The sequence below is a fragment of the Mobula hypostoma genome, chromosome 5 (assembly GCF_963921235.1).
Source record: "Mobula hypostoma chromosome 5, sMobHyp1.1, whole genome shotgun sequence".
Classification (NCBI taxonomy): domain Eukaryota; kingdom Metazoa; phylum Chordata; class Chondrichthyes; order Myliobatiformes; family Myliobatidae; genus Mobula; species Mobula hypostoma.
The window spans coordinates 68,516,510-69,669,942 of record NC_086101.1 but is presented as its reverse complement, the minus strand read 5'-3'; the positions used below and the strand labels follow the sequence as shown (position 1 = coordinate 69,669,942).

At 41.8% G+C, this 1,153,433-nt stretch overlaps 1 protein-coding gene across 2 annotated transcripts; it reads right to left on the bottom strand.

Annotated features, from left to right (window-relative positions):
• Positions 1-179,142: 179,142 nt before the first annotated feature.
• gpc5a (glypican 5a) lies at positions 179,143-1,127,937 on the bottom strand. 2 transcript variants are annotated; one of them, XM_063048513.1, is made up of 8 exons: positions 1,127,636-1,127,937; positions 1,097,968-1,098,129; positions 1,018,069-1,018,763; positions 996,748-996,878; positions 967,351-967,476; positions 775,356-775,476; positions 636,404-636,572; positions 179,143-182,827 (listed from the first exon to the last, which is right to left on the bottom strand). In XM_063048513.1, exons 1-8 carry the CDS (start codon positions 1,127,796-1,127,798, stop codon positions 182,670-182,672), a joined length of 1,725 nt encoding a protein of 574 aa, XP_062904583.1. In that variant the 5' UTR covers positions 1,127,799-1,127,937; the 3' UTR covers positions 179,143-182,669. The 2 variants fall into 2 exon arrangements, with proteins under 2 accessions (XP_062904583.1, XP_062904584.1); XM_063048514.1 differs by having other exon boundaries at positions 179,143-182,824.
• Between the last annotated feature and the right edge of the window lie 25,496 nt (positions 1,127,938-1,153,433).

Genomic DNA, 1,153,433 nt, shown 5'->3' with positions numbered 1-1,153,433 from the left:
AGAGTCCTTGAACATGAGTCCATAGGTTGTGGGAACATTTCAACGATGTTGTGTGGCTTGTGAAATTTAAACAGCACATCTAGTCTTGGTACATGCTTGACATGTTAGACAATTTGGTATCTCACCAAGCCGTAGACTCTCACAGCATGAAAACTTGGACTTTGTCCCACCATGTATTGGCCAGATTTTATCTATTTTTTTCTGTTCTCAGCCCTTAGCTCTGAATGTAATGGTATTTTAACTGCTCACCTAAATATTTCTTAAATGTTGTGAAAGTACGTCTCCGTCACCACCTCAAGTAATGTGTCCAAAGAGAGCATGTTATTTGGAAGCATGATTAGGCAATTGTAGGGATGCATTGTTTAAAGAACTCCTGCAGCAGTCTGTGCAGAGCACTCCAGAGGTTGACGAAAAACTGTCGTGGTTTATAAGTTACCACAGCAACTGGCAACCGCATTGTAATAAGCAGACTGGTGTATCATTTTTACTGTTGTAGACAGCAGGAACAAGATCATGCTATATTTGTATATTGTCATTTTAGTGGAAACTAAGCACTGGTCTTTATTGCTACAGACTGTATTGTGAGGATTTTTGTCTGGAACCATAAGCTCCCATTAGCGTTGTTGCTTTAACTCGGTATGTTGGCAACAGCACTGTTGGCACAAATAAAATCAGCTCAATTAAAATCAATTTTATAATGTTCATCATTTAATTGGACTTGAATAAGAACACGAATTTTGTTATGGTAATCACATGAGACTTGTTTTTGTATATTTTGATTAAAAAGGTCATAAACCTTAAATTTAAGCCGTATTTACTCTATCTCTCCACAGACGGTGCCAGACTTGCTGAATATTTCCAGCAGTTTCTGTTTTATTTAATAAAATCAGTGTAGAGTTGATTTGCAACAATATTTGTAACCAGTAAATATCCCATTACGAGAAAATTATTTGCAATAGCTTTTATTATTAACATCAATTAAATCACAGCACATTGCACATTAGCTTATTTGAATTCAACTCAACATATTGCTCCTAAGCCAGGTTTTATTGATGTGGGAGTTCAGCATATCTATGCTGGAACCTTTAACTGTGGTCTAACAGTTAAATTCCCTAAATTAAGAATCAGGTCTCCTGTTAATTTTCCTACCAAAGTAGCTTCGTGGCAGTGGGATAGCTTGAAATCATTAGACCATAAGATATAGGAGCAGAATTAGTCCAGTTGACCCATTGAGTTGGCTCTGCTATTTCATCATGGCTGATCCATTTTCCCTCTTGGCTCCAATCCTCTGTATTCTCCCTTTCATGCCCAAACCATCCAAGAATATATCAACCTTCACCTTAAATATATGCAAGATTTGGCCTCCACGTTCACCTGTGTCAACAAATTCCACAGATTTACCACACTCTAACTAATGAAATTCCTCCACCCCTCTATTCTAAAAGGGTGCCCCTCTATTCTGCGGCAGTGTCCTCTGGTCCTAGACTCTCCCACCACAGGAAACAACCTCTCCACATCCACTCTATTGATGCCTTTCAGCATTTGTTTTAATTAGGTTTTAATTAGGCCTTCACTCATTCTTCTGAATTCCAGTGAATACAGGCCCAGAGCCATCAAACGCTCAAACTATATGATAAGCCGTTCAATCCTGGAATCATTTTTGTTAACATCCTTCGAACCCTCTCCAACGTCAGCACATCTTTTCTAAGATAAGGGTCTCAAAAATGCTCATAATGCTCCAAGTGAGGCATCACCAGCACTTTATAAAGCCTCAACATTATATCCTTGCTTTTATATTCTAGTCCTCTTGAAATTAATGCTGAAATTGCATTTGCCTTCCACACCTACAATTCAACTTGCAAATTAAGCTTTAGGGAATTTTGCACAAGTATTCCCAAATTCCATTGTGCCTCAGATTTTTGAATTTTTCTCCATTTAGAAAATAGTTTACCCTTTCATTTCTTCGACTTAAGTGCATGACCACACACTTCCTAACTCTGTAGTCCATCTGCCACTTCTTTATCCATTCTCTTTTTATGTCTAAGTCCTTCTGTAGACTCTCCACTTTCTCAAAACTACGTACTCCTCCACCTATCTCCATATCGTCCACAAACTTGGCCACAAAGCCATCAATTCCACCATCCGAGTAATTGACATTTAATGTGAAAAGAAGTGGTCCCAACACAGACCGCCGAGGAACGCCACTAGCCACTGGCAGCCAAACAGAAAAGGTTCTATTTATTCCTACTGTTTTCCTCCTGCCAATCAGCCACTGCTTTATCCATGCTAGAATCTTTCCTGTAATACCCTGCACTCATAGCTTGTTAAGCAATCTCATGTGTGGCACACTGTCAAAGGCCTTCTGAAAATCACAACATTCACTGATTCTCCTTTGTCTATCCTGCTTGTTATTTCTTCAAATAATTCCAACAGATTTGTCGGGCAAGATTGCCCCTTGAGGAAACCATGCTAACTATGGCCTACTTTATCATGTGCCCCCAAGTATCTTGAGAAGTCATTCTTAACAATCGACTCCAACATCGTCCCAACCACTGAGGTCAGATTAACTAGCCTATAACTTCTTTTCTTCTGCCTCTTTCCCTTCTTGAAGAGTGGATTGTCATTTTCAGTTTTCCCGTTTTCCAGAACCATAGAACCATAGAACATTACAACACAGAAACAGGCCTTTTGGCCCTTCTTGGCTGTGCCGAACCATTTTTCTGCCTAGTCCCACTGACCTGCACCTGGACCATATTCCTCCATACACCTCTCAACCATGTACCTGTCCAAGTTTTTCTTAAATGTTAAAAGTGAGCCCACATTTACCACTTGATCTGGCAGCTTATTCCACACTCCCACTACTCTGTGTGAGGAAGCCCCCCTAATGTTCCCTTTAAACTTCTCCCCCTTCACCCTTAACCCATGTTCTCTGGCTTTTTTCTCCCCTTGCCTCAGTGGAAAAAGCCTGCTTGCATTCACTCTATCGACACCCATCATAATTTTATATACCTCTATCAAATCTTCCCTCATTCTTCTACGCTCCGGGGAATAAAGTCCTAACCTATTCAACCTTTCTCTGTAGCTCAGTTTCTCAAGTCCCGGCAACATCCTTGTAAACCTTCTCTGCACTCTTTCAACCATATTAATATCCTTCTTGTAATTTGGTGATGAAAACTGCAGAATACTCCAAATTCGGCCGCACTAATGCCTTATACAACCTTACCATAACATTCCAACTCTTATACTCAATACTTGGATTTATAAAGGCCAATGTACCAAAAGCTCTCTTTACGACCCTATCTACCTGTGACACCACTTTTCCGGAATTTTGTATCTGTATTCCCAGATCCCTTTGTTCTACTGCATTCCTCAGTGCCCTACCATTTACCTTGTATGTTCTACCTTGCTTTGTCCTTCCAAAGTGCAATACCTCACACTTGTCTGTATTAAACTCCATCTGGCATTTCTCAGCCCATTTTTCCAGTTGGTCCAAATTCCTCTGCAAGCTTTGAAAACCTTCCTCACTGTCCACTACATCTCCAATCTTTGTATCATCAGCAAATCTGCTGATCCAATTTACCACATTATCATCCAGATCATTGATATAGATGACAAATAACAATGGACCCAGCACTGATTCCTGTGGCACACCTCTAGTCACAGGCCTCCACTCAGAGAAGCAATCCTCCACTACCATTCTCTGGCTTCTCCCATTGAGCCAATGTCTAATCCAATTTACTACCTCTCTGTGTACACCAAGCGACTGAATCTTCCTAACTAACCTCCCATGTGGGACCTTGTCAAAGGCCTTCCTGAAGTCCATGTAGACAACATCTACTGCCTTGCCTTCATCCACTTTTCTGGTAACCTCCTTGAAAAACACTAATAGATTTGTTAAACATGACCTGTTATGCACAAAGCCATGTCGACTCTCCCTAATAAGTCCCTGTCTATCCAAATGCTTTAGATCCTATCTCTCAGTCAGTCAGTCAGTCAGTGGGTGCCGTCCCGAATCTGGGGTTGATGGCTATGCAACTCCATCTTCTTCGATCATGCGACAGCACCGAGTACAGCCTCTCCTCCAGTTTGTTCGCGCTGGCCGCCTTGGCACCGCCTGCTGCCGCCCTGCTGAGCTCGAGCCCGAGGCCGTGTCAGCTTTTTCGAGCTCGGCCCTTCCTTAGGCAGAGGCCTTGGGCAGGTCCAGGCACACGGTGCAGCACCCAAGTTCATCATGTCTCTGCTAACTAGGTGCATAGCGTACGATTCGTAGATACATGGTGAGGCTTTAATCTCTTCCACGGAAGATGGCCGTTGGCTCACAAGCAGCTCATCCGCTCTTTGTCAGGTCTTGTTTTTTTCAGTCCTGCTGGGTGTCCTCACACCCTCCTCACCAGACTAAGTCCGGTCTCTTAGTACTCCTTCCAATAATTTTCCTACTAGCAACGTCAAACTTACCGGCCTATAATTTCCCGGATTACTTTTAGAGCCTTTTTTAAACAACGGAACAACATGAGCCACTCTCCAATCCTCTGGCACCTCACCCGTAGATACCGACATTTTAAATATATCTGCCAGGGCCCCTGCAATTTCAACACTAGTCTCCTTCAAGGTCCGAGGGAATACCCTGTCAGGTCCTGGGGATTTATCTACTCTGTCTTGCCTCAAGGTAGCAAGCACCTTCTCCTCTTCAATCTGTATAGGTTCCATGACCTCACGACTTGTTTGCCTTATTTCCATTGACTCCATGCCAGTTCCCCTAGTAAATATAGATGCAAAAAACCCACTTAAGATCTTCCCCATTTCTTTTGGTTCGATACATAGCTGGCCACTCTGATCTTCAAGAGGACCAATTTTATCCCTTACTATCCTTTTGCTCTTAATATACCCGTAGAAGTTCTTTGGATTATCCTTCACCTTGACTGCCAAAGCAACCTCATGTCTTCTTTTAGCCCTTCTGATTTCTTTCTTAAGTATTTTTTTGCACTTTTTAACTCCTCAAGCAACTTATTTGCTCCCTGTTTCCTATATATATCATACATCTCTCTCTTCTTCTTTATCAGAGTTCCAATATCCCTTGAGAACCAAGGTTACTTATTCTTATTCACTTTGCCTTTAATCCTGACAGGAACATACAAACTCTGCACTCTCAAAATTTCTCCTTTGAAGGCCTCCCACTTACCAATCACATCCTTACCAGAGAACAGCCTGTCCCAATCCACGCTTTTTAGATCCTTTCTCATTTCTTCAAATTTGGCTTTTTTTCCAGTTTAGAACCTCAACCCGAGGACCAGATCTATCTTTATCCATAATCAAGTTGAAACTAATGGTGTTATGATCACTGGAACCAATGTGTTCCCCTACACACACTTCCATCACCTGTCCAAACTTGTTTCTTAATAGGAGATCTAATATTGCATCTTCTCTAGTTGGTACCTCTATATATTGATTTAGAAAACTTTCCTGAACACATTTTACAAACTCTAACCCGTCTAGACCCTTAACAGTATGGGAGTCCCAATCAATATATGGAAAATTAAAATCCCCTACCACCACAACTTTATGTTTCCTGCAGTTGCCTGCTATCTCTCTGCAGATTTGCTCTTCCAATTCTCGTTGACTATTGGGTGGTCTGTAATACAATCCCACTAATGTGGCCATAACTTTCCTGTTTCTCAGCTCCACCCATAAAGACTCAGTAGACAAGCCCTCTAATCTGTCCTGCCTGAGCACTGCAGTAATATTTTCCCTGACTAGTAATGCCACCCCTCCACCCTTCATCCCTTTGCCTCTATCACGTCTGAAACATCGGAACCCTGGAACATTAAGCTGCCAGTCCTGCCCCTCCTGTAGCCAAGTTTCACTAATGGCTATAATGTCGTAATTCCATGTGTCAATCCACACCCTCAGCTTGTCAGCCTTCCCTACAATACTCCTTGAATTGAAATAGACACACCTCAGAGGATGATTACCACAACACAACCCTTCTATTTGTGACTTTGCATGAACTTTTAATATAATTTATTTTCACCCCCACTCCACTATCTGCTCTGGCACTCTGGTTCCCATCCCCCTGCAAATCTAGTTTAAACCCTCCCCAAAAGCACTAACAAACCTCCCTGCAAGGATATTGGTCCCCCTGTAGTTCAGGTGTAACCTGTCTCTCTGTGCAGGTCCCACCTGCCCCAGAAGAGGTCCCAACAATCCTGAAATCTGAAACCCTGCCCCCCGCTACACCAGTTCCTCAGCCACGTGTTCATCCACCAGAGCATCCTATTCCTACCCTCACTGGCACGTAGCACAGGTAGCAATCCTGAGATTACCACCCTTGAGGTCTTGCTTTTTAACTTCCTACCAAGCTCTCTATACTCACCCTTCAGGACCTCCTCGCTCTTTCTTCCTACGTCTTTGGTACCAATGTGTAACATGGCATCTGGCTGATCACCCTCTCACTTCAGAGTACTGTGCACCATTCCAGAAACTAGTGATTCTTGAAGAATTATTACTAATGTTCACAATTTCTTCAGCCATCTCTTTCAGAAGGCTGGGGTGTTCAGCATCTAGTCCAGACTTTCCTTCAGACTTCAGTTTACAAAGAACCTTCTCCCCAGTAATGCCAACTTCACAGTTCTAACTCCTGATGCTCTCAAACTTCCAGTGCACGGCTAGGTGTTCCATGGTATCTCATTCAGTTCGTTTGCCATTCCTTTCTCTTCCACCCCCCCCCCAACATTACTACCTCTCCAGCCTCGTTTTCCAGTGGTCTGATATCCACTCTTGCCTCTTTTTTACACTTGATGTCTCTAAAGAACTTCTGGTATCCTGTTTAATATTATTGGCCAGCTTGACGTTTTAGGTGCCTTCTGCTGGTTTTTCAAAGCTTCCCAATCCTCGAACTTTGCACTAATTTTGTTCTATTATATCCCTCTTTGGCTTTTATGTTGGCTTTGCCTTCTCTTGTTAGTCATGGTTGTGTCATCCTGCCTTTAGAATACTTCTTCCTCTTCAGATGTATATATCCTGTGCCTTCCGAATTGCTTCCGGAAAGTCCAGCCATTGGGGCTCTGCCATCGTCCCTGTCAGTGTTCTTTTCCAATGAATTTTGGCTAAGTCCTCTCTCGTGCCTCTGTAATTCCCTTTACTCCACTGTAATACTGATACATCTGACTTCAGCTTCTCCTTCTCAAACTTCAGGGTGAATTCAATCATATTATGATCACATGCCCCTACGGTTTCTTTTACCTTCAGCTCTCTAATTAATTCCGGTTCATTGAACAACACCGAATCCAGAATAGCAGATTCCCTAGTGGGCTCAACTATGTAACACACAGAAAAATTGCTGGTGAATGCAGCAGGTCAGGCAGCATCTATAGGAAGAGGTACAGTCGAAGGATCTCAGCCCGAAACGTCGACTGTACCGTTTCCTATAGATGCTGCCTGGCCTGCTGTGTTCACCAGCAACTTTTATATGTGTTGCTTGAAATTCCATCATCTGCAGATTTCCTCGTGCTTGCAGGCTCAACTCTGTGCTGCTCTAAAGCGCCATTTCGTAGACATTATAAAAATTTCACCTCTTCAGATACAGCACCAACCTGATTTTCCCAACCTACCTGCATATTGAAATCCCCCATGACTATTGTAATATTGCCCTTTTGGCACGCATTTTCTGTCTTTTATTGTAACTTCTAGACTTGTGGGTCTCTATATAACTCCCATTAGTGTCTTTTTACCCTTGCAGTTCCTTAGCTCTACCCAGAATGATTCAACACCTTCTGACCTGATGTCTCCTCTTTCTAATGATTCGATTCCATTTTTTACCAACAGAGCCATGCCACCCCTCTACCTACCTGCCTATCCTTCTGATACAATATGTATCCTTGGACATTAAGCTTCCAGTTATTATGTTTTTCAGGCATGATTCTGTGATGCCTACAATATCATACCTGCCAATCTGCAACTGTGCTACAAGCTCATCTACCTTATTCCATATACTGCGCACATTCAGATATAGCACCTTCACTCCTCTATTCACCCTTTTCTATTTTGTCCAGCTTTTACAATGCAACTCATCCTGTTGACTGCAATTCTGCCCCATCCTCAAGCCTCTCCTTGCTTAGGATTCTCATACACACTGCCTCTGTTCGTAATCCTCATCTGCAACACTATCACTCTGGTTCCCATCCCCCTGCCAAATTAGTTTAAGCCCACCCGAACCAACTCTAGTCAACCTGCCTGCAAGGATATTAGACCCCTGGCACGTATCACAGGCAGCAATCCAGAAGTTACTACCCTGGAGGTCCTGTTTTTCAGCTTTCTACCTAGCTCCCTAAAATCTCTCTTCAGGACCTCCTCACCTTGTCTACCTATGTAATTGGTGCCAATATGTACTAAGATTTCTGATTGCTCACCCTCCCCTTTGAGAACGCCATGGACCCAATCCAAGACCTCCCTGATCCTGGCACCTGGGAGGCAACAACCCATCTAGGTGTCTTTCTTGCACCCACAGAATCTTGTCTCTGTTCCTCTGACTATGAAATCTCCTCTCAACACTGCAGTTCTCTTCACTTCTCTGTTCTTCTGAGCCACAACACCAGACTCAGTGCCAGAGACCCGGACACTCTGGCTCCCCCTGGGAGGTTGCCCCTCTCAACAGCAACAGCACATGAACTCGAGGGGGAGCAATATCCTTGCAGGTAGGTTTGCTAGCATGGTTCGAGAGGGTTTAAACTAATTTGTGAGGGGGATGGGACCCACAGCGATAGAGCAGTGAAAGAAGTGCATGGAGTAAAGCCAGATCTAACGTATAGAGAGGCTTTGAGGAAAGAGAAGCAGAATAAATGATGTAAAGACAGTAAGGTAGAAGGGTTGAAATGTGTGTACCTCAATGCAAGAAGCATCAGGAACAAAGGTGATGAACTAAGAGCTTGGATACATACATGGAATTATGATGCAGTGGCCGTTACAGAGACTTGGCTGGCACCAGGGCAGGAATGGATTCTTAATATTCCTGGATTTCAGTGCTTTAAAAGGGATAGAGAGAGCAGAAAAAGGGGAGGAGAGGTGGCATTACTGGTCAGGGATACTATTACAGCTACAGAAAGGGTGGGTAATGTAGCAGGATCTTCTTTTAAGTCAATATGGGTGGAAGTCAGGAACAGGAAGGGAGTAGTTACTCTATTGGGGGTATTCTATAGGCCCCCTGGTAGCAGCAGAGATACAGAGGAGCAGATGGGGAGGCAGATTTTGGAAAGGTGCAAAAATAACAGAGTTGTTATCATGGGTGTCTTCAACTTCCCCAATATTGATTGGCACCTGATTAGTTCCAAGGGTTCAGATGGGGCAGAGTTTGTTAAGTGTGTCCAGGACGGATTCCTGTCACAGTATGTGGACAGGCCGACTAGGGGGAATGCCTTACTAGATCTAGTACTGGGTAATGAACCAGATCAGGTCACAGATCTCTCAGTGGGTGAGCATCTGGGAGACAGTGACCACCACTCCCCAGCCTTTAGCATTATCATGGAAAAGGATAGAATCAGACAGGACAGGAACATTTTTAATTGGGGAAGGGCAAATTATGAGGCTATAAGGCTAGAACTTGCGGGTGTGAATTGGGATGATGTTTTTGCAGGGAAATGTACTAAGGACATGTGGTCGATGTTTAGAGATCTCTTGCAGGATGTTAGAGATAAATTTGTCCGGGTGAGGAAGATAAAGAATGGTAGGGTGAAGGAACCATGGGTGACAAGTGAGGTGGAAAATCTAGTCAGGTGGAAGAAGGCAGCATACATGAGGTTTAGGAAGCAAGGATTCGATGGGTCTATTGAGGAATATAAGGAAGCAAGAAAGGAGCTTAAGAAGGGGCTGAGAAGAGCAAGAAGGGGGCATGAAAAGGCCTTGGTGAGTAGGGTAAAGGAAAACCCCAAGGCATTCTTCAATTATGTGAAGAAAAAAAGGATGACAGGAGTGAAGGTAGGACCGATTAGAGGTAAAGGTGGGAAGATGTGCCTGGAGGCTGTGGAAGTGAGCGAGGTCCTCAATGAATACTTCTCTTTGGTATTCACCAATGAGAGGGAACTTGATGATGGTGAGGACAATATGAGTGAGGTTGATGTTCTGGAGCATGTTGATATTAAGGGAGAGGAGGTGTTGGAGTTGTTAAAATACATTAGGATGGATAAGTCCCCGGGGCCTGACAGAATATTACCCAGGCTGCTCCACGAGGCGAAGAAAGAGATTGCTGAGCCTCTAGCTAGGATCTTTATGCCCTCATTGTCCACAGGAATGGTACCGGAGGATTGGAGGGAGGCGAATGTTGTCCCCTTCTTCAAAAAAGGTAGTAGGGATAGTCCGGGTAATTATAGACCAGTGAGCCTTATGTCTGTGATGGGAAAGCTGTTGGAAAAGATTCTTAGAGATAGGATCCATGGGCATTTAGAGAATCATGGTCTGATCAGGGACAGTCATCATGGCTTTGTGAAGGGCAGATCGTGTCTATCAAGCCTGATAGAGTTCTTTGAGGAGGTGACCAGGCATATAGATGAGGGTAGTGCAGTGGATGTGATCTATATGAATTTTAGTAAGGCATTTGACAAGGTTCCACCATGGTAGGCTTATTCAGAAAGTCAGAAGGCATGGGATCCAGGGAAGTTTGGCCAGGTGGATTCAGAATTGGCTTGCCTGCAGAAGGCAGAGGGTTCTAGTGGAGGGAATACATTCAGATTGGAAGACTGTGACTAGTGGTGTCCCACAAGGATCTGTTCTGGGACCTCTACTTTTCGTGATTTTTATTAACAACCTGGATGTGGGGGTAGAAGGGTGGGTTGGCAAGTTTGCAGATGACACAAAGGTTGGTGGTGTTGTAGATAGTGTAGAGGATTGTCAAAGATTGCAGAGAAACATTGATAGGATGCAGAGGTGGGCTGAGAAGTGGCAGATGTTCAACCCAGAGAAGTGCGAGGTGGTACACTTTGGAAGGTCAAACTCCAAGGCAGAGTACAAAGTAAATGGCAGGATACTTGGTAGTGTGGAGGAGCAGAGAGATCTGGGGGTACACGTCCACAGATCCCTGAAAGTTGCCTCACAGGTGGATAGGGTAGTTAAGAAAGCTTATGGGGTGTTAGCTTTCATAAGTCGAGGGATAGAGTTTAAGAGTCGCAAGGTAATGATGCAGCTCTATAAAACTCTGGTTAGGCCACACTTGGAGTACTGTGTCCAGTTCTGGTTGCCTCACTATAGGAATGATGTGGAAGCATTGGAAAGGGTACAGAGGAGATTTACCAGGATGCTGCCTGGTTTAGAGAGTATGCATTATGATCAGAGATTAAGGGAGCTAGGGCTTTACTCTTTGGAGAGAAGGAGGATGAGAGGAGACATGATAGAGGTGTACAAAATAATAAGAGGAATAGATAGAGTGGATAGCCAGCACCTCTTCCCCAGAGCACCACTGCTCAATACAAGAGGACATGGCTTTAAGGTAAGGGGTGGGAAGTTCAAGGGGGATATTAGAGGAAGGTTTTTCACTCAGAGAGTGGTTGGTGCATAGAATGCACTGCCTGAGTCAGTGGTGGACACAGATACACTTGTGAAGTTTAAGAGACTACTGGACAGGTATATGGAGGAAATTAAGTTGAGGCCTTATATGGGAGGCAGAGTTTGAGGGTTGGCACAACATTGTGGGCCGAAGGGCCTGTACTGTGCTGTACTATTCTATGTTCTATGTTCTAAAGCGGTATGCTTATTATTGAGGGGAATGGCCACAGCTGTACTCTGCACTGGCTGTGCTTCACCCTTCCTTCTCCTGAAAGTCACCCATTTACCTGTCTCCTGCAACCTAGGGCTGACTTTCTCCCGGCAGCTCCTGTCTATCACCTCCTCAGTCTCCTGTATGAGCTGAAGGTCATGGAGCTGCAACTGCAGTTACTCTATGCATCCTCTCAGGAGCTGCAGCTCAGTGCACCTGGTGCAGATGTGTTCATCCAGGGAACTGGAGGTCTCCCAGACTTCCTACATCTCACACTCCTGTAACCTGAGAATATATTTCTGTTATTAATACTGAGTATGTATTTTTTCATTGCAATTGTGAGACACACATAGCAGTAAATCATTGGTTTTCAGTGGTGGTACAACATGGGTGATAGCAAAATAACTTCAGATTGTGTGTAGAGTCTGCTTCTTTCACTGAAATCAAATTGGAAGGGCGAAAATAAAAGGCGTAAAAATTGTGAAATTGACCTCAAATCATCTCCAAACTGATTGTTTCCAGTTCTACTGGAAGTTGATAGCAACTATCTTTATTTGCAGTGATGGGTGACAAATTTAAATAAGAACCCATGAGTGCATATTTTCAGTCTGTTTTTTAATATCAGTTCCCTAAGTCTTATAAAACCTGTTGGGAGGGGAAGCCTGGATTGAACAGGCGTGTAGCTGCTCAGCACTGGCTTTGCTTTGAAGGACCACGGAGTAGTTCATCTGTCCTGCCAAGATGTTCTGTCATCAAAAGTGGATCTATCCTTGATGGCTGTTCAACACTTCATGTTCTGTGTGAGTGACTTCTGTGCTCGGATACTCCAGACTTCCCCAACCTGGTCAGGATTCTTACCCAGGTGTGAATCTATGAAAGGAACTCTTAATGTTGTCCAACAGCCCCAAGATTAGGTGCCCTAGAAATAGACATCAGCCTCTACTGCAAATTCTCTCCCCCCCCTCCACCCCAACCTTAGAACTGCTTGTTTAGAGACCATCCAATGTTCAGGGACCTTCTCTCACATTGTTCATCACTACTGTTTCTCGATTTCTTGCAGTTCTCCCTATGTCCACGTCCATTTTAATGTAGGATGTCAACCCTGCCCTGAAATGAAAGCTTAGTGACGGGACATCTTATAAATAATGGCAGATTTTTTTGGGGAACAGGTGATACTATGTTTTCTGGCTGTTATATATCCCACGTTGTCTTTTCAATCTGTCTGATCTTCTGAATGCCTCAATACTTGAATAAATCAGTTCAGATGGGTGAAGATTTAACTAATTCTTCTTACTAACTCTAAAGGGTTCTGAAATATTTTGCTGAAGTTGCACATGAAGGAACTATACCAGAAGATGTAGATATTTGGTTCGGTCAGAGCCTAATGGGAGCTAGTGAGAGAAGGCTAAGGTGGACTGAAGGTAAGAAATGAAATTGCTTTGGGCAGAGCTTTCTTCCATGCTTCTTTTCACTCTTGCTGCTATGGAGACAGCTTATTTCAGAATAGTGTAGCACTGCAAACTCAAGAACAAGGTACGTCACCTTATTTCAGGCAAGAGACATGCTATCTTTCAGAATGTGAAGTTATGTTCAAAGCAGGCTTAGATTTGTTTGTACAGACCATTTTGGCATTTGCTTGGTCATTCTAGAAGAATGTGCCATATTTTATATATGAGTGCAAGAATGAAAAGGATTTGTTTTGCTCTAGACGGAAATGTAATATATCGACTTACTGTACATCATCACTCATTAACACACTAGATTTTGTTCAGAAAACACATTGTATCTCTTTGCAGAATGTCACACTATGAATCAATATGATGAGCTTAATAAAGTGTTCTTGAGAAACAGGGTTCTGAGAGCAATAACATGGTGACAGCAGTTCTGATGAGCAATGTTTCCTATCAATGTGAATGTTGAATCTGACACTTGAAATAGGAAACTCAACTCTAGCCTGTGAATGCTGGCTACACAGTTTCTGCTTGTGATGAACTGGAGACAGAGTTTGTGAAGGTACTTGGAAAATTTCTGCAAAAATCTAACTTTGCAGTCAACAGTTTTCTGAAAATCAAGATGGATGGTCAGCTACAACCTTTTGTGGCTGGGAGACTAAAGGGTTGGATTTTCTCAACAGTTGGGGAGTGAGTAAATCAGAAATAGATGCTTTGAAATCTTTGGCACACACCTTGAGGTAGAATCTTTTTACCAGTTCCCAGGATACGGCCAACCCTGAGGCAGGAACCGAATGACCCTGTTGATGACTTTCTTTCAATGCTTTGAAATACTGTCAGTGAATACGATTTCAATGAAAGGGTTGAAGGATTAGAAGACAAGCTCATTTCAGGGCTCAACACACCCAGGTGGAAGGCAATGCTTTAACAGCACTTCCATCAATTACCACAGAAGTTGAATCCTGTTTTTATAAAAAAAAGGTAATCCTGAGAATGTTAGTGTATGGAGATTTTGAAGGGGCAATAACTATAATAGCTATTCGAGACAAGCACAGAGAAATAAGTCCAAACAGTCCATTGTAATGGATGATACCTTTCAAAGTTGACAAGTAATCACCAGCAGAGCCAGCAAATGTCAGGAAGTACAAGACAATTTTGCCCATGAGGCGAAGAAGAATTAAGACAATGAGTGGCTGGTGCACCAGTATGAGGAAGCAAACACTCTAAAAGCCAAAGTAGATAGTTAGCTGAGATATTCAGGGGTCAAGGGGTGCAACAACACGATCCCATGAGGAAAGCCTGGAACCCTGTTAAGGTTATTGCATAGAACAGTACAGCACTGGATAGGACATCCGGTTCACAATGTTGTGCTGATCTTGATGCCAATTCATACTTCAAGTCCTCTCCTTGTGATCATCCATATCCCTCCATTCCCTGAAAGGTATTTAAACTCCACCAAACTGCCTGCTAACCTATTCCAGGCGTCCACCACTCTCTGCAAAACCTCTTTAAAACCCCACCCCCTCCGCCGACTAATCTTAAAATTGTGTCCTCTGATGCTTCACATTTCTATGCTGGGAAAAGATCCTGACTGTCCATCCTATCTATGCCTCATAATTTAAAAAACCTCCATCCGGTTTCTCCTCAGGCTCTGACGTTCAAGAGAGAACAACTCAAGTTTCTCCAATCATTCCTTATTGCTCAATCCAGGCAGCATCCTGGTAAACCTTTTCTGAACCATCGCTACTGTCTCTACCTCTTTCGTATGATGGGGCAACTAGAAATGCATGCAATAGTCCAAGTGTGGACTGACTATAGTTTTATACAGGTGCAACATGACTTCCTAGACCAATGAAGGTCAGCATTCCATATGCTGTCTTTGCCACCTATCCACTTTCATGGCAATTTTTAGTGAACAATGGACCTGAAACCCAGGATCCCTCTGAATCTCAATGCTATTAAGAGGTCTACCGTTAACTGTACACTTTCTCCCTTCATTTGACTTCCCAAGGTGAAACACATCACACTTGGATTAAATTCCATCTGCCTCTTCTCTGTCCATATCTGTAACTGATCTATAGAGTATAATGCTATATTCTTTGATAGTCTTTTACACTATTCACAACTCCATCAATCTTGGCATCACCCACAAACTTGCTAATAAACCCTTCTACATTTTCATCCAAAATATTGATACATAACACAAACATAGGTCGTAACACTGATTCTTCAGAACACTTCTCGTCCAGCTACAATAACAGGCTTTGACCTCTACTCTCCGTTTCCCATGTGCAAGCCAACTCTGAATACAAACTTACAATTCATCCTAAATCCCTAGCATCTATATCTTCTGAATCAAACTGCCATGAGGGAGGGACTTTAGCCTTACTAAATTCCATGCAGATATCACGACTGCCTTGCCCTTATCAAGGACCTTTGCAATCTCCTCAAAAAAACTTGATCAAATTTGTAAGACACAAACCATTCTGGCTGTCCCTAAGTAGGCCTTGCCTTTTCAAATGTGCATCAATCCAATGCCTTGGTATCCTCTACAACTGATGCGAGGCTCTATGTCCTATAATTACCTGAATTATTCCTATTTCCTTTCTTGGACAAAGGCACAACATTTGCCTTGTTGTCTAGGTCCTTGCCTGTTGCTAATGAGGACACAAAGATCCTTGTCAAAATCCCAGCAATCTCCTCGTTTGTTTTGTTCAATTTTCTGAGATATACTATCAAGTACTGGAACATAACCAACTTCATGCCTTTCAGAAAACCTAGCAATTACCTCTTCCTTGATTGCAAAGTGACCCCCAGTATGCCCCACTCTGCCTTCAATAGCCTTCAAATCCTTCTCCTTGGTAAATACTGACATAAGGTACTCATTTAGTACCTCAGTGAATTGCTCTGAATCCAACTAGAAATTCCCTCCTTTGTCCTTGAATAGACCTCCCTTCTCTTTAGCTATCCTCTTTCTCATACAAGTATGGCTTAGAATTCTCCTTGATCCTGCTTACCAAGGATGTTCCATATCCCCTATTGGCCTTCTTAATTGACTGCTTAAGCACTTTGCTTCTATTTTTATATTCCAGAAGGGCCCAGTATGATTTTAGCTTCCTAAATTTAGTGTATATTTTCTTCCTTACTAAGTTTAGGACTTGGATCATCCAACGTTCCCTTACCTTCCCTCCTTACCGGTTCTGAACTCTGATAGGCTCGACTTTAAACAAATCCCATGGATCAGATTTGGACTTGTCTGACAACAGATATTCCCAATCAACACCCCTTAGCTCCTGTCTTATCTTGTCATGATTTGACCTCCTTCAATATGGTACCTTCCCACAAGATCCCATTTTATCCTTACTCATAACTAACTTAATACCTAATGAGTTGTTATTTCTCTTCTCAAAATATCCACCTATGATCAAGTCTGTCGCCTGATCAGACTAGCTTCCCAAAAGCAGATCCAATATGCTTTCTCCTCTAGTTGGACCCTCCAGGTGGGGCCGGATTTCTTCAACATCCTCTTGGATGCACTAAAGAAATCCTGTCCTATCTGTCTGTAGCCTTCACCTAAGATCTGACCATCTCTTATCTATGATATCCTCAGAATCCTAGATGATCCTGAGTATATCAAACTCCAGTTCTATTTTCTTCTCCCAGTCTATCAGGAGTTTTAATTGGGTGCATTCCCACAGATGCAGTCATCAGGGAGACTGTGAAGTTCCTTGACTTCCCACATTTTGCAAGAGGAGCATTCCATTGCCCTGACTGCCATTTTACCTACACTGTCAAAAGTCACAGAAAAATTAAAAAAAAACCCTTCCTGATATTTACCTGCACCTCCTCATTGAAGTCTCTCTAGCCTAAGCCTCAGTACTCCACTCCTTCGCTGGCCCCTTCTAACAATGGCCACTCCAAAATGGCTACCCCGTTTGAACCCAGCCCTCTTTTTATTTGGCAAGGTGTGTGGCAACTCAGTCAATCCAAAACAATGTTTTCAAAACTGTTGGCTCCTCCTCTCTGCTGCTGAAATTTATTGATTAACTTGAAAGTCAAGCTTTCTTTTATGCCAAACACATTATATTTGAGCATCCCTTTCCCCATCATCACTCCCATTGCAGCTCTGACTTCCCTTTGAGCCACTGTGTCTGACTGCATAGATTATCTCCACAGGTTCACATCCATGAGGGCCAAGAACACACTCAGTGATCTTGTTAGTAACAGATCCATTAGCTTCTCAGCAGCGTCATTCGACTGCCCAATGACCGGCAAGGAAAATTACTGAATCGGTTTTCGTAATTTCACAAAACTCTAAATAGATACAGAAACATTTTCTTACCTGGCAACTATGAGCGGCTAATTTGAAATCAGCTGGAGGGAAGAACCAAAAGTGTTAAAACCATTTTTGTTGAGAAATTGCATTGGAAATTGTTCTTGACTGTCAAGCAATCCAAAATCAATTTCATCTACGGTAAATCAAGTTAGCGATCTTTCCACGTTAATTTGCACTAATTGCAAAATTGTACCTGGCAGTTCCAGTCACTTTCAACGTCAATACGCCTGACATTTTCCCAGCCTCAGGAGTACATGGTGCAGTGGAGATGTGAACGTCTTCTGATATAAACTGGAGCTCAAATCACCAGGAAGAAATAGCCCGTCATAAAGCAATAACAGGAAAGCAAAAAGTGCAACATTCTGAAGAGAGATGTAAGAGACTGCAAATGCTGGAACCTGGGGCAACACAACCTGCTGAAAGAACTCAAAGTGTCAAGCAGCACTGGTGCGGGGGAAGAAGTGGTTAATGTTTTGGGCTGAAATCCCATATTAGGAACATGCAGTACAACATACTGCATTATTCATTTGGCAGGATGATGACATCAGGACATGACGCAAAGCAGCTCTATAGCTGTCTGCAGATGGCTGAACACATCTCCCACAATGTCCATCAAGTTCTCAATCTGGCAGAGAACATCAGTTACATTTTTAAACTACTGAGCATCTCGTTCTAAGGATTCTTTGCGGGCACCACTAGTACCTGAACTCCTCTGATGAGTAATGTGTTCAAAGCATACTTGGAAAGACCATAGTAACAGGAATCTGTGACATCATACAGGATGACCAGTCAGAAGCAGTTGTCTCGACATGATGAGGTCCTTATATGTTTCAACTATATGGCCTCTGGAACATTCCAATCAGTTGCTATTCACTACTACAATGTACCCCTATTTGCTATATACTACATAACTTGGTTTACACTTCTTGCTGCCTTGATAGAGCAGCTGACATAATCAAAGACCCCAAGCACCCTGGGCATTCTCCCTTCTCTGCCATCTCATCAAGCAGAAAATACACAAACTTGAAAACATGTATCACAAGGCTCTAGGAGAGCTTTTGTTCCCGTGCTAAAAGGTTATTAAATGGTCGCCTTGTACGATAAGGTAAAGTCTTGGCCTCACAGATTGCCTCACCTTGGCCTTGCACCTTACTGTCCATCTGCATTACACTTGCTGTGTAAAACCGTAACATGTTATTCTGCATTCTGTTTTTGCTCTTCCCCTTGCACTACCCCAATGTGCTGATGTGGTAAAATGATCTGTACAGATGGCATGCAAAACAAAGTTTTGCATTGCAGCTTGATACATGTGACAATGATAAACCAATTTACTGATTTATAAGAGGTAGTAATGGCTTCTCTATTCATGCAGGAACAGCCCTGTTACCTTTGAACACAGTGGAAATGTGGGTAGCATCTCACGTACCAGGATTTGTCAGCATTATGACGCATTTGCACAGTAGTTTGTAATAATGGTTCAAATCAAAATAGAAAATGCTGGAAATACTTAGCAGATCAGGCAGTACTTGTGGCAAAAGGAAACTGAGCAAACACTTCAGTGAAGGTGCTTGTCAGAACGGGAAAAGAGATGTGAAGTTACACAGAATGTGGAGAGAGAGATGAATGGAACCAAGGAACATTTGTTCTAGGATGAGGTTTGGTGGCCAATGGGATGAGATATTCAATTATATAGTCATGATTTTCACTGTACTCTCGTACTGCCAACAATAATAAACCAATTCAATAGATTAATGGTAGCAGTTAAAGGGTGATTACACATTTTAGTCTCTGTAATGTGTTGCATATGTCAGGACTGTGGAGCAAGCCCAACACATCAGGCTTTAATAACAGGGGAAGAATAAGTCAGCTGTCTGCTTCTTCACAGTTCACACCTGCTTTAAATTGTAACCTCGAGTGTTGTCCGGGAGTTTACATGTTCTATCCATTTGTCTCTTTCCACATTCCAAACACTTGCTTGTAGGTTAATTGGTTAATATGAACTACTCTTTGATGCAGGTAAGTGTCCAAAAATCAAGAGGGAGTTGATGGGGTTGTGAGAATGTTGGCCTATAGGGAGATTACAAAGAGGAGAAATGAGAATGATGGGATTGCTCTCTTGAGATTCAGAAAGGATTTGATAACCTCAGTTTGTGTCAGAAGAGGTAATGAATGTCTGCCTTATGCACAGCCCATATGTACGCACAGACATTTGGGAGACTGTTAGGATGGAATTGCCAGCTGCTGCAGTGCTGCAAGCATCTTCTGCTGTGTGGAAATTTGGTTCATTGCAATATTTGAATGGTTTTAAGTTAATTGGCCTGGTTTAACTACACCTTGTCCTGGAATGACCTATCGTTTTGTTTAAATATATTGCTGTACAACTGCACTTCTGACTTGTGAACTATTCAAGTTATGAATAACTTGAAGGAATGGAATCCTCTTGTAGCTGGGGGATGGCATGTAAGTATTAGTATTCCCAGGAGTCAGTTTTCCATTGGCTGTGCTTGTTTCCATAAAGGATTTTTCTCTAGAAAAATCCAGACCATTTTGTGATCTGAAATGATTTCCACTTCCTAAATTCCTTTTGAAATGATGAAGTGCAATTAAACCCATTGAACCAATGGACAATTCCAGGATTTGCAGTAGGAAAATACTTGTGAAAGTTCAATAAGAAAGGAGACCACATTTCACACCGATCAGAAACGAGACACTATCTCAGCTTGGGGTGTCAGAATTTGAAGTTCGATTCTGGCGTCCTCTGTAAGCACTTTCTTCCCGTGTGGGCAAGGGTTTCCTCCAGGTTCTCTGATTTCCTCCCACTCTCCAAAGACATACCATTTAGTAGGATAATTGGTCATTGTAAATTGTCCTGTGATTGGGCTACAGCTAAATCGGTGGGTTGTTGGGCAGCACAGCATGTCGGGCCAGAAGGGTCTAAGTAAAAAATAAGAATTACACTATTGCTCAAAGAATCATTTTGCCCTAGTGGTTTCTCTTCTATTCATGTAGCTTTCAATTCTGCACATGAATGAAGGCTTCTATCAAATGGACAGAACTGACTTAATCTTTCACCATATGCCCTATCTAATATTCCTCCAGCTATTATAGGAGTCACTCCTTCAATGAGTAACATTATTATTAATCAGTTATTCAGGTTACACAGTATGGAGCACTCTAATGAAGTCTTTGCACCAGTTTGGCCTGTATTGCAGTGTGTCTCTACACTAGCAAGGTAGGGGAAAATAACATTGACTTTACTCATTCATTGTCCTAAGTACAGGGATACAGTGCATTGAATGATCCTTTTAATTTGAGAACTATTTCCTACTCATTGTCAGCAATCAATGTCAACACAAGCCTGTTCATCTGATTGCATGACATTAATAACCTTTATCACTGTGACTTTGCAAGCTGAAAGATATCATCTACCTTAAAATGAATGGATGTGAATGTTACTTCTTGGAGTAGGTTAAAAGGCCAGCACAACACTGTGGGCTGAAGAACCTGTACTGTTCTATGTTCTATTTTCGCTGTATTTGTGCATTTGTTTGCAATTAAAGTGAATCTTTAAATCAAAGTTAAATTTAATAGTTCATTAACAAAAACATGCAATATTTGTATATCAAGTCAAACACCCTAATATCATTCACTTTGACCACCTTCTGGATGGGTTTTGATAGCCTAGTACAAATTGGTGGTGTCTGTTTAGCTTTACTATGGCACCTATTGTAATTTTCCTTCATCTCTACACGGATGTCCCCAATAACCTGTCAGAAGCTTTGGCAGCAGGTGGGCCTGCTTCTGATTGCTGCCCCCGGCGATTTGAAGGACCGGTCTCTGACAGTTCCTTGTGGGGCATGTGTTACATGAGAGGCCATTTGGGAGGTGAATTACAACATATGGATCCTTCCAGCTGGCTGATCTTTCAGGGGACTGGTAGACTTTGACTCACTGATCTGCTGAGACGCATGCCACCATCCTATCAGACAAACTTTTGACCCAAGGTTAGCATAGTTGACTAACCTTCAATCACAGTGCTCTGGGCTTGCTGCTCATACTCTCTGTTTGCCCTCAGTTCCCTCAGGACTTCTTTTGTAGTGGAAAACAGTGCAATTGTGCAGCAGGGGTATTGTGAGTGGCATGGAGTGTGGTCTGTCTCTGCCACTACAGGTTAAGGAGGAGTTAATGCATATTACATATCTGTTTATGAAGGAGGGCCACCTGAACATATTTCCCAGCTCCTGCAAGACAGCATTATTTGCTCCTGCAAAATCACAAGCTGCTCATGGGGAGCTTATCTGCGTCAGCTGCTGATAAATGACGTTATTGTGTTTGATGAAAACAGAGAACTGTCCAGATCACTGCTAAAAAGGGTGCCAAGCTGCTCAAGCTACAAGAGGCTGCAACTCTACTTGGATTCTGGAGAGCTTCCACCCAAGTGGCAAGGTTTACATGGCTTCCATCTGTGACACTGAAGCAGCTGACAGCTGCACCAGTTGCTAAGACAATGGGTTATTTAATTCGTTTTGTTTCAAACAGACAATGTTGATTAGTTCAAGAAAGCTTGCAGACCAGCTGGAGATGATCATTTAGCACATCAATAGCTCATCTGCTAATAAGTTGGAAGGTTTATGTACTCATGGGTCAGGTTCACAGCATCACTATGGGTATCTGGAATTTCTATCTCCAGAAATTTTTAGATAATTTGTTTTTAAAGGTATCTGAAAAAATATCATGTGTGTGAAATCAGCCAAGTGGCAAGAAGGCAGAATAAGTGTTATAGAACATTAGGAATGGTGCAGAAACATCAAAGAGGCATGACAAAAACATGGGGTGAATGAGAATCCATTTCTCAGCCTTCAATTTCTGTGACAAATCACCAGCTCATCTGTGGCTCGGGGATAAGTCTTTTTAGCTTAGAGCAATTGTACCTGAGTTTGGAAATCCTTTGTGTTTCAGAAAGGATTTTGAAGTCTTTTTTAGTACACCCTATCCTTGTTATATGCGAGGGATACGTTCCTCGAAGCTGACACATAATGTGAACAATTATTTAAATGGAGAAAATAGGGATGCATTCCAGAGGGCTTCTTAAATATGTTTTATCTGTAACTTATTCACATTTTTATACCAATACGACACAAAAGCAGTACTACAAGACAACATTTGTATTATATTTAATCAATTTAAGGTAATATTCAATGTAATAGATCATAGAAAGTTAACATCCTCTGGTGTACAGTACTCACCAACAGTGGTAGGTGTGTTCGCTCCGGGAGATGAGTGGTTGTTGTGGTGTTGGGCAGCTTTACATGGATAAGGTGGGTGGTTGTGGTCATCAGGATAATATCAAGCACAGCAAGGGGTGAAGGAAGACTCACAGAACTCTTAGAACTGCCGGCAGCAGAAAGATTACAGCGATTTGCATAAAGTGGTGAGGGTTGTTTGCTTGGCAGCATTTTGTTTTGCAGCATAAATTTGCTTGTAGGGAAGAAGAGTTGACGGCAGGGAACGACTGAAATGCTGACTCTGTTCTAAACTTGGGTCCACGTCCATCGCCTTTTGTGCCATGTGTTCCGACTTCCACCATTCCCTCACTGTTGGTAAACTCCCGGGATTTTCAAAATCGTTGGTTGCTTGCAGCATCTGAGAGATAGTTCGCCATAAAAAAATACGTACGCCTTGAATGTGCATTACACCTTAGTCGAGTGGTTGAATCAGCGATGTTGTGTTAAGCGGCAGGAAATGCACTGTTAGGTTAGGATGAATGCTGTCCAAATGTTTAGGATGGACTGGCACATTGTCAAGCGACAAAAGAACTTTAAAGGCAAGATTCTGTTCCCGGCAGTAGCGTCCCAGAGCTGTGTTACCTTCAGCAGATGCCACGCTGTTTATAATTTCCAACTTTTTTCAAGTGTTAAAGCGGTTCTGCCGCTCGGCTGACGGCCCAAGACATGACATCGGACACTTAGGAGGCATAGTTAAATATTTCAAGCGCAAAATCACTGCACTGTAGGTAAAACCAACAGATGTTTAAGATCGCGCATCCACACCTTGCCAAAACCAATGAGAGACTGGCGGGACTGAAATTGTGAGGCGCGTGCACCTGACCTATATTGGTGGGAAAGCGGTGCTTCTCGTCCCGACAGTGAGACTGTGAAGCATGCGCACGTGACTAGTATTGGCAGGAAGACAGTGCCCCACGCATAACTGTGAATTTTGGACACATATAACGAGACGCAGGTAGAAATAGGTTCCTTGCATAACTGTGAATCCGTATAGTCTGAAGACGCATATAACGAGGCAGTGGAGTAAAGGAAATTACAGAGGCATGACAGAGGAGTTGGCCAGATTTGATTGGAAAAGAACATTGGCAGGGATAATGGCAGAGCAGCAACGGCTAAAATTTGAAAGGCAGAGTATATATACATCACAAAGAGGAAGAAGTATTCTAAAGGCAAGATGACACAACCATGGCTAACAAAAGAAGTCAAAAGCCAACATAAAAGCCAAAGAGAGGGCATACAATAGAGCACATGTTAGTGGTAGTTAGAAGCTTGCGAAGCTTTTAAATACCAGCAGAAAGGAACTAAAAAGTCATTAAGAAGGTAAAGATGGAATATGAAAGTGAGCTAGCCAATGATATTGAAGAGGATATGAAAAGTTTCTTCAGACACATAAATTGTAATGAGTAGTATTGGGGGATAAGATAATGGTGAATGAACTGAATAACTATCTTGTATCAGTCTTCACTTGGGAAGACACTAGCAGTATGGTGCAAGTTCCAGGTCTCAGGGGTCATGAAGTGTGTAAAGTTACCATTACTAAGGAGAAAGTTCTTCTCAAACTGTGAGGTCTGAAGGTAGGTAAGTCAGTTGGACTGGGTGGTGTACACCCCAAGATTCTGAAAGAGGTGGTTGAAGAGATTGTGGAGGCATTAGTAATTATCTTTCAAGAATCACCAGATTCTGGAATGGTTCTGGAAGACAGGAAAATTGCAAACATCACTTTACTCTTCAAGAAGGGAGAAAGGCAGAAGAAAGGAAATTATAAGCCAGTTAGTCTGACCTCAGTGGTTGGGAAGATGTTGAAGTCAATTGTTAAGGATGTGGTTTTGGAGTACTTGGAGGCACATGATAAAATAGACTGTAGACAACATGGTTTGCTCAAGGGGAAAATCTTGTCTGATAAATCTGTTGGAATTCTTTGAGGAAATAACAAGAAATATAGACAAAGGAGAATCTGTTGATGTTGTGTACTTGGATTTTCAGAAGGCCTTTGACAAGGTGACACACATGAGGCTGCTTAACAAGCTACAAGTCCAGGAAAGATTCTAGCATGAATACAGCAGTGGCTAATTGACAGGGAGAAAGGCGCGGGAATAAAGTGAGTCTTTTCTGCCTGGCAGTTGGTGACTAGTCGTGTTTCACTGGGGTCTGTGTTGGAATGTTATATGTCAATGATTTGGATAATGGAATAGATGGCTTTGTTGCAAAGTTTTGCAGATGATACGAAGATAGGTGGAGGGGCAGGTAGTTTTGAGGAAATAAAGAGGCCACAGAAGGACTTAGACAGATTGGGGGAATGAGCAAAGAAGTGTTAGATGGAATTCAGTGTTGAGAAATGTATGTGAAGCACCTTAGTAAAAGAAATGAAATGATTAATTATTTTCTAAATGGAGAGAAAATATGAAAATCTGAGGTGCAAAGGGATTTGGAGTCCTTGTGCAGGATTCCCTCAAGGTTAATTTGCAGGTTGGGTCTGTGGTGAGGAAGGCAAATGCGATGATAGCATTCATTTCCAGAGGACTAGAATATAAAAGCAATGTAATGTTGAAGCTTTATAAAGCACATATGAGACCTCGTTTGGGGTATTGTGAGCAGTTTTAGTTCCCTTATCTTAGAAAAGATGTGATGATACTGGAGGGGTTTCAAAGAAGGTTCATAAAAAATGATTCCAGGATGAAACGGATTGTCATATGAAGAATGCTTGATGGCTCTGGGCTGTATTCACTGGAATTCAGAAGAATGAGGGGTGATCTAATTGAAACCTATTGAATGGTGAAAGACATTGATCTACTGGATGTGGAAAGATGAGTGTCTAAAACCAGAGGGGGCAGCCTCAGAGTAGATGGGCGTCCTTTTAGAACAGAGATGAGGAGGAATTTCTTTACCAACAGAGTAGTGAATCTGTGGAATTTTTTGCCATAGGCAGATGCAGAGGCCAAGTCTTTATGTATATTTAAAGCAGAGGTTGATAGATTCTTGATTGGTCAGGGCATGAAGGGATATGGGGAGAAGGCTGGAGACTGGGGCTTTGAGGAAAAATCGATCAGTCATGATGAAATGGTGGAGCAGACTTGATGGGCCAAATGGCCTAATTCTGCTCCCATATCTTATGGTCTTATAAGTTTGAAATTGCCTGTGAGTGTTAAATGTGTACCAAGAATGTTGTTTGAATTTAAATGTATGTTATTGAAAATAAATGAACTGTGTTTAATCTACTTTTTTAACTGTAAGTATTCTCTACTTGGTAGGGAAGAGGACCCACCACTCAAAAAGTGGTTATTGGTAGCTAAAATCACCATTGTGGCAAAACTGGGAAGTGAACTAGTCTTTGGAGATGAGGTAGTTACAGTATAGCCTCTCTTTAGTGAGGGTACCCATGGCTATTTATATCAGATAGGGCTTAAGGTGTTTGTTTGAGTTTAGAAATTTGTGGTCAACAAACCTAATAACGTCACAGTGGAACATTTAATTTTTGGATCACACTTCTTCAGCTAGTCAGAAAAACTTTTCTTTTGAACACTGGAACTGACTGTGGGGGGATTATGCACTTCTCATCAACATATTCTGCAGGACCTTGAATGGTCCTCTCCTCGCACCTCTTGGGTATAAGTTCAAGTACAGCCAGAAAAGGAGTACTTCATCCTCATTGATTATAAAATCTTCCAAAAACTCTCACCTGTGAGTGCAACATCATGCTCTCAGTAATTTACACAGATTGATAGGTAATTAAGATAGCGCATGTTGTAAAGAAAAATGGAAATAAAGTATTCGAATGTAATACTTATCACTCTCTGATATTGTGAATAAATCATATTGATAAGTTATATCTGAAAGGTTTCAAAATGAATCTCTAAATTCCCTGCAAACAGGAGGGGATCTCAACAATTTTAATACATCTTTTTGCCTCTGCGTGAACAGAAAATGAATTTTGCTAGAAAAAAATAACGTGAAGTTCTTAATAATTAATCAAGATAAAGTTATACGCTTAGATCAACCAATTAATCTAAATAAACAGATTAAATCATTCCTAAACGATGACCTACCTTTCAGTATTGCACGATTCAAAGGATTAACAAACGATTTATTTTAATACATTTTTCTGGACGTGCTTATAACCCATCTCAAATTTATTCTGACCTGCTCTGTGCTTTAGTGCATAGTTAAGTACCTGTCAATTTGTTATGAGTATGGAGTCACAAAAAGGGAGGACCAGAGAAGGATGTCAAAATTTCCTTTGGGCAATGAACATCAGTGAATCATAAGGTTTTATGATCATTAGTGCATCTCATTTTTATTAATGATGCAATTTATTGTATTAAAAAGGAGCAGTTTATTATCTGAACTTCATAGAATTGTGGAAACATACAGCATAAACCTAGGCCCTCACAGTCCATTCTTCCATGCCAGCTGCAATGCTATCTATGTCTGCATTACGCCTGTATCACTCTACTCTTTTCCTATCCAAGTCCCTGTCTAAATGCTTCATACATTTTGTAATAGTATCTACCTTCACTACTTCCTTTGGCAGCTTGTTCCAAATATTTGACACCCTCCCTGTGAAAGCTTTGCCCCATCTCATTTAAATTTCTCCCCTCTCACCTTAAATATGTGTCTTCTTGTTCTTGGGTCCACTATCCTGGGAGAAAAATGATTATCCATCTCAGCCTCATCGAATTTTGTAAATCTTTTTAAGGTCCCCCCAAGCCTCCTGTGTTCCAGTAAGAATAAAGATGACCTATCCAATCCAATAACTGAAGATCTCCATTCCAGGAAATATTCCGGCAAATCTCTTCTGCATCCTGTCTATTGCTATCACATCGTTCCTGTACTGTGGTAACCAGAATCGCGCACAATATTTGAAGTATGTTCTAATCAGTGTTTTGAACAACTGCAACATTGCATTCGGACTCTTGTAATTATTTGTTATAAATTTCCAGTCAGGATAGCATCCCATCCCCCACTACCCTCCGTCTCCTGTCATCGTGCTCATTTTTGGATCCAGTTTACACACATGCCTCTGCTTCCTTGTGTCTTAACCTTCTTGAACGGTCTTCCAAACTGCATACAGACAACATCTGTAAGATGGCAGAGAACATGGTCCCGGGGGCTTCTACGGGACTAAACAAAGGTGTTATTGTCTTTTTGAAATGTAATTTTTACAATTGCAAGACCCTGATGGACATTAAGAAATTAAAGTACTGCAGGTCTGCCCCATCAGCAAGTTGCTCGTTGGCAGAGAAACTGAAGAAGCCGGACTTGGTGCAACTTGTGCTGCTTACTACTACGCAGAGAGGCGTCAGAGAAGCTGATGTGCAATCTAACAGCGAGTGATCATCTTAGGCACTTCTGTTGTGTTTGAAAGACCCTGTTGGACATTATTAATGTGGAATGCTGCAAGTCCGATTCACTGAGTTTATAGGTGATTGGCAGGGGAGTTGCATGGCCTTGGTGGTAGTGAGGACCAGGCCTCAGGCTGGGGTGTTGCCTGCTTACAACCAGCCCAGGAGAGAGGTGTTGGAGTTGGTGCGCTTCACTGGAGTGCTGGGGGTGGTGTGGAATGGCATCAAATCTGGGATCTGACCCCCCCCCACACCCCAGTGTTCACTTGGCAAATGACTAACTATATAGTGTTCATCTGCAGACTGGACTATATATTTTTTGTGTGACTGTGTTTTATTGATATTTGTATGAGCTTGCTACCTTATATGTGCTATATGTTCCTTGTGCTACGTATGACTGTTGGTATTGGGTTTTGCACCTTGGCCCAGGAGGAACACTGTTTTATTTGGCTGTATTCATGGGGATTCATGTATGGTTGAATGACAATTAAACTTGAACTTGAACATCTACTACTCTGTCTTCAGCAACCTCCTTCAATCAGATTTGAATTTAAATTCCACAAAAGCCTTGATGGGTTTTGAACTCTGGTCTCTCCCTGTAATTATTGTAGCATCCCTTCATGCTTAAATGTTTGAGTAATGCATTTTGCTTTATGCCTCTCACTTCATTACTGCATTACCACACAACTCAGCAAAAAGTACAATTTAGAATTATATTCTGTTGGAATGTAGAAACATAACCCTATTAAACCACACTTCAAAATATCATTTTCAAAATTTCTGTGCTTTTCAGTGTTGGTGTATCACTTTACGTAGCATACTTGAAGTTGTGACCTCTGAGAATTAGGCAGTAAGTACCACATTTAACCCCTTTGTCAATGTGAGGAGCTTTATCAATTAAATGTTTGCCAGTAGATATGATTGAATAGAAAGAATAAAAAAATCAGTTATGAGAAACCTCTGACAAACCTGATTTGATCCACTAATGTCCTTTACTGAATCGGAATAAATTTGAATCTGAACTCTAAGCTGTATTTCTGTGATAATGTCTTGTCTATTGAAGTGGCAGTGCATGGAGACACTCTATGTGAAAACTCCCTTCCCTGGTTGGGCACCTTTTCCTATGCTGGTTGTTTCAGAATGACTTAGCTAGTCACTGCCTTTCATGTGCAACTTTGCTGTCTCTTAAGGACTTGTGATGCACTGATGCAATCATTATGAATTTGTTTAATGATAACCAAAGGTTTGTGATCAATGAATGTTATCGGTTGTTTGTAAGTCAGTAGTTTGAATTTGATGACCTGATGACATTATGGGTCAGATCACTTTGGGCCTGGTTTGACATCAGAGTCACCAATCTGGTTTCTCCCCAATATGCATTTCTGTTCTGAACATAGAAGCTTTCAGTCTACAGCCGAAAGGCATCCTGCAGGACAGAGCAGACATTGAGTCATGAGTAGGGTCTGATCTGCTCCAGAATTCTCTGACAGATGTCCTTGCTCAGTTTGGACCTCAGCAGCCCTTAGCAGCTTACAGGCTATAAATACCACTGAGTACAATTCAAACAGATACAAATTTAACAAAGTTTTCTAGAAAGAAGAGAGAAAATATAAATGTAATGAATGAAAATTTTAACAATGCAGATGCTGGAAATCTGAAATTAAAAAAACAGGAGACAATGAAAATACTTTTCAGAGAAACCGTATTAATGTTTCAAGTCATTGTTCCATATTTGCTGCCTGAGTTGCTCACTGTTTTGAGCATATACTGTTTGTATTAAAACTCATTTAAAATGCAATTAAATGCTAACAAAATATTAAAAAAATTAAAATTAGTAAACCATTTACCTGGCCTTCTTCCACAAGATCAAGCGCTCTGTTCAAAGGCTTCGGTTACTGTTCCTTTGCCAGTCTTCTTGCGTGCAAAACTGAGGGTGCAAGCAAAGTGTACAAAATGTGTAGGCTCTAGCGGTGGAGCCAGTTGTCAGATGTTCTGGAATCTGACCTTCAGAACTAATACACCTGACCATATATCCATCGAAGTCTGAAAATAACTAAAGTGCAAACTGTAAGGTGCAAACAATCAGATTTACTTGACCCGAGGTCCAATTGGAAGTTTAGAAAGGTCAAGGGAGCAGCTCAGTTGAATTGCAGTATTGCCAAGAAGACGTGTTCATTACATTACCATTACATTTTATTACATTTCTTTAACTTACATGACATTGCTCTTAAAGATACATTTTTGGGATGAGTGTATTGCAGGCTAAGTTGATATTTGGTGTTCATCCCTAGTTGTTCCCTTGATGGCAACCTCTGTGTGTTGATGGAGTTTCTAAATTGCTAATAAATGGAAGGTGGATTTTGAATGGGCTGTGACAGAGCTGTCAAGGTCAGAGTGGCACAGACTCCAATTTGGCAGTGCCGTGATAATAGAAAGGTCTTTGGTGCAATAGTGATAAACTGTTGGATATAAATCACTGCCACATAATCATTTAGAAAAGTGTTCTAAGTTTGCAATCATATATCACCTGACAGAGATGGTAAGTAGTAGGGAATAGAATAATAAAACAAATAAAAATTAGAAGGCTGACCACTAAATGTTTGACATTTTTCTGTTGGTGTATTCTAAGAAAATCTATATATGTTGTGAAACATTCTTCATTACTAACCTACAAGTCATTATTTGACGTGCTTGAATGTCTCAGAGAGTCATAGAGTCACACACCACGGAAGCAGGCTGTGAGGCCCATCAAAGGTCCATGCCAATCATTAAGGATCTATTTACAACAAATCTGCACTAATCCTGTTTTATTCTCTTCAAAACCCCTTCATATTTCTACACTCATCTGTACATGAGGGGAAAAATACAATAGGCAATTAATCTACAAGTCAGCACAGCTTTGGGATGTGAGGGGAAACCCAGACAGTCAGATGGAGAAGATGAAAATTCCACACAGCCAGCAGCAAAGGTCAGGACTGAAGCTGCACCATTGTGCAACTATGTGCAGTCAATTCAAATGCACAGTTAGTTTCAGAACACAGTTAAAGTAACAACTGAATTTTATCCCAATGGATTTATTTTACTTCATGCTTATATTAAAGCTACAGGTGCAGGCACTAAACAGAAATGTTTAAAAGTGAATTAATAATTCACTAAATATGACTGTTTTATGACATTGCTGGTAACACAGAATATGATCTTGATTTGTCATTGTTCATTAAGAACACGGCACCATATTACGTTTGCTTACCATAAAATAATATATAAGTTTCAGAATCAGAATCAGATTTAATATCACTGGCATATGTAGTGAAATTTGTTGTTTTGTGGCTGCAGTGCAAAGCAACATGCCAACAGTTGCCCCTTAATGGTGCCAACTTAATCCTATTTTTTAATTAAATTTATGCACATTGGTCTCAGGTTTCTTTTCCAAAATCTGTCCACGCGTAACTGAGTGATCAAATAATGACATGCAGAGAACAATTTTCCCAAAAATGACTGCATCACTAAAAAAAGAGGTTTCATTCACAGTGAACCTGAAAAGGAATACAATTTGATTAGTTCCAGGCAGTTTTGAGGTCAATGATGTTAGCTATATTACCATCAAGCTGAAAAAAAAACATTCAGTCTCTGAGGTTAGCTCACTGATCATGCACGCTGCTTCGTATAAGTATGTTAAATAATTTTATTTATTTTTTAGTTAGCACTGCAGCGCAGAGTAGGCCCTTCTGGATCTTCGAATCCTGCTGCCCCACCAACCCTAGACAACCTCAATTTAACCCTCACCTAGTCACCGAACGATTTACAATGACCTTCATAGTACATCTTTGGCCTGTAGGAGGAAAGCGGAGCACCTGGGAAAAACCCACACATTCCACAGGGAGGATGTACAGAGACCCTTTTTCAAACGGCACCAGAACTGAAATCTGACCTCTGATGCCCCGAGCTTTAATAGCATCATTCTAACAGCTACGCTACCGTGGCACCCAAAGTTAGTAAATTTATGAAGTTTAATAATAAGTGATATGCACATGTCAATGGACAGATATACCATTTGCCATTAATGTCAATGCTCGAGACTAAACCATCAGCCAATGATAGTTGGAATTGCAACAAATATTATAATGTGCTTCTTACAAAACAAATCATTATAAATGTGAGAATGCTGGAAATATTCAGCAGATCAGGCAGCATCTGTGGAGAAAGTTAATGTGTTGGGTTGATGACCATTCATCAAAACTGGAAAAAGAAATATGGTTGCATTTAAACAATTAAGGAGCAAGGTGAAAGGAAAGGAGTAAAATGTACAAAAGATAATGTTTGTGACTGGAGGAAAAACAGAAGAGATTAAATGAGTGAACAATTTTAGTTGTAAATCTTCCATGAGCACTACTGGAAAGACCAGAATTTAATGTTCATTAAACACTGCCTTGAGAAGGTAGTGAGAAGGTGAGCTGTCACCTGGAATCAAATGAATTGTTATTTGAAGGACTCCCACAATGAGTTTGAGAGCAGAGTTCCAGGTTTTAGACACAGTGTCAGTGAAAGAACGGTCGTTTGTTCCAAGTAAACTTTGTATATAATTGCAGAGCGTCCTGAAGTTAGTACACACTGCAGCCGCAATGACAGTTGATATGAGGTGCTCATCGATTACTTGTTTTTGTGTAGAAGATGCTGAACTTCTTCAGTGTTGGACTTGTACTCATCTGGGCAAGTGAGATCATACATCTGACTTGTGCTTTGTAGATGGTGGAAAGATTCTGAGGAGTTATGGTGGAGCAGACTCATAGAGAGACTGAAAGTGCCAGATCTTGGTTTATTCCTGCAGTCACAGTGATCATTCTTGTTACATTTCAGGTTAATAAGGAAAGATCATGAACACTCAAGCCCTCCTCCCTGTAATTTCCAGAAGTTGATGGCAGCAAATTCTGCAATGGTCAAGTTGAGGGGAAAGGTAGATGGTCTGGGGAAGGGTTTGAAAGGGAATCTTTTGAGAAGCTGGTGGTGAGAGGTGGAAGAGGTAAATGGCTACAGAAGATGGAATCTGATAGGTGAGGATAGTGGTTCATGGAATAAAGGGAATGAGGTGAGGAACCAGAGGGAGGTGATGGCAGGTTGTGAAGGCAGGGGAGGGACTAAAAGTGGGAGAGAAAGCCACAGGAATGAGGAAAAACAAGAGGAGGGCAAAAAACAAACATAGAGGGGAGAATGTTGACAGGCATTCTGTGATCATAATTTTGTGTGAAGAATGAGTTCAGCCAGCAGAGATACTTCATTTTGAATTTTTGGTTTGTTTTTCTTTGGCTTCACTCATCTCCTCTGTACACATCAGTTGTGGTTAATAAGCTTCATTGTCTTCCATCAGCAGACAGCAGCATCATTTCTGTTATTCACTCTCTCTTGGTTGCTATGCCAAGAGACGTTCTCTTCATTTTTCCACTTCTCCCCCTTTTCTACAACTTTAAATGAGTTTGTTTTTTTAAACTTTGCCAGTTAATTAAAACTTATTAACTTGAAACATCAGCTTTTTAGACCATCCTCCAATGCCGTCTAATCTGTCACTTACAACAGTTTATGTGTGTTTCTCATTTCCATTATTTACCAACTTCTTTGCTTTGGCAGTTCCACAGGTCTCCACGTCACCTGCTTACTCTAATCTATGTATTCTTCTGTTCCTTCACCTCACTAATGTAGCTTGTTAGACTGAAGTTAGAATAAGGACTGGAACTGATTTAATCCTGGTAAATCCATGCATATTATTTACAAGGCTTGATAGCCTTGTTCACCACATTTCTCATCATTTTGCTGATGAGTTCAAAACCCAAGAGGTTATGTTTGAGTTCAAAAGTCAAGAGGTTATGTTGCTACTTTATAAAACTCTGGTTAGGCCACATCTGGAGTATTGCATGCAGTTCTGGTCCCTCTACTATATAAAGGATGTTGATGCTTTGGAGAGGGTGCAGAAGAGGATTACCAGAATGCTGTCTGGTTTAGAGGGCACCTGCTGCCATGAAAGGCTGGATAAACTTGGGTTGTTTTCTCAGGAACAGTAGAGGCTGAGGGGAGACCTGATAGAGGTTTATAAGACCATGAGAGGCATAAATAGACAGGGAGTATCTTCTTCCCAGAGGTGAAATTGTTATAAGAATCTCCCCTTGTAATAATGATCAGGGAATCACAGAGAGAATCTGTAAACAAGATGAATACCTTTATTGTCTCAATAGAAGGACATGTGGACTTACACAACCAAATACTTTGCGCACACCTATTAAGTTTTCCCTGACCTTCCGCGAGCAGTCAAAGAATAGAAAATACCAGTTAAAAAGGACTTTCTGCTGCTGATCATATGTTCCTTATAGTCCTGTTTCGAATCCCCATGTATCTGTGGGTCCTGGTCATCCACAATAGTTGGTTACTGCTTCCAGCATACTTGAAATGTCTGCTTTTACATTAATGCCTTACCAATTTAAATGTTACATTCCAGTGTCATTGGCTATAGGTAATGTGTCTGACCTTTAACACCATTTTATTGGCTCTGCTCCAGGCCAGCATCCATTTATTGCTCTCTTCCCAGCAAGTGACATTTGGTAATTTATGGCTTTACGTTCTCAATTAGCAACAAGCTTGAATCAGATACAGACCCTAACAGTCAAAATCCTGCATGTTATATCCAACCAAAAAACACTTCACAAATAACTTCTTATTTGGAAAAGATCCCTAGTTCGGCAGATTACTTGAGGCATCATTGAATCGACTTTAAAACACTGATCAAGCCAAGTGACTAACTCACAAAATGGAGAACACAGTCTGTTCATAAAATGGCAGCCTGCATCTCCTCCCTTATGGCAAGAACAAAGGCAATCGATCTATCTGCTTTCACTGTTCTTGATTCATTCAAATTCACTGATTTGTAGACTTTAGTTCTTTTTGGCTAACTAAATATCTAACGCCAGAAGGCATGCATTGAAAGTGAAAGGGTGCAGGTTCAAGTTTTTTACTCAGAGAGTGGTGGATGCCTGGAATGTGTTGTGTAGTATGTTGGTAAAGGTAAATACATTAGAGACTTTTAAGAGACATTTAGATAGGCAGATGGATGTGAGGAAGATGGAAAGATATGGGGGCAGGAGTGTTTAGTGTTTTGGTGATTTTGATTTGCTTCTTAACTCGTTCAGCACAACTTTGTGGACTGAAGGGCCTGTTCTGTGCTGTACTGTTCTATGTTATATGTAACGTGAAGTTGTGAAACTTGGCCATGTTGGATTTGATGAGCATATTTTGTGGAACAAGTTTATTTGAGTATTTTTCTACCTTGATGGGTAAATGCTAGTTTCATAGGTCTCCTGGAAGATCTAGAGTAAAAACAGCTGGGTCTGGAACTAGTCTTCCGCATTAGAATTAGGCTACTGTTATTCCGTATATTTGGTGCACTCAATTATTTCTTGTTTCCAGGTTGACTGACCAAGCAAAATGACAGAAATGTATTCCATTTCAATAATTTACGATTGCCGCTCTGCAATTCATTTACACTACTATCCAGTTAGTGAACCAAACTGAATATAGAAGGGCATGCCAGGAAGACTGCCAAGCATATCAAAAATTGTGATGCTAACTTGGCTGAATACTGCAGAAAGGAATTGGATAAGATGGATAATCCAAGCCACTTCCAGTTGAAGATGGTTCCTAGTGCTGCTGCTTTGTCTTTGGCACTGAGATCGTTGAGGATGGAGATGTTCCTGGAATTTTCTGGAATGAATTGTTAATTTGTGCTTAACCATCCATGTGAAAGGACCGTATAACTTTGAATCTTTGAATGTAGGACTGTTTCCTTCTGCTGGTGCTGTTGAGCTGCATGTTGTAACCTCACCACACAATATGTCTTTTTTTGTATACCTTGTGTTTGCTGTGAGGTGCTTTCCTACTCCTCACTGAATTAGCTTTGGGTCTCTAACCTGATGATATTGATGATGTGTTGCAGGTTAAAGATGATTGTGGGATACATTTGTTTGCTTATGGATGCCCTGTTTTATAGTGTTAGATCTGTTTTGATTTTATTGCTTTGACTTTCACTATGATGTTAAGAACCTGGTTAAGCTTTTTACTGCTCTGCTGTAGGTACAGTATTTCACTTTGGCAGTTCTGTAGGAGCAGTCTGTTCTGTTTTCAGCTTGTTTAGGTTTGAGCTGAGGTAAGAGATCTTTGATGGTGGGAGCTGGGAGAAGACAGAAGGGAAGATGGTGGAGAATGGCATCCCTGTTGCACAAGGTGCTTTGTGCAGACGAGAGGCTTCGAGGATGTAGGGCCAATACACTCGTGGGAGAACCAGCTTGTTCAAGATTGATTTCAAGTGACCTTTGGAAGGTGGTTTATGCTTTCATCCAGACCAGGGGTCCAGTGTGTGAGTTACAGGCAAGTTCAAGATTTGAGCTTCACTGTGTCCTCTTTATTTCCATTAATAGCTGCTTGCTTAAGTTAACATTCTAAATGTATTCTTATTATTTGTATGCAGTGTACAAGCTGTTATTTCTTGCCGATGGGCGATTGCCGGGGGCTGTAAATCACACAGCATTCACACACACTGGGGTTTGGGTGGATGAGGCATCCCCACCTCACGGATTAGGCAGGACCAAAGTCATATACATCCTAGACATATGAAGCCTGGGAAAGGTGTATTTTTCATCATGGAATCCAGTGGCTGTTAGCAAGGGCTTAATGAGCTGCCTTTCCAGAGATGCCCAATAAATGGGGGTTTAAATGATAAACTCTCATTTTCACTGTAAAGACTAAATATCACATCCACAGCAACTGTGTTGTGCTCCCTTACACCAATCATATAAGAGGAAGATGTTCCTATGAATAAATCTATCTATGAAACAAGGACACCTGTTTTTCCCTTACTAAGGAGAAAGAGAGCTTGTGGCATGTCAAATTACAGGGCGAACGAATAGTTTTTGGAGTACTGCAAGTCTGTGCCTTCATTGATGCTTTGCTGCACACTTGAGTGCTCGGTGGAGCATGCTGATGCTTTTTTGCTGGTGGGGGAGGGGGTTCATTGCCTTGCTGCTGCTTATGTTTGGGAGGGAGATTTGGGGGGTCCAATGTTTTAACTGTCATTCATTCTTCGGGGCACTCCTCTGTTTTTGTGGATGTCTGTGAAGAAAAAGAATTTCAGGATGTATATTGCATACATTTCTCTGACATTAAGTGTAACAATTGAAACCTATTGAAAAGTTAACCAGTCAGGATGAGGTCTTGTTGCACTGCAACAATTCCTTCATCCTTTTTAGCATTGGACATTCATGCAATTTTGGTGCTATGGAGTCACATTTCTTGTTGGAGATTGAGTTTATATTTACTGTCTTTATCATCTACAGAGTTCCATTGGAGTGGAGTTTAACATTGAGGAATACTGATTTGTCAGCTGACGAAGACGATTCCTTGCCAGTGGATTATGCTTACTCTTAATAATTTCTCCTTTTGCTCCTCCCATTTCCTCCAAACTAAAGGTGTAGCTATGGGCACCCGTATGGGTCCTAGCTATGCCTGCCTTTTTGTTGGGTTTGTGGAACAATCTATGTTCCGTGCCTATTCTGGTATCTGTCCCCCACTTTTCCTTCGCTACATCGACGACTGCATTGGCACTGCTTCCTGCACGCATGCAGAACTCGTTGACTTTATTAACTTTGCCTCCAACTTTCACCCTGCCCTCAAGTTTACCTGGTCCATTTCCGACACCTCCCTCCCCTTTCTAGATCTTTCTGTCTCTGTCTCTGGAGACAGCTTATCCACTGATGTCTACTATAAGCCTACTGACTCTCACAGCTATCTGGACTATTCCTCTTCTCACCCTGTCTCTTGCAAAAACGCCATCCCCTTCTCGCAATTCCTCCGTCTCCGCTGCATCTGCTCTCAGGATGAGGCTTTTCATTCTAGGACGAGGGAGATGTCTTCATTTTTTAAAGAAAGGGGCTTCCCTTCCTCCACTATCAACTCTGCTCTTAAACGCATCTCCCCCATTTCACGTACATCTGCTCTCACTCCATCCTCCCGCCACCCCACTAGGAATAGGGTTCCCCTGGTCCTCACCTACCACCCCACCAGTCTCCGGGTCCAACATATTATTCTCCGTAACTTCCGCCACCTCCAACGGGATCCCACCACTAAGCACATCTTTCCCTCCCCCCCCCTCTGCATTCCGCAGGGATCGCTCCCTACACAACTCCCTTGTCCATTCGTCCCCCCATCCCTCCCCACTGATCTCCCTCCTGGCACTTATCCGTGTAAGCGGAACAAGTGCTACACAGGCCCTTACACTTCCTCCCTTACCACCATTCAGGGCCCCAAACAGTCCTTCCAGGTGAGGCATCACTTCACCTGTGAGTCGACTGGGGTGATATACTGCGTCCGGTGCTCCCGATGTGGCCTTTTATATATTGGTGAGACCCGACGCAGACTGGGAGACCGCTTTGCTGAACAGCTACGCTCTGTCCGCCAGAGAAAGCAGGATCTCCCAGTGGCCACACATTTTAATTCCACATCTCATTCCCATTCTGACATGTCTATCCACGGCCTCCTCTACTGTAAAGATGAAGCCACACTCAGGTTGGAGGAACAACACCTTATATTCCGTCTGGGTAGCCTCCAACCTGATGGCATGAACATTGACTTCTCTAACTTCCGCTAGGCCCCACCTCCCCCTCGTACCCCATCTGTTACTCATTTTTATGCACACATTCTTTCTCTCACTCTCCTTTTTCTCCCTCTGTCCCTCTGAATATACCTCTTGCCCATCCTCTGGGTCACCCCCCCCCCGTCTTTCTTCCCGGACCTCCTGTCCCATGATCCTCTCGTATCCCCTTTTGCCTATCACCTGTCCAGCTCTCGGCTCTATCCCTCCCCCTCCTGTCTTCTCCTATCATTTTGCATCTCCCCCTCCCCCTCCAGCTTTCAAATCCCTTACTCACTCTTCCTTCAGTTAGTCCTGACGAAGGGTCTCGGCCTGAAACGTCGACTGCGCCTCTTCCTATAGATGCTGCTTGGCCTGCTGTGTTCACCAGCAACTTTGATGTGTGTTGCTTGAATTTCCAGCATCTGCAGAATTCCTGTTGTTTGCAGTGGATTATGCTATTGGTTTTTATTGATCTGGTGGCAATGCTGTAGCTTCCCAAAGCTATCCCTCCCAAATGTACTACTGTCATTGCAGGGCTTGTTCTATCAGTGACACAGGCAATATCAATGGACATGAGACTCCAGTAAAAAAGGTATGTTTCTTTGGGCATAAACTGGCTTTTGTCTTGTCCTCATAATTGAATGGGGATGGAGTGCAGAGTACACATGGCCCTCTTTGCCTTTGTTTTTGCTGAATCTGTTAAGCTCCCTCCTCACCTCTGAGCAATTTTATTAGTGATTTTTCAAACGGTTGAATAGAACTCATTGCAGTACTTAACAGAGAGCAGAAAGGAGTTAATCATGTTGCTGTAGGATCGGAGGCACACAGATGCTGAGCTGAATAAGGATGATAAGTTTCCTTCATAGAAAAATATCAGTGAGCCCGATGGCTTTTAATGACAATCTATAGAAACAAAAGATACCTGTAGAGGAAGTGCAAATGGGAAAAGGGGATACACCAATTGAAAGTTTGTGGACTGAACTGGGTTCTTGCTATGTGGTCAAGTAGTCAACATTTGCTTCCCTGGGAAGAGAAGAGACACACCAAAGTATTATATTCAACAAGAGCAGCAGATATCAGTCAGCTGAGAGTCTATCATCAGCAGTAGGTTAGGTATTGGGGAAAATGGTGAGGAACAGGATTAAACTTGGAAAGATAGGGATTCATCAAGGATAATAAAGATAAATGCACTCAATAGATACAGCTGGAAGATTGCATTCAATAGATATGCCAGGAGGAAAACAGTTCAAGAGGGAGCTGCACTATATGAGAGTGACCTTCGCTGTGCCACTGAGAACGTGGCAGCTGTGAAAGGAGAGGCTGAACAACCAAAAGACCCAACCACCATTTACTCTTCTTCACACTCCACCAGAACACGTGGATCTCGGATCGGCCTCTACAGCTCCTTGGGGACCAACCAATGGACCACCCTTAGGAGAACATCATTCTCAACTCTAGTGAGTGCATCAGTATGAATCTTTGTGACTTTAATATAGGAAGAGGTTATTTGACCAATTTAACTGAATTCTTCAGAGTTAAGAAAATGAATTAAAGAGAACAGTGCAATTGATACAGTCCACATCTCATTTTATATCCTATCACCCTGTTTCTTTCCCTTTCTCCACCCACTCCCACGACTCCATTTGCCCACCACCCACATACTCTTTCTACCTTTTCTACTCCCCACTACCATCAGCCCACTCAATCTCTCTTAACTGATTTCATGCTCAGTTGACCTGGAAGCCTGTGACCACGTGACCTGTGTTCCTCTGTACTGTCTGTTATTTACATGAATAATTTGGTATAGAAGTATAAGTTGTGGGTAGAGATTTTGAAGATAAAAAGAAAATTAATTTTGTTGTTCATATTCAAAATGGTAGTCTTGGGCAACAGGATAAAGCTGATCAGTTTGTAGTGTGGGCAGAGCAGTGGTATAAACCTTAATCCTGGTAAGTTGTGAGGTGATGCTTTTTGGGAGAATGAAAATGGGTAGGAACTACACCATGAATATTAGGCCTCAGAATGTTATATTCATAGGAACAGAGAGATTTGGTGAAGAAGTCCAATAACCCTACAGGTATCAGCACGAATGTATATGATGGTGCAGAAGACATATGGGAAAGCTGCCTTCATTAGCCGACACATGCAGTCAGTGGCCATTCTACCTAATAAAGTGGCCACTGAGTGTATGTTTGTGGTCTTCTGCTGCTATAGTCCATCCACTTCAAGGTTCGAAATGTTGTGCGTTCAGAGATGCTCTTCTGCACACTACTGTTGTAATGCCTGGTTATTTGAGTTACTGCCACCTTCCTCTCAGATTGAAACAGTCTGACCAGTCTCCTCTGACCTCTGATTAACAAGGCTTTTTCTTTTGCCGACAGAACAGCACTAACTGGATGATTTTTAACCTCTATGACCTCTCGAGACTGTTGTGCATGAAAATCCCAGGAGATCAGCAGCTTCTGAGGTACTCAAACCACCCAATCTGGCACCAAAAGTCATTTATGGTCAAATCACTTATGCCACATTTCTTCCCCCATTCTGAACAATAACTGAATGTCTTGATCATATCTGCATTGTTTTTTGTATTGAGTCGTTTCTGCATGATTGGTTGATTAGATATTTGCTTTGACAAACAGGTGTACCTAATAAAGTGGCCAGTGAGTGTAGAGTATAAGAACAGGGTGGTTATGGTACAACTTATAAAACGTTGTTTAGGGCCACAACATTATAAAACATTGTTTACTGTCCACGTTATAGGAAGCATGTTACTACACTAGAGAGAGTCCAGAAGAGATTCTCCGGGCTGTTGTTTGGAATAGAACTTCTAAGTTGTGTTGAGACACAGGGTAGTCTAGATTTGTTTTCCTAGGAGTGGGGAGGCTGGGTTGGGGATGCAGGGGAAGATAGCGGTATATAAAATTATGAGGAGCGTAGATGGGATGGAGAATAAGAAATGTTTTCCTATAGAAGAGGTGTCTAAAACAAGAGGACATGGGTTTAATCCAAGTGGCAGGAGATATAGAGGGTATATGAAGAAGAAACTAGAGTACATTATCCAAGTGGGTAATGTAGGGAGTTACTCATAGAATATTTAAGAAGCATCGATATGAGCACTTAATTCACCAAGAAATAGTAGATTATGGAATGAATGTTGGAAATTTGAGTCGGTGCCTGATGCTTGGCATGGACTTGGTAAGGCCAAGAACCAGATATATACTGTTTGACTCGATGATGCTGAGAGCAATACACATAGTGTACAAAATCAAAGCCTTGTGTAAGTAAGGCATTGGTTCACTTGTATGTCTGGCAGGGTGGTAGATAGAGAGGAGGAAATTGGGCAATAAAACTACCTTCTTCACTTCAACATAGAAGGTACATTGGGGGAACCTAGTATATTAATTTTTCAAATTCACTTGTAAAAATCACAGAAACAGCCTGATCTACTAAGTACTTCCAGAATTGTTGATTTACTTCATATTTTCAGCAGAGACAATAATTTACAATGAACCCAGAACATAGAAATTTACAGCACATTAAAGGCCCTTCGGCCCACAATGTTGTGCTGACCATGTAACCTATTCTAGAGACTGCCTAGAATTTCCGTAGTGCATAGCTCTCTATTTCTCTAAGCTCCATGTACCTATCTCAGAGGCTCTTAAAAGACCCTATTGTATCCACTTCCACCACCACCACCGGCAGTGCATTCCACGCACCCACCACTTTCTGTGTGAAAAACATCCCCTTGGTACCTATTTCCAAGCACCTAAAAATTATGCCCCCTTGTGTTTGCCATTTCAACCCTGGGAAAAAGCCTCTGGCTGTCTACATGATCAATGCCCCTCATCATCTTATACACCTCTGTCAGGTCACCTCTCATCCTCTGTTGCTCCAAGGAGAAAAGGCCAAGTACATTGAACCTATTCTCATAAAGTACAGCCTCCAATCCAGGCAACATCCTTGTAAATCTCCTCTACACTCCCTGTATAGTATCCACATCCTTCCTGTAGTGAGGTGACCAGAACTGAACACAGTATTCCAAGTGGGGACTGACCAAGGTCTTATATAGCTGTAACATTACCTCACGGCACTTGAACTCAATCCCATGGTTGATGAATGCCAATACACCATATGCCTTCTTAACAACACTCTCAACCTGCGCAGCGGCTTTGAGTGGCCCGTTGACACAGAGCCCAAGATCTCACAGATCCTCGACACTGCCAAGAGTTTTACTATTTACATTATATTCTGTCTTCAAATTGGACCTACCAAACTGAACCTCTTCACACTTATCTGGGTTGAAGTCCATCTGCCACTTCTCAGCCCAGTTCTGCATCCTATCAATGTCCCACTGTAACTTCTGACAACCCTCAGACTATTCACAACATCCCCAACCTTTGTGTCATCAGCAAACTTACTAACGCACCCTTCTACTTCTTCATTCAGGTCATTTATAAAAAATTACAAAGAAAGGGGGTCCCAGGACAGATCCCTGTGGAACACCACTCGTCACTGACCTCTATGCAGACTATGAACCATCTACAACCACAATTTGCCTACTGTGGGCAAAACAATTCTGTATCCACAAAGCAAGGTCTCCTTGGATCCCATGCCTCTCTACTTTCTGAAGGAGCCTTGCGTGGGGAACCTTATCAAATGCCTTACTGAAATCCATATACGGTACATCCATTGTTCTACCTTCATCAATGTGTTTTGTTACATCCTCAAAGAATACCACCAGGCTCGTAAGGCATGACCTGCCCTTGACAAAGCCATGCTGACTATCCCTAATCAGATTATGTCTCTCCAAATGGCCATAAATCCTGCCTCTCAGGATCTTCTCCAGCAACTTGCCCACCACTGATGTCAGACTCACTGGTCTATAATTTCCTGGGTTATCTCTTCCCCCCTTCTTGAATAAGGGAAAAACATCCGCAACCCTCCAATCCTCCCGAACCTGTCCCATTCCCATTGACGATGCAAAGATCATCGCAAGAGGCTCAGCAATCTCCTCCCTCGCTTCCCACAGTAGCCTAAGGTATATCTCATCCGATCCCAGTGACTTATCTAACAATGCTTTTCAAAAGCTCCAGTACATCCTCTTTCTTAATGTCTCTATGCTCAAGCATTTCAGTCCGCTGTAAGTCATCCACACAATTGCCAAGGTCTTTTTCCCTGGTGAATACTCAAGCAAAGTATTGATTAAGCACCTCCGCTACCTCCTCTGTCTCCATGCACACGTTTCCACTATTGCACCTGATTGGTCCTATTCTCACACAGCTCATCCTCTTGCTGTTCACATACTTGTAGAATGCCTGGGGTTTTCCTTAATCCTGCTCACCAAAGCTTTCTCATGGCCTCATCTGGCTCTCCTAATTCCATTCTTAAGACCTTGCAATTTCCTAGAGCTCTAACAGTGCCTAGTTTCTTGAACCTTTCACAAGCTTTTCTTTTCTTCTCAACTAGATTTTCTACATACTTTGTACATCACGGTTCTTTAACTTCACCATCCTTTCCCTGCCTCAATGGAACATAACTATGCAGAACTCCATGCAAATGTTCCCTGAGCATTTGCCACATTTCTCCTGTGCATTTGCCTGAGAACATCTGCTCCCAATTTATGCAGCCAGGTTCCTGCCTAATAGCATCAAATTTCCCCCTACCCCAATTAACTGTTTTCCTAAACTTTCTGCTCTTATCCCTCTCCAGCTCTATGGTGAAGGAGATAAAGTTGTGGTCACTACCTCCAAAGTGCTCTCCCACTGAGAGATCTGACACCTGACCAGGTTCATTTCCCAATACCAGATCAAATACAGCCTCTCCTCTAGTTGGCTTATCTACACATTGTGTCAGGAAACATTCCCGAACACACCTAACAGACTCCAACCCACATAAACACCTTGTGTTAAGGAGATGTCAATTAATATTAGGAAAGTTAAAATCTCCCATCACAACAACTATTATTATTGCACAGTTCCAGTATCTGCCTCCCTATCTGCTCCTCGATATCGCTGTTACTATTGGGCGGTCTATAAAAACACCCAGTAGGGTTATTGCTCCTTTCCTGTTTCTGACTTCCACCCACACTGACTCAGTAGACCATCCCTGCATGGCTTCCTCCTTTTCTGCAGCCGTAACACCATCCCTAATTAGCAATGGCAAGCCCCCATCTCTTTTGCCTGCCTTTCTGTTCTTTTTGAAACATCTAAAGCCTGACACACTCAGCAGCCATTCCTGCCCCTGAGACATCCAAGTCTCTGTAATGACCACAATGCCACAGTTCCACGTACTGATCCATGCTTTAAGTTTATCTATCTTGTTTATGATATTCCTTGTATTAAAATAGACACATCTCAAACCATCAGGCTGAGTGCATCTTTGCTCTAACACCTGCCTATCCTTCCTCACAAACCCCCTACAAGCTGTCTCTACTTGTGCTCCAACCCTCCACATCCTCTGCCTTTTCATTTTGGCTCCCCCTCTGCAAATCTCGTTTAAACCCTCTCCAATAGCATTAACAAACCTCCCTGCCAGGATATTGGTCCCCCTCGGATTCAAGTGCTGAAGCTTATAAAATGTGAGGGATGAGAATAATCTGCTAGCTCCCTTTTGATCATAAGAATATTTATTTAATGTAATTATTTAAAACAGAAGTATTCTTAGAAAGCAATTATCCAGTCTCATCGCACTGATGAGAGACACAATGTTAAAACCCAAGAGAAAACATTAGGAATATTTTTTAAGAAAATTACTTCATTCCTCGGGGGAAATATAATGATAGAACTTAATTGATAGTCATTTAAAATGCTTGCCTGGATTCTTTCTTTGGGGAGCTAAAAAATCAGGAATGTAAATTCAAGCACTTTGGGGGCATGAATCTGGATGTCTATATAAAAAAAATCCAAAAGAGAAGAGAAATGGAGCTAACCTTTCAGGTCAAAGACACTTTTTGTCAGAGTAACACAGATCCAGAGAGTTCTATAATAGAACTGAGATGATCCAATTTGCATATGTTCAGTGCTTTTATTATCTATGTGTGGCAAAGAATTCAAGAATGAAATGACTTTTTAAAATGTTCCTTTGCCTCGTTCCTTATAGCACTTTGTTCTTGATAACCCAAGCTACAGAACAGCAACAGAGATGTTTGTAGTGGTCATTTTAGCTGGCTCATCTCCTTAGGATATTTAACATTCTATTTCATCTTCCTTCTTCCTCTTACCTTGAGGACTCTTGGTCTACACCTTGTACAGTTTGGAATTTAAAATGATATTCCAGAATTTTATCCATTCTTTGGCAGATAATGTAGTTTCATTTGAGTTTACACATTCAGAATTTTGCATGTTAATTTTACAAGAATTAGTTATATTCAGATAAACCTACATGAAGAATAGATGTGTGTATCAGAAACTATTCCTCTAATTTTAAGTCCAAACCTACATGCATGGCATGAGTGCTTCAGAGAGCAACCCAAAGTATTTTAACATTGCCAGGAAATCTATCCATTAATAGATTTGATTTTCATTGGATAATCCTGCTTAAAGGAAAAGCAATTACTCAGAAATTAATCATAGGAAATACCCAGGTTTTACAATGTCCATTTAAATACCCTGTCATTCTAATCAATAGCTGGAGGATCCTAACGGACCAGACTTAACCTTGAAGGAGGTTGATGAGATTCTCAGCCCTGACAAAATTTTCCCAGGAGCAAGCTTCATCACAGGGATCTTTGCCATATCACAGTTGTCTGCTATTTCACAAATGTAGCAAAGATGATTGCATCCCTTAATTTTTTAGCTCCTTCCCTTATTCCCTCCCTTATATCCTTCACCACCAATTGCAAGTGTGTATTGTACTATCATGGCTCATACCAGCACCATTCTTCCCTCAGTTCATAATCACAGAAGCACCACTGCTTTTCAAAGCTCTCCATTACTCTTAAAATCTACCTTCAATTCAGCAGCTTCATGCAAGGAATTCATTAAACTCAAGTGATTCCTTGTGGTTCAGGCTTGGATCAATTGTTCAAATGCACTTTTAATAAAACACCAACTGTTATGTTTGTACAAAAGGCTCATACAATTTCATTTACTGTAGCCTGAAGCTAATCAAGCTTCAATGGAATCATAAAGTTATAGGAAATGTACAATATAGAAACCGGCAATCAATTCAGCAAACCATGTCTGTGCCAATCAAAAAGAACAACCTAACTACTCCCACCTTCCACGTGAAGTCTGTATCCTGGCAGGTCACAGCAGTTCAAATACCAGCTACTGTTGAGATGTACCTCACATTACCACCTGATCAAGCAATGAATTCCAGTCCATTGCAGTTCTCCGGGTGAATATATACCCAGTGGCCACTTTATTAAGTACCTCCTGTACTTCATAACATGGCCACTGAGTGAACATTCATGGTCTGCTGCTGTAGCCCATCCACTTCAAGGTTTGACATGTTGTCCATTCATTATTTGTTGCCTTCCTGTCAGCTTGAACAAGTCTGGCATTTTTACTCTGACCTGACTACAGATTGCCTTGATTTGTCAGATGTACGTCAAAACATGGGAACTTACAGTGAAATGTGTCATTTGCGTCAACGTCCAACACGGTTCAAATATGCTCTGGGAGCAGCTCACGAGAGTCATCATGCCTCTGGCACCAATATAGCATGCTCACAGCTTACTAATACTGACCAATGTGCCTTTGGAATGTGAGAGAAAACTGGAGCCCCTGGAGGAAACCGGGGAGAATTTTCAAACTTCTTGCAGACAGTGGAGGGAATTGAAACCCGATCGCTGATCGTTGGTGCTGTAATACATTACACTAATTGTTACGCTGTTCTATGTCATCCTGTTTTCTTCCTCACTCTCGACCATGTGGGAATGCGTAAGCAAAAATCTTTTATCATTTAGATCCAAACATTTACATTTAGTTCGAAATCATGCACAAAAGTACAGAGCATTGAGTGCTGACCCCAAATGAAACCTCACTGGCAGGTAGCAGTCTGCTAAACAGAAAATACCCATCAATCATTGCTCTCTGTCACTGAGACAACTTTGGATTTGATTTGTCAATGCCTCATTGGTCCGTGCATTTACAATTTTGACTGGCCTGCTGAAACTCATAGAGAAAGCATGGATCTTTCTTGTTACTTCTTCAAAGGATTTCATCAAATTACTCAGCCCATAACCTTTTCTTATTAAATTATTGATTAATCTGTGTCTTTGTTAATTAAGATTTACATAGTTATGTAGAATAGATTTCAACAGTCTGCTCATCATCCTTCCTCCCTATACAACATTAGCAGTACTTCAAGCCTCTTTAGAACCAGGAGGGGATTGGAAATATTTTGTCAGAATCTCCACAATTTTCTCCATTCCAATGAGTTTAACACATTCCATGCATGTTTTGAAAAGAAAACAATGGGTGCGTGACCACCCATCCTGACAATCTCCAGTGTACATGGATCTACAGTCACTGCCGCTATTGTAAAGTTTTAGCGTCTTCCCCCTCCGACTTTAGAAAAAGAGGCAGTAGACTCCTGATTACATCAACATTGTTGGAGATAGACCATGAGACCATAAGACACAGGAGCAGAATTAGGCCATCTGGCCCATCGAATCTGCTCCGCCATTCAATCATAGCTGATCTTTTTTCTATGTCCTCCTCAACCCCAGTTCCCAGCCTTCTCCTCATAACCTTTGATACCATGTCCATCAAGAACCTATCAATCTCTACTTTAAATACACCCAACAACCTGGCCTCCACAGCTACATGTGGCAACATATTCCACAAATTCACCACCCTTTGGCCAAAGAAATTTCTCTACATTGGTGTTTTGAAATGGCGCCGTTCTATCCTGAGGCTGTGCCCTCTTGTCCGAGAAAAACATAGAAACATAGAAAACCTACAGCACAATACAGGCCCTTCAGCCCACAAAGCTGTGCCGAACATGTCCTTACCTTAGAAATTACCTAGGGTTACCCATAGCCCTCTATTTTTCTAAGCTCCATGTACCTATCCAGGAGTGTCTTAAAAGACCCTATCATTTCCACCTCCACCACAGTTGCCAGCAGCCCATTCCATGCGCTTAGCAATCTTTGTGCAAAAAACTTACCCCTGACATCTCCTCTGTACGTACTTACAAGCATCTTAAGACTGTGCCCTCTCGTGCTAGCCATTTCAGCCCTGGGGAAAAGCCTCTGACTATCCACACGATTAATGCCTCTCATCATCTTGTACACCTCTGTCAGGTCACCTCTCATCCTCCGTCACTCCAAGGAGAAAAGGCCGAGTTCGCTCAACCTATGCTCATAGGGCATGCTCCCCACTCCAGACAACATCCTTGTCAATCTCCTCTGCATCCTTTCTATGGTTTCCACATCCTTCCTGTGTTGAGGTGACCAGAAATGAGCACAGTACTCCAAGTGGGGTCTGACCAGGGTCCTGAAAAGCTGCAACATTACCTCTCGGCTCTTGAGCTCAATTCCTCGATTGATGAAGGCCAATGCACCATATGCCTTCTTAACCACAGAGTCAACATGCGCAGCAGCTTTGAGTGTCCTATGGACTCAGACCCCAAGATCCCTCTGATCCTACACACTGCCAAAGGTCTTACCATTAATACTATATTCTGCCATCATATTTAACCTACGAAAATGAACCACCTCACACTTATCTGGGTTGAACTCCATCTGCCACTTCTCAGCCCAGTTTTGCATCCTATCAATGTCCTGTTGTAACCTCTGACAGCCCTCCACACTATCCACAATACCTCCAACCTTTGTGTCACCAGCAAATTTACTAACCCATCCCTCCACTTCCTCATCCAGGTCACTTATAAAAATCATGAAGAGAAGGGGTCCCAGAACAGATCCCTGAGACACACCACTGGTCACTGACCACCATGCAGAATATGACCTGTCTACAACCACTCTTTGCCTTCTGAGGGCAAGCCAGTTCTGGATCCACAAAACAATGTCCCCTTGGATCCCATGCCTCCTTACTTTCTCAATCAGCCTTGCATGGGGTACCTTATCAAATACCTTGCTGAAATCCATATACACTACATCTACTGCTCTACCTTCATCAATGTGTTTAGTCATATCCTCAAAAAATTCAATCAGGCTCGTAAGTCTCGACCTGCCTTTGACAAAGCCATGCTGACTATTCCTAATCATATTATGCCTCTCCAAATGTTCATAAATCCTGCCTCTCAGGATCTTCCCCATCAACTTACCAATGACTGAAGTAAGACTGACTGGTCTATAATTTCCTGGGCTACCTCTACTCCTTTTCTCGAATAAGGGAACAACATCCGCAACCCTGCAATCCTCCGGAACCTCTCCCATCCTCATTGCCAAAAGCTCAGCATTCTCCTCCCTCGCCTCCCACAGTAGCCCAATCTGTCTCACAGTGGAAAATATCTTTTCCACATCTACTCTGTTTTGGCCTTTCATTTGAAAGGTTTCAATGAGATTCCCCCTCATCTTTCTGAATTTCAGCGAGTACAGACCCAGAGCCATCAAATGTTCCTCGTATGATAACCTTTTCATTCCTAGAATCATCCTTGTGAACCTCCTCTGGACCCTCTCCAATGTCAGCATATGTTTTATAAGATGAGGTGCACAAAACTGTTCACATTACTCAAGGTGAGGCCTCACCAGTGCCTTATAAAGCCTCAACATCACATCCTTAATGTTGTATTCTGGACCTCTTAAAATGAAAGCTAACATGGCATTTGCCTTCCTCACCACTGACTCAACCTGCAAGTTAACCTTCAGGGTGTTATATAGAGGGGTGAATGGTTCAAGTTCTTAGGTGCTAACATCACAAAAGCCTGTCCTGGTTTAACCACATGGATGCCATGGCCAAGAAAGCTCACCAACTCTGCCATTTCCCCAGGAGGCTAATGCAATTTGGCTGGTCCCCATGACCCTTACAATTTTTATTGATACACTTTAGAAAGCATCCTATTTGAATGCATAATGGTTTGGTATGACAACTGCTTTGCGCATGACTGCAGGGAAGTGCTGAGAGTTGTGGACACAGCTCAGCACATCACAGGAACCTGTCTTCTCCCTATGGACTCTGTCCATACTTCTCGCTACCTCAGTGAAGCGGCCAGCATATCCAAAGTCCCCACCAACTCCGGACCTTCTCTCTCCTCCCACTCACATCAGACAAAAAGTACAAAAGCCCCAAAGTACATGCCAGTAAGCTCAAATCTCACTGTTATCAGACTCTTGAACAGACCTTGTGCATGTTAAGATGGACCCCTGGCTTCACAATTTAACTCACAGGGGTCTTATACTTTACTGCTTACCTGCACTGCATTTACTTTTGTTCTTCATTCTGCATTGTCATTGCTTTAGCTCAGTACATTGTGTAATGAATTGATAAGCAAAACGCAAGACAAGCGTATTACTGTATCTTGCTACAAGTAATGATAATAATAAACCAATGCCAATTCAATGCCTTGTTTCTTTTAATAATCGTGGATATGTTTCCTCTTAATCTGGCATATTTTCTATATTCAAAGGTAATAACTCAGTTAGCGTTTTCTCTTTTACAATTTTAATGTCATACAGTATTTCACAAACATTTATCTAACTGCAACATTAGGCTCATCCTGCTCTTTTGTGAAGACCATTATAAACTCTTCATTAAAAATCTTGGCCATATTTCCACCCATGCAAATCTTACCACTTACGTCCCTAATAGCCTTATTCTTTCATTGGTTACACTCTTGCTCTTTAAATTCTTATAAATTATCTTTTTATTTGAATTTATGTGTCAATATCTTTTCATGCACATGGTTTGCTTTACTAATTTGCCTCTTTAATTTCACTCCTGCACTTTCACCTCTTGCACCCTTCCATGTTTTCTTCATTGTCTAAGTCGGTATGGCTCAGGCTGAGTTGCTTCTTCTCAAAGATGCTAGTAAAGTCAAAGTAGTACCTGCAAACTCTACCTCAGGTGCCATAGGGGATGATTGATAAGGAAGGCGGGTGGGCACTTCTGCATTTATGCTAGGTGATTGGATTCACAGTTTTTAATGTCATCCTCAATGCTCCTTCTCTGTTTAAGGTGGTCATGTTCCACGGATTCTCAGGTGGGAAAGGTTCACCTTTCACAAAGGATTGAAGATCGTCCAGGAATTGTTTTCTCTGTGAATACGGTTATCTCTAACTGTGATATTTCAAATTGTTTATTTTAGAAAACTGATGCAGGGAATATGAATGACATGGCCTGCCCAATAGCGTTGACTGAGAACAGTAATGGCTGGAATTTCTCAGGCCAATTCGGAGGGCACAGAATAGATACAGTACATTCAAAACAAGTATTCTTAAGGGAGGATAAGGCAACACACATCAAAGTTGCTGGTGAACGCAGCAGGCCAGGCAGCATCTCTAGGAAGAGGTACAGTCGACGTTTCGGGCCGAGACCCTTCGTCAGAACTAACTGAAGGAAGAGCTAGTAAGAGATTTGAAAGTGGGAGGGGGAGGGGGAGATCCAAAATGATAGGAGAAGACAAGAGGGGGAGGGATGGAGCCAAGAGCTGGACAGGTGATTGGCAAAAGGGATATGAGAGGATCATGGGATGGGAGGCCCAGGGAGAAGGAAAAGGGGGAGGGGGGAAAAACCCAGAGGATGGGCAAGGGGTATAGTCAGAGGGACAGAGGGAGTAAAAGGAGAGAGAGAGAGAGAGAAAGAATGTGTGTATATAAATAAATAATGGATGGGGTACGAGGGGGAGGTGGGGCATTAGCGGAAGTTAGAGAAATCAATGTTCATGCCATCAGGTTGGAGGCTGCCCAGACGGAATATAAGGTGTTGTTCCTCCAACTTGAGTGTAGCTTCATCTTTACCATAGAGGAGGCCGTGGATAGACATATCAGAATGGGAATGGGATGTGGAATTAAAATGTGTGGCCACTGGGAGATCCTACTTTCTCTGGCGGACGGAGCGTAGGTGTTCAGCAAAATGATCTCCCAGTCTACGTCGGGTCTCACCAATATATAGAACGCCACATCGGGAGCACCAGACACAGTATATCACCCCAGCCGACTCACAGGTGAAGTGTTGCCTCACCTGGAAGGACTGTCTGGGGCCCTGCATGGTGGTACGGGAGGAAGTGTAAGGGCATGTGTGACACTTGTTCCGCTTACAAGGATAAGTGCCAGGAGGGAGATCAATGGGGAGGGATGGGGGGGGGGCGGGTGAATGGACAAGGGAGTCACGTAGGAAGCGATCCCTGCGGAAAGCGGTGGGGGGGAGGGAAAGATGTGCTTAGTGGTGGGATCCCGTTGGAGGTGGCGCAAGTTACGGAGAATAATATGTTGGACCCGGAGGCTGGTGGGGTGGTAGGTGAGGACCAGGGGGACCCTATTCCTAGTGAGGTGACGGGAGGATGGAGTGAGAGCAGATGTGCTTGAAATGGGGGAGGATAAGGCAACCATGCTGACAAGGAAAATCAAAGACAGCATACATGGAAAAGAGAGAACATATAATATAGCAAAAATTAGTGGGAAGTCAGAGGATTGGGAAGCTTCAAAAAACCAACAGAAGGCAACTAAAAAATGACAAGGAGAAAAAAATGAAATATGAAGGTAAGCGAGCCAGCAATATAAAAGTGGACACCAAATTTTTTTTCCGATATATAAAAGTAAAGTGGAGGTGAGACAGCTGGAAAATGACAGTGGAAAGGTAGTAATGGGGGACATAAAAATGGCAGATGAACTTAAATCTTTGTGTCAGTCTTCACTGTAAAAGACATTAGCAGTATGCCAGAATTTTGAAAATGTCAAGGGGCAGAAGTGAGTGTAGTTAGTATTATTAAGGAGAAGGTGCCTGAGAAGCTGAAAGGTTTGACGGTAGACAAGTCATCTGGACCAGATGGACTGCACCCCAGGGTTCTGAAAGATATAGCTGAAGAGATTATGGAGGCATCAGTAATAATCTCTCAAGAATCATTATTTCTGGAATGGTTCTGGAGGACTTGAAAATTATAACTATCACTCAGCTCTTTAAGAAGGGAACAGGGAGAAGAAAGGAAATTAGGACAGTTAGCCTGACTTCAATGTTTAGGATGATGTTGGAATCCATTACTAAGGATGAAATTTAGGAGTACTTGGAGGCACATGATTAAAATATGCCAAAGTTACATAGTTTCCTCAAGGAGAAATGTTGCCTGACAAATCTGCTGGAATTCTTTGAGGAAATAACAGGCAGGATAGACAAAGGAGAGTCAGTGGATGTTGTTTACTTGGATTTTCAGAAGGCCTCTGACAAGGTGGCTTTGATATGAGTCGATTTAGCAAGTTAAGAACCTATGGCATTGCAGGAAAGATACTGGCATGTACAGAAGATTGGCTGACTGGCAGGAGGCAAAGAGTGGGAACAAAGGGGGCATTTTCTGGTTGGCTGCTGGTAACTAGTGGTATTCTGCAAACGTCTGTGTTGCAACCCCTGGAATTGATGACTTTATGATCAGGTTTGCAGACAATACGAAGATGGTGTAGAGGCAGGTAATGTGGAGGACGGAGGAAATCTGCAGAAGGACTTAAACAGATTGGGAGAATGGGTAAAAAAGTAGCAGTTAGTATATAGTGCATGAAAGTGTATAGTCATGTACTTTGGTGGAAGGAATAAAGGCATAGACTATTTTCTAAATGGGAGAAAATTTAAAAAAAGCAGAGGTACAAAGGGATTTGGAATCATCGTGCAGAATGCCACAGAGGTTAATTTGCAGGTTGAGACAGTTTTAAAGAAGACAAATGCAATGCAACACACACAAAAAGTGCTGGTGAACGCAGCAGGCCAGGCAGCATCTATAGGAAGAGGCACAGTTGAGGTTTTGGGCCGAGAACCTTTGTCAGGACTAACTGAAAGAAGAGATAGTAAGGAATTCTTCTATAATTCCTCTTCCTATAGATGCTGCCTGGCCTGCTGTGTTCACCAGCATTTTTTGTGTGTTTTGCTTGAACTTCCAGCATCTGCAGATTTCCTTGTGTTTGTGTTTTTAAAATAAGTGCAAGGATGTGATGCTGATGTTTTTTAAGGCATTGGTCAGATCATATTTGGAGTATCGTGGGCAGTTTTGGGCCCCTTATTTAAGAAAAGATGTGTTGGAATTGGACAGTGTCCAGAGGAGGTTTACAAGAATGATTCTGGCAATGAAAAGTTAACATAAGCAGAGCCTTTGATGACTCTGGGTCTGTACTCGCTGGAGCTTAGCAGAACGAGGGGGATTTCCTTGAAACTTATCAAATGTTGAAAGGCCTAGATGGAGTTGATGTGGAGAGGACGTTTCCTGTAGTGGGTGAGTTTAAGACCTGACTCAATTAGAGTGATGCACATTTAGAAGATATATGAAGAGGGATTTCTTTAAGTAGAGTGGAGTGAATCTGTGGAATTCCTTTCCACAGATGGCTATGGAGTTATTGGGTATACTTAAAGTGGAGGTTGGTAGGTTCTCGATTAATCGGGGCATCAAAGGTTATAGGAAGACAGCGGGAGAGTAGGGTTGAGAGGGATAATAAAGAGCCATGATTGAATGGCGGAGCAGACTCGATGGGCCAAGTGGCCTAATTCTGCTCCTGTGCCTTATGGTTTTATAATTCAGCCTCAGTGATGATGTTGTCAATGTGATATATTTGATGTCACTCTTGATGATTTTTTAAAACTTTTCCTGTGAAGGGACTTGTTGGTTTACATAGTAACAAATTTTGTTGTATTTCTCCGGAGCTTTGTATTGCCTTCATTGGGTAAATGAAATACTTAGTCATTAAGATTTTGCTAGAAGTCCATCTTGACCACAAGGAAAATTAGAAAGAGCCATTATTGGAGGACAATGAGAGGGGAGGAGGAAAAACTCTAAATTTACATTGTTTTCCTGCATTCTCCAGGCAATAATGCCAGAATTAGTATCACAAGAAGGAAGCAGAAGAAACAGAAGGTTCCCAATATTTGGCTCAGACCTGGAAGGAGCACTTGCAACCATCCTTGCCTCGGAATGCACCATCACAACATCCGCTTTGGCAGCCTGGGACACTTTATTTGTTTATGTAGTTAGAGATAGAGCACAGTAACAGGCCCTTCAAGCCCAATGAGCACCCGCTGCCCAGTTACACCCATGTGACCACCCTACTAAACCATATACTTTTGGAACGTGGTAAGAAGCAAGAGCGGGTGGAGGAAGCCCACACGGTCACAGGGAGCATGTCAAATTCTGTACAGGCGGCGTCAGAACTGAACCCGGGTCGCTGGCATTGTAATAGTGTTACACTACACTACACCCACTTGTCTAAAGATAATTGGAGTCACAGCATCGAATGGTGGAGGAAGGAGCTCACCAAAGCCCAGAGAATTTCTGCATTGTTCCCCATGCTACTACTATACCTCAGAGCACCCGTTCAGACATCATTCATGTGGTGCAGGACAAACTGCTGGAGGAGCTGAGGATCCCATCATGCCCTATATAACCGTGGATCCCATGGAAGCTGCCTGAGAATCCTCTGCTGCCCTTGGCTATCATATAAAAGAAGAAATCAGAATAAATTAAACTAGTTAGCTTCCTATTCTATGTTATACATAACTGCAGTGAAAATTTTATGAGGTTGTAATATATTCTGACTTTGGCAAGCTTGGCACTCCTTCCACCCGGAATGATGTCTGCTCAGTAATGCCTGATGTGAACAATTGGGAGTCCCAATCTATTCTCACAATATTTTAGATATGGTGCCTGCCTCTGAGCTGGTTTTGGCTTTCATTACTGACACATATGCTTCTCCCTGATCTTCTCCCACTCTGCATCTCTTCTTCCTCCTCAGCCTCCTCCTCCTTCTCTTACTTCAGTTTCACATTCCACCGTCTCCTCCTTTTATTCTATCTTTACCTTCTTCATCCAGCTCTTCTCCTCTCCTCTCTTCTCATCTCAATTTCAGCTTCCTTTTCCCTCTCCCTGCTTCTCTTTCTCTTTCATTTCAATTTCAACTCCATTGTCTCATATTTCTCCTCATACTCTCTCTGATCCCTCTTCATCCTCCTCCTTGTCCTCCATATTCACCTCTGCATTCTCTTCTCCTCTCCCCACTCCTCATCCTTCTCCACTTATTCATTCTCCTTCTCCTGCACATCTCACTTCATCAGCAATATCTTTTTCTTCATCCTCCTTTCTCATATTCAAATTTTCATTTTGCAAATGTGGAAATGTCATGGGACAGTACATATTGCCTCTATAAAAGATGAATATGAGATGAAATAGTGTTGAGATTATTAGTGTGATTGGTGTGAGGTTAATGGATTAGTACTGGACAATATATCTCAGTAGCTATGACCACTGTCCCAGTCACCATGAGCACTACCTTGTCATTTGAAATAATGCAGACATATTTGTCTGCCATGGGTCAGCTGCTACTATTACTTATATGTACTATCTGCTCATAAAGATATCATATAACAGATATCATTAAGGACTCACTAATCCTACTCTCACATGATGCTCAAGATCATAAAATCAGAATTCTGAGGTCTATAAATAACTATCTGAGAAAGAGATTTTAATAAACCCAGAAAGAATCCTTCACTTATGAATTTATTCAGTACACAAACATACAATATTAATTTTTGAAACTCTGCAGGATTGTCCTTAGGAGCAAACTATTTAATTATTACAATGTATATTCTGAATATTGATCTTTGCTTCCTTTTATTATTCTGTGTCTTTATTTTCCAAAATAAAAAAAACTCTGAAAGCCAGTAATCCAATATCACATGCTATCTACATTCTCGGCATTAATTTAAGCTATTATAATGCCTAACTAGATCACCTACAGAGGACTATGCTGTTATTTTGAAAAAAACTTGAGCAGAGAACCTCGGAAATAGAACAAGAACGTCTGTGCCTGGTATTCACGTCACAGGTTTATGTTCTGCCTGGAGATTAAAATAACAGGTCATGTGTGTAGTCCTATTCATTTTATATTGAAAGTGGATCACTCACCATACTGTTAAAGACCCACTTCCGAGCTCCTTTTCAAGACTGCCTGTGCATGCTGTTACTAGTTTTTCCAGATAATTGGCAACCATGACAATGGTCCTCAGAGGAAAATATTCAAATTCTTCCAATTATTTTTATGTTGTTCCAAAAGGAGCAGGAATACTCTGCGTTTTTTCTCAGAAAATTCATAAAATGGTGCCAGCCATTGCTAAGATCTATCCTCCTCAATGTTTCCTCTCCATCCCTCTAAGTTCTTTTCCATCTTCTTCCCACATCACTGGGCTATAGTTACTACCTGCTGATTCCTGTGTTGCCTCGGATAACAGGCAGTTTACTGGTAGTAAGTGCATATTGGTTGACTGCCTATTCTTGAATAGTTTTGGATCTGGGATTTTGTCAAGACGCAATATAGAATATTGATTAGTATACATTACAATGGTATGCTTAGCTACCAATGTGTTTGCTATTGCAACTGTGAATTACAGCATCACTTACACATCTGGAGAAGAAAGGTGCTTATGTGAGAATGCTGTTCTTGGACTACAGTTCAGCATTCAACACCATAGTTCCATCCAGGCTCAACAAGAAGCTCAGAGATCTTGGCCTTCACCCTGCCTTGTGTAGCTGGATCCTGGACTTCCAGTCAGATCGCCGGAGGTGGTAAGAGGGGCTCCCTCACCTCTGCCCTTCTGACTCTCAACACAGCAGCCCCTCAGGGCTGTGTCCTAAGCCCCCTCCTTTACTCTCTTTATACGCATGACTGTGTTGCCACTCACAGCTCCTATCTGCTAATTAAATTTGCTGACAATACTGCACTGATTGGCCGAATCTCAAATAATAATGAGGAAGACTATAGAGAAGAAATCATAACCCTGACAGAGTGATGTCAAGAAAACAACCTGTCCCTCAATGTCGCAAAAACAAAGTAGCTGGTTGTGGATTACAGGAGGAATGGAGACAGGCTAGCCCCTATTGACATCAATGGATCTGGGGCTGAGGGGGTGAACAGCTTTAAATTCCTCGGCATAAACATCACCGAGGATCTCACGTGGTCTGTACATACTGGTTGTGTGGTGAAAAAGGCACAACAGCGCCTCTTTCACCTCAAGCGTTTGAAGTTTGGTATGGGCCCCCAAATGGTAAGGACTTTCTACAGGGGCACAATTAAGAGCATCCTGACAGGCTGAATCACTGCCTGGTATGAATCACTCGGCCCGACCCGGAGCGCCTGACAATGCGACCCGCCGATCGATCCCTGCGGGACACGTCCACCAACCTCAAAGAGCTGACAACACACTGCATCAATGGAAACCTGGAAAGATGCACTATTTACCAAAGAAGCGTGGGAAAAGAGCTGGGCTGCTGGTCATATTGAAGCTGAGGGGCTTTAGGGTCCTGATGCCCACTATCCTACTAGCTAATGTGCAAGCCATAGAGAACAAGATGGATGATCTTAAAGGGAGACTCACCCACTGCAGGGAGATGCAGAACTGCTGTGTATTCTGTTTCAATGAGACCTGGCTCTCCCCTGCCACCCTTGAGTGTGCCATCCCACCAGAGGGATTTTCGATCCATTGGATGGACCACACGGCATCTTCCGGCAAGATGAGGAGAGATGGTGTCTACCTACTGATCAACACTGTGTGGTGCTAGGACACAGTGGCACTGACAAGCTCCTGCAGCCCGGACCTGGAACACCTGTCAGTGAAGTATTGTCCCTACTATCTGCCACAGGAATTCACCTCGGGCATACTGACAGTGGTCTACATTCCCCCCCAGGCGGACGTGGAGTGTGCTCTGAACATACTGTATGCCATCATCAGTGAACTTGAGACGAGGTATCCAGAGGCTTTGCTTATTACAGCCGGGGACCTTAACTAGGCCGACCTTAGATAGGCTCTGCCAAAGTTATACCAACATGTCTCCTGCCCCACTAGAGGCCCGAATATACTTGACCACTGCTACACAGCAGTCAAGGATGCCTACCGTTCTGTCCCACAACCTCACTTCGGAAAATCGGACCATCAGGCCATACTCCTCCTCCGGGCTTACAAACAGAACCTGAAGCAGGAGGTCACGGTGTCAAAAGTAGTGTCGCGTTGGACGGAGGAAACGGATGAGGTCCTCGGTGACTGCTTTGAATCAGTGGACTGGTTAGTATTCAAGGACTCGGCAGCTAACCTCGATGAGTATGCCTCAGCTGTTACGGACTTGATTTGGAAATGCACAGAGGACTGTGTGTCGAAGGACAAGACGATCCGGGTATTCCCTAACCGGAAACCTTGGATGAATTATGAGGTCAAGTCCCTTTTAAAGGCAAGAACTGCAGCTTTTAGGTCCGGGGATACCAGTCGCTACACGGAATTCAGGCGTGAACTCCGGGAAGCCATTAAGGGCGCCAAGAGGCAATATTGAGCGAAGTTGGAAGCCCAGGTTAACCAGAGGGATGCCAGTAGACTATGGCAGGGTCTAAATGAGATCACTGGGCACAACGAAAAGGCTGGGAATATTAATAACTGTGGCGCTTCTCTTTAGTGCTTCGAGCGATTGGTTATTGTGCACATCAACCACAACCTACCGGTCAACCTCGATATTTTGCTATTCGCCTACCGAAGCAACAGGTCACCGGCAGATGCCATCTCTCTGGCCCTACATTCCTCCTTACAACACCTGGAGAATAAAGACGCATACGTAAAGCTCCTTTTCATTGACTACAGCTCTGCCTTTAATACCATCATTCCAAATAAACTGATTCCTAAGCTCTGAAACCTGGGCCTTAGCACTCAGATCTGCAGCTGGATCTTCAACTTCCTCACAGACAGGACCCAGGCTGTAAAAATAGTGGACAAGCTCTCCTCTACAATCACCTTGAGCACCAGTGCCCAACAAGGCTGTGTACTCAGCCCCCTGCTGTACTCACTGTACACCCATGATTGTGTAGCCAAATTTCCATTGAACTCAATATATAAGTTTGCTGATGACACAACAACTATAGGCCGTATCTCGGATAGTGATGAGTTTGAGTACAGAGAGGAAATTAAGAACCTGGTGGCATGGTGCAAAGACAATAACTAATCTCTCAATGTCAGCAAGACGAAGGAATTGGTTGTTGACTTCAGAAGGAGTAGTGGACTGCATGACCCAATTTACATCGGTGGTGCGCAAGTGGAACAGGTCAAAAGCTTTAAGTTCCTCGGGGTCAATATCACAAATTGGTCCAACCAAGCAGAGTCCACTGCCAAGAAGGCCGACCAGCACCTTTACTTCCTGAGGAAACTAAAGAAATTTGGCCTGTCCCCTAAAGCCCTCACTAATTTTTATAGATGCACCGTAGAAAGCATTCTTCTGGGGTGCATCACAACCTGGTATGGAAGTTGTCCTGTCCAAGACTGGAAGAAGCTGCAGAAGATCGTGAACATGGCGCAGCACATCACACAAACCAATCTTCCGTCCTTGGACTCATTTTACACTGCATGCTGTCGGAGCAGTGCTGCCAAGATAATCAAGGACACGACCCACCCAGCCAACACACTTTTCGTCCCTCGTCCCTCTTCCCTCTGGGAGAAGGTATAGCAGCTTGAAGACTCGTACGGTCAGATTTGGGAACAGCTTCTTTCCAACTGTGATAAGACTGCTGAACGGATCCTGACCCGGATCTGGGCTGTACCCTCCAAATATCCGGACCTGCCTCTTGTTTTTTTTTGCACTACCTTACTTTCCATTTTTCTATTTTCTATTTACGATTCATAATTTGAATTTTTAATATTTACTATCGATTTGGAATTCAGGGAGTGGGAAGCGCAGAATCAAATATCGCGGTGATGATTGTATGTTCTAGTATCAATTGTTTGGCGACAATGAAGTATAAAGTATGAGAACTGTACTTCCCTCAATTGCAGGACTCTGCAGAGAGTGGTGCAGACTTCCCACGCATTTGTAAATGTGAACTTCCCGCTATAAAGGAAATTTACAAAGACTGGTGTGTAAAGATGGCCCAAAGGATCACTGGGGACCCAAATCACCCTAACCACAAATTATTTCAGCTGCTACCATCTGGGAAATGGTACTGGAGCATAAAAGCCAGGACCAACAGGCTCTGGGACAGCTTCTTCCACCAGGCCATCAGACTGATTAATTCACGCTGAAACAATTGTATTCCTATGTTGTATTGACTGTCCTGTTGTACATACGATTTACTATAAATTGCACATTGCACATTTAGACGGAGATGTAACATAAAGAATTTTACTCCTCATGTATATGAAGTATATAAGAAATAAAGTCAATTCAATGCAGTTCAAACATGACAAAATTTGTTGATGCTGGAAGTCCAAAGCAACACTCAAAGTGCTGGAGGAACTCAGCAGGCTGAAAGGTCAACTGCTTACTCTTTTCTGTAGATGCTCCCTGGCCTGCTGGGTTCCTCCAGCACTTTATATGTGTTGCTTGGTAATTGCAGCATGTTCTGTTCATTTTAATGGCAGACCACATCCTCCATGAATATGGTTGGTTGGTTGGCATCCAACTGTCTCGAAGGACAATGGGTGATGATGGCTTTGGAGGCAGTGCAGAGGAGGTTCACCTGGTTGATTCCAGAGATGAAGGGGTTAACCTATGAGGAGAGATTGAGTCACCTGGGACTATACTCTCTGGAATTCAGAAGAATGAGACGGGATCTTATAGAAACATACAAAATTTTGAAAGGGATAGATAAGATAGAAGTAGGAAAGTTGTTTCCATTGGTAGGTGAGACTAGAACTAGGGGACATTGCCTCAAGATTCAGGGGAGAAGATTTAGGGTGGAGATAAGGAGAAACAGTTTTTCGCAGAGAGTGGTAAATCTTTGGAATTCTCTGCCCAGGGAAGCAGTTGAGGCTTCTTCACTAAATATATTTAAGATACAGTTAGATAGATTTTTACATAGTAGGGAAATTAAGAGTTATGAGGAAAAGGCAGGCTGCTGGAGTTGAGTTTACGGACAGATCAGCCATAATCTTATTAAATGACAGGGCAGGCTCGATGGGCCGGATGGCCTACTCCTGCTCCTATTTCTTATGCTCTTATGTTATGTTATCATCACAAGCTTAGGCAGAAGGTATGGAGATTCTGAAATGCCCAGTCAACAAGAACCCTCCTCAGACTCACCAGTGTAGTTTGAAGGAAAGCTTATGAAGCAATACATTTGGCACCGGCTTGGCCTTCAGGAGCTGCCTGAGGATGTTTAATGACGTCCATCTGCATTAGTGGCTCCACTCTGGATTTGCTGTCTAGGTTTACTCCTATAGACTTCATCTCTCATGAGGCTGCCCACAAGGTAGTGGGGCTATTTAGCCATAGCTGGGGATCTGGTTCACGAGCACTAGGGTGTGTCCACACACTGGTAGGCCTGCATGCTACCTGTGCAGGGGCCAGACTTCCTCCCTGTCCTTTGTAGTTCAGCCTGAGTCCAAAAGGGATTCAGTTTCCATTTGTCACCACCAAGGAGGCACTGGATGAGGCTTGTTGTTGAGAGACTATGTACTGGCCACGAATATATTCTATGCCTAAGCATTAAAATAATATAACTCTCCAAACTGAGTTCTGGGGTTCTGGAGATTTGACCAATGCCTTGCAGATTGTTGGCTATGCATTGCTCCAGTGATGCTGATTTGACTGCTCTCCTGCAAAACTGGGCTGCGTACCAACTGCAATGAGAAAACTACTCCTCGGAAACCTGGTCTGAAGATGAGGTAAAATTTGTCACCACATCCCTGCAAGCAACCTGCATAATATGGCAATGGCAAAGAGAAAGCCCTTCTTCATTACAGTTAATGAGAAGGAAGAAGAGGAGGATGATCAGGAGGATTAGCAGCAGTAGATCACAGGATTTGTTGTCGATTGTACTTCTTTCTCACATAACCAGGAGAATAAGTCAACGGACTTGTGACTGGACAAAATCATTCAGCATTACTATTTCTAAACACAAGTGTTTTGTCAGACACTGGAAATGTCGAGCAACACACAAAAAATACTAGAGGAACTCAACAAGTCAAGCAATATCTATGGAGGGGAACAAAGAGTTGATGTTTAGAACCAAGACTCTTCATCATGACTGCTGATGAAGAGTCTCAGCTCAAAGATTTAACTGTTTCTTCCCCTGCATATATGTTGCTTGACTTCCTATTTTTTTATGTGGTTGTTATGTCATTTCTAATCATTTAACATGATGTTCCGATTATTTTGTTACTCTTGCTTGTAATTTTATCCTATCATTATATGCTGGATCCATCCCCACCCTTTTCCAGTTTAAATGGAGACACATGTAGAATATTTTACTATTTTAATGTCTTTGCATTAAGTTAATTTCATTGTTCCTTTCTACATATTTTTGACTTCTCTCCCAAATTCTTTTGCTTCTCTCCACTGCTGTCCATTCACTTATAACATGCTGCTTCTTATCAGTATCTTTGTCTGATGTCCACATCAGACAGAAATGGCTCATTCATGGTTAATTTGATCTTTTTTTCCCCAGAGTGCATTTTCTTGTGTTATACCCCTTTCTTTACAATTTATTAAGCTCTCACACTCTTTTCTCAACCACTCAAAATTATATTTTCTCTCATTTATCATCCTAGCCGTTGACATATAATGTATGATTTTTTAAATCAATTATAATATTATCATATTATAATATTATGTTTTATGAGTTGTTCCCTTGATGGTCTTCTAGCAGTTTTCTAATTTGGGCTTTGCTAGCCCCCATTATTTGATCCAGTGATGCATTTTCCCTGGGGTTCTTCCTTTCCAGAATAAAAACAAACTGCACCCAGTTTACTTTCCTCTTCTGGACGGTATATGGTTGGGTAGATGAGATCTCCCATGGTTAATTTTCTTTTCTTTCATAGATACCCAAGTTTATTTGCATCTATCCTTGGAATATGTTTCCCAGATTCAGGATAACCTCTGTCTTTTCCTTAAACCACTCGGGTTTTGGAACCTTAGAGTCATAAAGCACGAAATGCATTGGCTCACTGTTAATGGGAATGCGTCTCAGCAATCATTGGAAGCAATGAATGTAAAAGCTTTAATCAGTACTAAATGCGGAATATCCCCTAGTCAGCGCTGGCTGGTGAATCATGATTATAAACCAGTAAGTACCATGTACTGTATTTTTGCTCTGTGTTTCTAAGTGCTATCCAATTTAACTTTTAATTTCCTAGCAAGAAAAAAAAACCCCTTCACCTGTCGACTACCTATCTAATCTGTGAGTGGTTCAAATGTAAAAGTATCAAAGTAGTCCCAGTGTTTCACCTTTCTGGTTATTTGTATGATCTCAAAAACATCATGTCAAATCCTGTCTAATACCAGAGGGCATGCATTACAAGATTATGAGAGGCATAGATATAGTGGACGGAGAGTATCTATTTCCCAGGGTAGAAATGTCTAATACCAGAGGCATGCATTGAAGGTGAGAGGGGGTAAGTTCAAGGGGAATGTGAGGGGAAAGTCTTTTTTCCAGAGAATGGTGGATGCCTGGAATTTGCAATAATGTATGGTGGTAGAGACAAATACATTAGAGGCTTTTAAGGGATGTTTGGACAGGCTCATGAATGTAAGGAAGATGGAGGGATATGGACATGGTGTAGCTATGAGAGACTGGTGTTTAGGTGTTTTTGATTTGCTTTTTTGCTGGTTGAGCACAACATTGTGGGTGAAATGGCCTGTTCATATGCTATACGCTTCTATGTTCTATGTTCTCAGATTCAGAAATGATCAGAATAAACTATCACAAACAAGAGAAAATCTGCAGATGCTGGAAATCCAAGCAACACACACAAAGTTCTGGAAGAACTCAGCAGGCCAGGCAGAAAAGAGTACAGTCAACATTTCAGGCTGAGTCCCTTCAGCAGTCGAGCTGAGTTCCTCCAGCATTTAGTGTGTGTTGCTGGAATAAACAATCTACCAGAATGTGACAAAGTTAATAAGCAGTCAAACAAATTGATTGAGCCAGGCTGACTGATTAATTTAAACATGTCAAAATATAAAGAGGTGTTTTAATACAACTTTATTTAGTTCCCTTTAATTTGTTGCTGAGTCATAAAGTGGCACATTTTCTGCTATGTTTGAGTCTGTAATGGTCATTGACCGAGTTTTGAGCTGTTCAGTGTGGTTCCCTATTCCTGGTGTGAAGGGCAGGAAAGCACTATTGTCAGTTGGTGTCAAGTTGATCACAGCGAACAGCCTTTGAAGGAGAGTTGAAGTGAGGGATGAAAATGTTACTGTGCACTGCAACATTGGTGCTTTTTCATTGTGCCTATTTTCTATGTCATTGTGAAATGCTCTGTATTTTGCAAGTGACATTGTTTTCTAAGCTTGGAGCAGACAAATCAGAATCTTTACAGCCTAACTTTTGTGCACTATGATTGAAACTCCACTTAGGGAAGTACACAGACTTGCAGATCATTTCATCATTAGTAATTGTAATTTGATACAATCTAATCATAATTACAGAAAACAAGCTCTTTCAACTCATTTTGTCCTTACCATCTGTGATGGCTAGCTTTCTCTAATCATATTTGTCTCCACAAAGTCTCTAACTTTTACAACTTTGTAATCCAAATATCTGTTCAAATGCATTTATTGTATTTATCCCCACCACCTCCTCTGGCATCCAGTTTCTAATACCCACTGTAGCTTGTTGTGAAGAAACACACCATTCATATCTCTTTTAAATTTATCCACTCTCACCTGAAATCTGTGCCCTCTGGTACTAGATTCCTTTGTCTTGATAAAAGATTCAAACTATCTATCCTTTCTATGCCCCTCATAATTCTATAAACATCCATAAGTTCAATGCCTAGCCTCTTAAATTCCATTGGGAATAAGTCCAGCCAATCCAATCTCTCCTTATGATTACAGTCCTCCATTTCGGCAACAAACTGATTAATTTCTTCTGTGCTCTCTCGGTTGCTATCTCAGCCTATTGTGGCAAACAGAACAACATAGGCTATTCTAGCTGTGGTCAAATCAAAATTTGTACAACAGCAACATGATGTCCCAACTCTTATACTTAATGCTTTGGATAATGAAGGCAAGCTAAACAAATATCTTTTTCTGTACCCTGTCCACTTTTATTACCATGTTCTGTGAGATATGAACTTACATCCCAAGGTCTCTCTGTGCAATAAAACTCCTCATGTCCCTGCCATTTATATTATATATATATATTTATTTTATTAAGATACAGTGTAGAGTAGGTTTTTCTAGCCCTTCGAGTCATGCCACCCAGCAATCCCCTGACTCAATTCTAGCCTAATTACAGGGCAATTTATAATGATCAATTAATCTTATAAAGCTGATTGAATACTATGAGGAGGTAACTTGAAAAATTCTGTAGAGACAGAAGAAGACATCAGTGAGGGCAATGAGTACAGGAGTTGAGATGTCATGTTGCAATTGTATAAGACACTGGTGAGAACACACTTGGAGTATTGTGCATAGATCTGGTCTCCAGGCTAAGGGAAAGATATCATTAATCTGGAAATGGTGCAGAATAGAATCACAATGTTATTACTGGGACTGCTAGGATTGTTATAAGGAGAGGTTGAATAGACTATTTTTGCCCCCCCCCCCCAGTGCATAGGAGGCCGAGAGTAGCCCTATAGAGGTATATAAAATCATGAGGGGCATATATAGAATGAATTGTCACAGTCTTTTTGACAGCATAGAGAGTCTAATACAAGAGATTTATGTCTTCTTTTATCTCTACCTGTGTCCTCAGTTTCAAGGAACAATGTAATTGCAGCCCTGGGTCAACCTGTTGTGCAACAATGAACACAACCCTACCATTTATCCTGTAAGTCCTGTCCTGGCTTAACTTCTCAAACTGCAGCACTTTATGCTTGTCCAAGTAAACTTCCATCTCCCATTCTTTGGCTCACTATGTTCTAGATTCCAAAGTGACCTTAAATAATCTTCTACACTGTTCACTATTCCACCAATTTTGATGTCTTCTGCAAACTTACTAACCATGCTCAACATATCTCATCTAAATTGCTAATACAGATCATGAAAAACACCAACCTCTGCAATGCACTATGGCCTCCAGATGGAATAACAAACTCCAGATCATGCTTATACTCATCCAGCTAAATCAATTTTGTTTCCAATTGGTTAACTCACCTATTATCCAATGGGATCTAAATAATTGGACCAGCCTTCTATGTGAGGTCATGTCAAAGCGTTTGCTAAAGGGCATGCACACAATACCTACCACCCTGCTCTTGTCAATCCTCTTGGTCACCTCTTATTCAGATTCATGAGACATAATTTCCCAAGCTCAAAGCCATGCTGACTATTACTAATCAGTCCTTGCCTTTCCAAATACTGATAGCTCCTGTCTCTCAGAATCCACTCCAATAACACTCCCACTGCTGTTGTTATGTTCAGTAGCCTGTAGTTCTCTGGCTTGTGTCTTAAATCAAAGCATATTAGCTACCTTCTGGTTTCCTGGTTCCTCAACTATAGCCAATGATGCAACAAACATTTCTGCCAGGACCCCAGCAGTTTCTTCCCTATCTTCCCACAAAAATTGTTAATCAAAATATTTTTCTTGGTCAATATCCTGATGAAGTACAAAACTGTGAAATATGGCCTTCATGTGAGCCATTCTCCAATGCTGGGGAGGAAAGTTTCTGAAAATATATCTCTGCAATGCTTCTAAGAGTAACCACACTTGAAACAACCTTGGTTCATATTTTGTATTCCTTTCTCCAGAAAGAGTGAATGTCTTCACTAACACCCAGCTGTGATTCATATCAGAGTAGCTGGTCAGTGACTGGGGTGAAAAGGCCAAGGAGGAAGTTATACAAAAACTGAGGCATAAGACTCTGTAGCTACCAGGATCTTAAGCAAGAACAAAGAGTTGAGGGCACTTAGCAGGTCAGGCAGAATCCATGAAAGCAAATGAACAGTCAACATTTCAGTTGAGATCCTGCATCAGGACTGAGAGTATAAAGGGGAGATAGTCAGAGTGAAGATCTGAAGAGGAGGAGCTGGCTGGGAAGTGAGGAGTGGTTGATGGGTAGACAGGGAAGGTGATGGGGGGGGGTGTGGAGGAGTGAACATAGCAACAGAGGCTAGGAGGTGATAGTGGTGACACTAGAGGCCTGTAGATTATGGAATACAATTAGAAAGGAAGGTGAGGAGGCAATAAGGCAGGGATGGTGGGCAGATGGAGAAGATAGAGCACTGATTTCATCGGGTGATTTGGTGATAGGCAGATGCAATCAGATGGGGGAGAGGTAACGTACTGGTAACAGGGGTTGTAGGGGGGTTGGTTGGTGTCTGAGAAGGAGGGGGTGTGCAATGAGATCTGGGTCGATCAGAAGACAAGAGGAAGGGATAGGGAGGGAGAAAGGTCCTGTGAAATTGGAGAATTTAATGTTCATTCTGCTGGGTTGTAGGCTACACAGGCAGATTGAGAAGTTTTGCTCTTCTAGTCAGTATTTTACCTTACCTGGTAGAGCAGGAAGCCAGGGACAGACAGGTTAGTGTGGGAATAGGAAGGGGTGTTAGAATGGCTTGTAAATGGCAGTTCAGGATAGCCACTGCAGACAGCACATGCCTCACATTGGGACTGCCCAGTCTGTGCTTGCTCTCGTCAATGCAGTGGAGGCCACAACGAGAGCACTGACTGCAGCAGACAAGGTTGGAGGAGGTGCATGTTAATGCACAAGAGATTCTGCAGATGCTGTAAATCCAGAGTAACACAAAAAGTACTGGAGGAAATCAGCATGTCAAGGAGCATCAATGGAGAGGAATTGATAGCCAACATTCCAGGCCAAGGGTCTTCATCAGGACTGGAAAGGAATGGGAAAGACGTCTGAATAAAAAGATGGAGGGAGCTGAAGGAGTTCAAGCTGGCAGGTGATATGTGAAGCCAGGTGAGGGCTTAAGTGGGTGGGTAGGAGAGGGGGAATAAAGTGAGAAAGTTGGAAGTGCTAGGTGGAAAAAGTTGAATCTTCATTCCTCTCTGTAGATGCTACCTGACCTACAGAGTTTCTCCAGCATTTTGTGTGGGTATGTTATTGGTTGTTTGGATCCTTAGAAGATGGCGGGGGAGGAGGTTAGGGTCACCTGTAGGTGTACATTTGAAGGGTTCAGTGCATAGAGTTGGAGAAGGACGGATGGAATGAGAGGAATAAACCAGAGACTCACAGTGAAAGTGGTCCCTGTGGAAATTAGAATGGAATGAGAGGAAAAGACGTGACTGGTGGTGAAATTATCTTTCAGTTAGCGGAAAAGATGATGTATAATCTGCTGGACGTGGAGGCAGCTGGTATCGGATTGAGATACTTTTGATAGTACAGTGCCAAAATGAGGCTTCAATCATGGTATTATCTTACTAAAGAGGATTTTAATGCATGGAATGATGGCAATAAATTAGCCTGTGATTAAATGTTTGAGTCCTCTTCCGTTAAAAGTCTGCCATTTGTATTTTCTCAGATCAGTTTGTTTTGTTTGGAATTTTCAGTTCTATTTTGTAAAATTGTGTTGGTTTTGAAAGACAAACAGTCATTTAAGGTAAATGCTAACTATCATCTAGAGTGATAGAGTCATAGAAAAATACAGCACAGAAACAGGCCCTTCAGACCATCTATTTAGACTGCCTACTCCCATCGATCTGCACCCAGACCACAGCACTCCATTGCCCTTCCATCTATGTACCTATCCAAAATTCTCTTAAACATTGAAATCGAGCTTGCATGCACTGCTTGCATTATATCGTACAGTATGAGTAATAAGTTTCCTGATGTAGCCCATTTGTGCTGTTTTGCCATCTTACTCCGAGCATTTTTGTTAAATGATACAGATTCCTTTTACTTTGCAGCACTTTCTTTAAGTCTCAGTCTTACTCAAGTAATATAGACTCTCAAAGTCTATTTTCATTGTCAATGTATTGAATTCTTCATAAACTTGAACACTGGCATGGGAATATTCTTATTTAACCCAGGAGACTTCATGAAATGCAGTTCTTTATTACAGCCATCAATGGAAAACTTCCTGGGGAGCAGAGTTTTTGCAACAGTTAAACTCATGATAATACGTAATAACAACTTGACCAACCTTAGTATGGGTTTATAATTCACAATCACATACATATACAACACTAACCTAAATATACATTCAACAGTAGGAAAAAAAACAGAGGAACATTAGAAACAGGAGCTGGAGTAGGCCAATTAGGCTCACAGAAAGATCATCACTGATCTAAATTTAGCCTCACCACCAGAGTGCTGGTATTGACTCTATCAGCACTATTGAAAATGATCATCAGTTAATTACAGATTACTTGCTGGTTGATTACTTCTTATGGTTGCTACAATACAACAGCAATTGACACTTTTTAGATTCATTTCAGGATGCAAGTATTCACGAGGATGGGTGTGACGCATGCTTAACTGCTGAATCTGAGCATCTGCATGAACCAGGGCTCTCAGTCATGGTACATAAGTAGGCATTACCTCCTGGAAAACAGTGATAGAATTAGCCACAGAACTAGCTGCTAAACAGGGAAGGAAGAAGGCCTCACAATAGGAGGCAAATCAATGCAGGCTCTTACAGAGGCTATTCTCAAAGAGGAACCTTGACAATATGTTGAGATAGTTGTGTTTCTGATAGAATTCACAATTAAATCAAATTGTATTAAGTTTAATTATCTTTCAAACCATATATAGATACAACTGAACGAGACTGCGTTCCCCCGGAACAAGGTGCAAAACATTCAAAATAGCAAGCAAACATCCAAAAATAGCGAGTAACGTAATTCAAAATATTAACCAAAGAAGTACATTCACTCAAAAAAAAATGTACATTGTCCAAGACCCTGATTGACAATGTCCAGCAATCGATTGTACTGTCTCCCGGCAGTGTGCAGATGCACACAATCCAGCTTGTCATTCTGGCATTTGAACACGGGAGGGCTGCACCAATGGGAGTGGCCAGCCCCAGCCTAGCTGAACGATGCTGTAGTGTTTCCGCGTCACTCACCTGGCCTGTGTTTTTCCAAAACATATCCTATTAATAATGATCATGAAAGTAACAGCAGCAGACATGAGAAGGACTCTGCAGAGAGTCAACCCCTGTAAGGCTGTCGGGCAACATGTTGTCAGCCAGACAACATCCCAGGCTGAGTACCTAGAAAGTGTGCACACCCGGTCACCAATGTCTTCAAGGACATCTTCAGCACATCACTGATCCAGGCTGCCATCCTCACATGCTTCAGATCAGCCATCATCATCCCTGCGCCAATGAACTCTACACCTTCAGAACTAAACAGCTGCTGCTCAGTGGCATTGACATCAACCATCATGTGTTGAATAACTTGTAATGGGACATATCACAAACTCCATTCCTGCCATACCGGGCACTCGTCAATAGGCTTACCTACAGGAGCACTCTACGACACATGCAGTGGTATCTTACATGCACCTGGAACTGACACAGCCAGAAATCAAACTTACTGAGGAGGGGGTGTTTGCTACCCTGAGGCAATTCAGGGTGGATAAATCTCCAGGTGGTGGCGCAGTGACATCAGCGCCAGACTCCGGAGTGAAGGTTTTCAAGTTCGAATCCAGTCAGGTTGCTCCTGGGCACGCTTTCCATCCGTGCTGGGTTAAGTGTTGAGCTTGCAACTCGAACTCGTAAAAAAAAACTGCGCTGTTAGAAGGACGTGGGGGACCACCCACAGAATCTTTCCTCCAAGACAACCACTTGAATATGCACACAAAAAAAAATCCCCTGGGCCTGACAAGATGTTCCCTTGGATAAATACAGAAATTCCCGGGGCCCTAGCAGAGATATTTAAAACATCCCTAGTGACAGGAGAGATACCAGAGGATCCGAGGATAGCCAATGTTGTTCTGCTGTTAAAGAAAGACTGTAAACAGAAACCAGGAAATTATAGGCTGGTGAGTCTGAAATCAGCTGTGGGAAAATTATTGGAAGGTATTCTATGGGTCCGGATATATAACTATATGGATAGACCTGGACTGTTTAAGGAGAGTCAGCATGGCTGCATGTGTGGTAGATCATGTCTAACCGATCTCATACAGTTTTTCAAGGGTATTACCAGGAAAATGGATGAAGGCAAGGCAGTGGATGTTGTCTACATGGACTGTAGCAAGGCATTTGACAAGATCCTGCATGGTAGGTTCACCAAGAAGGTTCAGTCGCTCGGTATTCAGGATGAGGTAGTAAATCAGATTAGACATTGGCTTTGTGGGAGAAGCCAGAGAGTGGTAGTAGATGATTGCCTCTCTGACTGGAGACCTGTGACTAGTGGTATGCCGCAGGGATTGGCGCTGGGCCATTTGTTGTTTGTCATCAAATCAATGATTTGGATGATAATGTGGTTAACTGGATCAACAAATTCATGGATAAAGCGAATAGTGAGGAAGGTTATCATGGCTTGCAAAGGGATCCTGCATCAGCTGTTAAAATGAGCTGAAAAATGACTGATGGAATTTAATACAGACAAGTGCAAGGTTTAGCACTTTGGTAGGATCAACCAGGGTAGTTCTTACACAGTGAATGGAAGGGCACTGAGGAGTATGGTAGAACAAAGGGTTCTGGGAATACCGGTCCATAATTCATTGAAAGTGGCATCACAGGTAGATAAGGTTGTAAAGAAAGCTTTTGGCATATTGGCCTTCATAAATCAATGTATTGAGTACAAAAGATGGGATGTTATATTGAAGTTGTATAGATGTTGGTGAGGCCTGATATTTACCTACCTACAGGAAAGATGTAAACAAGGCTGAAAGTGTTCAGAGAAAATTTACAAGGTTGTTGCTGGGTCTGGAGGACCTGAGTTATAAGGAAAGATTGAATAGGTTAGGACTGTATCCTTAAGAACATAGAAGACTGAGAGGAAATTTGATAGAGGTATACAAAATGATGAGAGGTGTAGATAGAGTAAATGCAACCAGGTGTTTTCCACTGAGTTTGGGTGGGACTAGAACTAGAGGTCATGACTTAAGGGTAAAAGGTGAAAGGGGAACATAAGGGAAAGCTCCTTTACCAGAGGGTCATGAGAGTGTGGAATGAACTGACAGCTGAGCTTGATTTCAATGTTTAAGAGGAGTCTGGATAGGTACATGGATGGTGGGGATATGGAGGGCTATGGTCTCAGTGAAAGATGATGGGGGCAGTCAGTTTAAATGGTTTCAGCATGGACTAGATGGGCAGAAGGTCCTATATCTGTGCTGTACTTCTCTGTGACTCTATGTCAGAATGCTGTTTCTGGATTTCAGTTTAACATTCAACCCTATTGTCCCACAGGCCTTGGTCTTACTCCTCTGTTTGAATACACCACAGTGCCACTGTGCAACTGGGTGTGGACCTCCTCACCAACAGGCCTCAGACCGTCAGGATGCACAACTGCTCCTCCCTTCCCATCTTCATCTTCCCAGGGCTGTCTGCTGAGCCCATTGCTATACACTCTGCTCACACATGACTGCACAACCAAACATCCAACTAATCACATCAACAAGTTTGCCGACAATACGACAGTGGTGAGGCTCATCACTAACAACAATGAGATGGCTTGCAAAGAGGAGCTGGAGGAGCTGGAGGCCTGGTGCCAGGCAAACGACCTCTTCCTCAAAGTCAGCAAGGATAAAGGAGATGGTTATTGACTTCAGGAGAACTTGCACCATTCACACCCCACTTCACGTTGGTGGTACAGCAGTGGAAGTTGCGAGCAGTTTCAAACTCCTGGGAGTGCATATCACACACAGCCTCTCGAGGTCCCGGAACACATCGTACACAGTCAGCAAAGCTCATCAATGTCTCTACTTTCTGAGGAGGCTGAAGAGAGCTGGACTATGCTCGTCCATACTCACGTCATTCTACAGATGTGCAGTAGAGAGCATCTTAACATGCTGCATCACTGCATGGTATGGAAACTGGACTGGACAGGACAGCTTCACAACAGGTAGTCAAACCTGCTCAACGCATCACCAGCACCAGCCTACCCACCATCAAGGACGTAGATAGAAATGTGCTGGAAAAGAAGGATGAAGAATCCCATCTCCCCTGCTTGTGGACTGTTTGTCCCTCTCCCATTAGGGAGGAGGCTACATGTCATCAACAGCAGGACTACCAGACGCAGAAATGATTACTTTCCTCAAGCAATAAGGCTGAACATGACCTCCACCAGCTAACCACCCCTCCACAACCTCCACCCACACCACTTTAGCATTTCCTGCTTGAGTCACCTTATGTACAAACACCCCTCTGTCTAGTGTCACTTTATGGACAAACAATCAATCTATGTATATAACCTATCTTATGTATTTTACATTTACTGAGTTTTTTTATTAGTGCCTTTATCTTATTGTTTTTGACTTTGGGCTGCATCAGATCTGGGGTAACAATTATTTCATGCTCGTTTACACATGTGTACTGGAAAAGACATTAAACAATCTTGCATTAGTTTGTTGTGAAACAAAGAACTGGTTCACTAATATCTTTCAGGCCATGGACAAGGACTACAGTCTAGTCTGTGTGTGATTCAATATGTGGTAGAATCTTAACTATCCTCATTAATGGCCTAGCAAGCCAATCTTAATCCAGTTCTACTCTTAACCTTGGTTTACTGGATGAATCACTCTTTCCATGAAGATTTTATTTCTCAGTGGAATGTATATTTATAAAACTGATTTTAAATATTTTCTATTGTTTATCTACTAGCAAATTATTTGATCTAATTTCCTACTTTACCTTAGCCAACTTGTCTATCTTTACAAAAGCAGATATGTAGGAAGAACGTAGTCAAGCAGCATCTGTGGAAAAAGAAACCATTAAACACAACATTAGTAACCCTTCCTCAGAAGCATTAACTGGAGTCTCCTTTCACAGATTGTGCTTGACAGGCTGAGTATTTCCAGCATCTCTGCCATCTTCCACATTCCAAAAACTGCTTTTTAAAAAATCTGTTCTCACTCATTTCTGCACACTTAGCAAGGTCTTATTTTCTGACAAAAGTGTGTCACACATGAACTCAATATGAAATGTTGTCAGGTTTCTTGGAAGATCCAAGAAAAGGGTTGGGATATTATGTTGCAGGTGTACGAGACATTGGTGAGCTGCACGTGGAGTATTATGTTCAGTTTTGGTCACCCTGCTATAGGAAAATGTCATTAAGCTGGAACGAGCGTAGAGGAGATTTACAAGGATATTGCCAGGGCATGATGGATTGAATTATAGGGCAGGGTTTGGCAGTCTTGGACTTCATTCCTTGAAATATAGGTGACACCGTTAAGAGGTGTATAAAATAATGAGGGCATAGACAGGGTGAATGTACTGTACACAGTCTTTTTCCCCAGGGCCAGGGGAATCAAGAACTGGAGGGTTTAGGCTTAAGACAAAAGGGGAAAGACTTAATAGGACCTGAGGCAAACCTTTTCACACAGTGGGTAGTATGCCTATGTAATGGGTTATCAGAGGAAGTGGTTGTGGCAGGTACAGAAAGAACTTTCAAAAGGCATTTGGAAAGGTACATGGATAGGAAAGATTGAGAGGGATATGGGACAAATGCAGGCAAACAGGACAAGCTTGGATGGGATTCATGATTGGCATTGAACAAGATGGGCTGAAGGCCCAGTTTCTGTCTGTGTTTCCATTACTCTATACTTGGATGATGGCTCTCTACTACAGGATGGCAATTTAACTCTGGCTAATTACATGTTTACTTAATGATATATTAATCTGGGAAATAACCCTGATTATATTCAATTAACTCATCCATCAAACGATGTTATTTTACCAGTCTATATGTGAATTTAAATCTCCTACAATTACTATGCTCCCTTTTCAACAAGGTCCAGCTACTGATTGATACTGTCTTCAATGGATACTGTCGATTCAGTGCTTTGTAAACTACTCCCACCAGCTTTTTATGCCTCTTGCTGACTCTCAACTAAAACAATACTGATACAACACAAGTGAAAACCATTCTTCATTACTATCACTCTGTCACTTATTATGTCAGGTTACATACTATTAATTTAAGCTTGGCCATTAAAATGTCAAGTATACTTGAAAATTTTGTTCTAAAACTTAAAATATACTGCACTTTTTGTAGTAACGGTCATTATATCAAATCTCTTTATTTCTATTGTGCCGTTTCTTGGTGTGTGTGCTTAAATGCATCTTTCACACATACGGTATAAAGCCTTTCCATGCCTGCTTTCACCTTCATCTTGACTATAAAACTCACTGGGCTGTACAATATATCTCCAGTGTATAAAAATGTGCTGAGTAAGGGTCCTACACAGTTGCTCCTGTACGGGAGCAACATTCTAATATGTGGGACATGCAATGCATCATGAGCATTGAATCACAGATCCTGGGCTTTCAGCATTGTTAAACTCATTGTGAGAAACAGCATGGAAACAGGTCCTTCTGCCCACTGATCACCAAGCACCCACTAACGCTAATTCTACATGAATCCCATTTCTCCGAACGTTCTCATCAACTCGTCCCAGGTTCTAGCCCTCACCCACACGTTAGGGACAACTTACAGAGGCCAGTTAATCTACCAAGCTGCATAACCTTGGGATATGGGAGGAACGCAGGCCATTGGGTGACAACCCATGCCCACAAACTCCACACAGATACTGCCCAAGGTCAGGATTGTTACGCCTCGGTAGTGTAGTGGTCACTGCAGCTCATGGAGTTCAATTCCAGCGTCCTCTATAAGGACAAACAAGCAGGAATCTGCAGATGCTGGAAATCCAAGCAACACACACACAAAATGCTGGAAGAACTCAGCATTTTCCGTGTGTCCTCTGTAAGGACTCTCTGCTCGCCGTTCTCATCTTTGGGTACTCCAGTTTCCTCCCATCTTCTAAGGAAGTACCGGGTAGGTTAACTGGTCATTGTAAATTATCCTGTGATTAGGTGAGAGTTAATCTGGTTTACTGGGGTGGCGTGGCTTGAAGGACCAGAAGGGCCTAACTCTGTGCTAAATAAAAAAATCAATAAAACATGCTGGAATTTCCCACTCAGTGCTGATTTGACTCTTCTTGTGCTGAGGGATTACAGTAATTTAATCCTCCAACTAGATTACATGACAGCCTCCAATACTTAGTCTCTGTTATAAATCTAATCCCACATACTCATGGCTCCACTTGCAGCCTGTTCATTAGGAACATACTCTTGGAATGCTTGTTCGATTGGGAAACCTGTTGGGGAACTCCTCTCAGTGTCAAGGATTATTGAAGTGGCTGCACCATTTCAGCTCAAGAAGCTGTGCAGAATTTGGAGCCCAGATCAAAATTCATTCAAACTCTTGCGACACAAACATACACGGTGTCTGTAGGCCATTGCTGCAACTTTCATCGCAGCACAAGCAATGACCATGAAGGGTTGCATGGTGGAAAGTTGGAATTAAATCTTTCGGCTGCTGCACATTGCTACAAAACCCTCTCATTCTTAAGGCTATAAGGGTTACTTAGGGGGAAGGAAGTCTACAGCGATTGTTTGGGATGTAGTTGATATCTGAACCAGCTGGAAATCTAAGGTGTAGAGGGCTAGCAAGATGGGCCTTCAAAATCCAGCCAATTAAGTGGAAGGATGGAACGGCACTACAGAGTGGAGGATTTGATCAGCAGATTTGGTTCATTATATTCATAAAGAGATAAATGAGGTTGGCTCCGCAACCGTGACTCGGCTTACGGACTTGTTTCAGCCAGGAGCCCAGCCCTCCGGGATTAAGTGTTGGTTTCGGGGCCCGACCCAATCGACAGCCCAGGCCCCCAGCAGCTGGAAGTGGGAGCGGAGCCTCCTCATCACTAGGCCCGACCCAGAGCGCACAAAGACGCGACCCGCTGATCGATCCCTGCAGGACGCGTCCACCAACCTCAAAGAGCTGACAACAGCACACTGCATCAAAGAAAACCTGGAAAGATGCAATATTTACTGAGGAAGCGTGGGAAAAGAGCTGGGCTGCTGGTCAGATTGAAGCTGAGGGGCTTCAGGGTCCCTATGCCCACCATCCTACTAGCTAATGTGCAAGCCATAGAGAACAAGGTAGATGATCTTAAAGGGAGAATCACCTACTGCAGTGAGATGCAGAACTGCTGTGTACTCTGTTTCACTGAGACGTGGCTCTCTCCTGCCACCCCCGAGTGTGCCATCCGACCGGAGGGATTTTCGATCCATTGGATGGACCGCACGGCGTCTTTGGGCAAGACAAGAGGAGGTGGTGTCTGCCTACTGATCAACACTGCGTGGTGCTCGGACACAGTGGCACTGACAAGCTACTGCAGCCCGGACCTGGAACACCTGTCGGTGAAGTGTCATCCCTACTATCTGCCACGGGAATTCACCTCGGTCATACTGACAGTGGTCTACATTCCCCCCCAGGCGGATGTGGAGTGTGTTCTGAACATACTGTATGCCAACATCAGTGAACTTGAGACCAGGTATCCGGAGGCTTTGCTCATTACAGCCGGGGACTTTAACCAGGCTAACCTCAGAAAGGCGCTGCCGAAGTTATACCAACATGTCTCCTGTTCCACTAGAGGCCCGAATATACTTGACCACTGCTACACAGCAGTCAAGGATGCCTACCGTTCCATCCCACGACCTCACTTCGGAAAATTGGACCATCAGGCCATAATCCTCCTCCCGGATTACAAACAGAAACTGAAATGGGAGGTCACAGTGTCAAAACTAGTGTCGCGTTAGACTGAGGAAATGGATGGGGTCCTCCGTGACTGCTTTGAATCAGTGGACTGGTTAGTATTCAAGGACTCGGCAGCTAACCTCGATGAGTATGCCTCAGCTGTTACGGACTTTATTTGGAAATGCACAGAGGACTGTGTGTCTCGTAAGACGATCCGGGTATTCCCTAACCAGAAACCTTGGATGAATTATGAGGTCAAGACCCTTTTGAAGGCTAGAGCTGCGGCTTTTAGGTCAGGGAATACCGGTCACTACAGGGAATCCAAGCATGCACTCCGGAAAGCCATTAAGGGCGCCAAGAGGCAATATCGAGCCAAGTCAGAAGCCCAGGCTAACCAGAGGGATGCCAGTAGACTATGGCAGGGTCTAAATGAGATCACTGGGTGCAAAGGAAAGGCTGGGAATATCAATAACTGTGGCGCTTCTCTTCCTGACGAACTTAACATATTCTATCAAGATTCGAACCGAAGAGGAGCGTCCCGTTCTCTCTGGATGAACCGGACCTGGTGGCATCGAGATTCATCGTCACCGAGGAGGACGTTAGAAGGGCCTTCCTGAAGATAAATTTAAGGAAGGCGATGGGCCCAGATGGCATCCTGGGACGGGTTCTCCTGGCCTGTGCAAACGAGCTAGCTGGAGTGTTTGCTGACATCTTAACTGCACCTTGCTTCAGTCTAAGATCCCCTCGTGTTTTATGAAGGCAACGATAATCCCAGTGCTGAAGAATAGCAAGGTGGCATGCCTGAATGACTATCGACCTGTGGCTCTGACATCAATTGCTATGAAGTGCTTCGAGCGATCGGTTATGGCACACATCAACTACAGCCTACCGGTCAAACTCGACACTTTGCAACTCGCCTACCAGAGCAACAGGTCAATGGTAGATGCCATCTCTCTGGCCCTACATTCCTCCTTAGAACACCTGGAGAACAAAGACACATACGTAAGGCTCCTTTTCATTGACTACAGCTCTGCCTTTAATACCATCATTCCAAATAAACTGATTCCTAAGTTCCAGAACCTGGGCTTTAGCACTCAGATCTGCAGCTGGATCTTCAACTTCCTCACAGACAGGATCCAGGCTGTAAAAATAGGGGACAAGCTCTCCTCTACAATCACTCTGAGCACCGGTCCCCCACAAGGCTGTGTACTCAGCCCCCTGCTGTACTCACTGTACACCCACGATTGTGTAGCCAAGTTTCCATTGAACTCAATATATAAGTTTGCTGATGACACAATTGTAGGCCGTATCTCGGGTAGTGATGAGTTTGAGTACAGAGAGGAAATTAAGAACCTGGTGGCATGGTGCAAAGACAATAACCTATCCCTCAACGTCAGCAAGATGAAGGAATTAGTTGTTGACTTCAGAAGGAGTAGCGGACTGCATGACCCAATTTACATCGGTGGTGCGCTAGCGGAACAGGTCAAAAGCTTTAAGTTTCTCGGAGTCAATATCACAAATGACCTGACTTGGACCAACCAAGCAGAGTCCACTGCCAAGAAGGCCCACCAGCGCCTTTACTTCCCGAGAAAACTAAAGAAATTTGGCTTGTCCCCTAAAACCCTCACTAATTTTTATAGATGCACCGTAGCAAGCATTCTTCTAGGCTGCATCACAACGTGGTATAGAAGTTGTCTTGTCCAAGACCGGAAGAAGCTGCAGAAGATCGTGTGAACACAGCGCAGCACATCACACAAACCAATCTCCCGTCCTTGGACTCACTTTACACCGCATGCTGTTGGAACAGTGCTGCCAGGATAATCAAGGACATGACCCACCTATCCAACAGACTTTTCGTCCCTCTTCCCTCTGGGAGAAGGCTCAGGAGCTTGAAGACTCGTACAGCCAGATTTGGGAACAGCTTCTTTCCAACCGTGATAAGACTGAACGAATCCTGACCCGGATCTGGGCCGTACCCTCCAAATATTCGGACCTGCCTCTGGGTTTTTTTGCACTACCTTACTTTCCATTTTTCTATTTTCTATTTATGATTTATAATTTAAATTTTTAATATTTATTGTTGATTTGTAATCCAGGGAGTGGGAAGCGCAGAATCAAAAATCGCTGTGATGATTGTACATTCTAGTATCAATTGTTTGGCAACAATAAAGTATAAAGTATTTACCAGGAAACAAAGAAACCCTCCTTAGTGTTTAGTTGCAAACACTCATACGCATAATCTAGAGATCTAATATGGCCTTTAATTAATACCTCATCTGAAAGCAGTACCACTCTCTGTACTGCATTTAAGAGTTATCCTAGAATATGTGCTTTATTTTCTAGAGTTGTGCTTGAATTTATGATGATTCCAACTCCAAAAAAGGATGCTACTGACAAGGATGGGATGGGATCCAGTTTGTCGAATATTTTCAGGAAATTTTCCTTAATCAGTCCATAGAAGTCCCAACAGAGAAAGTGCGGTACTTGATCTCCTGTTAGGGAATGAGACAGGGCAGGTGACAGAAGTTTGCGTAGGGGAGCACACTGCATCCAGTAATTGTAACGCAATTAGTTTTGAAGTAGATATGGGAAAAAAATAGGACTGGCCCGTGGGTTGAGAAAGGCCTATTTTGATGGTACCAGAGAGGATTGTCACCCGCAAGATGGCAGTGTGACTGGTCGCAGCCGCATTTACGGGGTCAACAAAAGGTGTTACCATTCTATTTAAACGTATTTCTAATGATAACAAGATCCTGCTATTCATTAAGAACTTGAAGGTCTACAGTATTAGCGAGTTGCTCATTGGTGGAGATAATGAAGGAGCTGCGGGACCTGCTGCTGCTGAGTCGATGGAGGCTCACAGTCAAATAGTGAGTGGTCATCTTGGTCGCTTTCCTTGTCATCAGAAAAACCCCCTTTTGACATTGTTAATCTGATACGCCACGTTCAATTTGCTGATGTATTTGATGGGAGCAGAGACAGATGGTAGGGGAGCTCCCTGGCTTTGGTCATAGCAGGGACCAGGCCTTAAGCCATGGTGATGCCTGTTTGCAGCTCCCGGAATGAGGAGACAACTCCACAGTCCTTCACCGGGGGCAGTGTGGTGCAGCATCCAGAACGGAGTTAGTGCTGTCGACCCAGGGTTTCCCTGGCAGAAAACAAGCTGTTGTGGTTGTCTGCAGAATCTTTGTTGGCACCCAATGGACTCGTGCCTCAAGTCCTGGGTTGCTTGCTTTCCAGCCACTGGGGGAGAGGCGTCTGAGCCATCGGGTTCTACTGGGGACAGTGCAGCGCGGTTGTAGTGGACTGAAGATTTCAATTGGACTGAGGGGTCTGGATTATACACAGGGCAGGTGACAGAAGTTTGTGTTGGGTAACACACTGCATCTAGTAATCATAATGCAATGTGTATATGTGCCTGTATATGCGAGGACTGGGCCTCCGAGCTGTGGTATCGCCTAGCGGGCGTCAGGGCCAACCGAGAGACGAGAGATGGTCTGGACTATGTACATGCATATATCATATATAATATATATGATACTCTATATTGGTTTGTTGACTTGTATGTGTTAAGACTGGGCATCGAGCTGCAGTATTGCTGATGTGGCACAGTGACATCAGTGCTGGACTCCGGAGCGGAGGTTCCCGGGTTCAAATCCAGTCGGACCGTTCCCGAGTACGCTTTCCATCTGTGCCGGGTTGAGTGTTGAGCTCGCAACTTGGCCTCGTAAAATGAAGAAACATACTGTACTGCGAAATCTCTGTGTGAGGAGTTGCGTGTCTCTCGTTCCTCGCCTTGTAAGGCATGAAAATGCCTGACGCTGGCCTCTCAGGCCTGAGTCGACGTGGGGGTGGGGGTTGTTGTGACTCTTTTATTCTGTGAATGCATTCTTGTGTGTGACTGTTGGTAATGTGTTTTAGCACCTGGACCCCATCGTAACATTGTCTCATTTGGCTGTATTCATGAATGTTTATGTATGGTTGAATGACAATTAAACTTGAATTGAATTGATCTGGCAAGTGTAGATTGGGACAGTCTGTTTTCTGCAAAGGCGGACTTGATAAGTGGAAGGCCTTCAAAAGTGAAGTTCTGAGGGTACAAGGCTTGTATGTGCCTATCAGAATAAAAGGTAAAGTTAACAGGTTTAGGGAACCTTGATTTTCAAGAGATATTGAGACCCTGGTTAAGGGAGAAAAAGAGGTGCTTAGCAGAATCATAATCATAATCAGAATTATTATCACCAGCATGTGACGTGAAATTTGTTAACTTAGCAGCAGCAGTTCAATGCAATACATAACCTAGAAGAGAAAAAAATAAATAAAATAAAAATAAAAATAATAAATAAACAAGTAAATCAATTACAGTATACGTATATTGAATCGATTTTAAAAAATGCAAAAAACAAATACTGTATATTAAAAAAAGTGAGATAGTGTCCAAGGATTCAATATCCATTCAGGAATCGGATGGCAGAGGGGAAGAAGCTGTTCCTGAATCGCTGAGTGTGTGCCTTCAGGCTTCTGTATCTCCTACTTGATGGTAACAGTGAGAAGTACTTACGGAGGATAAGAAATGCAAGAGAAATCAGGAGGGCTAAAAGAAGGCACAAGGTTGTTTTAACAGGCAAAGTAAAGGAGAATCCTAAGGGATTCTACAGTTATGTCAAGAGAAAAAGGATTGCAAGGGACAGAATTGGTCCTCTGGAAAATCAGAGTGGTAATCTATGTGTGGAGTCAAAAGAGATGGAGTGAACTTGTGGATTTTTTGCATCTTTATTTACTCGGAAGATGGAAACAGAGTATACAGAAGTGAGGCAAAGCAGCAGTGAGGTTATGGACCATATAAATATTACGGAGGAGGAGGTGTTCGCTACCTTGAGGCAGATTAAGGTGGATAAATCCCCAGGGCCTGACAAGATGTTCCCTTGGACCCTGTGGGAGGCAACTGCAGAAATTGCAGAGATGTTTCAATCATCCTTCGTGACAGATAAGATATTGGAGGATAGCAAATATTGTTTTGCTGATTAAGAAAGGCTCTAAAGATAAGCCAGACAATTATAGGCTGCTGAATCTGATTTCAGTAGCAGGAAATTTATTGGAAGGTATTCTAAGGGACTGGATATATAAAGATTTTGAGAGACAGGGACTGATTAGGGAAAGTCAGCATGGCTTTGTGTGTGGCAGGTCATGCCTAACCATTCTTATAGAGTTTTTCAAAGTAGCTACCAGGAAAGTTGATGTTGTCTATATGGATTTTAGTAAGGCATTTGACAAGGTCCCATATAGGAGGTTGGTCAGGAGGGTTTAGTCGCTTGGCATTCAAGATCAGGCAGTAAATTGGATTATACATTGGCTTTGTGGGAAAAGCCAGAGAGTGGTAGCAGAGGATCGCTTCTCTGACTGCAAGCCTGCAAATAGTGGAGTGCAGCATGGATCGGTACTGGGTCCGTTGTTGTTTGTCATCTTTATCAAAGATCTGCATGTTAATGTGGTTAACCGGATCAGCAAATTTGTGGATGACACCAAGATTGGGGGTGTAGTGGACAGCGAGGAAGACTATCAGAGCTTGTGGCGGGATTTGGACCAGCAGGAAAAATGGGCTGAAAACTGGCAAATGGAAATTAATGCAGGTAAGTGTGAGGTGTGGCACTTCAGTAAGACCAGCTAGATTATGCCTTACACTGCAAACATCAGGGCACTGAGTAGTGTGGTAATACAAAGGGAGCTGGGAATATAGGCTCATAATTCATTGGAAATGGTGGCACATATAGATAGGGTCATAAAGAAAGATTTTGGCACATTGGCCTTCATAAATCAAAGTAATGAGTACAAAGGATGGGGTGTTATGTTGAAGTTGTATAATTTGGAGTGTTGTGTGCAGTTCTGGTCATCTACCTACAGAAAAGATGTAAGTAAGGTTGAAATAGTACAGAGTAAATTTACAAGGCTGCTGTCGGGACTGGAGGACCTGAGTTTTAAGGAAAGGTTCAATAGTTTAGTACTTTATTCCTTGGAATGTAGAAGACTGAGTTGAGATTTGATAGAGATATGCAAAATTATGAGGGGTATAGATAGGGTAAATGCAAGCAGGATTTTTCCACTGAAGTTGGGTGGGATTACAACTAGTGGTCATGGTTAAGAGTGAAAGCTCAATTTCGACATGTAAGAGAAGTTTTGATAGGTACGTGGATGGCAGGGGTACAGAGGGCTATGGTCTGGGTACAGGTCAATGGGATTAGGCAGTTTAAATAGTTTGGCATGGACTAGATGGGCAGAAGGGCCTGTTTCTGTGCTGTACTTTTCTATAACTATGATGAGCCATAGCTATTATTAAAATAGAAGATACTCCACTCTAACCTCCCTGGACTTCTAGGATGTTACACATTGAGAGATTTTATAGAATGGTTTCAGGCATGAATGACCCTTGTTATGTGCAGAAACCAGAGAAAAGTACTTCAGTCTGTTTAGAAAAGAGAAGGCGAAGAGGAATACTCAAAAATATTCAAAACCAACTCAGAGCTTTTTTTTTAACAATGTTGATAAGAAGGAACTGTTTCCATCAGCATATTATTTGGCGATCAGAAGGCATAGATTAAGGTAACAGGCTGAAAAAATTAGGATGACATAAGCATTACTTGTCACCTTTTATGTAGCAGGTTGTTATGACTGAAAGGGCACAGGAAAGAGATTCGACAGCAATGTTTAAGAAGTAATTGGAAGAGAGAACAGCAGGGAAGCCGGACTAATTGGACACCAAAAGACTGACATCAGTGTGAAGAGCCAAAAAACCTTCTTCCGTGTAAGATCATTCTGTGCCTCAAACAATAACCTACAATAACGTGCAGACAGAGCCACAATTTCATAAACAGGTTGGACGCAGGCATGCAAATGTGTTTATGGAGAGGGCATTTTTGAAACCATTGTAACATAACCTCTGCCCACCTATTTGGAATAAGTTAACAACAAAAGGGAACCTTGCCAAAGAACTTGACTTCTCACGTGCTTGGTTGAGGAATGGAAAATCTGACCATATTAAAGGTCTCATGCTCACCGTAAAAGGAAAGAGAGGGATTAACAATAGAACATAGCAACAGTTTATATTTATAGAGACCCATAGATACAGCAAAAATACCAAAGCTGCTTGATAGACATCATCAGACAGAATTGTACATTAAGTTATATAAAACAGGTGACCAGAATATTGTTCAGAGAGATTAACTGCAAAGAATTTCAGAAGGAAAAGGAAAACTGGAAGAGCAAATTAATTTAGGGAGAGAATTTCAGACTCAGAATCACAGACTCAGAATCAGAGATAATCAAGTTCATTATCACTGACATATGTTGCGAAATTTATTGTTTTGTGGCAGCAGTACAGTGCAAGACATAAAAATTACTGTGAGTTGCAATAAAATAAATGTTTTAAAAGAAGAATAACAAGATAGTGTACACGCGTTCATGGTATGTTCAGAAGACTGAAGGCATCGGAAAGAAGTCGGTGTGTCTTCAGGCTCCTGTACCTCCTCTGATGGTAGTAATGAGAAATGGACATGTTCTGGATTGCGAGAGTCTGCTACGATGGATGCTGCCTTCTTGAGGCATCACCTCTTGAAGCCAACCTCAGTGTTGGGGAGGGTTGTGCTTGAGATGGAACTGCCTGGTTCTATAACCTTCTGCTGCCCCTTCTGATCCTACACATTGGAGCTTCTATGCCAGGCACTGATCCAACCAGTCAGAATCCTTTCCATCATACACCCGTAGTTTTCCAGAGACTTTAGTAAAACTGGCGGCTGGACAGCCGAAGACATTGACACCAGATGTTGAATAAATGAACATTCATTGGACAGTGCAGCACAGGAATGTGCCCTTTGACATATGATGTCTGGCCAAACATAACAACAAATTAAAGTCAAATCTCCCAGAACCTGTTCCATATCCCTCCATTTTCTGCATATTTGTGTGTTTTTCTGAAAGCCTCTCACATGTCACAATCATATTTGTTTCCACCTCTACTTCTGGCAGAGAACTCCTGGCACCTACATATAAAAAAAAAGCTTGCCCTGCACGTCTCCCTTAAACGTTTCCTCTTTCTAGTTAGAGGCATGTCTTTTACTATTTGACATTTCTACTCTGGGGGGAAAAAAAGATTCTGATTATCCCTGCCTCTCATAATCTTAGAATTTTCAGATCCTAGATTCCAGAGAAAATAACCAAGTTCGTCCAAGCTGTCCGAGGTCACAGGCTCTAATAGAGGCAACTTCCTGGTAAACCTCTTTTGTTCCCTATCCAAAGGTTCCACACCCTTCCTGGAATGGAGTGACCAGAAATTCACAAAGTACTCCAAATGTGGCCAAACCAAAGATTTATGTTGCTGCAACATGACTTCCTTACTCTGAGAACATACAACAACGAACAATTCAGCACAGGAACATTGCTCACAATGTTGTGCCAACCCAAATAAACTAGTAATAAAGTGGCCAACTAAACTACTCCCTTATGCCTACATAGTGTCCATATCCCTCCATTTTCCATCTAAATGTTCCTTAAAAGTTGCTAATTTATCCATCCCTACCACCACCACAGGCACTCAACAATCTCTGTGTGAAAAATTTGCTCTTCACATCTCCTTTAAAATTACTCCCTCTCACCTTAATTGCATGCCATCTCGTATTAAAAAGATACTCTCTGTCTACTCTATCTTTGCCTCCCATACTCTTATAAACCTCTATCAGACCTGTCCACAACCTACTTCGCTCCAGAGAAAATAACCCAAGTTTTTCCTAACCTCTTGTTATAGCACATGCCCTCTAATCTAAGCAGCATCCTGGTGAACCTCCTCTGCACCATCATTAAATTTCGACAGCCTACCTATAATGGGTGAGAAGAAATGTATGTAATACCCTAGATGCAGCCTAAGCTAAGTTTTATGAAGCTGCAACATAACTTCCTGACTTTTGAACTCAGTGCCTCGACTAATGAAGGATCTTGTAGTGTCTCTTTATATTTGACCTGTCGAAGTCTCACAGTTCACATCTGGCCGGCTTAAACTCCATCTGCCATCTCTCCACTCATATCAGCAACTGATATATATCCCGCTATATTCCTTGCCAGTCATCTACACTATCCACAACAGCACCAATCTTGTCTAATTTACTAACCCATCCACCTACATTTTCATTCAGGCTATTTATATACATCGTAAACAGCAGAGGTCCCAGCACAGATCTCTGCGGAATACTACTAAACACAGACCTCCAGCTCGAATAAGTCTCTTCAACCACCACCTTCTTGATTTCTGTTCTGAATCCAAGGGACCAATTCACAATGAATCCTGAGCATCTTAATCTTCTGGATGAGTGGCCCATGGGGAATCTTGTCAAAGGCCTTACTAAAATCCATGTAGACACATCCACAGCTCTACCTTCATCATTCACCCTCATCAGCTCGACAAAGAGCTTAATCATTAGTAAGACACACAAAGCCATGCTGACTCTCCCTAATCAGGCCATGGTTTTCCAAATCCTCATAAATACAATCCATAAGAATTCTCTCCAGTAACTTCCCTACCACTGACATGTGAGTCTTTGGTCTATAGTTTCCTGGATTATTCCTGGTTCCTTTCCTGTATAATGGAACAACATTACTGACTTGCCAGTCCTCTGGACCTCAGCTGTGGCTCAAGAGAACACAAAGATACTGTTCACGGCCCCAGCAATCTCTTCACTCGCCTCTCTCAATAACCTGGGGTATATCCTATCGCGCCCTGGGGACTTATCCACCTTAGTGCTCTTTAAGAAACCCGATGTTGGACATTTAATATTTCAATAATATTTTAGTAATCTGGTATGTATATAGAACATAGAATATGTATATACACACACACAAGTTGATTAGCATTCTTGTTTTTTAAAATAATTAATTACAGGTTATAGGTAAAGTTATGTTAATTGCATAGATTATCACATTACCACATGATACTTTGCACCTCACTTAAAGTAAAGACTAAGCTACCTCATATTTTTGGACTTGCTGTTTAATGTTTTGAAGTTACAATACATGACACCCAACACTACCTCCACCTCTCCACCTTTACTTCGAAATGACCGAGCCTATTTGGTAGATGAAGTACTCATTAAGGACCTCACCCATATCCTCTGCAACCAAGCAAATGTTCCCCCCTTTATCCTTGAGTGGTCACACCCTTTCCAGTTACATACAGTATGGATAGAATGTTTTGGGATTCTTTTTAATCCTACTTGTCAAGAACTTAACATGGCCCCTCATGGCTTTTCTAATTCCCTTCTTGAGTTCTTTTCTGGCTTCTTTATAGTCTCTCAAGACTCTGTTTGATTCTAGCTTCCCAAGCTGTACATACTTATCCTTTTTCTTCATGACTAAATTCATCACCTCCCTCGATATCCGAGGTTCTGCCACCCTGCCATCCTTGTCCTTCCTTCTGACTAGAACATACCTGTCCTGTACTCTGTGCAGTTGGTCTTTAAACACCCTCCGTATGTTAGATGAGGACCTGCCCTAAAACCGCTGTTCACAATCAACTCTCCCTAGTTCTTGCCTAATTCTTGTAATATGCCCTGTTCTAGTTTAACACTTTGATACGGTCCATGCTTACCCTTGTCTATAGCTATCTTAAAACTTAACGAGCTGTAGTCACTGTTCCCTACCTGCTCACCTACTGAAAGGTTGGTCACTTGGCCGGCCCCTCCTCTTGTTGGACTATCTATATATTGATTTAGGAAACCCTCCTGGATGCACTGAACAAATTCTGCCCCATTTAAGCAACTTACACTGGGAAGGTCCCAGTTTATATTAGGGCAGTTGAAGTTCTACAGACCAACAACCTTATTGCTTTTACACCTTTCCTTAATATGTCTGTATATCTGTTCCTCAATGTCCCGGTGGCTAATGGGGGTGGGTGGGGGGGGTGGAATTTACCTGAAATACAATCCCGTTCAGAGTGATTGCACTCTTCCTGTTTTTGAATTCTACCCCTACAGAGTCAGTGGACGAGCCCTCCATTATGTGCCTTCTGCGTGCAGCTGTGATGTTGTCTCTGATTAGTGATGCAACTCCCCGCAACCCCTTTTACCCCCCTGTCTGTCTTTTACAAAACATCAAAACCCTGGGACATTAAGCACCCATTCCTGTCTTTCTCTCTCTCAACCAAGTCTCTGTAATGGCCACAACATCATAGTTCCATGTACTGATCCGTGCTCAAAGTTCATCACCTTTACTCTTAATACTTCCAGCATTAAAATGCACACACTTCAAAATATACATCCCATCGTATCTATTATTTTGCTCCTGCCTGTTTTTACTGGCCCTGACATTTACCTTCCTCTCTATCCCTCAACTTTCTGACCTTGTGCCCTAGTTGCCAACCACCTACCAAACTAGTTTAAACCCTCCCAAGTAGCACTGGTGACCCTCCCGGCCAGGATATTAATTTCCCTGTAGGTTTGGTGCAACCTTTCCCTCTTGCATTGGTCACTTCTGCCTCAGAAGAGGTTCCAAATATCCAGTAACCTGAAACCTTGCCCCTTGCCCTAGTTTCTCAGCCTTTCATTCATCTGAACTATCATCCCATTCCTGCCCTGACTAGCATGTGGCACCGGGAGTAATATGGAGGTTACTACCTTGAATTCCTGTTCTGCCTCTTCCCTATCTCCCTATCTCCCTATATTCACTGCACAGGACCTCTTCCCTTTTCTACTCATGTCATTAATGCCGACGTCCACCATGACCGCTGGCTGTTCATCCTCCCCCTTGAGGATCCTGGCACCTGGGAGGCAACACATTACCCTGACGTCTCTTTCTTGGCCACAGAATCTCCTGCTGCCCCCCCGCCCCGACTATTCAGTCTCCTGTTCTACCACTCTGCCTGACTTTACCCTTCCTTGCTGAGCCTCAGAGCTGGCCACACTGCCTCTAGCTTGGCTGCTGCTGTGCCATGATAGGTCAGATATGCCCCATCATCTAAAGGGGCATACTTGTTGAGAGGAATGGCCACAGGGGAACCCTGCACTGACTGCTTACTGCCCTTACTTCTCCTGGTGGACACCCATCTACTGTCTGAAACCTGCACTCTGGGTGTGACCACCTCAGTAAAAATACTCTCACAATTAAATAATAATTAGCTGGCACGTGCTAATTTACAAGTGCAATTGCCGTATCTACTGTGCTGCCAAATCCATGGTTGTGACAGGGCCCCCCTCTCTAGGCTCAGTCCTGAGGCACCACATACCTGTGTCTGCTGGAAGTCCCGGATCAGCGACTTGTCCAAGATGTCCTTCGCTGGGATGGAAGTACGTTCTTCTGGGCCATACCCTTCCTAGTCCACAAGATACTGGACCTTACCACATACCCAGCGAGATGCCAGGAGGCGCTGCACAGTATAGACAAGGGAACCATCTACCAGGCAGGGAGGAGTGGGAGGTGGGGTGACTGGGGCCAGGGGAGAGGTAGTAACCAGCTTGAGCTGGGAAACATGGAATACTAGGTGGATCTTCAGTGATGCTGGTAGATGCAATCTATAGGACACCTTATTAACAGCCTTTTCCATTACAAATGGTCCCACGTAGTTGCAGCGCCAATTTCCGGTTCTCAACTTTCAGGGGAAGATCCCTTGATGCCAACCAGACCTCCTCTCCTGGCTTGAATGGCCTTACCTGTTGACGGAGCCAATCAGCCTGCCAGGAATGCTGTTTCTGGGTGCGCAGCAGAGAAGCCCTGGCTCGTCTCCAGGTGCGCTTGTACCGCTGGATCAGCTGTTCAGCAGCAGGAACTCCTATATCGATCTCCTGATCAGGGAAGAGCAGGGGCTGGAATCCCTGCTGGCATTCAAAGGGAGACATACCGGTGGAGGACAACTGGAGGTTATTGTGGGCGAGTTCTGCCCAAACCAATTGGGAGCTCCAGGACGTGGGGTTGGAAGAGGCAAGACAGTGCAGGGTTGTCTCCAACTCCTGGTTCACTCTCTCAGTCTGGCCATTAGATTGGGGGTGGAAGCCAGACGAGAGGCTGGCCATGGCTCCTACAAGAGAGCAGAAAGTTTTCCAAAAGCGGCAAGTGAACTGTGGTCCGCCATCAGACACTATGTCTTGAGGAAACCCATGGAGCCTGAACACACGTTGAACCATGAATGTGGCAGCCTCACGAGCCGATGGGAGCTTGGGGAGGGCAATGAAGTGGGCAGCCTTGGAAAATTGATCCACAACTACCAGAATGGTGGTGTTTCCATTAGACATGGGTAGACCAGTGATGAAATCTACTAAACGGTGGGACCAGGGGTGATGGAGTACAGGCAGTGGACGTAACAGTCCCGCAGGATGCTGGCATGATGTCTTGTTCTGAGTGCAGGTGGGACAGGCAGGTATAAAGTCGTGGACATCCTGGGATAAAGATGGCCACCAAAATTGTCTCTATAAACTCCTGGATCCGCTGAATTTCCGGATGTCCACCCAAATGGGAGGAGTGACTCCATTCCAACACTTAGGAACGCACTGCAGAGGGACAAACAGCCGGTTGGGGAGTCTCCCATCCGGGCCTGGATCTGATTGTTGGGTGGCCCTCACCCCTGCCTCTATTCCCCAGATCACCAGAGCAGCGATACATGAACGAGGAAGAATGGGCTCTGGATTGGCATTGTCCTCAGATCTGTCGAACTGCCCGGGAGAGAGCGTCAGCCTTTGTATTCTTGCTACTGGGATAAAATTGAACCGTGTGAAGAAGAGAGCCCACTGGGCTTGACGAGAGTTGAGTCTCTTAGTATCCTGAGTATAGGAGAGGTTCTTGTGATCTGTCCAGACCAAGGATGGATGCTCCCAGGACATGTTCAAACACAGGCGCCAGCAAAGGAAGAGGGTAGCAGTTCTTCACAGTGATGTTGTTCAGGGGCCGATAATCAATGCAGGGATGGAGCTTACCATCTTTCTTGCTCACAAAAAAAGAAGCCCGCTCCCGCCGGCGAGATTGACGGACGGATAAACCCCATGCTCAATGCCTCCTTGATGGGACCTCCTCCCTGGTCACCATTTCAGGATGAGAGAGGGAAAAGAGCTGGACCCGGGGAGGACTAGTGCCAGGCAGGAGGTCTATGGCACAGTCATATAGTCAGTGTGGGAGCAGAGTGGTGGCCTTTCTTTTACTGAAAACCTCAAGGTGATCCGTATGTTCAGCCAGAATCCCAGACAGGTCCACATCCTTAGCTGACACAGGAGGAGATTCATGGAATGGAGCTTGAGCTGGACCCAGACAGGTAGACAGGTATGCCAGTCCCCACTCTTGGAGTACCTTCAGAGACCAGTTAATCCGTGGGTTATGTCGGGATAACCATGGGGAGACCAAGTACCAGTGGCAGTTCAGGTGAAGTAACCAGATAGAAAAGATATTTCATCATGATGGTTGCCTTCGAGCACCAGTTGGAGGGTTTGGGTGGAAAGGTGGATCTGGCCGGTTCCCAGAGGTCGACCATCCAGCACCTTGACATTGATCTTTTCTCTTAATTCCTGAGTTGGAACTCCTCATCTTTGAGCGAGAGAGATGTCCATAAGATTCCCGGCTGCACCAGAGTCAATAAACGCCTTAAGTTCATGGGACTGAGACCTCCACGACAAGGAAGCTGCGAGCATTACAGAATTAGGGAAGCTGACTGAAAAGGGAACCAACCCGTCAGGATTCCCCTTCCTGCTGACGGGTATTCTCTTTTGCTGGATGCTTGGAACATGCTGCCTGGAAGCGTCCTGGATCACCACAATAGAGGCAGGAACCTGTTCTCCAGCGCCGCTCTCATTCCTCCTGAGACAGGCGCAAGCACCCCACTTGCATAGGCTTCTCCATGGGCTGGGTGCTGGGTGGTGAAGGAGGGGGAGAGGGCGAAGAAAGACGGCGATCAGGCGGCGCGTAGGAAATTTGAAACGTTCTTTCCCTGCACCACTCAGTCACCCAGTCATCAGCTTGAATAGCCAGATTAATCAGGTCATCCAGACTATCCTGCTCATCCCAGACAGTGATCTCATGCTGGACCTTTGCGTTCAGTCCACGCTGGAAGGCAGAGATGAGAGATCTCTCTTTCCAACCCATCTCTACTGCTAGGGTACAGAATTTGACCGAATTTCACCATTCCTCTGCTTTGACACAGGTTCAAGAGACAGTGGACAGCCTCCTGTCCCTGTACTGGAAGATCAAAAATCCTCCTTAACTCCGCCACGAAATGTCAAAATGACTGGACTGCGGGGTATCCTTGCTCCTGAAAAGCTTTGAACAGGCTGAGTGGAGGTCCATCAGGAAGATTGACTATGTATACCAGTTTTCACACGTCATCACCAAAACGACCAGGCTGGGCTTGGAATGTCAGCTCGCATTGGGTAATAAAATTACCCAGTCAGGATCACCAGAATATCTGCCTGGAGGTGTAATATTTGGTTCTGGTATGGATGCGGGTGCCTGTAGGGGTTCAAATGCGGGAGTCAGCTCTGGTCTGGGTGCGGGAGCAGGAGCATTAGTAGCAGAGATTGTTGGGGCAGCAGAAAAGGAGGACCCGCGAGATGCTAGGAGTGAGACTGAGGCAGCCTGAAGCTGCTGAATTGTGTTGGTGTGTCCCTTTAAACTTACTTTGTTTATGTTACGATCCAGACCGTTGACTGCCTGTTTCCCTTTGGTTCCCTGTTTTCCCGTGTCCCTCGGCTTTGGTGATTGGAGGCAATTTATTCTCGACTGAACCGGTAGTTTATAGTCTCCAGCTTTCAGCCGTTCGGCGTGAGAGCGTTTGTAAAGTCACCAAAGGTACGGCATGTCAATATCATCTGGACGGAGCAAGCTTAGTCTCCGTCTGAAGCGAGTGCTGGTAATTCGCCTTTCCTCACCGGAGCAACCCGGTCAAGTTACCTCGCCAAAGCGAGCCTGCAAAGTTTCCTCACCAAGGTGGGTCCGTCAGTTAACCTGCCGGAGGGAATCAAGAACCGTTGTCTACTGTTCCTGGGCCAAATCGAGAGCTTGCCACTACCCGGAGGCTCCAAGTCAAGTCCTGGCTCCGGGTGCATCCAAGTACCAAGTCAAGTCCCGTCTCTGGCAGCATCCAAGTTCTGAGTCAAGTCCTGGCCCTGGCGGCCTGTGATTCCTGTCCTACCCCCCTTTCTGAATCCCTTCTCTGCCCCTCTCACCTCTAGCCCTCGTCTGCAGCCCTCGCCTGCACTTTGGTCTAGTTCTATCGCTGGAGTTAGATAGTTACTGTCTGGTGTTCTTTCGTATTGGTCTTGTCCTCGCCTCCGTGGGGTAAGTCTGGCCGTCTTGCTGTTGCCCCGCTGGGGGTCATGTCTTGTCTTGTCTTGTCTTGTCTTGTCCTCGCCTCCGTGGGGTAAGTCAGGCCGTCTTGCCATTGTCCCGCGGGGGGACATGAGTCCCGGACCAATGTCCTGTACCTAAGGAGGGGTCCTGACTCTGTGTTCTGTGTATGTGTCCATGGTTCCATGTACCTGCTCTCCCGAGACTGAGGTTCTGTGTTCCCATGTTCCTCCTCTCCTTAGCCCATGTCCCTCCTCTCCTTAGCCCATGTCATGTTCATGCCTGGTTCTGGGGTCCGAGCCTGGGGCAAGACCCAGGTGCTGGGTCCTTGCCCAGTCGCTGGCTCAGAGTCCATACCCTAGCCTCTTCATGTCACCTCTAGTTTTGGGATCCGATTCCGAGTCCTAGCCCAGACCCTTGGTCCCAGCCTAGTCGTAGTCCTGAGTACTTGTCCAGTTCGCTATTCCTACTCCTGCCTTGCTCTCCTGGTTTCGAACAATAAACTAAATTTAATTAACCTCACAAGATGTGTCTTGCATTTGGGTCCACCCTTGCTCCCAATGCCCCCCAATTGTGACATGGTGAGAACGTTAATGGCTGTCAGCTGATGCTGGCTGTTCACAGTAAGTTCGTGGATGGCGGCCGTGAGTTGCGGAAATTGCAGAAACCTGAGTCTGATTGTCTGCGGTGAGTTTTGAACAGTTGTGGCTAGGGACGTTACCTGTTCCTCCAAGTGAGACTGGGCTTGTTGGCACAAGGTTATCTGCCTCACCGTCTCCGTAACTTCACTGAGAGCAGATTCCATTGCCTATAGCTTGTCTCCTACCTGACCAATGTATCTCACGGCCAAGGTCAGCTGGTCTCTCTCTCTGCTGAGTCCATCTTTGTGCATTTGAGACTTGCTGTCACCAGGTTTGGATATGGACCAAGGGCGGAGTGAAAGACACTGAAGCATTTCAATAGTTCACGAAACTTTAACGCTGACCATTGTTAAAGGGAAAATGAAACAATAAGTGCTAAGCCAGACAGAGCCATTAACTAAAACTCGCAAACAGGAAACGAAGCCTACACTGCGGCTGAAAAGAACATTAAACGAATGCCGCTGGTCTTCAGAGTCAGTTGAGTCGACAGTCCAATTTCTCAGGCAAGGCCGATGCAAACAGGCAGCGAAGCGTAACTGTGCTCTGTCCAAGTCTCGACAAGCACTATGACGACAAGTATGGAGTTAAATACTCTCACGATTAAATAATAATTCACTGACATGTGCAAATTCACAAGTGCAATTGCCGTATCTACTGCGCTGCCGAATCCGTGGTTGTGACAGGGCCCCCCTCTCTTGGCGCAGTCTTGAGGTGCCATAGACCTGTGTCCACTGGAAGTCCCAGATCAGCGACTTGTCCAAGATGTCCTTCGCTGGGATCCAAGTATGTTCTTCTGGGCCACACCCTTCCTAGGCCACAAGGTACTGGATCTTACCACGTACCCGGCGAGATGCCAGGAGGTGCCACACAGTATAGATAAGGGAACCATCTACCAGGGAATACAGCTCAAGAGCTGCCAGACGTTCCTCATATGGTAACCCTTTCATTCCTGGAATCATTCTCTGAACCCTCTCTAATGTCAGTATATCCTTTCTGAAGTAAGAAGGCCAAAACTGCACACAGTACTCCAAGTGTGGTCTCATGAGTGCCTTACAGAGCCTCAACATCACATCCCTGCTCTTATGTTCTATGCCTTTAGAAATGAATGCCAACATTGCATAGGCCGCCTTCACAACCGACTCAACCTGGAGGTTAACCATTAGGGTATCCTGCACAAGGAATTCCAAGTCCCTTTGCATCTCTGCATTTTGAATTCTCTCCCCATCTAAATAGTAGTCTTTCAATTTATTTCTTCCACCAAAGAGCATGACCATACACTTTCCAACATTGTATTTCATTTGCCACTTCTTTGCTCATTCCCCTAAACTATCTAAGTCTCTCTGCAGGCTCTCTATTACCTCAACACATCTCGCTCCTCCACCTATCTTTGTATCATCGGCAAATTTAGCCACAAATCCATTAATCCCATAGTCCAAATCATTGACATACATTGTAAAAAGCAGTGGTCCCAACACTGACCCTTGTGGAACTCCACTGGTAACCAGCAGCCAGCCAGAATAGGATCTCTTTATTCCCACTCTCTGTTTTCTGCTGACCAGCCAATATTCCACCCATGCTAGCAACTCCCCTGTAATTCCATGGGCTCTTATCTTGCTAAGCAGCCTCATGTGCAGCACCTTGAGAAAAGCCTTCTAAAAATCCAAGTACAGCACACCTTCTGCATCTCCTTTGTCTACCCTGCTTGTAATTTCCTCAAGGGATTGCAGTAGGTTAGTCAGGCAGGATTTTCCTTTCAGGAAACCATGCTGGCTTTGGCCTATCTTGTCATGTGCCTCCAGCTATTCCATAATCTCATCCCTAATAATTGATTCCAACACTTCCAGCCACTGATGTCAGGCTAACAGTTTACTCTCTGCTGCCTTCCACCCTTCTTAAATAGTAGAGTAACATTTGCAATTTTCCACACATCCGGTACAATGCCAGAATTTATCGATTCTTGGAATATCATTGTAAATGCCTCCGCAATCTCTCCAGCTACTTCCTTCAGAACCTAAAGGTGCACTCCATTAGATCTAGGAGATTAATCCAACCTCAGACCATTATGCTTCCTGGGCACCTTCTCAGTCGTAATTTTCACTGCACAAACTTCACTTCCCTGACACTCTTGAATGTTCAGTATACTGTAGACGTCTTCCACTGTGAAGACAGTTGCAAAATACGCATTCAGTTCCTCTGCCATCTCTGCACCTCTCATTACAATATCTCCAGTGTCATTTTCCATTGGTCCTATATGTACCCTCAACTCTCTTTTACCCTTTATTATACTTAAAAAATCTTTTAGTATCTTCTTTGATATTAGTCGCCAGCTTCCTTTCATAATTCATCTTTTCCTTCCTAATGACCTTCTTAGTTTCCCTCTGCAAGTTTTTAAATGCTTCCCAATCCTTTATCTTCGCACTAGCTCTGGCTTCCTTGTATGCCCTCTCTTTTGCTTTTACTTTGGTTCTGACTTCATTTGTCAGCCACGGTAGTGTCCTTCTTCCATTGAAAAATCTCATTTTTCACAGAGACTCCAGCCATTGCTGCTCTTCTGTCCTTCCTGCTAGTGTCTCTTTCCAGTCAACCTTGGCCAGTTCCCCTCTCATGCCATTGTAATATCCTTTATTCCACTGAAATACCGACACATTGGAATTTAGTTTCTCCTTCTCAAATTTCACAGTGAACTCGATCATATTGTGATCACTGTGCCCTAAGGGTTCTTTAACCTTAAGTTCTCTTATCACTTCTGGATCATTGCACCGCACCCAATCCAGCACAGCCGATCCCCTAGTGGGCTCAACAACAAGTTTTTCTAAAAAGCCATCCCTTAGACATTCTACAAATTCTCTCTCTTGAGGTCCAGTGCAAGCCACGATAGCCTTCCTCGCTGACCACTACATCCTCAGACTTGGTGTCATCCGCAAATATGCTGATCAAGTTAATAACATTGTCAAGCAACAACAGATCCAGCACTGATACCTACAACACCCCACTTGTCACAGGCCTCCAGAGAGAGAAGCAACCATCTACTACTACTCTCTGATGATTTCTCATGAAGCCAATGTCTAGTCCAATTTACTACATCATCTTGCATGCTGAGTGACTGAAATATGTGTTGTTGTTGTTGTTCAATTGTTTTAGTCGAGTCCGACTCGTCGGGACCCCATGGGCCCCATGGCAAGATACAGAAGTTTCAGACACTGCTGCTACCCAGTTGGGACCTGGCTGGGTTTGAACTCAGGATCATCTGACTTGAAGTCCAGTGCTGATGCCATTATACCACCAGCTGGCCCATGTGGGACCTTGTCAAATCCCTTCTAAAGTCTGTGTATACAACATTCACTGGCTTGCCTTTATCCACTTTCCTGGTAGCTTCCTTGAAAAACTCTGTAAGACTCTACTTGCCGAGTTTAAGACCATAAGATGTAGGAGCAGAATTAAGCCTTTTCGCCATCAAGGATACATCACCATGGTTGATCTAGAACGGTTTGTATTTTTCCTCTCAGCCCCATTCGCTTGCCTTCCCCCCATGTATCCCTTCATCCTGATGAATCAGGAATCTATCAACCTCTGCCTTAGGAAAACATAAATCTTGGGCTCCACCACTGCCTGTGGCAACAAATTCCACAGAGTCACCACTCTCCTGCTAAAGAAATTTCTCCTCATCTTCATTCCAAAAGGATTTCCCTGTATTTTCAGGCTATGTGCTCTGATCATTTTTGTGAACCTCCTTCGAACCTTCTCCAGTTTCAGCTCATCCTTTCTAAGATAAGGTACCCAACATGGCTCACAATACTTCAAGTGAGACCTCACCAGTGCTTTATAAAGTCTCAACATTACATCCTTGCTTTTAAGTTCTTGTCCTCTTGAAATGAATGCAAACATAACATTTGCGTTCCTCACCACAGATCCAATCTGCAAATTAACCTTTAGGAAATCCTGCACAAGGACTCCCAAGTCTCTTTGTGCTTCAGATTTTTATATTTTCACTCAATATAGAAAATAGTCAACCCTTTCATTTCTTCTACCAAAGTGCATGATCATATACTTCCTGACACTTTATTCCATCTGCTACTTCATTGCCCATTCTCCAAATCTGTCTAAGTCCTTCTCTGGCTTCCTTATGTCCTCAAACCTACTTGCCCCTCCACTAATCTTCATATTGTCCGCAAACTTTGTAACAAAGCTATTAGTTATATCATGCAAATCATTGACATCTGTAAGAAGAAGCAGTTCCAAAACAGACCCCAATGGAACACCACTAGTCACTGGTAGCCAGCCAGAAAAGGCTCTCCTTATTCCTACACTTTGCCTCCTTCCAATCAGTCACAGCTTTATCCATGCTAGAACCTCTCTTGTAATACCATGAACTCGTAGCTTGTTAAGTAGTCTTACGTGTAGCACCTTGTCAAAGACCTTCTGAAAATCCAAGTACACAACATCAACAGATTCTCCTTTGTCTATCCTGCTTGTTATTTCTTCAAAGAATTCCAATAGATTTGTCAAGCAAGATTTTCCCATGAGGAAACCAGGCTGACTTTGGCCTATATTTTCATGTGCCTCCAAGTGCCCTGAAACCACATCCTTAACAATCACTCCAACATCTTCCCAACCACTGAGGTCAGACTAACTGGTGAATAATTTTCTTTCTTCTGCCTCTCTCCCTTCTTGAAGATTGGAGTGACATTTACAATTTTCCAGTCTTTCAGAACCATTCCAGAATCTAGTAGTTCTTGAAAGATTACAATCTCTTCAGCCACCTATTTCAGAGCTCTGGGGCATACAACATCTGGTCCAGGTGACTTATCTACCTTCAGACCTTTCAATTTCCCAAGAACCTTCTCCCAAGTAACTTCATACAGTTCATGACCCCTGAGACCTCGAACTTCCACCATACTGCTAATGTCTTGCACGGTGAAGACTGATGCAAAATACTTATTCAGTTCATCTGCCATTTCCTTGTCCCACATTAGTACCTCTCTGGGCATTGTTTTCCAGCAGTCCGATATCCACTCTTGCCTCTCTTTTACACTTTATATATCTGAAGAAACTTTTGGCATCCTCTTTAATATTATTAGCTAGCTTACTTTTGCATTCCACCTTTTAAATGGCCTTTTAGTCACCCTCTGTTGGTATTTAAAAGCTTCCTAATCCCTTAACATTCCACTAACTTTTGCTCAATTATATGCCCTCTTTGGCTTTGACTTCCCTTGTTTGCCATGGTTGTGTTATCTTGCCTTTAAAATACTTCTTCTTCTTTGGGATGTATATATTCTGTGCCTTCCAAATTGTAGAAATTCTAGCCATTGTTGCTCTGCCGTCATCCCTGCCAGTGTTCTTTTCCTATCAATTCTGGCCAACTCCTCTCTCATGCCTCTGTAATTTTCTTTACTCCACTGTAATACTTATACATCTGACTTTAGCTTTTCCTTCTCAAATTTTAGTGTGAATTTGATCATATTCTGACCACTTCTCCTCAGGGTTCTTCTACCTTAAGCTCTCTAATTCATTCTGGTCATTTCACAAATCTCAACCCAGAAAAACTGATCCCCTAGTGCACTCAAACAGGACCCACTCTAAAAAGCCATCTTGTAGGCATTCTAGAAACACCCCCTCTTGGGATCCCGCACCACCTGATTTTCCCAATCTGCCTGCATATTGAAATCCCCCATGACTATTGTAACGTTTGGCATGCATTTTCTTTCTCCCATTGTAACTTGTAGACCACATCCTTACTACTGTATATAACTGCCATCAAGGTCTTTTTACCCTTGAAATTCCTTAGCTCTATCACAGCGATTCAACACCTTTTGACACCATGTCACCTTTTTAGAATGATTTAATTTCAGTTTTTAACCAACAGAGCCACGCCACCCCCTCTGCCTTTCTGCCTGTCCTTTCGATACTATGTGTATTCTTGAACATTAAGGCGAGTTTGTTATACCTTTGGCTCCAATCTCTCAAGCCCAAGTTCCACAACTAAAACAAATGATAACAAATATCTTATACTCAGAGTCCCGACCAACAAAGGTAAGAATCTCAGACCTTCTTTACTGTCCTGTTTACTGGCATGGCCGCTAACAAGGAAGTATGGACTGGGAACCTAAGATCCCTTTGTACATCAATGTTGTTAAGGCCCTTGACGTTAACTGCCTACTTACTCCTTACATTTGACCTCCGAAAGTGCAGCACTTTACACTTGCCTGGATTAGGCTTTATTTCCCCTCCCATAATTGCTAAAGATTCATTGAACCTGCTGTATCCTTTAACAACCTTCTTCATTGTCAACAACTCCACTGTTTTTGTGTCATCTGAAAACATACTAACCCACCCATGTACATTTTCATCTAAGCCATTTATATACTGTATATGACAAAGAACAATGGCCCTGGCCCTGAACACTGTGGAGCACCACTAGTCATGGACCTCCAGTCACAACATTACCCTCCCACCACTACCGTCCTTCTTCTGTGGGCAACCTAATTCTGAATCCAAGCTATCAAATCACCATGGATCCCATGTATCTTCTAGATCAGTCTACTATGAAAAATGTTGTCAAAGGCCTTACTAAAGAATACTTCAACAATTTCCACTCGCCCTAAATAATCATCTTTGTCACCTCCTCAAAAAAACTCAATTAATTTTATATGAAATGATCTGTCCCGTAGAAAGTCATGCTTGGCTCGTCAGGACACTATTTTCTAAATATTTGTAAATCCTTCTCTAAGAGTCCGTCAGACCTTAGGTAGGAGCAAAACGAGGCCATTCAGCCCATTGAGTCTGCTCTGCTATTCCTTCATGGCTGATTCATTATTCCTCTCATCCTCAATCCTCCTGGCTTCTGCCTGTACCTTTTGTTACCCTGACTAATCAAGAAACTATCAACGTCAGCTTTGAATCTACTCAATGATTTGGCCTTCACAGCCGTACACAGCAATGAATTCCACAGATTTACCACCCACTGGCTAAAAAATTCTGCGTCATCTCTGTTCTAAATTAACATTGCTCTATTCTGAGGCTGTTCCCTCTGGTTCTTGACCCACCCACTGTAGGAAACATGCTCTCTATGTCCACTCTTTCTAGGCCTTTCAATACTTGCTAGGTCCAACGAGATCTCCCCACAGTCTTCTAAACTCCAGTGAGTACAGGCACAGAGTTATCAAATGCTCCTCATACATTACCCTTCCATTCCTGGAATCATCCTCGTGATCCACCTTTGAACCCTCTCCAATGCCAGCACACGTTTTCTTAAATAAAGGGGCCTAGAACTGCTCACAATACTTCAAGTGCAGTCTGAGCAATGCTGTTTAAGCACCAGCATTATATTCTTTCTTTTTGTATTCTAGTCCTCTTGAAATGAATGTTAGTACTACATTTGTCTTCCTTACCAACAACTGAACCTGAAATTTAATCTTTAGGTAATCCTTCACAAGGACTCCCAAGCCCATTTACACCTTTGATTGATTAAAATTTTCTCTCTATTTAGAAAATAATCTATGCCTTTTTTCCTTCTACCAAAGTGCATGATGATACACTTCCTTTCACTATGTTCCATTTGCCACTTCTTTTCCCATTCTCTCAGTCTAAGTCCTTCTGCAGACTCCCTGCTTTCTCAACACTACCCGCCTCTCACCTAATTTTGTATTGTCTGCAAACTTGGCTTCAAAACTATGCTGTCTTTTGAGTCATTGAAATATGACATGAAAAGAACTGGTCCCTGTGGTAAACCCCCTTTATTCCAACTCTTTGCCTTTTACTAGTCAGCCAATCTTCTAACCATGCTGGTATTTTTCCTGTAATACCATGAGCTCTTATCTTGTTAAACAGTCTAATGAGCAAGGTTTTGTTAAAGGCCTTCTGAAAATCCAAGTAAACAACACTTACCAACTCTCCTTTCTTTATCTTGCCTGTTACTTCCTCAAAAAATTCCAACAGATTTGTCAGGCAAGACTATCCGTTAAGGATACCATGCTGACTTTGGCCAATTTTATCATGTGGCTCCAAGTGCACTGAAAGCTCGTCATTAATAAAGGACTCCAACATCTTTCTTACCACTGAAGTCAGGCTGGCTAGCCTGTAACTAGAAATTCAAGATGGCGTCAGTGAACAAAGTGACCAGCAGTAATGTCCTAGAGAAATTCACAAAACTACCTCTTTTACATCTTTTATTTCTTCTTTAAAACATAGAACATAGAATAGTACAGAACAGTACAAGCCCTTCGGCCCACATTGTTGTGCCGACCCTCAAACCCTGCTTCCCATATAACCCCCCCACCTTAAATTCCTCCATGTACCTGTCTAGTAGTCTCTTAAATTTCACTAGTGTATCTGCCTCCACCACTGACTCAGGCAGTGTATTCCACACACCAACAACTCTCTGAGTAAAAATCCTTCCTCTAATATCCCCCTTGAACTTCCCACCCCTTACATTAAAGCCATGTCCCCTTGTATTAAGCAGTGGTGCCCTGGGGAAGAGGCGCTGGCTACCCACTCTATCTTTTCCTCTTATTATCTTGTACACCTCTATCATGTCTCCTCACATCCTCCTTCTCTCCAAAGAGTTAAGCCCTAGCTCCCTTAATCTCTGATCATAATGCATACTCTCTAAACCAGGCAGCATCCTGGTAAATCTGCTCTGTACCCTTTCCAATGCTTCTATATCCATATGAGTACATGATTATACTACTTAGCTGTGTGTGATTAAAAACAGTGATTTACATTTTGATGGTGTATTTTTGGGCCATTTTGAGCAATCTGGTGCTTTGCTGTCTCTGAGGGAGTTCTATGAGGTTTGGAAAGGAGTGTGCAGCCTGGACACCTGGAAGCCTGCAGCAGGGCATGAACCCATGATCAGCTCCATTGCTTCTCACTGACTGAGGTGTCGAGCAAAGTTGAAGTCAACGAGGTGAGAGCAGAGGACAGGTGGGTGTCTGGTGCTGTTTGCCTCTGTTTGACTGCTCTTCCTCTCCATCTTGCTAGCTGCTGTCAGAGGAAAGTTCAAGAGTCTTGGGATCCACATTGGAAGGATTGTTCAGTGAGGCTGTGGACTCTTTCTGGGGGACTTTGAGCTTCATTCAGACTGGGGTGCCTCAGCAAAGAATAGCTCTGTGGACTGCTGTGGGCTAACAGCGCGGTGCTGAACTGAACTAAACTGAATATTACAGGACTCATAGTTTGATGTTTGATATTCTTTGTGTTGTTTGCTCTCTTTTTGCTGTTTGTGCAATTTTTTTTGTGCATTGGTTGTTTGATGTTTTCCTGAGCAGGTGCCATTGTACTTCCTTGTTTGGTGTGACTACCTGTGGGAAAATGAATCTTAGAGTTGTATTCTGTATATACACCTTGATAATAAATGGACTTTGAACCTTTGGATTTTTTAATGATTTCTTTTCTTCTGCATTCCTCCCTTCTTAAAGAGTGGAGTGACACTTACAATTTTCCAGTCCTTTGGAACCATTCCAGAATCCATTGATTCTTGAAAGGCCATTACTAATACCTCCACAATCTCTTCAGCCACCTCTTTCAGAACCCTGGGGTGCACTCCACCTGGTCCGGGTGACTCATCTACCTTCAGACCTTTCAGCTTCCCAAGCTCTTTCTCCTTAGCCATAGCAACTGCACAGCACAGTTCCCTGACACTCTCAAAGTCCTGACATACTGGTAGTGTCTTCCACAGTAAAGATAGACAAAAAATACTTATTAAGTTTGTCTGTCATAACATTGCCCTCATTACATGCCTTTTCTACTGCCCATTGTAATTTGTAGCCCATATCCTGGCTGCACACTATGATGGCATCCGTTATTAAGGACACTGACCATCTGGGATATGTTCTCTTCTCAGTGCTACCATCAGGGAGTAGGTACACAAGCCAGAAGACCCACGTTCAGTGATTTAGAAACAGCTTCTTCTCCTCTGCTATCAGACTTTGGAGTAGTCCATGAACCCATGAACCATCCCTCATTATTCCTTCTTGTATTATTTATTTACAGTAATTTATATCTTTTCCCTGTACTGCTGCTACAAAACAACAGATTTCCTGTCATACATCAGTGAGAATAAACCTGATTCTGACTTTAATCATTTGTGTCCCCTGATCCACCCTTCCCTATCCACATATGATGCACAACTCCGCTACACTGGTTGAAATCCCCACTGTCCGTAAATTGACAGACTGCTTGTCTGAGATCCAGTATGAAAAGAGCAGAAATTGTCTATAGTTAGATAGTGAAGTGACTAAAATCATTGTTTATGGGCTTTCCATTCTCTCGCCATCAATGCCATGCCACTCATTAGCAATGACCTAAAGCTGAATCATTCTGTTTTCTCATTTGTCATGTTGTTTGACACTGCGATCACTATTGATTGTATGTCATCACCATCATAAAGACTATCTGTTTTCACTTTTGGAATATTACACAACATTGGCTCTACTTCATCTGATAATTTGCTGAAAATCATGTGCTTATGTGTGACCATTTACCACACTTCTGTCTGTTCTTTTATATCTCCCTCGCCTACAAGCTACAACACCTCAGGTCTTCCAAAATATGTTCTTCAGAGTGCCAAGTTCCATTAAATCATCACCAACATGTTCACCAGCTTGTTAATTCTCAGTTTCCCATCCTTATTTTCAAATTTATTTGTGGCCTTCCCAGTTCCCATTCTTAAACTTTTCCAGCCATGCTGCATTCTGAGAGATCTGCTTTGAGATCATTCTGGTGCTAACATCTTACTTAACTAACATCCATATACCTAACATACATTCACATACCCAATAATTCTCCAATATTCACATCTCTCAGACATCACACAGACCCTAACAGACAAATCAGCCAGATACACTCATTCCTTCCTTTCTCTTTTTCAGGAGAAGATAATGCAGTAACTGCCATCAGTAGCAGACTATGGAAGTTACTGTCATGTTCAATTTCACATTTACTTGTGATTATGTTGTCCAGTGCAACAGGCATTATTACCATTAGTGAAATTGAGATAATTGATGAGGACTGAATTTGTTCCTCCTTCTAGCAATTACTTTCCTATCATTCAGTCAAGCCAGTCGAACTTCAGCAGCCCCTTTTCCAAGCTCTTTGCAGGGTACTAATTCTGTCCTGGAAGACGAAGGTGAGGAATACACAGGGAAGAACGTTGATGAGAGTGCAGCTGGAGATGCCAAGCTTCATTGAAAACCCAAGAAAAGTGCTCAATAAAATGCCAATCCTGAACACAAAATACTCTGCAGATGCTGGGGTCAAAGCAACACTCGCAACACACTGGAGGAACTCAGCAGGTCGGGTAGCATCCATGGAAATGATCAGTCAATGTTTTGGGCCGGAACCCTTCGTCAGGACTGTAGAGGGAAGGGGCAGAGGCCCTATAAAGAAAGTGGGGGGAGGGCGGGAAGGAGAAGGCTGGAAGGTTCCAGGTGAAAAATCAGTAAGGGGAAAGATAAAGGGATGGGGGAGGGGTAGCAGGGAGGGGATAGGCAGGAAAGGTGAAGAAGGAATATGGGAAAACACAATGGGTAGTAGAAGGAGGCAGAACCATGAGGGAGGTGATAGGCAGCTGGGGGAGGGGACAGAGTGAAATGGGGATAGGGGAAGGGAGGGGGAGGGAATTACCGGAAGTTGGAGAATTCTATGTTCATACCAAGGGGCTGGAGACTACCTAGACGATATATATGAGGTGTTGCTCCTCCAACCTGAGTTTAGCCTCATCATGGCAGTAGAGGAGCCCATGTATGGACATATCCGAATGGGAATGTGAAGCAGAGTTGAAGTGGGTGGCAACCAGGAGATCCTGTCTGTTGTGGCGGACGGAGCAGAGGTTCTTGACGAAGCGGTCCCCCAATCTGCGTCGAGTTTCACTGATGTAGAGGAGGCCGTACCGGGAGCACCGGATGCAATAGATGACCCCAACAGACTCACAAGTGAAGTGTTGCCTCACCTGGAAGGACTGTTTGGGGACCTGAATTGTGGCAAGAGAGGAGGTGTAGCACTTACGCTTACAGGGATAAGTGCCGGGTGGGAGATCCGTGGGGAGGGACGTGTGGATCAGGGAGTTGCGGAGGGACTGATACCTGTGGAAAGCAGAGAGGGGTGGAGAGGGAAAGATGTGCTTAGTGGTGGGGTCCTGTTGAAGGTGGCAGAAGTTGTGGAGGATAATATGCTGGATCTGGAGGCTGGTGGGGTGGTAGATGAGGTCAAGGGGATTTCTGTCCCTGTTGTGGTGGTGGGACGATGGGGTGAGGGCCGAAATGCGGGAAATGGAGGAGATGTGGGTGAGAGCATCATTGATGACGGCAGAAGGGAAACCACGGTCCTAAAAGAAAGAGGATATTTGAGGTGTCCAGGAACAGAAAGCCTCATTCTGGGAGCAGATGCGGCGGAGACAGAGGAACTGGGAAAAGGGAATGGCATTTTTGCATGTGGCGGGGTGGGAAGAGGTATAGTCGAGGTAGTTATGAGAGTCAGTGGGCTTGTAGAAGATGTCAGTGGACAGTCTGTCTCCAGAGATGGAGACCGAGAGATCGAGAAAGGGGAGAGAAGTTTCCGAGATAGGCCAAGTGAATTTGAGGGCTGGGTTGAAGGTTGAAGTAAAGTCGATGAAATTGACGAGCTCAGCATGGGTGCGGGAAGTAGCACCAATGTAGTCGTCAATGTACCGAAGGAAAAGTTGGGGAGCAGTACCAGAATAGGTTTGGAGCACAGACTCTTCCACACAACCAACGAAGAGGCAGGCTTAGCTGGGGCCCATGCGAGTGCCCATAGCTACACTCCTGCCAATCCTGCTGCAACCATCTGTGGTGTTTGGAGCTCATCCTGCATTTCAGAATAGCATCCACTGAAAGTGGAGTCCAGTCATCATGGATTTTTTGGGTAAGGGGATGGTTTTATTGAAATATTTCTTTATTTGCCATGTAATGCCTCTCGGTTTTTTTTGCACTACCTTACTTTCAATTTTTCTATTTTCTATTTATGATTTATAATTTAAATTTTTAATATTTACTAATTTTTACTATTTTAAATATTTTTAATATTTAATATTTGTAATCCAGGGAGTGGGATGTGCAGAATCAAATATCACTGTGATGATTGTACGTTCTAGTATCAATTGTTTGGTGACAATAAAGTATAAAGTATATATGGCTTCTTTGTAATGTTTCACTGCTGAGGTAATGGTTTCTCTGTAGCAGCAATGTTTGGGTTATGGTTGGAGATAACAGGATTGTTAGCCAATCGGAGATTGCTGTTTTGTCTTGTGTATCCGGAAGGATGTTGTTTTCGTGGTCTTTTGTTGAGGAGAGATGAAGAGGGAAGACGCGTGTGGAGAGAGCTGGTATGCCACTGGACGGAGTGGACTGGGACCTGAGGGTCCGAAGGTCGGCGACGTTTGGAGGAGACCGGTGGTGGAAGAATGACTACTGAGTGAGCTCCAAACAGACTTTGACTTTGACTTGGACCCTTTTTTTTGGTTGTTTATTTGCATTACCAACCTTATATTCGGATTAAGATTCATAAAGTTCTTTCATTTAATTGCATATAATGTACTGTCTGGTACTTTGCGTTGTGGATTTTGTAACTGGGGGTACGATACACAGCATCCACACAAATGTGATTACCCAGTTTGGCGGGGCTGAAGGCTGCTCCCCCAGATGAACACGAGCGGGGCGAGCCAGAGGGTTACAGACATACTATATGTAGTTCTTCTGTTAGATTTTCCAAACCTTTTAGTTTATATTTGCTGTAGTACACTTCAACTTACTCACTTTAACTTCTATATCTGTTTCAACTTTCCCATCTGCTATACTGCTACTTTGGATCCCATTTCCCTGTCAGACCAGTTAAAGTGACCACAAGTAGATATCCCTCTAGCAGAAATACCTACTGGAATACTGGAATCCCTCAGGTTCTGTTCAAAGTATTGATCTTGTACAAGTTACATCCATCCAAGAAGAGATTGCAATTGTTTTTCTCTAATTTTATCCTTCATCCTGAGGATATGTTAGTTGTAAGTTCACATAGACACTGTAAATTGCTCCTCTTATGCAGGTAGGTGCAGAAATCTGGGGGAAGCAGATAGAATGTGGGGAGAATAAAGAGGGATTAGTGTAGATTTAATGTAAATTAATGCTGGCGGTTAGTATGGGGTGAAGCGGCAAGTGGCCTGTTTCTGTGATGTATGATTCTATGACTGATGATTGTGTAATTGTGAATGAGGTATATGCAGTGCCAATAAAAAGTATTTGCCCCTCTTGAAGTCCTCATGCTTTATTGTTTTACAACATTGAATCACAGTGGATTTAATTTGGCTTCTTTGACACTAGCGAATAGAAAAAGACTCTTTCGTGTCAAAGTGAAAACAGATCTGAGCAAATGGATGTAAATTAATTACAAATATAAAACACAAAATAATTGATTGCATAAGTATTCACCCCTTCCCCCAATTTAATAAGACACCAAATCATCACTGGTGCGGTCAATTGGTTTTAGGAGTTACATAATCAGTTAAATGGAGATCTGTTTCTTGGAGACCTGTGTGCAGTCAAGGTGCTTCAATTGTTTGTAGTAAAAATACACCTGTATCTGGAAGGTCCAACTGCTGGTGAGTCAGTATCATAGTAAAAACTACACAATGAAGACAAAGGAACACTCCAAGCAACTCCGCAAAAAGGTTATTCAAAAGCACCGTCAGGAGATGGATACAAGAAAATTTCCAAGTCACTGAATATCCTTTGGAGTACTATTAAATCAATCATCAAGAAATGGAAAGAATATGCAACAGCTGTAAATCTGCCAAGAGTAGGCCATCTTCAAAAACGGAGTGACCATGCAAGAAGGGGATGAGTGAGGGTGGCCACCATACGACTATTCTGGAGGAGTTACAAGCTTCGGAGGCTGTGATGGGAGACTGCTTCGCCAAGCACCTACACTCCGTCCGCCAGAATAAGCGGGATCTCCCAGTGGCCACCCATTTTAATTCCACTTCCCATTCCCATTCCAATACATCCATCCATGGCCTCCTTCACTGTCGGGATAAGGCCACACTTAGGTTGGAGGAACAACACCTTATATTCTGTTTGGGTAGCCTCCAACCTGATGGCATGAACATCAATTTCTCAAACTTTCAGTAATACCTCCCTACCTTTCCCATTCCCTTGTACCTCACTCATGTTAGCTCCTTGCTCGCCCATTGCCACCCTCTTGTGCTCCTTTGCCCCCCTTTTTTTCTTTTTTTCCATGGCTTTCTGTCTCTTTCTCCAAACAACTTCCTAGCTTTTTGCTTCATCGCTCCCACTTCAAGTTTCACCTATAGCCTGGCGTTTCTTGCTCCCCTCCCTCCACCTTTCAAATCTACTCCTCAGCTTTTTTTTCTCCAGTTCTGCCAAAGGGTTTCAGCCCAACATGTTGACTGTACTTTTTTCCGTAGATGCTGCCTGGTCTGCTGAGGTCCTCCAGCATTTTGTGTGTGTTGCTCAAATCTTCTCCCAAGTTGCAGTTCTTTTGTAGACTGCATCAAGTTTTCCTCCAGGATTTCCCTGTATTTTGCTGCATTCATTTTACCCCCTATATTCACAAGCCTTCCAGGGCCTGATAGAGTGAGGCATCCCCACAGCATGATGCAGCCACCACTATGCTTCAAGGTAGCAATAGGGTGTTTTTGATGATGTATGGTGTTTGGCTTAATCTGATTGCCAAAGAGTTTCGCACAGGTCCGGGAGAAGAGTTTAAAAAAGGAATGTTTTGCAGGGCTCAGTGTATTAGTGGCAGAGCAATTGATTTGCAATTCATTAGTGGGAGCATATGAAAGTAAAGCAGGGTCAAAGTGGAGTGGCCATTGTGTGAGTGGACCAGTGTAGGAGTGGGAACTTGAGGCTTTGGCACAAGAGGCTTCAGTGGGGAGGCACAGGTAAGTAGCAGGTAAGGCTTTTGTAGTGATTGAATAAAAAAATCACTGAATTACAGCTAATTAAACAAAGGGATGATGCAGGATCAGATGATGTGCTGTAGCTGCATGATGTGGGAGCTGGTGGACCCCATTGTGGTTCCTGGTAATCACATCTGCAGCAAGTGTTGGCTGCTTGAGGAACTCGGGCTCAAAGTTGATGACCTGGAATCTGAGCTTCAAACACTGCGGCACATCAGGGAGTGGGAGAGTTACCTGAGTTCTCTGCTTCAGGAGGTAGTCACACCCATTATATTAGCTACCTCAAATTTGGTCTGTGATTGGAGTCAAGAGGGTGTGACTGTGAGTGAGGTGGGTAGTGGGATCCAAGAGAGAGTGCTGGGGGAGCCTCAGCCATTGAGTGTGTCCAACAGGTCTGAGATTCTTGCTCCCTGTGTGGGTGAGATTGGGGGCTGTAGGAAGGGTGAGCAACCTAACTGTGGCACCATAGTAGTTCAGGGAGCCATTTGGGAGGTGGGGAAGAGAAGAGAAATGTAGTGGTAATTGGGGATAGTTTAGTCAGGGGAATAGACAGAGTTCTCAGTCACGAGAATAGTGTCTGGAAGGCTGTATTGACTGCTTGGTGCCTGGGTTTGGGACATCTTATCTGACCTGCAGAGGAATTTGCAGTGGACGGGGAAAGATCCAGTTGTTGTGGTCCATGTGGATAGCAACGACATAGGTAGAATGAGGAAATAGGTTTTGCTGAGAGCATTTGAGCAGCTAGGGACTAAAATAAAAAGCAGAACAATAAAGGTAGTAATCTCTGTATTACTACCTGAGCCACATGCAAATTGGCACAGGGCCTAGAAGATTAAAGAGTTAAATGCATGGCTCAAGAATTGGTGTGGGAGAAACGGATTTGAATTCATGGGAAATTGGTACCAATATTGGGGAAGGAAGGAGCTGTTTCAATGGGATGGACTCCACCTGAACTCTGATTTGACCTGGATCTAGTGAATCGCATAACTAGGGCCTTAAACTAAATAGTAGGTGGGTGGGTTCAACAGATTGAAGAAGTATCGATAAAGTAAAAGAGAAAAGTGTGGATAAAGATAAAGAGGAAGCAAAAGATAAAAAAGAGAAAAGAAAGAGTGGAGTAAAGAAAAGTCAAGTGCAAAAGAGAAAAAGATTACAAGATTTTAAAAACACAGTGAGTGTAAGGGCACTTTATCTGAATGCCTGTAGAATTAGAAACAAGGTCAGTGAACTTGTGGCACAAATCAGTACAAAGGGGTATGATTTAGTGGCCACTACAGAAACGTGTTTGCAGGGTGGAGAGGATTGGGAATTAAATATCCAAGCAATCAGGTAATATGGAAGGACAGGCAGGAAGGTAAGGGAGGTGGGGTAGCGCTCCGAATTAAAGAAGAGATCAGGGCAATAGTGAGCAACGATATAAGATCTAAGGAGCAGAATGTTGAATCCATCTGGGTAGAGATTAGGAATAGTAAAGGGGGAAAATCACTGGTGGTACTTGTCAATCAGCCACCAAATAATAACGTCACAGTGGCACAGGCAATAAACAGAGAAATATCTGAGGCATGTAAGAATGGAACAGCAGTTATTGTGGAGGACTTTAACTTGCACATAGATTGGATGAATCACTTTGGTTGAGGTAGTCTTGAGGAGGGCTCCATAGAATGCATCCATGATGGCTTTTTTTGAACAGCATGTTACTGAACCGACAAGGAATATGCTATCTTAGATCTGGTCCTGTGCGAATGAGTTTATCAGAGTACACGTTTATTTGTGTACTCATAGATTTGACAATAAACTTGACTTTGGATTTGAATTTGGGCTGAACTGACCTATATTGCTGAATAAGGAAATGGCAGAGAAATTTAAAAAAAAATGCTTTGTGAAAGGCCTTGGTGTTCAAAGGGATATAGATGTACTTGAAGTCATATCACCAGACAATTAGAAAGTCAAAAGGCACATGTATCTTCACAGCAAGAAAATTTGAATACAAGAGGGAAGATGCTTTGCTGAAATTATATAGTCCTCTGGAGAGACCACGGCTGGAATATTCTGAGCAAGTTTGACCTCCCTTTATAAGAAAGGATCTACTGGTAAAACGGAAAGTACCTCTAAGGTACATCAGATGGATTCTGGGGGCAGGGGTTAGTGTCATCTAAAGAGAGATTAAGCAAACGGGACTTGTACATGAGAGGTAATTTGACAGAAGCAAAAGGCTCTTATGCCTAGTGACAGTGTGGGTGTGGGGATAGTGTTTCCCTGAGCTGAAATGTCCATCACCTGGTGTCTTAGTATAAATCAGGACCGAGATAGAACATTGCAGCATAGGAACATCCTATTGGTTCTCGATGTCTGTGTATAACACAATGACAAATTAAACAAAATCTTCTTTGCTTGCACATGATCTGCATCTGTCTAACTCCTGCATATTCATGTGTCTATCTAAAAAGCCTCTTAAATTGTACTATTTTATCTGTTTCCACCTCTTCCTCTGGAAACACAGTCCAAGCACCCACCAGTTTCTGTGTTCAGAAACCACTCCTCCCCCTTCACTTTTCTTTTTATCTATTCCCTTCTCACCTCCAATCCATGTCTTTGTCCAGAAGAGCGTGAATCTTTCGATTGCTTTCCTCAGGAATACAGTGGAGTTTTGATATTTTCAAGATGGAGATCAGTAGATACTTGGATATTAATGGAATCAAGGAACATGAATATTGCATTGAGGTCAAAGATCATCCATGTCCTTACATAAGGACAGTATACTGAGCAGAATGGTCTCCTGCTTTTGTCCACTGGTGGCATCAGTTATGAAGGATCCTGTTGTGGTGTAGTGTCTGACGTACAATAATAATTCACTGCAAGTGGCGTCACAGATAGATAGGGTAATAAAGAAAGCTTCTGGCACATCGGCCTTCATAAATCAAGGTACTGAGTACAAGAGATGGGATGTTATGATGAAGTTGTATAAGACATTGGTGAGGCCTAATTAGGGGTATTTTGTCACAAACATGCAAAAATCTGCAGATGCTAGAAATCCAAAGCAACTCACACAAAATGCTGGAGGAACTCAGCAGGCTAGGCAGCATCTATGGACAGGAGTAAACAGTGAATGTTTTCTGGCAAGACCCTTCCTATCCAGTCCTGAAGAAGGGTCTCAGCCTGAAACATTGACTTCTTACTCTTTCACAGATGTTGTGTGGCTTGCTGAGTTCTTCTAGCATTTTGTGTGTGTTACTTTGGAGTATTGTGTGTAGTTTTGGTCACTTACCTACACGAAATATATTAATAAAGTATAAAGAATACAGAGAAAATTTACAAGGCTGTTGCTAAGATTGACGGACCTGAGCTATAGGGAAAGTTTGAGTAGGTTAGGTCCTTATTCCTTGGCACATAGAAGATTGAGGGGAGAATTGTTGTAGGTATACAAAATTATGAGGGGTATAGATAGGGTTAATGTATTCAGGCTTTTTCCACTGAACTTGGGTGGGACTACAACTAGGGGTCATGGGTTAAGGGTGAAAGGAGAGAAGTTTAAGAGGAACATGAGGAGAACTTTGTAACTCAGAGGTTTCTGAGAGTGTGCCAGCTCAAATGGTGCATGCAAGCTTGATTACAAAGTTTAAGAGAAGTTTGGATAAATACATGGATTGTAGGGTTTTGGAGGGCTTTGGTCCTGGTGCAGGTTGATTGGACTAGGCAGATTAAATGGTTCAGCACAGACTAGATGGGGCGAAGAGACTGTTTTTGTACTGTGCTTTTCTATGGCTCTATGACTGTATTTTCAATGGCATGTCAGCCACTCTGCCAACGTCATCAGAAATGGCCATCAGCTAGCTAGACCACATCTACTGTCATTCAAAGCAAGAAGGTGCTATCTGAGGCCGTCATATTTAAGCACAGATATGTTTAGAGTTATCCTTCACCCACATCTTCCTCCATTGCAAATAAACAGCTTTTCATAATTTTGAGAGTAGCCATTAAAGGAATTTTGTGTCAGAGCAGGCAAAAGCACACAGAGCACAAGCATTTATAATTTGATCAAGAATTAATAAATCAATGATCATATAATTCTGCTAATTTTATAAATTTGGAATAGTATATGCTTGGTTCTTTCATGGTGTGTGTTCAAGTGAATACAGAAATATTTAGAAGCAGTGTGTTGATGAGTTGAGAAGAGTTTGACCATGGGGATGTGGATACCTTTATCTGAAATAGTTTATGAAACCGGTTTGCTTTTGGATGATCAGCATTAAGATATGAGTAAAGTATACTGACCAGTTTCTGGTCAATAATAATCTGTTGGATCTTGATGCCAAGAGACTAGGCCATATAAATCGAATAAATATCAAGAGTTAAATGACCTTCCTCTGGACTGCAATTTTTTAAAAAAATGTCACTTCTTCAGAATTTTTTTGTGGTTATGATAGATCATTTGTAGCTGAAAACAAATATAATTTCAGACTACTTGTATCACACAGCAATTTGGAGAACCAAGAAATTAACTCTTATTGAATTTAATGCACTTAATTGCATAACGGTGCTGATACTTTGCAATAGTTCAAATAAACTAAAAGTGTTTTGCTGATGATTTAAATTTGTACTCAGTGTCTGAGGCTTCTTGCTAAATTGTCCAACAATAATCAGCCAACATTGATGGATTCCTGTTGCTCTGATACAGTTTCTCTATGACCGCAATGTCCTCGTGAAATGTTTCACTATGCTCATCACTGACAGTGCCAAGATTTGCAGGGAAGAATTCCAATTGGGAATGCAGAAAATTAATCTTTAGTGACATGTTGCACTTCATGGTTTTGTATGCTTTAAGCATGTTCTCAACTGGCTGCACCTAGTCTGGTGCTCTGTAGTTGCCAAGGAATCTTTAAACAACGTCCTTGAATGACTTCCTTGTGATTTTCCCTGGTCCCACCAGAAATTCTTTGAATTGCCTGTCATTGATGACCTGTTTGATTTGTGGATCACAAAAATACCTTCCTTAATCTTGGCATCTGTTATTCTGGGATATATCTATCTCAAATATTGAAAACCTTCATGGAAATGTTTCTGCTTTATGACAGCAGATTCCATCCCTGCAGTCTTGAATCCTGTAATTCTGCATTTACCTTTGACAAATCCAAGCCTCTGACCAGGTCAGTTACCTCAGACTGAGTTCTCAGATGAGGTTTACTTGACATAAAGGGTTCAAAATCTGTATCAATATCAGTGTTGTTTTCCATTCCTGGCTCGTGCATCATGGCATCTTCATCTGCCCCTTTGAGACTCCATGTCTCTGGTGGCTTTGGTATTGGAAGACTATCGTCATGTGGCACAGGTCTCATGGCTGAAGGAAGATTGGGACATTCAATGGATTTCTTGTTTTTAGGAGAGAAACCAGGTACACTGGTTGGACAGAAAAAGCAGTCTGTCACACGATCCTTCTGGTCTTCAAAGTACCTCTGAGCCAAGCTCTAAAGGCCGATTTATACTTGTGCGTACTAGCTTACGTGGCAGCCTACGCAAGTGGGCTACGCCGTTGTGGGCATTTATACTTGTGTGTTGGTGTGTCTGCGTTGCTCTGCAATTCACTGCCAAAACGCTAGTTGGCGGTAGGGTTTCTATGCCACCGTGTTGAGTTTCTTCATGTTGAAACTCAACATGAAGAAACTCAAACTTCAAACAATGGTGACTGAAACTGAAGGAGGGTGAACTTTCTGTGCCTGTCCGGCCACTGAGAGACATGGACGAGGAAATGCATTTCAAATATTTTCGGATGTCGGCAGGTAGATTTGACGATTTGATTCATCGTCTCCAACTATTTATTTCGCATCAGTGTACACACAGTATACTCAGAGACTGGCAATCACCATTCGAGTTTTAGCTTCAGGTGGAAGTCAACAGGCTGTAGCAGCTAGCTACAAACTGGCGTCAAGCACAGGGTCCTCCATAATTTCGGAGGTCTGTAAAGCTTTATGGAAAGCATTGCAGCCAGAGTTCCTTCCCTGCCCTTCAGTCGCCCAGTGGGAAGCTATTACAGCGTAGGAGGAAATGCGATGCTACCAAGCAGACCAATCACAGTTGTCATGGTCTGCGATGCCGCGACGCGCAGTTACATTTTGGAAGAGGTCCGCATTATGTTACTGCGTAGGGTTTAGTGTAGATACAGCATAGGGTTCGCGGCTACGCTGTACATATGGAGTACATTTAAAACACAAGTGTTGGGCACGTGGCCAAGTGGTTAAGGCGTTCGTCTAGCGATTTGAAGGTCACTAGTTCGAGCCTCAGCTGTGGCAACGTGTTTGTGCCCTTGAGCAAGGCACTTAATCACACATTGCTTTAGTCTGTGAGAGGAGTGGCGCCCCACAAAGACTTCTAATCTGCGCCTTGTAAGGCATGAAAATGCCCGACGCAGGCCTCTCATGGCCTGAGTCAACATTCCCCCTATATATCAGCCTTAAGATTGACAATGCATGCTGCAGAGCAAATGTATACTCGCCACAAAAAGTATTGTGGCTGTTGCAACGTTGGTGAGATATTTTGCTATCACAAATACTCCTGAAAATACAATTACTTTATTATAATGAGTACACACAATATGCGAAGTGTGCAGAGCATGCACATCAACATGATTACAAATCAATATACATGTAACTGCAATGCATAAAACAATATTTGCGTGATGCTCTTATAGCCTTTCTAAAACCTGTCCTGCCATGCAGCATCCGTCCTGCCTAAACAATCCCAGGCATGCCTGGACAAGATAGAAAACTTTTCATCTTACGCTGTGGGCAACATTTTAATTGCTTTGAATTATGAATTGAAGTAACAAATATAGGTGATTTCAAGAAATGGTGTGTGATAGGGAAATTTCATGGATAGGGAAATTTTCATGATCAGCAGCCCAAAATCCATAAGATACAATCGAAGGTATTCAGAAAGAAAAATCTTTATTGTCCAATGCAGTGTTATCAGTCCTTGTGTGACTCAATGATATCAGCCCATTTTTGAATATTGACCTTGACACATATCTTCACAATCAATCTAAGTCTGTCTCACTGCCTCTCTCTTACTGTATTACCTTCCTCTTCCACTCTAATTTCTCTTCATTTTCAATTCTCTTTTATAATATCACATCATTGAGCTATTTGTTCTTCTATCTATGTCTGTCTGTTTCTCATACTTTTTCAAGTCATTAACACTTCCAATCATATGAATTTTTAAAATTCTTTCCCCCTTTATTCCCTTTTTTCACCTATCTCCATATTGATTTAATTCTGCTTATTTTCTCATGGTTCTCCACACAGTTCCCAGTTCACCATATTCTCCTATCTCCCTTGTCTAATTTCTTCCTTTCTTCCCTCATCTTACTTTTGTTCTCCAGATATAAAGTGAAACAGTAACAAATATGGAATTTCAATTCAAATAAAATTAACACTTATGTAATTTTGAATATAAATTTACAAACATTTCATTTGTTTCATTGCAGGGTAACTTCCATCAAGCTCTTGATAGAATTCACAAACTTTTTCTTGATTGTAATTCCAGAGAAACTACTTGAAGATAAGATCATAAGACCATAAAACATAGCAGCAGAATTTGCCATTTGGCCCTTTGAGTCTGTGCCATCATTCAAACATGGCTGATCTCTTTTTCCCTTCCTCAGCCCCACTCTCCGCCTTCTCCCCGTAACCTTCGATGCTGTGGGCAATCAAGAAACTATCAGTCTCTGCTTTAAATACACCAAACAACCTGGCCTCCACAGCTGCCTGTGGTAACAAATTCCACAAATTCATCACCATCTGGCTAAAGAAATTTCTCTGCATCTCTGTTTTAAATGGACACCCCTCTATCCCGAGGCTGTGCCCTCTTGTCCTAGACTCCCCCACTATGGGAAACATCCTTTCCACATCCACCCTGTCTAGACCTTGAAAAATTCAAAAGGTTTCAAAGAGATTCCCCCTCGTCCTTCTAAATTCCAGTGAGTACAGGCCCAGAGCCATAAAACGTTCCTCATATGATAACCCTTTCGTTTTGTTGAACTCAATCATATTGTGATCACTGTCTCCTAAGGGTTCTTTTACCTTAAGCTCCCTAATCACCTCTGCTTCCTTACATAACTCTCAATCTAGTATAGCTGATCCTTTAGTAGGCTCAACGACAAAATGTGCTGAAAAGCCATCTTGTAGACATTCAACAAATTCACTCTTTTGAGATCTATTACCAATCTGATTTTCCCTATTTACTTGCATGTTAACATCTCCCATGATTATCATAACATTGCCCTTTTGACATGCGTTTTCTATTTCTCATTGTATTCTGTCATCTGTATCCCAGCTACTGTTTGGAGGTCTATATATAACTGCGATCAGGTCCTTTTACCCTTGCAGTTTCATTACTCAACTCACAAGGTTTCAACATCTTCCAATCCAATGTCACATCTTTCTAATGATTTAATGCCATTCTTTACCAGCAGAGCTGAGCCACCTCCTATGCCTTCCTTCCTATCCCTCTGATACAATGTGTAACCTTAGACATTCAGCTCCCAACTACAACCAACCTTCAGCCACTATTCAGTGATGACCACAACATCATGCCCGACAGTCAGTAAAAGGCCAACAAGATCATCCACTTTATTTCTTATACTTCATGCATTGAGATATAACACTTTGAGTACTGTATTTGCTACTCTTTTTGATTCTGCATCTCTAATGCACTGATACTCACCCTGCTGGCTGCAGTCCTATTGTCTGCCTGCCCTTGCTGACAGCCTGACTGAATGCTATCTTTGCTTTTTAACCATCCATTCTATTCTGAGTCCCATCCCCATGCCAAATTAGTTTAAACCTTCCCTAACAGCTCTAACAAACATGCCTACAAGAATAATGGTTCCCCCTTGGGTTCAGGTGCAACCCGTCCCTTTTGAAAAGGTCATACCTCCGCCAGAAGTGATCCCAATGATACAAGAACCTGAAGTGCTGTCCCCTGCTCCAGTTTCTCAGCCATGCATTTAATCATCCTGTTTCTATCTTCACTGGGGCATGGCACAGGCAGCAATCCAGAAATTACTACCCTGGAGGCCCTGCTTCTCAGCTTTCTACATAGCTCCCTAAAAATCTCTCTTCAGGACCTCTTTGCTTTTCCTTCCTATGTCATTGGTACCAGTATGTACCAAGAAGTCTGGCTGCTTCCACTCCCCCTCCAAATTGCTCTGGATGTCATCCAAGTCTTCCCTGACTCCGGCATCTGCAAGGCAACATACCATCTGGGTGTCCCGTTCACGTCCACAGAACCTCTTGTCTATTCTGCTGACTATTGAGTCCCCTATCACTACCACTCTCCTCTTCTCCCTCTTTCCCTTATGCACCATGGACCCATGCTTGGTGCCAGTAACCTGGTCTCTATGGCATTCAGTATATTTATTATTGAGGGGAATGGCCTCTGGGGTGCTGTGCACTAATTGCCTATTCACCGTCCCATTCCTTCTCCAGACAGACACCCAGCTACAAGCCTCCTGCAGTTTAGGGGTGACTACTTCCTTGTAACTCTGATCAATGATTTTCTCACTCTCCTGTACAAGTCAAAGGTCATCCTTTTATACGAGTGCTGCCAACTTGCGAGAAAGCTCCTTTTTGCGCTGCTCCCGCTGCTGATTGGGCCGCTGAAATGAATACACGCGAAGGTCTCCTTTTAAATGAGCAACATTGACCTGCGAGAAACCTCCTCTCTGTGCTGCCCCCGCTGCTGATTGGGATGTGAATGACAGTTTTCAAATTCAACTGCATTTTAAATGCTGTCTGTGAAAACTACTTCAGCAAAAATTGTGCACTTTGTCTTGAAAACAATTAATTTAAGGTAAATGGCCTGTTAATTCATGCAATTAAATGGATGTCTATTTTATCATCTATTGTATGGTTCAGGCCAGGCACCAACCATGGTCTCATCAATCATAGCATCTGGGAAAATAGGAGGAGAAATATTATTATGCTGGAAAACATGTACTGGTTGCATCCAATTAGCCTGCATCCCTTTGACCCATTGGGTCAGAATCATTGCTCTCACCTTATTATTAGGATAGAATCACCAGTCACACTGTTGATTGTGCTTAACTGCAGGGTACAGTTTTGAGATTGGCAAGTGCAACCTGAAGTGAGCGAGTGTTGATTAAAACCATGCCTGCACCACTTAAAGAACTGTGTATCAGGTATATCTTCTTCCCCTCCGCCATCAGATTTCTGAATGGACATGAACACTCCCTCAGGTTTTTTTATTTTCTCTCTTTTACACTGCTTACTTAATTTATTTTATATATATATGTAATGCCCTGGTTAAGATTTTTACTGCTATGCTGCAGGTATTTCATTTTAGCAGTTCTGTTAGAGCAGTCTGTTTTGCTTTTAGCACGTTTGGGTTTGAGTTAAAGATAAGGGGCTATGTTGTTCAATTTAGGAATGTTATGCCAATCAAACAGGACGGTGGAACTGGGATAAGGTTCTAGAGAACACTGGGTGGAGAGGCTTTTGTGATGGATACTGGTGTGGATTGAGGTCTTTTTGGTGGGAGTTGGGAGAAGACAGGAGGGAAGATGGCTGAGGATGCTGTCCTTGTTGCACAAGGTGCTTTGTGCAGATGAATGGCTTCAAGGAGGAAGGACCAGTACTCCCCTGGTGGGAGCCTCTTTGTTTGAGATGGATTTCGGACAACATTTGGAAGGTGTAGTGTGCTTTCACACGGACCGCAGGTCTAGCACATGAGTTAAAGACAACTTCAAGATAAAATCCAACTTAGGTGCACATTTGGACTGGGTTAACTGTGATGGGCCCTTTTATTTTTTTTCTTTTCTTTTTCCTACTAACTGTTTGATAAAGCTGAAATTTGTAAATATACTTTCTTTATAATTGTATGCAGTGTATGATCTGTTATTTCTTGCTGATGGCAAATTTCATGGGGGCAGTGTTTACACAGTACTCGCACAGATCAAGGGTTCAGGTGGTTGAAACATCTCAACTTCCCGGTGTTGGTGGGACCCAAGTCATACAGACCCTAGAGGTATGTAGTTTGAGAAAGATGGTTTTCTCATCCCTGAGTCCAGTGGCAAGTTAGGGAGGAGCTTACGAACCACATCTTGAGAGATGCCCAATAAACAGGGGTTTCATGTACAGTGCCTATAAGAAGTATTCACCCCCACTGGAAGTTTCCATGTTTTATTATTTCACAATGTTGAATCACAATGGATTTAATTTGGCTTTTTTTGGACCATGATCATTAAAAAAATACTGTTTCATGTCAAAGAGAAAACAAATCTCTACAAAGTGATCTAAATTAATAACAAATATAAAACACAAAATAATTGATGGCATAAATATTCACCCACTTCACATCAATATTTAGTAGATGAACCTTTGGCAGTAATTACAGTCTTGAGTCTATGTGGTTAGTCGCTATCAACTTTGCACATCTGTACACTACAATTTTTCCCCATTCTTTATAAAACTGTTCAAGCTGTGTCAGATTGCATGGGGATCATGAGTGAACAGCCCTTTTCAAGTCCAGCCACAAATTCTTAATTGGACTGAGGTTTGGACACCAATTTAGCCACACCAGGACATTAACTTTGTTGTTCTTAAGCCATTCTCATGCCGGCTTCAGAGATTGAAATCACAGGGTCATCGGGGGCTGTGGGAGTTTGTGATGGTTCCTCCATGTTTTGGTGGTTAAAGCGAGCATAGAAAGCATTGCGCTCTCCTGGAAGCAAAGCCCTTTTGCTTGATTTCACTTTGTAAGAGGTGATAGCATTCAAGCCTGCCACAGTTGTCGAGCATCCTTCATGGAATCAATTTAGTCTGGAATTGCCACTTCGCTTGTGAGATGGCTGTCTGAATATTGTATCTTAATTTCTTGTAACATTCTTAGTCGCAAGATTTGAATGCCTCTGATCTGGCCCTCATCAGATTGCAGATTTCATGGTTCATCCAGGGCTTCTGGTTGGTGAAGTAAGTTGGATGAGAAATTGGCTTTGCAGGAAAGACCCTGCATAATCATGGGACAATTTACAAGACCAATTAACCAACCAACTGGTACGTATTTGGACTGAGATGGAAAATAGGAGGGAGGTTGAAGATCTGGCTGAGTGGTGCCACAACAACAACATTCTTTCTTATTTTAATGTATTTTTGCCTTTCGTCAATTTAAGACCTTTATTTCTGGTCTATCATAGAGTCATGCAATATGGAAACAGGCCCTTCAGCTCATCACAATAGACAATAGGTGCAGGAGTAGGCCATTTGGCCCTTCGAGCCAGCACCGCCATTCACTGTGATCATGGCTGATCATCCTCTATCAGTATCCAGTTCCTGCCTTAACCCCATAACCTTTGATTCCGCTATCTTTAAGAGCTCTATCCATCTCTTTCTTGAAAGCATCCAGAGACTTGGCCTCCACTGCCTTCTGGGGCAGAGCATTCCATATATCCACCACTCTCTGGGTGAAAAAGTTTTTCCTCAACTCCGTTCTAAATGGCCTACCCCTAATTTTTAAACTGCGGCCTCTGGTTCTGGACTCACCCATCAGCGGGAACATGCTTCCTTCCTGCAGCGTGTCCAATCCCTTAATAATCTTATATGTTTCAATAAGATCTCCTCTCAGCCTTCTAAATTCCAGAGTATACAAGCCCAGTCGCTCCAATCTTTTGACATATGACAGTCCCGCCATCCCGGGAATTAACCTTATGAACCTACGCTGCACTCCCTCAATAGCAAGAATGTCCTTCCTCAAATTTGGAGACCAAAACTGCACACAGTACTCCAGGTGTGGTCTCACCAGGGCCCTGTACAACTGCAGAAGGACCTCTTTGCTCTTATACTCAATTCCCCTTGTTATGAAGGCCAGCATGCCATTAGCTTTCTTCACTGCTTGCTGTACTTGCATGCTTGCTTTCAGTGACTGATGTACAAGAACACTTAGATCTCGTTGTACTTCCCCTTTTCCTAACTTGACTCCATTTAGATAATAATCTGCCTTCCTGTTCTTACCACCAAAGTGGATAACCTCACATCTATCCACATTAAACTGCATCTGCCATGCATCTGCCCCATCACCCAGCTTGTCCAAGTCACCCTGCATTCTCATAACATCGTCCTCACATTTCACACTGCCACCCAGCTTTGTGCCATATGCAAATTTGCTAATGTTACTTTTAATTCCCTCATCTAAATCATTAATATATATTGTAAACAGCTGCAGTCCCAGCACTGAACCCTGAAGTACCCCACTGGTCACCGCCTGCCATTCCGAAAGGGACCCGTTAATCGCTACTCTTTGTTTTCTGTCAGCCAGCCAATTTTCAATCCATGTCAGTACTCTGCCCCCAATACCATGTGCCCTAATTTTGCCCATTAATCTCCTACATGGGACTTTATCAAAGGCTTTCTGAAAGTCCAGGTACACCACATCCACTGGCTCTCCCTTGTCCATTTTCATATTTACATCCTCAAAAAATTCCAGGAGATTAGTCAAGCACGATTTCCCCTTTGTAAATCCATGCTGACTCAGACCAATCCCATTACTACGATCCAGATGTGTTGTAATTTCATATTTTATAATTGACTCCAGCATCTTTCCCACCACCGACGTCAGGCTAACTGCTCTATAATTCCCTGTTTTCGTTCTTCCTCCCTTCTTGAAGAGAGGGACAACATTAGCCACTGTCCAATCCACAGGAACTGATCCTGAATCTATAGAGCATTGGAAAATGATTACCAATGCGTCCACGATTTCTAAAGCCACCTCCTTAAGTACCCTGGGATGCAGACCATCAGGTCCCGGGGACTTATCGGCCTTCAGACCCAACAGCCTATCCAACATCGTTTCCTTAACCGCTTTGAAACATAGAGAGTTGTGGTACAAAATGCTCCCCCAATGATACCTCCTCTGTTTGACTGCTTATGTTCCCCAAGGTAAGGCCTAATATTGCTTCTTCTCTTGCTGGTCTATCTGCATATTGTCTCAAAAAGCTCTCCTGGACAGAACTGAAATATCTTATCTCTCATGAGCCATTTATTTTAAGGTAATCCTAGATAATGTTTGGGATATTGAAATCCACTAGTACTGTAATCATTTTTTCATACCTCTCTGCCTAAATATTTATTTCTCCATCAACTGACGAGAGTTAGTGGCCTGCAATACACCCTCAGCAAAGTGACAACACCCTTTTTGTTCTTAGTCTCTACTGCAATATGGCCTCATTTGGAGAGGCTACCAAGATATCCTTCCTCAATACTAAAATAATCTATTCCTTGACTAACAGTACAATAATACTTCTTTCACATTCTGCTACCTTGCCTTAAAATGCTAGATTGCTGAATACAATGTTGCAATTCTTGCTTATCTTTCACCCTTGTCTCAATGACGGCCACAATATCCTTGCCCCATGTGTGATTAAAATGAGTTCATCTTGTACGACTCCCAGTGTTTATAGAATGCTGATGTCCCTATCCAAGCTGCAGTGCCTGCCTTCGTAAGCTCCAAACAAGGATATCTGGTTAATGAGTAAATGGAAGCAGCTAGAGTGTGAGAACATAGACAAATGTATCGAGACAAAAGAATATCAGAAATGAAGACTGCAGAATGTGAGGATATCCCTGGCACCTTAGCCTGGACATGTCCTCCACTTCCAGGAATTGAAAAAGGAATGGAAGAACTTGCAATCTGAGCTAATATTGCAGATGCATGATTGATACAGACCAAGAAAACAAGTTATCTGCAGTCTTAGAATTCAATATTGAGTCCAGAAGGCTGCAATATGCTCAGATGGAAAATGTCATGATGTTCCTCCAGTTTGGACTTAGCCTCACTGTGACAGTACAGCAGGCCACAGTCAGAGTGGGGGTGAGAAATTGAAGTGAAAGACAATGGGAAACACAGGATCACTCCTGAGGACAGAACACAGGTGTACCCCTAACCAATCGTCGAATCTGTGTTTGATTTCTTCATTGTAGAGAAGACCGTATTATGAACACCAAGTGGAGTACACTGGATTGGAAGAAATGCAAGTGGATCACTACTTCACATAGAAGGGCTGCTTGGGGCTCTGGATGGTGGGAAATGAAGAGGTGAAAGGAGAAATGTTGCATCATGTGCACTTGGAAATGAACTTATTGTTCATTCATTGCTCTTTCCTAAAACTGTCGCAATAATCAGGTTCATGGATCTTCTTGGCAAATGCAGTTTGTCAAGATATAAGCATTTAAAGAGCATTTCACAATTCTCAGCAAATATACATTGTACTGAGAAATAAGTCTTTAACTTTTTAATTCGTTATAGATGGATCTGAAATGTTATTCCTCAATGCAATGCTTATTTGTTGAGAAGCATGAGACAATTTTCAGTACGTTGTTGTCTCCTCATATGGTGTCGAAACATTTGCAAATGGTTTGCCAAAATCAAAGAACAACTCAGTTCAACCATCAGCCACTCGAGCTACAAATTTTCTGAGTTATTTCCAATTTTCTACATGTTTATACTTAACAAACTTCATGATTACACTATCCAATATACTATACCTTGGTAACCAGCTTTTCTTAAATTCAGAATTCCAGTTTCTATTTCTGTCACCAGTTCAATTTAGAATTTTCCCAATAAGATTGTTTTCTCAGAAATTATTAATTAACTGCAACTTATTACAGAAGACCAGGTCCCGAATAGCTCCTTAATTCATCATTTCCTTGATGTATTTAGCCTCTAATAAATTCTTGGCATCTGCCCTCTTGAGAAGATTATTTGCTGTTTGTGCACTAGTAAAAGTGAAGTCAGTTACCATTATAAGGAAAGATAAAAATTGATGAAGAGAAGGTACTAACATAGTTGACAATTTTCAAAGTAGAAATATCAAATGGTCTAGGTTTTTCAGGTGAAATATTTGAAACCCTTGGGATGATGGATTATTTTGTGCCTACGAGCAGCAAAACCTGAGAAAACATTTAGGCATGGCTGATAAATAAGAGAATGACAAGCAATGACCAGTCTGAGAAAGAGATGATCTAACCGTTTCATCTTCACATTCAAAAGCACGTTCAAGGATTCCGCCACCAGCATTCATTATTCACTGGAAATTTACATAAACCTGTTATGTGGATACTGGGTATTTTAAACAACTATTTCCCCTTATGACTCCTCACATTCGTTCCACAATATAAGCACCAAACAAGGAGTGTGGTGAAAAATCCTCCACTTGTTTGGATGCAGTCCAACATCATGTAAGAAATTTAATATTATTAAGGATAAAGCTGTGCCTAATAGAACTGTCACAGAGTTCTTGTAGGGACAAAGTCCCTTCTTCATAAGCATCAATATCATGTAAATGAACAAAGAAAGCATGTGAAATAATACATCTTGATTGGAAGTGGGAGGAAACAATATGATCTCTTTTTGAAAAAGAAGCAGGAACAGAAGTACTTGTGGGTGTATGTTCACAGATGCTTAAAGATGGTGGGATAAGTTGAAAAGCTTTTTAAAATGCATTCAGGATCATAAACAGAAAAAGTGCACTGAAGATTCAACTTCATAAGACACTATTGAATTGAAGTACTACATTCAGCTCTTTATGGAGGACAATGATGCTTTGAAAAGTATGTGGAGAAGATTATTTCTGTAATAACAAGAATAAAGAACTTCATTTCTATCAAGTGAACATTGAAGCTGGAGTTATTGTCAGGACAAAATAGTTTAAGGGGATAATCTCAATGAATGTTCAGAAGAGTTTTATTGTGAGCTTAGAGGGTAAATAAAGAGAAATTGTTTATAGGAAGAAAGGTTGTGAACCAAACAGGGTAGATTAAAGTTCACATGCAAATAAGTCAATGGCAGCCAAAATTTACATTTTCTTTTATATGAAGATTTAAAGGGATTTGAAATATGTTGTTTAACGCTGTTTTAGAAACTCAGTCAGCAGCAGTATTCACAATACTCGAATATAAATTATTTAGAAAGCCTAAAATTCCAAATGGCCACTTTTTGTTATCATTCTATAATTACACAAAGTGTAAAACACAACAGTTTTGTCTCTTTCTCTTCTCTTCTGCCCAACTTTCTTTCCCCGACTTATTTTACTTTCAGACTCTTTCTGCATATTGAATTAAATGTGCTTACACTTCCTGAGTTTGAACATGTGTTGTTCACTAATGAGTCATCCATTTCTTTGGTTACTAAGAAATGCAGTTGTTTTACATTCTCAGACAGGCCAAACATCTTCTGCAACATCTTTGTTGATTGGTATCACAAGAATAATCTTGCAATCAACACCACTAAGACGAAGGAATTGATTGTGGACTTCAGGAAGGAGAAGTTGAGGGAACACACCCCAATCCTCATTGAGAAATCAGAAATGGAAAGGGTGAGCAGTTTCAAGTTGCTGGGTGTCAACATCTCTGAAGATCTATCCTACGCCCAACATATTGGTACAATTACAAAGAAGGCGTAACAGCAGCTTTATTTCATTAGGAGTTTAAGGAGACTTGGTCTATCATCAAAGACTCTCACAAGTTTCTACAGATGTACTGTGGAGAGCTTTTTGGTTGCATCACCGTCTGGAATGGAAGGGTCACTGCACAGGATCAGAGACAACTGCAGAAACGTGCAGACTCAGTCATCTCCAAGATGGACACTAGCTTCCCAGCATCGAGGACATCATCAAAAGGTGATGCCTCAAAAATAAATCATCCGTCATTAAGGATACTCATCATCAGCACATGCTCTCTTCTCATTGCTACTATTATGGAGGAGGTACAGGAACCTGAAGACACGCAATCAATAATTCAGGAACAGCTCTGTAATCAGAGTTCTGAATAGACAATGAACACATGTACACTCCCTCACTATTTTTGTTCGCTTTTTGGACTACTTATCTAATTTAACTTATGTATATTTACATATATTTCTTATTGTAATTTATACTTTTATTATGTATTGCACAACAGCAAATTTACAACATATGCCAGTGATACTAAACCAGATTCTGATTCTGATTTTGATTCCCTCTTTTGGGTTTCTAAGTTGGACTCAGTTAATATGAAAAGTCCAATGGAAAGTCTCAAATGAAGCTAAGAAAATAAATCTCTGGTAATATATGCTGTCTACAAGGAGCAGTATCAGAGTGAACTTTTCAATTTCACTGTTTTTTCTACAGAATGCAGACTGCAGTACACTTTTCACCCCCACCCCCACTGACCCCGCCTCAGTCATGAACAGGTTCCATTTTTACAGATGTCCGTAAGTTGGAAAATGTACAAAATCACTTGATGTGGTAAAAATTCCTCCATGTTATTGTAATGAATAATGTGGATAAGAGCCAATTAACATGAACATGTATTTTTATTTTGCTGCATAGTTACAGCAGTGCAAAATCAGCATCTCCTACGCACAATGATTGTACATACAGTTGACCATAGGATAGGTGCTCGTAAACTGTGTAGGAAATCTCTTCAGTGATTTGGGCATTATAGTGTTTCCCTCTAGTAGACATCTATCTAATGGAGACAAGGAGATAACTTTGTGGACTTAAATGAGCACTAATGATATTGTTTACTGACAAATTCACCTTTAAGAGCCAATCAAAGTTCCTATTTAAGCTTCAGAGTTTAAGTGGAAACTTGTTTTCTTGTAATAATGTTAAGATTCAAAAATTAATTATTTTCAATTCAATATGTTGTTATATTTCTAACAGACTGTCTGTATTTAATGGTAAGCCTTCATTTAGCAAAAACACTGATTATCAGAACAAGGATGGAATTTCCTTGAACTCAACTTTTAGTCAGCAGTCTTTACATTCCATGTTATAATCTCCAGTGCCCTCTTAACTGATGCTACTGTTCATTGCTCTAATCTTCACACCACCCTTTAAATTTACATCAATCTTCCCATCAGACATCTGCTGCCATGCCCACAACCTGCCCTATTATACAAATGTAAAGTAACATACAAAGTGCTGAAGGAACTCAGCAGGTCAGGCAGCATCTATGGAAAGGACTAGAGATTCAATATTTCAGGTGAGACTCTTTGTTGTGTAAATACCCTACTACTCAAATGCTTGGAGGCTTCTCTTTCACTTCCCAACCGCAAAAGTATCACACTACATTTTCCCCTCCCTCCAAACTGAAGCTTTTGCTGGCAAGTATATCCAAAGCCTGTGGGCGAACAGGATGCATATTTTTGACTGTGAAAATTTGCAATGTTAGTAACTTATATCTGAGGCATCCGGCTTCACTTGCAAATGAACTTTGATTCTCTGTGGTACAATGCACAAAATGATGAAAACACTTCCAATGTCCTTTAGGGGCATAGATATTTGAAGTGAAGAGATGAAGAGATTTCTAGAGAGAACAAAATTGATTTTAACAGTACATCAGCAACAGTGAAGCTGATGAATGATAATTGTACTATTATGCAAAAAATATAAATTCATGAATTTGGCAAAGAATAATAAGTGGAAAATATGCAAGTTACAGGTTGCAAAATGGTATTTTACAGGCACAACATATAAGAGGAATCTAAGGTGGAAATGTTTACAGTAGCAATACAATTGTAGACGGTGTGGAAGTGATTCAGCATGAGATTGCTGTGTGAATCACAATAACAAGAAAGGTTTTACAGATGGTGCAGTGCAATGCGATTAAGGTAATAACTGGGATTAGGCATTTGAATTATGAGAAGAGAATGCAGACACTGAATCTTTTTAATCGAAGGAATGGCTTGGGGGAGATTTAACTTAGGTTCCCACATTCTTAATGGAATAAACACGAGAAATATCAATATTTAAAATAATCATATTACACAATAAAAGGGAATAGCTGGAAATGTGGAGGATAAATGGCAGTTTACATTTAACTACTTTAAGAAGATTATATATATATAGCTGAGTATACTGATTGGAACTGATTTTTGAATTTTCTGATGCAGAAAACAAGATAAAAACCCAGTAGTTAAAAAAAATGTAGGTGGTGCTGCTACATTGGTTATTTTCTTTTAGGAATAAAATAACGGATCACAGTGGTCATTTATGCTTTTAGGAATAAAATAATGGATTTGCAGTGTTAACTGTGACAGGATGTCACTGTCTTGATCTGTTTCAGTCCTTCTGTTGGAGGTTCCAGGATTTCCTGGAAATCTGGGAATTCCTTGATTTTGAACCAGTGTTAAGGAAGGAGGAGTGCTGTTATGTACTATTTCCAAGTCATGTAATATGTGATTGGCAGCAGAATATGCAGGTTCTGAGCACATGATTACACCTCTTCCCATCCTGTCACTTGTAAAAATGTAATTCCTTTCTGTCACTTCCTCTGTCTCCACTACACTGTTCTCATAAGGTTTTCCATTCTAGAACATCTGAAATGTCCTCTGCTTTCAAAGAACAGTATTTCCCTTTGATGTTGCTCTCAACAACAGCACGGTGAAGAACCAACACCCTCTCCCCTAATTGCTTCTTCATTTGAACACTGCCAAGGAGCAACCATATTCTCTAAGATTACAAACAAGAGGAACTCTGCAGATGCTGGAAATCCAATCAACCCACACAAAATGCTGGAGGAATTCAGCAGGCCGGCCAGGTAGCATCTATTGAAAAGAGTACAGTCGATGTTTTGGGCCGAGACGCTTCATCAGGACTGCTGAGTTCCTCCAGCATTTTGTGTGTGACTCTAAGATTATAACCTGATTCACACCTGAGAAATGAATGAACGGAAGATAGCATTCAACACCTCCACTGGTCACTGTGAGTACCTCTTGATGCCCTTTGGTATGGCCAATGCCCCTGCTGTTTATCAGGCCCTGATCGATGATGAGCTCCAGGACATGTTGAATCAGTTTGTTTTTGTAAAACATAGAATGCAGGCAACACTCAGCTGATCAGGAGATATTTCTGAAAAGAGAAAGAGAGGAAATGTTTAATGTCACAGGTTACATTCTAATCCATTCCCGCTCTCACCAAGAAAATTTCCAGCATGTCCGGAACGTTCTCAGATGGCTCCTCGTGAACATCCTTTATGCCAAGCCAGAGAAGTGTGAGTTCAACAAAGAGCAGGTGCCATTATTGGGATCCATCCTCAAATGAACTCATGTAAAGTTCAGGCAGTCACAGAGTGGCCCAAACCATCTATGGGCAAACAGGTGTGATACTCCATAGGTCATAGAGTCATAAAGAAGTATAACACAGATACAGGCCCTTCAGCCCAAGTAGTCCATGCCAAAATGGAAGACAGCATTTGGGTTTGCAAACTTTGTCTGCCACTTCATCACAAAAGCACCAGAGGTGGGCGATGGGTGGACAAAAAGATAAGATGAGAGAGGGAAAAGGGGATGGGGAATGTTGAAGGAGGTGGGGGCATTCCCAGAAGTTCGAGAAATCGATGTTCATGCCATCAGCTAGGAAGCTACCCAAACGGAATATAAGGTGTTGTTCCTCCAGCCTGAGTGTGGCCTCATTGCTATAGTGGAGGAGGCCATGGATGGATGTATCAGAATGGGAACGGGAAGTGGAATTAAAATGGGTGGCCACTGGGAGATCCCACTTATTCTGGTGGACGGAGCATAGGTACTGGGCGAAGTGGTCTTCCAATTTACGTCGGGTCTCACCGATCTAAGTGTGGCCACACTGGGAGCACCGGTCACAGTATATGAGCCCAACAGACTCACTGGTGAAGTGTTGCCTCACCTGGAATGATTGTTTGGATCCCTGAATGGTTGTAAGGGAGGAGGAGTAGGGGCAGGTGTAGCACTTGTTCTGCTTGCAAGGATAAGTGCCAGTAGGGAGATCAGTGGGGAGGGACAAATGGACAAAGGAGTTGCATAGGGAGCGATCCCCGTGGAAAGCAGAAAGTGAGGTGAAGGAAAGATGTGCTTGGTGGTGGGATCCCGTTGGAGATGGTGGAAGTTCCAGAGAATTATGTGCTGGACATGGAGTCTGATGGGGTGGTAGGTGATGACAAGAGGAACCCTATCCCTGGTAGGGCAGCGGGACGATGGGGTAAGGGTAGACGTGCGTGAAATGGAAGAGATGCGGTTGAGGGCAGATGGTGGAGGAAGGGAAGCCCCTTTCTTTGAAAAAGGAGGACATCTCCTCTGCTCTGGAATGAGAAGCCTCATCCTGAGAGCAGGTGCAGTGGAAACGGAGGAATTGAGAGAGTAAGGAGAGGACCTGCAGAGCAAGACAACATATTAGGTGGAAAAGGAGAGCGTGTAGGGCTGCCAGCAGCAGGTCCTCACTACTAAAAATGTTCAGGGTGGAAATCTACCCCATACACATCAACAAGGAGCAAAGTGTCAGCCTACCTTTCTCTGAGGAGATTTTCCCTGAGGTATATCTCAAGAACAGCCACAGAGCAGTATAATTGATGATAACGTGGCTCACGATGGAATGCATTTCTTCATCTTTAGGCCTATACCAAATGATGCTGAAGACATCAGGGCTATATTACAGAACACAATTGCATTGAGGAAATAATGGATGATCGTTACCCAAATACAAACAAAGGCATCTGCTTGGAAGGAGCAGCAGGCAGTTCATACATATCAGTTCTTGAGAACTTGGGGCTTCCCGTTCATGCACATGGCCATGAGCAACAACCACATCAGTTTGAATGTGTCACTGAGAATCTTCAGATACACAAGATCTTCACAGGTTTATTACAACTTGAGCTGGTAAGTCTCATTCATCTGCAAATGTATCTTTGAAATATCATACCAGATAAAGGGCTCCTCAGAGAACACATTAGGGAACTGGAACTGCAGCTCAATGACAAGAGAAAATCTGCAGATGCTGGAAATCCAAGCAACACACACAAAATGCTGAAGGATCTCAGCAGGCCAAGCAGCATCTATGGAAAAGAGTAAATAGACGACATTTCGGGCATCGGTGCCACCTATTTCAATGCCACTTCCCATTCCCATTCCAACATGTCAATTCATGGCCTCCCCTACTGATGCGATGAGGCCATACTCAAGTTAGAGCAGCAATACCTTATGCTCCGTCTGGGTGGTCTCAAACCTGATGGCATGAGCATCAGTTGCTGGAACTTCTGGTAATGGCCCCCCTTTCACTATTCCCCATTCCTGTTTCCCTCTATCACCTTATCTCCTTATCTGCCCATCACCTCCCACTTCCCTTTCTTTCTGGGTCTTCTATCCTCTCCTACTTCTCTGTGGATCAATTCCAAGAAGACTCAGATCATCTATCAACCGTCACCAACTGAGACAAATCTGATAGAACCATCAATTCAACTTAGAACCATGGAACCATAGAAACTACAGCACAGAAACTTGGCGAGATAACCCTGGAAAACGTGGACCACTTTCCATATCTTGGAAGTCACCTCTCCTCCAATGTCGACCTTAATGACGAGATCCAACATCGTCTTAAATGCGTTGAAACAGCTTTTGGACGTCTCCGAACAAGAGTCTTTCATGATCGTGACATCCGAACAGACACCAAAATGTTAGTGTATAAAGCAATGGTAATCCCAACGCTTCTGTATGCATTAGAAACCTGGACAACATACCGACAACATCTGAAGGCACTTGAAAAGTTCCATCAACGCTGTCTTTGAAACATCTTAAATATCAGCTGGGAAGATAGAAGAACCAACGTCAGCGTGCTAAATGAAACAAAAACAACAAGCATTGAAGCCTACGTCATCAAGAACCAACTAAGATGGAGCGATCATGTTGTTCAGATGAAAGACGAATGTCTGCCGAAACAAATCTTCTACTCCCAGCTTAAAGAAGGCGTAAAAGAGGCGGACAACAGAAGATATTCAAAGACATCCTAAAAGCCAACATGAAGAAATGTAACATCGACATCAACAATTGGGAGACCAATGCCAAGGACAGGAAACTCTGGCAAGCCATCATCCAAGAAGGAACAGCAACTTTCAAAGCCAACAGATGTGCAGAATTAGAAGAAAAGTGAAGAAAATGGAAAGAGAGGCAGCAACAACCAAAGCCCGATCTGCCATCTGGAACTAACTGTCCTGAATGCGGAAGAACCTTCAAAGCCAAGATTAGACTCATAAGCCACTTGAGAGCCCATAAGTAGATCAACAGAACGAAGATCATCATCCTCGACCTCGAGGGATAGCCACGACGATGACCCTCTCCTATCGGATTCCAGCCCTTTATCTCTTGCATCAATCAACTTCCCAGCTCTTTACTTCAGCCCTCACCCCTTCCAGTTCCACCTTATCACCTACCAGCTTGTGCTTATTTCTTCCCTTCCCCCACCTTCTCGCTCTGACTTCTCATCAATTTTTCCAGTCCTGATGAAGGGTCTCGGCATGAAACATCAACTGTTTACTCTTTTCCATAGGTGCTGCCTGGCCTGCTGAGCTCCTCCAACATTTTGTGTGTGTTGCTGCTCGAAGACCTTCGACTCCTTTGGGAAACTGAGGAGTTGTTAGATAGGAGCTACAGGGCGGTCGTCACCCCTAATTTTTAAGAGGCAGGTAAATGGGTGACTGTCAACAGAGGAAAGGGAAATGGACAGCCTGTACAGAGTATCCCTGTGGCTATTCCCCTCAATAATAAGTACACTCTTTTGGATACCGTTCAGGAGTATGACCTACCGGGGGAAGCCACAGCGAATGGGTCGCTGGCATTGAGTCTGGCACCGTCTCAGAAGGGAAGAGGGTAGAAGAGGACTGCAGTAGTGATAGTGGATTCTATAGTTAGAGGAGTAGACAAGGCATTCTGTGGATGTGATAGAGGCACTCAGTTGGTATGTTGCCTCCCCGGTGTCAGGGTCAGGAATGTCTCGATGGGGAAGGATGGGGGGAAGAAACCAGAAGTCTTGCCGCATATTAGCATAGCTAGGAAAAGTGAGGATGTCCTGAAGAGAGAATTTAGGGAGCTAGGGAGAAAGCTGAAAAGCAGGACCTCCAGGATAGCAATCTCTGGATTGCTGCTGGAGCCACTTGCCAGTGAGGGTAAGAATAGGATAATTTGGCAGATGAATGCGTGGCTGAGAATCTGGTGCAGGAGGTAGCGTTTCAGATATCTGGATTATTGGGTTCACTTCTAGGGCAGGTATAACCTGTTCAAAGGAGACAAGTTACACCTAAACCTAAGGGGGACCAATATCCTTGCAGGCAGGTTTGCGACAGCTGTTATGGAGGCTTTAAACTAATTTGGTAGGGGGATGCGAATTGGAGCGATAGGGCTTTTGGTTTACAAGTAGAGGCAGTGTGTAGTGAGGCTGTCAGGAAGGGCAGGCTGTTGATAGGGCAAATTTGCAGTCAGTGAGATGAGTTGCAGTGTAAATGGGGGACAAAATCGAAAGGTGTGATGAATGCTGGATTAAAGGTATTATATTTGAATGTACACAGTATTGGGAATAAGGTAGCTGGGTCTTATAGCACAGTTAGAAATTGGCAGGTATAATATTGTAGGTGTTACTGAGTCATGGCTGAAAGAAGATTATAGTTGGGAGCTTAACATCCAAAGATACACATTGTATTGAAAGGACAGACAGGTCGGGAGAGAGGGTGGAGTGGTTCTTTGGTAAAAAATAAAATTAAACACTTAGAGAGAGCTAACATTAGATTGCAAGCTGTAGAATTTTTGTGGGTAGAGTTAAGAAACTGTAATGGTAAAATTACCCTGATAGGAGTTATATACACGCCTCCAAACAGTAGCAAGGATGTGGATACAAATTACAACGAGAGATAGAAAGACATGTCAAAAGGCCAATGTTACAATAGTCGTAGGGGATTTCAATATGCAGATAGATTGGGAAAGTTAGGTTGGTGCTGGATCCCAAGAGAGAGAATTTGTAGAAAGGATTTTCAGAAGGCCATTGACAAGGTGCCACACATGAGTCTGCTTAACAAGGTAAAAACCCATGGTATTACAAGGATGTTGCCTGGATTGGGAAGCATGCCTTATGAAAACAGGTTGAGTGAACTTGGCCTTTTCTCCTTGGAGTGAAGGAAGATGAGAGATGACCTGATAGTGATGTATAAGTTAATGAGAGGCATTGATCGTGTGGATAGTTAGAGGCTTCTGCCCAGGGCTGAAATGGCTGCCACAAGAGGGCACAGGTTTAAGGTGCTGGGGAGTAGGTAAAGAGGAGATTTCAGGGGTAAGTTTTTTACGCAGAGAGTGGTGAGTGCGTGGAATGGGTTGCTGACAACGGTGGTGGAAGTGGATACGATAGGGTCTTTTAAGAGACTCCTGGACAGGTACATGGAGATCAGAAAAATAGAGGGCTATGGGTAACCCTAGTAATTTCTGAGGTAGGGACATGTTCGGCACAACTTTGTGGGCCAAAGGGCCTGTATTGTGCTGCAGGTTTTCTATGTTTCTATACTAGCATGCATCGAGGATTAGCTGATTGGCAGGAGGCAAAGAATGGGAATAAAGGGAGTTTTTTCTGATGAGCTGTTGGTGATTAGTGGTGTTGTCCAGGGCTTGGTGTTGAGACCTCTTCTTTTTATGTTGAATATCAATGATTTGGGTGATGGAATTGTTGGCTTTGTGGCCAAGTTTGCGAATGATACAAAGATAGGTGGAGGGGCAGGCAGTAGGTAGTCCTGAGGAAGCAGAGAGACTGCAGAAGGATTTAGACTGATTAGGAGAATGGACAAAGAAGCAGCAGATCGAATACAGTGTTGGGAAGTGTATGGTCATGCACTTTTATACAGGAATAAAAGCTTTGACTATTTTCTGAATGGGGAGAAAATTCTAAATTCTGAGGTGCAAAGGGACTTGGGAGTCCTCATGTGGGATTCCCTAAAGGTTAGCTTGCAGGTTGAATCAGTGCTGAGGAAGGCAAATGTTAGCATTCATTTTGAGCGGACTAGAATATAAAAGCAAAAATGTGTTTCTGGGACCATCAGAGCCTGCAATTTACAGCATGGAGATCATTTGAGTGATCCAGCACCTTGTTGGCTCCGAGAAAATTCTGGGATGCCAGTGCATACTCGGACTCAATGCGAAGAAACTTTGAGACGGGGCTGATGGTCGACTCCGTTTCACTGTTTAAAGCATCCATTAATCATCAATTTAAGTGTCGAGGGAGACTGAGACATCGAGGTGAATGCAGAGGGTGAGTGAGTTTCAGCGCTGACTGCCTGCCTTTTGATCGCTGCTGAGAAGGAGTCTGTGAGCGGCCTATCACTGTGTGGCTCGCTGTGGCAGGTGGGCAAACCTCTCTGCCTCGTGTGCTGTCCCTCTTTTTCAATGAATGTCGGTGATACCAAAGGATGGTATCCTGGTTCTGCGTTTTTGGATTGGAGTATTGCATTTATGGACTGTGGACTTATGGTTTGTACATCTTTTTTTTAAATCGCCTGTTCCTTTCCTGTTTTGTTGTGTGAGGGGAGGCTGTTTGAGGGGGTTGATATTCTGTTCGTGTTCTGTCAATATTTTGAGCAGGGGAGGGTTTTTTTGTGGGGGGGTTGTCAATGTTCCTATTCTTTTTTGTACGGGGTGGGTGTGTTTGATGTTCCTCTCTGAATGGTTTTCACATTCTTTCTTTGTGCAACCCTTAGGTTTGGATAGTGGCTTAATCTAGGGTAAGACAGCCTCCAGCCCGGCCAAACTTGAGAAATCTTGTTTGTGTCATAGTGGGGGCGTTGGACCCAAATGGGAGGCACAGTCACTGAAGTACAAGGAACAGGACTAGGTTAGTCAAGAAAGCAAGGGAAGTGGGGAAGAAAGGATGCTGGACATGACACAGGCCCTGGGCGAGACAAGGATACAGGGCCTGGGCGAGACAAGGATACAGGGCCTGGGCTAGGACTTGACTAGGATAGCGGAACGAGGACATGAGACTTGAAACTAGGAACCTGGGCCTGGACTCCGAGCCAGAGATTGGGCAAGGACCCAGAACCTGGGACTTGACTCGGGCTTGGACTCCAGAACTAGGTGAGGGCAAGATGTGGTTACAGGACGAAGAGAGGAAACAGGACTGGACGTGAGACTCCTGGACAGGACAAGGGAACTCCAGCACAGGACGAGGAAACCCCAGCACTGGGCTGGACAAGGTACTCCTGGGCTGGGCGACACACATGGACAAGACAAGAACACAAAGCCATGGCTTAGACAGGACAAGGTTCTTGGATCGTGGTTGGGACTGGACGAGACCCCGAAGCCTTGACTTGGTCAAGGGAGACAAGAACCCAGAGCCTTGGTAATCTTGAGAGACAGGAACATGGAACACAGAGCCAGGACCCCTCCTTGGAAACAGGACATAGGGCCAGGACTTATACACAGAATGCAGAATACAACGAGACAGTTCGCAACACAAGGTAGTGGCAAACGGCCGGACCTACCTAGCAAAGGCGTGGATACAGATGGTTCCCAACACAAGGTAGCAGCAAACAGCCAGACCTACCCAGCAAAGGCGAGGACACAAAGAGAGATCCCAACACTAGGTAGTGAAAAACGGCAGGACCTATCTAGTGAAGGTGTGGACACAGAGACAGTTCAAAACAACGATAGACAGTTCCTTATCTTGCTCTGGCAATTGACCTAGACAGCAGTGCAGACAAGGCAGGGCAAGGCAAGGCTTCAGACGCATGTTGCAGGGGATGGCAAGACTTCAGGAGGCAGGGGCAGAGAAGGGATTCAGACAGGGGGTGAGAACAGGAACAATCCAGCAGCCAGAGGCTGAATCCTGAAGCTATTTATGAAGCCAGCACAAATGGGAATCAGCTGCCTCAACAAAAATTGGGGAAAACTGGAAAACCCGGAATAAGGAGCATGGACCGGACCGTGAATCGGAATGCAGATTTCACGGACCGGACCATGACAGTCTGGGTAGATGCTGCATGATGTGTTCTCCTGTTACAAATCAGTACTACGAAATAACAAACAGTACACAATATGCAATTAAATGATTGAGCTTTATAATTCTTAATTTGACAATAGGGTTAGTAAAGAAACAAAAAGAAAAAGGCCCTAGTCTCATGAAACAGTCTAATGTGCAACATTGGAGCTCACTGTTTTCCCGACTGTTCATTCTTCATCGATTTCCCCCGGGCGTCATCGACTCCCGACCCCATTCCAAGTCCACTCTGTCCTGCAGTCTACGACTTCCTCGTTCTGGCATCTTCTCTCTCCATCTTTCACCGAACAAAAGACCGCGAAAACCTTCTTTCAGGCACACAAGAAAGAAAAACATTTCCCCTCATTTGTCAGCGCACATTCCAAAGCCTCTGTTATCTCTAGACATGAGCCAAACACTGCGCTACAGAGAAACCATTACATTAGCAGTGAAACCTTTCCCAGGGCGTTACATTTGTTTCATGGCTACCTGGAGAAGACAAATTTTAGAGTTGTATATGGATAAATGCTTTGATAATAAATGAACCTTTGAACCTTTGAATACTGTAAAGATATTGTTTAATTAAGGATTCTTTGTGTGCTTACATAATTCAATACAGGTTATATGTACGAAGTAGATGAATGGCATACGTCATTACACTGCCACATTATATGTGAGCATCTCGTTAAAGTAAGAAGAAGTAGACAAGTTATCCTCAGCTCCTGTGTTTTTCTTTTGATTTGTTTCTGGAGCTACAAAACTCTACAGCCTTCATGAGTTGCTAGGATGGCAAAGAAGGCATATAGCATCCTTGCTTTTATTTGCCAAGGCACTGAGTTTGTAGAGTCTCGAAGTTATGTTGCACCTTTATAAAACTCCAGTTAAAAATCTGGAGTATTACATTCATTTCTGGTCACCTCATTATAAGAAGGATGTGGAGGCTTTGCAGATGGTGCAGAAGAGGACTGCCAGGATGTTGACTGGAGTAGAGGGCCTATGCTATATGGAGAGGTTCAACAAACATGGGCTGTTTTATTTGGAGTTATGGGCGGTTAAGGGAGATTTTATAGATCATGAGGGACTAAAACTAGAGGGCTTGCATTTGATGTGACAGTGCGTGTGAGAGGGAGGGTAGGAAAGGGACTTGTTATGCTGTTATTGCCTTGTTATGTTCTTTTGCTCCATGTTAGGCACCATTTTGCATGGCAGGATGATGCCAGTGAACTGTGGCGACATTCTGCAGGCTACCTACAAAGCTTCTAAATATGCCTCTTCTGAATTACACTCACTGCAATCTGCAGCGTGTAGTTTCCCTTTAAGTAGTGCACTTTTGACCCAACTTAATGAACTACAGATTTCACAGTCCCTCTGAAGGACTCAGCGGACTTAACTCACAAGCAAGTATGTATGGCACCTTAAAGCAGATGAAGGTTCATTGCCATGGCCAGAAGTGAGGCAGGAGTGGGTGGGACTCCCAAACCAGGCTGAAATATGGAGGGATGTCCACTCTACTTAGCATCTTGTTAGCAACCATTCAGTCACTAGAGAACAAAACTGAGGACCTGAGGGCAAGATTGCTGTATTGAGGCAATGAGGAATTGTTGTGTTCTGTGCTTTACCAAGATATGGCTGACTCTGAGCATGCCAGATTCAGCAATCAGACCTGAAGGCTTAACTTGATCACAGGATGGACCAAACCGCTGATTCGGAAAAGGCAAAAGGTGGGGGTATGTGTTTCAAGATAAACCCTCCATGGTGCGCTGACGTGGCGGTTTTGTCAAACTTGTGTTCCCCAACCTGGAACACCTAACAATCAAACGCCGGCCATTCTATTTATCAAGAGAGCTCTGAATGTAATCAGGTACTTGAGATACTGTGCATGCTGAAGCAACACCATGCAACTATAGCTGACAAGAGAAGTCAAAGCCAACATAAAAGCCAAAGAAAAGGCATATAATAGAGCAAAAATTAATTCAATTATTCAATTAAAACCATTATTAACACATTTTTAAAAAAGTAATTGTGGTAAACTATCACTACAATCAAAGAAGAAGCAAGCAATGGCAAAACGAATTTGCAGGATGTGACCTGCTGGTGTGCTGCAAAATCGAGGCACTTGGAGTAGAAGCCCTGCTGGTTGGAATGAATGATTTGGAGGGGAGAAAATGGGACAGAAGAGTTCCAATGCCCATACAAATAACCTGGGTACAAGGCTGGATTGCTCTACACTCTGAGCCAAATTGGAGAGGTCGTGAATGGCTTCTTTGGCAGTGAAATCCAGGTCCGAAGCAAATCGATGGGTGGAATGTTCAAGGCCCGGAGTGATTCGCCGCATCAAGGTCTGGGTCCTATTGTGAGGTTCAGTCCCCTGTTTGGACAATTTAAGTGCCGGCCCATATAGACTGGAAAGGCGGGATGTATGAAGTTGTTTGAGGTTGGATTGCTCTGGCTGCCATGCCGATCTGGAGAGGTCAAAAATGGTTCGTTCAGCAGTGAAATCTAGGCCAATAGCAATTTGCCGGTGGTGGGGCTTGGTCCCTAATGTGAAGCTCAGACAATTTAAATGCCACCCCAGATAGTCTGGGGGCTTCTCCTTTCACAATGCTAAGGCTGTGATACTGCTCCCGACTGATGTGCTTTGTGTCTGGGAACTTTACAATGCTGTGGTTGCTGCTTGCTTCAATTGTTTATACAGTATGACTTGTTTTGTGTTCTTTTCTCTTTCTCTGTGAGCACTGAGGGGATGGTCTTATTTTTTTAACTGGGTTCTTTTGGGTTCCTTGCTTTGCAACTGCCTGTAAGCAAACAAATCTCTAGGTTGTATAATTTATACATCTTTTGATGATAAATGCACTTGGCAGCTTTGAAAGTTTAATGGGAAATTAGAGAATTGGGAAGCTTTTAAAAACCAGCAAAATGCAATTAAAAAAGTCACAAAGAAAGAAAAGTTGGAATACGAAGGTAAGCTAGCCAAAACTATTAAAGAGGATACCTAAAGTAGGAGCAATCTCAATAGCTCTCCACGTGGCTTTAGACCACCTCGATAACACAAACACCTAGGTCAGGATGCTGTTCATTGACTATAGCTCAGCATTTAATACCATCATTCCCACAATCCTAATTGAGAAGTTGCAGAACCTGGTCCTCTGTAACTCTCTCTGCAATTGGATCCTCGACTTCCTAACCGGAAGACCATGATCTGTGCAGGTTGGTGATAACATATCCTCCTCGCTGAAGATCAGCACTGGCGCACCTCAGGGGTGTGTGCTTAGCCCACTGCTCTACTCTCTATATACACATGACTGTGTGGCTAGGCATACCTCAAATACCATCTATAAATTTGCTGATGATACAACTATCATTGGTAGAATCTCAGGTGGTGACAAGAGGGCGTACAGGAGTGAGATATGCCAACTAATGATGTGGTGTTGCAGCAACAACTTAGCACTCAACATCAGTAAGATGAAAGAGCTGATTGTAGACAATCAGCAAGAAGGAAGGGCAAGACTGTCATAAGGAGGTGGCTGGGAACGGATCCAAGTGCAAGACACAGACACTGAAGTACTAGGGACAGGACTAGGATACAGGACGAGGGCATGGATATGGACAGGAAACAGGGCTGGACAAGAGAGCTAGGGGCCCAGGCTTGGACTCCGAGCCAGAGACTGGAGAAGGACCCAGTATCTGGGTCTTGCCTCTGGCTCGGACCCCAGAATTAGGCAAGAACGAGGCTTGGCTGGCAGGCAGGACGAGGCTGGAGTCTTAGAGACTTGAGGCGAGGCTTGGCAGGAGGCAGGAGACTTGAGACTTGAGGCGAGGCGAGGCTGGAGGCAGGAGACTTGAGGCGAGGCGAGGCTGGAGGCTGGAGGCAGAAGACGAGGCAAGGCAGGAGGCCGGAGACTTGAGGCGAGGCGAGGCAGGAGGCAGGAGGCTGGAGAATTGAAGCTCCTCCTGGGCAGGACGTGGATCTTCACCCGACGGAGGCAAGGGACAGGAAGGGTCAGAACCAACAGCAGGTAATGGTAAGACGGCCTGGCTTACCCGACGGAGGCAAGGCACAGAGCCAACTGCAGGTAACGGCAAGATGGCCTGGCTTACCTGATGGAAGCAGGGGACAGGAAGGGACAGAACCAACCGCAGGTAACGGCAAGACGGCCTGGCTTACCAGACAGAGACAAGGGACAGGAAGGGAGCTAGGTACAGGTGGCTCCAGGACAAGACAGCAAGACAAGGCAAGGCTTCAGGCAATGCAAGGCAAGACAGAACTTCAGGCGAGGCGAGAGTTACCGGCAAGACAAGGCAAGGTTACAGGCAATGCAAGGCGAAACGAGAACTTCAGGTGAGGCAAGAGTTACCGGCAAAACAAGGCAAGGGTTCAGGTGAGGGAACAGAAGGCAGAGAAAGGCATACAAGGAGTAAGGATAAGAACAATCCAACAGCCACGCCCTGGTTTCTGAAGGTATTTATGCAGCCAGCCCCAACAAGCATCAGCTGCCTCAGTTAGAGCTCAACAAGAACAGAATCTGAGTAGACAGGAAAACCTGGAGCAAGGGTCGATGAACTGGACCGTGAACCGGAATACAGACTTCACGGACCGGACCATGACAAAGACGAAGGAACACACACCAATACACATAGAGAAATCAGAAGTGGAGAGGGTGAGCAGTTTTAAGTTCCTGGGTGTCAAGATCTCTGAGGATCTAACCTGGTCCCAACATATCAATGTAGTTATAAAGAAGGCAAGACAGTGTCTATACTTCATTAAGAGTTTGAAGAGATTAGGTATGTCAACAAATACACTCAAAAACTTCTATAGTTGTACTGTGGAGAGCATTCCGACAGGCTGCATCACTGTCTGGTATGAGGGGGCTGCTGCAGAGGGTTGTAAATCTAGTCAGCTTCATCTTGGGCACGAGCCTACAAAGTACCCAGAACATCTTCAGGGAGCAGTGCATCAGAAAGGCAGCTTCCATTATTAAGGACCTCCAGCACCCTGGGCATGCCCTTTTCTCACTGTTACCGTCAGGTAGGAGGTACAGAAGCCTGAAGGCACACACTCAGTGGTTCAGGAACAGCTTCTTCCCCTCTGCCATCTGATTCCTAAATGGACATTGAATCTTTGGACACTACCGCACTTTTTAAAATCTATTCAATATACGTATACTGTAATTGATTTACTTGTTTATTTATTGTTATTTATTTTATTGTGTTTATTATTTTATTTTCTCTCTGCTAGCTTATGTATTGCATTGAATTGCTACTACTAAGTTAACACATTTCACATCACATGCCGGTGATAATAAACATGATTTGATTCTGAGTGCTGGAAAATGATGCTGGAGAGGTAGTAATGGGGGACAAGGAAATGATGGATGAACTGAATACCTACTAGCAGTATGCTAGAATTTCGAGAGTGTCAGGGGGAAGAAGTGTGTGAAGTTGCCATTACTAGGAGAAGACTCTTAGGAAACTGAAAGGTCTGAAGGTAGACAGGTCACCTGGACTGGGTGGTATACAGCCCAGGGACCTGAAAGAGGTGGCTGAAGAGATTGTAGAGGCATTAGTTATGATCTTTCAAGAATTAATTGACTTAGCATGGATCCAGAGGACTGTAAAATTGCAAATGTCACTCCACTCTTCAAGAAGGGAGAGGGGCAGAAGAAAGGAAAGTATAGGCCAGTTTAGTGTGATCTAGTTTGTTGAGAATGTGGCTGTGGGGTACTTGGAGGCACATGATAAAATAGGCCATAGTCAGCATAGTTACCTTCCTGGAAAATCTTGCCTGACAAATCTGTTGGAATTCTTTTAAGTAATAACAAGCAAGAGAGTCAGTGGGTGTTGTTTACTTGGATTTTCAGAAGACATTTGACAAGGTGCCACGCATAAGGCTGTTTAACAAGATAAGAGCCCATGGTATTATAGGAAAGAGACTATCATGAGTAAAGCATTGGCTGATTGACAGGAGGCAAAGAGTGGGAATAAATAGGGGGAGTGATTTTTGGTTGATCCTCAGGGTCTGTGCTGGGACATATACGTTGATGATTTGGATGACAGAATTGATGGCTTTGTGGCCAAGTTTGCAGAGTTACAAAGCTATGTGGAGGGGCAGGTAATACTGAGGAAGCAGAGAGGCTACATAAGGACTTAGACAGATCAGGAGATTGGGGAGGTGGAAGTGGCAGATGGAATACAGTGCTGGGATGTGTATGGTCATGTACTTCGATAGAAGAAATAAACTCAAAGGCTGTTTTCTAAATGGAGTGAAAATTCCAAAATCTGAGCTGCAGAGAGACTTGGGAGTCCTCATGCAGGATTCCTTAAAGGTTAATCGGCAGGTTGAGTTGGTGGTGAGGAAGACAAATGTGTTGTTGGCATTCATTTTGAGAGGTCCAGAATAGAAAAGCAAGGATGTAATGTTGAAGCTTTATAAAGGACTGGTGAGGTCTCACTTAGAGTGTTGTGAGCAGTTTAGAAAGGATGCGCTGACATTGGAATGGGTCCACAAAATAATTCCAGGTTTCAAAGATTTTCATATGAAGGGTATTTGATGGCCTTGGGCCTCTACTCATGAGAATTCAGAAGAATAAGGTTTTACCTCATTGAAACTTCTGAAATGTTGAAAGGTCTCAATAGAGTGGGTGTGGAGAGGATCTTTCCTAGGGTGAGGTGTCTAAGACCAGAGGACACAGCCTCAGCTTAGAGGAACATCCTCTTAGAGTGGAGATGAGGAAGAATTTCTTCTGCCAGAGACTGGCAAATCTTTAGAATCTGTTTCCCCAGGTGGCTGTGGAGGCCAAGTCATTGGGTATACTTAAGGCAGAGGTTGATAGATTCTTGATTTGTCAGGGCGTGAGGGGATATGGGGAGAATAGGAGATTGCGTCTGAGAGGGAAAATGGATCAGCCTTGATGAAATGGCGGAGTAGACTTGATGGGCCAAATGGCCTAATTCTGCTCCTATATGTTATAGTCTTATGGACTCATCAGTGGATCAGAATGAATACAGCACAGTTGTCAAACACTTTATAACAAGAATTGTAGTCGAGAGTGTCCCTACAAAATCATTCAGGATCTTCCCCAACCAGAAGCCTGGGAAGAACCATGACATCTGCAATCTGCTGAGGGCAGATAAGAGGAATTCAGGTCTGGTGACCAAGTAAGAGGTATGATTTCTGGAAAGACATCTCACAGGTGGAATGGCAATCCTGGACTAAACTGTGCAGGGTTTGAATGCTATTACCTCTTCCAAAATGAAATCAGGTGACATACAGTAGGTGACAACAGGGTTTTGCTTCCAGATTGGCTGAATGCCTTCTAAGCTCACTTTAACCGTCAAAACATGAAGGAGCCTTCATAACCTCCCACCGTCCTCAATGAACCTGAGATTTCAGTCTCTGAGGCTGACATGAGAGCATCCTACAGGAGGGTGAAACCACAGAAAGCATCTGCCCCAGCAAGGGTTCCTGGCCAAATACTAAAAACCTGTGCTGATCAACTGGCTGGTGTGTTCACCAATATCTTTAACATCTTCTTTCTGCTGCCATCAGAAAGAAAGGTACAGGAGCCTCAGGACTCTCACCAGCAGGTTCAGGAACAATTATTACCCCTCAACATCTTGGAATTGGAGACTTCAATATACAAGGGGATTGGGAAAATCAGGTTGGTGTCGGATCACAAGAGAGGGAACTCATTGAATGCCTACAAAATGTCTTTTTAAAGCAGATTGCGATTGAGCCTACTCTGGGAAAGGTTATCTTAGATTGGGTTTTGTGCAATAACCCAGATCTTATTAGGGAGCTTAATGTAAAGGAACCCTTAGGAGACTGACCATGCTATGACCAAATTCATACTGCAATTTGAGAGGGAGAATAATAAGTCACATGTATCAGTATCGTAAAGGAATAAAGGGAATTGCAGAGGCATGAGAGAGGAGCTTGCCCAGGTGGATTGGAGGATGACAGCAGAGCGGAGATTGCTGAAGGTTCTGGGAATAGTTCACAAGTCGCAGGATAGATACGTCTCACAGAGGAAAAAGTTCTCACATGTCAGGGGTAGGCAACCATGGCTGACATAGGAACTTAAGGACTGCATAAAAGCCAAGGAAAGGGCATATAAGGTAGAAAAGGTGAATGGGAAGTTGGATGACTGGGAAGTTATTTAAATCCAACGAAAGGCAACTAAACAAGCTATAAGAAGGGAAAAGATGAAATATGAGGGCAAACTAGCCAGTAATATAAAGCAGGATACTAATTTTTTTTTCACTTATATGAAGGGTGAAAAGTGGGGCTGAGAGTTGATATTGGACCACTGGAAAATGATACTGGTGAGGTCATAATGGTGGGCAAAGAAATGGCAGATGAACTTAATCGGTACTTTGCATGGTCTTCACCGTGGAACACACTAGCAGTGTGTCAGAGGTCTGTGAGTGTCAGGGAGCAGGAGTGAATACCATTGCTTTTACAAAGGAAAAAGTGCTAGGCAAACTGAAAGGTCTTACGGTGGATAAGTTACTTGGGACCAGATGGACTACATCCCAGAGTCCTGAGAGAGGTTGCTGAAGAGATAAAGGATGAACTGGTCATGATCTTTCAAGAATGACTTGATTCTGGCATGGTCCAGCTGCTTACAATATATATTAATGATTTAGATGAGGGAATTAAAAGAAACATTAGAAAATTTGCCGATGACACAAAGCTGGGTGGCAGTGTGAAATGTGAGGAGGATGTTATGAGAATGCAGGGTGACTTGGACAGGCTGGGTGAGTGGGCAGATGCAGTTTAATGTGGATAAATGTGAGGTTATCCACTTTGGTGGTAAGAACAGGAAGGCAGATTATTATCTAAATGGAGTCAAGTTAGGAAAAGGGGAAGTACAACGAGATCTAGGTGTTCTTGTACATCAAACACTGAAAGCAAGCATGCAAGTACAGCAGGCAGTGAAGAAAGCTAATGGCATGCTGGTCTTCATAACAAGGGGAATTGAGTATAAGAGCAAAGAGGTCCTTCTGCAGTTGTACAGGGCCCTGGTGAGACCACACCTGGAGTACTGTGTGCAGTTTTGGTCTCCAAATTTGAGGAAGGACATTCTTGCTATTGAGGGAGTGCAGCGTAGGTTCACAAGGTTAATTCCCAGGATGGAGGGACTGTCATATGTTGAAAGATTGGAGCGACTAGGCTTGAATACTCTGGAATTTAGAAGGCTGAGAGGATATCTTATTGAAACATATGAGATTATTAAGGGATTGGACACGCTGGAGGCGGAAGCATGTTCCTGCTGATGGGTAAGTCCAGAACCAAAGGCCACAGTTTAAGAATAACGGGTAGGCCATTTAGAACGGAGTTGAGGAAAAACTTTTTCACCCAGAGAGTGGTGAATATATGGAATGCTCTGCCCCAGAAGGCAGTGGAGGCGGATGCTTTCAAGAAAGAGATGGATAGAGCTCTTAAAGATAGTGGAATCAAAGGTTATGGGGATAAGGCAGGAACTGGATACTGATTGTGGATGATCAGCCATGATCACAGTGAACGGCGGTGCTGGCTCAAAGGGCTGAATGGCCTATTGTCTATTGTCTATTGACTGGAAGATTGAAAATGGCACTCCACTCTTTAAGAAGGAAGGCAGGCAAAGGAAAGTAAATTATGGGCCAATTAGTCTAACCTCAGTAGCTGGGAAAGTATTGGAGTCTATTATTAAGGATGAGGTTTTGTGGTACTTGGAGACTAATGATAAAATAAGTCAAAGCTAGTATGGTTTCAGTCAAGAAAAATCTTGCCTGACAAATCTGTTAGAGTTCTTCGAGGAAGTAACAAGCAGGGTGGACAAAGGAGAGGCAGTGGATGTCATTTACTTGGATTTTCAGAAGGTATTTGATAAAGTGCTACACAAGAGGCTGCTTAACAAGATAAGATCATATGGCATTACAGGAAAGATACTGGCATAGACAGGTGAATGGTTGACAGACAGGAGGAAGTGAGTGGGAATAAAGGAGGCTTTTCTGAATTGCTGCCAGTGACTGGTGGTGTTCCTCAGGGGTCAATATTGGGATCGCTAATTTTCACATTTTTTGTCAATGATTTGGATAGTGGAATTGATGGTTTTGCGGCAAAGTTTTGCAGACGATACAAAGATAGGTGGAGGGGTAGATAGTGCTGAGGAAGCAATGCAATTGCAGCAGGACTTAGACAAATTGGAAGAATGGACAAATGAGTGGCAGATGGAATACAGTGTTGGGAAATGTATGATGATGCAGTTTGGTAAAAGGAACAATAGTGCGGAATATTATCTAAATGGCAAGAAGGTTCAAACATCAGAGGTCCAGCGGGACTTAGGAGTCCTCATGCAAGATTCCCAGAAGGTTAATTTACAGGTTGAGTCTGGGGTAAAGAAGGCAAATGCAATGCTGTCATTTATTTCAAGTGGAATAGAATATAAAGGGAAGGAACCTTTATAAGAAACTAGTAAGGCTGCACTTGGAGTATTGTCAACAGTTCTGGGCCCCATATCTCCGAAAGGATGTGTTGTCATTGGAGAACGTCCACAGGAGTTTCACGAGAATGATTCCAGGAATGAAGAGTTTAACATATGAGGAGCGTTTTGCAGCTTTGGGCCTGGACTCACTGGAACTTAGAAGAATATGTGTGTGTGTGGGGGGGGGGGGGTGAAATCTCATTGAACCTACCAAATGTTGAAAGGACTAGATAGTGTGGATGTGAGAGGATGTTTCTTATGGTGGCATATCCAAAACTAGAGGACGCAACCTCAGAATTGAGGGGTGGCCTTTTAAAACAGAGGTAAGGAGCAATTCTTTTAGCCAGAGAGTAGTGAATCTGTGGAATGCTCTGCCACCGACTACAGTGGAGGCCAAGTTCATGGGTATATTTAAGGCAGAAGTTGATAGTTTCCTGATCAGACAGGGCATCAAAGGGATATGGCGAGAAGGCAGGTGTATGGTGTTGAGTGGGATCCAGGATTCAACCCAACACTTGAGGGGCTGAGTGGCCTATTTCTGCTCCTATACCTTATGGTCTTATGGTCTAACCATCAGGGTTTTCGACCAGAGGGGTTAACTTCTCTCAACTTCACGTTCCCCATCACTAAATAGTTCCAACAACCTATTGACACTTTCAAGGAGTCTTCATCTCATGTTCTCGATACTTATTGCTTAGTTATTTATTATTATTATTAATTCTTTTTTCTTTTATATCTGCACAGCTTTTGTGTCTTTTGCACATTGGTTGTTTGTCTGCCCTGTTGGGTGTGATCTTTCATTGATTCCATTATGTTTCTTGGAATTACTGAGCGTGTGCACAAGAAAACAAATCTTAGGGTTGTATATCATGGCATATGCAACATGAACTTTGATAATAAAATTCACTTTGAACTTTGCTGCTGGTGTTGACCTTGAACAGAATAGTAGTGGATACATCCCAGTCCATCAGAGGTAAAGCCGTACCCCACCACTGAGCACACATCCATCCGCAAGGACCCCCATCATCAAGGCCACGCTCCCTTCTTGCCGCTGCCATCGATAAGGCGGTACAAGAGCCTCAGGACTCACATCACCAGGTTGAGGAACATATATTACCCATCAACCATCAAGCTCTTGAACCAGAGGGGATAACTTCATTCACCCCAGCTCTGAACCGATTTCACAACACATGGACTCAGTTTCAAGAACTCATGATCTCAAAAATACATTCTATTTATTTATTTGTCTGTTTATGTACTTATTTTTCTTTCTGTGTTTACACAATTTGTTGTCTTTTGAACATTGGTTGTTTGCACTTCTTTCTTTGTGTGTAGTTTTTCGCTGATGCTATTGAACTTCTTTGAACCTACTGTGATTGCCAGCAAGAAAATGAATCTCAAGATACTACATGGCGACTCACGTACTTTGATAACAAATTTACTTTGAACTTTGAACGCTGGCTATCCATTATAGAGAAGTTTGGCTATCTCATACAGAATTTCACAGGCTATATTACACAATGATAGAAAGAAGTTTTGTTTCCCCACTTACCTGAATGATACTCTGCATTCACTAGCAACTTTTATGTGTGTTGCTTGAAATTCTAGCATCTGCAGATTTCCTCGTGCTTGCGTTTTTAAATTCACTACTGCGAAGCCTCTTCCGGTGATGCCTACACTGAAGAAGTTTAAATCTTCTCTTCGACAAGAGTTCAGTGAAACCATCTCTCACTGCTCCCCATCTATAATTTCTTCGGCTCTTCAACTTTTCAACCACATTTTGACCCAGACTTGCTATCACAGCCATATATCCTTTCTTGGTCCAGCTCTTGGCTCCATCCCTCTCCCTCCTGTCTTCTCCTATCATTTCAGATCTCCCCCTCCCCCTCCCACTTTCAAATCCCTTACTATCTCTTCTTTCAGTTAGTCCTGATGAAGGGTCTCGGCCCGAAACGTGGACTGTACGTCTTCCTATAGATGCTGCCTGGCCTGCTGCGTTCACCAGCAACTTTTATGTGTGTTGAATGATACTCTTCATGGTTTTCTCCTTTTTCTTTATTTTTGTCATTGAGCTGCCATGTTCTAATTTGATTTCCTTGTTTAATTGCAGCCAACTTACGAATGAATTATTTGTGCTTCTCACATTTATTCAAGCTTCACGTAGGACCATTATTATTAATGGTGTACTTGTTTCACTTGTCTTTGCTTTATAGATAATGACTGGAGACTCTTTCCTCTTTTCATGAATACAATCGTAACATTCATATTTGAACAGTTCTATCCCGTAGCAATAAACTATGGGATATTACTGAAACTTGTGTTTTGGATATCATTCCAACAAACACTTAATTTGCAGAAAACTTATTTTTAATCTGAACTTTGAAGTTGGTGTTGTTCTGTGTTGTGTGTTATTGTGTTGAACATTATGTATATGCTATGTTGGCACTGCAATATGTGGAGACGTTTGCAGGCTGCCTCCAGCACACCTTTGGGTATGTTGATTGTTAATGTCAATGATGCATTGCACTGTATGTTTCGATGTACGTGTGATAAATAAATCTGGATGTGAAACTGAATCCGAGAGAGGGTGAGGTCGAAGGCGGTGTGTAAGGTGGGTGCCTGGAATGCACTTCCAGGGGTGGTGGTGGAGGCAAATATGATAGGGGGTCTTAGATAAGCGCGTGACTATGCAGAGAATGGAAGGATAAGGATAGTGAGTAGGCAGAATGGATGAGTTTTGATAAATTTAATTCTATGTTTAATTAGTTCAGCCAAAGCAACATGGGCCTCAGGGCCTGTTCATGCACTACACAGCTTGACGTTCAAAGATTGCACTTTTACTTTCTGCATCACTGTCATGTTCCTTCCGCAAGGCAGAGTGGTCAGTGTATGCAACTTGATCCCAATCACCAGAAGCTAATGCAGCATTCTGAGTGCGTTTCAACAGCTTGTACTGTCAATGTGCATTTTCACTGCTTCCAAATGCCTCTGATGATCAGGGACATTGAGAACCAATTAAACAACAAAAATTATTAATAAAGATTGAAATAATAATCTATACAAACTACGGTATGTTATGTTATGTAGGACTAGATCTTAATATCCCTTATTTGTACTCCTGGGACATGCTGCCTAGACTCTGTGGGGTGGCCAAGTGAGTGGTGACATCTTCTGGCTTATCAAGTGGGCGCCCTCTTTCCTCAGAGTTTCACTGATAGGCTCACAACACCTCTGGAGAGTTCAGCAGTAAATCCCGGCGTCCCAGGCTCACCCCCTAGATGCCTTTCACTCACTTGGGGGCCCAGATGGAATCCTTTCTCTTCATCCAGAGCTACTGACTACCGTTTTCAGCAGCTCTGGAGAGGTCTTTGACTGCGTGTCGGTGTGTCTTCCCTCGCACTCCCAGCTCCCGGAGTAGCCTTGATGTTGATGTTGCTACAAATCCTCTACAGCCTACTTCGATTGATCAGACCCTTGTTTTCCAGCCACGTTGTTGAGCACCGGCTACAAGCTCAAGTTCTTGCGCTCGTACGCCTCCTCCACTGCATCCTCCCAGGGCATTGTAAGCTCAATGATGTAAACGAGATGGAGTGAGGCACAAGATCTGGTCTGAGGTTGGTTTCTGTGATTTCTGTTGGGAAGCAGAGCCTCTGGCCTAATTCTGACACCATCTTCCAATCACATGCCCTGCCTAGCCACTCCCTCCACTCCCTCCCATCTCATCCATTGCCCTTGCCTCGCCTGAGTGACGGCCTTTGCGCACCTTGCTGCCTCCTCCTGCCGACGTATCTCCTGTGTCATGAGCCTGCGTCTCTGAGACAGAGCAGCCTTGTTCCAGGCTGGTGTATTGTCCCCAAGGCCAAGGCCGCTCCTCCCTTGCTGCACTCGGCCCACAATGACCCTGTGCTTGAGAGCCACCTTTGCTTGCTCAGTTGCTTCTGATGGAGTCTATTTCCTCCCAGTATCCAGGATGTGGGCAGCTTGTGCTACAAATGGATCACTCGCCTCTGTTAACATCATCTCCAGTCTTACTGTGGTGCACTTGTACTCCTCTGAAAGACTGGAAATGGGTAGCTCTAGGACTCCTTTGCCATAAGAAAAAATAACTTGTAGCAGTAACTTAAATTTATGTTAAAAGAGTACAAATTACTCACCTTACCCTTTTATTGAAAGCCAGCAACCCCATTCATATAAAGGGGCATCAAAGGTTTCAAAGGTACATTTAATGTCAGAGAAATGTATACAATATACATCCTGAAATTCTTTTTCTTTGCAACCATCCACGAAAACAGAGGACAGCCCCAAAGAATGAATGACAGTTAAATGTTAGAACCTCAAAACCAGCCCCCCAGCTCCCCCTCCCATGTGTAGGCAGCAGCAAAGCAATGACCCCCCCTCCCCCACCGGCAAAACAAAACATCGGCATCCCCCCACCGAACACTCAATCGTGCAACAAAGCATCAATAAAGACACAGACTTGCGGTAGCACAAAGACTACGCGGTCACTTGGTAGTTTGACGTACTACAGGCTCTCTCTCTCCCCAATAAGAGAAAAAGAAATGTCTCCACTTCACAGCCTAGACATGTTAGCCTTGGCTGGCATAATGAAGTGGGGCCAAGCAGACTTTGTAGCTGGCCTCTGAGCTCAGATCATTCTGGAATTATGAATCCAGGAATGGGTCAGGAGGTCAAATGCATCATATCTGACTTCCAGAATGGTGTTGGGTGTGGAAGAATGGAACGTGATGATGCACAGACTGCAGGAATCCAAGGTTTCTTTGGATTTATCAGCCAGCCATCAGAACAATCTGGCTCAGTGACTCTATAATTAGCAACACATTATAGAAAGAAGAAAGGCATAATGGTACAAAGTTCAGAAACTTTGAAGTTTGAATGTTCTGAAACTTATTAGAAGTAAACAAATTGATCATTCTTGTTTAGTCTTGTTTAGTCATCAAGTTCACAGCAGGGAAATAATTGGCTTGCAAAGCCAGAAGCGATATTATGTTAAGCATGTGGAAATGAACAACAATTGAACACATTACAATGCATTAGAATGCTTCTACTTTTGATTTTGTACTTGGTATTGTTTGGCTTCATTTGTAACATATCTCCTAACATATATCATCAGTTTCTACCACGCAGTGTTTCACATGCCTTGGAATTAAAACAATGCAGGAACATGCAGAAACAATTAACTGTATCCTGTGTCCGTGCGTGTCTGAGGACTCATGAGATGGCATGTCACGTTACAGCTTTGCAAGATGTTCATAAGAGCACTCTTGGGGTATTGTGCTCCGTTTTGGTCACCTAGCGAGAGGAAGGATTTCATTAAGCTGGAAAAGTTGCAGAAAATATTCCCAAAGATGTTGCCAGAGACTGGTTGGCTTGAGTTTCAAGAAGTGCCTATATGGGCTGAGATTGTTTTCCCTGCGCGTCGGAGACTGAGGGGTAACCTTACAGTGGAATACAAAATCACTAAGGGCATAGATAGGTGAAAAGTCATGGTCTTTTTTCAAACTTAGGGGAGTTTAAAACTAGAGTTTAGCTGAGAGGGGAAAGCTTTAAAGGGTAACCTCCCAGTAAGCTTTTCATACAGAGGATGTGTGTAACATCCTGTGTGTATATGGAACATGCTATCAGAGGTCAAGGCACAATTACAATGTTTAAAAGACACCTAGACAGATATGTAGATAGGAAGGGGTTTGAGGGATGCGGGCCAAACACAGGCAAATGTGACAAGGTTCTTTAGGAACATAGATGAATTGGGCTGAGGCGCCTGTTTCTGTGCAGTATAACTTCATGACTCTATCACTCTAATCTCCTGTCAATGGCTCAGCATATCCCGCACTCCACCATTGCTATCAATCAAGAGGACCAATCCTGGTTCAATAATGAGTGCAGAAGTACATGCCGGGACATTTGAGAAGACCAAACACTGAAGCGCCAATCTGGTAAAACTGAGAAAAACACAAGAGATTCTGCAGATGATGGAAATCTTGAGCAACACACACACAGAATACTGGACTTGCTTAACAAGTTAGGCAGCATCTATGGAGGGGAATAAACAGTCAACATTTCAGGCCAAGAACCTTCATGAGGACTGAAAAAGAAGGAGGTAGAAGCCAGATTAAGAAAATGGAGGCTATGAAGGGATACAAGCTAGAAGATGATAGGTGAAGACAGGTGAAGGGGAAGTTGGAAAGTTGGGTGGTTTGGGAAGGTGGGGGGGATGAAGTAAGAAGCTGAAAGAGGTTTGCTGCATGAGCTAAAGGGATGAAGAAGAAGGAATCTAATAGGAGAGGACAATGGACCATAGAAGAAAGGGAAGGAGGAGGGAACCAGAGGAATGTAATGGCCATGTGAGGAGAGAGAAGGGATGAGAGGATAATCAGAATGGGGAATGAAAAAGAGAGAAGGAAGGAGTGGGTAAAGACTACCAGAAGTTATAGAAATTGATGTTCAAGACTTCTAGTTGGAGACTACCCAGACGCTACACAAGATGTTGCTCCTCCAACTTGCGATTTGGCCTCATCATGGTGGTAGAGGAGCGACATGTCAGAATGGGAATGGATGGTTGAATTGAAGTGGGTAACCACTGAGATATTGACTTTTAAGATGGTACAGAGTGAAGGTATTTGATGAAGCAATCCCCCAAATTACAATTGGTCTCACTAATGTAGGCAAAGCTGCACGGGGAGCACCTGATACAATAGATGATTCCAACACATTCACAAGTGGAGTGTCACCTCACATGGAAAGGACTGTTTGGGACTCTGAATGATGGTGAAGGAGGAGGTTCTAGCGGCAGGTCTTGCATTTGCCATGCTTGCAGAGGTACATGCCTGGAGGGAGATTAATGGGGAGCGATGAGTCGCCAAGAGATTCACTACGTAAGTCAGTTTACGTGCATCATCACAGAACTGACCTTGCTGGCTTGGAAACATAAGAACGTAAGAAATAGGAGCAGGAGTCAGCCATCTAGCCTGCTCAATAAGATCATGGCTGATCTGGCCATGGACTCATTTCCACCCACCTGCCTTTTCCCCATAACCCTTAATTCACCTACTATGCAAAAATCTATCCAACTTTGTTTTAAATATATTTACTGAGGTAACCTCCACTGCTTCATTGGGCACAGAATTCCACAGATTCACCACTCTTTGGGAAAAGCAGTTCCCCCTCACTTCTGTCCAAAGTCTACTCCCCTGAATCTTGAGGCCATGTCCCCTAGTTCTAGTCTCACCTACCAGTGGAAACAACTTCCCTGCCTCTATCTTACCTATCCCTTTCATAATTTTATATGTTTCTATAAGATCTCCTCTTATCCTTCTGAATTCCAGCGAGTACAGTCCCAGGCGACTCAATCTCTCCTCATTGTCTAACTCTTCATCTCTGGAATCAACCTGGTGAACCTCCTCTGCACTGACTCCAAAGCCAGTATATCCCTCCTCAAGTAAGGAGACCAGAACTGCATGCAATACTCAAGGTGCGGCCTCACCAGTACCCTGGACAGTTGGAGCATAAACCCCGCTCTTCAATTCAATCCCTCTAGCAATGAAAGCAAACATTTCATTTGCCTTCTTGATAGCCTGCTGCAGCTGCAAACCAATCTTTTGCAATTCATGCACAAGCTCTCACAAGTACTTCTACACAGCAGCATGCTGCAATCTTTTACCATTTAAATAATAATCTGATCTTCCATTTTTCTTTCCGAATTGGATGACCTCGCATTTACCAACATTGTACTTCATCTGGCAGACCCTTGCCCACTCATTTAACCTATCTATATCTCTCTGCAGGCTCTCCATATCTTCTGCACAATTTGCTTTTTCACTCAATTTAGTGTCATCAGCAAAGTTAGATATACTACACTTAGTCCCCTCGTCCAGATCGTTAATGTATATTGTGAACAGTTGCGAGCCCAGCACTGATCCCCGGGGCACACTGCTCACCACTGATTGCCAACCAGAGAAACACCTATGTATCCCAACTCTCTGTTTTCTACTGGTTAACCAATCCTCTATCCTTGCTAATACATCGCCCCCAACTCTATGCATCCTGATCTTATGGATGCCCTTTATGCAGCACCTTATCAAAAGCCTTCTGGAAATCCAAGTAAATAACGTCCATCTGTTCCTCTCTATCCTCTGTGCTCATTATATCCTCAAAGAACTCTAGTAAGTTTTTCAAACAGGATCTGCCTTTGCTGAAGGCTTTCAGCCCGAAATGTCGACTGTACTTTTTTCCATAGATGCTGCCTGGCCTGCTGAGTTCCTCCAGCATTTTGTATGTTTTGCTGAATCCATGCTGCATCTGCCTGATGGATCGAATTCTTTCCAGATACCTTGCTATTTCTTCTTTAATGATAACTTCAAGCATTTTCCCAACTACAGATGTTAAACTAACTGACCTATAGTTACCTGCCTTTTGCCTACATCCTTTTTTGAACAGTAGTGTGACATTCACCTTCCTCCCATCCGCTGGGACCTGCCCAAAAACCAGAGAAATTTGGTAAATTATCACCAAAGCCTCTACTAAAACTTCAGCCATTTTTTTTTACAGCAGCCTGGAATACATTTAATCAGGACCGGGGGACTTGTCTATCTTCAGGCCCACAATTTTACTCAGCTCTACCTTACACGGGGTAATAAACTTTGTACAGCCATCTGGGTCACCAGACCATCTGCCTGGTGGAGAAATGCTTGGTTCAGGTCTGGGAGCAGCCAAGAAGATCGTGGCGTTAGTGGCATTGGGGGATGTGTTGATGCTGAATGTAGTGATGTCCTGGCACAGAGCTGCTGAGTCGCGGCAGAGAGAGCAGTAATGGCTACAACCTGAACCTAACTGTCTGTTGTGGTTTGCTGAACCATCATTGCAAGTGCTGGCACCCGTCCTTCCAACTTGAACTGGGATTGCTGCTCTGAGATTAGTTGTCACACTGCGAGATCCATTCCTCTCAACCCTGCCTCCACTGACTTTAAGTTCTCCCCTACCTGACCAACAAAATTTGGAGCCGATTTCAACTGTTCTCCCTCTGCTGGGTCCATTGTGATGGTCAGGTCTTGCTGACACGAGGTTAGTGATGGCTCAAGAACAGAGGGAGAGACACAGATGTGGAATGCACAGTTTAGTGAGTCTAAATAAGAACTGTGCAGAACAAAAGGAAAATAGTAAATGCTAGGCCAACAGGGCCACTAACTAAACACTTTCAAACTAACTAAAAACTAATGCTGTCACTGTGGCTTGAAAACAGTAACCTGCAACTAAGCAAGTACTGCTCTTTCCACAGCATCAATCTAAATCACTAATCGTCATTTCCGAAACCAGTGAGCATTGTCATCACTCTGAAAGTCTGAAACAAAAAGAAGGGAGAAACACAATTACAAAGAAATCCCAACTGGCGGGAATGTGTGCATTCACACATGCAAGAATTGTGTCTTCTTTCAGTTGCCCTCCTTCGAGAGCACCCAGCTTCCGTGGGAGGGTCCTTAGTTGTGACAGATGGACCTCCTTGCTTTCTTTCCATTCATTGAGTGGTCTTGCTTTGCAAGCCCTCTCCTTACTTTCCACCTCTGGCACCTGGAGAGTGGAGACATACAAGTCTTAACAGGCGGAATGGCCTAACTCTAATCCTATGTCTTATGAGTCATGAACTAAACTCCTTAATCTATTTGGCCCTACCCTAACTTAAATATGATCTTTGTACCAACCCAGTGATTATTATTCCCACAGTTATGTATTGTAATCTCTTGACTATAAATCTCCAAGTACTCAGCAAAATGTTTGCCTGTTCCTATTAATGGAATTAGTTCATATGCAGCCCATGACAATTGGATCCTCCCTCTCCTCCTTTTATACTCTTTTTCAGCAGCTTCATGATGCTCTTAACTCTTAGAAAGTTTTTGGGATGCCTGGTCATACCTGCAGAGTGTAGTACTTATCCCATGAATATACTGCAATATTAACAGTAGGAAACCAACAAGTTTAAAAATCTAGTAAATTTTAGCTCAAGGAACACAAAAAGACACAAATGCTGCAAATAACAGATGTAGACTAGGCCGTTTTGGAATTACAATCTTTGTTTGGACTGACAGGAAAATCGGATATACAGAAGACTGGTAATGAAAGGTACAGCCACACGGGATGGCTAAAATAAACACAGTTTGATAGTAGGTCATTAATGGATTTACACAGCCAAGAAAAAGATTTGCACACTCCCCGAAAGGGAATGGACCCACACGAAGTAGTCTCCAAGGAAATATTAATGTACAAGTCTGAGAAGGATTTTCCACTAACTGGGAAGGGAAACCAGTTTAGAAAAATTTTGACAAAGGGAGAGCAAGACATACAGTATGTTGGAGATCTGAAACTTAAAAAGAAAACATGTTAAGAATGAAATAACAGGACACTTGGAAAACATCAAAGGCAAAGTCAACATAGAATTTTGAGAAGAGAAAGGTGTTTGAAAAATCTACAAACGTTTTAGAGTTGTAGCTGATAGAATTGATGAGAAAATTTCTCTATGTGATGTATTTGGATTTTCAGAAAATGTTTGATGAATACTGCAGAAGCGATCAGTATGTAAATTTGCAGTGTATTGTATTGGGGGATAGACTATTAGCAAAGTTGAAAATTAGCTGACAGCAGGAATCGGAAAATTTGTAAAAATACATCTTTCTCTCTCTCTGTGGCAGGTGGGGGACTGCAGGGATTTATGTTGGAGCTATTTGTATTATGTTTGAATAATTTGGATAAGGAAACAAATTATACCACTTTGAACTTTGTCAATGACCCAACATTAGATGGAATTGTGAACTGAGCAGAGCATGCAAAAATACTTCAAGGTGACATGGACTGAGTGAGCAAAAACTTGGTAGGATCAGTATAACATGGATAATTGCGAAATTATACACTCTTATAGGAAAGTGATGCATTATTAAATCGGGAAATGATGATATACAAAAAAAAATTCTTCTGTACTGGTCACTGAACGCAACTTACAAGTGGAGTATGCAGTGACGAAGGAAAATGGCATGTTGGCCATCATAGCGAGAGGATTTGAGTACAGGAGCCAAGATCTCTCTTTATTTGGTTGTCCTGCCATCCCAGAAATCAGTCACGGCACTCCTTCTATGGCAAGTATAGTCTTTCTCAATTATGAAAAACAAAACTGAAAAGCACATTGCTCTAGATATGATGCTCCAAAAAGAAGTTGCTACAAAATCCTTTTTATAGCACAGTTGACAATTGGAGGGGAAGAGGCTGGGGTATAGTGAATGGAATGTGTAAGGCTGGACATCAATAGGTGGCTTGAGGCTGGCAGGTGGGTAGAAAGATTTGGGACTGACTTCAGGTTAGCACAGGGGTTGGTTAAGCAAGTTGGCACTTACGTTGAGATTTACGTTGGGATGAGGGTTGGCAAAAGGTTTAGATAGATAGAGAGGTAGATAGATAGACATACATTATTGATCCCGCGGGAAATTGGGTTTCGTTACAGCTGCACCAACCAAGAATAGCGCATAAATATAGCAATACAAAACCACAAACAATCAAACAACAATATGCAAACTATGCCAGATGGAAATAAGTCCAGGACCAGCCTATTGGCTGGTGAGGATCTACAGTCAGGTGGTTTCCAGTCAGTACAGGGGACCAGTAGTGGGAAGTATTGATCATTAATATTCTGGGATGGTCAGAAGACAGGAGATGAAATGCTGAGTTGGTTTATAATTGGAGGTGTATTTGTGTAAGGGTCAGCAGATTATTTGGTGCTGGAACACATTCAGCAATAGATTAGTGATTTTTGGAGTAGGGTCAACAAATTGATGGAAGATGAGGGACACAAGGCAAATATCACTGAGGAGAAAGGAACTGGAGACCACAAACAGATGGGTTGTTGAAGGCTGGATAAATATTTTACTCAAAGGGGATCTACCGGGGGTAGGCTCCTAAAGTCAGTATCCCACCTGCTCTGAAAGGTTGCTTTTTATTGGCATATGAGCGTTCCTGACAAAGAATGTGAACTCCTGACTGTATGGGTGGGCGGTGAACACCATAGTGCTGCCAATGTGTATGACAATCCTAAAAGTTACATACATGCTTTTGCTGTATTCTGTTGTGAGCCACTGTGTATATCTGTGTTTCAGCTTGTATCAGTGGTGAAAAGATGAATTGTAACTCCAGGTAACTTGGAGTTAAGCTCTGATTTTCAATTACAGTATATTTTCATAGAAATCAATCACGGTAAGTCATACCGCATCATCAAATTTACAGACCAACAGGTCGAGCAGCATCTGTGAAGCAAGAAACATAGTTGCTGTTTTAGGGAAACTGTCCTTTGTTCACAATTTGCAGATGTAAGTGAAGGATTGCCAAGGATGTTGGCCTCATCAGCCCTTAGTCTACATGACCATGATCGGCAGTGTTCAGTGATCCCATTTCCTCCTGGTCTCAAGTTTTTTAAAACACTCTTATGTTCTGCTATGCTGGTTTTCAAAATGGTCTTCCAGTCTCACCAATATATACTTTTTGGCATGGTGATAGAGGCATGGAATACACAATTGCCTAACACAGTACTTTAGATTTACTAGATAACACTTCGCTAAATCTTTTTCTAATTGCGTCCTCACTTTTTGCTATTAACTGGACACCATATCTTTTGGCAGATTTGTCTGAGATTTTCAGTTAGGTTGCCACTGTATGGCACAGTAACCATTATATCAGGAGGCCAGTTCAAACTAACCAATCAGGAATAGGCAATTCATACCCCGCCAACCAGGATTGAATATTAGCCCCACCCATGCCCTGCTCACTCCAGAGGGTATATGAGGAAGTGTTTCTAGGTGCACCTGTCATTTGACTAGCTTGTGTCTCAGGAAGGTGGTTGGATTTACTGAGGAAATGTTGCAATCAGTATCTGTAATAGAACATAGAACATAGAATAGTACAGCACAGTACAGGCCCTTTGGCCCACAATGTTGTGCCGACCCTCAAACCCTGCCTCCCATATAAGCCCCCATCTTAGATTCCTCCATATATCTGTCTAGTAGTCTCTTTAACTTCACTAGTGTATCTGCCTCCACCACTGACTCAGGCAGTACATTCCATGCACCAACCACTCTCTGAGTAAAAAACCTTCCTCTAATATCCCCCTTGAACTTCCCACCCCTTACCTTAAAGCCATGTCCTCTTGTATTGAGCAGTGGTGCCCTGGGGAAGAGGCGCTGGCTATCCACTCTATCTATTCCTCTTATTATCTTGTATACCTCTATCATGTCTCCTCTCATCCTCCTTCTCTCCAAAGAGTAAAGCCCTAGCTCCCTTAATCTCTGATCATAATGCATACTTTCTAAACCAGGCAGCATCCTGGTAAATCTCCTCTGTATCCTTTCCAATGCTTCCACATCCTTCCTATAGTGAGGTGACCAGAACTGGACACAGTACTCCAAGTGTGGCCTAACCAGAGTTTTATAGAGCTGCATCATTACATCGCGACTCTTAAACTCTATCCCTTGACTTATGAAAGCTAACACCCCATAAGCTTTCTTAAATACCCTATCCACTTGTGAGGCAACTTTCAGGGATTTGTGGACATGTACCCCCAGATCCCTCTGCTCCTCCACACTACCAAGTATCCTGCCATTTACTTTGTACTCTGCCTTGAGTTTGTCCTTCCAAAGTGTACCACCTCACACTTCTCTGGGTTGAACTCATGTGACTGTTACATCCAAAGGATAGCATGGATAGATTTTCACCTTTCATCCTTGTCCTATGACCTCTGGTTGTAGTCCCACTCAGCCTTAGTGGAAAAAGCCTGCTTGCATTAACTCTATCTCGACCCTTCATAATATTGTTTAAATCATAGGCATAGAAAGAAAGATAAATTATCTGACTATTATTCTCCATTTTTGGAATTATGTTCTCACACCAAACAAACCCAGCCAAGTTCATTAATATCAGGAAATCACAAATCAAGGTTGCATTTCAAGATGTGTTTTACAACCATTCTATTCTATTCTAACTATAAGTTGTTACGCAGTTTATATATCTAAAGATCTCAGGATTGATATCATAAATGCATCATGATGTGATTTTCACGTAAGTTTGGGAAGCAATATCTGTGAGAAAATGCTCCATTGAACAGACTTTGTAAATGCTGTTGGTTGTAATCTAATCGAGAAGTATCCAAAAAAATTGCTTTGTTACTTACTTTGTTGAAGACCTTAAGACATCGAAGCAGAATTTGGATATTTCCATCACAGGAAACAAATAACTAATAACATTTACTCAATTAGGCAGCCGGCGGTGTTGTGGCATCTACATTGCACTTCGAGGTTAGTGGTCCTGGGTTCGAATCTGGCTGCTCCTTGCACGCTTTCCATCTGTGTGCTGGGTCAAGCGTTGAGCTTGAAACTCGGCCTCATAAAACAGACAGAAAATACTAAAGAGGTGGCAAGGTTGCTGTCTGGTGAGCCACAAGGGCCAAAAAGGAACAACAATTTACTCAATTGCTTTGAAATGAGATGTTTGAGGCCTGGAAATTAAATTTGAATTTCTGACTCTTGTATTTCTTTGTGTCAGTTTAACCCTGAGAATGGATAAACCAGCCTAATTTATTGAGATGTCTACATTAAAGCTATTTTCCTTATCCTGATGGATTCCGTCATCTGAATATTTTTAAATGTGAGGTCTTATCAACTAAAATAAGGTTTTTTTTCTGCAGACCAGCTAAATTTTCTTGAGTAATAACATTCGTGAAAAATACTAATCTTTTTCTAGTAATCGTGAAATTCTAATTATGGAAGTCACGTTCATGCGTTTAACTTATACCACAGGATCACATAATGCTGATACAATGGAAGCTGAATTGTCTCTTAGAAAGTAATCCCATGACCTCCTTTTTCAAAATGGTGTCTGATATGACAGAGCTGCATTAAAGGCTTGTTCTATAGTTGTAAGGTGGAACCAATGTTGATGTTACAGAATTTTATGTCAAAAGCTTTGGAATTCTAAACTTTTTCAATTAAAGTATTAAGAATATTTCTACTTGCTCTGCTAGCAATCAAAATTCATGAGAACCAAACCAAGATGCAACATCATGATGGATTTCTCGTTTGAAGTGTTGGGACTCTGCGTCTGTAAATTTCCAAAACCCAATCAGGAAGATCTCTTTGGGCCAACACCTATGCATAATCGACAGTTTGAATCTACACATCTGCATTCTCCTCCTCCTTGGAATGCAGAGGACTGATTCTATTTGGTGTCTACACTGCCGACTAGATCTTGGGCAGCATAATGCAGAAATTCTACTGCTACAATGCTCTGGCGCAGTTTGACAGAAGGAATGCAGAGCATTCAGAGCTGCTTAACTATCTTAAAATGGAAACAATTCATTTTACAGGGTTAATATTAATAAAAAATCTCAAAACGAATAGAAGTGTTAATTCAAAGCACAGAAAAGAATGACTAAAACATAAAACATTTATTCCCTCTTGGATGCTTTGTTTGAAATCTCCATTAAAATCAATGTGGTTTCAGCTTCCATACGTACCTGGTCTGACTGACACAGGATTTGAACACAATAAATGTGGAAGCCTAGTGGGACTGGCAGACTCTCTGTGGTGTCCAAATGTGGAATCAGCTGATATAATCTGTCAGTGAATCTCAGACTCACAACTTACTCCAGTTCCGGAGCTGCCCATTGCAATCTGGAAGATTCAACTCCATGGTTTATAGACGAGCATGTGATAGGAAATGCTTTTATAAGTGGTCACATCAAAGAAACAAAGAACTCATTCAGACTTGAACATAAATTGACCTTTGTCATCTGACAGAAACCCTAGTTTATCTTTGGATATCCATAAATACTTAAAACATACAAAATATGTAATGTTCCACTAATTGAGGAGTTATGGGCAGGTTATTAAGGGTAATTACTGAGAGAACAGTGTAATTTAATAATCCTGAACCTAACTCAGAAATCAACAAGTTGGTGAGATTACACTGTGATGAAAATATGTAGTATAAATTTCCTGAAGCAGACGCAACATAACATTCAGTAACCATGAATGATTTTTCATTGCACATTTTTCTTGGAAATAATCCAAATTTAGCTGCATTACCTTAGTCAATTAATTGATTGTACCAGGCATATTGCTTGGTTTCCCACAAGCAGAATTGCTTTGGATGTATCTGCATCAGGTGGTCTGTAAATCATAGGTATTAATCCTAATATTTTGAGTTAAATGTATTTGGTATGAATTCTTTAAATGAAGGATGGTATATCACTACATTAATGGAATGGACGAGCATCAAAAATGATGGGCAGGAGAAATCAAGGTTGTCAATATATATTGTAGCTGATATGTAAAACCTGGGACCTCCAGGAAGAGACATGGCAAAAACAAAGCTACCGAGGGGAAAAATATAAGTTATTTCAAAAAACATGAAAACATAATGATACTTGGTATTCTTCAACTACCCAGTACTTTCAGATGTAATTCAATAATGAAATAAGGTGACTGTACTTCCTGATCATCCTTTTAGTAAATTTCTGAGGAAGTTTGTGAAATTTGATATTGAATTTGACACCTGTGACTTCACTCATTTTTGAAATATGGTAGCTGAAATTTATTTAACCTTCTATACCATCCTAGCAGCACTATTGATTTACCTTTATTTTATAATCTATTTGATTGGATGGATGTATTTCAATAGGTATTACCAGTCTCTGCATCCAAAAATAACCTCAGTTTTGTCACAAGTGAGCTTTCTGTCTAATGAAATTCAAAGAATAATAAAAGCCACAGTGGGAGAAGTATCCACAGTTACTGAAAACTGAATTAGTGAGTTGGAGGCTTATTGTCATAGTCCTCTGATTTTATTGTAGGAAACAGAAAGAGAAGTGACTGGTGAATGATAATGTTTTGCAAGCAATATGTGTTCTATCTGCTACCAAGCTGAGAAGCAAAATTACTGAAACTTATTATTTCCTAATCCCCATTGAAATTGAAGGGACCTTGGATCCAGCATCAGGTATGGTGATGAAGGATCAGTGAGGTCATACCCAGATTTCCCAATATAATGCTCGAGAGTCCTGGCAAATCTGTGGCCTGCTGTTGGAATTCTTGTGAACAATCTGACAGTTTCTGCCTTACAATGTAATCATTAAGTCCTAACCTTCTGTTTTTGAGAGCATATTTATTTTGCTGCAGTTTAAATGTTTGAATTTGGACAACAAGATCTCCCCTATGATGACCAGGTTCAAACACAATCTTATCATGTTATCCAGGATCATGCCAAGGAATCCTTGGATATGTATTTGTGAAAGCAATGCAAAATCTAACATAGGACCAAAACCCTGACCGCGTCAAAACAGAATTTCAATGTTATCTGTTTGAAGATTCTAATGACAATACCAAGAAATCTTTAAGTCTACGTGTGAGCCTTGCAAAAAATTCTTCAATGGTGATCTCTTCCTCTAGTTAGAAACTAATTTTTCTGTTAGTCTATTCTGAGCTAGTATTCTGATGACTACACTAAAAATGACACAAATGCATGCTACTGTTGCACTTGAAGTGGTGGAATTAACAGAAGGACAAATTGAATGTCATTTTTGTCAGTCTTAGGCACACCCTCCATCATACAAGGTGGAATATATCACATTTCATGAGTCATTGATACTCCTCTCATCTGAATTCTTCCTCAGTTGTTCTAAAGATATAACACTAGTACTCTGATATCTTCCTTCTTCCAAAACATAAAGATAATATGGGGTTGGCTATAATGAACACAGTCTCACTCACCCTTACATCCCAACACATTGTCATCCAGGTAACTTGTGCTTCTTTTCTCTTTGGGAAGGTATTTTGTATTTACCCATGACATGTCTTTAACGTGACCTATTGATGTATTTTAGGCTAATTTGCTCATATTTAATTCCATTTTATCCTTATCAGATTCTTTCATGGAAAAACAAAGAAACTTTGTATCCTGGGAGCACTCAACAAATAGCCCATCTCTACATAAGAGGATTCACTTTGAATTAGTCCTGTTCATCTTTATTACTAATATAATTCTCATGATACAACGATCATTGCTCTGTGGGTATTCTCGTATGTATTTACCCCAACTCATTTCATAGAATCAGATAAGACGATGTTTTTCTGTGTGAGCTGTAAACTGTTTATGACAGATTTCTTGAATTCCTCCCCTTCTCTGCATTTATTTTAATTATTTCAATCAATATGCTAGTGATGAAATCCTTCTCCCTGTCTCCCTGTCTCCCAGTCTCTCATGAAATACCACCACCAAAGCTAGAGTTCTTAACTCTAACAAAATGGATTCTGCCTTCCATGCTTCATTCTGTCAATCCATCACTAATAGTAACATTATTCAGCAATGCAGCCCTATCATTTTTCTACCTTCTCTAAGCACCTTATTTTCAGTAATATTAAGTGTTCAATCTGTACCTTGCTAAGCTATGTTTTAGTTATCACTACTACATCATAGCTCCATGCGGCTATATGTGCCTAGAGCTTTCCAAGCATATTCAATGGTTAGTGATTTATACACATGCATTTGAAAACGTCCTCTTCCCTGTGATCTGCTAGTCATTTTCCACCTAATACTTTATTGCTTCCTACCTAAGAACTATTTAACTCTCCCACACATTTGTGTAGTTCATTATTCTTTTCTATTATAACATGCAGGTGTCTATTACCCTTGCAATTTAGTCCAATGTCTTCCCAACCACATAGAACTTCCTCAGAAGAACACTGATTTCAGTTTGTACTTTGGTTCAACATCCATCCTGAACATATCTGTTCAGTCCAGTCAGAGAATTTTGAAGAATGTATTGTAAAACCATCATGGTTTTACATTGTGTTCTTTTCTGCCTGGGATCTTGTTTCTAGCTCTTGGATTCCTCTCAAGTCATGGTACAATGTGGGAAATAGTGATAAATATATTTTAGCCAATAGGCTGTCAACTGACTTTTTATTGCAATAAAAAGAATGGGATCATTGCATCATGCAAATCCTAGGAGTATTACATCTAACGATCTCTTGAGTATACTTTCCTTGGTCTAATTCTTGACTGGGATTCTGCTTGCATTTTACTTGTAGTAGCTGCTATATTGGGATTAGAAGATGCAGAAACTTTTGATTTCATTTGGGTTGAAGTTCACGTTTAGTTTCACTCTTTGCAGGTAGAACACAATTTTTCATTTGGTGGTGCTTCAACATGGTTTGCAACAAATATGTTTCCTTCATTGTAAGTTTCCTACGTTGAGAAGCCAGGAGAAGAGAAAGTTGGTGAGCAGATCGATTCTAATTACTGCAATATATATTGTGAAGTTAATTCAGAATTAATACTGGAAAAATGTGTGGAACACTAACTACCTTTTGTTCACTCTTTTGATTCAGTGATTTCAGTTCCTTCGGTTGTTTCTCCAACTTTCACTCAAATATCTAGTGCATCGTTATTTTACTACCCACTTTGTGAGTATGAGATTGCAGAGTATCTGTCAACTAGGAGTCCATACTGCTGATGGAAAGGGAAAAAAAGTTCTTAAAACTTTAAAATAACTTTATGGTTAAATTTATCAGAGGAATTTTATTGGCAGGAATTGTTGATTTTATTCTTATTTATGATTCTGTTGTATAACTAATATACCGTAAGCTTAAAAGCAAGTTGAATGATTGATGGGTGGAACCTTTGATCTCACTCATCTGTCATCAAACACCATTGCTCAATTTTGTTAGACAGTGCATATCCATACGTCCATTAGTGGGTGAATAATTTACAAATGTGAATCCGTTTTAATGCCTTCATCGTTCATAAGAGGAGGAAAACAAAATCCAGTTTTCAAACCAGTGAAGTGCTATCTACCTTGTTTCTGTGTGCATGCTCAATAAATTTTTTTGGGTGCAGCTTGATAGTAATAAAAAGCAGACAAAATACTCTGGTCACTGGCCGCATCCTATTATAGGGAATTAAATGCTGTAGGAAATTATGATTTATTAAACCTCAGTCAGAAATGACAGTCCTGCTGTTCATTTTGTGAGGAACATGAATGACATTGTTAAAATAAAGCATAGAAATGGGATTTTCACCATTCACCAGATTAACTAGATTTTATTCATATTATGGTTGTTGGCTTTCCACTGGACATTATAAGTTGCTGAACTGCGCTAAATTCTACACATTATGGTAAGGTGTAAAAGAGGTCAATGCTTGTGGGAACATTGAATAATTCCTGCTAGAGACAAATGAAGGTTTTCAGCTGTCTTTGTTTAATGCATTTTACAAGGCTATAAAGAGGTCACATCACTTCACAGGAATTGTGTATTATGATTCTTTGACTCTTCCATTTGATATAGTTTTAGCTCTCAAGTGCTTTTACTAGATGTGCGATAGAAAAATATTTATACTTCTGTTTGATGCATCTGCCAGTAAAGTTAATGACAACCTGACCAAGTAAAACAGGGCCCAACTAACCTTAACAATTTGTTGGGCAAGGCTCACAAGCTCTTTTGAGTCCCAGCTCAGATTTAATCACTTAATTAATTGTTTAATTGTTCATATTTCAGGTTTTTTTTAGGTTCATAAGGACGGATTTGGGGACAGAGAGGGAAATTAGGGGTAAATTTAGGGTTTAGGAACAGGGATATTGTGAAATTAGAGGTCAAGTTGGAAAGCAAGTCTCTGCTCTGTGTTCAAACCAGCGGACAGGGGACATCCATGGTCAGGTGTTTGACATCAGATTGCAGAGAGTAGGCAATGGACCACAGGTCAGTGGGTTCCAGAGTTGGGAGTTCCCTGTGGGTGGGAGGAATGAGTTCCGATGCCCCTCCACCCCAGTTTTGAGAATCAGTGAGACCAGAGTTCAAGGTTGGTGTTCGGGTCCTGTCGTTGGTGAGTCTGGAGTTCAAAGCCTAGTGTTTGGTGATTAGCAAGTCCTGGGATTGATACCACAGACTGAGGTCTGAAGGTAAATCTGAAGACTGGAAGTGGAGGCCTGTTGGCCAGAACAGAGTCTAAGAATCTCTGCAAGTCCACTGGGGAGGTCGAAGCTTGGTGCCTGCAGGCAAGTCAGTTTCTGCTGGAGGCCGGATGACTGTCCTGGGGTTAAAAGGCTGTGTATGTGCGTGCATGTGTGGGATGAACGGGGCTAATTTTTGTCGTTGTTGTTTTGCTGCTTGCCGTGTTCTGTGTTGTGCTAAGCATTGTGGGCATATTATGCTGGCACCAGAGTATGTGATAACACTTACAGGCTGCCTCCAGCACACCCCCGAGTATGTTGATCGTTGATACACATGACACATTTCACTGCATGTTTAGATGTGCATGACAAATAAATTTGAAACTTTTACCCCATAGGTATGTAAATTCTGCAATTTGTATCATAAAAGGTTAAATAAATATCAAGAATATGCACAGAAACAAGAATAAGTCCCTTTGTCTTGGCACATGGCTGATCTAATATTTACTTAAACTATTCAGTTTATTAGTTTTGCATTGTTGAATTGAATTGACTTTATTTCTTACATCCTTCACATACATGAGGAGTGAAAATCTTTGTTACATCTCCATCTAAATGTGCAATATGCAATCATTATAATTTATAATAAATAGAACAGTCAATGTAATATTCTAAGTGTGATTTCGTGCCTGCTGGTAATACTTTGTGGATTCCTGAGTTACCTTCTTGCTCATAATTGGATAGGGATTCTTTACAGTATTAGAGCCTCTTTAAAATTGATCTCCATATTTGCATTCAGGTGTTTATTTTCACATAGATACTGAGAACAGGAGGCTTCACCCCTCTGTAGCCATAGCAACACATTACTTCACTTGATAGAAAAGTTTTTGAGCTTGTAGTAGGGGGCATGTAGGGTTGATCAAATTTTTCTTCCAAAGTTAGTACCTGACTATCACCTCTTTTGTTACTCTGCTGGGTTGACAAGGTCTGTTAGCAGTTTTTGAGCCACTTCCATATGGGGATAAATGAGAAGCGATATTGAAGTATTGGGAGATTTGGAATAAATTTGCTGTATTCTCTAAGGATTGTCCATGAGAACACCGATGAGCATTTAGTTATGTAGGCCCTAGATAGAAGTGGGACACTAAAAAATTTCTACCTGCGGTTAAAAAAGTTATCCACCTTGTTGGCCTGTTCCCCTCCCTCTAAAATTGATTCTTTTCATCTTCCAACCTCAACCCCATTCACTTCTCCTGAATATCTACCTTTCCTCTTTTAAGATGTCTACCACGCCCTGAAACTATAATCCACTTTGTCATGTTTAGCAAATATATGCAACCCATTGGCCAGCTGTAAATAAAGTGTGAGGACAAATCAGCCTCAGCCATCATCACCTTGAGATTCCTTCCTGTATCCATGCTGTATCTGTTATCAGTTCTAGTTTTATCATTTCCAACATTCATGAAAGGCTTTAAGAAAAACAGTACTTTTTTTTTGAGAGTATTTGTGATTAGTCTACAAGTATGAAACTTTTGTTAAGAAAGTTGAATATTTGTTTTAGTCATAGCATTACTGAGTCTGTCTCATGGGAAATCTAGACACCAAAGATTACAACACTCCACTAAAAGCAATTTGATGCATGCATCATCATCATGACTTTTTATATCAATGTTCCTTTTATTAGGAAAAAAAGTTCTATCGGAGATAGCTGTGTGATTTTAGCGCATTGCATATCCCAAGAGAATTATGTTTATGATTGGGTGCAATCTAGTTATACTTTGTGTTTATGTGATTCCTCTCATTGTATATATGCAACCATAAAAGAAAGATTTACTGCTGTAAATCAAAGCTGAGATCAACCTGTAGTGCATCTGTTACAGCTCAGGGAATGCTGTAGGAGCTTGCTCAATCCACAGCAGAAATGAATGTACTCTCGAGGTAATAATCCCACACGTATGTTGGCTAAATTACAAAGATGGAAAATGGGAAAAGTATTTCCTTCTCTGCTTTACGCAGAAAGAATTTGACATTTTAAGGGATTTGCTGTTTCTTTTTAATGTATTTAAAAATAGTCTGCAGTTCTCGTGGCTGCTGATGTACAGCTTATTACAAGAATTGAATTTTGTACATCTTAAAGATGTGGATATGAATATGTGATTAGCCAAATTTTCAGGCATTAGATTTCTATCATTAAAATCAAGTGGGCTGACAGCTTTGTCATTGGCAAAAAGATAGGGTAGGAATAAATGATCCAATTTCCTGAAATTCTGGCTGGATCAAAACACAGGTAGAAGTAGATAATTAAACTCTACTGTCAGTGCAGGGCCAAATGATGTGTTAAAATTAACAAATTGACATGCTCCAAGCAAGGGCTGAGGATCAGAAGATCACTTGCTAAGAAAGATGGCAATGAATTCCTGGAAAATACATAAACATCTGACATCAGGCAATGCTCCCTCTAAGGTGTGTGCATGTGCATGCACACATCTTTTGCTACTAGCACAGAATGGAATTTAAACTGCACACAAAAGGTTATCACCCTCTACCTCATTGGCATGTTAAGAATATTTCACGATCATACACAATCCCATTTGCTTTTCTGGTTTCTGATGTGGGTGGTGTTGACAACATAGAGCTTGCGATCAATTATCTGCATATTTTAGAAATGGCTTATTTTCACTACTTTTATTGAAGAAATCATTCAGTGCACACTTGCTGTTGTCACTGGGCAAAAAAATCGTACAGCATAAGATTTTTGCACACACTGGTCATTACAAAATAGAGGGATCATTGACATCATGTCACAAACACAAGAGATTCTGCAGATGCTGGAAATTGAGCGATGCACACAAAATGCTGGAGGAATTCAACATGTCGAGCAGAATCCATGGAGAGTAATTACAGTTGACATTCTGAACTGAGATGATTATGTCAATTACTTTACTCAAACTAATCCTGCAGGAGTACAATAAGATTTATAGGTTGTAAAAACAGGTAAAGTCAGAAACACCAGTGTACCATAGTTACTTAACTGCTGAGATCAAGAAACAGATTTTCTTTTTAAAAGCAATCATGTGTGGCCATAGCAGATGTGAAGATCTATCATTATTCTGGAACTCAGCTGTTTCACAGTTCACCAATCTAAGAGATGCACCAAGAACTCAAATAAGGAATTCAGAATATTTTATTTCTGTCAGGCAATCATGAGATGTGGAGCTTATGAGTAACATTCATGTTCGGGACAAGGCTGAGTGAGTCTCTGGAACTGGAGGGAAGAGTTCTGGGTGAGTCTCTGGGACCGGAGGGGAGAGTCTGGGCGAGTCTCTGGGACCGGAGGGCAGAGTCTGGGTGAGTCTCTGGGACTGCAGGGGAGAGTCTGGGCGAGTCTCTGGGACCGGAGGGGAGAGTCTACACGGGTCTCTGGGACCGAAGGGAAGAGTCTGGGCGAGTCTCTGGGACCGGAGGGGAGAGTCTGGGCGAATCTCTGGGACCGGAGGGGAGAGTCTGGGCGAGAGTCTGGGTGAGTCTCTGGGACCGGAGGGAAGAGTTCTGGGTGAGTCTCTGGGACTGGAGGGGAGAGTCTGGGCAAGTCTCTGGGACCGGAGGGGAGAGTCTGGGCGAGTCTCTGGGACCGGAGAGGAGAGTCTGCGCGAGTCTCTGGGACCAGAGGGGAGAGTCTGCGCGGGTCTCTGGGACTGGAGGGGAGAGTCTGCGTGAGTCTCTGGGACTGGAGGGGAGAGTCTGGGTGAGAGTCTGGGCGAATCTCTGGGACTGGAGGGAAGAGAACAGTGCCTGATACTTGGATTGGTGAACAAATCTGATATTTTCTATTTCTGATTGTCCTGAAATATTAATTCTGTTTCTCACTCCAAAGATGGCATTTAAAATGTTGAAGGTTACCAATATTCTTCGAATTTATTACTGACTTTAACTGGTTTGACCATAAGATTAAAAGAACTGGAGGCTGGATTAGGTTTAAGTGTGCTTCGGTATTCAACAATATGATAGATGATGTAACCTTGGTCTTAATTTTACGTTCTTGTCTGTTCTCCAACAGCCTTTCAGATCTCTAAATACCAAAATCTTGCACTGCAATTGTATTCATTCTGATAAATAAGAATATTAGTCAATCTCAGTGCTCATCTTGCTGTGCACATTCTGCATATGCAAAGCACATTCCATTAGGTCAGTAATGTCACAAAAGAAATTGAGCTATAATTCAGATATAGTTTTAGTCAGATAAATATTTCCTTTTTTACCAGCCATTCTCATCTTTACTGCTGGTCATTGTCCTAAACACAGATTATTTTGTTCAGAAACATCTGAATAAATGATCTGCACAACATCGTGGGCCATAGGACCAGCACTGTGCTGTACTGTTCTATGTTCTAAATGGCTTTAAAAGTATTCATAAGACTTGTAATCCAGTTGTGATAAACATAACATTTCTCCCAATGTATCATATGCCACGGTATGTACAGTATATTTTTTTCTTAAATAACCAGAACTAATTTCAAAGTAGAATCAGTCCTGTTTTCTCACACTGCATCAATTTTTGCAAAAGTAAATTTTATCAACAATCTTAAGAATCTTAAGTAATCCAAAGCAGTTGATTCATAAATATTGTTATCACTCAATAGTGCATTAAACCAAAAAAGATACAGTTTCCATCCTTCACCCTTGAAGAGGTTCTTGGCTAGAACATTGTAATTATTTATTCATTGTGATTTAAGGAGTTCACTGCACATATGCCACAGTTATAAATGGGTAAATGAAGCCCTCAAACACTACGGTATATTCTATCAATCTGGTTCAATATGACTAATTACATTATTGACTTTTTCCTGAATAAAATGAACTGAAATAAATTTTTGTTTGTTACAGCTGTCAAATCAATTAATCTCACAACCAGTAGGTGTCATTGAACATGTTCATTTAATATATTCACTGAACTGGGAACTACTCCATTACAAATATAATATTAGTTAATTGTAAAAGAGTGCAATCCAACTGCAGTGTGGTAGAAGATGGAGTTTCTGTACTTAAAATATTTCGTATTAACCTGGCAACATTTAATTATTAGCTGTTTTTTTGGGGTGGAAATATACCATTTTAGAATTCTCGATTCTGAAGTTATTTAAAACATGAACCTTTTCTGTACAATGAACCCAAGTACAAACGTAATAATATAATAATTATGCCTGAACGATTGGCGCTCAGTCACACTCACCTCAATTATAAGCAAATGCTTTGAGAGGCTGGTCAAGGACTGCGGCTGCAGCATGCTACCACCCACACTGGACTCCCTACAATTTGCCTACCAATGAAACTGTCAATAGCCACAGCACCACACACCATTCTTACTCACCTGGAGTAGAGGAATACATTAGAATGCTGTTCCTGGACTACAGTTCAGCATTTAACACGAAAATTCCCTCCAGCATTGACAGGAAGCTTAGAGACCTCGGCCTGCACCCCACCTTGTGCAGCTGAATCCTAGACTTCCTATCGTATTGCTGACAGGTGGTAAGGATGGGGTTCCTCACTTCTGTCACTCTGACCTTCAACACAAATGCTCCCCAGGGTTGTGTTCTGAGTCCCTTTCTCTACTCCCCTTACACCCACGACTGTACTGCCACACACAGCTCCAATCTGCTGATCAAATTCGCAGATGACATGACTTTGATCGGTCTTATTTCCAGCGGTAGTGAGGCAGCCTACAGAGGAGAGGCTGACACCCTGACACAGTGGTGCCAGGATAACAACCTCTCCCTCAGAGTCCAAAAAAACAAGAGCTGATTGTGGATTGCAGAAGGAATGGAGACAGGTTGCCCCGATCAACATCAATAGGTCTGTAGTTGAGAGGGTCAGTAGTTTCAAGTTCGTCGGTATACACATCACTGGTGATCTCACCAGGATTGCACGCACTGGCTTGTGGCGAAAAAAGAAAAACAGCATCTCATCCATCTCAGGGAACTGAAGAAGTTTGGCATGGGGCCCCCAAATGCTCAAGACCTTCTACAGGGGAACCATTGGGAGCATACTGACGGACTGTATCACCACCTGGCACGGGAACTGCACCAACCTTGATGGCTGGGCGCTGCAGAGATCAAGGTATGTGAAAGGCAAAATATTACCTTGTGGTGACCCATTTTCTAGCACCCACGAACCGGCTCACGAAACAGCGCGCGCAGGCAGAGGGCCGACCCCAAAAAGGGCGCCAGGCCATCTTCACCAGCAAGGGGAAAATCCCGCGCACGGAAAGGATCTGGGAATATGCATTCCCCACAGCAGTCCTGCCCCAGGGAGGGCGGGAACGGGAAGGCTTTAAAGCAGGCCGCGAAGTTTGAATAAATCTCTTTATCGCAACTCCAACTCACCGACTCTGTGTGGTTATTCTAGCGCTGTGTGTAGCACACCGCTACAACCTATGGATTTTTCATTCCAAAGAATTTTCTGTTGATTACAATTTAGTCAAATATTAAAGTTAGAGAACAGCAACAATAAAACTTGATTGCACACCATTAATAACAGCCTTTTATTTTTGTTAGAATTACATTTTGTGTAGCAAAATCCATTTTTATTTTATTAAGCATGATGTCAATCCTTCTGTAATGTCAAACATTAGCCATTATATATAAGGACACCATTACTCTTTATCCAGATGGGAAAGATTGTCGGGTGAATGATTAGTTTTTGTTGTATTGCAGAACATGGTCTTTATTGGGAGCTTTGCTTTTGCTTGCTTGGTGGGTGGAGAGTGTTCATACTTTTTTGCTTAAGTAAGCTAGGGAGGGTCATTGTTATGCTGCTGCTTGTGCATGGGAGGTGGTGTGAGCGGGGTTTTGGGGTTTTAATGTTTTTACTGTCACTCATTCTTTGGGGCACTCTGTTTTTGTGGATGTCTGTGAAGAGCAAGGATTTCAGGATGTATATTGGATACATTTTTCTGATATTAAATGGAACTATTGAACTATTGAAAGATTGCACAACCTGTTTATCAAATCACGTTGAGTGAAGGCAATGCTATAAATAACACATTAATTTGTAGGTAACAAGACCCATATCTTGCTGGAGAGAAGAATAAACAGTTTTGAATTGTGTAACTATTTTCATTCACTGTATTTTTCTGGATATAACACTGAGCTTTGACTGAGAGGTATTAATATTTATTCAGTTATATATTCTGTTTACTGTAAGTAGAAGGTACTCTTTTTAAACAGAATCAGTTTGAAGAGTGAATCATAAGCTTGCTGTATTAGAGACCATTTTCTGAGAGTCCCGTTGTTAATCCTTTCCTGCATTCAACTTAACTGTTGACAAGATCATTGAGTAACAAATTCTACATCTCGAGGAAGAATTGTAAAATAAACAAAAGGAAGAATTTTGAGTATCTTGTAGAGTGAAAGTCCATGTATAAAGCATTCAGATAAAATGTTTTATTTTAGTTATTTCTGGTTTAGAATTCCACTTTTTTTTTGCTTTTCTTTCATGACATGGATAAATATGGTTGTCCTTATGACAGAAAACAATGAGCATATCAAAAATGGGCTAGTGGAAAGTTAAATATGCTTAATAAAGATACATTTCACATTGTTTTGTGTTGAAGAGATTAGAGATCTTGCTCCAGCATATGTTATCCCACAGAATTTTTAAAAATGTGTTAATTGTGTGTAAACTTCAAATTATTTTATTCATATATAACATTAAAATTAAGATATACATCTAAATTGTTTTTGTATTACCCTTGAGAAGTAGTGTTTTCATGCACTTCACAACTGATTTGGATATTATTATTTTACTGTTTCACGAGCTTTACCGTGTGTTAAATGGTAGCATATTAAATGGTGATTGTGCTTCAAAAATACTAATGACTAGTCATTGATCGGCGATATTAACTGTTTCTTTCTCCACAGATGCTATTAGACATGCTGAATATACAGCATTTCTTATTTTGACTCTGCCATAGTTGGATGCATCCTCAAGGAAGATGAGGCTGAGTACAGGGCTACGGTAGGAAACTTTGTCACATGGTGTGAGTAGAATTATCTGCAGCTTAATGTGAAAAAGACGAAGGAGCTGGTGGTAGACCTGAGGAGAGCTAAGGTACCGGTGACCCCTGTTTCCATCCAGGGGGTCAGTGTGGACATGGTGGAGGATTACAAATACCTGGGGATATGAATTGACAATAAACTGGACTGGTCAAAGAACACTGAGGCTGTCTACAAGAAGGGACAGAGCCATCTCTATTTCCTGAGGAGAGTGAGGTCCTTTTACATCTGCCGGATGATGCTGAGGATGTTCTACGAGTCTGTGGTGGCCAGTGCTATCATGTTTGCTGTTGTGTGCTGGGGCAGCAGGCTGAGGGTAGCAGACACCAACAGAATCAACAATCTCATTCGTAAGGCCAGTGATGTTGTGGGGATGGAACTGGACTCTCTGACGGTGGTGTCTGAAAAGAGGATGCTGTCTAAGTTACATGCCATCTTGGTCAATGTCTCCCATCCACTACATAATGTACTGGGTGGGCACAGGAATACATTCAGCCAGAGACTCATTCCACCGAGATGCAACACAGAGTGTCGCAGGAAGTCATTCCTGCCTGTGGCCATCAAACTTTACAACTCCTCCCTTGGAGGGTCAGACACCCTGAGTCAATAGGCTGGTCCTGGACTTATTTCATAATTTACTGGCATAATTTACATATTACTATTTAACTATTTATGGTTCTATTACTATTTATTATTTATGGTGCAACTGTAACAAAAACCAATTTCCCCCGGGATCAATAAAGTATGACTATGACTATGACTGTGACTATTTTGTTTCAGATTTCCAGAATCAGTGGATGATCCTGCTTTTATAAAGTACTTTTTTGACTGTAATGTCCTTTGGGATGGACTGAGATCCCATGACTGTACACAACAACAGAAAGTTCTCTCTCTCAATATCCTTTTAACTGCTGGTTCCTTGCATGCTATAGTGCCAGAGGGTTGTAGAGCACCACTTTGATCCTCATAATTTTTTATCTCTTATACTGTCCCCTTTTAGCCTCCTTAATTGCAGGGAAAGTAGAGCTAGCCTTGCCAATCTCTCCTTGTAACTCAAGCACTCCAATCCAGGTAGCATTTTGTGAGTCGCTTTGGTACACCCCTCTAGCTTAATCAAATCTTCTCTGTAGTGCGACAACCAGACCTTCACACAATATAAAAAGTGTGGTTTATCAAACTTTTTTTGTTTTACAATCTTAACATGACATCTCAAACTCTTCCACTTGATCTTAACTTCCAAGATTACATCACTTCACACTGGGCTGAGTTAAATTCCAGCTGCCCACTTTCCCAGCTGATCATGTCTGGATGTTAGGTTGCATTGCATTAGGCACTGGTACTAAGCTCATTTCATATTGAGACAACCCGTTCCATACCTATTGAACCTGGAAGAGAATCTGAGAAGTTTCTGTTTTTCATCAAAAAAATCTGTAGCGAAGATTTGCCTCAAGAGCTGCCATTGAACAATGCAAAGGGCAGAATTGTGGAGAAAAAAGACCAGTTAAAGGAGAAAAGCAACAAATGGGAGGGGAATACTTGACGGATAGTACTGGAAATGCCAACAGGAGCAAATGGAACTAATATTGTGGACATAATTTGAAAAGTATTTAGGATCTAAATCTACGTTAGCTATACATTTACAGCCAGTAAGTAAGTGCCAGATCGTATTTTAATTATTCCCAGCAGCTGATGGCACAAGGTGACGTGGATAGCATAATGAGAACTTACGGATCATGTTTCAATTGTTTTAAGCAGAATTGAGTCTGCATTTTTTATCCAGTACGGCTAATATTATGGGAACAGGATTTGTAAGTATCGATATTTTAAAACACTGGAGTAAAATTGCATAGAGCTCACCCATCTACTTTGCAGCACATTCTGAATGACTAAAATAATCAAAGCTAATATCTATCAAAAGTAATTGCCTATCATTGACATTAAATTGTTAAATATATTTATGGCAATGTACTTCCAAAATTCAGCTATAAGGTATAGGCAGAAATGGAGTGATATAAATTTACCAAAGGAGAATCAAAACTACCGAAGTGATCAGAGGAACTGTTATAATTCCACATGGCAGCATGGCTCCTGCACCCCCAGGCTTGCTTGTCCAAGAGGTTGTATCAGCATCACTCGGACCGAATCTGTGCCTATTTTTTTGCTCAGGCAGCCCTGCTGAAGCAAATAAGAAACAGAGTGATGCACTGTTTTATCAGTTAAGCTAAAAAAAATGTTAAGATGTTTATCAGTCTAAATTTCAGCATGGACTAGATGGGCCAAAAGGCTCATTTCTGTGTTGTGCTTTTCTATGACTCTAAATATGTAGAGTTTCACGGATTGCAACACTTTGTCCCTCTAAAGTCAGATCAATAGTACACAAATTGAAATCTGCTTCCAATCGAGAACCCAGTCATGGACAGATGTTGAGCTTTATAAAAGAATGAAAAAACAATATCCAGGCAATGACCTTTTGTGAAATATCGTCAACTAACATAAAATTTAATATGCTGCTGGACTAGAAGATGTGAAATTATCCCTCATAATAAATAACAGCAAAGTCAACATTCTGATTAAATTACATCAATATTGACATAATAATTATATCATGGCAGCTGAAGGCAATGTTTCCTATAAGTCAATACAAGTATTTAATTAAATTAGTCATTTGCACTGATAGCACAGCCATAACTAATACTATCCATTGTCTTTCTTCAGCAGGAGATGATCACTGCAATGATACAGAAAGATCTTATCAAGGGAATGTAATAATTTTGTAACTGAAATTTAGTTGTTATAATACAAATGTCCATATATCTAATATACATGCATAGATCAAAAAGGACAGATGCTGGAAACACTCTACAAATCAGAATGCCTGTATGGAAAGAGAACATTAACTTGGTTTCTCATTTTCACACTTCTGATTAAACCTGACCCACGAATGGTGTTTCTCTTCCCACAACCTGCTAAATGTTTCCTGAATTTTCAGATTTTATTACAAGATGTTTCTGCCCTGTCATCCATTAATATTTGTTAAATACTAAGGATTCTTTCCATTTTTGTACATTTCTGCAAATGCACAACCTGTAAACTCAGGTAGAATTCAGAAAAATAAAGAAAGAATACATCCTAATAAGTAAATACTTTTCAAAAAGTACTGGCTGTCGCAGCTATACGTTTCAGATGAGTTTCCCTCCCATCATTAAAAATTGTTGGAATGTGCTTTTGACATTTTGCTTTAAGTAGTTAGAACTGTACCATACTGATTCGATAAATAAAGAATTCTCTGCACAGTATCTGAATCAAAAGCTGATTTTTTTTTAACTTTGGGCTGCTTGGTAGTATAATGGTTAGTGCAGTGTTATTATAGCACCATTGAGCTGGGTTCAGTTCTGTTGCTGTCTGTAAGGAGTTCGCACGTTCTCCCCGTGACCACGTGGGTGCCCTCTGGGTGCCTCAGCTTCCTCCCATACTCCAGCGGCCTTGGGGTTAGTAGATTACCTGGCTACATGGGTGAACTGGGGGTAGGGACTCAAAATGGCCTGTTACCATGCTCTATCTCTAAATAAATCAATAAAATTAGTCTACCCTGCAGATTTTCCTTATTATTTCATGTAGAACTTCTGTCAGCTGGATGTCCTTGGTGGATATTGGCTTCAGCTCCTTTTCTTGCTCAGAGTAATTAATCAGCTTGGAAATGGGCACCAGAAGCCAGAGGACAGAGGCTCAACAGAGATCACAACGTCAACTTTATTCCCATTTTTCTGGTAAGCTGACAATTGTGATCAGATGTTCAGAAGCTTTGCACAGGCCCCTGAGTCCAAATTTCTGCAAGCTATCTCAAACAAAACTGTTGGATAAGAAAAAGAAAACTGAGGACAAGCCTAGCCTGTGGCTTGCCCATTGTTGGCAAACTTCAAAAGGAGATACTGTAAATGAGTATTCCCTTTCTCAGTAATGTGCAAGGAGCCTGTACTATTTGTCTCCAGTAACCACTACGAACTTCTAAATATGTCTGATCCATGCACTTAGTTCATTCCTTTTTGATTTTTATTTGGAGATAAACAGGCCTTTCCAGCCTGAGGAAGGAGAAGCGGGTGAAGGTGAGGCTGAGTCAAGGGTCAAAGCGTGTGCGTGTGTGTGTGTGTGTGTGTGTGTGTGTGTGGCGAAACTGAGACAAGCAGAGCAGAGGGGAAGCAGATTCAAGGCCCATTCATCTAAACTGAAAGTGAGGTTTGATCAATCTAAGTGCCACTCCGATTTGGAAAAGTTGGTTATGGGCTCAGGGTGTTTCACTGAGACAGGGCCCAGTGTGCGAGGAGCAACACGACGTTTGGTTCATTTAAACACTGGGCCAGATGGATTGAAAAGGCAGGATGTCAAGACAAGAGACTAGGGTTGGACCAGTTCTGCTCACTGCTGCGGGACATTTTGTCGCCTCTGTGCTGAACTGAGGCTGAAGCTGTGGCCTGCTCTGCCTGCTCTAGGCTCTGTGTCTGAGAGCTCCACAATGTTTACTCAACTCTGCGCTGAACTGAGGCTGAAGCTGTGGCCTGTACTGGCTACTCTGACCAATCAAGAATCTATCAACCTCTGCCTTAAATATACATAAAGGCTTGGCCTCCACAACTGCTGGTGGCAAAAAATTCCACAGATTCACCACCCTCTGGCTAAAGTAATTCCTTCTCATGTCTATTCTAAAAGGACACACCTCTATTCTGAGGCTGTGTCATCCGGTCCTAGACTCTCCCACCATTGGAAACATCCTCTCCAAATCCACTCTTGTCAAGGCCTTTCACCATTCAGTAGGTTTCAATGATGTCACCATTCATTCTCCTGAATTCTAGTGAATACAGGCCGAGAGCCGTCAAACACTCTTCATATGACAAGCCATTCAATCCTGGAATCATTTTCATGAATCTTCTTTGAACCCTCTCCAGTTTCAGCACATCCTTTCTAAGACAAGGGGTCCAAAACAGGTCACAATACTCCAAGTGAGACCTCATCAGTGCTTTATAAAGTCTCAACAGTACATCCTCTTGTTCTGAATGCTAATTGCCTACTTTTATTGTTTGCATGGTTTGTTTCTTTTCTTGATGCACACTGGTATTTGATGGTCTGTTTTTATGGAACCTTTTTGGTTTCTATGTTTTGTGGTTGCCTGTAAGGTCACAAATATACATACATAATGTATACATACTTTGATAATAAATGTACTTTGAAGTATCTAATCAGCCAATCATGTAGAAGCAACTCAATGCATAAAAGCATGCATACATGGTCAAAACGTTCAGTTGTTGTTCAGACCAAACATCAGAATGGGGAAGAAATGTGATTTAGCACACTTTGATCATGGAATGATTGTTCATGCCCGACAATCAATGCTTGAGTATCTCAGAAACTGCTGATCCTCTGAGATTTTCACACTTAAGTCTCTAGAGTTTGCGGAGAGTGGTGTGAAAATATAAAAGAAAAGAAATCCAGTGAACAGCAGTGTGGATGAAAATGTCTTGTTAATGAGAGGGGTCAGAGGAGAATGGCCAGGCTGATTCAAACTGACAGGAAAGCGTCAGTAACTTAAGTAAGCACCCTTTACAACAATGGTGTGCAGGAAAGCATATCTACACGCACAACTCTTCGAACCTTGTAGTGGTTAGGCTGATGATGATGATGACGTTGACTCAGGCCTGACAGGCCAGCGTCGTGCATTTTCATGCCTTATGAGGTACAGATCGGAAGGCTGTGTGGGGCGCCACTCCTCACACAGACATTTCACAGTATTTTTCTTTATTTCATGAGGTGAGTTGTGAGGTTTACAGTCAACCCAGCACGGATGGAAAGCGTACTCGGGAGCGGCCCGACTGGATTCGAACCCGGGAATCTCGGTTCCGGAGTCTGGCGCTGATGTCACTGTGCTACCAGTTGGCCAAAGGCTACGGCAGCAGAAAAGCACAAATATACACTCAGTAGCCAATTTATTGGGTATAGGAGGTATCTAATAAACTGACCAACTGAGTGTATTTCCTTTCACTAAAAGTTATATCCCGTAACATGCGTAAGATGCTTTGATGCTGCTTTCAAAGAGATTGTGTTTGTTTGTTCCTAATACAACAACTTGTGGCTGTATGCAAAAAATTTGCTTGTATTCGGAATAATCAATGACACATGAAAATAGACAAATGTGGATAATATCAACGCCACAGTGGGGAAGAGTGAAGTGATGATTATAATGCTCCAAAAGTTTCCACTTGCCCTCAACTTCCATGTTAATTCTTCAGACTGTCTTCCTGTGGAGGTGCAGTTCTTCTTTTGTGGTGAATATGTCCAAAATTACAAATTACAGTCCTTCCTGGTGAGACAACACTTCACCTGCAAATCTGTTGGGGTCATCCATTGTATCCGGTGCTCCCGATGTGGCCTCCCTTACACTGGTGAAACCCATCATAAACTGGGGGAACTGCCTCCTGGAGCACCTCCACTGTATCCAGCATAAGCACAACTTCCTGGTGGCTAAAAATTTTAATTTCAACTCCCATTCCCATTCCGACATGTTGGTCCATGGCATCCTTATATTCTGTCTGAGAAACATCCAACCTGATGGCTTGAATATTGATTTCTCCTTCTGGTAAAAAAAAATCCTTTCTCTCCCCGCTTCTTCTATTCTCCACTTTAGCCTCTTAACTCTTCTCACCTGCCTACCAGCTCCCCCTGGTGCCCCTCCTTCTTTCCTTTCTCCTATGGTCCACTCTCCTCCCCATCAGGTTCCTTTTTCTCCAGAGCTTTACCTTTCCCACCCACCTGGCTTCACCTGCCACCTTCTAGCCCTCATCCTTCCCCAGCCTTCACCTTTTATTCTGGCATCTTCCTCCTTCCTGCTAAGTCGTGAAGAAGGGTCTCAGCGCGGAACATCGACTGTTTATTCATTTCCATAGATGCTGCCTGACCTGAGCTCCTCCAGCATCTTGTGTGTGTTGCTTAGAAATTTCAAATGGAGCTCCACCTGAGCAATTGCTCACGCAGTGTGATCATTTATCAGCAACAATTTTCAAATTTATTTGTCATAACCAAGATCTTTTAATGACTAAAATGACCGCATTGATGGCCACATATTCCTGCATTGTTCAGAAGTATTTGCAGCAATCCAATAACCCTCTGTGGATGTTTTTTACCCCTTGGTAGAACAAGTCCTCCTTGTCTTTTCAGCTGTTGTGACCAGCATCCCCTTACAGATCTGGTACTTATAACGATGTGGAGAAGGGGACATCATCATTACCTCCCTGTTCTGCTTCAGTGTCATGCACTTTCCAAATCAAACTTTGAACAAAACTGTTACCATTCTCAAAATATCCCTTTTGGGCGATAATCCATAAAAATCAATTTTTAAAAACTGCAAGTGCTGGAAATCTGAAACAAAAACAGAAGATGCTGGAAAAACATAGCAAGTCACGCAGCATTGGTGGAACACATAATGAGATAGCTTGAGATCGCCAGCATTTCCAACTCTGTATTTATGTGCTACCGCAAAGCAGTCTTTGCCTTACGCTTGTTCATCATACAAATGTACTCAACAGTAAAAATTATAGCATACCATTATTATAGTGAAAACATAATGTGTGTAGGATAACAAAAGCAGCACGACGGTATTGGGAAAGGAGAATACCTGAATCAGCTGTTGAACGACAACAAACAAGGGCAGGCTTCCGTCTCCATCAACAATGCCGTGGCTTGATTAAAAGATTACAGTACACTGGATTTGTATTTTACCTTTCTTTAGGTTTTATATAAGGTATAAAAGCAATCAGCATTGTAGAGTTGTCTGGTGTTAGCTTTCAATCAGTGACGGATCTTTACCAATGAATTTCTGTGCTACTTTGTCAGCAGATGCTTTACCTTCCATTTTCAGTTTGTTGTGATAGACCTTTGCTTGTTTCATGACTGTGTACCGTTAAGTGGCTTATGTTCACTCCGACGCTGATGAATCCACTCTCGCAATACCCAATCAAGACCTTCATTTTTCACTTTGTACAGTGTTTTTCTATTTTTCATTAATTTCTGTCCATTACCTATGTGAGGTCACTTCTCAGGACTGTCTACGGTATACAGAGACCTGCACATCCCCTGGGAACCTTCCCAGTGTTTTGTGGAATTTTCCATTTGTGACTTCAGGACAGCGCTCAAAAAAAAAAGTTGGATTTGGGAGGTTTTTCGATATTGGAATTATGGATAAGGGGTACTCAGTCTGTACCTCTATTATCTTGGACACAACTACAACAATGACTGTCTTTTATTCTTGTGCATTACTACATTTGTCTTCTCTCTGTCCCCAACGAAGACAATAACAATTAATTAGTCATTAACAATTAATAATTGGGGGAAAACTTCATTGACTACCTTCGCTCCATCCGCAAAAAGTGGCATTTCCCAGTGGCCAAACACTTTAATTCTGATTTCCATTCTCATTCTGACATATCAGTTCATGGCCTCCTCTTGTGCCAAGATGAGGTCACCCTTAGAGTGGAGGAGCAACACCTTAGATTCTGTCTGGGTAGCCTCCAACCTGATGGCATGAATATCAATTTCTCCTTCCAGTAAAAAAAATTCTCTCTCCTTTCCCTCTTCTTCACTTCCCCACTTTGACCTCTTACCTCTTCTCATTTGCTTATCACCGCCCCTTTGTGCCCCTCCTTCTTCCCTTTCTCCTATGGTCCACTCTCCTCTCCTATCAGATTCTTTTCTCTCCAGCTCTTTATTCTCGCTATCTACTTGGCTTCACCTCCAAGCTAGTCAAGTCAAGTCAAGTCAAGTCACTTTTTATTGTCATTTCGACCATAACTGCTGGTACAGTACACAGTAAAAATGAGACAGCATTTTTCAGAACCATGGTGCTACATGAACAATATGAAAACTACACTGAACTACGTAAAAAACAACACAAATCTACAGTAGACTACAGACCTACCCAGGACTGTATAAAGTGCACAAAACAGTGCAGGCATTACAATAAATAATAAACAACACATTAGGCACAGTAGAGGGCAATAGGTTAGTGTCAGTCCCGGCTCTGGATGTTGAGGAGTCTGATGACTTGGGGGAAGAAACTGTTGCATAGTCTGGCCGTGACAGCCCAAATGCTTTGGTGCCTTTTGCCAGATGGCAGGAAGGAGAAGAGTTTATATGAGGGATGCATGGGGTCCTTCATAATGTTGTTTGCTTTACGGATGCAGCGTGTGGTGTAAATATCTCCAATAGTGGGAAGAGAGACCCCGATCATCTCCTCAGCTGACCTCACTATCCGCTGCAGGGTCTTGCGATCCGAGATGGTGCAATTTCCGAACCAGGCAGTGATGCAGCTGCTCAGGATGCTCTCAATACAACCTCTGTAGAATGTGGTGAGGATGGAAGGGTGGGAGATGGACTTTTCTCAGCCTTCTCAGCAAATAGAGATGCTGCTGGGCTTTCTTTGCTATGGAGCTGGTTTTGAGGGACCAGGTGAGATTCTTCGCTGGGTGAACACCAAGAAATTTGGTTCTTTCCCTCCCCCACACCTTTTAATTCTGGCATCTTCCCCTTTCCTTTCCAGTCCCGAAGAAGGGTCTCGCCTGGATATGTTGATTGTTCATTCATTTCCATGGATGCTGCCTGACCTGCTGCGTTCCTTCAGCATTTTGAGTGTGTGTTGCTTTGGATTTCCAGCATCTACAGGCTTTTTCATGTTTAAGAAGTGTTTTCCCTTTGAACAAACTTCTATTGATGTGTAATGTAGAGTAAATTGCAGAGCAGACTCAATGGGCCAAATGGCATAATTCTGCTCTTATATCTTATGGTAAATTGACTGGCTGCAACACAGCCTGACACGGAAACATCAATGACCTTGAACAGAAAATTCTTCAGAGAGTAGTGGATTTGGCCCAGTCCATCGTGGGTAAAGCCCTCCCAACCACTGAGCACATCAAAATGAAATGCTGTCGCAGGAAAGCAGCATCCATCATCAGAGACCCACACCACCAAGGCCGTGCCCTCTTCTTGCTGCTGCCATTAGGGAGAAGGTACAGGAGCCTCAGGACTCACACCACCAAGCTGAGGAGCAGTTGTTGCCCCTCAACAATCAGGTTCTTGAACCAAAGGGGATAACTTCACTCAACTTTATTTGCCACACCATTGAAATGTTCCTACGACCTATGGACTCACTTTCAAGGATTCTTCACCTCATGTCCTTGATATTTATTACTTATATATTTATATTATTGTGTTTTTTATTTTGAATGTGCATAGTTTCTTGTCTTCTGCACTCTGGTTGAAAGCTCTAGTTTGGCATTTGTTAATCGATTTTGTTATAGTCACTATTTTATAGATTTGTTGAGTCTACCCCCAAGAAAACAAATTTCAGGATTGTATATGGTGACATATATTTACTTCGCTAATAAAAGTTACTTTGTACTTCTGGTTGTTCATAAGCAGGTGAATGGCTAAATCCATCTGCATGTCTTGAATTCTGCAACATTTTCTGCACAACTGCTCTCTGAACCTTCACAGCTGTACTTAGAGAATCCCGTGTTCTATTGTTTTTGCAGCAGATTGCTGCTCTACTGTCCTCTCAAGGAGCAATATCCTAAACTTAATAACGACTGAAATGTCTGTAGGCTTTCTGCTCTTTGTTTCTTCAAGTAACAGATTATACTTCACAAAGGCAAGAACTCTCAGCTAAACAGCTGGGAAAGCAATGATAAAGATAATACTATGTGATAAAGGAACTCTTGGACTTCTAAATGCTTCTTTTTCCTCACTGAGGGGGAAGGACTATCTTCCACTCCACCTCACCAGAACCCCACTGGGTGAGCAGAGTCAGTTTGTCAAGCTGCCCACATCCAGTAAATGTAATTATAGGTCACTGGGGACCATGAGTGCCACAAAGGTTAAAATTGGTATTATACCAGCTCAATGCAGCCAAATCCATTAATTACATTGTGAACTACACTCAGAGGCCACTTTATTAGGTACACCTACATATCTGCTCGTTAATGCAGATATCAAATCAGCCAATCGTCTGGCAGCATGTAATGCATAAATGTATACAGACATGCTCAAGAAGTTCAGTTGTTGTTCAGACCAAACATCAGAATGGGGAAGAAATGTGATCTAAGGGACTTTGACTGTGGAATGCTTGTTGGTGCGATACAGGGTGGTTTGTGTATCTCAGAAGCCACTGATTTCCTGGGGATTTTCATGCACAACAGTCTCTAGAGTTTACAGAAAATGGTGCAAAAAGCATAAAACATCCAGTCCACGGCAGCACTGTCAGCAAAAAAAAAGCTTGTTAATGAGAGATGTCAGAGGAGAATAGTCAGACTGGTTCAAGCTGACAGGAACTCAAATAACCATGCACAACAACAGCGGGGTGTATGGGGTGTCAGGGAGGGGTAGCACCTCTGGTGGGGGAACATGTTGCATTCTTTTCAGGGCGGTTAGTCCACCTTTGGTCCCCACCTGGCACTCAGCTCTCACCTGTGGCTCCCCGTAGCTGTTTGCATGCGACAGCGGCCACAGCCCAGGCAACGGCTTCGACAAGCCGGCTAAACCAGGTGAGGGTAGCCGACGGGTCTCAAACCCTCGGTGTGATAGGGAGTTGTCTATCCCAGCATGTGAAGACAGACTCCGGCGGATTGAGTGGACGAGACCAATGGAAGGTCCAACGGTCAAGAAGGCAGTCTCTGCAAGCGTCATGGAACGTGTAGAGCAGGACAAGACACAGAAGACATCCTGGTCATCCACTGCGCATAGTCCCATCTCCAGCTGTCTAGACTCTGTCTTGCCACTGGACCCAGATGGGAATTGGGAAGAGAGAGTGAGGCTGACGCTGCGCAACTCTCCCTCACTTAAATCCAAATCACGCGCTAGTCTCGACACCATCATAATGGTGTCGAGGTCCTCATCGACGTCAACGATGGACGAACAACCAACAACAACAGTGGCTTGAAGAAGAGTGTCTCTGAATGCACAACATGTCAAAACTTTTAGTGGACGGGCTACAGCAGCAGAAGACCATGAACATACAAGCAGTGTATAGGAGGTACCAAATAAAGTGGCCACAGAGTGCGAGTGAAACTTCCTATCCTATTTAAAGCCAGGCAGAACAGATAATTACACAACAAACATAACAAAACCTGACTGACTGTTTACTTGGTTCATAGCATCATAAAAAAGTAAAGTACAGTACCAAAAGAGACCCTAACAGTTCATCTAATCTATGCTGCTAATGATGCCTGTCTATACTGATTCCATTTGCCTACATTATGTCCAGCTCTCTTTACTCTGGTCTTCTTCATTTCTGGGACTGTGCTGTGCACAAAATGGCTGTTCCCTTTCCCCACTTATCAAATGTCACTGCAATATATTGTAATGTTTCTAACAGAAACAATGAAGTCCTATGCTATTTATCTGTTTTCATTTTCTTAAAATGATAAGAAATCATCTAGCAAGGAATGAAAATAATGAGTGAAACAATAATCCCACCTTGACAGGAGAGGCTTGGCTGGTGCGGTAAGAAATCTAAAATCAAGTAATGTGACCTAATTCTGTCATATACATGTTTGCCATCATTTTTAAGGGGGCAGTTAATATGACATGTCTATGTCCTAATTTTGAGAGGTGGACACCTCATTAAAATATTTAAATTATGTGCACATACTGCATTTGAGACCCTGATTTAAATTTAATACTGTCTGGTTTGGATTCTAGAGTTCTGAAGACCTGCTGCTAAATGGGAATGTGAGCAACTAGATGAAGCTGGTACGTGTTTTTGTAGCACTATTTGTGAGCTAGTAGAAGTAAGGATAGCTTCCCGATCATATGTACCTCCCTGTACAAACAGCCGACAAATCCTCTTCCCCAACTTAAACCAGAGCCCAAGTCTTTTGTTATAGATTCCCTCTGATCTACTTGCCTTTTGATTGTTTGTCTTGTTTCATATTTCTGCTCATTCAGGATACAGAGGCATTCAAGATGAGGTAGTAAATTGGATTCAACATTGGCTTCATGGGAGAAGCCAGAGAGTGGTAGTAGATGGTTATCTCTCCGACTGGAGGCCTCAAACTGGTGGTGTGCCTCAGGTCTGTTACTGCTTGTCCTTTACGGCAACGATCTGAATGATAACGTAGTAAATTGTATCAGCAAACTGTAGCTGATACCAAGATTGGGGGTGAAGCTGACAGCAAGAAATGCTTTGAAATCTTACAGCAGAATCTGAACCAGCTGGAAAAATGGTCTGAAAAATGGCAAGTGTATTTTAATGCAGACAAGTGTGAGGTGTTACACTTTGGGAGGACACACCAGGGTAGAACTTACACAGTGAATGGTAAGGCACTGAAGAGGGCAAAGATCTGGGAATACAGATCCATAATTCCTTGCAAATGGCAACACAGGTAGATCTGGTCATAGAGAGAGCTGTTTGCTCATTGGTCTTCATAAGTCAAAGTATTGGTTACAGCAGTTAGGATGTTATGTTGAAGTTGTATAAAATTCTGTTGAAGTCTAATTTGAAGCATTGTGTGCAGTTCTGGTCATCTACTTACTAGAAGGATATCAATAAGACTGAAAGAGTACGGAGAAAATTTACCCCAACGTTGCTGGGTCTTGAAGTCCTGAGTTATAGGGAGAGGGTGAATATATAAGGACTTTATTCCCTGGAGTGTAGGAGAATTAGGGGAGATTTGATAGAGGTGTCCAAAATTATGAGGAGTATTGATAGGGTAAATGCAAACAGGCCTTTTCCACTAAGGCTTGGTAAGACCAGAACTAGAATTTAGGAGTTAAGGTTGAAAGGTGAAGGTAAGGTTAAGGTTTTAAGGGGAACACGAGGGAGAACTTCTTGATCAGAGGGCAGTGAGAGTGTGGCATGAGCTGTCAGCAGAAATGTTGAATGCAGTTTTGATTTCAACATTTAAGAGAAGTTTGGATAGGTACATGGATGGGAGGGATATGGAGGGCTATGGGGTCCAGGACTAGGCAGAATAATAACTTGGCATGGACTAGATGGCTAAAAGGCCTATGTTTGTGCTGGGTTCTCTACAAAACTATGACTTAGATAGTCTATGCTCCTTAGTCACATATAGTTACACATAACCCCTGACTGTTGACCATCTTCCACTGAAGCCTCAAGATCTATCCCATCCATTCTTCTTCCAGGTCCTTCTGGCCCGGATCTTTTATATAACATCCTAAATGATATTGACAGCATGTTTCTTCCTTTTTGCTGAATTGCATTCTCTCTTCATTCATTAACCTTTCTCTTGGCTAGTGGTCTGAACAACCAGCTCCTACTGCCCTGAGTTCTCTCTCTTCCATCCTCTGTTGATCATTAACAAGGTGCTGCTGCAGTTTTATTCCTCTCCATAGACGGTCTCTAGCCTATTGCGTTCCTCCAACATTTTGTGTGTGTTCTCATCTCTTTATCATATCTTTAAGATTTCCAGATCATTTTCACCCTGCCCACGGCACCATACTCCTGTCTGCCACCTCACCCTCATCACACCACCCTACCACCCCTACTATACCTGTCGTATTTGCAATCTTTTCTGAATGCTGGGGGCCATCTCAGTACCATAATCCAGGGCTGGCTTCAGAGAACAGTGATACTGAAAATTTCTTGATTGGTAGGAAGTGAAGTTGTTTTAAACAAACGAATAAATGAAAACATTTATGTTCCATCGATGAAGGGAATGCAGTTGCATTCAATATTCCTTAACTTGCTTTCATTAACCATATCAACATTTCATTGTGTTGTTCTGTCCTTCTAAATAATTTTCCTCATGTGGAGAAATTTGCTTTAAAGAAAATGACAGACAGTGTTATTGGTTATAGTGCAATGTCATGCAAGCTTTAGTCTGCTTCGGATAATCCAATATAATTAGCAAAGAAGCAGGGGAATTTCAGTCAGTGGCAACACTGCTTGACAGAAAAAGTCAAGAGAACATTAAAGAAATAACCAAAAATGAAGCTGCCAGTTTTGTGACAGAAGTGACAACATACAATTGACATGGAATATTGACCAAAGGGAAACGTTGGAAGATTTCCATGAAATTAAACTTCCTTCACTTCAGAATCACAATCATAGAAGGCCAAACATATTTAATAATAAAAGAATGGTAAGCTCAGCTCAAGTCAGACAGAATTGTGTGGAGAGAAGTATTTTTTGTGAATTCAAAGATACTTCTTCAGAATCTTTGAGGTTGATTGATTTTCAGCCAGTTTTACAATGCCATCATGGAATGATTGATTGAACACCAGAAACTCAGTCCATTTACTCCATGATTATGTTATAATCTATTCAAAAATCAATTCATCACAATTAATGATAATTTGACATCTGCCCTTTCCCATAGCTTTGCAGGTTCTCCACATGCAACATTAATCCAATTCCATTTTGAAGGTTATTGTTGAACTGCATTCTTCTCTTTTTAGGCAGTGTATTCCAGAAAGAAATTACAAAATGTTGCAGTCTTAAGATGGATGCAAATTTATCCAGACAGCCTAATTTGGGAAGAGTTCAACCACAATCACTTTTAATTGATGCAATGAAATACCTTAGTGAGGTGAGGAAAGGCCCCTCAATGTGATTGGTTTTGTTCTTCCTCTTTTTTCAAATGGTCATAACCGAATGGCATGAAGTGATTGACAAGTAGGTTCTAAGGAAGCTTTGGAACATACCCTGCTTCATCAGAGACATGAGGGAAAATATGGCAATACCTTATGAAAGCTAGGTGCCTGATAGATCTAGGTAAGAAGCTGTAAGGATCCTTGGGCAGGCATGATAGTGTAGTGGTTAGTGCAATGCTTTACAGTATCAGCTGCAAGACCTGCATTCGATTTTCGCCTTTGTCTGTAAGGAGTTTGTACGTTCTTCCCATGACCATGTGGGTTTCCTCAGGGTGTTACAGTTTCCTCTCACATTCCAGGGATGGGGTTAGTGAGTTGTAAGCATGCTATGTTTGCACTAGAAGTGTGGTGAGACTTGTGGGCAGCCCAGCTCAATCCTCACTGATTTAGTTTGATGCATTTTACTGTACGTTTTGATGTACATCAGACAAATAAAGCTAAGAGGGGAGGAGAAGATGGCGGCGCGACGCAACGCGCACGGCCACTCTGAAATGATATCGGTATTTGTTAAGTAGGTACCACGAACAATCCTGATTTGATGGAGACAGGCGTGAGAAGCACAGAGGAACATCTGGAGAAATTTCTGAAATGCCTGCTTCACTGCCACTGCTACTGTGCAATCGAGAATCTCTGGAAGGGAAGGCCCCAAATCCTTGGCTTTGCCTATTGCTTGTTGCCGGGGCCGGGGTCGACGTGCTCGGCAGAGATGGTGCTCGGTGCTCGGTGTCGGAGGCTCGAAGTTTTCAGACGGACTCAAGAGTCAACTGTGGTTGGGTGCTGAATTGGCAAGTTTGCGGTGCTGGAGGTTCATGGCAGGGAGAGTTTTTCTTCCTTCTACCGACTGCGTGAGATGATGGGACTTTCGAGAGACTTTGAGACTTTTTTTTACCATGCCCATGGTCTGTTCTTTATCAAATTACGGTATTGCTTTGCACTGTTGTAACTATATGTTATAATTATGTGGTTTTTGTCAGTTTTTTTAGCCTTGGTTTGTCTTGTGTTTCTGTGATATCATTCTGGAGGAACATTGTATCATTTCTTAATGCATGCATTTCTAAATGAGAATAAAAGAGGACTGCATGTCCTCATAATCTAATCTAATCTAATCTTTCATGCAGCTTCTCACCCAGATAATAATATCATCCATGATATTCCAGATACAAATGAATACTGCACTAATCACAGTCCCAAAACTTGGGAGTTTCACATATCATCATTGTTCTCATTTGGAAGGAGGGGGATATTCCAAAGGAACTTTGACCAACTGCAAGAATGGAGACAGATCTCACTCCTCCTCTCCCCGATAACCTCCTCTTGAAATTGCAATGTGGATTGTTTCTACCTAAACACATGACGGGCATTATCTTCATAACAATAGTACCACAGCTTGAGCACTATTGGTTCTCATCATTATCATCATTATGTGCTGTGTCATATGATGTGGGCAATCATATTCTTCCATCTGTCACAAGCCAGCAGGGAAGACCCCTTCACACTATTGTTCTTATTCTTTTCTCTATCCATGAACATGATATCTCTTGTCAAATTTTCTGCTGAAGTGGTTTGCCATTGCCTTCTTCTGGGCTGTGTCTTTGCAAGATGGGTGGCCCCAGCCATTATCAGTACTCTTGAACGATTGTCTGTCTGGTATCAGTGATCGCATAACCAGGACTTGTGATATGCACCAGCTGTTCATATGACTATCCACCACCTGCTCCCATGGCTTCACGTCACCCTTATTGGAGGTGGTGGGCTAAGCAGATGCTAAACTTTGCTCAAGGGTGACCTGTAGGCTAGTGGAGAGAAGGAGCACCTTACACCTCCTTTGATAGAGATGTATCTCCACCCCACCACTCAATTATTGGTTTTGATCACTGCATTATGGAAAAGATGCAGTTGGAATGAAGAAGGTTCAGAGGATTTGCAAGAATATAGCAGGGAATGTTACATTTTATAGATCCATTGAGAGATACAGCATTTAAAAACATATCAAGCACCAATTTTTACAGTAATTTTACCTAATCTTATTTATTTCACTACATTGGCATCAACTCCCCACCCACAACCGTTCCACCAAAAAACTGTACCACTCCACTGCGTTCCAAGACAATTTAGAGTGGCCCAATTAACCTGCCAACCTTCATATTTTTAGGGTGTAGGAACAAACCCATGTGGTCACAGGGAGACTGTGCAAACTCCATACCAATACTGTATCACCAAGGATCAGAATTATGATCCTGATTACTGGAGCAGAGAGGCAGCAGCTCTAATAGCCACTGTGCTGCCCTATAAGGAAAGACTGGGAGAGTACGGAATTTCCTTTGAGCCAGATGAGGCTAAAGGCAAACTTAATCAATGTGTTCAAGATTATAAAGGGTCAACATAGAATAAATAGAAAGGACATATTTCTGTTAGCAGAGGGGTCAAAACCATGGTACAGAGACCTACAATCATTAATAAAAAGATTAGAAAAGAGATGGTGAAATCGTTTTTCATGCTGATGTTGATAGGGATCTGGAAACGAATGACTGCAAAGTTGGAGGTTGGGGGTGGGTGGCAATGGAGAGAATGGTGCAGAAACCCTCATCATAATTAAATTGACCTTTCTGTGCACAAGAAGGTCTGTGACCTGTGGGGACTACAGGCCAAGTACTGGAATGTGAAATGAGGCCGGTTTGCTTGTTTTCAAACAGCATGAATTCAGTGGGCTGAATGTTTCAAGTTTTAAATTTATTTTCAGTCATTCTTTGAAGACTCTGTCAATACATAGTTCAGCTTTCATCATTTAATTTCACTCCACATGTGCCACCACATGAACGATAATTATTGAAAGAAAATCACTGGCTGAAGTATTTAATTTTTCTTTCCATATGTACAGAAGGGGTTAGATATAAATACAATGTAAATATGCAAAATATTTTTGTAACCCTGGCTAATTGGACTTAGCTTGAAGTTAACAGTAATTACAAAAGGTGAATGTAAGATTCTGTTGATTATGATGGAACTAATGATGTTTGTTATTCAGGATTTCCATCCTCCAGATCCAGTTAAGAATGCTGGCTGGTAAGTAAAGTTCAATCAGACTATCAGCGTGCAAGACTCCCAAACCCACTTGACAATCATCACCAAAAACTTGCATCTTGTACAGCATTTTCAACATTTTCACTTCTTTGCTTTATACAAAAATATTACCTATCAAAATTTGATACCAAGTCACTTAAGGATATTGTCTCAATACTTACAGTCTTGTCAACAGCTGCTCAGCAAACATAGAAACCAGCTTTAAAGTTGTTAACTTGCTTTAAAAAAATGAAGCAATTCTACAATGGAGCTATATAGCTTTTGGGGAGTGAGAGGGAAGGTGGAAATAGGTGGAAATGTTCAAAGAATTCTGACTGTCAATCTGTCAGATAGAATGTTTTAATTTTTTTTTGTTATTTTGTGATTTGAAAAGCTCTAGAGGAAATAAACAGACTGGTCAAATAAGGTGCTGGCAGAACAACCAGACAATCTGCTCAGCCTGAAGTCTCTGCAAGAACTGACACCGTAATCATTCATAGAGAACAATAACACCAGTGAATTGCCAGTTACTTATAACAATTTCATTCAACGTCAACCAAGTGGTGTACTAAATGTGTAATAGTCCAAAGGCAAAACTGAGAATGTGCAGTCCACTTGATCCACTTAAAACAACTTTACCAAACTCTGGTATAAATATAAGATCTGGATTAGAACCAAGAGTAAACACATAATCTGTCAGAGCACCATAGAACTCACAGAAGGACTTAATATTACAGGTACAATTGTAGTAGAGAATTATTATTGTATTATTACAGTAAACTGCTTCTTTGTAAAGTTAAATTGTTTAAAATTATTGCATATTTTAAAATTCTAACCTGTTAAGATCTGTTTAAATTTGCCAGTCGAAATTTCTTCTCTTGAATATCATGGACCACACACACATCAAATGAAGAAATTCTCAGAAGAGCCCAAGCAGTTCGATCACTCATACCAACAATAAGAGAAAGACAACTCAGATTCCTAGGACACATCATGCGGAAAGATGAACTAGAAAAACTCATACTCTCTGGAAAGATTGAGAGGAGCAAACATAGAGGAAGACCTCGGTTTATGTACATCAAAAGCATAGCCAGGTGGCTACACATCGAGGAAATGGAAGTCATCCAGAAAACGAAGGATAGATCTATATGGAAAACCATGGTCACCATAATCCGCATCGGATACGGTACCCAGACAGACAGACAGAAGAAACGTGCATACTATCATTTGTGATAGCAACTATCGACTATAAATTATTAATAATAAAGAACAGAATTTAAGCACATTGTGAGTTTTCTGAATATAAACAATTATGGAATGTTCTCTCAAATGTAATCCTGGTCTGTCATCTGCCCAACATCATGGAATTAGTGATGAGGAGGGTGAGTTTTTCCTTCTGTCATTGTGGGTGTGAGCATGAAAGGGAGATAAAAAGAAAGGGAAATTGGCAAGATAGCAGAGTAATACTGAGCTTGTAATTATTTATTTCAAAACATTGCACTTTATCTTCTACGTTCTCCGTGACCGATTCATCTTGCAGAACGAGGTTTACTTATTCAGTTTACTTTGCTTTTGGATTACCATCATTCAGAATTTATAACTAAATGAACCTTGGCAGCAGCAAAAGCTTTTGTCATTGAATTGAAAATATTTGAACAATAAATCAAATACAGTATGAGAAATAAGGAAGAAACAGACATGCTGTCAAAATTATAATACAAATCAAGTTTAAAATATAGTTTCAGTTGGTTGCCCTGTACAGACTCTTGGCTGAAAATACAATATGTTTGTGATTTTTCTTGGGGAAAAAAAGAGTGAACTGATGATTTCTCTGAGTGTATATGCTTAGCCATATAAAATAGGAGATATGCAGATCCAATCTGTCTGCTCTGGACAGCTGTAGAAGCACAAAAACAGACCTTAGTGGCTTCCTTGGAATGGGGAAACTCACAAGGATTCCTTTTTTTCATGGTTTCCTAGTTACACAAATCATCACAAAAATGAAAAAACCGCAGATGCTGGAAATCCAAAGCACCGTTCACAAAATGTTGGAGGTATGCAGCAGGCCAGGCAATATCAATGGAAAAGAGTAACCAGTCAACGTTTTGGGCCTGATGAAAGGTCTCAGCCTGAAATGACAACTGTTTATTCTTTCCATAGATGCTGCCTGGCCTGCTGTGCTCCTCCAGCATTTTGTGTGTGTTTGTAACACAAACGAATGAGTAGTTCGACAAATAAAAATGAGCTTGGGATCTGACAAAATAGGAAAACAGATTATTATCTGAATGGTGGCCGATTAGGAAAAGGGGAGGTGCAACGAGACCTGGGTGTCATTATACACCAGTCATTGAAAGTGGGCATGCAGGTACAGCAGGCGGTGAAAAAGGCGAACGGTATGCTGGCATTTATAGCGAGAGGATTCGAGTACAGGAGCAGGGAGGTACTACTGCAGTTGTACAAGGCCTTGGTGAGACCACACCTGGAGTATTGTGTGCAGTTTTGGTCCCCTAATCTGAGGAAAGACATCTTTGCCATAGAGGGAGTACAAAGAAGGTTCACCAGATTGATTCCTGGGATGGCAGGTCTTTCATATGAAGAAAGACTGGATGAACTGGGCTTGTACTCGTTGGAATTTAGAAGATTGAGGGGGGATCTGATTGAAACGTATAAGATCCTAAAGGGATTGGACAGGCTAGATGCAGGAAGATTGTTCCCGATGTTGGGGAGGTCTAGAACGAGGGGTCACAGTTTGAGGATAGAGGGGAAGCCTTTTAGGACCGAGGTTAGGAAAAACTTCTTCACACAGAGAGTGGTGAATCTGTGGAATTCTCTGCCACAGCAAACTGTTGAGGCCAGTTCATTAGCTATGTTTAAAAGGAAGTTAGATATGGCCCTTGTGGCTACAGGGGTCAGGGGGTATGGAGGGAAGGCTGGGTTCTGAGTTGGATGATCAGCCATGATCATAATAAATGGCGGTGCAGGCTCGAAGGGCCGAATGGCCTACTCCTGCACCTATTTTCTATGTTTCTATGTTTCTATTAATGCCCTTTAATAATGGAATAGAGGATGTGGGGCACTTTGCTAATATACTTTCTCAAAGTGTCAACATGTCTGCGGTAAATCAGATAGGAACTGCTTATTCTAATTGCCCATCAAACCAAGTGATATAAATGTATCAAATCTTAGCAAGAAGAAATTAAATTCAACTAGGCAAACCGGCAAGTAGGATTAAGGGAAATCCTAAGGCATCCCACATATACGTGAAGAACAGGAGAATGGCCAGATTGAGGGTGGGACCAATCAGGGATAGAAGAGGAAATATCTATCTGGAATCGGAGGAGTTTGGGGGGGTTAATTAATACTTTGCTTCAGTATTCACCAGTGAGAGACTTGACTGTTGTGAGTACTGGTATGTTTGAACATATTGATGTTATGATTGAGGATATGTAGAACTTTTGAAAAATATTGGGATAGATAAATCACCAGGGCCACACAGGATATAGCTCAGATTACCTCGGGAAGCGATGTAAGAGACTATTAAGCATTTAGTGATGATCTTTGCATCCTCAATAACAACAGGAGTAGTACCAGATGAATGGGGGGGGTGGTGGTAAATATTATTTTGTTCAGGAAAGGGAGTAGGGATAACCTTGGGAACTATAGACCAGAGTGTCTTACTTTAGCGGTGGGCAAACTATTGGAGTGGATCATTAGAGGCAGAATTTATGAGAATTTTGAGAAGCATAGTTGGATTAAGGTTAGTCAGCATGGCTTTGTGAGGGGCAGACAATGAGCATGATTGAATTCTGTGAAGATGTGACGAAGCACATTGATGAAGGTAATGCAGTGTATGTGGTATATACCGATTTTAGGAAGGCATTTGATAAGGTCCCCATAGTTGGCTCATTCAGAAAGTTAGGAGGCATGGGTTCAAGGGAAATTTGGCTATGTGGATATAGAATTGGTTTGCCTATAGCAATCAGCGAGTGGTAGAAGAGTGTGGAGAGTCATTGTAGGATGCAAAAGGAGATTGGGCGGTTGCAAGGATGGGCTGAGAAAATGGGCAGATGGAGTTCAACCCAAAAAGTGTTAAGTAATTCATTTTGAAGGTTGAATTTAATGGCAGAATTCAGGGTTAATGGTAGCATTCTTGGCATTATAGAGGAACAGAGGGATCTTGGAGCTCACGTCCATTGTTCCCTTATAGTTGCTGTGCAAGTTGGTAGGGTTGTTAAGTAAACATATCATGTGTTGGCCTTCATTAGTCAAGGCATTGAGTTCAAGAGCTGTGAGGTAATGTTGCAGCTCAATGAAACTCTGGTTAGATCACACTTGGGATATTATGTTCAGTGTTGATCACCTCATTAGAGGAAGGATGTGCAAGCTTTAGAGAGGGTGCAGAAGAGATTTACCAGGATGCTGCCTGGTCTAGAGAGCACGTGTTATGAAGTAGTTTGAACAAGTTAGGGCGTTTCTCGTTGGAGCAAAGCAGGATGTAGTGTGATCTGATAGAGGAGTACAAGATGATAAGAGGCATAGATCGAGTGGATAGCCAGAGACATTTTCCCTGAGCAGAAATGACAAATAAGAGGGGGTATAATTTTAAGGTGATTGAAGGACAATGTAGGAGGATGTCAGAGGAAAGTTGTTTGCAGAGAGTGGTGAGAATGTGGAATGCCCTGCCAGGGATGGTGGTGGAGGCAGACATATTAGGGGCATTTAAGAAACTCTTAGATAGGCATATGGATGATATAAAAATGGAGGGTTATGTAGGAGGGAAGAGTTAGATTGATGTTTGAGTAGGTTAAAAGTTCAGCACAGCATCATGGAGCAAAGGGGCTGTATTGTAAAGTACTGTTCCATTTTCTATGTAATTTACCCATTGTTGAACTTTTACAACCATTGGCCTCTAACAACAGTATAAAGAGGATGATTCAATGGTTCTTACATATACCAGTTAGCAAAAAGAGAATGAAGCACTGCATTCTTGGAGTACCTGGAGGCATATGACAAGAAAGACAGAACTCAGCATGGATTCCTTAAAGGAAAATCCTGCCTGACAAACCTATTACAATTTTTTGAGGAAATTACAAGTAGGCTAGACAAGGGAGATGCAGTAGATGTTGTATATTTGGATTTTCAGAAGGCCTTTGACAAGGTGCCACACATGAGGCTACTTAACAAGATAAGAGCCCAAGGAATTATGGGAAAGTTACATACGTGGATAGAGCATTGGCTGATTGGCAGGAAACAGAGAGTGGGAATAAAGGGATCCTATTCTGGTTGGCTGCCGGTTACCAGTGGTGTTCCACAGGGGTCCGTGTTGGGGCTGCTTCTTTTTACATTGTACATCAATGGTTTGGATTATGGAATAGATGGCTTTGTGGCTAAGTTTGCTGACAATACGAAGATAGGTGGAGGGGCTGGTAGTGCTGAGGAAACAGACAGTCTGCAGAGAGACTTGGATAGATTGGAAGAATGGGCAAAGAAGTGGCAAATGAAATACAATGTTGGAAAGTGTATGGTTATGCACTTTGGCAGAGGAAATAAACGGAAAAACTATTATTTAAATGGGGAGAGAATTCAAAGTTCTCAGATGCAACGGGACTTGGGAGTCCTCGTACAGGATACCCTTAAGGTTAACCTCCAGGTTGAGTCGGTGGTGAAGAAGGCGAATGCAATGTTGGCATTCATTTCTAGAGGAATAGAGTATAGGAGCAGGGATGTGATGTTGAGGCTCTATAAGGCGCTGGTGAGACCTCACTTGGAGTACTGTGGGCAGTTTTGGTCTCCTTATTTAAGAAAGGATGTGCTGACGTTGGAGAGGGTACAGAGAAGACTCACTAGAATGATTCCGGGAATGAGAGGGTTAACATATGAGGAACGTTTGTCCGCTCTTGGACTGTATTCCTTGGAGTTTAGGAGAATGAGGGGAGACCTCATAGAAACATTTCGAATGTTGAAAGGCATGGACAGAGTGGATGTGGCAAAGTTGTTTCCCATGATGGGGGAGTCTAGTACGAGAGGGCATGACTTAAGGATTGAAGGGCGCCCATTCAGAACAGAAATGCGAAGAGGCGGTGAACCTACAGAACTTGTTGCCACGGGCAGCAGTGGAGGCCGAGTTATTAGGTGTATTTAAGGCAGAGATTGATGGGTATCTGAGTAGCCAGGGCATCAAAGGTTATGGTGAGAAGGCGGGGGAGTGGGACTAAATGGGAGAATGGATCAGCTCATGATAAAATGGCGGAGCAGACGATGGGCTGAATGGCTGACTTCTGCTCCTTTGTCTTACGGACTTATGGTCTTATGGTCTTAAATGATGAGAGCAAGATGAAGTTCCTCCAGTGGAGGATGAGCCACCACAAAGAACTGTGTCATTTGAAAACAGAGCATGACACTGATGCCTTGATTTAGCATTAAATCATCAAAGCTTACTTTAGTTAATTAGTATATGGTATTAGACTCATGCCACTTTCTTTGGTAGCTGCTGCTTGGGTTCATGACTCACTGGATTATCTGGATCATTGAATTCTTCGCTATTAATGCTTTTCAGATATTTGGAATCTAGGTTACAGTACTGGCAAATTCTTCACAACTTGTGTACTGTTATTGTTCAACTGGAAAATAGTTATATGATATTTTTATTCAGTTAATCACTTTGCAATGAAGTCAAACCTTCTGTAAGCTCATTTTCTGCTTTCAGCTTATTCCAATTAGGGTGAAACTTTCATACTCAAAGCAACAGAAGTCATGGATAGTTCTATATCCAATTCTCTATGCAGACAATTCTGCAGGATGCTATCGACTAAATTCTGGAATGTGGACTCCTGCAGGCTATCAGCTGTGTACAAAGTACATAACCGGCAATCTGTAGGTTTTTAAAATGCAATCATCATGGACAGAACCACAACACAGCTAGTAGAGCTACAAGTCCCATGATCCACGTTCAGTCCCGGTCTCTAGTGCAGCCTGCGTGGAGTTTGCAAATTGGTGGGTGGGTTCCCTCTAGATGCTCTGGTTTCCTCCATATCCCAAATTTTGGAAGGTTGGCAGGTTATTGGACCACTGTATGTTGTCCCTAGTCTGTGTTGAGTGACAGAATTTTGGGTGGTGTGGGGGGAGTTGATAGAAAGGTGGAAAGAATAAAAATGTGAGTAGTATAGGATTAATATAAATAGGTGCCTGATATCTTGTTTGAACCCAATGGTCATGAAGGGCTATTTCCATACTGTATTGATTATACTGTGACTCTATTGATTGATTTATGTATTAAGATACAGCACAGAATAGGTCCTTCCAGCCCTTCCAGCCATGCTGCTCAGCAAATCCCAATTTACCCTAGCCTAGTCATGCAACAATTTACAATGACCAATAAACCTACCAACCGATACATCCTTTTTTGGGCTATGGGAGGAAATCCACGCGGTCACGGGGAGAATGTACAAAGTCCTAACAGGCCGCAGCAGAAATTGAACCTGGGTCACCTGTGAAATATTGTGCTAACCACTACACTACCATGTCATTGTGTGTGAGTGCATGCACAGTCACAGATAGATGGTTACAAATAAGATTAGATAAATGGTTTGACAGATTGATAATTAACTTGCTCTGCATAGCTAGATTCTCATTTGTGCCATTTTCTATTGAAGTTATACATAACACTAAAAAACCCTCACTGAAATCCTATCTAGCTTCATCAATAGAAAAGAAATTTAATTGAATTACATTGACAACCAGTGCATTTGGTCCAAGAAAAGTCCATTATTTGTTTTATTTTCTCAGTGATCCCTAGATGTTTGCACTACTATTTTTTTCTCCCCAATCATTAGCTCCAGCAACTCCTGCATTTATCCAGCTGTCATCACAATTCATTATCCAATCAAAATGATCCAAAAGTGGATCAGATGAGACCATGAACAGGAAAGCAGGTCTTAATAGAAAGGGTCCACTTTTGGTATTGTGTACACTGCTCCCCCATCTTTTCCTATCTGCCTCCCTTATTTGGTTCCAATCTTCACCTTCTTTATCAGATTTCGTAATCTGTAGTCCTTAGTTTCCTCTACCTATCACCACTTCAACACTTTTGCTATCTCCTCCTTCTCTTCCCCAACTGACTCCATCTATCCATCAAAACTTCCTCACCTGAATCCACCTATTGTTGCCAGCGCTTGCCCCTCTCCTCTCCATCACCCCTTTATACTGTCCAACTCCCCTCTACCTTTCAGTGGAGATTTAGGGACTCAACCCAAAAAGTCAGCTGCTAATTTTCCTCCACAGTTGCTGCCTGACCTGCGGAGTTCCTCCATCATCATGTTTTTATTTGCTGGGATAGTGTTTTATTTCCTCTTGAGACTCAGTTTGTTTAACATCATTTGCATTGATTAAATTTAATTCTAACTTTAAATAAACAGCGAGTTTAGAGTACTGAAGCGCTTCATTTCCATTTTGACTTCCCTTGTGAAGGTTAAATAGCAGAGAATCCTATCTTATTACTAGTCACTGCCGATGAAATTCTTTGTTAACTATTGTAAAACAGATTCATGAAACTAATGCATTGTAAATTAAAGCCACTAATGTCTAGTGTTCTGTTGGAAAAGTAAAGAGGAAATCTTGTCTCCCTAATGGTCCAATCATTTGTGGTCCTCTGTAAAGCTATAATCATTTTCCCAGTAATGTTGTAAGATATTTCCTTCCGACTTGGAAGTTACTAATTGTGATTGAGTTTTTTGCAAAGGGCACCAGGGCAGAATTAGTTACTTTTAGGCTTTCGCTTTGTTTATCACACAAGGAAATAATCCAGCCAATAAACCTGGGTTTATAAACATAGGGGGCTGGCTGCCATTACATAGGGTCGGAGGGAGAACATTTCTGGAATCATCCACGTGCTTTAGTCCCCCTTTCCTATAGAAGTTACGGTTTGTGAACTCAAGTGTCACGCCCTCTCCTTTTTGGCCTCAATTCCCTCCATGACAGCCATAGTAGGTAGTGCAATGAATTTTCCTGGCTACTATTTGGAATGAAGTTGTGAGAGGCATTACATATGAAATAGAAGCAGGAGTAAGACACTAAGGTTTTTGTAGCTGGCTCCACCTTTCAGTTAGATTGTTGCTGATCTTTCATCTCAGGGTTGCTTTCCTGCTCTAGCCCCAATTCTCTTCATGCACTTAATGTTTAAAAATTTTTTGATCAAAAATGCTTTACCATCCGGAATAGAATGGTAAAGACCTTCTACAGGGACACCACTGAGAGCACCCTGACTGGCTGTATCACCGTCAGGTACGGGAACTGTACCAACCTTGATCCCTGGGTATGGCAGAGACAGCTCAGTGCATCTGTGGCTGTGAACTTCCCTCCATTGAGGACATTTACAGCAGCAGATGCATAAAGAGAGCCTGGAAGATCATCGGGGACACCAGTCACCCCAATCATAGACTGTTTTGCCTGCTTCCGTCTGGCAAACGGTACCGCAGCATTAAAGCCAGGACCAACAGGCTATGGGACAGTTTATTTCTACAAGCCTTTTAGGCTTATAAACTCACATGGCTGTTCATTGTGATGGAGTGGTAACACAAAGATTTTCACTCCCTCACATTTTCAAATTCAAGTTCAAATTCAATAGATGGTTTTATTAGTGAAGTCTCCACTACTCAGAAAGTTAGCATGGAGACTTTGACAGTCTGAAAATATAATGTAATATAAAAAGAATTGTCCCATGCAAACTTAGAAGAATGAGAGATGACCCCAAATGTCACAGGACCCTAACAGAGGTAAATAATGAGAACCTGTTTTTCTTGGATGTAGCAGAATTTCAGGGTGGCCAACCACTTCAATTCCTATCCCTATTTCCATTCTGACATATTGGTCCATGGCCTCTTCTTCTGCCATGATGAGGGTGCACTCAGGTTGGAGGAGCAACACCTCATATTCCGTCAGGGTAGTATCCAAATTGATGGCATGAACATTGATTTCTCCAACTCCCAGTGATTTCTTTTCTCTTCCCCTCCTCTCTGCTTCATTTCCCCAGTCTGCCTCCCACCTCCCTCTGGTGCACCTCCTCCTTCCCTTTCTCCACTCTCTTCTCCTACCAGATCCCTTCTTCTCCAACCCTTTGCTTTCCACTTATCACCTCCCAGCTTCTTACTTCATCTCCCCTCCACCAGCCACCTGACTTCATACATCATCTTCTAGCTTGTCCTCCTTCCCCTATCCCACCTTCTTATTTTGGCATCTTCCCCCCTTCCTTTCCAGTATTTTGTATGTGTTGCTGTAGCCTCTAGAGCTGTGTCATGCTGTCTAGATTAATGGTTGGCTATTTTATGTGTGAAGAGAATTTCTTCACCCAGGAGGCTGTGAGTATTTAGAATTCTTTGCCCCTAAGGCTATGAACGTTTAGCCATTCAGGATGTTCAGGACAGGCAGCAGGAGACTTTGTGCATTGAACATGTATGGGATATGTGCAGAAGGGAATGAAATGGAATTAAAATTAAATTGTGGCTCCATTGACAAGCAGAAAGGGCAATGGGAGAAATAATCTTCTATTGTGGTGGGGGTGGGAGGACAATAATCCTTAAGGTTGTAAATGATGTAAAGATATGTGCGAATGCCTGTAGGAGTTCTACAAGCAGCTCTATATGTGCAGGAGGTTAGATGCATATATATTGAAAACTGTATTGTTGTACGCAAGCCAAATGTAAAATCACACTACAGGGAAACAATTAAAGAATGTGGTAATTAAGGAGATTTGCTTATTTAAAAACTAAGACAAATAACAAAAAAAAACAAGTTAAATAATTCATTAAAAGGAATGCAAATACATTTTCCAATGCACAAGATTAGGGTTTGTCCTGGGTTGGAATGCTGCCTCAGCCTTGCTCTCCAAACATGTGCCCCAAAGTTCATTCTCTCTTTATTAAAATGTTAGAAAATTGTCGTCCCATGACAAATGCACTCTGTGGAAAATTATTGTGACCTTAGATTGCAATCATAATGCAGGTGCATATTTTTGAGAAACACTTCCATATATGGGAAGCAACTTTCATCACGTTGTTAAAGCAGCTCCCAGCAGGTCGATTCACACAGATACAATGGCTGCCATGGAGCAGAGGGAGCAGCTGAGGGGCAGGAGAGAGCAGGTCACAGAAAATGACTTAGAAACACAGGTCAATGAAATCAGCGTCTGGAGGAAAGTACATCACATCCACGGTGGCAGGTGGTTGCTGTGATTTTACCTGCATGAGTGATTCCTGTTCAACACAGCACAGTACCATCTTAATGCTACAAATAGGGCTGGTGTAGGTGGGTGACAAGGTCAGCATGCAGGTGGTGGGTTGAAGAGACTATTTCTGTGCTGAACAACAGAGGAAACAAATATGACTAGATGGGTTAAACTGAGAGCCACAGACTGAAACAAAACTCCTCCTCAAATTTCCCTGCACACCCTTCCATGTCCAAATTCACCATTTATACTGCAGTTATTAATTCATAGATGGCATTGGTTGATTTTGAAGGAATATTTTCTTTCCATAAGCAGAGGTGTCCACCAATAACGGTCAGGCAGATGGTAGGAGTTTCTTATACTTTCTGCTTCACAAGTCTGGAAAACAGTGTAGTCCAGAACTGAGGAGCTTGTCTTCATGGTAACCTCTCATGTTCCATTTTCATTATTCATCCACATTTGAAGCCATTGGTAAATTAACCTTCCTTAGGGTTGTTATAACTAGTGGTGGTAGTGGGGTCAAGTTTCCACTATCTATTAAATGCTCCCAATGACGTGCACCTTAGATAGCGTCTGACAACCAAATCCTGCTCCTGGCCTTCACATGTGGCTTAGCAGAACTGTTCCTACTGACAGGAGAAGAACCAAAGGCAGGTTAGTGGTGCTTTAAAACCAGTCGCTTCGGGCAGATGGGGCTTCTCAGCTATAGTTTGCAGCTCATTTAGGAGAATGAAAACTCTGATCTCAAACCTCTACTTCCTTGCGGCTACACACACTCATGGGGAAGGATTCAGAAGTAAACCCCAAGGGAAAAGTCTGGAGCTGGAGTCCCTAAGGCAGTCTATGTGTTCAATGCTGACTGATAACTTATGCGCTGCTGCTGGTGCCAAATTGTACCGGTCTCTGCTGTTCCTTTGGGTTCATCAGGAGAGGGGGAGATGGTACATGGGCAACAGATTTCTCTCCATATTGTACTGTCCTGGCTTGTGTATCTAGACAGCAACATCCATGGTCGACTCTGATCAACAGAGGCCTCATTTTTGTATGTTATAGAATTATAGACTAATACAGCACAAGAACAGGCCTTCGGCCCAACTGGTCCATGCTAGCCACAGTATGATTCCTGCTAGTCCCAGTTGCCCACTTTTGGCCCTTTCCATTGGTGCGCTTATTCAAATGCTGGTTAAATGTTGCAACTGTACCTAGCTTGAACACTTCCTGTGGCAGCTTACTCCCTGCCCTCTGTGTAAAGAAATAATCTCTAAGGCCTCTTTTTAAATCTTTCTCTTCTTCTATCTGTCCACTATAGTTCTGGATCCCCCAACCTTTGGAAAAGACTTTGACCACCTGCCCACATTATCTATGCTCCTCGAGTCTTATGGGCTTCTATAAGGTCACCCCTCATTCTCCTACGGTCAAAGGAATAAAGATTTAGCATGGCCAGCCTCTCCTGAAAACCTAGCCCCTCTAGTCCAGGCAGCATCTATGTAAATCGTTCCTGTATTGTCTCCAGCTTGGCAATGTCTTTTCTATAACAGTAACCTAAACAGGGTGACACAACACTCGAAGTGCAGTCTCACCGATTAGCTACATAACTACAACATTATGTCCCTACTCCTAAACTCGATGTCCTAACCAATGAAGGTCGGCATACTAAATGCTTTCTTCACCACCATGTCACCTTCAGCGAACTGCCCACTTGTACTCTCAGCTCCCTCTGTCCCACAACACTCGTCAGTGCCCTGCCATTCAGTGTAAGATCCTTACCTTGTTTTTAACGTCCACTTCACACTTGTACATTGAAAACCATTTGTCATTCCTCAAGTCATCAAGATTTCTTTGTTTTTCATTATAACCCTCTTCACTATCAACAAGACCCCCTAATTTAGTATCATCAGTCAATTTATTCTGTGCATTTCCTCAAGAACTTGATGCAGCTTATTTATGACCATTTTTGAGGTTTGCCGTTTCTGAGACATTGCCCTTGTTCCGCATCTGGACCTCTCCCAGCACAGCAATGTACTTGAGGAAGAATAGAAGAGGAAGCAATACAAAATTGCTGGATGAATTAATGATGAAAAATATTGCTGAATGCTGTGCTCGTACTGTTCCATGACAAAATCAGGGAGACTTCCACTGAAGTGCAACTGTACCCTTCCAGTCCACGTTAGCTAGAGCTGGATCACATTTGGATCATTCAGGCGGCTGAGGTGTTAATAGACAGGAGACATTGGGGAGGCTGTCACACCACAGTTGAAGGAGGCTGGTAGGAGAGGGAAAGGAAACAGCTAAATGGTGCAGAGTAGCCATGTTGTACATATTCACTCAATAACAAATATACTTCTTTGGGTACACCTGGGGGGGGAGGGGTGAAACCTAGCAGGGTAAAGCAATCAACTTTCTGCCACTGGGTCTGGCTCTGCAGCTCAGAAAGGAAGGGGGAAGAAAAGCCGGATGGTGGTGATAGGGGAGCAGACAAGTGATTATATGGACATTAAGGAGACACTCAGATGGTATGTTGCCTCCCAGGTGCCCGGTTGAAGGACATCCTAAGGGAGGAGGATTTGCAGGCAGAAGTCATGGTACATATGTTTTTACCAATGACACAGCTAAGAAAAGGGATGAGATTCTGAAGAGCAATTGCAGGGAGTGAGGAGGTAAAGTAAAAAGCAGGAGCAGGAGCTCTAGGGTAGTAATCTCACAATTGATGTCCATGCCACGTACCAATAAGGGTAAGAATATTTGGGATTTCTCTGGGGAAGGTATGTTCTTTACAAAGGAGACAGGTTACACTTGGACTCCAGAGGGACCAATTTCCTTGCAGGCAGGATTGCTAGAGCTATTGGGAAGGGTTTAAACTAGGTTGTCAGGGGGATAGGAACTAGATGATGTTACACTGACTGTAAAGGTTGATGGTGCAGAGGATAGGCAGTGGATAAGGCATAAATGCAGTAAGCTGAAAAGGTTGAAATGTGTTTAGGTAATTTGAGAAGTATTAGGAATAAAGACGATGAACAGAGCATAGATAAGTAAGTGGAATTATGATGTTGTGCTTTGGCTGTCGTAAGGACAAGGCTGATGCCACAAGGCAGCAAATCTCACAACATGCACTATGTCAGTGATGATAAAACCTGATTCTGATTCTATGAAATGCAGGCAGATTTTGGAAAAGGTATAAAAATTATAGGGTTATTGTCATGGGTGACTTCAACTTCCCTAATAATGACTGGTATTGCCTTGGAACAAAAGGGGCAGAATTTATTAGGTGTGTCCTGGAAAGATTCCTGACATACTTTGCGTGCAGGCCAATGAGAAGAGGGGTCATACTGAATCTAGTACTAGGTCATGAACCTGGTCAAGCGACAGACCTCACAGTGGACGAGATAGTGACCTTAACTTTCTGGCCGTTACCATAGCCATGAGCAAGGATAGTAGAGGATATGGGAAAGTATTTAATTGGGAGTGGACTAATTACGAGGATATTAGGCAGGAATGTAGAAGCATAAATTGGAAGAAGACGTTCTCAGGGAAATGCACAACAGAAATGTGGAGGTTGCTTATGAAGCACTTGCGTGAGGTTCTGTTCGGGCTTGGATAGGAAAAGATGATAGGGTGAAGGAGCCATGGTTGACAAGAGGTGGAAACTTTACTCAAGAGGAAGAAGGATGCATGCTTAAGGTTTAGAAACAAAGATCAGACAGAGCTCTTGAGAGTTATAATGTAGCCAGGATGGCGCTTAGGAGAGCCAGAAGAGGGCAAGAAAATGCCTTGGCGAGTAGGATTAAGAAAAATCCCAAGGTATTGTAAACATACATGAAGAACAGAAGGATAACTAGAGTGTGGGTAGGACTGCTCAGGAATAAAGGGCAAAAGGTGTGGCTGGAGCTGAAAGGGGTAGGGGAGATCCTTAACAAACACATTGCTTCAGTGTTCTCCAGTGAGAAGGACCGTAATGAACATGAAGATAGCATTGATGAGTCTAATGTGCTGGAAATAAGGAATGTTGGAGCTTTTGAAGGACATTAGGCTGGATGGGATATATCCAGGTTACTATGGAAAGTGAGGGAAGAGATTGCTGGGGAATTGAAGATGATTTTTGCAAGCTCACTGGCCACACCAAGTACTACCAGAGGATTGAAGGATGGCGAATCTTACTCCTTTTCATGAAGGGTAATAGGATAATCCTGAGAATTATAGACCAGTGAGATTTTCATCAGGAGTATGCAACTAATGAAGGGATTCTTAGGAACAGGATCATGAATACTTGAGGAAGCATAGTCTTATTAGGGATAGTCAGCATGGCTTTGTGGATTCTGGTTTTGCCTCATAAGCCTGACTGCCATTTCTGAGGTTATGATAAAACAAATGGATGAAGATGGAGGGGTGAATATTGGGAAAATGCTTGAAGTTATAATTCAAGAAGAAATAGCCAGGCATCTAGAAAGAAATGGATCGATCATGCAGACGTAGCATGGATTCAGCAAAGGCAGGTCCTGTTTGACAAACTTACTGGAATTCTTTGAGGATATAATGAGCGCAGTGGATAGAGGGGAACAGATGGATGTTATTTACTTGGATTTCCAGAAGGTGTTCAATAAGGTGCCACATAAAAGACTTACCCATAAGATAAGGATGCATAGAGTTGGGGGTGATGGAGGATTGGTTAACCTTTAGAAAGCAGGAAATTGGGATACATGGGAGTTTTTCTGGGTGGCAATCAGTGGTGAGCAGTGTTTCACAGGGGTCAGTGCTGGGACCACACCTGTTCACGATATACATTAACAATCTGGAAGAGGGGACTGAATGGAGCACATCTAAGTTTGCTGATGACACTAAATTAAGTGGAGAGTCTGCAAAGAGATATAGGTAGGTTAGGTGAGTGGGTAAGGGTCTGCCAGATGGAGTACAATGTTGATAAATACAAGGTCATCCACTTTGGAAGGAAAAATGGAAGATCAGATTATAATTTAAATGGTAAAAGATTGCAGCACACTGCTGTGCAGAAAGACTTGGGAGCACTTGTGTATGAATTGCAAAAGGTTGGTTTGCAGGTGCAGCAGGCCACAAAGAAGGTAAATGGAATGTTTGCCTTCATTACTAAAGGGATTGAATTTAAGATCAGGGAGGTTATGCTGCAACTGTACACGGTGTTGGTGAGGCCACATCTGGAGTACTGTGTGCAGTTCTGCTCTCCTTACTTTCGGAAGGATATACTGGCTTTGGAGGCGGTACAGAGGAGGCTCAAAAGGTTGATTCCAGAGATGAGGGGTTAGACTGTGAGGAGAGATTGAGTCGCCTGGGACTGTACTCACTGGAGTTCGAAAGAATGAGAGGAGATCTTATAGAAACATAAAATTATGAAAGGGAAAGATAAGATAGAGGCAGGAAAGTTGTTTCCACTGGCAGGTGAGACTAGAACTAGGGGATATAGCCTCAAGATTCGGGGGTATAGATTTAGGACGGCAATGAGGAGGAGCTTCTTTTCCCAAAGAGTGGTGAATCTGTGGAATTCTCTGCCCAATGGAGCAGTGGAGGCTACCTCAGTAAGTATACTTAAGACAAAGTTGGATAGATTTTTGCATGGTAGAGGAATTAGGGGTTATGGGGAAAAGGTAGGTAGGTGGAAATGAATCCATAGTCAGATCAGCCATGATCATATTGAATGGCGGAGCAGGTTCGACGGGGCAAGTGGCCTACCCCGCTCCTATTTCTAATGTTCTTATGTGTCTATAGATTTTAGTAAGATGCTTGGTATGGTTCCCCTTGTAAAGCTCACCCAGAATGTCATGAGGCATGGGATGCATGGATATTTGGCAGTGTTGGTTTGGAATTGGCTCGACCACAGAAGGGAGAAGATGATAGTATATGGAACATATTCTGCCCGGAGGTCAGTGACCAGTGGTGCTCCACAAGAATCTGTACTGGGATCCCTGCTCATTGTAATTTTTATAACGACTTGGATGAGGAAGTGGAAGGGTGGGATAATAAGTTTGCAGAGGATTCAAAGGTTGGTTGTGTTGTGGTTAGTATAGAAGATTGTTGGAGGTTACAACAGGACATAGACAGGATGCAGACTTGGACTGTGAAGTGCAGACTGAGGTCATTCCAGAAAGGGTCACTAATACACTGTTGAAGGTCAAATTTGAAGGCAGAGTACAAGGTAAATGGAAGTATTCTTAGCAGTGTGGAGGAACAAAGTGATCTTGGGGTCCAAGTTCCTAAATCCCTCAATGTTACTGCGCAAGATAGTAGGGTGGCTAAGAAGTTGTACAGTATGTTAGCCTTCATTAGTCAGGGAATTATGTTCAAGGGCTGCAGGTTAACACTGCAGCTTTATAAAACTGGTTAGAGCACGCTTGGATTATTGTGTTCAGTTCTGGTTGTTTCATTATAGGAAGCATTAGAAAAGGTGTGTGGCATTTTTGAGGGATCTCAATTTATACTCCCAAGTTCCTGCCTAATAGCATCATAATTCACCCTCTCCCAATTCAATACTTTCCCATGCTGTTTGATCCTATCCCTGACCTACGCTACGGTAAAGGACAGGGAGTGGTGGTCACTGTCTCCGAAATGCTCACCCAGCGAGAGATCAGTTACCTAACCAGGTTGACTGTGTAATATGAGACAATCTTCTGCAGAAGGTGGTACAGAGCTGGAAGGGTATCACGTCTACTCTGATGCAGACACATCTATGCATATGTCCAACAACAATCCCATTCTATACCAGCTGTTGACACGAATATCTGCTGTTATGCAGGCAGAGAAAATGGCTATCCAAAGTCTTAGCAGGTGACTCCCATTTCAGGCTGATCTAATCAGAGCTCTATTCTCTTTTGAAGGGACTAGGATGTTGTTCACCGCAAAAAGCAAGATGACATCTGTCAGCAGACTGTTGTTCTACAAAAACAGATCTCAGACCATCATGAATAGAGTGGTGCCTCAGCACCACTGCAGCTAACATCCCACCCCCTCTCAGTTAGAGATTCACTTTAGGGTTTGCCACATCTACTCCATTTGGTGACTGAAGTGGTGGCAGTGTGGCTGGGATGCAGTGGATCATATTGTCTACCCAATATGAAAGGTGAACCGGCACTGTGGAGCTTAAACTTGCAATTCCCCCTCCACTGCCTCTCAGGTCACACAGTTGCCAAACAGCTTGATATTTCCAACCATCTGGCAGAACATAGAAACCTAAAACCAGTCCATCAGGGACAAGAGGTTTCTTTCCAAAGAAAGTAACTTAAACAGCCAGACTATAGGCACAGTGGAAAATTCTATAAAAATGTTATACTCCTCGAGCAAAGCTTGATGGCACTCACAGAGGTGAATTTATTTGATGAGGACTCCCTCTATGATTAATATTTTATAGATTGCACAGGATGACGCTGCTACTTGTCAAAAGAAACACTGGAAGACTACTGGAGTCTACTGGAAGTAAAAGACAATAACTATCCCTTGAGGAAGCACTGCAGTTGATGATCACCTCAGTAAGCCATATCATTGTGGACTCCATGAATCTCATTACATCGAACATCAGTACTTGATGAAGAATGCAGCTACTGGGTGTTTGACTCATTTCAGCTTTGCTGTGTGATATTGAAACCAAAGTAACATTTATACTGAAGCAATGTCAAAATGTTTGATGGCCATAAATTGGTTGGCTTGCATTTGTGGAGAACACTAGGACTTCGAGAACAGTTAAGGGATTAATATTACATAACATGTAATGAAATATGTGAATGTTAATATATTTATGAAGCAGCATCTGATGATTGTATACTGTTACCACCAGCTTATTAATTAAATCTCATTCATCAGACTTGAATGTAAAGTTTGCCTCATGGCACGCCAATACTCATATATCAATGCACTCGTCCATAGGCCCTTTGTGAGCATTAATAGTTTTCCTTCCTTGTGTTGGACAAGATATTGCACTTTTGCATTATGTGCTGTTTTATGACAAATTCATTAATCATACCATAATAGCCCTGAGGAATCTGTTACTCAGGGACCTTGCTCGGTCTGGCTAACTATGTGATTGGTGTGAAATGTAATCATTCCTGACTTTAGATCTTAAAATCGATCAGTTGCTAGTGCTAATAGGAACAATTTCCTTAAGGGGATCTCATGACTCTCCACAGAGTGATAAACCTGCCTTGGATGCTCTTAAAAGAGCAGTCACATTTCTGCAGCGATGTAGTTTTTTTCAGGTGTTTTTGGGAACTCCTGATGGAAGCATTTTCTCCTTCTGAGGCAAGATGCTGCCACTTATTAACTTATCCATTAGTCTCAGCTGCTGGAGTCTACCATTATATACCCTTCATGCATTTTTAATAACCATTTTGACCAAGGTACTTTATCAGTGGCACTCTATGGAGCCTTCAAATTATGGCTACAATATTCAGAAATAGTGCTTGAAAGTCAACAAAAAAATATGCTGATCCTGAAAATTAAATTCAATAAAAACAAATAAAAATATTTACTCGAAACACTCAGCAGATCAGGTAATTTATGTGAGAAAGGATAGACAGAGTTAATATTTCACACCACAGACCCTTCTTCAGAACTTGAGAGAATTTCATCGGCGCAAAGCAGCTGAGTGTATGCAGTCATACTGTTGATAGTGGTGCAATAGATAGTAGGATTGCCTACTCTCATCTCCACCCTCATATAATGGTATCTAGCATGAGGAAATAAGATGGGATATGTAGTATGGCCACATGTGATTCTAATGGAAGTTTATAAGTGATAATAGTAAATAGCTGCTTAACATAATCAGCTGTGTTTACGGCTACACACATAAAAGTTGCTGGTGAACGCAGCAGGCCAGGCAGCATCTATTGGAAGAGGTACAGTCGACGTTTCGGACCGAGACCCTTTGTCAGGACTAACTGAAAGAAGAGCTAGTAAGAGATTTGAAAGTGGGAGGGGGAGAGGGACATCCAAAATGATAGGAGAAGGCAGGAGGGGGAGGGATGGAGCCAAGAGCTGGACAGTTGATTGGCAAAGGGGATATGAGAGGATCATGGGATAGGAGGCCCAGGGAGAAGGGAAAAGGGGAGGGGAACCAAGAGGATGGGCAAGGGGTATAATCAGAGGGACAGAGGGAGAAAAAAGAGAGTGAGAGAAAGAAAGTGTGTATAAAAATAAATAATGGATGGGGTATGAGGGGGAGGTGGGGCATTAGCGGAAGTTTGAGAAGTCAATGTTCATGCCATCAGGTTGGAGGCTACCCAGATGGAATATAAGGTGTTGTTCCTCCAACTTGAGTGTGGCTTCATCTTTACAGTAGAGGAGGCCATGGATAGATATATCAGAATGGGAATGGGATGTGGAATTAAAATGTGTGGCCACTGGGAGATCCTGCTTTCTCCTTGTGTTTGTGTTTTGGGCTACTTGTAATGGCGATGACACAGCAGTAAAGTGCAGCCCATGCAGTCCTTAGGATATGGAATGCCTTATAATCCAGATATTCCTGCTCTTGCTGTGCCTCGACAGCTCTCCTTCCTCAGATTCTCATTCCGCACCCTCTGCTGGGCAGGTATCCCACTTTATCATTTGAGATGTGGGTGAAGTCCTCCTAGTATACAGACTATGCAAAATGTAGCATATGGAGTTGGACATGTTTGATGGGGTGGTTAGATTGGTGTTGTCTAGGGTGGTGCACTCATTCTACCACTTCCATCGGGTCTCTGTGCGCTCAAAATGTATGGCCTTATGGTTCTTACTGCCATCTCAAATGCTCCTTCTCCACTTTTAGGCTTGAAGGGTCTGAGAATTCTCAGAATCAGCAGCAGAATCAGATTTATCATACTGACATATGATGTGAAATTTGTTGTTTTGCTGCAGACATAAAAATCTATGAATTATAAAATTAATTAAATAATACCAAAATAGGAATATCATGGTTCATGGACCCATGGCAGAGGGGAAAAAGCTACCAGTGGAGGGGAGGAATCTGTTCTGAAATTATTGAGTATGGGTCTTCAGAGTACTGTACCTCCTCTGTGATGGTGGTACTGAGAAGTGAACGTGTTCTGGATGGTGGGTGTACTCAATGTTGAATGCCACCTTCTTGAGGCACTGCCCCTTGGTGATGGGCAAGGTTGCATCCATGATGGAGCTGGCTGAGTCTACAAACTTCCACAGCTTCTTGCGTTCCTGTACATTTGAAGCTCGTTACTAGGCTGCGATGGAGCCTCTCCTCTGTACATTCTATAGAAATTTGTAAGAATGCTTGATGACATACCAATTCTCCACAAGCTGTTAATGAATAGAACTCTCAAGGAGGACTTCTATATGTCTTCCTGACTTCCCGTTCTTGAATTCCGCAATCAGTTAATCTATGATCAGAGTCAATAGGTCTGTTGTATTTCTGCAATGATCTCAGCACAACTTTGAAACATGTCTGCCTTGTAATCCCCTCCCATGGTAGAGTCCAGAAAAGAACGTCTGGTTTGAGAGCCTGCTTTTGGCAATGTGAGCGACTGAGTGAAACTAGAGACACAATGTTGGAAATATTAGCTTGGGAAAGAGCAGTGAATATGGAGGATTTTGTGGAACAGTGGTTGTGGAACTTTTCCAAAGTCTTGAGGCGTCTGCCCTAGGTAGTGCCGATCTCACAAATATATAAGAAGGCATAGACCTGGTGACTGTAGTACAAACAGGGTTTATGTCTACGGTAAGGGGCAACAAGTTTAGAGCAGATTTGAGGAAAAATTCTTTTATCCAGAAGCTGGTTGCATTATGGAATGCACTGCCTGAATGTGTAGTGGAGGCAGGTACCATCTCAACAAGTATCTAGATATGTACTTGATTACAAGGCTGACTAAAATTAATTTACTGTAATGATTTTGGATATCCAAATTTTAAAGATTCTGTATAAAACTGCGAACTCTTCTTTGTGCACAAGAATGCGGTTGATAACATGGCCTAGAAGTTCAAGTGTGTCCAAATGATCATCATAGAAACGTGATAATGATCTTGTAGGTTGTGGCCACTGCAAGTTTCAGTACCCAAGGCTTCAAGTGTTTCTGAAAGAATATGGTATACCTGCTTTGTTGAAAAGGTGCTGCCTGAAGACCAAGGTTTGGGAGGGGAATAGTAAGTACAGCCAGGGGAGTTGGGATGGGCGGGTAAGAGATGGCTGGGTATGGTAGAGTTGCCATGGTGGATCTACAGATAAATCAAAGCTATCAGCATAGAGATGTTCACAGGCCACTGCCTTGGAATGGGAGAACAAGGGTTCATGGAGGGTCCTAATGAAGGGTCTCAGCCCGAAATGTCATCTGTTTGCTCTGTTCCACAGTTGCTGCCTGGCCTGTTGAGTACCTCCAGCACTTTATGTGTGTTGCCTTGTGCTATTGAAACCTAAATGTTGCCTGTACAAAATTGTCACAATTCGAATAACATGGTCCATCTCCCACAACCCCTGACACCCACCACCACATGCTCCTAAAAGAAGCAATTCATGTTAAACAGATCACTATATTAAAAATTGTTCATTATTATTATAAACCCAAGATTATTTTAAAAGCACTAAAATTCCTGGAAAATGTTTAAAACTTTCAAGCACAGCTAAATTATTTTAATTATACCGTCTATACACAAAGTAGATTTTGTATCCTTGCAGCTGTTTTTCTCCATTCAGGTGAATGGAGTCTCTGAATATATCTGAGTCTTATCTGGTATGTGTTCACTGGACAGTCTAAGTGCTGGAAATCTGCAGAAGTCCATGAGTTGCCATTGGGTTTGGTTATGAGAACCTACAGGATGACAGTAGTGATCAGCTATGTGGGCATTTGGGACAGCCTTAGTTGCACGTGGAAACCTCAGATGGATAAAAAGATGGAATTGCCAGCCTCATAATCGAAAATTACAGAAACCTTTAACGTAGCTTTTGCTCATCCCACCAAATATCTTTTCATGCTGTTTGATTACATTCCCACAAGGCAGCTCAGAACATTTTACTCCATTAGAAAAACTTCTGTAAGGACAGGTAAATGTTGTTCTTCATTATAAAACATAAATCTCCTAAAATGGGCCATGGTCGGGGTTGGGAGAGTGGAAAGGGCTTTGTGTATGTCTTTACTGCAAGGCTGATTGCAGTTGTGGCCAGTGACAGAGACATTCATTTCCCTTAGGAGTGCCATCTGCTTAATGGTCCTTTCCAGGCGTCATGAAATCTGTCAGCAATGTCTTTACCTTGCCCAATGGCCTCACATAAAACCTTTGGTTCCATGCTTTGTGATATGCAAGTATCACATTTAGTACTTTCCTAGTACTTGCAAGACTTTCATGCATAATTTAAAGATTCAAAATACATTTAATGTCAAAGTTTGTATACAGTACACAACCCTGAGATTCGTCTTCCCGCAGACAGCCTCAGAACGAAGAAACACCATGGAACCCGTTAAAAGAAAACATCAAACACCCAGCACATGAAAGAAACAAATCGCACCAACAGTGAGTAATTGACACAGAGAATAATACACATCAAACTGGAGAGTTCCCAGAAATGGTCCAGGAGTAACAGCCACTGAGTCAGTTCAGTTTAGCACTGTGTTGATGACTGCAGGCCACAGCAGCAGAGCCAGTTCTGCTCTGAAAGCACCTCCATCACAACACACAGAGAGCAAAAAAGAATAACCAGAAGCAGATGGAACATGAGCCAAAGAATCCTGCAAAAGCGAGTTTGCGGAGTGCATTTAGTGCTGAGGACTTATAAATAACAAACTGCAGAGTCCCCCGAAAAAGAACCCCACATGTATGAGCTGCATGGCCGAGACAATCGAACCCATGACTCCTGAACCTTCCTGTGGCAGCATCAAGTGGGAGACCAGGCAAACACAGGCAGATGCGAGGAACACTTGCACAGCTTCCACTCTCATCCTCATTGATTTCAATATTGCTTGACATTTTCATCAGAGAGGGGTAACAGAGTTGACCATGGGTTCACTTTCCGCCACTAGGAAATGATGGCCACACGATCCACTCTCAACCTCACCGAATTCTCCAGGAGATAGCAAAAGGGCCCAATCACTCATTTGGTCCAAAAATAATTCAGCTAAATGAAAATTACTGACTGCAATTGATCACAGTTCAGGAGAAGAACCAAATTGTTTTTTTAAAAAAGTAGTAGTTTCATGAGCTGTCTAATATTAATTTCAGAATTTGGATAAGATGACAGTATTTAAGGTATAATCAGCAAGTTTTGTTCTGTAAGTATGTTAAATAAAATGAAGAGACAAGAGACTGCAGGTGCTGGAAATCTGGAGCAACACAGTTGCTGGAGGAGCACAATGGGTCAGGTAGTATCTAAGGAGGGAAATGGACAGGTGATGTTTTGGGCCAAGCCAGATTTTTGTATGTTGTCAAATAATGATTGCTGGATGACTAATTCTCCTCCCACCATCTCCCAAACATTAATTTACTTTGTTCTGAACTGGTGGATTTTTACAAAATTTTGGTTCCTGTCAAAATATAATTTAGAACAGTACAGTTTAGGAACAGACCCCTTGGCCCATGATGTAGTGTCAAACTAATTAAGATAATGACAGCTAAACCTTTCTGCCTACACATGGTCTGTATCCCTGAATTGTAAGTCAACTGTAATTCTATATTAGTGGCCTGATAGTGTTGTTTTTATTTTTTTCTGCATTGATGGAATCTGATTTAGCTATACAATAAGTCAAAATTTGATCCTTTCAGATTAATCTGAATAACTTAAATTTGAAGCACATTAATGTTTAAGATGCATTGCCAATATAGGAGCTCAATTACATACATCAGGGTTTACAGATTGATTTTCTATTGTTATAAACCAGCAACAATAGAGATGAATTTGAGTCAGGTTTTTATAAAGTAAACAACGACATTTATTAACCTCTACTCAAAACATGGAACAGTAAATGAATGATTAACTTGTTAACAGCGGCATGCTTCTATAGTTATCAAACAGTCGAACTTAAAGACAATTCTTAACAGATCTTATTAAAGCACTTAAGTCTTAAGGTGGTAATTTAATAAGTCCAAATGATTCCTGAAATATTCAAGAGGAGAGACTTCTCAAACCAGCTTTGGCACAGACCCCAAAATAAAGACATCATTGCTGACACAGCTCGCAGCCGAAATGCCTTGTCCGAAGTTATGACTCAGAATACGATTTCCCGAAGTAACTGACCTTTCAGCATAGTGATCATCGCACAATCCAAACCTTGTCAGGGTTTACAAAACGTGCGTGCCACGTACGGACGGTTCCAAATGTCAATCACACCCTTAATGCGCCAAATGCCGCTGGTTAAACCCAATCCTTTTAGGGTTCGTTCGGATTCTTCACTCTCACCCTCTCTTCTTCTCCAATGGCGTAACTACCAACGGTGGACTCCCAACAAAACAAACTACGCAACAACTGCTGTTTCCCCTTATATACCAGTTGGAACATGCCACCACATGACATCACATCACCCCACTATCACAAGGCAATTACACCATTCCAGTGGCACCAGACAATTACATCATTTTCACGAGATACTCATGGGACAGGTAACACTATTTTCTGACGGGTATCTGGCTACAACTGAATGAATCAGATATCTATTACTGGAGATATAAACTGGCTGTTAATTTTATAGACTCAACAGATTTGATTGTACAAAATACACTCAGGGGCCATTTTATTAGGTATGTCCTGTACCTAATAAAGTGGCCCCTGTATCTTCTGTTCCTGATTGCCTGCTGCTGTACCTCATCCACTTCAAGGTTCGATGAACTGTGCAGAGATGCTCTTCTGTGCACCACTATTGTAATGTACAGCTACCTGGGTTACTCTCACCTTCCTGTCAGCTTGAACCAGTCTGGCCATTCTCCTCTGACATCTTTCATCAACAAAGCATTTTTGCCTGTAGAACTGCCACTCACTGGATGTTTTTAGTTTTTTGCACCATTCTCTGTAAATTCCGTCTGGCACCAACAATCACAGAACAGTATAGCACAGGAACAGGCCACTTGGCCCACAATGTTGTGCTAAACCAGATAAAGCAAATCAGAAATAGCCAAACACTAATCCCTCCCACCTACACCATATCCATATCCCTCTATCCTCCCTACATCTATGTGCCGTACATTAAACATCTCTTAAAAGCCCAGAATGTATTTGCCTCTACCACCAGACAGCACATTCCAGGCATCCATGACTCTCTGACTAAAAAACTTACTCCTCATGTCCTCCTTGAACCAACCCCCTCTCATCTTCAATACATGCCCTCTGGTATTAGACATTTCAACCCTGGGAAACAGATACTCTCTGTCCACTCTATCTATGTCTCTTATAATCATATAAACTTCTATCAGATCTCCTCTCAGCCTCCAGTGCCTCAGTGAAAACAATCCAAGTTTATCCAGCCTCAAACCAGGCAGCATCCTGGTAACCTCTTCTGCACCCTCTCCAAAGCCTCAACATCCTTCCTATAGAGTTTTATAAAGTTGCAACATAACCTCGTGACTTTCGAACTCAATGACTCAACTAATAAAAACAAGCATTGTTAAGCTTTCCATAAACTTTCTTAACCACCTTATCGACCTGTGTAGCCATTTTCAAGGAGCTATGAACTTTTTGAATCGCAAGATATCTCTGCTTAGCAATACTTTTATGGATCTTGCCCTTAACCGTGTACTACCAAGGAGCAACATCATTTGTTCTACCAAGGAGCAACATCTCACATTTATTTGAGTTAAACTTTGTTTGCAATTTCTCAGCCCATATTGGTAACAAATCTATATCGTGCTGTATTCTTTTGCCAGAATTCTACACTATCCACAACTCCACAAATCTTGTAACACGTGCAAATTTACTAACCCACCCACCCACCCATTTACATTTTCATCCAGGTCATTTATATACATCACAAACAGCAGAGGTCCCAGCACAGGTCCATGTGGAACACCATTAATTACAGACCTCCAGCTCGAATAAATCCCTTTGACCACTACCCTCTATCTTCTATGCACAAGCCATTTCTGAATCCAAACAGCAAATTTGCCTTGGATCCCAAGCATCTTAGTCTTCTGGATTAACCTCCAATGAGGAACTTAGTCAAATGCCATACTAGAATCCATGTACATAACATCCACTGCCCTACCCTCATCAATCTCTCTCATCACCTTGTCAAAAGACTCAGTCAAGTTGGTAAGGCATGACCTGCCATGTACAAAGCCATGCTGGGTCTCCCTAATTAGGCCATGGGTTTCCAAATGCTCATATATCCAATCCCTAAGAATTTTCTCCAGCAATTTCCCTACAGATGACATGAGACTCACTGGTATATAGTTCCCAGAATTTTCCCTTATTCCCTTTCTTAAATAGAGGTACAATATTACCCACTTGTCAGTCCTCTGGGACCTTGCCTGTGGCTAGAGAGGATAAAAAGATATTGGTCAAGGGCACAGCAATCTCATTTTTTGCCTTCTTCAATAACCTGGGTTAAGCCTCACCAGGTCCTCAGGACTTGTCTGACTTAATACACATTATGAGGCCAAACACTTCCTCCTCCTTGACCTCTAAATGTCCAAACATATTTATACTCTCAGTATAGATCTCCTGGTCCTCCATATTCATTTCCTTGGTAAATACTGAAGTACCTCACTCACATTCTCTGCATCCATTCAAATGTTCCCCCCTTTATCCTTGAGTGGTCTTACCCTCTCCCTAGTTATCCTCTTGCTCATTCCATGGTCAGAGTTACCTAGATTATATTTATTGCCCATTCTGATGTTTCGTCTGAACAAATTTCAATGTTCAAAGTAAATTTATTATCAAAGTACATATATGTCACCATATTTATCCCCGGGATTAATTTCCTTGTGGGCATATTCAATAAATCCAATAACCAGTGAAAGTCTGCACCAAAATGGTGGACAGTCTGCAAAAGACAACAAACTGTGTACATCCAAGAAGAAGAAAAACTCAATAATAATAATTAAATAAATAATAAATATCAAGAACAAGAGATGATGAGCCCTTGAAAATGAGTCATAGACTGTGGAAACATTTCAATGATGGGGCAAGTGAAGTTGAATGAAGATATTGAGCCTGATGGTTGAGGGGTAATAACAGTTCTGGAGCCTTCTCTGCCAACAACTGAAACTCATGCTTTTGTGCATTGAGTTGCTGCCATGTGATTGGCTGAGTAGATATTTGCATTAACGAGCCAGTATACAGTGGCCACTGTGTGTATAAGGCACAATGTAGTTACACTGAAGTTTATTCCCGGTGAGAAATTGGATGGAACAATACAGAACCCAAAGTGCTACCAAACATGGGTGGGTTTCCAAGTAAATTTAATTAATGAAGGAATATCATATTTTTAAATGGCAGAAATGCTGAAACGTTTAAAGAATTACAAATATAATTATGTAAACACACTTTTAATATGCTTAAAAGGAAAATAAATGAAAACTGACTGCAGGAAATATATTTGGATTATTATCAGATGGGAACTTTTATCCTGCCATAAAACTCCATTTGTTTTTAATTAAATTTATGCTTCATTTCATTCCATTTTTCTAATACAAAAATAATGGCATAATTTTCTGATTTCAGATCTTCATTGACAATATTAAGTTATTTCCTTATGAATTTACATAAGATAAACATGTGAATTCCGTATCTACAACAGAGTGCTGACATTTCTGATATCTTACCATTGCTGTGACCTTGGAAAAGCTTGCATCGAGTAAATAAAGAATATAATTTAATCTATTCTTCAGCCAATAACTGTCATCATTCACAATTTGCAATGTGAAATATAACTATATAATTAATGTTTAGGGAAACATGAGGACAAGTTTGAGATAAAAAATTAATTCTCCTTGTGGTGGTAAGTTTTTGATCTGATATACTGAGCTCCCTGTTCAGGGCAATGGGAATAAACCTACAGAAAGACGTAAGTTATCTGGATGCAAATACTACTGAGCAGGCTAACTGAAGAGCAGCATAAGAAGTATGCTCTCCTGCTGGTCCTTTGATGGATTTTAATAATCCTACAATATTAAAATAAAACATGGGCACGAATGTTGCTCTATAATTATATCAACATCCTATTGGGACAACACAGGCTGCTTAAGTTACCATCTGTAGCTGGACTGATGAACCACTAAACACAATAAGGTGAAAGGATGCCTTCAGACTGTGGATACCACTATCGCCAACAACCCTGGTTGCCTACGGAACATGCATACCACCACTGCCAGCTCCGGCTCCAATGATCCTGTCGGCCTTCAGAACATGCTTGCCACCATCGGCATCTCTGGTTCCAACGACTGCGGGCGGCTCCATATTGTGGATATTACTATTGCCATCTCTGGTCCCAACGACCCTGGTGGCCTTCGGAACATGCATACCACCATCGGCATCTCTGGTTCCAACGACCCTGGATGCCTGCTCTGGATCTTTTCAACTCTAATTGCCAATGAGACATCATCCCGACCAACTTCAGCAGTCCTCTCTCCTCCTCGAACACAACCCTTTGCAAACGCACTGCCCTCCATTCTCTCTGCACCTGCCTCAACCTTACCACTAAACCTGCAGAAAAAGGGGGCGCTGCTGTAGTGTGAGGGGAACCTACCTTGCTGAAGCTCAAATACCTCCTTTTACTTACCCCTTGAAAAGAACCCCACTATGGACTATCAGGCCACATCAACCCTGGAGAACTCCCATCCACTGTCACCAAACTTATAGTTCCTTTACCTCGCACTGCTCATTTTAGATTATAAGAACACTCAGTCATCTTTTATTGTCATTTAGAAATGCATACATGCATTAAGAAATGATACAATGTTTCTTTGGAGTGATATCATAGAAAACAGGACAAACCAAAGACTAACACTGACAGAACCACATAATTATAACATATAGTTACAGCAGTGCAAAGCAATACCATAATTTGATGAAGAACGAACCACGGGCACGGTAAAAACAAGTCTCAAAAGTCCCGAGTCAATCGACTCCCGAGTCCCCGATAGCAGGCAGCAAAAGGGAGAAACTCCCTGCCATAAACCTCCAGGCACCGTCGACTTGCTGTAACCTTGGAAGCAGCCGACCACAGCCGACACTGAGTCCATCCGTCTGAAAACTTCAATCCTCCGACAAGCCCCTCCGATACAGCCTCCTGAGTGCCATCCTCTGCCAAGCACCTTTGACCTAGACCTGGCCGCTGAAACAAGCAAAGCCGGGGATTCGGGGCCTTCTGCTCCGGAGATTCCGGTTACCACACAGTAGCAGCGGCAGCGAAGTGGGCATTTCAGAAGTTTTCCAGATGTTCCTCCGTAATCTCACGTCCGTCTCCATCAAATCAGAATTGTGCACGGTCCCCTACTTGACAGATAACAGATATCATTCACTGGAGAGGCCGCGCGCGCTGCCGTCGCGCCACCATCTTCTCCTCCTTTTTTCTATCTTCTATCTAAGATCTACAAACCTGACTGTCTGTATATCTATTGTCTCTGCCTGCTCCTGCCCCACTGAACTTGTGTCTGCATAACTCAACTCCATTCTATCCCTTTGGTTCAGTTGCTTCCCACCTACATCCATGACACTTCGCCAGCCCTTGAACTACTCAATAACTTTCAATTCCCTGGCCCTGACTGCCTCATTATCACCATGGATGTCCTGTTCCTACACATTTCTATCTCCCATCAAGAAGGCAATAATGCTCTCCGCTTCTTTCTCAACAGAACACCTAACCAGTTCCCCTCCACTACCACCTCCTGCATCTGGCAGAACTAGTCCTCATCCTCAACAATATTTCCTTCGGCTCCTCCCACTTTCTCCAAATTTTAGGAGTAGCCCTGGGCACCAGCATGGGTTCCAGCTATGCCTGTCATATTGTTGGCTATGTAGAACAATCCATGTTCCAAGTCTTCCCTGACAATGCTTCCTTTTCTTTTTGTGCTACATTATGAGGCTGAGTACAGGGCTACGGTAGGAAACTTTGTAACATGGTGTGAGCAGAATTATCTGCAGCTTAATGTGAAAAAGACTAAGGAGCTGGTGGTAGACCTGAGGAGGGTTAAGGTACCGGTGACGCCTGTTTCCATTCAGGGGGTCAGTGTGGTCATGGTGGAGGATTACAAATACCTGGGGATACGAGTTGACGATAAACTGCACTGGTCAAAGGACACTGAGGCTGTCTACAAGAAGGGTCAGAGCCGTCTCTATTTCCTGAGGAGACTGAGGTCATTTAACATCTGCCGGATGATGCTGAGGATGTTCTATGAGTCTGTGGTGGCCAGTGCCATCACGTTTGCTGTTGTGTGCTGGGGCAGCAGGCTGAGGGTAGCAGACACCAACAGAATCAACAAGCTCATTCGTAAGGCCAGTGATGTTGTGGGGATGGAACTGGACTCTCTGATGGTGGTGTCTGAAAAGAGGATGCTGTCTAAGTTGCATGCCATCTTGGACAATGTCTCCCATCCACTACATAATGTACTGGGTGGGCACAGGAGTACATTCAGCCAGAGACTCATTCCACCTAGATGCAGCACAGAGCGTTATAGGAAGTCATTCCTGCCTGTGGCCATCAAACTTTACAACTCCTCCCTTGGAGGGTCAGACACCCTGAGCAAATAGGTTGGTCCTGGACTTAAACAACAGGAATTCTGCAGATGCTGGAAATTTAAGCAACATACATCAAAGTTGCTGGTGAACGCAGCAGGCCAAGCAGCATCTGTAGGAAGAGGTTTATCGACGTTTCAGGCCGAGACCCTTCGTCAGGACTAACTGAAGGAAGAGTGAGTAAGGGATTTGAAAGTTGGAGGGGGAGGGGGAGATCCAAAATGATAGGAGAAGACAGGAGGGGGAGGGATAGAGCCGAGAGCTGGACAGGTGATAGGCAAAAGGGGATACGAGAGGATCATGGGACAGGATGTCCGGGAAGAAAGACAAGGGGGGGGCGGTTGACCCAGAGGATGGGCAAGAGGTATATTCAGAGGGACAGAGGGATAAAAAGGAGAGTGCGAGAAAGAATGTGTGCATAAAAATGAGTAACAGATGGGGTATGAGGGGGAGGTGGGGCCTTAGCGGAAGTTAGAGAAGTCGGTGTTCATGCCATCAGGTTGGAGGCTACCCAGACGGAATATAAGGTGTTGTTCCTCCAACCTGAGTGTGGCTTCATCTTTACAGTAGAGGAGGTCGTGGATAGACATGTCAGAATGGGAATGGGATGTGGAATTAAAATGTGTGGCCACTGGGAGATCCTGCTTTCTCTGGCGGACAGAGCGTAGATGTTCAGCAAAGCAGTCTCCCAGTCTGCGTCGGGTCTCGCCAATATATAAAAGGCCACATCGGGAGCACTGGACGCAGTATATCACCCCAGTCGACTCACAGGTGAAGTGATGCCTCACCTAGAAGGACTGTTTGGGGCCCTGAATGGTGGTAAGGGAGGAAGTGTAAGGGCATGTGTAGCACTTGTTCCGCTTACACGGATAAGTGCCAGGAGGGAGATCAGTGGGGAGGGATGGGGGGGATGAATGGACAAGGGAGTTGTGTAGGGAGCGATCCCTGCGGAATGCAGAGAGAGGGAGGGAGGGAAAGATGTGCTTAGTGGTGGGATCCCGTTGGAGGTGGCGGAAGTTACGGAGAATAATATGTTGGACCCGGAGGCTGGTGGGGTGGTAGGTGAGGACCAGGGGAACCCTATTCCTAGTGGGGTGGCGGGAGGATGGAGTGAGAGCAGATGTACATGAAATGGGGGAGATGCGTTTAAGAGCAGAGTTGATAGTGGAGGAAGGGAAGCCCCTTTCTTTAAAAAAGGAAGACATCTCCCTCGTCCTGGAATGAAAAGCCTCATCCTGAGAGCAGATGCGGCGGAGACGGAGGAATTGCGAGAAGGGGATGGCGTTTTTGCAAGAGACAGGGTGAGAAGAGGAATAGTCCAGATAGCTGTGAGAGTCCTGGACTTAAACCGATTTCCCCCGGGATGAATAAAGTATGTCAATGACTATGACTGTGACTAATGGCTACATCAGTGCTGCTTCATGCCCATATGCTGAGCTTGTCAGTTTCATCAACTCTGCCTCTAACTTCCACCCTGCCCTTAAGTTCACTTGGTCCATTTCTGAGACCTCTCTCTCCCTTTCCTTATCTCTCTGTCTTTACCTCTGGAGACAAACTGCCTACCAACATTTTTTATAAACCTACTGATTCCCATGCCTATCTTGACTATACTTCTTCCAACATGTCTCCTGTAAAAATGCTATTGCCTTTTCTCTGTTCCTTTGTTTCCACCACATCTGTTCCCAGGATGGGGCTTTCATTTCCAGGACATCAGTGATGTTCCCTTCTTCCTCACCCATATTTCTTCCATGTCCCAGACATCTACACTTTCCTCATCTTCCCATCGCCTTAACAGGGAGTTCTTGTCCTCACCTAGCATCCCATGACCTTCCCCATCCTCTCTGCAACTTCCACCATCTTAAACAATATTGCACGACCAAACACATCTTTACCTACCTCTCCCACTAACCATCCCACTTTCCACAGGGATTGCACTCGCAGTGATTCCCTTGTCCATTCGTTCCTCCCCACTAATCTCCCTCCCAGCACATATACCTGTGAATGATGGAAAGGCTACACCTGCCATTCACCTCCTTCCTTACCTCCATTCAGGGCTTAAACATTCCTTCCAGGTGAGGCAACCTGCATATCTGTTGGGGTTATCTGTTGTATCCATTGCTCCTGATGTGGCCTCCTCTACACTGGTGAGAACTGACATAAACTGGGGGACTTCTTTGTGGAGCACATTTGCTCCACTCACCAAAAGCGGAATTTCCCATTGGTCATATATTAATTCCTATCCGCATTTCCGTTCTGACATGACAATTCATGGCTTCCTGGTCTGTCACAATGAGGCCACCCTCAAGGTGAAGGGTCATACCTCATATTCCATCTAGGAAGCCTCCAATCTGATGGCATGAATATTGATTTCTCCTTCCGGTCAATTTCCCCCTCCCCTTTCTTCTATTCCCCATTCTGGCCTCTTATCTCTTGACCTCTTCTACCTATCATGTTCCTCTGGTACCCCTTCTTCACCCCCTTCCCTCATGGTCCACTCCCTTCTCCTATTAGATTCCTTATTCTTTACCTTTCCCACCCACTTGGCTTCACCTATCACCTTCTAGCTTGTCGACCTACACCACTCCCCAACTTTTTATTCTGGTGTTTTCCCCCTTCCTTTCCAGTCCTGATGAAGGGTCTCAGCCCAAAACATCGACTGTTTATTCATTTCCATAGATGCTTCCTGACTTGCTGAGTTCCTCCAACACTTTGTTTTGCTCTGGACTTCCAGAATGTGCAGAATCTCTTGTGCATAAGGAGAATGAGATTGTCAGGGATGAATATACTTCCTCACTAAAGCTGCATAAATTGAAAGGAGCATTGATCTTAAGTGTTGATAAGAAACTATTACTCATAAGTTCCCATCAGGAGCAGACAGCATAGTGTATTTTTAATCCTAACCATATATACCATTGAAGAATAATATATGCAGGTTGATTATTTAACTGGAAGGCAGAACATCTTTCAACATTTGTGTTATCTTGTGGAATCAACACATTCTTTGTTTGGCCCTGCAGCCTCTCCAGGGAAGAAAATTAGGATCAACTGACTGGGAAATGTTCAGACTCTACTAAGCCTTGGTTCACATTTGCATTTAGCCTGGAAGGTCAACGCAGAAGTATTGTTGTACTAATAATGACCCGTGAGGTTTCAGAGGTGGGAAAGGCATACTGGACAAACAGAGAACTATGGAAATTGCTCTTGTCAAGAAGTAAATGATTCTTATTGACCGGAATTGGGGCTTTTGGTTGGAACTGGCATATCTGCTATCCTGCTGTTTACCTCCACAAGGAATCCCAACTATCTGAGGTTCTTCAGTATTTAGTAAGCCAAAAATTTGTGAGTTGACATTCGTAATTCAATGTGCATGAGTTCCTCAGATTAGTAGAATCGGAACATGTTTGTAAATGTTGGAAATCTAGATTAGAAACAGAAAATGCTGTAGACACTCAAAAGGTGAGTGGGGAGATAAATACTTAAAATATTTCAGATCAATAACCTTTTAGCAGTTCGAATTCATTAACAAAAGATTTTTTTCCTCTCTCCACAGGTTGTTGCAATGGGCTCCAGCACCTCCAGCATCTTTTGTTTTTCTCTAGCTTTACCCTGGGGATTAAACCCTCTTTCATCTTACAACCATTAAATCTGTCTTCGAACTTGAGTTCTCATTCAACTGGGAGAGAATGGAATCTTTAAGAGATGACAAAGGCTATTTGATCAGACATTTTGAGGTGTGTGGGGGGATGGGGTGGGGTTGGGGGGGTGACGGGTGAGGGCGGGATCTCAGTAGTAAGCACCCTGAGGTTTGGCTGCTGGAAGTTTGTTTCGCGATGTCACCCAGATATGTAAGTTATTGAGATCAGTCCTTTGCATCTAGACTCAACAAGTGTGGTCAGCCATCCTGTTTGGGCAATCTGTGTGGGCCATCCTCTTTGGGTTATCTGTGTGGGCCATCCTGTTTGGGTTCAGCAAGATCTAGTTCATTATGGAATCAAGAGGATAAGACAGATCAAATATGCTCCATTACTAAAATGAAAGGTTCAGTTGTATATTGTGTATAGAACAGTAACTGTTAGCAGATAAACACATGTGCATGGCACATGGATAGGCAAGGTTTAGAGGGATATGGGCCAAACATGGGCAGATAGAAATAGCTTAGATAGGAATCTTGGTTAACACGGACCAGTTGGACTGCTGAGCCTGTTTCAGTGCTCCATGACTTGAACACAATACATGTACTGTACCTTTGTCAAACTGAAATTAACACATGTTGTAATTTCATTGGTGACATCTAACCAATTTTAAGGTGATGCCTTAAAGCTAGGCCTGTGACCTGCAGTGAGAAAGGATGGATTTGACAGAAAAGAAAATATGTATGATTTTGCAAAACAGCAGAAAGAAGCTATCTGAAGTCAATGTAAAGTGCACATCAAGGTAAGACGATCAAGGGAATAGGGAACAGGGCATAAAAATAAAAATAAGTACACTAAAGCAGCACTATGCATTCACCATTTAAAATGTTACATGGAATCATAATGCTAGTCAAAATGTCTGTGTGTCTTCAGTGTACAAAAATATCTAGTTTCACTTATTAGTGCAAGGTTAATGATGATTATAGTCCCAATGTGGTATCCATTCAAGTGCTGGTTCTCTAAACGCCCCCCCCCAAGGGAACTTCTCACTGATCAATGCCAAAAACATCTGTGGTCCCCACAAGACAAGACGGTTCAAGAGAGAAAATGTAGAGACAGAGAATGTCCCATACCTCACGGACATGGATCTTCATGCTTTTGCGAACAAAACTGACAGGGAGAAGAAACTCCATTAGATTACGAGGACACTCAGTCCTCGTTTATTGTCATTCAGAAATGATATAATGTTCCTCCAGAGTGATATCACAGAAAAACAGGACAAACCAAAGACTAACACTGACAGAACCACATAATTATAACATATAGTGACGTATTGAGAGTGACGTAGTTAATTCAGAAACAAAGGTTCTGAACTTAAAGAGGGGTAACTTTGAAGGTATGAGATGTGAATTAGCTAAGATAGACTGGCAAATGACACTTCAAGGATTGACGGTGGATATGCAATGGCAGGCATTTAAAGGTTGCATGGATGAACTACAACAATTGTTCATCCCAGTTTGGCAAAAGAATAAATCAAGGAAGGTAGTGCACCCGTGGCTGACAAGAGAAATTAGGGATAGTATCAATTCCAAAGAAGTAGCATACAAATTAGCCAGAGAAAGTGGCTCACCTGAGGACTGGGAGAAATTCAGAGTTCAGCAGAGGAGGACAAAGGGCTTAATTAGGAAGGGGAAAAAAGATTATGAGAGAAAACTGGCAGAGAACATAAAAACGGACTGTAAAAGCTTTTATAGATATGTAAAAAGGAAAAGACTGATAAAGACAAATGTAGGTCCCCTGCAAACAGAAACAGGTGAATTGATTATGGGGAGCAAGGACATGGCAGACCAATTGAATAATTACTTTGGTTCTGTCTTCACTAAGGAGGACATAAATAATCTTCCAGAAATAGTAAGGGACAGAGGGTCCAGTGAGATGGAGGAACTGAGCGAAATACATGTTAGTAGGGAAGTGGTGTTAGGTAAATTGAAGGGATTGAAGGCAGATAAATCCCCAGGGCCAGATGGTCTGCATCCCAGAGTGCTTAAGGAAGTGGCCCAAGAAATAGTGGATGCATTAGTGATAATTTTTCAAAACTCGTTAGATTCTGGACTAGTTCCTGAGGATTGGAGGGTGGCTAATGTAACCCCACTTTTTAAAAAAGGAGGGAGAGAGAAACCGGGGAATTATAGGCCGGTTAGCCTAACGTCGGTGGTGGGGAAACTGCTGGAGTCAGTTATCAAGGATGTGATAACAGCACATTTGGAAAGCGGTGAAATGATCGGACAAAGTCAGCATGGATTTGTGAAAGGAAAATCATGTCTGACGAATCTCATAGAATTTTTTGAGGATGTAACTAGTAGAGTGGATAGGGGAGAACCAGTGGATGCGGTATATTTGGATTTTCAAAAGGCTTTTGACAAGGTCCCACACAGGAGATTAGTGTGCAAACTTAAAGCACACGGTATTGGGGGTAAGGTATTGGTGTGGGTGGAGAATTGGTTAGCAGACAGGAAGCAAAGAGTGGGAATAAACGGGACCTTTTCAGAATGGCAGGCGGTGACTAGTGGGGTACCGCAAGGCTCAGTGCTGGGACCCCAGTTGTTTACAATATATGTTAATGACTTGGATGAGGGAATTAAATGCAGCATCTCCAAGTTTGCGGATGACACAAAGCTGGGTGGCAGTGTTAGCAGTGAGGAGGATGCTAAAAGGATGCAGGGTGACTTGGATAGGTTGGGTGAGTGGGCAAACTCATGGCAGATGCAATTTAATGTGGATAAATGTGAAGTTATCCACTTTGGTGGCAAAAATAGGAAAACAGATTATTATCTGAATGGTGGCCGATTAGGAAAAGGGGAGGTGCAACGAGACCTGGCTGTCATTATACACCAGTCATTGAAAGTGGGCATGCAGGTACAGCAGGCGGTGAAAAAGGCGAACGGTATGCTGGCATTTATAGCGAGAGGATTCGAGTACAGGAGCAGGGAGGTACTACTGCAGTTGTACAAGGCCTTGGTGAGACCACACCTGGAGTATTGTGTGCAGTTTTGGTCCCCTAATCTGAGGAAGGACATCTTTGCCATAGAGGGAGTACAAAGAAGGTTCACCAGATTGATTCCTGGGATGGCAGGTCTTTCATATGAAGAAAGACTGGATGAACTGGGCTTGTACTCGTTGGAATTTAGAAGATTGAGGGGGGATCTGATTGAAACGTATAAGATCCTAAAGGGATTGGACAGGCTAGATGCAGGAAGATTGTTCCCGATGTTGGGGAGGTCTAGAACGAGGGGTCACAGTTTGAGGATAGAGGGGAAGCCTTTTAGGACCGAGGTTAGGAAAAACTTCTTCACACAGAGAGTGGTGAATCTGTGGAATTCTCTGCCACAGCAAACTGTTGAGGCCAGTTCATTAGCTATGTTTAAAAGGAAGTTAGATATGGCCCTTGTGGCTACAGGGGTCAGGGGGTATGGAGGGAAGGCTGGGTTCTGAGTTGGACGATCAGCCATGATCATAATAAATGGCGGTGCAGGCTCGAAGGGCCGAATGGCCTACTCCTGCACCTATTTTTCTATGTTTCTATGTTTCTATAGTTACAGCAGTGCAAAGCAATACCATAATTTGATAAAGAACAGACCATGGGCATGGTAAAAAAAAGTCTCGAAGTCCTGATCGACTCCCGAGTCCCCTATAGCAGCCAGCAAAAGGGACAAACTCCTTGCCATAAACCTCCAGGCACCGACAACTGCCGATGCATTGGAAGCACCCGACCACAGCCGACACTGAGTCCGTCCGTCCGAAAACTTCGAGCCTCCGACCAGCCCCTCCAATACAGCCTCCTGAGCGCCATCCTCTGCCGAGTGTCTTCGACCTCGCCCCGGCCGCCGAAACAAGCAAAGCTGAGGAGTTGGAGCCTTCCCCTCCGGAGATTCTGGATCACACAGCAGCAGCGGCAGCGAAGCGGGCCTTTCAGAAGTTTCTCCAGATGTTCCTCTGTACTCTCATGTCTGTCTCCATCAAATCAGAATTGTGCACGGTACCTACTTGACAAATAACAGACATCACCACCGGAGTGGCCATGCGCGCTGCGTCGTGCCACCATCTTCTCCTCCTCCATTACCTAACAAATTGATAGCCATGACTCCAGCTCTAGATTCTGGGTGCAGCCTTGCAGTGGATTCTATCCATCTTCTTCTTCTTGGAAGTCCATCAGGAATGATGATGATGTCAGTGACGCCTCTGATGAGAGCAAAGCCCAAACTGGGAAGCACGGATGCCCCCACAGGTCAGGCACGTTATGGCCATTGAAGGCTCAGGTTGTCTCTCCTTGCGGTCCTGGCGCTTTTGATCAAGGTCCTTTGAATGTGCTGGAGACTTTGTAGACTGCCAGGTGTTGCAGTCTTTGGCTAAGGCCTTCCAACCAGCCTCAGGAATATTGCACGCCTTTAAGGACACTTTCACACAGTCTTTATAGCACTGGGGCCTCCCTGCTTTCTGGTGCCTCAGAATATAATACCTTCTTTGGAAGGCAGTTGTCTTCCATCCGGACCACATGTCCAACCCAGTGAAGTTGAGCCTTCATGATCAGCGTCTCTGTGCCAAAGCTCTCGGCCCTTCGTAGCACTTCTGTGGTGGAGACTCCGCCTTGCCATGAGATGCCCATGATTTTGTGAGGGCATCGCAGGTGGAACTGGTGAAGCATTTTGATATGCCTATGATATGGGTCCATGTTTCACGGCCATACAGCAGAGAAGTCAGGGCAACTACTCTATAGACTACCATTTTGATCTTCAGCGGGATGCCACGCTCCCCCCACACATGTGTCCATAGCCTGCCAAAGGATGGCCCAGATTTTGCAAGTCTATTTAAGACCTCTCGATCTAGACTGCAGGAGGAGATGAGGCAGCTTCCCAGGTAGGTGAAGACGTCAACATTGTTCAGCTGTGTGTCTTCAATCTCAATTCATGGTTTCGTAGGGTTGGTATGGGGTGCGGGCTGAGGTAGAACTTCTGTCTTCTGCAGGCTGATGGTTAGGGATCCTGCAGGTCCCTTTCACTGTGCACTGCAAGACTGCAGTCTCATGCTATTGTTTCCAGCACTTTGTTCTTGGCATTGAGGCATCACAGATCAGAGAAGCATCTATCAGTCCTGTAGTGAATTGTTATTCCCACATCAGTCTGTGAGAGAGCAGAGGATAGCATCGTGGCAAACAACAGGTGTGCGTACAGCCCTACTTGACACCGTTAGTTTCTCGGAAGGGGTCAGAGATGCAGGTGTTTTTGATGATCCTGGCCATCATGCCGTTGTGACATTGCTGACCAGCTTTGGGGGGGGGGGGGCGCGTGGGGGGCAGCCTAATTTGGTAAGGATGCACCAAAGGCCTGAAGGCCTGTGTGACAGATGGTATCAAATGCCTTCATCAGGCCTACAAAGGGGATTTAGAGATTCTGGTTCTGTTCCTGGAACTTCTCTTGGATCTGTCCGATGACAAACATCATGTCCACTGTCCCTTTGTTAGATCTGAAACCACATTGACTCTCTGAGACAATGTCATCAGGGAGGTTAGAGGTAATCCTGTTCAGTATGATATGGGCCATGACCTCCCTGGCTATGGTCAGGAGAAATATTCCTCCCTCCTGTGGTTGTCACAGTATACCCCGACCCCTTGTTCTTGTACAGGTGGATGATGTTTGCACCCCTAAAGTCCTGTGGTACACGGGCTTTCTCCCTGATCTGCTGGATAAGCTCTGTTGGCCTCTGAAGAAGAGTTTTGCCACCCTCCTTGAAGACTTCTGGTGGGATCCCATCCAGGCCAGGGGCCCTACCTGGCTGTAGCTGGTTGGCTTACCTTCCTAGCTTCTACCAATGTGGGGGGTTTATCAAGGACCTCCAAGACTGGGCGTTGGGGCACATCTTCTATGGCCTAGTCATCTGTCTGGGATGGCCTGTTCAGCAGCTGGTTGAAATGGTCTGCTCAGTGTTGGACAATGTCACCTTTGTCAGTGAGGAGTGCTCCATCCAAGGAGTGGACGGGTGCCATGATGTTGGGGAAGGTCCGTACACGGCCTTTAGACCATCAAAAACTTCTTTGAGTTGCTCTGGTCAGCGCACTGCTGACGCTCTGCTGCTTTGGACTCCCACCTCTGATCTTTCACCTTCTGCATCTCAGTCTGGACCATACTACGGAGGTGCTACAATCGGTCCTGTTTGGAGTTTGACTATTTGTCACTGAGCCAGTTTGCAAAGGCTTCCTGCTTCTGTTTGAGAAGGATGACAATATCAGAGTTCCATATCCATAACAAAGTGTATATATATATATATATATACACACACACTCCCGCCCTAATGCTATTGAACAAGAACCATACTTCAGGCTATCTGATTCCTCACTGCAATTTCCTCGCACACAATGTTCTGGAGGAACGCCATGCTGTGACGATGTGAGTCTTTTTTAGGTGCTCTTGTTCCCTCCCACATTTCAGAGGTGTGCTGGTAAATGAACAGGCCTCTATGAATTACTTCTCCTATTAGTAAAATGGAAAAAGAAAGAAGGGCTGTTGATAGGTAGATGAAAGGACTATAGGGAAACTAGTAGGTGAGTGGAACAAATGGGAATACTGTGTTAGGAATTGTCATGATTGCATTGTGCTATATGGTCTTATGTATTGCAATATCTAGCAATTCCAGAAGTAACTGAAGTAGTTTGGCAAAAGAATAAATCAAGGAAGGTAGTGCACCCGTGGCTGACAAGAGAAATTAGGGATAGTATCAATTCCAAAGAAGTAGCATACAAATTAGCCAGAGAAAGTGGCTCACCTGAGGACTGGGAGAAATTCAGAGTTCAGCAGAGGAGGACAAAGGGCTTAATTAGGAAGGGGAAAAAAGATTATGAGAGAAAACTGGCAGAGAACATAAAAACGGACTGTAAAAGCTTTTATAGATATGTAAAAAGGAAAAGACTGATAAAGACAAATGTAGGTCCCCTGCAAACAGAAACAGGTGAATTGATTATGGGGAGCAAGGACATGGCAGACCAATTGAATAATTACTTTGGTTCTGTCTTCACTAAGGAGGACATAAATAATCTTCCAGAAATAGTAAGGGACAGAGGGTCCAGTGAGATGGAGGAACTGAGCGAAATACATGTTAGTAGGGAAGTGGTGTTAGGTAAATTGAAGGGATTGAAGGCAGATAAATCCCCAGGGCCAGATGGTCTGCATCCCAGAGTGCTTAAGGAAGTGGCCCAAGAAATAGTGGATGCATTAGTGATAATTTTTCAAAACTCGTTAGATTCTGGACTAGTTCCTGAGGATTGGAGGGTGGCTAATGTAACCCCACTTTTTAAAAAAGGAGGGAGAGAGAAACCGGGGAATTATAGGCCAGTTAGCCTAACGTCGGTGGTGGGGAAACTGCTGGAGTCAGTTATCAAGGATGTGATAACAGCACATTTGGAAAGCGGTGAAATGATCGGACAAAGTCAGCATGGATTTGTGAAAGGAAAATCATGTCTGACGAATCTCATAGAATTTTTTGAGGATGTAACTAGTAGAGTGGATAGGGGAGAACCAGTGGATGTGGTATATTTGGATTTTCAAAAGGCTTTTGACAAGGTCCCACATAGGAGATTAGTGTGCAAACTTAAAGCACACGGTATTGGGGGTAAGGTATTGGTGTGGGTGGAGAATTGGTTAGCAGACAGGAAGCAAAGAGTGGGAATAAACGGGACCTTTTCAGAATGGCAGGCGGTGACTAGTGGGGTACCGCAAGGCTCAGTGCTGGGACCCCAGTTGTTTACAATATATGTTAATGACTTGGATGAGGGAATTAAATGCAGCATCTCCAAGTTTGCGGATGACACGAAGCTGGGTGGCAGTGTTAGCAGTGAGGAGGATGCTAAGAGGATGCAGGGTGACTTGGATAGGTTGGGTGAGTGGGCAAACTCATGGCAGATGCAATTTAATGTGGATAAATGTGAAGTTATCCACTTTGGTGGCAAAAATAGGAAAACAGATTATTATCTGAATGGTGGCCGATTAGGAAAAGGGGAGGTGCAACGAGACCTGGGTGTCATTATACACCAGTCATTGAAAGTGGGCATGCAGGTACAGCAGGCGGTGAAAAAGGCGAATGGTATGCTGGCATTTATAGCGAGAGGATTCGAGTACAGGAGCAGGGAGGTACTACTGCAGTTGTACAAGGCCTTGGTGAGACCACACCTGGAGTATTGTGTGCAGTTTTGGTCCCCTAATCTGAGGAAAGACATCTTTGCCATAGAGGGAGTACAAAGAAGGTTCACCAGATTGATTCCTGGGATGGCAGGTCTTTCATATGAAGAAAGACTGGATGAACTGGGCTTGTACTCGTTGGAATTTAGAAGATTGAGGGGGGATCTGATTGAAACGTATAAGATCCTAAAGGGATTGGACAGGCTAGATGCAGGAAGATTGTTCCCGATGTTGGGGAGGTCTAGAACGAGGGGTCACAGTTTGAGGATAGAGGGGAAGCCTTTTAGGACCGAGGTTAGGAAAAACTTCTTCACACAGAGAGTGGTGAATCTGTGGAATTCTCTGCCACAGCAAACTGTTGAGGCCAGTTCATTAGCTATGTTTAAAAGGAAGTTAGATATGGCCCTTGTGGCTACAGGGGTCAGGGGGTATGGAGGGAAGGCTGGGTTCTGAGTTGGATGATCAGCCATGATCATAATAAATGGCGGTGCAGGCTCGAAGGGCCGAATGGCCTACTCCTGCACCTATTTTCTATGTTTCTATGTAACTCAAATACATGACTGAGGCAGAAAAATAAGCACTTAATTGTTAGGAAGGAAGAAGGTTGCTCAGCAGAAGATGTAATTGAGATTCTGCAAGGACTGGAAATCAATAAATATAAGGAACTACAAAGACAAAGACAGGCTCCACTTAAAGTGGATAAATCACTTAGACAAAATAGGTTACATACAAGGTTGCTGAGGACAGTATGGTTTGGGAATTCAGAAGTCCTGAGCAAAATTTGTTATGCACTTATAGATTAAGTGTAGTGCCAGAGGACAGAAAATTTGCAAATATCACACCCACTGTTTAAAGAATAATGTTGTGATAAATGCAAAGATTACTTTATACTTTATTGTCACCAAACAATTGATACTAGAACGTACAATCATCACAGCGATATTTGATTCTGCGCTTTGCGCTCCCTGGAGTACAAATCAATAGTAAATATTAAAAATTTAAATTATAAATCATAAATAGAAAATAGAAAAGGGAAAGTAAGGTAGTGCAAAAAATCCGAGAGGCAGGTCTGGATATTTGGAGGGTACGGCCCAGATCCGGGTCAGGATCCATTCAGCAGTCTTATCACAGTTGGAAAGAAGCTGTTCCCAAATCTGGCCGTACAAGTCTTCAAGCTCCTGAGCCTTCTCCCGGAGGAAAGAGGGACAAAAAGTGTTTTGGTTGGGTGGGTTGTGTCCTTGATTATCCTTGCAGCAGATTGCTGATCAGTCATTTGAACCTCAGTGATGGAGAACTTTCCAATACAAGAATTAGGGACAGAATTAGTAGATTTATGGCCAAGTGTGAGTTGACCAAAGTAAATTGCTACTTTCACAACATTTCCAATAATGTAATAGTGATGGAGGATGAGGGAAATGCAGTTGATATAGTAAATATGGAATTGGAAACGGTGTTTGATTAAGGGACACATAATAACATCAAATGCTCGGGGGTTGCAACAGCATGAAAAACTAGATAAAAGGAAACAGAGAACAGAAAAAAAATATTGTTATATAGACTGGGGGAAATGGGTGGTGGATTTCAGCACTAGGTCACTGTTTTCAGGAATACAAATTAATTACTTGAACTTGGGAGCACAGGTCGTCATTCATGAATTCGCTGATCGCTGAAAGCTTCAAAACATTTTGAAGTTTGGGCAACATGGTAGCGTGACGCTATAACAGATTGGTGCATTCCAGAGTTCAGAGTTCAATTCCTGCACCATTTGAAAGGAGTGTGTACATCCTCCCCGTGGAATGCATGGGTGATCAAGTTTCTTGCCACTGTCCAACGACGTACTGGGTAGGTCATTGTAAATTTTCCTGTCATTAGGTTACGGTTAACCAAGTTTGTTGGGTGGTGTGGCTCAAGGGGCCAGAAGGGCCAACTCCATACTGTAATGCTAAGTATGTGTAAGTCATGGAAATATAAATGGGCTGGTGCAATAGATGAGTAAGTGGGAGAGGAGATTTAATGCAGAAAAAGGCAGAGTGTTATATATTGGTAAGAAGAATAAGAAGACACAATATAAAATAAAGGGCAGGATTCCAAAGAACCAAAAAAAACCTTGAGATTTCTGCCACAGGGGAGATTGAAAGAGTTGTTAAAAAGCAAATAGGATCTTGGGCCTTATAAATAGAAACATGGGATAAAAGATCTGTGAAGCCATGCCGAATCTTTTAAAACTAAAACATTTTAGACCAGAACTGGAATATTGTGCCCAGTTCTCAGTGCTGCACTTTGAAGGATTTAGGGAGGGTGCATAAGAGCTATGAGAGAACAATTTCAGGGGCAAGGGACTTTAGTTTGTATGGATAAACTGGAGAGGTCGGGGTTGCTTTGTTTGGAACATAGTAAATTGTGAGAAGATTGCACGGAGGTACTTAAAATAATGAAGAGGGTAGTCAGATGAGCTGGAGTCAGTCCCCATTGGTGAGGAGGATTATGACACACAGGGCACGGAATGAATGTAATTAGCAAAAGACCCAACAGCGAACTGAAGTAAAATTTCTATGCAGCTAATGGTTTGAGCTGGAGTGAGGGTTGGGCGTCCTGGTAGCATAATGGTTAGCGCAATGCTCTTACAGCTTGGAGCGTCAGAGTTTGTTGGTGTCCTCTGTATCTCCTCCCTGTGGAATGCGTGGGGTTTCTCCAAGTCCTTTGGTTTCCACCCATAGTCCAAAGACATACCAGGTGGGTTAATTGGACACTGTAAATTGTCCTGTGCTTAGATTAGCATTAAATCGTGTTACAGGGCATTGTGGCTCGAAGGATGGAGAGGCCTATTCTGCACTGTGTCTCTGAATAAAAAATGAATAAATCCACACAGATGGGAGGCAGATGAATAGGTCAAAATCACTAAAATTAGTAAGTTGAGGAAACAGTAGTGGCGGAACAGCACATTGTCATTCAATCTGACAGCAGGGAACACCAGCTCAGACTCTCACACTGCCAGGACATTAGACAATGTGTTAGAGGTTGCTTTACATGAAGACAAACATCAGGTACTAAGGAGATGCAGCCTGCCAAAAGCAAAAGGAATCTGTCGTGGCAGCTCACTAGAGAGAAAATACGCATGATAGCACAGCCCCAGAGAGCTCATTAGGACTATGTTAAGAACGTATTCATTAGGAAACTGATGTGGATGGGTATTGCAATTACTGGCAGATTGTCTGGCAGCCAAACTGAATGTGATAACTGGCAAGGATCATAAATGGTTTATCCAACCTCTCCTCAGCTAATTTTCTCTAACTGAGGCAATATCCTGGTGAACCTTTTCTGCACTATCTTCAAAGCCTCCACGTCTTTCCTGTAACGCAGGGAACTAAATGCTGTGCTCCAATCGTGGCCCAATCAAATTTTTATATAGCTGCAATATGGTTTGTTAATGTTCACAGTGTGACTTACCAACATTTATACTCAATGCCCCAACTGATGAAGACAAGTATGACATATGTACTCTTGACCAACCTGTTTACTTGTGTTGCCACTTCCAAGAGCTATGAACTTGCACCTCAACAACCCTCTAGATATTCAGCTCTTTAGAGCCCTGCTATTTAGTGTTTTCCATTCCCCTTTCATTTGACCACCGAAAGTACAACACCTCACATTTGTCCGGATTAAACTCCTGCCATTTCTCATCTCATATCTCCAACTGCTGCTCTCTAATTTGAAAACCTTTTTCACTGTCCACAGTTTTGCCAGCTTTTGTATCATTTGTAAATTTATTAATCCCTCACCGATTATTTCATTCAAATCATTTATACATATCATCAACTTTTATCATCTCCAGTCCAGTCAATTTTGAATCCAATATGCCTTAAGAATCCCATGGAGTTTAATCTTCTGGACCAGCGGGCAAAAAAGGACTTTTACTGAAGTCCATGTAAACAATACCTACTGCCCTAGCCTCATCAGTCAATTTCATCACCCCCTCGAAAAATTCAATTGCTTGTAGACATGATTTCCTCCTCACAAGGCAATGCTGACTTTCTCCAATCTCTATGCTTTTCTGGATATGAATTGATCCAATCCTTAAGAATATTCTCTGACAATTTCCTTACCACTGATGAATGACTTACTGGCCTATAGTTTTTTTTGATTATCTCAATTGCCCTTCTTAAACAAAGGAACACAGTTATGTCTATGTAATAAAACCATTGTGCTCTGAAATGCTGGATGGTTCATAAACATAAACTTTTCATTGCCCTTTAATTGATGGATGTAGGGTAATGCCCAAAGTGGATGTCAGTAATGTAAATGGTAGAGTACAGAAGCCATATGTTTTCCAAAATGCTTTCACAGCTCAAGCATTCCACATAATTGATTTAAAACTTCTATAGGTACATACTTCAGATAAATATTATGTGGAGATGTGTGACAAATATAATTATATGATATATATGTACAGTATCTGAAATACTTCTTATGGAAATGTTTGATGATGAAATTCCATAAAAAATAAATTACAAAAAAAATATATCATATGCAAAGATTGGACATATGATTGTATTTATTATTGCCCACTATCTTTAGAACTGTCACTAAATCAAGCAATTACTTAAAAGAATCCCCAAAATCACATTATTAGCAATAACATATAACTGCTGAGACAATATTAATGAAAGTGCTTTCAAGGGTGATGCTTTAATAGAATGATAAGGAATCCTTGATGACAATATTTTTATTCTTTGATGCAATGCTCCAGCTTTATTGAAGATGCCTATACCTAGAGTTGAGGTAGATCAAAAATGGTGCTTGATGAGCATAAATTTCCCCACCCCTCCTGGATGTGCAGCACTCCATTTACCTCCAGCCAGTTCCAAATTAGTCAACAGAGGCAGGGTCCCAACGTGAAACACTGGCGATTGCATTCCCCCTGCAGTTGCTGCTCAACTCACTGAGTTCCTTCAGCAGATTGTTTCTGTTCCAGATTCCAGCATCTGCAGACTCTTGTGTCCCCATAAAATTCCTCTTGGGCTTTTATTAACTTATCTTAAGTGGTGCCTAGATAAGATTCCTTCTCAGCCAAGGTTCTGTCTGGCCTACCAATAAAGATAAGGTGCCACATAAAAGACTTATCTATAAGATAAGGATGCATAGAGTTGGGGGTGATGTATTTGCATGGATAGAGAATTGGTTTACTAATAGAAAGCAGGGAGTTGGGCTACATGGGTGTTACTCTGGTTGGCAATCAGTGGTGAGAAGTGTGCCACAGGGGTCGGTGCTGGGCTCGCAACTGTTCACGATACACCTAAATGATCTGGAAGAGGGGACTGAGTGTGGTGTACCTAAGTTTGCTGATAATACTAAATTGAGTGGAAAAGCAAATTGTGCAGAAGATACGGAGAGTCTGCAGAGAGATATAGATAGGTTAAATGAGTGGATAAGGGTCTGGCAGGTGGAGTACAATGTTGGTAAATGTGAAGTCATCCACTTTGAAAGGAAAAATGGAATATCAGAATATTATTTTAATGGTAAAAGACTGCAGCATGCTGCTGTGTAGAAGTACTTGTGAGAGCTTGTGCATGAATCGCAAAAGGTTGGTTTGCAGGTGCAGCAGGCTATCAAAAAGGCAAATAGAATGTTGGCCTTCATTGCTAGAGGGATTGAATTTAAGAGCAGGGAAGTTATGCTGCAACTGTACAGGGTACTGGTGAGGTTGCACCTGGAGTAGCTCTGGTCTCCTTACTTGAAGAAAGATATACTGGCTTTGGAGTCAGTGTAGAGAAGGTTCACCAGGTTGATTCCAGAGATAAGGGGGTTAGTCTGAGGTGAGATTGAGTCGCTGGGGACTGTATTCACTGGGATTCAGAAGGATGAAAGGAGATCCAATAGAAACATATAAAGTTGTGAAAGGGATAAATAAAATAGAGGCAGGAAAGTTGTTCCCAATGGTAGGTGAGACTAGAACTAAAGGACATGGCCTCAAGATTCAGGGGAGTAAATTTAGGACTGAGGTGAGGAAGGACTGCTTTTCCCAAAGAGTGGTGAATCTGTGGAATTCTCTGCCCAATGAAGCAGTGGAGGCTACCTCAGTAAATACATTTAAGACAAGGTTGGATAGATTTTTCATAGTAGAGGAATTAGGGGTTATGGGGAAGAGGCAGGCAGGTGGAGATGAGTCCATGGTCAGATCAGCCATGATCTTATTGAATGGCAGAGCAGGCACGACAGGCCAGATGGCCTACTCCTGCTCTTATTTCTTATGCTCTTATGAATCAGTGCGATCTAATATCTGTCTTTCAATTCCAATGCATGTGGATCCATGGAAAAATACAATATCAACACTAACAAAGTTCCATATACAACTTCTAGAGCAGCGTAATTCAACCCAGAAACCACATTCCATTTAAATGATTTTGGTTTGTATAAGTCTGAAATAAAAACAATGCTACTCAGTTTGAAGGAAGCATTTCTCTCTATGCATTGTTAATGATAACAGATGATTGCATGAAATGATACCTGTGGGTATTCTGAAAAATCTTATCATAGAGATCCTTTCTTTTTTTACTTTGTGAAATCTAATCAGGAATAAAACAAGTTTTGGAGGCACTAGGCAGAAACTTGCAGAGGTTGATGGGTGAGATTGTTAGCAGGGAAAGGAGCTTCTAGAAATGGGAGACTTTTAAAAGTGTGCTGTCGAGAGTCAGGGCCTCTGTGTTCCTGCTAACATGGAGGGCAAGGCTGGCACCTTTCAGGAGCACTGGTTAATAAAATATGTAGGTTCTTTTTAAGAAAGAGAGATGCATAAACTGTGCATAGAAGGGTTAGCATGAAAAGTGAACTGTTTAAAGGAAACATGAGGGGGATCTTCACTCAGAGGGTGGTGAGAGTGTGGAACGAGTTGCCAGTGGAAGTGGTGGATTCACGTTTGATTTCAACATTAAAGGAAACTTTGAATAGGTACATGGATGGGAGGGGTAGGGAGGGCTGTGATTCAGGTGCAGGTCGATGGGACTAGGCAGATTAATAGCTAGGCCAAAGGGCCCATTTCTATGCTGTAATATTCTATGACCCTATCACTCTAACCTGAGGGAGGCCTCATTGTGGCAGCAGAGGAGGCCATGGACCAACATGTCAGAATGGGAAAGTGGATTGGAATTAAAATGTTTAGATTTCACTAATGTAGAGGAGGTCACATCGGGAGCACCGAATAGGGTAGGTGACCCCAAGCGATTTACAGATGAAGAGTTGGACTGTTTGGGGCCCTGCATGGAGGAGGTGAATGGGCAGGTTTGGCCCTTCTGCTTGCAGGGATAAGTGTCAGGAGGGAGATTAGTGGGGAGGAATGAATGGACAAGGGAAACCCAGCGGGTAGCCAACCCAGATGTTTCACACAACAGCTGCTTTCCAGACAGACAGCTGCCACATCATTCACATGCTGATGTATCAGAATGGGTTAACAATTGGCAGCTTCCCAGGGGAGATCTCCCAAGAGCTGATCTATGGCAGTACTGGGTCCTCAAATTGAAGTCTCTGTGAAGCACATTTCTTTTCAGGCAGTCTCCCAGGGTAGAGGATGACTTGCTTCACTCTAGTTCCTTCTCCACTTTCAGCAGCCATAGCCTTTGGATTCCCCAGGAACCAGTGGAATTTTGCACTCTTATGAAGGGGTTTTCAAAACACAGTGCAGCGTTGGAAAAGGCTCTCAGGCTGCGATGTTTGTGCTGACCATGATGTCAATCTAAACTAATCCCATCTGTCTGCACACAGTCTATATTCCTCCATTCCCTGCATGTTCATGCACCCGTCTGAATGCCTTTTAAACACTGCTAATGTATCTGCTTCCACTATGTTCCCTGGCAGTGCATTCCAAGCATTTACCACTCTGTAAAAAAAAACTTGAACTTTCCACCTCTCGTCTAGCTAGACCCTCTGGTATTTGACATTTCTTCCTTGGGAAAAATACTCTGCCATATCTCTGCCTCTCATAATTTTCATTACTTATATCATATTGTCCCCCAGCCTCCACAATTTCAGAGAAAACAAACCAAGTTTGTCCAAACTCACCTTACAGCCAATACTTTCTGGTCCAGGCAGCATGCTGGTGAACCTCTTCTGCCCTCTCCAAAGCCTCTACACCCTTATTGTAAAGCAATGGGCAGAACTACATGCAAAACTCCAAATGTGGCCTAGCTAACATTTTATGCAACATTCTTGAGTGCCTTCTTTTGTACACTTGGTACTCGCTTGTCATGACAGAGCTTGGAGTAGGGTATCTGATTCAGGAGTATACCAGGTGTGAGAACAACATGGCTCACCCAAAAAACTGATTGAGGGCATCTTGGGCCTTGGTACTGAAATGTTGGCCTGTAAGCACACACTGTTGTTGGTTCACATCCTGTTGGTGGATTTGGAGGAATTTCTAGAGACAGATTATCTTTCAAGTGTTTTGCAACATCTTACTATTTTACAGAATTTTTGACCTTTATGAATGTCTTCTGAAATTATCATCAATAATATTGATAGGATAATTTTTATAGGTAAAGCCTTGTCCTAGTTGTCACTTTTTTTTTGTAATTTACTTTTTTATTGAAGTTCATCATCAAACAAACATTTCCATAAGATGTATTTCAGATACTGTACATATATGTCATATAATCAGATTTGTCACAAATCTCCACATAATATTTATCTGAGGTATACACTTATAGAAAGGAGAGGAAAGAAAGAACAATCAAAAGAAGAAAACTGTGCACAAAGTAGGGAGTGATCTTTTTTTTAACAACATTTTTATTTTGCTCTCTATTATGCTAGTAAAAATACAAACTTCATAAGTTGCATATTTTTGATCCAGGATATATGTTATTGGGAGTTATCAAATGATCTATCACCTCACCATGTCGGTGAAGTCTGAGAGAGCACTGCATGATGGGAAATAATGACACAGAGCCCCTGGCCCACTGGGTGGAGCTTCAACAGTAAATGGATGCCAACACTTCAAAATGGGTGCAATGAATTTTATGGCAAAACACACAAGTGCTGGAGGAACTCAGCAGGTCAGGTAGCATCTATAGAATGAATAAACAGTCAACGTTTCGGGTCAAAACCCTTCATTTTTTTTCCCAGTCCTGATGAAGGGTCTCAAGTCAAAATGTTGACTGCTTATTCATATCCATAGATGCTGCCTAACCTGATGAGTTCCTCCAGCCTTTTGTGTGTGTGTTGCCTTGGATTTGGGACAATGAATTTTATGTCAGTTTTGCACATAAAACGTTGGATGTATTTCTACCCATTTCTATCTATTTCACCACTTTTTATCTTCAGGGTGGGAGTTGTGGAAATGGGTGAATTGATCGTACTATGAGGAAAGTGGAGAGAATAAAATGAGGTTCCTGATAGGATGTATGTAAATAGGTCAGCATGTTTCATGGTCAGCACCAACTCAAAGGGTTGAGGGTCCTGCTTCTGTGCTGTGTAACCCTATGGCTCCACTGTCACTGTCACTTAATCCTCCAGACAGACAAGAAAGAAAAATACATTTTTCTTTAAATTGCAGTTTTGTTCATGAGTTTAGTTTCAGTGAATTACAGATGCTTCCTGAAAATGTCTAGTTTAAGGTTAGAGTCCAGTTATTAGATATTATATCATTATATAGCATAAGAATGGAGAACTGTTGAAAGAATTTTCAAAACTCCCTGACTACTAATATATTTCCACAAGAAAAACACTCAGTAGGATGAGAAATATTTATAACATTAGATTCAATTATTCAATTTTTCAAAAGCTGAAGAATCTCACAACCGTAGACTGAAGTCTCCTATTATAATTATTTACTGTAGCCAAGAAAAATGTTGAAATATAAGGAATTTTTATACAAGAGGAAACTCCTGGGAAATCTTAATTTTGTTATGAAATGCAGGCATGCAGTTTATGTTAATTTAATTCCTTGCAGATGCTATTCTGTACTCCAATTAGCTGGGAAAGATATCTAATTCATCTCATTAGTGTTTTGCAATATTTGTTATTTTTGCAATTGAAACTTTTCTTAATGTGCCAAACAATGTTTCTGATCTTGACAATTGGCAAATATAATATTACCCACCACAGCCTTCATTGTGAGGAATTCTACTGTGAGCTAACATTTCACAGACAGACAAATGGCTTAATGGAAGCAGCACTTAATTATCTTCTGGACTCTATATTTATTTCTTTAGTGAATTTAAGATTGTAATCAAATAACTTCTTAACCTGATATCTTGAATTACTTTCAACAACATTCAAAAAAGAATTTAGATACTCCATGCACTGTACTTTCAGAACAGGAAAATGTGCACCATCTTTTCACCTGGACCCAAAAAGACTTATAAATTCTAGGATCCTGAATTACTGTTGAGAGTGTAATTCAGCTAACCAGTCATGATAAGTGATAATGCAGGTAAATTGAAATAAAATAGAGATGATTTTCTTAGGATTGTGACAACTTTCAGTCAAACAAAATACGGATCTGATACCATGCTTTATCTGATGACACTGACTTGCTGAAAATCAAAAAAACACATTAAAGGGTTTTTAAAAAAAATTCCCTTAATGTATCTATATATCTTTGCATTCTCACAACTTTTATAAAAAGGAGAGAATGTAGTCAAGATTTATACTGCTTCACCAACCTCATCTGCCAGTCAAAGTTTTGCTTACTTGGTGTTCCATTTCAGAGTACATTTGTTGACATTTGTCATGCATGAATTGCTATCAGAGCAGAGATCAGAGAATTATTGAGGGGTTGCAACATTGGAGGAGGCTCCATCAAATCTATGCCAGTTCTATGTAAGAGTAATACAGCCGTGTTTATTCCTACTTTTTCCTCATAGCCCTGCAACTTTATTTTCAGATACTTAAGACTTCCAGTGTTTATAAATGAATTTCCTTAGCAATGCCTTGTAGATGTTTTTCACATGCTGCGTTAAAATAAAGTGCAGTATTTCTTTTGGTTCTTATGCCAATTACATTCTTTCTACATCTTTTAGTTCTTGACCTCTCTGTCAACGCAAACAGTTTCTCCCCATTGACTCTGTCCCCACTGCTCAAGATTATAAATATTTCTCTCACAACCCTTCAGAATCTCTTCAGCTCTAAGAAAAACTCCAGCTACTCCACCAATCAAAACCCCTCCAGCCTTGCATTAATTTTGGGAAACCGCCTCTGCATACTTTAGACCAGATAAATCTGTAACCGAAGCTTTTTCTCTTCATTCTGACCCTCTGTCCACACTGAAACGGTGTTTTCCTCCCCCGAAAACAGAGCTTTTCTAAAACACTCTCTAGAATGTTTAAATCTGAAAACGTCGATTGGGCGTTGTAGTGTGTACGGGGTAAACGGCTATTTTTAAAAACGCTGTCATGACGTGCTGGAACAGATGGTGGGGGCAGCGCAGCATTTCATTGCTTTCTTGAACGCAACCCCCCCACACAACCTAACAATTTCAGAACAGATGGCAACGAGACTGAAGCCGGAAAAGTTCAAAATGTATTCACCAAATACTTTGACCCATAACTTACTGAATGAATAAGTATGCAACCACGAGGAAATCCTGATGAAGGGTCTCGGCCCGAAATGTCGACTGTACCTCTTCCTATACATGCTGCCTAGCCTGCTGCGTTCCACCAGCATTTTGTGTGTGTTGAATAAATAAGTATACTCACTTTGCCCTGTTTTCTGTCCTTGCTCGTATGAAGGTGGTTTACCTATTTATGCAAGTACTTCTCTGACAATAGATGTGTAACAGCCTAATGTAACATTGTATGGAAATACAAGATAACACTGATGCAGACATGTTTTATACATTTAACAAGGTACTTTATTAATGCAACAGAGTTAGTCAGTTTTTCAATATTCGTCGTCAGCCAGGTCATACTGTCCGCGAACTCCCTGTCGGTTGCATCCATACGCTCCAGTATTTGTTTTTTTTAGTTTTAAGTCCTTCTGCCCAAGAGCCAACAGCTGTCCGTCGTTTTGCAATTTCCTTTTAAGTTTTTCTAGTCTGTAACTGCACAAACACACACTTTCGCAGCAAGATTCGACACCAAACATGTCCCTCGTTTTCTGTAGATGTGTCCTGCACATGCCCAGGAGGAGATTGGCCCACATACCCGTTTTAATGTGGATGGAGGTATTTTCAAAAACGTCTGATGTGGACGCCTATCGTTTTTACGCAAAATGGCGTTTTCAAAATTATCCGGTCTAGTGTGGACGTAGCCTTACTGAAGAAGAGATCGCTTTAAAAGATTTGCATCCATGCTATAGTGCACTGTACAGAACTGGGCAAGTATTTCATCTGTGGCTGAACCTGTGTTTAATAGAGGATTATCAGGATTTCCTCGATACTACAATCCTATTTATAAAGAACAAAGAAACCCCAATCAATATCTTTTGCACATTCTGTGTCTTCCTTACAACTCACTTTCCCACTAATTTTTGTGTTGAAAGACACTTTGCATCTTCATTTAGATTGTAAATAGCTGGTGCAATTCATATGGAAATCCATTAGTTATATTTTAACAATTTGAAAATGACTAATTTATTTCACTTTCCCAGTTTATTTAGCAAATACCTTACCCACTTCTTTCACCACAATGAACTTTCTTCGTGTATAATAATTTTTTTATGTGTCATCGTAGTGAATAACTTTCGGAACTCCAAATACTCTGTGGCTGTGTACTAAGTCCTCTCCTTTACTCCCTGTATACCCGTGACTGTGTCGCCACCAACGGCCCTAACCTGCTAATTAAATTTGCCAATGACACTACATTGATTGGCCTAATCTCAAACAATAACGAGGTGGCCTGCAGGCAAGAAGTCATCTCTCTGACACAGTGGTGTCAAGAAAACAACCTCTCCCTCAGTGTCGCAAAAACAATGGAGCTGGTTGTGGATTACAGGAGGAATGGAGACAGGCTAACCCCTATTGACATCAATGGATCTGGGGTTGAGAGGGTGAACAGCTTTAAATTCCTCGGCATCCACATCACTGAGGACCTCACGTGGTCTGTACACATCAGCTGTGTGGTGAAAAAGGCACAACAGCACCTCTTTCACCTCAGACGGTTCAGGAAGTTTGATATGGGCCCCCAAATCCTAAGAACGTTCTACAGGGGCACAATTGAGAGCATCCTGACTGGCTGCATCACTGGCATATCGTTAATCGCAGGATTCTGCAGGAGTGGTGCGGACAGCCCAGCACATCTATAGTTGTGAACTTCCCATGGTTCAGGACATTTACAAAGACAGTTGTGAAAAAGGGATCATTGGGGACCTGAGCCACCCGAACCACAATCTATTCCAGCTGCTACCATCCAGGAAGTGGTACCGCAGCATAAAAGCCAGGACCGCCAGGCTCCGGGACAGCTTCTTCCACCAGGCCATCAGACTGACCAACTCACGCTGATTGGAGTTTATTTCTATGTTACATTGACTGTTCTATTTATTATAAATTATTATAAATAACTACGATTGCACATTGCACATTTAGACAGAGATGTAAAGATTTTTCTCCTCATGTATGTGAGGAATGTAAGAAGTGAAGTCAATTCAATTCAACCTTACACTCATCCTATTCCCATATTGTCATAAAGTCGTAGAGCACGGAAACAGGATTGTCGGCCCAATTCGTCCATGCCATCTTTGTTATGCAGCGGGTCCATCTGCACCTATATTGTAATATGAAGTCAGCTAACTTCAGCAAACATAATTTCCCTTTCATAAATACATGACACTTATTCTCCAGCGATGGATTCCAGTATTTTCTTGGTGACATGCTGTACTCTCTCTCCCCCGCCTTTCTTGATGTCTGTATTTCCAAGATTTCAAGTCTGCTGGGAACTTCCTATAATCCAGGGAATTTTGGAAGTTTACTATCAAAACTTCAACTATCTCTGCAGGTACTTCTTTTAAGACTCTGTTTTCGAGATTAAAAGGTACAAGGAACATGTCAGACTTTAGTCAAATTTGTTCTTCCCTCTTGTGAAAAAGTTTGATTACATTTCTTCCTTTGCTTTGCCCTGATTTCTTTTTACTTTTTTTGGAATGTTTTTAGTTTTTTCTCCTATGAAAACTTTCATTTGAAGTTGCTGCTATTTCTCTAATACCCATTATTAATCCCCAGCCTCATCCTGAAACTTTTGTTCGCTTTAGTCATTCATATCCTTTTCATATACTTTATATTCAATACCAATCCTCAATACCGTCTTTGTACTGCCTAAAGTCACCCATGATCATTGCAGATGTTTGCTCTGTACGTCTCTAGATGTGTGGTGGCGAGTATATTGACTGCCTCAGAGCCTGATATGGATACACTAATGCATTTGAACAGAAAATCATACAAAAAGCAGTGGATATGGCCCAGTCCAACATGGTTAAAGCCCTCCCCACCATTGATCACATTTACATGAAATGCTGTCATAGGAAAGCAGCATCCAACATCAGAGATTTCTACCACCTAGGTCATGGTCCCTTCTCGCTTTTGCCATCAGGAAGAAAGTCCAGGAGCCTCAGGACTCACACCACTAGAACAGTTACTAACCCCTCAACCATCAGACTCATGAATAAAAGAGAATAACTACATTCATCTTCACTTGACCCGTCATTGAAATGTTCCTACACCACTTTCAAGGGCTCTTTATCTCACTATTTCATGCTCTTGTATTTATATTTGCATTTACTCAGTTTGTTGTCTTCTGCACTCTGGTTGCTCTTTCAGTGATCCTGTCACAGTTACTGTTCTATAGATTTGCTAAGTATTTCCACAAGAAAATGAATCTCAGGGTTCTATATAGTATTTACTTTGAATTTTATCCTATATATAGTTATTGTTATGGGGTATATAGATAACTCCAAATATTGATTTCTTTCCTTTGCTATTTCTTAAATTCCCAAAGCTGTTTCTGCGTATTGATTTTCTGAGCTAAGATGATTTCTCACTTGTTCTACCTTAAATAATGGCATTAAATTTTTAAAGCGTCGCTGATGGAAATTTAACACTAGAATAAGTCTACAAAGCTGGTTGTTTTTACACCTTACATAAAACCTAAAAATAAGTAAAATAGTGTCCTGTAACCTTCTAATCAAAACATGGTATCGTTGGTGGAGACTGAAAACCTGCAGTTGTTTGTTGTTGTTCAACAGCGGACACGCATTATATTAATTGTATGTAATAATTTTTACTGTGTGTGGGCACGTGGCCAAGTGGTTAAGGCATTGGACTAGCGACCTGAAGGTCGTGAGTTCAAGCCCCAGCTGAGGCAACGTGTTGTGTCCTTGAGCAAGGCACTTAATCACACATTGCTCTGCAACGACACTGGTACCAAGTTGTATGGGTCCCAATGCCCTTCCCTTGGACAACATTGGTGTCATGGAGAGACCTGCAGCATGGGCAACTGCTGGTGTTCCATACAACCTTGCCCAGGCCTGCACCCTGAAGAGTGAAGACATTCCAGGCGCAGATCCATAGTCTCGCAAGACTAACGGATGCCCTTAATTTTTACTGTTAAGTACATATGTGTGATGAACAAGTATAAGGCAAAGACTGCTTACTGGTAGCACGTAAACTCAGAGTCAGAAACGATAGTGATCCCAAGTTATCTCATTATGCATTCCAAAATCCAAAACCAGAACCCAGGCATTTCAGATATGGGGTACTCAACCTGTATCTTGGTACATTTCTGCAATTTTCCCTCTGTATTCACTTGTGGCAATTATCTGTTTTATCTATCCACGTGTCTAGTTCATTCAGTGTGCCCCAAGATGTGAAACGTGTACTGACTGCTTACATTACACTGATGTGTACTTGTGTTTCCCTCCCTGGTCAGTCACGTTTCCTGGTTGCAACTCTTTTCCACTCCTACCTCATTCCCCTGGCTGAGGATTCTTGCTAGTTTAAGTTTCCAGATTCAGTGCTTATATTTTACAACTCCTATGACGGCAATAGTCTACCCCTTCCTTATAAAATCATACCTGGTTAAATTGCATCTTCAAGGAGAGATTTGCCTCCTCTACCTCTGCTGGTGGATTTAGTCTTTTTTTACTACCATAAATGCAGAAAACAACTCATTTTGAGTTAATTAAAATCCAGAAAGCATAACCAACTGAAAAGAAAACAGAGATCCTCTCGCCAAACAAGTGTATATTCAACGTTGCTAACTTTAATACAGTTTATAGTGTTGAGTTATAAATGGGATGTATTTGTTAATACCAGCTGTCGATTGGACCCATTCATTTGTGGGCAGTTTACCTTCCTTGACTGGACGCATATTATAACTTAAAACAGTTAGTATTTATAAATGTTGTATATTTCAAAGTGCCTGGGATACATGCAATTATTTTCTTGAATCGATGTCACATCATGGAGCGTAATTCTTTAGATACCATTTTACTGCTTTGAAGCAAGGAATAAGACCTGCAACAGAGATGGATACAAATAAGGGGAAATCCCTCAAAAACCTCTACATTTGCTTCATTCTATATCCCAGAAACATGCAGAAGTACTTCATATAGATGTTTCTGAGGTTGCTGCTATTTAATCGGTAAATGAATTAGCTTTTATTATCAGCAGCGAGTTTCTGAAAATAGCACTGGACAAATGAATAGCTAATTTTATTTGGTATTGATGTTCATCCATGCAAGAATATTAACCATACCAAAGTCGGTTTTACTTCAATTAATGCCATGGAATCATTATCAGTCACACAAACTACCTCAGAACCAGAACTAGTTTCATGACATGTGCTGGTGGTATTAAATCTGATTCTGAACTACCTAACAGGCAGGCCAAGAATCTGGCAATCCATGATCATCCTGTGCTGGTCAGGCACTTTATTTTTACAAGTACTGCTATATTTGACAACTAGCACACTCTGAATGGAAAATTCAAAGCAATTTTGTGCAGCTGGCTGCACTCTGCTATACTGCAGCGCCCTTGTGACTTTAGCACTTGAAGATACATGATTTGCTCTGAATTGTACAGAGCAGCATTGGGTGTATATGGCAGCAAAAATGACAGTACATGGAAGAATATGCTTTCATATTCATGGTAATTCCTATGAGGTTTCAGTGAAGATGATTCCTGAAGAGAGAAGTGCTTATGCTGGGGTTGAGTTTCAGTGCAACTGTCTGATCTACCTGGTCGGAGGAAACACTAAATACCCTTCAATGAGCTATACACTTTGAAATTTGCAGTGGTGTAGAAAAAATGTTCGATTACATCATTAGCCATCTGAAGATGAGGTATAGTTCACTAAGACACTTAATAACAGCCAATGCTCCATCTTCTTCTTCCCATTCCCACAGTTGCTTGCATATCATCCCATCGATCCCCTCGTCTACCAACCTCAAAGAGCTGACAACAGCACACTGCATCGATGGAAACCTGGAAAGATGCACTACTTACCAAGGAAGCATGGGAAAAGAGCTGGGCTGCTGGTCAGATTGAAGCTGAGGGGCTTCAGGGTCCCTATGCCCACCATCCTACTAGCTAACGTGCAAGCCATAGAGAACAAGGTGGATGATCTTAAAGGGAGACTCACCTGCTGCAGGGAGATGCAGAACTGCTGTGTATTCTGTTTCACCGAGACCTGGCTCTCCACTGCCAACACCGACTGTGCATCCAACTGGAGGGATTTTTGATCCATTGGATGGACCGCACGGCGTCTTCGGGCAAGACAAGGGGAGGTGGTGTCTGCCTACTGATCAACATTGCGTGGTGCTCGGACACAGTGGCACTGACAAGCTCCTGCAGCTCGGACCTGGAACACCTGTCGGTGAAGTGTCGTCCCTACTATCTGCCACAGGAATTCACCTCCGTCATACTGACAGCGGTCTACCTCCCCCCCCCCAGGCGGACGTGGAGTGTGCTCTGAACATACTGCATGCCAACACCAGTGAACTTGAGACCAGGTATCCGGAGGCTTTGCTCATTACAGCCGGGGACTTTAACCAGGCCAACCTCAGAAAAGCGCTGCCAAAGTTATACTAACATGTCTCCGGCCCCACTAGAGGCCCGAATATATTTGACCACTGCTACACAGCAGTCAAGGATGTCTACCGTTCCATCTCATGACTTCACTTCGGAAAGTTGGACCATCAGGCCGTACTCCTCCTCTCGGCTTACAAACAGAACCTGAAGCGGCAGGTCACAGTGTCAAAAGTGGTGTTGCGTTGGACGGAGGAAATGGATGAGGTCCTCTGTAACTGCTTTGAATCGGTGGACTGGTTAGTATTCAAGGACTCGGCAGCTAACCTCGATGAGTATGCCTCAGCCGTCACAGACTTTATTTGGAAATGCACGGAGGACTGTGTGTCTCGCAAGACAATCTGTGTATTCCCTAACCGGAAACCTTGGATGAATTATGAGGTCAAGTCCCTTTTAAAGACTAGAGCTGCGGCTTTTAGGTCCGGGGATACCAGTCGCTACACGGAATCCAGGTGTGAACTCCAGAAAGCCATTAAGGGTGCCAAGAGGCAATATCGAGCCAAATTGCAAGCCCAGGTTATTCAGAGGGATGCCAGTAGACTACGGCAGGGTCTAAATGAGATCACTGGGCGCAAAGAAAAGGCTGGGAATACCAATAACTGTGGTGCTTCTCCTCCTGACGAACTTTAACGTATTCTACGCAAGATTCGAACAGAAGAGGAGCGTCCCGCTCCCTCCAGATGAACCGGACCTGGTGGCATCGAGATTCATCGTCACCGAGGAGGACGTTAGAAGGGCCTTCCTGAAGATAAATCTAAGGAAGGCGATGGGACCAGATGGCGTCCCGGGACGGGTTCTCCGGGCCTGTGCAAGCGAGCTAGCTGGAGTGTTTGCTGACATCTTCAATTGCTTCTTGCTTCAGTCTAAGATCCCCTCGTGTTTTAAGAAGGCAACGATAATCCCAGAGCCGAAGAAGAGCAAGGTGGCATGCCTGAATGACTATCGACCTGTGGCTCTGACATCAATTGCTATGAAGTGCTTCGAGAGATTGGTTATGGCACTCATCAACCACAGCCTACCGGTCAACTTAGACGCCTTGCAATTCGCCTACCAGAGCAACAGGTCAATTGCAGATGCCATCTCTCTGGCCCTACATTCTTCCTTAGAACACCTGGAGAATAAAGACGCAAGGCTCCTTTTCATTGACTACAGCTCTGCCTTTGATACCATCATTCCAAATAAACTGATTCCAAAGCTCCAGAACCTGGGCCTTAGCAGCTGGATCTTCAACTTCTTCACAGACAGGACCCAGGCTGTAAAAATAGGGGACAAGCTCTCCTCTACAATCACTCTGAGCACTGGTGCCCCACAAGGCTGTGTACTCAGCCCCCTGCTGTACTCACTGTACACCCATGATTGTGTAGCCAAGTTTCCATCAAACTCAATATATAAGTTTGTTGATGACACAACAATTGTAGGCCGTATCTCAGGTAATGATGAGTTTGAGTACAGAGACGAAATTAAGAACTTGGTGGCATGGTGCGAAGACAATAACCTATCCCTCAACATCAGCAAGACGAAGGAATTGGTTGTTGACTTCAGAAGGTGTAGCGGACCGCACGACCCAATTTACATCGGTGGTGCGCAAGTGGAACAGGTCAAAAGCTTTAAGTTCCTCGGGGTCAATATTACAAATGACCTGACTTGGTCCAACAAAGCAGAGTTCACTACCAAGAAGGCCCACCAGTGCCTGAGAAAACTAAAGAAATTTGGCCTGTCCCCTAAAACCCTCACTAATTTTTATAGATGCATTGTAGAAAGCATTCTTCCAGGGTGCATCACAACCTGATATGGAAGTTGTCCTGTCCAAGACCGAAAGAAGCTGCAGAAGATCGTGAACATGGCGCAGCACATCACACAAACCAATCTTCCGTCCGTGGACTCACTTTACACCGCACGCTGTCGGAGCAGTGCTGCCAAGATAATCAAGGACACGACCCACCCAGCCAACACACTTTTCGTTCCTCTTCCCTCTGGGAGAAGGCTCAGGAGCTTGAAGACTCGTACAGCCAGATTTGGGAACAGTTTCTTTCCAACTGTGATAAGACTGTTGAATGGATACTGACCTGGATCTGGGCCATACCCTCCAAATATCCAGACCTGCCTCTCGGTTTTTTTGCACTACCTTACTTTCCATTTTTCTATTTTCTATTTATGATTTATAATTTAACTTTTCAATATTTACTAATTTTTACTATTTTTAATATTTAATATTTGTAATCCAGGGAGTGGGAAGCGCAGAATCAAATATCGCTGTGATGATTGTACGTTCTAGTATCAATTGTTTGACGACAATAAAGTATAGAAGTATAAAGTGTAAAGCATAAACATTCAACAAGTAAGATAATAATGTGCACCTGACTGATCTGGTTCTTTGTTTCGCAGAACAAAGCCAAAGATCATCTGGCAAAAGCAGACAGAAAGGGGTTTTAATCTCCTTCCTTGGCTTTCAGAACAGCAAGATCAGGAATTTACTGCATATCTTCCTTTCAGGGAATTAAATATTTGTACCGGTACATCTCTCTTACTGCAGCACTCCTCAGGGCCCTGTCAATCACTGTGCATGCCTGTCTCTGGTTTAACTTCCGAGATCCATTACTTCTCCAACTTAAATTCTATCTGCCATTCCGTTGCCCACTTTCCTAGTAGATCAATATTACTCCTTCTCTTACTGAAATGGCATCCTCATCTGAAATGTGAACTCTTCACTTCATTGTTGCCTTGCCAACATGTCTGTTCTATAATTGCAGGCTCACCAGTCACTGACCCCACGCCACTCCAAGAGATCAACCTGCAAAGTGAGAAGGACACAGGAACCCTGTGGATAATGCTATATTGGGTGGACGTCCTGCATCCCTTCATCATTCTCTGATATGCTATACCTCATCACTGGTATCACAAGAAGAGAAAACAGGACAGAGAGAAGGCATCATGAGAGAAAGCACTTGGCATCAGAATGTTGCAGCCATGCAGGAAGGAAGGAAATCCTATTGAGCTGGCTTACCATAGAAAACATTTTCTCAAATGTCCTGTACTTCCCCCGGTAGAAAGAGATGATTAGATTAGATTATGAGGACACGCAGTCCTCTTTTATTGTCATTTAGTAATGCATGCATTAAGAAATGATACAATGTTTTTCCAGAATGATATCACAGAAACACATGACAAACCAAGACTGAAAAACTGACAAAAACCACATAATTATAACATATAGTTACAACAGTGCAAAGCAATACTGTAATTTGATAAGAACCGACCATAGGCACGGTGAAGTCTCAGAGTCTTTCGAAAGTCCCATCATCTCACGCAGACGGTAAACCTCCAGTGCCGCAAACTTGCCGATGCAGCATCGCGGAAGCATCCAACCACAGTCTGACTCCGAGTCCATCCAAAAACTCCAAGCCTCTGACCAGCTCCCCGACACCGATGCACTGAGCACCATTTCTGCTGAGCGCTTCGACCCCGGCCCCGGCAACAGGCAACAGGCAAGGCCGAGGATTTGGGGCCTTCCCTCCGGAGATTCTCTTATCACGCAGTAGCAGCGGCAGTGAAGCAGGCATTTCAGAAGTTTCTCCAGATGTTCCTCCGTGCTTCTTCCTGTCTGTCTCTATCAAACCAGGATTGTGCACAGCATCCTACTTCACAGATATGATATCATTCGGAACGGCCGCGCATGCTGCATCGCGCCGCCATCTTCTCCTCCCTCCTCCTTCTTATGAGGGCCATAAGAAGGAAAAGTTCATGACAAGGCTGATGAGAATGCACTGTGGAAGATATGATGCATTATCCTGCCTCTTCTGGTCAAGATGTCACCAAGCTGTGACGTCCGCTGAAGTTGTGGTTCAGATTTAGTTGTTTCTTTTAGGTTTGTAGGGATGATTCTGGGGGCACTGGGGTGAGTTAGAGGTTAGGTTAGGGTTTAGGGACAGGGATGAGGGGAGTTAGAGGTCAAAAGCAGTAAGAGAAGAGTCAGAGGCAGGAGCTGAAAGTGAGGTTCCAGGTCTGAGTGCCATAATTCAGGAGTCCCAGGTATAAAAGTAATCTGAAATAGTTCTCAATGCACCAGCTGCAGGGGTGGTAGAGGAAATGCAGACCTTGTACAAAGCGGAGCATATTCTGTGCATATTCCTAATCCATCAACTGTTCTAGTCACAAGCATGCATCAAGCAGTAAGAACATATTGCCTTCAAGGTTTGGCCTTTCAAAGTGGATCACATCAGACTACTCGGGGTTAAACTCCATCTGCCACTTCTCAGCCCTGCTCTGCACCTTGTCAATGTCCCATTGTAACTTATGACAATGACCCACAACTCGAGTTAAACTAGAGTTACAGGGAACCAGAGCGCCAGAACAGTTCGAGGAGAGGTTGTGGAGACAGATGTTGGTAAGACCTCAGACAATGTCAGGAATCAAATGGTTGAGCATGTGTGACTAGTGGCGTGAGCTGTATATATTTCAATGCAAGGGGTATCATAGGAAAGGTGAATGAGCTCAGGGAACAGATCAACACCTAGAATTATGACACTGTAGACATTAGATTGTAGGAGGGGTGGGACTGGCAGCTCCATTGCTTTAGATGTGACAGAGCAGGAAGGATTAAAGGAGGAGTGGTGGGAAAATATGGCAGTCCTCTGTTCGGACAGACAGTTGAACTCGTCTAGTGAGACATTATGGGTGGAACTGAGAAAAAAGAAAGATATCACCATGTTAGTGGAGCTGTATTGCAGACCACTCAACAGTCCCAGGGACTAGGGAAAAAAAACGTAAAGAGATTGCAAACTGTTGCAAGAAAAATAAGGTTGTTACTAGCATCTCCCCCTCCCCCTCCCACTTTAAAATCTCTTACTAGCATCTCCCCCTCCCCATCCCACTTTTAATCTCTTACTAGCTCTTTCTTCAGTTAGTCCTGACGAAGGGTCTCGGCCTGAAACGTCGACTGTACCTCTTCCTAGAGATGCTGCCTGGCCTGCTGCATTCACCAGCAACTTTGATGTGTGTTGCTTGAATTTCCAGCATCTGCAGAATTCCTCATGTTTGAGGTTGTTATATTAGATGATTTTAACTTTTGACATATTCAGGTCAAGTCAAGTCATGTCAAGTCACTTTTTATTGTCATTTCAACCATAACTGCTGGTACAGAACATAGTAAAAATGAGACAACATTTTCCAGGACCATGGTGCTACATGAAACAATACAAAACTACACTGAACTACGTAAGAAAAAACACAAAAACTACACTGGAATACAGACCTATCCAGGACTGCATAAAGTGCACAAAATAGTGCAGGCATTACAATAAATAATAATAAATAATAAACAAGACAGTAGGCACAGTAGAGGGCAGTAGGTTGGTGTCAAGCCAGGCTCTGGGCGTTGAGGAGTCTGATGGCCTGGGGGAAGAAACTGTTGCATAGTCTGGTTGTGAGAGCCCAAATGCTTCAGTGCCTTTTTCCAGATGGCAGGAGGGAGAAGAGTTTATATGAGGGGTGCGTGGGGTCCTTCATAATGTTGTTTGCTTTGCAGATGCAGCGTGTGGTGTAAATGTCTGTGATGGCTGGAAGAGAGACCCCGATGATCTTCTCAGCTGACCTCACTATCCACTGCAGGGTCTTGCGATCCGAGATGGTGCAATTTCCGAACCAGGCCGTGATGCAGCTGCTCAGGATGCTCTCAATACAACCTCTGTAGAGTGTGGTGAGGATGGGAGGTGGGAGATGGACTTTTCTCAGCCTTCGCAGAAAGTAGAGACGCTGCTGGGCTTTCTTTGCGATGGAGCTGGTGTTCCCATACTGTAAAAGAACTAGATGGGATAGAGTTTGTCACATGTGTTCAGGAAAGTCTCCTTCATCAGTATGTACAAGTCCCAACAAGACACTGTGCAATACTGAGTTTGCTATTTGGGGAATGAGGCAGGACAGGTGACAGAAGTTTGTGTAGGGGAACACTTTGCATCTAATGACCACTATGCCATTTGTTTCAAAGTAAGTATGCAAGGAGGGAGGAGGGAGGAGAAGATGGCGGCACAACGCAGCGCGTGTGGCCGTTCCGAATGATATAGTATGTGCTAACTAGGAAGCCGTGCACAATCCTGATTTGATGGAGACAGCCGTGAGAAGCACAGAGGAACACCTGGAGAAACTTCTGAAATGCCCGCTTCGCTGCCGCTGCTACTGTGTGATCGAGAATCTCCAGAGGGGAAGGCCCCAGATCCTCAGCTTTGCCTATTGCCTGTTGCAGGGTCCAGGGTTGAAGCACTTGGCAGAGATGGTGCTCGGTACTCGGTGTCGGAGGGCTGGTCGGAGGCTTGAAGTTTTCGGACGGACTCAGAGTCAGACTGTGGTCGGATGCTTCCAGGATGCTGCATCGGCAAGTTTGCGGCACTGGAGGTTCACCGTCTGCGTGAGATGATGGGACTTTCGGGAGACTTTGAGATTTTTTACCATGGTCTGTTCTTATCAAATTACAGTACTGCTCTGCACTGTTGCAACTATATGTTATAATTATGCGGTTTTTGTCAGTTTTTCAGTCGGTTTGTCATGTGTTTCTGTGATATCATTCTGGAAAAACATTGTATCATTTCTTAATGCGTGCATTACTAAATGACAATAAAAGAGGACTGCGTGTCCTTATAATCGAAGAAAAAAGGTAGGTCTGGTCCGTGGGTTGAGATTCTAAATTGGAGAAAGGCCAGTTCTGATGGCATCAGGAATGATCTGGCACATGCGGATTGGGACAGGATGTTTTCTGGTAGTTGTAGGCAGTTTAAATGGCTTTGGCATGGACATCATGGGCCAAACGGCCTTTTTCTGTGCTGTACATCTCCATGACCCTGTGACTCCACCAACCATCATGCCATCTGAAAACTTACTAACTCATTCAGGTCATTTGTAGAAAATCAAAGAGCGGGGGTCCCAGAACAGACCTATGTCAGACACCACTGATCACCAGTCTCCAGCAGAAAGCTCTCCATCTACAACCACACTCTGCCTTCTATAAGCAAACCACTTCTGTATCCACACCACCAGGTTTCGCTGGATCCCATGCCTTCTGACTTTCTAAATGAGGCTACCATGGGGAATCATAAAAAAACTTACTAAAATCTATACACACCACTTAAGGATCAATCACTCCACAAACATGCCTCACAGATTTATGGCAGATCTGCTGCTATTTCAATATTCTGATCTTGGTTTGGAAGCTAGTGATATGAAGTATGCTATTGCAAACAGCCTTACCCCAGAGTTATGAAGGAACCTCCTTTTCATTTTCTTTGATTAATATACCATCTCACATGATATATTGTTATTATTGGGTGTATTTCGGGGAGAGATGATGTAGATTTGGAAGTTAAATAAGGACTCCATGAGAATGTGTTGTACATGATCTGTGAGATGACATAGGAATGCAATCATGGGGCTGATTTACAGGGAAAAAATGAAATTGTTCATTACATGGTCCTCATTGGTGAAATGCCCTAGACCAGCCTGTTATTCACAACACAATTGATTGATATTGTATCAATCTGTGGACAATTGCAGAATGTGAAATTCAAGAACCCCAGAAACTGAAACTTGTGTAACTTACTGAATGACCCCTTGCACCTTTCTGTACTTGTCTAAGCAGTCAGCAGTATATTCTAATTGTGGACACTTTGCCCTGGATTGTAGGTTTTGTAATCTGAATTTTGCTGCCAAATCGAGAATAAAACTTCAAGTTTGAAGGAGTGTTTGAATGTATGAAAATCTTCAGCACTCCCTTCTTTTAAAGCCCTAAAAGTTTCTTATATCTCTTCCCCTATACTATACCTCTTCCTCCCCTGTCTCCTTTTTCTCAGTTCCTTTATAGGCTGCATCTATTCCCAGGATGAGGCTTTCCTTTCTAGGATATCAGAGATGTCACCCTTCTTCAAAGAATGGTATTTCCGTTCCCCCACTGTTGATGCTGCCCTCACCCGCAGCTCCTCCATTTCCTGCACATCTGCGCTCACCCCATCTTCCTGCCATCTTACATGGATAGCACTACCACCCAATGAGCCTCCTCATCTAAACATCATTTTTGCAACTTCTGACATCTTCAATGGAATCCTACCACCAAACATATCTTTACTTCCCCCCCCCCACCCAACCCACTCTCCACTTTTTGCATGGGTTACACATTCCATGGTTCCTTTGTCCATTTGCCCCTCCCACTAATCTCCCCCCCGGGCACTTATCCCTGCAAGGTACAGAAATACTACACCTGCCCATTCACCTCCTCCTTTGCCTCCATTCAGGACTCCAAGCTGTCGTTCCAAGTGAGGCAATACTTCACCTGAAAATCTGTTGGGGTCATCTATTACATCCAGTGCTCCCAATGTGGTCTTAGCTACATTGGTGCAACCTAACATAAATTGGAGGACCGCTTTGTCGAGCACCTCCACTCAATCAGCCAAAAGTGAAATTTCCCAGAAGCCAGCCATTGTAATTCCTATCCCCATTCTGAATCCAACCAGTCGGTCAATGGCATTCTCTATTTTCCTTCCCCTTCCCTCTTCTTCAATTCCCTCTCTGGTTTTTATTCGGGTGTCTTTCCCTTCCTTTCCAATCCTGAAGAAAGGCCCTGGTCCGAAACTGTTTATTCATTTCCATAGATGCTGCCTAACTTGCCGAGCACTTCCAGCATTTTGTTTGTGTTTCTCAAAGTTTCCTTATCATTATCTTAAAATGTCCTGTCTGTTTAATTCTAAAAACCCAACCGTATTTTTTTGTTTGTGTATTTCAGTATATCTGAATATTTGCTTAAGTATTTCCTGTATAAAGTACACTTTTTATTAATTGTGCTTGTTTTTCCAGTATATGGAAAGCTGTAACCCTTTAAGGCTTGACTTTGCTGTTGGAAATACTCATTTTGTATGCTTTACTGTTTTGTAGAGGCTTGTATGATGTTTTTGATTTTTCAACTGGTTGAACAATATGAATATTTTATGGACAAGCTACTTCAAGCATTCCTCAGAATTTGGCATGTAATAATATTTCTAAATCATATGAAAACCATATTTTTCCTTAATGCTGTTAATTTTATGTTAAGTTGGTACACTTCATCTTAGAGGGAATTTTGAAACTAAGGACCAAAGATTAAAGTTTTAATTGCAAATATTGACATGTTTTCTTTTACCTTGTGGATTTCTGGATGGCTGGGGGTTGGGGGGAGGGGAGTTGGTGGTGTGGAATTAGAAACAAAATGTGGCCTTGAAGCCAGTATTAAAGTTTATAGTGTTTGGTTTTAAATGAGTTGAGGCTTAAACAGAAGTAGTTTTAATTCTGATGCAGTAAAGAAATTGCTTTTTGTCATCTCTGAATTAAAATGAGTGGTATTGTTTAGTGTTAATTCAAGATTCATTAAAGCACAATTAAATTCAATAATTACATGTCTGATTTCTTCTAGATTTGATTAATTTGCCTCATATTCAGATGAAGAGCTTTTGTCAAATAAGAAGGAATCATAAACTTCATTGGGAGGGCAAGATAATATTATATCGGAATGACAGACCAAAATCCAGAAGATAAGAAAAAATTGCTCCCTTTCTAAATGTATAAATCAATAGATTTTTTAAAAATATATGTTTGAGGGAGAAATCTCTGTAAAACGTTTCACTCATTCGAAACAGTCCATAAGATGTGTTAAGCTCTACTGATGTTTTAAATTCTTCTTGTACAAGAATGTCGAACATGCTAATTAATTTTCTACAAAGGGAAGGGATTAGAAAGGGCATAGGTGGATTGCTTACTGATAGAGAAAGGAGAATTTATAATAGAGAATAAGGAAATGGCAGAGAAATTTAACCACCACTTTATACCTTCACAGAAAGCCTTTCAAAAATTCCACCTGTGAAAGTAAGAAACTGCGAGAAATACATATTTGTTTCAAACAGTAATAAAAGAATTGCTGAGAGCAAAATATAATAAGTCTCTTTCTGTATCATCATAAATAAATAAGTAAAATCATGAGGATACAACATGTAGTTTTGAAAAACGTGTTGTTGAGATCAAGAATATTCTGGTGAATGTCTTCTAATACTCGATGGATTCTGGGGTTATCCCATTTATTCTAGTGATCAAAATATTTCAGGAAAATGTGGAATTTCTATACAGAATTTAGCAACAGAATGCATTGAAAAGGATAATGAAAGGTTATTTCTCCTGGTACAGTATTCTCACACCAATCTCAGAATAAGGGGACTTTGGGACTGAGGTACGAAATTTTTTCAAATGGAGGGAAGTGAATTTTTGGAATTCTCACTCCTGGGAGGTTTTGCAGGTCAGCTATTTTGTTTGTTTAAATAAATAGAATAGTATATTTGTGGATATTAAAGGAATTAAGGCTTGGGGGGAAAGTGCAGGGAAATAGCACTGAGTAGCTTGGTCAGGATGTTGATGAATGGCATAGCAGATCATTTGAAGGAACAAATTTCCTATTCCTGCTCCTACTATGCTTCTAAATTATATTTTATTTTCTGTTTTCATTAACTAAAGAAACCTGAAGATATCTTTAAAAATAATAGCAATACTAAGATACTGCATTTGACCTTGTGTGCACTCCCTCTCTTGCATGCTCTCTGTGTCGCCCACTCTCCCCTGCTCTCTCTCTTTCTCACACTCTTCTTCTTCTTCTGACTTTTAATGGTGGTTGGCAGTCCAACTTAAAGGCGCATTACCACCACCAACTAGAGTGGAGTGTGGTGTAGAGAGCTGGGAAATAAAACCCCTACTAGTTATTTATCAATTGGAAACTAAATTACCCCAAAAAGCCCTATAGAATATAAATAATAAAAGACAGTATTGTGAATTAAATTAAAGTCACTTCCATAACTTAAAGTTTTTAAATGAAAACTATCAACCCCCAAATATAGTAGTGCAGCCTGCATTTGCTCTTTTTCAACCTTATGCTTCACAATGTAAAATAATGTGTTCAATTGTTCATAATGATGACAAGTCTCCCTACACACTGCAGAGTGATGTTTTCCAACAAGATATAAAGAATAATTAAGCACAGTATGCCCAATTATAAGTTGTCAATATAATTCCTTCCCTTCTTGTTTTACCCCTTCTCCCATCAATCCAACAGTTTTATGTATTCTGTAAAGGGGTCCATAATCCCACGTCTTGCCATAATCCCCTAATTCTTAGCTCCACCAACTCCTTAGCTTCTGATTTGCTAAGTGGAAGGTCTATATCCTTCTCGCACTCTCTTGAGCTTTTTCTTTCTCACTTTCTTCCTCTCTCTTCTATTTCAGACTCTCTTGTATTCTCCCTCTCATGATGTGCTCTCTTTTTCTCTCTTGTGCTCTCTTCTTCACTCTTTTTCTTTCTTACACTCTTTTTCTTTCTTGTACTCTTGCATGCACTCAGGTCCATGCTCTCTGCCTTGAGATCTCTTTCACTTTTGTTCTCTGTCTCTCTCAAGTTTTCTCCCTCTTGCTGTTTTGCACACAATCATGCTCTCTCTGTCTATCCTTCCTCGTTTCATGTTCATCCTTATCAGTGATAAAGGGGAACATCTGAATTAATACTGAACTGAATTGAAATTTTGGTTAAGAATTAAACAAGAAAACATTCTGGACACTAGTTTCTCTCATCTTAATATGACAGGCACTGAAAGATAATGTGAATTGGTATCTTGGAAAAATGTCTGGGAAAATTCTCAAATTGTCCTCCTCCAGGAGAATTCAAGAGCAAGGGATGTGATGCTGAGGCTTTATAAGGCACTGGCGAGGCCTCACCTGGACTATTGTGAACAGTTTTGGGCTAAGAAAACGTATGCTGGCATTGGAGAAGGTTCAGAGGAGGTTCACAAGGATAATTCTGGGAATCAAAGGGTTATCATACAAGGAACATCTGATAGCTCTGGGTCTGTACTCGTTGGAACTTAGAAAGATGAGCGGGATTCTCATTGAAACCTTTCGAATGTTGAAATGCCCAGACAGAGTAGATGTGGAAAGGATGTTTCCCATGATGGGAGAGTCTAGGACAAGAGGGCACAGGGAGAGAGGGGCGTTCATTTAAAACAGAGATGCGGAGAATTTTCTTTAGCCAGAGGATGGTGAATTTGTGGAATTTATTACCACATGCGGTTGTGCAGGCCAGGTTGTTGGGTATATTTAAGGCAGAACTCAATAGGTTCTTGATTGAACATGGCATCAAAAGTTACAGAGAGGAGGTCGGGGAATGGGGCTGAGGAGGTGAAAAAAGAATCAGCCATGATTGAATGGCAGAGCAGACTCGATGGGCTAAATGGTCTAATTCTGTTTCTATGTCTTACGGTCTTTTCTTTCCTCTGGTTAACAATGACATTAGTTAAGGTTTCACTTGTTCTATTTCATTTTGATTTTTAATATAAATCCCGTGAGGGTTTAATTCAAAAAACAGAATGAAAGAATCAATTCATTGTAGCACCCCACTTGTATTCTGACAATGTAGATAAAAATACAGAGAAATTAACATTTTCCATTTGTCCAAGTTATTTAATATTATATGGGTATTTTTCAGGCTGTGACAAATTAAATCCTAGGCTCCGCAGAACAGCCATAAGCAATTTTGTTCTTTCCTTTTTAAAACAGATGACCATGGCTTTTTAATCACCGGAGGTACAGCAAGGTATCCAGCTTAAAAATTTAAGAACTTGTCTACAAATATCAATTGCAATATTGAGATAATTTGGGCAAGAATGCCTGTCAGAGTCTTGGCCAGAATACATTTTTATGTTTTGTTTTGCAAAAACACACACACATCTTTATTGGAACAAAATGTTTCTGTAATTTTGCTTCATTTCAAGGATTAATAAATTGTAAAAGAGAGGCAAGAGTGGATATTGGACCATTGGAAAACAATGCTAGAGAGGTAGCAATGGGAACAAGAAAATGGCGGATGAAATGCATAAGTATTTTCTGTTAGTCTTCCCTGTGGAAGTCACGAGCAGAATGGTGGAAGTTCCAGGTCTTAGGGGTCATGAAGTGTGTGATATTACCATTACAGAGAGAAGGTTCTTGGGAAACTGTAAGGTCTTAAAGTAGATAAATCTCCTGGACCAGATGATGTACACCCCATGGTTCTGAAAGAGGTGGCTGAAGGAACTGTGGAGGTATTAATGATGATCTTTCAAGAATCAGTAGATTGGAAAACTCTAAATGTCACTCCACTCCTCAAGAAGGAAGAGGGGCAGAAAAAAGGAAATTATAGGCCGATTAATCTGACCTCAGTGGTTGGAAAGATATTAAGGATGTAGTTTCGGGGTACTTGGAGGCAAATGATAAAATGGAGCATAGTCAGCATGGTTTCCTCAAGGGAATCCTTTGAAGAAATAACAAGCAGGCTAGACATCGAAGAATCACAATCAGAATCAGGTTTATTATCACCAGCATATGACATGAAATTTGTTAACCTAGCAGCAGCAGTTCAATACAATACATGATCTAGCAGAGAGAAACAAAATAAAAAGAAGAAATAAAATAAAACATAATAATAATAATAATAATAATAATAATAACATAATACATTTATTGAATAGATTAAAAAACATGCAAAAACAGAAATACTGTATATTAAAAAACAGAATGAGGTAGTGTCCAAAGCTTCAATGTCCATTTAGGAATCGAATGTCAGAGGGGAAGAAGCTGTTCCTGAATTGCTGAGTGTGTGCCTTCAGGCTTCTGTACCTCCTACCTGATGGTAACAGTGAGAAAAGAGCATGCTCTGGGTGCTGGAGGTCCTTAATAATGGATGCTGCCTTTCTGAGACACTGCTCCCTAAAGACGTCCTGGATACTTTGTAGGCTTAGTGCCCAAGATAGGGCTGACTAGATTTACAACCTTCTGCAGCTTCTTCCTGTCCTGTGCAGTAGCCCCTCCATACCAGACAGTGATGCAGCCTGTCAGAATGCTCTCCACGATACAACTATAGAAGTTTCTGAGTGTATTAGTTGACATGCCAAATCTCTTCAAACTCCTAATAAAGTATAGCCACTGTCTTGCCTTCTTTATAACTACATTGATATGTTGGGACCAGGTTAGATCCTCAGAGATCTTGACACCCAGGAACTTGAAGTTGCTCACTCTCTCCACTTCTGAACCCCCTATGAGGATTGGTATGTGTTCCTTTGTCTTACCCATCCTGAAGTTCATAATCAGCTCTTTTGTCTTACTAACGTTGAGTGCCAGGTTGTTGCTGCAGCACCATTCCACTAGTTGGCATATTACACTCCTGTACGCCCTCTCGTCACCACCTGAGATTCTACCAACAATTCTTGTATCATCAGCAAATTAATAGATGAGCTATTCCTAGCCACACAGTCATGTGTATATAGAGAGTAGAGCAGTGGGCTAAGCACGCACCCCTGAGGTGCGCCAGTGTTGATCGTCAGTGAGGCAGATATGTTATCACCAATTCGCACAGACTGTGGTCTTCTGGTTAGGAAGTCGAGGATTCAATTGCAGAGGGAGGTACAGAGGCCCAGGTTCTGCAATTTCTCAATCGGTTGATGTTGTGTACTTGAATTTTCAGAAGGCCTTTGACAAAGTGCCACATGAGGCTGCTTAACAAGCTACAAGCTCATGTTATAACAGGAAAGATTCTAGCATGGATAAAGCATTGGTTGATTGACAGGAGGCAAACAGTGTGAATAAAGGGAGCCTTTTCTAGTTGGCTGTCAATGATTAGTGGTGTTCCCCAGGGGTCTCTGTGGGGAACGATTTTTTTTACATTATATGTCAATAATTTTGTTGATGGAATTGATGGCTTTGTTGCAAAGTTTGCAGAAAATATGAAGATAGTTGGAAGGGCAGGTAGTTTTGAGGAATTAGGGAGGCCACAGAAGAACTTAGACACATTAAGAGAATGGGCAAAATCGTGGCAGATTGAATACAGTGTCGGGAAGTGTATGGTCATGCACTTTGGTAGAAGAAATTAAAGAGTTAACTATTTTCTAAATTGCAAGCAAATACAAAAATCTGAGGTGCAAAGGGACTTTGCACCTTGCCCAGGATTCCCTAAAGGTTATTTTGTACGTTGAGTCTGTGGCGAGGAAGGCAAATGCGATGTTAGCATTCATTTCCAGATGATTAAGTCATAATATTGAAACTTTGTAAAGCACTGGTGAGGCCTCACTTGAAGTATTGTGTGCAGTTTTGGACCCTTTATCTTAGAAGAGATGTACTGAAGCTGGAGAGAGTTCAAAGGAGGTTCACAAAAATTATTCCAGGATTAAACGGCTTGTCATTTGAAAGGCATTTGATAGCTCTAGGCCTCTATTCATTGTAATTCAGAGGAATGAAGGGGGCCTAATTGAAACCTATCAATGGTGAAAGGTCTTGATAGAGTGGAATTGGAGAGGATGTTTCCTATGGTGGGAGTGCCTAAGACCAGAGGACACAGCCTCAAAATAGAGGGATGTCCTTTTGGAACAGAGATGAGGAATTTCTTTAGTCATAGCGTGGTGAATCTGTGGAATTCTTTGCCACAGACAGCTGTGGAGGCCAAGTCTTTATGTATATTTGAGGAAGAAGTTGATAGATTCTTGATTGGATAGGGCATGAAGGGATATCGGGAGATGGTAGGAGATTGGGGCTGAAAGGGAAAATGGATGATCCATGATGAAATGGCAGAACAGAATCGATGGGCCAAATGTCCTCATTCTGCTCCTATATCTTATGAATACGTTTTTAATTGATGAAGAAAAAGTAAACTTTAACAAAATTGTCAGTCCAGCAATATTTTATTTGCAGAAATGAAATAAACAAACAATGGCACAATATTTTAGGATAGATTGGGACATCTCTTGGATATAAGTAATCAAATAAGATTTTATAAGTAGTATTTCAAATGTGTTATGAATATTCTACATTGGACAGTGAGTTTTTCTCAGAGCTTGAAAAATATGAAATAGTAATTCCAGTTGTAGATTCTGCATCACAAATGGGACACTTACTCCACCAAATGGAGTACTTTTCAAACTTTGTCTTAAATGAAATGATATTCGCTAGGCATATTTTAATAATAGGTGTTAATGTGATTTTGAAGTTTAAGTCAGGAAAGGTGTGGTTAGGAATTATTAATTACTCCTGCTTGGAGAAGTTTATATCTTTATCTGTGTTGTTTTGTGGGAAATGCATTTGATAATCTGATGCACCCTGGGACATAGAAGGACAAGCCTTTGTCACCTGATTCTGTGAAGATCAATTGAAACTTCAGGTATGACTTTCATTAGATCACACACTCTACCTGATTTGCGGATATTGCAATGATTGTGCAAATGTGATTAGATGCAAGTGAGGTAACAATCCAATGGGATACACAGCAAATCTGCACTGAGAAACAGGCCTCACACATACAACAGGAATTTTGCAGATGCTGGAAATTCAAGCAACACACATCAAAGTTGCTGTTGAACGCAGCAGGCCAGGCAGCATCTCTAGGAAGAGGTACAGTCGACGTTTCAGGCTGAGACCCTTTGTTGGGTCTAACTGAAGGAAGAGTGAGTAAGAGATTTGAAAGTGGGAGGGGGAGGGAGAGATCCAAAATGATAGGAGAAGACAGGAGGGGGAGGGATGGAGCCAAGAGCTGGACGGGTGATTGGCAAAGGGGATATGAGAAGATCATGGGACAGGAGGTCCGGGGAGAAAGATGGGGGGGGGGAACCCGGAGGATGGGCAAGGGGTATAGTCAGAGGGACAGAGGGAGAAAAAGGAGAGTGATTCTTTCTCACACATTCTTTCTCTGACGAAGGGTTCTGGCCCGAAACGTCGACCGATCTTTTCCACGGATGCTGCCCGACCTGCTGAGTTCCTCCAGCATGTTGTGAGTTTGCTTTGACCCCAGCGTCTGCAGATTATTTTGTGTTCTCAACAGTAAAAGTGTCTTAAGTATTAGCCTAAAAGACCACTCCACCAATATTAGTCGTGACATTCCTGAAGTAGCAAGTACCTTAACAAATTTATTGAGTTAAATGAATGTGCCCCAGCAACATAATAGAGCAACAAATTACATTTGTAAGAGTTCTGGCATATTGGTGGGACACAGAGCTAAACATTACAATTTGTCTGCGAATTAGAGTAGATTCACAATTGGTGTACCTAGATATCAGCCATGATTGTATTGCCTGACAGAGCAGGCTTGGCGTCCGAATGATCTGTTCTTATTGCTGTTCCTTACGTTCTCATAATCCAGCTCATCATGTTAACATATTTATTGCTCAACATCTGCTGCCTATCCAGTTGACATGTCAAAAACAAAAATCACAACTAAACCAATAGAAGCTACAAAAAAGTTAGAATTTACAAAAATATACTTTGAGTGGACAGTATGAAATTCTCTCACCTCAAAGACTGGATTTATAAGTGTCTTAAGCAAATAGGGTAATATTTAAAAAATATACACTTAAGTAGACATGTTTATAATATATCCTATAATTTACTTATTGGTATTCATCATTGTTTCAAAAGATTACCAAAGCATCTGCAATATATATTAACTGTGTAAGATTGAGATTCAAAGTGCAATGGCCAATGAAGTTCATGACAACGCTAACTGTAAAGAATGTGCATGAAGAAGGAACATAGCTGAAGTCCACAAACTCTGAAAATCAGGATGTAGGGTGTGAGACAAGCAGGAACAATGTAGGGTTTGAAACAGACAGATTACCAGGGGCAACAAATTAATAAAATCTGCATGTATACTAATGAGAAATGTTCAACAAAAACAACTGAATGAGAACAGAAGAAAGAGACCCCACCCCCATAACGCATACACTGTGCCAACTATGCTATTCAATAAGATATTCAAAGTTCAAAGTAAATTTATAATCATAGTAAATACAGTATATGTCACTATATACAACCCTGACATTCATTTCCTGTGGGTATACTTAAAAAATCCAGTAACCACAATAGAATCAATGAAAGACCGTGCCAACAGGGCAAACAGTCAGTGTGCAAGACAACAAACTGTGTAAATACAAAAATAAAGAACAAAATAATAACAATAATAATAATGATAATAAATAACCAATAAATATTGAGAAGATGATATGAAGAGACCTTGAAAGTGAGTCCATAGGTTGTGGGAACAGCCCAGTGATGGGACAAGTGAAGTTGAGTGAAGTTATCACCTGTGGTTCAAGAGTTTGAGGAGTAATAACTATTCCTAAACCTGGTGGTGTGCGTCATGAGGCTCCTGTACCTTCTTCCTGAGATGAAAGCATGACCTGGGTCTGTGAAGATGGATGCTACTTTCCTGCAACAATGCTGCATGCAGATGTGCTCAGTAGTGGGGAGGGGTTTACCCATGAAGTACTGGCTGTATCCATTACTTTTTATTGGATTTTCCATTCAAGAGCATTTGTGTTTCCATACCAGGCAGCAATGCAGCCTAGGACAGGTCCTCTGAAACGATAACACTGAGGAATTGAAAGTTGCTGACCCTTTCTACCTCTGATCCTCCAATGAGGGCTGGCTCATGGATCTCTGGTTTTCTCCTCTTTAAGTTAATAATCAGCTCCTTGCTCATGCTGACATCAGATTCAGGTTTAATATTACTGACGTTTGTTGTGAAATGTGATAAATTTGTGGCAGGAGTACAACACAATACAGAAAAAAACTGTGAATTACAGTTTATATTTATTTATAAATAGTTAAATTAAATAAATAGTGCAAAATCAGAAGTAAAAAAGTAGTGAGGTAGTATTCATGGGTTAAATGTTCATTCAGGAGTTGGGTGGCAGAGGGGAAGAAGCTTTTCCTCAATCGTTGAGTGTGAGCCTTCAGCCTTCTGTACCTCCTTCCTGATGGTAGCAATGAGGTGAGGGCATGTCCTGGGTGGTGGGGGTCCTTAATGATACACCCTGCCTTTCTGAGACACCTCTCCTTGAAGATGTCTTGGATACTAAGGCAGCTAGTGCCCATGATGGAGCTGAATAATTTTACAACTCTTTGTAGCCTACTTCGGTCCTGTGCCTCCATATCAGATAACGATGCAGCCAGCTGGAATGCTCTCTATGGTACATCTGTAGAAATATGCAAGTTTTTTAAGTAACATACCAAACCTTCTCAAACTCCCAATGAAATATTGCTGCTGTCTAATCTTCTTTATAGCTGCACCATTATATTGGGACCAAGTTAGGTCCTCAGAGATATTAACACCCAGGAACATGAAAATACTCACTCTCTCCACTTCTGATCACTCTATGAGGACTGGTGTGTGTTCCCTGAACTTACCCTTTCTGAAGTCCACAATCAGTTTCTTGGTCTTACTGATGTTGAATGCAAGATTGTTGCTGTGACAAAACTCAACCAGCTGATATACCTCACTCTTGTATGCCCTCTCACCACCATCTGAGATTCTACCAACAGTTGTTGTATCATCAGCAAATTCATAGATGGTATTTGAGCTGTGCCTGGCCACACAGTCGTGGATGTAGAGAGAGTTAGAGCAGTGGGCTAAGTACACATCCATGAGGTGCACCAGTGTTGATTGTCAGCGAGGTGAAGATGTTATTTTCAATCCACTCAGACTGTGGTCTTCTGGTTAGGAAATCAGGGATCCAGTTGCAGAGGGCCATGCTCTGTAGCTTTTCTATCAGGCCTGTAGGAAAGATGTTGTTAAAAGCTGAGCTGTAGACAGTAAGCAACATCCTGACATAGGTGTTTGTGTTGTCCAGGTGACCCAAGGCTGCATGGAGAGCCAATAAGATCATGCCTGCCATAGACCTATTATGGCGATAGACCAACTGCAGTGAGCCCACATCCTCGCTGAGGCAGGAAATGATTCTAGTCATGACCAACTCCTCAAAGCACTGGTCCACACCTTCTTCATCCTTACTACTGGTGCTGCAGTCTTCAGTCTCTCCACCTATGCTCAGACTTTCCAAAGTGTGGGCATGGGATAGCATGGTAAGCACTCTTGATGGTGGTGTACAGTGGTCCGGTGTTTTGTATCCTCTGGTACGACAAATGATTTGTTGGTAATAATTATTTAGACACTTTTTCAAGCTGGTCTGGTTAAAACACCCCCAGAATGCTGGGGAAAACATCAGTAAGAGTAAGAGGCATTGTAAGAAGCGTCAGTAAGACAAGAGGCATTGACTCAGAGGTTTTGATTTTGAGGGTTTTTTTTGGACTTTTTTTAAAATCTCAGCACCACATTCTTGCACTAAACCAATATTTCTTAACTCCCTGAATATCTAATAATTCATCAATCACTGCCATGAGTTTAAAAAGCAGGAAGTGCCAGAAACACTCAGCCTGTCAGGAAACATTTCAGTAAGTAGTTAAAATTTCAGGTCAAAGATCTTTACCAGAACTGGGAAAGTGAGAAGACAAGTTATTTGTAGGTAGTGGAGGAGGTCTGAGATAAGACAGGACAACGGATTTACTTTTGTTGGGGTGATTCCAATGCTTATGGAGTTTTCTGGTCAATAGATTAATGAGGGAAGTTAAATGGAAATGAAACAAATAAAAGAAATCTGTGACCTGAAATGCTAACTCCATTTCTCTTTCTACAGATACTGACTGCCCTGCTTGGTGTTTCCAGTATTTTCTGTACTTTTTATTTCAAATTTCCGGTGTCTACCTTTTTGTTTTTTCAACTAACTGCCTTGACTTTACTCAGTAACTGAGCCTCCACAGTCCTCCAGGGTAATGAACTGCAAAGTTTCACCAGCTTCTGGATGTAGCAGTGTCTATCTCTGCCTTGTTCATAAATTGAGACAGAGATCCTGGTTTTCGATATGTCAGCTGGGGGAGTCGTTAACTTGCATGTTACCCTTCCAATCCCCTTAAGAACTTTGTATGGTTCAAAGAACCACTAATTAGAGTCAAGAGTACAGGCCCAGTACATATAACCTCTTAACTAAGCTATCTGTCATCCCAGGAACTGATCTGGTGAAAGTTCAGCACATTCCCTCCATAACTCAGAGGGGTGGGAGAGGTGAAACCAGATCTATACACATATTTCAAATGCAGTCTCATTCAGATTCCAACTGGTTGCATCACCATCTGGTATGGGGTTGTGGCGGCGGGGCGGGGGGGGGGTGGGCTACTGCAAAAGATCAAAATAAGCTGCAGAGAGTTGTGAACTCGGTCAGCTCCATCATGGGGACTTGTCTTTATAGAATCCAGAACATCTTCAAGGAATGATGCCTCAAAAAGGTGGCATCCATCATAGAAACATAGAAAATAGGTGCAGGAGAAGGCCACTCGGCCCTTCGAGCCTGCACCGCCATTCAGTACGATCATGGCTGATCATCCAGCTCAGAACCCAGTACCTGCCTTCTCTTCATATCCCCTGATCCCTTTAGCCACAAGGGCCTTATCTAACTCCATCTTAAATATAGCCAATGAACTGGCCTTAACTGTTTCCTGTGGCAGAGAATTCCACAGATTCACCACTCTCTGTGTGAAGAAGTTTTTCCTATTCTCGGTCCTAAAAGGCTTCCCCTTTATCCTCAAACTGTGACCCCTCGTTCTGGACTTCCCCAACATCGGGAACAATCTTCCTACAACTAGCCTGTCCAATCCCTTTAGAATTTTATATGTTTCAATCAGATCCCCCCTCAATCTTCTAAATTCCAGACAGTATAAGCCTAGCCGATCCAGTCTTTTATCATATGAAAGTCCTGCCATCCCTGGAATCAATCTGGTGAACCTTCTTTGTACTCCCTCTATGACAAGAATGTCTTTCCTTAGATTAGGGGACCAAAACTGCACACAATACTCTAGGTGTGGTCTCACCAAGGCCTTGTACAACTGTAGTAGTACCTCCCTGCTCCTGTACTCGAATCCTCTCGCTATAAATGCCAGCATACCATTCGCCTTTTTCACCGCCTGCTGTACCTGCATGCCCACTTTCAATGACTGGTGTATAATGACATGCAGGGCTCGTTGCACCTCCCCTTTTCCTAATCGGCCACCATTCAGATAATAATCTGTTTTCCTGTTCTTGCCATCAAAGTGGATAACCTCACATTTATCCACATTAAATCGCATCTGCCATGAATTTTCCCACTCACTTAACCTATCCAAGTCACCTTGCATCCTCTTAGCATCCTCCTCACAGCTAACACTGCCTCCCAGCTTTGTGTCATCTGCAAACTTGGAGATGTTGCACTTAATTCCCTCATCTAAGTCATTAATATATATTGTAAACAACTGGGGTCCCAGCACTGAGCCTTGCGGTACCCAACTCGTCACTGTCTGCCATTCTGAAAAGGTCCTGTTTATTTCCACTGTTTGCTTCCTGTCTGCCAACCAATTCTCTATCCACATCAATACCTTAGCCCCAATACTGTGTGCTTTAAGTTTGCACACTAATCTTCTGTGTGGGACCTTGTCAAAAGCCTTTTGAAAATCCAAATATACCACATTCACTGCCTCTCCCCTATCCACTCTACTAGTTACATCCTCAAAAAATTCTATGAGATTCCTCAGACATGATTTTCCTTTCACAAATCCATGCTGACTTGATATTAGGCCTGATTCTGATTCTGATAAATAATTACAACAATACAGTTCTAGTCATTACTTACTTCTGCAATACAAAGACCAGTGCGCCACTGGCATTGCTAATAGTTTGCTGAACATGTAAAGTTCCATGACATGCAGCTCCCACTGATCACCAATACATTTCAATCTTTTACTGTTCAAAATACAGAATAATGCAGCTTTAAAGGGCTTATCACAGATGTAAGGACATCTGTGCAAAGGACAAGACTGGTCATGTGAACGTAATTGATGCAGAATGGCTCAATCTGAGAAAGGAAAAGAACTAATAACGAGAATAAAATAAAGATGTGCAATTGAATGAAGAGATATGAGAGAAACAACATGTAAGATCAAAGGGAAAAACAATGTAAAAGTAGAAAGGCTGGGAGAAAGAGAGCGCGTGTGATCAGAAGGAAGAGAATATCCAGCCAAGAGAACATAGCAAGAAGAGAAATTATGCCATAGTTGCAGTGTTCGAGCCTACAAAGTTGTAAGATTGTGAAAGACTACTGAATTTATCTGTTCCTTCTTTGTACTGTATGTAATGTACTTAATAAATCTGTGATGTTTATAACCAATGTAGCTTAGCTGTAGTGGTTTGTTTATAGTCTCATATGAATTGCTTCAGTTAAATTGAATTTTGAAAGTAAAATAAAACCACAATTGGCAAATCTTAAAGCTATATCTTTTCAAACTGCAGCCAGTCTAATCTGAATCATCTGGTAATTTTCCTGGATCACTTTCCTTCATCTTCCTGCTTTTTCCATGGCCGCTACATGTGACATTCTCACATGACTGCTGCTGATAATAGCCAATCCTTCGTCATTAACAGATTCTGAATTCTACATGTCACAGAGAATCTGGAAACTATCTCATTTGGGGAGAGCAGAGCATTTCCTCATCTGTGAGAGCATCTAAATCTCGGCTTATAGATCCAAACAGTCTGTTCAAAGATATTTTGTGATGCAACATTTTGTAAGGCTGTTTAATTGTACCTTTCTCAATGGGTCATGATCCAAGATGTTAAAAAGAACCATTTGTGCATTCACCATGGAACTATTCACATTGCATGAGAAACCATGGATCTGGTGGATTGTTAACTGTTACATTATGAATTCATTCTGACAGCTCCCCTGATACATTCCTTGGGTTGTATACTGTTGCTGTTTATTTTCTTAAAGTACAGAGGACAAAGGTTGTGCTTTAGATAATGCAGGGCAGTCCCAAATATTCCAGGGTTTTGACTGCCATAGGTAATGAATTCCGTCTGCACTGCAAAATTTGAACCTTTAGTCTCCAAATCCATGGACTCTGTGATATTCACCATGTAAAGCCTCCTGATACACATCTCTGAATTCATATAAATTCAGAACAATATTCTTGAAAGACCATGATGGTACAGCTGCTATCATAAAGATCTTTGTTCATAGGTGTCTAAAATCTAGCTGCATAATCCTGTTTTTTTTTGTCAGCAATAGCTATCACTTCCTTTACACCATGTCTCTTCAGTCACCCATTTGAAGACATTGTTTGTGCAATGTTCAGAAACATGGACTCATATGTCCATGGCAAACAAGAGAAAATCTGCAGATGGTGGAAATCTGGGCAACACATACAAAATGCTGGAGGAGCTCACCAGGCCAGGGACCATCTAGGAAAAGAGCTCAGTTGACGTTTTTGGCCGAAACCCTTCGGCAGGATTCTTTTCCTAGATACTGTCTGGTCTGCTGAGTTCCTCCACCATTTTGTGTGAGTTGCTCTGTTGTCCATAGAATGGCCACTTGTAGGCACTCTTGAGACAGTCTGGTGTTCCCAACACTCGGCTAGATTGGCACCTGGACCTTGCCATTACATGACATGAACCGGCTGGTATGTGGTCGCTCTAAGGAGAGGGTGTACAGACTTAGATTGCTTACATTGGAGCAAGGGAGACTGAGGAGCAACCTGATAAACATATATAAAATTATGAGAGGCAGGTTAATTTTCCCGGAGTGCAAAGGTCATTTAGTGGAGAGCATTGGTTTAAAGTGAGAGGGGAAAGTTTAAAAGAGGTGAAAGGAACGTAGAAGATTGAGGGGAGATTTGATGGAGGTATGCAAAATTGTGAGGGGAAATGCAAGCAGGCTTGTTCCACTGAGGTTAGGTAGGACACAACTAGAAGTTATGGGTTAAGGGTGAAAGGTGAAAAGTTTAAGGCATACATGAGGAAAAACTTCTACACTCAGAGGGTTGTGAGAGTGTGGAACAAGATGCCAGTGCAAGTCATGCATGTGAGCTGGCTTTCAACGTTTAAACATAGAAACATTGAAAATCTACAGCACATTACAGGCCCTTTGGCCCACAATGTTGTGCTGACCATGTAACCTACTCTAGAAGCTGCCTGGAATGCCCCTACCGCATAGCCCTCTGTCTTTCCAAGCACCATGTACCTATCTAAGAGTCTCTTAAAAAAACCCTTTTGTATCTGCCTCTACCACCTTCACTGGCAGTGCATTCCACACACCCACCACTCTCTGTGTGAAAGAGAAGTTTGGTAGGTACATGGATGGCAGGGGTATGGCTGGCTATGGTCTGGATACAGGTTGATGGGACTAGGGAGCTTACATGGTTCAGCATGGACTAAATGGGTCGAAGGGCCTGTTTTGGTGCTGTATTTTTCTATGACTCTATGTGCGAGGCAAGAGAGAGGCGGAGGTCAGGCATGTTCCCAGGGTAAGTGGTAGAAGCAGATACGTTGGTAATAATTAAGCGGTATTTAGAAAAGCAGATGAACTGGCAGGAAATAAAGAGACAGGAATCAGATGCAGACAGCTTGGATTAGGTTAAATGAGCACCATGGGCATCGCAGACAACATTCTCCAAAAAGATCTTTCTTGTGCTGTACTGTCCTGCATTCTATTACCTCACAATCTGCTGCACACAAGCCATTTCCTGGTCTGCTACTATGTGGGCTACACTCTGGATCTACAATACCTGTTGCAAGGAATGGGGCGAACCCAAACGCAGGACACTGGCACGGAGATTGAGTTAAGATGCAGACGAGGGTGTGAGAGTGTCTGGAGCTGAACGGCAAACAGGAGGGTGAACAGGAAAGCAGGAGGCAGGCAGAACTTACCTTGACACGGAGCGTAGAAAGGCAAGCGTTAGACAATACTTTTCTTGAAACGGAAAGATGGAGTTACACAGGTAAACCTCGGTACTGAAGTAGAACTTAGAATACACAATCCTAAGCGGCCGGGAATGTTAATTACCACACTGGCTAAACAACGATCGAGCAATGAGTGGATGCATAGTGTTGCCAACCATTTATTGGAAACCATGACTTGTTTAGAAACATTTATTTTAGCACTTAAAGGTTCTGCAATGATTTTTACATAAAAGAATGTATACTGAGCAACTTAGGCAGGATACAGTTATTGTGTAATTCATCAGTGAGTTAATTACTGAACAGCTTCGAAGTGATTGCTTGAATGTGGGCACATGCTCTGAAATGTGTTGGTCTAATTTATGTTTATTTATTTACTTTCCCAAATTATTTCAAAGCAAACTTTAGCATGAAAGGTATTCCCCTTCCTGCATCATTAATTACATACAAATTCAATAATTGAGTATGAACCAGTTGATCGACAAAATATAATTCCCGGCAGAAAGACAACTACAATTTACCTAAGCAGCCATACAAAATGATGAAGTGTTTTGGCCTGAAATGTTGACTGTTTATTCCCTTCCATAGATGCTACCTCCAACATTTTATGATTATGATTATGAGGACACATAGTCCCTTTTTATTGTCATTTAGTAATGCATGCATTAAGAAATGATAAAAATGTTTTTCCAGAATGATATCACGAAAACACATGATAAACCAACTTAAAAACTAACAAAAACCACATAATTATAACATATAGTTACAACAGTGCAAAGCAATACCGTAATTTGATAAGAACAGTACAAGTCTCAGAGTCTCTCGAAAGTCCCATCATTTCACGCAGACAGTAAACCTCCAGCGCCGCCAACTTGCCGATGCAGCATCCTGGAAGCATCTGACTACAGTCCGACTCCGAGTCCGTCTGAAAGACTCTGAGCCTCCGACCACCTATTTGACACCAAGCACCGAGCACCATCTCTGCCGAGCGTTTTGACCCCCGCCCCGGCAACAGGCGATACGCAAAGCCAAGGATTTGGGGCCTTTGTCTCCGGAGATTCTCGATTGCACAGTAGCAGCGGCAGCGAAACAGGCATTTCAGAAGTTAATCCAGATGTTCCTCTGCGCTTTCACGGCTGTCCCCATCAAATCCGGATTGTGCACGGCACCCCTAGTTACACATTTTATTCTTTTTCCAGCCATCAACCCCCACCAACCCTGATTTTAACCCTACCCTAATTACGAGTCCATTTACAATGACCAATTAACCTATCCAGTACGTCTTTGGATTGTGGGAGAAAGCAGAGCACCGGGATAAACCCATGCAAAGTGCATTCCATGAGGTGGACGTACAGACTCCTTACAGATGATGTCAGAATTGAACTCTAAACTCCAAAGCCCCCGAGCTGTAATAGCATCATGCTAATTGCTACACTAACATGACAAACAATCATTTTGTGTGCATGTTGCTCTAAATTTCCAGCATCTGGAGAATATCTTATGTTTATGATTTCCCGAGTTGGATTATAAAGATTTCTCTCAAAATTGGATTACTTAGCAACAGTCTGCTGGGGGATCTCAGTAAAATGAGCAGGCCTGTTGGGCAAAAGGGATTGTCGATATTTTAGGTCAAAACCCTGTTTCAGGGTTCAGAGTAGAAAGGGAGGACAGCCAATTTAAAGAGGAGAGGAATAGGGCCAGGTGTCAGGGAGGGATGAGTTGACCGGAGAGTTAAGGAGCGATTGGTCTCTGCAGAAGGTGGAAAGGGGTATAGAGGAAAAGATAAGGCTCGAGCTGGGATCCTGTTGTAGCAGGTGGAAATGCAAAGGATGATGGTTTTTAATGTAGATTGCTTCAACTCTAACACTGACAAACGTATTGCCATATATGTTCTCAAAAGTGAATTCTACTTGTAAACAATTTAACACATTGAAACCACCTTTCTGAAAGTTCTCTAATTGGGAAGAAATTCCTCAGTCATTTCATAATATTTTCTAGGGAAGTTCCAGTCTTCATTGACAAAGACCAAAGAAGTTAAATGCTTTTTTCGTGCAATACCGAAAAAAATCTCATTTAAAGTTAAAACAGTAAATGTGTTCCGGTTTCTCCTGCCTGTTCCGTTTCATTTTTTTCATGTGCTTGAGGCAACTAGGGGTAGAATAATATAATGCCTGACTGATTATACCAGTGTATTCCTTTACCATGCATGTATGGTTTGTGAACAGTACAGGCATCAAACACAACAGCAAATGTTAAATGGAGTACCTAACTTAATTAAAGGGCCTATTCGTAGTTATGGAAGACAGGCAGTGACAATTGTCCAACGATGCACTGATTTTACATGAGTCAAGTTCCTGCACTCAGGCAGCCTCCACTCAGTGCTGATGTCCTTCTTGGTAAAAAGATTTACTTTGCTCCTCCTGCAACCCCAGATTTTTCTACCATTTACACCCCATCATCCAACTGAAATTCTGTTATCCCCACCTAGCCCTTCCTAAATTTCTCCTCCAGTGCCTTCGTTATATCAGTATTGCCTTTCCTTCAACATGATAACAATTTCCAGCCATCACTGAAGGCTACGGCACTATTCAACATTGCAATCAGCTACAAGCCTGTTCCAGACTTCCCAATGCAAATAGTCATTAAATGATTTGATTTTCTTCCAACTATGCTGGAATTTCAAAATGTTGTTTATAGAACTTAAATAGTGAAACATTGTAGTCTAGGAAGTCTTTAAAGAATTTTTACTGTTTTTATGGCATGATACTCTGCACTGTATGTGCGCTGCAGAGCTGGCCTTTTCACAATGAGGCACAAAGATCTGGTCGTGGGTAAATGGAAGAAAAACCAGTGGGGTGGGAAAGTGGCCAAGGAGTGGAGATTGAACATAGTGCAAGGCCAATCTTGTCTTAAGGAAAATCCATGTATCTTTCCTGCCAGATTTATCATCCCAGGTAGGATTGTGCTTTTTTTCAACTCTGTTTAACACTCCTTTTTATGTTTGCTGTGGTGTTTGAGGCCAGTGCTATGCACAAAACAATGGGAACATTTTAAATTTAAGAAATTTCTAACCAAGCCACATGAGAACTTCTTCATCTAAACAGTAAATTCTGTTGCGTCTAAAAGGAAGTGAGCAAGTTCACCAGGTATTTTTCTGAGCTTCGAATGTAGGCAGCTAAAAGCAAGATGTCAATCATACTGCATTTTAAAACAGGATATGCAAGAGGCCAGACATGGAGGCATGCAGAGATCTGAGGGAATAGAGTTGGACAAAGTTATAAATAATGGGGAAATGAAGGCCAAGTCAGATTCTGAAAGCAGGTGTTTTCACTGACCTGAGAAACTATGGTACTTGAAGATGAGTGAATGGTTTAGTTGGAATAAAGCCAGCAGATTTTTAGATGGGGTCTTGCTATCTTAAAGTGAAGGATGGAAATTCAGCTGTGATTGTTTTGGAGTCATCATGTTTAGAAGTAACAATATTCAAAAGTAGATCACTGAGGCAGCAGGGTCAAGTTATTTTACAGATATCAGAAGAGCTGGTCTTGGTGATGTCATAGATATATTATCAGATAGTGGAAAATATAATGAAATTTCCAAATAGACGGTTCCCATGGATACAACTGGAGACTAAACATCAGCAACTTTGTGATAGGGACTGAACATAACTCCTTATATGGAGTAAGTATCAGTTGAGTTGTATGAGATAGGGTCATAATACATGTAGACAATGGCTTGTGAGAAATAAATATTGCTTTAAAGCTATCCCCTCTTTAAGAATTGTATCATGAAAATACACATTTTGTACTGTATGGGTTTATTTCTTTTACAGCAATGACACCCCCCCACCTTAGCACTACATATTGATCTGTTGTCTGTGCATGTGCATTGTTTTCCCTCTCCCGCTGCAATGTGAATTCACCAGTTAAAGCCATCTCCCACATGTGTACTTTTATTTAACTGATATGTAGTTGTACACAAACACAACAAATTGGCGACGAGTATGAACCTAATTGTCAGAAAATATCATGAACTGCACCGACATTTACAGGATGAAACAGCTAGAGTTAAACAGCACGAGAAAGCCATCAAAGACACTAACAAAGGCATGAGTACAGCATAGTACACAGTGAAATACACACTAAATTTAAAGTGAAAACAACATGCCGATAGCTTCAGTTGGGGAAGTTGATGAATTTAATAGTGCTAATGAAGGCTGTGAGTTGTATATCGAGAGGGTGGAACTGTATTGTAACGCGAACAACGTGGAGGAGCTAAAGAAAGCCACTACACTTCTTAGCTTAATGGGCCCAAGAACGTACAGTCTCTTATGCAACTTAGTAACCACTACAAAGCCAACAAGCAAGGTGTGCAATGAAATTGTTACAATTTTACAAAATCACTTGAGCCCTAAACTGCTGGTAATAGCTGAGAGATTTCGATTTTACAAAAGGAACCAGTCAAACTATGAAAGCATTTCTGAATACATTGCAGAATTGTGCAAACTTTCCCAGTACTGTGACTTTAAAGATGGACTTTCTGATGCATTAAGAGACAGGCTTGTATGTGACGTGCATAGCCAAAGCACTCAGAAGAGGCTACTGTCCTAAAGAGACCTAAACTTAGAACGGGCATTGACTATTGTAATATTGTTAGAGACTGCAGCAAAGAATGCAGTAGAACTACAGAAAACAAGTTTAGAATGCGAAATGCACAGAATGTCACTGAAAGGTGCAAAAAGCCAAAAATGTTATCAATGTGGCAAATCCTCCCATGATGCCAATAACTGTTGGTTCAAAACAAAAGTCTGCAGAAAGTGTCACAGACAAGGTCATATGGGGAGAGTGTGCAAGGCAGAATAAAATCACAACTAAATGAAAAGTGTCAAACACAAAACTAAGCAAATGCCTAAAGTTACTGAAAGTAAAGTTACTGAATGGATGACTGGGAAACTTGTAAAATCCAACAAAAGGCCACTAAAAAAGCTATAGGAAGGAAAAATATGAAATATAATCGCAGTCTAGCCATAATGTAAAGCAATATACTAAAAGTTTTTTCAGGTGAGAGTTGATATTGGTCCACTGCCAAGTGATACTGGTGAGGTAGTAGTGGGGGACAAAGAAATGGCAGATGAACTTAATAGGTACTTCACTGTGGAAGATGCCAGCAGTGTGCCAGAGGTCCATAGGTCCCAGGCAAAAAGTGCCAGGCAAACTCAAAATCTTAAGGTGGACTACATCTGAGAGTCCTGAGAGGGGTTGTTGATAATGAATACATGGACCATGATCTTTCAAGAATCACTTGATTCTGGCATAGTCCCAGAGGACTGGAACATTGCAAATGTCATCCCACTTCTTAAGAAGGGAGGAAGGCAAAAGAAAAGAAATTATAGACCAGTTAGCCTAACCTCCATGGTTGGGAAAGTGTTGGAGTCTATTATTAAGGCTGAGGTTTCGAGGTACTTGTAGACAAATGATAAAATTAAAGTCAGCATGTTTTCTGTAAAGGGAAATCACACCTGACAAACCTGTTAGAATTCTTTGAGGAAGTAACAAGCAGGGTGGACAAAGGAGAGGTAGTGGATGTCATTTAATTGGATTTTCAGAAGGCATTTGATAAGGTGCCACATATAAGGCTGATTAGTAAGATAAAATCCTCTGGTGTTACAGGAAAGATACTGGCATGGATAACAGAATGGCTGATGGGCAGGAGGCAGCGAGTGGGAATTAAAGGGGCCTTTTCTGGTTGGTTGCTAGTGACTAGTGGTGTTCCTCAGGGGTCAATATTGGGACCACTGCTTTTCACATTGTTTGTCAATGGTTTAGATCATGGAATTGATGGCTTTGTGGCAAAGTTTATAGATAGTACAAAGATAGGTGGAGGATTAGGTAGTCCTGAGGAAGCAATATGATTGTAGCAGGACTTAGACAAATCTATGGGGAAAAAGTGGCAGATGTAATACAGTGCTGGGAAATGTACAAAAATGCATTTTGGTAAAAGGAACAACAGCATAGACTATTATCTAAATGGGGAGAAGGTTCAAACATCAGAAGTGCAGAGGGACTTAGCAGTCCTCGTGCAAGACTCTCAGAAGGTTAATTTACAGGCTGAGTCTGTGGTAAGGAAGGCAAATGCAATGTTGGCATTTATTTCAAGGGGAATAGAATATATAAATCAAGGAAATAATGCTGAGTCTTTATAAGACGTTCGTCAGGCCGCACTTGGAGTATTGTCTGCAGGCTTGCGCCCTGTATCTCAGAAAGGATGTGTTGTCATTGAAGAGAGTCCAAAGGAGGTTCACAAGGATGATTCCGGGAATTAAGGTGTTACCAGGTTTGGATATGGCCCGAGTGTGGAGTGAGAGACACTGAAGCAGGTTGATAGTTCACAGACTTTAATGTGAATAGTGTTAAAGGGAAAAATAAACAATAAACGCTAGGCCAAACAGAGCCGTTAACTAAAACTCTGAAGCAGAAAATGAAGCCTATACTGCGGATGAAAAGAACATCTAAACATTAAACAAATACAGCTAGTTTTCAGAGTTTGTTGACTCGTAAGTCCATTTTCTCAGGGAAGCTCGAATGCAAACAGGCAGTGAAGTCTTGCTGTGTTCTGTCCAAGTCTTGACAAACAATAGGATGGAATGAATGAAGGTAAATACTATTACAGATATATAATAATTAGCTGACAAATGCATATTCATAAGTGCAATTACTGTATCTACTGTACTACCGAATCCATGGTTGTGACAGAAGGGTTTAATATATGAAGAGCAGTTGGCAGCTATGGGGCTGTACTCACTGGAATTTAGAAGAATGCGGATGGGCAGGTGCATCTCATTGACATTCACTGAATGTTGAAAGGACAAGATAGGATAGATGTGGAGAGGATGTTTCCTGTGGAGGGAGTATCCAAAACTAGAGGACACAGCCTCAAAATTGAGGGGCAACCCTTTAGAACAGAGGTAAGGAGGAACTTCTTTAGCTAAAGAGTAGTAAATTTGTGGAATGCTCTATCGCAGACATGCAGTGGAGGCCAAGTCCGTGGGTATATTTAAGGTGGAATTTGATCGTTTCCTGATTGGTCAGGAGATCAAACAATGTGGTGAGAAGGAAGGTGTATGGGATTGAGTGGGATCCGGGATCAGCCATGATAGAATGGCAGAGCAGACTTGATAGGCTGAATGGTCTAATTCTGTTCCAATGTCTTATAGTAAAACAGAATCAGACAACATAGAGTCTGAGAAAGATGAACTCTCATGCCTAGAACTGCATAGTATAGCTGAAGCAGAGCACAGAATCATCTGGATCACAATAGATGTTTCTGCTGTAAAACTGAAAATGGAGCTGTATACAGGTTCAGCTTTGTCCATAGCTCCAGAGGCTAACTACAACAGATTGTTTTCTAAAATACCATTAGAGAACACCTCAGTGATGCTAAAGATTTACACAGGTGAAGAAGTGTCTCCCAAAGGCAAAACTGAAAGTAAATGTGATCTTTGGAGGCCAAACACAACAGTTAGAATTTTATGTATTGAGAAGTGGAGGGCTCGCACTTTTCAGACATGAGTGGTTGAGAAAAATTCAACTGGACTGGCACTTATTCAAAGCTCTCGGTGCGACATCAACAAGCAATGGCAACCCAAATAGTAGCACTACCCAGAGACTGTCACAGCGATTTATTGCTAACGAGAAGGTGTTTGAGATTGGGATTGGTAAACTCAAAGGCATGAAGACCAGAATTGAACTGGATGAAGCAGCAACACCAAGATTCCATAAAGCAAGTCCAGTGCCTTATGCACCACATTCTAAAGTGGATGCTGAACTGCAGAGCTTGGAGGCATCTGGAATTCTCTCCAAGGTTGAGTGGAGCGATGGGCCATGCCCATTGTCACAGTGATCAAGAAAGGGAAGGCCGGAGTCGTTCACAAATGTGGGGATTGCAAGGTGAGAATCAACCCCGTGCTGTGTACTGTGCTGTATCCCCTTCCAGGAATAGAAGATATTTTTGCACCTTTGGAAGGCGGGGAGAAGTTTTCAAAGATTGACTTATCACACACCTATCTGCAAATGGAGATTGAGGAGTCAAGCAGGAAGTTCCTCACATTCAACACTCACAAGGGACTGTTCCAGTATAATTGTCCCATCTTTGGCATCTTATCAGCTTCAGCAATTTGGCAAAGAGCAATGGACCAAGTGCTCCAACATATCCCAGGAACACAATGTTACCTTGACGACATCATCGTGACTGGGAAAAATGATGAAGAGCAGCTTCAGAACCTTAGTAAGTGCTTACTAGGCTGAGTGAGTATGGTCTGCGTGCAAAGAGGAAGAAATGTGTTTTTCAAGAATGAAATTTTATATTGTGGACATGTCATTGATAAGCATGGCTTACATAAGTCACAAGAGAAGAATGAAGCAGAGCTACAGGCATCTAAACTGGGAAATGTGTCACAACTCAGGTCATACTTGGGCCTGGTAAACTACTACCACCAGTTTCTCCCAAACATTGCTACAGTGCTGCACCCATTGAATGCACTGTTGCAGACAGGAGCAAAGTGGGAATGGTCAGAAAGAGCTTTCAAGGAAACAAAGAGAATAATAACATCAGATGAACTGCTCACCCATTATGACCCATCTCAGCCCATCAGACTGGCGTATGAAGCATCCCCTTATAGGATTAGAGCCATTTTGTTATACATTATGAGAGATGGATCTGATCGCCTGATTGTATTTGCTTCAATATCACTGATGAGGGCAGAACGCAACTATGCACAGATCGACCGAGAGGCCCTTACTCTAGTATGGGGAATAAAGAAGTTCCACCACCACCTCTATGGACAAAAGTTTACCCTAGTGACAGATGACCAGCTCTATGTGTCCATTTTCAATCCAAGGAAGGAAATTCCAGTTATGTCTGCTACCCGGTTATAAAGCTGGGGACTATTCCTAGGAGCCCATTCTTATGACATAGAGTTCAAGCGTACCAAACAACACAGTAATGCTGATGGTTTGTCATGTCTTCCATAATTGGCAACTGAAGAAGAAAAGTCTTCACACTGTGACCCAGCAGAAGGGTTCCACACCGCATTGGTGGACCAGTTGTCGGTAATAAATTCCAAAATACAAAGGGAAGCAAGGAATGATCCGTCATTGTCAAAAGTCTATGAAATCACCAGGCAAGGATGGCCAGCTCTTGGTAGCCCTATGTTTCCAGAGTCCTCAGCGAGATGAAACCAACTGTCGGGTTATGTCAAAGAATGCTGATGTGTGGATCTTGTGATGTGGTTCCCTCTAAACTGTGCACCATACTTTTAGAAAATCTCCATGGAGGACACTTGGGTACAGCTAAGATGAAGAGTCTCACCTGGAGCTACCTTTGATGGCCGGGAATAGATAAAAAGATTGAAGACTTGGCCAAAAGCTGTTTGGGATGCCAAGCAATTAAAAATGCACCCCACAGGCACTGTTACACCCATGGGAGTGGGCATCGTCATGGACTTTGCTGGGCCATTCATGGACTCCATGTTTCTGATTGCTGTGGTTGCTCATTCAAAGTGGCCAGAGGTTATACCAATGAAGTCAACCACCTCAGCAAAGATTGTCTCTGCTCTGAGGACTATCTTTGCCAGAAATAGCTTAGCAGAACAAATTGAGAGAGACAACGGACCACAATACACGTCAGAAGAATTCAGACGGTTCATGAAGAAAAATGGCATCGGACATTTCAATTCAACACCTTACCACCCAGCAATGAATGGGTTAGCTGAAAGGTTTATCCAAACCTTCAAGAAGTCCAGTAAAGCAATGGACCAAGGAGGATATTTCTCTACAGCACAAGATGGACAACGTTCTTTTTATGTATTAGAACTCTGTTCATATGATGTCAGATCAAACACCTGCAATACTGTTCATGAGCAGAAATCTGAGATCATGTACGTACCTCCTGAAACCAGACCTCCAGAGGGTAGTACAGAATAAACATTTCAGCCAGTTGCAAAGTGAAACAGCAAGGAACTTTGAGATTGGCCGGGAAGTCCTAGTGTGTGAAAACAATCGGACACCTGGTAGGATAACTACAAGAAATGGACCACCGATGTACACAGTGGATGTTGGAGATCAGACATGGAAACGTCATGTGTACCAGATACTGGATGCTCAACTGAAGAACATACCTGAGTTGATTGCATCCAACAAGACGGACACGTTACAGCCACCAGGCTTACCTTTCATTGATGATCATGTCACTGAAAGCAATGTGACATGGAAACTGATAACGTTGCCTTGGACAAGACACCTAGCAAACCCTAGGCCACTCCACAGGTCCAGAGGCGCTACCCTGAAAGAAACAGAGCACCACCCGAAACACTGAATCTTTAGAAATGTGAAGTTAGTTATGGACTATTATCGTGAAAGCATGTTTATTTGGAATATGGGTTTATGAAAGGGAAATTGAATGTTTCATACAGATACAGTTTTATGTTGCATTAATCTAAAGGGGAGGAAGTGTAACATATGGATCTATTTCTTTTAAAGCAATGACCCCCCCCCCCAGCACTATGTATTGATCTGTTGTCTGCGCATGCGCTGTTGTCTATGCATGTGCATTGTTCTCTCCCACTCACTACAATGTGAATATATCAGTTGAAGCCATCTCCTGGGTGCATGCTTTTAATTTAATTGATAAGTAGTTGTGCATAAGCACAATACTTTTTTCTGCACTGTAAAGATGGAGGTAATTTCCAGAAGCAGTCTGATCCAGAACAGTTTGTTCAGCTTCTCATGTTTTATGTCTCTACCTTTTGCAACAGACTGCATTATAAGTTAATAACTTTCTGGGCACACTTTACATATTGTACAGTGATGAACTATAGTTCAGTTCATCAGTGCATAGAGTGAACCTGACATTGTATTGGAAGACTCCATGGAAATGAATTATATGGTTGATGCATTGGAGGAAAAGGAGGAAAAATCTTCAAATGAGTCCTAGACTTGAAAAGCAAAGATAAGAAGAAAGATACAGGTTTGTGCCTTATCCTAAACACAGAGTTAGTGAAGTCCCAGTTACCATTTTATATATAAGTCATTACCGCTGGAGAGTAATCTTCCAACTGCTATGTGTTTGATGTTCTACAGAACTTAATGCAGTCTGTTTTGTAAATATTACAGCTGACATCACACATTTTATGTAGCTGTCAATGAGATTAATCCATGACCTGCAGTTAAGAAGCTGAGAGAAAACAGTTAAATATAGATTGGAGTCTGTTCACAACATTGGGCTTGTCTGTTTATTTTAATCAGTGACTTGAGTGAGGTAGTGGTTGTGCATCTGCTAAATGTACTTAGCAGGAAAGAACATTGGGCTCAGTGGAGGCTGAACAAATCAGCTTTCCTTAAACTTTACCTGAGGGGGCAGGAGTATCGAAGCGTACTTCACAAATACCATTTGGGCCTCATCCACTCTTTATTGCACTCGAAAGAGAACATCCAAAATTATTTCAAAAACAGACCTATTTGGAACTTCTGAACCCTTCCTAACTAAAAGTTAATGTCAAACATTTCTAACAAACTAAATACCACATCCTTGAGTTTTAATGAACCAAAAACTTCAGGATGCTAGACTAATTGAGGATTACACAACTGTAAGATTATAAGATTTAAGAGTAGAATTAGGCCATTTGGCCCATTGAGTCTGCTTCGCCATTTCATCATGTCTGATCCATACCCCTCTCAGCCCCAATCTTCTGCCTTTCTCCCCGAATCCCTTCATACTCTGACTAATCAAAAATCTATCAACCTCTGCCTTAAATATACCCAATGAATTGACCCCCACAGCTGAGTCATTATGCTCTATATTTGATGGGAAAATGGTGGCGTGATGCAGCTCGCAGCGGCCACTTCGATGGTGATGTCTGTAATTTGTCAAGTAGGGTGCCGTGCACAATCCTGATTTGATGGAGACAGACGTGAGAGCACGGAGGAACATCTGGTGAAACATCTGAAATGCCTGCTTCGCTGCTGCTGCTACTGTGTGGTCCAGAATCTCCGGAGGAGAAGGCCCCGAGTCCTCGGCTTTGCTTGTTGCTCGGCGGCCAGGGCGGGGTCGAAGTGCTCGGCAGAGGATGGTGCTCGGAGAGGCTGTGTTGGAGGGGCTGGTCGGAGGATCAAAGTTTTCGGATGGACTCAGAGTCCGCTGTGGTCGGGTGCTTCCAATGGTGCTGCATCGGCAAGCTGGCAGCGCTGGGAGGTTCATGGTGGGGAGAGTTCCTCCCTTCTGCTGCCTGCATGGGATGATGAGTCTATCGGGACTTTGAGACTTTTTTTTACCGTGCCCATGGTCTGCTCTTTATCAAATTATGGTATTGCTTTGCACTGTTGTAACTATATGTTGTAATTATGTGGTTTTGTCAGTCCTAGTCTTGGTTTGTCCTGTGTTTTCTTGTGATATCATTCCGGAGGAACGTTGTATCATTTTTTAATGCATGCATTTCTAAATTACGATACTGTAAACGAAAACTGAACTGAACTGAACTGATTTATGCACCTTATACATCTATATTTTTGAATTTATTTTAGTTTTACAAAAGAACAACAAGGATTAATCTTGGTCTATTCCCTCCACTGTATAGCAGTGTCAAATTAAGTGATTGGCGTACATTTCTGTTAGTGAGGTTGACATATATTTGCAGATGCTGGAATCTGAAGCAAAACGGAAACTGCTCGAAGAACTCAGCAGATTGAGCAACATCTTTGGAGGCAAAGGGATGGTCAGAAAAAAGATAGCCAGTGTAAAGAGGAGAGAGGGAGAGGCCTGGAGAAAATAGGTGGAAGTAGATGAGGAAGTGATTGTGGGCAGATGGAACCAGATGGGGGAGGGGAAGGATAGGGAAACATTGCTCATCATAATGATATAGGGATCAGGCCATCAGACCATCACCATGACTGCTTATTTCCATCTCAGTAACGTTGTTCATTTCTTCCACAGAATAACTCTACTCCTGAAGTCTTCACCAATGAAACTTCATGCAGGGCCTAACAGAGTAGATGTGAAACTGATGTTTCTTCTGCCTGTGTTTACAGACTCTTGATAAGTGGACTGCTATTCAGCACAGAATAAAAAAACATAAGATCATAAAACCATAAGGCCATACACAGGAGCAGAACTGGGCCATTTGGCCCATTGTGTCTGGTCTATCATTCCATCATGGCTGATTTATTTTCCCTTCTCAACCCCGTTCTCTTGCCTTCTCCCCGTATCCTTTGACACCTTTACTAATCAAGAACCTATCAATCTCCATTTAAAAAAAAACACTGATTTACCCTCAACTAGAGCTGTTGAACCTTTGAAATCCACTTCGAAAGAGAGCTGAGTACGTTCCCTCACTGAGCACATTCAAAACAAAAATACAACAGATTATCATAGAATGGGCTGTCATGTGGGTTTTGTTAGAAGGTTGTGCAGAATTAAAAGAGCAATCATGATCATACTGAATTTTGGTGTCGGCACACGTGCTTGAATGGCCTAGCACCAGTGTCTATGTCTTATGTTCCTGGTCAAACTGTCCAGTCTATTCTCTTTAAACATGAGTCATCGAAACCCCACTGCCAGGATCCTAACACATACCAAGTTCTGTTCATCCATTACCTCTGTTTTTGATTACCTACTGTTAAGAAACATCACAGTTTTAACATTCTTATCTATTTTCTCAAGTCCCTTTCTACCCATATTCCTCTTCATCTCCGGCCTTATAACCTTCCAAGATATTTTGCATTTTAATAATTCTGCATTCTTAACCATAGCCAAATTTAATCTCTCCAGTACTGGCAAGATCCTCCCCACCCTACCTAAATCTTTCTATCTCTACCCCTTTCTTTTGTCCTTTAAGACTCACCTTAAAGCTATTTGATTATTTGACATAATCCCTTTAAATGACTACATGATCTTTTTATACATAATGCTCCTGTCAAATGCGTGAAGATATTTCATTTTTAAATGACATCAATTTAGTTGTTTCACCTATACTAATTGTTCTATGACATTATACAGTTAGGTGAACAGTCCTCTGTAAAGTTTTGGCAAATAAATGAGGAGAAGTGTGCATATTGACTTGGGAAATGTTTCTGAATTTTACATGAACCATGATGCCCATTTGTTTCAGAGAAGCATTTTGTATTATGATCACATTCATACACTCATACATTTGTTCTGCAACCTGCGTAATACAGAGAACATCTAAAGTAAAACTTCGACAGAATAGTTGAGTATATAAAATCCATTATACTTCTCTTCCTTCAAATGATTGTGAGAGAAAACTACATTCAGGCAGCAGAATCAATACGGCTAGATCTAAATAAAATCTAGATGTAGACAGATAAATGGCAGATGGTTTAATGTAAGTAAATGTAAAATATTACACATAGGAAGTAGAAATATCAGCTAGAAATATCCCGTGGAGGGCCTTGAGTTAGAAACTGCCCTGTATGAGAAGAATTTGGGCATCCTAGTAGACTCATCTCTATCAACATCTAGACATTGCTCAGAAGTGACTAGGAAGGTTAACAGAATGTTGGGCTATATAATGTGTTCAGTGGAGTTCAAATCAAGCGACATTCTCCTTAAGCTGTTTAATGCGTAGTAAGACCACATCTTGTGTACTGTGCACAATTTTGGTTTCCATATTGTGTGAGGGGTGTGAAAGCACACTTGAGAGTTTAGTGAAGGGCATCTAGACTCATCCCAGGTCTGCAGGGTATGAGATATGAAGAAAGATTGAAAGAATTAAATCTTTTTAGTCTAAGTAGACACAGAATAAGAGGAGACATGATAGAGGTGTTCAAAACCATTAAGGCTATAAGTAAGGTGGATGCCAGCTGCTACATCAAAATGAATCCATCATCAAAGACGCAGTGCCATAGGTGGAGACTGGATAAAGGGAGAGTTCAACATCAGGAAGTATTTCTTTACACAGTGAATTGTGGACACATGTAACAAACTACCTAGCTGTGTAGTTGAAAGTAGTACCTTGGAATCTAAACTCAATAGTTATTTCAACACATTATGTGAATAGGAATTCGGCAAACTTGTTGGGCTGAATGGCCTGTTCTCGTCAAAAACTTTCTAATTTTCTAATGTTCTGCATATAATAATCAGGAAATGCTTAATACTAGAGAATGGTGAGGGGAAAGAGAGTGGACTGCACAGTTTGTGAGTTTGAGGCAAAAAGATAGAAGTCAGAAGCATTCTCCCAGCACATGATCAGGTTGATATGCATCATACTCAGGAGTAGATAGAAAATATTGAGTTTATTGATGCTGGTATGTGCGATGGAGATTAATTTTAGCAGGTAGAAGGTAGCATAGCAAGTAGAATTAAATAAGTAAACAGTAAAATAAATAGGGAGAAATGGTGCATTGACCTAAGCTTGTGAACAAGTAGAGTTGATTGCTTTTATGGCCGGAGGTCTTAATCATACGCAGACAGCTGTTGTGCATTGGTTGTACTTTTAAGTTTCTGTTTTGAGTTCCATTTAACTGAGTCAGTGATTGGTTGCATAGGCAAACTAACGAAATATGGCTGGGAACCTTCCCCTGCTTCTTACTCTTCTTTCCAGTTTATATGTCCTGTCCTTTTCTGGGTTGTGATAGGGTACAATACTCTACGATACCTTGTCTAAGCGGTACAGCAAGCATAGCGTGACTGGTAAATGAATCTGAAACTTTTCTTTAACGTACTGATATTCTGGTTGCTATCATATTCTCAATATTCATCTTGGTTAATAGCAAAGAAGTCATGTTGGAGTGCTTGTGTTCCCCAGTCATCGCTCCCATAATTGCTGGTAAAACAATATAACAAAAACAGCATCAACAATGTATGGAATCCAATGTCTATATCTGCTGAGCAATTGCACAATCATGGAATTGAATGATTTTCTCTTGGTGCAGGATGTAGCATTAGGAGCAGGAATATGTATAAACAGATTGAAAAGTTTTTCCTACTAGTGTCTCAATGCACTGTGTATTAAATTGATCTGTATGAACACTTCATAAGACAAGGGTTTCACCATATCTTGGCTTTAAGTACGTGACAATAATAAACCAATTCCAATTTCACAAAGTAACAAAAAATAGTTGACACTTACAAGAGTGAACTGATATTCCAGTGGTTGCTTAGATGTATGTGATGGAATACAAGTTCAAGAAACAGTCACTTTGACTGCCACTAACATAGCAGCGAAGTAAGAAAATCCAAGCAACACACACACACACACACACACACACACATATACACAAAGCTGGAGGAACTCAGCAGGTCAGGCAGCATCTATGGAAAAGAGCACAGTCATTTCGGACTGAGGCCTTTCATCATGACTCTCCCTGCCCCCTTCCCAATCTCAGTCTCCAGTACAGACTCAAACTAGAATCAGGTTTATTATCACTCACTGATGTCATGAAATTAGTTTTCATTTGCAGCAGCAGTACTGTGCAATACATTAAATAACTACAGTCCTGTGCAGACGTCTGTGGCACCCTCGTTATATATGTACGTGCAAGACTTTTGTACAGTACTGTATATGTATGGTATATACAGTATACAGTGCCTTTAAAAAGTATTCACACCCCCAATAAGTTTTCATGTTTTATTGTTTTACATTGAATCACAGTGGATTTAATTTGGCTTATTTTGACACTGATCAACAGAAAAAGATTCTTGTGTCAAAGTGGAAACAAACCACTACAAAGTGATGGAAGTTATTTACAAATATAAAACACAAAATAATTGATTGCATAAGTATTCACCCCCTTCAAGCTAGTATTTGATTTAGATCACTTTGTAGAGAGCTGTTTTCACTTTGACATGAAAGAGTCTTTTTCTATTGATCACTGTCAAAAAACCAAATTAAATCCACTGTGATTCAATGTTGTAAAACAATAAAACATGAAAACTTCCAAGGGGGTTGAATACTTTTTATAGGCACTGTATACATAAGGACAGAACCTTTCGTATAATTAATGCATGGGTATTGTATATGCATTCCGAGGTTATTATTTTGTATTATTATTCTGTAAATTGCAAAAGAGATGCAGTCCTGCTAGATTTCAGTTGGTAACTGAAATTTTGTGATGAGAAACAACCAGGTGAAATACATAAGGAACATTTCAGTACCATGTATTTTAATGCACAGAGGGTATTATGTGATAAATGGCTGTGTGAACTGAAGATACATACTTCAAAGAATCAATAAGGATCTACTGCATTGTCTTCAGAACATTTGGGTCCCTATTGTTCTGTGGTGTCAGCATCCAACACACTTTGTTAGAGGTAGAATAGTTCACAATCAATTGAATCAGAATTGGAAAGAGGTAGTGGCATATGTCAAGAAATTTGAAATTTGTTGTCTTTGTGGCAGCATTACAAATGCTACAGAAAAAATGTAAAACACACACACCCACACCCATATATATATATACACACAGTTTGTATACATGCATGTAGAATGGCATAGGGGAAGAAGTTGTTAAGAAGCTGTTTCTGAATTGTTGAGCCTGTGCCTTTGGGCTTCTGTACCTTCTTCCTGGTGGTAGAAATGAGAACAATGCATGACCTGGGTGCTGGGGGGTGGGGGGGGGGTCCTTAATGATGGACGCTGCCTTTCTGAGGCATCGCTCCTTGAAGATGTCCTGGATACTATGGAGGTTAGAGCTCATGATGTAGCTGACTACCTGCAGATTATCTCAACCCTGTGCAGTAGCCCCTCCATACCAGAGAGTGATGCAGCCAGTTAGAATGCTCTCCATGGTACATCTGTAGAAATTTGCAAGTGTCTGGTGACACACCAAATGTCCCCAAACTCCTAAAGAAATACAGCCGCTGTCGTGCCTTCTTTGTGGCTGTATCGATATGTTGGGTCCAGGATAGATCCTCAGAGATATTGACACCCAGCCTTTATTGATAATGTGCACAATCAATAAAGGCTTGCATTTAAAAAGTGTGGTGACATAGCAAAATGCCCAAATAGCTGAACAGCAAGAATACAGCATTATATTTACAAGCTCTCTTGGATGCATACTTTATGAGTATACACCAAATGGCTTCTGTGTAAAGGTAATACAATTTTAAAATTCTCATCACTATTTTCTATTTACTGCGTAGCCTCACACATCCTTTCCTTTGTAACTGTAGCCCCCCTTGCCAACCTCAGGGTCGCCCAGCTCGCTGTCGTCTAGGAAAACAGCCCTTGGCCCCGCCAAACTGGGTAATTAGTTTGTGTGGATGCTGTGTGATGTACCCCACCCCGCCCAAATAAGAGACAATATACCAGATACGATTAAATGATTTACAGTTTATAGATATTACAGGAACTATATAATTAAAAGAAAAGAAAATATGAAAGGAAAATAAAAGGCGCCACACTTATCAAAGTTCAATCTCTTCGTGCACAAAACAGTTGGAGCTCAGGACCCTTCTTCTTCACCCTGCGACACCTCGGACCACCTTGACCGGCCGCCTGGGACCAACAACGTTGGTCGACCAGATGCTCCACACGAGTCCGCCTCCGTCTCCTTGCTGAATGTCCCCCTCGGGGTCCGACCCCGTTAGCGGACTCACTGCACCTGGTCCATCCTCTGTCTTTCTCTCCCGCCTTCTGCCTCAAAACCCTGCGCATACAGTATCTTCAAATACACCAAAAACATAACAACTATCTCAATTGGTTCATAACATCTTCTGATCAGTAACGTAATTCAACAAACTGCTAGCGGGAAGGACTTTCTCAGCGTTTAACATAACAAAAAAGCATTCCCAAGTATAACATAACAAAGAAGCCATTTAAAATTTAACATACAAAAAAAACCCCGTACGCTCTTCCCCCACCAAATAAAGTCATGTCCTCATGACTTCTAAATAACTTGCCAACCGGTCCTGCAGACACACAACACACACATACACAGATACACACAGTGACAGTGCCCCTAAACAGTGGACCTTACGCCCGTCCCACGGGTGCTACATAGGCCAACCTATCTGGGAGCTTCTTAACTCTCTGAGACCTCCATACCCCCTCACCTAAACCCTACTAGACACTACTAGCGATACCTCGGGCCTGCTTGCCAACTCCTGTCTCACTCAGGTCACCATTACAGCTCGGAGCCTCCTGTCCCATGTCCGGGGCCCCGCTTCTTTTCCTTCCTGGTCCTGCCGCAACTCAGACTGCCCACAGCTAGCCCTCCCCACTACACCTGACTCAGTGGGAGAAGGGCCAAAGGTCTCTTCCTCAATCACAGGAAAGTTAGCGAAAGGCAGCATGTACCGCATGTCCAACACATCATCCTTCGCATCCGTATTCTTCCTCATTCCCTCGATTGGTAGCTGCTGTCCGAGTTTCTCCAAACTGAAACATTTAGCCGGGGCTACCCCTTCAGCCTCCTGCAGTCGAGACGTCAGCTTCTTCGGGGACTCCTTCAACTCTCGCCACAGCCTCAGTAGTTCTGACTCAGGGTTCTTGGCCATCTCCATCTGGGACGCAGTTACCCCACCAGCTTCTTCCACCCTGACCTGAAAAGCAGCAGTTAAAGAATGTTCAGCCTCCGGTTGTTTCTTCCTGTGGACGTCTTCCAGGTCAACTTTCAGTTTTTCCACTTCATTTAAACTCACGATAGACATCTTCAGGTTCCTTTCAAGCATCCGCCTCCCTTTTCCGAGATCTGTTCTCCATTTCTTCACCTCCTCGGGAATGTAGTCAAACTCCCCTGCCTGGGCTTTCGGTTTTCTGTTGGCCTTAGTCAGAACACTTCCTTGATCTTCCCCAACTTGTAAGTCTTCCAGTCTTTTCTGAATCGATGTCTTGAGTTTCTGCTGATCCCTTCGAAGATGGGCCCTTGTTACTTCTTGCTGGATTAATTCATCAGTACATGACCGCAGTGTCGGCTCGGAATTCTGTTGCTCCTTCTCCACGTTGACGAGCTTGAATTCCAAGTCTGCAATGGTCATCCCACAAGTGCGGCACTCAGTCTTCTGCCGGCATTTCTGAGCACTCAGTTCAGCGGTGCAAATCCCCTCCCTCCCCTGTGTCTCATTCAGATTGAAAGCCTGGGTTTCCATCCCCAGGTCCACCACCGTCTGTTCCAACACCAGGAAGTTCAACTGGTATGTCGGGTCATTTTTCTTACATTGCACCAAACTCATCCGGCCAAAAACTCCTCCACATTTGACACTTCGCTTCGGTCGCCCGGGCTCAGCCACTCGCCTCGTCTCATAGTCCCACCGGGCGAATCCAAGCTCTAGGCGGTCATCCACATACGCCAAAACTCCACACACCTTCACTTACCCCATGGTCTTCCTTGTGCTCTGCGGGAAGGATGCAGGGGCTCTGGATATGCCCTTGGGCATCTTTTCGGATCGGAAGAATCCTAGGGAACTAATAACGGCCGTCTTCGGCTCAACAGCTGCACTCCTCAGGATCTGGCAACATCCACTCCTCAGATCCAGCACATTAAACCACGTCGCATAATCCGCACACACGCTGCCTTAATCTTCCACGCTGCTAGGATCCAGTTGCCGCGACCTCTCTCTCACTGAGGTGTCTTCAGCAGTCAACTCCCCTCCCTCGAGGTAGTTCGGAGCATCTACTAAGAGGGGCTCACCCTCAGCTACTTTCCCCAGGCCGTACCACCGCTGGGTCTCGTTTAAATTCAGTACCAGCTCAAGGCTGCTACACACGTCCTCAGAAGCAACTCGACATGCTGGGTGCCCAGACAATGCCCCCATGAACTCCAGGGTCATTAACCAATCATCGTCTTCTAGATAACTACTGGCACTGGTACCCAAAATCTCCAGTGCCCTTGCAGTTGTCAAGGATAAATGCTTCAGACACCGGTTGTAGAACGAACTGTACAACAACTTGACCTGCGCCCTGGGGTCGAGGATGGCTTTAGCATTGCTTCCTTCTATCCGTAACGCCACCCCAGGGCGTGGTCCCTCTAAGCCTTCAGGAATAGGGCCTTCTCCTTTCGGAAGTACATTGGTACATTGCTGGGAACATGCTCCCCCTGAGACCCCAAGCCGTTCCCCCATTGGGCCTCCATTAAGTTTCCCGACACCTCTTTGATCAACTGAACAACTGAAGGAGGGGCTGATCCCCTGAAATGATCCCCCTGGCAAGCAATTTAGCTGCCCTCCTAGCCAGAGAAGACACACTGAAAACTTTCCCCCCTCCTTCAAATAACTGACAGCTGTCACTATGGTGTAAGTGAACCTGACAGCTCTAACACTGTCACCAGCCCGCCTACTTAAACTTTCAACCAATCCCTGTCGCTCTTCCTCAACCGAGCACTGCCACTCGTCTAACAACTGAGAGATCTGCTCCGCCCACGTCTCACACGCCTCCGCCCCTCTTGGGGCGGACACTATCTTATTCATCTCAACAATGCTCAGAGATTTATATACTCTTATAGTTATGGTCTTTTGCTCATTATTGAGAATCATGTCTTCATCTGCCTAGGCCCCAGGCTCAAGTGATCTCTCTGAATTCATTTCTAGGTTTCAGTTTTTGTTAAAACTTATCTTAACAACTCTGTGCATTACTGTCCAACCACAGCATTTACTCATGTGGCTCAACATTAAGTTCTGTTTGATGACACATCATAGAAACATAGAAACATAGAAAATAGGTGCAGGAGTAGGCCATTCGGCCCTTCGAGCCTGCACCGCCATTTATTATGATCATGGCTGATCATCCAACTCAGAACCCAGCCTTCCCTCCATACCCCCTGACCCCTGTAGCCACAAGGGCCATATCTAACTTCCTTTTAAACATAGCCAATGAACTGGCCTCAACAGTTTGCTGTGGCAGAGAATTCCACAGATTCACCACTCTCTGTGTGAAGAAGTTTTTCCTAATCTCGGTCCTAAAAGGCTTCCCCTCTATCCTCAAACTGTGACCCCTCGTTCTGGACCTCCCCAACATCGGGAACAATCTTCCCGCATCTAGCCTGTCCAATCCCTTTAGGATCTTATACGTTTCAATCAGATCCCCCCTCAATCTTCTAAATTCCAACGAGTACAAGCCCAGTTCATCCAGTCTTTCTTCATATGAAAGACCTGCCATCCCAGGAATCAATCTGGTGAACCTTCTTTGTACTCCCTCTATGGCAAAGATGTCTTTCCTCAGATTAGGGGACCAAAACTGCACACAATACTCCAGGTGTGGTCTCACCAAGGCCTTGTCCAACTGCAGTAGTACCTCCCTGCTCCTGTACTCGAATCCTCTCGCTATAAATGCCAGCATACCGTTCGCCTTTTTCACCGCCTGCTGTACCTGCATGCCCACTTTCAATGACTGGTGTATAATGACACCCAGGTCTCGTTGCACCTCCCCTCTTCCTAATCGGCCACCATTCAGATAATAATCTGTTTTCCTATTTTTGCCACCAAAGTGGATAACTTCACATTTATCCACATTAAATTGCATCTGCCATGAGTTTGCCCACTCACCCAACCTATCCAAGTCACCCTGCATCCTCTTAGGATCTTGAAGGACCTTGGGATATCTTACCTTGCAAAAGGTAATTTATAGATACAAGTCCCTATCTTTTTATGAGGTGAATTTGAAATAAATTCACGCACAACATGGATGATTGTGCAAATACATAGATTTGTAATACAGCAATGTGAACTTGCAGTTCCACCTTAATTGGGCACTGTGGATTTGTGTGCTGAGTTTGGATTAAGGCATTGGGACCCTGTATGAAGGCACTTAGACAATACAGATCGAAAATTCAGAAAGGAAAAAAAAATTAATATTGTATTACTTTTGCCAGTGGCTAAAGTTCCAGTGCAAGCAAATTACTGTTTACAAAATACACTATTTAAAAACATAAATTCCTTCTTCATTCTATTTTATTTAAATATTGATTTCTTGATATTATTAAGAGCAAGCTCATTTTTAAAATATGAGTAGGGAATGAGGGAACTACCAGTTAAACATCATTGGAAATGTAATACGGCCAAAGTTCATTGAGCATAATTCAATCCCGACTAACTTTGGTTACTTTAAACTACTTCGACAGCTACATCCATCTAAAATTTCTACCACCTAATTCAGAATGGCGATATAATATACTCTGGCATTCAGTTGCAACAGCTGTAATGCTGCAGATTAAAATGTACAGAATACTTGTGAGATTTATAGCCATTGCTGGTGAAGGTAACGCCATACGGAAATCATGAAACAGTAATAATGTTGGTGGCATGTGAACACAGTTCACTCTTCAACTGCAAGTGCTTTATAATGGCAGGTTGTTCACCAGTGTTCTTAGTATTGACCCCAAAATAGTGAAACATGAATTTAAATAAATCATCTGTCACTCACTGCCTTACTCTAACATGGCAAGCAGCCATGGAAGCGTCATTCATTTCAGGGTGAGTTTAAAGCAGGACTTGCCTGATTCCTGTAGCAGGGATACTCATTCCCATAATAACATCTTGACTAGTCAGCTGGCTCCTTAAGGTTGTTATAGCCGGGAGTGGTAGTGGGGACAAGCTTCCTCTACCTATTACATGCTCCCAATGGCGTGCGGCTCAAATAGCTTCTGACAAACTAGTCCAGCTCCTGGCCTTCATGTGTGGATTAGCTACTGAGCCCAGCGGAACCATTTCTACTGACAGGAGAAGGGACAAAGGCGGGCTACTGGAGCATTAAAACCAGTCACTTCGGGCAGATGAGGCTCACCAGCCGTGGTTGGCAGCTCAGCTAGGAGAAGGAAAACTCTGCTCAAACCTCCGCTGCCTTGCAGCTATACCCACTCATGAGAAGGCTTCAGGAGTAAACCCTGAGGGAAAAACCCGGACCTGGAGCCCCTAAGGCAGTCCTACTTCAAGCTCAACACTAACTGCTGTGACACTGAAGGTGCCAAACTGTGTTGGTCTCTGCCTCTCCCTTGGGTTCATCGGATGTGTAGAAAGGGGGAGCTTGCTAATGGCCAACAGCTTGCTCTCCATATTGTACTGCCCTGGCTCATGTATCTAGGCAGCTAGGATGCAACATTCATGGTCAACCCTGACTGACAGAAGCCTCAATCAATCAATCAGTCAGCTGGAAGAATCAGGGGGGTCCATGAGCTATTCTAATTCAGGCTTCAGAATCTCTTCACCCTCTTAATACTACTGAAAATCATTTTATTAGAAAATACAAGTCGATGAACATGCTCTTGCAAACACTTCAGTAAAGTATATGAATTAAGTCATATCCCATTACAATCAATGTACAATCAAATGAGGTACAGATGTTATTTAACTTATTGAAAGGTGGGGATGTGGGTTAAAAAAAAGCATAAGCAGGTTACAGCATAATCACATACAAGAATGCCTGCATCACCTCTTCTTGAAGTTCAATTAAGTTGCCTGGTTAGAAATTGACTAGATTAATCATAATCCTAAATGCAGCAGATAGAGTTAAGTAACTGAACAGCTAATCTTAAGCAACACACACAAAACGCTGCAAGAACTCAGCTGGTCAGGCAGCATCTACAGAATAGAGTAAACGGTTGACGTTTTGGGCCAAGATCCTACTTCCGAACTGAGAGGGAAAGGGGAATAAAAGGGTGGGGGATGGGCAAAGAGACTGGCGGGAAGGTGATAGGTGAAGCCAAATGGGTGGGAAATGTCAAGGGCTGGGGAAGAAAGAATCTGATAGGAGAGGAGAGTAGACAATAGGAGAAAGGGAAGGAGGAGGTGACCCAGGGGAAAGCAGTAGGCAGGTGAGAAGAATTGAAAGATCAGAGTGGGGAATAGAGGAAGCCGGGGGTGGAAATTAGTTTACTGGAAGGAGAAATCAATATTCATACCATCTTGGAGGGATGGAATATAAGGTTTGCTCCTCCTCCACCCTGAGGATGGCCTCACCTTGGCATAAAAGGACTGACTCATTGGAACGGGAATGGGAATGGGAATTAAAATGTTTGGCCACCAGGATCTGAAGCTAATCTTAAACCAGTTTCAAATTTTCTGCTTAATATTGTACTTCGATCTCAAGATGACTAGATTATTGTTCAAATATAGTAGGACAGGAAAACTGATGGTATTCAACAGACAAATCATAGTACAACTTTAAGGTCACTACTATGGAGAATCAGGTAGATGTATATTGGGAAGTTCAGTCCGTGGCAATTCTTCCTCTTCCACAAATGTCAAAATGAGTATGTTGTTAAAAGTTTGTCAGCAATGGACTTGCTTCCACCTTTCCTTCTGGATTCACCATTGTCACATTTAAGATGCGAACCAACTAAACCATACTGTATATCAGCATTAACACAAGTGATGCCTCTCGCTCAAAAGAAAAGCTGAGTTGGATCTTTACAGTGAACTTGAGTTACTTCTTGAGTGTCTCTTTTACTATATGTTATGATTGCTCAGCTTGTCTATTTGAGACTGAATGGTAGGAAGATGCGAAATATGAACACTTTTTTATTTTGAGAGCTATTCAAATTGCAATGACCAATATAATGGTCTAATGTCTGTAATAATCTCTTTGGAAGGATTGCCTGTGATGAAAATAGCTACAAGTTCTTCAGTATCACATTTCATGATAATACATGATGCCTATAATACCTGATTTTTGGATAATTTCCCACAAACTCGAGGAGATCTACCTGTTTTTTCACTGTGGTCCATGAGGACATGCTCAAATAAAACAACGGTCCACTCCCATATTTGAAACGATGCTGTGTGCTGGCATCCTGGCAGATTAATCTAGAGTTGGACTGAGACGAATCACTGAGGGGGATTCATTCGAAACGGCAAATAAAAATACTGATTAAAAAAAGCTGATAGAAAATACAAATAAAAAAAGCTGAGTGGCCATTCCTGAAGCAGCCATTGTGAGTGGTCCAGTGTTTGGAGAGGCTTTGGCTTATCAGGCATGGGTGAGGTAACTATCTGGTAAGTTTCTCTTTTTCTTCTTAATTCTTCATTCCTCATCTGTTCCGACATGGCAGTGCAGTGAGAATGGTTCTGCGGCAGTGATTTGTATTGTGAGTGAGATGCACCGGGTGAACCAAGCTGCAGTTCTTCAGAGAATGTATTAAGAAACTGGAAAAGCAACTCAATGACTCTTGACCCGTATGGGAGACTGAGGAAGTGATAGGTAGGAGCTACAGGGAGGTAGTCACCCCTAGGTTGCAGGAGGCAGATAACTGGGTGACTTTTAGGAGAAGGAAGGGAAATGGGCAGCCCACAGAGAATATCCCTGTGGCTGTTCCCCTCAGTAATAATTATTCCTCTTTGGATAGCTACCAGGGAGGAGCAGCGGCAACTGTGTCTCTGACTCTGAGTAGTGCTGTGGCTCAGAAGAGAAGAAAGGTGAAGAGTACTGCAGTAGTGATAGGAGATTCAATAGTCAGATGAACAGAGATGAAATTCTGTGAATGCAATAGATAGTGTGTTGCCTCCCAGGTGCCAGGGTATGTCTGTGATCGGGTCTATAGCATTCTAAAGAGTAAGGGTGAGCAGCCAGAAGTCTTGGTACATATTAGCACAAATGGCATGAGTAGGAAAGGTGAGAAGGTCCTGAAGAGAGATTTTAGGGGGCAAGGTAGAAAGCTGACAAAATGGACCTCCAGGGTAGTAATCTCTGAATTACTGCCTGTGCCATGTGCCAGTGAGAGTAAGAACAGGATGATTTGGCAGAAGAAAGCGTGGTTGAGGAACTGGTGCGGGGGGCAGTGTTTCAGATTTATGGATCATTGGGATCTCTTCTGGCAAAAGCATAACCTGAAAAAAGGGATTGGATACAACTGAACCTGAGGGGGAACCAAAATCCTTGCAGGCAGGTTTGCTAGAGCTACTTGGGAGGATTTAAACTAATTTGGCAGGGGGATGAGAACCAGAGTGATAGTGCTGATGATGAGGAAGTTGGTTTACAAACAGAGGCAGTGTGTAGTCAGACCAGGCAAGGAGAGGTTGATGACAGGGCAAAATTGCAGTCAACAGGATGAATTGCAATGTAAAAGGTGGAAAAAATCAAAAGGGGTGAATACAGGAGTGAAGGTGTTATATTCGAATGTGTGCAGTATACAGAATAAGGAAGATGAAATTGTAGCACAGTTACAGATTGGCATGTATGACATGGGCATCAATGAATCATGGCTGAAAGAAGCTTATAGCTGGGAGCTTAATAGACAAGGATACAAAACGTTGGCCTGACACGTCGACTGTACTTTTTTCCATAGATGTTGTCTGGCCTGCCGAGTTCCTCCAGCATTTTGTGTGTGCTGATGGGAGTTATTTACAGACCCTCAAACAGTGGTAAGTATGTGGTCTAAAACTTACATTTTAAGTTAGAAAATGCATGCCAAATGGGCAATGTTACAAAAGTCATGGATGATTTCAATATGCAGGCAGATAGGGAAAATCAGGTTGATGCTGTATCCCAAGAGGTGGAATTTCTAGAATGCCTAAGAGATGGCATTTTAGGGCAGCACCTGGTTGATCCCACTAGGGAATCTGCTATTCTGGATTGTGTGTTGTGTAATGAACCGGAATTGATCAGAGAGCTTAAGGTAAAAGAAACCGTAGGGGCATGTGATCATAAAATGATCAAATTCACCCTGAAATTTGAGAAGGAGAAGCTAAAGCCAGATATATCAGTATTACAGTGGAGTAAAGGGAATTACAGCGGGTTGAGAGAGTAGATGGCAAAATTGATTGGAAAAGAACACTGACAGGGATGACAGCAGAGGACCAAAGGCTGGAACTCTGGAAGCAATTCGGAAGGCACAGGATCTATACATCCCAAGAGGAAGAAGTATTCTAAAGGCAAGATGACACAACGGTGACCAATAAGAGAAGACAAAGCCAACATAAAAGTCAAAGAGGACATATAATAGAGCAAAAATTATTGGGAAGTTAGAGGATTGGGAAGCTTTTAAAAACCTACAGAAGGCACCTAAAAACATCATTAAGAAGGTAGAGAAGGAATATGAAGTTAAGCTGGCCAATAATATTAAAGAGGACCAAAAGTTCCTTAGATCCATAAAATGTAAAAGAGGAGCAAAATTGGAAAGGCTGCTGGAAAATGAGGCTGGAGAGGTAGTAATGGCGGGAGAAAGAAATGGTGAATAAACTGAATAAGGGATCCTTTTGGAACGGAGATGAGGAGGAATTTCTTTAGCCAGAGAGTGGTGAATCTGTGGGATTCTTTGCCACAATCAGTTGTGGAGGCCAAGTCATTGGGTATACTTGAGGCAGAGGTTGATAAGATTCTTGATAAGTCAGAGCACGAAGAGATATGGGGAGAGGGAGGATGTTGGGGCTGAGAGGAAAATGACTCAGCCATGATGAAATTGTGAAGCAGACTCGATGGGCCAATGGCCTAATTATGCTCCTCTGGTCTTCTGGTCTTATGAAGGAAAAACCGAGAAACCACTGTCATGTTACAAGTGCTCATGTGCACTTAGTGAAATGTTTCCATTATTAGGTGTATATGATAGACCCCTGATTTGTGACTAATTCATGAAGTGTGTGATAGAAAGATATTAGTTCTTTTCTATATCTATCTATATGTTAGAACCAGATCAACAGTTGACAGTATACACATATAGTTAAACAAGAAAGCCGTATGCTGATGATAGCTCAGGCAACAGCAGTAGAAAGAGAAATGGGCTAATGTTTAGAACCCCTTGAATTATTAAATCTATTTCATTCGCCACAGTTGTACTCATAGTTTTACTGTTTTTATTTTAGATTTCTCAAATCTAAATACTATTGTTAAATACTTGCTCATTCTGCACCAAACTTCCTTTCTCTAATGTTGTTCGAAGATTTTCCTCAAATATACTGTGTACTACATTTTTCGTGTTTTTATTACCCTTTTTGAAGGCAGCCTTTACTCTATAGCATCCTGTTTGGATTCCTCCTTCACAATCTGACAATCATTGAGGATTAGAGGTGACTTGATAGGGGTAAGTAAAGTTATAAGAACCATCGACAGGGTAAAAAGCTAGAATCTTTATTTCTGTGGTACAGGAAACAAAAACAAGTGATCAGGAATTTAAAGTGAAAGGAAGCATCTGAGTCTGATTAGTAGGAATCAGCATTTTGTTGTGCCTGGGAAGTCATGCTTGATGAAAGTTCATGTTTTCATTGTGTGTCAGAATTTTTTAAAGAAGTAACTAAGAGAGCAGATGAGAGTAGGGCAGTGGAAATTGTCTATTTAGACTTTAGCAAGGTCTTCAACAAAGTTCTGCATGACAGGCTGGCCTGTAAGGTTAGGTCCCATGGAATCCAAAGAGACCTTAAAGTTCAAAGTAAATTTCTTATCAAATTACATACTGTATATATGTCACTTTTTACAACCCTGAGATTTATTTTTTTGTGAGCAATCACAGTAAACAATATATTAGAATCAATGAAAAGTCACATCCAACAGGACGCACAGACAACCAACATGCAAAAAATAACAAACTGTGTAAATTCAAAAAGAAAGAGGGAAAAAAAGAAACAACAATAATGAAAAAATAAGCAATAAATACTGAGAATATGAGATGAAGAGTCTTTGAAAGCAAGTCCATAGGTTCTGGGAACAATTCGGTGATGGGGTGAGTGAAGTTGAGTCTAGATGTGCTCAGTGGTGGGGAGGCTTTACTCATGCTGAACCGGGCCATATCCACTACATTTTGCAGGATTTTCATTCAAGGAAATTGGTGTTTCCATATTAAGCCATGATGCAACCGTCAATAAACTTTCCACTGCACATCTGTCAAAGTTTTTCTAAGTTTTAGAGGACATGCCAAAAGTTCACAAACCACTAAGATGGTAGAGGCACTGCTGCATTTTATTCGTAATGGCACTTACATATTGGACCCAGGATGAATCTTTTAAATAATAACGCCGAGGCATTTAAAATTGCTGACCCTCTCCAATTCTGATCCCCCAATGACGACTGGCTCATGGACCTCTGGTTTCATCTTCTTGAAGTCAATAATCATCTCCTTGGTCTTGCTGACATTAAGTGAGAGGTTGTGGCAGTACGCATATGTTGTTTCCTCACTACCCTAGATTCGGCCAATGTCAGTGGTGTCATCAGCGGGCTTAAATATGGTATTGTTAGGTGGATTCATATGTTTTGCTCCATGATTCTACGACTCTAAAAAGTTTTAAAGGGGATATGAGGGGTAAGTAATTTTATGCAGATGGAGATTGATTTCACAAATTTACTGTTCAAGGAGATGGTTGAGTTATATACATTCATTACATTTATGAGACATTTAAACAAACTTGAATAGGCAAGGCAATGAAGGATATAAATAAGATTAGTATTGATGAGCAAAGAGGTATGATATGATGAAGGGCCCACTTCTGTGCCGTGCATTTCTATGCCTCCATCACTATGATTCAGTCATGTTTGGCTCAGAGGGCAGCACCCTGCTGCAGCCTGTTGCCAATCTTTGTAGACTTGGGGAATGTTTGTGATAATTAACTGCTATGACTGGATTGCCTAACAAGAACAGATAGAACCTCAGGATTAAAGTTTATTTTTATATCCACAACTATATGCACAGGTGCAATAAAAACATGCAGCAGTATTACAGTAACATAGCATCACATAAGCAAGGTTCACAAGAAAAATGTAAAGTACACAAATTTTGCAAAAACACACAATTAGAGCGAAAATTCAAAGTCTATTTTAGGGCAAATGTCATCTGTAAATTGCTAGTGATATTGTTGTTGGCAGAATCTCAGATGGTGACAGGGAGGTGTACAGGGGCAAAATTAATCAGCTGGTCATGTGGTGTCAGAACAACAACCCTGCACTAAGTGTAAGCAAGACCAAAGAATAGATTGTAGACTTCAGGAAGGGGAAGTCAGGAGAACACATACCAATCCTCCTTAAGGTGTCAGAAGTGGAAAGGGCAAGCATTTTCAAGCGTCTAGGCATCAACATCACAGAGGATTTATCCTGGGCCTAAAGCATTGATGCAATTATGACAAATGCACATTGCTGGCTATACTTCATTAGGACATTTGGTATGTCAACAAAAACTTTAGTAACTTTCTACAGGGGTTATGTGGAGAGCATTCCGACTGGTTGCATCACCGCCTGGTACGGAGGCACCAATGCACAGGGCTGTAAGAGGCTTCAGGAGATAGTAAACCCAGTTAGCTCCATCATGGGCAAAAGTCTTTCCACCTTTGAGGACATCTTCCAACAGCTGTGCCTCAAGAAGGTGGCATCTATCATTAAGGACCCTCACCATCCAGGATGCCTTTTTTCTCATTATTACCATCAGGGAGGAGGTACAGGAGCCTGAAGACCCACATTCAACATTTTATTAACAGCTGCCTCCCCTTAGTCATCAGATTTCTGGAAAGTCCATGAACACATGAACTTTACTTCAAAATTCCTCCTTTGTACTGTTTGTTTATTTATTTACTTACTTACATATATCATAATTTTACATAGAACATAGAACATAGAACAGTACAGCACAGTACAGGCCCTTCGGCCCACAATGTTGTGCAGACCCTCAAACCCTGCCTCCCATATAAGCCCCCACCTTAGATTCCTCCATATACCTGTCTAGTAGTCTCTTAAACTTCACTAGTGTATCTGCCTCCACCACTGACTCAGGCAGTGCATTCCACACACCAACCACTCTCTGAGTAAAAAACCTTCCTCTAATATCCCCCTTGAACTTCCCACCCCTTACCTTAAAGCCATGTCCTCTTGTATTGAGCAGTGGTGCCCTGGGGAAGACCTGGAGCGCTGGCTATCCACTCTATCTATTCCTCTTATTATCTTGTACACCTCTATCATGTCTCCTCTCATCTTCCTTCCCTCCAAAGAGTAAAGCCCTAGCTCCCTTAATCTCTGATCATAATGCATACTTTCTAAACCAGGCAGCATCCTGGTAAATCTCCTCTGTACCCTTTCCAATGCTTCCACATCCTTCCTATAGTGAGGTGACCAGATCTGGACACAGTACTCCAAGTGTGGCCTAACCAGAGTTTTATAGAGCTGCATCATTTCATTGCGACTCTTAAACTCTATCCCTCGACTTATGAAAGCTAACACCCCATAAGCTTTCTTAACTAGCCTATCCACCTGTGAGGCAACTTTCAGGGATCTGTGGACATGTACCCCCAGATCCCTCTGCTCCTCCACACTACCAAATATCCTGCCATTTACTTTGTACTCTGCCTTGGAGTTTGTCCTTCCAAAGTGTACCACCTCACACTTCTCTGGGTTGAACTCCATCTGCCACTTCTCAGCCCACTTCTGCATCCTATCAATGTCTCTCTGCAATCTTTGACAATCCTCTACACTATCTACAACACCACCAACCTTTGTGTCATCTGCAAACTTGCCAACCCACCCTTCTACCCCCACATCCAGGTCGTTAATAAAAATCACGAAAAGTAGAGGTCCCAGAACAGATTCTTGTGAGACACCACTAGTCACAATCTTCCAATCTGAATGTACTCCCTCCACCACCACCCTCTGCCTTCTGCAGGCAAGCCAATTCTGAATCCACCTGGCCAAACTTCCCTGGATCCCATGCCTTCTAACTTTCTGAATAAGCCTACCGTGTGGAACCTTGTCAAATGCCTTACTAAAATCCATATAGATCACATCCACTGCACTACCCTCATCCCTAATTTGTACTAATTTGTACTATATGGCTGCCATAAAACAAGAAATCTCATGATATATGTCAATGACAATACATCTGATTCTGATTCAGATGTAAATCTTGTAATCCCAAGTATTGACATTATGCCCTTCTCCATTACAGGCATAAATTTTATGCAAGAGCAACAGCCATCAGACTCTATAACTGGAAACATCAAATAAGCTCCAGTGTAGAAGTAGTTCACCTGGAATGACTGCTTATGGAGGTTGTATGCATTCCCTTCCTACTCTCTCACTGTCACGTCTGTTTTGTCAACTAGTATTAGACCATAAGATCATAAGATGTAGAAACAGCATTAGGCCATTTGGCCCATCAAGTCTGCCCCACTATTTCATCAAGGCTGATCCATTTCCCACTCAGCCCCAATCTCCTTCCTTCTCCCCATAACACTGCACCCCCTGACTAATTAAGAATCTATCAACCTCTGCCTTAAGTATACCCAATGACTTTAATCAACGTGGTTTCTCGACTGGACTCTACAGTTCACATTATGTTGTGTTTCTGGTTTCTGGTCATTCCTTTTTTTGTTGGTATTTGGGCGATTTTGATCAGGGCAGCCTGCAGGTAGCAAAATAAGCTGAACAGAATATGCCTGGACTGAGTTCTATATTCTGTTTGTTCGCTCGCTTTTTTTGTGGCTGTTTGTGAGATTTTTTTTGCACGTGGAGGTGGGGTTGATGTTTTTTCTTCAAACGGATTCCATAGTTTTCTTTGTGCTGTGACTGTCTGCGGGGAAGACAAATCTCAGGGTTGTATACAGCATAAATACTTTGATAATAAATGTACTTTGATTTTTGATCTTTGCTGTACATCAATGCTAATAAGGGTCCTGTCATGCACTGTATATATTCCTCTTATATTTAATCTGCCAAACTGCAATAAGTCACAGTTATCTCAATTAAACTTCATCTGCCATTTCTCTCCCCAAATTTCCAACTAATCTACATTCTGACATGTCCTTTGACAGTTTTCCTCACAACACTGGGATTCAAAGGGGTTCTGTCAACTGGGCTATGCTCCCATTGTAAATAAGTAATTCTATAAAGTTAAATAGGGAATTATAACCATTGGAATTATATTTCATTACTTATTGGTGCATCTGTTTGAAAAATTAAAAAAAACTTTATTTAACTCTAATGTGTCAAGTAAGGAAAAGGAGAAAAGAGAAAATGTACTAGCTTCTATCACTTGTGGTTTGTTCACAGTCACAACAGGACTATGACATGATTACCAAATTGAGTAATTTTAAGTGTTTTCCAATTTATGGATGTCTGCACAAATGTAACCTGTTCATAATGGTCCGTACCTTTATCAGGCACCCCTGAGCCCTTTGTGCCAGACAAAACAAGCTGAGCTCTTCCAGGCTCTCCACATAATTGAAGTAATCCAAATCAGGCAACAGTTTGGTGAATCTCCTTTGCATTCACATCTTCTCCAGAGTATGGCAACCAGAACTGCACACAATACTTATAAAGCAACTGCAGCAATGTTTTGTAAAGCAGCAATGTACACCCCAACTCTTATATTCCCTGTTCTGACCTATGAAGGAAAGTATACAGTACCTATGACTTTCTGAATACCTGAACTACATGTGTCCCCACTACCAGGGAACAATGAATTTGGGCCCTTAGGTCTCTCTGTCCATCAACAATCCTTTCAGCCTTACCATTTGCTGGATGTGTCCTGCTCCTATTTGACTTACTAAAATGCATCAGCCTACCTTTGTCAGATTACATCCATCTGCCACTGTTCAGCTCAACTTTCCATTGAATATGTATCCTGCCGTAGCCTTAGACATTCTTTCTTGATATCCATAACACTAATCATTTTTGTGTCATCTGAAAACTTGCTAACCATACCTCCTAGATTCACATCCAAGTTCTTAATACTAATGACAAACAAGGAAGGCACCAGCACCGATCACATGAAAAGGACATCTCTACCCTCTGCTTCCTGTTGTAATGTTATCACCTTTACCATTTTTTTTTGTTGATTTCCAAGCAGATTGTCAGTCGCTATATTAGGTACAGCTTCTAAGCTTTACAATACTATTTGTAGATCTAATAACCAAATAAAGAACACAGTTATAAATTATGAATAAACAATTTAATATCAGGAGACATAAAGAGCTATACGGTATATAAACAGAGATGAGCAAGGGTACTTGCAGGAAATGTAAATAATGCTATTTCTACTGGCTATTTCTACTCTGAAAATACATTCTACTAAAGATGAAGGAATATGGATCAATAAAATTCCATGCTCCAGGGACTGGTCCCATAGTAACCATTAAACTCTTCCGAGATAATATTGCAGCAATAGGCACTATTGATGGACAAACAGTATTTATTGAACAGAGATGCAAAATCAGTGACCTAATGGTTTCATTGTTTCCACTAATTCACGTCTATTTTTACTTTACAAAAATTATTAAATATTAATTGAAAACCCTACAATAATAGCAAGCACAGCACCAATGTAACTCAAGCTTGCTGCTACTTACTAATCAGTCAGTAATGGAATTTTCTGAAGATTTTTGCTGTTTTACATCTAAGAGCCTCAACAGAGATTAGAAAAATGACATGGCCTGCTTGAAGTTGTGAAAATCAATGCTTCCATAAGTGTGAATTTGTCTCCACTATTAATTCATTTCATATTGTTAATTGGGCTTGATGTTAACTATGTTATGTGAGAATAATGTGTTCAGCATCATAGAAAGCTTAATCCAGCTGGCATTCTCCTCTGTGGAAGGTTTGCTTCTGGAGCTATTTACTTAATTTTCCACTCATATAAAAATAAAAGGATTAAATTTTGTGCATATCATAAAAGCACCATAAGTTTTAACTATCGTACTCTTGTTATCATAAAAGATATACACAAATATAGACATAAGATTTTAATGCATCTAAATATCCTGATACATACATGAGATTACCAGGAAACTCTATAGACACTAGAGATTTTGGGCACAAGTTATTTGTAGTGAAAATCGCAATCCCATTATCATGCCGGCAGCAAATCAATCCTACACTTTGAAATGCAGGAAAGAAAAAGAAGCATTTCCTGTAACTTCTTGGCTTATATAAGACTTGATAAAGATTCAGTAAATTTATATCCTGGATAATAAAATCAGAAAAATTACGGGCATCCAATTTTGGACTCAGATTTTTCACAAAATCTTGGGTTTGAAATTTGATTGCGCTAAAATGGTAAACAAAAACAAAGTAATTATGCAATGTTTTTCAGGATCCACAGCACTTCACAGATTTCCTGTTCTGATGTGCAATTTGCACATAGCAGCCTCTCCAAAGAGCACCATGACAATGACCAGAAAATCTCATATACTGATTGGAAGACACCTGAAACTCCTGCTCTTCATTAAGACAGTGCAATGAAATCCTTTGTATACACCCGCAAGGACAAATCCAATATCTCATCCAAACTTCAGCACCTTCAACAAGGCAAAACTTCTTCATCATCAAAGCAGCTTCCCAGCCACTTCAAAACTTCAGAGTTGTACTTAAACCAACATTCTCTCATCTGGCTTGTTGATAAAATAAATATTTTGTGGTTTGTAGTTTTACGACTGGATGGGTCCCTGTTTTCCTGGAACCAACTTCATTTTTTAAAATGTGAAAGGCAAATTCATTTTTATTTCATTTGGAAACAGAGTTTTGTTTATAATTACACTTTACTACCCATCTGATGTTTTTCCGTTGCTAAATGTTTATTCTTCTCCAATAAACTACTGCAATAACATGGACTTGGAATTCTGAAGAATATTATGACATAATACAAATACCGAGAAACTCGAACTACCGGGAAACCAAGGAACATGCAAGTTTCTTGTAGATAAGAATTAATGATGTGCCTTTAATACCTTGAAAGAGCTATATAGGATATAAGTTAATAGAATAGATTCAAAACTGAAATAAAAGCAGAAAATGTATAAAAGTTTCAGCTGATCAGAAGGCACGGCCTGGTATGGAAACGCCAATGTCTTTGAATTCAATATTCTACAAAAGGCAGTGGATTTGGCTGAGTAAATTACAGGTAAAGTCCTCCCAACCACTGAGTACATACACAGAGGAAAGCTGTATCCAATATCAGAGATCCTCACCACCCAGGCCATGCTCTTTTCTCACCGATGCCATCAAGTAGAAGGTACGAGCCTCAGGACTCACACCACCAAGCTCAAGAACAGTTACTACCCCTCAACCATAAAGCTCTTGAACATAAGGGGTAACTACACTTACTTGCCCATCCATTGAGATGTTCCCACAACCAATCATCTCACTGTAAGGACTCTTTATCCATTATCTCACATTCTTGTTATTTATTGCTATTTATTTATATTTGCATTTGCAGTTTGCTGTCTTCTGCACTCTACTTGATCTTTTATTGATCCTGTTATAGTTACTATTCTATAGTTTTGCTGAGTATGTCGCAGGAAAATGAATCTCAGGGTTGTATGTGGTGACATATATGTACTCTAAAATAAAATTTACTTAGAACTTTGAATGAGAGCCTAAGTGTCAACAATTCACTGGTATCTCTTTGAAATTTGTGCAATGAACTTGCTGTTCACAATATAGCCTCAATGACACCGGAGAAGACAAACACAAATTGTCTGGCTGCCATATAGAACACCTACATTCAATCAGAAGGGATAACTCAATTTCTAGTTGCCAGTCACTTTATTTCTCCATCCTATTCCTACTCTCACCCTCTGTATGGCACCAGGTTCCGTTCCAGCTAAGGTCAACATGAGCTCAAGGAACAGAAACTGATCTTTCAACTTGTCCATTAGGACTCAGCATGGAATTCAACGATTTCAAATAAATAACAAATTGAGTTTGTATAGGAACTGGCCAGATCATCAACATGCAGCATTCAGTTTTCCTTTCTCCACTCATCTGTTGGTCTTTCTGGATCTTATTTATTTATCTTATTTATTTCATATTTCTAACCAATTCAATGTTTTACATCTCCCAGTTCCATACTGTTTTCTCTCCCAGTTCTTCCTTGATTTCTGCCCACTTCTATCTCCTTGCAGAGAATAACTCTGATTAACAAGGCCCTCTCATCTGGTCTAACCACCATTTGTGATTAGTTTTTCCTTGGTTTACCCCCAACACTGATGTTATCTTTATCCTCTTCACCCCTTCTCCATTTCTTCATCCTGATTTCAAACTCTGTCTAGCTTTGATAAGTATCATCAGCTTATTTCTCTCTCTACAAATGCCATTAATAAGAAGGAAATACCTATAAAACCAATAGGTAAAAAAGGAGAAACATTTTTAAACAGAGGACACATTGTTCACACCATTGAAATAATTGGGGCAAATAGATGGAAGATAAAATGAATAGTATAAGGCTCCTACTGCATTTTTCAGCATTCTCTGTTCTTACTTCATATTTACGGTGTTTTGCTTTTAAGCGCTTATCTGTAAATTGCTAGAAGTTGGATTTACCCTTAATAGATGGTAAATTAGGTTTATGAAAAAAGAAATTGGGATATGCTGCCTTTAAGAGAGTGCTATGGTGCAGTTATTCCTTTTCGCTATGATAGAACATTACCTGTGCAATCACAGTCAGCAACTCTTTGCTAAGTTTACAATTGTTGCATCATTTGCAGACTGCTCATTGGAGAGCAGATTTATGTTGTTTAGGTTTGCTTGTCATGGCAACCATGCAGGCTGCTATGGAGATAAAGGAAAACTGAAGGATGGTTGAAGGGAGGGGTGGTGGTGGGGAGGAAAACAGATGGTTAGTGGTGAATGGCATAAGCAGGCTGATCATGGCCCATGTCACAGGCGGTCCCACGCCACTTCAGTCATTATTAGCACAGGTCACAGGACCCTGTCCTGATGTGATGCATGTACAGCTGCTTGACACTGTGGGTAATGCTGATGACAATTACACATAACACTGGATTACAGGACACTCTTTGCTTCTAAAATCAATACCCGAGTGGAGACTACTTAAATCAATCTGATTCTGATTGTTCTGCATGATATAGTTCTTGTTTTTGTTATGAGTGGAAAACGAAAAAAAACAATTTGTGGTTTTTGGTCTAATTTCTGTCAGTAAGTGTTAAAGGAGCAGGGTGCATAATGATGCCATCAAATTATGCTGAAATACGATGGGGAAGTGACATCTGTGCGGGGTAAGTTGCAACACAAAATTCATGAAGGACACTGCTTCAGCCAGAAATGCGCTTCATCAGCTCTAAGGACAAGAAAACTGCTTCTTATGCTTTATTTATACATAAAAATGCTGATTTTGTTTTTTCTTTCCCAATCCAATTTCTAAAACTGGAAATACTGGATATGTGCAGTTTATCAGAGAACAGAAATTTTGAAAGTTGAAATCTTTTCTGTAGTTCTATATGGAAATTTGACTGATAAGTGTGGTATACAAAATACTAGAGGAAGCCGGTAAGTCAGGCAGCGTTTAAGGAGGGGAATAAACAGTCCATATTCTGGGATGAGATCTTTCATCAGGATTGGAAAGGATGAAGAATAAGCCAGAACAGGAAGTGTGGGGAAGAGGTGGAGTACAAGCTGTCAGGTGATAGGTGAATCACAGGCAAGAGAAAATCAGCAGATGCTGGAAAGCCAAGCAACACACACAAAATGTTAGAGGAACTCAGCAGGCCAGGCAGCATTTATGAAAATGAGTAAACAGTCGACGTTTTGGGCTGAGACCATTTGTCATCGTCAAGAAAAAAGATGAGAAGGTGGCAGGTGATAGGTGAAACTGGGAGAGGGAGAGGAGGTGAAGTCAAGAGCTGGGAAGTCAAGTGGTGAAAGAGATAGAGAGCTGGAGACAAAGGAATCTGATAGGAGAGGACAGAAAGCCAAGGAAGAAAGGGATGGGGGAGGAGCACCAGAGGGAGGGGATGGGCAGGTAAGGAGATAAGGTGAGAGAGGGAAATGGGAATGGGGAATGGTGAAGGAAGGAGGGGGGATAGGTGAGGTCAAGTCAGAGGGAAGGTGGGTTAGGGAGGGGAGATGAAATAAGAAAGTAGGAGCTAATAGGTGGAAGGGGTAAAGGGCTGAAGATGAAAGTATCTAACAGGAGAGAATAGTGAACAATGGATGAAAGAGAAGGAGGAGGGGGAACCAAAGGGAGTTGACGGGCAGGTGAAGGAAAGAGGAGTGAAAGGGTAACTGGAATGGGAAATGGAAAAAGAGAGGACAGAGGAGAGAGTAATTACTGGAAGTTAGAGAAATCGATGTTCATGCCATCAGGTTGGAGGCTATCCAGGTGGGATGTGAGGTGATGCCTGAGCTTGGCCTCATCATGGCATTAGAGAAGGCCAGGACAGACATGTTGGTACGGGAATAGGAAGCTGCGTTGAAATGCGTGGATACTGGAAGATCCTGCCTTCTGCGGTGAACACAGCAAATGTGTTCAACAAAATGGTCCCCCCAATCTTTATTGGGTTTCCCCAATATAGAGGATGTCACACCTGGATCACCATGTACAACAGATGAACTCAACAGACTCATAGGTGATGCGCTGCCTCACCTACAAAGACTGTTTGGGGTACTGAATAGTGGTAAGGGAGGAGATGTAGGGTCAGGGATAAGTGTCAGGAAGGAGATCAGTGGGGATGGATGAGTGGACAAGGGAGTCGTGTAGAGAGAGATCCTTACAGGAAGCAGAAGGGGTAGTTGCAGGGAAAGGTTTGCTCCTTATGTGACTCCCTTGGTCTCTTCACCTTCCTGATGAGGCGGAACATAAGCTAGAAGAACAGAATGTTGTATTTTGCCTGGTTAACTTACAACACAGAGGCATAATGAAATTCTCTGAACTCTGATATCCTGCTTCCCCTTTCTCTTTGCAGTCTTCCCAGGTCATATGGTATGACCTTATTTATCAAAAGCCCCAATCCAGCTCCTGCCCCATCACCCAGTTTTTTAATCTGCTCTCCTTTGTCATGTCCATTTATCTCCTCCTAACCTCTGTCACTATCTCCATCCTCACAGGCTCTACTTGTCTCCAGCTGTGATTCAACATCTTAACATCTTCTCACTTAGATCCACCTATCACCTACCGGATTTTTCTCCACCTCTCCCACTGCTTTATAACACTGGCTATCTCTGTTCTGCTCTTATAGACTGGACGAAGGGTCTTAACTCAAAACATCGACTGTTGATTTCCCACCACAAATACCGCTGACCCGATGAGTTCTTCTAGTGACTCATTTTTATAACTCCATATTCCAGTTTCTGCAGTTTCCCATGCATCCAAACTTCATCTTCCTCTGCACTAAATAAAACTCCAGCCAGTGGGGAGGTTCTCTTTGGTTCCCACACACTTTAGTTTTAGCTACTTGATGTTATATTCAGTGAAACGCTGCCCTGATATCTGGAGCAGCCACCTTTACCTCTTATCTGAAATTTGTGGAATTTTTGATAGAAAGCTATAGCTGTAGACTGCTTCCACAATTTGGTATCCAATAGCCTTGCCACTCCGTACAAAATCAAAGCAGACAGAAGCGTTCCTCAAGAGGGAAGTGGGTGGAGGATTCTGATTCATAAGTCCCATAAAACATAGGAGCAAGATTAGGCCATCTGGCCCATTGAGTCTGCTCCACCATTCAATCATTTTTCTTCTCCTCCTCACCGCAGATCCTGGCCTTCTCCCCATAACCATGTTCAATCAAGAAGCTATCAATCTCTGCCTTAAATACAACCAACGACCTGGCCTCCACAACTGCACATGGCAACAAATTCCACAAATTCACCACCCTTCAGCTAAAGAAAGTTCTCTGCATCTCTGTTTTCAAAGGGCACCCATCTATCCTGAGGCTGTGCCCTCTTGTCCTAGACTCTCCCACCATGAGAAACATCATTTCCACATCTACTCTCTCTAGGCCTTTCAACATTCAAAAGGTTTCAATGAGATCGCCCCTCATTCTTCTGAATTCCAGCGAGTACAGACCCTGAGACATCAAATGTACGATACCCCTTTCATTGCTGGAATCACCCTTGTGCACCTCCTCTGGACCCTCTCCAATACCAGCACATCCTTTCTAAGATGAGGAGCCCAAAACTGTTCACAACACTCAAGGTGAGGTTTCACCAGTGCCTTATAAAGCCTCAGCATCACATCCTTGCTCATGTACTCTAGACCTCTTGAAATAAATGCTAACATGGCATTTGCCTTCCTCACCACCGACTCAACCTGCAAGTGCTTCCATCCCTATACCCATATCTCTGTCTGTCATTTCTAAAACCATCTAGAAAAGTGCTGCACAAGAGGTTGTTACTTAGAATAAAGGCTCAGGGAATTGGGAATCATAGATAGTTTAGATTGAAAATTGAGAGAAAGAATGGATGGGGTCATTTTAGTTGGCAAATGGGTCCCATAGGAACCAGAATTGGGTCTACATCTATTAACCAAAATGCAGGTCATGATGCAGGTTTTCAACCCAAAATGTTGGCAATTTCTTTCCCAGCACAGATGTTGTTTGATCCACTGAGTTCTTCCAACAGATATTTTTGTTGCTCTAGATTCCAGCATTTGCAATCTTATGCATCTACTTCTGTGTATGGTTCTCCTCAAAGCAATTAATGCTTTTTCTGGACTTCCTTGAACTCATCATCAATATGTGTGATGGTTATCTCTGCATTCCCAACAGAAATGGAAGATATAATGTGCAACATATGACTTTTGCTTTAATCTTTCAGCAAAAACGGAAACCATCACCTAGCAAGTCAGCAAAGCGATGGAAGGAATTAAAGGATTTCCAGTCGAGCTTAGCTGTCTACCAGAGCTTTTAGTGCACTGCATACTTCACACATTATAACTGCAATAACAATGCTTATGGTAGCAATACGCAGTAGAAATATGCACTTGCCACCATCCATGAAATGAGACTTGTTCAACACTGATAATTGTAGCAGTTGGGAGATCACAAGTCATAGAATCATATAGAGAGAGACCATCAAGCTCCACCTATACAAACCACATTTACCAGCACTTTGATCACAGCATTCTATGTCTTGGCAATTCAAGAACTCATTTAGATACTTTGTAAAAGTTTTCAGAATACCCATTTCCAACCACTCAATGTGTTCACATTTTACTGGCTGGAAAAAATCTTTGTCGCATCCCTTCTAAACCTCTTTGCTCTCTAAAGACCTTCACTATCTTAATTTTATATACTGACTCAAAGACTAATCTGCTCCAAGGAAAACAACCCCAACCTATTCAATGTATCTCATAAATGAATGCTCCATCCCAGGCAATATCTCAAGTCATGTGAGTCATAGAACACTACAGCACAGAAGTAGGCCCTTCTTGTCCCTCTGCAGTGCGATCACATTTTCCAATAACTTAGCAACTAGAATCGTATACAGTTGTGGTTGAACTAATGTTTCACAAAGTTGTAGCACGATTTCCCTGTCTGGCTGACAGAGCCAAGTATCCCAGATGTCTCCTTCATCACCTTTTCTCTGCTGCTACCTTTGACTTGTACACCCGAGTCCCTTTGTTTATCTAATCCTTAGGGTCTGCCATTCACCCTTATTAGTTCTCTCAAAGGATACAAACTTGTACTTTAAAGATTCAATTTAATTTGCAATTGCTTTGCTCATTTTATGAAACTGATCAATATCATCCCGTAGCCTATAATTATCATCTTCACTATCAGCAACACCACCAATCTTTATGTAATTTGCAAATTTATGAACCATCTGTCATATATCCATATCCAAAACAACAGTAAAGTTGCCAGCTATGTTCCTTCAAATACAACGCAAGTCATGGGCTTCAAATCACACAAATAAAACAAATTATTGGCCTTGACCTCCTATTCCAACCCAATTTTGGATCTAATTTGCTGATTTATCTCCTACATCATAAATGTAGGAGATAAATTAACATCCTATCAACTACACATAATTTCATCAATAATTTTACCTCAATCAAATTAGTCAGACAGGATTGGGAAAAATGGGGATTATTATATTAGATTAGATTATGAGGACACTCAGTCCTCATTTATTGTCATTTAGAAATGCATGCACTAAAAAATGATACAATGTTCCTCCGGTATGATATCACAGAAACACAAGACAGACCAAGACTAAAACTGACAAAAACCACATAATTATAACATATAGTTACAACAGTGCAAAGCAATACTGTAATTTGATAAGAGCAGACCATGGGCACAGTAAAAAAAAGTCTCAAAGCCCCGATAGCCCCAACTTCTTACGCAGATGGTAGAAGGAAGAAACTCTCCCTGCCATGAGCTTCCAGCACTGCAAACTTACCGATGCAGCATCCTGGAAGCACCCGACCACAGTCCGACTCTGAGTCTGTTCGAAAACTTCGAACCTCTGACCAGCTCTCTGACACTGAGCACCGAGCACCATCTCTGCTGAGTGCCTCGGCCCCGGTCCCGGCCGCCAATCAACAGGCAAAGCCAAGGATTCGGGGCCTTCCCCTCCAGAGATTTTGGATCACACAGTAGCAGCAGCAGTGAAGCAGGCATTTCAGATTAATCAAAGATAGTCAACAGAGTTTTGTTTAAGTGAGAATGACTATTTTGATTAATCCCTGATAGATTAATTCTGTCTTTCAGAACTTTTTCCATTGCTCCCTACCATTGACGGGTCTCCCTTCTGCCCTTCCTGAATATAGGTACCACATTTGCTGCCCTCTAGTCATGTGACATCTCAACTGTGGCCAGTGCAAAATTATAAATCTTGCTGAAGGCGTCAACAAGCTCTTCCTTTGTTTCCCAAAGGAGCTCTTGCTGACCACAAACATTCTGGAATTGGTTGGTGAAAGCCTGCATAATGCTTTGTGCAATTTTATCACACAAGAAAAATCTCCCACAGATTGCTGATTATATCCTTGAATAACAGCAGAGAAATGCTTCAGCTTTGTTGTCTAAGTTGTCAAGCTTTTGGAATGCTACTGGATTTCAAAGATAATGAAGTCAATAGAATTTGAATACTCAGCTGGAAATTCTAAATTCCCAAGGTTCAATGAATAAAATTGATTCTTTTGTTACACTGTTTAAGTCACTTTTATATTAGTTATGGAATACTAAATATAAATGTTCTTAAGTGTATTTTGTTTAATTCTTTAAATTCTTTCAGTATGCTTCTTTGGTCTTAGATTAATATTGCTTTTTATATTTCAGTGTTTCCCAACCTTTTTTTAGTCCAATGCCCCCCTAAAGCAGCTTCATACTTGCCAACACTCTTCCTAGGAACAATATACATTCCAGTGCCCTCAGAGTGTAAAAACATGTCTACTATATACCATCGTGAGAAAAATGATTCTGCTTTAGATTTTTATTTGTCTTTAAACCTAGTTTACACAGTATTTGTGCACTGTACTGCAGCTTCAATATCAATGTGATCCTTGACCTTGATTGTTTTTAGCAAGAGTTGAAATATCTGGTTCAAGTTGTGACAGCAAAAGCCTTAAGTATCCATATGTAACAAAGTCCAAGTGATTTCTGTTTTTTGTGAGTATGTGGTTCACTGCACTGAAGCCATTTTCAACAAGGTAGGAGGATGGCTCTTCTCCAAACTGTGTATGACAGTGTGATCACATACCACAAAAAAAACAACATTTTTGAAAAGCATTTTTGCTTCATCATTCTGAATTTAGATAATTTCTTCTTGTAAGCTCTCTTCCTGACCTTCAGCTTGCAAAGAAAGGGTTAATTTCCCAGTGCAGAATTCCCAGATCATTCAAGTCCTTGAATTGATTCTGAAAATCCTTCTTCAGTTACTGCAGGTATAAGCAGTACTCTTGCGAATCACTGTCTGTGAAAGAGAGTGCCATACTTCTACATGCAGGAAAACCGTGGGAACATTCTTCTCCCAATGTTTTGATTATATATTTTCAATTTTCTGACAACAGTAGATGCTGCATTTTTACCTGGATTAAACTGAAATTCTCACCCAGCAGTTTCATATTTAGAGTGTTCATTTTGTCATACAGATCAGCTAGGTATGCCACATCTTCACATAGAAGTTCAGTCTTGTTTCCCAAACTCTTATCAACTTTGAACAAAAATTCAACCACACTGTCAAAAAGATCAAGGAACTGTTTTAAGCAGCAGCCTTTTGACAGCCAATGCACTTCAGTGTGAACAAGCAAGCATTCCCCAAACTCTTCAGCATTATCTTGGCATAACTGGTGAAACATTCTATTTAATGGACGAGTTTTAATTTTGCTGTTAACAGATATTATGAGTCATAGTAGAAAGAAGTCACTGACTGAGGTTTTTGGCTATGAGATGTTGATGATGAATTACCCTATGTATTGCAAACAGATTGGAATATCGTTTTTCATAGATGCCACTAAACCAGCATAGCTATAGTGCTCCATCTGTTGTGCAAGAAATTATGTTCCTAATCAGAATGCCTTCATCCTCAATATATATTTTGAGCTTGTCATAGATTGATTCTCCTTTGACATTTGTTTTTAACATTTTATAAAAGCGAATCTCTTCATAAACTTCTCCATTTTTGATAAAGCTTACATATGCCATTAGCAATGCCTCATTGTCTTGCACAGTTGACTCATCTAGTTGCATCTCAAATTTTATTTTCTGTAGCTCTCTGCATAGTTGATACTCAATGTCTTCACTCATTTCAGCAATATGATGAACTACTGAGTTATTACTCAGAGGAATTGATTTTAAAATACTGGTATCCATTTTGATAACAGCAGTGAGCACTTTGGTTACAGCAGACATTATTAATATTTCACCAATTGATTGAGATTTTCCACACTTTGCTATCATTTTGCAAATGTAGTAAGAAGCAATGAGACCACTATCAAGGTCATTTTTAGCTTTCTTGACAAATGAATGCTTTTCAAATGCTTCTTTCATCTTCTGGAACTCAGTAACACCATAAGTAGCCGTTTCAGTGTGTTTTTTACGGAAATGTTCCTGCAATCTTGATGGTTTAATGGCTTCATTAGACAGTACAGTATTACAAGTAAGACACATGGAGCATCGCTGATCTGACAGGAATGGAATAAAACTGTACTCCAGGTATGTAAGCAACACACACAAAGTGCTGGAGGACCTCAGCAGGCCAGGCAGCATCTATGGAAAAAAGTACGTTGACTGTACTCTATAAATTCTGCCTGGCCTGCTAAGTTCCTCCAGCATTTTGTGTGTGTTGCTTGGATTTCCAGCATCTGCAGATGTTCTCTTCTCCAGGTATGTAACATTGTTCAGAAGTACTTTTCGTAGTTTCTGTTTCTTAGCAGGATTAGAATTCAAGGCTTCACTGCCTTCAGTCTCATGGAGATCGTACCATATGTACTTATCCACTATTAACGAGGTTAAATTAAAGTTTAAAAATTAACACAAACAGGGAATGCCTATTGGATGTTGATGATGCAGTGAGTTGACGTAGATGGAATGATGGTAGGGGCATGCAAAGGTATGGAGAGGTGAAGATGAAGACGATTACAACGGTGAAAATTACGTTGACAAGGATTCAGATTGGAATCTGAATGTTAGTCAGGATAGAGCTGGTGTTTGGCAAGCTACCTTTACACTATTCCAGTTAGTGTGATTGACCAATCATGTAAGGTCTCAGTCTCATAATCCCCAAGGATGGTTCTTGAACACACATACAAAGCCGAGGTCACTTTGAACACCTCAAGATTAATCCTTGGCGTCGGCATGTTCACTGATTGGCTCTATTTCACCGTTTGTTTCCAGCCAATGCTGTATCATTGTGTGACCTGTTTTCTGTAGATCTGTAGAGAAAGTTGAGAGGGTCTACTTGACTTATCAACTGTTAAATTGCATGAACTTGTTCTATGCCATGGTCAAGGGGAACTGTTGGCCACTCTAGTTGCTAAGTTATGCATCCTCAATAACGTCTGTTTGGTTGGTAATCTTGGATGAGGTTGCCAAGTTTCAGACACGTTGTGACAACAAGTCCTCATCACCTGGAGAGCTATGGCTCTTTCTGTGTTTCAGTATCTCATCCTATTTTTTGGGAAGTGCCTTCTCTACTAACGGTCGGTCAGGTCTCAGGCCTCAAATTAGGGTGTTGTTTACCTCTCCACAAGAATCTTGAACGAATCCCCGGATACTTCTATTTCCCCTAATGCCCCCTTAGGGCACATAACCACTCCTGCTGGGAATCACTGTTATATTTGATCATGATCTGTTTTCTATGAAAGCATTTCATGTTTACTTGTATATGTGTATTTTTTTTTCACATTTCTGCATTAATTTTTTTCCCTGCTCTATATGGTAGATCTAACAAAGAAAAAATGCCCTCAGAGTCAGACGTCAGTGTACCTAACCACATTCCTTAATGCTCAGTTCAGCATCCATGTCAGAGTCATAGATTCGTAGAAAAGTCAGTACCAAAGTAGGCCCTTTGGTCCATCTAGTCCATGATGAACCATTTAAACTGCCTACTCCCATCGACCTGCACCGGGATCGGAGCCCTCCAATCCCTACTATCCATGTACCTATCCAAACTTCTCTTAAATGTTGAAATCAAGCTCATTGGCACCACTTGGGCTGGTAGCTTGTTCCACACTCTCACAACGCTCTGAGTGAAGAGGTTTCCCTTCATGTTCCTCTTTAACTTTTCACCTTTCACCCTTAACTCATGACCTCTAGCTGTAGTTGTTGCTGAGCTATAGGGCCACATTGAGTATATTAGATCCCAGCTTTACTCCGGACATGCCTCATGAATGAGGGAAAAGTAAATAAAGGTAGGTGCTTGGTTTATATTATTTAATGTTGTCATAGTTCTATTCTTAGTTTAGCTTTTAGTTTGTAAAGAATCTTGGGTTGTAATGGTCATTGACAGCCCCAGCTGTCAAACATTCATTAGGCCTGGGCCTCTGTTCATAGCACTTGAGGTTTAGTCTCTGCACATGGGTTAGTCTGCTTTATGGATTAGCCACAGCAGCAAGACCACATTCTGATTACATCCAGGAGTTGCCAGAGGTAAATTGAGCGGGTGGGATTATATTGTGGGTACAAATTTTATCGTCCATTTTAGAGAAGTAATTAGCCCCTGATTTTAATTTTAAATGAGTGATTCCTTAGATAGAAACTATGCTCCCGAATTCAAGATTCTCAACAGAAGGACTACTTCAACTCAGTATCTACTCTATTGACTCCCTTCAGAATCTTTTATATTCCATTGTACCTTCATTCATCTAAACTCCAATGAATATAGGTCTAAGATGCTCATTTGCTCCAAATAAGTAACTCACTATTCCCAGCTTTCAACCAAGTGAGCCTCTTCTAAGCTTAAAGAAGGAGACCTCACTATGTGCAGTACTCTTGTTATGAGTCACTCCTTTGGTATTCCCTACTCCTTCACAATTAAGGCCAAGATTCAATTTGCCTCTCCAATTATCTAACATACTTGTATTTCACAATCAAGGACTTCCAGATGTGGCATTATCCTGTAGTCCCCCTCCACTTAAAAATACTCTCTGTATCTATTCACTCTACCAAAATGTTCTCCACATTAAGCTCCATATTCTCCAGCCAGATTAACTGTATGTCCTTACTGCAACTTGTTTTAAAGCGTAACTTTGTATTGTCAGTAATTTTAGTTACCATAGAAGGAATCCTTTTACCTTCGTCATTAACATATTTTGTAAATCGTTGAGACGCCAGCAACAACTCTTGAGGTACTCTTTCCATCACAGGATGATACCTTATTCTGAATACTGAGTTTTCTGTTGATTAGCCAATCACCTTCCCATGCTAAATCCATAAACTTTTCTCTCAACACACATCAAAGTTGCTGGTGAACGTGGCAGGCCAGGCAGCATCTCTAGGAAGAGGTACAGTCGACGTTTCAGGCCAAGACCCTTCTTCAGGATTAACTGAAAGAAGAGTTAGTAAGAGATTTGAAAGTGGGAGGGGGAGGGGGAGATCCAAAATGATAGGAGAAGACAAGAGGGGGAGGGATGGAGCCAAGAGCTGGACAGATGATTGGCAAAGGGGATATGAGAGGATCACGGGACAGGAGGCCGAGGGAGAAAGACAAGGGGGGTGGGAAACCCAGAGGATGGGCAAGGGGTATAGTCAGAGGGACAGAGGGAGAAAAAGGAGAGTGAGAGAAAGAATGTGTGTATAAAAATAAATAACGGATAGGGTACGAGGGGGAGGTGGGGCATTAGCGGAAGTTAGAGAAGTCGATGTTCATGCCATCAGGTTGGAGGCTACCCAGACGGAATATAAGGTGTTGTTCCTCCAACCTGAGTGTGGGTTCATCTTTACAGCAGAGGAGGCCGTGGATAGACATGTCAGAATGGGAATAGGATGTGGAATTAAAATGTGTGGCCACTGGGAGATCCTGCTTTCTCTGGCGGACAGAGCGTAGGTGTTCAGCAAAGCGGTCTCCCAGTCTGTGTCGGGTCTCACCAATATATCGGGAGCACCGGACGCAGTATATCACCCCAGTCGACTCACAGGTGAAGTGTCGCCTCATCTGGAAGGATTGTCTGGGGCCCTGAATGGTGGTAAGGGAGGAAGTGTAAGGGCATGTGTAGCACCTGATCCGCTTACAAAGATAAGTGCCAGGAGGGAGATCAGTGGGGAGGGATGGGGGGGACGAATGGACAAGGGAGTCGTGTAGGGAGCGATCCCTGCGGAAAGCAGAGGCGGGGGCGGGAAAGATGTGCTTAGTGGTGGGATCCCGTTGGAGTTGGTGGAAGTTACGGAGAATAATATGTTGGACCCAGAGGCTGGTGGGGTGGTAGGTGAGGACCAGGGGAACCCTATTCCTAGTGGGGTGGCGGGAGGATACCCCGCCAGCAAGATACATACCAGCAAGTGCAAGAGAAAACTCAGTGCCTGTGCACTTTGGTGGAAAGGTTGGACTCGGTTAATCAGAGAAAGACTGAGACCATGACCCTCAATGTAGGATCTACTCCTTTCATCAAGGAATGTGGTTTCAATTTAGCCAGCACTGGCAGATTCACCTACCTGAACGGTATTATTAGACTGGATGGTGGGACCAAGGATGACATCCAGTGTAGACTCAGCAAAGCTAGAAATATCTTCAGATCAATGAGCATCATATGGGGATCCACACCATGGTGAAGCTGTACCAGAGCTGTGTTCTGTCCACATTCTTGTACCAGTCAGAATGCTGGCATGGGACAGAGAGTGATCTTGCCAAGCTGTTGTCATTTCATACCATGAGCCTCCAGAAGATCCTCCGTATTTTCTGGCCAAGAAAGATCTCCAACCATGTCCTGCTCCTTCAGTGTCTTCAAAAGGACATGGCCAAAATAAGCATGAGGAAACATTGGGAGAAAGATTGTTCACGTGATGAGAAGAGAGGCCAAATTTATCATTAAGACTGCAATTCACTGAATCCCTAAAGGGCGGAGGAAATGCAGGAGACTAAAAACAACTTGTACTGTAGAGGGAGAAATAAGGACCCTGAACTACACCTGGGGCACAATTGAGAAGATGGTCAAGCTCAGACAGAGATGGAGGATCCTTATTGCTGCCCTAAATGCCAGATGGCATGATGAACAGTAAGGAAGTAAGTATGTATGTTAAGACAACAATTTTATTTAAGCTACCATTTGTGAATCATATACAATTGGCATATTTTCAGATATGTTTTGCTATCTTGAGGTTTCATTCAAAGTGCAATTTATTTAAAGCAAAGTCTTTTATAATTTGGCATATATGGAAAGATTTGAAACATAAATACTTTTTAAAAATTCTTATAACGTTATTTGTTGATCTGGTAAAGAGTGGAAAATTGGTTCTGTTGGATTTTGTTCAAAGGAACATAAATAAGCATCTACACCTCATCTGTCAGTTATTCACTTGGAAGTAGTCCAATTCTAAACTACTGAAAGTGACCTTACAAATATATTTATTATGATTTCCTAGCTCTACTTGGAGAGAGTAATCAGTTCCTACTGAATAAAAATTTACACCTGAAAACTTCTAATAGTGTCAATATACTCAGCCCCCCAAAAAATAATTCAAGCTTAAACTTTAGATCATCTGCAAAACTACAAAGCAGTACAACTGGCAGAAATTTCCAGTAAAATCACCCTGGGAGCCCTGCAAAATCTGTAGGCCTCTGAAAGCCAGCAAACTTAATACATGCTTCATTGTACTGCATTTACACTTTTTTGTCACTTTTTTGACTTGTAATATTTTAAAACATCTATGAACATCAGTGGCTTTTGGAAACACTTAAAATAAACTTATCAGCTTTAACCAATGCCAAAATCACTTTTGGTTGTCTAAAATATCACATGGAGACTTTTTGCTCAGTTCCATGATGGACTTAGCTTTACACTTCATTGTGACAACATTTTGATTGTGATTCATAAAATCTTATAACTACAGATGTTGGCTAACTCTATTCTGGTGCTTATAGTAATTACATATTTAAAACCATTGTGCTTAACTAAATTTATCAATGTTGAACAGTAAAAATACTTAAATAATCTAATTCATTGGTTGAAGTTTTAATCTAGGTCACCTGATGAAAATGAGTTGGGTTGAAAATGTATGCAGGTGCTAGGGAAACAGGAATTTTGCTCAACAAAGTGGCAGTGCAGGAAATTTATGACATGAGGTATGAATATCCTAAAAAGAAATGTCTAACCTGCCCCAAATGTTTCTCTTCCAATTTAATTCCCAGGAGACAATTCAACAATTCTAAAATTGCTCGATGCTTCATTTTAATGTCTTCCAAGTTTAACCTAGATGTTTCCTCAATCTTGAGAGACACAGCAGCCAAAAAGAGGCAAGAATTGTTTTGTGGAACAGCACTACACTGCTTCTCAGGGAAAAGTGACTGTTTTCCCCCTCAACCCACCAAACCCAACCTTTCTCCTGCCCACTAATGAGCTACCAAAGAACCCAATCTGCTCTCAGAAATTGCCCACTCTCTCCACCTCCAACAGCTTGATCAAATATCAAACATCGACCGTGAAAAATCAATCTCAAAACTCCCACTCTACCAGTAACCTGACTGTAGTCCCACCTGTCCAGCTTCAGTACATTGCTTGCTTTATAGAAACCCAAGCTTGTCACTCAGGCTGGCTTCTGGGTTGCTTTTCCGATTGAAAAAGATGCACACTGTACTACTAAATTGTAACAAAACTTGGTTTGATACACTCACAAAATGGAGTTTATTTTCAGTATAGAAATACACATTCAGGTTACATTTTCCATTAGACCCAAAATGTGACTAGAATGTAGTACACATGCAATCCCTTTTTATACAATTTATATATGATTAAATTTTACTTTGCTGATTGCAAATAGACAGGAAGATGGGTAAAGGAAGAAACTTATTCCACACATGCCGATTGAAACCAGATCTCTCATACCAAAGGCCCAGTGTCTGCCAGTAGATGTGTGAAACTTCAATATATGCAGCCAAGCTCAGGAGTCCTTAAGCTGGCAGTAGATTAGGTCATAAGCACAAAGATGCTCTATTGATGGATTGCCAATGGAGTCCACTTGTGAGTTCCATTGGCTGAGATTCCATAGCATTTACTTTGGGGAAAACAACTTTTGGCTTCTAATTTCAGATTGAAACTGGTTCAATCAACTACCCATTGATTTCAAAGGGTGCTGCAGGACTGTAACAAAGAAGATAAATTTCCAATTTGAAAAAATACTTATCAGTTTTGTTTATATAGTGAACTCTGATTAATTAGGACTCATTGGGACCAATACATTTTGGTCCCATTAAGCAGCCGCCCCAATTAGCCGAAGTTTCATTGAAATAGTTTAAAAGAAACAAACTACTATTTAACTGAGTAAAACATTATATGTATTTAAATGAACACTACCTGTATAAATACATCTATTGATGCTTCTGGACACATCTTCAGTGATGTTCCTGGAATCATCGGGTGTTTTGGGTCTTTCAACATCATACACCCTCCTCCAGGTGACCCAGCCGGGGCTGATCAGACCCCAGCTTGTGTCCAGATGGCTGGCTACTTATGACTCCATGGCTCCCCTTTTTTGAGCCACAGCCATCTTGAGGCCCTCTCTGCCGCATCAGTGGTACTGCGGCTGGCTCTCTTCTTCCGCTCCCTCGATGTCCAAAATGCTGAAGGCCCTAACTAAAGAACGGGCTATGAATCCCCTACAACCAACCTCCACTGGGAGACACCTCGCTCTCCAACCAGCCTGCTGACAGTTGCTGACCAGTCCTGCGTACTTGGAGAGCTTCCTTTCAAAGGCCTCTTCCAAGCTATCTTCCCATGGGACTGTCAGCTCCAGCAGCACCACTTGCTTAGTCGACTCAGACACTAGGACAATGTCTGGTCACAGGGTGGTGGCTGCGATATGGTTGGGGAACTTCAGCTGCCCTTCGAGGTCCACCAACAACTGCCAGTCCCTTGCAGAGGTCAGAATGCCTGCAGATGTTCTTTTGGCAGGTATTGTCTGCTCCCCAGCTCTGACAAAGGCAATGGTCTGCTTGGAGGGTCGGGACCGCTTCGCCCACTCAACTCCTGCGCTGACGGCTTCAGCGATGGTCTTCAGGACCTGATCATGCCGCCACCTGTACCGTCCCTCACCAAGTGCCCTTGCACAGCCGCTGAGGATGTGCTCCAGGGTTCCTCGCTTGGAGCACAATGGGCACGCAGATGACTCTGCCTTGCCCCATGTGTGCAGGTTTGATGGACTTGGAAGCACATTGTACACTGCCTGGATGAGAAATTGGATGCGGTGTGGTTCGGCTTTCCAAAGATCAGCCCAGGTCACTTTCCTCTCAACCACATTCTCCCATCTTGTCCAAGCTCCCTGTTGCTTCATTCCCACCATCTTGCAGGCTCTCACCTCCTCCACTACTGCTCTCACCTCCTCCTGAACTAGATGATGCCTTTCCTTCCCTCTGGTGTCCATTTGGGGAGTTGGAAAGGATCCTAGCCCAGCTCGGCCTCGTGTGACCACTCCCACCAGCCTCTTGTGACGCAGCCTCGCCTCTGCTTCCTGAACAGCTTCCTCTGCCCTCCACTTCCTGCCAGTACTTACTTGGATCCCTGCTCTAGCCACCTTCGGGTCACTTGAGTCCTTATACTGTAGCACATCTCTGGCTCTTGTTACCTTGAATTCTTCCTCCAGGGATTTGAAGGGCAGTTGCAGTTTGTTGTGGTGTCCATAGAGTGCAATGCTGCTCAGGCTCTTTGGCAGCCCCAGCCATCTCCTGAGGTGGTTGCTAACCCTCCTCTCTGTCGAGATTGGAACTGCATAGACGAGGAGGGCCCACAGGATTCTGGGAAGAATGCCATGCTGATACACCCAGGCTTTAAACTTCCCAGGTAGGCCAGACTTGTCCAGAGATTTCAGCCAGCCATCCAACTCGGTGCAGGTTGCCTGAATGGATGTTGTGTCCCTTAAAGAGCTGTCAAAAACTTTGCCTAAGCTCTTGACTAGCTTTTCTGTGATGGTTGGGATGGCTGTGCCTGCGATGCTGAACCGGAACTTGTTCTCCACCTTCCCTTTCCTCAGCACCATCGATCTTGATTTGGCAGGTTTGAAACACATCCAGGCCCACTCCACCAGCTTTTCAAGCCCTTGCAGAATCCTCCGGCAGCCTGGGACTGATTCTGTGGTGACTGTGAGGTCATTCATGAATGCCCTGATAGGTGGTTGCCGTTGAGCGGAATTCATTCTGGGCCCTCTGCACTCTGGTTCAGCAGACTTAGTGAGCATGTTCATGGCTAGGGAGAACAGTGTCACTGAGATAGTGCACCCTGTGATGATGCCGACCTCCACCTTGTGCCAGGTTGATGTAATTGCTCCTGAAGAGACCCTCATCCTGAAGTTGCTGTAATAATCAGCGATAAGGTCTCTGATTCTGCTGGAGACATGATATTTGGTCAGTGTGAGCTGCATCAGTTTGTGGGGAATGGAGCCATATGCATTCGCCAGGTCAAGCCACAACACTGACAGGTTGCCCTTGTTCTCTCTGGCCTCCCTGATGAGCTGTGTCACCACACCGATGTGCTCCAGACAGCCCGGCATCCCTGAAATGCCACCCTTCTGGACTGATGTATCAATATAGGTGTTCTTTGCTAGGTAGGTGCACGACCGGTTGGAAACGGCACTGAAGAAGATCTTCGCCTCGACACACAGCAGGGAGATGATGCGAAACTGATCTATCTGGGTGGCATTTTCCTCCTTCGGGATCCACACCCCTTCAGCCACTCTCCACTGTTCTGGGATCTTCCCCCTTCTCCAGAAGATTCTCAGGATCTTCCACAGACGCAGCAGGAGTTTGGGGCAGTTCTTGTACACTTTGTACGAGGTGTTGCTTGGTCCTGGAGCCGAGCTTGCCCTTGCTTTGCGGACGACCTCTCTGACTTCCTTTAGCTGCAGCTCTGACATGTCCAACTACACATCCGGTTCGGGTGGGTCTATTAAGATGTCGCACTCTCCCAACTCCTGCTCTCTTTCAGGATCATTATATATCTTTTTCAGATGTTGGTCAATGTCTTCCTGCGAACAGGCCAGTTTCCCACTGCGCTTCTCCCCCGGCAACTCCTTGGTGAACTTGAAGGGGTTGACGATAAAGGCAGCATGTTTTCGAGCCCTTTCACGACGCCGCCTCCGATGCCACCCTGCCCGGCAGAGGACCCTGATCTTCATTCGTAGTATGCACATCAGCTGGGCCAGGCCCATGCGCTCCTCTTCTCCTGCCTCCTTGTATTGGGACTTCAGCACTTTCATCTCCTGCCTGATGTTGTGAATCCTCAACGCTCTTTGGTTCTTCGAGTAAGATGTTTTGGAGCCTTCCTTCTCCTCTTCTCCGAACCGTTCAGCTGCGATACTGACAATAATTGTTGTCATGGCTTTCAGCTTCCTATCAACCCCTCCCTTCGCCGTTGCCTCCAGAATTGGGTTAATATCTTCATCAAACTGCTTCCACAGTGAAGTCATGTTAGCTGCAGGCCATTTGATCCGCCTTCTGTTAGACTTCATGTTCGAGGGATTAGTTTGCAACACTTGGAGGTTCCGGGCACTATGGGGTGACTCCGGGACTGGCCCCTCCTTTGTCTCACCAGGTTGGACACCTGCGCGCTGTGCTGCTCCTGCTCCCACCAAACACTTCATCCTCGCTTGGTGGATCTTCAAGCCGCGATCGTTCTTGCAGATTTTGCCACATGCACACTGCTTCCTCATCGTCGCTTGTTCATTGCCTGGGTCTGATGTCGTTACAATATGTTAAACTGTGTATTAGTTCCTAATAGTTATCAACAGAGGAAGTCATCCAGTGTACACTGTCATATACTTTTGATTGACTGTAAATGACACCCGTTATAGATAATGGCTTGCTTTCATTGTCTTCTGACATCAAGTAGTTACAAAAATCACTGCTTTTTAATTTGGTATTGGTCGGTACAAATGAATAACATAACACAAGCATATGCAACTGCGTAAAACATATGTTACTTAAAAACTGTTCACTCTAAGCATAGTGTAATGGCTAATGGCCACACAAGTGCATGCTGCTGATGCTAGTTAGAAATTGTTGCATCCTCCAAATCTTCATTTTCATTGTAACATTCAAGATGATTGTCAATACGTCCAAATTTTTCAAAGTTCCTAACTTGTCGAAGTAGTAAGATTGTTTCATTTTCACTTCTGGCTGTTTCTGATGTCTCCAAGCCTGAATACTTGACACCGCAGTGAGCAAAACAGTTCTGAGTTGTCTTACTGCTTATTTCTTGCTAACTATCAGTAACAAAAATCACTACATTTTGAACACAAACACACGTAACTGATGTTATTTAGAAATTGCTCTAAACATGGTATAATGGCCACACAAGTGTATGCGACTGATGCTATTTAGAAACTTTTAGGCCCCAGTCTCCTTCCCTAATTAAGCAGCATAGTGTCCAGAAAAAAATGAAGGGAATCCTGGCTGTTTTTTCGATTGTTTTTTGTTCACTCAGAGTTGTCCTCAATAAATGGTTACCCTGATTAACTGATGGCCCAATTAATCAGAATCCACTATTTCAATTACATGCTTTAAGCTATTTTTGTCATTATTATTTAAAAGAAATAATAGCTTTTAGGTTTAAGAAATGTTTCTAATAGCTTTACTGGGGAATGCTTTGAGGTACCTTAGGCCATAGGTGTCAGGACCAGATAATTTCAGGCATGGTCTGAATGTGTGACAATTGTGGATGCCCTTTGTTTTACAGTGATCACAGTGTCTCTCTATTAAGTGAAGTCTCTCTGTTATGAATATGGAGTGAGTTTGTTGGGGTGATACAAGAGATTCTACAGATGCTGGAAATCTTGAGCAACAATGTAAAACCCTGGAAGAACACAGTTCTGGGAGCGAAGTTTAAAAGGGGAAAGTGTCATGGGAACTCGGCGACAACCGACGCACCAATCATGCGTGGGACAGCAGGGAAGGTTCAGGCATAAAAGGGAGACACTGCCTAGCGGAGTGGTTTGAGTCAGAGTGGTAGGGCTTTGGCTCATTCGGGCTTCGGCGAGGTATGTGGGTAAGTGGACTTCATTTTTCCTTACATTTTTTGAGGAATAGAGAGCATGTCTGTAGGGTTAATGTTTTGCTCTGGGTGTTAGATGTAGGAATCCTGGGAATCTTCCAGTCTCCCAGATGGCCACATCTGCACCAGGTGCACCGAGATGCAGCTCCTGAGAGACCATGTTAGGGGTCTGGAGCTGCGGCTTGATGACCTACAGCTTAATAGGGAAAGTGAGCAGGAGAAAGATAGGAGCTACAGGGAGTCAGTCACCCCGAGGCTGCAGGTGTTAGACAAGTGGGTGACTGTCAAGGAAGCAGGGAAGAGCTCGGATAGTAGAGAGCACTCCTGTGCCCATCCCCCTCAATAAACGTTATCTCATTTTGGATGCTGTTGGGGGGGGTGGGGGTGGTTACCTGACAGAGGACGACCACGGCGATCGGGTCTCTGACACTGAGCCTGGTTCTGTGGTGCAGAAGGGAGAGAAGAAGATGAGGAATGCAGTAGTTATAGGGGATTCCATAGTGAGGGGAACAGACAGGAGGATCTGTCAGCCTGATAGGGATACCCACATGGTGTGTTGCCTCCCAGGTGCCAGGGTACGGGATGTCTCAGGTCAGGTGCAGAGTACTCTTAAGAGAGAGGGTGAACAGCCAAAGTCTTGGTACACATTGTTAACAATGACACAGGTAGAAAAAGGGAGGAGGTCCTGAAGAGAAAATTCAGGGAGTTGGGTAGGAAGCTGAAAGGCAGAACCTCCAGGATAGTAATCTCAGGATTGCTGCCTGTGCCACGTGCTAACAAGCGCAAGAATATCAGGCATATTAATGTGTGGCTGAGAGACTGGTGTAGGGGGCGGGGCTTCAGATTCCTGGATCGTTGGGGCCTCTTCTGGGTGAAGTATGACCTGTACAAAAAGGACGGGTTACACCTGAACCCAAAGGGGTCCAATATCCTAGCAGGCACATTTGATAGAGCTGTTAGGGAGGGTTTAAACTAATTTGGTGGGGGATAGGAGCCTGAGTGATAGGGCTGAGGAAGGAGAAAACAGAAATAAATCAAAGATAGAGTGCAACAGAGATGATAGAAAGGACAGGCAGGAGATGAGGCATAATCACAGCCAGTGGGATGAGTTACAGGGCACTAGAGGTGTGGTGCAGTTAGAACAGAAAGCAACAAATACTGGACTGAAAGTGTTATATTTCAATGCATGCAACAGAAAAAATAAAATGGACGATCTTGAAATTCAGCTACAAATTGACAAGTATGATGTTGTGGCCATCTCTGAACCTTGGCTAAAGGATGGCTGCCATTGGGAGCTGAACATGCAAGGATATACGGTGTATCAGAAAGATGGGTTAGTAGGTAGAAGGGTTGGTGTGGCCCTGTGTATAAGAAATAATATTAAATGATTAGAAAGGGATGACATAGGACTGGAAGGTATAGAGTCTCTATGAGTTGAAGTAAGAAATGGCAAGGGTAAAAGGACCCTAATGGTAGTTGTATACAGGCCTCCAAACAGCAGCCGGGAAGTGGATTACAAAATACAACAGGAGATAGAAAAGGCGTGTCGAAGGGCAATGTCATGATAATCATTGGGGATTTTAAAATGAAAGTGGATTGGGAAAACCAGGCCAGCACTGGAGCCCAAGAAAGAGAATTTGTAGAATGTCTACTGGATAGCTTTTTAGAACAGCTTGTTGTTGAGCCCACTCGGGGATCAGCTGTGCTAGATTGGGTGTTGTGCAATGATCTCGAGGTAATAAGAGAGCCTAAGGTTAAGGAACCCTTAGGGAACAGTGATCACAATATGAATGCGTTCACTTTGAAATTTGAGAAGGAGAAACTAAATTGCAATGTGTTGGTAATTCAGTGGAATAAAGGAATTTACAATGGCATGAGAGAGAAACTGGCCAAAGTTGACTGGAAAGGTACACTACCAGGAAGGACAGCAGGGTGGCAATGGCTGGAGTTTCTGTGAAAAACGAGGGAAGTGGAAGACAGATATATTCCAAATAAGAAGAAATTTTCGAATGTAAGAAGGACACTACCGTGGCTGAAAAGTGACGTCAGAGCCAAAATAAAAGCAAAAGAGAGGGTATACAAGGAAGCCGAAGCTGGTGGGAAGATAGAGGATTGGGAAGCTTTTAAAAATTAGCAGAAGGAAACTAAGGAGGTCATTAGGAAGGAAAAGATGAATTATGAAAGGAAGCTGGTGACCAATATCAAAGAAGATACCAGAAGCTTTTTTAAGTATATAAAGGATAAAAGAGAGTTGAGGGTAGATATAGGACCAATAGAGGATGACGCTGGAGATATTGTAATGAGAGACACAGAGATGGCAGAGGAGATGAATGTGTATTTTGCATCAGTCTTCACAGTGGAAGATGTCTGCAGTATACCGGACATTCAAGAGTGTCAGGGAAGTGAAGTATGTGCAGTGAAAATTATGACTGAGAAGGTGCTCTGGAAGCTTAATGGTCTGAGACTGAATAAATCTCCTGGACCTGATGGAATGCACCCTCAGGTTCTGAAGGAAGTAGCTGGAGAGATTGCGGAGGCACTAACAATAATCTTTCAAGAATCGATAGATTCTGGCATTGTACCAGATGACTGGAAAATTGCAAATGTTACTCCACTGTTTAAGAAGGGTGGGAGGTAGCAGAAAGGAAACTATAGACCTGTTAGCCTGACATCAGTGGTTGGGAAGTTGTTAGAATTGATAGTTAGGGATGAGATTAGGATTACCTGGAAACACGTGACAAGATAGGCCAAATCAGCATGGTTTCCTGAAGGAAAATCCTGCCTGACTAACCTACTACAAGTTTTTGAGAAAATGAGAAGCAAAGTATACAAAGGAGATGCATTAGCTGTGGTGTACTTGGATTTTCAGAAGGCCTTTTACAAGGTTCCACACGTGAGGATTCTTAGCAAGATAAGAGCCCATGGAATACTAGCATGGGTGGAGCATTGGCTGATTGGCAGAAAACAGAGAGTGGAAATAAAGGGATCCTATTCTGGCTGGCTGCTGGTTACCAGTGGAGTTCCACAAGGGTTGGTATTAGGACTGCTGCTTTTTACGATGTATGTCAATGATTTGGTCTATGGGATTAATTGATTTGTAGCTAAATTTGCAGATGATACAATGATAGGTGGAGGAACAGGTAGTGTTGGGGAAACAGAGAGCCTGCAGAGAGACTTAGATAATTTAGGGGAATGGGCAAAGTGGCAAATGAAATACAATGTTGGAAAGTGTATGCTTATACACTTTGGTGGAAGAAATAAACAGGCAGACTATTATTTAGATGGGGAGAGAATTCAAAATGCAGAGATGCAAAGGGACTTGGGTCCTTGTGCAGGATACCCTAAAGATTAACCACCAGGTTGAGTCGGTGGTGAAGAAGCCGAATGCAATGTCGGCATTCATTTCTAGGGGTATAGAATATAAGAGCAGGGATGTGATGTTGAGACTCTATAAGGCACTTGTGAGACCACACTCAGAGTATTGTGTGCAGTTTTGGGCTCCTTATTTTAGAAAGGATATACTGACTTTGGAGCGGGCTCAGAGAAGATTCACGAGGATAATTCCAGGAATGAAAGGGTTAATGTATGAGGAACATCTGGCAGCTCTTGGGCTGTTCAGGAGAATGAAGGGGGATCTCATAGAAACATTCCGAATGTTAAAAGGCCTGAACAGATTAGATATGGCAACGTTATTTCCCATGGTAGGGGAGTCTAGGACAAGACGGCATGACTTCAGGATTGAAGGATATCCATTTAGAACAGAAATGTGGAGAAATTACTTTAGTCAGAGGGTGGTAAATCTGTGGAATTTGTTGCCATGAGCAGCTGTGGAGGCCAAGTCACTGGGTGTATTTAAGGCAGAGATAGATATGTTCTTGATCAGCCAGGGCATCAAAGGGTATGGGGAGAAGGCAGGGGAGTGGGGATGACAGGGAGAATTGGATCAGCCCGTGATTGAATGGTGGAGCAGACTCGATGGGCCGAATGGCCTACTTCTGCTTCTATATCTCATGGTCTTAACTCAACAGGTAAGGCAGCATCCATGGAGGGAAATGAGCAGTTGATGTTTTGATGAAGGAATTTGACCCAAAATGTTGACTCTTCATTTTCGTCCACAGATGCTGCTAACTGGCTGAGTTCCTCCATTATTTTGTGGCTGTTTATTGTGGAATGGTGCAGGTAGAAAATAATTACTTCTTATCTCCTTACAGGCAGAGACAGTTGTAGTGGGTGGGCAACTCTTTTTTGCCGCATTTGTTAGTGGTCACAATCTGTATAATGGCATAGTTTGCAAGGAATTTCAGGACAGCAGCTTTTCAAAATAGCAAGTGAACAATGGGGATATGGAGCCTTCTCTTCTGCTCAATTGGGAACAATGGGAATCTTCCCAGGAATTGCAGCTAGAGCAAATGAAGGCAATTGTTGTGCAGTTAAAACCACGGTAAAACTGGAAGAGACTTCCTACTTTAGAAGATCTGATAAAGCCATGATATTTCTTTGGCAAAGTCTAGGGCCATTGGCAGAAGGCATTCACAAAGATAATATCCTCTAACTAAGTCCGCTCCTTGTTCATTGTCACCCTGATCATAGTGCCAATTTATAGCCCCAAGCAACAAGAACTGCCTGCATTTCTTACATCTTGACCACATTAAAGCATCTAAAGTTGCGTATCAGTAATGTTAAACAAGTTACAGAAGGAAGTAACAGTTGATTTCTGAAGATATTTTCAAAGAAGTGAGCTTTAAATAAAGGAGGAATTAGATAGCAAAGAAATTCCAGATCTTAAGGCCTCTTTAGCCCTCTATTGCATGTTGTCAGTGAGGAAAAGCGAAGTTCAGGGAGGATGAACTTTCTCCCATTAGCTTGATTAGCCATGAAATCCATGGACAAAGTGGGAAATCAATGCATTCACTTTCTCACCTGGCTGCCTACGGGCACATGCAGCATCAGGAAAGGGCAGATAGAAACGTGATCTTGATCACAAGCAATAGAGTAGTGCTCTCATTCCAATATTCTGTTTCTTTGCAGGAAACACAAATAACGTTTGGAGGCCATGCAAAACATTCTGATTATTCCATGCGCACGATATAGAGAAATGAGGTCAAATTTCCGTCACTCGCCTCAAAGTTCGGTGCAGATACCACTACACCACCGGCCAGCACAGATAGAATATAGCTAATGTAAAGAGGTGAGAGGAAGGCCGAGGCAGAGGCTAGTAGGAAGTGAGTAGAAGCACTTAAGAGAAGGATGGTGGGCTTATGGAGGCAAGTGCTGGTGGGTGGTAGATGGGGAAGAGAAACCAAGTTAAAATAGAAACCAGGTAAAAAGGTATATGGGTGGTGGGAAAATGGGGAAGAGTGGTACACTAAGGTTAGCATTATAAGGATGGAGAGGGGTGGGGTGGAAGGGACAGAAAAGATGAATGAAGGGCTAGAGCCTGGCTAAATTTCGGCAATGGGAAAGAATCATGGGGGGCGGGGGGGAAATGGAATATGCAGTGTTCATGCCATTGTGTCTTAGGCTAGCCAGGAAGAACATGAGAAGCTGTTCTTCTTGTTTCCATTTGGTTTCATGGTGGCATTGGAGAAGGCTGAGCATAGACATTGCTGTGCAGCAGAAATGGAGAAACTGAGTAAAGGAGGTAGTTGAGGTAGCGGTGGGCATCAGTAGGTTTACTGTAGGGAGGTTTTAGTTGGTACAGTACATATATGTTCCCAATGTAGTCCTATGTTACATATATGACTTGGAACACCTGGGAACATTACCAAACTGAACACATTCACCAGTTTTTCAAATGAAAATAATACATATATTAACTGCATACCTCTCAGTCTCCACCCTGACTGCTGAAATTGATAAAGAAATATAGAGTAAGACATTTTCATGCATTAACTGAAGCTGCTTTCCCATAATTTACTGTATTAATGACTTCCGCATCTTACGGACATTAAACAAACTACTAACACTATGGAAACCATGAATTAACTGCTATACTGCTTTGAAGTTGTAAACATTGTACAAAATTCATATAAAAACTATTTTCAATCTTTCATAAACTATAAATGTTCTTTTACAATTCTGACAAGACTAAGCACTCCTCTGTTGGTCTCCAGTAGGAGTACAATGTTGAAAAGTACCACAGAGAGCTGACAACATTTTCAGGTCATTTGTGGTTTCAGCCAATTTTTATCCTGGAACAGCTCATCTTCATTTATCATATTCATCTAAGGGTTCACCTACGGGGCATATTCTTAGTACAGCCCTCCTCTTAGACTCAGATGTTTTGAAGCATTTCTTCACTGAGGTCCCACCTGTGACTTTATATTTTCACTAGATAAATCAGCTTCACTGTTTTTGTATGTTCCCCAAGCCATAGCAATATTGCTATATGGAAAGGAAGTGTTGACAATAACTGATTACAGTTTACCTTTTGTTTACCATGTAGGGGATTTTTTACTAAGGCAATAACACTGATCAAGTAAGATTTCCACTCAATGAAAAACAAAATAAAACTGCCAATGCCGTGAATCTGAAAATAAAAAGACAGAAAATGCTGGAACTTCTCAGCAGGAAACATGAATTGTCACTGAGTAAAATTCCCAATCCAAGTTTCAACAAATCTAATGGTAAATTTATTGACACTTTGCAGAAATGGAACATTGAAAGATGAAACATTACAAATAAATCAAACATATTTAACTTTAGGGTCTGACGTGAGGGATTTTAAGAATGTGTGACAGATAGTTATCAAGTGACTTTTGAGTAATATCCAACCAAAATTGTTAAAATGCCTTGTAATAGGCTTTGGTTACATTCTTTATGGTGATCTGCTTGAACAAATGTTCTCTGAAAGAGATTTTGTAGGAAAATATTGACAATCACTGCTGACATCCAGAAGTTGCTGACAGCACTTTTCAAGAGCATTGTACTTTTCAAGAGCATGTTCCTTTGGATCTCTGTTTAGGAGTGTGCTTAGCTGTGAGGATTCCTAATCACTGATGCTGTGAGTTCAGATGGTGCAAAAATAGCAACTTCATTCATTTTGCTGATTAGAGGTCTATGACCACTGGTGTTCTGGAAGAATCAGTGCTGGAATCCACCATTGGTGCTGCCCCACCTGCATCTCCCCCATTTTCCTCACCCCATCCTCTCATGCCATGACAGGGATAGGGTTCTCCTTATCCTTACCCACTACACTGTGACCATCCGTATCCACTACATCATTCTCCATAATCTCTGCTATCTCCAATCGGATCCTACCACTAAGCACATCTTCTCCCCCCTCAACTGCACTGTCCACTTACCCTAAGGATCACTCTCTATAGGACTCCCTTGTCCAGCTTCCCCTTCCACTGATCTCCCTCCTGGCTTTATCCCTGCAAACATGACAAGAGCCACACCTGCCCCTACATATCCATCCAGGGCCCCAAGCACTCCTTCCAGGGGAGGTGACACTTCACCTGTGAATCTGTCAGAATCATCTATTTTATCTGGTGCTCCCAATGTGACCTCCTTTACTTTAGTGAGACCTGACATAGACTAAGGAACCACTGCATTGAGCACCGTCACTCCATCCACCACAGAAAGGGATCGCCAATTTCAACTTGACTTCCCGTTCTCATTCCGAAATGTCCTTGCGTGCAAATGCTTATCCCCTGAAAATGGCAACAGAAGATGAGAGGGAGGTTAAAAAAAAGGAGTATGGCATACTTGCTTCATCACTCAGGGCACTGAGTATAAAAGTTGGGTAGGTGTGCTGCAGCTTTATAAAAATCTGCTTTGGCCACATTTGGAATATCATGTGCCATCCAATTGTCACACCATGGGAAGGATATAAGGACCTTGGAGAGAATGCAACAGATGGTGCCTAGATTGTCATGCTTTAGCTATAAGGAGAGGGTGGACAGATTTGGATTGTATTCTCTGTAGAGCTGGAGGCCATTGTTTTGTGTTTTCATTGTATTTAACATTTACGGTTGCCCAGTCCCCTGTCAGCATCATTCCAGAGCTAACTATTGATCACAAGCTGAAACAAACTTGCTAGTTAATTACTGCAGCTGCAAGAGAGTGTTAAAGTTATGTGTTCTTCACTGGCTGTCTCAACTGCTGGATCTGCAGTGAATTTCCATCATCCGCAGGGCTCAGATCAGGAACGCAGAAGAAGAATCTTCGTTGGTAATTTAGAATTATGTAATTATAGTAGGGCAGTATCACATCTGATCCAGGAAATCTGTGCTGGCTCTCACCCAATCAACCTCATTCCCCTGCTCTTTCCCCATAACATTTCAAAATGTTAACCAATTCGCTATTAACGTCACAAATGAAGTTGCATCCTGCATAACTTTCAGGCTGTGTATTTCAGACTATAAACACTTGCTGCATTAAACAGTTTTTCATTTTACCACTGACATTTGCCAAAGCACTTGAACTCCATGTCACGCCTGTCATTAACTCCTTCACTAATTCTCTTATTTATCTTTGCAAATAAAATCTTTCATTCCTGGAACCATGAAAGTTAGCATTTTGCATACCTTCAGCAGTACCTTCCTTGGGTTGAACATTATCTTCTTATATCTTATAGGCATGGAGTATACTACCCAAAAGGAATTTCAACTCCTATTTTGTTTACTAACTTTTTTATTCATGGCTTGCTGTCTTGTGCATGAACACGAAGCGCCTCTGTTGCTGGACCGCTTGTGACCATTTGGTGTATACTGACTCTTCCAGCCAAAATGTAGCACCCCAGTTCCCTATCTGCCATATTTCACAAGATCACAAGACAAAGGAGCAGAAGTAGGCCATTCGGCCCATCGAGTCTGCTCTGCCACTCCACCATGAGCTAAACTATTCTCCCATCTAGTTCCAATTTCCAGCTTTTTCCCCATATCCCTTGATACCCTGACTAATTAGATACCTGTCAATCTCCTCCTTAAACACCATCAATGATCGGGCCTCCACAGCTGTATGTGGCAACGAATTCCATAAATCCACGACCCTCTGGCTAAAAAAATTTCTCCTCATCTCTGTTTTAAATGGATACCCTCTAATTCTAAGACTGTGGCCTCTCGTCCTGGACTCACCCACTAAGGGAAACAGCCTTTCCATATCTACTCTGTCCAACCCTTTCAACATTCAAAATGTTTCTATGAGATCCCCTCTCATTCTTCTATAATGAATACAGTCCAAGAGCTGACAAATGCTCCTCATATGTTAGCCCCTACATTCCAGGAATCATCCTCGGAAATCTTCTCTGAGCTCTCTCCAACATCAGAACATCCCTTCTAATATAGGGGGCCCAAAACTGCACACACTATTCCAAATGAGGTCTCACCAGTGCCCCATACAGCCTCATCAACACCTCCTTACTCTTATATACTATTCCTCTTGAAATGAATGCCAACATAGCATTCACTTTCCTTACTGCCGATCCAACCTGGTTGTTAACCTTTAGGGTATCCTGCACGAGGACCCCCAAGACCCTTTGCACTTCCAATTTTTGAATTTTCTCCCCAGCTAAATAATAATCTGCCCGATTATTTCTTCTTCCAAAATGTACAACCGTATATTTCTCAACATTGTATCTCATCTGCCATTTCTTTGCCCACTCTCCTAAACTGACCAAATTTCTCTGCAACCTTTTCGTTTCTTCAACACTTCCTGCTCCTCCACCTACCTTGTGTCATCCGCAAACTTAGCCGCAAAACCATTTAATCCATAATCAAAATTATCGATGTACATTGTAAAAAGGAGCGGCCCCAACACGAACCCCTGTGGAACACCGCTAGTAACTGGCAACCAGTCAGAATAGGATCCCTTTATTCCTAACCTTTGCTTTCTGCCTATCAGCCAATGCTCCACCCATTTCAATATCTTTCCTGTAATTCCATGGGCTCTCATCTTATTAAGCAGCCTCTTATGTGGCACCTTATCGAAGGCCTTTTGAAAATTCAAATTCACAACATCCACAAACTCTCCCTTATCAATCTTATTTGAGATTACCTCAAAAAATTCCAATAGGTTGGTGAGGCAGGATCTTCCCCTCATGAAACCATGCTGGCTTGGGCCTATCTTGTCATGCACCTCGAGGTATTTCATAACCAGTGGAACTACATTTGCAACCTTCCAGTCCTCCGGAATCATGCCACAGTCTATCGATTCCTGGAAGATCATTTCCAATGCCTCCACAATCTCCAAAGCCACCTCCTTCAGAACCCGTGGGTGCACCTCATTCGGTCCAGGAGACTTATCTATTTTAGTCCATTTAGCTTCCCAAGCACTTTCTCTCTAGTAATCTTGACTGTACCTAATTCTATTCCCTGAGACTTCTGGCTATCAGGTATGTTGCTAATGTCTTCCACTGTGAAGACTGATGCTCATTTAGTTCCTCTGCCATCTCTTTGTTACCTATTATAAATTCTCCAGCATCATTTTCAATCGGTCCTATATCTACCCGTGTGTGGTAAACCATATATGTATGTTGTAACTGGGTTAACTGTCTGGACACACCCTTCTGCTGACTGCCCCTGTGGCTCCTCCCACAGAATCCTGTATAAAGGTGTTTCACTTTGCCCCTCCCCCTCAGTCCGGGGGCAGACACTCACTGTGGAGGTTGTATTGTACAGCGAATAAAAGCCTTTCAGTATTTTACCAAACCTCAGTCTTTTGGAGTTATTGAAGGTGCTTCACCGTGTCACTCTTTTACTCTTCAATATATTTTTAAAAACTCTTAGTATCCTTTTATATGTTAATTGCTAACTTCCTTTCATTATTCATCTTTTCTTTCCTCATGACTTTCTTAGTTTCCTACTGTAAGTTTTTAAAAGTCATCCAGTCCTCAGTTTTCCCACTAATTTTTGCTTCCTTGTACGCCGTCTTTTGCTTTTATTTTAGCCTTAACCTCTCTCGTTAGCCACATTTATGCCATTCTTCCATTCATGATTTTCTTGCACTTCCCTTATTTCTTGTAGGAATTTCATCCAATTCTGCTCTACCATCCCTCCATCTAGCTTACTTTTCCAATCAACTTGGGCCAGTTCCTCCCTCATACCACTTTAATTTCCTTTGTTCCACTGAAACATCGATACACCTGATACCAGCTTCTCCTTTTCAAATTTGAAACTGAACTCAATCATATTATGATCACTATTTCCAAGGGGTTCCATTACCTTCAGCTCCCTAATCGCCTCAGGTTCATGACACAGCACCCGATCCAAAACAGCTGGTCCTCTGGTGGGCTTCTGGACAAGCTGCTCCAAAAAGCCATCCTGTAGGCATTCTACAAACTCCCTCTCCTGAGATCCATTACCTTCCTTACTTTCCCAATCCACTTTCATTTTAAAATCCCCCATAATTATCTTGACATTTTCCTTCTGACACACTTTTTCTATTTCCAGCTGTAACTTGTAGTCCACATCCCGGCTGCTGTTTGGAGGCCTGTATATAACTGCTATTAGTGTCTTTTTACCCTTGCCATTCCTTAACTCGACCCATAAGGATCCTACCTCTTCTGATCCTATGTCCCTTTTCTCTAGTGATCTGATATCGTTGCTTACCATCAGGGCCACGCCACCCCCTTTACCTACCTTCCTGTCTTTCCTATACACTGTGTATCCTTGGACATTCAGCTCCCAATCACATCCATCATTTAGCCATGACTCGGTGATGGCCACAATGTCATATCTTTTAACCTGTAGCTGTACAACAAGGTCATCCACTTTATTTCTAATGCTGCGTGCATTTAAGTACAGTACATTTAGATCAGTATCTGTTACCGATTTTGCTATACTGTATTTGATTGCACAGCAAATTATCCTGTCTATTCACCTGCTTGTCCTTCTTGCCATCTCTGCTGCACAGTATCTTTGACTTATTTCTATTTTCCTCTTCCTCGACCCTAACACCCTGGTTTCCTTCCCCCTGCCAATTTAGTTTAAACCCTCCCTAGCAGCTATGTTAAATAATCCCGCCAGGATATTAGTACCCTTTGAGTTCAGGTGTAACCCATCGTTTTTGTATAAGTCATATCTCCCCCAAAATAGATCCCAATGTTCCAAGAATTTAAAGCTCTTCCCCCTGCACCAGTTACTTAGCCACAATATTCATCTGCTTAATTCTGCTATTCTTACCTTCATTAGCATGTGGCTCAGGCAGTAATCCTGAGATTATTACTCTGGAGGTCCGGCTTTTCAATTTTCTTCCTAGCTCCCAGTAATCTTCCTTCAGGCCCTCCTCTCTTTTTCTGTCTAAGTCATTGGTAGTAACATATACCAAGACTTCTGGCTGCTCGCCCTCTCTCCTCAGAATACTCTGGACCCGATCTGAGACATCCCGTACCCTGGCACCAGAGAGGCAACACACCATCCGGGTATCCTTGTCCGGCTCGCAGAATCTCTTGTCTGTTCCCTCACTATGGAATCCCCTATAACTACTGCATTTCTCCTTGCTCTCTTGATCACGGCACTGGGCAGAGTGCCAGAGTCCCGTTTGCTGTGGTCTTCCTCTGTCAGGTCAACCTCTCCAACAGTATCTAAAACAATATATCGATTTCTGAGGAGGACTGTCACAGAGGTGCTGTCCACTATCTCTCTAGAGGTATTATCAATCACCTCCTCATTTTCCCTAATTAGCTGAAGGTCATCAAGTTGCAGCTCCAGATCCCTAACATGGTCCTTAAGGAGCCTCATCTCAATGCACCTGGTGCAGATGTAATCCTTGGGGAGGCTGGGAGTCTCCCAGGGTCCCTACATCTGGCACTCCATGCTTATTCCAATCATGTCTATATGTAAAGCAATATTCACAAAATTCTGGAGGAACTCAGGAGGTCAGGCAGCATCTATGGAAATGAATAAACAGTCGACGTTTCAGGCTGAGACCATTCCTCAGGACTGGAAAGGAAGGGGGAAGATGCCAGAATAAAAAGGTGGGTGAGAGAAAGGAGGATAGCTAGTAGGGGATAGGTGAAGCCAGTTGGGTGAGAAAAGTAATGGGCTAGAGAGGAAGGAATCTGAGGGGAGAGGAGGAAGGACCATAGGAGAAAGGGAAGGACCCAGGAATCTCTCTGTTTAATGCATTTCCATTATGACATCAGGCATAAATGTTGACACTTTACCCCTGTATAGTCATGTCATTAATTTGTATCATAGATCACCTGTAACTATACAATCTTAATGTTCTCATATTTATGGTTAAGGTCAAGAAAAATGGCAACAAACCCCATTTGCCATCACTTTCTTGTTTTGCTCCTGTTCCAATATGTAAAAGCACACATATACAATCACTTAAATCTTTTAAATGGCAAACATGTCAAGCATAGTCATTGTAACCCATTCACTGACACTCTTCTTCTCCTGCAGATTTCGCATTCTTGCAAAAACATACTAACAAATCAAAAGTGCATCTAGAATGCCTATCAGTTCCTTTGATTCATGAAGAGTGTGAATCATTCATTCATAGCAGCTGGCAATAGGTTGGAGACTTTGAGTATCTGATCTGTATCCCATCTGGCAATCTGATGTAGACAGGGATCTAAGGGCGCAAGTCAACAGCTCCCTCAAAGTGATGAGACAAGTGGATAGGAAGGAAAAGGTGGTGTATAGCTCCACTTGTTGAGACAGGTACAAATGCATCGTTTGACAGATACATGAATAGGATTAAGCAGCTAAATGAGACAACTTCAGTAAGATGCCATGGTCAGCAAAGAATGAGAATAAAGAGGGGACATCCTTTTAGAACAGAGATGAAGAGGAATTTCTCAGCCAGAGAGTGGTGAATCTGTGGAATTCATTGTCATGGATGACTGTGGAGGCCAAGTCAATGGGATTATTTAAAACAGAGGTTGAAAGGTTCTTGATTAGCAAGGGTGTCAAAGATTATGAGGAGAAGAATAGGGATGAGAGGGCTAATAAATCACCCATGATGGAATGGTGGAGCAGGTTCAACAGGCTGAATGGTCTAATTCTGTTCCTATGCCTTATGGTCTTATGTTTTCGTGGTCAGCTTGGGTGAAAGGACTTGTCTGCAGGCCGGATAACTCTTTGTGTCTATGATGCAGAGCATGAGTAAAAACCGTTAGGTGAAGATGAGGAACACTCCTTTGGAGATATCTGCAGCACTCTGTCTGCAAGCCCGCACTAGACTTCACATGGCCGGAAAGGCTGCCATTTATCGTCCATTAACAAATGGCCCCTGACTTTAATGGATTACACCTAATTTCAGAGGGCAGTTAAGAGTCAAACATTTTAGCAGGTTGGGATCCACATTACAGTCTGGTTGGAGAAGGTTTCTTCCCTTTAATAATAAGAGCAAATGACAGGTTATTCTCACCCTCTCTCTCTACTGTCTGTTATGCTGCTGGCATTTAGGGCAGCAATGAAGGTCCTCCACCCCTGGCACTGTTCAGGGCTTCCTTCATCATGTCAGTACCTTGGTTTTCACTCCTGTCGGTCACGTAAGTTCTAGGTAGAGACTCAGGAGTACTGTTGCACTCAAATGTAGAAGGCTTCTCCATTGCTGTTTATAATAGCCATCACTCATCTCTAATTCCAACCTTACTTAATCAGTTGATTGTAAGCTCCCAAGTTACCTTAGTGACATTCAAAGCCTTGTCACTGGATCAGCAGTCCATCTGTGGAAAACCAGTCTGGTCATTTAACCATTTGGAATTTCTGAGCACATGAAAAAGAAGAAACATATTTCCAGTTGGGTGTGTTGTGTGACTTGGGCTATCCTGGAGTTGGTAAAGTTCCCACTATTAACTTCCCTTGCCAGTTAAGTCATTGGAGGTTTCCCTATGATGAGCAGAGAATTTCCACAAATTGTTGGCATTCATTTGGAAAATGGCCTCAACAACAAGTATCAGGTAAGTATTGATCTCCAAGTCAAATAGTCATTTGCGAGACAGCTTGTATGATAGACTGATAAGTGGTGAATGAGGTAGAACATTCACAGAAGCCAGGAGAGAGTTTTTCTCAATGTTTTCAGAGCTGCACTCACAGAGGTAAAAGTAGTTCTACTTATCTTTGGAATTATGATACATGCCTCCATTAACCATGGCTAATGCATTATAAACATAAAGCTGATTTCACACAGTGTTACAGCTGCAATAATTAAGAATCTGTTTCAGGTAATTGCTCAAGGACCAAGAATCATAAAATTGTTATGGCGGTGAAGAGGGGCATTCAACCCACTGATCTACCTACTTCTGGTCGGATAATCTCATCAATCCATTCCCCTGCTCCTTCAGATCATTCCTGTAAGTTATTTTATCCCAGATACCAATCTAATTCCCTCTATACTGCTTTTAATAGAGGTAACAAGAAGGTGATAGTGTCTTTAAGTCTCCAACCTTCAGCATAGCATCATAGGACCTTCTGCTCACTGTGTTGTACAGGTTACAGAGGTTTGCTGACTTAATCCGAAGTGACCTTTGGAATAAATGCTGATGCTCCTCTGACCTCTAATACTGCTCAGTTCCTCACTCACAGGGTTACTCAAGGAGCACAGACACTAGAAAACCACTGATTCCACCAATCCGCTACAAACCCAAGAAGCTTGAATTTCAGAGCATAACTAATATGTTCCTCCTGAGGATGTTTCTGCGAGAAAATTGTGTTATCAAGGAGAAATGCTGAGGCTTCCATTTGATCTAAACTATTATTGCCAGAACCTACATTGGCATAATAGTTACTTGCTGTCTACTTTTCTAAGTTGAATTGGGTCAAAGTCTTCTTATTTTTCATAGAACATAGAATAGTACAGCACAGTACAGGCCCTTTGGCCCACAATGTTGTGCCGACCCTCAAACCCTGCCTCCCATACAACCCCCTACCTTAAATTCTTCCATATACCTGTCTAGTAGTCTCATAAATTTCACAAGTGTATCAGCCTCCACCATTGACTCAGGCTGTGCATTCCACACATCAACCTCTCTCTGAGTAAAAAACCTTCCTCTAATATCCCCCTTGAACTTCCCACCCCTTACCTTAAAGCCATGTCCTCTTGTATTGAGCAGTGGTGCCCTGGGGAAGAGGCGTTGGCTGTCCATTCTATCTATTCCTTGTAATATCTTGTATACCTCTATCATGTCTCCTCTCATCCTCCTTCTCTCCAAAGAGTAAAGCCCTAGCTCCCTTAATCTCTGATGATATTGCATACTCTCTAAACGAGGCAGCATCCTGGTAAATCTCCTCTGTACCCTTTCCAATGCTTCCACATCCTTCCTATAGTGAGGTGACCAGAACTGGACACAGTACTCCAAGTGTCGCCTAACCAGAGTTTTATAGAGCCGCATCATTACCTCGTGACTCTTAAACTCTACCCCTTGACTTATGAAAGCTAACACCTCATAAGCTTTCTTAACTACCCTATCTACCTGTGAGGCAACTTTCAGGGATCTGTGGACATGTACCCCCAGATCCCTCTGCTCCTCCACACTACCAAGTATCCTGACATTTACTTTGTACTCTGCTTTGGAGTTTGTCCTTCCAAAGTGTACCACCTCACACTTCACTGGGTTGAACTCCATCTGTCACTTCTCAGCCCACTTCTGTATCCTATCAATGTCTCTCTGCAATCTTTGACAATCCTCTACACTATCTACGACACCACCAACCTTTGTGTCATCTGCAAACTTGCCAACCCACCCTTCTACCCCACGTCCAGGTCGTTAATAAAAATCACGAAAAGTAGAGGTCCCAGAACTGATCCCTGTGGGACACCACTAGTCACAACCCTCCAATCCAAATGTACTCCCTCCACCATGACCCTCTGCTTTCTGCAGGCAAGCCAATTCTGAATCCACCTGGACAACCATCCCTGGATCCCATGCCTTCTGACTTTCTGAATAAGCCTACTGTGTAGAACCTTGTCAAATGCCTTCCTAAAATCTATATAGATCACATCCACTGCACTACTCTCGTCTATATGCCTGGTCAACTCCTCAAAGAACTCTATCAGGCTTGTTAGACACGATCTGCCCTTCACAAAGCCATGCTGACTGTCCCTGATCAGAACATGATTCTTTAAATGTCCAAAGATCCTATCTCTAAGAATCTTTTCCAACAACTTTCCCACCACAGATGTAAGGCTCACTGGTCTATAATTACCCGGACTACCCTGCTACCTTTTTTGAACAAGGGGACAACATTCGCCTCCCTCCAATCCTCCGGTACCATTCCCATAGACAACAAGGACATAAAGATCCTAGCCAGAGGCTCAGCAATCTCTTCCCTTGCCTCGTGGAGCAGCCTGGGGAATATTCCGTCAGGCCCCGGGAACTTATCCGTCCTAATGTATTTTAACAACTCCAACACCTCCTCTCCCTTAATATCAACATGCTCCAGAACATCAACCTCACTCATATTGTCCTCACCATCATCAAGTTCCCTCTGATTGGTGAATACTGAAGAGGAGTATTCATTGAGGACCTCACTCACTTCCACAGCCTCCAGGCACATCTTCCCACCTTTATCTCTAATCAGTCCTACCTTCACTCTTGACATCCTTTTGTTCTTCACATAATTGAAGAATGCCTTGGGTTTTTTCTTTACCCTACTCACCAAGGCCTTCTCATGCCCCCATCTTGCTTTCCTCATCCCCTTCTTAAGCTCCTTTCTTGCTACCCTATATTCCTCAACAAAGATAGAAGCTATTCAACACATCAGTCACAATCTTTCCTGATAACTTTTTTTTTCACACATGACCACCAACTCTTCTCTAACTCACTTTCTCCCTCTTAAACTAGGGTCATATACAGTCTCTAATGAACCTATATCCCTTTAGATCCGAGATGACAAGGAATTTCTTTAGCCGGAGGGTGGTGAATCCATGGAATTGATTGCCGCAGATGCCCGTGGTGGCAAAATCATTGGGTATATTTGAAGCAGAGGTTCATAGGTTCTGGAGTAGTAAGGACACAAATGGTTGTGGGTAGAAGGCTGTAGAATGGAGTTGGGATGGATAATAAGTGAGCTTCAATGGAATGGCAGAGCAGACTTGATGGTCAATATGACCCAATTTGGCTCCTATATGTTATGGTCTTAGAAGCACATCTTTGGGATGTGTGAGAAAATGGTGGCGCACAGGAGAAATCAATAGCCACAGGGAGAGTATACTGCATTTCAGTAACAATGCTAGTCTTTTTGCAATCTGGTCCAGCAGAATTATTGAATATATTGAATATTATTGAATATAATGGCTATTATTCAGTTTTTAACAAAATATCTGGACAGGACTTTGCTCCCCTTTACAATACGTGTCCTCCCCCTTCCAGCTTTTCCTTTTCCTAATGTCCTCTTCTTTCCCTTTTCCTCTTCCCCTTCTCTATTCTCCTCTTTGACCCTATCTTCCTTTATTACCTTCTTCTTCTCCTCTCCTTTTCCCCATCCACCTCCCTACTTCTTCTTCTTCTCATTATGTCACAATGAGATAAGGTTATGTGCATCTAAGATGAAATTTTATATCCTATAGCATAAGAACTTCTCTTAAGAACTCCATAGACCAGTCAGAGTTATTCTAAAAATCCTTAGCTGAGATATACTATTGACACGCCTGACTGTTATTGTTGGCCCCATGGGTACATGTCCCACACAGGAGATTAGTGTGCAAACTTAAAGCACACGGTATTGGGGGTAAGGTATTGGTGTGGGTGGAGAATTGGTTAGCAGACAGGAAGCAAAGAGTGGGAATAAACGGGACCTTTTCAGAATGGCAGGCGGTGACTAGTGGGGTACCGCAAGGCTCAGTGCTGGGACCCCAGTTGTTTACAATATATATTAATGACTTGGATGAGGGAATTAAATGCAGCATCTCCAAGTTTGCGGATGACACAAAGCTGGGTGGCAGTGTTAGCAGTGAGGAGGATGCTAAGAGGATGCAGGGTGACTTGGATAGGTTGGGTGACTGGGCAAACTCATGGCAGATGCAATTTAATGTGGATAAATGTGAAGTTATCCACTTTGGTGGCAAAAATAGGAAACAGATTATTATCTGAATGGTGGCCGATTAGGAAAAGGGGAGGTGCAACGAGACCTGGGTGTCATTATACACCAGTCATTGAAAGTGGGCATGCAGGTACAGCAGGCGGTGAAAAAGGCGAACGGTATGCTGGCATTTATAGCGAGAGGATTCGAGTACAGGAGCAGGGAGGTACTACTGCAGTTGTACAAGGCCTTGGTGAGACAACACCTGGAGTATTGTGTGCAGTTTTGGTCCCCTAATCTGAGGAAAGACATCTTTGCCATAGAGGGAGTACAAAGAAGGTTCACCAGATTGATTCCTGGGATGGCAGGTCTTTCATATGAAGAAAGACTGGATGAACTGGGCTTGTACTCGTTGGAATTTAGAAGATTGAGGGGGGATCTGATTGAAACGTATAAGATCCTAAAGGGATTGGACAGGCTAGATGCGGGAAGATTGTTCCCGATGTTGGGGAGGTCTAGAACGAGGGGTCACAGTTTGAGGATAGAGGGGAAGCCTTTTAGGACCGAGGTTAGGAAAAACTTCTTCACACAGAGAGTGGTGAATCTGTGGAATTCTCTGCCACAGCAAACTGTTGAGGCCAGTTCATTAGCTATGTTTAAAAGGAAGTTAGATATGGCCCTTGTGGCTACAGGGGTCAGGGGGTATGGAGGGAAGGCTGGGTTCTGAGTTGGATGATCAGCCATGATCATAATAAATGGCGGTGCAGGCTCGAAGGGCCGAATGGCCTACTCCTGCACCTATTTTCTATGTTTCTATGTTTCTATGTATAACTGTTCTTTCTTGTAAGACCAGGAGCCTGGAATGGAGCGCTAAGGAGAGTCCTGGTCTCGAAGAGTCATCAGTTCACTTAGCAAAGTGTCTGGAATATATCAGGATCAGGGACTACTCAGGATTAATATTCCATGCAAAATTTTATTTGCGGTCGTACACAACTTGTATTTTGTTGGGTGCTGCTGTAGTTATCTTATGTGGAGCTTGAAACTTGTTGTGTATAATTTATCATCTTGAATCCCTGGTATCTTCATAAATGATGCCATGTCTTAAAATGAATGTGGCAGCTAGTCATCCAAAAGCACATTTTATGAATAAATTGGTAAAATGATCAATTAGTTTACTATTGTCACATATACTGAGGTACAGTGAAAGACTTGTCTTACAGACCATCCATTCAAATCAATTCATTACAGCCGTGCTTTGAGGCTGTACAAAGTAAAACCATACCAGAATGAAGAATAATGTGCAGACAAAATGCAGTGCAGGTAGACAGTAAGATGCAAAGTCACAACAAGGTAGAATGTGAGGTTAGGAGTCTATCTTATCATGCAAGGAAATCAGTCAATAGTCTTATGACAGCAGATGGAAGCTGTCCTTGAGCCTGATGGTATGTGCTTTCAGACATTTGTATCTTTTGCCCGATGGGGAGGGGGAGAAGAGGGAACGTCTGGAATGGGTGGGATCTTTGAAAATGTTGGCTGCTTTACTAAGGCAGTGAGAACTGTAGGCAGTAAAGCACAGCTAATGAGATTGGTACTAGGTTTTCCTAAAGGTTACAATAGAATATGCCTTCTAGTGTGAAGTACCACAAAACACAATTCAACAATCAAAATAGCCTTTATCTTACAGGAAGCTCTCAACATGCAAAGCTACTATTTGTGAAATCATCCACAAGTAATTTTCATCAAAATTATAGCATTTCTTAGCTTATCATCAATTATTTGCACACCTCGGAAGACTATTTCAAATCATAATCCTCACATGAGTTCATCTGAATTCAATATTCCCAATTGAGAATAAATTCTGAGTTTCAGTTCTCTAGTAGAGAAAAAACAGGCTGTAAAGGGGTAGAAAACCTGTGTGATTGACATGGATGGAACTACATTTTCATAAACATATTTTTACAAATACAGGACAGTTAAGAAATAACTGTCAAAACCTGAAAGTATGCAAATAAACTTAAGGAAAAACTGAATTTTCACAAGAGATATAAAGTAGAATGGCACATTTATATATGCTATTCAATTATTAGTCCTTATTTCAAAACTTTTAAATGTAGGTTGAACACTATGAAGCCAAATTCAAAAGGGAACATACTTTGTATTGCAAAGGATATCTAGTATAAAATTAGTACATTTTTATTGTGTGATTCTGTTCATGGATAAAAAAAGCTTACTGAGACAATACAAAATATTTATAAATGGCTTAAAAGCAATAGTTACCTTAGTTGTCCAGTATAAAACACCTAGAAGGATGAAGGAAGCACGGAATGAGGAAGAGGCAAATGAGAACAGCAGCAAAAGATGTGGCTGAATTCCAAACAATGGTAAGAGACAAAGATGAGGCAGTTGTCTCAGTCCTGCTCCCCAGACCTGGAACAGCCGGCAGTCAAGTGTTGTCCATTCTATCTGCCGAGGGAATACTCCACTATCATCTTGGTAGTGCTGCACATTACAGACCCTGGCAGAAGTCAAGCTGGCACTGGAGGAAATGAGCACTGTGATGACCAGTCATGAGACACAAGATGTCTCCCCAATCACACTGCAGAATTTAATCAAGTCAGGTTGAAGAAATCTCTGCCAGATAATCACCAACCTGTCAGCGCAGAACCAAAGGAGCCAACACAGTTGATCAATGTTACCAACCATCAAGAGAACACTTAGTGTGCTATCCCACAGCTACATTTTGGCAAGTCCTATCGCCTGGCTGTATTTCTGCTCCCAATGAATAAGCAGAGACTGAGGACGGCAGCAACCGTTGTGAAAACAGCCAATGTTATGGTCAAGGGAAGCAGAAGAACATTTATAGGACAGCTTTCAATTGGTGGATGGACCATATTCAGGGATTTATTAGTGAATGAATATGTCACTACTGTCACTGACTTCATCAAGACCTACGTGAATGAGTCTGTGCCTTTGAGAATACACTGAGTCTTCACAAACCAGTAGCCCTGGACGTATCAAGAGGTTCGCAGACTGCTGAGGGTTAGATTGTGGAGTTCAAGACTGCTGATTCAGAGCCCTACAAAAATTCCAAGTACACCCAATTGAAGACTCCATGTGGTTAGAGATTCAATTGGATGCACAACAACTGTGGCAGAGTTTGCATGCTATTACTTCCTAAAAGGCAAAACCTAACAGCATAAGGAACAGTGATACTTGACTCCCAAATGAGCTCAGTGTCTTTTATGCAGGCTTTGAAAGGAGGAATAACACAATGCCTGTGCAAATCCCCACAACATCTTTCAGCCCCGGGATCTCCGTCTCAGCGGCAGGTATCAGAACATTCTTCAAGAGGGCGAAATCTTCCAAGGAGTCAAGATTTAATGGTGTATCTGACCGGGCACCATCAACTTGTGTCAACCAGCTGGCTGGGGCTTTCAAGGAGATTTTCAACTACACCTGCTTCGTACTAGCACCCAAGAAGAGCAGAGTGAGCTGCCTCAATGATTATAGCCTGGTAGCACTCACGTCTACTGTGATGAAGTGCTTTGAAAAGATTGTCATAGCTAGAATCAACTCCTGCCTCAGCAAGGACTTGGATCTGCTGCAATTTACCTATCATCACGATAGGTCTACAGCGGATTCAACCTCACTGACTCTCCACTTAGCTTTGGAGCACCACAACACACATCATGCTGCTATTTATCAATTACAGCTTGGGTTTTAACACTACCATCTGCTCACTACTCATGAAAAGCTTCAAAATCTGGGTCTCTGTACCTTCCTCTGCAACTACTAAAATGCTGCAGTTACTGACGGTTAAGTACAGCTCCAATACCGTTTAAGTTTGCTGATGACACCACTGACGTTGCCGGATAGATGGTGGTGACAAATCGGTATATAGGAGGATGAATGAAAATCTGGTTGAAAGGCAGTACAACAACATTTAACGTTAGCAAAACCATTAACAAGATGATGCCTGTGTACAATGCTCCATCGGTCGACATCTGGATAGATCATGAAAGCAGGTATTTCTCTTCCTTTATGTCTTTTACATTTGTTTTTCATCTTGAATGTGAATCTGGAATTGTTGGAGCCTGTGATTCACAGTTTGGAGATCGTTTGGATGTTCCAGAGCTCTGCTGTCTCCGAGAGGATTCCAGGAGGCAGAGGCGATGTGTGTAAACCTCATGGCGAGAAGGTTGCGAGCCGATGTTCGGCTCCGTTTTGCTGATTAAAGTGATCAGGGAGATTGAAGCATTGAAGTGAATGTGGAACGCAAGCACCGGTTGCCTGCCTTTTGATTGCTGGTGGGATCGCTCTGCTACGGAGAGGGGAGACTGCCTTTTGATCACCTGGAGATCACTCTGCTGCAGAGTAGGAAAGGCCTGGAGAATGTTACCTAGGTTTTCTGCATTTTGGATATAGGCCTGGACTATAGATACTTCTTTTCAGACTTTTAGTTTTTGTAAGAGGGCACCACGGTAGTGTAATGGCTAGCACGATGCTATTACAGATTGGGGTGTTGGAGTTCAGAGTTCAATTCTAACATCATCTGAAAGGACTCTGTATGTCCTCCCAGTTAAATGCATGAGTTTCCTCCGGGGTGCTCCAGTTCCCTCCCATAGTTCAAAGATGTACCGGTTAGTAGGTTAATTGGTCATTGTAAATTGTTCCATGATTATTCTCGGGTTAAATTGGGGGTTGTTGGGTGGTGCGGCGCTAAGGGCCAGTACAGCCTATTCGACACAGTGTCACAATAAATAAATAAATAAATAAAATATATGCCATTGCAAAGAAAGCACAACAGTGCCTCTACTTTCAAAGGTTTCAAAGGTACATTTAATGTCAGAGAAATATATACAATATGCATCCTGAAATGCTTTTCCTTTGCAACCATCCACGTAAAACAGAGGTGTGCCCACAAAGAACGAATTACAGTTAAATATTAGAACCCCAAAGCCCCCCTAGCTCCCCTCCCTCCCGCGCATAAGAGGCAGCAATCAATGATCCCCTCTCCCCCCACCGGCAAAAAAAAGCATCGGCACCCACTACTGAGCACCCAAGTGTGAGCAAAGCAACAGCAAAGACATAGACTTGCAGTACTTCAAGGACTACTCTTAGAAGTTTGCGCAGATTCAGCATGGCATCTAAAGTTTTGACAAACTTCTATAGATGCACAATGGAGCATTTATAGTGAGGAGTATCAGGTCGCATCATGGCCAGTTATGGAAACAGCAATGTCCAATGATTACTACACTTCGCTGACAATCAACACAGGCACACTTCAAGGTTGTGTGCTTCACCCACTGCTCTACTCTGTCTACACTTATGACTGTGTGGCTAAGCACAGGTCAGAATGGCAATTCCAGAGCAAACTTGAATCATTGAAGAGTGCTTGACCATTGTGGCAGACCTTGAATGCTGTCACCTCCTACAAAGTAAAACCAAGTGACTCCCACAGCTCCTGATGACCCTGTGATTTCAGTCTTTAAGGCTGATGTGAGAGCATCCTTTAGGAGGGTGAAGCCATGGAAAGCATCCAGCCCAGACGGGGTACCTGCCCAAGTAATAAGGACCTGTGCTGATCAACAAGCTAGAATGTTCACTGAGATCTTCAGCCTCTTGCATCGGCAGTCTGGGGTACTCACCTGCTTCAAGCAGGCTTCAATTATACCGGTGCCCAAGGAGAACATGGTACCCTGCCTCGATGAATATCATCCAGTAGCACTTACATCCACTATGAAGAAGTGCTTTGAAAGATTAGCAATTAAAAATATCAATTCCTGCCCAAGGAGTAATTTAAATCTGCTCCAATTTGTCTACTGTCACAACAGGTCAACAGCAGATACCATTTCATTCGCTCTTCATTCAACCCTGGTACTTCTGGACAGCAAAGATGAACTTTATCAACTACAGCTTCGCATTCAATACCACCACCCCCTCAAAACTAATCAATAAGCTTTAAGACCTTGGCTTCAATACCTCCTTGTGCAATTTGATTTTCAGTTTCCTCACTTGCAGACCTCAGTTAGTTCAGATTGGCAACAACATCTCCTCCACAATCTCTACCAGCAGAGGTGCACCATAAGGCTGTGTGCTTGGCTCCCTGCTCTACTCCCTTTATAGTTATGACTGTGTGGCTAAGCATAGCTCCTATGCCATATTCAAGCTTGATGGTAGCATCACTGTAATTAGCCAAATCAAATGTGGTGACGAATCAGCATATAGAAGGAAGGCTGATCATTTCCACAACAATAGCCTCTCACTCAGTATCAGCAAAACCAAAGACCTGATTATTGACTGCAGGAGGAGGAAACCAGAGGTCAGTGAACTAGTCTTCATCTTTAAATTACTCGTGCTATCATTTCTTATTCCTGTTCTGACGTGTCGACCCATGTCTACTCTTGTGCCAAGATGAGACCACCGTCAGTGGGAAGGACCAACGTTTTACATTTTGTCTCCAACCTGATGGCATGAATTTTGATTTCTCCTTCCAGAAAACAAGTTCCAAGCCCACTTCCTCTATTCCGCAACCTGACCTTTCAGTTCTTCTCACCTCCTTATTACTTCCCCCAGGTCCCCTCCTCCTTCCCTTTCTCCTATTGTCCACTCTCCTCTCCTATCAGATTCTTTCTCCTTCAGCCCTTGACCTTTCCCACCCACCCTGCTTCACCTATCACCTTCCAACTAGCCTTCTTCCCCCACCCCACACCCACCTTTTTATTCTGGCCTCTTCCCCTTTCCTTCTCAGTCCTGAAGAAGGGTCTTGGCCTGAAACATCAACTGTTTTCTCTAATCTATTGGTGTTGCCTGGACATTTGAGTTTCTTCAGCATTCTGTGTGTGTTGCTGAAGATTGTAGACTTAGCTATTTCCATCTGGCGGACAACCCTCCTGTATAGGTAAGTGTATGGATTAGATGTGTGGGTCTGAAAAATGGATACAACAAGGAAATGGTTAACAGTTAGGAATTTGTGGGTCTGTCCTGTTTTGAAGGTCTACCTGCGTGTTGGGCAAATTGACCCTTGATACTAGATAAGGGGAAAACAATGTGACTCTGGTCTACCTGATAACATGGCCTGAAAACAACCTAAAAGTGCTGATTTGTGTAAAAGCAATTAATCACCTTGTCTGTAAGGAATGTTTTTTTTACATTGTTTGGTTGCAATATTAATAGAATGCATTGTCCCTGAGGAGGCAGAGGCCGATTGTTGAAGGTCACCCAACCATAAGGTTAGGGTCCTGTAAAAGCCAGACTGGATGCCTCGCCCCTACCAGCTACACTGGGAGGTGGCGATAGTGCTATAAAAGGTGGGCAAGTTCTTTCTTGGGCAGACCACTCGCCTGGCCCACATTCGGGCTGAGCAGCTGAACCGGCGCCAAGGACCTCCACCCTAGCCATTCCACGGTCGATCGCCTGCCTCAGGGACCACGCAGACGTTGCTAGGTATACTCGGGGGTGTAGACTACTTCAGGTTGCTTAAGTTAGCCCCACCTATTAGTGGTGTAGGTAGTGTACGATATAAAGCATTTCTCACAACTCTCTATTTTCTTCTCTGTATTAACAATAAAGTGAGTCTTGGAGGAACTATGGAGTCTGGGTCCATTTGTTCAAGCGAAATCAAATAGTTGCAGCATCCACTTGTTAAGGTTATACTTACTTGAGTATCAGTTTTTGTGGAACATCTCCCCACCATTGAGTTCATCTTCAAGAGAAGGCAGCATCCATAATGAAACATCCTTACCACCTGTGACATGCTCTTTTATCGTTCCTACCATTGAAGAAGAGGTGGTGCAGGAGCCTAAGGATCCACATTCAACATTTTAAAAATAGCTTCATCTCTTCTGCTATCAGATTTCTAAATGGTCCAGGAACAATGAACACTACCTCATTATTTGTCTTTCGCACTATTTATTTATTCTTGTAACTATAGTGATTTTTGTGTCTTACACTCTGCTGCTACCGCAAAACAACAAATTTCACAATGTATGTTGTGATTCTGATTCTGAAAGGACAATAATGCAAACCACAGGACAGAGTTAAATCAGTCTGCTGGAGCCAATGATTCACCTGCAGGTTTTCGGGAAGGAAGTAGCCATGAGACACAACTTTCATAGTATGAGGATAATCCCAAAAATACTCGGCAATCTGATTTTGCTAAATTAGTATAAACACATTCAAAGTAATCAGTAAGGTTTTCACCCTAACATCATAAACAGCTTTAATTTTTCTTAATTATCTCTCAATAATGGCCCTTTCCACAAGGTAACGTTGGACTCAGAAGGACAACTGAAATATTATGGAGTGCCTGACGGTAGGAATTACAATTTTAATTGGGCAATCCAATGGATCAGCCAGTCAAGTTGCTGCCTCTCAGCTCCAGTGACAAAAATTCAATCCTGACCTGTCTGTAAGAGGTTTGCTCACTCTTCATGTGAATGGACATTGAAACCATGAACCTCATTACTTTTTTATTTATGGTTTTGTTATACTTATTTAATGTAACTATTTGATATACTGTACATATATATACATACTGTAATTCACAGTTTTTTCCCCTTTATTATCATGTATTGTATTGTACTGTTGCCACATAGTTAACAAATTTCACGACATATGCTGGTGATATTAAACCTGATTCTGACTAAATGGGCTTCCTCTACTTGTTCTGGCTCTCTCCCACATCCCAAAGTTGTGTGGGTTGGTAGCTTAGAATCATAGAGTTGTACAGCACTGTAAAAGCTCTTTTGGCCGACCATATCCATGACAAACTTTTAATTGATATAAATTGCATGCTCATGGTAGGCGAGGGGTAGAATATAGGACATTTAATGGGAATTTGTGGAGAATGAAGTGGGGATGATGTAGGATTAGTGTAAACAGGAGTGGAATTTGATGGTTGATGTGAACTCCAGAGTTTGATGTTTGATGTGTACAGCCTGTTCTTGTGCTAAATGACATTATGACTCTAATTCCCATTAGAAAAATACTGTAACTACCCCGACCATTACTTCTAATTAGAATTCAAGACAGAATTCCCTTAAAATTAAGTACTGTTAGTTGATTCAAGGACCCATACACAAAAAATAACATCAGAAGGATGCTTATGATTTTCTAATTACAATGATGTGATTTTCCCTGATTCTACAAAGGACTGAAAATACAGTTGAAATACTGTATTAGAAATTGCTGTAACAAATTGAGTAACTAAGAATCAATATAAAAACATTGAAAGTGATAATTTTAATGCTGGGTTGGATGACATATGCTGATCTAAAGTGTACAGAAGATCAGAACTGCATGTGCTTGAATATTTAATCTGCGAGTTTTCAAGCTAAAGCGAAAGAGCTAGATTTAAGATATTAACCCAGTTTGTGATCTAATACAGCGAACTGCTGGTCTACTGGTTATTTTATTGTTGTTGATGATGATAGCCTATGACTAATCTCTAATTTAACACAAGTTGGGGGGCTCTCTATAAGGTATTTAAGGATAAATTAAGCATAAATTATTAAGTAAGCAATATAGACAAAGTTGAAATATTTGCAATTATATTCAGCAAAAATGAGGAATGGATAATCCATCTCAGTTTCCTCCAGGGATCCTTACAATCACAGAAGTTGGCCGTCAGCCAATTCAGTTCAATATCAATAAACAGTTGAGAGCACAGTATATATACCAAGGCTATAAGGCAAGTAAATATCCTGCTGCAGTGCTGTAGACTTTTGCTCCAGAACTAGCTGCACTGCTAGTTGAGCTGTTCCAATATAGTTACATTGCTGGCACCTATCCAGTCAGTGCAAAATTGCCCAAGACAAGTTCGATCCTTCTACTCATCAGCCGAGCAATATACTCCCAATCATCATCAAAGTGATAAAGAGTTCTTGAAAGTGAGTCTATAGGTTGTGGGAACAGTTCAGTGATTTGAAATAAAAATACAAAAAAAATGGTAGTGATTGGTGGAGGTCAATTGCTTTGTCCGAGGACATTGTTGTTGGGGTTAATAGCCCAGGCCCAATAGTTCAACTAAAGCTGCTTCCTTCTATTGCAAAGTCAGAACTGAGAATGTTCTCTGATGACTGTGTAATATGCAAGTCAGCAGAAAATTAAGCAGTGCTTGAATGCAGTTAAACCCATACAGCTTTCAGACATGCACTGGTAAGTAGCAGATAATATTTGTGCCAAATACATATTTGTGTAGAAAACATAGAAAATAGGAGTAGGATGGAGTCAATCAACCTTTCATGTTATTTGGCCACTCAACGTAATCATGGCTGATTACTCAAATTCAACACACTGATTCGGCTTTCTCCCATACCCCATGATCGTTCTACTTCTAAAAACAGTATCTGACTACTTCTGAATATATCGATGATTTGGTTGAAAATGCTTTCTGTTATACAGAATTTCACAGGTTTATCATTTTCTGCAAGACTATGTCTCCGGTCATCTCTTCCCCACGTTTGTTCTTGTAGCTGGTCATCAAAGGCTTGCAGAATCTAGGCATTATGGGGTGATATTCAGGGATTTGTGGTTTTGTTTATGGCATATTTAATTGTTTGGTAATAGTTTTCATGGGAATACTGAAGATGATATGTGATCAGTAAATGAGAGACAGCAACTTGGGAGCCATGTCTCCATAAGGATGATAGTTCTCTTTATTTAGCTCTGATCACTTGAGAGCTTTAGCACTGCTGAGAACTTGGTATTTGTTCTACATCATGGTGAGAGAAACTACAGTGCAATTACAGGAGCAGTCCCAACATATTGAATGTGCAAATGCACAGGAAAAGGGAAATACTGTATATCTCCAAGTGAGAACGATACACAACTTGGAATACAATTTGAAGTGTTCCTGTGCTGAGATAGATGCCTTTATTTCTCTTGGTGGTTCAGCTCAGTATTAATCATAAACAAGAGAAAATCTGCATATGCTGGAAATCCAAGCGACAGATCCAAAATGTTGCTCAATACTAATCATTGTGATTAGGATAAGGCTTTCACAAATGTTGTCAAATGTTGTACCTGGTCACACTGTAGATGTTATGTCAGTTCTGGATAATGATGATAGTCCTCATTCCACACCTGGAGTATTGTGTGCAGTTTTGTTCCCCTAATCTGAGGAAAGACATTCTTGCCATAGAGGGAGTACAAAGAAGGTTCACCAGATTGATTCCTGGGATGGCAGGACTTTCAAATGATGAAAGACTGGATCGACTAGGCTTATACTTGCTGGAATTTAGAAGATTGAGGGGGGATCTTATTGAAACGTATAAAATTCAAAAGGGATTGGACAGGCTAGATGCAGGAAGATTGTTCCCGATGTTGGGGAAGTCCAGAACAAGGGGTCACAGTTTAACAATAAAGGGGAAGCCTTTTAGGACCGAGATGTGGAAAAACTTCTTCACACAGAGAGTGGTGAATCTGTGGAATTCTCTGCCACAGGAAACACTTAAGGCCAGTTCATTGGCTATATTTAGGAGGGACTTAGATATGGCCCTTGTGGCTATAGGGATCAGGGGGTATGGAGAGAAGGCAGGTACAGGGTTCTGAGTTGGATGATCAGCCATGATCATAGTGAAGGGCGGTGCAGGCTCAAAGGGCCGAATGGCCTACTCCTGCACCTATTTTCTATGTTTCTATGTTTCTATTTTTAAAGTTAAAAGGATAAAATATGAGGCCAAACTCTAAATAGCTATATACAGCTAACACATGCCAGGCAGCATCTATGGAAAAAAGCACGGTCGATGTTTCGAGCCAGAACCCTTCAGCAGGACTGAAGAGAAAAAAGCTGAGGAGTAGATTTAAAAGGTGGAGGGAGGGGAAGAGAGAAACACCAGAGCTGGGAAGTTGATTGGTGAAAGAGACAGAAGGCTATGGAAGAAAGAAAAAGGGGTGGGGGGAACAGCACTAGAGGGAGGAGATGGGTGGGCAAGGAGATAACATGAGAGGGGCAGAAGGGGATGGGAAATGGTGAAGAGGTGGGGGGAGGCACTACTGGAAGTTTGAGAAATTGATGTTTATACCATCAGGTTGGAGGCCTGCTGAGTTTCTCCAGCATTTTGTGTGCGTTGCTCAGATTTTCAGCATCTGCAGATTTTCTCTTGTCTATATACAGCTGTCTGTTTTCATTTATACTACCTTCTCTACCACATAGTCTTTCCATTTCTCATACCTATTCTTCTTTGTAATGGGCATAAGGCACAGACATCTGATTGATGTGGAACTGCAGGCCATGTTAACTTGTAAGGAAAGAAAATTATAGCATCAGTTTGGCTTGGGTTTAATGTTGAAATCCAACATTGCAAAAGTCAAAGGGTGAAATAAGTCAGCTCACACTATCGAGAAAAATGTTGACAGTAATAGCAGCAATTTTAAAGAGGTGCTAGTTCAGATAACTACCGTATCCTTTCTTATATACAGTACTTTCTGATAACTTCAACATGGCATCTTAATGATGAATAATTTAGAAACGTAATTTGGAGTTGTAAACCTAGTCAGCTCCATCGTGGGCACTGGCCTCAATAGTATCCAGGACACCTTCAAGGAGCGATGCCTCAAAGAGGTGGCATCCAACATTAATGACCCCCATCGCCCAGGGAATGCCTGGTTCTCACTGTTACCATTAGGGAAGAGGCACAGGAGTCTGAAGGAACACACTCATTGATTCGGGAACAGCTTCTTCGCCTCTGCCATTAGATTTCTGAATGGGCATTGAACCCATGGACACTACTTTTATATTTATATTTTTACACTACTTATTTAGTTTATTGCAATTCACATTTTTTCTATTATTGTGCATTGTATTGTACTACTGCCACAAAGACAACAAATTTCACGACTTAGCCAGTGATATTAAACCTGATTCTGAACCTCCGAAGATATCACTCAATTTGCCATTCAGTATCCCCTGATCCACACCTGGCACTCATTCAAGGGATATCTGATTATTCTTCATAGGGAAGCTTGATCCTTCAGAATCTAGTGATAGGAAATGTGCACATTAAAAAAAGAGCTAACATTTCTGTGTCAGATGTGCTGAAGGTACATTGATGTCTGATGTGAAAAAACAGATTCATTTGAAATGAATAAACCAAGTATCAGATGAAAATATTAGAAGCAGAATTCAGTACAAAATGTACCATTCTTAAAACAGTGGATGAATGTTTCCATATATAACTGTGTGTTGCTTGATCGTGTAGCCTTAGCTGTTAATGTTCAACACTTATTTATTTATGTAATTATTTATTGGGATACAGCATAGAATTGGCCCTCCCGGCCTTTCGAGCTGCACCGCACTGCAATCCCCTGATTTAATCCTAGCCTAATTAAGGGACAAATTACAATGACCAATCAACCTATCAACCAGTATATCTTTGGACTGTGGGAGGAAACCGGAGCACCCAGAGGAAACCCACACAGTCATGGGGAGAATGTAGAAACTCCTTACAGGAAATGATAATGGGTCTTTGGTACTGTAGAGCGTTGTGCTTTAATTAAATAGATTGCTATTTATTTCTTCAATCTTCTCAACCTCTTGCCCTTACAGTGAAGACCTGATAATAAAATATAACTATAAATGGCATAAGGATCACTGCTTTACCCCTGCTTTCAGCATTATACCCTTAAATTCATTCTCAGCTGAGTATTGCCCCTTGTTAAACTTTACTAAAACATTATCAACTAAAACGGTGCTAATCTGTGCTAAAATAAAGAGGGTTTTGTGCTGCTTGTTAGGAATTTGCCCGAGACTGCTCAAATCCATGTTAGTTTTGGACTTTTGGGACTTCTGCAGACAGAGGGATACGTTCTCTCAGTCTGCACCATATTTAAACTAGTCGCAAATGGAAAAGAAACAAGTTCTCAAAAACACATATTTACTAATCTCTGTGCCAATCTGCCAATGATTATGGGAACTGGAAAAGAAAATTTAACATGGTATTTTGGGCCTCAGGAATAGTACAATCATGTCTTCAAATTAAATGGGTTTATTCAGGTAGAGTATACAACCTAAACTGATGTACATACAGTTTGTTTCCTTCTACAATTTTGCTCTACAGATTTTTGTTTACACTTTCCGGCTTTCCAATGAGGTCTGTGTACTATATGTGAATAGATCCAGTCAATTTCATATTTCACAGAATCCTTCAAGGTTGGAAATGGTTTGAAAACATTAATGTTTTGAAAAGAATGTTTTCTGTTTTGCTGCAGCATTTATGCAGCTTCAAAATCTGTTAAATTAATACTCAAGGTTGAATTAAATCTGGAGAATAAAGCCATAAGTGAAATATACTGCAAGAATTACTTTGTTGTATCATCAAGAAATGCAAGACAATTCCTGAAATTACTCAGGAAAACTCCAGAGTCAATTTGCTTTAAACTATGGCCGTTATACCGTACCGTGCCTTTTTATGTTTTTTTCCACATATGATTGAATTGCTATTAAAAAACAGATTTTGGCTTTGGAGGTTGTGCATTACAGAAAGACTTACTTAGAACCACACTGTTTAAATTATTATCACATAATATATTATTTTGTTTTAAAAGAATAAACTATTTCATATGAATAGATTGTGCTAAAGATCGTTCCCTCAGTGCTTTGCTGCCATAATGGTTGTCTTTTATATGAGCAAAACCTAAGCCAAAATATTATTTGCTACTAGAGAGTCCTTTAACCTCTGAGATATAACTAGATTTTTGTGCAGACTAGATTTTGTCTGCATAAAAATATGTAACCCTCTCACCGGGGCTCATACACCACCATTGCCCGTGAGCTAACTCTGCTAACAGACACGTGACTCAGCAGTGAGAAGGCCACCTTTCATAAGTAATATATGTCAAGGGACAGTATGATTTGGGGTTCAACCAAACAGGAAACGTCAGGGTGTTCTGATTAAATGATCTTCGATTTGAGCCAGTGCCGTGAAATACTGCCCATACACAATTATCAGTAGCCCAGAAGTGACAAATCGTACACCGGCATAAAATTATAAAGAAGGAATATTTACCAAATGTATAGTCACACAAAAAAAGTAAAGAAAAATAAAAGGGCCCATTACAGTCAAACCAGAGCAATGTGCATTGGAGCTCATTTCTGGAGTCATCAGGGGTGTGTCACTTGACTCAGGCATTGGACTCGCGGTCAGCATGAAAGCACCTGCCACAGTACTAACTTTCCTCAAAGACCATCTCAAATGAACTGGCTTTCTCAGGAGTATTGGGCCTTCTGCCTCAGAGCCATTCATCGGCATGAAATACTTCCTGCAATAGGGACTCTCCTTCCAACAGCATTCTGCACCATCTTCCCTTGTGCCCTGCTATGCATCTCCCATCAAAAGACCCCAAACCAGTCTACTGTCCTTCAGAAATCTGATCTCATCCACCTCTTCCTAATCTTCCACTGGGCAAAAGTTGCATTGGCTGCCACAACATTACTAAGTTGGACAACGTGGCTCCTTATCTTTAGCCGAAGCCACTCTTAAGGCTGATTTATACTTGTGCGTCAAATGTACGCCGTAGAGTGACGTGCGCCTCCCCAAAAATGTAACTCGCGCGTCGCAGCGAAGCAGACCGCAACAACTGTGATTGGTCCGCTTGGTAGCATCACATTTCCGGTTGCTTTTCTCCGCCGTGTCTGTACACTGATGCAAAATAAATGGTCGGAGACGATGAACCAAATCGTCAAATCTACCTGCTGACACTCAAAGATATTTGAAATGCATTTCCTCGTCCATGTCTCTCACCAAGAAACTCAACAGAGTGGCATAGAAACCCCACCACCTACTAGAGTTTTGGCGGTGAATTGCAGAGCGACGCAGACACAACTACGCACGCTCGCTACATCGTAGGGCAATGAAAAAGTATAAATCAGGCCTACGGCGTAGGCTATGGCGTGGCCCATATGCACAAATATAAATCCGCCTTTACCAACAAGACACCCTGCTTTTGCAGAAAACTGCTAAGATAAAATACCTCACAGCTGGCAGCAGAGATCTTCACCAGGGCATTACAATGCTTTCCAGGAAAAAGACTAGGCTTTATATTTAAAACAAGTTCAGTGAATTCAGACTCTGTAGCAATCATATATTTGACAGCATCAGTAAATCTGGATGAAAATTGAACTTCCATTCTTTGGAAGGAGTATGAGATTGAAGAAAATATTATGAAAAGAAAAGAAAGACTCCTCTGAAAATTGATAAAAGGAAAATGTACATTATTATGTGATTAAGAAATAAATGGAATCAATCAAAAGATAGTCATTTAATTTGTTGTAGTAATTGTCAATATGCAAACAAATGCTTGAGACATTCTATCTGCAGCTAAGTGACAGAATAAGTATTACAATGCCAATTTAATTCTTTTAATTTCAAGATGTATGGAGCTCACCACAAGCTTCTCTAGAAGAATTACAAACGGACATTAGATGCTGGCCTTGCCAGTCACAACTACCTACTGTGAATGATTTAAGAAGTCTGACTATACTAACAGAGCTTAGTGCTGTTCTCTGAATAATGTTGTTCGTTGTATTACAAACAAGGAAAATTGGCAGAGACAGTTGACTTCTCAAGGGTAGTATGAATAACAATACAAGTTAGTCACTGGGAAGTATATGGTAAAGAACACATGAATAAAAGGAATGATATCCAGCATTCTCTGCATTTCTTTCAGATTTAGAGTATCAGGAAATCTTTGCCTTCCTACCTTGGAGAAATTAAAGTGAAAGCTAAGTACCCCTTCTAGTGAACTTACCCTTTCCTCTCATGTCTTTATACAGGATATCACCTCTCTACGCTCTCAGTCCTAATGCAGGGTTTTGACCTGTAACATCGACTGTTCCTTTGCTACCATAGACGCTGTCTGGCCCACTGAGTTACCCCAGCAGCTCATTTCATTTTCCTGATTACAACATGTCACTATTGAGCTTTAAGTGGAGACAGCTGTACACAAGACTGGAGCCAATGTAAAAGCTGCATGGTTAACAGAGACTGGAGTATAAATGCAATGCACTCGATCCAATATGTAAATGGTAGATAGACAGCACAGTCCAGAACACATTTTCCAGACCTCCCCTGTTTAGTCACTTGGATGAATATGTGACCTTTTCCACTGCACCACGAAAGAATAAAATATGGGACAAAAGGAGAGGATTAGATGATTTCTAAATTGCATCATAGTCACTTCACAATGATTCCTGCTACTTGATAGTTTTGCACAGCACCCACGTTATAAATTTATGGTATTAACCTTGACCAGTCTACATAAGTTACTCAAGATGTGATGCAGCCCATTTTATTGCAACTGTCCACTACAACGGTTTACTAATTAATGACAATGAAGTGGAAATTTGAGCACTTCTACACAATTGATCTTCATGGTTTGTAAGTCAGCCTGTTTAGGCTTCCAAATTCCCATCCAAGAAAAGCTGAATATTGCAATGGCTAAGTTCAAGTTGGACGTATGACTGGCTTTACATTTAATAGTTTCGCCTCTTTTTCCTTGGGAAGAGTCAAAGACAATTTGAGCTTAGTGAGTGAGCCCTGAACTGGTCAAAGAGTTGTTTGTAGAATATATTCAGATGGGGCAGGAAGTGCCAGACAGAGCTATCTGCTGGATAATATAGGAGCTGAAATGCTCCTTCTGCCATTTTGTGCTGGGCACCCACATAATCCTGACAGAAAGACTGAAAGGTTTCAGTGCCATGAACTGAGGTGAGATTGGAGGGGAGACTTTTCTCATTTTCTCCCTAATCCATCATCTTTAAAGTTAGTGAACAGAAAAAGGAGCAAATTGATTAAAATAGAAAATAATGAAAAAAAACACAGCATGTTCAGCAGCATCCGTGGAAAGAGAAATAGGCAACATTTGAGGTCTGTGATGCCTTGTCGGAAGTATGAATGCGAGAGTAGCAAGTTAGATTTCATTAGGAGACAACAGAATTTAGTAAAAAGTGAGTGTCTGAGAGTAAATCAGAATGACTTAATGGCTGTACTTATCACACATGTAAGTTTCTTGGTCTGTGTCATGAGTTAGAGTCATAAAACGCTATAGCACAGGATCAGGCTTTTCTGCCTATCTACTCCATGCAAATCTGCTCTTCTCTCTAGTTCCATTGACCCACAACTGGACCATAGCCCTTCATACTCCTCCCATCCATGTACGTATTCAAAATACTCTTAAATGTTGAAACTTAACCTGCATCCTCCACTTCCACTGGACATTTGTTTCACGCTCATTGCACCCTTTGAGTGAAAAAGTTCCCCTTAACTATTTCACCTTTCACCCTTATTTTATGACCTCTAGTTCTAGACTCACTCAATGTCAGTGGAAAAATCCTGCTTACAATTACCCTATCTATACCCCTCATAATTTTGTATACCTCTATCAAATCTCCCCTCATTCTCCTACACTCCAGGGAATAAATTCCTACTGTTTCTTTCCATAACATCCAAGGATCTACGTGATCAGGCACTGGGGATTCATCCAATTTTATGTGTTTCAATTCCTCCAGGGCTCCAGGATTACTCTTCCCACTCCTGGACTCACCAGCTTCTATGTCCTTCTCCACAAGAAGTATTCACTTAACACCTCATCCATTTCCCATGTATCCACACTGACCCACTCTCTCTCTCTATCTATGCTTTTCCCCTTAACATCCTGAATGAATCTTTTAGGATTCTCTTGAATCTTTTTTAGCATGGAGATCTCATGACCCCTTTCTGTTCTCTTAATTTCCTTCTTAAAGATATTTCTACATCCTTTACACTCCTTAAGGAACTTACAGGATCCCAGCTGCCTAAATATTACATATGCCTCCTTTGTCTTCTTGAACAGAAGCTCAATATATCTGATCAACCAATGTTCCCTAAAACTGCCAGCCTTGCCTTTCACTCTAACAGGAACATGCTTGGCCTAAACTCTTTCAACCTTACTTTAAAAGTCTCCCATTTGCTGGACATCCCTTTAAACATTCTGCAGACAGCCTCTCTCAACAAACTTCTGTGAACTCCTATCTGAAGCCATTGAAATTAATCTTCCCCTTATTTAGGTCTTCAACTTGTGAACGAGTCCTTTCCTCTTCCATAACTATTTTGAAATTAATAGAATTGTAGTCACTGATTCCTACGTGATCATCCATTGATACATCGACCACATGCCTAGCCTCATTTCCCAACAGAAGGGTAAGTGTTGGCCCCTCTCTAGCTGGGCCATCCATATTTTGCTTTGAGACAGCTGTCTAGGATGCACTTAGCTTCTGCCCTATTTAATATCTTACCAGCTTTGAATACCCAGTCAACAGCAGGGAAGTTAAAATCACGAAGTATCACAACCCTATTCTTCCGACATCTGTCTGCAATTCCCCTACATATTTGTTCTTCTAATTTCCAGTAGCCATTAGGGGAATATAGTACAACACCTTTGAAGTAATCACCCTTTTCTTATTTCTAAGTTCTTTCTATAACACCTGCTGGACATTCCCCTAGGATACCTGCTCTATACTATTGCGATGTTCTCCCTAATCAACGATGCAACACCAGTCCTTCCCCCACATCCCTGTTCTCTTACCTCCACCTCTGTCACACCAGAAGCACCCAAAACATTGAATTCTGAATCTTTCCCTGCCTCGATCATATTTCTGCAGAATCACAATCTCATGTGACAATCCATGCTCTGGATTGCCATAATGGTGAGCCTTATTCCTTTAAAATCAATGCAGTTTAGCCTAAGAGACTGATTGCTTTCTCTGCTTGGCTGATGACTGCACTTGCTTGCTTTAACCACTTTATTTGCTTCAGCTTTCTCATTTGTTACAACTACCTTGGCTCCCACCTCCTGCCAGACTAGTTTTAACGTAAATGAGTAGCTCAAGCAAATGTCCCCATGAGGATATAGGTCTCCCTCCAGTTCAGATGCAGCCTCATCTTTTTGTACACATCCCATTTGTCCTTCCTCTGAGGCTGAGGCCTTCCTCTCTGCAGCTGCTCTTCAATCCTCCTATTCTTGCCATCGCCTCCATGTGGCATAGGGATGAGATTACAGAATTGCATTGCGGATGATCCTGAGATTGCAACCCCAGAGGTCCTGCTTATTCATTTCCTTCTAACTCCTGCATTCACTTTGCAGGACCTCATCCCTTTTCCGCCTATATTGGTGACACAAAGCATCACCTCCAGCTGTTCTCACTGTGCCCATGCAGAATCCTTGACTCTGACAGCAAGGAGGCAACACAATATCCTGGAGTCTCACTCTCATCCTATCTGTGCCCTGAGCATAGAGTCATGTATCACTACCACTCACCTAGACGTTGATCTTCACTATTATACTACATAGCCAGCAATGATGCAATGATCTGGCTGCTGCTCTGGATATTGGATTTGGATAACGCTGGGGGTGATACCACCACCTCCCCCCACAGCAGTATCCAAAACAGCATAATTGATAGAGAGCGAGATAGCCACAGGGGACTTCAGCATCACCTCCCCGCACCTCCTATACTTTTATTTTCGACAGCAGTCTTACTGCCACTCCAGCCTATTCATGCGGTCTGGTAAGACCTGCAGCTGGAGGACTTGCTGCAAACATGGTTGTTAAGGATACTAACTTCTCCCTGATCTTCCATATTTCACAAAGAAAGTGTACCACTTCACTGACTGTCTTTTCTACCTCTGACGTTGGTGGTGGGTTAAAGAGAAATGTAAGGACTTCACTATAGCTTGCAGTCTTTTTAAACCATTTCTTCCCCTCTTTGCATGTGCTGCTGGGCTGAAGTAATTGCTGTTGGCCTTAAACTCATTGAGGTAAGAATAATTAGAGGTCACCTTATTGAAATTCACAAGGTACGGAGCACAAGTGGATGCTGAGGGGATGTCAAAATCAGGTTTATTATCACCGGCATGTGACGTGAAATTTGTTAACCTAGCGGCAGTTCAATGCAATACATAATCTAGCAGAGAGAGAAAAAAATAATAATAAAATAAAACATAATAATAAATAAGCAAGTAAATCAATTATGTATATTGAATAGATTTTTAAAAACGTGCGAAAACAGAAATACTGTATATTTAAAAAAGTGAGGTAATACCCAAAATTTCAAAGTGCATTTAGGAATCGGATGGCAAAGGGGAAGAAGCTGTTCCTGAATCGCTGAGTGTGTGTTTTCAGGCTTCTGTATCTCCTAATGATGGTAACAGTGAGCAAAGGGCATGCCCTGGGTGCTGGAGGTCCTTAATAATGGACGCTGCCTTTCTGAGTCACTGCTCCCTAAAGATGTCCTGGGTACTTTGTAGGCTGGCGCCCAAGATGGAGCTGACTAGATTTACAATCTTCTGCAGCTTCTTTCAGTCCTGTGCAGTAGCCCCTACATACCAGACAGTGATGCAGCCTGTCAGAATGCTCTCCATGGTACAACTATAGAAGTTTTTGAGTGTATTCGTTGACATGCTAAATCTCTTCTAGCTCCTAATAAAGTATAGCTGCTGTCTTGCCTTCTTTATGACTACGTCAATATGTTGGGACCAGGTCTAGAACTTAGTAGCTAAGTTTTGGACTAGGAGGCTACCATTTTGGATTGTGAAGGGAAATTTGTTCTGTCAGAGGGTGACGAATCTTTGGAATTCCCTATCACAAAAGGCAAGGAAGATGGAGTCATTGAATGTATTCAAAGCAGAGACTGCTGGACACTTAGTCTACAAGAGAGTCCACAGGTCTGGAGAAAGAGTGGAAAAATGATTTTCAGGAGGCTAAATTGGATCTACCATGATCATATTGAAAGGTTGAGTAGACTCAGGGGTGGGGTGGGGGGTTGGGAATTGGCCTATGCTGCTCCTGCTTTTTATATTCTTTTCTGTTACTCTGCATGTCCTGGATGTAACATGCTGACATAAGTCCAGGACGTTGCCTCCCCAGGGAAGCCTGGATGCTGGCATTCTGTTTTGGATCCACCAGCCACAGCCAGAAAACTAATGGAAATGATGATCTCAGATATGACAAATGGCAACATTGAATGAAAATGAAGAGCACACAATTTGATTCTGCCCAAGAAGAAACTTCCAGCAATATAATTTATTTAAAGAGCTGCATCATACTCATTATTCCTGACCTTTCAATGTGGAAAAATAAATCTAAAGGGTTCAAAACAGTTGATAAATGACTATTCTGGATTAAAAAAAATTGGAGTGAAAATATATTTTAAGGATGCTTTAAATATTCAGCACAACAAAATATTGAAGTTACATAGCAAATACTTGTACTTAAGAGTGAACAAGTTAAAAAACAGAACAAAAATATGCAAACACATTCCCTCTTAAAACATGAATTTAAATATTATCAAACCAATGGATTTGCTGAAGTAATGGAGATTTCAACATCTTGATCTTAATTCTCTACCTTCATTAAGAGTTTGAACCAATTACTACATTTCAAATATGAATAAATACTTATTTGTAAATTTTGAGATATGATGTTTATTGAGTATTTGTTTTAATGCCGATGGAACCAGATTAGATACAAATTTGTCAGTGGGGATTGAGGCTATATTGTTCTGCCTACTACAGAACATTTTAGAGAGAGATAACAGGCAAGTTCTATTCTGAGGGAAATACAGCTTAAGCTACATCAAAGGATTTTCATTTTTTATTTAGAATATTTAAATTACATCATCAAATCACATTTCAGGGCACATAATTTGGTACATTGCAGTTCACTGCTCCATTCAAGGGACAGGATTGGTGTTGCCTGTTGGGCATTTTGATTTACATTAACTTTAAGGACCTCAGCACCTACAGTATATTACTGAATATATATTACTGCATTAGCTGATGGAATTAAATGTGATAACTTCAAGTTTGTGGATGACACAAAGCTGGGTAGGACAATGAGGAGATGCAGAGAGGCTCCAGCGTGATCTAGATACGCTGAGTGGACAAATAAATAGCATATGCAATTTGCAATGGATTAAATGGACCTGTGAAATTCTCAACTATAGAAGGCATTTGAAACCAAATCATTAAAAGGCCTAGGGATATGAGGAGGTAAGTCATTCACTGCAGATACCCATCCTCTGATCTACTCTGCTATTCTTCCACAGCACTTATGTGGCTGGTTCAGTTGAATTTCCTAACTCCCTGGACATTGATGGTGTGGGGCTTGTGGATGATATGCTGTTCAATGTCAAAGGATGGTGATTAGATTCTCTCCTGTTGGAGATGGTTATTGCAGTCATTTTTCTGGCATGATTGCCACTTGCCATTCACCTGCCCATGTCCATGTCCTGCTGCATGCAGGGATAGTCTGCTTCATTTGTGAAAGCATTGCAACTGGAATTAAATATTATGCAGATATCATGAACATCCCAAATTCTGATGAAGGGTTTCTGATATATGAAATTTGTTTGTCTTTCTACAGATGCTATTTGTTGAGATTTAGCTGCATTTTCTTATTTTATTTGAGATCGCCAGTTTTGTTTTAGATTGTCATCACCAGTTCTGACTTATGCTAAAAGATAGGTAACTGATGAAGATATATAGTTGGGCCTGTGACACTGTGCAGTGAAACACCTGCAAAGGCATCCTGCGACTGGAATGATTGATCTTACACTACCATAATCACCTTCTTTAATGGAAGGTCTGACTCTGGTTATTGGAGCGCTTTCCGTTAGATACCCACTGAGATTAGTATTTTGAGAGCATTTCTAGCTACTGATCTCCTGGATTGATGTTAATGTGGACTACACTGAGCCATGATGTTATAAGTTGTGTTGCTGTGCATTTCTGCTGCTGCTCATGGCCCATAGCACCTCCTGAATATTTACTTTTGAGCAACCAATCAGCTCCGAGGCTATACCATTCAGCATATTTGTGGAGCATTACTGCACCATAGAGAATATTCTCAATATAAAGACAGGACTTTATCTCCATGGGAACTGTGCAATGGTCAGAGTATCAGTGCTATCGTGGGCAGAATCATTTACTGCAAGTAGATGTGCCGAGTATATCTATTGTGTTGGTAAGCTGCAAAAGTAGGTGAGTCTGAGGTCTGGGATTGGAAGAGTACACGGCAAGCCCTAGGAGTAGCTGAGAGGAAGAACTGAAAGCAGCCAAAATGGAAGCCACAGATCCTGGAAGACTTCAGGTGAGGGAGCAGGAAAGAAAATTCAGCATCCCATCCTGCAAAAACTCATTTCAGGGAGGTAGCACCCCCACCCCCTGCAACCCCATACCCCACCCACCCCCCAGTCGACCTCCAAGGGTGTATGCAATACTTTGTTTAATGATTTTGTCTAATCTGTAAACCAAGTTGGGTATATGCAGAAAATGTGACATTAAAATATATACATATATTATATTATCATGTTTATTCTATTACAACTTTAAGCAAGCCTACAGGGAGTTTGGCGTCATCACGTAGGACATCAATAGAGTAGCTCCTTAGCAGCCAGCCAGCTAGCTTAAATAACGTTAGCTACGTTAATGAACGAATGACACCTGTTAAACTCACCTCAACATGTCTTTTACATTTTAACCCACCATGGGCAATAGAAAAGTCACTGTTGCAAACAGTGCAGCGAGCAACACTGTCATTATTTTTGAGGTCGACGGTAAAGCCTGCCCATAGAGAAAACTGATAGGTCTACTTCGCATGAAGAGAGACCAATCAGGATGCTCGCTCTTGCTCTCCCTCTCCCTCTCCCCTGCTCTCGCTCTTCCTCTCCCTCTCAAAGAAATCGATTTGCGGGATATTGCATATAATTTCCGGGCATCAGGGAGCCGCTATCAATATGCGGGAGACTCCCGGAACTTCCGGGAGAGGTGGGATGTCTGATAATTCGCAGATGAAGCCTAGAGTTGCTGAATCACAATTTCTACTTTGATGTAATTTAGGTCAGTTTTTAATCCTTGGGTAATTATACTAATTATGCATGTATTGGTGGTATTGAGTAATGTACTATGCTTCCAACAGAACCAAATTCCAGGAAGAGTACAATATGCATCTTTTACTCCTTGTGCAAACTTACCACAAAGGTTAAATTTCTCCCCTATTTTTTTTTCAGATCTTGGAAAACTCTCATACTTTCAATGATATGCTACTATTTATTTTTCAAAAGAGCAAATGTTGAAATTTTTTCGAGAACCAACAATTCCACAGAAGTTACATAGGAAAAAAAAATTCAGTAATATAAAACCAGCTTACTTAATGTACAAGTGTCTGCATTTATTACAATTCTGTGATTTAGTTTGTTTTTCTATACACATCCTTGTAATATAGAAACATAGAAAATAGGTGCAGGAGTAGGCCATTCGGCCCTTTGAGCCTGCACCATCATTTATTATGATCATGGCTGATCATCCAACTCAGAACCCTACACCAGCCTTCCCTCCATACCCCCTGATCCCTGTAGCCACAAGGGCCATATCTAACTCCCTCTTAAATATAGCCAATGAACTGGCCTCAACTGTTTCCTGTGGCAGAGAATTCCACAGATTCACCACTCTCTGTGTGAAGAAGTTTTTCCTAATCTCGGTCCTAAAAGGCTTCCCCTCTATCCTCAAACTGTGACCCCTTGTTCTGGACTTCCCCAACATCAGGAACAATCTTCCTGCATCTAGCCTGTCCAATCCCTTTAGGATTTTATACGTTTCAAATATATGTCAGAGATCAGTATTTACAAGTACCAGTAACAGTTGTACATACTGTAGAACACAGACTGTTCCATGTGACTACAAAGTACAGCCAGCACAAATGGCAGCTTACAGCACACGTAGATTTAAAGCATGAACCAAATGCTGGGAAAGCGGAGAACACAATGGACTTTGGCAAATCAGATACACTATTTTGACTTGGTTGCATTGAATATGAGTTGCAGTTAGGTTTACCCATTCTGGGAATTTTGGAGTAAAGATCCATGGTCAGTATATAAAACATAAAACAGTACGGTACAGGAGATGGCCCTTGCACTAACAATGTTGTGGCGAACCAATTAACTTAGCGATCAAATGGCCAACTAAACTAATCTCTTTTGCCTACAAAATGTAAATATCCTTCCAATTCTGTCATATTCACGTCCCTATCTAAACGTCTCTTAAAATTCCCCACTGTATCTGCCTCTACCATGCTCTGTGTAAAAAATAACTGCCCTTCAAGTCACCTTTGAAATTCCCCTCTCTCATGCTAAATGCATGCTTTCTGCTATTAGACATTTCAACCCTGGAAAAAAGACACTGCCTTTCTATTCTACCTATGCCTCTCATAATCTTATAAAACTATCAGATCTGTCCTTAGTCTCTGCCACTCCGGAGAAAACAACCCAAGTTTGTTCAACCTCTCATTTTAGCACATGTCCTCTAATCCAGGCAGCAGCTGAGTAAAGTTATTCTGCACCCTCTTCAAACTATCAACATCCTTCCTAAACACGAGAAAATCTGCAGATGCTGGAAATTCAAGCAACACACACAAACTGCTGGTGGAACGCAGCATCTACAGGAAGAAGTACAGTCGACATTTCGGGCCGAGAAGGGTCTCGAGCTGAAACATCCTTCCTATTATGGGAGTATTAGAACTATAAGCAATACTCCAGAAACGCTCTAACTGGAGTCTTATAAAGCTGCAATATAACTTTCTGACTTTTGAAATCAGTGCCTCAAGTAATAAAGGCAAACATGCCATCTGCCTTCTTAACCACCCTATAGGCTTGTGCAGTTACTTCTAGGGAGTTATGAACTTGACCCCAAGATCCCTCTACTCACCAACATCATTATGGGTATTGCCTTCTTGGTAAATACTAATGTAAAGTACTCATTTAGGACCTCACCCACATCTTTGCGTCCAAGCAAATTTCACCCCACCCTTTATCCTTGAATAGTCCCACCCTCTCCTGAATTAAGCTCTTGCTGTTGATGTATGTATAGAATGCCTTGGGATTCTCTTTAATCCTAGTTTCCAAGGATTTTTATGCCAACCCCAACAGCTTTCCAAATTCCCTTATTGAGTTCTGTTAGAATATAGAACATAGATAATCTACAGCATATTACAGACCCTTCAGCTCACAATGTTGTGCCGACCATGTTACCTACTCTAGAAGCTGCCTAGAATTTCCCTACCGCATAGCCCTCTATTTTTCTAAGCTCCAGGTTCTGGCTTCCTTATAATCCTCAAGGGCTCTGTTTGATTCTAACTTCCTAGGCTTTACACACTTCTCCTTTTTCTTCTTGACTAAATTCATCACCGCCCTTGATAGCCGAGGTTCTCTTACTTTGCCATCCTTGTCCTCCCTTCTGACTGGACCATACCTGTCCTGTACTCTGTAGGGTTGGTCTTTAAACACCCTCCATATGTCAGAGGTAGACTTGCCCAAAAAAGGCTGTGCCCAATTAACTCTCCCTATTCCCTGTCTAATGTTCCTGTAATTTGCCCTGCTCCAATTTAATACTGTCCTGCAAGGTCCATACTTAACCTTTCCTACTAGATAGCTATCATAAAACTTATGGAGTTGTGGTCACTGTTCCTCAATTGCTCACCCACTGAAGGGTTTGAAGGGTTGGTCACAGGCCAGGCTCATTACCCTACACCAGGTCCAATCATCTCCTCGAGAAACACGTTGAAGTTGCAAGCTATAACACAAGGATAAAATTAACGTTCTGCAGAGAAATGTGAAAGGTAGTGGGTAGCTGAGGATAACCACTGATAGGCATGAGAACCACTGGGGTTTCTGAGTTAAGGTGCTGGCACCAATGGAACACAACTGCTATCTGATTGAATTTTATGCATGGCACCACGAGAGTTCCCAGCTGGTTTCCATTGGCTGAGGAGACTGAGGATTTACTAGATACTCCTCTGTAAGAAAGTGACATCGCCTACCTTTTAGTTGAACATTTCTACAAAAAGTTTGGCAGTTCCACTTGGAACATTGAAATCCCATATTTTCACAAAGGTAGCTACCACCCCAACTCCCAAGTGCATATAGAGTCCAATGATAAGGAAAGAACATCCAATGGTACGGTAAGAACGTCCAATGGTAAGGTAAGAATTTCCAATGGTAAGGTAAGAACGTCCAATGGTAAGGTAAGAATTTCCAATGGTAAGGTAAGAATTTCCAATGGTAAGGTAAGAACATCTTAGGCTTTGCTGCAGTTATCTTTGCTTTCTGGTATTTGTGCTTTAAGGATCTGTTCTTTAAATAACTCACATAGATTTTCATTGCACATTTATTTTAATATTTTATAACCTCTTATGAATGTTTGTAAATGCCAGAGACATGAACACAGCTTAAAAACCTGAATGGGACTGTCAAAATGTATGCTATATTGCCTGTTGAAGCTGCTGTCTCTGAATCAAGATATGTTCCTTACGAAATGATTCTTTTCTTAGCCATGATTTCCTGTTAGTGGAATGGAAAAGACTTTGTAATTTGCTGTTACACAAGGAGTTAACATTGATTCTGCCATTCTTCAAAAGGTATGGTTCCCATTGTTTTTACCTTTTTTCACACTTTGCTAATCTACACATATATATTAATGTTCATCTTTCATCTGTTCTCTGAGACCCAATGCAATAATTTCTATCATATTCATGCACTGTCAGCAGAGCTTTGTGTCATCATTAATTATAATGAAACTACTACACTTTGGGGATGAAACTGACCTTTGGTGATTTTCAAAACAACCACAACTATACTTGTGAAGAGAAGAAAATGGAAGAGAGTTGTGAAAAAGCAGGTGACTTTTATTGTGTACATTCCCCTACTATCAAAAACCAGGTCCTTCATGAATACTGCAAAAAAAAAAGGAGTCCAAAAAGTACTGACTGTATTTATTTCTCGATTCAGCGCAGAATAGGCTCTTCTTGCCCTTTGAGCCAAGCCGCCCCAGCAAGCCTCGACAAACCCGATTAACCTTAACCTAATCACGCGGCAACTTACAATGACCAAAATAACCAATTACCCGGTACTTCTTTGGACTATAAGAGGAAGCCAGAATGCTTGGGGCACATCCACACACTCCATGGGAGGAGGTACAGCCTCCTTACAGAGGACGCCAGAATTGAACTCTGAACTCTGGAACACCTCAGGCTATAATAGTGTTGTGCTAACCACTATGCCACCTTGGTGCCCTCCTTCTAACTTGTGTATTGTCAACATCATTGCATCAAAACACTGTCCTCTCTGTGCTCTGTGATCCAAATTAGCTGGAAACTGGAGTAAATTACTTTACCAATCATTACTTTCGCAGTTACAATGTTGGCAGGGCACTACAAATCAATATTTTCCCATCATCACACCGTGCACATTTAAAAACCCTTCCTGAGGTAAATTGGAGTACCCAGGTGCAGAAAGAACAACTGCTTGGGAGTAGTAAATGACCAGTTGCAGAAATAGTTCTGTACACTTAGGGGAGGGAGGGAACATCGGGGAGGCTCCCCCCCCCTACACTTAGATGCCATTTAAACAGTAATAGTCCTAAATTCACAGAAGACTGCTCATACAACTTCCAAAGTGTGTGTGAGTTTTCAGCATATTTATTTTGTGGGTACCTCAGTATTCACTTCATCCCTTAAGACTCTTGTTATTCAACTTATCCTTAAATAGACGAAGGTCCTTTATAAACCTACTCCTGCTGCATCACACTTCCCTCTGTTATCAGAATGCACAGTGAAATCCTTAAAAAACATGAAGCACTTTCCATATCTTGGGAGCCACCACTTGGTAGAAGGCAGGTCACCTTCGTCTTCCCAGCACCAGCAAGTGTGGTTGATTGAGTAAAAGAGTATGTGAGGATAAAATTCGGAAAAAGATGGCGTCAGCGAACAATGTAACCAAGGGTGACGTCCTCCAGATGGTTCACGAAACCACTTATTTCACATCTTCCTTTTCTTTCAAGTGTGGTTCGGCTATTTTTGGAGCCTGTGATCTACATTTTAGGGGTCTATTTTCATGCCGATTAAGCGATCTAGCACTTTGCTGCCTCCGAAAGCGTTCTATGAAGATTCGAACGAAGTGTGCGGCCTCCAGGTCAAGAAGCCTTGAGATCCCATTTCTCGCTGATTAAAGTGTCATCGAGGGAAGAGCAAAAGGCAAGTAGGTGTTCAGTGCCGTCTACCTGCCTCTCACTCGAGGAAAGAGTTTGTGTATGACGGTCTGTCTCTTTCCCTCTTGTCCGCCTCGCCTGGCGGAAGGTCCCTGCATTTGAATGGACTCTCTCTCTCCCTCTCACTCAACACAGCTGGAGAATTGTGCTGGAGTCCTGGGTCTTGGGCAAGGCTTAATCAACACGATTGAACTCTGTAGTCCACGTTATGATGTGGTTGTTCCTTTTTTCTTGTTATTCTGGGCAATTTTGCTTTGGGTGGGCTGTAGGTAATCAATGATGCAGTGCTAGATGGAACTGAACTGAGCTGAACTGCGTATGTCCGGACTCTTTTGATTTTGTGTTTTGTGTTCTACATTTCTCGCTCGTATTTTTGCCCATTGCATGATTTGTGTTTTTTTTTGCATGAGGGGAGTCCATTGTTTTCTGTGTTTCATGGCTGTCAGTGGGAAGACAAATCTCAAAGTTGTATACTGCATACGTACTTTGTATTTTGAATCTTTGAAAATCCTCAGGCCTGGTAGAAGACTCAGGGTCTCTGAACACTGCTGCTCATGTTTAGCAGTGGATCATTTACCTCCTATATCTTCAGGACAACTTGACTGCCTACAGTACTGGAAAACAGTCTCAGCTAAACCCTACCTACCAGATTCAGCTAACATCTCCTGGCCAATATTCATAAAAGTGAAGTGTGGATAACTCTTTCAGCTGAACTGACCTTGTCAAATTTTCTTAGACACACCTTACACAGACAAAGGACAGTAGCTACATCATTTCAATGGATTGGAGACACTATCTTGCTTTCCTCACCCTCACTGTCACTTACACTAAAACTCTCTCTCTTTTAATAAAAGGAGTTTGAACTTAAATGATAATTGTGCTTCTTTCCATAAATGCCGCCTGACCTACTTATTTTATCCAACATTTTCTGTCCTTGATAACTGTTTTTGGAACTTTTTCTACCCGGTCAAGATGGTGCCAGTGGACAATGATTCCTTGAGCGACATTTTCCAGATAATCAATCATTTTGCTTTTTCTACAACTTCAAGTTATTCGTTTTATCCTAATTGTGTTTTGGAACCTGTTGGGGCCTGTGATTTACAGTTTGGAGTTCGATTCAGTGACCTGGCTGTCCCCAAGAAAATTCCAGGACAGGACCGCAAGCATGAGCTGCCTTGAAGAGAAGACCAGCGATGGGCGCAGGCCCATGATTGACTGCATTTCTCGCTGTTCAAAGCATTGAGGAAAATTAAAACATCGAGAGAATGCGGAGGAGGCCGGGTCACCGGTAGCTCTCACGTAGGCTGTGGGTTGGCAGTCAGGAGGCTGCGAGTCGGCGGCCGCTCTCCACAGAAGGACTGAGTTCAAGTGGGCGTTCTCCTCAACACTGATGGAGGATGTTTTTGAAATTCTGAGATTTATGTGATTATTGATGTGGACTGTAGTTTATATTGGCTTCTTTCAGTTTTCTGTGTTTTTGTTTCTTGTTGCCTATTGGCAGGTTGGGGGTTTGATGGTGGCATGCAAAAGTTTGGGCATCCCTCGTCAAAATTTCTGTTACTGTGAATAGATAAACCAGTAAAAGATTAACTTCATGCTTTTTGGAAATCAGTTCAAGATATTTTAAGCAAGAGATCTTTTTATTTCCATCTTTACCTTTGCTCATTGTGGCCAATAAGTTCTATTTTAACTTCATCAGTCCACAGGACTTGTTTCCAAAATGCATCAGGCTTGCTTAGATGTTCCTTTGAACCTTCTGAATAGAACTTTTTGGCCACAATGAGCAAAGGTATGTTTGGAGAAAAAAGGGTGCAGAATTTCATGAAAAGAACCCCTCTCCAACTGTTAAGCACAGGGGTGGATCGATCATGCTTTGGGCTTGTGTTGCAGCCAGTGGTACGGGGAACATTTACTGGTAGAGGGAAGAATGAATTCAATTAAATACCAGCAAATACTGGAAGCAAACATCACACCTTCTGCAAAAAAGCAGAAGATGAAAAGAGGATGGCTTCTACAACAGTATAATGAACCTAAACACACCTCAAAATCCACAATGGACTACCTCAAGAGGCACAAGCTGAAGGTTTTGCCATGGCCCTCACAGTCCCCTGTCCTAAAACATCATCAAGAATCTGTGGATAGACCTCAAAAGAGCAGTGCATGCAAGACAGCCCAAGGATCTCACAGAACTGGAAACCTTTTGCAAGGAAGAATGGGTGAAAATCCCCCAAACAAGAATTGGAAGACTCTTAGCTGGCTACAAAAAATGTTTACAAGCTGTGATACTTGCCAAAGGGGGTGTTACTAAGTACTGCCATGCAGGGTGCCCAAACTTTTGCATCAGGCCCTTTTCCTTTTTTGTTATTTTGAAATTGTAAAAGATGGAAATAAAAAAGTTTTCTTGCTTAAGATATTCCAGGAATATGTCATCTTTAACTTTATGCTTTTTGGAAATCAGTTCATCTTTTACTCGCTTAGCTATTCACAGTAACAGAAATTTCGACCAGGGGTGCCCAAACTTTTGCATGCCACTGTACCTTGTTGGCCTCTTCCTTGCGGGCGATAAGTTAGCTCTTGTATGCGGAAGGAGTTGTTATTGTTCCTTGTGGACAATACGTTAGTTTTTGGGTTTGATGTTCTTGCTGCAGTTTTCTGGTTGGGCAATCTGTTAGTTTCCATGCAAGAGAGGGGTTGGGGGTTTAAAGTTGCAAGTTTGGTTTCTTTTTATTTTTTGTGTGGGGGTGGGGTTGATGCCTTTTCTTTCAACGACTTTCATCGTTTTTCTGTATTTCATGGCTATCTGGGGAAGGCGAATCTCAGAGTTGTATTCTGCATACATACTTTGAAAATAAAGTGAACCTTTGAATCTTTTAACATTTTTATCTCTGTACTCTTTATTGAGCAAGTGTGTAACATTTATATATTTTCAGCTCTCAGGCGACATCCCTGTTCCCATAAATATTTAGAAAATTATGGTTAGTGGCTTTGCAATTTCCTCACTCCTGCCCTTAACACCATAGGACGTATCTCTTCTGGACCAGGTGACTTACTCACTTTACATGGAGATAATCTTTGCAATTACCACCTCTATCAGTTCTTAGCTACACCTTTGAACAATACTATAAATGAGTTATATCTGCTGATTTTTAGTCATGTCCCTTTTGAACTCCAGTGAAGTTTGAAAAGTATTTAGAGCTATTAAATAGCTTCAAGTGACAAAAATTAGATCAAACTGATAAATTTAGGATTTCCAAAATAGCAATAAATGTAATAAATTAGAGAACACTGCAATATTGAACATAAAGAAATGAGTCTGAAAATTGCTATGGTGATGTGACAGTCTAGTTCTGTTGGCTGCATAGGCTAGGGAAGACTGCCAAACGTGGGAGATTGAAGTACAAGCCCCCCACCCCCATATCCCCCTGTTTGTGTAAATGCTGCATGATTTATCACTTTGTTATAAATCAGTACCATGAAATAACAGAGAGTACACCGCATACAATTAAAAGATTTAGTTTAGTAATTCTCAATTTGACGAAAGGCTTAGTAAATAAAGCAGAAAAAGAAAAGGGCCTGTTTTAAATGAAGCAGTCTAATGTGCACAAGTTGGCGCTCACGGTTTCCCCTTCACCGATCCTCCTTTGATTTCCCTGGGATTCATCGAATCCTGTCCCCACTCTGGGCCGACTCCTCCGACCTCTTCTCTCTGGTGCCTTCTCTCTTCTCCCCTCTCAAAAACCCCAAGCCCAACCTTAGTGTCCCTCACCAGAGAAACCTCCCCTGAATCTGTTGAATCATTGGATGGCACACATTTCTCCTATCTCTTATCTTCAACAGTAACCCAAACTGTCAGAGAAAACTGCAGAAATCTGGGCATATCATGATGATGTCATGATCTAATGATTTAGAAATTCATTTTCATAAATCTGAAATCAGCAGCACTACAGGAAATGCCACTGAATGTTAACATGTTCCTGCATGTTGTCCAGATGTTATTACAAATGAACGTGTTGTTTTCCATACTTCATCAGTTATAAATGAAACTGGATGCATGACAATCAAAATCAAATATCTACACATCTAGACATCTAACTGAAGGAACATTATTAATAAAGTAGATGAAGGTAGTGCTGTATCTCTAAATAAATAAGTAGTTGGGTCTTGGATTTTGTTCTAAGTAACTCTTGCAGTGAATATCCTGGGACTGAGATGAATAGACCCCAAAGCCACAATTATTTGAGACTAATGATAGGACATGGAATGCTTTTCTCCTGATTCTTATCGACTTTAGTTTTACAAGAAAGTTGAATGTTTTCCACTGAACTTAAAAAGAAGATGAGTGTAGGGCAAGTTTAACTTAAATCACTCAGTCAGGCTAAATTACGGAACTTTCAATATCTTTAGAGCTTGAGATTCAAGTTGTTGAAGAATTTTATTTAACAATTAAGCATGTACATTTTGTTCTGACCAGTTTGTTTACATGAGAACTCATCAGAAAAAGCTTCAATCAGGAAAACTGATTAATCATAAATGTGCATATGTGACATTAAAAAGTGAAGTATGACATTAAAAAGTGAAGTACCTGATAGAAACCATGTTGGTTTGAATTCTTAAAACATCGAACAGTCAGTGAAACTGTATATTTTGCAGGTGCATGTGAACTGACCTTGAACATTTTTCAGACAGAAATACAGAATGTGGAATTTGGCTGAACTCTAAAGAATATCATAGACTACTTAAAGCAATATAGTTATTTTCCTGGCTAGTTTTTGCAGGAATTACTTAAAGATCCTTGTTTGAATTATTACAGGGTTTAAGTGATTCCTTTATTCATTGAATTAGTGTGTTCTGTGCAGCAATCTTTTAAACTACCAGTCTTGATGCGCACATATAATAAATAATAAAATAATGAAAAAAATACACACTATCCTTGCAACTTTTAATACTTTAATAATGTTCTAGTCCTTTGAATGTTCAAATGTTGAGTCATAATGTTAAACTTTTAAATAATCATCATTCTTTTAAACTTGGCATATAATACAAGAATTGACACTGACAACATTGCTTCTTTAACAATTTCCTACCTGTTTCCACAACTGAGCTTTTGTTTTTGAAAAAGTACACCCTGTGATGATCTGCTACATGGATCCTTTACTCTTAACTCTGAAACCTGCTCAGCCAACAAAATAAATGTGGCCAGCTTTCCTCACTCCCTCTTGAGTTTTGTCCTTCACAACAAGCTCAGTGTAATTATGAAAGGAGGAGGTAAATTTTAATTTATAAGTATCTGCAGACAGCACATCAGAGAGCCTTCCTTCAACCTGCTAAGTTTTGCACTTACCTGAAGCAATTAGGCCACGTGTGAGTAACCTCTTTAGGACAGGCAAGATGCCAGCTTCTATATCTTAATCACTTAGCTTCAGTTTATTTTAGCTTGGCATTTTCAAATTAACCGTTGGTCGTGTGTTTCTTGGACTGTGCCCATGAAAGCTAAGGGAGAACACTGTGGCAATTGAAGAGGCTGAAGATTTGACAGAGAAATATACTAGTGAGTATTGAAATCTTACAATGGCTTTTCTCTTGTTACGTGAAAGGCTTCATTCAAAGTACTGGTGCTGGGATTTCAGCAACTTAGGAATTTCGATGATTGAATATGTACTTTAGAGTTGTGATGTTCTATGTTTTGGAGAAGCACACAGGTGCCGGTTAGTCTGAGTTACACTGGGCTAAGATGACCAACAGTACCAGGAGCAATACCAGCCAAAGCACCAGCACTGCCAGCACCACCAACACCACCAACAGTAGGTCAAGCAGCAGCCTACACTAGCAGCACCTCTCTACCAGTAACAGGTGAGGACAAGTGTTTGAAACTTGCTGGAGAACACCAGAAGCCAAATGGAACTGTCGGCTAGACTCTAAGACAGACATTAAAGTCACCATTGTCTTGAATTCCTTCACCTCTTTTAGAGGCTTTTGCAGAGTCTTGTAATCAGGATGTATAAAGCAGTTTGTCAGAATATTAACTCCACAGATACTGCCTGACCTGCTGAGACGAGCATTTTCCGTTGTGATGTTAGCATGAGAACAGTGGCTGGGAAACTTGTCAGTACATCATGCATTACACAGGTTTTCCTGCTATGCCATGGGTAATCTGTTTGTCCATGCTGAACAAATTACTCACCTCTAACCAGTAAGTGGAGCTTCAAACACCCCACAACCTGCAATTAGACCCCACTGTTTTCTACCTTTCATCGCAAGTCCATTAGATGCAGCAGCAGAATTAGGCCATTCTATCATGGCTGATAATTTCCTGCTCAACCCCAATCTCCTGCCTTCTCCCAGTAGCCCTTATTAATTTTACCGATCAGGCTTTGATTTAAGTATACCCAATGACTTAGCCGCCATGGCAATCGATGGCAATGAATTCACCACCCGCTGGCGGAAGAAATTCCTCCTCATCTCTGTTTGAAAGGGGTACCCTTCTATTCTGAGGTTGTCCCCTCTGGTCCTAGACTGTCCCACAAGTGGCAACATCCTCTCCACATCTACTGTACCTAGGCCTTTCAATAGTCGGTATGTTTCAATGAGATCCTCCTTCATTGAGTTCAAAGTTCAAAGTAAATTTATGATGAAAGTACATAGAGTATACGTCACTACATACAATTTCTTTTCTTCCAGAACCATTTTCTCAGGGGAAATTACAGTAAATACAAGAAACAAAATAGAATCAATGAAAGACCGCACCCAAAAGGAGGGACAAACTACTAGTGTGCTGGAAGCAACAAAATGCAAATGTAAAAAGAAAGAGAAAAGAGTAATAATAATGAAAAATAAATAAGCACATGAGATGAAGAGTCCTTGAAGGTGAGTCCATAGGGTGTGGAACAGTTCAATGATGGGGTGAGTAAAGATGTGTGGTTATCTTCACTCATCATGTGGGGATGGTGTTGCGCGGCATCCTTGCTGGAGTTGGTGCTGCCCTCCAGTGTTCACCTGGCAGAAGACAAGATGTATTGTGTATGACTGCAGACTGCTGCAACACTTATGGATTTAAATATTTCCATATTTAAACACTAGGACTAAATATGTTTTTGTTTGCGTGTGACTGTATTTTACTGCTGTCTTATATGTGTAATGTGTGCCTTATGCAGTGAATGACTGGTGGTAATGTGTTTTGCACCTTGGCCCTCAAGTAATGCTGTTTCATTTGGGTGCATTTGTGCATCTTCTTGTATGGTTGATTGACAATTAAACTTGAACTTGAATTTGAACTATCTCCTTTGGTTCAAGAGCCTGATGGTTGAGGGGTAATAACTGTCCCTGAATCTGATGGTGTGAGTCCAGAGACTCCTGTACCTTCTTCCTGATGGCAGCAGCATGAAGTGTGGCCTGGAATGTAGGAGTTCTTGATAATGACTGCTGCTCTCCTCGACATTGCTCTGTGTGGATGCACTCAGTGGTGGGGAGGGCTTTACCCTTGATGGACTGGACTGTAACCACTACTTTTTATAGGCTTTTCTGTACAAGGGCACTGGTGTTTCCATACAAGGCCATGATGCAACTAGCCAACATATTCCCCTCCACACACCCATAGAAATTTGTCAAAGTTTTAGATTATGTGCCGAATCTTCTAAGAAAGTAGTGGCGCTGCATGCTTTCCTTATAATGGCACTAATGTGCTAGACCCAGGACAGGTCCTCTGAAATGATAGCACCAAGAAATTTGAAGTTGTTGACCCTCTCCATCTCTGATCCCAGATGAGCTGGCTCGTGGACCTCTGTTTCCTCCTCTTAAAGTCACCAATCATCTCCTTGGTCTTTGTGACGTCTCCCTCCTATGTGCTAACTTGTCGCCACCTTTGATTCGGCCAATGACAGTGGTGTTGCAGCAAACTTAAATATGGTATTTGGAGCTGTGCATAGCCATACAGTCATCAGAATAAAGCAAGCAGAGCAGGGGGATAAGTCCACAGCCTTGTGGTGCACCTGTGCTAATGGAGATTGTGGAGTTATCAAGTATAACCTAAGCTGATCAGTCGATGTTGGTGCATGTTTTACATGGTCCTACAGTATGCCCATGAACTCTCAAAGAAGTGATCTCCTCCAGGTCATCATAATTCTCCTCCTTGATTATAACCTGCACACAGAAATTAGAGTAGTTTTTGTAAGATTGCTTTAAATGAACATTTTTTACAAACTAATTTTTCTGACCTTGACTCTAAGTGAATGTTGCCCAGGCTGATTTCCTACTCTGATTAAGAATAACTTAGTTTCACTCTAATTTATGGGTTTTTCACTTCTTGATGAGGCCAGTATGGGAAACACAGATGCAGGCAAAAGTTGCCAATATGGTGGGCAGGTGTGTAGAGTGTGGGGTGGTGTGCTCCTGGAGGGAGATCAATGGGGAGGGACAAATGGACAAGGGAGTCACATAGGGAGTGATCCCTGTGGAAAGCAGAAAGTGAGAGGGAGGGAAAGATGTGAGCTCCTCATCCCTGTTCTATTCTGAGGCAGTGTTCTCTGGTCTTAGATTCTCCCAATACTGGAAACATCCCCTGTATGTTCACTTTATCTTGGCCTTTCAATGAGATCCCTCTCTCATTCTTCTAAACTCCAGTACAGGCATAGAACCATCAAACGCTCATCATAGGTTAACCCTTTCATTCCTGAGATCATTCTCGCGAATCTTCTCCAGACCTTCTCCAATGCCAGCATAATATTTCCCAAAACGGCACATAAGACCCCAAGTGCAGCCTGACCAATGCCTTATAAAGCCTCCATACTACATACTTTCTTTTATATTCTAGTCCTCTCAAAATGAATGCCAATGTTGCATTTGCCTTCCTTACTACCGACTCAACCTGCAAGTTAACCTTCAGGGAATTCGGCACCAGGACTCCCAAGTCGCTTCTCACCTCTGATTTCTGAATTTTCTCCCTGCTTAGAAAGTAATCCAGCGCTTTCGTTCTGCTACTAAAGTGTATTAGCATACATTTCCCTACACTGTATTCTATCTGCCACTTCTTTGCCCATTCTCCTAATCTGTAAAAGTCCTTCTGCATACTCCCTGCTTCCTGAACGCTACCTGCCCCTCCACCTATCAATGTATCATCTGTAAACTTGGCCTCAAAACCATCAATTTTATCATCCAGATCATTAACATATGATGTGAAATGTAGCGGACCTAACAACAACCACTGTAGACCACCTACCCGTCACTGGCAGCCAATCAGAAAAGGCCCATTTTCTCTCACACTTCATCTCCTGCCAGTCAGACAATCTTCTGTCCATTCTGTCCTGCTCAGACATTGCACCACTATGCATCCTAGGTCACTCCATGCATAAGGAGATCATATGTGGAATGTTTCGAAGGATCATATGTATGTAAAAAAAAAACTGTAGAATTCACAAGCCTTGCACTAAGTCCTTAATTTCTTCTGCTAATTACTTTTAAACAAAAATTCTACTGGGGTAATATACACAAATACACAACATGCTGTTTTCAGAACAATCTGGCTATATACGATTGCATTAATAACATGCATAACATCAATTAATGTTTAATCTAAAAAGAACAGATTACTTTAAAGTGAATTACTTTTCAAACAGTAATGCCTCTCTGCCTAAATCATAATCATAATCACAACAATTACATTGTTTCTTTTTTTAAAAAATGTTAAAGATAATGTGGTTCAACAGCAAAGAACCAAAGTTGCTCAATTGAATGCAGTGCAGTTTAATAGGTGTGGCTAACTCTATATGAATGCTCAATTGACAAACATAACAACAAGACTTGTCCACTCAGAATCTACAGCATGTTTCAATCATTAGTGAACTTTGTCTCAACTCCATTTCCTGACCTTTGCATCTCAATGTAGTTGAGATGTTTTGAAAACTTTCCCTGACCCAGTATCCAGTTTTTTTGGACAAAATATTTCCAGATTCCCATCAATATTTGCTGAAACAAAAAAAAAACCCCTATTCTCACTACTAAGTTTCCTTATTCCCGAAGTAGGAAACTGCGTTAGGGGTTTTAAAAATGTGAATCAATTCTATAGTAAAAGACAACTTATAAGGTTTAAATGGTCGCTTCCTCTGGAATAAATTATTAAAATAATTTAACATCATTTTATGATACCAATTACTAGATTCCATTTAATGAGTTTAGCATCAGTGACTAGCTACATCAGCAAGTGCCTCGATGACGCCATTGTGTCCAAAACCGTCACTACACGCTCCAACCAGAAGGTCCTCAGCAGCGCATGCACCTCCACGCTGCTGAGGACCCGAGATTCCGTCTTCAGAGCAGGTGACAAGGCAGCCCTAACAACAGCGAGGGCCAAACTGTCCCGGGCTATCAGAAAGGTAAAGCGTGCACACGTCCAGCGAATCCACAGCTACTTCCAGAACAGCGGAGACACGCGGTGCATGCGGAAGGGCATTCAGGACATCACCAACTACAGGACAACATCATCTGCCTGTGCTGGTGATGCCTCCTTCCCAGATGCGCTGAACAGGCAGACCGCATATCGTCCCAACCGCTCAACAGACGACGTCATCGCCATTACCCTCCACCTGGCCCTCACCCACCTGGACAAAAAAGACACGTACGTTCGAATGCTGTTCATAGATTTCAGTCCAGCATTCAACACAATCATTCCTCAGCACCTGATTGGAAAGTTGAAACAACTGGGTCTGAACACCTCCCTCTGCAACTGGATCCTAGACTTCCTGACTGGGAGACCTCAATCAGTCCGGATCGGGAGCAGCATCTCTAACTCCATCACACTGAGGACGGGGGCCCCCCAGGGCTGTGTGCTCAGTCCACTGCTGTTCACTCTGCTGACCGACAACTGTGCTGCAACACACAGCTCGAACCACATCATCAAGTTCGCCGATGATACAACCGTGGTGAGTCTCATCAGCAAGAACGATGAGTCAGCATACAGAGAAAAGGTGCAGTGGCTAACACACTGGTGCAGAGCCAACAACCTGTATCTGAATGTGAACAAAACGAAAGAGATGGTTGTTGACTTCAGGAGTGACCACTCTGCACTGAACATTGATGGCTCCTCTGTAGAGATCGTTAAGAGCACCAAATTTCTTGGTGTCCACCTGGCGGAGAATCTCACCTGGTCCCTCAACACCAACTCCATAGCCAAGAAAGCCCAGCAGCATCTCTACTTTCTGCGAAGGCTGAGAAAAGTCCATCTTCCATCCCCCATCCTCAACACACTCTACAGAGGTTGTATCGAGAGCATCCTGAGCAGCTGCATCACTGCCTGGTTCGGAAATTGCACCGTCTTGGATTGCAAGACCCTGCAGCGGATAGTGAGTCAGCTGAAGGGATCATTGGGGTCTCTCTTCCCGCCGTTACAGACATTTACACCACAGGCTGCATCCACAAAGCTAACAGCATTGTGAAGGACCCCACACACCCCTCATACAAACTCTTCTCCCTCCTGCCATCTGGCAAAAGGTACCGAAGCATTCGGGTTCTCACGACCAGATTGTGTAGCAGTTTCTTCCCCCAAGCCATTAGACTCCTCAATTCCCAGAGTCCAGACTGACACCAACCTACACACACACACACACTCAACTGAACACCACTCCACTCCCTTTGCAATTTTTGCTCATTTCTTTCTCAATTCCTGCTAAAACATTGTTTACATTTACATTTACATCATCTATTATTATATTGTAATTTGTCCTTTAGTATGCCTGTTGTCTTTTTATTAATTATTGTACTGTCTTGCACTGTTTTGTGCACTTTATGCAGTCCCTTGTAGGTCTGAAGTCTAACGTAGTTTTGTGTTGTTTCACGTAGTCTAGTGTAGTTTTGTGTTGTTTCATGTTGTTCCTGCAGGAACATTGTTGCATTTTTACTGTGTACTGTACCAGCAGTTATGGTTGAAATGACAATAAAAGCGACTTGACTTGGCTTGACTTAGGCAGATCTCAGCCTTGTTTTGTAAAGCCACATTAGATATACAGTACCGATTAAAGTTAAGTCTTGTGTAATGCAAAAATAATTAAACAACACTGTTTGAAGAATATCTTTTTTCCCATTGCACAGAGTAATTTAAGGACACTGTGGCCTTAATTGCCCTGTGCTTGTTTCCACATCCAATTAAATCATTAACAGATATTATTTTTTCTCAAAAAAATCAGAAAAAGGTAGCTTATTTGTAGAATTACAAATATTACATAATTTATATTCATTTTAGTTTTCTCCTTTCACAGACATCAAAAATGTAAGCCTGTTTCATGAACACTATTTTGCTAACACTCTGGTGTTCATGGTACTAAATATAATTCAATAAAGTTTTGTTGCTTTTCACCTCACTATTACTAAAGCGTTAAAAAAATTCTTTCTCTCCCTGTTTGGACAAAGAATGTTTTATCAATTCCTTTGAATAATAAAAAAATAATATTTGAAAGCTAGACAATCCAGAAAACAATAATAGATGTATTTTTCCTCACATGTCTTGAAATTAACTCGCTCCTATCGTGCAGCATTCAGAATTCCTAGTGGCACACCTAAAATGCTGGTGGAACGCAGCAGGCCAGACAGCATCTATAGGAAGAAGTACAATCGACGTTTCGGGCCGAGACCCTTCGTCAGGACTAACTGAAAGAAGAGTTAGTAAGGGATTTGAAAGTGGGAGGGGGAGGGGGAGATCCGAAATGATAGGAGAAGACAGGAGGGGGAGGGATGGAGCCAAGAGCTGGAAAGTTGATTGGCAAAATGGATACGGAGTCATTCCAGAATAAAGGAGATGTCTTCCTTTTTTAAAGAAAGGGGCTTCCCTTCCTCCACCATCAACTCTGCTCTCAAACGCAACTCTCCTATTTCACACACATCTGCTCTCACCCCATCCTCCCGCCACCCCACTAGAAATAGGGTTCCCCTTGTCCTCACCTACCACCCCACCAGCCTCCGGCTCCGACATATAATTTTCCGTAACTTCCGCCACCTCCCACGATATCCCACCACTAAGCATATCTTTCCCTTCCCACCCCCTTTCTGCATTCCACAGGGACCGTTCCCTATGTGACTCTTTGTCCATTTGTCCCCCCTATCCCTTCCCACCGATCTCCCTCCCGGCACTTATCCTTGTGGAACAAGTGCTACACCGGCTCTTACACTTCCTCCCTCACCAGCATTCAGGGCCCCAGACAGTCCTTCCAGGTGAGGCGACACTTCACCTGTGAGTCGGCTGGGGTGATATACTGCGTCCGGTGCTCACGATGCGGCCTTCTATATATTGGTGGGACCTGATGCAGGCTGGGAGACTGTTTCGCTGAACACCTACGCTCTGTCCATCAGAGAAAGCAGGATCTCCAAATGGCCATACATTTTAATTCCACGTCCCATTCCTATTCTGATATGTCAATCCATGATCTCCTCTACTGTCAAGATGAAGCCACACTCAGGTTGGAGGAACAACACCTTATATTCCGTCTGGGTAGCCTCCAACCTGATGGCATGAACATTGATTTCTCTAACTTCCGTTAATGCCCCTCATCCCCTTCTTACCCCATCCCTTATTTATTTTTATTTCCCCCCTTTTTCTTCTCTCTCTCTCTGTCCCTCTCACAATCACTCCTAGCCTGCTCTCCATCTTCCTCTGGGCTCCCTTCCCCCTTTCTTTCTCCCTAGGCCTCCCTTCCCATGATCCTCTCCCTTCTCCAGCCTTGTATCCCTTTTGCCTATCAACTTTCCAGCTCTTAGCTCTGTCCCTCCCCCTCCTGTCTTCTCCTATCATTTCGGATCTCCCCCTCCCCCTCCCACTTTCAAATCCCTTACTATCTCTTCTTTCAGTTAGCCCTGACGAAAGGTCTCGGCCCGAAACGTCGACTGTACCTCTTCCTATAAATGCTGCCTGGCCTGCTGCGTTCCACCAGCATTTTGAGTGTGTTGCTTGAATTTCCAGCATCTGCAGATTTTCTCATGTTTGAGAATTCCTAGTGGGATGTACATGCACTGAGATAGGTTTTTGCAAAGAAAAGCACAGCTTTGTCCCCCATGCCTGTTCATCAGTGCAGGCAGCAATCCTACTGTTGACAGCAAAATATGATAACATTGTTCTCCTGCCATCAGACAGCAGTAAGCCTTATTATGGCCACCATGGAGGAGGGAGAAGATGCAAGGGAAAGGCAGAGAACTCCTCAGATCTCAGAGGGGGACTTGGAAGTACAAGTGGAGAAGATCCATTGCAACAGGGAGAGCTAAACCAGCATACCAGCAAACTACAGAGGATCACCATAAGAAAATGAGTGTGAGCGGTGGCAAGAGTTCTCATCTACTCTTGAAGCATGCAGCTGTGCAGAAATATTGTGTGCATAAATGCTGAGTGGCAGATTAGGGCCATGATTTCTTAATGGAACTTCTGGTGCAATCGTGTATCAAACTTGTTTCAAACCCTTCCTTTTGTGGAAGAGGCATAAATGAAAGAACTAGAGAAGATAATTGGGCTGGTGCCAAAGGTCAGTAAAGCACAAGGAATTTATTATATATTAATTGAGATACAGTGCAGAATAGGCTCTCCTGGCACTTCGAGACTCGCCACCCAGCATTTCTCCTGATCTAATCCAAGTCTAATCACCAGAATAATTTACAATGACTATTTAACCTACCAACCAGTACATCTAACCAAAACACTCCAAAACCTGGTCCTCTGTACCTCCCTCTACAACTAGATCCTTGACTTCCTCACCAGGAGACCGCAGTGGGAGGACACCCATGTAGTCATGGGGAGAATATACAAGTCGTTACAGGCAGCATCAGTAATTGAGCTGTAAAGTGTTGCGCTAACCACTACACTACTGTGCTGCTCCTGTGGTACCCCTGTGGTTGGAAATAAAAATATGCTTCTTCAAAATCATCCTGCCATATCTCCAGTGAAGAGAAAGTTACAGGAACACTGCTCTGGAAGATAGTCACACCCCTTAGTTTAATTACTGCTAGTTGTCTGGGACAAAAGGATGTGACTATGAGTGTATTTGAAGGTAGCTCTGAAGATTCAAGCAACACATCTTTTTTCCAGCATCTGCAGAATTCCTGTTTGCGTTTCTGAAGATTCAAAATTGCTTCATGTCAGAATTGTTTAATTGTTTAATCTCATTTCTAGTACATAAGTGTAAAGCAGAAAAAATAAAAGAGCATTAGGCTTTCCATTTGTCCTGTAGTTATAGTCTGTGTAGGTAAGTGTAGGGACTTTAGCAAGGATAACCAAATGAGGCATTCAAATTTGGGGAGTGAAAGGAATGCAGTCAATGTTGTGAACAATATAATTAAGAAAATAGATACTGTTCTCTACAGGGAAAATGTTCAGATGGAAATGCAGTGCTCCCAATGTTGAGGACTTCTTCACTGAGACAGAGAAGAAATTGGAATGAAAGGGTAAAGATCAAATTGTTGTGACCCATGATCAATTTACAAGGATAGTGCCAGGACTCAAGGGATTGAGTTAAACAGGCTGGGCCTTTACTCTTAGAGCATAGGAGATTGAGGGATGATTTCATAGCGGTATCTAAAATCATGAGAGACATAAATAGACTGAGAAGTCTTTTTTTTCCCCCAGTGTTGGGGAATCAAAAACTAGAAGACATAGTTTTAGCATCAGAGGTGAAACATCTAATGAAAACCTGAAGGAAACAATTTAGCACAGTGAGTTATAGATATTTGGAGCTAGCTGCCGGAGGAAGCGGTTGAAGCGTGTACATGAGATAATTTTAAGAAGGAGGTGGAGAGATACTTGGATGACAGGTGTTTAGAGGCTACAGCTCAAGTGCTGGCAAAAGGGAGCAGCCTGACCAGCTCCTTGTTGGCTTGAACAAGTACGAGCCAAAGGGCCTTTTTCCATGCTGTACAACTCTATGACTCTATTATTACCAATGACATAGGTAGGATTTAGCAAGAAATGAGCTTCTGGGGTAGCAGACTGGTGTTTAACCAAATAATGTGGGTTTGTAGAATGAGGGAATTTAAAAAGAGAAAGAACATGGTGATAGTGCAAGAGAAGGGAAGGAAGAGATAGCATATAAACATAAAAGCACCTGAAAAATGGTGTTTGATGAAGAAAAATGGTAAAAAAGGCAAAAGGAAACATTTTCTTTGAATGCAGACAGCACCTATAGAAAGGCTGGTAAAATGATAGCACAAAAATAAATAAACTGGTGCAATTTCATAGCCAGTATAAAGGCTCATCTTAACGGTAATCAAAGCTGAGAAATGGTTACTTATATTTTGGAATGAGAGGCAAAAAGGGGAGGAGGTGAAGAAGCTCTACAGGTTCTACAAAGATCCCAACAAATGGAGTACCACAAAAACAATGTTATGTGATTGAATTATTATAGTATGGTTGTATTACCTTTGACCTAAATGAGGCATTGCTTAAGTAATGCCATAAACATTATCTAGTTTGCTGAAATACATATATCTTCCTATACTGGGCAATTTTAATTGGATAACACTCTGCAGTGCTGCAGCTGAAACATATAAATGGCTAGCAAGTAGCCATTACATATGTTATTGTTCAATTCAACTTTGCTTCCCTGATTACAGTTCTGGTCTGGATTGAGGAAGAACAAATTATTTGTTTTTGATATCATCTCATTACCTATATTTTACAAGGCTTACAGTAGTTATATTTCATGAGGTTAAATCTATGTAGGATGTTAAAGTTAATTTTGTTCTTTAGAAATTATTACCTCATTGTTATAGGGAAAACAACTTTTAATATTATGATAATGTGCAAATAACTTGTTCAAGTATAGTAAACCCAATGAATTGATTCCACTCTATCAAAATGAACACTAAACAGTCTTGATGAAGGATCTCAGCCCAAAAAGTTGATTGTTTATTCTGTTTGAAGCAGCCGGACTTGCTGAGTTCCTCCAGTATTTTGCATTTGTTGCACTAAATATTATACGTTTTAGGATGTTAATATTAGATAGAAAGTTCAGGAGAACATGGGATGGATCACTCCCTTTGCTTGCCTCTCACAGGATGTCTGAAGTGACACCTACTTTTTTTAGTCATGTATTGGTATTGGTTTATCATCATCACATGTACCAAGATACAGCGATGTTGGTAGAACACGGTAAAACAATAACAATGCAGAATAGAGTTTAAAAGCTACTGAGAAATCGTAGTGCAAGTAAATAATAAAAGTGCAAGATCATAACGAGGTAGATTGTGAGGTCAAGAGTCCATCTTATCGTATAAATAGTCCGTTCAAGTGTCTGATAACAATGTGATAGAACTTTGAGGACATGATCAAAAGGTAATGCTTCAAAAAGGCAGCATCCAACATTAAGGACACACATCACCCAACACGTGCCCTCTTCTCATTGCAACCATCAAGGAGGAGATACAGGACCCTGAAGACACACATTCAGCAGTTTAGGAACAGGTTTTTCTACACCACCTTCAGACTTCTGAATGGACAATGAATCTATGACAGGTGGAACAGGTGGCAGAGAAGCAGAGCCAGGGGCGTGGGGGTGTCGCGAGCACAAACATACCCAACCCTGAGAAATCAGGCCAGGTCATTTCATTTGATTCCAAACATTTGGTTTATTAATCATTACAGAAGGTCTCTCTAGTGCTTCCTGCTCCCTCCCCTCTCACCTTCCCTTTTTCCCAACCATGATTCCCCTCTTCCTGCTTTTGTCCCACTTTCAGTCCGCAATAGAGACACATATCAGAATCAGGTTTATCATCACACAATATATCATGAAATTTGTTTTTTTTTTGTGGCAGCAGTACAGTGTAATACATAGAAGTACTGAAAAAATATATCTCTCTAGGGTGCCTAACAATTTTGCATACACACACACACATTATGCCGGCCGGTTTAGCGAACAGAGCGGTGGACACCCCTGCTGAAATCTGGAGGAAAACACACAGAGGATGCAGAGGGGGATCACAAAGGGGAGGAAAGAGGACTGGGTCGAGACAACAGAGATTTATGGAGAAGAGAAGTTCAGTGGGTAATAAAATGGACGAGTTGACGGTGTTAGCCAGGAGTCAGAGAATATTCTGGGAGTGCAATGTTATGTGTTTTACCGAAACGGGGCTGCACGAGGACATACCCGATCAAAACTTTTCCATGGAGGGCTTCCAGACCGTTTGGGCTGACCGGATGTGCACTGAGAGCGGTAAGCATAAAGGAGTAGGGGGCTTGCTGTTCTGGTTAACAACGGATGGTGCAATCCTGGTCATATTATGATCGAGGAACGTGTTTGTAGACTGGATATTGAACTTTTTGCTGTTGGACTCTGGCCATATTCCACCGAGATACAACACTGGGCGTCACGGGAGGTTGTTCCTGCCTGTGGCATTCGAACTTTGCAGCTCCTCCCGTGGAGGGTCAGACACCCTGAGCCAATAGGCTGTTCCTGGACTTATTTCCATCTGGCATAGTTTGCATTTTGTTGTTTGATTGTTTGTGGTTTTTGTATTGCTATATTTATGCTCTATTCTTGGTTGGTGCAGCTGTAATGAAACACAATTTCCCTCGGGATCAATAAAGTATATCTATCTATCTATTTATTTCTTACTGTAATTTATAATTTTTCATTATGTATTGCAATTGTACTGCTGCCACAGACAACATATTTCACAACATATACCAGTGATATTGAACCTGATTTTCAGGCTTTTGTATCATCTGCCCAGTGGGAGAGGGGAGAAGAGAGCATATCTGGAGATGGTGGCTGCTTATGCTGGTTGCTTTACTTGGGCAGCAAGAAATATAGCCAGAGTCTACCGAAGGGAGGCTAGTTTCGGTGACATGTTGAGCTGGGGCCACAAATCCCTGCAGTTTCATTCAGAGAAAATGAAAGTGGAGCAAATAGAGCAAGACTGAAGTTTTGCTGGGTACAGATGGTTATAAGTTCATGAGTCATAAAAATTAGCAGGCAAATGCAAGGTAAAAGGCATTTTGGACTTTATTGCAAGAGGATTCTTGGAAAGTGTTGTAACAATTTTGGACCCCTTTATTTAAAAAAGGATATACTGACATTGGAAGCACTCCACAAGACTTGCTGGATTATTGCCTAGGGTGAGAGCTGTCTCCTATTACCAGCAACTAAATAAATTAGGCCTATAATTTTTTTGCACTAAGCAGAATAAAGGATGACCTTTTTAAAATATGTAAGATTCTGAGAAAATATATGTTGAGGTGTTTCTACTAGTTGGAAAACCTTGAAGAAGGGGGCATGACGACTACATTAAGATTGGATCATTAACACTGAGGTGCATAGAAATGTTTTCCTACAGAGGGGGGTGAAACTTTAGAATTCTCTGCTCTAAAGTGAAGGCAAGATCTCTATGGTTATTTAATAGACAAATTTTTAGAATTTCAAATGGGAAGCAGGCACACAAAGTTCAAAGATCAAAGTAAATTTATTATTGAAGTGTATATATATATTCGTGTGTGTGAGAGACCATATTCGACCCCGAGATACGGTTCCTTACAGCCAATCACAGTAAATACAATGAAACACAATAGAATCAAAGATAGACCGCTAGACCACACCTAACAGGATGGATAAAAACCAATGTTAAAAAAAACGAAAAAAACTGCCTGTAAGGAGTTTGTACGTTCTCCCTGTGACTGCGTGGGTTTCTTCTGGGTGCTCTAGTTTCCCCCCACAGTCCAAAGATGTACCGGTTGGTGAGTTAATTGGTCATTGTAAATTGTCCCATGATTTGGCTTGGATCAAATCCGGGAATTGTTGGTGGTGTGGCTCAAAGGGCCGGAAGGATCTATTCCGCGCGGTATCTCAATAAATACGATAAAAAAATAAATTGCTTCTCTCTTTCTTGGGCATGATGAAAGGTCCCTTTCCCTCCCTGCCCCATCTAAAATAGAGGTTTTCTCTGTACCCTTTCTCTTTCCAGAGATGCTGCCTGACCTCATGAACCTTTTCAACATTTTCCTTTTCCTGTTTTTATATCATGTTGGCTCAGACTTCCTTATCCTACATATATACTGTAAGTCTGGTCTTCTGAGTTGTCTCTGCTGCTCTGTTTTTGGGTCATGCCTCCTCTGCATTTCCTGACTCCCATTCCAAAAAAATAAATGCTCATGCAAAAACGTTCTCATTACATCAAACTGAAATGCGGTATTTACAGATTACTTTTATGCTGATGGGCATGCAGCTTCATTAAGTACTTCTGTTTTCTTGTTAAGGTGATGGTGTGCATCTTGAACAAAGCAATATTTTACCTTTAACCAATTGACATTAATATTTAATATTTAGATTTTCTAATTCAGCCACATTTCAATTTAGCTTACTATTATATGCTGAAAAATGAGAGAGCGTTTACCTCTGAGTCTTGCTTCTATTTTTATTCTGGATAATTCTTAACCTAAGGATTCCAACGGAGTTGCCAAATCGCAATCAGCTTTATGTAGTGGATTAATGTACAATCCTAGCTTGTAATAAATTGACAGAATGTTATTCGGTCGTGAACTTTATCTAATAGTTGCTATGCCTAAGGACTTGAAAAGTGAATGGAGTTAATTGAAATAACTGTTATGAATGAAAGTGAAGTAAATTTATTTTTCCGTTTGGTTTCTGGGTGGAGAACTGAATCAGAGTATAATGGTTCCCTTTTGAGCTTGAATTTGAGTTGATTCTGCGATTCCCAAACATCCCAAAACATTTGGTTAAAGCAGTTCATTACTTTACATTAAGTACATGTGGCACTGGTGTGAAAATGTATGAAGACAATTCCCTAGTTTACCTTTTTTGAAGTTCTTAGCTGTTATCAAATTTAATTCAATAGATATATGAAAACCTTCAAATAATCTGTAAGATCCTTTACCGAAATGATTCAAAGATTCAAGCTTGGAATTTAGGTTATGTTGTTCTATTCAATAATTTGGTTGTATGTAAAGTGTAATCCTTACCAAGTGAATGCATGTCAATCAGTGTTTACAAAACTAAAACTTAACTCAAACCCAGCCCAGTCCAGTCATAGCTAAAAAGTACAAAGTTCAAAGTAAATTTATTATCAAAGTACATATATGTCACCATATACAACCCTGAGATTCATTGTCTTTCAGGCATACTCATTAAATCCATAACAGAATAATAACCATAATAGAATCAACGAAAGCCCACACCAATTTCGGCATTCAACCAGTGTGCAAAAGACAACAAACTGTGCAAATAACAAAAGAAATTAATAATAATAATAATAAAGAAACAATAAATATTGAGTACATGAGATAAAAGAGTCCTTAAAACTGAGTCCATATAGGTTGTGGGGACATTTCATTGATGGAGCAAGTGAAGTTGAGTGAAGTTATCCCCTTTGGTTCAGGCACCTGATGATTGAGGGGTAGTAATTGTACCTGAACCTGGTGGTGTGAGCCCTGAGGCTCCTGTACTTTCTTCCTGATGGCAACAGTGAGAGCAGAGCATGTCCTGGGTGGTGAAGGTCTTTGATGATGGATTCTGCTTTCCTACGGCAACACTTCATGTAGATGTGTTCAATGGTTGGGTGGGCTTTACCTGTGATGGACTGGGCTGTATCTGCTACTTTTTGTAGGATCTTTCATGAACAAGCTTGAGAACTTACTATTCATTTAAAACCTAACCAACCACCTGGATCTGGAAGAGTAGGCAGAAGAAATGGAAATAGGGACTTTGCCTTAAGAAAATCAAAGATAGGGCATAAAATAGGAAGGTTACAGCTGGAGTATCCGCATAGTGTTGGTGACTGTGCTATAGGAAAACATGACTGTGTTGTAGAGAGTACTGAGAAAATTCACTTGGCTATTGTTTGAGATGGAGTTCAGTTATGAAGTCAGATTGGACAGGTTGGGTTGCTTGGAGCAGAGGAGGATGAGAGAACACTAAAATATTAGAACAGCTTTTTCACCCAGAGGGTATTTGGAAGCTAGAACAGTAGAGGATAGTTTCAAATACTCTCACAGCATTTAAAATGCTTTTTCTTAACCACATTTTAGCCTGTCCTGCCATGCTTAATGATTTGTTCACGTACACCCTGGATTTCTTGTTCTTCTACCCATTTTAAAATTGCATCCTCCAGTTTACATTTCTCTTCCTAAGTAAAAACTGCATTTCTCAACATGAGAACTCCCACCCATCTGCACATTTCATTTATATATTTATATCTCCTTACTATAAAATAAACTTTTAAGAATAGAAAAACATGTGTATCACAAAATATTCAAATAGATAAAATTGTTTTTTGAGCCAGAGAGTCTGCTAAACAATAATTATAGCTCAGTTCAATATAGAAATTCAACCACACCTTATATTCACATTAGTGATTTGATTTTAGCTTGAAATTATTATCAGTTCCATAGAGATCACTTGATTCTGGTGATGAATGTTGGAAAACAGTGCTCCAAAGAGTGGAACTGAATGTCTGACAGCAACCTCAAGATCTCTGCATTGAATTAACGGGAAATCATGAAGTTGCTTGTTTTTCAAGCATTAAGAACACCTAGAATGGATTTATCAGTTGTAGAATCCACATCAATAAATCAGCTTTTATGACGTTCGTGGTGGAAGAAAGATGCAATTTATTAATACAACCATGTGAATTTCATGTAAGAATGGCGACACGGTGGTCCAATTAGAACTGGGGCTGCTTCACAGCTTCAGTGACCCTGGTTCCATGCTGATGTCCAGTGCTACTGTATCGATTTTGTTCCCTGGAGACCGCATGGGTTTCTTCCAAGTGCTGCAATTCCAACCCCCCGCCCGCATATACCTTAAAGATGCACAAGTTATACACTCTAAGCTGCCTTGAATGGGAAGGAAAAATCTGGGGTTGTTGACAAGAATAAGGGATGAATAAAATGGTGTTAGTGTAGGATTAGTATAAATGGATGCCTGATAGCCAGTGCAGATTTGATGAGCTGAAGGGGCTGTTTCTGTGCGGTATGATATGACAAAACTGTTAAACATAGAACACAGAACAGTACAGCATGGGAACAGGCTATTCAGCCCACAATGTTGTGCTGAAACAGTTAAAAAGCACTAAACACTAATCCCTCCTACCTACACAATGTCCATATCTATCTATCTATCTTCCTTACATCCATGAGCCTATCCAAATGTACTGGAATAATGTTAATGGACAGGAACAATATTAGAGGGAAGTCTACTTTTATTGTCTGGACTTCATCCATGTGGACAGGATAGAAAGTGTACCTGAAAACTTCAACACCAATTGTACTAATCAAAACAAATTATCAATGAATCCTTTCACCATGTTGTAAACTAGGACAAAAATTAACAAGAATAAACTAAACCTGTAGAGGGCAGGCACTGGGATTTCATGAATTATAGCTTCTAGAATTATTAACTGGTAAGAGATCCATACTTTGTTAAAGTCACCATGCAAGAAACACAAGAAGTTTGTAATTGTGGATTCGAACTTGATGCTTTTATCTAGCACTTGACCATGCATATTCTTCCATCAAGTATGTGAACTGAGGAAATTCCATTTTCTCATATTTTAGATGGCTTTTCAAAAGAGCAGATAAGTTAAAAAGGGAAAGGATTTAGGGAATGAGTTCCTGAAGAGCTCTATTAACAATGATGAAGTGAAAGGGCTGGATAATGCATATTTCAGAATGAAGTATCAGAAGGAAAAAGGACATGAATTGAAATCTATACAGGGTATTGAGCTGATAGGATTTATAAAACAACGATGGCAGAATGGTATCAGGGCTGCACTTGGCCAGTTCAGTGCTGCCTCACTGCACTGGTGACCTGGATCAGTGCTGACTTCTGGTACTGTCTATGTGGACTTCATATGCTCCTAGAGCAGAGGAGATTGGTAGAACATGGGAAGGGCTGGAGGTGTAAACAGATGGGATTACCAATGGATTAGAATAGGATTTGTGTAGAAATTGATGTATGATTGCCAGCATGAAATCAGTGGGTGGAAGAGCATATTTCCATCTCTCTATGATAACATGGCACAATATTGAAATCAGCACGCGAGTTTGCTGGTCTCACTGACGGTTAATGAGTCTTTAATGAGAGTTAACCAGTCACAGGAACTTTGCATGGCATTGACAATGGTGAGGAGCTTTATTTGGATGAATAAAGTTACAGCCAGGGAGTATCATGAAGAATGTTTGAAAAGTTGAAAGATGGGTTCAGAAATAATTCAGTCACAGTTGGTGTGTATAAGAAGAAAAACAACAACTCAACTTCATTGTCATTGTGCCAAGTACAGATACAAAGCCAATGAAATGCAGTTAGCATCTAACCAGAAATATGCAAAGAATAGTGTTATTTACAAAATAACCGCAAATAAAAAGTAAGTGCTACAGCACACAAATACAAAAGTACTGAGACAGTACAATATGGGTGCAATACTGCTTAGCACTGTGATGTGAGGTTCAGCAGGGTCACAGGCTCAGAGAAGAAACTCTTCCTGTGCCTGTTGGTGCGGGAGCGGAGGCTCCTGTAGCGCCTACCGGACGGGAGGAGAGTAAAAAGTCCATGGTTAGGATGAGACGCATCCTTGATAATGCATTTCGCCCTGCCCAGGCAGCGTTTATGGTAGATATTCTCAGTGGTGGGCAATTGAGTGCCGATAATCCGCTGGGCAGTTTTCACCACCCATTGGAGTGCTTTGTGGTCCTATATGGGACAATTGCCATACCACACTGAGATGCAGTTGGTGAGTATGCTCTCAATGGTACAGCGGTAAAAGTCTGTCAGTATCCTGGGACAGAGGTGAGCTTTCTTGATGCTCCGCAGGAAATAAAGGCGCTGTTGCACCTTTTTGATCAGGATGGAGGAGTTCAGGGACCAGGTGAGATCCTCAGAAATGTGGACACCAAGGAATTTGAAGTTTGATACACCCTCCACTACAGCTCCGTTGATGTAGATGGGGACGTGAGTGTGGCTCCTAGTTTCTTAGATGGAAATAAGTGATTGCCAAGATAAAATCAGGTCGGAGAAAAAGAATTAATTTTTCAGGGTGAAGTCTATTCATCTGAATTTGAAGAAAAGCAGAGATTAATGATTTACACTCATGAATTAGATGGGATTGGAAGGCAGGAAACAACAGAGCAGAGTCCCTGAGAGCATTTAGACCGGAATAGCAGAGTCATAAAAGGGGCAGAAATAGTTTGATGATAAAAGGTTGAGAAACAAAAGAGGTGTAAATGAAATGGCAGTATGAATTTGTCAAGCCACTAGGAATTCGGGATCATCATTGTGGTCTACTTGGGCATGTCCAACGATACAAAGGTCTGAAATTTGATTCAGATGCAAGTGGGAAAATAAGGACACATTAAATACAACAGGCAATCTGACCCAGTAGGATCAGTATAAATGGATGCTTAGTAGTTAGTACAGACCTGATGAGCTGGTGTAAAAATTGCAAATGTAAGTTTAAGTAAGTAGCTTAAAGTAAATATAAGTTATTAAACTGTACAATATAACCAAATGTTGAAGCAAGTTGTTCCCTTTGGCTTATTTCAGCCCTAAATCATTATATCATCTCATAAGATTACAGAAGAGCAAGCTGAGTCAATCGTGTGAAGTGACAAGTAGAGCTCCATTAGATTTAATTTAAAAATACATCCTGCAGCAACATCAAGTGGAATCCAACAGCATGCTTAATTAGTCGTACCATGGCCATAATTAAAAGTGCTGAGAAATTCAAATGTATTACACTTGTTATATGTTATAGCTGTACGAGACAGTGGTGAGACCACACTTGGAGTATTGTGTGTAGCTTGGCTTTGGGAAAGATGTCATTAAGTCAAAAGGGATGTAGAAAAGATTCAGTAGGATGTTGCTTGGGACTGAGCAGCTTGAATTACAAGGAGAGTTACTGTTTTCCTTGGAGTGTCAGAGGCTGAAAGGTGACCTTATTGAAGTATATAAAACCACGAGGGGCAGAGGAGAGGTGAATAGTCACAGTCATTTTTGTCACAGGATAGGGGAGTTAAAAACTAGAGAGATTATGTTTAAGGTGAGAGGAGAAAGGCTTATAGTCACAGAGCCATACAAAATTGGAAACAAATCCTTTGAACCAGCTAGTCCACCCTGACTAAGATGCCTATCTAAGCTAGTCTCATTTCCCCATGTTTGAAGTACATCTTGGCAAATTTGTCGTAGATCTTTTCTGCACTCCTTTTAACTGAGCAGCATCTTTCCTATAGCAGGGTGACCAAATCTGAACACAATATTCCAAATGCAGCTCGCCAATTTCTTGCACCTGCAACAATCCCCATTCCCATACTGACATGTCAGTCCATGGCCTCCTCTACTGCCACCATGTGGCCACTATCAGGTAGGAGGTGGATCTCCTGATATCCCATCTGGGTAGCCTCAAACCTGATTGCGTGTATGTCAATTTCTCTAACTTCCGATAATTCCTCCCCCTTCTGTCTTTTTAAATTCCACATTCTGATGCCCCTCTTATTCCCTTCTCTTCTCACGTGCCTATCACCTCCCTCTAGTGACCCTCCTCCTTCCTTTTCTCCCATGGTCCACTCTCCTCTCCTATCAGATTCCTTCTTCAGCACTTTATATTTTCCACCTTTCTCCTCCCAGCTTCTCACTTCATTCCCACTCCCCACCCACCTGGTTCACGTATAACCTTCCAGCTTGTACTTCTTCTCATCCACCAACTTTCTTATTCTGGCTTCTTCCTCCTTCATTTTCAGTGCTGATAAAGGATCTTCACCTGAAATGTTGACTCTTTATTCCTTACCATTGATGCTGCTTGAACTGCTAAGTTTCTACAGCATTTTGTGTGTTATCTGTAGGCCTCATTCATCTTGTGTGTGTTATTTGTAGGCCTCATTCATTTTTTGTGTGTTACTTGTAGGCCTCATTCATCTTATGTGTGTATTTGTAGGCCTCATTCATCTTGTATGTTATTTGTAGGCCTCATTCATTTTGTGTGTGTTATTTGTAGGCCTCGTTCATTTTGTGTGTGTTATTTGTAGGGCTCGTTCATTTTGTGTGTGTTATTTGCAGGCCTCGTTCATCTTGTGCGTGTTATTTGTAGGCCTCATTCATTTTGTGTGTGTTACTTGTAGGCCTCATTCATTTTGTGTGTGTTATTTGCAGGCCTCGTTCATCTTGTGTGTGTTATTTGTAGGCCTCATTCATCTTGTGTGTGTTATTTGTAGCTCTCTCAGTTCTGCAACACTCCCCAGGGCCCCACCATTCACTGTGAAAGTCTTACCCTAAATTGTCTCCTTAAATTGCAATATCTCATATTTATCCGAATTATCTGATTCTCCATTTGTCCTCCTCGATCCATATACACATCTTGGGGATCAAGATCCCTCTGTAAGTCCTGATAGAATTATCTACTGTCTATGAGATCACTTATTTCAATATCATCTGCAAGCTTCAACTGCTGACAGATGGCCATGTATCACCCTGAGGCACACCACTCGTCACAGATATCTGGTCCCAGAATCAACCATCCACCATTGCCTTCTGGGCTCCTACTAATAAGCCACTTGTGTATTCAATTAACTAGCTCTCCCTGTATACTATGAGATCTAATTTCCCATAGCAACCTAACTCTCAATGGCATTAATGAAGTCCATATAGATTAATTCTACGTCCTGTCTTTATCAACCTTCTTGGTTACTTCCTCAGAAAGCTCAGTCAAATTTGGCATTCATGATCTTCCACACACAGACTATCCCTAATTAACCTCGGTCTATTCAAATGCATACAAATCATATCAAGATCTCCACTTACCTACCGCAGATGCTAGGTTTACTGGTCTATAGTTCCCAAGATTTTAATCACAGCCTTTCTTAAATAAAGCCACATTAGTCACACTGAAGTCTTCTGAAAGTTCAAAGTTCAAAATGAATGTATTATCAAAGTACATATATGTCATCATCTACCCCTGAAGATTAATTTTCTTGTGGGCATTTACAGTAAGTAGAAAGAAACACTTTAGAATCAATGAAAAACCACACACACCAGAGACAAACAACTTATGTGCAAAAGACAACAAACTGTGCAAATACAAAAAGAAAAGAATAAATAAATAAACAATAAATATCAAGAACACAGGTTGTAGGGTCCTTAAAAGTGAGTCCATAGTTTGTGGAATAAATTCAGTGTTAGGGTGTTGAAGTTATCTGCTGATTCAAGAGCCTGATAGTTAAGGGGTACTAACTGTTCCTGAACCTGGTGGCGTGGAACTTGAGGCTTCTGCAACTTCATGCAGTGCGAAGAGAGCATGACTTCGATGGTGGGGGTCCCTGATGATGCAGACATCCCACCTCTCCCGGGAGATCCGGGAGTCTCCCGTATATCGATAGCGGCACCCTGATGCCCGCAAATTATACACAATATCCCAGATATCGATTTTTCAGAAAGGGAGAGGGAAAAAAAGAAAGAAAATGAATGAATCCTGCTTGATCTCTCTTTGTGTTAACTAGACTTATCAATTTTCTCTGTGGGCGGGCTTTACAGTAGACCTCTCTCTTTTCCATATTCCGTCAGTTCAGTTTCTGCGGTCTGTAATGACTCTGAAATCATCTGGACAAATGTCGGTGATGAAGTACAAAAGCCCGGTGAAAAAGTTCCCAAGGCTGGCGGTGACAGCCTGACTACTCGAGGCTGTCCTATACTGGTGGGGCGCATTGGCGTCTTAAAGGGGATTAGAGCGGGGTTTAAATTGGAGTGAAATTCCAAAATCGTCCGCTAAGATATTTTTAAAATGCGTTCGCAGCAAGCAAATTCTTCGGGGTTTTTTTCCTGAAACACTTCCACTTACAAATACATCGAAGCTCGCAATGGGCTGCGTTTAAGCACAGCCGTTTTCAGAAGATAAATGGATTTTAATAAATACCCGGTCTCCACCAAGGTCTCATCATTAGGACAGCGAACTGTTTACCTGTGCTGCGCACTTTGTATGCATTCTGAATTACACTTTATTAAATAATATGGTAATATATTGTTTTATGTGGTATGCGTGATATATATATTGTGGCTACACCGTGGTCCTGACACAGGTTGTTTCGTTTGTGGACAATCAGCCAGGTGACAATAAACTTGAGCTGGAAGATACAGAATTTCTAAATCACTCATTTAAAATCCCCCATTTCGATGTAAAAAAGTCAGTTCTGATGTCGACTATTGCAGACAATGTGTGTGTGTGTTCGTGTGTGAGACTACGGACGTATATGCGATCGGACGTTGTCCGAATGAACGTTAAGCGGCGCATACCTGTAATAAGGATACACCTTATGCTTTTATTTCTTTTAGGGACTACAACATATTAGGGAGGCTAAGCTCAGGGAAGGCTGCTCAAGTATTTCACAGTTCTTTTCAGCAGAAAACCAAAGTCTGACAGAGAAGGTCACTAGAACTAAGGTGTACTTTACATCTTTCATCGTTGAGCCATGCCATTCCAGGTGTGTAAGCACACAGGCAAGCTATTCAGGAAAATGTTTCCTGATTCAGAAATAGCAAAAAACTATGCCTGCTCATCAACCAAGACAGCAGCTACTGTGAACATGGCACATTAAGACAGAATTCAGAAGTCAGCTGTCTCACAAAACACTTGTGAATCTGATGTCTTGCAAAATTAACAAATTCATTGACACAGACTGCTATGAGGTTGAGACCTCCCTGAAATGAGTTTTTGCAGGTGGGATGTCTGATGATGGATGCTGCTTTCCTGCAAGGTGCTCCTTGTAAATGTGCTCAGTGGTGAGGATTGGGTTGTATCTGTTCAAGGACATTGGTGTGTCCGTACCAGACTGTGATGTAACTAGTCAGTATACTCTCCACCATGCATCTATAGAAGTTTGTCAAAGATTCAGATGACATGCTGAATCTGCACAAACTTCTGAAAAGTAGAGGCATGATAATGCTGAGGAATTTAAAGTTACAGATTTTCTCTGCCTCCAATCCCCCAATGAGGACTGACTCATGGACCTCTGGTTTCCTCCACCTGTTGTCAATAATCAGCTCTTTTGTTTTGCTGACACTGAGTGAGAGTGTATTGTTGAGGCACCACTCAGCCAGATTTTCAGTCTCCCTCCTATATGCTGATTCATCACCACCTTTGATTCAGACCACAACAGTGGCGTCGTCAGCAAACTTGAATATGGCATTGGATGTTACTGGGTTTGGATATGGCCCAAGTGCGGAGTGAGAGACACTGAAGTAGATCGATAGTTCACAAACTTTAATGTGAACAGTGCTAAAGGAACAATAAGCAATAAACGCTAGGCCAACAGGGCCGTTAACTAAAATTCTCAAACGGGAAACGAAGCCTACACTGCGGCTGAAAAGAAAATCTAAACACTAAACAAATACTACTAGCTTTCAGAGTTAGTTGACTCAAAAGTTCAATGTCTCAGGGAAGGCCGAAAGCAAACCGGCAGCAAAGCATTGATGTGCTCTGTCCAAGTCTCGACAAGCACTATGACGACAAGTATAGAGTTAAATACTATCACGATGAAATGATAATTAGCTGACATGTGCAAATTCACAAGCGTAATTGCCGTATCTACTGCGCTGCCGAATCAGTGGTTGTGACACTGGAGTTGTACTTGGCCTTGCAGTCATCAGAACATAAGATATAGGAGCAGAATTAGGCCATTCAGCCCATCGAGTCTGCTCCGGCATTCCATCATGGCTGATCCCAGATCTCATTCAACCCCATATACCTGCCTTTTTGCCATATACTTTGATTCCCTGACCGATTAGGAAAATATCAACTTCCACCTTAAATATACCCACGAACCTGCCGAGCATTTGACAGATTCACCACTCTCTGGCTAAAATAAAAAGTCCTTCTTACCTCTGTTCTAAAAGATTGCCCTTCCGTTTTGAGGCCATGCCCTCTAGTTCTGGATGCCCCGACCAGAGGAAACATCCTCTCCACATCCACCATACTTAGTCCATCTGTATATAGTGTCTAAGCAAACAGCCCTGTGGTGCATCAGTGCTGATGGTGATTATGGAGGAGATGTTGTTACCAATCCAATATTTCACCCTTCACTAACGATGATGAACATCTCATCCAGCGCTCTGGCAATCTCTTCTCCAGTTTCCTTCAAACAGGACCTGAGAGACAAGTTTCTCCCACAGAAAGTAGTAAGTATTCGGACCGAGCTGCCAATAGAAGTGTAGACATAGGTTAAATTCCAAAGTTTAAAAGGCATTTTGGCAGAAAAATAGGAAATGGAACTGGTTCATGTTGGTACCTTCGTCATCATGGCTTAGTTGGTTGGGCTGAGGGGTCTGTTTCTGTGCTGTTTAATTCTATGACTTTATCAATTTTTCTTAGTACTGTACAAATGAAAACTAACATTTCCTAGCCATTGCCTTTATTGATCCATTGATGCTGTTTATTTGCACCTGACACCACTGGTGTTACTGAGGTTTAAAGGAAAGTATTAATCGATGCAAGTTATTCCAATCATATGCTGCACCCTTTTGATTATACTTGAGTTTCTAAGCATACATCTTAGTGTGAATGATGAGTTCACTCAGAATTCAGAGACATGCAGTAAAGATGATCACAAAAACACATCTGGTTCACTCATGTCCTTTAGGGAGGAAATCTGCCATCTAGTCTGGGATTTGGAGCGGCCATTTTGAGAGGGTCTGCTCTCTAGTCAAATGTTTTCTAAGTTTTTGCAGTTCAGCAGCCAGAAAGGCAGAGGAAAAGAGCCAGCAGGTTTTTTTTTTGAAGAAAGTTGTTTATTTTCTTAAACAGCATTTTTTAAAAAGTTGTTTCCAATTGGTTAGCCGGGTGGTTACTAACCCTATAAAAGAAGTGGCCATTTTGAGAGGGGTTCATTTTTAATTAAAATGCTGTGAGTGGTGTCCGAGTGAGTTTCGGGGAGGAGGGAGAAAAACACTATGGTAAGGATTTTCTACTAATTTCTAAGCTAGACAAGCCTTTCAGACATGGCTAGTCAGCCCAGACCTGTGTCATGACCCCCTGCACATTGTGGGAAGTCAGGGAGGCGGCCAGAGTCTCTGATGACCATGTCTGCAATAACTATGTCAAGTTGTGGCTCTTGACAGACATGTCAAATAGTTAAATAGGTAGTGCAAAAACAGAAATAAAAAAAGTAGAGAGGTAGTGTTCATAGTTTCAATGTTCTTTTGGAAATCAGATGGCAGAGGGGAAGAAGCTGTTCCTGAATCGCTGAGTGTGTGCCTTCAGGCTTCAGTACCTCCTTCCTGATGGTAACAGTGAGAAGCGGGGATACCCTGGGTGGTCAGGGTCTGTAATGATGGATGCCACCTTTTAGACGCACTGTTCCTTGAGAATGTCTTGGAAACGACAGAGGCTAGTACCCATGAAGGAGCTAACTAATTTTACAACTCTCTGCAGTTTACTTAAATCCTGTGCAGTGGCTCCTTCCCTCCCCCCACCCCATACCAGATAGTGATGAAGCTTGTCAGAATACTCTCTATGATTTAGCTGTAAAAGTTTTCGAGTATTTTAGGAGACACTCCAAATCTCCTCAAAGTCCTAATGAAATATAGCAGCTGCCTTGCCATCTTGTAGAAATATGAAATTATAAAATGTTTCTACTTATAGTTGAGGCTAGAACTAAGGGACATAGCTTCAACATCTGAAGATGTAGGGGAGCAGATTTAGGATGTAATTGAGGAGGAATTTATTTTCCCAGAGTGATGAAGCTGTAGAATTCTCTGCCTATGGAAGCAGTAGAGGCCACCTCATTAAAAGTATTTAAAAAATAATGAGATTTTTGTGATAATAGTGGATTTTAGGGTTGAGGGTAGAGCCCGAGTCCATGGCCAGATCAGCCATGATCTTAATGAATGGCAGAGCAAGCTAGATGGGCTAGTTGGCTTATTCCTCCTTTTTTTTTTGCTTTCTTTACCTGACACCAGAGCAACCAATGTGGTTGATACTTAAATGGCCCAGCCAGGTACTTGGTGATACTGTAACCTCTGCAATGAAATGAGAGAAGAATAAAATTGGAAAGTCCAGCTGCAAAGCTCTTGTACCAGATTTTGAAATGGAAAGTGCAACCATTTTGCAAAGTGTTTCTTACAGACATCTGGGACTTAGTATCTAAAATGGGGAATGGTATCACACAGACTAATCAAATAGCATCTGACATAGACATACTAACTCAAGTCACACAGTTTGGACTCTATGCCAGACTTCAACACAATTCCTTGTAGCAGAATGGACAATTAACAGGACAGACCCACCATAGGAAGTGGAACAGAGGTGGAAGGATGAGAGAGACAAAGCACCTCTAGGAGTTCTTAGTGTTGAATCCAACCCTGATCAAAAATGGGCAAAGAAACCATCTTCTGATTATGACCTGTTACCATCTCTCAGATGATGACTCAATGATCCTTGGGGGGAAAAAAAGCCTTAAAAGTAGCAAGGACAAAATGTGCTTTAGGGGGCTTAATGGCCGAGACCTGAAGGCTACAGTTGCCAGATTGGGTCTGTGGCTGATCATTCATGAAGTCATGAGCAACAACTCTACCTGACCTTGTCTTCAACAGTCTACCAATGGCAGTGAGAAGAAACCAGTACATAACCAGAACAGAGATAACATCTCTACCAAGGACATCCTTCAACTTATTGTGAGGCACTACAATTGTACTAAATGTAAAGGAAAGGTTGGATAGACTAGACTTTCCACCTGGGAGCATAGGAGGCTGAGGGGTGACCTAAGATAAGCTTACAAAAAAAGAAGAATAGTCACAGTCTTTTCTCTAGATAGAGAGTCCAAAACTAGAGTCATAGGTTTGTAGTGAGAGAAGCAAGATATCAAAGAGACCTGAGTAGCAGGTGTTTGACACAATGTGGTGCTTATATGGAAGGAGCTGACCAAGGAATTGGTAGAAATGGGTACAATTATGCCATTTTAAGACCCTGTTGTCTAGGAAAATTTAGAGTAACATCGGCAAATGAGATGAGGCAAACTGGTTGGCAAGGAGAAGCTGGGTCAAAGGACCTGTTTTCCATGCTCTATAGCTCTGACTCTATGACTCTATTCAGAGGAGATGTGGCAGCTCAGCATTACGATCTTCATATTCCCCTACAAGCCACACACCTCTTCACTTAGAAAAATATTTCAATTTCTTCATTGCTGGGTCAAAATCTCAGCACTTTCTCCCTAACTGCAGGAGGGTAACTTCAACAGAAGGACCACAGTGGTTGAAGGCAGTAGATTAACACAAAATTTTTTTGGAGAAATTAATATTTCCCACTAACTAAAAAAACAGTAAACCATACAGTGATGGTACTTTCTAATGTGAATGTGTGATGTGTATTTTTTGTTTTTCCTGCATGATAACCTGGTGTTGCTGATGTTTGAAGAGGAGGTGAACCTTGCTTTATATAAAAGTAAGCATTTTGTATTTCGGGCTGCTTTCATACATATAGATGCCAAGACCCAAAGGTTTGTGCTTTAGGAGTAATTTCTGTCCTATTAGTGCACTGTAAAAGTTTTCAATTTTTGCTTCTGTTTTCGGTGCTCCTAGTGTGGCTTCCTATATATTGGCAAGACCCAATGTGGATTGGGAGACCACTTCAGTGAGCACCTACGCTCCATTCGCCAGAAAAAGCAGGACAAAACTACCTCACAGCCAATCAGTTCAGTTTATTGAATATAAATATAAACATAGAAATCTACAGCACATTACAGGCCCTTCGGCCCACAATGTTGTGCCGACCATGTAACCTATTCTAGAAACTGCCTAGAATTTCCCTACCACATAGCCCTCTATTTTCCTAAGCTCCATGTACCTATCTTAGAGCCTCTTAGAAGACCCTATTGTATCCACATCTACCACCTTTGCTGGCAGTGCATTCAATGCACCCACCAATCTCTGTGTGAAAAACTTGCCTCTGATATCCCCCTTGTACCTACTTCCAAGCACCTTAAAAGTATGCCCCTTCGTGTTAGCCATTTCAGCTCTGGGAAAAGGCCTCTGGCTATCCACATGACCAATGCCTCTCATCATCTTATACATCTCTATCAAGTCATCTCTCATCCTCCGTCGTTCCAAGAAGAAAAGGCCAAGTTTATTCTACATTCAAATAAAGCATGCTCGCCAATCCAGGCAACATCCTCGTAAATCTTTTCTGCACTCTCTCTAGTATCCACATCTTTTCTGTACTGAGGTGACCAGAACTGAACACAGTACTCCAAGTGGGGTCTAATTAAGGTCTTGTATAGCTGTAACATTACCTCACGGCTCTTGAATTCAATCGCATGGTTGATGAAGGCCAACACACCATACGCCTTCTTAACAACACTGTCAACCCCCACAGCAGTTTTGAGTGTCCTATGGACATGTATCCCAAGATCTCGCTGTTCCTCCACACTGCCAAAAGTCTTACCATTAAGATTATATTCTGTCTTCAAATTGGACCTACCAAGATGAACAACTTCACACTTATCTGGGTTGAACTCCATCTGCCACTTCTCAGCCCAGTTCTGCATCCTATCGATGTCATGCTGTAACCTCTGACAACATCTAGACTATCCACAACAGCCCCAACTTTTGTGTACTCAGCAAACTTACTAACCCACTTCCTCATCCAAGTCATTATAAAAATTTCAAAGAGGAGGGGCCCCAGAACAGATCTCTGCGGAACACCACTGGTCACCGTTCTCCATGCAGAATACAAACCATCTACAACCACCCTTTGCCTTCTGTGGGCAAACCAATTCTGGATCCACAAAGCAAGGTCTCCTTGGATCCCATACTTCAATACTTTCTGATTGAGCCTTGTATCAAATTATCAAATGTCTTACTGAAATCCAGATACACTACATCTACTACTCTACCTTCATCAACGTGTTTAATCACCTCCTCAAAAAATTCAATCAGGCTCGTAAGGCAAGACCTGCCTTTGACAAAGCCATGCTGACTATTCCTAAACATGCCTTGCTGAAATCCATATACACTACATCTTCTGCTCTACCTTCAACGAGTTTTGTTATATCCTAAAAGAATTCAATCAGGCTCGTAAGGTATGACCTGCCCTTGCCAAAGCCTTGCTGACTATCCCTAATCAGATTATGTCTCTCCAAATGCTCACAAATCCTGCCTCTCAAGATCTTCTCCAACAACTTGCCTACCACTGAAGTAAGACCCACTGGTCTATAATTTCCAGGGTTATCTCTATTCCCTTTCTTGAACAGGGGAACAATGTTTGCATTCTTCCAATCCTCTGGTACTTTTCTTGTACCTATTGATGATGCAAAGATCATTGTCAGAGGCTCAGCAATCTCCTTCCTTATTTCCCACAGTAGTTTGGGGTATATCTCGTCTGGTCCTGGCGACTTATCTAACTTAATACCTTTCAATAGCTCTAGCACATCGCCTTTCTTAATGTCTATACACTCAAGCATTTCAGTCCACTGTAAGTCATCCCCACAATTACCAAGGTCCTTTTCACTGGTGAATACTGAAGAAAAGTATTCATTAAGTATATCTTCTACCTCCTCCAGCTCCATGCACACGTTTCCACTATTGCTCCTGATTGGTCCTATTTTCTCACGACTCATCCTCTTGCTCTTCACATAGTTGTACAATATAGAATACACTAAGTTCTCATTGTAAAGCTTCAAAGTTGGGGAATCATGCACTACTACATTAAGACAAGATCACCAATGCACCTTAGGTCAGTAAATCCTACTGTCATAGAAAGTTGATTTGATTCAGAATATCAAATTCCCTCTTCCAAATATTTATTTTGTTTCACTTTAAAGTAATGGACAATAAACTTACTTCTGGTTGATACTGATATACAAAGATACAGAGGAGGTATACTTTTGTGTCTTGTCTTGTATACTGTTCATGCACATCAATTCATTACACAGTGCAGTACAAGAATCTGACAACATCAGGATAGAGATGAATTCCTAAGAGCAGAATGTGGAATAATGACCTTAAGCAGTTTATAAAAACCTAATTACTTCCAAATTCTATAACCAAACTAATGCAGGTAAAGAATTATTAATACTCATTTTCTCAGTCACTTTAAAAAAACTTTGAAGATGCATACCATAGGTTGATTTGACACCATTTTACCATAGATTGCTTGCAGTAAACATTTGTCATTACCTCCATGAGTCCTACAATAGTGTTCCTTGCTTCTGCATTCTGAGTCAATGAATGTTGAATAAATGGCTTCTTTAAAGTTAGCATCATTATCAAGTTCAACACAACCGTACAATGAAGGCACAATAGCAGAAGCTACTACAATGGAAAAGGAAACACCCATTAAAGATCCAATTAAAAAACAACAGCATATAGTATACGTTTAGATAGGATAGCAGACTTTAGGCCAGATCTGCTAGAGATCAATTCACTTTTGCATTCGTCATTTGGGATCAGAACATGAGAAATAACCGAAGAGATTCCAGATCTCCCTTCAGTTAAAAGAAGAACTGCCACATACTCAACTTCCTTGCATGGTTATCCATCTTCCAGCCACCTTCACCCATAAACCCTCACCCTGAAATACTCGAGCCTCTTCATGAGAAAAGGTGGGTGGGTTCACTTGCAGTAGTAATGTCACAGTTTTGCCCAGGCTTTGGGCTGAAATTTGGCACATGGCCTCACTGAAGGTCAAGGACATTTTTTTTTAATGCAAGCAACCCTTTATCTTTATTTGAGGAAATTAAAGGAAAGGTATAAGCTGTCAGGAAAAAAAACTGTGTGATCTCTAAGCTCAGGAAAAACTCAGTAACTTACAGATTATATTAGGTAGCAGTCTTTTATTCATTTCAATATTCTGATAATCCATCACATGCACTATTATTACTCATTTATTAGTGCAGCGAATTATCACATGTCTGACAGCAGAATGGTGGATTTCAGTAAAGTCATTAATGCATCCTCTGTCACTCCACTGAATCAATGAACTTCATTGTAAGCATTATTGGGGCAAGTTCTTAATTGCCTTGAAATCAGTGACTCTTCCCTCTGGTTACTGTGCTGGTTCCAGCAAGGCCCTGGGCACAGTTGTCTGCTGGGAGACCGACTTTCTCAAAGCTGTTACTGTTATTGGGGCCATTGAGTGCCTGTGAAAACGTTCTGCATTCACAAACATTCAGGATGAGGTCTCAATAAAAATAATTCTATTTCTCACTTTTGAAGTGCGAAAAAACATGTGTTTTTAAAAATAAGAACGTTGAAAGTAGATAAATAGTACCAAATAGTAACTGCTTGCCTTTCCAAATTGACTATTGTTTTCATTTTCGATATAGGGCCTGGTATGTATTGCAAAAAGTTCAGGAACAAATTTTGCAGCATCAGCACTGCCTATGGAGGATTATGCTGCAACATTGGACTCAGTGAGGGGCAATTACACTGGGTACAATCAGGGAGGGGTCTCATTCTTTAGCCTGAGAATGGTGAATGTGTGGAATTCTTGCCACAGGTGGCTGTGGAGGCCAAGCCATTGGGTATATTTAAAGCAGAGCTTGATAGTTTCTTTACTAGTAAGGGCGTCAAAGGTTGTGGGGAGAAGGCAGGAAAATGGGGTTGAGAGGGATAAGAAATCAGCTATGGAATGGTGGAGCAGACTCAATGGATTGAATGGCCTAATTCATATACAAGACAAATTAGTGCCTTACCATTTACTGCATATGTTCTACCCCTATCTGACTTCCAAGAATGTACTACTTTGCACAAATTGGGAATAAATTCCACATGACAATTTTCGTCCTGGTTTATACTGTTACTGTTGTAGCCTTATACAACGTTGCTTATTATCCACACCTCCAACATTCACATCTGTGGTGGTAGCATACATCACAAACAACAAGCATCACAGCCACAGTAAAGCAAAATTCTACCACCCACCTCCTGCCTCCTATCACAAAGTCAATTTTGGATTCAATTGGCCAGATTGCCTTGGAACCCATGCTCCTTAAAGCTCTTGATCAACCATGCCATGAGGATGAACAAAATCTACCTCCCTGCATTTCTAAATCTTGGTTACCTCCTCAAAAAAATTCAGTCAAATTAATGAGATAGGATTTCCCCCCATATTAAACTTTGCTGGCTATCCCTGATCAGCCCTTGCCTTTCTGAATGCATATAAATCTTCTCCCTTACATTTTTTTCTGGTAATTTCCTTACCAATGACGTCAGGCTCAATGGCTGGTAGTTACCTTGGTTACCCACATTGCCCTCCTTTAATAAAAGAACAACATTAGATATCCTCTATCTTCCTCACCTCACTTGTGGCTACCAAAGATGCAAAAGTCTCCAACAGATCCTCAGCTTTCTCCTTTTGTCTTTCCCATGGCAAGCTGGGATAGATCTCATCTAGCCCTGGGAACTTATCAACCCTTGTGGATCCCATGACATCTAACATCTCCTAATATTTGATATTGACCTGCTGCATATTATCCACATCCCCTTTGTAAATTCACTACCTTTTACATCTCCTTCTTAGACATAAGTATTCATTTACAACCTCATCTGCATCACTAGCTCCACACATAAATTACCCCTTGACCCCTCAACCCTAGATTACTTTTTGATCTTTTTACTCCTGATATACATTGTAATAAATTTCTTCTGGACAAACCTTTACACCTTTACACCAGTGACTTTTCCTACAGCACTGTCTAATTAACTCTAACACTTTGTAGAAGCCTGGTCAGACCCATCCTTCACAACTTCTGAGCCAAATGGAAAGTCAGTATACTGCAAAACTTGGTGCTATGTACCCAGAGTCTATGCACAGCTTTACACCAATATATATATAGAGGGTGCCATTACACATTGGAAGCACCACACTGGGCCTTACTTACACTGGCAATTTAGTTGATTCAAGTATATTTCACCATTTATGTTAATGCTGTATAGTGTTTTTGTAATTTAAAAAATCCTTTTCATAGCAATTTTATTTATTAAACCTTCCTAAGTGTTCAAAGGTATTTAATGAATGTTACCATTAACAAAGGTGTTAAATGGTAACTTTGAAAACCAGTGAACCTTGGGCAGGAGCTTACTAGTCACCAAGGTCTCTGTATGTGCAGTCACACACTTGTGCTTAGTCACATCCTGCACTTGTAGTAAGACTCGGCCTTGCCACTCTGCTAAGTGAAAGCTTTCAAGGGGAAGACTATGCTAGAAAAAATAGTGATTCAAGACCGAGTGATGTCAAAACCTGGGTAGTTCACTTGACAATGGGAGACTTCAGTCAACATTATTGCATGCAAATGGATCATCGAAATTTAGATTTCACTTTTGTAAAATCCTGTCCTTTCCTGGAGCAAATTGTTTTTGGTGGTTGAACACATTTGTGCAAGGATTACTCCAGTGAACTTAAAATATTTCATGAATGAAATGCTCAGGATTCTTGAAAATATCTCTATAATACAAAATATGCCGATTCTAAATAATTGAGAGAGTGGTAGATGTCAGCAATAATTTTGAAGATTATAAAATCTACAAATAAATCTCGTCCATACTAACGCAAATTTCTTATCATCTGACAATTATGAAAGAAACATATCAGCTGAGTTTCTGGTCCTATGATTTAGCTCTGCAATTCCACTAAAATTTACTTTAAATTACTTTGTAATTTGTAATATCTTATTTCATGAAAAATGTTAAAAATAATATTTAGACTGTGTTGTTCTACTAAGTGACATAGTATAATTGTACTTATGGCTCTCTGTAGGAACTATGCAATTATTCCAGCTCTGCTATTCTTTCTCTGGGGTCTTTATTTTTAACCCATTCAGATAGATCTCCCATTATCATTGTAAAGTTACCACTGAATCTGCTTGTGTTAGCCTTTAATATCATGTATGTATTGCAACCTACACTGAAAATTAAAACTGTACTTTTTTTAGATTCACCAGAATGAGATTCCTCTTATTTCAATTCTACTAGTGGTGGTCCTATTGTACAGCCCAAATATCTGTCAACTGAACTTGTGTAGATGGAAGTTGATGACTGGGCTTGAATCCTCCAATGAAATTTTCTGAAAAATGTATATACTGTTGAGGCAACAAGACATATGCAGCCTTTTGAAGGCTCTGCATTGATTGCCTAGTGAGTTTGTTGATGCATTGCTACAGTCTGGAGAACACCTGACATTTAATACACTCTTTAAAGGAGAGCTGGTCTTTGGTCATAACTAATGTTACATGCACTACTGTAGACCTAAGGTACAATAGTATGTAGAACACAGAGAATAAATCCACCATTTATAATATCTTTAAAACTGGAACATGAAGCTGCTCACTCTTTCCATCACTGACGACTCAAGGAGGAGAGGTGTGTATTCTCCTTTATGAAGTCCAGAATGATTTCCTTGGTCTTGCTGATGTTGAGCAGGAGGTTGTTGTTGTGCACCCTTCAACTACCTGATCTATATCACTCCTGCACACCTCCTCGTCTGAGATTTTGCCGACAACAATGGTCTTATCTGCATATTTATAGATCCCATTTAAGCTGTGCCTAGCTACACAGTCATAAGTGTAGAGGGAGTAGAGCAGTGGGCTAAACACATATCCTTAAGGTGAGCCTGAATTGATTGCCAGTGAAGAGAATTTACAGTGATGTGTACTGACTTGTGACGTCCCAGTGAGGAAGTTGAGTTGCTGAGTGAGGTACAGAAATCCGTGTTTAGAAGCTTGGTGATTTATACTGAGGGGATGATGATGTTGAAAGCTGAGCTATAATTGATAAACAAAGGTGCTCCAAAGCAGAGTAGAAAGGCAGAATCTGTCGATCTGTTGTGGTAGTAGGTGAATGACAACAGGTCCATGTCTTTGCTCAGGCAGGAGTTAATTCCGCCATGAGTAATCTCTCAAAAAAAATGTTAGATGTGAGTGCTACTGGTTGATAACCATTGAGGCTGTTTGCCAGATCTTCTTTGGCACTGCTCTTGATTGATGCTCTTTTAAACTCAAGCCACATCAGTGAGAGATTGCAGATGTCCTTGAACACTTCAAGCAGTTTGTCAGCGCAGGTTTTCAGTACCTGGCCAGGTACACTGTTGGAGCCTGACACATTTGAGGGTTCACCTGCTTGATGGATGTTCTGAAGTCAGCTTCTGAGACACAGAACACCAGATGCTGTGTGTATTCGCACTCCGTAGTGTTGTTCTCCCTTTCAAAGCACATATAAAAGGTTTTGACCTCATCAGGAAGTGAAGCATCACCATTATTTATGCCATTAAGTTTCCCTAATGAGAAGTAGTTGCATGTAAACTCTGGTTTTCAGATGTCGTGCATTTGATTGTGTTTCTAATTTCACACATTGCGTGCTCTCACGATGACCTTCCGTCAGACATACCTGGATTACTTGTAAGATTCTGGGTTGCTGGTCTTAAATGCCACAGCTCTGGCCCTCAGCAGACTTTGAATCTCCTGTTTCATCCTAGGCTTCTAGTTTGGGGAAAACTCAGTATGTGGACCTGGGATGGCACAGGAAGCATTCTTGGTGGTGGTGTAACAGCGATCATGTGTGTTGGTTCCACAGGTAACATGCTTTTGGTAGTTTGTCAGTCTTCTTCAAGCTTGTGTGATTGAAATCCACCACAATGATTGAGAGGGCATCAGGGTGTGTTACCTTGTGACTCTTGATCACGGTGCTCAACTACTCCAGTGTCAACTTGACATTTGCCAGGAGTTCAAATATAACCTGCTACCAGGAAAACAGCAGAGAAACCCCTCAGCGGACAGAATGGATGACAACTAACTCTCCAGTGTTCGAGGTCAGAGTGCAGGACTGAGATAGAACTGTCACAACTGTGCACCACAATAAGTTAATCATAAAGGGAGATTTGATAGAGGTATACAAAATTGAGGGCACAGATGGAGTAAATACAAGCAGGCTTTTTCCACTGAGGTTGGGTGAGACTAGAACTAGAGGTCATAGGTTAAGGTTGAAAGGTGAAATGTTTTAAGGGGAACTTCTTCACTCAGAGGAGTGCTGTGAATGTGGAGCAATGAAGTGATGAATGCGAGTCCCATTTCAGCAATTAAGAGAAATTTGGATAGGTAAGGTATGGAGGGTTAAGATCCAGGTGCGGTTTGATGGGACTAAGCAGATTAAAGGTTTGGCATGAGCTAGATGGGCTGAAGGGCCTGTTATGTGTTGTTGTGTTCTATGCCATGCCCGGTGAAAGGAAGCAAACCACAGGCTGCCTTCACCGCACTCCCCATTAGGTCTGCCAGTTTCAGGAATTAATGGACTTGCTCCCCAAGATCTCTGTTCGTCAACACTCCTGAGGGCCCATTACTCATTATCCAGTAAATTCCACTCAGGCAACTTGCCTGTTTAATCATTCGCTACAACACTTAACACTACAGCAATTCCTGAACGTTCAGCCAGATGTTAAACCAGTGAGGCTACTTTGTAAAAGAAAATACTAGGCAGCCCTTAGCGTATTTCCTCTTCTATCACAGGTCAACTTGGTTCACAGCTGGAAGCAGCAAAGGCTAACCAGAATGTGTATTCTAAAACCAGAAGGAGAATTAGGAAATATTGAAGTGTGGAGGAAATGTAGAATCCTCTTCAGCATGAAGGAATTGATGTTAAGCCAGTAGTTTAGAATTAGAATCAGAATCAGGTGTAATATCACTGGCACATTTTGTGAAATTTATTGTCTTTGTGGCAGCAGTACAATGCATAATAAAAAAATGTGACTTACAGTAAGTATACATATTAAATAGTTAAATTAAATAAGTAATTCAAAAATGGAAATAAAGTAGTGAGGTAGTGTTCATGGGTTCAATGTGCATTCAAAAATTGGATTGCAAAGGTGAAGAAGCTGTTCTTGAATTGCTGTGTGTGCCTTCAGTCTCCCGTACCTCCTTCCTGGTGGTAGCAATGAGATCAAGGCATGACCTGGTGGTTGTGTTCTTAATAATGGATGCTGCCTTTCTGAGGCTTCAAAAAGCCTTTTAACTTTGTGATTGATGATTTTCTTCTCAAAAGGACATTTAAAGGGGTATGGGGTATGAGGTAAATAGAGCTAGTTTATAGATCGCCTATAATCCACTAAATATCAGAACTGGACTGAAAAGTCCCGCACCGGCTTCTATATTCTCCTCCCTCTCTTCTCCAACCTCCATCTTTCATGTTCCTCTTCACACCTTCCACCACGCCAAGTGCTAATTTTACTTTAATTCTGAAAAGCTTTGAAATATTCTGCTCTTTATTGAGAATTTCTGCCACAGTATAGAGCAGCTGGAATCACTTTAGGGCTGCAGCAGGGCCATAGTAGAAAGTTTTGCAAAGAGAAAGGGCCAGTTATATGTTGATTTTCGTATCCAACACAAAAATGTAAAACAGACTAGTGTCAAGCACAGATGGTGGACAGATACATCAGTAAAGCTTCTAAATATTCAATACCATTTCCTGAGGAATGATTGTGACAAAGAAGAGTTTACAGTAACTGCCTTTATGGCTAACAGCTGTTGTGATGCACTCAATCTAATAATGACCACTGACCTTTTAGAATGTGAAGCTGAATATATGACACTAAGTTTGTCAGTTCAGCCAGCATTCATAATCAAGAAGAATAAAGATTATTCTGATTTCCCATGAATTCACAGTGCATTTTTCGCAGTCATTGGAAGTGGAAATGGTTTTGTGTTAGCTGTACAGTCATAAAATTAACCCATAACCGTTCTTAAAAGACTGCATTTTTAATTTGGCCTATTTATAGGATTATATAATACCTATTGCTGTTGATTATATTTACATAATTTGGTATATTTGATTTCACTTTATTCTATATAGTGTTTGTCTTATTGTTTTAATTTTGTGATGATAAGGATTTATCTTTAAAATCTATGTGAAGCACTTTGAGCCTACATCTTAATATCTGAAAGGTGCTATACAAATTATTATTATTATTATTATTATTATAAGAAAATCAAATGTTTTCCTTTACTTTGCATTCCTAAACATCAACTATAAGTTGCACAATGCAGTAATCAGACATAAATCTTCAAATAGTTACTACTATCAGATGAGCGGCGAAGGAAACAAAGACAAACATTACAAGGCAAGTTAACTGGAGCAGTTTGGAACTTGAGTTCTCTGAGACTGTGTTGGTGATGTGAACAGATGTTTGAAAGTTTAGACTGAGAGCTCCACATTGAGGAACTACAGAATTGTACTGCCCCTTTGCTTCTTTAGAAAATTCAGCCTGTTAGAAGTTTTCCCTTTCTCTTTAATTAAATACATTTGCAGTGGAATTGGCATTAGCTACTAACAGAGAGCAGACAATGGCAAAGCCACAATCTTTTGCCTTCTCAGTGATGAGGTTAGTGGAACAGCACATCTGGCATAGTGATGAACTGCTTATAGTCACCAGTATCTCACTATCTATCACCCAACACCATTATCTCATTAATTATGTGGGTCAATGTGGTCAAGTACTTTGCTTTCATCTTTATTGGTCATTTTTCCTTCTTTTGTGATCTCTTTTTCCCTTTCTAATCATATTTTCACTTTTTGTTTTTGCTGTTTCTCAAAATTGTACTTCAACGATAATGGAAGACAAAGACAGCTACCCAGTCAATTCCTCACTAACTCTATGAAAATTATAGGCTGGGTCACAGTGAGATTAAATTGTTGAAACTGATGTAACCCCCAGATTTCTGTAGAGAAACTGGGAAATACAGATGTCAAGGTTTCAATGTGAAGTGGAGTTCAACAGTAACCCTGTTGCAATCTAGTGATTTCGAAAGGCCGTCAGCCCCTTATTCTATTCCTTGTACGCTAATGGCTGCAGGGGCAGATTCTGCTCCAACCCCATCTACATGGTTGCAGATGACACCACTGTAGTGCTTGATGCAGGCTCAATAAGGTGAAGGTCATTTCCATGCTGTGCCTCTCTGTGAGAAAATGCCATGTCCTTCAATCACATCAAATGTCTCCCCATATTTTTTATGCTGTTGACTATGATTCCACGCTGGCTCCAAGATGATCCTATTCCACCATTATTTTCCCCTACAATCTAGTCTCATAGTTCTATCAACTACATCACACCCTCTACCAGGTTCTATTCCTCAGCAACACACTGGAGATAAATTACGTTCATCAGTTAACCTACCATCTTGTACATCTTAGGGATGTGGAATAAAACCAGAACATGCAGGGGAGATGCCCGAATCAAATAGTGTGGAGTGGGGTTAAGAGGCAGGTTGGAAGGTGATATATTCATGTTACCAGTGGTAGCATCATTAAATAAAAACACCTACACAACTAAAGAAATACAAATGTAGTTTTGAAAATGTGAAGCAATTTTAAAGCAAAGTAAGTCTGGGCACTAGAACTAATTTTCCTCACCTTTGCCAGATGGAAGCAGCGATTCCATTAAATCAAAACAAAAGGCAGAGTCACTTCTGTCAGCACTTCATCTCCTTATGATTTTCTGCTATGTCCCAAAATTCACCAAGGTCGTAGCCAGTCCTACATCAATTTTCAGTGTAAATTCTGCATGATAAAGCAGAGGGAAATAATTCATTGCCCCACTGTAACTCCAATGAACCTGCTTCTTTAAATCAGAGAATCTGATTTGTTGGTGTTTATCATTTGAGAGGACCTGTAAGTGCAATTATGAAGAAAGCAGGTCAGTGCCTCAACTTCCTTAGGAGCTTGTGAAGATTTGGCACAACATCTAAACCTTTGGCAAACAGTTACAGATGTGTGGTGGAGTGTATGTGGCATAACATCTAAAACTTTGTCACACATCTACGTGTGGTGGTTGCATAAAAGAATGGTATGGGAACACTGAACTAGGTATGACAACCCACCTCAGAGTACTGAAATGTTAAGTTTATCCAGCTACGTTATATGTCTCAGAATGTTGGACAATATCTAGTAACATGAGGAAACAAACTGAAGCAGCAGAGATGTGGATTTTGAGGAGGATGCAAAGAATATCATGGACGAAAAGAATATCTAACGAGGATGTCATGAGCAGAGCAAACACAAAAAGAGAAATAATGTATGAGATCATGAAAAGGCAATGTAACTTCATTGGACATGTGATTAGGAAAGAGGAGTTAGAATGCACAGTAATTATGGGAAAGATTGAAGGGAAGAAAGCAAAAGGAAGGCAAAGACAAATGATGATGGAGACAGCAGCCAGAGAACTGGAAATGAAAACCAATGAATTGATCCACTTGACCTGAAACAGGAGTGTGTGGGCCATGGCAGTCAAAGCTCAAACTGGGCATGGCACCTGATGATGATGATGGAAACATCAATGCCCTTGAATGGAAAATCCTCCAAAAAGCAATGGATATGGCCCAGTTCATCATGAGTAAAGCCCTCCCCCGTCACTGAGCACATCGACACAAACCGTTGTCACAGGAAAGCAGCATCCATCTTCAGGAACACCCACCACTCAGGATATGCTCTCTTCTTGCGCTGCCATCAGAAAGAAGGTACAGGAGTCTCAGGTCTATCACCACCAGGTTCAGGAGCAGTTATTACACCTCAGCCATCAGGTTTCTGAACCAAAGGGAATAACTTCACACAATTTCCCTTGCCTCATTGAAATGTTCCCACAACCTATGGACACTTTCAAGAATTCTTCATGTCATGTTTTCAATACTTATTGCTAACTTATTTATTAATATCATTTCTTTTATTTCTTTCTTTTTGTATTTGCACAGTGTGTTGTCTTTTGCACACTAGTCAAAACCCCCAAGTTGGTGCGGTCTTTCATTGATTCTATTATGGTTATTAATCTATTACAGATTTATTGTGCATGTCTGCATGAGAATGAACCACGGGGTTGTATATGATGCAGACATCCCACCCTGCAAAAACTCATTTCAGGGAGGTAGCATCATCAATTTGCAGGAGACTTCCGGGAGAGGTGGGATGTCTGCAATAGAGTAGCTCCTGAGCAGCCAGCCAGCTAGTTTAAATAACGTTAGCTATGCTGATGAACGAATGACCCCTGATAAACTCACCTCAACACGTCTTTTACAGTCTTAACCCACCATGGGCAATAGAAAAGTCACTGTTGCAAACAGTGCAGCGAGCAACACTGTCATTATTTTGACCCCTATTAGGCAGGGGTACACTTTAGTGCATTCTGGGGTGACGTACGTTTTATATTTTTTTTGGAATACTCTGCCATGGTGCGTGTGCTCTCTCTCTCTCTCTCTCTCTCATGGTCGCTCGCGCGCTCTCTCTTGCTTTTTTCTCGATCGCTCTCAAAAAAATTGATTTCTGTGATATTGTATATAATTTGCGGGCATCAGGGAGCCACTATTAATATGCGGGAGACTCCCAGAAGTTCCGGGAGAGGTGGGATGTCTGATGATGACATATATTTACTTTGAACTTTGAACTCTTTGCACTGAGAGGGCATTTGGCACCCTTGAGGAGTTGTGTATATTATTAGTTTGAAGATTTACGCAAAAAGATTAAAGACCAAGAAGTGCAAGCAAACTTCTCCTTGCTGGTTCCTGAAAAATTCTGTGCTCTCTGGCCTGTGTCTGATAAGCCTGTAGTGTGTATGCGATAAATTAGTAATGATTTGACTAAACTAGTAATGAGCCAATTTTATTTGTCAACTTCTTTTTACTTGCTCAACTGAACAAAACATAAAATAAATAAACTACATTTTGTGACTGTGCAGATCCTGTGGAGAAATGCCATCTCACGTATTATGACTTTCCAGGAATTTTAACTGAGATGTAGAGTACAAAAGCAATGTTATACCACAAGCAAACATTGACTTGGGTAAAGTTGGACAATCACACCTAATATACTCCTTTGCGAGTTTGGTTATGGTGGTAACTGATTTTTTTTAAAAAGAAAAATGGTGTACTCTTTTGATTTCCTTAACTTAAGGCACAGTTCATTACCTCTAGGTCAGAATCAGAGGTGCTATTAGTGTTTAAATGGCAAGTTTCAAAGGGCAGGTAAAATATAATTTAAATGTGCTCTTTGCTGGATCAAAATAGATGCATACTGTTGTTCAATACAGAAATTGGCCAAATAAGTGATGCATAAATCAAGTCAGGTGCTTCCAAGGCTCTTAAGTATCGCATTTGATTGAATTTCTTAAGCTTGTTTAATAAAAGGAACTAATTAACATGAATTGATGTGTGTTTGCTGGGTGAATGATGCTCACAACCACAGATCTGATGGATCATCATTGAAGTGCTACAGTGCTGAATTATTTTAAGGAGCTACTTGCAATGCTCCACAACACTATTGTTTGGGGAAAGATGATCCATGCACATCCAACACAGAAACAGTCTTCAGTGCAAACATGACTTGCACAGGGAAGTAGCCATACAGATTTTTGGTGCAAAGTGACCAGAAACCACCATTATTATGTGAAACTCTTAGAAATCTTGGTTTCCAAATGAATAGCCCTGAATACCATAATGCTAAGTTATCTAATTTCTCAGTCGTCATATTCAGGGTGATAAAATCCTGCTTCTGATGTAAACTACTTCTGTTTAGTTCACATAGCAGGAACCTAGGCATATATTTGTATCAATTACAATAGAAAATAATAGGAAATTTGATTTGTTAATAATACTCGCACAAGAAACACAATTTTCTGAAATTATCCCATTATATTGTTGGAGCTGAGTTGTCAATACAATCCTGAGTGTTGGACCCTTCATTATGATAAATAAAATGATAGATGGAAAAGGGAGAAAGAAAATCTTCAATCCCTGGTATAGACTGATCATAATTGAGATGAGTTTTTTCAATGTAAGTGGAATTCCAGCTCAGTATTTTTAAGTCTGATGTTTTGGGCAGCTCTGTGGTACAGCCAGATCTGCTGCATTACAGCTTCATTAATCCAGGTACAATCTTCACTTCCAGTTCTGTCTGTATCACATTTGCTCATTCTCACTATGACAACGTGTGTTTCCCCTATGTGCTCTGGTTTTATTCTACATCCCTAACATATACAGTGCAAGGTTGTAGGTTAACTGATGAATGTAATTTGTCTCCAGTGTGCTGTTGAGGGATAGAACCTGCTGGGGTAGGGGGTTGGGGTAGTTGATAGGATTATGAGGGCAGATTGCATGCGAAATTAATGGATACTCTCTGAGCCAGATTAGAATCATGGTCAATATCATGAAGAGATATGGACAGAAAATTATTCCACTGCTGTGATTGAAAGACAGGCACTTTCTCACAGAGAAGCACAGCACAGAAATGGGTCCTTCAGCCCCGTGAGTCTGTAGCAAGCACTAATCGCATGTTTTTATTCTCCGCATATCAGCTCTCCCAGGTTCTACCACTCACCTACACACAAAGGGCAATTTACAGCAAACAATTAACTCACCAGCCAGCACATTTTTGAGTGGGGGTTGGGGGGAACCAACAGCACCTGGGAGAAATCCATCCAGTCACAAGGAGAACGTGCAAATCCCACACAAACTTGCGCTGTAAAACTGCAAGCTGCACTGTACATTATGTATGGAAATAACCTGCACTCACACCTGTCCTACATGCTGCATTGTACACTATGTGTACAAATGACCTGCATTTGCACCCATAATGTAGTACTGTCAAACAAAATCCAGACTGAGACATGAGTGGTAAACAGACAGAGTATTTTGGAGAGAAGTTCAGAGTAATGTAACTAGATCAGACTTATTACCCATGTACATCAAAACATACAGTAAAACGCGTCACTTATGTTGACAACCAGCAAAACCTAATCATTTTGGCGCCAACATAGCATGCACACAATGTTCAGCAGAGCAACACACAACAAATACACATTTGTGTGTTCTTCCTATGTGCGCATATGTTTCCTCTGGGTGCTCTGGTTTCTTCCCACAATCCACAGACGTACTGGTTAGTTATTATAAACTGTCCCGTGGTTTGGCTAGGGTTAAATCAATGTGTTGCTGGTTGGCGCCGCTGGGAAGGCCAGCTCTGTGCTCTATCTCGAAATAAACATAACAACAAGACAGAAGAACAACAAAACAAACCCTTTCCTATTCCCCCTTCCAACTCTCATCAGGATTATCAGCCCTTGTCCTCAGAGCTTGCCAACCGCAGTTCTTGACCTTGGGATCTAAGACCTTCATCCTCAATGCCTACCGATTCAATCTACATCCTCAGGGATTGTTGGAATTTGACATCTGGAACCTGCTGACTGATGGACCTCCTGATCTGCTGACTGACTTCATTCCTCTGCACTTGCTGACTGACCCTATGCCCCTGAACCTGCCTGCATAGTTCTCCACCCTGGGACTCATCAACCTTGGGGTTCACCATCCCTTGTCCTTGGTGCCCTTGACCATGGGAATCTCCGGTCTATGTCCTCTGTGCATTTTGTCCTAAACTCTGTCCTCAGGGATTGCTACTGCTGAATTTGAAGCTCTCCAGCCTGGACTCTGACCTTCAGCTCCTGCACCTACCTCTTCACTTACTGCCCCTGACCTCTAACTACCTCATCTCTGTCCCTAAACCCTAACCTCTTGTGCTGTAACCAAAATTACCCCTACAAACCTACAAAAAGCTAAGTCTGAGCCACAACCTTGAAAAACGTCACAGCTCAGTGCAATTCTTTGTGTAAATTCCATTGAGTATGGGTTTCAGGATGTAATAGCCTTGATAATAACAGGTGGGCAGGAAGCATGTCAGATGGCTTGGCAAGACTGTAGTGGCCCTGCTGATTTTAAACAAAATATATGATTTCAAAAACTCTTTGTTGATTCTTAGCCAGATTAACCAGCTCAATTTCAGGTACCATAGAAATATCACAATAAGATGCTGAACCCAGTGGAAGAAATGCTTTGGACTGGATCAAAGATTGGGGAATTCAGTCAGGTGAGAGGCCAGGATGAAGAAGGCCCAATGACTTCTGTAGAGGCCTGGGTGCACTGATCCAGTGGCCACAAAGACCGCATCGTCAGGTTAGGTATTAGTGTTGTGCTGGAGATACCAGGGGGATAGGTTCACAAGTCACGTTGCCACGACCTGCCATGTCTGATGCCGGTAATTTATATTTTTTAAAACAAACATTAACAACTTTTGAAGATGTTTTAAAGATGTTAAACATCCTATGATTTAAAGAGTTGAAACACTGAATTAGAATGATTGTGACTTCTGGTTAACCAAGAATTTTAAAAGCTGTTAGTTTTCAGTCTTTGTCTCCCAGCTTGGATCGGCTGCGAGGCAGCTGATAATGCAGGTATCCCTTTCATGTTCATGGTGTGTTGAATTTTATGTTAATCCAGACTGAGTCCTCCATTTAATGAAGTCTTATTTATTGACTGACAAAGGATGTCAAGAGTTAAACTGTCAGCCAGGTAGCATGTCACCAAAGGCATCCTGAAAGGGTCAGGCCCTGATTTTCGACTTGGTAGAATACTGACAACCAGTGCCAACCAACTGGCTGGAGTGTGCAATTACATCTTTAATCTTTTGCTGCTGCAGTGGCAGGTAACCACCTGCTTCAAAAGTGCATCAGATATTCCTGGGCCCCAGAAGAGCAGGGTGAGCTTTCTTCAATGACTATCATCCAGTTGCACTTACATCTACTGTGATGAAATGCTTTGAGAGATTGGTCATGGCTAGAATTAACTCTTGCCTAAGAAAGGACCTGGACTTGCTGCAATTTGAATATTGCCACAGTAGGTCTACAGTGGATGCAGTTTCACTGGCTCTCCACTTGGCCTTGGACTACCCGAACAACAGCAGTGCCTATGTTAGGCTTCTCTTTATTACAGCGCAGCGTTCAACAATATCGTCCTGTCAGTACTAATCAACAAGCTCCAAAACCTTGAACTCTGTACCTCCCTCTGCAACTGGTACTTGACTTCCTCACTGGGAGACCACAGTCTGTGCAGGTCAAAAATAACATCTCCTCCTCGCTGACAATCAGCATAGGCAAGCCTCCATCAAGGCACTAGCTTCCCAACCACTGAGGACATTTTCAAAAGGGAATCAATGCCTCAGATGGCAGCATCAATTAATAGACACCCTCACCACCCAGGACATGCCCTCTTCTCACCACTGCCGTCAAGGAGAAGGTATAGGAGCATGAAGTCACATACTCAAGGTTTCAGGAACAGCTTCTCCCCCTCTGCCATCAGATTTCTGAATGGGCAATGCAGCCTTGTACATTATCTCATTATTTTGTTTTTCCTTTTGATCTCTTTTTGTACAAATTAATTATTTTTTTATTTATACTTATTGTAACTTATAGTTTTTATTATGTATTGCAATGCACTGCTGCCCTTCTCCGTGGGTTGTCACCTTGTCATGGTGGAGAAGTTTGTGTGGTCCTGAGATCCCGAGAGCGATGCCGTCTGGAGCTATGCTCCTGGTAGGGTCACCCATGGCGGTAAGGTCGAGGGTGAGGTCCCTGACAAAGAATAATCCAACCAAGACCTCAACGGTGGAACAGGCAGACGAAGTTACTTTGAACTCAATGGTTGTGAAGGCGGATGAAGGCTGCAACAAATCTATCAGCTCCAATCGTCGTGGTTTCCATGCAGTTGGAATCAGTTGGTTGATTTGTGAAGTATTGTGTGCTTCTTGGAGTGCAACATCAAGTACACGTTAAACAAATACACACACAGGCATCTTCACTCTGTGGGCTACTTCTTTAGAATGAAGACCATCATCCTCGACCTCAAGGGATAGCCACGACGACGATGACGACTGCTGCCACAAATTTCACGTCATATGTTAGTGATATTAAACCTGATTCTGATTCTGTCAGAATATTGTCTTTTTTTTCATTTTTGCTGATCTTCTTCATATTCTTGCTGGGAAATTTGAGGGAAGGGCCACTGTGGGCCTTTGTGCTGGAGCAGGACTGAGGAAATAAATTGGGGCCTTAGAATAAAGAAAATGCTGAGAGAGAAATATAAATAATTATTTTAATATCAGACAGACTACGTATATACAATATACTGTGTATATACCGATTTTGGAAAATGGGAACAAATTTTTCCTTAGGTTTAAACATGTTCAGAAGGAGTGAGGACTGAAGAAATTAGCATAATGGTTGAAATATGTAAGATATTTTCTCAATTTCCAATTAACTTTACTTGTGTCTGGAAATCTTTATGCTCATACCTTCAGTTTGTCCCTCTGAAAGATGGTCCCCAGGTGAGGACAGGGTTCTGTTCCTGAGAATTTTTATAATACAGAAGGTTAGGAATGAGCAGAAACACCGTGTGGGGGAGGATTGCAGAAAAATCTGTGACAGGAGTACTAGCTGGCACAGGAAGAGTGGCTGCCAGTCAGCCTCACTGATTTGGTGAGTGAACAAGTGAATCCACTTAGCTTTGCTTAGCTCGAACCAGCCCTCCAATCATTATGACTTGGAGGGTTTAGAAGGGGTTAGAGGGGTAAGGTATGTGGAAATGTCCCATTCTCACCCAGCAAAAGATGCCTCAGCTCTGCAGAAATTGGCAAACCTATTACCATCCATTCCAATGGTTTCCCAAGTGCTCATTCATATGTCCATAAGTCAGGTGTGTGTAACCTATGGAGAGCCTACATTGAGAATGAAATCTCTGAAAAATTATCCTGTTAACCACTCTGGTTCTAGCAGTTGAAACAGAACTTCCAGTACACTACTTCAACAGCAGACTTTTACCTGTGGTTAGACTGTTGCCACAATGTGCCTGGAACTAGAATAATGTCAGAATTTTCAGAAGCTCTACGATGGTTTGTTATAGTGTAAATGCAGTGCAAGAGGGTCTAACAACTGAATTTATGAAGATTTATGTAGACATTGTAAACATTGGAAGTGAATCACTTTATAATCGTTTGTTACGAAATCAAAGTGTTTTAAAATGTGCTCCTGTATGTTTATGAAAATACAGACTCCATATTCAATAGAATAAATTATATATTGCATTCATTATATCACTGTAATCTGTCTTAATTTGTGCTTTGGAACTACACAATTTAAAACACAAAATAATTCCTTTGTCACTCAACAGCTCACTTTATATCTCTAAAACCATGTAAAGTCATGAAAAATGAACAGATATATAAGTGCTTACATGTATTTGAAAAATGACTTGAATTTTCAGTGGAGTTTTGACATTTTTAGAATATCTCTAAAGATCTGATCTGTGCTTTTTGTACGATTAAAACAGAAATAAAATCTACTGAGTTTTCAATAAAAAGACAAATGAGTTAGAACCTAACTTTCTCCAGACTTCATAACGTGACAGAGCCAACCTCTAAGAAATAAAAATCTATTAATATCGATAAGAAACAAGCTGCTGGAGCATCTCAACAGATGAAGCAGCATCTGTGGGGGAAAATGAACTCCTGATACTTCAGGTGGGTACTGCGCATCAGGACGCACCCAACTGTCGACAACTGCTCCGCACCCCCACCCCCACCCCCAAACAGATGCCACTTGACTTGCTAAGTTACTCCAGCACTTTGTGTCATATACAGACACAAGAGATATTGGGGATGCTGGTGAGGTGTCATTCTCCATTTGCAGTCTCTTGTGTCTCTATGCGTTGGAGTAATGCATTAAAAAATATGACCAGCTTAACCAAAAATGGGGAATGCAAGTCTTAAACACGAGATTATGCAGATGCCGGAAACCCAGAGTAACTCACACAAAGTGCTGGAGGAATCCAGCAGGTCAGGCAGTATATATAGAAATGAATAAATAGTCGACGTTTCGGGCCAGGACCTTTCATCAGGACTGAAAGGGAAGGGGAGAAGAAACCAGAATAAGAAGGTGGGGTGGGGGGGGAGCCATCACCTTCCAGCTTGTACTACTTCCCCTCCTCCCACCTTCTCATTCTAGTATCCTCCCCCTTCCTGTCCAGTCCTAATAAGGGTCTTTGCCTGAAACATTGACTCTTCATTCCTTTCCACAGATACTACCTGGCTTGATGAATACTCCCCAGTTTACTGGAAGGCTCTGCACTTAGTTATAGTGTCACAGAGCACTATAGCACAGAAACAGGCCTTTTGGCCCATCTAATGCATGCCAGGTACCTGAGGCTCCAGAGGGTTCATGTACTGTGGAAGATGTCCTGCCTCGTCCCTGTGCCGAAGACGCCGCGCCCCAGCGGCCTCAATGACTACAGACCGGTGGCATTGACCTCCCACATCATGAAGACCCTGGAGAGACTTGTTCTGGAGCTGCTCCGGCCTATGGTCAGGCCACACTTAGATCCCCTCCAGTTCGCCTACCAGTCCCGACTAGGAGTTGAGGATGCCATCGTCTACCTGCTGAACCGTTTCTAAGCCCACCTGGACAAGCCAGCGAGCACTGTGATGGTCATGTTTTTTGACTTCTCCAGTGCGTTCAACACCATCCACCCTGCTCTGCTGGGGGAGAAGCTGACAGCGATGCAGGTGGATGCTTCCCTGGTGTCATGGATACTTGATTACCTGACTGGCAGACCATAGTACGTGTGCTTGCAACACTGTGTGTCCAACAGAGTGATCAGCAGCACTGGGGCTCCACAGGGGACTGTCTTGTCTCCCTTTCTCTTCACCATTTACACCTCGGACTTCAACTACTGCACAGAGTCTTGTCATCTTCAGAAGTTTTCCGATGACTCTGCCATAGTTGGATGCATCAGCAAGGGAGATGAGGCTGAGTACAGGGCTACGGTAGGAAACTTTGTCACATGGTGTGAGCAGAATTACCTGCAGCTTAATGTGAAAAAGACTAAGGAGTTGGTGGTAGACCTGAGGAGAGCTAAGGTACCGGTGACCCCTGTTTCCATCCAGCGGGTCAGTGTGGACAGGGTGGAGGATTACAAATACCTGGGGATATGAATTGACAATAAACTGGACTGGTCTAAGAACACTGAGGCTGTCTACAAGAAGGGTCAGAGCCGTCTCTATTTCCTGAGGAGACTGAGGTCCTTTAACAACTGCCGGACGATGCTGAGGATGTTCTGTGAGTCTGCGGTGGCCAGTGCTATCATGTTGTGTGCTGGGGCAGCAGGCTGAGGGTAGCAGACACCAACAGAATCAACAAACTCATTCGTAAGGCCAGTGATGTTGTGGGGATGGAACTGGACACTCTCACAGTGGTGTCTGAAAAGAGGATGCTGTCTAAGTTGCATGCCATCTTGGTCAATGTCTCCCATCCACTACATAATGTACTGGGTGGGCACAGGAGTACATTCAGCCAGAGACTCATTCCTTTGAGATGCAGCACAGAGCATCATAGGAAGTCATTCCTGCCTGTGGCCATCAAACTTTACAACTCCTCCCTTGGAGGGTCAGACACCCTGAGCCGATAGGCTGGACCTGGACTTATTTCATAATTTACTGGCATAATTTACATATTACTATTTAACTATTTATTACTATTTTCTATTACTATTCTATTACTATTTGTAATTTCTATGACTATTACTATTTCTATTACTATTTATTATTTTTGGTGCAACAGTAACGAAAACCAATTTCCCCCGGGATCAATAAAGTGTGACTACTACTACTGACCCACACCTGGACAATAGCCTTCCATGCCCCTCCTGTCCACGTACATATCCAAACTTCTCTTAAATATGGACATTGGACCTGCATCCACTACTTCCTCTGGTAGCTTGTTCCACACTCACACCACCTTGTGACTGAAGAAAATCCCCCTCAGTTTCCCCTTAAATATTTTATCTTTCAGCCTGAATCAATGGCCTCTACTTCTAGTTTCACCCAGCCTCAGTGAAAAAAGCCTGGTTGCATTAACCCTATATATTCCCTTCATAAGTTTGTGTACCCCTCATTCTTTTATGCTCCAAAGAAAAGAGCCCTAACCTATTCGATCTCTCCCTATAACTCAATAGCCAGTATCATCCTTGTAGCACCCCAGCAACATCTAGTGAACTGTTTGTAACCCACTCACATATCAGAAATGTGGCCACATAACAGAAGATGTCTACAGTCCACCAGCAGATGGTAAATCCTGCGACCGGTCTCCCCAAATGCTTGTTCAGATATATCGCCTGTGAATAGGTTGGACTTCTGTACACTGGGGGGATCTGTATTTTCAATAATCCTTTAGTTCAGGGATTCTCAACCTAGCATCTGCGGACCCCTTGCTTACTGATATTGGCCCATGGCATAAAAAAGGTTGGGAACCCCTGCTTTGACAAGTTTTAATCACCTTCTATACTTCAATATAATCTAACCCTCTACTGAGAACAAGTTCCCTTCGAGACTTTCTTTAAAATAATCAGGCTTCCGTAAGGGGAAATCTTGCCGGGCAAATATGTTGGAAATCTTTGATGAGAAAAAACAGGCAGGATGGACAAATGAGAGTCAATGGATATTGTTGACTTGGATTTTCAGAAGTCCTTTGACAAGGTTCCGCATAGTAGGCTGCTCAACAAAATAAGAGCTCGTGGTATTACAAGAACGATATTCCTGTGGATTGAAGATGTCTTGACTGGCAGGTTGAGAACAAAGAAGGCCTTTTCTGATTGGCTGCCAGTGACTAGTGGTGTTCTGCAGGGGTTGGTATTGGGAGCGCTTCTTTTCTTGTTGTATGTCAAAGATCTGGTTGATGGAAATGATGGCTTTGTGGCCACTTTTACAGATAACACAAAGATAAGTAGCAGGCTGGTAGTGTTGAGAAAGCAGGAAGTCTGCTGAAGGGCCTGGATAAGTTGGGAGAATGGGCAAAGAACTGATAGATGGAGTATAGTGTAGGAAAGTGTACAGTCATGCACTTTGTTAGAAAGATTATTTTCTAAATAGAGAAAATTCAAAACTATGAGGTGCCAAGCAACTTGGGAATCCTTGTGCAGGATTCCATAAAAGTAATCTTGCAGTTGAGTCAGTGGTAAGTAAGGTAAATGCAATCACAAACAAGAGAAAATCTGCAGATGCTGGAAATCCGAGCAACACACACAACATGCTGGAGGAACTCAGCAGACCAGGCAGCATCTACAGAAAAAAGCATAGCCAATGCTTCAGGCCAAAACCCCTCAGCAGGACTGGAGAAAAAAAAAATGAGGAGTAGATTTGAAACGTGGGGGGGGGGGGGAGGGGAGAGAGAAATGCCAACCGACAGGTAAAACTTGGGAGGGGGAGGGATGAAGCAAAGAGCTGGGAAGTTGATTGGTGAAAGAGACAGAAAGCCATGGAAGAAAGAAGGAAGGTGGGGGGCGGAGGGGGGAAGAAGGAACACCAGAGGGAGGTGATGGGCGGGCAAGGAGATAAAATGAGTGAGCGACAAATGGATGGGAAATGGTGAAAGGGGGATGAGGTATTACTGGAAGTTTGAGAAACCGATGTTCATGCCATCAGGTTGAGGCTACCCAAACGGAATATAAGGTGTTGTTCCTCCAACCTAAGTGTGGCCTTATCCCGACAGTGGAGGAGGTCATGGATGGACTTATTGGAATGGAAGTGAGAAGCAGAATTAAAATAGGTGCCACTGGGAGATCCCACTTGTTCTGGTGGACGGAGCGTAGATGTTCGGTGAAGCGGTCTCCCAATCTATGTCATATCTCACCGATATACAAAGGGTACACGAGGAGTACCGAGCACAGTAGATGACCCCAACAGACTCACAGGTGAAGTGTCGCCTCACCAGGAAGGACTGCTTGGGACCCTGAATGGTAGTGATGGAGGAGGTGTAAGGGCAGGTGTAGCACTTGTTCTGCTTGCAATGATAAATGCCTGGAGGGAGATCAGTGGGGAAGGCAAATGCAATGTTAGCATTCATTTCGGGAGGACTAGAATATAAGAGCAAGGATGTGATGCTGAGGCTTTATAAAGCACTGGTCAGTCCACACTTGATATCGTGAGCAGTTTTCGCACCTTATCTAACATCACAATACTATTTCATTTACCAAAGCTTTGGAGAGGGATAGGAACAGACAAGTTAGGAAAGTGTTTAATTGGAGTAAGGAGAACTATGAGGCTATCAGGCGGGAACTTGGAAGCATAAATTGGAAACAGATGTTTTTCAGGGAAATGTACGGAAGAAATGTGGCAAATGTTCAGGGGATATTTGCAAGGAGTTCTGCACAGGTACATTCCAATGAGACAGGGAAAGGATGGTAGGGTACAGGAACTGTGGGGTACAAAGGCTGTTGTAAATCTAGGCAAGAAGAAGAGCTTATGAAAGGTTCAGAAAACTAGGTAATGACAGAAGATCTAGAAGATTATACGGCTAGCAGGAAGGAGTTTAAGAATGAAATTCTTAAGGGGCCATGAGAAGGCCTTGGCGGACAGGATTAAGGAAAACCCCAAGGCATTCTACAAGTATGTAAAGAGTAAGAGGATAAGATGTTAGAGAATAGGACCAATCAAATGTGACAGTTTAAAAGTGTGTGTGGAACCAGAGGAGATGGCAGAGGTACTTAATGAATACTTTGCATCAGTGTTCACTATGGAAAAGGATCTTGATTGTAGGGATGACGTAGAGCAGACTGAAAATCTTGAGCATGTAGATATTAAGGAAGAGGATGTGCTGGAGCTTTTGGAAAGCATCAAGTTGGATAAGTCACCGGGACCAGATGAGATGTACCCCAGGCTACTGTGAGAGGTGAGGGAGGAGATTGCTGAGCCTCTGGCGATGATCTTTGTGTAACGCGCTGTAAGGTTTCACTGCTAATGTAATAGTTTTTGTTTGTAATGTTCACTGCTGAAGTAACAGTTTCTCTGTAGCAGCAATGTTTGGGATATGGCTGGAGATAACAGGACTACGGATGAATGTTAGTCAATAAGGATTTTGTTGCCTTGTCTTGTCAATCTGGAGGCAGTTGATATCGTGGACTTTTGCCAGAGAAAGAGAGAGAGAGAGGCAAAGAGAGAAGACACGAATGGAAAGATTTGGTGGACCGCCGGACGGGGTAGCCTCGGAGCGAGGGTCCGAAGGGCAGCGATGATCGGCCTATGAGTGAGCTCCAACTTTGTGCACAGACTGTTTAATAAGATTTGGGCCCTTTTTTTAATATTTCATTTCTCTACTAACCGTATAGTCAAAGTAAGAGTTATAAAGCTTAATCGTTTAATCGCATATTGTGTACTGTTTGTTATTTCAGGGTACTGATTTGTAACAGGGAACACCTCGCGCGGCATCCACCCAAATGAGATTTCTTAAGTTTGGCTGGGCAGGGGGTTATCACCCCTATATTAAGCCGCTAGACGAAGTGAGTGTTACAATTGCATCATCAATGGGGATGGGAGAGGTTCTTGAGGATTGGGGGGTTGCGGATGTTGTTCCCCTATTCAAGAAAGGGAGTAGAGATAGACCAGGAAATTATAGACTAGTGAATCTTACTTCAGTGGTTGGTAAGTTGATGGTGAAGATCCTGAGAGGCTAGATCTATGAACATTTGGAGAGGCATAATATGATTAGAAGTAGTCAGCATGGCTTTGTCAAAGGCAGGTCGTGCCTTATGAGCCTGACTGAATTTTTTGAGGATGTGACTAAACATATTGATGAAGGTAGAACAGTAGATGTAGTGTATATGGATTTCAGCAAGGCATTTGACAAGGTACCCCATGCAAGGCTGATTGAGAAAGTAACAAGGCATGGGATCCAAGGGGACATTGTTTTGTGGATCCAGAACTGGCTTGCCCACAGAAGGCTAGTAGAAGGTTGTAAACGGGTCATATTCTGCATGGAGGTTGGTGACCAGTGGTGTGACTCAGGGATCTGTTCTGGGACCCCTTCTCTTCGTGATTTTTATAGATGATCTGGATGAGGAAGTGGAGGGATGAGTTAGTAAATTTGCTGATGACACAAAGGTTGGGGGTGTTGTGGATAGAGTGGACAGCTGTCAGAGGTTACAGCGGGACATTGATAGGATGCAAAACTGGGCTGAGAAGTGGCAGATGTAGTTCTATCCAGATAAGTGTGAAAAGGTTCATTTTGGTAGGTCAAAGATGATGCCAGAATATAGTATTAATGGTAAGACTCTAGGCACTGTGGAGGATCAGAGGGATCTTGGGGTCTGAGACCATAGGACACTCAAAGTAGCTGTGCAGGTTGACTGTGTGGTTAAGAAGGCATACAGTGCATTGGCCTTCATCAATCATGGGATTGAGTTTAGGAGTCAAGAGGTAATGTTGCAGCTATATAGGACACTGGTCAGACCTTCCTTGGAGTACTGTGCTCAGTTCTGGTCACCTCACTACAGGAAGGATATGGAAGCCATAGAAAGGGTGCAGAGGAGATTTACAAGGATGTTGCCTGGATTGGAGAGCATGCCTTATGAGAATAGGTTGAGTGAACTCGGTCTTTTTTCCTTGGAGCAACAGAGGATGAGAGGTGACCTGATAAAGGTGTATAAGATGATGAGAGGCATTGGTTGTGTGGATAGTCAGAGACATTTTTTCAGGGCTGAAATGGCTCGCACAAGAGGGCACAGGTTTAATGTGCTTGGAAGTAGGTACAAGGGAGGTGTCAGGGGTAAGTTTTTTACGCAGAGAGTGGTGAGTGTGTGGAATGGGCTGCCAGCGATGGTGGTGGAGGCGAATACGACAGGGTCTTTTAAGAGTCTCCTGAAAAGGTACATGGAGCTTAGAAAAGTAGAAGGCAATGGGTAACCCAAGGTAATTTCTAAGGTAAGGACATGTTCAGCATAGCTTTGTGGGCTGAAGGGCCTGTATTATGCTATGGGCTTTCTATGTTTCTATGCTTCTAAATGATATACTAGCATTGGAGAGAGTCCAGAGGGAGTTCACGAGAATAACCCTTTTATTCACGGGAATAAAAGGGTTATTGTACTGTGTGAGGAGTATTGAAGGTTTTGGACCTGGAGTTTAGAAGAATGAGAGGGATTTCATTGAAACCAATTAAATGTTGATAGGCCTGGATAGAATGGAGGTGGAGGGGTGGGTGAGTCTTGGACCACAGGACACAACCTCAAACTGGAGGGATGTCCATTTTGAACAGAGGTGAGGAGGAATATGTTTAGCCAGAGAGTGGTGAATTTGTGGAATTCATTGCTGCAGAAGGCTGAGGAAGCCAAGTCATTGAGTATATTTAAAGTGGAGGTTGATTGGTTCTTGGTTAGTCAAGGCATCAAAGATTACAGGAAGAAGGTAGGGGAATGGGGTTGAATGGGATAATAAATCACCCATGATGGAATAGCAGAGTAAACTTGATGGACTGAATGGCCTATTTTTACTGCTATGTCTTATAGGAATAAATAAGATAGAAGAGAGTATTTTTCCTAGGGCAGGGAATATAAAGAGAACAGGTTTAAGGTGGAAAGGGAGAAATGTAAAGGAGATCTGAGGGATAAGTTTTTCATGCAAAGCCAGGTGAATATCCAGAACAATTATCAAAAGGTGATGGATACAGATTATTTAATAGGCATCCATTAGTCTCGTGAGACCATGGATTTGTGCCTTGGAAGGTTCCAGGACACAGGCCTGGGTGAGGTTATATGGAAGACCAGCAGTTACCCATGCTGCAAGTCTCCCCTCTCCATGCCACTGATGTTGTCCAAGGGAAGGGCACTAGGGCTGATACAGCTTGGCACCGGTGTCCTCCCTGAGCAGTATGTGGTTAAGTGCCTTGCTCAAGGACACAATACACTGCACCAGCTGAGGCTCTAACTAGCGACCTTCAGATCACTAGACCGACGCCTTAACCACTTGGCCATGCGCCAACAGATAAAACTGCAACATTTGAAAGGCATTTGACTCGGAAAGACATCAAGGGCCATGGGTTTAATCCAGGCAGATAGGATTACAGTGAATAGATATCACAGTCAGCACTGACAAAGTGAGCCGAAAGTGCCCATTTCTGTTGATTTTATGATTCTATGAGTATTTATTTGGGTTTTATAACCTGATCGGGGGAAAAAGTTCAGTCTGAAATTTCCAGTTCTCTTCCAGACCTTTGATAAAATTGAAGCAAATAAATTTTTTTCATAGGGATCCCCACATATTAATTTAAAATGTTGAATATTGGATTGATAGACTTCCTATCTAATGCTTTTTCTTTTCCAATCATATTGAAATTTGTGTCTGTTGACCTGAGATCCCAGGGAACAGCATTGGAATCAGTTACCCCCATGATCTAGTTAATGAAAAGGTACTCTATTCACAATGGAAAATAATAAAGAAAGCAATACAGTGTAGTGATTTGAAAGGTACATTTGAGTAGGACAATACTTGAAATGCCTTGAAACTGCCCTGTTTTGCACAATGTTATACGGTGCTGTGTGAACAAATTAAAACCCAATTGCTAAAAGATCTTCAATGTGTCATAATGATTTTCCATATCTTTAATCTGGGTCCTCAGGTAAATGCACTAAGTATGGAGGAGTTGGGTGTATGGACAATGTTAGAACCCAAATTTAGCTTTCTTGTGCAAAGTTTGGCTGCTCATACAATGCTTGGAAACAGCAAGAGTCCTGAGCAATGAAACAATTCTTAACAGGATGACTATACCCCAATCCTTAGCTAAGATGTCAATCAGGACTTTGCCAAGGAGTAGAAGACATCATTTTTTCTCAGGATTCCTTTTTTGTTTTTCTTCTCATCCTTAGTAAATGTCGGCACATGTATCCTCCCTGAAATGACCATATGCAGTTAATATTTTGGGCTGAGACCCTTCATCGGGTTTGTTTTCTGTACAGTGATGGAGGTAGAAGAGTAAACCTTTGTGTCCTGGAGTTCCTGGAGCACTGCCGTGGTCTGTATCTCAAATAATGAGCCACGTGATAGTAAGGTAGGGGGGAAGAAAGAGAGAGAGAGAGAGAGAGATATGACATGGTATCAGGATAATGTCAGCAAAACCAAGGAGCTGGTCACTGACTTCAAGAAGGTGGAGAGATTCAAGTTCCTAGGAGTGAATATCACCAGAAGTTTGTCCTGGTCCAGCCAAATTGACTCCACAGTCAAGAACACTCACCAATCCCTCTGCTTCCTCAAGACGCTGCAGCAATTTGGCATTTCTGCTTTGACTCTCACCAATTTTTATCAGTGCCCCATAGAAAGCATCCTATCTGGACACATCACAGCTTGATATGGCAGCCTTTCTGCCTGTGACCAATAGAAGCTGAAGAGAATTATTGAAACAGCTTAGCACATCATGGAAACCACACTCCCCCGCATGAATTCCGTCTATACCTCTTGCGCCACAGCCAACATAATCAAAGACTCCCAGACATTCTCTCCTCTCTCTTCTCCCATTGGGCAGAGATATAAAAGTCTGGAAGCATGTACTACCGAGCTCAAAGACAGCTTCTACCCCTATGCTTTGTCTAGTAAATGGTCTCCTTGTATGACAAGATGGTATCTTGCCCTCGCAATCTATCGTGTTATGGCCTTGTATCTGACTGTCTACCTGTAAAGCACTTTCTCTGTAACACTTTATTCTGCATACAAGAGAAAATCTGCAGATGCTGGAAATCTGAGCAACACATACAAAATATTGGAGGATCTCAGCAGGCCAGGCATCATCTATGGAATAAAGTACAGTCGATGTTTTGGGCCGAAGCTCTTCGGCAGGACAGGAGAAAAAACGCTGAGGAGTAGATTTATTCTGCATTCAGTTATTACCCTGAGCTACCTCAATGCACTGTTGTAATGAAATAATCTGTACAGACGGTGTGGAAGGTAGGTTCTTCACTGTGCCTCAGAACATGTGACAATAATAAACCAATTCACCAAACGGGACCTTTGGAATGTAATGCAGGATGCAAGATTCAAGATTGTTTATTGTCATTCTTCAGAACACAAGTCAAAAGGAGAACAAAATAGTTGTTACTTGGGATCCAGTGCAGCAAAAAAAAACACACTAAACATAAAAATATCATAAATTTAAAAGCAATCATATAAAGCACAATATACAATTAGCTATTGAGTGTGGCTTTAGATACATAAGATAAGCCTATATACATAGACTGATTGTATGTAAATTGATGCTAGGTGGTACAGGTAACGATAAAGTGACAGCAGCAGGACACATGAATTTACAGTAGGACAGTGACTGTGTCAGTGTAGGTATGAGGTGTGGAGTATAAGCGTAAGTGACATTGCATGGGAGGGATGAAGGATGCTGAGGGGCTGTGGAGAGCAGTGGCTGATGTGTATGTAGTGGTGGTGGGAGGTGGTAGGGCGGGTTAATGGATGGAGGTGTTGATCAGCCTGACCGATTGGGAAAACTAATGGTTTTTGAATCTAGTGGTCCTGGTGTGGATGCTACGTAACCTCACCCCTGATGGGAGTGGGACAAACAGTCTATAGGCAGCATGAGTCGGATCCTTCATGATATTGCTGGCCTTTTTCCTACACTTTTCTGTGTATATATCATTATTCTGTATATACAGAGAATTCCAGTTCATTGGGCCATTGGTTAATTAGGGCAGCTGTTTATTGAAGAACAAAAACTATTTGAGAAAACACTTGGAATTCCCTTCATGAATTTGGGCCACTATACTGCTTAATTGGGACAGGAGGCCATACCATCTGCTGCAGAACTCCTTGTTCTTCTTTTCACTGAAGATAGTTCTTTATGACCTTGCCTTGTGTTTGGGTCATTGTCCTGCTGCAGAATGAAGTTGGGACCGATCAGGTGCCTCCCTGATGGTACTGCGTGACAGATGACAATCTGCCTGTGCTTCCCAGCACTGAGGATCCCATTACTCCTGACCAGTTTACCAACTCTATTTGCAGAAATACAGCCACAAACTTGCAGGGAACCTCTGCCATGCTTCACAGTTGGCTGCTGACACTCATTCATGTAGCACTCTCCAGCTCTTCTACAGACAAACTGCCTCTTATTTGAGCCAAAAGTTTCTAATTTTGTCTCCTCAGTCCAGCGCACGTGCAGCCATTGCTCAGCAACCAAATTCTTGTGTTTTTGTGCATAGGTGAGTCTCTTGGCTTTGTTTCCACTTCAGAGGATTGGCTTTTTGGCAGTACCTCTTCAATGAAGACCAATTCTGACAAGGTTTCTCCAGACTATAGAGGGGTATACTTTGATTCCAGTGGTTTCTCTAAGTTCAGAGCTGATAGCCGTGCGGGACAACTTCTGATTTAGAAGGGACGTCAGTTTAATGTATCTCTTGTCTGCTGTGCCCAGTTTCCATGGCTGTCCACTGCATTTTTGGTGCTCAACCTTGTCTGTTTCCTTGGGCTTCAGAAGAGCTTAGACAGCACATCTTGAAATTCCTGTCTGCTGCAAAATTTCAGCTTGGGAGAGACCTTGCTGATACAGGATGACCATCTTGTGTCTTGTTGCATTGACCAGCACTAGGACCACAGCCCTCCATACCCCCACCGCTCATGTACCCATCCATCACTTGCACTGGCAGCTTGATCCACTTTCTCACCTACTATCTCAGTGAAGAAGTTCCCCCTCATATTCTCCTTAAACATTTCACCTTTCATCCATAACTCATGACCTCTGGTTGGAGTCTCCCCGAACCTCAGCGGAAAAAGTCTGCTTGCATCTACCCAATCTATACTCTTCATAATTTTGTATACCTCCATCAAATCTCCCCCGAATCTTCTACGTTCTAGGGAATAAAGTCCTAATCTGTTCAATCTTTCCCTATAACTCAAGTCTTCAAGCCCTGGTGACATAAGACCATAAGACAAAGGAGCAGAAGTAGGCCATTCGGCCCATCGAGTCTGCTCTACCATTTTATCATGAGCTGATCCATTCTCTATTTAGTCCCACTCCCCCGCCTTCTCACCATAACCTTTGATGCCCTGGCTACTCAGATACCTATCAATCTCTGCCTTAAATACACCCAATGACTTGGCCTCCACTGCTGCCCGTGGCAACAAATTCCATAGATTCACCACCCTCTGACTAAAAACATTTCTTCGCATTTCTGTTCTGAATGGGTGCCCTTCAATCCTTAAGTCATGCCCTCTCGTACTAGACTCTCCCATCATGGGAAACAACTTTGCCACATCCACTCTGTCCATGCCTTTTAACATTCAAAATGTTTCTGAGGTTTCCCCTCATTCTTCTAAACTCCAAGGAATACAATCCAAAAGCGGACAAACGTTCCTCATATGTTAACCCTCTCATTCCCGGAATCATTCTAGTGAATTTTCTCTGTACCCTCTCCAGCAACAGCATATCCTTTCTTAAATAAGGAGACCAAAACTGCCCACAGTACTCCAAGTGAGGTCTCACCAGTGCCTTATAGAGCCTCAACATCACATTCCTGCTCCTATACTCTATTCCTCTAGAAAAAATGCCAACATTGCATTCGCCTTCTTCACTACTGACTCAACCTGGAGGTTAACTTTAAGGGTATCCTGTATGAGGACTCCCAAATCCCGTTGCATCTCCAAACTTTGAGTTCTTTCCCCATTTAAATAATAGTCTGCCCGTTTATTTTTTCTGCCAAAGTGCATAACCATACACTTTCCAACATTGTACTTCATTTGCCACTTCTCTGCCCATTCTTTGAATCTATCCAAGTCTCTCTGCAGACTCTCCGTTTCCTCAGCACTACCGGCCCCTCCACCTATCTTTGTATCGTCAGCAAACTTAGCCACAAAGCCATCTATTCCATAATCCAAATCGTTGATGTACAATGTAAAAAGAAGCGGCCCCAACACTGAACCCTGTGGAACACCACTGGTAACCGGCAGCCAACCAGAATAGGATCCCTTTATTCCCACTCTCTGTTTCCTGCCAATCAGCCAATGCTCTATCCACGTATGTAACTTTCCTGTAATTCCATGGGCTCTTATCTTGTTAAGCAGCCTCATGTGTGGCACCTTGTCAAAGGCCTTCTGAAAATCCAAATATACAACATCCACTGCATCTCCCTTGTCTAGCCTACTGGTAATTTCCTCAAAAAATTGTAATAGGTTTGTCAGGCAGGATTTTCCTTTAAGGAATCCATGCTGAGTTCTGCCTATCTTGTCATATGCCTCCAGGGACTCTGTAACCTCATCCTTAACAATCGACTCCAACAACTTCCCAACCACCGATGTCAAGCTAACAGGTCTATAATTTCCTTTCTGCTTCCTTGCCCCCTTCTTAAATAGCGGAGTGACATTTGCAATCTTCCAGTCTTCCGGAACCATGCCAGAATCTATCGACTTTTGAAAGATCATCGCTAATGCCTCCGCAATCTCCACAGCTACTTCCTTCAGAACACAAGGGTGCATTCCATTTGGTCCAGGAGATTTATCTACCTTTAGCCTATTCAGCTTCCTAAGTACTTTCTCTGTCGTAATTGTGACTGCACACATTTCTCTTCCCTGCCACCCTTGAGTGTCCAGTATACTGCTGATGTCTTCCTCAGTGAAGACTGATGCAAAATACTCGTTCAGTTCCTCTGCCATCTCCTTATCTCCCATTACAATTTCTCCAGCGTCATTTTCTATCGGTCCTATATCTACTATCATCTGTCTTTTACTCTTTACATACTTGAAAAAGCTTTTAGTATCCTCTTTTATATTATTTGCTAGCTTCCTTTCATAGTTAATCTTTTCTCTCTTAATGACCTTCTTGGTTTCCTTTTGTAAGTTTTCAAGAACTTCCCAATCCTCTGTCTTCCCACTAATTTTTGCTTCCTTGTATACCCTCTCCTTTGCTTTAACTTTGGCTTTGACTTCTCTTGTCAACCATGGTTGCATCCTTTTTCCACTCGAAAATTTCTTCTTTTTTGGAATGTACCTGTCTTGCACATTCCTCATTTCTCGCATAAACTACAGCCACTGCTGCTCTGCTGTCTTTCCCGCCAGTGTTCCTTTCCAGTCAACTTTGGCCAGTTCCTCTCTCATGCCACTGTAATTTCCTTTACTCCAGTGAAATACCGACACATCAGATTTCGGCTTCTCTTTTTCTAATTTCACAGTGAACTCAATCATGTTATGATCACTGCCTCCTAAGGGTTCCTTCACCTCAATCTCTCTAATCACCTCCGGTTCATTACACAATACCCAATCCAGTACAGCTGATCCCCTAGTGGGCTCAACAACAAGCTGTTCTAAAAAGCCATCTCACAGACATTCTACAAATTCTCTCTCTTGAGATCCAGTGCCGACCTGATTTTTCCAATCTACTCGCATGTTAAAATTCCCCACAATCATCATAACACTGCCCTTCTGACAAGCCTTTTCTATTTACAGTTGTAATTTGTAGTCCACATCCCTGCAGCTGTTTGGAGACCTATAAATAACTGCCATCAGGGTCCTTTTACCCCTGCTATTTCTTAGCTCAACCCATAAAGATTCTGCACCTTCCAATCCTATATCACCTCTTTCTAATGATTTAATGTCATTTCTTACCAATAAAGCCACTCCTCCCCCTCTGTCTACCTTCCTATCCTTCCGATACACCGTGTATCCTTGGACGTTCAGCTCCCAGAGACATGCCTCCTTTAGCCAGGTCTCAGTGATGGCCACAATATCATACCTGCCAATCTGTAGCTGTACAACAAGATCATCCACCTTATTCCTTATGCTGCGTGCACTTAAGTACAACACCTTAAGACCAGTACTTGATACTTTTTGCTTTGATTTCACTGCAACTTTATTGCACTGCAACTCATCGCAATGGCTACAAATTTGCGCCATCACCTGCCTGTCTTTCCTGACATCTTTATTGCTCACTATCTTAGATTTATTTCTGTTTTCCCCTTCCTCCGCTCTATCATTCCGGTTCCCATCCCCTTGCCAGATTAGTTTAAACCCTCCCTAACAGCTCTATTAAACTTTCCCGCCAGGATATTGGTCCCCTTCGGGTTCAGGTGTAACCTGTCCTTTTTGAACAGGTCATACTTCCCCCAGAAGAGATCCCAGTTATCCAAGAATCTGAAGCCCTGCCCCCTACACCAGTCTCTCAGCCGCGCATTCATCTGCCTGATCCGACTATTCTTGCCCTCGCTAGTACGTGGCACAGGTAGCAATCCCGAGATTACTACTCTGGAGGTCCTGCTTCTCGGCTTCCTTCCTAACTCCTGGAAATCTCTCTTCAGGACCTGCTCCTTTGTCCTATCTATGTCATTGGTACCAACATGTACCAAGACAACTGGCTGCTCACCCTCCCCCTTTAGAATATTCAGGACCCGATCCGAGACATCCCGTACCCTGGCACCTGGGAGGCAACACCCCATGCGGATATCTCTGTCAGGCTCACATAATCTCCTGTCTGTTCCCCTGACTATGGAATCCCCTACAACTACCGCATTTCTCTTCTCCCTCCTTCTCTCCTGCACAACAGCGTCAGGCTCAGTGCCAGAGACCCGGTCACCGTGGGCGTCCCCTGTCAGGTCATCCCCCTCAACAGCATCCAGAACAAGATATTTGTTGCTGAGGGGGACATCTGATAAGTTTTCTCTGCACTCTTTCAAATTTATTTATATGTTTTTTATAGATAGGTGACCAAATTGGACACAATACTCCAAATTAGGCCTCACCAATGTCTTATGCAAATTCAAGATAACATCCCAACTCCTGAAATCAATATATTGATTTATGAAGGTTAATATACCAAAAGCCCTCTTTACTAACCTATCTACCTGAGATGCCACTTTCAAGGTATTAAGGATCTGTATTCCCAGATCCCTCTGTTCTACTGCGCTCCTCAGTACTTTACCGCTCACCTTGTAAGACCTACCCTGGTTGGTCCTCCCAAAGTGCAACACCTCACACTTGTCTGCATTAAACATTCCATCCAGCCCATTTTTCCAACTGGTTCAGATCCGGCTGCAAGGTTTGATAGTCTTCCTCGCTGTCCTTGGTGTCAGCTGCAAATTTGCTGATCCAGTTTACCACATTATCATCCAGATCTTTGATATATACTACCTTGAAGAAGTATTCAGCCCCCAACCCTTTGTTCACATAAGTGAGTATTACAATCAGGGATCTTGATCAATTTAACTGAGAATTTTTATTTGCGAATTACATGATCCTTTTTCACAGTAGAGCCCAAGAAAGAGGTAAAATTACAAAGCATGAAAAACTAAAAATCAAAACCTGAAATGTCAGCAGTTCAAAAGTGTCCATCCCCCTTTGCTCAGTGCTCAGTTGAGCCACCTCACACAGCTATTCCAGTCAGTAGTCTTTTTGGATTAACTTTTTTTCTATTAACTTTGGCACAGTGTGACAGAGCAAGATTTGCCCCGTCCTCCTCGTTCTGGCAGTGCGCTTTGGGTCAATGTCCTGCTGAAAGAATAACTTGCTCCCCAGTTTGAGTGTTCAGGCAGAGGCCAGCAGGTCTTTATCTGGGATCCCTCAGTACTCATCTTCCCATCAATCCTGATCAGACTTGCAGTCCCTGCTGTTGAAAAGCATCCCCATAGCCTGATGCTACCTGATGTACTTTACAGTAGGGATGGTGTTACCTGGTTGATGCACAATTTTAGATTTATGCCACACGTACCACTTAGAGTTCAGGACAAAAAATTACACTTTAGTCTCAACTGACTACAAGGCCTTTTTCCACATCATTACAGTTTCTTCTAAGTGATGTTTTGCAAAGACTTTATGGACAAAGATATGTTTTTTTAAGCAGTATGTTTTTCAGTTTTTGAAATGCTTTACATTTTTCCCGGTGTTTTTTGGGCTGCACTGTGAAAAAGGAGCAGGTGATGCACAAATAAAAATTTCAGTTAAATTGATCAAAATTGCTGGTTGTAATACTCATTCATGTGAACAAAGGGTTGGGAGGGTTGAACACTTTTTCAAGGCACTGTAGATGATAAATAACAACAGATTCAGCACCAATCCCTGCAGCACACCACTATTCACAGGACTCCAGTCAGAGAGACAACCATCTACTACAACTCTTTGGCTTTTCCCACAAAGCCACTGTCTAATACACTTTACGATCTAATCTTGAATGCTGAGCAACAGAACCTTCTTGACCAACTTCTTATATGGGACCTATTCAAAGATCTTGTTAAAGTCCATGTAGATATCATCCACTGCCTTGCCTTCATCAACTTTCCTGGAAACTTCCTTCAGAAACTTTAAGATTGGTTAGACACGACTTACCACCACAAAGTCTATTAAAATAATTACTATATGTATCAGGTACCTTAGAATTTCTTCCAATACCCTACCCAGTAATGCTGTCAGGCTCACTGGCCTGTAATCTCCTGGCTTACCTTCAGAGCCTTTATTAAACAACAGAACAACATTAGCTGTCCTCCAGTACCTCACCCGTGGTTAAAGATATTTTAAATATCTCTGCTCAGGCCCCTGCTCTCTGCTATGATTTATTCATAATGAAACTGTTGAAGAATGAAAGGCAAACAACAGGAATTCTGCAGATGCTGGAAATTCAAGCAACACACATCAAAGTTGCTGGTGAACGCAGCAGGTCAAAGTTGCTGGTCCTGACGAAGGGTCTCGGCCTGAAACGTCGACTGCACCTCTTCCTACAGATGCTGCTTGGCCTGCTGCGTTCACCAGCAACTTTGATGTGTGAAGAATGAAAGGAATTGTTTTCTTCCAATGTGTTGGAATTGCCTCAAGACATACTGATTGATCTTATGGGGATCAATCAGCAGCACTGTAAATTGAAAATGAGTCAGCAAATGTGATGAGCTACAAAATAATCAATCATTTTATCTATTTAATTCAAATTGTAATGTATAAATCTGTTATATTTATTTCATATAATAAATAAAATTAGTCAATATGTTCTCCAACTTTCTATTGGACATAATCTGGAAGATTTAGATGTTACATTCGAAATTAAAGAAAAAGATGATGCACAATTTATTTGTATTGACACAACAGAAGTTAAAGTTACAAAAAGAATTATAGAAGAAATACCTTTGAACATGGATTAAAAGTAAATGCTGAAAAGATAAAGTCAGTAGAGAGTAAAGACAGCAGTCTTAAGCATCAATCTTCATCATTCACTATGTGGAAACAGAGTATATTCACATTGTTACAATGGCAAAGTAATGGAAATGTTTATTTAGGTAAAGTATTTGCTTTAGTATTGTAATAGCATCTCACAGTGAAAGTGATCTGAGAAAAATTAAAAACTAAAAGCGTTTTGTGCAATTTTAAAACAACTTGTCAAAAAGAAGAGACTGAGATATTGAATGATAAGAATGAAAGTATGGCAACAACAGATCACCTGATATCACATTGTAAATTGAACTGAGTGCTGCATCCAAGAGGCACCATATTACATCATTCTCCATGCAACACTTATCTTGAAGAACAGTTGTCCTGGGAAAGATTGGCTTTGGCAATTCCACGGAAAACTAAGAAGGGTATTGACAGACTGAAACACCACCACGTTAAAGTCCCAAACTTATTTTTCATCCTTTGACCCTGACTTGGTATTAACCACCTCCCTCATTCACCCAAATGGGAAATGTATAACCCCAAACCAACAAGCTTCCAATCTCAATTATGCATTTCATGCTTACTAATCTAAGGCTATCTTTCCACTAGACAGCCCAGAAAATAATCACTAGAGATCCTGAAACTTTAATCCATCTCAACCCATATATTTACCTGATTGCTAATTAATATTTGGGTCCTTGACTCAATGACTAAACATCTCTGTTTCTACCTATCACCTACCAGATTCTGTCTCAACACTCTTACACTTCTCTCCCACCCACTTGGCTCTATCTGCTCATTATCTTCTCTTCGGCTGATCCCACCTCCCAGCCCCTGGTTACCATTTCTTCTCACTTATTCCATACTTGCTCCACACTCTTAGTTCATTGGCAGGACCTTGACGGGAGATGTTGGCCATCCCTTTCCTCCACCGATACTACTCGATCAGATAAGTTCTCTTAGTGGTTTATTTTTAACCCTTTTCTACACGGCCACTTTGCAGTTCACTGAGCCTTTCACTGTTTCCTGCTACCAATTACGTGATTGATGACCTAGGCCTAGATTAAATTTATTTAACTACTGGAATACTAACCATTCTCAACCCTTCCAACTCCTCCCAAAGCCCAGCATTTTCATTTCCCAGAAAAGGCAACAAGATGCCCGTAAATTTTTGGCCCCATTTTTATTTAGTAGGTGTGTGAAAACTGGTCCTTGAGCCAAGAAGAAAAAAACTAAAGCCATTGAAGCTTAAATATTATAGACATCTACTGAAAATCAGTTGCAGGAAGTAATGACAAATGCTTGAGCTAGGAGTAGAGAGAAATACTGGGTCTGTCAAAACTAAGAAAAGTGATATACAACAAACATATTTGTAATGCCCTAGATCACAGCTTTTCTGTTATGCTGTAGGTATTCCATTTAGTAGCTCTGTAAGAGCTGCTGTTCTGCTGTCAGCCTGTTTGGGTCATTGTTGAAGAAAAGAGATGATGTGAAATGTGTGCCACCCAATTAGTGGAAGGTTTCCTTGGTGACGGATGGTAAGGATGGGCTCGAGGTTTTTTTTGTTTGAGAGGAGATGAAGAGAGAAGATGCTGGGTAGAACCGGTTGTAACATACGATCAGTAAGAGACCTGTTTATTCGAGATGGATTGTGAGCTACGTTTGGAAGGGGGTGTGTGATTTCACGTTAACCGAAGGCCCAGTGTGTGGGTGACAGAGAGGTTCAAGATGAGCTCAATTTGTGCATATTTGACTGTTTAATTAGAATGGGCCCCTTTCCTTTTGTTATTCTTTACTCACCCTTCAGTTAAGATTAATAAATATAATTCCTTCAATTGCATGCAGCGTGCTGTCTTGTTATTTTGTGGCATTAATTTGTAACAGGGTAGCAAATGACACAGCATCCACACAAACCGGGTTTTGGGGTGGGGTCAAGCATGCCACAATCTCATGAGTTTGGTGTGGCTGGAGGTTGTCTTCCCTAGACTTAACGCAGCTAAGGAAACGGGGGAGTTTCATATCATTCCTAAATCATGGTATTTACTAAGAATGTTAGTAATTTAACATCATAAAGAAGAACTTTTTGGATCAGGTGATAAAATGTAAACTGTAAAATTAGATGTTTATGCAAATCCAGGTGAGTAGATAAAGTATAGATAAATCCCCAGGGGCTAATAATTCCCAGCCTGCTACAGTAGGCAAGGAAGGAGAATGAAAATATTCCAACAGAGATATTTAACTGATCTGACAAGATATTGAAGGCCATGTATCAAGGTTGGCAAATGGGATTAGTACAGATGGGTATTTGATTGTCAGCATGTATGTGAAAGGCCAAAGGTCTTGCTTCTGTGCTGATGACTCCATGACCGTGGACAGGAACATCATGAACATACCGTCTACAGTAATTACATTCTATGAATTCCTATTAAATGCATCAGTGACTGTGTTTGGGGATTGTTTCTACTGGAATTTTTTAAAATTTCTTGCTATAGTTCCTTAACAGTATAATGGTCTTCCAATGTTCAGGAATAGCGTATCAACCAAATGTGAAATCACCATCTCACCATCTAGTATTGCTGATCGATTCTACTTATTCAAAAAGTAAAAGAAGGACATGATAATATTGGAGCAAAATAACAGAGGGAAAAGCTTTTTGTTATGGGTTATAATTGATTAACTCCACACATCTCAATGTACTGCATATTCATTTGGTTACCATGGTAATGTCATAGCATAATGCTTTAAAAGAGTGCAGCTGGAACAGAATCCATAGGTCAGAAATGTGGTGATTGAGGGAATCGGTAAGGGAGTGATCTCATTCTGAAACTGATTTAAATTTACATTTAAAATTTAACTTGAAGGGAGTTTTCTTAGAGGTATATAAAATTATGAGGGGGTATAGATAGTGTAAATGCAAGCGCCAGTCAGTGTAGATTTGGAATAAATGCCAGTCTTACAATCGGAGAGAAAAACAAATTAAAATTAAAGTAATTACCTAGACCTCGTTATGTGAATAGAAATCAAGTTAATGTCAACAGAGGCTGAGTTAACATGGGGAGCTTCTGCATGTTTATGAAGGTAAATAGATCTTGCTGATGCACCAAGCTCAGCTTAAACAGCATGCAAAGTTCAAGGTGAATATTAAGTGAAGTTTCTAGATATAAAAATAGGTCAATTGCAAAACAAAATAATTATTACTTAAATAAATAAGGTGATATAATCAGCCAGATGTTAATTGACTTGAGAGTGTTATTTACTCTTCTTGTTCTAATAAGTAGAAGGATAGCACTGAATGTGCACACTGGCCATGGAGAAAATTTAGGATGTTTCCCATGCCCTGGATAAACTGTACAAGAGATGTTGTCAACTGCAAAAGTTCATAATTTGGTTTCAGAGCCAAAGGCAGGTGAACTGTTACGGCAGGAGGGAGAGTGAGAAGAGGCTAGCATGATTCAGGGAGGTGGTCAGCTCACAGCTCATGCACCTACAGTCAAGCGATTGACTATTGGGTAACCATGGAAGGTCATCCAGATAATGTAGGACCGCCTTGAGTGCAACATGCACTCTAACTGGTAATTGTCTCTTAATACTGGAGAAGATTATTCATCCTGAGTTTGTAATGAGAAAAAATTAGCTATAAAGGTACAGGAACGAAAAGACGGGCAAGTTACAAGCAATGGGAACTCCAAATGCTAGGGTGGCAGATAGGTGCTCTTGTAACTGTTAAAGACATAGCAAAATAGTTTTCTTGTCTCTCTTCAGTAGATCCAAAGGCAACGACGCAACTGAGCAATTGTAGAAGAGGCTTAAATTTTGTTTTGCCTTTTGGGAAGGTGAACATTGGTGGTGATAGGAATAGGTGAAGAGGCAGTGCTCCTGGTCCATACTGATAGCACCAGCAACATACAGGTAGAATTCTGAGGTTGTACAGGTAGCTGCAGCGATCTCAGCATATAATTAAAAAGTGGATTCATCAAGTTCCATGATTCCACCAGCAGTGGAAAAAAGTGCCAATGATTGTGTGGCTAAGAGACGGTGCCTTCTAAACAACATTACAGTGAAGAACTGCAACACTGTTCCCCTGTTTGCTGTGTTCAAACATCTCCACAGAGAAACCAGATTTTCAAGATGGATCTGCGTAATGCTTATAACCTGGTTCATATCTGAGAAGGGGATGAATGGAAGACAACCTCAACACCTCCACTGGCCACCATGAGTACCTTTCATGTTCATCGTTTGCCTTTTCTTTTCAGGCCCTGATCGATGGCATGCTCTGGGAGTTTGTTTTCTTTTTTTTTAATTTTATTTTTATTTGGATAAGGACTTCACAAATATCATGTACTTTTTTCACACATATAACCTTTTCCATTTTTTTAGATGTATAAAATTATAAATATTTATACATTCTTAAGTACACTTTGAGATGATATAAAAGAAAATTAGACACTTAAATAGATAATTATGTACTGTGGTAATTCTAATCTATTAGGCTAAGTAGTGGTATTAGTTGTTAAGAAAAATGGTAATAATAGTTTCCATATAACTCTTCTGGACCATTTCCACTGGTCCAAAATGTTGTATGTACGCCTATATAACAACCATTGTAGGTGTTTATATCCTAATTTGTTCATGCTTGCTCCTGCCCCCAGACATAATTGTCCAATCCCTATGTACTTATTTACTTAATTTTTTCATTTTTTATCCCTTTCCCAAATCTTTCCCTTTACTTGTGTTAATTCTCTATTTTCCAAAAGAAAACAAAAAAAAGACATTTAGACGAGGGGTGCTTACGTTAGCAATATTACTGTGTTGATGAGAAGAGCAGTATAAATCATTAGGAGAGTCATCTAAAGTCTGCTCGCATTGGGGTTATATATTCAATCCATTTATTCCAGATTTGATAAAATTTTTCTTTTTGAATTCTCAGGGAGTAAGCCAACTTTTCCATTTTAAATATTTCCAAGATAATTTCGTGCCAATCTTCTAATGTAGGTGGTATTGGATTTAGCCACTTTCTAGTGATTGATTTCTTACTTGCCGCTAAGAGGGCCTGCAGCAACTTTATATCTTCCTTCCGTTCAAGAAACCAATACATGCCCCAAATAGAGCGTCTCAAAGTTCAGAGGTATCTGGGACCTAAGTACCTTAACTAATGTTCTATGAATACCTTCCCAATATAGACTTAATTTAGGGCAATCCCAGAAAATATGAAAATGATTTGCCTCCTTGGAGCCGTACCTTCTCCAACACGTTACGTTTGTATCTTTATATTTTTCCTGATATGGTGTCTTGAAGTATCTCATAATGTTTTTTCAACGATGTTCTCTCCAAGTCAAAGAATTAGTCGAGGACCATTGAAAGCTGCAGATTTTCCCCCAAGCCTCCTCTGAAAGTACCAACCCCGCTTCTTTCTCCCACTTCTCTTTAATATACAGTGTATTTACATTTTTAGCATGGGAGAGTGCATTATATAATCGAGAAACTGATTTACTAGGTATTGAACTGCAAGCCGAATTCAGAATCTTGAAAAATTCTAATTCTACTGTTGATAGGTCTGTATATCTACAACTCTGGTTAACATAGTTTCGTACTTGAAGGTACCTAAAAAAGTCATTGTGTTCTAGGCCATGTTTGTCCTGCAGGATTTGGAAACTTTGTAATACTCTTTTATCTATAAATGAGAGGTAGGTTGTAAGACCTTTCTTTATCCATAGCTCAAATCTTTTATCTCCTCTGTTGGGAAGGAATTCGGTATCATATGCACACCATCTAAATAGTTTTAACATGTTATTGATTCCACATGAATTAACCACCTTCTGCCATACTTTTAATGTAAGATTTATCCAACTGTTTTTAAATTTTTCCAACTGGGCCATCAATCCTTTGTCAGCTATTGAGGCCTGTAGAGGAAAACTGTCAACTAATCCAAATTCTATTTCCTTTCATCTAGCCTTATATTCCCTATTACACCAATATAACAGAGGGGTTATCTGTGAGGCATAAAAATAATTTCTCAGGCAAGGAAGAACCATACCTCCTCCTTCCTTCCCTAACTGTAAGGTGTTATATCGAATTCTAAGTTTCTTTCCTTGCCAAATGAAGCGGGAAATCCATTTGTCCCATTCCCTGAATTGATTATCATCCACCTCCACCGGTAAAGTACGGAAAAGATACAATAACCGAGGAAGAATATTCATTTTTATAGTATTTATCCTTGAATTTAAACTTAAAAAGGGGATAAGATTCCATCTATGCATATCTGCTTTTATCTCTGAGATTAATGGCCCATAATTTACCTGTGACAGTGTTGAAAGATCCTTCGGCAGGGTTATTCCTAAATATTTTAATGATTTAGCTTCCCACTTAAGATCGTATGTATCCTGCAATTTTTTGGATGGTGTATAATTTAGGGACATAACCTGCGTTTTCTTTACATTTATTTTATAACCTGATATTTTCCCAAAGTCATCCAACAGTGTAAACGATCCTATAAATGATTTTTCTGGTTCACTCAGATAGACCAAAACATCATCTGCGAATAACGCCACTTTCTGTTCAATCCCTGCCACCTTGATACCTTTTACGATTTCGCTTTGTCTTATTAGTTGGGCAAGCGGTTCAATATATAGCGCAAAAAGGAGAGGAGAAATTGGGCATCCCTGTCTAGTGCCTCTCTCTAAGATGAAGGAGTCAGAGAGTTCCCCATTTATCTTAATTCAGGCTGTAGGGCTGTCATATAGAGTCTGAATTACTTTAATAAACTTTTCTTGAAAGCCGAATCTTCCTAACACTCTGCATAGGAATGCCCAACTAACCGAATCAAAAGCTTTCTCAGCGTCCAATCCTACTACCATTGTCTCTGTCTCGTTCTTATTAATCTGTTCTAATATGTGCAGAGTTCTCCTTATGTTGTCCTGTGTTTGTCTTTGTTGAATAAATCCAGTCTGGTCTAAATGGATTAGGCCAGGTAAAAGCTTTTCCAATCTGCACGCTAATATAGATGTAAATAGTTTGTAATCTAAATTAAGAACACTAATTGGCCGATAATTGCCACATTCTAGTTTATCTTTACCCTCTTTAGGAATAACTGAAATAATCGCTTCTCTCCAGGAAGGTGGAGTTTCTCCTCTCTGCAAGATCCAATTAAAGGTGTTAAGTAGTAATGGGGCTAACTGTGTCTTCAGGGACTTGTACCACTCTGAGGTAAACCCATCAGAACCCGGGGACTTTCCAGCCTTTAACCTAGAGATGGCCACGTTCAGTTCTTTGACAGTTACTGGTTCTAATAAACTTTCGTTTTGTAAATCTGTAAGTTTAGGTAGATCTAAAAAATTCAATACACTGTCTATATAGGGCTCATTGGGAGCCTGGGGCTGGGAGTACAGCTCTCGATAATATGTTTCAAAACTCTCTTGAATTTTCCCTATTGTACTCTCCAGAAGCTTTGTCTTTGGATTCTTTATTTTATGAATTGTATTGTCTGCTTGTTGTTTTTGTAATTTATATGCTAATAATCTAGCTGATTTACCTCCTACTTCATAATTCTTTTGTCTCAGGTAAAGAAAATTTCTTTGAGTTTCCAACATATAAATATCGTCAATTTCACTTTGCAATTTCCTAATTTCCTGTTTTCGATTTGAATTACTTTTGATACTATCTACAACTTGAAGTTGTTTTAATTTTCCTTGAAGGTCTGCTAATTTTTGTGCATTGATTTTTTTCATGTGGGTGGTAATGGAAATAATTTTCCCTCTCAGTACAGCTTTCAATGTATCCCATAAGATCACTGGTGATGTTTCTCCCGTGTCATTAAGGTCTATATATTCTTTGATTTCTCCCCTTAATCTCTCCATTACTTTCGGGTTATTGAGTATATGTGAGTTTAGCCTCCATAGTGTTTTCCTCATTTTCCTTTCCAGGATTAGAGACACAGAGACTGGGCTATGATCCGACAGATCAATTGTTGCAATATTACAGTTTTTTATCCTGAGTCTATCTGTATTAAAGATAAAGAAATAGTCTATCCTTGAATAGGCTGAATGAGGGAAAGAGTAATGTGTATAATCTTTACTAGTAGGGTGTAATTCCCTCCAGACATCTATAATTCCCAACTCCTCCATCAATGAATTCATTTTCTGAGTCAGAGGTTTATTCTGAGTAACTATTCTTGAAGAATCTAATACAGGATTTAATCTAATATTAAAATCCCCTCCACAAATTACTACCCCTTGAGAACTGACCATTAGGTCAAAAATGTGTCTATAAAATAACCATTCACAACCTGGAGGAGCATAAACATTCAGCAATGTTATTTCTGTACCTTCTATTCTTCCTGTGATTTTTACAAACCATCCTTCTTTGTCTTTAGTCTCTGAAATATGTTCATAATTAAGAGCACTTGATATTAAAGTAGCTACCCCTCTTTTGTGACTCAATTTATATGATGAATAAAATACATGCTTAAAGCCCATTCTTTTTAATTTTCCATGTTCAGATTGGCTCATATGTGTTTCCTGGAGGAAAGCTATTTGTGCCCTCTCTTTTTTCAATTTAGACATCATCTTATTTCTTTTAATTGGATTCAAAACCCCATTAACATTATAGGAAATTATTTTTACCAATTCAGTTTGCATTTTTCTCTAGTAGAAAAAAAACACTCTCCTTTTCTAACCAAACAGTAAGCAATCCCTTCTCAACAGTAAACCAAGACATACAACCACACCCTAGACATTTTTGAACGTGTAACATTTGAAAATTTTTCCTGACTTCCCACAGTGAGGCCTGAGCACCGACCCCCATCAGTTCAGAGGGATAACCTCTATCTTCACCCTGTGTTAGAGGGCCCTCAGCAGTTTGAATAATCATAGAGAATTTTCTCCTATTTATGTCTCGACCATATTGCTATCATTCAAGCTATTCCGCCTAGTTTATTTTCAGTTACCAGTTTTCATTTTACCTTTGAGTCCGATTTACTCTTTTCAGTCATTTCTCTTAATTAATCTGTATTCTCTGTACATTCGCGTCTGAATATTTGCAGCTTTTCCTTGTAGTTTGACACTCTGGTTCGAGTGGAGCGTCCTCGCCCCACTAACTGCCACGACTTCTGCTGAATCCTCTCCAGTAGCGACTCCGGTTGGGTGATAACTTTAATAAGTAGTCCCCGGTCCGCCAGGTCCAACGTTGCCTCCTCCACCGTAGCGTAAGTTTTTGTCCCTTCGTCATAAAAGACTCTCAGCCGAGCTGGATACAGGGTCTAGAATCTGATGTTGCTTTCCTTCAGGACTCTCCGTGTTTCCGTGTATTCCTTCAGTCTGGCAAGAATCCCCAGTGTGCAATCATGGTCAAAGCTGATTTTACAGTTGCTCCACATGAAACCTTTCTTTTGCCATGCCCGTTTAAGCACCTCTTCCTTCGTTCTGTAACTGAGAAATCTGATCAGAATCGATCTGGGCTGGGTGCCTGCCGGAGGCTGTGGTGCCAACGCGCGGTGAGCTCTTTCTATCTGTAGGTCTTTTGCGGCCGGTATATCAAGGTTCTCTCTAAGCAGCTTCTCTATGAAGGGAATCATCAATCCAGGTTTACCTTCGGTTCCTTCGGGAACTCCATAAATCCTCACATTTTCCCTTCTCGAGCGGCCTTCTTGATCTATTAGTTTCCACTGGAGCTGGTCTTGCAGCTTCAGCATTTCTGCTATCACTTCCTCGATGTTTTGTAGCTTCTCTTCAATGCCAACAATCCTCGCTTCGGCTTCATCTATCTGCGAGTTAGTTTTTACTATTTCTCCTTTAATATCTTCCAGCTGTTTGCTGTTATCTTGTCGGAACTGGCGAATCTCTCCGAGAATCAAAGACAGAGTCACCGATTTCCCCTCATTATCTCCGTCCTGGCTTGCCGTGGGGGAGCTAGGCCAGTCGCCTTGCTGCGTCTCTTTATGTTTATCAGCCTTTGGAGCGGACTTTTTAATCTTGTTCTTAGACATCATCCTTGCCCCTTTTATTAATATAGTTATGCAATATTAAGTATTTGTCTAAATTAAATTTTGGGGCAGTTTACCTTCTTTTTTGTCGAGAGACCTTTTCCTTACGCCGCCATTCCCTTGATGACCGGGAGTTTGTTTTCATGTATCTGGATGACAATATCATCTATTCCTGTTCTTGCCAGGAATACATCAAGCATGTCTGAAGGGCTCTTAGGCAGCTCCCCGAGAATAAACTTTACGCTAAGCTAGAGAACTGTGCGTATCATAACAAACAGGTGTTGTTTTTGGGCTATATCCTCACCTCTTCCAGTGTTCGAATGGACCCATGTTGCAGAGTGGCCCAAACTATCTACAGTCAAACAGGTGTGGTACTTTATGGGGTTTGCAAACTTTTATTGCCACTTCATCAGAAACTTCAGTTTGATTGCAGCCTCCATAAATCCATAAGTGCACTCACCAAGAAGACTTCTGCAGGATTTCTCTGAACGAGTGAAGCAGACTAAGCATTCTCAGAACCAACGTAATGCTTCAGCACTGTCCCAGTGCTTCAACACCCAGAGCCATCCCATCCATTCATCATCAAGGATGATGCATCAGATATTGGAATTGGAGCTGTACTCTCCCTGCATTCTTCTGTGGATACCTGGTTGCACCCCATGCCTTTCTTTCCTATTGTTTGACTCCTGCTGAGTGCAACTGCAGTGATGAACTGAGAACATCTACCTGTCAGTGAAGCCCTGGAAGCATGGCGATACTGGTTGGAGGGGACAGAGCACTCCTTTTTGATATGGAGAGATTACAAGAACCTTTCCCACATTCTGGATTCCCAGGGACTCAACTCTTCTCAAGCCTGTTGGGTTGCTTTCTTTGCCTGGTTTAATTTCACTCTCACTTACTATCCTGGCAGCAAGAATACCAAGACCAACACTTTCTCCCGGCAGTTCAACGTGTCTGAGGACAATGCCAATCCACAGCCCGTCCTTCCTTGCTCATGCATTGCTAATCCGATGATTTGAGGAATAGAGGTGGGGGTGAGGGCCACCCAACAGTTGGATTCAGGCCCAGGAGGGGGACTTCCTGACCGGATGTTTGTCTCTGCCATGGTATACTCCAGAGTGTTGGGATATGGGGGGTCACTTGTTCTGCCTGGTTGGAGATCCAGGAATTCAGACGAACCTGGAATTCATCAAGACACAATTTTTGTCTCCATCTATGTCCCAGGACATCCACAACTTTGTTTCTTTTAGCCCAGAACAAGATGTCATGCCAGCGAACTGTGGGTCTGCTATGTCCGCTGCCTGTGTCTCACCACCACTGGCAACCCAACAGGCTTGAGAGGAGTTGAGTCCCTTGGAGTCCAGAATGTGGGAAAGATTCTTGTAAACTGTCCATTTCGAAAAGGAGTGCTTTGCCCCCTCTCACTGGTCTGCCCCTGTCTGACGGAAACACTACCATTCTGGTGGAAACTTCATCACTTCATCACTTCCCCTCAGCTCCCGCTGGCTTGTGAGACTGCCACTTTCTTAGTTCAGCGTGTGTTTAGGCTGAATGGCTTCCCTCAGGATATAGTGTCTGATTCAGGACCACAGTTCACATCCCATTTTTGGAAGGTCTTCTGTTCTCTTGTGGGAGTCCCAGCCAGCCTCTCGTATGCTTTCCACCCCCAACCTAATGGCCAGAGTGAGAGAGTGAATCAGGAGCTGGAGGCTATGCTGTGCTGCCTCGTCTCTTCCAACCCCACGTCCTGGAGCTCCCAACTGGTTTTGGCAGAGATTGCCCACAATAACTCCAGACATCCTCCCCTTTCAATGCCAGAAGGTATTCCAGACACCACTCTCCCCTGACCATGAGATTGATTTGGGAGTCCCTGCTGCTGAACAGTTGGTTGGACACTACAGGAGCACTTGGAGATGGCCAGGGCTTCTCTGCTGCAGGCTCAGAAACAACATGCCTGGCAAGCTGATCAGCCCCGCTGACAGGCGAAGGCTCTCACGCTGGGGGAGAAAATCTGGCTGGTGTCTAGGGATCTTCCCTTAAAAGTCAAGAGCCATAGTTAGCCCCATGCTACGTGGGACCATTTGTAGTGAGAAGGCTACTAACAAGGTTTTGAGTAGATTGTGTCTACCAACATTAATGAGGATTCACTCAGAATTCCATGCTTTCCAGCTCAAGCCTGTAACTATCTCCCCCGTGCTCCAGTCAACCCCCATCCTTCCCGACTGGTGGATTGGTCCCTGATCTGTTCAGTGTGCTGCTGGGTGTGGACTAGTGTCCAGTATCTTATGGATTTGGAGGGGTATGGCCTTGAGGAATGTTCTTGGACAAGTCTCTCATCCAGGACTTCTGGCAGCTACAGGTCTCTGGCACCTCAGGAGCTGTGCTTAGTTGGGGAGGCGGGGGGGCCTGTCTCAATCACAGACTCTGCCTAGAGTTCTGTATGCCCTCACAGGCAGGCAGCAATCTCGCTCATGAGTATACACTTTCCAGCCAATTAGCATTTCATTGTGGTGGCACGGAACTCCCTCCCTCTCGTTGCAGTCCTGTTGAGACTCGACCAAAACCAGAGCAACATCAACGCTCCCTGTTTACCTTCGTCCTGATTCCCGGAAAGAAGACTACCTTTTAGACCAAAGGTTCCCAACCTCTTTAAGCCATGTACCCCCGACCATTAACTGAGGGGACTGTGGACCCCAAATTGGGAACCCTTGGTTTAGACAGATGCTGTTAAGTAGAAATATTTATTTAGTATTAAGCTAATACTGCCGAGCCGCTTTAGTATTGGCATTAGCTTTAGTCTGAAAGTTATAGTTGGTGGATCTGTTAGCCTAGCAATTATCGTTTTTCTTTTATTTCCGCACAGTACCTATTAAGTGAACTGTTGATCCGCTTCACTGTCTCTCTCTCGGCACATGTGACATAACTGCACAACCTTGTCAATACTTATACCTTGTCACCTGATTGCTTTACTTCATAGGAGATAAAGGAAGTATTTCAGAGGGAATCCACATTATTCTTCTTTTTCTGAGGCAATCTCTTGGGGTTAGAGATGACTTTCTTCACTCCAATTCTGTGAGTTCTGAGATAGATGACGAGCCCAATATGGGATTGATAGACTCTTCCACAGGTTAGGTAAGAGTTCCTCATTGAGATAGCTAGATGGGTGAGTTTGGACGTGATATGCTCTTGTGTAATTTCTGCTGGCTATCCAGAAAGATTTCTGACAAAGACACATGAGATTCCCAATGTCATTCCTGATCCTCTGCCTACAATTTGGCCAATAAATGACCAGGGATTCCCATGAGTCACTGAGTTATGCTTACATTTTTTTTCAAGGAGGCTTTGAGAACTTCCCTAAAGCATTTCTCTGTCCTCCTTGTAATCAACTGTCACAAGGGATCTTGCCTGTTTCAGGAGTCTTGTATTAATCATGTCAGGATTCTACGGAAACATTAAAAAGGCCTGAGCATTAGGGAATTCAGGGATTGTTTTCTGACTTTGGAATGTAAAGGTCCATTAATTTTCCTTCTGGCTCATTTTTCACTCAGCAATGTATAGTTTTCAGATGATTTCACTGTGTCCATCACTGTATTTAAAATTACACAGAAATAAAACAATGCATCCAAACTTTAAAATCTGCACAACTCTGCAGAATCTTATCTAGTTCCCCTTTGGAATTAAGATCTTTGTTTACAGAAAATGTGATAAAATAACAGTCTTTATCAAAATTTTCTCTTCTGTAAATGTAATTGCTGCAAGGTTTTCTAAATCAGAATCAGAAAGTAAGTTGCTGAATTCCAACAAAATGTAACCTGGATTGTTGACATTAGTAAGGATATAATGATAGAAGGTCAAGTCATTGTCTACAGCTGTCTTTCAGACTGGAGAAAGGTTGGTACAGCTGCTTTACAAGGGTAAGTTCTAAAATTTTCTTTCTCTAATGTATAGAAATGATTTGAATCTTACTGTACATGGAACAATTTCATAATTAGCAGATGACACAAAATCTGCCCTTCTGAAGGGTTTCAGCCAGAAATGCTGACGGCACTCTTTTCCATAGATGCTGCCTGGCCTGCTGAGTTCCTCCAGCATTTTTTGTATGTTGCTTAGATTTCCAGCATCTACAGATTTTCTCCTGTTTCAAAATTGTATTTACTTTTTTAAAATTTATTGAGATACAGCATGGAGTAGGCCCTTCCGGCCCTTTAAGCCGTGCCGTCCAGCAACTCCTGATTTAACCCAAGCCTAATCATGGGGCAATTTACAATGACCAATTAACCCAGGGGTCCCCAACCCTTTTTGCACCGCGGACCTGTTTAATATTGACAACATTCTTGCGGACCGGCCAACTGGAGAGGGGGTGGGGGTAGGGTTGCCAACTTTCTCATTCCCAAATAGGGGACAAGAGTAGCAGTCAAATACGGGACACTTGTGTTTATCCCAAGAAAGACTACCAGGACCATGAAGCCTTGCGCGGGCACCTGTGTGCGCATGCATCATGTGCCGATTTTTTTCTACAAATTGTTTTTGGTGATTCTGTTAAGTGAAACTACATTGTTCATACATTATTTCTACTTTATATAGGCTGTGTATTTATCATATCATTCCTGCTTTTACTATATATTAGTGTTGTTTTAGGTTTGGGTGTTATTTGGTATGATTTGGTAGGTTTTTTTTTGGGGCTGGGAACGCTCAAAAATTTTCCCATATAATTTAATGGCAACTGTTTCTTCACTTTACGCCATTTCAGCATGAAAGGTTTCATAGGAACGCTCTACCTTAGCGGTCCCAATTTAGCCCAATATACGGGATGTCCCAGCTAATACGGGACAGTTGGCAACCCTAGGGGGGGTTTTAATCACGACCAGAATATAGGTGATAAGTCAACTATGTCACATATAAGTGGCTAATACACTCAATTTTGTTTCTAAAAGGGTTTATCTAAGAAATATTAAACAAACAGCGCATATTTTCCTCGCATGAATATAGTGATAAGTCAATTATAAGTCACTTATAAGTCTATAGCATCATAACATTTGAAGTAACGTTTGGATATTAAACACACAGCACATATTTTCCCCATATGAACATATAAAATCATTGCAACACACCAATATCGCTGAATCAGTGGGAGCCCTGGGCTTGTTTTCCTGCAACAAGATGGGCCCATCGAGGGGTGATGAGAGACAGCGATACTCGAAGGGGGTTCCTTATGTCCTGTCTATTCTGCAATTTAGTTTTCATTGCATTCATTGCAGAAAACTCCGCTTCGCAGAGGTATGTTGGAAATGGAAGCAACGTTTTCAGTGCTTTCATGGCTATCTCAGGATATTTAGCCTTGACTTTGATCCAGAATGCCAGCAGAGATGTTATGTCAAACATACTTTTCAGCCCGCCGTCATTTGCAAGCTCGAGAAGTTGATCTTCTTCTCGCGCTGACATGGATGACGCGTGCGTAATGATCTTGCGTGCATTCAAGTTCAACAGTGGGTGTGACAGGGAATGAGGAAAGGTGCAGCTGACTCATACCGCCAAATCATATCGATTCCTCGCGGCCTGGTGGTTGGGGACCACTGAATTAACCAACCAATTGGCATGTCTTTGAACTGTACAAGGAAACCAGGGCACCCAGAGGAAACCCACTCGGTCACAGGGAGAACGTACAAACTCCTTACAGGCAGCAGCAGGAAATGGACCCAGGCCTCTGGTATTGTACAGCATGTAGCAAACCATTACGCTACCATGCCACCATTAATTTGAAGTAGAATGAACTGTGAGTAGGATAACAATTAACTTTAAGAGGACACAAGCAAGCTGGTGTTAAATGTAGAAAAATTTTAATTCAGAAAATAAAAAAATGTGGAGCAATGCACTTCAGAAGGGAGCAAAGGAGGGGAAGTAAAATATAAAAGTTAGAAATTTAAAGAGGTTAGAGGAACAAACGTGCATATATGTTTGAATATGACAGAACAGACTGAAAATTCAGATAGGATACCAGGATTTACATAGGGAAACATGGACTGAAAAAACAAGGAAGTTATTATAATTTTTTTTATTAAACACATGCTCAACCTCAACAAATTTTCCATTTAAATCTGGTGTGTGCTTTAGGAAGGATGTGAAGGTATCTGGAGAGGGTACAGGAAAAACTTTTCAAGACTGGTTTCAAGGATGAATGAATTTATTTACAAGGATAAGCTGAAGAGGCTGGATTGTTGAGAACAGATGGGATATAGATGTTCAAAATGAATAGTTTAGACCAAGTAGCCGTTGAAAAATTATTCCCATTGGAGAATCCAAAAGGAAATACATTTGAGCTATTGACAAAAGAAACAAAACATGAGTGTTTAGCATCCGGAATATATTTTTGACAGGGTGAAAGGGACAGATTCAATTTTGGGTTTTGCAATAAAAGTTGGAAGAAAAATAATGGAGATAATAATGGGAAACGTTGGGGATTTAGACAGGCTGCATTACTCACTGTATCCTCAATATTTGTAAATTATTTGTAGAAATATGAAAAATATTCCATAGAAAGTCATTACATTTGATGCTATATATACAAAACCTACATAGCATATTGTCCTTTCCAGTATTTCATTTAATTAGTTTGTGTTAAGAAGATGGAACAAGATAAAGAGATACCACATGAAACATTTACAAAAACACTTAGTTCATTAACTATTAATTATAAATCTATAATCCTCACCCACTTAGTATAAAGTACTGCTTCTGACTACAACAGTGCCTTATAATTGAATCCCACAAAGTTAATGAACAATGCCAGTACCATATTCTGGTTGTCTCTAAATAATAGCTTCCAAAAAAAATCAAATACTGCATATCTATGTATTTTTGACAGCTTTACCCTTTACCTAAAAATTGATCTCTCAGCTGAAATGTCTAAGGCATTAGTGTGCTTTTGTCTTGACATGTCAAGATTCATGTTTGGGGTATTTACTGTTAGTATTTTATATCATGTTCTCGTCTTCAAATAAAAGGATATGCTGAAATGCCCGCTTCGCTGCCACTGCTACTGTGTGGTAACCGGAATCTCCAGAGCAGCAGGCCCCAAAATCCTCGGCTTTGCTTGTTTCAGCGGCCGGGGCTAGGTCGAAGGTGCTCGGCAGAGGATGGCACTCGGGAGGCTGTATCGGAGGGGCTGGTCGGAGGCTCGAAGTTTTCGGATGGATGGACTCAGTGTCGGCTCTGGTCGGCTGCTCCCAAGGCATTGGCAAGTTGACGGTGCCTAGAGGTTTATGGCAGGGAGTTTCTCGCTTTTGCCGCCACTATCGGGGACTCAGGAGTCGATCGACTCGGAGACTTTTGAGACTTTTTTTACTGTGCCCATGGTTTGCTCTTCATCAAATTATGGTACTGCTTTGCATTGCTGTAACTATATGTTATAATTATGTGGTTCTGTCAGTGTTAGTCTTTGGTTTGTCCTGTTTTCTGTGATATCACTCTAGAGAAACATTGTATCATTTCTTAATGCATGTATGCATTTCTAAATGACAATAAAAGAGGACTGAGTGTTCTCATCATCTTATCTAATCTAATATTCCTTCAACCTCTACACAACCAACAAGATGGAAGAATTTCAATCTAACTTTGACCTTATCCATTCTTTAATCACTCTAACATTCATAATAACAAATAATATCAGGTCACATTCTAAATTATTATAAAAAAGTTCATGATGCATAGGAAGCAATGCTTTCTTTTTCTAAAATTCTAAAATATTGTCTTTCTCATGAAGCTATTCCCATCTTTACATCCTCTGTTCTACTGCTATTCCAAGGCTGACCAACTTTCTTTATCAGAAGGGTGAAATGACTGGGGTGGTCTCCAGGATGTTGGACAATATCTAGTAACATGAGGAAACAAATTGAAGCAGCAGAGATGTGGTTTTTGAGGAGGATGCAAAGAATATCATGGACGAAACAAATATCTAACGAGGATGTCATGAACAGAGCAAGCACAAAAAGAGAAATAATGTATGAGATGATGAAAAGGCAACGTAACTTCATTGGACATGTGATTAGGAAAGAGGTGTTAGAATGCACGTTAATTATGGGAAAGATTGAAAGGAACAAAGCAAGAGGAAGGCAAAGACAAATGATGATGGAGACAGCAGCCGGAGAACTGGAAATGAATTGATCCACTTGACCCGAAACAGGAGTGTGTGGGCCATGGCAGTCAAAGCTCAAACTGGGCACGGCACCTGATGACGATGATAATGATGATGGCCTCCATCCATAGCAACATGTTTCCAGCAGCTGTTGACTACATCACTGGAGCCTGGATAGGGTTTGACATATTCTATTCCCCTGGAAGATTACACATGAGTGATAGTCACAATGGTTTACAGTATTCTATATCAGAGTCTGCCTAATCACTCCACACTGTCAGATGTTTCCATGGAAGTGGAAGACTCAAGTGGTGTATGGTTGATTGTTAAGTGGCCTTTCTGTGAATTCCAACAAAACTACCACATCCTATTTCTGTGTGTTAAAAGCTGCCTAATGCTGTTGCACATGATAACCACAGACTTGAGATTTATTAATTGTCGTCTATCCTGAAGACTACCTCCAGGTAAAATATGTGGACGGGCATCAGCCTCTTCTGTATAAGCTGGCAGGGAAGGAGGAAAACTTAATGCCAGATTAATGTGCACTTCTTTGAAACCTTGAAGAATTTTCATTATATATTAAAACTTAAAGTAATAAAGTAATAAAACTATTGAGCAAAATACTAGAGAAACTCAGCAAGTCAGGGTGCATCAATGGAGAGGAATAAACAGTCAATATTCTGGGCTGATATGCTTCATCAGCAAGAGTCAGGAACCAAACAAGAATAAAATTCCCTTGCATTTTTGTTTTCTTTCTGCTTGATTGGGTCTTCCTCCGAGATAGCATGCTTATTCTAATTAAGGAAGTGTAGCTGCACTAAGTCTGTAGTCATCCTAGGCTGGGGTGTTGTTCACTGCCACATACAAAATGCTGGAGGAACTCAGCATGTCAGATAGCATCCTGGGAAATGAATAAACAGTTGACATTCGGGCTAAGACACTTAGAAACCTAGAAAACCTACAGCACAATACAGGCCCTTTGGCCTACAATGCTGTGCCAAACATGTACTTACTTTAGAAATTACTTAGGGTTACCCATAGTCCTCTGTTCTTCTAAGCTCCATGAACCTATCCAAGAGTCTTTTAAAAGATCATATTGGATCCACCTCCACCTCTGTCACCAGCAGCCAATTCCACACACTCATCACACTCTGCATAAAAAACTTAACCCTGACATCTCCTTTGTACCTACTTCTAAGCACCTTAAATCTGTGCCCTCTTGTGTTAGCCATTTCAGCCCTGGGAAAAAGCCTCTGACTATCCACATGATCAATGCCTCTCATCATCTTATACACTTCTTCAGGACCTTCTTGTTCGCTGGTGTTTTAAGTGCACTACCATCATAAGTGCACTGCAGCCTCAGTTTGCTTGGCTGTTGTTTACTCTGCTATTTAATCAGGTGTTGAAACCAGTTGAAAAACTGATTTTTTTCTTCTCCAGGCTAGTTGTTAATCTAGTTGTTCCAGTAACAGCATTCTTTTATATCAACATGAAATGAAACATAAACAATGATCATGAATATACTTTGCTATGAAAGGAAGTGCTTAAATGCAGCCTTTCATATCCCTAGTATATCCAGTTTGAAGCAGGATAATCTATAAAACTAAGGCAGCCACAGATTCTATTTCCCAAATTCAGCTTTTTCTTTGGTTATTAATAAATATTCCTGTAACTTTAGTTGCAACCTCTAACAGGAAAACATAAGTTACTTCAAACTTCCAATTTAAAACAGAAAAAGCTGGAAATATACAGCAAAATGTGGAGAAAGAAGGTTAATGTTTCAGATTGATGAGCTTTCACTGGATCTTCAACTTGAAATGTTAATTCTGTTTCCCTCTCCACAGACATTGCATGACCTGCTGAGAACTTCCAACTATTCCTAGTAGCTACATCACTTCCTTTTTTGATTGTTTTGAATGTTGTTTTGCAGAATTTCCTCAGTGACCCATCAATACCTTCCTGGTGGAATGCCCATAGCTTAGAAATTCAGTGGCATGGAGCCAGTCATTTTGGAAGTGGTAGAGGAAGTCCATTGGAGAGTGGTGTAGGTTAGGGATTGGAATTTGTGATATTGGTGGAGAGAATGGAGGCAATGGGTGGGGTAGGGGATAAATCGTGATTACTATCATAAAAATCAATGCTAGGGACTGGAGGTGGCAAAACCTCAAAGCCTGGGACTGGAGTGACTGCAGAGTCAGGGAACTGGATGGAGGTGGGGTGTGAGTGCTGTGCAGGGGGTGGGCATTCCAGGAATAAAAGGTAATATCAGAATCAGGTTTATTATCGCTGGCATGTGATGTGAAATTTGTTAAATTAGCAGCTATATTGTTCAATGCAATACATACACAGTGTATTGTATTGTATTGTACATATACAATACATCTTCAATGCAATACATATCTAGCAGAGGAAAGATAATAAATAGATTTTTAAAAAACGTGCAGAGACAGGAATACTGTATGTTAACAAAAAAATGAGGTAGTATTCAGGGATTCGATGTCCATTTAGGAATCAGAAGGCGGAGGAGAAGAAACTGTTCCTGAATCGCTGAGTGTGTGCCTTCAGGCTTCTGTATCACCTACCTGATGGTAACAGTGAGAAAAGGGCATACCCTGGGTGCTGAGGGTCCTTAATAACGGATGCTGCCTTTCTGAGACACTACTCCCTAAAGATGTTCTGGGTACTTTGTAGGCTAGTACCCAAGATGGAGCTGACTAGATTTGCAATCTTCTGCAGCTTCTTTTGCTCCTGTGCAGTAGCCACCACCTCCCTCCACCCCCCATACCAGGCAGTGATACAGCCTGTCAGAATGCTCTCCACAGCACAACTATAGAAGTTTTTGAGTGTATTTGTTGACATGCCAAATCCCTTCAAGCTCCTAATAAAGTATAGCCGCTGTCTTGCCTTCTTTATAACTACATCGATATGTTGGGACTAGGTTAGATCGCAGAGATCTTAACACCCAGGAACTTGAAACTGCTCACTCTCTCCACTTCTGATCCTTCTATGAGGATTGTAATGTGTTCCTTTGTCCTACTCTTCCTGAAGTCCACAATCAGCTCTTTCATCTTACTGATGTTGGGTGCCAGGTTGTTGCTGTGGCACCATTCCACTAGTTGGCATATCCCGCTCCTGTACGCCCTCTCGTCGCCACCTGAGATTCTACCAACAATGGCTATATCATCAGCAAATTTATAGATGGTATTTGAGCTACGCCTAGGCACCTAGTCGTGTGTATATAGAGAGTAGTTGAGTGGGCCAAGCACACACCCCTGAGGTGCGCCAGTGTTGATCGTCAGTGAGGAGGATATGTTATCACCAACCTGCACAGATTGATTGGGTAAGTGTCCTCGTCCAGTGCTGTGGAGGTAAAAGTAAAGATGTGGCAGTGTTCGAATTTCTGGCAGCCCTAGCAGAGGAATAGTGCCTGAAGGGTGAAGTCATCCTTGATCTGCATGACTCCAATAGACAGGGTCATACAATTTAATTGACAGGCTGTAATGTCAGCTGTCTTTTGGCAAAATGAATATTTATCACAATCACAATCTCTTAACTGCATGTATGTCAAATCAAGTGGCAAACATGCAAACAAAGCTGCTCCCCCCATAAATACAGTCATATAGTGCTGCTGTTTATGATCATTGATAATCCCAGGGGAACAGTGTATTTACATAACTTTCGGGGTCAAATTGCATCCTTCTCAAAATGTAAGTGGACGCCTCTTGTTATTAATTATGCTCAGGCATTCTCATTGATTGTTTTGAATATAATGCAATTTCTGTCTGAAGGATTTCTAGAATAAGTCTATTCATATTCATGTAAAATGTGTTAATCATTGGCCTTTTCGTACCCAAACAGCTTTTCACTCCACTGCTTATCCTACCATGCATGCTTTATATTAGGCCTTCCTAAGCCTATCGCTGGTGATTCCGGAAAACTTGAGAAAGCAATTCTGAAACCCTTTAACTAAACTACTCACCTCCCTTAGGTGCTTCTTTATTTTCTCAAAATACTACCAACTTTTTGGCCACCCTGAACATCCTCAACAATCATATTCTAACCCGTCCCCCCATGCTCACCACCTGTCATTACTACACTCGTTTCTCTGATCCCACCCACCATCATTCGCAACATCGGAAGATCTATTTCTTATCCTTCCTTCTACTAATATCACAATTTCCAGTCCATGACCTATGCCACTTCCATCACATTATCTCCAATGGACCTATTCCACTACTTTAAATTAACAGGCTTCAATGCTCCGCACTCCCCCCCCCGATACATAACACAGGTTTGTTTGGATTGGTGACTATCAATACCCCCAAAACTTCGGCTCAGTTAGTAGCATCATGAAATGCATTTTAAGGGTGAAAATACGCATTGCCCAGGTGCAGCTGATGTTTCTCTGTTGGTCCAATACCTAACACTAAAATTTGTGCCACACTAAGGCACACTGAACACTAAGGTGAAAACTGAATGATGCACAGCAATTTCCAGGTACACTTCTCTTTCTGAAGCTAAATTGTAGGGCATTGGCACCATTATAACTGGTTTCTTTTCAATCACTTTAATATAAACGTTTCTCTAGTGTTGTATTTCCTAATTAAGGAATATAGATGTAGATATTTTGATTGATCAGCCAAATGGAACTACTACTACTACATTGACTCAGGCCTAGGGGGCCGGCGTAGGGCACGATGACGGACTCTCCACTTCTCCCTCTCCCTCAGCAGTGTGTTCAGTTCATCTACATTAGCCGCGCCGCTGTCTTCTAGGAACATGTTGACCATAGTCTTGGGAGGACGCCCGGGGTTCATCCTCCCATGCTTGGGCTCCCATATGATGACTAGGCTGGCAGGTAGCTCGGGGTGGAAGCTAAATGGAAAACTTCCCCTTACAGCATAGATGTAGTCCTAGCAATGTCATCTTTCCAATCAAGCATGCCTACTCTGGATGCAACTAAACTAGCTTGTTATAAAACCCACCAACAGAGATATTCAGGAACAGTTCATGGCATTTTATCTCAGTGGAAGCTTGACTATTTAAATTGAAATACGATCATGAAAATTTAAACAATTTTCTTTCTAAATGATGAAAAGATTTAAACAGTGGACGTCCACTGATGCCGAGAAGTCTGAATACACAATTCACATGTCAGTACTGAAATTGATCAAATAGTTGACAGTACAATGGATTCTGGCTATTTAGAAGACATCAGGGTCAGTACATTTTTGGCCCAATTGAGCAGCCGCTCAAATTAGCCCGAGTTTCATGGAAATATTTAAAAAGTTATAAAATAAGTCAAATGACCATTTAACTGATTAACAAATTATGGTCTTAAATGGAAGACAGAACAAATAAGAACACCACCTAGAAGTATTTTAAAACTGTATTATTTCCTAATAATTATCAATGGAGAAATTCATCCAGTGTATGCTGACGTGTTTTTTCCATTGCCTGTAAATGAACAATATCAGCGCAGATACTTAGTAAAGATAATGGACTGCCTTCATACAATGCTTTCAGTCTCCAAATCTTCACTTTTGTTGTAACGTTCAAGACAATTGTCGATACCTTCAAATTCTTTGTAGTTCCTAACTTGTTGAAATAGTGAAATTTCGCCAGTCCTACCAAAGGGTTTTGGCCCAAAACGTCGACTGTATTCTTTTCCATAGATACTGCCTAGCCTGCTGAGTTCCTCCAGCAGTTTGTCTGTGTTGCTCGGATTTCCAGCATCTGCAGATTTTCTCTTTTTTGTGAAATAGTGAAATTGATTCATTTTCACTCCCAGCCATCTCTGGCATCTCCAAACCTGAATGCTTGAAACTGTAGTGAGCAAAACAGTTTTGAATTGTCTTACTGCTTATTTCTCACCAACTATCAGTCACAAAAATCACTGGATTTTGGACACAAACACACACAACTGACATCATTTAGAAACCCTTCACTCAAAGCATACCATTGTGTCTAATGATCACACAAGTGCATGCGATTGACACTAGTTAGAAACTGCTTAGCAACAGTCTCCTGTCCCAACTAAACAGAATGGTGTCCCAACTAAACGAAGGCAATCCTGGCTAGTTCTTCAATCAGTTTTTGTTCCTTAAGGGTTGTCCCAATTAATTGATGGTCCAATTAACCAGAATCCAATGTAATTCTGCTTTTTATAGCTGGAGGATTAACGTAGAGAAATAAGTTGTAATGCCACAGCTTCAGATAGTCCCAGTTAACAAACAACAAACATCTTGAGTACTATGAGTGAATGGTCATCAGAAACAGAATCACTTTATTTTCACTGATTTATATGGTATGTAATTCGTTGTTTTGCAACAGTAGTATAGTGCAAAGACTAAAAATTATTATTAATTACAAAAAATGAAATGCAAAAATAAAAGGAATGATGTGGTAGTGTTCATGGACCATACAAAAATCTGATATTGAAGGAGAAGCTGTTTCTGAATTATTGAGTGAGGGTGTTCTATCTTGCTGTTCCTCCTCCCTGATGATAGTGATGAGAAAAGGTCTGTTATCCTGGATGGTGAAGGTCCCTAATAATGGATACTGTCTTCTTGAGGGACCAACTCCTAAAGATATCCTTGAAGATTGAGAGGGTCGTGCCTGTGATGGAGCCAGCTGAGTCTCCAAACCTCTGCAGCCTTTTGACAATCCTGTACATTGAGGCTGTAATGCAGCCAGTCAGAATGCTCTCCATCCTACACCTATAGAAGTTTATAAGAGCCTTCAGTGACATACTGAATCTCCTCAAACTCCAAGCAAAGTACAGTACAATCACTGGCATGCCTTTTTTGTGTTGCATTAATGTATTAGGCTAGGCCAGCTCTTTCAAGATGTTGATGTCCGGGAACTTGAAGCACGTCACCCTTTCCATGACTGACCAATGTGTGTTCTTCCACCTTCTCCTTCCTGAAGTCCACAATCAATTCCTTGGGCTTGCTGATATTGAGTGCATGATTATTGTGATTCCACCTAACCAGCTAATTTATCCAACTTCAGTATGATTCCTCGTTACCAGCTGAAAGTCTACTACCAAAGGTTTAATCGGTGCACTTGTGGATGGTATTTGAGCTGTGAATGAGTGTACAGAGAGCAGAGCATCGTTCAGGAGTGCCTGTGTTGATTGTCAGGGAGATGTTATGACTGCTTCATAATGACTGTGGCCTCCCAATAAGGAAATCAAGGACCCAGTTCTAGAGGATGGTACAGTGGCCCCGACTTTGAAGCCTAATGATTTGTACGATGGTGTGAATGCCCAATTGTAATCAATAAGCAGCAGCTGGATGTATCTTTTGCAGTTGTAGAGATGTTCTAAAGCAGAACAGAAAGCCCGTGAGGTTGCTTATGCTGTAAACCTTTTGTGGCAGAAGGCAAGTTACAGCATGTTCAGGTCCTTGATCATACAGGAGTTAATTCTATCCATAACCAATCTCATTAAGCACTTCATTACGACAGACGTGCGTGCCAATCAGTTGGGTACTGGTATGATAGCGGCCTTTTTGAAGCAGGCACTGCATCCTATGAATGGATCACTGACTTTAGAGAGAATGCTGTACAGATTTTCAAGAATAATCCAGCAGTTCATGAGTTAATATGCAAGAAGAGATTATACAAATTGAAGTGGAATTCCCAGAAATGTAAAAGGTCAGCGGGAAAATGTATGAGGTTTTAAAATATTAAGAAAACTGATGTTTTTTTCTCTATTGAACCCATATCTGCTGATTTAGTCTAGAGTTAGGGAGTATGGTTTCATAATTAGATCCAGGATTCTCAAATGTTAAATTAATAAATATGTCTGTATCTGGAGGGTGCTTGAATTATTTGTTTTGAAGTATTTTTCCATTATGACATCAAGTTAATTATTAATAGACAATCAGATATTGATAGATTTTTATTAAGCAATAATTTTAAAGAATATGTAGAAATGGCATGAAATCAGTCCTGATCTCAGAATGCCAAAACACACTGAGGAGATTAATAGCTTTCAATTGCTGTGTGCAAATATTTATGGTTTTAGAACCTACAGCAGAGTTAAAGGTGCTGACTGAAAAGACATTGCATTATAAAAAATCTGTCTTTTATTTACTTATTTAGAAAAATACCATTTATTGATATGTCCATTTCTTAAAATTACTATTTGCATGTGCCATAGTCATGATTCAACATTCTACTAGCTTCCTTGTTTCGATAAAATCTTTTCACGAAATCCAGAACTTATAATTAACATTTACTTCCACAGTGCAAGAAGTATTTAAATTCTTAAACCAAGTTCAGATATAAACTGGCATGGTAAATTGCGAATTCTTAGTTTCTTCACAAGATCCCATGCCATTTAAATTGCTGCTCTATTCTCAGCTGTTTCCACTTGAATATTTTTGAGCATTTCCAACAACAGTATAAAATAATCTTTTTTGAAAAGATAAACCTCCAACAATTATAAATTTGACATTTATCGAAGTGACAAATGTTTCCAACCATAAGTGAAATATAATTATTTGCATTTCAGTTTTGTGTTTTGAAAGCCTCATTCTTTATTCACACAGAAACAATTTTTCTCCACTAAGCTGGACCTAACATTAGTCACGCTCGGATACAAATTCATTATTTGGCTTCAGTGCTCAAAGTTGTTAGAAGCTTGATTTGTTTTGGCTTCATCAGTGAAAAATTGAGTTTTCTTTTTGTGAGATATTCCTGGAAAAATGTTGTTGGCATGTTAAAAATGGGGATTTAGTGGCAATCCAGAAATATGGTTAAGTACATTTTGCAGTTCTTAGAAACATCACACTTCATTATTTTAGTGTTTACATTTTATGATGTTCCATCAGTTTTGGGCAAAAACAATGAAGAAAGGAATCAACTTTTCAGATTTCATATGATTTGTCATAATCAGAGCAGTATTTGTTCTTTTTCATACCACTTGTGCACTTGCGGATGTAATACTCTTAAAAACATTCTGAAAATGAATTTACATCCTTTCTATCACAAAGATCAGTTGCCTAAGACCATAAGACCACAAAACATAGGAGCAAAATTAGGTCATTTGGCTCATTAAGTATGTTCTGCCATTTCATCATAGCCGATTCATTTCCTGTTCAACCCCATTCTCCTGCCTTCCCACTATAACCTTTCACTCTCTGATTAATCAAGAACCTATCAATCTTCACCTTAAATGTACCCAATGACTTGTCCTTCTCAGTCGCCTGTGGCAATGAATTCCACAGGTACACCACACTCTGGCTAGGAAATTCCTCCTCATCTTTGTTTGAAATGGATGTCCCTCTACTCAGGGGGTTGTTCCCTCTGGTCCGACACTCCCTCACTATAGGAAACATCCTCTCCACATCCACTTTATTGAGGTGTTTCCTCTGGTCCTACACTCCCTCACTATAGGAACCATCCTCTCCACATCCACTTTATTGAGGTGTTTCCTCTGGTCCTACACTCCCTCACTATAGGAACCATCCTCTCCACATCCACTTTATTGAGGTGTTTCCTCTGGTCCTACACTCCCTCACTATAGGAACCATCCTCTCCACATCCACTTTATTGAGGCCTTTTAACATTTGATGTTTCAATGGGATCCTCCCTCATTCTTCTGAATTCCAGCAAGTGCAGGCACGGAGCTATCCATTGCTCCTCATATGATAAAGCCTTTCAAACCAGGAACTGTTCTTCTGAAGTTCATTATCTCTGCTTTTATCACATCACATGTCTCCACATCTGCTTACTTCATGCTTAATTTATCAGGAATATATTAGGACTTGATAAATTCATTGTTCCTCTGGTTATCTCCACACCCTCCACTTTTTGTAAACTTCACCTAAATTTAGATATCTTTAATTCAAAATGTTGGAACTGCTAATGTCAGCAAACTGAAGGAAGAACAGAGCATACAAGAAAAGCTCAGTGGGTCAGGTGGCGTCTATGGAAAGTGAAATAACATTCAAGTTTTAGATCAAAGACTTGGGAATGCACGCTTTAGAATATGCAGTTGCAAAGTAAGCAGCACAGTAATGTGGGGAGGGAGTAACTGATGGCAGATATACTGTGCTTCTGTGTGATATATATCCTGGCACACTGGCAACACATGAGACCATTCAGTCCACTAAATCAGTGCCTCCTCTGAGAGCAATTCTACTTATCCCAATTTTCCAGCTATATTATTTTTTTCATCATCTCAGTTCTGATCTATCCCAACACACTCAGCACAACGTCCTGCTGGTCACAATCATACAACACTCATAACATCTAAAATGCTGCTCTCCGCTCCTTCCAGCCAGCACCAGTAGGATATATCCTGGTCCTTGATGTACACTCCTTTTTACCGGTGAGTTAAGTGGTGTTGCACAAACACCTTGCACTCAATGTCAGTGAGACCAAAGAACAGTTTGTGGACTTCAGAAAGGGTAAGATGAGGGAACACACACTAGTTCATAGAGGGATCAGAAGTGGAAGAACTGAGCAATTTCAAATTCCCGGGTGTTACTTTCTCCAAGGATTAAACCTGGACGCAACATATCAACGCAGCTGCAAAGAAGGCATGAAAACAGCTGTATTTCATTCGGAGTTTGAGGAGATGTGGTATGTCACCAAAAACACTTGCAAATTTCTACAGTTGTATACATTCTAACTGGCTGCATCTCCGTCTGGTACGGGGGAGGGGAAATGCACAGGATCAAAGTAAGCTACAGAGAGGCGTAAATTTACTCAGCTCCATCATGCATACTTGCCTCTGTAGTATCCAGGGCATCTTCAAGGACCGATGCCTCAAAAAGGCGGTGTCCCTCATTAAGGAACTCCATCACCTAGGTCATGCCTTGTTTTCATTACTACCTTCAGGAAGGAGGTATAGAAGCCTGAAGGCACACACTCAATGCTTCATTAACAGATTTTTCCCCTCTGCGATCCAATTACTGAAGGGACATTGAACACATCAACACTACCTCACAACTTTTTAATTTCTATTTTTGCACTACTTCTTTAATTTAACTATTGAAAAACAATATATATATACTTACTGTCATTCACATTTTGTTCCTGTTATTTTGTATTGCATTGTACTGCTGTCACAAAGTCAACAAATTTGATGAAATATGCCAGTGATATTAAATCTAATTCTGATTCTGTTGTATTTCTTTCTATGTCAGTTATAGCTAGCACTGTTGCAAAGATTATCTAACAATTATATTAATTAATTGTCCCTACTTCTTGATATTGATTGATCTACTGGGCATTTTCAAAGTTCTCCTTTAGGCTTCAGGGACAGTACTTACCATGTTTCAAACTTTAACATGATTTAGTTTACTCTCTCTCCAACCGACCTCGATCTATCCGATGGCTCCATAAGCACAGGATTTCCCTGGCCAAACCAGACTTCATCCATTCAGTGATATTCCCTTTATCTTCTCCATCCCTCCCCAATCTTTGCAAATTAAAATGAACTTGCTTTCTCACTTTTTCAGTTGAAAAAATTAACTCAGTTTCCCTTGACACATGTACTGCCTGACCAGCTTAACGTTTCCGGCATTTATTTGTTTTTATTTCTGCTATCTTTTGCATTCCAGAACCAGCTAAAAAATTAATCCCTCTTACCTACACCATGTCCATATCCCACCATTTTCCTCACATTCATGTGCCTATTCCGACGTCTCTTAAAAGCCTCCAATGTATTTACCTCTACCACCATACCAGACAGAGCATTCCAGGCATCTACAACTCTCTTGAGTAAAAAAAACTTACCCCTCACATCCCCTTGAACCTACCCCCCTCACCTTCAATGCATGTCCCCTGGTATTAGAGTCTCTCTGTCCACTCTATCTATGCCTCTCATAACCTTGTAAACCTCTATCAGAACTCCCCTCAGCGTCCAACACTCTAGAGAAAACAACCCAAGTCTATCCAACCTCTCATGATAGTAACTGCCCTCTAAACCAGGCAGCTTCCTGGTAAGCCTCTTCTACACTCTCTCCAAAGCCTCAACATCCTTCCTTTAGTAAGGCGACCAGAACTGTATGCAATACCCCAGTTGTGGCCTAACCAGAGTTTTATAAAGTTGCAATATAACCTCCTGACTTTTGAACTCAATGCCTTGACTAATAAAATCAAGCCTTCCATAAGCCTTCTGAACCACCTTATTGACCTATGTAGCCACTTTTGAGGAGCTATGAACCTGGATCCCAAGATATCTCTGCTCAGCAACACTGTTAATGATCTTGCATTTAACAATGTACTGTCTCCTTGCATTTGCCCTACCGAGGTGCAACACCTTATCTGGGTTAAATTAAATCTGTCATTTCTCAGCCCATATTTGCAACTGCTCTATATCATGCTATATTCTTTGCTAGTCTTCTTCACAATCCACAACTCCACCAATCTTGGTATCATCTGGAAATTTACTAACCCACACATCTACATTTGCATCCAGGTCATTTATATACATCACAAACAGTAGCGGTCCCAGCACAGATCCCTGTGAAACACCACTGATTACAGACCTCCAGCTCAAATAAGTCCCTTCAACCACTACCCTATCTTCTATGTGCAAGCTGGTTCTGGATCTGAACAGCCAAGTCACCACAGATCCTATGCATTTTAATCTTCCAGCTTAGTCTCCCTTGAGGGAATTTGTCAAATGCCTCACTAAAATCCATATAGACAACATCCACTGCTTTACCTTCATCAATCCCTCTTGTCACCTTATCAAAAAACTCAGTCAAGTTGTTAAGACACAACCTACCAGGCACAAGGCTATGCTGGCCCTCCCTAATTAGGTCATGGGCTTCTGAATGCCATCTTGGACAATGTCTCCCATCCACTACATAATGTACTGGGTGGGCACAGGAGTACATTCAGCTAGAGACTCATTCCACCGAGATGCAACACTGAGCGTTATAAGAAGTCATTCCTGTCTGTGGCCATCAGACTTTACAACTCCTCCCTTGGAGAGTCAGACACCCTGAGCCAATAGGCTGGTCCTGGACTTATTTCCTGGCATAATTTACATATTACTATTTAATTATTTATGATTTTATTACTATTTAATTATTTATGGTGCAACTGTAACAAAAACTATTTTCCCTCGGGATCAATAAAGTATGACTATGACTATGACTATGACTATATGTCCTATCCTTAAGAATTTTCTCCAGCAATTTCTTTACAAATGATGTGAGACTCACCAGTTTATAGATCCCTTGTTCCTTTCTTAAATAGAGATACAACATTAGACATTCGCCAGTCCTCTAGGACCTTGCCTGTGGCTAGACAGGACACAAAGATACTCATCAAGGACCCAGCAACCTTGTCTCATGCATCCTTCAATAATCTGGCGTAGATCCCGTCAGGCCCTGGAGACTTATCCACCTTAATATTCATTAGGAGGTCCAACACTTCTGCCTCCTTGACCTCTAAACGCCCTTACGTATTTATACAGCACTGGTCTCCGGGTCCTCCAATTCTTTTCCCTTGGTAAATGCTGAAGCAAAGTATTCATTAAGTACCTCACTCATATTCTCTGCATCCCATTCTCTCCCTAGTTATCCTTTTACTCTTGATGTACCGTATGTATAGAATGCCTTGGGATTCTCTTTAAGCCTACTTGCCAAGGATTTTTCATGGCCCTCCTGGATTTCCTAATTCCCTTCCCTCATTTATTTCTGGCTTTTTTATACTCCTGATGTGCTTCTTTGATCCTGACTTCTGAAGCTTTACATACTTTTCCTCTTTCTTCTTGACTAAATTTGTTACCTCTCTGGACATCCAAGCTCCTCTAATCTTTCAATCCCCATCCTTCCTTCTAATTGGAACATACCTTTTTTGTATTCTGTGTAATTGATATTTAAATACCCTCCACATGTCTGATGTGGACTTGCCAGAGAAAAGGTGCTCCCAATTAACGCTTCTTAGTTCCTGGCTAATGCCCTCGTAATTTGCCCTACTCCAATTTAAAACTCTCCCACAAGGACCATATCTATTCTTATCTCTAGCTGTCCTGAAAGATCAGGACTTGTAGTCACCGTTCCTTAAACTGTTCACCCACTGAAAGGTCAGTCACCTGGCCAGGCTCGTTACCCAACACCAGGTCCAGTACAGCTCCTTCTCTTGTTGGACTGTTGACATACTGATTTAAGAAACCTTCCTGCTTACACTTAACAAATTCTGCCTCATCTAAACCTTTTACACTAAGAAGGTCCCAGTTTATATCAGGGAGGTTGAAATCCCCCATGACAACAACCATATTATTTTTACACATTTCCTTAATCTGAATACATATCAGTTCCTCAATATCCCGGTGGCTATTAGGGGTTCTGGAGTACAATCCAGTCAGCGTTATTGCACCCTTCATATTCCTGAGTTCTACCAAAATGGACTCAGTGTCTAACCCCTCCATTATGTCTCCTCTGACTGCAGCTCTGATACTCTCCCTGATTAGTAGTGCAACTTTGCCTCCTCTTTTACCTCCTCCTCCACCTTTTCCAAAACTTCAAAAACCTGGTACATGAATCATCCTTTCCTGCCCCTCTCTCAGCCAAGTTTCAGTAGTGGTTGTAACATCATAGTTCCATGTATTGATCCATGCTCCAAGTTCATCACCCTTACCCATAACAATCCTAGCCTTAAAATGTACACACTTCAAACTATGCGACCCATTATAACTTTTTGCCTCTCATTGCCCCACGTAAGCTGACCTATACTGTTCTCAATGTGGGCAAAGAACAGGTTCACAGTGTCCAACCTAAGAAAGAAACTCTGCCTTCCCTGAGTACTGGAATGCTGCGTAAAATACTAGGGATGACTATCTTGTTATTTATTTCTTTTTATTTATATTTGCATTTGCACAGTTTGTGGAGGACCTAGGAAAGGTGGCGCCAGAGGTTTTTGTAGACCCAGGTGACTTCTTCCAGATTGTCCGTGAAACAGCTTATTCATCTTTTCTTCTGTCTTTCTTTTCTTTTCAAGGTGGCTGGGATTCTGTCAGAGTCCGTGATCTATAGCTGCAGTTCAAACTATGGTTCTCTGCAAGTGGTGGGTTTTCACGCTAGCCGTGCAGCCTGGTATTTCACTATCTCCAGGATCAGCCTGAAAATTGTGCACCTTTGGGAGAGCGGCCCCATGGACAACCCAGCACCTCACTGAAGTGTCCTGAGAGAGCGATGCATCCAGATAGCAGCTTGTCTGTGCTCCTGTCAGAAGAAGGCTCCTATACTTAAGTGATCACTCCTTCTTTCCCCCTTGATGGAGGGTGAGAGCCTGTGGGTCCCTGAGCTAGGGGGATTGGAGAAGCAACGCGGAAAATTGTTACATCGAAATAGTGAGCTGCTGGTCCCCTGCTCTCGTTTCAGGAGCTGAACCTCTCTGTCTGTGACACCTAAGAGAGCCTGTCTGCAACCTGAAATGCTGAGTTATGGATTGTGGCTGTTGATGGACTCTAGATCAAGGTCTCTTTGGGGGCTTTTGCTTTTGCTATTGCTTGCATGGTGGTTTTGGAATTCTGAAGTTACCACCATTCATTCTGAGGGATTTCTTGTTTTGTGGATATCTCTGCAAAGAGTAAGAATTTCAGGTTGTAATCTGTATACATTCTCTGGTATTAAATTGAACTATTTGAACCATTTGATTTGTTGTCTTCTGCACTCTGGGTGATCTTAAATTAACCCTGGTATAGTTCTATTCAATAGTTCCGTTCAGTATGCCCACAAGAAAAGGAATTTCAGGGTTGTATATGTACAACACACATCAAAGTTTCTGGTGAACGCAGCAGGCCAGGCAGCATCTCTAGGAAGAGTTACAGTCAACGTTTCAGGCCGAGACCCTTCGTCAGGACTAACTGAAGGAAGAGTTAGTAGGCTTTCAAATCTCTTACTAACTCTTCCTTCAGTTAGTCCTGACGAAGGGTCTCGGCCTGAAACGTCGACTGTACCTCTTCCTAGAGATGCTGCCTGGCCTTGCTGCGTTCACCAGCAACTTTGATGTGTGTTGCTTGAATTTCCAGCATCTGCAGCATTCCTGTTGCTGTTTGTATATGTACATATACTTTGATAATAAAATTTACTTTGAACTTTGAAGTTCAAACACTGAAGAGGTATATGTGACAATTGCATAAAGTTGGTGATGAATTGCCAATGTGTATAATGTTAAGGGGCTTAACACACACAGCAGGGCCCAATATATAAAGCAGATGATACCATGGGTACTATATACCTGGTTTAAATGAAGCTTAATTGGCTTGTTTCAGGGACTGTTGGAGACTGCCAACTAATTTGTAAGACCTTCTTAAATTTATGAGAATGGACGAGAGACTGCAGTAACATGAATAGGTGAGGGAAGCTGAGACTATATTATTTTGAGAAGGCTGAGGGGAGAACTGATAGAAGTATAAAAAATCATTCATAAATTCACGAATGAAGGGTCAAGGCAGTATAGATATTGTGAGATTGCAACTACTGGTGTAGAGGTTGCGGAATCCAGATCACTGGTACCAAATAAAGGGTAGATAATTAAAAGTGACATAGGGAAAATCTTTTTGGCAGAGTACGTGATCAGAATCAGGTTTAACAACACCAGCATATCTTGTGAAACTTGTTTTACGGCAGCAGTACATTAAAATACTTTATAATGAAAAACTATAAATTTACATATACTTATATATTTCAGAACCTGCTTTACTATCATGTTTATTATTCATGTGTCATGAAATTTGTTAATTTAGCAGCAGCAGTACAATGCAATACCTGATAATATAGAAAGAAAAAAAATAAGTAAATCAGTTACACTATATATATATATATATATATAGGAATAGATTAAAATAATGCAAAGATAAAAGTAATGTCTATTAAAAGAGTAAGGTGATTTTAATGTCCATTTAGGAATCATATGATTCTGTTCTTGAATTGTTAAATTTATATAAATTATATATGTATATATATGAAACAAATTAAATAGGTAGTGAAAAAGAGAAGAAAAAATGGGCTCATTGTCCATTCAGAAATTTGATAGTGGAGGGGAAGGAGCTATTTGTGAAACTTTGAGTGTGTGCCTTCAGGCTCCTGTGCCTCCTTCGTGATGACACAATGGGAACAGGGCATGTCCTGGATGATGGGGGTCCTCAATGACAGAAAATGCCTTGTCAGGGCATCAGCTTTTGACGGTGTCCTCAGTGCTGGGAAGGCTTGTGACCATGATGGAGCTGGCTGAGATTACAACTTTCTGCAGCCTTTTCTGATCCTGTGCAGTGCCCCACCCTACCCCATACCATGGAGTGATGTGACCAGTTAAAAAGCTCTCCACGGAATATCGGTAGAAACTTGTGGAGTCTTTGATGACATACCAAGTCTCATCAAACACAGGCACCTCAACTTCCCCTTCCTGAATCATTTCCTAGGTCTAACTGATGTAGAGTGCAAGGTTGTTGTGACATCACTAAACGAGCTGACCTGTTTCAGTTTTGTACACTTCCTCATCACCATTTGAAATTCTGCCAGTAATAGGTGGTGTTTGAACTGTGCAGTCATGGGTGTAGAGAGGGTAGAACAGTGGGTTAAGCACACATCCTTGAGGCACAACACTGGCATACCTCTCTGATTGTCAGTGAGGAAAGGTCATTCGCGATCAGCACTTACTGTGGTCTCCTGATGAGTAAGTTAAGAATGCAGTTGCAGAGGGAGGTACAGAGGCTTAGGTTTTGGAGCTTGTTGATTAGAACCGAGGGTGTGATTGTGTTGAACGCTGAGCTGTAAACAATAAACAACAGCCATTCCTATTGTCCAGGTGAGACTAAGCTGAGTGCAGAGCCAACGAGATAGCACTCACGAGTTGATTCAGGCCATGACTTAACTCTCAGTGCTCCATCACAGTAGATGCGAGTGCAGCAAGATGACAGTCATTGAGGCAGCTCACCCTGCTGTTCTTGGGCACTGGTATGATCATCGCCTTTTTGAAGCAGGTGGGAACCTCTGACTGCAACAGAGAGAGATTGAAGATGTCCTTGAACACTCCGCTAGTTGTTTGACACAGCTTATCAGGTACAACATCAGGGCCTGATGTCTCGCAAGGGTTCCTCCTCTTGAAAGATGTTCTGACGTTGGCATCTGAGATAGAGCTCATCTGGGAGTGAAGCCTGTTACATACCCCGTAACTGGGTTGCCAAACCAGCAGAAATGGATCACTCAGTTGGAGTCTGGATTACTAGAACTAAGAAAGTTTTATTAAAGAAACAAGCAATACAGTACTCTAATCAAAAGGATAATGAATGCAACAGTTCAGCAATGATAAACATACATGTACACAGAATTAAGATAACAGGATCAATCAAGCTCTATCGTTGTCTAGGGGTAAGTGACCAGTTTCAAAGTAACGCAAAGTTCAGTTCAGTTCGCAGTAATCGCTGCCGTGGCGATGGACAGTGGGGGGGTGGGGGAGGAGAGAGAGAGCAAAAATGAATGAATATTCAAGGCTTCCACACACAGACCTTCGCAGTCAGCTTTCGGGCGAGTCCTTTGTGATGTCATCTGAGGTCACCGACCGTGACCCGTCCGTTTCCAGACACGATCGTTTCCCTGCGCTGAACCTGGCACCCAGGCAAGGGTGGACACACACCAGGTTCCCGCCAATCGTGCCTTTCCACCCTGTGCGTTTATGGCCCGGTACTTCCCACTGACTTGTGAGAGACGCACCGCTTCCAGGGTCTTGTTACCTCAGGTGTCGTGTGTGTCCTGCCTTAGTGAACCTGTCCCTTTTTATCCCCCTGCTGGGGTATCGCCTGTCCATCACTTCAAACAGTTCAGGGTTCAAAGGGGGAGCCGCTCTTGACAGCTCCCTCCTTCTGTTACTCTCTCTCCCCCGTCCCTTCATTACACATCTCCAAATGCTGCTCCATTGTTTTCCTTATCTCTCTCTCTCCTGAAGACAGGTGGCAGACCAACTGCTGATCACACAGGACAGCTAACATCTTAATCTATGTGTATTCTTGTCACAAGCCTCACAACCATTCAAGCTGCTAGGTTTCGCTTGGTGGGATGTAATGGCCTGCAAACGCTGCCTGAGCTGAAATGTGTCTGATTCTTTCTTTATCTTCAATCAGAATTGGTTTTGCACTCTTAAAATAGCCTTTTGTACCTGCTCTTCTTGTGTAGTCCCGGGTCCCCAGTCTTGACTGCCACAGATCTAGCCCTCAGCAGATTACGAATCTCCTGGTTCATCCACCGGTTTTGGTTTGGGTATATTATTGAAGGCACACACTCACCCACACAGGTCTTGATGAAGTCTGTGGCAACTGTGGTGATTTCATTCAGATTCGAAGATGAATCTCCGAATATTGTTCATTCCACCAACTAAAAGCAGTCCTGTAAGTGCTTCTCCACCACCCTTGACCAATCCCCTTGGTCGTCAGCACTGGTGCCGTGGTCTTTAGTCTCTGCCTGTATGCCAGGAGTACATGTACAGCCAGGTGATTGGAATTTCCAAAATGTTGTGAGATGGCATGGTGTAAGCATTCTTGATGGTGGTATAAGAGTGTGTTGGCTCCTCTGGTTCCACAGGTGATATGTTGGTGGTAATTCAAAGACTTCTTCAAGCTAGTCTAGTTGAAATCCCCCACAGTGATAGGGAAGATATCTCGGTGTGCTGTTTTGTGACTGCTGATCACAATGCTCTGGTCCTCTAGTGCCTGTCTGACATTGGCCTGAGGTGGAATATACAATGCTATCGGAATGATAGAAGAAAACCCCATTGGCAGATAAAATGGACAATATTTGACCACTAGATGTTCAAGGTCAAGTGTGTAGGATTGAGGCAGAACTGCCACATCTGTGCACCATGATGAGTTCATCATAAATCATACTCCACCTCCTCTAACTTTAAAAGACTAAGCTGTCCTGTTGTTGAGGAGAATGGTGAAGCCATTGGGCCTCAGCGCTGCATCTGAAATGATGGCAGTTAGCCATGTTTCCATGAAGCAAAAGTGCACAGCAGTCCCTGATATTCCTTTAGTATTGTAATCTTGCTTTGAGATCTTCAATTTTATTTTCCAGAGACTATATATTTGCCAGCAGGATCGTTGGGAGTGGAGGTCTAAAGCCTCTGTGCTTGAATTGTACATGTAGACCAGTCTAACTTTCCTGCTTAAAGAGGAACTGCACTGACTCTGCCATCCGGGGTCTGCTGATTTTGAGTATCAACAGATTTTTTAAAACTTTTTAAAACTATGTTGCTTACTGAAGTGCCCATGGCTGTTATTGTGGATTTCAGCTGTAGTAGTCCTACACAGGAATATTTGACGATTCCTTTCAGAGCTGCACGCAAAACAGGTTGCCACTTATCGGTGCCAGCTTAGGCTAATCATAGACATAGGATTGGAATATAGAATGTATTGCCCGTGGAAGCAGTAGCAGCATGTTCCATTGTGGCCTTCATGAAGGATGTCTATAAAAATACTATATGGCCAGGAAAAATGTGCAAAGTTACAGAGAAAGGCTAAGGGGTGGAACTGGTGAGTTATTTTCTTAGAAAGTAGGCATGGACATGATGGGCTGTAGGTCTTTTTCTATGCTGTAGCCACTCTGCAATTCTATTCATTTAGTGTACATGTCATAATATTACTGCAGAATAGCCCCTGAATCTGGCTTCTTTATACAGTTAATGATATTTTATAGAATAATTACTTTATTGATTGCGACTTTGTGGAAATTAATTTGATAAAATTGCGATTATTCACAAAGTAAGCAACTGCCTCCCAAGAAAATCTAATATTAGAAAGAAGGTTTTGTTTTGAGTTACTTTCCAGACTCTCAGTAGTAATTCTGGTGGTTGTTTAAATGTGTTCCACTTGTAAAGGCAGGCCATTAATGCTATACTTCCTTTTTTTCCACTGTAAATTATTTTCCCTCTTTTCTTGGTTCCAACGAAAGCTCATTATAATGCTTTGAAGTTTATTTCATACCACTACTACCTTAAAGCAACAGTTTTTGCAAATACAGTAATGTGACCATACAATGTTCCTCCAAAGCATGAAAATAAACATTAATAAAGTTCTTATTTAATGAAATAAGATCTCCTCCTTCTTAGTCAAGTTGGCTTTTTTGTAAAATTGCCTGCTCTTTGAATTGACCAGAGTACAAAAGGAAAACTGGAACATCCATTGATAGACTGAAACTACTAATGAATAACTGTTATTTTCCAATTAGTTTTAATGACATACATGTGTGTATGATTATTTTCTATTTTGTTCCATTATTTGTACTTCCTCATAATTAAAAAAGATCTGGGAATTGAATCTAACTGTTTTGTGTGCTCCAGATATCCTTTTTAAGTTGTATCGAATTCCACAAAATCAAAATTATATGAAGACTTAAATCTCAGTTTAACTTTTATTGTAGTATATCTGTTCTGTTCTCTGATTTAGTATCTTTTTTAGTGGCTTGCTGTATATTAAATACTCGATTCACTCAAGAGGTAATAAAATATAATTTTATTTCCTTTTAAAAATAAATATTCAGCTTTTTTTCAAAATAATCACTTGTTAGTACTAAACCGCTTAATTCAAATGAAGTGATACTCAGTTGCTTCAGCATAAAATTTCGTCTTCATTAAGTTATACATTCAAATTACCAAACCTTCCTACTTTAACAATATTATGAGAATATATTGGATTAAGAAATAAGATTAATATTCCTTGGGTAGTATGTCATTATTCTTTCTAGAATTTATTTTTACCCGAATTAACGGAAAAAAATTATGTGCAACCTCTCCCACCAAACCGGATAGACATGCTTTGCAGGCCCTCATAAATGTCATTAGAGGTAGTCTTCATGAGCCTAGCTTAATTGTAGAATGTGAAATAAAAAGGATAAATGTCTTTTCCTAAATTCTAAAACTGCACCCCTGACACCAAATCAGAGTCCACATGTTGATTAATGTTATCATCTACCTCCTCTGCCTGGATTTCACAGGATTAATTAGCTGCACAGTATGAGGTCCATTGTGACTGCTGCCTTAAAGACGCAAATCAAATATCAGTTAGAACTGACAGCAGCTGTAGAATTGAAGGAGCTAAATTTAGCTGTCAAAGCTTTCATATTGTTAGCTGATGAAATTTAATGGAATTGACTGCTTTGAGGTTATTATCTAATTGAATTATATGGAATGAAAAAATAAACACTGGATGTAATTGGTAGTCAATCTGAAATTACTTATTTATTTTGACACAGTAGAAGGCCATTTGGCTCACCAGGTTGATATCAGCTCCCAACACAGCTATCCTATCTCATATAAAAAAGAACACTTTGACCAGAAATGTCAACTCTATTTTCATTCCTCAGATGCTGCCTGTCTGCTAATTGTTTCCAGTTATTTTGTTTATTTCTTTTTAAGTTTAGGAGTCATAACTAAATGTCTCTCCCCTTAACTTTCTCAGTATCTGTATAGTGGAAGGGTAACCATAAATGTTAATACTCAAGATTTTGTCTTCTCCCTTGGTAAGGAAGAAGTGAAAGATAGCTGTCAGGACTGCTCTTCTTTCAGCAACTTCTCTACTTCCACAAGGAGGATATTTCTAACTTAAGGCCTTTATTTGTTGTTTTTAGACATTAGCCACAAGCCAAGGCCATTAGTGATGTCAGAACTCCCTTAAGTTACAACATAGCACCTTTGACTTTCCATATAAGTCATAACCTCCTAAGGAGAAGGTTTCAAGTGTAGGGAGATAATTGTCCATAACAATTACCTTAAGCTGAAAACACAAGGCTTAAATTGCCTTCAAAAGCAAGTATGACCATTGACAACCATTGACTAGCAAGAACAGAGGTGAGTGGAACTTGCTTGGCTATTGATCAAGTAACTCCAGGTAGCTTTGTGTGAATGAGGCTACCATTTTCTTCTTTACAATATTCATATAATAACTTAATTCCAACAAACATTTACAGAAATATCCTTGTATTCACTATAAATGTGGTCATATTTGCTGAGTTTTTACAATAGTATTTTCTCTAATTAATTTTTTGTGATGCAGCTGTTGCTGACAAGGCCAGCATTTATTTATCCATTTCTAACTTTCCTTGAGAAGTTAATTGTGAATCAAATTCTTTTGCTATTACGAACAGTACTTCCAGAGTTTAGATCCAGTGAAAATGGAAGTCAGGATGACGTGTCACTTGGAGTGGATCTGCAGGTGACTTACACTTACCGCCTTTGTCTCTTAGAGATAGAGTTTAGGGGTTTGAAAGGTGCTGCCCAAGAAGCCTAGGTGAAGAACAGTACCCACTTCAGCCACTGCGTGAAGGTGGAATGAAAATTTTTCAGAAGTGAAAATAATGAATCTGAAAACCCACAAGACTGATTCTGAAGTGACTGGTAATAATCTGAATTCCTGATGCTTCCTGAGTATTGTTTCAGGAGACAGCATACTGTGTGATAATATAGAACTCCTCAAATAAAAACAACTTTATAAGATTGATAGATCTGAATCACTGACGTATGTTGTGAAATTTGATGTTTTGTGGTAACAGTACGTTGCAATACATAATAATAAACTATAAATTATGTGTAATACCCTGATTTAAGACCATGCTTCAGTTTATTAATTCAGTTATGCTGTTGGGTATATTATTTTCTGCAGAATTTCTCAAAGTGCATACTGTTCCTTTAATTACATTATACACATGGGTATTTTATTTTTTTTGCTGTTTGAAATAATAATTCAGTTGATTAAATTATGCTTGTAATAGCCAATAGGATTTGACTTGTTAACATTTTGTCCAGTAAGATGCTGCAGTGAATTCTAGAGAGATTGAAGGTAGCCAATATCTGGAGGGAGGGAGGTAGGGGCAGGGGAGAGGGGAGAGGGGAGAGGGGAGGAGGGAGGGGAGGGGAGGGGAGGGGAGGGGAGGGGAGGGGAGGGGAGAGGGAGAGGGAGGGGAGGGGAGAGGGAGGGGAGGGGAGGGGAGAAGGAGGGAAGGGTGGGAAGGGGAAAGGGTGGGAAGGGGAAAGGGGGGCAAGTGGTAGGAAGGGGTGAGGGGAAGGAGGGGGAGAGGGAGTGAGAGGGAGGGGGTGAGGGGGAGGGGGTGAGGGGGAGGGGGAGAGAGGCCAATTGGGGAGAAGGTGTGAGATGGGGCGAGGTGGAAGGGGAAGATAGGTGAGGGGGAGGGGAGAGGGAGATAGGAAGAGTGGAAGATAACAAACATGGCAGAAAAACATGAATACATTTGAAGGATAGGTACCGCTGTCAGAAAATCTTCATGCAAACAATGGACTCACGGAGAATGTACAGATAACTTTTCATTAGGCAGTTATCACATAACCTTGGAGAAAGTTCGACACTTTGTTCTTAGAATCGCATGGATATTTATTTATCCCTCAAATGGACCGTGTTTTCTGGCAGAATTATTTGGTACTGTGAGTAAACAAAGTGAAGAAATCCGGATTGATTACGCAAAAATGAGCTCCTGTGGTTCTGTGCATACTATAGGCCAATGGGTCCTGTTCTTTATTTTGTTTGTTATAGTTTAAAATAGTTTATCAGTACAATTTTCATTTAAGTTTATACTGGTGTAAGCTAAGTTATTGCTTCCTGGCAAATGGTAAATTTGGATGGGCGTGTCAGCATTCATACAGTTTCTCCTAAAGGAACATCAAAACTGCTAGGTTTTGGATTTACCCTACATGTGTTTATTTATTGGAAATGGGCTTTTCATCATTATTCCCATGCTTTGTCGAGTTCAGTTGCTGTTAGCTTGTGTTCACGGTAATAGCTAACCCATTATGAGCTTACAGTGAGAGGGTTACATACAGTCTGTATATAAAGAGGAGATAAACAAATAGTGAAGTAGTGATCAGGGGTTCACTTTCCACTCTTCCCATGAACCCATTCAGATGAAGAAGCTGTTCTTGAAACATTGAGTGTGTGTCTTCAGGCTCCCGTCCTTCCTCCTTGACGGTTGCAATGAAAAGAGGGCATGTCTTGGACGATGCTAGATACAATTTTTTGAGATGTCCTCAATGCAGTGGGGGATACTGACCATGATAGAGCTGACTGAGTTTACAACATTTTGCAGCTTTTTCTGATCATACACAGAAGCCCCTCCACACCAAGTGGTGATGCAACCAGTTGAAATAGTCCCCATGGTGCTGGTTGTCTGTCAATTTCAACGATGACAATAGATTTTTAATTTTACTTTGAATTTTAGAAACCTGTGGGAGAAAGCTTTTGACAGTGGAAAAGCTGTTGCACTGTAGCAGTTCCGTTCTCTCGACCTCAGAACGCCTACTGCAGTGGTATGAGTGATTGTCGCAACTGGAGAGCTCCTTGCTTGCAGCGGATGGCCATGACATCCTCGTTCGCTTGCCATGCGCTTTGCTCCCCATGGAGTGTTGCAGAACCGCCTACCTGGCCATCAGAACTCACTGGATCAGGATAGGTATAGTCTCCATAGTGTTACTGGTGACATGCCAAGTGTCCTCAATCTCCTAATGAGATATCGCCACTGCCTTCTTTGTAAGTGCTTCAATATGTTGGTCCCAGGATGGATCTTCAGAGATGCTGACACCCAGGAATTTGAAACTGTTCACCCTTTTCACTTCTAATCCCTCAATGACTCCTGCATCATTGCCCTGGACCTGCTACCTCGCTGGGGGGCCCCTGTGGATTGGGCAAGCTGCGTGGGTGCTTCTGTTGGCCTGGTTGCAGGCAGGACGTGGAGCTGCTCATGCACTACTGTGATGCTTGCATGTCCCAGAAAGGGGCTGGGCCACCAGTCTAGGGTGCCAATGCAACAGAACCTGGTGGGGGCCCCAGTATGGGTCTACTACCATACATGGAAGAGGAGACTATTCCCCAAGCTTGGAAGCCACTGGAAGAGGCCGGGCAAGGTGCATGACCACATTTGATGTGGTATACCAGGTGCGGTTGTCTGAGCGGCGGAAGGCAGTCATGCTGCACCAGGACTGTCTGGCATTGTATCGGCCCTTGACTGCCACTGACCAAGTGAGGCTGAAGGAAGGAAGTGACAGTCTGGGTTCCCTGCCTCTTGCCTCACCAATCAGTGCTCCCCTTGTGGTGGGGGGGGGGAGGTCTTCAGACACCCCCCAGTGCCTTAGGTGGTGGAGTCGACGGGGACGTGGTCAACAGCTCGTGCCAGCATTCCCAGCAGCCAGTGCTACTTATTGATCTTGTCTAAAAATGCGTTCATGGAATTAGGGTGAGATGTTCAAGTCCATTTAGCTCGGGTTATACAGTTGTTCGCGTGTGCGTTTGTGGGTCACCCTGACTGTAATCAGGTTGTGTAATAATCACCTCTCCTGTCTGTATGTGACTGAGTTGGTTCTTACCGAGGGATGGCACTCTGTACGTTATTGTGCTTGCTGCAATAAAATCAGGAGTTGAGATAAATAAGCTCTCCTCATCTGTCATCATGGACCGAATGCTTGCCACAAATTACATATATAAAATGTATTATAATGTATTGCACTGCACTGCTGCCAGAAAACAAATTTCATGACATATGCCGGTGATATTAAACCTGATTCTAATTTATTGAATCACAGTAATATTTAGTTTGTTCTTTGTGACAGAATATATTTTCCTGCACTCTTTTTAATATTGCTTTAAATATTTCTCACTGTTATTTTGCCCCTTGATATCCTTGAGATTTCCATTGCTCTCTGCCCAGCACTGACAAGAGTGGATGTCGACTTAATGATAGTGAAGGACCTGTGAAATATTTCCAACTCAGGATGTGTGGGTGACTTGAAGGTGGTGATCCTATAATATGAAGCCTTTGTCTGTGGTAGATGTGACACATTTAGCTCAGTGAGTAATAGTAGTGTGTTGTGGAAATGGTTCTCACTGCAGACACCACCAGCTGGTGGGGTGGGGTGGGGTGAGGGTTGTGGATTCCATTATTGCAAGTGGGCCACCTTGTCCAACCTGGTCTTGAGCCCAGTGAATTAGTGGGCCAATCATAATGCAGATGTTCTAATTACAGTCTGAGGAAATGGAGAGACTCAGCAAAAAACTGAGCAGAAATCACACACAGGAGACTGACCGAAATAACAGTTCTGATTGAGTCAGGAAAAGTTTGAGATTGCATATTGAGTTTTAAAGTCTACAAAATGCCGCAAAGGAAGTTGAGATATTGTTCCTCAAGCTTGTGCTGTTGTGACTCTGTTTCTCTTTCCACCGATGCTGCCAGCATTTAACACCATCATTCCCACAATCCTAACTGAGAAGTTGCAGAACCTGGGCCTCTGTATCTCCATCTGTAATTGGATCCTTGACTTTCTAACCGGAAGACCACAGTCTGTGCAAATTGGTGATAACATTTCCTCTTCGCTGACGATCAACACTGGCGCACCTCAGGGGTGTGTGCTTAGCCCACTGCTCTGCTCTCTGTATACGCATGACTGTGAGACTAGGCATAGCTCAAACACTATCTACAAATTTGCCGACGATACAACCATCGTTGGTAGAATCTCAGGTGGTGAGGAGAGGGCGTACAGGAGTGAGATATGCCAACTAGTGGAATGGCGCCGCAGCAACAACCTGGAACTCAACATCAGTAAGACGAAAGAGCTGATTGTGGACTTCAGGAAGGGTAAGACGAAGGAACACATACCAATCCTCATTGTGGGATCAGAAGTGGAGAGAGTGAGCAGCTTCAAGTTCCTGGGTGTCAAGATCTCTGAGGATCAAACCTAGTCCCACATATTGATGTAGTCATAAAGAAGGCAAGGCAGCAGCTATACTTCATTGGGAGTTTGAAGCAATTGGGCATGTCAACAAATACGCTCAAAAACTTCTGTAGTTGTACCGTGGAGAGCATTCTGACAGGCTGCATCACTGTCTGGTATGGAGGGGCTACTGCACAGGACTGAAAGAAACTGCAGAAGGTTGTAAATCTAGTCAGCTCCATCTTGGGCACTAGCCTACAAAGTATCAAGGACATCTTTAGGAAGCAGTGAAGGCAGCATCCATTATTAAAGACCTCCAGCACCCAGGGCATGCCCTTTTCTCACTGTTACCATCAGGTAGGAGATACGGAAGCCTGAAAGCACACACTCAGCGATTCAGGAACAGCTTCTTCCCCTCTGCCATCCGATTCCTAAATGGACTTTGAAGCTTTGGACACTACCTCACCTTTTTAATATACAGTATTTCTGTTTTTGCACATTTTTTAATCATCTATTCAATATACATAATTGATTTACTTGTTTATTTATTATATTTTATTTTATTTTATTTATTATTATTTGTTTTTTTCTCTCTCTGCCAGATTATCTATTGCATTGAACTGCTGCTAAGTTAACAAATTTCACGTCACATGCCAGTGATAATAAACCTGATTCTGATTCTGATCAGCTGACTGTTCCCAGTATTTTCTGTTTCTATTCCTCCAGATATTCACCATGGTAGAGATAAATTCAGAGACTGGCAGTATGAATGGCACCCTAGACCACCTGATAATAGAGATGTGACAAACCTCTCAGTTCACCAGAAGTCTTGTGAGTTTATGCCCAATTCCTAGTGTGTATTTTTAGTCAGCTATTTGGACAAAACATGGGGTGACATTTCTATTCAGAATGAGCATCTGATCTTTAATCCAGCAACCATTTAATGTACAATGCCCAATTACTGTTCTGCAAGATGTGACTCTGGCAGCCTGCATTGAACTATGAACCACATGGCAACATTCAGCCTATTATTGTAATGTGACAATGGCATTACTCAGATGCATAGCTTGATGTTTTCTCCCCTGATTTATTTAATGTGTACAGTGAAACAATATCACAAAAAATAAGAGGCATCTTGGGAATCAAAGTTGGTGGTGAAAACATCAATAATTTCAGATATGCAGATGACACTGTGTTAATTGCAAGTACGGAGGAAGAACTACAAACCTTGATTGATACAGTTGTTGAAGAAAGAGCAAAAATGGGTCTATCTATCAATTGCAAAAAGACAGAATGTATGGTGATATCCAAAAAGAAGGAGAATCCTATCTGCAGGCTGAGAATAAATGGGGAAGACATAAAACAAGTACAGAACTTTTGCTACTTAGGAAGCTGGGTGACATCAGATGGCAGGTGCGACATGGACATCTAAAGAAGAATAGGGATGGCAAAAGACACCTTCATGAGAATGAAGAGTATACTGACCAATGCTAAACTAGGCATGACAACCTGCCTCAGAGTACTGAAATGTTACATTTATCCAGTTATGCTATATGGCTCAGAGTGTTGGACAATATCTAGCAATATGAAGAAACGAATTGAAGCAGCAGAGATGTGGTTTTTGAGGAGGATTTAAAGGATACCATAGATGAAATGAATATCTAATGAGGATGTCATGAACAGAGCAAACACAAAAAGAGAAATAATGTATGAGATCATGAAAAGGAAACATAACTTCATTGGACATATGATTAGGAAAGAGGAGTTAGAATGCATGGTAATTATGGGAAAGATTGAAGGGAAGAAAGTAAGAGGAAGACAAAGACAAATGATGATGGAGACAGCAGCCAGAGAACTGGAAATGAATACAAATGAATTGATCCACTTGACCTGAAACAGGAGCGTGTGGGCCATGGCAGTCAAAGCTCAAACTGGGCATGGCACCTGATGATGATAGCCTCTCATCTAGAGCACAGCAATGGTCTGGATGACAAATCTTCAACTGGATTTATAACTGTTGCTCCATATTGCCCATATGAATGAAAGCTAAATCACCTCACATTAGAAATTTTATATTTCATGCCATGCTCTACACTAGCAATGACAAAAGACAAATTTATTGGTACGTTGAGATGTGCACAACTTATATCTATGGGTCACAAACATGAGAAAATCTGCTGATGCTGGAAATCCAGGGCAACACACACAAAATACTGGAGGAACTCAGCAGTCCAGGCAGCATCTATGGAAGAGAATAATCAGTCAATGTTTCAGGCCAGGATGCTTTATCAGGACCCGTTGAAGAGTTTCGGTCCAAAACATCAACTGTTTTACTCTCTTCCATAGATGCTACCTGCCCTGCTGAGCTCCTCCAGCATTTTGTGTCTGTTGTACATTGAATTTGTAATGTTGTACCTAGTACTATTCACATGAGAGCTTCAAGTAAGAAAAAAATAACTGTTTTCTTAAGTGAAACTCTGCAGAATTTAGGATTATTATATGTGTTGTATGTATTTTTAGGCACATTGACAAGTAATTCAGATCCGAAACACAACTGTTAAAATATAGAGTGTAAGAGATAACTTACATGCACATTCTATCCCCTGACACTAATGAAGGATACGACAAGATTCTGCATGAGTAATCCACTTCAACTGACATTGTGGAAAACATACAAAAATAGAAAACAGGTCAGCAATGTTTTTTCTGTAAAAACATACTCAGTGTTTCATTTGGCCTAATCACAATTCTGTGATTCACAAAAATATACCACAATTTTAAATTAATTCCAAATGTTCTTTTGGGCACTAAAAATGTTTTATATAAGAATTATGCAAGAACAGATACAAAAAACGCCTTATTTCATAATGTGTGTAAAGATTTAGTATAACTTGTACAATTTAGTTTTCTAATTTTAACTTCCCACCACCAAACTTTTATCACAATAACAATTTATCTTTATATAAATTCCTTTCTGTAATCCCAGCTTCAAGGCTGTATTGACAGAGCGTGCAAACTTGCACTGAGACTGAGGGATAAATGTGTAGCATTGAGACATTTAGGAAAGGGCCCATGGCATTTCTTTGATCAAACCAGAAGTAGAATCAGGTTTATTACCAGTCTTATGTGATGTGAAATTTGTAGTTTTGTGCCAGCAGTGCAGTGCAAAAACATAAAATTACTAATAATTGCAAAATAAATAAAGAGTACAAAAACAAGATGAGGAATAAAGTACTGTTCATGGGATCAAGGACCATTTATAGGGAAGAAACTGCTTCTACATCGTCGAGTGTGTTTCTTCAGATTGTTATAATGAGAAGAGGGCATGTTCTGAATGGTGAGGGCTCCTAAAGATGGATAAAGCTTTCTTGAGGGTTCACCATTTAGGTGTTAGGGTTGTTCCCGTGATGCAGCTGGCTGAATCTACAAACCTCTATAGCTGCTTGCCGTTTTGAGCACTGGACCTTCCACAGCAGGCTGTGATGCAACTCCCCACTGGACATCTATATAAATCTGTAATAGTCTTTGGTCACACACCAGATCTCATCAAATTCATAATAAAGTAAAGACACTGGTGAGATTTCTTTGTGATTCCATCCATGTGTAGGACCCAGGACAGATCCTCTGAAATGTTGACAATAAGGAAATTGAAGCTGCTCACTCTTTCCACCAGTGACCCCCTCAATGAGGATTGGTGGGTGTAATCCCAGCGCCTCCTTCCCAAAGTCCAAAATTAATCCCCTGGTCTTGCGGACATTGAGTGCAAGGTTGTTGATGCAATATCACTCGACCAGCTGATCCATTTCACTCCTGTGTGCTCATCGTTACCATCTGAGATTTTACCGATATCTGAGGGGTCATCTGCAAATCTATAGATGGTGTTTGAGCTGTGCTTAGCTCATAGTCATAGGTGTAGAGAGACTAAAGCAGTGGGCTAACTGCTGTATTCTTTGAGGTGTGCCTATGTTGATTACCAGTGAGGAGGAGATGTTATCAACAATGCATGCTGACTGATTTCCCAATGAGGACATCGAGTATCCAGCTGCAGAGGATGGTACTGAGGTACAGGCTTAGAAACTTAGTGATTAATATCGAGGCAATGATGGCATTGAATGCTGGGCTGTAATCGTTAAACAGCAGCCTTACGTTAGCCTTACATTATTTGATTGCAACATACATAATGGGTAAATTCTTATTTACTGCTTATTTCAATGATTGCTCTGGATAACAAAGATTATTAGCACTTGATGAGAAAGCCAACATATACATATGTAAATGGTTAAAGAGAAAAAGTATAAATGTTGATTAAAATTCTTGTGTAAAATGTTTTTACTTGAACGAATGAATCTGTGAGAATGTGCAAAACTCTTCTCTGATGGTGCACTGAGATATTTGATGCAGAGTTGTGAAACTAGAAATGATAAAACAAGGAGACTGCCAAAGAGACTGCTAAGAGTGGCTTCACGTACCTAGATGACAGGTGTAAGAAGTTAAATAATCTGACTTGTGCAGGTAACACAAATCTTCATATGGCTCTAACACGTTCATTGCTAACCTCAGCTGCTAGGTTCACATTTCCTAACATTCTCTGTCAATCAGCATTCAGTACTTTCATTAACATCAGTGGCATGTGGTCAGCATTCTAGAAAATGTAATACTCACAGCTCACATCTCTTTCACACACATACAGACAGAAGCTCCCATCTATTTATCCATGTTAACAGTACTATGTAGGTACAACAAGTTTCTGTTTCTTCTAGGACAGAGGGGCTGTATAACATAATGTGGCCAAATTTATAGGGACTACGGTGTTCCAGTTAAATAAGTGTACTGGTAATTTGGAAGCCAAGAATAAGAGTCCAGAGTTGTGAGTTTAAATCACGGTTTGAGGTGGCAAATACTCAGCTTGTGACAATAAGAAACTGCAGAGAGCTGTGGACCACAGATCAACACATCATGGAAACTAACACTGCCTAAAATTCTCTTTGCCTCAGTAAAGCAGCCAACAAAATCACAGAACCCATGCAGGCTGGACATTCTCTTTTCTTCCCCTCTACCATTGCGCAGAAGATAGAAAATCCAATGACGGTCAAAGACAGCTTCTATCCTGTGGTTATAAACCAATTGAACAATACCTTTAGCGACAAAATGGACTCAATCTCACAATCTAACCCGTTATGGCCTTGCATTTTACTGGCTGCCTGCACTGCATTTTCTCTGTAATGCTTTATTTTGCATTCTGATGTTTTCCCAAGTACTACCTCACTGTACAGCTGTAATGCAATGATCTGTATGAATGGCACACAAAACAGATTTTTTCACTCTACCTTGGTGTGTGTGACAATAATAAACCACTTTATCAATTCATTAATTTGTGCCTTTGAATAAGTACTTCAGAAGTCCTGTACTCCAATTATATCAGAGATATGGAGGGGGAGCTTCATTAATATTATAACAGTCTTTTGAATTTCAGAGATGGGTTATAATTTTTCTGGCCCAACCAGGTCTCCTGAGTAAAGCTCACGACTGCTTGAATATGAGCATATTCTAGTGGAAAGTTCAGCCACAAGGCTCCAAACAATAGGAACTCACCAATTTGATGAATCATCAAATATAAACTGAAATAGAAATGTGATACAAAGCTAGCTAAAATATGGTGTTTTACTGCATTTAATTAAACATGGTTTTCTGCATGTGTGTTTAGAATTTTAAAACTAACTCTCGGAATGACTCTCAATGCCCTGAAAGTATAAATCTTTGATTGGGCTATTATAAGAAATAAATTAGGTTCCCTTTTCAGAATCCAGATCATGATATTGCTGACATAACTGCCTGAATTCAATGTGCACAGTCAAGAGATGAATTGCACAACTTTAATGAAAAATGTAATGACTTGAGTTTCAAGGCTGCCGTGGTTGCCCAGAGCCATCATAATGACTCTAGCCCTGCCACTCATTTTTTTTCCATTATTACATGCCTTCTACTTTAACCTTACATCTGTTTAAAAGCCGGGATTCTAAGCATAAGCAATGTGACCTCTAGTGTAACTGCAACTGCAATATCAAGGTTGATCACTGGCATGGTTGGTCTTTCAATGTATCATGTCACGTCGTACTATATCGCTTTATAGCACTACAAGATATTTTATAAATCATTAAATCAGTCCCATGATATTTAAGATCCATTAAGCAATGGTTGCCTTCATGAAAGCAGATTAGACAAATCAGATAATGCAAGAGAGATGTATTTGCTAAAACAATATGTCTACTTCTGTTCCCAAGCACAAGTGTAATGACTGGTGATACATACCAACTGTAGTGTTTTAGAATCCTGCACAGATTATTTATTGTTAAACATGTTACTTTGTTACTTGATAAGACAGATGTTAACCTATTATATGACTGTAATCCCCTCTTAATAAAGATAGAGATCATTAATATGTCTACCAACAATGAATATCGTTAAAAAGTGAAATATTATTAAACATTAACACAAAATTGAAATCGTATATAGTCATCGTCACAAAGCATAGAATGGGTCCTTAGGCCCACCTGGTCCTTGCTGAATAAGATTCCTATCAAAACCCATCCTAATTGCTTGCTGAAAGTAACTGAAATATTATTACATTTATGTATCAAAAAAATAACATGACTGTCAGCAATTTCAAGTTTGATCATCTATACCTGATTTTCAAATGAAGGTTTCCTTTTTTACTGCACTTTAATTTTATTGTCACTGTGTACTGTGAATCTCTAGACTTACTGTAGGCACAGAATTGAGTTATTATTGAGCTGGATCTGCCAATCTAATGTCAGCATAAATATTAAGCCACACCCAAATTTCCCCTGGGAATTTCTGCTCTCTATTATAGGCAAGTGTCAAACCCAGTGGTGGTATCTTCCACCCAGCTGCCCGTGCTACCACTTCCCCAATGTTGGATCTGAGGATTCCTCAAAATGTCCAAGTGGGCAGCACAAGTTTTCACAGGCTTTCGAGGTGAAATGCACAATGAGCCTATACGCAGTTCAACCAGGCCAAGTATAATTACTGAGAACAGCTGACCATTAGAGGCATTATTTCACTTTTTAATATGCACCAAGTGTATTTGAATAGTCACTAATGAAAGATCACATTCAAACATTAAAAGTAGCTTTGACAGCCAGAGTCATAGAGTTGGGACACAGGCCCTTCAGCCCCTCCATGTTCATGCTGACTTTGGCCTATTTTATCATGTGCTTCTAAGTACCCTGAAGTTCATCCTTGATAATGGACTCCAACATCTTCCCAACCACTGAAGTCTAGCTAATTTTCTTTCTTTTGATTCCCTCCCTTCTTAAAGAGCAGAGTGACATTTGCAATTTTCTAGTCCTTCAGAACCATTCCAGAATCTAGTGATTCTTGAAAGATCATTATTAATGTCTCCATAATTTCTTCTGTTATCACTTCCAGAACCCTGCAGTGCAGTCCATCTGGTCCTTGTAACTTAGCAACCTTCAATCCTTTACTCTTCCCAAGTACCTTCTCCTTATTAGTAATAACAACAAAACTCACTATGTCCCCTAACACTGTCAAATTTCGAGCATAGTGCTGGGTGCCTTCCACAATGAAGACTGATGCAAAGTGCTTAATAAGTTTGTTCGCTGTTGGTTACAGGTGGTTCAATAAAGGGCTGCCTGTTCACCTGTACACTGTACAAATTAATTGTTGATCTATGAAGGTGTTCAACAAGTCACTTAAACATAAGAAACAACTATTGGAGACACTAGAGGCAGTAGATGCTGGAATAGGATAAGTGAGGAATGTGATGTGGAACCAGATTAAGGAAGGAATGATAGGCAAACTGAATTAGATAAAGGACAGGATAAGAAAACCAGTGGGTTAAGTATGTGGTCTGTGTGCAGATGGAACACCACACTTAACCTGTTGAATCTCCTTTTCAAGAAAGGCCACAGGGAAAAGTCTGGGAATTAAAGACCACTCAGTCTGAAATCAGTGGTAGAGAAGATTCTGGAAATTCTTCTGAGGGAGTGGATTAATGATAATTATGAATGGCAAGGACTAACCAGAGATGGCCAATTTATATGATTCTTTTGTAGAGATAATGAAGTTTATCAGTGAGGGTCGGACAGTAGATGCAATTTATGTGGACTTTAGTGAAGTCCTTGATAGAAATCCAGGATAAGCAGTCAAACTAGATCCAAAATTGTTTTAGCAATAGGAGGCAAAGGGTAATGGTAGAGGTTTGCTTTTGGAATTGAGGGTCTGTGACTAGTGATGACCCACAATGATTGGTTCTGGGATGCTTGTTTTTTGTAATATATGCGAATGATTTTGATGTGGAAATGGAAAGTATGACCAGTAAGTTTGTGGATAACTCAAGGATTGGTGGGCTTGTTGACAGTGTGGAAGACAGCACCAATGATGAGGACCAAGTAGGTACGATCAAGAGTGGCTCAGGAGAGCTTACAGGACTGCAATGGGTCAGTGGACTGGACCATATTCAAGGATTTATCTTCAGTATGAATGAATATGCCACAGTTGTCACTGACTTATCAAGCTCTGTGCAGAGAGTGTGTGCCTTCTAGAATGTACTAGACATACCCAAAGCAAAAGCCGATGAACCAGGAGATTCACAGTCTGCTGAGGGCTATAGATCAGTGGCATTCAAGACTGGTAATCCAGAATAATACGAGAAATCCAGATACAACCTATAGATGGCTATTTTAAAGCCAAAGAAATAATTCCAATTGAGGTTAGAGATAGAATTGGATGCACATCAGCTCTGGCAGGGTTTCCAATAAAGCAAAACCTAACTTCATGAATTTATGTGATGTTTCACTCCAAGATTAACACGATGCCTTTTATGCATGCTTTGAAAGGAAGAACAAAACGACACCTGTCTGAATCCCTACCACATCTGGAGACCCTATGTCTTGGTGGCTGATGTCAGAGCATCTTTCAACAGGATGAACCCTTGCAAGGCGAAAGCCTGATGATGTAGCTAGTTCGGTTCTGAAAACCTGTGCTAACCAACTGGTGGGAGTATTCAAGGACATCTCCAATCTCTTAGTGCTGCAGTCAGAGGTTCCCAATTGATTCAAAATTGAGAAAAAATACCAGTGCCCAAGAAGAGAAGGTGAGTTGCCTTAACGACTATTGCCAGGTGGCACTCATATCTGCTACAATGAAGTGCTTTGAGAGATTGGTCATAGTCATCTACTTAAGCAAGGAACTGGAACTGATGCAATTTGCCTATGACTACAATAGGTCTATAGCAGATGCAATCTTACTGGCTCTCCAGTTGGATCACCCCTCCAATAGGAATTTCTACACTAGGCGGCTGTTTATTGACTACAGCTCAGCATTCAACACAATCATACCCTCAGTTCTAATCAACAAGTTCCAAAACCTGGGCCTCTGTAGCTCCATCCACAACTGAATCCTCAATGGGAGACCACACTCTGTGTGGATTGGAAATAACATCTCCTCCTCGCTGACAATCAGTGACACACCTCAAGGATTAGCTCACTGTACTACTCTTATTATACCCGCAGCTATGTGGCTGGGCACATCTCAAACACCATCTATAAATTTGCTGATGAAACAACTACTGCTGGCAGAGTTTCAGATGGTGGTAAGGAGGCGTACTGGAGTGAGATAGATCAGCTGGTTGAGTGGTGTGCAGCAACAACTTTGCACCTGATATTAGTATAAGGAACTGATTGTGGACTTCAGAAAATGGAAGTCAAGGGAACACACACCAATCCTCATTGAGGCATCGAAGTAGAAAGAGTGAGCAGTTTCAAGTTCCTGAGTGTCAACATCTCTTAAGATCTATTCTGGGCCCAACATATTGATGCAATTACAAAGAGGGCATGACAGTTGCTATATTTCATTCAGAGTTTGAGGAGAATTGGTAAGTCACTAAAATCACTCACAAATTTCTACAGATTATTCTAAATGGTTTCATGACTGTTTGGTATGGAGGGCCACTGCACAAGATCAGAAAAAGTTCCAGAAAGTTACAAACTCAGCCAGTTCCATCATGGGCACTAGCTTCCCCACCATGCAGGACACATTCAAAAGGCAATGCCTCAAAGGGGTGACATCCATCATTCATGACTCCATCACCTAGGATATGCCCTCAAGGAAAAGGTGCAGGAACCTGAAGACACACACTCGCTGTTTCAGGAACAGATTCTTCCCCTCCAGCATCAGATGTCTGAATGGATAGTGAACTCAAGAACACTATCTCGGTTTTACCCCTCTTTTTGCTTCACTTATTTAGCTTAAAAAATATATATATACACACACACTTACTGTAATTTATAATTTTTATTATATATTGTAAGGCACTGCTGTCAGAAAACAACAAATTTAACAACATATGCCAGTGTTATTACTTGTTTTTGATTCTGATTCTGATTCTGACGCTGAGACAATCTTAGGCTGAAGAAAAATATTGATGTCACTGAAATGTGTTAAAAACGACAGATGAAATTTTCCAAGTCTCTTCAAATAAAGAAAAGCATATCCTATTAACCTATATAAACATGCAACCAATCCATATTATGATATTCCTGCACAATTCTCGATAACTACTTATTTATTTTGAGTTCTCTTACCTTGTGATATCTCCTGAAATGCATCAGTCTACACTTTTCTTAACTTAATTACATTTGGTACTTTTCTTCAGAGATCTACTTTATTATATGAGATCTCTTAAAGATGAAATCTTTCTTCCTATCAACCGCACTGCCATTTTTTTCTATCATATGTAATTCTATCTTGTCCCCTACGTGTAAGCCATTAACACATACAACAAAAGGGGGCACAGTGCTTGTACTGAAACAGTCCAAGACAAGTATTTATGAGTGAGCAATTCTTTGTATAAATTGCAAAGCAACGCACACAAAATGCTGGAGGAACTCAGCAGGTCAGCCAGCATGTATGAGAATGAATGAATAAATTGACTTGTTGGTGAACATGTAATGTATCAAGGATTGTGTAGATCTTCACTCTTCCATGCTGATGAAACAAATCTATCAGAGGTGAGGGCACCTGTCTATGCTTCTCTGTTAACTGTTATTGTGCAATCTCTGTAGACGTTAATCGTGCTATCTGTCTTCTCGACAGAAGCAGATGGAGCAGCCAATCAGAAAAATTAACTGGTTAAATAGAAAACAGAACAGTACAGCAGTGGAACAGACCCTCTAATCAAGGCAACATCCTGGTAAATCTCTTTTGCATCCTGTCCAAAGCCTTCACATCTTTCCTATAATATGACTGACCAGAACTGTAGTCTAGATGCAGCCTAACCAGAGTTTTGTAAAGCTGCAACAGCTTCCTGACTCTTGAACTCGATGTTTCAACTAATAAAGGTGAGCATGTTGGATGCCTTCTTGCCACTTAATCGATTTTGCAGCCACTTTCAGGAGCTGTGAACTTGGACCCCAAGATCCAGAGGAAAGGTTGGACAAACTTGGATTGTTTTTAAGTTCAAGTTTATTGTCTTTCAACCAATCGCATGTATACAGCTTAAGGAACCACTGTTCTTCTGGGGCCAATGATCGCTGGTGTGTTGGAAGCTGAGGGGAGACCTGATATAAAACTGTGAAAAGTTCAGATAGGTACACAGTCAAGCTCCCCACTGCATGACCTGTCATTTCATTTCCCCTTCCCATTCCCACACTGATGTGTCCATCCTTGGCCTTCTCCATAGCTACTGTGAGGCCAGATGCAAGCTTCTTCTTCTTCATGTGACTTGCACGTTACACACTTGGGCGATCATGGCTTTCCACATCGAACGATCCCATGCGGCGTCAATGATACCTCGCACACTTAGATTTGTTAGTTCTTTCACAGTGTCCATATATTTTCTTTGTTGCCTTCCTCTTCTGTGTTTCCCAGGCATATGGCCTTGTAATGTAAGGCATTCTATTTCTCCCTTTCTGATGACATGGCCCAGGAATTTAAGTTTCCTCTCATTTAATGCTCTCATTGAAGATCTTTTTGTATGGACACGTTGGAGTACTATCTCATTAGTTACTCCATCTCTATATGATATTTTCAGCATTCTTCTAAGAAACCACATTTCTGTTGCTTCTAAGTTTCTTTGGAGTTCCGGTGTTATATGCAAGCTATTAGGAAGAAAAGCTCATATTCTGCCTGGACGGTCCACAACCCAGTGATATGAACATTAATTTTTCCAGTTTTATGTAGCCCTCCCCTGTGATGGGTTTTCCCCCAATCCCCTTTCCTCCTACTTCTGTCTCCTTCTCCACACCACACCCCTCACCTCCATCACCCATCTTCATTCCCCCTCTTTCTCCTGGTTCCATCCACACACTACACATGCAGTTCACCCACAGGCCCCCTCCCCCAACTGCCTTTTCAACCCTTTGTAGTTTCATCTCCCATTCATCCCTACCCTACCGATTCCCATTATCACCTCCTCTACTTATTAGATTCCAGCACTGTGTTCCTGCTTATCTTCTTCCAGCAGCTGTATCAACCTTCAAACTTCACCTCCCCTCATCTCACTCCGTATTTTTTCTGTTTGTCTGCCTCCATCTATCACCTCTGTTACCAACTCCATCCATCTCCCATTTCTCTTCTGGCACACCCTGCCGATCAGCTTTCATCCCTCATCGGGTCACCTATCACCTCAGATTACTGTCTCATCATCTTCTGGAATGGGTGACTGCAACATCAGGATGGTGTTGGACATGAACATGGAGCAGACATTGCCAGTCTCCATTGATAACCTGTACTCATTGCCTCGGCTGGGTGAAAGCCCTAAGCTTGACATGTCAGTGCCGAGTGGTCAAATTGCTCACCCAGGCATGCTCGACACCAGCTCTCACAGGCACCCTCTCTACAATGAGCAATCCTTTCCGAGGTCAGTACTAGATTTCCAGCACAGCAATGTGTAGCTCGAGCAAACACCTTTTTATAGGAATAGTATGTAGACAACTACAGTGGCCAACAGTGCTACAATGATTCAGCACTGAAGAAATGCAGTCTTGAGCACAAATAAACACTCACAATTCAGCAATTTACCATGAGCAAATCTGTGTGTTAAGCAATTCATTATTCTGCCACTCATGGGATGATGATAATATTAAGATAATAATTATATTCCCTATTCCCCATTCTTAAAGTGCCCGCACCATATATGTGAACACAAGTATATTAAAAGAAAATAAATATGATCATTATTCTGAAATTCCCTACCTAAAAACCTCATGACAGTTCTTTCACCATTTAGAAGATTAAGATCGGCAAATGATTGCTGACTTTTTCAGTGCCATCCACAAACGATAAATGAATAAATCTTTAAAAATTATTTCATTTTAGACAATTACCTTTTCTTTAATTTCCTCTTCTACTCTCTTTTATACTTCAAGTCTACAGAATTAGTGGTTGAAAACTAGAGAAAAGAGTAAGCTATATAACAATAGCATATAAGTTGAGAGAAGCAACACAAATGTGGTGAAAGGATACATTGTAACTAAGCGAACAACTTAGGGCATTGAGTTAGGGGATCCTTAATCGCAAGTGAGAATATAAATGCAATGTGTCTCTGCAAAGTACTCGAAGAAACATTGATGCTTGACCTTATTTTCACAGAATCCGTTAAGCACGATGCTTCCAGATTTTGAGAGATGTGATATAATCAACGTAGATGGGATGAAATATCCTTTGCCTAACCAGTGTCATACCGTTCAAAGGATCCATTACTGGGCATCTTGTCACTGTCTAATTTAGAGTTTGATAAGTTCACAGTCATAATTTTTGGAGACATTCATCACATCCCCTATGTTCATTATATTTCCAGCATGGTGTTACTGCAGTCATTTTGCATTAATCCATGCTCTAATATCAAATAACTGAACAGCTTGTCTGCACTCTAATATCACATGACCTAACAGCGTGTCCACACTCTACTTAACAGCTGATTTGACAAACACGAGAAAGTCTGCAGATACTGGAAATCCAAGCAACACAGACAAAATGCTGGAGGAACTCAGCAGGCCAGGCAGCATCTGTGGAAAAGAGTATGGCTGACACCCAAAATGTCAACAACTTAATCAACAGTTAATTTTTTTGGGTCAAAAAATTAAAATTTAAAATAATCTTGAGATTTATGAAAGGTATATCCAAGAAGAGCTGAACAAAAGCAGAGTACAAAATAATCAAAATGGTTATGGCTGGAATAATATATAATGATGTTACTCATGAGAGATGTAGAATGAGGGATGAGGTACAGTGAGTTCAAGGTGTTAGGCAGAAGGTTGAAAAGTAGGATTGCTCCCTGTGCTAGGTGCTAGTGAAGTTAGAAAGAGAAGGACAGAATAATTGATTGAGTAGTTATATTTTAGATACCTGGATCGTTGGGATCACTTCCAGGATAGAGAACAAGCTGTACAAGAAGATTGGGCTATGCCTATGTGGACCAATATCCTTAAAGGGGGCTTTACTAACTCTGTTTGAAACGGTTTAAAATAATTCAATGGGGGAATGGGTGGGAAGCAAAATAGCCGTGAAGCAGATGAGAAGAAAAATGTAGAGAGTGAACCAAGCAAGTTCAGTGTGTAGAACAGATGGATGGTCAGAATATCCTCCCCATGGTAGGGAATCTATCAGAATCAGGTTTATTATCACCAGCATGTGAGGTGAAATTTGTTAACTTAGTAGCAGCAGTTCAATGCAATACATAATGTAGATGAAAAAAGAAATAATAATAAATAAATATTATTCCATATATGTTATACAGTATACGTATATCGAATAGATTAAAAATCATGCAAAAAACAGAAATACTATATATTAAAAAAGTGAGGTAGTGTCCAAGGGTCCATTTAGGAATCCGATGGCGGAAGGGAAGAAGCTGTTCCTGAATTCCTGAGTGTGTGCCTTCAGTTCTGTACCTCCTACCTGATGGTAACAGTAAGAAAAGGGCATGCCCTGGGTGCTGGAGGTCCTTAATAATGGATGCTGCCTTACTGAGACACCGCTCCTTGAAGATGTCCTGAATATTTTGTAGGTTAGTACCCAAGATGGAGCTGACTAGATTTACAACCCTTTGCAGCTTCTTTTGGTCCTGTGCAGTTGCCCCCCGCCCCCAATACCAGACAGTGATGCAGCCTGTCAGAATGCTCTCCACGGTACATTTATAGAAGTTTTTGAGTGTATTTGTTGACATACCAAATCTCTTCAAACTCCTAATAAAGTATAGCCGCTGTCTTGCCTTCTTTATAACTACATCAATATGTTGGGACCAGGTTAGATTCTCAGAGTTCTTGACACCCACGCAAGAACAAGAGGGCAGAAGTTCAAGATGAAAGGAAGAAGTTTTAAAGAGGATTTCAGGGGAAGTTTTTTTTATATATGTAGAAGTGAGTTATATTGGGAAAAATCTGCTGGGAAGGTGGTGGAATCTAATACAATCTAATACAGGCATATACAGTAGAAGGATATGGACCTAATGGAATTATGTGGGTGAGCAAAAAGGTTGGCATGGGTATGGCAGAGAGAAAGGCTCACGTTTATATTGTACGACTTTATAAATATAAACTGATTGATAGTGAGCAACATGATTGTGGGGAATCTAAATTGTGCATTTAGATTATGAGGACACGCAGTCCTCTTTTATTGTCATTTAGTAATGCATGCATTAAGAAATGATACATTATTCCTCCGGTGTGATATCACAAAACACAGGACAGACCAAGACTGAAAAAACTAACAAAACCACATAATTATAACATATAGTTACAACAGTGCAACAATACCGTAACTTGATGAAGAACAGACCATGGCACAGTAAAAAGTTCAAAGTCTCTCGAATGTCCCACATCTCACGCAGACGGGAGAAGGAAGAAAACTCTCCCTGCCATGCCGACCACAGTCTGACTCTGAGTCGTCCGAAAACTTAGAGCTCTGATCAGCCCTCCGACACTGAGTACCGAGCACCATCTCTATCCGAACGATTCGACCTCAATCTCAGTCGCCAACAGCAGGCAAAGCTGGGGATTTTGGGGCCTACCCTCCAGAGATTCTGATCGCGCAGTAACAATAGCAGCGAACGGGCGTTTCATAAATTTTTCCAGATGTTCCTCTGTGCTTTCACATCTGTCTCCATCAAATCAGAATTGTCCATGACCCCTATTTAACAGAGACGATATCATTTTCACCGGAGAGCTGAGCACACATGGCGCGCTGCTATCTTCTCCTCCTGCTCAAGGTCACCAATATTTAAAAATAATTAAATGCAGGTCACCCCAGGTTATGAACACCCAGTTTGTGGACTTTACAACATCTGAACAAACTCCCATAATATTGTTAAATGCAGACGTCCAATGTATATGCATATCTTCATTTCTACAAACTTGCTGTGGGATACAATCATGATGTTTGAGATATGACGGACATTTCAATAGACAAGACATTGAAGGATATGGACCCAATGCAGGAGAATGGAATCAGTGCAGGCTTTCAAAAAAGTTGACAGGACTGCTTCTGTGTTGTACAGCTCTATGGCTCTTTGAAGGCTTTTTCAGGAGCAGTCAGTCATTCAATTTTGTCAACATTAGGTTAATTGAGGGCATCTCCAGAGAAAAATACAAGATATGGTAGAAATCACCACAATGTGCGAGAGGGGGGGTTATTTTAACATTCAGACCTCATTCACATGACAATCCTTTGGCTAGATTTGAAAACTGGAACAGGAGCTTGAAGATGTAAGGGATCCATCTAAGGCAGTGTTTCTCAACCGGGGTTCCATGAGAGGTCTCCTGGGGTTCCGTGAGAGATCGTGATTAAAAAAATAAACACCTTTTTTTGAACTTCACATAATGCACAATGCTAGCACGCACAGTAGTGGGTAGTGATCAAGCAGCCCCGTTAGCATTCTCATTAGAGGTCTCTCAGCCAGTACGGCGGTGTGTGGTAAGACTGTGTTTATTTTCAGTTTGTGACGCGAGATGGGGGAGTCCTCTGATAATTGGTGAGTGCTGTATTGAATGGAGGGGAGGACTGTAGGCTGATAATTGATGAGCACTGTATTGCATGGAGGGGAGGACTGTAGGCTGATAATTGGTGAGTGCTGTATTGAATGGAGGGGAGGATGGTAGGCTGATGGGGAACATGAAGCACATTTTCTGAACATTGAATGGACTCACCCAACTTGGACTTTGGCGTCAGCCCCTCCCTCCCGAATTTTCTCTCCCAACATCCCCTTACACGCTACTGACTGACTTAAGGGAGCGAATAAACTACCAGTGTAGCAGAAAATTGGAGGGAAATTCTCATTCTAAAGGCGATCCAGTGTGGTGTGGAGATGTGTGATGGAAGAGGAGGATTCTAGGCCTAGGCCTAAGGATAAATCTGACAAGGTTAATGATGACAAGTTACAATCTTTGGAGTCATTTCACGGCACTAGCGCAACAACAGACACAAAAAAAAGTCCATCCTTTTTTACAGAACTATAAAAGTGTATTTACACAACAAATATGCAAAGTACAAATATTAAGTATTTACAAGACAGAGAATAAATTCAAATTAAAATATGATCACTACTGTCTATAAAACAGTCAATTCCCTTGGTGGGGGCACTACTCCCGGAAATCCCCCACTGTGCTCATTGTGACTGCATGCTCCCCTCTCCAAGAACAGCCAGGCAGAAACGTATCCTCAGAAGAGGGCCAGGCAGTGGGCCCTGGCAGACACTTTAACTTTCTGCTGCCTAAACCTGTTAATGGTTCTCTTGGCCAGGCCCAGGAGCAAACCCACCAGTAGATCCACCTCACGACTCACCCCACCTTCTGTACCGAGTGCACGTATACGAGGGGCACATGGCTAAAGTGCATCCAGAACCAGAGCAGCAGCCCCTTCAGATACTCAGACCGGGGCTGCAACCTGTCATACTCCATACAAACGTGGTACACTGACTCCTCCCGGACACAGAATGGACAGGTGGACGGGGTGTCAGTGAACCGGCTTAAAGACCGGTTGCACAGTATTGCCCTGCGCAGCACCTTCCACCCCAGCTCCCCAATGTACAGGGGAAGGACCCCTGCATAAAGGAATTTCCATTGGGGACCTCCCCCACTGCTAAGGTGAGCCCGGTCAGCAGAAGAAGGCAAGAAGTGAAAGGTGTGCAAGAGCTGCCCGTACAAGAAACACTTTGGAGCATCACTGGCCTCTCCTGCTTGATATCCCGAGGCCTGGGTCTGACAAGCAGTTCCGGCCCATCAGGCAGCACTGCAGACCGAACACCTCCACTTCTCTGAGTCCCCTTGACATCCACCGTGATAGGATGGGGACCAGTCCCCTCTGGCACAGGGGCACCTTGCCTGAATGACACCAAACCCCATAGCCTTAACAACACTCGGTTAAATCGAGGCAGTTCCCTCAAAGCGGCGCGGCTGATGCTGCCCGCTGGAAGCTGCATGCCCTCCTGGTAGAGAAATGAATCACCAGTGCATGCCCTCTCAGAGGGTGGTTGCTATACAGGTATCTCTGCAGGGTCCTGAGGTGGAGAGTCGCCAGCGTGGTGCGATTACAGCAGAGACCCAATGCCTCCTGTTGCCCCAGAAGAAGTCCACCAGCCTCTTCTGGGTCCTGGAGACAAAAGCAGTGGGCAAGATTAAAGTAATTAGCTGGTACCATTTCTTTACAATGAAAGCTACTGATCAATGGGTTTTACATGGACTGGTGATTCAAGTTGTCCTATTCCATTTTGCCTAGTCCATGGCAAACAACTTACAAATATAGCAAAAGCTCCAGCAAAATTGAAACTTAACTATAAATCTCAGCCATATGACATGTAAAAGTGCTGATTATTTTAAACAACTATTGGAATCTCAAAACAAACAGACACAGTTTAAAAAACTGTGTGAAAACCTGGACAAGGAGCACACCAATCTCCTGCTACACATGGAAATTTGGTGGTGTAGCAGAAGAAGAATTTTCAACAGGGTGTTTGAGCAGAAAGGTGAATTGCAGGAGTACTTTCAAAAAAAGTAGTAAGCCAGATTTTGCTAAGTGAAGTGCTTTGAAGCTGTAGAAACTAGCCTACTTAGCAGACAATTTTCATCATATGAACCAGTTGAACAAGTCTCTGCAAGGCCATGGACAAAATGTTTTGACTTCAAGTTTCAAGATTCTTGGATTTAAAAGGAAACCAAAGCTTTTGGAAAAATCATGCTGCAAAAGGAAATCTTGAAATGTTTCCATTGTTGCTTGGGCTTGAGAGTGAGGAAGGATATCAGAAAGTCTCGAGTCATACTGAATGCCACCTGGAAGAACTACAGAACAAAATTGAACAGTATTTTTCCTCCTTTTCAACACAAATGTATCACTGGGTGAGGGACCCTTTCTCTGAATCTTCTGCTCAGCCTGAGAATTTGACTTCGAGAGAAGAGGAAGAACTTTGTGAGCTGCACTCTGATCATGCACTCAAGATGAGTGTTACTGACCTGACCCTGGACAAATTCTGGATTTCTGTGGAAGAAGAGTATCTTGCCATTCGTAGGAAAACAATGAACATTTGCAATCTTCCAGTCCTCCGGCACCATGCCAGAATCAAGTGCTTCTTGAAAGATCATGAACAATGTATCCGTTATCTCTTCAGCAACCTCCCTCGGGACTCTATGATGCTAGTCCATCTTGTCCAGGTGACTTATCCACCGTAAGACCTTTCAGTTTTCTTAGCACTGTTTACTTTGCAATGGCACACACTCCTGCTCCCTGACACTCAGGGACCTCTGGCACATTGCTAGTGCGTTCCACAGTGAAGACTGATGCAAAGTACCTAATAAGTTCATCTGCCATTTCTTTGTCCCCGATTACTACCTCACCAGCATCAATTTCCAGTTGTCCAATATCAACTGTGCACTGTGAGGGTCATGTTTTTTGACTTCTCCAGTGCGTTCAACACCATCCACCCTGCTCTGCTGGGGGAGAAGCTGACAGCGATGCAGGTGGATGCTTCCCTGGTGTCATGGATTCTTGATTACCTGACTGGCAGACCACAGTACGTGTGCTTGCAACACTGTGTGTCTGACAGAGTGATCAGCAGCACTGGGGCTCCACAGGGGACTGTCTTGTCTCCCTTTTTCTTCACCATTTACACCTCAGACTTCAACTACTGCACAGAGTCTTGTCATCTTCAGAAGTTTTCGGATGACTCTGCCATAGCTGGATGCATCAGCAAGGGAGATGAGGCTGAGTACAGGGCTACGGTAGGAAACTTTGTCACATGGTGTGAGCAGAATTATCTGCAGCTTAATGTGAAAAAGACGAAGGAGCTGGTGGTAGACCTGAGGAGAGCTAAGGTACTGGTGACCCCTGTTTCCATCCAGGGGGTCAGGGTGGATATGGTGGAGGATTACAAATACCTGGGGATACGAATTGACAATAAACTGGACTGGTCTAAGAACACTGAGGCTGTCTACAAGAAGGGTCAGAGCCGTCTCTATTTCCTGAGAAGACTGAGGTCCTTTAACATCTGCCGGACGATGCTGAGGATGTTCTACGAGTCTGTGGTGGCCAGTGCTATCATGTTTGCTGTTGTGTGCTGGGGCAGCAGGCTGAGGGTAGCAGACACCAACAGAATCAACAAACTCATTCGTAAGGCCAGTGATGTTGTGGGGATGGAACCGGACTCTCTCACGGTGGTGTCTGAAAAGAGAATGCTGTCTAAGTTGCATGCCATCTTGGTCAATGTCTCCCATCCACTACATAATGTACTGGGTGGGCACAGGAGTACATTCAGCCAGAGACTCATTCCACCGAGATGCAGCACAGAGCGTCATAGGAAGTCATTCCCGCCTGTGGGCATCAAACTTTACAACTCCTCCCTTGGAGGGTCAGATACCCTGAACCAATAGGCTGGTCCTGGACTTATTTCATAATTTACTGGCATAATTTACATATTACTATTTAACTATTTATAGTTCTATTACTATTTATTATTTATGGTGCAACTGTAACGAAAACCAATTTCCCCCTGGGATCAATAAAGTATGACTATGACTATGACTAACTCACCTCCCTATTACTCTTTATATAACTGAAAAAAAAAATTGGTATCCTGCTTTACATTATTGGCTAGTTTGCCCTCATATTTCAACTTTTCCCTTCTTATAGCTTTTTTAATTGCCGTTTGATGAATTTTAAAAGCTTCCCAATCATCCAACTTTTGCTACTCACTTTTGCTACTTTATATGCCCTTTCATTGGCTTTTATGCAGTCCTTAATTTCCCTTGTCAGTCACAGTTGCCTACCCCTGCCATTTGAGAACAACTTCTTCTGTGGGACGTATCTATCCTGCATCTTGTGAACTATTCCCAGAAACTTCAGCCACCTCTGCTTTGCCGTCATCCCCGCCAGTATTCTGCTACAATCGAACTGGGCAAGCTCTTCTCTCATGCCTCTGTAATTCCCTTTATTCCATTGCGATATTGATATGTGTGACTTATGCTTCTTGCTCTCAAATTGCAGTATGAATTCAATCATATAATTATCACTGCCTCCTAAGGGTTCCTTTATGTTAAACTCACTAATAAGATCCAACTTATTACTCAACACCCAATTTAAGATAGCCTTTCCCCTTGTAGGCTCAAACACAAGCTGCTCTAAAAAGCTATCTCGTAGACATTCAACAAATTCCCTCTCTTGCAATCCAACACCAACCTGATTTCCTCAAATAGGTTTTTTAACCCTTGCAGTTTCTTAACTCCACCCACAAAGTTTCAACAATCTCTGGCCTTATGTCACCTCTTTCTAAAGATGTAATTCCATTTCCTACCAACAGAGCCACACCACCGCTGATGCGTTCCTGCCTGTCCTTTCGATAGAAAGTATGTCCTTTGATGTTAAGCTCTCAACTATGGCCTTCTTTCAGCCATGACTCATTGGTGCTCATAACATAGTACCAACCAATCTCTCATTGTGTCATTGTGCTACGTGCATTTGAATATAGCACCTTCAGTCCTGCATTTTTCACCCTTATGAATTTACCTCTGTGGTACAACTCAACTCTTTACTCTGTCTGCATTTGTACCCAATTATTAGTTTATCTTTCCTTACATTTGTTTTATATCCATCATCTATTTTCAAACCTGCTGGCTCTTCCACAGCTCTATAATACTGGTTCCTATCCCCCTGCCATATTAGTTTAAACCACTCCCCAACAGCTTTAGTAAACCTGCCCACAAGAATATTGGTCCTCCCCAGATTCAAGTGCAACCTGCCCTAGATGAGGTCTCAATGATCCAGAAATGTGAATCTCTGCCCCCACTCCAATTCTTCAGCCACGCATTTATCTGCCTCCTCATTCTATTTCTATCCTCACTGTCGCATGGCACAGGCAGCATTCCCAAGGTTACTACCCTTGAGGTCCTGCTTCTCAACTTCTTTCCTAACTCCCTGTATTCTTTTTTCAGGACCTCCCCTCTTTTTCTTCCAGTGCCATTGGTACCAATATATCCCATGACTTCTGTCTGCTCACCTTCCCTTTTCAGAATATTGTGAACGTGTTCAGAAACATCGCGGATCCTGGCACCTGGAAGGCAAACCACCATTCGTGTTTCCTTTTTGCGTCCACAGAATCACCTATCTGTACCCCTGACTACAGAGTCTCCTATTACTGCTGCCATCCTCTTCACTTCCCTGCCCTTCTGAGCCACATGGCCAGACTCAGTGCCAGAGACAGCTATCCACTATCTTCTGACAGTCACCCATCTACCTGTTTCCTGTAGCCTTGGGGTGACCTACCTCCCTGTAGCTCCTGTCTATCACTGCTTCGCTTTCATAACAAGCCGAAGATCATCGAGCTGCAGCTCCAGTTCCCTAAAGCGGTCTCGAGGGAGCTGCATCTTGATGCACCTGGTGGCCACTGGGGAGGCTGAGTGTCTCCTGGAAATCCCACATCTTACACCCAGAACAGAGTGAACAGAAGGAAAGAATAATTTCAAGAAAGGTAAGCTAAGCTTAAGTATCTGCTTTATGTCAAGAGATGTTGGCTAAAAATTCATTCTCTACTCAAAAGAGCATTGACAATTATTTTGGATTATTATATCTACCACTTACTGATCATGCTAATGTACTGTGAACTCCAGATATAATGATTTTTATGCTGGGGGTCCCTGAGACCAGAGAATTATTTCAAGGGTTCCTCTAGGGCAAAAAGATTGTGCAAGGCTGGTCCAACATATTGTTAGATTCAGCATGGTGATCTAACTATAGCACTGGAATGGAAAGTAGCAAATTCAGGGTTGTGGAGACCCAAAGATTGCTAGAAACAAGCATGACTTAAAAGAAATTTTCAGTAATGTCAAATACAGATACTAACCTCCTCAAATTACTCAACTAATTGACTACACCCGATTTAGCCCTTGAGGACTCCCACATTTTCAACTTCAAGTTCTGTTGCATTGTTGTTGACATCTGCGGGATAATGACTTCGGAATATAAATTAAGCCCCAGTTAACTGATCTCTGCTTTGTAATATGATATCTAGGGTTGCCTCAACCACATCCTTGTCTACCCTCCATGTGTTACTATTTTCTGTCAAATTAGCAAAATATCCAGTGCAACTTCATGCCGGAAACAGTTATTTTGCATCCCTTGCATCCCGTCTCAATTGTCAGTCCTGTCAGTCAGTAGGGAGACAGGAAAACATGCATTTCAATGTTGTCAAGGTTGTGAGAACACTGAAAGTAACATTATATTCAATTTCCATTTGAAATGCATTTGTAAGTTAACTGAAACAAAAACAAAACTACTGGAGGAACCCAATGGGTCAGGCAGCATCTGCGGAGGTAGAGAAATTGTCGACATTTTGTTTTGAGACCCTGCAACCGGCAGTTTGCTTTTTGATTCAGATTCCAGCGTTTGCAGTCTGTTGTGTCTCCATTTGTGACTAAACCACTGGGGAAATATCTTACCAGTTTTTCTAAATGTAAATTCCAACTTGAAACATTTACAAATTGGACTGATAATTTAAAGCTATCACATCTGGGGTGAGTAAACAGAGGATAAATCAGGAATCAAGCAAAAGCTCCTAGAAAGTGTTTCTGTTCCATAGTATAAGAAAAGTGACAAAAACTCCTCACCTGCAAAAGCATTAATCAAAGCTACTTTCATGTCAGCATTTACAGTACAACTGAAACTGCCTATGCAAACATTTATAATAGAAAAAACTCATCAACTCAGTATCTTAGAACAAAAACCATATTTGAACACTGAAGCATAATATTTCTTCAGGAATTAATTGAATTATTCAAAATGCTTTATGAAAGCTCTGTGCATTATTTTGAATTATTTCTATCAGCCAAAATAGTATATTAATGTTAACATATCATAACAAAGTAGTATATGATCATTGAAAATCTATGACTAAGGGGGCTGCTTTTGTTACAGCTGCCCTTGAAGGAGCCGCTGGTTCATGTCACTGCCCTTGGAGAGACCACTGGTTTGTGTCGTTGTCCTTGAAAAGGCCACTAGTTCATGTCAGGGATCGGGGGTATGGAGGGAAGGCTGGTACAGGGTTCTGAGTTGGATGATCAGCCATGATCATACTGAATGGCGGTGCAGGCTCGAAGGGCCGAATGGCCTACTCCTGCACCCTTTCTATGTTTCTATGTTTCTATGTGTCACTGCCCTCTGAGAGGCTGCTGATTTGGATTGCTTTCCTTGGAGGGTCTGCTGGTTTGAGGTGCTACTCTCAGAGAGACCACTAGCTTGTGTCGCTATCCTTGGAGAGGCTGGTGGTTCATCTTGCTTCACTTGGAGGTCTTGCTCGTTCAAGTCACAGCCCTCTGAGGGGCTGCTGGGTCCCGACGCTCTTGGAGATGTTATCGAAATTCTGAGAATTTGTACAGATTAAAATTCTGAGATTTTTCTTCTCCAGATAGCCATAAAATACAGAAAACCATAGAAGTAGCTGAGAGAAAGACATCAATTCCCCCCTCTGAATCTGAAATTCTGTAGTCCAATCTAACTGTAGTTTGGCCACATTCAGTTCTATGTTTTCTTTGTGTTCCTGCTGTTTGGCAGGTTGGGGGCTTGGGGTTTGATATTCTTGCTGTTGTTCCTCCATGTGGGTGATCCGTTAGTTTTTGTGCAAGGGAGGGGTTTGGGGGGAGGGGTTTGCGAGTTTTTGTTTCTTTTTCTTTTCAGATGGGTGGGATTACAACTAGAGGGGGGATTGATGTCTTTCCTTCAACTACTTCTACGGTTTTCTGTATTTTATGGCTATCTGGAGAAGACAGATCTCAGAGTTGTATTCTGTACAAATGGTTTGATAGTAAAATGAATCTTTGAAACATGGACTCTGCTGCAGAGAATGGGTGCCCTCACAGACAGGCAGCCGAAAGGGGTCAGCATTCACGTTCGTGAAAATGCACATTCTAGCTAATTAGGGTTTTTCTTATCATTGCATTTAATTGTCTTCCTTTCACTTTAGTCTTGTCAAGTCTTGACCAAAGCACCCATGATTACTTTGGTCCACATTCCAGGGAAGAAGACTACAATTTAGATTGCATTTGTAAAGGGACGGTATTAATTTAGTATTAAGTTACTGCTTCCACGCTGCAGTGGCGGTGTTAGATTTTTAGTTTGAGAGTTTTTAGATATGACTCGTTTGGCCTAGCATTTATTGCTTCCCTTTTGTTCTGCACAGTTCTTGTTAAAATTCAGTGTTCTGTTCACTCTGCACTTGGGCCATCACAAAGCACCAAGTCAAAAAGGGCCCAGCAGAGAGGGAAGAGCTGACCATGGCCCTGAAATTCATTGGTCAAGTAGGAGAGAAGTTAAAGTCAGTGGAGGATGGTAAGGCAGAGGTGGCACACATACTGCAACAGCTACTCTCAGAGTGGCAAGCCCAGCCCAAACCAAAGTTCATTAGTCCGATGGAGAAGTTAAAGTCCGTGGAGACCGGTTTGGCAGACATATCACCTGCAATACAACAACGACATTCACAGCAGTAAGTCCAGTCCAAGCAGGAAGAGCAGGTGTCAGCCATCATAGCGCCAATTCAGCGACTCACTACAAACAGCCAGAATTAGGTGGCAGCCATGACCGCTCTCGCTGCTGCAATTCATCAGCTGTCTGCCAGGACAGTTCCAATCTCAACGTCACCACCTCCCATATCCTCCTCCATAGCAGTCTCATCAGCCTCAGCCATTAATGTCCTGATAACTTTGGCAGAGTCTGGACCTGAATCGAGTATTTCTCCACCAAGCAGATACTCCAGTGACCCTAATGGCCGCAGCAACTTCATTACCCAATGTGAGCTGTCTTTCCAAACCCAGCCAGGTTGCTTTGGTGATGAGGTACGTAAACTGGTCTACATGGTGGATCTTTTCGATGCACCCCACTTAGCTTGTTCAGTGCTCTAAGTGAACAAAGTTTCCCTTCATCCTAGCCTTTCCAGCCATTTGTAGTCGAATTCAAGAGAGTGTTTGATCTTCCATTACGGGCTCAGAAGGCTGCCAACCTGAATAGATTTTTAAAAATTTGCAAAAACAGAAATACTTATATTTTAAAAAGTGAGGTAGTGTCCAAAGCTTCAATGTCCATTTAGCAATCGGATGGCAGAGGGGAAGAAGCTGTTCCTGAATCGCTGAGTGTGTGCCTTCAGGCTTCTGTATTTCCTACCTGATGGTAACAGTGAGAAAAGGGCATGTTCTGGGTACTGGAGGTCCTTAATAATGGACACCGCCCTTCTGAGACACCGCTCCTTAAAGATGTTCTGGGTACTTTGTAGGCTAGTGCCCAAGATGGAGCTGACTAGATTTACATCATTCCGCAGTTTCTTTTGGTCCTGTGCAATAGCCCCCTCCACACCAGACAGTGATGCAGCCTGTCAGAATGCTCTCCATGGTACAACTATAGAGGTTTTAGACTGTATTTGTTAACATACCAAATCTCTTCAAGCTCCACACCAGACGTGATGCAGCCTGTCAGAATGCTCTCCACGGTATAACTATAGAGATTTTCGAGTATATTTGTTGACATGCCAAATCCCTTCAAACTCCTAATAAAGTATAGTCGCTATCATGCCTTCTTTATGACTACATCAATATGTTGGGTAAACACGAGGAATTCTGCAGATGCTGGAAATTCAAGCAACACACATCAAAGTTGCTGATGAACGCAGCAGGCCAGGCAGCATCTCTAGGAAGAGGTGCAGTCGATGTTTCGACAAAGGGTCTCGGCCCGAAACGCTGATTGCACCTCTTCCTAGAGATGCTGCCTGGCCTGCTGCATTCACCAGCAACTTTGATGTGTGTTGCCTCAATATGTTGGGACCAGTTTAGATCCTCAGATATCTTGACGCCCAGGAACTTGAAGTTGCTCACTCTCTCCACTTCTGATCCTTCTATGTAGATTAGTATATGTCCCTTCGTCTTACCCTTCCTCAAGTCCACAATTAGCTCTTTCGTCTTACTGACATTGAGTGCCAGGTTGTTGCTGTGGCACCACTCCACTAGTTGGCATATCTCATTCCTGTACGCCCTCTCGTCACCACCTGAGATTCTACCAACGATAGCTGTATCGTCAGCAAATTTATAGATGGCATTTGAGCTATGCCTAGCCACATAGTCTTGTGTATACAGAGAGTAGAGCAGTGGGCTAAGCGATGGTGAAGGCATTAGGATGCGCTGTTTTGTGCATATTGGTCCCATTGCTCAGATCATCTAAAGTCTGCTTGACATTGGCCTGAGGTGGAATGTAAACTGCTACCAAAATGACCCCAGAGAACTCCCTTGGTAGGTAAAAAGGACAACACTTTACTGCTAGATATTCCAGGTCTGGTGAGCAGAACTGGGACAACACTGATATATTTGTGCACCGAGAAAGGTTGATCATGAGGCATACTCCTTCGCTTTTGAGAGACTCTATAGATCTATCCTGACGGTGTATAGGAAACCCGTCGATCTGAATCTCTGCATCCGCTATGGAAGGGGTTAACTAGGATTCTGTGAAACAAAGGACACACGCGGTCCTAATATCCCTTTGATTCAGCACCCTGGCTCTGAGATCATCGATTTTATTCACCAGAGACTGCACATTCGCCAGCAAGATCATCGGTGGAGGGAGTTTAAAACCCCGTTTCCTTAAATGCATGCGCGTCCTCTGAGGTTTTCTCTAAGGGCACTTCCGACCACAGACTGTGTTGCTTCCATCGGTTTTAAGCAGCGATAGTCCATTTAGATGCATTAAGTTATCTTTGTTGACTGTACTGACCTTGGAAGCAGTTGTGCTTTTTAGCTGTAACAGGCTGAAATGGGATTATTTAATCGTATCCACTGAGAGTTCTGCTGCTACTCAAGTCGCCCCTAGGCAGCCCAGAATATCGGAGAAGGGGATGAATCGAAGACAGCGTTCAACATCTCCACTGGCCAGTGTGAGTACCATTTGGCCTGGCCAACACCCCTGCTGCTTTTCAGACCCTGGTCAATGATGTACTCTGGGACACATTGAATCAGCTTGATTTTGTGTAATTGGACGGCAACCTTATCTATTCCTGCTCTCAGCAGGAACACATCCAGCATGTCTGCAGGGATCTCAGATGGCTCCTAAAGAATAACCGTTACACTAAGCCAGGGAAGTGAGCTCCACAATGAACAGGTGTTGCTTTTGGGCTATATCTTCACCCCTGCCAGGGTTCAGATGGACCCGTGTAAAGTTCAGACAGTCACAGAGTGGCCCAAACCACCTACGGTCAAACAGGTGTGGTACTTTGTGGGGTTTGCAAATATTTTGCTCTGTTTCATCGGAAACTTCTGTTCTATTGCAGCTCCCATAAATGCACTCACCAAGATGACCTCTGCAGGATTCCAATGCATACGTGAAACAGACCAAGCATTCTTGGAGCTAAAGGTGACACTTCACCACTGCCACCGTTCTGCAACATCCAGACTCATATTCATCATTGAGTTTGACGCAGGTCGCATCGGAGCTGTACTCTCCCAGCACTCTTCTGTAGATAATCAGCTCCACCCCTGTGCTTTTCTTTCCCATCGTGTTACTCCTGCAGATTGTAACAATGAAGCCAGAATAAAAAGGTTGGGGGGAGGGGAAGGAGGACAGGATAGAAGGTGATAGGTGAAGCCATGTGGGTGGGGAAGGGAAGAGGGGGGGTGATGAAGTAAGTAGCTGGGAGGTGATAGTTAGAAAAGATAAAGGGCTAGATAAGCAGGAAACTGATAGGAGAGGAAAGTGGACCTTGGAAGAAAGGGATGGAGGAGGGGTGGTGATCGCCAGGTGAGGAGAAGATGTAAGAGGAGGGCCAGAGAGGGGAAATTGGAGAAATTGATCTTCATGCCATCTGGTCGGAAGCTACCCAGGTGAAATATGAGGTGATGCTTATCCAACCTAAGAGTGGGCTCATCATGTCAGAATGGGAGTGGGGATTGGAATTAAAGTGTTTGGCCACCAGGAAACCCTGCTTTTTGCAGATGGGGTGAAGGTGTTTGACAAATGGTACCCTAATCTATGTCCGGTCTCACATTGGGAGCACCGGATATAGTAGCCAACCCCAACAGGTTCACAGATGAAATGTTGCCTTACTTGGAAGTACTATTTGGGGCCTTGAATGGAAGTGGAGGAGGAGGTCAATTGGCGAGTGCAGCACCTCTTCCACTTGCAGAGATAAGTGCCAGGTGGGAGATTAATGGGGAGGGACAAATCGACAAGGGAATCACAAAGGGAGCGATCCCTGTGGAAAGCAGAGAGTGGTGGAGGAGAAGGTAAAGATCTATTTAGTGGTAGGGTCCCGTTGAAGGTGGCAGAAGATGTGGAGAATGATGTGCTGGATGTGGAGGCTCATGGGGTGTAGGTGAGGACAAGGGGAACTCTATCCCTGTAAGAGTGACAGGAAGAGGGAGATGAGTGTGAATGTTAAAGAATGGAGGAGATGCAGGTGAGGGTAGCATCAATGGTGGAGGAAGGAAATCCTGTTCTTAGAAGAAGGGGGAGATCTCTGATGTCCTGGAAAGTAAAGCTTCATGCTGGGAACATATGCAGTGGAGACGAAGGAAAGGAGAAAATGGAATGGTAATTTCACAGGTGCAGGGGCGGGACAGAGAGGTATAGTCAAGATAGCCATGGGAGTTGGTAGATTTATAGATGATATTGGTGGAAGTGACTGTCTTGTTAATTTCCAAAGCAAACCATTTTGCAGGTTAAGAAAATACCTTAGCTGCCGGTTAACAATGGGACAGCCACTTAAGAGATTGCCTTGGCAGCTTCCAAAGCAAATATCTTAAATGGTCTGCAGTTGTAATATTTGATCATACACGATCCCTTCCAAAATTGTCCACCTTATCCAGAGATTCCATGCTAATTTCACCCCTGCACCATTGGGGACAGGAATTTGACCTTTGAAGTCAAGACAGGAGTCAGGCAAGGCTGTATGATGTTGGTGATACTGTTTAAACTGGTGATTGACTGGGTTATGAGGCAAATAATGAAAGATAAGCAGAGACTTTAGGAGGACTTTATTCTCTATTTTGGAAGACCTTGACTTGCCAGATGATCTTACATTACTATCACATACACACCAGCACATGCGAGAGAAAACTATGGACAGTTTGGACTTAGAGTCAGCCAGAGAAAGACTGAGACCATGACATTCAATGTAGAGTCTCATCCTCCTGTCAAGGCATATGGCATCAACTTACCCAGCACCGGCAGGTTCACCTGCCTGGGCAGTAGCATTCAGCAGGATGGTGGGACTAAGGATGACATCCAGTGCAGACTTGGCAAAGCTAGAAACATCTTCAGATCAATGAGCAACATCTGAGGATCAACCAAGTACAGTGTCCACAGCAAGGTGAAGCTGCACCAGAGCTGTGTTCTGTCCACACTCTTGTATGGCTCAGAATGCGGGCACATGACAGAGAATGACCTTGCCAAGCTGTTGTTATTCCACACCTTGAGCCTCCCGGAGATCTGCCATATTTTCTGGCCAAGAAAGATCTCGCACCATGCCCTACTCCTTTAGCTTCACCAAGAAGACATGGCCACAATCAGTATGAGGAAATGTTCATGAGGAAGATGGATTGGGCACGCGATGAGAAGAAAGGCCAACTCCATCATCAAGACAGTACTTCATTGGACGCCTGAGGGCAGAGGAAGCACAGGAGACCAAAGATAACTTGGCACCATACTGTAGAGGCAGAAATGTGACCCTGAACCACACCTGGGACACAATAGAGAAGATGGCCAAGGACAGACTGAAATGGAGGACCCTCATTGCAGCCCTAAACTCCAATGGCATAACAGGCAGTAAGTAAGCAAGTAAGAATGTAAGAAATAAATGCAAAGGGCAAAAGAAACATCAAAGGAAGCGCACAAGATGGATATGTTTAGGAAAGAAATTCTAGATGTTAGTATTTTGACAGTTCAAGTTACCAAGTTATTAGTGGAGAATCAAGTCAAGTTGAAGCTTCAGCTGTGGAGAGTACAGATATCACATTAATTTATAGAATTCAATAATGAGGTGTGCTGTCTCAGATGGATGTAACTATAAGACTGAGAACAAGGGCAGTGGGCGGGCTACAGTGTGCAGAGTTTACACACTAACCTTATGACTGCATGAGTTTCCTCCTGGTGTTCCAGTCATCCCACTGACATCACAAAGATGTGTGAATTGGTATGTTAGATAACCTCTGTAAATTAACCTTTGTTACAAAGCAGTGTTGGGCCAAGTGGTTAAGGCGTTCGTCTGGTGATCTGAAGGTCACTAGTTCGAGCCTCAGCTGTGGCAGTGTGTTTGTGCCCTGAGCAAGGCACTTAATCACACATTGCTCTAGTCTGTGCAAGGAGTGGCGCCCCAAACAGACTTTCAATCTGCGCCTTGTAAGGCATGAAAATGCTCGACGCAGGCCTCTCATGGTCTAAGTCGCCGTTCCCTCCCTACAAAGTAGTCAAATCAGAGGAGTTAATGGGCAATAAGATATAAGAAAGGAAGAAAAATAAGTGAATTTAAAAATCAATATTTTGCATAACCTGATATTTATTGCAGCTGAATTGACCCTGCGAGCTTAGACACATTTAATCTATGGGGGTTTAAATAATGAGGAATATCGCTCCAGAATGAGTTTCAATCAAATCGAGAAGCAGCAATTGTATGAACTGGGACGCAATGCTTTGAGCAATGTTATATAATGCTTGAGCAGATGGAATATGTGGTCCTAGTGGTGACACACATATGGTCGAAGGCACATTGAAAGTGTAAAATTACACCAAGACCACGAATAACCAATCAGTCTCTGACAATTCCCAGAGACAGCGTGGCAAGAGAACAAAATGTGTGACAGGTTTTAAAGATAGTGGATATGGTAGCATTTCAGATATACTGGCAGTTTAGAGTCAGTGAAGATACGGAGGGCTACGACTGAGTTACAGAGTTCTACAGTCAGAAACCGATGCCAAACCATTGTAGGCTTATTCATGGAGCAGCCTCTAAATAAGAAATTGTGAAGGGGGTTGAGAAAAGGGGCAAAGTGCTAGCTTTCAAGCATGAAAGTAAACCCGACCTGAGAAACAGCATGGCAAAATGATTTTTGACACCACACTGATCTCCACTGGCAAGTAACTGAAAAAACAGGAGAGATGGTTTTCATCTCTAAGGGTGCAGGGCCTCTCCACATGTTACGGAAGCACGTGAAGCAGAAAGGTGTGGATGTCAATTTTGGTGATCGACTCCCTATGCAGAGCAATAACATTTCGGTGACTAACCAAGTGGTCAAGGGCACTAAATACATCTTCCGAAATGATGTAAGTCACTGCTTATTTCACCACACCGGAGTCACTCAGCAACAAACAATCACTCTCTGTATCAGCACTCACAGAAAACAATCACATGCTCCACTGCCACTTCGCAAGTTTAATATTCCGGCAAGCTTCGTTCTCACAACTCAAACACTGCCACTTATTCAACAACATTGTATGATGAAAAAAGAAACTGATCTCTCTTTTACAGAGGAAAGTGATATTACAGTTGCTGTGGGAGCTTTACAGAGCAGAACAGATGTGCCTGCACAACCTGAGCTTGTGGAGGAGATGATATCGGAAAGGCTGTTGCCGAGCTCAGTGGTGCAGCTTATTCTATTGACGATTACAGAATTCTATGCTCAGTCCTATTTGATCATCCTGTCTCTCCCTAAAACCTTCACTTGGCTTTTGTTTTTTTTTGCATACGAGTAAGCATATGTTGTGAAGGTTAGAGATAGGAGAAAGATAAGTTGCAGGTAATTGAATGACATTGCAAATATTAATACATAGATAGTATTTCAAGAACGTCTTTACAGAAAGGGCCTTTCTAAGTTATATGCCCAGCCCCATCCTCCTTCTTTTACCCCTCAACATTTTTTAACTCGTCTACCACTTCATTTGTTAATGCGATGGGAACTAGCATCTCCCCAAGACAGCAAGAAGAAAACAAATAGCAATGGTGATTACAATGGGAGGGACAGACAGGCTATACACAAGACTCCAGGATGATATGCTGTTTCCCCGGTGCCAGGATCAATTATGTCACTGAGAGGCTTCAGAGTATTCTGAAAATAGATGGTGGACCATCCAAGGTCCTGGTTCATGTCAATCCAAAGGCAGAAATAGAAAATGGGATTCCCTTCAGGCATAGGTTATACATCTTGGAGAGGTTAAAAAGCAGGACTTCAAAGGTTATAATCACAGGATTTCCTAAGTAATATGTACAGATATAATGAATAGAACTGGCTAGAAAGAAGGTACACAAGGAAGGTGGAACCAGTACAAATCAGAGGAGCTGCACTATAGCAGGGCCAGCACCAATCTCTTTGACAGGTGTTTGCTCTTGGGGAAGATTTACACCAACCTGGCAGGGGATGGTAACCACAAACAAAAGAGATAAAGTAGGAAGTCAAAGTTTTAAAAATATTGGTATATGAAATAAATAGCTGACAAAGTCAAAGCTGAGCAACAAATTGATCAAAGAACAGGAAAACGATAAAATGACAAACTAAAGGTTGTGTATCTGAATCCTCATAGCATTCTCAACAAGATAAATTAATAGCAGAAATAATGTGAGTGGATATAATTCAATTCAACTTTGATTGCCACTTAACCATACATGAATACTCATGAATACAGCCAAAAGCGACAGTGTAACTATGGGGCCAAGGTGCAAAGATGCATTACCGACAGTCACACACACAAGATCGCAATCACATAATGACAGCTCCCCCTCCTCCCTGGATGGCCACGCCTCACACATACAAATCAACAAACCCATATAGAGTATCAGTAAAATACAATGGCGTAGAACATGCATGTACGAGGGGTGATTAATAAGTTCGTGGCCTAAGGTAGAAGGAGTCAATTTTAGAAAACCTAGCACACTTATTTTTCCTACATTTACACACGTAGTCCAGCGGTCATGGAGCATACAGATCCCTTCTTTGTAGATGTCGGTGTCTTGGACCTCCAGAAAGTGGTCCACAGCAGGGGAGATTGATAAGTTCGTGGCCTAAGGTAGAAGGAGATAAGGAGAAACTTCAAACGTTCTGTATTTTCACTCAAAGAGTTGAACTGTATGTGCATGTAACGAGAGCTGTATAACTAATCTCCTTCTACCTTAGGCCATGAACTTATCAATCGCCCCTGCTGTGGACCACCTGGTTGACCAAGACACTCTCATTTTACCTTACGCCACAAACTTATCAATCACCCCTCTCTCATGGTCCCTTCTGGCAATCCCCCACCTTGCTATTTACCACAGGAATTAGGCCTCAATCACCTCATTTAATTTCCAATCATTCCCAGGTTCCACTAACTACACACACCTGCTTCCCATCAGAAACTGCAGGATAAAGACCCTGTGATTACAACAAGGAGCTGCCAGTTCGTTGGCTGACTCGTGTATGAGTAACTTTGTTCCATGGTTCTTAGGACTATCAGTTCTAAGTCTAGCATCATTCCTGAATTCACTACTAAAACCAAGACTCCTGGTAAAGACCCTCTTGGACACCAATTCCATGCTCGCTACGACCATAATGCCTCCCGACTCGGCCTCCACGCCTGTGTTCAGGACTTGGGTTCGTTCCACCACCATGACCTTGCAACACCCTCATATGTCGACTGGACCTCCCAACCCACCGATATCAACCGTTGACCAGATCCAACACCCGCTAGGTGACAACATGGCTTTGAGGGCCAGTCCTCACCCCGACATCCATTAGGCAATACTGCAGTTTTGAGGCCCAATCCTCACATATAGAAACACATGTGGAATATTGGTAAAAAACACAGCCACACAAATATATATGTATATAGTCCAGACCCAAGTCCATTTGAAATCTCCAGTCACCACAACTGTGCTGTGCCTCTCCTACCACCCCGCCTCGCCCGAGTAGACCGTGTCAGGTCGGACACCTTTTCCCTGGCGGCTGAAAGGCAATCAACCCCTCAGCTTGAGGCCCCAAGTTCACTGAGTGCAGCAAAAAACATATGCAGTTGGCCACAAGAGAGCTTGTCTTCTGCTGAGCAAAATCCTGGGAGGGCAGTGTCACAGTGCTACACCGCCCTCGGAGAAACGCCAATCTCATAGACATCATAAAACTATAACTGCACGTTTACCACATCTGGGAATGAAAGATTCCAGGGTAGGAAAGACAGGCAAAATAAAAGGAAAAGGGATCGGTCCAGCATTATTAATATTGGAGGACATTTTTGCAGTGCTAAGAAATGATCTTGGTTTGATAAATCCCATTGAAGAATTGGAATCAAAAAGGCAACAAAGGGCCTTCACTGGCCACCATGCAGTAGTTATCATGTTAGTTATGGCATTAATCAGGAAACTAGAGGTGAGTATAACAGTTATAATTGAGTAATCACCGGGAATCTTTGCTTATATATATGAACTGGGCAAATCAAATTTGCTTTAATAAATTGGAAGCTGAATTATCGAAGCTACTTTTCTCAATTAACACACAAAAAAGTGCTGGAGGAATTCAGCAGGTTAGGCAGGAAATCATGGAAAGGAATAGAGTTATTTCTGGCTGAGACCTTTCATCAAGACTGAAAAAGAAGTGGAGAGAAGCCAGAAGAAGAATGTGCTCAGAATCAGGTTTATTATCACCGGCATGTGTTGTGAAATTTGTTAACATAGCAGCAGCAGCTCAATGCAATACATAATGTAGAATAAGAAAAATTAAAATAAAATTAATAATAAATCAAACAATCAATTACAGCATACGTATAACAAATAATGAATAGATTCTAAAAAATCATGCCAAAACAAAAATATAGAAGGGAAAACAAATAAATGAATCAATTACAGTATATATATATATATATATATATATATATATATATATTCTGGAGATTAAAAATTGTGCAAAAACAGAAATACTATATACAAACCCCATTTCCAGAAAAGCTGGGATATTTTCCAAAATGCAATAAAAACAAAAATCTGTGATATGATAATTCACGTGAACCTTTATTTAACTGACAAAAGTACAAAGAAAAGATTTTCAATAGTTTTACTGACCAACTTAATTGTATTTTGTAAACATACACGAATTTAGAATTTGATGGCTGCAACACACTCAACAAAAGTTGGGACAGAGTTAAAATAAGATTGAAAAGTGCACAAGTAACACTGGTTTGGAAGACTCCACATTAAGCAGGTTAATTGGTAGCAGGTGAGGTATGATGACTGGGTATAAAAGTAGCGTCCATCAAAGGCTCAGTCTTTGCAAGCAAGGATGGGTCGTGGCTCACCCCTTTGTGCCAAAATTCGTGAGAGAATTGTTCGTCAGTTCAAAAGGAACATTTCTCAATGCAAGATTGCAGAGAATTTAGATCTTTCAACATCTACAGTACATAATATTGTGAAAAGATTCAGAGACATCTCAGTGCGTAAAGGGCAAGGTCGGAAACCACTGTTGAATGCGCATGATCTTCGAGCCCTCAGGCGGCACTGCCTAAGAAACCGTTATGCTACTGTGACAATTATAGCCACCTGGGCTTGGGAGTACTTCAGAAAACCATTGTCACACAACATAGTCCGTCGCTGCATCCAGAAATGCAACTTGAAGCTGTATTATGCAAGGAGGAAGCCATATATCAACTCTATGTAGAAACGCCGGCGAGTTCTCTGGGCCCGAGCTCATCTCAGAAGGACCGAAAGACTGTGGAACCGTGTGCTGTGGTCAGATGAGTCCACATTTCAGCTAGTTTTCAGAAAAAACGGGCGTTGAGTTCTCCGTGCCAAAGATGAAAACGACCATCCAGATTTTTATCAGCGAAAGGTGCAAAAGCCAGCATCTGTGATGGTATGTGGGTGCATCAGTGCCCACGGCATGGGTGAGTTGCATGTATGTGAAGATACCATTGACTCTGAGGTGTATATTAGGATTTTAGAGAGACATATGTTGCCATCAAGGCGACGACTCTTCCCGGGACGTCCATGCTTATTTCAGCAGGACAATGCCAGACCACATTCTGCACGGGCTACAACAGCGTGGCTTTGTAGACACAGAATATGTGTGCTTGACTGGCCCTCTGCCAGTCCAGATCTATCTCCTATCGAAAATGTATGCCGCATCATGAAGAGGAGAATCAGACAATGGAGACCATGGACTGTTGAGCAGCTGAAGTCTTATATCAAGCAGGAATGGGCAAAATTTCCAATTGCAAATCTACTACAATTAGTATCCTCAGTTCCAAAACAATTAAAAAGTGTTATTAAACGGAAAGGTGATGTAACACAATGGTAAACATGCCTCTGTCCCAACCTTTGTTGAGTGTGTTGCAGCCATCAAATTCTAAATTTGTGTATGTTTACAAAATACAATTAAGTTGGTCAGTAAAACTATTGGAATTCTTTTCTTTGTACTTTTGTCAGTTAAATAAAAGTTCCCGTGAATTAACATATCACAGATTTTTGTTTTTATTGCAGTTTGGAAAATATCCCAACTTTTCTGGAAATGGGGTTTGTATTAAAAAAGTGAGATAGTGTCCAAGGGTTCAATGTCCATTTAGGAATCAGATGGCAAAGGGGAAGAAGCTGTTCCTGAATCACTGAGTGTGTGCCTTTAGGCTTCTGTACCTCCTAGCTGATGGTAACCATGAGAAAAGGGCATGCCCTGGGTTCTGGGAGTCCTTAATAATGGACACTGCCTTTCTGAGACATTGCTCCTTGAAGATGTCCTGGGTGCTTTGTAGGCTAGTACCCAAGACTGAGCTGACCAGATTTACAACCTTCTGCAGCTTCTTTCGGTCCTGTGCAGTAGCCTCCCCCCCACTCCCCCCCCGCCCCATACCAGACAGTAATGCACCCTGTCAGAATGCTCTCCATGGTACGTCTATAGAAGTTTTTGAGTGTTTTTGTTGACATACCAAATCTCTTCAGACTCGTAATGAAGTACAGTCGCTGTCTTGCCTTCTTTATAGCTGCATCAATATGTTGGGACCAGGTTAGATCCTCAGAGATCTTGACACCCAGAAACTTCAAACTACTCATTCTCTCCATTTCTGATCCCCCTATGGGAATTGGTATGTGTTCCCTCATCTTATTCTTCCTGAATCCACAATCAGCTCTTTCATCTTACTGACACTGAGTGCAAGGTTGTTGCTGCAGCACCACTCCTCTAGTTGGTATGTCTCGCTCCTGTACGCCCTCTCGTCACCATCTGAGATTCTACCAACAATGGCTGTATCATCAACAAATTTATAGATGGTATTTGAGCTATGCCTAGCCACACAGTCATGGGTATAGAGAGAGTAGAGCAATGGGCTAAGGACACACCCCGAGGTGCACCAGTGTTGATCGTCAGCGAGGACGAGACATTATCACTAATCCGCACAGATTATGGTCTTTCTGTTAGGAAGTCGAGGATCCAATTGCAGAGGAAGGTACAGAGACCCAGGTTCTGTAACTTCTCAATCAGGATTGTGGGAATAATGCTGTTAAATGCTGAACTATAGTCGATGAACAGCATCCTGACGTGGGTGTTTTTATTGTCCAGGTGTTCTAAGGCTGTGTGAAGAGCCATTGAGATTGTGTTTGCCGTTGACCTATTGTGGCGATAGGCAAATTGCAGTGGGTCTAGGTCCTTGCTGTGACAGGAGTTCAGTCTAGTCATGACCAACCTCTCAAAGCGTTTCATCACTGTAGATGTGAGTGCTACCAGACGATAGTCATTAAGGCAGCTCACATTATTCTTCTTAGATACTGGTATAATTGTTGCCTTTTTGAAGCAAGTGGGAACTTCCGTCCGTAGCAGTGAGAGGTTGAAAATGTCCTTGAATACTCCTGCCAGGTAGTTGGCACAGGTTTTCAGAGCCTTACCAGGTAATCCATCGGGACCTTCTGCCTTGCGAGGGTTCACTCTCTTTAAAGACAGCCTAACGTCGGCCTCTGATACAAGATCACAGGGTCATCAGGTGCAGCAGGGATCTTCACAGCTGTAGTTATATTCTTCCTTTCAAAGTGGGCATAGAAGACACTGAGTTCATCTGGTAGTGAAGCATCACTGCCGCTTTGTAGGAAGTAATGTCTTGCAAACCCTGCCAGAGCTGTTGTACATACGATTGTACTGTAGTTCTTTCCCCTTCCTTTCCAGTCCTGATAAAGGGTTGTGGCCTAAAATGGTGTCACTTTTTCCCTTTTTATAGATGCTGCCTGACCTGCTGAATTCTTCCAATTTTGTGTATGTTGCTCTACATTTCCAGCATCTGCAGAACCTCTTGTGTTTGTGATATTCTCAATTATTACGTTGTGAAACAAAAAAACAAAAGATTATTTTTGCTCTTGTATTATGCAATAAGGAGGGAATGATTAAAAATCTTGTGCTTGGGGGCTTTTGTTTGAAAATGACCATGATACAAAAAAAAACAAGTTTGGATACAAAAGAAGCATCATAAATCTAGCTGAGGAAGCTATGAGGTAATGAAATGAGTGGCTATGGCTGATCGGCAGAATACTTAAAAATGCATGATGGGGGACAGGAATGGTTGGCAATTAAAGAAATAATGCATAAGTTCCTAATACATATAAAATATATACATATTCCTTGAAGACATAAAAGACTTACAGGTTCATTTGTTCATGTGTGGCTGACCATAAAAGTTAAAGAAGGCTTAGAAATTTGCAGAAACACATAAGTAGTGGGTCTGAGGAGTGGGAAAATTTTCAAATTCAGGAGAAAAGGACCAATAAATTAACAAGGAACTCAATATAAGCATAGATTGGTGAGAAACATACCAAACAAACTAAGATCTTGTATTGGGAGATAAAAGTAAAGAATTGATGAAGGTGTACATGGATCCCTTCTAAACGGTTATCTTTTGTCCCTGTTTGCAGTAAAAGACAAAAAATATTGCTGGGTAGATTAGAATATCAAAGGTCTGTTGAGAATTAGAATATCAAGGAACTAAGCATTCATCAAAAAGTAGTGTAGAGAAACTCGTGAGCTTGAAGGCTCAGAAATCCCAATGACCTGATGTCTGTATCTCTAGAGCTTTGAAGGAAATAGCTCTAGAGATAATGAGTTCTCTGGCTGTCATTCTCTAAGCCTCTGTAGATTCTGGAATTGCTCCTGTGTATTGAAGAGTAGGAAGTAGACCACACTATTTAAGAAATAAGGGAGGAGTAAGGAACTACTGACTTATTTTATAGAGCCAAAATGGGGTTATTAAAGGCAAAATCACATTTAACTCACCTTTTCAAAGTTGGTTGAGGACAGCTAGCAGGGAACTAGTGTGATGTGACATATTGGGATTTCTCAAAGGCTTTCAATAGGGTCATATACAAGATTTTAGCTGACAATTTTAAGAGTATGTGGAATTGAGGCAAATGAACTTGCATAGATGTTGAAATGGTTTGCAGACAGAAATCAGAGTGAGGATAAATGGATTGTTCTCTGGTTGGTAAGTTGTGACTCTTGTGTTACTGAATGGATTAGTGTTTGAATCCCACCTATTCACAATTAAATGTCAACAATTTGGGAACCAAGAGAATACAGTACTTCAATATTGTCAAATGATGCTCGGCTTGGCATGATTGTAAGGACAGCAAAAGTTGTAAAGAAGGTGCAAGGGGATAAGGACAAGCTGTGTTAGTGGAAAAGAACATGGCAAATAGAGTATCGTGTGGAAAACTTATAGCAGCAAATGCCACAGAAACTATTCAAGATAAGTGAGGGAGCTAAAAATAGAATTTCAGCCCTAAAAAATTACACTGGTCAATCAAAAAACTGATGTATGCATTGCAACACACACAGGATACTGGAGGAACTCAGCAGGTCAGGCAGCATCCACGGAAAAGAGTAAATAGTCGATATTTCAGGCTGAGACCCTTCTTCAGGACTGAGAGGGAAGGGGTAGATGCCTGAATTAAATGTGGGGGTGAGGAGAGGGGAAAGGGGCTAGCTGGAAGGTGACAGGTGAAGCCAGGTGGGTGGAAAAGGTAAAGAAAAGGTTGGTGAAGAAAGAATCCGATACAAAACGAGAGTGGACAACAGGCAAAAGGGAAGATGGAGGGAGAGGGGACCCAGGGGGTAGTAATAGGCAGGTGAGAAGAAGTGAAAGGGATAGAGGGGTATGGGAATTTTGTTCACTGGAAAGAGAAATCAATAATCCTACCATCAGGTTGGAGGGTACCCAGATGGTATATAAGGCATTGCTCCTCCAGCCTGAGGGTGGACTCATCTTGACACAAGAGGAGGCCGTGGATCAACACATCGGAAAGGGAATGGTATGCATTCAGGTCACTGCAATGGGAGAAGATGAGAGGAAATGTGAGTAAAGGGTGAAAGATATGCAGGGATTACTAAAGAACCTAATGTCACAGGTTTTTTTTCTTTAATGATAAACGATGTGTAGGGGGAATCGCAGGTAAACCTGAAATTTTAATTACATTTTGTGCAGAAATAATGAAATCTATGGCCATATTAATGCAGAACTGTTTTAATCACACAGTTAAAATTTTTCTACTCTCCTTCCCCAAAAAAACCTAATAAAAATACATAATACCTTCTCACTCTTTCAAAACTTCAATAGAATTACCAAAGGAAAGCCGGAGAGGGTATACAGTATTTTAAAGAACAACATTACAATAAGTTCTTCCAGAAACCTGAAACTTCTTTTGACTTAAAACCATCTTATTTTCTGTGTAAGATTCCATTTCTTCTACATTACCATCTCAAAAGAAAATAATAAATTTCTGAGGGTCTGTTTTGTGTAGGAGAGTTCAGAAGGACTGACAACTCATGCTCATAACCAGGAGATCTTTATGACTTTTGAATGGCAGCATTTGATTTTCTATTCAAACACTTGATGTTATTAATGCTCTGTTTCTGTCACAACACCTTCTCTGTTGTGCTGATATCCATATTGGTACAACTTCTTCCACCTGTGCAGATCTCATCCACCTCATCGGCTTCATTTCCATTTTCCACTTCACCTGAAGTTCACTTAGTTAATCTCTGACAACACACTCCCCTTTCTTGATCTCTCTGTCACCACCTCAGGAGACAGATTATCCACCAACATCTAATGCAAACCCACCCACTCTCACAGCTAACTTAACTACACATCCTCCCACTCTTTCACTTGCAAAGTTGCCATTCCCTTTTCTCAGTTCATCTGTCTCTGCTTGTGACGAGCCCTTCCACTTCAGGACATCTGGGCTATCCTCCCTTTTCAGAAAATGAGCTTACCTCCTTACTGTTATTGACATTGGCCTCACCTGAATCTCTTCTATTTCTCACACTTCAGCTCTCACCCCATCACAGCCAGGCAGAACGGGGATACAGACTCTCTAGTCCACATCTACCACCTCATCAGCGTAAGCTGATGTTATTCTTTACAACTACAACTATCTGCAATCGGACCCCACCTTCCCCTCTCCACTTTCCACTATGATACTCTTTTTTTTTAACTCCCTTGTCCACTCATCCCCTCCCACTTATCCCCCTCCCTCCCCACACACTTGCTCTGTAATGCAGTATTACACTTGCATCAACATCTTTCCCCTCACTACCATGCAGGACCCTGAACAGCTATTCCAGCTGATGCCCTCCATCACATGTGAAACCATTAATGTTAGTTATTCCATCCAGATATCCCATTGTGGCCTCCTTAACATCGCCTTCATTAAGCACTTACATTCCATTTGCCATGCCAGACAGGATCTTCCAGTGGCCATCCATTTCAATTCCACTTCACTTACCTACACCGAAATATCTGCCCATGGCCTCCTCCACTGCAAGTCAGGGCCAAATGAAAATTGAAGGAACAGCAACTCATAGTCTGCATGAGCATTCTCCATTGTGGTGGCATGAACATTAAATTCTCAAACTTCCAGTTACTGCTCACCCTCTGCCTTTCCCCCCTTTTCTTCTTTTCTCCTTCCTCCTGATCCAACTGCCCCCCATCATCTTATATATTCCCCTCCCTCACCCCCCTTTCTCTCCATCTGCCCATTACCCCACATACTCCACCCATCAGTTCCCGTCCCCACTTCCCTCCCTTTATTTCATATTTCACTGACTGCCCTGTCATATTCCATCATCTTCAGCCCTCTGTTACATCCACCTATTATTTCACAGCTTCGGACATCATTCCCACCCTCTTCTGCCTATCACCTCCTCACCTTTCACCTGCTAGCTCGTGTTCTGCCCTTCCCTGCACAATTTTACACTGATGATCTCTTCCTTTCTTTCCAGTTCAGATGACCGCTAAACTGAAATGTTGGCTGTCCGTTTCACTCCACTGATGCTGCCTGACCCACCAAGTTCCTCCAATGCCCCTTGTGTTCCTTCAACAATAAAGCTGGATACTGCTGCGGTCTTATCCTTTGCTGCAGGCAGCAGCTTTTTTTACACACCTCAAGAAAAATTAGTCAAACAGAATACTGAGGAGACTCGTCTAAGGCCACAGCAGAATACAGATCAGATGGGAAGTTGCTTTGGCAGATGGAATTTAATCTTAACAAATGCAAGGATTGCATTTTGTTAAAATTAAATTTAATCTTAACTAATCCAGAGTCTACTGAAAGTGGTGACACACGTGGGTAAGGTGGTGAAAAAGGCATTTGGTACGTCTTATAGGCCAAGACATTGAGCACAAGAGTTGGGGTTTCACGCTGCAGTTGTTCCAAGTATTGGTTAGCTGAGCTGCAGACGAGATGTGGTAGCAATAGGAAGAATATGGAATGGAATATTGCCTGGAATGGAGAGCTGCAGTTAAAAGGAAAGGCTGGATGGGCTGGTTTTATTCCCACTGGAATGCAGAAAGCTCAGGAAGTGACCTTATTGAGGTTTATGAAAGTAGGAAGGTCTTACCAAGGCAGCATGGTAGCGGTCGATGTAATGCGATTACAGCGCCAGTGATCGGGTTTAATTTTGCTGGTGTCTATAAGCAGTTTGCATATTTCCTTGAGCCCGTGTGGTTCCCTCGCTTCCTCCCACATTGCAATGACATATGGGTTTGTGGTTTAATTGTCACACAATTAGGCAGCGTGATCTTGTTGGGTCAGAAGGGCTTGTTACCATGCCACATCTATAAAAAAAATTTAAAAATACATATAGGGTAGGTAGTCAGAATTTCTTTCTGTCCCTAGGGGAGGGGAAACTGAACCTAGAAGTGCACAGGTTCAAGATTAAAGCAAATGAAATTAAAAGAGATGTGAGGGGCAAGTTCTCACATGGCAGCTGGTAAGTATCTGGCATAAGCAGCCAGATGAGGTGGTAGAAGCAGATAAATTTATGACATTTAAAAGGCATTTGGATAGATATTTAACAAGGAAAGGAAAATTATGCATTTGGAAATTCAAATAGTGATAGAAGGACATATAGATTCAATGGTAGGGCAATAAAGAATTCTGATGAACTGAGAGAACTCGAGATTTAAGCCCTTTGTTCCATGAAAGTGGCAGCACATGTACACAGGGTGGTGATGAAGGCACATGGCATCCTTGACTTCACAGCTCATTGCATAGAACACAAAAGGTGGGATGTAATGTTACAACTGTACAAAACAATGGTTAGACCTCACTGAGACTACTGTCTGCAGTTCTGTTTGCACTATATCAAAAGGATGGGACAGAAATGGAGAGAGTACAGAGATTCACCAGGAACTTCCCTAGATTGAAAGTATCTAGTTACGGGGTGAGACTGGGCAGATTGTATTGGATTTGTCCTGGAGTAAAGAAGGATGAGAAGTTATCTGATAGACATATGTAAGATTATAAGAGCTATAGATAGGGTAGAACATCAGAATTTTTCTTTCTTTGGTAGGGCTATCAAAAACAAAAGAGAAGAGGTTTAAAATGAGAAGAAATAGCATTAAAGGGGATTTCAATTGGGTTACTTTATGATAACGCATTAAAATCATACTTTAATATTCAGAAAAGTTGAAGTGAAGAGTCTTCTGGTGTCAGGCTTGTTTTGTGCAGGGCTGTGGAAGCTTGAAAGAAGGTGGTGGCAGAAGATTCAGGTGGTAACAATGGATTTCTACAAGAACTTTGAATGATGTACATAGAAACCACGTACCTTTCTTTCAATTCAATTTGGTGTTACTCTTCTCCTACTGTCATTCCTGCATAATGCAGTGAATCAGGATAACACATAACTCAAGCTTTATGATCCCATTCCACAGGTAAATAAACTAACCTTTCATCTTATTGACAAATTCAGTAGTTCATCTGCTCATTAAAACATTTGTTGTTACTGCTCTATTACAATTTGCAATACATCGTTTATTTTCCAATTATGCCTCAGATTTTTCATCAGCAGGAATTAGTGAACCGATTTCAAACATTCTGTGTTTTATCTGTTGCTCAAAGATAATTATACACTTATTTTCACTCTTATTTAACATATAGGAATAAGCAATGGGATTATCAGAAATCCAATCTCATCAAAATATTTACTTACTTACTGCCTATTGTGCCACTGCTGTTTAGGACAGCAATGAAGGTCCTCCATCTCTGTCTGTCCTTGGCCACTCAGATGTAGAAGGGTTCTTCTTTCTGTTTTCATAACTATTTTGTTTTACTAGTTAGGGTTGTTAGCCTGGAGCTGAGCCCCCAAACCTGGAGGACTGGTGGACCATTCATAGACGGCCTCTACCCTTTTACCTGTTTGGCATGGGTGACCCTACCAACAGCCAAAGCATAAAGCCCTGACTTCAGCCAACATAGGTCTCCAGGCCATTGAGATGCGCAAACCTCCAATCCATGACAAGGTTGTGGTCCTCTTGGAGATTAAATATTGTGAAATAGGTAAAAAAAAAATCAATACACAAACCTACAATCAAATTGAAATTTGCGAAGCATTTTACAAGTTTTAAAGCTATTCAAATACAACAGAAATGTGTTGCTGAAATATCTAACATGTTCTAAAGGGTTTTTTTATTCCATTTGTGGAGAAATAATTAAGGCTGTAACTAATCACTTGCCACTGAAGGACCAAAACTACATCTTTACTGTTTCTTTTGCTGTGTGCCCTGATTTCCCATAGACACCAAAATAAACTTGCCTTTATAGTTTGTATGAACTAACAATTTTAAACAAATTGACAATAAATACTAAAGATCATGCAAGTAATCTGAACTCATGGACGCCTGAAACATTCACTGCTAAAAGAAGATATTTTTAAGTCCAGATAAAACATCGTTGAAATAGAGTTTTTTTTTGCATATTTATTAAGTATAGCCAGTTGTAATAACATGTGAATAAGAATTAACAAAGGACTGCTTGAATGAATAGCTCGGGTCAAAATTTCAATTCGCCTATAATTCTAGATTCAATTGTATTTTGAAATATAATTGGCAGTAATTACCCCATTGAAAGATGTACTGATGTCAGCCTCTGAGGTAGATATTACAAGATCGCCAGATGCTGCAATTCATTTTCAATTTTGCTGTGTGTTTCATGTCTTAAGATCTTGTGTTAAGTCTTATCAATGGTACAACAAGACTTCCCATTAAATCAATTACTATAAGAGTCAGAATCAGCTTTATTATCACTGACATATGTTGTGAATTTTGTTGTTTTGCAGCAACAGTACAATACATTAAAAAATACTAAAAGTCACAATAAGAAACATAAAATATAACTAAGTGCAGCAAAATAGTGAGGTAGTGTTCATGGATTGTTCATAAATCTGATGGTGGAGGGAGAGAAACTGTTCCTAAAACATTAGTTTGTATGTCTTTCGGCTCCTGCATCTCCTCCCTGATGGAAGCAGTGAGAAGAGGAGATGTCCTGGATGGTAAGGGTTCTTGATGGTGGATGCTGTCTTTCGGTAGCTTTGCCATTGGAAGACAGTGGGGAGACTATGCCTACGATGGAGAGAGCCGAGTTTACATCCCTCTACAGCTTCTTCTGATCCAAGGCATGGGTACCTCCATACCAGATGGTAATGCAACCACAAATGGTCAGAATGCTCTCCATGGTACATCTCTGGAAATTTGCTTGAGTCTTTGGTGACATACCAAATCTCGTCAAACACCTGATGAAATATCGCAGCTGCATGCCTTTTTTGTAATTGCATCAATATGTTGGGTCCAAGATAGATCTTCAAAGACGTTGACACCCAGGAGCTAGAAGCTGCTCACTCTTTCCACTGCTGATCCTTCAATGAGTACTGGTGTGTGTTCCTTCCACTTTCCCTTCCTTAAGTCCACAATCAATTCCTTGGTCTCGCTGATGCAGAATGCAAAACAAATTTAAGGATAGCGTTTGAACTGTGCCTAGCTGTAGAGTCAAAGTGGTAGAGAGAGTAAGCTGTATGCTAAGCATGCATTCTTAAGGTGTATCTGTGTTGATTATCAGGAAGGAAGAGATTTTTTTCTGATCTGCACTGTCTGTGGTCTGCTAATGTGGAAGGTAAGGATGCAGTTGCAGAGACAGACACTGAGACCCAGGTTTTCAGCTTATCGATTAATACTGAGGAGATGATATTGTTGAATGCTGAGCTGTAATCAATAAACAGAGCCTGACATAGGTCTTGCTGTTGTCCAGTTAGTCCAAGGTGGGTGGAGAACTGGTGAGATTGCATCCACTGTAGACTTAATTGTGGTGGAAAGCAAATTTCAATAGGTCTTGTTAGGCAGGAGTTTATTCCATCCATGACCAACATCTCAAAGCACTTCATCATATTAGATGTCAATGCTACTGAGTGTTAGTTTTTGAGGTAGGTCACTCTGCTCTTCTTGGCCATCAGTGTGATTGGTGCCTTTTTGAAGTTGGTGGGAACATCTGACTGCAGCAGTGAGATATTGAAAATGTCCTTGACTACTCCAGCCAGACAGTTGTGTTACGTAACCAGCAACAATGAATATCAATCGAGACAGGTTATATAAAAACAACTGAACATTTATTAAACACGGATAAACAATAAAAAACAAACAAAAACCTTAACCGGAAGTTAACCGCTATGCGGCCGTTCAACAAATCGTCACTCGGCACTGGTTCTTAAAGCATTAAATGCGAAAACAGTTCTTAAAGCGGTAAAGTCAAATACAGTTCTCAAAATGGTAAATTCAAAAGTCCAACAGATTTAGATATTCAATTGTGAGAGACTTCTCTGGAGAAGGATTTCTTCATAGACGCAACTTTCCTGTTGGTTCTGTCCAAAGGATTCACGATGAAGGAAATAAACGGCTTAAAACAACTGACCTTAATTTCTTCCAGAGAGCAAATCCTGCATGAACTACGTTTTCTCTTTCAGCAGGAGTTATCTTCGATGCAGGTCGTTACTTTTTCAATGAAGACTCAATAAAGTCAATCCTTTATTAAACTGCCGAACATTCCTGACTTCTCTTAATCCTTCATATCCTGTACTTCGATAAAGTCTTCACTCTCCAATACTACAGAAAAAAGATACATTAACAAACCTGGCAGCGATTGTCAAACTGCTGGCTCAGACTTCTGTATGTTACATTAGAACATAAAACTCCGTTTAAAATTAAAACTGCGTCATACTGCAAATACCCAGCGATGCGGAGTATCTCATTGACGTTCTAACTGGAAAACTAAAAACTAAAACTGCGTCACCTGAGATCTTCCCTTTTATACCCGTGGTGAACATGTCATCACGTGACCTCACATGGGTGGGAAAATTACATCAGGTGATCTCCAAAAGACCGTTAAATCATTCTCACAAGAAAGTCACAAGATCTCCTTCAGGTATGTAACAGTTGGCACAGTTTTTCATTATTCTGCCAGTACACTATCAGGGACTAACACAAGGTTTCCAGATATTACAGATGCACAGTTATAGTTTTATTCTCCCTTTCAAAGTGTGCATTAAAGACATTCAGCTTATTGGGGGACACAGCATCACAGCCACTTATGATGTTAGGTTTGGCCTTGTAGTAAAGTATAGACTTTAAACCTTGCCATAGCTGATGTGCTTCCGATTCCATCTTTTGCTTCAATCCAAATTGCTTTTTTACTGTTAAGATAGCCTTCCGCAGTTCGTACCTAGATGTCTTGTAGATTCTGGATAACTAGACTTGAAAGCCACAGATCTAACCCTCAGCAGACTGTGAATCTCCTGGTCCATCCATGGCTTTCAGTTTGGGTATGTCTGGTATGTTCTCTAAGGCACACACTCATCCACACAGGTCTTGGTGAAGTTGGTGACAACTGTGGTGTATTCATTCAGATCCAAAGATGAATCCCTGAATATTGTCCAGTCTAACAATTCAAAGCAGTCCAGTAAGTGCTTCTCGCCTTCCTTTGACCATACCTTCACAGTCCTCACTACTGTTGCTGCGGTCCTCTGTCTCTGCCTGTCTGCCAGGAGTAGAAGTACAGCCAGGTGATTGGACTTGCCAAAGTGCAGGCATGGGATAGTATGGTAAGCATTCTTGAGTGGTGTAACAGTGGTCAAGTGTGTTGGCTTCTCTGGTTCCACAGGTTCCATGTTGGTGGCTGTTGGTCAAAGACTTCTTCAAGCTGGCCTGGTAGAAGTCCCCACCAATTATCAAGAATCAGGGTGTGCTGTCTTGTGACTGCTGATCATGGTGCTCAGCTCCTCTAGTGCCTGCCTGACTCGTGTCAGGGTTGGAATGTACACTGCAACCAGGATAACGGTGGAAACACACTTGACAGATAGAATGGATGTTACTTGACCTCCAGATGTTATGGGTCGGTGGACAGAACTTAGACAGAACTGCCATGTCTGTGTACCATGATGTTAATAATGATGCCTTTACCTGACATACCTGTCTGGCCCATGCAATAGAATGTGAAGCCCTGTATCTGGGGTGCTGTGGGTGAACCATGTCTCTGTGAAGCAAAGTACATAGCAGTCCCTGATGTCCTTCTGGTACTGCACTCTTGCTAAGAGGTCTTCAATTTTATTTTCCAGAGACTGTATATTAGCCAAGAGAATGATCGAGAGTGGGGCCTCAGGAGTCTTTGTTTCAATTTTATCTGCAGCCCAGTTCAGCATCCTTGTTTACTTCAAGTGAGACTGCACTTTCTGCTTGGGTGGTTTGCAGTCCAGAGTCCACTAATTTTGAAGTTTGACAGATTTTTTAAAGCCACATAAAACAATGTTGCTTACTGAAATACCTGTGGCTGTGGCTGTAGAATACAGCTGCAGTAGTCTTAAATGGGAATATTTGATGTTTCTCTTTGGAGAAGCACACAAATTGTCTCTGCTCTCTAGTGACATCTTATCAAATATATCGATCATCATCAAAAGTTTCATAAAGAGAAAATAGATTTATAAAAATATATTCTTGAAAATATGGACAATGATTAACAATTCAGTACAGTTAAACAACAGAACATATAGGGGTAAGGTAGATTGATTGAGAGTCAGTGATAAATCCTAAATTTGGATCGGAGTCAGGAATAGATAGTTGTCTTGAGTCAGGCAGGTATCTTGGCCCGAATTGCAGAGATGTAGGAGTCTCTTGTACTGACCTTGCACAATAAGTAAACAGTATTTGTTTGCAAATAACTGAAGGATAATGTAAGTATACAAAGATAAGAGTACATCTCTGATTAGAGTCAGAGCAGGGAAAATGGTAAAAAGACAAAACATTCTTAACAATTTAGAGGAACTAAAAGTACAAATTGAAACAAATACAGTAGATACCATCCAAAGCTCATTACGATTACATGGTTGTAAAGTGACCAAGGCTGGTAATGAGATGTTTCAGGATAATCAACTTTCAGTAGAGACAAACAAAATCCAAAAAGAGTCAGGATAGCATTGAAAACAGGACAGAATAATTGCTTGTAGGAAGCAGAGAACTAGTTCAGAAGATTAAGAATTTGAACCAGTTTAAATGGACCTAAGAAAGAACAAGAATCAGAGAACAATGGTGGGAATTGTTTATAAGCTGCTGAACAGATACTGTAGTACAGAGAACCACATAACTCAGGAAACTGACGACACATGTAAAATGGTAATACTACATTCCTAAAGCATAGGTAACTGAGCATAGACAAGTACAGCACAGGAAAAGGTCCTTTGAACTATAATGTCGATACTGACAACGGTGTTAATCTAAAACAATCGTATCTACCTGCACACCATCTGTAATCCTCCATCTTCTGCTTCTCCATGTGTCTGCCTAAATGTTTCTTAAATTTTGTTATCATACCTGCTTCAACCATGATAACAAGCAGCACATTTCAGGTAACTACCACTCTCTGTTTAAAAATAATTTGCTTCACAAATCTCCTCTAAACTGCCTTTTACTATATATAAATATACTTTTCTCATTCATCTAACTTCCCAAATACTTGTCTGGATTAAACTCCATCTGCAATTTCTCCTCCCAAATTTTCAATTGATCTACATTTCACGGAATCCTTTGTTCCACAATTTCACCAGTGTCTATTACAACGGGAAATTTACTAATTGCACTAGCGATATTTCTATACAAATTATTTTTATATATTACAAACAACAGAGGCACAGTTTATTGCTCCAAGAATGACCCTTGTGGAACATCTCTAGTTATAGTTACACCCATCTGCCATTACCCTCTCTCATCTATAACCAAGCCAATTTTGGATCTAAATTAACAACTCATCATGGATTCCAAGTGACTTAAACTTCTGCCTAGCTTACCATGAGGGACCTTGCAAAATGATTTACTACAGTACCTATCAACTATGTTACTTCTTCAAAAACTCTATGAAATTTGTGAGACAGGACCTCCATGCTGAGATTCCTGAATAAGAATTCTCTAGAGAGGTGGTGGTGGGTGTAATATGTCTATCGAAGGTAGATGCCAACAGGAAGGGTGTGAAAATGGAAAACAGGAGGCTCTAGGGGTGGTGTGAATGAGATGACAAAAAGGGGGAGGGCACTGGAGGTGATAGTTCCACCTGCTCTTCACCTAACTCCTGTATTACAATTCTTACTTATCAGATTCCACCACTGGTAACTTTTGCGTTCTTTTCCATCACCCTACCTTCATCTATCCCTCACCTGCCTCTGCCTCCCCTGTCCTACCTGGATTGACCTGTTTATCCAGCTTTCACCCCACCAATCAAACACCAGCTCCTGTTTTCGCACTGCCCCTCTCCTTTACTTATTTATTCATCTCAACAGGCCCTTGCGGCCCTTTGAGCCGCATGGCCCAGCAATCCCCAACAACCCCAATTTAAACCTTATCTAATCATGGGACAATTTACAATGACCAGCTAACTACCTGGTGCGCCTTTGGACTGTGGGAGGAAACCAGCAGACCCAGAGAAAATCCACGCGTTCCACTGGGAGGACCTACAGAGACTCCTTATAGAGGATGCCGGGATTGAAATCCGAACTCCTTCGCTCTGAGCTATAATAGCATCAGGCTATCTGCTATGCAACTGTGGTGTCCCATATTATATATTTTATTATTTTTTATACTTTATATCTTCCTCGCTGCCCTTAGTCTTGGGAGTTTCAATCTGAAGCAGTGATGTCCCCTCCTCTCGCAAATTCTACTTGACCCGTTGAGTGCCTCCAGCAAACTGTTTGCTGCTCCAGATTCGAACAGCTGCAATTGCTTGTGTTGGGGGTAGGATTCTGGCATGGAGTGGGGATTTGTTAAGGGACAAGGATCAAAGAATTTAGATTTGCAAGGGGGAATCTGTGAGCAGTGCAGGGATCAGCTGAAACATCGGCCATTTGTAAGAGAGGATCAATTGTCAAATTTATGTAGAGGTGTGGGCTATGAAGAGGGTGCAAGGAAGTTTTAAAGGGATAAGTAAATAGCTAAGAACATGCTAGAAAGAATATAATATGCAGAAATACGAAATCCTTTATATTTAGAGGATAATAGAAAGTCGGAGTATCCTTGAGAGACTGAGAAGCATTGGTGTTCTAAAGGTCTGTGTGTCCTTGTACTCAAATCTCTGAATTTAACATTCAGCTACAGAATACAAACAATACATTGGCTATTACCTAAGAGAATTGGGTACAAGAATAAAGACATCTTACTTCAAATGTATAGCACTCTTCTGAGAACACACTTGGATAATTAAAGACAGAGCAGATCTCTTACATACTTGCAAAGAGTCAAGCAGTGTGCAAAAGTCTTAGGCACATACAGTATATATAGCTAGGGCAGTTAAGACCTTTGATCAGTATTGTAGGTGCATTGAAAGTTTGGGGACATCGCGTTAGGAGTGAATAAGCTTTACTCACTAAAAATTAAAATAAGAAGTGATTTGTTCAAGTAAACAAAATTCAAGGCAGATGCAATGACAATATTTTCGCTGTCCAGAACCGGGGATCACTATCTAGACAGGGAAATATGTGACAGCTTTTTGGGATTGAAACAAGAAATTTTCCCTGTGTGGGGAGTGTATTTGGAATTCTCTTCTCAAGAGTGTTATGGGGGTTCACTCACTGAATATGTTCAAGATATAGATAGTAGAATTACGGATATTAAAGATTCTGGAATTAATATTAAGTTGAATTGTTGCTGCTAAGTTAACAAATTTTATGTCACATGCTGATGATAATAAACCTGATTCTGATATTGATGTAAAAGATTATCCATTAATTTACTGAACGTTTGAAAAGGCGTGAGGGGTTTACTTTTTCTTCTGTTGCTTAGGTGGGGAGAATAACAATCTGACCAAAATAGAAGAGACTCATCAGAAATGAGGAATGAAATGGAATGTACAGTCAGGAAGATAGCTACTAATCACAAACCTAAGGCTAATACAGAGTCTTGTGAATGCATTCAGCTCCCAGCCCTTTGTTCATATAAATGAATATTACAACCAGGAACTTTGGTCAATTTAACTGAAAAATTGTGGTTCACAGTACAGCACAAAAAAATAGAAAATTGCAAAGAATGAAAACAAAAAATTTCAAAAACTGAAATGTCAGTACTTCAGAAGTACTTTTCCCCTTTGCACAGTATTTAATTGAAGAATCTCTTGCAGCAATTACAGACAATGGTCTTTTTGGATAAGTCTCTATTAGTCTTGCACAATCTGATAGAGCCAGATTTGCCCATGCTTCCTTGCAAAATTGCTTAAGCTCAGCCAGGTTAGTTGGGGAGTGGCTCTGGACAACTATCTTGAGGTCTTGCCAGAGAAGTTCCATCAAGGCTCTGACTGAGCCACTCAAGGACATCAATTTTATTTATTTGAAGCTATTCCACGGTTGCTCTGGTAGTGTGCTTTGGGTCGTTCTCCTGCTGAAAGACGAACTTCCTCCCAGTTTAAGCTTTTGGACAGAGGCTAGCAGGTTTTTAATCAAGGATCTCTCTGTACTTAGCAGCACTCATCTTCCCATCATGGTTGACCAGATTTCCAGTCCCTGCTGCTGAAAAGCACCTCCTTTGCATGATGCTCCCTCCACCATATTTTACAGTAGAGATGTTGTTACCTCATTGATGCACCGTATTGGATTTACACCTGATTGCCTTCATGGTAGAAGGCACAAAAAAACATACAAAATACAGCAGGTGGCAAAAGAGAATGAGAACCCTAAATCAATTGATGTTAATAGAAAATAAACTGCTAGATGTTCTAATGGGATGAATAGCTGATAAATCTCTTGAATTTGATGGCTTAGACTTGAGGGTTCCAAAGAGGATGTTGCAGAGATAAGAGATAAATTGGCTTTCATTTACCAAAGTTACATAGATTCTTGAAAGTTTGCAGCAGTCTCAGATGTAGTAAGTGTAACACCTCTGCTCAATGGGGAAGTGAATGAGAAAGCAGGCCACTACATATGTAGGGTAACTTCACATCAGTTGTCAGGAAAATACTGGAATCCATTATTAAAGGAGCGATAAAAGAACATTTAAAAAACACAGTATAATTAATCAGAGTCCAGCTACTGCAGCTTTATTGAAGAGAGAAACTGCGTGAACAGCAAAATCTGCTGGACGAGCAGCATCAGGGAAGGAATTATCGACATTTCAGGTTAAAACTCTGCATCAAGACTGTGTTAACTATATTAGCATATCTATTAGAATTCATTGGGAATGTAAGGTGCAGAATAGATAAAAGAGAGCCAGTGACTTCCAAAAGACATTTATTGAGTTGCCACATAAAGGGCTTATGACACTGAAGATAACATATTGCTTTGAATAGAGGATTGATTAACAAATGGAAAACAAAGCGTAAGGTCATTCTCAGTGGAGTGAATCAGAATGAGAATTGGGTTTAATATTACTGGCATATGTTGTTCCAAGGCAGCAGGACATGCGATACATAATAATAAAAGTAACTATAAATTAAAATAAGAAATACAAATATAAAAATAAATTATAGTAATTAGTGAAAAAAGAAAACAAATAGTGAGGTAGTGTTCATGGGTTCATTGTCCACTCAGAAATCTGATGGCAAAGGGGAAGAAGCTGTTCCTAAAATGTTAAGTGTGTGTCTTCAAGCTCTTGTACCTCCTTCTCGATGGTGGCAATGAGATAAGGACATGCCCTGGATGGTGGGGAGGGGGTCTTTAATGATGAATGCTCCTTTCTTGAGGCATGGCCCTTTGAAGATGACCTTGTTACTGGGGAGGCTAGTGCCCATGGTGAAGCTGGCAATTTTGGCAAGATACTGCAGCTTTTATCAACCCTGTGTCATGGGCCCTCCATACCAGATGGTTTTGCAAGCAGTTAGAATGTTCTCCACAGTATATCTGTAGAAATTTGCGGAAGTACCTGGTGATATACCAATTCTCCTTAAACTCCTAATGTAATATAGCCACTGCCATGCCTTCATTGTAAACTATCTCCGCCTGGACATTATTTTAACCCTTGCCTTGTCACAACTTCCAACAGAGTCATCAATATGTTGGGGCCAGGATAGACTTAGGAGAGGTTGATGCCAAGGAACTTGAAACTGCTCACCCTTTGCATAAGACCTTAAGTACATAAGGCATAAGAGCAGAATTAGGCCATTTGACCCAATGAGTCTGCTCCACCATTCCATCATTGATGATTTATTAACCCTCTCAACACCATTCTCCTGCATTATCCCTGTATTCTTTGATATCCTCACTAACCAACAACCTATCAACCTCCACTTTAAATATACTGAATGACTTGGCCTCCACAGCTGTCTGTGACAATGAATTCCACAGATTCACCACCCTCTCGCTGAAGAAATTCCTCCTCATCTCTGTTCTAAATGGACACCCTGCCATTCTGAGGTTGTGCTCTCTGGTCCTAGACACACCCGCTATTAGAAACATCCTTTCCACATCCACTCTGTCTAGGCCTTTCAAAATTCAGTAGATTCCCTCATTCTTCTAAACTGGATACAGGCCCAGAGCGTCTGATAGTTAACCCTTTCATTCCTGAAATCATTCTCTTGAACTTCCTCTGGACCCTCTCCAATACTAGCACATCTTTTGTTATATAAGGGGCCCAAAGCTGCTCACAATACTCCATGTGGTCTGACCAATGCCCTATAAACCCTCAGCATCACATCTTTGCTCTTATATTTAGTCCTCTTGAAATTAGTGCTAACATTGCATTTGCCTTCCTTAATACAGACTTAAACTGCAAGTTAAACTTCGGGGAATCCTGCACAAAGACTTCCAATTCCCTTTGTACCTCTGATTTTTGAATTTTCTACCCGTTTAAAGAATAGACTACACCCTTATTCCTTCTACCAAAGTGTCTGGTCATATACTTCCCTAGACTATATTCCATCTGCCACTTCTTTACCCATTCTCCCAATCTAAGTCCTTCTGCAGAATTTCTGCTCCTGCAACATAACTACCCTTCAACCTATCTTTGTATCGTCTGCAAACATTGCCATAAAGCTATTACTTCTGTCATGCAAATTGTTGACAATTAATATGAAAAGAAGCAGTCCCAATATTGACCCCTGCAGAGCACCACTAGTCACCACTAGCCAATCAGAATATCTCTAGGTCCCTTTATTCCCATACTTTATTCCCATCCTGCCAGTCAACCAATCTTACGTCCTTGCTAGTATCTTACCTGTAATACCTTCCAAGTAAAGAACATCCACTAACTCTCCTCTGTCCAGCCTGCCAGATATTTTTTGAATGAATTTGAACAGACTTGTCAGGCAAGATTTCCCCTGAAGGAAGCCCTGCTGACTTCATCATGAACCTCTAAGTAACCCCAAACCTCATCCTTTATAATGGACTCCAACATCTTCCCAACCACTGAAGTCAGGCTAACAGGCCTATAATTTCCTTTCTTCTGCCTCCTTCCCTCTTATATTTTGCAATTTTCCAGTGCTTTGGAGCCATTCCAAGATCCAGTGATTCTTGAAAGACTGTTACTAATGCCTCCCCAATCTCTTCAGCTACCTCTTTCAGCAGATTAGGGTAGAACTCTCCCTACTGATGTCCACAAACAACTCCTTGGTCTTATTGATGTTGAGTGTAAAGCTGTTGTTGTGACACCACTCAACCAGCTGATTTATCTTGCTCCTGTACACTTCTTTGTCTCCATCTGAAATTTTGCAAACAATAGTTTTGTCATCTGCAAATTTATAGGTGACATTTGAGCTGTGCCTAATCATGTAGTCATGGTTATAGAGAGAGTAGAGCAGTGGGCTAAGCACCCATCCTTGAGGTGTGCCAGTGTTAATTGTCAGCGAGGAGGAGATGTTATTTCTGATCTGCACTGACTATGGTGTCCCGATGAGGAAGTTAAGGATCCAGTTGCAGAGGAAGGTACAAAGATCCAGACTGATAAGTGCTGAGGGTATGTTGGCATATGATAGCTGTAATTAATGGTGTGCAAACCCTGCCAGAGTTAACAAGCATTTGATTCTATCTCTAACTTCAATTGGAATTGCTTTTTTTGCTCTTAAAATAGTCTTCTGTGGGTCATATTTGGACTTCCTGCATTGTTCTGGATCACCGGTCTTCGATCCCACAGACCTAGCCCTCAGCAAACTGTGAATCTCCTGGTTCATCCATAGCTTTTGGTATAGGTATCTCCGGTATGTTCTCTAAGGCACACACTCATCCACACAGGTCTTGATGAAGCTGGTGACAACTGTGGCTTATTCATTCAGATTCAAAGATGAATCTCTGAATATTATCCAGTCTACTGACTCAAAGCAGTCCTGTAGGCGCTCCTCTGCCCCCACTTGAGCATACCTTCTTGGCCCTCACCACTGATGCTGCGATCTCTAGTCTTTGCTTGTGCATTGGGAATACAAGTACAGCCATGTGATTGGACTTCCCAAAGTGCTGGCGTGGGAAGGCACAGTTAGTATTTTTTTTGATGGTGGTACAACAGTGGTCATGTGTTGTCTCCTCTGGTTCCACAGGTGCTACGTTGGTGATAGTTGTTCAGAGACTTCTTCAAGCTGGCCCGATTGAAATACCCCCGCAGCAATAGGGAACGTATCAGGATGTGTTGCTTCATGACTGCTGATCACAGAGCTCAATTCCTCCAGAGCCTGTCTGTCATTAGCCAGAATGTACTCTGATCCCAGGATGATGGGGAAAGCTCTCTCAGCAGATAAAATGGACAACTCTTGACCACCAGATGTTCCAGGTTGAGTGAGCAGGATTGAGACAGAACCACCAAGTCTGCACCACAGTGAGTTAATCATGAAGCATATTCCATCTCCTCTATCTTTAAAAGACTCCATTGTCATGTCTATGCAGGGAATTCATTGGGCTACAGCGCTGAGTCTGAAATGCTGGGTGTAAGCCATGTTTCTGCAACACAAAGTAGACAGGAGTACCTGATGTCCCTCTGATTCTGAAATCTTGCTCTGAGGTCTTCACTTTTATCTTCCAGAGGCTGTACATTTCCCAGCAGGGTAGTAAGGAATTGGGGCAGGGGGTCTAAGGGATCTCCATTTCATTTGTACTGGCAGACACTCGCTTTCCATGTTTTTTATTATCTTAAAGGGGAACTGCACACACGACCTGAGTCTGTCATCTGGGGTCCTTCAACTTTGAGGATCGATAGATTTTTAAATGTGGATTCCAGTTGTAGTAGTCCTCAACAGGAATATTTGTGATTCCCATTGAAGCTGCATGTGTATTGATGCTATCTTGCTCTCTTTATTGGCACCATCTTGCTGTGTCAAGGATGTCGCCTCAGTTACTTAAAGTCTATGTTTATAACTTCAGTGAAGGGAGTATTATATCCAGGTTGGCCAAAGATTTAAAAATAGTTGGTAAAATAATCATAAACACAGGTGTTGTTTTGGTAAAATTATCTGTGAGGAGGATTCAAAGTGTCTCTAAACTGCTATAAGCAGGTAAAGTGTATAGACAAAGAAATAGTATTCAGGAACTGTGAAGTAATCTGCTTTGGTTGGAAAATAGTTAGACAGAATATTATTTAATTAGCCTAAGACAATTAGTGTTGGCCAACGTGTCTTCACAGATGAAATAATAAAAATTACCATGTACAGCTACAGCAACTAATTAGGAAGGCATATGAAATTCTGACTTTAATCATTAGGAGATTGAATATAACAGTAAGGAATTTTTGCTGTAACTATGCAAAGTTTGGCCTTTATTATTCTAAGGAACAATGCACATACCTTGCTGCTGTCCTAAACAGTAAGATGGAATTGTGTGGGGCTGTACTCTCTGTCGATATTCATTTAATTTCACTTCCATTATAATTTGCCCTATTCTTATAATTCATTTTCACTTCTGTTTTATGGACCTTGCCCAAAACTTTTAATAAAACAATACTTGTTATAATTATCACTTTAGTTAATCGAACATTAACATTTAAACTAGAGAGTAGATGGAAATGGAGTTTAATTTAATGATGTACAAGTGACATAGGTACTGTACATGTAGATTTCAGGCAATCTTTCATGCATCCTAGTAGAGCAATGCGAGAAATCCTGAGTGAAGTTTTAAATTATTCTGTGGTACGTAGATAGAAAACCAGACACAGAGGGGTAGAAACTACTTTACACATAAAATCACACTGAAATGCAGAATAATCTGCTGAGTTTCTTCCAGTGGCTACAAACAACAGGCAAAAAATCATGTGTGTCAGAGAGGTTAATCCCAAACTTTCCACATAATTACACAGAGACTGCGAGTAATATCAGGAATCACCAGAAAGGCATCAAAGTACACAAACAATCTGATCTCAAAACAAGTTGTCTTTGGGAACCTCTGATTGGTGACCACAGCACCACATATGACTCAGTTGCATAGAAAGAGAAGAAAAAGATCAAGAGATCAATAGTTATTGGAGATTCTATAATTGGAGAAGCAGACAGATTTCTGTGGTCTCAGAAATAGTTCCAGAATGGCACACTGCCTAGTGTTAAGTCAAGGACATTAGCAAGCAATTGCAGAGCATTCTGGATTGGAGAATAGATACCATGGTGACACAGCTGTTCATCATCCTCCTTACACAACGCTCCAAGAACCTCTGTTTATCCCAACCTTTGAGATTGTCCGTGTGGACTCTGCACATTCTCCCTGTGCATTTTTGCCAGTTGTTCTGGTTTCTTTCCAATCTCAAGCACACAGCGCACAGAATAGCATGGAATCCTATGGTGACTGTAAATTATCCCTGGTGTAAGAGGGCGTCAAAATCATTTTTGAAAAAGGGAGTTAAGCACTATAGGAAAATGAGTGGGGTTGAAATGATGCCATTGAAAATAGGTCTCGGGGTGTATATGGTGACATAAATGTACTTTGATCATAATATTTACTTTGAACTCTGAACTTCGTTCCATTAAAAGCAGCGTGTATGCGAGTGGCCACTTCTCTGTAACAGAACAGCCAGGTGTTGTGGTTTATATACGTTCAAATGAGATAGTTAGAAAATAGGATGACATTTGTGATTGAACTTCCAGTAGGGGCGCATGTTAAGAACAGTGACAATAATTCTGCAAGTGAATCCGGAAGACAAGTACCCATCATTTTCACAAGGGCAATTAGGAATGATTATCAAATGCTATCTCGCCAGTAACCCTGAATTCCACAGCTGAATGACAATGGAACAGACTGCTTATTCCACTGCATTTCTGATCGTAGCTTTCTGTTGTGGGCCAGTTCACCAGCTGTTTGACCACAAATGATGAAGATGACACAAAGCCACATCAGTTGAAGCAAGAGTATTGACATACAATTGTCTACAAACCAGCCTTGGTTGATTTGTTTGTCTGTCATATTTCTCTGACTGATCTCCAGCTGATACAATTGGCTGAATAGCCATCTTCTGTAGCATAAATTTTCTATGGTATCACACAATATTTTCTCCAATATTTGCTGCAGGAGTAGCTGCAGATGGATGGAAAGAATAACCTAAAACAGCTCTTATTAAAGTGGGAGGAGCTAGAAAAGATGGCGCCAGAGGTTTTTGCAGACCTAGGTAACATCTCCAGTTCGTCTGTGAAACAGCTGATACTTCTTTTCTCATGTCTTTCTTTTCTTTTCAAGGTGAGTCTGTGGTCTACAGCTGCACCTCAAACTAAGGTTCTCCATGAGTGGAGGGTTCCTAAACTCTCTGCGTGGCTTGGCATTTCAACATCTCCAGGTGCAGCCTGGAAGATGTGCAGCTTTGGGTTGGAGCCCTACGAATGTCCAAGTTGCTCGCCGATGTTGCTGACTGGAGCGTCATGGGAGACTGAAACATCGAGACAGCAGGTGGTGTTGTGCTGCTGCCGGAAGAAGTCCTCCATACTTGAGTGATCCCGCTCTCTCCCCATTTGATGGTAAGTGAGAGCCTGTTTGTCTTTGAGTCCAGGGACTCGGAGAAGCAATGCAGAATATTGTAATATCGAAACGACAAGCTGCCTTATTGTTGACAAGTCTACCGCTCTTATTGTTGCAGGAGCGATCACTCTCTCTGCTAGTGAGAGACAGCCTGTCTGAGATACCAAAGTGTTGGGATGAACTGGAGCTCTTGATGGATTCTACAACAAGGTCGTTTTGGTGGCTTTTGCTATTGCTAGCATGGCGTGGGGAAGTGGGGTCAGTGCTTTTGCTGAGGCAAGTAGGGGGGAGGGAGAATGCTCTGGCAGCTGCTTATGCATGAGAGGGGAGAAGGGATGCTCCTCTAATTCTTATGCCTCTGTCATTTATTCTCTTTTTTTCCTGTTTTGTGGATGTCTGTGAAGAGTAAGAATTTCAGGTTGTTTACCATATACTTTCTCTGATATTAAACTGAACCACTGATTGTTTTATGTGGCTTGGACATGAAATATGTTTTTTTTTATCAGAAGCAGCAACAGCCAGGGTTAGGACAGAAAAAATAAAGGAAAGTGATAGAGTAGTTGTGGTAATATCATTAATGCCATCATTCAGAGACCAAGTGCCTGCTTGTACTCTAGAAAGCAACTGCTACTTCCCTGAGATGGCCTTGGGGAATTGCTCATTATCCCTGGGAAAACAGATGGCTGGAGTGATGTGGCACGTACAGGGTTTGAATGAATAAGTGGAATCAACGCTACAATGGCAGCAGGTGTCCTTCCATTTATTTGGCAAAAATCAGAGCTTCTACTACAGTACTCAGATCTCATGTCTCTTCTGCTTGTGCTGAAAAGGAAGCTAAGACATCAGAAGCTGAGTCATGGCTTAAGAGTTCTCGACTGAGAGCCTCCATTAATGAAACTGGTTGTTGCTTCCACGTTGGAAAGGATAGCCTCCAAAATTATTGAAAAAGCCCGTTTAGAGTAGAAGCCTGGATTTTCCCATGCACTTCATGCAAACTTATATAGACAAGCACCAGAGTTCCAAACATCTCTCTGGAAGTATTCATCCAAATCGTCTATAGCAGAACCTTATTATCTGACAAACTGGCAACATTACCCAATACTGAGCAGATCTCCCAACAGTAGCTTTCCCAACATTGTGTTTTAGTTGCTGTTATATATAACCTGGTTGAGAAAGCAGTTTAAAAGACACCCTTAAGGGATATATGCTTTATAAAGAGAACCATGGACTACCAAAGCAAAGGATATCATGGTGAACGCCTCTAAAATGTAGGAGGTTACATGGTCGGTACCATGTTGTGGGCCAAAAGGCCTGTAATGGGCTGTAGGTTTTCTAGGTTTCTCTGTTTTAAAGTGCCAGTAACCTGCCTTTTCCCCTTCTCTTGCCAGTAGAAATGGTTCCGCTGGACTTCGTAGCTATACCACGCATAAAGGGTTGTCAGAGGCTATTTGAGGCGCACGCCATTGGGAGCATTTAGCAGTTAGTGGGAGATTACCACCCCCAGCTATAACAACCTTAAGGAAAGTGCATGAGACCATCAAATTCCAGGCAGAGATTTAGCCAAGGGCTTATATACTTAAAGATGCATTTTCTGGCCTTGACATATGAGATAAATTAACTACTCAAAGTGTGGAGTCCAGGTTCACAAGATCTAATACCTTGCATTGACTGCCAGGGTAATCTGTTCCTACTGTTATCAAACAGCCTATCTGCTGGACCTCTTGTGTCCTGCAAATTAAGCCCATCTTTCTCCCCTTCCTAGATTCTCTGTTGAATAAATCCTCATTTTGTTCTGCTCACTTCAAATGATATTTGCACTCACAATGGAGGCTCTCAGTTGAGAACCCTGCCTAGAAACGTACACAGTAAACATGCAAGTGAGGTTACACACATCGAAGTTGCTGGTGAACGCAGCAGGCCAGGCAGCATCTGTAGGAAGAGGTGCAGTCGACGTTTCAGGCCGAGACCCTTCGTCAGGACTAACTGAAGGAAGAGTGAGTAAGGGATTTGAAAGTTGGAGGGGGAGGGGGAGATCCAAAATGATAGGAGAAGACAGGAGGGGGAGGGATAGAGCCAAGAGCTGGACAGGCGATAGGCAAAAGGGGATACGAGAGGATCATGGGACAGGAGGTCCGGGAAGAAAGACAAGGGGTGGGGGACCCAGAGGGTGGGCAAGAGATATATTCAGAGGGACAGAGGGAGAAAAAAGGAGAGTGAGAGAAAGAATGTGTGCATAAAAATCCCTTACTCACTCTTCCTTCAGTTAGTCCTGACGAAGGGTCTCGGCCTGAAACGTCGACTGCTCCTCTTCCTACAGATGCTGCCTGGCCTGCTGCGTTCACCAGCAACTTTGATGTGTGTTGCTTGAATTTCCAGCATCTGCAGAATTCCTGTTGTATGCAAATGAGGTTGGCAGGCTGCTTGTAGTGGAAGCACTGGGAATTTAAGATAATCCCATGTTACAATACTTGTGGCCTCACAGGATTTTTGTATTTGCCACTTTCTTCAGGATCTTAATTTAAATTTACAGAGACTCGAACTACCATCAATTATACCTTTAATTGTAAATAATTTGGTACAGAACATAAGCTTTAAAGAAAGAAACACTTAGGCTGACTCAAAACTGCAATTCATAAATTATCTGCAAATGTTTAAACTCTCCCATGGAGCATAATCTGAAATGCATCTGAATTTTTCATCATAATCAGAGTATCTGCTGCTATTAAGTATGGTTTTTGTAAAAATGTCATTTTGTTCAGTTATCATAAAGTAATAGTAATGTGTAATTTAATAACGCAGAATTTTAGAGAAAATCAGTTGAGGTTTAATTATGTTCAAAGGTGAAAGTAATTTAAATTTCTTATGGGTGTTGGTAATATGACCAAGTTAACACATCTGCATTCAACTGCATTGGCAACTTTCCTATCCATATATTGCATCAGCCTATACTGGGTTACTTTCATTTCCTATTGCTTGATTAAAAAATAGCAAAAGAGTTGATGGTGAAATGCTTATATTATATTTTGATATGGCATAATTCTATTTAACATGTATTCATTTGCTCATAGTTTTGTTATTCTAGAAGGTTTTTACAGAATTGCATTAAGTGCTCTGAAACGTCTTGTGAAGAAAGAAATTGGCAAAACTGTAAACTCTCCTCCTCAGGGCAATTAATTCTACAATGTGAAATGTTCGTATGAACTAACAGGGGATTATTAATTTCCATTAAGAGCCGAATTAATTTTCAAAAGATAATTTTTTTAGCAATTCTCTGCAGGTCAATTCCTATGATCACTTTGCTAATGTAAGCTGTATTAGCATGCATCAATTTGTTCTATCACTGGTGACCAAATATTAACTATGAATGACATTAAGCTATTCTTGCCATATGCAATACTGTGCAAAAATCTTAGGTGCCCTACGATATTTTATATAAATTTTGTTTTAGATGTTTGTTTTTGCCTTCTGCATTAGTGTGCCTATAGAAAAGAGCAAATTTTAGATCTACAAACATTAATTTTCCAAAAAAATTAAATGTTACAGAGGCTTTTTTTTGTATTTGGTTAAAGAAAGTAACATATTAAGTAATAAGCCAATTTGAAAATAAAATCTTGATTACTTTGTAGGTATAAACTGTATCATTTTGGTTCTACCATGAGCTCTATACAATCTGTGCATACAAAATGACATGGCATGCACTTTCAACACAACCTCCAAGAGATAATCAAGCACATCTCTGGCACGCTGATCCATCTTTACAACAAATCGTTTAAACCCTAACCTCTCCTACAAATGACATATCAATGAATCCCGCTGCAGCCAGTCCATTCTGTTCTGTAGAATACTTGCTGATCTATATCTGTAACCTTCAACTGAATACTTAAAAGTCCTGATCTTATCTTCATTAATAAATTACTGACTTAATCTTGGAAACAATTCCAGATAATGTTAAATAGATACTTAAGTGACAACAACCAAAATAATATCATCTTGTGGTTTACTGGTCAACATAATAACATGTCAATACTTCAAGTATATTGATGTTGATAGTTTGAGTTAACGTATTGTGGATTATCACTTGAAATATCTATAAACAGGCACATCTGCAAAAAGCAGTTTGGTGAACAACAACCTGAGACAAGAATAAGAGAGAGGAATAGTCAAGGATATAGAAATCACCTTAAAAGTACTTTTGGTCCTTAAACAGTGACAGATTTATGAGTCATCATAAATGCTTGTATGTAATAATTTTGCTTTGAGACCAAAAATTAAGCTGAATCCATACAACACTTCCCATGATGTACTATATATTTCAGAAGCAATCAGAGTTGATACTTTTTATGCATTTCAGGATCACTTGGTACTTTTACAGTGTGCAGAATGCCTCAACGTTTTAACTGTTTTCCACATTATACTGAACATTAGTTTATTACAATTATCATTCAACGGTACTTCCTTAAGGTTGTTATAGCTGAGGCTGGTAGTGGGGATAAGCTCCCACTATCTATTAATGCTCCCAATGGCCTGCATCTCAGCTAGCCTCTGACAACAAGTCCAGCTCCTAGTTTTCTTGTGTGGCTTAGCTGGTAAGCCTGGCAGAACCATTCCTACTGACTGGTGCCTTAAAATCATTTGCTTCAGGCGGATAGAGCTTGTCAGCTCATCTAGGCAAAAGAAAACACTGATCATTTGCTGCCTTATCGCTATACCCACTCATGGGGAAGGGTTTGGGAGTGAACCCTGGAGGTGGAGTCCCTAAAGCAGTCCTTCATTGAGTTCAACACTGACTGGTAAATCCTGCGAAACTGCAGGAGTGAACTGTAACAGTATCTACCATTCTCTGGGTTCATCAGCTGCATGGAAAGGGAGAGGCTTCTGCATGGACACCGGCTTGCTCGCCATATCGTACTGTCTTAGATTGCACACTGGCTTGCATGTCACTGTTATGGTCTGGTCCGTGAAGTCCGGATTCCGGTTCATGGTCCGGTCCATCGTTCCTTATTCCAGGTTTTCTGGTTTTCCCTTTTTCTGTTGGGTGCTCTAATTGAGGCAGCTGATTCACATTTTGGGCTGGCTAGATAAATAGCTCCTTGGGTCAGCTTCAGTTGCTGCATTGTTCCTGTCCAAACCCCCTGCCTGAATCCCATCTCTACCACTTTCTCCTGCAGTCTTGCCCTGCAACCAGTGTCTGAAGCCTTGCCTTACCTTACCTTGCCTTGCCTTGCCTTGCCTCGCCTCTAAGCTCTGTGTTCCTGTCTCCCTCGACCTAGTCAAGGCTTCGTGTTCTCGTCCTGTCCTGTCCAGCCCGGTGCTGGGGTTCCTTCGTCTTGTCCAAGAACCTCGTCCTGTCCAAGCCATGGCTTTGCGTCCTCATCCTATCCATGTGCCTCGTCCTGTGCAGGAGTTCCACATCCAGTCCTCTAGCCACGTCATGTCTTCGACTAGTCCTGGAGTCCGAGCCCGAATCAAGACCCAGGTTCTGGGTCCTTGTCCAGTCTCTGGTTCGGAGTCCATACCTAAACTTCAAAGAAACCCAAGCCACATCCAGTCCTATAGCCACGTCATGTCCTTGCCTAGTTCTGGGGTCCGAGCCCAAGTCAAGACCCAGGTTCTGGGTTCTTGTCCAGTCTCTGGCTCAGAGTCCAAGTCCAGGCTCCTAGTTCCCAGCTCCTAGTCCTGGTCCTGCTTGCCTAGCCAACATCCTAGCCCAAGTCTGTGTTCTTGTCCCAGCTCCTAGTATGCATCCAGTCATGTCCCTCACTCTAGTCTCTAGTCAAGTCCTGATCCTAGCACTTTAGTGTCTGTGTCTTGCATCTGGGTCCACTCCCAGCTGCCTTCTTATGACAGTCACATAGAAAGCAGGAATGCAATATCCATGGTTGACCCTGACTTATGGAGGGCCTTGTTCAGATGGAATCTATAAAGGCAGCAGCCCATGTCATTCAAAAATTGATCAGGAGCAGAAAATGTATTTAAATCTACCTTTCACACTTTTCTCTTAGACAGCAAATATTTTAAGGCCATAAGACGTAGGAGCAGATTTAGGCCATTCAGCCAATTGAGTCTGCTCTGCCACTCAATCATGGCTCATTAATTATCCTTCTCAACCCCATTCTCCTGCCTTCTCCCCATAACGTTTGACTCCCTGATTAATCAGGAACCTATCAGCCTCCAGCTTAAATACTGTATACCCAATGTCTTGGCCTGGGCAGCTGTCTGTGGCAGTAAATTCCACATGATTCACCATCTTCTGGGTAAAAAAAATCTTCCTCATTGCTGTTTTAAATGGACATCCCTCAATTCTCAGGCTGTGCTCTCTGGTCCTACACTCCTCCACTGTTGGAAACATCCTCTCCACATCCACTTTATTTGTATTTATTATTTCCATGCATATCATTTGCTCTGTGAGGTTTACGGTAACAGAGAATTTCATTGCATCCTGGTGAACATGACAAAAATCGAATCTAATCTGACTCATTGTCTGAGGCTCTCTCAGTAGTAGAAACAGCTCAACATCTACCCTGCTAACCTCACTTAAGATCATGCATGTCTCAGTAAGGTCACTCCTTAAACTTCCAAATTCCAAAGAAAACGGATCTAACTTCTTCAGTCATTTATGATAAGACAACACTCTTTTTCCTAGAATAGGCCAGGGAATCTATTTTGGACTGCCACCAGCACAAAGACAGCACATCCTTTCTCAGATCGGTGGACCAAACCTCTGCATTCCAGTGGTGGCAATACCAGCCCCCGTAGAAGCCTCCTTATTCCTGAACTCCAACCTCCTGGCAATAAGTACCATTTTTATTTGGACTACTTGCTGCACCTGTTTCCTAACACTTTGTGCTTCATGTACAAGAACTCTGTACTTATTTGCAATTTCTCTTCAGTAAGATCCTCAGCATGATTTCAAACTTCCCACATTAACGTCCGTTTGCCTAGATTTTGCCTATTTACTCAATCCATAATTTGCAGTGTCCAAACATTGTTGTCACAACTTGTCCTGCATTCTATGTTACTGTCATAGGCAAAACCTGGATACCTTGCTGATGGTTCCATTCACCAAGTCAACAATATAGATATTATATAATAAAAGGCAGCGACATATCATTGGAAGACTCCACTAGTTACATTCTTCCAGCTTGAAAAAATACACATTTATTCTGACTCTGTCCACTATGAGCTAACCAGCCACCATCAACCCTTTCCTGCTGCACTTCCCACAAGACTGTAAATTGTGGAGAATAGAAGAGATTCAAGATCACTGGGGGCGGGGGGGGGGGCTTCTTGAAGAAATAAACCCGTTTATGCAACTCAGAGGAACTCTGCCATTCTCCCTTTAATCACAAATACATGTTTCCAAACATACATCTGGGTTTTCATTCCTACAGATTGCTAAAGTGTACCGAGTTGGAGTCTACAATACTCTATTCAATCTTCTATTGAGTTCATACTGGAACTGCAAGATCTCATCCCCTCACTTTATAAATAGTGTATTAAGTGAATCTATTATCCAATTTAGATGAACAAACACAATGAACCAAATGATTTCCTTTAGTGTACTTCTTTGACAATTACATTAATGTTCCAAGCACGCACAATTAAAGCTTTGGAAAGGTGATATTGGCCAGAAACTATCAATAATTGACTATAAAGTTGTGCTGCACCATTTGCTTGTCCCATTTACCTCATTTATCCCTGACAAGCCATCTGAAAATCACTCTCTCTATCTCTACTTGTCTCCAATGGCTGCCATAATATCCTTGCTTTTGAGTGGGTATGTAATAATAACTGTTTTAAAGTACAATTCTTCATGGAACATGAAACTAAACTGCAGTAACCAGATTCACTTGAGCACTTAAAAATACAGTTAGCTCTCCTTCAAAGTCTAAGTGTTTTGCATCAATAATCCAAGTAACACGGGAAAGAATGTTCCCACTGTAATCATCTGGTTTACACCTGCAGGACTTGGCCACAAAGTAGTCTAGGTTTTATTTAATATCCGAGTAACTGAATTTGATTAATCTTTGTTCTAACATTATTAAAAATTGACCTGCAAAGTCAAACTAAAATACTTATTTATTTTCCTTGCCCAGAGTACTAAATACCGGAAAAGTGTATTATATTTCACTTCATTGGTTCTGCATTAATCCAGTAAAAGCTTGCTATCAGGATTAATTACCGTCCCCATCAAAGATGTATTATCCGAGCTAAGTATCACTTCATCCCTGAGGGTGAAGCTATTAATTAATGACGAATTCACCAGAAAGGATGCACACTTTGAGCAGCCACTTCCTCTTATTGTATCCCATTACGCAAAATCAATACATGCCGATTAAACTGTCAATAATATCACAGGCAAGATGCTTTACTTAAACTAACTGTAAATTCTGTCATTGCTTTAAAAGGGACAATGTGTGAAAATGCTTTCTGATGAGAGCAAACATGAACTATTCATTCATGTGCAATCAGTGTCTACACACAGCTGCCAAGCTATTAGCCAAAGGATAATAAATCCAAGTTATCTAGCAGCCTCTCTCTACACAGAATGGCTGATGTACGACAATGTGCTTGGGCAGGTGTAAAAGATCAAAAAAAGAGTTAATCTCACTGCTGTTATGTTTGTACATTTACAGGCAAAAATACACACAATACTTCCAAATGTTAAGAAATAATAAATTTTCTACACTCATGTACACACTTAAGGTCTGCTCCTGTATTTAAGTAAGGAGCCTCAGAATTAATTTGCTCCAAAATCAGCAAATTTAAAACTATTCTCAGAGGTTACACAAAAAAAAAGATCACAGTCCTGAATGGTAATCTTGATGTATTTAATCACTAATGCTACCTTATGGCAAACAGAACATCCTATCAAGTCAATGTAGATTAATTTAAAGCAGCTGCTGGTCCTCAGTCATATAACTAAAACCTAAAGAGAAATATACACACACAACTTTTCTGCATAAAGTTTTTTAGTGCAAAAATTTGGCAGGAGAAGAGAGAAAAGGTGCTCCAAGGTCCAAGACAGAGATATAGAGATTCTGGTGCAGAACATCTACAACAACAGAGAGATCTGTTGCAGGAGAGAATCCTGGAGGACAAACAGGACCGCAGACAGACATGCCTGTCAGAGAGTGATCCAAGAACAAAAGTTAAAACACAGAACATAGAAAGAATACAGAAAAGTCCAGGAAGAATTGACAAGACACGTAAAAATGAGAACTCTGTAACCTATACAATACTGACAGGAAAGCTACCTTTACTTCCAAAAGAATGAGCTTTCAGTCACTTGCATTTTCAGATTGCCACCAACCTAACCTGCACTTTCTGACAGACACTGACACATGCTTGATTAAAATACACAAGCCTCGGATAGATGTCTCCATGTCTGATAAAACAAAGCTCACAAGCTCAGAAGTATGTCAGGAGGTGGATGGAGAGGGAGGGTCGGGGGTGGGAGGGGGCTTCCCAGCTACAAGACTGACTGATCAGGTGGAGAGAGTGTTCCTCTTCACAAAAACTGGGGGCTGAAGGCTGCACTGCATTGTGCGCTCCTGTCAGCAGAACAAGTTAGCAGTCTTCCTGCTGTGCATTCCTTTTATGCTTATGCCACTACGGAAGAGTGTCATGTCTGAAATCTGTGCTGGATACTGTACACAATGGGACCATATATGTGGTGCCCCTTTGTTGATGCACAAGTGATAAGTTTCTGACCTTATTATTACAGGCTAACAAGAAAGAATTTGCTTGACCTCCAGATCTCCTTGAAGAAGGGTAGGAACGAAAGGAAGGGTCATAATGTCAAAAACATCAATGCATATATGTACTTTCCTTCTAAGTAGCAGCTTAAGTATGAGTACCGAGAGGGCAGAACACTATTTAGAGGGGATTACGGTACGCGGGGAAGCATGTAACTCCAGTTACTAATATCAGGCAAGATGAAAGGAAATAAACTGCGTTTTTAGAGGAGGAGTTCACAAAACAATACTGAACTGGACAACTCAGACAAGGCAAGCATTCAGCACGTAAATGAGCCCAGAGCTGAGGGCACAGATGATCACATAGGTCTTTCATCAGTGAATTTGTCAACCTCAGCCTTCATTGACACCACCTCTCAGATAGATCAAAATAGTAATTTGTATACACTAACAGTATAAAAGCTTTAGCAGTAAGACATAGACATAGAAGAGTACAGCACAGTACAGGCCCTTTGGCCCACAATGTTGTGTCGACCCTCAAACCCTGCCTCCCATATAAGCCCCCACCTTAAATTCCTCCATATACCTGTCCAGTAGTCTCTTAAACTTCATGAGTGTATCTGCCTCCATCACTGACTCAGGCAGTGCATTCCATGCACCAACCACTCTCTGAGTAAAAAACCTGCCTCTAATATCCCCCTTGAACTTCCCACCCCTTACCTTAAAGCTATGTCCTCTTGTATTGAGCAGTGGTGCCCTGGGGAAGAGGCGCTGGCTATCCACTCTATCTATTCCTCTTATTATCTTGTACACCTCTGTCATGTCTCCTCTCATCCTCCTTCTCTCCAAAGGATAAAGCCCTAGCTGCCTTAATCTCTGATCATAATGCATACTTTCTAAGTCAGGCAGCATCCTGGTAATTGTCCTCTGTACCCTTTCCAATGCTTCCACATCCTTCCTATGGTGAGGTGACCAGAACTGGACACAGTACTCCAAGTGTGGCCTAACCAGAGTTTTATAGAGCTGCATCATTACATTGCGACTCTTAAGCTCTATCCCTCGACTTATGAAAGCTAACACCCCATAAGCTTTCTTAACTACCATATCCACCCGTGAGGCAACTTTCAGGGATCTGTGGACATGTACCCCGAGATCCCTCTGCTCCTCCACACTGCCAAGTATCCTGCCATTTACTTTATACTCTGCCTTGGAGTTTGTCCTTCCAAAGTGTACCACCTCACACTTCTCCGGGTTGAACTCCATCTCCCACTTCTCAGCCCACTCCTGCATCCTATCAATGTCTCTCTGCAATCTTTGACAATCCTCTACACTATCTACAACACCACCAAACTTTGTGTCGTCTGCAAACTTGCCAACCCACCCTTCCACCCCGACATCCAGGTCGTTAATAAAAATCACAAAAAGTAGAGGTCCCAGAACAGATCCTTGTGGGACACCACTATTCACAATCCTCCAATCTGAATGTACTCCCTCCACCACCACCCTCTGCCTTCCGCAGGCAAGCCAATTCTGAATCCACCTGGCCAAACTTCCCTGGATCCCATGCCTTCTAACTTTCTGAATAAGCCTACCGTGTGGAACCTTGTCAAATGCCTTACTAATATCCATATAGATCACATCCACTGCACTACCCTCATCCATATGCCTAGTCACCTCCTCAAAGAACTCTATCAGGCTTGTTAGACATGATCTGCCCTTCACAAAGCCATGCTGACTGTCCCTGATCAGACCATGATTCTCTAAATGACTATAGATCCTATCTCTAAGAATCTTTACCAACAGTTTTCCAACCACAGACATAAGGCTCACTGGTCTATAATTACCTGGGCTATCCCTACTACCTTTTTTGAACAAGAGGACAACATTCCCCTCCCTCCAATCCTCCGGTACCATTCCTGTGGACAACGAGGACATAAAGATCCTAGCCAGAGGCTCAGCAATCTCTTCCATCGTCTCGTGGAGCAGCCTGGGGAATATTCCGTCAGGCCCCGGGGACTTACCTGTCCTAATGTATTTTAACAACTCCAACACCTCCTCTCCCTCAATATCAACATGCTCCAGAACATCAACCTCACTCATATTGTCCTCACCATCATCAAGTTCCCTCTCATTGGTGAATACCGAAGAGAAGTATTCATTGAGGACCTCGCTCACTTCCACAGCCTCCAGGCACATCTTCCCACCTTTATCTCTAATCGGTCCTACCTTCACTCCTGTCATCCTTTTTTTCTTCACATAATTGAAGAATGCCTTGGGGTTTTCCTTTACCCTACTCACCAAGGCCTTCTCATGCCCCCTTCTCGCTCTTCTCAGCCACTTCTTAAGTTCCTTTCTTGCTTCCCCATATTCCTCAATAGACCCATCTGATCCTTGCTTCCTAAACCTCATGCATGCTGCCTTCTTCCACCTGACTAGATTTTCCACCTCACTTGTCACCCATGGTTCCTTCACCCTACCATTCTTTATCTTCCTCACCGGGACAAATTTATCCCTAACATCCCGCAAGAGTTCTCTAAACATCGACCACATGTCCATAGTACATTTCCCTGCAAAAATATCATCCCAATTCACACCCACAAGTTCTAGCCTTATAGCCTCATAATCTGCCTTTCCCCAATTAAAAATTTACCTGTCCTCTCCGATTCTATCTTTTTCCATGATAATGCTAAAGGCCAGGGAGCGGTGGTCACTGTCCCCCAGATGCTCACCCACTGAGAGATCTGTGACCTGACCTGGTTCATTACCTAGTACTAGATCTAGTATGGCATTCCGCCGGTCGGCCTGTCCACATACTGTGACAGGAATCCGTCCTGGACACACTTAACAAACTCTGCCCCATCTAAACCCTTAGGACTTATCAGGTGCCAATCAATATTAGGGAAGTTAAAGTCACCCATGATAACAACCCTGTTATTTTGGCACCTTTCCAAAATCTGCCTCCCAATTTGCTCCTCTGTATCTCTGCTGCTACCAGGGGGCCTAAAGAATACCCCCAATAGAGTAACTGCTCCCTTCCTGTTCCTGACTTCCACCCATATTGACTCAAAAGAGGATCCTGCTACATTACCCACCCTTTTTGTAGCTGTAATAGTATCCCTGACCAGTAATGCCACCCCTCCTCCCCTTTTTCCGCCCATCTATCCCTTTTAAAGCACTGAAATCCAGGAATATTGAGAATCCATTCCTGCCCTGGTGCCAGCCAAGTCTCTGTAATGGCCACTACATCATAATTCCATGTATGTATCCAAGCTCTCAGTTCATCACCTTTGTTCCTGATGCTTCTTGCATTGAGGTACACACATTTCAGCCCTTCTAACTTACTGTCTTTACACCGTTTATTCTGCTTCTCTTTCCTCAAAGCCTCTCTGTATGTTAGATCTAGCTTTACTCCATGCACTTCTTTCACTGTTCTATCGCTCTGGGTCCCATCCCCCTCGCAAATTAGTTTAAATCCTCCTGAACCATGCTAGCGAACCTACCTGCAAGGATATTGCTTCCCCTCGAGTTCAGGTGCAACCCATCCAATCTGTACAGGTCCCACCTTCCCCAGAAGAGATCCCAATGATCTGAAAATCTATAACCCTGCTCCCTGCACCAACTCCTCAGCCACGCATTCAACTGCCATCTCCTCCAATTCTTACCATCACTGTCACGTAGCACTGGCAGCAATCCTGAGAACGCCACCCTTGAGGTCCTGTTCTTCAGCCTTCTGCCTAGTTCCCAAAACTCACACTTCAGGACCTCATCCCTCTTCCTGCCTATGTCGTTGGTCCCAACATGTATCACGACTTCTGGTTGCTTTCTCTCTTGTACCAGGACGTCGTGCACCCGGTCAGAGACATCCTGGACCCTGGCACACGAGAGGCAACAAACCATGCGGGTGTCCTTCTCACGTCCACAAAATCTCCTGTCTGCTCCCTTGGCTATAGAGTCTCCAATGACGACAGCTCTCCTCTTCTCCGTCCCACCCTTCTGCACCACAGGGTCACACTCAGTGCCGGAGGCCCTGCCACTGTGGCTCACACCTGGTCGGTCATCCCCACCAACAGTTTCCAGGATGGTAAACTTATTATTCAGGGGAATGGCTACAGGGGTGCTCTGCACTACCTGTCTGCTCACCTTCGCTTTCCCCCCTCTGCCTGTCACCCAACGACCTGCTTCTGACAGCCTAGGTGTGATTACCTCCCTGTAGCTCTCATCTATGACTGCTTCATTCTCCCTTATGAGTCGAAGGTCATCCAGCTGCTGCTCCAGATTCCTTACACAGTCTTCCAGATCACCCAGCCGTATGCACTTCTGGCAGATGTGACTCTGCGGGAGAGGGGAGTTCCCCCAAGACTGCCACATCTCACATGAGAGGTACTTCACCATCTCAGGAGATATTGTAAAGACTAACTGCGAGCAAGCTTGTCCTCCGCCTCTTCTTGTCAAAGCCTCAAAGCTCCACTCCTTCACTGGCCCACTCACTCACTAGCTGCTTTCCACAGGCCGCTTCACTTGAGCTATCCCTCTATTTATCTGTTTGAGCTTTTCAAAATGTTTGGTCACCTGACCTTGACTGCCCGATCAGCTGCATTCTGCTGAGTCTGAGCTATTCAAATCTTGATTGTCTAATCAACGGCTTTCTGCTGATCTATTCAAATCTTGATTGACTTGATTGCACAGAACCACTGCCAAAACAGCCAGGATCTCTCGAGCTAAAGCCTCAAAGCTCCACTCCTTCACTGGCCCACTCACGCACTGGCCGCTTCGCTATGGGTCAGCCTCAGGAATTCATTATATATATCCTCTTGGCACTTGTGGTCCAAATCAAATTCTTCCAGGTCTACCAGTGGTAGCATTGCGCAAGCACCAGCAGGTCAGTGGATAACCAAGGAGCACATTCTGTACTGAACAAAGTTCAGTAGCTGCAGTTGACAGCACGAGTGTCCATTTGAATCACTGAGCTACAAAAGGAGCAGCTTTCGAGAAAGCTGGACTCTGAATGACAAAAGATGGGTGCTTTTTAGAATAACAGTATTGAGTTTCACCTGGAGAGGCTAGAACATAAATCTGCATGTTCAATGATGTCATTCAAGTAACGTTTGTTACCGAGACACACCACCTATTTAAGTGCACATTGTTCCAGGAAGTGACTGTCATATTTCTTGAGAGGATCAACGTGACCACAAAATATATTGAGATATTGTATTTCACTATGAACAGGGATAACTTACAGTCACTTAACACAGAAAAAAAGGATGTGATTGGATTTGTAGGCCATGATTTTCTTTCAACCAGTACAATGAGTCAGATCTATTTAAAGGGATAGATTTTCTTCTATTTTCATGTTACTTCATGTTACTCTGATGGAAGATTTGACATCAACGTTCAGAGATGGTAAGTTGGGGGGGGGTGGAGGAGGGTGGTAGCAGAGTGATTATTTTTGCATGAGCACTAAACACTAACATGAATATTGACTGTTGTGATTACTCATCTCCACACCTCAGTCCATTGAATTTGCGAATGTACAGTAATGATTAAGTAGTAAAATTTCATGCATTGAGATGATTTAATGTATAAAATAGTGTAAAGACATTTGCGGAAGAATTAATCAACTGAAGGGATTGACCACTGGAAAGAATGATTTATACTGAAAGTGGTACTAAACGAAGGTAATGGACAGATAAAATTGGAAAACACCTTTTCAGATGAAAACCACTGGAATATATTTAAAAGATACTAATTGCAGTGACTTTTAACAATTAATTGATTTCTAATAATGATTTTTAAGTATTTATGAAATAAATCCTATTTGCTAAAGTGCATTGGAATTATAACGTCAAACTCTTGTCTCAACATCTCACTTCCTGCTTTCAGAAGCCATATTTTAATTCAACTTCTTCAGCTCTTTCATTGCCTGCTGTGGCTGACGCCTGAAGTCATTTATTTTTACCTTAAGACACATTAATGGCTTGCTGGTTAAAAATTACTGTCTCCAGTGTGTTAATATCTTTGTAATATTGTATTTTTTCAGAAAAAAATACAGTTTGAACTTCCTTGAGTTTACACATTTAAAAAGGGCATAACTTAATATAGTTGCAGTCTTAATTTTTTTTCAGCTAACCATATGGGATTTAGATGCGGGAGGTAGGTCAAACTTTAAAAGTTCCAAATATTAACCTACTCTGTTGGAGGTTTACAATCCATAAGGATTCCATTAACAAAACAAGGCACTGATTACATATATTAAGACTTTTGTCTGAGTCACATTTCCTTCTTGAGCATCTGCTGTATTCTTCACCTATCAGTGACCTTAGCTGTGCTCTGTGCTGTACTTACACAAAAATAGATTTTCATGGATGTAAACTTGCCATGTGAGAGGAGAGAGGAGCTCAGGGAAGGGAGCAAGAACCAGAAGGACCAAGTAAGAATATTCAACATTATTCTAGGTTTGAGATTTAACAATGGCTGGCTCTCCAGTTACTCCATATATACTTCATACTTTATACAATTGGTACTAGAACATACAATCATCACAGTGATATTTGATTCTGCGTTTCACACTCCCTGGATTACAAATATTAAATATTAAAAATATTAAAAATAGTTACAATTAGTAAATATTAAAAATTTAAATTATAAATCATAAATAGAAAATAGAAAAATGGGAAGTAAGGTCATGCAAAAAAACTGAGAGGCAGGTCCGGATATTTGGAGGGTACAGCCGAGATCCGGGTCAGGATCCGTTCAGCGGTCTTATCACAGTTGGAAAGAAGCTGTTCCCAAATCTGGCCGTACAAGTCTTCAAGCTGCTGAACCTTCTCCCGGAGGGAAGAGGGACGAAAAGTCTGTTGGCTGGGTGGGTTGTGTCCTTGCTTATCCTGGCAGCGCTGCTTCGACAGCGTGCAGTGTAAAGTGAGCCCAAGGATGGAAGATTGGTTTGTGTGATGTGCTGTGCCATGTTCACGATTTTCCGCAGCTTCTTTCGGTCTTGGACAGGACAACTTCCATACCAGGTTGTGATACACCGTAGAAGAATGCTTTCTACGGTGCATCTATAAAAATTAGTGAGGGTTTTAGGGGACAGGCCAAATTTCTTTAGTTTTCTCAGGAAGTAAAGATACTGGTGGGCCTTCTTGGCAGTGAACTCTGCTTGGTTGGACCAAGTCAGGTCATTTGTGATATTGACCCCGAGGAACTTAAAGCTTTTGACCTGTTCCACTTGTGCACCACCGATGTAATTTGGGTCGTGCGGTCCGCTACTCCTTCTGAAGTCAACAACCAATTCTTTCATCTTGCTGATGTTGAGGGATAGGTTATTGTCTTCGCACCATGCCACCAGGTTCTTAATTTGCTCTCCGTACTCAAACTCATCATTACCCGAGATACAGCCTAGAATTGTTGTGTCATCAGCAAACTTATATATTGAGTTCCATGGAAACTTGGCTACACAATCATGGGTGTACAGTGAGTACAGCAGGGAGCTGAGTACACAGCCTTGTGGGGTACTGGTGCTCAGAGTGATTGTAGAGGAGAGCTTGTCCCCTATTTTTACAGCCTGGGTCCTGTCTGTGAGGAAGTTGAAGATCCAGCTGCAGATCTGAGTGCTAAGGCCCAGGTTCCGGAGCTTAGGAACCAGTTTATTTGGAATGATGGTATTAAAGGCAGAGCTGTAGTCAATGAAAAGGAGCCTTACGTATGCGTCTTTATTCTCCAGGTGTTCTAAGGAGGAATGTAAGGCCAGAGAGATGGCATCTGCCATTGACCTGTTGCTCCGGTAGGCGAATTGCAAAGGGTCGAGGTTGACCGGTAGCCTGTGGTTGATGTGTGCCATAACCAATCTCTCGAAGCACTTCATAGCAATTGATGTCAGAGCCACAGGTCGATAGTCATTCAGGCATGCCACCTTGCTCTTTTTCGGCACTGGGATTATCGTTGCCTTCTTAAAACATAAGGGGATCTTAGACTCTAGCAAGGAGCAGCTGAAGATGTCAGCAAACACTCCAGCTAGCTCACTTGCACAGGCCTGGAGAACCCATCCTGGGACGCCATCTGGGCCTGTCGCCTTCCTTGGATTTATCTTCAGGAAGGCCCTTCTAACGTCCTCCTCGGTAACGATGAATCTCGATGCCACTAGGTCTGGTTCATCCAGAGGGAGCGTGACGCTCCTCTTCTGTTCAAATCTTGCGTAGAATACGTTACGTTCGTCAGGAAGAGAAGTGCCACAGTTATTGATATTCCCAGCCTTTTCTTTGCGCCCAGTGATCTCATTTAGACCCTGCCATAGTCTACTGGCATCCCTTTGGTTAGCCTGGGCTTCCAACTTGGCTCGATATTGCCTCCTGGTGCCCTTAATGGCTTTCCGGAGTTCACGCTTGGATTCCGTGTAGCGACTGGTATCCCCGGACCTAAAAGCCGCAGCTCTAGCCTTTAAAAGGGACTTGACCTCATAATTCATCCATATATTAATAATAGCTCTTGACCGGACGAAGAGGGTTAGCTTCAGAGATGGTGGAGTCAGTACAAGTGAATGAGGAAAAAAAGAGAGTGATGAGCATGTAAGAGAGAAAGGGGAAGGGGGAAGAGGAGGAAAGAGAAGAAAGAAAGGTGATAGTGATGGGGGAGGGACCAAGTCATGCTTAGGAGAAAGAGAGGTTTATTAGACTTTGGGACCACACAGAGATACAAGCTAAAATAAAAGCAGAAAATAGTCCAGAGGTCAGGCAGGATTTGTGAAGTAGAATCAGGGTTGATGTTTCTGGTTGCAATCATATCAGCCATGATCTCGTGGATACCAGTAGACTATGGCAGGGTCCAAATGACCACCCTATACAGCGGGCAGCAGAGTGAGCGGTAGCAGAGTGTAGGGCTTTGGCTTCAATGGGCTTCAGCGATAAACAGGAAGAGGCGAGAGCGAAGCGCCAACTCTTTTTTCTCTCCCCCCCCCCCACCCTTTCGCGAATCGGCCCGGACAGACAGGAACAGCAGGGCTCTCACAGCTAACAGTTTAAAAAGTTTGTCTGTTTGGCAAGGTAAGTGGGTGAGTAGACTTATTTTTCCTGTTTCATTCGTGTAGAATTAGATAGCATGCCTGCAGGGTTAGTGCTTTGTTCAGGGTGTCAGATGTGGGAATCCTGGGAGACTTCCAGCCTCCCTGATGGCCACATCTGCGCCAGGTGCACCGAGTTGCAGCTCCTCAGAGACCGTGTTAGGGATCTGCAGCTGCAGCTTGATGACCTACTGCTTATCAGGGAAAGTGAAGAGGTGGTAGACAGGAGCTACAGGGAGGTAGTCATCCCTAGGCTACAGGAGTCAGTAGTCATCCCTAGGCTACAGGAGTCAGAACACTGGGTCACTGTCAAGAGAGGGAAGGGAAATGCCTGGTTAGTGGAGAGCACCCCTGTGGCTGTCCCCCTCAGCAACAATTATCTTGTTCTGGATGCTGTTGAGGGGGATGACCTGACAGGGGATGCCCACGGTGACCGGTCTCTGGCGCTGTTGTGCAGGAGAGAAGGAGGGTGAAGAGAAATGCGGAAGTCGTGGGGGATTCCATAGTCAGGGGAACAGACAGGAGATTCTGTGAGCCTGACAGAGATACCCGCATGGTATGTTGCCTCCCAGGTGCCAGGGTACGGGATGTCTTGGATCGGGTCCTGAATATTCTAAAGGGAGAGGGTGAGCAGCCAGTTGTCTTGGTACATAGTTGTCTTGGACCTCCAGGGTAGTAATCTTGGGATTGCTAGCTGTGCCACGTGCTAGCGAGGGCTGGTGCAGGGGGCAGGGCTTCAGATTCTTGGATCATTGGGATCTCTTCTGGGGGAAGTATGACCTGTTCAAAATGGACAGGTTACACCTGAACCCAAAGGGGACCAATATCCTGGCGGGAAAGTTTAATAGAGCTGTTAAGGAGGCTTTAAACTAATTTCGCAGGGGGATGGGAACTGGAATGATAGAGCGGAGGAAGGGGAAAACAGAAATAAATCTAATATAGTGAGGAGTAAAGATGTCAGGAAAGACAGGCAGGTGATGGGGCAAATGTGTAGCCATTGGGATGAGTTGCAGTGCAATAAAGTTGCAGTGAAATCAAAGCAAAAAGTATCAAGTACTGGTCTTAAGGTGTTGTACTTAAATGCACGCAGCATAAGAAATAAGGTGGATGATCTTGTTGTACAGCTACAGATTGGCAGGTATGATATTGTGGCCATCACTGAGACGTGGCTAAAGGATGCATGTCTCTGGGAGCTGAACGTCCAAGGATACACGGTGTATCAGAAGGATAGGAAGGTAGGCAGAGGGGGAGGCGTGGCTTTATTGGTAAGAAATGATATTAAATCATTAGAAAGAGGTGATATAGGATCGGAGGGTGCAGAATCTTTATGGGTTGAGCTAAGGAATAGCAGGGGTAAAAGGACCCTGATGGCAGTTATTTATAGGCCTCCAAACAGCTGCAGGGATGTGGACTACAAATTACAACTGGAAATAGAAAAGGGTTGTCAGAAGGGCAGTGTTATGATAATTGTGGGGGATTTTAACATGCGAGTAGATTGGAAAAATCAGGTCGGCACTGGATCTCAGGAGAGAGAATTTGTAGAATGTCTGCGAGATGGCTTTTTAGAACAGCTTGTTGTTGAGCCCACTAGGGGATCGGCTGTACTGGATTGGGTATTGTGTAATGAACCGGAGGTGATTGGAGAGATTGAGGTGAAGGAACCCCTAGGAGGCAGTGATCATAACATGATTGAGCTCATTGTGAAAGTAGAAAAAGAGAAGCCGAAATCTGATGTGTCGGTGTTTCAGTGGAGTAAAGGAAATTACAGTGGCATGAGAGAGGAACTGGCCAAAGTTGACTGGAAAGAGACACTGGCGGGAAAGACGGCAGAGCAGCAGTGGCTAGAGTTTATGCGAGAAATGAGGAATGTGCAAGACAGGTATATTCCAAACAAGAAGAAATTTTCGAGTGGAAAAAGGATGCAACCATGGTTGACAAGAGAAGTCAAAGCCAAAGTTAAAGCAAAGGAGAGGGTATACAAGGAAGCAAAAATTAGTGGGAAGACAGAGGATTGGGAAGTTTTTAAAACCTTACAAAAGGAAACCAAGAAGGTCATTAAGAGAGAAAAGATTAACTATGAAAGGAAGCTAGCAAATAATATCAAAGAGGATACTAAAAGCTTTTTCAAGTATGTAAAGAGTAAAAGACAGATGAGAGTAGATGTAGGACCGATAGAAAATGATGCTGGAGAAATTGTAATGGGAAATAAGGAGATGGCAGAGGAACTGAACGAGTATTTTGCATCAGTCTTCACTGAGGAAGACATCAGCAGTATACCGGACACTCAAGGGTGGCAGGGAAGAGAAGTGTGCGCAGTCACAATTACGACAGAGAAAGTACTCAGGAAGCTGAATAGGCTAAAGGTCGATAAATCTCCTGGACCAGATGGAATGCACCCTCATGTTCTGAAGGAAGTAGCTGTGGAGATTGCAGAGGCATTAGCGATGATCTTTCAAAAGTCGATAGATTCTGGCATCGTTCCGGAAGACTGGAAGATTGCAAATGTCACTCCGCTATTTAAGAAGGGGGCAAGGAAGCAAAAAGGAAATTATAGACCTGTTAGCTTGACATCGGTGGTTGGGAAGTTGTTGGAGTCGATTGTCAAGGATGAGGTTACAGAGTACCTGGAGGCATATGACAAGATGGGCAGAACTCAGCATGGATTCCTTAAAGGAAAATCCTGCCTGACAAACCTATTACAATTTTTTGAGGAAATTACCAGTAGGCTAGACAAGGGAGATGCAGTGGATGTTGTATATTTGGATTTTCAGAAGGCCTTTGACAAGGTGCCACACATGAGGCTGCTTAACAAGATAAGAGCCCATGGAATTACGGGAAAGTTACATACGTGGATAGAGTGTTGGCTGATTGGCAGGAAACAGAGAGTGGGAATAAAGGGATCCTATTCTGGTTGGCTGCCGGTTACCAGTGGTGTTCCACAGGGATCAGTGTTGGGGCCGCTTCTTTTTACATTGTACATCAATGATTTGGATTACGGAATAGATGGCTTTGTGGCTAAGTTTGCTGACGATACGAAGATAGGTGGAGGGGCCGGTAGTGCTGAGGAAACGGGGAGTCTGCAGAGAGACTTGGATAGATTGGAAGAATGGGCATAGAAGTGGCAAATGAAGTACAATGTTGGAAAGTGTATGGTTATGCACTTTGGCAGAAGAAGTAAACGGGCAGACTATTATTTAAGTGGGGACAGAATTCAAAGTTCTGAGATGCAACGGGACTTGGGAGTCCTCATACAGGATTCCCTTAAAGTTAACCTCCAGGTTGAGTCGGTAGTGAAGAAGGCGAATGCAATGTTGGCATTCATTTCTAGAGGAATAGAGTATAGGAGCAGGGATGTGATGTTGAGGCTCTATAAGGCGCTGGTGAGACCTCACTTGGAGTACTGTGGGCAGTTTTGGTCTCCTTATTTAAGAAAGGATGTGCTGACGTTGGAGAGGGTACAGAGAAGATTCACTAGAATGATTCCGGGAATGAGAGGGTTAACATATGAGGAACGTTTGTCTGCTCTTGGACTGTATTCCTTGGAGTTTAGAAGAATGTGGGGAGACCTCATAGAAACATTTCGAATGTTAAAAGGCATGGACAGAGTAGATGTGGCAAAGTTGTTTCCCATGATGGGGGAGTCTAGTACGAGAGGGCATGACTTCAGGATTGAAGGGCGCCCTTTCAGAACAGAAATGTGGAAAAATTTTTTTAGTCAGAGGGTGGTGAATCTATGGAATTTGTTGCCACGGGCAGCAGTGGAGGCCAAGTGATTGGGTGTATTTAAGGCAGGTATTGATAGGTATCTGAGTAGCCAGGGCATCAAAGGTTATGGTGAGAAGGTGGGGCAGTGGGACTAAATAGGATAAAATGGATCAGCTCATGATAAAATGGCGGAGAAGACTCGATGGGCCGAATGGCCTACTTCTGCTCCTTTGTCTTATGGTCTTATGGAAAGCAGCTGGGAGACCTTCAGCCTGAAACATAAACTTCTTTTTCTCTCTTTGTAGGTGTTTTCTAAGCTGCTGAGTGCTTCCAGTGCTTTTGTATTTATTTCAGATTTTTAATCTGCATAGTGTTGATTTTCACAATCAGATAAAAATGGTTTAGGACCCATGAGGAGACATCTGGTGCAGTTTTTCCTCACTGCACATGGTTGCCTCCTGGATCCAAGAGAGAACAGCATATACTGCAATGTTTTCAATGTTTACCATTTTAATGTATATTTTTCACATCAACACGCCTGATTAAGCAGTTAAAAATCAATATATTAACTTACCTTTTGTGAAAAACACACTTTTTAACTGCAATTAATTCACTGTCTTCATTCAAACAATTACTGAACAAGAAACCTGCAATCTATCATACTGCCAATTATTTAAGTGATGCTTGCTTACTACAGCAGACACTTTAGGTGATGGCTGATCAGATTGTGACCCCAATTCTGCAATCTCACCTATTCTCTTCCCGCAGTAAGATTTCACCCTTTAAATTATTATCTATCTATCTATCAGCTGCTACTTTGAAAATTCTCCAAGATTCTGCTTTTGTATCCCGGTTAGGAAAAGAACTTCAAAGGCTCACAACGATCAGAGGGTAAACAAATTAATCTGATGTCTGTTATAAAGAGGTGATCACTTATTTTTAAGCAGTTGACATGAAAGTTATCCATGACCAGTTAAGGGTGAGGGCTGACGTGCTGTTGGTCACACTAACCTACAGTAGCCATTACCAACAGGTCTCCTGAAATATTGAATTAATAAGAAGCTGCATCCGTACACTTATTTTAATGATCTCATCGCATAGGAGGAAGAATAATTCTATATCCGTGAGCAAGTCTCCCCATTGCTCATCCAACCTTCAGCAACACTTCTCTGAGCAGAGATTAAGCCTCTCAGTACTCACTCACCCAGGCTACTCTGACAGCTGCTGCTCAATCACCAAGAAGCACAGATATATCAGGAACATGGAATATCACCACCTGAAGGTTCTCCTCCAAGCTGCACATTATCCTAATCACAACATATATCACCAGTCCTTCACTAACATCGGGCTCTAAATCCTGGAACACTACCAATCAGTATTGAGGGAGCAGAATAAAAATGCAGCAGTTCAAGAAGGCTCCAGGATCTTTTCAAAGACAATAAAGTTTTGCCAATAAACATTGGTGTTGCCAACAATGCCTAGGAGAGTGAAGGACAACGTCTGAAAAATAAGGTGGAGTGGGTATGATACCTATTGTTAAGTAAGAATGGTTTTTCTGTGTAGGTAGGACATTAGTTCTACACTGGTATATGACTTCTTTATGAAACCCATGGACAATAGTCCTCATAAGAACTTAAGGACCAACTATTTGGTCCCTGACTGCATTTTCATAAGACCTCCCTCCTGCGCCACACATGATGATTTTCTTCCTGCTGCTCAACCTTCTCCCCCTCCTCATCCACACCCTCTTCTGTTGCTTCTGCAGTTCCTTGTCTTTGAAGGAAATCTTTAGACAAGCATTCATCTTTCTTAATGCTAAGATGTGCAGTAGACAGTGCTGAGGTATGAAACCCAGTTGACACTGGAAAGCATTATGCTTTTAAATGGACTTGTAAGGTTTAGTTGTGGGAGTAATTATATGATGAGTTTTCCTGAGTACTACTGAAGGATACTTATCCTCTGACATACCGCTGTAACTGCAGCCGTCAGTCAATCCCGGAACACTAAAGGTAATGTTATATTAAATGTCAAAGGAAGTAGTTAGATGCTGTCTTGTTGGATATAAAAAGTGCCTGATGTTTTTATAGTACAGATATTACTTGGCACTTATCAGTGTATGTCTGAATGTAATCTAGGTCATACTTCATTCAGGGATAGATGTCTTTATTTTCTGAGGTGTTGTAAATGTACAATAATAACATGCAATCTATGCCACCACAAAGAAAAATACAAAGCTGAGAGGAGAATGCATAATGACTCAGGAGGATGAAAATCAACTGTGTTAATGGCATGTCAGATGGAATTGAATGTGGAAATGTCTGACGTCATTCACTTGGATTAAGAAAAATAGAAACGTGATGTTTTTAAAAATGTTTTTAAATGTTAAGAGATTGGATGCTATTGGTGTTAATATGTAGATTCAGCAAGCAATTGTGTCCTGGTCTTTAGAGGCACTGTTCATTTTGTATGAACTTCACTTCCTATGCGTAAACTGTTTTTACTTCACTTCCTGCGCAGGCAGTTTTCAATTCTGATTTGAAGCACATTCATCTCCATCCACTCTTCATTTGTTCTTAAGATTGCAGTATCTTTTCACAGAAAAAAATCAAATCTCTTTTGAAAAACCATGAAAGAAAGCTTTTGTCGGGTGATTTTTGAGAGGTCATTTAGCTCACTGCATAGCTGTGTCCTCACATGAAAAGATAGCTCATCTTCAAAGGCATCATCTGAACTGGAGACACATCTGACTGCCATAGACGATAATGTCAGCTTTGTACCTAAAAAACATTGCCAATACTAGAGGTCAGGTCAGAATGTGGCTCATCTGCCTTGTCTTTGTGACACTCAAGCAAAACCATAGTTAGCATAGATGCAGCATGAGTTTGTGCCAAGACTGAAGTGGTAAGAATAAGAGCAGCATATGTAAAGTGTGAAATTAGATGCAATTAGAGAAAGCACTTACAGTACTGTGCAAAAATCTTAGGCACACATATATATAGCTAGCATGCCTAAGACTTTTGCACAGTACCCCAGAAATGTTATATATTGCACTGTACTGCTGCCGTAAAAAAACAAATTGCATGACATAGGTGAGTGACGATAAACCTGGGTCTCAGTTGTAGACTGAGAGTGGGAAGGGGATTCATGTTTGAGAAAGGTGGAAGGGAAAAAGGAGGGAATAGGAAGCACCAGAAAGACATTCTGTAATGATCAATAAACCAATTGTTTAAAATCATATGACCTGGCCTGGTGTCTCAGGGCTGGGCATGTCTGCACCTGTGCTAAGCCCTGACCCTGGGACTTCTTCTTGGTCACCTATCCCACACCCATCCCATGATGCTCCACCCTCACGATTCCCAGCACTGTTTGCTCCCACCAGATTTACAAAATTGCTCTTTGCTCCATGTTGGCAAATACAGTATTGCGCAAAAGACTTAGGCACCTTACCCTATATGTATATAGGTGCCTAAGACTTTAGCATAGTTGTATATAGAGTGTATAAAGCACAAATATAAGTGGAGAGAGCGTATATAGAAGCTACATTAAGTGCACTCAAGGGAGCACGTGAAACTGAGGCTGCCTCAGCAGAGGAAAACATGTATGAAACAGCAGCTGACCTAGTTACTTGTAAGTCTATAATTGGAACCAGTCATGTTTTGCTATCACATAGTCAATGTATCTTACTAAAGAATATGTCCAATCACATTTTGGCTCAGCTTTACAAGGAGAAACTGTCCACACCACTGAGACAACATGTCTTTCACATAATCCAGATATTGACAGCCAAGGTCTACAGCAGGCCTTTCCACAGTTCCACCACAACAAAGACATCAGTCAGAAGTTGCTACTGATGCCAATCCCATCTGCACTGACATGGACAGACTGATCTTCCATCCATCCCAGGATATACATTTTGGCAAACCAGTCTCCAGAATTCTCTCATTCTGGAGCAGCAGGTGCATTAGATTTGGCTTGGTATCTTGCTCATCGAGACCTAGTCACTGAGGGACTAAAAATGTACAACAAATAGGCTACAAGTTATCTGTCCTAAGTCGAGCTTTTGCAGTGCTGTGGAAGGACTTTGTCTCAAACCAAGTAAAGAGCAAAATCTTCTCTGTAAGTGGCTTGGTGGTGAGTCACTGCAACATTAATAATCCAGATAAGAGTTTACAAATGCTGTGGTGGAGACTGGACTATCGCTATGGCTCTCCAGAAACAATTGAGAGTCTCTCTTAAGTAGACTCGATCATTTTCCGAAGTTCTCACACAAAGAATCGCAAAAGCTACCAGAACTTGCAGATCCATTGTGAGAGCTGCGAGCCGCAAAAAAATGTGGGTTATCTACTAGGTCTCAGTTTCTAGGACACAGCAAGAGGAATGAATCCTATAGTGGAGAAACTACTGAACAATATCCAAGAAAGAGCAGTGGATAACTGAAGGTATCCAGTACAAAATAAAGCACCATACACCCGATCTACCATTTTCATTTTTTGTGGACTTCATCTGTGCCACTCAGAAATGCAAAATTACCCCAGTTTCATGCCTTCGGCACCTGGTAAGCAACTCATTCAAAGAGAGGACTCCAGAAAATCATGGAAACCAAAACCCCCATCACATTCTGCAAAACTGAATCTTGATAGACAATACCCTGTCCACTAGCAATCTCGCCCCGTAAGGAAATGCAAAGGATTCAAAGAAAAACTGTTTGCGGATGGGAGGCACTTTCTAAAAGTGCACTCAATAGAGTTCAAATGTTGTGCTTCAACAGCACTCCAAGCAAAAGGCTGTAAGGCAATAATACACTGCACTGAGTACAACAGCGACCAGCAGATATCAGCACTTCATTCACAGCCAGCACCTTGGGCTATTACTGGTTCCAGCACACCCATGGCAGAACATGGCAGGGTGCCAGCTGAGCATGCAAAGAGGTATGCAGGAAAGGCTTCCAAGTTAAATACTGCTCTAAAGTATGTCTAGCGAAAATCAACCCAAAAGGGCATCCTGAGCAAAAAAATAGAGAGCGATGTGAGGTATCAGATGATCAAAACAATGTGTCATTGGCAAATTCAACATTCTTTGGCACATTCAATATTCAAAATTTTGTTTCTCCATAAACTCTAAAGACATGTTCTGGAAGATCAGAATTTGGCAGAAGCAGAGCCAGTGGATTTGTTGTGGAGTCAATAGGAAGGGATGTCTGCTCCCCCTTACCAACCCTCATTGAGTGCAACCATATTCCCAACAACAGGGATGAAATCCCAACCATTGAAGCTCTACACAGTCGTTCACATCTCAAGACCATAGCTGACAAGATTCCCCTACTTAACTCTTCCACTGAGATTCTCCTGTTACTTGGCAGAGACACCATCCATGAACACAAGGTAAGCGAACAACACAATAGTCAGCACAATAATGCACCTCATACTGAACAAATATACCTGGGTTGAGTTATACTGGGTGAAGCCTGCCTCAGTGGTGCTCATCAACCCAGTGTCAGCACATTCAAGACTAATGTCCTGGAGGATAGGTGCCCAAGTCATTTCAGTCGTTGTGAGAGTAGAACCTGATGAAAGAGAAGATTGCAGATAAGCAAACCAAGTGCCCTGACATACTTACCTCTGCTCAAGCAGATTTAGGCAAGCTGGTCTTGATCACTTGGAAGATGATTATAAGCTGGTACCTTCCATTGAAGACGAGGTCTTCCTTCGAATCCTGAGCAAAGCGTTTAGCAAAGATGAGTCAAACAGTTGGGTAGCTCCCCCGTCCTTTCCGCTCTGCATGACAACACCTACCAAACACAGACAGCAGCGCTTAATCAACTTATGTCCTTCAGTCGCACATTAAGAAGAAAAGCAGATATGAAGGATGATTATGTGCAGTTCATGGAGAGGTTCTTCAGGAACAATCCACCAGACCCCCAACTCTGGTGTTTACCATCCCAGAAACCTGCACATATACCAATTGTCTTTGATTCAAATGTACAGTTCAAAGGGTATATCACTGAACAATGTGCTCTTGCAGGATCCAGATCTCAACAACAGTCTACTCGGTTCCTTATAAGCTTCAGAACTGATTCCATCTCAGTGATGCCAGCCATCGAAGGAATGTTCCAATAGCTTCCTAGCGAGAGAGGATTCACCAGGGATGCATTACCTCCCCTTTATTATTTAACATTTACTCAGAGGTAATCTTCAGGGTGTTGAATGATGAAGCTGGTGTCCAAATTGGTGGAGTGATGGTGAACACTTGAGGTATGCAGATGATTCAGCGTTGTTAGCCGAGACCGAGGATGAGTTACTCCTAATAGTAGATAAGATAAATGCTGAAGGAGAACGATTTGGAATGAAAATAAATGCTGCAAAGATGAAGATGATGGTAGTATCACGGAAGAAAGAAGTCCCCAAAATCAGTATCAAAATTAACGGCGTAGGCATAGAGCAAGTCAAGAAGTTTGTGTACTTGGGACAGATGGTGACAGAGGAGGGAAAATGTGATACAGAAATTAGACGAAGAATTGAGATTGCAAGATCAATGTGCTGGAGCCTGAGTGACGTGCTGTGTGGCAAGAGGTTGGACTTTGGGCTGCATTGTAGAATTTGGAAATGCTACGTCAGGAGCAGTCTGTTGTATGGAGTCAAATCGTGGACCTTATGCAAGGAAGTGCAATGACGACTGGAGGCATTTGAAATGTGGTGTTTAAGGAGAATGCAGGAAATTAGATGGGTGATGAAGGTCAGTAATATGGAAGTGTTGAAGAGAGTGAGGAGAGAAAAGGAGTTGCTGAAGAATGTGCAGAAAAGGAAGCTGGAATACGCCGGCACTTCTTAGGAGGTGGTGGACTGCAGAAATTGTTATTGGAAGGGATGATAGAGGGAAAGAGGGAAAGAGGAAGGCAGCGAAACACTTGGTACAATAATGTGATGCAATGGACTGGGTTGAGTTATGCTGAGGCCAGAAAAAGAGCGCAAGATCGAAGAAGATGGAGGTGCATAGCCGCCAATCCCGGATTTGGGACGGCACCCACTGACTGACTGACTGACTGAGAGAGGATCATTGAGACTACCTAAATTCATGCAGTTTCCTTACCACCAGCTAGACAACGAGATTGTGGAGTACTGCATGAGAGTTCATGGATTTGATAACTGCCCCTCACTAGCTGTAGCAATCTGTTGGCTTAAGAGGACAGTTATTGAAGGAAAGAAGGAAATCAGGACTGAAACACAGAGGTACATGGAAATGTATTTCTATGCTGATGATGGTCTTAAATAGCTTTCCAGTGTAGAAGAAGCAATTAGCCTGCTGAAAGCAGTGCAATGTCTCCCACCTGAAGATCTGGCCAAATGTCTACTATAGTTCAGTAGCACTTATATCCACCATGATGAATTGCTTTGAGAGGTTGGGGTTGAAGCATACCAACTCCTGCCTGAGGAGCAAATTGGATCTGCTCGTTTGCCTACCATCACAACAGGTCAACAGCAGGTTCCATTTCACTGGCTTTTTAGTCAACCTTGGAAAATCTGGATACTGAAGGTACATACATCAGGATGCTGTTCATAGACTACAGCTCAGCATCCCCTCAAAACTATTCAATAAGCTTCAAGACCTTCACATCAATACCTCCTTGTGTCACTGGATCTTTGATTTCCTCACTTGCAGACCCCAGCCAATTTTAATTGGCAACATCTCCTCCCCAATCACCATCAGTACAGATGCACCACAAGGCTGTATGCTTAGCCCCCTGCTACTCACTTTATACTGACGAATGTGACAGTAAACACAGTTCCAGTTTCATATTCAAATTGCTGAATCAAAGTTAGTGATGAATCAGCTTATAGGACAGAGATTGAAAATGGGCTGAGTGATGCCAGAACAACTTCCACTCTGTGTCAGCAACACCAAAGAGCTGATTATTGACGAGAGGAGGATGAAGCCAGAAGTCCATAAGTCAGTTCTTATCAGGGTATCAGAGATGGAGAGAGTCAGCAATTTTAATTTCCTTCATGTTGTCATTTGATAGGATCTGTACTGGGTCCAGCATGTCACTGCCATTACAAGGAAAGCATGGCAGTGCCTCTGCTTTCTTAGAAGTTTGCAAAGATTTGGCATGCCATCTAAAACTTTGTCAAACTTCTATAGATGCATGATGGAGAGTATACTGATGGTTGCCTCATGGCCTGGCATGGAAACACCAATGCACTTAAATGGAAAAACCTATAGAAAGTAGCGGATACAGCCCAGTCCATCACAGGTAAAACCCACTCCACCATGAGCACCTCTACATTGAATGCTGTCGCAGGAAAGCAGCATCCATCTTCAAGGACCCCCACCATTCAGGCCACGGCCTCTTCTTGTTGCTGCCATTAGGAAGGAGGTACAGGAGCCTCAGGACTCACACCACCAGGTTCAGGAACAGTTATTACCTTTCAACCATCAGCTTCTTGAATTAGATTATGAGAACACTCAGTCTTCTTTTTCTGTCATTTAGAAATGCATACATGCATTAAGAAATGATACAATGTTTTTCCGGAGTGATATAACAGAAAACAAGACAAACCAAAGACTAACACTGACAGAACCACATAATTATAACATATAGTTACTGCAGTGCAAAGCAATACCATAATTTGTTGAAGGACAAACCATGGGCACGGTAAAAACAAGTTTCAAAAGTCCCCGAGTCGATCGTCTCCTGAGTCCCCGATAGCAGGCGGCAAAAAGGAGAAACTCCCTGCCATAAACCTCCAGGCAACGTCAACTTGCCGATGCCTTGGAAGCAGCCGACCACAGCCGACACTGAGTCCATCCGTCCGAAAACTTTGAGCCTCCAACCAGCCCCTCCGATATAGCCTCCCGAGCACCATCCTCTGCCGAATGCCTTTGACCAAGCCCCGGCCACTGAAACAATCAAAGCCGAGGATTTCTGGGCCTTCTGCTCTGGAGATTCCGGTTACCACACAGTAGCAGCGGCAGGGAAACAGGCATTTCAGAAGTTTTCCGGATGTTCCTCCGTACTCTCACATCTGTCTCCATCAAATCAGAATTGTGCACGGTCTTCTACTTGACAGATAACAGATACTCATCACTGGAAAGGCCGCGCGCGCTGCCGTCGCGCCGCCATCTTCTTACATCTAAAAGGAATTAGAGAGAGCAACTTCACTCAGCTTCACTTCACCTGACACTGAACTGTTCCCACAATCTATGGACTCAATTTCAAGAACTCTTCATTTCATGTTGGGAATATTTACTGCTTACTTATTTATTATTATTAAATTGTTGTTTTTTTCTTCTTATTTATTTATTATTACTATTTTGTTCTGTTTTGTATTTACTGTGAATACCCACAAGATAATGAATCTTAGGATTGTATATGGTGACATATATGCACTTTGATAATAAATTTACTTTGAATCTTGATCTTGTACAGGATCTTGTTATCGATACCTTTACTTTCCAGGAAGCTGATACTGAAAGACCTCTTACATGTGGTGGCGTGCTATTGACTATCAACAGTCTATCTGACCCTCTTGGATTTTCTGCTCCAGTCAGTACCCAGGGATGCTTCACGTTAAGAGTATTGACCTTGAAAACTTGTAGATAGGATGTCCCACTTCCTAAAGAGAAACGTACGCAGTGGCAGCAGTAGTGTTCTTCCCTTCAGGATCTTAGAGGCTTGAAAATTCCAAGAACTTACACAACAATTTCACTACCCACAGCCCAAAAGAAAGAGGTCTGCATCTTCTGTAATGCATTAACTAAAACTATTACATACCTGAATGTCACAGACATTGCTGGATATAGTGAAGTTGGATTCATCCTGAGCAAGACAAAGCTTGCTCCCAAACCAGATATCATTATACCAAAGCTTGAACTCAGTGTTGCTGTTTTAGAGGTGTCAGAGATGATAACCAAAGGGTAGGACACAGAACTAGATGATACCAATTTCTTTACTGACAGCAATGTTTTGCTTGGTTATACATATTTAATTCAACAAGGAGATTCTAAGTTTCGGTACATAATACAATCCAACATATCAGGAGAACAACCCAATGGAACTATGTTCCTACTGATCTCTACCCAGCTGATGATGACACAACAGGGCTCTATACTAATCAGCTCACCCTCCCCTCATGGCTAATTGGCCCAACATTTCTTGCTGATCCTGAACAGTAACACAGTCAGCAGTAAACCTGTGATTTAGCCGACCCTGAGGCAGAGGTAGAAATACATCATCAAGTGTTGACCGACATTACTCACTTATTACTGCTCCAACCTAGCAATGCATGCTTTGAGCATTTTTCAGGCGGTAAGTCACTTATGAGAGCCATTGCCTGGCTCTCATATGTTGCTAATTTCTGTAAAGGAGGAGCCAAAGACAGCCCTTGCAATGGCTCACACAGTGTAAGCAACCTCTCAGCAAGGGGCAATTGAATCGGGCAAAGTTTAGAATCCTTCTTGTTGTTCAAGGCTTATGCAGAGGCAGTGCAGTGCATCAGAAAGCTGGAACCTCTCCCAGAGCAAAGTCTCCTGAGCGAACATTGTCTCATTCCGGCCTCTGAAGGGTTACTGTGAGATGAAGGATGGATAAAGAAGGCAGAACTCACTTCAGGAGAAATTCACCCAGTTTTCATCTGGGTAAACATCTTGAAGGGCAAGAAATGTTGCAGGACAACAGCAGGCTCAGACATTTGAACGACCTACTCCTGCTACTTATGTCAACATTCACAGTTGACCAGTTTTCATCATGTGTTTGTCCCCCAGCAGAGTGTCCAGTACAGGGAGCTCATAAAATGACGATCACACAGGTCACCACAGCCCTTTGTGTTGAATGTGGAAGACAACATATCATAAAATAGACAAATATTTATGAGACTACAAAAATGTTTTACCATGTCTCTATTTTTACAGTTTGGGTTAATCTAGTGGTTTCTTCACTCATTGCAAGTGATGCAGCTCAGCCTGCTTTGGAACATCTCCCGTAGATAATTATTCCTCAGCATTATGAGTAGTTGGGATAACTTCAAATTCCACCAAATTGTTCGTCTAGTTCATTAATGATTCAGCATACAATATCTTATGTGGCATTTATAACACTCCACCATAGAATGAACATCCAAAGCCTTCTGAAGTCAATGAAGTTTCTCAAAAGCCAGTTCTTCATATAAGTACAGGTTCAGCTCCAAACTGATTGGAATCAATGGCAAATGTCCCATTTTTAATCTTATCAAGGAATACAGGATAATTGGTAATGCTGCTGAAGATGGTTGGACAAACCTGGTAAACACCCGCTGCAATTTCTGACAGAATTAGTCTCCAACAGACACCAGCCCAGAAAAATAATACTATAAGACTCTTAAAAGGGAGACTCTACAAGTGTGATGCTGGAAATCTGAAAGATTTCTTAAGTAAAACTATAGGATAAAAATGCAGGAAAAGATAGACCATGTAACCACAGACTAATTAGTCTGATTAGTGGGAAAATAGTTGGAAAAAAATTTTGAATGATGATATAAATTAGCATTTAGAGGGATAGATATTAATCAAGGACAAATAGCAAGGACTTTTTAAGGAAAGTCAAGTCCAACTAATCTAATCAAACTTTTTGAAGAGACATGCTGATGACGTTATAGCAGTTGATGTAGAAGGTAGTGCTTATGGCAAAGTCCCACATGGATACTCAAGAAAGAAAATCTCTTAACATCAAAAGGAAAGTAGCTAGGGGGATTAAAGCAACACACATCAAAGTTGCTGGTGAACACAGCAGGCCAGGCAGCATCTCTAGGAAGAGGTACAGTCGAAGTTTCAGGCCGAGACCCTTCGTCAGGACTAACTGAAGGAAGAGTTAGTAAGGGATTTGAAAGTGGGAGGGGGAGATCCAAAATAATAGAAGACAGGAGGGGGAGGGATGGAGCCAAGAGCTGGACAGGTGATTGGCAAAGGGGATATGAGAGGATCATGGGACAGGAGGCCCAGGGAGAAAGACAAAGGGGGGGGGGAACCCAGAGGATGAGCAAGGGGTATAGTCAGAGGGACAGAGGGAGAAAAAGGAGAGTGAGAGAAAGAATGTGTGTATAAAAATAAATAATGGATGGGGTATGAGGGGGAGGTGGGGCATTAGCGGAGGTTAGAGAAGTGCATGTTCATGCCATCAGGTTGGAGGCTACCCAGATGGAATATAAGGTGTTGTTCCTCCAACCTGAGTGTGGCTTCATCTTTACAGTAGAGGAGGCCGTGGATAGACATGTCAGAATGGGAATGGGATGTGGAATAAAATTTGTGGCCACTGGGAGATCCTTCTTTCTCTGGTGGACAGAGCGTAGGTGTTCAGCAAAGCGGTCTCCCAGTCTGCGTCGGGTCTCGCCAATATATAGAAGGCCACATCGAGAGCACCGGACGCAGTATATCACCCCAGCCGAGTCACAGGTGAAGTGTCGCCTCACCTGGAAGGACTGTCTGGGGCCCTGAATGGTGGTAAGGGAGGAAGTGTAAGGGCATGTGTAGCACTTGCTCCGCTTACAAGGATAAGTGCCAGGAGGGAGATCAGTGGGGAGGGATGGGGGGGATGAATGGACAAGGGAGTCGCGTAGGGAGCAATCCCTGCGGAAAGCGGGGGGGGGGAGAGGGAAAGATGTGCTTAGTGGTGGGATCCCGTTGGAGGTGGCAGAAGTTACGAAGAATAATATGTTGGACCTGGAGGCTGGTGGGGTGGTAGGTGAGGACCAGGGGAACCCTATTCCTAGTGGGGTGGCAGGAGGATGGAGTGAGAGCAGATGTGCGTGAAATGGGGGAGATGCGTTTGAGAGCAGAGTTAATGGTGGAGGAAGGGAAGCCCCTTTCTTTAAAAAAGGAGGACAATTCCCTCGTCTTGGAATGAAAAGCCCCATCTTGAGAGCAGATGCGGCGGAGACGGAGGAATTGCGAGAAGGGGATGGCATTTTTGCAAGAAACAGGGTGAGAAGAGGAATAGTCCAGATTAAGGGGGATTAAAACCTGGCACTTTGTGAAAAAGCGAAAAAGAATGGTATTAGGAACCAAAAAGCTGGATACTGTGGCTCAGTTCAAAAGTCACAGTTTTCATGAATTATATAGATGAGTTGTACTTAAATCAAAGGGTCACCATCAAGAAGTTTGTTCATAATAAAATCGGCAGAGAATTTCACAGAGGTCAAAATGTCTAGGCTGCAGGAGGATACTAATAGACATCAGCGTCCGGATGAAGGGTCTTGACCTGAAACTGTCAACTACTGATTTACTCTCCCATTCAAAACATGCATAAAGGAATGGAACTTATCTGGGAGTGAAGCATCACAGCCTTTCATGATGTTAGGTTTTGCATTGTAGGAAGTAATGTCCTGCCAGAGCTGACCTGCATCTAATTCCATCTCTAACCTCATCTGAATAGTTTTATTTACCTTATAACAGCCTTCTGTAGTCATACCTGGACTTCTTGTATAGTTCTGGATCAGCGGTCTTGAATGCCACAGATCCAGCCCTCAGTAGACTACTAATCTCCTGGTTCACACACGGCTTTTGGTTTTGTTATTTCCGATATATTCTTGATGGCATACACTCATCCAGACAGGTCTTGATGAAGTCGGTGACAACTGTGGCATATTCATTCAGACTCAAAGGTGAATACCTGGATATTGTCTAGTCTGACGAAACCTAACATCATGACTTTCTATGGTGCTTCATTCCCAGATGAGCTCAATGCCTTTTATGCACACTTTGAAAGGGAGAATAAAACTACATTTCAGCAAATCACTGCAGCATCTGGTGACCTTGTCATCTATTTCTTGGAGGCCAACATCATAACATCTTTCAAGAGGGCTACCTGGTAGGGCACTGAAAACCTGTGCCAACCAACTGGTGGGAGTGTTCAAAAAGGCATCTTCAATCTCTCACTGCTGCAGTTGGAGGTTCCCACCTGCTTCAAAAGTGCAATGATCATACCAGTGCTCAAGAAGACTTTCGCCCATTGGCACTCACATCTACTGTGATGATGTGCTTTCAGAGCTTGGTCATGGCTAGAATCTACTTCTACCTAAGCAAGGACCTGGACCCGCCCTGCTGCAATTTGCCTATTGCCACAATAGGTCTACAGCAGACGCAATCTTGATGGCTCTCCACCTGGCCTTGAATCATCTGGACAATAGTAATGTCAGGCTGCTTTTTATTGATCACAGCTCAGCATTCAACACAATCATACTCAGTTCTAATTAACAAGCTCCAAAACCTGGGGCTCCATACCTCCTCTGCAAATGGAGCCTTGACTTCCTCACCGGGAGACCAATCTGTACAGATAGGAAATAACATCTCCTGATCGCTGACAATCAACATTGGCGTTACCTCAAGGATGGGTGCTTAGCCCATTGTTCTACTCTCTCTACACCCAAGATTGTCTGGCTAGGCACAGCTCAAATGCCACCTATAAATTTGCTGACAACATGACTATCATTGATGGAATTTCAAATGGAGATGAAGAGGCATACAGGAGCAATGTACTGTTGCTGAAAAGCAACATATTTCCTCACATATGCCAGTGATCTTCAACCTGATTCTGATTCAAATTCTCTTTCTAGAGTTCATTTCCCATTTTTGATTCAGATTCCAGCATCTTCAGATTTTTTAGTCTCCCATTTACTATTTCACTGCAAAGTTACTTTGAGTTATTCCCACTTTGAGGAAGATTTCCTCCTCTCTTTGATAGGATTTCTGTGAAACTCTCCTTCACTAGGTCCCCTTTGTGATTTCTACTGCTCTCCTGTTCTCTGACCACATTCACACTCAGACTCAATGCCTCTTTCCTCAGTAGAGTCCAGATAAACGTTCTCAACTTGTACTGTTGACAGTCCACTTCCCTCTACAGATGCTGTCTGACCTGCTGAGTTCCTCCAGTAGTTTTGTTTTTTTTAAACAAACTTTCAGCTTTTCCATTCTCTGTGATACCAGTCTGTGGTCAAGCAGGCACTTAAGAGGCAAATTAAATTTAATCCTTGGAAATGAATTACGCTAATTGAATGGGGAAAAAAAATTGAAGAAATACAGAATAAGTGGCAGTACACCAGGTAATGTGGAGGAATCAAGTCTCATGGAATGCATGTTTATAAATCCCTGGATGCAGCAACCCAGGTGGATTATTGTGACGTGGAACCAGAGGCTTACTGCAGCAATGTGATTAAGCCAGAAAGAGTGCAGAGAAGATTCACAGTGATCTTGCTCTAACTGGGCAGTTTGGGACTGAGTTATGAGACTGTTTTCTCTGCAACGAAGGAAGCTGAAGGTGACTGTACAGAGGTTTATAAGAACATGAGGGCAATATTTACTGTGTTCTGTCCTTGGGTAGGGAAATCTAAAACCCAAGGGTGAAGCCTTAAAATGAGATGGAAGAAATTTAAAAAGGAGCCAGGAGACAAGTTTTTCCACATAGAACATAGAATAGTACAGCACATTACAGGCCCTTCGGCCCACAATGTTGTGCCGACCCTCAAACCCTGCCTCCCATATAACCCCCCACCTTAAATTCCTCCATATACCTGTCTAGTAGTCTCTTAAACTTCACTAGTGTATCTGCCTCCATCACTGACTCAGGCAGTGCATTCCATGCACCAACCACTCTCTGAGTAAAAAACCTTCTTCTAATATCCCCCTTGAACTTCCCACCCCTTACCTTAAAGCCATGTCCTCTTGTATTGAGCAGTGGTGCCCTGGGGAAGAGGCGCTGGCTATCCACTCTATCTATTCCTCTTATTATCTTGTACACCTCTATCATGTCTCCTTTCATCCTCCTTCTCTCCAAAGAGTAAAGCCCTAGCTCCCTTAATCTCTGATCATAATGCATACTCTCTAAACCAAGCAGCATCCAGGTAAATCTCCTCTGTACCCTTTCCAATGCTTCCACATCCTTCCTATAGTGAGGTGACCAGAACTGGACACAGTACTCCAAGTGTGGCCTAACTAGAGTTTTATAGAGCTGCATCATTACATCGCGACTCTTAAACTCTATCCCTCAACTTATGAAAGCTAACACCCCATAAGCTTTCTTAACTACCCTATCTACCTGTGAGGCAACTTTCAGGGATCGTGGACATATAGCCCCAGATCCCTCTGCTCCTCCACACTACCAAGTAAGCTGCCATTTACTTAGTACTCTGCCTTGGAGTTTGTCCTTCCAAAGTGTAATTCTACTGAGAAATTTGAAGTTAGAACCTGAAGAGTGTTACACACAAAATGCTGGAGGAACTCAGCAGACCGGGCAGCATCTATGGAGGAGGGCATGGTCGGCGTTTCGGGCCGAAGTCCTTTGGCAGGACTAGAGAGGAGGGGGCTGAGGAGTGAGGGGAGGGGAGAGCAAGGGGCCAGGATATGGGTGGGACTTGTAGGGGGAGGGATGATGCAGAGAGGTAGTGAGTTGATTGGTGAGAGATGGAAGGCCACAGAAGAAAGAAAAAAGGGGAGGGGAGGAGTATCGTACGAGAGGGAGGCGATGGGCGGGCGAGGAGATAACATGAGAGGGGGACAAGGGGATGGGCAATGATGAAGTCGGGGTGGGGTGGAGGCACTACTGGAAGTTTGGGAAATCAATGTTCGTGCCATCAGTTTGGAGGCTACCCAAATGGAATATAGAATGAGTTTAGAAAATGAAACAAGCTATCAGATGCAGTGATAGAGGCAAGTATAATTACAATATTTAAAAGACATTTAGACAGGCTTATTTATAGGAAGTATTTAGAGGGATATGGGCAAATGAGAGCAGCTCAGGAAGCCACCTCGGTCAGTATGGATGAGTTGGGCCAGCAGGCCTGTTTCTTTGATTTACAATACTATGATACTAAGCCAGATACAATGTAGAACTAAGAAAGTAAGAAGTATTGAATTCGTGTTAGAGTGAGTAAGCCCTGAACTAAAAGAAAATGTGCTAAGGGGCAGTGGGAAGATAAGTAGAGGTGCTGGAAGTTAATTATTAAAGATAATTTTGGTATAGTTGATACAGATTTACTTTTTATCTCTTTGCTCCATCATTGGCATTTGCAAACCCATGACCTTAATTTTCTAGAAGGACATGGGCAGAGGGTACACTAAGATACTAGAAGAACGGTCTTGACTTACAAACTTAATTGAGTTTTTTGAGAAGTGACAAAGGAATGTTGCGAAGGAAGGCAGTGGACATTATCTACATGGACTTCAGTGAGGCATTTGATAAGGTCTCCATGGCAGGTTGATTCAGAAGATAAAGATCTATGGGATCCAGAAAAAGTGGCAATTTTGGATTCAGAAGTGGCTTGCCCAGAGAACAGAGAGTAGGGCTGAAGAGCTGATATTCTAGCTGGAGCTCCATGACCAGTGGTGTTCCACAAAGACTGGTGTTGGAACATCTGTTGTTTGTGCTAAATATCAACGATTTGGATGGAAATGTAGATGGGTGGATTAGCAAGTTTGTGGATGACACCAAGACTGGTGGAAATGTGGGCAATGTAAAGGATTATCAAAGAAAATGGGCAAAGAAGTGGCAGGTGGAATTTAATCAAGGCAACTGTGAAGTGTTGCATTCTGTAAGGTCAAATGGAATGCGAAAGTATATAGTTAGTAATAGACACCTTAATAGCATTGAGGTACAGAAGGTGGCTATGCAAGTGGGTATGGTGCTAAAGAAGGAGTATAGTGTGCTTGCATTCATTGGTAGGGGTGCTGAGTATGAGGGAAAGGAAGTTATGCTGCATCTGTATAAAACCTTTAGTTAGACTGCACGTGGGAGTATTGTGTACAGTTCTGCTTATTCCATTATAGGAAGGATGCAGAGACTGTGGAGAGGGTGCAGAGAAGGTTATCAGGATGCTGTCTGGATTAGAATTTGTGAGCTATAACAAAAGTTTTGACCAACTTGAGTTGTTCTCTCTAGAATGTTGGAGGCTGAGGAGAGACCTGATAGATATTTCTTTTTAATTATACAAGGTATAAATAGGGTAGACATTCAGAATCTTTAACCCCAAGGTAAAAATGTCAAACAGTAGAGGATGATGTCTTTAAGGTTACAGGGGGGAAAGTTTAAAGGTGGCATGTGGGACAAGTTTTTTACATAGAGGGTGGCAGTTGTCTGCAGTGCCTGGGTTAGTAGTGGAAACAGGCAGTTTAGTGGATTATAAAAGCTTTTAAATAGACACATAAATATTAAGGGAATGGAGGGATATGGAGGAGGAGGACATTTAGTATAAATTGGTATCAAGTTCAGCACAACACTGTAGGGTGAATAACCTGTCTATTGCTGTACTGCTCTACAGAACAGTTTTGCTTTCAGTGTCACACTGTCATGGTTGGAAATGTATCACTATTCCTTTATCTTTGCTGTATTAACACTCTCTCTTCACCCAGTAACACAGTGGAAGCATTTCACCAGATGGACTGCAGTGGTTCAAGGAGATAACTTGTCATCAACCCCTCTAGCATAATTTAGGATGTAGTAAACACAAAATATTCTGCAGATGCTGGGGTCAAAGCAACACGCAAAACACACTGGAGGAACTCAGCAGGTCGGGCAGCATCCGTGGAAATGAACAGTCAACGTTTCGGACCGAGACCCTTTGTCAGGACTGTAGAGGGAAGGGGCAGAGGCTCTATATAGAAGGTGGGGGGAGGGTGGGAAGGAGAAGGCTGGTAGGTGCCCAGTGTAAAACCAGTAAGGGGAAAGATCAGGGGGTGGGGGGGGGGGAAGCAGGGAGGGGATAGGCAGGAAAGGTGAAGAAGGAGTAGGGGAAAGCACAATGGGTAGTAGAAGGAGGCGGAACCATGAGGGAGATGATAGACAGCTGGAGGAGGGGGCAGAGTGAAACTGGCGCTCCCGGTGCGGCCTCCTCTACATCGGTGAGACCCGACGCAGATTGGGGGGCTGCTTCGTCTATATGCAGCTTCCGCCACTTTCAACAGGACCCCACCACTAAGCACATTTTTCCCCCTCTACCCCTCTCTGCTTTCCACAGGGATCATTCCCTCCGCGACCCCCTGGTCCGCACGTCCCTCCCCATGGATCTCCCACCCAGCACTTATCCCTGTAAGCGTTAAGTGCTACACATGTCCCTACATCTCCTCTCTCACCACCATTCAGGGCCCCAAACAGTCCTTCCAGGTGAGGCAACACTTCACTTGTGAGTCTGTTGGGGTCATCTATTGCATCCGGTGCTCCCGGTACGGCCTCCTCTACATTGGTGAGACCTGACGCAGATTGGGGGACCGCTTCGTCAAGCACCTCCGCTCCATCCGCCACAACAGACAGGATCTCCCGGTTGCCACCCACTTCAACTCTGCTTCACATTCCCATTCGGATATGTCCATACATGGCCTCCTCTACCGCCACAATGAGGCTAAACTCAGGTTGGAGGAGCAACACCTCATATACTGTCTCGGAAGTCTCCAGCCCCTTGGCATGAACATTGAATTCTCCAACTTCCGGTAATTCCCTCCCCCTCCCTTCCCCTATCCCAGTTTCACTCTGCCCCCTCCCCCAGCTGCCAATCACCTCCCTCATGGTTCTGCCTCCTTCTACTACCCATTGTGCTTTCCCCTATTCCTTCTTCACCTTTCCTGCCTATCACCTCCCTGCTTCCCCTCCCCCACCCCTTGATCTTTCCCCTTACTGGTTTTTCACCTGGAACCTACCAGCCTTCTCCTTCCCACCCTCCCCCCACCTTCTTTTCAGGACCCCTGCCCCCTCCCTCTTCAGTCCTGACGAAGATCTCGGCCCGAAACGTTGACTGTTTATTTGGGATGTAGTGCTGCTCATATGTTATAAATAAAAACTCAAGGCAAACATGTTTCAGAATTCCATGCCTCGGTGTCTCCTAAATAAGATTCACTATTGGCCCTCATATCTTACTGGTGGTTACAATGCTGAAAGTGTGTTTGAATATTTCTTCAGTGTTATAAAGATGAAAGTCTTTGCTGTTAATTAATAATAAATATATATATTACTCAGAGGTTGAGGGAAGCAGAAGGGCTAAATTCTTCAAGTGTTTTTGGTTGTACTTTGGGAGCCAGAGATTACACTGTCCCAGATTTTCTTCACAGTTTTTGACAAGATCTATAAAATAGCATTCCTCAGATTAAAGTGGGAGATTCTATTTTGACATTATGGATACTACGACAAAAAATACTGATAGTTAACTGTTGATGTTTTATTACCACAAATTCCAAAAGAAATATTTACTGCTCAGTTTTCAATGGAGTTCACGATCCACATAAGGATTATAATTTATTTTAGATGCACAAGTTTTGACAGTAGCTGCCACTTTTCAGAATGCTAAGAAATGTGTAAAATTAAAGACGAGAGACGATCACCTTGTGCTCCTTTTCCTATCATAAGTCTTCCTTCAGGTCTGCCCACCAAATTGAAAACTAGCCCCTGCAATTGCAATTAAAGAAGAAATCGATCTTAGCATTTGTAATAATCAGGTTGTGCATACTTAATAGGAGTCTGATAAACAGACTTCAATTTTATGCTGCAACAATATATTTAAGGATTGATTTTTCTGTTTTTTAAATTTTTAATTCAGTTCAATATTCTTCATTTGTTTTTATTAGTGTTTAGTAAATGGTGTTAATAAAGAAGCTTCAAGAAATGCATCAAATACATCAACCTTTGGTATCTACAGAGTGAAGCTAAATGGAGAACAGTGATATTAATTACAAACTAGCTCATGCTTTACTTTATTTAGTAAATTCACAGCTAATGTCAACTGATAACCAACTATCGACAACTGCAATTAAACAAGAAGCTTAAAATATCCGTTTTCTTTTAGATAATCATTAACTCCTTTTTTCAAAATTACCCAGTTCTGCCTATGTTCTTATTCTTCCGGCCTTTATCAGTTCTGCCTGCCTTTTCGTTGGCTATGTAGAACATCCATATTCCAAGCTTTCCCCGGTAATGTTCCTCAACTCTTCCTCCACTGCACTGATGACTGCATTGGTGCTGCTGCATGCACCCAAAATGAACTCGTCAGTTTCATCAACTTTGCCTCCAACTTACATCCTGCCCTTAAATTCATTTGCTTCATTTCTGACAATGCCCTCCCCTTTCTTGGTCTCTCTGTCTCCATCTTTGGAAAGATCGTCAACCGACATACTTTATAAACCTACCGATTCCCACGTTTATCTTGACTACACCTCTTCCCACCCTGTCTCCTGTAAAAATACTATTTCCCTTTCTCAGTTCCTTTGCCTCCGTCACATCTGTTCCCAGGATATGGCTTTCTGTTCCAGGATATCAGAGAACAGGGTTTCATTTACTCCAACATTGATGCTGCCCTCAATTGTATCTCCTCTATTTCCCGAAAGTCCGCGCTCACCCCACCTACCCACTGCACTAACAGCGATAAGAGGGGATGATGAGACGCCCTACAGGGACAAGGTCCAGCACCTGGACCTTGTGCCAAGAACAACCTGGCCCTTAACACCCAGAAGACCAAGGAGATCATTGTGGACTTCAGCCATGCTAGGAGCCACACTCACGTCCCCATCTACATCAACGGAGCTGTAGTGGAGCATGTATCAAGCTTCAAATTCATTGGTGTCCACATTTCCGACGATCTCACCTGGTCCCTGAACTTCTCCATCCTGATCAAAAAGGCGCAACAGCCCCTTTATTTCCTGCGGAGCATCAATAATGCTCACCTCTGTCCCAGGATACTGATGGACTTTTACCAACTGCATCTCAGTGTGGTATGGCAATGGTCCCGTATTGGACTGCAAAGCACTCCAGCGTGTGGTAAAAACTGCCCAGCGGATTATTGGCACCCAATTGCCCACCATTGAAAACACCTACCATAAACGCTGCCAGGGCAGGGCAAAAAGCATTATCAAGGATGTGTAGTTTAATGAAAGCAAGAAGAACTAAAATATATATTCTGCCTTGCTTTCATTTATTGCCATAAAAACAAGGAAAGAAAAGATTTTCCAAGAAGTCTTGGGGACTTTTTTTGTTTTCTTATTAACTAAAGCTCAGAAATACAAACTCTACCATATTATACATGGTTAATACTATAATATACAAACAACAGCATGAATCTAACCACTGGAAATTTTCCTGGGTTTTGTGTTTGAATTTTTGGGGAGAAGGTATCAGCAGTTGAGGTGATTGATTTCACCAGATCAGCCATGCAATTTGACAGTTAAAACAGAGGAGAAAAACGAATTGGTCAATATTGCCAAAACCCAAATGGAATGAAATTCAGCCATGATGCTTTTCGGTTGAAGCTTGCCTGCAATCACGGCCGCCACTCAAATTTGAATACTCAACCCTTAACTGTCCCAGCTGAGTGCACCTGGAATCGATGTGAATACTGAGTCATAGTGAAGGGTAGTCCCATACCCTGCTGACCTTGGCAAGTAGCTTGTATGCTGAATCTCATCATCCTGCCCGACAGGTGACTTCCTCTCACCTTGTCCCACTCTATCATAGACTCTCTTTTCATTATCTCCTCCCCTTCCCTTCTCTGCAATGTCTCAGTGTAATTCCATCCATCTCCATCCCTCATACCTCGTACCTCTCACACACCAAGCAATTCTACCCTGAAAGTCCTACCATCCATCTACACGAGCAAGAACTAATTTATCTACCTAATATTTTTCCCTCATTATGATTTTCTAATTTTATATTTCCAGCCTACAGTTTTTACAGTTCATTTAGAAAAGTATAGCATTTCTGACCTAAAAATTTCAAAGTAAAAGGATATTCCATGATTTAAACAAATACACTTCTATTCCCCATCAAGACGGCTTTAAGGCTCTCCACCTGTTTCCCAACAAAAGACCCAACTAGTTGACTCTCCACTACCACCGTCCTCTGGCAAAACTGGCCCTCACCCTCAACAATTTCTCCTTCAGGTTCTCCCACATTCTTCAAACTCAAGGGGTAGCCATGAGCACCTGCATGGGTCCTAGCTATGCCTGCCTTTTCATTGGCTACATAGAACAGTCCATGTTTCAAGCCATCCATGATCATGCTCTCCAACTCTTTCTGTGCTATGTTGATGACTGTGTTGGTGCTGCTTCATGCACCCATGCTGAGTTTGTTAATTTCATCAACTTTGCCTCAACTTACACCCTGTCCTTAAATCCATTTGGTCCATTACGACATCTCTCTCTCCTCTTTCTCGATATCTGTGTCTCCACCTCTGAAGAAAAACTATTTACCGACATCTTTTACAAACTTACCAATTCCCATGGCTATCTTGAATATACCTCTTCACACCCTGACTCCCAGAAAAATGCTATTCCCTTTTCTCGGTTCCTTTGTCCTTACTGCATCTGTTACCAGGATGAGATTTTCCTTTTCTGGACATCAGAGATATCCTCCTTCTTCAAAGAACGTGGTTTTCCATCCACTGATGCTGCCCTCACCCGCATCACCTCCATTTCCCGGAACTCCATGCTTAGCCCATCTTCCTGCCTCCTTAACAGGGTAGGAGGCCCTCTTGTCCTTACCTACCATCCTATGAGCCTTCACATCCGACACATCATTCTGCACAACTTCTGCCATCTCCAAAGTGATCCAGCCACCAAACATATCTTTATCTTCCCACAACACCACCACCCCACCCCACCCCCACTCTCCGTTCTCCACAGGGATCGCTCACTCCATGGTCCTCTTGTCCAATTGTCCCTCCCTACTAATCTCCCTTTTGGCATGTATCCCTGCAAGTGACAGAAATGCTACCTACACCTGTCCGTTCACCTCATACCTCACCTCCATTCAGGGTCTCAAACAGTCCTTCCAGGTGAGGCTACACTTCACCTGCAGATCTGCTGAGGTCATCTATCGTGTCTGTTGATTCCAATGTGGCTTCCCCTACATTGGTGAGACCTGACACTGGGGGACCACTTTGTCGAGCACCTCTACTCCATCGGGCAAAAATGGAATTTCCCGGTAGCCAACCATTTTAATTCCTATCCCCATTCCCATTCTGACATCAGTCCGTGGCCTCCTCTTTTGCCACACGAGGCCATTCTCAGGGTGGAGGAGGAACACCTCATATTCTGTCTGGGTAGCCTCCAACCTGATGGCGTGAACATTGATTTATCTTTCCCATTTTTTTCCTCCCCCTTCCCTCTTCTTCTATTCCCCACTCTGGCTTCTTATCTCTTCTCCTCACCTATCTATCACTTCCCCCGGTGCACCTCCTTCTTGCTTTTCTCCAATGTTCGACTCGCCTCTCCTATCAGATTCCTTCATCACTAGCTTGTTAACTTTCCCACCCACCTGACTCACCTACAACCTTCGAGCTATGCTCGATCCCCTCCTCCCCTCCTTTTCATTCTGGCGTCTTCTCCCAAACTTTCCAGTGCTGAAGAAGGGTCTTGGACCGAAATGTCAATGGGTTTATTCATTTCCATAGATGTGTTTATTTTATCTGTTTATTCATTCCATACGTGTGTTACTCTGGATTTCCAGCATCTGCAAAATCCCTTGTGTTTATTGATTTTACTGTTTAATTTTTATCTCCTGACAGTCACAAGATTATCAAATGATTTTCCTTAAAGTTATTGCTATATTTGTAATTTATTTAGGTTATGCAGTTAAACCACATTCAGAAGTTCTCTTTCTCCTTTGGTATTTTGGATCTCTGGCCCTACCCAGTATATAGTTCACAAGCAGAAGCTGATGAACTATCTTCTTGTTTTCTGTTTTGCTCAGTTTTTTTTAGCTTGATCTGGAAAATGTGCTTGACAAATATTTTTTTTACCATCCAATTCTGCAAGGCATTCAGCTGTACAGATTACATGTTGTTGGAATAGATTTCAAGGCACTAGACACCAAATAGTATACACAAAACAGCTGAATCAAAAGGGAAAAATGCCTGGAATTTATGAGCTGTGTATTTTCTCTAAAAAAATGTCAGGAGAAATGAATTGAATACTTGAATATCTAAACAGAAATCTATACTGTAGCAGAGGGAGTTGGTGAATATACATTTACCTTCAGAGTACAGCATTTCTTATATTTGAGATACACAGCTTTACAATTGTTTATCTATTTAGCACATCATAATTATTGAATATAATTATAAAAGCTGTCAAAATTTTGTACACTTTGTTGGTTAGGTTGCTATGATTAAGCTTTCAAGGCTTTTACAGATAGAGTGAGGACATTCATTATGTACAACGAAAGGATAACTCCAAGTATTTTGTAAATAGTGGAAAAATATCAGTGAAGGTAATTTGACAGCTGATGTAAAACCATTCGCAAAATAATATGAACAGCCAAAAGCCAATAGAATGATGATCTTTTGAGTATTGACCAGAGAACAAAAGTCTAAAAATTGATTTAGTATCTTTCAGTGGTGACCAAATATCATTGAGAATCACCACGAATGCTGCTTCATGAGGCCCCATAAAAATGTTGCTAATCTCAAAGTGGCATCCTCTACTGATAATTTCAAAATTTTCTTACGGCCACAATTTGGCCTTACTGGTAAAATCTTTACCACCAAGATATAAAAGGACATGGCACAAAATATGCACCACTCTGCTTAGTGTAGGGGTCGCCAACCCGTCGATCACGATCAACCGGTCAATCTTTGAGACTTTCCCTGTAGATCCTGAAGAAAAATCAAAAATAAATACACAAGTACTGTTATGTGAGCATTATAAAGGTAATACTAATTAGGATATTGGTAATATAGCAGTATTTTCGCTAAAAAGCTGTTTGTAAAGAGAGATTGTTTCCGGGTTGCGGGGGTTTAGTTCTGTTCCTTCTGCCCAGTGCAAATATGTGTAGCTCCCCCGCCAAGCACCGCGTTTTCAGCGTAGCCTGTGCACCATCAAAGTGACCAACCAGATTAGATAAGAGTACAGACTGTCGCAAACATCAATATACGGCAGTGTCCCCAACCTCTGGGCCGCAAAGCATGCAGGGGTGCAGCGGTAGTCGGGAGGCACACAGCACATCTTTAAAAAAAAAGCCGAAATAAACAAGTTAATTAATTAGGTGCTGCCTGGCACGTAAATGTCGGCCCAGATCAGAGGCGACGCAATCGGCAATTGCTCATGATATCCTGATAGCGTGGCGGAGGCTCCACAAAAGAAGGCAAAAACGTGCAAATTCCATCCAGAATGGGAAGAGGAATTTCTGTTTACCTTGGTGAAAGACAAGTGTGTATGTATGTTGTGCCATCAAACACAAGCACTGACTAACAGAGGGAATCTGGAGCAGCACCACAACACCAACCACCAGGAATTTAAAGACACCTACCCCACAAAGAGCGCAATTCGTGCCTAGAAAGTTGAGCTGAAATCAGGGTTGAAAGCCCAGCAATCGTTTTCCACAAAACATACTGCTCAAAATAAGGCTGCTATTGAAGCATCATTTCATGTAAGTCACCTTTTGCTAAACACAAGAAGCCTTTTACAAATGGCGATTTATTCAAGGAAGCAATGTTCATTACTGCAGAGACTGTTTTTAATGACTTTAAAAACAAAAACGACATCACAACCGCAATACATAAGATACCGCTTGGCCCTGCAACAGTGACAAGGAGGGTAGAATCACTGTCAGAGGACGTGGATCGACTTGTTACTCTGTGAATATTTTTTCACTACAGTTAGATGAATCCCTGGATGTAATGCAAACAGCTCAGCATGTTGTATTTGTCAGAATGGCTTTCCAGGATTTTACAAAAAAGGAGGACTTCCTCACTCTTTTGCAATTAAAGGAAAGAACGAGAGGTGAGGATATTTACAATGAGTTTAAAAAAATATGTCCATGAAAATGACATCCCCATTCATAAACTAGTGGCAATTACTACTGATGGGGCCGAGCAATGCGCGGTGTGCGTGTTGGTTTTATACCACTAAAGGTCAGTGCTTACATCGGGTCAACTTATCTATGTGAAATTGCATTTTCACAGATGAAAATTATTAAATCTAAGTACAGGAGCCGACTTACTGACAGACACCTCACTAGGGTTGCCAACTTTCTCACTCCCAAATAAGGGACAAAAGTAGCAGTCAAATCCCAGGACATTTATGTTTACCCCGAAAAAGGCTACCATGACCATGAAGCCTTGCGCGGGCACCTGTGTGCACATGCGCGTACGTGCCGATTTCTGTTCTTTACCCCACCAATCGGTTTTGGCTTAATTTTCATCATTTCTACTTTATATAGGCTGTGTATTTATCATATCATTCCTGCTTTTACTATATGTTAGTGTTATTTTAGGTTTTATGCATTATTCGGTATGATTTGGTAGGTTTTTCTTGGGTCTGGGAACGCTCAAAATTTTTTTCCATACAAATTAATGGTAATTGCTTCTTTGGCGTAAAGCATTTCGGCACGAAAGGTTTCATAGGAACGTTCTACCTTAGCAGGGGAAATACGGGACAGTTGGCAACCCTACACCTCACAGACTGTCTCAGACTGGCTGTCTGTAGTTATGAGCCGAATTTCAGGGAACTAGCAGAACGTATTCAGCCCCAGTCATCACACCGAGTACAACAGTCAATTTTTATTCATTTATTTTTCATGTTGAAATAAAATTAAATAATGAAACAGAATTAAAGGTGTGAAGTATTGTAATATTCTTAAAGAAAGACAGCTATGGCCCGTTTGATATGCTAGTTACAGTGTTTTCTTGTTTGAATGAACTTGAAAGTTTGACAAAAGCATTTTGTACAATTCAAATACAGTTCGCCCAAATAAAAGGCCTCTAATTGGAAGTACAATCTGAGCTGTTTTTTCTCTAAACGGTTTAATAGGTAGATCTTGCCTTTCACTGAGGTCGAGGGAGGGGATCTTGGGCTTAAAAAGGTTGGTGACCGCTAGCTTAGGGAATGTTGCCAATAAATAAACAGATACTGAAAATGGACTATGCAGAGATGAGAGAACACGAACGTATGCTCCTAGTGGATCAGGGGATCCCGGCCACTGAAGTGAAGAAACTACAAGCAGAAAGTCTGCTATTTAAAACGGCTTCACTGAAGATTCCCATACCTTTATTTATTCATCTTCAGAATCTGGGCATCACTGCTGAGGTCATTATTCATTGCCCATCTCTAATTGACCCTGAGAAGTGGTGCTGAGCCATCTTAAAATGCAGCTGTTTAGAAATTATTCTGCTGAAGGTAAACCAAAGTTCTATTCAGGAAGAGGTTTCAGGGACTTAGACTCTATGATATACTCCCAATTTCAGGACAGTGTGAGATTGGGAAGGTATCCTGTAGGTGTTGATGTCTCTCTGTGGCCGCTGCCCTTAGCGTTCTTGGTGGGAAAGTCATAGGTTTGGAAAATACTGTCAGTATTGCCAGATGAGTACTGGAGTGCATTTTTACAGACAGTCCACACTGCAGCAAAGGTTTGGGATGGTAGATAGGGTGTCAACAAAATAGGATAATTTGTCTGGGATACAGTCTGCCTGCTTGAAATTGGTTTGAACTACACTGATGCCAGTATGTAAGGAGTATTCCATAACACTACTGACTTACATTTGTAGATGATGGGAAGGCCTTAAAATGTGTGATCAGAATGGGAATCATCTCCCAGTGGCTGCCAGAGAAAGAAGGATCTCCCAGTGGCCGCCAGAGAAAGCAGGATCTCCCAGTGGCCGCCAGAGAAAGCAGGATCTCCCAGTGGCCACACATTTTAATTCCACATCCCATTCCCATTCTGACATGTCTATCCACGGCCTCCTCTACTGTAAAGATGAAGCCACACTCAGGTTGGAGGAACAACACCTTATATTCCATCTGGGTAGCCTCCAACCTGATGGCATGAACATTGACTTCTCAAACTTCCGCTTATGCCCCACCTCCCCCTTGTACCCCATCTGTTATTTATTTTTATACTCACATTCTTTCTCTCACTCTCCTTTTTCTCTCTCTGTCCCTCTGACTATACCCCTTACCCATCCTCTGGGTACCCCCCCCTTGTCTTTCTCCCTGGGTCTCCTGTCCCATGATCCTCTCATATCCCCTTTGCCAATCACCTGTCCAGCGCTTGGCTCCATTCCTCCCCCTCCTGTCTTCTCCTATCATTTTGGATCTCCCCCTCCCCCTCCCACTTTCAAATCTCTTACTAACTCTTCCTTCAGGTAGTCCTGACGAAGGGTCTCGGCCTGAAACGTCCACTGTACCTCTTCCTAGAGATGCTGCCTGGCCTGCTGCGTTCACCAGCAACTTTGATGTGTGTTGCTCAGTGGGGAAAACCTGCTTAGCGTTGATCCCATCAATATGCCTCATTATTTCGTATTCCCCAGTCAAAGCTCCCATCATTCTCCCATGCTCCCACAGGATAAAGTCATAATCTTTTCAACTTATACTGTGACTCAGGTCCTCAAGTCCTGGCAATATCCTTGTAAATTTTCTCTGTACTCTTTCAATCTTATTGCTGTCTTTCCTGCAAGGAGGGATCAGCACTGTACACAATACTCCAAGTTTGGCCTCGCCAACATCTTATGTAACTTCAACATAACATCCCATCATCAACAGCTTCAGGGAACCTGGTCTTGAGTTTAGTACTTAAATTAAATTGAAGGCATCCGTTATAAGGTGTTGTTCCTCCAACCTGAGTGTGGCTTCATCTTTACAGTAGAGGAGGCCGTGGATAGACATGTCAGAATGGGAATGGGATGTGGAATTAAAATGTGTGGCCACTGGGAGATCCTGCTTTCTCTGGCGGCCACTGGGAGATCCTGCTTTCTCTGGCGGATGCAGGACCTGCATCCAGGACCTGCGCCTGGAAAGTCTTCACTCTCCAGGGCGCAGGCCTGGGCAAGGTTGTATGGAAGACCAGCAGTTGCCCATGCTGCAAATGTTTGGTTGCCCATGTTTAGTACTATAGCCACAGTATTTATGTGGTGATTACATTTGAGTTTAGTACTATAGTCACAGTATTTATATGGTGATTACATTTGAGTTTAGTACTATAGCCACAGTATTTATATGGTGATTACATTTGAGTTTAGTACTATAGCCACAGTATTTATATGGTGATTACATCTGAGTTTCTGAACATGATGACCCTTGGGATATTCATGGTGGGAACTAAATAATGAAAAAGCATTAATGCAATAGCTGGTGTTTCTAGCAGCAAGTTTCCAGCCATGTGTCTGTATGACATCATTGGTGGACACAACCCAGTCCATCACAGGCAAATCCCTCCACAGCACTGAGTATGTTTACATACAGCACGGTTACAAGAAAGCAGCATCCATCATCAAAGAGCCCCACCATCCAGGCTGTGCATTCTTCTCAACACCTTTGTTAAGCAGGCAGTATAGAAGCCACACCACCAGGTTCAGGAACAGTTGTTACCCTACAAACATCAGGCTGCTGAATCAGAATGGATAACTTCAATCACCATGACTCCGAACTGATTTTTTAACCTACAGGCTCACTTTCAAGAACTCTTTGCAACTCATGTTCTCAGTAATATATATTATTTGCAGTTTGTCTTCTTTTGCACATCGGTTTTTGTCAGTTTTTCCTTACATATAGTTTTTTGTAAATGTTATCGTACTTCATTTTTTTCTGTAAATGCCCAGAAGAAAATAAATCTCAAGGTAGTATATGGTAACATGTATGTATTTTGATAATAAATTAACTTTGAATTTTGTAAACTTTGAGAAAGCCTGCAATTCAGCAATTTCCATTATGGCTCTGTCTGTTCTTATGGACTGAAAAAACCGTAGATGACATATTTCTTCTTGAAAATGAAACTCGGGTGATCTTCAAGGAGCATCAGCCTGAAACTGGCAGTAAGGAACGGTGTGTACACATCTGGGTACTACACCCTGGATAATAACAACAGAAAATGCAAGAAATTGGCTTGGTTGTCTTGGTACATGTTGGTACCAATGACATAGATAGGACAAGGAAGGAGGTCCTGAAGAGAGATTTCCGGGAGTTAGGAAGGAAGCTGAGAAGCAGGACCTCCAGGGTAGTAATCTTGGGATTGCTAGCTGTGCCACGTGCTAGCGAGGGCAAGAATAGTAGGATCAGGCAGATAAATGAGTGGCTGACTGACTGGTGCAGGGGGCAGGGCTTCAGATTCTTGGATCATTGGGATCTCTTCTGGGGGAAGTATGACCTGTTCAAAATGGACAGGTTACACCTGAACCCAAAGGGGACCAATATCCTGGCGGGAAGGTTTAATAGAGCTGTTAGGGAGGGTTTAAACTAATTTGGCAGGGGGATGGGAACTGGAATGATAGAGCGGAGGAGGGGGAAAACAGAAATAAATCTAAGATAGTGAGCAGTAAAGATGTCAGGAAAGACAGGCAGGTGATGGGGCAAATTTGTAGCCATTGGGATGAGTTGCAGTGGGATGAGTTGCAGTGCAATAAAGTTGCAGTGAAATCAAAGCGAAAAGTACCAAACATTGGTCTTAAGGTGCATGCAGCATAAGGAATAAAGTGGATGATCTTGTCGTACAGCTACAGATTGGCAGGTATGATATTGTGGCCATCACTGAGACGTGGCAAAAGGATGCATGTCTCTGGGAGCTGAACATCCAAGGATACACGGTGTATCAGAAGGATAGGAAGGCAGGCAGAGGGGGAGGTGTGGCTTTATTGGTAAGAAATGATATCAAATCATTAGAAAGAGGTGACATAGGATTGGAAGGTGCAGAATCTTTATGGGTTAAGCTAAGAAATCGCAGGGGTAAAAGGACCCCGATGGCAGTTATATACAGGCCTCCAAACAGCTGCAGTGATGTGGACTACAAATTACAACAGGAAATAGAAAAGGCTTGTCAGAAGGGCAGTGTTATGATAATTGTGGGGGATTTTAACATATGAGTGGATTTCGAAAATCAGGTCGGCACTGGATCTCAAGAGAGAAAATTTGTAGAATGTCTGCGAGATGGCTTTTTAGAACAGCTTGTTGTTGAGCCCACTAGGGGATCGACTGTACTAGATTGGGTATTGTGTAATGAACCGGAGGTGATTAGAGAGATTGAGGTGAAGGAACCCTTAGGAGGCAGTGATCATAACATGATTGAGTTCACTGTGAAATTTGAAAAAGAGAAGCCGAAATCCGATGTGTCGGTGTTTCAGTGGAGTAAAGGAAATTATAGTGGCATGAGAGAGGAACTGGCCAAAGTTGACTGGAAAGGGACACTGGCGGGAAGGACGGCAGAGCAGCAGTGGCTGGAGTTTATGCGAGAAGTGAGGAAGGTGCAAGACAGGTATATTCAAAAAAAGAAGAAATTTTTGAATGGAAAAAGGATGCAATTGTGGCTGACCAGAGAAGTCAAAGCCAAAGTTAAAGCAAAGGAGAGGGCATACAAGGAGGCAAAAGTTAGTGGGACGGGAGAGGATTGGGAAGTTTTTAAAAGCTTACAAATGGAAACTAAGAAGGTCATTAAGAGCGAAAAGAGGAACTATGAAAGGAAGCTAGCAAATAATATCAAAGAGGATACTAAAAGCTTTTTCAAGTATATAAAGAGTAAAAGACAGGTGAGAGTAGACATAGGACCGATAGAAAATGATGCTGGAGAAATTGTAATGGGAGATAAGGAGATGGCAGAGGAACTGAACGAATATTTTGCATCAGTCTTCACTGAGGAAGACATCAGCAGTATACCAGACACTCAAGGGTGGCAGGGAAGAGAAGTGTGTGCAGTCACAATTACAACAGAGAAAGTACTCAGGAAGCTGAATAGTCTAAGGGTAGATAAATCTCCCGGACCAGATGGAATGCACCCTCGTGTTCTGAAGGAAGTAGCTGTGGAGATTGCGGAGGCATTAGCGATGATCTTTCAAAAATCAATAGATTTTGGCATGGTTCCGGAGGACTGAAAGATTGCAAATGTCACTCCGCTATTTAAGAAGGGGGCAAGGAAGCAAAAAGGAAATTATAGACCTGTTATCTTGACATTGGTGGTTGGGAAGTTTTTGGGAGTCGATTGTCAAGGATGAGGTTACAGAGTCCCTGGAGGCATATGACAAGACAGGAAGAACTCAGCATGGTTTCCTTAAAGGAAAATCCTACCTGACAAACCTATTACAATTTCTTGAGGAAATTACAAGTCGGCTAGACAAGGGAGGTGCAGTGGATGTTGTATATTTGGATTTTCAGAAGGTCTTTGACAAGGTGCCGCACATGAGGCTACTTAACAAGATAAGGGCCCATGGAATTACAGGAAAGTTACATATGTGGATAGAGCGTTGGGTGATTGGCAGGAAACAGAGAATTGGAATAAAGGGATCCTATTCTGGTTGGCTGCCAGTTACCAGTGGTGTTCCACGGGGATCAGTGTTGGGGCCGCTTCTTTTTACGTTGTACATCAACGATTTGGATTATGGAATAGATGGCTTTGTGGCTAAGTTTGCTGATGATACAAAGATAGGTGGAGGGGCCGGTAGTGCTGAGGAAACAGAGAGTCTGCAGAGAGACTTGGATAGATTGGAAGAATGGGCATAGAAGTGGCAAATGAAGTACAATGTTGGAAAGTGTATGGTTATGCACTTTGGCAGAAGTAGTAAACGGGCAGACTATTATTTAAGTGGGGACAGAATTCAAAGTTCTGAGATGCAACGGGACTTGGGAGTCCTCGTGCAGGATACCATTAAGGTTAACCTCCAGGTTGAGTCAGTAGTGAAGAAGGCGAACGCAATGTTTGCATTCATTTCTAGAGGAATAGGGTATAGGAGCAGGGATGTGATGTTGAGGCTCTATAAGGCATTAGTAAGACCTCACTTGGAGTACTGTGGGTAGTTTTGGTCTCCTTATTTAAGAAAGGATGTGCTGACGTTGGAGAGGGTACAGGGAAGATTCACTCGAATGATTCCGGGAATGAGAGGGTTAACATATGAGAGACGTTTGTCCGCACTTGGACTGTATTCCTTGGAATTTAGAAGAATGAGGGGGATCCTCATAGAAACATTTCAAATATTGAAAGGCATGGACAGAGTGGATGTGGCAAAATTGTTTCCCATGATGGGGGAGTCTAGTACGAGAGGGCATGACTTAAGGATTGAAGGGCGCCCATTCAGAACAGAGGTGGGAAGAAATTATTTTAGCCAGAGGGTGGTGAATCTATGGAATTTTTTGCCATGGGCGGCAGTGGAGCCAAGTCATTGGGTGTATTTAAGGCAGAGACTGATAGGTATCTGAGTAGCCAGGGCATCAAAGGTTATGGTGAGAAGGCGGGGGAGTGGGACTAAATGGAAAAACGGATCAGCTCATGATAAAAAGGTGGAGCAGACTCGATGGGCCAAATGGCCGACTTCTGCTGCTTTGACTTATGTTCTTATGGTCTTATAGAGATATCAGCAAGTCAAGCAGCACCTGTGGAAAGAGGAAGACATTTTACATTCCATACAAGACTTGAAAGGCCATCAATGTAAAATGTTAACTGTCTGTAAGTTAACATAGATAGACCTCTGAAATGTATGCAGTGCTCCTTAGTGCTAGTCTCAGGATCATTCCTGGCTGTTGCTGCTTGAAGTTTCATTTTGTTTGTCCTGTCTTCTACCCTGGGTGTAGAAATCCTTTTGCACTGCTCCACTTATAAACAAAAATCACTATCAAAGTATTCCTGGGTATCTTAAAGACTTGTAAAAATTGGTCACCAGCTTTTCAATGACATTTTTATTTGTGATTTCCAGTGTAAAATCTCCCAGGTGATTTCATCTGTATTCAAACGTGCATGTTTTGTCTCCAGCATGACTTTCAAATTCACCGGCTTGCTTAAAAACCATTCTTACAAGATATGAGATTAGATTTTTTTCAGAATTTTGAAAGCAAATGGAAGAATAAACAGAAGCTTTTCCTTCAGCTTAGGATGTTCAAAGAAGAAATCATAAAGGAAAAGCCAGTCCATTCATACTGGGAATATTTATGAATGTAGAGTATGCATAAAAAAAATAAATACTAACTCAATTAATAAAAGTGGTAAATGCATAATGTTGAAGGATATATAGAGGTATGATGGTTGGAGTTGGAATGTACAATATATCTGCTATGATCACACTGAATAGTGAAGTAATACCTGCAGCTTCCCTTGAGTCACAACTATTTCCAACTTACTCTAATATAAAAACAAAAGCATTTCTGACAAAGGGATGGATCACAGACACACATCCACATGCATGAGCATGGGAGATCTTCAGGCTTTGTTTTTCCCCGGTAGATATGTTAATTTTTGAGACTGGACTGTTACATTTCAGATGGCATGTTGGCTACCGTAATCTTTAGAAATACAAGAAGCCTGTTGAGTTTAATACCCAGCATCAACGAAACAAAGTCCTAACATCTGGGTTTGCTCAGTCTGACACCAAAACGGAGCGGGAATTAACAGAGTGGGGTGACCTGATCAAGGTCTGATGAAGATACAGAAAAATTAATACCTTTGGGAAATATCAGAATTAAAGATAATAAATATATATGGTTGCCAACAAATCCAAATGAATTTCAAAAGTGATTATTTGAATTTGGCATCATGTGGAATTTTGAAGCAATCAGCAAGTTTGCCTGCAAGAGAAAGCCAGATGCATTAAATTAAAATTAAAGGCATCCGTTAGTCTTGTGAGACCATGGATCTGCCCCTGGAAAGTCTTCACTCTCCAGGGCGCAGGCCTGGGCAAGGTTGTATGGAAGACCAGCAGTTGCCCATGTTGCAAGTCTCCCCTCTCCACGACACCAATGTTGTCCAGGGGAACGGCATTAGGACCCATACAGCGTGGCACCAGTGTCATCGCAGAGCAATGTGTGATTAAGTGCCTTGCTCAAGGACACAACACGTTCCCTCGGCTGGGGCTCGAACTCACGACCTTCAGGTAGCTAGTCCAATGCCTTAACAACTTGGCCATGTGCCCATCAGATGAATATCCATAAGGTATGATTAAATATGATAAGGTAAAGAGATGTGAAGTAAGATGGAAGGAGACTCCTTGAGAATGTAATAATGGTCACAGCCAATACTGAACAATACTGTCTTTCTATACTGTATAATTCTATGTAATCATCTAGTAAGTTAAAATTCAACCACTCACGACAAACATAAAGATTCATTTTAAAATGTTGTTAACCTTGTTGATCCATCTTGTTGAGATCAAGTGGTCAAATTGTTCCTGAAATTTGTACATAAAGTATTGCTTTAGCATCAGACCTTAACAATAATTGTGTGTCAAGTAGAAAATTATTTCTGAATCCACAGTGACTACAATGAGCATTATATTTTTCAAGGTTGCATCATGCAACCACTCGATTCTTGCAGTTCCAGGAAGTCAAATAAGCTTTCCTTCTAACTTTAATATTTTGGTGGCAAATAAATATGTTCAAAGAAAATTAAAAATACTCATTTAAAGAAAAAATATTTTCTTTATTATTCTTCCACTGGGTTATCCGTTGCAGAACTGTTAGCTCCTGGAGCCTATTAGAGTGTTCCAAAAAAAAACTGGGTCTTTCAAATTAATTTACGGGTTCCATAATCAAAACCAATATAAGCTGAGATATTCATAGCCCATTCAACATCAAATAACATCAGTGGACAATGTCCTTATGATTTAAATTTAACACAGTCACATTTTAAAAGTGTCACAGTTGCTGTGAGAAAGTTTTCGAAATTTTGCTTTTCACTTACTTTCAATCATAAGCTGCTGAATATATTAAATGAACTTTCATGTACATGCTTTGATAACATTATTGCAGAGACATTTATTCTCATGTAGAACATGGCTGAACATTGTCCTTTTTGACTAAAGCAATTAATAATCTTGTCCACAATCCTCCATGATTTACCTCTGCATCCACATTTAAGCACTCAGAATTCTGATGTGATAGAAAGATTAGTGGCAAATGAATTCGATATATTGCAGGATAAAACAATACAGCAATCACTTGTAACTCGCTTCATGTAATCGGTGATAAAATCAATGCTTCTGCAAGTGGAACTTCAGCTCATGATAATTAATTTACAGCCGGATCACCATAGTGAGAAGACGGGTGAATTACTGTTGCTGCATATTACATGGGAAACACAGCACCACAATATTTTAAAAAGATCACTCAAATATGAAAATATAATTGAAAACTAGACAGTTGTATTAAAACAAACATTTGGCTTCAATGCTTGTGGATTTTAAGTCTTATAAAATCACACTTTAATAATCTTATTTTCAAGTTTTCTTCATCATAATTCCTTGCTTAGTACTCCTTTTACTAACCACTCATTTTAGATGTCAGTTTCCAGCACAGAACGGGGTCTTGGTTTTAAATATCATCCTTTAAAGGGCCAACAAGGCTAACTTCCTTGTTTGTCTTCTGGCAATGTTCTACTAAGTTGTCCTATTTTCATTTGAAATTAACTTATCTTAAAACACACATTCAATCGAGTAATTAGCAAGAATAGTAACAAATGATGTTACCATTTATCCAGAATCATGGGCTGGATAGTGCTCCAAAGAGAACCAGTGGCCAGATTCTGTTTGTGGGTTGGCTTGTCCTGACCCCTGATGGAATGTGTAAGTCAGAAAGGTGTTGGAGTCTAGATAAATGCACACCCAACCTACAGTCCAGTCTTTAGACTCACCACAGGGTGTGAAAACGGGCACACAATTGATTTTAATGTGATCACCAAACCTGATGAAACTGATACAGGTAAGGATTCCACTTACTTGATAGTATTTTATCATTAGCATTATATTTAGTAACTTAACTAATTTTTAATTACACATATTTTCTTTATCTTTTTCTGAATTACATAAATCTATCTGGAATGGTCTAAATGTCTCTCACCATTAGCAAGCTGTCATTAGGCCATCAAGTTATTCTGTGGGTCAGACCTCAGAAATGACCACTCAAGGCTTAATTACAGCCTGTTTTTCACTCTGCAGAAGAGTCAAAGGATGTAGGGATGGGTTTGATTTCAGAGCTGCTCACTGGGTTAAGCATTCTTGCCAAGGATATTGAATCAGAGTCAGTGGTGGGGGAAAGAATTCAGGAGTCGGGAAAGTCAGTGGTCAGCCAGAGATATGTCTGGGACTACTCAGTGCTACTGGATGCAAAGAAGGCCAGAAAAAAAAATAACTTAGACTTCATAAAAAACCTACATGAGGTCCAGTTTTCAAATACTTTTTTTCATTAAAATTGGACTGCAAAGCATACAAAAAACAGGTAAGAAATCATTTAGTTACCGCTTTAGGTAGGTTCATGAACCAAAATAATGTTCAGAAATAGCTTGTTATTTGCAATTTTCATAACCATCATTATGAAACTCCCTTTAAAAATCAGCTAACATTTGTTAAAACCACCTGTACAAATCACATTGATTTAAAAATTAGTACTTCACTGTAAATCATTTTTGATACCTTAGAAGATAAAAGTGTGAACAATTCATAAGAGTATTCCTGCAAGCTTATTTTTAAACGGCATTGATTTTGCTAAAGAAAAGTTTGTCATTATTCAAGACTCACGTTCAGAGGGTTTGAAAGCTGTTCTTACTGCTCCATTTCCTGAGCCAACGCAGCCATCCTCATCATCACAGTCTCCACTGAACTCGACATCATCACTATCAATCTGACCACTGCCCTTTCCTGCCCGTCGCCACTGTTCGTACTTGGAGATCACTTTTCCTTGTAACAGCTGCAAAGTGAAAAGCTGCAAGTAGTAGACGGATACTTCGAAAGATATGACAACTTCAAAAATTTTCAAAGAAAATGAAAAGGGCGGGGGCAACATTAAAAGGAAAATGGCAAGCAAAAGACTATCAAAAACTATAGAAAAATCATGTGCAACTAACAACATTTATCAAATGTTTTTGTGAATTTCAAGCATTTTGGCTTCAATTTAAAACAAAAATTCAAGATTACTGAATTTCCGAGAAATATTGGTGGTGTCATTACATGGTACATCATTATATTAATACAATATGAAAGAGTTCAATGAAATCAAGTAATATTGGCAAATTTAAATTAACGTACTGTGACATTAAAGATTGCCAATCAATTGTAAAACATCTTTAAATCAAGATATTGTGACAGCACTGTAATGTGCCATTCATTTCAATTTCTGGAAGGAACCATTAAAAATTGTAATCATTATGAAAATTTATTCATTTATATTACATCAATCTTGTTTTTGGAAGTTTATCAATATTATAAGAGTATGTGTACAAATATTAACTGAATCATTTTGTAAAGTAAACATGAAAAAGAGAATTTTTCAGCAATTTGATCATGAGCTAGTTTAAGTCAGCAACATTATGCTTTGCTATATTCTCCTCCATTCTACCCCAGTAAATCTTCTGTAAAATTAATCACCTGATCAAATTTTAACTGTAAGTTTGTACCCATCCTCAGAAATACAAATTCCAATTATGGCTATTAAATTACATATGCTGTTCTATTATTAATCATCAATTGATTTCTCCTGGCACCACTCAACAGTTTTAGGGGTTTGACCTAGTTTAACTTTGAGTGGCTTTTGGGAGTTTGCAGGTACTAACAAATTCAGGCTCTGGTAACTCCAACTCCAAAATCTTCTTTAAATCATATAAAGAAGCGTTCCATTCACACTGTTGAATCTACCCTTTTCCAGAACAATTTAAAATGACTGTACCTCTTAACTCAAAGCTTTTACAACTGAACTTCAATAAAAAGAACTATCAAAATGTCAAAGGAAAACCCATTTGTCTAAAAGGTTGCTGGAGATTCTTTTATATGCAGTCAATGAAAAGAGGAAAAGCTGTCTTTACAACCAGCGGAAGAATAAAGTATTCTAAAATACCATGTCCACCACTCTGGAGACAAATCACTGAGATTGACAAACTTCAATATTATTGTCCTAGGTCATGGTCACAGTATGACAAATCTTACAATAATATACTGAGAAAGACAAGAATGTACAAAGCTTTTCATTTCTCCTGTGCGCATTATGTAGGGTATGAGGGCTGGTTTCTTCCTCCAGCTTTTCCTTGAATTGCTGCCTTCGCTACCCAGCGCAGCAATTAAGAATAAAATACACACTCACATTTCTGCTTTTTTTCCTGTCTCTCTCATAGAAAGCAGGGATTGCTACGTTATTAGATCTATTGCAACACTTGCAACTTCTTGCTAATTTTTTAGGGACTTATATCAGAAGTTTTTGTCTTGTATTTCAAAGTTCCTGAACTTTGAAACTTTGCAAGTGGGGCGCCACTGTAGCATAGCTCAGGGTGTCGGAGTTCAGAGTTCAATTCTGACGCTGTCTGTAAAAGCTTTGTAAGTCCTGCCCATGAGTGTAAGGGTTTCCTCTGAGTCCTTTGGTTTCCTTCCACACTGCCACTTCACGTTTCTCTTTATTCACTATTTCTCATATGTTATGTATCACAGGGTGAGGGGGGAGCAGCAAAATTTTTACCCTTTCATCACTTTTAGGACCAAAGTTTGATCCCTAATACATCACAAATACACACTTTGTGTGCTTCCTGAAAAAAGTAAAGGACAAATTTCCACATTTTTGATGTGGGGAAAGAAAACCCTCCTCCTTTGATCTTCTTTAATCAACCTATGCTGTTCCTCTTGGTATAGTATTTCCAAAACAGTCCAGCATTTGCCAGTACTCCTGATCAGTGAAATGACAAAAACAACTACAACCAAATGTCACTCTCTGGTACCTTTAGCATCAAAGGCTTAATTAACTCAAAACAACTTTAATGAGGTTCCAAAAAAAAATACACAAAAAGCCCAAGGTGACTAAGATACAGGCAGGAATCCTTTTCAAATATCACTGCTTCACATTCATTCCTGAGGTCTCTGTGTTATCCTGATTGAACAAACAAGATAATTTGAGGAACCAATTTCCCAAAATAACATCTTTAAGTATGTTTTATCCCAAATGGATATAGGGGCATGCTTATCAATTCGGTGGTAGTTACATTTCTGCACAGTACTGACACAAATATCGCAATCAAAGTTGTTGCACGTCCAAAACTTGGGCAAAAACTAATCACATTTTTACCAGAAAAGTCATCTCAACTTCAAAAACAAACAGAAGAGGATGCAGATGTTGATATTAATGTGAAAACAATACAGAAGATCACTGATAAAACTATCTATTATATTGGAAGTGCTGAATTTCATAACATTTGAAGAGTTACTTCTTGCCAAATTCTATTATTACAGTTATTACATATACACTTCCTTTTAGATGAAGAATGCAAAGCAAATCTTTGCACAAATTTCTCAGATAATTGTTCCACATTCATAGAGTCATGGAACACGATAGCACAGAAACAAGCTCTTCAGCCCATCTAGTCTGTGCTGAACCATTAATCTGTCTCATCTCATCGCCAGCACCCAGACCATAACCCACCATACCCCTCCCGTCCATATACCTATCCAAATGTCTCTTTTATACAGAATTCAAACCTGCATCCACCACTTTTGCAGGCAGCTCATTCCACACTCTCACCACTCTCTGAGTAAAGAAGTTTCCCCTCATATTTCCCTTAAACATTTTACCTTTCAACCTTAGCCCATGAGCTCTAGTTGCAGTTTCACCCAACCTCAGTGGAAAAAGCCTGCTTGCATTTACCCTATCTATGCTCCTCAGAATTTTGTACATAACCATATAACAATTACAGCATGGAAACAAGCCATCTTGGCCCTTCCAGTCCGTGCCGAACTCTTACTCTCAAAATCTTCCCTCAATCTTCTATGTTCTTATAAATAAAGTCCTAACCTATTCAATCTTCCTATAACTCAGATCCTCAAGTCCGGCAACATCTTGATAAACTTTCTGCGCACTCTTTCAATCTTACTTATATCTTTTCTGTAGGTAGGTCATCAAAGCTGGAGACAATACTCCAAATTAGGCCACACCAACATCTTATACAATTTCAACAGAACACCCCAACTCCTGTACTCAGTACATTGTTTTATGATCACCGATGTGCCAAAAGCTTTCTTTATGATTCTATCTACCTGTGGCACCACTTTCAAGGAATTATGGACCTGTATTCCCAGATGTCTCTGTTCCACTGCACTCCTCAGTGCCCTACTGTTTGCTATGTAAGATCTACAGTGCAAAGTGCAACACCTCACACTTGTCCACACTGAATGCTTTTAGTGTGCATCTAATTATTAAAATATTTTAAGTTTTTATACAAGTAGAGAGGTTTCTGCATATATAAACAAAATTATTAATGTCCAAAGTATATTTAGCTCTCCCAATTTTCCTTTCACAAACCCCTTTGCAGTTTATTAAACTTAGAAGTTTTAGAAACTGCTGAATAATATCATCATTCAGACTGAAAACAACTTATATCATGGCGAGCCAATCAAAACAAAATCAACTAATGGGCACATATCTCGCAACAAAATCTATAGGAAGTATTTCACTAAGTCTTAGATAAATTGTAAGTGCCTGAAAACTAACAGATGTTATTTTCAATCTTCCGTACATTCTCTCATCAGTACTGGGCTGTTTATGTTAACGTTAATTTAACACATCTTGTAGGTATCAGTTTAGTTTATTCCAAAAAAATGTATGTCAGGTCAGGGAGATGGTAAAAGTGTTCATCTGGTGGAAATGCGGTGCTGATGTTGTGGGAAAAGACAGTTAAAATGTGTTAGGTAACTTCCTACATGTGCTTTACTGATGCTGCTGATAATAGTTCAATCAGTTCCTCTGAGAAGACAGCAATGACTCTTGGCTACAACCATTGCATTCTTTAAAAATGCATTTTATGATCCCATTACTCATTTGGTCCAAGCTGTAATTTAACTGGTGGGCTGAGGTGCAGAAACCATGTGGCTTTGCCACAAGATGCAGACAATGGAAAGATGATCTGCAGCTGGAAACAGGCCAAATGTTGAGTTGCTTAACTGTATTTTCGAATTTACTGCTTCGTGGGAAAAGAAGGACTCCTTTGGCACCCACTGGTCCTTCCCTGCCCACACTTCTCATTTCCAAGCATAAAATTCTCAGGAGTTAAAATTAAAATTAACTCAGGAGTTAATAGTGCCTTGGCATACCATAGCAGAAGTTAGGTGTTGTGCGTGATAGCAGTGTAAGTTGGCACTCACGTTAAATTGCCAGCCTAATTTGCAGTCTATTAAGATAAGCACTAAGAAACTTATAGCTTCAGAATCACATAGCACAGAAGCAGGCCCTTTGGCCTGTCACACAAACGGCGACCTTTCTGCCACCGCATTAATCCTAGTTGCTTACTTTAGGATCATATCTGTCTATGCCTTTCCTATTTCAGTGTCAGTCTAAAGGCCTCCTTGGATATCCCAACACAATTTTGACCTGAACTACTTATAGAAACATAGAAACATAGAAAATAGGTGCAGGAGTAGGCCATTCGGCCCTTCGAGCCTGCACCGCCATTTATTATGATCATGGCTGATCATCCAACTCAGAACCCCGCCCCAGCCTTCCCTCCATACCCCCTGACCCCTGTAGCCACAAGGGCCATATCTAACGCCCTCTTAAACATAGCCAATGAACTGGCCTCAACAGTTTGCTGTGGCAGAGAATTCCACAGATTCACCACTCTCTGTGTGAAGAAGTTTTTCCTAATCTCGGTCCTAAAAGGCTTCCCCTCTATCCTCAAACTGTGACCCCTCGTTCTGGACTTCCCCAACATCGGGAACAATCTTCCTGCATCTAGCCTGTCCAATCCCTTTAGGATCTTATACGTTTCAATCAGATCCCCCCTCAATCTTCTAAATTCCAACGAGTACAAGCCCAGTTCATCCAGTCTTTCTTCATATGAAAGTCCTGCCATCCCAGGAATCAATCTGGTGAACCTTCTTTGTACTCCCTCTATGGCAAAGATGTCTTTCCTCAGATTAGGGGACCAAAACTGCACACAATACTCCAGGTGTGGTCTCACCAAGGCCTTGTACAACTGCAGTAGTACCTCCCTGCTCCTGTACTCGAATCCTCTCGCTATAAATGCCAGCATACCATTCGCCTTTTTCACCGCCTGCTGTACCTGCATGCCCACTTTCAATGACTGGTGTATAATGACACCCAGGTCTCGTTGCACCTCCCCTTTTCCTAAACGGCCACCATTCAGATAATAATCTGTTTTCCTATTTTTGCCACCAAAGTGGATAACTTCACATTTATCCACATTAAATTGCATCTGCCATGAGTTTGCCCACTCACCCAACCTATCCAAGTCACCCTGCATCCTCTTAGCATCCTCCTCATTGCTAACACTGCCGCCCAGCTTCATGTCATCCGCAAACTTGGAGATGCTGCATTTAATTCCCTCATCCAAGTCATTAATATATATTGTAAACAACTGGGGTCCCAGCACTGAGCCTTGCGGTACCCCACTGGTCACGGCCTGCCATTCTGAAAAGGTCCCGTTTATTCCCCCTCTTTGCTTCCTGTCTGCTAACCAATTCTCCACCCACACCAATACCTTACCCCCAATACCGTGTGCTTTAAGTTTGCACACTAATCTCCTGTGTGGGACCTTGTCAAAAGCCTTTTGAAAATCCAAATATACCACATCCACTGGTTCTCCCCTATCCACTCTACTAGTTACATCCTCAAAAAATTCTATGAGATTCGTCAGACATGATTTTCCTTTCACAAATCCATGCTGACTTTGTCCGATCATTTCTCCGCTTTCCAAATGTGCTGTTATCACATCCTTGATAACTGACTCCAGCAGTTTCCCCACCACCGACGTTAGGCTAACCGGTCTATAATTCCCCGGTTTCTCTCTCCCTCCTTTTTTAAAAATTGGGGTTACATTAGCCACTCTCCAACCCTCAGGAACTAGTCCAGAATCTAACGAGTTTTGAAAAATTATCACTAATGCATCCACTATTTCTTGGGCCACTTCCTTAAGCACTCTAGGATGCAGACCATCTGGCCCTGGGGATTTATCTGCCTTCAATCCCTTCAATTTACCTAACACCACTTCCCTACTAACATGTATTTCACTCAGTTCCTCCATCTCACTGGACCCTCTGTCCCTTACTATTTCTGGAAGATTATTTATGTCCTCCTTAGTGAAGACAGAACCAAAGTAATTATTCAATTGGTCTGCCATGTCCTTGCTCCCCATAATCAATTCACCTGTTTCTGTCTGCAGGGGACCTACATTTGTCTTTACCAGTCTTTTCCTTTTTACATATCTATAAAAGCTTTTACAGTCCGTTTTTATGTTCTCTGCCAGTTTTCTCTCATAATCTTTTTGCCCCTTCTTAATTAAGCCCTTTGTCCTCCTCTGCTGAACTCTGAATTTCTCCCAGTCCTCAGGTGAGCCACTTTCTCTGGCTAATTTGTATGCTACTTCTTTGGAATTGATACTATCCCTAATTTCTCTTGTCAGCCACGGGTGCACTACCTTCCTTGATTTATTCTTTTGCCAAACTGGGATGAACAATTGTTGTAGTTCATCCATGCAACCTGTAAATGCTTGCCATTGCATATCCACCGTCAATCCTTTAAGTGTCATTTGCCAGTCTATCTTAGCTAATTCACGTCTCATACCTTCAAAGTTCCCCTTCTTTAAGTTCAGAACCTTTGTTTCTGAATTAACTATGTCACTCTCCATATTAATGAAGAATTCCACCATATTATGGTCACTCTTACCCAAGGGGCCTCTCACGACAAGATCGCTAATTAACCCTTCCTCATTACTCAAACCCAGTCCAGAATAGCCTGCTCTCTAGTCGGTTCCTCGATATGTTGGTTCAAAAAACCATCCCGCATACATTCCAAGAAATCCTCTTCCTCAGCACCTTTACCAATTTGGTTCACCCAATCTACATGTAGATTGAAGTCACCCATTATAACTGCTGTTCCTTTATTGCACACATTTCTAATTTCCTGTTTAATACCATCTCCGACCTCACTACTACTGTTAGGTGGTCTGTACACAACTCCCACCAGCGTCTTCTGCCCCTTAGTGTTACGCAGCTCTACCCATATCGATTCCACATCTTCCCGGCTTATGTCCTTCCTTTCTATTGCGTTAATCTCTTCTTTAACCAGCAACGCCACCCCACCTCCCCTTCCTTCATGTCTATCCCTCCTGAATATTGAATATCCCTGAACGTTGAGCTCCCATCCCTGGTCACCCTGGAGCCATGTCTCTGTGATCCCAACTATATCATAATCATTAATAACAATCTGCACTTTCAATCCATCCACCTTATTACGAATGCTCCTTGCATTGACACATAAAGCCTTCAGGCGCTCTTTTACAACTCTCTTAGCCCTTGTACAATTATGCTTGTATACTTGCACTATTTGTTCATTTAAATAGCAACTCAAGTGTAACATTTTCAAAAATAATTGCAGGGTGTATGAAAAATTATTCTTATATCAAAAAATTTTCAGATATATTCTTAATTCTTGAAAGTGTGTAGATTAATAAGTTTGTAGCATTTAAATGCAGTAAAACTGGCAATATGTCAGGACGCTATCTCCAACTTTGCAAGTTCCAATTAGATCAAAGCAGTTTACAAATTATAGCAACCTTCTCAGGAGAGCTGAGGCTCAGAAAGTGAGTAAGTCTGTAGTGTCACTGTGTAAGGCAGAGTAGAGGTGGTGTTGTATTGGAAGTAGATATGTCTTTTGGATTCTACTTTCATGTCCCCTCTCACAACCATCATTCTCACATCTATCCACTCCCCCCTGGTGGAAAAGAGTTGGTAAACACTTGGTTGTCAGTCAGATGGGTTATGAGTAATTAAAGCTATATGATTACATAACTTAATTAAGATGGAAAATGAAATTAAATTGTTTGATTAGTAGGTGACTTTTTTGAATAGATACAGTCCCTGTAACTAATGTGCTTTTACAATGCTATTAACTAAGAAGCTTCAAGATTTGACCAGTGATGGTGAACGGAGAACAACAAATTTTCAGTTTGGAACTGTGTGGAACTTGAAGAAGAAATTGCTGGCAGTAGCATTACCAAACCCACACTGTCTTAACCTTCTGATAGATGTGGTCACAGAATTGGGAAGTGGTGTCATTGTAGCTGGTGAATAAGTTCAGTGCACTTTGTATATAAAACACATACAGCTACAGTGCACCAGTGGTTGAATGGAATGAATGTCTAGATTGGTAAAGGGAATATTCAATGATGAAATTGCTTCAGCTTTGATTATACTGATGTCTTCTTGAAACTTGTGAGGCAAAAATCAATGCACATAAATGAAAGATAATCCATCACTCTCTGTAATTCCATCTTGAAGATGTTGGTCATTTTTCCTTCTGATCCTATTCATAATAGTAACCTCTACTCCCTAAAATAACAATGATTTTGCTATTCCAAGTACCAGATAGTTTGACATCCATTTCTTTGGTGTGCATCCTTCAAGAATTGCATTTTGGATAGTGCCTCAGTATTAATTGTTTATTTCAGGTCAAGTTTATTGTCGTTTAACTATATACATGTATATAATGTATATAAGCATATAATGTATACAGAAACCATGGTGTAAAGCACAGTTGTACACATAACACACAATGACTTATGAAGGAAAAGATAAACCTTGCTTGACAGAACACAAGTGCCTTGTGAACTACATCATGTTATTAAGAGCTGCTTTTGCTGCTACATAATTAGCAATTGTAAGTGACAAGTTTTCAAAACTTTCCTGTAGTTCTTGACTGGGCAATGTGACAGAAGTGCAGATTTTATCTTATTTCAACAATTCCAAATCCAACCTGCCAATCCAAATTTCTCAGCAGGATAGAATAAACTATGGTTTAAAACTCATATCTATTCCTGAGTGTGTTATCTCTTTAGATGCCAAGAAAGCTTTTGATAGAGTAGAATGGCCTTATTTATTTAAGGTGCTTGAAAGGTTTAATTTCAGCTTGAAATTTATATCCTGGATTAAACTTTTATATTATTCTCCTGTGGCCTCGGTCCGTACTAACTCTTTAAGTTCACCTTTTTTCCCTCTTTTTCGAGGTACTCGACAAGGCTGTCCTCTTAGTCCCTTATTATTTGATATTGCATTAGAACCTCTTGCAATTGCCATTCGAGAATCTCCAAATATTACTGGGATAACTCGGGGCTTAAAGTCCCATAAATTATCACTCTATGCTGATGATTTACTTTTATATATTTCTAATCCTCAAAAATCCATTCCGGCTGTTTTAGAGTTATTAGCACAATTTGGTCTTTTTTCAGGTTATAAATTAAATCTTAGTAAGAGTGAACTCTTTCCGATTAATAAACAACTTCCCTTATATTATAAATTTCCATTTAAATTGATTAATAATTATTTTTCATATCTTGGGATTAAGATTACTTGTAAATACAAAGATTTATTTAAGACTAACTTTTTACCATTAATAGACCATATTACTCAACTTTCATCTAAATGGCTTCCTTTATATTTAACTTTGATTGGTCGTATTAACGCAGTTAAGATTTTTTTTTGCCAAAATTTTTATATATATTTCAGGCGTTACCAATCTTTGTTCCAAAATCTTTTTTTGACAAAGTTGACTCTAAAATTTCTTCATTTATTTGGCAGAATAAAAACCCGAGACTGGGTAAAATACATTTACAGAAAGCTAAGAGAGATGGAGGCTTAGCATTACCTAACTTTAGATTTTATTATTGGGTAATTAATATTCGACATATGAAATTCTGGTTACTTGACCAGGATATACTATCCATTCCTAAATGGGTAGTATTGGAATTACAATCTGTTCAGGGTTTTACACTTGGCTCTATTTTAGGTTCCTCTCTTCCTTTTGATTGGAAACGCCTTAAACAGGTGTCTAACCCGATAGTTAAATATACCTTGCGTATTTGGTTTCAATTCAGAAATTTTTTTGATCTTAATCAATTTGGGTTAGCGATTCCTATTTTAGGTAACATATTTTTTTCCTCCCTCTTTTACGGATCGTGCTTTTCAAATTTGGAAGACTAAGGGTATTTCACGGTTTTTGGATTTATTTTTAGATGGTTCCCTTATGTCTTTTGAACAATTATCTAATAAATATAACTTATCAAGAATACATTTTTTTTAGATATTTACAAGTTAGAAATTTTCTAAGTACTATACTTTCTTCCTTTCCAATGCTCCCTCCTACATACATTTTAGATACTATAATCAACCTTAATCCATGTCAGAAAAGTGCATCGGCTATGATTTATAATATTATTATGAAACTTAGGAAAGCTCCATTTGATAAGATTAGGGTAGAGTGGGAACAGGAATTGGGGTTTACCATTTCTGTGGATGACTGGGGGCAGATTCTACAATTAGTCAATACTTCCTCTATCTGTGCTAAACATTCCCTAATTCAATTTAAAGTTGTTCATAGAGCACATATGTCCAAAGATAAGTTAGCGCGCTTTTACTCGCATATTAATCCTTTCTGTGATAGATGTTCGGGGCAGATAGCCTCTTTAACTCATATGTTTTGGTCTTGCCCTACTTTGGAAACTTTTTGGAGAGACATTTTTAATATTATCTCCAAGGTATTGAATATAGATATCTCTCCTCACCCTATTACTGCTATCTTTGGACTACCTAAAATTTCCTGTAATCTCTCCCCTTCAGCCCGTAGAATGATTGCATTTCTTACTTTAATGGCGAAAAGATGTATCTTACAACATTGGAAAGAGCTTAATGCTCCAACTACCTTTTTTTGGTTTTCTCAGACGATATTATGCTTGAACTTGGAGAAAATTAGAAGCAATCTTTATGACTCCTCATTTAAATTTGAACAGACTTGGAGATCTTTTATTCAATATTTTCATTTAATGTAATATATACCCTTCTTGCTTTTTTCACTGTTTTTAATGGAGGTCGGGATTGAGGACGTGATTTTAAGTTTAACTCTGTTTGGTTTCAAGTTAGCCCATTGCTTTGCGTTGCTTTTAGTTAGTTGCACGGTGGGTTTTTTTTGGGGTTTTTTTTTTCTTTTTCTCTATTGATATATATATAAAATTAGTATACTATTATGTTACCTTGGTATGTTATGTTTAAATTACATTGTTTGTAGTATTTTTTTGTATTAATATCTTCTGTAATTTTATTATATTCTAACAACGTATTAGTGTCTATATGGCTTACCTTTTTGTATACTTATTTAATAAAAAGATTTAAAAAGAAAGAAAAACTCATATCTATGAACATGAGATTAGGTCTGACCATCATCATTTTAGCAGTAGGTGTACTGAACATAATAAATGTTACGATTGAAATATACACTCAGTGTGACTACCGAGTGTATGTTCATGATCTTCTGCTGCTGTAGCTCATCCACTTCAATTTTCAACTTGTGGGTTCAGAGATGCACTTTGGCACGCCACTGTTTGGTTACATGAGTAACTGGAATTGTGGAGCAAACTCAATGGGCTGAATCATCTGATTCTGCTCTTATGTCTAATGGTCTTATGGTCTTATGGTCTAACAGCTTACCTTTGGGCATACGGATAGTGAGATTAGTTCGTAAATTGTTGATTTTCTTCCTTACCCCTCCTAAAACTTGCAGTTTTCTAATACCTGTGCCTCCGCAGGAGCTTTTATCCATGAGATGGTGCTAAAGGAAGCCACATGTAAGATGCTTGCAGGTGTACCTAATAAAGTGACCACTGAGTGTATTTTTGGTGCATTAAATATACAGGTGTCCCCCGATTTTCGAACGTTCGCTTTACAAAACCTCACTGTTACGAAAGACTTACATTAGTTACCTGTTCTCGCTAACAGAAGTTGTTTTCACTGTTACGAAAAAAAGCAGTGTGCGATAAAAAGGCAGCGCGCGCCCCAAGCAGCCGCTCTCCCCTGGATTCGGAACGGCATTCTCGCCGGCATTGCTTAAACACGTGCTTGTGAGCAGCCGTTAGCAAGATGAGTTCTAAGGTATCGGAAAAGCCTAAAAGAGCTCGTAAGGGTGTTACTCTTAGCGTAAAACTAGACATAATTAAGCGTTTTGATCGTGGTGGAAGAAGTAAGGACAAAGTGAGTTTGGCTTGTGGAAGTTGACGAAGATGATGTTGAAGAGGTTTTGGTATCCCATAATCAAGAACTGATAGATGAAGGGCTGATGCAATTGGAAGAGGAAAGGATAACAATCAAAACCCAATGCAGTAGCGAACGGACCGAAAGTGAAGTCATCCAGGAATTGAACGTGAGGCAAGTATGTAAGATTTTCGCTGCAATGATAAAGTACGACTTTAATTTTGAAAGGGTACGTCGGTTTAGGGCATATTTGCAGGATGATTTGAGTGCTTACAAAGAACTGTATGATCTAAAAATGCACGAGGCTAAGCAGTCAAGCAAGCCTTCCACATCAGTCACGGCAGACGACGAACCTTGACCTTCGATATCGAGGCAGGCCGTCATAGGAGAAGATGACCTGCCTACCCTCATGGAAACAGACGACGAGATGACACCCCATTGTCCCACCACCCCGAACCCCGGGCCGCGGACAGATACCGATCCATGGAGAATGCAGCAGTAGCCGGGAGGCACCCAGCACATCTTTAAGAAAAAAAGCCGAAATAAACAAGCCAATTAATTAGGTGCCGCCCAGCACGTAAATGTCGGCCCAGATAAGAGGTGATTGCCGACCTCGCCGCCACTGATCTGGGCTGACATTTCCGTGCCAGGCGGCACCTAATTAATTAGCTTGTTTATTTCGGCTTTTTACTTAAAGATGTGTTGGGTGTGTCCCGGGCACCACTGGACTCCTGCATGCTTCGCGGATCGGTATCGGTTCGCTGCCCGGAGGGTGGGGGCCATGGTACCACCCAACCTTCGACGACTCAGCCTAACACACCATCATCAGTGTGCTCGATGTCTTCCCGATTCCCGTAAGAGATACTACACTGCACATACATTATTTCTACTTTATATTGGCTGTGTATTTTTACGTGTTATTTGGTATGATTTTGCAGCTTCATAGCTTAAAGGTTACTGGAGAGCGCTTGTGCCGTGTTTCTGCCGAGAGCACTTGCGTGAGATTTTCGCTATAGAGAACACTGCAGTAATGATTGTAGAAAAATATTTCTACTTTATATAGGCTGTGTATTTATCATATCATTCCTGCTTTTACTATATGTTACTGTTATTTTAGGTTTAATGTGTTATTTGGCATGATTTGGTAGGTTATTTTTGGGTCTGCGAACGCTCACAAATTTTTGCCATATAAATAAATGGTAATTGCTTCTTCGCTTTACGACCTTCCGGCTTACAAACCGTTTCATAGGAACGCTCTACCTTTGGATGGCGGGGGAAACCTGTAATACATTTTATTACTCAAAACTGTATTTTTTGATATTGGTAGTTTGTATTGACTATTTGATCATGCGTGTGCTTTCAACGCTTGCAGGGATAACTGTGAGGCCAACTTAGCAACATTCTAGATAAACTATCATATGCATTGAATTAAAAATCAGCTGCATAAGTACATTCTAGCTGGTACCTGCAAACAATATATTCAGACTGAATGTAGACAAAATAGCAACTTATTCACCCGTAGAGTAAACTTTAAATTAGAGAAACATGTTGATGTATTTTGTAGAACAATGGTTGCTGATTTTTCTTACTACCGTGAAAACAGTTGAACCTGAGCTAAAATTATTACACTTTTTTAAACATGTTGGAGACTATGTGGCCCATCAAGTTAATGCAAGTTCTCAGAGTAATCACATTAGTCCCACTCCCCACTATTTTTCCATGCAATCCATTCTTGTTCACACTCCCATCAAAATTCCTCACTTCCCTACTCCTTGATTTTCCCACTGTTTGCCTAGACCAGCGACAATTTTCAGGAGCAAATTATGTTTCCCTCCATTACATCTTTTAGAGTCCCAGTAATTCCATTTTTATTTGGGGTTTTTCATGTCACACTGCCACAGTTTCTCCAAGGAGCTTAATTATCTATCCTCATTAATAATTAGATGAGGCCGGACTCCAAAGATTTAACTTAATCTGTTGCTGCAGGATCACTTATCTCCACAGGGTCTAATGAACTACATTCCGCACATATGATCTTCCATTCTGGGGCCACCACAGACCGTCTGGTGAGGAGGTGAGGTAATAGGGTGTCCCCCCGACTGGTTCAGCTTCCTGCCTTGTGAATGTTGAACTGATAATACTGAAGCTAACATCAAAAGTGAAACACTGGTTTTGATGACATATATTTGTGAACTTAGCATCCTTTAGTGATCTGATGACTATGTTATTTCTCTATGTCCATTTGGATCCATCTCCACATAACTTTACTGAGATTACATGTGGCTTCCCTCAGGAGCATCTCATGGATAAAATTTCCTGCAGAGAGACTGGTATTAGAAAACTGCAAGTTTGAGGAGGGGTAAGGAAGAAAATCAGCAATTTACAAACTACTCCCACTATCCATATGTACAAAGGTAAGTTGTTAGACCCTAAGACCATAAGACATAGGAGCAGAATCAGGCCATTCAGTCCATCAAGTCTGCTCCACTACTCCATCATGGCTGATTCAGGATCCCACTCAACCCATACACCTGCCTTCTCCCCATATCTTTGATGTCTTGACCAATCAGGAAGCTATCAACTTCCACTTTAAACATACTCACGGACTTGGCTTCCACCGCAGTCTCTGGCAGAACATTCCACAGATTCTCTGCTTCCTGGCTAAAAAAAATTCTCTTTACCTCTGTTCTGAAAGGTCATCCCTCAATTTTGAGGCTGTTCCTTCTGGTTCTGGATACCCCCACTATAGGAAACATCCTCTCCATATCCACTTTATCTAGTCCTTTCAACATTCAGAAGGTTTCAATGAGATCCCCAGATTCTTCTAAATTCCAGTGAGCACAGACCTAAAGTTGCCAAATGCCCCTCATGCTAACCCTTTCATTCCCAGAATTATCCTCGTGAGCCTCCTCTGGACTCTCTCTAATGACAACTCATCCTTCCTGAGATATGGGGCCCAAAACTGTTGACAATACTCCAAGTACAGCCTGACTAGTGACTTATCAAGCCTCAGCATTATCTCCTTGTTTTTATATTCTATTCCCCTTGAAATGAATGCCAACGTTGCATTTTCCTTCCTTACCACAGACTCAACCTGTAAATTAACCTTCTGGGAATCTTGCACAAGGACTCCTATGTCCCTCTGCACCTCTGATGTTTGAGCCTTCTCCACATTTAGATAACAGTCTGCACTATTGTTCCTTTTACCAAAATGCATTATCATACATTTCCAGACACTGTATTCCATCTGCCATATTTTTGCCCATTCTTCCAATTTGTCTCAGTCCTGCTGTAATCACATTGCTTCCTCAGCACTACCTACCCCTCCACCTATCTTCATATCATCTGCAAACTTTGCCACAAAGCCATCAATTCCACTATCAAAATCACTGACAAACAATGTGAAAAGTAGTGGTCCCAATACTGACTCCTGAGGAACACAACTAGTCAATGGCAGCCAACCAGAAAATTCCCAATTATTCCCATTCACTGCCTCCTACCTGTCAGCCATTCTGCTATCCCTGCCAGCATCTTTCCTGTAGTGAAGACTGATGCAAAGTACTCATTAAGTTCATCTGCCATTTCTTTGTCCCCCATTACTACCTCACCAGCATCATTTTCCAGTGGTCCAATATCAACTCTCAACTCCTTTTTACTCTTTATATAACTGAAACACTTCTTGGTATCCTGCTTTATATTATTGGCTAGTTTGCCCTCAGATTTCATCTTTTCCCTTCCTATTGTCAGTACCTCCAGTTGAACTCTGTCTTTATGTGTGAATCCCCAGCTGTCATTCAGTGCTTTTGCATTGCCATGTGCTCTTTTGTTTTCATGCCCCAAGTGATCCTGTCCCCGCCGCTGCTCGGCTCTGGCCTCTGGCCTCTGTATCACTGATTACTCAGCCCCTCACCTGTTTCTCATTATTACCTGTATTGCTGCCACCTGTGTCTCACTGTGCTCCACCTGTCATCTGCCTCTCTGTTTACTGCTCAGTGTATTTCAGTCCTGTGTTTCCACCTGTGTTTTGCCAGATAGTGCCGGTGAGTTTTCCTGAGCCTTTCCAGCATTCACATCTAAACTCTGTCCTTCTGAGTATCGACCCGGCCTGTTTATCTTGATTGTTCTGGTTTTTGACTCTGCCTATTTCCCAATTCTGATTTTTGGATTTCTCTGGATTTTTCATCTCTGCCTGAACGTGCAACTTTGTTGCCCCTCTGTATTCGTTACTCAATAACTAGCACAGTGCACACAGTACTGGTCTGTGATTGCTTCCCTGCCCCAGAACCCTGACACTTACAGCTTTTTGTTTTGTTTTTTGTTGGATTTTAAAAGCTTCCCAATCATCCAACTTCCCACCCTCTCTTGCTACTGTAAATGTCCTTCCCTTGGCTTTTATGCAGTCCTTAACTTCCCTTGTCAGCCATGGTTGTCTATCACTGCCATTTAAGAACTTCTTCTGTGGAACATATCTATCCTGCACCTTGTAAACTTTTCCCAGAAACTTCAGTCATCTCTGCTCTGCTGTCATCCCCACCAGTATCCTCCTCCAATCTACCTGGGCAAGCTCATCTTAGACCGCTATAATTCCCCTTATTCCACTGTGATACTGATACATGTGAATTATGCTTCTCCCACTCAAATTGCAGTACAAATTCAATCATATTATGATCACTGCCTTGTAAGAGTTCCTTTACATTAAGCTTTCTAAAAAGATCTGTTTTATTACACAACACCCAATCTAAAATGGCCTTTCCTCAAGTAGGCTCAAGCACAAGTGCTCTGAAAAGCCATCTTGTAAGCATTCAACAAATTTACTCTCTTGTGATCTGACACCAACCTAATTTTCCCAATCCCCTTGCATATTGAGTCCCCCATTACAATTGTGACATTACTCTTATCACAGGCCCTTTGCAATCTCAACCCCACATCTTAGCTACTATTTAGAGGCCTATATATGATTCCATAATTTTTTTCACCCTTGCGGTTTTGTAATCTCACTCACAAAGATTCAACAGTCTCTGACCCTATATCACCTCTTTCTAAAGATATAATTCTATCTCTTATCAACAGAGTCACACCACTGCCTATTCCTTCCTGCCTGTCCTTTAGATACAAAGTATATCATTTGATGTTAAGCTCCCAACTATGGCCTTCTTTCGGCCACAACTCAGTGATGTTCACAACGTCAAACTGACCAATCTCTAATTGCGCCATAAATTCGTCCAGCTTATTCCAAATGCTATGCGCATTTAAGTACAACACCTTCAGTCCTGCATTCTTTGTCAGTTTGAATTTTGCCTCTGTGGTACAAATAACTCTTTGTTCTGTCTGCATTTGTACCCAATCATTGGCTTGTCCTTACATTTATGTAACACCATATCATCAACTTGTAAGCCTTCTGGCTCATCCCCAGCTCTATTATACTGGTTCCCATTCCCCTGCCATATTAGTTTACACCACGCTCAACAAGAATATTGCCCACAAGCATATTGGTTCCCCCTCAGATTCAAGTGCAACCTACCCCAGTAGATGTCCCAATTATCCAGAAATCTGAACCCCTGCCCCCTGCTCAATTCTTCAACCATGCATATATCTGCCACATCACTCTATTCATATCCTCACTGTTGCAAGGCACAGGCAAAAATTCCAAGATTACTAACTTTTGAAGGCCTGTTTCTCAACTTCTTCCTCAATTACCTTTGAGGTTCTGCTTCCTTCTCAACTCTGTGTATTCTTTTTTTAGGATTTCCTTCCTGCTTCTACCTATGTCATTGGTACCATTATGTACCCCGACCTCTGCCTGCTCATCTTCCATTTCAGGATATTGTGGACGCTTTCAGAAACATTGCGGGCCCTGGCACCATTAAGCCTGTTCATTAGGTTCTAGTCAATTGGGTTCTTCTATGTATTGACACCAATTTAATCTTTTGGAATTTCCATGGAGCAGACTTGCAATGGACAAAGATATTTTTCCAACTGGTCACATCCTCTGTACATTTTATCCAGATAGGAATTGAGGGTAATTCCCAGCCCAAGTAAATGCCCCAGTTTTTGGCTCTGCCTTTACATCAGCTCTGATGGGATAATGTGTTTGGTTTTAGTTAGCTAAGCTCATATAAAGCACTTAAAACTTGTACAATCACCCACGTCCTCCCACTGGTTTCCTTTCCTTCCTCCATCCTTTAACCTATGCTCCATCTTTCCCTCCGATCAGATTCCATCATCTTCAGCCCTTCATTACTTTCACTTCATTTCATCATCATTCTCGCTTTCCCCTCTCCCTCATCTTCCTATCACCCCTCTCCCAGATCCATCTATTGCCCGCCAGATGTCCCCCACCTTTTTTTAATGGGCTCTCGCTCCCCTTGCTTTCAGTCCAAATGAAAGGTCTAGACCTAAAACTTTGTTTATTTCTACCCAACAGTTTGCCTGACCAGATGAGTTCCTCCACTGCTTTGTGTGTTGCTCCGGATTCCAATAACTCCAGTCTCCTGTCTCTCAATAGTTTAGTCAGGCCCTATTTGGAGTTTTGTCAGAAACCACATTTCTGGTTCCCACATGGAAGGAAAGGTGCAGAGAAGGTGCAGAAGATATTGCTTGAATTGGAGAATATTAGTTATAAGGAGAGGTTAGACAAACTTGGATTATTTTCTCTGGAACAATGGGTCTGAGGGGAGAGCTGACGGAAGTACACGAAATTATGAGAGCCATAGATACAGGACATAGTCATAATCATTTTTTCCAAGGTGGAAACGTCAAATAGTCAAGCGTATAGGTTTAAGGTGAAGGTGGAACATAGAGTCATAGAAAAGTACAGAATAGATGGCCCTTTTGGCCCATCTAGTCCCTGCCAAGCCATTGAAACTTCCTATTCCCACCGACTTGCACCAGGACCATAGCCCTTCATACCCCTACCATCCATGTACCTATCCAAACTTCTCTGAAACTTTGAAATCAAGCTCCCGTATACCATTTGCACTGGCAGCTCATTCCACACTCTCACCACCCTCTGAGTGAAGAAGTTTCCCCTCATACTCCCCTCATTTACGAGCGAGGCAAGTTTTATTACGTGGAGACTGGATGGCTCCTGGAAAGTGCTGCCAAGGAAGATCTTGGAAGCAGATAAAACAGGATTTTTGAAGAGCCATTTAGTCAGGCACATGAATAGGTGAGGAATACACAGTAGGCAACAGGATTAGCTAATCTGGAACCTTGGCTGATGTTTGTTACACTATGCCATGTTCTAAACTAAAAGCTGTATGTTGACGGGATCAGGGCTTGATGGCTATGGGAGCATGTACAGTATACATCAATCCTGGTAGACTGAAACTTTTGAAAGATCAGTGGCTTGATTACAGAACTTAAAATTGAGGGTGCTATATTTCTGATCAGAGTCAAGCAGACAAAAAGAACAAATGAAAGTGGAGTATGATGAGATTTTAAAAAAACTGCAGAAGCAAGAAGTACCGAAATCGCTCAGTCTCTCAGGTGTCTGCTGTGACAGGGAAAACAGAGTTAATATTTCAGGTCAGCGGCATTTTATGATGAGATGTTGTCTCCTTATAGATTCAGGCTATTTCTATGCCAATAAAGGCAAAAAATTATTTAAAGCAAATTATGCTGTCATATTCATGAAACCACAAACCACAAGCATTCTAAATAAGAAACTCATTATTGATTTACGTTTTGGCAGCAATCTTGTACAGACTGTTAATAAAATCCAGCACTTCTGCCTTCATGTATATGACTGAAAATGTCAGTATCTGACTATACGTAAGTGGTTGAATTTAAACCTGGTTTATGTGACTGACTCTCAAAAGTCATTTGGATTGCCAGTTTGTGCGACCCTACAAAGAAGTGGGTACTACTGGTTTATTTCACATTTCTTTTGTTTGCAATTTACTGTTTAGTATACATGTACTTCTGTGCTATAGCTTCAGAGATTGACAATACCTTTGTTGCTGCTCCTGCTTGCTCTTCTGCCGCCTCATTGAAAGAGATGCTCAGAGTACAGTTGGAAGCAAATGTTATTTAACACTACTCAGTTCTTTTTTCATATTACTAGTTTCCACAGTGGCTCATCCCAATTTAATTTTCATGTCACGACCAACAGCCAAGACAGCAGTATGTAACTTGTACAGGATCTTCTAATAGTCATACTGCTTCATGGGAAATAACATGGAATTCATGGGAGTAGAGAGAAAGGAATAACTTATTTTAGGAGAAATATAACTCCTAGTAAACCAGCAAATTTAACAAACTTCTCATCAGCTTTCTTCTTGCTATATTTAGATAACAATTTTCCTTTGGCTTTTAACTCTTTGAACTGCAAATTATTTCATTAGTCAGCCAGTCTCCAGCCATGAGAATAAGTTCAAATCCATTAGCTATGAATATTGTGTCACAAGCGGCAAAAACTTCACAATTGATTATCCCATCCATGTTTTATGATACTGATGGTACCTCTGTGAATTCCTGAAGTGAATTCTGACTTGAAACATTTATTTAATTAACACATGGTGTGGCCAATGTTCTACGAATGTGTCAGTGTCAATAAAAATGTTCATCTTTAATGTGTTGGGTTTACGTGACTTACATGATGTCTCAATATTCAATGGTGAAGACAAAGTCTAGATATTGAGATAGTTCTGGAAGTTAACAATTAAAAAGATAGAATTTGTCAAGAGCAATGAAAGAAGTAAAACTGATGTAACAAAATCAGTTATGGATTGTGAACTGAAATTCATTGCCAGTCATCGCAAAGTTGTACAGATTTGTTTATCAGTATAACAGGAATTCATATTCTGCACAACAAACATTGTAATCAATTATTTAGTGTCAGAATAATAACCAATATCTGTTGGTTTGTTACAGATGACTTGTACTTTTTTCTCTAAGTTGACTTAATTGATTCATGCACAAACCATAAATCTGATCTGGTTTGCAACAAGTCTACACAGAATGAACACCCCTTTTTTAAGGATAATAATAATCTGAATGAACGCTTTACTGCTAAAATCCTGTCTGCAGTGACAGAATTGTTATCAAAATGGTGCACTCTTGCTTTCTTGAAATATGACTGTATTACTGTAGATTTAGCATCTGCCAATTGTTATACTTGCTTGGCAGTGAAGAAATAAAGAACTGAAGCCTAAATTTGATTGTGAAAATAGCAGAAAGGTTTGAAGTATCCCACAAAGTGGTTAAGCAGACCAAAAGACTTTCAACAAGGCAAAGAAGACAGTTATTGACTTCAGGAAAACTTACACCATTCAAATCCCTCTTCATATCTTCTGCACAGCAGAGGAAATTGCCAGCAGTTTCAAATTCCTGGAAGTGCACATCTAGCACAACCTCTCATGGCCCCAGTACACATCCTACACAGTCAGGAAAGCTTATTAATGCCTCTACTTTATGAGGAGGCTGTTGAGAGCTGGACTATGCACATCAACACTCACAACCTTTTGCAGATGCACAGTGGAGAGCATCCAAACATGCTGTATTGCTGTGTGGTACAGAAACTGCCCTGCGGCAGATGGGAGAGCTCTACAACAGGTAGTAAAAACTGCCTAATGCATTACCAGCAACAGCCTACCTGTCATCAAAATCAGAAACGGAATCAGGTTTAATATTGGTGACGTATGTCGTGAAATTTGCTGTTATGCAGACATCAAGGACGTTCACACAGTGCCCACTTTATTAAAGTGGCTACAGGAGAGGTCTTCTGCTGCTGTAGTAAATCCACTTCAAGGTTCAAAGTGTTGTGCATTCAAAGGTGCTCTCCTGCACACCACTGTTGTAATACGTAGTTATTTAAGTTATTGGTGCCTTCCTGTCAGCTTGAACCAATCAGGACTTCGATGTTGATGAATCCCCAGGTAATTTGAAAGGATTATGAAACAAAGACCAGTTCACTCAAGAATGTTTAAAACACTGTGTGAAAACCTGGATAGAGAGAACACCAATCTCCTGCTACATACATAAATCTAAACACAAACAAGAGAAAATCTGCAGATGCTGGAAATCTGAGCAACACACTCAAAATGCTAGAGGAACTCAGCAGGCCAGGCAGCATCTAGCAAAAGAGTACAGTCGGCAGCCTGAAACGCTGATTGTACTCTTTTCCTAGATGCCGCCTGGCCTGCTGAATTCCTCCAGCATTTTGTGTGTGTTACATATATAAATCCATTGGCTTAGCAGAGGAAGATTTCTTAACAGAGTGTTTGAACTAAAAGGTGAATTACAGGGGTACTTTTAAGAAAATAGTAGGCCAAATTTTGCTGAGTGCTTTGAAGATGAAGATTGGTTGCAGAAACTAGCCTACTTGGCAGACAATTTTCATCATATGAACCAGTTGAACAAGTCTCTGCAAGGCCCCGGAGAAAATGTTTTGACTTCAAGTGACAAGATTCTTGGATTTAAAAAGAAACTGAATCTTCGGAAAAATCATGTTGCAAAAGGAAATCTTGAAATGTTTCCACTGCTGTTTAGGCTGGGGAATGAGGAAGGATATCAGAAAGTCTTGAGTTTTATTGAAAACAGAAATATATTATTTTTGTCTAATGAGTTTTTAAAATTTATGAAAAGGAAAGAAAGAGATTAATTTCTGGAAAGGTAAGCTGAGCTTAACTACTGACGGGCCTGCTGACTTCCTCCAGCATTTTGTGTGTGTTGCTTGGATTTCCAGCATTTGCAGATTTTCTCTTGTTTAAGCTTAACTACCTATTTTTTTTCCAAGAAAAGTTGGCTAAACATTCACTCTCTACTTAAAAGAACATTGACCATTATTTTTGAATTATTATATCTACAACCTACGGATCACGCTAACGTACCATGACCTGGAGATATAGTGTTGTTGTTGTTGTTTTTTTTAAAACGCAGGAGCTCTCTGAGATCTGAAAATTATTTCAAAGGTTCCTCCAGGGCAAAGAGGTTGAGAAAGGCCTGTGTAGGCAGAGCAGACAGAAAAAAAAAACTGTACCTAGTGAAAGAGTAGTCAACTCTAGGGCATCAAAATGAAGGCGATTGCTTAAAGAACTGAAAATGACATGAAGAAAAGTGTATTTTTATATAATTTGTGATGAATCAGGCTCTGGAATATCCAGCCTGAGCCCAGTGTACACAGATCAATTACACTATTCAAAAGGGAGAAGGATAGTTATCTGAAAGGAAAGGAAAGGCAGAGCTATGTAGAGAGTGTAGCAGAATAGGACTTGCTGAATTTCTCATATATTGAGCAGGCATAGGCTAAGTGAGCTTCCTCCATGTAGTAAACTTTCTGTAAAATTTCAACCCTCATATCTCTTACAGATGGAACAATAATTCCTCACACCAGATACTTGAATGACAGCAGTGTAGAGAGGAAAGCTGAGCAATTTAGAGAACAATTTACAAATTTCTATGCTCAGCGAAGGGTGCTCTGTGATATCTAATAACACACACTGTTATTAACCTTGCTGTTATTTCTCCACCAAAACACAGCACAGTGTTAGAAATGATTTTGTACATCAGCGGCAAGTTAAGGGGTCAGTATGTGGGACCTTTCTGCATTTCGTGCAAGACTGGGAGGAGACAGTATTTGTCATGCAAGACATGTAAAATATACTGCACAACAGAATTACCAAACTAGGTCTTTGGTAATTAACTGTGTATGAAAAGGTTTATGAGAAAGTAAATACTGCATTCAATACAACTTTGCTGCCTGTACTTTGGCCTAGTTCTGCCACAACATATTGATGTGTCTAATCATGCTGTGGTAAGGCATATGCATAGCACAGCAGCTGAGAAGCTTTCTTTCCCTTATGCTTATGCAACCTTCATTCATCACCAGCATGATTGTGCTGACAGGACTTCAGATTTTCCAGAATGGTATCTCAGTGAAATGACGAGCCGTGTGCCTCCAATAGCTGATGAGGCATTGAGATGAGCACTGAGGGCAGAGATTGTGCTGGTCAGGACACCCTGGTTAAAGAGATCAATTCATATACTTCTGAGAAGGACAATTTCAATTTATCAAAGATTACACTACTTTAACCAGCTCAAGCAGCTTGGACCACTTAAGGCCAAAATCCTTTTGTTTTATTGGAATAAGTCTTCCTTATCCCTGGCCTGTGCTGTTGACTAATGTTTACATGAATCTGAAATGCAAAAGTGATGTCAATCATATGTTGTTTGCCCAGTAGGGAATTATATCTTTAATGTACAGAACAGAATAAATCAAGTCTACTAAATTACTGCCTACTTTCTAAATTACTTTTAAATGATTGGAAGTATCTTTTTTTTAGATTAGATTATGAAGACATGCAGTCCTCTTTTATTGTCATTTAGTAATGCATGCATTAAGAAATGATACAATATTTCCTCTGGTGTGATATCACAAAACACAGGACAGACCAAGACTGAAAAAACTAACAAGTCCACATAATTATAACATATAGTTACAACAGTGCAACAATACTATAACTTGATGAAGAACAATCCATCAGCACAGTAAAAAGTTCAAAGTCTCTCAAATCTCCCACATCTCACGCAGACGGCAGAAGGAAGAAAACTCTCCATGCCATGCCTGAGAGCACAGTCCGACTCTGAGTCGTCTGAAAACTTCGAGCCTCTGATCAGCCCTCCGACACCAAGTATCGAGCGCCATCTCTACCCAAACGATTCGACCTCAATCTCGTTGGCCAGCAGCAGGCAAAGTCGGGGATTTTGAGGCCTTCCCTCCGAAGATTCCCGATCGCGCAGTAACAACAGCAGCGAACAGGCGTTTCAGAAATTTCTCCAGATGTTCCTCTGTGCTTTCACGACTGTCTCCATCAAATCAGAATTGTCCACGGCCCCTATTTCACGGAAATGATATCATTTTTACTGGAGGGCTGCGCGCGCGTGGCACGCCGCTCTCCCATCCTTCAGCAATAATATCCAACATGATGTGCAAGCATGCACAATTACACTGTACGTACTAATCACATCATAAAAATACCAGACGATGCTCAACTCTGACACCTCACAAAGAATCCCTGTGAAATTCAATGGCTTTACAATTGTAAGTGCCATATTGTCAGTTTTCTTAGGATAATACTGACCAGAAACTTAACAGGACATTCACATAAATACCTTGTCTACAAAGCAGGTCAAAGGTCTGGGAGTCCGATGGCAAGTGACTAACCTCCTGGCTTTGCAGAGCACTCACATTTCAAGTTTGCAATGTCATTCTCTCCATGTGCCTGCATGAGTGCATTCCAGTACTGATCAAGAAGCTCGTCAACATCCAGGACAAAGCAGCACACTTGATTAACCTTCAGTCAAACCTTTATTTCCTCAACCATGAAACAGCTTTGTGTACTATCTACTAGACAATTCTGCAACTGAGCAAAACAACACCAAAGGCACTTTCCTTACTGTGAAGAGTAAGAGCAGGAGGCACCACTGACTCTGAAGTTGTATTCTGGATTTGGATTTGGAAATGTATTAACAATACTTGGTCTCTGCGGTAAAACACAGACAGTCACTGTCCAGCAGCTCTGTTTAAGAAACCTTCAACACATAGTTTCCACCAGCTGAAAAAGGTAACTCGTCACTACGTTCACAAGAGTAATTTGGGATGGGCAATAAATGCCTGCTTTGATTCTCACGTCTACATCCCATGAGAAAAAAGCCCTCTGAGTTATCAGTGTATATCAAAAGACAGATGTCGTTAATGTTTTAAATACTATACCAAAGGGGATTGCCTGAAATATAGCCTTGATCAACAAAGTCAAGATTAAAATAACCAAGTTCAATGATATGTCAAAGCAAACAATAAATTCATCATAGGCTTCTAATTAGTTTACCACTATTAGCATAGCCCATTAGCTTAAATGATGCATGGAGCTCTACTCAAAGCAGCTCAGGGACATTTTCAGAACCTGGGGCACCACAGCACCAAATGGTAAATGATAAAATCCAGCTCATTAACAACATCAAGGGAGTTTCCCAGACAATTGCTCATGTACATGACAAGAACTTCCATGAACATTTGTCATTACCAATGCCACAAAAGCGGCTGCAAGACTTCACAATCAATCTGTCCAAGAAGGTGCCTGTGAACCACAGCAACATGTTGTGGGCTGCCTCTTCTAAATTACTTTCACTGCAAACTACAACCTGCAATTTCCCTTTAAGCAATGTACTTTTGAACTGTCTTAATGAACTAGCAATTCACTGGACTTAAATCTCAAGCATGCAGGTACAGCACTTTTAAGCAGAGGAAGCTACATTGCCATGGCCAGAAGAGAGGCAGGAGGAGAGGACGCCAAGCCAGGCTGAGACACAGCGGAATGAAATTCCTTCTACTTAGCATCTTGTTAGCAAATGTACAGTCACTGAGGCTAACAAGATTAAGGACCTAAGGGCAAGATTGCTGTGCTCTTGTTCCACAACCTAGAACATCTAACAATTAAGTGTGGACCAAAAGAGTTCTCCTCCATGATCCTGACCATAGTTTACATACTGCCAAAAGCCAATGCTGATCAGGCACTCAAGGTATTGAATGCTACCATCACCAAATCAGAAACAGCCCACAAGACACGTTTCAAATCACAGTTGGGAACTTCGATCAGGCTCATTTAAAGAAATCTCTGCCCCATTATCATCATCGTATACCCTGCAGCACCAGACGTCCCAACACACTCGGACACTGCTATACCATGATAAGGAATGCCTACCGTTTCATGCATTTTGGGAAACTTGATCTCTTGGCTGTCCTCCTCCTGCCTCCTACCCCCTACCCACACAGGAGGATGCTGCAGAGATATGGTCAACAATGAGGTGGTCACAGGAGGCAAAGGAGCAGCCATGGGGTTGCTTCATTGGTGGATTGGATGGTATTCAAGTACTCAGCAGAGGGTTGGAATGAATATGCCATGGTTGTCAGTGACTTAATAAAAACAGTCGTAGGTCAGTGTATCCCCACCAGATCATTCAGGGTCTTCCCCAACTAGAAGCCCTGGATGAACCATGAGTTCCACAATCCACTGAGGGTCAAATCAGTGGCATTCAGGTCGAGCAACTAAATAAGGTTCATGAGATCCAGGTATGATCTCCGGAAAGCCATCTTGTGCAAAGTGGCTATTCCGGACCAAACAAATCAATGAAGGGTACTCGACAGCTGTGGCAGAGCTTGAAGGCTACTATCTCTTACAACTGAAACCAACAACAAAGCTGACAGCAAGGCTTCACTTCGAGAAGATCTCAGTGCCTTCTATGCTTGCATTGACTATCAAAACATGGAGGAATCTTCATGAATCCCCACAGCCCCCGATGAACATGTGATTTCAGTTCCTGAGATGACATGAAAACCCATGGAAATCATCTGCCCAGATAGGGTTCCTGGCTGAGTACTAAGGACCTGTGCTGATCAACTAGCTGGAGTAACCTGCCTCAATGATTAATGTTCAGAAGTACTTATATCTAATGTGATGAAATGCTTTGAGAGGTTGGTGATAAAACACATCAACTCCTGCCTCAGAAGTGACTTGGATCTGCTCCAATTTGCTTCCTGGCACAACGTCAGCAGTAAATGCCATCCCATTGGTTCCTCACTCAACTGGACAGCAAAGATGTTATTCTCTGTTGACTGCAGCTCACATTCTAAACTTATCATCCCCTCAAGACAAATCAATAAGATCTAAGACCATGGCCTCAATACCTCCTTCTGCAACTGGATCCTCGATTTCCTCACTTGCAGACTCCAGTCGGTTCAGAATGGCAACAACATCACCTCAGCAATCTCCATCAGCTCAGGTGCACCATAAGTCTGTGTGCTTAGCCTCCTGCTTTACCCACTTTACACTTTATGACTGTGTGTCCAAGCGCAGCTCCAATGGTATGTTTAAATCCATTGATGACACCACTGTCGTGAGCTGAATCAATGGTGGTGAAGGGACATTGAAAATCTGGCTGAGCGGAGCGAGATTGCTGACTTAATGTCAGCAAGAACACAGAGCTGATCATTGACTTCAGGAGGAGGAAACTGGAGGTCCATGAGTCAGTCCTCATCAGGGGATCAGATTTGGACAGGGTCAACAACTTTAACTGCCTTGATGCTGTCATTTCAGAGGATCTGTCCTGGGCCTAGCATGTAAGTGCCTTTACGATGAAAGCACAGCAGTGCCTCTACTTCCTTACAAGTTTGCAAGATTCAGCATGACATCAAAAACTTTTACAAACTTCTACAGATGTGTGGTGAACAGTATATTGATTAGTTACATCACAGCCTTGTATGGAAACACCAATGTTCTTGAACGGACAATCCTACAAAAAGTAGTAGATATGGCCCAGTCCATCACAGGTAAAGCCCTCCCCACCGTTGAGAACAGCTACATGGAGAGCTGTAGCAGGAAAGTAGCATTCTTCAAAAATGACCCTCACTGCTTAGGCCATTATTCTATTCTTACTGCTGGCATCAGCAAGCAGCTTCAAAAACAGCCACCAGGTTCTTGGACAAGTGGGGAAAACTTCACTCAACTTCAGTCACCCTATCACTGAACTGTATCCACAACCTATGGACTCACTTTCAAGGACTCTTCATCTCATGTTCTCAATATTTATTGCTTATTATTTATTTATTTGGCATTGTTCACAGTTTGTTGTCTTTGGCACACTGGCTGTTTGTCCCGTCCTGTTGGGTGTGGTTTTTCAATTCAATTCAGTTCAAGTTTAATTGTCATTTAACCAAACAGGTACATGAAAACCCATGAATACAGGCAAATGAAACAGCATTACTCTGGGACCAAGGTGCAAAACACAGTACAAACAGTCACACACAGCGCAAAGCACACATAGCACATATAAGATAGCAAGCACATGTAAGATATCAGTAAAATACAGCCAGGCAAAAATATATAGTCCAGACTCTGAGTCCACGAAAGCTGCAAAAGTCTGTAGTCGACTACGAAAGAGCTTGACCTCTACTGAGCGAACGTTGTAGGAGCAGCGCCACTTTACGCCACACCACTCCTGGTGGAGAGCATCGACTTTGACACCTTGCTCCTGATGTCTGTAAACAAGCAACACTGCAGCTTGAGGCCTAGTCCACACTACGAATCAGGCCACACAGTTCTCCTGCCATCCGCCCCTGCTCCCCACCAACAGATCAGCGAATCAGACCTGCAGCATTCCACACTAACAATGTCCAAGTGGGTCTTGCCATCACCAGAAAAGCAACTAAGACGGTCACTTGTAATTACACTGCACACTGCCTTCATGCACTAACTCCTCCCAAGCTCCTCTGGTGCAAGCAGTAGCAGGATCTATACCAAGTCCAGCTCCTTCATTTTCTCCACCAACGAGCAACTCGCTGATGGGGTGGACCTGCAGTACTTTAAGTTCTTAATATCCAGCAGGGTCTTGTGATCATAAAAAAATGTTTAAAAAGGATAGTAGCACTCTTGGCTGACCCACGGGAGCCAATGAAATCGAATGCACAGCCATCTTATTGGAAGATCATTGATTCTATTATCTGTCTTGGATTGCCTGCAGGAAAATAAATCTCAGGGTTGCATATGGTTTTACACACACACACACACACACTCATACACACTTTGATAATAAATTTACTTTGAACTTCACACTTTCCTTCTCTTAACTCTATTTCCCCTGCAGTTCTTGACATAATTTACCATGTCAGTTTTGTCCTTCCACATCAAACCCCAGGCAAAAGCCCTTGTTGAACTATATCAGTTTTGTGCAACGTTGTTCTGATTAGTGTAGTTACTGAACCTTAATGTAGCCTGATTTTCTAGTCTGTTCTCATGAGAAAAAATGGCACAGAACCACCAGATCCACCTTGCTCTAATTTATGATTAGTCACTATTTCCATTACTTCATAACTAATACTTGTGATACCAGATGTTTACACAGAAATAAGATTGGCACTTTTGAAGAGTATCTGCCAATTCTGATAGTAAACTGTGATGAGCCAATTAAATGCATATTTCCACTTTGAGAGGACAACAGAAAGTAGAGCATGCTTCTGATTCCACTGTCCGTTCTGGAAAAGTACAGAAAAGGACAAAAAATATATAGTTTAGGCAGCTGTACAAACTAAGCTCAAATTAGATTTTGTGAAATGACCTACTGCTAGTGGGTGTTATCCCATTACACACCCAAACTCAAAATGAGCAGCCACTGGCTTTGCAGAGAAATATAAGGTGCTAGAATGAGGCATTTTACTGCCCGACAATACTTGCCTCTCAGGAATCATCAGACCCGAACAGTAGTGCATCAGGAAGACACGATTCTCCAGGGAATGGTGGTATGCATAAAGGTGAATAAAACCATAATGTAGTTAGGTCTCAGATAGGATGTTTGTTCAAGGAGGGAGACTTCACTTGTGTATATGTATAAGCCTCATGAATAAGGTAGTAATAAAGTTGGTGGTTAAAATCTGAAACCAGTGGCAAATTTCACCAAGTCATAAATGTACTGTTTTACAGAACTGGGGAATTTATCACCTAGCATACAGTATACAAAATACTGATTACATTTCTCCTTCAGCCCTCTCAGCTATCCTATTTGTGAGCTTACACTGAATGCAGTGGTAGGTCCTGGGAAAACAGGGAAACCTGCTGGATGCTTAGATTATGATCATTCTACAATGCTCTCAACCCTCAATGCAGAATGAGGTCCATGCCTCCAACTAACTGAGCAGAGAGAATGTAATTGGCATTATGAAAAAGTGGTTCCATTTCTTGGACACGTTAGAATCCATCCTTTTTCTAACATTTGTTGAAAGTTCCTAAAATAATTGTAATGTATACATCAGTCAGTAACGAAGCAGAGAGCTCGATAAGCATCTACAACACTTTCAGCAAAAGACAGAAGGGAATACTTCAGGCATCAGCGGAAAATCTAACCACCTTTAGTGTGTTACTAAATCCAGTTTCTTCAGAATCAGAATCAGGTTTATTATCACCAGCATGTATTGTGAAATTTGGTAACTTAGCGGCAGCAGTTCAATGCAAAACATAATATAGAAGAAAAAACAAATAAATAATAATTACAATAAATAAATCAATCAAACAACGGCATCCATGTATTAAATAGATTAAAAATTGTGCAAAAAACAGAAATAATATATATTGAAAAAGTGAGGTAGTGTTCAAGGGTTCAATGAGGATTGGTATGTGCTCCTTCGTCTTACCCTTCCTTACGTCCACAATCAGCTCTTTCGTCTTACTGACGTTGACCGCAAGGTTGTTGCTGCGACACCACTCCACTAGATGGCATAACTTGCTCCTGTACACCTTCTCGTCACCATCTGAGATTTCACCAACAATGGTTGTATCGTCGGCAAATTTATAGACGGTATTTGAGCTATGCCTAGCCACACAGTCATAGGTATAGACAGAGTAGAGTAGTGAGCTAAGCACACACCCCTCAGGTGCAGCAGCGATGATCGTCATCGAGGAAGAAATGTTATCACCAACCCACACAGATTGTGGTCTTCTGGTTAGGAAGTCGAGGATCCAATTGCAGAGGGAGGTACAGAGGCCCACGTTTTGTAACTCCTCAATCAGGATTGTGGGAATGATGGTTTTAAATGCTGAGCTGTAGTTGATGGACAGCATCTTCACTAGGTGTTTGTGTTGTCCAGGTGGTCTAAAGCTGTGTGGAGAGCCATTGAGATTGCAACTGCCGTTGACCTATTGTGGTGATAGGCAAATTGCAATGGGTCCAGGTACTAGATGAATGTGTCAGTGATAGAGTTCCTCTTCTCCTCACCTATCACCCAATGGCCATCCGCATTCAACACATCATTCTCTACAACTTCCACCATCTTCAATGGGACCCTACCACTGAACAAATCTTTATCTCCCCAACTCCACTCTGCTTTCTGTGGGGATCACTCCCTTCGTGATTCCTTTGTGTTTCCCCACTAATCACCCTCCTGTCACTTGCCCCTACAAGCAAGAGAAGTGCTACATCTGGCCATTCACCTCCCCCCTTGCCTCCATTCAGGGCTCCAAACAGTCCTTCCAGGTGAGGTAACAAATAATCTGTGATTCTGCTGAGGTCACCTGCTGTAAGTAGTGCTCCCAATGTGGTCTACCCTACATTGATGACACCCAGCATAGATTAGGGGACTGTTTTGTTGAGTACCTTCACTCTATTCGCAAAAAGGATTTCCCAGTGTCCAAAAATTTTAATTCCAATCCCTATTCCCTTACCTACATGTTGATCCATGGCCTCCTCTGCTGCCACCATGAGGCCACTCTCAGGTTAGAGCAGCAACAACTCATATTCCATCTGGAAAGCCTCCAAACTGACGGTACGAACACCGATTTCTCCAACTTCTGGTAATTCTCCTCATCTTCCTTCCCACGTCTTCCATTCTCCACTCTGGCCCTCCTCTTACCTCTACTCTTCTCCTCTCCTACCTATCACCAGCCCCTGGTGCCCCTCCTCCTTCCCTTTCTCCCATGGTCCACTGTCCTCTACTTTCAGATTCCTTCTTCTCCAGCCCCTTACCTTTTCCACCTATCATCTCACAGGTTCTTACTTCAACTTCTCAATGACTTCACCTATCACCTGCTAGCTTGTACTCCTTCCACTCCCCCACCTCCTTATTCTGGCTTCTTCCCCATTCATTTCCTGTCCTGATGAAAGATCTTGCCCTGAAACATTGATTGTTTATTCACTTCCATAGACGCTGCCTGACCTGCTGAGTTCCTCCATTTTTGTGTGTGTTGCTCATTCACTTTTTAGTGTCCTTTCTGAACACTGCAGGGAGCCCCAGCTCTGTTATGCTGGACACTCACCATTGTGTACCATGGCACGCTACGTTCCTCACACAGTAATATCAAACTAGGAGACCCACTCTAGCTCTGAAATGCTCCCAAAACACAATTTATATGGTCTGCCGCCAAATCCTCAAACCTCCTCCCCATATCTGATCTCACTTGAAACACTGCAATTCTTTCAATGCAATGACAACCATTTTTCATCCTTTCAATCCCCAAATACATCTAGTCCTTCCTCCACTAGTCCTTCACCTCACTGAATAATGGACTCCAAATAAGAGGCAACTCTTGTCTTGGAAGGAAGCGGTAGTGGAACATTTTTGATGTCAAAAATATCTGTTTTCTAGTTTGTTACTCCTGCGATCCTGTGCTTCAGGTGCAACTGTATTTTTATGCTGCCGACTAATGATTAAAATGTTCGTTGGTGTACCATCCTGCTCGTTCTAATGGGTACACTAGGACTTCCAGACGATTATATTGTGTATCCCCTAGTTTCAGTCCTATTCCCAAGTGCTTTGATTTCTATTTGGGGTAACAATTGCATTATCCTAGGTTTTAACATAGGGAACTTTAAGGTGGGATTTTACTGTCAATCTAAGCAAATACTTCTGCGGTGTATTTTCAGTTTTTCGGTGTTTAGGTTAAAAAATCTTATAAAAACCCAGGAAAAAGGTAAAAGACAAAATAAAAAAGATGAGATAGTCTACAGATGCTTGAAATCCAGAGCACCATTCCCCATTCCGACTTTTTACCTCTCCTCACCTTCCTATCATTTCCCTGCTGGGTCCCCTCCTAATTCTCTTTCTCCTATGATCCACTACTGTCAGATTCCTTCTTTCTGGCCCTTCTACCTTTTCCACTCTTGTGGCTTCACCTGTCACCTTCTATCTATCTCTCTTCCCCTCCCTCTAAATTTTTAATCTGGCGACTTCCCCATTCCTTTTCAGTCCTGAAGAAGGGTCTCAGCCCAAAACATTGTTTATTCATTTCCACAGATGCTGTCTGACCTGTTGAATTTCTCCAGCATTTTATGTGTTGCCGAAGACAAAAGTAAACTCAAGGCAAAATTAACCTCAAAAAAAAAATCTAGAGACCAACAAAACATAATTAATATTTTATATGAAAATTAAAGTACCTCCTTATTAATTTACTGATACATCATGGAAACTGTTCAGTTCTCTATGGTGTGCACCTGATCCCTTTTAGATTTGAATTGTTAATGACTGGTTATGAAAAATACTTGGTAATTATATTTGGGTAAATTAGTTAAAACACTTCCGCTTATGTTTTTGGGAGTCTATTTGATTCTTGAACCAACCAGCAAAACACTATATTTTAGCAACACTATGATCACTTTGCAATATAATGGACATTTTTCTTTATTGTAGGAATTGCACATAATTTCTGTTTAATTTATGTAACTTTTGTGAATGCTGCTTCTATGGTGCTATGTGGTTTTCAAGCTGTTGCAGGTGAGTTTTTCTTTCCACCTGTGTTGAGATTAGATTAGATTATGAGGACATGCAGTCCTCTTTTATTGTCATTCAGTAATACATGCATTAAAAATTGATACAATATTCCTCCGGTGTTATATCACAGAAACATAAGACAGACCAAGACTGAAAAACTGACAAAAACCACATAATTATAACATATAGTTACAACAGTGCAAGCAATACTGTAACTTGATGAAGAACAACTCATGGGCACAGTAAAAAAAAGTTCAGAGTCTCTCGAAAGTCCCAGATCTCACGCAGACAGGAGGAGGAGGAAAACTCTCCCTGCCATGCCCGACCACAGTCCGACTCTTGAGTCCATCCGAAAACTTCGAGCCTCCGACCAGCCCTCCGACACCGAACACCAAGCACCATCTCTGCCTAGCACTTTGACTCCAGCCCCGGCTGCTGGCAGCAGGCAAAACTGAGGATTTGGGGCCTTCTCTCTAGAGATTCTCGATCGCACAGTAGCAGCGGCAGTGAACCAGGCATTTCAGAAGTTTCTCCAGATGTTCCTCCGTGCTTCTCACGGCTGACTCCATCAAATCAGAATAGGGGTAAATACGATATCATTTCACTGGAGAGGCTACGCGCACTGCGTCACGCCACCATCTTCTCCTCCCACCCACGTTTATGTGAATAAACTCAACTTTGACTTGGTGTTCTTATCACTGCTGAGCTATGGACCAGAAGAAACAAGTATGTGCATTATCAATCTAGCTCTTGCAGAATGGGTCAAACATTTGAAAACAATAGTCAAAGGCTGCCTTTTCACATATTATTGTGAACATACTGGCCTAAAAGTTCAATTGGACACCTCAAAATACCCAGCATCTATGACTGAAAATCAGGTTAACATGAAGTACAATAATTCTGCCCACTCTTATAAATTCTCTGGCACCTTATGAAAATATTACTTTTTGCTGCATTTTTCTTGACCAGAGTTCCCACAAGTAATGTTAATTGTAGAGTAACACACAAAGGTTGTTATTTGCATAATCTGCTCATTGATCTAAAACATTCAAGATCTTGTTAAGAGTTTGTTAAGTATGTCCAGGACAGATTCCTGTCACAGTATGTCGTTACGTACCCCGTAACTGGGTTGCCAAACCAGCAGAAATGGACGACTTGTTGGAGTCTGGTTTAACAGAAACTAATAAAGTTTTATTAAAGAAATAAGTAACATAGTACTCTAATCGTAAGGATATAAATACAACAGGTTAGCAACGATAAAACACACATGTACACAAAACTAGAGTAATAGGAATCAACCAAGCTCTATCGCAGTCTAGGGGTAAAATGATCAGTCTCAAGTGACGCAGAGTTCAGTTCAGCTTAGTACAGTTCGCAGTAATCACTGTTGTGCTGTTGGAGAGAGAGAGAGAGAAATGCAAATTGGATTCAGGCAAACCTTTGATGTTCACAGGTGGTTTCGGGCAGACCCTTTTATGTCTTCTGTGGTTACCGACTGTGACCCCTCCGTTCCGGATATGACCGTTCTTCCGCGGTGAACCCGGCACCCAGACAAGGGCGGACACACACACCAGGTTCCTGCCGATTGTACCTTTCCACCCTGTGAGTCTATGGTCGGTTCCCTCGAACCAGACCTCCAAGATCCCACCAACTTGTGGGGGCACACCGCTCTTCCAGGGTCTCGTTATCTCATGATCTCGTGGTGTGTGTCGTGCCTTAGCGAACCTGTTCTTTTTATCCCCCTGCTGGGGTATCACCTGTCCATCAAACTTCAAACAGTTCAGGTTCAAAGCAACCGGTCTGTCAATATTCTGAATTGTGTTTCTCTTCCGTTATCGCTCTCCTCTCTCATTAATATTTTGAACATTTCTCCATTTGTCTCCCTTATCTCTCTCATCAGCATCAATCGTCTGATAACTTGGTTTGTCATCACAATGTGGACAGGTCGACTAGGGGGAGTGCCATACTAGATCTAGTACTAGGTAATGAACCAGGTCAGGTCACAGATCTCTCAGTGGGTGAGCATCTGGGAGACAGTGACCACCGCTCCCTGGCCTTTAGCATTATCATGGAAAAGGATAGAATCAGAGAGGACAGGAAAATTTTTAATTGGGGAAAGGCAAATTATGAGGTTATAAGGCTAGAACTTACGGGTGTGAATTGGGATGATGCTTTTGCAGGGAAATGTACTATGGACATGTGGTCGATGTTTAGAGATCTCTTGCAGGATGTTAGGGATAAATTCATCCCAGTGAGGAAGATAAGGAATGGCAGGGTGAAGGAACCATGGGTGACAAGTGAGGTGGAAAATCTAGTCAGGTGGAAGAAGGCAGCATACATGAGGATTAGGAAGCAAGTATCAGATGGGTCTATTGAGGAATATAGGGAAGCATGAAAAGAGCTTAGGAAGGGGTTGAGAAGAGCAAGAAGGGGGCATGAGAAGGCCTTGGCAATTAGGGTAAAGGAAAACCCCAAGGCATTCTTCAATTAGGTGAAGAAAAAAAGGATGACAGGAGTGAAGGTAGGACCGATTAGAGATAAAGGTGGGAAGATGTGCCTGGAGGCTGTGGAAGTGAGCGAGGTCCTCAATGAATACTTCTCTTTGGGATTCACCAATGGGAGGGAATTTGATGATGGTGAGGACAATATGAGTGAGGTTGATGTTCTGGAGCATGTTGATATTAAGGGAGAGGTGTTGGAGTTGTTAAACTACATTAGGACGGATAAGTCCCCGGGGCCTGACGGAATATTCCCCAGGCTGCTCCATGAGGTGAGGGAAGAGATTGATAAGCCTCTGGCTAGGATCTTTATGTCCTCGTTGTCCATGGGAATGGTACCGGAGGATTGGAGGGAGGTGAATGTTGTCCCCTTGCTCAAAAAAGGTAGTAGAGTTAGTCCGGGTAATTACAGACCAGTGAGCCTTACGTCTGTAGTGGGAAAGCTGTTGGAAAAGATTCTTAGAGATAGGATCTATGATCTATGGGCATTTAGAGAACCATGGTCTGATCAGGGACAGTCAGCATGGCTTTGTGAAGGACAGATCATGTCTAACAAGCCTGATAGCGTTCTTTGAGGAGGTGAGCAAGCATATAGATGAGGGTACTACAGTGATGTGATCTATATGGATTTTAGTAAAGCATTTGACAAGGTTCCACACGGTAGGCTTATTCAGAAAGTCAGAAGGTATGGAATCCAGGGAAGTTTAGCCAGGTGGATTCAGAATTGGGTTGCCTGCAGAAGGCAGAGGGTCATGGTGGAGGGAGTACATTCAGATTGGAGGATTGTGACTAGTGGTGTCCCACAAGGATCTGTTCTGGGACCTCTACTTTTCATGGTTTTTATTAACGACCTGGATGTGGGTGTAGCCGGGGGGGGGGGGGGGGTTGGCAAGGTTGCAGACCACACGAAGGTTGGTGGTGTTGTAGATAGTGTAGAGGATTGTCGAAGATTGCAGAGAGACATTGATAGGATGCAGAAGTGGGCTGAGAAGTGGCAGATGGAGTTCAACCCGGAGAAGTGTGAGGTGGTACACTTTGGAAGGACAAACTCCAAGGCAGAGTACAAAGTAAATGGCAGGATACTTGGTAGTGTGGAGGAGCAGAGGGATCTGGGGGTACATGTCTACAGATCCCTGAAAGTTGCCTCACAGGTAGATAGGGTAGTTAAGAAAGCTTATGGGGTGTTAGCTTTCATAAGTCGAGGGATAGAGTTTAAGAGTCGCGATGAAATGATGCAGCTCTATAAAACTCTGGTTAGGCCACAATTGGAGTACTGTGTCCAGTTCTGGTCACCTCACTATAGGAAGGATGTGGAAGCATTGGAAAAGGTACCGAGGAAATTTACCAGGATGCTGCCTGGTTTAGAGAGTATGCATTATGATCAGAGATTAAGGGAGCTAGGGCTTTACTCTTTGGAGAGAAGGAGGATGAAAAAAGGAGACATGATAGAGGTGTACAAGATAATAAGAGGAATAGATAGAGTGGATAGCCAACGCCTCTTCCCCAGGGCATCACTGCTCAATACAAGAGGACATAGCTTTAAGGTAAGGGGTGGGAAGTTCAAGGGGGATATTAGAGGAAGGTTTTTTTACTCAGAGAGCGGTTGGTGAGTGGAATGCACTGCCTGAGTCGGTGGTGGAGGCAGATACACTCGTGAAGTTTAAGAGACTACTAGACAGGTAAATGGAGGAATTTAAGGTGGGAGTTATATGGGAGGCAGGGTTTGAGGGTTGGCACAACATTGTGGGCCGAAGGGCCTGTAATGTGCTCTATTATTCTATGTTCCATGTTCTATGTTATTAACTCAAGAATGACCAGCTTTTAGCATCTTTGCTGTTGATGCTGTGGTATTTAGAAGGTCAACACTTAGACGTCCTTATTGAGATCCATGACCTCCTATGCCTACAATTATAATGTGATGTGCGAACTAAATGCTTTGCCCATGGAAATCAGCATCACAGTAAATCTCAGCTTTCTAGCCTCAGGATCATTCCAGACTGCTGGGGTTAATCTCTGCCGCATCTCACCATTTGCTGCGCACAGCTGATTATCAAGGTCACCAAACTCCGTACACAAGAAGAGGAGGCGTCATCCTCTTTCCTTCCTGCAGAGGGGCATCCTTCTCCAAAGTGCAAGTACTCAAAGACTGCACTTCTATATTTACATAGAATTCTTTGACAACCTTCTGCTGTCTTGTGGTCCTCAAGGATGTCAATAGCCTCCCTGCACATAGAAGAGACCTTCTGCAGGCAGTATAATACACTGTTCTTCCTAGTTCCCTTTCACTCTTTTGGAAAAACTTTCCCACTGCTTCCATATCATATCAAGATCCAGCCTTTCTCCTATAGCTGAGGGAGTTTTTCAAGTAAAATATTTTTAAAAGAGGGTTGCCGTACACTTCCAAACATACATAGGTTTACAGCTGTTGTCTGAGGATTGATCAACTGAGAATGTTACAACCTCATACAAAAAACAAAGTGCAGGGATAAACCCAGCAATAACTAAACAAAACACAAAAAAAACCTTCTTTCAGAGAATTGTAAAAACAATAATCACAGCATAAGAATTAATGGTATGAATTAATGACATTTAGAAGTAACATCCAAAAAGAACTGAATAAGTATGGGAAGAAAGAATTTACATCTCTGCTGGGAGCATGACATAAACCAGTACTAACTAGATGATCTGAACGGCCTTCTGTGCTGTAAACGTTTTGTGATTCTGTGGAACATGTAATATTTGAGGAACTGCTTAGCATCAATAGAAACCACACAAAAAATGGCAATGTCGAATGGCAACACACAGGAAGCCTAACAATGCAACTCTAAAATCTCATACTCAAAATTCTCACTTTTGATGAAACTTTGATCAAGCATTAGGGTAATTCAAAATTCTGTTCGAACACCTAAAATGAAACACAGAAACATAGAAATCTACAACATGTTCCAGACCCTTTGGTCCACAATATTGTGCTGACCCTATAAGCTACTCCAGAAACTGCCTAGCCCTCTATTTTTCTAAGCTCCATGTACCTATGTAAGAGGCTGTTTACACACCCTATTGTATCCGCTTCCACCACTGCCACTGGCAGTGCATTCCACACGCCCGCCACTCTGTGTATGAAAAACTTACCCCGGACATCCCCTCGGGACCTATTTCCAAGCACCTTAAAACTATGCCCCCTTGTGTTAGCCACTTCAGCATAGGGAAGAAGCCTCTGGCTTTCCACATGATCAATGCCGCTTATACACCTCTATCCGGTCACCTCTTATCCTCCGTCGCTCCAAGGAGAAAAGGCCAAGTTCACTCAACCTATTCTCATAAGGTACACCCTCCAATCCAGGCAACATCCTTGTAAATCTCCTCCGCACTCTCTCTATAGTATCCACATCATTCCTGTAGTGAGGTGACCAGAACTGAACACAGTATTCCAAGTGGGGTCTGACCAAGGTCTTATATAGCGGTGCATGGGGTGTCAGGGAGGGGTAGCACCTCTGGTGGGGGAACATGTCGTGTTCTTTTCAGGGCGGTTAGTCCACCTTTGGTCCCCAGCTGGCACTCAACTCTCATCGCGGCCACACCCCGGGCAACAGTTTCGACAAGCCGGCTAAACCACGTGAGGGTAGCCGACGGGTCTCAAACCCTCGGTGTGATAGGGAGTTGTCTATCCCAGCATGTGAAGACAGACTCCGGCGGATTGAGCAGACGAGACCAATGGAAGGTCCAACGGTCAAGAAGGCGGTCTCTGCAAGCGTCATGGAACGTGTAGAGCAGGACAAGACACAGAAGACGTCCTGGTCATCCACTGCGCCTAGTCCCATCTCCAGCCGTCTGGACTCTGTCTTGCCACTGGATCCAGATGGGAATTGGGAAGAGAGAGTGAGACTGACGCTGCGTAACTCTCCCTCACTTAAATCCAAATCACGCGCTAGTCTCGACACCATCATAATGGTGTCGAAGTCCTCATCGACGTCAATGATGGACGAACAACCATATAGCGGTAACATTATCTCACAGCTCTTGAACTTAATCCCATGGTTGATCAATGCCAGCACACCATACACCTTAACAACACTGTCAACCTGCGCAGCAGCTTTGAGTGTCCTATGGACACGAAGCCTAAGATCTTTCAGATCCTCCACACTGCCAAGAGCCTTACCACTAATATTATATTCTGTCCTCAAATTTGACCTACCAAAATGAACCACTTCACAATTATCTGGGTGAAGTCCATCTGCCACTTCTCAGCCCAGTTCTGCATCCTATTGATGTCCCGCTGTAACCTCTCACAACCCTCCAGACTATACACAACACCCTCAACCTTAGTGTCATCAGCAAACTTACGAACCTCACTCCCTTCTTGAAGAGTGGAGTGACATTTGCTATTTTCCAATCCAGAGTATTTCACACAATTAATATTATTTGTGGGAACTTTAGTCAAGAAAAATGCAGCAAAAAGTAATATTTTCATAAGGTGTCAGAGCCTTCTCCATGGATTGTCACCTTGTCGTGGTAGAGAAGCTTGTGTGGTGCTGAGATCCCGAGAGCGATGCCATCTGAAGCTATGCTCCTGGTAGGGTCACCCATGGCGGTAAGGTCGAGGGTGAGGTCCCTGACAAAGAACAATCTAACCAAGACCTCAGTGGTGGAACAGGCGGATGAAGTTACTTCAAACTCAATGGCTGTGAAGACGGATGACGGCTGCAACAAATCCATCAGCTCCAATCGTCATAGTTTACATGCCATTGGAATCAGTTGATTGATTTGTGAAGTATCGTGTGCTTCTTGGAGTGCAACATCAGGTACACGTTAAACAAGTACACACACAGGCGTTTTCACTCTGTGGGCGACTTCTGCAGAATGAAGATGATCATCCTTGACCTCGAGGGATAGCCATGACGAGAGGCAAAATGACTGTACTTATTCAGTTTGTCTAGCATTTCCTTGTTAGCCATTACTACCTCTCTAGTGTAATTTTCCAATGATCTGATATCTACTCTCACCTCTCTTTTACTCTCTCTCTCTCTCTCTATATATATATATATCTCTCAGAATATTTCTGTATTCTCTTTGATATTATTGGCTAACTTCAAGTTACATCTTTTTGCTCCTTATGGCTTCTTTACTTACCTTCTGTTGGTTTTCAAAAGCTACACAATCCTCCTGTTTCCCACTAACCTACAGTGGAATGCAAAAGTTTGGCACACCTGGTCAAAATTTCTGTTACTGTGAATAGCTAAGCGAGTAAAAGATGACCTGATTTCCAAAAGGCATAATGTCAAAGATGACACATTTCTTTAATGTTTTAAGCAAGATTACTTTTTTTCCATCTTTTAAACTTTCAAAATAACAAAAAAGGAAAAGGGCCCAAAGCAAAAGTTGGGGCACCCTGCATGGTCAGTCCTTAGTAACACCCCCTTTGGCAAGTATCACAGCAAGTAAATGCTTTCTGTAGCCAGCTGAGTTTTTCAATTCTTGTTTGCGGGATTTTCACCCATTCTTCCTTGCAAAAGGCTTCTAGTTCTGTGAGATTCTTGGGCCGTCTTGCATGCACTGATCTTTTGAGGTCTACCCACAGATTTTTGATGATGTTTAGGTCGGGGGAGTGTGAGGGCCATGGCAAAACCTTCAACTTGCGCTTCTTGAGGTAGCTTATTGATTTTGAGGTGTGTTTAGGATCATTATCCTGTTGAAGAAGCCATCCTCTTTTCATCTTCAGCTTTTTTACAGATGGTGTGATGTTTGCTTCCAGAATTTGCTGGTATTTAATTGAATTCATTCTTCCCTCTACCAGTGAAATGTTCCCCCTGCCACTGGCTGCAACACAAGCCCAAAGCATGATCGATCCACCCCCGTGCTTAACAGTTGGAGAGGTGTTCTTTTCATGAAATTCTGCATCCTTTTTTCTCCAAACGTACCTTTGCTCATTGCAGCCAAAAAGTTCTATTTTAACTTCATCAGTCCACAGTAGTTGTTTTCAAAATGCATCAGGCTTGTTTAGATGTTCCTTTGCAAACTTCTGACGCTGAATTTTGCAGTGAGGACGCAGGAAAGGTTTTCTTCTGATGACTCTTCCATGAAGGTCACATTTGTGCAGGTGTCGCTGCACAGTAGAACAGTGCACTACCACCCCAGAGTCTGCTAAATCTTCCTCAAGGTCTTTTGCAGTTAAACTGGGGTTTTGATTTGCCTTTCTAGCAATCCTTCGAACAGTTCTCTCGGGAAGTTTTCTTGGTCTTCCAGACCTCAACTTGACCTCCACCGTTCCTGTTAACTGCCATTTCTTAATTACATTATGAACTGAGGAAATGGCTACCTGAAAACACTTTGCTATCTTCTTATAGCCTTCTCCTGCTTTGTGGGCATCATTTATTTTAATTTTCAGAGTGCTTGGCAGCTGCTTAGAAGAGCCCATAGCTGCTGATTGTTGGGACAAGGTTTGAGGAGTCAGGGTATTTATAAAGCTTTGAAATTTGTATCACCTGGCCTTTCCTAACGATTACTGTGAACAAGCCATAGCCCTAACAAGCTAATTAAGGTCTGAGACCTTGGTAAAAGTTATCTGAGAGCTCAAATCTCTAGGGGTGCCCAAACCTTTGCGTGGTGTTCCTTTCGTTTTTATTTTCACTCTAAAATTGTACAAAACAGAAACAATACACTAATCTTGCTTAAAATGTTGGAATGTTTCATCTTTAACGTTATGACTTTTGGAGATCAGTTCATCTTCTACTCACTTAATTATTCACAGTAACAGAAATTTTGACTGGGGTGCCCAAACTTTTGCGTGCCACTGTATGTCCTATTATCTGCCTTCTCTCTTGCTTTTATGTTGGATTTGACTTCCTTTGTCAGCTACAGTCGAGTCATCCTGCTTTTAGAATACTTCTTTGTGCTGTATCTATCCTGCACATTCCGAATTGCTCCCAGAAAGTCTAGCTATTGCTTTTCTACCCAATGCCTCTATAATTCCCTTTAGTCCACTGTAGTACTGATACATCTAACTTCAGCTTCTCCCTCTCAAATTGCAGAGCGAAGGCTATCATATTATGATCATTGCCTCCTAAGAGTTCCTTTACCTTAACCTCCGTAATCAAATCTGGTTCATTACCCAACGCACAATCCCGGATACCCTTTCCCCTGCTGGGCTCAACCACAAGCTGCTCTGAACAGCCATCTCATAGGCATTCTACAAATTCTCTCTCTTGGGATCCAGCACCAACTGGATTTCCCCAACCTACCTGCATAGTGAAATCCTCCACAACGATCGTAAGTAACATTGACCTTTTGACATGCCTTTTCTCTCTTCCATTGTAATTTGTAGCCCACATCCCAGCTATTGTTCAGAGGCCTGTAAATAACCCCCATCAGTGTCTTTTTAACTTTGCCATTTCTTAACTTTCTCCACAAGGATTCTACATCTTCCCATCCTGTCACCTCCTTCCAAGTATTTGATTTCATATTTTACCAACAAAGCCACACCACTCCCTCTGCCTACCTGTCTGTTCTTTCGATACAATGTGTATCCTTGGATCTTCTTTCAGCCATGACTCAGTAATGCCTACAAAGTCATACCTGTCAATCTAACTGTGGTACAAGATAATCTACCTTATTCTGTATACTGCGTGTATTCAAGTATAACAGTCCTGCATTCATCACACTTTGCGATTTTGTCTCTATGTTACACTGCAACATTTCCCACTGACAGCAATTTTGCCCAATCGACTACCTGTCTTTCCTGGTAGCCTCATTAGATACTGCACCTGTATGTATACCAATTGTCTCATGCTCAGCCCTATCGTTCTGGTTCCCATCATCCTGCTAAATTAGTTTAAACCCTCCCCAACATCTCCAGCAAACTTGCCCACGAGGATAATGGTCCCCCTCAGGTTCATCTGCCAAATCATCCATTTCTTACCCTCACTTCCACTGGCTCATCATGTTGAATCACTAATGAACTAATTTTTTTGAACTTCTCACTGTGCTACCAATGAATGACCTGACCGTTCGCGCTGATTTCAGCCCGCCAAACATTTTCCACTATACTGTGCCAGGGAATTTTGATGTAATTCCTCACTGGCCAGACTCAATAAGGGGCTCTGTAATGTGAATAGATTGAATGATTCAAATCTATTACCTCAGTTAACCTGCACCTCTACAAAGAGAGGAGCATTTTGGGTACAGCAGTTGTGAGGTCATTTGACTTGGCAAAAAATAGGACAACATGTGACAAAGATTTATAAAATTTTGCAATGCTGCATCGACCACCAAAACAGAAGGTAGTGGGTTAATGAGAAAATGCTGGAATCTATTTTTAAGAAAATGGTACCAGAGAATTTAGTAGATCATATCATCTTCAGCATAATGAACACAGGTTGCCTGAAATGGAAATTGTGTTTAGCAAAGTTAATTGTTCATTTAGGATGTAACTAGGACATGGCAATAAGAAACCAGTGGCTGTTCTTTCATTTGATCGCGTATTTTCTTACCACTGATTTTTTTCTCTCAGAACAATCTTGTCAATCCTATCCCCCCCCCATTTAAATCCTTGTAAAATATTCTCTCTCATATGCTTATCAACTATCCCCAGGCCCGTACACTCATCATTCAGACACACCCAAAAATCTGCAGGAAGCTGCACTCTCTCAATCTCAAGTACCTGAGTCTCACTTTCTTCTGCCCTCCTGGTTTCATCTCCTGCATTGGTAATGTAAATTGCTTCTCCAGTCATGGTCAAGTGTAGATCAGTTATTGATATTGAGTACCCTGTGTCCACTAACACACTGTATCACATTGCCAGACCCCTAATAAACCTTCTGTATACATCTGCAGGTAACTACTCCTGGCAATAGAGGCTGCCAGCAGCCATTGTCTGACCTGGATGCTGTCCCCACTGTGAGCTGGTCCACAGTCAGATCAAACAGAGAGTGTGCTGCTGTGGATCCTGCCTGTTCTGGTGAGTGATTATCACACCTTCCTCCCTTTTTTAGACACCGCCTCCAACCATGGCTGGAGCGGCCACAGCTGTAAGGTATCATCCACTTTCTATGTTAATTCCAGCAGTTCCTTGCCAGGTGCCCTGGTTGCTGCTAAGTGACAATATCTATCTGGTCTGCCAGCTTCAACTCAAATCACAATGGTGCAACTAATGTAGCCAGAGTTGCCTGGTATGATGCAGGCCAATTAACACAGCCCCACTGTCTTACATTTGGCTGATGCATACGAGAACATCTTTCATTTTGTAAATAATAGTTTTTAGCAGCCAGTCCCAACCGTGGATCAGCAGACTATGCCCCTTCACTGAACTTTTTCCACAACCTATGGACTCACTTTCAAGGACTTCACCTCATACAACCATGAGATTCATTCTTGATATTTATTGCCTATTTATTTATTATTGACGTTATTATTTCTTGTTTTTTCTTTTTTATATTTGCAGTTTGTTGTCTTTTGACCACTGGTATTCCATCCTGTTATAGTGCAGTCTTTCGATGATGCTATTATGGTTACTGGATTTATTGAGTATGCCCACAAGAAAATGAATCTCATAGTTATGTATAGTGATATACATGTATTTTGTTAACAAATTTACTTTGTATTTTCAACAGCAATAGAAATGTAAAGAACTTTTCTTTATGTTCTTTATTTTATGATGAATTATATTTTATTATGAATAAAGTTTATTTTTGAAATATTATAACAATCGGTGGTACTCCACCTTTCTCTTTGAAGGTGCTGGGGTCCCAGTCGACAGGGCTAAGACATGTAACTAAAATTGGCTGGAGTGGTCAGGTAAGTTTCAACAAACACTGGGACTGTAGGAGTGGTGTTCCTTCTCAAAAACTGGTGAGAACCTGCTCATGAGATGTGAGGGATTCCAGAGCAGCTGTACTTGGCACTGGTGTGGTTGTTACCCTATCTTCTATCCTAGCAAGTCACTCAGCCTGGTGCCATCATTCCTCAATACCTGGTCAGTTGAAAACTACCACACAACCTGTCCTTTGTGTGACAATCTCCAACAGACTGGGGCATTGAATACTTTCAGATAAACACCTTGGATCATGTGTTCATCAGCCAGTGACCAGCACAGAACATACTGAATGACATGTGGGACGATGACTCGATGGACCTCGTCAGTTTTCTCCTGATCAGACTGTTCAAATCATCTGGCAGAATGCCTTACTCCAGAACTCACCAGTAAACACCAATATCTCATTTACCTGGTCGTTGTAGAGGTCCCCTTGGTCAGATCCTTCCTGAATGGTTGTAATCTCACTCACAATATGCACTCTCTCTAGGGAGGATGCAATAAATAGGAGAAACTTGACCAACTCTCTGTGGAGTTCTTCTCCAGACCTTGAAAAGAAGGTCTGGAGAAGACCAAAAGGGGCTTAGTCGAGGTTCATTCAGAGCAGATGCATAACAGAGGACTTTCCAATCTATAGACAAACATCAAGTACTGTTGGAAGATCATCAACTTGGAGCAAGAGACTCTTTGATCGGCTTGAGACTTCTGGTCTTCTATTACACAGATAGTGATGGTCTTCTATTTCATTCATTATGTGCTGTGTCATATGATGTGACCAATCATGTTCTTTCCACTACCATGTTCGTTCTTGCCAAATTTTTCTACAGAATTGGTTTGCCATTCCCTTCTTCTGGGAGTGCAGAGATGGGTAACCCCGGCCATTATCAATATTCTTCAGATATTGTCACCTGGCATCAACAGTTGCATAACCAGGACTTGATATACACCAGCTGCTCACTTGACCATCCACCACCAACTCCCATGGCTTCAACTGGCCCTGACAGAGTGGGGGTGAGAGGCAAGCGCGTGCTTCACCTTGCCCAAGGATGACTCGTAGTCTAGCAGAGGGAAAGAGCACTTACACCTCCAACGGTAGAGACATATCTCTACCCTGCCACTCAAGGTGTCCATTAGGGAATGCTTTGATTGCATATTCTAGGCTGCAGGATTACGTGCTTTATCAGGAAGGAGTGCAGTCTAGTGTACTTCTGCCATCTGACACGATGGGGCTATGTACCATGTAGAAAACGCTCAAGTGCTTAAACTTTGCATCAACATATAGATATGATAACATTGCGAACATATCAACTGACAAATGGTACAAACATAGGGGACCATGTGCAGAGTTTTTGCACTTACACATACATTCTTTAATAAAGTGTATTTTAGAAGTTAAAAAAAACAAGCACCTGAGGCATTCCGTGTTGCTTTTGTGATATCAGTACAGGAAATAAACCCATTGCCCAACGTGTTCTTGAACATATTTTAATCAGGAAGATCTGGGAAGAGATGCAAAGTGATTTTATTCTGAACGTCAGATGAAGAGTCCATATATGGTGGGAACAGTTCAATTTTGGGGTGAGTGATATGGAGTGAAGTTATCTCCTCTGGTTCAAGAGCCTAATGGCTGAGGGGTAATAAACTAGTTGAATATCTCTTTGGTAGAGGTAGACTCTTCCTGCCACTAAACTACAGCTAAGTTACTGCCCAAGTCTCCGACTACTATTAGTTCATGAGAGGCTGTGGTTACAAATTTCGTTTTTAAAATTTTTTATTTAATGATATTCAATGGGACGTTAATGGATGTGACTTCATAACAGAAGTAGTTCTAAAGAAATTAAGCTGAAGAGGTGTACGCTCTCAAAGTTCCCTAAAGAGATTCAGTTCCTTTCTACGAGGCTTGACTGTGAGCATCACAGGCAAAGCTGTTTGCTGGAGGCATCTCCAATTGCACTGTAAAATTATGACCATAAAACCATTAGATATAGGAGCAGAATTAGGCCCTTTGGCCCATTGAGTCTGCTCATCAATTTCATCATGGCTATTCCATTTTTTCTCTCAGTCCCAAATCTCCTGTCTTTCCCCTCCTGTATCCCTTCATGCCCTGACCAATCAAGAATATATCAACCTCTCCCCTTAAAAATACTTTATAGTCGCCAAACAATTGATACTAGAGCGTACAAACATCACAGCGATATTTGATTCTGCGCTTCACGCTCCCTGGAGTACAAATCAATAGAAAATATTAAAAATTTAAATTATAAATCATAAATAGAAAATAGAAAAGGGAAAGTAAGGTAGTGCAAAAAAACCAAGGCAGGTCTGGATAATTGGAGGGTACGGCCCAGATCCGGGTCAGGATCCGTTCAGCAGTCTTATCACCATTGGAAAGAAGACATTCCCAAATCTGGCCGTATGAGTCTTCAAGCTCATAAGCCTTCTCCCAGAGGGAAGAGGGACGAAAAGTGTGTTGGCTGGGTGGGTCATGTCCTTGATTATCCTGGCAGCACTGCTCCGACAGCGTTCGGTATAAAGTGAGTCCAAGGACAGAAGATTGGTTTGTGTGATGTGCTGCACTGTGTTCACTATCTTCTGCAGCTTCTTCCAGTCTTGGACAGGACAACTTCCATACCAGGTTGTGAAGCACCCGAGAAGAATGCTTTCTATGGTGCATCTATAAAAATTAGTGAGGGGTTTAGGGGACAGGCCAAATTTCTTTAGCTTTCTCAGGAGGTAAAGGCGCTGGTGGGCCTTCTTGGCAGTGAACTCTGCTTGGTTGGATCAAGTCAGGTCATTTGTGATATTGACCTCGAGGAACCTAAAGCTTTTGACCTGTTCCACTTGCACACCACTGATGTAAATGGGGTCATGCGGTCCGCTACTCCTTCTGAAGTCAACAACCAATTCCTTCATCTTGCTGACGTTGAGGAATAGGTTATTGTCTTCGCACCATGCCACCAGGTTCTTAATTTCCTCTCCGTACTCAAACTCATCATTACCCAAGATATGGCCTACAATTGTGGTGTCATCAGCAAACTTAAATATTGAGTTTGATGGAAACTTGGCTACACAATCATGGGTGTACAGTGAGTACAGCAGGGGCCTGAGTACACAGCCTTGTGGGGCACCAGTGCTCAGAGTGATTGTAGAGGAGAGTTTGTCCCCTATTTTTACAGCCTGGGTCCTGTCTGTGAGGAAGTTGAAGATCCAGCTGCAGATCTGAGTGCTAAGGCCTAGGTTCCAGAGCTGAAGAATTAGTTTATTTGGAATGATGGTATTAAAAGCAGAGCTGTAGTCAATGAAAAGGAGCCTTACATATGTTTCTTTATTCTCCTGTTGTTCTAAGGAGGAACATAGGGCCAGAGAGATGGCATCTGCCATTGACCTATTGCTCTGGTAGGCGAATTGCAAAGCGTCAAGGTTTACCGGTAGGCTGTGGTTGATGTGTACCATAACCAATCGCTTGAAGCACTTCATAGCAATTGATGTCAGAGCCACAGGTCGATAGTCATTCAGTCATGCCACCTTGCTCTTCTTCGGTACTGGGATTATCGTTGCCTTCTTAAAACACAAGGAGACATACATAAAGACTTGGCCTCTACAGTAGCCTGTGGCAACGAATTCCACAGATTCTCCACTGTCTGACTAAAGAAATTCCTCTGCACCTGCATTCTAAAAGGATGCCCCTCTTTACTGAGGCTGTGTCCTCTGGTCTTAGACACTCCCACCATAGGAAACATCTTCACCACATCCACTCTATCAAGGCCTTTCACCTAGGTGGGCCACTGCCACAAATTGCTCCTGTCAGCAGTGAAAGTGCTCCAATAAATCTGTTCTGTAGAAAATACTATATATAGTAGAATCCAGTTAATTGGGACACATTGGGAGAAGTAAATTTTGGCCCATTTAAGCAACTGCCCCAATTAGCCAAAGTTTCATGGAAATAGTTAAAAGATATGAAAAAGACAAACTGTTTAACTGAGGAACAATTTATGTATTTAAATGAAATACCGAACAAATTCAGAACACAACCAATACCTCCAATACTATAAAAATGAATTAGTTACTAATAGTTATGATGACTGTAAATGAACAAAATCTGCGCAGACAACTACTGCAAGTAATGGACTGCCTTCATGCAATACTTTAGATGATTGCATCCTCCAAATCTTCATTTTCAGATGTTTACCTTGTTAAAACAGTGAAATCGTTTTATTTCAACTCCCAGACATTTCTGGTAACTTGAAGCCTTAATACCTGAAGCTGTGTTTCGCAAAATATGTAGTTCTAAATTGTCTCACTGTTTATTTCTCAAACTATCAGTGACAAATAATCACTGCTTTTTGAACAGAAACACACACAACTGATGCTATTTAAAAACTGATTGCTCTAAGCACAGTATAATCTCTGATGGCCAGGCATGTGCACGTGACTGACACTAGTTAGAAATTATTCAGCAAGTCTCCTGTCCCAATTAACCAGCATAGCTTTCCACATAAAAAGTAATCCTGGGTATTTTCTCAAATTAGTCTTTGTTCTTTCAGAGTTATCCCAAATAAATGGCTGCCCCAATTAACCGATCGCTCAATTAACCAGAATACTATGCATTTCTGAACTGTGGAAAGAACAGCGAAAATTAGCTAAAATCTTGTTCCTACCAACTATTTGATACTATCAAGCTGAATTAGTGAATATTAGACAGGTTTAAAAAAACATTAATTTGGGAAAATATGTGCAGCATTATGATACATATGATTTTCAATATGTTAACAAAAATATTCCTGCTGTTTAGTACATAGAACAGTACAGTATGTGTCATTTGGTCAAGATGTTGTATCAATCTTTTAACCTACTCGAAGATCAATTTCAGCGTTCACATAGCCCTTCATAGAACAGTATAACACAGCACAGTCACTACCTCACACTATGTCAGCCGACTAATTCAGAATCTTACCTAACAAATTCTCCTTGTCATCTGAGGGTTATCAGCATATGAGCAGCATATTTCAAATATAACAACACATTTGGGAAGGGAAAGAAACTGAAAAATAAAGCCTTTGAAAATTTGAATCCTGAAAAATTGATAAACACATTTTTAATTCAATATTTTTTATAAAACACTTTCACCATGTTACCAATATTTCTATCACACTGTGCAAGTTTCAAATGTAATTCTAGACTAAAGGTACTTCTATTGCTTTTTTTTTTCCAAACAACACAGACAAAATGCTTTAGGAACTCAGGTCAGGCAGCATCTATGGAAAAGAGTAAACAGTCGACAGTGGGAGAGTCATGAGTCTTAAGTTTATGGTTGCCAGAAGCCAGTCTACAAAATCTCTGCAGAAATTCCTCTTAATGGCCTAATTAATCTTAACACCTATATCAATGACCTCCCTTTAGTAGGTCAGGAGAAGAGCTCCATACTAATGTTCACATGGTGTTTAGCTTCATTAACAATTTTTCTGACGTTGCAGTAATCTAGAGGATAGAGATAACACCAGGGCTCCAACAGACAAGAGACAAGCAACATGAATCCCAAGAAATGACCTTACTGATGAGGGAAAATCATAGCTATCTGCTTTTGACCTTCTCCTGCACAACCACCATTATCATCAAGACCTCCCAGGCATTTTGGGAATCAACACTAATAGACTGGTTGATGAGCTACCATGCTAACACTGGGACTAACAGAGCAAGACTAGAGCACAATACTCAGCAATAAATGGATCAGCTCAATTCTTTGACAATGTTCAATCCAGAACTATGATGGTGAGCTTAACAAAAATAAAAAAGATTCAAATTTAAGGAACTAGAAGCTTGATATGGCTCAGGACAAAGCAGTTCCCTTGGTGATAATCCTGCCATTTAATTTAAGCATTCACTTCTACATCCAGAGCAACATTAAATTAATAACTGTTAGTAAACACAAAGATATGAGAGTGCTAGCAAATGAATCACCTCTATGCAAGGGTTTGAAATTTAGCTCTACTTGTAGTTATACTGAAACAAAAACAGAATATGTTGGAGGGATTTAGCAGGTGAGGCAGTACCTGTGCAGAAAGCAAAAAGTAAGTGCTTTCTGTCATGGTCCCTTCTGGCAATCCCCCACCTTGCTATTTACCACAGGAATTAGGCCTCAATCACCTCATTTAATTTCCAATCATTCCCAGGTTCCACTAACTACACACACCTGCTTCCCATCAGAGACTGCAGGATAAAGACCCTGTGATCATAACAAGGAGCTGCCAGTTCATTGGTTGACTCTTGTATGAGTAATCTCGTTTCATGGTTCTTAGGACTATCGGTTCTAAGTCCAGCATCGTTCCTGAATTTGCTACTAAAACCAAGACTCCTGGTAAAGACTCTCTTGAACACCAATTCCACGCTTGCTACGACCATAATGCCTCCTGACTTGGCCTCCGCGCCCATGTTCAGCACTTGGGTGCGTTCCACCGCCACGTCCTTGTAACACTTTCAGGATATGAACCTTTCACTTTATGACCTAATATAATTTTATGTTTCTTTCTCACAGATGCTTCTTGAGCTGTTAAATATTTTCTGCTTTTATTCCAGATTTTCAACATTTGGCCAAAAAACTTCCAATAATTTTTTTTTAAATTCAGAATCAGAATGAAGTTTACTATCACTGACATATATCATGAAATTTGTGATTTTGCTGCAGCAGCAGAGGGCAAAGACATAAAAATCTGGAAGCAACAAACAGAAATAATGAAAAAGAAATAAGGTAGTATTCATGGATTCATGGACTGTTCAGACATCTATTGGCAGAGAGGAAGAAGTTGTTCCTAAATCATTCAATCTGGGTTCTTCAGGCTCCTGTAGCTCCTCCTGAAGGAGGCTAAGTTGGTAAGGGTCCTCACTGATGGATGTCACCCTCTTGAAGAGCTAGCTCTTGAAGATGTCCATGATTAGCTAAACAATGATGCCCACAAGGGATGTGTCTTCATCTCAGATAGAAAGAAACATATAGAAAACCTACAGCACAATACTGGCCCTTCAGCCCACAAAGCTCTGCCAAACATGTACTTACTTTTGAAATTACCTAAGATTACCAATAGCCCTCTATTTCTCTAAGCTCCATGTACCAATCCAGGAGGATCTTAAAAGACCCTATCGTATCCACATCCGGCAGCCCATTCCGCGCACTCACCACTTTCTGTGTTAAAAAAAAAACTTTCCCCTACCATCTCCTCTGTACCTACTTCCAAGCATCTTAAAACTGTGCCCCTTTGTGTTAGGCATTTCAGCCCGGGGAAAAAGCCTCTGACTATCCACATGATCAATGCCTCTCATCATCTTATACATCTCTATCAGGTCAACTCTCATCCTCCGTTGCTCCAAGGAGAAAAGGCTGAGTTCACTCAACCTATTCTCATAAGGCATGCTCCCCAATCCTGGCAACATCCTTGTAAATCTCCTCTGCACCCTTTCTATAGTTTCCACATCCTTCCTGTAGTGAGGTGACCAGAACTGAGCACAGTACTCCAAGTGGGGTCTGACCAGATCCCTATACAGCTGCAACATTACCTCTCGGCTCCTAAACTCAATCCCACGGTTGATGAAGACCGTATGCCTTCTTAACCACTGAATCAACCTACGCAGCAGCTTTGAGTATCCTATGGACTCAGACCCCAGGATCCCTCTGATCCTCCACACTACCAAAAGTCCTACCATTAATACAATATTCTGCCATCATATTTGACTTACCAAAATGAACCACCTCATACTTATCTGAGTTGAACTCCATCTGTCACTTCTCAGCCCAGTTTTGTATCCAATCGATGTCCCGCTGTAATCTCTGACAGCCCCCCACACTATCCACAACACCCCCAAATTTTGTGTCATCAGCAAATTTACTAACCCATCCTTCCACTTCCTCATGCACATCATTTATAAAAATCACAATGAGACCGATCTCCATGCAGTATATGACCTGTCTACAACCAGGTCTTACCCTTCTGTGGGTAAGCCAATTCTGGATCCACAAAGCAATGCCCCTTGGATCCCATCTCCCTACACTACTCCCTGTACAATCCTGACTGTGTGGTCAGAATCTGTTCTAGCTCCATCTACAAGTCCACAGATGATACCACTATATAGGCATTATCTCAAATACTGATTAAGTTGGGGTACAGGAAGAAGGCAGAGAGCTTAGCAACATGGTGTCATGACAACAATCTTTCCCTCAGTGTCAGTAAAACAAAAGGTGTGGTCATTGACTTTAGGAAGGGGGGGGTGGAGCTCCTGTCCACATCAGCGGTGCTGTGGTTGAGAGAAATAAGAGCTTCAAGGTCCTTGGAGTGAACATCATCAATGAGCAAAGAATGCCGATTGGTTCACATCCCTGATGCTAGCCACCAAGACACCAATCAAGAAGGTACCTTGCCTCTTGATATAGCAGTCACAATCACCAGCTGTCACATATGGAGGCTTACTGTAATGTCAAGGGGAATGCAAATGTTGGGTTTTACACCACAAATGGCTGCACCTGGATAGCACGTAACCTAGGTGTCAATTCTCTGGAACAGTGGGTGGCACATATATTCTAGACAGAAGTAATCTCATAACATGCAGGCCAATAGGGGAAGGTGAATAAATGTGCTACAGTCCTTGTGGTGAGAATTCCTCAATTTAGAATTGACAATATTGCACCAGCACTGTAGGGATGTGTTTTTAAGTAAGAAAGGTACTGTATATAATATGGAGTCAAGATGACCTGAGTAGTGGACCCTTTCCCACTCATCTTATTCGATTGTAGGGAAGAGGTTACCAACTCATTCAGTTGTGTTAGAGAAAAAAATAATAAAAGATATCACTTGAGAACACAGACTTTCTGTCAAAACTGTAGAATGCACATAAAACTGGACAAGAGATGTTTCCAATCAGCTGATCCTATTTCCACTGGAAATTGGGTCAGGTATTTCTGAGTAGACAGTGGCATGCAAAAGTTTGGGCACCCTGGTCAAAATTTCTGTTACTGTGAATAGTTAAGTAAGTAAAAGATAAACTGATCTCCAAAAGTCATAAAGTTAAAGATGAAACATTCTTTTCAACATTTTAAGCAAGATTAGTGCATTATTTTTGTTTTGAACAATTTTGGAGTGAAAAAAAGGAAAGGAGCACCATGCAAAAGTTTGGGCACCCCAAGAGATTTGAGCTCTCAGGTAACTTTTACCAAGGTCTCAGACCTTAATTAGCTTGTTAGGGCTATGGCTTGTTCACAGTCAATGTTAGGAGAGGCCAGGTGATGCAAATTTCAAAGCTTTATAAATACCCTGACGCCTCAAACCTTGTCCCAACAAACAGCAGCCATGGGCTCCTCCAAGCAGCTGCCTAGCACTCTGAAAATTAAAAAAAATGATGCCCACAAAGCAGAAGAAGGCTATAAGAAGATATCAAAACGTTTTCAGGTAGCCGTTTCCTCAGTTCGTAATGTAACTAAGAAATGGCAGTTAACAGGAATGGTGGAGGTCAAGTTTAGGTCTGGGTGGTCAAGTTTAAGTCTAGAAGACCAGGAAAACTTTGAGAGTATTGCTTGTAGGATTGCAAGAAAGGCAAATCAAAACCCCCGTTTGACTGCAAAAGACCTTCAGGAAGATTTAGCAGACTCTGGAGTGGTGTACACTGTTCTACCTTGTGGAAGAGTCATCAGAAGAACACCGTTCCTGCATCCTCACCACAAAATTCAGCATCAGAAGTTTGCAAAGGAACATCTAAACAAGCTTGGTGCATTTTGGAAACAAGTCCTATGGACTGATGAAGTTAAAATAGAACTTTTTGGCCACAATGAGCAAAGGTATGTTTGGAGAAAAAAGAGTGCAGAGTTTCATGAAAAGAACACCTCTCCAACTGTTCAGCATGGAGTGGATTGATCATGCTTTGGGCTTGTGTTGCAGCCAGTGGCACGGGGAACATTTCACTGGCAGAGGGAAGAATGAATTCAATTAAATACCAGCAAATTCTGGAAGCGAACATCACACCATCTGTAAAAATACTGAAGATGAAAAGAAGATGGCTCTTACAACAGGATAATGATCCTAAACACACCTCAAAATCCACAATAGACTACCTCAAGAGGCGCAAGCTGAAGGTTTTGCCATGACCCTCATAGTCCCCTGACCTAAACATCATCGAGAATCTGTGGATAGACCTCAAAAGAGCAGCACATGCAAGATGGACCAAGAATCTCACAGAACTAGAAGCCTTCTGCAAGGAAGAATGGGTGAAAATCCCCCAAAAAGAATTGAAAGACTCTTAGCTGGCTACAGAAAGTGTTTAGAGGCTGTGATACTTGGCAAAGGGGATGTTACTAAGTACAGGTCCACAATTCCTTATCCGAAAACCTTGGGGCCAGTTGCATTTCGGAATTCAGACTCCCCCTCCCTGATACCAAAAAATATGTATGCTCAAGTTCCCTTATTTAACCTGTCTCAGTGCGGCGGTCTTTAGGACCCGGCGGCACACCGAACCTACGCACATCCTCCCGTATACTTTGAATCATCTCTAGATTACTTATAATACCTAATACAATGTAAATGCTATGTAAATAGTTGTTATACTGTATTGTTTACGGAATAATGATGAAAAAATTATTTCCAACAAAAACATTCAATAAAACATAAAAACATACAGCTTCAAATGAACCGAATTAAACACATGGTAAGTGACTTACTGGAATAAATGTAGAACGTCACTGTCACTGTCACTATAAAACTTCAGTAACTTGTCTTTCTGTTTAATTAAATTGTATACAGTGGTAGTTCCGACACTATTTTCTTCAGTAAGTCGCCGCACAGACATACCACCATATAACCATAACAATTACAGCATGGAAACAGGCCTTCTCAGCCCTTCTAGTCCGTGCCGAACTCTTACTCTCACCTAGTCCCACCGACCTGCACTCAGCCCATAACCCTCCATTCCTTTCCTGTCCATATAGCTGTCCAATTTAACTTTAAACGACCACATCGAACCTGCCTCAACCACTTCTGCTGGAAGCTCATTCCACACAGCTACCACTCTCTGAGTAAAGAAGTTCCCCCTCATGTTACCCCAAACTTTTGCCCTTTAACTCCCAACTCATGTCCTCTTGTGTGAATCTCCCCCACTCTCAGTGGAAAAAGCCTATCCACGTCAACTCTATCTATCCCCCTCATAATTTTAAATACCTCTGTCAAGTCTCCCCTCAACCTTCTACGTTCCAAAGAATAAAGACCCAACTTGTTCAACCTTTCTCTGTAACTTAGGTGATGAAACCCAGGTAACATTCTAGTAAATCTTCTCTGTACTCTCTCTATTTTGTTGACATCTTTCCTGTAATTCGGTGACCAAAACCATACACAATACTCCAAATTTGGCCTTACCAATGCCCTGTACAATTTCAACATTACATCCCAACTCCTATACTCAATGCTGTGAAAGGCCAGCATACTAAAATCTTCCTTCACCACTCTATCCACATGAGATTCCACCTTCAGGGAACTATGCACCATTATTCCTAGATCCCTCTGTTCTACTGCATTGTTCAATGCCCTACCATTTACCATGTATGTCCTATTTTGATTGGTCCTACCAAAATGTAGCACCTCACATTTATCAGCATTAAACTTCATCTGCCATCTTTCAGCCCACTCTTCTAACTGGCCTAAATCTCTCTGCAAGCTTTGAAAACCTACTTCATTATCCACAGCTCCACCTACCTTAGTATCATTTGCATACTTACTTATCCAATTTACCACTCCATTATCCAGATCATTAATGTATATGACAAATAACATTGGATCCAGTACAGATCCCTGAGGCACATCACTAGTCACCGGTCTCCAATCTGACAAACAGTTATCCACCATCACTCTCTGGCGTCTCCCATCCAGCCACTGCTGAATCCATTTTACTACTTCAATACTAATACCTAATGATTAAACCTTCCTAACCAACCTTCCGTGTGGGACCTTGTCAAAGGCCTTACTGAAGTCCATATAGACAACATCCACTGCTTTACCCTCATCAACTTTCCTAGTAACCTCTTCAAAAAATTCAATACGATTTGTCAAACATGAACTTCCACGCACAAATCCATGTTGACTGTTCCTAATCAGACCTTGTCTATCCAGATAACTATATATACCATCTCCAAGAATATCTTCCATCAATTTACCCACCACTGACGTCAAACTCACAGGCCGATAATTGCTAGGTTTACTCTTAGAACCCTTTTTAAACAATGGAACAACATGAGCAATACGCCAATCCTCCGGCACCATACCCGTTTCTAATGACATTTGAAATATTTCTGTCAGAGCCCCTGCTATTTCCACACTACCTTCCCTCAAGGTCCTAGGGAATATCCTGTCAGGACCCGGAGAATTATCCACTTTTATATTCCTTAAAAGCTCCAGTACTCCTCTTCTTCAATCATCATAGTTTCCATAACCTCCCTACCTGTTTCCTTTATCTTACACAATTCAATTTCCTTATCAAGCTTCTGCAATAATTCCACTTTCTGCATTACTGATAATGATAGGTGCTTCCTTCTCTTTTTCTCATTGTTACCCATAGGAGTATCTGCAGCTCTTTTTGACATTTTCACAGTGAAATTAAACACAAAGTCAACAGTGACCACAAAATATCAGCGAACAGCAAATGCACGTGTAACCAATACAAGCACTGAGCCACAACTGACGTCTGGCGGCCTCTGCTAGTGCTGCCATGTCACACCTGAGTGACGTCAGCTGTTGGCGAAAAAACTTCAGTTTTCGGAGCTTTTTGGATTCGAGAATTTCGGATAAAAGAATGTGCAGCTGTACTAACCATGCAGGATGTCCAAACTTTTGCTTTGTGCCCGTTTCCTTTTTTGTTATTTGAAAGTGTAAAAGATGGAAATAAAAAAATAATCTTGCTTAAAATCTTAAAGAAATGTGTCATCTTTAACTTTATGCCTTTTGGAAATCAGGTAATCTTTTACTCGCTTAGCTATTCACAGTAACAGAAATTTTGACCGGGGTGCCCAAAGTTTTGCATGCCACTATAACTCACCTTGGCACTGGTGTCATCTCCTCAGTGTTATTCATGCATCTGATTATGTCATTTATACATCCAATGTTCAATTTTTAATACTATGCAAAATGTACTATATCTAACTCACATATTTCCACCCACAGTAAAATAATCAACAAACCTGATCCCCAAGACGTTAATCAATCAAGAGTTAAGGCATACTCATGGGGATATTGACAAGAGAAAATCTGCAAATGCTGGAAATCCAAGGAACACACACAACATGCTGGAGGATCTTAGCAGGCCAGGCAACATCTATGGAAAAAAGTACCGTCGATGTTTGTAGATGCTGCCTGGCCTGCTGAGTTCCTCCAGCATTGTGTGTGTGTTGCTCATAGGGATATTGTGGTTTTACCTTTCATTTGCCTCAGCTTGATCGATCACTCCACAGCTAAGTGTTGAAAATCAGTTCCGTGCATCTAGTTGCCTGCAAATCTTCAACTGCAGAAATCAGCACTTTGATCTCCACTTTGTGTTAGAAGGACATAAAAACAAAAGAAATGGTAAATCCACAGGAAATCCAAAGTAGAGCCCCTAAAGCAGCTGGATGTCACTGAACATCTTTCCACCATCTCCTGCAGCCAAGCTGGTGCCAAATGTATTGCTTTGCTTTCCTTTGGGCTACACCAGTGAGGCCGAGAGGAGGGTCCTGATGATTGGGCATCACAAGATCTCCGTACCCTCCACCCAGAACCAACATGGGAGGCAGCAGTTACAAGTGATAAGCCCTCACCAACTGGCAACATCAGCACCTCCACAGCCTGGCACAATATTCACTTGCAGGAACTGCAGCAAGACCTGCTGCTCCTAAATTGGACTGTATAGCCATAGCTGGCATTGCAGCTCTACAATGGATTGACCCCCCCCCCCATATCACACACTATATTTCATTGTGTGTGTGTGTGTGTGTGTGTTGCTTGGATTTCCAGCATCTGCAGATATTCTCATTTGCCATTCAGTTTCTCTTCTGTTCTATAAAATCAAAATCAGATCCTAGTGGGGTTTCTTTTAGTTTTGTTTCTCATTTTGAAATGCCTCCCTTTCAGTCTTGGTAGAGGTATTATTTTTCCTTTATGCTATTGACATGATCTTTATTTGGCTTTTATTTGTACCATGAGCTAATCAAGTGTTGAATCATTATTAATCCAACAAGGTGGCAGGACTGGCTTTGGTTCTTATTCATAATGCTCTGTTTTAGTCCAATGGGAAAAACATGGGCTTTAGTTCTCGGAAATCAAATTCATTTGCTCTGGGTTAAGTGTTAGGATTCAGTATTTGTGACGGCATTTTTGAGTCACTGAAGCTACTGATGTGTTTTGCTTGATTTGCTGGGCTTATATTGGTAAGTTAGACCTATCAGCTTACTGTAAGCCCATTTATATTTTTCCTAACAAACTATGGAATATCGGAAGTAATTTACACATTGAACCACTGCTGTACACTGAAAATTGTTGAATTCTGTTTAATTATTATATCGATACCTTAATGGAGCATCTGTGGCTGGCTATCTTTAAGAAGCGCATCGTGTTTTTAAGAAGGCTGAACAAAATATGTTTGCTAAGACTCAATTTGAAATTTTAGTAATGTTTCTATAATTTACAGCGTGGAATGGGCGTTTCTGGCCTAATCACGTGACAATTTACAATGAACAATTAACTTACTAACCTGTACATCTTTGGACCAAGGGACAAAACCAGAGCATCCGGAGAAGACTACGCATTCCATGGGAAAGATGTACAAACTCCTACATGATTGAACTCTGAATTCCAATGTCCCAAGCTGCAGCGAACTGCTATGCTATCATGGCACGGGTATATGTCTACGGATAGTTCCCCATATGTTTATCATTTATTATTTTGCTTGCTCACTTCAGCCTCTTAGATCAATGCATTGTATTTTCCTTGTCATTTTATATTTATGCTGCCATATTTTTTTGTGTTTGCAAAGTTTGGAGTTTGCAATGAACAATCTCTTCGTATGCACTTTATAAAATGAAAACCTTTCCTCCTCTATTTGATTTGACAATTCCAAGTTGCCCTACAAATTGGCAGTAACAGTTTTAAGTCCCCTGGTGTCAGTGAGTGGCACAATTTATAATTAATCTTCATATGGTCAATCTGATTTTATTTCTGCCACTTGAATGTGACAATGACTAGATTGTTCATATTGCAGACATTGCCAGGCCTCTCTCTTCTTTTGTCTATCGTGCTGTCTTCCCATTACTCCGTTGTGATGAGTGAGAATGGGAAAGTTTTAGTATTCTAGTGATCTTCAAAGCTTGTGCTTTCATTCCTGGGAAGTTCAACCATGCTGAAATGGTGTGAGGAAAAAGGATGGATGAAACAAAACACCCTAGTCCTGCAGACAGGGGAGGAGGCTAGGTACAGAGCTAATAACTCTATTCCGTAAAAATCAAAATATATTATGGAATCTACAGCAGAGAAATTGACTACCTTTATGTAATTCCTTCTGGAGTCACTCATTTGGACAAGTGCCGTGGTGAAATCTGAAACCAAGTCTCCGAGGCAAAAACCATGACTAATATTCAGAATGTTCAGAATATTTACAAACATGAAAGCTATATCAACATAAGACATTATTGTTTACAAATCTTCGGTATTGGTGAATGTAAAGTGGACAGAATCAGAAAGATAACTCATAAAAAAACTTCTGCAGTGTTGTGACTGGAATGACAAACAACACAATGAAGGCACTGCTGTTGTTTTGGGAGTGACAGGAGATGAGCAGTGAAGACAGCCACACTGAAAGGGGAACATGATTCAACGTATAAACAAGAGAAAATCTGCAAATGCCGGAAATCCGAGCAACACACACAGAATGCTGGAGGAACTCAGCAAGCTAGGCAACATCTATGGAGAAGAGTAGAGTTGATGTTTCAGGCTGAGACCTTTCAAAATGACTACAAAAAAAAAGAGTAGATTTTAAAGGTGGGGGAGGGGACAGAGAAACACAAGGTGATAGATGAAACCGGGAGGGGGAAGGATGAAGTCAAGAGCGGAAGTTGATTGGTGAAAGAGACACAGGGCTGGAGAAGGGGGAGTCTGATAGGCGGGAACAGAAGGCCATGGAAGAAAGAAAAAGTGGGGGTGGAGCACCAAAGGGAGGTGATGGGCAGGCAAGGAGATAAGATGAGAGAGGGAAGAGGGGATGGGGAATGGTGAAGTGGGGGAGCATTAGAAGAAGTTCAAGATATCAATGTTCACGGCGTCAGGTTGGAGGCTACCCAGATGGAATATGAGGTGTTGTTCCTCCAAGCTGAGTGTGGCCTCATCGCAACAGTAGAGGAGGCCATGGATTGATATATTGGAATAGGTGTGGGAAGTGGAATTAAAATGGGTGGCACTGGGAGATCCCACTTCTTCTGGTGAGCAGAGCGTAGGTGCTCAGCAAAGTGGTCTCCCAATCTACATCGAGTCTCACCGATATACAGGAGGTCACACCAGGAGTGCCAGACACAGTATACGACCCCAAAAGGCTCACAGGGGAAGTGTCGCCTCACCTCGAAGGACTGTTTGGGACCCTGAATGGTAGTGAGGGAGGTCTAGGTAGGGGCAAGTGTAGCACTTGTTCTGCTTGCGAGGATAAGTGCCAGGAGGTAGATCAGTGGGGAGGGGCAAATGGACAAGGGAGTCACATAGGGAGCAAACCCTGTGGAAACAGAAAGTGGGGGTGGGGAGGGAAAGTGTGCTTCGTGGTGGGATCCCACTGAGACAGCAAGAGTTCTGGAGAGATATGTGCTGGACACGGAGGTTAGTGAGGGTGGTAGGTAAGGACAAGAGGAACCCTATCCCTGGTAAGGTGGCGGGGGATGGGGTAAGAGCAGACGTGCATGAAATGGAAGAGATGTGGTTGAGGGTGGAGTTGATGGTGAAGGAAGGGAAGCCCATTTCTTTGAAAAATGGGGACATCTCCTTTGTTCTAGAATGAAAAGCCTCATCTTGAGAGCAGATGCGGTGGAGACAGGGGAATTGAGAGAAGGGGATGATGTTTTTACAAGTAACAGGGTGGGAAGTGGTACAGTCCAGGTAGCTGTGAGAGTCCATGGTTTATAACAGACATCAGTAGATAAGGTGTCTCCAGAGACAGAGATGGTGAGATCGAGAAAGGCGAGGAAGGTGTTGGAAATGGACCAAGTGAAGGCAAAGTTGATGAAGTCAATGAGTTCAGCATGTGTGCAGGAAGCAGCACCAATGCAGTCATCGATGTAGCATAGGGAAAATGGGGGACGAACACCAGTGTAGACTTGGAACATAGACTGTTCCACTAGCCAACAAAAAGATAGGCATAGCTGGGACCTATGCGAGTGCCCATGGATACAGCTTTTGTTTGAAGGAAGATGGGGGGAGCCAAAGGAGAAATGACTAGGATGAGAACAAGTTCCGCTAGATGGAGCAGAAGTGGTGGAGGGGAACTGGTTGGTGTATGTTCGGACTCTAAATGACAGTGATGAAAATGCATTGGAGAAATTCCACCTCATATCACAGGATGAGTTCCAAACATGGAAATCACAACAGAATAATAACAGCACGAGGAACAAAAGCAGAGAGAGGCCTAGCAATATTAAACTAATTAAATTGTGCTGGTTAATCACAAATTCACAGAGGAAGGTATAGAGTTTAACACTCTAAAGCTAGTATTAATGTGCTACATTGAATTCAAAACAAATTATTAAAGTCACACTTTCTCAGTCCCGAAATGTCGACTGTTTATTCCCCTACATAGCTGTTGTCTTGCCTGCTGAGTTCCTCCAGCATTCTGTGTGTGTTGATCTTGACTTCCAGCATCTGCAGAATACCTTGAGTTTAATGTATTTTTAAAATGAGCTTCGCAAATTATTATCTTTGAATATTATAACTTACCAAGAGGATACTTAGAATAAGTTAGGAAAATTTCTACTTCCAAAATGTTTGAGGTTAGTTGGGGGGGGGGGATTGAAATACTTTCAAAATCTTAAATATCTGTTTAAGAGGCCACAAATTAATCCAGTTCCTGCTTTAATGCCAATGGGAGACTGGAAATCAGCATACTCCCAGGAAAATATTTCAATGAGGCTGAGGCTATGAGCCATTACTTAAACACTATTTGAAATTTAACTGGCTTTCCAGGTTTCCCAGATGTTGGAGGGATCCCCCACCCATTTCCTGGCTAGGAGAAGCTCACTGACATTTTTTATACTAACCTGATGACTGCCAAGCAGGCAGTCTTCTTCATTGCTTCTTTTAAGTTTTGATGTTTATTGATTTTCAATACTGAAGCTCTCATAAATTTATCTGATGAATGCTCCCCCTCTTGATACTCCCCAACTGATTTTGGATAAAAAATTGGCTGCGAGTTGCAATAATAAAGTTGCCATAGTAGAGGTTGTTTCCTTTCCTAACATAGAATGGGATTGCCATAGTGTTAGAGGCTTGCATGGGGTTGAATTTGTTAAGTGTGTTGAGGGAACTTCCTTTGGGCAATATATACTGTACAGAGGACCCTGCTAAACAGAGGACAAAGCTCAGCCTACTCTTGGGTAATGGGGCAGGGAAAGTGACTGTGATGACACTGAGGGGACGCTTTGGTTCTAGATTTGAAATGATTACCATGTACTCTATTTTGCTCTCTGGAGCAAAGAATGAGTGATGCAGGGAATGAAGAACAACAAAGCAGATTGAAGGAAGGTCATGTGTGATCAGCACCTGTTCAGCAGCAACATGAGAACATAGCTGAGCTATCTTCACATTCCATTGTGAGCTGTCCCATTGCGAACCATCCAGAAAACAGAACAAAAAAAGAGGAATGTTTTGTAAAGTGACATCTTGTGAAAGGAAGTCTGATAAATCACAGGATACACTGGTATTTAAGGAACCAATGGTTGAGATAATTGCAAATGAACCTAACAAGATTGTACAAAGGCCAGGTTCATCAAAGAGTGGATAATGTCTGAATTTAAGTCGTGGATTTTGGAAGTTGTGAAACAAAACAAAAGAGTTGCATAAGTAAATAGTTACATTACTAGCATAACTAAAAGAGGGGTGAAACTAAAGAGTTAAGAAATTGAAGCTACACGGTGAATCTTTTAGTCATTTGAACTGATTATGATTAACAAAGATGTATAATTGTTCGCCATAGTCATTGTCGGGTGTGTTCTATTGTGAACTATATTTATTTGGCAGCAATAAGGACATAATTATGGGCTGCAGAGAGAAAGATGCAAACCCAGGTTTGTAACATTAAAAATTGAAGGGCAAGTACCATTACAGACTGTAAGAACTCTAACCATTAACACACGTTCATCATTATTATCGTAAGGTAACATTAAAAGAAAGCCTTGAGTCTTCGTGTATATTTGTTCTTTGGGAGCTTCAAGACTTGCAGTGTCTCTGCCTCACACAACACCCTTCCATAGTCTATGATGTTCCACAAGCAGGACTGTCTGGACAGACACACAATTTCAACCTGCTCCTTCCTCACTGAATTTATCCTCTCCAGCTTTGGCTCCATCCTTCTTCTCCTTGTTCCTTCCCACTTACATCATTGTACCTCTGATGCCTTCTGCCGAATGGTCTTAATCTTTTCCTCTTTACCATGAATACACAATCCCTGTACACATCCATCCCACAGCAGGGCGTTCTTATGATGCCCAAGCAGTTCTTCTTTTCAAACATACCCTCTCACCATCTGAATTTGTTCTCACATTGAATAATTTTCCTTCAAATCTACTTATTTTCTCCAGATCAAATATGGGAACTTGCAGGTACCTAAGCAGACCTGTTTATTTCTTTTTTGGATACATGAAACAGTCATCTTGTGAAAGGAAGTCCAATAAATTGCAAGATACCCTGGTATTTAAGGAACCAACGTTTGAGATAATTGCAAATGAATCTAACAAGATTGAACAAAGGCCAGGTTCATCAGAGAGTGGATTTCAGTCCTATCCGGGTTTCTGATTTCAACTCTTTTTCTAGTACATTGATGACTGTGCTGATGCTACTCTAGAATTACACATAGCCTAAGCTGCAATTTCCACCCTGCTCATAGCTTCATATGTTCTTTCTCCAGCTTTTCTCTTTCTTTTCCCCTTCCATCCATCTTCAAGCAGCACACACAAAATGCTGGAGGAACTCAGCAGGCCAGGCAACACCTTTGGAAAAGAGAAAACAGTGACCGTTTCAGTCGTGATCCTTCATCAGCTGATGAAGGGTCTTGGCCTGAAATGTCCATTGTTTACTTTTTTCCATAGATGCTGCCTGGCCTGCTGAGTTCCTCCAGCATTTTGTCTGTGCTGCTTGAATTTCCAGCATCTGAAGACTTTCTCATGTCTCCACCTCCATGTTATGGTTCAATGGTTCAATTTAACACCAGGGAATGTACAGAATATACAACCTGAAATTCTTACTCTTCATAGACATCCATGAAACAGAGAGAAAAAAAACCTAAAGCATGAATTTTTTAACCAATTTCCCCCGGGATCAATAAAGTATGACTATGACTAAGACTATGACTATGACTATGAATGACAGAAAAGATTAGAACCCCAAAGTTTAGGGGACAAACATCTGGCAGAAACCTAAAGCCATCTTGAGTATAATTCATCCCATCCACCTCGTACAAAGGATCTATATATCATTCTCCATGTTCAGCTTCAAGTTTATTGTCATCTGACTGTACATATATACAACCAAATGAAACAACATTCTTCCAGACCATAGTGCACCACAAAACATATATCACACGCATGTTGCACATAAAACGAAATGATACAATAAATAAGTTAATAAAATAAAACTCAAACTGTATGCAACACAGTAAAGAGTACAGTATACAGTAAACAGCGCTGACTTAGTGCAAACCCTCAGTAGTGGCAGGATATTTATTAGTCTCACAGCCTGAAGGAAGAAGCTGTTACCCAGTCTGGCAGTCCTAGTCCTGAGGTTTCTGTACGTCCTTTGGGTTAAAGCGATTGTGGGATGAGTGGTAGGGATCCTGAGCAATGCTTTGGACCCTGAAGCTGCCACGCTTCTGGTAAATGTCACAAATACCTAGTGGGGAGGGAGACCCCGACGATCCTCTCCAGCGGTTTTAAGTAACCTCTGTTGGGTCTTGTATTCTGATGCTTTGCAGCCTCCGTCCAACACAATGATGCAGCCAGATAAGGCATTCTCAATAGTGCTCCTCTAGAAAGGTGTTAGAATGGGGACGGGAAGCCTTGTATGCCTTAATCTCCTCAGAAAGTGTAGACGCTGCTCTGCTTCACTCACTCGTAAGGGAGTGTCATGGGTCCAGGTCAAATCCTACATTTTCACCTCATTTCCTCTGATGATGAGACATTCTACAAAGTTGTTGCATCACGGTTATAGAATCATACATCATAGAAACGGCTCGTGGCTGCAACAAGGAGGCACCATTCCTCCAACACATTTGATACATACACACGGAGCAAGAGCTGCAACACAGTCCATAATTAAACGATTTTACTGAGTCTTGTTAATAACGGTACATTCTTGGTCACCTACAGTGTAAGAGTTACAAACCTGGCCCACTAAGTCTCAAAGATGTACACTCAAAAGCCAGCATTAAAAAGAAAGAGAGCCCTGTATGCACAGAAGACTCAATTGATTCAAGTGATTCACTGCACGACCAATTGGCCGCATGCGCACTGTAGTATGCTGTAAAGCCATTTTCCAGAGTCCTCCAAATGTTGTCCAAAACCTAAAACACATCTGTCACTTCAGATTGATTCTGTAGATGTAGAGCATCAAAGTATTTTTGCCTGAGTTCTCCCAAATGCATGCAGAGCAACTTGAGTTTCATTGGTTCCTCCAGCTTTGCCACTGGTGCTAATATTGGTAAGAGTTTGATGTAGTCTAGGAAAGTTGTCTTTCATTTCAGTCGGGTTCCAAGGGTTGGTTTTGCCATAGCTGTGGCTCCAAATGGATAGGGTGCTTGAAGTAAAGAGGCCATTCCTATTTTGATCCTCAATGCCAAATGTTATCTACGCGCAGAGCGGGAACTACAACAGAGGGGTATGATTAAACATCTTTACTGAGTCATGTTAGTAGCAGTACACATAACTTACATTCTGGGTGCTACGTACTGGGTCCGCCAAGATGAAAATATATGCACTCGAAAGCCTGCATGAAGAAGGGAGAAAAAACCCTCTGCACTTAGTAGGCAGGATCAATTCACTGCATGATCAATCAACCGCGTGCACACTTGCCACATTCCAGCAATCGATCCAGTACGGTTTAATGCTAATCCCATCTTTCTCCAATTGTCCCATTACACAGATGCTTCTGACTTGCTTTCCCTCTTCCTGTCTAAAAGCCAGGAGATCTAGTGTGTCTGCTCTAGCATTGTAGACAGAGACCTGGAATGCATATACTCATTTTCTAACATGGTTTGCTCTCGTCCCCTCTCCTCCTGGACAAAGCCAGAATAGACTTCAAAGTTCAAAGTATATTTATTATTAAAGTATGAATATGCTGCAAAAGAAGACAAACTGTGCAAATAATAAATAAATAAATGCCACTGAGTTGTAGAGTTTTTGAAAGTGAGTCTATAAGTTGCAGAAACTGTTCAGTGTTGAATTATGTGAAGCTATCGATGAAGTTATCTCAGAAGCCTGATGGTTGAGGGGTAATAACTGCTCCTGAACATGGTGGTGTTGAACCTATGGCTCCTTCCTGATAGCAGCAGTGAGAAGAGAGCATGGCCTGGATTGTGGGGGTTCTTGATGAGGATGCTGCGTTCTTGGGGCAGAGCTCCTTGCAGATGAGCTTAATGGTGGAGAAGCCATTGGATCTGTTGGATTAAGCCGTGTCCAACACTTTCTACAGACTTTTTCCATTTATTGGCTTTGGTGTTGATGAAACCACTCAGGATACTCTCCACTGCGAATCAATAGTAGTTTAGCAAGGTTTTAAAAGACATGCTGTATCTGCATAAATTCTAAGACAATAGAGGTGTTGTCATGCCTCTTTTCCTGTTCCTTGGTCTTAACCTTCCAACCAAAGTTTCCCTGCATTCAGTGAATCATCCTTCACAGTTTTCAGAAGATTCGACCACAACACACATCTTCCCCTCTCTTCTTGTTTCAGCATTTTGAAGGAACTGTTTCCTTTGTTATTTCCTGTTCAACAGTTCTGTTCCCACTAACCACACTTGTTATGACACTTCATTCTGCAACTGTAAGGAATGTTACAGCTTGTCTTTCACCTCATCCATTCCTACTAACAAGGAACCTAACAAGTCTTCCCAGTTACAGTAATTCCTGTCTAGTGCATCCAGTTCTCACAATGTAGTGACCACAATGGGGACTCTTGAGTGTCTATTGCCTGCAGTCTTAATTCTTCATTTCACTGACTGACTTCTCTGTGACCTCCTGCATTGTTATAACAAGTCCCAAAATACCATTCAGGAATAGAGCATTATCTTCCAACCGGCCATATTCTGGAGTCAATATCCAATTCAACAACTTAATAAAACTCTCACAAAATGCTGAAGGGACTCAGCAAGTCACTGCCACCACCATTGCTGTTGTGTATCATCCAGCTGTGATATCTGCCCTGTGTTTCTCTCTGTGTTAGTATAGCCTTCCTGGCATACCCTACAACCCTTTTATGCTCCCGTGTTTGTGTTGTCACTCACAAACTGTCCCCTTTCACCCATCTTCTGGATGGATTCTAACATTTCAAATGGGTAAACCTTGCCTTATCCTATTACAGGTATTTCCTCTCCTTCCCCCATGATCTTCTCTGCAAATAACAGCTGACTTGTTTTCTCTTTCTTCTCCAAATGTCACAAAGCATTTTTGACTAGAAATATTAGAAACATTTGTTTATCATCACATAAATGCCTGACCTGTTATGTACAGTATTTCCAGCAATTTATGTTTTAGTTCAGATATCCATCATCGACACCAAGGGTTCCTATCTTTTTATATGCCCTGAAGCCCTACCATTAACCAAGGGGTCCATGACCCCCAGGTTGGGAACGAAATCCTGATCTACACTCTTTTGCTTTTCGGATCGTTTCCTGCCCTGAAATCACTCTCCACCTTCCCCTGGGCCACCAGCAGGGCTTCAGAAGTGGTGGTGGTTATTTCTGCTGGCCAGCTCATGACACCTGGGTCCGCAATAGTGTAGTGCAGCAATCAGCAGCTGGCTGCGCTAACAGAATATCTTTGACATTTACTTAACCTTTACCTCAGGATTACAGTTGTAAATGCTATTACTGTTATTGTTTGTCACTGCCATTCACAAGTATCTAAAATTTACTTGTTTTTAAAATTTACTTGAAGGGGAGAGGAGAAGATGGCGGCGCGACGCAGCGTGCGCGGCCGCTCCGAATTGATATCGTATTTGTGAACTAGGATGCCATGCACAATCCTGATTTGATGGAGACAGCCGTAAGAAGCATGGAGGAACACCTGGAGAAACTTCTGAAATGCCCGCTTCGCTGCCGCTGCTACTGTGCGATCGAGAATCTCCGGCGGGGGAAGGCCCCAAATCCTTGGCTTTAGCTATTGCCTGTTGCCGGGGCCGGGGTCGAAGCGCTCGGCAGAGATGGTGCTCGGTGCTCGGTGTTGGAGAGCTGGGTGGAGGCTCGAAGTTTTTGGACGGACTCAAGAGTCGGATGTGGTCGGGTGTTTCCAGGGTGCTGCATCAGCAAGTTTGCGGCACTGGAAGCTCATGGCAGGAAGAGTTTCTCCCTTCAACCATCTGCGTGAGATGATGGGACTTTCGAGAGACTTTGAGACTTTTTATCGTGCCCATAGTCTGTTCTTCTATCAAATTACGGTATTGCTTGCACTGTTGTAACTATCTGTTATAATTATGTGGTTTTGTCAGTTTTTTGAGTCTTGGTTTGTCTTGTGTTTCTGTGATATCATTCTGGAGGAACAAATTGTATCATTTCTTAATGCATGCATTACTAAATGACAATAAAAGAGGACTGTGTGTCCTCATAATCTAAAAAAAATTACTAGATATTTATGAAAAAAAATCAACATGACATCACGGGCTGAAGGACCTGTACTGTGCTATACTATGTTCCATGTACAATCAGAATTAATTAAAAATGTCTGTTTCTGAAGTAAAGTCAAGCAAGAAGCATACACATATACAAAAGTAAATCCAATAATATATCTTTCTCCTTGTAGACAACTTCTCCTAATTATTACAATAGAACAACATCACTTGCATGAGGACCAGCAAGCTAATTCCACCTTCTTGAATATTAAACTTGAAAGTTGGAAGGTCTTGAGAGCTGGAAAGTTTGCAGACACAGGCATTCCGACTGGGAGCTCCATGAGAAACTCAAGTTGAAACTCAGCTGGCACATCAGCTGCTCTTGGTGAATGGCCCAATTATCAAAGTCCATGAGGACCATTGTTGTTCTTCTTTAACCTGGTAAGCTGCATCTCATATGTAATGCAGGACATCCCTACTGGAATTTCTGCATCTCAAATATACACTGTTGAGTCGTTGTTCTCTAAGATTTCTGATCAAGATCACTCAGGGAAAGACAAGCGTGCAATTGCCTTGACAATAAATTTTGAAATTAAAAGCATTTGTTAAAATGAGAATTAACTCACAAATTTTATGCTGAAGCTTACTATTAACTATCACTCCACTATCTTCTATTCCTAAGCTTTGAGTTCAGTCTCAACCAAATCCTTTTCCATTTTCTGCTTTGCTTAATTTCATATAGTTTTAAGTACTAGACTGAGGATCCAGTCTTAGTCCTGTTCAAAGATAGCATGGAGTTTACAAATAGAAATCCAGATTTACACGTCTGTTAAAATTTAGAAAATGTTTCCTTTGGCTCCACTGAAGACTGTTTGAGTTAAATGGGGTTACCTCCTAATTAATGAATGTGCCGAAATATATATCCATGACCAAGATTCAGATATTATGAGTTTGCCAATAGCACCAATTTTAGACAACCAGTAAAAGAAGTGAAAGCAGTGACAGATTTTATCAGTGGGCATTTCATGAAGTGAACAGAGGCAATATAAACGAAATGAACGTGGAGTACAAAAAGAGATTGTACATAAATCTTTGGGGGTGCCTGAAATCCGTAAAGAAGAATATGAAAGTCCATGAAACCCTAGGCTTTATAAGCAAAGGGACTTAAGATTAAATTTTGTATATCATTTATTGTGCTCCTTTTATATAATGGACAATTCCGGATGTCATAATAACAGAAGAATGTCAGTGTATGAAAGGACCCTAAAAAAATTTTTTTTCTTAGACAGCTCCTCACAGTCTGTTGACTCCCAGGAACATTATCACATATACATTTTTTCTGAAGATAAACTAAGATTTCAACAAATTTGTGAGACTTGTTTATTCAAAATTGTTGGAACTTAGACAGCACTGGATAGAATTTGGTGATTTTTGAAAAGCTGAAAGCACTTTTACATCAAAAGAGAAGTGCGCATCACTGATGAAGCATTTTTTAATGACCTTGCAACAGACTTTAGCTTGTTTTTGCTGGTAAAGAAAGAGCCAGCTTTCAGAACACACTGGGTTCAGGTGATTTGCTGATGACTGAAATTGCACTGCAAATCCACATTCTACTAAAAAACTTAGTAGAGAATGATTTACCACATCTGATACAAAAGCCGCAATACGTCGTTGTACAACAGGATCCTCAATTTCTTCACGTGCAGACCCCAGTCAATTTTGTTTGGTAACAACATCTCCTCCACAATCTCCATCAGCACAGATGCACCACAAGGCTGTGTGCTTAGCCCTTGCTCTGCTCGCTTTACACTATGACTGTGTGGCTAAGCACAGCTCCAATGCCATATTCAAGTTTGCTGACAACACCACTGTTGTAGGCCAAATCAAAGTGGTGATGAATCAGTATATAGAAGGGAGACTGAACATCTGGGTGAGTGGTGCTACAGCAACAGCCTTTCACTCAAAGTCAGCAAGACCAAAGAGCTGATTATTGACTTCAGGAAGGAAAAAAACAGTGGTCCATGAGCCAGTCCTCATCAGAGGTAGAGAGGGTTGGCAATTTTAAATTCCTCTGTGTTATTATTTTGGAGGACCTGCCTTGGGCCTAACACGTAAGTGCAATTACAAAGAAAGCACGGTAGCACCTTTACTTCCTTAGGAATTTGCAAAGATTCAACATGACATCTAAAACTCTGACAAGCTTCTATAGATGTGTGGTGGAGAATGTATTAGCTGGCTGCATCACGGCTTGGTATAGGAACACCGATGATCTTGAACAGAAAGTCCTACAAAATGTTTTGGATATGGCATGGTCCATGACGGTTAAAGTCCTCCCCACACCGAGCACATATGCACAAAGTGTTGTCACAGGAAAGCAGCATCCATCATCAGGGACCTCCACCACCCAGGGTATTCTCTCTTCTCATGGCTGTCATCAGGAAAGAGGTGAAGGAGCCTCAGAACTCACACCAGCAGGTTCAAGAACTGCTATAATCCCTCAACCATCAGGCTCTTGAACCAGAGGGAATAATCTCACTCAATTTCATTTGTCTCAACATTGAAATGTTCCCACAACCTATGGATTCAATTTCAAGGTCTCTTCATCTCATGTTCTTTATATTTATTATTATTTATTACTATTATTTGTTTCACTTTGTACTTGCAGTTTGTTGTCTTCTGCAGACTGCTTGAATACCCAAGTTGGTGCGGTTTTTCATTGATTCCGCTACAGTTAATATTCTATTATGGATATATTAAGTACGTACACAAGAAAAATGAAACTCAGCATTGTATATGGTGAAATTTCTGTACTTTGATCATAAATTTACTTTGAACTCTGAAGATAGATACTCTTGCAGTGCTACACTAAAAACAGAGTAGGCAATGAACTAGAGTTCTGTAATGCAGTGGAGAATCTGTTCTTGATAGTACTATTACCTGTACTTGTGAAAACCACTCTTTAAATGCACAGAACAGCTGAGTAGGCCTTGTTGAGGAACAAACTGGGATGGAATAGCTTGTTTTTTGCCACCATAAATTTAATGGGCAAGAAATGTCTTTTTGATAAATGGGCAAATTGCAAATTCAATAACTTCCCAACTAATGTGGCAAAATAATCAGACCTTGCAAAGTGTAGTTCTTCTTGATATCTACTTGTCAGCACAATACCCAGTGAGTGAATCTGTCTGATTTCCTGAAGAGTCATATCTCCATGTTTAGACAATGGTTATTTTATTTATGTGAATAATTTTCACATTGATTGTGCAGTCTTTAATGATGAGAACTATCAAAAGTATCTTACTAAAGCTTTCTTCAAAAGAAAAATACAACCAACATGAAGCACTGTGCTGCAGACAGTGCAGCAGTGAGAACTTCTGAAAAACAACAGATACTTATCAGGCACAGTGCCATATTTCACTCACGTTGTAATACTAAAATAGCAAACAGTCTTTTCCTTTTTAATGCTTTGATCTTGGATGGAAGGGGCTACCTCTTATTGCAGAAATTTGCAGAATATTACTCGATGCAGATATAGGGGTTGAGGTGGAGGGCAGGGGTCGATGGTTTGGTGTTAGGTTGTGTACTTTTTCTGAGTTTTCAAGTCAGGGTCTCATATTAGGATAATGGAAAAATAATCACTCTGGAGTTGATCAGGTTTCAGGAATATAATCCGTAAAAAAATTATTATGGAAATTGGATTGTTCTTGTTTGAGTAGGGAAGAGTACCAGATTCATTGCATGCATTCTAAATCAAGAAAGCTTTTGATAAAGTAAATAAAGAGAATTATTACATCGCAGACAGAATGAGGTCCTGCTCAAATAATAGTAAAATTTTATGGGGGTTAACAAAGTAAGAAAAAAATGGAATTCCAGTCCTACCTTTGGATTCAGTACTTAATACATATTTTCCAATTACAGCTTGAATGTGTTTTGATTCAGAAAAGCACTCAGTGCAATTTTTAAACACTCCTTGCAGTAACTATACTTTGGATCTCATCTCATCAACCTGTAATGGATTCCGTTGTCACCCACGAACAACGATTTAATTTGCTTCAGCTATCAAATCCCTCAATTTCTCTCCTCTACACTTGCTTTACATTTTTGTTGCCTTTTTCTAAAATATTTAAAACTCTATAATCACATAATTTCATTAATCAAAATTTACCTTCTTTTCCACCATTCCTTTATCTGACTCACCATTACACTCGGGCTCCACTTAACACTGAGGATGCATTTCTCGGAAGTAGAGCGCCATGTAAGTCACTGCTATGCGATCTCATTATAACATTACATAAATGGACAAGTGTGCTGGATTTTAAAAAATCAAACCGGAGATATATGATATATTATTTTATGTATTCAGAGTAATTCGTGGAGTAACATACATGCAAATAGGTCTCACCTGTACATCAGTGGAACAGCAACACATCGCAGCAGCAGCAGAGGGAAGCGAGTGGCGGTTACATCTTAGAGGAGGGAGGGGTGTATGAGGCATCAGGGAGGGGTAGCACCTCTGCTGGGGGAACATGTCGTGTCCTTTTCAGGGCAGTTTGTCCACCTCTTGTCCCCACCTGGCACTCAGCTCTCACCTGTGGCTCCCCGTAGCTGTTTGCATGCGACAGCGGCCACACCCCGGGCAACGGCTTCGACAAGCCGGCTAAACCAGGTGAGGGTAGCCGATGGGTCTCAAACCCTCGGTGAGATAGGGAGTTGTCTATCCCAGCATGTGAAGACAGACTCCGGCGGATTGAACGGACGAGACTAACGGAAGGTCCAACGGTCAAGAAGGTGGTCTCTGCAAGCGTCGTGGAACGTGTAGAGCAGGACAAGACACAGAAGACGTCCTGGTAATCCACTGCACCTAGTCCCATCTCCAGCCGTCTCAACTCTGTCTTGCCACTGGATCCAGATGGGAATTGGGAAGAGAGAGTGAGGCTGACGTTGCGCAACTCTCCCTCACTTAAATCCAAATCACGCGCTAGTCTCGACACCATCAAGCTGGCTGGTGGCGCAGTGACATCAGCGCCGGAATCCAGGAGTGAAGGTTCCCGAGTTCGAATCCAGTCGAACTGCTCCTGGGCACACTTTCCATCCGTGCCGGGTTGAGTGTCGAGCTGGCAACTCGACCTCGTATAAAGTACTAATGGTGTTGAGGTCTTCATCGATGACGATGGACGAACCTTAGAGGAGGGACCGAACTGTGGGTCCTCCTCTAACTTCCGTTTCTTCTGCAAGTAGGCTCTGAAACTTGACAGCCTTTTCTTAAGTTTCCTCTCATGAAGCAGTTTTCGGTAGCAGGAAATCATGTCGCGAACACTCTCTTTGCCTTATTGCTTCGCTCCTAGTCAGGGTCATTATTGATGAACTGGTCCATGATTTGTGTGATCGTGTTGATGCTAGTGCTGAGGAATTCTATGGTGAAGTTTCTTGCTGGTGTTTCCTCTTCTCCATCTATGTCCTCAGATCCACCCAGGATATATTGCTCTGCCAATCCTCGAAGCTCTTCGTTATTAAGGTTCTCACCATGAGAATGCAGTAACTCTTCAGCATTGTCATCATTAACATCCTCTAATCCTGCTTCAACGGGCAGTTCAATGATGTTTTGGATGACTGGTTCTACCTGAGATGCTACCATGTTGCTGCATGCTTCTTCCACACTCCGTTCATGCAGTTTGAAGTTACTTCATCCCAGGCTGTTCTGATATTGTCTACAGCTTTCATGATGTAGTTTTTCCAAAACCACCTGATGTATAGTTTGTCTTGACCTTTTGTTTCCTCTACAAGTTGCTTGAATTTGTGACGAAGCTAGTAGGCTTTAAAATTCGATATTACTCCTTGATCGATTGGTTGGATTAAAGAAGTGGTGTTGGTGGAAGGTAAACATAATGTAATAGGAATACAGGTCTGAAGTATGTCAAGATTATCAGGGTGGCCTGGGTATTATCAAACACCAAGATTGCTTTAGGTTCAGGGTCATGCTCCTCCCAATACCGATTCACTGCTGGACAAACATGTGAAACAAACCAGTTTTGGAAAACATCAATCATCACCCAGGCTTTCTTGTTTGATTTCAAAATCACTGGTAGACCTGACTTTAAAATGCTTTTCATTCCTCATCATGTTTCAGAGTGATACACAATCATAGTCTTTAACCTAAAATCACCTTTAGCATTGCCTCTTAGCAAAAGAGTGAACCAGTCTTTTGCAGCCTTGAAAGCAGATGTATGTTTCTCTTCCTGGGAGATAAAAGTAATAATAATAATAATTGTAAGTATTGATTGCGAGTGGGAAATTCTTCCATTACAGCAGCAACATTTAAAGACACACTTAGCAGTGTGCAGACTTAACGAATAATAACATATAGAATAATAATATATGCAATAATAATGTACCAATCTGTAACAATAATGTATAGTGTAATATAGCAGAGACTACTGTGCTATGATGTGTGCTCTCCTGTCTCACAGAGATGAACTGTTGTATATGCTTATTGCAGTTGGTAGGAAAGACTTTCTGTAACGATTCTTGAGACAGCAGAGCTGAATGAGTCTGTTCGAAAAGGTAAACAACAGGAATTCTGCAGATGCTGGAAATTCAAGCAACACACATCAAAGTTGCTGGTGAACGCAGCAGGCCAGGCAGCATCTCTAGGAAGAGGTGCAGTCGACGTTTCAGGCCGAGACCCTTCGTCAGGACTAACTGAAAGAAGAGTGAGTAAGGGATTTGAAAGTTGGAGGGGGAGGGGGAGATCCAAAATGATAGGAGAAGACAGGAGGGGGAGGGATGGAGCCAAGAGCTGGACAGGTGATTGGCAAAAGGGATATGAGAGGATCATGGGACAGGAGGTTCGGGAAGAAAGACAAGGGGGGGGGAACCAGAGGATGGGCAAGGGGTATAGTCAGAGGGACAGAGGGAGAAAAAGGAGAGTGAGAGAAAGAATGTGTGTATAAAAATAAGTAACAGATGGGGTACGAGGGGGAGGTGGGGCATTAGCGGAAGTTAGAGAAGTCAATATTCATGCCACCAGGTTGGAGGCTACCCAGACGGAATATAAGGTGTTGTTCCTCCAACCTGAGTGTAGCTTCATCTTTACAGTAGAGGAGGCCGTGCATAGACATGTCAGAATGGGAATGGGATGTGGAATTAAAATGTGTGGCCACTGGGAGATCCTGCTTTCTCTGGCGGACAGGGCGTAGGTGTTCAGCAAAGCAGTCTCCCAGTCTGCGTCGGGTCTCGCCAATATATAGAAGGCCACATCGAGAGCACCGGACGCAGTATATCACCCCAGCCGACTCACAGGTGAAGTGTCGCCTCACCTGGAAGGACTGTTTGGGGCCCTGAATGGTGGTAAGGGAGGAAGTGTAAGGGCATGTGTAGCACTTGTTCCGCATACACGGATAAGTGCCAGGAGGGAGATCAGTGGGGAGGGATGGGGGGGACGAATGGACAAGGGAGTCGTATAGGGAGCGATCCCTGCGTAAAGCAGAGAGAGCGGGGGAGGGAAAGATGTGCTTAGTGGTGGGATCCCGTTGGAGGTGGCGGAAGTTACGGAGAATAATATGTTGGACCCGGAGGCTGGTGGGGGGGTAGGTGAGGACCAGGGGAACCCTATTCCTAGTGGGGTGGTGGGCGGATGGAGTGAGAGCAGATGTACGTGAAATGGGGGAGATGCGTTTAAGAGCAGAGTTGATCTGTTACTTATCTTTATACACACATTCTTTCTCTCACTCTCCTTTTTCTCCCTCTGTCCCTCTGAATATACCCCTTGCCCATCCTCTGGGTCCCCCCTCCCCCTTGTCTTTCTTCCCGGACCTCCTGTCCCATGATCCTCTCATATCCCTTTTGCCTATCACCTGTCCAGCTCTTGGCTCCATCCCTCCCCCTCCTGTCTTCTACTATCATTTTGGATCTCCCCCTCCCCCTCCCACTTTCAAATCTCTTACTGACTCTTCCTTCAGTTAGTCCTGACGAAGGGTCTCGGCCTGAAACGTCGACTACACCTCTTCCTAGAGATGCTGCCTGGCCTGCTGCGTTCACCAGCAACTTTGATGTGTGTTGTTCGAAAAGGTGCTCTGCTGCTTATTCAGTAGGTCACGGAGAGGAGGTGCCAGATTGTCTGTAATGGATAACAGTTTGTTTAGTGACCTCCTCTCCACCACTAACTCAAAAGAATCCGGGTTGTAGACAAGGATGGATCCAGCCTTTTTGATGAGCTTATTTAGTCTTTTTATTTTATTCAAAGATTCAAAGATTCAAAAAAACTTTGTTGTCATTCTAACCGTACATCAGCTCTGCAGGGCAGAATGAGACAGCGTTTCTCAGGGGCAGTGCAATCACAACATAACAAACACAACACTAAATAATAAATATAACAATAAATAGTAAAACACAACAGCCACATGTCAGTTAAATCAGTTATAAGCGTCCAGTGCAAGTTAAAAGTGTCCAAAGCAGAGTCAGGTGGAGCAGCTATTTAGCAGTCTGACTGCCTGTGGGAGGAAGCTGTTTAGTAGCCTTTATGAGTTTATTTAGTCTTTTTATTTTATGAGTTTATTTAGTCTTTTTATCTTATGAGTTTATTTAGTCTTTAGTCTCCACCAGCACTGATCCTGCTCCCCCAATATGAAGCAGCAAAGAAGACTGCACTCGCTACAACAGACTGGTAAAAGATCTCCAACATCCTGCTGCATGCATTGAAAATAGAGTCTGCTCGTCGCCTTCTTGTAAACAGCCATAGTGTTGGTTTTCCAGTCAAGTCTGTTGTCAAGGTGAACACCCAAGTACTTGTACTCTTAACCTCTATTCCATTCTTTCAAGTAAATAGCTCTTTGAATGAGTCACCTTCATTGGTAATAATTTTGAAGTTGTCATTGCAGAAGCTTTTATCTTGTCTGCATTTTTTATAATTGTTCTGTTTGTTCATGTAGCCAATTTCAAAGAGGAGCCAACATCAACCTGGCACTCACCAGCTTCCAAATGCTGTATCACATGCAATTTCACATCCATGCTAATGCTTTTCCTAGACATCTTAGATGCACTACCCTCACTGGAAGTTGCAGGCCATTTCCCAGACATTATAGGTGAAAAAAATTGAATAAATTGGCGAGGGAGCAAGAATGTTTATACACACAGGGGAGGTAGAGTGTGAACTAATATGTGATTGGCTGTGAGTGGCTCAGAGCGTATGTAGAGCACTCTCATTGGTTGATTGAATGCTTACTGTAATGGCAGCCGCTCTTGATAAGTTGTAAGTCTTGTTTAGAATTAATTTTTGTCATTAAAAAAAATTCAATAAAGAATTGAATAACGGCTTTGTAACAAGTCAGCGCTGTGTGGGGTAACATTATGTAGGGTCTGAGTATATACTCCTTTTATAGGAGAGAATAAAATGCAAGCTGGACAAGTCTTGGAAATCTTCCCAGTTCTCTGTCCTAAAACTTCAGAACTATCACAATCTACACTTGTCAGAACCTTAGCTTTTTATCCTGTAGCTGAACATTTGGCCTCATTTATTTGTTGAGGAATTAAAGCAAATAAAAAGTCTTACCCATGTTGCCATTTGTGCTGCTTTGCTGTATTAACCTATTTTTCATCTGAGTTTCCTTGAAGATTCAAAGTACAGTTATGATCAAAGTATCTATGCAGTATACAATCCTGAGACTTGTCTTCTCAGAGACAACCACGAAACAAAGAAATATCATGCCACCCATTCAAAGAAAACATCAAACACCCAACACGCCAAAAAAGAGAAAGATCACACAAAAGGCAAAAAACGAGCGAATAAACATAGAATATAAAACATCAATCCGCAGAGTCATTGAAATAGTCCATGAGTGTTCAAATTAGTTCAGTTCCTTTCAAATTAGCATTGTGTCATTTGTTGACTGCAAGGCACAGAGCTAGTCTGCCTCGACCGAAGTCACACAAAATAGCAATAAAAGGGGAGTACACTTGATATACTATCTACTTTAAAATGAATATTATGATCAAAAAGAAGACTATCTGTTACAAACTGTTAGACCATCATTTCGATCTTGATCTTCATCAAGATGACAGAATTTGTCATTGAAACGTCGGTTAAAATCGATATCTGTAACTGGTTGGAGAACCAAGAAGAGTTTATTTGTAGACTTTAAAAGGTTTGGGAGTGGATAGGAGGATGGAAAGCATTGTAACTGTTAATCAGGGAGATCTTCAGCCTGCCAAGTTCTGAATTTAATAATGTGTGAGCACGTGTGAGTAACCTCTAGGGCAAGATGGGTTATCAATTTTAATTTGCTAAAAGATGTTAGAATGATATTAAAATGGTTTTTCCAATTAACTTTATGTCCATGGATTTCTCAGACTTCCAAGAATTCGTCATTGAAATTAAACCAATTCCAGTAACTGAAGATTGACAGGTTAATCTAGAAATGGGGAGTGCAATTTCACAGCTGCTTTTCGAGTGCCTCTCTTTAAGATTCTTTTTCATAGAAAGAACAGAGGTAGCACTGCAAGCTTTTACAGTTTAATTGAGGTTATTACCAAATTCTCTACCTTACAATTTGATCTGTTTTAGCGATATTTTTACTGCTTACATTGTGTTAATTTGTAAATAAAATAATTATCAAAATGAACGGCAGCAGAGTCAGCATCATGGAAACCAGAAGCAAAAGAAACAAGAAGAGCCAGGAATCAGAGTCACAGAAAATTTGTGGCCTCTGCTCCTCATATTCCTGTGTCCCCTCAGGGGTGACAGTGAAGAGGAACACCTCACAGCATACTAAAACAAGTACACTTTATATGTAGAGAACAAATCTCAAGACGTCCATAAGCTTCCAGCATCTCAGGGATGCACTTCAGATGATGGCAGTCACTTACACCTGTCACAACCATGGATTCGACAGTGCAGCAGATACGGCAAATGTGCTTGTGAATATGCATGTGTCAGCTAATTGTTATTTCATTGTGATAGTATTTAACTCCATGCTTGTTGTTGTAGTGCTTGTTGAGAATTGGACACAGCAACGCTCTGCTGCCTGCATTTTGCCTTGCTTGAGAAATTGGACTGACAAGTCAACTGACTCTGAAGACCAGCGGTATTCATTTTATTCTTAGTGGTTTCTTTCAGCTGCAGTGTAGGCTTCGTTTTCCATTTAGGAGTTTTAGTCAATGGCCCTGTTTGGCCTAGCGTTTATTGTTTACTTTTCCCTTTAACTCTGTTCGCCTTAAAGTCTGTGAACTATCGACCTGCTTCAGTGCCCCTCACTCCGCACTTGGGCCATTTCCAAACCTGGTGACAGCAGCCTGCTGGAACAAACTGTGATGTAAACGGAGATGATAGGCACATTTTATTAGTGGTTATAAATATCATTACTTACATGTTTTCCTCAGGGTCCTTCTGCATTTTTCTGAAGACATTGCAAGATCTTGCAGTACACATCATAAAAATATTTAAGGACAATGATTGACTTTATTTGTCAAAGGCTGCAATTAAGTGAAGCATTGGTTCAAATTCCCACGGTAATCGCTATCTTTCTACAGTAAGCAAGCTAACATGAATGGGCAGAATGGATGTAGTAGTTAAAGCACCTCTGGTAAATAAAAGTAATCAACATTTAAATCTGAATGACGGTAACTATGTGAGATAAAGTCCAGGAGCAATCAGGTAATCAAAATTATAAAACAACTAGATTAGACACTGAGCAAGTCAATGACTTTCCTGGATGGAACCAGAGATGATTTTCAAATACATTCCAGCAGTGTTTCGAGAGATGTTGTGAAGTGCTCTGCTCTGCACAAAATTCAGCAGCAGTGAGGTTTAGACCTGCAGGACATATTGGGATTAGGTCATAGAGCTCTTTAAGATAATTTTGTAGAGGATGTGGAGCAATGTAATGCAGAAAATGGAACAGCAAGATGGAACATTACCAGTCAGACAATGATATCATTATTGGCAGGTAAATCTGTGCAATGTACACTTTCAATAAACCTTCTCCCAACAGAGGGCATTCTTACAAACAGCTAAGAAAGCCTTTCACAACTTTTCTGGATCAATGTCATTTCTTATCTCACCAACACAGTTGAAAAAGCTATTTCTCATGCACGAACCAGAAAATGAGAAAATACTGGGATTAATGTTTTTATATCAAAATGTACCTAATAAGCTTAATGATGTAATATTCACACTTCTTTGCAAACTTCTCCAAACACTTGTACATACTACAACTGCTGTGGTTTGTCAGATCCTTAAGGTAAAAAAAAATGCTGGAAGTTCAGAAGTCAACAAATATATGTGGAACACATTCAAAATGCTGGAGGAACTCAGCAGGCAAGGCTGAGTTGAGTGGTACGTGGAAAGTCAACATACGAGCTGGCAGGGTAGTGCAGTGGTTAGCACAACAGGTGACCTGGCGTTCAATCCCTGACGCTGCCTGTAAGGAGTTACTATGTTCTCCCCATGACCAAGTGGGTTTCCTCCGGGTGCTCTGGTTTCCTCCCACAGTCCAAAGACATACCAGCTAAGATTAAATCTGGGGATTGCTGGGTGGTGCAGCTCAAAGCGTCGGAAGGAGCTTTCTCATGCTGTACCTCAATATCTCAATAAATTAAAAAAAATAACATAAATGTCACTGTGATGATCGTGTGTCACTCTGCTCTGCTAGCTGAGATGCTCTCATCAGAATTTGGTTCCTGTCAATCCCTGGCTGGTCCTCAAGCAAACAATGCTGTCAGGATACCAGCCATCTGTGCAGCACGTAGCATCTTTGACGCTGACTGTTTATGGAAGGGAAAGGGCCAGTGCAGTGATCAGAGGGTAAGAAGTGGAAGCATGCTGAGTAAAGTAACACTCCCATGACCAGCTTGTACTTTCACTGCCTGACAGATTTGTACCAAAATCAATTTGTCTTAATACCACCGATGCTCCTTACTCAGTGTCATTCAGAAACACTCCATGTGTCTAAAGGAGCCATGGCAGGAACAAACTCTTTGGAACCTGGTGTTGCTGCTCCCCTTTGTTGTAACTTGAAAATAGTGATTGATTCCCTGTTAAGCTGATCATTCTTTATATGGCCATGAACATCAGTGTACAACCTGATGACATGATGCTACTTATGTTTTCGATGGGCTTTTAGAACCATCGTCTTTGCAGATCACTCAAGGTACATCTGCATTCTGCTGAATAGAGATTGAGCACTCATAAGCTTTTCAAAGCTGATCTTGTATTTATGATTCTGCTCCTCCCAGGTCGTGCTCTGTCATTTACTCCATGAAAACCTAACTGACTCTATCACTGGTTCCTTCAAAATATGTGAATTTGTACTGATACATGATCTGCGTGCTTTCTCCAACAATGTACGTACCACATAGGTCACTGGCAAGTCATTCATCACAGGTGACAAGTCTGTTGAAGTGGTAATACATTATCGGTGGTGCTAATCTGCAAAGTAGCTCTTTTGAAGGGTGGTTACTGTTGTAATGTTGAAAAATGTGGCTATCACTTTGTACACAATGAGCTCCTATAAACCGATTGAAGTATTTAATCATGTCCTATACATTCACAAATATTTAAAAATATTAAATTGTTAACACTTAATATTTTAAGTAATTAACATAAAACAAGTTTAATCAATTCAAACATGTGCAAGTTAACTTTTACCAATTCCTCTCCCTTGCCTTGGATCTTCGACACTAAAATGAATGAGCCTGTTATCTGTGTGTTGGGCTGCACCTGCTACAAATTCAGTTGACTGATTACCCAGTGTAACTGATACCAAATTCAGCCAGTTACCACTGGACACCAGCACTGGAATGTACTCTTAAAATTGCTGGTGGAACTTGGCCACAGCTTGCCTGTACTCTTGCTGAAGTCCCAAATGTTCTGAAACTTGTAAAAATGCTGGAAATTTTAGAACAAATTGAATGCTCCAGCCTTGTTTTGTCAGACTGGTTTTATTACTGTCCACTGACAACACCTGCCTGGAATTTCCATTCTGTTGCAGTGAATTCTTTCCAAAATGGATTTACATAGTGCAAAAACGATTGCAGAATCCTAAATTTAAATTGCTTTCACTGCAAGTCCAGTTCATGTTTTTTATTTTTGCAGGTATTAAAATTATTGGACAAAAGCTGATCCAACCTACAGATACAGCCATGAAGATTACATCACTGCTAATTGCACCGATTTGCAAGTCTTTAACAAGGAAATTAAAAAATATGCTGGAACTTCTGTGTGGAATAAAATGGAAATTTTATGTTTGAATTAATTTCTCCTTAAAGAATCTCACCTCTGTAACCTTATCTAACTGGGAAATAGCTTTCTCTAGTTTTAAGATGATTTATATCCAATGCTGAGAAGCTGGATTGGCAGTGTGATTTACAATTATTTTCATCAGCTGTATTAATCAAACTGCGCTGACTTATTCTCTTTTAAATGACCTGGACTTTGCAGTCAGCAGTAAACTTCCAGTAAGTGCCATTGATCTTGGTGTAAAATGTGCACTTAATTTCAGCATTTCACTCAGTATGAATTTTGACAAAAAGTAGGAGGTATTTTTGTGACAACATATGAACTATCAAATTCTTATTCCTGAATCCTTGTACTTCATATTGAGTTCTACATCACAGTGTGGCCTATACAGCTCATGATAAATCAATAAGAGAAACCCATGGTTGGTCTGTGCAACAGTGGAAATTCCATTGTATCTATCGAGTTATGATAGTGAGCACCAGTCATTTTCTCATCATTACCCCTACAGATTTCAACCCTGCACTGCAAGGAATATCTTTCAAATAAACTTGGTTACAATGGTTCATGAAAAATGTGGTGGTTGTCAATAACAAAATAAGTATCACTTCAGGACTGAGTGTTGGGAAGATGGAGAGAAGGTAACTTTCAATATAGCTGTAACTGCAGTTTGTGTTCATAATAGAAGTTCTGTAAAAACGGTTACCTACAAGCATGAGTTTTAATGTACTTGTCTTAATTAGATGCAGTTGTCTGGATTACATGTCCAATTCTTCTGGTCTACCTTTCTTGCGTAATATTCTTGCATAATATTGTAACATACTGTTGTGTGTTTAATATTTCGATAATAGTTGAGTAATCTTGTGTGTATATATAGTTTGATTAAGTATTCTTGTTCGTTTAAATAAACAATTACAGATTATGGATAAAACTTGCCAGCTGGTGGTGTAGTGGCATCAGCACCATTCTTCGAACTGAAAGGTCCCAGGTTCGAATCCGTTCAGCCCCTTGCACGTTTTCCATCTGTGCTGGGGTGAGCATCAAGCTAACAACTCGGCCACATAAAAAAACAGACAAATGCTAAGGAAACAGCACAAAATGCTGCCTGATGTGCCACAAGGCATGAAAAGGAATAACAACAATGTGTAAAAATACGTTAATTGCATACATCATCACGCTACCCTGCAATACACGTGCGCCCCACTTAGTCAAAATTACACCTGCATTTTCAGACTCCCATGTTTTCTTTGTATTCATTTAATGTTTTGAAGTTACAAAACACAATATTAGCGATGAGACATTTTTAAAACGAACTTGAGACTGCTATATTGACCAGTTGAAACACTGCGAGATGGTCAAACTAAAAAAAACGCAGAGGAAGGTCAAGTCCAGCACATACAGCAAGACCGTTAAGTTTTAAAAAGCAGTGTGGCACATATTCTTTGGAATGGAAAATATGATGAAATTTTTTAAAAAGTAAGAAAATGGAAGAACTCATGGGTTTATAAAAAGTAAGTACCAGGTGACAATAATCATTGAAAAAATTAGTAATGGCTGACTACATTGGAAAGACTGATGAGTTTGATTACACAACTGGTAATTGGCTCATGCGTACTAAAGTACTGGAATGGTATTTTCAAGCAGATGAAATAGTCAATGAGAAGTGAGAGGCAATTTTGCTGAGATCATTAGAATTAAAGGCATACAGCTTAGTTCAAAGTTTAACTGCCCTAACCAAACAATCAGGAATGAGCTTTCCAGATATTATCAAAGTAATGCAATAACATTGAGAACCAATGCCAGTGTTGAATGCAGAACACTTTAGGTTTCGTAAGCGGAATCAAAAAAAGAAGAGGCGTCCATTTCAGCGTACGTGGATGAATTGAAGAGATTGTGTGACCATTGTCAGTTCAGTAATGGGCTTAATGATTCAGAAAGAGACTGTTTCATTTGCAGATTCTTAAAAGAAAGCATTCAAAAACAGCTCCTAGCTAAAGCACAACTTACATTTAAAAGAGCAGTGGAAATTGCTGTTTCAATAGAAACTGCAGAGAGAGACAAAATTGAGTTGCAATCACGAATAAAAGTGAGCATGAACAAAATTGCATCATCTAACAGAAACCGGCCTAGCTGGATATATTGTGTTACCATTGTGGCAGAGGCTCAAATACACCAAACAAATGCAGATTTAAAGGTGAAAGTTGCAGAAAATGTAACTAAGTAGGACACATACTAAGAGCATATCAGGCAGACAAAATAAGTGGATTGCACTGGGAAGAGAAAATGCTAAAAGTCAAGCTGATGTTTCAAAAAGAGCACCAATCTGCATGCTATTGATAAAAAATCTAATAATGGTGAGAGCGATGCAAGACCGTGTAGCCTTGACATTTACAAAATGAAGATCAGAAATAAACAAGCAATATGGCATATACCAGAAGGAAATGACAAATTAATTAAAATGGAATAGGTCACTGGTTTGGCTGTTACAGTCATTCCAAAAAGTGAGTTTGAATGGTACTTCAAAGGGTACCAAGCTGTAGCCTGCAGATATCCAACAAAGAACTTATACTGGATAATTCCCTTGGGAATGAAATCCATAACAGAGATATACATCAACCAACGAGCCACGTTGAGTGTTTATGTGATGAAAACAGAAGGACCAGCATTGTGGGGGTGTGATTGGCTGAGACAACTACAACTTGTTTGGAAATCCATCCACCACTTGTATGCCACACTCCCTGCAATAAAACCAACTGAAAGCAAATTATGAAATATGCTGTATGATGCCACAACTGTCTCCATGCTGTACACCATGAAATGCTGCCCAACAGAAGACAAACATCCATTGGTGCCAACCTCTGTGACTCTGGTTGGAAAGCATATTGGACCAAGGAAGGACCATTCTGCTCAGAGGAAGTGTGAAAGTGTTGAAAGCAGCGGTCCAACTACAACAGGTTAATTAGGCAACATTTCTGAAAAAGCATCTAATATGTTAGTCAGGCATTTACTTGCAAAATGTGGCTTGGTTTCAAGCTGGAAGAGAGTTCAAGGCTTCAGGAAAGTTGAAAGCTTTTATTTTTTGTAAGTATAAAGAACTAAAATCTACTGTGTGTACTTTAAGGTTATTGCATGAACTTCAAGTGGGAGACAAAAGCTGCTTGTGAAAATAGATGCAAAGACCAAAGCCAGCTGGATAAATGGAAGGCCAAAAAGAAAGGTGCTAATGGAGATATGGAAACATAGGATTTGTCAGATTGAGTGTGGCAAGGGAACAGAATGTACACTGGGTAGGGGACTTCATTGTCCATCACCAAGAGTGGCTCAGTAGTACCACCACAGTCCGAGCTGGTCGGGTCCTACTGGACACAGCTACTAGACTGGGACTACACTCACAACACGCTGGAGGAACTCAGCAGGTCGGGCAGCATCCGTGGAAAAGATTGGTCGACGTTTCAGGCCGGAACCCTTTGTCAGGACTGGGACTACAACAGGAGTTTGAGGGAAAACACACTTGACCTCATTCTCACCAACCTGCCTGCCGTGGAAGCACCTGTCCATGGCAGCATTGGTAGGAGTGACCACCACACAGTATTTGTGCAGACTAAATCCCATTTCCACATTGAAGAAACCCTGCACTGTGTTGTGTGGCTCTACCACTGTGCTGAATGGGATAGACTTCAAACAGATCTAGCAGCCCAGGTCTGGGCATCCATGAGGCGCTGTGGGCCATCAGCAGCAACAGAATTGTACTCAACTAACCTGGCATATCCCCCACTCTAACATTACCACCAAGCTAGGGGATCAACCCTGGTTCAATGAAGAGTGCAGGAGAGCATGCTGAGGATAACACCAGGCATATCTCAACGTGAGGTGTCACCCTGGTGAAGCCACAATACAGGATACTTGCTTGCTAAACACCATAATCAGCAAGCAATGGACAGAGCGAATTGGTCCCACAACCAACAGATCAGATCTAAGCTGTGCAGTCCTGCCACATCCAGCCGTGACTGGTGGTGGACAATCAAACAACTCACTGGCCGAGGATATCCCCATCGTCAATGATCAAGGAGCCCAACACAACTGTGCAAAAGGTAAGGCTGAGGCATTTGCAACTATCTTCAGTCAGAAGTGCCGAATAGATGATCCAGCTAGGCATCCCAGATGTCGGTGTGCAGCCAATCTAACTCACTCCAAGTGACATCAAGAAATGGCTGAAAGCATTGGATACTGTGAAGGCTATGGGCCCAGCCAAAATCCTGGCAATAGTCCTGAAGACTTGTGCTCCAGAACTTGCTGTGCCACTTACCAAGCTGTTCCAGTACAGCTACAACACCGGCATCTACCTGGCAATGTGGAAAATTGCTCAGGAATATCCTGTACACAAGAATCAGAACAAATCCAACCCAGCCAATTACCTCCATATCAGCCTACTCTCAATTATCAGTAAAGTAATGGAAGGGGGTCATCAACAGTGCTGTCATGCAGCACCTGCTTGGCAATAACTTGCTTACAGATGCCCAATTTAGATTCCATCAAGGCCACTCAGCTCCTGATCTCATCACCTCCTTGGTCCAAATATGGACCAATGTGCTAAATACCAGAGTTGCGAGTGATAGCCCTCGATATCAAGGCAGCATTTGACCAAGTGTGGCATCAAGGTACCCTAGCTAAAAGGGAGTCAATGGAAATTAGAGCGGGGGAGCCCTCCACTGGTTGGAATCATACCTGACAAAAAGGAAGATGGTTGTGATGGTTGGAGGTCAATCATCTCATCCCTATGATATCACTGCAGGAGTTCCTCAGAGAAGTGTCCTACGACCAACCATCTTCAGCTCCTTCATTAATGACCTTCCTTCCACCATAAGGTCAGAAGTGGGGATGTTCGCAGATGACTGCACAATGTTCTGACCATTCGTAACTCCTCAGACAGTGAAGCAGTTCATCCCCAAATACAGCAGGACCTTGACAATATCCAGGCTTGGGCTGACAAGTGGCAAGTAACGTTCGAGCTACACAAGTGCCAGGCAGAGAGCAGTGTTGTGTATCTAATATTTCAATAATATTTGAGTAATCTTGTGTGTGTGTGCGTGTATATATATAGAGAGAGTTTGATCATGCATTCTTTGTTCATTTAAATAATTCATTATAGGTTATGTGTAAAAATAAATTAATTGCATACATAATCACACTGCCATATGATATGTGCATACCTCGCTTAAAGTTACACCTGCATTTCAGATCCCTGTGTTCTCTTTGAATTAATTTAATGTTTTGAAGTTTCAAAACATAACACATACCTTTATGCTTATTTACAGCTTTGATACTTACAGGTATTTTAGTATCATCTACTGACCTGCAAATTCGAAATTGTGCATCAACAAAGGGGCTGCTAACAAAATAGTTGTACTGGACAATCTGAACACCAATCCTGCAGCATAATCACTAATAGCCAGTTTTCAGGTTGGTCCTCAGCCAAAGGGAAAACAGCCGATGTCAGAGTAAAAACTGATTATTGATACAGGTCGACCTTCACTAATCGGGCACCATTGGGACCTGAGGAGTGCTGGATTAGTGAAAATGCCGAATTACAGAAGGATCACATTAAGCAATAGCTAACCGCCTCATCATACCTTTAAAATATCATGCAAATCAGTACAAGTTAGATAATAATGAAACAGAAATATTAAGTGAGCAGCGGGTGAAAGTTTAATAAAGTAATATACTGTACAGGCACAGATAAAATAAAGGTACAGGTAAATGTACAGGAATTAACTTATACAGAAAAGTTGAGCACTTCCGCTTCTAAAATGAGACGTTTAATATACCTTCAGGCAAAGTTACATGTCTGCAAGTGTGGGGTTGTCAGGATCATCAACATCTTCATCTTGAAAAATGAGTGAAGCATCAGGAACTGGTGCTGAAACTGGCACAACAGTTTCTTTAAAAACTATTGATGTTGGTGGCAGCACATCTGGGTGAGCAGAAGTTGATGGCACTGGATTTTGAAGTGTTAGCTCCCTTGTTGCACTTTTTCTAGCAATTGTTTTGAACATATCTTCCAAGGTAAGCTGATTCACATATTTTGGTCTCTTCCTGAATAGCTTATCCTGCAGCATATAAACACTCATTATTTCTTGCTCAATTATAAAACATCGTTGCTCTAATCCTTTCAGCAGTTTACCTGTCAACTTAGTTAGCCTGTCAATAGAAAGTCTCTCTGCTACAGGAAATTGCGTCGTACCTTTGAAGGCCCTGGGACATAAACTTTCGCCAATGACCAGTAACTTACATCTGTGGGTTCCTGCAGCATTAGAGCAGCCTAGCAAAATCACACGATCTCTCGATGCTTTATACCCTGTTGGCGATTCTGCATCTGCTGTTGTTAGTGTTCTTCTTGGTGTACATCTCCAATACAAAGCAGTCTTATCAGCATTGTACACCTGCTCGGAGCTTAATTTTTTGGAGGCTAACTTGGTGAACTCGTCAACAGACTCTGCTGCTGCTTCCTTGTCTGCTGAACGTTTTTCACCACACACTGCACGAAACTGTAAGCCATGACGCTGCTTGAACCCATGAACCCAGCCTTCACTACAGTCACACTCATAATCTAGTCCTAGTTCTACTTAAACACTTTTGCTTGTTCCTTCACCATATCTCCAGATAGTTCAACACCTTCACTTACATGAAGATTAAACCACGTTATCAGCACTTTATCTAGTTCCGAACTTCTTCCGTCTTTCATTGTTTTTCTTATGCACATCAGTTTCTTTGAGCCACTATCAGCAAAAAAATGTAGCAGTTTTTCTTTCTGTTTTTTTATATCGTACACTGTGGAAGAGCCAATGTTGTACTACTCCCACAAGCTTTTCACCGATACACCACTGTCCAGTTTTTTCAAGAGTTCAACCTAATCTTCAATGGATAATGTGCGATGTTTTCGCTTCACAGCATGAGGTGCATTTCCCTTACTCACTGGGGCCATAATTGGGGCTAAAAAAGAGCCAAAGATATTAATAAATGCGGGAAAACAAGCAGGAATCGCCTGTCTGTGCTTACAAGAGCACGCCAACACGTGAACAGATCTAGTGCAACCAAAATAATGTGCAGCAGATTGCTATGTTTGCCCGGGAAATCTGGAATTACAGTTGCGCAGAAAATTTGAAATCAGTGCCGGATTATCAAAGGAACCGGATTACAGGTAGTCGGATTAGTGAAGGTCGACTGTAGTTAACAACCAATGTGAGATAACATAACACAGCCATTAAAAAAAATAAGACAGTGACATCAGTTGTATTTCCCATACACAATAGCATACCAACATCTTTCTAAAACTATATTAAAGCAAGTAAATAGATGAGCTTTTCTATTTTAAAAGTCTTTAATTATCCAAATTTTCTTTTCAATAAATATGACACATATTCCATAAAATGTCTGCAGACACCATCCTTATGGTAGATCAATCTACAAACCTGTATTTCTCTGGTTCTGATTTGGCCATTCTTTGACCATTGCAGATACATGCAACACCTTCCAACCTGAGACACGTTCCCTGACATATCAAATTGTTGAATATACAGGTTTTCCCCGCCATCCGAAGGTACAACGTTCCTATGAAATGGTTCGTAAGCCGGAATGTCGTAAAGCGAAGAAGCAATTACCATTTATTTATATGGGAAAAATTTGTGAGCGTTCGCAGACCTAAAATAACCTACCAAATCATGCCAAATAACACATAAAACCTAAAATAACAGTAACATATAGTAAAAGCAGGAATGATATGATAAATACACAGCCTATATAAAGTAGAAATACTTCTCTACAATCATTGCCTGCACTGTTCTCCATAGCGAAAATCTCACGCAAGCGCTCTCGGCAGAAACACAGCGCAAGCGCTCTCAGCAAAAACACGGCGCAAGTGCTCTTGGCAGAAACACTCTCTCCAGTAACCTTTAAACTATGAAGCTGCCAAATCATACCAAGTAACGCATAAAAATACACAGCCTATATAAAGTAGAAATAATGTACGTACAGTGTAGTATCACTTACTGGAATTGGGAAGACAGCGCCGAGCACACTGAGGATGGTGTGTTAGGCTGAGTCATAGGAGCTTGTGGTGGTGCAGTGGCCCCCACCCTCCAGGCCGCCGACCGATACCGATCTGCAAAGCATGCAGTGGTACAGTGGTAGCCGGGACGCACCCAACACATCTTCCTTCAGTTAGTCCTGACGAAGGGTCTCGGCCTGAAACGTCGACTGCACCTCTTCCTAGAGATGCTGCCTGGCCTGCTGCGTTCACCAGCAACTTTTATGTGTGTTGCTTGAATTTCCAGCATTTGCAGAATTCCTGTTGTTTACATCTTTAAGAAAGCAGCCGAAATGAACAAGCTAATTAATTAGGTGCTACCCGGCATGTAAATGTCGGCCCGGATCAGAGGCGACGCAATCGGCAATTGCCTCTGATCTGGGCCGACATTTACGTGCCGGGTGGCACCTAATTAAGTAGCTTGTTTATTTCGGCTTTTTATCTTAAAAATGTGCTGGGTGCCTCCCGGCTACCGTTGCATTCTCTGCGAATCAGTATCTGTCCACGGCCCAGGGGTTGGGGTGGTGGGACACTGGGGTGTCATCTCATCGTCGTCTGTTTCCATCAGGGCAGGCAGGTCATCTTCTTCTATGTCTGCCTGCCTTGATGTCGAAGGTCGAGGTTCGTCGTCTGCTGTGGCTGATGTGGAAGGCTTGAAAAACAATGGTATGCTTGACTGCTAGCCTCGCGCATTTTTCTATCATACAGTCCTTTGTAAGCACTCAAACCATCTTGCAAATATGCCTTAAACCGATGTATCCTTTCAACATTAAAGTTGTACTTTTCTGCAATCATTGCAGTGAAAATCTCACGCAGTTGCTTCATGTCCAGTTCCTGGACGACTTCACTTTCGGCCCATTCGCTACCTCGTTCGGTTTCGATTGTTCACCTTTCCTCTTCCAATTGCATCAGATCTTCATCTATTGGTTCTTGGTCAAGGGATGCCAAAGCCTCTTCAACATTATCTTCATCAACTTCCACAAGCCAAACTCACTTTGTCCTTACTTCGTTCACCACGATCGAAACGCTTAATTATATCTAGTTTTAGGCTAAGTGTAATACCCTTACGAGCTCTTTTAGGCTTTTCCAATACCTTAGAACTCATCTTGCAAACGGATGCTCACAGGCACGTGTTTAAGCAATGCCGGCTAGAATGCCGTTCCGAATCCGGGGGAGGAGTGGCTGCCCGGGGCGCGCGCTGCCTTTTTTCGTAACAGTGAAAACACCTTCTGTTAGCAAAAACAGGTAACTAATGTAGGCCTTTCGTAACAGTGAGGTTTCGTAAAGCGAACATTCGGAAAGCGGGGGACATCTGTATCAGAATCTGGTTTATTATCACTGATGCTAGCTGTGAAATGTGTTGTTTTCTGGCAGCTGTACAGAGCAGGCGTAACAAATTTCCATAAGTTACAATTAAAAAATAAATAATAGGAATTGTGAGATGGTTTTCCTTAGGGACACCATCAGATGTCCTGAAGGACTGCGACCTGCATAAGGAGGAGGAGAAGATGGCGGCGCGACGCAGCGCGCGCGGCCTCTCCGGTGAATGATATCTGTAATCTGTCAAGTAGGAGACTGTGCATAATTCTGATTTGATGGAGACAGACATGAGAGTACGAAGGAACATCTGGAGAAACTTCTGAAATGACTGCATCGCTGCTGCTGCTACTGTGTGGTACCCGGAATCTCCGGAGCAGAAGGGCCCAAATCCTCAGCTTTGCTTGTTTCGGTGGCTAGGGCTAGGTCGAAGGTGCTCGGGAGATTGTATCGGAGGGGTTGGTTGGAGGTTCGAAGTTTTCGGATGGACGTACTCGGTGTCAGCTGTGGTCGGCTGCTTCCAAGGCATTGGCAGTTGTCGGTGCCTTGGAGGTTTATGGCAGGGAGTTTCTCCCTTTTGCCGCCTGCTATCGGGGACTCAGGAGTCGATCGGGGCTTGAGACTTTTTTTTACCATGCCCATGGTCTGTTCTTTATCAAATTATGGTATTGTTTTGCACTGCTGTAACTGTCAGTGTTAGTCTTTGGTTTGTCCTGTTTTCTGTGATATCACTCTGGAGGAATATTGTATCATTTTTTAATGCATGTATGCATTTCTAAATGACAATAAAAGAGGACTGAGTGTTCTCATAATCTAATCTAATCTATCTGGATGACATCTTGTTGGACATATGTAATACGGCACTGATGAAAGGCGACAAACCAGAACAGTGGTCACTCTCAAGCATTATCCCAGTCCCCAAGTCTGGATCCCTCATGAAGACAGATAACTACTGCAGTATCAGCTTGACCTGCATCTTAGCAAAGCTATACAATCGAATGATCTTGAACAGGATTCGCATCGCCATTGACCCTAAACCAAGATTCAATCAGGATGGTTTTCGGCAGAAGTGCACAACAGTAATGCAAATACCTGCTCTCCGTAGAATCATCGAGGAAGTCAAGAAGAACAACCTACCAGCCGTGCTTGCCTACATCGATTTTCGCAAAGCTTTTGACTCCATTCACTGAGATAAAATGCTGAAAATCCTGAAAGCTTACGGAGTGCCAGACCGTCTACTGAGAGCAATAGAGTCCAGCTGTACCAAAACCATGGAGAAAGTTGTATCACCAGACAGAGAAACAGCAGTGTTCGAGTTCCTAGCTGGTGTGCTGCAAGGAGACACTCTGGCACCCTACATCTTTATAATCGACGTTGATTACGCTCTGCGTCAGGCTACCAAAGATCATGACAAGCTTGATTTTACCATAAAACCAAGGTGAACCAAAAGGGTCAGACCAGTTCCGCTCACAGATCTCGATTTTGCAGATGACATAGTCCTGCTCTCTGACCAGATGGAGGAAGCACAGCAACTACTGACAAAAGTGGAAATTGAGTGCAATAAGGTTGGACTTCACCTAAACGCTGAAAAGACAGAGTACATGGCGTTTAACTGAGACAAAGGTACTCTCAGGACCATAAAGAATGATACCATTAAGAAAGTCTTTGACTTCAAGTACCTTGGGTCAAGAATGATGAGTTCAGAGAAGGACATAAAGATACGAAAGGTGCTGGCGTGGAGGGCTATAAATGACATGAAGTAAATCTGGAAGTCGAACCTGACCAGAGGGCTTATAAAGAGGATCTTCATAGCAGTCATAGAGTCCATTCTCACGTACGGATGCGAGACGTGGACACTCACCAAGACTATGCAAAAGTCTCTAGATGGTTGCTATACACAAATGCTTCGGATGGCTCTTGACGTGAGTTGGCAACAGCACATGACGAACGTTGAGCACTATGACGACCTACTGATGCTCACCACTAAAATCGAGGCCTGAAATTCCAGTATGTCCAACCTTATACCCTCTAATCCTGGCAGCATCTTGGTAAACTTTTTTTGCATCCTCTCCACAGTTTCTCCATCCTTCTTATAATGGGCAAACAGAATGGCACACGATACTCCAGGTGCAGTCTGACTGAAGTTTTATATCACTGCAGCATGATTTCCTTTACTCTTAAACTCAGCATCCCTGCCAATGAAGGCAAGCATGCCATATGCCTTCTTCACTACCTTATTCAATTGTGTGGACTATGAAGTCAAATCAAGTCAAGTCAAGTCACTTTTTATTGTCATTTTGACCATAACTGCTGGTACAGTACACAGTAAAAACGAGACAATGTTTTTCAGGGCCATGGTGCTACATGAACAATACAAAAACTACACTGAACTATGTAAAACAACACAAAACCACACTAGACTACAGACCTACCCAGGACTGTATAAAGTGCACAAAACAGTGTGGGCATGAGTCGACATCGTAGTAGTTTCCTTAGTTCATGGACTGTTCTGAAAACTAATGGCAGAGAGGAAGAAAGCTGCTCCTTAAATGTGAAGTGTGGGTCTTCAGGCCCCTGTGCCTCCTCATTGATGAGATTAATGAGAAGAGGGCATGTCCCAGATGGTAAGAGTCCTAAATGATGGATGCTGCCTCTGGGGTATAATCTTCTGAAGACATCCTCAGTGGTGAGGGTCCTGTGACCATGATGAAGCTGGCTGAGTCTACAACTCGCTACATCAGGGTTCCTAAGCCGTAGACCCCTACCATTAACCAAGGGACCCGTGGATCTCTGGTTAGGACCCCTCGCTCTACGATCCTGTGCAGTGGGCCTCCATTAGAGTGGCCTCCATAGTACATCTGTAGAAATATGCTATAATCTTTTGTGATGTACCAGATCACCTCAAACTCCTAATGCTGCTGTGCCTTCAACATGATGGATAAATATAGTGGGCCCAGGATAGATCCTCTGAGATGTTTACATCCAAGAACTTATATTTTCAATTTTAATTTTTACTTATCTAGAGATACAACACAGTAAGAGTCCCTTCTGGCCCAACAAGCTCATGCTGCCCAAGGAGTTGATTGTGGACATCAGGAAGGGGAGGTCGAGGAAACACCAGTCCTCATCGAGGGATTAACAGTGGAAAGGGTGTGCAGTTTCATTCCTAGCCGCCAACATCTCTGAAGGTCTATCCAGGGTTCAACACATTGATGCAATTACAAAGAAGGCATGGAAATCACTATATTTCATTAGAAGTTTGAGGGAACTTGAAATGTCACCAAAGATTCTTGCGAATTTCTTCAGATGTACTGCGGAGAGCATTCTGACATCACCATCTGATATGGAGAAGCCAAGACACAAGATCGTAGAAAGTTGCAGAAAGTTATAAACTCAGCCAGCTCCATCATGGCCATTAGTCTCCCCAGCATCGAGGACAAGTTCAAAAGACCATGCATCAATGTTTTAGGAACAACTTCTTCCCCTTCACCATCAGATTTCAGAAAAGACAATACCCATGTCCACGACCTCATTACTTTTTTCTTTTGTTTTTGCTCTCTTTGCTCTACTTATTTAATTTAATTTATTCCTTATTGTAATTTATAGCTTTTTATATTACTCTGTATTGCAATGTACTTCTGCTGTAAAGCAGCAAATTTCTCAACATACGCCAGTGATATTAAATCTGGTTCTAATTCTGGTCAGGTCCAATTCAAAGCAGTCATGTTAGTGTTCTTCTACCTCCCTTGACCATACCTTTGCAGTACTCACCATTGGTGCTGCATTCCTCAATCTCTGCCCGTATGGTGGGAGTAGAAGTACAACCAGGTGATCAGATTGCCAAACTGCAGATGCAAGATGGCACGGTAAGCGTTCTTGATGGTGGTAACACAGTGATCAAGTGCGCTGGCTCCTCTGGCTTCACAGATGACAAGTTAGTGTTAGCTGTTCAGAGACTTCTTCAAGCCGGCCTGGTTGAAACTGCGCACAGTGATCGGTAAGTCATCAGGGTGCACTGTTGAATATGGTACTCAGATCCTCCTGTGCCAGCTTGACAATAGCCAGGGTGGGATGTACACTGCAACTAAGATGACAGCACAGAACTCCCAGATAGAATACGTGACATTTGACTGCCAAATATTCCAGTCTGGGGAGCAGGAATGGGACAGGATCACCATAGCAGTGCACCACAAGGAGTTAGTCATGAAGTAAATGTCACAGCTTCTGCCTTTACCTAATGCTGCTGCCTAGTCCATACAATGGAAGGTAAAGCCCTTGATCTGGAGCACTGCATCCAGAATGCAGTGGATGAGCTACATCCCTGTGAAGCAAAGTACACAGCAGTCCCTGATGTCCCCCAGATGCTGTGATCTTGCTCTGAGGTCTTCAATTTTATTTTTCAGAGACTGTACTTTAGCCAGATGGATGGTAGGTGGTCGGGGGCATGGGGGGGGTGGGTGGGGAAGCAAGGTGTTTCAGGGCCCTGCGTTGTATTTTTCTTCCCCTGCAGCCCATTCTGGTGGCTCCGTTTTCTCATTTGCCAGCAGGGAGCTGACATTTCTTCATCTCTTCAGTCATTTTCACTGAATGCTGTTTGCACTTTATGTCCAACCTATTTCCTGATCTCTTTTAGTTTCCATGGTGACATTCTCTCTATTTTAATAGTTATGATCTTTACTCAACTATACATTATACAGTGGAAGCTGAACATCATTGATGGAAGCACATAGAAATTGAATTTGTTCAACTGAGCATTACCAGGCTTCTACAAATCTAATCAAGATGACAGTCTCCGAGCTTACCAAAGGGGTCCAAAAAGGTAAAAGAACCTTCAGAGATGGATCATGCAGAAGTGAAAATAGACTGGAAATTGGCAGTTAAGGTAAAGAATTATTTTATTTCTATATGAGCATAGGAAGCTGCATCAATGTACTATTAAAGAGTTAAGGGAGAGAGTTTGCATTAAGACTGAAACAAAAGTTGTTCTGTGCACTCACAGGAAGGCAGAGTTCCATTCCAGTTCCCACAGCTACCATTTTTATTTGGAGAAAGTGAGCGGATTTGAAGAAGTTGTTTGATCTGAGGCTGGGTTCAGTCAGGTACTGCATGTGTTGTTGGAGAACAGCTACTTAGATTCTTGTTCAAGAAAGAAGCAGAGGAGCCTCAGCTGTGGGCTTTACAATCAGTGCCCAAAGTCTGTTCCACACCCCAGCCATCACTTAATTTGATATCCATTCTCTCAAAAACATCAACACTCTTAAAAGTTGTAGGAGATCACACACTTCTAACTTTAAAAATGAATAGTACATTTTACTATCATATTGACGCCCTAAGGCCTTAAATGACACCCAATTTTACTTAAACTATGACTTAAACTACACTCTCTACAGTATCAAAAGTTTTGTATCACACTCTATAGTTCAAATGATAGTTTATACATTGTTATAAAGGAATTCTCCAGAATCAAGTTCTCTGTTCCATACTTTTTCCAAGCTTTTTACATAAGTAGTTCAGAAATGTTAACATTTCTTTACTGAACAGTTGTACTACTTTAACAATCCTACCTTTCATTGTTAACATATGCTAATAATGTTAACAAACTGTGAATAGTCCATCTGTCACTTACACAACAATCTCTTCCAATCCAAATAATTCTTATTAAATTTGAATGCCATTTTCTTACAAAATGTTCACATTTTTTATCCTCTTCTGGTTCACCTGCAGTTCTCCATTCATACAACTTTGTAAGTACAAAGGGAAAATATTACAGATATTTATCATTGCCACTGAGGTTCACTCTTTCTTAAACAATTTAATTAATGTTTTCTAGCTTTATAAAAATCTCATAATGGCAGCTTGCAACGCTCTTGCCAAAAAGCTCTAGTTACTTAGGTTCAATGCTGACCTTCAGTGCATCTGTTCAGAGCTTTCACTTTTTCCTTTTGACTATGAAATTTTTGGGAGCTCTGGTTTCCTCCCTCATCCCAAGGACATGTGGGAAAGTAGATTAATTGGTCAATGTAACACACCATCTAGTGCAAAGGGGAATGGTAGAATTTGGGGCAAACTAGTGGGAATGTAAGGAGAATACATGGATGGGAGGTGTATGGAGGGATATGGACCGTGTGCAAGTCAGTGGAACTAGGCAGAAAATGGTTCGGCACAGCCAAGAAGGGCCAAAAGGCCTGTTTCTGTGCTGTAGTTTCTATGGTTTCTATGGTTAATACAATGGAATTACTATGAAGTGATGTCATTCAGGTCATGAATATTTGGAACTCTCTTCCGCACATGTTGACAGAAACTAAAACTTCTCTGTAATATATTTTCAGTAAGTGAGGTGGTGTAAATTTACTGTGACTAGGTAGGAATACAAATTTGAGGAAGTAATTCAACCATAATGTTACTGAATGGTGCAGCAGATTCATAATATCAACCCCATCTTAAATTGTGGTGACTTTGCATGTTAAACTGGCAATTTGAGGGACAAGATGTATCTGGATGATAGTGGTGCTGGTGAATCTAAGCTGGCTGGAGTGTGTGACATTGACATTGGAGCAGTCTCTGACTGGCTTATAAAGAAGACTTCAGAGAGCTTTGGATGTAAAGCTGAAGTGCTGTAAGTTCGAAGATGTTCAGATTGAATTCTCCTATTACAGACTTCATTACGGCTTTACACCAAATTCAAAAATGATATGACAGTGACTGCTCTTGATATCAAGGCAGCATCTGACCAAGCACAACATCAACAACGCTAATAAATCAAAGTCAGTGGAAATCAGTTGAAAGCTGTCTGCTGTCTGTATGCAAAGATAGCTATAATTGTTAAAGGCCGAACATCTCAGCCCAGAAATCTCCATTTGCAACTTCCAGGTGTTCAAGGTCATTTTCAATTACTCCATCAATGACATTCTGCACAGCATTAGCTTTAGAATTTGATATTCCTTGATAGTGTTCAGATCCACTACCAACTCCTCACAAAGAAATTTCATCGATATGGAGAAAGATATGGATAAAGTTTTCATATGAGTTGATTGAGAGGCAAAATAACATTGGTTCCAGAAATGATAATCTTCATCCAATTCCTTGTGATATATCCAGTGTCTTTACTTTTGCTGAATCATCTCCACATTTTATTAGTCTAAATTCATTATATAAACTTAATTGGACCAAAGTATAACCAAGAGTTACATACAGTTGAATACTGTCAGCAAATGCTAGTAAAGGGAACATACTTGCAACAATCCATAAATATTACAAGAAATTAAGTTCTTTTCAAAACATTTGAAGACAAATGTTAGAAGAAAGTCGAAAAGTAAAACTGAGCCAAGTTAGAATCTTCAAAAACAATACTTGAATTGCCACATCTGGAGATTTGTGGCTTTGTCTATATTACAAACTGATCGGAACAATACTCAAAGGAGAGATAACCAAATGCACTCAAACAGAAACTGATAGTCAGGTTGTATTAAGATAAGAATGCAAGAAAGTGAGTGTGCAGCCAAGCATAATGAAAATGTAGTCTTAATCAATATATATATATATATATATATATATATATATATTGTAAATCTATGCCATTTCATGTTTGTTAAATTATTACAAGTCCCTAAACAGGAGAAAAACAGAACTCAAGCAACACTCAGTAGATTACACAACATCAGTAAAAATAAAAAAAAGCTTACTATTCAGGTCGAGGTGTTTTTTGAAAACACAGTACCCTTAAGTAAACAGCTATGGGTAAGAATAAGAAAAAGAGAGCAACAAAAGAAGAAACAGATGTATTCTCCACTTTGCTTTCTGGCATTAAAACATGAAATATACTTGTTCATTACTATTTATTACAGCATAATGTCATAATCATTGTCCAGTAGCAAAGTGTGGCAACTTAAGTTACTGAATCAAAAGGACCTAGTAAAATAGTTTCCAACAGCTGTGATTGTTACCGTCAGGAAGGAGGTACAGAAGCCTGAAGGCACACACTCAACGATTCCCCTCTGCCATCCGATTTCTAAATGGACATTGAACCCATGAACGCTACCTCACTTTATTATTTCTGTTTTTGCACTATTTTAATTAAACTAGCTAATGTACAGTGTGTATAAAAAATATTCATTCCCCTTAGAAGTTTTCATGTTTTATTGTTTTACAACATTGAATCACAGTGGAATTAATTTTACTTTTTTGACATTGATCAACAGAAAAAGAATCGTGTCAAAGTGAAAACAGATCTCTACACAGTGATCTAAATTAATTAGAAATATAAAACACAAAATAATTGATTGCATAAGTATTCACCCCCGTCATATCAGTATCTAGTAGATGCACCTTTGGCAGCAATTACAGCCTTGAGTCTGTGTAGGTAGGTTTGTACATTTTTGCACATTTGGAAACTGCAATTATTCCCCATTCTTCTTTACAAAATTGCTCAAGTTCTGTCAGATTGCATGGGGATCATGAATAAACAGCCATTTTCAAGTCCTGCCACACATTCTCAATTGGATTGAGGTCTGGACTCTGACTTGGCCACTGCAGGACATTAACTTTGCTGTTTTTAAGCCCCTCTTGTGTAGCTTTGGCTTTATATTTGGGGTCATTGCCTTGCTGGAAAACAAATCTTCTCCTAAGTTGCAGTATTCTTGCAGACTGCATCAGGTTTTCCTCACGATTTCCCTGTATTTTGCTGCATTTATGTTACCCTCTAGCTTCACAGCCCTTCCAGGGCCTGCTGCAGTGAAGCATCCCCACAGAATGATGCAGCCACAGTAGGAATAGTGTATTTTTGAACATAGCGTTTAGTCTGATGGCCAAAAAGCTCAATTTGATTTTCATCAGACCTTAGAACCTTCTTCCAGATGACTTCAGAGTCTCTTAAACTCTAGCCCAGATTTCATGTGAGTTTTTTTTCCAACAGTGGCTTTCACTTTGCCACTCTCCCATAAAGCTGCAACTGGTGAAGCACCCGGGCAACAGTTGTTGTATGCACAGTCTCTACCATCTCAGCCACTGAAGCTTGTAACTCCTCCAGAGTTGTCATAGGTCTCTTGGTGGCCTCCCTCACTAGTCCCCTTCTTGCATGGTCACTCAGTTTTTGAGGACAGCCTACATAGGCAGAGTTACAGTTGTGCCATTTTCTTTCCATTTCTTGACGATTGACTTAACTATATACCAAGAGATATTCAGTGACTTTGAAATTTTCTTGTATCCATCTCCTGACATGTGCATTTCCACAACATTTTCATGGAACTGCTTGGACTGTTTGTAATTAATTTAGATCACTTTGTAAAGCTCTGTTTTCACTCTGACGTGAAAGAGTCTTTTACCTTCAGTTGATCAGTGTCAAAAAAGCCAAATTGAATCCGTTGTGATTCAATGTTGTAAAACAATCAAACATGAAAACTTCCGGGGGGCGGGGGTTGAATACATTTTACAGGCACTATACATATAAATACTTACTGTAATTAATTTATTTGTATATTTAACATGTATTGCATTGTACTACTGCTTCTAACTTAACAAATTTTACGACATATGCTGGCGATACTAAACGTGATACTGATTCTGATTGCAAGGGCTGGATATTTTATTTGTTGAAGCTGTTTCATATCCTGTCTCCTCAAAACCTTTGCTATGTAGTAAGGAGAAATTAGGGATGCAGTGGAATGACATCTACATACTTGAATACGAGCAGCTCCAAACACATCAAAAAACTCTGTATCATCGGGAAGAAAGGAACGTCCTGGGTCTCAACATCTCCTGGGCCCAACATGTTGATGCAATTAGAAAGAATACATGCCAGCAGCGAAAATTCATTAAGAGTTTGAAGAGGTCTGATACGTCACCAAAGATACTCGCAAATTTCTACAGATGTACCTAGATGATCAATCTAACTGATTGCATTACCATCTGATACAGATGGGCCACTGCACAGGATCAGGAAAAGCCGCAGAGCGCTGTAAACTCAGCCAGCTCTATCATGGATACTGGCCTCCTCACCATCGAGAACATCTTCAAAAAGCAATGCCTCAAAAAGGTGTCATCCATTATTAAGGATCCCTGCCATCAAGAACACGCCCTCTTCTCATTACCACCATCGAAGAGGAGGTACACACTCAACGACTCAGAAACAGCTTCTTCCCCTCTCCCATCAAATTTATGAATGGACAATGAATCCCTGAACTCTACCTCACTATTTAGTTTGTATAATTGATAGTATACAATGTATTCCGGTTAATTGGGACAAATCGGGACTAGAACATTTTGGCCCAATCAAGCAGTTTAATTGGGTAACAAATTATTTATTTAAATGAAATACAGAACAAATTAGACCACTACCAATAATACTACAGGGTTATAAAACTGTGTATTAGTTTGTACTTGCTATCAATGGAGGTAATAATTTAGTGTATGTTGCTATGTTGTTTTGTTGATCGTAAATGAACACAATCAGGGCTGACACCTAGTGCAGATAATGGACTGCCTTCATTGTCTTCCTGCATGAAATTGAAATAAGAGACAAAAGTATTAAAAATCACTGCTTTTTGAATTGGCATCCGTCGACAACACAAGCACACACAACTGACATTATTTTAAACTGTCTAGTCAGTCACGTCTAACGCCGTTTCTGGCATCTCCAAGCCTGAATGCTTGAAATCGCCGTGAACAAGTGCTCTGAATTGTTTTACTGCTTATTTCTCCCCAACTGTCAGTGACAGAAATCATTGCTTTTTGAACACAAACACATGAAATTAGTGCTATTTAAAAGCTGTTTGCTCTTAGCATGGCCTAGAATCTAACGGCCATCCAAGTATACACAACTGATGCTAGTTAGAAGCAGTTCAGCAACAGTCTCCTCTTCCAGTAAAGTGGCATAATGTCCTGAATAAATGAAGGGAATCTTGACTTTCTTCGTGAATAGTTTTTGTTCTTTGAGAGTTGCCTCAATTAAGCAATGGCCCAATTGACTGGAATCCACTGTATTTTATACATTGCACTGGACTGGTGCCACAAAACAATATATTTCATGACATATGTCAGTGTTAATAAACCTTATTCTGACTCTGATCATCCCAGTAACAGCCTGAAACTTTCCTCTCCTCCATAACTGTAGCCTGTACTGTCCACAAGATGCAATGCCACAATATTCTGAGGTTCTGTCAACAGTACTCCCTCCAGAAGTAATCAAATGCACTAGCCACAGAACAAGCACTATTTGCAAAGCTCCCTCCAAATCAATCAACAACCTGACTCAGAAACATACAGTCATTCGTTCCTTTGTTGTTGCTGGGTCAAAAGCCTGGAACTTTTGCCTACCAGTTTAATGGGAATAACTCATCACATTAACCAGGAGACTTAGTGAATAATTTAAGGCACTTAGGGATGATCAGTAAAAGTTGCCCTTAGTAAATGCCACTCAAATACCATAAATGAATAATGAAGTGATATAAATGGTGCTTCTGAAGCCTTTGGCAATGTATCACATGGGGAACAATTGAAAGGATAAAGGAATATGGGATTGGAGAAAGTACAGCATATTGGATGAAATAGGATTAAACCTCAGAATAACTGGCTCAGTGTATTAAGAAGTGAATGATGATATTTTACAGTTATGTGGGATCACTCCTGATTATAGAGACACTTAGAATTTGTACGTACAGTATATGTCTACAAGAAATGAAGCCTAAATTTGCAAATGAGGAAAGTAGTCATTCTTAAAAGCAAATTATCAAAAGTAGAAACAACATTTTGGGAACCAGGGTTAGATTCAGAACAGTCAGCACAACTTTGTGCATCAAAAGTCATTTCTGACAAATCTCTTGGGAGTTCTTCAAGAAGATAACCAAGAGGATAAATGCAGTTAGAGAAGAGGATATTGTCCATTTAGACTTTAGTAAGATCTGTGACAAGGCAGGCTAGTCTACAAAGTTGGATCGCATGGAATCTGGATAGCAGATTGGATTCAGTGGTAGAAAACAGAGGCAATGGTCAAAAGTTGTTTCTCTGAATGGAAGCCTGTGTCTAGTGGTGTGCCAAAGATGTCGATGTTGGAACCTATATTATCAATTTAGATATGAATGTAAAAAGTATGATTAGTCAGCTTACAGATGATACTAAAATAGCTGGTGTAGAATGTTAATGAAAAATTACAGGGGGATCTTAAATCTGCCAGGTATGTGGTTCAAGGATTGGAAAATAGGTTTCAATGCAGATAAATGTGAGGTATCGCATTTTGGGAGATGAAACCAGAATAGGACTCATATAGAGAATGTTAGGGCTCTAGACAGGGTTATGTAACAGAGGGATGTAGGAGTGTAGGCGTATAGTTTGCTGAAACCAGCAACTAAGGAGATACGGTGGTGAAGAAGGCATTTGACACACTTCATCAGTCAGGGCACTGAGTACAAGAGTTGAGAGGTTATGTTGTAGTTATATGAGACATGAGGCTGCACAGAATATTGTGTACAGTTCTGCGCACCCTGTTATTGGAAAGATGTCATTAAACTAGAAAGAATGCAGAGAAGATTTACCAGGATGTTGCCTGGATTTGGGGACCTGAGAGATTGCATAGATTAGGACTTCATTTTCTGAAATATAGAAGACTTGCGAGTGATCTGATAGAAGTAAAACAATGAGGGGCTCAGGCATGTGAAAGCATGTTGTTTTTGCACCAGGGAGAGGTTGCTGAAAACAAGAGGGCATAGGTTTAAAATGAGAGGTGAGAGATTTAAAAGGAGATCAGGGGCAGCTTCTTTATGCAAAGGGTAGTGCATATTTGGAACAGTGATTGAGGTAGCCATGTATTTTAAAGCCATCTAGGTAAGCATATGGAAAGGAGAGGTTTAGGTGATGAGGTGATGAGATGTCATACTGGAGTAAGATATACTGGTTGAGCTTCACAATTAACAACAATCTTGCACTCAGTGTCAGCGAGACCAAGAAACTGACTGTGGACTTCAGGAAAAGCAAGTCTGGTGAGGGTCTGTGGCATGACCAGCTTCATCTTCTTGGGGGACAACATCTTGGAGGAACTATCCTGGGCCCAGCACACTGATGCCTCCATGAAGAAGGTGCACCAGTGTCTCCCACTTTCTCAGAGGTTTAAGGCGACTTGGTGTGAAGTCAAAGAATCTGACAAACTTCTACAGACATACAGTGATAAGCATTCTGACTGAATCATGGGTTAGTATGGAAACTCCTGTGTACAAGAATGCAAGTGGCTACAGAGTGGTGGACTCAGCCAATTCCATCATGAGTACAGCTCTCTCCGCTATCAAGGACATCTTCCCGAAGCAGTGCCTTAAAAAGCAGCATCCATCACTAAGTGCCTTCACCATCCGGGGCATGGCCTAGTCTCAAAAATTCCATCAGGGAGGCAATATCGCACGATGGCTATATCCATCATCAGAAACTCCGACCATCAAGACCATGCCTATTTCTTAATGGCTGCCACCAGACAGGGGGTACAAGAGCATGAAGGCCCACTTCTCAAGGTTCAGCAACAGCTTCTTTCTCATAGCCATCAAATTCATGAACCACATTAAAAAACCTTAACACTGTCTCAGATTATATATAAGATTTCTCTATCTCGATGTTGCACTAATCTCGTTTCTTTTCTTTTATGATTTAAATTTTATTGAATTCTTTTACAAATTTTTCCCCGAACCCTTAAGTCAATGTTGAAGTTATGTAAGTCATAGCTTACAAGTCCTTAAGTTTCTTTTGTTGTTTATTAAGTTATGTGTAATTAATGTTCATTTAAATTTATGTTAACTTAAGTTTGTCCTCTTCTTTGTACTGTAATGCTGCTGCAAATGGCTATTTTTATGGTATTTATTCCCAGGATATATATGCCTATGACAACAATAATCTAATCTTGAATTTGGACTTGAAGTACTCATCTATACTAATCACAGTTACCAGGACTGGGTCCTTAGGCTTCTATACCCTTGTTATTCAATTGTTCATCAAGATACTTTTTAAATGTTATAGAGTGCCTCATTCCATCACCTTTTTCAGGAATGTGTTCTAGACATCAATCACCCCCGGCATTAAAAAATTCCTTCAGTATCCTAAAACTCTTTACCTTAAACCTATAACCTCTGGCTTCAGACATGTCAATAGAGGAAAAGTTTGTCACTATTTACCCTATCTATGCCACTCATAATCTCAGCCCCTGTATCTACATGCCTGTGATGCTTATAAGAATGGAACGGTAGTTGCATGGGGGATTTTAACTTCCACATAGATTGGGTGAATCAGGTTGGTCAAGGAAGTCTTGAGGAGGACTTCATAGAATGCATCCGTGATGGCTTTCTTGAGCAACATGTTAGTGAACTTACAAGGAAAATGCTATCTTAGATCTAGTCTTGTGCAATGAGACAGGTAAGATTAATGATCTTGTAGTCAGGGATCATTTTGGAAAGAGTGATCATAGTATGATTGAATTTCGCATACAGATGGAGGATGAAATAGTCAGATCTAAAACGAGTGTATTATGCTTGAACAAAGGAGACTACAATGGGATGAGGGAGGAGTTGGCTAATGTAGATTGAGAGCACAGGCTATCTGGTAGGACAATTGAGGAACAGAGGAATACTTTCAAAGAGATTTTTCACAGTGCTCAACAAAAGTATATTCCAGTCAAAAAGAGAGTAAGTGTGGGGACAGCCAGCCTTGGATAACTAAGGAAATAAAAGATAGTATCAAATTAAAAGCTCATTTGTACAAAATCACAAAGAGTAGTGGGAGACTGGAGGATTGGGAAAACTTTAAAAAGCAACAAAGAACAACTAAACAAGAAATAAGGAAAGGGAAGATAGAGTATGAAAGTAAATTAGCACAAAATATAAAAACAGATAGCAAAAGTTTTTATAAATATATAAAGTGGAAGAGGGTGTTTAAAGTCAATGTAGGTCCCTTGCAAGACAATAAGGGGAAATTGATATTGGGTAATAAGGAAATGGCTGAGGCAATGAACGACTATTTTGTGTTGGTCTTCATGGTGGAGGACACGTCTAATATGCCAAAGAAGAATGTCATGGACGAAATGGGAGGTGAGCACCTCGATAAAATCACTGTCACTAAAGAGATAGTGATCAGCAAACTAGAAGACCTGAAGGTAGATAAGTCCTCTGGTCCTGGTCCTCCTAAGGTACTGAGGGAATTTGCGGAGGTTAGTGTAGGTGTGTTGGTAATCATTTACCAAAACTCTCTAGACTCTGGGCAGGTCCCAGCGGATTGGAAGACAGCGTATGTCATGCCACTTTTCAAAAAAGGATGTAGGCAAAAGACGGGCAACTATAGGCCAGCTAGCATAACACCTGTAGTCGGGAAAATGCTTGAAGCTGTCATTAAGGAAGAAATAGCGAAACATTTAGAGAGGAGGGATTCCATTAGACAGACGCAGCATGGATTCAGATAGGGCAGGTCCTGTTTGACAAACCTACTGGAGTTCTTTGAGGACATAATGAGTGCAGTGGATAGAGGGGAACACGTGGATGTCATATACTTGGATTTCCAGAAGGCGTTCGATAAGGTGCCGCACAAGAGACTTACAAATAAGATACGGATGCATGGAGTTGGAGGAAGTTTATTGGCATGGATAGTGGATTGGTTAACCGATAGAAGGCAGAAAGTTAGTATAAGTGGGTGTTTCTCCGGTTGGCAGTCAGTGGTGAGAGGGGTGCCACAGGGGTTGGTGCTGGGCCTGCAGCTGTTTACCATCTACATTGATGATTTGGAAGAAGGGACTGAGTGTAGCCTAGCAAAATTTGCTGCTGACACTAAACTGAGTGGAAAAGCAAATCATACAGAGGATGTGCAGAGGGATATAGATAGGTTAAGTGAGTGGGCCAAGGTCTGGCAGATGGAATACAATGTTGGTAAATGCAAGATCATCCACTTTGGAAGGAATAATAGGAGAGCAGATTATTATTTAAATGGTGAAAGATTGCAGCATGCTGTTGTGCAGAGGGACTTGGGAGTGCTTGTTCATGAATCCCAAAAAGTTGGCTTGCAGATACAACAGGTTATTAAGAAGACAAACGGAATGTTGGCCTTCATTGCTAGAGGGATTGAATTCAAGAGCAGGGAGGTAATGCTGCAACTGTACAGGGTACTGGTGAGGCCGCACCTGGAGTACTGTGTGCAGTTCTGATCTCCATACTTGAGGAAGGATACACTGGCTTTCGAGGAAGTACAGAGGAGGTTCACCAGGTTGATTCCAGAGATGGAGGGGTTAACCTATGAGGAGAGATTGAGTCGCCTGGCACTATTCTCTCTGGAATTCAGAAGAATGAGAGGGGATCTTATAGAAACATACAAAATTTTGAAAGGGATAGATAAGATAGAAGTAGGAAAGTTGTTTCCATTGGTAGGTGAGACTAGAACTAGGGGACATTGCCTCAAGATTCAGGGGAGAAGATTTAGGATGGAGAAGAGAAGAAACTGTTTTTCCCAGAGAGTGGTGAATCTGTGGAATTCTCTGCCCAGGGAAGCAGTTGAGGATTCTTCACTAAATATATTTAAGATAAAGTTAGACAGATTTTTACATAGTAGGGGAATTAAGGGTTATGGGGAAAAGGCAGGTAGATGGAGCTGAGTTTATGGACAGATCAGCCATGATCTTATTGAATGGTGGAGTAGGCCCGATGGGCCGGATGGCCAACTCCTGCTCCTATTTCTTATGTTCTTCTGCAAGCAAGTTCTTCACTGTACTGAACGTCACTGTACCTGTGCAAATGACAATAAGCTCAACTTGACTCCTCTGCTCCAAAATAATTAAACTCAGTCTAAGCAATTTCTCTTCATAACTCATTTCATAAGTTGCTCATCTTTATCACGTCTGTAGTTCCCCACTTTTCTGGAATTATCTGATGTCAGCTAAGACAGATAATAAATTTTAATAATTCTCCCAACATAATTTTTCTAGCACTTGGTTTATTTTATCTAATTTCTTCTTGCTATGTATTAGAAATTGGTTTCTATGTCCGTTCCTAATTTACGTCTCTATTCTCCTTATCAACTTCATGGTCACACTCTGCTGAATTTTAATAGTCTCCAATCATGAGATTCGCTGTTTTTTTTTTTGCGCGGTGACAATTTAACCTCATCTTTTAGTCCAGGACCATTTATTTCTCTTGTTAGCCCTGGCTGGTTCACATTTATCATAGCGTGTTTATGCCCAAGGGATTAAATAATTATCACAAGTTATGAATTATTTATTTGAAAGCTTGCTACTGGTTACCAATTTGCTTAATCTTGCTCCTCAATGCACTTTAGCCTATTCACATGTTATACAGCTTGGTTTACTCAAATTTAGGACATTTTTTTGGACTTACCTGTATCATATTCTCAAACTTGGTCATAGCTCACTGCAGCAGAGTGTGCTAAACTTGCACTCCAAGCACTTTTCAACTTAGGTGGTAGTTTGCTAATTATGCCTTAAGTGCGTGCAGTGTTAATTCCTATCAGGGGAGTAAACACACACTTGTCTAATGCCTCTCTTGATTTTCGTAAACTGACTCACTTCTCCACCTATTCTTACAGCTGCAGTTTGTTCCTAGTCCAGATTTATGATTAGGCTGAGGTCTTTTGAATCTAGATCTAGAGTTTCCTGTAGTAATTCAAATAACTTACTGTGCTTCACTATAGGATTTGCTTTCTTCCATCTCCTTTCTTCCATTAGATTTTTGATTTCATCTGTCATCCATTTATTCTTTGTGCTTTTTCTTTTTTAGGAATCACTGACTTTGATGATCCTACCAAGGCATCCTTTAGAGAGCTAAACTTCATTTCTACATGATTGCTATCATCTTCAACAGATTCTATTCCTAGACTTTGACATCTATTCTTTACTTCAATTGTAAATTTTTTGTCTTAAGTTTTCTTCTTTAATTAATTGCCAGTAGTCAAGGGATTGTTCAGGTTTTTGCTTCTTTAGTTGTTTATATTTTACTTTTACATGACATATTACTGGGTTATGGTCACTACTACAGTCTGCACCTGGATATGTTTTGCATTGAGTCACTGAGTTTCTAAATCTTTGGTTTATAGTAGTAAAGTCAATTTGATTTCTAGTGTTATCACTTGGACTTTTCCAGGTCCACAAGCATCTTGGATGGGTTTTAAAGTTGGTATTCATAATGACCTGATTATTCATCTTGCACCATTCTACCCATTTCTCACCTCTTTCATTTCTTTCCGCAGTCCAAATTTTCGTATGGTATTTCCATCAGCACCTTGTCCTACTTTAGCACTTAGATCTCCCATGACAATAACAGCATCTTGAGATTTGCAACCATTCTTTGCTTGTTCAAGCTCTTCATAGAATTTATCTGTATCCTCATTTGTTCCATCTGTTGTCAGTGCATATACCTGTATAATTGTCCTAAAACACTTTTTGCCATGTTTTCATCCATAAGAATTCCTACTCTATTAGTATGGGATGTTCCACAAGAATAAATTCGTATTTTATTTCTACTCTGACATGTTCCAGCACCTATCCAACGAACTTCACTAATTCCCATGATGTTAATCTTTAGTCTTTCCTTTCATTTATCACATTGTCCAATCTTCCTTCTTGATATAGGGTTCTTACATTCCAAGTGACAATAATTTTCTTTTGTGTTACTTGAATTTTATGAGCAGTAGCTTGATGATGGTCGGGGATCCCCTGCTGCCCAGAATCAACCCTAGTGAGCGAAGCATCTTCAGAATTGGCTTGAAGATCCTCTTGACGCTGTTGTTGTGTGATACATTTTGTGAGTTTGACCGTGGTCTTCTTAGCAAATAGATTCTAGGAAACCTAGTACCTGGCAATGGTGGTTTGCTACTGCCTTCCATCGGGCAAACTAAAGAAATCGCTGCTTCTCTTCCCAAATGTTTATCTGCCTGTACTATAGCTGTTGATATTTGAGGTCCTAGCTCATCCGCCTTCTCCATCATAAGTTCAGTTACTGAACCTGCCAGATCTGCCATTGGCCTTCGCTCGTATCCTGAGCAGGAACCATAGCAGGTGCTACCATTCCAGGTCAGAGCGGCCCTGGGAGCAACGAATGACTAAGGAGCAATTCCACTTTCCCTAAAGCTCTGAAAGTCCACAATCACAGCCTCATCACCGGTTGCAGTTTAGAGTCATTCCCAGGAGTCATACAGCATATACAATATAGATAACATAACAGTACAGCGAATGTACAGACACATAGCACACCATATCTGTGCTGACCATGTCACCAATATAAACCAATCTGATTACTTACATATGGTCTATATCACACCATTCCTTGCTTCTTCATATGCCAAAATGCTTCTTCAACATTGTTATCATATCCATTTCCACAAATCCTCCTGGCAGTACATTTCAAGCAATACCATACCACTGTATGTGAAAAAAAAATTGTTGAAATCTCCTCTAAACTTTCCCCCTCACATTTAAGCTATGGCCTCTAGTACCTGACATTTCCTCTGTGAGAAAGATGCTGCCCAGCCTGTCTATGACTTCCATAATTGTATGTACTTCTATCGGACTGCCCCTCAGACTCCAATGCTTTAGAAAAAAATCCAAATTTGTCCAACTTTCCCTGATAACTATGACTCTATAATCCAGCCAACATCCCAATGAACCTCTTTTGCACCCTCTCCAAAGCCTCCATATCCTCACTCCAATACAATACTCCAAATGAGGTCTAACAAACCTCCACATCCTTCCCGTAACACAGTGACTATAACTCCACTTAATACTCCAAATGTACCAGGACGGGTTCTCCGGGCCTGTGCAAGCAAGCTAGCTGGAGTGTTTGCTGACATCTTCAACTGCTCCTTGCTTCAGTCTAAGATCCCCTCGTGTTTTAAGAAGGCAACGATAATCCCAGCGCCGAAGAAGAGCAAGGTGGCATGCCTGAATGACTATCGACCTGTGGCTCTGACATCAATTGCTATGAAGTGCTTCGAGAGATTGGTTATGGCACACATCAACCACAGCCTACCGGTCAACCTTGGCGCTTTGCAATTCGCCTACCGGAGCAACAGGTCAACGGCAGATGCCATCTCTCTGGCCCTACATTCCTCCTTAGAACACCTGGAGAATAAAGACGCAAGGCTCCTTTTCATTGACTACAGCTCTGCCTTTAATACCATCATTCCAAATAAACTGATTCCTAAGCTCCGGAACCTGGGCCTTAGCACTCAGATCTGCAGCAGGATCTTCAACTTCCTCACAGACAGGACCCAGGCTGTAAAAATAGGGGATAAGCTCTCCTCTACAATCACTCTGAGCACCGGTGCCCCACAAGGCTGTGTACTCAGCCCCCTGCTGTACTCACTGTACACCCATGATTGTGTAGCCAAGTTTCCATTGAATTCAATATATAAGTTTGCTGATGACACAACAATTGTAGGCCGTATCTCGGGAAATGATGAGTTATGTACAGAGAGGAAATTAAAAACCTGGTGGCATGGTGCGAAGACAATAACCTATCCCTCAACGTCAGCAAGATGAAGGAATTGGTTGTTGACTTCAGAAGGAGTAGCGGACCGCATGACCCAATTTACATCGGTGGTTCGCAAGTGGAACAGGTCAAAAGCTTTAAGTTCCTCGGGGTCAATATCACAAATGACCCGATTTGGTCCAAGCAAGCAGAGTCCACTGCCAAGAAGACCCACCAGCGCCTTTACTTCCTGAGAAAACTAAAGAAATTTGGCCTGCCCCCTAAAACCCTCACTAATTTTTATAGATGCACTGTAGAAAGCATTCTTCTAGGGTGCATCACAACCTGGTATGGAAGTTGTCCTGTCTAAGACTGGAAGAAGCTGCAGAAGATCGTGAACATGGCGCAGCACTTCACACAAACCAATCTTCCGTCCTTGGACTCACTTTACACCGCACACTGTCGGAGCAGTGCTGCCAGGATAATCAAGAACATGACCCACCCAGTCCACACTTTTCGTCCCTCCTTCCTCTGGGAGAAGGCTCAGGAGCTTGAAGACTCATACAGCCACATTTGGGAACAGCCTCTTTCCAACTGTGATAAGACTGCTTAACGGATCCTGACCCAGATCTGGGCCGTACCCTCCAAATATCCGGACCTGCCTCTCGGTTTTTTTTGCACTCCATTTTTCTATTTTCTATTTATGATTTATAATTTAAATTTTTAACATTCACTATCGATTTGTAATCCAGGGAGCGGGAAGTGCAGAATCAAATATCGATGTGATGATTGTATGTTCTAGTATCAATTGTTTGGCGACAATAAAGTATAAAGTATAAATGAGGTCTAACAGAAACCTCCATATCCTTCCTGTAATAGAGTGACCAGAACTCCACACAATACCCCAAACGAGTTTTATATAGCTGTAATATGATTTGCTGACTGTTCTACTCAACACCCTGAGCAATGAAGATATATGTCAAATAACTTCTTTACATATTTAGGGAGTTGTGGACTTGCGCCCCAAAATTCCTCTGTACATCACTGCTACGTAGGTTTTCCCTGAGTGTCTAGTTACATCCTGCATCCAGAAGATGTGAGGATGCCTTGGTGAAATCCCAAGTGAAGTGTTGTGTGAAATTTTCCATCTTCTTATCCGAGTATGTTCGTGCTACAGAAGAAGTGCAGCGAAGGTTCATGGGACTAATTCCTGGAATGGCAGCACAGATGTAGAATAAATGATTGAGCCAATTAATCTTAAATTAACTGTGGTTTAAAAGAATGAGAAGAAGTCTTACATTCTAACAAACCTGGACAGACTAGATGAAGGAAGAATACTCCAAATGGTGAAGGTGGTCACAGCTGAGAAATAAGAAGTCGGCCATTGAAGACAAAGAAAGAGAAAAAATCTCCCAGAGAGTAGTGAAACACAGAATGCAGCCAAAGCCAAATCATTATATGTATTCAGGAGTAAGAGATTGATCTAATACTCGATGGATAGAGACAGGCAAAGAAAGCTGAAACAGGGTACTGAAATTGAATAGTTAAGCATGATAATATTGAATAGTATGCAGTCTTGAAAGGTTGAATGTCCTCACCTTGATCTTATTTTTATTTAACCAAACTATCAAAATGGTGGAAAGTGTCATGGGATTCCTGTGGTACTTGGCTCACACTGAGCTGGATCTCTTCTAAGCAGCTGCAACAAGCATCAAGCACAGGTATGTATTGTTATAAAAACAAAAATGCTGGAGTTACTCAGCGTGTCAGGTTGCATCTGTGGGAAGAATAACCAAGCTAACATTCTACGTCAAAGCCCCATCTTAAATAATGCCCAGCACACCCATCTCATTTTACATACAGGCATGTTCCCTCTTCTGGATTTTTATACTCAATCTAGAATTCAGATAACTTCATTTCACTTTCTGTATCAGATGCCTGTCTGTGATATTGGCTCAGTTTCTCTTTTATTGGCAGGCAGTTGGGACTGAGAGGGGAAATGGATCAGCCATAATGGGATGGTGGAGCAGACTCAATGGGCCAAATGGCCGAATTCTGTTCCTATATCTTATGGACATGGTCGTATTACTAGGAAGGAAGGAAGTACCCAGACTGACCTATCATGCATTGCTTCTTACAATGCATTTTACAACTCTTTCCTGTGTTCCCACTTTCTAGTTGCTATGTTCTCACTCTCACTCTCTTGCTACCGGTAAGTTGGCAGTGCACTTGGTCCTGTTGGCTTCTATGGGGCCAATCAAAGGTGTTATTGACTTTTTCAAACCTATGTTTTATGTTTGCAAGACCCCACTGAACATTAAGAACTTAAAATACTGCAGGTCTAACCCATCAGCAAGTTGCTCGTTGGCAGAGATACTGAAGGAACTGGACCTGGTGCAGCTCGTGCTGCTACCTGCGACAGAGAGGAGTCAAAGGAATCGGTGCGCGAAGGCAGAGTGCAGTCTAACAGCGAGTGATCGTCTTAGTCGCGTTTCTTGTGATTGCAAGACCCTGTTGGACTTGCCACCTTCCCTGCAGCTTAAATCCTTCCCAATTCTGATTCACGGTCTTCAACCTGAATGTTAGTGCTGCTTCTGTTCACACAGACGAGGCTAACCTTGCTGAGCATTTCCAGGATCTTCTGTTTTTAGTTTAGATTTACAGAATTTACATTTTCTTTTGATTTCCACCATTATTTTGCGACGCTAGCCGTTCTGATGCACGGCAGCACTGATAGGTATTGATCCACTGGCCACTCCTCCTACTTCCTTTAACTGTCACTGCAGGACCTATCTTTAAGCAAGGTAAATATCACAAATTCAATAGGTTGAGCTGCACTTTGGAGGCATGAGAGAATTGAGCAGTTTCACAAGGTATAACAATAAGGCTGAAGCTCAAGGTCTGTTAGTTTAGTGTCTTTCTGATGTCCACTCCGTGTCTGAAGTTAGGGAAATAAAATTCAGTTTCCCTATTTCTGAGGTCAGCTCCTTCAGCCACATGATTAAAATTCAGATCCTCTCACTGCATTAGCAGTGACAGAAGATATGTGAAAAGAAAAATGTAGTGTTATTAATGTGTAAATTCACAAATAAAATCCATGTAGCAAATTGTTAACAGAATAACTTAGATTATTTATTGGTAGTGTGTTGAAGACAAATTGAATTTTATTGATTTGAAATCACACCAGACAAGTACAATGGTAATAGACTCCTGACTGATTTAGTCAAGTTAAACTTTGATCATAAAAATGGGAATTAATCAGTTGATGCTGATATAAGATCATGTCACAACAGAGATTGTTGCCTTTTTTATTGTTCAGCTATTAGGATGACAGTGGATTATTTGACAGCAAAGATAATTCAGTTTCATTTTCAGGTCTGCAACACAGTCTTTATTTTCAGTCTCTGAATTATGATGGCTTAGATTTTGCATATTATAGCAGAGTCGTGCGCTGGTGTGACAAATACACACTCTCTCTGTTGTAAAGCAGATAAAATATTTACTTTATGTAACAAACCATCCAAAATCATTCAGTGTCTGTAATAAAAGTAGTTTCCACACTTTGTTTATCACATTTCTTGTGTCATATTTCATTAGTCACACTGATGTTTGGTAAAAAAAAATTTCCAGTGCAAGGTCAGAAGCTCCTGCAAATTTCTTTCAAGTATATTTATAAAGGGAATAAAACCTAATAAGTTAGGATAATAATATATATTACAACCCTGTAAAAAATTGCCACCTAGCACTGATTAAAAATGAAAATAACTTAGTGTTTTATGAGGAAAATCCTTGAACAAAATTAACTAGATGTTAGAGATGGAAGACATATGAGTAGGTAGTTTTAAAAAATTACCTGTAACATGCCCATGCACTTGCACTGCCCTCTGACTGAAGTACGTGTTTTGCCCATATTCGTGTCATATAATGAGTATTACACTTCTAAATAAAAGTGATAAGACCATAATACTATATGACATAGGAACAGAATTAAGCTATTCAACCCATCGAGTCAGCTCCGCCATTCAATCATGACTGATTTATTATCCCCCCCCCCACCACACTGTCTTCTTTTCATAACCTCTGGGGCCCTTACTAATCAAGAACTATCAAACTCTGCTTTAAATATATCAAACAATATGGCCTCCATAGCCGTCTGTAACAAGGAATTCCACAGCTTTACCAGCCTCTCGCTAAAGGAATTCCTCCTCACGTCTGTCTAGAGAGACATCTTTGTACTCAGGCCATGCACTATGGTCCTAGGTTCCATCACTACAGGAAGCATCCTCTCCATGTTCACTCTATCCCGGCCTTTCAATAGTTGTAGGGATCAATGAGATTTCCCCCTCATTCTTCTAAACTTCAGTGTGAAAGATGCCCAGAGCTATCAAATGCTCCTCATACATTAACCTTTTCTTTTCTTGCATGATTCACATGAGACTCATCAGACTCTCTCCAACGTCAGCCCATCCTTTTTTAGACATAGGCCCCGGAGTGTGTGCAGAGAAGACTTACAAGGATGCTGCCTGCATTGGAGAGCATTAAGAATTGGTTGAATGAACTTGGCATTTTTTCCTTGGAGTGACAGAGGATGAGAGGTGACCTGATTGAGGTGTACAAGATGATGAGAGGCATTGATCGTGTAGATAGCCAGAGGCTTTCTCCCAGGGCTGAAATGGCTAACACAAGGGGCCATAGTTTTAAGGTGCTTGGAAGTAGGTACAGTGGAGATATTAGGGGTAAGTGATTTGCCCAGAGAACGGTGGTTGCATGAAATACACCACCAGCGACGGTGGTGGAGGCAGATACAATAGGGTCTTTTAAGAGACTCTTAGATAGTTATATAGAGCTTAGAAATATCGAGGGCTATGCAGTAGGGTAACTCTAGGCAGTTCCTAGAGTAGGTTACATGTCCAGTACAACATTCTGGGTCAAAGGGCCTGTAATGTGCTGTAGATTTCTGTGTTTTATGTTCAGAAATTGCCTGCAATAATACAAGTGCAGTTTGACTAATGCCTTAGAAAGCGTCAGAATTACATCCTTGCTTTTACGTTCCAGTTCTTTCAAAATGAAAGCTAACATTGCATTTGCATTTCTTACTACCGATACAGCCTGCAAGTTAACCTTTAGGGAATCCTGCGTGAGGACTCCCAAGCTCTTTTGCAACTCCAATATCTAAATTTGTTCCCCAATTAGAAAATAGTCTATGTTTTGTTCCTTCTAACAAAGTTCATGACAATACACTTCCCTATACTGTACTCCATCTGCTACATCTTTGCCTGTTCTAATCTGTCCATGTCCCTCTGTAGGCTGCCTGCTTCCTCAACACTGCCCGCCCCTCCAACAATCTTTGTATAGTCCACAAACCTGGCCACAAAGCCATCAATTCCATCATGCAAAACATGGACGAAAATGTGAAAAGAAAAAGGTTCTGGTGACGTCATCATCCAGAACGGCAGCTTAAATCAACAGCTCCTCTGGAAAAATGCATATTTTGCCGATTAATCCATCAAATATAAGATCTTTCAAAAATATCTGAATTGATAAGGGGGACAAGAATGGGGAAAAAGAATGGGGAACTGCGGAGCCTATGGAAGGGAGAGGTACAACGAGCGGCCCTCCTACACGTGCGCATGGTGGCGAGGCTGACGCGGGGCCTCGATCAGGCAAAGCGGCAAATATGATTACGATTTTGGAAGAGATAAGGGAAGTCCAAAAAGATCTAAATCGGCAACTCAATGATATCAAGTCAGAGCTCGCCAACGTCAATCAGAAAATAGTGATGGCAGAGACTCGAACTGAGAAAGTGGAAGATCGCATGCAAAACATGGAACAGATACTAAGTAAGATGATACAAATATTAAATCAACAGGAAAGTAAATTGCTTGACCAGGAGAGAAGATCGCGACGGAAAATATCAGGATTTATAATGTACCCGAAGGAGCGGAGGGATTGTCGATGACGGGAGTTCGTAGAAAAGTTGCTGCGGGAAGCGCTGGATATTCCCTCAACTATGGAGATTGAAGTTGAGAGGGCACATCGTGCGCTCGTTCAAAGGCCTTCCAGAGACAGAGAAAGTAAGCTGCGCTCAATAGTACTTAGATCCCTTTGATTCAAGAGCAAAGCGGAGATTCTACGAAGGGCCTGGGGTAAGAAGAGGGTGTTTTGGAACGGGAAGTTAATATACTTCGATCAAGATTACCCCCCGGTGGTCCTACAGAAACGGAAGGAATATTCCGAAGCAAAACGAATATTAAAGCAAGAAAAGATTAAATTCCAAACCCCGTACCCTGCTAAACTGAGGGTATTTTACGATGAAGGGATACGACTATATCAGACGGTGGAAGAGGCGACTACAGACATGAGGAACAGAGGACTGCCCGTTAGCGTGGTCAAACCAAGGGAAAGTCTGGCTGAGCAGTTATCCCGATCTGCTTGGGAAATAGTAAGAGAACCAAGAAAGCAGGGGACGGGAGGAGGACGAGAGAAGGATATTAGGAGAGACTGAGTTCTCCGAGGACAGTGCTCACCTCCTCCAGAAGAGCCATAAGGTTTGGCTAACTTTAAAAGTTCTGATAAACTAAACGGAAGCAAAAATAGATGGTGATATACCTATCTCGAGAAATACGCACTATAATCTGGATTTTATATTACTCAATTTTTAAAAATTCATTTTCCCCCACCTAAATGAGAATATATACATGGGAGGAATACACAGGGAAATTATTTCTGTATAATGGACATGGATTTTTTTAACTTACTTTTATAGGTACTGCAGCGAGGGCCGTCAACTCACTGGTAGGAGGGGCTATCCCCCACGGCTAGACGTTTCTTCTAGCTCAATCCAGGGACAATCCAAAGTTAGACTCTTCCAATAGAAAAACTTATGAAACAAAGTCCTTACATAAGAAAGTTCACACTCTTTTTGAGGATGTTGGTCTAATTGATATATGGAGGTACCTTTCCCCTGACAGACGGGATTATACTCACTATTCTGCCCCCCCCCCATTCCGTACATACAAGAATAGACTATTTCATAACATTTGGAAAAGATAAAGACAAAATAATCACCTGTGGAATTGGGACAATAGATGTAAGTGACCATGCACCTATATATTTATCTGTTGATTTTGACTTACAACCAAAGAATACTATTTGGAAACTAAATTCAAGTCTACTCAATGATCCCTATTTTAAGGAACAAATTAAAAAAGAAATTGGTCTTTACTTAGAATTCAATGATAATGGAGAGGTTTCACCTCCCATTCTATGGGATACTCTGAAGGCTGTCTTAAGAGGGAAAATTATAGCGATATCTTCATATAAGAAAAAAATAAGGAATAAAACATTAGACGAATTACAAAATAAGCTGAAGGAACTTGGAAAAAAAACATAAATTGAGTTTGACACAGGATACACTAGAGGAAATTTTTAAAAGTTAGGTATGAAATTAATAGTTTGACTACACAAGAAATTAGAAAAAATTTAATGTTTCTGAAACAGAGACACTATGAAAGTGGATCTAAATCTATGAAAATACTGGTGTGGGAATCGAAAAAAAAGATAGCAGAAAATAGAATTCATAGAATTAGGGATGCAAGAACAAAAGTAATAAAAAACAAGCTAAGTGAAATTCAAAAAACTTTTGAAATGTTTTACAAAACTCTACATTCTAAAGTTTCGGGGGAAGCATAACCCAGATTGACACCTTCCTGAATTCTTTAGAGTTACCCCTTTTAAGCAAAGAACAAAATAGAACGATGACTGCTGACATAACTGAAGCTGAACTAAAAACTGCGATTAATAGGCTTAAATTAAGCAAGTCACCAGGATCAGATGGATATATAACAGAGTGGTATAAGGAGTTTAGAAGTGAGTTAATTCCTGTTTCACTCCCCACACTGAACTGGGCTCTAAGAAAGGCGCAAATGCCACCCAGCTGGAAGGAGGCAATAATCTCAGCTATACTGGAAAAAGGCAAGGATAAAATGGAATGTGGGTCACTTAGACCAATATCTGTTCTTTATGTGGATTATAGAATATTTACCTCCATCATGGCCAAACGATTAGAAGAGTTTCTACCCACACTGATACATAATGATCAGACAGGTTTTATACAACAATGCCAAACACAAGACAATATACGAAGGACACTTCACATTATGGATCATATACAAAAATTGAAATTGAAGCAATAGTGATAAGCGTGGATGCTGAAAAGGCATTTGATTTGGTTAATTGGAATTTTCTTTACAGAGTTTTACATAGATTTGGTCTACATGACACAATTATTAAAACTACACAGGCATTAGGTGTATGACAATCCTACTGCTAGGATTAAAATCAATGGATATTTATCTAATAGTTTTACCGTAGAAAGGGGCACGAGACAGGGTTGTGCATGGTCACCACCAGTCTTCGCATTATATCTGGAACCATTAGCTCAATACATTAGACAAAATGAAGATATCAGGGGAATTACTATTAAAGGGACAGAGCATAAATTGGCCTGTTACACGAATGACATTTTGATCTATCTAGGGCAACCAACATACTCTTTACCTAAATTGATGCAATCATGTTGAACATTATGGCCAATTATCAGGATACAAGATCAATATAGATAAAACCCAACTATTTTCATATAACTATAGCCCACCAAGAGAAATTGAAAGTAGATTACCTTGGGCATTGAAAACAGAGGCTGTCAAATATTTGGGCATCATTATGCCAAAAGATTTGGCAAAATTATCAGAATGCAATTATCAGCCTGCAACATGGCAACCATTAGTCTTGCGAGACCATGGATCTGCGCCTGGAAAGTCTTCACTCTCCAGGGCGCAGGCCTGGGCAAGGCTGTATGGAAGACCAGCAGTTGCCCATGCTGCAAGTCGCCCCTCTCCACGACACCAATGTTGTCCAAGGGAAGGGCATTAGGACCCATACAGCTTGGCACCAGTGTCGTCGCAGAGCAATGTGTGATTAAGTGCCTTGCTCAAGGACACAACACGTTCCCTTGGCTGGGGCTTGAACTCATGACCTTCAGGTCACTAGTCCAGTGCCCACAATTATCAGCCTATATATAAAAAAATTAAGAAAGATATAACAAGATGGAACCTAATTCCTTTTCTTGGTCTCAGTTCAAGAATTGAATCGATTAAAATGAATATACTGCCCAGACTACTCTATCTCTTTCAGACATGACCAATAGAGATTAACCAAAATCAATTCATTGAATGGAACAAGATGCTATCAAGGTATATATGGCAAGGTAAAAGGCCTAGGGTTCGTCTCAAAACTTTGCAATTAGCCAAGGAAAAGGGGGGACGGGGCCTACCTTCTCTTAGAGATTATTATTTTGCAGCACAGTTGAGAGCTGTGATATGCTGGTGCAACCCATCATATGACGCTCAATGGAAAAACATTGAGGAGAGGATACTTTCCATCCCCATGCAGGCAACTTTGGCTGATGACAACCTACAAATTTACATAAATACTATTGATAACCTGTGGGTGAAATGGACTCTTAAAATATGGAAAACTATTATAAAAGAATATAAACTAGAGAGAGGCATTGTGATTCTTATATGGTATGCATATGACTCTGATTTTACGCCGAAAAAGCTGGATGCTAGATTTAAGGACTGGACAGCTAAAGAAACAATTGCTATTTGCAATATAATGAAAGAAGGAACACTGTTCAGTTTTGAAATGCTCAAAGAGAAACACTTATTAGAAAAACAAGACTTTTACTGGTATTTAGAGATGCGACAGTATGTTAATAGGATGGTTAAAAATGTAACCAAGGCAAGTACATGTCTGATTGAGCTATTTAGAAAATATATAATTCCGACAAAAGTAGTAGAATCATTTCAAGCGTGTATAAGAGTTTGTCAAATATTAAAACACTTTCGACTTCATACATTAAAACAAAATGGGAGAAGGAAGGAGGGATAATATTATCTGAGTAAGACTGGACAATAATATGGAGGTATCAATGGAAGTGTACCAGATCACAGAAATGGAGGGAGTTTGGGTGGAAAAACTTGATAAGATATTTTATTACACCCTCTCAGAAATCCCATTATGATAGTAACCCCCCTGTTTGCTGGAGAAATTGTGGAAATCAAAATGCAAACCATTATCGTATTTTCTGGGAATGCTCTGTTATCAAAGACTATTGGAGTGGGATACAAGCCCTACAAGACATCTTTAAATGTGAGAGATTAAGACCATTACCTCAAGAATGGTTGAAAAGAGATAAATATTTAATGAATGTACTGCTGGTGGCTGGTAAAAAGACCCTTACCAGGAAATGGTTATCACAGGAGAGCCCAACTTTAAATGTATGGATGGAAATTACAATGGACTTTTACAAAATGGAGAAGATAACAGCATCTGCTAATCTTAAGTTAGAACAATTTTATTCGTACTGGAAAAAATGGTTTAACTACATAACACCTCATAGGCCTGATTTTATTCTCACAAGTCAATGCATATGTTGTAAAAAGAAGATCACTCCCTACTCTGGACATAGTTTTCTTCTTTTGGATTGTTCTTTCTTTCCTCTCCTTTCTATAAGTGTAAACCTCAGATAAATATTATGTGGAGATTTGTGACAAATATCATTATATAATATATATGTACAGTATCTGAAATACATCTTATGGAAATGTTTGTTTGATGATGAACTTCAATAAAAAATTAATTACAGAAAGAAAACGAAAATGTGAAAAGAAGCAGTCCCAAATCCCACCCATGTGGAAGACCACCAGTCACCTGCAGCCAACTATAAAAGACACCCTTTATTCCCACTCTTTATCTCCTGTGAGCTGGCCAATTATCTGCCCATGCTAGTATCTTTCCTGTATTTCCATGGGCTCATAGCTTGTTTAGCAGCCTCATGAGTGGCACCTTGACAAAGGCCTTATGAAAATCTAAGTAAACAACATCCACTGATTCTTCTTTGTCTATCCTGCCTGTTATTTCCTCAAAACAACATGTGGCATATCTGGCCAAGTACTGAAGTCCTGTGCTGTCAACTGGTTGTAATGCTTATGGACATATTCAACCTCTTGCTTCTGTATTCTGAGGAATCCACCTGGTTAAAAGCAAGCTTCAATCATACTGGTTCCCAAGAGGAACGTGGTAACCTGCCACAATGATTATCATCCAGAAGCACTTACCTCCACTGTGAAAAAGTGCTTTGAGAGGTTAATCAAGGACATGACCCACCCAGCCAACACAGTTTTCGTCCTTCTTCCCTCCGGGAGAAGGCTCAGGAGCTTGAAGACTCGTACGGCCAGATTTGGGAACAGCTTCTTTCCAACTGTGATAAGACTGCTGAACAGATCCTGACCCGGATCTGGGCCGTACACTCCAAATATCTGGACCTGCCTCTCGGATTTTTTGCACTACCTTACTTTCCATTTTTCTATTTTCTATTTATGATTTATAATTTAAATTTTTAATATTTACCAACTTTTACTATTTTTAATATTTAATATTTGTAATCCAGGGAGTGGGAAGCGCAGAATCAAATATCGCTGTGATGACTGTACATTCTAGTACCAATTGTTTGGCGACAATAAAGTATGAAGTATAAGTATAAAGTGATAAAGCATATCAGTTCCTGACTGAAGAGTGAGCTGGACATGCTCTGACTTTCCTACTGTCACAACAGGCCAACAGCAGATGTCATTTCACGGGCCCTTCACTCTGCTCTGAGACATCTGGGCAATGAAGATTCATATTTGGAATGCTCTTCATTGACTGCTGCTCACCATTCAGCACTATCATACCTCAATACTAACTTCCAAGACCTGGGCCTCAATAAATCCTTATCCATCAAAGTCAAAGTCCTCCCCACCATTGAACATACTGTCATAAGAAAGCAGCATTCATCAGCAAGGATCCCGGCCATGTTCTCTTCTCAATACTAGCATCAGGCAGGTGGTACGGGAGCCTTAGGTCCCACACCATCAGGTTGAAGGCAGTTATCACCCTTCAACCATCAGGCTCTGGAACCAGAGGGAATAACTTGACTCCCCACAAATCTGAACTTGTACCACAACCTACAGACTTACTTTCAAGGATTCTAAAACTCATGGGAGTACAAGTCATGTTCTCAGTGTTATTTTTCATTGGTGCAATTTATCTTCTCTTGTACATTGGTTATTTGTCAGTCATTGTTTACGTGTAGTTTTTCATAAATTCTATTGTATTTATTTTCCTCAAAATGTCTGCAGGAAATGAATCTCAAGGTTGTATATGGTAACATCTACTGTTGGTACTTAGGCAATAAATTTACTTTAAATTTACATTGACCTTGAAGAGTTCCAACAAATCTGTCAGGTAACCTATCTCCTTAATGAAACCATGATAACTTCAGCCTATTTACTATGTGCAACATACCCTGAAACCTCAGCCTTAATAATGGACTCTAACATCTTCCCAACCATTGAAGTCAGGCTATCTGCCCTACAATTTCCTGTTTTTGTTTCCTTCCCTTCTTAAAGAGTAGGGTGACATTTGCGATTTCCAGTTCTCCAGAACCATTCCAGAATCTAGTCATTCTTGAAAAATCACTAATAATGTGACCACAATCTCTTCAGCTACCTCTTTCAGAACCCTGTGGTGGGGTCCATCTGGTCCATGTGACTTATATACCTTCAGACCTTTCACCTTCCCAAGCACCTTCTCCTTAGTAATAGCGACTACACTCATTTTTGCCTCTGGACACTCTTGAATTTCTTGCATACTGCTGGTGTCTTCCACAGTGAAGATGGGCACAAAAGACTTATTGAGTTCACCCGTCATTTCTTTGTTCCTCATTATGACCTCTCCAGTTTCATTTTCCAGTGGTCCAATATTCACTCTAGACTCACTTTTTATATCCAGGTTTCCCCCGCCATCCAAAGGTAGAGCGTTCCTATGAAATGTTTCATAAGCCGGAATGTCGTAAAGCGAAGAAGCAATTACCATTAATTTATATGGGAAAAATTCGTGAGCGTTAGCAGACCCAAAAATAACCTACCAAATCATGCCAAATAACACATAAAGCCTAAAATAACAGTAACATATAGTAAAAGCAGGAATGATATGATGAATACACAGCCTATATAAAGTAGAAATACTTCTCCACAATCATTGCCGCACTGTTCTCTGTAGCGAAAATCTCATGCAAGCGCTGTCTGCAAAAACACGGCGCAAACGCTCTCGGCAAAATCTCACGCAAGCACTGCTGGCAAAAACACTCTCTAGTAACCTTTAAGCTATGAAGTTGCCAGATCATACCAAATAACACGTAAAAATACACAGCCTATATAGAGTAGAAATAATGTATGTACAGTGTAGTATCACTTACAGGAATCTGGAAGACAGCGTCGAGCACACTGATGATGGTGTTAGGCTGAGTCGTCAGAGGTTGGAGTGGTGCCGTGGTCCCCACCCTCCGGGGAGTGAACCAATACCAATCCGCGGAGAATGCAGGGGTACAGCTGTAGCTGGGACACACACAGCAAATCTTTCAGAAAAAAGCTGAAATAAACAAGCTAATTAATTAGGTGCCGCCTGGCACATGAATGTCGGCACCTAATTAATTAGCTTGTTTATTTCGGCTTTTTTTCTTAAAGATGCGGTGGGTGCATCCTGGCTACCACTGCATTCTTCGCGGATCGGTATCTGTCCGTGGCCCAGGGGTTGGGGTGGTGGGACACTGGGGTGTCATCTGTTTCCATCAGGGAGGCAGGTCATCTTCTCCTATGTCTGCCTGCCTCGATGTCGAAGGTCGAGGTTCGTCATCTGCTGTGGCTGATGTGGAGGCTTGCTTGACTACTTAGCCTCACGCATTTTTCCATCATACAGTTCTTTGTAACCACTCAAACCATCTTGCAAATTTGCCCTAAACCAATGTACCCTTTCAAAATTAAAGTCGTACTTTATCACTGTAGTGAAAATCTCACGCAGTTGCCTCACGTTCAGTTCCTGGATGACTTCACTTTTGGTCCATTCGCTACTGCATTTGGTTTTGATTGTTATCCTTTCCTCTTCCAATTGCATCAGCTCTTCACCTATCAGTTCTTGGTCATGGGATGCCAAAACCTCTTCAACATCATCTTCATCAACTTCCACAAGCCAAACTCACTTTGTCCTTACTTCGTTCACCACGATCAAAACGCTTAATTATGTCTAGCTTTATGCTAAGAGCAACACCTTTACTTTTACGCTAAGTGCAACAACCTTATGAGCTCTTTCAGGCTTTTCCGATACCTCAGAACTTATCTTGCTAACGGGTGCTCACAGACACATGTTTAAGCAATGCCGGCTAGAATAATGCCGTTCTGAATCCAGGGAGAGCGGCTGCTCAGGGCGCGCGCTGCCTTTTATCGCACGCTTTTTTTTCGCGCGCTGATTTTTTATCATGCGCTGCTTTTTTTTCTTAACAGTGAAAACACCTTCTGTTAGCAAAAACAGGTAACTGATGTAGGTCTTTCATAACAGTGAGCTTTCGTAAAGCGAACGTTCGAAAAGCGGGGCACACCTGTATATGAGAAAAACTTTTGGTATCTTCTTCTATATTATTTGCTAATTTATCTTCATAGTTCATCTTTTTTCACCTTACTGCTTTTTAGTTGCCTTCTATTGGTTTTTGAAAGCTTCCAAATCCTCTAGTTCCCCACCAATTTTTGCTATATTCCATGTCCTCTCTTTTACTTTTATGCTGTCTTTGACTACCATCATCAGCCATAGTTGCCTCCTCTCCCTTTAGAATGCTTCTCCTTCTCTGGGATGAACGAATCCTGTGCCTTTCGAGTTACTCCAAGAAACACCAGCCATTGCTATTGTGCCATCATCCCTGTTAGTGTCCATCCCAGTCATCTTACCCCAGCTGCTCTCTCATACTTCTGTAATTCCCTTTACACCACTGTAATACCGATACACCTGATTTTAGCTTCTCCCTCTTAAACTGCAGGGTGAATTGAGAAACCTTTGTATAACTCGTATCAGGGTCTTTATACCCTTGCAATTTCTTTCCTCTACCTACAGGGATTCTACATTATCTCATCCTATGTCACATTTATGGATTTAATTTCATTTTTTTACCAACCAAGCCACCCTTCTCCCTCTGCCCACCTTCCTACCCTTTCGATCTGTGGTCTTCTTTCAGCCACAACTCAGAAGCGGTCGTAACATTATATATGCCAATTTTAACAATGCTACAAAATCATCTACCTTATTCCATATACCGTGTGCATTCAAATATAACATCTTCAATCCTGTGCTCATCATCCTTTTCAATTTTTCTCTCATGTTACTGGGAGTTAAATTCTTATCCCCTTCTAAACTTTTTGTCTTTTTACTTATTCTGGAAACTCAGTTCAAAGTAAATTTATTATCAAAATACACATATGTCACTGACTTTCATAACCATTCATGCACTCTGCTTCCCTTTATCCTATCCTGACTTTTCCTAACTGTTGAACACCACACACACACACACCCAAATAAAATTTGGTTTAAAGTCCTATCCACAGATCTAGAAAATCAGAAAAAAAGCAGTTCAACCACCTGACAGCAGCTATATTGCATTAGATGTTTGAGGAAAATGCGTATGATACTAAAGGCACCCAGGACTTTCCACAGATATGCCATGGAGAGCACTCTAACTGGTTGCATAACCGTCTGGTATGGAGGAGCCACTGCACAGGATTGGAAAAAGCTGCAGAAAGATGCAGATTCAGCCAGCTCCATCATGGACACCAGCCTCACCAGCATCCAGGGCAACTTCAAAAGGTGATGCCTCAAAAAAGCAGCATCCATCTTTAAGAACAGCCAGTCCCTGTTCTCAGTGCTACTATCAAAGGAGGTACAGGAATCTGAAGCCATACATCCTATGTTTCAGGAATAGCTTCTTCCCTTCTGTCATCAGATTTCTGAATGGATATTGAACCCATGAACACTACATCAATATTTATCCCCTCTCTTTTTCCACCACTTGTTTAATTTAAATGATGTGGGTCTCTAACAGCCTCTGAGAACCAAGTCCAACTCTTGGCCTTCGTGTGTGGCTTAGCTACTAGACCTGGCGGAACTGTTTCCACTGACAAGAGAGGGGGCGAAGGTGTGCCAGTGGCGCCTCAAAACCAGTTGCTTTGGGCGGATGGGGCTCGTTTGCCTTGAACAGCAGCCTGCCTAGGAGAAGCAAAACTCTGATTTTAAACCTCTGCTCCCTTACAGCCGTACCCACTCAGGGGAAAGGCTTCAGGAGTAAACCCAAGGAAGAAATCTGGAGCCCTAAGGCAGTTTGACATTGTTTACAACTTCACTCTGGCAACTTCTGCGACGACACTGATGCCAAGCTGCATCATTGCTTGCCCTTCCCTTGACTACATCAGTGACGTGGAGAGGGGGACCCCGCTGCATGGGCAACATCCGGTTCTTCAAATCTTCCCGCCAAGGCTTGCGCCCTAGAGAGGACACAGTCCACCAGAGGCGCAAACCCATGATCCTCTGGGATCTATGGCTGCCTACTACTACTACTTTTTGTAATTTATATGCTTTATTTCTTTGTGTTGTAATGTACCGCTGCCACAAAACAACAAATTTCATAATGTATGCCGTGATATTAAACCTGATTCTAATTCTAAAGCTCAGTCTTGGATTTCACTGAGTTTTCAGACATCACGTTGAACCACATATTAAATCAATCAATCAATCACATCTCCCCTTCACTACTCTCATCTTCTTTCATCAATCAACACTTTACATGTTTGCATGCTCTATCTGTTGCAGAATATCAAGAAATGAATATAGCCTCCCCTGTACATTGTTTTTATGTAACACTTACAAATGTCTACATTTCTGATATCTCTAAGACAAACCTAGCCCAAGAACTATTGCTATCCACCACACAAATACCTTGCTCCTTATCTTCTTGCTTGTTAGTAGTTTCTACTAATATTCTGACCTTTGCAGACGAGAAATGCTTACTTTCTTTCTGATTAATGTAGTGAGCATGAGACCTTTTATAAAGTTCATTGATCTAATCTTACCAATATTTAATGCTCAAATAAATCATAATCATTGTCACCATTTTGTAATTGATAGTCATTTTTATGTCTTTGCACTGCAACACTGCTGCAAATCGATTGATTTTAATGTGCAAGCATCAGGAAACTGGTCGAGAATCTCCCCACACTCACAGGACAATCTGCAGATGCTGGATATCCAAGGCAAAAACACACAAAATGCTGGAAGAACTCAGCAGGCTAGGCAGGATCAGTTGCCTGACCTATTTCGAGGATTTCCCCACAGTTACATTTATATTGTTTTATAATGCAACTTCCATAGTGCCTGTTCTTGTGTCTATACACAGACAACTGAAGCCAAAACAGGCTTTCACACTGCCTGCTTCAGCACGACAAAAAGGGACCTACCCAGACAGAGCAGAGCCCGATCAAAGGATTTGAATTAAATAAGTATTTAAACAACTCATCTGCATGCTCATCCCAACCTGGAGTAACTAACGTCACAGCCCCAAACCCAAGACCTTCATACATGACAATTCTGAAAGGTGTAGGTTTGTTATGGATAAGGATAGGACAGGTCCACATGTTAGTCCTGAACTGGAACAGGGCCAACTTTGAGGGCATTGGGCAAAATCCACCTGGATTCAACTGAGCAACTCTATTTGAAGGCAAAGGAAGTGTTGACAAGTGGTAGGTTTGTAAAGGATCTAGGGACAGCTTGTTTCTGTAAAGGACATTGGCAAATTCAGGGACCCTAGCTGAAGAGAGATATTAAGACTCTGATCAGGATAAAGGACATGTACAAATGAATTCCTCAATGAATATGAAAAGCTTAAGAGAAAATTTGGAGGGCAAAAAGAAGGTATGAGATGAATTGGCATACAGGATTAGAGATAATGCCAAGAGGTTCTTCAGTTATATTAACAGTAAAAGGATGTCAAGGAGAGTCAAGACCATGACATCCAACCCCCATGAAGTGCAAGAGATGGGCATAATATTTAATATCTACTTCTCCTTGGGGTTAATGTCTATTTCTCTTTGCATGAAATAAGGGTAATAAGTAGACATGTCTGGGAGCATATGCATAGCATTAGGAAAGAGGAACTTGCAGCCTTGAAGCACATTGAGGTGGGCAAATCCCCAGGGACTGACTGTGTGCACTCCCAGACCTTATGGGAGGCCAGGGACGAAATCATGGAAGCCCATCTTGGGATATTTGCTTCGTTGTTAGCCACTGGTGAAGTTCCAGAAGACTGGAATGTTGTTCTTCAGTTCAAGAAAGGTAGCTAGGACAGACCAGGGAACTACAGGCCGGTGAGTCTGACTTCAGTTGAGGGAAGGTGCTGGAGGTGACTTCTAAAGGATAAGATATGTGATCACTTGGATAGTCAAAGCGTGATCAGAAATAGCCAGCGTGGATTTGTGCATGGGAGGTCACTCTGATAAATCTTTTAGAGTTTTTAAAGGAGGTAATTAAGAGGATAGATGAAGGTAGGGCAGTGGGTATATTTTTATATGTACTTTAGTAAGGCCTTTGTCAAGGTCCTGCATGGCAGGCCGATCTGAAGATCAAGTCCATGGAATTCATTGTGGGGGTGGGGGGTGAAGCAAGCGAGATGGATTCAGAATTAACTTCAAGATAGGAAGGAGAATACTCTGGTTGAAGGTCAATTCTCCGACTAGAGGCCTGTGATTAGTGGAATGTCCCAGGAGGCAGTTTTGGAGCCTCTGTTGTTCATTATTTATGCAAATGATTTGGATATGAATTAGCAAGTTTGCTGATGATACTAAATTAGGGGGAATTGTTAACAGTGAAACAGGTTACTATGAATTTCCAAGTGTTAGGGAGATGGGCTGAGGAATAACAAATGTTTTCAACTTGGACAATGTATGAGGCAATGTATTTTGGATAGTCCAACCAGGGAAGGACTTATGCAGTGAACGGCAGGGCGTTACAGAGTGTTGTGGAACAGAGGGAGCTGGGAGTACAAGTGCACAGTTAGTTGAAAGTGGCCATGCTGGCAGACAAGGTGATGAAGAAAGAATTTAGCATGCTGGTTTTCATCTGTCAGGGTAATGAATTTAGGAGTAGGGACATAATTTTGTGGTTATATAAATCATTTAGTGAGAACACACCAAGATTCAAGGTTGTTTAATATCATTTGCAGTACACAGTGTAAAGGAGGATGAAATAATTACTACTCTGGATGCAAACACAATAATAAAAAAACACAATAAACATAAGGTAGTTTATACACATGGATTGTTTGTATGTCTATAAAGTGACACTAGGCACAGGAGTATCTGTACATAATGTGGCACTGTCAGGAAATGATAAAGTAGTGGTGTGGTCGGTTGGTGGTTGGAGGTTGGGAGGGGTGGGTTAGTGGGTGGAGGTGTAGATCAGTCTTACTGCTTGGGGAAAGTAATTATTTTTGAGTCTGGTGGTCTTGGTGTGAATGCCACACAACCTCCTTCCAGAGAGGAGTGAGACAAACTGTGTGTGAGCAGGATGGGTGGGATCCTTCATGATGCAGCTGGCCTTTGATGGTGGGTAGAGTGGTGCTGGTGATGCATTGGGCCTTCTGGACTACCCATTGTAGAGCATTTTCATCCACTGCAATATTGTATTCAGTTTTCATCAGCCTGTTTTAGGGGGAACATTGCCAAGCTGGGGAAGTGAAGAAGAGATTAACAAGGATGGTGCCTGGACTAGTGGGCCAGAATTATAAGAAGGGGTTGGCCACACTGGATCTTTATTCCTTGGAGAGTAGGAGAATGAATGCTGACCTCATAGAAATTCATAAAGTCTTGAGGGGTCTGGATAAGCTGGATGCTCATAGTCTTTTCCCCAGGGATGGGGAGTCCAAAACTAGAGGGCAGAGACACAAGATAAGAGGTGAGAGAATTAAAAGAGCCCTAAGAGGTAACTGCTTTACACAGTGAGTAGTGGCTGGAATGAGCTGCCAGAGGAAGTGGTTGAGGCGGATACAACTGCAGCACTTGGATAGGTACGTCAAGTTAAGGGCTTGAAGTCAAACACAATCAACTGGGACTAGAAGGGAGGATGCTGTGGTCGGCATGGGCTACTTGGCCTCAGGTCCTGTACAGGTGCTGTATCACTTGATGACATCTCTGTTACCAAAACCATTACCTCAACCATCCCTGCATTGATCCCATCTAGCAACATCAACCCAGGTTAATATCATGAACCAAACTCTGACACAGCTTTGCATGCAATGATTTCAAGTTAATACTCTCTGCCTGTCTCTTTCTCATTCGTCTATCTCATTTATCTTTGATGATATGGTTAAACCATTGTGTTTATCTACTGCTCTGTCACGTTCCCTTTGTAATTTTTATAGCATATGAATATACCACTGTGGTTGAAATGGACTTCCTAGCATACATTATACTTTTGCCAATCTCATTCACGAGGACCCGAATTTCTGAATTGTACAAAAAATATTGAAGGATGCAGAACCCTGAGATGAAAGGTAATGCAAACTAGTAATCATTGGAAAGAAACTAAATATCATGCCTTGACCCCTGGAGACAGACATGCCATACACCTTCCTTGCCTCCCTGTCCATATGAGTTTCCATTTTAAGGGACTTTGTACTTTTAGTTTTGGGTTTTTCTATTTAACAACAATCCCCAGGACTCTGCCATTCATCATGTATGGCTTGCCCTGGTTAAAGTTCCTCAAATCAATCACTTCGCAGCTGTCCCAGTTAAATTCCATCTGCCATTCCTCTTGCTCACTGTAACCTCAGCCAGCCTTTTTCACCATCCACTGTGGAATCATCCGTAAATGTACTAGTCCTGTCACCACATTCTCATCCATATCATTAATATATGACACAGAACAGAGAACCCAGCACTGACCCCTGCTGCACATCACTAGTCACAGCTCCCCACTCTGAAATAGAATCATTCACTACCACTCTGACTCCAAACACAACTCTGTAGTCAATTGACTGCTTCACACTGGATCCCATGTGTTCTACCTTCCGAACCATCCAGCCTACCCAATGGCACCTTGTGAAAGACTTTGCTAAAATCCATGTAAACGATGTCTGCCATTCTGATCTCATCAAATTTATCAATCACCATTTCAAAAAATTTAGGCAAATTTTATGATTTTCCACACAGAAAGCCATGCTAACTATCCCTAATCAATCCTTATGTTCCTAAACACTAATAAATCCTGTCCTTCAGAATCTCTTCCAATAATTTTTCCACTGCTGATGTAAGGCTCACCGGCCTGTACTTTGCTGGCTAATCGCAACAATTCTTCTTAAGTAAATCCACAACGTGAGCTATCCTGAAGTTATACCTCTATTTAGGAAGAGCAGCAGTTTTCCAGTACCTCACCTGTGGCAATTTAAGATTAAATTATCTTATCCACGGTTCCAGTAATTTCCTCCCTTGATTCTCATTATGTCTTAAGATACATCTGGTCAGCACCCAGGGGTTTATCCATCTACATGTGCTTCAGAAGCTCCAACACCACCTCCTTTGTAGTGCTGATATGTTCCAGAATGAGGGTCACAACCTTTTTTATACCATGGGTCAATACCATTAAGCAAGCAGTATGTGAACCCCAAGTTGGGAACCACTGTTCTAGAATATCACTGCCCCTTAGCGGGGAAAAGTATTCATTTAAGATCTCACCTATTTCCTCTGGTTGCACATATTGATCACCACATTGATCCTTTTGTGGGGGCGGGGTGGGGGGAAGCTCCTCTCTCTAGCTACTCTTTTACTCTTAATGTACTTCGTAAATCTTTCAGGATTCTTGTTTCTCTTTTCTGCCAGGGATATCTCATGGCCCCTTTTTGCCCTCTTCATTTCTTTTTAAAGTTTACTCCTAAGTTCCTTATACTTCTCAAAGGATTTGCTTGATCTTCGCTGCCTGTACATGACATAACCCTCCTTCGTTATTCTAACATGGCCTTTAATAGTCTTTCTAACCAAGGTGCCCTAAACTGGCCAGCCTTACCCTACACACTAACAGGATCATGCTGACTTCACCCCTTCCTGTTCCACTTTTGAAAACCTCCCACACATCTGACATCACCAAACAGTCTCTCCCAACTAAACTTTTGAGAGTTCATGTGCAATACCAATGAAAATAGTCCTACCCCAGTCTTCAACTCCCACTGCTACCTTTTTCCATAACTATGGTGAGAGAAATAGAATTAGTTACTGGTCTCAAAGTGCTCATCCACTGACAAATAAACCACTTGTGTAGCCTCATTTCCTAGAGGAGATCAAGTGCAGCCCTTCTCCAGTATAACTATCTACATATTGTCTTAGAAAACATTCCTGGACATACTTGGCAACCCTACTCTATCTCATCCCTTAGCACTACAACAGCCCCATTAAGGGGCAGCAACAGGTGAGAGTATTTGGAACCCATAAGCTTGAAAGAAAAATTGGACTCAATGGTAAAAGTTCAATGTAATTTTTATTATCAAAGTACATATATGTCATCACATATAACCCTGAGATTCATTTTCCAGTGTGCATACTCAGCAAATCTATAGAATAGTAACTATAACAGAATCAATGATAGACCAAACAGAGTGCAGAAGACAACAATGCAAATCAAATAGCAATAATTGAAAGCCAGATTTCCACAAAATTTATAGACATAAACCTACACACGAAATGAGATTTTGAAAATACTTCTTTATTTCATGCATTCGTTAACTTTCCACCATAATTATGTAGGTGACTATGTGTTCCAGGTGACTGGTTCAGTGCCTTCACCTTGTCTTACCTGATTGATGTGCTTCAGTTTATCGATGATCTGATTTATCATTGGATCAATTCCTTTAACTTTCACCTCTGGGTTATCTGACTGGGCTTTGATTCCATTGCCAACTACTTGTCGTGTGTAACTGAAATTAAAAACCAAATTACGAATTTTAAAGTAACATTTAATAGACATACTTTAATCAGAATTGGAAATGTGGGTTGGAAATATATATAAACAAGAGAAATTCTGCAGATGTTGGAAATCCGAGCAACACACACAAAATGCTGGAGGAACTCAGCAGGCCGGGCAACAAAGGAATAAAGCCTCTGCACCCCTCCCCCACCACCTTCAGCATTTCCCATCCCCTTGTCCCTCTTTCATTTTATCTCCTTTACTGCTCATTGCCTCCCTCTGGCACTACTCCCCCACTTCTCTTTCTTCCATGGCCTTCTGTCTCTTTCACCAATTAACCTCTTAGCCCTTTGCTTCATTCCTCCCCCTCCAATTTTCACCTATCGCCTGGTGTTTCTCTCTCCCCTCCCCTCATCTTTCAAATCTACTCCCCAGCATTTTTTCTCCAGTCCTGCCAAAGGGTTTCGGCCTGAAACACTGATTGTACTTTTTTCCATAGATGCTGCCTGACCTGCTGAGTTCCTTCAGCATTTTGTGTGTGTTGCTTGGAAATATATATATTTTACATTTTTTAAATGAAGTTTGCACTTATATTAAACTCTGAAGTTAACTACTACATTGTTTCATAATCAAAAATGATACAATTTTGTTTTTTAGAACACAAAGATGGAAATTAAATGATTAATGCAAAACACATGACATTTAACTGTTTAGTTGATCTTTCCGTACCTAAGATAGATTTGTCCTGTTAATTAGGATAAGACAGACTTAACATATGATTTCTTCATCAGTTATAAAAGGAGATGTGAATGCTTAGAAAATGAATTAATCACGAACAGGTTTCTATAAGCATTTGATCCAATTTCACTGAAGAATTAAATTTGCAATTTCGATGCAAGGTCTCCTGCATTACTGATATGCTCACATATACAGTATAGAACCCACACAAGTACAGTAACGTTCTATTACTTTCAATCTTGCATACAAAGTCTGTGTCCACTGCAGTGTTTATTAATACATGACTTAATGAGACTCAGGTGGCTCTCCCTTAAGTGAAGAGCTTACCCAATCTCCATTAGCACTTTTCAAATTCTAGGAGCTTGTTAGGTCTGTTTTAGATTTACTTACGGTGGCCCTGCCTGAGATGGTCCATCTCATTTAGATGATTATTATGAATCAAATTCAGGTAGCTTCAGCTTATATATTGAGATGGTTCACCATCATTTCATGTTTATCTTAGTTGAGATCTCCAATCCGTCGACTGACCGGTCAAATAATTTCATTCCATGATCTGCTGATTTCATCCTTCGCTACAGATATAATTTTTATCCAACCTAACTTAAATGTTTTGCTTGTCCAATGCCAACAAGAGATCAACTGTTCACTTAATACTCTAATCCGCTCCCAAATTCCTCTAATGGATGATCACTGATACTCCTTCCAATCCTGAATTTCTTTTGACCAACTCATTCATCAAGTCTCAATCCCTCTGTAAGGATGATTGCCTGGCTTTCCTTTAGATTAGAAACTCCTTCTATAACTCCCGGCTCTTTCAAATATCCAGCATTACACTGATTAATGGCTACCAAATCCCCCTGCCTTTTGATTCATAAATCCCTCTATTGACCATCCAACCCATTTCCAATACAAGATCCATTGGAATTTCTATCTGAGGGCCAAGGTCTGATCTCTGTCATCATCATTCACTGATTTCAGAGTCATGCTACCTCTTTCTTGTTACAGCCGCCTCAGACAAGTCTATCGGGTGCTGCAGACCATTCTAAACTGACTGCCTTGCCTTGCCTTGCGTCCTTAACTCCTGGTGGAGTCGTCGGGGCGCCATCATGTCAAGCTTTACACCCGTCTGTTCCATCTGTCGCGGTTGTGTGCCAGAGCCTGGGTCACCGCAAGTGTTTTCCCTGTCTATTTTTTAATGTTGTCCATCCATCTTTTCCTCTGTCTACTTCTCCTTCTTTTCCCCTCCACAGTTCCTTGTAGAACGGTCTTTGCAAGGCCACTGGATCTCGTTATGTTGCCGTAACATCTCAGCTTTCTTTTCTTCACCATTGTGAGAAGGTCTTCATGGGGGCCAGTGTGGTGCTGGATGGTCTTGCGGACCTGCTCGTTTGTGATGTGGTCCAAGTATGAAATGTCCAAGATGTTGCAATAGCATCTCATTTCCAATGCCTGTATCTTCCTCTGTATCTCTGCTGTGAGGGTCCATGTCTCACATGCGTACAGGAAGATGAAGAATACCAATGCACGCAGCAGTCTGATCTTGTACTTCTTGGTGATGTTGCTGTCCCTCCATATTGTCTTGAGTTTAGATAGTGCAGTCATTGTCTGTGCAATTCTCGCCAGGACTTCTGGTCTTGATCCTTCATCACTGATGATTGCCCCCAAGTATTTGAACTGCTGCACTGTCTCAAGTTTCTGACCATGGACTGAGATGTCTGTTGTGATGGCACCATTAGCATTTGCCATGAGCTTGGTTTTCTCGGCACTTATTTCCATTCCAAACTTTGTGGAGGCTCTGTCAAGATGGCTGACCAGGTTGGCCAGTTCGCCCTCTTTTCCTGCAAGTCCATCAATGTCGTCAGCAAATCTTAGGTTTGTGTTGTTCCTCCCTCCAATGCTGACTGTGCCACATGATCTTCAAGGGCAATAGTCCGTGAGCCAGGACCCCAAATTTGGGCCACCGGTACCACCTAGGGGGAATAATACTTATAGTGATTTTGGCGAGGTATACACCCCTAGTGTTAGAAAATATGTGATAGCATTGCAGCGGTGGTAGCTTTCTGATGTAGACATCGGGAAGTTTGCTGCCACTGTTGGCATAGAGGTTTGTAGGGCTCTCATCAGGTTGCATGCATGTACAGGATATGATACTGTAAGTGCTTTTGCAGGCAAAGGAAAGACAAGTACCCTAAAACTTCTGACCAGCAACAGGGAACTCAGGACACATTCTTAGAGTTGGGTCAGGAATGGGACCTCTCCCCAGAACTGATTGACAAAACTGGAGGAATTTACATGTCTCCTGTGTGCCCCAAAAGCATCAACCACCAAGGTCAATGAGCTCAGGTATCACCTTTTCTGTGCCAAAAAAGTTGAAATCGAAAGTCACGAACTCCCACTATGCAAGGACTGCTCAACAAAACATGCCCAGTGAGCCAACTACCAAGCTGGTATATAGAGAAGATATTTGGAGAAGGGCCCACAAGTGCCAAGCCCTGTTGGCAGAGGATGGAAGATGTACAGAGAAGAGGAAGCTGAACAGTTGGTGGTGCACTGAATGGAAGGCCAGCCAGCACCCGATGCCCTCCTGGATCTACTGCCCTGTACAAAAAAATGTTCACTCCCAAGATGTATGTGTGTTGCAAATGGCCTCAGGTGTACTGACATGTGTAGACTGGCAGACTGTGAGAACCAGGCATCCACCTCAGAAAGTGTGGAAAGTTCAGATGAAGATGTGGAAGACGTGGAAGACTTGGAAAATTACTATGATTATTAATAGGTTATGAAAGTATGGAAAACGAAGTATGGAAAGCAGTTTTTGATTAAATATATTCATTTTACAACCAAATGGGGCCTAGGTTATGTCCGTGTGGAACCCCACCTTTGAATTATTGTACTGTAATTCTATATGCTATGACAAAAGCTTAAGATTGTTTTGCTTTGATACAACAATATGGAAAATATCATGACATTGATAGAACTCCAGAAATCTCTCCAAATGAGGATTTTCACCTTTTGGGGGGTGGGGTGGGGGGTAACATTTTCTGCTGTACTGATGTTAATATGGAATATCTACAAAAAGTGATTACTTCTTTGAATTCCTGAATAAATTTTCTGAAAATCCATGTGATTATATGAGTCCTATTGACTTTTCCAAAATAAACAACAGACAAATATTTTTCTAAAAATGAAATGATTCACTCTACTGAAATTGGGCACTGTACTGCGGTTGCCACCAATGACATAGTTTTAATGTAGAATTTTATAACAACTTTTGATGAAAAGTGCTTGAACTCAGCTATCATTGTGACAAATTTCGAAGTTGAGGGATCACTGACAACAAAATACCACTAGGTTGAATACATATGTTGTACTTTACATTGGCCACTTTTCAGAAATGCTTAGGGTAGTGTTATAAAATACATGATAGCACACATAAAGCTACCACTGGCACAATGCGATCACATATTTTCTAACTCTAGAGATGTATACCTTGCCAAAAATCACTATGAGCATTATTCCCCTCAGATGGCACCGTCCAACCCTACTGGTTCCCAGACTACAATATTCGTGATCCGTTCTAGGAAGATGTTGAAGAGAGTGGGGGAGAGGACGCAGCCCTGACATACTCCTACAGAGGTATGGAACCACTTCCCGATGGTGCCCTGAGCGAGTACTGCACTGGTTGCCTTGGCGTAAAGCTGATGGATTGTATGAATCAGCTTCTGCCCCATGTTGAATTTCTTCATGGTGGCCCATAAGGCATCATGCCAGACTCTGTCAAATGCCTTCTTGAAGACTATGAAGACGTGGTAGAACTCTCTCTGGTGCTGAAGGTGTTTCTCACAGAGGGTGCGGAGGTTGAAAATCTGCTCAGTTGTGCTTCTGCCCTTACGGAAGCCTGCTTGTTCCTCGGCAATGGTGCCTTCTGCCTGAGGTCTCAGTCTGTCCAAGATGATTCTGAGCATTACCTTGCTTACACAGCTGATCAAACTGATGGCACGCTAATTCTGGCAAAGTTGGAGATTGCCTTTCTTGGGAAGCACAATGATCAACAACTGAGTCCAAGGTGTCGGCCATTCAGCTGTCTGCCAGATAATATTACAGATGGAGGTAATCATGTCTAGCGTGGCCTCTCCTCCATGCTTCAGCAGTTCAGCAGGGATGCTGTCAAATCTTGCTGACTTCCTGCACTTCAGTGATTGTATTGCAGCTTCAACTTCTTCACGCATGATTCATCCTCATTGGAAGATTCCTGTACATTCTGATAAACTGATTATTTTTGAACAATTTGAAGGAAAAGTGATTGAAAATGCTTATTCAGAAGCACTGGAACCCTTACGCCTTTTATTCAACCGAATTTTGAAGAAGCAAGCCATCAAGCATAAAAAATAGAAGGTGCCGGAAAAGCGCAACAGGTCAGGCAAAATCAATGGAAGAAAAACATTTCAGATTGAAGACCCATGATCAAAACAGTGGAATTATAAGTTTAATTCTTTAACTCTGTGTGATAACATGCAGTAAAAGACATTGGATTTATGATATCTTGCACAGAAGGATGACTTTAGTCAATAGTTCTGTGCTCCGTGCTCTCATTGTGCCTACCGACTCAACTTATGGAAACAAACTTTATTGTTTTCTACTTGCCATCAGGCACCTACCTTGACAAGGTAAACATTTTGCTATAAAGGTCTACCCCTGCTGTACTCACTGTACACCCATGATTGTGTAGCCAAGTTTCCATCAAGCTCAATATATAAGTTTGCTGATGACACAACAATTGTAGGCAATATCTCGGGTAATGATGAGTTTGAGTATAGAGAGGAAATTAAGTACCTGGTGGCATGGTGCAAAGACAATAACCTATCCCTCAACGTCAGCAAGATGAAGGAATTGGTTGTTGACTTCAAAAGGAGTAGCGGACCGCACGACCCAATTTACATCAGTGGTGCGCAAGTGGAACAGGTCAAAACCTTTAAGGTCCTCGAGGTCAATATCACAAATGACCTGACTTGGTCCAACCAAGCAGAGTTCACTGCCAAGAAGACCCACCAGCACCTTTACTTCCTGAGAAAACTAAAGAAATTTGGCCTGTCCCCTAAAACTCTCACTAATTTTTATAGATGTACTGTAGAAAGCATTCTTCGAGGGTGCATCACAACCTGGGGAAGATGTTTGTCCAAGACCGAAAGAAGCTGCAGAAGATCGTGAACACGGCGCAGCACATCACACAAACCAATCCTCCGTCCGTGGACTCACTTTACACCACACGCTGTCAGAGCAGGGCTGCCAGGACAATCAAGGACACGACCCACCCAGCCAACAGACTTTTTGTCCCTCTTCCCTCCGGGAGAAGGCTCAGGAGCTTGAAGACTTGTACGGCCAGATTTGGGAACAGCTTCTTTCCAACGGTGATAAGACTGCTGAACCAATCCTGACCCGGATCTGGCTGTACCATTTTTCTATTTTCTATCTATGATTTATAATTTAAGTTTTTAATATTTACTAATTATAACTATTTTTAATAATTTTAATATTTAATATTTGTAATCCAGGGAGTGTGAAGCGCAGAATCAAATATCGCTGTGATGATTGTACATTCTAGTACCAATTGTTTAGCGACAATAAAGTATAAAGATACATAATGATGGTTACCACATTAGGGTAACCGGTGCTCTGGTGGTATCAGGGTGTGATATACTGTGCCCAGTACTCCCCGTGTGGCCTTCTGTATATTGGTGAGACCCAACACAGTTTGGGAGACCGCTTCGCTGCTCATCTACGCTCTGTCCGCCAAAGGAAGCAGGATCTCCCAGTGGCCACACATTTTAATTCCACGCCCCATTCCCATTCTGATATGTCAATCCTTGGCCTCCTCTACTATCAAAATGAAGCCACACTCAGGTTGGAGGAACAACACGTTACATTCCGCCTGGGTAGCCTCCAACCTGATGGCATGAACATTGATTTCTCTAACTTCTATTAATGCCCCTCCTCCCCTTCTTACCCCATCCCTCTTTCTTTCTTTCTTCCTTTATTTATTTATCTATCCTCTCTCTTTCCCTCTCACAAATACTCCTTGCCTGTTTTCCATCTTCCTCTGGTGCTTCCCTCCCCCTTCCTTTCTCCCTAGGCCTCCTGTCCCATGATACTTCCCCTTCTCCAGCCTTCTATCCCTTTTGCCAATCAACTTCCCAGCTCTTGGCTTCATCCCTTCCCCTCCTGTCTTCTCCTTTCATTTCGGATCTCCCCCTCCCCCTCCCACTTTCAAATCTCTTACTAGCTCTTTTGTCCGTTAGTCGTGACGGAGGGTCTCGACCCGAAACATCGACTGTACTTCTTCCCATAGGTGCTGCCTGGCCTGCTGCATTCCACCAGCATTTGTGTACGTTGCTAGAACACCATACTGGTTTTCAAAGGAGCACATTGTCGTTTCACTATGTTTTAATGCTCAGAAAGGTGAGCTAATAAAACATGCATTTCCCCAGCAAAGCCATTCTGCCATAAGCTCAACAACTTCAAAACAGCGCAATTTAAGCAACTGAAGGCATTGACCTATGATAGACTTTAGTTCAGACTGAAACGATTAATCCCTATTCTTTGAAGGAATAATGGACGTCATCTGTCTTCATTTTTTGCTCTTTGCAATAACTATAATTCATCACATCAGCTTAATGAAAGGAAAAGGCTGAGAAGGGAAATCATTTTCTTCATATTGTGTGATAAGGGGCCAAAGTATATTTCAGATTAAGGAACAGAAAATAATTAGAAAACAAATTAAACTCCTTAAAAAGTGTATAATTGTCTTTTTAGCACAAGCAAAGATGTCTTCCTGTGTTTCTCAAATGTGTCCAAGGATAAGAGCCAGAGAAGTAGGTTATTATATTTTTGAACCATGGAAGAATATATTATCAATATGACAGAAGCAAAATTCACTTTTTTTGGAAGAGGAAGGTTATTGAAGTTTCTAGTTCTGAATTGAATCTTTGGTTTTCACTTGATGTGAAATTATACATCTAACATAAAGAAAAGACAGAAGTCACCCCATATTATTCAGGATTATTTAGGTATCTCTTCATATTCATTACAGTAAATGATCCCTCACCACTCACAATCAGACAACCATAGACCACTGAATAACATCTATTATTCCTCACTTAGCTCATTAATTCTGTGTCATTGATGTGCTCATGTGATTAAATGGTCAAAATCTTTTTCTTTCTTGTTCCACTGGTTCCTTAAGATCATTCTAGCTGGGGGTGTTAATGGGGATATGCTCTCATTACCTATTAAATGCTCCCTATGTTGTGTGTCTCAAATAACCTCTGACAACCAAGTCCAACTCCTGTTCTTCATATGTGGATATTAAGCCCTGCGGAACTGTTTCTACAACAGGAAAAGGGGCAAAGGTGGGTTACTGGCACCTTAAGTTTAGTTGTTCTGGACAGATGGGGCTTGTCAGCCATTGTTAGCAGCTCATCAAACGGAAGGAAAACTGATCTTAAACCTCTGCTGCCCTGCAGCTATGAACAGTTAAGAAGGCGGCTTTGGGAGTAAACTTTGAGGAAAAATCTGGAGCTGGAGCTCCTAAGGTAGTTTTACGCTGACTGGCAACTCCTGTGACATCGCTAGTGCAAAATTGTATCAGTCTCTGCCGTCCCTTTAGATTCATCAGCTGCATGGAGAGAGGGAGCCCGCTACACAAGCAACAGCTTGATCTCAATATTGTGCTGTGCTGGTTTGCGTATCACATAGACAGCTGGGATGTAACGTCTGTGATCAACCCTGACCAACGGAGAGCCCCTCTTGTTCCACATGACCCTTAATTATTTCCTTTATGAAGCAAGTACATTTAGACAATACAACAACAATGGTAGGTGTGAAGAATTACACATTCAAAGTTTCTATATTTGAAAACTAGAACTAAAATAATGCTGGCCTATGGACTCCCGCAGGTTTCACTCAGGACCAAATGGAAGTGATACATATTGGGAATCCTAAACCTTTTGCAGGAATATTTGCAGAGGCTGTGTGTTACCTGCGAAGCCAATGTTAAAATGTGATCTGCCCCCATGGTTTGGTTGATTTGGGATACTTATGCTTTCAAGTTGGCAGACAAGAAATTGAAATGACTACTTGACACCTTGATTTGCTGATAGGAAGCAATTCTGCTATCAGTAGTAGGTACCCAGGATAACTTTACAGCAGCTTAGGTGGAAATATACCTTCTTGTGTCGACCAGCTGCTCAAACGTTAACGCGAAATTGCAATTCTTAACTTTAGATGCCACAAGCTTTCGGTTAAGATGGCACTTCCGAATGTGTGTGACAGCTCATAGGAAGTTAAAAAGGCAAGAAATTTGACTACAGAAAGACCCTTTCTGAGGGAAACTGTGTTAAATTATCGGCGTAAACAGTGAGGGGGCGAGCGATGGTGATGCAAATTCCAGGGATGAGAGGAGATGGTGATTTGCAGAACCGATGCGGATGGAGTCAGCCATTCGGAGAGGAGAAGTTGGGGCAGGGGAGTTCTGAAGGGTTCAATGTCCATTTAGCAGTCAGACGGCAGAGGGGAAGAAGCTGTTCCTGTATCACTGAGTGTGAGCCTTCAGACTTCTGTACCTCCTACCTGATGGTAACAATGAGAAAAAAGCATGCCCTGGGAGGTGGAGGTCCTTAATAATGGATGCTGCCTTTCTGAGAAACCGCTCCTTGAAGATGTCCTGGGTACTTTGTAGGCTAGTACTCAAGATGGAGCTGATAAAATTTACAACCTTCTACAGTTTCTTTCAGTCCTGTGCAGTAGACCCCCCATGGCAGACAGTGATGTAGCCTGTCAGAATGCTCTCCAAGGTACATCTATAGAAGTTGTTGACTGTATTTGTTGACATAGTAAACCTCTTCAAACTCTTAATAAAGTATAGCCGCTGTCTTGCCTTCTTTATAACTGCATTGATATGTTGGGACCAGGTTAGGTCTCCATGCGAATCGCAAGCAAAAGCCGATTTTGTTCGCTCTCCACAATGTTCATTCCTTTCTCCAGGGCATTCTCACTGCTCCATTGTTCAGTCAATTTAAATGTCAGCCCAGATAAACTGGAAAAACAAGGCGTTAGGATTGGGGACAAGAGCCGATTTTGCTCACTCTTCATGCTGATCGCTCCTCTCTCCATGGCACTGAGGCTATGAAGACTGCCCAGGCTGCTGTGCTCCATGCCTGCTAATATGATGAACTGATAAGCAAGGCTTTGGTCTGCTCCACGGTTCAGATCTGAGGACTCAATTTGGTTTGGAATGTTGTTGTTCGCCTCAACTGTTTGCATGATTTGTGTTTTCTTTCTCCTTTCTCTTGCACATCGGGTGTTGGTCGTCTTTTTTTTCTTTAATTAGGTTCTTATTGGGTTCTTTTGGGTTTTTTGCTTTGTAGCTACCCATAAGCAAACAAATCTCAAGGTTGTATAATTCATATATTCTATGATAATAAATGTACTTTGAATGTATTGTTAAGGATTGCGATTTAGTTAAAGATTGACTGCCACAATAATATGAACCTCGGTGCCTTACTTCATATCGATAGAGTTTATGAGGGCACTGTGGTTGATGTCTGGACATGGATTTCCAATAGACTTTCCATGAGATTATAAGACTTATCAGCAAAGTTGAAACAGATTGACATAATAACATGGGTACAAAATTGGCTAGCAACAGAAAACAGAGGCATGGTTATTTTTCCGACCTGGAGGAAAGGGAATAGTGACGCTCTCCAGCATTTACTTTTCAGGCTTTGACGTTTTTGATCAATGTTAATGACCTAGATTTGCTGGTACAAAGTCTCATTTACTAAATTTGTAAAAAATTCAAAACGTGGTAGTGATGTGAACTATAAAGAAGATAGTAATAAATTTCAGCAGGGTATAGAAGGGTAAAGAGAATGGAAAAATGCAAGGTGATGATGCAGTGTGGAAGAAAGAATAAGGATAGCGAAACACAATATTGTTCTGAAAGGGGTGTAGATGCAGAGAGATCTGGAGGTACCATTGAAAGTGTCATTGTAGTTTGAGAAAGTGGTTAATAAGGTAGGCATAATTCTGGGGTTTATCAAGAGAGATGCAAAGTATAAAGCAAGACATTAATAAACCATTTTTCCAGCCTCAACTGAAGCAAAGTTTTGAGAGGATTGCATGTGTTCGTCTATAGACTGCTGAGGGTTTGTTCTTGCCAACACTCATCCATGCACCATCAATCTGCAGGACATCTCTCTCAAGGAGATGCCCTATATTATCTGTATATATTTTTTGAGAGATTACATGTTTACTGTTATCTTATATGTACTATATGTGCCTTGTACTGTGCATGAATGTTGTAACTGTGTTTGCATCTTGGCTCCTGTTTTCACAGGTATTCATGGATGGTTGAATGACTATTAAACTTGAACTTGAACCAAACTTTGGTTACTCATTGTAGGAAAGTTTTTTTTGTTTTAATTCTGTTCTGTCTTGGAGAAGTTGTGTATAGTTTGTGTTTCTTTTGTGAATGCTTCTTATCTAATGCTACAGTTTGTCACTGTGATGTTGCCTCAAGTAGATGCACATGCACATGCACATAACCATAAACTTGTCTTGGACTTTGAGAAGGACTTGTTTGTACAGCATGTGGCTGGAAGATGGAATGCACTGATATAGCAGAGACAGGTGATATCCAACAGGGAATTCGATGAGTACTGCTTGTTGTGAGAAAAAGTTTGCAAAACTGCAGAGAAGGATATAGGGGTGCAACCAGTATAATGCTCTGGTAGTGATCTGGCTTAGCAACAACGGTTTTCTTTTGCGTTGTATCCATCCTATCATATTATGATAAGTAAATAAGAAAGTGATACACATAGATGAGCTTTTCCCCCCAAAACTACAAAAGTTTATTCACACAAAAGTACAAGAAGTACAAATATCAAGTACTTACAAGACAGTGAATAAGTTCAAATTAAAATATGATTATTACAGTCTATAAAACAGGCAATTCCCTGGAGCCCATGATCCTCCACTGTACCCATTGTGACCGCATGCTCCCTGTCCAAGGACACTCAGACATGAACATATCCTCGGAAGAGGGGCAGAAGTTGAAAAGTTGAACAGTTCAACAGAGACTGGCTATGGAATGTAGATATCTTTGATGGAAAGGATTATTGTTCTTTGCAGGTTTATGAGGACATAACAGATTTTCTTCCAAGGGAGAAAGATGTTGTATTGTGTGTGCATCATAAAGAACTTCAGTACCCTGTGGACAATGCGTGGGAGCTCACCCAGAACCGAAAGCTATGATGGTGACCTGGTTGCATGCGCACAGGGTTGACTAGCAGTTTAGTAATCAAATGTTCTCACATAAGCCCACATCAAGTTGGCGTTTATTAAGGACAAACATAATATGGCAGAGCCCTCAACTACCCACCGCTTGGATCTATGAATAGCCATCTTGGCCAGGCCCAGGAGCAAGCCCATCAGTAGGGCCTCCAAGTAACCTACCCGCTTCTGTACTGTGCCCATATATCAGGAACAGAGATTAGCTTATCAAAGCATTGAAACATAAGAGTGAACTGAATCATCTTTGCATCAAAGAACTACACAATTTGAGGATTGTGCTGGGGTTTTGTCACAACCATGGATTTGACAACGCTGCAGATACAGCAATTGTGCTTGTAAATATGCACTTGTCAGCTAATTATTATTTCATTGTGATGGTATTTAACTCCAGTCTTTTCGTTGTAGTACTTGTTCAAGTGCTTCGCTGCCAGCTTGCATTCAGCCTAGCCTGAGAAATTGAACTGCCGAGTCAAATGACTCTGAAGACTAGTGGTATTCATTTTATATTTGGTTATTCCTTTCAGCCGCAGTGTTGGCTTCGTTTTCCATTTGAGAGTTTTAATTAATGGCCCTGTTTGGCCTAGCGTTCATTGTTTTCATTTCCTTCTAACTCTGTTCGCATTAAAGTCTGTGAACTGTCGACTCAGTTCACTGTCTCTTGCTCCGCACTTGGGCCATATCTGAATGCAGTGCTAGGGCTGCAGTCGCCACGTCCCAGCACCAGCACCGCATGCCCACAACTCACTACCCTTAATCCTACATCTTGGAACGCAAGAGGAAACCAGAACACCCAGAGGAAACCCATGTGGTTACAGAGAGAACATACAGACAGCGGCAGGTAGTGAACCTTTATCAGTGTTTGCTGGTGTTGTACTAACAGCTACTTAGACCTGCATGCTGCCCTGTTACCATTTCAGAAACCTGGATGAGGAAGTGGAGGGATGGGTTAGTAAATTTGCTGATACCACAAAGGTTGGGGGTGTTGTGGATAGTGTGGAGGGCTGTCAGAGGTTACAACGGGACATTGATAGGATGCAAAACTGGGCTGAGGAGTGGCAAATGGTGTTCAACCAAGATAAGTGTGAAATGGTTCATTTTGGTAGGTCAAATATGATGGCAGAATATAGTATTAATGGTAAGACTCTTGGCAGTGTGAAGGATCAGAGGGATCTTGGTATCCGAGCCTATAGGACACTCAAAGCTGCTGCGCAGGTTGACTCTGTGGTTAAGAAGGCATATGGTGCATTGGCCTTCATCAATCATGGGATTGAGTTTAGGAGCTGAGAGGTAATGTTGCAGCTATACAGGATCCTGGTCAGACCCCACTTGGAGTACCGTGCACAGTTCTGGTTGCCTCACTACAGGAAGGACCTGATAGAGGTGTATAAGATGATGAGAGGCATTGATTGTGTGGATAGTCAGAGGCTTTTTCCCAGGGCTGAAATGGCTAGCACGAGAGGGCACAGGTTTAAGGTGCTTGGAAGTAGGTACAGAGGAAATGTCAGGGGTCTGCCATCTTATGCAGAGAGTGGCGAGTGTGTGGAACGGGCTGCCGGCGACAGGGGCGGAGGTGGATACGACAGGGTCTTTTAAGAGACTCCTGGACAGGTACATGGAGCTTAGGAAAACAGAGGGCCATGGGTAACCCTAGGTAATTTCTAAGGTAAGGACATGTTTGGCACAGCATTGTGGGCCGAAGGGCCTGTATTTTGCTGCAGGTTTTCTATGTTTCTAGAACATTACCAGCCTCTCAACTTACACAAACAGTTCTGCTCCAGCACTTGAGGCTCATTTTATATCTGAAGTTCATATGTTTGCTGAATAATGCAGCAGTAACATTAATCATGCATTACACATTGACTAGTGGCACTGGATAGCTTCCAGTAGCCTCCAAGCAAAGGAGACACAAGAGACTGCTGAAATCCGGGGTAACAGTTTCTCCAGCAGATTGCTTGTTGCCTCAAGGCAAAGGTGTGACATTCGCTTAGTGGGTCATGATAAACTTTACCATCATGGACTATGCAGATACTGAGATTGTGCCTGCAGGTTGATTCTTTTTAATTCTACAGCTCGACAAAATCTTTCAATACAGAACCGAGTTTCTGGTTTATTGTTAAAAATACCATCATCCCAAATGAAATATTACAATTTTCAACATTGTATGAAAATGGATGAAAACTCAGCAACAGTTGATCTCGTTCTTGACCTTTAATCCTGCAAACAGAGCAGAAGGATGTTTGCATGGCTGATGTGATCATAGAAAGGAGGTCAAAAGGTGCATTACTTTTGGAGCATTGAGCCTCAGTTCTATTTTGAGCCAAAATCTGTCGTCAAGTGGACGGCAAAGGACCCGGGAGAGATTCTTGAGGCAGATTGAAAAGTGAAAAAAAACCTGGAAATGCTGTCAGTAGGTAGTCAAAACAGAAAACAATGGAAATATTCAGCAGATCAGAGACTATCTGAAAGATGTGGGCAAATCTGACATGAAAATTAAAATTAGGCTGAAATGAAAGAGAAACTCACTGACATGGCTTACCCAAGTGGGCAGAGATAAAAAAAAAACAATCCCCTAGGTTGATAGCATGGATATAAAATTCAGAGAGAATAGAGACCGAACAACAAAAATGGGCAGGCATACATGGGTGAAATTAATTGTAGAACAATGTGCGTGATATAATTTAATGCGAAACATGAAGAGAAACAATATAAGGTCCCTCACTTAATTTTAAGATCTGTAAGACTAAAGACACCTGAGCCTCCAATGTACCAACTTTAAAGGCGAAAGAATACATTAACAGTTTTGTGTGTAAATACTGTACAAAACCTAAAACCTTAAGCTAAGTCAACATAATGAACCATAATAATCATGTCAATTTCTGTACTTCAACAACAATCTGCTGGAGGAACTCAGTGGGATTGCATGTTGCCCCAAATTCCAGAATCTACAATCTCTTGTGTCTCAGTTATGGAAAAGACTCGGGCTAATCACAGCAGTTAACTGCAGCCCTTCGTATCCTTCATCTTTGATTGGAACTTGCAAGGCAGGAATATTAAAGGTCAGCATTCCAGCACACCTTTAAGTTCTCTTTTAATATCCATAGAATCAACTTCCCATATCCATACCTTTACCTGCAGTTTACAAACTTCATTATCCTTTCCCTCTGTATTAAATCTTACCTTCAATTTCAAAATATTAGGAACGGTAATTGTACTGAGAGTCTGAGGTAGATGATGTTAGTCTCCTTAGAGCAGAAAAATGAAGAGGATATTTAATATAAATCATTAAGTATTTAGAGAGAGTAAATAACAGAACATAGTTTGACAATCAGAGGGATCTGGATATATGGTGCAAGAGATAAATTGCAGAGGTACAAAAGCCTCAGGTATATGTATGTACAGCACATAGCTAGGATGACTAGGACTTCTGCACAGTACCATAGTAATTTTATATATTGCGTTGTACTGCTGCCACAAATATATGCAAATTCAATGGCATATGTGAGTGATGATAAACCTGATTCTGATACGCTTCTCTATTGTGGAGTGAGGGTGGGAAGGAAACAGGGAGAGGGGAATCATGATTGGAAAAAGGGGAAGGGAGAGGGAAGCACCAGAGAGATTTCCTGTAATGATCAATAAACCATTTATTTGGAATCAAAAAACCTTGTCTAGAATCTCAGGGCTGGGTGTGTCTGCATCCACACCACCTCCTACCCATGGCACTCCTTTCTTGCCATCTGATTCCACCCCCCCCCCCCAGTGGCACTCCACTCTCACCATTCCCAACATCCTTTGCTCCCACCAGAATTACAAACTCGCTCTTCACTCCACATTGACAAATACAATACTGTGTAAAAGTCTTGGGACCCTAGCTATATATATGTGCCCAAGACTTTTACACAGTACTGTATGAGCAAAACTCTGCATATCACGATTTTCTGCACGTAAAATATTTGGTAATATTGCACCCATCTCAATAGCTTTAATACTGATCAAATTTCAGAGTATGATCATTATTAGGTACACCTGTACACCTACTCATTAATGCAAATATCTAATCAGCCAATCATGTGACTGATTATATATAACAATATCAAATGAAGTTATTTGAATAAATAACGGATGGCAGGATACTTGGTAGTGTGGAGGAGCAGAGGGATCTGGGGGTACATGTCCACAGATCCCTGAAAGTTGCCTCACAGGTAGATAGGATAGTTAAGAAAGCTTATGGGGTGTTAGCTTTCATAAGTTGAGGGATAGAGTTTAAGAGTCGTGATGTAATGATGCAGCTCTATAAAACTCTGGTTAAGCCACACTTGGAGTACTGTGTCCAGTTCTGGTCGCCTCACTATAGGAAGGATGTGGAAGCATTGGAAAGGGTACAGAGGAGATTTACCAGGATGCTGCCTGGTTTAGAGAGATTGCATTATGATCAGAGATTAAGGGAGCTAGGGCTTTACTCTTTGGAGAGAAGGAGAATGAGAGGAGACATGATAGAGGTATACAAGATAATAAGAGGAATAGATAGAGTGGATAGCCAGCGCCTCTTCCCCAGGGCACCACTGCTCAATACAAGAGGACATAGCTTTAAGGTAAGGGGTGGAAAGTTCAAGGTGAAATTAGAGAAATGTTTTTTACTCAGAGAGTGGTTGGTGCATGGAATGCACTGCCTGAGCCAGTGGTAGAGGCAGATACACTCGTGAAGTTTAGGAGACGACTAGACAAGTATATGGAAGAATTTAAGGTGGGGGGTTATATGGGAGGCAGGGTTTGAGGGTTGATACAACATTGTAGGCCAAAGGGCCTGTAATATGCTGTACTATTCTATGTTCTATGAATAACATAATACCTAATATGCACTATTACTATTTCCAATTTCCACTTTTAGAATTCACAAATGAAACTCAATTATCTAGAATAAAACCTGCAAGACCTAGAAGCACCTATTTTATAAATATACATCTCCAACATGGACTTCTGTATGGCAAATGTGCACTTTGATAAATCACAGATAATGGAGAATAAATCTAATGGTGGGTAACTGCCAAGAATTGATTCCTTGCATGTCTAATACCTCACTCATTTTCTTTCTTTTTCTTTGACATAATGGATCATCAAACTGGGATATATTGGTAGCTAATCTACTGTTACTATGTGTTCCCATCACCTTTAAAAGAGAAAATTCACCAATAATTCCTAATATTTTTGCTTAACACTGAAACATTTATCCCCTTTCCTAGTGCAGCACTTTACTTATAAACTTACTGCACAGATTTATTGCCGTGGCCTTTTAGCCCATATTGATGCACTGCCTGTATTTCTTTCATGTCCTCTGACTGATAGTATTGATCTCAAAGTCTTAAGGTCATGATGAGCAAGTCACATTGAACATTAATGAATACATGGAGTAAGTGCAGTATTGGATATTCCAAGAAGTCTTCAGCTGCTTTCAACTTTTTTTGTGCTGAGTGTGCTTACTCATCAAATATTGAGCCCATCTTTTAAGAAATTACAGACTTCATGATCAATTGCATAAGTTAGGGTATGAATAAAGTGTCACTATGCTTTCAAAAAAAAACTTCTAACAGCAATATGTTAAAAGCATGAGAGATGTTTGGATTTTACAAGTACAGTACATTCCGGTAAATTGGAACACATTTTACTCCAATTACATAGATGCCCCAGTTAGTCGAAGTTGCATGGAAATAGTGAAAAAGTATAAAAAAAGGCAAACTGGGTAACAAATTATGTATTTAAATGAAATACAGAACATCTTAGAACACCATCAATATTACTGTAGTACTATAAAACTGTGTATTAGTTCCTAATAGTTATCATCAGAAGAATTCATCTGTCATGTTCTTTTGACTAAAAATGAACAAAATCAGCGCATAAACCTAGCATAGATAATGGACTGCCTTCATGCAATGCTATCGAAATTTGCATCCTCCAAATCTTCATTTTCATTGTAACATTCAAGATGATTGTTCATACATTCAAATTCATCATAGCTCTTACTTGTTGAAGTAGTAAAATCATTTCATTTTCACTCCCAGCCGTTTCTGGCATCTCCAAGCCTGAATGCTTGAAACAGCAATGAGAAAAACAGTTCTGAGTTGTCTTACTACTTATTTCTCACCAACTATCAGTGACAAAAATTGCTACTTTTTGAACACAAACACACACTATTTAAAAACTGTTCACTCACAGCATGGTGTTGTGTCAAACAGCCACACAAATACACATGACTGACCCTAATTGAAACTGTATGGCAACAGTCTCCTGCCCCCAATCAAGCGGAATAAACAATAGACAATAGGTGCAGGAGTAGGCCATTCGGCCCTTTGAGCCAGCACCGCCATTCACTGTGATCGTGGCTGATCATTCACAATCAGTATCCAGTTCCTGCCTTAGCCCCGTAACCTTTGATTCCGCTATCTTTCAGAGCTCTATCCATCTCTTTCTTGAGAATAGTGCCCCAAATAAACGAGAGAATCCTGTCCTTTAAGAGTTGCCCCAAATAAGTGGCTGCCTGATTAACCAATGGCCCAATTAACCAGAATTCACTGTAGTAGCTGTTTCTGCAGAGAAATTCAACACTGTCATGTGCATCATTTATACGTTTGTATATAATATATTCATAGAAGTCAGTTTGTGCAGGCTATATTATACTTGCAATCACCCCAGGGTGCAATAGTGACCATTGGTAAATTCATTCAGACACAGTCCACCTGAGCGTGTCTGATATTTGCCAATAATCATGTACGCATTTAATGACATCATTTCGTGCATGACAACCATTCCCACATTAACTGAGAGAAGTCAACTGTTAAAAAGTGCAACCTGTTATTTTTATTTTTGATTTTGCCTAAAACAAAAATCAAAACTCTGCATCAAGTCAGCAAATAAACACAGATTAAAAGGTCCCCATTGTTGCATCAATACTTTGTCCATAATCTCTACCAGACTCACTTCATGTATTCCAGCTTTGTCCATAGGTATCACTGAGAAATATTTAATAATTTTGGTATTACGCATCTCAGTTGCCAGATGCTGTAATCAGTGGCTAGGCAATCATGTGGTTTGTGAGATGAATACTGTTAGGATACAGTGGCAATGCAGCGATCACCCTTTTTCCATCCTGTCATCTTCCTCCAGTTATTGTACATAGCAACATTTTGTACTGCACTGCTATGGCTGTCATGGAGAGCATTTGACATGAGCTTAATTGTTATCCATGGTTAACATGTTAGATTATGAGGACACACAGTCTCCTTTCATTGTAATTTAATAATGCATGCATTAAGAAATGACACAATGTTTTTCCAGAATGATATCACGGAAACACATGACAAACTGACTTAAAAGCGAACAAAAACCACATAATTATTACATATAGTTACAACAGTGCAAAACGATATTGTAATTTGATAAGAACAGACCATGGTACGGTAAAAGTCTCAAAGTCTCTCGAAAGTCCCATCATCTCACGCAGATGGTAAACCTCCAGTGCTGCCAACTTGCCGATGCAGCATACTGGAAGCATCTGACCACAGTCCGACTCTGAGTCCATCCGAAAACTCTGAGCCTCTGACCAGATCTCCGACACTGAGCACCGAGCACTATCTCTGCCGAGCACTTTGACCCCGGACCCGGCAATGGGCAATAGGCAAAGCCAAGTATTTGGGGTCTTTGTCTCCAGTGATTCTCGATCACACAGTAGCAGCTGCAGCGAAGCAGGCATTTCAGAAGTTACTCCAGGTGTTCCTCCGTGCTTCTCATGGCTGTCTCCATCAAATCCGGATTGTGCACGGCTCCCTAGTTAACACATAATCGATATCATTCGGAACGGCCGCGCACGCTGCGTCGCGCTGCCATCTTCTCCTCCCTCCCTCACATGGGCCCATCTCATAAGGAGATTTCAGAGATTTGGCATGACATCTAAAACTTTGAGAAACTTCTATAGTGTAGTGGAGAGTATATTACCTGGCTGCATCACACCCTGGTATAGAAACACCAATGCCTGTGAATGGAAAATCCTACAAAATGTATTGGATACAGCCCTGTCGTTCACGGGTAAAGCCCTCCCAAAAATTGAGCACATCTACATGAGGTGCTGTTGCAGGAAAGCAGTTTCCATCATTAAGGACCCCCACCATCCACAACATGTTCTTTGCTTGCTGCTGCCATCAGGAAGAAGGTACAGGAGCCTGAGGACTCACACCACCAGGTTCAGGAACAGTTACTATCCCTCAACCATCATGCACTTGAAACAAAAGGATTTACTTCACTCGATTTCACCTGCCCAATCATTGAGGTGTTCCCACAACCAATGAACTCATTTTCAATGATTCTTCATCTCATGTTCTTGATATTTATTGGTTATTTAGTTATATTATTGTTTCTTCTTTTTGCATTTGCACAGTTTGCTGTCTTCTGCACTCTGGGTGAATGCCCTGGTTGGGTGGTCTTTCATTGATTTTGTTATAGTTATTATTCTATAGATTTTTTGAGTATGCCCACAAGAAAATGAATCTCAGGTTTGCATATGGGACATATATGTTTTTTGCTAATAAAATTTACTTTGAACTTTAAACTTTGAATTGTCATCAGGAAAAGCATAAACAAAGTTTACTACATGATTCAGAATGGTGAATCTGTGGAATTCTTTACCGCAGATGGCTGTGAAGGCCATATTTAAAGCTGAGGTTGATAGGTTCTTTATTAGTAAGTCTGTTAAAGGTTATGGGGAGAAGGCAAGAGGATAGGCTGAGTGGGATAATAAATTAGCCATGATTGAATGGTGGAGCAGACCTGATGGGTCGAATGGCCTAATTCTACTCCTTTGTCTGATGGTCCTTAGTCCTTAGCATTTCCCGTATTTTATGTTTTTATTTCCACTTTCCAACACCTACATATTTACCTAAGCACAAGAGATTCTGCAGATGCTGGAAATCCAGAGCAACATACACAGAATGCTGAAGGAACTGAACAGGTAAGACAGGTAAGACAGCAACTATGGAAAGGAATAAACTGTCGATGTTTTAACTTTACTGTTAAGCAATCAATTTTATATATTTTTGTTGCACAGCAAGTAAAAAGTAACCACAATCAGATTGTATTTTCAGACCTAATATTTCAATGCTCTCTGAATTGTGTATGTCATTAGAGCAAGAGGGCAAGTGGCAATCAAAATAGAGTCTGTTGGGCTAGGAACTAAGAAAGAATCTTGCCAATGCCGATGTCCTCAAAATGTTCACCGGAGAATGTTCAACATGTACAATATTCCTTCTTCACACAAGCAAGATGGATAGCTCAAGTAATATTAATGGCTTATCACACAGTGTACAATTAATATCTGCCATTTCTCATGTCAGTATTTCTTAGCAGACCTTTGGCCTCTGCCATTAGTTCATGGTAAGTTCCAGGGAAGAAATCATATTCCAGGATCAAGTTCAATGAGGCTTGGGCAAACTTTAGAGATCTTGTTAGAATGCTAAAAGAGTGCAAATCCATATACACCAAAGCCATTAAGTCCCCAGTTGATGAGATGTGAACGTAGATGTGATGCTTTTGGGCAATCGGGAGAAAAGGATGGCATCCTGACTGCTAGGTCACGGACACAAACAATAGTTGTATTTCAAGAGGCTCAGTGAAAAGGCAGATAAAGCCTTCAGCAGACTTTTTTATTGGTTGTTTGCAAGCGTCCATGGCCATTGGTGTAACCACAGTGTGACAGGCCACAGTAAGAAGTTCACCATTAGTTTCTGACAAGCTTTGATGCTTGTTGTGGGTCACAGAAATCAAAAAACTCATTTAGTTTGATCAGGTGGTATGATACTTTGAGGAATACAGATTGGTAATTTATTGAAGAACAAAAGTGAAGGAAATACTTATTTTGTTATACTTATAATTACTTATTTCCCTTATTTGTATATGATGTTAAAAGCTTTCTTTGATTCTGCTGATTGAAATATCTTTAAAACTAGTACTGACAGCATTGATGAATACACTGACACATTTGGCTCCTATATCAGCTTTTGTGAAAATGTCAGCATCACCACAAAAACACTCACCAGATTTAGCAATAATTAACCCTGGTTTAACGCATAGCTTAAACAGCTGTGTCTGGAGAAGGAGGAGGCATTCAGGAATAGCGATAAAGGGAAGTTCAAAAAAGCTAAGTACAAGCTGGAGAAGGCAATCAGAACTGCCAAATACCAATATTCAGTCAACTTGGAAAGCCAGCTTTCTGCAAATGCATGTTCTTCAGTTCTGATAAAGACATTTTCATGATGCATCTGAAAGAGATGCAGCGTCTTTCACTTCTCATCCCGTTGCCCAAGAGACCCAAACAGATTATCTGGGTGAAGCAGCAATTCAATTGCACTCCTTCCAATCTAGTGTACAATCTGGTCGCCTCGGTACTGAAGATACCAAATACAGATTCAGCCATCTCTTTGCTATTGAATACTCCAGATTCAGGAAATTCACTTTTCTCTGACAGTATCGGAACTTGCCGTTTCTGTATCAAGCCATCCATCTGTGATATTGGCACAATTCCTCTTTTTCCATCAGTGCAGGCTAACCTGCTGGGCATGTCCCACACCACTGCTATTAGCAAGACATTAAACATCTCTACTCTCTAAATGCCCTCATTAAATCATTTGATCAGGCAACTCTTACAATTTATCCTCATGGCAACTCTGGCCTCAAGCTTTGACACTCTATAACCCTTTGTTCTACTCATCCATCATGTCAACCTCTCTAATACTATTTCTTAATCACTATTTCCAAAGGGTTTTTACCCGAAATATTGACTCTAATTCTCAGACACTGCCTGACCTGCTGTGTGTTTGCAGCACTTTCTGTTTTTTATTAGCCATTTTAAAATCAGCTACCGGGCTTAGAGTCAGACGTCATTGACTTTCAGATTAAACAAATTGCATTTTACTGTTGTTGCTGTCTCATAAGGTTTAACAACAGATGTTTGTTGTATATTTTCTAGACCAAAATAAATACCAGATGATGTTTGTTTCATATAGCTTTCTTGATATAATAATAAACATGTAGAATCCGAAATCTCATTCAGAAATGCTCTATTTTATAATTTAAATTTGGTTGATTAAATCCTCTTCTTATATAATTGTACTATACTTAAATACTTTTACCATCTCATCATATAAAAATTCATATCAGCTCATTACTAATCTGGTTATCTTCAGTATACCTGTAACATTGGTTTAAGTTATTAAGATGAATGAATTGCTCTGTAAATTACAAAGCTTTTACTTTACACAGGATAAGTTTATTTTATCTCCCAGAGTTCACCCACATACATAACTACGTCATTTTCTTTTAGTTCAAAAGAATGATGTCTTACTAAAGAATTTATACTCCAACATTGTTGTATTTATTTTCTATCTTTAGTATTTCCATAATTACAAAGGTTTCAAAGGTACATTTAATGTCAAAGAAATGTATACAATATACATCGTGAAATTAATTATATTCAATGTACAATTGAATATAATTCACTATTCTTAACAATCCTTAGTCCTGTTCTTTTATTTCTAATGTTTCTAACACACGTACACTCCACCACATACAGACATACTGTACACTTGCCATTTTCTCATGAGCACTAATTTCCGCTTGTACAGGTCTTTGATTCATCCGAGTCTCCGCACAATGATTCCAGATCAGTTTATTGACTACCCTATACCCTACAATTTATCTCTTCTGACATCCTCCTTCCGTTCCTCCTCCACATCTGGCTAGTTTAAGTGATTAAGTACTTGGGTGTTCCTTGCAAATCTACTTGTCTTTACTTACTTTCAAAGTAGACTGGCACTTCTGTATGTTTTTTGATGCAGGTTGTATTCACATAACGTTGTGAATACAATAATGTTATCTACCTCCTCATTTTCCCTGATGAATTCTGTCTTTTGCTAAAAAACTTTACCCAACAAAGTTCACTTATCATTTGAGAGCTGGTAACCTTATATAATATTAAAAGTACTTATATTATTTTCCACAATAAGTCTTCTTCCAGTGGTAAACCCTTGACATGGAGTCACTCCCTACACACTTGCAGTCACTTTTCATTTCGTCACCCGGACTTGGGACCCTGGCATTCCTAAGGTAGTGCTTGGACAAGTCCAACTGGCTTTTTGTCCGGAGTTACTACTCCCTTATCAACTTGGTCTTCGCCTTTTTATGGCCAAAACCCCCATCATTGGGTAAGGAGGTGCAAATGTCACCCGTGTTTCTAATGCCCATACAAACCATCATACTGGTTAGTTCCTGGTTGGCTTCTTCTGCAGATGAAGGTAATGTAGAAAATCAGTTCTTGTGTCCTGTCACTCTTGATATTCTGTGATCTTGTCCTACTACCTTGACGCCCCCAACTCGATCAAGGGAAGGAAATAAGAAATCTACAGGAGCAGTGAAATGTTGAATGGATAGGTGGATAGATTCCAATCCCGCCTGTCCCATAGGCTGGTGTTAGGAATTGCCATCCATTCTGCACGTGAGAGGGAGGGGGAGGAGATGTGTCCATCGGGCAGAGGATGGATGCTGACTGACTGACCTGCTGAGCACTTCCAACAACCTCATTCTTTTTCTTACAGATGATAGAAATCTGAGACAAAAATCGATAATGCTGGAAATGTTCAGGTCAGGTAGTGTCCGTGCAGGGAGAGACAGAGTTAACATTGTAGGAATACACAGCTCTCCACCCAAACGGATGACACTTTAATGTAGAGAATGGCATAGTAGTGTAGAGGGTGACACAGCAGCATAGCAGTTACCACATCACTCTACAGAACCAGCAATGACCAATCAATTGCCACTGCTGTCCGTAAAAAGTGTGTTTTCCTTGTGACCAAGTGGATTCCAGTCCTGCCGAAGGGTTTTGGCCTGAAACATTGACTTTATTTCCATAGAAGTTGCCTGGCTTGCTGAGTTCCTCCAGCATTTTGTGTGTGTTGCTTCCTCTGGATGCTCTGGTCTCCTCCCACATACCAGAGATGTACAGGTTAGGGTTCGTGAGTTCTGGGCAAGCCAGGTTAGTGCTGGGAGTGTGGCAGCATTTTCCGAGCAAAATGCTCACCGATTTGATTTGCTTCAATGTACACGTGACAAATAAAGCTACTCTTTAATCTATTGAGCCTCCGGTATGCAGTCTATTTGAGAAGAATGGTGATAAATATTTGAGAAAGTAGGTTGATGGGGCAGGAGAATGGGGTTGAGAGAGATAATAAATCATGTAATGGCCCAATACATCATTAATGATGTAATGGGCCAAACATCCGAGTTCAGCCCCTATATGTTATGGTCTTACCTCAATCACCTATCCCTACTGTATGTACATCGCTAGTCACAGACAAAATGAGAAGAATATCTGATTAATACTCACTGCCTCTGCCACCTTTGGTTCCAATTAGCCAACTCACCATGGACTCAATGTCTCTTAACCAGCCTACCATGTAGTATTTTGTTGAATGCATTATTAAAGCCTTCTGCTCTACTGAAATTAAGCAAACAACATCAGCTATCCCCCGTTACCTGGTACCTCACTTGTGGCTAATAAAGATGTAAAAATCCTTATCAGGTCCCCATCAATCTCTGCCTTCTTTCCCATAGTTTTCTTGGTTATCATTCCTCATCCTGGGATCTTTATCGCACCCTCTACAGTTTACCTACCAACCTCATGTGGGAGTGGATGGTGCCAACAACTACCTGTTGCAGAGTGCTCACTCCTAGCTGGATGACGCTGGTGGCATTGTGAGAATCACATTTTATGATTTCTCTCATGCCTTCAATACAATCCAGCCACTTCTTCTGAGCAAGAAGCTGCAAAAGGATGGGCATAGACAAATCCACTATCTCCTGGATTACTGACTACCTGACAGATAGACCCCAGTTTGTACAGCTGGGTAGTTCTCTGTCTGAGATAGTGGTGAGCGGCACAGGAGCCCCACAAGGGACCGTCTTGTCTCAGTTCTGTTCACACTACACCTCAGAGTTTCAGTACCAATCTGAGTCTTGTCACTTGCAGAAGTTCTCCGATGACTCTGCGGTGGTTGTGTGTATCAAAGATGGGCAGGAGTCAGAGTACAGAGGACTGGTGGACAAGTTTGTGGAGTGGTGCAGGAGGAATCACCTGCTCCTAAATGTGGCCAAAACCAGGAAGATGGTGATTGATTTTAGGAGGAAGAGGACTGTGACAAGTCCTGTTTACATTCTGGGTGAAGAAGTTGTGGTGGTGGAGGAGTACAAATACTTGGGGGTTCACCTCGACAACAGACTTGACTGGAAAACCCAACACTGAGGCTGTTTACAAGAAGGTGATGAGTAGACTCTATCTTCTAATATCCTTCAAGATGTGCAGAAGGATGTTGGAGATCTTTTACCAGTCTGTTCTAGTGAGTGCAGTCTTCTTTGTGGCTTTATGTCTGGGGAGCAGCATCCGTGCTGGTGATGCAAAAAGACTAAATAAACTGACCAAAAAGGCTTGCTCCGTCCTTGACTATAACCCAGACTCTTTTGAGTTAGTGGTGGAGAGGAGGTCACCAAACAAACTGTTATCCATTATGGACAATCTGCCACATCCTCTATATGATCTACTGAATAAGCAGCGGAGTCCCCTTTTGAACAGGTAAATTCAGCTCCATCGTCACAAGGATCATTACAGAAAATCTTTCCTAACAAATGCAATAATCATATACAATAGTTCATCTCTGTGCGACAGGAGAACATACATCACAGTACAATAATCTCTGCTTTATTATTTCATACATTATTATTGCACATTGGTAAATTATTATTGTGTATATTATCATTCTGTACATTATTATTAGTTACCTCTTCACACTGCTAAGTGTGTTTTTAAACATTGGTACTGTAATGAATGAATCTCAATAGTGCTTATTATTATTATTATTATTAAATCTTACACATTCCCAGACACCCATTCAGGATCAATAAAGTGCTTATTATTATTATTATTATTATTAAATCTTACGCATTCCCAGACACCCAATTCCATCTTCATAATATTGAATATGCATAAAAGGTTTTCAGCTACCATTTCTTTGTTATGCTTATTACTGGAGTGGCTGTAAGGCCTTAAAAGAACACCCATGAATGCCACAGAACACCTGCTTTAAAGACTATTCGAACAGTTAGTAAGAACTTAGCAGTGAAGAGTCTGTGTATTTGGGCACACCTCCTTCCAGCTATCTGCTTCAGTGAAATTCCATACTGTCAGTAGCCTTGCCCCACAGATAGATGTGAGATGAGCTGCTCTCTGAGTACTGGCTCTGGTGAATGAGGGAATGCGTAATGACTTAAATTTTTAATACGTTTAACCTTAGGTCTTAGCTGTTGAGTTTTAGGGTTAAATTCTTAAAGGTTTTCTTTGAGTTTCATCTTCCAGATTTAGGTGAGAAATAAACAAGATACCTTGACTGGGGAGCTAACCTTGTAACCTAATCGTGAACTTCTCAACGGGATGAATTAAACTCAGCTGCCTGGATTAGAGTTACTTTAATGGATAAAATAACAGGTACAGAACAGAAGCCAGCATGTTGTTTTGCACGATAGATCTGTGTGTTCACAGGCCTTTCGACGCAATTTGCTCATGTCAACTGAGATATCCATCAACACTAAATCCACTATTCCTTTCCTATCCATGTACCTGTCTATATCCTTTATTAATATCAGATTTGTCCCTACCTCTTCTATCTCCTTATGTTCCATTCACTCACTAGCTTCCATGAAAACTTGCCCAGACTCTTTGAAAATTTTCTCCTCTCACATTAAACATATATTCTCGAGTTTTAGACCCCCATCCTTAAAAAAACAAAGTGACTAGCTACCCTATTTAGCTGCTCATAATTTTACTAAGATCACCTCTCAGTGCCCCCTGCTCCAATGAGAGCAATCCCATCTGATTTTTCCTGAAACTAAAGCCCTCTGTCCCAATCAAAATCCAGGTGAATCTCTTCTCTACTCACACAAGCAATCCTTTCTATAATGAGGCAACCAGAAATTCTACACACAATAGCCCAAGTGTGGCCTAATGAATGTCTTATATAGCTGCAGCCATTCTGACTCTTATAGCCAGTACCTCTGCTAAATGCCTTCTAAGCTACCCTATCCACTTATGTCTCTGTGTTCAGTGAGTTATAAATTTTTTCTCCTAAGGTTTCTCTGTACATCAGTGCTTTTACGATCTCCATCATTTACTTTATATGTCCTACCAGTATTAGATGACCCAAAGTGTATTAACTCACAAATGTCTAGATTATATTTCACCTGCCACCAGTCTATCCAACTTTACAGTGGATCTATGTCACTCTGTATCCTTAGGCAACCATTCTCACTATCTACAATTCCATCAATGCTCATGTTGCCAGCAAACTTACTTATCAAACAGTCAATCCAATCCAAATCATTAACAAAGGTCCCTGCACTGATCCCTACTGTAACCACTGGTTACAAGCTTCAAGACTGTAAAACAACCCTCTATCACTACTCTCGGCTTCCTATTACCAAGCTAATTTTGAATACGGTCTGACAAAACACCCTGAATCCTGTGTGTCCTAACATTCTCTTTTCCAGTCCTAATGAAGAACTTTACTGTAACTTCGCCTATTTATTTCCCTCCATAGATCCTGTTTGACCTGCTGAGTTCCTCCAGTGTTTCGTGTGTGTTGCTCTACGTTTCCAGCATCTACAATCTCTCTTATGTCTATGACCATAAAATTAACCCCTAAGAATTTTTTTCTAACAGTTTCACTATTACTGCCATAAGGCTCAACAACCTGTAGTTTCCTGGCTTTATTGCTACTGTCTTTCTTAGATATGGGAACATTAGCTACCCTCCGATCTTCTGGTATCACACTCATGAATAAAGATTATGCAAAAATCTCTGTCAAGCCCCAGCAATCACCTCCAATTCTTGGAACTATTTCATTAGGCTGGTGGTGGGAGAGTGGGTGGGTCTACGACTAGAGGTAATGGGTTAAGGATGAAAGGTGAGAAGTTTAACGGGAACATGAGTGGAAACTTCTTCACTCAGAAGGTCGTGAAAGTGTGGAATGAACTGCCAGCACAAGCGGAGCATGCAAGATTGATTTCAATGTTTAAGAGAAGTTTGGATAGGTACATGGATAGTAAGGGTATGGAGGCGATGGTCTCAGTGCAATTCAATGGGTGTAGGCAAATTAAATGGTTTTGGCATGGACTAGATGGGCCAAAAGGCCTAATTCTGTGCTGTACTTCTCAATGACTTCCTCTTTCCCAATTCAGCCCCTAATATCAGTGTACAATTCCCTAAACCTCCATTCTCCTCATTCTTCCTCCAAGCGAACATCCCTGGCTCCACTAGAAGACCTCCTGATGGAACCCGGAGGAAACCCAGTCGTTCCTGACCTTCTATCTTACTTCTAATATATTTATAGTATGTTTTGGAATTATCTTTAATTCTGTTGGCTATCAGCTTCTCTAGATTGCCAACAGCCTCAGACAAGTCTCTATCTATGCTGTCCCTGCATTGTAACATCCAGTATCAAAGCAAAAGCACATAGCAGAAATCTGGAGAATGCTGCAGAGCTTATGAATGTGAGGTTGAGCAGATCAGTAGGCTTCAGAAAGAGTATATTTTCAGCTGGATGTTACACAGGATGTGGGCCTTTACTTTTGACAATATTTGATTGAACAGAAGTTTTCAGTGTGTTGAAAGATATTGATGGAATAGATACAGAAAACTTATTCCCTTTGGTGAATGAATCTGATTAAATGTAACATATTCATAATCCTTCACAAGAATCTGGAGAGGAGTTATAAACACTTTCTCCCCACTGAGAGGAAAAGATAGTGGAAAGTGGCACCATAAATATTTTTAAAAAGGATTTGAACAGGTACTTGGTAATAAGAAACTAATAGGATAACAGATAACAGAGAGGAGGTTCCCGGATTCGAAACAGGTCGGGTCCGCTCCTGAGTACGCTTTCCATCCGTGCGGGGTTGAGTGCCGAGATCGCAATTCGACCTTGTAAAATAAAGGGAAAAATGCTTGTGAAAATGTCTGTGTGAGGAGTGGTGCACCACACAGTCTCTCTCTCACTCCGAGCCTTGTAAAAGCCATGAAAAAGACATCACCATGGACGCACGCACGCACACGCACAGATGCGCACGCACGCACACGCACATGCAGATGCACACACACAGACTCGCATGCATGCAGGCACACACCAAAAAAAAAAGGATAACAGACAAAAAGCACGTATCCACTTCTGCTCATGAGGGGAAACTGTTCTGAGATAGTTATATACTTTATGCTCATACAAGATGTGTACCCTCCTCAAGTAATAATGTGCATTTAAGCAGCACTGATTGTGCAGTTTCTTGCACTACTGAGCAGTGATAGGGAAGAATTTTTGGAACCCCATGCATTTGTTCAGGGTGGCCTATGTGGTTTGGATCCATATCTGCATTTTGGAATATGTTCACCAGTTACAAAAATGAGGAGGCCTTTGCATAACTTAAGGTGCAGAGAAGATTTGATCATTAACCAATATGAATTTGAACCTAAACTCTGAGAAAATCTCCAGATGCTGGAAATCCAAAGTAACACACACAAAATGCTGGAGGAACTCAGCAGGCCAGGCAGCATCTATGGAAGTGAGTAAACAGTCGATGTTTTGAGCTGAGCCCCTTCGTCAGGACTGGAGAAGATGAAGGGTCTTGGTCCAAAATGTCAATTGCTTACACTTTTTTATAGATGCTGCCTGGCCTGCTGAGTTCCTCCAGCATTTTGTGTGTGCTGCATTGAATTTGAATCTGAATCTTATCACAGGAACTGAGCAAGTTGGATTCAAGCAATTAAATAATTTCAGAATTTTAAATGATACAAGTCGTAGGAACTATTTCCTTCTTACCCAGCCTATGTTATATGTGACTTCAGACCCAAGAATATGGTTGACTCTTAATTATGTCATCAGTTTGGAGATCAGAAATAGCCAATAAATGACAGGATTGCCAGTGCTATTTGCATCCATAAATGAAAGAAATACAAGAGAACCGTCACCAATATAGTACCAAAACAATCTTAGATGTGGCTCATTACTTCTCACACAGAGACAAACCATAAAATTCTTGACATGCAAGGAAGCTATTCAGCTTTTGTGTTCATGCAAACCCAAATGGAGTTCTCCGTCCAATGTCCACATCCCAGGTCTGTCTGCAGCTTTGGCATTTATGACAGAAAGGTTAAAAATGTGTTGTAATTTTTCCCTATCTACTTACTTTTCAGACAGTGAGTTAGACACAGGTTAACCTTATGAAGAAAAATTAATTCTCTTTTACTGTTCCAATTTATCACCTTAAAACTATATCCTTTAGTTATTAACTTTCCTGCAGAGAGACAAATGTCCTTCTGGATCATGCTGCCTAAGTCTTTGATAATTCACCATACCTCAATTAAACCTCTTATGTTACAAAACAGCCAAATCTGCCACTTTTGATCATGGATAAAAATTCTGAAGCCTCATAAATTGCATCTGCTCTCTTTCAAGTACAATTACACCATTCTTAAGGGATGGATGTTATGACTGTGCACAGTCCTTCATGGTCCTAAATCACGGTTTTGAGCCAAAGCTCAACAATTCCTTTCCTCACACAGATGCTGCTTGACCTGCTTAGTTCCTCCAGCATTTGGAGTGTGTTCCGGCAAATTCCAGTATCTACAGTACCTTGTGTCGCCCACTCTAAGAATCAGAATCAGGTTTACTATAACTGACATATGTTATAGAAGTTGTTCTTTTACAAAAGCAATATACTGCAAGATGAAAAAAATCACTACAAGTTATGAAAATAAATATGGCAAAAGATGATTGAAGTTGTATTCATGTATTCAAAGACCATTCAAAACTAAGATGGAACAAAAAGCTGTTCTTGAAATGTTGAGTGTAGGTCTTCAGTCTCCTGGACATCCTTCCCACTGGTGAGGTTTTTTAATAATGGACGTTGCCTTCTTGAGGCACTGCATCTGAAGGTGCCCATGATGGTGCGGAGGGTTGTGCCTGCGATGGGACTAGATGAGTTTATAACCCTCTGCAGCCTGTTGCAATCCTCTGTACTGGAGGCTCCATAAGAGATTGTGATACAACCAGTCAGAATGCTCTCCAGTGTACATCTGTAGAAAATGGGAAGACTCTTTGGTGATATACCAAATCTCCTCAAATTCATAATGAATTAAAGCTGCTGGCATACCTTCCTCATGTGTGCATCAATGTGATGGACCCCAGATACATCCTCTGGGATGTTGATGTCTAGGAATTACAAACTGTACACTCTTTCCACCGGTGGCTCCTCAACGAAGACTGGTGTGTGTTCTTCCAACTTCCCCTTCCTGAACTCCACAATTACTTCATTGGGCTTACTGACATTGACTGTAAAGTTGTTACTGCGACTCCACTCAACCTGTTGACCTTCTCATCCCCACCTCGGATTGTGAAATAGTCAGTGACGTCATCAGTGAATTTATTGGTGGTGTTTGAGTTTTGCCTAGCCACATAGTCATGAGTACAGAAAGAGTAGAACAATGTGCTAAGTAGGTGGGCTGGTATTGACTGGCAGCAAGGAGAAGATGTTATTACCGACTGTGGTCTCCCAATAAGGAAGTTGAAGATCCAGTTGCAGTGGCAAGTACAGAAGGCCAGGTTTTTGGGGGTTGTTGATTGGTAGTGAGGGGGTGATGGTTTTGAATGTTGAGTTGTAATCAATAAATGGGTCTAACCTGTTCATTCTGCATTAAGTTCGAACCTTATCAATGAAAGCACATATACCATATGCCTTCTTAACCAGCTTCTTGACACCTTCCTATCTGAAAAGATCTGGGAAGGTGTACACCTCCTGCTATTTACTCTGCATTCCTTTGCCCTGTTTGACTTCTTCAAACCTATTTCTGACTTTGCTGAACTGAATTCCAGTTGCCAGTCTTTCACTTGTCTGACCAGCTTACTGAAATATTTTTACACCTTGCAATTAAATGGATGATTTTAATTTCATCAGCAAATGTCTTAACTATATCCCCATGCAAATTACTGAAAACATGTTACAAGAAAACAAGGGGTTAGCACCGAACCCTGAGAAACCCCCCGTTTTTCATTCACTGTAACTCAGATTGAATGAGTAATGTAGACATCACCGTGAAACCTTTTAAGCAGTAGTCACACAACATTTGCATGCACTGGGAGCAGCACTTTGCATTAATTGAGTAGAACCCCACTTGCATGCAAACTACCACGTCCTGTGCCTGAGTGAAGCCAGAAAATCTAGGCGTGCACACTGACCACTGTAGTCAAATCAAAGAGCAGGTTATGAGTACCATGTCCTTGAGAAAGGTGCTTTGATCATGGAGTGAATGTAGCTACAAATATTAAACTGTGGGGACATCACCTGCTGCCATGTTTCCTGATCCATGGCACACTGAATTACCAGAACTCATTTGTAGAAACTTCACCCCAGAAACGTCACCCCGGGGGGGAAAAAGGCTATCTTCTATTTTCTGGAGAGTTCACAGTTCTCCCACAGCTGCCTAGTGACACAAAAAATGCAAGCATCAGAAATGGAGTAAACATGATGCTGCCCTCTTGAAAATTAGATTGCGCTGCTTGCATCTGAATGGGGAATCCAGTTCATTGACACCACTCTTATTCTACACACTGCACAATCAAGCCACATGGATGAAGCAGCCGAGGAGTCTGCAGATCAGTGAGGAGGGTGACAAGGATGACTTGGGGAAGCCCCTGCTGAACTCCAGGAACTTTTTCTACCAGCATACTTAATTCAATAAAAACAGGTACAGTCGTGGAGAAATAATTCTCATTGAACCTGCATGGTCAACATCAAAGTCAAAGAAAATGAAACTTAGAACAAACCCTAACACCGCCATCGTTGGGTAAAAATCAGGAAAAAATGGCCCAGACTATGTTACAATCCTTCCCATTCTCCTTTAGAGACCAAAATACACTGTAGAATGGATAAATCTCAGACAAAATACCAAAGTGGATTACTGCAGTATCTGGGTTTTGTGATGAGTAGCACTGACCCTCACATAAAATGTACTCTTCTCAGATAAACCTGTCATAATCAGATTCCAAATTCTTACTTTTTCGACAGACAGGTCAGGACCAAGATTTGCTATTTAGTATTGTGAACATGGCAACTTTAAAGATGGCACTGAGCAATTCAATCAGGTTGGAATTCACTAGTTCTGAAACAGGGTCTACACATGAGATATAAACAACTACTACTTCTCCACAATTGTTGCTCAACGCAGTAAGTTCCTCGAGCAGATTGCATTTATGCTCTAGATTCCAGATCCGCAGATTCTTGTCTCCTTGGAATTCACTGACTAGCGAGCTACAGTGAGGCATGAACATTTCAAAGCAATCGAGTCTACAATTATTCAGAAATTAGATATTCCCCAAGGAATGCCAATTGAGGCTCATTTTAACTCAATGCACTGATTAGCCAGTTCAAGAAGTACAATGGAGCAACAACTATTGATCATCAGTGGCAGAACACAGAGTTTCACTCAGCTTTCAACATTTGATCTGATCAATGTAATGTCACACTTTCCGGGGTAAACTGTCAATTTTAACTAAATCTTTTTTCACCTAGTCCTGTTGCTTTCAATCTCCTGCATAATGAAGAGGTTCCTGGAGAAGAGACACAATGAGCAGGTTCTATATCTAGGCAGTTAATCTGCCTCATATTCAAACTACCTCTCTGAGGAGTCACCCATCAGCGATGCCAAAATAACTAATGCAAGAACAGAAAAGCTACAGGAGAAACTGAGTGATAGTAAAAAACAAAATCAGGGGCCACATGCAGACATTGAAGTAAAGATAATAGCCTACAGATCTCACCATCAAAAAGTCCACAGAAATAAGCCAATAATCTTGTGGAAAAACCATCAGTCCTGGCAAGATTAACCTTGAACATGTTCGTACAAGACTGAAGTCCAATTTCTGGTCAAATTCTGAGGGTGGCAATAGAAAACAGATATACACAGATCTTTGAAGGTGCTATGAAAAGTAGTGGATTGATACGAGGAATGTGATCATATGCTGCTAAAATCATATTAAACAGAAAGCAGAAATTATATCGTGTCATGCATCTATTAATTTCTGGATGATGTGAAATCATATTTTGTTCAGCCTAATCTGTAAATAGTATGGTCCACTAATAAATGGTACTCTAATAGCAGTGCAGTAGTGAAATCACTGGATTTGTGCTCCAAAATTCTGGATTTAGCCTCCTAAGAACAAATCTAGCAGTGTTAGAATTTAAATTCAATTAATTGTCTGAAATTAGCACTACACTTTGCAGTACCTGTGACCTGGGTCCAATTCCTGCGGCTGTCTGTAAGGAGCTCATACGTTCTCCCCATGTCTGCGTGGGTTTCCTCCAGGCCCTCCAGTTTCCTCCTACCGTCCAAAGACATACTGGTTGGTAGGTTAATTGGTCATTGTAACTTGTCCTATGATTAGGCTAGGATTAAATTGGGGGTTGCTGGGTGGTGTGGCTTGAAGGGCTGGAAAAGCCTACGCTGCACTGTATCTCAGTAAGACCATGAGACTATAAGAGATAGAAGCAAAATTAGGCCACTTGGCCCAAGGAGACTGCTCCACCATTTCACCATCATAGTTGATCCAATTTTCCTCTCAGCCCTAGTCTCCTGCCTTCTTCTCATATGCCTTCATCAAGAATCTATCAACCCCTGCCTTAAATATACATAATGTCTTGGCCTTTCCAGCTCTTGGCTCCATCCCTCCCCCTCCTGTCTTCTCCAATCATTTCGGATCTCCCCCTCCCCCTCCCACTTTCAAATCTCTTACTATCTCTTCTTTCAGTTAGTCCTGACGAAGGGTCTCAGCCCGAAACGTCGACTGTACCTCTTCCTATAGATGCTGCCTCACCTGCTGCGTTCACCAGCAATTTTTATCTGTGTTGCTTGAAATTCCAGCATCTGCAGGTTTCCTCGTGACAAGCCATTTAATCCTGGAATCATTTTCGTAATCTCCTTTGAACCCTCTCCAGCTTCAGCATGTCCTTTCTAAGATAGGGGCTCAAACTTGCTCTCAATGCTCCCAAGTGAGACCTCTCCAGTGCCTTATAAAATTTCAACATTACATCCTTGCTTTAATATTCTAGTCTTCTTGAAATGAAGAAAAACATTGCATTTGCCTTCCTCACTACACAGTTGCATAGATATACATGAAAAAAGCTAAGTAAAGATGAGAACAAAAAGATAAAGCCAATTCTTGTAAAAATCTTATCTATTTCACTAAAGTCCTTAATAAAATCATAAGACGTAAGAACAGGAGCAGGTCATGCAGTTCCTTGAACCTGCTCAACATTCACAATGATCGTGATATCTATCCACCCAGGTACCACCTTCCTTCATTGTCTCCATGTGCTTTGATTCTCTTGATGCCCATAAAACTATTGGGTCTTGGTTTTGAAAAATCTGAGCTTCCATAACCCTCCGTGTGGACAATTTCAAAGTTTATCACCCTCTGAAAGAAAAAACATTACTCCTCATCTCAGTTCCAATTAGCCAGACCCTTACTGTCAAAGTGTGACCTCCGGTCAATCAAGGAAAATATCCTCCATGCATCTACCTCATTTACAGTTTAGTAAGCTTTGATAAGATCTCTATTCTTCAAAACTCAAACAAATCCAATTGTAGTTTATTCTATCTATTCTCATATGGTAAACTACTTTCCTGGGACCAGTCCAGTGAATCTTTGCTGTGCTCTCTTCCTTAGCGGTTAGAGGTATGGAGACCAAAATTATTGACACAATACAGTCTCATTAACCTCTGATGCAATCGTAATAAGATATTCTTACTCAGGGACATTACTAATCAAATCAAATCAAATCAAATTCAGGTTTAATTCTTATTCAACCAAACAGGAATACAGCTGAAAGAAACATTGTTCCTCTGGGGCCAAGGTGTAAAACATACACAGCACATTCAAGATAGTGAGCACACATGCAGTCATGCAAAATATACATATAGTTGTCCCACAATCTAGTCTAACATAGTTTAACTCACAAAATCATGTCACAGACAATGTGCCAGATTACTCTACCAGAAATACTGGGTGTATTCTGTCCCCAGCAGGACAGACTCCCCAGAAATTAAAGCATAGTGATGTATAGGCAATAATGTGCAGCAGTGGGAATCCTATACATTGACTTCAGTCTTCCTGGATTCAGAACAAACACAGGCCACAAAACCTCCTCCTGATTAATATCCACTGTCCTGCCTCAACTGTTAAATCAGTTCTCCTCCACGTTAAGTAAACCTTGGAAACAAAACCGCAAATAACAAGAGCACATAATATATCCTTGGTGGGAGGGTTCAATGTCCATGATAAGACTGACACTGTCTCAGCTGGCTAGATCCTGAATGATATTGCTACAAAATTGGCTTTGCACACAGAAATCAGTGAACTAACGTAAAATTGTATAGCAGCACTAAAACAGGTCTTTTTTGGCCACCTTGTCTGTTGACTATGATGCTTATCTACATTAATCACATTTGTCTGCATTAAAACCACATCTGACTGCGCTCTTCCTATCTAAGTACCTGGACAAATGGCTTTTAAACATTGAAATTACATCTGCTTCTATTAACTCAACAGCAGAAACAAGACACAGAAGGCAGGCAGGTGACATCACACTCACTGGAACAGATTGAAGCTCTCAAATTGACCATAGCCAGTTGTGAATGGTGGAGGACAATTAAAGAGTTAATGGGTGGAGAAGACTCAAAAAAATGTACATCCTCAGTGATGGCAGGTTCTTTCATGTGAATGCTAAGAACAACAGTGAAGCATTTGCAACCATGTTCAGCCAGACATACCAAGCAGATAATCCATTTTGGGTTCCTGAGATAGCCACCATCACAGAAAACAGTCCTCAGTCAAATTTAGGCACATCGGGGTAAACAGAAACAGAGGACAATAACTGTTTCAGGTTAAAGAGCCTAACCACTACAAAATGAGAGAAAAAGAAGCTTATTAAATTGCTGGGAAGCTGGATGTCTTAAATTGGATAAAACTGGATTGAGCATGGAGATAATGTACAAGACACATAAAATGCTGGAGAAACTCAGCAAGTCAGGCAGCATCCATGGAGGGAAATAAACGGCCAATGTCTCAAGTCGAGATCATTCATCAATACCCTTCATCAGTCTCAGCCCAAAACATTGACTGTTTATTCCCCTCCATAGATGCTACCTGACTTGCTGAGTTTCTCCATCAATCTGACTATAAGACCATAAGATATAGGAGCAGAAGTAAGCCATTTGGCCCATTGAGTCTGCTCTGCCATTCAATCATGGGCTGATCCAATTCTTCCAGTCATCCCCACACCCCTGCCTTCATACCATATCCTTTGATGCCCCAGCTAATCAAGAACCTATCTATGCCTGCCTTAAATACACGCAATCATTTGTCCTCCACAGCCACTCGTGGCAACAAATTCCACAGATTTACCACCCTCTGACCAAAGTAATTTCGCCGCATCTCAGTTCTAAATGGATATCCTTCAATCCTGAAGTTGCGCCCTATTGTCCTAGTATTCCCTACCATGGGCAATAACTTTGCCATATCTAATCTGTTCAGGCCTTTTAACATTTGGAATGTTTCTATGAGATCCCCCCTAATTCTTCTCAACTCCAGGGAATACAGACGTTCCTCATATGGCAACTCTTTCATTCCTGGAATCATTCTTTTGAATCTTCTCTAAACCCTCTCTAATGTCAGTATATCCCTTCTAAAATAAGGAGCCTAAATCTGCACGCAATATTCCAAGTGTGGTATCCTGAGTGCCTTATAGAGCCTCAACATCACATCCCTGCTTTTATATTCTATACCTCTAGAAATTAATGCCAACATTACATTTGCATTCTGCACCACCAACTCAACCTGGAGGTTAACCTTTGGGTATCGTGCACAAGGACCCCAAGTCCCTTTGCATCTCTGCATTTTGAATTTTCTCCCCATCTAAATAATAGTCTGCCCCCTTATTTCTTCCACCAAAGTGCATGACCTTACACTTTCCAACATCGTATTTCATTTGCCACTTCTTTGACCATTCCCTTAAATGATCTAAGTCTCTTTGCAGGCTCTCTGTTTCCTCAACACTACACGTTCCTCCACCTATCTTTGTATCATTGGCAAATTTTGCCACAAATCCATTAATACCATCTTCCAAATCATTGACATACATCATAAAAAGCAGCAGTCCCAACACCGACCCCTGTGGAACTCCACTGGTAACCGGCAGCCAGCCAGAATAGGATTCCTTTATTCCCACTCTCTGTTTTCTGCTGACCGGCCAATACCCCAACCATGTTAGTAACTTCCCTGTAATTCCTAGGCTCTTATCTTGCTAAGCAGCCTCATGTGTGGCACCCTGTCAAAGGCCTTCTGAAAATCCAAGTACACCATGGCTACTGCATCTCTTCAGACCATTAAGTTTCCTGAGCACCTTCTCAGTCGTAATTTTCACTGCACACACTTCACTTCCCTGACACTCTTGAATATCTGGTATACTGCCGATGTCTTCCACTGTGAAGACTGATGAAAAATACACATTCAGTTCCTCTGCAATCTCTGCATTTCTCATTATAATATCTGCAACATCATTTTGTATTGGTCCTATATCTACCCTCGACTCTCTATTACCCTTTATATACTTAAAAAAGCTTTTAGTATCTTCTTTGACATTAGTCACCAGCTTCCTTTCATAATTCATCTTTTCCTTCCTAATAACCTTCTTGGTTTCCTTCTGCAAGTTTTTAAGAGCTTCCCAATCCTCTATATTCCCACTAGCTCTGGCTTCCTTGTATGCCCTCTCTTTTGCTTTTACTTTGGCTTTGACTTCACTTGTCAGCCACAGTAGTGTCTTTCTTCCCTTTGAAAATTCCTTCTTATTTGGAATATATCAATTTGCTCGTGTTCCTCAAGATTTCCACCACCTGCAGAATCTCTTGTGTTTGGGGTAATATGCAAACAAGGATACTTCATCAATTAGTGAAAGAAACATAAGAATCTATGCAAAAGATTGCAGGAATTGTGAATTACAGAGCAGGAAGACAGGCAGGATGGCCATGTCATCACTCCCAGAAATAAAAGGGAAAAGAAAGAAATAAGCTAATATAATTTTACAGGGATAAATGACATAGACTGAAAAATCAAGTTACCTGAAGGTGTAGCGCTCAGTAGTGATTCTAGAAGGCTGTAACGTGCCCAGACAAAAGATGAGGTGCTGTTGCTCAAGCTTGCAGGATAAATCAGAATGGAAGTCGGATGAAGAATTAAAGTAGCGGGCATCTGAAAGATCAGGTTGCCCCTGTGGACTGAATGCTCCTTCTTCATGAAACAGTCACCCAATCTGGTGAAAATGGAATGCAATACACTAGCTTGGAAGATTGGGTGACTGCTTTGCAAAGCACCTGAGTTTAGTCCCAAGAAAATAATACCATCTTTTTTTAAAAAGTTGCCTCTTGGAGTGAGTGACACTGCAATTCTCCTTTGCTCTTGTGGCTGTTGAAGCAATCTCCTATTCCATTTACTTAAATTACCCCAATCTTTTTAGTAAATCAATAGTCTTCTGATGGTTTAGCAGCAGAGTGTCCTGGAAAACCAGATTTTCATTTGCTAAAAAAAACCCAGATTTTAGTGTTTATTTATGAAAGTTGGACATAGCACGATGTACACAGATAGCCACAGTGACTGGATTATTATATTTACATTTATAAATTAACATTTTAAGTCCTAGGTGAATACATGGATATTAAGATAGCAAAATGAACTTTCACAATGACTCTGCACCCTGAGAGTTATAACTGCCTTGCTGATGGTACTCAAAGGGTGTTTCAATGTTATGCTGGGAACTTGAGTTTCACAGGTGTTCTTAATAATGAGGCCTTTTACTTTGAAAGAGTTATAATGTCTTTATTTCAAAGTTTAAAATAAATTTATTATCAAATTACACTTATGCTGCCATATACAACCCTGAGACTCATTCTCATGCGGGCATGCACAATAAATCCATAATAGAATCAATGAAAGACCAGCGTGGGTGACAGACTACCTCGTGTGCAGCATCACAAGTATTTATTTTAGATGCAAGCTAATAACATTAATTATTATGAATAATTACACACCCCTTTTCATGCTTATAAAATAATTAACTCGCTATTCCAGAATATGGAGAAACGTGTTTGTTTACAGAATTTTCCACAGAAACCATCTGGCCAGTTGAACCCAAGTGAAGATGAATGACTTTGCAGAGAGCTGTTAAGAATACCATCATTACTAAATGTAGGCGAGTGTGTTAGGTTTGCAATGAAGATTTGAATTTACAGGTTGATGAATGTTAAGCACCTTCTGGCATTATCCTATTGCATGCAATTTGATAAACTCACATGCATCATAATGCATGCTAAAATACAAACTGAGCACAACTATGTACATTCTTTTCTACTGTCATGACAAATGTATAATAGGAGGATCTTGGTACCTAATCATTGTAATAACCATAGGAAATCATCTTTCCTATTTTTAATTCTACCTTTAAATCTAAGTCTCATTTTACACAATATAACAATTCTTATAAATGAGTGAATACATGAACATCTCTATTGTACTATTTATATTCTTAAAGTATTCACAAAACCCAAATTCTGTTCGAAGTTAAGGTGAGATTGAGTTTTTATGCATTGCTTTTGTGGCATCAACATGCAAAAAATTATGATTTACAATTGTAAACCCTATATTATTAATCAGTGCTTCCCCACAAAGAACCATCCCCAGTACTCAAGATCTCCCTGGGTCATCATGATCTTCATCCCCTGACTCAATATTTCCCCACACGATGCTGTTTCCACCCCATCATTCCCGACAACCCCATGTGGGACTTCCCATCTCACTAGTTTCACATCTTTGTTTTGGCTTCCCAATCTAATCCCTCCACCATGCATGCTCACACCAGCATTTCAAATCCTCCACCCTCCCCTATCACCAACCACGACCAGCATTATACTCATCTTCCTGATCTCCCTAACTCCGAGTATTATGCCTACTACTCTACTCCTTATAAGGTCTATCCTGTCCCAAGTCATTAAACTAGAGTGATAGTGGACAGAAACCTTAGCAACAGGTAATGAGATTGAGGGCAAGAAAGATGGTATAGCAAATAAGACTGGAAGGAAGGACAATAATGGTCAGGCTAATAAACATGGTGGGCCTGATTGAATTGAATTGAATGATCTTTATTGTCATTATACATAGCTACAATAAAACTCTGTTTGGCTTCCTCTCAGGCAATTAAATAAAGCGGTAGATAAAAACAAGATCGTAATAGAAAAACAAATAAGTAGCAGAAAATAAGTTGCAGCAGCACCAGAATATCACAGTAATTCACAAAGTGCCGTTAGTGCAAGTATTTGAGTCCTTGTGAGTCCTTGTGTGTGCTCACAGTTTCAGTCATCGTTCTGTGGGAGTGGTGTGATGGAGGCCACAGTTCTGGGATAGAAGCTGTTCCTCAGTCTATTTGTTCTGGCTTTTACTGTCCTGAACCTTTTGCAGGATGGCAGTGGGTCAAACAGGGAGTGGCCGGGGTGTGTGGTGTCTCTGGTTATGCTGATTGCTTTCCTCCTGAGTCTGCTGGAATAGATGGTGTCCAGTCCTGGGAGCACCATCCTGACAATTCACTGGGCCGCCTTCACCACGCGATGCAGGTCTTGTCGCTCAGCGACTGTGCAGCTGGCATACCACACTGCGGTGCTTTTGGTCAGGATGGATTCAATTGTGCTTCTGTAGAAGTTAAGCAATAGCTTTTGTGGGAGTTTGGCCTGTTTCAGCTTTCTGAGGAAGAAGAGTCTTTGTTGTGCGTTTTTTTACAAGCAGTGAGGTGTTGGTGGTCCATGTCAGCTGTTTTGACAATATAACCCCAAGGAACTTCAGGTTTTCCGCACTTTCCACTACCTCTCCATGTATATGGAGGGGGGTGTGTACTCTGTCCTTTGATCTCCTGAAGTCAATGATCATCTCTTTTGTTTTAGAAGTGTTAAGGACCAGGTCGTTGTCCTTACACCACTCCATCAGATGATCCACCTGTAGGCTGGTTCATCCTCGTCCGAGATCAGGCCAACCACTGTGGTATCATCCGCAAATTTAATTATGGAGTTGGAGGTGTAGTCATGTGTGAAGAGTGTGTAGAGCATGGGGCTCAGCACACAGCCCTGCGGGGTGCCTATTTTTAAGATGAGGCTGGTGGAGGTGTGCTGACCAATTCTGACTTGCTGTGGTCGGTCTGTGAGAAAGTCCATGACCCATGAGCACAGGGAGGAACCAAGGCCAAGAGTGTACAGTTTGCTGACCAGTTTATGGGGGATGACTGTGTTAAATGCAGAACTGAAGTCCACAAATAACATCCTCACATAAGTGTTCGGTTCCTCTAAGCGAGGCAGAGCAATATGGAGGGCGGTTGTGATTGCATCCTTTGTGGAGCAGGTTGCCCGGTGGGCAAACTGGTGTTTGTCCCGATCAGGTGGGATTATAGCCTTCATGTGTGAGAGCACAAGTCTCTCAAAGCGCCTCATGGCTATGGGTGTCAGCGCCACAGGGCGACAGACATTCAGGCACTTCACAGCTGATTTCTTGGGTACTGGGATGATGGTGGAGGTTTTATGGCATGTTGGAACAGCAGCTTGTTGCGGTGAGAGGTTAAATATACTTGTAAACACCTCAGCAAGCTGGTCAGCACATGCTTTCAGTACCCGGCCAGGCACTCCGTCTGGGCCAGCTGCCTTACTGGCATTCACTTTCCTCAGGGTGGATCTCACCTGATGTTGCTTAAGGACCAGTGTGGACTCATCGTTAGGTTGGTTGATGAGTGGGGCAGCCTCCTCCCTCTGAGTAACAAAGCGGGCAAAGAACTGGTTTAGGACATCAGGCAGTGTGGCGTCATCATCTGGCAGCAGATTATTGGTTTTTGTAGTCTATCAGCACCTTGATGCCTTTCCACATACTGCGGGGGTTGTCGTTATCAAACTGATTTTCAATGCGCAATTTGTATTTGCGCTTTGCATCCCTGATGCCCCTGCGGAGATTCCCCCGTGCTTCACTGTAGGCTTGTTTGTCTCCTGACCTGAAGGCTGCATCGCGCTCCCTGAGTAGTGCCCTCACATCGCTGTTAATCCATGGCTTTTGATTGGGAAACACCATAATTGTCTTTCGTGTTATTACATTTTCTGTGCAAAACTTAATATATCCTAGGACTGAACCAGCAGATGGGCTGATATGTGTCTGGAAATAATTCAGATGATGTGTAGCTCGGGTGGTTGATGGTTGGGTTGAGTTGTTCTTTGATCCTGCCAATTTACTTGCAAACATTTTGTCTCCATGTGAAGAGACATCGTCAGTGCACTGTTGGTTGCTTGTCCTCTATGTACTTCTCAATCAGCTGATTGGACGTCATTTCGGAAACTCAGTTGTGATGTGGCTGCGTGGTGAACTCTGTGCGTTGTGGTCTGGAATTTTGCCCACATCAGCTCATAAATGGGATCAAGGTCTATGTGCTTGTTTACAGAATTTTTCACGGAAATCCATGCTTCTGGGAATTCTTTTGTATGCTACGTGTTTACTTGCACAATGACTTTCACTGATGCCCAATCAAACTTGTGCCTCTCCCGATCTTCCTGGGTATAGATTAGAGAGAATTGGTCATGCCGCTTTACAGCCAGATGATGCTCATGGATCCTTGTGGATAGCTGTCTCACAGTTTTCCCAAAGTAACATTTGCTGCAGTCCCCACACTGGATTTTATAGACCACATTGGTCTTGTCTAATAGCTTGGTTCATTATTTTGGTCTGCAAAGTACTCTCCTCAATGTTGCTGTTGGCTTGTCTATTTCAGCACTAGTATTATTATGGGTAGGGAGGAATTACTTTGAGCCTGGATCATTGATTAGAGTTATGATGTTGTTGCCATTACAGAGACCTGATTGCATGATGGACAGGACTGGCAGTTCAACATTCCAAGGGTTTGTTGTTTTCAACATGATTGAGGAGTGTAAATGAGACAGAGTGGTTGCATTACTGCTAAGGGAGAATGTAAAAGCATCACTTCAAAGAGGTCACTCTAGGGGTCATTCATGCAGGCAATCTGGATGAAGCTCTGAAATAAAGATGGGAAATTGCACTGATAGAGATATGCTAAAGGCCCTCCAAATGCCACTGAGAGGTGGAGATGAACAGATATGCAGACAAACAATGGAAAGCTGCAGAAACATCATAGTTGTCACAGTGGAGGATTTTAACTTCGCTGATATTGACTAGAACTTCTTTAATATAAGAAACTTACATGGAGCAGAGTTTCTTCAGTGTTAAGAGGGGTTCTTGAAATAGTATGTAGAATGGAAGGAGAGAACATACTGGACCTGTGTCTGGGGAAATGAGCCAGGCCAGGTGATAGACCTGAGAGTGGGTGAACACTTTGAGAATAGTGATCATAACTTGTTATGTTTTAAGATAGTTATACTGTAAGTAAAGATAAAATTGGATATTGCAAGAAGGGACTGAAGTGAAGGGGATCAAATTATGGCTATAAGGTAGGAGCAAATGGGCGTTGTTTGGGAGAAGCTGCTGTTGGACATCTGACATGTGGGGATTGTTCAAAAACCAGCTGATCAGAGTTCAAGACTGGAATATTCCAGTGAGGAGTAAGGACAAAAATGGTTAGGTAAGTCATAGTCATAGTCATACTTTATTGATCCCGGGGGAAATTGGTTTTCGTTACAGCTGCACCATAAATAATTAAATAGTAATAAAGCCATAAATAGTTAAATAGTAATAAGTAAATTATGCCAGGAAATAAGTCCAGGACTAGTCTATTGGCTCAGGGTGTCTGACCCTCCAAGGGAGGAGTAGTAAAGTTTGATGGCCACAGGCAGGAATGACTTCCTATGACGCTCTGTGTTGCATCTCGGTGGAATGAGTCTCTGGCTGAGTGTACTCCTGTGCACAACCAGTACATTATGTAGTGGTTGGGAGACATTGTCCAAGATGGCATGCAACTTGGACAGCATCCTCTTTTCAGACACCATCATCAGAGAATCCAGTTCCATCCCCACAACATCACTGGCCTTACGAATGAGTTTGTTGATTCTGTTGTTGTCTACTACCCTCAGTCTGCTGCCCAGCACACAACAGCAAACATGATCGCACTGGCCACCACAAACTTGTAGAACATCCTCAGCATCGTCCGACAGATGTTAAAGGACCTCAGTCTCCTCAGGAAATAGAGACAGCTCTGACCCTTCTTGTAGACAGCTTCAGTGTTCTTTGACCAGTCCAGTTTACTGTCACTTTGTATCCCCAGGTATTTGTAATCCTCCAGCATGTCCACACTGACCCCCTGGATGGAAACCGGGGTCACCGGTATCTTAGCTCTCTTCAGGTTTACCACCAGCTCCTTAGTCTTTTTCATATTAAGCTGCAGGTAATTCTGCTCACACCATGTGACAAAGTTTCCTACCATAGCCCTGTACTCAGCCAAATAAGGAGACCTTGGATGACCTAAAATGTCCTAAATTTAGTTGCAAAGAGAAAGGATGCAAGCAGGCTTTTTCCACTGAGGCAAAGGGAGAAAAAAAAACCAGAGGACATGTGTTAAGGGTGAAGGGGGAAAAGTTTAAAGGGAACATTAGGGGGGGCTTCTTCACACAGAGAGTGGTGGGAGTATGGAATGAGCTGCCAGACGAGGTGGTAAATGCAGGTTCTTTTTTAACATTTAAGAATAAATTGGACAGATACATGGATGGGAGGTGTATGGAGGGATATGGTCCGTGTGCAGGTCAGTGGGACTAGGCAGAAAATGGTTCGGCAGAAAATGGTTCGGCACAGCCAAGAAGGGCCAAAGGGCCTGTTTCTGTGCTGTAGTTTCTATGGTTCTATGGTTCTATGGATGTATACGAAAGGTTTACAAACCCAATTAACCCTAACCTAATCACAGGACAAAATGTAATGACCAATTACCCTACCCGGTATGTCTTTGGACTGTAGGAGGAGACTGGAGGAGCTGGAGAAAACCAATGCTTTTCATTGGGAGGCCATATGTAGACCCCTTACAAAATGGCACAAGAATTGAACTCCATACTCCAGAAAGTCCCAAGCTGTAACAACGCCGTACTAACTGCTAGGTTACTGTGGCGCCCTTTAGGAAAATAAAGTCAGACTGGGCCCTTGTAGAGTATGAAGAGCACAGGGAAGTGCTCAAAAAGGTGATAAGGAGGTTCAAAAGAGGCCATTGCAAGCGGAGTCAAGGAGGATCCCAAAGGATATTAAGTAAAAGAGTATAACTAAACGAGATGCTCCACTCATTGATAAAGAAGGGATTTTGAGCTTTGAGTCTGAGCAACTGGCTGAGGTTTCAAATGAGCACTTTGTGTCAATATTTACTGAGGAAAAGGAGTTGGAGGATAGTGAATGCAGAGTAGGCCATGCTAATATGCTGGGACATTTTAAGTCTAAAGTGCAGGTAGTGCTGTGTCTTCTGAAAAGCATTAAGGTGAAAAAATCCCCAGGACCTAGTGGCATATATCCCAGAATATTGAAAGAAGCGGCTGAGGAGACTGCTGGAGCTTGACAAAGATCTTGTGTCCTATCAAAAGGCAATATCCCAGCTAACTGGACAGTGTGCCTTCATTCAAAAAAGGAATAAGGGATAATCCAGGTAACACAGGCTAGTGAGCTTTACATCAGTATTAGGGAAGCTAGTGGAGAAGATTCTGAAGGATAAAATTTATGTACATTTGGAAAAGCATAGCCTGCTTAGTGACAGTAAGCATGGCTTTGTGCAGAGCAGGTCATGCCTTACAAACTTGATTGAGGTTTTAGAGAAAGTTGCAAAGGAGCTTGCTGAGATTAAGGCAAAGGACAATATCTACATGGACTTTAGTAAGGCATGTAATAATGTCCCTCATAGTAAGTTGATTCAGAAGATAAAGACGTATGGGATCCAGGCTGAATTGTAAGTCTGGATTCAGAACTGTCTTGCCCATTAAATAAGAGAGTGGGGTGGAAGGTTGTTATTCTGGCTGGAGATCTGCAGCTACTGATGTTCTGCAAGGATTGGTGCTGAAATGTCTGTTGTTTGTGATGTACAGTATATCAATGACGAATGAAAATGTAGATGGGTTGATTCGCAAGTTTGCAGACAACAGCAAGATTTGTGGAGTTATGGACAGTGTAAAGCACTATCAAAGGATGCAACAGAATATAGATCAGTTATAGAATTAGGCAAAATTGGCAGATGGAGTTTAATCCGGGCAAGTATGAGGTTCGTATTTTGGGAGGCAAAATGAAAGGAGAAAAGATGCATTTAAAGGTAGGCTCCTCGAAAGTGCTGAAGTTCAGAGGGGTTACAGGGTCCAGGTACATCATTCACCAGAAGTGGCTCTGCAAGTGAATAAGGTGGTAAAGAAGGCATATGGCATGCTTGCCTTCATTCATAGAGCTGCTGAGTGTAAGAAGAAGGGCGTCATACTGCAGTTATATAAAATTTTAGTCAGACTGCACTTGGAGTATTGCATGAATTTTTGGTCATCCTTAGGAAGGATGTGGAGACTGTGGAGACGGTACATAGGTGGTTTACCGGGATGTTGTCTGCATTAAAAGGCATGAACTATGAGGAAAAGTACAAACTTGAGAGACGTTTTTAAACTTATCAGAGGATAGATAGTGTAGACAACTAGAATTGTTCCCGAGGGTAGAAATATCAAACAACGGAGAAAATGCTTTTAAGAGTAGTTGGTAGACTTTTAAAGATGACGTGAAGAGTTTTTTTTTACACAGAGAGTGTTAGGTGCTTGGAATGGGTTACCAGGGGTAGTATTGGAAGTAGTCAGTTTGGTGGGGTTTAAGAAGCTTTTATATAGAAAATAAGAAGAAATGAGGAACATGGATGATATGGAGGAGGAGGACATTGAGTATAAATTGGTATCAAGATCAGCACAACATCATGAGCCAAATGGCCTGTCCACCACTGTACTGTTCTATGTATGATCCTTACTATGCTCTGACACTTCCCCCACTTTACCTGTACAACCACTGGGCCTTCTATCTGAGCCTATCCTCTGAAGGGTAGTACTGAACAGCATGACTTCAAGCACACAAGGGCACAATTCCAATCTCCCCTCTTCTCAATCCCTGCCTCGGTCTATCTGTGTCCTGCAAACTCTCTAATAAGGTAGTTTATATACAGATATATATATATATATATATATTGAGATGCTTGGTCTATTGTCAGGACTTCTTGAGAGCCTCCTTATACTGTAATAGAATGAAGGATACAGCTCCTATGTTAATACCAGGAGTACGAAGTCTGGATCCCACCCTTGCATTCATGCCTTCCATTTCTGTGTCAACACTCATGGGCCCAACAATTCTGCAGTTTATAATAGCTACAGTTTGCAAAGACAGAAGCTTCTACCTGTAATGGATTTTATAAGGTTTTGAAGGAACATGCTGCTGTGTGCCAGCAATCTATCATCTAACAGATTACATGGGACATTCATAACTATTCAGTAAGTGATAGCTTTGATACGCAGAATTAATGGGAATTGGGAGATGAATGTGGGGCAGGGGCAGCCAACCATCAGCACAGCAAGCAATGCCTGGCACCACAGCTGCCCCGGCCAGTTCTTCTTGGGAGTTAGACTTGCAGATCATTGAGGATCCAATGACAGTGTCAGCAATTCTTCTTGAGGCTTCAAGCCTGTGGTTGCAATTGCACTTCCAAGAATTCAATCAGGAGGAAGAAACCACGAATATAATGAGTGAGTGTGCATTTATTTGATGTTTGAGAAGAATGGCTGACTGCTTCAGAATAAAGTCACATCAACATCCTGAAGTCAAGAGTTAAAGGTGGTCAAATATGATCTCCATTTTCAATGTCTGATTTCTTCTTCTAATAACACTCAGCTCTGGGTTCATAAATAAAGTCATTAGTATCAGATATCTTCTGTGTATTGCTCCATGAGGCATCTGGAAGCTCACAATCTAGTCACATATAAGTGTAAGCCTGATCTCTTCCCTACGTGATGGCCATGAAACCTAGCTTCTTGTGCTCAAATCCCAGTGGAATGAATTGACAAAGAACCCATTTTACTCTCTTGGATTCTTTACCCCAGAGGATGGTGGAGACTAGACATGGAGGAATTTGAAAAAATTGAAATTGATGGCTAAAACAAACATATACAAAAGAAAAGATGAAGCTTGCAACAGATCAGTCATGATTATATTGAATGGTGGAGCAAGCTTGAGGGACCAGGTGGCCTGCAGCTGTGCCCATTTTTCAACGTTTATTTTTCCAGAAAAGAAATTAAAAGGTTTTATCTCAAAAATTACATGAAAACCTTCATAAACATTCTAGTAATAAACTGTATTCCAGATGAACTTAATGAATTGCATTCTAAAAGAAACTTCTGATTTCTCTTACTAGTACAGTTAAGGGGCATCCTCTTCTCATTTATACCTCATTTTCTACATTGTTTTGGATGTACAGTGGTGCTAAAAAGTTTGTGAACCCTGTAGAATTTTCTCTATTTTTGCATACAGAGTACCTAAAATGTGATCTAATCTTCACTGAAGTCCTAAAACTAAATAAAGAGAACCCAATTAAATAAATAACACAAACAATAGTATACCTGTTCATTTATTCATTGAGAAAAATGATTCAATATTACATGTATTTGTTGGAAACAGTAAGTGAACCTCTGGGGCAATGCCATCTACATGTAAGGGGGTTTCTTTTTTTTGTGTCACTGCGTAGTCTAATTAAAATGGCTTCTGTGTTAAAGGGCTTCTTTGTTATGTTAACTGCTGAGAAAGTCCTCCTGCTAGCAGTTTGTTTGGATCCCATTACTGATAAGAAGGTGTTACGAACCAATTGGGATAGTTGTTATGCTTTTGGTGTGTCTGTAAGATACTGTATGCGCGGGGTTTTGGGGAGAAGGCGGGAGAGAGAGATAGAGGATAGACCAGGTGCTGTGAGTCCGCTAACGGGGTCGGACCCCGAGCAGGAGTCCGAGGTCCAGGGTGAGGAGAGGAGATGGAGACAGACTCATGTGGAGTGTCTGGTCGACCACCGTTGTTGGTCCCAGGCGGCCGGTCAAGGTGGTTTGAGGGGTCGCAGGGTGAAGAAGAAGGGTCGTGAGCTCCAACTGTTTGTGCACGAAGAGACTGAACTTTGATAAGTGTGGCGCCTTTTATTTTCCTTTTATATTTTATTCTCTATTAATTATATAGCTCCAGTAATATCTATAAACTGTAAATCATTTAATTGTATCTGGTGTATTGTCTGTTATTTGGGCGGGGTGGGATACATCACACAGCATCCACACAAACTAATTACCCAGTTTGGCGTGGCCGAGGGCTGTTTTCCTAGACGACAGCAAGCTGAGCGACCCTGAGGTTGGCCGGGGAGCTACATACAAAAGCTATTTGGAGTCAGGTGTTCTAATCAATGGAGGTGTGGGTTGTAGTGGATCCCTGCTCGATAAAAAAGTCACACAAAGTCAGGTTACTGACAGAGCCTGCTCTTGTCAAGAAAGATCTGTTTATGTGCACCATGCCTCGATCAAAGAACCTTAGAAGAATTGTAGAGATGCATCAAGCTAGAAAAGGCAACAAAAACATTTCTGAAGTCCTGAGCATTCATCAGTCTAGAGTAAGGGAAATGGTCTACAAATGGAGGAAATTTAGTACCATTGCTACTCACCCTAGGAATGGCCATCCTGCCAAGATCACAGCAAGAGCACAACATGCAATGCTGAAAGAGGTAAAAAAAAAGAGCCCAAGGGTAACAGCAAAACACCTGCAGAAATCCCTAGAACTTGCTAAAGTCATTGTTCATGTGTCCACTATAAGAAATACACAGAACAAGAATAGTATTCATGGAAGTACATCACGGAGGAAACCACTGCTCTCCAAAAAAAACATTGCTGCAGGTCTCAAGTTTGCAAAAGACCACCTGGATGTTCTATAATGCTTCTGGAACTATGTTCTGTGGACAGATGAGACAAAAGTTGAACTTTTCGGCAGAAATGCACACTACTATATTTGGAGGAAAAAAGGACACTACATACCAACACCAAAACTTCATCTCAACTGTGAGGCATGGTGGAAGGAGTATCATGCAGGTGCTTTACTGCCTCAGGGCCTGACAGCTTGCAATCATTCAGGAAACAATGAATTCAAAATTGTATCAAGACATTTCACAGGAGAATGTCAAGGTAGCAGTCTGTCACCTGAAGCTTAATAAAAGTTGAATAATGCACCTAGACAATGATCTGAAAGACAAGAATAAATCAACAACAAAATGGACTAAAAAGAAGAAAATTTGTGTTTTGAAATGGCCGAGTCAAAATCCTGACATTAATCCTATTGAAATGTTGTAGAAGGACCTCAAGTAAGCAGTTCATAAGCCTGCCAACAGCCCAGAATTGAAGCAGGTTTGTAAAGAGGAATAGCCAAAAATTCCTCCAAGCCAATGTGCAGGACTGATCAACAGTTACCAGAAATGCTTGCTTGAAGTTCTTGCTATACGGCGGGGGGGGGGGGGGGGGGGCAGTCACATCAGTTACTGAAAGCAAGGGTTCACATACTTTTTCTAACAAATACATGAAATATTGGATCAATTTTCTCAATAAATAAATGAACAAGGGAAATATTTTTGTCTTATTTATTTATTTGGGTTCTCTTTATCTAGTTATAGGACTTACATTAAGACCTGAATACATTTATTTATAATAAAATTAGCCCATAAATATAGGAAGAGAATTCTACAAAGATCTCTGTCTCTGGTTGTATTTGAGTGTCTCCTGCTTGCAAGTGAACATTTACAGTAAGAGGAAGAGGGCAGGATCAGATACAATTGTGACAATCCCACACATAGTCTACCAATACTCACCATTCAACCTTAGATGGATGAGTTGGTAAAAGAAGTTAATTACTGGACCAATGACCTTGGAATATGAGTTTGGTTCTCTCTCTATGACATCAGAGCCTTTATGTATAGTTAAATAATCAGCAATAACAATAAAAAAACTACTTTCAACAATGATAAAACATGACATTTAATCTAATGGATTGTTTTAAAAGCCCATCTAATTCAGTTCCAGTCACTAAACTAGAGATATCACTTGCAATGCTTTTCATCAGATATGGTTGGAATGTTCAAACAACGAGTGAAATTGCACCAATTCTATGAAGCTCATGGAAATAAAATCAGGATAATTCTCCACTTCTCAAATGTAGAGGAGATGCATCAGAGATTATTCCAATTTTACAGAATTGAGAATGTGCTGTTCAGTTAATATCTTCACAAATTACATTGCCATAAATATCACTCTGATACGAAGATGCATAAGAAATAAAATTTTCTAGATCATAACATCTTACTGTGGACAGCTAAGAAATGTAAGTTGACAAAGCTGCCTTTGAAAATTATTGTACTCAAAGCGGGTTCCAATCAATGAGAATCTTTCAGCTATGAACTCTTACAGACTCGTATTCCTTGGGGCTTTATTTGTTGGTCTTTCTGTGAATGTTCTTTTTATACATGAAAGGCCTTTTTGAGAACATCACTAAGGGTAAGCAGATTTGTATGCATGACTGCATTTGATATTTGATACCACTATCTCCACAGTCAATTTAAATGAAGTGCCTAATGATGTTTTTAGAATAAATCCTGAATAAAGCCAAGGAAAATGGCATTTACACGGCCTCCTGCTGAGGAAACAGCTTATCTCTCACTTCCGAAAATGTTTATCTTGAGAGTCAACTGTTGGGCATCAAGCATAAACAAAGATGGTATGTGTTAAAGAATAAATCTTCAGGTTGACAAAAATGGGAGCAGGATAAGGATCTGCATGCAGTTTAAATATGCTGTTTAAATGTTATGTTCAGTGAGAGATCAAATTTGTGCTGAGGTCTAAGCTGATACAATCTATGGCATATTAAATCTTAATGCTTAATGTATACCCTTGAATTTTGATTAAAATTTTAAATATTCCAAGATATTTATTATTAGATATTTTAATTAAACAAATATGCAAGACTCAAACAACAGGAATTCTGCAGATGCTGGAAATTCAGGCAACACACATCAAAGTTGCTGGTGAACGCAGCAGGCCAGGCAGCATCTCTAGGAAGAGGTACAGTCGACGTTTCAGGCAGAGACCCCTCGACTGTACCTCTTCCTAGAGATGCTGCCTGGCCTGCTGCGTTCACCAGCAACTTTGATGTGTGTTAATATGAAAGACTCGTTTGGTAATAGTAGTCATAACTAATTCAGAGAAACGTAAATATAATATTCACACTTACCGTAAACATTGACCCCTGATGAGATTGGAATGGACAGAGATAGTGATTAAAGTATTTTTTGATGTGTTCTCACCATGCTACTTTAACACTTAGGTCCAGAGGGGTCTGTGACATGTTTACATTAAGCTCATTAATTTCCAGTTTAAGATGGCGCTAATAAAGTTTAGTGACTACTTGCAGGTAGCAAACAAAACAAACAAAACTATAAATTATTGTATTAATCACACTTTTTTTTGTGCTGCAATCAATAGCCTGTAATTCCCTTTCCGAGTTTTTGCACAACATCCCATTTTTGCAGTGTGAACTGAAGTTTCAACATTGCAGGATGGTTGTAGGGTTGAGTATATTAGCAGAGGGGCCTGTGCCAAAGAGCGGGGACTGAGCCAATGTTTGGCCATTGCTGGACTGGTCTCAAAGGCGATTAGGCGTGGCAGAACCGAGGTGAGGCAACTGGAGGTGAGGCGGAGTAGAGGGGCAGGGACTGGGGCCGGGCAAGAAAAGACCCAGGGTTTGATCAATTTAAGCAACGGGCCTAATTGGAAAGGTTGGTATGGGCCAAATTGAGGCAGCAGAACCCAGGCCCAAGAGCATATTAAAGCAGTAGGGCCTGGGTCCAAGATGGAGGAATGACCCGAGGTTTGGATGATTTAAGCGCGAGGCCAGATTGAAAAGGTTATGGTGTTGGGGCTGGAGACGAGGGTCAGGCCAGTTCAGCTTGCTCCTCTGTGGTGTTTGCTCGTCTTTGCACTGAACTGAGGCTTAGGCCTGCAACTAGTGGGTTCCTGAGTCGGCTGAAGTGATGACTAGCTTCGTGGCTGTGGACTCACTTTCATGAACTTCACTTCCGAATGTTATTTGCTTATTCTTATTGTTTGCACAATTGCTTTTTTTTTGCACATTGAAAGTTTGAGGGTCTTTTTTAAAAATGGGCTCTATTGGCTTTCTTTGTTTTGTGGCTGCCTGTAAGGAGACGAATCTCAAGGTTTCATAAAGTATACATACTTTGATAATGAATGTACTTTGAACTCTGTGTTAATTGAACTAAGTGTTAGTATCTCAAATTGCATATGACCGTGAGACATTGTTGAAGCCGTTAGTGACACCCAGTGGCGAATGAGTGGGGCTACTGTGCTATATGAAAAATAGTAAAATTTGTATTAAAAAAGCATTTGTTTTAACAAATTTGGTGTTTACTCTGGTGTTATTTCCACAATGTTTTCCTGCATTTCATAACTCAACCTAGTTGTAACATTTATAACAAAATAACTGATCTCTGTATAGGAATAGCCTACCAGAAAGTGATTTTGTTCATAGGAAATACTTACCACCGTGTAAAGGAATGTGATGGAAAGAGAAGGAATTAAGGTGATTATTAGAAATTACCATAAAAAATCAGTCTATCAGAACTCAAAAGGACAACAAATATACAGTTCAATGAAACAAGGGAATTACTGTCTGAGTGATCCTGTCCCACTGCAGGTACTCTCTTTCACAACTGCAATGCACCTGATCAATAAAATAGGATTATTCTTCAGTATACTTTTAGGAAGTTTAAGCCACAGACCGGGTGCTTTGTAGAGCATGTGTCACTCTTAAATAAACTGTAGAAAGTTAACCTGCCACATCCAGATAGCAGGCTGAATCTTTAACCACAGGGAGGAGCCTGTCACAACTTCAGATATCAGTTGGAGGAGACATAGAAAAGTAACATTCTCTTCAGATGTATGAGAAGGAGGAAAAAAAAGTAACGATAGAACATGGAGCAGGTGGTGATGATCTTAGTACAGTAAACATCCTTTGCTTCAAGAATGTCTAAAAGATAATTTAATTCTGATTTTCGGTTGGGTCATTTTTCAGGCATTCGGCTGCATGAAAAAGAACTGTAAGATTTCTTGCCAATACTAATCAGGATGCTAACATTAGTTACAGAACTCCCAAGGAATTTGCAACATCAAGCAATACCCACTCACACAAATTTAAAGTTTTGGATATAGCCCACCAGTGTCTTCCACCAAAATGATAAATAATATTTTCTAAAAATTGTGATTGAATTAATGGGAGCAGAAGTGTTCTCCTTACTTTCATAGCCTTGAGGCAAACTGTTGTTGGCTCCAATTGGTCCCTTTCCTGCCCCTCTCTGTGCTCTGTTACATACCCCGTGACTGGGTTGCCAAACCAGCAGAAATGGACCACTTAGTTGGAGTCTGGATTACTGGAACTAAGAAAGTTTTATTAAAGAAATAAGCAATACAGTACTCTAATAGTAAGGATATAAATGCAACAGGTTAGCAATGAATAAACACACATGTACATAGAACTAGCATAATAGGATCAATCAAGCTCTATCGCAGTCTAGGGGTAAAATGATCAGTCTTAAGTGACACAGAGTTCAGTTTAATTTAGTTCAGTTCGCAGTAATCGCTGTTGTGCCGTTGGGGAAGAAGAGAGAGAACGAATGAATATGCAAATCGGATTCCAAACAGACCTTCGATATTCCTCGCAGTTAGCTTTCGGGCAAGCCCTTTGTAGTGTCTTCTGAGGTCACCGACTGTGACTCCTCTGTTCCAGATACGATCGTTCTTCTTGGTGAACCCGGCACCCAGGCAAGGGCGGACACACACACCGGGTTCCCGCCCGACCGCACCCTTCCACCCTGTGCGTCTATGGCTGGTCCCGCGACCAGACCTCCAAAACTCCCACACACTTGTGGGGGCACACCGTTTCCAGGGTCTCGTTACCTCGTGGTGTCATGTGTGTCTTGCCTTAGCGAACCTGTTCCTTTTATCCCCCTGCTGGGGTATCGCCTGTCCATCAAACTTCAAACAGTTCGGGTTCAAAGCAACTGGTCTCTGACAATACTCGGAACTGTGTCTCCTTTCGGTAATCTCTCTCGTCTCTCTCTTATTAGCATTTTGAATGTTCCCCCATTGTCCTCTTATCGGCATCAATCTTCTGATAATTTGGTCTGTTGTCACAGCTCCCTGTCATTTACCTCAGAAAGTTGATTCAAAATTAGTTAGTGTATTGCAGAGCTACCTGCATTATTTTGTTGCTTCTGACATCCAAGTCTGAACACTTGCTGACTCCTGATCAAAAACTGGCAAAGATGAATTTCAAGACGTGTGTGTGTGTGTGTGTGTGTGTGTGTGTGTGTGTGTGCGTGTGTGTATGTATGTGTGGGAGGAGGAGGCATTGTTCATCTAAAATATTGCACTGATGGAGTCAGAGCACAGAAACAAAACCTTTGTCACACCCTATCCATTATGACCATAATGTACTCATCAATATTACGGCAGAGTTAAGTACCTAGTGCCTTCAATGTATTCTTTCCCAAAAATACTGAGAGCACTTCTCATTTAACAGCTCTTCTTACTCCCAGCTGCACCAACAAGCAAATGTATCAGGCACCTTCTTTTTCAATGATTTTATGACAATTAAATTTAGAAACTCTACCTAACAGGACTGATTGAACTCTAATGTATAAAAATGATTCATTTGATGACAAAATCTAGTATTAGTTTTTATTTATTTCACACCAGTGAGGAAACCATATTGCTTTACCTACAGGAAGATTTACAACTCTGTTAGTCCTGCAATATACCAATTCCAGTGAGGCTCAAATTAAAACTCACTGGATGCTCATAGCCAAGATTTAGTGTTATCAAACACATTGAGGCTTGGCTGTTGACTGTACTTGCTTGACTGGTGCCAAGGCAGTCTGGCCCAGCAAACTTGCTGACAACTTGATGCATACAGGTGAAGTAAATGAATAAGTATTGGCCATGCTAACACCCTGAGAAATGGCAACATTTGGTGCTTCTAAAGTGCCACTATCACTGTCAAGGAGCCAGGGCTCATTACTAACAAGACTTGTGGGGGAAAGGATTGCATATGGATGACTTCTTTAAAGACTCTATATATTTTATTGATCTCTGCACTTTATGGTAGCAATTTCAGTATCTTCCGCAATTAAAATGGCAGGTGATATTGAATCACTTTGAGAACTTGACAGTAGTGTCTCCGGTGAACACTGCACATTCTACAGCAGAATGAATATTGCAAAGTGACACTATGCTTGATGAAAGCGGACAACTCTGCAACAATGGGAAATCCTTGGGCAGCTTTTCAATTTACTAGAAGCAGCAGCATAGAAAATCTGATCTGACTACTTCAAAACAAGCACCAATATTAAACTATTCAACTTTTATTAAGATAGTAAAAAATAATTGCTAAGTTCCCCGGTCATGAGTCGAAAGAGGACTTTGATGGGAGAAAAGGGTGTGAAATAAAATTTCTGGTACTTGGTCAAGAATTAAGTCTTGATCAAGTTAGCGTACAGCTTGAAATAGTACATAAACATACTTTAAACAAAATTGAATACGCAGGCATGAGATATTATATCAACAACATGATCTGCATTTGTTGTCCATCCCTAATTACTCACAAGGACACTTCAGAGCCCAGTAGCAAAATACTACAATGGCTAGAAATATTCAGCATATCACAAGGATCAACACTGTGGAGCAGCTGGTAAAGCTACTCTCCCATGGCTACAGGGAATCAGGAACAATCCTGACCCTGTAAACTGACTCCAGAAGGACTGCAGGCTCACCTGTGATCAGGGAGGTTTCTCCCAGATGCTCTGGTTTCCTCCCATGTCCTCAAGACATTGGGTTGATAGGTTAGCTTTGTTGGGAAGGTTACACCACATAGGATCCAGGCATAACTATCCAATTTAGATTCAAAGTAGATAGGAATCAAAGTGTGGTAGTGGAGGGGTGTTTTTCAAATTAGAACTCAGTGAACAGTAGTGTGCCCCATAGATTGATGCTGAATCTTCTGCTGCTTTTTGTATATTAATGAGTTTGATAAGCTAGTAGGTGGCATGATTAGGATGTTACACACACAAAATGCTGGAGGAATTCAGCAGGTCAGGCAGCATCTATGGAAATGAATAAACAGTCAACATTTTGGGCTGAGACCCTTCTTCAATGCTGAAGAAGGGTCTCAGCCAGAAATGTTGACCATTTATTCATCTCCACAGTCCCGAAGAAGGGTCTGGGGCCAAAACATCAAACATTTATTCATTTCCATAGATGCTACCTGACCTGCTGAGTTCCTCCAGCATTTTGTGCCCGTTGCTTTGGATGTCCAGCATCTGCAGACTTTCTTGTGTTTATGATTAGGAAGTGTTCAAATCGCACCAAAATTGGTGGTGCAGTGGACAGTGAAGAAGGCTGTCACAACAGGATATATTGCTCAACTGAGAGAAGGGGCCAAGGAATGGCAAATGGAACTCATGCATAGTATCCTGGAAGTGGCAACGGATGTTGACAGGGTGGTGAAGAAGATATACGGCATGTTTGCTTTTATAGGACATAGTGCATAGAACAGAGAGCAGTACACAGCAGGAACAGGCCCTTCAGGCTACATTGTTGTGCCGAACTAATTAAATTAGTAATCAGATGCCCAACTAAACTAATCCCTTCTGTGTACACAGTGTCCATACCCATTCATTTCCTGCACATTCATGTACTATCTAAGACACTCTCGAATGGCTTTATCACATTTGCTTTGAACATGACACTGGGCAGCACTTCCACCCACCACTCTATGTGCAAAAAATCCTTCCCCTTATATCTTCTTCTCACCTTATGATATTGCCAGGATAAAAGGGCTTGAGTTACTAAGGAGAGACTGGAGAGGCAGAGACTGTTTTTCCTGGAGTGAAGGAAGCTGAAGCGTGACTTTATAAAGGTTTATAAAGTCATAAAGGGCAGTGATGGGGTAAGTAATCACAGACTTTGAGAAAAACTGTGTTTGACAAGATGTAGGGGAGTCTAATACCAGAGGGCATAGGTTTAAGCTGAGACAGGGGAGATTTCTAGGATCTGATATATAAGGGATTTTCACACAGAGAATGTTGGGGCTATGGAACAAGCTGCAGAGGAAGTGGTACAAATGGAAACTCTTGCAGCATTTAAAGGGCATTTTAACAGGTACCTGAATAGGCCTTTACGCAGCCACCGTAAAAACATGTTCCAAGAATGTTCCAACTCTGGTATCTGAGCGCTGAAAACAAGGCTGAACTATTTGTAACTGTTCAAGTTTGTCCAATCTTCCCTCATAGTTCATATATTCTACTTTAATCAGGGTCCTGGTAAACCTCTCCTGCACCCTCTTCACTCTCTCAACTTCCTTCCTGTAATGGACTGACAGGAGCTGCACGTAAGTGCAGTCTGACTAAGGTTTGCTATGGCAGTAGCAAGACGTCCTTACTCTTATACTTAATACTGCTACTAATGAAGGCAAATGCGTGCCTTCTTTGCCATGGTATTCACTTGTGTAGCAACCTTCTGTGAACTATGGACCGGGAGCCCTAGATCCCTCTGCCCCTCTGTTTTTTAAAGGTCTATCGTTAACTGTGTACTTCCTCCTTTCATTTGACCTCTCAAAGTACAACAATTCACATTTGCCCAGGTTAAACTCCATGAGCCACTTTTGTGCTCATATCTGTAACTGATCTACAAAAGCCTGAGTTTGTAAATATGGTGGAAGCAAAGGATGTAGGGGATGGCAAGGGTGGAACCCTGCCACAGGGGTGTGCGACAGGTGGCAGGAAAAAGAGTGCCAGGGGCAGGAGGTGCAGACACCTCCAGCCCTGAGACACCATACAGGGTTCAAGCAACACACATCAAAGTTGCTGGTGAACGCAGCAGACCAGGCAGCATCTCTAGGAAGAGGTACAGTCGACGTTTCAGACCGAGACCCTTCGTCAGGACTAACTGAAGGAAGAGTTAGTAAGAGATTTGAAAGTGGGAGGGGAAGGGGGAGATCCAAAATGATAGGAGAAGACAGGAGGGGGAGGGATGGAGCCAAGAGCTGGACAGGTGATTGGCAAAGGGGATATGAGAGGATCATGGGACAGGAGGTCTGGGGAGAAAGACAAGGGGGGGGAACCAGAGGATGGGCAAGGGGTATAGACAGAGGGACAGAGGGAGAAAAAGGAGAGTGAGAGAAAGAATGTGTGTATAAAAATAAATAACGGATGGGGTATGAGGGGGAGGTGGGGCATTAGCGGAAGTTAGAGAAGTCGATGTTCATGCCATCAAGTTGGAGGCTACCCAGACGGAATACAAGGTTTTGTTCCTCCAACCTGAGTGTGGCTTCATCTTTACAGTAGAGGAGGCCGTGGATAGACATATCAGAATGGGAACGGGATGTGGAATTAAAATGTGTGGCCACTGGGAGATCCTGCTTTCTCTGGCGGACAGAGCGTAGGTGTTCAGCAAAGCGGTCTCCCAGTCTGCGTCGGGTCTCGCCAATATATAGAAGGCCACATCAGGAGCACCGGACGCAGTATATCACCCCAGCCGACTCACAGGTGAAGTGTCGCCTCGCCTGGAAGGACTGTCTGGGGCCTGAATGGTGGTAAGGGAGGAAGTGTAAGGGCATGTGTAGCACTTGTTCCGCTTACAAGGATAAGTGCCAGGAGGGAGATCAGTTTATTTGATTCCACACATTTGGTTTATTGATCTCTCCGGTGCTTCCCACTCCCACCATCTCCCTTCCCTTTTTCCCAACCATGATTCCTTTCCACTTGCCCTCTTCCCACTCCTAGTCCACAAATATCAGAATCAGGTTTACCATCAATCACATATGTCATGTAAAGTTTCTCTGGAGCCTTGATAAAGAAACTACATCACTTTGTCAGCATATTTTCTGAAGCATCCTGTGACTGCTTCTTTTTAAAAAATCTATTCACAAAATTAGGCAGAAGTGTGGCTCATAAGATATATCTTAAGATTTTTTTTTAACTGTACACAATTTTGCAGAAACATTGAGAAGCCATCTAAAACTGATGAAATAGTCCACTGGGATGGTTGCAGACACGTCTACAATAGGCTAGATGTTACAACCAAATCCAATGGGAAATACAACAGTAATTTATTTACTCAGAGAATAATTAGGATAAAATGGACCACCATGAGGACTAATTGAAGCAAATAACACAGATATATATAAATGAGCACACAGATGAATACAAGTTAATTCATTTTATTAATATATTTTTTTCAAATAACAAACACAGACATGGAGCAATTTATAATTCCTCAAACCTCGATAATATAATCACGTGCCTCAGCCCCACTTACCTGCACACCCTCCCCATTACTATCTCTTGCTAAGATCAGTGTTTGGGTTAGAGAGTTCCGATTATATGGTATATCTCACTCCTCATCTTGTCACTATAACCCCTAGTCCGGACTCAGTTTTCTCATTATATGCAATTATGTTCATGTCTAATCAATAAGTATCAGTACATTGTTGTAGAAGGTTCTTTGAATTTCTTCTCTACTGAAGTTCTTTGATCTTCAGTTGGTTTGTCATTGACAATAATGAATATAACTGTATGAATATAACCTATCCCTCAACATCAGCAAGATGAAGGAATTGGTTGTTGACTTCAGGAGCAGCAGACCGCACGACCCCATTTACATCAGTGGTGCGCAAGTGGAACAGGTCAAAAGCTTTAAGTTCTTCGGGGTCAATATCACAAATGACCTGACTTGGTCCAACCAAGCAGAGTCCACTGCCAAGAAGGCCCACCAGCGTCTTTACTTCCTGAGAAAGCTAAAGAAATTTGGCCTGTCCCCTAAACCCCTCACTAATTTTTATAGATGCACTATGGAAAGCATTCTTCTAGGGTGCATCACAACCTGATATGGAAGTTGTCCTGTCCAAGACCGGAAGAAGCTGCAGAAGATCATAAACACAGCCCAGCACATCACACAAACCAATCTTCCGTCCTTGGAACACACATCAAAGTTGCTGGTGAACGCAGCAGGTCAGGCAGCATCTGTAGGAAGAGGTGCAGTCAACGTTTCAGGCCGAGACCCTTCGTCAGGACTAACTGAAGGAAGAGTGAGTAAGGTTTTTGAAAGTTGGAGGGGGAGGGGGAGATCCAAAATGATAGGAGAAGACAGGAGGGGGAGGGATAGAGACAAGAGCTGGACAGGTGATAGGTCCCTCTCCCTCCCCCTCCTGTCTTCTCCTATCATTTTGGATCTCCCCCTCCCCCTCTAACTTTCAAATCCCTTACTCACTCTTCCTTCAGTTAGTCCTGACGAAGGGTCTCGGCCTGAAACGTCGACTGCACCTCTTCCTACAGATGCTGCCTGGCCTGCTGCGTTCACCAGCAACTTTGATGTGTGTTGCTTGAATTTCCAGCATCTGCAGAATTCCTGTTGTTTCCATCCTTGGACTCATTTCACACCGCATGTTGTCGGAGCAGTGCTGCCAGGATAATCAAGAACACGACTCACCCAGCCAACACACTTTTCGTCCCTCTTCCCCCCGGGAGAAGGCTCAGGAGCTTGAAGACTCATACGGCCAGATTTGGGAACAGCTTCTTTCCAACTGTGATAAGACTGCTGAATGGATCCTGACCCGGATCTGGGCCGTAACCTCCAAATATCCGGACCTGCCTCTCTTTTTTTTTGCACCACCTTACTTTCCCTTTTCTATTTTCTATTTATGGTTTATAATTTAAATTTTTAATAATTATTATCGATTTATATTCCCGGGAGAATGAAGCGCAGAATCAAATATCGCTGTGATGATTGTACCTTCTAGTATCAATTGGTTGGTGACAACAAGGTATAAAGTATGTTTCTAATTTATTAAGAATATCAAAAAAAATCATGGATTCCTCAGTTAAAATGTTATTACATAGATTTTCTAGATGTATTCCACAATAATATGATTTTTCTCATTAATTTTTTGGATGACCACTTTCTTATGTTGACATGTGACCAACTAGGAGCACGTCAGAATAATGAAATCTGGAATTGCTCTAAAAGAGCCAGAATCTAACAACGTTACTGAAATGAAAATGGACAGACATACTGATGGAGCAAGTATGTCATCACATGCTCCTCTTGGTCAAAATGATGATTGAAAATAACATAATGAAAATCAAAAATTCCCAGATTGGGGAACCGATGAAACTGGAAAAACTTTGCAGCCAGGCAATGTCTGTTTAGAGGGAGGGTCTTTGACTTGAAATATTAACACCTTTTCTCTTTCAGCTGGTGAGATCTGACCTGCTGAGTGTTTCCAGAATTTTCTGTTTCTTTATATCAGATAACCCAGCTGATTCAACAATATTTGCTGTAGTTTTTGATTTATTATTGTCACATGTACACAGATACTGAGGTCTGTTTACCTTTCATACTGATCATTTCAAAGCATTAAGTACTTTGAGTAGGTACTAAAGGAAGGCAATATAACAAGTTAGTGTTTCAATTACAGTTACAGAGAAAGTACAATATAAATTCTCAATAACATGCGAGAGCCATGATGAGTTTGATTGTAAGAACAAGATTTCGTCTTTAACGTAGTGTTTAAGAGGTGCATTCTAGAGGCTTATCACAGCAGGATAAAACCTCTCCTTGAGTCCTGTGATGCGCGTTTTCAAGCTTTTGTATTTTCTGCCCACTGAAGTGGGGGGGGAGAAGAGGGAGAGCAGGAGAGAGAGGGAGAGAGGGAGGAGGGAGGGAGAGAGGGAGGGAGGGAGAGAGAGGGGGAGAGAGAGAGAGAGAGAGAGAGAGAGACTAACTAACTAAACTATCTGGGAGGGAGGGAGGGAGGTGGTCTTTGATAATGCTGCTTTACTGAGGCAGTAAGTAGAGTAGACAGAGCTCATGGAGGGGAAGATTGTTTTCGCGATGGACCGAACTGTGTCATAACTCAGTCCATCATGTTAATCAGCCTTCCCTCCATGGTTACCTGTTGCTAGGTCAGTTCTTCCCAAGTGTCTCCTTAATATTGTAAGTTGGAAATTTTGCTTTAATGAACTGAGTTCTTGCCGCCTTCTAAATTCTCCTTCAGGTGAATCATGACTTAATTTCCTTGAATGCTGCTGTTCATTATGAAATATCTTGGATTACTTGTCAAATATAGCTGAAACAGTTTCTTTACACTGCTGAGCCCTCCCTAATCTAACCTCATCCTTAACAGCCGATTACACTCTATCAAAATGGAATGTTCCCCTGGAGGTGAGCTTCCTTCACTTGCACTGTGCCACTCTAACTTAACATATCCCTATAGCAACTTAAGAAAGAGGAGCAGGCCACTAATTAATAAAATGTTAAGTTCAGCTGTTCTGATCTTTATCTCAGCTCTGCTTTCCCATTTGAAATCTTTTGCCCTTAGTTCACTATGTCCAAAATCCATCCTGGCTTTGAATATAATCAACCATTTAGCTTCTGCAGCCAAGCTGGGATCATAGAATCATAGAAACAGGTCCTTCCGCCCAACTAGCCTACGCTGACCAAAAATCACAAAGATTCACTACTCTCTCAGAGAAGAAATCTCTCCTCATACAGTATCTCTCATAAACAGGTAAACCCTTCTTATGAAACTGCACCTTAATTTTCCCCAGAGAGGGAATGATTCTTTGAGCTTCACTGCAGCATCAGAAGAAATTCCATTAATGTCTTTTTTTCTTCAGGGTATATTGATGTATGAACAAGTTCTGCAGCCTTTTTTAATAAGTTCAATTAAGATTACTTCCTTCAACAACTTGTGATATTCATTCAATTAGAGATTTTATTACAAAAATATACTTCATTCATAATACATACAGAGTAAGAACAATCAATCTGCACCTTTCTTTATGCTCATTTCATCATCAGTTCAATATACTCCCAGACCAAGTGTCAGAACCACTCACATTTCCTTCTTTTTTTAAATCTTTTTATTGAATAAGTATACAAAAAGGTAAACCATATAAACATTAATACAATGTTAAAATATAATAGAATTCCAGAAGGTATCAATACCAAAAAAAATACTACAAACAATGTAATTTAAACATAAAAAACCAAGATAACATAATAGTATACTAAATTTTATATATATATCAATGGAAAAAAAAAGGAAAAAAAAACCCAAAAAAAAACCCACCGTGCAACTAACTAAAAGCAAAGCAAAGCAATGGGCTAACTTGAAACCAAACAGAGTTAAACTTAAAATCACGTCCTCAATCCCGACCTCCTTTAAAAACAGTGAAAAAAAACAAGAAGGGTATGTATTACATTAAATGAAAGTATCGAATAAAAGGTCCCCAAATCTGTTCAAATTTAAATGAAGAATCATAAAGGTTGCTTCTAATTTTCTCCAGATTCAAACATAAAATCATCTGAGAGAACCAAAAAAAGGTAGTTGGAGCATTAAGCTCTTTCCAATGTTGTAAAATACACCTTTTCGCCATTAAAGTAAGAAATGCGATCATTCTACGGGCTGAAGGGGAAAGATTACTAGAAATTTTAGGAAGTCCAAAGATAGCAGTAATAGGGTGAGGAGAGATATCTATATTTAATACCTTAGAAATAATATTAAAAATATCTCTCCTAAAAGTTTCCAAAGTAGGACAAGACCAAAACATATGAGTTAAAGAGGCTATCTGCCCCGAACATCTATCACAAAAAGGATTAATATGCGAGTAAAAACGCGCTAACTTATCTTTGGACATATGTGCTCTATGAACCACTTTAAATTGAATTAGGGAATGTTTAGCGCAAATAGAGGAAGTATTAACTAATTGTAAAATCTGCCCCCAATCATCCACAGAAATGGTGAGCCCCAATTCCTGTTCCCAATCTACCCTAATCTTATCAAATGGAGCTTTCCTAAGTTTCATAATAATATTATAAATCATAGCCGATGCACCTTTCTGACATGGATTGAGGTTAATTATCGAATCTAAAATATATGTAGGAGGAAGCATTGGAAAGGAAGAAAGTATAGTACTTAGGAAATTTCTAACTTGTAAATATCTAAAAAAATGTATTCTTGATAAATTATATTTATTAGATAATTGTTCAAAAGACATAAGGGAATCATCTAAAAATAAATCCAAAAACCGTAAAATACCCTTAGTCTTCCAGGTTTGAAAAGCGCGATCCGTAAAAGAGGGAGGAAAAAATGTTACCTAAAATAGGAATCGCTAACCCGAATTGATTAAGATCAAAAAATTTTCTGAATTGAAACCAAATGTGCAAAGCATATTTAACTATCGGGTTAGAGACCTGCTTAAGGCGTTTCGAATCAAAAGGGAGAGAGGAGCCTAAAATAGAGCCAAGTGTATAACCCTGAACAGATTGTAGTTCCAATGCTACCCATTTAGGAATAGATAGTATATCCTGATCAAGTAACCAAAATTTCATATGTCGAATATTAATAGCCCAATAATAGAATCTAAAGTTAGGTAATGCTAAACCTCCATCTCTCTTAGCTTTCTGTAAATGTATTTTACCCAGTCTCGGATTCTTATTCTGCCAAATAAATGAAGAAATTTTAGAGTCAACTTTATCAAAGAAAGATTTTGGAACAAATATTGGTAATGCCTGAAACACATATAAAAATTTTGGCAAAAAAAACATCTTAACTGCATTAATACGACCAATCAAAGTTAAATATAAGGGAAACCATTTAGATGAAAGTTGAGTAATATGGTCTATTAATGGTAAAAAGTTAATCTTAAATAAATCTTTATATTTACAAGTAATTTTAATCCCAAGATAAGAAAAATAATTATCAATCAATTTAAATGGAAATTTATAATATAAGGGAAGATGTTTATTAATCGGAAAGAGTTCACTCTTACTAAGATTTAATTTATAACCTGAAAAAAAACCAAATTGTGCTAATAACTCTAAAACAGCAGGAATGGATTTCTCAGGATTAGAAATATATAACAGTAAATCATCAGCATAGAGTGATAATTTATGGGACTTTAATCCCCGAGTTATCCCAGTAATATTTGAAGATTCTCGAATAGCAATTGCAAGAGGTTCTAATGCAATATCAAATAATAGGGGAATAAGAGGACAGCCTTGTCGAGTACCTCGAAAGAGAGGAAAAAAAGGTGAGTTTAAAGAGTTAGTACGGACCGAGGCTACAGGGGAATGATATAACAGTTTAATCTAGGATATAAATTTCAAGCTAAAATTAAACATTTCCAGCACCTTAAATAAATAGGGCCATTCTACTCTATCAAAAGCTTTCTCTAACCTCTTGCAATATTACGAATATTATAAAAAGAGTAACGACCTTTAATAAAACCCGTTTGGTCTTCCGAAATAATAGAAGGAAGTACTTTTTCTAGTCTATTTGCTAATAACTTAGAAAAAACTTTAGAATCAAAATTTAATAAAGATATTGGTCTATAAGATGCACATTGAGCAGGGTCTTTATCCTTCTTTAGTATTAAAGAAATTGACGCTCTATTAAAAGATTCAGGAAGTTTACCAAGTTTCAGAGAAGCCTCAAAGACCCTACAGAGCCAAGGGATCAATAAAGAAGCAAAACATTTATAAAATTCAACGGTAAACCCATCCGGGCCAGGAGCTTTCCCCAGATTCATAGAAAAAATAACATTCTTAATCTCATCCATAGTAATGGAAGTATCTAATATAGAAGACATATCCTGTGAAATCTTAGGGAAGTCTAACTTATCTAAAAAATCATTCATATATTTAGAATCTCGAGGAGACTCTGATTGATATAAAGAAGAATAAAAATCACAAAAGGTTTGATTAATCCCCACATGATCCAGTATCAATCGATCATTTTGGTCATAAATCTGATTGATTTGAGATTTAATATAATTAGATTTCAATTGATTAGCCAGCAGCTTGCCAATTTTGTCACTGTGAACATAAAATTCACTTCTTGTTTTCTTTAATTGGTTTACAATCGAGGACGATATTAATAAACTGTGTTCCATTTGAAGTTCAGTTCTTTGTTTGTATAACTCCTCAGAAGGAGCCATAACATATTTCTTATCAATTTCTTTAATCTTGTCCACAATTGCCATCTCCTCCTGCTTCTGTTTCTTCCTCAAAGCAGCAGAATACGAAATAATCTGACCACGAATATAGGCTTTAAAAGTGTCCCAAAGAGTGTTAACCGAGATATCCTCTGTATGATTAATTGTAAAAAAAAGCTCAATCTGTTCATTCATAAAGTTAACAAAGTCCGAATCCTGAAGCAACAGCGAATTAAAACGCCATTGTCTATTATTTTGTATATTGGCCATAATTTTAATAGAAAGCTTAAGTGGAGCATGATCCGAAATGGTTATAGAATCATAATCACATTTAATCACTGAAGGAATAAGACGAGAATCAATAAAAAAATAATCAATTCTTGAATAGGAATGATGAACATGTGAAAAGAAGGAAAAATCTTTTTCCTGAGGATGCAGAAAACGCCAGATGTCCATCGACCCAGAATCAGAAAGGAAAAAGTTAATCAAAGTTGCAGATTTATTAGGTAAGGTCCGTAAAGGAGCCGAACGGTCCAAAGCTGGAGACAAACAGGTATTAAGATCTCCGCCCCAGATCAATGAAAACTCGTTCAAATTCGGAAACTGATTAAACAATGATTTATAAAATTCCGGACAATCCATATTAGGAGCATAAACATTAACCAAAACTACTTTTTTATTAAATAGTAAACCACTAACCAATAAAAATCTACCATTCGGATCAGAAATAATATCCTGTTGTATAAAAGTAACTGAGGAATCTATAAAAATAGAGACGCCTCGAATCTTAGCATTGGAGTTCGAATGAAATTGTTGACCCTTCCAGAATTTAAAAAAACGTAGTCTGTCCCCCCTCCGTACATGGGTCTCTTGTAAAAATAAAATTTGTGCTTTAAGTCTCCGGAACACTTTAAAAACTTTTTTCCTTTTAATAGGATGATTAAGACCGTTAGTATTCCAGGAGACAAAATTAATAATAGACTCCATAAATCTTAAAGTCAACCCACATCGAGGGGGATTGACGATAGGCTCGACCCACGAACCCAGAGAGGAAACAGAACATACAAAAGATACCGGGAAAAAGGACGCAACCAGTACTTCAATAATTTATATAGCCCAAAGAGAAAAAAACTAAAACGTGAAGCCCCTCCCACCACCCCCCCCCCGCCCCAAGACCCCAAGGCAAAATCTAAAGCAGACCCACCGGAAAGAAGCAAGCGCTAAAACTACCCCCATGACTTCCGGTATACGCTCCCTAAAAAAAAGGTATAAATATGAAAAAGATCAGCTAATTGTAAAACAGTAAAAAAGTAAAAAAAAAGGTAACTCAATTAAAAAACACACACAACAGAACAAAAGCCAGAAAATATATATTAAAAAAAAACCACAATAAACCCCAAACCCATGAATAAACAAAAAAACAACAAGAAAAAATAAGATTATTAACATAAACTAGTTATAAAAAGCAAAACAAAATAAAATTTTTTTAAAAAACTACAAAATTTAAGGCCACACAGGAAATACGTAAGATGACAAACAGGAAGTAACCACCCAAAATCCCCGGGAAAAGAAAGAAATGACGCAGTTAAAAAGAAAGTTTAGCAACCATATTAAGAAATCAAAAAAATAAACTTTTCTGCCCAAATAGGGCACGAAAAAGTTAAAACCAACCAACTCACAGCCTCCAATCAACGGAGATAATTAAAAAAAATAGCAATTAAGATGTTGAAGGTGACAATTGATCCAGATAACTCTGGGCATCCGATGGAGAATCAAAAAAACGAAGGACTCCATCTGACATACGAATCCTTAGACGTGCAGGGTACAGCAGCGCTGGTCTTAAATCCATCTTATAGAATTCCGACATCACAGATCTGTAGCGAACCCGTTGGTCCCAGATTGGTTTACTGAAATCTTCCACGAATCGGAACTTAAGATCCGAAAAATCAATAAAACCTTTAGATCGAGCGAATCGAAACAGTCTCTCCTTATCTTGAAAGTAATGAAAACGTAAAATAACATGCCTAGGTCTATCTGACCTAGACGAGTGTGATGGGATTCTGTGAACACAATCCAGTAGCGGTGGTTGGTCAGGAAATACAGTAGGGAATGCATCTTTTAAAAGTTGAGAAAAAAACTTCATGGGGTTGTTAGATTCAACAGCTTCACGCACCCCAATCATTCGTAAATTCTGCCGACGCATCCTAGATTCCAAGTCAGAGTTTTTAAAAGTCAGAAAGTCAAGTTTCTTCTTCATTACATTAATTATTTCTTCGATTTTCCCCATCTTAAGCTCACTTTGTTGCGCAGATTTTTGAAGATCAGATATAGCCGACTGATGTTCCGCAATGGATGTTTGCATCTTATCGATTGAATCGGCAATTTTCTGGAGATTAATTGAGATCTCCGTATGAATCAGGTCCATAACAGAACCTGCAATTTCCGTACGAATCATCTCCCTAACAGAGGTTGAAATTTCCCTCTGAATTAACTCCGATATAGCTTTCAAAGTCACCGGTGATTCAGTCGGAGGAAAATCCATGCCTTTCGGTTTAACCGGAGGTTTACCATCCTTGCCGTCTTTCCCGTTCTTAGACATAGCAGATCTAAGTTCCATCCAGTTATCAGAGAGTTCAATTTAATTCAAAGTATTGTAAGAGTTAATACCTTAATGGTTAATTAAAGTATAGCTGATCATAGAAAAAAAAACTCAGAGGTAATGGAGCGAGTCAAGAACGCGACTTCACTCCATGAGCGCTACCAGAAGTCCTCCACATTTCCTTCTTAAATAGGCACAGTAGACAAGGCCGAGTCCTTTGGAGTCCAGTGGTGCCAGGACCCTAGGCTGCGTTCCCCTCCCACAAAGCCCTTATGGTGGCTGCAGCAAGCAGTGTGTCTTTCAGCATGAACACCACACTCTAGAATATGCCATTGCTTCCATTTATTTGCAGACATCTCCTGACACTAAAAGACCAACAAGTTTCAAGCAATTAAAGTGCTAAGTTGATAATCTCCCAGCAGTGTTTATGTGTTTCTTTGTATGCATCCCTGCGTATAGCCTGTTGATCACAGCTGCTCAAGGTGAACCTCAACAAGGATCATCACATCTTTTTCCAGACCTTGACAAATGTACCATCCGTGAGGAGATGTACACTTGTTCATCTGTACCACAGCCATCTCTCGATCCTTGAGTGATCAGCATGAGTCTCTGGCTGTGTTAGAAGAATCTGGTAGGGAGCACTGACACACAAGTGAGGCCTTGGTGCTTGCTTGTGAGTTCTGGCAATGAGGCATTTTGCCAAATGGCTTTGATAGTCTCCTTGGTGTTTTGACCATCTGAGGGATTGGCTAGAGTTCTGTCAATCAGGTGACAAAGCATGAACAGCATGTCAATGGTAAAAAACTGTCCCACCACTTGATGTGACTTTCTTAGCATCAGCTGTGACATGAATACATTTTGAACTATTCAGGGTAGTCTAAGCATAAGAAAAAAAACAGAACATGAATGATCCTCAGCGAAGAGAGGAAAAGAGAATTCCAGCTCATACTTGGTCCTATTAAAATGTGAGGAGATTTATGTCTCTTACTTGCCTGTGGGAAGAGGAGGAATTCCCTCAAAAATCCTCTTAATATTATCTTAATTTATGCCTCCTGATTAGGCTGAGCTCTATCTGGTCCCCTCTAATCATAATATTTTGTACTTTGACTAAGCATCTTAACAGCCACCAGGAAGCATGCATGCCTTTCTAAATCTCTGCACTTTCAAGCCCTGTGAAACTCAATTATTTGAAGTTGGAGGCAGGGGAATCTTTTTCTGGCATTACCTCTTCTCCCTGCACATAAAATCTCAAAGAGATCAATTCTCAACAGAATCACTGGTGATTAGTGCATTCCAATCAGTCACTCTACTCTACTTACCTTTATTTCTTGTAGTCTGATGTATTTTTTTTAATATGCTGGTAAACTCATAGGCCAGTTGACATTAATCTAGGCCTAGAAATTAATTTGCTCCCAAAATGGATAATCAAAACTGTTAAGCTCTTTTCTTTACCACTGGCTTCACAATTGCCAAGCGGTCACAATCTCCAATGGAAACATATTTGTAAAGAAGGGGGATAAACATTTAACATTAAGGTTCAAAGCACATTGTTAATGTGCATCTTTTTATATGCTTAATAAGAGTAATGCTGAAACTGGATGAAGAAAACTGGTGACAGCTTTGCTTTAAGATGTCGCTAGAACCGAATAACCAGGTTATGTGGTTAAGTGTGAGGCACTTTATATATTGGTGGTCCTTCTCAACGCAGGCTTTGTCAACATGCTTGTACTTGGCTGTTAATAAGATAGGGGTTTTGAGGAGAAGAAGTGTTTACTTTGACAGATGTGCTGATCTTCTCACGAGGGAATAATCTCTTGAAAGGGAGGTTGAGGATTAATAAACCCTGACCACAAGGTAGGAGCAGACTTACATTCATAGGCGTTTAACTGTCCATTTTAGGTGGCACCAATATAAAAAAAAATGCGGCTCTCTAACATACCATTAGCCAAACAGAAGAGACTGATAATTAGAGAATTTCTGTGCATGCTTCCCTGCAGAATCACAGTGATTTATCTTTGCTGTCAGATAAAGGGCAGAGCTGTAGAAGCTGAATGTTCTTTGATGGGTCATCTATGTGACCATGGTGACAGCTATTGTTGGCTAGAGTCTCTGATGCATGTAAATGTGCTCAAGAAATGGTTTTCCGAAAAGCTCTTTAAACACCTGTTTTTTCAAGAGTATTTACTGGAATTATTATGTGTACTGAAATTACTTGACCTTCAGTACCTGTGGAAAATTAAATATTTGACGAATGAACAATAAACCCAGTTCCATATCAGTAAGAGACACATAAAATGCTGGAGGAACTCAGCAGGTCAGGCGGCCTCTGTGAAAATGAGTAAATAGTTGACGTTTTGGGCCAAGACCTTCATCAGAACTGGGAAGGAAGAGGGAAGAAGTCAGAATAAGAATGTGCGGGCAGGGGGAGGAATGCAAGCTAGAAGGTTGTTAAGTGAAGTCTGGTAAGTGTGGGGAGGGGGGAATGAATTGAGAAACCTGGAGGTGATATGTGGAAAAGGTCTGAAGAAGGAAGAATCTGATAGGAGAGGAGACTAGACCATGGAAGGAGGAGGGGCACCAGGGAGAGGTGATAGTCAGATGAGGAGACGTGAAGGGGCCAGAGTGCGAAATTGGAGAAGCTAGAAGGGGAAGGGAAAGATTATCAGAAGATGAAGAAATCGATGTTCATGCCATGGGGTTGAGGGGCTACCCAGTCGGAATATGAGGTGTTGCTCCTCCTCATGGCAATAGAGGAGGGCTTGGACCAACTTTTTGGAAAGGGAATGGGGATTGGAATTAACATGGTTGGCCACCGGGAAATTCTGACTTTTGTGGATGAAGCGAGGTGCTCAATAGCACCATCCCCCAATTTAGGCCAGGTCTCACCAATACAGAGGAGGCCACTTTGGGAGCACCAGATACAGTAGACAACCACAACAGATTCACAAGTAAAGTAAAGTCACCTGGGAGGACTGTTTGGGGAATTAAACGGAGGTGAGGAAGGAGGTAAATGGGCAGGTGTAGCACTTCTTCCACTTGCAGGGCTAAATACCAGGAGGGAGATTAGTGGAGAGGGATGAATGGACAAAGGACTCACGGAGGGAGCAATCGCTGTGGAAAGTGGGGAGTGGGGGAAAGGGGTGGCAAGATCAACTTTCAATGAGTCTTGCTTATGTATTACTGAGAGCTGACACTCTTTCATCATGATGACTAAATGTTCTTGATGTGTAAAGATGTGTTGATGGAAGGGTCCCATTGAAGATAGCGGAAGTTACGGAGAATGATGAGCTTGATCTGGAGGCTTATGGGGTGATAGGTGAGGACAAAAGGAACTCTTTACCTGTTAAGGCAGTGGAAGATGGGGTGAGAGCTTTTCCATAGCACTATGTGTTGTTTAAATTAATGACTAGAAATGTGTTCATTGACATGTCAGCATGATCTTACCTCAAGTGCATGTCGATGTAATATCAGCTGTAGCAGAAATTTTCTTCAAAGTGAAGGCCAAAGCCTAGAAATTACATTTACTTGCTTCTGTCACTCTTTTAGCAGGCATTCGAACTGTACCATACACCATGAGACATAAGAGCAGTTTAGGCCATTCAGCCCAATGGGTCTGCTCTGCTATTCCATCATGGCAGATTTATTATTCGTCTCAACCCTATTCTCCTGCCTTCTCCCCATAATCCATGATTAGGAATTGGAAAGAGAACATTTTTATTATAGAACCCAGGTGTTGGTAAGCTCATGCATCTTGGCTGAATTTGCAACCCACATTACAACCAAGTGTATTTTGCCAAGAAGCACTGATTGGTGTGCATTGTACTTTCAGAGGATGGTTAACATATTCCTAATAGATTAGGAATAAGAGAAAAGTGAATGCATTATGCAAGCTGATGAAAGTACCTGAACTGTACAAATGTAAGAGAGCATGGAAATCATGCACCATTCTCAGTGTCTAAAGAATCTCTGACGGTTATTTACTACTGGGACCTACTATTTCCCCACACTATTTAAGTTGCAGTGTAGCATTTTCACACGTTCTGCAATATTTCAAATCCTTCACTACTCCATTGGGCATACCCAGCATTTGAAGGGAAACTACCAGCTATCAAAATTATCTCATAATGAGCTAAATGACATTTTATGTTTCTTTCTGATTAGGCCCTTAATAAGATCAACAGATTCCCTCATTCAAATGGGCATTCTTTGCTTGTGGAATAGGAGAGGATTTTTAAGAAATCATTTATTTTAATCAGTTTTGAGATATGGCGCACTACTAACAATTTTCTATTAGCATAAATTAAGAAATCTTTAAAATAGATATCAACATCCAGAACCTCTCTGACAAAGAGACTTTATTACCTCCTGTCAAAATCCTAATGATAGTCCACATCTGCATGGGAAGAATGTGGGCAACATCCAGCACGATTGGGTCTCTTCTCATTTTTGGTAACATGAACAAGTATCAACGTTTGACAATTTACAGACCAAGATTTTTTTTTAAAAGAGATTTTCAGTATCTTGTGGGCACAGCAAGCTTAACCAACAAATTACCACTGTATCCTGGTTTATTAATAATGTCACTCCTACCCACTTCCTCCTCCCAACAATAAATCATTACTCAAAAACATATCTGCCCTGACGAACAAACACTGCAACGTAACGGGATCTCTTCACTCAACTAAAATCGAGAACGTAAATGTTGTAGTCAAAAATGGAGTAAATTTGCAGAAACCTGCAGTTGGAAAGCTTGTATAACTCATTAACTAGAAATAAAGACCAATATTATCAAAGCAGGAATAAGTTACCAATAATGGCAAAACTGAGTTGGACTTGCACAGGTTATGAGTTTCTGGAGATGGATGGACACCCACTTGAACCACCCCTTTTCTGTATCATGGAATGAAAACACTGACATCGTTCCGAAGTGTACCTGTGACAACACAGCAGACTCTTCAGCCAAGGACCTCAGTGAAGTTAAGCACAGCAGGAACTAAATGGAAGCGGCAGGAAGAAGATCTGGCACCAATAATAACTCCTCTTACCATGTGCAGTCAGAAGATCAAAATGACGGGAAGTACAGATGGCAGGCTCTATTTGCATATTCTGTCAGCACCCATATGATAGCCGACTGATTCTCGTGCCATATCAAATAAAATGGTTTTCAACCCACTCACAGAAATTTTCCCCTTACTGGACTAGTTTTACATGAATACCATAACAACCATGCTGACTAGTCTTTCACAGATCACAAAGAATCAAAAATATTCTTCCATTCATTCACCTCAAATGCCTCACACAAGCATTCACTAATCAAAGGCATACATAACATTTCAGGAAGGCTCATTATCTGAACACAAGGTCTATCTGAAAGGAAAATAATACGAATTGCAGAAATAAAGAAGTAGAATCTGTGGAGAGAAAACCAGACTATATGTTTCAAGTTGATGATGCTTCATCAGAACCGAGTTATTACAACTGATATTCTGTTGAGAATTAGCCAAGCGAATTGAGAATTCATCAAGCCTGTTTTTAAAGGTGATCTCTCAAAAGATTGACTCATTTAGAGACAAGCTGAAACTAATTTGCAAATCCTTAACCATACTTTTATTGAAAAGCCTCTTATAACAAAACAGTATAGAGAGTCAGGTTTTTGTGGTGATTCTTGGATCATTTACTCTGAAGTTTTAGTAAATATGATGTTCCAACTGGACAGTGTCTGCAAACAGGATGTGAGACATCCATTTATTACATAAGAATGGAGTCTTGCTTCTGATGACACTTTTTCATCATGATGAATATAGATTCTTGATGTGTAAAATGTTTAAGAACATTCCAGAAGCACTTCTCAGTGATATTTATTATAAATATTGTATATCAGGGTAATAGGCCCTTCTGGCCCAAGTAGCCCACACCAGCCAAGTATAACTATATTATGCATTAACCTACTAACACGTCTTTGAAACGTGGGAGGAAACCAGTGCACCTGCACACAACTCATTCTGTCATGGGGAGAGCGTAAATATTCCTTCCAAACAGTGGTGGGGATTAGTTCATAAGACCATAAGATATAGGAGCAAAATTAAGCCATTTGGCACAAGGCGTCTGCTCCACTATTTCATCATGGCTGATCCATTTTTCCTCTCAGCCCCAATCTCCTGCCTTCCCCTCATATCCATTCATGCCCTGACCAATCAAGAATCAATTAACTTCTGCCTTAAATATACATAAAGACATGGCCCCCACAGCTGCCTGCAGCAACGAATTCCACAAATTCACTAGCTTCTGGGTAAAGGAATGCGTCCTCATCTCCGCTCTAACAGGATGGCCCTCTATTTTGAGGCTGTGCTCTGGTCTTAGATAGCCCCATCACAGGAAACATCCCTTCCACATCCATTCTATCAAGGTCTTTCACCAATTGATAGGTTTCAATTAGATCACCTCTCATTCTGCTAAATTCCAGTGAATACAGGCCCAGAACTATCAAACGCTCTTCAGATAATAAGCCATTTTATCCTGGAATCATTCTCATCAACCTCCTTTGAACTCTCTCCAGTATCAGCATATCCTTTCTAAGATAAGGGGCCCCCAAACTGCTCACAATATTTCATTATTACACACAAAACTACACAAGATATTCGAGCATCTGCAGATTTTCTCTTGTTCACAATACTCCAAGTGAAGCACCACCAGTAAAGTATCACAATTACATCCTTGTTTTGATATTCTAGTCCTCTTGAAATGACTGCTAACATCATATTTGCCTTCCTCACCAGACTCAACCTGCAAACTAACTTCGGAGAATCATGCACAAAGACTTCCAGATCCCTTTTCACCTCAGATTTTTGTATTTTCTCTCCATTTAGAAAATAGTCAATCCTTTCTTTTCTTCTACTAAAGTGCATGACCTGTATTCCATCTGCCATTTCTTTGCCCATTCTCCTAATCTAAGTCCTTCTGTGTCTGCCTATTTCCACAAAACTACCTGCCCCTCCACTTATCTTCATATCATCTGCAAATGCTGCAACAAAGCCATCAATTCCATCATCCAAATCATTGACATATAATGTCAAAAGAATCAGTCCCAACACAGACCCCATGAGAAACACAACTAGTCACTGACAGCCGACCAGAAAAGGCTCCCTTTATTCACACACTTTGTCTACTACCAATCAGCCATTGCTTTATTCATGCTAGAATCTTTGCTGTGATACCACGGGCTCATAGCTTGTTAAGCAGCATCATGTGTGGCACCTCGTCAAAGGCTTCTGAAAAACCAAATAAACAACATCAACCAATTTGTCAGGCAAGATTTTCCCTTAAAGAAGCCATGCTGACAAAGGTCTATTTTATCATGTGCCTCCAAGTACCCCGAAAACACATCCTTAGCAATCGACTCCAACATCTTCCTAACCACTAAGGTCAGACTAATAGGCCTATCATTTCCTTTCTTCTTCCTCTCTCCCTTCTTGATGAGTGGAGTAACATTTACAATGTTCCAGTCTTCTAGAATAATTCCACAATCTAATGATTCTTGAAAGATTATTACTAATATCTGCACAACCTCTTCAGCCAACTCTTTCAGGACACTGGGGTATACACCATTGTGTCAGGTGACTTATCCATCAATCGATTTGCACAGAGAGAGAGCTTCGCACGTGTCAGGAAGAAGAGTTTTAAAAAAGGATCACCTGGTGGGGCTTGGCGCATTAGCGGCAGATAATCAATTCACGATTCATTAGCAGAAACAAATAAAAGTAAAGCAGGGTGAGAGCGGAGCGGCCATTGCGTGAGTGGACTAGCGTAAGAGTGGGAACTTGAGGCTTTGGCTCAAGAGGCTTCGGCAAGGTAGCACAGGTGAGCAGCAGGTAAGGCTGTTGTAGTGGTTGAATAAAGTCACTAAATCACAGCTAATTAAACAAAGGGATGATGCAGGATCAGATGATGTGCTGTAGCTGCATGATGTGGGAGCTGGTGAACCCCACTGTGGTTCCTGGTGTCCATATCTGCAGCAAGTGTTGGTTGCTCGATGAACAGGCTCAAAGGTAATGACCTGGAATCTGAGCTTCGAACACTGCGGCACATCAGGGAGGGGGAGAGTTACCTGGGTTCTCTGTTTCAGGAGGTAGTCACACCCATTAGGATAGCTGCCTCAAATTCAGTCTGTGGTCAGGGACAAGAGGGTGTGACTGCGAGTGAGGCAGGTAGTGGGATCCAAGAGACAGTGCTGGAGGAGCCTCAGCCCTTGAGCTTGTCCAACAGGTCTGAGATTCTTGCTCCCTGTGTGGATGAGAGTGGGGGCTGTAGAAAGGATGACGGTGGCACCGTAGTTTAGGGAGTCATTCAAGAGGTGGGAGGGAAGAGAAATGAAATTGTAATTGGGGATAGTATAGTCAGGGGAATAGACAGAGTTCTCTGTCACAAGGATAGAGCATCAGGAAGGCTGTATTGCCTGCCTAGTGACTGGGTTAGGGACATCTTATCTGACCTACAGAGGAGTTTGCAGTGGGCTGGAAAAAATCCAGTTGGTGTGGTCCTTGGGGGTACGAACGACATAGGTAGATTGAGGAAGGAGGTTCTGCTGAAGGAATTTGAGCAGCAAGGGAGCAAATTAAAAAGCAGAACCAAAAAGGTTGTAATCTCTGGATTAGTACCTGAGCCACGTGCAAATTGGCATAGGTTCAAGAAGATTAGAGAGTTAAATGTGTGGCTCAAGGATTGGTGTGGGAGAAGGTGGGTTTGAATTCATGGGAAATTGGTATCATTCATGGGGAAAGAGGGAGCTGTTTCAATTGGATGGTCTCCACCTGAGCCCAGGACCACAGGACCTGGATCCTAGCGAATTGCATAAGTAGGGTTGTAGATAGGGCTTTAAACTAAATAGTAGGTGGGTGGGTTCAACAGATTAGAGAAATATGGATAAACTAAAAGAGTAAAGTGTGGATAAAGATAAGGTAAAAGCAAAAGATAAAAAAGAGAAAAGAAAGAGTGAAGAAAAGTCAAGTGCAAAAGAGAAAAAAGATTACAAGATTTTAAAAGCACAATGAGTGTAAAGGCACTTTATCTGAATTCCCACAGTATTCGAAATAGGTCAGTGAACATGTGGCACAAATCAGTACAAAGGGGTATGATTTAGTGGCCACTACAGAAACGTGGTTTCAGGGTGGAGAGGATTGGGAATTAAATATCCAAGGATATCAGGTAATACGGAAGGATAGGCAGGAAGGTAAGGGAGGTGGGGTAGCGCTCCTAATTAAAGATGAGATTAGGGCGATAGTGAGCGACGGTATAAGATCTAAGGAGCAGAATGTTGAATCCATCTGGATAGAGATTAGGAATAACAAAGGGAAAATGTCACTGATGGGAGTTGTCTATTGACCACCGAATAATAACATTACAGTGGCACAGGCAATAAACAGAGAAATATCTGAGGTGTTTAAGAATGGAACAGCAACTATTGTGGGGGACATAAACTTGCATATAGTTTACATTCCACCTCAGGCCAATGTCAAGCAGGCTTTGGATGATCTGAGCAATGGGATCAACATGCACGAAACAGTGCACCCTAATGCCTTTACCATCGTTTTGGGAGATTTTAACAAGGCTAGTCTGAAAAAATCACGAAGCAATTACCATCAACAGATCACTTGCAATACCAGTGGAAACACCACACTGGACCATTGTTACACCACCAACAAGAATGCCTACCATGCTATTCCACGCCCACACTTCGGCATGTCTGATCACCTAGCTGTACTTCTACTCACTGAGTATAGGCAGAGACTGAAGAATCAGCACCAGCAGTGAGGACCAGGGACGCACAGGAGCGCCTACAGGACAGCTTTGAATCAGTGGACTGGACTGTATTCAAGGATTCATCTTTGAATCTGGATGAGTATGCTGCAGTTGTCACTGACTTCTTCAGAACCTGTGTGGATGAGTATATGCCTACAAAGACTTACTGCACATCCCCAAACCAAAAGCCGTGGATGAACCAGGAGGTACGTCGTCTGCTGAAGGCTAGATCTGTGGCATTCAAGTCTGGCAACCTAGGCCTGTACCAGAAAACCAGGTACGATTTGCAGAGGGCTATTTCAAAGGCGAAGGGACAATTTCAAATGAGGTTGGAGGCAATATCAGATGCACGGCAACTCTGGTAGGGACTGCAAGACATTACTTCCTACAAAGCGAAACCCAGCAGCATGAATGGCAGCGATGCTTCATTGCCAGATGAACTCAGTGCCTTCTATGCATGTTTTGAAAGGGAGAACACATCTACAGCTGTGAAGATCCCTGCTGTACTTGATGACCCTGTGATCTCTGTCTCAGAGGCCGATGTTAGACTGTCTTTATAGAGAGTGAAATCTCGCAAGGCAGAAGATCCTGATGGAGTACCTGGTAAGGCTCTGAAAACCTGTGCCAACCAACTAGTGGGAGTATTCAAGGACATTTTCAACCTCTCACTGCTATGGGTGGAAGTTCCCACTTGCTTTAAAAAGGCAACAATTATACCAGTGCCAAAAAAGAATACTGTGAGCTGCCTTAACAACTATCGCCTGGTAGAACTCACATCGACAGTGATGAAATGCTTTGAGAGGTTGGTTATGACTAGATCAAACTCCTGCCTCAGCAAGGACCTGAACCCATTGCAATTTGCCTATCCTTACAATAGGTTAATGGCAGACACAATCTCCATGGCTCTTCACACGGCTTTAGACCACCTAGACAATACAAACACCTACAGCAGGATGCTATTCATCGACAATAGATCAGCATTTAATACCATAATTCCCACAATCTTAACTGAGAAGTTGCAGAACCTGGGCCTATGTACCTCCTTCTGTAATTGGATCCTCAACTTCCTAACCGGAAGACCACAGTCTATGCGGAATGGTGATAACATTTCCTCTTTGCTGACGATCAACACTGGCGCACCTCAGTGGTGTGTGCTTAGCCCACTGCTCTACTCTCTGTATACACATGACTGTGTGGCTAGGCATAGCTCAAACACCATCTACAAATTTGTTGACAATACAACCATTATTGCTAGAATCTCAGGTGGTGACAAAGGGGAGTACAGGAGTGAGATATGCCAACTAGTGGAATGGTGCCACAGCAACAACCTGGCACTCAACGTCAGTAAGACGAAAGAAATGATTGTGGCCTGAAGGGTAAGACAAAGGACCACGTACCAATCCTCATTGAGGGATCAGAAGTAGATAGAGTGAGCAGCTTCAAGTTCCTGGGTGTCAAGATCTCTGAGGATCTAACCTGGTCCCAGCATATTGATGTAGTCATGAAGAAGGCAAGACAGCGGCTATACTTTATTAGGAGTTTGAAGCGATTCGGCATGTCAACAAATACGCTCAAAAACTTCTATAGTGGCACCGTGAAGAGCATTCTGACAGGCTGCATCACTGTCTGGTATGGAGGGGCAACTGCACAGGACAGAAAGAAGCTGCAGAGGGTTGTAAATTTAGTCATCTCCATCTTGGGTACTAGCCTACAAAGTATCCAGGACATCTTTAGGAAGCATTGTCTCAGAAAGGCAGTGTCCATTATTAAGGACCTCCAGCACCCAGGGCATGCCCTTTTCTCACTGTTACCATCAGGTAGGAGGTACAGAAGCCCGAAGGCACACACTCAGCGATTCAGGAACAGCTTCTTCCCCTCTGCCATCCGATTCCTAAATGGACTTTAAAGTTTTGGACACTACCTCACTTCTTTTAATATACAATATTTCGGTTTTTGCACATTTTTAAAATAATCTATTTAATATACGTAATTGATTTACTTGTTTATTTATAATGTTTTATTTTTTTTTCTCTCTCTTCTAGATTATGCATTGCATTGAACTGCTGCTGCTAAGTTAACAAATTTCACGTCACATGCCGGTGATAATAAACCTGATTCTGATTCTGATACTGATTGGGTGAATCAAGTTGGTTGAGGCAGTCTTGAGGAGGACTTCATAGAATGCATTTGTAATAGATTTCTTGAACAGGATGTTATTGAACCTACAAGAGAACGTGCTATCTTAGATCTGGTCCTGTGCAATGAGACAGATAAAATTAGTGATCTTGTAGTTAGGGATCCCCTTGGAAAGAGTGATAACAGTATGATTGAATTTCTCACACAAATGGAGGGTGCAATAGTTCAATCGAAAACCAGTGTATTATGCCTAAACAATGGAGACTACAATGGGATGAGAAGGATTTGGCTAGTGTAGACTGGGAACACAGGCTATATGGTGGGATGGTTGAGGAACAGTGGAAGACTTTAAAAGAGATTTTTCACGGTGCTCAACAAAAGTATATTCCATTTAAAAACAAGAACTGTAAGGGTGGGGAAAGCCAGCCTTGGATAACTAAGGAAATAAAAGAAGGCATCAAACTAAAAGTTCTTGTGTACAAAGTCGCCAAGAGTAGTGGGAAACTGGAAGATTGGGAAAACTTTAAATAGCAACAAAGAACCACTAAATAAGCAATAAAGAAAGTGAAGATAGATTATGGAAATAAACTAGCACAAAATATAAAAACAGGTAGTAAAAGTTTTTATAATTGTATGAAGCGGAAAAAGGTGGCTAAAGTGAACACAGGTCCCTTGGAGGACGAGAAGAGGGAATTAATATTGGATAATTAGGAAATGGCCAAGGCTTTGAATGACTATTTTGTGTCAGTCATGAACACTGAAACAGTGCATTGTTTTACTGGGAAATGTGACTGATGTTCTGGCAGCCACATCAATGAAGACTACAATCTATATGGAAAATTTAGAAACAGATCGTGATAAACCATGCTGCTTTACTGCTATTAATATACAGTACACAACAATGTTGTGCTTGTTTTCTATTTGGCCTTACTTTGTGGTGCTTCTCTGTTGTTGCCGCCATGTTCTTGGTAGGGCAAAAGTGGATATCTTTGGTAGATCCATGAATGAGCCTTTGGCTTGGTGTACCAGGTTGCTGCCACTCCTACTGAAAACTAAATTGTCTTCCGTTCTTTCCAAGATTAAGGAGTCCTGGAACTGACACATTAACTGCTTCTCTTTCCATAGATACTGCCCGACTTGCTGAGTGTTTTCAGCATTTTCTGCTTTTACTTCAAATTGCCAGCATCTGCAGATTTTTTATACGATCTTCCACAAAATAAGCCCACACTGGTTGATCAAACCATTGTTCAACCAGATTATCCTTAATACACGACACACATTCACCCTCAAGGCTAACTTACTTGGTTACATCCATAGAGATATAGAGTTGTATGGCTTAGAAATGGGCCCTTCTGTCCACCAGATCCTTGCCAAACTTATAGTCCACCTGAGCTTCTATTTTTTGTCTCACTGAATTTGCACAGATCATCAAGTACTCATTTAGACTGAGCCAATGACCATCCCATTTTACCCTCCCCATAGTCCCCTCAAATTCTCCCAGATTCTATAACTCATTTATACACTAGGGCCAATTTAGCCACCCACATATTTTGAAATGTAGGAGGACACGAGTGCAATCAAAGAAATTCCTTCCATCACTCAGACTGTTGTGAGGCACTAGATCTATCAGCAGTGCCACTCCCATAAAAGGCGAAAGCACAACTGAGGTGTAATGTTAACAAGTATAGTAATCTTATGAAGTATCTAATCCAAAGTGTAGTCTCCCCTCTAAGCATTTTAAAGGTATGCACCGTATTTCTTAGTGGGGATAAATAATAAAGTTTGTTTATGACAGATTATTATTATTCTTCACCTAGTTTGAAATACATGTTGGTTTAGAAAATGCATAAAGTTCCATCCATATACAGCTTTCATATATTGCTACTCACACAGGGATATGTGCCAACGGCCCTCACCACACCTCAGACATTCTCTCCTCCTCCTTTCCTATCAGGCAGAAGATACAAATGCCGGAAAGCACATACCACCAAGCTTAAGGACAGCTTCTATCCTGCTGTTACAAGATGATTGAACAGTTTCCTACTACAATAAAGTGGACTCTTCACCTCACAATCTTCACTGTACTTTCTCTGTAACTGTAAAACTTTATTCTGCACTGTTATTGCTTTACCTTGTACTACCTCAAAACACTATTGTAACAAATTGATCTGTATGAATGGTATACAAGTTTTTCACTGTACCTGAGTGCATGTGACAATAATAAATCAATGTATCAATTTTTACAGCTTGCAAACCTAAACATAAAACACTTACTTTCCCTAATATAACACCACTGTAGAGAAGACAGTTTCCTCACAATATGGCACAAAGATGAGAGCTGTTACTGACGATACACAACCTTCTTTGTGAAATATCTACACCATGGTATAAGACATCAGAACTTTCAGGTCATATTCTTGATTAATGACAAGTTATTAGAGTTGCAGATCAACACAACTGCAAATTATACCCATATGGGAAGAATGCTCATAATTCACGGTACCCAGTTCAGTCATTTAACCTTGGTGAGGAATAAGACTTACTTACAAAAACAAATCAACATTTTGAGCCCAGATATCCCCCAGTTTCTAGCTTGTTCACATGCCTCTCTAAATGTCTCTTAAATGTTGCTGTCATACCTACTGCTACCACTTCCCTGGCAATGTGTTCATAATACTTACAACCCTCCAGGCATTTATAGCATTGTGTTGAGAGAAAAACTTGCCTTCCACATCTCCAGAGTTCTAGAGGGGAAAGAAAATTGCACGTTTGTTCAACTTCTGCTAGGTGTGAGGAGGAATTCTACTTCTTACTGAGTTGTGAACCTTTGAAATGCTGTAGTTTAGAGAGCTGTGGAAGTGGAAACAAGGAATATATTCAAGGTGGAGATTGACAATCATTTATAGTACAAGGAAGTCGAAGGCTATGAAAAGGTGAGGGAGGGAGAGACAGAGAGATTGAATCATTGTGATATGATTGAATGGTAGAACAGGACCAAGGGGGCTATTGGCCAACGCCTGCTCATGTTCGTATCAGTACAGATAGTAATCCGTATGTTTTAGAAGAGTTGAACTGACAAGTGAAATTGATATGATTCTAGTGTGCCATTGTACAACCAAGGCTGCTGTCACTTTATCAAAAGGTAGAAGCTAATTGAAAATTGTTAAAGCTAAAGTTGAACTATTATGAAAACCAACCGACCAAATTGCAGAGCTTTCAGATTCTTTTCTGACTGAATGATACGGATATCTCTGTAGCACCTACTTTTAAAGATAATGTAAAGTGGTATTGCAACAGAATATATTTGATCAAAGTAAGCACAGTCTGAGAAACAAAGATGCAGTGCTTTAAGATATGATTCATCAGTCACATTATTTGTTTAAGAATAGTGAATGTAATTGTTACATTGTATAACTCCATAACAAAACTAATCAAAAGAAAAATGTGGGGATACTGGGAGAATGGGTATGTTTTGTTTTCTTATTTTAAGTGAGGCACACATTTATAACACGGAGGCGTAATGATGTAAGCCATTCATGTACTTTTACATTAAATCTGTAATGAATTGCAGTACTGTGCAAAAGTCTTAGGCACACATATACGTATATGGCTAGGGTGCCTAAGATCTTTGCAAATTACTATGGCAATTTTATTTATCACACAGTACTTCTGTTGCAAGTAAAAACAAATTTCATGACATATGTGAGTGATGATAAATCTGATTCTGATATGGGTCCCTATTATGGACTGAGAGTGGGAAAGGGGCAGGGTCAGAGGAATCATGGTTAAGAAAAGGGGAAGGGAAAGGAGAAGAGAGAGGGAGCGAGAAGCACCTGAGAGACATTTGGTAATGATCAGTAAATCAATTGTTTGGAATTAAATGACCTAGCCCGGTGTCTATGGGCTGGTGTGTCTGCACCTGCACCACCCACCCCTGGCATTCCTCGTCTACTACCCTGTCTCGCACCCCTCCCGTAACACTCCATCCTTGTCAATCCCTACATCCTTTGCTCCCACCAGGCTCGCTCTACCTTCCACGTTGACAAATACAAGACTGTGCAGAGTCTTAGGCACCCTAGCTATAGATATAGATTAATTTGCTGTTCACTTCTGGTGTACGCCATATTCCTTGTCTCTAGTTAGTTTTCAGATAGTAATGCACAAGACCACTCAGTCCAGTGTCACTTTCATCATTATCAGATTCTTCATCAACAGCCTGAAGACTAGTGCCGAAATGACATGTGCCATTCACATACTTTTACATGTAACCTATAATGAATTACATAACAACCAAAAATGCTTAATCAAACAATATATTTACTAAATATTACTTAATTATATGTTAAATATTACTAAAATATTAAAAACACAATAACACATAAATTTAAAGAGGATTTAGTGATTAACTTTGGTGTGAGGAAATACTGTCAGTTGCAACTGGAAATATCCTTAAGTTTTGTTACAAAACAGAAACTGTGGCCGATTAGTGTTTGAAAGACCAGCATAATGGTTTTGCCAGCTGCTGCAGATATTTTCTGCCAGAAAGGAAAGGAATGGGGCATCACCTCATGCTTTCCCCACATGCCCACAAACCCCAATCCCCAATTGAACTGTAACAATTAGGGGTTAAGTTGAGATGAGCAGAGCTGGGGGTACTCTGCCGACCAGCTTGCTCACTTATTTGAATGAGTGAAGCCAGTTGGTGGGGGCTCTCCTCAGGTCTGCTTGTTCTCCTGCCACAGCTGTTTCTGTGTTTTTGTCCATTTCCAACTTACAAACTGTTCAGTTTATGAACAGATCTTGAGAACTGAACCCCATTGTACCCTGGTGACTGCTTGTAATGTCAGACAAGACAGCATGATTTCATCACTGAACATTGCTCATCAAGCAAAATGTAAGGGCCCATGTTCTGTCCAAGGGCAAACTCTAGATATCTTCTTGGCGAAAGTCAACATGGACTTTGTACCTTAGTGAAAGTACAAGTTGTACACTGAAATGTGCAGGCAAGAATTTCACAGCCAGAGTCACAGTGATTTCACAAATAACAATCCAAAGTGTGCCACTGTAGCAACAAACACAATCCTGAGAGGGTGGACAAACACAGATGAGTGTTCAAATGCAGACTTTCCTTCTTTCTAAAATCATAGGTTTGAATTGTACACAAAACACTGTTCGGAGAAAATTGATTCTAATTAAGCTACATCGAAACACTGGCAGCATCTGCAGGAAAACTATTACCAGGAATTTTGTGCATTGTAGAAACATTGATAAAGATTTGGAAGAAGTTGTATTGTGTCCACAGTTTTTTTAATACCAGAGCAATATCATCTGAGCTACCACTGCAAATTCGTGAAAGAAACTGAAATGACGATTTCAACAAGTAGATGTCAATTTTTATCCAAGGGCTTATACATTCCCTGTTCCTGTTGATGATCATTCAACAACAATTGTAGATGCTTGTATGACAGAAGACTGTATTACTGAAGAACTGAGAGTGGATCTTTGCTGCAAATATAACACTAGCATAATTAGACACTGACAATGAACCAAAATCCACAATATTTTTGGGAGGTTTATGTTTTAAGTTTTAATGTCCTTCTTGATGAGATGATCATAAATTCAAAGCTACTTAAGTAATCAATAATGATGATAAATCTATATCTGATGCTGAATTCTAATCAACTATTGTTGAAATGTCACAGAGCAGTTATGAGTTAAGTCAGGAGGTTATAACATCTATATATCACTGAGCTGATATATTAGAAATAAATACACAGCTAGGATTGAAACAATGACAGAAACTAGTCAAAAATCCCTAATCACTGTACACACACAAGATAAGTAATTAAACATTTACTTTCAAAGAGAGAAAACTCTCAGCGCATTTATGTTTGCAATGTAAAATGTAATTAGTATAACGAATTTTCTAATGTTTAACAATTATTCTGATTTTCAAATGATGTGTAGATCTCATTAAACATACAGAATTCCCGAGGGCCTTGATAATAAATGCTGATTAGATAAGGGATACAAGAGACTACAGATGCTGGAATAGAAAGCAACAAGCAAACTGCTGAAGAACTCAGTGGGTCAGACAGCATTTGAGGAGTTAAAGGGATGGTCAAAATAGGGTCACACTCTCAAAGCCATTCAATAGAGCTGTGAGACAAAATTGCTCCATCCAAAAAGTGGTGAATCCTTGGGATTCACAACTTCAAAGACTCAACTGCTAAGTATGTCCAAAAACGAAGGTGATAGATTTTTAAATATTAAGGGAATCACAAGACAGAGCTATCTTACTGATTGTCATAGTATACACAAAAGGTTGAATGGCCTTTCCTGCTACTGTTTTACAGAGTCATAAAATCGTATAGCACTGAAACAGACCTTTCGTCCACCATGTCTGTGTCAACTCTTTGCCTGTCTTTACTCATTCCACGTGCCTGCATCAGAACCGCACCCTGCTACGTCTTGCCGATTTAAGTGCCTGTCTAAATGTCTGTTAAATGCAGTGACTGTAACTGATTCAACCACCTTGTTAGGCACTGTGTTCCTTATATTAATCACCCTAAGTATAAAAAAAACTTTGGCCTCATATCTCCTTTAAAACACCTTAAACCCCTTTTCTCTCATGGGAAAATGACTATGACCATCTACTCTATCTATGCCTCTTATATGTCTATCAGGTCACCTTTTGTCTTCTTCTACTAACAATCAGGAACATTAATTCTTTAAATTTCCAACAAAGTCATGTGTCATTGTTTAGATAGCTGTCTATGTTTTCTCGCCTTCTCTGCAGAGGCTAGTACAGTATTTTTTCCTAAACAAACCTTCCAAGCAAGCTTCCTATTTGGAGGAGAAGATGGTGGCACAACGCAGCTCGCAGCGGCCACTCCGGTGGTGATGTCTGTTATTTGTCAAGTAGGGTGCCGTACACAATCCTGATTTGATGGAGACGGACGTGAGAGCACGGAGGAACATCTGGTGAAACTTCTGAAATGCCTGGTTCTGCTACAGTGTGGTCCAGAATCTCCGCAGGGGAAGGCCCCGAGTCCTCAGCTTTGCTTGTTGTTCGGCAGCCAGGGCGGGGTCGAAGTGCTTGGCAGGGGATGGTGTTCAGAGAGGCTGTGTCGGAGGGGCTGGTCGGAGGCTCGACGTTTTCGGACGGACTCAGAGTCCGCTGCGGTCGGGTGCTTCCAATGGTGCTGCATCGGCAAGTTTGCGGCGCTTGGAGGTTCATGGCGGGGAGAGTTTCTCCCTTCTGCCACCTGCGTGAGATGATGAGGCTATCAGGACTTGAGACTTTTTTTTACCGTGCCCTTGGTCTGCTCTTTATGAAATTATGGTATAGCTTTGCACTGTTGTAACTATATGTTATAATTATGTGGTTTTGTAAGTTTTAGTCTTGGTTTGTCCTGTGTTTTCTTTTGATATCATTCTGGGTGAACGTTGTATCATTTTTTAATGCATGCATTTCTAAATGACAATAAACGAGGATTGAGTGCCCTCATAATCTAATCTAATCTGTTCAATATTTGCAGCAGACTTACAAATGCATTCATATGTTTTCTCTCAATTAAATGCAAATATAAAACATAGAGACTATGCACCTACTGTATATGATATATGCACTGGAACAAATTTGACGCAATATTTGAAATTCCTTTTCTTCTCCAATCCTGCTGGAGATTTAAGTAGTGTTTTTTGCTTATTTCTGAATTAAAAATTAAAATTCCAGGAAAGGAATTAATAACTTCATCAATTAATTTGGCAAATAGTGAAACTGAACATAATTTTATGATATACTGCAAAATAGAATTAATTTCCTCTGCTCATAGATGAGAAGTTCAGGAATTCTCCAGTATTCTAGTTTTCAGAAATAAATGAAGTGAGTTTTAGAATAAATGAAGTGAGAAAAAAATATTGAAGTGGGATTCCTTGTAAAATAATATTGTATATTGTTAGTTTACTGACCAGGGAAATTGACCTGTTTACATCACTCTTTTTTCTATATTCTCACTCAGGAAACTTCTTGTGGCCTTCATATTCTTGTGAGCCATTTATAATTTTAGTTTGCCTTGTCTAATCTGAATACGGAAGTGATAGCCTAGGAAATGTGAGTTAATCATACAATAAATAAATCAGGTATTTTCTGAAAGTAACCTCCATTATTTAGGGCAATAACTTGAATATTATTATGATCTGTTGAGACTGATAGCATTATGCAATGGAATATTGGTTTTGCTGGACTTTGTCAGCAGTTCTGCAGTGAAATAGCAGTGCTACATAAATGTCAGCAAGCTTCAGACTTTGCTGCATGCATAGCTGAACACAGAAGTTCCAAGTTTGCTGACAGATAGGAATAAGGTAAATTACAATTTAAATAAAAACATCTGAATGGGAAGTAATGGATTTAATTATTTAAAAGTATTCCTTGTTCATTTTAGGTGGCATTTTTAAACTTAAATTTGTTGTTATAATCCTTCAATTTCTTTGACATGCCAGCCAGACTTTCCAATAGCTGCAAAGTAGTTCCATGTGTATAATTCCACCTGTGGCTAGTTCCTGTGAGACCAGTCATTCGGCTAATAAAAGTGTTGCCTCACAGTTTTGGCCACCTGAAATCCATCCTGATTTTCAGTGTTATCTGTGTGATGTTGGTATCTTCTTCCTGCAAACAGGTGTATTACATCTGGGTACCCCAGGGACTCACATCCCAAAGACTGGGCAGATCATAGATCAATTTTCATTGTAAATTCTCCCCGGTGACTTTGACTGGTAAAATCTGCAGGGAGTTCATGGAAATAAAGAAAGAATAAAACTGGCTAGACTGGGATTAGTGTAAGTAAGTGCTTCATATTTAGTGTAGTTGCTTGGTTGTTTGTCAGTCTTTACTATGTATATTTTTTCATAAATTCTATTGTATTTCTTTATTTTCCTGCAAATATCTGCAAGAAAATGAATCTCAAGGTAGTATAGTGACATGTACATACCCTGATAATAAAATGACTTGAATTTGATTTAAATTTAGTGGACTTTGTTTCCATGTTTTAGGACTCTATTAAAGGAGAAAGGCCAAGATTAGAGTTGTGCTGATCGACGGGCGAATGTTAGTAATGGATGATCAAGTAATTTGTAGCTTCTAGGATGCATGCAGGATGAATTCAACTGGGCCAGTTGCCACCTATTCGTCCACCTTTGATCATCAGCAATGTGATTGAAGAGATAACAGATAGTGTTATCCAGAGGAATTTGCATGGTAACCATGTGCTCACAGAAGCTCCGTTTGGATTCGGCCAAAACCATTCAGCTCCTGAGCTCGTTAATGACTTGGTGCAAACATGGACAAAGAGCTAAACACCAGAGGTGGGGTGAGAGTAATTGTCCTTGACATGAAAGCAGTATTTGATCTGGTGCAGCACATACAAAATGCTGGAGGAACTCAGCAGGTCAGGCAGCATCTGTAGAAATACATAATCAATCAACGTTTCAGGCCGAGACCCTTATTCAGGACTAAGAAGGAAGGGGGACGATGCCAGAATAAAAAGGTGAAGCCAAGTCTGTGGGAAAAGTCAAGCGCGAGGAGAAGAGAGTGGACCATTGGAGAAAGGAAAGGAGGAGGGGACCCAGGTAATAGACAGGTGAGGAGAAGTGATAAGTCTGAGTGGGAAATGTAGTGGGTGGGGTGGAATATGGTTACCGGAAGGAGAAGTCGATATTCATGTCATCAGTTTGGAGGCTAGGTAGATGGAATATAAAGTGATGTTCCTCCGCCCTGAGGCTGGCTTCATCGAGGCCATAGACTGACACATTGCAATGGGAATGGGAATTAGAATTAAAATGGTTGGCCAATGGGAAGTCCCAATTGTGGCAGATGGATCATGAGGAGGAGCTCAATGTAGCAGTCAGCTAAATTACTATGGATGTCATCAATGTAGAGGGCACATCCAGAGCAAAACAACCCCAGCAGTTTCACAAGTGAAATGTTGCCTCACCTGGAAGGACGGTTTGGGCCCTGAATATGATCAGGTGTGGCATCAAAGACTCAGTAGAAAACCCTCCACTAGTTTGAAGCAAGGAAAATTGTTGTGGATGGTCAATCTTTTCAGGCACGGGACATCACTCCAGAAGCTCCTCAGGATAGTGTCCTTGGCCCCACTATCTTCAGCAGCATCACTGATGACAAAACCTGGAAGTTATTCTCCAAGCTACAAGCAATTCTGACTTGGAAATATATGTTTGCTTCTTTTAAATCTTGGGTTTTCATCCTTGAACCCTAGCAACATTGTGTGCATATCCACATCTCAAAAACTGCACTGGTTCAAAAAGGCAGTTCACTATCACCTTCTCAAAGACAGTTTAGGAAGGGAAGGGTATTCAAATGCTAGCTCAGTCTGCAAAGACAACATCACTTGAATGCATATAAAAAATACAATGGATGGGCAGTTAAGAGGAGGATATAGTTTGCTATAGTTTCATCCCCAACCCTGATTGTGGTTTGGACAACAGTTGATCAAGTCCTGGTAAGGACTGTCTGCTGCAGGTTATAAGGCTTAAACACAAAATACTCTGCAGATGCTGGGGTCAAAGCAACACTCATAACACGCTGGAGGAACTCAGCAGGTCCGGCAGCATCCGTGGAAATGATCAGTCAACGTTTCGGGATGGCACCCTTCGTCCTGACCTGCTGAGTTCCTCCAGCGTGTTGTGAGTGTTGGTTATAAGGCTTTGCAGCGTTGAAAATCCTCTGATTTTCTGCTGCATTTTGTTTTGCAAGATAGAAGTGTGTCAATTTAACATGTAATTGAATAATGTGATTGCTAAAACTGAGTAGCTGGATATGTGTGCATATGTGAGATGTGGATATGAGGCTTTATTCAGTGCTACAGCATGAAGGTGAAGCGAGGCTGTGGTTGTCAGCAGTGTGCCTTGGTGCATAGAGATTGTAGCTGAATGAATGATGAGCATTGGCAAGGCTTATAGTACAGGCAATGGAATGGGAGATAAACTCACTTATCATATCTATATGCATGAGGTTATTGAATTTTTCATAATACTGCATTCACATCCTGGGAGTTTGACTTCTGATATATAATGCCATATTTATTGGATCCTTCCTTAGGGCCTTCTCTGAATTTGACTAATAAGGGCAAATGGCCCTTTGTGATTGCCCATTTCCTCAGTTCCTCTTCCACCGAAGCCTCCAGTGCAACACTAGAAAATCTTAATATTTTGTTGGAATAATTTATGACACATCTCCATTAACAATACTGGACATTACTGAAGTTAATACTGGGTGCATGCTATGATCACTAAAGAAACAGGTAACACATAGTGACCTTGCTGTTTCCATGGGAACCACAACTCACAGGTTAATAGGTTATCCTTTCATCCAGGCACTATCCAATTCCACTCCACTGCTACTCTGGCATTTATTTTCACACTCTCATTCAGTTCATCTGTGAATTGATACATACACAAGTAATTCCCTTAACAGAGGAAAAGTGGCATCCCTCTTCCCTAACACCAATAATTAACTTCATTCCGTATTATAGCTGTCTTGCACTTTGTTTTATTTTGAATTATCAGCGGACTTGAAAAGAGTTATTTCTTCCTCAAGACCCTGTAAGCTGTGTGCAGAGAGTGACTTTTTCTCAGAGGGGTAAGAGCTGCTGAGAAGAACATGCTGCCTGCGTAGAAAATTTTATATCATTTTAATGACAGATAATTTCCATGATACCTAGGAAGTTCAAAGAATCAGCTTGTAGTAGTGAGATCCAAGCACTTCAGAAGCATTTTGAATGAGAGGGATGCTTTGCAGTCTTGATTAGATTGCAAAAGTTTCTATTGTATCTATTAACTGATGTATATTATTTGAAGAGTGTTGATAGAAGCATTAAATTACAAAGGAATATTAATATGTTGATCTAATGGGAACAATTACTAGACAATAAATTTTAATGTTCACCCCATTGAACTAGACTATGTTCTAAATGGTGGAAAGGTATCAACAGTGGAGGTCCCGTGAGGTATTGTACAAAGAACAATGAATTGTCATATATAGATACACAAAATAATCAAGGAGCCTAAGGAATGCTAACTTTCATATCCACAGTTCTTAAGAATGGGGGGGTGGTGGGGGAGGGTTAGAAGTTATTTCATTCTGTACAGAGCAGCACTGAAGGGATAGGGAGAAAAGCCAGCTATATAACGTGCAGACACAGAACGTATCTGACCTTTTTGGGCAAAAGTTTACACTTGCATTGCTGGAAAAAATCTGCTAGGCTTTGCTGTCATTAGCAAACTTCTGAAATGCATTTGTAAACTTCAATTGAAAATTCAAAAGCTGCTGTGTTTCATTTTCTATTCTGCCATCACAGCTTTATTTACAATAATCAATGGATTGATGAATTCTTCGGTACCTAGAAACTCTACTATCCCTCACAACACGCTGGAGGAACTCAGCAGGCCGAGCAGCATCCATGGAAAAGATCGGTCGACGTTTCGGGCCGGAATCCTTCGTCAGGACTGTAGGGGGAAGGGGCAGAGGCCCTATAAAGAAGGTGGGGGGAGGGTGGGAAGGAGAAGGCTGGTAGTTCCAGGTGAAAAACCAGTAAGGGGAAAGGTAAAGGTGTAGGGGAAAGGAGGCAGGGAGGTGATAGGCAGGGAAGGTGAAGAAAGAATTGGGAAAACACAATGGGTAGTAGAAGGAGGCGGAACCAAGAGGGAGGAGGTAAGCAGCTGGGGGAGGGGGCATAGGGATAAGGGAGGGGAGGGGGAGGGAATTACTGGAAGTTGGAGAATTCTATGTTCATACCAAGGGGCTGGAGACTACCTAGACGGTATATGAGGTGTTGCTCCTCCAACCTCAGTTTAGCCTCATCATGGCAGTAGAGGAGGCCATGTATGGACATATCTGAATGGGAGTGGGAAGCAGAGTTGAAGTGAGTGGCTACTGGGAGATCCTGTCTATTTTGGCGGATGGAGCAGAGGTGCTCAATGAAGCGGTCTCCCAATCTGCGTCGGGTTTCACCGATGTAGAGGAGGCCGCACCGGGAGCACCGGATGCAATAGATGACCCCAACAAGTCTGTGCAAGGACATGCATGAGAGTGTGAGTATGCTTACTTACTGGTGAATATCATTTAATCAAATATAACAATATATATTTGTTGTATAAAAGTAATATTACTCTTAAAATGTATTTACTTAAGTGAATTTTTGGTTTGATACATTTTCAGTTTATAAAATAAAAACATAATTTCTTCCAACAAGCAGTCTTTGATTTTGTTACATGAACAACTCTTGTAAAATTATACTACTAGGTAACCCTAAGGAGTGTGTAAATTTACTAGTTAATGAGGCTCTCAGTGGAAAGTAATTTTGCCCAAGTGGCCCTACATGAAGAATAATCATTTACTTACAGATTGCAAAATTCCTGGCCTCTCAGATGTCCTGCAGAATTGTGGCAAAACTTATTTATTTTTGTATTTCAGTCCTTGCAATAGAAATTCCATCTGTCCTTGAACTGCTTCCTTTGAAAATTTTTTCTTAAATAAAAAGACCAATACTGTACAGAGTAACCTGGATGTGGCCTCCTCGCCGCAGACCTATTTACTGAAGCGTAACAACCCTGCTTTTGAATTCACTTCCCCTTGCAATAAATAATAATATTCGGTTAGTTTTCTTAATTACTTGCCATACTAGAATACTGCACTTTTATGAGTCATGCACTATGAAGCCCTGAAGCCTATGCATCTCCGAATTTTGCAATCTTTCATCATTTATGTAATTATTTTTATTTTTCCCTATTAAAATAGATGGTTTCGCATTTTCACACTATATGCTTTATGCTTCTTTTGTCAAACCTTTGCCAATTCACTTACCCTATCCAAAACTTTCAAAGCTTCTTATGTCCTCTATATAACTTCTGTTCTGGCTTATTTTCACCATTTGCAAATTTAGCAACCATGTCTGAGGCGTCCAAGTCCATATTATGTAAGAAGCATAGAAAATCTACAGCACAATACAAGCCCTTCAGCCCACACTGCTGTACCGAACATGTACTTACTTTAGAAATTACCTAGGGTTACCCATGGCCCTCTATTTTTCTAAACTGAAAACAGGTGAGAGCATGATACCAATTGCTGCAGCATACCACTGGAGCTGCTAATTGAGTCATCATCTGTGATCATCCCCACTTCTGCAAAAGAGGGAAGGTCAGTGATGCAGCTGAATGTAGTTGGATACCACCCTAAGGAGTTTCTGAAATTATGGAGCTCCAATGACAGCAACATATATTCAATAATCCACTGGGTACTTTGGTTGAAGGTCGTTACAAGTGTTTCATCCCTGCCTTTGGATCTGTGCTGCCATTGAGGAAGGGGTTTCCTTGATGTGTTTTCTCCTGTTGGTTGCATAGTTGGCTTACAAAAAATCAACTGGCTGGTCTGCATCTAATGAAACTTTTGAGCATAACTATGCCTTCATTAAATGCAAACAACAGGAATTCTGCAGATGCTGGAAATTCAAGCAACACACATAAAAGTTGCTGGTGAACGCAGCAGGCCAGGCAGCATCTCTAGGAAGAGGTGCAGTCGATGCTTCAGGCCGAGACCCTTCGTCAGGACTAACTGAAGGAAGAGTGAGTAAGGGATTTGAAAGTTGGAGGGGGAGGGGGAGATCCAAAATGATCCTAATGCCCCGCTTCCCCCCTCGTACCCCATCTGTTACTTATTTTTATACACACATTCTTTCTCTCACTCTCCTTTTTCTCCCTCTGTCCCTCTGAATATACCCCTTGCCCATCCTCTGGGTCTCCCCCCCCCGCTTGTCTTTCTTCCCGGACCTCCTGTCCCATGATCCTTTCGTATCCCTTTTGCCTATCACTTGTCCAGCTCTTGGCTCCATCCCTCCCCCTCCTGTCTTCTCCTATCATTTTGGATCTCCCTCTCCCCCTCCAACTTTCAAATCCCTTACTCACTCTTCCTTCAGTTAGTCCTGACGAAGAGTCTCGGACTGAAACCTCGACTGCATCTCTTCCTAGAGATGCTGCCTGGCCTGCTGCGTTCACCAGCAACTTTTATGTGTGTTGCTATGCCTTCATTAAAAGGCTACATTTAAAATGAGAGGAGAGACCCTCCTTTGGCTAACTTACAGAATTCCTAACAACCAGTTTATCATATTCTCCTAAGATTTTGAATCTGTCATCATCTATATTTTCAGCTGCAATTAATCTGGGAATGACAGGAAGTAATGGTTTAAATGAACACCAGAGATCTACCCACCAGTATAAATGCCTCTAAAATATTCCATTTGCAAACAGGCTCTGGCATTAATAAATGTGTTTACATTTTGTCTTTTAAGAGAGACCACATTCTGCTTGAGTATCAAAAATCCAGCCTTACTGGGCAGTCAATATACAGAACCTTACGTTTTGGTCATATTATATCAACCGAGAGGACTGTCCAGTTTGGGTTTCTTTAGAAGCTAGCTCTGTTAATAAATTTTCTATCATCTCTCTTCTTGCACTCGCACGGCCACTCCGGTAATGATGTCTGTTATCTGTCAAGTAGGGTGCCGTGCACAATTCTGATTTGATGGAGACAGACGTGAGAGTACGGAGGAACATCTGGAGAAACTTCTGAAATGCCTGCTTCGCTGCCACTGCTACTGTGTGGTCCAGACTCTCCGGAGGAGAAGGCCCTGAGTCCTCGGCTTTGCTTGTTGCTCGGCGGCCGGGGCGGGGTCAAAGCGCTCGGCAGAGGATGGTGCTCGGTTCTCGGTGTCAGAGGCTCAAAGTTTTCGGACGGACTCTGAGTTGGCTGCGGTCGGGTGCTTCCAATGCATCAGCAAGTTGTCGGCACTTGGAGGTTCATGGCAGGGAGAGTTTCTTCCTTCTACTATCTGCGTGAGATGATGGGGCTATCAGGACTTCGAGACTTTTTTTTAACCGTGCCCATGGTCTGCACTTTATCAAATTACCATATTGCTTTGCACTGTTGTAACTATATGTTATAATTATGTGTTTTTTGTCAGTTTTAGTCTTGGTTTGTCCTGTGTTTCTGTTATATCACTCTGGAGGAATATTGTATCATTTTTTAATGCATGCATTTCTAAATGACAATAAACGAGGACTGAGTGTCCTCATAATCTAATCTAATCTCATCTCGGATCCTCAATTCCTTTATTTTAAAGTAAACTAGCTGATAGTTTTGTAGTTAAACATACTTTGAGGATGTGGGTACAATTTAGAAAATATTTTGGTTTATTGAGATTTTCTCTTTCAAGTCCCATTTTTTCTAACTTTTTTTTAAACCTTCTATGACTGATGTAGTTTTCAAAGACTGGGATAGACTGGGTATTAAATGCTTCCAGGATTTGTTTGCAGGAGGAAGTCTCTTTTTGTTTGAGCAGTTGTCCCCCCAGGGCTGTGTGCTCAGTCCACTGCTGTTTACTCTGCTGACCCACAACTGTGCAGCAATACACAGCTCGAATCACATCATCAAGTTTGCCGAATGACACAACCGTGGTAAGTTTCATCAGCAAGAACTACGAGTCAGAATTTAGAGAGGAGGGGCAGCGGCTAACAGACTGGTGCAGAGCCAACAACCTGTCTCTGAATGTGAACAAAAGCATGGAGCAACCACCCTCCGCTGAACATTGATGGCTCCTCCGTTGAGATCGTTAACAGCACCAAATTTCTTGGTTAAAAAATTCAATAGTTAAATGGTGTTATGTCATGCTTAAATTTAGAGAAGATTCGTTGTTCAATTTCTGAATCTAGACAAGACTTTCTTTTTCAATCTTTTTTTATTGCGTTTCAAATTGATAAACATAACAATGATAATGATACAAAGAGATCAGGATTACATTAATAACAGTTCGCGTATACAGACACAGACTCTGAGTAACATTTTTAATTTAAACCTCCCAATCTCTTAATAACTGCACAAGAAAAAGATTTTAAAAAAAGACTTAGACAAGACTTTCTAACATTGTGGGGACCATTTTTGAATTATTGTCAAAATCTTTGATTTGTTATTATGTACAGATGTTGGCTAATAATATGCTTTACTATATGATAAGGATTTTTCCCTTTTTTCTTTCTTTACCAAACAGCATTTTTTGGCAGTGGGTTTGGATTTTTTTTGTATAATAAAATTACTACTTTTCAATATTATGATCAATTTAATTTACATTAATATGGGGTAATGAGACTATAAGTGTGATTTAAATATATTGTAATTGATATATAATACATATCCTCCTGTACTCTGTATTCTTTTATGTAAGAAATCAATAAAAATAATTGAAAAAGAAAAGAAAAATCCAGCCACCAAACTCATGATAGATTTCAGATAATTTATCCAATGTGTTTTAAAGGAGTATTGAAAGCTACAGCTCTCTGTATGACTGCAGGAAATATAACAATCCAAAGAAGAAGGGATTAGTAGACTGACACTTGCAATGGGTGGTTTGGCTTATGAGGAAAGGTTGGATAGGCTAGGCTTACACTAGCTGCAGTAAAGAATACAGGTGTCTGATTGAAACACAAGTGCTTAAGGGTCCTTGACAGAATGAATTTAAAGAGGATGTTCCCTCTTGTGAGTGAATATGGAATTAAGAGTTGTACATTTAAATCATAGATGAGACATTCCATTTTCTTTCGAAGCATTGTGAGTGTTTGGCGCTCTCCCTCAAAGGACAGCAGAGGCAGCCACCATGATTGCTGGTTAGCTAATTGATGAGAAAGGATTAGAAAGGAGGTGACAGGTTACTGCAGTCAATGGGAATGTGCAGTTGAAGCCACAGTTAGAATGGTATCGCTCTCATTGAACAGGTTTGAAGAGCTGAGTTGACTACTGCTCCTAATTTGTTTGTATATTCACATGATGATAAACAATTTGCTTTTAATGCAGTGGAGACTCATGCCAAATGCAAGCGTGCGGAAAACTGCATGGGCCAAAGGGAGCATGAGACAATATATGATAGGATCACATAAACTGAAAACCACATAGATGTTGGTTTAGAATATATAAATTATCAAATGCTGGTAAAGTGAATAGTAGGACCGATTACAAAGTGATAAAGAGACATAGTGAAGTCAGGTAATAAGACTGAAATACTGTGCTTTACATCTTTCTTTAATGGAAGGTGCTACAATTGAAAGAGATGGGACAAAATACTGAATGTCATTTCGATATATATTATCGTCTGAAGTTGGGTAGCAGGGTTTAGTTTAAAGTTTATGAGCCACATGGGAGTCAGTTTATGATTTTGTAAACCACAGGAAAAAAGTTGATAACTGAAACTAACAAGAAGAATATTTTATTAGTACAACAAATCTCAGTGGTCAGTGCAGCATTCTTTTTACTGTGGTTTCCTCTAGCCAGACAGACTGAGTATCAAACAAGTGTCATGTTATCCAATATCTGGGGGGGCAGGGGGCAGTGTTGATGGAAGCAGTGATGGGGTGGGTAGAGGAATAGGGAGAGGGAGAGAAAAAAAGTTGATTACATGATGCTGTGGTACCAGCTAATATTACATACAGCTTATACCTCACATTTTTGTTTAAAAAAAGAAAAACACGAAGAAACTTTAACATCACATTTTATATTATTTTGGATCAATGCCTTTCAGATACGGCACTAGAGTTGAATTGACCAAACTGGTTCCCCAAGCTCTGTTGTTGAGTTAAGGTCCCCACATTCTGGAGGTTAGCGATGCAGCTTCCTCATCAGTTTCTGTCAGGCAAGTTTCTTTGAACTCTTCTGATGATGATGGCTGTTCCTCTGAGATTGGACACTTCATCATTCATGATCTTGTAATGATCTAGGCTGTTGAGTGTGTTATGTCACTTCTGCCATTGCCGTAAATGGGATTGGTCTGACAAAGACTTCAATCAAGGTCTCTAACTCATAGTGCGGAAAACTCCTTGTTATTTCTAAAGCAATAGTGTACCTGTCATCTTTTTTTTGGTTAGAGGGGCTATTTTTGCCTTAATTCAGTCTCTCCAAACCAGCATGTTGTTTCTCAATGAGTTCTCAATAACATCCCTAATTTTGCCTGTTTTGCAAGAAACTCAATGTCCAGTGGGTATTCTTCCTACCATAACCTCCAATTTTCAGACAAGCTGTTTGTTGGAATCATATTTATACAATGATTGTGTATGTTTTTCATATATATGAGTCATATTTTTGCACTGGTAGCATACATGGGTAGTGTACTGCATCTTAGAAGTCAGGGATCTATCACTTGTATGTGCTTACACTAAATGACAGAGGATAAAAGAGGTAGTGAGGATAATTGGCAAAGCTAAAAAGGCTGCTGCACTACATTTGGGATATTGGGGCTGAGCACACTAAAGAGGGAAAGTGCCAACAGTAGTAAGGAAGGAGACTTTTGCTTGTTTCTTATAAGCATTTTTAAGTGAGTCTAAGCCCATCAGAAGATTAAAGGTTATGATCAGAATCAGTAAATGAAATGGTTCTGGAGCAGGTCATGGGAAATTTGGATTAATGTTGATGAACAGTAATGGGTTTCAGGTGTCTAAATGAATTAGGGAGGTCAATTTCTGTACTTGGAACAGTACAGTAGGATAGGAGTGTGGAGCAGTGGAAAAACATTGTGTGTGGGAGTAAATACATGTTTGGCTTCTTGAGTTTCCTCAGTTAAAATTGTTTACTGTAGCATATGACAACAATAAGCTAGCAGTTCAGTAATATTCTTTAGAGAACTAAACATTATTATTTTCCAATTTGACCTGCCAATGTGATTAACTATTCAGTTCTGATAAAGGTCAACAACCATACTTTCTCACTCCACTAGCACTGCATGATCCAGAGATATACAGTACAGAATAATCACTGGGAATTAGAAGAGCCAATATGCAGGGAAATTAGAAAAAAGTGTAGCAATAGTAGGGTTGTAAGGTGATTTAGCTTCCCTGATACTGACTGGGACTACTACAGCACTGAAAGATTAGAGGAACATTTGGTAAGTGTGTCCAGAAAAGTTCACTGAAGCACAGAGATGCCCTTTAGAAAAAGGGCTACTCTTGACTTCTTCTTAGGAAATGTGTTGGGTAAATAGCTGACATGTTAGTGGGGGAGCACTGTGGGATCAGTAACAATAGTTCTATTAGTTTTTGAACAGTTATGGAAAAAGAAAGGACTGGTCTGTAAGTTAAAGTTCTAAACTGAGGCAAGATTAAAGTTGTTGGCATTAAATAGAAAGCAACAAATGTTGAGTAAGAGATGCCATCTGGGGAAGAGGGAGGATTAAAAAAAATAGGGAGAGCTCACTCAGGGTCAGAAAGTTCCTGTTGGAGTGAAGGGCAAAGCTGTCAGGATTAGGATCAGGAATTGAATAAAATGGATATTGAGACAGAAAAAAGCAGTCATGTGTCAGGTTTAGGCAGCAAGGATCAAGCAAGTCCCTTGAGGAGAATAAGGGATGTAGCAATATACTTAAGAAGGAAACTTGGAGGAGGGGGAACAAAAGATCAGGAGATATCCCTGGCTGGTTAAGTAAAAAAGATGTCATATTGAGAGCAACAGGGTAACTAGGAGTTGGTCCCCTTAAGGGTCTGTGTGGTTATCTATGTGTGGAGCCAGAGGAGATGGACAAGGTCTTAAATGGAAATTTCTCATCTGATATTTTCCCTGGAGAAGGACAGAGAAGCTTTAGAGTTCAGGGAAGAAGGCTGGATATTGTGGGAAGCAAATGACAAAACTGTTTGGGCCTGGCTTGGACTATTTTAATCTTCATTAGTGACGGATGAGCAAACATAAGACTGGAGGATGGCTAATGTTATGCTTTTATTTAAGAAGGGCTGCAATAACAAACCAGGAAACTACAGGACAGGGAGTGTCAGGCATGGGAAAGTTACTGGAACAAGTTCTGATAGAAAGGATTTGTTTGCATTTGGAAATGCAAGGACTGATTAGGGATGGTTAACATTGCATTGTACGTGGTAAATCATATTTAATGATCGAGTTTGGCCAGTGCCTAAGAACATCATGCCAACCTGCCTCAATAATTATCGCCCAGTGGTATGTAATGTCCACTGTGGAGAGTGATCTGGACCTGATCCAATTTGTCCACCATCACAATAGGTCAACAGCAGATGCTATTTCACTGGCTCTTCTCTCAAACCCGGAACACCTAGACTGTGAAGATGAATATACCAGGATGCTCATCATTGAGAACAGCTTGGCATTCAATATTATCAACCCCTCAAAACTAATCGATAAGCACCAAGACCTCGGTTTTAATACCTCCTGTGCAACTGGATCCTCGATTTCCTCACTTCCCAACCCTGTCAGTTTGGATGGCAACATCTCCTCCACATTTTCCATCAGCACAGGTACACCACAAGCTGTGTGCTTAGCCTCCTGCTCCACTCACTTTACACTTATGACTAAGCACAGCTCCAATGGCATATTTAAGTTTGCTAATGACACCATTATCATTGACAGGATTGAAAGTAGTGACAAATCAGCATATAGGAGGGAGATTAAAATCTGGCTGAGTGGTGTCAGCCATTTACTCAATGTCAGCAAGTCCAAGGAACTGATTATTGTCTTCAGGAGGAGGAAACCAGAGGTACCGGAGCCAGTCCTCATCAGGGGATAAGAAGTGGGGAGGTTCTGAAACTTACTCAGCATTATCATTTCAGAGGATCTGCACTGGGTCCAGCATGTAAGTGTTATTACAAAGCATGGCAGTGCCTCTACTTTATTAGAAGTTGTGAAGATTCAGCATGTCATTTAAAACTTTGACAAACTTCTATGGATGTAAGGTGGAGAGTATATTGACTGGTTGCACCACAGTCGCGTATGGAAACACCAATGACCTTGAGCTGAAAAACCTACAAAAAGTAGTAGATACAGCCCACTCCATCATTGAGTACATCCACATGGAGCGCTATCGCAGGAAAGGAGCATCCATCATCATGGACCTCCACCACCCAGGTCATGCACTCAGGAAGGAGGTACCGGAGCCTCAGATCCCACACCACCAGATTCTGAAACAGTTATTACCGCTCAACCATAAGGCTCTTGAACCAAATGGGATAACTTCATTCAACTTTACTCACCCCAACAATGAACTTTTCCCACAATCGATGGACTCACTTTCAAGCACTCTTTATCTCCTGTTCTCGATATTTATTGATTATTTATTTATTTACTATTCTTATTTTCTATTTTGTATTTGCACAGCTGTGTTGTTTGTCTGTCTTGTTCTGTGCGGTCTTTCGTTGATTCTTCTTTGTATTTCCTGCGAATACCTGCAAGCAAATGAACCTCAGAGTTGTACATGGAGACGTACATGTACTTTGCTAACGAATTTACTTTGAACTCCGAAGAGGTGACCAAGAGGATTGATGAGGGCAGGACAGTTGATGTTGTCTACATGGTGACTATGATGACACTGTCCAAAATGGTAGGACATACTTAGAAGGATATGGACCAAATGCAGACAAATGGAATTAGCTTAGGCAGGCAATTAAATGTCCACCACCATGAGTATATCTTCTCCTAGAGTCACAGGGTCATACAGGAAAAGACTCTTCACTCCATTTTATCCATGGTGCCCATCATCTACCTATCTATACACACTCTATTTACCAACATTTGGAGTGTAGACATCTATGTATGGTCATTCAAGATACTTCTTAAATGCAGTGAGAGGACTTACCTCCAGATTCCAATTAGCCCGTAAGGGGATCAAACCTTTCTCATATCCTCTAAACTTCGACCTTTTGCATTTAGCTTCTCTAACCTCATCTAGTTTTAGACTTCTCAACTAAGGAGAAATGTTTGTTACTTTCTATTCAGTGAAATCCAGACTGAAGGGGAAAATATACACTAGCGGAGGAGGAGGGAGTAGTATTGGAGTCCTCAATTGGATTCCAGATCCTTTATGGTGTTGTAACATCAGGTGAAATCCCCTGTGGATTATCAGCAAGTGTATTTTGAAAAACACTTGAAAGAAGCCCTAAAATAGCAAGGATGTTGGCACTCTTCTTGGTGTCTTCCATATACAACAGCAAGAAAAGATTGCTGGCACTAGCGGTGACCAACTCACTGAGTTCTAAGAAAATTAATGGCAGTACATATCAACAGTAGCAAACCAATAGTTAAACCTACTGGACCTCAGTCTTAGCTATCTAACTGTCATAAATGAATGTGTCAAAGACAGCATTGATAGGAATGAACACCATACAGCCTTTGTGATTTTAGTAGTTGATGGTGAAGATGAATCCAATTGAAAACATTTTAAAGATATATACCATCCATAAAAAGCAGTAGGATTCTAATCAATCCATGTACTATCTAAAATGATGAATGGCATTGTTAAAAATGCTATCATTTACTCTCCAGCAATCTACTCATTGATGGTAGGGTTATATTAGGACCATGCAGTTCCAGACTGAAAAAGGAATAAGTAACCAAATTCCAGAGATATGTTGACAGTGACAACCCCTGAGTTCAAGGCCATATTCGACTAAGTGTGGCTTGGAGTACATTGTGGGGAAAACACTTCAATGATAAAAACTGTCCATCGTATCAGCCCCAGGTCATTCCTGCAGGAGTTCCTCAGTGTACCTTCCAATATCCAGCCACTGTTAGTGTAGATCCTTCCATCATTAAGTCAGAAAACCATCATTAGTTCAAAACTCTTCAAAAAATGATGTTGTTCATGCCTTCATGGAATAAGACAGACAATATACAAAAGAGGGAGTCCAGCCACCTATCTTGAGTTTCCATAGCATTACCATTGCTGAGACACCAACCATCAATATCACTGAGGTCACAATCAACTAGAAAATCAACTGGAGTAGCCACATAAATTTTGTAGGCAAGAGCAGTTCAAACCGTGGGTACTCTGTGGTGAGCAACTCACCTCCTGATACCCCAAAGCCTTGGCTATTACTACCATTATCAGCCACAAGTGAGGAACATAATAGACACCTTTGCTTGGACAAATATAACTCCAATAACACTATAGAAACTTGACAACACTCAGGATATGCAGGACAACACTTAATTGGCACCCCACCTATCATTGTAAAAATTCATTCCCTCCACCATCACTGCAGCTGCATTGTATATAACCTACTAAATGCACACAAGTTACATGCCTGGGCTACTCTGAAAGTGTTTCAACCTCCATTATCAAGAACAATAGCAGTAGTTCACAGAAACTCCACTACTTGCACATAGCCTTCGAAAGAACATACCACTTTGATTTGGAACTTCATTGCCATTCCTCAGAATCAGAGTCAGGTTTATTATCACTGGCATGTGACGTGAAATTTGTTAACTTAACAGCAGCAGTTCAATACAATACATAATCTAGCAGAGAAAAAATAATGATAAATAAACAAGTAAATCAATTAGTATATTGAATAGATTTTTTTAAATATGCAAAAACAGAAATACTATATATTAAAAAAAAGTGAGGTAGTGTCCGAAGATTCAACGTCCATGTAGGAATCGGATGGCAGAGGGGAGGAAGTTGTTCCCTAATCCCTGAGTGTGTGCCTTCAGGCTTCTGTACCTCCTACCTGATGGTAACAGTGAGAAAAAGGGCATGCCCTGGATGCTAGAGGTCCTTAATAATGGACACTGCCTTTCTGAGACAGAGTTCCTTCATCACAGAGTTTAAGTTCTGAAGGTCCATGTCAGAAACAATCTGTATATAAAAGTTGAAGGATCATGAAATTTAAAAAGTTACAGGGATTTGAAACAGAGAATAGTGGAGCTTTGATTCTGTGAACTTTATATTGAAGGTTAAATGTTGGGACAGAAATTTTGTTAACATGGATGGGCAAATAAAAAGCTTAAAGGCAGTAAGTAATTGTTAAATTTAATTATATTTATTCAGTACTGCAGTTAAATATAGACAAGGATAATTAAAGCGAATCATGTGTCTCTGTGTTGTAATCTCAATCATCATTATCATCATTAAGTCCCGTGCTGTATGATGTGGACAATTATAGTCTTGACCGTGATTGTTCTTGGCAAATTTTTCTACAGAAGTGGTTTGCCATTGCCCTCTTCCGGCCGGTGTCTTTACAAGAGGGATAACCCCAACCATTATCAATACTCTTCAGAGATTGTCTGCCTGGCGTTGGTGGTCACATAACCAGGGCTTGTGATATGCATTAGCAGCTCATATAAAAGTAATCCAGCTTTATAAAAGTAATGTGAAAATACTCAGTACAATTCAGATATTGAAAACCTGAAATGAAAACATCAGAAAAGTTGATGAAGGATCATTGACTTGAAACATTAATTAACAGATATTGTCTAACCTGCTGAGGGATTATGCAAGATTTTCTGTAGTTATGCCAATTTAACTCGGTTTCGACAGGTCAGAGTTTATGTTTCACCTGAGGACTGATCCCATTTTCTCCTGTCCACAACTATTTTGTTCCATTGCTGCATACTTGATAGTGAGAAAAATCAAAGATTAAGCCATTATTAATGTTAACAAATATGGAGTATTCATTATTTCCATCAACAGTGTGCAGCCTAAAGATTACATAGTAGCTCAATTATTTTAGCATTTTACGTGGACTCATTTCTATATCTCAACAATACCTTCTGCTTATAAATATTCTATTTTCACACATAACTTGGTATTTTGTCATAAATTAAAGATTCCAGAATTTCAACCTGTCACAACAAGTGTTAAAATTTTGCTTATGGAGAAGATGTCATTCCTGAGGCTTAATGTCCTATAAGAGTAAGTGTCAGTAGGTGAAAGGGATGTAAAAGTTTAGGACTATTGAGATAGTAAAATCATAAGTTAGCATGTAATGTACATAGTTTAAGGAGTGGACAAGAATTGCTTTTTGAGGACATTATAACCCAAGTAAAAATTGAAAATATCCCCACAGCATCCATTCAAAAGGACAAGTAGTTAAGTTTTTCTTCCAAAGAGAGGAGGAAGATATGTGCAAACAGAAAGGTCATACTAATCAGGGAATTTAACTAACATGACATTAACTGAAAATGCCAAGCAATCTTAAATCTGAGCTGGTGAATGTATTAGATGACTGATTTATGATCTAATGTATTAGTAATGCCAAGAGAGCTATTGCATTTCAGATCTAGTAATCACATCGACTTGGATAGAATGCTAGGAAAGTGACACTCAGACAATTAAGTTTGACAAAAAAAATGGGATAAGCCTAAATACATATATTACATTGGCCCTGGAGGGCTTGAAGATGTGCTATACTCCCCTATGTTCTAACATTATTTAATAAAACCAACTCTAGAAAAATGACAGATGATGTAAAGAATTTTCCTGACAGATAACACTGAGGAATTTTTAAGTTAATTGAACAATTTTAAGAGCATCCTGCTGAGGATATGTTCACTTGCACGCTAAAGAAAAAAAGAGCACCAATTAAAGAAGCAGATCCCTGTAAATAAAACAAAGACAACTATTTATTTAATTATTTATTGATCTAAACACTAGAGGCTTAAAGGGCAATGGTGCATTCATTCACACCTATTTCTAGCATTTTTCCAACGATTTCCCAGGTAGATCCCACGTACCTCAACTTGGCTTCTATAGCTTTTTACCAAGTTGTTTTCGGTCTTGTTTTCATTTGTCTTTGACTATAAATAATATTGTTATTCCAGTCTTGAAATTATTTTCCATATGATGTACATAGCAAATCCACCTCCTCACTGCCTGTTAATAATGGTGTTCATATCTACTTTTCTACATTGCACATGTAAGTCTTGATTTGAGATCCTTCTGGGCCAAAAGATTAAAAGAACTTTTCTGAGGTACACTGCATAAAATTTGAAAATGTCCTATGAAATTGAGACAGCTTGAACAAGTCCTAATCTGTCATTCTCCAGCCTTCCATATGTTTGAGTTGTGTTAAAAAATACACAATGTGAGTTTGGTTTTGATGTACTATCTTCGTGATTTAAGATCTTGAACATGCTCCTGGCTTTGACAACTCTGTTCCTGGTGCCTGGCTGATGGTGTGACTGAAGGATATGGATGTTTTGCATTACGAAGGACATAGAACTGCACAACGCAAGGACAGGCCATTCGGCCTACAATTTTGTGCAGAACAAGCTGAAAAGCAAATCAAAAACACACAAACATGATTCCCTCCTACTGACCAAGCCCATATCTCTCCATTTTCCTAACATTCAGGTCCCTATCCAAATGTCTCTTAAAATCCTTATTAAGGACATTTTATTCTATCCACCCGCGTGTTGATCTGTCAATGTTAAAAGTCATGATATCTGCTGTGCTCCAGTTAACATTTAGTCTGACTTGCTGTCTGAATGTATTCAGTAATTTTGATTTGTTCTTGGATGAAGTGTTGGGGAGTGGAGAGAAGTGCACATGACATTTGGGGCCTGTAATGATAATTTACCAGCATGGGGTATTGGTGAATCATGGACCCAGAGGGTCACAGGGATGGCAGATTAGGGAAATAGATCGGAGGACTCAAGTGGCTTTCAGCTTGCTCAAAGAGACTGTGACATTGGTGAGGAAAAACTGTAGGAAAATACTGTATACTTAAGAAAAATATACTTAAGTGAGTATTAACAAAGACTGAGAAAACACTCTGGACCTGAACCAGAACTAAAAATTGAAAAATTCAAGCTCTACATACACACTCGTCTCCCTACTACTATTCCAAGCTCAACTATCTTTAAAAAAAATTATATAGCATAACATCCTGAACTCTAAAATTCAATTTGAAAAAAAAATCTAACCAAGAATATTCTTAAAAACATTCTGTTTTCTTTTCCAAGCACAATATAGTGTGCCAATTCAATCAGCTTTAAAATAATAAGTATTTCCTCCCTCAGTTTCACACAGATATTTTAACGAATGAAAAGCATTGAATTTTTTTTGAAAAGTATTTTACATGGCTATTAACGGTGTTGGTGTGTGGCCAAGTGGTTAAAGTGTTCATCTAGTGATCAGAAGGTCGCTAGTTCGAGCCTTGGCTGAGGCAGCGTGTTGTATCCCTGATCAAGGCACTTAACTACACATTGCTCTGCAACGACACTGGTGCCAAGCTGTATGGGTCCTAATGCCCTTCCCTTGGACAACATTGGTGGCGTGGAGAGGGGAGAATTGCAGCATGGACAACTGCCGGTCTTCCAAACAACCTTGCCCAGGCCTGCACCCTGAAAACCTCCCAAGGCGCAAATCCATGGTCACACAAGACTAACGGATGCCTATAATAACTGAGAAGATCAAGTTGATGCCAAAAATTTGATTTTCATGATCACATGGTATTTATATAAATATACACATAACTGCATTTAACTATTTATACATTTAGACCTAGTTAAATTTATAAAACTGTATATATTCTCTGAAACATCTTTATGAAATGATTATTTGCATGTTAGCTTCAATGATTACTATTAACAAGTTACTTAGACTAACAGCTCCACACAGTGGATACATTTGATACACATATGTGACAATGAAGGGTGAATTGGAATATAAAGCGTGTTCAATATAACCAGTGAGGACTTTAATGTGCCAGGATTGATGGACAGCCCAAAGCCAACAGCAATTGCCAATGACTACCAAATAAAGTTCTGATGAAGCTGATGTAGTTCCCTCAATATGCACATGAGATTGGAGTCAATTTACCTCCCAGTGCAAAGGCCTGCAAGTCACGTAGAGGCAATAATGGATCTAATGCCCATTAATGCTGTACACAGTGACAGGTCACGGAGCCAAGATTCCCTGTTAATTTGGCGAAATCTGATAAAATAAACAGAATTTTGCTGAATGTTGCCACATTCCTGGGGTGTTGTATCGTCATGTTATGTGATGTGATGCGAATTAGCCAGCTCCAGATTGGATACTAGCCTCTGTAGTATTCAAGACATCTTTAAGGAGCGGTGCCTTAGAAAGGTGGTATCTATTATTAAAGACCCCCATCACCTAGGTCATGTCCTCTTCTCACTGTTACCATCAGGAAGGAGGTACAGAAACCTGAAGACACACATTCAGTGATTCAGGAACAGCATCTTTCCCTCGCCCATATGATTCCTAAATGGACTTTGAACCCATGAACACTACCTCACTTTTATATTTCTATTTTTGCACTAATTTTAATTTAACTCTTTTTATATATATACACACACACACACACACACACACACTTAATGTGACTGATTTCCTTTTATCTATATTATCATGTATCGCATTGTACTGCGCTAACTTAACACATTTCACAACATATGCCAATGATATTAAACCCGATTCTGATTCTAATGTGGGTCCAATTATTATGTATCTAATATTATGTATGGAAACATCAACAACAATGAAATCAGAGTCACGGCTTTTGCAAAACAATTGCTGTATTTAAAAGAAGCTACTAATCCATTGAAAATAAATTGGTTAAATCCTGTAGGTATATAGCAAAGGAAATAAGCACCAGGGAAGAAGATTTATAGGATAGTTGTGTGCAAGTAACTATTTTGCTGCCAAAAAAAAACAAGCAGTGCCTCAGGACAAGATATTGGGCACAGGTGGATGAGGAAAAAAATCATCGAATAAAAAGTATCAGCTCCCAGACTACAGAGGAGGACAAAATTCACAGACTGGAGAGGTTTGGCTTTCAAAAGTACGATAGTTGTCACAACGAATCCTTGTTTGAGGCTGAATCAGGAATCAGGGTGGAACTGGGAATTGAGCAAGAGTTGATGAGAAGAGGGGAGGCTGTGGTCAGCAGGTTTGAGTTAGGATAGAGTCAGAGAACGATCAGAGCAAAGGGGTAATTAGTGTTGTCAGTGCTGGAAATCAAAGTCAAAGTTGAGTTTACTACCATATGCACAAGTACATGTAATAGACAATAAACAATAGGTGCAGGAGTAGGCCATTCAGCCCTTCGAGCCAGCACCACCATTCACTGTGATCATGGCTGATCATCCACAATCAGTATCCAGTTCCTGCCTTATCCCCATATCCTTTGATTCTGCTATCTTTAAGAGCTCTATCCATCTCTTTCTTGAAAGCGTCCAGAGACTTGGCCTCCATAGCCTTCTGGGGCAGAGCATTCCATATATCCACCACTCTCTGGGTGAAAAAGTTTTTCCTCAACTCTGTTCTAAATGGCCTACCCCTTATTCTTAAACTGTGGCCTCTGGTTCTGGACTTACCCATCAACGGGAACATGCTTCCCGCCTCTAGCATGTCCAATCCCTTAATAATCTTATATGTTACAATAAGATCCCCTCTCAGCCTTCTAAATTCCAGAGTATACAAGCCCAGTCGCTCCAATCTTTCAACATATGACAGTCCCGCCATCCTGGGAATTAACCTTGTGAAGCTTCGCCGCACTCCCTCAATAGCAAGAATGTCCTTCCTCAAATTTGGAGACCAAAACTGCACAGAGTACTCCAGGTGTGGTCTCACTAGGGCCCTGTACAACTGCAGAAGAACCTCTTTGTTCTTATACTCAATTCCCCTTGTTATGAAGACCAGCATGCCATTAGCTTTCTTCACTGCCTGCTGTACTTGCATGCTTGCTTTCAGTGACTGATGTACAAGAACACCTAGATCTCGTTGTACTTCCCCTTTTCCTAACTTGACTCCATTTAGATAATAATCTGCCTTCCTGTTCTTACCACCAAAGTGGATAACCTCACATTCATCCACATTAAACTGCATCTGCCCACTCACCCAGCCTGAACAAGTCACCCTGCATTCTCAGAACATCCTCCTCACATTTCACACTGCCACCCAGCTTTGCGTCATCGGCAAATTTGCTAATGTTACTTTTAATTCCCTCATCTAAATCATTAATATATATTGTAAACAGCTGCAGTCCCAGCACTGAACACTGCGGTACCCCACTGGTCACCGCCTGCCATTCTGAAAGGGACCCGTTAATCACTACTCTTTGTTTTCTGTCAGCCAGCCAATTTTCAATCCATGTCAGTACTCTGTCCCCAATACCATGTGCCCTAATTTTGCCCACTAATCTCCTATGTGGGACTTTATCAAAGGCTTTCTGAAAGTCCAGGTACACTACATCCACTGGCTCTCCCTTGTCCATTTTCATAGTTACATCTTCAAAAAATTCCAGAAGATTAGCCAAGCACGATTTCCCCTTTGTAAATCCATGCTGACTCAGACTGACCCTGTTACTGCTATCCAGATGTATCGTAGTTTCATCTTTTATAATTGACTCCCGCATCTTTCCCACCACTGACGTCAGGCTAACTGGTCTATAATTCCCTGTTTTCTCTCTTCTACCCTTCTTGAAGAGAGGGACAACATTAGCCACCCTCCAATCCACAGGAACTGATCCTGAATCTATAGAACATTGGAAAATGATTACCAATGCGACCACGATTTCTAAAGCCACCTCCTTAAGTACCCTGGGATGCAGACCATCAGGTCCCGGGGACTTATCTGCTTTCAGACCCAACAGTCTATCTAACACCATTTCCTGCCTAATATAAATTTCCTTCATTTCATCCATTACCCTAGGTTCTTTGGCTACTATTATATCTGGGAGATTGTTTGTGTCTTCCCTAGTGAAGACAGATCCAAAGTACCTGTTCAACTTGTCTGCCATTTCCTTGTTCCCTATAATAAATTCACCCGTTTCTGTCTTCAAGGGCCCAATTTTGGTCTTAACTATTTTTTTCTTTTTCACGTACCTAAAGAAGCTTTTACTATCCTCCTTTAAATTCCTGGCTAGTTTACCTTTGTACCTCATTTTTTCTCCGCGTATTGCCTTTTTAGTTACCTTCTGTTGCTCTTTAAAAGTTTCCCAATCCTCCGGCTTCCCACTCATCTTTGCTATGTTATACTTCTCTTTTATTTTTATACTGTCCATTACTTCCCTTGTCAACCCTTACTCCCCTTAGGATCTTTCTTCCTCTTTTGTATGCATGGACAAAAGGAAAACAATGTTTACTAAGTATTTGGAGTGGCTCAAAACAATTGAACAGCCAAGGAATGATGCAAATGCATGGGTGAGTGGGTGGGAGGTATGCTTTTTGCTAGAAGGGGTGCCCATCAGAGAAAAACAAGGGCATTCAGAAAAAAGGGTTTCACCCTTGAAGGTGGCATTTACTCATGAAACACTAATGACAGTACACATCAAAAGTACTTGATCTAATTTCTCATGAAATCTTTAGAGCAAATTTCTGAAGTGGAAATCACATCATTGGTGCTAGCGCAGACCAGTTCTCACACTAGTGATTGATATAATAGTGAGGGTGGACTTCATTGAAATATATCAACTCTTGAGAGGACTTGACAGAGTGGGTAGGAAAAGGATTTTTGTTTATTTTGTGAAAGAATCTAGAACTAACATTCACTGTTTAAAAACAAGGAGTTACCAGTTTAAGACAGGATTGAAGTGATTTTTTTCTTGCAAAAGGTAAGATTTTGAATTTGTCCTTTCTAAAACAGTGGTGAAAGCACAGTCAAGTGTATTTTCAAAGGCAGATAAATTTTTGATATTAAGACATGTGAGAGGTTACAATAGCAATGGAAATGTGGTTACCACCAATTAAGCCATGATGTTATGAAATGGTGAAGCAGGTTCAAGGGGCCTCTTGGCATATTTGTACTCTTAATTTGTACTCATGTATGTTTATAAATAATAGAAGCTGCCCTAGTTAAAATAAATTTGCTACTCTCTGCAGCAATAGAAGTCCATTAAAAGTCAAAATGTTAATACAATTTTCTGAGATAGTAAAAAGAAATGCAGCAAGAAAATGCAGCCTCCAGAGAAAGAGAAAGAGTTTACGTATCAGGGTGAAGAAATCTTTGCATGAAATATCACGGTAAGGAAACTGGACTCACAGTGTTAGTTATTTCCCTTCTTTAGTTCTGTCTCATAGAAAGAGCTCATTTTTTATTACCATTAGTTTCTTGAACCAACCTTAAAAAACTTTAAATTACCTCTGAAATATATTTTTCTCTCAATCTTGCATGAGTGTCTCTATGTTTATCTTGTACTTTGCACAGATGTAAGTTTTATATACTGTACTGCTGTGCAATAAGCTAATGAACATGGCATTTCTACCTTGTGTATGTACGCCCACGACAACTGAACTTGAACATTCCTTTGATGAATTCTACTGGATATTCCTCAATCATAAATTAACTCAAGCTACACTACAGATTAAGATGCTCTATATTTATCACATTTTCCTCTTTTGCATCAGAACTTGTTACTGCAAATATTATTGTGGTTGTCAGATTTGAATTTATTGAAACTCTGAGTGCAGTAAAGGAATGAAGTGAGCACCACCATGAAATACAAAGTCAGAAATTACCACTAACGTTTATCACAAATTATCATTCAATATATCTGTTTGTCAGGGCAACTTCATCAGAAGATCTGCTGCAGTTCATGGAGGCAGCTTACTACACCTTCTCAGCATCCCAGCAAGTCACACTCATACTCCAAAAAAATAAAGATAATGAGAGAACACAACAGACACTCCATTGTAAAATTATAGACCAACCCTTTTCCATAGACACTTATGACAGTTTTTTGAATCTATTATACCTTAAGTATTCCACCAACTCATGAATATACACCCTTCCTATAACTGGAAAACGCAATATGTTTTAAGTATCGCAGTAAATGCAAGGCAATATCTAAATTACTTCAATGCTGGTGGAACGCAGCAGGCCAGACAGCAACTATAGGAAGAGGTACAGTCGATGTTTCGGGCCGAGACCCTAAATTATTTGATCACATTGACTGAATATTCTTCAGCATCCAAAAATACATTGCACTGGGATTTATTTGTACATGTTCTGTTCAATCTTGCAGTTTTACATGATTTGCAGTTCATCACACACATTACAACTGTGTGTGTAAAACTATAGTGTATATTTACGTAAGTAAAGCATTTTAGATGTATGCGTTTCCTAACGATGTTACGCCTCAGGTATCCAAGCAAGAGACTTTTAAAGAATTTAAAAGTAAGTATTTTGTAAGTAGTTGAGTTATTGTTTTTTTTTGTTGCTTAAATTTCAAATTACATGACTGCAAGCAATGTAGCCGGTAGAGGTTCACTGATTTTCAAATTAAAGTGCATATGGGCAAAAATCCAAAATCTGCCACCAATGTGTGGAGCAATGACCAGTAAACAGTCATCATCACCACTCAATTAATTTTGTTTTGTGTGAGATCTAAAAGCTTACATAATGTTTCTTTTTTGTAAAGTAAATTAAATAGAATTTTATGGCATTGGAAGAATTTCTTCCCCGAGGCTGTGACCCTGCTGAACCTCACATCACAGCACTAAGCAGTATTGCACCCACATTGGACTGTCTAATTACTTTTATATTTGTACGCTGTAGCACTTACTTACTTTTTATTCACAGTTATTTTGTAAATAATACTATTCTTTTGCACTTCTGGTCAGATGTTAATTGCATTTCATTGGCTTTGTATCTGTACTCAGCACAATGACAATAAAGTTGAATCTAATCTAATCTAATTTGTTTAGCACAGCACACCAATGCCAATAACAATGCTCCACATTTTGTAAAAACGGAAAAAGCAGGAGTAGGATTTGACCCCTTGTGCTTGACCTGCCATTCAAGGAGACGATAGCTAATCTTTTACCTCAGTGTTACTTTCTTGCACTAACCCAATATCCTTGACTCCCAGCACCTGAACAGAAAATTCCAAAGGTACAACAAACTCTGAAGAAATTTCTGCCATTAAGCTCCCCCATCAAATTTCACCTCATCCAGTGAGCATATTCTTTGTTCTTTTTTCTGATATTCGTCCAACTTTCTCTCAAATTAATCTATGCTGTTCAAATAAATCACTTCTTGTTAATGTTATATACTTCATTAAAATATTCCTTTCCACATTAAATTTATTACTGGTTTTATTACCCCAATCTTTGGATTCCAAAAAACGGAAATGCCTCTTTATTATTGTATCACATATACTGTATAGCACTTCATAAATTTAAACAGCTACCTTATTATCTGTCCCCCTTTCCTTTAGTTTTAAGAGCTACAGTTTAGATAATCTTTCCTGATTCTTGTACGTGTTAATGACATCCTTTAACTAGTATTTATATATCTTTCGTTTAACTTGGTGAGCAAACCATGGGAATAAGTAGAGGATAGGATTAAGCATGAGGATGATGCAATGAACAATATTATTAATGCTGTTTGTTTCTTAATTCATCTGCTCTCCAGATTCTGATGTTGGTGAACAAGAACTAAAATATACAAATTAGTGAACAGTAATGAAGCAAGGGCAGTAGAAACAGACAGCACAGAAGTATCTGTTTTTGCCATATGATTGAAAGAATGGAGGTGGCCATTTTGTGAGACTGTCCTTGCAGCTACCATTTTGTGAACTGTTTTGTGAAGTGGTTCTTGATCAGGGAGAGCTTAATCAGAGCAACTGAACGTGGACACAAGGGGTTTCTGCCAATGATCTGAGAGACCTGAGACAATTCTCAGATAAGAAGCTGTTTACTATGTAAAATGGCAGGCTTGCACAAAGGAACAGCATGTGATCTGGTCAAATGGGCCCAATATTTGGCTGACCTGGTTGAACTGGTTTAAACAGTCCAAGTTAGAGATAACAAAAAAAAAATCACCTAAAGCACAATGCTGAAAAGAGAGCCATAAAGCAATACTGCTTGTATTCTTGGACCGGATCCAATAAGAAGCTAACACAGGTCAGTCAGCTAAGTTTGAGCAAACGAAATCAAAACACCATTGATTGATCTGATAAGGAAAACAATAAGAATGGAGGATTTTGGGAGCACAGGCAGCGACAACTCTGTGGAGACCAACAATCACAGAATTAGATGACCCCCACATCGGAAATATGGAGATTACACCAGCAACAAGAAGATTGCCTGGCCAGCATAGACTCCTCTTCCCAGGTATTACCATTTCTCTTCTTTGACTTCATGGAGGGTCAGGGAAACCTTGTGGGTGTGCACACAGGTATTCAGTTTTGTAAATTCATGTGTTTCTTTTTTTACATAAGTAAAGCATTTTAGGTGTATGCGTTTCCTAACAATGTTAAGCTTCAGGTATCCAAGAAAGAGACTTTTAACGAATTTAAAAGTAAATATTTTGTAAGTAGTTGAATTCTTGTCTTTTTTGTTGCTTAAATTGCAAATTACATGATTGCAAGCAATGTAGCCTCTAGAGATTCACTGACTTTCAAATTAAGGTACATATGTGATTTTTATAAATGACCTGGATGAGGAAGTGGAGGGGTGGGTTAGTAAATTTGCTGATCATACAAAGGTTGGGGGTGTTGTGGATAGTGTGGAGGTCTGTCAGAGGTTACAGCAGGACATCGATAGGATGTGAAACTGGGCTGAGGAGTGGCAGATAGAGGTCAACCCAGATAGGTGTGAGGTGGTTCATTTTGGTAGGTCAAATATGATGGCAGAATATAGTATTAATGGTAAGACTCTTGGCAGTGTGGAGGATCAGAGGGATCTTGGGATCCAAGTCCATATGACACTCAAAGCTGCTGCGCAGGTTCACTCTGTGGTTAAGAAGGCATAAGATGTATTGGCCTTCATCAACTGTGGGATTGAGTTTAGGAGCCGAGAGGTAATATTACAGCTATATAGGACCCTGGTCAGACCCCACCTGGAGCACTGTGTTCAGTTCTGGTCACCCAACTACAGGAAGGAAGTGGAAACTATAGAAAGGGTGCAGAGGAGATTTACAAGGATGTTGTCTGGATTGGGGAGCATGCCTTATGAGAATAGGTTGAGTCAATTCAGCCTTTTCTCCTTGGAGCGATGGAGGATGAGAGGTGACCTGATAGAGGTGCATAAGATGATGAGAGGCATTGATCATGTGGATAGTCAGAGACTTTTTCCCAGGGCTGAAATGGCTAACACGAGAGGGCACAGTTTTAAGGTGCTTGGAAGTAGGTACAGAGGAGATGTCAGGGGTAAGTTTTTTTACGCAGGGAGTGGTGAATGCATGGAATCGGCTCCAGGCAATGGTGGTGGAGGCAGATACGATAGGGTCTTTTAAGAGACTCCTGGATAGGTACATGAAGCTTACAAAAATTACCCTAGGTAATTCCTAAAGTAAGTACATGTTCGGCACAGCATTGTAGGCCAAAGGGCCTGTATTGTGCCATAGGTTTTTCTATGTTCCTATGAGCCAATGCAGGTACTTATCAGTAAATGCAGATTATTCCTGTGCCTAACTTATGAGTGTTAATTCTTATAATTAAGCTGGCAGTGAAATAATCTTCCCCTGAAGAACTGAACAAACTTTCTCCCATTACTTTTCAAGTTCTATATCATCATGTTGGTTCTTCTCTGCTCATTTTTGGTACTAGCATAGGCATTAATACTTTCAAATTTTTCCACATTTATCAAGGTTTAGATGTTCTTAGCCTTAACCTAAATAAGCTAGGTTTCTGCACAAAGGAAAGTTGACATGAATGAACCAACCCTATAATAATTTAAGTGAATAGTCCTGAAGCTAATTTTAAAAGGCTAGGATTCTTATTCAAAAAGATTGTAGTTCTTAAGAGCAGCAGATACTGTCAAGCAATAGAGAATTACCCATAGATTCTGAAATCCTAAAATCTGAAATAAAATGTATACAAATATAAAGATAGTTTAAAACAGCTCAATTAACTGATAAAATGGAGAGACAAGAGAAAGCAGATGCTATCCCTCCTGAATCCACCAGTTATCCCAAGGATCCATTCTCACCACAACCACCTCCGCCTTATACCCTCTACCTTCCCTCTCCACTCTTAGTCCTGATGCAGGGTTCCAATCCAAAATGCCAACACTTCCTTTCCCCACACAAATGCTATTCAACCTGCTGATTTCCTCCAGGAGATTACCTGTTACTTCAACTAAATGATAGTTCTTTCTGGATAGTGGGCCATCTTCTGGAGATGCTTCTCTTGAAGAAGTGCAAGTATTTCCATCATAGTTTAATGTTCAATAACATAATATAAATTATAAGGCAAATAGCATAATTTAGAATTTTAATTTCATGCCAAAAACAGGACGACAAAGGAGCCCTTACTTTCCAAAGCAATCTACAGTCAAAGCTTTATCATCAGTTTTCATGTTTACAAAGACACTTGATGACAAATAATGGAAAAACTTTCCAGTAGACATCTGGCAATCTAACAAAATACTGCAACTGACAGGAATCTGACTTAATAGAATAGATATTTCATGACCCTGGATTCATAGGATGTCCTCACTCTGGACCACACCATTTCTTCAGAGTGATCAAGGATGTAGCTACATTTTGGCAGCTGGGTCACATCTCATTAGTGAGGTACTTTGAGGTCCTACCACTACCCTCACCACAGCAGCCCATATGAACCGTGAAACCTACTATTTTGTCTGTACACTGAGCTTCTATGATACTTACAACTGCTCAGGATTTGTCAAAAAATAAATTGATGTCAAACAGCTTATGTTCTTAAAACAATTAAAATATTTCAACTCAAAATTAAATCAAATAAAAATGCTGGAGGTATACAGCAAGTTAGTAGCATCTATGGAGGCAATGAACAGACAATGTTTCCAGCAGAGACCTCTTTTACTTATTATCTGTAGCCTCAAAATTATAGAACACAAAACAAACAGAAACAGGAACAGGCTCTTAATCCCAGAGTGCTGTGCCAAACTAAGTAAGATAATGACACCAAATTAAATTAAATCCATCTGTCTGCACATGGTCCATATTCCTCCATATCCTTGTGCTTATCTAAGAGCCCCTAGAGCACTTTTATCAGAACTACCTCCACCACTACCCTGGCCACACATTCCAGGCACCCACCACCTTCTGAATATAAAAAAAATGTTGCCCTGCACATCTCTTTTGACCTTTCCCCCCTCCCCCTAACCTTAAATGCATGCCCTCTAGAATTAGACATCGGACCCTAGGAAAAGGATACCAACTGTATGAGTAGACCATGCCCTCAGCCTCTGGTGCTCCACAGGTAACAACCCTAGTTGTACAACTTCTCCTTATGGCACCTGCCCTCTAGTCCAGGTAGCATAATGGTAAACCGCCACTGCACCTTCTCCAAAGCCTCCTCCTTCCTATAATGAAGAACTCAAAAATATTTGAATCAAGCTGATCTGATTATTTTAAACTACTCAGATGTGCAATGGTAGGCTTGCATGCCTTTTCCAAAATTTTGGAGATGAGACTCCAGAAGTATGAGATACAAACTCACTGGAATCAGATCATATCTTAATTTCTTAATTTTGCTCATTAAAGTTTCATTACTACTTGTATATTGCTATATCTTCTTGAAAAAGATGCAAATATTTCCCCTAATCTAACATTTGACTTTTCCAAGTTATGGCCCTGTTTGCAGACCATTCCAACTTGCCCATGTCATCAGATGATTACCCAGTAAGATTAAAGTTGCAAAGTATGTCAAGAGTTAGGGAAGAAAAAAAACTAGAGACACTAATGAGACCTGTTACAAGTACCACCTAAGGAGAATCACTAAGGATGCAATGCAGTCTGTCAAACTAAAGAAAAAATGAGGATATTTGTAGAACTTAAAAATAGTCTTTAAGAATTCACAAGCTTCGATGATACACTCAGGATTATTAGTCAATAGGTTAGAAGGTTTACTGCACACAGAAAAGCATTTATTGAATTATACTGCAAATAGAGACTTGTACTAATTTTTCTAGTGTCACTTTCGTATTTAAGCAATGAAGTTCTCCAACTTTCCCTCTAGTTATACACAGTAGTCTCACATAAATTCAGGGATTTCATGAGAAGCACAGAATAGGCTGTGCAATCTCCCAGTGCAATAGGAATTCCTAAAATGCCTTTCCTTTTCTCAATGAGAACTGCTGCTGACTTGCACCTTGGCTGGCAAAATGCATACGAGAGTAGACATCGTACTTCTACATTGTATCTTCTGATTTTGAGACAGTGGCTTTGGCATGGACAAGGATCAGAATGGTGGATCCAATCAACAACTTAATCTAAGAAAGTAAAAAGATTTAACTAAAAGATATAGACAAATCTGGTCCAACAGCACAGGAGGAAAATCCATTGTTATCTGCTATTGACAACTTCCAACATGGACCAAGGAAGTCCATCTCTTTAAATAACATTCTTCCAAACACTAAGACCTGCTTTTTCCCTCAATGTCAATGCAAGTTCTCTAGTTGTAGCAGCAATGTCAAAATTATGTTGCACTTTAATTGGCACCACTGCCACATGTCCCTGTTTGCTTGACATTTTGTGTGGACTGTATTGGATTTTTAATCCATCAATTTCACACTTTAGTTTAATTGCACATTATGTATATAAATGAACTTCTGTATTTATATAAATGACTTCATTCATGAACCACACACACAATATAATTGTACCAACAGCTAAAGGTGACAGCCCCTTGTGATAATTGTAAAATTAATTTTCCATGTTTCAGTTGGAGTTTACATAATTTCAGTTAAGGTTCAGTTCAACTCAGCTCAATTTGGTACAGGCTTTGCAAAAATAAAATTGGTCATCATATAGTTAATCTATGATCCCACCATCCAGGCCATGCAATCTTCATTGGGCAGGCGGTAAAGAAGCCTGAAGTCCAAGACCACACAAGTTCAAGAACAGCTACTTCCCAACTTCCCACTCTAACCATCTAGCACAACCCTAATCACAACAGTTTGAGTAACAGTATGACTAGTTTGATCACTTTGCACTGAGATGGACTTTGTTTTTTATTGTTCCAATTGTTATTTCTTGCAAAAATTATGTACAATTTAAGTTTAATTTAAATTTTCTTGTGAATTCTGCATAGATGATGCTCTGTGCTACAGCAAGTAAATTTTAAACTGCACTTGTGCATACATTTACTTGTGCATATAACAATAAACTTTGACTCTGAGGATATAAATAATAATTTTTATCCCACTTTAACAAGTATTTCTTAGCAGATTATACTTATTAAACCATGACATTTAACGTGGAAAATTAATTCCAATTTTTGTACAGCTGTGAATGATTACGTAGAACAGAACGCTCGGGGATTCTAATTTTTCTTGGTATTCTACTAGGTATTGAGTTCAGAAGCATTCCCTTTATGCCATTTAAACTCAGCCAATAACCTGTTTGAAATGACTTGATAGGCTATTATTTTAAGTACCTTACAATAAACAGGTGAATGATTGTGTTAGAATAATGCACAAGAGAATTTTCTGTTACAACGGTAGCTACTTTACCACAGGATATTAAACATCATTGCAAGTATTTTGTCCTCAACAGTGAGAAACCAGGTAAAATACAAAGGGATAAAATGTTAGTAGACTCCTCCTCTAAGGATTTTCTGTTAGCTGCTGAAACAGTGCACGAAATGAAACTTCACACACTATAAATTATCTTCCAATTAGCTTGTTTTTAGTAAGCAAATTGCATATGAACACTCCAATAGTTGAAATGGATAGTGATAAAAAGCATAAAAAACAAAGAGTTAATGCAATTTACCTTACGTGGATTAATTAACTAAACCTATGGAACTTTCTTTATAAGAAAGTGCAGTGATTCCAATATTAAAACTGGAGCCATTTTAAACATTCACATCATTTTTCAATATCGACATGGATACATTTGTACAGGGATCAATGGATGGTAGAGCAGGAGCAACAGTCCCCTCACTGGAACACACATAAAAGTTGCTGGTGAACGCAGCAGGCCAGGCAGCATCTATAGGAAGAGGCGCAGTCGACGTTTCAGGCCGAGACCCTTCGTCAGGACTAACTGAAGGAAGTCCCCTCACTGGATTAGAATAAGTAAAATAACGTTCTTGCTAAAGTTAGTTCAACCCATGGATGCTCAGGCTGGCAGTTTCACATTATTAATCCCTAATCAAAATACAACTAAGTCACAAAGTAAGGTCAAAGGAGGATTTTAAAAGGTGGTTGTGGGTGTGAATACTGTAATAATTTAGGTACCTGAGTTGTTCTGAAGATCACATGACACAGGAACATATATACTGGCTGTAAAGACTAACAAACCCATTGTGGAGTTTGGTGATCAACAAGGATACTACTACAAAGCTTCCTGATAAAAAGTATTCTCAATCCAATTATCCCCAGTTGCTTAAATGAATATTCCTCTGTAACTTCAGAACTGAAAATTTGATGAGGATTATGAAATGTTCACGTCCACCCACATCTCCTCAGATTAAGTAGTTGTCTGTGACTACATGCAGGAAAACTAAGCTACATCCAGATACAGTCAGATAAATTCTAGATACAATCAGATAAATGCAAGGTCATGAGCATTCTCAACAAAAGTGTGTCTAACTACATTAACAATCAACTTTCTGCTAAGTCACCTTGTATTAAGACCATAAGGAACATAGCTGACCAGAAACAACTAAATTGTAACTCTTGTGGCAATTCATAGGTTGGGTATTCTAAATGGAACAGTAGCTCTTCATCCCTCCAGACGTCCTCATTACCTACAACGCAGAGGTTTGATGTGTAATTGAAAGCCCTTCACAAACAGTTTGAACAAAGCTCCAATAGCTCTCAAGAAACTTGACATCTTCAGGGCAAAGCAGTCTACTTGGTCTATAGAGCATACTATTCATCAGCAAAGGTATTCATTCCATCACATTTGCAATGTATGGTATCTACAATATATACCGCAGCAGTTAGCTAAGGCAGTGGTCCCCAACCATCGGGCTGCAAAGCAAGTGCTACCGGGCCGCGAGGAAATGATATGATTTGGCGATATGAGTCAGCGGCACCTTTCCTCAGTCCCTGTCACGGCCTCTGTTGAGCTTGAACGCATGCGAGGTCATTACCCGTGCATCATCCATGTCAGTGCGGGAAGGAGATCAACTCCTTGAGCTTGCAAGTGACAGCAGGCTGAAAAGTATGTTTGTCATAATATCTCTGCTGGCATTTTGGATCAAAGTCAAGGCTAAATATCCTGAGATAGTCACGAAAACACTGAAAACGTTGCTTCCATTTCCAACATATCTCTGCAATGAATGCAACGAAAACTAAATTGCGGAATAGACTGGACATAAGGAACCCCCTTCGAGTATCGCTGTCTCCCATCACTCCTCAATAGGACCATCTTGTTGCAGGGAAACAAGCCCAGGGCTCCCACTGATTCAGTGATATTGGTGTGTTGCAATGATTTTATATGTACATACGATGAAAATATGTGCTGTGTGTTTAATATCCAAACGTTACTTAAAATGTTATGATGCTATTGGCTTATAAGTGACTTATATAACCAAAAAACAATTACAGCATGGAAACAGGCGATCTTGGCCCTTCTAGTCCGTGCCGAACGCTACTCTCACCTAGTCCCACCAACCTGCACTCAGCCCATAACCCTCCATTCCTTTCCTGTCCATATAGCTATCTAATTTAACTTTAAGTGGTAATATCAAACCTGCCTCTACCACTTCTACTGGAAGTTAATTCAACACTTACTTCAAGCTCCCCTGTCCTCCCGGATAATTGACTTATCACTATATTCATGCGAGGAAAATATGCGCTGTGTGTTTAATATTAAATTTGTTAGATAACCCCTTTTAGAAAGGAAATTGAGTGTATTAGCCACTTTTCACCAATACTCCGGTCGTGATTAACACCCCACCCCCCGAACAGAATCGCCAAAAACGATTTGTAGAAAAAAATCGGCACGTACACACATGCCCAAGTCACGCATGGGCACTGGTGCCCGCGCAAGGCTTCATGGTCATTGTAGTCTTTCTCGGGGTAAACACAACGTATTTGACTGCTAGTCTTGTCTGTTGGCAACCCTACCTGCCCCCCCCCCCACCCCCGTCGGCCTGTCCGCAAGAATATTGTCAATGATAAACCGGTCTACATTGCAAAAAAGATTGGGGACCCCTGAGCTAAGGGGTCTCCAAAAATCACATCCCAGAACCACAAGCTCTACCACAAAAGGAGCAGATAAATACAACAACCGCATCACCATCTGCAGGTTTACTTCCATATCACACAAAATCCAATTTCAAAATATATCACTGTTATCATTGAATCTAAATCCTGGAATTCCTTAACTAACAGAATTGTGGATTAGTAAAACCAGAGAGAAAGCAGTAGTTGAAGATGGTCCATCATCATCATATCAAAAGTAATTAGAGAAGGGCAAAAATACTGGCCTTGCAAACAATGTGCAAAACCTCCAGCAAGGATAGGGTGGTAATATAATAATAATATGCTGAACAGACTTATCTGGAGAAGTCTGGAAACAGAGATCCTCCAGTCACAGCCTACATTAGGAGCTGCTTCACTTTTCACAAGTCTCTTGTACACGGTAGAACGTTGTATATAACTATAAAGAAGTCAGGCATAATCAGTCATCACTGCATATGCTTGGGAAAGTACATAATAACACTATTTTGCTGTCTTTATGAATCTTTATTCATTATTTGTTTATTCTTTATTTATGATCTGTGTAAATCATGAGATTTTCAAATAAATGGCAGCTTAAAAAGCAAGCACAACTCAATAAAATTTCTAGACCAATATCTTTTATGGCCATTTTAACTGGGAAAAATACTCTTTTTACCTGATTATAAATGACTACTCTCTAAATGATCAAATAGGCTAATGAACCATACAAACTATTGAGGAATCAAACCCATAATTTCTGCTAGTCAAGTTGAAACTGCAGTATTTACATAAAGATTCATGAAGGGAGCAATGGAGATTTTTGTGAGCAAGTACAATTTAAAAATAAAAAATGATAGATCTTTTTTAAATATACAGTCAATGGCCATTTTATTAGGTACACCTGTAAACCTGCTAGTTGACACTATTATCAGCCATCATATGACAGCAACACAATGCATAAAAGCATGCAGACACAGTCACGAGGTTCAGTTGTTGTTCACACTAAACATCAAAATGGCGAAGAAGTGCAATTGTGACTGTGACCATGGAATGATTGTTAGTGCTAGAAAGGGTGGTTTGAGTACCTTAGAAATTGCTGATCTCCTGGGATTTTCATGCACAACAGTCTCTAGAGTTTACAGAGTATGATGCGATAAACAAAAAAAAATCCAGTGAGCGCCAGTTCTGCGAGTGAAAACACCTTGTTAAAGAGAGCGATCAGAAGAGAATGACCAGACTGGTTCAAGTGGACAGGAAGGCAACAATAATTTAAATAACCACACATTACAGCAGTGGTTCGCAAAAGAGCATCTCTGAACGCACAACACTTCAAACTCTGAGGTGGATGGGCTATAGCAGAAGACACACCAGGTTCCACTGCAGTGGCAACTTTATTGGGTACATTCCTGGACCTAATAAAGTGACGACTGAGTGTATCAGCTTCTTTAGATAAATTTGAGATCGATTTTGGAGATAGATAAATATTTGAAAGATTACATAATTGAAGATTTTAGGGAACTGGCACAGAAGAGGCGATGAGCCAAGCATCCATCAGCCAAAATCATACCGAATGCCAATTCAGGTTTGAAGGACCAGATACCTGACTCCTGCTCCTTTTATCCTGTAATAAGAAATTACGTAACTTTTGCAACTATAGCTACATGGAAGCGCGCCCATTATGGGCATTCAGAAGACTCTTTCTAAGGAATAACTCCTACTTTGCAGTGGTACTATATACTGCTGAAATCATCTCTAATCTTTCTATTTCATAATGAAGATTAAACTAATGCAGTGCTGTTGGAAAAATGTGCAAAGACTAATTATAGCAACCACTGCCTGGCAGAGGCTCTGTGGTTGATTATCACTTCAATATGTCATGTCCTGAAGGATAGCGTGAGTGAAATGTTAATTTTTTCCTATAATATCATATATCGCTTTTTCTGAAGAATGATGGTATAGGGCATCTCCATTGAGACAGCCAACTAATTGTTTGCTTCATTTTCACAAGGCGATCCGATACTGAAACTAGGGTGGTATTTAGACCACAGCAATGCCAACTTTTTTGACTAATGTGAAGGGTCAGTCCAACCCTCGTTCAAAGCACTTCTTACACTTTATGCACATAGTCAATGTTAACATACTTAAGAATCAAAGTCTGATAATCAGGTTTTCTCAGTCATTTCATGCTCCATTAGTTTACTTTAAGTAAAAAATTAATATCAAGCCTTTAATCAGAGAGCCCCTTCACAGTGAATAAGGTTCAAGAGCAGGATTGCAGTTTCTTTCTTGCTGTAGTCCAGTTATAGCAAGGTTGCTCTGAATACATTTTTCTGTGTTGAGTCCATTATTCTTAACGTAATAGCCCAAAGGAAATCTGTTTCCCAGGGAACCACGCTCAGAAGCAAAATCAATAGATGCTTATAATGCTGCAGTCAACAGAAGCAATTACCTTAAGGGGATCTGGTGTCTTTCATTACAATGTGATCGCTGTTTTTAAATAGATGGTTATTTTCTGTGGGAGTAGTTTCCCAATTTAAAAAACAAGATGCACCTTATACTTGATGGCAGCATCTTATTTTGATGCAACGTGCCTCTATCCATTAATGCGTCCAGAAGCCATAGTTGCTGTGGGTCTACTTCTACCTGCCTTCAAGAATGTACAAATTTGATGAAGGCTCGCAAAATCATGAAGTGTCCAGCCAGACTAAAAGTTATTCACATTGGGTGAAAGGTCAAAAATCAAAGTAACAGAACAAAGATAATTGACAAAATTATAAAGCAGGGCTTCCGAACCTGCAGTCCATACACCCTTTGGTTAATGATAGGGGGGTCTATGCTCCAAGAGGACCACAACCTTGTTGTGGTTTGGCAGTTTGCATGACTCAATGACTTGGAGAGCTACGTTGGCAGGAGTCAGGGCTTTATGCTTTGGCTCTTGGTAAGGTCAACCATGCCAAATAGGTCAAAGGGTGGAGGCCAGACTAAGAGTGGTCCACCGGTTTTCCAGGTTTGGGGGGGGTCAGCTCAGGTCTAACAACCCTGACTGGTAAGACGAGATTGTATGGAAACAGCAATGAAGAACCCTTCTGCATTTGAGTATGATGGTATTCTAGAGTCTCTACCCTGGACCTGCATGACCAACAGTAGTAAAAACTGAGAAGAGGCTACTGATATGATGAAGAAAGCCATGAGTACTGCCAGAGATGGAGGATCAGTGGCGTACCAGGCAGTAGGTAAATAAATCCCTGGCATAAAAAGGGTTGGGGACCCGTGGTCTAAAGTGACATGTAGAAAAATTTGTTCAACAGCAAATACTTAGAATTCTGGAATACACTGTCGGGGAAAATAGTGGAGGCAAATTCAAAAAGTAATGGGTTAAGTGAATGAAGAATTTTAAAAAATGTACGGCTAGGAGAGTGGTCAGGGCAGTGCAGCAAGTTGGATTGTTCACTGGAGTGGGACACAGCTACAATCATTCTGTCATTCTGTGATACAACTAAACAATAGCTTTTTAGTACCAACTGTTTGCAAAATTCATATCCAATACTTCAGTGAGTTGGTGGCCATAAAAACGTGAATACATGCATGATCAGGATTTTGTTCCTCATTAGTCATACTTATGCCATAACTTCCTACATCCAGAAAATTACTTACTTAATCATTGTCAGCTTAATACTACAGACTGCAACAAGTACTGCATTACAGTGAATTCACCATGTAAGAGTGTAGCAATACCATGACAAACTTACAATATTGGATTCTGTACTGAATGTAAGTGGAAAAAATAATAATGGAAAAATTGATGGGAAGTAGGATGTACTGAAAACTGCACAAAGGTAAAGTAATGTTTATGGCTGTATATTTCCTATCAATACAGTGAACAATTTTCATGACTCTACTGTTTCCATATAATGAGTGAATAAACTAACCATGAGTTTCCACATTTGTCCCACTATTCCAGACTATGTTAGCAAGCAGATTGTAACACATTTAAAAATGCGGGAGTAGAGCAGCAAACCAAAGCTGTCAAAATTTCCTGTGAAGCATGTAAGTGATTTCTTCCTCAGAATATAAATACCTCCTACAGATTTTTTCTAACAGTAGGATTAGAGAGTGCACTGCCTAAATAATGGATTCATCCCTCTTCTGTGTGCTAAGCCACTACCACATATGGCACTAATGTCCATTCAGTTTCCTTCCAAACAGTTATGAAATTTACCACAACACGTTTTAAACAGCATTAAAATAGTTAATTTTCAGAAGACCTAAATGGAACTTGCATGGTTCTGGACAAACCACATGGTTCCTGACAAATTTATGGCAGCTTCTGACATTTTCTCCGTAATAAGCTGTGAACAGCATTAGCAATTAAAGGTACACTCCATATGATAAGCAGACACTCGCAACATACATTATGACTACAATGGTGGAGACGAAAACTGAGGGGTAGGGGAAAAGTGTTTTACCTAGGGTTTAGGAAGCATAAACTACACAGCAATGAGAGAGAAGAGATTTGATAGGAACCTGAGGGGCAGCTTAGTCATGCAGAGGTGATCCATATACGGAATGAGCTAGCAGAGAAAATGTTGAGGCAGGTACATTAACAACATTTAAAAAGCACTTATACAGGTACGGGGATAGGAAAGGGAACAGCTTAGCTGGGTATCTTGGCCAACATAGGCCTGTTTGGCCAAAGAGCCTGTTTTCATGTTGTATGCCTCAAAGACTAACTCAAGCAAAGCAGAAATATAGTCATGAGCTAACAAGAAGGGTCAGGGTGAGGTTATGCAATGCCCAGATGACCCCAGTGAGCAGCAAACTATGGCAACAATCCTCAGCATAAGGTCTGGTTGATAGGAAGTTCAGAATCTAAAAATCTTAGATCTCTGTAGGGAAAAGAGCTGAGTGAGAAAACACCCCTTATTAGTTCCAGTATGTTCCCAGTGATGGCCATGGAAAGCAACAGCCGACAAATCCATTGCTGATCAAAGACGTTCAGGCAGATGTTGTCATCTCTAAAAAATGTAGGAATAGGCTCCATGTAAAAAGACATATCTTTGTCTTGCCAGTGGTATAACTGCAGTGGCACCCATTAAAATTGTATGTCAGCAGCTGAATTTTTAGTTCCGGACATTCTGTGAACTTTAAGTGTTTATGCAGCCTTCAGTCAGTTCTGAAGCTGCTGAAATCAGAATCAGGATCAGATTTAATATCGCTGTCATACATATGTCATGCAATATGTCGTTTTGCAGTAACATTACATTGCATTATATTATAACAAAACTATAAATTACAATAAGAAATATATATATACACACACACACACACAAACACACGGTACTGTGCAAAAGTTTCAGACACATATACAGTAATATATAGGATGCCTAAGATTTTTGCACAGGACTGTATATTATGTCTTTCCAGTTTCCAAAACAACACCTAATATAACAAAGCTAAGCACTCTTATTTCTGTTTCCCAGCCATCTTGCTATGTTAGACAACCTAACTTTTGCACAGTACTATACATATAAATCAAATTAATTACGTAGTGCATAAAGAGAGGGAAAAGAAGAAAGGTTGTGTACATGGGTTCATTGTCAATTCAGAAATCTGATAGCAGAGGGAAAGAAGCTGTTACTAAAATGTTAAGTTATGTCTTCAGGCTCCTGTACCTCCACCCTGATGATAGCAATGAGAAGAGGGCAAGTCCAGGATGATGGAAGTTCTTTATGATGAATGCAGCCTTTCTGAGGCATCGCCTTTTGAAGATGTCCTCAGCATTGGGGAGACTAGTGCCTATGATGGAGTTGGCTGAGTTTGCAATTTATTGCAGCTTTCTCCAATCTTGCGCAGTGGCCACTCCATACTAAACAGAGATGCAACCAGTCAGAATGCTCATCATGGCACATACAGAAATTTGCAAGAGTCTTTTGGTGACATGGCAATTCTCCTCAAACTCCTAATGAAATATAACCAATGTGTGTCTTCTTTGTAATTGCATCATTATGTTGGGTCCAGGGTAGATCTTCAGAGATGTTGACACCCAGGAACTTAAAACTGCTCACCCTTTCCAATCTGATCCCTTGATGAGAACTGATGTGTGTTTCCTCAACTTCCCCTTTCCAAAGTCCACAATCAATTCTTTGGTCTTACTGACGTTGAGTGCAAGGCTGTAGTTGTGACATCAACCAGCTGATCTATCTCACTCTTGTACACCTCCTCATCAAATACCTGAAATCTCTCCAACAATAGTTGTGCCATCAGCAAACGTATAGATGCCACTTGAGGTGTGCCTCACCACACAGTCAAGTGTGTAGAGAAAGTAGAGCTGTGGGCTAAGCATGCATCCTTGAGGGGCACTTGTGTTGATTATCAGCAAGGAGATGTTATTTCCAATCTGCACTGACCGTGCTCTCACAGTGAGGAAGTCAAGGATCCAGTTGCCGAGGGAACTATTTCTATAATAAAGTACATATCTGAGTATGTGAAAATATCTGAGCTTAATCCTTAATACTTTTTGATAATGGAAAAAAAATCTACCTAACTAAATTGTGACAAGGTTTGAAGAAAATGCACCGTCTGTGCTTACAAATCTCCAACATATGCAGACAGTTGAAAATTATATGAACATGTTAAATAGGATCAATCTTAATTTGAGAGGGAAGGGCCAGAAATTACAACAACAATAGAAAATTATTACTCTAAATGAACAGAATGAACAGTATTAATTGGAGGCAAGTGTAAACTTGAGAATAGTAAAGTATTTTATTTTATAAAGTTTCATTGCAATAATTTTACCATTCCAGATGTTCTGTAAGGTATACAGGACATTTAAAACTATTTAGACAGGATCATAATCATTCTTCAATCATGAAAATGCAAATTACAATCACAGAATTCTGAAAGCAAAACCAAGATACTCAACTGAATTTCTAGGCAATTAGATTTCGTAAAACTACATGATGTCCTGACGGTGATGAACTACTTAATTTGATTTAATTTGCTGGCATGGAAATTGGTGGATTGGCACAATGAAATGAATACTTTTCATTATCCTTCTTCTCCATGCATTTTATGCATCATAGAAAGAAAGACATTATATTAAAAACTGTTTACACTGAGCGGGGAAATACACTTGGCATCATTCCACTCTTTGTGCTGTATTTTATTATCACTGTATTTTATTAGCATGTCTATTCTATGAGCTTCCATCAGCACGGAATTTCATTACAATGTTACGTACTGTATATAAAACAATAACTAATCTGAAAAATTAAAATAAGTATTGTTTTTATTTAAGAACTAGGAACAGTTTACAACTGCACATTTTCAACTATTCCTTTTCTGTGACTCTATCACTGAATGTCAATGGAGGAAATAAATCACTTAATTAGCAGTGTCCTTACTGACGAAGTACTGATCCTAAACAGCAGTGCAAGACTCATTCATTGTTCATTATTCACACAAATCTTGTAATTTAATGACACTCGTGGGAAAGTTCATATTTTTACGAGGCGAACAACTGTGATTGAAATTGTTTTCCTGTTTGCAACACTTCTCCACTAAAGGGAGAAATCTCCTCTTGATCACAAATTGCTGTTTTTAATCCAATAATAAATTCCAACAATTTCAGGGACAATGTTACTCAGGCATCTACTGAACAATAAATCACTTACATTCTGCAAAAGAGTCAACTCTGCCTTGGGGTTGTTATGAAAAAGAATGTGATTAGATTTAAATATATTTTAATCTTGACGTTGATGCACAGAATGAAAAAACATGAAGAAAACTCTTCTGATCTTTTAAAAAGAGAAAATCCTCACACAAAAAAATATTGCTCTGCCATTGAAGGATTTTGGCAGGATAATTCCAATAATTCACTATCCAACTATTCAGAAGTCTCAATGATTCAACATCTGGTTCACCACACACCATTTGCCATACTGCTTTGTTCTCACAAAGTCTTTGAGGTTCACAAACCAATCTCATTCTTCAATATACACATACTCATCCTACCACAGAGCGATATGCTCAGCGCCCAGCTAACTAAATGTCTTTAGGATCCGAGAGAAAATCTGGAGCAGCTGGGGAAAACCACATTGTCACAGGAAGTAATTGTAAACTTCAAAGGGACGTGAGAGAGCAACTCTATTAGCTGTGCCACTGTGTTGCCCAATATCCAAAAAATTTTTTTCAAGCATGAGTAAGATCAACCAATGACAAAGTTAGTTTAACTGACTAGTTTCCTGTTTTATTTTATCTGCAGTATTATAATGACAATAATTGTATTTAATGAACACTGAAGATTAATCCAAAATATTGCAAGTAAATTTGGTCAAAAACAATCAATAAAAGAAAGGTGTGATGTTACTAAAATTGAATAATATTCTTTGCATGATGTATTTTTAGGAAATGTATTTGTAATGAACAATATTTTAATGCAACCAATTCTAATAGAAATAATAGCTAATTTATAGCTCAGATAATATTTGACACAATTATTTGCTCAGAAAATTCTGTCATCAATATTATTGACAAGTGTTATGAAGGAAAACCTCTATACAAAGTGAGTGAAATACCTTCAGAGTGGTAGTAGTTAGTGTAGGCCAATTAGCATTCAAATCAGAAAATGAAAAGTATGTTAAAGGAAATAATTTGCCTGGCGCTGGGGGTGGAGGTTGGTGAAGGGTGAAGTGGTTGTAATATTTTATCAACTCAGCCATTCACAAGCTTTGGAATGAGGGGAGACTCTTTCCAACTCACAAGCATTGCCCTAACAGTCTCCTCTGTTTCCAGGTTTCCCAAGTGTTGTGAAATCCATTCAGACAAACTGGTTGAATGAAAGACTAACAGGCTCACTTACATCCTTAAATTGCTGATCAACAGGTCCCTTCATGTGGCATGGTGATACAGCAGATAATGTGCCCTGGGTTCAATCTGACCTTTGGTGCTGGCTGTACAGAGGTTACTCTGTGACTGGATTTCGCCCGTTTGCTCTGGCTTTCTGGTGAGGGGCGGGCTGGATCAGCTCTTCGCTTTACGACATTTATCCAACTCCACACTGAGCTGAGGGTATGGCTTCGTGTCTGTGGACGAACTGACTTTTGCAAGCTTCTAAAATGCTATTTGCTTACTTTTATTGTTTGCACAATTTGTTTTTCTCTCTCTATGCACATTGGATGCTTAAGGGTCTTCTTTTTTTAATGGGTTATTTTGGGTTTCTTTGTTTTGTGGCTGCCTGTAAGGAAACGAATCTCAAGGTTGTATAATGCATACACACTTTGATAACAAATGTACTTTGAACATCTCACAAACTTGCCCACTGTAAGTCACAAAGCAATTAACTGATGGGTATGTGAAGAGAAAATAAGAAATTAGGAAGGCAAACTAAAATTATAGGATCACTCTCCAGGAGACAGTATAGAATGAATGGATCAAATAGCTTCATGCTGCAATAATCAAGATGAGCTGAGTGTGCCTTTACCTTCTCTGTTAGAAGTAGGTGCATTAAAGTGGGGTTTTAGAGTGTTTAACATTAGTGTTCACATATAAGGAAGATTCTCACAATAAGACTACTGTGTTTGATCTTATGTATTCTTGCTCTAATTGCTAATCAAACATGGTAGAACATTTTGTACCAGTTGAGATGTTATTCTGGGTGGTGGCGTGGACATGTGTAGGAGGTGTAAGGAGCTCGTTCCCTCTACTATCCTCCAGGTCACCCGTGGGTAAATTGTTGCATCTGCTTAGCCTCCTAATCAGTGTCACTGAAGCCATGGGAGCAGGTGGTGGATGGTCGTATAAGCAGTTGATGCACATCACAAGTCCTAGTTATGCGACCACTGCCAAGCAGACAATCTCTGAAGAATATTGTTACTGGCTGGAGTCATCCATCTTGTAAAGAAAGAAACTGCCCAGAAGAAGGCAATGGCAAATCACTTGTGTAGAAAAATTTGCCAACAACGATCATGCCCTGTCATACAACATAGCACATAATGATGATGATGTGATGTCATTCTACCTCACTAGTATTCTTGAAGAGACATCTGTACAAATATAGCAACCTACAAGATTATCAGCTCCAAATGGAAAGTAGGGATAACCTAAATTGCTTAATTTTCAGAAAGCAGCAGCATGATGGGAAAATACCCTTTTTACTATTTTGTAAATCTCTATATCATATGATTTAATAATATTTATTCTGAACAGGTTCTTTTCATTAATGTATACATTACTTTGTCAAATTTTGTTATATCAAAACTCCAGTTGTATTTGTCATTACTCTACAAAGCAGACAAGCGTATTAAGATTGTGTATTAATAACTCTGTGCATTGATTATTACCTCTATCACTCTGTTACATTAATCCTTCAGTCAGATGCTTAATGTTAAAGAAAACTCACCCATGGAGGATCTTCTGAAATCATCAAGAGACAACAGCTCACAGACTCATTCTTTTCGTGAAAGAGAGGTCTATGTTCCAGTGTTGAAGAGGGTAATGTGTCACATAATCCATAATGCCCAGAGAAGTGAGAGTCATCACTTTGAGACACAAAGTTCAAAGTAAACTTATTATCAAAGTACATACATTTCACCATATACAACCCTGACAATCATTTTCTTGCAGGCATTCACAGTAAACACAAAGCAACCAAAAAAAACAAGCAAAATAATAATAAATAAATAAGCAATAAATATCAAGAATATGAGATAAAGAGTTCTTTAAAGTGAGTCCATAGATTGTGCAAACAGTATAATCTTTGGATAAATGAAGATATAAAGTTATCCCCTCTGGTTCAAGAGCCTGGTTGTTGAGGGGTAATAACTCTTCCTGAACCTGGTGGTGTGAGCCCTGAGGCTCCCTTTCTCCTTCCAAATGGATGAGGGGGTGGGGGGGGCGGTGGAGTTTCTGATGATGGATGCAGCTTTCCTGCAACAACACTCCATGCAGATGTGCTCAAAGGTGGGGAGGGCTTTACCCATAACAGACTGGGCTATACCCACTACTTTCTGTAGGGTTTTCCGTTCAAGAGTATTGGTGTTGCCATGGCAGGCTGAGATGCAGCCAGTCAATATACTTACCACTGCACATCTAAAGGAGTTTGTCTAAGTTTTAGATGACATGCCGAATCTTCACAAACTAAGTAGAGGCGCTTCTGTGCTTTACTTGTAATTGCACTTACATGCTGGGCTCAGGGCAAATCCTCTGAAATTATAACATGGAAAAATTTAAAGCTGCTATTCTTTTCCACCTCTAATACCCTGATGAAGATTGGCTCAGTTTCCTCCACCTGAAGTTAATAAACAACTCCTTGGTCTCGTTGACATTGAGTGACAGGTTGTTGTAATGGCACCACACAGCGAGCTTTTCAATCTCCTTCCTTTATCAGTGCAGCTACCCCTTCTGGGCCAGACGCTTTCCATGGGCTCAGACTCTCATGTCGGCCTCAGAGTCTGAAATCACAAGGTTGTTGGGGGCTGTGGCAGTTCATGAAGATGCTTCCATGTTTTGATGGTCAAAGTGAGTATCAAAGGCATTGAGCTCATTTGGGAGTGAGACTTTGTTGTCAACAACAGTACATCGCTTGGTTTCACTTTGTAGGAGGTGAAAGCATTCAAGCCCTGATGCAGCAGTCAAGCTTCCTTCACTGATTCAAACTTGATCCGGAATTGCCCCTTCACATGTGAAATGGCATTCCAGAGGTCGTACCTGGACCACTTGTATTTCACTTGGTTACCAGACCTGAACGCCACTCATCTGGTCCTCAGCAGATTGCGCATCTCTTGGTTTACGCAGGGCTTCTGGTTGGGGAAAACTCTGAATGATTTCATGGGGACACACTCATCTAAGAATGTCTTTATAAAGTCCTTGACAACCATGACATATTTATTCAGACCCTTGGATGAGTCCTTGAACACAGCCCGGTCCATTGACTCAAAACAATCCTGCAACGGCTTCCCTGCCTCCTGTGACTATCTCTTTGTTGTCCTCATCTTGAAAGTCTTACTCTTTAGCCTCTCTCTGTCGGAAGACAGCTGGTTGGCCAGATTTCCCGAAATACGATCTAGGGGTGGAGCGATAGGCATTCCTAATCATAGTGTAACAGTGGTTGAGTGCGAGGGAACTCCTTGTGCTATCAGATGATGTATTATCAGTGACTAACATGACATCAAATGTGCTGTTTTTGCAGCAGCATAATAGTTCAAAGACAAAGAATACTGTCAATTACAAAAATAAATAAATAAATAAAGAAATAACAAGGTGGTTCATGAAAAATTCAGAAATCTGAAGGCAGAGGGGAAGAAGTGTTTCCTGAATGACTGAGTGAGGGTCTCTGGCTCCTACACTTCTACACTGATATTAGTAACAAGAAGGTAGATCCAAGACGGCGAGGGCTTCTTAGTAATGGATGCTTCCTTAGTGAGGCTCTGATGAACAAATTAAGATAAAACCAACTTTATTATGAGGGATAGAGTAGATTAGATTCAAATTTATTGTTATTGTGCCCAGTACAGATACAAAGCCTATGAAATGCAGTTAGCATCTAACCAGAGATGCAAAGAATAGTGTTATTTACAAAATAACTGCGAATAAAAAGTTAAGTGCTACAGCACACAAATATAAAAGTACTGAGACAGTACAATATAGATGCAATACTGCTTAGCGCTGTGATGTGAGGGGAATTTACAATTTGTCTTTCTTTTTTTTTACAGGCAAAGCCAGTATTTAGTGCCCATCCCTAATTGCCCTCGCAATTAGTGATGGGTCTTCCACAACTAAAATCTTACATAGGCCATTTCAGACAATATTTAAGAATCAACTACATGAATCCAGGCCATGCTCTCTTCACACCACTATCATCAGGAAGAAAGTGCAGGAGCTTCAGGACCCACCAGGTTCAGGAACAGTTACAAGTTCTCAACCATCAGGCTCCTGCATCAGTGGAGAAAACTTCACTCACCCCATCACTGAACTGTTCCCACTACCCATGGACCTACTTCATCTCAAGTTCTTAATTGTTATTGATTATTTATTTATTATCATTATTTTTTTTTATATTTAGACAGTTTTCTTTTGCATACTTGGTTGTCCATCCTGTTGTATGTAGTCTTTCATGGATTCTATTGTTTTGCTTGTATTTACTGTGAATGCCTTCAAGAAAATGAATCTCAGGGTTATAAATGGTAATATATATGCATTTTGATAATAAATTTTCTTTGAACTTTGAGTCTGGAGTTAAGTGCCAGACCACGAAAAGATGGCAGATTTCCTCCATTGAGAGATATTTGAGAACCAAATATAAAATTCCAGTGGAACTCAGCAGGGCCAGCAACATGTATGGAAAAAAGTAAAGTGTCAACGTTTCAAGCTGAGATCCTTCATCAGGACCTAATGAAGGGTCTCGGCCTGAAACATCAACTGTTTACTCTTTTTCATAGATGCAGCCTGGCCTGCTGAGTTTCTCCAGCGTTTTGTGTGTGTGTTGCTTTGGATTTCCAGCATCTGCAGGTTTTCTCATGCTTGTGGAAAAATTCCAATCTTTTTTTCCCCATCATTGTTGTTATTAGTCTAAATTCAAATTTCACAGATGCCTTGTTAGGAATTGAATTCAGGTTCTGGGTTTCCAAATTTGAAATATAGCCCTGCTGAAAACACATTTTTTCCTCATCCTTGGATTGCCTGATCTGAAATGCAATGGCTCTGGCTCCTCCTGCTGCTCACTTTCAGTAGGTCCACTCTCCTTCTGTTACTGTGCAGAATGCTATTGATAATGATAAGGACAGAAGTAGTAACTGAGGCACAAGTAGGTCATTTAGCACCTTGCTCTGAATTTCTCTTTCAACATTGTTATCATGCCATAAAGCTAATATAACCAAGAACCCCTCACACACCGGTCATTCTCTCTTTCCTATTCCCCCCCCCCCCACCCCTATCAGACCTGAGGAAAATATATACCACCATACTCAAGGACAGGTTCTACCACCCTGTGTCTGCGATTGTTGCACTTAATTTTAGATGGCTCATCTGAGACACTCACACTATATCAAACCCTCTGATTTGCCATGAAGTATGAATCATTGATTTAAGAGAATTAATGTTGGAATCTCATTTTAAGAATATGGCTGAAGCATATCCCTCCTCGGCTATGGAGACTAGACCTGTATAGAACAATTCTGAAGCTATCTCACCAGGATTCTATGTAATGGCAGGAAGATAACTCCACTCTTAAGCAATATTTGCATCTCCACAACCTATACCACAACTTAGCTTTGTATATTACAAGTAGCCTCCTCATCCACATCAATTTATTCACTACGAACAGCTGAGACCCCAAATCTGACCTACACATTACTCTCCTAGTCCCAAAATAAATATCATAAAAATAATCTATTTCTTTCCACTGTTTTGTGTTCATTAAGCAATCCTCAATTCACTTCTCTCCCACTTAAAATATTCTAATTCTGAGTAATAACCAAGTGAAGTCAAGTTTATTGTCATATAACTATATACATGTATACCATGAAACAAGACGTTTTTCCGAACTAGGGTGTCCTTTGTACAGCAGTGCACATAACACACATATAACACACATTAACTTAGAAAAATAAGCTTAAAATCTACAGATGAATTACACATAAATAAAGTGAAGTGCATGAATTAATTATTGTAGGGTGCAGAACAAATTAACCAGTGACATTTTGAATGTGATGGGGCAGGGAATTCAGAAGCCTAATGGCCCGAGGGAAGAAATTGTTTTCCATCCTGTCTGTTCTTGTTTTTCTGCATTGGAGTCTCCTGCCTGATGGTATAAAGCCAAAGACGATGCTGGATTGATGAGTGAGATCCTTAATAATACTAAGGGTCAGGCATATGCAGCACTCCTGTTAAATGTCCCCGATGGATGGTAGGGAGACCCCTATGATCCTCTCGGCCATTCTCAAAGTCCTTTGTAGGGAATTCCAGAGCAATGTGCAGCTGCTCCCATACCAGATGCAGATGCAACTTGTCACGATTCTCTCAATGGCGCTCCTATAAAATTCAGTTAAGATGGTGTGGCGGGGGTGGGGGTGGGGACCTCGCTTGCCACAAGCTCCTGAGATAGTGGAGGAGCTGGTGTTCACGGAGGTGATATTAAGGGACCAGGTGAAGACATCTGTGATGTGAACTCCCAGGAACTTGGTGCACTTAACTCTGTCTATGGAAGTCCCATTTATTTGCAGAGGGGGATAATTCATCTGTACCTTCCTGAAGTCCACAATGATTGTGTTGGTCTTCTCCACATTCAAACTTACGTTGTTCTTCTCACACCAATCAGCCACTTCATTTGCATTTTGTTGTTTGATTGTTTGTGGTTTTTGTATTGCTATATTTATGCTCTATTCTTGGTTGGTGCGGCTGTACTGAAACCCAATTTCCCTCGGGATCAATAAAGTATATCTATCTACCTATTTCACTTCCTCTCTGTACTCTGACTCATTATCACTGTTGATAAGTGATCTCTGTTGTGTCATCCTCAAACTCGATGAGACAGTTTGAGCTGGATCCTGTGACACAGTCATGCATCAGCAGTGTGAACAGCAGCGGGCTGAGCACACAGCCCAAGGGAACACCAGTACTCAGTGTAATGGGACGAGAGGTGTTGCTGCCCACATGGACTGACTGTAGACTTTTTTTGCTAAGAAATGTAGGATCCATTTGCAAAAGGAGGTGTTGAGACCCAGTGAGGAGAGTATCCCCACCAGTTTCTGGGGTATGATGGTGTTAAATGCCGAATTGATGTCTATAGACAGCAGCCTGGCATATGAGACTCATTTTTCAGGTGGGACAAGACAAGAGTGGAGGGCATAGACTATGGTAGGTTGGAGGGCATAGGCTATCAGTAGGTTGATTTGAGCGATAAGTGAACTGGAAAGGGCCAGTACAGCCAGGAGTAAGGCTTTAATGTGATCCCTAACCAGCACCCAAAGTATTTCATAACGGTTAACATTCATGCCACTGGCCAATGGTCATTTAGACAAGTTACTGTCACCTTCTTTGGCACTGAAATGATGGTTGACTTTGGCCAGGATCTTCCTCACCTCAGCTTCAGCCAATCAGAAATCTGCTCCCCTGGAGGTGGGGTGCCTGCCTAACCAGCACTTTGTTCTATGCATCAAACAGGGTGTAAAAGACATTTAGCCTTTCAGGGAGTGAGGCATCCTGGTCACTGATGCACAGGGTAGAAATGTAATCTGTAATCCTTTGAATTCGCTGCCACATGCACCTCATGTCTCTGGTATCGCAGAAGTGGCTGCAAATTCTCTGAGAATGCGCCCGTTTTGCCTCCTTGATGGAGCAGGAAAGGACAGTTCTTACTTCCCTGAGACCTGTCACATCCCTCAGTCAGCATTATGATCCCTACGCCATGCACGGACCCCTGCTGTAAGTCACAGCTTCTGATTTGCCCTCACCTGGATGTGTTTCATTATAGTAACATTCTCAGTATACCTCTCTATGCAGCTGGTCACAGAATCCACATATTGCCATAGGTAGCGGCTTCCCTGAACATTCTCCCTTTAGTACAACAGTTTATGTCTTCTTCATGCAACAGATTCAATTTCTTTATGATACAGTGCTGTTACAGGATCTCCACCTGTAATGTCCACCATTCCTCTGCCACTATTGCTGGTGGTCAACCTGTTGATTTCTTCCAGTAGTTTAATATTTGCTCCACATTCCAGCATCTTCAGTCTCATGTGTCTCAGTCTTCTTCAATTTCCTTAACTGATCCTTTCTAGCTGTCGGACATGATAATATGAACACAACAATCGTCAACTATTTATCTCATGTTTGGCTTTTGCGTAATAATGATTAAGAGGAATTCAGGGTCCGTAGAGATTACTGGTATGAATCATTTCAAAAATCTCAAAGTAATGGTCATTAATCATGCCCTGCTTATTTAAGTATATTATTCAGTTTTGAATTGAAAACTACAAATGTTCTTTAGAGTTTTGTCTCTTCCTAATTCTCCTCTTTATTGGTTTTAGTGCCATTAATATATTTGAATTACTGCAGTCACTGCGCTGGAGCATGTTTTAAATAATTGAAGTATACATCATATTGTCAAATTTATAAACTGTTATGGTACGCACCCGACCACATCAGCCTCCAGGGTTGAGACGCTTTGATTACCCAGAGTACTTAAAGATTCTGGCCCACTCTGCTAATTGGCAGTCATGCTTAGTGCCAAGATTTGGATATTTAAAAAGCATGTGAACTCGGGTTTGGTGCTCAATTGTCAACTCAACTTTGGTTCAGTCTGCAATTGCAGTTAGGATTTTTGTCTCGTTTGGATTCTCGTCTAGTCTCATCAGGTTTTCACTTAGCATCTAGTCTCGGTCTCAAACCGTGTCTTGATTCAAGTTATAGATACTCCAGCAATTGGGTCTTTACCATTCTCATTACAAAAGGCAAGTTAACATAAACATTTCCAGCCAAATTCTGAATATCAGCAGCTTCCCATGTACATAGTAAGTGGTTAATTAACTTGCTTCTCATTAACTATTATACATGTGTTTTTATTGCCTTCAACACCATACTCCCAATTACACAATCTGGGGCTCAATATATCAATTTCCAGCTGGATTCTGTGCTTTCTTACCATACACACCCAGACAGTCCGACCAGGCAAGTACACATCAACCGCCCTGACCCTGAACACCGGTGTACCTCAGGGATGTGAATGACCAACTGTCCTGACCCTGTACACCGGTGTTCCTCAGGGACGTGAATGACCAACCGTCCTGACCCTGTACACTGGTGTACCTCAGGGATGTGTCTGACCAACCGCCCTGACCCTGTACACCGGTGTACCTCAGGGATGTGTATAACCAACCGCCCTGACCCTGAACACCGGTGTACCCCGGGGATGTGTCTGACCAACCGTCCTGACCCTGTACACCGGTGTACCTCAGGGATGTGAGTGACCAACCATCCTGACCCTGAACACCGGTGTACCCCAGGGATGTGTCTGACCAATCATCCTGACACTGTACACCGGTGTACCTCAGGGATGTGTATAACCAACTGCCCTGACCCTGAACACTGGTGTACCGCAGGGATGTGTCTGACCAACCGTTCTGACCCTGAACACCAGTGTACCTCAGGGATGTGAGTGATCAACCGTCCTGACCCTGAACACCGGTGTACCCCGGGGATGTGAGTGACCAATCGCCCTGACCCTGAACACCAGTGTACCCCGGGGATGTGTATAACCAACCGCCCTGACCCTGTACACCGGTGTACCTCAGGGACGTGAATGACCAACCGTCCTGACCCTGAACACCGGTGTACCTCAGGGACGTGTCTGACCAACCGTCCTGACCCTGTACACCGGTGTACCTCAGGGACGTGAATGACCAACCACCCTGACCCTGAACACCGGTGTACCCCGGGGATGTGTATAACCAACCGTCCTGACCCTGAACACCGGTGTACCTCAGGGATGTGTCTGACCAACCGTCCTGTCCCTGTACACCGGTGTTCCCCAGGGATGTGTCTGACCAATCGTCCTGTCCCTGTACACCGGTGTACCCCGGAGATGTGTATGACCAACCGTCCTGACCCTGAACAACGGTGTACCTCAGGGATGTGAATGACCAACCGTCCTGACCCTGTACACCGGTGTACCTCAGGGATGTGAGTAACCAACCGCCCTGACCCTGTACACCGGTGTACCTCAGGGATGTGAGTAACCAACCGCCCTGACCCTGTACACCGGTGTACCTCAGGGATGTGAGTAACCAACCGTCCTGACCCTGAACACCGGTGTACCTCAGGGACGTGAATAACCAACCGCCCTGACCCTGTACACCGGTGTACCTCATGGATGTGAATGACCAACCATCCTGACCCTGTACACGGGTGTACTCCGGGGATGTGTATGACCAACCGTCCTGACCCTGTACACCGGTGTACCTCAGGGATGTGACTGACCAACCGCCCTGACCCTGTACACCGGTGTACCTCAGGGATGTGAATGACCAACCGCCCTGACCCTGTACACCGGTGTACCTCAGGGATGTGAGTAACCAACCGCCCTGACCCTGTACACCGGTGTACCTCAGGGATGTGAGTAACCAACCGCCCTGACCCTGTACACCGGTGTCCCTCAGGGACGTGAATGACCAACCGTCCTGACCCTGTACACCGGTGTACCTCAGGGATGTGAATGACCAACCGTCCTGACCCTGTACACCGGTGTTCCTCAGGGATGTGTATGACCAACCGTCCTGACCCTGTACACCGGTGTACCGCAGGGATGTGTGTGACCAACCGTCCTGACCCTGTACACCGGTGTACCTCAGGGATGTGAGTGACCAACCGTCCTGACCCTGTACACCGGTGTACCTCAGGGACGTGAATGACCAACCGTCCTGACCCTGTACACCGGTGTACCTCAGGGATGTGTATAACCAACCGCCCTGACCCTGTACACCGGTGTACCTCAGGGATGTGTATAACCAACCGCCCTGACCCTGTACACCGGTGTACCTCAGGGATGTGTATGACCAACCGCCCTGACCCTGAACACCGGTGTACCTCAGGGATGTGAGTGACCAACCGCCCTGACCCTGTACACCGGTGTACCTCAGGGACGTGAATGACCAACCGTCCTGACCCTGTACACCGGTGTACCTCAGGGATGTGTATAACCAACCGCCCTGACCCTGTACACCGGTGTACCGCAGGGATGTGTATAACCAACCGTCCTGACCCTGTACACCGGTGTACCTCAGGGATGTGTATGACCAACCGTCCTGACCCTGTACACCGGTGTACCTCAGGGATGTGTATAACCAACCGCCCTGACCCTCAACACCGGTGTACCTCAGGGATGTGAATGACCAACCGTCCTGACCCTGAACACCGGTGTACCCCGGGGATGTGTATGACCAACCGTCCTGACTCTGTACACCGGTGTTCCTCAGGGATGTGTCTGACCAACCATCCTGACCCTGAACAACGGTGTACCTCAGGGATGTGAGTAACCAACCGTCCTGACCCTGTACACCGGTGTACCTCAGGGATGTGAATGACCAACCGCCCTGACCCAGAACACCGGTGTTCCTCAGGGATGTGTCTGACCAACCGTCCTGACTCTGTACACCGGTGTACCTCAGGGATGTGAGTAACCAACCGCCCTAACCCTGTACACCGGTGTACCTCAGGGATGTGTCTGACCAACTGCCCTGACCCTGAACACCGGTGTACCCCGGGGATGTGTATGACCAACCGTCCTGACCCTGTACACCGGTGTACCGCAGGGATGTGTATGACCAACCGTCCTGACCCTGTACACCGGTGTACCTCAGGGATGTGTATAACCAACCGCCCTGACCCTCAACACCGGTGTACCTCAGGGATGTGAATGACCAACCGTCCTGACCCTGTACACCGGTGTACCTCAGGGATGTGTATGACCAACCGTCCTGACCCTGTACACCGGTGTACCTCAGGGATGTGTCTAACCAACCGCCCTGACCCTGTACACCGGTGTACCTCAGGGATGTGTCTGACCAACCGCCCTGACCCTGAACACCGGTGTACCTCAGGGATGTGTATGACCAACCGTCCTGACCCTGTACACCGGTGTACCTCAGGGATGTGAGTGACCAACCGTCCTGACCCTGAACACCGGTGTACCCCGGGGATGTGTCTGACCAATCATCCTGACACTGTACACCGGTGTACCTCAGGGATGTGTATAACCAACTGCCCTGACCCTGAACACTGGTGTACCGCAGGGATGTGTCTGACCAACCGTTCTGACCCTGAACACCGGTGTACCTCAGGGATGTGAGTGATCAACCGTCCTGACCCTGAACACCGGTGTACCTCAGGGACGTGTCTGACCAACCGTTCTGACCCTGTACACCGGTGTACCTCAGGGACGTGAATGACCAACCACCCTGACCCTGAACACCGGTGTACCCCGGGGATGTGTATAACCAACCGTCCTGACCCTGAACACCGGTGTACCTCAGGGATGTGTCTGACCAACCGCCCTGACCCTGTACACCGGTGTACCTCAGGGATGTGAATGACCAACCACCCTGACCCTGAACACCGGTGTACCTCAGGGATGTGTATAACCAACCGCCCTAACCCTGAACACCGGTGTACCCCGGGGATGTGTCTGACCAACCGTCCTGACCCTGTACACCGGTGTACCTCAGGGATGTGAGTGACCAACCGTCCTGACCCTGAACACCGGTGTACCCCGGGGATGTGTCTGACCAATCATCCTGACACTGTACACCGGTGTACCTCAGGGATGTGTATAACCAACCGCCCTGACCCTGTACACCGGTGTACCTCAGGGACGTGTCTGACCAACCGTTCTGACCCTGTACACCGGTGTACCTCAGGGACGTGAATGACCAACCACCCTGACCCTGAACACCGGTGTACCCCGGGGATGTGTATAACCAACCGTCCTGACCCTGAACACCGGTGTACCTCAGGGATGTGTCTGACCAACCGCCCTGACCCTGTACACCGGTGTACCTCAGGGATGTGAATGACCAACCGCCCTGACCCTGTACACCGGTGTACCCCGGGGATGTGAGTGACCAATCATCCTGACCCTGTACACCGGTGTACCTCAGGGTTGTGAATGACCAACCGCCCTGACCCTGTACACCGGTGTACCTCAGGGATGTGAATGACCAACCGCCCTGACCCTGTACACCGGTGTACCTCAGGGATGTGAATGACCAACCATCCTGACCCTGTACACGGGTGTACTCCGGGGATGTGTATAACCAACCGCCCTGACCCTGTACACCGGTGTACCCCGGAGATGTGTATGACCAACCGTCCTGACCCTGAACAACGGTGTACCTCAGGGATGTGAATGACCAACCGCCCTGACCCTGTACACCGGTGTACCTCAGGGATGTGTGTAACCAACCGCCCTGACCCTGCACACCGGTGTACCTCAGGGATGTGAGTAACCAACCGCCCTGACCCTGTACACCGGTGTAGCTCAGGGACGTGAATGACCAACCGTCCTGACCCTGTACACCGGTGTACCTCAGGGACGTGAATAACCAACCGTCCTGACCCTGTACACCGGTGTTCCTCAGGGATGTGTATGACCAACCGTCCTGACCCTGTACACCGGTGTTCCTCAGGGATGTGTATGACCAACCGTCCTGACCCTGTACACCGGTGTACCTCAGGGACGTGAATGACCAACCGTCCTGACCCTGTACACCGGTGTACCTCAGGGATGTGTATAACCAACCGCCCTGACCCTGTACACCGGTGTACCGCAGGGATGTCTATAACCAACCGTCCTGACCCTGTACACCGGTGTACCTCTGGGATGTGAATGACCAACCGTCCTGACCCTGTACACCGGTGTACCTCAGGGATGTGTATAACCAACCGCCCTGACCCTGTACACCGGTGTACCTCAGGGATGTGTATAACCAACCGCCCTGACCCTGTACACCGGTGTACCGCCGGGATGTGTATGACCAACCCTCCTGACCCTGTACACCGGTGTACCTCAGGGATGTGTATAACCAACCGCCCTGACCCTCAACACCGGTGTACCTCAGGGACGTGAATGACCAACCGTCCTGACCCTGTACACCGGTGTACCCCGGGGATGTGTATGACCAACCGCCCTAACCCTGTACACCGGTGTACCTCAGGGATGTGTCTGACCAACCGCCCTGACCCAGAACACCGGTGTACCTCAGGGATGTGAATGACCAACCGTCCTGACCCTGTACACCGGTGTACCCCGGTGATGTGTATGACCAACCGTCCTGACTCTGTACACCGGTGTTCCTCAGGGATGTGTCTAACCAACCGCCCTAACCCTGTACACCGGTGTACCTCAGGGATGTGTCTGACCAACCGCCCTGACCCTGAACACCGGTGTACCTCAGGGACGTGTATAACCAATCGCCCTGACCTTGTACACCGGTGTACCCCGGGGATGTGTATGACCAACCGTCCTGACCCTGAACACCGGTGTACCCCGGGGATGTGTCTGACCAATCATCCTGACACTGTACACCGGTGTACCTCAGGGATGTGTATAACCAACCGCCCTGACCCTGTACACCGGTGTACCTCAGGGACGTGTCTGACCAACCGTTCTGACCCTGTACACCGGTGTACCTCAGGGACGTGAATGACCAACCACCCTGACCCTGAACACCGGTGTACCCCGGGGATGTGTATAACCAACCGTCCTGACCCTGAACACCGGTGTACCTCAGGGATGTGTCTGACCAACCGCCCTGACCCTGTACACCGGTGTACCTCAGGGATGTGAATGACCAACCGCCCTGACCCTGTACACCGGTGTACCCCGGGGATGTGAGTGACCAATCATCCTGACCCTGTACACCGGTGTACCTCAGGGTTGTGAATGACCAACCGCCCTGACCCTGTACACCGGTGTACCTCAGGGTTGTGAATGACCAACCGCCCTGACCCTGTACACCGGTGTACCTCAGGGATGTGAATGACCAACCATCCTGACCCTGTACACGGGTGTACTCCGGGGATGTGTATAACCAACCGCCCTGACCCTGTACACCGGTGTACCCCGGAGATGTGTATGACCAACCGTCCTGACCCTGAACAACGGTGTACCTCAGGGATGTGAATGACCAACCGCCCTGACCCTGTACACCGGTGTACCTCAGGGATGTGTGTAACCAACCGCCCTGACCCTGCACACCGGTGTACCTCAGGGATGTGAGTAACCAACCGCCCTGACCCTGTACACCGGTGTAGCTCAGGGACGTGAATGACCAACCGTCCTGACCCTGTACACCGGTGTACCTCAGGGACGTGAATAACCAACCGTCCTGACCCTGTACACCGGTGTTCCTCAGGGATGTGTATGACCAACCGTCCTGACCCTGTACACCGGTGTTCCTCAGGGATGTGTATGACCAACCGTCCTGACCCTGTACACCGGTGTACCTCAGGGACGTGAATGACCAACCGTCCTGACCCTGTACACCGGTGTACCTCAGGGATGTGTATAACCAACCGCCCTGACCCTGTACACCGGTGTACCGCAGGGATGTCTATAACCAACCGTCCTGACCCTGTACACCGGTGTACCTCTGGGATGTGAATGACCAACCGTCCTGACCCTGTACACCGGTGTACCTCAGGGATGTGTATAACCAACCGCCCTGACCCTGTACACCGGTGTACCTCAGGGATGTGTATAACCAACCGCCCTGACCCTGTACACCGGTGTACCGCCGGGATGTGTATGACCAACCCTCCTGACCCTGTACACCGGTGTACCTCAGGGATGTGTATAACCAACCGCCCTGACCCTCAACACCGGTGTACCTCAGGGACGTGAATGACCAACCGTCCTGACCCTGTACACCGGTGTACCCCGGGGATGTGTATGACCAACCGCCCTAACCCTGTACACCGGTGTACCTCAGGGATGTGTCTGACCAACCGCCCTGACCCAGAACACCGGTGTACCTCAGGGATGTGAATGACCAACCGTCCTGACCCTGTACACCGGTGTACCCCGGTGATGTGTATGACCAACCGTCCTGACTCTGTACACCGGTGTTCCTCAGGGATGTGTCTAACCAACCGCCCTAACCCTGTACACCGGTGTACCTCAGGGATGTGTCTGACCAACCGCCCTGACCCTGAACACCGGTGTACCTCAGGGACGTGTATAACCAATCGCCCTGACCTTGTACACCGGTGTACCCCGGGGATGTGTATGACCAACCGTCCTGACCCTGTACACCGGTGTACCGCAGGGATGTGTATGACCAACCGTCCTGACCCTGAACACCGGTGTACCTCAGGGATGTGAATGACCAACCGTCCTGACCCTGAACACCGGTGTACCTCAGGGATGTGAGTGACCAACCGTCCTGACCCTGTACACCGGTGTACCTCAGGGATGTGTATAACCAACCGCCCTGACCCTCAACACCGGTGTACCTCAGGGACGTGAATGACCAACCGTCCTGACCCTGTACACCGGTGTACCCCGGGGATGTGTATGACCAACCGTCCTGACCCTGTACACCGGTGTTCCTCAGGGATGTGTCTAACCAACCGCCCTAACCCTGTACACCGGTGTACCTCAGGGATGTGTCTGACCAACCGCCTTGACCCAGAACACCGGTGTACCTCAGGGACGTGAATAACCAACCGTCCTGACCCTGTACACCGGTGTTCCTCAGGGATGTGTATGACCAACCGTCCTGACCCTGTACACCGGTGTACCTCAGGGATGTGTATAACCAACCGCCCTGACCCTGTACACCGGTGTACCGCAGGGATGTCTATAACCAACCGTCCTGACCCTGTACACCGGTGTACCTCTGGGATGTGAATGACCAACCGTCCTGACCCTGTACACCGGTGTACCTCAGGGATGTGTATAACCAACCGCCCTGACCCTGTACACCGGTGTACCTCAGGGATGTGTATAACCAACCGCCCTGACCCTGTACACCGGTGTACCGCAGGGATGTGTATGACCAACCCTCCTGACCCTGTACACCGGTGTACCTCAGGGATGTGTATAACCAACCGCCCTGACCCTCAACACCGGTGTACCTCAGGGACGTGAATGACCAACCGTCCTGACCCTGTACACCGGTGTACCCCGGGGATGTGTATGACCAACCGCCCTAACCCTGTACACCGGTGTACCTCAGGGATGTGTCTGACCAACCGCGCTGACCCAGAACACCGGTGTACCTCAGGGATATGTATGACCAACCGCCCTGACCCTGTACACCGGTGTTCCTCAGGGATGTGTCTGACCAACCGTCCTGACCCTGTACACCGGTGTACCCCGGGAATGTGTATAACCAACCGCCCTGACCCTGAACACCGGTGTACCTCAGGGACGTGTATAACCAACCGCCTTGACCCTGTACACCGGTGTACCCCGGGGATGTGTATGACCAACCGTCCTGACCCTGTACACCGGTGTACCTCAGGGATGTGAGTGACCAAATGTCCTGACCCTGAACACCGGTGTACCTCAGGGATGTGAATGACCAACCGTCCTGACCCTGAACACCGGTGTACCTCAGGGATGTGAGTGACCAACCGTCCTGACCCTGTACACCGGTGTACCTCAGGGATGTGAGTGACCAACCGTCCTGACCCTGAACACCGGTGTACCTCAGGGATGTGTATGACCAACGGTCCTGACCCTGAACAACGGTGTACCACAGGGATGTGTATAACCAACCGCCCTGACCCTGTACACCGGTGTACCCCGGGGATGTGAATGACCAACCGCCCTGACCCTGAACACCGGTGTGTCCCGGGGATGTGCATGACCAACCGTCCTGACCCTGTACACCGGTGTACCTCAGGGATGTGTATAACCAACCACCCTGACCCTGAACACCGGTGTACCCTGGGGACGTGAGTGACCAACCGTCCTGACCGTGAACACCGGTGTACCTCAGGGACATGTATAACCAACCGTCCTGACCCTGAACACCGGTGTACCCCGGGGATGTGTATAACCAACCACCCTGACCCTGTACACCGGTGTACCTCAGGGATGTGAGTGACCAACCGTCCTGACCCTGAACACCGGTGTACCTCAGGGATGTGAATGACCAACCGCCCTGACCCTGTACACCGGTGTACCTCAGGGATGTGAATGACCAACCGTCCTGACCCTGTACACCGGTGTACCTCATGGACGTGAGTGACCAACCGTCCTGACCCTGAACACCGGTGTACCTCAGGGATGTATATAACCAACCACCCTGACCCTGAACACCGGTGTACCCCGGGGATGTGTATAACCAACCGTCCTGACCCTGAACACCGGTGTACCTCACGGACGTGAGTGACCAACCGTCCTGACCCTGTACACCGGTGTACCTCAGGGATGTGTATAACCAACCACCCTGACCCTGAACACCGGTGTACCCCGGGGATGTGTATAACCAACCGTCCTGACCCTGAACACCGGTGTACCTCAGGGATGTGTCTGACCAACCGCCCTGACCCTGTACACCGTGTACCCCGGGGATGTGTCTGACCAAACGTCCTGTCCCTGTACACCGGTGTACCCCGGGGATGTGAATAACCAACCGCCCTGACCCTGTACACCGGTGTTCCCCGGGGATGTGTCTGACCAACCGTCCTGTCCCTGTACACCGGTGTTCCCCAGGGATGTGTCTGACCAATCGTCCTGTCCCTGTACACCGGTGTACCCCGGAGATGTGTATGACCAACCGTCCTGACCCTGAACAACGGTGTACCTCAGGGATGTGAATGACCAACCGTCCTGACCCTGTACACCGGTGTACCTCAGTGATGTGAGTAACCAACCGCCCTGACCCTGTACACCGGTGTACCTCAGGGATGTGAGTAACCAATCGCCCTGACCCTGTACACCGGTGTACCTCAGGGACGTGAGTAACCAACCATCCTGACCCTGTACACCGGTGTACCTCAGGGATGTGAATGACCAACCGCCCTGACCCTGTACACCGGTGTACCAAAGGGATGTGTATAACCAACCGCCCTGACCCTGTACACCGGTGTACCTCAGGGATGTGTATAACCAACCGCCCTGACCCTGTACACCGGTGTACCTCAGGGATGTGTATAACCAACCGCCCTGACCCTGTACACCGGTGTACCGCAGGGATGTGTATAACCAACCGTCCTGACCCTGTACACCGGTGTACCTCTGGGATGTGTATGACCAACCCTCCTGACCCTGTACACCGGTGTACCTCAGGGATGTGTATAACCAACCGCCCTGACCCTCAACACCGGTGTACCTCAGGGATGTGTATAACCAACCGTCCTGACCCTGTACACCGGTGTACCTCAGGGATGTGTCTAACCAACCGCCCTGACCCTGTACACCGGTGTACCTCATGGACGTGAATGACCAACCGTCCTGACCCTGTACACCGGTGTACCCCGGGGATGTGTATAACCAACCGCCCTGACCCTCAATACCGGTGTACCTCAGGGATGTGAGTGACCAATCGTCCTGACCCTGTACACCGGTGTACCTCACGGACGTGAATGACCAACCCTCCTGACCCTGTACACCGGTGTACCTCAGGGATGTGTATAACCAACCGCCCTGACCCTCAACACCGGTGTACCTCAGGGACGTGAATGACCAACCGTCCTGACCCTGTACACCGGTGTACCTCCTGGGGATGTGTATGACCAACCGTCCTGACCCTGTACACCGGTGTTCCTCAGGGATGTGTCTAACCAACCGCCCTAACCCTGTACACCGGTGTACCTCAGGGATGTGTCTGACCAACCGCCTTGACCCAGAACACCGGTGTACCTCAGGGATATGTATGACCAACCGCCCTGACCCTGTACACCGGTGTTCCTCAGGGATGTGTCTGACCAACCGTCCTGACCCTGTACACCGGTGTACCCCGGGAATGTGTATAACCAACCGCCCTGACCCTGAACACCGGTGTACCTCAGGGACGTGTATAACCAACCGCCCTGACCCTGTACACCGGTGTACCCCGGGGATGTGTATGACCAACAGTCCTGACCCTGTACACCAGTGTACCGCAGGGATGTGTATGACCAACCGTCCTGACCCTGAACACCGGTGTACCTCAGGGATGTGAATGACCAACCGTCCTGACCCTGAACACCGGTGTACCTCAGGGATGTGAGTGACCAACCGTCCTGACCCTGTACACCGGTGTACCTCAGGGATGTGAGTGACCAACCGTCCTGACCCTGAACACCGGTGTACCTCAGGGATGTATATAACCAACCGCCCTGACCCTGTACACCGGTGTACCTCAGGGATGTGTATGACCAACGGTCCTGACCCTGAACAACGGTGTACCACAGGGATGTGTATAACCAACCGCCCTGACCCTGTACACCGGTGTACCCCGGGGATGTGAATGACCAACCGCCCTGACCCTGAACACCGGTGTGCCCCGGGGATGTGCATGACCAACCGTCCTGACCCTGTACACCGGTGTACCTCAGGGATGTGTATAACCAACCACCCTGACCCTGAACACCGGTGTACCCTGGGGACGTGAGTGACCAACCGTCCTGACCCTGAACACCGGTGTACCTCAGGGACGTGTATAACCAACCGTCCTGACCCTGAACACCGGTGTACCCCGGGGATGTGTATAACCAACCACCCTGACCCTGTACACCGGTGTACCTCAGGGATGTGAGTGACCAACCGTCCTGACCCTGAACACCGGTGTACCTCAGGGATGTGAATGACCAACCGCCCTGACCCTGTACACCGGTGTACCTCAGGGATGTGAATGACCAACTGTCCTGACCCTGTACACCGGTGTACCTCACGGACGTGAGTGACCAACCGTCCTGACCCTGAACACCGGTGTACCTCAGGGATGTGAGTGACCAACCATCCTGACCCTGTACACCGGTGTACCTCAGGGATGTGTATAACCAACCACCCTGACCCTGAACACCGGTGTACCCTGGGGACGTGAGTGACCAACCGTCCTGACCCTGAACACCGGTGTACCTCAGGGATGTGTATAACCAACCACCCTGACCCTGAACACCGGTGTACCCTGGGGACGTGAGTGACCAACCGTCCTGACCCTGAACACCGGTGTACCTCAGGGACGTGTATAACCAACCGCCCGGACCCTGAACACCGGTGTACCCCGGGGATGTGTATAACCAACCAGCCTGACCCTGTACACCGGTGTACCTCAGGGATGTGAGTGACCAACCGTCCTGACCCTGAACACCGGTGTACCTCAGGGATGTGAATGACCAACCGCCCTGACCCTGTACACCGGTGTACCTCGGGGACGTGTATGAGCCCACTCCTTTACACACTTTTCACCCATGGCTATGTCCCTGCCTATGCCAGTGACCCCATCATCAAATATGCAGGCACTGCAGTGATTGAGTTAATTACAAATAACAGCAGAACAGCATACAGAAAGGAGGTGCGGAAACTTCCTGAATGGTGCGTTAACCATAACCTTTCAATAATCATAAAAAAAACAAAGAAATGATTATCGACCAGGAAATCCAGAAGGCATGAACTCATAAAGCAGTGGAAAGGGAGCTTAAGTTTTTGGGAGTGAACATCACAGAGGAGCTTCCTTGGACCACCAACATCTCCTTGATAGTAGAGAAAGCTCAACAGCATCTGTATTATCTTAGGACTTTAAAAAGAACAAATCTGCCCCAAAAACTGCTGGTAAACCTTTACCGACGAGCCATTGAGAGCATTCTGGCCTACTGCATGACAGTACGATACATTAGATGCAAGAAGATCGACCAGAAACTACTTCGAGTGTTCAGGACTGCAAAGAACATCGTGATCGACTCATCCCACCCCAGTAATCACCTGTCCAATCTATCATCAGGCAGGAGATACAGAAACATCTCTGCATGGACATCCAGAGTGAAAAACAGCTCTTACCCCAGGGTTTGTCATGCAACTGAACAATGCCCCCAACCCACCCACAGGCCATAGGCACTATGGGCAATTTCTAAGTGCAAAACATGGTATGTACAATATTTTGGTTTACATGGAGTGGCTACCTTTGTTTGATTTCAAAGCTCTGCTTTTAAAAAAAAATTAGCTTTAATTCTAGATGCTATGTTATATTTAATCTTTGTGTTTTATAACATAGGCATGTGCAATACTTGATTGGGGTAGCCATTGTTTCGTTTAATTTCAGAGCTATTTGTTTTTAATTCAGTTGTGATTTAATGTAACACCCTAGGAAAGATTTCACTGCTAACGTAATGGTCTTTCTGTAGAAGCAGTGTTTGGGATATAGTTAGAGATAATGGGTCCTTTGGAATGTGAGGTGGGTCTTTTGTTTGATGGGAGATGAAGAGAAGGTGCTGGAAAGAACCCGTCATAGGATTCGACCCGGTGGGGGACCGTGATTCAATGGAGCAAAGTGCCGATTTCGACTGCAGATGGGTAAATATGTATGACTTTTGGAAGGGTTGAGCTCCAGTCTGTGCACATTTGACTGTATAATTATAATAAGTCCTTGTTGTTTTTTCTTTCTTTTCTTTACTAACCCTTTAGTTGAGATTCATAAATATAATTCCTTTAATCTTGGTACTGCATTCTAACAGGGCAGCAAATTACACAGCATCCACACAAACCAGGGTTTGGGATGAGAGTGCCGTCTCAATCTGACAGGTTTGGCGGGACTGGAGTGTGATTTACGCAGCCAAGGAGACCAGAGAGGTTTCACTTAGATCTCATTCTAAATAACTCAGAGGTTAGTTTACAGTTAGTCATTGTGTTTTTTTGGTAATTGAATTGCCAGTATGCTGCTTTGCACTGCAATCTTCTTGTCCTCAGCAATGGCAATAAAGCTCTAGCTTCTCAACTTTTTAAAATTGGAATCTTACACAAAAAAAAACTCGGGGGCTTTGATGAAAGTGTATATTCTGATAACTAAATGATTCCCATGAAGGCAGCTGATAAATCTAGACAATTGTAGAAAAACAGACAAGCTTTAAAACAATTATAGAAGTTTACCTTGTGTTAACTTGTTTCTACTTTCTTTCTCAGCCTATGTTTTCATCTTTATGCCTAGAGTTGTTTACTTAGTTGTGGAATCCAATTACACTGGTCCTAATCAAGGTATTCTGAAATCAATTACAAAGGAGAAATTACCAACTCTACTGAGCTACAGTATATCGGTACAGGATACTGGATGATGTAAGTATTCCAATATTTTATCTGCTCTACTATTTAATTGCTTCTATCAGTTGAGTGATGGGTTTGCATCCAAATCATAAACATCCGTATCAGAAAGCAACAAGTACACTGACTAGAATAGTGAAATGAGTGTACAAGTTAGATTTATATTTTAATTAGCAAATATTTCCACAAGGAAAATAATTCCAGAGGCAAGAAAAAAAACACTGACATGACTATATAATACATCTATCCCTGCAAAAAATGAGATAATTTTCTAAGCACTGAGTCAATAAACACATGGCATAAACACAAATACATTATAATGTAATCAAAACAAAGGTTACATAGCAAAGCACTTAGCAAATGAAAATGTTTTTTTTTCTGACTTCACCACTAATAATGAGTTTTCAGACATGATAAAAGGAGTTCAAGGATATAGTTCACTTTTACAAATACCTGACTAACGTACAGAAAAACAAGCATTTAGGAGAGAGGCAGATGGATTTGCTGGCTGCGGATACCTATGTGTAAATTCAGTTTGTGGCAATTTCTCTGCAGCTTGCAGTGCAATCTGAATTACTGAGTTAAACAGCCAGGTTTAACAACATATTGCTCTTGGTCAGTCAAAGTTTTTATTTAACTATATTGTCGGACTGCCACATCCTCAACCTGAGAACTGCTTGAGTTATGAACAGTTCTCCGGACAGAAAAACCCTGTTGTAACTTTCTCTGATCTGACACAAAATATTTACCTATCTTCTCGATGCAAAACAGTAATGGATAGGAATTCACATTTATAAACAAGACAATGTCCACATTAAACTTCACTTTTGTAACCTGTATCTTTGAATTGAATCTTTGAATGATTTAATCTGCATTCCTTTAATGCATACAGCCAAAGAGCAATTTTAATGCCTTCCTTCCATTCTCCATCCTATTCTCCTTGAGTATCATTATGAAAAATTATGGTAAATATATTTAATTAGCATTAGCCACTAATCATCTCCATCAAAAATGCAACTAAGATGGCTGCCTTAAAAAGTGCCTCTTCGATTTTATAACCACAGTTCAAATATTCATCATTTGATATTAACTATGATGCATTAAATACAATTCAAATACAAAAGACAAAGAATTCACAGAGCATAATCCTTTACTCATAATGCAGAATATAATCGAGCATGTAACAATAAGTAAACTATACCACATTAGTCGCAAATTGCCAATAAATTTATGAATGACATGTGATTTCATCATCAACCTTATGGAAATTATTGAATTACTGTTAACATCCCTATGTATTTAAAGTAACTTGCATATATTGATATGTCAAATATGATGGCAGACTATAGTATTAATGGTAAGACTCTTGGCAGTGTAGAGGATCAGAGGGATCTTGGGGTCCAATTCCATAGGATGCTCAAAGCAGCTGCGCAGATTGACTCTGTTGTTACGAAGGCGTATGGTGTACTGGCATTCATTAATCGTGGAATTGAATTTAGGCGCCGAGAGGTAATGTTGCAGCTATGTAGGACCCTGGTCAGACTCCACTTGGAGTACTGTGCTCAGTTCTGGTCACCTCACTACAGGAAGGATATGGAAACTATAGAAAGCATGCAGAGGAGATTTACAAGGATGTTGCCTGGATTGGGATGCCTTATGAAAACAGGTTGAGTGAACTTTGCCTTTTCTCCACTTTGCCTTTTCTCCTTGGAGTGACGGAGGATGAGAGGTGATCTGATAGAGGTGTATAAGATGATGTTGATCATGTGGATAGTCAGAGGCTTTTTCCCAGGGCTGAAATGGCTGCCACAAGAGGGCACAGGTTTAAGGTGCTTGGGAGTAGGTACAGAGGAGATGTCAGGGGTAAGTTTTTTTACGCAGAGAGCAGTGAGTACGTGGAATGGGCTGCCGGCAACGGTGGTGGAGGGGATACGATAGGGTCTTTTAAGAGGCTTTTGGATAGGTACATGGAGTTTAGAAAAATAGAGGGCTATGGGTAACCCTAGTAATTTCTAAGGTAGGGACATGTTCGGCACAACCTGTATTGTGCTGTAGGTTTTCTATGTTTCTAATCACAAATTGAAATCTTCTTAAAATCCCTGTTAATTGTCATCATAATTAAATGGCCATCAGTATTTTCCCCTTTTTCTGGCATTTTATGCAAAACAAAAGATAGATATCAAAAAACTGTACTAAATCACTTGTTAATTTGTGTACACATATTTCAAAACCAATTAGATATCTAATACGGAAAAAAAAACTTCAAATATGTCGTTACAGCTCGCGCACCCAAGAAAAAACATTAGAAAACAACTCCTTGAGCATGAGCAAATAAGCACATTTGTTAAAATCTGCCTGGTCTGTTTCCTGTAAGGGAGTACAGCCTTGAGGCAGGTGACTTCTAAGTGGGTCTAAACATTGTGGAGACTCAACTTCTATGACACAATTTACATGGGAAAATTCATGAACTTTTATGCAGGTACAGTATAGTTTAACATGTGCATCAATACTAATATAAGTGACCAGAAACATTAATTTCTGTTATCTGAATTAGTTACATATTCCCTGAAAACCAATGCAAATAGGAGGTTCTATCTTACACTATCTTCAGTAAATGGCAATAGAAACTTAAATTTTAAAATAGCTAAAAATAAGAATGAATATGATATTGCTCATATAATCAACTTCCGTATCAACAAGTCAATTTATTACAGCTTCTGTACACATTCATCCTCCACCAAGAAGGCCTTCAGACTCTCCACATCTTTCTAGAACTCAGATCCAACCAGATCCCCTCTAATAATACCCTCCTCCGCCTGGCAGATCTTATGCTTATCCTTAACAATTTCTCTTTTGATTTCTCCCACTTTCTCCATTTTAAAGATGTAGCTATGGGCTCCTGCATGGGCCTCAGTTTCCTCTGTTCTTTTTTTTCCTCCAGTCCTGAGGAAGGGGCCTAGCCCGAAACGTCGACTGTACTACTTTCCAGAGATGCTGCCTGGCCTGTTGAGTTCCTCCAGCATTTTGTGTGCGCTGCTTGAATTTCCAGCATCTGTAGATTTTCTCTTATTTGTGATTGGATGCCGGTCTTCTTATTGGCTATGTGGAGAAATCCATGCTCCAAACTGCCCAGTGCACCACTGCTCAATGCTTTCTGCACAACGTCATCAACTACACTGCTGCTGCCTCCTGCACCCATGTGGAACACACCAATTCCACTACTGACTTCCTTCCTACCCTCAAATTTACATGGACCATTTCCAACACCTCTTTCCCCTTTCTTGATCTCTCTGTTTCTATCTCTGGAAACAGAGTATTCATCAGTATTTATAACAAACCCACTGACTCTCACCTCCTCCTACATTATTTCTTGTAAGGATACATTTCCTTTCTCTCAATTTGAGCATCTCCATCACAGCTGTTCTCTAAATGAAGAATATCTTCAGAATATCTGGGATGTCCTCCATTTTCAAAACAACAAGCTTCCACCACATAGTGGTAGATGGAGCTACAAATACATCAGCTCTATTTCCAGTATTTCAGCTGTTACCCCACCTCTCCCCAGCCAAAACAGAGATAGAGCTTCTCTGTTCTTCACCAGTCACCCATCACTACACATCTTCCCTTCCCCATCCTCATCCTCTTCTGCTTTTTTGCTTGGATGGTGAGAGGCATTGACCCTGTGGATAGTCAGAGGCTTTTTCCAGGGTTGAAATGGTTGCCACAAGAGGACACAGGTTTAAGGTGCTGGGGAGTAGGTACAGAGGAGATGTCAGGGCTAAGTTTTTTACTCAGAGAGTGGTGAGTGTGTTGAATGGGCTGCCGGCAACGGTGGTGGAGGCAGATACCATAGGGTCCTTTAAGAGACATTTAGATAGGTACATGGAGCTTAGTGAAATAGAGGGCTTTAGGTAAGCCGAGTAATTTCTAAGGTAGGGACATGTTCGGCACAACTTTGTGGGCCGAAGGGCCTGTATTGTGCTGTAGGGTTTCTATGTTCTACTTATGCTATCAAAAATATTAAACACGCCACAGTAAGTTGTTGTTAGAAGTTAACAGCAACAGGATCTTTAGTGGCAAAATTTATGATTCTGTGATGTCATTCGATCCAGAAGCGAAACAAACAAAGCCAGATAGGAAAGTGTTTCTGTTTCAACCCAATGATTTTTCCTTAAACTTCCTAAAAGCCACTTAACCTCCTTCAAGGAGAACTACACGAATCTTCCCTAGTAATTTAGTAATCCCATCGAGGTATAATTCCAGTAAATCTATGCTGGACTTCACTCCAAGCCAAAGTATCATTTGTAAAGTATGATATCCCTGCAGCTACAACCTAAACAGAACAACTAACATCTTTAATCCCTGTCCTTCAGGAATACTTTTCTCCATTCAATTACTTTCTGAGCCATTCCATTGACTTGTTATTTCCATCAGCTTCCATATTTTGACAATTCAGAAAGAATTCTTGCCCATTCTCCTAATCTGTTTAAGTGTGAAGTGGTTAATTTCAGTAGGTCATATTTGAAGACAGAATATAATAATAATGGTAAGATTCTTGGTAGTATGGAGGATCAGCAAGATCTTGAGATCCGTTTCCATAGAACACTCAAAGCTGCTGCTCAGGTTGACAGTGTTGTTAAGAAGGCATATGGTGTGTTGGCCATCATCAACCATTGGATTGAGTTCAAAAGCCGCGAGGTGATGTTTCAGCTATATAAGACTTCAGTTAGATTCCACTTGGAGTACTGTGTTCAGTTCTGGTCACCTCACTGTGGATACTATAGAGAGAGTAAAGAGGATATTTACAAGATGGTGCCTGGATTGGACAGCATGACTTATGAGAGTAGGTTGAATGTACTTGGCCTTTTCTCCTTGGGGCGATGGAAGATGAGAGGTGACCTGATAGAGGTGTACCAAATGATGAGAGGCACTGATCGTGTGGATAGCCAGAGGCTTTTTCCCAGGGCTGAAATGGGTAACACAAGGGGGCATAGTTTTAAGGTGCTTGGAAATAGGTACAAGGGGGATGTCAGAGGTAAGTTTTTCACACAGGGAGTGGTGGGTGCATGGAATGCACTGCCAGTGATGGTGGTAGAGGGAGATACAATAGGATCTTTTAAGAGATTCTTAGATAGGTACAGGGAGTTTACAAAATAGACTATGCGGTAGGGAAATTCAAGGCAGTTTCTAGAGCACAACATTGTGGGCTGAAGAGCCTGTAATGTGCTGTAGATTTCTTTGTTCCATGTTCTAACCTCTTCTATCCAATTTTGGTGCAAGCTGGATCAATTTGTATTTCTGCACATTGAAATCTATGTTCAACAATTCTGGTCATTCATTCAATATAATAATATCACTTTAAAATTTAATTATATCATTCAAACTAATTACAGTATCACCAATATTTATGTCATCAGGAAGCTTGCATATCAACTCCCCATCCCATCATCGAGATCATTTATAAACGCAATGAACAGTGGTATCCATAACACAAAACCCTTGGCAGCCACAGATTAGACTAGAGGCTTCGCACTCTAGTTTACATGGTTTACAGATAAGACAAAGGGGGAGATTAAAAAGGAGATGCTGGGAGGGTTGGACGATGTGAATGTTGATTAAGGAAACAGTCACAGCTCTAAAAAAAGTAAGTTTCAATAAGCTCCAAGACTGTGGTCTCAATACCTCCTTCTGGATTCTGGATCTGCTCACGTGTCAGTTCAGATTGGCAACCACATCTCCATCAGCACTGGTGCACCACAAGGTTGTGTGCTTAGCCCCCTGCTCTACCCAGTTTACATTTATTCTGTGACCAGCTACACAGGTAAATATACTGAGGATGTTACCATCACGAAATAGATCCACGTGAGGGCCAATCAGAAGCCATGGCTTACTGCAAAGGACCGTACCGGGCTGAGGAGACCGTGATGCTGCTTTTAGACCGGGAGATGCAGCATTTCTCAGGGAAGCAAGAACTGGATATCCCACTCCATCAGGAAGGCAAAATGGGAGCATTCTCAGGGAATCTAGAGCTACTTCTGTGATACTAGGGACACAAGGCGCATGTGGTAGGGAATTCGAAGGAATACAGACTACAAGTCTACCCTGCACGTCAGTGCCACTCTGAGGCTGAATGTCTTCTACACTTGGTTTGATATGCAGAACAAAGTATTGGTGAGGAAGGCATGCCTCCCCCCAGTGGAGCAGACACTGGTTGAAGCTGAGGCGAAGATGACCTTGGCCAGCGTCAACACACACAAAGTTGCAGGGCCAGATAATAAACAAGGTCAGGTTCTGAAAGACTGCACGGCCAAGCTGACGGAGGTGCTGATGGATGTATTCAACATCTCTCTGGATCAATCCATTATCCCCTCAGTTTTCAAAGTGCCAGTGCCAAAGAAGGCGACAGTAACCTGTCTAAATGACTATCATCTGGTGGCATTAACATCAACCACTATGAAATGCTTTGAGTGGCTCATTATGAAGCACATTAAAGCCTTTCTCCTGGCTACATCATCATCATCATCATCAGGTGCCATGCCCAGTTTGAGCTTTGACTGCCATGGCCCACACACTCTTGTTTCAGGTCAAGTGGATCAATTCATTGGTATTCATTTCCAGTTCTCTGGCTGCTGTCTCCATCATCATTTGTCTTTGTCTTCCTCTTGCTTTCATCCCTTCAATCTTTCTCTTAATTACCGTGCATTCTAACTCCTCTTTCCTAATCACATGCCCAATGAAGTTACGTTGCCTTTTCATGATCTCATACATTATTTCTCTTTTTGTGTTTGCTCTGTTCATGACATCCTCATTAAATATTCATTTCATCCATAATATTCTTTGCATCCTCCTCAAAAACCACATCTCTGCTGCTACAATTCGTTTTCTCATGTTACTAGATATTGTCCAACATTCTGCGCCATATAACATAACTGGATAAACGTAACATTTCAGTACTCTGAGGCGGGTTGTCATGCCTAGTTTAGTATTGGTCAGTATACTTTTCATTCTCATAAAGGTGTCTTTCGCCATCCCAATTCTTCTTTTGATATCCATGTCACACCTGCCATCTGATGTCACCCAGCTCCCAAAGTAGCAAAAGTTCTGTACTTGTTTTATGTCTTCCCCATTTATTCTCAGCTTGCAGATAGGATTCTCCTTCTTTTTGGATATCACCATACATTCTGTCTTTTTGCAGTTGATAGATAGACCCATTTTTGCACTTTCTTCAACAATTATATCAATTAAGTTTTGTAGTTCTTCCTCCATACTTGCAATTAACAGAGTCATCTGCATATCTGAAATTATTGATGTTTTCACCGCCAACTTTGGTTCCCAAGATGTCTTATTTTTTGTAATATTGTTTCACTGTACACATTAAATAAATCAGGGGAGAAAACACACTCTTGTCTAACGCCTCTCTTGATTTTCGTAAACTGACTCACTTCTCCATCTATTCTTACAGCGGCAGTTTGTTCCCAGTACAGATTTCCGATTAGGCGGAGGTCTTTCAAATCTAGATCTAGAGTTTTCTGTAATATTTCAAGTAACTTATTGTGATTCACTTTATCAAATGCTTCTGTGTAGTCGATAAAACAAACAAGTCTTTTTGCACTTGAATAGCTCGTTCTGATAGTGTCTTTAACATCAATATTGTGTTTCTTGGACCTTTGTCTTTCACAAAACCACATTGTTCTTTACCTATTTCAGCTTGTATCTTACTTTTAGCTCCTGTCATCAAAAATTCTTAGAAGTATCTTGGTGATATAACTCATTAAACTTATGGTTCTACGTAATTCACATTCTATTGTTCCAGGTTTCTTAGGAAGAGTGATAGATACTGATTTTTTTCATCTCTTCTGGTATTATTCCAGTCTCATAAATGTCATTGATTAAATCAGTAAGTTTTTCAATTCCATAATCTTCAAGGGCGATAAATCTCCTGACTACACTGGATATTTTCCAATTCACTTATCACTCAAATCGATCCACTGCTGATGCAATAGCCTCTGCCCTCCACTCTGTCCTATCCCACCTGGAATATGGGATCTCATATACTAGACTGCTGTTTATAGACTTCAGTTCAGCGTTCAAAATCACCATAACGCAGAAACTGGTGTGGGAACTCAATGGGTTTCAACACCTCCCTCTGGATTTGGATACCACACTTCCTAACAGTAAGGCCACATTCAGACCGTGTGGGCAGCAACATCTCTCGTCCCATTACGCTGAGGAATGGTGCTTCCCGAGGTTGTGTGCTCAGCCCGCTACTGTTCACACTGTTGCGGTATGACTGTGTCACAGGATCCGCTCAAACCGTGTCATTAAGTTTATGGATGACACAACAGTGGCTGAATATGTCAAGAACGGTGATGAGACAGAGTATAGAGTGGAAGTGGGGCGGTAGGTGGATTGGTGTGAGAAGAAAACCTAGGCCTGAACATGGAGAAGACAAAGGAATTCATTGTGGACTTCAGAAAAGTGCAGACAAACCAGCTCCCTCTGTGAGTTCATGGCTCCTCCATAGAAAGTTAGGTGCTCCAAGTTCCTGGGAGTTCACATCATGGATGACCTCATCTGGTCCCCACCTACCTGAACAAGAAGGTATAGTAGCCCCTCTACTTCCTAGAGGCAAGCAAGGCTCACCCTCTATCTTAACTACATTTTACAGGAGTACCACTGAGCGCCTCCTGATAAGTTGTATCTCCAGCTGGTATGGGAGCAAGTGAGCTTCAAACCAGAAATCCCTCCAAAGGACTGTGAGAACAGCTAAGAGGATCATAGAAGTCCCTCTACCATCCACTGGGGATATTTATCAGGAGCACTGTGTCCGCAGGGCCCTTAGTATTATTAAGGATCCACCCATCCATCTAGCATCCTTTTTGACTTTCTACCATCAGGCAGGAGACTCCAGTGCATAAAAACAGGAACAGACAGGATGAGAAACAGTTTCTTTCCCCCAGGCCATTAGGCTTCTGAACTCCCTGCTGCATCGTATTCGAAATGTCACTGGTTAATCTGTTCCATACCTTATAATATTTAATATTAATGCACTTTAGTTTGTTTTTATGTGTGATTCATCTGTGGATTTTATCCTTCCCTTCATGTTATCGTCTGTTATGCGTACTACAGTAATTTACACCCTGGTTTGAAGAAACATTGTCTCATTTCTATAGATTGCCATATTTAAGTTTGCTGATAACACCACTGTCGTAGGCTGAATCAAAGGCGGTGAAAAATTAGCAAACAGGAGGAAGATTGAAAATCTGGCTGAATAACAGCAACCTCTTACTCAATGTCTGATTATCAAACTTCAGGAGAAGGAAACCAGGGGTCCAGGAGCCACTCCTCATTGGAGGATCAGAGGTGGAGAGGGTCAGCAACTTTAAATTCCTCTGTTTTATTAGTGTGGAGGACCTGTCCTGGGCCCAGCATGTAAGTGTAATTACAAAGAAAGCACAACAGCGCCTCTACTTCCTCAGGCATTTGTGAAGATTCAGCACAACATCTAAAATCTTGACAAACTTCTATAGATCTGTAGTGGAGTGTATATTGATTAGCTGGTATGGAAAGACCAACGCCGTTTGAATGAAAAATCCTACAAGTAGTAGTGGTTACGGCCCAGTCCATCACAGGTAAAGCCCTCCCAACCATTGAGCACATCTACACGAAACGTTGTCGCAGCAAAGTATCATCCATTATCAGGCAGCCCTATCACCTAGGCCATGTTCTTTTCTTGTTGTTGCCATCAGAAAGAAGGTACAGGAGCCTTCACACTTGCACCACCCTCAATCCTCAGGCTCTAAAACCAAAACAAGTAACTTCACTCAACTTTACTTGCCCCCTCATTGAAATATTTCCACAATCTATAGACTCACTTTCAAGGACTCTCCATCTCATGTTCTCAATATTTATTACTTATTTATTATTATTATTACTTTCTTTTTGTATTTGAAGTTTGTTGTCTTTTACACACTGATTGCCCAAGGTGATTGATCGTGTTATGGTTATCATTCTATTATGGATTTATTGAGTGTGCCTGCAAGAAAATGAAGCTCCTGTATGTCTATGGTGATGTATAACTCAGCTGGAGGGCCGAAGAAGCACTATAAAGATCAGATGAAGAATGCTTTAAGGAAGTGCAAGATCAGACCCGAGGACCTGGAGGATGTTGCTGCTGACTGTACCACTTGGCGACAGCTGTGTAGGGACAGGGTTCATATTCTGGACATGGAAAGAACAACCAGAAGACGGCAGAAGAGAGCCAGGAGAAATGCAGCCATGGTTGCCACCACTGCCACCACCACTACCATATATACATGTCCCACCTGCAATAGAGTTTGTGGGTCCAGGATAGGACTGTATAGACATCAAAAATCTCACCTTTAAAGGAGTGGACGTCATCATCGGATTTTGATGGACAACCGAAGAAGATACGTAAAGTGATAATAAATTTACTTTGAGCTTTCAATTTTAATATGCTAAAAGATTCATCAAATTAGGCAACATGAACTGCAGAGCACAGAAAAGGAAGAATCCCATTGCCAGGAATGTATGAAAGACTCATTGCAATCTTCTATAATAAACTTAAACTGTTTTAAAACATAAACTATTTACATGTGGTTATAAGAGATTTCTTGGATTGATTTATTTTCTATCTCCGTCTTCCTTCTGACTTTGTCATTAAAACTTACCAAGGGCTTACAGATCTCTATTTCAGATAATTTTTATAATAAATCATCATATTGTTGGTGTGGAAAATCAACTAAAAAGATCAGACACATATGGCTGGTTGCTTCTTTTTAATAGCAATGACAATTGTGGGATTAAATTACATACCCTCCTAAAAAATTTTCTTAGTTCCAAAAGAGAAAATACGGTTGTCCTGATGGTTGATTGATAACATTTTTTCAATTTTTGCTTTGATTTTTTTTTCTTACCCCGCAACATTCTTTGGAACAAAGGAGCCATAACGCAAAGCTATATGTGAACATTTGAAAATCACTCCATATAGATTTACAGATTGAGTATCCCTTATCTGAGATGTTTGGGGCCTGAAGTATTTCAGATTTCAGAATTTGGAATATATAATAATATAGCTTGTGATTGCCATCATTTCCAACTCTGAATGTATGTGCTACCACAAAGCAGTCTTTGTCTTACGCAATGAAAATTATAACATACCATGAATATAATGACAATATAATGTGTGCAAAGCAACAAACACAGCACAGCATTGTTGGGAGAGGAGAAGACCTGAATCAGCTGTTGAACAACAACAAACAACGGCAGGCTTTCAGTCTCCACTTATGATGCTATGTTTTGATCAAAACCTTTCTCAGGTTTTATGTAAGATATAGAAATAGTAAGCATTGTAGACTAGTTCTGGTGTTATTTTCATCAGCCAAGCTTTAAAAATTTAATACCATGCCTTTTCTTCAATTTCTACAACCAGCCTGCTGCTTATTTACAATTACTTTCAATTTTCAGTTTGACGTGATAGATCATATCTTGTTTCATGACCAGCATACCGTTAAATGGCATATGTTCTCTCTGACACTAACGATACATGAAGAAGATCTTCATTTTTCACTTTATGCAATGTTTTTCTATTTTTCATTAACTTCTGTTCATTGCATACCTATGATCAACTACTCACAGTGTTGACTGTGGTGTGCGGAGACCTGAGAATAGCCTGGTAATCTTTTCAGCACCTTGTGGAAATTTCCATTTCTGACATCTTGTCAGCGCTGAAAAAAGTTTCAGATTTCAGATGTTTTCGGAATTTGGATTTTCGAATAAGGGGTGCTCAATCTCTATAACATATGGTGTTCCAGGAAACATCGAATAAATTGCAGATATATTCCATAATTCCCTTCACTTAGGAAAGAGTGAAAAATGGTAAACCATGGCTTACATAGTACAACAAAACTATTACCAATTCAATTAATAACTAGCAAAGAACATAAAATGAAAATCCCCATGAAATGAAATTCAAACAATAACTTCATGGAAAAGTGTTGGTTGCTTCAGAATTGAGAGATGGCTGTTGTTGAGTGCCATCAACTCGTGGCAACCCTGTGGATGGTGTAGTTGTAGATTGCAGATGCAGAAGTAGATTACCAGGCCTTTCTTCTGCGCAGATACTGCTGTTGCCCAGGATGGGGCCCAGAGGATTTGAACTCAGGACCATTTGCCTCGAAGTCCAGTGCTGGTGCCACTGCACAACTGGAAATGGCTGTCCCATTTCCAACTAGGAGTTCAACTGTCCAAAAGTGTACTTGGGGGGAAAGGTCCTGTGCAGTAAGTAGGGAGTTAAAGGGCTGAAGGACAGGATCGCAAAAGTAGAAATCTCCCAGTGCCATGTTCAGGCCAGGAATTGGATGATAGTGCAGATGAATGAGTAGCTGAGGAACTGTTGCAGGGAGCAGTGTTTCAGGTTCTTGGATAAATCAAACCTCTTCTGGGACAGGGGTAACCTGTAAAAGAGGGACTGGTTGCACCTAAACTGCAGGGGAACCAATATCCTGGCCAAGAGGTTCACTAGTGCTACACAGGAGGGTTTAAACTAGTTCTGCAGAGGACTGGGAACCAGAGCACCAGATTAGAAAGTGGAAGGATGGAGAGAAAGGTACATGTCAGTGCCAGTAAAATCAGGCAGGAGCAAAGTAATAGATACAATAGGATAGATTGTTTGGAGTGTGCATAATTTAATTCTAGGAGTTTTAAGAGTAAAGGTGATAAACTTAGAGCATGGATCAGTACATGGAACTATGATGTTGTGGCCATTACAGGGACTTAGTTGCGTAAGGGATAGGAAAGAGTGATTAATGTACCAGGGTTTCAGTAAAAGTTGGGGGGGGGGCGCGTGTGCTGCACCAGTGATCAGGGACAATATCACATCTGTACTCAGACAGGCATAATGGAGGGCTGGTCCATTGAATCTATATGGGCAGAACTCAAAAAAAGGGTGCAATCACTCTGAGAGTTGCAATAGCTACTGAGACTTTAAGGAACAGAAATGCAGGCAGGTTAAGAAAAGCTGTAAACACAATGGGGTGGTTGTCATGGGGGACTTCAACTTCCTCAACATAAATTACACCAACTGAGTATAAGAGGTTTAGATGGAACAGCATTTGTTAGGTATATCTAGGAGGATTTCTTAAATCAATATGAAGGTGGTCCAAACTGTACCTGATGTTTGGTAATGAGCCTGGCCAGGTGACCAAACTTTCAGTGAGTGAGCAGTTAGGGAGCACTGACCATAACCCCATTAGTGTTAAGATAGCTATAAATAACAATACATACGGACCTTGCAGGAGAGTATTAACTTGGAGCAGGGCAAATTATGAGCACATTAGGCAGGCTGGTCCTGACTTACCTTGGACTGCAGGTGAGATCTTCATTGAACCCTCTATAGTTTGCTTACCAACCTCATCTGGGAGTGGATGATGCCAACATCTACCTGTTGCAGAGAGCTCCCTCCCACCTGGATGATGCTGGTGGCATTGTGAGAATCACATTTTTTTGATCTCTCTTGTGCCTTCAATACAATCCAGCCACTTCTGAGTGAGAAGTTGCAGAGAACGGGCATAGATGGGCACTATCTCCTGGACTACCTGACAGACAGACCCTAGTTTGTACGGCTGGGTAGTTCTCTGTCTGAGATAGTGGTGAGTGGTACTGAAGTGTGACAAGTGTCTGTCCTGTCTCCATTTCTGTTCACACTGTACACCTCAGAGTTTCAATACAAATCTGAGTCTTGTCACTTGCAGATATTCTCTGATGACTATGCGGTGGTTGTGTGTATCAGAGATGGGCAGGAGTCAGAGTACAGAGGACCGGTGGACAAGTTTGTGGAGTGGTGTGGGAGGAATCACCTGCTCCTGAATGTGGCCAAAACCAGGGAGATGGCGATTGATTTTAGGAGGAAGAGGACTGTGACAAGTCCTGTTTACATTCTGGGAGAACTTGTGGTGGTGGAGGAGTACAAATACTTGGGTGTTTACCACAATAACAGGTTTGACCGGAAAACCAGTACTGAGGCTGTTTACAAGATGAGCAGACTCTGTCTTCTAAGGAAGCTGAGATCCTTCAATATGTCCAGAAGGATGTTGGAGATCTTTTACCAGTTTGTTATAGCGAGAGCAGTCCTCTTTGTGGCTTTATGCTGGGGGAGCAGCATCGGTGCTGGTGATGCAAAAAGACTAAGTAAATTCACCAAAAAGGCTGGATCAGTCCTTGGCTATAATCCAGACTCTTTTGAGTTAGTGGTGGAGAGGAGGTCACTAAACAAACTGTTATCCATTATGGACAATCTGGCACATCCTCTCCGTGACCTACTGAATAAGCAGACTCATTCAGCTTTTCAAACAGACTCATTCAGCTCCTCTGTCACAAGAATCGTTACAGAAAGTCTTTCCTACCAAATGCAATAAGCATATACAACAGTTCATCTCTGTGCGACAGGAGAGCACACATCATAGTACAATAGTCTCTATTTTATTATTTCATAGATTATTACTGCACATTGGTAAATTATTATTCTGTACTTTATTATTAGTTAAGTCTGCGCACTGCTGATTTTTTTATATATTGCTACTCTAATGAAAGAATTTCCCACTCAGGATCAATAAAGTACTTATTATTATTATTATTATTATTATAAATTAGGGAGAGGATAATTGTGAAAAGCTGTTTGGGCAAGTCCACATCAGACATCCAGAAAGTGTTTTAAGACCAACTGCACAGAGTGAAGAGTGGCAAGGGTGATTGATGACAGTAGAGCTGTGGATGTTTTCAATATGGATTTTAGTAAGGAGTTTGACAAGGTCACTCATGGGAGGTTCATCCAGAAGGTTAAAATGCATGGTAAATTGAGTGTTTGGATTCAAAACTGGCTTACCCACGGAAGACAGAGGGTAGTAGTCAAAGGGACTTATTCTAGCCGGACGTCTGTGATTACTGGTGTTCCACAGGGATCTGTACTGGGACCTTTGCTGTTTATGAAGTATATAAATGACCTGGATGAAAATGTAGATGGTGAGGTAGCAAGTTTGCAGATGATATAAGGATTAGTGGTATTGTGGATAGTGTATAAAACTGGCAAAGGGTACAGTGGAATATAGATCAGCTGCGATATGGACAGAGAAATGGGAGGTGGAGTTTAGCTCAGCCATTGTGAAGTACTGCACCTTGATATATCAAATACAAATTTTATTTATTTATTTTATTGAGTGATTCAGCATGGAGTAGGCCCTTCTGGACCCGATTCAAACTCAGGTGCCAGATACCTATCAGTGTTGACAAGCAAGTGATTCTTGGGGTCCAAGTTCATAGTTCCCTGAGAGTGGCTACACAGGTTGAAAGGGTGGTTCAGAAGGCTTATGGCATGCTTACGTTTACTAGTTGATGTACTGAGTTCAAAAGTCAGTAAGTTATGTTGCAAATTTTAAAAACTCTACTTAGGCTGCATCTGGAGAATTGCATACAGTTCTGGTCACGCCACTATAGGAAGGATGTCACGGCTTTGGAGGGGATACAGAAGAGATTTACCAGGATGCTACCTGAATTAGAGGGCATGTGCCATAGTGAGAGGATAGACAAACTAGTGTTATTTTCTCTTGCGCGTCAGAGGCTGAAGGGTGATCTGATAGAGAATAGTAAGATTATGAGAGGCATAGATTGAGTGGAGAAACAGTACTTTTCCCAGGGTTGAAATGTCTAATACCAGAGGGAATGCATTTAAGGTGAGAGGGAATGTGAGGGGCAATTTTTTTTAAGTAAAGAGAATGGTGGGTGCCTGGAACGCGCTGATTGGGGTGATGGTGGTGGCAGATACTTTAGGGACTTCTAAGAGATGTTTAGAAAGGTAAATGAATGTGAGGAAAATGGAAGGATATAGACATTGAGTAGGCAGAAGGGATCAGTTTATTTGGCCATTTGATTACTACCTCAATTGGTTTGGCACAGCATTGTGGGCTAAAGGTCCCGTTCCTGTGATATACTGATCTATGTTCTAGGTTTACAACATTAGTAATGTGGACGATTGTAGAAGTAAAGCAATACTTTTTCACTCATAACAGAATCTGATAACAATCTGTAGTACCAGGCTTCCCCCGCCATTCGAAGGTACAGCGTTCCTATGAAATGGTTCGCAAGCCGAAATGTCGTAAAGCAAAGAAGCAATTACCATTTATTTATATGGGAAAAATTTGTGAGCGTTCGCAGACCCAAAAATAACCTACAAAATCATGCCAAATAACACATAAAATCTAAAATAATAGTAACATATAGTAAAAGCAGGAATGATATGATAAATACACAGCCTATATAAAGTAGAAATACTTTTCCACAATCATTACTGCACTGTTCTCCATAGCGAAAATCTCGTGCAAGCACCGTTGGCAGAAAATCTCATGCAAGCGCTGTTGGTAAAAACACGGCGCAAGCGCTCTCCAGTAACCTTTAAGCTATGAAGCTGCCAAATCATACCAAATAACACATAAAAATACACAGCTGATATAAAGTAGAAATAATGTATGTACAGTGTAGTATCACTTACCGGAATTGGTTCAGCGCCGAGCACACTGATGATGGTGTGTTAGACTGAGTCGTCGCAGGTTGGGTGGTGCAGTGGCCCCACCCTCCAGGCCACCAACAGATACCAAACCGTGAAGCATGCAGGGGTCCAGCGGTAGCCGGGAGGCATCCAGCACATCTTTAAGAAAAAAGCTGAAAGAAACATGCTAATTAATTATGTGTCAGGTGGCACCCAATTAATTAGCATGTTTATTTCGGCTTTTTTCTTAAAGATGTGCTGTTTGCCTCCCGACTACCGCTGCATTCTCCACGAATCGCGGGGTGGTGGGACACTGGGGTGTCATCTCGTCGTCTGTTTCCATTAGAGCAGGCAGCTCATCTTCTCCTATGACTGCCTACCTCGATGTCGAAGGTCGAGGTTCGTCGTCTGCTGTGGCTGATGCAGAAGACTTGCTTGACTGCTGAGCCTCGCGCGTTTTTCTATCATACAGTTCTTTGTAAGGACTCAAACCATCCTGCAAATATCCCCTAAACCTATGTACCCTTTCAAAATTAAAGTCATACTTTATCATTGCAGCAAAAATCTCACGCAGTTGCTTCACGTTCAGTTCCTGGACGACTTCACTTTCGGTCCGTTCGCTACTATGTTCAGTTTCAATTGTTACCCTTTCCTCTTCCGATTGCATCAGCTCTTCATCTATCAGTTCTTGGTCATGGGATGCCAAAACCTCTTCAACATCATCTTTGTCAGTTTCCACAAGCCAAACTCACTTAGTCCTTACTTTGTTCACCACGATCGAAATGCTTAATTATGTCTAGTTTTACGCTAAGTGTAACACCCTTGCGAGCCCTTTTAGGCTTTTCCAATACCTTAGAACTCACCTTGCAAACGGCTGCTCATAGGCACGTGTTTAAGCAATGCCGGCGAGAATGCCGTTCTGAATCCGGGGGAGAGCGGCTACTCGGGGCATGCATTGCCTTTTATCGTGCGCTGATTTTTTTCGTAACAGTGAAAACACCTTCTGAAAGCGAAAACAGGGTGCTAATGTAGGTCTTTCTTAACAGTGAGGTTTCATAAAGCTAACGTTCGAAAAGTGGGGGACACCTGTATTTATATCTACTGAAGGTGGATGTAGAAGCTGTACCATCTACAGATTTCAAAACACCACAATCACAATTCAATTTACTACACTTTTTTATATACATTAATATTTGTAACTACAGATTTTGTGTTCACTTAAATTAAAATAAGACATAAAACAAGTAGCAATGGCTTGGAGCATGCAATATTATTGTAAAATAGCTATGTTCAATCACACAGATGAAATTACCAATGTAAATGGAAAGGATATTACTGAAACACCATTGTTATATCATGGCAAGAATGAGATGAAGAATAAAAGGCACATCAACAATGCACTTTTCAGAAAAGTCCTGAAAAATTATACTTCTCATTAAATGAGGTCAATATAATCAAGAAGAAAAAACGTGTGGAAGGAAAAAAATTACATTTGCTTTCTCATGGTAAATAAACATGAATAGCACTGCCACCTCAATGCAGCTAAGTACTGTATGCAATTATCAATGGACAGCAATATAGAAGAGGTGGGAAATAAACACTGGGTGTGTTCAAAGAGAAGCTTGAGACTTGTTCAAAAGTGAAACAAAGCAGACACAAATTGGACTGCATCTGTCCTAACTTGCCACAAATACGAGCCTGATAAATCATCAGCCTTCTGCTTTTAGAGCCTAGATTAGTTCTGTATGAAATTCAATTACTTCACAAAAAAAGGCCAACAGAACTATCTTCTTTAAACACCATTGATATCAAAGATACTAGTAAATGGAGAAATTTAAAACATGATCAAGTACGGCTGTGAACAAAAGGCAGAGTGCTCAGCCAATGTAATACATCATACAGTTTGAGTACTGTTTTCTCTCTAAATATTTTGTTTGCAATAAACTCTGCAATTACCCTATAACTTTGTTATATTGGGTCAAGAACAGGAACACTCATAGTATGGATTTCATCTCTGAGGAAATGTTTCACAACAAAATCTGTCAGACCACATGGATTCACACAGATTTAATCTACTGGGGGTAGGAGGATGTATGGAAGAAATGTAGATGTAGTCAATCTATCAATGAAAATGTGTTGCAGAGTTTACATCCTGGTGCCCCTTGTAATGACATGTGAGCACTTGGTCTGGTTTGCATCGCAGACAAGCTAAAGGTCCTGGGAATGGAACCTCTTCCTGTTAACACATCAGTGGCTGCTCATTTTGGCTGCAATGTTCTCTGAGGAATCCAACTACTTTGTAAAATTCTGCAAGCCTGTGCCCTTATTGCAATGTCCATGGAATCCAGTTAATTTATATTTTAAAAAGGTGTCTGTTACATGGAAGATACACAGCAAATTCATCATGACAGATGCCCGGTGGGAGCAAGGAAGAAAGCAACACTGTTGACAGCAGTATTAATTCACTTACCTGGAGAGTGCAGCTGTGGTATCTGTACATTTGCAAATAGAAACATAGGAACATAGAAAACCTACACCACAATACAGGTCCTTCGGCCCACAATGCTGTGCCAAACATGCACTTACTTAAGAAATTACCTAGGGTTACCCATAGCCCTCTATTTTTCTAAACTCCATGTACTCCAGGGGTCTCTTAAAAGACCCTATGGTATCCGCCTCCACCGCAGTTGCTGGCAGCCCATTCTAAGCACTCACCACTCTCTGCAAAAAACTTACCCCTGACATCCCCTCCATACCTACTTCCAAGCACCTTAAAACTGTGCCCTTTTGTGTTAGCCATTTCAGCCCTGGGAAAAAGCCTCTGACTATCCACACGATCAATGCCTCTCAACATCTTATACACCTCTATCAGGTCACCTCTCATCCTCCGTCGCTCCAAGGAGAAAAAGCCAAGTTCACTCAAACTATTCTTGTAAGACATGCTCCCCAATCCAGGAACATCTTTGTAAATCTCTTCTGCACCCTTTCTATAGTTTCCACATCCTTCCTGTAATGAGGTGACCAGAACTGAGCACAGTACTCCAAGTGGGGTCTGACCAGAGCCCTATATAGCTGTAACATTACCTCTCGGCTCTTAAACTCAGTTCCACGGTTGATGAAGGCCAATGCACCGTATGCCTTCTTAACCACAGAGTCAACATGAGCCGCAGCTTTGAGTGTCCTATAGACTGGACCCCAAAATCCCCCTGCATCCCTAATGATTTGATACTCAGCCTGTTGGCTGCAACTAAGTCCCATCACCTGCCCGCCCTTCCTGCCAATGTGACTGACATTATCTTTACTTCTTTACTATCTGTCCTTTCCTGAGTTCCTTCACTCTGGTTCCCATCCTCCTGCCAAGTTAGCTTAAACCCTCCCCAACAGCTCTAACAAATCGGCCCACCAGAATTTTGGCCCCCCTCGGGTTCAGATGCAACCCGTCACTTTTGAATACGTCATACCTCCCCCAGAAGAGAACCCAATTATCCAAGAACCTGAAGCCCTGCCCCCTGCATCAGCTTCTCATCCACGCATTTATCTGCCAAATCATTCTGTTTCTACCCTCACTGGTGCGTGGTACAGGCAGCAATCCAGAAATTACTACCCGGGAGGTCCTGCTTCTCAGCTTTCTACTTTCTTCCCCTCTGCCAACTAATTTCTAAATGGACATTGAACCCATGAACACTACTCACTACTTTTTAATTTCTACATTTTCGCACTAAATATTTAATTTAAAGTTTAATCTTTAATATATTTAACTATTTAATGGATTTCACATCATATGCTGGTGATATTTAACCTGACCCTGATAGCGTCAGTTAAGCTCACTGGATTTGTGGCATGGCCTTGAATAGGTTTTGTTCATCGTTGTGATATATTTAAAACACATTATCGTGCATGTTATTAAAATTCTGAGCCTACATGTTGATTCTTACACCTTTCCGAAACCTGCAAACTTGACAAATTCATCTGCCCAGAAAATCTGTTGCTTCACTTAAAGACCTTGGTGATATCCTGAGTACAGCGGTGGAGTGGAAAATGAAAACTTTATCGTCAGTGTCAGAAGTGATTCAGAGATTAAGACACAGATCATGTTAACTAGGGATGAGTGACTGGCAGCAGCTATGCATGCATAAATCTCTGTCACTACCAATGCATTTCTTCTCTCAGATAAAACCGTTAAGCAATGGTTATTAACCCATTGGGATATAAACCGTAGGGATAGAAACCCACAGGGCAGAGACCTACTGTCCACTAATATGCTGGCAAGTTGATTTTGCCTGTGGCCATTCTCTCCTGGTGTTATCGAAGTTGGTGACCAAGTAGACACCTAAGGCATGCCTCACAGAACCATTGGGAAAGTATGCGTCACATGCGCTCTGAGCTAAGTATCTGTATGCTGAATATTTAGTTTCGTAGTTTGTGTAAGAACTTAAATGTTTTTGGTCAAATTTTCTACTGTTTGTAAGTAAGTGATAAATGCGCCGATTCATAGTCAGTGTTTTCTGTCTCGCTGACCAAACCCCGTGAACCTGCTTCCACATTACAGTAAATTATTTCATTCTGGTTAATAGCTCACACGTGTAATTAAAATAAACTTTGAGTACAAGAGAAGGTGCAGCTATCAGGAAATAAAAACATAACTGTTATGTTTTGAAACTTCAAAACATTAAACTAATTCAAATTAAGACATGGGAGTCAGAAATGCGGGTCTAACTTCCGAGTTTACTTTAAGCGAAGTGAACATGTATTATGTGGTAGCATGATAATGTATGCAATTCACGTATTTTTACAGATAACATGTAATTATTTATTTAAATGAGCAAGAATGCTTAATCAACATTATATATATAAAATTACTCAAATATAATTGAAATATTAAATACACAACATTAACAGCTGTTTCTTTGTTCATTGTGTGCCATGTCGTATGATGTAGGCGATCAATGGTCCCATGATTGTTGTTGTTTTCCTACAGAAGTAGTTGCTCATTATCTTCTCCTGGGCAGTATCTTTACAAGAAGGGTGACCCGAGCCATTATCAATATTTTTCAGAGATTGCCTGGCATCAGTGGTTGCATAACTCGGAGTTGTGACATGCACCATTTGCTCATGTGACCATCCACCACCTGCTTCACATGAACCTGATTTGGGGCCTAAGCGGATGGTAATATTGCCCAAGAGTGACCTGCAGGCTAGCGGGAAGAAGGAGTGCTTTATGCATCTTCTTTGGTAGAGGCGTATCTTCACCCCATCACCCTACAACAGCTGTGCTAGCACCAGAGAAGTTCATTTTAAATATTTATTCCTCTTTAGATAATGGAACTTTTACCTCTGCAATCCAGGGCCAAATCTAGTCTTTGGTTTAACATGATGATATGGTACTTATTTTATTGTTGAGCCACAATGAGCTGTTCTACTGTATTTCCAGATACCATTATTTCTTTTACCTGTTGATACTTGAATTATTTCTTCGGTATATTTTCACAGCAAAACTGAGTGAGATGTGAACATTAACAAATAAATGTTTAGTATCACAGAGCAGAGACTGAAGCAGCTTGAGCCTTCTCTTCTGATTTCATTGCTTCATTCAAAGATGCATTGAGTGAAGACAGAATGGTATGAAAGCAGTTTTTGAATGGCTTTGTTAACTTTGAAAGGCACAGTTAATGAGGTGACTTCAAGGATCAAGTTACATACTCAATCTGGATAAGGCTGTAGATAGCAGATCACTACTGTGCTCCTGAGTAGATGCAGACCTGTACTTGGGCAGGGTAAACCGGGGCCATACAAAACCAGTTAGCAACACCTTGATCCTACTATGTTTTTTAAGCAGCAGAACTGCAAGTTAGAAAAAGATGATTGATAGACTCTGAAGAAAGATCTAACCACTCCAAAAACTTATCAAATGTACTGTGGTCTGTTGCAGCAGCAACTTTGCAACAAAAAGAGTTCTATCAGCAGCAGTTAAGTCATACAGGTTTCCCCCGCCATCCGAAGGTACAGCGTTCCTATGAAACGGTTCGTAAGCCGGAAGGTCGTAAAGCGAAGAAGCAATTACCATTTATTTATATGGGAAAAATTTGTGAGCATTCGCAGACCCAAAAATAACCTACCAAATCATTACAAATAACACATAAAACCTAAAGTAACAGTAACATATAGTAAAATCAGGAATGATAGGATAAATACACAGCCTATATAAAGTAGAAATACTTATCTACAATCACTGCCTGTGCTGTTCTCCGCAGCGAAAATCGCACGCAAGCGCTCTCGGCAAAAACACAGCGCAAGCGCTCTCCAGTAAACTTTAAGCTATGAAGCTGCCAAATCATACCACATAACACCTAAAAATACACAGCCTATATAAAGTAGAAATAACATATGTACAGTGTAGTATCACTTACGGGAATCGGGAAGACATGGAGTACACTGACAATGGTGTGTTAGGCTGAGTCGTCGGAGGTTGGCATGGTGCAGTGGTGCAGTGGCCCCTATACTCCGGGCCGCCGACTGATACCGATTCGCAGAGAATGCAGCGGTAGCTGGGACGCACCCAGCACATCTTTAAGAAAAAAAGCCAAAATAAACAAGCTAATTAATTAGGTGCCGCCCGGCAAGTAAATGTCAGCCCAGATCAGAGGTGATTGCCGATTGCGTTGCCTCTGATCTGGGCCGACATTTACATGCCAGGTGGCACCTAATTAATTAGCTTGTTTATTTCGGCTTTTTTCTTAAAGATGTGCTGGGTGCGTCCAGGCTACCACTGCATTCTCCGCGAATTGGTACCTGTCCGCGGCCCGGGAGTTGGGGAGGTGGAACACTGGGGTGGCATCTCATCTTCGATCAGGGCAGGCAGGTCATCTTCTTCTATGTCTGCCTGCCTTGATGTCGAAGGTCGAGGTTCGTCGTCTGCTGAAGGCTTGCTTGACTGCTAGCCTCGCGCATTTTTCGATCATACAGTTCTTTGTAACCACTCAAACCATCTTGCAAATATGCCCTAAACCAACGTACCCTTTCAAAATTCAAGTTGTACTTTATCATTGCAGTGAAAATCTCATGCAGTTGCATCACATTCAGTTCCTGGACGACTTCACTCTCGGTCCGTTCACTACTGCATTCAGTTTCGATTGTTATCCTTTCCTCTTCTAATTGCATACCGGCTAGAATGCCATTCCAAATCCGGGGGAGAGTGGCTGCTCGGGGCGTGCGCTGCCTTTTATCGTGCGCTGCTTTTTTTCACACGCTACTTTTTTCGTAACAGTGAAAACACCTTCTGTTAACGAAAACCGGGAACTAATGTATGTCTTTTGTAACAGTGAGGTTTTGTAAAGCGAACGTGCGAAAAGTGAGGGATACCTGTATTTAGCTTTACATTGAAGTGTTATTTTATAACTTACAACAACAATCAATCTCTCCATGAGAATCCCAAATCCTCTTTTAAGTACATCCTTTGCATTCAGAATTCTATATGCCAGAAATGCAGGTAACAAGCAGCAAGATTCACAGTGCCAAATGTATTTCGAAATGACATGCCCACCTGTCTAATGTAGGGGCTTCTATTGCTGGGAACTTACCATTTGAAAGGGACATCAGGTCAGAAACTCGAGACATGTCTGAAAGGCCACGTGTGTTTCCCTACTGGAGTGCTCAATGAATGTTGAAAATCAAATGGCATTGGGCAGGAAGCACAGGCTTTTAAAAGAAAATAAAGTCATTTTTCTAAAATCTGAGAATTTACTTATCATTACAAAATGTTCCTCAAAGATTTGTGGCTATGTTTGATGTGCAAGTCACAACACAACAATAAGATATTATCACAGCACACTATGAATGGAGCTCCATAATTCTCTTCCAAATACCTGTACACATGATGTACAGTTCCTATTCAAAAAGACTCACCAATCAGGGCATATCCAATTGCTGCTTCTATCTCTCCAACAAAGGCAAATTTTCTTCCTTTCCTCCCTTCTCTGCTACTCCTGAATACTCTGTATCCAAGAACTTTTTTAGGCCCAGTCTTACTCCTTTTTGAGCTGTTTCTGGTATTATGAACTTCCCCAGCTGTTAACAATGATAACTTCTCCTCCTTGCTGACAATCAACAGAGGTGCACCTCAATGATGAGTGCTTAGCACACAATTCTACTCACTCTACACTCATGACTGTGGAGCTAAGCAGAGTTCAAATGCCAGTCATAAATGTCACACTACTGTTGCATGTTAAATCTCAGGTGGCAATGAGAAGGCATGCAGAAGTATGACAGACCCGCTGCTTGAGTGGTGTTGCACATCAGCCTTGCACTGAAAGTCAGCAAAGCAAGGAACTGGTTATGGACTTCAGAAAGAGGAAGTTGAGAGAACACGTGCCAGTCCTCACTGGGTGCGGGGGGGGGGGGTGTCAGGAGGGGACAGCTGGATATCAGAACTTCATATGATCTGTCCTGGGCCAAACGCATTGATATAATCATGAAGAAGGCTGGGATTAAATCAGGGGATTGCTGGGAAGTGTGTCTCAAGGGTCAGAAAGGCATACTCGGTGCTATATCTCAATTGATCAATAAATAAATAGAAACCTTTAACAGGCGTTACCCCAAAAAGAAAGGCCCTCATTATCTGGAACATGTTCTCTTCTCATTATTACCATTAGGGAGGTGGTACGGGAGCCTGAAGACTCATTCAATAATTCAGAGACATTTCTTTCCCCTCCAACATGAGATTTCTGAACAGTCCATGAATCCATGAATACTACATTATTCAATTTTTTTGATAATTTATGGTAATTTTATTTCTTTGCATTGTATTGCTGCTGCCAAACAACAAATTTCATGCAATTCTGTCTCTGCTCTTAGCTCATCAACCTCAAAATTTTTCCCAAACAGTAAAGCCCTGACTCACTAAACCAACCCTCCATGCCCCCAACCACCACACTTTATCATTTCCTGTCAGTCATCTGATGTACAGTCACTAATTGCCTAGTATCACTGAATGACATACAATCAATGTATAAAAGCTATCTTATTCACTTATGTGTGTAACACGCTGGTTAAGATTTTTACTGCTATGCTGTAGGTATTTCATTTTAGCAGATCTGTAAGAGCAGCCTGTTCTGATTTTAGCATGTTTCGGTTTGAGCTAAAGATAAGGGGCAACATCGTTCGACTTAGGAATGTTGTGTCAGCCAATCAGGATGGTGAAATTGGGAGAAGGTTCTAGAGAACACTGGGCAGAGAGGATTTTGTGATGGACACTGGTGTGGGTTGAGGCCCTTTCGGCAGGAGCTCGTTAATGTCAGGAGGGAAGATGGCTGAGGAGGCCGTCCCTGTTGCTCAAGGTGATTTGTGCAGTTGAATGGCTTCAAGGAGGAAGGACCAGTACTCCCGTGGGGGAGCCCTTTTGTTTGAGAAGGATTTCAAGCAACATTCACAAGGTTGTGTGTGCTTTCACACAGACCGTGGGTCCAGCACGTGAGATAACGACTACTTCAAGATGAGCTCCAACATATGTGCACATTTGGACTGAGTTAACTGCAATGGGCCCTTTTTATTTTTTTGTTTTCATTTTCCTACTAACTTTTGATAAAACTGAAATTTGTAAATATACTTTAATATTTGTATGCAATGTATGATCTGTTATTTCTTTCTGACAGGTAATTGCAGGGGGGCAGCATTTACAAAGTATTCTCTCTGATTGATGTGTGGGTGGTCGAAACATCCTGGCTCTCCCACTCTGGTGGGCCCCAATTCATATCGGCCCGAGATGTACGGAGTTTGAGAAAGGTGGTTTTCTTACTGTTGAGTCTGTGTATTCACCGACAATAACAACTTTCATTGTTAAACCACTCCCAGTTTCATTGACCCCATTAAAATAATAACATTGACCGAACAGTTTCTCCTTATCATTTTTAATCACTCTGACTATATTGGCTTACACACTCACCTCCTTCATGACACAACCTAGTTATTATTACTCAGTAACACACACAGAATGCTGGAGGAACTCAGCAGGTAGCATCTATGGAAAACAGTATAGCCGATGTTTCGGCCTGAAACGTCAACTGTACTTTTTTCCATAGATGCTACCTGCTGAGTTCCTCTGGCATTTTGTGCATGTTGCTCATATTTCCAGCATCTGCAGATTTTCCCTAGTTTATTATTATTACTCAGTAGTTGCATTTTTGTCTTTTCCTTTTCCTCGCTGTCTGATATACCCCTCATTTTTTCAGCTTAAATTTTCTCCATTCAACTTCTACCCTAGGTTACCGACCTCCTGCTAGTGAGGTAAAACTTTCCCCAGCAGCACCAGAAAACTTTCCCACAAGAATATTGATTCTGGTTCTGTTGAAAGACTCTCAACTTCCAATTCCCACAGAAATATTCTCAATTCCTCAGCAATTTACAGCTTTCTCTTGCACATGATCCTACTACCCATATATTCATGATCTACTTTTGTGTTCAGGTGCTTATTACCACATGGCACCGACAGCATTCCAGAAGATTTCCATTGAAATCTAATATTAGATCTTTTTCCTAGATCCCTAAACTCTGCCCGTAGAACTTCATCCCTCTTTCTACCTACAGAGCTAGCACCGATATGAGCCATACCTTCTGACTATTCACCTTTCTGCTTCAAGATGTTCAAGTGCCCATGATCTTCCACATGGCAGTGCATTCCACTCAACCAAGCTGCCCAACATGTCTCACCATCACTAATTATTTAGAAACAATAAGAGTGTAACAAAGATCCACCATCCACCCACTTGACTGAATTGTTCTCACAGTGACAAAGCAGAAGGCAGTGGTAAGATGCCCCATGGAGCTTACGCACCAAAACACTTCATGCATCAAGGCTGCACCCCCAGGAAGACTGTGTACAAACCTCACTTTTTAAACTCCCAATCAGCAAGAGGCAATATGACTCATTTGTCACCATCACCAAACAGGAGCATGAAAACACTGAAAATAGATGCAAGAGTAGATAATTTGGTTTTTCAGGCCTGTTCTACCATGTAATACAATCATTCTGATCATCTACTATTGTACCCTTTTCTCAATTTCTCTGGTATAGCTTCGTTCCTTTTGCATTAAAAATGTCTACTTCCTTCACTGCACTCCCTTTAATGTCAAGAACTTCTGAACTTCAGATAGGACATCCAAGGCACAGTACAGTTGGAGCTAAACATCCCTGATGCTATACTAAATCTCTTTAAATGAAAACAAATATTCGAATCAGGTTCCAAACTGCTTGCTGTACCTGAATGCTTGCTTTTACCAAGTGGTGTACAAGGACACTCAGGTCTTGTTGAACTTTTTCCATTCAGATAAAAATCTGCCCTTACTGTGTTTATAACCATAGGTAACTTCACATTCATTCATTTTAATTCATATTGGAGCACTTTCGTATCCACCTCACAGCTCATGAACTGCCCCCCACATGCAACCCCAACCTCTTCTTTGCATTGCCTACAACCTGGAAATTAGCTTCCTCATCTAAATTATTTTTTATGAATAACAAGGGCTGAAGCACTAATCCTTGCAGTGGCACTTGCGGGCACTGTGGGCTGCCCCCAATACATATACGGATTGTGTTGGCCATTGCTCTGATATACATATGACAAATAAAGCTAATCTTTATTATCCTTGCAGTGGCCTACTAGTCACAGCCCATAAAGAGTTGGTACATTCTCCCCATGACTGCGTGTTCCAGTTTCCTCCCACATTCCAAAGACGTAGGGATTAGGGTTTAGTAAATTGTGGGGATGCTATACTGGAACTGGAAGCATGCAACACTTGTGGGCTGCCCTCAGCACACAGTTGGACTGTGTTGGTCGTTGACACAAATGACGCATTTTACTATATGTCTCCTTGTTTCCATGTACGTGAAACAAACAAAACTATTTTTTACAATTATTTTTCTGTCTTTTAACCAATGATCCTTTTTCCAAAGAATAAGTAATCCCAAGCACAAAAAAAATGTGACAACTGCTCCATCATTTCTTTATTTCCAGAGCCCAAACACTCCTTTAAGGTGAAACTACTTACTTTCACTTTGACTTACTACTTGAACGACTCAAAATACAATCTTATCAATGGCAGGCAGACCAACTGCACATTGAATGATTACTTTCAGTACACTGAGATAGCCAAGAGCTTCTAATGTCTTGTCTTATCTCCATCAACAATCTCCTATTGTTCCAGATAAATTCAAGGATAAACCTTGTTCCATCTGGTATTTCACAACCAGTTAATGAAACACAGGTCATTATCACAATTTCCTATTCGTGGACATCGATGCCCCCTGTTGGTCAGGGTTAACCATAGATATCACGTCCCAGTTGTCTACATGATACGCAAGCCAGGGCAGTATGATACGGAGAGCAAGCTGTTGCTCATGTAGCAGGCTCACCCTCTGCATGTAGCTGATGAATCCAAAGGAACAGCACAGACTGATACAGCTTGGCAGCAGCGGTGTCGCAGAAGTTGCCTGTCAGTGTTGAACTCCAGCTCCGACCTTCTCCGCTTGACATTTACTCCCGAAGTCTTCTCCATGAATGGGTATAGACGTAAGGCAGCGGAAGTTTGAGATCAGAGTTTTCCTTCTAGATGAGCTGTCAACCACGGCTGATGAGCCCCATCTGCCTGAAGTGACTGCTTTTAAGACGTCACCTTTGCCCCTTCTCCTGTTAATATAAACAGCTCTGCTGGGCTTAGTGCTAAGCCACACGTGAAAGGCAGGAGCTGGACTTGGCTGTCAGAGGCTATTTGAGATGTGCACCATTGGGAGTATTTAATAGGTAGTGGGAGCATATCCCCACTACCAACTCTGGCAACCAATATGCTGGTAATTATTCTACTGAAAATTAAATCGATTTTTCACAAGCCTTCACCTTCACAACCTTCATACATCTGCTTTGTTTTTATAATTATTTGAAATCAGTTGGTGTAGAAAATATTCAATTCACTGAAATACTCAGCATTCTTTTTCAAGATGTAAAAATTGCACTATCCCAAAACTGCACACAAATCATGAAGTATACTTTTCTTCCATGGTCTTCCACCACAGATCATGGAAAAGATCAGAATGGGGAAAGTCTATGAAAGCTAGATCAGGGTTGAGAGATTGTAGATACATAAGTGTGGAGAGAATATTACCGGGTAGGGGTAATATATAAAAATAACATAATAAGGTAATATACATAAGATTAAATTCTTTGAAGATGTGACAAAGCTTATTGAGGAAGGTAGAGCAGCGAATAAGGTGTATGTGGATTTTAGTAAAGTGTTGGATAAGATTTCCCATGGACCATTCATTCCGAAGGTCAGGAGGCATGGGATCAAGGGAAAATTGGACGTGTGGCTTGCACATAGAAGTTGTAGCTGGAGCATATTCTGCCTGAACACCAGTGGTATGCGATAGGGATCTACTGAATTGACTTTATTACATACTTACATCCTTCATATACATGAGGAGTAAAAATCTTTATGCTACACCTCCGTCTAAATGTGCAATGTGCAATTCATAGTAATATATAATAAATAGTATGTACAACATGACAGTCAGTATAACAGAAATACAATTGTATTCTGGAATCGCTGCTCTTTGTGCTTTTTATAAATGATTTGGATAGGTAGTGTAAAGGAGACTTATTAAGTTTGCAGATGACACTAACGTTAGTGGAACTGTGGACAGTGTAGAAGGTTGTCGTAAGTTACAATGAGACAGTGAGAGAATATGGAATAGAGCTGGAAGTAGCAGATGGAGTTCAACCCGGAGATTTGTGAACTGATCCTCTTCAGAAGGTCAAATTTGAAGGTCGATTACAGAGTTAATAGCGGGATTCTTAGCAGTGTGGAAGAACACAGGGATCTTTTGGTCTGTGTCTATCCCATGCAAGCTGACAGGATGGTTAAGGTGGTATATGGTGTGTTAGCCTTCATTGACTGCAAAATAGAGTTTAAGAGCTTTGAGGTAATATTGCAGCTCTATTAAAACCCTGGTTAGATAACACTTGGACTATTTCATTCAGTTCTGGTTGCCTCATTATAGGAAGCATGCACAAGCTTTAGATAGGGTGTAGAGGAGATTTACAAGCTTGCTGCCTAGATTAGAGGGCACGCCTTGCGCGAATAGTTTGATCAAGCTAGGGCATTTTTCTTTTTTGTGATATGGAAAGTGAGTTGATAAAGGTGTACAAGATGGTAAGAAGCAGATTGAGTGGATAGCCAGAGACTTTTATCCCAGGATAGAAATAGCTCATACCAAGGGGCATAATTTTAAGGTGATTGGAGGAATGGGAGGGATGTCAGAGGTAAGTTCATTATACAGGGAGTGGTGGGTATGTGAAATGCCCTACTAGAAGAAGAGGTAGAGGGATACATAAGGGCCATTTAAGAAACTCTTAGAGGCATTGATCGTGTGGATAGGCAGGGGCTTTTTCCCAGGGCTGAAATGGCTAACACGAGAGGACTTTTAAGGTGCTTGGGAGTAAGTACAGAAGAGATATCAGGGGTAAGTATTTTTTTTATGCAGAGAGTGGTGAGTGCATAGAATGGGCTGCCAACGACAGTTCTGGAGGCTGAAATGACAGGGTCTTTTAAGAGACTCCTGGATAGGTACATGGAGCATAGAAAAGTAGAGGGCTATGGGTAACCCTAGGTAATTTCTAAAGTAAGTACATGTTCAGCACAGCATTGTGGGCCGAAGGGACTGTATTGTGCTGTAGGTTTTCTGTATGTTTCTATATGCACATAGATGACAGTAAAATGGATGGCTATGTGGGAGGGAAGGATAGAGTTGACCTTAGAGTAGGTTAAAAGTTTGGTACAACATAGTGGACCAAAGGACCTGTACTGTGTTGTTGGGTTCTATGTTCAATGTAACCACGGGAAGGTCAGAGGATGAAGAATGGCCACCTACATTTAGTGATGGGATATAGCAGGAGTTCCCAAGCTGGGATCCACAGATCCAATGGTACTGGTCCATGGAAGAAAAAAAAGGTTGGGAACCCCTGCTCTAGAGGTAATTAAATCTGTAATGCTTTAGTATTCTGATGGTAGGTCATCCATCCATATTTTTCCAGACATGTTTAATTTTCTCATACATCCTTTTTTATATTTCAGAATTCCAGTATTAAAATATCCTCCTTTCAAGTTCTTTCAGATTTACTCTGTGACATCAGCTGAAACCCTCAGCGTTAACTTCTGATATTTACTTCACAGTTTCTCTCTATTTTTGCTTATAATAGTCAATTTAAAAGATTCAGCTTGTTTAACAACCAAAGAATTCTACTTTAGTATTTCTTTTAAGAATTTTTAAATAGTCAAGAGCAAGAAATTGGAACACCCAACACCCACAGTAAGAGCAAGGGTGCAGCTGTCCCCACATGTCTACAGATGCTTGATATAAGTAAATAAAATGTCTTTAATGGTTAGCTTTTTTTAAACTTGTTAATTTGTTGACTTGTCAGCTTTTCCCTCTGTACCACAGTACTTCATGATGGACCATCCTTCATTTTGTCTGTTTCATTCATAGAGGCAACAAGTATCTCAAGGTCTAAGCATATTTACAGATTTATAATGGATATAATACATAACCTCAGTATTAATTACAAATAGAAAGAATAAGACAATAAATAGCACATCATATCAAGTAACAAACCATTTATGTTTTTGATTGAAAGCAGATTAGCCTCTGGATGATAATCCCATGAGCGGAACAACACTCACCTCGAGACTACATCTTCTCCATTCCAGCAAGTTAATCCATCAGAAGTCGCCAAGTCATTCACACAGAGCTGATCAGCCAGGCCACCGTATAAAGTTCTATATAACCGCAGACTACTAATAAACTCTCTGAAACATACAAAAAATATAGTCTCTTAAAAAAATACACAGCAACCTCGAGCATGTGTGATTCATCATATCAGCAAAAATGCAATGAAAAAGCACTTTGAGCTGGAAATAAGGAAGTTGAATTGAAAAATGACTGCTGGTGAAATTGGTCAAAAGGCATTGTTGGTTTTCCTGGAACTGGTATTAAAGGCAGAATCCAATTCACAGATTTTAAATGAAATATTACAGCAATATTAATTTAACTGAGTTGCAAAATATTACTCCCAGTTTTAGTGACTATTCTGCTGTAACCTGAGACGTCAATAATCAGCATCATGCACAGAAGCACCTGCTTCTATACAGTATGATGCTGTTAATTAAAATCAGTCTGAAACAGAAATACCATTACTTGGTATTGCTGCCTTAAAGGTCACAGTGATATGATAATTTCCTGTAAATAATAAATATAGTCAGGAAAAACTGTAGCTTAAATTAACTTAAGGTAGCTTAACTTCGTTAGAGTTAAGCTATTCTAATTAAAGAAACCATGGAAAGAATTATACTACGACCTTCAAAGAAAACATGTAGGAAAATCACAGGGGTAGAGAAAATGGGGTTTTAACAGATGACAATTTTAACTTCCCTAAAATTGTGAGGGGCTGGGATGTTATTAAGAGATCTAATTAGGCAAACTTTGTTTATTGTGGCCGTACTAAAGAAGAGGTTATAATCAATGTCCTCTTAGGAAATTTGGCTGGCTAAATGACTGCTGAATTAGTTGGGGAGCATTCTAGGATCAGTGACCATAACCCTATTAGCTTTAAAAGAGATATGGGAAAAAGACAGAACTAGTCCACAAGTTAAAATCCTAAATTGGGACAAAACTAAATTTAACAGCATTAGACAGGAACTTGCAAAGTTTAATTGAGAAAGTCTGTCACCAGATAGAGATACATCTACTAAGGGGAATACTTCTAAAAAATGAAATGGGAGAGCTCAGAGTCAACGTGCTCCTGTTCAAGTAAGGGGCAAGACTGTTAGAATTAGGAAACACTGGGTGACAAGGGGTATTGAGGATCCAGTCAAGGAGACATATGTCAGAAAGAGGCAGCTAGGGTAAAACAAATCACTTTAAGATTAATAGTGATGCAGAAGTATACTTAACAAGAAAATTAGGAGGGCAAAAATGAGGGATGAGATATCTTTGGCAAATATGCCAAGGGAGAATCTTAAAAGATTTTATAAGCATATTCATAACAAAAGGGTAACGAGGGAGGTAACAAAAGACCATATTTTTCCCTAAAAGGACCTATATGTAAACCTTGGGAGATGGGAAAGCTTTAATGAATAATTCTCATCTTTATTTGTCATCTTCATTTATATGTATCCGCTCAGGGGATCTCCCATCCACTGCTACCAACCTTATAGTTCCCACACCCCGCACTTCCCGTTTCTACTTCCTACCCAAGATCCACAAACCTGCCTATCCAGGTAGACCCATTGTCTCAGCTTGCTTCTGCCCCACCAAACTCATTTCTGCATACCTCGACACTGTTTTATTCCCCCTTGTTCAATCCCTTCCTACCTATGTTCACGACACTTCTCACGCTCTTAAACTTTTCGATGATTTTAAGTTCCCCGGCCCCCACCGCTTTATTTTCACCATGGATGTCCAGTCCCTATATACTTCCATCCCCCATCAGGAAGGTCTCAAAGCTATCCACTTCTTTTTAGATTCCAGACCTTACCAGTTCCCCTCTACCAGCACTCTGCTCTGTCTAGCGGAATTAGTCCTTACTCTTAATAATTTCTCCTTTGGCTGCTCCCACTTCCTCCAAACTAAAGGTGTAGCCATGGGCACCCATATGGGTCCCAGCTATGCCTACCTTTTTGTTGGCTTTGTGGAACAATCTATGTTCCAAACTTATTCTGGTATCTGTCCCCCACTTTTCCTTCGCTACATCGATGACTGCATTGGTGCTGCTTGCTGCACGCATGATGAGCTCGTTGACTTCATTAACTTTGCCTCCAACTTTCACCCTGCCCTCAAGTTTACCTGGTCCATTTCCAACACCTCCCTCCCCTTTGTAGATCTTTCTGTCTCTATCTCTGGAGACAGCTTTCTACTGATGTCTACTATAAGCCTACTGACTCTCACAGCTATCTTGTCTATTTCTCTTCTCACCCTGTCTCTTGCAAAAATGCAATCCCCTTCTCGCAATTCCTCCATCTCCTCTGCTACTAAGCACATCTTTCCCTCCCCCCCCGCTTTCCGCAGAGATCGCTCCCTACGTGACTCACTCGTCCATTCGTCCCCCATCCCTCCCCACCGATCTCCCTCCTGGCACTTATCCTTGTAAGTGGAACAAGTGCTACACATGCCCTTACACTTCCTCCCTCACTACCATTCAGGACCTCAGACAATACTTCCAGGTGAGGCAACACTTCACCTGTGAGTCGACTGGGGTGATATACTGCGTCCGGTGCTCCCGATGTGGCCTTCTATATATTTGCGAGACCTGACACAGACTGGGAGACCGCTTTGCTGAACACCTATGCTCTATCCGCCAGAGAAAGCAGGATCTCCCAGTGGCCACACATTTTAATTCCACGTCCCATTCCCATTCTGATATGTCTATCCACGGCCTCCTCTACTGTAAAGATGAAGTCACACTCAGGTTGGAGGAACAACACCTTATATTCCGTCTGGGTAGCCTCCAACCTGATGGCATGAACATTGACTTCTCAAACTTCTGCTAATGCCCCACCTCCCCCTCGTAACCCATCCGTTATTTATCTATTTATATACACACACTATTTTTCTCTCTCTCCTTTTCTCCCTCTGTCCCTCTCACTATACCCCTTTCCCATCCTCTGGGCTTCACTCCTCCCCCTTTTCTTTCTCCCTAGACCTCCTGTCCCATGATCCTCTCATATCCCTTTTGCCAATCAACTGTCCAGCTCTTGACTCCATCCCTCCCCCTCCTGTCTTTTCCCATCATTTTGGATCTCCCCCTCCCACTTTCAAATCTCTTACTAACTCTTCCTTCAGTTAGTCCTGACGAAGGGTCTCGGCCCAAAACGTCGACTGTACCTCTTCCTAGATATGCTGCCTGGCCTGCTGCATTCACCAGCAACTTTTATATGTGTTGCTTTATATGTAAGAGATCTGTTTTCACTTTGACACGAAAGAGTCTTTTTTTGTTGATCACCGTCAAAAAAGCCAAATTAAATCCACTGCAATTCAATGTTGTAAAACAATAGAACATGAAAACTTCGAAGGGGGGTGAACACGTTTTATAGGCACTGTAAATGTACTTTGATAATACATTTACTTTGAACTTGAAGATTTGAGAAGCAAAGAAGAAATTATTGGGGCCCCGGCAGAAATTTTTGTAATTGTATAAACTGCAGGTGAAGGAACAGAAGACCGAAGGATAGCTAATGTTGTGCCTTTATTTAAGGGCTGCAAGGATAAGCCAAGCAAGTATCAGCAGTGAAAATTTTACTGAGAAAGAAGGATATATGCATCTGTAAAGACAAGGACTGATTAGCGATAAAGGCAATGGCATTGTGCATGGGATATCATCCCTCATGAATTTGACTGGGATTTTTTTGAAGAGTTGACCATGGACTAATGAAGGCAAGGCAGTAAACTTCAACTATGTGGACGTTAGCAAGACCTTTGACAAGGCCTCACATTGTAGATTGGCCTGGAATATTAAATCACATGGGTTCCAGGGTGAGCTAAATGAAAATAATTATTGGATAGAAAATTGTATTAATAGGAGACAGAGAATAGTCGTTAAGTGCTATTATTCAGACTAGGGGCCTATAGGGATCAATGCTGGGGTTCCTGTTGTTTCCATACATTTCACATCATACAAGACCTGACTCTGATATATATTAATGATTTGGGTAAGAAAAGTTTTTGATACAATTGGCAAGTTTGAAAATTACGCATAAGTTGATGTTATAGCAGACAGTAAAGATGGTAGTCTAAGCTTACAATATCTAAACCAACTGAGAAATTTGTATATGGAATGACAGATGGAACTTATCTCAGACAAATGTAAGTGTTGCATTTCGTTTGGCATTGCTGAGTTGGGCCAATGTGCCTGTTGCTATGCTGTCTAACTCTGTCTGTAAAGTTGCACACACTTCTCGAACAAATGCTAGCTGTTCTGAGTTTGTTATACTGTATATTGCTGGTAAAGCATTAAAAAAATCTTCAAATCTCAATGAATCTGTTTGGTCTTGGCAAACCCAAGCATGCATTTTACATTGAGTATCTTGTAATTGTATGGATGTATACTAATCTCAAGAGGTAGTCTACCCATTTACTTTGTGTTACAATTTTACACTCATCAGTGTAATTAATCTCATCACTCTCTTCAGTATTTACTTTGGAAGTATTTCAATGCTTTTACCTTATACATTTTTGTAAACTATCTCAGTCAACATCCTTCTCAGAGCTTTCTTTGAAAACAATCAACCAAATGTTTTCTGTACTGTACAATTTTTTCAACTTACATTTAATAATAACTACTTTTTACATTCTTTCACCAAATGATCATTTCTAAAATATCCTTTTACAGTCAGTCAGCCACCTTCAGACACTTTGAAGGTGGTGTCTCAAGGGTTCTCTTTGGCTACCAGTTGGTTGCAGGGAAAGAAATCTCATAGCCCTTCAAAATTCGAAATGTTCTTCCCAAAAGTGAAGCAGCACTGACACCATTCTGGGCAGGCACTTTTTCCCATTCTATCTACCACTTTTATTCTTTTTAATAATGATATCAGGCATTTTGGTCATTATTTACCTTGAGTTAGTCTCTGGTGATTTTGTCTTTGCTTATCAATAAGAAGTCCTAGCACCTCCCATTCACATTAGTTCCTGTTATCCATTTTCCTTCCTCAGCACTGTCTGTCTTCTTACCTCACAGGCATCATCTCTCTATTTGTCCATCGCCTGCTTGATATTCCTGTGATTTATTTTACGCTATCAATAGCAATCCATAGACCCTAATCTAATTTCCATCCCCTCAAGCCCATTTTGAGCTGAAGGCCACACTTGGAAATGAATCTGCACATCAACATACAAGCTACTACATTTAAGTATATAAAAACACAGTTATAATTATTTCATTATTCTAAAGTAGTATGACCAGTTTTATCAATTGTTAACTAACAAGGATAAATATCTGAATATTGTGGGCAAACTTCACAATCTTAAAATTAGATCAAATATTGGGATAACATTGACAAAACCTATGGATTGACAATTAAAAGATAGTTTTTAATGTGAAAGAGAAGAATGCATTCATAGTCCTTCAACAACTGACAGAGGTACGAGAATTAAATTCAAAAGCAGATATTGTTGAGATGCAATACATCTCTGAAAATAAAGTTTTAAGAGTTTGTATTCCACGTTATCATTGATAAATTGAAAGTAGCGGAGACAGGTTAGATAAATGTAGAGTTTCTGAACGCAGTGCTTTGGCAATAGCCAGCCAGCAGAATTTGAATTGGATGTCAAAGTCTGTGTACATTTATGTAAAAGGAATGTATCCTAACTGCTGAAAAGAATTTGGCTTAAATTGTGCAGAAAATTAACCTCATTTTACTTGATACCTGGAATTTTTATCCAATTATATGCCATAATTTTTCTTGTTCAATCCTTCTCCAATATGCATGGCTTTATTAAAGGAATTTTCAGCTGGCAGCTATAAATAATGGGATGAATCAGGTACAAGGCTCTTAGCTGTCTACGTCTATAGTAATTCTATAGTGTTCTAATACTGTACTGCGGAGTATTATATAACTCACATGGATTAGGAGCATCAAGAAATACGATTGGCTATTGTGGCAGTCAAATGTCAACTGAATCCAAGACAAGGTACGGTACATGTAATATTGCATCAGTCAACCACACCCACCGTTTCTCAAGTGACCACATCAAAGCAACTACTGCTAATATACATGAGCCACAACATTTCCCTTTAAAAGAATACAGTACAAATAAATTAACTTATTTGCATTAAGAGATTAGTTATACTAGTAAATCAATACATCATTCATGGAGTGCAAGTCCAGTTGCATACATACACAACTACAAATCTAAATGTATTGCTTTGTTACTTCTCTGGCACTTACCACACACCCACCTGGGACACTGATAATGCTACAGGACCATTTTCCCTAATCTCTTTAAATTTGTTTCTCTGTTTCAGTCTGGCTTGCTTCCAGTACTATAGAGGCCAGTCTCTCATGAACTTCCTTTAACTTGTATACCTGATCAGTTTCTCATCTACCAACATCCCTGTCCTATCCATTGTGTGACTGATTATCAGTCTGTCATGTGATATCACGTGATCGGTCAATTTTGCAGCTAGTCCATCTATCACTTAAAGTTTGACCTACTGATCCTGTGCATGTGAACGTGTTAATAGTTTCTGGGTGACTATGAGTCAAGCAGACCTATTCAACAGCACTGTACATGATAAATGTTCTATTCCAAGCTTTGGGTTTTTTCCTTAATTTTAAGTGGCGACGAGAATGGGATCTGTGACACACAATCTTTTGGAATACATGCTCACATTTGAACAATGAGTATAATTAGGAAAGTTGAGGAATACTGTAATTAACAATACCACTGGAATGCTTACATCAAACATTTAGACTGCATTTTTTTCACTGCAAATTACATCACTGATTCCAATTTTTAAAAAGCCAGCATCTTGCTCAGTGTATGCAGTCCAAAAATTTACAACTTTGTTCTAAGCATAGTGAGTCTCAATTTGTCCTCTTTGAAATCTTACGGAGAGCTTGTGGGATTAATCGGGTCTCATCATAATCCTAAACCTTTTGATTCAACACTCGTATTCAGTTAGAAAATGTATCAGTAGCAATGTTTGTTGTTGAATTAAGATAACTGACTGAATTTTGTGATTTTGGCACTGTTCGAGAAGACACGATATGCGATCGCTAGGTCATCGGCGTGCATGATGTTTGCATTCAATGTTTCCTGTTGGCAGAATCAGAGCTCACACTTACGTCAGTCTTTGATATTACAAGTGGCATGGAAGTGGCAGATAGGAATGCAGTTTTGTTGCAACAGTGCAAAATATATCACATACAACTGCCACAGATTATATTAATATTAACAAAGTGTCCCTAGCTAAGGGAAAAGGGAATTATACTCTGGGTTCCCAATATTACTACTGTGGTGAATTTTCCCCGAAGGCCACTGACTGTTGACAGCAAGATTCCATCTACCATACTTGCCAAAAGAAAAAAATTTACTGATCTCGGCTTCCATCCTGACCAGATTGTTCCACAGCAGCACAGTACGTGGTTACTGATCCAGACGGGTTCGTAAAGCACTCAGATGGTCCAGGCCAGGTCCCCATCTACAGATGGCTTTAAAGATTAATGCAGAGCAATTTCCCTTGAACTTGTCACTGGATGTGCCATTACTCTGTGCAGTGAAAAGACATGGGTAGATATGTTTGGCCCTGCCTCTTTAAAGGCACTTACACCACTGCATTACAGACCGAGGACTTACATGGGGGAGCAGTTAGAGCTACTTAGTTGTGGCAGGGGTCTTCTTGAGCATGGAAATCTATTGCACCGATTACCAGTGCATATCACTAAGGGAGAAGGGGTGAACTTACTCAGGAGCCATTGGCTACAGCAAGTGCCTGCCCTAGGTGTATCAGATGAAAACCGACATGTCGGGTCGATAGCTTACTCAAGCAGGATAAACTTTGCTTCAGCAATCCTGATGAAGGTCAGCTCAAGGGTACCAAGGTACATCTTCCACAATCAGGCACAGCCAAACAGAAGTTCCTCACGGCACGTTCCCTGCCTTACATGCTTCGCCCCAAAGTTGAGGTGGAGCTTATGTGCTTACATGAAAACAGGATCATTGAAACTTTGAGATTTTCACACTGGCCAACCCCTACTATGCCACTAGTCAAGAATGACGGGAGCATAAGAATATGTGGAGATTACAATGTCACAGTGAATTCATGCCTACCCACCAAGATGTACCAGATTCTAACGATAAAAGACATCTACACAACATTAAGAGGCAGAAAATTCCTCACTAAACTTGACCAACAGCTCAAGCTAGAACAGTCTAAGAGCCTCACTACTATTGCGACCCACAAAGGCTTGTTACAGTATACAAGGCTCCCATTCAGCATAGATTCATCTCCTGCAATATTCCAACACACCATCAAAAACTGCATTAAAGACTTGCCCAATGCAATAGCTTACTTAAATGATGTTCTCATTGTCGGGTCGACACTAGAGGAGCACCTGAATAATCTTGATAAAACCTTCTCCTGACTGATGCAATTTGGTCTATGACTAAAGCATGAGAAATGCATCCTTCTGGCAGATCATGTAGAATACCTGGGTTTTCACTTGGATTGCAAAGGTAAACATCCAATCAGAAAGAAGCCTTGCCCCACTCTTGAAGCCCCTGCACCAAGGAATATACATGAACTTTGCTCCTTTTCTCACTGGACCCTCTGTCCCTTACTATTTCTGGAAGATTATTTATGTCCCCCTTAGTGAACACAGAACCAAAGTAATTATTCAATTGGTCTGCCATGTCCTTGCTCCCCATAATCAATTCACCTGTTTCTGTCTGCAGGGGACCTACATTTGTCTTTACCAGTCTTTTCCTTTTTACATATCTATAAAAGCTTTTACAGTCCGTTTTTATGTTCCCCACCAGTTTTCTCTCATAATCTTTTTTCCCCTTCCTAATTAAGCCCTTTGTCCTCCTCTGCTGAACTCTGAATTTCTCCCAGACCTCAGGTGAGCCACTTTCTCTGGCTAATTTGTATGCTACTTCTTCGGAATTGATACTATCCCTAATTTCTCTTGTCAGCCATGGGTGCACTACCTTCCTTGATTTATTCTTTTGCCAAACTGGGATGAACAATTGTTGTAGTTCATCCATGCAATCTTTAAATGCTTGCCATTGCATATCCACCGTCAATCCTTTAAGTGTCATTTGCCAGTCTATCTTAGCTAATTCACGTCTCATACCTTCAAAGTTACCCCTCTTTAAGTTCAGAACCTTTGTTTCTGAATTAACTATGTCACTTTCCATATTAATGAAGAATTCCACCATATTATGGTCACTCTTACCCAAGGGGCCTCTCACGACAAGATCGCTAATTAACCCTTTCTCATTGCTCAAAACCCAGTCCAGAATAGCCTGCTCTCTAGTTGGTTCCTCGACATGTTGGTTCAAAAAACCATCCCGCATACATTCCAAGAAATCCTCTTCCTCAGCACCTTTACCAATTTGGTTCATCCAGTCTACATGTAGATTGAAGTCACCCATTATAACTGCTGTTCCTTTATTGCACACATTTCTAATTTCCTGTTTAATACCATCTCCGACCTCACTACTACTGTTAGGTTGCCTATACACAACTCCCACCAGCGTCTTCTGCCCCTTAGTGTTACGCAGCTCTACCCATATCGATTCCACATCTTCCCGGCTTATGTCCTTCCTTTCTATTGCGTTAATCTCTTCTTTAACCAGCAACGCCACGCCACCTCCCCTTCCTTCATGTCTATCCCTCCTGAATATTGAATATCCCTGAACGTTGAGCTCCCATCCCTGGTCACCCTGGAGCCATGTCTCTGTGATCCCAACTATATCATAATCATTAATAACAATCTGTACTTTCAATTCATCCACCTTATTACGAATGCTCCTTGCATTGACACATAAAGCCTTCAGGCGCTCTTTTACAACTCTCTTAGCCCTTGTACAATTATGTTGAAAAGTGGCCCTTTTTAATGCTTGTCCTGGATTTGTCGGCCTGCCACTTTTACTTTTCTCCTTTGTACTTTTTGCTTCTACACTCACTTTACACCCCTCTGTCTCTCTGCACTGGTTCCCATCCCTCTGTTGTGAACTAACCTCCTCACGCCCAGCCTCTTTAATTTGATTCCCACCCCCCAACCATTCTAGTTTAAAGTCACCTCAGTAGCCCCCGCTAATCTCCCTGCCAGGATATTGGTCCCCCTAGGATTCAAGTGTAACCCGTCCTTTTTGTACAGGTCACGCCTGCGCCAAAAGAGGTCCCAATGATCCAAAAACTTGAATCCCTGCCCCCTGCTCCAATCCCTCAGCCACGCATTTATCCTCCACCTCATCGCATTCCTACTCTCACTGTCGCGTGGCACAGGCAGTAATCCCGAGATTACTACCTTTGCGGTCCTTTTTCTCAACTCCCTTCCTAGCTCCCTATATTCTCCTTTCAGGACCTCATCCCTTTTCCTACCTATGTCATTGGTACCTATATGTACCACGACCTCTGGCTCCTCAGCCTCCCACTTCAGGAGATCTTGGACACGATCAGAAATATCCCGGACCCTGGCACCAGGGAGGCAAACTACCATCCGGGTCTCTGGACTGCGTCCACAGCATCGCCTATCTGACCCCCTTACTATCAAGTCCCCTATCACAACTGCCCTCCTCTTCCTTGCCCTACCCTTCTGAGCTACAGGGCCAGACTCTGTGCCGGAGGCACGGCCACTGTCGCTTCCCCCGGGTAAGCTGTCCCCCCCAACAGTTCTCAAACAGGAGTACCTGTTGTTAAGGGGCACAGCCACCGGGGTACTCCCCATCACCTGACTTTTCCCCTTCCCCCTCCTAACCGTGACACACTTGTCTGCCTCCCGTGGCCCCGGCGTGACCACCTGCCTTCCACTCCTCTTTATCACCTCCTCGCTCTCCCTGACCAGACGAAGGTCATCGAGCTGCAGCTCCAGTTCCGTAACGCGGTCCCTTAGGAGCTGCATCTCGATGCACTTGGCGCAGATGTAGAGGTCCGGGAGGCTTGGAGACTCCAGGGCCTCCCACATCCGACACCGAGAACAACAAACTGCCCTCACACTCATAATGCCCCTCTCCTCAAATAGCAACAGAAAATGAATGTCAAACCTTCCTCGCCTCGCCCGCTTCCGCCTAAGCCCGGTGAGCCGAAGCCCTTAAGTCTTCACTCTGCTCCCGGCTCACTCCACTGCCCGCAAACTACGCTGCCCGCTCTATGAGGCTTTGTTCCTTTTAAATCTGCCGCGCTGCACTGCCTGACGTCACACGCCTGCGCAGTCCCGCCTCTCAGAAAGCCGTTGAAGAAAAAAAATAACGAAAATTTCAAAAATCTCTTTCTCGGCACTCCCACTCAGACTCTCAGACTCCTTCTTCGAATCAAACCCGAAGCAGGATGTCTGCCCTTTTAAATCTGCCGCGCTGCACTGCCCGGACCACTAAGGAGGACATAAATAATCTTCCAGAAATAGTAAGGGACAGAGGGTCCTGTGAGATGGAGGAACTGAGTGAAATACATGTTAGTAGGGAAGTGGTGTTAGGTAAATTGAAGGGATTGAAGGCAGATAAATCCCCAGGGCCAGATGGTCTGCATCCTAGAGTGCTTAAGGAAGTAGCCCAAGAAATAGTGGATGCATTAGTGATAATTTTTCAAAACTCGTTAGATTCTGGACTAGTTCCGGAGGATTGGAGGGTGGCTAATGTAACCCCACTTTTTAAAAAAGGAGGGAGAGAGAAACCGGGGAATTATAGACCGGTTAGCCTAACGTCGGTGGTGGGGAAACTGCTGGAGTCAGTTATCAAGGATGTGATAACAGCACATTTGGAAAGCGGTGAAATGATCGGACAAAGTCAGCATGGATTTGTGAAAGGAAAATCATGTCCGACGAATCTCATAGAATTTTTTGAGGATGTAACTAGTAGAGTGGATAGGGGAGAACCAGTGGATGTGGTATATTTGGATTTTCAAAAGGCTTTTGACAAGGTCCCACACAGGAGATTAGTGTGCAAACTTAAAGCACACGGTATTGGGGGTAAGGTATTGGTGTGGGTGAAGAATTGGTTGGCAGACAGGAAGTAAAGAGTGGGAATAAACGGGACCTTTTCAGAATGGCAGGCGGTGACTAGTGGGGTACCGCAAAGCTCAGTGCTGGGACCCCAGTTGTTTACAATATATATTAATGACTTGGATGAGGGAATTAAATGCAGCATCTCCAAGTTTGCGGATGACACGAAGCTGGGTGGCAGTGTTAGCTGTGAGGAGGATGCTAAGAGGATGCAGGGTGACTTGGATAGGTTGGGTGAGCGGGCAAATTCATGGCAGATGCAATTTAATGTGGATAAGTGTGAAGTTATCCACTTTGGTGGCAAAAATAGGAAAACAGATTATTATCTGAATGGTGGCCGATTAGGAAAAGGGGAGGTGCAACGAGACCTGGGTGTCATTATACACCAGTCATTGAAAGTGGGCATGCAGGTACAGCAGGCGGTGAAAAAGGCGAATGGTATGCTGGCATTTATAGTGAGAGGATTCGAGTACAGGAGCAGGGAGGTACTACTGCAGTTGTACAAGGCCTTGGTGAGACCACACCTGGAGTATTGTGTGCAGTTTTGGTCCCCTAATCTGAGGAAAGACATCTTTGCCATAGAGGGAGTACAAAGAAGGTTCACCAGATTGATTCCTGGGATGGCAGGACTTTCATATGAAGAAAGACTGGATGAACTGGGCTTGTACTCGTTGGAATTTAGAAGATTGAGGGGGGATCTGATTGAAACATATAAGATCCTAAAGGGATTGGACAGGCTAGATGCAGGAAGATTGTTCCCGATGTTGGGGAAGTCCAGAACGAGGGGTCACAGTTTGAGGATAGAGCGGAAGCCTTTTAGGACCGAGATTAGGAAAAACTTCTTCACACAGAGAGTGGTGAATCTGTGGAATTCTCTGCCACAGCAAACTGTTGAGGCCAGTTCATTGGCTATATTTAAGAGGGAGTTAGATATGGCCCTTGTGGCTACGGGGGTCAGGGGGTATGGAGGGAAGGCTGGGGCGGGGTTCTGAGTTGGATGATCAGCCATGATCATAATAAATGGCGGTGCAGGCTCGAAGGGCCGAATGGCCTACTCCTGCACCTATTTTCTATGTTTCTATGTTTCTATGTTTAGGGCATGTTCCATCGTTATGCCAGATTTTTGCCTCACACAGCCATGCTCCTTGCTCCGCTTAATGATTTATTGAGGAAAGATATGAGGTGGTGTTGGAAGCAGGAAAGGGAATCTGCTTTTCAGAGATCCAAACAAATGCTGACTCAATCCCAAGCATTAGTGCACTTCAGACCCGGGGCACCAATAGTTTTCAACCGTGATTTTGGTGCAGTGCTAAACGAGAAGGATACGGACGGTGATGAAAAGCCTGTCGTTTTCGTGTCACGCACCTTAGCCTAGCTGAGCAAAAGTATGCACAGTTGGACAAGGAAACTTTAGCAGTTGTTTTTGGGGTCATGCATTTCACCATTCCCTGTCCGGCCAACGTTTCGAGATTCACACGGACCATTGGTGGGATTGTTTGGTGAGAGCAAAGCAGTGCTGCAGACGGTGCCACCAAGATGCAACGGTGGGCCCTTTACCTGTCTGCGCATCTGTACACAATATCTTATGTTTTCGGTAGAAACAACTGCACTGCAGGTGCCTTCTGATACATGAATATCCTTATGAGTCAGAACTTCCAGACGAACTGGTACTACGGGTAGACTGGGTCAAAGCATCTCCGAATACTGCCTCTCAGGTAAAAAGATAACCTGAGTGAGATATAACATTGGTACAAGTGAAGAGGTACATAGAAAATGGATGGCCAACTAGTATCCCCGAAACTGCATTACCCTGTGCCTGACGTCAACACGAGCTTAGTATCTACAACCGTTGTTGTACTGTGAGGAATTCGTACTAGAATTCCTACACAACTACGGTCCCCTATTCTGGAAGAGTTACATTGTGCATGTCCAAGAATATCACCTATGAAGGCGCTAGCCTGTAATTACGTTTAGTGGCCAATAATTGATGAAGGAATTGAGCACATTGTTTCTGCATGTGACCCATGACAGTAGTCTCCACCTTTAAGTGCTCCCATACCAATAGTTCCAAGCTGTAGGCCAACAGAATAGTCGAGACGTTTATACCTAGACTACGCAGGTCCATTGACAGTCATACACCACTGGTAGTCATTGATTCACATTCTAAATGGATCTAGGCCAAAGAGGTGAAGACTTCAACCAGCTGGCCGATGATAAGCATTTTACACACACTATTTTGTATGCGTGGAATCCCCAATACTGTGATCTGTGATAATGGTCCTGCATTGAAAAGTGAGGAATTCAAACTATTTCTGCGAGACAGTGGAGCTTGATTGCAACACATACCCCCTTATCACCCATCATCAAACGGTATGGCTGAAAGAGCTGTTCAGACTGTCAAGCAAGGGATACAAAAGTTGATGGGGACATACACACCAGGATCAACTGGTTTTTGTTCTGGTACCGAATAAACTCACAAACTACCACAGGTTTCTCTCCATTTGGGCTACTGATGGGCCACAGGCTGTGTTCCTGATTGGATTTATTGCGCCCAGAGTCGGAAGACCGAGTAAGAGACAGATAAAGGATAATGAAAGTGCCGGACGTACGATTCAAATACAGAACATCAGAACTTTGAGGTGGAAGACTCAGTTTAGGTTCACCACAATCCTAAGATGAAAGGAGAAGTCGTGGTGAAAGAGGGCCAACAAGCTATTTCAGCTCTTGCAGTTGGTAGTGTATGCCACCAACATCTAGACCACATCAGGGGATGGCCAAGTGAAACACTGATTCCAGAACAAGCTGGTGAACAAGATGGGTTAGCACCACAACCTACTGAAGCAGACTCCCCAGCTGAAAGCATTGAGTCCAGACCAACACTCCATTCTGGGGTTTCTGGCTTGTGTGGATCAGAACAGACCAGAAAACCACTGGAATATTATCGGGCTGGTTCCACATACAAACTTGCGGGTGGAGAGATGTGACTACTTATTGATCTGTCATGTGACATCATGAGTTTGGTCGGTTTTGCAGGCTTGTCTATCTATCAATTAAAATTTGACCTACTAATTCTTTATGTGTGAATGGGTTCATGTTTTCCAGGTGGCTATGAGTCAAGCAGATCTAGCCAGAGGCACCGGACGTGGTAGACGTTCTGTTCCAACCACTGGATTTTTCCTTAATTCTAACAATCCCTACAGAAACACTTACTTCTTTGGACTGTTTTGTAGAAACCTGGATATATTTATACATTCCTTTCCTCTTTTCTGCATTGTGGAATGCACCTACTGTACTACATTTTTTTTGTTCCTGAACTTGCATCTGCTCACAGCTTCTCCTTACACAGACTATTGTCTCTGCTTGTCCTTTAGAGCTCTTTCCTCAGCCCCCTTTCTACCCCAGACAACTTTAAAATGCAACCCTCAGCAGTATTTTTTAATTCAGCACAGCCTCTGCTCACATCATTGGTGCATATACCAATTTGGATGTACTTTTCCATGTCTCCATTGACATCCACTGTATTCAAGGGAGTTCCCTGGCAGTTACACCACATAATTAGTTTCATTGCATGTGAGGTATGTGTTGTCTGTAGCTCCTAGTATGTGATATTTGGCCTAATTTCAAAAGTTACACAGTAGAAAATATCATACTTTATTCTAATTACAGTCAACGTCTATTCTGAATGGACAGACTAAAGCTATATTATTTCCTTAACATTGCTATCTGATCACCTGCCTTTTGAAACTGAGTGACCAGAGGATCTCCCACTTCTAGATATATATAAGTAGTCAGATTCTCACTGAAGTTGTCCTTTTCTCTCATATAATGAGTTGCTAATGAAGACAGTCAACAACATCGTTACTGTCCAATGGTCACACATCTGCACCCTGATCTGTCTTGACTCTTTCACATTACTCACTGGCAAACCCACTTCTCCTTTCAAAACCACAGTCTGGAGTTGTTAACAAAATGACTTGTGCTTGCTCAGCAGTTAACTTCTGCTCTAAACTGTCTGTGAAACCTTGGTCAATATCATTTTCAGAATTAATGCAATTACTGTATTCATTGCCTTCCTGGGCATTTGATTATGTGTAGCAGGTTTCTGGTTTTCAAATATTTCAGATGATGTGAAGTTGAAGGGTTTTAATTATTTATCCTTGATGACTTATGAAAGGAAAGTTAATGCGAGGGAGTGAAATAGTTTTCATATGCAACTAAGCCCATTTTCACTAATTATCTCATAATTACTTGGATTATGCTTGTCTACTTGCTCAGTTTGTCTGTGTCCCCTTCAGGCCTTTATAAATCCCCTCCTTCCTCACAATTCCACCTCATTTTGTATCATCAACAAACTTTGAATTATGATATTTTGTTCCCTCTGTCAAATCATAGAGACAGAGCATGTAAAAAGGCACTTCAGTCCAGAGAGTACAGGCTGACCATCATACACCAATTCCACTTTATTCTGCCCTCACTCCCATTAACTATTCTGAGATTCAACAACTCAGCCACATATAGCAGCCAATTAATCTACCAACCCACATCTTTGGAGGACTGGGGGAAACTAGAGCACCAGAAAATAAAGCATATAGTCACAAGAAGAATGGGCAAAATGCACCTGGCACCAGGCACCAAGATTGACAAGGGTTACTTGAGCAACAGCAATGTCATGCTCCAAGTTGTTAAGGTAGTTTGTGAACAGCTGATGCCCAAAGGACCATCCCTGCAATACTACACTATTCACAGACTGTCAATCACAGAAAAGATTCCTGGTTTTCTCCCCATGGCTTGCCTTCTGTTTAATAACCAGTTCTCATAGACAATAGAAAACAGAAGGAGTTGGTCCTTTGGGTATGCTCCACATTCAACATAAGCATAGATAAGTAGAGTTCCTACCTTCCCCATGTCCCTTGATTACTTTAGCATTAAGAAATATATTTACTTTGTCCTTGAAAATATTTAATGACTTACACCACACTCCCCTACATCCTTCTACCCTGCCTTCTGTGTGAAAGAGGTCCATGATTTCACCACTGGGTGAATTCCTGATTTCAGTCTATTTTGTGAATGAAACACAGGTTTCAGACTCTCCAGCCATCAGGAACATCCTCCTTGCACAAAGTTTCTCTAGCCCTGGTTGAATGTTAGATTTCCACAAAATCCCCACTCATTCTTTTAAGATTTATTGAATATTATTTTAATCAACCCATGCCTGTCTATCCCCAGAGAGCAGTCTGCTAAATCAGTGGTCCCCAACCACCGGGCCGTGAGGAAACGATATGATTTGGCGATATGAAACGATATGAGTCAGCTGCACCTTTCCTCATTCCGTCACGCCCACTGTAAAACTTGAACACCACCGCGCCGCCCCCCCCCCCGCCACCCCGGGTAAGCCGGTTCACAAGAATATCACTAATATTAAACCAGTCCGCAGTGCGCAAAAAGTTGGGGACCCCTGTACTAAACCATTATTGCATACTCTCCATGGAAAGAACATCCTTTCTCAGAAAAATAGATCTAATCTGTGCACACAACTCAAAGTCTTTCAAGCTCTATATAGCTATATCAGAGCATTTGGGTTCCAGTCCTCAAATCATTTTAAAATCAAGGCCATTTGCATCCATAATTCTTACTGCACTGTGTGTTTGCTTTCAGTGATTCCAACGTACAAAGGCACCCCAATCTTATTACATCTCTTCTTTTCCCAATCTGTCATTATTCAGATAATAGATTGGACTTCTGGTTTAAGATGTCTCTAGCGAAACTCAGCGACAATTTGCTGGTGGCCAACCAACCAAATGTAACAACTAAATACTTTCTTTTTCTGGTAAACTATCACCATAAACAAGAGCATGTAACTTTTCATTGGACTTGGTGGTGAGTTGATGCAGCAGAACTGAGGGGAAGCAGCAGGCCCATCACCGAGGTGAGGAGAGACCTGAAGTTCGATCAATTTAAGCGCTGGGCCGAATTGGAAAAGTCCAGTACAGGCCGAGTTGAGGTAGCGGTGTCCAGGCCCTAGAGTGTAATCAAAGCAACAAAACCTGATGTTTCAAAGACAATTTAAGTGCTGGGCTAGATTGAAAAGGTCAGGGTGTCGAGGCGAGAGACGGACAGGTTTAGCTTCCAGCTCCGCAATGTTCATTAGGCTCTGCTCTGTGCTTCACATTGGGTGTTTTTAAAATGGGTTCTTTTGTGTTTATTTGTTTTGTGGCTTCCTGTAAGGAGATGTATCTCGAGGTTGTGTAATGTATACATACTTTGGTCCTAAAAGTTCCAAGTACATTTATTATCAAAGTGGATAATGTCATGTTTCCCTATGCTAAACTGCATCTGCCATGCTCTTAGCTTCTCACCCAACTAGTCAAAATCATTTGAAAGCCTCTTTGCATTCACTTCACACAGTTCCCCATTTTTGTGTTGTGTGTTCAGTAATATAACACTTGGTTAAGACATACTACAGGAACAAAATTAGGCCACTCCGCCCATCAAATCTGCTCTACCATTCTATCACGGCTGATTTATTTATCCCTCTAAACCTATTCTCCTGCCTTCTCCCCATAAACTTCTGACGCCCTGACTCATCAAGAACCCATCAACCTCCACCTTAAGGATACCCTATCACTCGGTCTACACGGCTGTATGTGGCAATGAATTCCACAAATTCACCACCTCCAGGCTAAACTAAAGAAATTTTTCCTCATCTCACTTCAAAATGGAGGTCCCTCTATTTTGAGGCTATACCCTAGACTCCCCCAGCAAAGGAAGCATCCTTTTCATATCCATTCGATCTAAACCTTTCAATATTTAACAGGTTTCAATAAGATCCGCCCTCATTCTTCTAAACTCCGGCACATACAAGACCAGAGGCATCAAACACTCCTCATATGTTAACTCTTTCATTCCTGGGATCATTCTTGTAAACCTCCTCTGGATCCTCTCCTGTGCCAACGCATCTTTTCTTCGATAAGGGGCTAAATCTGTTCATAATACTTCAAGTACAGTCTGACCAATTCCTTATAAAGCCTCAGCATTATATCCTTGCTTTTATGTTCTAGTCCTCTCAAAATAACTGCTAACATTACACTTGCCTTCCTTACCACAGATTCAACCTGCAAGTTAAATTTTAGGAAATCCTGCATAAAGACTCCTAAATCCCGTTGCACCTCCAATTTTTGAATTAACTTCCCATTTAAGAAATAGTCCAAGTCTTTATTCTTTCTACCGAAGCACATGACCACACACTTCCCTACACTATATTCCATCTGACGTTTTTCTGCCCATTCTCCCAATCCGTCTAAGTCCTTTTGCTGACACCATGCTTCCTCAAAATTACCTACTCCTCCACCTACCTTCACATAGTCTGCAAGATCACAAAGCCATCAATTCTTTCAGCCAAATCATTGACATACAATGTGAAAAGTCAACCAATCTTCTATCAATGCCAGTATCTTTCCTATAAAATCGTTAGTTTTTATCTTGTTAAGCAGCCTCATGTGTGGCACCTTGTCAAGGGCCTTCTGAAAATCCAAATAAACAGCATCCATCAACTCTCCTTTGTCTACCTGTTATTTCCTCAAAGAATTCCAACAGATTTGTCAGGCAAGATTTCCCCTTAAGGAAACCATGCTGATTTGGCCTATTGCTTCCAAGCACCCAGAAACCTCATCCTTAAAAATAGGCCCCAACATCTTTCCAGCCACTGTTGGAAAGCAGTTCTCAATCATACCAATGTTTACTCAGCAGCATGTATTCTAAACTTGCTAACCAACCTGCTGCATCAAAGCTTATTGGAAGTCTTCTGAAAATACCAATACAGCACAATCACAGATGTTTTCTTATAAGGCCATAAGACACAGGAGCAGAATTAAGCCATTTGGCCCATCGAGTCTGCTCTGCCATTCAATCATGGCTGATCCTTTTTTTTTCAAATCTCTTCCTCAACCCCAGTTCCCAGCCTTCACCCCGTAACCTTTGATGCCATGTCCAATCAAGAATCTATCAAGCTTGCCTTAAATACACCCAACAACCTGGCCACCACAGCTGTATGTAGCAACAAATTCCACAAATTCACCACCTTTTGGCTAAAGAAATTTCTCTGCACCTCTGTTTTGAATGAGTGCCCCTCTATCCTGAGGCTGTGTCCTCTTGTCCCGGACTCTCCCACCATGGGAAACATCCTTTCCACATCTACTCTGTCTAGGCCTTTCAACATTCGAAAGATTTCAATGAGATCCACCCCCCCACCACTCATCCTTCTGAATTCCAGGGAGTACAGACCCAGAGCCATCAAATATTCCTCATATGATAACCCTTTCATTCCTGGAATCATCCTTGTGAACCTCCTTTGGACCCTCCCTAATGCCAGCACATCTTTTCTAAGATGAGGGGCCCAAAACTGTTCACAATACTCAAGGTGAGTATCTATCCTAGTTGTTTACATCCTCAAAAACTACTGCAGATTAGGCTAGGCAGCATGATTTTCCTTTCAGAAATACATTTTGATTCTGCTCAATCCTACTATTGTTTTCAAAGTATTACTGTATTGTTCACCATAGACTCAAGCACTTGCCTACCAATGATGGCAGCATTTTCTCTCCCCCTCCCTTCTTAAATAGAGGGACTACATGCAGGGGCGTATCAACGGAAAATAGTGCCTATGGCAAGCACTGAAATTGCGCCCGTCCAAACATCTCACACCCATTTTTTAGATAACGTTACCATAATATCAGCTCAAAAATACAAGTCAAGCTCGTTAATCTTTTAATTAACAAATTATGGCACTACATGAAAATTATAACTGCACCTTCCTTGCTTTCACTGATGCAAATTGGTCTATGATGTGATCAAAGTAAGTTTTTTCAGTTTCTTCTCTTTTTACACTCAGCAGAGCAAGATCACAGAGTCTGCCTTGACCCATGGAGGCTCTCAAGTCCGAAAGTATTAATTTGAACTTGCTGAATGATCTCTCACAGCTGGCGATGGAAATTGTGATGGTTAGCATTATCTGAATAGTGATGCGAAGATTGGGGAAGACGCTCTCATTGTTACAAGAGGGCATTGGGAGAAGACCCAAATACAAGACACAGACACTGAAGTACTAGGAACAGGACTAGGTTTGTCAAGAAAGCGATGCAAGAAGGAAGAAATGACGCTGGCCATTGACACAGGCCCTGGATGAGACTAGAATTCAGGGCCTAGGCTAGTACTTGGGCTAGAAGCACGGGACCCGGACATGGAACTAGGAACGAGGAGCTTGGACTAGGAACACGGAACTCTGGCACCAGAGCCTGGACAAGAACCCGGAACCTGGGTCTTGGTTGGGATTCGGAACCTGGCTCTTGACTCGGAACCGGAACCCAGGTCTAGGTTAGGACTCGGGACTTGGATCTTGGCAAGGACAGGACGTGGCTACAGGACAGGACAAGGTACTCCAGCACAGGACGAGGAATCTCCAGCACCGGGCTGAGCAAGTTAACTCCTGGGCTTGGTGAGTAACTCCTGGACTTGGCGAGGCACCAGAACTGAAAGAGGACACGAAGCTCAGATTTGGACAGGGCTGGAACACGGTGCCTAGACTTGATCTTGGAACACGGGAACATGGAGCCTTGGACTTGAACTGGATATTCAAAGGCTTGGACATGGACTGGACGCTCAGAGCCTTGGACATGGACTGGATGCTCAGAGCCTTGGACGTGGACAGGACGAGGTACTCCAGGGCAGGATGAGGCTCTCGGACTGAGTTTGGCTCAGCTCTTGGACTCGGCTTGGTTAGGCTCTTGGGTACAGAGCCGGAACTCCTCCTTGGAGTGCAGGATTGGGACCCTTTCTAGGACGCAGGGCCAGGATGACTGCCAAGGACACTTGCTGAAGGAACTGCTGAGCTAAACTGCCGAGGGACTCCTAGACTGGACGAGGGGCTCTTGGACTGGACAAGAACATGAAGCCATGACTTGGACAGGACTGGAACACGGTACCTGGTACGTGGAACACAGGAACACAGAACATAGAGCCAGGACCCCTCCTTGGGGACAGGACATAGGGCCAGGACTCGTACATGGAACACAGAGCCAGGACCCCTCCTTGGGAACAGGATTTAGGGCCGGGGCTCTACACAGATTCAAGACTCCTCCTTGGGAACAGGACATAGGGCCGGAACTCTTGTTTGACACGGACACTAAACACAGGGACACAAAGAGACAGTTCCAAACTCAACGACAGATAGTTCCTTATCTTGGCGTGGCAAGGCTCCGGTCTCACTCCGACGGTTGAACTAGACGGCGCTGGACTGTTCCATTCCCCTCCCCATCTGAATTCCTGACAGCTTATCTCAACAGTTACTTCGGCACTAACCTTTGTCTGCTAACCTTGCCTGCAACCTCGCCTGCGTCTCTCCTTTATCACCGTCTAGTTCAACTGCTGGAGTGAGACCGGAGCCTTGCCACGCCAAGATAAGGAACTACCTATCGTTGAGTTTGGAACTGTCCCTTTGTGTCCCTGTGTTTAGTGTCCGTGTCAAAGAAGAGTCCCGACCCCAGGTCCTGTTCCCAAGGAGGGGTCCCGGCTCTGTGTTCTGAGTTCCTGTGTTCCGAGTTCCTGTGTTTCAAGTTCCAGGCACAGTGTTTAAGTCCTATCCAAGTCAAGGCTTTGTGTTCTCGTCCAGTCCAGAAGGCATCGTCCAGTCCAGCAGTCCTTCGTCCAGTCCAGGAGTCCCTCATCCAGATCAGGAGTCCCTTGGTAGTTCCCCTCAGCAGTTCCCTTGGCAGTCATCCTGGCCCTGCATCCTAGAAAGGGTCCTGGCCCTGCGTTCTAGAAAGCATCCAGGGCCTGTGTCCTAGAAAGGGTCCCGGCTCCGTACCCAAGAGTCTAACCAAGCTGAGTCCAAGAACCGAGCCAAACCCAATCCAAGAGCCTTGTGCTGCCCTGGAGTTTCTCAGCCTGTGCTGGAGTTTTTCATCCTGTGCTGGATCATCTCCATCCGAATCCTCGGCATTTCGCCATCTAGTTCAACCGCCGGAGTGAGACCGGAGCCTTGCCACGCCAAGATAAGGAACTATCTACCGTTTAGTTTGGAACTGTCTCTTTGTGTCCCTGTGTTTAGTGTCCGTGTCAAAGAAGAACCCAGGCCCTATATCCTGTTCCCAAGAAGGGGTCCGGACTCTGTGTTCCGTGTACAAGTCCCAGCCCTATGTCCTGTCCCGAAGGAGGGGTCCGGGCTCTGTGTTCCGTGTACAAGTTCCCCCCTATGTCCTGTCCCCAAGAAGGGGTCCTGACTCTGTGTTCAATGTACAAGTCCCAGCCCTATGTCCTGTCCCAAAGGAGGGGTCCTGGCTCTGTGTTCCGTGTACAAATCCTGGCCCTATGTCCTGTCCCCAAGGAGGGGTCCTGACTCTGTGTTCTGTGTACAAATCCCGGCCCTATGTCCTGTTCCCAAGGAGGGGTCCTGGCTCTGTGTTCTGTGTACAAATCCTGGCCTTATGTCCTGTCCCGAAGGAGGGGTCCTAGCTCTGTGTTCCGTGTACAAGTCCCGGCCCTATGTCCTGTCCCGAAGGAGGGGTCCTGACTCTGTGTTCTGTGTACAAGTCCCGGCCCTACGTCCTGTCCCGAAGGAGGGGTCCTGACTCTGTGTTCTGTGTACAAGTCCCGGCCCTATGTCCTGCCCTGAAGGAGGGGTCCTGACTCTGTGTTCTGTGTACAAATCCCGGCTCTATGTCCTGTCTCCAAGGAGGGGTCCTGACTCTGTGTTCCGTGTACAAGTTCCCCCCTATGTCCTGTTCCCAAGGAGGGGTCCTGGCTCTGTGTTCCGTGTACAAGTCCCGGCCCTATGTCCTGTGCTGAAGGAGGGGTCCTGACTCTGTGTTCTGTGTACAAGTCCCGGCCTTATGTCCTGTCCCGAAGGAGGGGTCCTGGCTCTGTGTTCCGTGTACAAGTCCCGGCCCTATGTCCTGTCCTGAAGGAGGGGTCCTGACTCTGTGTTCTGTGTACAAGTCCCGGCCCTACATCCTGTCCCGAAGGAGGGGTCCTGACTCTGTGTTCTGTGTACAAATCCCGGCCCTATGTCCTGTCCTGAAAGAGGGGTCCTGACTCTGTGTTCTGTGTACAAATCCCGGCTCTATGTCCTGTCTCCAAGGAGGGATCCTGACTCTGTGTTCCGTGTACAAGTCCTGGCCCTGTGTCCTGTCCCAAAGGAGGGGTCCTGACTCTATGTTCTGTGTTCCTGTGTTCCAAGTCTAGGTGCCGTGTTCCAGCCCTGCCCAAATCTGAGCTTCATGTCCTCATTCAGTTCTGGTGCCTCGCCAAGCCCAGGAGTTCCTCGCCCAGCCCGGTGCTGGAGATTCCTCGTCCTGTGCTGGAGTACCTTGTGCTGTCCTGTAGCCACATCCTGTCCTTGCCAAGATCCTAGTCCCGAGTCCTAGCCTAGACCTGGGTTCCGGTTCCGAGTCAAGACCCAGGTTCTGAATCCCAACCAAGACCCAGGTTCCAGGTTCTTGTCCAGGCTCTGGTGCCAGAGTTCCGTGTTCCTAGTCCAAGCTCCTCGTTCCTAGTTCGATGTCTGGGTCCCGAGCTTCTAGTCCAAGTCATAGCCCAGGCCCTGAATTCTATTCTCGTCCAGGGCCTGTGTCTATGTCCAGCGTCGTTTCTTCCTTACTCACCTTGCTTTCTTGTCCTGTACCTAGTACTTCAGTGTCTGTGTCTTGCACTTGGGTCCGCCTTCCAACACCCTCCTTGTAACAATCATCTCCATACTGAACAATGAATTCAAGAAGCTCTTCAGGTCTTCATATTTTCATGTTGACCCGCCTTGATAGCATTTCTTCATATAGCTGCCATCCATCAACATCAGAGCTGTACAAGATCTCGGAAGGCTTTCAAACCCAGAGCAGCATCGTGGAAGTTCATGCTAGGATCCTGCAGCCTCTTTTGAATACGGTCAACATGAATGAGTACTTTGTTCCAAAATCCTAGCAAAATCAGAAAATTGTAACTCAACATGCTGTTGTACAACTGCCTTGCGTCACTTCTTGTTTCATTGGTCTTGTTTTCATTGTCTATCATGTCCTGGAGAACTTGAAGTACCCCCTCAGGGTACTTGTTGATGGGCTTCACTGCTTCTGTCCTTGCATTCCACCTGGTTTCAGACTCCAACTTAACAACCACAGGCACGGCGTTTTTGAGTTTTTCCTAGCGCTGTGTTGAACGAGAGAAAAACACGTAGAGAGCTTCAGTGGTTCCAAAAAACGTGACCATCATTGTATCTTGCTTGGCTGCATGTACACCCACCAAGCTGAGTGAGTGATTTTTGCAATTCACAAACACTGCCAGGTTGTTTTTCTCACTTATTCTTTGATGAACTGAACACCACTTCTGTGTCCAGCCATCACAGCAGCGTTTTCATAGCACTATGACCGACAATCTCGTCACTCCATTTCATCCTTCTCTAGCTGTTTCAAGATGTCTTCAACCAAGCTCTCAGCATCCTTCTGGCTTATCTGGGTAAAACCAAGGAAGGGCTCTCTAACACGGACTGTTTTCCTCTCAAGATCCACTTCCACATACCTCACTACTTCTGACATCTGCTCACGGTGTGCCTGATCAGGAGTCGAGTCAAACATGAGACCATAGTACCTGGCTTTACGAATGCTTCTCAGTAAACTCTGGTGAACAGTGGATGCCATCATGTGGATGAATTCATTCTGGACACCCGGTGAAAGATAAGACGAGGATCCAGGAAGACTTTCCAAATGAGTGAAGTGTTCTTTTATGACAGGGTCAAAGATGGCCAGTGGTTTCAGTGAGCTAAGGAAATTTCCCACATTGGAGTCATCGTCTAGCTGAAGTGACTGCCTGTGTCCTCGCAAAGCCAGTTCTGGGTCGCAAGGAATTTTATGCAGTGAAGGATTCTCCTCAAGATATCACACCAGTTCTGCTTTTCCTTCTCAATCTGTGACTGAAATACCGCATGAATAACTCCTCTGTTTCCAGCTGAATTTATTTCCATTTCTTTCCACTGTGTGAAGCATTCCCGATGATTCTTGGCATTGTCATGTACACCACCTCCCCTTCGTACCCCATCCGTTATTTATTTATTTATTTATTTACTATCTCTCTTTTTCTCCCTCTGTCCCTCTCACTATAACTCCTTGCCTATCCTCTGGGCTTCCCCCCTCCCCCTTTCTTTCTCCCTAGGCCTCCCATCCCATGATCCTCTCATATCCCTTTTGCCAATCAACTTTCCAGTTCTTAGATTCATCCCTCCCCCTCCTGTCTTCTCCTATCATTTCAGATCTCCCCCTCCCCCTCCCACTTTTAAATCTCTTATTATCTCTTTTTCAGTTAGTCCTGACAAAGGGTCTCAGCCCGAAACGTGGACTGTACCTCTTCCTAGAGATGCTGCCTGGCCTGCTGCATTCACCAGCAATTTTTCATGTGTGTTACGAATCCTTTCAGGTACTTTCCACTGGTTGAATCCACTTCCTGCTCCAATGAGGATTGATGGTCTGACCAGGAATAGAGAAGACAACAGGTACGAAATGCAGACTTTTTAGAAGGGGAATAGATCAGCCATGAGCGAGTCACTTCCTCACTACGACCATTTCCCAATTTCCTCTTGAACCAAGTTTTGTTCATTGAGCGGTTATTTGTTGGTAGCAAAGGGCCCTCACTGTTCTGGAAATACTTCAAACTCAGCTTTATTATTTCTGTTCTCAACTCGTCAGGCAGAATTGCTTTTCCAGTATTCTTGTCGAACTTCAGAAGTCCAATGTCATGCTGTTCAATCACTTCTGGTATGACAATTCGAGGCTCTTTGACACCATCCAGTTCACTAGGTTCAGTATCATCAGGTTCAATCTCGTCAGCTAAAATCTCGTCAATAAACTCAACATCACCACCACCACCATCGTCTTCCCCTCCTGTCATGTCCACGTTGTCTGTGGCAGCCTCACTCTTAATGTCGTCATACTCGGATTTATCTGACTTAACTTCCTTCTCAGCTTGTGACGCATTTGTACTTGATCCACCTTTGGATTCTAACAAACTTGTAGCAGATGCAAGCAACTCCATGGAACGTGTCGAACTACTTGTTCCGGGCTTTTCAAAGAAGGGCATGAAGAACTTGCTCGACTTCTTGGCTTCTTCCACCTCCAACTTTTGTCTCTTCTGTCCTTCAGCTCCAATTTCCTTCTTCTTCGTGAAAAAACGTTTCATGGTCTTCTTACACAATGCTCTGAAATAAGGCCATCCTAATGCTTCTCACCCATGATAATCAAAGACAGATCATACAGTGACATGCAAAAGTTTGGGCACCCCTGCTCAAAATTCCTGTTACTGTGAATAGCTAAGTGAGTAAAAGCTGAACTGATTTCCAAAAGGCATAAGGTTAAAGATGACATATTTCTTTAATATTTTAAGCAAGAAAACGTTTTTCTTTCCATCTTTTACAATTTCAAAATAACAAAAATGGAAAAGGGCCTGAAGTAAAAGATTGGGCACCCTGCATGGCAGTACTTAGTAACACCCTTTTGGCAAGTATCACAGCTTGTAAACACTTTCTGTAGCCAGCTAAGAGTCTTCAATTCTTGTTTGGGGGATTTTTGCCCATTCTTCCTTGCAAAAAGCTTCTAGTTCTGTGAAATTCTTGGGCCATCTTGCATGCACTGCTCTTTTGAAGTCTATCCACAGATCCTCGATGATGTTTAGGTCAGGGGACTGTGAGGGTCATGGCAAAACCTTCAGCTTGCGCTTCTTGAGGTAGTCCATTGTGGATTTTGAGGTGTGTTTAGGTTCATTATCCTGTTGTAGAAGCCATCCTCTTTTCATCTTCGGCTTTTTTACAGACGGTGCGATGTTTGCTTCCAGAATTTGCTGGTATTTAATTGAATTCATTCTTCTCTCTACCAGTAACTGTTCCCCGTGCCACTGGCTGTAACACAAGCCCAAAGCATGATCGATCCACCCCTGTGCTTAACAGTTGGAGAGGGGTTCTTTTCATGAAATTCTGCACCTTTTTTTCTCCAAACATACCTTTGCTCAGTGCGTCCAAAATGTTCTATTCAAAAGGTTCAAAGGAACATCTAGACAAGCCTGATGCATTTTGGAAACAAGTCCTGTGGACTGACGAAGTTAAAATAGAACTTTCTGGCCGCAGATTAAAGGTCAATCTGTGTCTGTGGTTGAGTCTTTCAAATTCCAATGGACTACTATTACCAGTATATTGAAGTGTTCAAAGCACATTACACTCATCATCAGGAAAGCCCAGCAGAGATTGTTCTTCCTACGCCAGCTTAGGAAACTTAACATCTCAGGGTACATCCTGATGAATTTTTATTCAGCGGCATTACTGAGGGTCCTGTGACCATCACTATCATCATTTCATTTCCCGCTACCTCCTTCCTCTACAAATCCAGTTTGCAGCCAATGGTACACTCAGCAGAGAAGATCATTGGCTGTCGGCTACTGACATTAAAAGACCTGTTCATCACCAGAGCGAAGAAAATGGCTGAAAAAAATTACTGCTGACTTAACCCACCCTAGCAATCACCTATTCACCAAATTCCCTTCAGGGAGACACTACAAGTCTATCACCACCAGGACTTAACATCATCTGCTAAGCTTCTTTCCTGTTATTACCCAGCTTCTCAACAAAACTCACTCAAGTATAATACGCTAACTATTCCTGCACAACATCCATTAAATGGTCTTTCCTGCTCTCCTTGCTCTGTTGAAAGTTATTGAGTCTCTTCAAATGTTTGCATTTACTTGCTTGATAATTGACATTTGTGTATGTACCATTCTGCCAATTGTTGATTGCTCATGGCTGTTTGCACTACTGTCTTGTAAAATTATTGGTTGCTATTGTGTTGTCTGCCAGCTGGCGGCATAGTGGCATCAGCGCTGGACTTTGGAGCAGAAGGTCCCGAGTTCAAATCCAGCTGGCTCCCATGCACGCTTTCCATCCGTGTTGGGTGAAGTGTCGAGCTAGCAACTCGACCTCGTAGGAAAAAAATGCCTGCTACAGAAACATCAACAGCAAGAAGTTGATGACCTATGCTCTCTCGTAAGTCCAAAGGCAATTTCTCTTTCTCTCAGTGTGATGTCTATTACAGTGTTTTATGCTTGGCACCAAACCATAATCAATTCTGGTATGTTTCACATACTGCGGTCAAGTGCTTCTGATTCTGATTATAGGCTCCTTTTCCTCGGTTCTTCTTTGATACTCTGGTAAAATTAATACTCCCTGTTAGTTGGAGCCTACTAAAAATATTTATTTAAATATTGGAATTATATTACTTAAAGGATTTTAATAACTTCCAGTTCCACTTGTTACAAAAACAAAGTGTAAATTTCAATACTGGATCTTACTTCCGCCTGCTGGATAATGACTCCTCGTTTTCCTGATGATTGAATTTCAGTTGATGTTTATCGTAAAGATCTGGCTGATGATCTCTAGGTTGTGCAGGTTTTCTAACAGGATGTCCACAAGCTCTATTTACCTGTTAAAAAAAGTAAATATGATGAACTTGAAATTATTAAAACATGGTCTGAACATTAAAAGCCATTCTTAAAATTAAATGCCAGTTATTTTGTTCTTAATACCAGATTACGTAAGTGCAGCCATTGAAACATACATATTGAGAACATATAGTGGAGGCAAACAAATAGGTGCTTACTTTTGAAAACATATTACAGTGTTTTAGAAATACTAATGACTAAAACCTTCTGCTGTTTTAAATTCAGCTAGAAATGCCCAAGGAAATAAAAGTATATGTAACCAAATACAGAAACAGTGTTGTATAGAAGTACTGTGTTGAAGCAATAATGCATTACTATCATTAGTAGTTCTAATTCTCTCAAATTATATCGATGGTGTAGTTTATATTTCTCCAGGTGATCAAGTAACACCTCAGTGGTGAAATGCCCAATCCATTGACTTTCAAAAAGAGACTGCATGCAGTTGAATTGTTATATCTATCAAATGGGGCTGGTAGTCTGTTACCAGGTTGAGGATTTCACTAGTACTCTGACAAAAAAAAATCAACCTGGAATGTCAAACCAAGCTGCTGAGTATCTCCAGCACATTCGGTTTTTATTTTGGATTTCCACATCCGCAATTTTTTTGATTTTCATTGAGAGATGCATCAGTTTGATTCATTATTCTGCATTTTTTTCTGAAATAAGTATTATATTTGACAACTGTATTGTTCTGATCAAATGGCATTTTGAATTCTACAAATGATACATAACCAGAAGTGGTCATATGAGATGGACTTATAAGTGGTGGGTCACAACTTGCTACAAGCCATAAGCACCCAATTGTCCTCTGGACAACAATTCAATAATGGTGGATCTGGAGAAGCTTTATTCTGTCATGCTGAGTAAAACTTTTCCAGATCCACTATGTTGATTTATTATCCAACGCCATCGTAATCCAAAGCTGCAAGGCCTTCACAATCAAGAGGTATTAATGGTGTCACTGAAATGGCCAATAAAAGGCTAGGAAAACTTTGATAACTGGCTAAGCCATGCCAGTTGGCATTGTTTCTGTCAATCCTGAGATGAAGGAGATGTCCCCCTTTTTAAAAGAAAGGGGCTTCCCTTCCTCCACCATCAACTCTGCTCTCAAACGCATCTAACCCATTTCACTCACATCTGCTCTCACTCCATCCTCCCGCCACCCCACTAGGAATAGGGTTCCCTTTGTCCTCACCTACCACCCCACCAGCCTCCGGGTCCAACATATTATTCTCCGTAACTTCCGCCACCTCCAATGGGATCCCACCACTAAGTACATCTTTCCCTCCCCCATTCTCTCTGCTTTCCGCAGGGATCACTCCCTACGCGACTCCCTTGTCCATTCGTCCCCCCCATCCCTCCCCACCGATCTCCCTCCTGGCACTTATCCTTGTAAGCGGAACAAGTGCTACACATGCCCTTACACTTCCTCCCTCACTACCATTCAGGGCCCCAGACAGTCCTTCTAGGTGAGGCTACACTTCACCTGTGAGTTGGCTGGGGTGATATACTGCATCCAGTGCTCCCGATGTGGCCTTCTATAGATTGGCAAGACCTGACACAGACTGGGGGTTCGTTTCGCTGAACACCTACGCTCTGTCCGCCAGAGAAAGCAGGATCTCCCAGTGGCCACACATTTTAATTCCACGTCCCATTCCAATTCTGATATGTCTATCCACAGCCACACTCAGGTTGGAGGAACAACACCTTATATTCCGTCTGGGTAGCCTCCAACCTGATGGCATGAACATTGACTTCTCAAACTTCCGCTAATGCCCCACTTTCCCCTCATAGCCCATTTGTGATTTATTTGTGTACACACATTCTTTTTCTCTTTCTCCTTTTTCTCCCTCCGTCCTTCTCACTATACTGCTTGCCCATCCTCTGCTTTTTCCCCCCCTCCCCCTTCTCTTTCTCCCTAGGCCTCCTGTCCCATGATCCTCTCATATCCCTTTTGCCAATCAACTGTCCGGCACTTAGCTCCATCCCTCCCCTCCTGTCTTCTCCTATCATTTCGGATCTCCCCCTCCCTCTCCCACTTTCAAATCTCTTACTAGCTCTTCTTTCAGTTAGTCTTGACAAAGGGTCTCGGTCTGAAACGTCAACTGTACCTCTTCCTAGAGATGCTGCTTGGCCTGCTGCGTTCACCAGCAACTTTTATGTGTGTTTCTTGAAATTCCAGCATCTGCAGATTCCCTTGTGTTTGATGAACTTAGATTGTTTGTTTGCTTTATTTATTTATTTATTAATTAATTGATTGACTGAGATACAACTCAGAATAGGCCCTTCTGGCTCTTCAAGCCATGCTGCCCAGCAACCCCCGATTTAATCCTAGCCTAATCATAGGATAATTTATAATGGCCAATTAACCAACCAGTATTGTGGAGGAAACTGGGGCACCTGGAGGAAACCCACGAGATCATGGGAAAACATACAAACTCTTTACAGATAGTGGCAGGAATGTTTCTGAATGTCTGTCAATTCAAAAATATTGGGAGACTACTGAAAGAAAGGACTCTTAAAAAAAAACTTCATTAGAAATAGCTATAAAAACATAAATGCTCTGTATAATCTGGAAGAGGAACAACAGGATAATTAACCAGCATAATTGATGCGAATCTGCACCATGTGTGAATATCACTGAGGGAGACCATGAGTCTGATGTTGGAGCAGAGGCAAATATATTGCTTCTAAAGTTTAGGCAGCAGATATCTTTCAAATACCTTTCAAAATTAGTCTTAGAGCAGACTTAGTCTGAGCCAATGCTACCCAAGCCTTTTATAACAAATAAAGTGGTGAGATATTAACAAAACTTCTGGAGCTCTGTCTCATCCTTCAAATAACTTTTGGACAGATAAAGTTAGTAGGTTAATTGGTCATCGTTAATTGTCCTGTGATTCGGCTATGGTTAAATAAGCAAAGAGTGGGGATAAAGGAATCTTTTCCTGGTTGGCTGCCAATGACTATTGGTGGCTCGCAGTGGTCAGTGCTGGAACTGCTTCTTTTTAAGTTACATGTATGATCTGGATGATGAATTTGATGGTTTAGTGAACAAGCATGTAGACAATACAAACATAGGTAGGGAAGTAGGTACTGTTGAGGAAGCAGGGAGTGTGTTATTATACATGCTTAAAAAAAAGAACTTCAATCCCCAGTGGGCTATGCAAGGGGTTCACCCAGAACTTGAAGCGACAATGGTGACCTGGTTGCACATGCGCAGGGTTGAACAACAATTCAGTAATAAAATGTTCCAACGTAAACCCATGCCAAGTTTGTCCTTATTGAGAATGAACATAACATGGTGTAGGAAGACACTGTGAGGTCTAAACACAGAGAGTAAATAAATACTGTGCACGACTGAGAAAGAGACTGCATGAGTACAAAAGGTGCTAGCAGCAAGTACACCAGTTGTGATGGAGAAGCTGGTCAGTGAGGTGAAAGAGCACGTTGTCTCAAAGTTCAGCATTTACTGGATTCACCCAGAGAGGTTCAGGTCAGAGGCCAAGAGTTCCCATCAAGCAAACTCTTCCCACACCTATGCAGTTTACCAGCAATCTGATAACCAGAAATGCTTTAAACAGCAATTCAATATATATTTAGCTGCTAGTGGAGCAGCAGGGACTGATGAAAAATTGAAATAGTTTTCTGCATGTAATTGGCGAAGATGTTTTGGACATCGAAAACAGCTTTTAAGTTGATGAGACAGCTTTTCATTGGACACTCTGATGACAAAATTTGTGCAGTATTTTGTCTCAAGTCGAAACATCACATTTGGAATATATAAGATTTTTTTTCCCATGACCAGAAACAAGTTGTTAGTTTTGACAAGTACTTAGCTGAGCTTCACATACTGTGAATTTGGAGATTTGAGAAACCCACTAGTTAGACACAGAATAGTTTGTGGAATTCCAGAAAATGGACTCGGAGAAAGACTACTGCATGAAAAAGATTTGATGCTGGCAAAGGCAGTGAATATGTGCAGGGCAGTAGAGACTCCACTAGCACTAGCTAAGAAGCTGCACAGTGCAGACGCAACAGTGCATGTTGTGAAAACAGAGAAACACTGCACAAGGTGTTTCCCACAGCAACAGCAAGGCAAAGAGGAAGGCTCAAACAGCATATATGGAGGCAGTCACATTCCAAAGACGTGTCCTGCTTATGGAAAGTCTTGCAGTAACTGCTCAATGGTTCAATGGTTCCATTTATTATCAGAGAATGTATACATATACAACCTGAAATTCTTACTCTCTGCAGACATCGCAGATAAGGCAGTTGACTCCTGTTGTCCATGCATGCAGGAAAGTTCTGTTTCCACTTAGAGACAAACCTATACAAGAACTATCACACATGGAACAGATGAATGTCATACAGAAAACCGGAACCAGCAGAGTGATGAGCTCACTGGTCTTTATGCAGAAGAAAAATGGAGCATTGTGGATCTGTCTAAACCCAAGAGATCTCAATATAGCCATCAAGAAAAAACATTTTAAATTGCTAACATGGGAGAAGATGATGTCCTGGTTTACAGGTGCCAACTGGTTTAGCAAGCTCAATATGTCATCTGGGTTTTGTAGATGAAGCTTGATGAGGCAAGCTTGAGACTGCACACTTTTAATACACCACAGGGAAGATACCGCTTTCTCTGTCTATCATATGGGATTCTGACCGTACAAAAAGTCTACCATAAAACCATCCACATGAACTTTGAGGGCACACCTGATGTCGAGACCATGATGGAGGACAACATCTCCTAGGGGTCCACCTGGGATGAACATGATACACAACTGAGACAAACGCTTAACGTGACACGGTATGTCAATTTGAAATTAAGTACTGAAGAAAATGAGTTTGGCGTTAAGACACTGATCTTGAGAGGAGACGTCAGGGAGTGAAGCCTGACCGAAGAAAGACTTCAGCCATTGAAAACATGGAGAGGCCCCAAAACAAGGGGATGGTGACTTACTTGGCTAAGTTTGTCCTTCAACAGCCACTCAGGTCACTCCTTCATAAGTGAAATGAGTGGATTTGGTCTCATGAGCAAGAAGTATGTTTCCAGATGTTCTAAAGAGTCATAACTGAAGAACCCATGCCGGAGTTTTCTGATCCAGAAAGGTGTACTAGGATTTCAGCTGATGCTTCCTGGTACAGCCTTGGAGCAGTACTACTGTAGCAGCATGATGACATAGAGCAACCTGTGGCTTTTGCATCAAGGGCTTTAACTAGTGCGGAAGCCACAATGCACAGATAGAGAAAGAGCTTCTCGCCAGCACACATACATGCAAAAGGTTTCATCAGTTCATCTATGGACAAGCTTTTGAAGTGGAAACACTTCAAAATAAACCACTGAATGACTGTCTCATGAGGATACAGCACATGTTGATAAGGCTGCAGAAATATGATGTGAGAGGATCTACACAACGGGAAAACATACAGCATATTTCCTGCGGATGTGCTATATCGAGCAGTTGTCAAGAAAGAAAAGAGTGACCAAGAGGTTAATACAGATATACAGGCCTATGTTGACATGATTGTCACTTCCATTCCAGTATCTCCTAATAGAAGAGAGAAGATTAGGAAAGCAGCAGGGACAGATGAAACATTGAAAGAACTCAACGGTACAATACTGAAAGAAAGGCTAACAAGAATGATTGTCCAATGTGTATTAGGGATTACTAGGCATCCAGAGCTGAACTGTCAGTAGTGAAACATATGGTTTTCAAAAGGAACAGGGTTGTGATTCCAGTGTCGCTACATAAGGAAATGCTCTAGAAGATACACAAAAGGCATCTGTTGGGAATAAAATGTAAATGTAGAGCTCGTGATGTGATGTACTAGCTAAGAATAAACCAGGACATCAGCTAGACCATGTGAATAATGCCTTAACTATAGACTAATGCAGCAATCAGAACCACTTACATCACACCCTGTACCAGGTCATACTTGAAAGTTGAAGTGGATTTGTTTGATTGTAATGGCAAGAGTCATATTGTTGTAATGGACTACTTTTCTAATTAACCCAAGGATGCAACACTGCAATCAACATTCAGCAAAGCAGTCATCATCTTCCTGAAAACTGTGTTACAAGGGATGGAGTTCCATGTGAAGTGGTATTAGACAATGGTCCACAATTGGGAAGCTGTGAATTTGAGTCCTTTCCCCATGTTTGGGGGTTTTGACATTCAATTTCAAGTCCATATCACCCAAAATCGAATGGCCAAGCAGAGAGTACAGTTAAGGTAGTGAAGGGCCTCATGAAGAAAATGCAGGATTTTCGAGAGAATTTCCGTAAAAGTTTGATGATTTACAGAAGTGTGTCACTGCAGAATGGCCTTTCGCCAACACAAATGCTGATAGGTAGAACACATACACATTAACCTTCCAGTGCATGAAGACCTATTGATACCTAAAGAAGCAGACAAGATTCAAGCGAATCGGAAAGGAAAACAGAAACTGTATCAGGACAAGACTATGAAAAGTCCACCAGTCTTGAAGCCTGGAGATCAAGTATGAATCTGAGATCACAATTCAGGCACATGGTCCATGCAAGGATATGTGCAAGAGGAAGTAGCTCCACATTCCTATCAGACCTAGACAGAGCAAGAGACACCTCTGAGTAGGTACTTCGTCGATCTCGGACCACAAATTCCAACCCATAGCCCACACATCACCAGTCAGTACACCAAAGGAGTCAGCAGATGTAATAAATGAACATGTTGACCAGAGTCCTCAGAAAGACACAAATATTAATGCAGCAAATGCAAGTAATATACCTGTGGAAATATACTAGTAAAATAGCAGACCAATAAAGGAGCATAAGCCACCTCAGAGACTGATCGAAAGTTGCTATTTACAATTGAAATTGAAATGTTGAACAGTTGAAAATTCAAACAAAAAGAGAAAAGAAACCGGCTATGGAATATAGATTTCTTTGTTGGAAAGGATTATTGTTTCTTGTAGGCTTATGAGGACATAGTATTGTGCTTGTTTTTCTTTCAAGGGAAAAGATGGTGCATTATGTGTACATAATAAAGAACTTCAGTTCCCACTGGACAATGTGAGGGGTTCACCTGGAACTGGGTTGAGCGGTAACTCAGTAATAAACTGTTCTAATGTAAATCCACCACAAGTTTGTCTTTATTGAGAACAAACATAACAGGGAGCCTGCAGAAGGACTTGAACAGTTTCGAAAAATATGCAAAGAAGTGGCTATGTAGGGGAAGCGTATGGTCATGCACTTTGGTGAAATGAATAAAGGCATAAACCATTTTTAAAATGGGGAGCAGTTTCAAAAATTGTATGCGCAAAGGTACTTGAGTGTTCTAGTGCAAAATTCTCTAAATGATAACTTGTAGGTTAAATTGGTGGAAAGCAAGGCAAATGCAATGTTTGAATCCATTTTCAGAGGACTAGAATATAAAAGCAAGAATATAATGATGTGTCTCTATAAAGCATTTTGTAGACTGCATTTGGAATATTAAGAAGAACTGTGGTATTACAGAAAAGATACTAGCATGGATAGAAGACTGGCTGATTGGCAAGAGGCAAAGAGTGGGGATAAAAGAGGCCTTTTTGGTTGGCTGCAGGTGACTAGTGGTGTTTAGCAAGATTCAGTGTTGGTCCATGTGAGTATCTTTCCTGTAATACCATGGGCTCTTGTTTAGCAGCTACGTATGCGTCATCTTGTCAAAACCCTTCTAAAGCTCCAAGTAAGCAACAGCCACTGACTCTCCTTTGTCTATTCTGTCTGATATTTCCTCAGACACACTATTCTCTGGTCTACATGAAGCACCACCTACCTAACAAATGATGTCTGCCTCACTCGTCACAATCTCCCCCTCTTCAGTGGCCTGGTTGGTTGTTATACCTATAAGTTCCCTGACTCCTCTTTCAATTCCAGCTCCTCTATGATTGGTAGTGGTGGGAGGGGAGAGGGGTCCAGATATTACCACTTCCTAACCTGCAGGTCTGGAGTGCAAGTTGTCTATTTGCCAAATCTGGCCTACCTCCATACCTCTCCAAGTTCGGCCCCAGCGACACACTGGACATCCCCTAGGCTTTACCTACTGGCATGTTGGGCAATTTACTGCTGCTGTTCTGGCTTCCTCACATGTCAGAGCCACCCTTCGGGCCAATGCCCTTATTCCTTCTACCCCTTGATACCCACTCTCTGGTGTGCCCACAGAGCCTAAGACCATAATCTTCCTTCTCTGTGATTGCATAGCATACATTATTCTTAGCAGCAGCATTCTGTGTTGCCTCCATGTCATGAGAAGTGTGAGCGGCTATATGGCAGACAGTGATCTGCCAACATTCGGCATCATCCCATTTGTTTTCCCAATAAGATTGACCCCCCCCCCCCACATGTATCTTCCAATTTTGCCCCTGCAATTGGGGCAACTATATGACCATCCTGTTCGCCATTTGCCTTACACCCATGTCCTCTACAATGGTTATTACATCCAGGGCAACTGCTGTGAGGGGCAGAGCATGTTTACTCAATTGCCTGAAGTCTATCGGCATTCACTATGTCCACACCGGCCACATTTGTCTATTGTACAAGGATGTTGCCTGCCAAATAATCCCCTCCTTCACCAGTGCTGTCACTGCTTCCCTGATCTCCTTGGTGTCACCTGGTTTGCAGTACTGCTTGATGTTCACCATCTTGGCTGGAGGCAGGGTGACGAGGAGCTCCCACTTGGCCAGTCCCACTAGTACAGTTGCTCAAGCCACCCCAAAAGTAAAACAGCCCCTGTTGGTCTGCAGGGACCTGCCTTTCAGCACATTTATAACAAAAATGCACTCAGGGGACGCCGCGACCAGCACTGATGTAGGGCCTGGTTGTTCTGAGTTGTTAGCTGCCTTTACTGTAACTACCCGGGCCAGGGCGAGTGGCCCTCCCAGTCCTTCTATAATAACCTGGGCACCTCTCCATCCTTTAGGGTCTCCTGGGATAATAGTGTGCTCGGCCCTGGTATCAAATAGTGTCACCCATCGATGAACACTTCCCTTTCCCCAATGTGCTACAATAAGTAGGCAGACCTCAAGTATCCTGGCTAGGAAAGGGTTACTGAGCCTTGGCCGGGCCCTTGTAGCGGTGGGTCGGGGGGTGCGCCCAGCTGCTGCAGAACTTTCTGCTATGCCTGAAGGGAGGGTATGAGAATGGATCCTTCCCTCCATTGCTTGGAAAATCAGCACCTTCACACCTACACCCCCACCCCCCGCAGTTCCACTCCCTTCTTTTTTTGAGAAAGGTCCTTCCATAACGTATACAAAGCAGTGGCGGATATACTGTCCACCTGCTCCTTTGGGATGCCTGCCTTGAGCCAAAAACATCTCCTTTCAGGTCAGGTGAAACCCCCCCCCCCTCCCTCTTCTTCACCCAGCTACAAGCCCCACCTACATGTTCCAACTCTCCAAGAATCCTACTGTCCTCCCTTCCACTGGCTCTAAAAGGGACAGTATTATTCTCTTCAAACAGGGGTTAGCGTTTTCACTACGTACCCTTTCTTGGTTGAGGTAAACTTTCTATCCACCGTTGAGCTATCCCCACTCTCATATTCCAGTGATCAGGGCCACTGATAGAGAGCCTTAATAACCTTAACCTTTACTGCCATCTTTACTCCATCCCACAAAGATCTTTACTCCATGACCATCCCCTGTAGGGCACTGTTTACCCCATGGTTTGATAACAATCCTCCCAGGGCACTCATTTTCTGGTCAGATAAGACCACTTCAACTTTCTGCATCTCTGATCCTCTGATGAGAACCATCTCATGGACCTCTGGTTTCCTCCCTCAGAAGTCAAATATCAGCTCTTTCTTCTTGTGGACATTCAGTAAAAGATGTTTTTATGGCACCACTCAGCCAGATTTCCAATCTCTCCTCTAGGTTGATTCAGTACCACCTTTGTTTCGGTCTAAGACACTGGTGTCATCAGAAAACTTGAACATGGCATTGGAGCTGTGGTTACCCACACAGTCATAAATGGAAAGCGAGTAGAGCAGAGGGCTAAACACACAGCTTTATGTTACATCTGTGCTGATGGAAATCATGGAGAAGATGATGTTACCAATCTGAACTGACTGGGGTCTGCAAGTGAGGAAATCAAGAATCCAATTGGACAAGGAGGTATTGAGGCCAAGGTTAGTTTTAAGGGTATGTTGTTTACCCTATATACTTCGGACTTCAGGTACAACACTGAGTCATGTCATCAGCAGAAATTCTCTGATGACTCAGCAATAGTTAGGTGTATAAAGGGAGGATGGGTGAATGAATACAGGGCCCTGGTGGTGAACGTTGTCAAATAATGCAAGCTGAATCATCTGCAGCTCAGCATCAGTAAGACAAAGGAGATGATGATGGACTTTAGGAAGATTAAGCCTGTACTGCTCCCTGTTACTATTGATGGTGAGGACATGGATGTGGTGAGGACCTACAAGTACATGGCGGCACACCTGGGGGACAGACTTGAGTAGAGCACCAACACAGAGGCTGTGTACAAAAAAGGCCAGAGTCATCTCTACTTCCTGAGGAGACTGAGGTCTTTTTGGAGTATGCAGACCTCTCCTTCACATGTTCCACCACCCTATTGTTGCCAGTAAAATCTTCTATGCAGTGGTGTGCTGGGGGAATAGCATCAACACGGGTGATGCCATCAGGCTCAATAAACTGATAAGAAAGGCTGTCTCTGTTATAGGAGTCAAAGTGGACACACTGGAGACTGCCATAGAACAAAGGACCCTAGGGAAAATCCTGGCCATTCTGGACAATGTTTCTCACCCTTTGCATGCCACCTTGGCTGAACAGAGAAGCACTTTCAGTAACAGACTAAGACAACCCTCACTCTGGTGAATACCGAAGTACAGTATTCATTGGGAACCTTCCCTACCTTCTCCAACTCCAGGCATTTTTTGTCTGCTATCCCTGATCAGTTCTACCCTCACTCTAGACATTCTTCCATGCACCTAGTCATACAAGACTTTTTAGATTATGAAGACACACAGTCCTCTTTTATTGTCATTTAGTAATGCATGCATTAAGAAATGATACAATATTTCCTCCGGTGTGATATCACAAAACACAGGACAGACCAAGGCTGAAAAAAAATTGACAAGACCACATAATTATAACATATAATTACAACAGTGCAACAATACCATAACTTGATGAAGAAGTCTATGAGCACAGTAAAAGTTCAAAATCTCTCAAATGTCCCACATCTCACGCAGACAGGAGAAGGAAGAAAAACTGTCCCTGCCATACCCGACCACGGTCCAACTCTGAGTCATTCGAAAACTTCGAGCTCTGATCAGCTCTCCGACCCCGAGTACTGAGCGTTATCTCTGTCCGAGCGATTCAACCTCCATCTCGGTCACCAACAGCAGGCAAAGCCAGGGATTTTGAGGCCTACCCTCCGAAAGATTCCTGACCACGCAGTAACGACAGCAGCGAACGAGCATTTCAGAAATTTTTCCAGATGTTCCTCTGTGCTTTCACGTCCATCTCCATCAAATCAGAAATTGTCCACGGCCCCTATTTAACAGATACGCTACCATTTTCACCGGAGGGCTGCGCATGCGCGGCTCTCTGCTTCTCCTCTCCTTCTCTTGGCGCCTTGCCCTTTTCAATGGTCCTCATTCTCGCACAATTATCGCTCAATCCTCGCTCACATTTCCTCAAACATGGAGATTATGCTGGAATTAAGAGGAATGCCTGGCCAACATAAACTCCTTTTCCCAGATGCAACCTTTTCTATTCTTTGACTGTTCAGGGGAGGTCATAGAAACCTTGGAGGCATGTGCACAGTTATTTACGTTTGTATGACATGTTCGTGTATTTTTAACTGAACCAGTAAAAGTAATTATCGAATAATATAGAAATCTTTTTATGCCTCATCAATTATTCTCATTAATGGTAAATACAAGCAACAAGTGCTCGTGGACAAGCTTGTTTGGTAACCAGGATTTGTCATGGATAAGGTGTAATGCAGTGAACCCCGTAGCCCATTGTTTTCTCTTGTGTTTCTCTTGCCCATAAATTGTTTTGGCTTGTTTCTTAAGTATAAAAACATTGTGGAGTGCCTGTTTGAATTCAGATCCCTCCAATTGGACAGCAGAATTAGTGTCCCAATCACTCATACATTTTTATAGTGGAATACTTCCTTACATTGAACTGATTTTATTGAATACAGGATACTTACATCATTTGATATTGCAGACACCATGACCATATTTCCATTAGTTGTGTGTCTGGAACCAAGTTTCATAGATCTCATCAATACACTTTGTCATGTATACAAGGAATTCAATCAAACTGGTCGGACTGGTTGCCTTTGTGAAAGCCAAGATGACTGCCTCACTCTCTTCCCCCACTCCTGTTAGTCACACAAATCCAGAGTTACATACTTTTCAGTTCACCAAGTCTTTGTTTATAAGCACACAAGCAGATCCCTTTTCCCTTTGAAGTAAATACCGATCCTCCATTTATAAACTATGTTATCCCAGCTCTTAATGCTCATCTGGAGCTTCATTCATCAATGCATTATTATTCAACTGCTCAAAGTTTGCTTTACGAAATGTCAAAGTTTAGGCTCAACTACAAGCAGCTCTAACGCAATATAAAGTTCAACATATTTATGGTAACTCTGAACATGGTATCGCTAGAACAAACTTAGTATGCCATATTCTCTTGTTGGTTTAATGAGATACTATTCCACAAATTAGTTTGGAAGAGACATAATAGAAATTTCCTGCTTCTCTCAGTTTCCTATAATAACACTAATTGTGACAAGACTGTCTGAATAATGTACGTTTGCACGTGCACTGCCTAATAATTTTCAGAAGATCTGTCAGAAAAGTCACATTAACCTGCCAGTTTGTAATCCTTCCCTCCCACGACCAGATTGTTCTGGTTTCTGTCCACTTCCCTTTGAGTCCTGATGAAAGATCTTGACCTTAAACATGGACTGTTTATTCCCCTCCATAGATGTGGAAGTTTGAAAAAAAAGCTATTAGAATTAGATGCTGGATGATTCCTGATACCTTTGGATCCTTTTATACAAAATCAGTTTCAAGTGAAGAGCAGAGGAGAAACTATTCAGGCAGATGTTTTAACTTTTAGACTATTGTCAATATAGTCTCAGATTTAAAGGATTAAAATAGATTGTATGTCTTAATTTTGGTTAAGTTTTAACAAATAAACCTGCAGATTCTGAAAACCTGAAATAAAAACACAAAACAATAGAGACTCTCAACAGGTAAGGCAACATCTGTGGAAGGAGAAATAATTAATATTTCAGTTTCAAGGCCATTCATTAGAACTGGGAAAGAGAATATACAGTCCTGATGAAGGAACTCGGCCTGAAACGTTGACTTTTTATTCCCCTCCGAGGTGCTGCCTGAGCTGCTGAACTCAACCAGCATTGTGTGTGCGGTGCTTAAGATTTTCATCATCTGCAGAATCACTTGTGTTTATCAGAATCTTTTACATATTTGTTGTCCTGAGTTCCACTAACAGAATTCTTCTTGCTCTTCCACTGCTTTGAATCTATGAGCAATTCTACTTTTCTTCCAATCTTCCTCTTGCTTTTACAATTCAGTACAAGAAATTAGGCTCAATACTGTGTAAACACTGGACACTGTGAATACAACAGGCATCAAAAAATGGTGCCAATGCCATCAGAGCATAGATTTTAAATAAGACATGCTGCAGAATATTTTGATGCAGGCAGTTAATATCCAGCAGAAGCAGGCAGATCAATCTGATTTTCTCTAACATTTACTACTAGTATTGAGATTTTGCAGTTTTATGTTCTAGCCATTTATGTTCCATTTATCTCAGAGAACTACATTTGTATTAAGTACCATGAAGTGACTTCCAATCCCAGCAAATAGTGCTTTTTAAGTTAGTTACTTAATTTTGCTCCAATTCCAATTGAAGGACCTTCTGCTGACTCTAAAGCATCAGCATAATCCAGTTATTACCAGAAACATTAAGTACTAGGGGGTCTTTCCCTTAGAATTTGGCAATGAAGCAGCAAAAGAGCTAAACTTCTTTTAGAAAGAGCTGATAAAATATTAGAGATTGAAGGTTTGAGAAAAGTTAGTGTTTTGGAAATAATTTCACAACATGAACCTGAATGTTGACCACAGTCTTCTGTTTCAGAAAGGAGATCCTCACTGAAATCTGTCAACGGTTCCAACCACTGCCAGAAAGACATTTTACCAGTGCCTGTGAAAGAAGATCTGGATATGAAGAAAAGCAGGCATTGTTGGCAAGAAGGTCACAGTTGCTTAATCAGGTCGCTGATACTCTCTTATCATAAACAAATTTCTTCACTTTATTCCTTTTTAGATATGCTCAATGGCGAGGAGGGATTACCCAGGATGGACTGGGCTGTATCCATTACTTTTTGTAGGATTTTCTGTTCAAGGGCATTCGTGTTTCCATACCAGGCTGTGATTCAGCCAGTCAATGAATGCTTCACTGCACAACCAGAGAAGTTTGTCAAGGTTTTAGATGTCATGCCAATTCTTTGCAAACTCCTAAAGAAGTAGAGGCACTGTCATAATAACTTATGTGCTGGACCCAGGATAGGTCCTCTGAGACAATAACACTGAGGAATTTAAAGTTGCTGACCACCTTCACCCCTAATCCTCCAATGAGAACTGGCTCATGGACCTCTGGTTTCCTCCTCTTGAAGTCAATAACTAGTTCTTTGGTTATGCTGACATTTAGTAAGAGGTTATTGTTATGGCACCACTCAGCCAGATTTTCCATCTCCCTCTTTTATGCTGATTCATTGCCACCTTTGATTCAGCCTGTAACAGTGGTGTTGTCAGCAAACTTGAATATCACATTGGAGCTGTGCTTAGCCACACAGTCGTAAGTGTAAAACGAGTAGAGCAGGAGGCAAAGCATGCAACCTTGTGGTACACCTGTGCTGATACAGATCATGAACAAGATGATGTTGCCTATCCTAAGTGACAGGAGTCTGCAAGAAAGGAAATCAAGAATCCAATTGCACAAGGAGTTATTGAGGCCAAAGTCTTGAAGCTTAATGAAGTTTTGAGGGGATTATAGTATTGAATGCTGATCTGTAGTTGATTAAATGCATCCTGGTTAATGTATCTTTTCTGTCCAGATGTCCCATGGTTGAGTGAAGAGCCAATGAAATGATATCTACTGTGGACCTGTTGTTCCAGTGGGCAAATTAGAGTGGATTCAAGTCATTTCTCAGGCTGCAGTTGATGTGTTTTACCACCATCCTCTCAAAACACTTCATCACTGTGCAAGTAACTGCTACTGCACAACAGTCATTAAGGTGGGTTACCAGGTTTTTCTTAGGCACCTGTATAACTGATGCCTGCTTGAAGCAGATGGGTACCTTAGGCTACCAAAGTGAGAGGCTAAAGATCTCAGTACACTCTAGCCAGTTGATTAGCAGAGGTCTTTAGTACTTGGCCAGGTACCCCATCTGGGTCAGATGCTTTCCGTGGGTTCACCCTCCAGAAGGCTGCTTGCACATTGTCCTCAGAGACTGAAATCACAGGATCATCAGAGGCTGTAGGAGTTTGTGAAGAATCCTCCATATTTTGTGGTCAAAGGGAGAATAAAAGGTACTGAGCTCATCTGCTCATCTGGAAGTGAAGCCCTGATGTTGCCCAAGTCGCTTGAATTAACCTTATAAGAAGTAATAGTATTCAATCCCTGCCACAACTTTTGAGCATTTTTCATTGATACTAGTTCAGTCAGGAATTGCCACTTTGCCCACGAGGTGCTTTCTGAAGACCTAACCTTGTAAGTTTCTGGACAACAAATTTCAATGCCTCTGATTTCTCAGTAGACCTCACAGATCAGGGGTCCCCGGTGGTGGGGGACCACTGACATAGATCATCCAGGGCTTCAGGTTGGGGAAAGACTCTGAATGATTTTGTGGGTTCACACTTGTCTACAACTGTTTTAATAAAGTCCACGACAACCAGAGTACATTAATCCAGATCCACAGACAAGCTCGTTCGCTGCTGTTGTTACTGCGCGGTCTGGAATCTTTCAGAGGGAAGGCCTCAAAATCCCCAGTCTTACCTGCTTTTGGCGACGGAGAAGGAGGTCGAATAGTTCGGACAGAGTTGGTGCTCAGTACTCAGTGTCAGAGAGCTGATCAGAGCTCGAAGTTTTCGGATGACTCAAAGTCGGACCGTGGTCGGGTATGGCAGGGAGAGTTTTTCTTCCTTCTCTCCATCTGCGTGAGATGTGGGACATTTGAGAGACTTTGAATTTTTACTGTGCTCATGGACTTCTTCAGCAAGTAATGGTATTGTTGCACTGTTGTAACTATATGTTATAATTATGTGGTTTTGTTAGTTTTTTTCATTCTTGGTCTGTCCTGTGTTTTTGTGATATCACACCGGAAGAAATATTGTATCATTTCTTAATGCATGCATCACTAAATGACAATAAAAGAGGACTGCATGTCTTCATAATCGAAAAAAAAAGTCCTTGAACATGGTCTAGTCCACTGCCTTGAAGGAATTCTGTAGTTGCCCCTCTGTTTCCATTGAGCATTTCTGTACAAAGCGTTGTTGCAGGAAAGCAGCATACATCATCAGGGACCTGCACCACCCAGGACATGCTCCCTTTTTGCTGCTGCCATCAGGAAGGTGGTGCAGGAGCTTCAGGCCTCACACCACCACCTCAGGCCTCACACCACTAGATTCAGGAACGGCGATTACCTCTCAACCACCAGGCTCTTGAACCAAAGGATATACCTTCACTCAACTTCACGTGCCCCATCACTGAAATGTTCCCAAACTTAGAACCCACTTTCAAAGACTCTTCATCTCATGTTCTCAATATTTATTGCTTATTTATTTATTATTATTTTTCCTTTCCTTTTGTATTTGCACAGTTTATTGTCTTTTGCACATTGGTTGAACAGAAGACAAATGGTCTTTCATCAATTCTATTAAGAATTTATTTAGTATGCCTACAAGAGAATGAACCTCAGGATTGTATTTGGTGACATATATGTCCTTCAATGAATTTACTTTGAACTCTGAAATTTATCCCCTCCTGCCAAAGGGAGGCAGATGGAGTATACACAAATATTTGTGAGCTTCCATATGGTACAGCCTGTTAGTCCATATGTGCCTTATGTTAACTGTGCTATGTATCAAAACGAAAGGGACTGCACTCCTTCAGGGGCAATAGCATGTCTGACTGGACCAGCACATCATGCAGTTAAGAGCCCAGCATTTAATACAAGTAATGATGTGTTCATTCTGATAATATCTGTTATTCCAGCTGTATTTCTCTAATGTGGCTAATTAAAGGTGGATGACAAGGGCCATCCACAATTGCTTTATGAGTCGTCTGCAAAACCGATATAGAAATGAGCAGCATGCAAACAATGGGCACCATGTTGCCACAACAAATCTGACTAGACAGACCAGTGGCATACTGAACCAATAATTTTGACCTGCATCTATCTACAGGAGCCTGTATTAATCAGGTGAGCAGATTTAAAATCTGTGTCATTATTTAACACTACCATTGAGAGGGATCAGGTTTGGGCACCTGTTATCAAGAGAAAAACTGAGACACAAGACTACAAAGAGGAGTCACAGGAGGAAGAGATGAAATTGAAATTGCAAGCTACATTGCAATTTTCTGCTGGATTTCTTAAAAAGAACTAATTCAGGTGGGACACAGGTAATCTCAACCCCAATCTTAACCACATACACACACTCAGTGATCTTCCCACTGCCCAGCATCAGACAAAACAACATCAAATTTGGAACAAATATATAAATTGAAACATGTTAAGTTGCCTGCAAAAAAAGAAACACTTTCCTCAACTTGCCTGCCCCACTGCTTCAAAGCTATCTCAAGGACTACAGCATGACTTTGCGGAACACTGAAGGGTTTCAGTGAGAAATTGCATATGCCCCTAGAGCTAAGTAGCTGAGATGAGATTTTCACTGGGATGGGAGCATAAGTACTGTCAACCTAAATCTCATATTTCAGTTCCTGTATGTGAATTTTTTTGGATACTAAAATTTGGAATCAGCAGATCAGCTACATCTTTTTAATGTGCCCCCATGTGTTTGATTGCATTTGTCCTAACAACCTTTCTAGCTCAATTATAGAAACTGGCTCCTGGACATTTGATGCAGTTATTCCACCACTTGCAGGACCCCATACCCTTTGTACTCCTTTTAAGGCCAAGCTTAATTGGCTGTTTTCCTTCCACTGACCTACTGAAAGGCCTTGAAGGATTTCTTCAGTAGGTGAATGTAACATCAACATCAACAATTGGGAAACTAATCCCAAGGACAGGAAACTCTGGCAAGCCATCGTCTGAGAAGGAACAGCAACTTTCGAAGCCAACAGATGTGCAGAATTAGAAGAAAAGAGAAGAAAATAGAAAGAGAGGCAGCAACAACCAAAGCCCGATCTGCCATCTGGAACTACCTGTCCTGAATGCGGAAGAACTTTCAAAGCGAAGATTGGACTCATAAGCCACTTGAGAGCCCATAAGTAGAACAACAGAACAAAGACCATCATCCTTGACCTTGAGGGATAGCCACAACGACGAATGGAAGAAAAACAGAGTTGTCCCAGAGTCACACTATTCAGGACCAGGACTGAACTTTTCTCTCTCAGGACTGTCCGAACAATGCAATGATGGATAGACAGCCTAAATTCTCTGAAATCCCTCTTCCCTACTCTGATACCATGACATGGCATTCAGCTAGCCTTAAATGATGGAATCTGACTTTCACGCACCTCAGAGGCCGCTGCTTCCATGTCAAGTGCTACTGAATCATAAACAATCAGATGCAGCCCACTGTTGCAAATGTGAACATGTGAATCGAGTTATCCATCACATCCAAGTTGGAAAAGTAAGTTTCAAGTTCTGTACAAAGCCCGGGTCCAGACTCTAAGATGACATTCATTGCAGGGTTTCCAATGCATTACATAATTTTTTAATAAATTGTGCTTTAATACTTCACATCCTTTCTCCTTAAAGATCATAGGACATAAGAGCAGCATTAGGCCATTTGGCCCATCAAGTCTGCTCCACCATTCAATCATGGCTGATCCTTTCCACAACTACTCTGTCTAGGCCTTTCAACATTCAAAAGATTTCAATGAGATCCCCCCTAATCCTTCTAAATTCCAGCAAGTACAGACCCAGAGCCATCAAATGTTCCCCACATGATCACCCTTCCATTGTTGGAATCATCCTTGTGAACCTCTTGTGAACCCTGTCCAAATCCAGCCCATCTTTTCTTAGATGGGGAGCCCAAAACTGTTCACAATACTCAAGATGAGGCCTCTCCAGTGCCTTAGGAAGCCTCAGCATCACATCCCTGCTCTTAAATTTCTCTTGAAATGAATTTTGCATTTGCCTTCCTCACCTCAACTCTACCTACAAGACTCTATTATTTTCCTCTTCAGAGGAAGCATTGGCTTTATTTAGAACTACATCCACTACTTTCACCTCCATACACAGTTAAGAGTTTTAGTTTCAAAATCATCTTTTATTTGCTATCCTCTTTTGTCACAGGTATCTGTAGAAAATCTCTGGCTTTCCTTTAATTTTACCTGCTGATATTTGTTCATTTAATCTATTTGAATTCCTAATTTCATAATTAATTTCACTCATATCTCTTTTTTGCTCCCCAATTGTTTCTGGACTCTTGAGCACTCATTATCTGCATCAGCTTCCCTTTTCTGAGTTTATTTCATCACCTATGTTCAATTCCTCGGGGTTTTTTATTTGGACATTCCGTTTTCTCACACCAGAAACATATTCAGTCTGAGTTTCTACAATATCCTCCTTGAATACCTCCCATTAATCTATTAATGATTTACATTTAAATTCCCTTCTCCTTTGTAAATCACACTGCAATTTAGTAATGGGGGTACAAACAAGTTTAGGAATTTACCTCCAAACTATCATCTTTTTTTCACAACTTTGCTACATCTATTAAAATATGTTTACTGCTCTTTCCATATGCAGAATAGGATTTATCGATTGAGCTTTACTACTTGGGTCAAATTGGTGAAATTCTTGTGACAACGCACCCTGGTTCAGGAAGCTCTTCTTGTAGCCTTGATCTCCTTGGCTCTTGCTTCCACTTCATTCAGTACATGTACTTGCAGGGAATTCTAGCTTCTCGAGAGCACAAGATATCTACTACTTTTTGTCTCCTTCACAAAGGCCTCCAAAGCTATGTACGATGGATCCAAGGATGATGGACGATCTCAACTGAATCGTCAACTATTTATTCCCGTCCATAGATGCTGCCTGACTTGCTGAGTTCCTCCAGCAGTTTGTGTGTTGCTCGAGATTTCCAGCATCTGCAGAATCTTGTGTCTCTACATTTTAGTTTTTGTGTTAATGCTAAATTGGATGAACCATTACTAAAGGAATGGACAATATCTCATGGTAATACATAGACAGAAATATTGCACTGTAGAAAACTAGTTATAAAAGATAGCACTGCAAACAAAAACATCTTTCCAGCTTAGTGAATAACCTTTATGTCAATTTTTTCTCTACAGTGAAATGTAAAAATTAATCTACCTCTGTGTGTTTTTAATTACTCTCACCTTTGATTAAAATAGTCTATATTGTCTGCCAAGGCCACAAATCCACTGACCTCCATTAAGAAATCTTTTACAGTGCTTGGGGAAAAGAAAATCCCTGAACAGTGTACTTAATAAATTCAGTCCTTGTAAAACACTGCATCCCAACAAGGAAAACATTTCTTCATCCCATTACAATGAGAACATAAGTACAAAGTTTTGTCAAGTATCACTCCTAATTGTATATGAATATCAAGCAGATAATAAGATTGGTTTGAAAATTCTCAAACTAGCTAGTTTATGAATTTGATGAGCCTAAATACATGTCACAGTGATAAAAATGAATGGTGTACTGAGAACGAGCAACCATACAGACAAAGGGAAAGATGACACCTACCATATACCACTCCTTCACTTTCTTCACTTAGGGATTTTCGATTTCACCTGGTTCTTCAGAAAGTATAGAATCTTTGGGATGTAGTGACATAATATTTTTCATGTAACTCCATAACAATTAGCTATATGCATTTTTGTTTATGGTCACAAATAAAAATGAATATTTAATCAGGAACTCACCATTGCTGACAACTTTGATCCATTGATCTGTGCACTCATTATTGCATCATTCACTAACGAATGGAGATTCAGTAAAATTTGTTCTAAATCATATGTTTCCAGTATTCCGCTTGATAGTTCTTCAAGTGATCTAATGTATTCCCGCCAGTGAGGATCAATTTCTGCCATATTAGCAAGGCATCCTCTAATTACATTCAGGCAATATCCCATGCATGGCTTATGATTAGTCCAGCCTTGGCAATGGGAACAGTACTGCATCTTCAGCAAAGCCCTGCTGCACTCTTTGGTATAGTGCAAGTGATCAGTTGTGTTAATTATTTCAATTCCTAAATTTAAGGCTTGCAAGAACATATGCCCAGCTGTTAAAGATTTTGACATTTGACTTGAAATTAATTTTGGGAAATAGCCAAATGGGTTGAGGTCCTTCCTTACCATTCGAATACACGTTGTAAAATCTGGAGACACGTTACTAAGGCCTGGTTTGATTAGATGATTATAGACCAGTGGAAAGAGGTTGTCAAAAAATCTGTTCACAAATTCACCAACATTTTTCTCTGAGCCAAAAATGAAGAGTGCAACATCGGCGAAGAGCTCTTGAACTAGTGCAGCCATTTGTGGGGTCAATTTTCGATATGTAGTTCTCAGCAGTATCTTGGTGTTGTCCTCAGCTTGCTGAATTATATTCTGAAATGCTTCTGCAATAAAAACAGATAAATCAGTATTCTAATGTTTTTGTATTCTAATACAGAAGTCATACATTTCTTCATCACTTGGAAAATATAGACCATTTTCCATAACTTGGAAGCCACCTCTTAGCAAAAGCAGGCATCCATGATGGAATTTAACATCACATCCAAATGCTCTGACACAACTTCAAGACCTTAAATGCAGCACTAAGTTCCTGATCTACCCGGCAGCTGATATCCCCACCTTTAAGTATTCTTCAAAAACCTGCAGCAGGCACCTCAAATCACTGTAAAAATTGTACCAGTGCTGTTTGCAAAATCCTCCAAACCACAGTCAGGATAAGCAAACCATCATCAGCAACCTCCCCCCAGGTCCCAACGTCCCTGCACTGAGACTCTAACTATACTTTCAGAATCAAGTTTAATATCACTGGCATATGTCATGAAATTTGTTGTTTTACAGTAGCAATACAATACACAATAAAAACTGTAAATTGCAATAAGTATATACAAAAATATTAAATTTAGTGCAGAAAGAGAGGAAAAATAAATACTGAGGTAGTGTTATCACAAACAGAGAAAATCTGCAGATGCTAGAAATCCAAGCAACACACACAAAATGATGGAGGAACTCAGCAGACCAGGCAGCAACTATGGAAAAGAGTACAGTCAATGTCTCGACCCACTCAACATCCCATTAAGTGTTTCCTAAAGTACAGTCTTTGGACTCCTCTTTGGCTTCAACAGCTACTCCTGAATCCACAGAGCTGGAGTAGAAATCAGTCAACAAAGGGACTACCTAATAAGGAAGAAAGCAATAATTTTGCTTTTAAACTAACTTTTACTCAAAGAAGAAACCAGATTCACAAGCATTTGATCATCTTTTTTTTTTAAATTCACTCACCATCTCTCTTTCTGTAGATATTAGAATACTGATCCATATGATTTAGATTTATTTATCACATGTACGTCAAAACATGCAGTGAAATGTTTCATTTACGTTAAAAGCCAACACATCCAAGAATGTGCTGGGTACAGTATGGAATGTTGCCACAAATTCCAGCACTAACATAACTTGCCCACAATATTCTGCATAACAACACCACCAGCAGCAGCAGAAAAGGAAGCCCCTTTCCCATCCCTCGCACTCATACAGGCCACCTTCAGTTCTCCAGTACCTGTCCCTGAATTCTCAGACATCGAGCCTCCAACTTAGGACTTGACTCCAGGACTTGCCAATCATGGATCTGACCTTCGGGCCTTGCCTTCCTAACTCTCACAGATTTTCCACCCCAGTGACCTGGGCCCTTGAGACTCCTTGGACCTCCACCTTCAGCCTTGGACCTTCAAGATTCTATCTTCAGTCACCATGCTTTGCACTTCACCCTTCAGCTTTGCTATTCGGACTGCATCTAACCACGGAATGACCCTTGGACTACACCAGGATGATCTTTGGACTACACCATGTTGACCTTTGGGCCTTGACTCCTTGACACCGACCCTCGTGTTTCCCACCTGCACCTGTGACAGGCCACCCATATAGACCTACGAGCTAGAATTTGTCTTTGACTTCAGGATAGCTGGTCTCCTCAGCACCTGCCAAATAACTTCTGGGAACGCTGACGTTCAACTGCAGAACGCTTCATCCTGAATTCGAACTCCTGCCAAAATTTCTCATTTACTGCCCCTAGCCTCAAACTCCCCCAATCCCTCGTGCTGAACCCTAACTCCCGGCACTATCCCCAAATCCATCCCTATGGACTCAAAAATACAACTGAGCCACAACATTGATGGATATTGCATCTTGGCATCATCTTGACCAACCAGTAATTGCTGAAGATTAAATCAGGTCCTTTTGCAGCATTAAATACTGTGCCTTCTTGAGTATTGATTCCACAGTCCTCAGGCTATGCAAAGGTTCAATTTCTTAAACTGTCAGTAACATGATTTTTCTATATATCAAACACTAGATTTCCCCCCAATGCCAAGGGAAAGTCCCATTACTCAAATATTTGAGCCTCCCCTCCTTTCCTCAGAAAAGTTTTCCCACCCATCTAGTAGAATGATCATAAAATCAGGCAAGAGTAGAATGTTTATTTAGTAAAAGGTACATTTGCTTGGCTACAGAGCTTAAAAACTACAGATAGGGGAGGGGAAGGAATACAAACTGAAAGGAGATAGGTGAAGCCAGATGAGGGGAAATATAGGTGGACGAAGGAGAGGAAATGTAGGTGGATGAAGGAGGAGAAAAATGTGAAAACCTGGGATGTGGTAGGTAGGAAGAACAGAAGCTGGAATATGATAGGAATGGACAGTGGACCATGGAAGAATGTGAAGAAGGAGGGGCACCAGAGTGAGGTGATAGGCAGGTAAGGAGAAGAGAAGAGGTAAAGAAAGTTAATGGGGATTGGAAAAAGCGAGAAGGGGAAGGGGATAGAAATTACCGAAAGTTATAGAAATCAATGATCAAGTTGGAGGAATAAGAGCTGTTGCTTCTCCAGCCTGAGAGCGGCTACATCATGGCAGTAGAGGCTGCCATAGACTGATGTGTCTGAATATGAATAGGGAGTGGAATTAAAATGTTTAGCCACTGGGAAAACCCTCCCTGCTGTGGATGAGCAACAGTGCTCAACAAAGCAGTCTCCAATCAATGTCGGGTCTCACCAATGCAGGGGAGGTGGCACCAGGAACACCAGATACCTCACCTAGAAGGACTGTTTGTGGCCTTAAATGGTAGTGATGGAGGAGGTGAATGAACAGCTGTAGCACTTGTGCCACTTGCAGAGTTAAGTGCCAGGAAGGAGATCAGTGGGGAGGGACAAATAGAGTCATGGAGGAAGCAATCCCTGCAGAAAGCAGAGAATGGGGGGTGGGGGTGTAAAGATGTGTTTGGTAGTAGGATCCCATTGAAGATAGTGGAAGTTGTGAAGAATAATGTGCTGGATGTGAAGTTTCGTGGGGTGGTAGGTAAGGACAAGAGGATCTCAATCCCTGTTAAGGTGGCAGGAAGTGATGTTGAGGATGGATATCTGGGAAATGGAGAAGATATGGATGAGGATAGCCTCATTTGTAGGAGAAGTGAAACCCTGTTCTTTGAAGGAGAATGACATCCAAGATGCTCTGGAAAGAAAAGCCACATCCTAGGAACAGATGTAGCGAAGAAGGAGGAACTGGGAAAAGGGAAAGGCACTTTTATAACTGACATGGTAGGAAGAGGTTTACGTAAGAAAACTGTGTAAGTCAGTGGGTTTATAAAAGATATCAGTAGACAGTCCGTCTCCAGAGAAGGAGATAGAGAGATCAAGAAAGGGGAGGAAGTTTGTCAGAGGTGGACCAAGTGAATTTAAGGGCAGGGTAGAAGTTGTAGGCAAAGTTGATGGAATTAACAATCCTAGCATTGGTGCATGAAGCTGCACCAATGCAATTGCCAACGTAGTGCAGAAGTAGTTGGGGAGCATTACCAAGAAAAGCATAGGAACATGGACTGCTCCACATAGCTAACAAAAAGGCAGGCATAGCTAGTGCCCTTGGCTACACTTTGGGCTTGGAGAAAGTGGGAGGAGCCAAAAGAGAAATTGCTGAGTGTGAGGGTCAATTCTGCCAGATGGAGGAGGATGGTGGTGAAGGGGAACTGGTGGGTCTGTTGTCTAGATAAAAGCAGACAGCTTTAAGGCCCTCCTAATTGGGGATAGAAGTGCATAGGGTCTGGACTTTCACAGTGAAAATGCCAGGAAACTGAAAGTTGTTGAAGAAATCAAGAGCATGAGAAGTATCATGGATGTAGATGTGGATTGAGGTACAACAGACATTTGTGCTTGTCTTGTACAGGTTTCCCCTGCTATCCGAAAGTAGAGCGTTCCTATGAAACCTTTCGTAAGCCGAAATAGCATAAAGCAAAGAAGCACTTACCATTAATTTATATGGGAAAAATCTTTGAGTGTTCTCAGACCCAAAAAATAACCTACCAAATCATACCAAATAGCACATAAAACCTAAAAAAGGGCATATACATGCATGCGCACACACCTGCCCGCGCAAGGCTTCACAGTCATGGTAGTCTTTCTCGGGGTAAACACAAGTTTAAAGCGGGTCCCTTTTTTCTATATAAAGTAGAAATAATGTATGTACAGTGTAGTTTCACTTACCAGAATCGGGAAGATTTAGCCAAAAACCAATTTGTAGAAAAGAAAGCGGCACATACACACATGTGCACACACCTGCTCGCGCAAGGGTTCATGGTCATGGTAGTCTTTTTTGGGGTAAACACAAGTTTAAAGCAGGCGCCTTTTCTCGTAAAAGCGAAAATCCTCTTCGGATTTCTTTCGGTTAGCGAAAACAGGTACTAATGTAGGTCTTTCGTAAAAGCGAAGTAGTGTAAAGTGAACTTTCGTAAAGCGGGGGACACCTGTAATGAGCTAGAAAAGAGAACTTGAATTGTTTGGTATTATCAAATCAAACTTTTCTTCTAATACTTTAAGAACATTCTACATTTTCATGGCACCTTCCCGCTGCATGAGGGAACAATACTGATAAGCCCCATCCCAGAAATGTAAGCAGAAAAAAAAACAGTACTATATCCAGGTACAGCCATAAATGAGGATACACCGATATTGTTATTCAGATGAGTTGTTGGTCCGAGCCTTTATCAGCTCTCTCATACAGACAAGAAAGATTGACTGCACTGTACTGAAGTCTGGGAATTGCTCTGGTCAAAATTGATCATTCAATTATCATGGTATTGCAACATCCGATCTTTATCAATTTATCACTGCAGGAATATGCTTGTGCAAATTCCCTGCAATACATTCCAAAAGTGTTTCATTGACAATAAAGTTAAAAGATAAGCTGAGTTCAAGAAAAGAGAGGTAAGGCCCATCATTGGCCAAGGTAGACCATGGATGTTGCGTTCCAGCTGTCTGCGTCAGTCAATATGCAAGCCCGTACACAAGCCAAGGCAGTACGATATGTCGAGTGAGCTGTCACCCATGTTGCAGGCTCCCCTTCTCCATATAGGTGATGAATCCAGAGGAACGGCAGAGACTAATGCAGTTTGGCACCAACAAGAGCTGCTAGTCAACATTGAACTCAACATAGAACTGTCTTAGGGACTCCCAGCTCTGGATTTTCCCACAGGGTTTACTTCCAAAGCTTCCTCCATGAATGGGCATAGCTACAAGGCAGCGGAGGTTTCAGAACAGAGTTTACCTTCTCCTGGATGAGTCGCCAACCAGGGACTGGCTTTAAGGTGCCAATCACCCTTCTTTGCCCTTCTCCTATCAGTCGAAACAATTCTGCCAGACTTAATAACTAAGCCACATATGAAGGCCAGAAGCTGGACTTGAAATGTCAGAAGCTATTTGAGACAGGTCATTGCGAACATTTAATGGGTAGTGGGAGCTTATCCCCACAACTCGCCCCCACCCCACTGGGTATGACACTCTCAGAAACCAAAGGAGCGATAAAATGCAGAGAAGTGTAGCACCTCCTGGCCATCCTCAGGGTCGCTCGGCTCGCTGTCGTCTAGGGAAACAGCCTCGGCCCCGCCAAACTGGATAATTCGTTTGTGTGGATGCTGTGTGACATACCCCACCCCGCCCAAATAACAGACAATACACCAGATGCAATTAAATGATATACAGTTTATAGATATTACTGGAAATATATAATTGAGAGAATAAAATATAAAAGGAAAATAAAAGGCGCCACAATTATCAAAGTTCAATCTCTTTGTGCACAAAACAGGTGGAGCTCAAGGACCTTCTTCTTCACCCTGCGACCCCTCGGACCACCTCGACCGGCCGCCTGGGACCAACAACGGTGGCCGACCAGACGCTCCACACGAGTCCATCTCCGTCTCCTCTCCTCGCCGAACGCCCCTCTCGGGGTCTGACCCCGTTAGCAGACATCACAGCACCTGGTCCATCCTCTGTCTTGCTCTCCCGCCTTCTGCCCCAAAACCCCGCGCATACAGTATCTTCAAATACACCAAAACTATAACAACTATCCCAATTGGTTAATAGCACCCTCTTATCACCCTCTAAACCAAAACAAGCTGCTAGCGCAAACTTTCTCAGCGTTTAGCACAACAAAGCCGCATTCCCTACATTAACATAACAAAGACGCCATTTTATTTAGCCTCCGCAATAACATAAAAGTCGAAACCCCCTTACATTCTCCCCCCACCAAATAAAGTCATGTCCTCATGACTTCTAAATAACTCACCAACCAGTCCTGCAGACACACAACACACCCATACACAGATACACACAGTGACAGTGCTCCCCAAACAGTGGACCTTACTCCTGTCCCACGGGCGCAACATAGGCCAACCTATCTGGGAGCTTCTTAACCCTCCGAGACCTCCGTACCCCCTCATCTAAACCCAAAAGGCTCAGACACTACTAGGGATACCTCGGGCCTGCTTGCCAACTCCTCTCTCACTCAGGCCACCACTACAGCTCGGAGCCCCTTGTCCTGTGTCCGGGGCCTCGCCTCTCCTCCTTCCCGATCCCGCCACAACTCAGACAGCCCACAGCTAACCCTCCCCACTACACCTGACTCAGTGGGAGAAGGGCCAAAGGTCTCTTCCTCAATCACGGGGAAGTTAGCGAAAGGCAGCATGTACCACATGTGCAGCACATCATCCTTCGAATCCGTATCGGTCCTCATTCCCTCGATCGGTAGCTGCTGTCCGAGTTTCTCCAAACTGAAACATTTAGCCGGGGCTACCCCTTCAGCCTCCTGCAGTCGCGACGTCAGCTTCTTCGGGGACTCCTTCAACTCTCGCCACAGCCTCAGTAGTTCTGACTCAGGGTTCATGGTCACCTCAATCTGGGACGCAGTTACCCCACCAGCTTCTTCCACCCTGACCTGAAAAGCAGCAGTTAAAGGATGTTCAGCCTTCAGTTGTTTCTTCCTGAGGACGACTTCCAGGTCAACTTTCAGTTTTTCCACTTCATTTAAACTTGCGATAGTCACCTTCAGGTTCCTTTCAAGCGTCCGCCTCCCTTTTCCGAGATCTGTCCTCCATTTCTTCACCTCCTCAGGTGTGTAGTCAAACTCCCCTCCCTGGGCTGTCAGTTTTCTGTTGATCTTAGTCAGAACACTTCCTTGATCTTCCCCAACTTGTAAGTCTTCCAATCTGTTCTGAATGGACGTCTTGAGTTTCTGCTGATCCCTTCGAAGGTGGGTTATTGTTTCTTCTCGCTGGATGAATTCATCAGTACATGACCGCAGTGTGGTGCAAATCCCCTCGCTTCCCTGTGTCTCATTCAAATTGAAGGCCTGGGTTTCCATCCCCCGGTCCACCACCGTCTGTCCCAACACCAGGAAGTTCAACTGGTATGTCGGGTCATTTTTCTCACATTGCACCAAACTCCTCCGGCCAAAAACTCCTCCACATTTGACACTTCCCTTCGGTCGCCCGGGCTCAGCCACTCGCCTCGCCTCATAGTCCCCCCAGGCAAATCCAAGCTCTAGGCGGTCATCCACATACGTCAAAACTCCACACACCTTCACTTCCCCCATGGTCTTCCTCATGCCCCGCGGGAAGGATGAAGGAGCTCCGGATATGCTCTTGGGCATCTTTTCCGATCGGAAGAATCCTAGGGAACTAGTAACGGCCATCTTCAGCTCAACAGCTGCACTCCTCAGGATCTGGCAACATCCACCCCTCAAATGCAGCACATTAAACCACATTGCATAATCCACACACAAGCTGCCTTCATTTTCCACGCCGCTAGGATCCAATTGCCATGACCTCTCTCTCACTGAGGTGTCTTTAGCGGTCAACTCCCCTCCCTCGAGGTAGTTCGGAGCATCTACTAAGAGGGTCTCACCCTCAGCTACTTTCCCCAGGCCGTACCACCGCTGGGTCTCGTTTAAATTTGGTTCTGGCTCAAGGCTGCTACACACGCCCTCAGAAGCAACTCGACACGCTGGGTGCCCAGAAAATGCCTCCATGACCTCCAGGGTCATTAACCAATCATCATCTTCTGGATAACTACGGGCACTGGTACCCAAAGTCTCCGGTGCCCTTGCAGTTGTCAAGGATAAATGCTTCAGACACCGGTTGTAAAACGAACTGTACAACAACTTCACCTGCGCCCCGGGGTCGAGGATGGCTTTAGCATCGCTTCCCTCTATCCATAACTACACGCTGGGGCGTGGTCCCTCTAAGCCTTCAGGAATAGGGCCTTCTCCTTTCGGAAGTACATTGGTACATTGCTGGGAACGTGCTTCCCCAGAGACCCCAAGCCGTTCCCCCACTGGGCCTCCACTAAGTTTCTCGATCCCTCTCTGATCAGCCGAACAACTGAAGGAGGGGCTGATCCCCTGAAATGATCCCCCTGGCATTGCAAGCAATTTAGCTGCCCTCCTAGCCAGAGAAGACACACTGAAAACTTTCCCCCCTCTTTCAAATAACTGACAGCTGTCACTACGGTGTAAGTGAACCTGACAGCTCTAACACTGTCACCAGCCCGCCTACTTAAACTTTCAACCAATCCCTGTCACTCTCCCTCAACCGAGCACTGTCACTCATTTAACAACTGAGAGATCCGCTCCACCCATGTCTCGCACATCACCGCCCCTCTTGGGGTGGACACTATCCCAAGTGCCAGGCGGAGCCTGCCAGAGCGAGAACATTTATTCGCAGACCCTACCTCCAAATCAGACCACTCTTTCCTCTCTCTCCCAATCGTATGGACAGCCTCGAGTGCCACCTCCAACTCGTCAATGCCAGCCTGAACTCGAACAAAGACCGCACCCACAACACATACAGCAATAACCAGCAAATAATGCACAGAGACACACATTACAGATTTAAACAAGGCACCCACACAGCATACCAATAGATCCAATCCCGGACAAAGCCCGCACAATGTAGCCCCCCCGACCACCCTCAGGGTCGCTCGGCTCGCTGTCGTCTAGGGAAACAGCCTCGGCCCCTCCATACTGGATAGTTAGTTTGTGTGGATGCTGCGTGATGTACCCCACACCGCCCAAATAACAGACAATACACCAGATACGATTAAATGATTTACAGTTTATAGATATTACTGGAACAATATAAGTAAGAGAGAATAAAATATAAGAGGAAAATAAAAGGCGCCACACTTATCAAAGTTCAATCTCTTCGCACACAAAACAGTTGAAGCTCAAGGACCTTCTTCTTCACCCTGTGACCCCTCGGACCATCTCGACCGGCTGCCTGGGACCAACAATGGTGGTCAACCAGACACTCCACATGAGTCCGTCTCCGTCTCCTCTCCTCGCCGAATGCCCCTCTCGGGGTCTGACCCCGTTAGCGGACATCACAGCACCTGGTCCATCCTCTGTCTCGCTCTCCCGCCTTCTGCCCCAAAACCCCACGCATACAGTATCTTCAAATACACCAAAACCATAACAACTATCCCAATTGGTTAATAGCACTCTCTTATCACCCTCTAAACCAAAACAAGCTGCTAACGCAAACTTTCTCAGCGTTTAACACAACAAAGCTGCATTCCCCACATTAACATAACAAAGACGCCATTTTAATTAGCCTCCACAGCAACATAAAAGTCGAAACCCCCTTACAGAAGTAAAATATGATTTATTATGTGGAAACAAAAATTTAATCCATTGAACCCATCAATAAGAAGAACTTATCCTCACCCTCCTTTCCTCAGTATTCTCGCACCATCAATCTTTTTCAGTTTTCTTACCACCTGCAAGAGGGGCAACTCACCCAACAATCAGCAAGTCTTTGAGATGTGGGATGGAACTGGAACATCCAGGAAGAACATGCAAACTTCACACCAACAACTGAATCCAAGTTGCTGGAGCTATGGGACAGCAGGGAAAAGCCATGTAACTATTGACCTATGAGTGAAATTAATGATTGGGAAGATTCTGGAAAAATCTGAGGAAAAAAATGAATGATCACTTGGACAAGCAGGGACTAATCAGAGATGGCCAATGTGGCTTTATCAAGGCAGATGTTATCTGAACTGTTTGATTGAATTCTTTGAAGAAGTACAGGTGTCCCCCGTTTTTCGAACGTTCACTTTACGAAAACTCACTGTTACGAAAGACCTACATTAGTTACCTGTTTTCGCTAACAGAAGGTGTTTTCACTGTTACGAAAAAAAGCAGTGAAAAAAGGCAGCGCGCGCCCCGAGTAGCCACTCTCCCCCGGATTCGGAACGGCATTCTCACCAGCATTGCTTAAACACGTGCCTGTGAGCAGCCGTTAGCAATATGAGTTCTAAGGTATCGGAAAGCCTAAAAGATGTTACACTTCGGGTAAAATTAGACATAATTAAGCATTTCGATCATGGTGAACAAAGCAAGGACAAAGTGAGTTTGGCTTGTGGAAGTTGATGAAGATGATGTTGAAGAGGTTTTGGCATCGCATGACCAAGAACTGATAGATGAAGAGCTGATGCAATTGGAAGAGGAAAGGATAACAAACGAAACCAAATGCAGTAGCGAACGGACCGAAAGTGAAGTCGTCCAGGAACTGAACGTGAAGAAGATGACCTGCCTGCCCTGATGGAAACAGACGATGAGATGACACTCCAGTGTCCCACCACCCCAACCCCCAGGCCGCGGACAGATACCGATCCGCAGAGAATGCAGCGGTAGCATCTTTAAGAAAAAAGCCGAAATAAACAAGCTAATTAACTAATTGCTGACTGCATCGCCTCTGATCTGGGCCGACATTTACGTGCCGGGCGGCACCTAATTAATTAGCTTGTTTATTTCAGCTTTTTTCTTAAAGATGCGCTGGGTGCGTCCCGGCAACCACTGCATTCTCCGTGGATCGGTATCGGTTCACTGCCCAGAGGGTGGGGACCACTGCACCACCCCAACCTCCGACGACTCAGCTTAACACACCATCATCAGTGTGCTCGGCGCTGTCTTCCCAATTCCCGTAAGTGATACATTATTCCTACTTTACATAAGCTGTGTATTTTTATGTGTTACTTGGTATGATTTGGCAGCTTCATAGCTTAAAGGTTACTGGAAAGAGTGTTTCTGCCGAGAGTGCTTTGCGTGAAATTTTCTGCTGAGAGTGCTTGCATGAGATTTTCGCTACGGAGAACAGTGCGGCAATGATTGTAGAGAAGTACTTCTACATTATATAGGCGGTGTATTTATCATATCATTTCTGCTTTTACTATGTTACTGTTATTTTAGGTTTAATGTGTTATTTGACATGATTTGGTAGGTTATTTTTTGGGTCTGCGAACGCTCACAAATTTTTCCCAAATAAATAAATGGTAATTGTTTCTTTGCTTTACGACATTCCGGCTTACGAACCGTTTCATAGGAACGCTCTACCTTCGGATGGCGGGGGAAACCTGTAACAAGGTATATTGACAGAGCAGTACATCTTCCAATTCTCTCAGGAAGCAGTTGTGCAGAGCCAGGGTAGCTTCATTTCTATTTGAGAGATGACATTCAATTCTCTGTAAGGATTCAGGAACAATAGTGTCACAAAGTTTCTATTGGGTCAAGTAAAAGCATACATGGATGCAGAGGGAGAGGACACCTCTATGTAGCCTCACAGTGAATTGACCTCTGCTACCCCAGATCCAGTACTACTGTTCAGTCACAATGAGATGGCATTCATCAGCAGCAAGATGCCATCTGTCTGCAAGCCTTTACCCTTTGAGGTTTATGGATACGCTTCTCTTGAGCAAACGGCTGTCCTCCATCTTCCTAGTCATGCTACATATCAATGGTTAATGTGACATGCTAACAGATTTAACTAATGGTAGTATTTCTGCCGCTGGCAACATACAGCCTCTCCTTTCCTACCACTGTCTTTCAGACATCAGGACCTACAGGAAACTATCTGCCACTGACGTTGCAGAAGGGCACGGTCTGAACCCAGCCCATCATCGGCAAGATCTTTTTGTAGATCTTCTTCACAGGTATTGGTAGAGCCCGTTGGAGAAAGGGAGCAATTGGTCCAAGGTCTGATTAGTGCTATGGAGTGGGAAGTGGGCTGTGGTATTGAACTATGAAAGCTATCCAAGGAATGGCACTAGAGTGTTTAAAACAATAGCTTCCTTCAGTGTTCATTTTAACCGGATGAATCTGTATAATGGCAAGTTCACACATACAGTAGGAATGAAGTCATGTATGACAGGCATGGAGCATGAAAGCCCTCTGGAATGAAAGCCACCTCTGTCTGACAGGTACTTATGACGAAAACCTCAAAGAACTGTACATTCAGAATAGCTGAACAATATTATAACAATTACACTGATCTCACTCCATATGTTAAGATGAGCCCATTGCACAATTTTATCCCATTCCCCATCCCCTACTCATTCAAACCACACACATTTCCCCATCCGCTACATTCATTCACTCCGATACTCACTCATCAAAAGGCAGACACACAAGTCATGTTCTACCATAAAACATTCTGTCTTACAAAAACTGAAAGTAACAGGCAAGATATACCCACAGTGGAGAGAATTCAATCATGGACAATAATTAACCAGTCAAGAATAAAAGGACCTGGCACTCTCAATCATCAGGTCATCAAGTCACAAGCACTTTGGCTTGGGTAAGCATTTTTGACTAAAGAACATGATTCACTTTGACAGGGCTCTGCAGATGAAAGAAATGTAGACATTTGAAGAAAGTCATTTTTGCAGATGTAGATAACGCTCATGTTATGGGTTACAGAAATTCACCCTGACAGAATTCACAAATCACAAGTCAACTATTTGAAATACAGAATAAAATTCACTCTCAATGAACTTGTGAGAGAGGGAAGTAAATAAATCAACATAATTTTGTTTTAAAAGCTCTAACAACAGGAATTCTGCAGATGCTGGAAATTCAAGCAACACACATCAAAGTTGCTGGTGAACGCAGCAGGCCAGGCAGCATCTCTAGGAAGAGATACAGTCGACGTTTCAGGCCGAGACCCTTCGTCAGGACTAACTGAAGGAAGAGTTAGTAAGAGATTTGAAAGTGGGAGGGGGAGGGGGAGATCCAAAATGATAGGAGAAGACAGGAGGGGGAGGGATGGAGCCAAGAGCTGGACAGGTGATTGGCAAAGGGGATATGAGAGGATCATGGGACAGGAGGTCCGGGGAGAAAGACAAGGTGGGGGGGGGGGAACCCAGGGGATGAGCAAGGGGTATAGTGAGGGGGACAGAGGGAGAAAAAAGAGAGTGAGAGAAAGAATGTGTGTATAAAAATAAATAGCGGATGGGGTACGAGGGGGAGGTGGGGCATTAGCGGAAGTTGGAGAAGTCGATGTTCATGCCATCAGGTTGGAGGCTACCCAGACGGAATATAAGGTGTTTATCCTCCAACCTGAGTGTGGCTTCATCTTTACAGTAGAGGAGGCCGTGGATAGACATGTCAGAATGGGAATGGGATGTGGAATTAAAATGTGTGGCCACTGGGAGATCCTGCTTTCTCTGGCGGACAGAGCGTAGGTGTTCAGCAAAGCAGTCTCCCAGTCTGTGTCAGGTCTCGCAGATATATAGAAGGCCACATCGGGAGCACCGGATGCAGTATATCACCCCAGTCGACTCACAGGTGAAGTGTTGCCTCACCTGGAAGGACTGTTTGGGGCCCTGAATGGTGGTAAGGGAGGAAGTGTAAGGGCATGTGTAGCACTTGTTCCGCTTACAAGGATAGGTGCCAGGAGGGAGATCAGTGGGAAGGGATGTGGGGGACGAATGGACAAGGGAGTCGCGTAGGGAGCGATCCCTGCGGAAAGCAGAGAGGCGGGGGAGGGAAAGATGTGCTTAGTGGTGGGATCCCGTTGTAGGTGGCGGAAGATACGGAGAATAATATGTTGGACCCGGAGGCCAGTGAGGTGGTAGGTGAGGACCAGGGGAACCCTATTCCTAGTGGTGTGGCGGGAGGATGGAGTGAGAGCAGACGTATGTGAAATGGGGGAGGTGCGTTTGAGAACAGAGTTGATAGTGGAGGAAGGGAAGCCCCTTTCTTTAAAAAAGGAGGACATCTCCCTCGTCCTGGAATGAAAAGCCTCATCCTGAGAGCAGATGCGGTGGAGACGGAGGAATTGCGAGAAGGGGATGGCATTTTTGCAAGAGACAGGGTGAGAAGAGGAATAGTCCAGATAGCTGTGAGAGTCAGTAGGCTTATAGTAGACATCAGTGGATAAGCTGTCTCCAGAGACAGAGACAGAAAGATCTAGAAACGGGAGGGAGGTGTCGGAAATGGACCAGGTAAACTTGAGGGCAGGGTGAAAGTTGGAGGCAAAGTTAATAAAGTCAACTAGCTCAGCATGTGTGCAGGAAGCAGTGTCATTGCAGTCGTCGATGTAGCGAAGGAAAAGTGGGGGACAGATACCAGAATAGGCACGGAACATAGATTGTTCCACAAAGCCAACAAACAGGCAGGCATAGCTAGGACCCACACGGGTGCCCATAGCTACACCTTTAGTTTGGAGGAAGTGGGAGGAGCCAAAGGAGAAATTATTAAGAGTAAGGACCAATTCCGCTAGACGGAGCAGAGTGGTCATAGAGGGGAACTGATTAGGTCTGGAATCCAAAAAGAACCGGAGAAATTTGAGACCTTCCTGATGGGGGATGGAAGTATATAGGGACTGGACATCCATGGTGAAAATAAAGTGGTGGGGGCCAGGGAACTTAAAATCATCGAAAAGTTTAAGAGCGTGAGAAGTGTCGCGAACATAGGTAGGAAGGGATTGAACAAGGGGGGATAAAACCGTGTCGAGGTATGCAGAAACGAGTTCGGTGGGGCAGGAGCAAGCTGAGACAATAGGTCTGCCAGGACAGGCAGGTTTGTGGATCTTGAGTAGGAGGGAGAAACGGGAAGTGCGAAGTGTGGGAACTATAAGGTTGGTAGCAGTGGATGGGAGATCCCCTGAGCAGATAAAGTCGGTGATGGTGTGGGAGATAATGGCCTGGTGCTCCTTAGTGGGGTCACGATCGAGGGGTAAATAAGAGGAGGTATCCGCGAGTTGTCGCTGTGCCTCGGCAAGGTAGAGGTCAGTACGCCAGACTACAACAGCACCCCCCTTATCGGCGGGTTTAATAATAAGGTTAGGAAGGAGTGGAGAGTAGAGCGTTCCGAAGGAGTGAGGTTGGAATGGGAACAAGGTGCGGTGAAGTCGAGACAGTTGATGTCCCGTCAGCAGTTAGCGATAAAGAGATCCAGAGCAGGCAGAAGACCAGAGCGGGGTGTCCATGAAGAAGAGGAGGGTTGAAGACGGGACAAGGGGTCATCGGTTGGGGTGGAAGAATCCTTGCCGAAGAAGTAGGCTCGGAGACAGAGACGGCGGAAGAAGAGTTCCGTATCGTGGCGAACACGGAACTCGCTGAGGTGTGGGCGAAGGGGGACAAAGGTGAGGCCTTTACTGAGGATAGAGCGTTCTGCCTCCGACAGTTGGAAGCCTGCTTCTTGAGCACACACAGTTGCTGTATTTCTGTGTAAAGGAAACTTGCAATATGACCCATATCCTTAGAACACAAACTCCACCCCCGTAACAGGAGGTGGGAGAACATGGGGTCACCTGTACTTTTAACAGAGTGTAGGCTTCATAAGAGACCCTCTTAGCCACTCAGCTATGGTGAGAAAACCAGAATGGCCAATACATTGAAAAGATTCAATTTACAAAGAACTGCATGGACTTCAGCCCAGTTAAATTCAAAATACCTCAGGTAAAAGTTCAGATTTACCAAGATGCATTGAACTCTGCACAGTCAAATGGAATACTGAAATTACATTGAGCCAGGGATCAAGCAAGGCAGGCAAAACGTTTACTGGTCCGAATCACGTGTAACAAAGGGGAACACGCAAGTGGAGACATTCCCATGCACCAACTTCTTATGTCCCTCCTCGAATTATGGGTCATAGATTTGAGTGCTGTTGCCAAATTAGCCTAGGTTAGTCCATTTTTGATGGAACACACAGCAGCCAATGTTTAGGGTGCTAGATGAGATGCCAGGCACACAGATAGCTTTGAATGGTGTACAGCTTCTTAGATGTGGTTCAAGTATATACATTTAGGAAAGTATTGAGTAATTTCATCATGCTTCTGATCTGTGACTAATTGAAAAGGCTAGATAATGGCTAGATAATGAGTTTAGCTGTCCCTTTCCAATCAATTCAGCTTTATCAGGACTCCTTGAGGAGGAGGAGAATCAAGCAATCAGTATTATGTATGCAGAGAAGAAGGGGCATGTTGGCAAAGAGAGACAATCTCTGAACCTGTTGCCATTGCTCACCATCACAGGAATATTCTTTTGAAAATTGTATTGCATCTTGGTAGGGTTTTAATAGCTTAGGAAATGAAGTCCAGTTTTGACACCAGATGGCTTTGGAACTTTTCCAAACAATATACCATTTGCAGGGTATTGCCTCACTGATGACATCAACTGTAATTGCAGAAGATAGAGCACTGATACTTACTCCGGCTCACATCAATGTTGCAAGCATTTTGGAGAAGCAGACACATGAAACCACAACAACCACTGAAAAACTTTTGATTTTTCAGATGACTCAGTTATCAGATCACTGCAATTATACGCATCACTTGCTTAGCTTGATGTCTGAATGATGAGCAAAGCAGCAAAGGTTCCCAAATTATTACAGAATCAGTTGGCATCATAAATCCTGATTTCACTGTGTAACAGTGAGGTTTTCATAGACATCAACAAGGGTAATAAAATTATAATATCTGGACCACGATCTAAATATTTGGGTCTTCTTATGCTGATCAAAGTATAGGGTAATGTGATTAGAAACGTACATAATTCACGATCACCAACAGTGAGTTGGGGTTCACTTTAAGAGGCTGGTCTACTTTTTCCTGTGCTTTGTGTTCAGTGTTTGGAGTTCAATAAAGAGCTGTTACAGATTTTTTTAAAACATAAAATGCCTCAAGCCATTTTATTTGCAAAACCCTACACTGGTGACCCTGATGCCCTAGGACAAATCCAGAGTTACTGAACATGTCGACCAATGCTTTGAAACTGCCGGAACTTTGGGTGCACAATGCCATTGCTTGGTTTGTACAAGCCAAGGCCCAATTCACGCTGTGAGAAATTGCCATCGATGGCACAAAATTCTAATATGTGATAGCGTCGCTCAGCAACTCCACATCTGCGAGACTGGTGGGCCTTCTCAAACACCCACCTGAATACGATAAATACCAACAGCTGAAACCTTACCTCTTACAGTCTTCTGGACCACTGGAGTCTGAGCGTGCCAAACAGTTGCTCTCCTTGCCCAACCTTGGCGATGCTAAGCCATCAGAGCTAATGGACCACATGCTGCCTCTCCTGGGAAATCACCATCCTTGTTTTTTTAAAGAACTCTTCAGGCAGCAAATGTTTGATCAAGTTCAAATAGCACTCACGAATGCACTTGTGAAGGACTACAAGAAGCTTGCTGAAATGGGTGATGATCTGTTCTCAGCCAGGTAGTGGTGCATCATCCCTCCTTTCTCTGCCTCAGTAAGCCTGGTCAGCACTTATCTGAAGTCCAGAGTTCGTAAACTCATCAAAATAATTAATCCCCTCAGGATTCAATCCGACGACTTCTCCTATTAAAGGTGTACTTTGAGAATATGATTGCAGTTTCATAATCCTCAAGGACCATAGATGCTGCCACTCAAGCTCCTTGCATGACTTTCCAGAAGTACATCCCAGTCAATGAGTACATGTCATTAATTTTGAAGTCCTACTAGAAGACCTTCTAATGGTGCAAAGAGTGGGTGATACAATCTAGAACGGCAATGACAATTCATTACTAGTCCTATTTTAAAACATTCTTGTCACAGATGAATGTCACGCAGCATGGAAATAGGTCTTCACTCAAAAAGTCTGCAGCCTTTGGCACCCATTTACATTAATCCCATTTCATTCTCCTCATCAAGTCTTCCAAGATTCTACCACTTAACTACAGTCTAGGACCAGTTTACACTGTTCAATTAAGCTACCATCTTCAGGATGTGAGAAGGAACTGAAGCACCAGGAGAAAAATAACATGATCAAGTGGAAAATGTGCAAACTCTATACTGAATCTCTGGAGATCAGGACTGCACTCAGGCAGCAGGTCTACTAGCTGCTCACTGCGCGCAAGGACAAAGACGGATTGGATATCACTCATGCAGCAACTAGATGAACAGGGTGATGTTGGGGCGGAAGGATAACTGATAACAGGAAGTGCCTGGTTGACCTTCAGAAATGAAATAAGATCACTCAGGAGTGGTTACTCAAAAGGGATCTCACCATTTGTAATTGTGGAAGTATCAGCTATCGTTGAAAAACTGCAAAATACACCAAAGATGTTTATATCACCACATGCTAAAGACTGTTGGAATGATCCGCTCAATCATTGGCAACAACCTGGCCACAAATCTTCAGTGTCAAAAGAAATATTGTCAGAAAATGATCAATCTTTAAACCCTCAAAAACCTCACAAAAGCAGCTCATCAGGAAGCACCATGTTGCCATCTCCCAAACAACAGGTGCTACAGAGTGTCAACAACTATGGACTACCTTGAAATCTACCACAATTGGCATCTGGGAAGAAACTCGTGGCTTCTCTACCAATAAGAATCAAGACAGATTTGATGTATGACTGATCAAGTAGAAAATTCATTGTAAACCACAAGAATTCCTGGAATGGAAGTTCCACTTTCAGTTAAGAAAACAAAAACCAGGTTGAAATTCTCTAGCTCAATGGCATGAGACCTGACTGGTGCTGGACTACAGAAATTGCCTCTGATCATCTTCCTTTGATCAAGAAAACGTTTTTTTAAATATAGATGCTCCCCAAGTCAAGTAAGGATTCAGAAAATTGTCCATAACCCAAGTTTCTATAAGAAAGAAATGCTGTCAGCTGAGATTAGAAAAATTGCACTAGTAGATTAATTAGCTACAGATTAGATCTTAACTTATAATAACTAATTAGTACAGATTGGTACTATACATTCACAACATGTTAGACAACAAGGTTTGCTGATCCACAGAAAACCAAATCAAAGAGTTTCAATCTGTACGTACTCCACAGGCATTTGAAGCCAAAGGTTCCCCGAAATAAAAAAAACCTCAAAAACAGGTGGTTGATGGAGAGAACCTAGGATTGGCAGGAACTCCCTAAGAGTCATAACGTGTTCAGCACTGTAACAATCATCCACAGTTCAAATGCACAAGGCTCCACCCCACAGAGGCTCAGATAGGGTTAACTCATGAGGGTGAGAGAAGCGTATAACATCTACTGGGAGAAACACTTCAAAGATCTCCTCAACCGTGATACTGTTCTTGATATGAGCAGCCTGGTTATGCTTCATCAGCAATTCAGGCCAACACTGCTGTCACTGTTTATAAGCTCAAAGTGGAGAAGTTCTCAAAAGCAGATGGCATACCTGTTCAAATATTAAAACTCAACAGTGAGTTTTAAGTCAAGTTTGACTGTAACTGCAAAAGCACCATCCAGTTATCTACCACAAGGCGTTGCCAGAAACCTCCTTAACTGGTTCCTCTCTCAGGAGTTGAATTACAATGCATATTATTTTACTGTGTCACAACACCAAGAAAAATGCAGGAAGCAACATGGCCATAATGCATGGCCATCTTCAACCTCACGAAAGCCTTTGACTCTATTACTTGGGAAGAGGTAAGAAAACACTGCTGAAATTTAAACGATCACATCCATGGCACAAAACTCATGGTCTATCAATTTACCCCTCGGACACACAGATTATTTAAAGCAGGCATCATATGGCATTAGAAAAATGCTATCAATGTTGTCTCTACAAAATCCTCTGAATTGACTACAAAAATAAGATTAGATTAGATTCAACTTTATTGTCATTGTGCCGAGTACAGATACAAAGCCAATGAAATGCGGTTTGTATCGAACCAGAAATGCAAAGAATTGTGTTATTTACAAAGTAACTGCAAAATAAGCAAACCAATGTCAGTGTACATGCCACATCATTCACGCACCTGACATCAAACTCTCAAAACACGTTCTGATGTAGGAAGAGATTATTAGGCAGACAGAGGTAAAGGTTCAAAAGTACAAACGGTACATTCAAACATTCTCTAAATAAGTACAATATCCACACTTACTAAAAACTTCTGTCTCATGACCACTCAGAGTGGAATCAGAACATACAGAATAATATTGAGAAATTCAAGGCAATGCATTTGAAGTACACACATGGAATACACACATAGGAAAGGGAAGAACACAATTGCTACCCATCTGCCTTTTTCATCAGCCTCCTCCTGCCCAATTTGTAGAACCGTCTGTAACTACAACAGTAGCCTCAATAAACACCGCTGGAATGGTAGCAAGTCTTCAAGGGGATGCCCAGGAAGAAGAAGAAATGAGTGAATGCATTTGGAAGAGAGAAAGAGTGTTTGATAAAAAAAAACTGATAGCTCTGTGTGGTAGTGATTGTAGAGTTCTGCATGCTGCACTGCTGAATTCAAAAAGGTGATCACAATCTCCTTTTAGATGATTAAGGTCATACAATTTTGTGCAGCATTACGTGATGCTTCTGGAGACTACTGGCCAGCTGGTGGCATAGTGGCATCAACGTTGGACTTTGAGGCGGAAGGTTCCGAGTTCGAATCCCGCCGGCTCCTGTGCACGCTTTCCATCTGTGCTGGGTTGAGCGTCGAGCTAGCAACTCGACCTCGTAAAAAAGAAATTGCCTGCCACAGAAACATCAACAGCAAAAGTTGATGGCCTATGCTCTCTCGTGAGTTGAAAGGCAATTTCTTCTTCTTTCTGGAGACTATCCATCATTCTTATTTTACTTACGTATTTTGTGAACAATACCCCTCCTTGTAAAGTGCTTCCCTTCACCTCTCTCTGCAAGATTGCTCAGTGTCTATAAGTCTCGATGCCTTGTCTCTTCCAGCTGAACCAAGCTCAAAGCTATTGCATCACAACAAACTAGAAAGAGCTCCAATATATTTTGTCAAGCTTTCCAAATCTACAGAAGCTTATGTTCTTTCTTCTCTCTCTCACACCTAACCCACACTGCACAAGGCAAGTCAAGCTTGCATAAAAAACAACTTTGCCCTTGCCAGCTCCGTGTGCAAATCCTGAAGCATGTAAAAGGAGTACTGTTTAAAACTCAGTGCTCAATTCAGAATGACCTTACTTACAGTCATCACTGAAGGCTGACTTTGAAATGACGATTGGGTTGCCAGATGTGAATGAGCATTATTCCCCCTAATGCCATAAATTGCACATAAAACTTCTCCAGAAAAGGATGTGCAGTGTTGAGCCTGTATATTTATATCTATGATAGAATATAAGATGTTATTGTAATACAGCAAGTTTGTGCATAAAAATCTTCATGAATATTCACTGAGTAGCTCTGGCTCAACTTTTCATCTCTGGGCATCTTCAGCCAATCTCTGCTCAACAATATTGCTTTATGGATGCAGTCAGCTACAATCATTAATAATTTATTTCCTTATGAAGAAGAGTATACATGATCTGACTCTGAGCCTTCGGTGCTTCACCTGAGTATGTACAAAATATCATATTCCCTCTGGTTATATATATGTATGTCAGTATTGCACTTAATAATCAAGCAATCAATAGCTGTATCTATATTTATTTCCTGTTTACCTTGATAGCGGTCTTGAAGCATTTATTTTGTTACTACCTGGGTAAATACCATTTGAAATCCTTTCTTATTCATTTATTTTAATTTTGTGATGAGTACTTCTTATTAATTGATCCATTAAGCTTAGTTCCTTGTCACATTAATACTGATGGACTGCTATTATCTGTCCTCGTGTTTTTTTCTGGGTTTTGCAGTGGGAGTTGTGTGTTCCATTTTGTGGTAATTGAAGTAGAAAGCTGTCTGTAATGATCATAATAGAGCTGGATGTTTGCCGTGACATTGATGACAGGGTCTGCCATTTTCATCTGCATGACATGGGCACAATGGAGAACAGCATATACTCAGACATAGACTCCCAGCTCTGCAGCACTCCTTAGAATTCTCCAATGTCATTTCCATGGCAATATAAGCCTGTAATACAGAATATAAGCCTGTGTTAAAGTACGTACTTTAATATGTCCATTTGTAAATCTCTTTTATGGGCTATGAACATCCTCAAGTTGCAGTGTCATAAGCATCTTAACAATGTAATCACTGCAGTATCAAATCTGCAGCCTTCAAAACATTTGAAGATTCTTGATTAAAGTGGCACCAGATCATTTTGATTTGTTTATTGTACAAGTCATCAAATGTTTTATGAATGCTAACATATTAGCTTACATAAGTATCTGCCTTTATTTATACTTTATTCTGCTTACAAAAGGAAATAAACTGCTTGTTCTCACTTCCACCCAATAATTCTAAAATATTGTTATTACTTGAGAACATCAGCATTCGTTCCAAATATATAAACACTTCCCATGTGTTAACTAACCTCGCAATACATCCAGGATTTATCTAGTCCACCATTTTCCTCAGGTTCTACTGTACTGACTAGCCCCTAAGATGAGGTCTACCTGTATAATTGACGTTCTTTATGAGGTTCTGAAGCACAATTAGTTTCTCTAGTTGCTAACTGAGTCTTACAGCTTCACATTCTTGTTATCTTGATGTATCCTTCCCAACACGGTACAAGCCAAATGCAAATTAAAAGACTTGTTCCCTGCAAGGATGGCCCCTGTTTCTTCAATACTCCATTCGACTTCCACTCTGTCCTGCCTTTGGCTTCTGGTGCTGTTCCAAGAAGTCCAACGCAAGCTGGGAGCGCAGCACCTCATCATCCATCAGGAAACTCTACAGCCCTCATAATTCAAGATTGAATTCAACTATTTCAGCTGAATCACCCTTCTCAGAATTTCTGATGGAAAGTAACGAACTTGCAACTTTAACTCATTTTTTTCCCCACCATCCTCAAATTCTGTCAAACTTTCTGGGTTCTTCCAGCATTCACATTTTTTTCAAGTTTCCAACAACTATTGTTATGCTGTATCTCACTGTTACAGCATTTTCTTTCTAATCTGTTCAAATTTCCTCCACGTTCATACTTGTTAATATTAACAACTCTTCATTCGCTTTCTTTCAATTGACACCAATCTGAATCATCCACTGTATCTTCACCTTGACCCTGTCACAGATATCATCTTTGTTCTCCCTACCTTTCCCCCTTCTCTGCAACTTCAAAGGTGCTCATTTTCTAACTATTGCCCAAAAAAACATCAGAATCACTACTGATGAAATACCTGCTTGGAATTTTCAGCAATTTAAAAACAGATCTTCCATATTATTGCAACACTGAGAGCAATCACCAAGTATGCTTAAGAACATCAAAACATTAAAGCAACAATTACTCTTTCACAGCAGATACCGCACATGCTGCACAAACATTTTAAAAGATAATTTGAAGGCAACCAATTTTAAAACACACATTGCTATAAAGATGACAAAAGTTATTCTTTCTAACTGCTCAGCTGATTGTTCACACTTATAACAAACACTCTCAAAAGATTATGGTCATAAAATTCACTTCCACCAGCAACCAAAAATAATGTTTAATATCAGGCTAACATTTCAGCAATGTGACTTTCAAGATATCTGACTATCATTCATAACCAAATAATCATCTAACAGTCAGCTAGCTCTATGACATTACTGGAAACAATTTCCCTTGAAAGGCTTTTATGTCCAAAGGATAAACCAGTCTCAATTTATCAGATTCCCTGGGGGTTAACAATACAGTTCTTTCTCTCGAAAACTAGATAGCCTAACAACTATCAACACCAATTACCTACTTAAATACCTCTTGTCTGGACAGGGATGCAGCTACAAAGAGCCATTATACTAAACTGTCTGTTCCTGTTTATGAAATGACATGAAAAACAATGTTTTTTAAAAGTAAAAGCAGTTTATTATACAGCAAAGCACATATTTGCTTGCTATCAAATATGTTAGCTCCACACCAATTCTTCCTGCATAATGGTCATTCAATGCAAAAATCATGTTTTGCAAAGAATTTCTGCTTTTCATTTATATAACTAAAAAAGTTAGACCTCAAGGGAGAAAAAGTGTCAGCTATGCTCTTTAGTGATTCAGTAAATTGAAGTATTGTAATTTGGAAAATCTTCTGCCACTGTTAAGTGAATGAATTCCTGAAATATGTGCAATTATAAATTATATTATGCAAATATAATATTTATAGCACAGTGACTAACTCAAACTTCAAGATACTGAAAATGACATGCGAATGAGCTAAACCACTAAGGTTTTTGAGGATTTCAAAATCATAATCTTAATATGAAGCACTTTAAAACTCATTTACACAAATTGAACCCTGGTCCTCAGGGTAACTAGCACAGTAAAGTTACATTTATATCAGAAATCATTTAGCAAGTTTCATTGTTTCAATAATATGTTAGATACATAAACTGACCCCTTTAAATTTCTATGCAATTAATAATTCAATCTTTTACATAGACAACACTGTCCTATATAGAAACATAGAAACATAGAAAATAGGTGCAGGAGTAGGCCATTCGGCCCTTCGAGCCTGCACCGCCATTTATTATGATCATGGCTGATCATCCAACTCAGAACCCCCCCCAGCCTTCCCTCCATACCCCCTGATCCCCGTAGCCACAAGGGCCATATCTAACTCCCTCTTAAATATAGCCAATGAACTGGCCTCAACTGCCTCCTGTGGCAGAGAATTCCACAGATTCACCACTCTCTGTGTGAAGAAGTTTTTCCTAATCTCGGTCCTAAAAGGCTTCCCCTTTATCCTCAAACTGTGACCCCTTGTTCTGGACTTCCCCAACATCGGGAACAATCTTCCTGCATCTAGCCTGTCCAATCCCTTTAGGATTTTATACGTTTCAATCAGATCCCCCCTCAATCTTCTAAATTCCAACGAGTACAAGCCCAGTTCATCCAGTCTTTCTTCATATGAAAGTCCTGCCATCCCAGGAATCAATCTGGTGAACCTTCTTTGTACTCCCTCTATGGCAAGGATGTCTTTCCTCAGATTAGGGGACCAAAACTGCACACAATACTCCAGGTGTGGTCTCACCAAGGCCTTGTACAACTGCAGTAGTACCTCCCTGCTCCTGTAGCAGAGACAATGTTGTGTTTGAGATTTAACTTTCTGGCCAAACTTATTTATACAATCATATGAACTTATTTATACAATTACATAACCATAGAAAGGGCGCAGAGGAGATTTACGAGGATGTTGCCTGGATTGGGGAGCATGCCTTATGAAAACAGGTCGAGTGAACTCAGCCTTTTCTCCTTGGAGCGACGGAGGATGAGAGGTGGCCTGATAGAGGTGTACAAGATGATGAGAGGCATTGATCATGTGGATAGTCAGAGGCTTTTTCCCAGGGCTGTAGTGGTTGCCACAAGAGGGCACAGGTTTACGTGCGTGGGAGTAGGTACCGAGGAGATGTCAGGGGTAAGTTTTTTTTAACGCAGAGAGTGGTGAGTGCGTGGAATGGGCTGCCGGCAACGGTGGTGGAGGTGGATACGATAGGATCTCTTAAGAGACTTTTGGATAGGTACATGGAGTTCAGAAAAATAGAGGGCTATGTGTAATCCCAGTAATTTCTAAGGTAGGGACATGTTCGGCACAACTCTGTGGGCCGTAAGGCCTGTACTGTGCTGTAGGTTTTCCATGTTTCTAATCACAAATTGGAATCTTAAAATCCCTGTTACTTGTCATCATAATTGAATGGCCGTTAGTATTTTCCCCTTTTTCTGGCATTTTATGCAAAAGAAAATTGGATCATTACAAAAGATAGATATCAAAAAACTGTACTAGTTAATTTGTGTATACATATTTCAAAATCAATTAGATATCTAATATGGAAAAAAAACTTCAAATATGTCTGTTAGAGCCCGTGCACCCAAGAAAAAAAAATTAGAAAACAACTCCTTGAGCATGAGCAAATAAGCACATTTGTTAAAATCTGCCTGGTCTGTTTCCTGTAAGGGAGTACAGCCTTGAGGCAGGTGACTTCTAAGTGGGTCTAAACATTGTGGAGACTCAACTTCTATGACACAATTTACATGGGAAAGTTCATGAACTTTTATGCAGGTACAGTATAGTTTAACATGTGCATCAATACTAATATAAGTGACCAGAAACATTAATTTCTGTTATCTGAATTAGTTACATATTCCCTGAAAACCAATGCAAATAGGAGGTTCTATCTTACACTATCTTCAGTAAATGGCAATAGAAACTTAAATTTTAAAATAGCTAAAAATAAGAATGAATATGATATTGCTCATATAATCAACTTCCATATCAACAAGTCAATTTATTACAGCTTCTGTACACATTCATCCTCCACCAAGAAGGCCTTCAGACTCTCCACATCTTTCTAGAACTCAGATCCAACCAGATCCCCTCTAATAATACCCTCCTCCGCCTGGCAGATCTTATGCTTATCCTGAACAATTTCTCTTTTGATTCCTCCCACTTTCTCCATTTTAAAGATGTAGCTATGGGCTCCTGCATGGGCCTCAGTTTCCTCTGTTCTTTTTTTTCCTCCAGTCCTGAGGAAGGGGCCTAGCCCGAAACGTCGACTGTACTACTTTCCAGAGATGCTGCCTGGCCTGCTGAGTTCCTCCAGCATTTTGTGTGCGCTGCTTGAATTTCCAGCATCTGTAGATTTTCTCTTATTTGTGATTGGATGCCGGTCTTCTTATTGGCTATGTGGAGAAATCCATGCTCCAAACTGCCCAGTGCACCACTGCTCAATGCTTTCTGCACAACGTCGTCAACTACACTGCTGCTGCCTCCTGCACCCATGTGGAACACACCAATTCCACTACTGACTTCCTTCCTACCCTCAAATTTACATGGACCATTTCCAACACCTCTTTCCCCTTTCTTGATCTCTCTCTTTCTATCTCTGGAGACAGAATATCCATAAATATTTACAACAAACCCACTGACTCTCACCTCCTCCTACATTATTTCTTGTAAGGATACACTTCCTTTCTCTCAATTTGAGCATCTCAATCACAGCTGTTCTCTAAATGAAGAATATCTTCAGAATATCTGGGATGTCCTCCATTTTCAGAACAACAAGCTTCCACCACATAGGGGTAGATGGAACTGCAAATACATCTGCTCTATTTCCAGTATTTCAGCTGTTACTCCACCTCTCCCCAGCCAAAACAGAGATAGAGTTTCTTTGTTCCTCACCTTTCACCCCATCTGTCTTGGCAAGCAGCCTACACATCTTCCCCTCCCCATCCTCATCCTTTTCTGTTTTTTGCTTGGACCATTCTCTCTGTAACTCCTTGCTGTACTCGTCTCTCCCCACCCCCACCAGGACTGCAGCCACAGGAAGTACAACACCTGTCCCTACACCTGTTCCCACACCAAGTACAACACCTGTCCCTACACCTCTCCCCAAACCAAGTACAACTCCTGTCCCTACACCTCTCCCCACACCAAGTACAACAGCTGTCCCTACACCTCTCCCCATACCATCAAGTACAACACCTGTCCCTACACCTCTCCCCACACCATCAAGTATAACACCTGTCCCTACACCTCTCCCCACACCAAGTACAACACCTGTCTCCACACCTCTCCCCACACCATCAAGTACAACACCTGTCCCTACACCTCTCCCCACACCAAGTACAACACCTCTCCCTACACCTCTCCCCACACCAAGTATAACACCTGTCCCTACACCTCTCCCCACACCATCAAGTACAACACCTGTCCCTACACCTCTCCCCACACTAAGTGTAACACCTGTCCCTACACCTCTCCCCACACCATCAAGTAAATCTCTCCCTACAGCTCGCCCCACACCAAGTACAACACCTGTTCCTACACCTCTCCCCACACCAAGTACACCTGTCCTTACACCTCTCCCCACATTAAGTATAACACCGGTCCCTACACCTCTCCCCACACTAAGTATAACACCTGTCTCTACACCTCTCCCCACACCATCAAGTAAATCTCTCCCTACACCTTGCCCCACACCAAGTACAACACCTGTCCCTGCACCTCTCCCCACACCAAGTACAACACCTGTCCCTACACTTCTCCCCACACCATCAAGAACAACATTTGTCCCTACACCTTGCCCCGCACCATCATCTAGGTTCCTAAACAAGCCAGTTTGAGAGCAAACACAAACAGTTGACATAGTGCTTGACCACTGTGTCAAGCACCTGTGCTCCATCTGCCACAACTGACTTCAACCTATTTTGTCATGTACCTCCAAGTACTCCCAAACCTCACCCTAAATAATGGACTGCAATATCTTGTCAACCATTTGCCAGCTAATTGGACTATAAACTCCTACCTACTGCATTCCTCCCTTCTTGAAGAATGGAATGACATTTGTGATTTTCCAGTCCTCTTGAACCATTCCAGAATCTAGTGATTCTTAACAGATCATTATTAATGCTTCAGTAGGATTTTGTGAATAAAACATGCAAGAGTTGTTTAGATGTATAACAAAAACTGCAGCCCTGTTACTTTCATTTTGAACAAACCAAAAGCAGCAGCCTTACACTGAAGTCATTACGTCAGACACCATCTCTTAGAGTGAACACAACACAACTCAATTATGTAGAACAATAGTTTCTACCATGAACAATATGTGTCATCTGTCACCCATTACATTACTCTACACCTATATAATCATTTCAGCTACATCTTTTGGATTGTTGAGGTACTGTCCATCAGGTCGAGTTGATTTACACACCTTCAGACCTTTCAGCTCACCAAGCACCTTCTCCTTCGTAATAGAGACTGCACTCACTTATGAACTGCTGCTCGAGTCTTCCACAGTGAAGACTCCAAGCACATATTCCCTATTTATCCCTGAGAGGACCTACCCTCTACTTAGATATCCCTTGTTTCTGAATAAAATTATAACGTCTTGGGATTCTCCCGGAACCTGCTCACCAAGGATATTTTATGGCTTCTTTTGGTCTTCCTAATCGCCAACTTGAGGACTTTACTGCTATTTTTATATTCTGCAAGGGCTCAATATGATTTTAGTTTCCTAAATATTATATGTGCTTCCCTTAACTTCCTGACTACATTTCGGACCTTTTAGATTATCCAAATTTCCCTTATCTTGCCCTTGCACAATACCAGAATATGTCAATCCTGAACTCTGATCAGCTGGTCTTTAAACAACTCTCACATGACAGACATGGACTTGTCTGACAGCAACTGCTCCCAATCAGTGCCCCTTAGCCCCTATCTTATCCTGTAAAAGTTGTCCTCCTCCAATTTAGTATCTTCCCACAGCATCCGATCTTAAAGCACAATGAGTTGTTGTCACTATTCACAAAATGTTCATCAACTATCAGATCTATCAACTGGCCAGGCTCAATCCCAAAAGCCAGGACCAATTGGCCTCTCCACTTCCTGTTCTACAACCCCTCTTGGATGCACTGGAGAAACTCTGTCCCCCCCCAAAGCTTCTTGTATTCAAAACGTTTCAGTCAAAACTGGGCAAGTCAAAGTTCCCCGCTACGGCAACCCCGTAGTTCCTGCATCTTTCCATAATCTGTCTACATATCTGTTGCTCCACCTTTTGGTGGCCATTGTAAGACCTATAGTATATCCCCATCAGTGTAATTACAACTTTTTTTTTAACTTCAGAGTTCCATCTAAGTGTCCGATGGATAACCCTTCCAGCATGTCCTTTCTAAGAATTGCTGTGAGATTTTCCATTATCAGTAGTTCAGCCCCCACCCCCCGCCATCTCTCTTGCATCCTTCTCTACAACATCTAAAACAACAAAATCCATGAACATTTAGCTACCAGTCCTATACATCATACAACTACATTTCTGTATGGAATGGCAACAACATCGCAGTCCCATGGAGTGATCCTGGCGCAAGATTCTATCCATCTATCCATCCCATTACTCACACCCATCTATCCATCCCCATTATCCACACCTAGAAATTGCAGAAAGTTGTAAACACAGCTCAGCACATCACAGAAACCAGACTCATCTCCTATTCTGTCTGCACTTTGCAAAGCCTCGGTAAAGCAGCCAGCATCGTCAAAACCCATCGATCCTGGATATTCTCTCTTCTCCCCTCACCCATAATGCAAAACGTGCAAAGTGCTGAAAGCACCTACTAAGCTCAAGGACAGCTTCTATCCCACTGTTATAGACTATTGAACTTTCCCCAGTACGATGAGATGGACTCTTAACCTCACAATCTAAATTTAAATGCCGGTCCAGATCAGAGGAGACAGCCAATTTCACCTGTTGTCTATGATGTTCACTGCACTCTCCAGGGTGCTGGAGGCTTTTGCTGCCCTGTTGTTTGGTCAATTTAATTGCCAGCCTAGATAGACTGAAAAGACACGGTGTCAGGATCCAAGGCGAGAGCCGATTTCACTTGTTCTCTGCGATGGTCACTCCTCCCTCCATGCCACAGAGGCTATGAAGACTGGCCTGCCTGCTGTGCTCCATGTCTGCTAGTATTAGGAACAGCTAAGCGAGGGACCTGGCGCTTTAGGCCTACTCTGGTCTGCTCCAGTGTTCGAATCTGACGACTCAACTTGGTTCAGAGTGTTGTTGTTTGCATGATTTGTGTTTTTCTTCTCTTGTGCAATCAGGTGTTTGTCTTTTGTTTTTTTTTCTTTAATAGGGTTTTTTTTAGGTTTCTTGCTTTGCGGCTTCCTGTGAGCAAACAAATCTCAAGGTTGTACAATTTATGCATTCTTTGATAATAAATGTACTTTGAATCTTTGAATAGTCTTCAAATATGTCAAATCAGTTTTGCATCCTTCAGTTCCTAAATTGTTGCTTTGTGTTTTATGACTAGAATTGGAATTAGAACTAGGAAAATTGTTTAACGAAAACAATGGAGAATTTAAATACAACTTCTCATTTCTGATCTATTATTTCAATCTTTAATCCAGAATATTTTCATTGTTAGTTGTTATTGTATAATATCTGGTGATGTAAGCACAGGGAGAACCTGTATTTGTAAAGGAGCTTTCACAAGCTCACCATAAACAGCTATAATCTAGCCCATCTCCGATACTCCAGTACTCTTGGGACTTAAATGGTGCTGATATGGCACATTTTCCAGATTACTGGATGGTACTCCAGCATGCTTTGTTCAGTTCTATAATGAATTCCCCAGTGAATGCAGTAGGGAATGCAGTAACCAGGCCACAGTGAATGGAAAGTAATTGTGGGAAACTGGGTCTGAGTACTTGAGGGAGCACAGCAGACATCATCTGCTGAGTCAGAACTTGAACCACTGAGGTTTTCAAATGGTTAGACCACCGCACATCACAGTTTTACTGTAGATGATCAAACGATTTACTTAGCTGTTGAGGTATGAACTTTGTCCAGGCACTAGAGTACCTGAAAAGCATACATGCTAGAAAAAATCATGTGTTCAGGAAAATCAATACAGGTATTTTCTGTAGAGGATTTATTTACAGAAATTGTTGGAAATACCCTGCAGATCAAACAGCATCTGGGGGAAGGGAGACAGTTAACATTTCAGGCTGATGTTTCTTTGTCATAACTGGCAAAGAGAAAAGAAGTTTTAAGTTGTAGAGTGTGATTCCATTCCAGATACAAAGGAAACTAAGATCCTCCAGCATTTCCTGTGTTAGACCAAAAGAACTCCTATGATTCAATCATTCTCAGGCTGTCCCCATTACCTTTCAGAGGAGGCATATCCATAAGGGCTGGCTCTTGTTATTCGTTTCTCCTTGGCTTCTACCATAACTTATGTCTGTACCCCAGATACGGGTCAGAAATCCACAGTGCCACCAGGAACGCTCTCAATACACTGCTTGATAAAGTCCTTCCATACTTACCAGACAGGCTACTAAACTTCATCATGGCTGAAATAGTAAAAGAAAATACTAGAAATACTCAGCAGGCTAGACAACTCCTGTGGAACATTAAAAGGAGTTAATGGATCAAGGAAAGAGACAAAGGATCTGGGATCTGCAACAGTAAAGTGCTTTCTCTTTCCAATTGCTTTCTAAACATGTTAAATGGTTCCAGTGTTTTTTGCTTTCGTTTCAAATTTCCAATATCTGTATTTTGTTTGCTTTGCAGAGTCAACAGGACAGCTCAGACTATGCCTCAGATGTCCTAAGGAGCAAGAGGAATTTAAAGAGGCAAAAGATGGGAAGGAAGAGAAAATAAAATCCGAAAAACAAGGGGTCAGAAGAAATAAATTGTACCCTTTGCATTCATTACCAGCAGTGTTAAAACAAAACAAAATCTCTACCCATGTTAATTAAGGCCCAGTAAAAATAACTTTCAACAATTACAAACATACACTCAGTGCCACTCTATTAGGTACACCAGTTCATTAATGCAAATGTTTAATCAGCCAATCATGTGGCAACACCTCAAGCTGATACAATAAAATACATGAAGGTTAAGTTGTAGAAAAGCACTACAAAGTACAGATGGAGGGAAGGTCTTCTGGAAACTTTAAAATATTGAATCAGGATATATTGGAAAAATGGTGCACAGTTCAAGGGTCCTCCATAGAGAAAACTTTATTAGGTACATCTGAACACCTGTTCATTGATGTAAATATCTAATCAGCCAATCTTGTGCCAGAAGCTCAGTGCATAAAAGCGTGCAGACATGGTCAAGAGGTTCAGTTGTTGTTCAGAGCCAACATTAGAATGGGGAAGAAATGTGACTGAAGTGACTTTGACCATGGAATGATCGCTGGTGCCAGATCGGGTGGTTTGAATATCTCAGAAACTGCTGATCTCCTGGAATTCTCATGCACAAGTCTCTAGAGAACGGTGCAAAAAGAAAACAAAAATATCCAGTTAGTGGTAGTTCTGTGGCAGAAAATGCCTTGTTAATGAGAGAGGTCATAGGAGAGTGGCCAGATTGACACGAAAGCAACAATAACTCAAATAATCATGTGTTACAACAGCAGCATACAGAAGAGCATCTCTGAATGCATAAGATGTTGAACCTAGAAATGGATGCCTACAGCAGTATTAGATCACACCGGGATCCATTCCGGTACCTCATAAGGTGGCCACTGGGTATCTATACGCATACATAAATAAAGTGGGAATCTCTCAGTATAATCAAATGACAAACGATAGTACAGATGGAACAGAGAACATTTGGTTTGAAGTATTACAAGTTCAAGCAAAGTGAACAGAAACTGCAAGTGTCAAGGGCAACTACATCACCTTATTGGTGAATTTATGGATTAAAGTCTGGCAGATGCAACTAAAGTCATTAATATATCTATCCAACAAATGTTGACCTCGGGTTTACCTTCAATGTTCAGCAGCCAAGCATACCAATATCAGCTTAAGGAATCCAGACATATGAGATCAAAGTTCCAAAAGTTAAATTCAATAAATTTAAAATAAAATGCTAGGACAAAAAAAATCTGGTTCACCAATGTCCTTCAAAAGGAAGTGAGTTTGTTGCACTTATCTAGTCTTATTAGTGATTCTGAAACAACAGATCAAAAATCGCTGCACTCAATCACAATTAGAATGAAACAAGACAGGCCATCTTTCATCAACCGAGGCGATTAAATTTATATGCTTAAATTGTTTTCTACCCCATCAATCTTGTCTCTTTGCCGTGGTGGGACCTGTTCCTGGGGGCCCACAGCTGACCGCTTTTCAAAATCCCAAGGACATGGCCTAGAAGATGATAAGATGAGTTCCGAGGTTTCATGGCCCTGTGTACAGGATGATTGTAAGCCAGTGCTGCCAACTCACATATTGTGGGAGGGCAAAGTAGGGGAGCTTTGGGGTTCTAACGCTTTAACTGTCACTCATTCTTTGGGGCACTATTCTGTTTCGTGAATGTCTGCAAAGAACAAGGATTTCAGGATGTATATTGCATAAATTTCTCTGACATTAAATGGAAATGTAGAAATATCTGGGGTGTTGGCACGTGGTCAGGTGGTTAAGGCATTGGTCTAGTGATCTGAAGGTTGCTAGTTCGAGCCTCAGCTGAGGCAACTTGTTGGGTCCCTGAGCAAGACACTTAACCACACATTGTTCTGCGACGACAGCGGTGCCAAGCTGTATCGGCCCTAGTGCCCTTCCCTTGGACAATATCGGTGGCGTGGAGAGGGGAGACTTGCAGCATGGGCAACTGCCTGTCTTCTAAGCAACCTTGCCCAGGCCTGCACCCTGGAAACCTTCCAAGGCGCAAATCCATGGTCTCACGAAACTAACGGATGCCTATTTATCTATAGAAATATCTGGGACAGGCCTCTACATTATTCCAGCACCTAGACAAAAGCAAATCATACTTGTAATTGAGCATATCAGATTGCTCAACACAGTCCCTGGGTATGCCCTGACCAACCGTAAGAAAATAAACCACTATCTGCAGGATGACTTTCCAGATGCTGAATAATCCCAGCCTCTATCACCGTAGGAGATCTTGGAAAATATCCTCAACCCAAATGCTGGTGATGAACTGGCACGACATCCACCACCCCTGAAGAGTCACTCCTCTACAACCAGCTTACAACGGCTACCCAACAATGTTTTTACCAGAAGATTAGCCATGGTTTCGGGAGGTGACCAACCCTTTTAAAGCCATCAGGATGATCAATGAATGCTGACCTTGCCAGTAGCAACCAAATCTCTTAAACAAATAAATTATCCTGGGATGTTTGTAAAGTTATGTAATTAAAGAACATGGATATAGTAATGCACTTGCCATGCCAGTATAAATGTACCATTCAGATTCTAGCACTAGGCTTTTGTTTATTAGAGGATGTCAAACAATGGCTAAGCAACCATGCCTCAGTGTCTCCAGAGCTTAATTACACAAAGGCTGCATATTCACTTCTCTGGAAATATTATAGGATTCTTCATTCTAAAATATGTGAGCAAAAGGATCAGCGTATAACATGTAGCACCAGAGGTTCCAACACATTAGACTACTGTTTGTCTAGGTACCATATCCGATGCAGACTTTGGTGACCATGGTTTTCCATATAGATCTATCCTCCGTTTTTTGGATGACTTCCATTTCCTCGGTGTGTAGCCACCTGGCTATGCTTTTGATGCACATAAGCCGAGGTCTTCCTCTAGGTTTATTCCCCTCAATCTTTCCAGAGAGTATGAGTTTTTCTAGTTCATCTTCCTGCATGATGTGTCCCAGGAGTCTGAGTTGTCTTTCTCTTATTGTTGGTATGAGTGATCGAACTGCTCGGGCTCTTCTGAGAACTTCTTCATCTGATGTGTGTGTGGTCCATGATATTTCTAACATTCTCCTGTAGAACCATAATTCAGCTGCTTCTAGTCTCTTTTTCCATTGCCGGAGAAATGGTCCAGCATTCACTTCCCTAAGTCAGGATAGAATAAGTGTAGCACTGCAGTATTCTGTTTTTAGTGTACGTGTTCATCTTTCTGTCTGTTAATATGGTCTTCATTTTCTGGAAAGTTTCTTTCGCCATTGCTATTCTGTATTTGATATCTGTGTCGCACCTGCCATTACTTGTTATTAGGCTGCCAAGATACTTGAATTTGTTGTCTTTTTTGATGTTTGTATTGATCACACATTGTGGGATGTTTGTCTCTCTGGAGATGATCATGCTTTCTGTCTTCTTGGTGTTGATTGAGAGGCCTGTGCGATTACTTTCTGCTGCCATTATAGTGAGTAGTTCTTGAAGTTTTGTTTCTGAGTCAACTATTAGTATGATGTTATCAGCATATCTGATGTTATTTACATTATGGCCTCCAATTGTGAATCCTTTGATGTCTTTGATACTTCTCAAGATATTTTCACTATACAGGTTGAATAAGTCTGGTGAAAAGACACAACCTTGCCTGACTCCTCTCATGATATTCACATACCTGCTCACATCTCCTTCTATTCTGATGGATGCTGTCTGGTCCCAGTATAAGTTTCTTAAGAAACGTATATCTTTCCCATCTATGTCAAGATCTTGAAGCATTTCCAGAAGATCTTGCTGTCTGACAGTGTCAAAAGCTTTTGTATAGTCAATGAAACATAGGTAGATGCCTTTTCGTACTTGGATGGCTCGTCCACAGATCATCCAGAGCATGAAAATTGCATTTCTGGTTCCAGTGTTTTCCACAAAGCCGCATTGTTCTTTACTGATTTCTGGTTTTATACAGTGTCTTGCTCTCATCATGATTACTCTGAGAATAATTTTTGCCACGTGGCTCATCGGGCTTACTGTACGATGTAACTCACATTCTGTAGCTCCCTCTTTCTTTGGAAGTGTGATGAACACTGATTTACTTAAATCATCAGGTATCTCCCCATGATCATAGATTTCAATTGCTATTTCTGTTATTTTCTCTATTCCAAAATCTTCTATGGCCAGTACCATTTCAACAGCGATGTTGTCTGGACCAGTTGATTTGTTATGTTTTGTTTTATTTACAGCTGCTCGAATTTCTGATTTTAGAATGCTAGGTCCTTCAAGATTCTTCTTTATGTTTGGTTTTTCTCCTCTTTGGTCTTCAAAAAGTTCTTTTTATATATTCTGTCCATCTGTTTAGGATTTCCGCTTTGTTCATAATTAAGCTGGTATCCTTTGCCTTGATGCATCCACTTGCTGAGCAAGGTAATTTCCCCATTAGTTCTTCAATATTATTGTGCATCAACTTTGTTCCAGGTTTATGGGTTTGTAGCATTTCTATCTCTGAGCATTTCTCATTTAGCCATCTGACTTTAGCTTCTCTGCATTTTCTTTTTATTGTCTTATCAAGTTGTTTGTATTCTTCGCTGACTCTTAGTTTGATGGTCTGTTTCTGCTGCATTAATTGTATTATATCTTCAGGTATCCATTTCTTCTTACTTTTCTGTTCTTTTTGTGGGATGGTTTCTTTTGCAGCTACAACCATGGATTCCTTCAGAATGTCCCAGGAAGATTTGCCTTCATCCTGCAACAACTGAAAGCGGTTTTTCACCTTGATTGTGTACTCTGTTTTCAGATGAGGGTTGTTTTGTAGTTGTTGATAATCCAGTGGTGCTGATCTTTTTTGGTTTCCTTAATTTTTTCATCTTTATTTTCATTTTGCAAATGACTGGTATGTGGTTGCTTCCACAGTCTGCTCCAGGGTAGCTTTTAGATTGAGTTATCGAGTCTTTGAATCTGTTATTGATTGTTATGTAGTGGATTTGATTTTTGTTGTTTCCACCTGGGCTTCTCCATGTCCACTTCCTTCTTGGACGTTGTTTAAACCAAGTGTTGGTGATTATCTGATTGTTCGTTTTACACCATGATATAAGCTTTTCTCCTCTTTCATTTCTTTCTCCCAATCCCTGGTCTCCAACAATATGGTCTTCTCTTCCCTCACCAACTTTTGCATTGAAGCTGCCCATGACTATGATGGCTTCTGGTGATTTGCATTCGTCTAGTGCTTTGTCTAGGGAGTGGCAGAAGCATCAATTTCTTCCTCTGAGCTTGCCCTTGTGGGTGCATATACCTGGATGATAGAGATGTTGTTTTGTTTTCCTTTTAGTTTGATTAGCGTCATTCTGTCTGAGATATTCCAGTATCCTCGCAGGCTCTTGGATGTCTCTTTGTCTAAGATGATTGCAACACCCTTTTCATGTTTATCTCCACCAGAGTATATCACTTTGTAGTCGTCTGATTGGAATACTCCAGTGCCTTTTCATCTTATTTCACTTGGGCCTATGGTGCTGACTTCTAGCCTCTTCATTTCCAATTTTATGTTTTCCAGCTTACCAGCTTGGTGAAGGGTTCGAACATTCCAAGCGGCAATTCTCAGTCTCTTGTTCTTGCAGACAGTAGTGGTATGACAATCCGGGCTCACCTGTCTGTTTACATGATATCCCGTACCGAGCGAGGTGTCCGCACTATTTGGAAGTGGGCTCCCATTTACACTGTTGTCTTTTACATTTGTGTATGTATTAACCATGGTTGTACTAGGGATAAAATACAAGAAGTAGCTTCCCCTTGCTTGCTTCCGATGCAGAGTCTTTACAAGACGGGTGACTTGACCCTGACCATTATCCTCTTAAAAGGATCTACTGCTCAGCGTCTGAGAAGCAGGAACCATCGATTGTGTTACTCACAACTTGCCTTCTGCTTCGTCCACCACCTGCATTCTGTGGCTTCACTGTAACCGAAGTAGGGAGGCTAACAGGTGCTGCACCTTGCCTAAGGATGACCTGGAGGTAGCTGTAGTTAATGGTAACCTCATTACCCAAAGCAAATGCTCCACAGCCGGATGTAGTTTATCCTCATACCCAGGAAAAAGACTACCGCTATACTAAAATAAGGAATGCTTATCATTCCAAGCCCAGACCGTATTTCGGTAAATCGGATCACTCGTCTGTCCTTCTCCTACCTTCACACAGGTAGAGGCTAAAGAGCGCCTCCAGAGTTTAGGACAACAAAGAGGTGGTCATGAGAGGCAGAGGAGTGGCTACAAGATTGCTTCGAGTCAGTGGACTGGGCCATGTTCAAGGACTCACCTGTAGATCTGAATGAATACACTACAGTTGTCACAGACTTCATAAAAATAGTTGTAAGCATATTCACTAAATCCATAATAGAATCGAGGAAAGACCATTTGTCTTTTGTTCAACTCATGTGCAAAAGACAACAAACTGTACAAATATAAAAAGAAAGGAATAATAATAAATAAGTATGGAATACCTATCAAGAACATGAGATAAAAAATCCTTGAAATTGAGCCCTAGGTTGTGGGAACATTTCAATGATGAATTTGAGTGAAGTTATCCCCTTTGGTTCAAGAGCCTGATGGTTGAGGGGTAGGAACTGTTCCTGAACCCGCAGGTGTGAGTACTGGGGCTCCTGTACCTTCTTAATGATGGCAGCAACAAGAAGAGAGCATGACCTAGGTGGCGGGGGTTCCTGATGAGGGATGCTGCTTTCCTGCAACAATGCTCCATGTAGATGTGCTCAACGTTGGGGAGGGCTTTACTCACGATGGAGTGGGCCACATCCACAACTTTTTGTAAGATTTTCTGTTCAAGGGCATTGGTGTTTCCATACCAAGTTGTGATGCAGCCAGGCAATATAATCTCCACCACAGAGGTTTGTCAAAGTTTTAGATGTCAAGCATAATCTTTGCAAACTCCGAAGGGAGTAGAAGCACTGCTATGCTTTCTTCGTCATTGCACTTTCGTGCTGGACCCAGGGCAGATCCTCTGAAATGATAACACCAAGGAATTAGCGTTGCTGACCCTCTCCATCTCTGATCCTCCTATGAGGACTGGCTCATGGACTTTTGCTTTCCACCTCTTGAAATCAATAATTTGCTCCTTGGTCTTGATGACAATGCGTAAGAAGTTATTTTTGTGGCACCACTCAGCCAGATTTTCAATCTTCCTCCTAAATGCTGATTCATCACCACCTTTGGTTTGACCTACGACAGTGGTGTCATCAGCAACTTGAATATGGCATTGGAGCTGTGCTTAGCCACACTGTCATAAGTAAAAAGTAAGTAGAGCAGGAGGCTAAGCACACAGCTGTGTGGTGCACCTGTGCTGATGGAGATTGTGGAGGAGATGTAGTTGTCAATCTGAACTGACTGGGGTCTGCAAATGAGGAAATCCATGATCCAATTGCACAAGGAAGTATTGTGGCCAGGATCTTGGAGCTTACTAATTAGTTTTGAGGGGAGATTGGCATTGAATGCTGAGCTGTAATTGATAAAGAGCATCCTGATGTATGAATCTGTGCTGCCCAGATGTTCCAGGGTTGCATGAAGAGCTGATGAGATGGCATCTGCTGTGGTCCTGTTGCTCTGACAAGAAAACCGTCATGGGCCAAATCGTTTCTCAGGCAGGAATTGATATGTTTCTTCATTAATTTCTCACAACACTTTATCACTGTGGATGTAAGTGTTACTAGACGATAGTCATTGAGGCAGGGCACCATATTTTTCTTAAGCACTGGTATAATTGAAACCTGCTTGGAGTAGGTGGGTACCTCAAACCTGAGGTATGGGCATAGCCAAGCATGCTCTTTTGACAATTGTTAAGAACCTTTGGACTATTACTGTGGTGTCTGGTATTATGGCTTTCTAAAGATTTACATAGATACTGCTGTGTAACCCTAATAGATGGTGGCATCCGTTCATCTCACGAGACCATGGATCTGTGCCTGGAAAGTCTTGCTTCAGTCTGTTTTGGTAGAGCAGCATCTGTTGTGGCTGTAGAGTCCACATGGGAGTGATAGACTCGGCTGCAGCGACTGCACTTGAAGGCACTGTCCTCCAGTGTTGTCTTGCTGCTGTTTTTTCGGTGAGTGTGCTTTTCTTCAGCAGCAAGCCTCAGCTTCTCTTCTCCTCTTTTTAGACCTCTGCATAGTTCCAGCCTCCAGTGACAGCGATCACTTGTACTGTCCTCCCACCACTCGACGTTCATGTTCAGTGACTTCATGTCTCTCTTGCAGACATCTTCGAAATGAAGCTGGGGCCGCCCTTGCGCTCTCTTGCCGGAGGCCAGCTCCCTGTACAGCTGGTCTTTTGGGATCCTCCCAACTGACATGCGGTGTACGTGGCCCAGCCAACAGAGATGACGCTGTTGGAGCCGGGTGAAGAAGCTGGGTATCTGGGCGCGGGCCAGGACCTCATTGTTGGTGACTCAGTCAATCCACTTGATGTCCAGGATGTGTCTCAGGCTGCGAAGGTGGAAGGTGTTGAGACGCCGCTCTTGTCTGGAGTAGAGGCTCCAGGTCTCGCTGCCATAAAGCAGTGTGCTGAGCCATAATAGTATAATACTATTGTGCAGTGCCTTTGGGATAATACCAGTTGTAGATAATACTATTGGGACAATGTATACTTTGTTCATGTTCCAAAGTCTTTCAATTTCTTTTTTTAATTTAGCATATTTCTGGTGTTTTTCACAAATTGATTTCTATATGTTATGTGTGCTTGGAATGGCCATATGTATTAAATAGTTGTTCTTGTTTGTTTGTTATATTATATCCAGGTGGTTTTATGGATTGTTCTATCTGTAATAACTAATCAGTCATAATATAATTTATGGTATACTGACTCTAAAACTGGAGTAGACTTGTATTTATAATAAGGTATGTTTTTCTTATGAGTTTGTATTTTAAAGGCAAGATTTTGATGAATGATGTTTGCCACAAGATTGTGCCTGTGTAAGTAATCAGATTGTGTTGAACTGTTACAGGATCCTGTGTGCATGTTGGATTGTTTCTGATTTATCACAGCATTTTCTACATTTATCATCTTGAATTTGTTGGTTTTTATGTAATTTTGATAATTGTTTGTGTTAACCACCTGGACCTGTATTGCCAAAGGGAACCCTCCTGTTTCTGAGAAAAGGACTTCATTTCTGAGCCAGCCAGTCGACACTTTCTTGTCAACATCTGCTCAAATCATGGGAATGTCTTCTGTGGAGGCTTATGCTCTTTCATTGGTTAACTTTTTCTTCAATAGTGATAATATCTTCGTTCTTCTGGGTCGTGCTCTCTTTTAAGTTTAGTGGTGTGTACTTCTTATTGGAATTGCACACACTTGCATAGAGTGATGAATCCTGTTTTCATTGATGAAAATATGCCCTTAGGAGTTTTAACTGACTGTTGTGTCTATTATTCCGCTTCCCTCTTCTGTCCTAGGCAGTGTTAATCTAAGCACATTCAAACGTGCATAATGTTTGCTGCAATTTATCATTTCAGTTCTTACTTTTCTTTGTAAATTTTCCAGATCGGTTTTGGACCAAGATATTATGCCAAAAGAATACATTAATATATGTATAACATAAGTGTTTATTGCCTTTGTTATATTTGTACTGTTGAGCTAGCCACTACGCTACTGTGGTACTCCATTTAGTCAGGATAAGACTCCATCAAAAGCAGATTGCTAATTAACAACAATATTATTAAGATACAGTATGCTAGTTATTTTCCCTATACTTTAACAAGCTAATTTAATGAGAAAAGTTAAATTATTTTGTTAAGAGTGACTTTAAATCTACCATACAGACCAATAATTTGGTTTAAATTATATGGATCATAATCAAATGGATTACAAGAGTTGAATATTTATTCCACTTTCCACCCTCAAATGCATTACAGTTTATCATTCTTGGCCAAAGGCAGGGAGACAAATTACACCAAGACAACCAGTCAGGAATGCTTCAAAATGAACACCCTGCTGAAGGAACTCAGCAGGTCAAGCAGAACCTGTGGGGGAAGGGAGGGGGAAGGAATAGAAGGAATTTTTGATTCCCTGGATGCAAGGTTTTGGCCCAAAATATCAACAATACCTCCACCCTCCCCCCACGGATATTGTTCAAGCCTTTGAACACCTCCAGCAGATTGTTTGTTGCTCCAGATTATAGCATCTCACTAGCCTCTGGTGACCCCATGATTCAAAATCAATCCTCCTGCTCTGTGCAGAAGCTGTCCATCCTCTTTGCAATAATGACTGAGTAGGACAGATCAGTATGTGAAACTTTCATCCAGTGTAACGTCAAATTGAACCTTCCCATACAATACAACATTTATAAACACTCCATAGATGAATCAAATTGAAATAACTGATCAGCACACTGTTGCAGCATCAAAAGAAAATGTTATTTTCATTTTAGTGAGTAAAAAATAAAATTGTGCAGGGAGCTTAAAATTCAGCAATCTTACGTTGGCATGCAGATTAAGTTAAAATTATTCAATGTGTATTAATGATGTATTCAAAAAGATGTTATTGTGGTAAATATTCAATAATTAAGGCTTGAATGGTAAGTAATAAAAATAGACCCAAAGCCAGCACAAAAATAAATACCTTTTTATTTTCACAAATGAAACTCAGTTCCAGTAATAAATACTGACAAATTCCGATTATCTGTGAGATGTACCAGTCTGAGATAGTTGGCCAAGTCAAAAAAAACATGCAGACAGAACTGGGAGAAGAGGAGAAGGTTTGTGCAAAGCATGGGCTTATCAGGGATAATTAAGCATGGCTTTATGCAGGGAAGGTATTGAGTCACAAATTTAATAGAGATGTAAGAAAGTGACAAAGACGATTGATGAGAGCAGGTAGTGGATGCCGTCTACGTGGACTTCAATAATGCATTTGACAAGATCTCTTGTGGTAGAATAGATGACGTCATATGAGATCCATGGTGAATTGGGAAGTTAGATGTCAATTTGGCTTCATCATAGACTACACAGTTTGGTTGTGCATGGGTGTTTTTTGACTGGAGTCCACAATGATGGTCCACAAGCACCAGCATTTGGAATCTCTGATTTTGATGAAAATATGATGGCCTGATTAGTAAGTTTGCAGATAACATGGAAATTAGAGAAAGCTGACAAAGCATAGAGCAGGATATAGACCATTTGTAAATCAGGATTAAGAAACGGCCAGTGGAATTTAGTAATATCAGATGTGAGGTAAAACATTTTGAGAGTTAAATGAAAGAAAACAGTATAAGGTAAATGGCAGGATCCAAATGAACACTGGTTAACAGAGGGATTTTGGAGTCCAAATTCATGGCTCTCAAAAGTAGCAATACAAGCAGTTAGTATATTAAAAAGGCAAACAGAAAGCTTGCAATCATTGGTCAGTGTGCACTAAAGTAGAGAAGTAATGTTCTAGCTGTACAAAACAATGATTAGGTACTATTTGGAATGTTATGTGCAGTTCTTGTCACAGCTTTGCAGGAAGGATGTGTTGGCTTTGTAGTGAGTACAGAAGAGGTTCACCAGGAGGTTGCCTGGATTTGAGTGTATTTGCTACAAAGTGTGGTTGGACAATCTGAATTGCTTTCTCTAGAGTGTCAAAGGCTGAGGAGAAACCTGATACTTGTATAAAATTCCCCCTCATTCTCCTATGTTCTTTTCCAACATCTCTAACCTGGAAACTGGAAAATAGTCTGTAGTTCGAGCTAATAACTAGAATACTTTATTGCATAGAAAAAATGTATTCACGTTCTGGGATTACCTGAAATTGGAGATTCTGGAGACCAGGTGATCATTTTGCTGACAATCTGCGCTCTGTCAACCATAGCCGTCTAGGGATCCCTACTTCTAGACATTTTAATTCCACTCTTTATTCCCACACTGTCCTTGGCTTCCTCCACTGCCAAGGAGAGGCCAAATGCAAAGTCAAGGGACAGCACCTCATATTCTGTCTCGTTAAGTCTTACAATCTGATGGCATCTGGAATTTCAGGTAACCTGTTCTCCCTATGCCCTTTTCTCTCTCCTTCTGAGCTACCCAGACCTTTCTACACATACCCAACCCCCATTTCTTCCCCACCTCCATCTGCCCATCACCCACATACTCTTCCCACTGGGTCTCCTTCCTCCACTATTCTTATCTGCCTACCTCACATCCCTTATTAGTTTCCATGCTGCACTTTCTTTTGCATCAGATTCCACCATCTGCATACCTTAGTTGCCTTCACCTATCACCTCCCTACAATTTTCGCTAATTCCACTCTTTCCTCCTCTATCTGCCAATCATCCCCACTTACCCAGGTCCGCCTACAGCTTGCCAGCACTTATTCCATCCTTTAGCCTCACTTCTTTATACTGGCTAGCTTCCCACTAGTCCCTCAGTTCAAGTGAAGCATCCCAGCCTGAAACAGCAACTGTCTATTTCCCTCAGCAGATGCTGGCTGAAGAGCAGAGTTCTCCAGCAGTTTATTGCTCCTAATTCCAGTTTCTGCGGCTCTTTGTGCTGCTTGGTGAAACTGCACTACTATCTTGCACAGCAGCAAAAGCAGCATGCAATAGCTACAACCCAGTACTGTAATCTCAAATCATTAAGTCAGTCCTGATATATACGGCTGTGAATAACAGTGAACAATTAAACAGTTATCAGACCAACATTATGTACAAAACAGAACCAGCAAAGTATTCAATAGTAATAACATTACAGTGGAAGTTGAAGCAAACGAACAGCTCCTTTCCTAGACATGAGAAATGAGGACGGAAGATTGGTAACATTGGTTTGCCAAAAAGGAATGAATATGGACCAATTCCTCAATTATCACAGCAATCACCCCAACAGCCACAAACGAACAACCAAGTGGAAACACATTACAGTTGTGGACCTCTAGAAGAAAGAAGAAAATCACCTTTTCAAAGTATTCACATGCAATGGCTATCCAAAAAACTTCATCACAAGGTCTCCTGAATGGAGAAACAACCTTTTAATGCCTACTGAACAAAACAAGAAAGAGGCTAACCCTACCATACATCAGGAGTATTTCTGAAATGGTGACAAGACCGCTCCAACTGCAAGGAATAATGGTAGCACACAAACCCAGCACAACCATCAGAATGTTCATTTCAAGACTCAAAGATCCAACAGCCCCAATGGAGAGGACAAACATAATATACCAATTCTAATGAGCAGCCTGCCCCAAACACAAGGTTCGAAAGACAGGGAGACTACATGAATATCAGCCAGTCACAAGAAGACATGATCCTCTGTCACTCATCTCAGTACAAGTTCATCAGGGAAACTATAAAAATCCTCACAGAAGCACAAAACAAGAAACCAGGAGAATTTTTAGAAACTTGCTTTTCAATGGAAGAGTCTATTAACAAGCATATTGAACTGGATGCAATTTATGAATCTATGCGTCTGTGGAATTGAGGCCGCAGGGGTAAGCTGTGGACACCCGAGGAGCCAACGCTCACAATGACCAAATACAAAAGATATAGGCCAACAGAGGTCACTCAGCTATCCAATTGGCTGGGACCCAGCAGAAACTAGTGGCCAGAGTGACATCCAACCAATTAGAACAACAAGTTTGACCAATATAAATGTGAGCACTCAGCAGAAACAACACTCAATAGAGCACAGATGATGTCACCTCGACTGATGATGAAACGTTTGCAACCTAACGTCCAGGCTCAACCCTATAAACATTACTTGCCTAAATTTTACATTCAACAAAAATGCCATCAACAAGTTCCCCGTCATCAGCATCCTGGAATCACCACTGATCTGAAATATTATTGGACCAACAAGGTAAATAATGTGACTACAAGAAATCAGAGGCTAGGCATCCTATGTCAACTAACTCAAGCCTTGATAACAGTGTAAGAATGGAGATGAAAACTCGCTGCTTGCTGGAAGAGTGCAGTTCTGATAACACATAAGCAACTATCTCATTGAGTGGTACCCCAATAATCATTTTAAACATTCATCTTTACCACCAGCTGTACACAACTGCAGTGTGCAACATCTGCAAAATGAACTGCATTTACCTGCCTCCGCTATTGGGATGGATATTTGTTTCCTCAGCCGGGGGCGGGGGGCAGATGTTCTCATGTTTTTTGCCAAGCTTAGCTTTCTAAGCTCAGCAGCTGCCTCTTGCAAAGATCAAACTTCCAAATAATATTCATTGTTTTTTAGTTTCTGGTCGTAAACAAGAGCCAATCTTCAGTTCTTAATGCAAATAGCAAGCAGTAAACAGTTTGAAGTTAAAAAAAAACACAGCTTTGCACTGTCCATAGAACAAGATGCTGCTCGTAGCATCTGGGCTAACAGCTGAAGAGACGCTGTATAAGAAAATGTGTTATTTCATTGGGCTTCTTTCAGAACAAATAATAGTTGCTAAGTTGCTTAGTTTAAGGAAGCTTACAGATCAGATAGAGACAATCACTTAGCACATCAATAACTGATCTATTAAGTTGGAAGGTATGTATATTTAGGGAACTCAGTTTCATAGTATTAAATATGGGTACCTGGGATTTGTATCTCCAAGAAGCTTTTAGACCATGGGTCCATGGACCCCTCAGTTAATGGTTGGAGTCCATAGCATAAAAAAAGATTGGGAACGCCTGTTTTAGACCATTTGTTTTAAATAATATTTGTAAGAATATCACGTGAGTGTAGACACCCAAGTGGCAAAGGAACTGTATAAATGTAGATAGCAGTTCATGCTTACTAGTAATGAGGCAAGGAACTTCCAGAAGCATGAAAAAAAATACTGGGTGAATTAGAGTCCATTCTCTATCTTCGATTCCTATCACGGAGAACTGGTCTATCTGCATCGGCAGTATGTCTTTTTAGTTCATAGGAATTGTATCTGTGTTTTGGAAATCCTTTGTTTTTTTTAGAAATGGTTCGTAATTTGGAAATGTTTTATAAGATAGACATTCTTTGTGAGTTTTAAATGTGTTTTAACAGTGTTGTCTGGATTTAAATGTGTATCACTAAGAATAAATGAACAGTGTTTAAACTACTTTGTTAGCTGGAAGTATCTTCTCCTTGGTAGGGAGGGGTTACCCACCACTCAATTAGTGAGTATTGGAAGCTAAACTCACCATGGAGAATAAACAGGAAAGTGAACTAAACTTTGAACATTGGGTAGTTATAGTACAACCTCCCATTAGTGAGAGTACTCTTGGCTATTTATATCTGATAGGGCTTAAAGTCTTGACTAGAGTTTAGAACTTTGTATTGAGCAAACCCAATACCTTCACACAAGTTTTGCAGCACCTTCACAACCTTTTCCACCAATGACCAGAGTTTTGGGTGCACGGGAACACCACCACTTTGACATACCTCTCCAAGTTCTACATCACCCTGGAAATGTATGACTATTCCTTCATCATGGGCGAGAAGTATTGAACTCCTGGTTCAACAGCATTGTTAAACACCACTGGGTGTCTCAGTCGTGTCGCAGTCAACACAACGCTCTTACAGCTCAAGGTGTCAGAGTTTGGATTTCAGACCCAGCATCCTCTCTAAGGAGTCTCTGTATGTCCTCTCTGTGGAATATGTGGATCCTCCAACTTCCTCCCACAGTCCAAAAATGTACCAGGTAGGTTAATTAGTCATTACAAATTGTCCTGTGATTAGATTAGAATTAAATCGGAGTTGCTTGGGTTTGCTGGATGGTGCAATACAAAGGGCCTATTCTGCACTGTATCTCTATATGAATAAATAAATAAATTACCAAGGGAGTGCAGTGGTTGAGGACTTTACTCATTATTGTCATCTCAAGGGTAATTAGGGACACCCAAACTCTAAAAGGTGAACAAAACAGTTTTCTCTTTTCCACACTTTGCTTTCCCTATTCTATGAAAAACAATCTGTTTATTCATCAGAGATTTTCCACAGTTTAAGTGATTGTTTCCATCGACAGAACATTACACATTGCTTTAACTTCATAGTATTGACCTTGATGGGTTGTTTCTAGAGAGCACTGCATGCAGCCTGAGTAAAGTAACTGCATGATGTGGAAATGTTCAGTGTCCCTGATGACTACACTTAGGAGAAGTGCATCCAGCTAAAGCAGCTCACAGACTGTGTTAAGGAAACAGAGCTGGAGCTGGATGACCTACAGATCATTTGGGAGACAGAGTGGTTGATTGACACAAGTTACCAAGGAGATAGTTACTCCTAAGCTGCAGGATACAGGTAATTGGGTGACCTGTGGCTCATGCTGATGAGGCCAGAAAGAGGAAGATTATTCAATTGAACATGTGGCTAAGAAGATGGTGCAGTAGGGAGGGCTTCAGACTTCTCAATCATTGGGCTCTCTTCAGGGAAGGTGGGGCCTGTACAAAAGGAATGGTTTGCATCTGAACTGGAGGGGGACCAATATCCTTGTAGGATGGATTACTAGTACTGCTCGGAGGGGTTAGTGTTACACAGGTGGATACCAGAGTGGCACGTCAGAAAGCAAAGTGGCTGTAGGGAAAGAAGATGTTAAACATACTTGCAAAGACAGAAACCAAAAGGCTGAGCAAGGTGGGACCAATGTTCTGATTTATAAATATTTCAGTACAGGGAGCATAGTAAAGGAGAAGGAGGCACAAATCAGGTATAGGCCGGAAAGAACAAATGGGGCACTAGCACTTCAGTGCAATTGTGAAGAAAGCATGGCAGCACCTCCACTTCCTTAGGAGTTTGCAAAGATTCAGCATGACATCTAAATCTTTGACAAACTTCTATAGAAGTGTGGTGGAGAGTATATTGACTGGCTGCATCACGGCCTGGTATGGAAACATTGATCCCCTTGAATGGAAAATGGAAAAAAAGTAGTGAATACAGCCCAGTCCAACATGGGCAAAGCCCTGCCCACCATTGAGCATATCTACACAGAGCACTGTCATACATCATCAGAAACCGCCCCCACTACCCAGGTTAAGCTCTCTTCTCATTGCTGCCATCAAGAAGGTGGTACAGGATCCTCAGGATTCATACCACCAGGCTCAGGAACAGTTATTACCCCTCAGTGAACCAAAGGGGATAACTTTACGCCTCATCACTGAAATCTTCCCACAACCTATGGATTCACTGTCAAGGATTCTTCATTTCATGTTCTCAATATTTATTACCTATCTGTTTGTTTATTTATTTATTATTCTTTATTTTATGTTTGTACAGTTTATTGTCTTTTACACAGTGGTTGTATACCCATTTGGTGCAGACTTCCATTGATTCTACTATGGTTATTGTATTTACTGAGTATGCCCACAAGAAAATGAATCTCAGGATTGTACATGGTGACACAGATGCGTTTTGAAAATAAATCTACTTTGAACTTTTGAACTTGAGGAGAATAAAAAAATGCAAGAGAACACTTAAGAGTGAAATCAGAGGGGCTAAAAGAAGGCAAAAGGCTGCTTTGGTAGGCAAAGTGAAAGAGAACTTCAAAAGCTTCTTGAGATATATTAAGAGTAAAATGATATGTAGGGTTAAATTGATCCTCTTGAAGAGCAGTGTAGACATTTATACACGGAGCCAAAAGAGTTGGAGAAGAACTCAAATATTTTTTTGCATCTGAATTTACTTGAGAGGGTCTCGTGAACTGAAACAAAACAGTAGTGAGGTCATGGACCATATCGGCATTACAGAAGAGAGTTGCTTGCAGTCTTGAGGGAAATTAGGGTGGATAAATCCCGAGGGCCTAATAGAGTGTCCATTTGGACTTTGCAGGAGGCTAGTACAGGCATTCAGGGGCCTTGTCAGAGATACTTAAACTGTCCTAAGCCCTGAGTGAGGTGCCAGAGGACTGGAGGGCAGCAAATATTGTTTCATTGTTCAAGAAAGGCTCCAAGAATAAACAGAGAAATTACAATTGGTGAACCTGACATCAGTGTTGGGTAAATTATTTGAAGATACTAGAAGGGACAGGATATATAAGTATTTGAATAGACAGGGGCTGATTACGGATCGTGAACATGGCTTTGTTCATGGTTGGCTGTGTCTAACTAAATTTATAGAGATTTATGGGGAAGGCTGATGAGGGTAAGGCAGTGGCCATTGTATACAAGGATGTTAGCAAGGCCTTTGACAGCCCAGAAGGTTATGTCATTTGGCATTCAGGATGAAATAGTAAACTGGATTCAGCATTGCCTTAGTGGGAAAAGACAGAGTGGTAGCAGATGATGGTCTCTCTGACCTCAGGCCTGTAATTTGTGATGTGTGGTAGGTATCTGCACTGGGTCCATTATTGGTTAGTGTAAAGGGCAGCACAGTAAGCTACACAGTAAGCAAAAATAATATTGATTTCCTCAGCACTGCCAAATCCAGTTGATTTTCTTTGCAGAGTAAGCTGATCAGATCCCTCCATAGCTCAACCTATCCACTCCCTTCTCTTCTTTGTGTGATTATTCTGAAATCTAAGCACATCTTTGCATATGCAGATTTTTTTTATCTGCACATGCACTCTTGTACAATAATTGCCACATCCAAGCTGGTTTCCTGCTACACCACAAGTAATGTTGACCATACAAAATTTCTAATCTGTCTTTAGATAGACCTGTAACTTTGCATGTCTAGGCATACTTTTCCAAAGTTAAATCTAACGATGACCAATCCTTTCTCTAAAATTGCACTCTCAAATTCAACACATAATCTAATCCCTGATGATCAAATCCTTCAAACCTGCATTAATATAAAAGTGCCAGGGGACTCTCCCTGCTTCTGGTTAGGTGTAACAAACTGATTATAATAGCTATTTCATTTCCAGGTAAATTTCAATATGTTTGTCATGCACTCCATTATTATCTTCCAATGATTTATATTTTTATGGGTTTATTGTACCATATCATGCTCTCACTTTATGTCTAATGAGATAGAATAACATCTTTATTTCTGTAGGTCTTTGCTCATCTCCCTTTTTTCTCGCGCTCTCCCTCGCTCTCGCCTGCACATTTACTGGGACATAAAGAAACAGTTGAAGAAAATGAAGAAAATGTAAGTAGTTAGAAACTAAGCTTTATAAACAAGTTAAAAATCAGTACATTCACCAAAAGGCTCATTTAACTGTCATAGTTATATTTTAAAAGTGTTAATTTTAGTTAAACCACTACTTCCACTTGCATTTTTGATGAAGATTAGCCTCCTATTTAAACGAATGGTTACCATGGTGCCAGCAATGTATCCAACTCTTTATCTCCTAAATTAAAAATAAAAAGTTCTCAACTCAAATTGTGATAGAACACAAAGTGATACACAATGTCCAACACCATATTCTATTCTTCTGCAAAGCTATGAACAATTGTTAATGCCTGGAATGCAATGATCCACGCTCCACAGCCAGTTGTTCATTTTAACAAAATCATTGCTAAGCCATCAATGAAATTTTCTGTCCATTGACTCCATTCTTTCCCAAACAGCTCAAGCATTTCCTTTTTCAATTGTGCTCCTTTGAATTGAATGGACAGAGCTCATCTTTTTTTTAGCACACATTTGTGCATTATCAGCAGAGTGGGATCACACATACAATTGAGCATTAAGATTCAGGCACAATACCCTATACAATCAACCAGCGCTTTTGAAACTATATCTTTCTCTTTAAAATTTTGGAATTTAGTCAGCAATTCAAATCTATACATGTATAGTCATAGAACAGTACAGTACAGGTTTTTCTGCACACAACATTGTGCCAACCTATAATAATCTACTCTTTCAAATAAAGAAAACAGCATTTCACACCTTTGTTTCCACAACCCTCCCCCCCCCAACACTCTCACATAAATGCAGCTATACTCCGGATCTCAAAGTACGTTTATTACCAAAGTACATATACAATATAGAACCTTGGGGTTCGTCTCCTTCCTGGCAGTCACAAAACAAAGAAACCCAATAGAACATCTTAAAAAAGAAAATTGTCAAACACCCAATGTACATTAAAAAAGAACAAATTAGTGCAAAAAAATACAAGTAAGCAAATAATATTCAGAACTAAAGTTCACAGCCATGAAGCCAGTCATAATTGCAGTCGGTCCAGGAGCCCTTCAGCTGCAGCCCACAGTCTCAGTTCAGAGCAGAGATGAGTAAACCTTGCTGAGCAGCAAGCTGAATGCTGATCCATCCTCTCCTCCGGCCCCAACACCCTGATCTTTTCAATCTGGCCCATCACCTAAATTGGCCAAACATCAGCTTGTGCCTCACTCTCAGATCTGCCTCGCTTTGGCTTGCTTCACCTCAGATCTGCCACTTCATATTGGCTCCAAGTCCATGCAATCAAGAGCCAAACATTGGCACATTCTTTGTTCTTGGGCCGCGCAGCCTCAATTTGCCCTATACACAACATGCTGCAACTGTCCAGCACCTTCGAGACTTCAGTTCACATTGCAAAAACACCAGGTCCTACAGGCAGTTCAAAACGTCAGCTCCAAAAGGGAAGTTACAGGCTATTTATTGCAGTGATCAGTGTCCAGAAAGAGTATAATCAATTGTGTAGTTAGTAGTTTTGTCTGCTGTCAGTAAGGCGTCACTGTTCTTTACTAGTGCCATCTTCTACCGGAAGGTCAAAAAAAATTTTACATTAAACAAAATTGCACCAACAGAGCTATCAGAGAGCCTTTAGTCACATGATACAATCTGTGAAGTGGCATTCCCTTAAACTGTCTGTGATTGTTCCCAGACAATGTTAGATGAAGCATAGGTTAGTGCTTCTTTGCTCAGCAACCAAGGCAAAGCATACCCCCAGGACCCATTCTCCTATAGTACACTCTTTTCCTCCTCATCAGTCCTTTACATCTTTCCTACCCACCTGGTTTCACCTATAACCTTCTATCTAGCCTCCTTTCCCTCCCCCCACCTTTTTATTCAAGCGTTTTCCCCCTTCCTTTCCAGTTCTGAAGAAGGGTCTCGGCCTGAAACATCAACGTTTTATTCATTTCCATGGATGGTGTCTGACCTGCTGAGTTCCTGCAGCATTCTGTGTGTGCTGCTTTCAATGAACTTTGCTGGTTTGGGGCACGATTCATTTCTAATGAATGCAGATGGACTTGCAATGCCCGTACAGCAGGCCCGAGGGTGCGGTTGGATTGCTCTAGGCGCCAAGCTGAATTGAAGAGCTTGATGCCACTTTGGGCTGGATGGCGAAATCTGGGCTTGGAGCGAGTTGCTGGGAGGTATGGTCTAGGCCCTGTGCCCTTCACAGTACCCGGGTTCTAGTGTGAGGTACGATCCGCTGTTTAGACAATCTAAATGCCAGGCCAGATTGGAGGCCAGAGCTGATTTCACTCACACTCCACGATCTTCATACCTCTCTCCAGGGACCAGAGCCTTTCACTGTTCTGTTGTTTGGTCAATTTAAACGTCAGCCCAGAGAGACTGAAAAGACAGGGTGTGTGTGGGGATGAGAGCCAATTTCCCTTGTTCTCTGTGATGATCATCTCCACACCACTGAGGCTAGGAAGACTGTCCTGGCTGCTGTGCTCTGTGCCCACTATCATGATGGACTTATAAGTGAGGCTTTGAGCCTACTCTGGGCTGCTCCGAGGTTCGGATCCGAGGGTAAATTTTGATTCGGAATGCTGCTGTTTGCTTCAATTGTCTTCGTGATTTGATTTTTCTTTTCTCTTGCACATCAAGTGTTGGTCTTTCATTTTTATTTTTATTCTTTTTTTTCTTTAAATGAGATCTTTCAGGTTTCTTGCTCTGTGGCTACCTGTGAGCAAGCAATTCTCAAGGTTATATATTCTTTGATTAAAAAACATACTTGAATCTAAATATCTTTGAAATCTGAAAACAGTGCTGAAAAGATCAGAAAATTATGGGCTCAGAGCATGACATGACAAGTGTGAATTTATTAAACCAAGCATCACTTACCGTGGTCACACCACTGACGCACCAGCATCACACAAATGTGCCGAGAAAACTCAAGCAATGGTAGATACCCCAAGGCCAAAGAACGTGCCACCGTTGAGGTTCTTTTTAGGATCTGTCATTACTATAACAGGTTCCTGCTAAACCTGGCTAATGAGCTCCACCCCTTGACTTATTACTACAGATCAGGAAGAAATCCCAAAAGACAAAGCAGTGTGAGCCGGCTTTCTAAAAAGGTAAAGAAAATTGTCATGTCAGACGCTGTACTCACATCACCTGGTGAAACTTGCCTATGACACCTCACACAGGTGCAGTCATATCACATGTTATGAGTGACAGATGTGAACACCCAATAGCCTTTGCATCATGTTCCTTTACCACTGCAGAGAAAACTTAAACCTGACTGAAAGGAAGGCTTTGAGTCTGGTTTGGGGTGTAAAACCTTTCAACCAGTACTTGTATGGGAGAGAGTTTACCCTTATTACTGATTTACAACCATTACTGTCCATTTTCAATCCAGAGAGAGGCGTTCTTCTAACAGTAAGATCAGTTCTGGCTGCCCCATTAAAGGAAGAGTGTTGAGGTTTTGGACAGGGTGCAGAAGAGGCTTACCAGGATATTGCCTGGATTAGGGGGCATGAGCTATGACAAAAGTTTGGACAAACTTGGGTTGTCTTCTCTGCAGTGACAGAGGCTGAAGGGAAGGGAGATTTGATCGAGGTTTATAAGATTATGAGAGGCAGAGACAGAGTAAACATACAATATCTTTTTCCAAGGGTTAAAGTGTCTAAAACCAGAGGGTATGCATTTGAGATGAGAGGGGTTAATTTCAAAGGAAATGTAAAAGGTAGTTCTTTTTTTAAAACACAGGGAGTGTTGTATGCTTGGGATGTGCTGCCTAGAGTTGTGGTAGAGGCAGAAAGATTAGAGACTTTTAAGAGATGTTTAGATGGACACATGAATGAGAGGATTTTCTTTACAGATACAACGCCCTTCTAGCCCAATGAGTTACACCACCCAGCAACCCATCTACTTAACCTTAGCTTAATCATGAGACAATTTACAATGAACAATTAACCTGCAAACCAGTTCATCTTTGGACTGAGAGGAAACCAAAACACCCCAAGGAAACCTACGTGTTCACAGGGCTGGCATCCTGAGCTGTAATAGTATCGTGCTAATGGCTATGCTACCATGATGCCCTAAATGGAAGGGCATGGACATTGTGTAGGCAGAAGAGATTAGCTTAATTAGCCATTCGATTACTAATTGAACTGATTTGTCACAACATTGTTGGCCGAATGTCTGTTCCTGTTCAATGTTCTAATATAAAACAATTTGAAAGTTTGCTGTCATTTGCACAAAATTCTTGATTACATACAAGGCACCTGAACAGTTTCAGCCACTACACAGAATCAAATCGGAATCCATATCTAGCCACTGTCTGCTGACCTCACCTATAACAACAGCTGCAGTTAATGATGGAAAAAATGTTCATTGAGTACAATGATCTACCACAGACCAACTTTCTGAAACAGAAAACTTTGTAAAGTTCTGCATGCATCTCTATTATTTATTTTCTTGCTTGAGGGCCTCAGTAAATCTCTGTACTTGGATGAAAGCTTCTCACCAATTATTTCCAACTTTATGTGATCTTGCTGAGAACTTCTCTGCAACAAGGTTAGAGGACTTCAGTAAGACTGTACAACAATTTTTTTTGAAATGTTGTTTCTTCAGAATTAGACCACTTGAAGCTGAACACAAATATAATTCCAGACTACTCATTTCACTCGAAGCAAGAAATTAAATGTTATTGAATATAATGCATTTAATTGCATAACAGTGCTGATACCTCGCAATAGTTCAACTAAGCTAAAAATGACTTGTTGATGATTTTCATTTGTACTCAGCTTGTGAGGATTCTTGTTCAAATGTCCAAAAATAATCAGCCAGCATTGATGGATTCCAGTTGCCCTGATACCGTTTCTCCATGACCGCAATGTCCCGCTGAAAACATTCACCATGCTCATCACTGACAGTGCCATGATTTGCAGGGAAGAAGTCTAAATAGGAATGCAGAAAATCAATCTTTAGTAACATGTTGTACTTTATGGTTTTGTATGCTTGAAGCATGTTTCAACCAGCTGCACGTAGTTTGGTGCACGGTAGTTGCCAATAAAATTTTCAACAACATCCTTGAATGCCTTCCAAGTGATTTTCTCTGGTCCCACTAGAATTTCTTCGAATTGCCTGACATTAATGACCTGTTTGATTCATGGACCAACAAAATTGCCTTCCTAAACCTTGGCATCAGTTATTCTGACTTGAATTATGAATTGAAATAATAAATATAGATGATTTCAAACAACAATGGTGTGTGAAAGGCAAATTTCATTATTAGCAGCCCAGGATCCATAAGATACACCCAAAAGTATTCAGGAAGCAAAATCCTTATTGTCCAGCATAATTACTACATCTATCTTCCACTGGAATTAAAGCTAAGAGAGGCCAACTAACAAAGACCTCATACCATAGACTTTGATGAATGTTAAGGAATGGTGACTGTTCCATATTATTCTGTATTTACAAATCTCTAGGAAGGGGAATGGATACAGATCCTCAAAAGAATGTCCGGGAAATAAGAATGGCACTGCCAAAACATTTTGGGCCCTCTGATTCTCCTCCTCTACCTCCACACCCCTATTGTTGTGTCTTAGGCAAGGATTAATGATAACATCTCCAATGAAGGAAGCTGTAAATTATTACTTTTGGTGACTAGCTGAGAGCTCCCCAGAGCTCGCCTTAAACATCTGGAGAAGAAGGATGCTTATGTGAGAACGCTGCTTTGGACTACGGTTCAGCATTCAGAACCATAGTTCCATCCAGGCTCGACAAGAAGCTCAGAGATCTTGGCATCGACCCTGTCTTGTGCAGCTGGATCTTGGACTTCCTATCAGATCATTGGCAGATGGTAAGACTGGGCTCCCCAAACTCTACTGTTGCCTCCTTTACTCCCTATATACCTATGACTGTGTCGCCACCCACAGCTCTAATCTGCTAATTAAATTTGCTGACTACACGACATTGATTGGCCTTATCTCAAACAATAACAAGGTGGCCTACAGGAAAGAAGTCAACTCTCTGACACAGTGGTGTCAAGAAAAGAACCTCTCCTTCAAAGGCAAACAACAGGAATTCTGCAGATGCTGGAAATTCAAGCAACACACATCAAAGTTGCTGGTGAACGCAGCAGGCCAGGCAGCATCTGTAGAAAGAGGTGTAGTCGACATTTCAGGCCGAGACCCTTCATCAGGACTAACTGAAGGAAGAGTGAGTAAGGGATTTGAAAGTTGGAGGAGGAAGGGGAGATCCAAAATGATAGGAGAAGACGGGAGGGGGAGGGATAGAGCCAAGAGCTGGACAGGTGATAGGCAAAAGGTGATACGAGAGGATCATGGGACAGGAGGTCTGGGAAGAAAGACAAGGGGGGGGGACCCAGAGGATGGGCAAGAGGTATATTCAGAGGGACAGAGGGAGAAAAAGGAGAGTGAGAGAAAGAATGTGTGCATAAAAATAAGTAACAGATGGGGTACGAGGGGGAGGTGGGGCCTTAGCGGAAGTTAGAGAAGTCGATGTTTATGCCATCAGGTTGGAGGCTACCCAGACGGAATATAAGGTGTTGTTCTTCCAACCTGAGTGTGGCTTCATCTTTACAGTAGAGGAGGCCGTGGATAGACATGTCAGAATGGGAATGGGATGTGGAATTAAAATGTGTGGCCACTGGGAGATCCTGCTTTCTCTGGCGGACAGAGCGTAGATGATCAGCAAAGCGGTCTCCCAGTCTGCGTCGGGTCTCGCCAATATATAAAAGGCCACATCGGGAGCACCGGACGCAGTATATCACCCCAGTCGACTCACAGGTGAAGTGTTGCCTCACCTGGAAGGACTGTTTGGGGCCCTGAATGGTGGTAAGGGAGGAAGTGTAAGGGCATGTGTAGCACTTGTTCCGCTTATACGGATAAGTGCCAGGAGGGAGATCAGTGGGGAGGGATGGGGGGGACGAATGGACAAGGGAATTGCGTAGGGAGCGATCCCTGTGGAATGCAGAGGGGGGGGGAGGGAAAGATGTGCTTAGTGGTGGGATCCCGTTGGAGGTGGCGGAAGTTACGGAGAATAATATGTTGGACGCAACGGGAGACCCGACGCAGACTGGGAGACCGCTTTGCTGAACATCTACGCTCTGTCCGCCAGAGAAAGCAGGATCTCCCAGTGGCCACACATTTTAATTCCACATCCCATTCCCATTCTGACATGTCTATCCACTGCCTCCTCTACTGTAAATTACAACTGGAAATGGAAAAGGCTTGTCAGAAGGGCAGTGTTATGATAATTGTGGGGGATTTTAACATGCGAGTGGATTGAGAAAATCTGGTCGGCACTGGATCTCAAGAGAGAGAATTTGTACAATGTCTGCGAGGTGGCTTTTTAGAACAGCTTGTTGTTGAGCCCACTAGGGGATCGGCTGTACTGGATTGGGTATTGTGTAATGAACCGGAGGTGATTAGAGAGATTGAGGTGAAGGAACCCTTAGGAGACAGTGATCATAACATGATTGAGTTCACTGTGAAATTTGAAAAAGAGAAGCCGAAATCTGATGTGTCGGTATTTCAGTGGAGTAAAGGAAATTACAGTGGCATGAGAGAGGAACTGGCCAAAGTTGACTGGAAAGGGACACTGGCAGGAAAGACAGCAGAAAAGCAGTGGCTGGAGTTTATGCGAGAAGTGAGGAAGGTGCAAGACAGGTATATTCCAAAAAAGAAGAAATTTTCGAGCGGAAAAAGGATGCAACCGTGGTTGACAAGAGAAGTCAAAGCCAAAGTTAAAGCTAAGGAGAGGGCATACAAGGAAGCAAAAATTAGTGGAAAGACAGAGGATTGGGAAGTTTTTAAAACCTTACAAAAGGAAACCAAGAAGGTCATTACGAGGGAAAAGATTAACTATGATAGGAAGCTAGCAAATAATATCAAAGAGGATACTAAAAGCTTTTTCAAGTATATAAAGAGTAAAAGACAGGTGAGAGTAGATATAGGACCGATAGAAAATGATGCTGGAGAAATTGTAATGGGAGATAAGGAGATGGCAGAGGAACTGAACGAGTATTTAGCATCAGTCTTCAATGAGGAAGACATCAGCAGTATACCGGACACTCAAGGGTGGCAGGGAAGAGAAATGTGTGCAGTCACAATTACGACAGAGAGAGTACTCAGGAAGCTGAACAGTCTAAAGGTAGATAAATCTCCTGGACCAGATGGAATGCACCCACGTGTTCTGAAGGAAGTAGCTGTGGAGATTGCGGAGGCATTAGCGATGACCTTTCAAAAGTCAATAGATTCTGGCATGGTTCCGGAGGACTGGAAGATTGCAAATGTCACTCCGCTATTTAAGAAGGGGGCAAGGAAGCAAAAAGGAAATTATAGACCTGTTAGCTTGACATCGGTGGTTGGGAAGTTGTTGGAGTCGATTGTCAAGGATGAGGTTACAGAGTACCTGGAGGCATATAACAAGATAGGCAGAACTCAGCATGGGTTCCTTAAAGGAAAATTCTGCCTGACAAACCTATTACAATTTTTTGAGGAAATTACCAGTAGGCTAGACAAGGGAGATGCAGTGGATGTTGTATATTTGGATTTTCAGAAGGCCTTTGACAAGGTGCCACACATGAGGCTACTTAGCAAGATAAGAGCCCATGGAATTACGGGAAAGTTACATACGTGGATAGAGCGTTGGCTGATGGGCAGGAAACAGAGAGTGGGAATAAAGGGATCCTATTCTGGTTGGCTGCCGGTTACCAGTGGTGTTCCACAGGGGTCCGTGTTGGGGCCACTTCTTTTTACATTGTACATCAACGATTTGGATTATGGAATAGATGGCTTTGTGGCTAAGTTTGCTGATGATACGAAGATAGGTGGAGGGGCCGGTAGTGCTGAGGAAACGGAGAGTCTGCAGAGAGACTTGGATAGATTGGAAGAATGGGCAGAGAAGGGGCAAATGAAGTACAATGTTGAAAAGTGTATGGTTATGCACTTTGGCAGAAAAAAATAAATGGGCAGACTATTATTTAAATGGGGAAAGAATTCAAAGTTCGGAGATGCAACAGGACTTGGGAGTCCTCATACAGGATACCCTTAAAGTTAACCTCCAGGTTGAGTCAGTAGTGAAGAAGGTGAATGCAATGTTGGCATTCATTTCTAGAGGAATAGAGTATAGGAGCAGGGATGTGATGTTGAGGCTCTATAAGGCGCTGGTGAGACCTCACTTGGAGTACTTTGGGCAGTTTTGGTCTCCTTATTTAAGAAAGGATGTGCTGACGTTGGAGAGGGTACAGAGAAGATTTACTAGAATGATTCCGGGAATGAGAGGGTTAACATATGAGGAACGTTTGTCCGCTCTTGGACTGTATTCCTTGGAGTTTAGAAGAATGAGGGGAGACCTCATAGAAACATTTCAAACGTTGAAAGGCATGGACAGAGTGGATGTGGCAAAGTTGTTTCCCATGATGGGGGAGTCTAGTACGAGAGGGCATGACTTAAGGATTGAAGGGCGCCCATTCAGAACAGAAATACGAAGAAATTTTTTTAGTCAGAAGGTGGTGAATCTATGGAATTTGTTGCCACGGGCAGCAGTGGAGGCCAAGTCATTGGGTGTATTTAAGGCAGAGATTGATAGGTATCTGAGTAGCCAGGGCATCAAAGGTTATTGTGAGAAGGCGGGGGAGTGGGACTAAATGCGAGAATGGATCAGTTCATGATAAAATGGTGGAGCAGACTCGATGGGCCGAATGGCTGACTTCTGCTCCTTTGTCTTATGGTCTTATAACATCAGGTATCTTCCCAGAGCATAAGAACTGGTAGGAAAAATGGAATGTCGGGCATGCACCAAATGCCACATGATACATGTGCTCGTGTGGCTATGGTACAGTTAGCCATTTCAGGTTCTAGTCACTGATGATTTGTAGAGTATTGACATAATTGAGTAGGATATTCAATAATATTACTTAATACAATAATGTTAATTGTTAAGTAATTAAACTCAAAGGTAATTACTTAAAGGTAAGTAATTAAACTCAATCTTGTTCAAATCAGTTCATGTAGTGCAAATGGAATTTGCCACTTATCAGCCCATCTACCAAAGCTTGCTTCATTATCTGAAAACTTTCATGTGGAGCTCAATAAACATCCCCAGTTCTGAATGGAAGAAATGTCATTGCTGAAACATCTCAAGATAGTTGGACCACCAATATCAATTGCACCATCAATATTCGTGGGCTCTGGTGATGAATCTCCAACAACCAAAACATTCTTCTTTATGCAAGGTTTAACTACTGGGAAAAGTTTTATCTCAATTCACATCACTTCAATTTCATTAGAATTCCAAAGTGTTACCTGCTCGTTTCCTTGAACAGGCCCTTCAGACGACCATAACAGCACCAATCATGCTGTTAACCTAAACTAATCCCATAAGCCTCCAAAATCCTTTATTCCCTGCCTATCCATGTCTGTCCGATGCTTCTTTATCATCTCCATCATATCTGCTTCAACACCTACCCTGGCATTACATTCCACTCACTTAATATTCCCTGTGGGGAGGAAACAAAAGGTACTTTACTCAAAAACCTCTGCCCTCTTGAATTTTATATGTCCACCCTGGGGAAAAAAAAAGACACTGAATACCTACTCTCTCATAATTTTCCAAACTTCTATTTGGTCATCACCCTTTACTTAGCCTCAGACACTCAAGACAAAATAATCCAAAATTTGTCCAACCTGCTCTTATGGCAATTATATTCCGATCTAGGCAGCATCCTGATAAAATTCTCCTGCACCCTCTTCAAAGTCTCAATTTTGTCTTTCCTGAGTGATGACCAGAAATGCAAACTGTACAATATGCTAAATGTGGATGAACCAATGTTTTATGCAGCTTCTACATCACTTCCCAACTTTTATATTAATGCCTCAATCAATAAAGGAGAGCATGTCATATGCTTTCTTAATCACCCTATTCACTTGTGTTATCACTTTCAGCAAGCTACCGATTTGGACACCAAGATCCTTCTGTACAACAGTGCTATATAACAGTTTCCTGTATAATTTCCTTTTAGATTTGACCTCCCAAAATATAACGTCTCACATTTACACAGATTAAACTCTATTGTCATTTTAAAACAACGGTTTCATCTACTTAAAGTGCAATAATTGATCTAAATATATTCAGTAACTGAGAAAATCCCATAGGGATACTCAACGTTAAATTTATGATTCAACACATAAGTTTTCTAAATAGGTAAGGTGCCTAGTCTTGGTGATTTGAATTCCATCAATACCTTTGAACACACTTGCAAAAGATGAAAACTCCACTTTGTCCACCTGGATATATGCTTTCAAGATTTACTTAGTGATAGTAGTTTTTGATTGCCACGTGTATCAAGATACAAAGAAAAGCAACACACACAGATGCTGGAGGAATTATGATGTAGTGGCCATTACAGACAGTTGGCTGGCACCAGGGCAGGAATGGATTCTCAATATTCCTGGATTTCAGTGCTTTAAAAGGGTTGGGGGGGGGGGACAGGAGGAGGGGTGGCATAACTGGTCAGGGATACTATTACAGCTACAGAAAGGGTGGGTAATGTTGCAGGATACTCTTTTGAGTCAATATGGATGGAAGTCAGGAACAGGAAAGAATAAGTTACTCTATTGGCGGTATTCTATAGGCCCCCTGGTAGCAGCAGAGATACAGAGAAGCAGATTGGGAGGCACGTTTTGGAAAGGTGCTAAAGTAACAGGGTTGTTATCATGGGTGACTCTAACTTCCCTAATATTAATTGGCACCTGATTAGTTCCAAGGGTTTAGACAGGGCAGAGTTTGTTAAGTGTGTCCAGGATGGATTCCTGTCACAGTATGTTGACAGGCTGACTAGAGAGAATGCCATACTAGATCTAGTACTAGGTAACGAACAGGGTCAGGTCACAGATCTCTCAGTGGGTGAGCATCTGGGGGACAGTGACCGCCGCTCCATGGCCTTTAGCATTATCATGGAAATGGATAGAATCAGACAGGACAGGAATTTTTTTTTTAATTGGGGAAGGGCAAATTATGAGGCTATAAGGCTAGAACTTGCGGGTGTGAATTGGGATGATGTTTTTGCAGGGAAGTGTACTATGGACATGTGGTCGATGTTTAGCGATCTCTTGCAGGATGTTAGGAATAAATTTGTCCTGGTGAGGAAGATAAAGAATGGTAGGGTGAAGGAACCATGGGTGACAAGTGAGATGGAATATTTAGTCAGGTGGAAGAAGGCAGCATACATGAGGTTTAGGAAGCAAGGATCAGATGGGTCTATTGATGAATATAGGGAAGCAAGAAAGGAGCTTAAGAAGGGGCTGAGAAGAGCAAGAAGGGGGCATTAGAAGGCCTTGGCGAGTAGGGTAAAAGAAAACCCCAAGGCATTCTTCAATTATGTGAAGAAAAAAAGGATGACAGGAGTGAAGGTAGGACCGATTAGAGATAAAGGTGGGAAGATGTGCCTGGAGGCTGTGGAAGTGAGCAAGGTCCTCAATGAATACTTCTCTTCGGTATTCACTAATGAGAGGGAACTTGATGATGGTGAGGACAATATGAGTGAGGTTGATGTTCTGGAGCATGTTGATATTAAGGGAGAGGAGGTGTTGAAGTTGTTAAAATACATTAGGACGGGTAAGTCCCCGGGGCCTGATGGAATATTCCCCAGGCTGCTCCATGAGACGAGGGAAGAGATTGCTGAGCCTCTGGCTAGGATCTTTATGTCCTCGTTGTCCACGGGAATGGTACCAGAGGATTGGAGGGACGCAAATGTTGTCCCCTTGTTCAAAAGAGGTAGTATAGTAGGGATAGTCTGGGTAATTATAGACCAGTGAGCCTTACGTCTGTGGTGGGAAAACTGTTGGAAAATATTCTTAGAGATAGGATCTATGGGCATCTAGAGAATCTTGGTCTGATCAGGGACAGTTAGCATGGCTTTGTGAAGGGCAGATCATGTCTACCAAGCCTGATAGAGTTCTTTGAGGAGGTGACCAGGCATATAGATGAGGGTAGTGCAGTGGATGTGATCTATATGGATTTTAGTAAGGCATTTGACAAGGTTCCACACGGTAGGCTTATTCAGAAAGTCAGAAGGCATGGGATCCAGGGAAGTTTGGCCAGGTGGATTCAGAATTGGCTTGCTTGCAGAAGGCAGAGGGTCGTGGCGGAGGGAGTACATTCAGATTGGATGGTTGTGACTAGTGGTGTCCCACAAGGATCTGTTCTGCGACCTCTACTTTTCGTGACTTTTATTAATGACCTGGATGTGGGGGTAGAAGGGTGGGTTGGCAAGTTTGCAGACGACACAAAGGTTGGTGGTGTTGCAGATAGTGTACAGGATTGTCGAAGATTGCAGAGAGACATTGATAGGATGCAGGAGTGGGCTGAGAAGTGGTAGATGGAGTTCAACCCGGAGAAGTGTGAGGTGGTACACTTTGGAAGGACAAACTCCAAGGCAGAGTACAAAGTAAATGGCAGGATACTTGGTAGTGTGGAGGAGCAGAGGGACCTGGGGGTACATGTCCACAGATCCCTGAAAGTTGCCTCACAGGTAGATAGGGTAGTTAAGAAAGCTTATGGTGTGTTAGCTTTCATAAGTCGAGGGATAGAGTTTAAGAGTCGCAATGTAATGATGCAGCTCTATAAAACTCTGGTTAGGCCACACTTGGAGTACTGTGTCCAGTTCTGGTCGCCTCACTATAGGAAGGATGTGGAAACATTGGGAAGGGTACAGAGGAGATTTACCAGGATGCTGCCTGGTTTCGAGAGTATGGATTATGAACAGAGATTAAGGGAGCTGGGGCTTTACTCTTTGGAGAGAAGGAGGATGAGAGGAGACATGATAGAGGTGTACAAGATATTAAGACGAATAGATAGAGTGGATGGCCAGCGCTTCTTCCCCAGGGCACCACTGCTCAATGCAAGAGGACATGGCTTTAAGGTAAGGGGTAGGAAGTTCAAGGGGGATATTAGAGGGAGGTTTTTTTACTCAGAGAGAGGTTGGTGCGTGGAATGCACTGCCTGAGTCAGTGGTGGAGGCAGATACACTAGTGAAGTTTAAGAGACTACTAGACAGGTATATGGAGGAATTTAAGGTGGGGGGTTATATGGGAGGCAGGGTTTGAGGGTTGGCACAACATTGTGGGCCGAAGGGCCTGTAATGTGCTGTACTATTCTATGTTCGATGTTCTATGTTTTATGAACTTAGCAAGCCGGGCAGCATCTGTGGAGGGAATAAACATTTGAGGTTTTTGCCCAGCCAAGACTCTTCATCAGGACTGAAAAATACGGACACTGAAACCAGAATAAGGTTGGGAAGGCGGGGGGGGGGGGTGGGGAAGAAAGGAGAACAAGATAGCAGGTAATAGGTAAGACCAGGTATGTGGGAAGGTGGATATGTGGCGGAGGGGGGATAAAGGCAGAGAAACTGGGAGGGAATAAATTAAAGAGGTAAAGGATTGAAGAAGAAAGAATCTAATAAGAGAGGACACTAGACCATGGAAGAAAGAGGAGGAGGAAGGGAATCAGAGAGAAGTGATGAACAAGTCAGAAGAGAAGGGGGTGAGTGAGTAACTAGAATGGGGAAGGGAAAAAGAAAGAAAGAGGGAGGGGGAACGTTATCAGAAATCAAAAATCCATGTTCATATCATCAGGTTGGAGGTTACCCAGACAGAACGTGGGGTGCTCCTCCTCATCATGAGGGAGAGAAGGCCATTGTCTTACATGTCAGAATAGGAATCAGCATCAGAATCAGGTTTATTATCACCAGCATATGACGTGAAATTTGTGGATTTTGCAGCAACAGTTCAATGCAAAACATAATCTTGCAGAATCAAAATAAATAATAATAATAATAAATAAGACATAATAATAAATAAAAAAGTAAATCAATTACCTGTATTGAATAGATTTTTTAAAAATGTGCAAAAACAGAAGTACTGTATATTAAAAAAAGCGAGGTAGTGTTCAAAGCTTCAATGTCCATTTAGGAATCGGATGGCAGAAGGGAAGAAGTTGTTCCTGAATTGCTGAGTGTGAGCCTTCAGGCTTTTGTATCTCCTACCTGATGTTAACAGTGAGAAAAGGGCATGCCCTGGGTGCTGGACATCCTTAATAATGAACGCTGCCTTTCTGAGACACCGCTCCCTAGAGATGTCAAATAGGGACAGGATGTAAAATTGAAATGGGGAACCACCAGGAGATCCTGTCTTTTGCGGCAGACAGACTAAATAGACAGACAGTCCGCCACTCTGTGTTGGGTCTGACTGATGTAAAGGATACTACAACAGGAGTACCAGATACAACAGAAGACCCAGACAGACACACAGATGATGTGTCGCCTCACTTGGAAGGACTATTTGGGACCCTAAGTGGTGGTGAGGGAGGAGGTGTAGAAGCAGATGTAGCATTTGTCACGGCTGTAAGGATGAAATCCCAAGACAAATGGACAAGGGAGTCACATAGATTCCTCAGAACATGAAAAGGTTTTTTTTGTTTGCATACTGCCCAGACAGATCCTGCTATATATTAGTATACTAAAATAGGAAGAGGGAAAACAGAATGCAGAATATGGTATCACAGTAACCGAGAAAGTTCAGTGTAGGTAGAGAAATGAAGTACAAGGGCTACAACAAGACAGACTGGGAGATCAAGAGTGTGTTACTTAGTGCATGAGAGTCTGATAATGTGGGATAGAAGCTATCTGTGAACCTGGTGGTACATGCTCTCAAGCTTTTGTACCTTCTACCTGAAGGGATGGAGGGAAAGGATTGGAAGGGTTCTTGGTTATGTTGGCAGCTTTCCCAGTTTAATGGGAAGTAGAGATGGAGCCAATGAGGGGAGGCTGGTTTGTGAGATAGATTGGGCTGTGTTCACAACCCTTTACAATATTTTGCAGTCTTGGGCACAGCAGCTATCACACCAAATTGTGATGCATCCAGATAGCATGCTTACTACTATGTAAAAACTGCTAAGTTCCTTCAGAGACAATCCAAATTTCCTTAGCTTTGAGCAAGTAGATGCACTAATGTACTTCTTTGATCACAGGATCCATGTGGCTGGTCCAGTTCAAATTGCTGATGATACTTTGACCCTGGAACTTAAAAGCTCCCAATGACCTCAAGGTCAAAGTCAAACTCAACTACACGTATGCACAGGTGCAATGAAAAATTTACTTGCAGCAATATCACAGGCACATAGCAGCATTCACAAGAAAAAGAAATTAGATATAAATTATATAATTTATTTTTACAAGGAGCAATAGAATTAGAACAGAAAAAAACCTAAATCCATTTTAGTGCAAGTGATCATAGTGCACTAAACCTGGTATTGTGGGACTTCAAGCTTCCAAACCTTCTGCCCATTGGTAGCTATGACAAGATGAAATGGCACAGATGATAGGAATATTTGATGACACACGTTGCCTTCTCAAGCAGCACCTCCTGTCAATACGACCAGTGGTAGGGAGGGATGTGACCATAATGTTTTCAGCACAGACCACTATTCTCTGGCATCCATGTAACAAACTGTGATGCAACTAGTTTGATGTATTTGTACAAATAGCGGCATGCATCCGCCACAGAAGTCATGATCAATTATTTCTGCTGATAAGGGAAAGGTGCTTCTGTGACACTATGCCACTTTGACTCTTTATCTCCTTCCTGTACCCTGTCTCAATATAGTTTGATATCAGAGTTATAGCACTTCCTTTCACTCTCTGTTGCCCCAGTTCCCACATTCACTTTTCACATGTTGGGCCCTAGTTCCAGGCTAACATTGAGCTCGTCAAGCCTCTACTCCTCACTCTCTCTCTCGATTGGCTATGTCCCCTTTATCCCAACTTCCCTGTGAAATTATCTGGTTCACTGGGAGATTTATTATAAATCTAAATAATATCTAAAAAACAGTGAATTAAAATGGATTATTAAATAAATAGCATGAACAGCTCAGAAAATTTGCTGATCCTGCATTAAAGTCCAGATTGTTGGAACTTTACTGTAGACTTAATGAAGAATAAAGATGCATGTAATCGTCTTACTATCTGCATCACTCAGTAAATACCAATGGACTCTACCTTGCAGGTTGTCACATCTGGAACTCTAGGTTGATCAGCATAATGATATTAAGCTATTCATGTCCTTGGATAAAGCATGGTTCAGTATCCAACACATTATCATCTCCATTGAAAATATGTTCAAATAAGTTTGATGCAGATTGAGTACTACATAGTACTACTGTTCATATTTGACAGAACAGGACTAGAAATTATGTTTCACTTGAGGTTTACTACAGTGGTAACAAGCTTTAGGGAGTTCTGAAACATGGACAGAAGAGGCCATTGTTTTGCTTAGAAAAGAGGAAAACTAAATGGGAATTTGACTAAGTTCAAAATCAAAAATTAATTTTACAAAAGGAAACTATCTGTAGAGACAGAGAATTTGATTCCCCAAGCTCACAGACTTAAATTTTAGGCTTAGAATGAGAAGTATTATTTGGAATTTTCAAGGCAAAAACTCAACAAACTTATGTGATCCAAAATGTGCAGGTTGAAAGGACAGCAAAATGTAGATGAAACACTATGAAATGTACTTAAAGGGAAAAAGAAACCACAGAACTATGTTGAAAGGACAAGGAAATGACTAACTGGATTGTTGTTTCAAAGAACCAGACTGTTTATCAAATTCCCATTAACTGTTCAGTAAACTTGTATGTGCTCGTTTTCACACATTCAAATTTCAGCATGTCAAGGCAAGCATTATTCACAAAATTTTTGTCTATCCTCCAAATGCCACCATTATATTTGGATAAGGATGTGTCAAGCAAGCCTTTGAAAGTGTTTGCCATTGAATACTGAATTAAACTGCTGAGTACTGAATCAAGCTGTCCCATCCAATGCATGTATTTAACAATGACACTAAAGTGAAGGACATGAGAGGTGACAGAAACAATGCTTACAATCACTTCGATCAGACCTCGGAAACTCTGAGTACATTTTTCAAGCCACACAGGAAGTGATTATATTCCACATGCCAATTTGTTCAGAATTAAAACTAGGCAATTTGTCCGCCATGAAAAATCTGCAGAAGCACGAGAAAAGTTGCTTAAAAGGCTACAATAGGAAAGGTCTCTTTGGAAATAGTATTCTAAACTAATTCAAATGAGTATTGTATACTTACAAAGTGAAAGTGCTTAAAAAATAATCTGCTGGTGTATTGTTAGGACTATTTGTACGTACATTCATTCAAACATATGGAGATGACGTGATGGACTACATTGCCTTGAAATTCAACTGCATCTATATTTGTTTGTTACATCATGCAATTGAAAGCCAACTCTTTTTCCCAGAACTGGCATTTCTGAGTCATTTTGCATCATTCCAAAACATTGACCAAGTAGTTCTGAATTAAGCCATTTGAAGATAATATCTGTCACAAGCACTTGAAATACTACTAGCGATGCTTGCAATATTATCCAGACTGCTTATTATTAGGTATTCTTTAGACAAACATAGATTTTCCAGCAAAGTGCCAGACTGGAATAACAAAATAAATTGTACTTGTTTTAAGAAAGATAATGATAGGGAAATTAGAGCAGAGTAATTATTTCTCTGCTTCATGCAGTACATTATAGCTTGGTCTGTAATCAAAATTTGGTTCTGATGATTTCAATGATTACTCAAAAACAAGACTTTATAGAATAATATGTGCAGGCTTTAGAGTACCTGTGGATATTTTTTAAATGATTGTTCAATAGATGTGAAAATAACCAATCAAAATACAAATATGTCAAATGGCTGCCTACTTGATGGACTAATTTAAATACATGAGTATATGTACATAAAATAGGTTGGTTGCTTAATTTTAAAAAGTCAAAGTTAATTCTATACAAAATTTGTATGAGTGGGGTAGCACAATGTATTTAAACTACTGTACAGTGAAATGCTTGCTGCTCTGAATTACAATAAACTATGCTCTTATGCCAAGAACACCACTTGGACAGTTTTGTTTTTTGCACAAGGAAGTTAGAAATAGAGTGATATAGACAGTTCCTTTCAGTATTGCAGAACATGATTTATCTACTTTTCCTTGTGGGAAAACTATAGAAAAACAATCCTACTTACCTGTGGATAGAATAACAAAGACCAAACTTATAAAAACAATACCAGGACATAACTGTCATGAGAAAATCTGCAAACGCTGGAAATCAAAGTAATACACACAAAATGCTGGAGGAATTCAGCAAGCCATGAAGCATCTATGGAAAATAGAAAATAGTCGAGGTTTTGAACCGAGACCCTTCATCAGGACTCATGCTTAGTCTCTTCCTTTGATGTTACCTGGACTGCTGAATTCCACTAGTATTTTGTGTGTATTACCAGGACATATCTGCAGAGTTAAATTTGAGTTTTGGCATTAAAACTAAGAGGATGATTTAATGGGTGAATTTAAATGTAGTAAAATACATAACTATTTTCATTATTTCGTTTAAATCACTATTTTGAATTTGAGAAATTATAAATACAGAAACATAATGTTGCTGAAAATGTTCCATGTGGTGTAAAGTTGAGATGAATCCAAAGAGAAGATTGCCTGATCCTCAGGGAATTACACTCTGAACAATCATAGTGCAGTTAATGCAGGTCACACCATGAGACAGAATCTGTTATCACATTTATATAAAAAGATGCTTATTACAGTGCCACCTGCAGGGTTACCAGTACACCGATGTTTCAAATTCATGTATCAAGTAACTCAGCGGCAATTTTAACAAGTACAGGTGTCCCCCGCTTTTTGAACGTTCACTTTACGAAACCTCACTGTTACAAAAGACCTACATTAGTTCCCTGTTTTCACTAACAGAAGGTGTTTTCACTGTTACGAAGAAAGGCAGCGTGCAAAAAAAGCAGCGCACGATAAAAGGCAGCGAGCGCCCCAAGCAGCCGCTCTCCCCTGGATTCGGAACGGCATTCTCGCCGACATTGCTTAAACACGTGCCTGTGAGCATCCATTTGCAAGATGAGTTCTCAGGTATTGGAAAAGCCTAAAAGAGCTCGTAAGGGTGTTACACTTAGCGTAAAACTAGACATAATTAAACGTTTCGATCATGGTAAACGAAGTAAGGACAAAGTGAGTTTGGTTTGTGGAAGCTGACGAAGATGATGTTGAAGAGGTTTGGGCATCCCATGACCAAGAACTGATAGGTGAAGAGCTGATGCAATTGAAAGAAGAAAGGATAACAATCGAAACCAAATTCAGTAGCAAAAGTGAAGTCATCCAGGAACTGAACGTGAAGCAACTGCGTGAGATTTTTGTTGCAATGATAAAGTATGACTTTAATTTGCAACATACATCAAAGTTGCTGGTGAACGCAGCAGGCCAAGCAGCATCTATAGGAAGAGGCGCAGTCGACGTTTCAGGCCGAGACCCTTCGTCAGGACCTCGGCCTGAAACGTCGACTGCGCCTCTTCCTATAGATGCTGCTTGGCCTGCTGCGTTCACCAGCAACTTTGATGTATGTTGCTTGAATTTCCAGCATCTGCAGAATTCCTGTTGTTTACTTTAATTTGCAAGATGGTTTGAGTGCTTACAAAGAACTGTATGATAGAAAAATGCGCAAGGCGCAGCAGTCAAGCAAGCCTTTCACGTCAGCCACAGCAGACGACGAACCTCGTCCTTCGACATCGAGGCAGGCAGATATAGAAGAAGATGAGCTGCCTGCCCTAATGGAAACAGACGACGATGACATGACACCTCAGTGTCCCACCACCCGAACCCCCAGGCCGCGGACAGATTCCGATTCGCAGAGAATGAAGCGGTAGCCGGGAGGCACACAGCACATATTTAAGAAAAAGCCGAAATAAACATGCTAATAAATTAGGTGCCGCCGGCTCATAAATGTCAGCCCAGATCAGAGACGATTGCCGATTGTGTTGCCTCTGATCTGGGCCAACATTTATGTGCCAGGCGGCACCTAATAATTAGCATGGTTTTTTCAGCTTTTTTCTTAAAGATGTTCAGTGTGCCTCCCTGCTACCACTGTACCCCTGCATGCTTTGCGGATCAGTATCAGTTCGCTGCCCAGAGAGTGGAGCCCCTGTACCACCCAAACTCCAACAACTCAGTCTAACACACCATCATCAGTGTGCTTGGCAAGCTGTCTTCCCAATTCCCGTAAGTGATACTACACTGTACATATATTATTTCTACTTTATATAGGCTGTGTATTTTTACGTGTTATTTGGTATGATTTGGCAGCTTCATAGCTTAAAGGTTACTGGAGAGAGTGTTTTTGCCAACAGCGCTTGCGTGAGATTTTCTGCCGAGAGCGCTTGCGTGAGATTTTCGCTACGGAGCACAGTGCCGGCAATGATTGTGGAAAAGTATTTCTACTTTACATAGGCTGTGTATTCATCATATCATTCCTGCTTTTACTATATATTACTGTTATTTTAGGTTTTATGTGTTATTTGCCATGATTTGGTAGGTTATTTTTGGGTCTGTGAACACTCACAAAATTTTTCCATATAAGTAAATGATAATTGCTTCTTCGCTTTACGACATTCCAGCTTACGAACCGTTTCATGGGAACGCTCTACCTTCGGATGGCGGGGGAAACCTGTACGCCTGCTTCACAATGCAGATATCTGATCAGCCAATCATGTACCAACAACTCAATGCATAAAAGCATGCAGGCATGGTCAAGAGGTTCAGTTATTCTTCAGACCAAGCATCAGAATGGGGAAGAAATGTGATCTAAGTGACTTTACATCACATGATTGTTGGTGCCAGACAGGGTGGTTTGAATATCTCAGAAACTGCAGAGCTCCTGGGATTTTTACGCACAACAGTCTCTAGAGTTTATAGAGAATGGTATGAAAACAAAAAAAAAAATTCCGTGAGTGGCAATTCTGTGGGTCTTGTTAATGGGAAAGGTCAGAGGAGACAACAGTAACTCAAACAACCACACGGTGCAACAGTGGTGTGCAGAAGAGCATCTCTGAAAGCACCACACGTTGAACCTTGAAGTGGTACTACACCGTGCTTAGAGAGGACAGCTTAGTTTTGTGAGCTTGTGTTCGAAAAGCAGTGATATTTGTTACTAATAGCAGAAAGACCACGAGGATGTTCTACAAGTCTGTGGTGGCCAGTGCTATCATGTTTGCTGTTGTGTGCTGGGGCAGCAGGCTGAGGGTAGCAGACACCAACAGAACCAACAAACTCATTCGTAAGGCCAGTGATGTTGTGGGGATGGAACTGGACTGTCTCACAGTGGTGTCTGAAAAGAGGATGCTGTCCAAGTTGCATGCCATCTTGGACAATGTCTCCCATCCACTACATAATGTACTGGTTGGGCACAGGAGTACATACAGCCAGAGACTCATTCCACCGAGATGCAACACAGAGCGTCATAGGAAGTCATTCCTGCCTGTGGCCATCAAACTTTACAACTCCTCCCCTGGAGGGTCAGACACCCTGAGCCAATAGGCTGGTCCTGGACTTATTTCCTGGCATAATTTACATATGACTATTTAACTATTTATGGTTTTATTACTATTTAATTATTTATGGTGCAACTGTAACGAAAACCAATTTCCCCCGGGATCAATAAAGTATGACTATGACTATGACTATAATATACACTCAGTGGCCACTTTATTAGATACAGGATGTATCACATAAAGCAACCACTGAGTGTATATTCTAGTCCAGGGTTCCCCAGTTAGTTTTCTACAAGGGCCAAATTATGTCAAGCATGTCAGGCCAAGGGCAAAAACGTTCAGGGTTTTTTTTTCATTGCGCCAGTAAGTTGTTTTCTGGGCAGATGTTGTTGTTGCTGCTATTATCATTATTATTATTAATAGTAGTAGTAGTACTAGTAGTGGTAGCAGTAATAATTTAGGCCTGGGATTCTCAAAGACTGTGTTGTGGGTCACACAAGAAAAAAAATGCACTCTTGAAACAAAGTAAGTACAAAACCGACCATTTAATTATGACTCTAGCTATCACAACTTTCAGCTGTCAGATTGAGAACTCATCTGGGACTTAAAATACACACACACACACACACACACACACACACACACACACAGTAAACACGGTAGTCTTCACCACTTATCTTCCACACAAACAGTTTTAGTAGTACTGCCTTTTCCACTGTTTCTGTTCTCTCATTTAATCTATTTGTTCTTTTTAATTAAGCTATGTAGCATTTGAAGTATGAAGTGTACATATAAATGAAATTATCAGTATTATTGTTGTTGTAATATTATTATACCACAATAAGATTGACAAATGGACAAAAATAAATTGATTCACTCACCAATCAGTGAGTGAAGTGACAGCGATGGGATGAGGCAATCCTTTAGATGTCAGGCCTGTATTCTGTTGTGGCAATCCTGAAGCACTGGTCAAGATGTGCAATGGAGAGTCTGTTTCTGTCCTGGTTCTTGATAGAGTTCATTAAAGAAAACGATGACTCACATATGTACGTGGAGGGGAACAGTGCGAGTAGGAGCATTGCAACTGCTCTCGTGTTTTTGAATTAAGCTTGGGGAACCACGTTGATCCAAAGTCACTCACCCCAACATCCTTGTGTTGTGCTTTGAGCAAACAAGATGTTCCTATTTCCTCCATCTGAAGAGTTGCCTCATCTATGGAAGGCACCAGCCTTTTGGCCTCTGCAGTCCACTGGCGGTCAGCTGAAACGGAGAATGGCTGTCTCAGGAAGAGGAGGATGTCACCTGAGAGTTTAGGGGAGCTTTCAAATCGTTCCCTGAAGTTTTCTGCCAGGCTCGTTACGCAATCCTTCATCACTGCATCCTCTCGCATTTTGTTCTTCTTGCAATGCTCCTGCAGACGTGGAAAGTGCAACTTTCTCCCGTAAATGTCTCTCCCCAAAAGGTTCAGCTTTGACCGGAAAGCTTCAATCACCTCGTACATGTCCGCAACAGTGTGGTTATTGCCTTGTAATTGCAGATTAAGTTGATTTAGATGAGACATGATGTCACACAAAAAAATGAACATGTGCCATCACCTTGTTGTCACTTAAAAACCTCTTAAATCCTTGGGCTTTTTGGCTCTGCAGGCTGGATAAAAATGACACAAGCTCATCGCGCAGGTCACACACCCTCTCCAACACACGGCCTTTGCTCAGCCAGCGAACATCATTATGCAGCAAAAGATCTTTGTGTTCCACTGACAATTCCTCCGGCAATGCTCTGAAAAGGCGATGTTGCAGACTAGGACTCTCACAAACAAAATTTACCCATCTCGTCACAGTATCCATCACCTCTTTCACTTACCCACACAGTTTAGCGCACAACACTGATTTGTGAATAATGCAATGAAATGCCAACAGCGTTGGGTTAACAGCGACAAACCTGCTTACCAAGCCCTTATGTTGTCCCACCATTGACAGAGCCCCATCGTTGACAACGGGCACAATTTTGCTCACATCCAAGCCATTCTTCTCAAAGAACTGTGTCAATTCGTTAAAAATTATTTCCCCAGTTGTGCGCCCAGGCAGAGGAAGCAAACAAAGTAGCTCTTCCCGAAAGGTCATCCCATCAAAAAATCTTGCAAACACAGATAGCTCTTCCATATCGGTTCAGTCACAGAACGAGTCTATGGCTAGTGATATGGCTTCTGCTTTCTCCAAGTTAGTGAGTAGATTGGAAAAACACTCCTCCGCTAAAACTTCTACTCTTCTTGTTGCCGTGTTAGCTGACAATGACACCGTCTTTAATAGCTCCACAACAGTTTCCTCGGTTTTCTCATCATGACTTAAAACTTCGCCAACCATATCAATTGCACATATTTTAATCAACTCAGCATCAGCGAATGGCTTCTTAGCTTTGGCAAGATTCCATGACACATGCAATGATGCAGCTGCTGCGCTCTCTTGTGCAGATGTTGACTTACAGATAGTAGAAACAGAGTGCTTATATGATGTTACCATATTTGCAATTTTTTGTTTGCATTGATCTGATTTTGCAGGGTAGTTGGCCTTAAAACTGGCAGCATGCATAGTGTTGAAGTGCCACTTTAGATTTTCTGATTTGCAGACAGCTACGGACTGCATGCGTATTAAGCATGTCGGGTTAACATTGGCATGGTCCGGTAAAATAAGACAAAACTGATCAGTCCAGTCAATTTGAACTGACGGTTTTCCTGGTCGACTTCGCGCTTTTTCACGCAGGCCATGTTGTTCTTGGTTTAGGGTCCGTGACTTACTACTGGTAACAATTTGCTTAGGTGACAGATTCGCTTTAAGATGACAGATTCACTTCTTAGATGACAGGCGAGTAGCTCGTGCGTGCCGCTGTCTAATCAAGAATCGTAGATAGTGCGCAGTAGATTGCGCGCTTTATGGGGGCGTAGGTCAAGTGTACGGTGTGGGATTAGGTTAAGATAAATTAGAGCAGTGCGCGCTTTATTTACATGTTATGACAGGTGCGTTCACATAAGTGCCAATGGGTTAGAGGGGTCCAAACATGTGGTTCTCGAGGTCCAGACCTGACCCGTGGTCCGCCTATTGGGGTTGTCTGTTCTAGTCAAAGAAATGCAGCAGTCAAAAACCAGAATGCAGAAAGCTCCGTTCATGTTCATGTTAGTTTTAGGTTTTTAATGTACAACTTACAAAAAAAATTCAAAGATTTTAATTCTTCTTGATTATTTTTGTGCAACCATTTTGTATGCCATTTAAATTTGAGCAATATTTGGGACACATAGAGACCAGTACATTTTGGCTCAATTAAGCGGCTGCCCCAATCAGCCAAAGTTTCATGGGAGTAGTTAAAAAGGTATGAAAAAGACAAACTATGGATTTAAAGGAAGTACAGAACAAATAAGAACATACCAATACTACTACTACTACTCTAAAAATGTACATTAGATCCTAATAGTTATCAACGGAGGGATGCATCCATTGTACACTGCTGTGTTCTTCTGATTGACGGTAAATCAACAAAATCAGCACAGACATCTTGTGCAGATCATGGACTGAATTCATATAATGCTGTCAACAATTGCAACCTCCAAGTCTTCATTTTCATTGTGACATTCAAAATGATTGTTGATACTTCCAAATTCTTCATAGTTCCTAACTTGTTGAAGAAGTGAAATAGCTTCATTTTCACTCCCGGCCATTTCTGGCATCTCCAAGCCTAAATGCTTGAAACCACAGTGAGCAAAACGGTTCTGGATTGTCTTATTGCCTTTTTCTCGCCAAAAATTAGTGACAAATGTCACTGCTTTTTGAACACAAGCTCACAAAACTAATGCTGCCCTCTATAAGCACAGCGTAGTATTTAAAGTGCACACAACTGATGCTAATGAGAAACTGTACAGCAACTGTCTCCTTTACCAATTAAGCAGAATAATGTACCAAATAAAGAAAGGGAATCCCGGCAATTTTTTTTGATTAAATTTCAGTTCTTTGAGAGCTGTCCCAAATAAACGACTACCCTGGTTAACTGATGGAATCCACTGTATATATAAAAGTGATAGCACGAGGCTGAAAACTTGGAGCTCTCTGTGAAAATGCTGTATCTAGTTAAGGAATGCCAATCCAATTTTGTATCAAGGAGTTGTTTTGGAGGAAGCAATGTTTCTTCAAGTTTAACAGATGTGAGCATTAGACATTGCTTTGATGAAATATCAGCTACAAGTACCCAAATTCTCAATTTCATTGCAATATTTTATGCTTATATATACTCCTTTCAAAAGTACTATATATAGTACCATCACTATTAAAAGATTGGACTATTTTTACTGTAAATTATTTTTTTAAATCTTGTAATGGTTTAATGTCGTGCTGCTTTTATATCACATTTTCTTGTTTCTTTTACTCAACTTAATATGAGGTATCAAAGTCCAATAACTGGAAATTGAAACTTCATTGTATCCCTTTTCCTTTAACTTTTCTAAATGCACCTAACAATCTTCTGCTTTTAGAAATTTAGTTATTTAAGTCCTTTATTGTCCATTCAGCATGCTTGCATCACATAGAGCTGTGGTATTTTTTCACATTTTGTTACCTTTGACTACCGAAGAAAGCATTAACACAAATTGTTTTTCACAAAGAATATAGCAATATGAAATGACTACCACAGAAAGAAGCTACACAGATCTAGCAGAAAAGTATCTTTTATTCTGAACCGCATCTTAAACAAACATTGCATTTAACACTGCATACCTACCATCCCTATTAGAGTTTCTATGCAGTTGTTAAGAACGTTATAAAATGATTCAGCATTGTCACTATTTTTATTTTAAATGGCCTTCTAGATCTACAGGATATTTCCAATGTAATTGTGTGTATAACTAAATAACATGATTATTCATTTGGGTCAGACAACTGAAATTCAGGAGATCAAAAGATGTAACAATTATTTTCAAGCTAACATGGGTTATTGTAAATATTCAGTAAAACGTGTTCATTACAAGAAACAAAAGTTTAACAAACATATAACTTAAAGGAAGCTGTCTCTTTGGAATGGCAAATGTAACTTGAAATCAAATTTTCCTGAGACATCAAGGAGATTGTTCATCCTAAATGCTTAAAGAGTTGTAGAACCAATACAGTCGCAGTACTCACCTTACCATAGAGAAGTCCCACCATCTGACTCGACAGGAATTTGGATTGTACTTAACACTAAATGTAATATTATTCAGATGAAAAACTATGTGCCAATGTCATATACTGCAAGTGTATCACTTGCAGATATCCAAGTACACTGTTAAGCATCCAAATCTTCACAACTGAAGTACCAGTCATTATGAAAATTAAACCAGTTACGTTTATAGAAAAACCAAACATCAACATTCTTCAGAACCAGAAAAAAAAGCTGACCAGACACACAAGAATAAACAATCCATGTGTATGGGTGAACTATACTGATTCCTGCACAAAAGTATCATCCAAATTCATTTCCACGCTTTTTTCTGCAGTAATACCGTCATTACTTCTGGCTGCACACATTGTTGTGTTGGCAGATAATAAAGAGTGCAGGCAAAATTATAAGCACTTGAATGACTTCAATTAACACAGATTATTGGTTACCTTGAAAAGCAGCTGCATTCTGTGATATCAAATATTTCAGAGTTGAGCTGGTTGTTTGAAGCAAATGTTGAAGATCTTGGTGAGCTGCTGACTGGTACTGATCTTCCACCTTTCTTGTGCAACACGTTTTGTTCTTTAGTGTGCATACCTGAAGACCAGACCCTATAGGCAAAATAGGAAAGTATAAAATTACACGTTCTCTATAATTAATGCAACGTTGCATAGGCAAAATTATCTGGCAATAAATGCTGTAACTACAGTATGCATCTCTATATCTATTTTCTTTACATTGATAAATGTAGAATCTATTAAGCCTTAAGATCATAAGATATAGTATCAGAAGTGTGCCATTCGACCCATCAAGTCTACAATGCCATTTCATCATGGCTGATTTTCATCCCTCTATCAAGACCATAATAAGACATACAGTGGTGATAGAATACTTGTGAACACTGTAGAATTTGCTCCATTTCTACATAAATATGACCTAAAATGTAATCAGAACTTCATACAAGTCCTAAAACTAAATAAAGAGAACCCTGTTCAATAAATAACACAAAAGACATTATATTTGTTCATTTATTAATTGAGAAAAATTGTCCAATATTACATGTAATTGTTGGAAAGAGTATGTGAACCTCTGGTGTGATGCCTTCTATAAAAGCTATTTGGAGTCATGTGTTCCAATCAGTGAGATGAGATTGGAGGTGTAGGTTGAGAGGTGCCCTGCCTTTTAAAAAAAAGCACACAGTCACGTTACTGACAGAGCCTGCTCTTCTCAAGAAAAAAACAACAGGAATTCTGCAGATGCTGGAAATTCAAGCAACATACATCAAAGTTGCTGGTGAACGCAGCAGGCCAAGCAGCATCTATAGGAAGAGGCGCAGTCGACGTGTCAGGCCGAGACCCTTCGTCAGGACTAACTGAAGGAAGAGTGAGTAAGGGATTTGAAAGCTGGAGGGGGAGGGGGAGATGCAAAATGATAGGAGAAGACAGGAAGGGGGAGGGATAGAGCCGAGAGCTGGACGAGACCCGACGCAGACTGGGAGACCGCTTTGCTGAACATCTACGCTTTGTCCGCCAGAGAAAGCAGGATCTCCCAGTGGCCACACATTTTAATTCCACATCCCATTCCCATTCTGACATGTCTATCCACGGCCTCCTCTACTGTAAAGATGAAGCCACACTCAGGTTGGAGGAACAACACCTTATATTCCGTCTGGGTAGCCTCCAACCTGATGGCATGAACATTGACTTCTCTAACTTCCGCTAGGCCCCACCTCCCCCTCGTACCCCATCTGTTACTCATTTTTATGCACACATTCTTTCTCTCACTCTCCTTTTTCTCCCTCTGTCCCTCTGAATATACCTCTTGCCCATCCTCTGGGTCACCCCCACCCCCCCCTTGTCTTTCTTCCCGGACCTCCTGTCCCATGATCCTCTCGTATCCCCTTTTGCCTATCACCTGTCCAGCTCTTGGCTCTATCCCTCCCCCTCCTGTCTTCTCCTATCATTTTGCATCTCCCCCTCCCCCTCCAGCTTTCAAATCCCTTACTCACTCTTCCTTCAGTTAGTCCTGACGAAGGGTCTCGGCCTGAAACGTCGACTGCGCCTCTTCCTATAGATGCTGCTTGGCCTGCTGCGTTCACCAGCAACTTTGGTGTGTGTGTCTTCTCAAGAAAGATCTTTTCATGTGTACCATGCCTCAATCAAACTGACTTTCAGAGGACCTTAAAAGAAGACTTGTAGAGATGCATGAAGCTGGAAAAGGCTACAAAAGCACTTCTAAAGACCTGAGTGTTCATCAATCCACAGCAAGATAATTTGCCTACAAATGGAGGAAACTCAGTACTGTTGCTATTCTCCCTAGCAGTGGGCATCCTGCAAAGGTCACACCAAGAGCACGAAGTGTGCTGCTGAAGGAGGTGAAAAGGAAACCAAGAATAACAGCAAAGACCAGCAGAAATCTGTTAAGGTCGAGCTAAAGTATCTGTTCATGTGCCCACTATGAGAAAAACACTAAACAAGAACGGTGTTCATGGAAAGATATCATGAAGGTAACCACTGCTCTCCAAAAAAACATTGCTGCATGTCTCAAGTTTGCAAAGGAGCACCTGGAGGTTCCCCAATGCATCTGGGATGATGTCTTGTGGACAGATGAGACAAAAGTTCAACTTCTTGGTAGAAATGCACCCTGCTATGTTTGGAGGAGGAAAAACACTGTGCACCAACACCAAAACCTCATCCCAACTATGAAGCATGATGGAAGGAACATCACAGTTTGGGGGTGCTTTGCTACCTCAGAATCTGGGCAGCTTGCAATCGTTGAGGGAACAGTGAACTCAAAATTGTATCAAGGTATTTTACAGGAGAAGGTCAGTGTAGCAGTCCATCACCTGACGCTTAATTGAAGTTGGATAATGCAACAAGACAATGATCTAAAGGACAAGAGTACATCAACAATATAATGGTTTAAAAGGAAGAAAATTTGTGTTTTGTAATGACCAAGTCAAAGTCCTGACCTTAATCCTATAGAAATGTTGTGGAAGCAGTTCGCGCAAGGAAGCCCACCAACATCCCAGAGTTGAAGCAGGTTTGTAAGGAGGAATAGCCTAAAATTCCTCCAAGCCAATGTTCAGGACTGATCAACAGTTACTGGAAAAGTTTGGCTGAAGTTATTGCTATACTAGTGGGTCACGCCAGTTACTGAAAGCAAAAGTTCACATACTTTTTCCAACAAATACATGTAATATTGGATCATTTTTCTCAATAAATACATTAACAAGAATAATGATTTTTGTGTAATTTTTATAGGGTTCTCTTTATCTTGTCTTAGGACATGTGAAGATCTGATCACATTTTAGGTCATATTTATGCAGAAATAAAAAATTCTAGAGTTCACAAACTTTCTAGCACTACTGTAGGAGCAGACTGTTCTGCAGATTGCTGTATTCTTATTGTTGTACAGACTAGATTCTCGTCAACACTTAATAAACCTACACTGGTACCCCACTTAACACTATCATAAAAAACTGCTAATAAGTATGACAACAATAGGAATCAAACTGAGAATTTCCATGGTGACTTGGTCAATTAGACTGCCCATAGAGGGTAGTGGTGGAGTGGTGTTAGTCTGACTAATGGTCTGTGACAACTGGTCTTCTGCAGGGATGAGTGACGGGACCTGTGTTGTTCATGACAACTGTAAATTACTTGGACAATTATTTACGTGGGCTGACCAGTAAGTTTGCAGATGACACAAAAATTGTAGTTTTAGATAGTCAGGATGGCTGTCAAAGGATACAGCAGAATAAAGATCAGCTGGAAATTTGGGTAGAGAAATGGCAGATGAGGGTCAATCCAGACCAGTGCAAAGGGTCAAATGAAAGAGGTATGTAGATAGTAAGTGTCTTTAGGAGCTCTGATGTGCAGAGGGATCTTCGGGTACAATTCTACAGATCTCTGAAAGTAGCGACACAAGCAGACAGAGTGATAAAGGAAGAGTAGACCGTACTTTCATCAGTCAAAATGTTAAGCATAAAAGTCGAGAACTCATATAGCAGCTGTATAAAACTCTGATCAGATGACATGAAGGGTATTGTGTGCAATCCTGGTGCATTACAGGAAAGATGTGGAGTCTTTGGAGACGGTGCAGAAGAGGTTCACCTGGAGTACAGAGCATTAGCTAAAAGGAGAAGATCGATAAACTTGGATTGCTTTCTTGGGAACAGAGCTGAGGCGCGATTTGATCTGAGTATATAGAATTTTATGAGCAGAGATTCGGTAGTTAAACAAAATATTTCTCCCCAGGGTTGAAATGCCAAATACCAGAAAGAATAGCTTTAAGGTGAAAGACTCAAAGATTCATTGAACATTTATTATGAAATTATGTATGCAGTAAACAATCTTGTGATTTGTCTTCCTGAAGACAGCCATGAAACAAAGAAACAATGTGAAACCCATTCAAAGAAAACATCAAACACCCAATGCACAAAAAAAGGAACATATCGTGCAAGCAGCAGAAAACAAGTGACTAATACACAGAATATTAAACATCAAACTGCAAAGTCTTTGGAACAGTCTAGGAATATTCATCGTAGTTCAGTTCAGTTCAACTTAGCAGTGTGTCATCTGCTGACTACAGGCCGCAGAGTCAGTCAAAGTGCCCTGATCAAAAACACGCAAAATAGCAATGAGAAAAGGTGTAGTCAGAAACCAGAAACACATAATGATACGAACTGCAGAGTCCTCTGAAAATAAGTCCAATACACACCATTCAATACTTGCCCATGACTCAAGACTCCTTCATCTCCCTCTGACAGCAGCAAGTGGGAGGGAGACTGGTCAAACGCAGGCAGATGGCGCTGAACACCCACTCGCGTTCCGCTCTCCCCTTCATTGACTTCAATCTTGTTCGACACTTTATTTAGTGAGATTAGTGAATAATGGAGCCAATCATGGGTTCACATTCCACCATTAGGCCGCATACTCCATTCTCAACCTCTCTCTCGACCACGTTGAATTCTCTCATAGATAGCAGAAGTGACAGATTCCTCAGTTCATACAAAAACACAATTATCAAAATGTAAATTACAGGCTCCAATCATGCACAGATTAGCGGTAGAAGTATATTTCAAAGATGTAGTAGTTCCGTGAACTCTCTGCAGGATGTCACCGTCAGTTGCATTGGCCACTGGTGCCACCTTGAACAAGGGAAAAGTTTAAAGGAGATTTACAAGGCAAGTATGTTTTCCCCACAAACAGTGTGCTTGGTACCAGGGGAAGGTGGAATTAGATAATGACAGCAATGTTTAAGAGGTGTATAGATAGGCACATAAACAAGCACAGAATGGAAGAATGCAGACCATGTGGAGGTAGATAGGATTAGTTTAATTTCACATCAAGGTATGCAGAGACATTATTGGTCTAAATGCCTGTTCCTATACTTTTTCATATTTTATATCATGACTCAGCTTTAAATGAAGTACAAGCTTTGGAAGACATATGCCTAAGTCAAGAAAGTTCTTCTTCTCAGAGGTACAAGAAACATTTTGGCAAAGTCACGCATTTTGGTAAAGAATTTTTCCCAGTGGCCAGTATCGTAGACAACCCCATCATCATCCTTGGCTACATGCAGTTCCATTAAAAGGATAGCCTCACCAAAGGCTGAAGCAAACAAGATTACATTAGAGAGAGCTAGCAGTGGACGTATTCAGTTGTACACCACTTCTACCATGATGGGGCAGAGCATATTCACAGAAACCATTAACCTCATTATGAATTAAACTGCTGGACCTTAATTCAGCTTGTCATTTCTACTTTCCCAAATATGCAACTTTCTAAGCAACATATATGGTGAAGAATATGGTCGATGGCAAACAAAGTCTATATTCTCTTCCAACTTCCCTCAATTCCTTATTTCTTTCTCTCATTTTCTAATTTATTTCGTGCCTTGACAACAGTTGAAAGTTCATAATCTGCAACTCTTCAACTTGAATATGCCACCTCTTTTTACAAAGTTATGAATTGCACCTCCAACCCCTCTGTTAGACCTTGGGTCAATCCCAATGCTGATCCAACCACTTCTTTATAATTGAACTGATACACTCAAAACAAGGTTCTCGGCAACTCAACTGAGAGAGCTTCCAAATTTTTCTTCAATCCTCCCTGGATAGTAATCTCTGTCGTATTATCTGCTTATTTCTAGTCAGTGATGTGGCTTGCATTTCTCCTTAAGTAGATCACAATCATTCACTGCATTTCTCCAAAGCTGTGAATTTTTGCTTCTACTCTGAAACACTGACATGCTCTCGAGCCAAATTATGCTGCTGAAGACCCAAGTCTATTACATTGTATCTTGCTTTTGAATCAGCTAGTGATTGCCCTAGAATTTCCTGCAGCGCAGATACTCATCTTTGAAACCTCCTGACTCAAAGTAGTGGCTGATAACTAATACATTATCAACCATGCTTTTGTAACTTTGGAAATGTACTTCTCAATCACTGAAATCAGACTCTGAAAATTCTCTATTTTTTCCCCAAGTGGGATCTATCTTAAACTACTCAAGGGCAACCTCACTTCCCAAAAGTAACAATTTGTCCAGGCGAGATACTACGACGTTTTACAGGCAGCAAACAAAACTATTAATTTCACATTTTTCTGGACTATGATCACTGCAATCCACAGTCTATAATTCCCTTTTGGCAGTTGTGCTTTTCAACCATCTGTATGACAAGGCATTTTTGCAATATGCTGAAGGATTCAAGTCGGGAGGAGAAGATGGTGGCACATCTGCGCGTGCGCAGCCCTCCGGTGAAAAATGATACTGTATCTGTTAAATAGGGGCCGTGAACAATTCTGATTTGATGGAGAATGGATATGAAAGCACAGAGGAACACCTGGAGAAATTTCTGAAACGCCCGTTCGCTGCTGTCGTTACTGTGTGGTCATGAATCTTTCGGAGGGTAGGCCTCAAAATCCCCGGCCTTGCCTACTTTTGACAGCCGAGAAGGAGGTCGAATCGTTCGGACAGAGATGGCGCTCAGTACTCGGTGTCGGAGAGCTGATCAGTGCTCAAAGGTTTTCGGATGACTCAGGGTTGGATTGTGGTCGGCATGGCAGGGAGAGTTTTTCTTCCTTCTCCCGTCTGTGTGGGATGTGGGACATTTGGGAAACCCTGAACTTTTCTGTGCTCATGGACTTCTTCATCAAGTTATGGTATTGTTATACTGTTTGTAACTATATGTTATAATTATGTGGTTTTGTCAGTTTTTTCAGTCTTGGTCTGTCCTGTGTTTTGTGATATTACACCGGAGGAAATAATGTATCATTTCTGAATGCATGCATTACTAAATAACAATAAAACAGGACTACGTGTCTTCATAGTCTAAAAAAAAACTGGACTCCTGGGAATGCAGGTACTGCTGCAGCGGTCATTGTTGGAGTGGAATGGAGGCCCCATCGAAGCAACAGAGCCCAGGCCCCAGAGCGAGAATTGAACCTATGATAGACCATATGTATAGGTTGTAACTGGGTTACCTGTCTGGACATGCCTGGACATGGCCCTCTGCTGACTGCTCCTGTGGCTCCTCCCACAGACCCCTGAACAAAGGCGATTGTGTCACTGCTCCTCCCTCAGTCCAGGACAGATATTCAGCATGGACGTTGGTCCATTTATTGTTAATAAAGGTCTTTCAGTATTTACTCTACTTCCAGTCTTTTGGAGTAATTGATAGTGCATCAATTTTATGAACAGTAATTTTAAGCATGGAACACGTCCTGAGACCCGTGAAGCTAGACCTCAACCCGCAAACACCTGAAGCCAGAAACGCTTTTGAACTCTGGCTGGCTTGGTCTACGCAATGATTAGAGACCAGCCGAGCTACGACGGCGCGATGAGCGCCCTCAGAAGACAATACCTGCGGCTGGTAAACACCGTCTATGCGCAACATCACTTAGCGACGCGGCAGCAGCAGCCTGGAGAGTCAAGCGCTGAGTTCGTCCGGGCCCTACAGACACTCGTGTGGGCCTGCGATTGCCGAGGGCTGACAGCCGAAGAGTATGCGGAGCTCCAGTAAGAGACGCCTTCGTCACGGGGACCAGGTCAGTCTATGTGCGCCAGCAGCTGCTGGAACACGCCAACCTTACCTTACGTTCGGCGATTGAGCTGGCCGACACGCTGGAGGCCGCTCTGCACAACTCTAATGCTTTCCAGGCACGTTATCTCCTGACGACCTCATGGACGCCGCAGACCCCGCAACCCGCCGATGAATCGACCACGGCTGCTGCCAGTCGCGAGTCCGCGAAGTGCTACTTCTGCGGACTCAAGAAGTACCCCCCGAAACGCTGCCTGGCCCGAGAAGCTACCTGCTCCAGCTGCGGAAAGAAGGGCCACTTCGCCAAGGCCTGTAAGTCCAAACCGCGAGCGGGATCGAGCAGCGCCGCATGCAAGGCATGGGAGTCACCATCTTAGCTGTCGCCATCTTGCCTGCACGCCGCCACCATGTGCGAGACATGGGGGTGGCCATCTTGGTCGGCGCCACCTCGCACCACCTACGACCCACGGGTGCACACCAGGCACCCCACTGCGCCGGACCAAGACAGCGACTCAACTCTGGCCTCTGTGACCCTCGACCAAAGCGCTCCCCACCAGCTCGAAAGGTCAATGATGAACATCCTGGTGGAGGGGTGCAGGACAAGCTGCCTGTTTGACACGGGCAGCACGGAGAGTTTTATCCACCCGGACACGGTGTAGCATTGTGGACTCGCGATACGGCCGGTAAGCCAGAGGGTCGCCATGGCTTCCGGGTCACATACAACAGACATCCGGGGGGAGGTTGTGTAGCGACACTATTTGTGCAGGGTACAGAATATCGAGACTTTACATTACTGGTCAAGCCTCAACTGTGTGCCCCTGTGCTATTGGGGTTCGACTTCCAGAGCCACCTGAAAAGCGTGCCAATGGAGTATAATGGCCCCCCCCCCACCAATCACTGTCGGAAATCCTCAGTTTTGTAGGAATACGTCACATACCCCGCTACTGACCACCGCCACACAGTGACCCGCACATCCCACCCAACACCATGCCAACAGCCGCACTACGGACACCACTTGCGGCCTCTCCACCCTCAAGATCCCCCCCCCCCACCGCTTTTCACCAGCCTGACCCCCGACTGTAAACCTGTGACAACTAAAAGCAGGAGGTACAGCGCGGGGGACAGAGCTTTCATTAAGTCGGAGGTGCAGCGGCTGCTCAGGGAGGGGGTCATTAAGGCAAGCACAAGTCCTTGGAGGGCGCAGGTGGTCGTTGTTCGGAACGGGGAGAAAAATAGGATGGTCGTGAACTATAGTCAGACCATCAATAGGTTCATGCAGCTCGACGCGTACCCTCTACCCCGCATCACGGATATGGTCAATCAGATAGCACAGTACAAGGAGTACTCGAACATAGACCTAAAATCCGCTTACCATCAGCTCCCCATCCACCGGGAGGACTGCCCTTACACTGCCTTCAAGGCGGACGGCAGGCTTTATCAATTCCTGCGCGTCCCCTTCGGTGTCACAAATGGTGTACCTGTCTTCCAGAGGGAAATGGACCGGATGGTGGACCAGTGCCAACTGAAGGCCACGTTTCCATATCTGGATAACATCACCACCTGCGGTCACGACTGGCAGGATCACGACAACAACCTCTGACAATTTTTCCAAGCAGCCAAAGCTTTCAATCTCACCTATAACAAGGACAAGTGTGTATTTGGGACCACCCGATTTGCTATCTTTGGGTGTGTCGTGGAGAATGGAGTCATTGGCCCTGACCCTGACCGTATGCGTCCCCTGTTGGAACTCCCTCTTCCCAACACCCTCAGAGCCCTCAAAAGGTGCCTGGGCTTCTTTTCATATTACGCCCAATGGGTCTCTAACTATGCAGACAAGGCCCGCTCCCTGGTCAAGTCCACCACATTCCCCCTCTCAGCCGAGGCCTGTGCGGCCTTCAGTCACGTAAAAGGGGACATTGCCAAAGCAGCAATGCATGTGGTGGATGAGGCCATTCCCTTCCAAGTAGAGAGTGACGCCTTCGACTTTGCACTGGCTGCTACCCTCAACCAGGCAGGAAGACCCGTGGCGTTCTTCTCCCGTACCCTTCAAGGCCCTGAAATTCGGCACTCCGCGGTGGAGAAAGAGGCCCAGGCCATAGTGGAAGCTATTAGGCACTGCAGGCACCATCTCGCCAGCAAAAAGTTCACCCTGCTGACTGACCAGCGCTCAGTCGCATTCATGTTTAGCAACCAACAGCGGGGCAAAATCAAAAATGATAAAATTCTGAGGTGGAGAATCGAACTCTGCACCTTCAACTATGACATCATGTACAGGCCTGGGAAGCTCAACGAGCCCTCCGATGCCCTATCCCGGGGAACATGCACCAGCGCGCAGATCGACCGGCTATACGCCCTACATGTAGACCTTTGCCACCCGGGGGTCACCCGGCTTTTCCACTTCGTGAAAGCCCAGAACCTGCCTTACTCCCTTGAGGAGATCAGGACAACGACCAGGGACTGCCAAGTCTGCGCAGAGTGCAAACCGCACTTCTACCGACCCAAAAAGGCACAACTTATCAAGACCACCCGCCCATTTGAGCGACTGAGTGTCGACTTTAAGGGCCTCCTTCCCTCCACCGACCGCAATGTGTAATTTCTTAATGTAATCGACGAGTACTCGCAGTTCCCCTTCGCCATCCCCTGCCCCGATACCACTACCACGTCAGTCATAAAAGCCCTGCACAAGCTCTTCACTCTGTTTGGATTTCGGATACCCATGCTATATCCACAGTGACAGAGGGTCCTCATTTATGAGTGACAAGCTGTGCCAATACCTGCTGGCTAGGGGAATTGCAACTAGTCACAAGCTATAATCCCCAGGGGAGTGGACAGGTGGAGAAGGAGAATGCCACGGTGTGGAAAGCCACACTCTTAGCCCTCAGGTCAAAGGGACTGTCAGTCTCCCGCTGGCAGGAGGTCCTTCCCGAGGCACTCCACTCCATCTGCTCCCTGTTATGCACGTCCACCAATGCCACCCCTCATGAGCGACTCTTTTCTTTTCCCAGGAGGTCGACCACTGGGACCACCCTACCAACTTGGCTGACGTCCCCGGGGCCAGTGCTGCTCCGGAAACACGTGAGGAGCAATAAATACTACCCAATGGTCGAGAGGGTTCACTTACTTCATGCGAACCCCCAGTACGCCTACGTGGTTTTATCTGATAGGCGGGAGGACACAGTCTCCAGATGCGACCTAGCGCCCGCAGGAGCTCCGGGCCCCTACCCTGAACACTCCGTGGTGACTATTGATCCCGTACCCACCGATATATATACCCACGAGATACCGCGCACTCCAAGCCCTACACAGACACCACACGACACTCCCATACCGGGCACGACGCACACACACGAGGGATTACCGACGCCTAACGTGCTGGCACCTGAAGTCAGGCCGGAGCCAGCACAACCGCCATCGCCGGTGCAATCACCGCCGGTGCTACGTAGATCACAGCGACGGACTCGACCGCCTGATAGACTTGACCTGTAAATATACTTCTTGTAAATATTGTCAGTCACTTCACCCCGTGGGACTGTTTGTTTAAAAAGGAGGGGTGAATGTGGTAAACCATATACATAGGTTGTAACTGGGTTACCTGTCTGGATATGCCTGGACATGCCCCTCTGCTGACTGCTCCTGTGGCTCCTCCCACAGACCCCTGAACAAAGGCGATTGTGTCACTGATCCTCCCTCAGTCCAGGACAGATACTCAGCATGGACGTTGGTCCATTTACTGTTAATAAAAGCCTTTCAGTATTTACTCTACTTCCAGTCTTTAGGAGTAATTGATAGTGCATCAGATCCAATGTTTGCCATTGCTGGGGCTGGCTTGAAGCTAAATGGAAGAAGCGTGACCCAGGCCCTAGAGCAAAAATTGAACTGATTTCGGCCAATTTAAGCGCCAAACCAGATTAAAAAGACGAAGGCATCAAAGCCAAGGACAAAGGACACTAGTGTTCTGCTCACTGCTCCATAAGGTTTCTGGTAAACAACAGATGGTGCAATCCTGGTCATATTACGATCAAGGAACATGTTTGTAGCCCAGATATTGAACTTTTTGCTGTTGGACTCCAGCCATATTATTTGCCAAGGGAAATCTCACATACAATTGTGGTTGTTGTGTACATCCCTCCCTCTGCCAACCCGACGTCAGTGTGTAACATCATTTACACCGTCATAGCCAGATTACAAACCCAGCACCCAAGTGCCCTCATTACCATCTCGGGTGACTTCAACCATGTTACCATGGCTAGAACACTGCCCAACTTCACGCAGTATGTGAGCTGTACAACCAGAGGGGAGAGGACTCTGGATTTGATGTATGCTAATGTTGAGGATGCATACAGCTCCTCTCCTCCCCCCATTGGGAAGGTCAGATCACAACCTGGTGCATCTCAAACCCTGCTACGTGCCTCTGGTGAAGAGTAAACCTGCAACATCGAGGACAGTGAGGAAATGGTCGGAGGAGGCTTATGAGGCACTCCAAGGTTGTTTTGAGGTGACAGACTGGCAGGCACTCTGTGAGCCACATGGAGAGGATATTGATGGGCTTACAGAGTGCATCACTGGTTACATCAGCTTCTGTGTGGACTGCAATGTTCCGACAAGAACTGTCCTTTGTTATTCAAATAACAAGCCATGGGTGACAAAGGACATTACGGACATCCTGAACACTAAAAAGAGGGCGTTTAGAGATGGAAATAGGGAGGAGCTGAGGGTAATACAGAGGGACCTGAAAGCCAGGATCAGGGAGGCTAAAGACAGGTACAGGAGGAAGCTTGAGTGGAAACTCCAGCAGAACAAAATGACAGAGGTCTGGAGTGGGATGAGGACCATCACTGGGTTCCGGCAAACTAGCAACGGAGGAGCTGAAGGCAGTGTGGACAGGGTCAACGAACTTAACCTGTTCTTTAACAGATCTGACATTGTGGCCCCGGCCCATCCCCCACATGATACATCTGTTGTCAGCCCCCAACCAACACATATTCCACTCTCCCCTCCTACCCCTCCTCACAGTCCCCCACCCTGCTCTCATGACTATACCCCTTCCCCACACGAAACCACGATGGTGGGCTTCACAGCTGAACAGGTGAGAAGACAGTTGAAACGTCTCAACCCAAGCAAGGCTGCAGGCCCGGATGGTGTCGGTACCAGGGTGCTCAAAGCCTGTGCCCCTCAGCTATGTGGAGTACTTCACCATGTCTTCAACCTGAGCCTGAGTCTCCAGAGGGTTCCTCTGCTGTGGAAGACATCCTGCCTCGTCCCTGTGCCGAAGACGCTGCATCCCATAGTCATAGTCATAGTCATACTTTATTGATCCCGGGGGAAATTGGTTTTTGTTACAGTTGCACCATAAATAATTAAATAGTAATAAAACCATAAATAGTTAATTAGTAATATGTAAATTACACCAGGAAATAAGTCCAGGACTAGCCTTGCAACTTGGACAGCATCCTCTTTTCAGACACCACCGTCAGAGAGTCCAGTTCCATCCCCACAACATCACTGGCCTTACGAATGAGTCTGTTGATCCTGTTGGTGTCTGTTACCCTCAGCCTGCTGCCCCAGCACACAACAGCAAATATGATCGCACTGGCCACCACAGACTCGTAGAACATCCTCAGTATTGTCCGGCAGATGTTAAAGGACCTCAGTGTTCTCAGGAAATAGAGACGGCTCTGACCCTTCTTGTAGACAGCCTCAGTGTTTATTGACCAGTCCAGTTTATTGTCAATTCGTATCCCCAGGTATTTGTAATCCTCCACCATGTCCACACTGACCCCCTGGATGGAAACAGGGGTCGCCGGTACCTTAGCTCTCCTCAGGTCTACCACCAGCTCCTTAGTCTTTTTCACATTTCCCAGTGGCCTCAATGACTACAGACCAGTGGCTTTGACCTCCCACATCATGAAGACCCTGGAGAGACTTGTTCTGGAGCTGCTCCGGCCTATGGTTAGGCCACACTTAGATCCCCTCCAGTTTGCCTATCAACCCCGACTAGGAGTTCAGGATGCCATCGTCTACCTGCTGAACCGTGTCTACGCCCACCTGGACAAGCCAGCGAGCACTGTGAGGGTCATGTTTTTTGAATTCTCCAGTGCATTCAACACCATCCGCCCTGCTCTGCTGGGGGAGAAGCTGACAACGATGCAGGTGGATGCTTCCCTGGTGTCATGGATTCTTGATTACCTGACTGGCAGACCACAGTAGGTGTGCTTGCAACACTGTGTGTCCGACAGAGTAATCAGCAGCACTGGGGCTCCACAGGGGACTGTCTTGTCTCCCTTTCTCTTCACCACTTACACCTCGGACTTCAACTACAGTACGGAGTCTTGCCATCTTCGGAAGTTTTCGGATGACTCTGCCATAGTTGGATGTATCAGCAAGGGAGATGAGGCTGAGTACAGGGCTACGGTAGGAAACTTTGTCACATGGTGTGAGCAGAATTATCTGCAGCTTAATGTGAAAAAGACTAAGGAGCTAGTGGTGGACCTGAGGAGGGCTAAGGCACCAGTGACCCCTGTTTCCATCCAGGGGGTCAGTGTGGGCAGGGTGGAGGTTTACAAATATCTGGGGATACGAATTGACAATAAACTGGATTGGTCAAAGAACACTGAGGCTGTCTACAAGAAGGGTCAGAGCCGTCTCTATTTCCTGAGGAGACTGAGGTCCTTTAACATCTGCCGGACGATGCTGAGGATGTTCTACGAGTCTGTGGTGGCCAGTGCTATCATGTTTGCTGTTGTATGCTAGGGCAGCAGGCTGAGGGTAGCAGACACCAAGAGAATCAACAAACTCGTTCGTAAGGCCAGTGATGTTGTGGGGATAGAACTGGACTTTCTGACGGTGGTGTCTGAAAAGAGGATGCTGACCAAGTTGCATGCCATCTTGGACAATGTCTCCCATCCACTACATAATGTACTGGTTGGGCACAGGAGTACATTCAGCCAGAGACTCATTCCAGCGACATGCAACACTGAACCTCATAGGAAGTCATTCCTGCCTGTGGCCATCAAACTTTACAACTCCTCCCTTGGAAGGTCAGACACCCTGAGCCAATAGGTTGGTCCTGGCATAATTTACATATTACTATTTAATTATTTATGGTTTTATATTGCTATATTTATACTCTATTCTTGGTTGGGGCAACTGTAACGAAAATCAATTTCCCATGGGATCTATAAAGTATGACTATGACTATGATTCACCTCAGTGCTAAATTGATTCTCCAGCTGTGGCCAGCAACCACTGGCACTCATCTCAGCGCTGTTGCTGAGGCCTGCTGCCATTGAGCTCCTGGACTGGCAGCAACGCTGAACTGGCTCCGTGGCAGTAGACTCACTTTTGGGGACCCTGCAGTTCATGTTCTGTTTGTTATTTGTTTACTTTCTTATTGTTTGCAGAATTTTTTCCTTCTTCTCACACATTGGGTGTTTGACAGTCTGTGCTTTTTAAAATGGTTCTCCTGTGTTTCTTTGCTGTGTGGCTAACTATAAAGAGATAAACCTCATTTATTACTTAGATAATAAATGCACTTTGAACTTTGAAATCCAGCCTGTCTTTCAACAACTTGCTGTGTGAGGGTAATACCACTGATATTTGTTCTTTTTGGTGTTTCTCGTTTGATTGTAATTTGAGATAACTGCTCATAAAGTTATTCTGTCTTCTTTTGAGCATCCTTCCACTCTGGTCCTCCGTACTGTTTAGCTCTCTCAATGTTTAGTTTTTCAATCAGATTTTTTGTTCAGTTTCAACATCCAATCCTGCCAACTATTTTCTTTTTCCTGAGTTTAAATGGTGTTGCTCTATCTTTTTAACTATTTTCAATTTTTACACTAGAGCAATAGAAAAATGCTCTACACAGAAAAATGAACAGGCCCTTAAATGGAACATTTACATGCTGCCCTTTGCACCTATCTGCCCTGACCCCATTCATCCACATTAGCTCTGTAGTGCTCCATGCCTTGGCAATTTAAGTACGCCTTAAATTTCACAAGAGAATCTGTCTTCAACAGCTCTTCACAGAGCACATTCCAGATTCTAAGCTATCTCTTAAATAAAAATATTCCCCCTCAAATCCCATCTAAACCTCCTACCTCTCACCTTGAAACTTGCCCTTGGCTTAAATAACAATCTAGGGAAAAAAGATACTTTTAAACTATCCATCCAACTCATGATTTCATATATCACTATCAGGTCACCACACAGTTTCTCCAGGGCAATCTGGTCTCTCACAAATTAAATATCCCAATCCAGGCAGATTCCTGGTGAACATCCTCTGCATCCTCTCCAGTACAATCATATCCCTCAAAAGCGTGGAAGCCAGAACAGCCAAAATTGCATAAAATATTCTAACTGTGACCTAAACAATGTTTTATGAAGTTGCAGACTGACATCCCAGCTCTTATTGGCTATGCCATTCCAAATGAATACAAGCATTCCATACCAGTTCATCATTTTACCTACATGTGTAGTCTCTTTCAGGGATCGACGGACTTATACCACTGGTCCTCAAAGCAACATTAATGATTCTACCTTTGACAACATTCCCAAAATGGATCATTTCACACTGTCAGGATTAAATACTGATTGCCAATTCTCCGTCTAACTTTCTAGTTGATCTTCATTGTCCAGAAATTTACTTATCATACCTGTGACATTCACATCCAAGTCACTAATATATATTACAAATGTCATAGTTCTTTGTACAATTGTTGTGATACACCAATGGTCACAGAATTTCAAAGAGAAAATCGACACCCCCACCACGAAACTCTGCCTCCATGTCAATTTTGGGTCAAATTAGCCAGATTGCTTTGAATCCCATAAGTTCTCTCCTTAGACCATAAGACATGGGAGCAGAATTAGGCCAGTCAGCCCATCGAGTCTGCTCCGCCATTCCCTCATGGCTGATCCTTCTGGAAGAGCCGCAGGAACGTACTGCTCTAGCAGTGATTACATGCCATTACTTCACTACAGTTAGCACAATGTCTTTTATGCACGCTTTGAAGGGGAGAAAAACACTACACCTCTGTGAATCCCCATAATATCTAGCAACACTGCGATCTCTGTCGCAGAAGGCAATGTCACAATATCCTTCAAGGGTGAACCTCCTGACAGTGTACCTGCCCAAGTATTGGACCCTGTGCTGACCAACTGGCTGGAGTGTTCAAAGACATTTTCACTCTCTTGTTCTTGTGGTTTGAGGTTCTCATCGGAAGGGCAGCAATCATGCTGGTGCCTAAGAAGACGAGGTTGAACAGCCTGAACGGCAATCAACTGGAAGCACTCAATTTTACCGCAGCAAAGTGCTTAGAAAGGTTGGTTCCCGCCTGAGGAAGGACATGGATCCACTGCAATTTAACAGCACAATAGGTGATGCAATCCCACTGGCTCTCCACTCAACTTCAGAGCATGTAGTGTTTGTCAAGAAGTTGTTTATTGATTAGAGCTCAGCATTAAATATCGGCATCCCCTCAGCAAGCTTCTAAGCCTGGTCCTCTATACTTCCATCCGTAACACCTCCTCCTTGCTGAGAATCAATACACTCATGGATGTGTGCTTAGCCCACTGCTCTACTCTCTCCGTCCTCATGACCAAATAGCTCAGTACAGCTCAAACACCATCAATACATTCACAAATAAAACCACCGCTGTTGGCAAAATCTCAGATAACAAGAAGGCATTCAAGAGTTAGTTAGTGGATAGGCTGCTTTCATGGTGTCGTGATGAGCACCTACATTCATAGGCTCCCTCGCTCAAAAAAGCTTCTGATCCTATTCCACAACATTTCCAGACTAACCTCAGGCTCAACTACACATTAAGCTGTAAACTTTCCTGGGCTTCTTATTCTGAGTAATTGCTCCAGTCAATTCTATTTTTACAATTTATAGTAATTGTGCCTTTGCACTGTACTGCTGCTGCAAAACAACAAATTTCACATCATGTAATATAGTAACATTAATTTGATTCTAATGAATCTCTTCTCCACTCTCTATTGCTGCCCCAATTTTTTTGTGTAGGGCAGTGACCAAGATGATATGCCATGTTCTAAGTGTGATCTTAACAAATTTTTAAACAACTTTTAAACAATTTTTAAACACAATTGTTATACGTTTATATATGGTTAGAACTGCAACATTACGTTCCAACTCTTATACTCGGAGTCTCCATCTATGAAAGCAAGCATACAAAATAGTCCAAGTACCATAGCCACCTTATCTGGTATTATAGCTCACCTTCAGTGAGCTATGGACTGGCATCCCAATTCTCTCTATATACAGTGGCATGCAAAAGTTTGGGCACCCCGATCAAAATTTCTGTTACTGTGAATAGCTAAGCGAGTAAAAGATGAACTGATATCCAAAAGGCATAAAGTTAAAGATGACACATTTCTTTAATATTTTAAGAAAACTTTTTTAGTTCCATCTTTTACAGTTTCAAAATAACAAAAAAGGAAAAGGGCCCAAAGCAAAAGTTTGGGCACCCTGCATGGCAGTACTTAGTAACACCCATTTGACAAGTAGCACAGCTTGTAAAAGCTTTTTGTAGCCAGCTAAGAGTCTTTCAATTCTTGTTTAGGGGATTTTCGCCCATTCTTCCTTGCAAAAGGCTTCTACTTCTGTGAGATTCTTGGGCTGTCTTGCACGCACTGCTCTTTTGAAGTCAATCCACAGATTCTCGATGATGTTTAGGTCAGGGGACTGTGAGGGCCATGGCAAAACCTTCAGCTTGCACCACTGTGGATTCTGAGGTGTGTTTAGGTTCATTATCCTATTGTAGAAGCCATCTTCTTTTCATCTTCGGCTTTTTTACAGACGGTGTGATGTTTGCTTCCAGAATTTGCTGGTATTTAATTGAATTCATTCTTCCCTCTACCAGTGAAATGTTCCCTGTGCCACTGGCTGCAACACAAGCCCAAAGCATGATCGATCCACCCCCGTGCTTGACAGTTGGAGTGGGGCTCTTTTCATGAAATTCTGCACACTTTTTTCTCCAAACATACCTTTGCTCATTGCGGCCAAAAAGTTCTACTTTAACTTCATCATCCACAGGACTTGTTTCCAAAATGCATCAGGCTTGTTTAGATGTTCCTTTGAACCTTTTGAATAGAACTTTTTGGCTGCAATGACTTACCATATATCCCTTTAGGTGATCATTCAGATCAATCAAATTCAGGGATTCTCCGTGTGACCACTTCACACAGTCGCCTTTCTGCCTCTGGAATGATAAAATGCATTCCTCTTTTTTCAGAAGCTTGTCAGCCCTGACAGTGACGGCAGATTTTCCTATCCATTGAGTCCATAAGAGCCTGTTGATTTCATGATGAAGCTACCGTTTTCACTCACATCACAAGATTTTGGCATAGAAGACAAAACCAACAACTTTGAGGCATCCATGGGTTTAAACATTTCAATATTATTTTAATAAGCTCCTCAAGGAGAAATCTCTTGCCAAACATGCATTTCTGAATGAACTACTGAAACAGACACACCCAAACTAAATGCTCTCCAAAGTTTATGCTCCTGCATTACTGCACTTCACTCTATGTTGTTACTATCTTGATAATAAAACAGCTTCTTTTTGTACAAAAGGGTACTAAACATCTCCAGACAAGGAACTTCATATCTATCCTGTCTGATCTTCCATGTCTCAAGAGGCATTGAAGTTGTATGGGATATTGGTGATGCCATACCTGGCCCACTGTACACAGTCTGCTTCTTTATTCAATACAAAATACAGTAGCATTGAAGGCAGTCCAAAAGAAATTCACCTGTCTAGTTCCTGGGATGAGGTTCATCTATCAAGATACGGCTGAACAAGCTAGGTCTGTACTCCTTGGAGTTCAGAAGAATGAGTGGTGATTCTTTTAAAACATAAGAGGGCATAACATGGTAGATATCAACATGCTTTCACTAGAAGGTGAATTTCAAATAAGGGGGCATAGCTTCAAAATGATTTTATTTTATATTTAGAGATACAGCTGGGAACTGGCCCTTCTGGCCCAACGAGCCACGCCACCCAGCAATCCACCTACTTAACCCTAGCCTAATCTATGACAATTTACAATGGTCAATTAACCTACTAACCAGTACGTCTTTGGACTATGGGAGGAAACCAGAGCACCCAAAGGAAATGTATGCAGTCACAGGGAGAATGTACAAACTCCTTACAGTCGCCCCAGGAATGAAATTCCAGACTCTGACACCCCAAGCTGTAATAGTGCCCCATTTATTACATTTATAATCATGAAAAAAGGGATACAGAAGCTCCTTCTTGCAGAGAATGGAGAATCTCTGAAATTCTCAACCTTAAAGGGAGTTATGGGATCTCTGGAAGTATTCTAAGTGGTGTTGGATAAACTTTCAACGATCAGGGGCTGGAGGGCGATGGGGATCTGGCACTGAATTGAGGCCTGCAGCAGATCAGCCTGATCACATTTAATGGTGAGGCTGGCTTGAGGGGCCAAGCTGCCTGTTCCTAATTCTTTTCCCTTGTTGTTTTCTGCCAGTGCAAAGGACTGTTCAATTCTTCACCAAAGGACCCATACTTTGCCACATTTTCCTTATTAATGCTCTTCAGGAGTCAACTAGTACTTTTGTGCTTTACTGTACAGACGTTACAGTAATCATCTCAAGTTCATTGCCTATTACTGACATAAATTGTGAAGCTTCTACAACATATCTGTTGACTGCCCTTGGATGTTTCAAATGAAGGCTAAAGCCTGGAACATTGTTAACTAAAGAAAATTAATATGACCCAAATTAATATGTCTTGTCTCCCTTTCTCTTCACCATTTACACCTCGGACTTCAACTACTGCACGGAGTTTTGTCATCTTCAGAAGTTTTCTGATGACTCTGCCACAGTTGGATGCATCAGCAAGGGAGATGAGGCTGAGTACAGGGCTACGGTAGGAAACTTTGTCACATGGTGTGAGCAGAATTATCTGCAGCTTAATGTGAAAAAGACTAAGGAGCTGGTGGTAGACCTGAGGAGAGCAAAGGTACCGGTGACCCCTGTTTCCATCCAGGGGGTCAGTGTGGGCAGGGTGGAGGATTACAAATACCTGGGGATACGAATTGACAATAAACTGGACTGGTCAAAGAACACTGAGGCTGTCTACAAGAAGGGTCAGAGCCATCTCTATTTCCTGAGGAGACTGAGGTCCTTTAACATTTGCCGGACGATGCTGAGGATGTTTTACAAGTCTGTGGTGGCCAGTGCTATCATGTTTGCTGTTGTGTGCTGGGGCAGCAGGTTGAGGGTAGCAGATACCAACAGAATCAACAAACTCATTCGTAAGGCCAGTGACGTTGTGAGAATGGAACTGGACTCTCTCACGGTGGTGTCTGAAAAGAGGATGCTGTCCAAGTTGCATGCCATCTTGGTCAATGTCTCCCATCCACTACATAATGTACTGGGTGGGCACAGGAGTACATTCAGCCAGAGACTCATTCCACCGAGATGCAGCACAGAGAGTCATAGGAAGTCATTCCTGCCTGTGGCCATCAAACTTTACAATTCCTCCCTTGGAGGGTCAGACACCCTGAGCCAATAGACTGGTCCTGGACTTATTTCATAATTTACTGGCATAATTTACGTATTACTATTTAACTATTTATGGTTCTATTACTATTTATTATTTATGGTGCAACTGTAACGAAAACCAATTTCCCCCGGGATCAATAAAGTATGACTATGACTAAACTTATAAAACTTGAGGAATTAGAGCAGTAAAGCTATTCTTTAAAATTAGTGAATTTTCAGATTTCAAATCAGAACATAAAATGCATTGCCACTTCAGAAATAGTCATAATGCTTTAAATAATACGAAATTCAATTAAATGCTAACTAAATATGCCAAATTAAATCAAGCACCAAGAACACCAAGTTGCTGAAACTGATCATCACCAAGCAGGATACACATTAATTGAAACAGCACAAATACAAAATTAATTGGGGAAAAAGTGATCCATGGACTGCCTGCACAGTCATAACTTAGTGAGACGTCAATGAGCCTAAAGCTTCAAATGTGCATTCACAGTTGTGATGTCATAAAAAGGCACCATTAGTTTATAACTGTTGCTCCCAGGTATCCTTTTAAAAACTGATTTGGTAATCCTGAATGATTGCACTGCTACTCTACTACTAATCAATATTTTTAATAGGCCATAACCAATGGTAAGACATTAGAATATTTGCCCAATGCTTTTTTTTTTAAACACATCAATGATCGGTAAGCAGTTCTGTTCTGGGATCCCTGCTCTTTATGATTTTTATAAATGACTTGGAAGTGGAAGAGTGGGTCAGTAACTTTGCAAATGACAAAATGGTTAGTGGCGGTGTGGATAGTTATCGTAGGTTACAACAGGACAATGATAGGATGCAGACCCAGGCTGGAAAACCAGACGAAGTTCAATCCAGAAATAAATGTGAAGTGATTCACTTTAGAAGGTCAAACTTGAAGGCAGAATACAGGGTTAATGGCAGGATTCTTAGCAGTGTGGAAGAACAGAGGGATCTTGTGGTTCAAGTCCATCGTACAAGTTGATACGGTTAACAAGGTATGTTGGCCTTCATTAGTCAAGGGATTTAGTTCAAGCGCATTGAGGTAATGTTGCAGTTCTGAAAAACCCTGGTCAGACCACGCTTGAAGTATTGTGCTCAGTTCTGATCACCTCATTCTATGAAGGGTGTGGAAACTTTAGAGCGGATGAGGAGGAAATTTACCTGAATGCTGCCTGGATTACAGAGCATGTCTTATGAGGATAGGTTGAGTGAGCGAGGGCTTTTCCCTTTGCAGCAAAGGAGGATGAGAGGTGACGACAGAGGTGTACAAGTTGATACGAGGCCTATATTGAGTAAACAATCAGAGACTTGTTCCTCAGGACAAATAGAGTGCATACAAGGAGACATAACATTATTGTTTTGGGAGGAAAGTATAAAGAGGATGTCAGAGGCAGGATTTCCCCCCCACACAGAGAGTGGTGAGTGCATGGAACATGCTGCGAGAGGTGGTGATAGAGGCAGATATATTAGGAGCATTTAAAAGACTGTTAGATAGACACATAGATGAATGAAAAATGAAGGACTACATAGGAGGGAAGGGTTTGATTGATCATGGAGTAGATTAAAGGGTTGGCACAACATTGTGGGCCGAAGGGTCTGAACTCTGCTGTACTGTTCTAGGTTTTTATTTTCTATACAGAGTCAACAAAAGTTCAAATTATTAGAGTACCACAGCAACAGGGGCGTATCTATGGAAAATAGTGCCTATGGCAAACACTGAAATTGTGCCCCTGTCCAAACATCTGACACTCATCTTTTAGATAACTTTACCATAATATCAGCTCAAAAATACAAATCAAGCTTGTTAATCTTTTTAGTTAACAAATTATGGCACTACATGAAAATTATAACTGCACCTTCCTTGCTTTCACTGATGCAAATTGGTCTATGATGTGATCAAAGTTAGTTTTTTCAGTTTCTTCTCTTTCTACACTCAGCAGAGCAAGATCACAGAGTCTGCCTTGACCCATGGAGGATCTCAAATATGAAAGTATTAGTTTTAACTTGCTGAATGATCTCTCACAGCTGGTGATGGAAACTGGGATGGGCAGCATTATCTGAGTATCAATGCGAAGATTGGGAAAGACGCTCTCATCTCCATGCTGAACAATAAATTCAAGAAGCTCTTCAGGTCTTGATATTTTCATGTTGACCCGCCTTGATAGCAACATTCTGCAATCCAAAATTTCTTCATATAGCTGCTGTCCATCAAAATCAGAGCTGTACAATTCGCCCAAATTTTTGCACTTCTTCTTTAGGTCGTTACTGTAGGTGCCGTAACACAGTCCCTCGACATCGAGAAGGAACCCAAGTTTGGCGTCAGTGTCGTGCAAACGAGCAAACCTCTCCTCCATTTCTCTGTGAAGATGGTCGAGTGTTCCCTTCATGACTCTTTGCATTTCCTCCTTAGCTGTTAACCCAGCGTCTCTCAAGTTCTCAACAGCCATTCGTTTCTTTCGTCTCTGACGTCTTTCAACTTCAATATTCCATTCTTGACAGAGACCCACTCCACCTTCGAGTGACTCACTGACCAACACTTCTCTTTCATCATACAAATGATCTTGGAGGGCTTTCAAATCCAGGGCAGCATCATGGAAGTTCTTGCTAGGATCCTGCAGCCTCTTTTGAATACGGTCAATGCGAATGAGTACTTTGTTCCAAAGTTCTAGCAAAATCAGAAAATCATAACTCAACATGCAGTTGTACTGCTGCCTTGCGTTACTTCTTGTTACACTGGTTTTGTTTTCATTGTCTATCATGTCCTGGAAAACTTGAAGTACCTCCTCAGGGTACTTGTTGACGGGCTTCACTGCTTCTGTCCTTGCATTCCACCTGGTTTCGGACTCCGACTTAACAACCACAGGCATGGCGTTTTTGAGTTTTTCCCGTGCTGTGTTGAACGAGAAATACACGTAGAGAGCTTTAATGGTTCCAAAACACGTGACCATCATTGTATCCTGCTTGGCTGCATGTACACCCACCAAGCTAAGCGAGTGATTTTTGTAATTCACAAACACTGCCAGGTTGTTTTTCTCACTTATTCTTTGATGAACTGAACACCACTTCTGTGTCCAGCCATCACAGCAGCGTTTTCATAGCACTGTGACCGACAATCTCATCACTCCATTTCATCCTTCTCTAGCTGTTTCAAGATGTCTTCAACCAAGCTCTCAGCATCTTTCTGGCTTATCTGAGTAAAACCAAGGAAGAACTCTCTAACACGGACTGTTTTCCTCTCAAAATCAACTTCCACATACCTCACTACTTCTGACATCTGCTCACGGTGTGTCTGATCAGGAGTCGAGTTGAACATGAAACGATAGTACTTGGCTTTATGAATGCTTCTCAGTAAACTCTGGCGAACAGTGGATGCCATCATGTGGATGAATTCGTTCTGGAGACCCGGTGAAAGATAAGACATGGATCCAGGGTGACTTTCCAAATGAGTGAGATGTTCTTTTATGACAGGCTCAAAGATGGCCAGTAGTTTCAGTAAGCCAAGAAAATTTCTCACATTGCGGTCATCGTCGAGCTGAATTGATACCCCGTGTCCTCGCAAAGCCAGGTTCTGAGTTGCAAGGAATGTTATGCAGTGAAGGATTCTTGTCAAGATATCACGCCACTTCTGCTTTTCCTTCTCAATCTGTGACTGAAATACTGCATCAATAACTCCTCTGTTTCCAGCTAAATTTCTTTCCATTTCTTTCCACTGCGTGAAGCATTCCCAATGATTCTTGGCATTTTCATGAACACTAATCCTTTCAGGTGCTTTGCACTGGTTGAATCCACTTTCCTGCTCCAATGAGGATCGATGGTCTGACCAGGAATAGAGAAGACAACAGATACAAAATGCAGACTTTTTAGAAGGGGAATAGACCAGCCATGAGTGAGTCACTTCCTCACCACGAACATTTCCCAATTTCCTCTTGAACCAAGTTTTGTTCATTGAGCGGTTATTTGTTGGTAGGAAAGGCCCCTCACTGTTCTGGAAATACTTCAAACCCAGCTTTATTATTTCTGTTCTCAACACGACAGGCAGAATTGCTTTTCCAGTATCCTTGTCGAACTTCAGAGGTCCAATGTCATGCTGTTCAATCACTTCTGGTATGACAGTTCGAGGTTCTTTGACACCATCCAGTTCACTAGGTTCAGTGCTGTCAGGTTCAATCTTGTCAGGTAAAATCTCATCAATAAACTCAACATCACCACCACCACCATTGTCTGCCCCTCCTGTCATGTCCACGTTCTCTGTGGCAGCCTCACTCTTAATCTCATCATACTCGGATTTATCTGACTTGACTTCCTCCTCGGCTTGTGACGTATTTGTACTTGATCCACCTTCGGATTCTAACAAACTTGTAGCAGGTGCAGGTGACTCCATGGAACGTGTCAAACTACTTGTTCCGGGCTTTTCAAAGAAGGGCATGAAGAACTTGCTCGACCTCCTGACTTTCTCCACCTCCAACTTTCATCTCCTCCGTCCTTCAGCTCTGCTTTCTTTCTTCTTCGTGAAGAAACGTTTCATGGTCTTCTTACACAGTGCTCTGAAATAAGGCCATCCTAGTGCTTCTCACCCATGATAATCAAAGACAGATCATACATCTGAAGAAAATTATTTTTTCACTATCGGAGGATGGCTTGTCTGACTTTAATAGAAACTGTTCAGTGGCGACCCCCCCCTTCAAGTGGCGCCCAGGGCACGTGCCATACCTGCCATACCTTAGATACGCCGCTGCATTGCAATACAATATACTGGACTTCATAAAGTGCATTGTTTACAGTTTCAAATTAAAATATGGTTATCAGCGCTGAAACACACTCGGGTCCCTGAGGAGTCCCTTTTCCAATGCTCTGTCACTCATGACAAAACAAATTCAGTTATAAAACTAACTCAGATATTTATTTTGCCAGTTTATTTTTCACATCCTGATATTAAAATAGTAATATCATGAGTTCAAGAAATATGATTACTTTTCCATCAATATGCATTACTCAGGATACTGAGCTACGAGGAGTGATTGATAAGTTCGTGGCCTAAGGTAGAAGGAGTCAATTTTAGAAAACCTAGCACATTTATTTTTCAACATAGTCCCCTTATACAGCTCTCGTTGCATGCACTTGCAGTTCAACTCTTTGAGTGATTATGCAGAAAGTTTGAAGTTAATAACTCATCTCCTTCCACCTTAGGCCAAGAACTTATCAATCACCCCTATTGTAGCCCACTTTCTGGAGGTCCAAGCCGCCAACTTCTACAAAGAAGCAATCTGTACGCTCCACGACCACTGGACTAAGTGTGTAAATGTAGGAAAAATAAATGTACTAGGTTTTCTAAAATTGACTCCTTCTACTGTAGGCCACGAACTTATCAATCACCCCTCGTACCTAAGGAACTAACCTACAGGACAGAAATGGCATGTATAATAATTTTTACTGAAGTTACACCAAAGCGAAACCAAGCCAAGGATCTAATTTGCTAAAGGAATTCTTCTTACCTATTTGCACAAAATAACTGCAGGCTTAAACCAGCAATCATAATGGTTACTTGAGAAATTTCCGGAATTAATGATTCCTATTGGAATTAAGAGCCGCTGTAGAGTTAAATGGCTTTTGTAAACTATCACACCATTTAAAATTATTATCCTTAAAACTTTGCATTGGCTACAGATCAGGTTACAAACATGTACAAGATTAGTGGTTTCAACAACCCAAAGGATGCAACTGCTATAGAATAAGAATCAGAATCTGGTTTAATATCACCAGGATATGTTGTGAAAATTCTTAACTTTACAGCAGCAGCACAATGAAATACATGATAAATATATATAGACTAAAAATGAAATACAATACGTATAATGTCTGTTAAATAATTAAGTTAAAATAGGCAGTGCAAGAAACACAGCAATATAAAAAGTAGTGTGGTAGTGTTCATGGGTTCAATATCCATTTAGAAATCGGATGGCAGATGGGAAGAAGCTGTTCCTGAATCGCTGTGTGTGTGCCTTCAGGCTTCTGCACCTCCTTCCTGATGGTGACAATGAAGAAGGTGGTGAAGGTCCTCAATGATGGACACCACCTTCCTAAGGTACCGCTCCTTGAAGATACTGAAATCCGATACCAATAACAAACAAGAGAAAATCTGCAGATACTGGAAATCCGAGCAACACACACAAAATGCTGCAGGAACTCAGCAGGCCAGGCAGCATCTATAGAAAAAGTCAATCGACGTTTTGGGCCGAAACTCTTTGGCAGGACTGGAGAGAAAAAGCTGAGGAGTAGACTTAAAAGCAACACTCACAACACGCTGGAGGAACTCAGCAGGTCGGGCAGCATCTGTGGAAACGATCAGTCAATGTTTCGGGCTGGAACCCTTCATCAGGACCCTTCGTCCTGATGAAGGGTTCCGGCCCGAAACGTTGACTGATCGTTGACCTGCTGAGTTCCTCCAGCGTGTTGTGAGTGTTGCTTTGACCCCAGCATCTGCAGAGTATTGCTTTGACCCCAGCATCTGCAGAGTATTTTGTGAGTAGATTTAAAAGGTGGGGGAAGGAGAGAGAGAAACACTAGTGATAGGTGAAACTTGGAGGGGGAGGGATGAATTAAAGAGCTGGGAAGTTGATTGGTGAAAAAGACCGGCCATGGAAGAAAGAAAAGTGGGGGGGTGGAATGAGCACCAGAGGGAGGTTATGGGTGGGCAAGGAGATAAGGTAAGGGAGGGAAAAGGGGATGGGGAATGGGGGGCGGGGGGGAGGCATTACTAGAATTTTGAGAAATCGATGTTCATGCCATCAGGTTGGAGGCTACCCAAACAGAATATAAGGTGTTGTTCCTCCAACCTAAGCTATGATGAGGTCATAGATGGACATATCAGAATGGGAATGGGAAGTGAAATTAAAATGGGTGGCCACTGGGAGATGCTGCTTTTTCTGGTTGATGGAACGTAGATGCTTGGCAAAGCGATCTCCCAATCCCTGTCAGGTCTCACCGATATACAGGAGGCCACACCGGGAACACCGAACACACCCAAAAGACTCACAGGTGAAGTGTCGCCTCACCTGGAAGGACGGTTTAGGGCCCTGAATATTAGCGAGGGAGATGTAGGAGCAGGTGAAGCACTTGTTCCACTTGCAAAGCATCAGTGGGGAGGGATGAATGGACAAGGGAGTCGTGTAGGGAGCGATCCCTGTACAAAGCAGAAAGTGTTGGGGGAGGGAAAGCTGTGCTTAGTGGTGGGATCCTGTTGGAGGTGGCGGAAGTTTCAGAGAATTATTTACCGAATGCAGAGGCTGGTGGGGTGGTAGGTGAGGACAAGTGGAACCCTATCCCTGGTAGGGTGGCGGGAGGATAGGGTAAGAACAAATGTGTGTGAAATGGAAGAGGGCAGCATTGATGGTGGAGGAAAGGAAGTCCCTTTCTTCAGCAAAACCAATAACCACCATTTGCCACAACACACAAGTTACTTTTCATATTTAGAACATCAATATCATAAGTGTTTTAATTAGTATATATAGATTGTAATTTTCATTGGAAAATTTCAGAACCAGCATCAGGTTTATTATCACTATGTCTACTCCCACTTCAGGTCTGTATGTAGCGTATGTTTATTTATTTATTGTAACACAACATGAAGTCCACTCTTCCAGCCATGCTGCACAGCAACGACCAATTTTACCCCAATTTACAATGACAAATTAACCTACCAACCAGTAGGTCTTGGACTGTGGGAGGAAGCCATGGGTTAGTGTTAGGGTTTGGGAGGACGTACAAACTCCTTACAGGCAGTGGTGGGGAACTGAACGCAGGCCGCCTGTACTGTAAAGTGTTGTACTGACCACTAAGCTAACACTTAGTAGTGCCTTTTTAAAGAGGTAAAGTGAGCGGCAGTTATACAATGTCAATAGAATATATTGAATCGATGACACAATGAATGTAAAGAGAATGCATGGTAATCTTATAAATAAAGTATATTTTGAAATAAGTCTTTTCATTGTCTGTAATTTATTTGTACCATCATGCATATAGTGTTATTAGGAACTCAATAAGAAGATATTCAATAAGAAATCTCATGAAAACATTGTTAACAGACAATAGAAGTACGGTATAGAATGATCAAGAATTGATGGGCACGTGATAGTATAGGCGGCAGGGAAATGGTCCGAGGGCGACCAGACCCGATGGGTTGAACGGCCCGCTGAGAGTAATAAAATACGAAATTTCTTTAGCACTGAACCTACTGACTGACCAAAACCTTCTTGGAAAAGCTACTTGCACGTGTAGTGGCAGCACAGGAATAAGGAAACACGTGCATTTTAAATCCTCTCAAGCAAAAACTCTCTCATAACTCTTGTCCCCGATTCACCACAAGTAGTACCTATAATGATTGCGGTTGATTCACAGGCCAGGTTTATAAAATGGTGATTATCTTTCATCTATAAATGACGGATAAAACGTTTCGTTATCTGTGGACAATTTTGTGTACTGATTTTGTCTAAAGTACAATTGTGCTCACCAGGTCTGGGGGTCTCCGGCACCCACTTGGATGGTCCGATTTGAAGCAGTTCGAAAACTTTCTTCACCTCCTCGCAGCTGCGCTCGGACTGTAAAGTGGCCCCGAGTAAGCAAAGGACCACTGCCGCACTCAGATAAGATATATTCCTCATTTTCCAACCCATCTCCTCAAAGGAAAAAGCCAATAAAATGAACCGAATCTAGAAAAGCGCCAAATTGTTGTTCGCTAAATTTTATCTTAATTACTCTCACAACTAAAGCGGCCGAAATGTAAACTCGAAGCAGATTGCAGCCAGTTATCCACTGTAGCGCTGTCTTGTTTTCCTTTGCGACTGCTCTAACTTTAAATGCAGTTACAATGTCGAGGTGGGGGGTGGTGTCTGAGTGATTGAAAATCAAAAGGAGACAAAACACAAAAGCAGGAGTAAACGTGTGTACGTTCACATCGTTCGGGGTGCTGCACCAGCAGCTTTTTAAACGGACAGAGTTAACACCGGCAATCTCCACAACGAAGCTACTGGACCCCCACGGCACAATGCGCATTACCAGAATGAACGAAAAGAGAGAACGTGCTGTTTCCCTCCACACACCGCATCGAAACCGCGCGCAAGCCACAGGCTTTGGTGGCGACCTCCTCACACACAGGAAATACAGTACAATGAAAACAGGATGGAGAGCATCTTTGAAAAGAGAACTAGTTAATGTCCTTTTTCAGAGCCATTCAAAATGGAAATCATTTGCAGGACTGAATAGGAAATTCTCCCGCTTCAGGCAACTTGCTTTCTCTCGGTGTCGAAACTGGCGACTTCTGTGAGTTAGCCATTTGCAATATCGTTCAGTTTTTCTCTTTCCAATCATCCCAGTATGGTATTTTACTCTAATCGCTTTCTGCTGCTATAAACCCATCAACCACAGCAACCTTGCCTTCACCTGGCAGTAGATAATCCCTTTATTCAATGGCTTATCTGCAATTTAAAACTAACTGTTAGTTAGTTAGTCCTGACGAAGGGTCTCAGCCTGAAACGTCGACTGCACCTCTTCCTACAGATGCTGCCTGGCCTGCTGTGTTCACCAGCAACTTTGATGTGTGTTGCTTAAAACTAACTTGTTTTTTTTTCTTTAATTCCCACTTCTGACTCAACCTGAAATGTTAACTCTGTTTCTCTTTCCACACCTTCAGATGCTGCCTGGCCTGCTGAGTATTTCCAACATTTTCTGTTTTTTTTCTAAATTTTACATAGGAAATGTAATGTGCATTGAAGCAAAAGTATGTTCTACCATTAGAGAAAGTTTTGGTATGTTTAAATTTACAGTGACTGTAGAATGATTTAGAGATCCCAGTGTGCTCCAATGATTGGGTTAGAAAGATGTGGAAGTATGGCAGCAACAGCTGTTTGATTGATGACTCTCGAATGAAAATTTTCAGGATCTCAAACATGCCACTAGAAATCCTGAAGTCATGTTCAAAAAGATAGTACATAGTAGTGGGGTGCATAGACCCAGAAGTGTTTGTAAAACTAGCATTTGGTGGGGTGGGATTGAGATCAGGAGACCAGTATTTGGTAGAAGCGGTGGGGGGTTAGTAGCAGGATACCGGCACTTGATGGTGGCATTGGTGTCACAGGGGCTAGGAAATGTGGACCTACACTTGGGGGTGGTGGGAGGGGAATTCGGATTTGCAATGTGTTGTGAGGGAATTGGTCATTATTGTTGTAGATGATTGGAAACTTGTTTCCATAGCAGAAATATCTAAAACTAGAGGGTATAGGTTGAGGGTTAGGGGTAGGAAGTTCAGAAGGGATCTGGGGAGAATGCCTGAGGGTAATTGGAATGTGGAATGCATGGCCTAAAGAGGTGGAGGAAGCAGGGACTCTTTTTAAAAAAAGAAAAATAATTAAGAATTTAGACAAACACTGGAATTTCAGTTGAAGGCTATGGGCCAAGTGCTGGAAGATGAGGTGAAAATAACTAAGTACTCAATGCCCAACATGGGCATAGATTTTTTGAGTTGTATTAACCTATAATAAAATCAAAATGGAAACTAGAAAAGGTTCATATCAATTTGAACACTTGGTTGAGGCATATTTTGATGTAAACCAGCTTTAATGAACTGCAATTCTTGTGTATTCACAATCTGTTTCATTATTTTATGGGGCCATTACAGAACTTTGGAGACAATGCCTATATTTTGCAATTAGCGATAAAGTTACAGTGCTCAGATTCACTTTTATTTATCACATGCACATTAAAACATACAGTGATTTGTGTTGTTTGCATTAACAACCAACACAACCTGAGAATGTGCTGGGGGCAGCCTGCAAGTGTTGCTACCTATTCCAGTACCCACATAGTATGCCCCTGATATTCAGCATAGTAACAGAAGCAACAACAGCAGTAAAGCAAACCTCTTTACTTCCTCCCAGCTAGACAGCCCTCCAACCCCGTGACAGGCCTCCAGCCCCCAGTGGACTCAGACACTGGGCCTCTAACTTTCCCGGTGGACTCGCAGACGCTGGGCCTCCGACTTTCCCGGTGGACTCGTAGACACTGGGCCTCTGACTTTCCCAGTAGACTCAGAGACGCTGTGCCTCCGACTTTCCCGGTGGACTCGCAGACGCTGGGCCTCCCGACTTTTCCAGTGATTTGCAGACCCATGGTTTCTGCCATTAGACCTTGACTGGCTTCAATCTTTGATATTCAGGTTTCAATCTTCTTATCCTCTTACCCTCTATAAAATCCACCCCCTTAGTTCGGAGAGCTGCTGAGAGCAGCCTGCTTTTAAGTTGCCATACCTTCCACATGGGATCTGTTACTTCTAAAAACTAGATTTGGCAATAACCAGTCAATCTGACGAGTCCTCAATGAAAACAAAGGAGAAAGTTAAAAACAGGAAATCACAAATATGCTTAAATTATAAACATAAAGAAAGGATAAAGGTCTTTAAGAGAAACCTAAACATAAAAAAAAGCTCCATATTTAAAAAAAATAAGGTAGGATTAATTTGCCTCAGAGATAAGATTCCACAAATGAAGTTCAAAAATCATGGGTTTGATTCTGAACACAGATGTTGTCTGTGGGGGAGTTTGCATGTTCTCTCTACCGCAGTGTGTGTTTCTTCTACATGCACGAGTTTTCTCTGCATTCTAAGGATGTGCTGGTAGATTAATTGGTGACTGAAAATTATCCCTTAGTGTAAATCAATGTTTTTTTTTAAAGAAAGGAAACTGTGGTATCACTCAGTTTATTCACAGAGTTTATTCAGCAATAGTTATGACTTACTATGTGATCGCAAGACCCTGTTGTATATTGGTAATGTATAATAGGGCAAGTCCAGTTCATTAGCAAGACCAACTGTGGGGGCTGTACGTGACCTCAATTGTTACATGGATCAAGCCCTCATACAGCGATGTCACCTGTTACAGCCACCAAGGGGAGGAGGCACTGGAGGTGATGTGGGAGAGAACAGAGGGGTGGTGTGCATGCTGGAATCCATGCTTATTTAGGCTGGCTTTCTCATCAATGCTGGTCTCCAGTGTTTGCTCCCAGAAGATAAACTTGTTTGCCTTCGTCTGCAGCTGCAGGAGATGAGGAACTGCTGCTTGCTTGTTCTTGCAGAAACATGGCTCCAGGACAACATACTTTGCGCCATTGATCTTCACACCATGCCACTCAAGGACTATACGCATTGTAACTATACGTGCTGTGTGTGACTACTGTGTTTTGCACTGTTAGCTTGGAGAAACGTTGTTTCATTTTGCTATATGCTTGTGTAAGGCAATTAAACATGAACTTGTTATTAACAACTCAGCTGTTTTTGCAGAAGAAAGCTTAAGCTTTCATTGTTAGTGTGATAATAATGGGCAAGCTCCTGCTCCATCTGTAAAAGAATCTGGTTCTTGCATTGGCTTCATGACCTGCTTCAGTGTCATTGAAACCAGAGAACAAACATGTTGTCTGGGGGATTGACTGAGAAGAAGAAATATTTAAAATTGGTCCTTTAACAATGATTCCTTTGTTACTTCCATCGGTAAGGGCTGCAACTGGCATTCTCTGAAGGAGGAGTACATCTCAGACAACAACTTTTAATTGTATCTATTGTAATTTGTTATCAGTTTAGCCAGTTGTGAAGCACTTCAGTTGAATATAAAAGTATGGGCAGTTGATTGAACAACAGTAGTGTCCTTTACAGTAAGACCCGAGTTAAGAACGTCCAACTTATGGACAACTGGTACTTACGAACGGACTGCCATAAAGCCTGTTGTATTAAAACTTTGTGATGCTCATGAAAACATTGCGCAGCTTCAGCGGTTCGTCGGCTCAAGGAAGGAGAATGCCGTCCGCCATTTTAAGTCGGATCACATTGCCATTAACACTGTGTTGAGTGTGTAACTTTGTATTTGGTTTAAACTTTTCTCTTATTTACCCTTGTAACCATGCCTCCAAAGCGCAAATCCGATACAAGTGCTGGTGAATCATCAAAGAAAAGGAAAATGATCACAATTGAAAATAAAGTGGAAATAATAAAGTGATCGGAAAGAAGTGAAACACCATCAGTCATTGGAAAAGCGTTAGGCTACAGTTGGTCAATGATCGGAACAATTTAAAAGGATAAAGTGAGAATAATGGAGCATTTGAAAGGCCCTGCCCCGATGAAAGCTACAATTATTACTAAGCAACACAGTGGTTTAATTATTGAAATGGAAAGGCTATTGATAATTTGGTTAGACGATCAAAATCAGCGTAATATGCCTATTAGCCTTACTTTAGTGCAAGAAAAGGCTCTAAGCCTTTTCAATGATTTAAAAGCTGCACGTGCAGCAAGTGAAGGTGATTGTGATGAAGAATTTGTTGTGAGTAGGGATTGGTTCAATCATTTTAACTGACGCTAAATAAGAACCGTATGTACCTGTTCCAACTTACCTACAAATTTGACTTAAAGACAGACTTAGGAACGGATCTCATTCGTAACCCAAGGACTGCCTGTACTTAAAAAAAGTACAAAGTGCATTTATTGTCAAAGTACATGTATTTTATACAACCTTGAGATTTGTCTCCTTACAGGCAGCTACAAAACAAAGAAACTCACTAGAACCCATTAAAACAAAACAGGACCGTCAAACATCCAATGTGCAGAGAATTTAAAAAAAAAACAAATCACGTAAGTAATAAAAGTAAGCAAATAGCATTCAGAATTAAAATTGATAAAAGTGAGTCACAGTCAATGCTAATGCTAAATGACTTTTTTTTTACTTGCACTTCAGCTAACTGCACTGCGCTTTCTCTGTAACTGCTGTATAACTTTGCCATTTTCCCCCTTTATATTACCTTGTTGTACTTATGTATGGAATAATCTGTCTGAGTGCCAAAAACTTTTCAATGTGTCTCGGTACCTGTGACCATAATATATCAATTACCAAGCAAATGTATGAAACTGGGAGAGTAAATTAAACCTAGAAGTATTTTTGTTTGAATGTATGAGGAAAGTTGACTGTTGCTCGGTGGAAATTGTTTAAAGTAAATATATTATCAAATTATGTATGTCACCATATACTATCTTGAGATTCATTTTCTTTGCAGGTGTAATGCCCTGATTCATATTTTCACTGTTGTGCTGTATGTATTTCATTTAGCAGTTCTGTAAGAGAAGTAAATTCTGTTTTCAGCTTGTTTGGGTTATTGTTGAAGATAAGAAATGAGGAGAAATGTGTGCCATTAAATTAGGATGGTCGAATTAAGGGGAGGTTTCTCTGGTGAGGGACACTAAGTTTGGGCTTGGGGCTTTTGTTTGGCGAGAGATGGAGAGAGAAGACACTGGGGAGAACCGGTCGTAGCATACGATCCAGTAGGAGACCCCTTTGTTTGAGATGAATTGCGAGCGACGTTCGGTAGGTGGTGTGGGCTTTCACGTTGACCGAGGGCCCAGCGAGTGAGTGACAGGGAAGTTCAAGATGAGCTCCAACTTGTGCACATTTGGCTGTTTAATTGGAATGAGCCTTTTTCTTTTTGTTGTTCTTTTCTAACCTTTCAGTTAAGACTCATAAATATAATTCCTTTAATCGTATGCAGTGTATTCTCCGTTATTCTGTGGCACTAATTTGTAACAGAGTAACAAATTACACAGCGTCCACACAGGCTGGGATTTGGGGTGAGGCGGGACGTCTCAACCTCACGAGTTTGGCGGGACTTGAGAGTGCCTTCCCTAGACTGACACAGCCAAGGAAACCAGGATGTTTCACAGGAAGGCTAAAGAAATACAATAAAATTTATGATAAACTACACGTAAAAAAAAGACTGACAAACAACCAATGTGCATGAAAAGACAAACTACAATAAAAGTAATACTAAGAACGAGTTACATAGAGAGTCCTTGAAAGTGAGCCTGTAGATTCAGCTGTGTAAGTTACCTACAGGTGAATTTTAAAATATAAGAGTAAAAATCTTCCCATTTGTTGAGGAAAGAGTATTTGTTAGCAAGGCAGTTCAGTTTAAAAGTTATGCTATGTATGACCTTATAAAGTCAAAGAATGCCATTTCAACCGAAAGATGAACCTTGGCTCGTGAGATTAATCTGACCGGTCCTGTACCCTTTCTTATTTCTCTGACCCATTAAACATCTTCTCATATCTTCACACATGCCCAGTAATTACTCGTTTCAAGCAATTAATTTATGTCAAAGGGTAACTTACAGTGGCTAATTAATATACTAGCATGTCTTTGGAATGTGGAAAAAAATGTGTTTATTAACATAGGGGAAAGACGCACTGTCATTGGGAGAACATGCACTCTTCCCTACAGACAACATCCGAGATCAGGATCAAACACATGCCCCTGGAACTTCTATACAAAAGTGCTAACTGTTGTTCCATTGTGTTGCCGACAATTTTTGTTTTCCTTTAAAGAAAATCAACATCTCAAATTTCAGTGCTAAATGTGAGTGGGTAGACAACAGTATTAGCACAAAGGAATTTGTGCAACATATTTACAGTATACAGTGTCTATTGAAAAGTATTCCACCCCGCCTCCCCCCCCCCCCGCCCGGAAGTTTTCATGTTTTATTGTTTTACTACATTGAATTGCAGTGAATTTAATTTGGCTTTTTTTGACACTGAACAACAGAAAAAGACTCATGCCAAAGTGGAAACAGGTCTACAAAGTGATCAAAATTAAATACAAATAGAAAACATAAAATCATTGCATAAGTATTCATCCCCTTAAATTCAGTATTTAGTGCTTGCACCTTTTGCCCAATTACAGCCTTGAGTCTGTGTGGATAGGACTCTATCAGCTTTGCACATCTGGACACTACAATTTTTCCCCATTCTTCTTTACAAATCCGCTCAAACTCTGTCAGATTGCATGGGGATCTTAAGTGAATAGCCACAAATTTCAAGTCCAGCCACAAATTCTCAATTGGATTGAGTTCTGACTCGGACTTGGCCACTCCAGGACATTAACTGTGTTGTTTTTAAGCCATTCCTATGTAGCTTTGGCTTTATGCTTGGGGTCATTGTCTTGCTGATGAACAAATCTTCCCTTGCAGACTGCATCAGGTTCTCTTCCAGGATTTCCCTGTATTTTGCTGCATTCATTTTGCCGTCTACCTTCACAAGCCTTCCAGGTAGTGAAGCATCCCCACAGCATGATGCAGCCACCACCATGCCTTGTGGTATGGATGGGGTGTTTTTGATGATGTACGGTGTTTGGCTTATGCCAAACATAGCATTTGGTCTGATGGCCAAAAAGCTCAATTTTGCTTTCATCAGACCATAAAACCCTCCAGCTGACTTCAGAGTCTCCCACATGCCTTCTGACAAACTCTGAGCAAGATTTCATGTGAGTCTTTTTTTCAACCATGGCTTTCTTTTTGGCACTTCCCTAATAAAGCTACAACTAGTGAAGTACCCGAGCAACAGTCATTGTATGCGCAGTCTCTCCCATTTCAGCTACTGAAGCTTGCAACTATTCCAGAGCTGTCATTGGTCTCTTGATGGCCTCTGTCACTAGTCCCCTTCTTGCACAGTCACTCAGTTTTTGAGGATGTCCTGCTCTAAGCAGATTTACAGCTGTGTCATACTCTTCCTATTTCTTGATGATTGACTTAACTGTACTCCTAGGGACATACATTTACTTGGCAATTTTCTTGTATCCATCTCCTGACTTGTGCTTTTCAGTAACCTTTATACAGAGCTGCTTGGACCTGCATTTGTCTTCATGGTGTAGGTTTTGCCAGGATACAGTTGGACTTTTGAGATACAGGTGTATTTTTACTACAATCAATTGAAACACCTTAATCACACATGGTGCTCTCCATTTAAGTAATCATGTGACTTCTAAAACCAATTGGTTGCACCATTAATGATTTGGTGTGTCATATTAATGGGTGTAAATACTTAGGTTATCAATTATTGTGTGATTTCTATTTGTAAATAATTCAGATCACGTTGTAGAAATCTGTTTTCACTTTGACATGAAAGATTATTTTTCTGTTGATCAGGGTCAAAAAAAGCCAAATTAAATCCATTGGGGGAGAGAATGCTTTTCATATGCACTGTACATTTCCTATATTCAGTATGTTGGGTTTATACAATGCAAATTGATTCATTCTTAATTTGTATTTTAAAATACAAATGTTAAATTCACGCTGAGCAGTTACCGCCCAGTAAAGAGAACATTTTAGAATTTCTTGAAGACAGAAGAAGGGAAATCTTATAGAAAGTATTAACAAAATGCATGAGTTAAAGCTCAGATCCAGGAAAACAAGACACCGGGATTCAAAATTTCCTTTCAGGCACAACCAATTGACAGGAGCAGAGAGTGTTACTAGTGTTGGAGTTTATGGCAAGGACACCAAATAATGACATTTAAGTTTTTTTTCCCCGGTGTTGAATTTAACGTTCTCATAATTTGTGAAGCAAGAAGTAATTTAAAAGTATGTGGAATGTTATCAAGTAATTTCAGGTGACGAGAATAATAGTTGACATTGACAATACTTGTAAGGAATTTTGCTTTTCCTATAAACTATCTTACCAGGGATAAATGCTTTAAAAATCTGGATGAATGGGGATAGGAAGAAAAGCAATTGAAGGAAATGCACTGGCTGTTAATTTTGGGTGTCAGTAAATAACACGTTAGAATTCTATTAAACGCTAGCCCAGCCCACACCAAGCTCATATGGTCAGTGATTTGTAATTTAATTTGCAATTTGAATTCATACCTTTCTATATGAATTAAACCTAGTTAGAAGGACAGTAGATGTGAGCAGGTTTATCAGAAATGCTGAAAATGAAGAGAGGTTAGACAATCTAGGGTTATTTTCTCTGGAGCAGTAGAGGCTGAGGTGTCACCTGATCGATGTTTATAAAATTTTAAGAGGCATAGATAGAGTACACAGTGGATATTTTTTTCAGAGTCAAAATGTCTAATAGTACAGAGCATGCATTTAAGGTAAGAAAGGGAAAGTTTAAAGATGAGTGGGGCAGGATTTTTTTTGAATACACAGAGTAGTAGGTACCACAGAAGAGTTGTGGTAGATGCAGATACGATAGAGGCATTTAAGAGACTCTTAGACAGGAATGTGAATAGGCAGAGAATGGAGGGATATGGTCTATGTAGAGGCAGAGGGGATTAGGTAATATTAGCTTAATGAGTTCATACAACTTTGTGGCCTAAAGGCTTATTCTTGTGCAATTCTGTTCTTTGTTTCTTGTGTAGCAATTTCCCATAGGATTCTGCCTTGAGATTGGTTGCCCTTATTGTATGCACCAAATATATCTGAAGTAGGGAAGTCATAGTCATAGTCACGGAGAGACAGCATAAGAACAGGCCTTTCGGACCACTGGCAGATTTACTACTCATATACACACTAAGGGCAATTTACATTGTCAAATTATCTTACCAACCTGCATATCTTTGAGTTGAAGAAGGAAACTAGAAAACCTGGAGGAAAGACACACTGTTAAGGGGAAACTGTGGAAACTTCAGACTGATAGCACCAAACGCACTGAAAGAAACATCTTTCCCTCACTTCTAAGGATCCTTTCTTTCATGTTCTTTTTCTTGGTGCACATTTTCCCAAACAAGCAGAGCATATATGAGGTCTCTTTGTTCATGTCAAAATATCCATTAATACACTCCCAAACACTATTTGTATCCATGCTTTCCTTCGAACATGGGATGGGATATTCCCATTTGGCCCACCGAGTCTATATCATCTCACAAAACACTTTCCTTCACCACAAATCTTCCCAATAACCTATTCTCCCAATGTTCCCATCAACATTCTAACTTGTTATCCCTCACCCATACACCACTAGTGATTTAGAGTGGCTTATTAACCAACCAACCTGCACATCTTTGGAGTGAGGAAGGAAGACCACATTGTGACAGACGGATTTTGCGAACTCTAGCCAGAGGTCAGGATTAAAGGTATTCTACTGTTACTCCGAGCCAGCAGCTCTACTAACTATGCCATTGCGCCACCCTTTAAAACTGTAGTTTCTCAACTCGGAAATATTGAATTTACTCTTTAAAGTGAGGAAAAATGCAGGCTGGTTAGCTATTTTACTGTGGGTCTGAGAGTTCAACTTTATCCTTTCATCTGACTTCTCCTTTTGGACTACATTTTAGCAAATTACATGTAACGCCCTGGTTAAGATCTTTACTGCTGTGCTCTGAGTATTTTATTTTAGCAGGTCTGGAAGAGCAGTCTGTTCTGCTTTCAGCCTGTTTGGGTTTGAGCTAAGATCAGGGATTTTATTGTTCAACTAGGAATGTTGTGTCAGCCAATCAGGATGGTGGAATTCACAAGATCACAAGACAAAGGAGCAGAAGTAGGCCATTCAGCCCATCAAGTCTGCTCCACCACTCCACCAGGAGCTAAACTATTCTCCATCGAGTTTCCAATTTCCGGCTTTTTCCCCATACCCCTTGGTACCCTGACTAACTAGATACCTATCAATCTCCTCCTTAAACACCCTCAATGATCAGGCTTGCACAGCTGTATGTGGCAATGAATTCCATAAATCCACGACCCTCTGGCTAAAATAATTTCTCTCATCTCTGTTTTAAATGGGTACCCTCTAATTCTAAGACTGTGGCCTCTCGTCCTGGACTCACCCACCAAGGGAAACAGCCTTTCCACATCTACTCTGTCCAACCCTTTCAACATTCGAAATGTTTCTATGAGATCCCCTCTCATTCTTCTATAATCTAATAAATACAGTCCAAGAGCCAACAAATGCTCCTCATACGTTAGCCCCTGCATTCCAGGAATCATCCTTATAAATCTTCTCTGAACTCTCTCCAACATCAGAACATCCCTTCTAAGATAGGGGGCCCAAAACTGCACACAGTATTCCAAATGAGGTCTCACCAGTGCCCCATAGAGCCTCATCAACACCTGCTTATTCTTATAGACTATTCCTCTTGAAATGAATGCCAACATATTATTCGCTTTCCTTACTGCCAATCCAACCTGGTGGTTAACCTTTAGGGTATCCTGCATGAGGACCCCCAAGTCCCTTTGCACTTCTGATTTTTGAATTTTCTCCCCATCTAAACAATAATCTGCCCGATTATATCTTCTTCCAAAATGTACAACCGTACATTTCTCAATATTGTATCTCATCTGCCATTTCTTTGCCCACTCTCCTAAACCGACCAAGTCTCTCTGCAACCTTTCCATTTCTTCAACACTTCTTGCTCCTCCACCTATCTTAGTGTCATCCGCAAACTTAGCCACAAAACCATTTAATCCATAATCTAAATCATCAATATACATTGTAAAAAGAAGCGGACCCAACTCCGACCCCTGCGGAACACCACTAGTAATCGGCAACCAATCAGAATAGGATCCCTTTATTCCCACCCTTTGCTTTCTGTCTATCAGCCAATGCTCCACCCATTCCAATATCTTTCCTATAATTTCATGGGCTCTCATCTTACTAAGCAGTCTCTTATGCGGCACTTTATCGAAGGCCTTTTGAAAATCCAAATAGACAACATCCACAGCCTCTCCCTTATCAATCTTATTTGAGATTACCTCAAAAAATTCCAATAGGTTGGTGAGGCAGGATCTTCTCTTCATGAAACCATGCTGGCTTCGGCCTATCTTGTCATGCACCTCGAGGTATTTCATAATCTCGTCCTTGAGAATCAACTCCAATAACTTTCCAACTACCGGTGTCAGACTAATAGGTCGGTAATTTTCTTTTTGCTGCCTCTCTCCTTTCTTAAACAGCTGAACTACATTTGCAACCTTCCAGTCCTCCGGAACCATGCCAGAGTCTATTGATTCCTCGAAGATCATTTCCAATGCCTCCACAATCTCCAAAGCCACCTCCTTCAGAACCCATGGGTGCACCTCATCCGGTCCAGAAGACTTATCTATTCTTAGTCCATTTAGCTTCCCAAGCACTTCCTCTCTAGTAATCTTGACTGTACCTAATTCTATTCCCTGACACCCCTGGCTATCAGGTATGTTGCTAATGTCCTCCACTGTGAAGACTGATGCAAAATACTCATTTAGTTCCTCTGACATCTCTTCGTTACCCATTATAATTTCTCCAGCATCATTTTCAATCGGTCCTATATCTACCCGTGTCACTCTTTTACTCTTCATATATTTTAAAAGATCTCTTAGAATACTTTTTAATGTTAATTGCCAACTTCCTTTCATAATTTATCTTTTCTTTCCTAATGATTTTCTTAGTTTCCTTCTGTAAGTTTCTAAAAGTTGTCCAGTCCTCAGTTTTCCCACTAATTTTTGCTTCCTTGTACACAGTCTCTTTTGCTTTTATTTTAGCCTTAACCTCTCTCATTAGCCATATCTGTGCCATTTTTCTTTTCATGACTTTTTTTTTCTTGGAATATATTTTTCCTGCACTTTCCTTATTTCATGTAGGAATTTCATCCAATTCTGCTCTACCATCCTTCCATCTAGCTTACTTTTCCAATTGACTTGGGCCAGTTCCTCTCTCATACCACTGTAATTTCCTTTGTTCCACTGATTACTGCCTGAGCCACATGCTAATGAAGGTAAGAATAGCAGAATTAAGCAGATGAATGTGTGGCAAAGTAACTGGTGTAGGGGGCAGGGATTCAAATTCTTGGATCATTGGGATCTATTTCGGGGGAGGTATGACTTATACAAAAATGATGGGTTACACCTGAACTCAAAGGGTACTAATATCCCGGCGGGATTGTTTAATATAGCTGTTAGGGAGGGTTTAAACTAAGTTGGCAGGGGGAAGGAAACCAGGGTGTTGGGGTCGAGGAAGAGAAAAATAGAAATAAGTCAAAGATACTGTGCAGCAAAGATGGCACAAAGGGCAGGCAGGTGATCAGATAGAATAATTTGCTATGCGATAGAAATATAGCAAAATCAGTAACAGATACTGATCTAAATGTACTGTACTTAAATGCACGCAGCATTAGAAATAAAGTGAATGACCTTGTTGTCCAGTTACAGGTTAAAAGATATGACATTGTGGCCATCACCGAGTCATGGCTAAATGATGGATGTAATTGGGAGCTGAATGTCCAAGGATACACAGTGTATAGAAAAGATAGGAAGGTAGGTAAAGGGGGTGTCCTGGCCCTGATGGTAAGCAACGATATCAAATCACTAGAAAGAAGGGACATGGGATCAGAAGAGGTAGAATCCTTAAGGGTCGAGTTAAGAAATGGCAAGGGTTAAGAATCGAGTTAAGAATTTGGAGGAGATTTTAGAGAACACTGGGCAGAGAGATTTCTGGTGATGGTCACTGGTGTGAGTTGAGGTCTTTTTGGCGAGAGCTGCAAGCAGATAAGAGGGAAGGTGGCTGCCAATGCCTTCCCTGTTACACAAGGTGCTTTGTGTAGATAAATGCCTTTGAGGAGGAAGGATCAGTACTCCTGTGGGGAAACCCATTTGCTCAAGATTGATTTCGAGCAACATTTGGAAGGTGGTGTGTACTTTCACGCAGACCGAGGGTCTTGCAGGTGAGTTAAAGGCAACTTCAATATGAGCTCCAACTTATGTGTACATTTGGACTGAGCTAACTGTAATGGGCCCTTTTTGTTTTTTTTTCTTTTCTTTTTTCTACTAACTGATCAAAATAAGCTGACATTTGCAAATATGCTTTCTTTATAATTGTAATATTATGGGCTGTTATTTCTTGCTGATGCCTAATTGCATGAGAGCACTATTTACACAGTATTCATACAGACCAAGGTTCAGGTGGGTGAGACATCCCAACCTCCCAGGTTTGGTGGGACCCAAGTCATATCTACCCTAGACGTACAGAGCCTCACAAAGGTGGTTTTCTCTCCGCTTAAGTCAGTGGTCGTTAGCGAGGGGTTAATGAGGCACATCTATAGAGATGTCCAGTAGAAGGAGTTTCATACAAGTTATAAAAATACATTCATTCAAATCCTGATCAAATCATATAATGCCAAGTTCTCTTTGGCCTCTTGAAATTTTCAAAGAAAACTGAAATAGAAAATATAGGTCTAAAAATAGATGGTATCTCAAATGGCAGATTAAACCAATTCTCAACAGAAGACTTTCAGTTTTGTGGGAAGCCATCAGCAGCGATACACTTTCATAAATAAGGCTCAGATCCCACTGTGAAGCAAAGAAAAGAAGGGAGAAAGATTTGAGGTAGCGTGGGTGATAGCCGGAACTCTTGAATGTTGGGAAATCATAGGATTCAAAAATGCAATAGATGATGGTGTCTGGGGCATGTGTGAAAGATTCATCCAATGCGCATTGACCCTAACGAAATTATATCATTTGTTAAAGCCGACTCCTCCTGAGAGAAAATTGACACCACAGACTCAATACCTTTGGACAATAAAGGCTGATTGCCTTTAAGCAACATAGAAACAGACCTCAAGATCACCAGCTGTATGAGTAGCTTTTGTAATTCAATAAGTGCTAGTTAAATTGTTATTTTTCACAATTAGGCTTTAAATTATGTTTAGAAATGATTGAAAAATTAGTACCATTTTCATTAAAATCTCTTTTCATGAAGGGGGTCAAAGATATGAAAGGAGAGAAATTTTTGGTTCTGGCACATAATCATCTACTTCAGATGAGTGATAGTGAATTCTGGCATTAAGTTGTTCCTTCTGCCTTGCTAGCTTGGAATGCAAAGTGGATAGTTGTAGATGTCCAGTGGTTTAAAACAATAAGATATATATATGTCGATAAATTGTCTACAGTGACAAGATAGATTTCTTTTCACAAGCACCAGTACAACTGGTTTTTGCTGCAAATTTCACATGCTTCTGGACTAAATCAATGCAACCTTCTGTGAGTTAAAGATTTATAGTTTCCTCACATTTTATCACTCAATCTCGCTCTATTTAACCGTGTCTGATGAAAACAAACTCTAACATAAAGTTGTTTTTATATTATAAAGCTAAAATTTAGTTAACTTACTCCATCTGCTGACCATTTTGTGAGAAGCAGTTGCAATTCATTGAAAAAAATTCCAATGCACTAGTTTCAATTTTCAGTTTTATCGATATGAAAATAAAATCAACCCCGAGATCAACTTAAGATAAATATTTTCTTAAAACCTATAAAATTCTATATGAGTGATAAATTTCAATTTGGGAGAATTTGCATTTGTTTCAAAAATGCTTCATTGGAAAAATTGACAAATATCATTGGAAAAATTGACATGTAAATTTGGGTTAGGAGGGTTACAACTTCCAATCTTTAAAAATTATTATAAAGCAAATCAACTTAGATTTATTGCACCTTTCTTCGATGATCGGAAACCAGCATGGATTAAAATAGAATTAGACAAGATAGGAGAAAATAGACCTGAAGATTTTATATATAAATGGGAATCTAAATGGATACGGGAAAAGAAAGAATCTCCTATATTAACACATTTGATTGATCTATGGAATAAGATAAATGTTGATAATGAAACACAGAAATCTCTATTAGCAAGGAGAGCTTTGTTCCAAAACAGACTTATTCCTTTTACAATGGACAATCAACTTTTATATAATTGGTACCAAAAAGGGATTAAATTTATAGGAGATTGTTATGAACGAGGTATATTGATGTCATTTGAACAACTAAAGGATAAATATAAAATATCAAATAATACTTTCTTTTGTTACCTTCAATTAAGGGCTTACTTAAAAGGTAAGCTGGGTCAAACAATGTTTTTGCCAAAACCTAATGAAATTGAAACTTTAATTCGAAAAGGGAAAATGAAAAAATTTATTTCTTGTATGTATAATTTGATTCAAGAACAGACAATTAAACAAGGAATCCATAAGTCAAAGCAAAAACGGGAAACAGATCTGAATATTAATATTGATGAAACAAATTGGTCAAGACTCTGTCTTGACAGTATGACAAATACAATAAATGTTTGACTTAGATTAGTACAATATAATTTTTTACACCAATTATATATTACACCACAAAAAATAAATAGATTAAATTCAAATCTATCCGATAAATGCTTTCGGTGTAATCAAGAAGTTGGTACTTTTTTACATTCTACTTGGTCTTGTTTTAAAATTCAACCCTTTTGGATAAATTTAAGAGTCTTATTGGAACAAATTACTGGAACTCAACTTCCACATAACCCTGTATTATTTCTACTAGGTGATATTGAAGGGATAAAGCCGAAACTTAAATTGAATAAATATCAGAAAGAATTTATAAAAATTGCATTGGCAGTAGCTAAGAAGACTATAGCAGTTACTTGGAAATCTGATTCTTATTTAAGTATGGATCGTTGGAATAATGAAATGGCTAGTTCTATTCCACTCGAAAAAATTACTTATATATTAAGAGATAAATATGTAACATTTTTGAATATTTGGCGCCCTTACTTACAAAAGATAGGATGGCATATTTAAGTGCTCCGATAAAGATCTTGGTCCCTTGGGGAAAGTAACGAATAATTATACCAAATTTATTTTGAATCCCATGGAGCATGTGGAAACCTTCCAATACCCAGGCGGCTCTTCTTTTTCTTTTTTTTTTCTCTTCTTTCTTTTTAGGTAGGACTATATATGGGGGGGGAGGGTTAAGGGGAGGGCGGAGGGTAGATTTTATCTTTTCATGTATTCTTTTTGAAAACTCAATAAAAATTATATTATAAAAATGCTTCATCTGACTTTCCAAACACACCAAGATACCACTGACCAATTCTGTTGGTCTGTGGCATGTGCTTGTCTGAGGCCAAATGATGGTGGTAAAAAAAATTAGAAACAAAGCTAAAACAGTGCACAGTGTCCTAAAAGAAACCGAAGATTTTGCCAAATGCATTGTTAAGGGAAAATTGAGCAAGGATGCAGTCTGTGAATATTCAATGTGTCTCACAGAAAAGTAAAACTGATGCATCGGCTTTTGGATCAGTCCATTTGTCCCTGATAGAAACTGTAACTAAAATAAAGAGGTATTTGGGGAATGAGATAGAACTCATTGAACTGTTCTAGTAATAATATAATCAAAATTAATTTTGAATCAACCAGTCTGGAAAGCTGTTTTGCAAAAGAGCTTATAAGACCATAAGACAAAGCAGCAGAATTAGACCATTCAGCCCATCATGCTTGCTGTGCCATTCCATCAATGCTGGTTTACCTATAGTACATCATCGCTCTCAACCACATTGTTCTGTCTTTCCACCACACCCCCATAACCTTTGACACCCTTACTAATCAAGAACCTATCAACCTTTGCTTTAAATATACCCAATGACTTGGCTTCCATAACCATCCCTTCTGGCAATGAATTCCACAGATTCACCATCTCTGACTAAAGAAATTCCTCCTCATCTCTGTTCTAAAGGGACGTCCTTCTATACTGAAGCTATGCCCTCTGGTCCTTGACTCACCCACTACAGGAAATATCCTCTCCATGTACACTCTATCTCGGCCTTTCAATATTTGTTAGGTTTCAATGAGATCTCCTCTCATTTTTCTAAACTCCAGTGAGTACAGGCCCAAAGCCATCAATCACAAGTCATGCATTAACCCTTTCGTTTCTAGGATTATTCTCGAGAACCTTCAATGCCAGTGCATATTCTTTCTTAGAAAAGGGTTCCAAATCTGTTCAAAATATTCCAAAAGTGGTCTGAGCATTACCTTATAAAGTCTCAGCTTTACATCCTTGCTTTTATATTCTAGTGTTCTCTAAATGAGTGCTAAAATTGAATTTGCTTTCCTTACCACTGACTCAGCCTGCAAGTTTTAGGAAATCCTGCACAAGGACACAAAAGCCCCTTTGCACCTCTGATTCCTGAACTTGGTCCCTGTTCAGAAAATCGTCTACACCCTTATTCCTTCCAGCACATTGCATAGCCATACTCTTCCCTCTGCCACTTTTTTGCTCATTGTCCTAATCTGTCTGAGTCCTTCTGTAGACTCACTGCATCCAGAATAGTATCTGCCCCTCCACCTATCTTTATATTATATGCAACATGAAAAGTACTCATTCCAGTTTCAAGCAAGTATCTGCTAAATGATGTAGAAAGGATTTTTAGTGCATTGCAAGGATGGTGAGTAATTATCATAAGACTCTTTTCACAGTAACCTAATTAAGTAATAATTCTCATGACTTGAGATGGTTGCTGTGATGTGTCTAGTGTGGTAGTGTAGTGGGTAGTGCTTGTCATTCCCACTTTCAGCTTCCACCACTGGCTAGCAGTCTTGTGAAAAGGAAAGCTGAATGTGTAAGTCTCTCCCGGCCAGTACATAGTCTCTCCAACAGCAAGCCTCATGTAGTGCCTCCTCGCTGGCGACACATGGAAGCTAAGCTATAGAGGATGGGGAGGAGATCTGGTCCTGCACACACAGCACAAAGGCCCACCGGTGTGGGGATGCGCCCTGGTGCTCGTGTACCAGATCGCCAGCTATGGGTAAGTAGCACCACTGCCTTGTAGGCAGCCTCAGGAGAGACAAAGGCTATGGAGTAAAATCAGAAAGCAAATCCAGAGAGGAGCCCCTAAGATATGTCTGAACATCACTGAACAACCTTCTGGCAGCTCCTGGTGCCAAACGTATTGCTTCATAAGCTTTCCCTTAGACTACACTAGTGAGGCCGAAAGAGGGATCTTGATGTCTAGGCATCTCAGGATCTCCATACCTTCTGCCCACGTTTGTGATGATCATCATCATCATCACCCATTGTCCTTCGAGACAGACGGATGCCAACATACATCATGTCTTTTGACTTCTCCAGTGCATTCAACACCATCCGCCCTGCTCTGCTGAGGGAGAAGCTGACAGCGATGCAGGTGTATGTTTTCCTGGTGTCATGGATTCTTGATTACCTGACTGGCAGACCACAGTACATGTGCTTGAAACACTGTGTGTCTGACAGAGTGATCAGCAGCACTGGGGCTCCACAGGGGACTGTCTTGTCTCCCTTTCTCTTCACCATTTACACCTCAGACTTCAACTACTGCACAGAGTCTTCTTATAGCGAGAGGATTCGAGTACAGGAGCAGGGAGGTACTACTGCAGTTGTACAAGGCCTTGGTGAGACCACACCTGGAGTATTGTGTGCAGTTTTGGTCCCCTAATCTGAGGAAAGACATCTTTGCCATAGAGGGAGTACAAAGAAGGTTCACCAGATTGATTCCTGGGATGGCAGGTCTTTCATATGAAGAAAGACTGGATGAACTGGGCTTGTACTCGTTGGAATTTAGAAGATTGAGGGGGGATCTGATTGAAACGTATAAGATCCTAAAGGGATTGGACAGGCTAGATGCGGGAAGATTGTTCCCGATGTTGGGGAGGTCTAGAACGAGGGGTCACAGTTTGAGGATAGAGGGGAAGCCTTTTAGGACCGAGGTTAGGAAAAACTTCTTCACACAGAGAGTGGTGAATCTGTGGAATTCTCTGCCACAGCAAACTGTTGAGGCCAGTTCATTAGCTATGTTTAAAAGGAAGTTAGATATGGCCCTTGTGGCTACAGGGGTCGGGGGTATGGAGGGAAGGCTGGGTTCTGAGTTGGACGATCAGCCATGATCATAATAAATGGCGGTGCAGGCTTGAAGGGCCGAATGGCCTACTCCTGCACCTATTTTCTATGTTTCTATGTTTCTATGTTTGTCATCTTCAGAAGTTTTCTGATGACTCTGCCATAGTTGGATGCATCAGCAAGGGAGATGAGGCTGAGTACAGGGCTACGGTAGGAAACTTTGTCACATGGTGTGAACAGAATTATCTGCAGCTTAATGTGAAAGAGACTAAGGAGTTGATGGTAGACCTGAGGAGAGCTAAGGCACCGGTGACCCCTGTTTCCATCTAGGGGGTCAGTGTGGACATGGTGGAGGATTACAAATACCTGGGGATATGAATTGACAATAAACTGGACTGGTCAAACAACACTGAGGCTGTCTACAAGAAGGGTCAGAGCCGTCTCTATTTCCTGAGGAGACTGAGGTCCTTTAACATCTGCCAGACGATGCTGCGGATGTTCTACGAGTCTGTGGTGGCCAGTGCGATCATGTTTGCTGCTGTGTGCTGGGGCAGCAGGCTGAGGGTAGCAGACACCAACAGAATCAACAAACTCATTCGTAAGGCCGGTGATGTTGTGGGAATGGAACTGGACTCTCTGACGGTGGTGTCTGAAAAGAGGATGTTGTCCAAGCTGCATGCCATCTTGGACAATGTCTCCCATCCACTACATAATGTACTGGTTGGGCACAGGAGTACATTCAGCCAGAAACTCATTCCACCGAGATGCAGCACAGAGCGTCATAGGAAGTCATTCCTGCCTGTGGCCATCAAGCTTTACAACTCCTCCCTTGGAGGGTCAGACACCCTGAGCCAACAGGCTGGTCCTGGACTTATTTCCTGGCATAATTTACATATTACTATTTAATTATTTATGGTGCAACAGTAACGAAAACCAATTTACCCCGGGACCAATAAAGTATAACTATGACTATGTCTATACTCATGACTTACCAAATAAATTATGTGGAGTTTTTTTTACCCTCTCATCCACTATAGGATGTTGATAAAAGTAGTATTATGACATGGAATTTCCTTCGCATCTCAATATCCTCACATCTTCCTTGGTTATCATACACCTTCGCACTTAATTAGGATGAAAACAAAACAAGAAGTGCAAAATTGACAACAAAACTCCATAACTAGTTTTTCCCTATTTAGAAATTGGTGGTGATATTCTTTCGAATTGCAAATCACATTTCGAATCATGGTGAACATCTTCAAAAGGAAGGAACATCTCATTTTGAGTGTCCTCTTAAGGCCCATTCCACTATGCTTCACAGTTGGGATGAGGTTTTAGTGTTGGTATGCAGTGCCTTTTTTCCTCCAAACATATCAGTGTACATTTCTGCGAAGAAGTTCAACTTTTGTCTGATCTGTCCACAGAACATTGTCCCAGACACGTTGTAGAACATCCAGGTGGTCTTTTGCAAACTTGAGACACGCAGTAATGTTTTTTTGGAGAGCAGCGATCTCCTCCATGGTGTCCTTCCATGAACACGGTTCTTGTTCAGTGTTTTTGTTATAGTGGACACATGAACAGAGACTTTAGTAAGTTCTAGAGATTTCTGCAGGTCTTTTGCACATTGAGCTCTTGGTGTGCTCTTTGCAGGATGCCCATTCCTAAGGAGAGTAGCAACAGTTCTGAGTTTCCTTCATTTGTAGACAATTTCTCTTACTGTGGACTGATGAACACTTAGGTCTTTAGAAATGCCTTTGTAGCCTTTTCCAGCTTCTTGCATCTCTGCAATTCTTCTTCTAAGGTCCTCTGAAAGTTGTTATGATTGAGGCATGCTGCCCTTAAGACATAGGAGCTGAATTAGGCCATTCAGCCCATCAGGTCTGCTCCATCACTCCATCAGAACTGATCGTGGATCCCACCCAGCCCCATACACCTGCCTTTTTGCCATTTCCTTTGATACCCTGACCAATCAGGTAACTATCAACTTCTGCCTTAAATATATGCACAGACATGGCCTCCATTGCAGTCTGTGGCAGAGCATTCCGCAGATTCACTGCTTCCTGGCTAAAAAAAAAAACTCCTCCTTGCCTCTGTTCTAAAGGGTCACCTCTCGGTTTTGAGGCTGTGCCCTATCTAGTCCTTTCAACATTTAGTAGGTTTCAATGAGATCCACCCACATTTTTCTAAATTCCAGTGAGTACAGGCCTAAAGCTACAAAACACTTCTCATATGTTGACTCCTGCATTCCCAGAATCATCCTCGTGAACTTCCTCTGGACTCTCTCCAATGACAACGCATCCTTTCTGGATATGGGGCCCAAAACTGTTGACAATACTCTAAGTGTGACCTGACTTGTAAAGGCTCAGCATTATCTCCTTGCTGTTATGTTCTATTCCCCTTGAAATAAATGCCAACATTGCATTTGCCTTCTTTACTACAGACTCAACCTGTAACTACATCTTTTACTACATCAACTTCAGTAGAAGTTGAAGAAACTTCTAATTCCAGCACATTGTCATTCACTTTGAAATGATGGTCTTGAGCACTAAGAGTCATGTTGATCCTTCTATTTTTGCCTGAAGAAAGTAAAAATGTGTTTTGACACATTTGTCAACAGATGTTCTTACTGTAAACTATTCTGTCAGTGACTAGTTTCCTATGGTGGAAGAGTTGAAGAACAGAGCACATAGACTAGAGGGGCGTCCTTTTAGAATGGAGAAGAAGAGGAAATTATTTTCAGCCAGAGAGTGGTGCATCTGTTGAATTTGTTGCTTCAGGTGGCTATGGAGGCAAAGTCATTAGGTATGAATTGAAATTACACGTGGACTAAGATGTTAACTGTCCTGTGCTATCACCAGTGGGATCATCAGTTGATCTGCCACCTGCCTTCAGGAGTTTCGGCCCGCTTATGATCAAGACTCCCTCAAGGTGGTGGGCCAACAGCTAAACCACCACCTCCCACTGGTGAGCTTAAAAACTTGGCATCTGCCTCTATCAGAGTTGTTAGTCGCTTCCATCCAACAGATAGTCTACTCTTCAGGTGTCTATGCAACTACTGAAGGGTTTGCAAGATATGTATACACTGTCCGACTATCTGCCCCTCTGGACATACTTGGTCCACACCCATGCTGATCCTTTCTCTGCTGCCTCAGCTACAGCTCTGCTGGTTGACTTGATCTGTCTTCTAGTGAAGCCAAGGTCACGCAGCCACTTCTGGAAAGTGAACGTAATAAACCCAGGGCAGCCTACTTTGAATGGATAGCATGAGACCTTCCACCCTCTGTCTCTGCACTCTGATTTTAATTCTGCATACTTTGTTAACTTGCGCTCATGGGATTCATCGATGTTGTCTTCCCAGGGTACTGTGAGTTCACCAATAACCACTTCTCTACTGGCGTCAGACCATACGATTATATCTGGACGCAATGTGGTGAAAGCTATTTGCTCCGGGAAACTGTCTTTCCCGTCCAGGTCGGCCTTGACACACCAATCATTGGCCGAAGAAAGTATGCTCGATCGTGAGCCTGTGCTGTACACCCTTGACTTGGAGTCTTCTTTCACAAATGATATGGGATGTTCTGTGCAGCATGGGGTATGAGATAAGTTGTGTTGCAGTACTCTCTGCTCAACCGCTTCTGTTACAACTTTGAGAACGTTGTTATGTCTCCAAGTGTACATTCCGCTGGAAAGATTGACTCTGCATGCACTCAAAATATGTTGAAGTGTTCCCTTCTCGCCACAAGCAGCACACCTGTCTTATCTGCATACCAGGTGCTGAGGTTAGCAGGTGTTGGGAGCAGATCGTACGCTGCTCTGCATAGAAAAGAAATGTGGTGCGGTTCCATCTGCCACAAAACATTCCAAGATAGATGTCATGTTCAACACTTTCCCACCGGGTCCAAGACCCCTGTTTGGCCAGGCCAGCTGTTTTAGCTAACCTCTTCTCCTCTTCTACCTCTCGTATTTCTTGTGTCACGGCGCTCCTTACCTGTAGAAGATGACCACCACTTGTGGGTTGTCCATCTGAGTCCCTGGTGGCCTAGCTGGATAGCCTCAACCATCTCCTTGTGCTTCAATCTAGACTCTGCCTCATCAACTGCTACACGGGCTGACCACTTCCTGCCTGATCTCACATCCGGCTGGGTGTTCTTGATGACAGGGTCTTTTGAGTCTCGAAGCATCAAGGGATTGCGCCGGAATGTAAGCTTTGCCTGGCTACTGTGGATTGCAACATTGGTGAGGCTGCTCGGTACTCCAAGCCACTTCTTCACGTACTTGTTGATCTTCTGTTCCATTGCCTCAACATGGGACATTGCCACTTCATAGACAGTTAGTGGCCACATTATCCATGGCATCAGTCCGTACTGCAAGCACCACAACTTCAACTTGCCAGACAAGCCACACTTGTTGACAGACATCAGACCTCTGCTGATCTGTTCCCCTGTCTCTTGAACCCTCTTGGTGTCTCTCAGCTCCTCTGTGTACCATCGCCCGAGGCTCTTAACTGGTTGGTCCTGAATGGATGGAATCTTCTCTCCACAACAGATGAAATGAAAGTCAACCAGCTTTCCTCTCCTAAGAACAAGGCTCCTTGACTTCTTGGTCTTGAACTTCATTCTTCCCCAATCCACTAGCTCCTCAAGTCTAGATAGTACATTTTCCACTGCCTCCGTGCTGGGACCCAAAAGGGTGAGATTGTCCATGAACGTTCGTATTGGTGGTAACTCCCCTCCGCCATTAAGTGCGACACCTGGTCCCACTGATTCTGCAGCCCTCACAATGACCTCCATGGCTAACACAAAAAGGATGGGTGAAATCACACATTCCATTGTGATTCCAACGTCCAACCTCTGCCACCTAGTTGTAAACTGCAGAGTGGAAAACCTCATCCGGAAATCATTGTAGTACTGCTGAACAAAGTTCCTCACCTTAGCAGGAATCCATAGGAATTCCATCACAAACTCAATCAGGACATGGAGAATAGAACCATACGTACCTGCAAGATCAAGCCAAACTACAGCCAGATTTCTTCTCAACCTTTTCAACTCCTGGATGGTGTGCCATATCATACTAGAATGTTCGAGGCATCCCGGGAAGCCTGGTATTCCTGCCTTCTGCACAGATGTATTTACCAATCCATTCTCTATCACAAATGAAGATTTTTTTCTGCCGGAATGCCAAACATGATCTTTCCCTCTACATTCAGGAGTGAAATTGGTCGGAACTGATTAAATGTAGTAGAATTCTCTTCCTTCAGGATGTATACTCCTTCAACCTCACTCCATGACAAAGGAACAATACCTTGTCTCCACACCACCTTTAACAATCTCCACAAGCATTTCCTCAGCTCTTCACACTTCCTGAACACCTTATATGGCACTCCATTAGGTCCTGGCACTGAGCCTGACCTTGCCTTTCTGATGAACCATTCGACTTCTGCCAATCTGGGTTCTGACAGATCGAACTTCACTCCTAGCTTGGTAGGCTTTACAAGCCCTGAAATGTCAAGCAAAGGGGCCTCCTGCTGTTTGTTAGAGTAAGTGCTTGCTAGGTGATCTTCAAGTTCTTGTTGAGAGATGTTAAGCTGCCCATTCTTGCTTTGTTCAAACAGTTTCTTTGTGAACTCGTGAGGGTTCTCAAAGAACGACTTTCTTGCCTTCTCTCTCTTCTTTCTCTTTTTACGTTGTGACTCTGCACGATGGAGTGATGCTAACTTTGTTCGAAGATGCTCTGTCAGATCAGCAAGCCCTGGCTTGTCACCCTCACTTGCTACGCTCCACCTCTGTCTCAATGATCTAAGCTCTCTCCTCAACCTACTAATCTCCTTCTGGCGCCTGCTTGGTTGCTGTGTAGG

Bases quoted from the DNA above. Each gene is read 5' to 3' on its own strand.
- gpc5a (XM_063048513.1), bottom strand. From the start codon at position 1,127,798: ATGGGTTGGAAAATGAGGAATATATCTTATCTGAGTGCGGCAGTGGTC. The intron at 1,098,130-1,127,635 runs GTGAGCACAATT...TTTTGCCTATAG, and splicing joins GCCGGAGACCCCCAGACCTG to GGTCTGGTCTTCAGGTATGC. The intron at 996,879-1,018,068 runs GTGAGTTCCTGA...TTTTTTTAACAG, and splicing joins GATCAAAGTTGTCAGCAATG to GTAAATAGAGCTTGTGGACA.